Below are 929,237 nucleotides of genomic sequence, written 5' to 3'. Positions count from 1 at the left end.
AGAGAAACTGAAGAAAGAGGAAAATAAGGCTTTGACTACAAAGGATGTAAATTTGTTGCCCACATAGTTTTATTCATAAGAAGGTTCCAGACATTTTTTTTCCCCTTAATTGACACACACAAATTGATAGTATGTATAACTACCCCATATTTTCTTTTTTAAAATTTTCATCAAGAAGAAATGAATTTAAAAATTAGTTTTGCTTTATTTTTTAAATATACTTTCTTCTCAATTTCCTAATTTCTACCTATAGGAAAATCAATTTGGAAGGATAATCAAATAGTGAAATAAAATGAGAGCAGTAGAAATGGAATGACATCTTATCAGAGTGAAGTGGAACAAATGTTTGAATTGTTGTGCTTAAATGAAATTGCCAGGCACTTTTGCTTCTAAAAATAAACACTGCAAACCTGCAAGTCTTGTCTGAAGCAATGGGGCACTGCTTCTTTCCTCATGTGTTCTGTTATAATGTTATATCGATCATCTTGTATTTTAAATGAACATGTTACTGAGGTCACAGGTCGGTAGACACATAATTCGGGTTTTTGAAAAAAAAAAGAAATGGACTGACAAATTCTAACAACCCTAAATGCATTCTTGCTTAGATTCATTTAAAAAAATGTATTTATGTGTTTAGTGAACACAGTATTTCTGGAAAGGAAATCCTGAATGTTTCAAATAAAATTACTCAACCTGCTTATGCTGAACTGTAACACGTATACTGTCATAGAATAAGGGACAACCCAGCTAACTTCATATTCGGGGCTCCTGTTGAGTACCTGCCTAATGGAGGATAGTCCCATGGAATATCGTGTTTTATGGAACCAAGCATATTTGAAGTGATATTAGATGGATTGTTTTACCAGAAAAAACCCAACTCAGAGAAGGCAGGCTGAGATCCCCTGGACCATTTCCTCACTTGGAGCAGAAGGGTTTGTACCCAACGTCCTCTGCCTTCTACAGTCTGCATGTTCTTTTTTTTTTTAAATTGAAATATAGTCAGTTTACAATGTTGTGTTAATTTCTGATGGAAGCATAGTAATTCAGTTATACACACACACACACACACACACATATATATATTCCTTTTCATATTTTATTTCATTACAGACTCTGACAAGATATTGACTATAGTTCCCTGTGCTGTACAGTAGGACCTTGTTTATATATTTTGTATAGAGCAGTTTGTATCTGCTAATTCCCAATCTCCTCATTTATCCCTCCCCACCTTTCCCCTTTGGTAACCATAAGTTTGTTTTCTATCTGTGAGTCTGTTTCCGTTTTGAAATGAGTTCATTTGTGCCATTTTTTTAAATTCCACATACAAGTGCTGTCAGGCGGTGTTTGTCTTTCTCTGCCTGGCTGTCTTCAGTGCGTGTGCTCTTCCATGCGGTTCCTCACCCCCGTGCGTCTGTGTAGGTGGGCTCTGTGTCACCGTCACAGAGACAGACTCTGATCCTAGAGGAAAGGAAATCCACTAGGAAAGTTCCCACAGAGAACTCCATGTTCTCAGGAAAAATAAATCTTGTAAAGACTGTGGCTGAAGGTGCCATGGAAGAAATGAATTTTGTGGAGTCACGTGAGAGCAGCGGACATCGTCAGACAGCACAGGTGGCATCTGGGGAAAGCAGCCAGTGATCAGTTAGACACCGGGGCGGGGCAGAGGCCGGTGGGCTCCTGAGGTTCAAGGCAAAACTGATTTCTTGCTACGTCCTCTGACCTCCCGAGGCCTTTGCTTCCTTCTAAAATTTTTAAATGTTGATTTTATGTGAGTCTGACACACATGCAGAAAAGTACACAAACTCTAAGTGTAGAGCTTAATGAATTTTCAGACAAAGTACAGCCGTGTAACCAGCACCCCTCCCCAGATCAAGAAACAGAACCAAGGTGTCTCATTTCCATCTATCTTTATTATAAGACAGACTCAGGTGGATTTTCATTCCTTAGTGCATTGAAATGATCTCTTTATATCTATGGATTGTAAATATTTCTCTGTGGCAAGAACTGTTCTCTGTTCCCCCCAGCATCTAGAATAATGGTTAGCAAATAGAACCCCCCCGACATATACACATACGTATGTGTGTATTTGTATATACATGTGTGTGTGGAAAGAGAGAGTATCTATCTGTTATATGAGTGTATGTATGCCCCAACAATAGGCCTTTTTTTTTTTTTAAGCATTTTGTGGGAAGGAATATAGCTTACGATTAAGAGCATAGACCCTGGAGTCAGACAGCCTGAATATAAATCCGAGTTCTTCACCTGGACCTTGGGCAAGTCACGCGTGTCTCTCTGCCTCAGTTTTCTCATCTGTAAACTGGGAGAATAATCCCACCTATTTTAAAGGTTGTGAGGACTGGCTGGCATTAGCACACGTGAAGATCTTAGAACAATGCCCGGCACTTACTCAGCACAAGGAAGGATTAACTGCTAGCATCCGCCACCCACAAAGCACTGCGTCAGATCCCACGGGTACCCGGGGACACGGGAGTCAGCGCCCTTGCCGATGAGTTGGTGGAACAAGGGTGACATCTCAGTGACTGTGTCCCAGAGAAAGCCAGCATCAAATGAGTGCAAATCCACCAAACGTCTTTATCCTGGAAGCTGTCCCCCCTTACTTAACCATTCAGTGAATTTTATTAGGTGTCTACAGTGTTCCAGGTACCACCACTTGTCCTAGAAATAAGGAATCAACCTCCTTCCTTTTCTAGAATTAGCAAAATGCTTGTTTGGGGTCAGTTATCACAGAAACAGTCCATGGCCTCTGTCTATCTATTGCCCCAACAGGCAAGGCGGTTTCCAGGGTGTCAGCTGTTCTGAACAGCAAACCTCTTGTGTGAAGCAGCCTTCAGTGACCTTCCCCAACCAGGCTGGGGACAAGGGGTCCACGTCTCCTCTCACAAGGAGGGTGGATTTTTTTTTTTAAGTTGTCACATGAAGCAGGAGCGACATCTTCCACACCATGAAATTGTGGGAGGAGAGAAGACAGCAGTTTGAAGACGGGAGAATCAGGGCGGTCAGATGAGATCAAAAGGATGTCATTCAGGACCCACTGCTTCCCTTCCCCTCTCCGTGTGATCATTTTATTTTCCCTTTTCAATTAGGAAATACTTCAATATTATAAAATAGTGTAAGGGACATGCATGTATCCACTGGTCAGATTTACCCGAAGTAAATGCTTGGTCACGGTTGCCACTGATCTTTCTTATCAAAAAACAGAAAGAAAAGAAAAGAAATCTAAAAGATTCAACTAACGCCTCACACCCCCTCCCCATCCCTTCCTCCCTGCTTTCTTCCAACAAGTAACCACCATCGGAGCCACGCCTTGCATATCTGTGCACATTTACTGCACGCAGATGTGTCCACAAACTACACGTGAAAGTGTCTTGTACGGATTCACATTTTAGATGAAAGACATCATTTCATATTGAGATTGTCTTTTCAAAACAGGTAAATTTTTTTTCTAATTTTTTATGGTGATAAAATGCACAGAAAACTTACCATCTTAACTATTTTTAAGTGCACAGCTCAGTGAGCATGAAGGACCTTCACACTGTTGTGCAACCATCACCACCATCCACCCACAGAACTCTTTTCACCTCGACAAACGGAAGGTTTTTCATCAGGAAACAATAATTGCACATTCCCCCACTCCCCCCAGCCCCTGGCAACCATCATTCTACTTTCCGTCTCTGTTTGCTCTGGGTACGTCACAGAAGTGGAATCATTCAGTATCTGTCTTTCTGCAACTGGCTTATTTCATGCAGCCTGATGTCCTCATGATGCATCCATGTTGTAGCAAGTGTCAGAATCTCGTTTCTTTCTAAGGTTGAATATTCCAGATAATTTTTTAGCTGTCAGGCTGGCCCGACAACCCACCACCCTGCCCCATCCTTGCTTCCCCGTCCACAAGAGCCCTGCCGCCTGTGCATGAATGCCTCCGTGGACTAGAAACACTCGCCCTTTAAAGGAAGATCAGGAGTGAAGCAGCTTTATGCAGCAGAATGAGTGCGGCCCTGGCTAGAAAAGAAGGACCGAACTCTCAGGACCTGCGTTCCAGCCCAGAGAACATGCATGGGCTGGGGTTAGCGGGCCATGAATAGATGGTATTGACCCAACTGTTTACTGTTTCTCCAAATATGTGCACATCCATTCCCTGACTCAGCCCTGGCATCCTTCACCTCTGAACCCTGTCCAAGATCCTCAGGAATGGGTCCTGACATGCATTAAGGGAAGGCAACAAGGAAAACCAACCCAGACTAAGGGAACATTGCCAGAGAGAAGGGAGAAACCGAAACCATCAGGCACAGGAATGGACCGGAACCGTGCTGGGTGTTTGCGTGTGTACGTGTTTATTATACATAATTAAGAAGTGTTCATGGTCACCTTAACTTCCAAGGAAGAAATGCAGTTTCCCCATCCCCACCCCCAAGCACTGTTCCCTGCCCCGGCTCCTGGCCAACCCAATGATGCTCCCCACACAAATGAGGACATCCTTATGATCGGTCTTCTGCGTTTTGATGGGTTGAGTACTGGAACGGGACTTTAGCTGTGTATGTCTCTCTGTTTCTGATCCTACTGAGATTCCTTAAGTAGTTAAAATATTGAACATTTGGGATAAATTCCTAGCATTCTTAATTGGGCGGAGTCTGTTATTGATATGCAGTATCTTATTTTGTTCTCCCACAAGTCCTGCACGATCAGACTGTTCTGCCCATTTTACAGGTGAGGAGGCTAAGGCTCAGAGACGTGGAAGAACTTGATTAAAGAGAAACGCTCCCCAAACGACTCTTTCCAATAGCTCACGTCACACCTCCAAGTGGTTCATTCTGCAACAGGCTCTGTTCCGCTTAACAGATTTTCCGTGCTTTTCTCCCCCAGCCAGAAAGGGATGGCCCGGTGGCTCCCTGCCATGCCAGGTCTGAGCTACCTGGAAGCTACCTTATACGAGGGTTACAGGAAGGGAGGGCGAGGATGTTTGTGCTGAAATCCCAGGTCCCGATCCCTAACGCTCAGCCCCAAACTGCAATGGAAACCTCTTATAGTGAGGCACGCGGGAGAGCTTTAAATGGCTTGGCAGGGACTCTGAAATCAGACCCGGCCAGCATGTGTCCCTGGGTATCAGAATAGACACTATATTTACCCCAAAAGCCCTTTAGTGCTCTGAGAGCTATAAATAGTCATTAGGGCCCAAGCAAGTGGCCTTAACACAAGGACTTCTTTCCAAAAAATGCAGAACCATTTTAATTAGACTTGCAATCAACATTTGGGAGGGCAGGCCCCCGGATTCCGTTTGCGCTCAGAGACACGGTGAGTAACGTCCTCTTCACTGACCATTTGGGGATTAGCACGCGGGCCGGAGCAGCCCTCCGGGAGCTCCCTGGAGAGGAGGCTCGGGGCTTGGTGCATGAGTGCGCCTCCCCCTCCCGCCCCGGGTCCCGATCCCGTCTCTTTGCAAAGCCAACACCTTTCTTTTTTCTTTTTCTTTTTTTTTTTTTTGTCATTTCCCCCCAGAACAAGATGGGAGTCACAGCTATGCTCGCGCTGCCCCTGCTGCTCTTGGGAATCAGCGGCCTCCTCTTCATCTACCAGGAGGTGTCCAGGTTGTGGTCCAAGTCAGCCGTGCAGAACAAGGTGGTGGTGATCACCGATGCCATCTCAGGACTGGGCAAGGGTAAGCCAGCTTCGCCCCCACTTGTACGACTCCCGCCCCGAAGGACAAGCAGTGACAGGGTGGCGTCCGGGTGAGCCGGCTGGGCAGAGGTGGGGGGCGGGGGAAGGCGATCAAGGTTGTGTTTTCTCCTACCATCTGTCATTAAGCAGCAAGTGTCTTCTCCCCCAGAGGCTGCAGCTTCCTATCCTGAGAATTGAGGGGGTTGGAATATATGGGGTTGCAAACTTACAGCCTGCAGGGCCAAAATCAGTCTGCAGTTATGGTCTGTTTTGCTGTCACGGGGTTTCCAGAAATTCTGAAATGCAAAGCCCTCCGCAGGGGCAGGGAACTGGTTACAAGGCCAGACTCGGGAGCTGGGTTCTGGTCTGGGCTCCACCGCTTACTAGCTGGGGGCCGCCCTGCTCAGCCTTGGATTTCTCCTCTGAAGGCAAGGATACAGTCCTCTCTGCCTCATAATGTTGTTGTGATGAATAAATTAATTAATAGGTGGAGAACACTCAGAACAGTGCCTGGAGCTACAGTGGGCAGCACTCAGGTGTTAGTAAGGGTGATAAGGATGAACAGATCTAGGCAGGACATGCAGACACCAGTGTACCACACTCCCCACTAATCCCTTTTGTCTCACACTCTTCGGATTCTCTCAACCATATCATCACCTCCTGGTCTTGAAGGCATTTACCATTGCAACTCCTGAATTAGATGGTGTCAGAGGGCCCTTCCTCTGGTGGCATCTGTGACATAAGAGATAGTAACTGTCCTTAGGTTTGTAAGCTTCTGACTCTCTCAGTTCCCAACAATGGTAGTGCAGCCCCGTGCGTCATATAGTTGGGGTCCAATTCTTGCTGTTGTTTTTGTTATTTTTAATCAAATGCAGAACCCCCCAGCCAAACATTCACTAGGTCACTCAGCTGGTGTCCACTGGGTTCACTACATCCTGAGTACCAAGATGAGCACCAGCCCTTCCACAGAGGCCTGCGGGCAGGCTGGGCACCCGCCACCGTGCCGCGCCATCACGAGAACATTTGCAACCTCCCGTCTGGGAATTCTCTCAGCGCCTCCTTGGCAGCCCACCTTCAGTGAGTGGTCAGCTTGGGCTCACCACGTGAGATAGAAGACAAAGAGCCGGGCAGTTAAACTAGGTTCCCGGGTGGCCCCTACGTGGGCCCCAGAAGCAATTCACAAGAAGGATATCCTGCACCATTAGACTCAGTACTCAAAAGGGATGGCGATGGGGGACCACAAATTCCATCTCTACAGGGACCGGCCAGGGCACACGCATTTGCCAATCAAACCAGACACAAGACAACTGACAGTAGTGGGTGCCCTGGGGAAACGGACCAGAGACACCCACCCAGAGACACTCGGAGTCAGTGTTCACAGCAACCTGTTCTTTAAGTAGAACACGCCCTTCCAGCAACAGGCCAGCTGCCAACGTGAGACCCCTTCATCACCTTAATTCCCTGCCACCTTGATTGCTCCTCCCTCTTGGATGGCCCCCGAGGAGCTGGCTTCTGGGCTCCGTGGCTGCTCACAGAAAGACACTACCTTTAGTGGCGTGTCTGGGGGTTTCTCGATTGGTACCCAGGATACGGACTCTCTTGGTGACTGAACCACAGATGCAAGAAAGGCACGTGCATCCTGCTGCTGATGGGCGGGCGATCTCCACATGTCGATTCCATCCTGCTCAGAATCTTCAGAGGGCTGTTCAGAGCTTCTCTAACTGTCCTGACTTCCTGTTTTACTAGATGGGACTTAAGTTCTATCTATTGCTGAGAGATGTATATTTGGTTTTATAGTCTTATTTATTTTATGTAAGTCTCATTCTATTAGAGCTAAATATTGTGCAAATCAGGTATTTAGGAAATACATCTCAGAAGCAAAATGGCATTTTCAGAGAAATAAGGTCTAGTCTCTGTCATGTTACCACTGCTCTTTTTTTAAGTCTCTCATGGGCTCACTCTAGAAAGAAAGGCAAAGCAGAAAAAAATAAAGTCCGAGTATTTAAAAGTAACTTGAGAAGCTGGGCGGGTGTGACCTTAAATAAATGCTTGGCCAGAGCTCGCTGCTGACCGCAACAATTCCGAGTTCCAAGTGCTCCATTTCCCAAGTTTAAGGCAAGAAAAAAGTGAGGGGCGCCAACTCATGATCTTGAAGACCACGGTGGGGTCTTCAATAATCCAACCAACCCCCGGGGCAGCCTCAGCTCTCCCCGCTCTGCTCTGGGAGGGTTGGGGGCCCATGAGATGTCTCAGGGCGACTCAGACCTCGGTCCAGGCTCCCAGCGACAGGGAACTCCCAGCATGTGTTCAGATGCTTCTGGGGGCTTGCTGGGCAGGGTCCTTTTCCTGTCCAGTTTAAGGAAGTCCTAGTAAACAGAACTTTCCTATGGAGGAAGGGCTGTTTTATGCCACTATGAGCTGCCCTTCGCGGGAGGCCACCACATTAAGGCTGGAAACAAAAAGAAATTCCAGAGGAAGCTGAAAGAAATGAACTCTAAAGGAACTCATGGCTCCAAGACCTGAATTCTTGGAATTCTTGCACTTGGAAGAGAGAGGGGCTCACCCTCAGGGGTGTCATCCACACGGCGCGCCCTGTCTGCCCTCCTTCTCCCCCACAGAGTGTGCTCGGGTGTTCCACACCGGCGGGTCAAGGCTGGTGCTGTGTGGGAAGAGCTGGGAGAGGCTGCAGAGCCTGTATGATGCCCTGAGCAGCGTGGCGGACCCCAGCAAGGTAAGGCCTTCCGGCAGCCAGCGTGGCTAACTTCCGGCGTCCTTAGTCCTGCGTTGACTGTCAGCGAGCAGCTCCTTGGGTGAAATTTGGTGATTGCTTTGGGGGAATGTAAGGCAATGGCCTCATTCATCTTGACACAGGTACCTCGGCCAGTTTGGTAGGTTGACTCATTTTGACCACCCACCCTTCCAAAAATGTGTTCTCCAGCCCTCGGGCCTCCCCACCCCCCATCCTATTTAAGTCAGACTCAAAGAGGATCCAGAAGATAGAATTTGTTACAGATAGGGGGCTCTGGGTATAAACACTTATGGCTGATTCTTTAAAAATAATACTTCAAATAATATTTCCTTCCAAGAAATCAGGGAAACGTCTCCTTCCATGAAGTTATATAGGAGGTGAGCACAAGGCTGGTTTTTTCAAAGGATTTCCAGAGCATTGTTTAAGAAATTTTTTTTTTTTTAATCTTTGCCCCTGTTGTTGAATTTGGTTTGGGAAATAGCCCCAACTAATTTAGAACTAAGCCTGGTACTTGAGGAGGTAAACAGGACAGCAGGGCATTCTCCAAGTTGTGTTTCTTGGGGTCTTATTGGGTATTATTTATTGGTTATTAGGTAGTAAAAACAAGGTTCTGAGGTCAACTGTGTGGGACATATTGAGTTAGGCCAAGCTTGTCTGACTGTTTCTTTACTGCAGGACTTTTCAGAGCCTTTGATATGTAAATATGTGTATATTTATCCATGAAGAACATATAATAGTCTGCTTTCCAAATAAACTTGACCAGGGAGCCCTCTTTTGAAAGGCATATCTCAGGATTAGTGTTTGTCAAACACTGGGATTGCGTTTATCATCAATTTTCTCACCTATACCCCTTCTAAACCATGAGCATCTTGACAACAGAAAGTGTTAAAAGCCAAACACAATGCCCAGCACATAGATGGTGCTTCAAAGGTATTGTGTTGAGTGTATGATTTTGGTCAAAAACAAAATGTGGTTACAAAGTACTGGACAGATTATGTTGTGGCTTGGAAGCCAGCTTGAAAGCATTTTCCAAAAAAGAGCTCAGAATTGTTGTAAGTAATGACATCACCTCTGGAATCAGTGCACAGCCTCCATTTGGATTTCTTGGTTCTGGCCCCCTGACCCGAAGTTCAGACTTCTCACTGCACATTTGCATGTCTGGAATGTTGTTGCTCTGGTCCGCAAGAATGCATTTTCTCCATCAATTTCCTTCCTCCCAGAATCATCTCTGCTTCTTCCTCATCCTTTCTTTGTAGTCATTCCATGAGCTCTGAATTTCAAAAGGGGTATCTCTTAGATTGAAGCCCCCAGGTCTGCGGGGATGTTCTCACACGCACCTTGATTCTCTCATTGGTCCAGCAGACATTCACCCCGAAGCTGGTCCTCTTGGACCTCTCGGACATCAGCTGTGTCCAGGATGTGGCCAAAGAGGTCCTAGATTGCTACGGCTGTGTGGACATCCTTATCAACAACGCCAGCGTCAAGGTGAAGGGGCCTGCCCACAAGATTTCTCTGGAGCTCGATAAAAAGATCATGGACGCCAATTACTTTGGGCCCATCACACTGACCAAAGGTCTCGTGAGTTTGACCTTCCCGTGGGTTCTTGGGCCACTGGCTGCTGGAGAGGGCTCTGTTATGTCACCCAGCAGGCGTCCAATTCTGGATGGAGTCTCCAGACCCCTCAGAAAAATCCCTGCTTATTTGGTGAATGCTTTCAGCATCTGACTGTAAATGTTGATAAAAGCAAAGGGACTGTGAAAGTCTCTTACTGGCAAACTCCACCCTCCGTCCCTGTGAGGCCCCCTCCCCAAGCCCCGCCCTTTACTCCTCTTTGCTTCCTCATATCCGTGGCTCCCCTCCAGTCCCATTCCACATCTCTGGATCATTGTCTTCATCCTCCACAAATCTTAATACATCGACCTTGTGGTTGATCTGCCCCTAACCAGGACAGTTGGTCAAAGGTAGAAATTCTGTCCTCAGTAATGAAGAAGAGTTTATCCCCAACTACAAGAGACCCAGAGCCCTTTCAATTCCTTTGCAGAAACAGGGAAGGCAGGAGGGTATCTCCCTTTTAAGGGCCAGATGGTGGTTTCTGTATGGAGATTTCTAACTGCCAAGTTCAAGTGCAGGTCTGAAGCCTGGAGGGGTTGTGCCTAGAGATGACATGGAATTGAACTAAGAGTTTAAACCCTCCCCCCTCCCCACACCACTAATAAAGTTCATCAAAGCAGAACCACAAAAGGGAGACGATAAGCAGGGAGAACGTCTACACTGCGGGAGTGGGCGCCCTGGCAAAGGCTGAGGAAGCCTGGTTGTAGAGCTGCCCCTTCTCTGCAGCCAGAATCTCCCTGCTAATGGGCTTTTGAGACCTGCGGCAGAGGAAGGGAAAGAAGTATCTGGAGCAGAGAGATGACTTCCCAGAGCTTCTAAAATGGTGCCCATGCCCAGTCCCTGAGGGCACAGACGGCAGGCTGGCCCAGGTGTGTCAGTCACGCTGCCTCCGAGCGCCCAGGGTGCCCTGGCATCGAAGTGAGGATGCAAAACTGAGTCTTTGACTTTCTGCCACATCCCTATTCCACCTGGACCGTTTTTCACCTCACAGCTTTCCCTAAATCTCCTCATTTGTAAATGAATTCGGTTTAGGGGGAAATTTCACCATAAATTAAAAACCCCCTTCCCTCTCAATAAATAGAAGAAAATCTGAGATCAAAACAAAATAGTGAATTCTCCAAAGACAAAGTGCTGAGGTCTTTCTTCTCTTCTTAAAAAACTTTTTAAATTTATTTTTTACTGGAGGATAGGTGATTTCTAATGTTTCAGGGATACAGAAAAGTGACTTCATTTATACAGATATATATTCTTTCTCAGATTCTTTTCCATTATGTGTCATGACAAGATATTGCATATAGTTCCCTGTGCTATACAGTAGGTCCTTGTTGTTTCTGTATTTTATATATAGTAGTTCATACCTGTATTTCCTTTTTCAAAAAAGCTTAGCACATGCAGGAGAGGTGTTAAAGACCTACTGGAAGAGAGGTGAGGGTATAGCTCAGTGATAGATGGGAGTGCTTTGCATGCACCAGGTCCTGGGTTCAACCCCGAGTACCGCCATTAAAATAAATAAATAAATAAAATTAATTACTTCCTCCCACAAAAAATCCAAACAAATAAAAAACTGAAGACCTATTGGAATCACCCTGAGACTTCGTACTAGAAGCAATAGGAGAACTGAAGAGAGATTACCTTTCTCACTGTTGAAATCTGCGTCATTCCATTTCTGTGTCTCCTCGTGCACATGGATGGGTCATTTAAAATCAGCCAGCAATTCACCAGTTGGGCCCAGCCCACTCTTAGGAGACACTGGATAAATGATGGCCGGGGTCCATTCCGTCTGCATCTCACTGTGATCTAATTACCAGGAGGGCAGCGGGGCCCCAGGTGATGGAGGGGGTCTGGGGAAGGGGTCTGCATGCTGCTGCCTGCCTCGCTCTCAGATCTGTAACTGGGCCTCATTGCCCCGTGCTTTCCAGCCCTGCTTCCCAACATGATCTCCCGGAGGACAGGCCAAATCGTGCTAGTGAATAACCTCCAAGGGAAGCTGGGAATCCCGTTCCGCACCGCCTGTAAGTTGCTAAGGCAAAAATGTTTCGTCTTACGTTACTTGTCTTACAAGAGATGCTGTGTCTGGGACTAGGCGTATGGCCGCATCGGGAAGGAGGTCCAGGGATGGAGGCATCCGCGGGCTTTGCTTTCTTCCCTTCAGCTCCTATTTTTGAGCACCTACAGCACTCAGGTGACTGCGGGAGATAAAAAAGAAGCCTTCCTCCTGCACCCCCAGAAGCTGCGTCCCACAGGCGGCCAGGACGTGCCCTGGCTGAACGGGACCCGTGCCAGATCAAGGTCACACTCCTGACGTGGGTGCGCAGTCCCAGCTCAGATACCGCCTTCTCAGCAAAGATGCCCTTGAGGGACAGGAAAGATTACAACTGGGAAAGAAAGGAGGGGTGCGTGTCATATCCGGAAACGGGAGACGGATGAAGGGTTCTGAGGAGGGAGGAGGTAGAGAAGGAAAGGGGCAGAGTCCCAGGAGAGGCGCCAGAGAGAATTCTAAAGTGACAGTCCTCGAAAAGGTCCGAGGGCGAGTGGGGCTTCTCAGTGCATGTTCATGGGATCCAGCTGGGAAAATTGTGGAGCCACTCCCACCACCCATGAGGTGGGATGTGGGAGGGTGGGGAGCAAGCCTCATACGTTTCTTTACGGCCCACAGTACCACGCACGACACAGGAGCTGGGGATGTGTCTGCTGGGCAGAAGGGAGGGACGAACAAGGATTGGGTGGGGCCCCTGACTTAGTCTGCTGGGGCCGCTGTAAAGAAATACCACACGCTGGATGGCTCAGACAACAGAAACGGATTTTCTCACAGTTCCGGAGGCTGGAAGTCCAAGATCAAGGTGCAAGCAGGTTTGATTTTTCCTGAGGCCCCTCTCCTTGGCTTGCAGACGGCCGTCTTCTCCCTGTGCCCCCACATGGTCTCTCCGCCGTGTGCAGCCCTGCCGTCCCCTCCTCTTCTTATAAGGACACCAGTCAGGCTGGATTAGGGCCCGCCCTAACGGCCTCCCGGGAGCATCCGATCAAGCCAGAGGGAGACTCCTGTGGGGAGGGGGAGAAAGAGAAGCCCAAAGGACTCCCCTGGGGTCCTAGCCACATAGGGGCCACCAAACATTGCGTGACACAACGGGGCAGCCCATATGAGGACATGGTGACACTCAGGTTGGTAAAAGAATTTACCAGAGATAAAGTATGAGCACAGAAACGCGTTTATCAGGGGACACTGCCATAGGCAACTGCGGGCCACACAGGCGAGGGGGCTGGTTGTTGGGGTCTTTTATAAGGTCGGGTCACAAGGTGCCTGATCAGCTTGTGCACAAGTCTCTGATGGGCTGAGGTAAGGGAAGAGGTTTAGATCTGTGAAGGGCAGTGATAAGGTGGGCATTACCTGGGGCTGTCAGTCTGTTAGGGGAAACACGCCCAGTAAAGAATGTCAGATACCTGAGAGCCCAGGAAAGGGGGTTCAGAGAGCTTCTAGGTTGGTGAACACGCGGAGGTTTGGGGACAGCGGTACACTCCGCAGGGGCATGGAAGATCTGATCCCTTCCCCCATAACTTGCCCTGTTCATCTCTTCCATCTGGCTGTTCCTGAGTTATATCCTTTTATAATAAACCTATAACCTAGTAAGTATAAGGTTTCTCTGAGTTCCGTGAGCTACTCTCGCAAATTAACCGAACCCAAGGAGAGGACCATTGGAATCTCTAGTATACAGCCAGTTGGTCAGAAGTACAGGTGACAATGTGGACTTGTGATCAGCCTGAACAGGGTTGGGGGACAGTCTTGTAGGACTGAGCCCTGAACTCCTGCTCGCTGATGCTCTTACTCTGGGCCCCTGCTATGAACGGGAGTGACTGTGAAAGTACTGCCTATTTATCAGAGGGTCTCCCAGGTGGCCGCTGTGTGAGGAGTTTCACACATCTCTTCTTGTTCTAAACTCACAGCAGTAATATCTCCGCTCTATTTATGCCTCACCAGGTCCTCAGGTTACAGGTGAGGCACCCAGCACCCGCATCCTTAACCCCACTGACCTCAGGACCTTGGAGAAATCACTCTCCCTTGGGGAATCAGCCTTCCCGGGAAGGGATGAGAACTCACGCTAGTGCCAGGTGTTTCAGATACGTTTTCTCACTTGGCAAGCGTGATATTATGCCCATTTTAAAGATAAGAAAACTGAGCCTCGGAGGTAATAATTAGCCACTGACCCAAAGTCACGCTGTGGACAAGTGGTTAAATTGGACTCAGCCCCAGCTCTGCGTCTGCCCGGCTCTGTCCTCCCCTATGGCGTGAGGAGCAGGGCTGTAATTTTTGAGGCCTCTTTCAGCAGAGTCTGTAGGAACGTGTGTCTCCAGCGTCCCCCTGGGAAGCGTGGCCGGGATTTGCATTCACCTCCCGGCTGGTTTCTCTTCCAGATGCCGCCTCAAAGCACGCAGCACTAGGCTTCTTCGACTGCCTCCGGGCGGAGGTGGAGGAATACGACGTGGTCGTCAGCACCGTGAGCCCCGCTTTCATCCGGTCCCACCATGTTCTGCCCGGCCAAGGAAACTGGGAGGCCTCCGTCTGGAAATGTGAGCTTTCAGAGGGAAGCCGGAGGGACAGGGGCTGGGAGGGCTCCCCGGGGTGGGGGTGGAGGGTGTTCCCGAAGCATGAGACTGGGGGCCGTGGGACCCCTGCACCCAGCCAACGGCAGGGAGAGACCCCCCAACTTCAGCCGTGAGGCACCAGGTAGATGGAATCTTCACTCGCAACCAGCAGACTCTGCGCTCCATCACTCACAGGCTCTCTGCCTTCGGCCACATGACTGCAGGTCTCTGGGCTCAGTCTCCCACGTGGAAGAGCCAGGATTTGGTCTTTAAGAACCCCCGGCCCCTGTGCCCTAGGAAGCAGCACGGAGCCCAAGCTGACGGCCTGCATCTGCAGCTCATCTCTGTCACATACTCCCCGTCTGACCACAGGCAATTCCCTGCACCTGTGCCCCAGTTTCCCCTTTGGAAAATGAGGGCTGATGGTAATACCTACCACGTGTAGCCATTGGGAGGACCAAAAGTTCCAGCTCATAAAGGGTTTGGAGCTGCAACCAGCACATCGCGAGTGCTCTGTAAATTGTTCCTATTCTAGAATGCTCTGAACCGAGCAGCTCCACTCCGCCTGAGGCTCTGTCTTCATTAGGGAATCAGGATGAACCAAGATGTGGGCAAGTGGTTTCCGGGGGCTCCAGACAAGCCCAAATCTGCAACAGTTATAAACCACAGCCCCTTCAGACATCTGGCCCCTTCTTCTAAGCTCTTTCTCATCCCTTCCACGGCTCACAACCACCCTGCGAAGTTAATAGGGCAGGAAACTGAGCCCAGTTTACAGATGAGGAGGCTGAGGCACAGGGGTCAAGTGCCTCCCCAGGGCTCGGGGAGCCTGGGACTCCAGCACCGCACGCTCCTCACCCCGGGCGCAGGGCTCTGACCCCTCCGTGTCCTGCAGAGGCTAGAAGCTCCGCCCCCTCCTCGGGCTTTTCAGTCTTTTTCAGGAAGCTGACCTACGGGGTGCACCCGGTGGATGTGGCGGAGGAGGTGATGCGCACGGTGAGACGGAAGAAGCAAGAGGTCTTCATGGCCAACCCCATCCCCAAGGCTGCTGTGTACATCCGCACCTTCTTCCCGGAGTTCTTTTTTGCCGTGGTGGCCTGTGGGGTGAAGGAGAAACTCAGCGTCCCAGAGGAGGGTTAACTGCTGGGGGACAAACCGGTCACCTCGAGGGGAATAAAGGCTTTCCTGGCCGGTGCTGGCTCCTCTGTCCTCTCGGCGCTGCCTACCTCCACTCCCCCACATGAGAACATCTCCCAGCATGAGACATCTTCCAACCTTCGCTCCATCCAAGTGGGGTTGCTCGGAGGCCAGCCCGGTCCCATGGGGCCGCTGGGTGTCTGGGCCATGACATTCCTAGGACAGACTTCCAGAAGCTTCTCTATAGGGTGACAACCGAGCAGAAAGACAGGAACCATAACGGGTCCAACACACACACACACACACACACACACACACACTGTGGCCACCAGCCTGCCCAGGGACTCAGTCAGAAAACCCCTTCCATTTTACACAAGGGTGACCTGCCCGGTCAGCCCCAGCCACAGAAGCTGGATTTGGTGACCCGTTCGGGCAGGGCTGCCAAATGGAACTTCCTGCCGTGATGGAAATATTCTATCGCCTGCAGGGTCCAGGATGTTAGCCAGTAGCCACCAGTGGCCGTTGAGCCCTTGGAATGTGGCCTGTGGAACTGAGAAACTGAATTTTTCATTTTATTTTATTTGAATTAATTTGAATTGAAAGAGCTGCGTGGGGCTAACAGCTCCCAGGGTGGCCACACGGCGGAGCTGTAACGCCCCGGCCTGGCAGCTTATCAGAATCAGCCCTTTCCCCCGGATTTAATTGGTCCAAAGAGGAGCCCAGGCACAGCTGTTTAAAACTTCTTCCAGTTGCTTCCAAGGTGCAACAAATCCTGAGAACTCCTGCCCTGGGGCTTCCAGCTCATTCCAGCCTTTTCTCCCTTTCTCAAAGCAAAACTCTTAAAACCGCCATCCTTATTACTGGATGGGTGTTTCTCCTGGTTTGGTTTTTCTTTAATGATTCTTGGGATCTTGAAAAGTGGAGGGTACATTTTTTGCACTGATATTGTAACTACTGATGCAAATTTTTCTAATATTTATAGATGAAAGAGGGCTCAAATTTCCCCTGGAACCCACGCCATTTACCAAATTAACACATAGGTGGTACACATATGCACATATATATGCCTGGATTTAAAAAGCAAAGTGTCCAGGATCACGTGATCACCAGGGACTCCAGGTCACCCCAGGATAAAGCTGATGGTCAGGATGTGTAGCCAGAATTTAAGGGGGTCAGCTAAGGCAGAGCAGGTCTGGAGTCAGCAAGAAAACCTTCTATGTTATTGCTTTTGTTGGGGAGGTGGGTACTAGAGTGGTGCTTAGGATGAGGGACGAATGGATGGTGGGTAGGGGCTGAGGCATGAACAAATGCATCAGGAAAGTGACTGAAATGTGATTGGTGGTCAGAGACAGAGGTGGCAGCTTCGGGACAAGAAAGGCTGGAGCCAGGGCCGCAGGCAGCCGGTCCTGGGGTCACCCCAGTGCTGGGCTCCGGGCCAAGCTTGGCCACAACCCAGACCCGGATCCTGGGGGTCTCTTTAGGGCTGTGCCTCCTCTCAGGTTGGTGTGTCACAGTGGGGCGGGGCCGAGGGGACCATGTTTTGGAGGTGGGGGAGGGGCCATGCTTCTCCGGAGCAGCTTCTCAGAGTGACCTGGGAAGCAGGCTTCTGGGCTGGTCCTCGGTTTGGCTCAGATAGAACTCTTTCCTATTATGATTGATTGTTTATTGATTATTTATGTTGACATTACTTACAGAAGCTAGGAAGAGGCGAGGAAGGGTCGTCCCCTACAGGTTTCAGAGAGAGCAAGGCCCTGCTCTGCCCTGGATTTTGGACTTGTAGCCTCCAGAATCATGAAACAATACATTTCTGTTGTTTTAAGTCACCCCGTTTGTGGCAGTCGCCACCAGCATCTTTAGGAAACACACCCCGATTTGAATATATATGTTTCGGGCCTGCATCTTGACCAGTGCAGCCAATAGCCTGAAGTTTGTCAGACAAGAACCAGAAAAAACTGGGGGCTGTTCTCTCAAGGAGACACAAGCATCCTTTTCCGTGTGCTTACCGAGCCCAAAGAAGCAGTCTGGTTAAGGCTAATGTCATGAGAGAATGAAACAGCTCCTCATCCAAAGGCCCAGGCAAATCCACCGACCCAGTCTTCCCCACCCTCACCCCATTCACGGGATCAGGCACCCTCCTCCAGGAGTGAGAAGGGAACCTGTTACTTGTTTTTGCTCCCTCATGCTGCAGCACCAGCGCCAATAAAGCGTTGCCTGAATTCCTCGTCTGGCCTCTTATCGATTTCTATTGATTAAAGGGTCCAAGGACCCTGGTCAGTAACAAAGTGATGGTCCACAAAGACAGGCTCAGACTCTGGTCCTTGAAAATATGTGCCCTCCAGAGGGAGACCTGGGGAGATTTCTATTTACTTAGAGAACCGCAAGTCATTTTAATGAAAAGTCCTTTAAATTTTCAGACACAACTCAAATCAACGGCTTTCTGGTATCAACAGCAATGAGCCATGTTTACACAGCAGAAACACTACAAGATCATTTGTCTAACTTGAGTAACTCAGACAGCCATTTACACATTTCACTGATGAGCTTTTATTAAAATTGTACATAGAGCTTAGTTAATTTTTTTTTAAAAAAGAACTTCCTTTTTTCCTAGTATCAAAATAGTTCTCTTTTTTAAATACCTTGAAAAACTTTAATACAATTATTTGTTATATATTAAATACTCTCCTAAAATCTGAATCATTTCTCTCCCATCTCTTTTCTCCTAGAATCCTGCCTTTCCATCACTACCACTTTTTCTTTGGCATCTTTAATGCTTTATCCCAGAGAAACATTAAAAGGAAAAGATTTTCCTGTTAAGTCCACTATTTCAAAAAAAAAAAAAAATTTTAAATAGGAGAAGACAATTATATTTGATTTGATTTTGAAAATTCTCATTAACTAGGCTTCCCTACAGAGTTATGTTTGCCCACATCCAATCACTCTTTAGTACAAGTATTCAGACGCTGGAATTTAAATAAAGCAGCATTTCTTGTCCTGAAATGATTATGCTTACCCAACATCGCCCTCTAGTGGTCTGGAAGTATAAAAGCAGCCAACAACATGGAGTATTTTGGGGTATTAGGTGTTGGAAATCTAGATGCAGAGACGAAAAACTGTTTTATTTTCAAGACAACCAGCTTCCCCAAATCCCACTCTCAACACGAGCAATCTACAGGTGCTCAGTGCAGAGTCTCGAGAAAGCCAGCGTCACCCATCACTAGAATACACACCATCAGAGGCTGGACTCCGGTAACATTTTCTTCCGACCTAAGGAAAGAGTGTGGTATTTCACCTTCGGTAAGGTTCCGAAAGAAGCCTGCTCCCCGGGAACACTCATCTGTGACGTGCCGAGAGTACTGGCCCTCGGGGGCCTGCCAGCCTTGCGAGGGAGGCGCAGAGAGCTGGGCGCTGACCGGACGTCTCTCTCTGGGTGGCCATCCGGACCCCTGGTCAGGCTCTCTCGAATCCCGAGGGATGGGGACGAGCCTCGAGCCTGCTCGTCCACAGCCGGGCTCAGCCTGCCACTCACCAGGGAGCCTGGGGCCGCCTGGGGGGCCGCTTGGGGGGTTACCTCGGCCCTGTCACCCTTCCTGTTCTCCTTCCTCCAAAACACAGCCCTCAGAAGGGTGAGGGTCCCCTGTGGGAATCGGTCTGTCTCCGAGTCCCTGCCGTCCGCATTAGCCCTCATCTTGCCTAAGGTATTTCGGTGACTGTCTGCACTGTTTCTGGAAAACATGGCAACATTAGGAGCCTCCTTGGGGGAGGGCACTCTGCCCCTGCTCCCCACCGGGCCACTGCCCTTACAGCTTGTGGGCTTCTGGCCCTCCGGCCAGGCTCGTTTCTCATTCTCCATTGAGGACATCACCGTAAGGGGCAGGTCAAACTGTCTGGGCAGCCTGATATCTTGACTAGAGTTTTCCTTGAGCTTCCTTGCTGTGTTGGGGCCATCTGAGTCGCCAGGGTGGCCCGAGGGGCAGGGCGCCCCAGCCAGCACTGGCTCGCTGGCTCGCCCACTATCTTCACTTTCACCCTTAGCAGAAAGGGTGGCGTTTAACCCCGGTGCTGCGGACTTCTTATCCCCGCCGGCAGCGCCGGTCAGCAGCGGCACGATGGACTGGCTCGTGGAGCGAGGTCTCCGTCTGGACTCCAAGTACTCCACCAACCCGACAGATGCCCCCGGTGGTGGCTTCTCCCTGGGGCCAAAAGACCACCGGAGGGGCACAGTCTTGAAGGCCCCCTGCTTGGTTCGGGAAGGGCCGGGCCCCTTCATGCTGATGCTGCGGCCTTGGACGCCTCCTGCCAAAGGCCTGACCTCCAAACCTCCTGAAAGAGACACCAAGAGCATTAGCGCCCGAGCACCCCTCCAGCTGCGCTAAGAGTAATCCCAATGCCCGTCTAACAGGCACTGGTTGAGCACCTCTGACGTACCAGGCACCATCCTGGGCCCTGGGGGCACAGAAGTGGGCAAGACACTATGGCCCCTGCCCTCGGGGCATCAGAATTTACACCCGCTGTTCCATGGAACCCATTTACACATTTGACGCCAGCGTCAGTGAAGGCAGCCACACGCTCAGGCAGAGCGGACTCCCGATAGAGCTCAGCCTCTGAACCATCTGGCCGAAGATTTATCATCATCCTCATTCGTCTTTAAATACTGCCATGAAACAGAATGCTCAGCAAAAGTCCCTGCTTTTCTAGGTCAAATGCGGTCCTTGTGTCTTTCAAATGCAAGAATCTCAGCTATCCTACTTTGGGCTTAAAAAGAAAAAGTAAAAGAAGATGATTGTTTAATTTTATCAGAACTGCCAGATAGACCTCCATTGTGTTTTGCAACATTAGTATATAGTTAAAAAGATGGTTTTGATATATATTGTTAAGCAAGAAATAGTCTAGAAAAACAGAGTAATCCAGCCTGCAAAAAGATACACACATATATGTGTAGGTGTATGTGTGTGTATGATACGTATGTGTGAAAATATACAAAGACGTCTGGAAAAATAAATACTAAAATGACAAGGGAACTGTGTAGAGGGAACTGTGGGGGTGCTGCGTATTGATTTTTTTCTTAATTCTTTCCTAAATCTCAACATTTTTAAAGGGGACATACATATACTCAAGGTTGTACATATTTTCTTAAGAAACAGTCAATCAGTTACAAAAAAAAATTCCATTCATAACAGCATCAAAAGGAATAAAATACTTAGGAATGAACTTAACCAAGGAGGTGACTTTTACACTGAAAACTAGAAAACACTGCCAAAAGAAATGAAAGACAATATAAATAAATGGAAACACATCTCACGTTCATGGACTGGAAGATTTAATATGGTTAAAATGTCAGTATTACCCAAAGCAATCTACGGAGTCAATGCGACCCCTATCAAAATCCCAGTGAAGTTTTGAGCAGAAATAGGAAAACCCACCCCAAAGTTCCCATGGAATCTCAAGGAGCGCCAAACCGCCAGTCACAAAAAAACACATACTGTGTGAGTCCACTCTATGAGCTACTCTGGGTAGTCAAAAGTCAGAGAGACGGAAAGGATAAAGGTGGTTGCCAGGGGCTGGGGTGACGGGTAGGGGTGGGAAAAGGTATAGAGTTTCAGACTTACAAGATGAAAAGAGTTCTAGGGACGGATGCTGCTGGCAGCTGCACAAAAACGCGAATGTACTTAATACCCCTGAACTGTACACTTACAAATGGTTAAGGGAAGTATATTCAATATCTTATAATAACCTATAATGATAAAGAATATGTATAAATATGTGTAACTGAACACTGTGCTGTACACCAGAAACTAACACACTGTAAATCAACTATACTTCAACTAAAAAAATAAATGGTTAAGATGGTAAATTCCACTATGTGTCTTTGAACACAATAACAAAAGTAAAAAAAAGTCTGTTAAGGCACCTTGATTTACAAGACGCCTGTCATCCCTGAGAAAGAAATCTTCAGCTGAAACACACAGCCCACGTGGCACAGGGCCAGTCACACGATTCAGAGAAAGACCCGAGGTCAGGTGCACCAGCCTCTCCTCCACAGCTGTGCCCTCTCACCACGGAGCCCGGTCAGCCCCCCGTGATTAGCACAGACAACCCGGAGGAGCTGTACGGAGAGCAACTAAGGGTCCACAGAGGCACAGGCAGGGGCTCAGGGAGCTCAGAGGAACAGGGCAAGCCTGCAGATGTCACCAAGGGTGGAGGTGCCTGGACTGAGAGGCTGCAGACGCCCATCAGCCCCGCGAGGGAAGGACAGCATCTCAGAGGTTCCGCGGACCTTGCCTTTCGGATTTTTCACAGATCATCTTTAGGTTTTTTTGTTTGTTTTTTGTTTTCTTTAAAGCACTTCTTTAGATTAGCCAGCAGTACACACAATCTCACCCAAAATACTTTGTAATTCCAGTCCCGATTGACGTCGGCCCTCCACCACTAAATTCTCACACCTTGGAGGGGAAAAACAAAAACTCAAAACAAACAAACAAAAAAAACCAAACCAACCCTGTCCCGAGGACTGAGACGTGTGAGAAGCCACAGCCCCGGGAAGGGCAGAAAGGGAAGCTTTGTAGGAGGAGGACAAAGCGGCGACTTTCAGCCTTTCAAAACGGGACAATCGGCCTGCAGCCCTGGCAGGTGGCGGATGGCTTGGCAGCGGCCCTGGCACACTGTCCATCCTTCCCCCGAGGGTGGAAGGGCCCGGGCTGCCCGCAGCACCGCAGTGGCAGCTCATTGCACGTCCCTGGACCACAGGTGCCCACGCAGCGCCCGGCTCCTCCTACTCAAAACGCAGTGAGAAAGCACGTCGGCCACCCCCATTATTTTCTTTTATTCTCTTCATTGGATCAGAGAGGGAGCCAGAGCTTTAGACACGCGGAGAAATACGCGGAGAGATGCGCGGGAGCACGCCCACGCCGATGCAGCGCTTCCTGCTCAGCAAGCATCTCCCTTCCGGGGGCCAGGCCGGGCGGGGGAGGGGCGGCCCCGGCCCGGCCCCGGCCCCGCTGCTCCTCCCCTAGGGAGCTGGGCCTCCCGAGATGCTGGGAGCCAGAGGCAGCGGTGGTGTTCAGAGACCCCTTGGCGATGCTTCCTTCCCGCTGGAGAATCTGTGGTCCTGCTCACGCCCAGTCTGGCTTGAGAACCAGGTAGGGTCTAGACTCTGACGCCACACTGAGGACACCCACGGTTAAGTACTTCCAGAAATCTGTACAAGCCCCAGAGCATACAGAACAGCTTCCCAGGGCCCCAGGAGCCCTCCTCACCCAGATGGTGCCTGTGCGGCCCAGTGGGCACAGCCCGCACCACATAGCGACCCGGGAGCTGGCGGATGCTTCACTTGAGAAATGCCACGTCCGTTCCTCTGTGACTTTTTCTTCTGGGCTAGTGAAACAGGGCATCTGCCCAACCGGACGGTGTGTGCTGTGAGCAGGGGGCGGGGCCTCCTCTGGCCACCCTTATCCCACCTGCAACAGGACGGGGTGGAGGGAAGCCCCCATGGGAAGAAACTGAAAAATAACATACATACAGGGGTCTGGCAGTCAAAGAATAAGAAAAAACAGAACCGCTGGAAACGGAGCCATCAGAGAAAATAGACAAAAATCAAAGCTCTCAAGGAGATTTAAGTGCAGAACAACAGGGGACTGGAAAATGTGCTTTCAAGGTTTTAAAATTCAGTACCTGAATTGAAAGCATGCAGGGTCATGGCGAAGACTCAAACTGAAATTTTCAGTGGCCTGAAATTATCTTGAAATCTGTGAAATTCAGTAAATCCCACAGATTTCATAATTGTGAAAGCAACAAAGTGAGAAAGAGACAGAAATCACCGGGAAAAGCTAGGAGACTGGGAGGACAAAACTATGAGAACTAACAGGCAAATAACAGGAATTTGAAAAATAGGAGAGACAAGAATTAAACAGAAGAGTGTTTCCCTAAAGAAAAGCCTGCATCTTCAGAAGAAGAGGACTCCCCAAGTTCCAGGCAGGGCTGGTGAACAAACACAGACCCAGGCATATGCGAGTAGAATTTCTAAACTCTAAGGTCACGGCAGAATCGTAAAAGTTTCCAGCCAGAAAGAACAAGTGACTCTCACATGAAAAAGAAGAACGTCTCACCTGCGACCCTGGGGCCTGGAAGACCGTGGAAAACACCCACAGACGCCCGAGAGAAAAGGACTGCAACCCAAGAGCCCTGCCCCAGCCAAGCTGCACCCCCTCTGCAGGGGGGAAATATTTGCGGCCGCGCAAAGAGTCAGCATATCTGGCATATCTGAAAAGACCTTTGACCAAGCACCGAAGAACCAAGACCTCAAGTGCCAGGGTGACAAAAAGAAGGCAGACAGGGGTGTTCAGGGGACCCTGCAATCATGTTCCACCCCCTACACATGGTCTCAGAATGTGTTACAGAAAGTTAAAGGAGTGTGTTGGGGACGGGGAGAGGGACTGCAGAAGGAACTCTGACTACAGTCTGGAACAGAGTATGAAAACACCTCAGTGAAACCTAAGAGTTGAGGACTGATGTAGGGGAGTTCCTAGCACAGACTGAGGGAACGTGTGAAAGCATTTCAACACTCTCATTTTGGGGAGGCGGGGGATGGCGTGGAAGCGTTCTGCAGGTCTCCTCCTATCCGGGGAGAGAGAGCAGGCAGCGATGGAATAGATGACTCTAGGGAAATAGCAGGCTTCTCATATCCATATACTAATAGGAAACATAAATATACGTGGGGAATATTGGGAAATAAATATTGGGAAACATAAAGTAACCATGAACAAGATGGAAAAGAACAGAACTTTCCAAGTGAATGAGGGGAAAAAAGGGAACACACAGCAGCATGATCAAATCAGTAAAAATAAGAAAAAAGTAACAGTCATAGAAAAAATGTTTTAAATGAAATGAAATCAAGTGTTGTAGTTGTTACAGTAAGTATGAATGGACTGATAAGATAGGCTCTGAATTTTTGTCATTAAAAAACCCCCCAAACCAGTTTTTAGTTCCTTAAAAAACTAAAAATACAGTTATTGTATGACCCAGCAATCCCACTCCGGGCATATGTCCAGACATAACTCTAATTTGAAAAGACACCTGCACCCCAATGTTCACAGCTGCACTATTTACCACAGCCAAGACATGGAAGCAACCCAAATGTCCACTGACAGATGACTGGATAAAGATGTGGTGTATACACACACACACACACACACACACACACACACACACACACACACACACACACACACACACATGGAATACTACTCAGCCACAAAAAAGAATGAAATAATACCATTTGTAGCAACATGGATGGACCTAGAGATTATGATACTAAGTCAGTCAGACAAAGACAAATATCATATGATATCACTTATATGTGGAATCTAAAATATGATATGAATGAACTTATTTATAAAGCAGAAACAGATTCACAGACAGAAAACAAACATGGTTACTAAAGGGGAATGGCGTCAGGGAGGGATAAATCAGGAGTTTGGAATTAACAGATACAAACTACTATATATAAAATAGATAAACAACAAGGTCCTACTGTATACCACAGGGAACTATATTCAATATCTTGTAATAACCTATAATGGAAAAGAATATGAAAAAGTGTATACACACACACACACACACACATATATATATAAATAACTGAATCACTATGTTGTGCACCAAAAACTCACACATTATGAATCAAGTATACTTCAGTTAAAAAAGACATGGAGAAGTTAAATACAACAACTAATTCACCTAATTTAGTCGTTAAGATATAAAGCTCCCATCCCCCAAACAGACAATGTCCATTATTTTGTGTTCGCACACAACACTGACAAAATCATCACCATGTACTAACTTGATCACAAAAAGGGAATCATTTTTGAAAACCATATTCTTGAATCACAATCTGTAAAATTAGGTATAAAGAATAAAAACTGACCAAAAACTCTTAAATACTTGAAACACCCAGATAACCTTGAGATGAAAGAGGAAATCAAAACCTGAAATAACACACTCTCTGGAAAGCACTGAGAAAGAGAAAACAAAACCTTTGAGGCTCGATAAAAAGCCACAGAAGACATTTACTGTCAGGAGCACCAACACTGAAATGCTTTAGCCCCAGGCCTCCTCCTCTGTGAAGGACCTTTGCAATTTTTTCACACAGTCACATTTTCATACAATTGCAAAAGTAAGGTGTATCTATGTTCTTTCTCTTACAGAGCCTGTCCCAACACCCATCCCCAATGATATGAACTGCAGTCCCCACAAAACTTGGATCTGTTTGTTTTAGTTTAAAATGCCTTCACAACTGTGAAGTCCCTATAACCAGAGCTCGCAGAAGGTCAGTATTTCCCTACAGGGGACTGCTGGGATTTGGGAGGGACAAGTCTGTACTGACTGGTACCATTCCTGGACACTGCAAGCCACTTAGCATCCCCGCCCGCTGGGGACTAAATGCCAGTTGTCCCCTCTGCTCATTTGACATCCCCGTGGGGAGAGGATGTAGTACTAAACCTCTGTTGAAAACCTATATGCTGGATTTTGATCTAACAGGAAAATCAGGCCGGATTCTCAACCATCTCAGAGCCTCTCCAACAGATTTCAAAATCTATCGCCGTTTTATTCAAACCCCAAGAGGGGGAACGCTCCCTGTGGAAGCAAGGCTCTTGCAGTGTCTGAATGGCATAAACTTGAGTTTGGAGCCACGCCGCCAGGACTCCGGCTGCCAGAGGGAGCAGACCTATTTGCAGCCCGGCTACCTCCCAGGAGTTCCCGTGACTGGTTACTTCCTAAGATCAGCTTTCTCCTTTGCAAAAGGGCTAGAATTCCACCTCTCATCTGAGTCGATGAGGTAAGTAAAATGCCTGCAGGGGCCCGGGGGGACAGTTATCTGTCAATGTTACTTCTCCGCCGGCCCTCGCGGTCTCTCTGGGGAGTTTTCTGGAGCTGGGCCTCACCGCTGTCTGAGCACCCTGTGGAAAAGCTGGCCATCTTTTGAAGCTGTCTCCTACAGGGGGTGTGAAACACATTTCTCCCTGGGAGAACTGAGACATGGCCCAAGGTCCTAGGCCTCTGGACAGAACTGAGATGAACTTATGAGGCTGTCAGAGACTCATGCTGGTGGTGGATGGACAAGCTTGGGAAAGAACGCCTTTTGTGTTCACCAGACACTACCCTAAATGTGCAATCATAAAAATGTAAAGGAAAAAGAAATGTCAGAATATATATAATGCATCAAATAGTGGATGCTAAGGAAATCAGACCAACGTGATACACGTGGGAGAGGTGGTCCCATTCACATTCTAATGGTGAGATTTTGGGAGCCAAAATGCTGAACATCAAGGAATAATTAACCAAACTTTGATACATAGACTGTAATAATCAGAGGGCTGGATTCCATGATAATCGAAAACCACCTGCAGCTTTGAGATGCGACCATTATATATTTATTCCCAACAGCTCCTTGCCTGGAGCACATGCCCAGACTTTACGTGACTCACTCGCACTCACGTCTGTGTTCCAAATTCACTCCCTCGAAAGGGCCTTCCCCGCCACCCCCGTCCTCTCTGCACCCCTTCTCCCCCACCCCCAGCCTAGATACCTTCCTCCTCTGATGAGCTCCCTCTTCGCCCTTCTCCCTGCTTTACGGCACTGTCATCATATTCCTTTACTCGCTGATGCACTGTCTCCCCCCTTTAGATGGTCGGCTCCAGGGAGCAGAGGAAGAAGGTACCTGCGGCTGGAGGGCAGCGGACAGGGCGGGCTAGGTCCCGGGAGACCTGATCTGCGCAATGACCAAACCTCTCACTATGACGGACTCTTTATAGAAACACTCCAGGCCACGAAGTGCCAGCACTTCCGTAAAGATGAGGAGCCACGGTTGTCATGGAAAATGAAAGCAAGATCAGCAAATTTAACGAGCGTGATAAAACGTACCCTTTTCCTGCCGGGGGAGGCTGTTTGTGAAGAAGGCAGGCCCCGGCGCCCGGGGCCGGGCAGGAGCGGGGGCAGAGCTCCAGGACAGCAGGCTGCCCCGCGTGCTGCTGTTACTGCTCCCGAGCCGATGCAGCCAGTGGTCAGACAAGGAGGAGCTGGTGGAACCTGCGGAGGGAGCACAGACAGGGCAGGCTGGGCCCCACGCCATCCTTCAGGGCCCCCGGGGTGCGTCTCACGGCCGGGTTCACCTCCCGAGCCCCGACCAGGATTACTGATGACGGCTAGAGGAGAACCTGCGCTCGCGGGAAGGCGCCGGGGCACAGAAAGGACACTGTGTTGATGAATACCGAAATGCTTTTCACGAAACCACAGGTCGCCAACTCCAGTTTTCCAAATATGGCATATGTTTTACTCTTTCTACATCTATCTTCCAGTGAAAAGGCAGACTTGGCACATCGGCGGATTTAGACCTCCTGGCGCATGTTGGTTTTATTCGGCCATTTTCCAAGCGTTTGGGGGGAAAATACCTGAGGAATTTTTTTGAATGCTCTTTTACCCCCAAAGATAAGGATGGCTAGTTTGCAGAGTGAGGTAAGTCCCACAAAACGGTCGGTTTTGACCCTTCTTTTCCCTTCAGGCTGCCACGCAAGTCTGAGGCTGCCTAACAGACCTGGCCCTGGCATGTGGTTAAGTAGCTGTTTGCTGTTAAGGCCCCACGCCCCTTGTAACTGCCCTTTCCTTTCTAATGGGACGAATACAGGTTTATGTTGCACAAGCTTAATTAAAATCTGGCTTCACAGGAGTGAGACTGGGGATGAGGACTCCCACACTCCCAAGAGCCACCTGCCAGATGCAAAATGTGACTCCTTTTCCTCTTCCCACTCTTGGATTCCAGCATGTCCATCCCACATCCTCACAAGTGGGACACTAGTCTGCAGTCAGAGCTCCCTCGCTCAGGCCCCTGCCTACCTCTCCGGACCCTGGATGCTCGGTGGAGCATCTTCCCGGTCCCCGGCCCTCCTCTCGCCTGGAACCAGCAGCAGCACCTACCTCTCATGGAGCTGCTGGCCGACCAGGGAGGAATGCTGTTTCTCTTCTGATAAAACAGGATGTAAGCGCCTCGGGTATTCACCTCGTCTTCTAGAAGCGGTTCCACCGTGCTGTCATCATAACTGTACCACTGGCCGTCCAGAGAGTTCCGGCAGTAGGCTGCGAAGGTCCAAACCCCAAGGCCCCATTACTGCAGCCCCACAAAAGCAGGAAGACATTTCCCGCTGGTATAGCTGAAAAGCGGACGTTTGTAACAGAATGAGAAACACTGGTCCATTTTTAGCCAGAAATGATTTTTGTGGAATCAGAAAGGATCCATCAGTTACACTCCCAGATGCTCAGGGATAAAGGAAGCTGTGGCACCACGAACAAATCCTATGTTGCAGGGCTTGCTCAGGCAAAACCTCCAATAAAAGGGGAGTCCCCATTGGAATGAAAACGCGATTTGCATTTAAACTTTGTACGTGGTTTACTTGGACATCGTTGGTTTTAATCTTTAACCTTAACTGCAAATTGATTTTTGAATGCTTTTTTTTTTTCCCTAAGAGCTAATGTTGTGGTTTCATATAATATACTTCGGATAGATTGCATTGAAAAAATACAGTTATTTTTCCCTTCATGCCTACTGTGATGTTCTGGCAAACCTGAATGATGAAAGATAATTTAAAAAAAAAGATAATTTAAAAAGGGAGTCCCGAGTTATTTATGGGAGCCCCAGGCAACAATGCCAGTGTTCACGCAGTTCTTCTGAGAAGCTTCAGAACGCACCCCTCTGAGTCAGTGTGCAATGAAATCAGGCAGCTGGATTACGGCACACTTCTCTCCTGCCTAAGACCTGCAGTCAGACATCTAAGAAAACGTTCATAAGTAAGATTCTCACCCCCTTCCAAACAAGTACGAGAAATACTCCTCTCTTTCCTCCTGGACCCAGTAGACGGTGTCATAACACCCCAATCCGGGAGCCAGCCAACTTCTGTCTGTAATGTTTCAGGCTCTGCAGGTCACCAGTGGCCACACACAGTTTCTGCCATGTATTCTTCTTGCTAGTTTTTTGTTTTATTTTGTTTTGTTTTTACTACTTTTTAAAATGTAAAAACCATTTTAAACAGAGGCTGCAGCACATGGCAAGGGCCTGGCACAGAAGGGGGCCTTCATAAATATTTGTTCAACGAATAAATGAGTGATGATCTTGGATTTTTATACAGTCCAGTGTTTTCTAAACTGCAGGGACATTACTAGTACACTAGGAACAGCACACTTTTAAAAAAATGAGATATTTTCATTTTTTCCAAAGATGAAATAATTCATATGATTCTAGAACAGACCAAGGTATGTGATGAGGAACAACTGAATGAGGTGTCCAGCTCTCTGTTTCTGTCCTTCCATCCTTCACTCCTCTCAAGTTCCTCCAAGGGATTCACAATTAAATGTACCCCAGAGAAATAAAAAACACCAAATCTGTTAAGTAAGAGTCCTTGAATCGGATCACAGATGAGGATAAACGTCACTCCCTGGGTTCCAACAGCCACCCTCCCATATTTCGTACAGTCGAAAACTCAGGCTGTAAACTTTCTATCCCAACCACCAACCTGACTCCACTCTACACCTGGACCCGCCCTTCCCACCCCGGCAGGTGCTGGGACATGCGGCAGGTGAGGGGTCTGCTTGTGCCAATGCCCGGCAGCCCAGGGGTGCCTCTTCCCGGGGCGTCTGGAGGCCCGGGCCACAGCCACGGTCCGAGAGGCAGGCTCACCTGTGTAATGCCCACCTTGCAAACTGCCGTGGTGGTTGCAGACAGCGTACAAGTCGTAGAGGAAGTCGGGTGGGTAGCTGGTGGGCAGGCAGGCCGGCTGCTTCCAGGAAGGCCAGGGGCCGGGTGTGGCCTTGGGGCCGGCGCTCCTCTGGGCCACGTGGGGAGCCATGTCGAGGCCGGAGAGCGGGAACTTCACCAGCGTGGAGAGCTTGTTTCTCCTCTCCCCGACCTGGCAGAACCTCTTGAGGTGGATGATGAGGATGTCTGGCAGGGTCCACAGGCTCAGCTTCACCACGCCCTGCTGGAGGGCCTGGCAGTGGGGGCAGCGCCACGCATCGTCCTGGGCCAGCTGGAAAGGAAGCCACCGGGCCCGTGAGGCCCCCACCCCCAGGCTCACGGCCCACCCGCCGAGACCCCCCCCCCAGCCCCCTGCCCAGCCAGGACCTGCTCCTCCTTCGTGTAGAACTGGAAACATTCGTCCAGGGTGCAGCTGGGCTGCTGGTGCGCCTGCTGCTGCCGCCACACGCTGTCCGCGTCCTGCACCTGCTCCTCCCGGAGGTTCCCGAACAGGCTGCGCGGGGGCAGAGCAGACAGAGGGCGTGTGGGCGCCTGGCATCTGCCGGCGCGGCAGGGCCCCCTTCCTAGGGCTCCCGCTCGATTTTACTGGCATTCTCGGTCTCCCCTACCAGCTCCAGGAGGGACCAGGTCCTTGGCTACCCTGCTTTGTTTCATGCTGGGGTGCAGGGGCCTGGCATCAGTAGGAGACTTAGAAATACTGGGCCGAACAAGGTCCTTTCCCAAAGCAGAGCGAGTGCCCTCAGGGTTAGAGAAGCAGCCACGCTGGGTGGTTAAGAGCACGGGCTTGAGCCAGGCAGCCTGGGTTCAAACCCTGGCTCTGCCACACATGAGCTGTGTGACACTGAGCAGCCGTTTAACTTCTGTGTGCTTCGGTTTCCACACTCCTCATAGGATGTAATGCGTGAAATAAACTGCATGTCTGTAAAGCGCCGGAGCAGTGACCGGCGCAGGGGGAGGGTGAGCGTCACCTCACCGTTTACAAGCATGAGTGACACAACCAGTGCCACCACCCAGCGCCGTCATCATTGCTATTCCTGTCACTGTTGTTTATACACTGACAAGTGCCAGCGGGGCTTCTCGGAGGACTGGGTCACCCGGCGTCCAGGAGGCACGCCTACACCCGACAGTCACGCCGGGGGAACTGCCACAGAACAGGCCCCGTCTCCTCTGCGGGACTCACCGCTCCTTGGTGCCACTGTCCCACTCCACAGCCAGTTTGACGTGCGGGGGGCCCCCCGGCCTCCTGGGGTGCAGGGCCCTAGGGAGAGAGCACGGAGCCCGTCAGGTCTTGAACTCACAGAATGTACCCGACCCTGTGGATGGGCACCTCCAGGTCTGGGGCGGGGGGAAACGTGGCAGCACCCTGATGAACAAGGTGTGTCTGGGAGAAGCACCCCAGCTTGACCAGAGCCGAGGCAGGATCACCCAGGCATGGAGCACCGAGGGGGCATGCAGTGGGTCGGGGGGATGCTGCGGCCCCCGGACAGGGAGAGGAACACTTCAAGGAAACAAATCTTTCTAGAAGAAAGATAAAATGTGGTGCATCCATACAACAGAATATTATTCAGCCTTAAAAAGGAAAGAAATTCTGACACAGGCTCCAATGTGAATGAACCTGAAAACATGACGCTGCGTGAAACAAGCAAATCACAAAAGAACAAGTGTTGGACGATTGCACTTATAGCAGGTCCCTGGAGCGGCCACACACACAGCGATGGGAAACAGGGGGGTGGCCGCCCGCAGCTGAGGGGTGCAGGGGTGGAGAGCTACTGTCTAACAGGGACTGAGTTTTAGTTCCGCAAAATGAAGAGATCTGAAGATGGACAGCTGGCGATGGCTGTACTTAAGACTCTTGAACTGAACACTTAAAAATGGTTAAGATGGCATATTTATATTATGTGTATTTGCCACAGTTTAAAAGAAGGAAGAAATTTCTAGGAGAACAAAACGTGCTGGGATAGGGAGGCCAAGGGGCTGAACGCAGGGCTCTGCGAAGGAGGCGAGGCTGAGGCTACCAGATGCTGGGGGAGCTGTGGGAGGGAGGGAGGAGGTGGGGCCGGGCGGCGTGGAGGTGGCGGTGACTGGAAGGGCTGCGGCCTGCGGGAGGGCTTCCTTCAGCAGGTCTGCTTCTTGGACAACTAGACTCTTTTCCAGTGTCTTCAGCCACCTACCATGCAAGGCCTGTTAGTGGGTTGGTTTCTAAAACCAACAATATTTTTACTGTTTTTTAAATGATAGTTTACAGACCAATACTTTTGTAAAATAGAACAGAAATGTAATGGGGGGGGGGGACAGACAAAACACAAGCTCGAGAAAAAAAAATTATGATATCCATCATGCTGTAAATCGCTCTGTCAAGGGCTTTAAAGTTTCTCAGTGCTTCCTTCCAAGTTCTTGTCATGGACCGGTGACCACCAGCCTCCGGGGTGGCACCACGAGAGTGCAGCCCACTTGAGCGGCACAGCTCTCTTCTTCAACAAAGAGTGCGTGAGGGCACCCTTCTCAGGGACCCCTGCCCCGTGTTCTCTCTTCCTGTCGGACCCAAGCAGGTCCTGGCTGACACCCCTCCTGCCTCCTTAACTCTGTAAAGCAACCAGCCGAAGACGTGCCAATGGGGCGTATGGCCCAGAACCTTCTGGCTTGCCCCTACCCTGGTTCCTGTCTATTTTTAAAGGGAGGGGCCCTGCCCTAAAATGATTCTGACACCAAATCCAAAGTGTATTTCTTTTTTTTTTCCCCTCACATCACCAAGCAACTGACTCAATTCGGACACTGTCCACTGGAGGTGGCATCAGATCCCACGGGCTGAGGGCTCAGTCCTACAAGACGGCCCCCACTACCCTCACCCCCTTCGGGTGCCAGTCACAGGTCCAGGTTGTCACCAGTGCTTCTGACCGACTGGCTCTATGATTGGAGGTTCCCATGACCTCTTCTATGGGTTCCATTAATTTGCTAGGGTGGCTCACAAAACTCAGAGAAACTGTTTGCTTATGAGATTGGCCGTTTAGTATAAAAGGATATAACTCAGAGACAGCCAGATGGAAGAGAGGCTTAGGGCAAGGCGCGTGGGAAGGGGGGCAGAGCTTCCACGCGCTCCGAGCAGCCACTCCCCCAGAACCTCCTCGTGTTCACCAACCTGGGAGCTCTCCGAACAACGTCCTCTGGGGGTTTGATGATGGTTTCATCACATAGGCATGACTCATTAGGTCAACGGCAGTTGGCAGTCAACTCAACCTCCAGACCCTCTCCCCTCCTTCGCTCAGGGAAGTGGGACTGAAAGTTCCAACCTCTAATCACATGATTTGTTCTCCTGGCCACCAGCCCCAACCTTAGGTGCTTTCCAAAAGCCACCTCACTAACATCAGCTCTGGCGTGGTGGAAAGGGGTTTGTTACGAACGTCGATACATTTACCGCCCATCTCACTTGGGAAATTCCAAGGGTTGTAGGAGGTTCGGGCCAGAAGCAGAAGACCAAATATGGATTTCTTATTAGAAATCACAGGATCACGCCCACATCTGGATTCAGTCAGCTTTGGCTGGCCAAGCCAGGGAAACTGAGAGCCTCCCTGAGAACTTTACATCTGTGGGGAAATGAGCAAAAGTGCTAGACAATTTATGAGCAAAACCTCCTCTCAGATATCGTGCTTGCCCCTTGGATTGCTTCTCAAGAAGTCTGCAGTGGAAGGTGGGGAGAATCCGGGTCGGAACCACAGGAGACAAGGCCACGCTTGCCTCACCCCTCAGCCACAGTCCGCAATCTTCTTCAGTTGGGGCCAAGGATTCAGTGGTAATATTCTCCCTTACTCAAGAGCTGGCATTCAGGTTGAATTTGGTAACCCAGCCTCACTGAATGGGTTTTTTAAGTCAGAACCATCCTGGGTTCAAATTCACAAATTCAGGCTCAGCCACTAACTAGCCGAGTGAGTGTGATCACGTTAACTCATCTCCGGGAACCTCGGTGTCTCCTCATCTTTGAAGACACCATCAGGATCTCTCGAGACGTAAGGATTGAAGGCACGGAAGGAGTATAAGGACCTAACACCATCGCTGGTGCTGGAGATGTCAGGGACCAAGAGTAGCAAAGACTGTCATCTGTTGAACTGATGCACAGTCTTAAAGGCGTCTAGTCACGTAAGAACACATTCATTCTCTTACCAGGTCTGGACCATCTGCTTACCTGTCAACTGCCCAGTGACAGAGGGGCCGACTGTCCTGTGGGGACAAGTAGCTGCAGGCCAGGGAGAGCCCCACGACCCGGATGGCAAACAGGGATCCCGGGTTCTGCCGAGATAAGAACAGGAAGCAGGTCACCATGCACGTTGGTGTCAATCAGACTGTTAGGTGCAAAGAAGTTACTCCAAAGAGTAACCTTTCGTTCACGTTATATTTTGAATATTCCCTTAATATGACTATTCCAAACCTAGAGACAGAAAGCCTTCAATTTTTTAAGAGACAAGGGTGCACCTTTTAATAGTGATCTAACACCATTTAACACATTAAAATTTCCAAAACAATGATCACAGTATTTTAAAACAACACATGTTTAATTGGAGGAACTGTTGGCATAGTAAATGGGAAATCAAACCAATTGTGTTGTTTAATTATTAACAGGTAATTTAATTTACATTATGAAGATGGTTATGATCGTCACCAAATTACCAAAATGAGGCAATTATCTAAAAAGCAAGTTGGTGAATACTTTCCATACCAAAAGCTAAGTAAGTATTTATACATTTCAAAATGAGCCACGTAAAAAGAATACTATCTATGTTTTTATTCTAAGATGTACTTTTTTTCATATTCTAACTTTTCTGAAATTGAAGTCAGCCTTAAACAGCATGATTCACAATAGTCAACAGGTGGAAGCAACCCAAGTGTCTGTCAACAGATGAGTGGACAAACAAATGTGGTCTATACACACAATGGAGTATCACTCAGCCTTAAAAAGGGGGACAATGCTTACGCATGCTACAACAAGGATGGCCCTTGAAAATATTTTGCTGAGTGAAATAAGCCAGACACAGAAGGGCAAATATTGTATGATTCTGCTTATATGAGGTTCCTAGAATGGTCAGATTCACAGAGACAGAAAGTAGGATGGAGGTTCTCAAGGGCTAGAGGCTGGGGGAAGCGGGAGCTGTTTAATGGGTGTAGTGTTTATGGGGAGGATGAAAAATTGGGGGGGTAGGGTGGTGATGGCTCTGCAGCATTGTGACTATAATTAATTACACCTGTGAATGGCTAAAATAAATGTTGGGTACATTTTACTACAAGTAAAAAAAAAAAAAAAGTCAATGGACTCGTCAAGCAATGGAAATACAGTTCTTCCAATTGTCACTGATGACCTTGGCTGCAGCCAGGAAAAAATAAAAAAATTTCTTACCAACTCTGACAAAGATAAAAGGCAGAAATTCCTACTTAAAACACACTGGCGAAATACAGACTGACTTCAGACAGAAGAGGGGGAAAGGATTACAATTCGAAGAAAGAGGAACAAGGCATGGACAGACAGCGAGACCCAAAACATCCTCGGGGCTGTGAGCCGACTCCCGGGCTGCGGCAGCTGATGCGTGCCGTGGGCAGGGGGCCAGTGATGTCCGGGGAGCGGGTGCCTGGCTAGACTACAACCACACTGTAGCTGACCTGCAGCTTCAGCAAACACAAAACTGGTGGCTGGAAGCAAGTTGACTTCAGGGTCTTAGATTCAGGGCTGGTCATGTCAGGGTGTACTTCTTAAGGAGAAGTTAGTTAAATCTGGGACTGGGGGGGTCGGGTGGGGGTGCTTTTTTCCTGGACCCTGTCACTGAGCCTTGATGTTTGGATAGCGACATAATCAAGGCACCGACACAACGTGGAGACAGCTCACTCTGCTTCCACACGAGGAAACTTTACAAAGTGACCAGAAAGATGTCTTGGTAATGATGAATCTGTTTTTTTCATTATTCATGCAAATTCATCCCATCCAGCAAATTGGTCATTTTTGTAAGAGACATTTTCCTGTCCTCTATTCTTGGCTAGGGAAATTCACTTTGGGACCCTCGGTAGCTATTCACTTCTTTTCATCTCTCCCATTCCGTGTTGAGAAGATTGAATGTATTCTTTCCAGATTATTACCAATGACCAATTCTTTCCAAATTTTTTTCAAATTATTCAAAAGATAGTACTAGAAGCCTTAGGGCTGAGTGGGTGGGCTAGCCTGGGAGCCTCAGTACACATTATTCCTGCAGAAAACCATGCCCGTCCACACGTTCACCAACGCAATCGTGGAAAAGCATTCGTAGCTGAGTTGGACGTTGCCTGCGTTAGAGTTCTGCCGGCCCCATTGATTCCTTGATCAGTTTCTAAAATGGAAAAGACAGCAGAAGTGCGGAGGGGAAAGCACACGGGTGACCAGGGAGGATAAAAGTCCAGCTGAGTCCAACGCTCGCATGAAAGTGTTTTCATCCACTTTCAACAGTCAGGAGCACAGGGCTTGGGGAAGGCTAAAGCTATTACTAGATATTCTGACCTACTTAGAGGGAAGTTAGAGTTTCTAATTAGGGCACCGTGGCAGACCTGCTAGGCAGTAGATGGAGCAAAACCCTTCGGAGATAAAGATTCGGTACCGATGCAGAAAGTAAAATGTAAAACGACTTCAACAAAGTGATATTTGGTATAAATCCTGAATCAAATGTGTGGTTTTCCTTGAGCAGGAAGGAAAATGAATTATGAAGAATTCCCTCTGAAATATTTGGTACGTCTCCCAGGTGAAAAGTTCTTAGAGAATAGTTGAGGGGAATACAAAATTCTGAGGCTGCTGACCTGTCCCTAAAAATTCCAATGTCTTCTTGGCCAAAGAGCCATCAGAACAGTTTCTGATACTCTAGGGGCTAAAAGGAATGGTTTATAGAATTTGTTGTTTTCATTTGGAAACTATCAGTCTGAGAATAAATAAATGAGCAAGGCAAAAAGGTGTTTCCCCTTGAGTTTTTATCTGATTTTCAAAAACTGGACAAAATTATTTTACTACCTAGGTTTTCATATTTGGACATAAACATAAATGTTAATTTTCCACAGAAGTTAGACCCTAAGTCCCTTGAAATTTTTAATCCAAATGTTTAAGTTTGTTTGGGTTTTTTTTGGCAGGGGGGAGGTAATTAGGTTTACTAATTTATTTTTAGAGGAGGTACTGGGTGTTGAACCCAGAACCTTATGATTGCTAAGCATGTGCTCTACCACTGAGCTACACCCTCCCTGCTAAATCAGAGTTGTTTTATATGACAATGTAAACACTCTCAATTGACAGCGAATTCTTGTCATTCCTGAGCTACCCCTAGGTTCCTACCCCTTTTCCCCACCTCCCCTCAACCACACACACACACACGCACACACACTCTCACGGACCTGCACAGGGGCCTCACTCTTCATGAGATAGCGAACCTTGCCGAGAATGCACTGCTGGAGCTGGACCCAGGAGATGGCTCTGTCTTCCCTCATCAGGAAAGGTGGCCCAAACCTGGAAACCCAAGGGAACGAGGCGATTTCAGCAGAAGAAAAACCAACAGTGCCCAACAGTCAAAAGCATTCGCTCCACTCATTGGCTTCTCTCAACTGGAAAAGAGTGAAGCACCCAGCACAGCACACAGTTGCCCACTGCAGCCCCTCATTGCAAATGGAGACACTGCGGTGCAAACAGCAGCAAAGCCAGAGAGACACTGCGATGAAAGAGATGGTTCCACATGGTCGGCCGGCTGGGATGCCCTCCTCCCCAGAGAGAGAGGAGACTAAGAGAACAGGGGACCCAGAGGAAAGCCAGGCAGAGGTGAGCCCAGAGGGAAGCCAGTCCAGTGGACACGCTGATGACTTTGTGTATCAGGAATATTCTCGTGACCGGGACTGTTCCCACATCCTGGTTTCATGAACACACAGCAGTGAGCTGGTGGTCTGAGAGTGCCTGCTGTGGCCGCAGCTGTGGCTGTGGGTTCCAGCTCTGCCGTGGGTGCCCCCAGACAAATCACTGACCATTGACTGCTTGCTGGCCACCCCGTTCGAGGTTGCGTGCAGATCCAATGGAGAAAGAACATGCTACTGTTGAACGAACGTTGCTAAAATACAGCACAGATGTGAGCTGGTGCGTGTGGACTGGCAGGAGCACTGGGTGTCAACTGATACACACACAGATGGGTTTATATACCTTATCTATTATTGGGCGCTCAGGTGGTTTCCAGTTTTTTATTTAAGCAATGCTTACCTATGGCAGGAACTATACACATTCTTTTATATATACATTTGGGTGCCTGTGACTAACTGTTTCTCTGGGACAAAGTTCCAGAAGTGGAAATGAGAGACCAAAGCTATTCATTACCAAACTGCCCTCCAGAAAAGCCACACGAATTGACCAGTGAGGCAAGTGCCCCATTCCTTGGACACTTGCCCAGAATGAGTATTATCCATTTTTAAAAGTCCTTTAATAATCTGAAAGGTTAAGTCCAGCATCTTGCTAGTGCCATCAGAATTTCTTCGGCTACTAATGAAGCTGAATATTTTAATAATTTAATATTTTTAAATATTATTTAATTTAATCATATAATATAAAAATTTAATATTTAATAATATTATTCTTCTGTGAATTAATGTTAATTTATGGCAAGAGTAAAATAAATATTTAAAATAAAAAGAAAGTGAGAAATCAATTAGCCCAGTGTTACATATTGAATAATTCATTCACTCCTTAGTAACATGACATACGCCATTTTTATCACATAACAAAAACGTACTTGGCCTTTTCTGGGTCATTGATTTATATGTATATTCTTCTGCTTATATCACAATACTTTACTAATTAAAACTTTATTCTGTTTTAATAGAACTATCCTTCTTCCTTCTTTCTCCCTCTCCCAATATTTTCTTGCTTTTCTTATGAGTCTGTTATCCCTGATAAATTTTTACCAACATTTTATCCATCAAAAAATTTTTCACTGGAGTGATCTCTTTTAAACATTTCTATTTGCATTTTATAAGAAAACCATCTGTTTTGGTGTATTTGTTATGCAACCAGTCACTTCCTTGAACTCTTTCATTAGTTTTAATCACCTTCAAGTTCCTGGTTTTCTGGACAGACAATAAAATAATCTGCAAAAGAGTGGTGATTTTATCTTCTCTCTCCTACAGGCAGTTTCTTTTCTCTTGTCCTGCACTGCGTAGGCCTTACAATCCAGCATAAACAGTGGTGAGAGCAATAATAATCATTCCTGAAACCACAGGAAAACCTCTGATGCTTAACTTTTAATTAAGGACAATGTTTGCTATCTGCTTAAGGCAGTTATTTCTGATCATCTTGATCAGATTTCTTGATCAGAAATCCTTGTTGATTGACCTTGTGAATGGATATTTAATTTGATCAAATTAGAAGTTATTCTAGACTGAATTCTAAGTACATATCTACACATCCCAGACATCATATAAAAGAAGGATGCAGTGAAACATACCTGCTGGCCTGCTGGCCCGAGCCCACCAAGTTACAGAAGAGGATTAGCACCTTGGTCTCACTGTTGACGGGAAGGGCTAATCGCTGACCCTCACGGGCAGACAGGCGCAGGGATACTGGTAAAACAGATGGACGAGCTGAAGAGAGAGCATTATAATCTTACACACTTGTATTCTTAAAGGACCTGCTCTGCTGGGTCAGAACCCTGGCTTCTAGCCGCTCTTCTCTTTGAGGGTACCTGAGAGCATCTCCTGGCCAGGTGACAGGGGGGCTTGGAAGGCATACACATTATCTCCCTCTGCAATCGTGTTCAGGTCCTCTTCATCAAAGAAGGACCGCTGGAGTCCACTGGGATACAGTTCAACCAAGATCACCTGGAACAAGGAGGATCATTTTCCCTCTTGTTTCTGAAAGGGAGCTTAACAAATAAGAAGTCTAAAAATGACTGAGAGCCTTAAACCTCTCTTTTGCTCTTTCTTTCCTTTAAGTATTTTTAGTAATAAAACACAGCAGGTATAACAATTAGATTGCAACTCAACTGCAACAGCAGAGTATCTAAGGGCTGAAGGAAGAGCAGGAAGAAGAAAATCGGAAATCGAAAGTTTCATACCCAGCTAAACTATCGTGCAAGAAGGAGCCTAAGTTTGTTTTCTGTCTGTGAGTTTGTTTCTGTTTTGTAAATAAGTTCATTTGCCTTTTTCTTTTTTTAAACCAGGTGGGGAAGGGGATGGGAAGGGATAAATTGGGAGTTTGAGATTTGCAGATAATAATTAGTATATATAAAATAAACAGCAAGTTTATACTGTAGAGCACAGGGAATTATATTCAGTACCTTGTAGTCACCTATAATGAAAAGAAATGAAAACAAATACATGTATGTCTATGTATGACTGAAACATTATGCTGTACACCAGAAACTGACACATTGTAAACTGACTATACTTCAATTAAATAATTAATTAATTTTTTAAAAAGGAGCCTAAAATAAAGCCCACTTCAGGTAAAAAAAAAGTGAGGGGGTTTACCACTAACACAACTCTGCTGAAAAAACTTCTAAATAGTATTGCTGACTTTTTTTCCACATTATGTCATATATGGGAAATATCTGTATGGAACACAGAGGTGAGCAGAAGAAGCTGGTTTTATAGTGGAGGAGAGGGGTCACTGCCTTGAGGGTCTTGGCTATTCCCAGACCCAACTCTGTCCCCTGAAAGCCTGAAGGAACCAACAACTCAGCACTCATAACCCATTCAGGGCACAGTGGCTGAGAAATTCTCTTGTAAAAGATACATTTCAGGGTGAAACAGACAAACTGAACTCAGAAGGCAAACTTGAATTGTAAGAACCAAAGAAAATGGTACATATTCATATGCGTAAATGTGCACTGGCTATATAAACCTATAATGATAACAACCATTACCACTACTGTAACCTGTGAGAAAAGGGAGCAGGGATTCAAATATTGGATAATAATATCCACCTACAATAATATCTAAATCGAAAAGCTATATGGGAAATGAAAGCATAAATTGTGTTGTTTGGGAAAATTAACATAAGACCATGTTAGGCACGCATGTTGACATGTCAACAATAACCAGTGAGAGCATAGGAATATAATGTATATATCCCAAACTAGGAAAGATGAAATAAAGAAAAATTGCTCAACCCAAAAGAAGCAGTAGAGAAAAAAGAAACAAAAGAAAAGCAGAGTAAATAGAAAGCATAAAATAAAATGATGCAAATGAATCCAAATACATCCATGATCATAGCTGGAATAAACTTACCAGTCAAAACAAAATATCAAAATAGATGTTTAAGTTGCAATCAAAATGCCCACCCTGCACTTAGGCATCTCAAGTGACCACCTCCCTGCACAGACACATCACAGCTTTCCAATTCCTGACACTCCTTCTACTCTCTTAATGTTTCAAACTCCACCTCTCAGACTGCCCCCCTTTTGATCTTTTATTACTGCCTTTTTTTCCCCAGGACTCTTTCTCACCCACTGTCCTGCTCTCTTCTCTCAATAGATCCCCATATAGCACTTTGGGCTTACAAAGCAAGATACACACATTTTTTCCCCCTATTTGAGATTCTCGTTAAAATGGGGACCGAAGTCCGAGGGACTGACTGGGTAGGGCAGGAAGCAGCTTGAGTGATCGTGGTGGTTACACAGATGTACATGCATGTAAAAATTCAACAAGTTATAACATTAAGAGCTGTACATTTTATTGTATCTATGTTATTCCTCAACAAAAAAAAAGCTTAAAATATTTTTCACTTAGAAAAAAAAAAAATCCCAGGAGGTCACCAGGGAAGTGTAGAATTTTCATATTACAGTTAAAGACACAGAGGACCAATTACTCTGTCTAAGGTCAAAAAACTAGAAAGTGACCAAACCACAATTAGAACCCCGTTCTAAGCCCTTCCCATCATGTGACATTGCTTTTCACCACCATCACCTCTACCCTGTCCTCAGGGGGCAGGGCGGGGGATGCTGGTAGGAGTCTGCCCTCCAAAGTCACAGTGACAGGGGAGGGTACAGCTCAATTGGTAGACTGCATGCTTAGCATGCACAAGGTCCTGGGTTCAATCCCCAGTACATCCATTAAGTAAATAAATGAAAGAAAGAAAAAGAAGGAAAGGAAAAAAAGGAAGAAAGGAAGAAAGAAAAGAAAGATGGAAAGAAAAGAAAAAACCCCACAGTGAATCCAAACTCTTTACCAAGAATCTCAAAAAAAAATTTTTTTTTAATTGAGCACATCCATCCCCTCTCTCCCAGACTGCCTCTCTCATGAACACATCCCCAGTTCCTTCAGCAGTGCCTCGTATTTCATTTACTGTCCCTTCAGTATCCTGCCTTGTCTCAGGACTGAAAATATAGACTAGCAACTTCAGTTCTGAAATCAAACGATCTGCGTTCAAATACTGGCCCAGCCACTGCCCTGTGTGACCTTGGGCAAGTCACTTACCCTCTCTGGGCTCACTGGTAAAATGAAGATAATTGTAATATCTACCTCACAGGATGGCTGGGAGGGGTCAGTCAGCTATGAACATGAAGTTCATAGAATGGTGCCCAGCACTTAGCAAGCACTACTGAGCGTCAGCTATCGTTGAAACAATGATGATCGTAATCACCATCACCTTCTTGGAAGACGAAGGTGGTGTCCTTTTTTGGTTATTCTATGAAAATGCAGGGAGAGGTCAAAGCCAGTCATCACGGACACCACGGTCTACTAATCAAAGAGAAACTCATGAATCACCCTGGAGTCACCAGCAAGCCAGAAATTATCCTAAGCAGCCTAGACAGCTGGCCCAGTCAGCATTCATCGTCCGGTGACCAGGCCCCAGTGCAGTGCCACCACACCTCATCCGCAGAGACGCCACCTTCTTCTGCAACCATCTTCCTCAGGGCTGCCACCGTGCTGAGGATGGGCACGGCCAGGCCGACCCGCAGGAACCGCTGGCTCTTCGAGGGGAAGACCAAGGTGACGCTCAAGAATCTGGAAAATAGGAAGGAAGCCACATCCTTAAAGGACTGACATGAACTGTTGCCAACATCCCTGATACTGCATCAAGTTCGGCACTTGGGCAGGTCTCTGCTTCCCGGTGGGGTTACTGCACTTTAGGTATGCTGTCACCAGGTGGCAGTGGAGAGCCAAATCGCCAAGGGTCTCAGCTGAGTGTAGTTTCCCAGCAAGTTAAAAGTAAGATATGTTATTAAGAATGACAAGACAGATCTTCCACAATTTATGATGGGATTATGTCCCGTTAAACCCATTCATTGTACACTGAAAATATCTTAAATCGAAAAGGCATTAAATACACCTAACCTACTGAACATCATAGCTTAGCCTCGCCTACCTTAAAAGTGCCCAGAACACTTACATGAGCCTACAGTTGGGCAAAATCATCTCACACAAAGCCTATGTGAAAATAAAGTGTTGCCTTTCACACCATCATAAAGTCAAAAAATTGTAAATCGAACCATCGTGCGTCAGGGACATCTATAGAAATCTATGGTCTCAAGGTTCTGTATGCTAAATAGATAATCTTAAGCAAAAGGGAACTTCCCCCCTTGGTAACAGGACACAGCCTTTCTGTCCGATCTCTATGGATGCTCTCTCTGGCTCCACTTGTAATTAGCCAATTCACACAACTAGTTAGCAGAGCTGGGACTGGAGCCGAGGGAGTCGGGCCCCAGAGTCAGGGGTCCTAACCACCGTGCTAAGCTGCATCAGGCCAGGAACCACAGCTCACAGCAGACATCACTGGATGGTGTCACTGATGAGAGGCTAAACCAGTGTTATATTTGTGGCACAGAAAATCAACAGCACAGGAATTCAGAGCAGAAAGGGGGACTGAGTTGCCAGGAAAGGCTTTATGAAGCCATCCTGTCTTCACTGCATCCTAACGATGGATGGAGGATGTCAACAGATAGAGAGCAAGAGAAATGGCTTTTCTGGAGGTGCGGAATACAGGGAAGAAGTGCTGGTTCCAATGCCAGGGAAGGCGTCCCGTGTAGGAGCTCACTGACCTTCCACGAGGCTGACACTGGCCAGCTGCCGTAACGGTCACTGCAGAGCCCTGGGCTCCTGCGACGCCTGCCCTGCATGCTTCTTACTGTTACAGAGCTGAGCCTCACCACGCCTCCCCCCTCATCCCGCCTCCTCTTTTCTTTTTCTTCTCCTATCTCCCTACCACCCTTTTCCTTTTCCTTTGCTCCTTAAATAAACCTTTTCCTACACCTTCACCGAGAGGAAAAAGGATTTGGAAGTAAAGCAAGGGAAGGCAGATGGTGACAGATTTCTCCGGTTTGCCCCGTCTGACCGAGTGGTACCAACTGGCCTGTGCCGGCTCCTGAATGGGCCAAAGTCATCAGCCTGGCAACGGGGCCAATAAACAAAAGCATGTTTATATAATTCCTTCCTCTGCTAAGGAAGGGCACAGTAACCTTTCACGTTAATTGCCCCATTTAATAACTCAGTGCCCCCCAGGTACAAGGCTGGTTTCTAGAGAAATGCTTGGCTGAGAAGCAAAAGGTTGCCCACGAGGAGTAAGGATGGAAGTCAAGTTGGCAGGCGTGGCACTCACGTACCTCGTCTGGCGCAAGGGGATAGGCAGGGACACACACAGGAAAGGGTCAAAGGTGTTGCTCTGTTTCAGGCAGTGGGGACAGGTCAAGGAAGATCTGCAGGGCAAAGGAGACACATTACAGTTTCATCACAATTGAACCATTTGGCAGTTCCTCGAACAGTTAGTTACCACTGTAGTTCCACTCCTAGGTCTACACCATGAAGAACAGAAAACAGGTATTCAAATCCTTGCACACAAATGTTCATGGCAGCATCGTTCACAAGAGGCAAAGGGTGGGCACCACCCACGTGTCCGTCGATGGATAAACAGGTAAACAAAACATGTTATGTACACACAATGGATGATTATTCAGCCATGCAGTCCTGACATGCGCTACAACATGAATGAACCTGGAGAACAGCATGTGAGTAAAAGCAGCCAGACACAAAATGCCACGCATTTTATGATTCCATTTCTATGAACTGTCCAGAACGGGTAAAGCCACAGAGACAGAATGCAGACCAGTGGTTGCCAGGTGCTGAGAGGAGGGAGGAATGGGGAGTGACTGCTTAATGGGGAACAGGTTTTCTTTTGGGAGGATGAAAACGGTTAGGAACTGGAAGGAGATGGCAGCTGCAGAGCATCACGGATGTGTGCCCACTGAGCCGCACACCTTAAAATGGCTAATTTCATGCTATGTGACTTTCAAGTCTCGTCACATGTATTAATGCACTGAGTGTGGGAAGGGACGCTGTAACCCTTCCAAATAGAAATACAGCCTTCAAGCTCGAAGGTCTCAGACTCACTGTGCCCCTAAATCACACAGGAAGCTTTTTTTCAAATGCAGATGTGGAGGCCCTACTCCCAGAGATTCTGTTTCAGGGCACCCAGGGAGAGGGGACAGGCATCGGAATTTTAAAAGCTCCACAGGTGACTCTAGGGTTCAGCCAGGCAGAGAACCACTGATGCGGTGGCCCTCCTTACTGTGGGGATAGAGGAAATCAAGTTCAGAAAACAGCAGCTACTAACAACAGCTGACGTCAAAAGAGAAGTTACTATAGAACCGGGCATTGTGCCTCTCCTAACCCCTGTGCTACCTGTAACAACCAGGATTAGCCCCATTTCACAGAAGGAAAAACCGAGGAGTGGGAGGCGAGGGATAAATTAGGAGTTTGGGATTAGCAGATACAAACTGCCATGTACAGAACAGACAAACCACAAGGTCCTGCTGTATAACACAGGGAACTACATTCAATGGCTTGTAGTAACCTGTAATGAAAAAGAATATGAAAAAAGAATATATATGTATAACTGAATCACTATGTTGTACATCAGACACTAACACAACATTGTAAGTCAATTATACTGCAATTAAAAAAAAAAACTGAAGCACAGAGAGGGTAAGTCACTTGCCCAAGGACACACAGCTCTTAAGTGGTTGAGCTGGCTCAGGTTCCAGAGTCCATATCGATCATCATTTCTTCAGAGTCTTTAGTATAAGTAAATCTGCATAGTTTATTTATATTCTTTAAACTCTTTTAAATTTAACACTCCCTTATTTAGCACGTATCTCTAAAAGTGAAAGGCAACTTTTATATTCCACGCAGGTACTCCTATTTTATTTCTTTAATCATATAATGTGGCAGATTCTGCCAAGATGTGAGGAGTTTCCGGATGCTACGCTCCTTATCCTAAAATCTACACGAACTTCCTTGGGAAGAGGGAAGAATATCCCACTGGCAGGCCATGCTGTCCCCACCAGACGGCCCGAGGCCTTAAGTCAGCAAGGACACTGGAGCTGGGATCAGAAACAGCTTTCCTAAGTCTCTGCAGAAAGCACCAGTCCTGCTGGAATGGTTTTCCATCAAGCAGACAAAACTGAAAAAAACCAGGGCCAAGCAAGAGACCCTGAGGTTTTTGGGGTGCTGTCCCAGGCAACCCTAAGTGCTCTGCTCATAACAGGTTGGTTTTCCGGGATGCAAGTTAACACCAAGCATTGATTTTAGAAAACAGAGCAGAGTTCAATCACTCTCGCTGCTTCTGCTAAATCTCCCTTTGGGAAAACCGTGGTGATGCTTTGGTCAACAAGATGTCTCAGACATGGAGCCCCAGCCACCAAGAGGAGCTGACACTGGTGGGATCTCCCCTGGCACCCCAATTCTCTTCTAACCCTTCTCCCACCCTCACCCAACACGTACCACGACAGAACAGAGGCCTGAAAGATGTATTTTTGTCGTTGGGAAATTTCCAAATCTCTGTTTCACATTTAAGCAAACAAACGAGACGGGAGTATTTTTCCTTGACTTACTCAATTTTTGTTTAACCTACTAAAGCTAAGCGAGGCTGCGTTTTTCTTGTAGATGCATCCTATTCAACGGATGCAGGGACGTGGCTTTCTACTGAGCCAGGAATCTCTGTCAGGCGTAAGAGATGTGTAGTTTGGGAAAAACAGAGAAAGGTCTAATTTTGTCTTTAAAGAATGAAGGAAACATATTTTCATAATAAACCACAGACAGGATGTGAAATGCACCTGTTCCTCAAAGGAGGAGAAATGGGGACAGTGAGAGGGACCAACAGATCAGGGAGGGAGGGGCAGCGTCACTGTCACAGAAAACTCCAGGTATTACCAGGCTCCAGCTCTACCCCCAAATGTGGCCTGAGGGTCCTTTTGTCCTCGCCATGCCCTCCATTCACGGTCCTGTCCTGCTGTCCCCCACATGCTCACAGGGGAAAGGGACAGAAATCACCTGCTGCCCTTTAGTGTTCACACACCCTTCTCCCTCAGGTATTTATTCTCCCTGAAACAGCTTCTGCTGCAAAGCCAGCCTCTCACCTGCTGCTGGAACTCAGAACTGCTCTTTCTTCTCCATCAGTTACAAACGCCCAGAAATGACACTGCAGGTTCGCACTCCGGCCTCTCGCTGCTGCTGGACACACATCTTCCACCTCAGACCTGGCTGGCTTTACCTGCCTGCTGGCTGGGGAAACGCGTGTCCACACCCGCAATGGTAATTGTGACAACACACAAGTAAGATGTCTCCTCGCCAAGAGCTGTTCTGAGAAAGCCTTCTGAAACATACTCTGCTGAAAAGGGAATGTGCCTGTAACTGGGACCAGGTTAGGCTTGCTGTGAATAAAAGCTAGGAATGACATGACGAGATGAACACGTGCACACACGCACACACACGCGCGCATACACACACACGTGTGTGCGGGCAATCCCTCCTCTAGCCAGAACTAACATAGCAACAATCCTTGGCTATTAAATTTGCAGATGTTTTCAAGCTGATAATCATGTAGAATAAGGAATAATTTTTCCTCTGGTCTATAACCTCCAGCATCCTATTATTTCCCCTCCTCTCCTCCAGCCAAAGGCAAAAACTCAGCCCCCTAACGAGGGGGACCAGGGGAGACGGAGGAGGGAGAACCTCAGTGAGCGGGTCTCTCGGTTAACCCCTAATAACGCTCCCAGCTTGCAGTTCCATGAAGAAGGCTGATACCGGGGTGACCCTCCATCCCAGGCAAGCCTTCCCCAGGAGAAGAGGCCAAAGAGGGTCTAGAGCAGCAAGCACAGGCTCGGGCCCCGGCCTGGAGCAGGTGCCCACGGACCGCTGCAGGAAATCACTTCTCAGACCTCGAGAGCCCTAGCCCAGATGGACGTGCCTAACTATGTTTTTTTTACTGTGGACTATCAGGCAGAAAGCAGTTATTTTTAGCTGTCACCATCCCACCCACCCCCCTTTTTTTTAAGCATGAATATCTTGCTTCTTACTCATCCTGCTACAGTAATCTACCCAAAGGGAACCCACTGTCCTTCGTATCCGATCAGCTTAATTGTCACTTCTTCAGAAATCCTCCCGACTCCCCTGCCGCCTGGTGATACTGCCATTCAGAACAAGAAATACGCGTTTGGTCTTCTGGCCCAGAGCTCCTAAAACCCTTGCAATTTCCCAAGTGATATGGGCAAGAAGAAAGGTAAAAGGAGCATCTCTGCTATTCATAACAAGCGCCACCGACCACACCTGCTTTCTGCTAATGAGCAGACATTGGGAAAGCCCCCAGATAAAAGCACAGGGTGGGGGCTGGGTGCCAGTGGAACCAGCCAAGTTGGCTCAGCTCCACCCCCACCTCTTGGCAAAAGAAGGGGGCCAGAGGTTAAGTTCATCACAGCTGGCAGTGACTGGATCAGTGGCCCCTGCGTATGGTACCTCCAGAGAGACCCTAGCAGAGGGGGATGGGAGAGCTTCCAGGCTGGTGACCAGAGGGGCTGCTGGGAGGGTGGTGCACCCAGAGAGGGCATGAGAGCCCCAAGCCCCTTCCCACATGCCTTGCTCAATGCATCTCCCATTTTGCTGCTCCTCAGTCATATCCTTTCCAAATAAACTGCTAATTTAGTAAGTAAACTGCTTTCCTGAGTCCTGGGAGCCGCTCTAGCAAATTATTGAACCTGAGGAGGTGGTGGTGGAAACATCCAATGTATAGCCAGCCGGTCCGAAGCACAGGTGACGACCGGGGACTTGTGATGGGTGGTGGGGAGGCAGCCCTGGGGGCTGAGCGCTGACCCTGTGGGGTCTGTGCTCACTCTGAGGGGATGGTGTCAGAATGGAGTTAAGTCGTCAGATGCTCAGTGGGTGTCCGCAGAGAACTGCAGGAGTGTCTGTGGGGGCGAACATGCACACGTCTGGGGCCAGATGTGTGGTGAGTGTGGTGGTGGTCAAAAGCAATGTAAAGGGAGACAGGAGTTTCTTCCCCTTTCACATTCATAACATACACGTCAAAGCTCCCTCAGTTTTCCCTTCAAAGCACTCGCCAGCTCTATAAGGAGGTAAAAATCCAGGCATCTCCTTAGATTCTCATGGTCCTCTCCGTCCCTCCACCCCTCCCCTTAAATCCTGGCAAGTCCTACTGCCCCTACATCCCAAACACGGTCCCCACCCACCCACTTCTCTCCATCACCACCTCATGGTCCCAGCCGCCACCATTCTCCCACTGGGAGGCCAGTGCAACATCGTTGCTCCTGCTCCCGGTCCTGCCCTCTTCATCACCAAAACAACCAGCCAGTCTCTAAACTGGTAACTACACCACACCCTGCTTTAAACTCTGCAGTGGCTTCCTATGCCTTTGAGACTACAACCCACACTTGGACCGGACACCGGCACCACCAGGTCACCGTCCACCTCTCTGGCCTCACCTCCCATCCCTCACCACTCAGCAGCTCTCTGCTCCTCGAACTGGCCAAGACCATTCCAATCCCGAGCCCCGGGCTGTTTTTCCTACCTGGAACACCCTATCCCCAGGTATTTGAATGACTGGCTCCTTGTCACTCAGCTTGAGGCTCAAGTGTCCCCTCTGAAAAGAAGCCTCCTCCATCACCTCATCTAAGGTTGGCTGCCTCCCCCATCTCCCAGGTGACATGCATCGTTATCCGCAATGGCCTGTTGCGAGTGTGTCATCTGACACCTCCCCAACAGAACATGAGCTCCTTGAGAACAGGGGCTGGGTCTGATTTGCAGCCTAATTCCCAGCACCCAGAAGAGAAGCTGGCACGTAGTAGGCATGAGTTAAAAATCCAGAGAATACTGTAAGTCAGCTATACTCCAATAAGAACATTTTAATAAATAAATAAGTTATCCAGAGAATAAATGGATCTGTTTGGTTAGTAATTTTCTCTCTCGTGGGCAAGGAATTATGCTTCTCACTGTAGCCGCTGGACCAAGCCCAACCTCCGATGCTCAAGGATGTGAAAGAAGGAAAGGAAAAGAGTGTGTGTGGACAAGAGGGGAAGAGGGTGGAGAGCACCGAGTGAGCAAGGAAGTGAGTGGATGTATTGCATGGGGGCACCAGCAAGTGCTATGTGGAGGCAGTTATGGGGACCCTTCCCCGAGCTCTAACATACCCTCGCCTTTCATCTCCCCCTCCCTCCTTCTAGATGCTCTTCTCCCTCCTCCTCTATTCTTATCCTCTGTCTCCTTAGTTTGCTTTCAAGCTGCCTCTGCTCTGAGTACCTGGAGATAAGACAGAGGCCCTACAAGCAGCTTCCATGGCCAAAAAAAGCTTAGTAGACACAAAATCTAGGTTTCCTCTGTGCAAACCTCATAATATATCATCGCTTCTCTCAGGAAATCACGGGGCCTCTCTTCATGGACAACGAGAGTGGGGCTCATTTAGAAGAGATTTTAATTACCCCATATGCCAAGCGACCAAGGGCAGGAGGGAGAGCCCAGGGTCACTGTGGCTGTCACTCAAGGTCATGTGAGGTCCTCCATGGTCAGGGAGAGTGAGAGGACTTAATTGCTGTGGATTTTCTGTTCTAGTGGGAAAGCAGCTTTGGTATTCTTCCAAAGTGTGTCCAAAACTACTTGGTCTTCCTAAATAAACAGTCACCTCAAAGACACTGATCGTATCCAAAATATATTATGGGTGATCACTGAATATAATATAAATCCTAAATCAGAACAGTTTCTGGGCAATTTTAAGTCATCTGCTCCTTTCCAAATACAAAGAATACAAATCGCCCCAAAAGACAAAAGGAAATGGCCGTTAAGTCAATGAATTCTAGAAGGCTGAATAATTGCTACTTTGTTTGAAGTAAATAAGAGATAAAACCCAACAGGAGGCTTATGGAAAAGACGGCAGAGCAAAGGAAAAAGAAGAGTGTCCAGGAGAATCAGAGAAAAGCATACCTCGGAAAATGATTTAACGCAACATCCAGAAGAATATAAAAACCTGTCTTGGTGTCCATAATGGAGATCAGGAGGGCAGAGCTGCCGTGCATGAAGTAACAGCAGAGCATCACAAGAAAAGAGCGAGGTCAGATGAAGAATCACCCAAGAGGAAGAATCATAAAGAAAGCAGAAGCAGGACTTGTCCGTCAGAGATTTATCAAAGGTCAGTCCTGGTTCTGCCGTTTACAATGTATCCTCCCAAAATGCCCGACCTTCCAGATGGTAACCCATCTCCTAAGGCACTGGTAAGGATTAAATTTAAAAATATCTGGGCAAGCATCCATGTAGCCAGTGGCTCCCCCTAAATCCTGATCACTGTGCTCATTTCCACCTCGGATTGGGGTTCATGCTTATTTGAATCCATTTCCACCCTTTCAATCCTGTTCATCCTACAGAACTCATCAGAAGGCGCACCTCCTCCGCGAAGCCCGGGGTGGGTGAGGGGTTCTCCCCTTTCAGAGCTCTCCCTGCAGTCAGTGCTTGCACTAAAACACTGTCATACTGGAAAACAGTCTGCCTTAAGTCAGTCTCTGAACTACCGTATGTAAAAGCCCAAAGAGGACACAGACTTTCTGAAGTCAGAGTCTACAATCAGTAGTTATTTTTTTAAGAACTCCATTATGCTGGGAAATCTTGAACTAGAAATAACTTGTGAAACTGGGATATCTGGCGATAAAGAACAAAGAAGAAAGATCTCATCCACTCCTGAATGATGTCCTGCTGGGGGGATCTTGGCCTCCACAGTCATACTCTGTAGAACCACCCACCCATCACCCCATCACCCTTCCTTCAAGGAGGGACGGGAGGTCAGGAGCCAGCAAGAAAGGAAATAAGCACCGAAGGTCAGAGACAATAGGAGTGACTGGCTCACTGGGATTTATAATGGGAGAGAGAAGCATTTTATGGTTCTACAGTTTTGTAATCTCGGGGTAGACCTGGCAATGGGAGGCTGGTTACCAGCAACCAAGTTTTCTGAACCCCTCAGTAACAAATTCTAAACACCCCCCATTCTTACCTATATTGTGCTTGAAAGTGGCTTTGCACAAAACTTCGGCCTAAAGAAAGCGGAGCCGAGGGGGACAGGGCGTTCTCAGAGGTTTTCCTGGTTTCAGGCTGAAGCTGCAAAGAAATGAGGAGAGGAAGCAAGATTAGATGTGCCTCCCATCACTACGGAGCCTACGGCCTCCTCCTGGGTCCACAGCACCCCTTCCGGGGCCCAGACCTGCAGAAGCAGAACCTTCCATGTTGTCTTACCGTTAATTCAGCACCCCTTCGATGCCGGGGCCCCCAGACTCCCTGAGAGAGAGACCGTGCGTGTGCTGAAAGAGCGGGAGTGAAGCCTGAGCGCTGGCGAGCGATGGCAAGCGCTGACGCACACCCGCCTGGCCCCTCCCTCCCTCGGATCCCCCGGCCCCCTCCCTCCCTCCTGCTGGGCCCCTCCCTCCCTCCTGCAGGGCCCCTGTGTCTAGCTGCCTCCTGTACATCTCACTCCAAATACACCCACACCAAATCTGCCCATCTTCCACGTTCCAGTCCACACTTTCCGGGGGAGCCAGTCTTCACACGAGCATCATCTTTCTCAGACAAACCAGGTTTGCTCACGCCTTAGAACAATGCACCGGCCTCCTCCCTCCTCCACAGTCAGTCCTCTTGTGTCCTTTGCATTCCCGTATGTATTAATTTCCTGTTGCGGCTCCAGCAAACTACCACAAACGAGTTGCTTGAAACAACAGAACTGTACTCTTGCACAGGTCTCGGACCAGACATCCAAAATCAGTATCATGAGGCCAAAATCAAGGTGTCAGCAAGAGCGTATAAGTGTTTGTCGTTGTTCCAGGATGGGGCGTATCTGACGGGTTTTGAACCTAAGTGGTACCTATGTGCACAGAGACAGGCTGTAACCTGACAGCCAAGCACACGATTGAGGAAGGGGAGTCTGGAGCCAGGACACAGAATAGGAGGCTCAACGGTCTGCGTCCCCACAGGGTGCCTAGAGTAGGAGCTGTGAAAATAAAGAGGAGGAATGGACTCAGTCCAGTCACCCTGTGGACACAGCCTGTAACTGCGCACCGGAAGAGGGAGGATATATGCGGGGCCAACTCGCAGCTTCCAACCTGGTGGCTGGAGAACTCCTGTTCCATTAACAGAGGAGGGAAAGTCAAAAGGAGACAGTAGGTTGGGGAGGAGGGGTGGGCACGCTGAAGTCAAGGGTCATCGACCCCAGGGCAGGCACCTGACGGCGGGCAGAAGGCTCGGAGGAGTGACAGAGAACCTGGATGCAGAGCGGACATTAGCATTTTGGGGCTGCCCGGGACTGACTCCTCTTCTTTGGGAAGAGCCTCCCCTGCTTTGGGAACATAGAATCCAGTCCATGGGGAGGCGGGGAAGGCTTTTTAATCAGGCATCCTGCCCTCCCTTACCAAAGGGACAGGCACACGACCCAACCAGACAGAGCTGATGTTCCTGCCCCGTGTGTCAATCATGGGCAGAGAGACCAAAAGGCTGCAAAGAGTGACTCTAGCGGAAGCGTCCAGGCTGGAGGATTGAGCCGTTCCTGCCACCAAGATGCCCCCATCCCAGAGCTGTCTGGTTCTTGATGGTTCCAAGCCTTGCTTCAGCCTTCCCTTGGAGTCTACGACACACACCCTGCACTTCCTGTCTGAGTCAGCTGAAGCCGGCTGCTGCTCCTTGCAACCCAAGACCTCATGATGATACAGGGCTGCTTCTGTGTCAAGATGATGGCACAGCATGCTTTGGAAGGGGCTGGGATGGGATCATCTAAGGCTGGGTCTGGAAAGAGAAAATCCCGAACGAGGCTGGGGTAAGAGGCAGCAGAGGGTCATTCACAAAGCAGGGACCACGAGGTCAGACCAGGCTGGCTGACTCCACTAGACCAGTGACCCTGAATCTCTCCCTGAGCCTTGTTCTGCATCTAAAAGGAATAGGAATATCACATCCAGCTGGATGGAGCCATCATTTAAATCCAAAAGGGGGGGGGGGGAGCGGGTAGTAGAGCTCAGTGGCAGAATGTGTGCTTAGCATGCACGAGGTCCTGGGCTCAAGCCCCTGTACCTCCATTTAAAAAGGCAATCAATCCATCAAAAAAGATACAGGTATCCCGCCTGGCATACAGTAGGTGCTTAATAAATGTTAACTTCCTGGTCTTCCCCCAGCCCCATTCCTTTCTTAATTCTGCATGAGTGGTGTTTTCTGTAAGATCACCTGCCAAAATGGCTTCTTGTGTCACAGCATCTAAGGTGAGTAAAAAGACCCCATTTCCACCAGATGAACACATCTATCATTGCGTTAATAGAGAAGAAAGTGGTCCTTATGTTTTTTATTCCCAGTTTCAAATCAATCGAGCTACATGGCTTTCATATGTTTCGAAACAGAAATAACCTCAGAAAGAAAAATTGTTCAGAGTTACACAGAGGACAGTCCCTTTCCTTCTTGGAAACAGAAAACGAAGTTCGTGCCAAACAGTCCAACAGCTCTGCTCTTTTACCTTCAAGCGTTCACAGCCAGGCCTCCGCGGGCAGCCCGATTTTCTGAGAGCAAATTTCTAGAGCAGCTTTGACCCCGGACAGAGAAAAGGATCTTTTCTGGTTTCAATCAGGTCAAATGAAGAGCCAGAGGGAGGAGGTTGCCGGAGACTCAGATTAGAGTCTCCTTCAACCGGGCAGAAGTTGAGTGACCTGAACAACTTAAGCTCCGTTTCCCTCAGCCGGGACACACGAGCTACCCTCTCAAGCATTAAGACATGATAAATACCTGATTGTTTCAACCACTGCAGAGTTTGTGAGCGTCTCCTATGTGTCAGGAGTGAAGTTGGGCCTGAAAGCATCACGTCGGGTGCCTGGCACATGACACATCGCAGTACACAGTCTCTCTCTCTTTTTTTAATACATCGTTCTGATTTCAAAATGTGTTCACACTAAGATTGTGGATTATACTTTAGCAACATGTTTATCTGCTCAGCATTCCCTTCCTGGGAGAAGTAACCTGCCCTAACTCTACAGAAGCCGTCTTTGGCCCACGTGATTTCGGTGGCATTCATGCCACGGGCATGTGACCAATATGCCCAATCAGAATATTCCATCCTGGTGGCCATCTGCCCAGGGGTGGGCATGTGAGCCAAGCTATGACAACTGGGCTCCTTCCTGGGCTTTTTCTGGAATCCCAGGTGGAAAAGGCTATATGAGCATTGCAGGGGCCCATCTTGCCACTGTCTGCGCACAGCCAATCTGAGAATGGAGAGTCAAAGAGACAAAGAGCCAAAGACCTAGGGACATCATCTGCGTCCTTAGATCCAGCCTTACCTGAAGCCGGCTCAGCCCTTGCACTTACAAGTTCTAAAAGCCAATAAATGCCCTCTCCTTAAGTTTGACCAAGTTAAATTTCTGTCACTTGCAACTAAAAGGGTCTGAGTTAGATAAACAGAAAATCATAGTACGTGTATGAAAACTCACCCATAACCCCACAACCCAGAGAAAACACCATAACCTTTGAGGGTCTGGTCCTCCCAGGTTCTGTTTGATGATGCTTTTGCTTTGCTTCATTTGTGTCTTTTGGAGTGAATGAGGTGGTTCTTTCTAAAAATAAGAAAACCAGCTTTCCAGCCAGACCTCCTTCGACTTGAATCCTGATTCTGTCTCTTCTTAAGCTGTGCTGCTTTGGGAAGGTTATCCACCTCTCTGAATCTTGGGTTACCTATAAAATGGGGATAATAACTCTAGCCACACTCCACAAATGGCAGTAGTTACTCATACTGGGTACGACACTCCAAGATGTGATCTGAGGAGTACAGAATACTATACAATCATTATCTCCCCCGTCCCAGGCATTTGGCAACCTGCTATCTCAGACATGAGAACTGTTTTTGCAGCTCTGCCAGGCTCTTAGCTTCTACATTACATTGTTTTAGATAGGTCTATTCTTATTCAAGACATACATAGTTACATTCTCCTCTTCTTAAAGGTACAACTTGTCATTTTCAAAGAGAGAGAAAGACAGGTAACAGCTGGCTATACAGACAAGAAGAAGATGACTCAGCTTCCTGAGCCACTTTATTTTTAAATAAACATTGTATATATTTAAAGGGTGCCGCAGGATGACTTGATTTACGTCTACACAGTGAAATGATCACTTCCGGCGAGCTAACCAACACAGCCATCTCCTCACGTAGCTACCTCTTCTGTGTGGGGTGCGAGCACCTGAAATCTACTTTTAGCAAATTTCCGGCATTCAGCACAGTACTATTCGCGGTTGTCATCCTGCTGAACGCCAGGTGCCTGGACTTATCCCTCCCACACCACTGGGACTGCCGTTCAGTCTTCACTTCTCTAGAATGCTGGGCCCCAAGCAGGTAATGAAAGGATGAAGAAGTGACGGCTGAAAGATTTAAACACTTCCAAAGGGCTTTTTAATTGACTCACAGGAGGGATGGGAAAAAACGTCCAGACTTAACACAAACAAACTAGCAAAGCAGTTCTTGCAGCTGCACCTGGATCGGGTTTGAGACACGTCAAGAGGAACACGTGACGGATTAATGACCAAAGCTGGCGAAACACTTTTTTAAATTACAGCAGATTATTCGTGGATACTGTGGGAGTAACTTTGCTCTCTCATGGGATAATAACTTCTAAGCTTTTACATTTTTAAGTGAGAGATGAAAGGACAGCATTAGAGCAGAACTCATCACTGATCTTTATTTAGCAAAGCCCACAGAGAACACAGCTGATGTGACGATTAACCGTGGTTATTATGAGTGATCGTAGGGCTCTCTTATTCTCAAGGGCTTGAGGTTTCATCCAAATCTGGGAACGCTAAGTGCACACATGGAAAGATTATCCATCCTGTGTCTTGAGAAAAAGACTGGGAGTCGCTGCTCCGTAGGATGAGTGAGAAAGCAAGGGGAGAGTTAAAATGGTACCACCTGAAAATAACAAACTACGGCACGCATGGCCTCGGCTGACCATACTAAAGCCTAGGATATTGACAAAAAGGAGATTTTTCAAACTTTAAACCAAACAGAAACCCTCATTCATTGTCTCCCTGGGATTAAAGAGGATGAGGTGCTGCAATGGGAGGAAATGCCTGGTCTTAACACAAACGGGGTTCAGAGGAAGGAGCAAGGAATGGTGCTGTGTGTGCGGTGGCCAGAATACACACAAATCTAAGAATCTGGGTTTCCAGATTTAGTTTTGAGGAGCTGAGTAAACACGCAAGGGAGAAGAAAAGGAAATCCAACACTGTGTGTGGTTTCGAGGGTGACCGACCTGGTCGGACCCCGGCCCACAGGACGAGCCCTCCAGGTCCTCGTGCACGCGGTCCAGCAGCCAGAGCAGGAACTCCAGGGCGTCGTGCTGCGAGCTGCCTTGGAACTGAGAGCCGTACTTGGACACAGCATTCTGGAAGGAACAGAGGGAAATCAGATGGGCAGTTTGGCCTTTCCAACAACCAGCTAAGCACCAAGTCTACCCACGGTGGCGATTCAGCCCTGACGGGGAATGACAGCTCAGAAACCCTGCGCAGCAGGAAGCAGCCTCCCCCAGGGAAGCAGTGTGAGCGGGGTTGCGGACCCAGACCACCCTCACCACGGCTAGTGGAATCAAAGGGCCTGGGCTGTTTTCTTTTCCTTTCTTTTAGTCTTTCCTTGGGATTTACAGAAAACCTTAGGATGTGTCGACGCAAGATTCAAGGTTTAACTAAGATGCTGGTTCTGAGTCTCTGGAACACTCTAGCTTCGGTGCACAGGAGGGTCTAGTTTGGATTCTTCCCCCAGGCTTCTCTGCACTTTGACTCCCAAGCAGGGCTGTCAGATTAGCGAATAAAGTAAATAATAAATAGGCAATAAACAATGAACGGTGCTTGTGGTAGGAGTATGCCCTATGCAACTTGAGGGGTATATTTCTACTCACAAGTTATTGTTTATCTGAAATTTCAGTTTAACTGAGCATCATATCTTTTATCTGGTAACTCTACCCCCCAGTCTCCCTCAAACCTGTATCCTTAGTACCAACATTCTCTCCTGGTTGAGGCGGGGGAGGGGTCCCTCGATCCCGCCCTTCCAACTCGAAATCTCTAAAGCCAGCTCTTTCTCTTAGCATCAGTGTCCTCCTTCAGGTTCCCCCTCAAACACACATCAGTCAGCTTCGGATTCTGGCTTCCCAACTTTTCCCATCCTGCTCCTTCAGAGGAGTCCCAGTGCCATTGCTAAGTGCTAACTCCTGCTGATCCAGATGGCAATACCTACCCACAGAGGAGCCCAGCCCCCGGGACATCCCCCTGCCAACCCACCGCCGGCAGGAGAGCTCAGACCCATCTTCCAGAGCCCCGCTGGTGATGGTGCCCTTACTCCCAACCCCTCCTGACCCACTGACTCACCACCTAACAATCCAAACTCCTCCGGTCTGGTCCCATCCATCGCTCACCACTCCCTCACGTACTTCAAAGCTCCTGGTAAATGAGCCACTGTGGCAGGGAGGCAAACACACTTTCCCACGTCTATCGTCTCTACCTCGAATTATTCTTCCTTCCAAGAGAAATCCACTCCCCTCCTGCTAATCACCCTAATCCTTTAAAACTGACACTTACCTCATCTTAGTCTGGCTAGAGAGCCACACAACCTTTCCAGAAAGAATTTGACAATTTCAAGAAGACAGACAAGATAAGACCTTAATGATGTCCCTCTTTATAAATTCCACGCCGCGGGGTTTAGCCTAAGGTAATGAGAGATACAAGCAAAGATACCTCAATGTATTACAGCTATCAGGGGGAAACTTACTGCACACTTATATCAGATGGCCTTAAAAATTATGCTTGAGGAGATGCTCAAGAGAAAAGGAATGATCCTGTCATTTTTAATACAAAAATATATGAGATTATTTTATGTAGATTTATAGATAGATAAAAGACTAGAAAATATATGGTAAAATATTAACAAATGGTTTTAGAAAGGTGGGACCATAGGAGATTTTTTTTCATTTTCATTTGTATATTGCAAACTTTTTTTTTTTACAATGAACACTGTTCTTTATTGGTCTTTCTCCAATTATAACAGTATCTGGCAGGTGTTTTACAGAATATTTTTTATGACTTTACCTATTGATTCTACTATTGAAGTCCTTTGGAAGTCTCTTGAAATGTGACCAGAACCGCATCAGAGGTAAATGCTAACGCAGGAGGGATGAATAGCAACATTTGGTATTTCTACTCGGCAGTGTGGCACGGCTCCACCTGTGTGTGTGTGTGCAAGTGTGGGTTTCTCCCTCACAACACTGATCATTTATCTGATATCTGTTATAATAAATATTCCTAGTTATTTCATATTTCTGGTTTTTAGGGATGAAATCTCATTTTTATATGTTTCTAAATCGGTCTTGCTTTTGATCTTCTAGTTTGTACCTGACCCCATCAGTGACAGCAATAATTCTAAAACATGGATTTCGAGAACCATTTAGTAATTTTCTTTCTGTTCATTATTTTTTACTCCATTTCCATTGGGTGTCTTACTGTTTTGTCCAGAACTTCCAAAACACACAAATGATGAAGGTAAACTTTTTTTTAAAATGCCTCCTCATATATCCAGAGAAAACTCTAATTCAAAAAGTCGCATGCACCCCAATGTTTACAGCGGCACTATTTATAATAGCCAAGACATGGAAACAACCTAAATGTCCATCAACAGATGACTGGATAAAGAAGATATGGTATATATATATATATATATATATATATATATATATATATATATACAAAACAGAATACAACTCAGCCATAAAAAAAAAAATAGAATGAAATAATGCCATTTACAGCAAAATGGATGGACCTGGAGATCATCATTCTAAGTGAAATAAGCCAGAATCAGAAAGAAAAATATCATATGATATCCCTTATATGTGGAATATACAAAAAAAGACACAAAGGATCTTATTTATAAAACAGAAACAGACTCAGACACAGAGAACAAACTTCTGGTTACTGGTGGGGGAAAGGAGGTGGGAAGGGATAAATTGGGAGTTCGAGAGTTGCAGATACTAACTACTATGTATAAAATAGATAAACAACAAGTTTATACTGTATGACACAGGGAACTATATTCAATATCTTATATTAACCTATATGAAAAAGAATATATGTATGTATATGTATGACTTTAGTATTGTGCTATACACCAGAAATTGACACCACATTGTAAACTGACTATACTTCAATTTTAAAAGGTTAAAAAAAAAAAAGCAATGCCTCCAGCATATCACTTGAGGCATCCCACACGCCTAAAATTGTTGGTCTAAAATTGATCCTCAAGCACATAAGCTAAGATAAATTCCAGATGGTGGAAATCCTTAATATAACCATAGAAGAACTAGAAGTATATAAAATAGAATGCTTCTCAAAAGGTATGAAATAAGTAAAACTTTCAGCAGGGAGAAGGAGGAGAGAGTTTGCAGCAAATATGACAAGAGTTGAGGGACTTACAGAAACAAGAAAAAAGAACATTAAGACCAAGGCAGAATGGATAGACAGACAATATGAACAGACAACTCCAACAGCAGCTGGAATTCCTACGACTAGTAAAAAAGCATGCAAGAATCCAACACCTCACTGCTTATAAATAAAAACAAGACACTTACTTCTTTTTGTTCTATAAATTAATGACAGAACATCCTGTACATAGGAAAATACCCATCGCTGGTATATCTAAAATTTGATATAATTATTTCGAAAGAAATTTGTTGATAGGAGTACTAAAAATAGTCAAGCCCAATAAAGTCGATTTAAAAACTAAAAAAAACCAAAAAACAATAAATACTTAAAACTGGGATGGTGATTAACAGGTACACATGTCAAAACCTATCAGATTCTACACATAACATTTTTACTCAGCCACGAGGAAAGAAATTCTGCCATTTGCAGCAACATGGGAGGACCATGAGGACACTGTGCTGAGTGAAATAAGACAGGAACAGACAAACGGGGTATGATCTCTCTTATATGCAGAATCTAAAAAACCTGAAATCAGGAAAACAGAAAGTAAAACGGTGGCTATCAGGGGCTGAGGGTGGGGGAATGGGAGAGATGTGGTTTAAGGGAACAGATTTGCAACTAGTAGATAAATGAGTCCTGGAAACAAATACATGGTCCAGGTGGAGGTATTGTGGGTTCGGCCCCAGACCACCGTAATAAAGCAAATATCGCAAAGCGAGTTACACCAGTTTTTTGGTGTCCCAGGGCATATAAAAGTTACGCTTACACTATACTATAATCTCTTCAGTGTGCAACAGCATTATGTCTAAAAAAAAAAAACAATGTACACACCTTAATTAAAAAATAATTTATTGCTAAAAAATGCTAACCATCATCTGAGCCTTCAGCAAGTCTCATCTTGGTGACATGTCAGCCTTGATGCTGATGGCTGCTGAACGATCAGGGTGCTGGCTGCTGAAGTTTGGGGCGGTTGTGGCAATTTCTTAAAATAAGACCACAAAGATGTTTCCTGCATGGATTGACTTTTCCTTTCACTCAAACACTTAGAGGCCACTGTAGGGCTATTCACTGGCCTCACTTCAGTATTGTGTGTCTCAGGGAATAGGGAGGCCCGAGGAAAGAGAGAGAGATGGGGGAATGGCCAGTCGGCAGAGCAGTCAGAACACACACATTCATTGATTCAGTTCACCATCTTACACGGGTGCAGTTCATGACGCTCTGAAACAACTGCAGTAGTGACATTAAAGATCACTTTAACAAGGATAATAATCATGAAAAAGTTGGAAATACTGTGAGAATTACCAAAACGTGACACACAGACATGAAGTGAGCAAATGCTGCTGGAAAAAATGGCGCCGATAGACTTGCCCAACGCAGGCTGCCACAAAACCTCAGCTTGTAAAGGATGAAATGCCTGCACATTGCAATAAAAGGAGGTGCGCCTAGGCAGTGATTATAGACAACAAAACTGAACTATAGACATTAAACTTGCTAAGAGACTAGATCGTAATTGTTCCCAACACTAGAAAAATGATAATTATGCAACAGGTCGATGTTAACCAGCGCTACTGTCAGCAACCCTGCTGCAATACAAATGCAGGAAATCAGTACGCTGTGTACCCTGCACAGCGTTGTATCTCTAATATAACTCAATATTTTAAACTGGGTGCATTTCATTGTACATGATTTATACCTCAAAAAGTTGATTTAAAAAGCAAGAAATCTAAAAATAACAAAATAGCCATCTTTGCTTTAACCATGTAATTTCACTTCAAGGAATTAAGCTTACAGAAAGGATCAGAGCTAAGGACAATGATTTAAATATAAGAATTTTCAATGCAGCGTGATAACTGGAAAATTGTACAGCACATAAATGTATCCCGAGGGATTGACAAGCTCTCTTTATGAAATATTATACAATCATTAAAAATTAAGTCTTATAGAATATTTTAATGACCAGGAGAAAGTCTTATGATAATGCTTAAATTTAAAAAGCAGGATACAAAACTAGAACTTCCAATTGTTTGTATATGATCTGAAGCACATCAACATGCTTATTTGGTTCTCTCTAGAGGGTGGAGTTCCAGATTTTTTTTTCACAGTTTAGCACTTTCCAATTTTTTATAGTTACATACATTTAATTACATCATTAGAAAAGCAAAATATTATGAATAATACCATGGGCAGGATTTCAAAAGTGTATGTATTTACTTGCTGTTAAAACAAAAAGCAGTCCTACTGTCTGTGCAGGCCAGGTGACTTGGGGCTCAGGAAGGATGGGATACCACAAACCCATCCCATATGTGTGTCTGGGCCGGGGTAACTCACTCCAGCATGTTGGTCCCTTCTAACTTCCTCCCTTTCTGGGTTTGAACCTAACAATCCCTCTTAAAGACCAAACTCCTTTACACAATCTTAGGTGGCTTGTCCCCAGCCAATTCTCCAGCCCCTTCCCCCAGCCATATCAGCTTTCATGAATTCATCGTATCATTCATTCATTCTGCCCAGCCGTAAAGGCTTCTTGGCCCTACCCCCTCAGTGACTGACATTTTCAGTCTCAGGGTCTACAGTGAATCTGCCCACCCTCCCATGTCCTTCGTTGACCCTTCATCCTTCAAAACTCAACTCAGTGGTTACCTCTCCTGCCCTGCCTCCTCACGCCACCTCCCCTCCCGCTAGAAGTGCCCTGTATCTTCATGTTGTAGCACTTGTTATCAGTTCTAATCATACACCCCTGGGATTATTTCACTGACTTCCACCTCTCCTGCTGGACTGTAGGCTTCTGGAGAGGAGCCCCAGGATCAGGAGTTACGCCTATCACCCCACACGTATTCCATGCTCCCTGTACAGAGTCTGGACACTCCATATCCGTTGAATGAGTAAGTGTCTCCTCATCTATGAAATAAGAAGCGCCCACCTAGATTTCAACCAGCAAGGTTTAAAAGCCCAGATTCTGGAATCCTTCTCCACTCTCTCCAAGGCTGCCTTCCTGAAGTCGCAGGAAACCCTGGGACATATCACCTTTATCAATGTATTAACAACTTGATTATCCTTCAGTTCTCCAAGGCTCACAGGGAGCTTCTTGGCACTTTGAGAGCAGACAATAGATAGGAAATCCTGGTGAGTCAAGGAAAGTGATTACTAATTTGATAGACATTTCAACTCCTCTTGCCTCTCTCACTGCTGCAGTAACAGGATGAGAATGCATCAAGCAAGAGAAAAGGTACACAAAGATTACCTCCCTGCCTCCTCCAGGTCTCTGCAGGTGAGGACATATAATTAACTCATTTTATACTCACAACAACCCTATAATAAGGTAGGTACCACTAGAGTCCCATTTGACAGATGAGGAACGTTGAGGCACAGTTGAGCTTTTAGTAACTTGTTCAGGGTCACAAAGAACTTGCTCTTAACCACTGCTTCTCACATTTAAAAAGCAAATGATGCCAAAGGAGGTATTACTGACACCCATTTGACCCACTGACTCCTGCAGGAGAGGTCTTCACTGGTCGAAGCAGAGGAGAGGACGGTGAGTGTTGGCATCCTTTAGGGTCACATGGCAAGGATTGCTTTCTCAGGCTGAAACTCAAGAGCGGTGATGCTTGTGGAATGAACACTGACAAGTTCCCCCTCCCCCAAGAACAACAGTCCCTAGTCTGTGGGGAGCCTCAGCTCTCTGCCCAGAGCTGTGGTTTTTTAGCAGGAAGCCAGCCATGCGCATCAATTATCAGGACTCTTTAATCCAACCGGGACCCCAAACAAATACCCTGCTTTAATCCTGGGTGAAGTGATACACATAACTTCCAAAGCCTCATGATCCTGCAGCATCCCCGGTAAGTAGACCGTAACCGCGGGGACAATGGATACAAACCCACGCTAACGCATCCTAGACGATTTAATTCACACTGAACCAAAGGATAGCACCTCCGGTACGGCACACGCACTGTCTCCCCTCCGGCACTCAGCGCAGTACTTGGCGCGCAGGGTCTTAGCTTCCAGTGGGCTTAGAACAAAATGCTAACTCCTTACTATTGCCTCCGAGACCTTACATGGTCTGGCCAACCTCACATAGGCCCCTCTCTACTCTTGTGGGCAACAACCACCCTCGGTTTCTTTCATGCCTCCAGTTCTCAACTCCTTCAGGCCTCTGGCCTTTCTATGTGCTGTTCCCTCTCTCTGGATTATTCCTAGATCTTGGCTTAGCTGCGTCCTCATCTTTCGTCTCCTCCTCCGAGGTCTTGGCCTTCGAAGTCGGACTCCCCCCCCCACCCCCAACGCATGCCTCTAGACTGGTAACTCTATCCCTGACGTTAGAACCCTTCAACGAATGTTTGTTGAACGCAAAAGAAAAAAAGGGTTGAATACACTCCAATCTACCAGCTCCCTGCACTCACCCCCACCCCTCAAAAAATGCCTGTAAGTTAATTCAAAAAGAAAACATTCGCAAGCAATAACATACTAATCAACTCAAAACAAAAGCGACTATCCGGAGCTGAACTGGTAAATGCCATCTAAAGAAGTCCCCAGGAACACCCTTTCCTGATGGCGCAAGCACTTCTCCAGAAGGGCCGGGACTCGGCGGCCGCCGAGCGCTGCCTACCTTGAACTCCGCGGAAAGTTGAGGCGTGTATTCGCGGGTCCAGAGCGCGCGCACCAGCGCCGCCAGCTGCTCGGTGACCTCGGCGCGGCCCGGCGCCGCCCGGTAGCGCCCCAGCGCCAGGAACTCGGCCAGCAGGTCGGTGTTGCTGAGACACTGCACCACGGCGTTCATGAAACAGGTGTTGCCGTGGTTCTTCAAGCCCTGCGCTCCCGGGGGCCGCGCCCCGTCGCCGGCGGGGAGCTGGGGCTGGGGTCTGGGCGGGCGCTCCTCCCCGGGGCTTCCGGGCGCGGCTGGATCCGGACCCGGGACGCCGGCAAAGCCCCCCTCCCCGTCGCCATCGCCAGGTCCCAGCTGGGGCTGGGGCTGGGGCCGGGGCCGGGGCGGCGAGTCCCCGGGGCGGGAGCGGCTGCCCAGTGCCAGCAGGAAGCGGCTGAACAGGCGGCGCAGGGAGCGGCGGCGGCGGCGGGGTCGGGGCGCGGGCGGCCCCTCTCCGGCCGCAGCCCCCGCGCCCAGGTCCATGGCTCCCGCCGGCGCCCCTCCAGGAGCGGAGCCCCCAGACCCCGGACTCAGGGCCGACGAACCGCTAACAGGCTCTTCCAAGCTCGGAAAGGCACCCTGGCGCCGGCTACCTGCGGGCCAGGTGTGCCGGGACCGGGCGGAGGCGGAGCCAAGGGCGGAGCCGCCCCGCCCCGCGCGGGAATCCGGCCTTAGGGCCCGCCCCGGGCAGCGCCCCACCGCCCCCACCCCCGCCGGGTCCCGCCCCCGCGGCGCGGACCCGGAATAAAAGCGCTGGAGCGGGGCGTTCGGGCTCCCTTCCCGCTTCCTTACCTCTTATAAGCCTACCGACCTGAATTTAACCTTTGCTCCTATTCACCTCCCAACCTTCAAGCTGTGAAAATAATGGTAAATATGAACGCCCTGGAGTGAATTGCAAAGCCCTGGCGATTTCCAGGTTTCCCGTAATTACGTCCAGGTGAATGTGAAGAGAATGGAAAGGCAGACTCCCCAAGGGGTAGCCTCGGGCGCTGTGCACAGACGCGCACTGGGAGCCGCGAAGGGATGGGGAGCGCTTTTGTGCACGGCTGTTTCCTCCGCAGGCTCAGGTGTGTGTGGCGCCACCGCCTTCCAGCTCGTCTGCCCCGCAGGGGAGGTAGAGCCTTTCCCGGGACCCGCCGTACTGGGACCAGAACCGGGAGCCGCATGCTGCCCCGTGATGGTTGCGGTTTGCTTGCTTAAATTACAGGCTAGGTTGAAGAGTTTACCAAAACCTTCAAGTGAGACTTGATCGTCCTTCTTTTAGTTGGAGAAACGGGTTGAGAGGTTAACGCAATGGGCTGAGGTCACAGACCCGTAGGCAGAGAAACCGGAACTAGACCCGAGTCTGTAGGCTGCCAGCCGCATAGCCTGACTCTTTCCAAGCTCAGAATTTGCTTACCAGGAAGTTTTCCGGCTCCCGGGCGCGCCTCCTACGAGGTCCTGTGTTCACTTCTTAACGCAAAATCCTGGCTGAATTGTTGGCTGTGTAAGAATTGGCTTTGCCTTGTCCCGCCCGTGATTCCCTGGGTAATTCTGGGGGCCTTGCTAACTTTATCCTGTAACTGTCAGGTTTATAATTAATCAGGCAAAGACTTGCAAAGTGAATTTCTCAATTTCTAGCTCAACAAGAGATCAGCAGGATGCATTATTATATCAAAACCCTGAAATGTTTCTTATTATTTGATGAATAACTCATCATCATTTATTAAATATCCACCTTGATATGTTAAATAGGGCAGCAGCGAGTTACCTGAGTCAGAAAAGAAGCATTTATTAAAGGGTAAAGATTATGCTCAGAACAAATGACTGTACTGTGCAATTGAAGACTCAAAGTGTTTCTCGAAAACGCCATTATTTACCCTCTCTGGAAAAGGATACCTGGTTGGATGATAAACACACAAAGTCCATTCCTTCACCCTTCTAATGGTAAGCAGACGAGAAAGATTGTATGGCCAACTCCAGAAAAGCACCTGTGAAATTTCACCTGTGATAATTACCCCAAAGATCCCCAACACGCGTTTTCTTTGAGGAAAGCACCATCATTCGTGCTTAACTTTCTACTCTGTGTCCAGAATTCTGCTAATGGTTTAATACATTATTTCACTTAATTCTCACAAGAATTTTTTGAGCAGGTAGCCTTGCTTTACAGAAGAGAAAACAGAGTAACAGAAAGCTGACGCAAAACAAGACAAAAACCCTAACAGAGATCTGGATTCAAACCCAGGTCTCGCCCCAGGCAGCTTGACCAATGAAATGCTGATTAAGAAGGTAAATTCATCTTCCTTATTTTTAGAGAAAAACAGCAAAGCTTATTAGTGCACAAACTAGGAGGAAGGACTGTGGGTTTTGCAGAGTCATAGACTCGAGAGGATGACAGGGAATTTACTCATCATTAAAAAAAAAAGAACTTTAAATTACAGTCTGGACTAATTATTCTTGAACACATTTCAATTTTAATATATAATTTAAGAATGTAAAATGCATCCTATAAGGAAAGGAGAAACTTGTAGGTAAAATATTTTAACCAAAGAACAAAAACACAGATGTGAGATACCAAGACTAATCCTGGAGTCATTGAAGCTCAGCCCTCACTCAGCAGGACCGTGTGTGATTCTTGTGAATCCAGGTCTCCGCAGCTTCACGAGGGAAACGGATACTTCCATCTCAAAATGGCCCCATCGGCACTCACACTAACGATATACTGGTTTCCTGGACTTATCCGGACGCGGGTGATGTTGCCGCTGTGCCCCACCCCGACGTGGGTCACTTCACCCTCATTGTAATCCCAGACTTTGACCAGATGGTCATTTCCACCTGAAGAAGATAAACAGTTATATGGCATTGCTGTGATAGGACAGAGAGAAGCACTCCTGATTTTAAATAATTGGATCATTTCCAGTACATCCCCCGGGTGCCAACTTAAAGGAAAGAAAAACCTATCTTTATAATAACTCTGTTCCTTGATTATAAAAATCTAGGTCTGTTGTAGTAAATTTGGGGAAAAAAATACAAAGAGGTAACATCACCCTTGATCCCACCAGTTTAATTTCTTCCAGTGTTTAATTTCTTCCAGTCTCTTTTCTGTAAGTTACACAGACACATATCTGTATATGTGATTGGGATCATACTGTGTTTAATTTTATATCATGCTTTAAGTAAATATATTTGGGAAGCTTTAATTGATTTGGAACACTAATTTGTTAATGTCCTGAAGAGTCCAAGAGGCTGGCAAGAAATGAGACTGATGCTGTTCCAACAGGCGCGTTGTGTGGGAAATGCTGATTTAAGAGCCTGGCTTTCAAGGGTTTGGCACGAAACAGCAGGGCAAGGCAGGCCAGGCAGCCTAGACCATTCAAAGGTCCATTTCTCCCATCGCTGCCCACCACAAAAAAGTAAACAGTGGGAGCTTAGCTTTTGTTTGTGCCCCTAAGGCTTGCAGGCAAACATTTCCTCTCATTGAAACGTGACTTCTGGATTTTTCTTTCTGAGCCACGCCGGCTACGGTGGTGAATCTAACCTTTAGACTCTTCTGTGGTCACTTCCAGTTGCCTCCCGCCTGGGGGTTCCATGTTCCCATTGAGATAAGCTGGGCTTGGCTTTCTTTGCTAATCCCAGGACTAACCTGTGACAAAGTGTACTCCTTCCAATGTGATATCCATGCCATTGATTGACCCAGACAAGGAACCGTCCAGCTCTCTGATTACTGACCCATCAAATACTTCCCAGTAAGCAATCTGGAATTCAAGAAAGACGCATTAGGCAGGATTCAGCTCAGTGGAATCATCCACACACAGTGCTAACAAAAGAAGGTTCCACTTTATATAGCAGGCAGCAAAAATACACCCTGTGATGATATAGCTACTGAAATTATAAATAGGCTCAAGCAGGGGGGTGGAGAAACCATTCTAATATTTTTAGGAGTGGCTTTTAAATTTGCATTCTATTTAAAGAGATGTTGATGTGCTGGTGAACCTGGATTGAGACGGAAAGCGCTTTGGGTTCGACTGAGCAGACTGAGCCTGAAGCAAGCGGCCATAGAAAGCAGAAAAGGGCCACTGCAGGCACTTCCCCACTTGTGCCCTTGATGGAGGAGGGAGGGCGAAGCTGGAGGCCTGGCGGGAGGGGAAGGCACGTCCTTCCTTCCTTCAGCGTGGGGGATGAATGAGCAGGCCGGACAGTCCTGGAGCCTGGGCCTTACAAAGTCACCTCTCACTGGGGCTGGCCCTCCCTCTTCCTCACTCTGCCTTTATTTCCAACCTTCTCTTCTGCCTCAAAGCAAGAGAACATTCCGCAGGGCCTGGTTTAAACAGAAACTGGTAAGATCCCACCGCCGCCCACCCCAGGGAACTAGGTTAGGGTAGAAAGAAAACAGGGGCTCAAGGAAGGAAGATTTTTCTCTGAATATACTGCTTTGAACTTTGAACCTTGTAAATGTACAACCTAGTCAAAAACAACATTTCTTTCTTGCTTTCTAAACAAAGACCACTTAGCCAGGAATGGAGAGTGGGGATTTGCGTATACATTTCACCCAGAATGTTCTCTTTGTTTCATGTTGATGGACACTTGCTGGGGGGGGGGGGGGGAGAAGAATTTTGTTGTGTTGCAGTCATTATGCCAGGAATCTGCATTCCTTTGAATTTAGCTGGAAACTGTGTCTGCTACTTAAAATTTTTCTTTTAATTTTTTTTCTTTTTCTTTATAATTTCTATTGATGCTTGATCATAACTTTTACAATAAAGATCTGTTTTCACAGTCAAAACATAAAGGAGTATACGAGCATGCCAGAATCCTAGTTTCTCAGGAATCACATCTATGTAAGTCGTTGGTGCCTGACTACCAATTTGGCAGATTTATGATTTAGGGTTTGAATATTCTGGTCAAAATTCTAGGAAGAGGGAACTAGACTATTTCAAGTCTCATAAGCTGAAATCTATAATATGGTGGCTATCACCCTCATGTAGAAAGAATATGAAAGCTCTTACAGAGACGTTGTGATGAACTCCCTAACATGCACTCCACCCCAGTTCTAAGAGGAAGCCCGCTTAGACCACAAGTCAAACATGGGCTGAGGGATGGGCAGGCTTGGACCCACTCAGGAGGATTAGACACAAAGAAACTAACAACTGACAGAGACAAGGATGGAGGCGGATCTCCAGGCCCTCCCAGGACATTCTGTCTGCGGCAGGCAAATCCTGGTTGGACCAGGTAGCATTCCTTGGGTTTTTATGACAAAGTGTCTTCAGGCAGTAGTTCCTAATCACCTGGGAAGCTTACACAGGAAAAGCCCCACTCCTGGATTCTAATCTGGGGGTGGGGATGATGTAGGAGGTAGGGGGAAGGTAGGGGGGAGTCGCCTTTAGTATTTTTCCCGCAATATTTTTATAACTTTAACACCATTAACTTTTCTTGTAGCTGGCAAAAAACCTCTTAAGTTATCTCAAAGTCATCTCAATGTCTAAATGCGGAGAATCCAAATCCAGTAACGGATGTGCAGGTAACCAGGCCACGATCTGGGTGGAAGATACCCCAGCTTCTTTGCCCCTCCACGTACCTCTCTACTGAAGCCTCTGGCTTGCTCTGAGGGGGGAAGTGTTCCCCTAAAAGGAAAAACCAATTTCACCCTGGACTCCCCAGCTGAAGAGATTTTTTAATATATTGATAAAGTAGGGTGACGAGAGATGAGGAGCTCTACTGTCATTTGATTGGAATTCAAAGTGACAGCTTTGGGTTTGGGCACTGAGATTCTGTTCCAGCCTTAGAAATGTCCTCATAATCAAAACCAATACTTACTGAGTGTCCACTGTATGCTGGGCCCCCAGCTGTGAGCATTATATTCGAACGTGACTTTAATCCTCACAGCAACGCCAGGACACCAGCAATATCATCCCTTCCCTTTCACAGACGAGGAAGCAAAGGCACCCAAAGAAGTTACGCAGAGTTTCCAAACGGAGCGGTGGACCCACAGCAAAGCCATCAGTTGAAGTGGCGGGGCTGCACCCTTAGCCTCCACCTTTCACTGCTTTTCTCTTGTACCAGAAAGCTCTGGACTCTTTACCTTCCTGTCCGTCCCACTGGTGATGATCTGGAACTCTTCAGGGTGGTAACAAACACACTGGAATAAGGTGTTGGCCAGGATCATCTGATTCCTCCTCAGATGCCTGAAAAAGAGATTCCAGAGCTGTGAAACACGACTTTCTCTTCCTTAGAAAATTTGTTTATTATTCACACTGGACTTGGTAAAGCTTGGCTTTGGGTTGGTTGATTTATCCCCAAACTGACTTCCCGTTGCTCTGCCCACTCCACTCCACAACCTCCCATCCCGACCACGGGGAGCGGCAGCTGTCAGGAGTGCTGAGTGGAGCCCTTTTCTAAAGACACAGTGCAGAACTCAATGCAAAGCCTCAAGCCCTGGTGGGAAGGAAGTAAGAGGCTGAACTCAGGGTCACCATGCGGCCTTCCGCACACGGGACTTCATTCCCGAGGCCACCATTCTAAAGTGAAGGTCCCTAGAAGCTGGGCAGGAAAGCGTGGGGCAGGGCTTTTGAAAAGTAAGTGTTGCTGAGCCTCACCCTCTAGCGACTTGGATCTAGTAGGTGAGGATGAGGCCAACAGATCTGCATTTTTAATCAGCACCCCAGGTGATCCTCCTGTGCACGGCGGGTTAAGAACCACAGCTTTGGGGACCATACCAAGAAATCTGTAAATATTGCTTCTCCTTCCATTGACTGTGCGGCCCCATGGCCACCTCACAGGCCAGGCTGTACTGGCTAAAAAATGCACCTTCTGAACAGTCTTTTCTTGTGATGAAAGTTTTCAAACAGGGCCTCTGAGCTGAGCATTTTAAAAGACTTTGGCACAAATTAACCAAATGTTCCTACTAGGCAACGGGGAGGATTTACGGATTTGAGGTGGTCACAGACCATCCATAGAAACAAGTTCAGACCTACCCTTCTGGTTATATAATGTCCTGATGGAAAGTTCAAGTGTGGTCCGTGGACCAGCACGGTGGTGGGGGGGGGGGGCCTGGAAGCTTGTTAGAAATGCAGAATCTCAGGCAATGCTCTGACTGTAGAATCAAAATCTACATTTTTAATAAGATCTCCAAGTGATTCGTATGCATAGCAAAGTTAGGGCCAGAAGACAAAGGCTTGCTTTGGTTTTTGTTTTTTAATGTATTAAATAAAAAGCATTCTGCCTTTGCCTTTAATTCCATTATCTTCTCTCTAATCAAGAACGTTTCTTATTCTTCTGCAATATCACTATATAGCATACCTATTTATCTATCTGTCTGTCAGTCTATCTGTTCTCCCATCCCTGTACTTCGCCAAGTCTCTCTAATGCAGTTATATACAGAAGTGAGGCATCTGAGAGGGGTGCTCAGCTGGGAGAGGGGTTGGAAGAATAGGGTTTAATTCTAAATAAAAGACGCAGGGCAAACATGTGTGTAGTCAAAAAAAAAAAGCATCCTTGAAAACCCTGTGAATTATTCTAACAGTAAAGTTCACATGCTGTGGTCCAGTTGGCTTGGAGACAGTCACTGTATGGGGGTAACAATACATTCACAGGATACGAGGTCCCTGAGAATGTGGCACATTGTCGTCACTCCCACCCCCATGGCACACTCATTCTGAGCTTGACTGGACTCTGGGGAGAGACCAGAGGAACTCCTCGCGTTACCTACGTTGTTTCCTTTCTCCCCTTTTTGGAGAGTTTTTAGAGTTGCATTAGTGTAAGTTAAACCATGCTTCGCTCTGTGTATCTGGAAAGCTACTTCCCTATCTGTCCAGAAACTTCTAACATCCAGCTTTTCCTGGAAACTATACCCTTTCTGCCAGTATCTGTAAGTCCTGTACAATCTGGAGATGAATGGCTTCTAAACACCCCTTCACTGTTGCTCTGAGTAAGATGTCCACCATTTGTTTGAGTCTTCCCCCAGGTTCAACAAAACAGTGGAATTGTTGAGCTGCATCCTCCCCCATTGCCGGTACCTACACGAGGTCCCAGATGATGCAGGTCCCGTCCGTGCTGGCCGTGACGCACTCCTCGTTGCTCTTCTTCACCCTGATGCAGGACACAGAGGACTTGTGCTCCTTCAGCGCCTCTTCCAGCTTCTGGGTCTGGTAGCCGATCTGCCACACCCGCACCTGGAAGTCACAAAACACAGGCTCTCAATTCACACCTGGGGCTTTTGAAGGGGTGGGGGAAAAAAAGATTCCAAAGAGCTTTCTCACTGCTGCTGGGATGGACTTGTTTTTCCAATTCCCTGTTCTCATCTCCGTTGAATGGGCTGGGGGTGCCAAGTTGCAGGGCAGCAATCTTTTTCCATGGAGCCAGGAGAGCACCACCAGTGACCCTACCAGTGACCCTATGCCTACTTCTACTTTTAGGGCTGAGAAATTGATCAGACACCCGCTGCTAAGACTGATGACACAAAGGCTGCTGCTAAACCAAGTGAAATAATACGTCTACTCATTTCTGCTGAGAGTTGCTCTCAAATTTCTTGTGCCATCAGGGAATCTCTTGGGTACCCAGAGCCATATTTAAATTTTCACATCAGCCCGCTCACTTTTAACCATTTAAAATCAGTGGCTCTCAACCCCACCAAAGCCAATACCCACTTTCAGTAACAAATACTGTCTAACACCCCTTTGCTATCTTGAAATGAAGTCCCTAGCTGCCACAACTCCCTATGAACCAAATTTCAAAACAGTCAGTATGATGCCCTGTCATAAAAAGGGTAGGTAAAAGGAAAGCTATTTGGTCATTATGGTGTGTCCTGGAATGGATAAACGGGCTGTCACAGCTGTCCCGGAAAAACATAATAATGTAGTCAGATGCTTATGTCTTCTTAAAATGAATGTGCTGGACTTATGAAAAATAAAGAAGAGCAGAAATTATTGTGTGGAAGTGGTGTGAGACAACGGAAGAGCGTAGTCCAGGGAAACACTGCACTGAAAACCAGTGTTGGGATCAGTAATGACAGACAAAGTTATCTGTACCTGCCAGGAGGAAAATAACCTTCAACGGAGTAAGGAAAACATTCTGAGACAATTTCTTTGTCATGAAGATGAGGAAGCAGGCAGTTACCCCAAATGAGCTAGGTGGTCTTCATTTCTGTGGTGCCCAAATAATTCCCTATGTCTGGACATGGGGCAGGGTGATGACTATTGCCAAAGAAAACAAATCACCGATCCTGGAATCTCACCCTGGGTGCAGGCACGCATTTCCATTCATTAGCAAGGGTGATGTGCAAATGTTCTAACTAGTGGGGTGGATCCGTGGATGTGCCAGGCATGAGCCCTTTAGTTGTGGGATGGCAGGGGGATTCAGGTATAAAGTAGTGGGATTAGGGTCTTTGCAATGCAACTAATGGCCGTTTACTGATGAAAATGGAAGTAAGATACCTAAGAGTATTTTGGCAACTACTGAATTCAGACCAGTGCACACCTGCGGGCCAGCAGCCCTGGTCGCTAGTACTTACAGAGGCCTTGAAGACTGTCTCTTGCAAGGAAAGATCTGTAATAGCTGTGGGGAGCGGCAGGGGAAAAGACTGCTGTGCAGGGATGAGGGCAATGAACTTGTTACGTGTGATTTCCTCCCAGGCAGTGAGACTCCAGGACACAAACACTCCACTACTAATTGGCTTGGTCCAAACTCTGCCAAAGGCTACAGGAAGATGCCGTATCTTTCTTCCTAGTTATTCCTATGATAGAATGGAGAAAAGAAAGGAAAAGGAGACATCCTATGTCAAGAAAGGGAAGGCTTTGGGATAGGAAACAAGTGGGGGGTGGGGGAGGGGAGACTCTGAGATGAATGTGTGAAAGACGTTTTAGGCTCCTTGAAATGATAGAAAGAAAAGGTTGAGTGTAATAATTTTAAAATGATGGTCAAAGCATTGGGTAGATTAAAGAATTGACTCTAAAAATAGCATCTCCTTGCCTTAAAAAACTAAAAATAGAGTTACCATATGATCCAGCAATCTCACTCCTGGGCATACATCCAGAAGGAACTCTAATTCAAAAAGATACATGCACCCTAATATTTATAGCAGCCCTATATACAATAGCCAGGACATGGAAGCAACCTAAGTGTCCACTGACAGATAACTGGATAAAGAAGATGTGGATATATACATACACACAAGAGAATATTACTTAGCCATAAAAAAGAATGAAATAATGCCATTTGCGGCAACATGGATGGACCTAGAGATTATCATACTAAGTGAAGAAAGTCACACAGAGAGAGATAAATACCATATGATGTCACTTATATGTGGAATCTTAAAAAAAAAATGATACAAATGAACTTATTTACAAAACAGAAAGAGACCCACAGACATAGAAAACAAACTCATAGTTACCAAAGGGGAAAGGGTGGGAGGAGGGACAAATTAGGAGTTTGGGATTAGCAGATACAGACTACTATGTATAAAATAGATAAACAACAAGGTTGATAGCACAGGGAACTACATTTGCTATCTTGCAGTAACGTATAATGAAAAAGAATAAGAATATATATATATATATATAAAACTGAAACACTATGCTGTACACCAGAAACTAACACAACATTGTAAATCAACTAGACTTCAATTAAAAAAAAGAATAGCATCTCCTTCAAAAGATAAAGACAACTTATGTAACTATAGTTTTTGAAGGAAAAAATTATTCCAGAATTCTGGCAAAACATCAGCTTGGAGTCACAGCTTGATTCATATGGAACACTTTCATGTCTGTATCCTAAATGTCCTTTCTGGGAACAAGTATATTTAAAGGTGTATTTATAGTAGTAGAACTTTCATGTATGATGTGTTTTAGGGGTTCCTCACAATCTGAATTTGGTCCTACCTGACTTCAAGTACAGGTGAAAAGCATCAAATTAGTAGCCTGCTATGAGGTAGCTGCTCTGAATCAAGGGCTATTTTTAAAAGGCTCTGCCTTGGAGAACCATACCTCCCCTTCCCCACCGCCGCTGATGACCCTTTGACAGTCACTGGTGGTAGCAATAGCTGTCACTCCGATCCTGTGAGCATTGTTAATGACATAGATCAGCCGGCCTGTCTCTGGGGCGAAGGCTCGGATTTTACCGTCGTCCCATGCTGGCATGAAAGGGAGACAAAAGGCAAGCAGGATCAGTGTACTCATGCTCTCTGCGGACTGCAGCTCTCCTAAATCATAAGTGACGGACAGTACCTGGGGGCAGCAGGGGTGATGGCTGGAAGAGGCCAGGCTCCCACCAACTGCCGGGAATCATGCCCCCCTTTTCCCTGATTCCCCCAATTGGCACACCTGGCTGAGAGAAACGAGTGGCTTGCCTTCGTGGAACCTGCTTCCAGGTGCACCCCACTCCAGGAGAGAGAAAGTTGGGGAGGCCAGCTCCCACCTCTCCCGTGAGCTGCAAAACTTGCACATTCAACTAACTAGCTGATAGTGCATCTCGGATGTGTGACTCAGTATCATCGACAAATAAATGTTGGCTTCCCGCCCCTCGCCCTACGCTGAAACCTATGCTCCTTCTCCCACTCCCACCACCTGCCCCTTCTCAATAAAAGTTGCCACCATCCATCCTACAGCTGAATTAAAAATAAATTTCCTTTGAGATATAACTTAAAGTCAGGTTTTTAACCTCTTAAACAACAAAAGGAGTTCCCACACAAGTGCCCTGTACTCACTTAGGCCTCACATCCATTTTGTAAGTGAAGCACGGCGTTTCCTTGCTAGCGAGAAAGCAACGTGCCAAATGCAGCAATTGAGGGGAAGAGAAATTGCTATTTGGTAATTCCTAGCTCAGAAAGTATCCCGCTGGAAAGGAGTCCCCAAGAGAGGCCAGACCAGTAGTAAGTGGACAGTGGGAGGCTGTTCCGGGTCACCCCCACGCAGACATTAGTAGAATGAGAATGATGAGACCCAAAGCCACAGCCGGAGCCAGAGGCCAAGTCCCGGCACGGCACCGTTACCAGAAATGATGCTCTTGCCGTCTCTCATGAAGTCAATGCCGTGGCAGGTCATGTTGGGCACGGTGATCCGCAGCAGCTCCCTGTTGGACAGCGTGTGCCACACCCGGATGTCCTTCTTGGCACAGGTGGCAAACAGCTCAGCAGTGCCACTGCAAAGAAGCCACCGGGAGAGTAAGAGATGCAGCTATAAGACGCGCACAGTGTTTCCTAGGTGCGTGTTTGACACGGACAGGGGCTCCATGAGGATACAGGGGAGGGTGCCTTTTAGACCCCTATTATCTCGGGCTTGACACACTTACAGATTTCTCGTGTAAAATGGTCTTTGATGCCCGCAGATCATCTGTGGACAATCTTTTGTAGTCTTTCCTCTAAGGAAGGGTTGGGACAAAGGTGCCCAAAAGGAAAATGTCAAAAGTCTTTTGGGGGAGGGTATAGCTCAGTGGTAGACTGCATGCCTCGCATGCACAAGGTCCTGGGTTCAATCCCAGACCCTCTATTTAAATAAATAAATAAAACCTAATTACACTCCCCCACAAAAAAATTAAAAATAGAACTCTTTCAATGTCCTGCTGACCAAAGGATAGCATGCAACACGTGAGCTAAACTATATCTGCAGGATATCTATATTAAAAGAGGCTAAACAAACCATTTCTTGTAAAATAGACAATCCCGTTAAAATTTCAAAGACAAAAATGACAAGGGTGCCAGAAGTCATGCTTGCTGATAACCCAAAATACTTCTTCACTCAGTGATGAGGAAATATGAGATTGTGGACAAGGAAGAGAATCCCAGAGTAATTGCTCTGTTGGTTTGTTTGTTTTTTTTTCTCCAGAAAGGATAACTTGTAAATATAATGAAAAATACTGATAGGTCAAAAAAAAATACAGATGATTCTGATTTGGATGAGAACAATAAGCCCTACCAGGGTATAATAGAGACCACCTGCTCTGTGAATATGACCTAGCTACAGTCCCTGCGGAGACTGGGCTTTTAGATTTAAATACTTCTCAAGAAATTTCTACCTATCACAGCACAAGCACGTTCGTAAAAAGAGAGCCCCTCTTTCTTTTTTTAAGATCTACTCACCTTGGAATTAATGGAAAAATAAGTGGATCCTTCCCACCTATTTAGCTTTGGGGCTCAGAGATAACATTATGACGTGGAACTTGTTTCTTAGAAACAGCAAATGCTGGAACAGGAGAGCAGGAGCTCCTTGCCAGGCAGTCTTGATTAACAGAGATCAAATCCAGCCAGCATTAGAGTGTTTATATTTATTTGAAATAAGATGTTTTAGATCAGACGCTGCCTTCAGTGAATGAGCTCCTCCTTTGGGGAACATGAGCCCTTAGAGGCACATGGACTCCTATGAAAATCAAGTGTCATGTAATGAATGGCCCGAGAGAACTTTCCAAACTCTCCCTATCCTGATAGACAGGCTATTTCAGGAGTTAAGCCTAGTCCAAAAATGTCCTTAGGTTAGCATCGGAGAGATTAAGTTCCAAACTGATTGGATCGAGACGATGCACTGAGTACATGTGCTCCTTCCCTCTCATCTAAAATGTCCATCTACAGATGAATGGATAAAGAAGATGTGGTGTACATATACAATGGAATATTACTCAGCCATAAAAAAGAATGATATAATGCCATTTGCAGCAACATGGATGGACCTACAGATGATCATATTAAGTGAAGTAAGCCAGACAGAGAGAGACAAATATCATATGATGTTGCTTATAGTGGAATCTAAAAAAAAAAAGGTACAAATTTTATTTGCAAACCAGAAATAGACTCACATACATAGAAAACCAACTGTGGTTACCAGTGAGGAAAGGGGCGGGGGAGGGACAGTTTAGGAGTTTGGGATTAACAGATACACACTATGATATATAAAACAGATAAACAACAAGGACCTACTGTATAGCATAGGGAACTATAGTCAATGTTTTGTAATGAGCCATAATGGAAAAGAAACTGAAAATATATGAATGTATGTATATGTATAACTGAATCATTTTGCTGTACACCTGAAACTAACATTGTAAACTGACTATATTTCAATAACAAATAAGAACAAAAATAAATAAATAAAATCCTATGAAATAAAGATAGAGATAAGGGTGACAGAGGCACAGAGAGCCCTAGAGGTAAGGGCAGATGTAAATATAAATGTGTAGATACACATTTTGTTTCCTTAACAATACAGCAAAGCAGGAAGTATTATCATCAGACAGGCCAGAAACACTGAGGATAAACAGAAATCAGCCAGATTTGGCAAAACTAATCAAATCGGCCATCAAAAAATGGCAAACTATGACTGCAGCTCTTTTTGACATTAAAACTGAGGATGGTTATTTGTTCCATTGGTTTCACGAGCAATTTACCGAGATACACAGCAACTAGATCCAGAAGAACTCAAATCTTCTGCCTACTGCCAAATCTGGAAGACCCAAGAGGCACAAACAAATGACTCAAAACACCTTTGAAGAAAGGCACTACTGAGCTTTTCTCCAGACACCACTGAGAAAACAGAAAAGTTCTGCCAGTTTCTTACCTTATCCACGATAGACTTATTAGAAAAGCCAACATTCTAAAGAGGCCCAAATCTGAACTATAAAATGAATGTAGCTGCTTGGTAGAGGCAATAGAAAGTCTATTAAAATAATTCACTACCACAGACAAATTCAAGGAGAGAAAGACAATAATTCATTATGCTTTATCATGATGATGCTAATAGGCATTGGAAATGTATTAATTTCTACTTACAATGGAAAGACAATGTCCTCGACAGCTTCAAAGTGACAAGTTGTAATGAGAGTCTCTTTGAAATCTGTGAAATTGACACGATAAATGTGTGATTCTTCTGTTCCTACAAAGAACTGGTGTCCTTCCCCTCGAAGTGTGATGGAAGTGATGCCACCTTGTAACTGGATTTTCCTTTAAGGAGAAGCAAGAGGTGAAGTAGATTTACTCAATGAATGAGTGTATTAACCAGCTGAAGAATTACGGAGGATGTACATTAGGCACGTGACCCAGGACACGCCTTCAAGGAGGTGACCCAGTCGGGAAGACAAGAGTTACTCACAATATGAAGTGCCCACAGTGAGCCAAGGGTTGCAGGAGTCAGGGGAGCTTATCAGTGAGATTTGTCTGAAATGGGTAGGATTTGGATGGGGGAACATTCCAGGCAAGCAGATGGGTACACATGACCATGGCATTTAAACACTCTATTAATTCCATTTCTGGGAAATAACCCTAAAATCAGGGAGGGAAAAAAACCTTTATGCCAAAGGACGATATTATAACTTTATTTAACAGAATAAAAGTTTGGAAACCACCTAAATATCCAATTGTAATGGAATGGTTCCATGATCCATGGGGCAGCGACTTCAAAGAATATTTGCCTAGCCATTAAAACCATGTTTAAAAGATTATAGAGTATATATATTTTACCACCATAATTTGAAAAAGGTTGTGTGGTAATATCAAAAACATTCATGATGCATGCGTTAACTAAAAAACCACAATACCAAAATTTTGTATAAAAATAAGTATAATTATCTTAAAATGTATATAAGTAACACTAGCAAGAAGAAATAACAAAAGGTCAATAGTGGCCATCTTCGCCAGAATTTTCAGTAATTATTTTGTCTTCTTTCACGTTTCAGAGATTTCAGATGCCCCTGCTCCCTAAATGTTTAATGAGTATAAACTTCCTGAAAAATGAATATATAAATGAACGGGGCCCCTAGACACCAAGCCTTGCTCTGCAACTAACTTAGTTTTGACAACGAGAATTTGGTGGCGGTCCTTTTGCAGCGAACCTGCATGGAAAATGCAGTAGTTTACAAAGAGTCATTTGTTGGTGGGACACAGGACAGTTCATGAAGAAAAGGATGGACCCCACGTCACATCCCCCTCCTTCACTAACTGGAGCTCTGGGACTCTGGCTAAGCTGTCGGAAACCTCTGGGCCTTGGTTTACTCAACCACAGAATAATTCTCCTTTGTAGGGTTGCTGTCAAGATTAGAGACAGTGGAGGTCACCTACATGAGCCCGGAGAGGACATCTGGGCTGTGGAGAAGACAAGGTGCTTGGGGTCCCGGGCCTCCAGGGGCAAGGCCAGGACTCTCACCCTGGTTCCCTTTGGAGCCTCCGTGACATCTCACGTGAGCTGCTTCCTCGGTCTACTCAGACCCGAGGAGGAGGAGGTCACGGTATCCAATTTGAGCCTCGCTGCCAGTCACACAGGCTTATTTTGGAGACATTTATAGCACAAGCCTGGTAATAATTACTTTGAGTCCAATTACCTTCATCACAATGGGAACATTTGTGTATTAAAAACAAGGGGTTAAAAATTAAAGGGTTGTATATAAAATAGATAAACAATAAGGTCCTACTATATAGCATTGGGAACTATCTTCAATATCTTATAATAGCCTATAATGCAAAAAAATATGAAAATATATACGTATAACTGAATCACTATGCTGTACACCAGAAACACTTTATAAACTATACTTCAATTAAAAAAATATATATATAACTAAAGGGTTAATTTATTCTACTCACCTTATGTATCCAGAGTCTACCCAACATTGTTCTTAAGTTGCCCCCCACCTCTTATTCCCCTTCATACAAACATAAAACCGATCCCAATATATTCTCAGTAAGACCTATCCCGAGCATTGAATTTTAAGTTGCAACTTGTCTCTTACCTGCTTCAAATCCCAGCCCCTCTGACTCTACGTGCTACTCCATTCATCTCCATTGCACTCATCACTCTTTCATACTATGTACCTTACTTGTTCATTTTGTTTATTACTTATTGTCTCCTCCCTCCTGCTGGGATGTAAGCTCCATGAGGGCAGGGGTGGGTCTTTTCTTTTTTTTTTTTTTTTTTCTTTGCTTTATTCATTGATACCCCAAGCACCTAGAATAGTGCCTGGTACACAGTGAGTGCCCAATACAGATGTGTGTGCATGAAGACAACGGGTGCTCATTTCTCCAATGCATATGCGGGTACGCAGAGTTCAGAGGCCGGGGGAGCATGTCAAGGGGTGTCTGGCTTCTGTTGAAGCTAAGTTCAAGTTCTGCCCCTGCTCCTCTGAAAAGCGTCTTTCTCTGATTCTCTCTGAATGTCCATGATATATTTTACTTTATCTGGACTATGAGATTTGTATTTGTATATCACCTTATATTATAGTGACTTTCTCATGTGTCCCCACACCAGACTGTAAGTTCTGGGTGGGCAAATACATATCCTATTTTTCTTTATCTTTTTTGATAGCATCTAATACATAGGTTTGTATGGAGAAGTACTCAGTAAATACCTGTTAGTGACAATGTATAAGATTTTATTTTAATTAGATAAGCCATGAAAAGTACATAGCATAACAGCCGGCATATAGAAACAGCTGGGACATGCTGGCTATCTGTATGAAAACCTGTATTTGAACACATTAACTACTAGCATAGTACGTGGCACAAAGTAGGTACCCGTTGCATAATAAATTTCATTAAATAAATCAAATTTGAAAGTTTGAAATTTGGGGTTATTGTTTATAACAGCACATTTTCTCTGGCATAACTCACTGTATTAGTTAAATCATAACTTATGCATTTATTATGTGTAACAGTGGACTACTTGGACTTAATTCAGCATAAGCCACAGTCTTTTCATTGGCAAAACCCACCACCCATTGTGATACCAACTACTCGTTTTAATAGCAAGATGAGATTCTTTAACTAAACATCACTTTGCCAATATCCCATAGTTGCTGGCTTTAAGCTAACTTCCTGGAGGGTCTCTCCCCATCCAAACCCTGTGGGGCCTGGAACTTACTTGATGGCTTTGTAGCTGGGGCTTTTACAGAAGACCAGCAATCCAGCTCCAGAGCCCACCAGTAACTCCCCCATCTTCAGGCACTTGATGGCTGACACTCCCTAGGCGGAGACAGAGCGTTAAGAAAAAGGCAGAACGGTTTCATCATAAAGAATCTGTGTGTGACCTGATACAACGGCCAGGGCCGTGCTGATGCTGCCTGGCTGGAGCTAAGGAAGGTACTGCCTGTGATGTCCCCCGGGGCTGGCTACCGAGCTGGGGTGCCAGGAAGGAGCCCTCCTGCTCCTGCCAGGAGCAAACATACTTCACCAAGCTTCCTACCTTTAAAACCACCTGTGCATTTTGAATATACTAAAAATCACCACTTCATGCCCCCTCGAATGCAGTTCAAACAGAAGGCATGAGCGCAGCCACAGCAGTGGCAGCTCTTGAGTTGCGACTGTTTTCTTCAAAACTTAATTCTCATCATGCAAAGAGACCACATTTGAAATCCAAAGAAAGCACAGGCGACTCCTTATTGCTTAGAGACTGCATTTTCTGACTAAAGCATGCAGTACATAATGTCTCCAATAATAGGAAACAGATTTAAATTCAAAGCCATCTTCAAAGTTTGGGGACGTATGGCCGTTTAATGGCACCCACCATGAAGCCCTAATTTTATTTTATTAATTTGTTTTTTAGTGGAGGTGCTGGGGATTGAATTCAGGACCTCGTGCACGCTAAGCATGGCAGAAAATGGCAAGGCAGAGCAGACTTAGATGGTCTCTACTCACCAGACTGAATTTGTCCTTCACAGGCCCAGTGTCTGCCAACAGTTTAGTCCTGGGGTTCATCTTTAGAATATCTCCAGTGGTGGTGCCAAGGTAGAAGAAGCTATCGTCATTGGCCATCTGGGGAGCAGAGAGAAAAAGAAACGTGAGGACCTGGTTTTCCCCAGGGGTGCTCACAAACCCCTGATCAGGGACAGGGTGAGCTGCCTCTGAACCCCATGGAGACCTACGAAGGTACTCAGGGTGACTTCTGCATTTTTAGACTCAAAGATGGGTAAGAGCAGCTTTGAAGGGAGCAGAATCAGGGCCAACTCAGAACTGGAGGAAATATTAGACTCTACTCAGCCTGGGTGTTTCACTGGACGTGGCCTTGTGTCTGATGTTAGTGTGCACATCCCAAGACACCTCCCACGGGCTCCTAGGACGCAGGTGTGCTCCTCCAGAAAGAATATGCATTCGCTTTCTCTCATGTTTTCCAAAGTCTACATTCATAAAATGAGTCTATGCATTAAACAAGAGGAGTGAGTCAATGGAGGATGGGGTTACAGGCACGGATGTCTGAATCCACACTAGAAACATATGAATACTTCCTCTTTATGCAGAAGACTGCAGTTCAACAAATAGTTTCACTATTTCCAGCACAGAAAGAAAGTGACATAGAGATTGTGTGGGCTCAGGGCGCCTCCTGGCTACACTGCTTCCGTTCAGGTGAGGTAGGTTTCTGGGATCAAACCGCAGTCCAGGTCCCACTAAAACAGACCTACCAAGCTGTGTCTAGACAGCGCCACTCTAGCTTCCCACTGGAGCCCCCAAAGTGAGACTCTCCCTCTTCCAAACCTCACCTCTGCACCCCCAGCCCAAGGTGCACATATGTACACACACGTACACTCACACACACACACACACCCCTCCATCTGGTCAGTACCGTTAATAGGAACGTGTACTAACGTTACCTAAGATAACACTTTGAGTGATACTCACTGCAACACTCAAGACTATTCTTTTCGTCTGTCCTGTTTGGCACTCGGTGGGCCAGATCTTTCTATTTGGGAGATCCAGTTCCCACACTCGAATTGTCCCACTGCAGAAAAGGAACACAATCAAATGGAGACCCACTGAATAAACACTTCATCTCTTCTCTGTTTTCTGCGCTCTCTTGAAGGAGAAGCAGAAAGGAAGGGAACTAGGTATTTTTGAGGATTTGTTACCGTCTGGTGACCTATCTAAGATACAGTCATCACTTAGTATCCACAGGGAATAGGTTCCAAGACCCGTTGCGGACACGAAAATATACGCATGCTCAAGGCCAATAGGCGGCCCTCCTCCGTATCCACTGGTTCTGCACCCGCGATTCCGCACTCGAAGATTGTACCAACCGCGGATCTCACGCACAGTACGCGATGCGCGGTTGGGTGAATCTGCGGATGCGGAACCGGGGATCCTGCGGGCGGTTCGTATTCCATTCAATCCTCGAAACCACCCTGCGAGGTAGGTTTCCTGCTCCTCCAACCCTCCAAATGAGAAAACGCAGAGCCTCACACAGCAGGGCAAGGATTCCCACCCTGCGCTCTCTCCCTTTGAAGTGAATACTCTGTGCACTAGTGAAAACAAACATACAAACAAGTAAACCAATGAAGAGCAAATTGAAGTTCGTCAAGTATGTTTCTTTCAAGGGATGGCGTCTTGGGGACATTTTTTAAAGGGAAGGACTCCAGTGTGGAGAGTCCTGTCTTCAAGGAAGGAGAAATGAGACTAAGCAACTGAGAGTCAAACAAAATCATCATCTAACAGAAGACTTGGCACAGAGCTGCTTTTTAATCACTGTATGTTAAATTAATCTGTGTGATTGTAGAAAAATATCATGGTTAATTAACCTCACAAAGATTTCAGCTAATATCTTAAGGCAGAAAAGATTAATTTAAAAATATATTGATAAAGTTTGGTACATCCCCTCTTTTTTTTTTTTAGCCCCCAGAGTTATGCACAGAGTAAGTGCTCAAGGGTATTTTGCATATACTTTCCAAACTTAGAAAAAAAAATCAGCTTTTCCATGACCTCTCTGGGAGATGTCATTTGGATGCTCAGAAACTGGAATTTGTAGGACATCTCATGCGGGACAGTATGATGGAATGTCTGAAATTGGGAACATTTTGGAGAACCCAGCATACACGTGTACCATATCAGAAATCTTACTTCAAAGTGCTAACTTTTTCTCAGTTACCAATGCTACATGAAATTAAAGCAGACCTAAAATAAAGATTGTCCTAAAAAAAAATTTTTTTTGGCTTAAATTGAAGTTCTCACTCCTGGAGAAACATTGCCCATAGACATCAGAGGGGGCAGACATGAGAAGCAGACAGACTGCCATAAAACACGGCTTCAGTCCAACTACTCTGCAAACCTCAAGGTACTTGAGTTTTGTGTCCACCAGGAACTTCCAAAGTCAAGGTAGGATGTGGTCAGCTGCTTTAGGACCAGAGTACTGTCCTCGTACAGTTCTCTCCTTAGGGGCTGGCTGGCTTTCATGCTAACCAGTTAGTTTCACGGCCTCTGAATAAATCCTTCCTCGTAATTAGCCACAGAACAAATGCATGCTGAATGTCACAAGGTGGGGACAGGAAACAGCACAGATGGAGAACAGCACACATCTTTGGCTGGAAAAGTAACCAACAATGTGTGCCTTTCACAGAGGGGAGACCCACAGCTGGGCTGAAAAGATTAGTTCCACCCAACTTACGCTGCAGCCCTGCATTCACAGATTTCTGACCTTTCAACTGCTATGTGACATGAAAGAGGATGCTTTTATATTGGTTTAACCTTCACATCAAACTCCAAACAGGGCTCTGATCAGTGAATCTGTAAATTAATTTCTTCTGTTAGACAGAGGCTGGCCTCTGTTCAGACCTTCTGCTCGGTCCCCCTTAGCTGCTTGAAGCTGACCCTACCGGAAATTATGTCATATGGCTGATAGTTGAATACTGGAAACTTCCTGGCACAGTTCATTCGCAAACTATCATTTCATGAGACCTAAATCAAGAGCAGGTGTTAAGAAACATCAACCCATAAATGAACCAGAGCAGTTGTGCAAATTACCCTGTGAGCAGGGATCGTAGGTGACGTGTGATCAGTAACAGGCAGGCCAGAGCCTGACATGGGTTTAGCAGGTCAGCAGAACCTTCTCAGTAGGAAGCACAGAATATTCAAATAACCGTCTTTTAAAAGACTTTCAGCTAAAAGGATTTTTCTTGACTCCAAAATCATGAAAATTGCAATGGAAGGTCTTTTCTTCCAGGATGAAAACCACATTCTCCCTAATTGGAATGACCATGTTTTCTGCATAAGCAAATCAAGTGATTTACGAGTTCTGAAAACCTCGCCGGCGGACACGTACTTTCCAGCAGTCACAAACATCTCATCGCAGCACTTGGAGAAGATGACGGTGGTGGCGTTCCCGACGCTAAGGCCGGCCGCAGGACTACCGCAGACGGCATCTCTCTTGGCTATGCTCCACACCACCACGCTGCCGAGAGGGGAGGATAGAGAGAGTCAGGGGAAACCGGCTTTCAAAATAACAAACGGCTCTTTTAGCGGTTCTAGAAGGAAAAAAAAAAGTTACTTACAAAGGAACAAAAGGATGACACTGACCGTCCCCCTGCCCCCAACATCTCCTCAATCACATTGGATATTAGAAGACGAATGGGTGACACTTAAAAAGTTTATAAGGGAAATGATTACAAGGTTGAAAACCAATGAGCCTATCAATCAAGTCTGATGCTAAAATAAAGGAATTTTCAGACGTGCGGGGCATAAACGTTTACCATTCATTTATCTCTTACAAAAAATTTTCCTTGGGGAAGTACTCCAGCAAGATAATAATAATAATAATAATAATAATAATAATAATAATAATAATAATAATAATAATAATAATAATAATAATAATAATAATTGAAAGCAATAAAGAGGGTGGCATAGGAGTGGTCTCAAACTTGAATCTGTGTCTGAATCACCTGGAGGGCTGGCAAAACCAGAGGGTGCTGGGACCTACCCTCGACTTTCTAACTCAGTAGGTCTGGGGTGGGGCCTGAGAATTTGCTTTTCTAAAAAGTCTCAGGTGGTGCTGATGGGTAGAATGGACCCCACCCCCACCCCTACCCCCGGCCCACAGTCAGAGTTGACCCCTGATTGTCCAAATCCAATCGGCAGAACCCTGTGCTCCTCGCTACCGAGACTATTCAGGGACGGGCGTATTGCATTTTCCGAGTACAGCAAAGTTTGGCTTTCTTTCTTTCTCTAGAGAAGAAATTTTCTTTGGAATGTTTTTCTCAACATCTCCAGGTCTTCTACAAGCAAATTTTAGATAGCCTAGACTCAAGCTTAAAATTACAGGGGAGATGAGCTGTTTTGCAAATTAACCTTGATTAAGAGGCATTTGTTTCTCCCCCAAGGCCCACCCTTGGCATCTCTCTGGCAAGGGCTGGGGGTGGAGGTGGCCCAGTTGCCAAGCTCCAAGAAGCCCTGGGGCTGGGACCCAGGCATCGGTAGTTGCAAAATTTCCTCAGGTGATTCTAATGTGCATCCAAGATTGAGAACAACTGCAGTTAAATCGAGCTAAGAATGTTAATATGTGATCTCTAGTTGCATTTCTTATAAAAAAAAAAAAAAACAGTCAAATGGGCCAGGGAAGTGTGACTATTTACATGGCAAGGGAATGACTATATAAGGAGGAAATCGCATGAAAATTTTGTCGATTTGCTATATGTTAAGAGAGCTGTCAATATATAACTACACACAAATGTAAAATTCCATTGCAATTAACCTCAACCTTGTTTATGGAGCTCAAACAAGAAAATATCTGTAAAAGTGCCTCGAAGTATTAAATCCAACCCAAACCTCAGGTGTTAGTATTTCTCTTCTACAAATGATGTTCCTTTAGCATTTATAGACGAATAGGCACTGCATTGATTGTTCTTCATAATATAAAACTTTTCTCCCCCCAATTTCATTTATGCGTATTTGTCGCCTACAAAACTTGACTGTGAGATCCCTGAAGGCAAAGATCATGTCTTGGCAAGGCACGTTAAAAATGCCACGTCTGGAGTCACACTGCCAGGGTTTGTCCTCGAGCTCTGCTACTTAGCTGGTGACTTTAGTTCCTCATCCATCATACGACCCCAGTAGCTCCCATATCATGGAGCTGTCATGAGGCTTAAATGAGATAATGCAGTTAAAATGCCCAGCACACACCTGTCACATAGTAAGTGCTCAAAAAAAAAAAAAAAAAACTTAGCTGTTGTCAATGATAAGAATGTTGACGACAAGGGTGATGTCATCTTGCACAGCAATGGTTCTTGAGTTAGCTGCACATTAGAATCCTCTGGGAAGCCTTTATAATTCCTAAAGCCAAGGCCCGTCGATCAAACTCTCTGAAGGTGGAGCCAATTGTGAGTAATTTTCTGAAGCTCCCAGTTGATTCGGTGTGTTTCCAGGCTTGAGAACCACTGTCTATGCTATTTTCCTCAGAGGCTTTTCTCACCACACATACCCAACGACAGATGGGCAAACAGAGGATGTCAGAAAGGAGAGGGTACTTAACATGTCTAGAAATACGCCTAGTGGAAAATAAGTGAATATGCTTAGTTCATTACCTTCCATCATCTGGGCCTCCTAGAGATACCAAGTACAAATCATTTGGTGAAAAGGCCAGAGCTTCAATTTTGCCCTTGTGAAGTGACAGCCGAGCAATCAGCTCCCTTTTCTTATAATCCCACAAAATGATATCTGCCTGGGGGCAAGAATACACTGTCAGATCATAGACTGGCTTTAAAAGAATCGGAGGAGATGGCTACCCTTCTCGGTGAAAAATAATCATTTGTCACTTTTCTAGAAATTAGATCATGTCTTACAAACATGACAGCAAGAAACGGAAGCAGCTGTAAGCAGGGACTTTTTGTTTCTGAGCGTTACGGGTCACAAGCTGTGACATCAGATATAAAACCACCAGACTCCCTTCACTCTCAGCCTGGTAGGAGGAAAATGAGTTCCAAGAGAAGTCAAAATTAAGAAGAGGAAGGGTATAAACATGGCAGCATGGAGCTATTCTGAAGTGGGGCGGTTTTGCTTAGGAGGCACTTCTAAATCAATTCACAGTGAATGATTTTTGGTTTATTTACCTTGAAGCCCATGAAAGTGACTTGTCCAGAAGCAATGTAAGCTCCGCTCCTGGAGATGGTCACACAGGACACATTGTTGCCATGGCCGTGTAGGAAATTCTGTTCTTGAGTATTGATTGCTTGAATGAGGATGGTGCAACCCAGAGGATAAATCAGATGCTCCTGGTCTGGATGGCATTTTAGACCAGTGGGCACATGTCCTAAAAGAGAGAGATTAAAAGTAATAGTAATCAGGTGCAGAACTGGCTGGTAATTTTTTTTTGAATGGAGTACAAAAGAGAACACTTTTGAAATAAGCCTTAATTCAACTAAAATAAGTGTTGGGGCGGTAGGGGGGTGGTAATTTCTTCTTAGTTAAATAAAATAGGTAATTTTATTCCATTGACAAGAAGTTTAGTCTAATATATAAACTTCTCAAATTTGAATGTGCATGAAAATCTCCAGCGGCTCTGGTTAAAATGCAGATTCTGATTTTAGGTCTGGGGTGGGGCTGGGATTCTGCACTTCTGACAAGCTCCCAAGTGATGCTGATGCAGCCAATGCTGGTCCAGGAACCACACTTTAGGACCCAGGTCCAGTTTTTGTAATGCTAGGAAGGCATGAAGCAGGAGCTGCCTGTCTGGGTGAGTGCATAGGCATAGGGAGAAATTATGGCACAGAGTATATTTACTGCTAGGAAAAGATTTGCATGGCATACTAAATGGGAAAAAGTCTGATTATAAGAGAGTATGTACAGCATGAGCCCACTTTTATTAAAAAATTATATGTAAATGTATATTTGAAAGGATCATACCAAAAGTCTCATTTGGGAAATGTAATGATGCCTGTTTTTTTTCTTTTGGCGTCACTGTATTTTTCACTTTCTAAACTCTTGTTCTTAAGTACAGCTATGGACTTCTCCCTGTATTCTCCGTGCATAACATACTATTTGGCATAAAGTAGTTCTAGGTAAATGCATTGTGACTACATGAAAGAATATAAATTGTCACAAAACCAACAAGGTAAAAACAATGCAATGAATACTATTCAATTTTAAAAGGCCAAGAGAATTGCCAGGGGAGACACTGGGATGCACTTGACCATATCGTTACTCTTTGAGCTCTACAAAACAGCACGAATTCAGTAGCAGGGTTCTGTGTTTGAGGCCTTGTACTTGTCACCAGGGTGACCCTTTGCTCTCCCAGCAGGCCCATCACTTCCTTTACCAATGATCTGGTAACCAGCTCTAAGTGATTGATACCTCAGATGTATAGGTGCTCACTTTCTACCAGCAGCTGTTAAAGTAAAAGGAAGACTTCAGAGCCAAGTCCTAGAATGTGCTAAATCTTTAGTCACTGATTGTTCTGCATCTATATTATTAGAATTTTAAAGCTTTCAGGCATCAAACACACTTTTAAGTTTGCTTTTTCTAAAGTGTAACCCACTGCTTGTTTTCATCTTTCGCAAAAAACCAAACAGCATCCCCCCAACCCCCTACCCCGGCTTATTGTTCCAAATAATTAGCAGTGATAGGTCAGATTTGAGCAGAACAACCAGGCCTCCTCTGACCAAAGCACCCCTCTCCTCCAGCTCCCTGAGGTGTCCTCTCCGCCTTCCATCATGGTTTGAAATCCTCACCAGCAGAAGAACCCTTCCTTTGGATTAGAGGACAAATCACCCCCTAAACTGGTTGCTCAAACACGTTTCCCTTCCCCCCAGCCTCTTCTCATTACTACATCAGCTGGGATTTTAGAAGTTCCTTGTTCCCAGGGGCCTTACAAGGACTCTGTAATCTGGTGGTTACTAAGGGGCGGGCAGCTTTATGGGCTGTGTGGGGCTTAGAGCCAGTGGAGAGCTGATTTAGTGGGTGAAGGGTTTCAAACGACAGTTACTCATCCTTTCCACCTGGTGAAGAGGTTCCTTTTAGGTGCTGGCAAAACACATCCCATTCTTGGAGGCTTGGAGCGAGAACGGGACTCTAAGACCTTTGAGCAGGAGGGGCTGTCTGAGCCCCCAGTGCTCGGCCCTGGCGAAGGCTCATGCCAGTGTCGTAAGCTGCCTTCCCGGTGCCACCCAGTGGCTCCCTCTCCCTGTTTGCACTACACGTTCCCGGGGTTCCTAAACCACCCAGTCCGGACATGCTGGGGGTCTCACCATTGAATCCGATCACGGCCTCAAGCTCCAGCTCGGCCACCTCGGCCTTGGGCGAAATTTGGTTCTCCATCACCTGGAGTACTCGGCTCACTTTCCTTTCAGCCTCCGCAGGTGCAGCGTCTTCCGGTCGTTATGGTAACGGACGTGCGCATGCGCGCCAGATCCACGCCCGCCCCGAAAGCCGGCTGGTGGAGTTCGAGTTCTTAGACCTTCTTGAAATGGAGAGGGGGCTTCTTTTTTACTTTATGGTAAGTATTTCAATGGAAATTTAAGGGGCACTAAATGCACAGAACTAATTCCCTCTCCCCCATGTAAAGAGTCTGTGACCTTTTGGGTAACTATATGATCAAGCACCGAGTGGCATTTAAAAATTAAACATAAAGGATTGCCTCTGAAGGTAAAGCTGCTATAAGAAAATATATAATTGATACTTCTTTGGGTCCATTCTTTGAAGACGGATAAAAAAATTCTTTTAAAGGTTTATTGAGGTATAATTTACATATCAACATTTACTTAAAGAAAGTGAGTTTTAGTAAATTTATACAGGTGTGCAAATATCACCACAATCCAGCTTTTTGCTTGTCTGTTTTCGTTTTAAGCAGGATAAAATTTTAAGTAACTGCTAGAGGTCTTAAGGGGCTCCCACCTTTCCGGGAAAACGCTTAGATTTTGTTCAAAAACAATTTTAATTGCGCCCAGCTGTTCGCGTGTCTTAATGGGAACAGATGGCTCCAACCTCCAGTTTCCCCCGGGGAGCCCTTTCGTTTCTGCATCGTAGTTTCGAGGCCTTGGCGTATATTCACTTTGCAAGCGCCAGGTTCCGGTCGCGCACGGGTCGAGGCACGGGGTGTGAGCCGCGCGGGCCGCCGTAGTCAGCTGCTGCGAGCAGGAAGTGTCCGAGGAGCGGGCGGAGACTGCACCATGGCCCCGGACCCCTGGTGAGCGCCGGGTGAGGGCGGCCGCGCTTCCGGGGAGTGGGCGTCGCTAGGCCCTGGGGCTGAAGGCTTTTCGGGGTGAGGGGAGGGAGAGCGAGGACCCTTCGCTTGCTGTCGTGACGGGGTGGGGGGAGTTAAAGAGCTTTACCGCACCCTGCCACTCTAAGTCTTTACAAGGGTCGCCGGGGCTGGAAACCGGGTGGACCCTTGAGGAGCTGCGTTCCAGGGACGAAATCTCTGAGCATTCCTTTAAGCCCTTCTCGGCTGCATCTCCCAGATTTCCCGCCCATCCTCGTTGTGAAGCTGGCTGATGCAGGCTTCCCTGAACTGTGAAAATGACGTCGAAGTAACCTTTTTGTGGAATGCCAGTCTGTCTGGTGAACCTCCGTATTTCACAGGTGGAGAAACCGAGGTTCAGAATCCATGGTCACCAGCCAGTTAGTAACTAGCTGGCTCTAGAATCTAGGTCCTGTAGGCCCTTCAAAAAACTTACAGGAATCTGGGAGGGAAATTGTGCGTTAGTTGATAAGGCATTTTACTGTTACCTGAGTTAGTATCCTGAAGCCTGATTCTGTGGCAGCCACTTCCGCAGTAAAACAATGAAAAACCTATAAGGCTCTTTAATTTCGACAATTAAACCCCAAGGACTGAATGATGAAAGACACAGATTCTGATCCCAAGGAACGTATTGCAATAGAATATCGGACTTGAGCTTTTTGTTTGCTAATTAAAAACACTATAGCTCTATAAAATTCTTGTTGGCGAATATGTCTCATGTTAGTACTTCTAATATCGTTTATAATTGTTTAAGTTTCCGACAGTCTGGATACTGAGAGATTAACTTTGCAAGATGAAAGTTAGCACTGCTTGGGACCTAATTATCTGGGCCAATGGCGTATTTGATTTAACAGTGGTCGCCCCCACCCCTCCGCCACCAAACACCCCAATAGAAAGTTTAGAAAATACTGAATATTCGCAGAGAAAAAAAAAACTTTAACTCTGTCATTTGGAATAATTGCCATTACTGATTTTTAAAATGAATTTATTACTTTGTATAATATATGTGTATATATGTGTATACATACACACACCCCCATACATTTTTACAAAGCAACATTTCTCCATATCATTAAATATTCATTGAAAACACAGTTTTTATGGTGCTTAATAGTGCATCATATGAATGATTGTGATTTAATCACACCCCTTTTTGTACCTTTTTTAAAATATAAGGGTTTTTTTGGTTTTACTTTTTAATATTGCAAAGATTACCTCTTTGTTTCATTTCTTATTTCCTTGGCTCACTTCCTGGAAGTGAAACTACTGGATCCAAGGGTATGAACATTTTTAAGGCCCTTGATACATATGGTTAAGTTGCCCTCCACTTCCTGGAAGCTAACGCCCTCATTTTACACTTGAGGTAGGAAATAAAGCTCAAAGCCCACAGTTATCAATTTAGGTTAGTGAAAGCTATCAGTGAACCCCCGGCGTCTTCCACAGTTAGTGTTGAAAAGCTTAATTTTTCCTGTTACTCTTAAGTAGTTTGACTTAGCAGCTTTCTCATTTGTGGAAAGTGAAACAACAGGGGAAATTCTTCTGTGCTTAGATCAGCTTCCTTGCAAGGAAGGTTGCAGATCAGGAGAGCAGAAAGGAGTCTGAAGTAGGGTTTTGAAAAACTTATAAAAACAGACTTGACTACAGCTTTGCCCTCGTGCTGTTGAAAATCATGGGTTGATTCTTTGTTCCTGAGTAGCATTTTAAGGTTTGGAAATGGAATATAGCTGTTACTATTTTAATGGCATATCAAAGCAAGTGGTAAGCTCACTGTGTGATAGAAATAGCTAGTGATTACCATCTCTGAATGGCTTCTTTGCTGAAGTTAATCACTTTACCACTAGAGCAACTTATTTGTTGATGATACACCATTTCTGGAAAAATTATGGTTAAACCTTAATAGTTTTATACTCTGGTTAGACTTTTTTGGGGAGGGGTCTATTAAAAAATGTTATTATGGAAGGTAAAAAATAAAGAATAGTATAGTAAGTTTATACTCATCACCCAATTTCTGTAATTATCAATATTCTGCCATTCTTTTTTCCTTAGAGGTTAATTTATGCTTTTATTTGCCAGTATAACCTAATTACAATGGCTTGCAAACTTTTTTGACCTAAAAAATATATTTTATGTCACAGTCCAACAAGTACACACACTCACATATGTATACACATGTATATAACTAAAACAGAAGTTTTGCCAAAAATGTCCACCCTAACACTAAGTGTTCTTCTGCCACATGGGGAGTATAGATGGTAAGTGTGTAAATTTCCAGAGCTCCCAAGTGAGAGAAATTACTGTTGGCCGAAGAGCTCAGACCTGATAAAAGCTGGGCCAAGAGGTTCTAACCTGGACGGACCCACAAGGTCAAAGCAAGCCTCTCACTCGGACAAGAGGGAGGAGCACGATCTAGAGCTGGTGGAAAGTACAAGGAACAAGCCAAGGTGGAGGGAGGGAAATGAGCCTGGCATGTTCGGCCAAGTGGTGGCCTGGGTAGGAGGGTATAAGATGGTAGACACAAGTGGAAGCTAGTTCCTTCAGAGCCTGGAAGAGCAGAATAATAAGATTAGACTTTTAGAAGAGACTCTTAGAGCTACAGGGGATGCTTTTGCCCACATATGGCAAGAGGTGTATTGTACCTTATTACTCATTTTCATATGTATGGTCTGGGGCCGCAGAGCCAGACCTAATAGCCTCTTTTCATAGAGGACAGTATGGAGGGAAAAAGGGGAAATGTGGCAAAGCTGGGACCAGGCAGGACCCGATTTTCCTTATCAGCCTCCCTCCTATTTTCTTAATTGCGTATTGTCTTGTTATTGCCTGCTCTTTTTGGGTATACTTGAGTATATATATATACAGATATATGCATGTGTATATACATACGTATATATGAATGATGCCACTTTAAAGTGATGAGCTGTTAAGGATCCTAACTCATTGGATCTGTATGAAATTTAAAATGTAAAGCTCTTAGCATAGGACCTGGCCCAGATCAGTTACTCAAGTTGTTAGTCATAGCTACAATTACTGTGGTAAGATGCCTAAGGGAACCGATTGGAGATAGTTTTTTCCTTCATTCATAAAGACATTTGCCAAGTTCCCTCAGCACTCAAGTGATACGTGGGAGTTCAAAGATGTTAAGAAATGGATTGTTTATTTTTTCAAGCAAAAATTGCAATATTAGGTCAAACAGCAGCTTTTCCTATTTTTTACTGGGACAGCCCTGGAAAATACATTCTTTGTTTGCACAGTCCCTGCACTTGAGACATGAGATGCGTATACACACAAGTATTTTCTGTAAAACAGAAAGTAAAAAGACTGTAACCATAGGCAAAAATAAGGGACTCTTGAGGTTTCATTGTGAATCCTTCAAAGCCCCCAACACTGGAATAACAAATAGAAACTCGGGACGTGCTTTGAGAGAGTTCTGGAAAGCCCAGATGCTAGGTGGGTGTGTCGTGTGTCCGCAGAGCCTGGTGTTGTGGGGGAAACAAGCTGCCGCAGTGTGTAGCTCTTCCCGGGCGGCCGCCTGGCTGGCTTCCTCACCTGGCCCGCCACTCTCCGGCCCTCCGGCCTCCGGCCCGCTTTGCTTTTCCTTCTGAGCACGCCTCCACACCTGACACACCATGTTTTGGTTTGTTTTATGCCTTTCTCCCTCCACTAAACTCCTGGAAAGCAGGGCCTTTGTCCATTTTGCCCACTGCTTATTCTCCGGGGCCCGGGGCCCGGGGCCGTGCTCGGCCCGAGGAGGCCCCCCCCCCCCCCCCGGAGAGTCTGTGGGCTGTCTGGCGTCTCAGCGGCAGGAGGGCGCGGTGGTCAGGGCACGGGCTTAGGGCCAGGCAGCCTTGCCTAGCAGCTGGTGGTACCCATCGGGCAAGCCGCTCTGCCTCCTTGTGCCTGGTTTTCTCATGCGTACGAGGGGTTTGGTAACCCACCTCCCAGTGTTCTTGTGTGGGTTTAGTGAGTTATTAGAAACGACGCACTGAGAATCGAGCCTGGCTCATAGTAAGTGCCATTCAGCACGTGTGGCCATTACTGCTGCTACTACCATTCTCCCTTCCTGTTCCTGTTCTGCAGAAATTTCCTTTAAAGAACCTTCAGCATTTTTCCTCCCTTTATGATTTGATGCAGGTTCTCCACGTACGATTCCACTTGCCAAATTGCACAAGAGATAGCGGAGAAAATTCAACAACGAAATCAGTATGAAAGAAATGGTGAAAATACAACCAAGGTAAGACCAGGAGAGAATTAGTACGTCACGTGATTTGTTTGCGCTCTGAGGTCTGAAGACCCTCCCCTTCCTGAGGCTGTGTGTGTGTGTATGAGTGAATTATTGGCCTATGTGCTTACTAATGATGAATTGACATTACAACCAATCAGTTAATAGTTATTTAATCACTGACATTAAGTGAAGCATGATATCTATTTAATTTCTCCTGTTTTACCTTAAATTTTCTCTTAATTTTATTGTCTGGTTTCAGGGTTGGTATACATTCCCCCAGATGGTAAATCTTTTAGGCTTTGCAGGGTGAGAGGCCAAGTTCTCACCTCTTTGAGTATCCATTCTCGACAGAAGGATAATAGTTGTTTTTTTTTTCTTTTTTTTACATTTTAAAATGTACAAATCATCCTTAGCTTAGAGGCTGTTTTTTAAAAAAAACAAAAAAAAAAAACAGTGGTGGGATATGGCAAGGAAATAGGTTTTTTAGGAAATCAATGAGTCCATGCCAATATCTTTGATTCTAATCCAGCACCAGAGGGTTCTTTGTAACGTCCCCATTCCAAATTACTGTTTTCCTTTTCCTGCTTGAGAACCCAAGTTTCCAAAAGCATTGATAGATTTTTGCTCGTTTGGTCTCTCTTATAGTTTATAGAAAATAGTTTCAGAATTCATAGCACCACTACAAATACTAAGTAAAGTTTGAGTTTGTGTCTTTTTTTGTTTTTTGAGAGTGTCCCACTAAGGCTACTGAGGTTATTCTGTTTTAAAGTTGTTAGAATTGATGCTTTTTTTTTTCTGTGTCTTATTCTCTCCTTTGTCATTTTCAGGGTTTGCTTTTTTCCCTAACCTTGCCGATTTAATTTTAAATATCCAAACCATTTACATTGTTCATAATTCAAAATTTGCCCCCTTACAAAGTTATACTCAAAGTCTTCTTCCCATCCTACTCTTTTCCATGCCTTTTTCACCTACTTCTTAGAGGTCACCTCTTTAAATTAATTTCTCATTTATTCTTCTTGTGTTACTTTTTGCAGAAATAAGCCTGTGTGTGTGTGTGTGTGTGTGTGTGTGTGTGTATTCTCATTTCTCTTCCTCTAACACGAAAGTTACTACTTTGTATCTTGTCTTTTTCACTTAATATATCACAGAAATCCCTCCAATTCATTGAGATCTTCTTTGTTCTCCTTCAGGGCTGTATGCTACTCTGTTATGTGTACCCTAGTTCATTACTCTGTCTCCTAAGAACGGGCGTTTAGATTGTTTCCAGTCTGCTGCTGTTATAAATAATGCTGCAATAAATAGCTTTGTGATTTTTTTTTTGTATTTGTGGAGGTTCTTTTATTTATTTTTTCAGATTTAACTTTATCTCTTTTTTTGTATATATTTTTATTGAAGTATAGTCAGTCTATAATGTGTCAATTTCTGGTGTACAGCATAATGCTTCAGTCATACATGAATATGCATATATTCATTTTCACATTCTTTTTCACCATAAGTTACTACAAGATATTGAATATAGTTTCCTGTGCTATACAGTATGAACTTGTTGTTTATCTATTTTATGTATATTAGTATCTGCAAATCTCGAACTCTCAATTTATCCCTTCCCACCTCTTTCCCTGCTGGTAACCATAAGTTTGTTTCTATGTCTGTGAGTCTGTTTCTGTTTTCTTAATAAGTTCCTTTGTCCTTTTTTTTTTTTTTTTTTTTAGAGTCCACATGTGAGTGATATCATATGGTATTTTTCTTTCTCTTTCTGGCTTACTTCATTTAGAATGATGATCTCCAGGTCCATCCATGTTGCTGCAAATGGCATTATTTTATTATTTTTTATGGCTGAGTAGTATTTGTGGAGGTTCTTTTAAGGGTGAATTCTCAGAACCAGGACACGTGTGATTTTTTTTTTTTTTTTTCCCACTCATTGCCAAATTCCCCTCCAGAGGGGCTGTCACCTTTGGCACCCTGCCCACAGTGTTTCTTCACAGCCTGGCCAGTAGAGGGTGGTTGTTGTTCTTCTGGATTTTTGCCAGTCTGTTAAGTGATAGAAAATATTTTAATGTAGTTTCATTTCATTTATTTTTAATTGAAATGTAATTGATTTACAATATTATATTAGTTTCAGGTACACAACATAGTGGTTCGATACTTTTGTACATCACAAAATGATCACCAGGATAATTCTAGTTACCATTTGTCACTGTACAAAGTTATTACAGTATTATTGACTGTGTTCCCAATGCTGTACATTACATCTTCACGACTTATTTATTTTATAACTGGAAGTTTAAACTCCCTGACCTTCCAGTGTAGTTTTAAAGTTGCATTTTTCATATTATGAATCAAGTGAAGTATGTTTTCACTTACTTAAGCCCTATATATATGTATTCTGTGAACAAACTTCTTGTCTTTTGCCCATTTTTCTATTGGATTGTTTGTCTTTTTAATCTTTAAGAGCTCCTCATATATGAGGGAGATTAGCTCTTTGTGATATATTGTAATTATTTCCTCTCCTTTATCATTTGTTGTTTGACTTTGCCTTTGGTATCTCCTGTCATGTGAAAGTATTTTTCTTTTTTAATGAAGTTGACAATTTTTAATCGCCTCTGTGTTTTCACTCATAGCTTTTGCTGCTTATGGTTATAAAGGAATTTATTCCTGGTTTCTTCTAGCAAACGTATGGTTTCTTTTTTTACATTTAGATCTCTTGATCCATTTAACCAGAATCATCTTCTTGAATTGTTAGATCGTTAGATTATTTCTAATTATAAATGAGTTTTCAGTGTGACTGAAATATTGCCTAGATTAGAATAAATTCCTCAATGTAGGCTTTCTGGATTTAGGTTGTATAAAATTTTAAGCATTTTGGAAATGTCTCAGAATTACATTTCTATACGAGTTCTGATTATCCTTACAAAATCCTTCTCACTCAGGTGAAAGTATATAATAGTTTAATATGGATTTTTTGGATCACTTATGCCTTTGAACATCTTTTCGTGTATCTATTGGATATTTGTATTTCTTCCTTTATGAATTGCCTGTTACATATATATGTCATATATATATATATATGTCCTTAACCTAACTTATTTCTTAATTTCAAAGTGTTCTTTAAATATATGTTTAAGTGTATTAAGCTTTGATCTGGCATATTTGATACAAGCATTTTTTGTATTAATTTGGATTTTGACTTTGCAAATGACTTTTTAAAAAAACATATACTTGTTTTTAAATTTTATTTGAAATTATCAGTATTTTTATTTATGGCCTTTTCTTGTAGGAGAAGAGGAGATAATGCTTTAGAAGGGCCTTTCACACCCAGAGGGTATAGAAATATTTTGCCTAATTATCTAAATTTTCTTTAACTTTTCCTCCTGTTTTTAATTTTTTTAAAAACACATACATTTTTATAATATTTGAAATATATTTTGTGTACCCTAGGCATCTAATTTTTCCCATTTACTAAATTATTAATTCCCTTCCCCCCCAAGATATGAAATATTCCTTATTTCATTCACTGAATTTTTATACAACTACACTGTTTCTGAAACTTCTCTTCTGTTGCACCAGGGAAGCCACTGATAAGTACCAGCATTGTACTCCTATAGTTTTGTGTAAAGATTTAATATCTATTTGTTTAAGGCCCCCTTTGTTACACATATCCATGATCTTTCTATATTTCCTTTCATTTATCCTCCTTTAAGAGTAATTTGCGTAGCTTCATTAAAAGAATTTTGTACCTCAGTTATCACCTCCTCTCGTTTTGGAAAGCTCCAAATGGGATTTTGAATAAATGTATAGTGTATTTGTATATTTAATTGGGAAGCTGTTACATTTTTGCAATTTTGAGTGTTTCCTTTTACTCATTTCCTTCAGCAATATTTCCTGCAGTTACTATATGCCAGGCACTGTGCTAGATATTTTTAATATTTTATTGATATTGTTAATGATGTTTAAAAATAATTTAAAAAATTCTCCCTGGCTATTACTTGGATTTAGGAATGCCCTGGATTTTTTCATTTTGGGATTGATCACCATCCTGAAACCTTTACCTGTTTCTAGTCATCTTTCAGTTGATCCTCTTCACTGTCCCAAATAGACTATTATCAATCTGCAGATAATGAGAATTTCACCTCCTTTCCAGCCCTTGTGTATTTCTTTAACTTGTCTAATTGCATTGGTTAGAACTTCTAGAGCGCAGTTAAATAGTATTACAGTTAAGGCAGTACTGACCCATTCTTGGTTTTCTTTCTTTGTTTTTGTTTTTAATTAACTTCCCCCATGCTATATTAGTCGTATGTTTATTCTGTCTTTAGTAATTAACACCATTAGCTTTATTATTAGATTTTCTAACATCAAACTATTCTTAAATTACTTGGATAAATTCTACTTGGGGATGGTATGTTGTCTTTTTTTAAAAAATGTATTTCTTTTTTGGGGGCAGGGGGGAGGTAATTATGTTTGTTTATTTATTTATTTAAATAGAGGTACTGGGAAATGAACCCAGGACCTTGTGCATGCTAAGCGTGCGCTCTTCCACTGAGCTATACCCTGCCCCCCTTGTTGTCATTTTCAATGTAATTCTGAATTTGTGTCACTAATATTTTTAAAGACTTTTACATTTATAATCCTTAAGGGAGATGGACAAGTGGTTTCCTTTTTTTCTTATCTGTCAGTGCTTGTTACTAGGGTTGTGTTTGCTTAAAATATGAAGTAGGCTTTCCATCATTTTATGTGCTTTGGAAAACTTCTGATAAATTATTGTAATGGAAGTTCTTTCCTGATTATGAAAGTAATCGTTTTCCTATAACATACTAAGAAATCCCACTACTTAGAGATAACCACCCTTGACGTTTTGATGTGTTTAGTTCCCAGGTGACGTCTCTCTGTGTGAGTGTGACTTGGTTTCTTTTTCTTTTAATAGATTATGGTGGATGTCTTACTATGTTAACCACTTTAGATTTCAGTCGTACTTTTTAATGGCTGCATACTCTTTCACCTGTTGAATGCTTTTGGCCTTGAATTTTGTAGACTCTTCTTAGACCTGGTGTGTGTGTGTGTGTGTGTAAGTGTGTAAGAATATGTGTTGTGCCTTTTTTGTTTGTTTGTTTTACTCTTTACTTCTTGCATGAGGAGGGATCTGCCTTCCTTGGCGTTTTCCCATGAACGCTGTGGGTGGTTTTTCCGTGGTTCGTAGAGGTATTAGAATAGTTAGGGTTAGACTTTCCTTGGCTGCTGATACCTTGGAGGGTTGCTTGATGTGTGTAGCCCTTGGCCAGCCTCTGATGTTCTGCTGTATTTTCCTTATCGGGACCCTGCTAATCTAAGGAGAGAGCCCCTGCTTCTGCTGCCGTTGTGTAATTGCTCCTTTGAACAAGGTAGCAAATGAAACCTGGGATATTCTGCCTTTTTAAACATATCTCTGATTGTATTCATAGTTGACTATGTTTACTTGACATGGGTAATTTTATTTTTCATATTTTTAAATTCCTGGGAGGCTTTCTCCCCACCCCTCCACCGATCCTTTAAGGTGGCACTTAGAGTCATAAACAAAAATTTACTCAGGGTTTGTGAATTGGGGAAAACTGACACGCTCCTGGAAAGAGAGTCACATGAGGTTGAAACTGCTTTTTATACAAGAGGAGTGTTAACTGCTATGAAACTTGTAATGGGTTATAAGTACCCCAGTGTGTTTAGAGAATACTGGCCAGGATGGCAGTGGAACCTGACATCTTGTTCTTTGAAGCATGGCTGAGGGAACGGTCGGGTTTTTACTGGTGAACAAAGACTGGGGACATGCAGTTTCCTGCATGGCTCCCAGGTGGACAAATAGGATCAAAGGGTGGGTGCTCAGGGGACAGAATTCAGCTGATTGTGAGAGCAAAGTGAGTTTCCAGTCAGTGTCAGGATTCAGGTCTGGACTGGCTTACCACCTGGTCAGGTTGTAGAGTGGCTGGACCGGGTGACTGGTAAGAATCTATATGAAAAAAAAAAATTCCATACAAACCCAAGGTTGTTGTCGGGAGGCTCAGCGTCCCTTCCAGCCCACCCTTGGTGGAATCATAGTGTGAAAAGCGGCGTTTACATGCTATGTGGCGGCGATCTCACACCTCTGGACTGGCATACTTAGGCTGTGTTCTTTTCTTTTCAGCTTACCGTGACAATCAGAGCTTTGTTGCAGAAACTGAAGGAAAAGATCGCCCTTTTGAAGGACTTATTGCTAAGAGCTGTGTCAACACATCAGATGTATCCATGTAAACATTTCCACCTCTTTCTAGAGTGGGAGGAAAAGCAGTCTTATTTTAAGAAAGGAAGGAATCTGGGCCACCCAGATTTTTCCACAGCTTGAGGAAGACCTGATTTCCCAAATATTGCCTGTAATCTGGATTTCTATTTTAAGTGCCTGTTACATGTTTTACAGTGAATATGCTGGCGAAGCAAGACATGCTGCGGGAATTAACTTAGTTCGGTGTAGCTTTCACAGTGCAGGAAGCGCGTGCTTTCTGTCAACACCGTGTTTACGCAGAGCCCTGCACGGCTACCTGTCTGGCCTGCCTTGAAGGTGGTCCACAGTTGCCGCTCCAACGGGAGGACGTCCACGGTGCTTCTAAGCTGTGCTTCTGCGTCTGCAGTTCCCAGGGTTTTGAATGGTTCATTTTCTTTTTTTGAGAGGCCAGTACCCGTAGAAACCATGCATTCCCTCCCCCCACCCACCAGTTATACAGATTGTTGAAATGTGACTTCTTTGCCTAATTGTTCCAGAGGTCCAGACACTACCCTTGGTTTTGGAGTTTTGGGGGTGTGGGGGTGGGAGGCACTTGCATGAAGCAAGTTGTGCCATCACATCAACCTCCCACTGCCAATGTCAAGTATTAAAATCTTTTCTTTTAGGGGAAGGGTATAGCTCAGTGGTAGAGCTCATCCTTAGCATGCACGAGGTCCCAGGTTCTATCCCCAGTGCCTCCACTAAAATAAATAAATAAACCTAGTTACCTCCCCCAACCAATAAATAAATAGTAAGTAATCTTTAAAATATATTTTTCTTTAGAAATTCAGAATCTGATCAATTTAGGAAAATGCATGTGACCTGTTACATAAACTGATCCTTTAAATCCGAGGTTATATTGATTTGAAAACAGACCTCAGACTGGTCCCCTTTATCATTCCTTTTCATTGTCAGTAGTGTGTAGCAAAGACCCCTACTTTGATCTTCCAGGAAATAGTTGTTACTGCCCGATTTTAAACATGGGAAAATGTAGGAATATAGCTTTTCAGATAAAACAATAGAAGATGTTTTAAAAAAATATTTTTTTCTCCAAGAATAACCCCTTCATGTCACCAGGGAGGTTGGTTTAGATTAGTTGCATGATTTCCAATATTCAGTTATTAACTCACTAAGGTTTCAGGTAAAAGTTTAATTTCAGTGGACAATTGGGGCCTTATTTTTAACACAATTGGAATACTCTGATACATTTAGTTTGTAACTGCATAATCGGTGTAACCATCTACACAGATCTGGTATCTTTTGTTACTGCACAGTCTTAAAAATCCATTAAGTCTTACTATATAGACCTCAGGTGGTTTCATTTGGCAGGGCTGTTTTCTCCACTTTCAGTACTGAGTGCTTGGACGTCTCCACGTGGGATCAAGGTGTTAGTGTTCCCTAAATCATAGGTGTTAGAAATGTAGCTAAATATTGTTTCACAGTATAATACTAATAACTGTATTTGCTAACAGGTAACTGATATAGGCAAGAAAGAGATAAATTAATGGCTTTTACTTTTTCTCTGTTAACTTCTGCTAGTTCTTAATTACAGGGTGTATAATTGTAGTAAGTCAAGAGTAATAATGGACTTTGTTCTTCTAAATGTCTGCAGTCTGACCATCTTTTGAAATCTCATAGACTCTGGTCTTTCGGTGATCTATGAACTTGCTGAATTAAGCACCAAGCGTTTAAAAACACCAAACAGAGCTGTTAATTTAAATACATTATGAAAATATTTAAGGACCTTAATGTGAATAATTTAGAATTTCCTAAGAGAACTCAAAAACTCAAGTGGAATATAACCACTTTCTTAAAATTCTATTTTTCTCCCCCAAATAATTCGGTCTGTTTCTACCAGAACTGCAACCAATACTAGGAATGGTGTTCAGATAACCCACCACACGGGGGCGCTTGCAAACTTCTGTATTTTCAGGGAGACCATTTCTTTTGATCAAATGAAAAGGTGGAGGTAGCATCTATATTACAAAGGCCTCTATTTAATTCTCCTCTTCCTCACATCTTCCTTTTCCCTGACCTACCTCTTCCTAAACACCGAAAGTAATTCTGTGACAGTTATCCTCCAGATTTAAGATGTATCAGATAGCAACTCATCAGGCCCAGTAACCTCGTATTATTAATTTGTTTTGGTGGTTCTCATCCTCCTTTACAAAAAAGGAATTGAGGCCAGGTTGAAATTGCTCCTCAGGTCACAGATGGACTTGAAAAGAGAGTACAGCATTCAAGCAGAGGAATTTTTTTTTCTTTTTTTTTTTTTTAACCCTGAGAAGAATCTTTAAGAGCTTAAGTAACTTGCCCAGAACCCCACAGCTGAGAAACAGAAAGCCAGGATTCCAGTGCGGGGCTGTCTGGACCCAACACCAGTTGTTTAAAAGCTGAATTCTCCTCTAGTAGATAGAATACAGTCCACTCTGACCCGGCATGTCTTCAGCTAGAATTCCCTATTACTTGGCACGTTGCTGTAATTCCAGGACAAATCCTGTTTATAATGCAAATCCTCAAGACCCTTCTTAATCATCAGAAAGATTAAACAGTGTTCACTGTGGTTTATTAGGTATACTTTATGATGTTGTAATTCTTAGAAAAATTTTTGTCCATAAATCGCCAGTAGAGTGACTTTTTAATCCTTTTTCTGGAGGCATAATTAATGTTGGGTGACTTTTTTAATGTGGGTATTTGAATAACACATTTCCTAACCGTGTTGGGTAGTTGAGAGTTTATGGTACTTTATTGAATAAATTTATGCCTCTCTGCATTTGTGAAGTTTTCCAGAGAACACTAGGAGTTGCCAGGAAGATAAGTCCTATGAAAATGCCTTCCAAACAATTAAATTCAGGGAGGTGAAGCATAAGATGTTAGTGCTCTTTACTGAAAAAGGATTTTTCTTTGGCAGGAATAAATGTGAAATTAAAATGGAAGCGGCGTGCTTTTGAACCGGTTAGCTTGCAGTTCGTAATTCAGAGTCCCGCAGCCAGAGAGTTTAAAATTGCTAGAAAACATTAAGTTCTGTTCACAGTGCTTCTTGGAGATGGAGATTATAATGGCCTCACCATCTGAGAAAAGGTGTGTGCTGCCGGGGGCTGCCTGTGAAGTTTAGGTCTTCACTAACGTTATTCACAGCGTTGGCTTCATATGAAGCTTCTTGTCTTACTGGGTTTTTCAAAGGCAGCTCTTGTAGTACATTAAAGAGAACTCAGAAAATCTCCTTAAAAGGGGTTCAGCATCAAAAGGTATTTTGGTCTTTGGAGAAGTCCGGTAGAAATAAATTTTTAAAATCTATAAATAACTCTGCACCCTTTTGTATTTTGGGGGGAAAAGAGACGGCTAGACAGGTAAATGGCTGGAGAGATGCTGCAGTCACCGTGTAACAAACCCGGAGGAACGTAGGTGTGGAGAGGCCAGCTGGATAGGTTTTCAGGATAGCTGAAAGTGAAGTGGTTCTCAAACCCTGTGGGTGTCCAGGACAGTTTCCCTGGTGGCTGCTAGGAGGAGAAAGATGTCGAGGACAAGACCATCTTTGTGTCAGAAATTTTCTCACTTACAGTCCATGACATGGTTCTCTCTAGTCTGGGGTGTTAAAATTAAAATCTCTCTGCTTTTCACCCCGATAGTAAAATTAGATGGTAGTTTTTGTCTATTGTGGTTTTACAAATGTCCACACATGGCAAAATGTATAGCTGGTATACAGAAACCCCCCTCCCGGTTTGTTGGAAATAGTTCTGCTCTGTGATATCCAGGAGTCTGGGCACCGTTGATGTGCTGAGAACAACGTGGGCTTCGGCGCCAGACAGAACTGAGGCTGAAGACCAGCTCCGCTGCTTCCCCAAGGCCAGAGAGCTGTTTAGCCTTGCTTGACCTTAGTTTCGCTACCTGCAAAGTAGGAGTAATTGTACTTGCTTTCAGGTTGTTGTGAAGGCTGAAGAAAATATAAAGCCTCTCTCCAGACTAGCCCCCCCCCAGAATTGTGGGTGTTGAATGAAAGGTATTTATCGACACTTACTAACTGTGTAACCGTGGGCAAGTTATTTAACTTCTTTGTGCCTTGTTTTCTTGTTTGTGAAATAGGGCTAAAATTATACCTGGTCTGTAGGATTGTCGGGAGGATTAAATTATGTGTCTAGAAGGCACAAGCGTTCCTCGAGGATTAGCTGCTACTTATTATTTTATCATTGCTAAAATGACAGCTGTCACTGAGAATTTACAGGTACTCCTTTTGTGGAGTTTATGGTCACATAAGGAGGTTATATCAAAGCGCACAGATAATGATGTTATTCAAATACGACTTGCAAAATGTGATCAGTGCTTTGAGGAAGGTAAGGACCTGGCCTGGTACATAACAGATACTCAGTAGAGTTTGTTAATTTAAAGTAAAATAAAATAAGAGTTGAAGTGCTGTGTGAGCCAGAAAAATCTTGTGGTCTCTAGGACCTTAAGCTTCCTTGGTTATTCACCAGGCTGGTGGAAGAGGAGGTCCCAGCCCCGTCCACTGACTGTGTGCCCAGTTATCTGCTCGTCCTCTTACCCTGTCCTCGCTTCCCCTCACTGTCTTGAGTCCACGTCCATGCAATGTGATCACTCCCTAGACGATTCTTTGACCTCTTGTTAACGATGTCTGTAGAGTACGCAGTGCAGAGGGCTGTTCAGGTCCTTCTCTACACACCCCTCGTCCTGCTTCTCTCTATGCTCTGTTCTCTCCATAGATTAAAATAAAAACAAGGAGGTAGACGGAGTGCTCCTAACTGGTTAGTTTTCCAGTTTTCCTGGATTTACAGGGAGTCTCTGGGAATAGTCTGAATTAATATTACCAGTTTTGTTACCATTTTTAACCGGATGCTAAGAAGTGGCAGAGTGAAGCGAGCAGTACTGGGGGCCTCAGGGTGGAGGCGCCCCCCGAACGTGTGGTGGTCAAGCCCAGCACCAGGTGGTGGGAGAGCCCTGACCTCGAGCGGAGAGGGCTAGAATCTAGCCCATTAATACCGTGACCAGTATGCCCTGGCCACGTGGGGCCCTGGTTTCCTGGGCAGAACAAGAGAATCGGGTTAGGGGTCTCAGACCAGCTCTACCATCAGCCGTTTGTGGTTCTGTTCTCCAGTCACCAGTCTTCTGAACATGATCACCAAGTGTTACTGCTCTTGAAACTGATGTTCTCTGTTAGTTTATTCTTAACCAGTTTAAATCTAGTGTCTGGTCAATTAAAAAACTTGCCTTTATAGTTTCTATTATAAAAAGTACCTATACACTTTATTTTACATTATTTTTATTTTATGTATATTTTATTTATTTATTCTACCTCCACACTTCTTATTTTTGCCAGTGGCTCCTCTCTCTCCCTCATCCCTGTCCTGGTCCATCCTGTTCATAATGAACAGTGCTGGTGGTTGGCACCTGTCATCACAGACTTTCCTAGGCACTGAACGAATATACCTGTAAATGTAAAATGCTTCTGATTTCAGAGGGTCATACTATACATGTGGTTCTGAAACTTTTTGTTAATTAGCGTATTACAGAGTCAAAGAGTCCAAAGCAATATTCGATGGAAAGCCAGTCCCCCTCACACCCTGAATCCCCAGTTCCGTCTCTTTAGGGGCAGTTGTTTGTATCCCTCCAGAAATTTTCTCTGTATATACAAACATAAATGTCTCTGGTTTTTTAAAAATTCTTTTTTGTAGGGTTTTTTTTGTGGGGAGGGAGAGGTAATAAGATTTATTTATTATTAAAAATTTTAAAACATTAAAAAAATTTTTTAATTTTAATTTTTAATGGAGGTATGGGGAATTGAACCCAGGTCCTCATGCGTGCTAATAAGCATGTGCTCTACCACTGAGCTATACCTTCTTTCCCCCGATTTTTTTTTTTTAAATGCATGCAGTGGGAGTGTCCTTATTCACTGTTTAGCTCTTTGCATGCTTTTTGTTTGTTCAACAGTATTTTGGAGATTATTCCACATCAATTTATGTATCACTTAGTAAGTGCTCAGAAATGTTAATTATCATTTCATTATCATCAGTACATAAAAGGTTTCCAATTCTTTTTTTTTTTTTTCTCCCCAAGGCTGCAAAACATTCCGTTGCTGCGTTGGTCCCTTATTGACGGACCTTAGAATATTTCCGGTATTTGGCTATTATAAATAATGCTTCAGTGAACATCTTTGTTCCTACATCTTTGCATAGACATGTGAATATGTCTGCAGGAGAGACTCCTCTGGAAAGAATGTGCCTTTTAAATTTTGTTAGGCATATAGAAGGCAGTCTGGCAATTGGTTGAACCCATTCCTGCCAAGGATGTCTGAGAGTGCCTGGTTCCTCGGCCCTTTCTGGAACTGCTCTGTCCTGGTTTCCTATCTGATGGGTGAAAATGATATGTTTCCATTTGCATTTTTTCACTAGTAACAAAACTGCATGTTTTTTCTTATTTGATTAGCATCATAAGAGTCTCTTTTCTGGGCTGTGATACGTCTTTTGCCTTTTAAAAATTTGCCACTGTTGTCACTTGTAACTTTGTTTTGCAGATACTTAAAATTTTTATACAGTCAGATTTATCTTTTTCTTCATGGCTTTTGGGTTTTCATTCTCGACTGGAAAGATTTTTCCTACTCTAAGATGATTAGAAAGTTCTCCGAAGTCACCTTCTAATGGTATTTTTGTAATGTTACTTCTTACGTTTAAATCCCTGAGAGCCAGTCAAATCTGTGCTTAATTGTAATATTGGATTATCATTCAGCTTATGTTTGCTTGGGTGGTTCGATACTGAAATTCCAACAAAACCACAGGTCGCCAGAGTAGGCTGAGCATAGAATGGAAGACAGGGCTACTCAGCATTGTGATGTAATTAATAGTGTCCACAATTCAAAATTCCCGTTTTGTCCTGTATAATTCACATCATAGCTTCCAACTCCCCATAGGAACTTCTTTTAGATAGAAGAGCCTTCTGCTTTATTGACAATTTACCACTGATTTGAAACACATTGATATTTATTCTTGGGTTGCATTGATTAGAAGGCTAATATTTGGCCCTTTTATTAATACAGAGGAAGGACTTAAGCTCACTGTTTCTTAGTTACAGTTGCTACTGCACAGTTTCCAAGGTGGGTTCTTAGTGACTGCAGTCTAGTAGGAAACAGAAAAGCAATGGTAGTAATTTTTCTCCGGAAAGTGTGGCATCTGGAATATTGAGAGGATTTATCCACTATTATTTTTCAAATATCCAAAGTCACTGACACTGCCTATTTATGATTTTTCTAACTAATATCTGTTACTGGGGAAAAAATTTTAAAGGTTTTATTTGCTTTTTTTGCTAGCTCGCCAGCTCTTTCTATTCAAAATGACCAACAAAAGTAGATTCACTGGGCCGTGGTTTTCCCACCCAGGGAAACTACTTGATTCTGCCAATTTCTCAGAAACTTCTTGGGTCTAAATGCAGTGTTTAATATTCCTCTTAAAAGGAAGAGTATCTATACTTTCAAAGCAGTAGTCTCACTCTCTTACTGGAACCAGGAAAATTGTGGCCATGAATTGTGCTAGGAAAGGTATGAGAGATGATCTGGTGCTCCATCTAAAGAAACAGAGATTCAGAAGGAAGTAACTGGTTCAAGACCAGAGAGGATGGCCAGACAAGGACTAGTAGGCCTTTGGACTCCTGGTCTAGCCCAGTTAGTAGACCAACACATTAAAATACGATGGTTTCTTTGTAATTTTGCTAGAACTAAAGATCATGCAGTATATTGAATAGTTGATAAGTTTTAGAGCAAATCTGTTGCATGAAGTAGCATTTTGCAAAATATATTCCAGATGTGTTAGTAGGTTGTATCGTGGAAGAAAGGGCAACATAGAAGACTTGTTTTCCCCCTTTTTTCCTTTTTTAACAGAGTATCTTAGGGTATTAATGTCTAGGAAGACACCCTTGACCACTGCGACCTACAACTCAAAACCGAAGGAATCCCTGAGTCACACTGCCCTGTTTAGAGGAAGAACATTTCAGGGTTGGTCACTGGGGGGGAAATCGTATTTACCAACTGTGTTTCTCAATCAGTGAAAGATCTCGTGCGGTACATCTGTGTCAGTGGTAAGTCCCTCTGCGATGGTTGTGTCCAGGTCCTCGAAGGATCCGTGAGACCTGAGGTTAGAGCAGGAGACGGAAGAGGCTGGCTCAGGTCCCTTCTGGGTAGGATTGACTAGAGTCTGTAATGGTCACCAGTGACTTGGAGAGCTCACTTAATGACGAAATAGGTCAAATGAGGTAATTCACCCACTGTTGGACCTTAACGAGATGCCTGCAGAACACAGCTCGAAGGAGACCGAAGACAGAACCTATTGGATGACCTTGTAACTCGCGAGAGACTACTTCTGGCATCCTTTAAGAACGAGGGTGCAGAGCCAGAGCTCATCAGGTATGATGTTTTCACTTCCAGGGATTAGGGTGGTGGGTGAAGATTGGTTTGCAGAGATTATAGCTGTTTCCCAAATGGCTTACTTTCTTGAACTAGTAAACTATAGCCTGTTCATTATAGTGTTTGACTCTCACTTTCTATTCAGTTTAGTTTTCATTACATTCCTAGATTTAGTAAACCAGGTACGTTCAGCTGAATCCCATCTTCCAGGAAGACCGTTCAGGTGGAACAGATATGAAGTCAGAAAATGTCTTTTCATCCTTTGGTTGAGCTTTCTGCTGTGCTCGCTGCCTTTTAAACTCCTGAAGTCATGTACTTATCTGTGTTAGAAAATGATTTTTTTTTAATGGGCTTGTTATAAAAATGTGTCCTGAAGACTGCAATCCATGGCTCATGGAATTAGAGGAGGAGGGCGGTGGGTTTCTTTTCCTTGTTCTTTGCCAAGGAGGGGTTCCCACTTTACAGAACTGGCAGCTGCTGTGGCCCTGGCTCTGTCGAAGACCCAGAGACGTGGTCCAGCTTTCCAAGCTGAGGTTAATGAACTGTAAATTGTGGCATGTTTAGAATTGGCCTCCCCCTCTGCCTCTGGAACTCTCTTAACCTCATTGTGGGAATCATCACAGAGGAGATCTGGCTAAACCCTGCCTTCACCGTGGAGGGGCAGCTTGTTCCTGCTTAGCTCTTGGTTGGGAATGAAAGGGCTTCCCAAGGGCGATGGTTTTTGACCCAGGCTCTGCCTCAGATAATTAAACCCGGGGGCGGGGTTGCGGGGGCGGTCCTAGAGGGCTCCCAGGTGGTTCTGCGCAGCCAGTATTAGACCCCTGCGTTACAGGCGGCCGGAGAGGATGCTGCAGGTTCCTGTTGGTCCCAGTCTTCTCGGGAGCCTGTGACCCAAGGTTTGTAGAAAGGGTGAAATTCAGGAAGCTAGATGAACGCTTAAGTTGTTTCTATGGGGAAATGAAAGCAAGGAGTCCGTGAGGGAGGAGCTGTGTCCTCGCAGGGTTTGTAAGTGGACGCGGAAGCCGGTGGCCCATCCGCGTGGTGCCCGCCTCTTCTCTGGCGGATGCAGGAGTGAAGTCGTGGGGTGAAGGCGGCGACCCAAGGGCTGGAGGAACTGAACAGGTGAGCAGGGGAGCCAAGGTGAGGAGAGAGTTCCGTGGGTCAGGGAGGGGCCTTACGTTGAAGCCCAGAAATGAAATAAAGGCATCCTCAGGGCGAGAGCAAGTTTCGCTGGGGAGTAGGGGCCACGGAGAGAGCGCACGGTCGGAGGAGAAAACATGGAAATCCGCCTACTCTTTCCTGGTGGAGGTGGCCGTTCTGATGGGTAGTGACAGTCACTGTGTCCATTCTGCTTCTCTCCGTTGTCATTTAATGATGTCGAGGGGGCCAACTTCTGGATTAAGTCTTTGTAGGGGGTTTTGTTGCTTTTTCGGTTCCTCTCGCTTGTCACCCCTGTCCTTTTTTTTTCTTCTTGTCACCCCTCTTCTCTCCTGTGACGATGTGTTTCTTTGCTGTTTAAAGCATGACCTGTACATGTGCAGGGTCCACTCCACCTGGGAGCCGGTTAGAAATGCAGTCTCGGACCCCACCCCCACCCTACGGAATCGAATTCTCATTTTAGCAAGACCCTCAGGTGATTTGAATGCACCTTAGAGCTTGAGAAACACTGCTTTCTAGCTCTTGTTCTTAATTGTGGCAGGCTGCGTCGGAGTCACCCAAGAGGCTTTTAATTAAAAAAAATAAATAAATAGAAGGAAAATACAAGTTCCCGGACCATATATTGCAGAGTCTGAACGAGTAAACTGGGAGAGGCCTGGGGGGCACTGCTGGGGTGGGTCTCCCAGGTGGTAGGGTTAGAACCACTGCTCTGTCACGGGGTCCGAGTGATGAGCGCTAATAGCTTCCATCTGCCCCGTGTTTTCTGGGTGCCCGACGCTACGCGAAGCTCACGTGCCTGCGCGCAGGAGATCTTCATAACGTCCCACCTTGCAGAAGAGAAACTTAGGCTCGGAGGGGTTCGGTAACCTGCCCGAGAGTCTAAGGCTCATCAGTCCCAGAGTTTGGATTTCCTCTAGCTCTGTGCGTCTTCAGATGTGAAGTCTTAACTGCTGCACCACAGGAAGAGCGGGACCAGGAGCTAGGACTCCACCCTGCTGCTTCCCGGTCCTCAGGGCTTCAGAAATCACTGACCTTAAAATGGGGTATGCGTTCTGCCTCTTTTTCATTGTTTGGACTAGGTGAGGTGGTGGTTTTGTGCTTTGTAAACTCTAGAGCCTTTACGAATACACGGTGTTGTTTAGGCCGGGAGGGAGCTCAGGTTGCCTGGAGACCCCTGTCCCTCCCCTGAGTGCCCAAGGGGGACCCATGTTCTGCACCTGGTCCTCTGCCCTCCCATGCTCGCCTCCCCAGGCTCATTCTGTGTCCCTTTCCTCAGTGACCAGCTTGCTGCTTGTTGTCCAAATGGTAACCAGTGGCACGTTCAGTCCAGCAGTGGCACCGTGGCTGGCAGTGACTTATCTTCTGGAGGTGTTTTAGCGGAAGCCTGCTGGAGCCCAGAGTAAAGTCAGTGGTGGGAGAATCTTAGGGAATTGGGCAGAGTAGCGGCAGAGGTGTTTTGGATGGAGGCCTGCTGAGCCCCATCACTAGAATGCCGCCTACTGCTCCTGTGTTTAATTTAAGGCTGAGCCCCGTGGTGGGCCTCAGGTGTTACTTGTTGGTGAATGATTGGGGTGGCTGGGGCCGGAGAGATGGTGAAGCAGGGAAAGCTGAAGTCCTGAGGGTCTGAAATAATGCAGGTAAGCGGCCAGGCCTTTTGCCTTTTTTGGGGTTATTTTTGCCCCGCCCCCCCCTTTTTAACAGCTAATCCCCACACTTGAGGCCTCCCCCTCCATCCCTGACTTCCCATACCCTAATAATTGCTGTGCACGGACCTAGCCTTCCGAGGCTCTGAATTCAGTGGTTAGACATGACTAGTTTGGGTTCATAGTGCGACCTGGCCCTCCTGCCTTTTGATGGGCAGGCTGCCCAGTCACTTCTGATGCACCTATCAGCGACCTTGCTGCTCTGTCTTTGGAGAAACCTCATTCCTTCCCCTGCCATCAGTTTCTCAGATGTCTCCAGCGATTCAGAGATTTCTTCAGTCCTCCTGTCGGTCAGTTCTAGTTCTGGGCTCCTCAACAGATTTGTTTGCTTCTTTAGTCTCTGGAGTCCTCCAGTGTTTTTTGTTTGCTTCTGTAACTCTTGATGTCAATGTAGGTTACCTTGTCACTCGGGGCACAGTGGCCGGGTAGGGGTCGCACGTCTTTCCAGTAGTTCCACAGCCTACAGAGACATGTTGGCCAGAAAGCCTTCGCAGAACTTTAAAAGGTTACAGACCTGCTCTCCCTGGCACTTTTGTCATCAATGCCGGACTGTCACCACACATCACCTGTTGGGGGATGGGGGTTAATGTGCTAATCAGTATTTCGAAGCCCTGCGTTAACTGGCAGCAATACTGCAGGATCAGTTGACCCACCCAGGACCCCCTGGGACCCTGTCGGGCCTCTCTGCCCTCCTGGGCCCCTCCCTCTTCCTCTCCCATTGCCTCCTCTCTCACCCCAAGTCTTGGCTTTCTGTCCCCGATCCCTCACTCCCTGGAGTCCTTCCACCCCTCCCTTTCCTCCTCTTTTCTCTTCCTCCTCATATGTGGCCTTATTAGGGAGACTAGAGTATTGTCAGACTTCGGTTTGGATTAGCATTTCCTTTAAACAGACATGAGTGTAGCCACCATGTAATTGAATGTGTAACTGTCATGTGACAGAATCTGAGTTTTACCTTACGGATTACTGATCATTATTCTAAAGCAGTAAGCCTTGATGTGAGACTTTGGTCTAGATAAGCAATGGTTGACTAATTGAGGGCATTTGGAAACTTGTTAAAGAAGTCTCTGTGTAACGACGTCTCTTGGAAGAAGATAAGCTGTAACTTCGAAAGCAGTGACACAGCTTCTGATTTAAAACCCGACTGCCCTTTATATTTGAGAGCATTGCTGAGTCTCACAATTAGTTAAATCTTTGTCTGCAAAGAAGGAAAAAAAAAATTGCATACTCCACTGCTCTGTGACCATCTCAAAGATTATGTGATTAACTCGGCTGTAGTGGGTGGCTAATTGGCTAAGCTTTAATCTTCACACCACCAACTATATTGAGGATTACAGGAAATAGGAAGTTATTTAGAGGTTGAGATGGGAGTTATGTGTCAGGAATGGTATATTAACAAGCAGAACAATTGCTAAAATCAAAAGACTAAAAGATAATAATGAAATGCCACATTTTTTTAGAGTGGGAAGTTTACATTTAATTTCAGGTATTTACTTTCTCTTTGAGTTGCTTAAAAAAAAAGTGATACTTCCAATTTATATTTCATATCACTGTATTGATAGCCAGGGTAGGTAAAAGGAAAATTTGCATTAAATATTCAAAGTATTCCTCCTGTAGATCATTGAATGTTTTCTTTCAATTTAAACCCTGGTTTATAAGGATGATTTCTATCTGATAGTACTGAGATTTCCTAAAAAATAATTATGTATTACCTAAATATTATATTTGTATAATATATATTATATTTATATTTCCCGAATAAGAATTATTAACGTCGCTTTAAGTTATTGACCCATGGCCAGCCTGCTCTTTCAGAAGTGGGAAATTGCTAAGGAATACACACCTGCATCATTAGCCTGCTCACGTGGGACAACACAGGAGCCATAGTTATTTATCCCTTCCACGTATGCCCCAGAAATAGACTCGCTTTTAGGTCATATGACACGTAAAGGATGTGCTGAACTCAGTAAAGATACCCTTTCCTGTTTCAGTGAGCCCAACAATAGTTTAACCAAAGTGGCATTAAGTTCAGCTCAAGAATATTTAATTTCTCAGATAATTTAATGAAAAGTTGTTAAGAAATCAAAAATGTGGTAAATAGAAACCTTCTTTCTTTTGAGTGCCTACTGTGTGCCAAGCCCTGGTAATGGGAATGTGGTGGCAGCAACCCCAGAACAACAAAAAACAACATTTGCATTTGAGCTCCTTATAGTTCAGCGAGTGAGGCAGGCAGGAATTAAAGATTCACACGGATCAGTTTAGTAGAAAAATATATATTGTGCTTCCAGAGAATATCGGTGGGGAGCTGATTTAGCGAGGGAGGCCATGTAGTTTAATGCTTAATTATTTTGCAAGTGTATATTTTGTTTCTTCATCTAAAATTTAAATGCCGGGAGGACAGGGATCACAACTCAGATGTTTGCTCACTGAATGAAAACTTTTAAGTTTTTTTCTGTATCTTTTAGAAACACCTAGCAGAGTTTGGGCTATAGCAGGCACTCAAATTTTTGTTGATGGAAAGGTTGACTGAGTCAGGATGTGATATGCTGGGTTCTGGTAACTAAACAAACCTGGGACCCTCGGGTTACCATGCGAAAGCTTTCTTTTTAGCCTGTCTCCTGTAAAGTCTGGTGGTTCTCTGGGAGAGCTCCCTTCAAGCAGTGATTCAGACTTTCCCATCTTACGGCTGTGCTGTCCTGACACAAGCCCTCCGTGTTCACGATAACAGGAGAGGAGAGGGAGTGTGGAGATCTCGCACTGCTTTTATATGCTGTTGCCCAGAAGTTTGACAGAACAGCCTGTTGGCCGTAACCAGTCACGTGGCTCCAGCCTAACTGCAGGGGAGGCTGGGAAATGTAGTCTTTGTCCGTGCTCCCAAAGAGGAAAATGAAACGGGACATGGTGCAACACGTAGCTCTGTCTCTGCCTCCCTGATTACTTTGGGTGGTTTGATGGAAAGCTAAGTAACTTTGGCATGCAGTCGGCCTATTTTCCTAATCAGCAGAGATTAGAATCAGAAGTTAATAGAGGCACGTGAGGTGGGTTGAGAGGTGACCCTAGTGGGGGTTGTTCATTTATTATGCACATTCTCAAAGAGTTCAGGCAGGCAGGGGAAACAAACAAACAAATGAATTCATGATGGAAACATGAAGTGCAAATGAGTACATACAATGCAGACGAGGAGAGGTTGTGTCTGCAGCAGTCAGAGGAGGGAGGGCCATGTAAAGCAACTAAAAAGTCTAGAAAAGAAGGCAGTGTCTATTCTCACTCTCACCAAGGGGCGCCTGGTCTAGCTCGTGCACTAGTATAGCAGTCCCGGTGCCCTGAGCTGGGGCAGCAGGTAACCCTACTTGAAACTGCTGAAAGAAGGAAAAATACCTCCACGTAGTAAGCTAGGGAATTGAGAGGGATGGTTAATTCTACAGCCAGTGATGCCACAGATCCAGGATATTGCCATGTCTTTGTTTTGTCTTTATCTTCAGACCAGCTCCTTGTGGTCGAGGATACCTGTAGAAAGTGCCCAGATACACTCCAAGCAGCATCAGGGGAGGAAGGAGGGTGTGTTTTGCAGAAGTAGTACATTCACATGGCTGAGACATTTTAAAAGCGTTTAACAGTGTTGAGTAAAAAGCCTCCCTCCCTCTGTGTCCCCCACTCCTCAACACGAATATCGATGTTAACAATTTTTGGCCTATTGTTCAAAGATTCTCTCAAATATATGCCAGCAAAGAGGAATATATCTTCTTATTTTTTTCCATCCTTTACACAAATGGTAGCATATTATACAAATCATTCTATGACATTCTCTCGTCATCTAATTAAATATCTTGGAGATCTTCCCAAATCAGCGCATGAGGTTTTGTCATTAGCTTTTTATAGCCTTGTAATATTTCGTTGTATGCACTACCATAATTTAACTAGTCTCCTATTAATGTGTGTATTATTTCCGCTCTATTACATGTGTGTGTATATATGTATTTAATGCATATATTTTTCCTATTGGAGAAATATGGTGGTGTTTAACCTTACACATAAGTGATTTTGTATATGTGAAAGTCCTTCTCTAGATAGGTTCTTAGAAGAAGGATGGCTGGGTCAAAGGGTATATGCATTTATAATTTTCATAGAACCAGTTGAGACTTGTGCTTGCAATTTATGTGAATGCCTATTTCCATATAATCTTCCCCAAAGAGAGTGTTAGTAATACTTTCATATCCTATTCCAGTCTGGTATATGAAGATAGTTTTAATATTTGTTAAATTTTTAATATTAAATATTTGATCCATTGGGAATTTAGTGAATTGGTTTTTTCCTGCTTGACTCTTTTTGTGACTGACTACTTTTTTTTTTTAACTGAGTCATTTATCTTTTCACAAAGTTTGAGATGTTGAGATTTATCATATACATTCCCACATGTATATGGATCTGTTTCTGGACTTTGTAATGCATTCCATTGTGGCTGTCTACTCGTGTGCTGTGACCATTAATTTTGAGGCTTTATTACAAGTTTCAGTACATCATAGGGCTAGTCGGCTAGTCTTCTGTCATACTTTTTTTTTTTTTTTTTAACGATTTTGCTTTTTTAAAAAACGAACTCTAAAATCACATAATCTAATTCTAAAAAAGGGAGAAACAATTGTGTGTTTTAAATTGGGGTTACATAAAATCTTAAAATCCTTTAAAATGTTGAATTTTCTTGTCGAAGAACGTGGGACTTTTTCCGTTTGTTCAAGCCATCTTTCAGGCCGTTCAGAATGTTTTCTTCAAATACACATTTCTGGTTCCATTTTGAGGTATTTTATGGTTTCGGTGGTTGTTTTAAATTCAGTTTTTCACTTCATCATGCTTTTTGATTGTTGTTTATGTGAAAGCTGATCTGATGTCTGCTATTGTATGTGAGCGTTTCCTTAATTCTGATTGTTTTTAGTAGTTTTGCTATTGATACTCTTGTATTTTCCAGTTACTTGTTTTCTAAGAGGGAAGAAACACCTCCTAGATGCTTCACAGTAGAATTTGGCTCAAAATAGAAATAGGCTAGGGTTGTATCACGTGCCAGAAACTGTGGGAAAGTGGAGTTGCCGTGGTCGGCTTGGTTTATTCAGGATAAACACATCCCTGAACTGAAACTGAAGGTGGGCCTCTGTTCCCTGAGCAATGGAGCCTTGAACAAAATTGAGTTCTAACAAGGGAGAAGAAGGTGTCAGTGTTGGGCAGGATGGGTGCGTCAGCCCTTCTCTGCGTCCCCTTAGCAACCGTAAGTCTCTTCATCTTGAAGCTTCTTCTGGCATCAGAGACTCAAGGTTCTTCACACTCTGACCTCAGCCAGTTCTTGAAATCCCAGAGAAGCTGTAGGTAGCTCTCTGACATTCTGGGTTATTTTATTAAAGTTCAAGTGGAACTTAGTTAATGGCTTTATGTCTCTATTTGCCTTGGTAAGGAAGCTGGGGTATTGACACCTGCCTGTCTTCCTGAAGAGGTATAGGAGGTGATTTTGAAGTACAACCCAGTTTTAATAGCAACACATTTATACAGTTTCATACAACTGGTTTCTTCTGCAGACAGATGATCTGCATTTTATGTTAATTATTGTTTAATTCCATTTCAGGAGGTAATAGCTTCCGACTTTGTCTCCATGTTCTGGAGAAATAGGGTCGGTTAATTTGATGCCTGGACTGATACTTAGCATGACAGGAGGGAATATTTGAAACATGGACTGACCTGGGAAATCTGGAATGTATGTTGCCTTGGCACATTTTTTCCCCTCTGTGTTAATTACTGGTCTGATACTAGCCATGCAGAGTGTATGGTGACCGTGTTTCCTTGGGGAGAAAAGCTGGCTATGTCATATGACAGGTGAGACATTTTGTCTCGGAGTCTTTATGGCTTCTTTTCTGGAAGAGACAGTTTGACAGTGTTAGGCTAAGATGTTGACACTTGGGGACATCCCACTGGTTTGGGGGAACGAATAGAATACTTGGCTTTCGAAAAAAAAGTTAGAGTCTAAATTTAATTTTACAGGGATGTATCACGACATAAGCACCTAGCTGTGCAAGAGAGGAATCGATGAAAATGGGAGCAGCCCTCCCACTGGCAGGCAGTTTCCCCTTTCCTCCCAGAGGCAGCCACTGTTGGCGGTTTATGTATCCTTGCAGAGAGAGACACACACATCTCCAGTCTCTCTGTCACCCTTTCAATTTTTAACGTGAATTAGAGTGTCATATGCCCTCTTTACTGTGCATCATCATTCTTGCCTAACAGTATGCCTTGGAGATTCTGAAGTAGAGTGTTTAAACCAGTCCTCTTAAATATCTTGAAACTGTCTCACACTTGACAAAGTAGCTCTTAGAAGTTTTTCGCTTACGTACTCATGAGATGATTATCACTTGAAGGGATCTGTGTAGTCACTTAGTCCAGATTTTTTTTCTCCATAGACTAGCAGAGGAAGCTCTGTTAGCAGCCTGACTTCCAAATAGATGCTAATGGTAAAGAAGGATTGTCTGTGTGGATGACTGATCAAGCAAGTGAAATCGGAAACCTTGAGACCTAAGTAAATATGAGTCGTTGCAATCCCGTGTCATTGCACAAGTCAGCGAGGGTACCAGTTATTACCGTGTGGATGTAAAAAAAAGCACAGTCTGCCCACAGACAGATAAAGATGCTACTACAATGGCAGCAACCTGGTGGTTTCTCTTCTCGGAAGGCCTTGAATGCTGGACAACAAAGAAATAGCAAATGAAAAAGTATTTTAAAAGATGCTATTGTAATAGCATCTTAAAAATGAGGTATGTAGGAATGAGTCAAACGAAGGAAGTGCGAAACCTCTACACTCAAACTGTAAAAAGTTATTTAGAGAATTAAAGGAAAACCTAATAGGGGTATGACCACGTTCACAGATTACAGAGACTCAATACTGTAAAGATGTCAGTTCTCAAAAAATCGGTCTGTCGGTCAGAGCAAACCCATTTAGATTCCTTGGCTGGTTTTGTTTTTGTCACTTAAGCTGATTCTGTGGTTTGTACTGTGATTCAAAGAGCCAAGGCGGTTTTGAAGAACAAAAGGTTTGAACCCTCACGTGATTGGTTATCAGGACTTACCATAAAGCTGCAGTGTGGTTAGGCAAGGATAGGCAGATAAACCAGTAGAACAAGATAGAGCTCCGATACAGTTCCCCAAACATGTTGTCACTTGACTTATGACAAAGGTGACGCTGCAGTGCAGTGGAGAAAAGATGATCTTTTTAATAAATAGCGTTAGGTCAGCTGAATGCCTGAGTGGAAAAAAACAAACCTTAGCCTCTGCTGTCAACCCTCCATGAAAATCCATTCCAGAAGGACCGCAGACCTAAATGTGAAATGTAAAGGAAGAAGGCTTTTAAGAAGAAAACATAGGAAGGTATCTTGATGACCTTGGGATAGGCAAGTACTTTGTAAACAGGACACAAAAAGGCCAAATGTGAAGGAAACACATGGTAAGCTGGATTTCATTAAAATAAGAAATTCTGTGTATCAGAAGATACTGCAGAGAAAGTGAATCTGTATTTGCAGTGAATGTATCTGACAAGTAAGTTGTAATCCAGAATATATAAAGAACCCCCATAAATCAAGAAAAAGGCAGACAATTCCTTAGAAAGAAATAGGCAGACGACTTGAGGTTGTACTTCACAAGAGAGCATATCCAGTGGCTGTTGAAATGGTGTTCAGCTTCACTGGTCATCAGGAAATTGAGAACTAAAACTATGAAGTCATACCGTTACCCCTGCCAGAATGGCTGGAATTAAAACGGCAGACATGTGAGGAGCTGCTAGGGTGTGGAGCTACTGGAGTGCTCGTGTACCCCAGGTGGGGCTGTCAGCTGTACACCCAGTCTGGGAAGCTGTTTGACTGTGTCTCCTAAAACTGAATTGGACAAAAGACGTGTGTAAGACTGTATGGAGCATCCTTCTAAATAGTCCCACCCAGAAACACCCCACTGGGTGTCAGCACTGCAGTGGGTAAATACACGGCGGCACGTTTATACAGTGATATTACACAGCTGATGAGAGGGAACCAGCCACAGCCACACACCACACAGTGTCAGTGCAGCTCACAAGCATAACAGTGAGCGAAATAAGCCAGACAGAAGTGTACAGAGTACACGATTTCATTCCTGAGAAGGCAAGCCTTTATAGACGGTGGTGCAAATCACGAAAGTGATTCCCTGAGGGGAGTGGTGACTTGAAGGGGGTCACGGGAGGTCCTGGGGCTCTGCTGACGCTCTGTTTCTTGCCCTGGGTAGTGATTAACTGAGGTTGTTCACTTTGTGAATTATCTTTGAGCCGTACACTGATTTTTTTTGTTTATATGTTCTACTTGAATTTAAAAATATAGAGGGGGTGGGTATAGCTCAGTGGCAAGGCGCATGCTTAGCAGGCACGAGGTCCTGGGTTCCATCCCGAGTACCTCCATTAAAACAATAAACCTAATTACTTCCCCCCTGAAAAAAAATAGAAATTTTAAAAAAAGTTCTAAAAATATGTAAGTACACACATATATTTTTATATAATACATATGTATATATATGTACACGTGAGTGTACACATATATACACATGTATACTTGTATATATGTGCAGTATGTAAGTACAGCAAGTAATGTATATATATTACATATGTATATAATAGATGTATCTGCATATAACCATGTGTACTTAAGTATAAGTGTACATATGTGTATATACTTAGACACATATCCATGCATCCATATGTACATGTATGTGTACATGTATGTGCGCGCACACACACATGGCTATGTCCCGAACAGACCACCAGATGGAGATGTAAGCCAGTAGAAGGGGAGACTTCCTCAGACCTTCTCAATGTCCAGATTTTGACAGGTTAGGGTTTTTCTCCTCCGAGAGTGAGGAGAGAATGTTGAGATAGCTTGCACTGCCCAACCTTGGAAGAGGAGTCGCTCTCTGTCCATTCCTCTCTTTACTCTTCACCCTCTCCCTCCGGGTCCCTGCAACCTGCCTGTCACTGTAAACCTCCTTGGTGCCTCTCCGTAGACCTTTGCCCCACCCGCAAGCTGTGTATTCTTGTTTCTTTCTCCTCCTTTCGTCTTCCTTCCTTGCCTTTTTCTGCCACATTTTTCTCTTCCATTGCTCTTTTCCCCTGGAAAAAGATGTTTGATTTTGGCATTTCTTTTTTCTTTATTTTTTTTTAAACTGACGTAGAGTCGGTTTACAATGTTGTGTCAATTTCTGGTGTACAGCATAATGTTTCAGTCATCCATACACCTACGTATATTCCTTTTTATATTCTTTTTCATTATAGGTTACTGCAAGATATTGAATAGAGTACCCTGTGTTGCACAGCAGGACCTTGTTTATTTTACATATAGTAGTTTGTATCTGAAAATCTCTAAATCCCAGTTTATCCCTCGCCACCCCCTTCCCCTCTGGTAACCATAAGTTTTTTCTATGTCTGTGAGTCTGTTTCTGTTTTGTAAATAAGTTCATTTGTGTCTTTTTTTTTGTTTTTTGTGTTTTTTTAGATTCCACATATGAGTGATATCATATGGTATTTTTCTTCCTCTTTCTGGCTTACTTCACTTAGAATGACGATCTCCAGGGCCATCCACGTTGCTGCAAATGGCGTTATTTTATTCTTTCTTGATTTCGGCCTTTCTTTCCTTTGGATTTTCCTTCCTATGTTTAACTTTGGAAGAAGGGATATGTTTTCAGTGCCTCTAATCGTCTCCACGTAAGTTGTCTTTGCATTTGTGGGTCTTTGCTGCCGTACTGTCTGCCCTCCACTAATTCCACACCCCTCCCTCCCTGGGGAAAAGACTCATCTTTAATGGGATTTAAAACAAGTTATCAACAAGGTACCTGCTCATTAGAACAAGTCAGACCATCCTGTGGTATAACCCCCAAGTTAATACCCTCTCCCCCTTTCTTTCCCTCCAGTCCCGTTCTCCTGAAGTAACCCGTGTTAACTTGCCCGCATTTGTCTGTGCTCACACAAATATTTATAAATACAGTTACACAGAGATGAGGTTTCCTTTCCTTTTTTTTTTTTTAATGAAAACAGGATTTTACTATACATATGACTCTAATTTACTTTTTTTCATCTTATACTTGGGCATCCCTCCAAATCAATAGATCTAACTAAATTCTTTTCTATAGCTATGTTATTCCACACTATAAATAGGCGGTTATTTTTCCATCCACCGCCCACTTGATGGATATGGGGACATTTAGTTTTCTGCCATTACAAACAAGGCTGCAGTAAATATCCATAAAGAAAGTGGCTTCTATTTCTATAGGACATAGTCCCCTAAGTGGGGTTACTGGGGCAAAAGCACGGGTGTTCAAAGTGTAACAGCTCCAGCCGTGTCTGTTTCGTGGGTTGTAGCGTTTGATGTTTCCTCTGACAACGTACGGGAGAGCTGATTGCCCTGCCGCGTAGCTGTCAGTGGGTATCGCAGAACTGGTTGGGTTTTGCTGATGTGATGGGTGAAAAGTGGTATCTTGTTTTGAATTGCAGTCCTTGGCTCCTGGGATAGTTGTGACTTTTGATGGAGAAAATAAACAGATTTCTGCATGCATTAGTTTTAAGTTATACAGCTCCTTTGGGAATTGAAAAAGGAAAAAAAAAAAAAATCCAGGCTGTGAATAAGCCTGGAAGAAAGAGGAGTTACCGATACACACTGTATTGTAAGTTAGTTGATTTTTTTTAAGGCCTCTGTAATACTTCCCACCTTGTGCTTTTTAGAAGTAAAAATTGTAAAGAAACTGGAAAAAATATTTTCTGGTTGATGAAAAAGAGAAGATTTTCTATTCCTCCCCCTCTTCTCTGTTTACCAAGTACTTTTCAAAGACATTATTTTTTTTTGACCCTCATAATAATCTTCAAGGTTGGCAGAGAAGGGGTTACTTTTTAGGTTTGTAGGTGAGACTGTCGCCATGTCAGCGATGGATTAGTGCCAGAAAAAGAAGCAGAGCGTGTCTTCCCCTCCTTGGCCATGGGTTGGGTTTCTCAGGCGTTCCTCTGAATTTTGGTTCCTTGAGGACCCTCATCTGTTCTTCCTCACGGGCTTTGAGTACTTTGCCCTCCTCCTGTTCCTCACACCCAGTCGATGGCATTACCCACTTCCATTCAGTCCAGGTGAGGAGTGCGAACATTGCACGGGTAATTCTGTGGAAGGAACGAAGGCTTTAGGGTTAGAAAACCTGGGTTTGAATTTTGACTTCATTTCGTTTTCTGTAAAATGCAGACAATCATGACTCCTCAAAATGATGTGATGTTCAAAATGCTATGATGAATATGATCCTAATTTTGTAGTAAACTTCTATCATATCTTTCTATAGACACTCTGTATACAGCATATATATTAGAACAAACATTAATAGTGGCTTAGATGGTTAGGCTTCAGGACTTCGGGGAGTGCGAGTTCCCTCCTTTAAACTTGTATTTATTTTCCATATTCTCAGGAAGAAAGTCACTTTCTTAGAAAATAATTTTCTACATGTAGGGGTGTCCACATCCAGTGACATACTTGGTTGTTTAGTAACTGCCTCTTTCCCTAGCTTATACATTCTGTGTGTGCAGGAGTGAGAATTCTGTCTCGTTCTCTGCTGTCCCCTCACTCTTCCCAGCACCTGGAACAATATGTAGAACAAAGTGGATGCTTATCAAATATTTGTTCCAAAGTGCTGTTGAGCAAATGAATATAGCTATTAAAAAAGCATGTGAAGTTCAGATGAGATAATACATGTGAAGGGGCATATCCATGCCTTTGTAAAGTGCTTTATAAACATTCCAGAACACTTGCTGTCACTGATCTTAGCAGAGGGGAGTCCAGGAGTGGTGTGTCTTTCTATCCTGCGCAAAACAACGAGAGATCGGCACATGATGGCTTATAAGTAAGTGCCGAATTCTGTGGCACGGGCCGTGAGTGGTCTAGGAGATCGGGAAAGGGAGATCCGTGGGAGGGGGAGGAAGTTGAGAAGACCCTGCAGCAAATAAGACTTGAGATCGCCCTTGTGGAGTGAGTGGAATTTGTCCCCCCATGGTTTCCCTCTTTCTTTAACCCTCCACTTTCTAGACCTGTGTTTTCCATACCAGTCTGCATTTTGGTTCCCAGCTGGTTGCATAAAAATCACCCAAGGGAGCCTACAGATTCCTGGGCCCTGCCCTCACAGGGAGAGGACGCCATGGTTAAAAGCATGGGTGCCCATATCATTGAGTTTTTAGATATGAATTTGATGAATTGGTAAGAAGCAAGGTTACTGAGGTGGAAATGATGACTGTACGGGCGGTCGTTGGCCTTTGTGCGTCTTGAGTGTGTGTACATTATTCATTGACACCCTTCAGCAGTCTTTTAATGCCAAATTTGGATTTTTGTACATCAGTTGACAAATATAAAATTCTGCTCCCATAGAATTTTTAACACTGTAGAGCTTAAACATTGTGGTGTTTAATTTTCCCTGCCAGCCAATAATTTCATTTTAGTAGACTTGCATCAGATGTCCAGAGAACAGTGTTAATTTGCACAATTAGTTGAATATCTTAGTGCATCTTATCTTTATTTTATGATGAGCGAGAATGGAAACCAATACAATAAAGGGGAAAACAGTAAGAGTTGAGACAGAGATGGAAATCACGGGGCATGCCTGATGCCTAAATGCAAATTGTCAGCCTCAGGTGGGCTCTCATTGGATTTGTCATCTAAGTGTGTTGTGAAGAACAAAGTGAAAGGAGATGTCGAGCATTTGTTACTGCAAATGGTCCAAAAGGCACTGCAGAAACTCCCTCATAATATGTAAGCATCTTGTTGACTTTCACTCTTTCTGTTTCTAAACGTGTTTTGAAGACTGCATTGTGTAATAAAGGAGCTGCTTGCAGTAAATGATAATGATTGGATTGCTTGATGTTTATTTTTGTAGTTGAACTTTAATTGCTAGCCAGCAGATGGCGCTCAGTCACCATAAACGTGGCAGAGTGGCTAACTCATCTTTCACTTAGAATCTTTAGGTTTTTGTATATTACCTCTTCCTGCCCTCCTACTTTTCAGGCACCATGACAGTCCCACTTGAGGTAAAGAATTGTTCCTTTTGGCTTTATTTGCTTGATTTTAGATTGCCTGGTTGACTCAAGAATAGCACACAGAGATTTACCAAATTCAGGTCAGAGGCCAAAATAGTGACTTCTTATGGCCTTTTCCACCCTGCATTTCTGTTCTTCTGTGAGCTGCTTTGTTAAGTTTTAAATTTAACATTAAAGCTTTTTGTTGGTACATCTGGCCATCAATGAATAGGGGAAAAAATGAGATTGGTTGAAAATTAGGAAATTACTTGATTGTGATAGATTTTATTTTATTTTTTAGAATTTATTTGTTTTATTTATTTTTTGAAGGAGGGAAATAATTAGGTTTATTAATTTATTTACTTAATTTTTTTAATGGAGGTACTGGGGATTGAACCCAGGACCTTGTGCATGCTAAGCATGTGCTCTACCACTGAGCTATACCATCCCCCCTGATTGTGGTAGATTTTAAAGATGCTATGGCAAGACTTTTCTTGGATGATATGTAAGAGATTTTCCTTGTTTGAGTTCTTAGTGTTCTAGACTGAAACACAATAAAGACTATTGATTCAATTTAACAGCAACAACAGAATTATTTTGAGTATTTACTTTGCAAAAGGCACAGTGTTAGGCATTTTTGTCCCTGGAGTACCAGCTCCCCGAGCTCAGATATTTGTCTCTTGTTGATTTTCAAGCCCCTGGATTAGGGCTGTCACAGAGAAGGCACTCAGTAAGTATTTGCAGGAAGGATGGATCAAATAGGTGGATGGAATACAGAAAAAGAATTAGACAGAGTACTAGACTTAAAGAAGTGAGCTGTCTGTAAATATGCACGAAATAGCCATAGGTCCACAGATTGTGACCTTGAAGGAGCAGTTTTACCTTGGGGTTGTTATTGGGAGCTATGTTGAAACTGGAGAAAATCCCGAAAGGAAATGAAAGATTTCCCGAAGTTGTGTCAGTTCTCCGAGTCACCCAGTTTGGAAATCTTTGTGCACTATATCCGTTCTGTTCCCCAGCACTGTGGAGCTTTCCTTTGACTTGCCCTTCCTCACTGTTCTGTCTCGTCACTTCCCTCACCCAGACTCCCATCACCTTCTGCCTGAAGCGCACTAGCCTTCTGGTCTACCTCCCTGACTGCGGCATCTCCCCAGTGTAATCCAGTCTGGATGGATATTGTTGCCAGATTTTTGCCTCTAAAGAATTTATGTCAAAGAAACTATTTCTGATTGAAGTTTGAGCCTCTGTGCATGTTTTTATTCATGGAAAGAAACTACCCAAAAAAGTTTTGAGGAAGGAATTACCCTTTCATACCATGGCAGCCTTTTCACATCTACAGGCAAGTCTAGTTACAAAGCTTTGCAGACTCAATTCAGTTCACTGACACCCCAGAAATGTCTCTAGTCCTAACTGCAAACCTCTGTGTGGTCTGTGAATACTCAAACACGGATGTTTTTTCAGACAAAACAAACATTTTACATAGTCACTTTGACATCTTTTTAAAATGCTAAGAAAAGCTACTTCTTGGAATTCGTTGCTTTTCCAATTCTGTACTCAGTTGATGAGAATTCAGTTCACTTTCCCTCTGGTTAACTCTAACCAGCTTCAGCCACATTTGTCAGCAGACAAACATGGATTATCTTCCTCTTCCCGGTATTATAACTCAATAATGCGCATCATTTGTTTTGGGGAATGAAAATGAAATATTTTTATCTTGTCAGAAGTGACTATGAAACTTTTTGGAAAAATCTTGGTAAATCCAACCTGTTTAGTAACATGGCATTTGTTTGATAAGTTCCATTTATTAGATAAGTTCCATCTTGAAAGAATATGGATAAAATGATGATTTATTTTTTTAAAACATTGCAAGCTGACCCTCACCTCTGAAGCAGAATATTTAGCTTTTAGCAGAGTATTTAGTATTTAGCATTTCCTTTCTTTCACTTACTTTTCAAAGGAGAAACACTCCTTCATTGTCTTTCCAAAAGCGGGCTTGAGCTGCAAGGTGTTCTAGGGAGGGAATTCCCCTTCAAGTAAGATTCTCTCCACCTGCTTGACAACATCAGCCTTTGCTGTAAACTGTTTGAAGGCAGGTAGCAGTTGATTAAGTTTTCTTCCACCTTTTAAATAAAGAAAAAACAAGTCAAATGTTCCTCTCATTTCGTCTCTCTTGCTGCGAAAGCCTGGTGGTTTTCCTAGCTCTGTTTCAGAAGCACGTACTGAAGGCTTACTCGCCAGCATACCCCGAGGAACTGTTTTTCTGGTGCTTGGGATATAAACATGACTGTCCTGTGGCCTCTTCCCGTACAGGGCTCATAACTTAGGAAGGGAGACAGATGAGTAAATAACTAACTACAACCCTGCTTGATCAATGCCACATTGGAGGTTTTGAACAAAGTGCCCTGGGAGCACCAGGGAGTGATTGATGCAAGGGAAGGGGGGTGGGGATGGGAATCAGGAAAGACTAAACAGCAGAAGTGACATCTGACTTGAGCCTTAGGGGATGAAGAGAATTTTGCCAGATGGACAAAGGGGTGGGGGTGGGGACCCTCCAGACTCATACAAAAACATGAGAGTGTGAAAGTTTGTGCCTTTGTCTGAGAAGTGGTGAGCTGTCCGTAGGGCTGAAGGAAGAGTGGGGTATGGAAGAGGGTACTGGGAGGTGACGTTGCAGAGATCACTGGGGCCGTGTTGTAAAGCTTCAGCTTGATCCGGAGCTTCTGGGGAGTCATAGAAGTTTTAAAGTAGGGGGGATGTCTGTTTTAGAAAGATAATTCTGGCCCCTGAGGATCAGATGATCTGAATGGGCACAAGGGGCCTGGTCAGAGGCGGGGACCATCTTCTGCACGAGAGATGACAAGGTTCTGAGCTGAGGCAGCACCAGCATGGAATGGAAGTGGGTCCTGGGCTTGAGAACCACCTCTGAGGGAGGCCTTGGCGATGGATGAGACATGGCGAAGGGTCATTGGGGTGAGGGGAGGAAGCTTGGAAGAAAGGTTTGGACGACTTGGGAAACAGGGGTGCTGCTAACCGAAATAGAGAGGAGAGGAGAAGCAACACTTACGGGGTGAAAGCAGTGAATTCGATTTTGGATGTGTCGGGTTTGGAATGGAGTTCGCAGCTGAAGTTCCCAGAGGGAAAAGCCTTAAATGCAGACGGGGAGCCTGAATGATGGGTAGAGAGAAATTTGACAGTCAGTGATTTTCCAAATCAGGGTGAGGTGGGAAGGTGGGGGACGTGCCCTGCCTGGATTTTGTTGTGTTTTTTGAATAAATGAGTCTTTTATTTAACCCCCAGCAGCCCTCGGCGGCAGAAACTGCTCTCTGTGTGTTGCTGGTAGGTGGAAGAGCCAGGATTTGGGCTTCTGCCCACAGCTACTCACTCCATGTTGGCGAGCAGAGTCTGGTCCAGTCCAGGGTGGTTTCAGTTCCTGCCTCTGTGTAGTAGACACGAGGGTTATCTTTATAAAAGGTTAAGCAGTTGGGTAGTGGTCATTTCTGGACAACACGAGAAATGTGAAAAGGGCTCTCCAAGAATTACCAAAAAAATGGAGCCATGAGCGAATACGTGTAAATCGCCTGGAGCCATGCTTGTACGTAGGGGTGCTGACCGCCCGTTAAGTAGTGTTGTTCCTGCTGCTGCTGTCACGTCACCATCGTCCTTACCGTCACTTTAAAATGAGTCCTGTGAACCATGCTGTAAAGTGAGTGACTGTTCACATCTGAGTGGAAGTGGTCAGAGATGGTTTCCTCAAGGTGATCCCTGCAGCTTGGACAGAAAGTGGGCAGGTGGAGACCCAAGAGGAGATACTCGAGATGAGAATTGTTCTGTAATCACGGAACTGGGGCTGGAAATGTGTGTCCCCTGTCCCTCAGCCAGCAAGGAGTCCAATGTGTCTGGTGCAGAAGGGGCATGTGTGTTGCAAGAGGGAGTAAAGATTAAGATTGATAATTCAGAATTTATCTTATAAATGTTACGTTACATTCATAAAATTGGTTTTGAAACCCTGCATGGGTTTCTATGTGCAAGCAGCCATACCCTTTAATAAGAAATTAAATGCTCATTTTTTTCAATGCCGTAACCTGTAGTTATAACATTGCATCTTCTTGAGAATTAATATTTGTGCCTTTGGTGCCACGTAGCCTGTGACAGGCTGGAATTCTCCCGGGGGCCAGCCTTATGCATCCTTGCGTCTCTTCCAGCACTGAACGCAGCTGCTGGCATCCACGAAGGATGCAATAAATTGTGGTCGAATTGAATTTTCAAAGCCTGCGAAGCCGGCCACCTCCGCACTTGTGGGAATGATTTGCAGCAGAGCTGTATTTTTTGAGCTATGTAACGCATTTAATCTTGTTCATAGGTCCAGCCTGATGACTGGAGGGGCTAAGCGAGGAGTCCCCAACCCTTGGCTTTTCGAGGAGCCTGAGGAGACCAGAGGCTTGGGTTTTGATGAAATCCGGCAACAGCAGCAGCAAATTATCCAAGGTACCGAATACACCAAGAGTGCGGGCTGAGAAACCGTGTCAGAGAGGACCACAGTCTTACATGTTCCTTCTACCCACTGAAAATGGGAGGGAACCCTGGTGGTCCTTTAGAGCTCTTGGTGATTTGTGCCTCAGGGTGCCTGAGACAGACAGGTGCTGTCATCCATCGAGGTCGCTCGTGGAAGTAGGGATTCTCCACTGGGAGAGGGAGAAAGCTGGCAGCTCTGAGTCCCATCACCCCGGTGACTCTGAGGCATGTGCCCCCTTACTTTTCTCCACGATTGGGAATCATTCTCCAAAGAAAAGCCTCCATCTTTCTCTTGTGTAGAATAAGTCAGTTTGGCTCTTACCTTCAAGTTCATCTTGCCCAGTGGCTTTTAAACCTGCTGATTTCTTCTATTTTTAATTTCAGAAGTAATGCATGATTGTTACATAAAGTTTAAACAATATCAGGATATATAAAAGGAAAGCTGTCTGTATTGTTTCTCCAATCTCAAACCATAGACAGATTAATAATATGTATTTCCTCAGGCTTTTGTCTCTGCATGTACATACATTACTGTACATTCAGTATAAGTACATATATATTTTACGTAAGTAGGATCATGATACAGATAATTCCACAAGGTTTTTTTTTTTAAACTTGTGTCATAGACGTTTTTTGATGTCAGTGTTACAGACGTTATTCTTTCTAATTCTGCTTTTTGAAAAAGCCTTGTGGAGGTATAGTTGACATCGTAAGTAGCACACATGTCAAGTGTGTGATTCAGTGAGCTTTGACGTACGTACACGCCCGTGAAACCATCACTGCAATCATAATAATAAACAAAACCATTACTCCCAACAGTGTTCTTCATGTCCCTTTGTAGATCTTACAGTGGTCTCTCCCACATCCCCAGATAGCTGCTGACCTGCTTTCTGTTGCTATAAATTAGTTTCTGTTTTCTATAATTCTGTATAAATGGGATGGTGCAGTTTGGAGGGGGAGGAAGTCTGTAGTTATTTAAATGCAGTTATTTAAATATTTATCCATGGTGTTCCATGGGCCAGTATTTCCTTCTCTTACATTATGGTATCCCTTGTATAAATTGACCACAATGTGTATATCCGTTCACCTGTTGATGCATATTTTGCTATTATGTATAGAACTGCTGTGAGCATTCATGTGCAAGTCTTTGTATGGACATATGTTTTCATTTTTCTTAGGTAAATACTTACCAGTGGAATGACTGCATCATCTAATAGTTACACATTTAACTTTTTTTTTCTTTAATATAATTCTGTTTCTTTCTTTTTTTTTTTTTTACTGTATCACATTGGCGGGGGAGGATAATTAGGTTTATTTAATGGAGGCACTAGGGATTGAACCCAGGACCTTGTGCATGCTAAGCACGTGCTCTACTGCGGAGCTATACCCTCCCCACCATGTTTAACTTCTAAAGAAACTGGCAAACTAGTTTCAAAGGTGACTGTACAATTTTAACGTCACCGCCGGAAGAACTTCTGTGTTCTAATTGCTTCAGATCTTCACCAAAGCTTATTATAGAAAGTCTTGTTAATTTTAGGCAGGTGGGTAGTTGCATTTCATTGTGGTTTTAATATGTATCTCCCTCATGACCAGTGAGCCTGGGCATGTACTTACTTGTCATCAGCATGTCTTCTTCGATGAAGTGTTTACTCAAATTGTTGGTCTGTTTTTAATTCGGTTGTTTGTCTTTTATTACTGAGTTATAAGAATTTTAAAAAGTAAATCCTTTTATATGTCATTTTTCAGAGAGATATATATATGTCTTACAAATGTTTCCTCCCCATCTATGGCTTGTATTTTTCATTCTTTTAACGATATCCTTTAAAGAGCAGAAGTCCTTAATTTTAATGAACTCCAATTAGAGATCTTTGATTACCTAAACCCACAAAGATTTGCTGCTTTATTTTTTTCTCGAACTTTTATAGTTTTAGGTTTTACATTAGATCTATGATCTACTTTGAATTGGTTTTTTACATAGCAAGGTATAAATAGAAATTCAAAAAAATCTTTCTTTTTTTTTTTTTTTTTGCATTTGAATATCTGTTTGTTCCTACACCGTTTGGCGGTGAGGGGTAAGTCTCTACTGACTTACTCTGCTATTGTCAGAAATCCATTGACCATATATGTTGTGGGCCTACTTCTGGTCTCCCCCTCAGTTCCATTTGTCCATTTTTTTATCTTTACATCAATGACATACTGTCTCCATTATTGTACCTTTGCCGTAAGTCTTTACATCAGGTAGTCTAGGTCTTCCAACTTTGTTCTTTTTCAAAAATGTTACTGGCCATTCTAGATCTTTTGCATCTCCATATGAATTTTGGAATCTGCTTTTAATTTCTACAAAAAAGCCTTCTGGAATTTTGATTGAGATTACAGTGCACCTTTAGATTAATTTGAGGAGAATTGACATCTTAACAATATTGAGTCTCCTGATCCATGAATATGGTATATCTCTCCATTTATTTAGGTCATCTTAAATTTTTCTTAACAATGTTTTGTGGTTTCTCCTGTGCACATCTCTACATCTTTTGTCATATTCATTCCTAAGTATTTCATATTTTTAAATTCTCTTATTAATAGCATTTAAAAATTTCTATTTCTGATTGTGGCTACTATATAAAAATATAATTGGTTTTCATATATTGATCTGGGACCATGCAGCCTTGCTAAATTCACTAATTTATTAACAGCTTTCTTGTAGAATCTGTAGGGTTTTCAATACAAATGGTCATGCCATCTATGGATAAAGATAGTTTTACTTTTTAAAAAACGATTTCATTTTTCAGAGCAGTTTTAAGTCAACAGCAAAATTTAGGGGAAGGTCCAGAGAGTTCCCATATAACCCCTTTCCCCACACATGCATAGTCTTCCCCCATTATGAACATCTCCCACCAGAATGGTATACTTGTTAGGATTAATTAACCTACATTGATATCATAATCACACAAAGTCTGTAGTTTATTTTAGGGTTTACTCTTGGTGTTGTGCATTCTGTGGTTTGGACAAATATATAATGACATATATCCATCATTAGAGTATTATACAGAGTATTTCCGCTTCCCTAAAAATCTGTGCCCTGCCTGTTTATCCCTTCCTCATCTCTCAACTCTTGGCAATCTCTGATCTTTTTACCATCTCCATAGTTTTGCTTTTTCCAGAGTGTCATGTGATTGGAATCATACAGTATGTAGACTTTTCAGATTGGGTTCTTTCACTTAGTAATATGCATTTAAGTTTCCTTCATGCTTTTTCAAGGCCTGATAGTTCATTTCATCTTAGCACTGAAGAATTTTTGATTATCTGAATGTACCAGGTTTATCCATTCACCTTCTGAAAGGCATCTGGGTTGCTTCTGTGTTTTGGCAGTTGTGAAAAAGCTGCTGTAAATATCTGTGTGCAGGTTTTTCTGTGCATGTAAGTTTCCAACTCTTTGGGTAAACACCAAGGAGTGTAGTTGCTGGATCGTATGGTAAGAATATGTTTAGTTTTGTAAGAAATCACCAAACTATCTTCCAGAGTGGCTGTACCATTAGGCATTCCTACCAGCAAAGAATGAGAGTTCCTGTTGCTCTGTGTTCTTGTCAGCATTTGATGTCAGTTTCCAGGTTTTGGCTACTCTAATAGATGTGTAGTGGTATCTTGCTGTTTTGATTTGCATGTCTCTCATAGCATATGATGCGGAGCATCTTTTCAAATGCTTATTTGCCATCTGTATGCCTTCTTTGGTGAGGTCTGTTAAGATCTTTGGTCCATTAAGACTTTTTTTTGTTTATTTTAGATGACACTCCTTTATTAGATATATTTTTTGCAAGTCTATATAGCATGTTTTCTCATTTTCTTGACAGTGTCTTTCACAGAACAGAAGTTTTAAATTTTAATGAAATCCAGCTTATCAATTATTTCTTTCATGGATTGTGCCTTTGGTGTTGTACCTAAAAAGTCCTTGCTAGACTTCTAGTTCCTTGTTTTGTGTGTAAGGACCTTGGAAGTCACCACTCCATCCTAACAATCAGTAATAATCTGCACTCAGCCACCTTCATGATTTATCAAGTTATTTACAGATCAATACATATTTAATTTTAAAAATTTTTTAATTGAAGTATAATTGATTTACAATGTTGTGTTAGTTTCAGGTATACATCAAAGTGATTCAGATATGTATAGATATTTATTTACTCCTTTTCAGATTCTTTTCCGTTGTATGTTATTACAAGAAATTGAATATAGTTCCCTGTGCTATACAGTAGGTCTTTGCTGTTTATTTTATATATAGTAAAATGTCTTTTTTTTTTTTAAGTTTAGTGTATCTTTTTAAAATTCTTTTTTGAGGGGGAGGTAATTGGGTTGGTTTATTTATTTTTGGAGGAAGTACTGGGGATTGAACACAGGACGCTGTGCATGCTAAGTGTGTGCTCTACCCCTGGAGCTATACCCTCCCCCATAAAATGTGTCTGTTAATGCCCACCCCCTAACTTATCCCTCCCCGCTCTTTCCCCTCTGGTAACCATAGTTTGTTTTCTATGTCTGTGAGTCTGTTTTTGGTTTGTAAATAAAATTTGTATCTTTTTTTTTTTTTTTTTTAGATTCCACATATAAGTGATATCATATGCTTTGTCTTTCTGACTGACTTCCCTCAATACGATAATCTCTAGGTCCATCCATGTTGCTCCTAATTGAATTTCTTTAATACAGTCTTACTCAGATTATCTGTTCCTTCTTGTGTGAATTTTGGCAACTTGCTGTCTTTGAAGGAATTGGTCCGTTTAAGAACTGGTTATCTAAAGTTATCAAATTTGTGGGCATAAAGTTGTTCATAACATTTCTTTTATTACCATTTTAATGTCCATGAGATCTGAGGGATGCCCACTTTTTCATTCTGATACTAGTCATTTGTGTCCTCTCTCTCTCTCTCTCTTTTTTTTTTTTCTTTTTTTTTGGTAGTTAGCCTGGTTAGAGGCTCATCAGTTTTACTGATCTTTTCAAAGAACCAGTTTTAGTTTCATTGATTTTTCTCTTTTAATTTCCTGTTTTCAGTGTCATTGATTTCTCCTCTAATTCTGCTTATTTTGGATTTAATTTGCTCTTCTTCTCATTTCCTGAGGTGGAAACTTAGACTATTGATCTTAGATCTTTGTTCTTTTCTAATATAAGCATTTGATTCTATAAACTCCCCCTCTATGCACTGCTTTTGCTATGTCTCATAAATTTTGGTAACTTGCGTTTTCATTTTCATTTAGTTCAGAATATTTTTAAAGTTCTCTTGAGATTTCTTCTTTGATCATGTGTTATGTAGATATTAAACAAATAAATATTTTGGGATTTTCCATCTGTCTTTATGTTACTGATTTCTCATTCAATTCCATTGTATTCTGAAAGCAGACGTATGATTTCTGTTCTTTTAAATTTATTAAGGTATGTTTTATGTCTCAGAATGTGGTCTGTCTTGGCGAATGTCCCTGTGTGCTTGAAAAATATGTGTATTATGCTGCTGTTGGATAAAATAGTCTATAGATGTCCATTATTTCTGGTTGATCATAATGGTGTTGAGTTGAACTGTGCCTGCTGGATCTGTCCATTTCGGATAGAGGGATGCCCAGGTCTCCAGCTGTGACAGTGGACTTACATATTTCTCCTTGCAGTTCCATCAGTTTGTTTTGCCTCATGTAGTTTGAGGCTCTCCTGTTAGGTACATACTTGTCAGAGATTGTTGTCGTCTTGGAGAACTGACCCACTTATCATTATGCAATGCATGTCTTTACCCTTGATAAGTTTACTTCCTTTGAGGTCGGCTCTGTCTGAAATTAGCTTTCTTTTGATGACAGTGTGGTCTATGTTTGTCCATCCATTTATTTCTAATATCTGTGTTTGTTTATATTTAAAGTGAGGTTCTTGTAGACAATATGTAGTTTAGTCTTTGCCTTTTCATTGGTATGGTTTTACTTCTTCATTTCAATCTGGATGCCTTTTATTTCTCTTTCTTGCCTTATTACGCTTGCCACAACCTCTGGTACAGTGTAGAGATGTTGACAGCAGACATCTTGCCTTGTTTCTACTCTTATGGAGGAAATACTCATCTGAAAACCAGATGTGAGTGTTTTTCTTTGTTCAGTACTAGGTACTTTTGTCTTTCTAAAAATATTCTTGAGTTTTTTTTCCTAGGGTGTAGTTATTTGGGTCTTGCATTGACCAGAGCAGTGTTTATTTTAGAGCAGGTCTCAGCAAACCATGACCTATGGACCACATCTGGACCACCACCTGTTTTTGTATGGTCTGCAAGCTAAAAATGGTGTTTCTATTTTTAAATGGTTGAAAAATGGTCAGAAAAAGAATACTTGAAAAAAAAAAGAATATTTGGGGACTTGTAAAAATGGTATAATGTTCAGAGTTTAGTGTCCATGAGTGAAGTTTTATGGGAACACGACCGTGCTCATTCATTTGTGTGTTAGTTACGGATGCTTTCCTGTGACAACGGCAGGGCTGGATAGCTGCGCCAGAGACCATGCGAACCACGAAACCTAAGATATTTGCTCTCTGGCTCTTTATAAAAAATGCTTGCTGACCCCGGTCTAGAGGTGATTTCCTTCACTTCTGTGCCAGAACCATTCTGAATACTCTGTCTGATGCCCCGTGAACTATGAGGAGACCTGGTTCGTGGGAATGGGAACTATGACCAACCCCTCTGAGCTCAGAGGGTCATTCCCTCAAACCCTTTCAGGTGGTTCTTTACTGAGCCTTGTTTAGTTTCCGCACACCCTTGCCCTGATCAGCACTCAGCTGGGGTCTCCAGGTGGACCCCGTGCAGATCTCCTGGGCTGCTCTCTCCTCTCCGGCACTGTGTGCTGCCTACTCTGGCTACCTGGACCTACTTGGATTCTTCTCAGCTCAGGGAGGCTGCTGGGCCCTACCTGGGGTCCGCCTTCCCCACTGTGGCCCGGGAACCCTTTCAGGGGGACGATCTGGGGCAGTCAGAGAGCTCGTGTCCTTAGTTACCCAGCTCTCAGGGACCGCTGACCTTCGTTTCCTGATGTCCGCATCTTGAAATTGGTGTTCTGTATATTTTGCCTGTAGTTCTATGTTGTGTTTTGTTGTCCAGTTGTTTCAGACTGGAAGCAAACCTGGTCCCTGTCAGTTCATCTTGCCCAGAGGTGGAAGTCTAACTCCATCTTAAACTCCCTTTCCACGTGAAATTGTGGATGAAATGAAACACTGAGCCGCCCGTGTCTAATTCTGCGGACTCGGCCCCATGTCGTGTCTGAAGCAAAGTGAAGAAGTTAAGAGCAGTGTCGCTTCGCACGCAGCCCAGCCTTTCACTCGCAGTGCTTTATTCTGCAGGATTCATGGCTCCTGAAAGGAATGTCTGGCTAGCTAGCACTTAGGAATTTTCTGGCATTGTTGCTTTTTGCCCAGAAAAGCTGTTTTCAGTCAGGGAAAGTCTCCCTGTCCCTGAGAAGGGGCTTCGTTTGGAGAGACACCTTCTGGAGTGGGGAGATGCCAGCCTCTGGGGGTGCGGGCGGGTGGGGAGGGCGGCGGCACGTACTGCAGGTCAGTATGTTTCTCTGCTCTCACCTTTGTGTTTCCAAAGGCGCTGTCCCTGCCGCCTCCCTAGCAGGAGGGTTTATCCTGGTTTTCAGGGATAAACTCAGAAATGAAAGTCATCTTTACACGAAACCCCGACGGACCTTTTCTCTGTTCAGGGGCCTTGGTGCCGTGCGGAGGTTGACACAGCTCTGCTTCGTTGGCAGGTCCTGCGCTAGAAAAAAAATACAGAGCCCTGAAGGGTCATTTCTCACTGCCTTTTGCCCGTGGAGTCTGTTAGCCTTTCTGTACTTCGGTTGACCCTTAGAGAACACTTTGAAAATCATCCTCAGGTAATGGCTCACCCGCAGAGCTTAGACTCGAGGCAGTGAATGCCTTCCTTTCCCGACCTGGAAGTCAGCCCTGGTCGCAGCCCGTTTGTCGGTCTCAGCTTCTGGGCCGCTTAAGCCGTACTTTGAGGCACAAATGGACATTCAGCTGAAGATGGGTGAGGTGATGACAGTAACTGGATCACCTCAAACAGCCCTGAGATAAAAGGAAGGAAGGTGGGTTTGTGGTGAGCGCGGACCCTTGTCTCAGTCAGACGGCGAGCCTTGGAGAAGGTGTGAGTGTCACTCTGAGCTTCCTCGGGACATCTCTTGTTGCCGGGGCTTCTTACTTAGCTCCGTCTTTTCTTACCATAGTCTGCAGACATCCTTTGCAGTAGCGGAAGGTGGTGCCTTAGTTCTGGGTTTCTGCTTCCTCAGGTCTCTGAAACGGCTGTGGGGCGGGTGGCCGGCCAGGCTGCACCTTATGCTGGCCCTTCTTTGCAGCTCGTCATTGGACCCGTGCAGTCATAACTTCACAGACGACTCTCTCTGAAGGTACGCCTTCCTGTAGCTGTCACCTCATCTGGGGTTCCTTCCCCCAAAATCTAAAAACAAAAACACCTGTTCTTAGAACTTGCTCGAAGAGTCTTTCCAAGGTAATGATTAACTTCCTCCCTCTTGACCTCATCTTACCTCGTCCGTTCCTTACTTCCCCGTATCCAGGGAGAGCCCCTTCTGTGTGTCAGATGGGAGAGTTTCCATTGCTTCTCTCCGGCACCGAACACCGCGGCATCAGCTGCTCTTCCTACTGCCTGAACTCAGAGGCCATCTGGTGTTGACCGGAGGCCCTTCCGTGTATGTGTCGCAGGGACTGCATTTCTTTCTTCTGCAAACCTAGAGTCTGCAGTCATTCCGTGGTGTGAACACATTTTTTAAGTGCTTGCTCTGTCCCACCAGGTGGGCTCAGAACCGGGACGAGAACCTAAGAAAAGAAGACACAGCCCCAGCCCTTGGGGCTCTGGTCCCGTGCTCAGTCAAGGGTCTGAGGTGGCAGCTCTTAGCAATGTCCCTTGGTTTTATTGTTAAAATGTTGGTAACTTTCTGCTGCTGACAATTTCAAGCACATGACAGTGGAGAAAGTACAATAATGATTGCACCTCACCCATCAGTTGCTTCAGCAGTCGTCATCTCAGAGCCAGTCTGGTTTCATCTCTGTGTCGGCCCATCTCCCCATCCCTGGATTATTTTTTGAAGCAAATCCTAGACATGATATCCTTTCCCTGGTGAATATTCGAGAATGTATCTCTAAAGTATGTTTGTAAAAGATAAGGACTGTTTAAAAAAAAAACAAACCAAAACCACAAGGCCATAAGCACCAAGTTGACAGTAATTCCTTAATATAATCGAGTATCTAATGAGTGTTCAGGTTCCCCTGCTTGTCCCATGGTGGGTTTTTATTAGGTTGTTCAGTTCTGGATCTGAATATGGTGTGTACGTTACAACTAATCGATGTGTCCCTGAAGTTTCTTTGATAGATAAGTGCCTTTGCCAGCTCCTTTTTCTTTGCAGTGTTCTCTTTGGAGGAAACAAGATCATTTTCCCTGTAGTTTCCAACCATCTGGACCTTCTGTTTGTAGCCTCATGTATGGTTTAACGTATTCCTCTGTCCCGTGAATTTTCTGTAAATTGGTAGTTAGATTTAGTGGCTTGATCAGAGTCAAGTTTGTTATCTGTGGCAAGAATACATTATGATGACTGTCCTGTTGTGTTTAACCTACAGCCACCGGGTCGTCCTCCTACAGTTATGTAATATTTAGTTAGAAGGTGGTTTTACTGAAGGTCTTAAGATAGGAAACATTTAAACACCTAACTGTTCCACAGGGGTTTTCCAAAAATTATTCTTTTTCTATTGCTGCTAGAATAAATTAGCATAGACTTAGTGACTTAAAATACGAATTTAGTGTCTTACAGCTCTGTAGGTCAGAAGTTCAATACAGATTTTATTGGGCAATACAATTACAATAATAAATATTATAATAATAAGTGTATTGTAATGTTACAATACAGATCAAGGTACTGGCAGGGCTAGGTTCTCTTTTGGAGGCTCTGGGGAACAATTCATTCCCTTGCCTTTTCCAGCGTGTAGAGGCTGCCCACATCCCTTGGCTCATGGACCCGTTCTTCAGTCTTTGATGCTAGCAAGTGGCCTCTCTCTGACCCTTCTTCCTAGCTCCCTCTGATCACAGCTGGGAAAGAGTCTCTGTTTTAAAGACGCATGTGATTACATGGGGCCCACTTGGATAATCCAGAATAATCTCCCATCTCAAATTCCTTAACCTTAATCATATCTGCAAAGTTTCTTTCGCCATGAAAGGTCATGTTTTCACAGATTGCTGGGATGAGGATGTGGACGTGTTCGGGGGGCCATTATTCTGTGTAGCACAATGGTCATCCATTTTTTTTTTAAAGTTAACAGCATCATAAAATTGAAGAATGATTAATAGAGTGTGGTATATTGCAGATGATCTATTGTGATACCATAATGCCTTGGGCTACAGAAAAGGTAGAGGAGAAATAATAATGAGCTGCCATTATGACATCATAGTAGTTTTACATGGTTCTGGATCACTGTTGCACAGGTCTTGATAATCATTTATATTTTTGCAAGTAGCTGCATTCTATTTTGTTCATTGCCTCTAAGATGACCATACTGCCTCCCCTTAGAAGTGCTACCTTAAGACTTGTAGCAGTTCAAGTCATCAATATGTTTACTATTAAATCCACAGCATCTCTGTTATCTGGACCTTCTGTAGTTTTGAACTATGGGATGAAAATTTATTGTGGCACCTAAACATAGTGAAGAGGTGCCAAGTTCTTATGGAAATGGTTTAAGTAGAGCAGAATTTTTCGTCTACTTTCTGTTTTGCATTAGCAAGATAACCTTTGGGTAGTTAAGTCAGATAACGAGTCATCATTAAGAGGAAAGAGTGTAACGTAGGTATTTTTCACTCATAATTCATGTCTGTATTAGGTGAATCAGCGTCAGGACTTGAATGATTTTTCTTCCTAGTTGAAAACCATAAAGGAATTTCCTTTTCTGTTTTTATATTGTTTTACCTTTTAATTCACATTGATACTTGACCCTCAGTCCTATATATAGATTATTTTGGGGATGCATTTGGAATTTTACTGGAACATTGGTCATCCTGTAGCAGCACTAGGTTGATGATAGATTTCTCTTGGAGGCCCTCCAAGAAGTTGTTACTAAAGACCAAAAGGACCTCATTATAAAGTGATTTTGCTATAAAATGGTCCCTTGGAATGATCCCTAGAGACACCAGGTAATTTGTATAGTTAAAAAAAGTATGGAGTGTCAAAAAATGTTACTAAGAGGTCCTTACCTCACACCATTAGTCTAAATAAATTCCAGATGAATTAACAAGTTAAGTGTGATGGCTTAATTCCATAAAAAGACGAGGAAAAAATGTATAAGGAAATGTTAATATGATCTTGGGCAAGAAGACCTTTGTGATTTCTGCTTTTGTAGATATGCCTTCATGTGAAACAGTCATTTAAAAAACCCCATCAACAAGTGAAGCCACAAATGTCATGTTACCCTCATCTGGCAGAATGCTTGGTGGAAAGAGTTATGGACTCAGCCTCAGAGTGTTCTTTCCAGTGCACCTGAAAGCAAAGGAAAAAAGTAGTTACAAAGAGATTGAGACTGCCCAATTCAAAAAAAAAAAAATCAAATTTTAAAGAGAAGATCTTGAGTAACTTGAGTTCTTTTCTCTTTAAAGTTTTAAAATCTAGGAAAGTGACACATTTTTGAAAACAAAAATGCTGTTTTACTATACATTGTTTTGTATTCTGCTTTTTTTACTTAATAGCACATCAGATTTCTTTTGAAATCAAAGTATACACATGCAGTATCATTTTTCATGGCCAATATAGTGTTTTACTGTGAGGCTATACTCTGTTTTTAAACAAATCTGAGTTTGGGCATTATTACATTGTTTCCAATTCTTCACTATTATAAATGTGTCAGCCTGGGTCCAATCCGGAGAAAAAAATTTGAAGTTGGAAAATTTAATATACAGAATTACTAACTATAATAGGTCGTTAGAGTAATGAGGGATTAGCTAGCAAGAAGTAAAGAGACAGAAGTAGCAGGTAGCAGGTGCAGTCACTAACTCTTGTGCTGAGATGGGGCACCCAAGGCAGCGTCTCATGCCCCCAGGGCTGAGGTCCAGATCACAGCTGGGAGTCCAGTGGATTTCAGAGAAGTCACTGGGGCACCCCGCTGGTGGATCTTCCTGGAGATCTGTCCTTAGGGGACCAGGGAATACTGTTCACAGAAAAGTGTCTAACTGCAGGCACTCTGTAGTAAAACTGCCCAAGGAGGGGGTGTGTTGGGAGAAGTGGCTGGCTTGGGTTGTCGCTGGGCGCTGGACACTGGAGAAACTATAAGCCTGCACGAGCCTGTCACAAGGACAGGCTGGAGCCAGGAAGCAAAAACTGTTTCCTCCTTCAGTGTCTCTGCAGTACCTTCTGCTGACAAAGCTGGTAAAGGGAAAAATATTTCTAGGACCCAGATGCATTTTCACAGAGCAGCCAAAGAAGGGTGAACTTGGATCTAAGAGGCAGTAAATTGATCAGCAGCATAGGAAGCAATATCCTTGTATGTACATCACTGTATACTATATGAGTGTTTTCTTGCATATGTACCTAGAATTGATAGATAAAAAGGTAGGCACAGTTTGCTCTCTAAAAAGATATATTAACTGTTGTCCCATGACAGTTCCCTTCGGACCGTTTCACACTTTACTTAACCCTGGGTGTTAGCATTCTTTTTAATCCTTACAAATCTTATAAGTCAAAAAACCCCCAAAAACCCTCATTATTGTTTGTTGATGTTTTTAAAAAATTAATAGTGATGTCAGAGCTTTTATTTATTTTCCTTTATAACTCTTTTGTGCTTTTTCTGTCTATATCTTTTGCCCATTTAAAAAGTTGAAATATTAAGTCTTTCTTACTGATTTGTACGTGCTCTTTACATATGAAGTATCAGAAAGTTCAAACATTTACATAATCAAATCTCATAATACTTCATTATTAATATTTAAAATTTAATTCATCTGGAAATCATTGTAGTTTAAGGTCCGAGGTGTCAGTATTTAACTTTTTTCTCTATTTTGTTCCAATAATGTTAGCTATTTTCTCTCCCTTTTCCTGACTGATTTAAAATGCTACTTTGATCATATATTGAATTGTGTTACATGCCTGGATCTATTTCTGGACTTTAAATTGTTTTCCTTTGGTTTCTAGTTAGTTGATTGTCTCACTTTTTCTTTCAGAACAGGACGCAGGCCTTGACGCCCTTTCCTCGATCATAAGTCGCCAGAAACAAATGGGGCAGGAAATTGGGAATGAGCTGGACGAACAAAACGGTAAGAATACGTCCGAGATTGACCGGATTTGCCAGTTACTATAAATGCTAACGGCTTGTATATTTCTTAAGTGACTTTAATATTACAAAACACATGAAGTAGTTTAACATTGATGGATTATTACAGGTTAATGCAATTGAGGACGATTTGTGGGATATGTAGATTGTGGTTATTAAACACGATGCAAAGAAATTTAGTAAAAAAAATTTCCAATTTTCTGGAGCTGCTTTTAAAAATACTTTGTTTTGCGATCCATTTATCCTGTGAGCTCTCCCATGGCCTCGCAGTGAAGTGGCTCAGTGAAGCAGGCTGCTGCGGGGTGGGGCAGCATCTACACACTGGGTGGAGTTGGCTCCTCCTTCGTCATAAACACCGGGCTTCAGGGCAAAACAGTACTTAAAGATTTTTATTCAGTGCTTGGTGTGGCGAATCTGGTTGGAGGAAGATTCGTTTGCAAACCATGAGCAGGACGGCTTGGGAGAGACAGAGTTTAAAGTTGAGAGCCTTCCTGAAAGGCTCTTGTGCTCCAGGTGCGTGGTCTGAGGGGACGGGGAGCCTGAATGAGGGCTGCAGCAGCAGGGGTGGAGGAGAGAGGATGGAGGCAGGGGACTGATGGTGCTTGGACTGTGATGGGACCTGGTCAGGGGAATTGGGTGGGGGAGCCACTGGTTTGTGAGCAGAGAGCCTAAGTCCACTTTGAATGTGTCCAGTTAGAGATGTCAGGGAGAGATCCGAGTCACAGTGTCGAGTGGACAGCGGGAGACGAGGTCCCAGAGCTTGGTGAGAGGACAGGACCACAGAGTAGGGATGTGGGACGCTTCAGCATAGAGCTGATGTGTGGCAGCGTTTCAGTGAGGCTAACATTTATCGAAGACCCCTGCTATGTCCTAAATATTTTTATCTATGTCATTTCATTCGATGCACGGCACAGCATCACCAAGACAGTGTTCTCTCTGTTTGTTGGAGATAAAGCCCAGAGTGCCTGAGGGTCCCGCTAATGTCACCTCACTTAGAAGGGACAGAACTGAAATTCAGACTCAGGCCTTCTGATTCTCTTGTGACTGCTTTTTTCTGCTACAGTAGCTTCCTCTTTAAGGAAGACAAGGTAGGGAGAGAAGAGTAATAAATAAATGGTTCCAAGGTCTTGGCTCTTGGTCTTAGTATCCCAGAGGCTCGGGGTGGAATGACTTTCAAGAAAAGTTACGTCTGTGGGAGCGTCGGAGCCCTGGGGGTGGGCGGCTGCTCACGCTGGGGGCGGGGCTGCACCTGTCAAACTGTGCCCGTGCCACTTCTCCTGATCTCTACAGAGAATGAGTTCATCTGTTCCCACAGCACTGTTCCCTTCATCTATCGTAAATGAGTGAGTAAATAAATTAGTTCCATCTATCTACCACCATCATAGGTGAATAGATTCCCAAAGAAAGTGGAGAAACCGTCTATCTTTACAATCCCAATAGTGGTTTTTGATGATTCAAGCACAGAGAGGAGGGCAGTTCAGTCCTTTCCTGATGGTGCTAATGTGAATGTGCTAATTGTTGTGTTTGCCTCCAGCTTGCTCATTGGCCAGCTCCTTCCTCGGAAGGCAGTGTTTGTAAGAAAATGAGCTCTATGGGAAATCTGCCTGTCGTGCGTGTTACTGTGCATTAGCCCAAGGAAGTTTAGCCTGTGCAGTGGGTCCGACTCGAAAGCTCACTGGCCACCATGCTGGTGAGGCACGCCCATCCTGTGATGTGCTTAGTCCAGCCATGTCTAGTAACCTGTGGTCCAGGGCTGAGAACTGATGGTGCCTACTTTGGTGCGGCGGCTTGCTGACTTTCCAGGTGAAATCAAGCATTTTTCTTGTGTAATCAAGCACACGAGCATGTCCTTGTCTTTTCCCTTGTTCAGGGTCTCCTGCTTTGCAGTGTATTGGAATCACCCGAGGATCTTGTAAGCCTCCAAAGCCCAGGCCGTGCCCGAGCTGGTTTTCTGTTGTCGGCTGTAACACACTGCCACAGCCCCAGCGGCTACAAACAACGCGAACTCCTTACCTTACAGCTCTGGAGGTCAGAAGTCTGACGTGGGCATCCCTGGGCTAAAACCGGGTGTCGGCAGAGCTGCGTTCCTTCCTGGAGGTTCTGGGGGAGTATGACTTTCCTTGCCTTTTCCGGCTTCTGCAGGCTGCCTGCGTCCCTTGGCTTGCGGCCCCTTCTCCATGTTAAGAGCCAGCAGCAGTAGATGGAGTCCTCCTCACTGTGTCACTCTGACCTCTGACTTCTGCCTGCCACTTCCACCTTGAAGGACCTCTGGGATTACATTGGGCCCAGTGAGATAGCGCAGAGTAGTTTTCCTATTTAAGGTCAACTGACTGAGCACGCTTACTCCATCTGCAACCTTAAGGCCCCTTGGCCGCGAAACCTGGCATGTCCTCAGGTTCCAGGATGGAGACGTCTTTGGGGGGCACTGCTCTGGCTGCCGCAGCTCTTTATGCCAGTTAAGTCAGGATCTCAAGGGTGAGGCCCAAGCGCCAGTATTTTTTAAAGCCCCCCGGGTGATTTCGGTGTCCTGCCAAGTGTGAGAACCAGGGCCCTTGTTGGACACGCTGAGAGGGTCTATTTAGTGCTGTACTTTTACCTTGCCTCTCACACGCTCACGTGGCAAATTCTGGAACATTCACCTGGTTACATACATACACGTCTGCCATCCGGGGCACAGAGACTCTTTCTTCCCATCACATGTTTTACCCCCATCCTGGTGCTGCCTCTTCCACGCCTCCCCGGTCCTCATCTCCATTCCAGACCCGGATGCGTGCATGTGTACATAGACAAACGAGGTATTTTTCCATTCGTTGCCAAAATAAGCTGGGTTTTCTCTGCGGTGGCCCCCCAGAGAGGTGGCAGTTACGCCGGTGGTTTTCCAGTGTGCACATTTGCTCCTCAGAAATAGGGCAGAATCAGCCATTTCTTTCACAGGGACAGAGAGACTCTCTGAGGGTAAAAAATTATATCCCTGCCAGGACTGTCATCAGCCTTTATTCCTTTTGTCAAAACCACTAAGGCCATTATATCTCTAGGTGTTGAGGACAGGGTTGCAGCCCCATGTGGATTTTTCCTGTGACCCGAGTGTGTAATGAGGCCCCTGGGACCCTGGAGTAGTTTACCCCTTGTGGTGTCAGTATGTCTGTTTGGTTTATTGACCAAATAATTATTAAATTGTTGTTTTGGTTTTCATTAGAGGAGAGAAACAACAGGCTAGGTCATGGTGAGTCAGGCCATTTTGGAATCAAGTATCGAAACCTTCCTAACAAAATACATGCCACTGAGAACATAACCACAAAGCTGAAGGGACAAATGACCATCAGTTTCCAGCCTTTCCAGAGAGAGTTAAAAAGGGCCTGACCGGCACATGTCTTTCCCTGTTCATGTGCCAGTGGCCAGGCCCTGCGAGGAAGAGGGTCGACAGTTCAGTGGAAATGCCTGGGCGTCTAGTGGGTGTGGAGTTGGGAGCTGGGGTAAGTGAGGGGTGACGGGAGAGGGACTGAGCCAAGGAGACCACCTCACTGGGATCACAGTTCACAGTGAACGGGATGGCTGGGCACAGGGAGCTTGGGCCAGCCTGGCTGCCCAGGTGCTGTTCCCGAATGAAGTTGTGGTACAGTTTTACTGAAAAATTCCCCGAAGTTCTTGCTCAGGAGGACAGGGTCTTTCGAAAGGAATGAATGCTAAAACGAGAAAATGAGTGGGTCTGGCTTGACTGGCTTGACTGAAGTAGATGTTTCTGAGACCTAATTTGGGCATCGGCCAAACCTTAGAGTCAGCACCAAGGAGGACCACAGAGTCCTGGTTCTGATGGATGAATAACACCAAGAACGGGCTGTTTCACAAATCCCTGTCGGTATGTGCCGGTCCTCATCACCCTTCCGATGTTCAAATATCCCAATCTAGGCCAAGCCTTTTGATGTTTCTCTGTCAATCTCTGAGCCTCACCTGGCTTTTTGGAAGAAACCACGATGATGAAGAATGCCACTTGTCTTGACAACGTCAGTACCGGGATTGAGGGGACCAGGGTGTCCTTTGAAAGAGCGAGACAATGTGACTGTGCTCCTTGAAGGACACAAAATCATCAGATTTCATACACACATCAGTGAATTACCACTGTAAGGGTCCGTTAGAGCTCCTGGCTGAATTGTTTAAAAAACATTTCTTTATATATCTTTATTTTTGTGTCTCTCCATGAGGGCAAGGACATTCTTGATCACCTTCGGTGTTGAACAGGTTGTGCACTGCACAATTATCAGAGGAACATTCATATTGTATTATTATAGATTTGTGGATTTATTACAACCACGTTCCAGCAGTTCATAAAGTATCTTGAGGAAGGTTATTGGGTACATACATATACAGAATTACTTAATTTTATTTTGATAGTTCTGTCTTTTTTTTTTTAATCACTGTGGAAATATGTATATCTCTGATGCTTTTCACCTTTAGGTCTATTGATCTGATTTTAACATCACAGTCTGTGCTTTCACTTGGTTAGTGTTTACCTGGCTTAGTGATTCTCAAACTTTGTGGTTTAGGGCTGCTTTATATTCTTAAAAATTGTTGAGAACTCCTAAGAGCTTTTGTTTATATAGATTGTAGCCATCAATACTAACTGCATTAGAAGTTAAAAGCAGACAGTTAAAATATTTATTTACTCATTGCTTTAAACATAACAATAATAAACCATTACATACTAACACAAATAAATTAACTTTTATGAAAAATAACCCCCCAAATAATAAGTAGCTTAAACTAGCAAACGCTGGTTGTATTTTTTTATCTTTCAGAACGTGTCCATTGTGGGTCAGTGGCGGACATAGACTTAAGATTCCCTGACTGATAGAGTAGCCACCGTTTCAGACACTGCTGGTCACTGTGCCAGAGTAAGGGAGCTCTCGAGGGTCTTGTTCCTGCAGTTAAATGCTGTGGCCCAGCAGTGACCTGTCAGTTTCACTCAGCGCTCATTGGTCTGAGCTAATCCTGTGTCCCACCCGGCCACCGGGAGGTGTAATCCTCCCGGCTTGTCTGGTTGAGGGGGAGGAGGTTGAATGATACAAATGACCATCATAGAGGCAATATTTAATAGAAACCAAACTGCCTCTGATACTTACTGGCTTTGGGACCTTCCTCTTTCTCTGTCCTAACTTTCTTGTCTAGAAAATGGGGGTTTTCATGCCCCTTGTAGAGTGTTGTTACGAAGATGAGAATAGCCCCTCATACATTCTAAGCTGTCTAGAAGTGTTTTCTGCCATTTACTGTGTTTATTCACAGTACAGACTTTTAGTCAAAGCGGTAGACCGAGCTGATAAGGGAGTCCATTCGCTCCCTTTTCCAAACATATGGGGACATGAGATGAAAGATTTTTTAAAAATGGATATATACTTGTTAGCTGAGCTGGAAAGCAAGAAAGAGAGTTCTCCAGGTGTCAGAAGTGAAGGCACCGACCCATCGCGGTGAGTGGAGTTGAAGCCTCGTGGCCCTGGGGTTTACCCGAACAGCTCCATACCACAGGGGCTAGCATTCAAACACCCACGCCGAGGCGGGAGTTGAGACTGTGGTCCCTGTGCGCTGTGCGGGGCTGAAAGCGGGCTCTCCATATAAAGCCAGGAGCCGAGAAAGGACAGTTTTATGGGAAAACGAGTTTCCCCCATCCCCACCCAAGAACAAGATGCTCAACGAGGCCACCCACCTTGGGCCACAGCCGCACTTACATTTTTAACGTGTACACTTAAGTTTACATTTTTCTAACAAAGTCTAAAGCAAATAAATCTCTCCGAATAAATCAAGTTTAAAATTCTTAAACTTTCCTCCAAACTCCTCCCCTTTGATGTTGTTTTAAACTGAAGCTCTCTCTCTTTTTTTTTTCTACAGTCAGTATTTTATTTAGATTTACCAACATGTTTTTACTGGATTCTGTTACAATTGTTGTATTCATGCTATTACTCAGCTCTTCTAATTTACTTCTTTTGATTTGGAGAACTACACTTTTAAACACCAGGAAGCTTTCATGCTTACAGCCCCCTCCCCCAGCAGAAGTATGTTTTTAAGATTGTAAAATCTTTTAAACCTTTGAAAGGTACTGGTCAGAACTTTACATTTTCCTTCTGCTCCTTGCAGTATTTCTGTGTCCTCCAGGTGAGTTTTGGTTTGTTCATCTCAGTCTTTTCTCTTTCATGCTGTTTTGGGCTGAGTTATGTCCCCTTCAAAATCCATAGGTTGAAGTCCTAACTCCCAGAACCTCAGACTTTGATTTGGAAATAGGGTCTTTACAGAGGTGACTTAGTTAAAGTGAGGTCGTTAGGGTGGGCCCTAATCCAGGATGACCAGTGTTCTCATAAGAAGAGGCGCTCAGGACACAGACACACACACAGGGAAGACACAGAGAGAAGACGGCCGTCTGCAAGCTCAGGAGAGAGGCCTCAGAAGAAACCAGTTCTGCTGGCACCCTGATCTCATACTTCAAGCCTCTAGAATGGTGAGGAAATAGATGTCTGTGGTTTAAGCGCCCCAGCCCTGGTACTTTGTTAAGCAGCCCGAGCAGACGCCTGCGCGTGCTGTGGGCTTCTCCTTGTGCATCTGCTGATTCTTCACTGGCTTCGTGTTTATGAGCCAGGAACCACGTTGATGAGTGTAGTTGGCCGACAGGCTTTCTCAGCATTTCAGTTGGTTTACTTACTCTGGGATCTTCTTTCTTGAATGTCCTCCGTATAGATGGTCTGTGTAGACCAGCAGGTAGCTCTTCCTTTAGGGCAGAAGAGGACACAGCAGATTCAGAACTCTTTGCTGTAAGCCTTACCCCAAAATCACTAAGGGAAGGAGAACTTTAACCTTGGGGTGCCATCTTCTTTGTATTTTATTTCTTTTCGCCTCTGTGTCTCTCTTAGAGACTCTTCTTTGACTCCTGTGCTAGCCTGGCCACCAACCCCAGGGGCACTCCCCAGGCAGAGAGAGCTGCTCTGGGGCTCCAGCTGGGGGCCAGCACTGCAGACCCGCCTCCGCTGGACGGGGGTGAGGGCCGGCCGGCTCAGCTGCTCTCTAGACAGCTCTCCCCTCAGATGCCCTGACTCCTGCCTCACAGCCTCTTCTCTGTAGGCCATTCTTTGGCTCCCAATAGCCATTGACTCCAAGCTTGGAGCTTCTCCAGGGTTCTATCAGGGAGAAAGAGCTCCTGTCTGTAGCACTGATCATGTATTTCAAGTTGCTTTTTTTTTTTTTTTTTTTTAAGTTTTGGTCTATTTGCCAATATAGTCCTAGCTATCTTTTTTTTTTTTTTTTTAAAGAAAGCCTTTAAAATGACTTATTCACTGATAGCACTCCTTCATGTTTTCTGAGCCACCATGGATTTATTCTTTCAGAAAATATTTTTACTGGCAATTAATGGTGCTCTTGGGAAGGAAGGGGGCAGCTCTACTGTCTTGAGCTCAAAGTCTCTTTTATACTTTTTTACAAGATCCCAGTATCTATAGAAATCATTTTGATGAAATAGCTAGTGTTCTGGAAGCTTCAACGAAGCAAGTTTTTAAGACAGTCTGTGAAAGCTGTTTTCTAGGGCTTCTGTGATGTGAGTTCTACCTCCACGTTCTCATCTGATGTGTTTATAGATGCATTTGCCTGAAGATAAGACAGTTAGAGATATGGAACGAGGTGATTATTTTCCATGCACTTTGGGTATTAAGTACTCGGTGATGTAAAATCAGTTCTTTATCAGAACATTCATTATTCATCTCTAGGAAGGGGCTAGTTTATAGTAACAGGCTAGTGGGAGAGAGAGAGAGCCAATGAGAGCAAGTTTGTCATTCCAACACCAACTGGGTGTCCAATAGTTTAATTCCATTTTGACACTGTTTACTTGGAGTTAATGTCAGATGTGAATGCTCACCCCCCAAGACTGCCCTCACTTCGGATTCCAGCCACCAGTCCCGAGGATCCCTAAGCACTTCTGCCCCACTGGCCACAAATACAGGGTTCCCACGACCCCCTTCGGGAGTCCATAATTTGCTGGACTGACTCACAGAGCTCAGGAAGATGTTATACTTACAATTACAGTTGTGTTATAAAGGATACAACTCAGGAAAGCCAATGGAAGAGGTACAGAGGGCAAGGTCTTAGGGTCGGGGTGCCCACTGAGCTTCCATGCCCTCTCCAGGCACATCAACGTGTTTACCAATCCAGAAGCTCCCCAAACCTCATTGTTCAAGAGTTTTTATCCAGGCTTCATTGTACAGGCATGATTGAGTAAATCTTTATAGTCACGTGAGGAACCCAGATTCTTTAAATTTGTTGGCTCTGCAGAAATGATACTCAGACACATGTCTGATGTTCGTCTGGCTTTGCCAATGGCTTTAACTCTGATGATGACCTGGGTTGGGCCCACTTTGGGTCACAAGGACTTATTTTGCCCTCTGGTCTAGTGCCTCCTTTGCCCCTTTCTTCTCGGCCAATATCTTGGTCTTTTCTCTGGCCGTGTAGCTGGTCTGAGAGGTCATCTAATGAGAGAGAGGCAAGGATTTTCCAAAGGAAAATCTGTGGACACAGTTGTCAAGGAAAAGGTCATTTATCCTCAGGCCCTGGGACAGCTGGCCTAGGTGATTCATCACGCTTCCTCTCCCGTGGGCTTGACCGCAGTTCCTAGCTGACTTCCAAGAGGGAGGCTGTCAGGCCAACTGTAGCAGCTGAAGTGGAGAATGGAGGACAAGAAAGCCAAAACGAGAGACCAGAGGGAAGCCAGAGTAATCACAGATGCGAGGGCGGGTTGCGCTGGGAGCTCTGCCTCTTGCTGCTTTGACCCAGTGATAATGCTGTTCTTTTGCTGACGCCCTTGCAGGCTGGGGTGGACTTGGAGCTCTCTGTGGAGGCCATGTCGGGGGTCCCCAGGGCCACCCCCAGGTTTGGTGCTTTGCTAGAAGGACTCACAGGACTCAGCATATACTTGTCAGCTCACTAACATTTACGTGTAACCCCTAAGTCAGTACTCTGAGTGCCTCCGCCGTTGCTCACAGACATGCATGAAGAGGTGAGCATTTCGAGTTATCCGATGAGCACGTTCCCAGCCAAAGTCAGACCAGGCGGCGCTCTGCCTTTTCATTTCTGCTCCAGAGGTGACCAAAGAGGGGAGGCTCAGGCTCCGGGGCCAGTTGGATGTTGTTTGAAGCTCGGCTCTGGCTCCAGTTAGTGGGGCAGCCTCAGGCAAGTCAGTTAGCACTTCTGAACCCCATGCTCTCTTCTGAAAAATGGAGAGTATAGAATCTACCAGGATGAGCTGTTTTCAGGATTTCAGGTACACATGTACGCATACCTGTTTCCTTCAGGAGTGGAGGCTCCGTATTTGCGAATTCAGTGTTCACGGTGGCTTTGTAGGCTGCCATTCCCATGAATAACAAGAATCGGCTCTAGTTAGACTCGTGGTTATTATGAGGATTTGTTACAGTGAAAGACCACAGAGCAAAATCAGCAAAGAGGAAAGGCGCACGGGGCGAAGTCCAGGGAAACCCAGGCGCGAGCTTCCCACGGGCCTCTTCCAGTGGGTGGAGCCGCAGGATGCGCTCAGACCCCCGGCAGCGCATCGTGACACCTGCGAGATGTTGCCAGCCGGGGCATCTCACAAGAGACTCAGAGCCCAGGGTTTTTTTTGATGGGATTGGTCACGGAGGCACACGCCCCCTGGCACAGTCCCAAATTCGAGAAGGAAAGCAGACATTCAGCATAAACTATACTGTTTATACAGTTTAGGAACAGCGACCACACTTATCAGTTAGCGGTGGGAACCCTCCCCAAATCCAAGTTCCCAAACACCAACCAAGGACCAGTTTTGGAAGAAAAGCAGTCAGGCCGGCTGTGTTAACTCTTTTCTGTCCGTGGGCCCTCACTCAACATGGTTCGTTTATCCTGTGCCTACATCTCTCTGTGCTGGGAGGATCTGTGAGGGGCTGAGAATGTGTGATTCCCGAGACAAGGAAGGGAAGGGGATCCGGTGGGGGGCGGGTGGAAGCTGCCGGGGACCCATCCTCACTCCTCCGTTTCGTGTGGACTCTGTGAAGGTCATGTCCCTTAGGGAAGACCTTCCGCTAAGCTTGGCCTCTCGCTATGAGTCACAGAGAATGTGCTTTACTGAGTGGAAGTTGTTTAGCATCTGGGGTGGTGAAAAGGATTGAAGAGCGCTGGTAATAAAAACCAAAGCAGCAGGAAGGAAGTGGTCTGATTAGAACCAAGTGCTTCGGCCGGGAGAGACCGCGCTGGAGAGGAACCCAGGTTGGTTCAGAACCATTAAAGTGGCTGGAGCACAGAGGTAGCCCGGCCTGGCCCGGGTACTTTGGGGAGGAACACGGGGTTCTCCTCCATCTGGACGGTCCCGTCAGGAGAGAGGAGTCAGCAAAAACACCCTGAATGCAATGATGGAGACCTTTTATTTTTTATTATTACTGCAGTTGTTTCATACTGCATTTTAAGTAGTCACTTAGGAACTGGGTTGACATCAAAGGTAAAATAGTTCTGTCGGCCAGTTTGGTTAGTTTGAAATCCATAAACACAACTTTAAAAAAGTTTCTGTTGTGTACTGAGGAATTAACAACCAGCCTTTGAGCGTGTTTCAGTGGTAAGCGTTATGTACCCATGAATACATGAACTTGAGACCCCGGTGTGTTTCTGACCTTGGGGTCACCTGGGTAGGGTTATTTGAGGCCCTGTACTCGGAAGCGACCCTCACCTCGCTTCCTGGAGTCAGTCCTGACTCCTGTAGGACTTGTACCACCAGACTCCTCCTCCGCTCGGCCTGGCCTGGCGGTGGGAGTGAGGTGAATACTCCTTTACTGTTTTGTCCCCAGTCAAAGAGCATTGGAGTAGCTATTTTTGTTTTGTTTTAAAAACAATACTTTCTCTTGTACTTTTTGCCAGAAATGGGCAGAGTCTGGGAAGCAGTAAGTAGCTGGAATTAGGAGAGCCGTGTCTCAGGCGGGCTCACGGAGAGAAGGCTTGTGGTGGCGGTTTAGGGTGTGAGTTGGTAAGGCGATTGTATTTGTTTTTTATCTTAAATCACTTATGTACATGTAACCTGACTAACACCATTGGAGTCAGGCCTCAGTTTTCCATGTGAAGGAGGAGAAGGAGACACGGAGCATCTGTGTGAGTGTGTGTGTGGATACACAAGGGAGACACTCAGACTTGAACAGGAGTAGGTCGGATGGTCTAGTTCACAGTCCGTCGTGCCCCAGGTGGCAGAACTCCTCCCCCTGCTCGGAAGTCTGCGGGCGGACCGGGTGCCTCACGTGGCCACACCGCGAATTCCCTTGTGCTCCTTTGACTGGAATAATGCTGAGCCACTCAGTCTTTTTCTAGGTTGAGTTTGAAAGCCGCGTGGAGTGTAGGTTAAAGGAAGGAGAAAAAGTACCAAGATAATTAGGAGAGCTTTTGTCCAGCCTCCTTTCTTAACTTGTGCCACTGACCTTGGAAATTGAGTACCTTTTTGCTACCCATAGAAGCACGGAGTCCCAGGTTGGGCTCTCTTGGGAGCAGACTCAGGAGGGAGTTCAGTATGCGGGATGTTTACTGGGGAGTCCCTGTGGGAACCACACCTGCAGGAGGGAGGCCACAGAAGCAGGATGGGCAGAGGGAGAGGCTGAGCTGGGAGACAGCTTTAGCCAGCCCCTCGGGAAGCTTTGGAGCCAAAGTGGCTTCATGTGCCTGGGTCTTTAGACCTCATTTCAGTCAGTCATTGGATGTGGGATGCCCTGGGGAGAAAGAGCATGTCCTTGGGCAGGACAGCTCTGTGCCCTTGAGGCAATCCCTAAGGAGGCTGATGGCCAACGGCCAACTGCTGAAAGCACTCCTGGTAACTGGGGTCCCGAGTCCTTCCTTGAAGGAGGAACTTGGTGCCTCTCTGTTGGGTCCACCACACGTTGGATCAGTTTCAAGCATTTGGAAATTGTTCAGTCTATAGAGTAAGAAATCAACAGGTCAGATGGGATGTGAGTCACCTGGAACGCACGTCTCTGGAAATGATTGACCCATACCAGACATTCTCAAAAGACGTTTATAAATCTTTGGAATTAAACCCGTATATTGCTTCTAACCTACTTGTAACCATAGCTTTGTTTGCAGTTAGGATAAAAATAAGGAACATTGTGTCTTTTCACCTTTTATAGTTAAATGTGTATTATTATGGGAGCTATATATTTTAGGGCCTTCTGCCTTTAAAAACTGTTACTCAGTTATAGCTTGTTTAAAAATAACTGGAATCTGTAAGCAGATATAAAGGGTTCTCTTCAGGAACTTGAGAAATAAGAAAAAACCCAAACGCAGTAGGAATGATTATTTGCTTTGTTTCACGTGCACCAATGTTCTGCTCACCGCATCATACCTCTTTTACTTTAAAGAAAGAAAAACTGGTTCCAGACTTTCTGGTTTTATTGTTTAAAAAATTTCACACTTTATGAGTAATTCTTACTATTAACTAATTAACTAAGGGAAGGATGAAATGGCAGATTTTTAATTGGAGATGGAAACCACTTCAAGCACCCAGCTCTCTCAGTTCCGTGGGAAGTAAGACGGGTTTCCTTGGAAATTAGTTTGCATGCTCTCTCTACCTCTTAACATAGAATAAAATAGTAACTCCTCCACAAGAAGGGTTCTCCTGTGTCTCCCATCAACTCGAGCTCCATTCTGAATTAACGTTTGTTAGAAGCGCGAGGGGCAGTGGCAGCTGTGCAGGATGAACGGCCTCCACCTGCCTGGAACAGCTGGGGGAGGGGGCAGAGCAGGTGGCCCCTAGGCTCCGAGGCCCGGAGCAGCTTCCTGGAGTTTTCCCAGGCTCTGAGACCCTCTGGAGAGTGGGGCGAGCACCCCAGCTTTTCCCCTTCTCAGGGGAGGGGTGACCTGTGTTTCAGGGCAGCAGAAGGTGGCAGAACCTCTATCTCGGTCTTCGCTGGATGGTGGGATCTGGAAGCGTGGGTGCTGTGTTTCATCCTGCGGAGCCTCAGGGACTGACGGAGCCTGAGACTCGGGCAGGTTTCTAACTCCCCTGCACCCCTCAGTCATCTCGTTTCTCGAGCAGGAAGGTAACAGTACCCAGCCCCCGGGGGCCCCGTGAGGGTTAGGTGGGATGGAACGTCTGGCGGGCACGCCGCCTGGCGCGCAGCGGCTGGTGGCTGTGACGGTCATCCCGATGCCCGTGCTTTGTGGGTGGCTGTGCAGGTTTGTTGAGTGGGGGCTCTGCTGGTTCTCACGGAGCCACTGGGCCACACCACTGCCCCCGTTACCCCGTCGGGCTGAGGGAGCTGAGGCGCGGGTGCGTTGCACACGGGTCAGTTGGCCACAAGTGTGGAGATTTAATCATGATACCTTTTTAGGAGGAAACTGGCTGGGAACCTGTAATACACTTTTTTGAGTTTTTGTGGTTTTACTTAGAATTTGAAGGGCTAGCAAACGTCTCTCCATTGCTTATTTCCACACTCGATGTTGAAACGTCAAAGCGTTAGGCCTGCCCAGCAGCCAGGTGTCTTCTGTCTTGGAGGCCATACTTAATTTATTGCCCAAGGTGATTAATGTGTTGAGTCCATCCTTTGGAAATAGGTGTTCCCCACATATTTTCCAAGACCATCTTGTGCAAACTCTGCCTATCTGTTTTGATATTTCCTCCATCTAGTTTTCCCAGGTGCCCTCCCCCCCACCCCATTCCCTTTTCTATGAACATCAGGGCATGAGAAACAGGGGAAGACTATTGAAGAGTCCAGTGGTTAAGAACAAAGGCTTTGGACTTGGAGAGCCCCCATCACCCTCCCACTCCCATTCTCTAGCTCTGGGACCAAGAGCAATTTTCTTAATCTTTCCAAGCTTTGTTCCCCATGTGTAGAGCAGGGATGATAACACCTACCTTATGGGCTGTGAGGATTAAACTAAATAGGACCCCACATGGGCGATGCTCAGCACAGCCCCGGCCCCAAGCCAGGCCCTGGACGTCCTCCGTAAATGGCAGCCTTGTTGTCCCTGCAGCGCCCGGAGACCTCGGAGTGCCGTTCGGTTTTTCATCCTCCGTGATGACAGGCGTGCCTCTCGAAGAAATGTTTGAACTCGCCTTTTTGAAAGTTCAGCCTCTCCAGGTGACCCTGCACACCTGTGATGTGGCTGATCTCAGGGTATAAATTTCTCCAGCGCACAGAATTTCCTTTTCACCACGCACAACTCATTCTTGATATTAGGCACTGGCCTCGGAGCCTTCTGGTTTTGATTGGCCAGTCAGGGTTCACCGAGGCAAATTCTTTCCCGAGATCGCTCCATATGTTCAGGAAAGGGAGTGCTGGGGAGCCGCGCAGGCCAGGCCGGAGACGCGAAGCCAGGAGACGGCGTGTGTTGCCATTTTCAGCGACTCCCGGTGGACAGCCGGGCAGGATGATTAATATTTTAGCATCTTTGTTCTTTCGGTTTAGTTCTAAGGCTAGCGCTGTTTAAATCACTCTGAAAATAACATGCCTGACGTTTCTACAGTTAAAGAAAAAGAAAAAAAAAAAGCAACCTGAAGAATTAATCCTCTGCCTATTACTGCGGAAACCTTTTTGGTGAGAAAGAGAAAATTGGATGACTTCGGGGAGAAGACTGATTCTGAACAGCTTCGTGGTGGAGAATACATTAAAACCTAGGAAGCTCAAAGGCGTGACCAATCGTGTGTATTTAAGAGGCTGAGATTGGCATCACAGGGCACTTGGGTTCCATCGCTGGTCCCTATGTCTGACCACCGTGCTGGTTTTAGACATTTATTATGTACCCCCTTCTGACTCTTCACTTAAGACATGCACTTGAGATTTTTCAGCACATAGAGCCCTCCAGGAACCTCAATATTGTACTGAGGAAGTACTGGAGACCAGAGGCCAGGGTTTCATTTCATATTTAAGTACTTTTCTTTGCTTCCTGTGCTGTTCTATAAACCGAAAGGGAAAGTTGTTCAGGGACCTCTTATTCAGCCTACCCCGTGTAAGGCACACGGCTAAGTTTGAGATTCAATTTAAGGATTACACTGAGCGGTGGACTTACAGGTATAAACAGTTGCCTTGGGTCGTAGCTCTGTTCCTAAAATAATCACATGTCGTAATTGAAAGATCGTAATTGCGGATCATAATTTAAATCCCTCAGCATGCTGCTCTATTTATAGGAATGCCTTAGTTGCTTCAGAAAAAGCTTTTCTACTCTTTTCGATAATTGCCTCTTGCAGCTGCTGATTTTTAAGCATCAGACTTAAGAAAGCTGTAGAGCACACCTCTCCAAGTAGAATCTTTCAGTCCTATGATAAATAGAATATTTGATTAAAGAGTTAAAATTGATTTGATTTGGAGGCTAGAACTTAATGCAAGAAAATGTCTTTTAATGAAATAGATTCCAGTGTTATCTTTTATTATCCGTAATTCTGCAGCAGGGAAAAAAACATGTAATTTTTCCTGTGTATTGGGTGCCTCCTCTGTTCCAGGAACTGCTTGTGCTGGTTTATGTATTGTATTTTAGTGCTATTCTCATTTTACAGACGAGAAAACTGACCCTGAGGGAAATGAATACTCCCCTAAGATCCCATAGCAATAACATGACGGCGCCCTCTCCGGCTTTGTACCCGTGGACGAGTAGGCATGGGGCATGTCCTGCAACGGGGATTCTTCCACATTACTGCTGGAGACTCTCTCCCCCTTTGTAGACGACCGGGGAGATCTAGCTTCACTCCCTTTAGGGCCCAGGTGGAATGGCTGGTTCTTCCTTGGACTTTATAGGTCCTGGGTCCGCATCTCCTGGCACCTGGGGAGGATGGCTCCTCTGCTGAAACTCCTCTCCAGCTAGTTCCCTGACTCTCCTCCTAAGCTCGTGAGGCCCCCATGTAAGGACTCAAGACGGTGCCCCAAACAGTCTCTCCTGGTTGCAGACTCACTTTATCAGAAGGAACAGTGTTGGAAGACGATTGCTATTTAGGGTTTCGTTGTATGTTTTATCATTCCACATCTTTGTTTTTTCCTTCCCTGATAGAAATCCTTGAGAGGCAAAAGAACTCAGGGTTGAAAAGAGGTTTTGTTGTCAGTTCAGTCACAACGATCTCTGCTTTGGTTTGCTTAAGACTGTTATTAAGCTGCTGGGGTAGGTGTCTTCCTGAAGCCCTTCCAGGGCTCCCCAGCTGCTTCCTCTCATGACTTCGGGCCTCCTCCTGTGAAGGCCGAGGCTCCGGCTCTCTCTAGGTGACACTGGTGCCCCTTCTCCACCAGAACTGGCCACGTGGTCTCGTTCCTCCCGACTGCGTAAATCCACCTTCCCCCCTTGCATTTGGGTCTGGGTACCAGACTGTCCTTGGGGCTTACTGTGAATCTGTTCTAACTGGGAAAGTAAGGCTTTCTCTTCCTTACCATCTACTGATTTCTGTCTCTGTTTTATCTCCCAAAGGAATGATGTATTAATAGTTTCCTAAGGGGGCTGAGCCAGAGTCTAAGGTGGTGGCAGGTAGAGGGTGTGTGCCCTTGGGAAAAGTTCCAGGTGATTCTGATACAAAACCCTTCACCATCCTACCCCCTCTCCAAGTCACCCCCTCCACGTGGACCTTGTGCGTTGCCTCCGTCCCCTCCCAGGGTGGGATTCTGTGGATAAGCTATATCTTGGATTGGTCCATTGTTCAGATCTGTCAGAGAGGAGAACATTTTTTTTTTCAGGAGCTGTGTGCATGGTGAAAAATATGCAATTTTTAAGGACCTCTCATTGTAATTGGCAGGGTGGTTAATTATTAAAAAAAATAATGGTAGTATATAGAGATCAGAGCTGTCAGAGAGGTAGGAATGTGGTAGTCATATTAGTATGACAATTATCCCTTTAAAAGAGGTACTAAATTCACCGTAACTTATTTTTGTCACTGTGTCATACTGACATGACTCGCTTTTTGTCTACCTCTTACCCCCAAAAAGGAACGGCAGTGATGACAACATCCAGGAGCCAGTGTAGTCATGACTGTTGTGATGTGCTTGCAGGGGGAGGGGACAGCGGCAGTTCAGAAAACTAGATTAGCAGCTCCGGAATGTGAAAGCTTCTTTAAACAAACAAACAACTCCCCACCAAAACCCCATCATTTCTACAAGCCTGTAGATACATCTCCTGTATCTTTCCCGAAGTTGTACTGCTCAGCCACAGAAGCAGAGGCGTTGCCACTGGCATCACACGGTGCTTACTTGCCGTGCTCTTGGTTAAGCCATTGTCCCTGAGCTCCAAACACGTCCTCCTGTGCGCCCCTCTGCAATGCTGGGGCTGGCACCCTGCCAGCCCCCTCTGCCTTGCCAGCGGGCTTCCTGGGGAGCTGTGCCGGCAGGGGATGCTGGAAGGATGCTGTGAGGTTGCAGGACAGAAAGGGAAGGCACTTCCTGTTTACTTCCTGTCTGCTTGCATCGCACCAGCCGGCAGTTCCCCTTGTCAAAAGTTGGGTTGATGATGGGCAGGTGACGTGTCTTCGACAGTTAAATGTGAAGGAGGAGCCCTTCTAGGGCCGCTGGCAGAGGCTATCTCTCTCTTCTAAGAAAGAGACGACCCATCCTTTCCTTCTTCCGGAAGGCATGTCTGGATGTGACACCTGAACTGCTCTAGTGACCACCCTGTGACTGTGAGAGGAACCAGCTTGAGGCCAAAGCCCTCACTGAGGCCAGCGGAGCAGAGACTGGCAGGCTGGGTAATGGCCCCAGAGGTCCACGTCCGGGTCCTGGGAACCTATGTGACGTTACGCACCAGAGGGGACTTGGAGATGTCACTAAGGATACAGGCTTTGAGAGAAGGAGATGATTTTGGATGGTCTGGATGGGTCCAGTGTCATTACAAGTGTCCTTAAAAGTGGAAGAGGGAGGCGAGAGAGCCAGTGTCAGAGTGGCATGATGTGTAAAGGACTCGGCCAGCCATTGGTGGATTTGGAGATGGAAGGGGCCACGAGCTAGGGAGCGCAGGCAGCCCCTGAAGCTGGCAATGCAAGGAAATGGACTCTTCCCTGGATCCTCCAGAAAGGAATGCAGCCCTGCCAACACACTGCTTTTAACCCAGCAAGACCAGGTCAGACTTCTGACCCCCAGATCTATCTGATAATAAGTTTGTGTCATTTTCAGTCACTAAGTATGTGGTCATTTGTTACAGCAGAGGTAGGAAACTGATACAGAGTTGGAAGGAGCCCGGTGACTTAATGCCTCTGTTGAACCTCTCATCTGCTGACCCTGGAGCTCCTCTTGAATTTCTCATCACACAAGATAAGTTGTTGAATCCAGTTTGAGTTGAATTTCTGCTGCTTGCAGCCTAAGCTGTCCTAATCGACACATACATGTTTCGCAGAATACTGTATACAAGGTAGACGCCTAAATGAGCATTTGCTGTATTGTGGAAAAATGTTGGAGAAAACCCCCAGAATCCACATCTAAAGAAGCAGGGCTGTTTTCTGATTCATACTAAGTGTAATAACTTAGAACTCTCTTTTTTTTTTTTTAATAAAAGACACAAAAGATGTTTGGAAGGAGGGATAAATTATTTGAATACTGAGATGGCCTGGAACTTCAGCAGGTGCACTTTCAAATTGCCAGATTCATTTCCTATTGTGACCTCCAGGCATCCAAATTCTCTTTTCCGAAATAACATTTCAGCAGACTCGGTGAACATGCCAAGAAGTGATTATTTTTACAAATCCAGATGACTTCCTAATTGAGGATCGCTCCAGCAGAGGTAGAAATGAAGGGAAACATAGACTCTCTTTCCATCTCCGCAGATTGGGAACAGCCCCAGTCCTGGCTTTAACCAAATGCTGCTGACAGCTCTGAGAGTGGTTATCATCGGACAGCTGTTCGGTGGCCTCAGTGAACTCAGCTGGAGGCTCAGCCCAGTGTAAGATCAGAGAGGCCAAAGATCAAATGCTAGTTCGATTGGTTTCCAAGCCTTTTCCCTACCACTTCTGGGTTTCAAATCAGTGTGTGTAATTTCGGCTCCAAAGACCATCCTGAGACCCACAACCCTCTGCACTCGCTTCACCCCCCGCATGCTCAGTACGCACGCTCAGGCTCTCTGCCTCCTCTTCCTCCCTTCACCAGCGAGCTGTTTCCTAAAGTGGGTAAATCTCACGTCCACAGGAAAACGGCGTAGCACGGCGTCCAGCCCTGCGTGTCTAGCAGAGGCCTCCTGGAAAGGTTGCATATTTAATACACTTCACGTCCTTCGTCAGGACGGTCCTTCCAGGGTCTGGATCCTGTGTGAACCACTGCTGTGTTGTTAGGGTAGTGGGGAGTGTGTGTTGGAGGTAGGAAAGCAGACCCCCCAATCCCAAAAGGGGAATGGAGCTGTATACCACAGAGGGTTCTGGGGACAGTTTTTCATATGAGAACTGGTCAGAACCACAGTTAGACTTACTGGTTGCAGACTTTCCCTTACAGTTGCAAGCTGTCAAGTTTTCTGAATGACTTTAAGAAAGTCACAGATGAAAGGCTGTGTGTGTGCGCACGCTGCCCACTGTGTAACGGTGTTGTAACGAACGTTCCATCCGTCTGCAGAGCACGCGGACCGCGTTACTGCAGTGTCCGTGCTCTCGTCCATGTGGGATCCCCCTTTCCTTCCCTTCCCTTCCTCCTGCCATAGTCAAGATCGCCCTATTTTTTCTTCATCTGTTTTTAATTACTTAGTACATTGTAATCTTTTCTTTTGTGCTTCTTTTCCCACCGACAGGCCTAAATATTTCCTTGCTGTCCCCCTCTGGTGTCCCCCAAAGCCTTTGCTGTTATTTCTCTTCTTTTGTAAAAATGCGTCCCTGAATACAAGGCAGTTCCCGTATTTCCAAAGACAAGGCCCCCACGCCCCCCGCTGAATTTCTAGCCGACTTACAATATATATACTTTCAGGGCTGTAGTTGAAATAATTAGTTGTCCACTTATGATATTAAATTTATTATTTAAATATATCTATTTAAAATAACTTGGAAAAATATTTAGAAACATAGCCTTTCCACTTTCATTTTATGAAGTAGTCTTACTCAAACTCCTCTGTTGCGTCTATGATATCGATGTTTTTGTCCCCAAAAACCACATTAGAGCAGCGTCCCACAGCCGACCCATCCCTCATCTTCAGTTACAATTCACACTTTCCTGTTGGACCAGAGGGTCTTAACAATAAGTCCTTTCACGAGAGCAAGAGACTCGTAGCATGTTTTACTTCTTGATTCAGCAGACACGTATCCAACATCTAGTTGTGCTGTGTAAGTGCTGGGGACAAAGATATAGGGGAATTTGTTTTTCTGGCCTTCTTCCCCCAGCTGCCTCCAAGGAATTTACACTCTCGTGGCAAAGGTAATATTGGGAACAGAGACTGACAATGCTTTGTAAGAAAGATGAGTAATAGGAGTTGTAAAGTGCTGTTTGAAGGTTCTGCACGGTGCCTGCCTTCCTATCTGATTCAGATCTGAACATGCATATTTTTCCACGACCTCTGTGACCATTAAGAGCATTAATAGCAATAGTAACAATAATTTCTCCACAGAATAAACATGTCTTTTACCATAGCTGTGGCAGCTAAGCTGATCTAGAGTTATCTTTCTTGATACGCCCCGAGTTTTCCATGGAGTGGGTGAACCCTACACTGTGAAGCAGAAATCAGTGAGTTTCAGGGCTTAGGAAAGTAACCTTTTGGATCCCCACCCCAATTTCTAGCCACATTGGGCTCTGGAAATGACGTTCAGCCCACCCTACTGGGGTGCTTGGTGATCTGAGAGTTCCCAAGTGAATTTCAACCTTGAACTCATTGATGGCTGCATGGTACATGAGTCTATTACATTGGGAACACTTGTCAGGGAACTGGACCTCGCACAAGCACATCTATCAGGTGCTCACTTACCTCCAAGAGCCCTGGTTGTATGTTGTCATCATCTACAAGCCAGTGTCCTCTGAGAAGGCCATCTGCCCCGTGTGTCCGTTTCCTTGTTGGCACGCCATCGAGCTCAGCACCAGCCCCCAAAGCCGGGTGCTGTCCTGCCACCCTCTCCACCTTTCACAGCTACAGTGTGTTTCAAAGGACTAATTCCCTCTCCTAGAAAGCATTATATCTGAGGAACTAAGAACCAGTGCTTAGAAATAGAAGCTTTTTTTTTTTAATTGAAGTATGATCAGTTATAATGTGTCAACTTCTGGTGTACAGCACAGTGTCCCCAGTCATGCATATACACACGTATATTCGTTTTCATTTTCTTTTTCATTAAAGGTTATTACAAGATACTGAATATAGTTCCCTGTGCTGTACAGGAGAAATTTTTTAATCTATTTTTATATAGAGCAATTATCATTTGCAAATCTCAAACTCCTGAATTCATCCCTTCCCACCCCCTTCCCCCCGGGTAACCATTAAGATTGTTTACTATGTCTGCGAGTCTATTTCTGAGAAACATTTATATATATCTTCTAGTTGAGCAAAGACTTTTTTTTTTTTTTTTTCCCGTATTTGGTATCTAAATTCCATTCAGGATTGAAGAGAGTTTTTTTCCCCTCTTCTCCCACCTTTCTCCAGCATCAGTTTTCTTCCCCACAAGCACTCTTGTGTTTGAAGGAAGGGAAAATAGAGCTAATCGTTTCAGGTATTTCTAGGCAAGACAAAGGCTCTACCAAGAAGCTCTCAGGTACAGGAATGTCTAGGGTAAAAATGAATTAAGGTACTTAGAATAAAACATCAAAGAAGATACCAGATTCCGCCATAGTTGCCGCTGAGTAAGTAGGAGTTGAGCCACATACCAGCCCGGTCATGATGACGATGAAATCGGCATTGGGACATACATTATAGTCACTCATTATTACTGATCCCAGTAGAACAATTCATGTTATAACTTATGCTGAGAGATGGCAGGAAGCGCTTCTGTATTTTAAAGGTAAATCATCAGGTTAACTTAATTGGGTTAAGGGAAAAGCATACATCAGAACAGCTTGAATTAAACCAATTCACAAAAAGAAGCCAACTCTCAAACTCAGGTTTTCTAAGCCGTCAAACTTTTGTTCAGTTTCTCTAAGAATCCAGGGACTGTGTGTGTCTGTGTCTGTGAGTGTATGTGTGTATACATGTATTTAAATTATGCGTTGTTTCTTATGAAGTCATCAAAATTCAGTGATCATTTGGGGGAAAACCCAACACCTTGGATATTTTTTCTGTTCTTCCTTAAATACTCATTTATTGTTGAAAATGTAGAGATGGGCTTGTTTATAGAATTAGAGAAATAATCTGAATGTATGTATTGTGGGAACTAAATTACAACTCTTAGAATAGGATTCTAATTAGTGTAACTGAACATAAACTATATAATATTTTAAGTTCTACAAGCCGCTAGAGACCATGAACTCTAGCAGGGGCCAGATCTATGTCAGAGGCACCATTTTATTTAGAAAAATTATGAAAACCATTGTAACCAGCAGGAATTTGTGCTTAGTTTGGAAGATGACATCAAACACTGAAATGGTGCCGTGTGTAGGTTCTCAGACGGGGACTGTCTCTCTCCACAGAGAGCACACTTAGTGACAGAGTGCGCGATGAAAAGATGAAATGACATTGACTTGTGACCCTGTTTTTTCTCCACAAGGATATGAATTTAAGCAGAATTAGCTTGGACCACTCTTAGAGTCAAACTTTAAGAAGTTAATGGGATTACAGTGAGAATCAGGTCTGGGAAAAGTGAGTAATTCAGATGGTAAATGCTGGGAGAGATAGTGTAAACCAAGGGGAGAATTCTAGAATCTAACTCTTGCCAGAAGTTCTGAGGGACACAGGTTACCGTTGCTTTCGGACAGAGGGAGGAAGTGAGGAAGGCAGGCCGTCCACTCCGTTTCTGTGTCCCCAGTGCTGAGCGCCGGGCCTGGTCCACAGCCTCTGCCTCGCAAAAGTTTGTCGTGTTGTTGGAAGCGGGGAGAAGGTTCCTGCCCTAGAGGAAGGCCACTAGGAGGCCTTGCTTTAGGAGGTCGGTTGGATTCCTCTGTTGGCTGATAAGAGCAGGTGCGTGTGCAGGGTACTGAGAAGCCCACCAGGAGATGAAACTGCTTCGTGAGAAGTGCCGCTGAGTGAGCTTAAAAAACATGCTGATTTGGGGAGGAGGGTATAGCCCAGTGGGAGAGCACGTGCTTAGCATGCACGAGGTGCTGGGTTCAATCCCTAGTCCCTCCATTAAATAAACTTAATTACCCCCTCCCCCCAAAATAAATAAAAATTTAAAAAATTTTTAAAAAGCACCCATCCTTGGAGGCTTTCTAAAAGTACCCCCCCCCCCCAAAGAAAAGTATGAACACACACACAAAATGCTGATTTGAAGCTGTTTAATGGTTCTTACTTTGCCAGATCTTCATGCTGGTCTTTGCTGGAGTGGTAAAATGCATCCGATTAAAAAAAAAAAAAAGTCCATTTATCTGATGCTAGAATACAGTGTGTTTGTGAACATAGGTAAAAATCAGAGGAATGTCTCATGTTAAGTCATCATTGTCCTTTGTTACCTTTTGGTGTGTGTGTTTGGTTTATTGGGTTATAATTTACATAGGGTACATTTTGTCCTTTCAGGGGATCAGTTCTGTGAGTTTTGATAAACAAGTACCGTCACAACATGGAACGTGCCCATCACCCCAGAACGTTTGCTTATGCCCCTTTGTGATCAGCTCCTCCCTCCATCTGAGCCACTAGGCATCACTGATGTGTTTTCTGTCCTTACAGTGTTGCCCTTTCCAAACTGAAACGTAAATGGAGTGGTGCAGTACGTAGCTTCTATCTCTGGCTACTTTCACCGAGTATAAAGACGTTCAAGCTTCATCCATTCTGTTGCTTGTATCAGTAGTTTGTTCCATGGCATCCCATCGTATGGCTGCACCGCAGTTTGTTTCTTCCTTCACCAGTTGAAAGACATTGGGTTGTTGCCAATTTTTGGCAACTTGGAATCAAGCCGCCTAACATTTGCATTTAGGTTTTTGTGTGAATAAAATGTCTTTACTTCTCTTGGGTAAATACCTAGAAGTAAGTACCTTTACTTCTCTTGAGTAGGATTTCGGGTTTATATGGTCAGCATCTGTTTAAGTTTTCAAAGAAACTGACCAACTGTTTTCCCAAGCTGTGGAGGCACCGCATGTAACACGTGCATTCCTGTCCTCAGTGTATGAGAATTTCAGTTGCACGTCATTTTTGCCAGCACTTGGTATTAAATTTTAGCCATTTTTAATATCTCTTTCAAAGTTGATTTTGTTAATGCTTTTTATAATGTAGAGCACTTACCCTTCAAAAGCAAAATCTTTCTCCAAAGAGTGAGAATTTTGTATTCAGGTCATTTAAAAAAATAGAGTCATTTCTCATTGTTTATGGTGCTTATGGTCTACAGAGTCACCGTGACCACGGAATTTTGAGTGTGGAACTGTTGCTCCCAAGGGAAAATACCAGGTTAGGTTCCCAGGAGGCTCTGCTCACAACGTTTTTGTGTATTTTTCACTCTGCACATGTCCAGGGATGACCAGAAAAGAGCCCTGAATGTTATTTGTGGAGGTTACAAGTAAACTTGAGCAAGTGGGCAGATTCCCCTAGAAAGTACTTAAATTTAGTTCAGTTTAAATAATAATTTGTAGTAATTTGGTTCAGTCCCAAACATAATTAAATCTTAATTGAATAATTTAATAAATTGATGAGAAAATTGATTTGCCAGACCAGGACCATTCCGCATGAAGGTTGCTTTGAAAACACCTCAAGACCATCCTAGGATTTGACCCCCAGCACGAAGACATGCTATTAACTTAGGCAAGAAGATTTTGTGCCCCATTCAAACATACTGAGCACACACCTCATTCCTAAAAAGGAATGTAAAATGTTCAACTCTGAATTTGATCATAGTAACGGCTACAAGGTATGTGTTTAAATTCACAGAGACAGATTAATGCACTTACCAAACCCCCGTTGCCTAAAAGCAATTATAAGTTTTCTAGATTGACTGCCAATATGATATAGGCCCCAAAGAAACCACCCCTCTTTACTGAGACAGAACAATAAATTGGTTTTCCTGAATACAGTGGGTAAAGAATCCAAGTTCCTGACCTTGAATATTTCACTGGTAGTGTTCTGTGCAGTAGGGAACAGTCAGGGTGACATTTGCTGAAATGTTGGAGATTTATAACATAATAGCTTGAGCATATGTGCCAAAAAATAAAAATCTTAAATCCTATCAAATCAAGATTAATTACCTATTAAAATGCTAACAAATAGTTTAGTACAGGTGGTGTAATAGGCTGTCTCTCTTCATATATTGTTACAAAACAAACTATTTGGCGGTGACATGAAACATCATGTATCTTCTCTCTCACTCTCAGTGGGAAAACGGAAAAAAACTGCTAGTCGGTCATTCTCGGTGTGGATTTTGGCATTTCATTAGGAAGTGCTATCACAAACCTTTTCACCGAAAAGCATATGCAACTCTCTGGAAACGGCTCAATTTCCTGCCTTTGTACTGCTGCCAAAACGCTGTTGCTTCTCCCCATCACTAACTACTACATATTTATTCCTTTCTATCTTTGTGGAGAGTAAACGCGGACAGCACTCCCAGGAAAAGGAAAACAGTAGTTGCTTCCTCCCTCTCACTGGCTTTGCAGAAATTAATACCGTGGGCGAAATGTCTTCTTCATGTTCAGCTTTAGTTTAATGGCTTGAGCTGTGGACCAAGGGGTAGTAGCAGAAATGATACACTCACGTGATGGGGTTTGTTCATTGAGATGCTTTTTGAAATTTGCATGAAAATGGCTCGTGAAATTTTGTCAGTGAACCTTCTATTAGTAAGTAATGGCGTTGCTAGGACGGCTCCCGATGAATAGTCAGCAAATGTTTACTGAGGACATGCTGCATGCCAGGCATTCCCTGCGCTTCAGTGATGCTGTGGGGAGCAACCTCGACCCGACCCCCTTGTGCCAGTTGTCTCCGGTGAAAATGTCTCATTACTGGAAGACGATGGAACACAAGTGCAGGCAACAGCTATGGAAATAGTACCCAAAACATCATCGTGGCTTAAAAAGCAGTAGGTGGGAAGCACATTACAGGTTTGAAAAGGTGCAAAATATTGGAAACCACAGTAATTGAGACTTAAATAAAACCCATCAGCAGGCTTATCTATTTTTCCAATTTGTCACCTAGGTGCCAGTTTTCTTAAACAAGTAAATATGCCTTTCCTGCTCGCATGGTGTTGTAAAGCCCTTCCTGTGGGAGTTTCACTCCCCTCCTCATCCCGAAAGAATCCCAGCAACGTGCAGTGCTGTTCTGTTTCCGAGACCCTGGACTATCTCCCTCCGAAGGGTGTAACGAGCTGTACTTCATTTGTTTTTGCAAAACAAACTCTTCAGCAGTGACATGAAATATCATGTCTCTTCTTTCTCACTCACAGTGGGAAAAGGGAAAAAAAAGCACCCCTTGGTCATTTCTTTTTGTGGATTTTGGCATTTCGTTGGAAAGTGCCAATAGTTAGTCATTTTTTATGCTGCTCTGGAAAGCTGTAAGCAGCCTTCCAAGTCACAAAGCAAACTCAGTCCCTAATGGTTCTCGAAACCCAGGTCAGAAAGGTGGGAAACTTGTATTTTTCCAGGCAGGGAGTGCATGAAAAATACACTTGCAACCTGCTCAGCTGCCCCAAGTTCTCCTCTGTAGCCAGCTTCTCTGCTCAAAGGACTGCACATCAATCTGTCGCTGATGGTCAGCAGAGCAGCAAAGAGCCAATGTTTTTGTGAACCTACAGCAGAATGACTTGCTTCCCAGCTGGTGATCAATCTGTGTTGGACGGCAGCATGTTTGCCTCTACAAATGAGCTGGACCCCTCTGCCACGTATCTCTGCCAACTTTTGAAAGAAAGAGTCTGTTGCAATTCTTTTTGGGGGTAAAGACAAAAAGTCTGTCTCCCTTTACACAACCAGCTACTGAAAAAAATCCATGCAAATATCCACAGCCAGTATCCCAAGGAAATCGTTTTGAGAGGTCAGGAAGTTGTCCTAAAAGAAAAAGAATCCATGTATGTCTTTAAACACATACACACACCACACACTAAATATCTCTGTTTCTCTTTTGTAAAAATGAGGTGCCCGTGGTAATTGTAGCATCTCTGGACACTTCTCACTTCAATCTAGAAAAATCCTAGGCTTTAGGATATTGATTGATTTCTCCAAGCTCCACGTGAAGCCAACATTGAGATAATGCTGTGAAAATTGCTGCAGAACTTTTAATTGATTTTGATTATTATTGACGAAAGTGGACTGACCAGGTTTAGCCTGGAAGTAATGCCACCAAATCAGTGCTAATGGAAACGCACAGTGTGTTTTGGCAGTTGTGAACTTTTAAGAGACCTTTCTTAAAGTTCACCAGGGCAGAGAGGTGCCAGTGTAGCCCAGAAACCCACGGCACGGCAGAAGGACTTTGAGTTGGCAGAGGTGAAGAAGTAGCTAAGAGTGTGTGAAAAGTTATGTGAATGAGGACGAGAGTAAGGAGCCGTGATGGGGAGCAGAAGGGTAAGGAAGATTTCTGGGGTTGAGCTCGCTCTGGGGTTGATGCAGCGCTCTGGTGGATTTGGGGTAGGTGTGAGTGAATGAACGAAAATGGGGATGAGGAGGTATTTGTGGATGGGGACAGTGAAGTGGAAAACTTTAAAGAAAGCTGTATACCGTTGCAGGGGCATTTAGTAACACAAATTACTGTTCTTTGCTGTCTGTGACCACGTTAGCCCCCTGGATAAACAGGTTCTGTTGACATTTAGGACAGAAGTGTAAGGGGGCAATGGAATTTTTTGCGTCTTGGTCAGGGTAGGTGGGGCGCCTCATTTCTCCACAGAGCGTAGGGGTCTCCAGACCCATGGAAGAGCTTGTAGAAATAAAGTAGACGAGTTAGAAAGAAGGGAACTCTGGAAAGAGAGAGTGGAGATCACTTTGGCCTCAAATTGTGGCTCAGCTGGGCCATTCTTGAGCCATGGAAAGGCTTTCTGGTTTAGTAAGCCGTTATGTTAGATGCACTTCATGGTAGCTTCCAGCGTCATATTCAACATGAAACCGAAGCAGACTGCATAACTCTGCCAGAGTTCCGGTTCCTTTAGGGTAAAGACTGTGTGTGATCCATCTTTGTGCTCTTACGTACACATAGTTGGTACCCAGACCAGACAGCTGCTTTCAGTGGTTGATTTCACTGTTCATCCCCAAACACGAATATTCCCCACTCATAAGAATAGTGGTGTTGCCTTCTTGGGTTGGATATATGACCCTCCAGCCCCCAAGCCTGCCTGAGAAGGTGATGTGCACAGAGGACGTATTACAGCAGGGCATGATTATCTCCTTCAGGATTAACCGCTATGATTATTAGTATCTTCCCGAACATCTTAGCAACTCTCTGTAGCCCCCTTGGCTTTTTCATTAGTGGAATTATCTAACTAGTTACCAGTTTATAGCCAGAAAGTCTCCCAGTTTCACCAGCTTTTGAGTATAAATGAATTTACATTAACATGAATGCCCACTGAGGCCATATTAACATTAATGTCGAAATCTCACTGACTCCCCTCTTTAAATAGCTCGGTGAATCCCAAGGGAGTGTCTTATACGTCCTCGGGAATCTGAGCTGCTAATATGCCACCACTGCTGGTTGCCACTACCGCTTGGAGACAATGCCTCCCTCCCACCACCATGACCTCCTGTCCCCTCTGTTGCTCCAAGATGACCAGTTAAATTTGCATACAGGAAGGATGCCTTTGGGGTAGCATGGATGATGGGCAGCAGGGAGGTCAGGATCCAATGAAGGGAAACCTGTTAGGAGATGGCTTGATACAGTTTAATCATGAGATGATGTTGGGCTAGCCTGGAATGACCAGGGTGGGGAGAAGATACCGAGAGAAGCGGACGGATTTGAAAGGAGATAAAATCAGGAAGATTTCGCGATTAAGTGGCTTCTGGCTTGCGCAGCTGCATAGAAGCCAGTAGCACTTACTCTGGGCCAGGGCACACAGGGAGAGGGAGTTCCGCTGCGGCAGAGTGCGGAGACCTTGAGTCCCTTGAGTTATTCTCAAGTTAGGTTATGTTGGGAAGAGTTGGCTTCTTTTGAGTTTGGAGCTCAGGGGAGAACTCTGAACTTGAAATTTACATCTGGGGGTCACTGTACTCACGGTGATCGAAGTCATGGTCCTGAACATAGAGGAGAGCTGAGGGCCTAGAGCAGGGCTCCCTGCTCCCTCCTGGAAGAGGGGGGTGCGGAACAGCAGCCAGAGAGGTTTGAGGAAAAGCATGAGAACAAGGTCAAATGATGGTTTAATTAAATTTCTCATGTCTTTTCTCATTTTAATCTATTCTGTTGTACCCCTCTTAGCATATGCCTTCCATAGTCAGGGTTGTTAATTATTAGAACATATCTTTTTGCCTCCTGTTTGGCCTGAGGTGGAAATACTGAGCCCAGCTTGGGGGTGAGGGAAGCAAGTGGGAAGGGCGGAGGCACAGGAGTGGAATCCACCCCTGGGTGCTAGGACCGAGAGACAGCCAGTCACAGTGAAGCGGAAGAGGAGGGCAATGGCCTTGGGAGACTTGAGAGCACCTAGGATGTGGGACTCGTGGTTTTTGTTTTTGTTTTGTTTTTTTCATTTTTCAGTTTTATTAGGAGACTCATGTTTTAAGTATTGGGAAACTCCTGAAGATTTTTTAGAATGACAGTGACAGTGGGGGAAAAAGAGGGGGTTAGGGTGAAGGTTATTGTGGATTTAATTGGGCAGTGATATGAAAACACTGCAGATGCCAGTGTTCAGTTGGAGACTACTGCAGTGAGTTTGGGGTGAATCATTGACCAGGCTGGTGACGGTAAGAATGGAAAGAAGAGTATGTTTGAGAGAGAAAAAAAGACTTCACAAGCTCTGATGATGGGTCCAAAGGGAAGTCTAAGGGCAGCAGATGAATAAGAAATGACTCCCAGCCTCTGAGCCTGGTACAAATCTCCACATTTCAGAGCTAGAAAATAGCTTTAAAGTCATCTAATTTGGGGGGAGGGTATAGCTCAGTGGTAGAGGCGTGTGCTGAGCATGCACAAGGTCCTGGGTTCAATCCCCAGTACCTCCGTTTAAAAAATTTTTGAAGTTATCTTATTCAGTGTTTCCACATGCAGAATCTAATGGAGAAACTCAGGTTGGAAGCCATTAGATTGTGAAAGTAATTCTCAAGTCTCTTTCTGAGGTCCTTTCTTTCCTTTCCTAGTGAGATTTTCCAGAAATGGGCTAGTTTATGTCACTATCATACTCAGCCTCCAGATTTCCCTTATCCACCCTGACCAAGGTTCAGGAAAATCCCAGGCGCAGTGGATCTTAGTAACAGGATACCCTTTGCCATGTATCTTTTATATTTCATGGACACTTGGGGACATTTTGGTGAGAATTTTTAAAATGAGACTGTATGGCATGACGTTCCAGCTCCACACCTACCTCTCACCCCAGCAGGAAGGAATATAAGCAGTGCTTTCCTGATAAAAATTATGGAATTTACATGGAAGACAGTATAGTAGTGGTAGGAACCATCAGTTATTGTATTATGGCTGTTGAAGATAAAGTTCAGTTTTGCAAAATGATGAAAACGTTTATCATCCATCCAGCTGTGTTGTACACTGCTATGTTAAAATATTGGGTTAAGCATTGGTCTGCATTAAAAGAAATACTGTGTTAGAATCAAAAGAAATACTGTGTTAGAATCAAAAGAAATAACGTTCTTGGTCTACTCTATTGTTGAAAAGTCATTCGTTGTATTTGATTCAGTTACACATGCCATAGGAACGGAAATGTATTACCTAGAGTTGGGGACCAATCCCCAGTAGAACCGGCGAATCATGTCACGTGAAGCACCAGATTACAGAGAAGGACTCAGCAAACCAGGGCCCGCGGCCTGTTTTCATACAATACACAAGCTAAGAATGTAGGTTTTAATATTTTTTTCTTTTTTTAATTTAAGTATAGTTGATTTACAGTGTTGTGTTAGTTTCAGGTGTACAGCACAGTGATTCAGTTATACGTATATACTTTTTTAGATTCTTTTCCATTATAAGTTATTATAAGATACTGAATATAGTTCCCTGTGCTATATAGTAGGTCTTTGTTGTTTATTATTTTGTATACAATGGTGTGTATCTGTTAATCCCAAACTCCTAATTTATCCTTCTCCTCTCTCCCCTTTGGTTACCATAGTTTGTCTTCTATGTCTGTGAGTCTGTTTCTGGTTTTTAAATAAGTTCATTTGTATCTTTTTTCTTTTTAGATTCCACATGTAAGTGAATATATATATGTTTGTCTTTGTCTGACTTTACTTAATATGAAAATCTCTAGGTCCTCCCATGTTGCAAACGGTATTATTTCATTCTTTTTTATGGTATATATATACCATGGACTACTACTGTACTATATATATGTATGTATATATGCGTGTATTTTTATACACACACACACACACACCCCCCACATCTTTATCCAGTCATCTGTCCATGGACATTTAGTACCTTTTCTTTTGTAAATGGAGGTACTCCGGGTTGAACCCAGGACCTCCTGCATGCTAAGCGCTCTCTCTACCACTGAGCTATTACCCTCCCCTCTGATGGACATTTAGGTTGCTTCCATGTCTTGGCTACTGTAAATAGTGCTGCTACGAGCATTGGGGTGCATGTATCTTTTTGAATTAGAGTTTTCTCCGGGTATACGCCCAGGAGTGGGATTGGTGGATCATAGGTTTTTATATTTTTAAATGGTTGTAAAGACCCCAAAGCAGAGTACTGTTTCGTGACATGTGAAAATTATGTGAAATTCAAACTTCGGTGTCTATCAAGTTTTCTTATTTTTAATACAGCCTTTCTTGTTTGATTACATACTATCTATGGTTGCTTTTGCGCTGAAACAGCAGAGTTGAGTAGTTATGACAGAGACATATGGCCTGCAGAACCTAAAATATTTACCATCTGGCCCATTGCAGAAAATGTTTACCAAACCCTGAGCTAAGGCAGTGTTTCCCAAACCTTAATGTGCATATGAGTTACCTGGGACTCTTGTTAAAATTCAGATTCTGAGTCAGGAGGTCCAGGGTGGGACCTGAGAGTCTGCGTCTCTGACAAGCTTCCAAACGATGCCAATACTACTGGTCTTTGGATCACATTTTGATTTGCAAGGGCCTGGGTATTCAAGCCAAAAAAAAAAAAAAAAAAAAAAGTGTGTTGTAAAGGAGAGATGATTAACTTTTAAAGTAGAAATAGACCTGTTTCATTTTACTTCAGAAGCCAGAACTGGGACCTGTGGGTACCAGCTTTGGTGGTTGCCTTAGGAAGCACTTTCTACCGATTAAAGGTAACCGCAGAGCCACTGCAGTGGTGGCAGAGGAAGCTGGGAGCGTTTGAGAGAAGATTCCTAGGCTGGACGTTCCCCAAGTGGAGAGCGGTGACTGAAGGCTCTGCCAGATTCGTTTCTCTGATGGACGGTGAAAAGGCGAGGAGAGAATAGCGAGCCGGGAAGACAGACCTGGTCACTCCTGGCCGCGGCCGAGGCACACAGGAGTGGCCGGAATTGGATTCATCTCTTGTAAAGGGCACAGCGGCTAATTTACCTGTGCAACGGGAGTAACACATGATCGAGGCCTAGCAGTCAGTACACGCATGAAGAGTAAAGGCTTAGCTGCGATTTTTGTGTCTCAGTTTGTACATGGTGTTACCGGAGTCCGCCCTCGTGTGCCCTGCAAAGGCCACAGTTGTCAGAATGACACTTTCACTCATTCACTTACGAAGCAGTTAAAAGGCAATCCCTGCCCTTCTTACTCTGCGCTTGGGTCTGTTTCTCCCCACAGCCCTTCCCTGAAGTCTTTCATGCCTTATGAATGAATCCCTGCCTGTCACTGGATCTCGCAGCTGCAAGTCATTTGAGGCCCTGATGAGTGAATCCTCTTGTTAAAAGGCTCCTCTAAGAAGTACTTTAAAAACACACACACACCCCCACAAAAAAACCAGGATAGAAACTAGCCATTTTGAGCAAGCCGATAAATATTGGAGACTAGCAGTTTCAGACCGATGAGTGAGTCATGGAGTATTTAAGCAGCCTGGTATCTAGCTATTGATGAATACCCTCAAACCCATAAAACTCACGAAGTTAATAGCAGAACTCTGCACAAAACCCAGTGCGCGGCCATAGCCGTGGTCTCAGTGTAGCGCTCAGCTTCGAACGCTTTTCATTTCAGCTTGTCACGGGCCTTTAAAGACATGATTTATGCTTCCTAATACCCCAGGGAGGTTAAGTGTTTTCATATTTATTGCATGGAAGAGGGTTCTGTGCTTGCTTGCCTGTCCTGAAATCAGTTTGGCTGGAAAAGGACACAAGAATTCTGACCTCAGCCCTGTATTCAAACCAGGAGTCAGCACTTGAAAAATGGGAATCAATATCTTGCCCAGAGAGCGCGTTTCATCCTGCAAACCTGGGGGAGGAACAGATGGTGGGAGGCCACATGCACACAATGCTGCTTTTTCTTTCACAAATCCGCCTGTATCCCCCCATCCCAGAGCTCGGCTGCGGTGATACAGGCCAAACATCTTTCAGCTCTCAGACTTCTCAGACAGTTCTTCATCACCCCCATGTTGGGTTCATCGCCACCACGATTGTGATCCTGATTATTAAAACCTGTGTAGCACAAAGAGTCTAGATTCTGTCCCAAGCACGTTGGTCATCTTCTTCTCAACAGATTGTGTGTGTGTGTGTTGATATTTTTCAAAATCATAATCACTTCAGTTGCCCATCCCCTGTTCCTGTTACCCATGGAAATCAGTCTCTTGCCACCTTTACAACTAAACAGACATGCTGGCGTACATTTCCTGTTCCACGTGCCCACTTCTTGTTCACCTTCCTTGCAGTCCTTGGGTTTATTATGGTTACCTCTTTTTTGGCAGGTAAGAGGTGGGGTATGTTTTTAAGAAACACATGTGGGGACCCGTGCATGTTGTTGCACTCAGTTAACTGGATGGGTTTTTTCCCTTTTGGCTCCAGCTTGCTCCCAGGACCAGTGGGGCTCAGTTCCCACGGTTAATTCCTGATGGGTTCCTTTGCTGCAGAATCTCTGTTTTTCTTCCGTCCTACTTACCACTCCCTCATAAATCTTTCACAGATAAAATTTTTGTCGCATGGCTTCAGGACTCAAAAAATTTTCATTGTTTTCTTACTGTCTAACAGATGACACTAAAATTTCTTCGGTCAATATCTAAGGCCCTTTTGAATCCAACCCTGATTTTCTTCTACTCTGTGTAAGTTTCTTCCATTTCAATTCTACATGTGTCTGGTACGTACCTATTACTTTTCCAGGTGCTCTTTAGGCAGTGGGTACAAAGCATTGTTTTTAATCTACTCGGGGAGTCGGTATGCTTTCATAAGGCCAATAAATAATGATAAAAGGCAGTATGTAATTTATGAGTGCAAACTGGCTCCTACAGGTAAGCCTCACTTAAATCCGGGGCTCTTTAGGGGCCTGTCTTTGGTTTTCTCTTACTCTGCACGCTCTTAGCAAGGTCCTCCCCTATTCCGATCAGCTTGTCCATATCCTGATCCATCCTGTGGCTTCAGCCTTGTCTGGGTGCTGAGCATGGTTCGGTCGTGTTTCTCCACAATCCCAGATCCATATTTCTAACCTGACCCAGCAGCTTCACCGAGAGAGGTGCCTCCGATGCAGTGTGTCTGAAATTCAATTCATTTTCTTCCCCACAGACCTGTTCCAACGCCTTACTGTCTTTCTCCGCTGTTGGTGTCACCATTCAGCTTACCTTCAGGGTAGGACATCTGCAGCCTGTCACTAAATTCAGTTGATCGCACCTCTGAAACTGTCACTCATGTCTCTTTTCCGCACCTCTCCTGCTGTTTGTCTAAGGCCCCTCCTCTCCCTTAGAGAACGACTCCTGGAGCCCAGCAGCTTTTCCCACCCCGACTTTTTTTTTTGTATATATATATGTATTTTTATTGAGGTATAGTCAGTCTACAATGTTTTGTCAATTTCTGCTGTGCAGCATAATGCTTCAGTCATACATGAACATACATATATTCATTTTCATATTCTTTTTCACCATAAGTTACTACAAGGTATTGAATATAGTTCCCTGTGCTGTACAGTATGAACTTGTTTATCTATTTTATATATAGTAGTTAGTATCTGCAAATCTCAAACTCCCAATTTATCCCTCCCCACCCCCTCCCCAACCCATAAGTTTGTTTTCTATGTCTGAGTCTATTTCTGTTTTGTAAATAAGTTCATTTGTCTTTTTTTTTCAGATTCCACATATAAGTGATATCATATGGTATTTTTCTTTCTCTTTCTGGCTTACTTAGAGTGACGATCTCCAGGTCCATCCATGTTGCTGCAAATGGCATTATTTTATTTTTTATGGCTGAGTAGTATTCCACTGTATAAATATACCTCAACTTCCCCCGACTCTTTCAGGGCTCCTGTCTGCCTTCCCCTTGCTGACAGAATTAGCTTCTTCAGAACAAATCCTCCCCTGTTATTTTCGTGCTGAAAGTCTCAAGCGGCGCCTCAGCACATTTAGGATAAAATAGTGACTTGAAGAGGCAGGGGTACTAAAGCCAACCCCAGGCCTGGGCAGCCTCCGGTGTGGGGATTCACACTGACTACCGCCATCCATTTTGCACCTCTGCTTCCTGACACACTGTTCTCTCCACGTGTGATGCTCTTCCTGCCTCTCTTACCCAAAGGACACGGTTGTAGTTCAGATGTCATCTTCTCCATAAACTCTTCCCCGTTGGCAGCCTTCTCTGGGCCCCACGATTTTTCCTGCCGCGGTGGAAGCACTGACTGTCTTAGGTTTACTCGTCATTTTAATATCTGCACCCCTGGAAGTACTTTGTGTGACCCTTTGGAGAAGGGGCTGTACAGGATTTGTCTTTTCATCTCCAGTAGGGCCAGTAGATTGTTTTTGGTTGCGTGAATGGATGAACGTGTCGTTCGCGACGTTGTGGGAAGGGTTTTGTGATGGCAGACCTTTAATTCCATGTAAAACCACTTACTGAGCCCCTGTTCAGTGCACATGCTCAACATACAGTCATAAGGCAGGAATAATGTCCCAAAATTATTTCCATTTTTTTTGCAAAGCTAGAACCTAAGACTCCAGTTAAGTGGTTTGGTTAAGACTATGTTGCTAATGAGCAAAGGAGTCAGAATTTGAACCCAGATTGGTCTGGGGTCCGAGCTTACACCTTGTCTTCCAACATGAAGATGCTGGTGTCAAAGAGTAAATCTTAGGAGCGCGTTTCGAGGCCCTCCGTGAAGATAGTGACTCGGCAGATATAAATCCCTTGGGAGCTCTCGAAGCACGCCTGTGGTTTTGCAGAGGACTCGAGCTATTTTTACAACTGGTCTCCCTGTCTGTATCTTTGCGGCCCAGATATTGTTTGAGTCACAAAGGAAAATTGTTGATCCAGAGTGAACCAGTTCAACTTTTCTCCTCCTCAGTCTCAAGAGTATTCCATGGAGGAAAATGTTTTAAACCGCACCTGAGCTATAAACAATTTATCCTGAAGGTAACGGTGTTAGTATTGCAGTATGTAAACCTTCAGCTAATAAAAATCAAAGTGGCCTAATTTGGAAAGTACACAGAAGGTTAGAGGGAAAAGCTTGTAAATGTTTTCAAAGAGTCTCTATTTAATTCTATCACCAGCTAGCAAAATAAATAGTCCAGCTGCTAGCTCTGAAACAGACACGTGTTGGAAATGAAATGTTAATCGTTTAAATGCATTGGTCATTAGGAATCAAAAGGGACATGAGGTACACTTGCTGGTTTATGAGAAACAAGGTGAAAGTTCCCAAAACACATTTGTGGTAACTAGGTTTAAAATTGCTTCCTCATCTTGTATTTCAGTGGCTAATACTTAGTCTGGTGCGTGTGTGACGGGGGGGGGGGGGCGGCATTTGTCACCCTACTTAGATGCAGAGGTTTGGAAATAAATGGAGAGTGGAAATCAGGAGATGTTAAATTCCACTTTTCCATGTGTCCACACCGTTTGCCGTAGATTACAAGCTTCATGCCAGACTCTTCTGAGGAACAGGAGGTTACTGTCAATAATGTGCTAAGATTGACCCGAAATGTTTAGCCAGCACATCTGCTTGTAAGCGCTGGCCTGGTGTGAGGAGGTTATACTGGAATTAATTCACTCCGTTTTGGTACTCTGAAAGGTTTTCTCCACATCTTGTTTTACCGTAGTGAAACTTATAAAAATCAATTGGAATTTCTTTATTTTTCCTTGAAACTTAAAAAAGGATTGGCAGAAAAAAAGAATCTGCCAAGCAGTGTGTTCTCAAGACAAGCATTTGAATTAGAATTTCATGTCTTCACGTCTTTGTTTTTACCTTCAGATAAGGGTGGAGCTGTATGTCTTCCACCCTGAAAACGTTTGATTTTCTTGTTGAAAACCCAGTAGACTGAGTGGAGGGGAGCAGACAGTGTACCGAGGTGCTCACAGCCGGCAAAACATTTTGTGAAACTGGATGTTATCCTAGGAACTTTCCGACGTCAGAAAAAGGAAAGAAAGGGAGGTTTCTGGGAAATTTCTGCAAGCACAGCACAGCCCTCCAGGTCCTGACACCATGTTAATGCCGGGATGTTTGGCGTCAGTTCATCCTGAGCAAGGCGACCCTGCCTTAGTACTTTTCTCAGTCAGATTGAGAGGGGGCCTGCCTTCCAGCAGCAGGTGGCTAGAGTTTCTGTTGGAGGTGGTAGAAAGGTTTTGGAAACAGATAGTGGTGAGGGTTGTGCCACATTGTGAATGTAATTAATGCCACTGAATTCTACACTTAACAGTGGTTAAAATGGCAAGTTTTACATGACATGTATTTTACCACAGTTTAAAAAAATTTAATAATATTCCAAAATCCATTGAATTGTACGCATTAAATAGGTGAATTTACGGTATATAAATTATATCCCGGTAAGGCTATTTAAAACAGAAACAGAAACAAAACCTGAGTGTAGGGAGTTGGATGTACTGTTAACTGAATGTTCTAGATAGTTAAGGACTAGTACTTTTGTGCTGAAACTTCTCAGGTAAAAGGCACTCTTTTGTGGGATATAAGAATATGAACTTGAAAAGCATGTTCTGGGGCTTCCTTGGGTTGTGCCTCCTTAGAAATATGACACTTTACTGTCAACACAGCATCTGAATAGAACTGCGTTGTCCAGTACAGTGGCCACTGGCCACATGTGGCTACCGAGCACTTGAAACGTGGCTCGTTTGAATTGAGATGTGCTGTATGTGCAAAATAACACCGAATTTTGAAGATTTGGTACAAAGAAAAGAATGCACACTGTCCTGTGAATAACTTTTATTTTGATTACATGTTGAAATGACAATATTTTTGATGTATTAGGCTATATAAAATATACTGTTAAATCTATTTCTTTTTACTTTTTTAATGTGGCTACTAACAATTTTTGAATTGCCCATGCGGCTCATACTACATTTCGATGAGACTGGTCTAGAATTCAGACCCAACCACCCAGGATTCACATGCTTTGAGGTGAAGAGTCACTTCTGATGGCTATGTAGGATTTCCAAAGAATTCCCTGAACTGGCATGGATGTCGAGGGAGTTTATCTCCCAAAGGATGCCTGCCTCTTTGTCTCCAATTCAAAGGTTCTGAAGTGGCAGACAGTAGGAAAGATCCTTCTCCAACCAGGAGGAGAGCTCTGGGGAGTCAAAGAGTCCCTGGTACGGAGCCCGTCGATCTGCCCCTAATGTGCTTCCGTAACACACGTTCACTCAGTTGAAGAGTACGTCGCCCACAGACCCATGGAGGATGGGTGGGGTCGGAGGTGGCTTTCCTCTGGCCCGAGGAGCAGGAGTAGAGTCAGCCTGGGGCGAGAAGAGGGCAGGCTCTCACAGGCGGCATGCGCCTCGCAACTCAATTTCAAGAAAATGAGAAGTGAGCCCCTGCACCCAGGGCCCCTCACTAGGGAAGGCACCTTGGGCCTTGGAGGACCCAGGGCTCCTGGGGGGATGCTCCCTCCGCGCCCATCTTACCGGCGGCCCTCTGGCTCCAACCTGCGCTGTGTCTGCGAGCCCGCCTTGCCCTGCCTCCTCCTGTGCGTGTTTCGCATCCCCTGAGACAGCCACGCCTGAGTGGCTCGCCTGGCTGTCTGAGTCACCTCCCCGGGTATTAATTATTCTCGTGGTTAGTGCTCTGGTTACAAAGTTACGTAGGTTTCAGGGGGTCAGCTCCAGTGCTGTTTTCCACCATTATTTTTGGAGTGTAATTTAGTAGGATGTGAGGTGTTTCAGGGATGCATGTATCACATGATAACAGAAACACCCACGTGAACCCTGTCCTGTCTCTTCGGTAGACGAGTCTCAGGATACCAAGGTGACCGCCGCCGCCACACCGGGCAGGTGTGTTCCTGGCGTTTCACAGCAGACACAGGTTGACACCGTGGTGTATGGCAATCAGGTATGGCCGGATGAGAACCGTCACTCTTAAGATGTGGTGCATGATGTGCATCTGTGGGCCGCCTGAGAACCAGTCTGCCAAACATAACAGCATTATTTCTATGGGGAAGTGTATTCCAGCATCCTTGAGTTCTAAGCAACCAACTCACTAATACACTTTTGGAACCCATGCCCTTTGCAAACTGGCAAGTGGCTGTAAGCCTCTAAAAAACAACTCTCACCTCCACCACCACTTCCTAAGGAGAAAATAGGAAATGTGAACTTTGGCAAGCTGACAGGAGTTGTGAAAATCATAGAAAATAGAAGGTAATTAGCGATGAAATAGGAATTTCATTACTACCTTTCCACCTCTTAACTAATAAATACACAGAGACAGAACTTGACAGTGAATTCTTTTGTTTTCTCAGGTCAGAACCTTTGAAAATCTCTGGAGAATAGATTTTCCACTCTCATTCTTTATTAACGTAGGAGAAATCCTTCAGAATGTCAAAATCCAGGATTTGGGATACTCGGACACTTTATCGACCTAAACGACAACTTGTCTGGGTTCTGCTTAGTAGGGTGCAGTTTAGCGGTTAGTGGATCCTACCTGAGAGGAATGGAAACAAATATCACGGGATAGAGGTGTGACCCTGAAGCCATGTTTCAGCTGTATGTGCATACGTGTGCGCGCATGTGTGTGTGAGAGAGAGCGGGGCAGAGACTGAGGCTGTCTCGTCTGCAGAGATGCAGTCCTTGGGGGCCTCAGGGCTGACCTCCATCACCCAGTGAACGCTGGGCCTGTGAGATGACGACGTTCACACTGTCTCAGAGAGTCCTCTGTGCTTGGTAGAGCTCATGAAGCTGCACCATTTACCTGTCACTGAACCAGAAGGAAAAATGAAACCCTGCACTGCAGTTATTTTGCAAGTGTTACCGAAGGTAACATCTTAATAAATTAAAACTTTGATCGTAATGGATTATAATGACAGTTAAAAAAAAAAAGGGTTACTTTTCACCATGAGAACCGTCAGGGGGTGATGTTTGAAGTCCATGCGGTGCTTAATAGCTGGTAGCTAGTACCACTATTAAGTGTGGTTATTAAGTGTAGAGCACCCCCCCCCCCAGCACCAATTTCAGGCACACATCTTTGTTTTAATGACGGGAATCATGCCATTTATCATACAGATATTAATAGTGCACATAATTTAAAAGTACTGTGGGTATATGAAATATGGTTAATGAGGCTATTGAAAAGAAAGAACCTGGACCGGGGAGTGTGTGATAAATTAAGTTTTCGAGGTTTCGTAAAGGGTTGAATGATGACTCCCTAAAAGATACTTTCTCTCTGCCCAGCTGTGGATGACACAGTGTAGTGTTTCAGACAAAAAGCCAGCTGATTAGAAAGAACATATTGACAAGAGGCCAGATTTGCTCATTACTTATACACAGGATTTGAAAAATAGACTTTCTCCCAGTCTATTTTTCATGGTTCCGTAGTCAGAGACGGCGGCCTGTGTCCCGCCCCGTGGAGATCCTGATCGTTCATCAGTTTCAACCGCAGATGCCGCCTCATTCATGAATCTTTTTCTGTTCTTTCCCAGCCCGACGTGCTCGCTACATCCTCCACACTCCACAGCCCTGTGCACCTCTCTTGTGTCCTGGAACATCCTTTATGTTGGCTTATTTATAGTTATTTCTGAATTTGTTTTTTTCTTGACTGAATTTCCAACTCCGCCAGGGAAGAAGACGGTCGTATCTTACCCTCCTTGGAAGAGATACGAAGTACCTTGTACGTAGGCAGCGTCAAGAAAGATGTTTTGTTTGGGGGGTTGGCTCTTCAGTCAGTTTTACTTGTAACTTTGAAGAAGGTACACCGCAGATTCCCCAGTGACCTGCCCGGATGCTCCTGTGAGCAAGCAGATACTGTCATGAGGGCTCGGTCCACAGTAGGGCAGGCTTGACCCAGAGGGAGGAGGAGTCAGGGTCCAGAAAGCAGAGTTTCATGGTGGGAGAAGAAGGGATCAAGGGGAGAAGGGAGCTCCTATGTAGGCTGGGGGAAGAGAACCAGCCATTCTCCTCGAGGCAGGTCTAACAGGAGGCCCCGGGCACACAGAGATCCCAGGGGCTGGGGAGTGTGTTGTGGGTCCATCTGGGCATCTCTAGTGGGTTGATAGTTGGCAGGGGGCTTCAGCAACAAGCTCTGGGGACCTGACCAAAGGGAGCAGACTGGTTGCGACACCAAGCCAAGCCCCCATCTTACCGGGACCCAGAGCAAAGCAGAAGCTTAAATCCCAGGGAACAGGGATCAGGCAGGCTCCTAACACTGGGGCACGAACAGCAAGGGCTTGGCGGGTGGAAAGGTGCCCTGCTGCTGAGTGCTGCTAATTGTCCCCTTGTCCAGGCTCAGGACTGGTACTCAGCTGGCTTCAAAACTTAGAGGACTACCTAGCCCGGGAGCCCGGGGGGTTGCTGCGGTTGAGGGATGAGGAAAAATACAGTCCTGGAGCAGTTCTTTCACAGGCTGTGGTAGGTGGCAGTCTTAGTTGATCAACACATCTGGAAAATGTTTAGGGACCATCAGCATACACAGATGAACCCTGCCAACCCACCTGTCGTGGCTGCCTCATATGCTGAAGCCCCAGTCACCACTGTACCGTGCTCTGTGGAGGTGGAAGATTTGCAGCGACCTGTGTCTGACACGTACCGTATGCTTTTCGGTAATAATCAGTGGAAAACTAGGATCAAATCCAGTCCATGACTGACATGGATGGCATCTGAAAAGATCATCTGGTGCAGTGTTCAGCTTTCTGGCTGATAGAAACCCAACCTGTGGTCGGAAGGTCTCTTTTTTTTCTTTGTAGGGTCACTGACCTGCGAGGGAATGTTAAAAAAGTGAAATCTCATTGAAAAATAAAATAGACTTTCTCCCAGTCTATTTTTCATGGTTCTGTAGTCAGAACTCATCGGTTTTAAGACAGCATTTTTGTTTGTTTTTATTGAAGTATAGTCGATTTACAATGCTTTAATTTCTGGTATATAGAATGGTGATTCATTTTTACATACATAGTGTTTTGTTTTGATTTTTAAAGTTTTTCCTCTTTAAAAGCATAATATTTATTTGATTGCTTTTTCTTTTTAAAATTTTTAAAAGTTTTTTGAGGGGGGTAATTAGGGTTTTTAAAAATTTATTTGTCTTTTTAGTGGAGGTACTGGGGATTGAACCCAGGACCTCATGCCTGCGAGGCATGCATTCTACCACTAAGCTGTACCCTCCCCCTGATTGCTTTTTCATTATCATAGGTAAATACAGAGATTTATAAAGAATAAAAATAATTTCTTCATTTAGTTAACATCTTTTGACAGTGATAATAAATGCCTATAAAAGGCTAGAAACTTCAGACAGTACAGGAAGGTACAATATTTAATTAAGTGAAAGTTTTTTGTGATTCTCAGGGAAGTTTTAGGCAGATATGTGTGTATGTACTTATTTATGGGTTATTCTTTAGGAAAAAGGGAGTATGTACTACACGTATTATAATCCTTTGCCTTTTTAACCTAATCAGACCTGGAGATCTTCTGTATCAGCATTTACCTGATTCTTCTGTGAGGAGGTGCATAGTATTATACAGTATGGATTTACTGTAATTACACCAGTCCTCTAATGATAGACATTTTGTTTCTAGCATTTTTCTGTTCTAAACAGTGCTGCAGTGAGCATTAACAAGCTGATTGTCAAAACCACTGCTTCAGAAATTCAGGGCATGTCTAATCCAGGGGTTGGCAAATTTTTTCAGCAAAGAGCCAAATAATAAATATTTTCAACTTTATGTCAGGCCATGCAGTCTCTGTTGCAACTCCTCACCTCTGCAGTCATACTGCAAAAGCAGTCCTAGTTGGATAAACAGATTGTGGTATGTATGTTGGAATATTACTTTGCCCTGAAAAAGAGTAAAGTACTGATACATGCTATCACATGACTGAACCTCAAAAACGTTATGTCAAGTGAAAGAAGCCAGACACAATGGTCACATATTGTATGATTCCCTTTATATGAAATGCCTAGAATAGGCAAATATATGTAGAGCCAGGACTCAGATTGATGGTTGCCAGGGGCTGGGGAAGGGGGCTCAGTTGTAAGCAGGGTTTCCTTTTGGGGTAATGGAAGTGCTTTGGCACTAGGAGGGGGTGGTTGCTCAATTGTGAATGTACTAAATACACTGAGTTGTTCACTTGAAAATGATTAATTTTCTGTTATGTGACTTTCACCTCAATTTAAAAAAAAAGTTCACACATCTGGGGGAAAAAAATGTCAGCATATTCAGTATGTGAGTGAGTGAGCATGGCTGTACTCTAGTCCATTATATTGTAAACTATATAGTAAGAGCAGGTGGACCAGATTTGCCACCCCTGATGTAATCTGAAAAATAATTTCAATAGTAACATGAAGGTTGGATTAGGTCGGGATTAGGTAGGTTGTAGGGGTTTGGGTAGGTGTGAGGACGTGAGATGGAGAAGCTAGTAAGGAGGCTTTACCGTGGTCCAACAGTGTTTCTTCACTTTGGGGGAGGTCAGAGACTCTGAGGGGCTAGTGACCCTATAGACCCTTCATCCCCCCAAATTTATGTGCACACACATATGTTTTGCCTATAAAAATACCTGTTCAGAGATGAGTGGATAAAGAAGATGTGTATGTACACACAATGGAATACTACTCAGCCATAAAAAGGAATGAAATAATGTCATTGGCAGCAACATGGATGGACCTAGAGATTATCATACTAAATGAATTAAGTCAGTCTGAGAAAGACAAATGTCATGTGATACCATTTATATGTGGAATCCCAAAAAATGACACAAATGAACTTATTCACAAAATAGGAGCAGACTCACAGACATAGAAAATAAACTTAAGGTTATGAGGGTGGGCTGAGGGGAGGGAAGGATAAATTGAGAGTTTGGGATTGGCAGATACAAATTACTATGTACAGAATAGATAAACAACAAGGTCCTTCTGTATAGCACAGGGAACTATATTCAATGGCTTGTAGTAACCTGTAATGAAAAAGAGTGTGTGTGTGTGTGTGTATAACTGGATCACTATGCTGCACACCAGAAACTAACACAACATTGTAAGTCAACTAGACTTCAGTTGCTAAAAGATGGGGAAGGCATGCCTGTTCGCAATCCCATGCCCTGGTTGGAGAGGACGAAGAGCTCAGACTCTCAGAGAGTGGCAATGAGGATGCGGGAGGTCCAGGGTTCTGAGAAGGTCAGGTTCTGTAGAAGAGTCAGTAGGATGAAGACTGGGAAGAAGCCACTGGGATTCTCAGCTCCTTGGTTTATCTCAGCGTCCCTGGAGTAACGGGACTGCAAGCCTGGTTGTGATGGGGTGAGAGGAAGTGAAGATTCCGGTGAGTGAAGGTGGGCAGCAGCCCTGTAGACCAACTTCTCAAGAGAGTTGGCATTAAAGGAAGGAAAGAAGCTTCAAAAGCGTGAGTCTGAGGACTAACCTTTCATACAAAGTGAAAGATGGGAGCATGTCTGCCGGCTGAGGAGGGAGCCGTCTTCATCTCGAAGGTGCAGGAGAGTAAGCTATGGGTGGAGCAGCGTCCAAAGAAGGGGGATATATTGGGGTCAGCAGACAGGGGGCAGACCCTCCTTAGAGGAGAGAGGACGTGTGGGCACGTATAGGTAAGCTCAGCCGTAGAGGTGGGAGCGCTCAGCAGAGCGTTTTCCTGAAGGACATCTCTCTTCTCTGAAATCACTGCCAAGAGCACCTGCTGAGGGTCAGAAAGGAGGTGGACATGGGTTCAGGGGCTTAAGAGAACTGCAGAAGTCTGGGGCAGCCGCTGCGGGCAGGGGTTGCTGAGAGGACAGTTGATGGGTTCCCAGGACTCAGTCAGCCAACAGATGGCTGCACGTGTGCCGCGGGGTTACCCATCCGAGAACACTCAATGCCTGTTCTTAGATGCTTTTCTAACTTCTCGTCAAGAAGGTTGTGAGAGAGAACATGAAAATTGTTACTAATTCCTCATCCACGCACCCCAACAGTCTTATTCCAGCCGGGGGTTCGGCGGGTTGGTTCATACTGGTTTAATTTCCCTACACAGGACCACGAGGGGTTAGTCAGTGGACAGCAGGGCAGCCTTCACGCAACTGTGGAGAAGTTAATCTGCTCTCAAACAAAAGATGATTCCTAATCCACACACAGGTCATTCCTGTCCGTCTGGAGTCTTTGTGAATCCTGCGAGGTTTAGCAGCTAGAGTGGACGTGTGTTCCTCTTACCTCTCTCCCTCCCCCAGTTTTGTTTTTGTTTTAGCAAAAACCAGGTTCTGTAAGAGTGACAGAGAGGTCTGCGAGCTCAGAAAACGCAGTCTTCCCAGTGGGGGTGTGAGTGGCCCTTTCAGTTCGGGGTGAGACCTGAGGCCGTGGCCTGTTTACAGCCCAGCGACCAACTCTCTGGCAGCAGAACGGTTTCTGGTACCCAGCGTGCGCAGCCCTGGCGTTCTTGGACAGAGCGTCCTGATCCTGGAACCTGTTTGTTATCCCTGTTGCTGCTGGAATTCAACTTTCTACTTTCCTCCTGTGAATGATCTCGGCTAATGCCACATATTTCCTGGAATCCGTGGTGCACCCCCCTTATTAAAAAGGTGATCAATTATGAATAAGCTTTTGGAAAGTAAGACAGACCCTGTTAGCACTCAAGACAATTCTCAGTGAAAACATTTCCCCATTTTCCAGAAAACTGAGAAGAACTTGGTAAAAGAGCCAGCTCCTAGGAGAAAATAGTTTGTTGTGTTTTATTTCTTAAATAAATCCTCTTGGCTTTGTCTTGTCTGGTACAGCTCTAGAACCGTCTCCTGATGGAGATTTGTCCTATGCTTTTTTTTTTTTAGTACCTCATTTTCTTTAGAATAATTTTTAGTATTGACTCAATTCTTAGAACTCGCTGAAAAAGTTTTTGCTACTTCATGGAGGAATGGTCAGTTTGGTCCACTATGCTGTGAAAACTATTTTTCCTTTTCCAAATAAATACTTTTAAAAGGTAGATTTTTCTCTCTGGGGGAAAAAAAAAGTATCTCCATTCAGATTCTAGATTCTGCAGCCATAGCTAATAAACCTTGATTTAGTGTAAAAAAAAAAAAATGCAAAGAGCCACGATAGCTGTCACAGGAGGTGAAAAGAAGTGTCTGATGCCGTTATTTCTATCAAGAAACCTTAGTGCAGCAAGGGATTTGGGGTTAGATTGAGGGCTCCTACCTGAAAAGGAACGTGTAATCAGCCGTACATGCTGAGTTCCTGCTATGTGCCTCACGGTGTAGTTGACAGAGGGGGGTGTTGGAAGAGAATTACCAGTCAGGGTCTGAAGCTTCCAAAAGGAAGCATTACGGTCAGGGAGGGAGGACTAGTACACACATTTAAAAAAGCAGCACATGATACAGGACTGTATGATTAAGCACGAAATCGCATTGGTACCTTAAGTTAAAACAAGGTCGCTGTGGCTGGGCAGTCAAGATCGTGGATTAGAGCGAAGACATTACTCGGAGTGAAAGGTGGATGCATAGGTACCCACGTTATCCGGGGCCATGATTCTCAACTTTTGCTGCATACTAGCATCTCCTGGGGAGCTTTTAGAATCCTGGTGTCCAGGCTGCACCCAATACCAACAAGAGGTTTTTCCTTCTGACACCAAATATGCGGAGTTCTCAAATTCTCTAACCCGACACCCACTGGCTGTCCTCCACAGTTCACTTCTAACGCTCATGAACATCAGACCCCACGGGTTTAAGGGATCAGTCCCACAAGACTCCTCACTTAAGACATTAATTACAAGTATCAGGTCCCCAGGTTACCAGCACTCCTGTCCAGCTTGACTTCCAATTTGGGGGTCCCTGTAATGCCTACCCACTCACGTTTGATGATTTGCTAGAAGAATGCACAGAACTCAGGAAAATGCTGCTGTTGCTATTAGAGTTTATTGTCAGGATGCAGGTGGAGAGCCAGATGAAGTGGTTCACAAGGTGAGGTTTGGTGGGGTCCCGAGCATAGGAGCCTCTGTCCCCATGGAGTTGGGGGTACATCTCCCTCCTGGCGTGTGGCTGTATCTGCCAATCTGGAATCTCTCTGAACCCCGCTGTTCAGGGGTTTTTATGGAGGCTCCGTTATGTAAGCTTGATTGACGAAATCATTGGTGATTCAGCTTAATCTCCTGCCCCGCCTCCCACTTCCTAGAGTAGGACTGAAAGTTCCAGTCCTCTAATCACAAGGTTCCTGCTGGCGACCAGCCCCCATCCTGAAGCTGTCCAGGGGCCACCCAGAGTCACCGCCTTCGCAGAAACTCGACATGTGGTTGAAAGGAGCTTGTTATGAGTAACAGAAGACACTCCTATCACTAAGGAAATCCCAAGGGTTTTAGGAACTCTGTGCCAGAAACCGGGGACAGAAACCAAATGTATTCTTTATTATACTACAGCTAATTCAGTCAGGATTTATGGAGTAGGCACCAGGCATCTTTATTTTTAAAGCTCCCCCAGGTGACTCCAGTGTGTGCAGCCAAGTTTGAGCAGCATTGTTCTCGGGCAGTGGTTTTAAATGCTGAGTGTCAAAGACAAAAAAGCCTTAGCCCTGCCTCCAGTCCAATAAAATCAGCCTCTGAGCGTGAGGCCCGGGGACGGGGTACCTTCAAAGAGCCCCGGGTGCTTCTGCTGTGCACCCCGGCCTGGGAAGCCCATCTGAGGCAGTGGTGACACTGGATGTGGCTCCAGAGAGACTGGGAGATAGGGAACCAGATTCCTAGGGAGAGGACCGCTGAGAGTTGTGGGTCATAGTCAAGTGGTCAGTAAATCCAGGAGGGTCATTACTGTTGCCAACAAGAGGGGCCCAGGACAAGGACTGGGCAAACCCCAAGGGAAGAAGAGGGGCTGGCGTGGGAGTTAGAGGTCTAAGGCAGAGAGGCGGGCAGTAGGTTATCATGAGATTCACAGGGGAGAGGTGGGCGACGTGCTTGAGAAGCCGTGGAGAGACGTGGACGGTGAGGAGGAAGAGATGCCACTGCTCTTGGAATGACTGTGTCTCAAGGTGGTTGACGAGGGACCTGTTTCATGACAGTATGTTGAGGTAGAAGCCAGGTTTGGCTCCTTACCTGAAGAGGCCACTGATGCCCCAGGGGTGGATCCGGGGTGCCAGGAAGTCAGTGAAAGGAAGGTGCCGATGGGACAGGGTTGAACTCAAGTGAAGGGTCCTGAGGTTTCGTTTATCATGAGATTCAGACAGAAGGCGAGGAACCCAGACGGGTGAGTGTCTAAAGGCAGCAGGCGAGGTGCCTGGAGAGAGAGAAAGGAGGAGAAGGAAGATGGAGCTAGAGGCTGTGCCCCACCAGCCTCGCCACAGGTCTGTGTGGAGGCCTCCGGTCCTTCCTCAGGCTGTGGGCCTGGGCAGGTGCAGAATCCAGGCATCAGGAGCTGTGTGCTGTGACGGCGAGGCCCGAACACGACTGAACAGATTTGCACCTCGCTGGTTGTCACGGCCGACCCTGGTTAGAGCTGTGACGCGCTGGGTGCGAGCTGTAGTTCGGATCAAGCACTTCAGAAGCACCGATAGCATGTCTGCTGCGTAAACCCGGCTTCAAGCCGGCCACCTCACCCGAACTGTGGCTGCGGGACCAGAGCCTGCCCTTGAACCCTGTTACCCGTGCACCGAGAGGCAAGTACGGCCATCGATGTGGGAACATGGCATTTTGGCATGGCCACAACATCAAATGCTCTACTAGTGGGCTTGCATTTTGTGGATTTAAAAAAAAAATGTCATCTTACTTGTAATTCATTTTCTGTTGTATTTGTAAAAGCATCGGTCCGTGACACACTGGAAATTAGAACATTTTTAAAAATCCTACACCACAGGGAGTGTGAGAGGCAGAGTCCTGTCCCCTCGCCTCCAACCCCACTGATGCTGTCATGTCTCTTCTGTGGAAACGCTGTAGCTGCCACTTCATCTCTAGGAATCTGTGCTGGATTTTCATCACTTCTTGGGTGTTGGCATTTGCTTCCATGGATGGATGGATGGAAAGGATAGGAGGAAAGAGGGAATGGATGGAAAGGATAGGAGGAAGGAGGGAGGAGAGGAAGGAAGCACGTCCTTGCAGTCCCTGCAGGCTCCTGCTGTCGGGGTTAACACAGCCACGGCCCTCTGTCCCCGCGGGCAGCCCGGTCCCCACAGCCGCCCCCAGCCCCGCCTTCACGCAGGTGCTCTTGTCCTTGGGTGCTTTGTATTCATCTATTTCATTTCATTCAGCAAGTACTCCCTGGAGAGACGCGGTGCTGGGCTAGTTTGAAACACTGGAACTTGGTGGTGGTTCCCGTAGGACTGAGGCTTGTGTTTTGGGGCCTGGGGAGTGCCGTGGCCAAGGCAGATGAGAACAGAAAAGAAGACAGTGGAGAGACAAAGGTTGTCTTTCGAAACCCACACCTCAGGCCCGTGGGATTACAGTTTGATGTTCAGGAAGCCCCATTCTGGGTGCTCGGATGCGAGGAACTTCCAGGTCTCCAGGAGCAGGTCCCCAGCCCAGGCCAGGCACAGCTGTACTCCCGAGATCACAGCTCCGCACCTCACCGGCCTCCTGACCCACCCTGACCTTTGGACGGTGCTCATGAGTTTATGCACAGAAACAGCAGAGGGGTTTGCGCTGCCATTCTGCATCTCCAGGGAGCAGATCCACGAAGCCCTGGTCAGTCTGCCTGTGAGCAGAGAGCTTCGCACTGTGCCACGTGGGGTGAGTTCCATTCCCCACGGTCCCTCCTCCCTGAGCTTACGCCCCTGGCCCAGTTCAGAGCCCATTCCTTCCTGGAACTCCTGCACAGCCTTCTGTCTGCTCTGCTTTGTCTGGGCTAGACCGGACGCTTCCTGAGGGCAGGGGTTGTGTCTGCCCTGTCACTCGGGTATTCCTGGACCTCCGTCCATGTCTGACGCATAGTGGGTGTTCAGCACTGTTTGTCCTGTTGTCATTTTCTCTTCCTAAAGCAAATGTCTGATCATGCCCGAAGCCCTCCACCTCGTCCATACCCGAGTCGGCGGGTCAGCTGCTCTCAGGTGGCTTCTGCCAGCTTCTGTCGAGTCATGTTGCATGCAGAGAGCTCTCTGAACAAATGTATATTTTGACAAAGGCTCTCAAAATGCTGCAGGAAAGTGGAGCTCTGAGATAACACCTCATTGCCCCCGTGAAGCATGCATCGGTTACAGTGGTCAGCGCCATAGAGGAGAGAGCCTGGGTGTTAGGTGATGCGAGTAAGTGTGCCATTTCAGGGCTAACCTCCACTCTGCTTGATTTAAAATAATTTGTGGGTGGGAAGTGGGTATAGCTCAGTGGTAGAGCACGTGCTTAGCATGCATGAGGTCTTGGGTTCAACTCCCAGGACCTCCAATAAAAAATAAATAAAATGAAATAATTTGCAGATTCTGGTGCTGTGATTAGTTACAGATCACTTTTTTTTTTTTAATCTTGGGGTTTTTTGTTTGCAAAGGGAGGTAATTAGGTTGGTTTGTTTGGTTTCGAATGGAGGTACTAGGGATCAAATCCAGGACCTTGTGCATGATGCTAAGCATGGACTCTACCACTGAGCTATATACCCTTCCCCGTGGTTACAGATCACTTTTTTTTTTTAATGGAAGTATTGTCAGTTTACAGTGTGTTAATTTCTGGTGCACAGCATAATGTTTGTCATACATATACACATATATATTCCTTTTCATATTCATTATGATTATAGGTTACTACAAGATATTGGATATAGTTCCCTGTGCTATAAGGAAGAAATTTGTTTATCTATTTTATATATGGTAGTTAGTGTTCACAAATCTTGAATTCCCAATTTATCCCTTCCCACCCCTTCCCCTCCGGGGACCATGAGTTTGTTTACTATGTCTGTGAGTCTGTTTCTGTTTTGTAGATAAGTTCATATGTGTCTTCCCTTTTTTTCTTATCTCCAGAATCCACATATGAGTGATATCATATGGTATTTTTCTATTTCTTTCTGGCTTACTTCACTTAGAATGGCAGCAAGTCACTTTTATTTTAAGTGTTTTATTTTCGACTAATTTTCACTTTATAGAGTAGTTGTAAAAATAATACAATTTCCTTATATGCCTCACTCCATTTTCTCTAATATAACATCTTACCACTTTTTTCCTTAGACTGTATTTGTGCGATTTTTAACTCAGTCCTTAACTGAGGACTGAATCCTCAGTTATTACTGTTTGAACTTATTTAATGTTTTCTTGAATAAGACAAAGATGTTTTGCTTTTAGACTCTTGGGTTGCATATACTTGTGTTCTTTTATAGATCATCCTCGCCACTCTTAACACAGTGGCCGCCAGCATTTTTAAATCATGCATCATATTACTAACAATTATGAGCATCTCTCTAGAATTTTTTTAATACTCACATTTATAAAATTATATGTACTTCTGTTCCCCATATGGCTCCAAAATATTAGAAATTAGAAAAAGTTGAGATTAAAAAAATAAATGCAGCATATTAATAGAAGTTTTAATGTTTCCTTTCTACATTCTGATGAATCTTGTTCACCCCCAATTTGTAGATTATTGGCTTAAGTTACTGTCCTGGCTTAAATGTCTCCCTCCTTCCCCGACAGAAATTGGACCCAGTGAGGAAGCGATGCTGTTGTGTATATTGTTTTAACGTTGATTATCTGGGACTGTGTAACGAAGGAATTTTCTTATGTGTGATTTGGAAACGGCTGAACTGTTTCACTTGAACAAGCTAAACCGAGTTCACTTGAGAACTTTGTGATTAATAAGGTAGAACTATTTTTCTTAAAGCAAAGCTACGGATTAAGCTTTTCTTAGGGTTAAGAGAACATTCATCTTACACCCAGGGATTTCAGTGTCTTTATCCTGGAACAAATGCTTTTTTCAGCTCTAGACACAGTATGAAAAATAAGACTCTTTGCAAGGTGCTTGGGAAAGTTCTAAGTAGCTCCCAAGTGGGGAGGCCTTTGTTCTGGAGGAAGAGGCCTAACTTCAGGGGTTAATCGGAGAGACATTGGGACCATCATTCACTGCTGGTGTGGGTCAGTGAGAAGAGTTCACATCTGGGTGTCACTGACCACCAAGCCCTTTCTTGTGGTCCTTTCAGAAGTGATATATTGTTAAGCATCCCAAGAGCAAAACCTCTAGTGTGGATTTATTGGGGGGAAATGCTCCTTGTCCATATGAAAAAGTTATATATTTATTTTCTTTGAAATTCAGGTAGGTAACAATTAAAGGCTTTGTGGTCAATATTTGAAGAAATAACACTAGCAAGTAATGCTAGCTTAAAAGTGTTTAAATTTGCACATAACACAGTGCCTGGCATATTATTTGCTGGCTGCCTGGTTGAGTGAATGAGCTTAGATTTTTACAAGGTTGAGTGGTATAGTATTGTAATACTGAGTTGGCCAAGCACGTGAACATCACACAGCTTTTGCTTTGTGTTTATTAAACTGTGCATATGAGTCAATTGCTTTTCTCTTCATGTGTTGCATTTCATGATAAAAATGTTTTTAAATGTTTGAGGGAAAAAATGTAATGAAGTAAATACCCTACATGGACTTTGTTTCCTTTAGAGGTTTCTGGTAATATGCTTAAATTTCCCTTGTCAAGTTGAAGCATAAACATTAAAGTGTTTGCTTGTCAACACAAGGAATTTGGTAATTAATTTATATTTAGAAAACCCTTTCCAATTTCAAACGTTTTAGGGAACAAGGTTTCCAAGTGTATCTTGCTAACAGCCAGGAACAGCTGCATTTATGCATAGTTTTCAAACGGTTTCTCTGTGACATCTGTAAAAATAGACAACCTCAGTAACTAAGCATGCCGTGATTGCAGGGCACGTAACAGCATTTTATGATGCGTGGGAACCAGAGCCCCCCCTGTCGCTGGACAGTGTGCCGATTTGTGCAGAAATCCTTTCTTGACTCACACCTGAATTCTAACTTGACATTTGTTAAATCAACGGTAAGGGTGGAAACTTCCATTTTAGCAAGAAGTGTAAAATATGTTATTTGATTTTTGTGTCCACATGCTTCAGCTAGACAATAAAGATGATTTCTTATCAGTAGACCTGATAGTTAACAAATCGGTAATAAACAGCGATGGCTTAGCTGGCAGTGTTGTTGTGACCATTAGTAGTCAGAAATAAAAGAGAAGTTCAGAGCCTGTGCCGTCCGTGCAAGCGTGGACCAGAATCGGAGGTATTTGGGTGGGATGGGGGGGCGGGGAGCAACACCTGCACACCAACCGCTTGGGTCTGTTCTCTTGCCAAAGGGTTTTTGGATTTCTTTCACTCCAGTTCCGTTTCTCCCTCCCCCTGCCCCAATCCTTTTCGTGTTTACGATTCACAGGAAAAGACAAGATCAGCCCTTTAAAAGTCAGCTAGTTAATTAGGAGTGATCACGGAACAGTTTCTCAGATGTTCTGATTAAATGTGGCAAAGGAGATTTTCTTTGACTCTTACGCAGACTTTCTTAGTTTTTGCTAATAAAAAGCATTCACTGGAGAGAAACCACGGACCTGAGTCCCTCCCCTCGCCCCAGTACTTCCAATTAGGGAATCTATTATCTCATTCTAGATAATTGGAAAAGGATATTCAAAATACTGCTTCGTGTAAATACGGCTTTTGCCTGCATTCTATTACGAGGAGTTTCGAACACATCTGGAGGGGAGGCGGCCCCAGGGACATTGAAGTGCGCTGTTTGGGTTGGCACGGTGACATTATAGTATATGCCAATTTGTAATGGCTTTTGGAAACAGGCAGTTTTAAACTCTCCCTGAACTATTCCCCCGAGAAATTATTCAATTAAGTACAACTAAAATTAATGTTTAGCATTTTTTGTTTAAATAAAAGAGGCAGCTATAAAGGGAAATCTGTGGTTCATGCTTGCGCTCTTGTCTGAGTCTGAAGTCAAGCTCCTAAGAAGTAACTGAATGTCCTGGATTCAGTGCGTTTTCTGGAAAAGACGTAGTTGCCGGCTCCTCCTTACCTCTTTCGCACCGTGCACTTGTCTCTGTGGCTGCCTTGGCGGTTTTAGAGCCCAGGGTGGTTGTCTGGCCTCCACCCTTTCCAGCACCAGCTGGGGAGCCACGGGGAACACACAGCGGAAAGGACTCCTTTCTCCATCTTCTTAGTCACTGCTTCTCCAGCTCTAAGTGGGCATAAGTATCACCTGGGGGGGTTTGAGTCATTAGTTGTGAGGTGGGGCCTGAGATTCTGCATGTCTAACAAGCTCCCAGGGGACGCCCTGGCTGCTGGCCCGAGGACCACACTTGGAGTGGCAGGTTCTGAGCGGGCGTGGGGCGTGTACTGGGGGTGGGGCTCCTGGACTTGACTCTGGTTTCTGATCTGTGGCTTGGCCCTGCGTGCCTCCGGGTAGGTGTGACTCTTTTCTTCGTGGTGTGTTTCTCGGAATCCCTGATTCTCGTGGACCTTCCTCGGGCCCCACCGTCTACTGTTCTGGGAGCTAGGACACACTTCCCGTTGTCTCATCACAGGGGTTAAGGGTTTCCGTTGTTTTGTCACGTGTCTCCCTGAACTCCAGGCACATTGTCTACCTTGTTTTCTCCGGCCCGTCTTTCTGCAGCCATGTTAAGAAGAAGAGGAAAAAGTTAACCTCATGTTCTTTAGTCTCTATTCTTAAACATGCAGGCCAGAGCCCTGGTGAGTGAAGGGAGGTATGAGTGAGTAAGTGTGGCTTTGTGGGTTTTAACCAAGTGTCATTACTTTCAGGGTTTGGCCCCTCAGCTCGGAGGTCCAAGACTTTGATGGTCAGCTTTCAAGGGTGGTCTGATTGGGACATGGTTAAAATCCATACCAGGTGAAATCTCCTGAAAGACTGTTTCATAAGCCGGGGTGGTTCTGTATCCACACAAGAGGCTGTTCCAGAAGGACTACAGTATTTACGTCTCCTGGACGGGCTGTTCCCTCCCTGGTACTGAGCACACATTTATAGTGTGACCTGTGAGGTAGATACGGACTGTGACATCCTGGGAGTGGCCACCACTTCTATACCCTCCTGCTAGCCCTACCGCAGATGGAGTCTGGAGCGCCGTTTCCTCCGCTCTGTATGGTGTCCACGAGAAATTTCTCACTCTTTTTTAACCTTAAAGCTCTCCCTCTTTCAGTCCATCCTTTGTTGTTTCTATCTCAATAACTCTCTTTGTAGAACACAGCTCTGATCCTGTCCCTTGCCTGCTGAGACCATTAGGTGGTCCTTTATCGCCTAAGCCGTGTTTCTAAGACCTCCACACATTTTGTCATATTCACCTGTAGTGTTTTTCACTTCAGGGTCTTCTTTGGACTTATCTTTTAAATTAAGTTTTTATTTTTATCAAAATAATACATTTTGATTAAAAAATCAGACAGAATGAGAAGACTTAGAAGAAGCAGGAGTTTTCCGCATCAGCCCTCCTCGCCGCAGTCCTGCGCCCCAGGACCAGTGCTTCTAATTCTCTTAGCGGTTTGTGTGTCGCTATCTCTGGTACAGCGTCTGTATTTCAGAATAACACGCTCCTCTTTCTTAATGTTTTCAATCTTAGGCCCTGTGGGCTTCCTCCTAAGGACGCTATTAATTTAACCCACAGCAATCCTGTGCGCACGCTCCCCTGCTCCCCTACTGCACACGCATTTTAGTTAAGTCAGCGTTTATGGGATTATGACCACGTCAGTGTTGTTCATGGTCAAGCCACAGTGTGTGCTCGAATTAGATTTTATTTCGTTACACTCTTTTCCTCCAAAGTCAGCAATAGGCTCTTTCTTATTTGTCAATTTGCTGAGTCATCCGTATTGATACTTTCTCACCTCCCCCTCCCCCCCGCCCCCACCCCGTACCTCTAACAGAACTGTGAAATTCCTTTTAATACAGGCAAACTCTGTCAGTAGCTTTCTGAGTCTGTTCCAGCTGCAGTAACAAAACAGCACAGACGGGGAGGCTTATAAACAACAGAAATGTGCTTCTCAGCGTTCTGGAGGCTGGAAGTCTGGGGTCAGGGTACCAGCCGCAGATTGCAGGCTTCTTGTCGTGTGCTCCTGTGCGGAAGGGCCTAGGGAGCTCTATGGGGTCTGTTTTATGAGGCACTGATCCCTTCGTGTGAGGTTCCACCCTCACGGCTTGAACGTCTCCCGAAGGCCCCACCTCCCAACACCATCCCCTTGGGGGTTAGGATTTCAGCCTGTGAATGTTGGGGGGGACACGGCCGTTCAGACCTGAGCAGTGGCCTGCCTGCTGCGTCCTTGGATCCGAGTCCTGCGTCTCCCTGCTCTGACGCGGCTGGCTGCGCTCAGGAACTCGGTGCCCTTTCCTCTCTTTGACGTGTGTTCCGTGTTCCCAGGTCTTCCTCTTTCACTCCCTGCCCGCCGCTTTCTGTTGGAGCCCTTTCTCCAGGAACTTCCGAGAAAGGGTACACAAGGGGTTAAAAAAAATTAAGACCTTCTACATTTGAAAATCACTTTATTCTCCCTTCATGTTTGATTGAAAGAATGACTTCATCCTCCGTTGGAGTTTGTTCTCACAGAATTTTGAAGGCCTCCCTCCCGCAGCTTCCAGCCTTCAGCGTTGCTGTGGAAAGATCTGCCTGAGTTCCATTGTCTGTGAACTATTATTTCCTTCTCCCATCTGTCTGAAAGCTTTTAGAATCTTTTTATCTATAGTGTTCTGAATTTTTTTTCCCCAGTCATTACTCTGAGCACTTGGTACTGACTTTTCATCTGGGAACTTGTCCTTCAACTCTGGGAAACTTCCTTGTTTTGTTTTATCGTTTTTTTCCTCCACATGAGTTTTCTTCTCTCTGTCTGTTGTTTCTCTTGTTGGTGTTGGGCCTCCAGAATTAATCCTCCATTTAATTAAAATGTTTTCTCTCTTATTTTTCATTGCTTTATCTTCCTGCTTGATTCCTTAAGTGATGTCCTCAGCCCTGTATTCCTTCCAACTTTACCCCTCTTTCTCTCTCTCACTGTCCTATCATTTTTTAAAAAGTTTTTTTAACTTTTCATTTTGAAATAATTACCAATTCACAGGAAGTTGTAATAACAGTACAGAGGTCCCATGTCCCCTTCACCCAGTTTCTCTCAACAGTTACAGCTTATGTGATTATGGGGCAATCACCAGTGTAATTCGTGTAACCATTATCACAACCAAGAATCAAAACTACTATTGCTGTCCTAATTTCTGACAATCCTTTCTTGTTCTCTGAAAGTTCCGATTTTACCTTGTTTGCTACAGTTTTGTGGGTGTACTGTCTTCTCTTATCCCTCTAGGGTGTGTGTATGTGTGTGTTTCTTTTTCTCCAAAAAAGACTTGTTTTAGAATCTTTTTTTCAAATGTCACTTCATTCTAAATGCTCATATTTAAAAGTGAGGCACCCAGAGTTGATCGGAAAGACTTTCTGTTGTCTGAAGTTTCACTGGTGGGCCTCACACTAGAGCTGTGGCAGAGGGACCCAACCATTTCATTATCATCAAATAGCAGAGTATTTCCATCTTTTCTCTTGGGCTGGCCTGTTTCTAGAAAATGACCCTCCAGGCTCCTCTTAGGGGGCATCTGCAGCCAGAGCTCTGGATGCTGCCTGGGAAGAGATTCAGGGAGGAGGGGCGTGAGCTGGGGCTCACATCTTAGTAGGCACACTTTTATTTAGTACTCTCTTTACTGCACCACACCTACTTCCTCAGCAGTGCCCCGCGTCCTGGGCACAGAGCTCTCCAAATGGGATTCCAACCTCCCTGGAGAAGGTGAGGGCTTCTCCACAGCCTGCTGGATGCAGAGAGAGCCCGCTGGTTGCAGGAGCTGGTCCACAGAAAACACTGCTCTCGGGGCCAGTAGACCGAGGAACCACAATGAAGCTTGGGGAGCAGGAAACACCCCTTGGGCTGAAGGCCGACCGAGATTGGTGGGTGGACATTCGGGGGGAGTCTGGGCATTGGGAGTGGCTTGCTGGCAGGATCGTGTGTGGTGTCCACGTCAGGAGGGCCAAGGCAAGGCGGTCACCAGGCTGGGGCTCTGAGCTCACTGAGGGGTCGTTGGCCCTGGGCCCACAGCTGGGACCCAGCATCACTGGATGTGGTCCGTATCCATAGTCATGGGGACAGGTGCAGCAGGAGGAAGAAAAATCACTAGCACACAGGATCCTAGAGTGGCCCTTTCCTCTGGCTTTGTCCCTCCAGCACCCTCTACCTATAAGGCTTAACCTCAAGCTCACTGCAAAGGAGAGATGCTTAGAGTTCAGCCCGCCAGCGTGGAGTCCAGTGACTCTGGAACTGAGAGTCAGTGAATTGGTAACTGGCATAGAGGGATAAAATATAATGCAAAGTATCAATCTGTTGATACGCTTTATAAAATTGGGATGCTTTCAAGTCAACAGTTCTTTAATTAATGGGACCCTCCCCACCCCACCCCCATTCTTATTATACTGTGCTTCATGTAGTGCTTTGCATTTGGATTTCTTTTCTATACTTGGAGAGTTTAAAAATCCATATACTCAGATAGCCTTTGCTCCATAGCAAAGATACATGCGTGGACTGTGGCTCCAGGAGACCTGTCTGTAGATACCTGCCTTGGGCCTCTGCGCCCCCTTTTAAGACTGGAGAAGCACCCCTCAGATATGTCTGAAGTGTGAAAGCTGCTTGGAATAAAGGAAGGTAGCTTTTCTGCAGAGGAAGAATGCTCTCTTCTGAAATGGAGAAATGTTTCTTCTCCAAGTATTTGGGCTTTTTGTTTTTTTGTTTTTGTGCAAGAGTGCATGGTTAGCGTCAACTTTCTGACTGATAGATGTCATGGTGCTGACTCTCTCAGAACCTGTGTCTCAACCGGCTCTCTGGGCTTCATCAGACGTCTTCTATAAGGAGGGGAAATCCCGAGAAATCAAGGTGATGTTCCTCTGGAATGGGAAAAATGCAGACTATGTTTAGTCTGGATGTCTACGTAGACCTGAAATTCGAGACATCAGAGGCACGGGCTACCAAGTAAAGCCTTGGAACTGAAATCCAGAGACCCATCTTTGTGCCCTAGTACTTACTCGTGGGGTAACTTGGACAAGTTACATAATCTGTGTGGGCCTGCTTTGACATCTGTTAAATACTCTGGAGTTCCCCTGTCTACCTTGCAGGATTGTCAGGAGGGCCAGATGAGATAGTAGACAGTTATTAACGTGCTTTGAGACTGTATTACCACAGTTGTAAGTATTTTTAAAGCTCTTCATTTGTATGAAATCAGATTGAAACACGGAATGTAAACCCTGACTTAGAAATAATGCCATTTTACGGATTTCATAAAAAGCTAATCTGTTTGGTTGAGTTCTTAGAGTCAGAACTCAGAAATAATGTCCGAGACGTTCTCCATTCTGAATGTTTTCTCTTTGGATTTATATATTAATGTTTTGTTTTAACTATGTTATAAGAATTTGAAGATGCTCTAAATATTCAGTGGCTGGGGCAGATACGGAAATGCAAGGCTGTGTTCTGTTAGCATTTTTGAGCCCCAGAGGAAAAGTAATTCCTCAGGCAGATCCTGTTGGATTTGAGATGGAGGCTGTTTCTCAAATGGAGCAAAAATCTAATCATTTGAGTCCAGATATTTCATGCAAGACTGTCTAGAAGCTTAGGTGATAAAATGGAGGTCTATGAAAATTGTCCAGGATTTTCTGTGATCACTTGTAAGAGGGGCAGTGTTGACAGTGACCTTGGCTCACAGTGGGAGGTGATATTCTTGACCAGAGTCGTAGAGTCGTGGCATTTGATGATCATGATTATGAACAAGATACAGCATCACCACAAGTAACACCTGTGCGTTTCTGTAACAATTACAAATAAGATTACATTTTTAGTTTTATGGCATTTAAATAATGTCACTGACTATGCCAAAAGCCGTATTACTACAACGTCCAGTACACAGCATATAAATTGAAGCACTCAGCTGGATCATGGATTCAGCGTAATAAGCTAGTATGTTCATTGTACTGAATAATAAGCATTGACTTCATAATTTAGAAGATACTTTTAGGGGATACTTGAATGATCTCATCTTCAAAGAAAGCAAAACAGAACAGATACGGCAGTCTTGGAATGTTGGGTCTGACATCCCCCTCTGCCTTTCTGAATGTTATGATGGAAAAGCCTCTGGAATCGGACGGATTGCAGTTCAGACCAGCTTTGCCGCTTACCAGCTGTGTAGCTTTGAACAAACCACTTAACCTCTTTGAGCTTTGCCTCTAGGAACACTTGCCTCACGGGGTTGTCCTACGGATTTACAGAAATAGTACCTTGTTCTCAGGAGCCACTCGAGAATTCGTACCTTCCCTTAATGTGTTCTCACTCTTGCATGTAAGTAAGGATCCTACGAAAATGGAAAAGGAAAAAAAAAAGACCTGCTGACACTCTTATGGGACCTGAGGTCCGTGTGGATATCCTTGGTGGAGACTCAGTTGGCCACATGTGTGCATCTCTTTCTGGACTCTCTTCTGTTCCATTGTTCTTGTGTCCATGCCAGACTCTCTTGATTGCTTGAAATCAGATCTCCTGACTTTTCCAACTCTGGATTCCCCCTACCCTAAACACTGATTAAACGTGGTGGGACTAATGACATGTCTGCCTTGTTCCTGATCTTAGGGGAAAGTATTTAATGTATCCTCTTTAAATATGATGCTAGCTGTTGGTTTTGTTTTGTTTTTAATTTTTTTGCCCCCTCTCTTTTTTTTTTTTAACGGAGGTGCTGGGGATTGAACCCAGGACCTCGTGCATGCTAAGCATGTGCTCTACTGCTGAGCTGTACCCTCCCCACCACTGGTTTTTTTTTTTTAATGCTAGACTTTAGAACAGTTTCAGATTTACCGGAAGATGAAAAAGGAGGGTTCCCATATACCCCACACCTAGTTTCCCCTACATCTTACATTAGCATGTTGTATTTTTTTACATTTAATAAACCTGTATTAATATGTATTTGAGTCCACAGTTTATTCCGATTTCTTAGTTTTTGCGTGACGTCCTTTCTCTGTTCTAGGATATCACCCAGGATACGCCGTTACATTTAACTGTCCTGTCTCCAGGCTCCTCTCGGCTGTGGCAGTCCCTCAGACTCCTTGCTTTTGATGATGATGGCAGTTCGGAGGGATATTGTCCAGGTGTTTTGTAAGATACTACACAGCTAGATCTTGTCTGATGCTTTTCTCGCGATAAGACTAGAATTACAAGTTATTAGGAGGAAGAACACAGAGGAAAAGTGCCATTTTCATCATTTCATATCAAAAGTACATTCTGTACATGTGATTTCTGACCATTAGTATTAACCTTGATCAACTGGCAAAGGTGGTGTCTGTCGGGCTTCTCCCCTGGGAAGTTACTCCTTCCCCTTCCTTTATTTCCCCAGTCTCCTCCTCGGAAAGGGGTCAGTACATGCTGCCCACACCTGAGGAGCGGGAGGTTCTAGTCTCCCCCCGCCTCCGGCTTTGAAGACAGAGTATCTACATGAACTATTTGGAATTTCTCGTGGGAGACTGGCTCTTCCCCCTCATTTAGGAACTCACTCCGTCTTCTATTCAGTGTTTATATCAGTCTAAACTGATGCTTACACGCGATGTTGCAAAGCACGTGATTTACCATGGGTATTGTTTCACACTTTTGGCTACTTTATTTCTTCTGTTGCTCAAATTTCTCCAACTTTGGCCTCAGGACTTCAGTCGGCTGGCTCCTGCTCTCCCTTGGCGTGGCCCCACCGATGAGGTTTTTGTTATTTGTTTGTTTCAAGAACTTCCTTAGTTTCTGGTACTGCCAGGTACTTCAGATACACAAGATGAGTATTTCCTGCCCTATTCTGAGAGTCATCTGTTTCTTTTTACTGGAGAGCAGTGTTAAAACCAAGATCCGGGTGCTAAGTGTGCTTGTTGCTACCGGGGTATTGCTTTTTTTTTTTTTTTTTTTTAACGCCTTCTCAGTTGACAGTATGTAAATGCATGTGTGTTTGCTGATCTGTGTATATACACGTGCCTGTGTGTAACCGTTTTTATCTGTATTAAGGCAAACATGCGTTCACACTGACGTCTCTCACTCTCACTCGTTATCACATGGATTGTCCCAGCCTCTCCTTCTAGCTTGTCTGTAAGTGTCCACTCCCACAGTGAGAATCTGGCTCTCTCCATCTGTCATCCATGCCCTTAGTTGTTCGGGTCTGTGTATATGTAGAAGCAATGGTGGAATTAACTTGTACCTCCATGGAAAACCTCTTTATCAACTAGAATTCAATAGAATTTGCCTTTGATCTTCCACTCATTTCCAGGGTAACTCAGGTCAGCACCTTGTCTTTCCGCCCCTTTCAGTGGTGGGGTTTTACACATTGACGTCCAGCTGGGTGCTCACATCACAGTCTGCGCTCCTTCCTGGAATCCCCAGCTTCCTAAATGATTTTTTTTTTTAACATTTACATTCATTAAGATTCACTCTTTGTGCTGTAAAATTCCATGGATTTTGACAAAGCGTAATGTCACATATCTGCCAGTACAGCATCATGCAGAATTTTTTTACTGCCCACTCCCCCCAAAATCGCCTGTGCTTCACCTGATTCTGGGTTATCATCCCTCCCCTCTTCCTCCCAAACTCCTGGTAAACACTGATTAATGTATTCTCTCCGTAGTTTTGCCTTTTCCAGAATTTCATATAATTGGATTCGTACAGTACGTGGCCTTTGTGTGCAGTGCGAGGTGCTAAGTAACATGTTGATTATCTTTAAATCACTCAGTCAGAGCGGAGCACATCATCCCAGGGCTCCAGCTTTCTAAAACAACGGGCATCTTTGTCGTCACCTTGTTTAGCTGAGGGCTCTGATGTGGCTTACTTTTTTTTTTTAAGTCAGCTTTTCATTGAAGGGCTAGGAAAGCCGATGAGGTGAGTGTTTTTGCACCTGTCGTAGGTTTGTTTCATGCATAAATTAAGGTGAAATATGTTATCCTTCTAGCGTTGTGTCTCCAGATCAGGGCTGATGGTGGCTGTTCTGTGTCCCTACGCTGATGATGATATTTAAAAATTAAAAGAATGTTCTGGATTATCAGGGTGACCTCTGTATTGTGTCTTGCCCTGCGATTCCAGCCCACATTTGTACTTGCGTATGTCATTGTCTCAGATCCCAGTGGTCCTCGGCTGATGAGAAAAGAAGGTGTACTTAATATGTAGTGATGTATTTGCTTCCAAGAGAAGGCCAAAGGCTGTCACTGTGCGCTGTATAAAGGATGTCTCACCGCTGGAATAAAGAATAGCAGGCCAGCCCCAGAGGGCCGATACTTCAGGCTGTATCACATTCATGTTTGAAGCAGCAATTTACTGTTCACAAAACGAGCTTTATCTGTCAGTGTGAAATTATTGTTGTTAAATAGGATTTTAGTTTTTATTTTAATATGAATGTGTATTTGTAGGACTGTGGAATAAAGAGCTATAAACATAAAGAATATATACCTACTTTTTTGTTTATGTTTAAATAATTTAAGTGGAAAAATGTATTAATACTGAGGGGTGTAGAAGGATTTTTTTTGAATTCCTACCTATGTGCAACTCAAGATTAGAAAACAATGAGTTAGCAGATGGCAGGTTTTCAGTAGATACTAGTAACTGTTGTTTGGGTTTTGCATCCTATGAGCTGTCAGGAATACACTGGTGTAGTCTGGCCGTCTTCCCTTCCCCACACTTTGGGGTGCATTCGGGCCCGCGGCTTCCTCCCCTAGCCTCCCACGGCCAAAGCAGCTCTTGGCACAGGCCACACGCCTGGCGCGATTGCCAGCCCGCAGACACCGTGTGTGCTGCCCTGGTTCTGCAAGCGCTGCCCTCTGGGGCACCGTTCTCTTCGGGGTTTGGGGTTTTTCCCCTCCTCCGTGGCTTTTAGTTTTTGCTCTTATTCTTCTTTAAATGCTACTGTTCTCTGACCTTCTCCCTTCACCCTTCACCCATGCCTCTCTTTGTTCGTTATATCTTTTTTAACTTGAATTTTTATGTTAACACAGCAAAACTGACTGCGTGTGTGTGCAATGCTGTGAATTTTAACACATGTATGGATTTGTGTAACCACTGTCACAAACGACACAGGGCAGCTCCATCACCCCAAAGAGCTCCCTTGTGTGGTCCTTTGTCCTTGTACCCTTCCCCCCTCTGTAACCCTTGGTGACCACACACTGATCTTTTCTCCATCAGCATGGTTTTGTCTTTTGCAGACTATCACATAAATGGAATCATACGTATGAACTTGTATAGTATTCCATTTTAACTTTTCTGTTGTGTTTTCTGCTGTGTATCTTTGTACAAATTGTATTTGTGGTTACTAGGGATGGCAGTGTCTATCATAACGGACTGCAGTCTACTTAGAATCAATATTTCATCATGTCAAATGGGGTATAGAAACTTCACCACTCGACAGACCCCTTTGCCCTTCCCTCACGTAAGTGTGATATGTTATACTTCTGTGCATTGAAAACCAGAGATTAAATGCTTGCTTTTAACTGTCAAACAAATAATTAAAGAACTTAATGGGAGGAGAATCTGTTGTTTTTACCCAAATATTTACCATTCTGCTGCTCTGCCTTCATTTCTGATGTTCCAGACTTTCTGCTGGTATGATTTCGATTCTGCCTGAAAAATCTCCTCAGTTTTTCGGTCTGCTGACTTCCAGTTCTCCTAGTGCTTCTTTGTCTGAGAATGTCTTTCTGTCACCTTCATTCCTGAAGGATAGTTTTGCTGGATATAAAGTTCTGTGTTGGCATTGTTTCGCCAGCACGTTAAAAACATTGTTGCCTTTCTTCTGGTGTCCATGGTTTCTGATGGGAAGTCCACAGTCTCCCAAATCTTTGTTCCCCTAGAGGTAACGTGTCACATGGGGGGATTATTTTCAAGATGCTTTTTCTTTCTTTATAATGTTCAGCATTTGGGTATGATGTGTTCAGGCATGGATTTCTCTGTGTTTATCTTTTGGGGGTGTTTCTGAGCTTCTTGAATATATAGGTTTATGTTTTGTGCCAAAGTTACTTCAAATGTTTTTTGCTGGCCCCACACTCTTTTTCCTCTCCTTCTGGGTGTCTGATGACATGAGTATTTAATCTTGAGCCATTGTCCCATAGGTCCCTGAGGCCATGGTCATCCCCCTTCCTTTTCTCCTTATTCAGATTTGACCATTTCAATCGACCTGTCTTCCAGTTTGTTTCCTCTTTCCTCTGTCATCTCCATATTGCTATTGAGCCCATCTGGTGAGTCTTTCTAATTTGGTTTTTGTATTTTTCAGTTCCACAGTTCACACTTGGTTCTTCTCTATATTTTCTGTTTCTTTGCTGAAACATTCAGTCTTTTCCTTTGTTTCAAGGGTGTTCACCTTTACTTGTTGGGCTTTTTTATTATAGCTGCTTCAAAGTCTTGCTCAGAATTCCACCCCCTGTGTCATCTCAGTATTGGCATCTGTTGACTGTTTTTTCTCATATTTCTTGAGATTTTCTGGTTCTTCATATGCTGAGTAATTTTGGATGAGATTTCGGATTTTTTTAAACATTTTTTTATTGAGTTATAGTCATTTTACAATTTTGTGTCAAATTCCATTGTAGAACACAATTTTTCAGTTATACATGAACATACATGTATTCATTGTCACAATTTTTTTTTCACTGTGAGCTACCACAAGATCTTGTATATATTTCCCCAGATTTTTTTTTTTAAATTGAAGTACGGTCAGTTACAATGTGTCAATCTCTGGCATATGGCACAATGTCCGAGTCATGCATATACATGCATAGATTCGTTTTCATATTTTTCAGATGTTTTGATTACTATGTTATGAGACTCTGGTTCTTGTTTAAGAGGAAAACTTTTTATTTGGTTACTATTTCTCCTTCTGTTTTCCTAGATCTTTATCCGTGCCTCCTATTTTTTTTCACTCCCACATTTTGTCCTCTTTAACCTTTTTTTGTGACTTCTGGGAGGTTATTCCAGCTTGTTTTCTCACTAAGTCTTATGTTTAGATTACAATCTGTTGTTTAGATTACAAAGTGCCTTCCCTGTGGCTTTTAATTTGACAAGTGTGTTTTTATCTGATGCACTGTTTCCCGTGACGTAGGTTAGTCCTTCATTGCAGCTCTGTCCTGTTGTATTGGTTTAGTGTCCTCTTGAATCTTGTTTTCAAAAAAGAAACCAATTTCTCAGGTTTCTCCCTTTCTGGAAGGAGTTGTATTTCCTAGGGCAGAAGGGGCAGGAGGAGAGGATGTCCCCTTAAATACTCTTCAGATGCTCCCTCTTTATATACACCTGTTGGCTCATCTTCTCACACGCAGGTCAGTATCTGTCTGAAGTTGGGAAGGGTTCTAACTCAGCGTACGCCTCTGTTGCTCATGTTTTGGCCCAGATGAAGGAAGACTGGAAGGCCATGGGGTTGATCGTGGGGAGGAAGAAGGAGAGGAGCCTGTGCTTTCTGCCCAGCCTGGTCCACCTCTCCTTTCTTAGATGTGAGCAGGTGTGGTCAAGGGGCTTTCTCCTAGGCCTTCAAAGTGGGAGTGCTTCCCAGAGGCTCTGCTTGGGTGTACAGCTGCCTGGCTATAGGGTGCCGTGGCTGAGGTGCGACTTTTCCTTTGCTGAGTCACCGACTGGCCTTTCCTTCTGTTCCTAGTTTCTGTAATATTTGACATCCTTTCCTAGAGTACAGGAAAGTTTATTATTAGAGGTTACCACCCACGCCATGTATAATTTCCATTGCAGAGAATAAAGGGAGTTAAACTAATGCCCTCAGGAAAAGCTCTTTAGTCACTCTTTGTGTTTTTTAACATGTCTTCAAATGTTATTAGCGATATAAGCAAAAGGCATAATAACATAATGACTTTGCAAGTGCCAGCATCCATTATGAGTACAAAAAGGCATCAAACTTACCTGAAAATACACAGCACACTCTCTGCCTTTATGTGAAATTTACTGAGACTGTGAGTGAGCATGGAAAAAAGAATTAAACATAATTGGATTCGGATATGTTGGTACCATACGATATTTCTTCCTGCTTTTGATCCTTTCAGTTTTGCGTCATCCTTCAGTGTCCATTTTTCCCATTCTGTGTTGGAATGGCCTTTGGTATCCAAATTAACACGTGACAGAAACATAAGCTCCTTCTCAAAACCAAATGCAAATACTTAGCAGGAAGCAAAGTATCAGTTGCTCTTTGGAGGGTGTACTGTCAGGAAGGGGTCTGAAAGGGTCAGCTGGTCGTTTCTCAACCTGTTCTCTGAAACCTGTGTTTCATTTGCTCGTAATAGACTGCGGTCAGGGGGATTCCCACGGTAGAAACTGCTAGGCTGCAGGGTGGGAATCCCCGCAGGGTCCCTGCCCTTGAAAATGGCCTTCTGAGGTCATAGTGACAAGTGGAGCGAGTTCTATCAAACCAGCCAGCAGTGGCAGAGCGAACCTTTGAATCACTGATTTGGCAACATGTTTCAAAGTCCATTCGGCAGTCATAACCACACTTTGTTAACTTCAGGAAATGATACAAAAGAAGGAAGATGATAATGGAGGAAAGAGTTCATTGACTCATTAGGTGGCAATAGAAGGTTCTAAGGATCCCACAATGGGCTATTTTTAATGAATGTTTATTTAATGGAATGAATATTTTGTAACCTTTAGAAATTATAACTGTGAAGACTGTGCAACAACATGAAAGAGGACAAATGATATGTTAACGGGGGCAGAAGGCGCATATATTGCAATTACATAAAAATACATATGTTTATGTCAGATCTTAGGAGGAAACCCACAGAAGTGCTTACTGGGGTGTTCAGATAATCTTGTACTCTCCTCCCCCTCTCATTTATAAGCTGCTGTTAAATGATTTTTATCACTTAAAAATAGAGTTTTTTGTTTCTTGTATTTTGTTTTAGCAAACAAACTAGTAATCAGATGAGGTTTACCAATCAAGATGAAAAACTTTGGTCTGAGATTAAAACATTAACCCCTTCAGTGTTGACTACTGATTTTGCTTGGTTAATCTGCTACAATTTTTAAATTTAACCTCTAAGTTATGAATATTTACAAATGTAATGAGAACTTTGTCTAGAAACCCAGTTAACGTATAACAGCTGACATATTTTATTTAATATCAGACAAGGAATATTTTGCACTTGACTTTCTTACAGTGATACAAGCTTATCATATTGAATTTTGTATTACATGTGTGGCATTAAAAAATACCATGGAGTCCTGCTGTAATCATTTGCATGAGAACCATGTACCAAGCAACTCCAGGAAGCATAACCCTTACTGTGGAATATCGGAGCACGACATGAGGAATGGAACATAATACTCACTTTTATATCTGCTGCTCTATATAAACTAGGCGTGCTGTGTGCTGACTAGACAAAACCAGAACCGTTGGATTCAAATCTTTGCATCACACTGTAGGATGAATACTGTGTCCAGCGAATCAAGATGTCACAAGATCTAGAAATCACTTCCTCTAAGCATCATTTAACATTTGGAGCTAATTGTCTTTAGCTGGGAAGAGAAGACTGAGGAGTTACGTGAGGAGAATTGTCTTGTGGGAGGAAGAACGCTAGAACTGTGTGCTGTTTTAGAAATGTAAGATGGAATTTAAAAGTGGGCAGAGTTTCGGCTCAAAATACTGAAGCTTCTAATAATCAGAGTCACGCTCCAGCTCAGCCCTGGAACTGATTTTCCCCTGAGTTTCCCTCTGACTGCGAGTATTCAGCAAAAGGTTAAGCGTCCCACTGTCGGGGGAGTGTTAAGGGAAGGGAGCTAGCCAATGATCTCCTAACTTCTTGCAGCTTGAAAATTTTTTCTCTTAGTTGGTTATTTTGTCTTTCCAACACGCACAAATGTAGGCCTCCCTGCTCGCCCTCTTTTCCTTCTTTCCTTGAAGATGCTATTCGCTCTGCTGATTTCTGTCTTTTAAGCTGTACCTCGAGGTGCTGGTGGTTGTGGTGCTGGGTGTGTGTTTTGGTTTTCTTTATTTTTTAAAAAAGTGATGGCCTTAGAATTATGTTGTTTAATATAGTCACTAGTCACATACGGCTGTTTGAATTTAAATTAACTGGAATATGAAAAAATACTGTTCCTTGCTTCCTGGCCACAGTGTGGGGAACAGATTGAAAGGGTTCAGGAATAGAAACACGAAGTTAAGGTAGGACACTGCTGACAAACACGGGAAAATTTTTGTAAGATATTAGTAACACAGTTTGAGAGAGAGGGTAGGATTGAGAGAGATACTGGGGAGACTGAATCAACTTAGAGTGACTGACAAATGGCAAGTCCAGTGAGGGAGAAGGGAGAGGGTGTGGGCGTGTGAGGCTTCTGTCTCAGGCGAGCAGGTGATGGTGGTGCCAGCGACTGAGGCAGGGAAGACAGGAGGGCAGTCAAATCTGGGGGAAGATGAAGCATTCAGTTTCAGAGACTTTGAGAGTCAATGTCCGTAGAAATTTCAAGGTAGAGTTAAGTAGTAAGCCGTTGGCTGTATGATTCAGCTATGTAGAGCAGAAAACATTCAGGTATCTTAATTTAAATATTGGTGAACTAAAAGGCATACAAAATAGAGAAAATATACAGAACTCTGGGAATTGCCAACATTTAAGAGGAGGAGGAGACTAGACAGGTGAAAGGAAAACCTGGAGAGAGTGTCCCTGAGTACAAGGAAACGGAGGCTTATGAGTGGATTGTTAAATAATAGTGAAAGATTTTCTAGGCAGGTGCTACATAGATAATATTTGACCAATCTGGCTTAGATCCACTTTTCTAGGAAGCAGCAAATTATTCGGTGCTTTGAAATTAACTCAGTGCTTTTATCTTTTACGCTCCATTCATTCACTGCCTTTCTCTTTTAAGTATTTATCTTGCTGTGTATTAGGCACTCTCCTAGGAGTGGGAGATATACAAAGATGAATACAAGTTAGTTTCTGTCATATTTTTTCTGCAAAAGAAAGACATATAAATAGGTAATTGGAATACAAAAATAAGGATCTCTAAGTAAAAAGAGGTGGTTGGAAGTACTGTAGGAGCTGGAGGAGAGCTCCCCCCACCCCCAACCCCTCCGTGCCGGTTACATGCTGTGCTGTTTCACGAGTTGCCCTATTCCTGCTTCTTCACCCGCATGGCCTTCAGAACTCAGCTCAGACATCATTCTGAAAGCTTTATTTACCTTCCTCGTTTGTTCTATTTAATTCTTTAAGAAAAGTGGTAACGTATGGGACAATGTATCTCTAAAGCAATCACTGCAAAAAGAGGAAGACAGGGAAGGAGGGAGGAAAGAGAACCAAAATTTTTAAAAAAGAGTATATAGAGTCCTTGTATTACAAGAAATTATAAGAAATTCAAACAACACAGAAAATACAAGGATGATCACCCAGGATCCTACCACGCAGAAATAATCATTATTGACATTAGGCTAACATTGCCTGGATATATCCTTATAGATTTGTGCATATAAAAGGAGGGCTAGAAATTACTTCGCATAATTAGAATCATACTATATATGCTGTTTTAATGTTAAGTGCTCAATTTCACTTTTAAAAGATTAGCATGAAAAATGTAAACTTCACATAAAGGATTTTTTTAAGAAGAGATCGTAATTCCTAAAGAGCCATCTAAGGTTAACAAAAAAATTACATAAAACTCTGAAGCTTTGGTGATTTTTATACAGCTGTAATTTCTCTGTATGTTCTACTTCTCAGCAGCTTGATAGGACTTGGCTGTGAGTGATGAAGAAATTAACAGCTCAGCTTCCTTTCACCTTCCCCCCACCTCCCAACTCCCTTCTGATTTTCACTTATAATTACATTGTCACTGTTTATCGCATCTGTCCGCTCCTCTGTAACCTAATCCATATATTTGTTTATTCTCAGCTCCCTATTTAAATGGATTCAGTTTTCACCATCATCTCTTACGTCATGGCCCCTGGCTTCTCCGTCCCAGGGTTCTGTATTTTTATTCACCTCTTGGTCGGCTCGATTTCATCATCAAATAGTTTTCTTTAGAAAGACCCCAGTGGTCCCTGAAGTCCTCTATACTGTCTGTCTGTCACCTTTACACTCAAGGGACAGCTTGGCCGGGCATAAATTTGCCAGGTCATGCTTTCTTTCCCCTGAACTTTCGACATTTCTCCTCTGTCTCCTGGAATTGATGTTGAACTAGTTTTTTTCTTTACTGCTTCTCCCACCCTCAACCGCCAACCTTTAAGGAATCACAGTTTTCAAAGAATATACATGAGTTCTCTAAAACTTTTCACTCACTGCAGTTGAGAGAATTATTACTAGGAAGGACCACCACAGCTGCGATCCTCCAGTGTGAGCTGGGGTATTTTTGGAGTATTAACCATGCATCTTTGTTTTCCTTTCCAGAGATAATTGATGACCTTGCCAACCTGGTGGAGAATACCGATGAGAAACTTCGCACTGAAACCAGGCGTGTGAATCTGGTGGACAGAAAGTCCACATCTTGTGGTAAGAGATCGCCTCTCTAATCGCTTGCGGATCTAAGTTTCCCACGTTGGTCTAATTTTAACCTCAAGGATTTGGTTGCTCTTCAAATACGGGCAGTTTCATTTGATGAAGCATTGGAATTGCTCGAAGATCCCTAAATCTTGTTACGATGAAATGAATCATTAGGAGTGCATGGGAGGTATATGCATTGTTAGGAAATGTAAAAATCAGAATCCTTTCTGTGTGCTTACAAGGAATGATTGTTTGGAGAATTGTATGACCTTATGCAGTTGGGTGGTGGTAGATTGCATGGGTTTTAAAGGCAGTCTTCCTTATTTTGTGCCTTTTTTTAGCCACAAGCGTACTTGTGGAAGCGTGAGCTGTAGAGCAGTTTTGAGCTCAGAATCTAAGGTCCAGCCAAGTTCAAATCCTATATTGAGTGATGTTATCTCTGGCGGTCACTGTACGTCTTAATACCTTGTACCTAATACGGGGATACACAGGCCACGCTAAGAATCACTTAGAGTAAGTCTTAAAATGCTGATTCCTTGGCCCTGCCCTAGAGATTCTGATTGACTGGGGCTAGGGTGGAGTTCAGCGGTGTTCATTATTTAACAAACACACCAGGCAGTCCTGATCTGGGCCCTTGCGATTCTGCAGAAGGTCTGATGTAGCTGTTGGTGAGGTTTCAGTGACCTGTGGCCTGTGCACAGTGCCTTGCCTGCAGGTCAGGGATGGACAGTGGTGGTGACTGTAGTCATCACAGTGATGGTTGTTTGGTGCTTCCTCCCGCAAAGGTGCACCAAGTTTATAAAGCTAATACTTCTATTATAAATAGAAATGCATTAGTGCTAAAAAAAAAAAAAAAAAAAAAACAAAAAAAAAAAACCTGGTGATCTCAGCATGTGCTTTGCTTGACTTTGAGCCCTTTCGATATGAAAAAATATAATGGATCCCTCTGATTATCTGGTTTTACGAGGACCGCTGTGCAAAGGTTACCTGGGGGACACAGCTTGAGAAGTGTTGCCTTCCTCGCCTGAGTTTGCAGTTAAACAGAAGTCTAGAACAGCAGGGTGACGGAGGACCAGGCAAGTTAGGGCTATGGAATCTCAGAGGAAGAGGAACTCGGGCGCCCATCTCCTCCCCCTCCATCACTGCCTGCTCCCCCAGCCCGGCCCATTCTCCCCTGCCGGATGCCGCACCGCGCCCTGCGCCGCAGGCGTGTGCCTCTCTCTGCTTCCTGCCCCAGAGCAAAGCCTCCCTGATTTCGCTTGACTAGCCTTCTCATAACTGCTGACCACAGAGACTTCGTCCTTTGCGCTAGATCCTCAGACTCTGGCAATAGAGACAGATGGCTTCACTCCCACCTCCCTTACTGTCTTCAGTTCTTGTGTAAACCTTATCTTTCTGAGCCGTAGTTTTTCAGCTGTTAAAAAAAAGAAGATAACCTGGTTATCAAAGTGAACTTGTATAAAACATGTGATGTGTCCGACATCGTCTGTCTGCCCTGAACTTCCATATTTTAGGCAGAAAGGCTCTAAGGTGTAGCAGTTAAGGGTGTGGGTGGGCTCTAGAACCTAGACTCACGTCCCAGCCCCACCATTCACCGGCTGTGTGACCTTGGGAAAACCCACTGCCCTTTGCCTTGATTTCCCCATCTCTGAAATGGGAATCACAATATCACCTACCTGAGAGGGTTGTTGTAAGGAATAAAGGAGTTAAAATAGATAAAGATATGAATATATAGATGATACAGAGACAGACAGACAGACAGGTAGGTGGGGGTAGAGATATATGGCACTTAGTGTGTAACACATAGTAAGCAGTGAGTATCTTTATGTCTAAAGTAGGAAGAATCTTCCCACTTACGTGACAGCTTTCTTGAGGTCATTTTGATGTGCTGAGCAATCATGTTATTAATTTGGAACGACCATATTCATAGACATGTTGGTAAGATTTTGTATCTGCAATATTGCAGCCCTCAGCACATGCCGTTCATGAAGTCGTAATGAAGAATATTGGTCGTACTGTTACCAATTTTTTGTTTTATAGTTTGACCTGGTGTTGGTATTTATATCTAGAAATGTCCATAAAATCGTCCTAGCTGAGCTGTGTAATATTTTTTTTGAAAATAAGAGAAATGTAGAGAATCCTAGGATTACTAAAATGCATGCTTTTTTAAATGTCTCTTGGTATCTTAAAATGTGTTAAGTGTAAATTTATCTCATGTCCTATTTATATTTACTTATATATATATATATAAAATAGAGTTATTCAGAAGGGAGAAAAAACAACAGTATTAAATAGATGCTGAAAGAAGAAATTTCTTGAGATTTTTCAGTGGAAATACTTGAGAAAGAATTCCTTCTGCTAGCCTTTCATTTTTTCCCTGGTATTTCTTAAGCAGTTCATCAATAGTATATCTCCACCAAACAACTATCCTTCTATGATTTCTGGTGCCTGGTAACTTTAAAGGAAAAGGTTTTGCGTTTATATTTTTTAAGCGGACCTTTGCAGTTACATTGTGTTTGTTGACAAGCAGTGCTGGTTTTGCATGTTGACCTGCAAAACTCTAGTGAGGTTACACTTGTGTTTGTGGCACCCAGCAATTAACTTCTAGGTCTTTCACTGATCAATATTCAGTCTTCGAGGGGGTGAGGGGTATAGCACAGTGGTGGGGCACATGCTTAGCATGCCCGAGATCCTGGGTTCAATCCCCAGTACTTCCATTAACTAATGATGATGATGATGATAATAAATTTAAAAATATTAAGCCTTCAAACACAAGGTGTATTGTGCAATTACTGATTAGGTCTAGGCAGCCCTTGGCAAAATTAACCTGACCCTTTTTGTAAAAATGTGTTTTTATTTTGGTCAAGCATACCCAACATAAAATGTACCATTGTAACAGTTTTTAAGCATGCAGTTCAGTGGCATTAAGTACATCTACACTGCTGTGCAGCCATCACCACCATCCATCTCCAGAACTTTTTCATCTTTCTAAACTGAAATTCTGTCCCTGTTAAAGACCAGCTTCCCATTCCTCGCCCACCAGCCCTGGTCAGCCACCACTCTGCTTCCTGTGTCTACACACATGACTACTCTGGGTACCTCATAAAATTGGAACCATACAGCACTTGTCCTTTTGTACCTGGCTCATTTCATGTAGCACAATGCCTTCAGTATTGCTCTAGGTTGTACCATGTGTCAGGAATTCCTTCCTTTTTTAGACGAATATTCCATTGTATGTATAGACCACTTTTTGTTTATCCATTTATCTGTCAGTGGACTCGGGTTGTTTCCCTGTGAACAGGAGTGTGTAAGTATCAGTTCAGGTCTTTGTTTTTTTGTGTATATACTCAGAAGTGGATTGCTGAATCAAATTATAACCCAGTGTTAAATTTTGGAGGGGAACCACCACACCAACCTGACCTTCTGTCTTGCTTGTTGCCTTTAGACTCTTAGGTACTGCCTCGTAGATTTTGTTTGTTTCGTTTTTAATCTGATCAAGCCCATTTGCAGGCAGGAGTTGGGCTTCTGCAGCCTGAGAGGGCAGGCAAGTAGGGTGAAAGGTAAGGTCCTGGGCCCTCCCCGGTTGGGAGGTGTAATAGGAGATCCTAGTAAAGTGAGGCCCCAAAGAGCTGTGACCTTAGGGTAAAAGTGGACCAGAACTGAACTTGCCCTGGGGGATTGTGGGGAAGGCAGCCTCGGCACTGAACAGAACAGGAGAAGGAGGAAAAAAGAGGAAAAGCTATCATTCCTGACCCGTTGTGGTCACAGAAAGGCCCTCCGGTGCGAATGTACCCTGGGTAGCCTGTTCTACTCACCTGTTCTAGCACCAGGCGCCTGGCGAAAAAAAAGAACAGCGAACTGCCTCTTTGAAGGAGAGCATATTTATTCTTGGTCTCTGGGAACCAACCACAAATAAAATTTTCAGGGCAATGACCAGCACGCACTCAAAGATAACCTAGCATATCTGGAAACAGCACACCATGGGCAAGGACCAGCCACAGACCCCAGAATCCAGTCTGCACAGACTTGCAGTATTAGAATTATCAGATGTAGATTACAAAATCAATTATTTTCACATTTAAAGAAGGACATGACAATCTTGCAGGTATCTTCAGAGAATAGGAAACTGTAAAGAGTAACATAGAAAATTTGAAAAAGGGGTAAAATAGAACTTCTAGAAATAAAAAATAACTGAAATTCAAGACTCAGTGGACATACTTGATACCAGCAGAAGAAAGACTCAACCAGAGGACAGATTAGGAAAAATTAAACCATATTCCCTTTCCGTAAATGCTAGTGTTTACAAAAAGATGTCCAAATGGCATGGAAGTTAAATTGTGGGTCTTAAGGAAGGCACCTCGGGGGCAACAGCTTGGTGCGAGAGCCTCCAGACGTAGCAAAGAGTTAATCCCTTGCTCTTCTTAAATGCAAGGCCAAGCTGATCATTGATTTGTAAACACACACACACATAGTACATAAAACTGCAAGCAAAGTATGTTTTAACTATGTGGGGGGTGGGAATTAAGCAACTCCGGCGACTCAGGCGCTGTTCACACCGCAGTTGATGACTGTTTAACCGAGAGGACGTGAGTGAGCTGAGAATAGCAGTGGGCACAGCATCACTGTACTTAAGGGAGCGCAGAAATAGGCTGTGAACCGTGAAACGGTCTTTTGTTTTCCTACCATCAGCACATCTTCCTTGCTGATCCGGTGTATCAGTCATAGACGCTTTCGCAATGAGGAAGTGTCCAGTTGTAAGTGCAGATCCATTTGCCAGGGGGCCACACAGAAGGGCTGACGATGAATTTGTTCAGTTGCTAACAAAGGATTCAAGCACCTCTTTGTGAACCTTTCGCTCGGGAGCCTGGGCTTTAAAGTTTTTACTGGGATCTTTGCGTGGTTTTTCCTCCCTTTTTCTTGACCCACCCCCACCCCAGTAACAGCGTCAAGCAGAAAACAGTATTGTCTTTCTCCAGCTTCTGAACGCAAATTAGGCTGATACTTCCCATCGGTACCTCTACGTATGTTCAGATCTGTTATTTGTACTAAGGGCATCTACATAAAAGCGGGATCTTTGTAATTGCAGTTTAAATATTCATTGTGCCTTGTCCTCATTAGAATTCAAAATAGAGCCTCGTCTGAGTCTGACGGACGGAGCCAATTGTGAAGGCCAGACTGAGCGTTCTGAATGACTCGGGGTGAGGGACAGTGTTGCCTCTCAGCATATTGACTATTACGTAATGTTGTCTAAGCACATGTATTGTGATTTTGCGCAGCGATTCAGTGATGTGGTTAGAAATTAGCCCAGCTGGCATTGCATTAACAGGATCTCAATCTGGAACCACTGGATTTGCCTTCCACTGCCTCGGAATGTGGTGTCTTAAGGAGACAGAGCAATTTGGTGGTTGAGATGGTCCAGCACAGCCTGGGCGCGGAGCCAGGCAAACCTGGGTCAGTTTGGGCTCTGCCACTTACAACCTGGGTGAACCTAGGCTCAAAATGAGGGTAACGTGGTTATTCCGCAGAGTAAACGAGAGCAAGTTGGGTGGCGTAGTGACTGGTTCTAGTGAGTTCTCAGTCCGTGGCAACTATGTGAAAACGTGGGTTGAAATCGGTCGTTGAGAGCCGCCTCCATAAATGGGACTCAGAGGCTCTTACCTCTCTTTAAAGCCAGCCTAGAAAAGTCTTTAAGGAGAGTAGTGATGATCTCAGTGAGTTATGCAGGGATGTTGTGGAGCTGGGAAGTTTGCATCCTCATTCAGTCAGAAATGGAGTGGATTGTTTTGGGGGTTTTTTTTCCCCCAAATAAACTGAAATTTACAATTTTGTGGCCGCGCTATTACCAGTCATAAAATTAGTAAAAGCTACCTCTAGTGCTTATGCAGATGGAGGTGGGCCGTCTTACGTTTGTATAGCACAAAACTCGCTTTTCCTTCTATTAGCTCTTTTGAATCTAACCAACATAGATAAGAAACTGAATTCTACGTTGTCTGGTTTATTTAATGACCTGAGAGGCAAGTTAATCTTTCAAGGAGTTTTTAAAACCCTACCGCAAACACAAGCAGCTAACCTGGAGCAAAAGAATCACTATACGGATCCTTTTATTTATCTTAACGGTTTATCAAGAATATCCTTTGCTCTTGTTTCCTTACGTCTTTCTCTTACGCTCCTTCGCTGAGATGAGCTCCCCTGTCCTGTACATATGTGTGTGCCTGTCTCTAACCCACTGTCACCTTTCCTCCAGTCTCTGTGGAGAGATGCCCCGTCTCCCACTAATGCTTGTCTGCCTCCAGAGCCATCTTGTCCTGAGCGCTGCCTTTCCCATTCATTCATTCATTCAGTCATTCATTCATTTCTCCTTCCGCACCAACACAGTTACTGGGCATCCTCTGTGTGCCGGGCACTGGGCTTGGTGCTGGAGCTGAAAGGTACCGACGCCCAGTTCCTGCCCTCGGGGAACCCAGAGTGGAGCAGAGGGACACTGGGTTCATCGGTCACTTCAGACGTGTGCCTGGGCCAGGCTGGGAGCTGGGCAACGGCAGCTTATCAGTGCTTTCTTTATATACCATTAAAATTGTATGATAAGCCTATGCTACTTTTGTAATTTAAAAATTAAAATTTTAAAGAAGATGTGCTTCTACGCTTAGTATTTTGATATTTCTAGTCATTTTTTCTATAAATAGTATTTTGACAAGACGATGATAATACTGTATTTTTAGCCCTTCTTTTTAACGTTTTATTATAAACCTATTTTTCTTTGAGAACCTTGAATACCATCCTATCAAATAGATGTACCATCATTTACTTAAGCACTCATGTTTGGGGGCTTTTAAATCATTTTCTCATCCTGCTATGTCAGTGACTCTGTCTTCTGTGCATAAAACTTTTCTCTGTATTCAGGACTTCTGTTAGGTAGGGCATTGGTGAGGGTGCTTCCAGGGTCAGGATCAGAGACTGCCTCTGGCTGTCTTACATTGACAGGACCCTGGTTGGAAGGTTGTTTGAGGCCCAGAGAAGTGACAGGGAGCTGGAGGGCCGTCCCTGCACAAGGGGAGTGAGGACAGGATGCCCCAAGCAGGGTTGCTGCATGACGCCACTGCTTCTGACCGTCTCCGCCTCTCTCGGTCAGCAGAGGAGCGTCGAGCTGGCCGGCCTGGCTGCCAAGGGTGGGCAGATGAAGAGTCTGGCCGAGTTAGACTTCACATGATGGGTCTTCCGTCAGGATGGAAATGGTGGTTGGATCTGAGCAACCAGCGGGGGGGGTGGGGAGGTGGAACAACGGAACAAAACATGTTGTCCATTACAGATGTATTTCCCCAGTAGACTTACTCAGGCCCAGGGTGGGAGCGGTGCTCACTCATTATACAAGCATACGTCAATTTATTGCAATTTGCTTTTATAGTACTTAACAGATACTGCACTTTTTATTTTTGTTTGGTTTACAAATTGAAAGTTTGCGGCAACCCTGCATTGTCAGATAATTGTTATTAGCATTTTTTAGCAATAGAGAATTTTAAAATTGTGGTATGTACATTGTTTTTTTAGACATAATGCTTTTGCACCCTTACTAGACTACAGTACAGTGTAAACATAACGTATATGCTTGTGTGGCTTGCTTTCTTGTGATATTTGCTAGAAGAGAGAGACCGGCAGGCTGGGACCCGCTCGTGCAGAGTGGTTGTGCTAATTCAGTCTCCCTTTGTCTGTCTTTTTTTCCTCTGCCGTCTTCTATTGCAGACCTACCGGGGCTCAGTCCTTTGCTCTTTTTTTTTTTCTTGGCACTTTCTTCTTTAAGCTACTTCATCAGCTCTTGGATGGGCTTGTGGGCCACTCACAGCTCTGCATCTCAGACCCGGATGTCACCTGAATCTCAAGGTCTCTGTCTCCATCTGCCACCCGGTTTCTCCTGACTGCACCCCACCTCCTCTCAGTCTGTACATGTCCTTTATGGACTTGTTATCTTTAGCCCCGATAAGCTTCCTCTCCCATTGCTTCCCATTTCCTCAGGCTGAAAACTTCCTTCTCCCTTGCACATGCCTTCAGGGGCCAGACGGAACCCTTCACGAGTGCAGCGGGCCACTGTGCTTACCTCCAGGGCAAATGAGAGAGTGGACCACAGAGTTTTGCCAAGTGGGAATGCGACGCCAGATCACCTGTGTGTTTATTTTTACAAGAAGCCTGAAATCTGGATCTTTAAGTGAATCTCCCAATATCTTAGTGTTGACAGCAAATGAACATCTTAAAAATTCCACGTGGGCCAAACAAAATGAGCAGTGCTGTTCTGCACTTGGGGCCTCTCTCTCACCTCTCTGTAGTCAAGCCCTGGGCCTGTCTGAGGATGACTCTGAAATCTCTCCCCGCCACCCCTATCATCGCTTTCTCTTCTCACCACTCTGTTTCTGGCTCTAGCCACAGTGATGTAGCCATTAAAAATAATAACGAAGAAGTCTGTTTATTGGTACAGAAAAAGGTGCATGATTGTAACTTTGATCTTACTTGCATACACTGTGGCCCCCATGCTGTGGATTTGGTATCTGAACACCGCAAACGTCTGCCCGGTTACCAGTGTGACCAAGACAAATGAGATGAGTCCCGCTGATTAATAAGGCTCCCTTATTTTTTAAACATACCTTTTTCAGTTGACTTAGAACTGTCTCCTTCCCTCGCCATAATCTGCTGTATATTTTAAAGACATGACCTTTCTCCATTGTGGAGATAATAGATACGAGTCAGTGAAACCATAAAAGCGTAAAATTCTTAGGAGACCTGCTTCTGAAATCCTAGAGAGTGCTGCAGTGCTCTGATGAATACGCTGGAATTGCTCGATTCTCATTTTAGGAGCGAAAATGTGCAACGTGCACACCCACCCTTCTCTTGGCACTTGTAAATACTCCCCTCAGGGGCCCGTGGGTGCTCGTGACGTTTGTGTAATGCACGTGTGACGCGTTTGTGGTCAGATGTCTTTTACATGTGACCACATCACTGTCATCCGCGTTGGTTTTGGGTTCCTGCTGTGGAAAAGCCTGTTTTTCTGCTAACAGCATTTGTTTGGGGATTGAGAGGAGGAGCAGTAGGTTACAGTGTTGATGCTTTGGCTTAATCCAGGCAAAATGAAGCCTCTGCGAGACGCACAAAATTGGAAAACCTGTATTTAATGGAAGGTGATTGATAAGGGCTGACAGCCTCAGAGGCCGCCACGCTTTTATAATCTGTTACGAGGCAGTGACTTTTGCTGTCATCGAGGGGCCAGAAATGATCACAAAGGAGAATCATCTTTTGATTATTGTTTTTGCTCGGTGTGGTTTGGAAAGATAAGGTGTGATTTCCAAGAGCAACTTCTGTTGTTATGGGGTAATAATTACACTGTGCAGGCTTGGCTGGTGCTGCTCCCCGGGGACGTGTTTGTGCGTGTTTTCTGGCCCTGTTTGCTCACTGGTGAGTCCGTCTGCTTTCAGCCAGCACCCCAGGACCAGCAGGTACTGGCTGAGGTTAGAAGGACATCGGTGGGCCTGGGAGGGAGCATGTTTTATGTGCTCAAAGTGTTCTTTACCTCGATTATTTGTCTACTACTTAGAGGAGGAAAAGCACCCCAAATCCTGCTCAGTGTCTTGCCAGCCCAACCTAATTTTTCAAGAGTTCAGCATTACGCTCTCCCTCATGCATCGATTTTATTTTATATTTGTAAATTGAAATGAAGAATTGGATTCTAGTTGTGACCGAAATTACTGAAACTGGGTGAGTCAAGGAAGGAAGTCACCTGATGTCATTTTTACACGTAAGATCAACAGCAGAGACTAAACAGTCTTTGAGGTTGCATCCGACTCTGCCACCCACTTTCGTACCCCTTTGAAGAGGGTTAGCGCCTTCCCTCCACCCGGCGTGCGCGCACATACACAGGTAAATCAGATATGAGCCAGGGTGATGGGCCGGAACTTTGCTCATTTCCTTTCATACAGGGAGGTTGGCCCTTGCAGAGTCAGGTCTTTCCTGAATGGGGACTTTCACCTTCAGTGTTATATATTCCTGTATCTATTGAAAAAAATTGTTATCAAACATGTATTTTTTCTCATCACAACAAAACAAAGAAGATAGGGAAATTTTTTAATGGAAGATATAGAGAAAGTTTGTTGGGTTTTAATGTATTTGTGTAGGAAAATAAAGGAATGGGGTTACTGAGCATAACTTCTGGGTTCAATGTTCATAAGTGACTGGTAGAGATTCCTCACACTTTTCTCTCAAGTTGGCGTTAACAGCTCTAGGGCTATTTTTAGTTGAATTTTTAAAAAGTTAGCTGTGTTTTTTTGAAAAACTTTCCTAAAATTTAAGTTCTTGGTACATGTTTTCATGCCTCTCTCGCCTCTTAAAAATTGTCATTGTAAACTGGATTAAATGGACATGTGGCCGATTTCAGGGTTATTCAAGTCACAGTTGTTCACAAGTGGATTATCTTCTTTGTGTATTATTGAAACGGAAATTCAGATAGGATGGCCTTCCTGACTTCTAGTGCCTGCCGCCCTGTTGTAGAGGCTCCCTCGCCCCAGCCAGTTACTGGTGTGTGCCCAGAGAATGAGATAGTTTTACTTCAACAAGAGTCGTGACCCCCAGTGTTGCTTATGAGAAACAGTAACCACTGATAAATAAAGCTGAGTAGAAACAAAGTGAAAGGAGTTGTTGTATCTTCAGGAATTATAATAATTAATATCTGGCAACTGTAATTTCTCACTGTTCAGAACACCTCTGCCGCCCTGTCCACGAGTAAGTCCCTGTGCCGACTTATGCTCACTGAGCATCGTGGTTCACGGCAGTGCCCATGTGAAAAGCGGCTCAGCCGCAGGGCAGTGCGTCCAGTCCAGGGCCCTGATATTAATGTTTAAAGACCTTGATCCTAGGCCTGGTTGCATTAATGACAGGTTCTCTCAGCTCTAGGGATCTGTCCATCGGCTCCAGCAGAGCCTCACCAGCGACGCACTTTTTCTTCGCTGGCTCTCCTTTTCTTTCCATCTCAGAGCCAAGCAGTAATGTCAATTTCCAGTCACTGAACCAGCATTAAATTCCTTAGAAAGATTGATTTGGGGCTCATTTTAAGTCACTGTGAGGTTTTCTCTATCTATGAGTGTGAACACTGAGATCAATTTCTCCGGATTAGCAGCAAAATGGTCTTCGTATTGGACTTGGGCGTCAGCGGTCCGTGTCGCGGGCCTCCGCCCACCGAGGGCATGCCTGCAGCTCACGCCCCGCTGCCCGGGCCACCGGAGCCTGCGGGGGTTTCCGGTGGGGCATGCGTCTGCTGAGCAGCCTCCAGTGTTCTTCCACGAGTTGATTTATGGTGATAAGAGCCCTCCTTTCTGTTTTGGCCCACAAAGCAGGTAATTCCTTTCAAAATGACATTTGGATTTTTAAACATAAGAGAGGTCTTATTTCTTTAAAAAATTTTTCCACAAAGATGGATCTGAGATTTTTTTCATCATCGTATTGACATTTGTCTGGTATGACTTCTTACCTATAAACACATGGAGAAATGGAAAGAAAATTGAAAGGGGTCCCTTTTGAAGATGAATAAATACGGTGGTGACTGTAGCACGACAGTGTGAATGTGCTTAGTGCCACTGAATCACTTAGAAACAGTTCAGGCGGTAAATTTTGTTACGTGTATTTACCACAATAAAGATTTTTTTTCCTATTTACAAAATGAGTGAATACTTGGTGTGCCCCAGTCTGTGAGATTATGGCAAAGTTAGAATGATACAAGGTCTAAAATTCCTTGGCATCTTTGTATGAAAGTTCCATACGACCATTTTTCATGTGATGTGGTAACAGAATCCTAATTATATCTGTATAGCTTTGCCTTAGCCAAATAGGAACAGGAGCAAAAATGGTCTCAAAAAGTAAAGGACATCTGAAAAATAAGTAAAAGTGGGTTAAGCATTATAGTGGCTTGATCTTGTTCTTGCCATTCCTATTAATATTACTAAAGCACGGTTAGCTGATCCTTGATATATTCCTCCGTACAAAATATTGGCAACTTATTTCTGAAACCTGGAAGGCAAGGTTTATGCCTGGGCTGTTTGGTTTGTAGAGACCTCTCCATTCTTAGTTTGACAGCAGGCACGTCTTCCCCTGACTTTGGATTTGTTTTACACTTTTCATTCCTTAGAAGAAGCTGGACTCCCAACCCTCCCAATAGGCAGTCATCCCCTTCGTGATCCACATGTGCATCTCTTTTGCCTCTTTTTTCGACTCGGCTTTTCATTCTTGTTTTTTTAAAGTATGATCTAGAACTGCTTCCTGTGATTTTTCTTCCTACATTAGTACTTCTTAAGGCCCTTCTTGTATTTTTGGTGGCATCTGATGGCTCCAATCAATTCAATACTCAGAATGTGCCAGTGGCATAAGTTCAAGACCTTGGGCACATTTTTAAGAACAAAAGCCCTCTTAGCCTGTAAGTACTGAAGAAATGTATTTCTAAGCACTTTACAAAGTAGAGACAATGATCGTGACATAAGTTTATATGTAAAGGGAGGGGAAAAGGAGAACCAACTGGAAGGAGCTTCTCTAATCCTTACCAAGCTGAACATAATGTAACTTGCCTTTGGCAAACTGGAGAAGATTCATCTGCTTAAAGGCATATATGGATTTTGTGGGAAAAGAGAAAATTACTACTTTTCCAATAGTAACCCTCAAAATGAGCCCAGTGGTTTTGTATCCAAGTCTTTCTGTCCAAGGTGACACACACACTTGTTTATCTATACCACTCAATCTGGGGACTCTGGAATGCCTGGGAAGCTGTTCAGTTTGTAGGTGATGAAAGGTCATGAGGAGCCCTTGGGAGAATTTCTGCTCAGGGATTTGAGGCTCTCTAGTTCAGCCTTTCCTCCCAGGGCTGACGTGTTTATTTGGAGGGTAGCAACTCCCTCAGATAGTAATATCTCTTTTCCACCATATTAACGTTCACAGTTGGGATCAAGCTCCTTAGCGCCAGAGAGAGGATGCTGTACATAATCCTAAGTAGGTTTCTCTGAGCAAACAGCCCAGTAGCATTAGCGGCCCCCGAGGGGCTCACTTGGACGGGCTGTGGACCATGACGTCAGCCCATCAGGTGGAGCCTCAGCTCGCCCATCTTGAAGCGGCGTCTCCGGCTCTGGGGTCCTGTGCTCTTCCCTCTCCCCTCCCTCCTCTCTCTCTTTCTAGTGTTTTTTCCTTCCTCTTTCCTGTTTCCTCTCAGTCAGTTCCAGTCTTCTCTCCCCACCACTCTTCTCTATTCATCATCTCAGTCAAGAATCTGCCTTTTACCGGCCTTACTCCTCAGCCTCACCCCACCCTGTCAGCCAGCATCCATAACGCCCTGCCATCCCCTGGCTTGTTTTGTCTGCCCCAGCCAGTTACTGTCTCTCCTTGATGCGTCACAGAGCATGGAACCATCTGGGAGTGTGTTACAGAATATAACACAAAGCATTTCTGTGATGCCAGAAATGAGGGAGAGAGGTAAAGGGGATTCCCTGAATGACAGTAGTGAGAAGACCCAGGATATCTTGGTCTGTGCAACAGACTGAGAGAAGCACCATTCCAGAACAGAGCTAGTGGTTAGGAGAGAAGATAGAATGATGTGTTTTCCTGCATGAATAACTGCACTGAGAGGCTGCTGGAGAGCATGAGATTTAGTTGAAGGGAATCTAAGCAATGGAAAAAGTAAGGCGATTATTAACTCCAGGAAAACTAAAAGTAATACAAAGAAAGGAAGCATAATTATAATGCGTTACTGAATGTGTACATAACCATAATAATGTAGATATTGGTTGTTAATGTAAACAAACTGTATGATTTATCTATAAGGAAGATGGGAGAGGGAGGAGGTGGAATGTAAGAGGTAAATCCCCCTATAATGGAAGAGGAAATAACTATGTATCTAAAATTGATGGAATTTAGAAACTATAGTATGAGCAAGTCATTTTAAAATGTGGAGGTTAATGATGGAGTATCAGAATGGAAAGGCAGAGTTGCTGTTTTTTTATTATAAACTTTTTTAGAATTATTTGAATTTTTAAATTTGTGCATGAATCATCTTGATGCAACAATTTTGTTTAATTTTTAGGTTTGTAGGTTGTATTGTAACTTGAGGGGTGTTTCTAAATAGTAAACAGAAATCTGTTAATTAGAATCACAGGGTTTATTCAGTAAAAAAAGAATTCAGCTAACTTTATAAATAGAGTTCTTTGTCTACCCTTAGTTGGATGTGTTCCCAAGATGATGAACTGCAGAAATCTCAAATGCTTCCTGTGTTGGTTTGTCTTTGGGAGTGTTATTAGTAGAGTAATTCTGAATCTGTTGTGCGTGTTAGTAAGAGAGACTGAGTAAATTTATTGACTGCTCTTATGAACCAAGGAGATACAGACAGCAAATGCGAAAAGTAAGGACAAACTTGATGGTGTTAGATTTGAATTAGAAGTATCACTGTAGACTCGTGATTTAAAAATAATGACTTTCTTGCTTTTAACCAGTGAAAGAGCCTAGAAGCTGTGATACGCCAGTATTTGAGCACAACTTAGCACCCAGATCTCAGTTTCTAAATATTGTTCATCACAAACAGGAACCAGGATTCCTCACGGGAACAGCTAATTCCAGGTTTAGGGCAGAGAAATAGAAGGCAAGTCTAGAACGTCTTGTGTCGGAAGTCAAGGGAATGTGCAAACGATGAGGGCTGGCTCAGAGGGACTCTCGCTGTCAAATCTAGGGTAAGCGGAAGCAATTAGAGTGATGATGCTGTTGTATTAGACACTGGATTTTTTAAGTGCATTTGTGAGTCCACATCAATAGTCAAAAAAGGCAGAAGCGAGGCAGAGAAGGGGGTATCTTGCCAATAAATGTAGAAGAACGATAGAATTATGAAGTCATCACTTTGCAGCCACCTTATAATCATTTCAGAGTCATCAATGGATGCTAAACTCGTGGGTGAAAGGTTGTGGGGAGTAGGATATTCACAGTCTCAACTTACCAAATTATTGATTACAAAGGAAGGAAAAATACTTGAGCGAAGTGATCACACTTAGCATCACCAGTGTGGGTGACGACCTAGCACCGCACGGCTCCAAACGTGAAGTAACTCATCACCCCAGATCTAACAGAGAGAAGCCATCAGAGTATTTCAGATTGATGGGCAGTCTGTAAGACAGCGTCCTAGGCCTTCTGGAAGTGTCATGGAAGAAAGAAAAGGATGGGAGAACTGTTGTAGGTTAAAGGAGGCTGAAGAGACGTGACAGCTAAATGCAGTTTGTGGTTTCGAGTGGATTCTTGATCAGAACACACACAGCTCTAAGGATGGTTTCAGGATGATGAGGGGGATTTTTTTTTTTCCTGCTTTTCTGTAGGTTTTAAATCTTTCAAAATGGAAAGTTGGTGTGGGGGACACTACAGGGAAAATGCAAACAGTGACGTTTCCCCTGGATGAGTGTCTTAGTTCACATTTTAGTGTGTTGTCTAAGGAGCGACTGCAAACCTGGTGAAATGTCTAGGTGTGCCCCCTGGTAAGCCCTTCCCAATCTGGTATGAAACCATAGGAAGATCTTGAAAGCTGAAGACATCTTACTTGTGCAAGATGTGGTGCATCAGGCAGACGTGAGATTCGCTGCACAGACAGGGTCGTGGGGCTCCGGCCGCTCAGGAAAGCAACACTGTTCCCATGGTGGCTTTTCTCTGGAGACCTAGGCCGTCAAGAAGACAACAAGCAAAACCAAGCATTGCCCACCCACATACTACACTGTGTGCTTCCTCAGCTGGAATACTTTGCGAGCTTCACAAACATCACAGTTTAGATTTCCACCCTGAAAATCGTCGTGCTGTGGTGAAACTGTTTGGATGTTTGTCTTTGCACTAGACCTTGGGCTTCCTGAGGTCTTTCGACTGTGTCTTTCGATTCTGATTCCCAGCAGCTACCAAAGTGGTGGACTTTGAATTGGATTTATTTGAAAGGCAAGTGTAGTCACTTGGCTGAGGGTGTTCTGAGTCCTCAAACTTTTTTTTAAAGGACTTGTCAGTCTGGAAAGATGAAATCTGAGTAAAGATAGAACGTTTATTCGATTGTGAAGGGCAGACATAGGGTTCACTTGGACTTGCTCCTCATGGTCTACAACATTCAAATGTCTAGGAACATTAAAAAGAAATGCTGTCCATCACATAGCTGAATTCCTTAAGGTGAGTAGCTCGCCGGCCACGTGCTACTGAGTCACCATCATTCATTTTGCAGAATCTCTCCCATACCCTGTACAATGGAATATTATTCAGCCAGAAACAGGAGTGAGGTACTGAGACATAGTGCGGATGAACCTTGAAACATTAAGTCAAAGGAAAGAAGCCAGACCCCAAAGACCATTTGTATGAAATGTCTAGAAGAGGCAAATCTGTACAGACAGACAACAGATGAGTGGTTGCCAGGGATTAGGGTTTTGGGAGGAAGGGGGAGAGACTGCTTAACGGGGGGGAGGTTTCCTTCCGGGTGGCAAGAAAGTTCTGGAGTTCGCTAGCAGCAGTGGTTGTGGAACATTGTGCACGCGATTAATGCCAATGAGTTTACATGGTAAAATGGTAAATGTTATGTTACGTGTATTTTACTACAATTTTTTTAAAAAAGAAAAACCATTAAAAATAGGGGGTAATTTCTCTCGGATCCTGTGATTTTAAGCAGCACAGGCAATTTGGGAAGGCTAGGGGGTTCCTGGTTTTATGTAGAATGACAGTAGGTTAATAACTCAGGTAAGTTGGGACACATCTGACTTTTGAAGCTGCTAGTGAGGAGAGACATTTCTTTCTGAGTCTGTCCCTCCTTGTCCGTCATAAAGCTGGCAAGGATAGGACACTGGGTCCCACTCAGTGTGGCCATTCCTGCAGTGCCACCATTGCCGGGTAGCAAGTGAGAAGCTCTGGGGAGCCTGTTCACTTCCTGGCCTTCCTGGTTTCTGAGTTTGTTTTCTTTTTCCTGAAATACTTGATTTGGATGTGTGTGAAATCAACCCTTAGACCTGCAGCGCCTGGGAGGCCCCCCACTGAGCATGTGCTGAGAGTTTTGTAAAAAGAGCAGTGAGCGAGCGTGGCCAGTGTTCGTGGTTTGTGGTCATCGCTCGCTGAATTTGTTGCTTCCGTGGTACCTCTCAAGAGTTCTTCATTTTCCATGACACGCCATAGTGCTGGGGCCGAGGTTCAGTGGGATGGGTGGGCAGGGAGCTGGACGGTCTGTGCTCCCGCGGTCACACGTGCTCCAGCAAGGAGAGACAGAGCAGGGGAGGGCGAAAGAAAGGAAATGGAAGTGATGAGAGAGGAGCAGGGAGGGCGGTGCTGAAGGGCAAAGAAGAGAGGCTTCCTGGCTCCGACTCCTCATGGTGGCGGAATCAGCAGTGCCGTTTCCAGAGCTCCTGAACCAGTTATAAGCGTGGAAAGCAGGGATGCTTGGATTAGGCATTGCAGGCGGCCAGGTGGTGGCAGAAAGCTGGGGAAAAGCCACGCCTCAGAATGCTCCTTTCCCCACCTCTGTGAAGCCCTTGACTTAGTGATTCCATCATTGACAGAGCCGTGCAGGCCAGGAGTCACAAATCCGAACCCCTGTCAGGTGAAGTGAGGGCTGCAGCCCAGGCATGGAGCAGCTGGAAGTGACGGGGGCCCTGGGAGCCGGCACACGTGTGCCCGTCCGGACAGCGTGCCCGCCCCTCAGCCCCCTGAGCCTTGGGCTGTGGCTGCCTCCTTATTGCTTGATTTTTTTTTTTTTTAAAGAAAAAGAGAAATACGATTTTTTGTGCAATTTGCCAACTTTTAAAAACTCTTCCTGGGTCAAAACATAACTGCAGGCTGGACCTGGCTCCCTGACTGCTAAGTTATGACCAGTGATTTATGTCAACAAATTACTAATATTATCAGGTGCAGAGGCTGGGTATGGTGTTGGTGGGGCAAGGCGAGGTCAAAGAGTTTGTTTTACTCACCTTTCAGAATAACATAATAATATATTCACCAGGAAGTTATCCTTATTAGGGAAATTAGAGCGTTGATGGGGAAATAATTTTATACCCTGGGTGGGGGAGGGCACTGGGACAGGCAGGCCTGGATGAGGTGTGACGCTGTGGACCTTGGCAGGCCAGGGGTGCTGGCGTGGGCTCTCAGGGCCCCTGGGTGCTGGGCAGAGGAGGACCCGGTGGTGGGAATGGAGCATCCGAAGGAGAGGAGGGAGGGAGGGAAGGAGGAAGGAAGGAAGTTTGGTATCAAAGACAGACTGTTTGACTTCCACATTTTACCTGGAACCCCTTGTCATCCAGCCCCCTGCTCCCCGAAATCAAATGCAGAACACCCCCCTTTGCTTAAAGGTGAAACCTCCGTGCAAGTGCGAGAGCGCTGTGTCTGTGCAGCACAAACCTCGGGGCGTGAGCAGGTGGGCTAACTTCGCCTCACGTGATCAGTTTTATGTTTTGTAACTTATTTCACTGAACCACTCATCGATTCTCATGCTTGGGCCTCATCGTTTGTTGCTTATGTACATTTACCTGCTCCTTAAAAAAAAGAAAAATTTTAAAAGTTAAGGGAACCCGGGTGAACATTAACTTTTGGGGGGGATTAGGTTTATTTATTTATTCATTATTTTTTATTTATCAGAGTACTGGGAATCAAACCCTGATTGCGTGCTTGCTAAGCGTGCGCTCCACCACTGAGCTATACCCTCCCCCCAACTTTATTTTTTAATCGGGTAGAATTGATTGTGATGCTGTTCAAAAAATAACCCAAACCAAGATGAAACATGAGCACAAGCATCGTTCCCCCAGTGCAGGAGTGAGCAGAGCCTGAATTCAGTAGCAGAAGAGGGGCCGGGAGTGGCAGATAGGGAGGCCTGGGGAGCAGGGGGGCGGGCCGCTGGGCGAGTGTAGCTGGAGTGGTCTGTGACAGTCGAAGTGTGAGCACTTATCCGTTCCCAGTTGGGAACCACACTTCTCCCTCCCCTTCCTGGTCTGACATCCTGATCTGATGGCAGAATTTATGTTAAGTTCTGGAAAAGTGGAAAGGGGGTAATGTGTGGGAACCTGTGAAATGATAAATCAGGACCTCTTTAAGGTCTAGGATTATTTTGGCTTCTTTCACTTTTGGGTTCTTTACAGGAGAGGCTTTGAGAGGCAGGAATATGGCTTAAAATGTGTGGAGTTTTGTTCTAGTTTGTTTTTTTCCCTAAAGTAAAAACCAGTTACCGTGATCAGTTTGGCTGTTTAAATAGCCTCAGCTTCATGGTGGCTTCATCGTGGCTGTCTTGCACCTAGCAGGAGAGGGAACAGCTGTAATTAACCCCTCTCCTCTGATTTTACTGTTTCTGGGTAAACTGAGCCCCATCCATCATGCCAAAGGCGCAATAAAAACTTCGAGTTGTTGGGAGTATCCAAGCCAACAGTTTGGTTGGGTTTCTAAGGCTTCGTGTGGAAGAATCAAATCTCCACTGTTCCTTGAAAATGGAGACAGTTCATGTCTGGTGGTGCCGGTCATCCTCAGACCTCTGCTCTCCTTTCTCAGAAATCATCTCCGTCCCCCAGCTCCAGTGACCCCTGCCACTCAGTGCGTCCTGCGCATGCGCCCCTTATCTGCACGTGTCCTTCTTGACCACCCCGTCATTTCCTGGCACTTAACATGTCTCAGGCCACAGTCATCATTGCACCCCACTCCCTTAAACACGCACACCACAGGCACATGCCTAGATTCACCTGAAACCGACACGAACGGCTGGGCTCTCTGCAGTGTCTGTGTTTGGCTCTGCTGTTCTTCAGCGGCTCCCGTGGACGACTGCGTTCATACTTGAGGCCTTCCTCTTCCTCCCACGCCGTCTGATGCCCAGGCCACAGCCTTTCTCACTCACTCGGTCTCTCCCTCATGTGTTCTCACCGTCACCAGCCACAGTGCAGGCCCACCTGCTGCCATGGTACTTTGCTGAGCAGGCTTCCCAGTGTCCCCATCTCTGCCTGTCTCTGGTCTCACTTCTCTCCTGTGCAGCTAAGATTCGGCCACCCGTTGACCACTCTGAAACACCAACTGCATTTTGCCAGGCCCTTGGCAGGAAGCCTTCCAGCGCTCCAGTCTGCGCCCAGGACACAGCCCACCGTCCTTGGCTCTGGACCTCGGGCCCTCCGCAGTCTGTCTGCCCTCCACGTCATCTGCCGCCTTCTTCCTGTTCCCCCGCGGAAACCTCCCTCTCCAGCCCGACCAGGTGTCTCCACTTCTCTGAGCATCACTTGTCCATTTCCGCTTCTGAGCACCAGCTCACCTGGCGGCCTTCCTCCTGCGGCTGCTCTCCTTCCAGTCTCCCTCCAGCTCTGCCTGAGGGTTGGGTCTTGTAGCTAATACTCTGTTTTTCCTCTGTGCCCCATGTGTACTTTCACTGCAGTTTATTAACATACGTGAACATAGATGTCTTTGGGGAAGGACCCACACTTTCCTATGTGTGGTCCCCACACAGCGTGGAATGAGGCCGGTGCAGAAACGAGTGAGCCTGGACTGGAGGGGTGTTAAGTTAGAACCCGCTCTCTGGAAGGGGTCAGCCCTGGGTGATGTTGCCAAGTAGCTAGGTGAGCCCACCTTGATTTTTCAGGGAAAGCCAGAAGCCTTAATTTCATGTGAAATTGCTTAATTAAAATCTTTTCACATCATAGTTCTAAGGCGGTCCCTACCAGGGGAACGTAGTCCCTGAAAGTTAAAACTTAAAGACCATCTCATGTGCAACGTGGGCATGAAACAGTAACACGTTCTGTGCACAAATACAAGACAGAGTTAACAGTTCTGCTTTTCAGGATGGGTTTGGGATCTGTAAAGGTGGAGCTTCTCTGGAAAACCAGGAATTGAATGTTCCTCCAGTGAACTTGGGATTTAAATGACAGTCCGATGGCAGTGGCTGTCACTCTTTCCTTTTACAGGTGAATTGGATACCGTGACACCCCTGTTCATTCACGTGACCAGATGCCTTTAACAGCATCTTGTTATTTTCACTTTATGAAAATATTCTTATAAAACAAATTCTTAAATGGAACTTTTCCAGATTGACATTAAAGGGGGCAGTTCTGTTTAGTGGGGTTGTTCAGTGCCGAGAGTGTCTGTATGTTGGGGGGAAATCACAGCCCTTTCCAGGTTAGATGAATGAGAAGGTCACTGGCAAGGATGACACAGCCGCCCTCTTTAAGAGGCTGAGAGAACAGGAGTAGCCGGCCTCGGCAGGTGTTGGGAGAATTCCCACACACGTGCAGATCCCAAGTGAGCTATTATTTATTACCTTTGGGCTTCTGCGACATTGTCATCTTTCATCTGTCCGTCACAGTTTTGTCGAGTCCCTCCGGCGATGTGGCGCTACAGGGAGGATCCCAAGATGCATTGACCATAGTCCCGCCCTCATGTGGCTTGAAGTCCAGAGGGAGAGAGAAACATCCTAAGCACAGAAGTAAAGGAGAGAGTGCCACGAGTGTCCCTTAGTCCCTAGATGACCAATTTAAAAAGTTCATGGTGGTTAGAGGAAGAAGTTTCCCCAGTGCTTCCAAAGATACGCAGTATCTCGTGCATGCTTAACATCACCTCCGCAGGCAAGTTTGACTCCAGTCTTGTCTCTCTTCTACCCATGATACGAGAAACCAGACACGTTCCTGGGCTTTTAGAGGAAAAGCCCTTTCTGAGCATTGACCAACAGACTGAGCACAAATCAGGAAGAGCGAGTGCTTTCCTCCTGTGTTTAATGACGTTCCTGCAAGTTTTCCTGGTGTGTTCATGGAAGCACCGTGACTTGTTACTTGGTGGTGGAGGGGCAGAGAGAGGACCTGAAGACGCGTCATTTACTCGTCTGCCTGAGCCGGGGCGAGCCGGGGCTGTGTGCAGAGGTGCGGTGTCGGGGGCTGGCGTTCACGAGACGGACCCAGAGCTCCGGACCCAAAGCTGGTTCTCCTGCTTCGGTGCTCACCTGCAGTGCTTTGTAAATGCAGACACCTGAGCCTCACACACACCTCCCCCCCAATTCAGGGCGTCTTGGGCCTTGTTGTCTAACAAGCACCCCCGATGTCCTGAAATTGGTGATCCTTGGGGACTGTCCCTCCAAAAGCTCTGGTCTGCAAGTGGGAGAGAGAAAATAGCAGACAAAACAGAACTGCAGAAATAGAGCGGCTGTGATCAGGGCCATCTGGGGGTCCATCCAAAGTGCTGCGGAGGTCAAGGGTACCAAGGGAGCCCCTTTCCAGCCTCAGTGCCTGGAAGGCATTTGAGTTGGTGGAGAAAAGATGGGTGAGATTTTGATGGTTTGAAACGAGTAAGGAACTTCAGGCTAAGGGAGTGGAATGGACGAAGCGCTGAGTTGGGGAGGGCAGTGGGTTTTTGGAGGATCTCATCAAGTTTCTCTCCAACTTCCAAAACTTCGTTGTCACCTCGCCTTCAGGGTAAAGTCTGGACTGCAGAGCATGGTTTCTGTAGCCTAACAGATCTAATTCCAGGCCCTCGACCATGCTGTCCACCAAAATGCACGTGTGTGCCATCGCTCTCACACACACACGCGCGCGTGTGCCCTTTCTCCCCCGCGGACTGAGATAGCCATCTCGAGCTAGCTGCCAGCCCATTTAGGCTGTCCTTTATTTTGGTGGCTTTGCACTTATCACTCCCCCCACCCAGAATACCTGTTCCTCATTTCCCCTTGCTGACTTTTCGGACCTTCAGCGTCTAGCGTAGAACGCACATCCGCCAGAGCAGTGCAGGGTGGCTCCCGGGGAGTCTCCTTAGACTGCAGAGTCTGATGCAGGGGGTCTGGAGTAGGGCTTGAGATTCTGCGTGTCCAACTCGCTCCCAGGAGACGTGGAGGCTGCTGCTCCAAGGACCTCACACTGAGCAGGAAGGATGGAGAACAGCAGTTTCCTACTCCACTACACATCTGAATCCCCTGGAGAGTTTCTAAAATTCCCAGTGCCTGGATTCCTCTTTTCCTATAAATCCTGATTTAATGGCTCTGGGTTATAGTACACTGGGATTTTTCAGAGGGATTCTGATGTTCAAGTGGAAAACCACTGCAACTAGAAAGTCCTCCCTGCCTCGGCAGGTCCAGGTCGTGATGGAGACCGCCAGCGTGCTCGTCTGCGGGCAGGCACCACCATTTGCCTGCGTTTCTCTCTGCACTCTAAACTGCCTGAGAGCAGGTGCTGTGTCATTTGTTCATTCATTTGTCCGTTCATTCAGGAAGGGCTTACAGAGCATCTTTTCTGTGCTCTGCACTGTGCAAAGTACCAAAGATGCCAACCAGACCTGGTCCCTGGGCTCAGAGAATCTACAGCACAGAAAGGGAAGCATCATTCAGCACAGTGCCAGGCATGGTGGGCTCTTAGTGTTTACTGAATGAATGAAGGAGATGAAGGAGGAGGGGAGGGAAGGAAGAATGGAAGAAAGATGGCAGGGGCATGCCCAATAGAAATAGGCATTTCATTGCTCTGGACTTCATCTCCCCCCCACGCCATCCCATTTCTAGCCATGGCCTTGTAGGAATGAGTAGAAATGAACAAACAAGTGATGTTAATGTGGAGAAACCTTGACGAATAAATACTGTCGAATATCCGTTTCACCCTAACACTCTTTGCACCGGCTCTGGTTACTACCCCTCTAAGTGCCCAATTAAACATTTAGAGCAGCGTCCTCCCTACTTCCTGTTGGACTGTAGGTCTGGTTACCACTCCCTAACCAAAAGGGTTATCACCCGGGTTTGCACTCAGCCTTTGCTTTTCTGCAAGGTGCTGTTTCTTGGTACTGGAAAGGTTAGAAGAGTTTTTTTTTGAAATGCTCCTGTGCAGCTGTTTACAGGTATGACCACCTATCAGCCTGAAATGTCACCCCTATTCAAAGCAATTGAGTATCCTTCAGTATAATCTCCTTTAAAGACCAGAAATGTGGCACCAGGCTGCTTCAAGCTGAGAGAGAAAGCTTCCTCCAGGCTCTTATTTTGTCTCAATAAACTTGAAAATAAATAGCCGAGGACCCCACCCCTCCAGCAGTATTTCTGTATAGCTTTACACATGTGTATCTAGGGAGCGTGTGTGTGTATGTGTGTGTGTGTAGGATACACCACTGGAGTGCCTGCTGTATTTATATTTTTCGAAACTCTTGAGTCAGATTTAGCTCATTTACAAATATATTTCCTTTCTCAAAAAAAAAAAAAGCTTATTGAAGGGTTTTTCCTGATTTTAAATAGATTTACTGCAACAAAATGGTGAAATAGGGAACAGTAAACAAAATAAAAATCCATCGCCGACAATCATTCGTAACATTTTGGGTGTGTCTTTCCAGTCTTTTTTCTGTGTATACATATAATATGTCTAGATGTATAACTTTTTAATGCCATGTGGGATTCTATATTACATACCATGTAACTTGCTTTTTGCAGTTCCTGGAGTCTGAAAAATTATAATGTTTTCACACAGTTTCCAAAACAATGACCGTAATGACTGTATAAGTTTTTGAAAAAGTGTATGTATTGTATCTTTTTATATGGCCTCCTGCTTTAAGTATGAGTAAGAATTTCTAGCATTTTTATTATAATATATTTATATTTATCATAAGATAAATTTTATTTTGGGATTTGGGAACCACAGGAAACAAACTCTTATTTCCAGTGGAGAAATACTGCACCTTACGAAATTTTGCGTCTCGTTCCTTTTGGGAGTGGCAGCTGAAGGCCTTTAAAGATACGGTGTATTTTCCCTGAGGCAGGGAAAGAGAAAAACCACCCCTTTCAGCAGGAGCGTCCTGGGCCCTGGCTGCTGTGCTCGGTCAGACAGGATGGGACAGTAGTCCTTGCCTCAGAGCTTATGTTGCAATGGGGGTTGGGGGGGCAGTAAACAGTAAACCGACCCATAAATGTAATAACTACCAGTTGTGACAGTCTAGACAGCCCGAAGGCCCTCTGGGTCGAAGGGCTCTGAAGAAGGATCCAGTTCTGCGTTACTTATTTTATTAACATCATTAAGATGATCACCAGAGAGTGGTTTGGATAACATAAGCGCGTCTCGGTAATTATGACAGATGAATGAAATCCAATCCCATTAGCTCCATTTGAACCTGTTATAAAATAGCCTCCAGTTACTCATAAACGTTGGCTAAGTGAAACTTCACTGAGGGTCTTGATCTCTCGCGGAAGAAAGCTGCGGTTCTCGCCCTCCGCTTTTTTGTGTGAGCCTTCCCGTGCTCCCTCCGCGGGCGGTGCTGGTTAAGGCCACCAGAGGCAGCACCTGGAGTGGGTGATGCGTGAAAGCGGCCCTCGTGGTCCGTGGCTGCTTTGGATGAAGGGGAATCGATGAGGTCTCTGATTCTCAGTCCTTCTCCCCGACTCCAACCCAAACCTCACCCCAGTGCCCTCCGTTCCCATGATGAAGCAGCAAAGACTGCTTACGGCCCGCTTATTTACCTAATAAACTGGCTCTTGTATCGCCTGGGAAATGCTAAAATTTTTTTGCCAAGAAATCCTAGTAACAAGCAAACAGAGGTCCAGCAGTCAGGTCTGAAGGAACAAGGAACTGAAGGTCAGCTAATATGGCCATTCTTCTCCTCCCTGGTGGCCATGACAGCGCAGGGGTTTATTTGAGGATCCCAGACTTCGAATCGTTGCCTGCATTGTTAGCTGCCCCAGTATTTTAGGCTGTGCCAACAGTTTCAGATATTAATGTATTCGAGAGATCAGTGAATGAAGAATTCCTCTGCACTTTTTTTCCCCTTTTTAATTTTTTCCCCCTTTCCATACACTTTGTTTGTAGTGTCTTTGTCTGCCAGACGTTGCTGGGCATTTCTAATGAGAAAGCAAAGAATTGCAGAAGGAAAAAGGCGAGGGGCGGGGGGCGGTGTAGGGAGAAGAAAACAGGCGAGGAAACACAGGGCGTGTTTAGCACTTTAACAGTAAGGTGACATTTTTACAAGCTAGTCAGGTGCACGGGACTCACTGGGGGAGAACGGCGTTGGCGATGCAAATGCGGAGCGGAACACGCCGTTTGGGAAATGGCTAACTCACTGATTAGCTTCTCGTCACAGGAACGCACTTGCATTTCTGAGCATCATTTTCCCTGCAGGACACCCAGCCTCAGTGCCGCTTTAAGTATTCAATCCAGCTTCATTATGGCAGCCACCTCACTAACCCACTGTGGGCAGCTACTAAAAGGGAGGAAAAATTAAAGCAATTCATACTCCCGGTGACTTACTGCTGCAGAATAATTGGTTTCTGTTTGCAAAGAACATTATCCCAGCAAAGCCCAGCAAACAGAAAAGTCCGTCTGAGAGAGGGTTACGGGGACTAGGGTAGAAAGTGGGGAGGCGAAGGAGGGCTGGGGAGATGACATGTTTGCAAAGGCAGTTAGCTGATAATTAATTTTTTATATCATTCCATACTGGGATGTGTCCTTCCGTGATGTATGGACATGCGCTGGGTTTGTAGCACGTCCTATGATACCTCATGGAAATGTTAATGAGACGAAACCAGTTAAAGAGTTCTTTAGACTGCGCGGGGCTTTGGGGAAGGCCAGAATGAAATGCAGACCCTCCGAGGGCTCCTCCGACACACAAGAAGTCCCTTTGTTTCCTGTCTTATGAACCAGAGGCAGGTCTGAAATTGCAGGGAAAGTGAGAGGGGGCTGAAGAGTTGGCGCCGGAGGCTTGGCTTTCTATATTTAAAAAGAGGGGGAAAAAATCGCTCGCCAGTTATTCGCACCCGGGTTTGATAGGCAGTGCAGGGTGTTTTTGAAGTTCCAAAGGAAGGTTCTCTGAAGATGGAAGCGGGATCTGTCTTTCACTTAGACTTAATTAAGAAACTTGCTGGCTTTGTCTGTAGGGGGCCCATTACGCGCAAGCTGCAGCCCCCTCTGAATAGGGGCTCAGCCTGGAAAGTGTATACATGCCACACCGCCTTTGTGCTGTGTTACCAAACTGGAGGCAGGAGCAAGTGCGGACGGGGCTCTGCCAGAGGTCACCCCTTGTTGTCGCCCATGGCCCAAACAGAGCGGCCTCGCCAGCGCACGGTGTTCCTTAGGGACTCGGGACCGATGAACCGTCTATAAAAGGAATGTGGTTAACAAAGCAGGGGGGCGGGTAGAAGAGAGTCTGTCTGCTCTCCCGGTCCTGGTCCCAAGCTGCAAGGATGAACAAGGTGAACAGTGTCCTGGCCGCAAGGACACCTCACTCGGTGTGGGAACCAGAGGTGGTGAGCGCCTGGCTTCAGGGCACAATCTCTCCCCTAGCCCGCTTCCACCCAGCCCGGGGAGAAAGTTTGCCTGGTCACTGTTCTCATAACCTTGAGAATAATTTCCCCCTGGTGGGCTCCTGTGGCCTGCCCTATTTAGGACCAAGTTGCTGAATGCTAGAGGATAAAGAACAGTTGGAAAGCTGTGAGCAGTGGTTAATCAGCTAATTCGCATTTCAAAAGACGCTAATAAGAGGTGATCAATTCAAAGAAAACCCTGGGTATGAGTCCTTTACTCACCCCTCGAGTGAGCAGGCGGCGCTCCCTCCGGTTTCTCGCTCCCCGCCCGTCGCCTCCCTTCCCTCCGGGACCTCCCAGGGTACCTGCACCTCTGCCCCCCCACCCGCCTGCTCCCAGCGGGGCCCTGCAGCCCTCTGCCTTCCTCCCAGCTGCGGCCAGCTGCACCCCAGCCTTGGCCTTTTGTGCCTGACCCTCCTCGCCCACTCGCTCTCCTGCACCTCAGTGTCTTCTCTCCTTACTCATTCCTCCTGATCTGTGACCTCTGGCCAACCCTGTCCGGTTGCCATTTGCTTGGCTGTGACGGGAGGGACCCTCCTCGTTACTTTGCCGTTACGCGTCCTGCCTGGAGACCCATGTTGTGACTGCCCGAGTGTCTCCTGGGACCCGAAGTGGCTCTGCATCTTCCCTACCGTGTCTGTCGCTGCAGCCTCTCTGCCCAGCTTCCCGTACCTGCTGTTCAGACAGAGGTGGGGGGCTGCCTCTCGGGCTTTCTAGCGAGGTGCTTCGTAATTGGGTCTTCCTGCTGTTACAGGCTAATGGCCCTGTCCTGGAACCAGTGTCACCCACCCAGTGACTGGAAAGTCAGCCAGCCCACCAAGTGACACTGTCCAAATAGAGCCATAATGCCAACAATCAAGAGATTTTGTTTCCGCCAAGAGTACAGTTCACGTGTTGGGAAGTGAGCTTGTCAGGGCTTTCTTTCCGCCTCCTCTCCCAACCCTTGGCAAAACGTAGAATATCGTCGCCTTTGATAGAAGGTGCAGTGAAGGGGGCCGGGGGAGATCGTGGAGCATCCTTGACCTGGATGCCAGAAGGAGTAGCACCATGTTTGATGCTTCTGGTTTTCTCTGTGGCTGTAATACCTGTGTGGGGTCTTTTGAACATGGTCCTTGGTTTTCAGAATCCCGGAGTGCTTTAGCCCCATCGTGCTTCAGAAATCCGTTAGGAACTCAGCTGCCCTCTTTCTTACAGACTCTGAACAAATGACATTTCATCTTCTGGCCATGAGTGACAGGAAATTTTCCTAAACTCCAGCCCTGACAATCAGGTGACAGTTAGGGATAGCCTTGCAAGCCCTAAGATGATTGTTGGTCTGGAGAGGTGTCACTGGGAGGTGGCCAGCCTCATGGTTTGTCACCCACGATAAAGGCTTTCTGCTTAGCGTACCCTCCAGTTATCAGGAACATCTTTCGTTGAACCTTGTTTTGACCCTGAGCTATTCTGGAAGGGTTCCTACTTTCAGAAGGAATGTGGACCACATGACCTCCAGGGTCCCTTCCACACGGGCATGCACCAGCACTCATGTCATCACCAGGGGCAGTGGCCCACCAGGCTCTGCCCCAGGACACAGGACTCAGCTGCTGTCTGTCATCTGCGGGAGTGTCAGGGTAGACTCTGAAACAGAGTCCAGCTTTAGATCAGAAAAAGTTCTTAGCCCTAAACAACAGAAACCGTCTCTGATTACTGAAGTACAAAAGGAATTTATTAAGAGGCTCTCTAAGGGGGAGGATACAGCTCAGTGATAGAGCACGTGCTTAGCATGCACAAGGTCCTGGGTTCAATCCCCAGTACCTCCATTAAAAATAAATAAATAAACCTAATTACCCCCCCAAAAAAGGAATCTAGTAGTTTGAAACATCAATCATCAAGAAGGCTGGAGAATCGGGCTCGAACATGGGGAGAAACCAGAGGTGGCTAGAACCATGACCACAGCTCCACCACAGAACCGTCTAGCAGAGGACTCACTGCCACGACTGCCGGCACCCCCAGCAGCCAGCACCGCCAGCGGTGGGCACCAGGGGCTGAAGCTGGAAGGGCTGCCACTGACGTTCCTGGAGAGTCAGTGTTGCTGCTGCCACCACTGAAACGAGTTCTCCATGCTCCCTTGTGTGCACTTGGTGCTGCTGGGGAGGCAGGGCGGTGCCAGCATTTGGCCCTTCTGGTCCTGCCTCCTACCAAGACTCCTCTCTTGTAAGAAATGGGTTCAGATGCTGAGCTGCTGAGAAACTAACTAGTGTCCACTGCAAGCTTCCAGCTCCACTGGGGGTTACTTGCCAAAGGTGGACCTCTTCTCCTGGACTCCTGAGATCGGAGCACGTCTCTGTACCTGAGACGTGCTGTGGGATCTGTGGGGCCCAATGAAAGATGAAAATACAGGGCCTCTTGTTTAGAAATGATTAAGAATATCAAGATGGTGACAGCGTGGGGCCCACTAGGCCTGGGACCCTGTGTCACTGCTCAGGTCACTTGCCCATGAAGCCAGCCCTGGCTTTCCCTTAACAGGGCCGTAGGTCCCCTGCGGGGTCTTGGGGCCTCTATAAGGCCGTACAGATGGATCCTGATTGGTCAGTGTTACTTCCTTTTGTTTCCCACCCACAACTTGAGGTGAGATTATGATTATTCCCATTTTACAGCTAGAACAGATGAGGCTGGATACCAGTGGAGCTGTGATTCCAGCCCAGGTCTTCGGACTGGAGTTCCCCTTTCCCTCCACCATGTCACCCTGTGACCAGGAGCTCACTGTGCCGAGAGCTGTGTGTTCCCGGAAACGTGCACAGCTCTCTTGGGGCATCATCTCCAGACTTGTTAATGTTGTGGGGAAAAGACTGCTCACTCAGTGTAAAGTAAGATTTGGTTGTTCACTTTCAAGAACTGCATTACAGGAAGGAAGGAGAACAGTGCCCACCAGCCAGTAGCCGGGCCCCCACCATGCTCTGCTGACTTAATTCAAAACACACACACACACACACACACACTTACTTTGTTTTACCTACAAGTACATTGTGTGTGTGTGTGTGAGAGAGTGAGTGAGATGCCATGTAACCTTGAGCAAGTCATTTTCTCAGCTTTCCAGGGCTTCAGTTTTCTCATCTCTGAAAATCTTTGATCTTCTTTCACAATATAGATTGTTGAAAGTTTTTTATTTTATTTTATTTTAATTTGGGGTGTGGTAATTAGGTTATTCATTTATTTTAATGGAGGTGCTGGGGATTGAACCCAGGACCCTGCACAAGCTAAGCACGCTCTCTCCCCTCCCTGCTCGTCGCACAGGGTTGATGCCTCTCTGCCCTGCTCACCCAGCAGGCACGTCTCAGTCTTGGGCACAGAGCTCGCCTCAGTGCCCACGTGCATTCCCACTCTTCCAGCACCCTTTCTGCCCCTCGCTCTAGCCCTCAGTGTCTGCCTTGGGTCTGACCCCTTGAATGCCCAGCCTGTACTACCTGCCTGCTCGTACCAGAGCCGCCCCAGCATCTCTGCCATCAGCAAAATGCTCAGTACAGGCTCCCCCTGCTCACAGTGCTGGTCTGCGCATCTTAGAGTAACTGGCCTCTGCCTCTTGTATCCTCTCTCTCCCTTTCTCCCCAGCGCTGTGCCAGTGTCCTTCACCTTCTCTGGGTCCCCGGGAGCCTGCGCGGTGCCTTCTCCAGAGGGGCGCTCACAAATCCTACCTTTCTTGAAGTCTTCTCCACTGTCTGTCTTTCTCCTTTTCTCCCCCTCCCCCTTTCTCAATTCCCTTCCCTTGACAGGACACAATATGAAATGAAGGTGTTTTTTAAAGAGTATTTATGATGTTTATAAAACATAAAGTTATTTGACATGTTTTTAATTTGAAAATCATAGCTCTCAAACAAAATACAGCTCTCTTTAAAAAGCTGTTATGAATGTAATTGTTTTTTATTTCTAGGTAGTCTTTAATTGATTTTTCCCCCTAAAGGTTTTTTTTCTTTCTTATTTTAAACCCAAGGAAGGAGAAATTTCCAAGGGTTATTAGTTCATTTGCTGTTAGAAGGAATAATTGATCTGTCAACTCAAAGGATTTATAAGGATTTGGCTCACAGAATTCATGAAAGCAGTAGCATACGTTTAAGTTCTGCCTCAAAAGAAAACATTTCAGAAGGGGCTTCCCCTTACTTTTTGCAAGATAAAAATTAGCATCTCTCGAGTGATGAAAAGGCCCCCTGTTTTTTAAGATCTTCCCAATCTTAAGGGGCCCCAGCTGCACCATTTACACCTATACTTGATATAATTGGATAAATATTTCAACCAAAAGAATGGATTATAAATAAATATCATAAACTTTGGAGTTTCTTCCAGTGGTCCCCCACCCCCACCCCCACCCCGCCCCGCCCCAGTATAGAGGAGTGGAACACAGTTAACATTTCTTCAACCTTAAATGGGGTTTAGCTTTTTTTTTTTCCTTTAAGCAAATGCACCCAAATTGGGTTTGATTCACAAAGGAAAGACTGACTGCAGAGCTAACAGACCCATCATTAGCCATCCCTGCCCTCTCAAATGGCCTGTCCATTCCACTGCTCACAATATAGGACGGAGGCCGTAAACAAGGGATCCAAGGGAACTCTGGACAAGAAACATACAATGGAGTGGGATAAATTTCTTTAGCATAAATAGCAGTCTCCAAGGGTGACTGGTGTGAATGGACTCCTGCTGTGAGGGTCTCTGTGCCTACAGAGGAGATCTGTGGCTTTAAGAGCTGTGGTCCCACCCCCTAGGCTGTGGAAGTGCTCAGTCTCCCCTGCTGGGCACTGTCCGAAGGCCCCCTGTGGGCCTCCTCTTTCCTTTCAAGCTGTGAGTCCTCAGGAACTTGGTGACAGCTCCTCTTTCATTCTGCTGTGCAAATCCTTGAGCTGTTCCTAGTGCTTTCAAAAGGAAAATATAAGACATTTTGCTTATTCTGTCCAGCAGGAGCATTTGAAGTCTGGTAAGACCCAGGGTTATTCTGGCAGTAAACCTGGGGGAGATCTTCCTTTTTGTAGTGACTCAAAACTCCCTGAGATGACCGGCAACCCACAGTTTATACTTCCTACATCCTTTACATCATGCCCTGTGGGGTGCCATCTACGTTCTGTTCCCTGGAGAACCTGTGTCCTGCTGGCTGGTGACTGGATAACCTAGTACACGTCAATGGATAATTTCTTAGCAGCCTTGAGCCAAAATGTTCAGGTTCCAGAGTAAATAATGACTTTTAAAAGAATTAAATAGCGATATACACTTTTTTTTTTAATTCAGCCAGTGCTCTGCCTGGTCCATCCTTATCTCCTGTTCTGATCCCAGAGTCAGTCACTCTCAACCATCTTTGCTTGTCTTTCTCCAGGTGATTATGTGCATATTACTAAATGATACACACCATTTTTTATTTCTCAATTTTAGATATTACCTATTAATTTCATGACCTGACATACAGGTTTTCACTCACTCTATACATACCTCTTCTGTTTCTAATATCATTGTTTTTATTCCTCTACATATTACTATTGTAACTTTCAGTAATATACTTAAATCTCTATTTTCCGTTCCATTGATTATAGACAGTATGTTTTTGCCTCACCTTTTTTTGACCTCTTCTCATCGCATGGCCATCTGCTTTGGTCAGGTGTTGATAATTTGCGTTCCATTTTGACCACAATTAAGATTTCTATACTGTGGTTTTAGGTTGTTTCCAAGTTAAAAGCCAGAAAATAGCTTTCATATCGTTATGTGAATACTGTGCACTGAAAAACCAAGAAGTGCACTGTGGTTGATTATATTTCCATCTCTAATTCCTAACTCATAATCCCTGTGTTAGTCAAAGGAGAATGTGCAAATCGATTCTCTTTTCTTACATTCCGTCATTGGTTTAAAACCATGCCACATTTCAGTTTGCTAACATTTTTTTCACATTTTTTGTTTTGGTTATTTTTGTAATTTCTCTGTTTTTTTTTCTTTTCTTCTTCTTGGGGGAAGAAGCATGTCTTTTTAACCATACCCCTGATATCTTTTGAAGCCATTCCATTTTTCAATAAGCCCACCAACTTCCTATTTTAATATGCTTATTCTAAATTACTTCTTAATGTATACCAAAGAAATTTATACTGCCTTCTATATTTCTTGGAGTTTCTAATTGCCTTTCTTTTTCCCTTACATTTTTTTCCCCTTTATTTTGCCTTGAAGTTTTTCTAAACGGAATCTCCCTTTTTTCCTGGAAACCTACATCCTCAAACCCCCAGGCTTCCTGTTCAGTTCGAATGGCGTTATGACTCTGTAAGTAGTGTCTACTCCTGGATCAAGAGGGATGCTATTGCTCTATTTTCTATTTTCTGTAACTTCTTGATTTCCCAGGTAGTTGGCAATTCTCTTTTTTCTTTTGTTCAGTTTTCAATGCACTTGTGGACAATTCTTCCCAGGATATCAACATCTCTTTAAAATGCCTCAGAGTAGTAATGTCCACATGGGAAAATTCATAAGATAATGTCTCAATGATTTTATTTATTTTGGTTTGTTTGTTATGTACTTTTTGTTTGTTGGTTTCCCTGGAGGTTTTCCTTCTAGACCCCCTTTCTGCCTCAATAAGCTGGGTTATATGTATTTTTTTCCTGTACTTTTTGCACTGTTTGTCATCGTGGTATTTCTGTTTGTTGTTATTCTGTGTGCTTATACTGTTTCCCTCACCTCTTTCTCAAAAATTTCAGCCTTCATTTTGCTGAACAATATCTTTAACTTTCTAGGAAAGGGGGCAAAAGTGGTATGCCTTATGAATTCTCATGTGTGAAAATGCCTTATTCCATCTTTATGCTCAATTGGTAGCATGACTGGGTATGGAATTCTAAATTACAAATTACTTTCCTTCAGAATTTGCATTAATGTCTAATAAATGTGTAGTATCAATGTTGCTGATGAAAAATCCACCCCATTCTGATTCTTGTTCCTTTGTTTGTGACCTGTTTTTATTTATCTTGTCATTGACATAGTGTTTGTTTCTTACTCAGGAAGCTTTTAGGGTCTTTTATTGTTGCTGTCAGAACAACAGAACAATATATTTGGTTGTGGGTCTTTTAATTTGTAAAAACTCTTCCTTATTCTTAAGTTTTCCTTTTTTGTTGTTGTTGCTAGATTCTCTTCTTGTTTTGATGGGTACAATATTTCCCCAAAGTCTCTTCAAGAATACTAACTAGAGTCTTTTGTCATATTGTTTTATGAGGGGGAGGTAAGTAGGTTTATTCATTGATTTCCACTTGGAGGAGGAACTGGGGATTGAACCCAGGGCCTCTTGGGTGCTGAGCATGCACTCTACTGCTTGAGCTATACCCTTACCCCAAGTCTTTTGTCATATCGTGTTTGGTTCTTAAGTTCTCTTCTTTTATCAGAATTATCTCTGTATCCTCTAGGGTCAGTTTTTCTGTTGATTCATCTGTGCTTTTTATGTCATGCTACGAGCTTTGCTTAAATGCTTGATGAATCTTGGGGATGAATTCGCATGGCCTGTTTTCGGTTCTGTTTCTCACTCTTGCTTGCTGGCTCTCCGTCTGGAGCCTCTCAGGAGCTGTGCTCAGGGCTGGCCCCTCCGTGCATGTTTTCCAAGCCCCAGCCTCTCCTCTGTTTGGGTAGTTGACCCCACCTGATTTGTGGAAGCCTCTCTTTCACCCGTGGTCCCTCTCCAGTCCTCATCATTGTTACAGTTCCTCTCCCCAAATACATCATGCAGAGATCTTGTAGGTAGACATCCTTAGTAAGATAGAGGGGCCCTGAAAGCGCGCCTCCACGTCTGGGACTCAGGCCAGCAAGTATTCTTTGAGCGTGTCCCACAATAGGCATTGCAGGATAAATACAGGCGTAAAGATGTATTCCCAACCTCATAATCTAGTGGGAGGCCCGTAGTTTTAGGCAGAGCAAGGTCCAGGGTTATGGGCATTTTCAGATGTTTTGCATTTTGGTGGGAACAAGCCTCAGAGGCTTAACAAGCCTGGCAATCCTTTGCCTCCTTGGGAATCATCAGATGATAGAGTGAAGGGCGTATGATAACTCGCTCATTTTTTCATTCATCAAAGATGTTTTAGAGTGTAAGGGACTGTCCTAGAAGCTGAGAAGAACACAGAGCAGGTGCATACTCTGCCTCAGGGAGAGATAAGACATGTATCTAAGTAACTCTTCAATACAAGGCCAAGTAAGATAAATGGAGTAAGAGGAATACAGGTAAAACGTTATAGGAATTCAAAGTAAAGTGAGGGGGGAGGGCATAGCTCAGTGGTAGAGCGAGTGCTTGGCATGCACGAGGTCCTGGGTTCAATCCCCAGTACCTCCATCAAATTAAATAAATAAATAAATAAATAAATAAATAAATAAATAAATAAATAAATTTAAAAGATAAAAGGAGAGATTACTTCTTACAACTATGTGCATGTAATGAAATAAATTAAAATAGGCTCATTGAAAAATGTCTCACCGAAAGACAAAACAGACTTAGATGAGTGGAGGTAAACAGGAGGAGAGGGAGTTACTTGGGTGAGCCTGGAGTACAAGGAGAAATTCATCTTGACTGGAGCCAGGATTTTGGAGCTGCTCTTAATAAACAAGTCATTGTGAAGTAATACTGCCCTTTCCTGGAGCACGGCTTCTAGCAGTGGCTTAATTGAAGCATACATTTCCTCTGGCAACACCTTGTTCAGTTGAGGTGCTTAATTCAGTTCCACGAGCTTAATATCTCAGAACCATTGAAATACAGCACCCCCCCACCCGCCCCTAATTCTCTCATTCCACACAGGGAAACCCACACCAGGTCACGTCAGCGTCTCGCTTCCAGCCTCCCCACTGCCGTCTCTGACAGATAGTTTCAATTGGCCTCCTCACCACCCGCTTCAGCCCCCTCCTCACTCTCCTCCCTGAATTGCAGAGGTTGGCGAGTTAAGAAGCGCATTTCTCAGACTCCTTGCCATGGAGATTCCACACGTGGCCTGGCTTCTGCTTTCAAAGACTCGGGTCTAGAATTGACCAGTGTGAGGTGTTAGCGAAGCACAGGGGCGTGAGATCGTCTGCTGGGGGTGGGCGTTGGGAGGGTTTGGCTGTTTTGAGGAGCTCAGCAAAGACTCGAGTGCCTAGTTCCTGTTGTCACTGTCCTGTGTGACACGTGGCAAGCAGCCACGGCAGTGGTGCTGAACTGCCCTCTTGTATGGGCGGCTCTGTCAGTCCTGGTTGTGTATCCTCCACATCCAGGTCTCTGTGCTGAAGATTTTGTAAGCTCCCAATACCCTTTGGGGGGAAAAAATATCCTCTTTTGCCTAAACTGGCAACAGTGGATGTCATCATCAACAGCGGAAACCCCACTGATGAGAGGGGTTTGGACTTCCCAGTCACCCGCCCATGTTCCTCGAGGACTTGGACACTCGATTCCCAGCTGTCTCTCACTCTTCTTCCTGCCACCCGGCCAGTGTGAAAGCTCCTGCCGACATTCCAGCTCCACCTTTTCTCCATCTCTGTGGCCACAGCCCGAAGTTCACATATCTGGAACTGAATCACATCTAAAGTTCCTCTGACTCCATCCTCCTCTCACCCTACTTTCCCACTGCGCTCAGACCCACTTTCGAAATTCAGAGAGACCTTCAGTCTCATCCTCCTCCTCTGGTCTAACAACTGTCCTCCCCTGGAAGCCTCACCCCAGTGGGGATTCGTTTCAACTACACTCCTGCCAGTGCTCAGTCTTCTCACCCTTTGGACCTACCTGCGCATTTATTGTCTCTTATGATAACCTTTAAAGTATGCTGTGCTGGTCTAGACCCCCCACTGCATATTTAGTAATAAAAGCATGCTGATTAATGCTTATAAAGTGCTTACCGTGTTCCAGGCACTGTGCCAAACACTTTAATATATCAGCTCTTGGAATCCGCACATCAATCCAATGAGATGGGGATGTTTCACATCCACATGTACAGATGAAGAAACTGAAGCACAGAAAGGTTAAGTGATTTGCACAAGGCCACACAGCGAGTAAATGGTTGAGCTGGGATTCAAACTGTCCGTGTTCACAAGAACCTTACTCTGTATTCCCTTAGTTCTATTTTAAGGATGCAAGGATATCCATGCATCTCTGCATGGATATTAAAACATTTTTTCTATTTAACCACAGATGTGATTAATATCTCAATGTTACTATCACAAACTGTGGTTTCTAAAAGCTGCACTTCATCAATATATCTGCCAGGTTTTTTTTTTTTTTTATGAAAACATTTCCGTTTTCTCTCCCATGTTATTTCCTTGCTTTGCATTCTGGGTCTCGATTCTGTTGTGAAATACAGTGTCCTACTGTTGCAGATAAGTATTTCGGGAAGCTGTTGAATAGCTCGGGTGATGGATGTTTATACTGCCCTCCTGTCTCCCTTTTTTTCAAAATGGCAGTTCTGTTACATCCAGTAATGTGTACGCTTACAACTGAAGCACAGCAGTTTGAGATACCAACTTCCCTCTGCTGTCTTCCAAGATAAGTCTGGTGTAGTATGATTAGTCTTTGGGCTCCAAAATCAGTGGAAATTTGAATCCCAGCTCAAGTGCTGAGACCTTGGGCAGGTTACTTAGCCTCTCCAAGCCCCAGGTGTTTTGTCTGTAAAAACAGAGGCAGCCGTACAGTACACTGCATGTGAACAGACGGCCGTGGTACACCACCCCTTTAACATGCCCCGTCGAGTCCACGCAGTTAATCCCAGCACATCATATCCCACTCTCCCCCCAAAACAAGCACATACCCACTGCACATGCACGTAACAGCTCCACGAAGTTTGATAAACTATGGCATTCACTGAGGGTTTCATCCTGAGACAGAGAAATAGGTTACATTGTATTCTGCAAAGAAATCTTCCCTTAAAAAAGAAAAAAAGGAGGCACTGCTTTGTCATCCACTGCTCTTTCCCCAGAAGCCCCCTTTGGCTCGTCGGTCCTCGCCCTCCTGGCCCACCCCGGCTCAGGCAGAATCTCTACAGTTCTTCTGCTCCATCTGACAGGTGGCAGGAAACCTAAATTTCTGGGAGCCAGTGACTATTCATTTAGCAGAGAAGCAGCAGTATTTCATATGATTACATTATTTCACTCTAAGCTTGACTTAGAGAGTTAACAGTTCCTCGACTGTTTCCAAGAGGAGAGGTGGGGGAGCGCGCTGCCGTGTGTTGGAACGCCTCCGGTGGCCGCGGTGCTCCTCAAAGGGAAATGTCACTCTTGTTTATCCCGGCTGTTCGCAGTTCAGTTGCTGGAAGCAGCAAGTCAACATTGATACTAACAGCCTCGAAGTTCTCTTATTTAGACTTTGATTATCATTGGTTGGTTGGTTGGTTTTTCTCTTCTGCCAGAAAATAAGGGCTCATTTTCTGTCTCCGGCTCACGGTTACATTTATTTACATCACTTTCCTAGGCATTTTTTCTGAAACATCATTTCAGGCTATTGGTCGATTTGACTTAATCATAGTCAACTTGACTATTGACTAATGTGTGCTGTAAGGAATACTTCCAATGGGGAAGATATTTTGTCTCGATAGACTTGAATGTGGCTATTCATGGTTACTAATTGAATATGAAATAAATTCTATTGATATGGAGTTTATGAAGTTACTGCAAAGAGGTCAGGGAGGCCGTATTTTCCTAGAGTAACCATTTTATTGGCTTTAGTGTTTGCACCTCTCCTATTTTGGAAGTTTGTGAAAATCTTACACGTCCGATAACCTACCCCCGAATTCCTTTCATTTGCCTCATATATGGCGAAGCTCATCCATCAAAACTAAAGAACTCACTGTTTGGCAGGTTAAATGAAAATCCAGTGGAATAGGAGTGTTTATTGCTTCCACAGAAGGTTCTTCATTGTAGATTATCCAGGAGCCAGTAATGAATGTGTACTATCAGGGGCCAGGGATTTCGGGGGATGAATTTCCCAGGGTTTAATCATTTCATAAGGCCTCTGAGTGTGACTTTTTCCCCAATAATCTACTTATCTCAGTAATTTACCCCTCCTACTGCATTGCGAGGAAAATGAGTCTCCCAGGTTGTTTGCATGATAAGTAGCTGGGAATTGTGTGAGCCTTTCAAGCAGCAGCCCTGAGTTAATTGTAGCAGCCTGAGCTAATGGTTTCCCATGTTAGCTGGCAGGTTAAGTGAAGAAGCGGGCTTGAAAACACCCTTTATCACAAGTACCATGCATTTGAAAAGCTGAAATCTTAAAAATGTTTCTTTATGGAAGACATTTTCCCTTGCATTACAAAGGTGTGAGAAAAATGTCCTTCCAGAGATAGGACTAGCAGTTTTGCAAAGAACTCTGGATGCTGGCTACTCAGAGGGGCTTGGGAGGTTTATGTTTTTGTTTTTGTTTTTCCAGTGGATCACGCTAATTTGCCCCCACCCCTTCCTTTTTAGTTAAGTCAGAACTAGAGAATAAACTGCTCGTTGCAAGCAAACAATTAGAAAAATCTCTTGGGGAAAAAAATAAAATATGCTTCCTAATGTTTTCTGATTGTATTGTTTTAGGTTTATTTCACATTTAACCCTTAAAGTTTTAATTACTGTAACATGTCAACTACCAAGTATGAAACGGATTTTCTATTTAGGAAAAAGGTTAGAATACAGTTTGCTTCGAAAGGAGACTAGGCTGTTCTGCACGGTATCCTTAGGGGACCGGGAAGGTTGCATGCAATCTCTCCGAAGGTCTGGAAGTATGCTGAGGTTGAATCAAAGGTGGATCAGAACAAAGATACTGTTTCCCACATTACATAATTACGAAAACTACACACCTACAGGAAGTTTAGACGGAGGAGAGCAGGTTCCTGCTGGCGCAAGGCTGCGGAAAAGGGAAGAACCAGGAACCCCCACTGTGATTTCTCTGCGCGCCCTCTATGCTCGGTCAGCGCCCTCCCATCCTTAGACCTCTGCTCAGACGTCCCTTCCTCAGGAAGCCCTTTCTAATCCCCAGACTAGGGAGTCTTGTGCACTCTGCGTCTTCCCTTTATAGCATTGTCACAGTTGTAATTGCGCGTTGTTTGCATGGTCCAACTATTATCTCTTTTGCTCTGCCAAGTTTAGCCTCCCGTGAGTACATAAGGGCCTTGTCTGGTTTGTACATACCATGATAATCTCAGAATCTGAATTCTCAGAAAATATTTGCTGAATGAATGGCTGGATGAATGAGAGTGTATTTGTTAGAAGTATTTCAGTGAAGGAGATCGGGGTGAGTTCGTGGGTTAACTGAGGACTGTGCAGGGAGAATTTAAGAGGCTTGTTAGAAGGAAGAGAGAAAGAGGAAGAAAAGAATCACAAACCTCAGAAGTATAAAGACGCTTGGGAGCAAACGTGTGTGTGCCACGTATTCCATGAATAAACTGGCCTTGGGATGTAAAAGTGAGAAAAGAATGAATTTGGAGTGGTGTTTCTAAGAAACAGGTGACTGAATATATCAGCCAGGTTTCCAGGATGAAATAGATGGCATGCTCACCTGGGTGACTTACGGAGCTGGAGGCAGGGATGAGGGAGCCGACAGGAGATGTCGGGGCACCAGGGCTCAGCAGTAGTGGGAAACTATTACCCCACACCAGCCACTCCCATGCCACAGGAGCAAGGGGAGAAGACTCTTTCTGAAGCTTAGTGAGAGCTGGAGCCAGGGAAGAGGACAGCAGACGGGACGCGTGGTTGTCAGGGGGCATGGCCATTGCCAGAACCGCAGTGCTGCAGCAAGGAGGAGACAGAGGAGGGCTGCCGGCCTCTCTGGCTCCCGACCTCTGATCCAGCCAGCGCCCCCGGTGGCCAAAGCCAACCAGAAACTGGAGGCAGGAAGGCCCAGTGTTGTCGTGCCTGGATGGCAGCCGCCCCCCCCATCCCAGGTGTGGGGAGGAGGGGGAGGATCCAGAGAGGCAAACGGAAAGTAACCAGCTCAGTGAGAGATTTAGATCCATGGGTTTTTATTTTGTTGGCAGTGGTAGAGATCTTTGTTAAGTACGTAAATTATGTATTGTAGTGACAATTGACATGGTATTTAGGACCCTGGTGAATGTGTTGTTTTTTTAAAGGTAATTTTCCCCCCAAATACCTACCTGCTGTTTTACTTTCTGACTCTTCTATTTACTTTTTATTTTGAATATATATTTTAGCCAACAATATAACAAAGGTACACCCTGAGAAATTTCACTTCTCTCCCTAATCTGCTTCACTCCCCCTTCCCCACAAAGGTAACCGTTTTTACCAGCTTTTTGTGTGACTTCCTCGTGTGTCTTTGCAGATACAAGCAAATATGAAAAAATATGTGTGTCATATCCCTGTCTCCCCATATGTCTTCTGCACCTGGCGCATACGTTATTTCACATGTGCATAGGTATGTCTGTAGGACAGACTCCCACATGTGGCAGTTTGGATCAGTTTTGCCAGCTTGCCCTCTGTAGGGATGTGTGGTTTGGTACTTCCAGCAGTGTCGTGTGAGAGCGTCTCCCACAGCCTTGCTGAAAGTGTGTCGCTCAGCTTTTGGAATTTTGCCAGTCTGGTGGATGGAAAACATTTCATTGTGTTAGGTTGAACCACATGAAATTGCAGCTTGTGTGGGTCAGAGATGGTAGTCTATCGGTAATTTGTATGGTTCAACCCAACAGCTTTATTTTGTAGTTTTCTCATGACTGAAACACTACCTTTTGATATATTTATTTAAACAATCATTTGTGTTTCTTTTTTGTTCTGAACAGTCTGTTGATGATCTCGGTGCATTTTTTTCTTTTGCTGGTCTTTTTCTTACCAATTTAAGGAGCCCTTTATGCATTAGGGAGAAGACTCTTTTGTGATAATGAGTTTCAAATTTTTTTTCTAGTTTATGTGTCTTCTGACTTTGCTTATGGTTTTTTTCTTTACCACTGAAAGTTTCTAATTTTTTTTTTTTTTTTTTTTTTGGTAATTGTAATGATCCGTCTTTTGAGATATTTAGAGTTTGAGTCTTGGTAAGGTCATCTTCACTCCAAGGACATAAGAGAATTCTTCTGTGGATTTTTTTCATCGAACTGTAACGGTTTTGTTCATTGCATTTAAATTTTTGATCCATTTAGAGTTTATCCTGTTCTGAGGTATAGATTTAACTTTTCCTTTTTCCAGTTGGCTACCCAGTTGTTTCAGCACCATTTATTTCATAAATCTGTCTTTATTTCTACTGATTATGGAAGTAACCATGATCATACACTAATTTGGAAGATTAATTTTAAATCCTAGCAATTTACTTTTAACTTTTTGGTTGGAAATATTTTAAGGAATGTCACATAATTTATATATCTTCTTTTACATGTACAATGAATATGTGTTTGAAAAAAAGGATACGTATTTACTGAATAAGATGAATAAAACTTGGGAAACGAAAAAACCCTAATTCTGTTATTTACCTATGTTAATATTTTTATTTGTACATGACATAGAAGTACACACACAGGTGCATGCACACACACATTAGGTGAAGAATAAGCTGTTAAAACAACCATGTTGGAGCAGCACAGTGGCTTATACAACATAGAACTGTATTTCTGTTTCATGAAAAAGCCCCTAGGTGAGCAGTCTGAGTTAGAAAGGGAGGTCTTCTCTCCACTGGGTCATTCATTTTTTTTTTTAAGTCTAGTATATTGAGGCTTAACTTACATACATTAAAATTAAACAGTTCTATGAGTGTTGACAAACATAATATAGTTGTGTAAACAGCATCACAGTCAAAATATTAAATATCCCCACCACCCTCATACTCCTGAGTGGTCAGTCCCGTCCCCTACTCCCCACGCCCAGTCCCTGGCAATCACTGATCTGAAATCTGTCCCAATGGTTTTGCCTTTTCACGGGGTCATTCTTGGCCCACTCTCTCTCTCTGTCTTTTCCCTCCACTATGCTGTATGGCTCCTCACCGCATAGTCAAAACAAGGTCACAGGCACACATCACTTCAGGAAAAAGGAAGGAACATTAACACGCACTGCTAATGTTTTCAGACCTGGAATGAGGCACATCACTTCTGCTCGTTTTCCATTAGTGAGAACCTAGCCGATGCCCACCAAACCGGGAAAGGTGCTCCACTGCTGCCGAAGGAGGGGAAAGTGGGTTCTTATGGGCTAACCTAGCAGTTGCCCCTGCAGCCTGGCCACCCACGTAGCCACAGCTGTCTGTTGTCCACACAGAGAACACATCCTCTCCCTGAGGGAGACAACCCCAAACCCCACCCAGTTACTACATCCAACTCAAAGGCCAGAGTTTCTGAGCGATGGAAAGTCTTCCCCAGTAGGTTCTGAGGTGTCTCCCTGTGGTCCAGTGACCTCAAAATTCAAACACGAGAAATTTGTCTCTTCCCCTCCCATCTTTCCCAGGATTATGGTTTCTTTAAAAACTAATGGGACTCTCGTCCAGTGTGCCAGGAACCACATCCAAGTTCCATTTCTGTACATAGTTCTGGCTGATTTTCTGGCTTCCAGCTAGACTCGTGTGGTCTTCTTCTTTTTAAAAGCAGCTACTTTGGGGTGACCTGAAATGATGGATTTAGAAGGCATGGCAGTGAACCTCATCTCTGCCATGGGGCTGAACCTCTTTCTTTGGCTTCATGGAAATGAAAGACTCCGAACCCTCACAGTCTCATCTCCTGCTGTTCAAGCTACAGCAGTACCTTCCCAGCCAGTTTTCTAGACTTTATCCTTCCATCTCTGCTCATAAACTGGCCAGTTCTTGTATGAGCTCATCTCTTTCTTGCAACGGCTTGCTAAAAATCAACAAATTATGTATATAAGCCTTCATCTCTTTAACTACATTGCATTGCCTTGAAATACAGAAATAGATATTGTCATAGCTATTTTAATAGAAAACTATTAAGCCGTCATCTACCTCCCTGACTTAAGGATAAGTCGGGCGGGTGGGAATAAATTCCTTAAAGAGCAGGGCTATACAATCAAACATATAAGGAAGTGTAACAGCACGGAAAGCACCATTGCTAGGACCATTGATATGGGCGGGAGGGGGGTAGATAGGGTGTTGACAGAGGGGTGTAAATGTGCTCTAGAAATGGGTGAGGACACAGAGGATCCAGTATTTACTAGGTCTTTTTGTTTAGAGATTAGTATTAGAATAGGTCAGATGAGACATAACAACACGGAGAGTGTAAATGGTCCTCACTCAGAAAGGCTGTAACAGATAGCTTTTAAGGATGACCATTCTGTGTATTAGAGAACATGTAAGTAGTAAGTTTATTAATAAATAGCAAAGCAGTCTATTTGAAAAGACCAGTTAAATAGATAAAAGTATGTCACGTGTAATGGCAGAAAAGAGGGGAAGGTGGGGACAGCTCAGTGGTAGAGTGTGTGCTTAGCATGCACGAGGTCCTGGGTTCAGTCCCCTCTACTTCAATAAATAAATGAATAAGTCAATCAATCAAATCATTGCCCTCCCCCCCAGAAAAACCCACATTAAAGAAAATCTCCCAGAAGACACTGGGCAGTTTTGTAAGCAAATTCTTTCAGATTTCCCAGGAAAAATAATTGTCATGGTGTATATAACCTGTTTCAGAGTACAGAAAAGGAGGAAAGCTTCCTGTTTCACTTTATGAAGTTAGACTAACTCTGATATCAAAACCCAACAAAGATAACATATGCTCACAACTCTGTAGGTCAGTCTCGCTTGTGAATGTAATTATCCTAAAAAGAAAAATCCTAAGTAAAACATTAGCAAATTGAATCCAGCTTTCTATTAAAAGAGAAAAGCGCTGTGGCCAAGCCAAATCTCAAGAATGCAAAGAGAGGTTAGTATTAGGAAATACATTAGCATGATTCATCACATTAATAAATGGAGAAAAGCCAAATGATTACCTTAGTAGACACTGAAGAGGCATTTGCTAGAACTCAGTGTCTGTTCTTCAATTTTTCAAAAAGCCACTCTTCAAACTGTGAATTAAGGAGTACTTTATTAGCCTCCTAAAATAGTAACTATTACACACTAAATGCTACCATTTTGCTTGAGGGTAAAAAAATTAGAAGATCAGATCACGGATAAAATCAGAATGTCGCCTCTCCCTGCTGACAACGTGTCATTAATTTTGAAGATCTAACCTCTGCAGTATGCAAATTAATTAAGAAGGATAAATTAAAATTGCCATCATGTTTGTAAATATTTACAGTCTTCTACCTGGAAGATTCAAGAGAATGAGCTGAAACACTAAAAAGAACGCCTTTGCCCATTATAAAATAAATATACAAAAGTTGTTTTCTCAGCCAGCACCCATAACCACTTAGAAAATTTTACAGAGAATAGAGAAAGTCATATTAACAATAGCTCCAGAAAAAAAAAAAAAGTAGCTCCAGAAACTCAACAGGAAGTCGGACCTCTGAAGAAAACCATAAAACATTACTAAGGTTCGAAACCCAGCTCTAGCTGAAGCAGAAGCCAGGTGGGCATTGTAATTGTCATTGTAGAAGGTCACAACTCAAAGGAGGAACTGCAGGAGTCAGGGCAGCTCTGAGACCTTAGGCAGAAGCACAGGATTCTCAAAGCTCTCAGGACTCTTTCCATTCAGGCTGCAGGGTTCAGTTGTTCAGAGCGTGCACTGAGCAAGTCTAAACCTCAGGGCTTGCCATTTATAGCCACGGTCGTCGTAGATTTAGATATTTAGGGCATCAGACTTTATGTCACCATTGTCACAGGAAGGAGCACTTGTTTCTATTGCACACAACAGTCACTATTTGGGTTAGTGGTCGGATTGATCCCACCCTGCCTTTATTTCTACTTTGATTTCACCTTTCCCTGCCACAGACTGGCTTTCTCCTTGTGGTGGAGAACGAGTAGTAGGGAAGGTTTCTTTTTGATCTGGCTGGGGTCTTGTATCTATTCCGGAAACGTGGGCTGTTGTGTTCAGCTTATGAGCCTGTGGTCTAGGGCACAGGCAGGCTATTTTATCAGAAGGGTGTGCAGGTTGGTTGGGGCAATAATTGCCAGGCAGGAAAAGTTACTGCTCCGGAGAGATCTGAATAAATGTAGGTATATGCTGTATTCCCAGGTAGGTTGGCTTAAATTGTAAAGATGCAGATCCCCCCCGACAAGTTAATGTATAAATTGCACACAGTCTGATTCGGAGTTCCAGAGAGAGTTTTGGGCCCACTGGACATCACGATTCTAAATTCATCTGGAAGAAGAGACATGCATGGTGAGGATAGTAGGAAAATGCTACCCAGTGGAAGAGAATTGCCTTAATCCGTGGTATTTCGTCAGTGTTATTTTGTCATCTATTCCAGGCCTAAAATATGATCCAGCGTTGATACCGAATTTTTTAAGCCTTTCTTCCAGAATGATCTTTATATAACTCAAGGAATTATGAATTAGGTGGCCAGAGATCTAGTATCTGATCGCCTTTACATCACTCAGGTAATTTAGAATGTCTGTTGTGTACGAGATGCTGTGGAAGGCATACGCCCCTCCCACCTGTCACTACTTCTGTTAGTCTTTTCCAGCCAAAGATGGGCATTAGACATTTTAAATTTGTTGTTCTTACATAGGACTCGGGGAGGAAATTTGCCAAGATGAAAAGACCAGAAAGAAGACGTAAAAGATCTGATCTGAAATTATAAGGGTGCAAACGAATTCAGGGGTTGGTGGGTGAGGAGCTCTAGCTGCTGCCACACCGCTGAGGGTGACATGGGGTTGAATGCAGGGATACTTGTGAGATAGTCGTAAGGACCTGACACAACAAATTTTCAAAGATGAGCAAGACGACGTATACTAACTACCCTTGCCAAAGGAAGAATGAAGGGATGGAGAGGAAACGTCCATTCAAAGAGTGTTTGTCTGGGGAATAAATGCCGGTCAGAAAAACGGACGTTGGGATTTTGTTTCGTGTTTGCGAATGGCGCCCTTCTCAGGAAAGTAAACCCATGGTTGAAAAGGAAAGCGGATGTGTGATGCATGAAAATGCCTTCGTAAACACGTCATGTCTCGTTTCTTTGGCTCCTGAGACAATCGGGGACCCTTCAGCTCCGGAAATTCGTGAAAACAGGCAGGATAGATGTTTGTGTTCTGTGATTTGTGTTCATACTGTGCGTAGGTCCAGTGATCGCGCCTGCGTAACCCCTGAAGGTCTCTTTACTGCCAGGTGTTGGGGAGGTAAGATGATGGAGGCAAACCGGAACTAAAAGGAGAGGAGTTTGCCTGACTTTCAGAGTAACAAAGAACTTGAAAGGAGGCTTCGGGAAAGAGAAGCAGCCTGGCTGCACTGACGGAAAGCAGTAGTGCCATCAGTGTTCAGGAGCATCAGGAAGAATTCAGAAACGGGCGCCCCCTCCCTGCAAAGTCATGGGGGTTTCAGAACTAAAGCTCAGTTCCTCAGTTTGCTTCGTAAAGGAAGTGCAGATACGGTAAGATTCTGCATTTCTGTGGAGCATATGTTTGGAATTAATCATGTAACCACGGTTGCACCAGCTGAAGTCAGAACGCAGAAACACGTGGACAACCATGGTGAGCTCTGAATCCAGGGGTAAAGTTCCCAGTGCCGGTGCCCGGTGCACAGGGGAGAAAGCTTTACCTGCCACCATGCCATCCAAGGGCCAAGAGCGTATGTGAGTCCTCGATGGCCTCAGACAGTGAGCCCCCAGGCCTAAGGGAAGTGACCTTCATCAGCTGATGGAGAGGGAGTGAAAGCGAGCGGGGATGCGAGACACTGACCAGAGAAGACCCAGGCGGCGACGTCAGCCCATCTGGCTGATTGGTCACAGGCTGTAAATTCCCCACAAGCATCTTTCTTTTAAGCCCCATCTGCCCTCGCTCCTTAGAAGGACCTGGGCCTCTTGAGGAGCAGAAGAGGGGCGTTGGCAGGGACGGGTGCCACTCAGGTTTGGGATACTTTTCAGTTTTTTAAAGTTGGTCTACGAAAATGGGTTTATTCACCGAGAGTCACTTAGAAGATGGGAGAAAAACAGGGCAGGAGTGGGGCAGGGTGAGGCACTTAGGAAAAGCCAGACAACTTGCTCCCTCAGCCTTTCTGTGGCCAGATGGTCTCCTGTGACCGGGTTCCAGGGATGGCCAGGCTGTCAGAGGCAGGCAGCCCCCTCCTGCATCCAGCCTCGCCTGCACCTCCCGCTCCGCTGGCTCCCACGCTCCCCCACAGCCCTTCAGTGGTCGGTGCCGGAGCTGTCCCCCCTCGAGAGCAGAGGACTCCCCTGAATTCATTCATGCTCTGATCTTGGGGAGGGAAACTGCTGTCCCCGTTCAAATGGGAGCAGAGTAAGAGAATGGCCGTGGCATACACAGGAACCTGTGGCAGAGGAATTTCACTGGAGGCCAAGGTGCCCACAGGGCTGGTTTCTGGTGAGAGCTCTCTCCTTGAGCTGCGGGCAGCTGCCTTCTGGCTGTGTCCTCATGTGGCCTTTCCTCTGTGAATGCACTGAGAGAGAAGGTCCTCTTCTTCTGAGGACATCAGCCCCACCAGATTGGGACCCCACCCTATGACATCATTTAACCTTAATTTCCTTCTTAATTTGGCCTGATCTCCAAATACAGCCCTTCGGGGGTTAGGGTTTCGACATATGAGCAGGAGTGGGGGACATAATTCAGTGCATAGCACCAGTACTCAGACATTGCCTGGTCCCTGCCAATTCCACGTTCCCCCTCTCTGTGCTTTTTTAGGAGTTCTTTTCCATGCATCCTGCCTGTCCCGAGAAGTCTTTAAGTGGCAATTCAGCATTTCCAGTCTGCTCCCTCATGTCTGTTCTAAAGAGTGTGAAATTGCCGAAGCATTGATTGATTGATTGATTGCTCTGGGGATTGAACACAGGACCTCACGCATGCTAAGCACGTGCTCTACCACTGAGCTGTACCCCCGCCCCCTAAAATTCTTATTTATAAAACACTGGGCTTCAGATGTTCCATCATCATTCGAAGCTGATCATGATGGAGAAGCAGCAGTTGCCTTCCACCCAAGAATCTTCCTTTCAGGGATTCTGTTGTTCTATTTCTAGCTCTCCCGAGTTAAACGGCCTAGTGGAAAGTTTGCACATAGCAGAAAACTCTGAGCTCTCCTCCTGTCTCCTCCAGTGGGAGATCCTGTCCCTCGTATCTCGTGTCACACCACCCCTCTCGCTAAGGGTCCTTCGCTGGCCCTGGGGTCAGTGGGCGAGACGTCCTGGCCAGCAGTGCTGCAGCGTGTCATGGGACCAGACCCTGTTCCCCGGGGGCTCAGCCATGTGATCTTTGTCAGCTGCTTCACCTGTCAGATGGAGAAAGTAAGACTGGCGACAGCAAATGGTGGCAAATTAAATAAACACAACACCCTAGAGTGACTGCCAAGCTCAGAATGGATAATATAGGTGACGTACAAAGTGTAGTGTTTGTTTCAAAATCAATCCTAATGTTTTATCTTTATGAGAACATTTTCGGGGTGGGTCATCTGACCTTCTCATCTTCCGTCTCACTGCGGTGACATCCCCGAAGCTCCCTCAGAAACCTAGAACATCCTTCCCCCAGATTTTCATGCTCTCTTCTTTCAAAGCAGTCCCTAAAACCCCAGGCCTCCTGTGACGCCCTCCTGCACTGAGCGGTGGCCGCTGTTCTGGGTGAGGGTCCCGTGGTCTCTCCCTGGGTTTGAGCTCAGCTCCGGGACTCACCAGCTCTGGGACCTTAGGTGCCCTGTATTCCGTTTCCTGCCTGGAAACCGGGGAGATGAATGATACCTACCCAACGGTGGGATTCCTGTGGGGATTGAATGAGTTGAAATATGCAGAGCCGGTGGAAGCGCGCCTGTCACTCAGCAGGGGCTCACTGGTCCTTGTTACCTTTCCTCTTCTGTCCTGTAGACCTGGAGGCCCGTGGCTACCGTCCCCCAGCAGTTATTATTGATTTGACTCAACTCAGTAACGTTGGCGAATTGAATTTAAATTCGCTTAGCCCACCAGTTCCCACCATGAAAGCTGTCAGACATACATCTTGGGTTCCATTTTCTGTCGGATTACTTTAATCTGTATTGAAAATCGTCTCCAAAGAGTCTGCTTGCTGGCCAGGTGTAAGGCCAGGGACTTGGGGAGAGGGCCAGGGGCATGACCTCCGAATACCACTGTATCCGCGGGTTTGGGGACTAGGAATGAAGGAGCAAATTCTCGAAAAAGAGCCAGAGGACGGCCGGTGTAGGGAAGCTTTGTTGTCTCAGGAGGAAATTCTGTCTTTTCCAGACCAGCTTAAGGGAGTGAAGGGGAGGGTTTTGCCAGCCCTGGGCTGAAGCCAACAGTGAAAGCTGGGCTCCGAAGCGGTTCAGGGCCCCCAGTTGAGAAGGGGGAGGCTTTTTAGTCAGAGGTGGGAGGAGGAAGCTTCCTCCTGGAGGCCCCAGAATAAAGTGTGCAGGGGATTAGCCCTTCGCAGGTAGCTGGAGAAATATATGAGTGCTCGCTCTCTGTTCTATTGGCTATGTGATTAGCCTTCTGAAGTCTGTGTTGTGTTACGAGAGAGACAAGTTTAATAAACAGATTCTATTTTCGTCCGGAGCCAGGCTTGGACAGCCTTCTAAACCTCTGCACCAGGAAGCCTCTTGGTCCCATGTGCCTTCTCACTCTCTCTTCCACCACACGGCGGCGACACACCTAAGCCGCAGGGATGGGTCTCCAGAGCCACCGAGCACCGAAGGCCCACCGACTGGCACCACGGTTGAGAGTGTGGCACTGACTCTCAAGATGCCTGTGCTCATGCCGTTATAGGAGCCATATTCCGTGTCCATGTATTTGTGTGTTGTTTTCCTTTGACCGCGTAAAGGAGTTGCCCAGTGGTCAGGGACAGCATCCAACTGCCGCTGGCCTGGTCCTGGACCTCTTGGACTCACACTGCCTCTGCCCCAAATTCTGATGGCTCATTCCCGAATCCTGGTTCCGGTCTGGTTAGCTGGCAGCATCCAATGCTCAGGAACCCAGAAACCTACAAGAAAAACAACCTGCTTCCCTAGTTCAACCAAGGCAAGGCTGGAGGAGTTCAGAAAGAACTTTTCCTTGGAAACAATAGCAAAATATACACAGCAGCATAAGTAGATGGACAAGTTCAAGGAGACCAGCCTGCAGACCAGGACGGAAGGATACTGCAGAAAACAGCCAGCCGTGAAGACTGGCTGCAGACTCTCCAAAGCCTGGTTTCTTCCGCAGCTTGGAATCTAAGAATCACGCAGAGCAAACCTGAGCAAAGAAAGCCCAACTTCTCTCCCACGGATAGATTTTATCTGCAACTTGTAACGTCTGTATTCCAAAGAAGAAGTGGGGTAGCTTACAATAAAATGGGCTGTGTGTGTGTAAAATCTCAAAGCTGCTAAAGAAGAAATAAAAACTGTTTGAATGTGGACGAGAACGTAAATAGAGTATATCAGATGGATAAACTAATGTGATGTTGGAGCCTCAAGTTTAGCACCAAGGAGAGAATTCTGGGAAACCAACACAGAAAGGGACATGGGATGGGAGACACAAAGGTACTCTCTAACAGAAGAGAAACATATGTTTTCCAAGAAAGGCAAGCTTTCTCCTGGTACTGAATATTTTATCACAGTAACCGAAGCATCTAATTCAACAGTGATTTTGTAAAACGCACAGAAACTCTGCCACTTGGTTGATACCAACGTTTGTTTGGGTTGGTACCACATTTAGATCTGACAAAATCCTCCTGCTTCCCGGAATTTGTTGCCATGCACACCACGTTTTGCCACATCTCCTTCTGGAAGCTGACCTTAGGAACAGTGGGGAACCCCTCCCAGTCCTCCCCAGCAGCAGACACCAGAGAGGAGTAAGCCTCCTGGGGACCAGTCAGCACAGACTGGTAAGAAGGGTACATCCTCTGAACTGGCCCCCGTCTCCACTTTCCCAAATGGGAGCTCTTGGTAGCATGATCAAGGCCTTTACCCACAAGTATATGTTGGACAGATGGGAGGTGATTAATTTGAGTTGAAATATGGAGAACTATATCTATATCTATATTTATATTTATATCTGTATCTGTGGCCTGGATTGTGAAGAGTGCCCATCAGCCAGAGATCCAGGATCCTAGAACAGAGGTTCCATGACAGTTCCTCCGGGTACAGTGGCAAGATGCGATTTGAGATTTTTCTCCCTTTGGGAAGGAGGTGAATGCAGTTGTGGCTGCACTTGGGGGAGTTGCATTAGGACACGTGCATTGTTAGATTAGTGCAGTTTTTCACCTGCGTGTGGACCTGCGTGCACAGGCTCACGTGTGCTGGCTGGGCAGCTGGGGGAGGTACTCATGGACTTGTGTTTCTCTTCTCTCTCTTGAACCCAATACCTGCTTATTCCCTGTGGTTCAGACGCAGGGGACTTACACCCCCATCCTGCCCTCGATCCCCAGGCCAAGCCACCGTAGCAGGCACTTAACACAGAGTCCGGCCTGGTGATGAGTCAGAATGACCCCTAGGCATAGTTCACAGGGACGAATAGTAGCGCAGGATCCATTTCAAAGCAGGAAACAGAAAACAAGTTACCTGCTCTGCCTGCTTCCAGCTCTTCAGAGAAAGGTAGCTTTGAGCTCTCTCATCCATGTCTTTGGGGTTTTATTTCTTATTTCTAAATAATATGCTCCTACTAATATGACTCGATTTGATTGCAGTTTTGAATGCTATCTGTTCACTTCCTGCTGCGGAAGGCAGTGCACTTACACCTCTCCCTCTCTGCTACCAATAGAAGTTAAATCACAGTTGTTAAATAATTATTCAGCATTATCACTTAAACTGTATCAGTATTTTGAGCTGAGCCATGTAGCTTACTACAATTAGATTTCCTTTCTTATACACTATTTTGTTTTTCCTAAACTTATTGTCATTTTCCCCCCTTTGCTTATCATAATTCTTGCCCTGAATGACTTCAGAGCTAAGAAATTCCCATGGATGTGGTGGAAAGCACATCAAATGGTCTCTTTAATATTTCCCTCTGTTCCAACCCAGATGGGCAGCTTCTCCAAGCCTCTAGGTGCCTCGGCTGCCCGGGGCTTCCCTTCACTGTCTTGAGACTTTTCATCACCTCTCTCTTCCGTTGGAGCCCCCTTTCCTGGGACTCACGCCTTCTTTCTCGATTTGCCTCCTCACTGTGACGGAACACGTCCTCCCTGGCTTTCTGAGAAAGAGTAACTGAGAAGTGAACATCTTGAGATGAGATATTGCATGTCTGGACATACCTTCCCCCCCTCGCAGTGGAGTGATGGGCAGCACGTAGACAACCTGAGGCTGGAAACAACCCAGAGTTTTGAAGGCATTTTTCATCGTCTCCTAGCTTTCCGTGTTGATGCTGGGAAGTCTGGGCCATTTTGGTTCCTGAACTTTGTTATATGTCTTATTTTGCTTTTGAGAGCTTCCCTTTGGCCTCAGTCATCTGGATTTCACACAGAAGGCCTTCTAGTAACTTCTCTCCTCGCCCTTTACTATTGTGTTGGGTACTCGGTGGGCCTTTCAGTCCTGGGCATCTTCCCTTAAACCTTTGACAATTACCCCTGGTTTCTCTTTTTGTTCCTTCAGGTTTATGCACTGGACATTGGGCTTTCTGGTTTAGTCCTCGTGTCCTTGTTATTTTTCTCTCCTGTTTTTCCTGTTTTGGCTTTTTGTTCATTTGGAGGACATTTCTTCCATTGCAACTTCAAATCCTGTTGTATTTCTTTATTGCTGCTGTCTCATTTTTAGACTCTCAAGTTTTTTGGTTTTTTGACTGTTACTTCTGTTCTGGTTTCACAGCTACAAAACATTTTCTCTCCCTGAGCATGTTAATCATTGTTTCTTTGAACCTTTCTCCTGTTCCTTGCATTATATCTTTTTAGTGAATTCTTTTTTTTGCTTTTTTTTGGAGAGGGGATGGTAGGGATGAATTGGGCATTTTTCTTCTTTTTTCTCTGGTCATACTAACGTTGAAGAATGAAGCACTTAAGGGACGTCTGGAAGTTGTGTAGGTGGGGGCGGGGGGTGTTGCGTTGTAGGTTTTCTGGGTGGTTATCAGATAGGGAAGGACTTAGTCATTTTATTGGGGACCCAAAATGTTAGTGTCTGTAGGTCTTTTTGCTTAGTCCCTTTCTGCTGAGAGGGGCCGTGCGGCCTCCTGCCTGGTGAATAGAGGCTTGGCGGTTAGCGTCTGGGCACCCATTATGGGGAGGGGGCAGCGAACTCACTGTTCCATATGAAAATTTGTATTTAATCTCCTATTTTCACACTAATGAACTCATCTACAAAACAGAAACAGACTCACAGACATAGTAAACAATATTACGGTTACTGGAGGAAAAGTGGTGGGATGTGATAAATTTGGGAGTTTGAGATTTGCAAATGATAACCACTATATATATAAATAGATAAAAAACACATTTCTTCTGTATAGCGCAGGGAACTATATTCAGTATCTTATAACAACCTTTAATGAAAAAGAATATGAAAACAAAGATATGTATGTATGTGCATGACTGGGACATTTATGCTGCACACCAGGAATTGACACACTGTAACTGACTATACTTCAATTTTTTTTTTTAATCTATTTTCAGCCTCTCGCCTTATCTGTTTCTTTTTCTGCACCTGTTGCCCCCTTCGTCAGAACTCCTCTGGTCCAGTTCCTCTGTTGAACCTCTTTCCTGAGAGGATAGGACAGAGGTAGTTGGGCTGGGTGTGTGCGGTGATGGAGGAGATCTGTAACTGGTCCTCATAAAGTGTCTAACCAGTCCCCCAGTCTTAGCTCTGCCTCTGAAAGTACCTGGTGCCTCCCATCCCGGAGCCTTGCCTGGGACCTAGCGTAACAGCCAGCATCCTCCTTTGAATCCCACCCCCTCAACCCCTACTCAGTGGTTTGTCTCCTCTCCTACTCTGAGCCATTTATCACTCGTCCACATGCTTTCTGGCTTCCAACACTGTATTGAACATGTCCGACTGGATATCATTCTGTCCCGTATGCTTTTGGTTTATGTGTTAATACCATTTCTCCCCTTCGAGGTGGAGTTGGGGAGCGGGGCAGAGATAACCAAGGGTGCTCAGTCCGCTGTGTTTGACGGAACCAGTGTGTGACATACATCCCCCCTCCAGCCTTCATCACACGGGGTAGGTGGTGGTATTCCCGTACTGCAGATAAGGAATGCCGCCTCCCCCAGGCAAAGGGCCTTTGTCAAGGTCAGGTAGCTGATCAACAGCAGAGCCAAGATTTGAACCCAGATGTATCTCTGAAACTCACACTCTTTTACCCAGATCACACTTCTCCTGATGCTGTGGGATCGCTCAGGGATTCCTTCTCACCACACTGAACAGTATTAATCAGGAAGGAGCACACACCACACACCATCCCAAGGCGCCGTATAGTTCGACTAACAGGGTTTTTTTTGTTTTGTTTTGTTTTTTTATCTTTCCTTTGTTTCCTGAAGCAGTTATTTCTCTATTTCATCTAACGACTCAGCCTCTGCAGCTGCTGTGGACAGCTTAGAGTTGTCTGAAGGCTGAAGACGAGAACCAAGCCGTGGGCTTACAAGCCATCAAACTTGAAAGATGTACTGAGGTGAAACACCGCTGCAGAGCCTCCCCGCCAAACCTTTTTTTAAGTGCTTTCTTCTTTCCAAAATGAAAAAGAACCACTTGTACTATACAGGCATAAAAAAAAATCTCCAGCTCACACACATAAAAATCTCCAGCTCTGGCGGTGTTGAAGATTTTTTGGTAACTGCCCACCCCACCCCAGCGTAGCAGACAGTGTATTCTTCCGAAGCCAAAATAATTGTGTGTTGTGCGTTGAGATTTAGAGTCAAGAGATCAGTGCATGTGTGTGGGCCGGCACATGTTGCCTTTTCCCCCCTCTCTTTTGGATAAGAATCCTGTCCTAACAGTTAAATAACTTTGTTTTCATACCGAATATTTAAGTTGCAAACTGGAGCCATGTGAGCAGAGGTTTGAAATCAAGACAGCTGAACTGCCCGGGTCCTTTTGAAGTTCAACCGTTTGGATGAAACGTAGACTGACTTCACGGGGAGGCGTTCAAGTGGAGTTTTTCATCCCCTGCATGATCTTGCCCGATTTCTTTTTTCCTAGCCTGACCAAGCCTGGTATTTCCCTTGGCATTCTCAGAGAGGTCCGTGTAGTTCTTGGCAAGTGTGAGGCGCAGTAATATGGGGCTTCCAGAAGAAGTCCATTGCGACTTCTCAGTATTGAGTAAATTAGTCACTTTCAAAGGGAAAATGTGAAGGTATTGTTTGGGTTTAAATTATTTGTTTTTCTCAGCACAAATGCCCTAGCAACTGAACGTGAAGACAGGTTTATTTCAACAGAATTTGTAGTAAACAGTGTGTTCGTTTATGACCCGGCGATGATACATGTAATAGTCTCATTCATGATTTTCGGGCATGATATAACCAGGCCACGACCTTTCCAAGACATGTTTTGCCACTTTGTCTGTTTCCCTAGGGTGACTGCTGTTCTAGGTGGCCAGGGCTGCGCCAGCGGGCATCCTAGACCCGTCCTGTATAGAGACAGGCGGGCACTTTGTCGTCCGTAGGGCTTTGGGCTGAGCCCTGGCTCCTGGAGGCAGGGCTTTGAGAAGGGCTCCATCCCGGGCAGATTGGGAGCTGCAGGAAGCAATCCGGGCTTGGGTGGACCGAGATGTCCCTGATGCTCCTCTTTGAATCACAACTTTGGCTTCTCCTGATTCTGGTTGCTTTATGTCTAACATTTGCAGAGTCGATGTGTGGACCAGATCTTTCCTGAGGCACGCGTTAAAAATGCAGATTGCCAAGTCCAACCCTAGGCTCTACTGAACCTGGCTGTTCAGACCCTGGGGCCCCGGAATCCTGCTTTTCCCTCCACCCATTCGTAGGCAAATCTCCAGGGCCATGAGTTCCAAATTTAAGGATCAGTTATAAGGATCACGTGATGTTCTTACTAAAAGCACAAATTCCTGGGAACCACTGAATCAGGGTCTCAAGGGGGCAGGGCCTGGGACATGGGGAGAGTGGGACCTTGTATTCCAGAAAACTTTGGCTCCTAAGGCCAAGGTTGCCTACTGGAAACCATCAGAGGAGAGAAACCAAACCCCATCCGTGCCTCTGAAAGACTTAGCACCTGTTAATTAGAACAGAAAACTAGCGAGAGGCTGGGGGGGCACCGGGGTCTCTGGGCCCCAAGGCTGGTCACAGCAGAGATTTTCCTAAGTTACTTTTTCCCATTTACCTGGTCCATTTCTCAAAAGTTTTGAAGCTTTCTGATCCTGCTAAGTTGAAGTCAAGATATAAACTCAGTCCTTATTCTGCTGCTTAAAAGATTAGAGCCAACTTTAAATTCATTTTCTTCCCCCTAATTGTTTCATAAAGCACACGTCACTTGCCTTGACTTTCCAAAAGCAGGTCGCTTTGCGTGCTTTTAAAGAAGAAAGATTTTACAGTATTGTTTCTGTGGCCCCCGGGTGCAGGTCGGTGCCTGGCATGTGAAATGAGTGCTGTATGGATGGGAAGAATATGTTCTATTTTCCTAAGTTTCTTTTCTTTAGTTAAGACTGTCACTGTTAAACATAACCTATTTGGCGGGGGATGGGGAGGTTTGGCCTTACATGTGGTTGATTATTTGGTTTATTAATTTGAAGATTTATGGAAGGCAAAAGGCTGAATTTTCTTTAAAAAAAAAAAAAAGTAAAACTGAGAGACAAAACATACAATTGTACATACCTGTAAAGAGATGTCCAGATCCCCTGTATCCTGCGCAGGAAATTTCATTGCATAAATGGGTTACTATTAGTTGATGGAAAAATTAAGTTAGCTGGAATCCCCAACTCACCAATCATGCCAGTTAACCGAGGTATTAGTGTCCTGTTTAAACTCTCAGGCCTATTAAATTAAATGGCCGTGACGTGAAACCTCAGAAAAGTCTTATTGTTGTCCAGAAAGATTGTGTACAGGTGTTGGCTAGCCTGCTTTAGAATAAGAAAAGGCTCCAGTATTCTCAAAAAATCATTTCCTCTCCTGAGGAAATGACCTGTAGTAAAACAGCCTTTCCAGGACGGCGATCGCTGGCTTTGAGCTTCAAAGAAAAATCCTTGAGTATTCTTCAAGTTATAGTTTCCATCAGACTTTCTGACTGGATGATGATAATGCTGTGTTTGATTAATAAAGTAATCCCAGAAAATAAAAGGAGCTGTAATCCCTGCAGACAGAAGTTGTGGGAAACATTTAGTTGCTCAAGAGCATTATTTTTCATGGGAAAAGATGCAAAAGTTTCAGCTTAGGAAATGAAAAACGTACCTTCTGTCCACTGTGAAAGTTCTGCACTCCACGCTGGCCTGAGGAGTACTTTTCTTGAGTTGACATTTTGACCCCATGCAATGAAAACACTGAGAATTCCATTTCAAACACAGAAGGTTAATTATTTATAGAAAGGGGAAAAAAGAAAAAAAAAAAAACTTCCTTTGTTGAAGAAAAATAATTCCTAATTATCCACAACTTTTTGTCAGAGTAAGATACCATTTGACTGCAAAGGGTTCGGAAGGTCCTATGGGCTGTTGTGTGAGCTTCTTAAAATACATTCTCTCATTTGCTGATCCCCTGGAGTCACGTTCAGCCTGGGGCTCTGTGAACCCCATTTGTCTGATGGAGGAGACCTGTCCGACTCCCTGGACTGCCTCACCCGCTGGCGCCCCGACCAGGTTCTGCACCAAGCACGTGAGCTGTCTTGCTTCGGCCTCTGCCGGGTGGGGCCTTGGGTACCCGTTACGTACAGGCGGTTCTTCCGTCTGGGTCAAGGCAGAAAACTTCACCCCCGAGAAGCTACTCTCTCATGTCATGTTTTCACATCGCAGGTCAGGGCCATGTGGCAAAGGGTTTGAAGTTAAGAGAACAGACACCTGGAGACACCATCTCATTAGTAAAAAGGAGAGCTGCCCGTGACATGCCTTCCCTTTGGAAATGTCCTTATTAGACTTTAAGACAGTATAACGTCTGAAGGAGGAGGCTGAGTGCCCTGTGCCCTGTAGGATGTCAAAGGGGAGGGATCAGAGTAAGAAAGTATAGAGTGCCAAGCAGAATATCCTCAAATGTACAAAAGCACAAAATGAGTGGCTGGGAGTCTCGGGTCAGAGGGGAGAGGGTGGGGAGGTGCGGGGGCACTTCCCTTCTGACGGGGGTGCGGGGGGAGAGCCCAGGGCCCCCCCCCCCCACTGGTGCTAGACCCGCACCTGAGCCTTTGAGCACTTTTACAGTCGCTCCAACAGATGGGATCTGCTTCATATTTAGGATACTTGAAGTCGATGTAGGTCTGCTTCCAAGCCCTCCACCAAAATAGGAAAATTTCCCCAATGGCTTGCCAGCCCAACAGCATGTTTTCTGTAATCCCAGTGGAAGAAAAGCAAATCTGGTGCTGTCAAAACTTGCTCGAAATCCTACCCAAGATGTCCCAAACCCGGCTCATCTTCTCCAGCCCGTCTCTCCCTTCCCTAGTTTGTTTTGATGAGCGAGACCACCAACCACTCCGTTTTTCAGAGCCAAACGCTCTGGAGTTGGTCCTGGCTCCTCCTGTCTTGCTCAGCCCCCACCTCCACGTGATGGGGGTCCCTGTGGACCCTCCCTCTTCGGCGTCTATGGAGAAGCCGTCCGCGGTGCCTCCGGATGCCTGCTGTCTTCTGGATGACTCCCTAACCCACCTCCTCGTCTCCGGTCCTGCTCCCTCTCAGCCCATCTTCCACACTGATGCCGGGGTGAACTTTGAGAAGACGTGGATTTACTTCCATCACCCGTTCCTTCCCATCCTCCACCTCGTTTCTCCACCGAGACCTCTCAGAGACCCACATTGCCCGGGTTCCTGGTGACAGGGCTCAGGGCAGCTGGGACCCCCCTGTCCTCCTCGCCTCCTGCCTACACCCGCAGGCAGCCAGCTCTGCCGCAGCAGGTGTCCTGTGACGATTGCCGATTGGCGCCGCCGCGTTAATTTCCTTAAGCAGAGTTCATTCGCTTCACTTCTCTAAGCCCTGATTTCCTTACCTGCAAAGTAGGGGTAGTCCTGGGTGCCTCACAGTAATTTGGCAGGTGTTCCCAAAACATCTGTTGCTACTTCCATTATAACTGAATTTAGTGTTTGTATTGATTTGGAGAGACTGGACATACAAACAGGATAGGAATCTTCCCATCCAGGAATCTTTTAACTCAAATTTTCCTTTATGACCCTCAATATTGTGGAATTTCCAAAATAGCAATCCTGTCCATTATTTTTAGTTACTTTGTTCTCTGTTTATTACTTTCGTTATTAATCAGGCTTTTTTTCAGTGTGTTTTCTGATGGATTTTGACTGGTTGATAAGAAAGGGTTCGTATCCATGTATCTGTTAACTGGCCTCTTTAGTTCAGATAGGTTTTCTGTCGACTTGTTACTGGCAGGGTAGGCATTCTCATTATCCGCAGGTAACATTTTTGTCTCCTTTAGTTCTTGAAGGGAAACCAAGGAATAGATGCGGTTAGGCTTTGAAATCACAGTTAAGAAGGGGGCCGACTTGGGCAGCAGAGGGAGACTGGACACCAGGCCGATCTGCAGTGGGGAGGACTGGGCGGCCGACGGCAGGAAGCCGAGCAGGTGGTTTGCGAGCTGTGTTGCCGATGTCCTCAGGTCTGCCTGTACTTCTCTCCGGTCTTAACATGACTGAAAACGTCTGACTCTGACCGTTAGAGTTAGTCAGGCCTGGGTCCACATCCAAAGCCCAACACCGAAGGGCTCTGAAACCTTAGACAAATTGCTTCACTTCTCGGAGCTTCGGGTTCTGTTGTCGTCACGGTAGCGGTATCAGGTTGCAGGGCTGTCACGGGGGTGAGAGGTGACCTACAGGAGACGGGGCACACAGTGCCTGGCACACCGCAGAGCCCCGGCAGGTGCTCTCGGAGTTGCTGCTGCCGCTCCGTCCTCATCAGACAGCAGTCCAGCCGGAGACCTCCCTCCCAGTCCCCCTGCACCAGCCCCATCCTGCACCTCCCACATCTGTCCTCTCAGCTCCCCTCTGGCCTTTCAGCCTGCAGCCATCACTGCCACCCCCACCAGCTCCTGTCCTTGAGCTCTGGCTTCATAAGGAGCATCTTGTTTCCTGTCTCCACTCACATCCCTCCACGGCTTATCCAGAACCCCCAAGTTTTCTCCGTTTCAGAAAATGGCACCGTTGACCCAGTTACTCAGGTAGAAATCTTATTTCCTCTCCTCCTGTCACCACAGCCCCTTTCTTACCCAGAAGGAAGCCCTGGTGATTCTGTTCTGAAATCTCTCTCAGATTCCTCCATCTCTGTTGCCACCACCCCTGCACCTCACCCTCTTGCCCGGATGCCGTCGTAATTCTCTCAAAAGGGACATGTTGGCTTTACTTGTCCTTGGGGACTGTTCCCTCTAGTCCAGTCTGCACAAGGTGGCATAAGTGACTGACGTTAAGTGAGATATGGCTACTCTCTGCTTAAATCCATTGATGGTGTTCCTGTAAAATCCAGCTCCTTGCCGCGGCCTCCACGGCCCTACAGAACTTAGCCCTTGGCTCTGTCACCAAACTCATCTTTATTTCTTTCCTTCTTGTTGGCCGTTCTAGCCACAGTGGCTCTCTTCCCACTCCATGAAATCCCCAAGGACTCTGGGCTCACTGCTTCCTCCAGCTGGAGTGGCCTTTGCCCAGCTTTCCTTGTGACTGAATCTGTAACCTTTAGGCCCCGACTTACTACCTCCTCAGAAGGAGGCACTCCATTCAAGTAATTCTTACAGAGCACCTTATTTGTTTCTCTAGCACTTATCCGTGATTTGTAATGATCTCTGTGTGATTATTTGGATCTGTCTGCCCCATTGGCATGTAAATTCCTTGGGGCGAGGTGTCTGGTCCATCTTGACCATCGTTGTATTCCCAGCACCTGACGTGGTACCCAGTCCAGAGTAGGTTAGTGATGGATGGAGGACAATTGGCTTCTCCTCTCTACACAGCCTCAATCCCATCATGAGCCATTCAAGTCCTGCCCTCCCTGCCTTCCACCAGCTCTCGTTTTCAGTTGTTCCTTCTCTGACAGTCCCACCTTCGCCCTGTGCTCCGGGAAGCTCCAGGAGTTCTCATTCGAGAGACAGTGGTTAGGAACATTCTCCGAGTGACAAGGGAGTTAACTGGAAAAGAGTTGCTCTTTACTCACCTTCAGTCGTGAAGACTTGCACCCTGATTATACGTACAGACACTGAGAGCCGGGACTTGAAATGGGGGTGGATGGTCCAAGGCGACCAACTAAAACCAGTTTTGTTCATGCCTCAGAAGTCTCATCGATGGCCTGAAAAGTCCAGTGTCAGAAGCGACAGGAAGCCTTCCAACCGTCTTGCTGATGACCCCAGATTTTGCAACTAGAAATGTATTCCTTTAGTCAAACTGTCTTGTGTTTACAGTGCTCGTGTCTGTAGCATGCGATATGTATAGTAATTACACTTCTGTTCTTGGGGAGAGCTTTTGGTTGAGGGGGTGGGTGGGAATCACATAATCACAATGAACCCAGGTGGTTTGTCCTAAGGACATGGGTCACTGTTGTTGGGAAGCCAGGAGGACCGGGCGAGCCTGCACTGCTCCTTGTTTCCTAGTTCAACTCCCGAGAAAAGAACCTGTTGGCCCATCTCAGCTGGCCGCCGTGGCCCGCGGGCTGTGGCCAGCGGTGGGTTGGCTGACCTCTCTGCATCCCCGTCTCACGGGGACTTGAGGGCTGCGATTGGGGGGTATAAACCGCAGCTGCCTTGGCTCACCCCTCCCCCAGAGCTCCGATCTAAACAGATCCCACTTGAAGGGGCTGTAGGCACCCCAGGAAGCACGGCTGGTAGAGCCTTCGTAATGAGAAAAGCGAATGTTCAGTGGTGCCCTTACCGTGTTACCGACACTACCCCCAGCGCACCGTATGCACTACTGTTAACCCCACTTCACGGGCGAGGCCCGGACAGGTTAAGTGGCTGGCTCATAATCACTCAGACGGGAAGTGGAGGGGCCAGGATTCCAACCTAAGAGGTGGGCTTAACCATTCCTTACATGTCGCTGCCCCCGGTGGGGAAAGACAAGAAGATAGGGGTCATAAATGGGGAAAGGTGGGGAAGGCAGAATGACCGGGGAGAGGGCCCGAAAGGAAGAGGCGGAGGGCAGTGGCGGCCCCAGCGTCCGTGGGGCCAGGTCTCTGTTTGGGAGTGAGGGGGGCAGCTGTGCGGGTGGGAAGTTCAGCCTGGAAAGTAACAGCTAAGAGAAAGAAGTCCCCAGGGATGCTTGCAGTTCGAGCACCAAGGCAGAGACCGAGGAGGTCTGGGTGGGCCACTGGAGTAAAGAGGATGCCTGTGTCGTTGGAGCTAAAGAAGTGGACGTCATAAACAGACCACTGACTGTAATAGCCAAGTCGTGAAGGTCTGGGGCTTCGTGACCTAGGGATGCTATAAATAAATGGTACTTTAGAAGACGTGATTTAAACAAATGGGGATCTCATCCGTAAATTAGTGGAGCTTTTTGGACACGGGTAGAAGCGACGGACAAAGCAAAGGTGGTGTCCGATCCCTTCTAGAACGCTGGTCAAGACCTTACTGCCACCCAGTCCAGCAAGCAGGGGGCGGGTCTGAACAGGAAGGCAGGTCTGTCCTGGAACAAAACCCAGACAGGTTGAAATGCAAGAGGGTGGAGTGGTGATGCTAGGTCAGTTGGCAAGTTTGGTAACTTTAATAAGAAAAGTTACTCTCTTGCCTAACTGACTTGTAGGAAAGTCTCACAAGCAACTGCTTACATTTCCCTGGAACCGACTTGAGACCATGGTGATGAAAGGCGTGGGATTCAGTTACCCTAATCTTGTGTTCAGTACCTGAATTCTGCGAAAATGGAAGAACAACACCTCGTATCCAGAGAGCCATCCAGAGGGACCACTTAGAGCGGATCGCAGAGCCTGCCAGACGATACGCCACCTGGAGCTGCTGCCTTGAGGTCGAGCCGCGAGAGCGCGCACCGCCCCGGTGGCAAGGCTGAGCCACTCGGGCGTCCAGCGTGAGATACAGGCCGAGCGGGGAATCGCCAAAGCAGGAAGGCTGCAGGCCAGTTACGCAATTAGCCAAGAGCCTCTGCGGGCCTCCGCGTTTGTTTAGATAAAATTTGAAGTCATCAGCGAGCTCTTGAACCAGAGCCTGTCTTTGGAAGGAGAAGTCAGGCTGACTAAACCTGCCCAGCGCCATGCAATGTGGCCCTGGGGCTCCCCCCCACCCCACAGGAGCAGCCTCGTTTGTAGGGAGAATGCTGACTGTGTGTGGCCTGACACGGTCCTCACTGGCCGGGGGAAGGTCGCCCTGGCCCTGCATCAGGACTCCCCTCCGCCACTTTTGAACCTGTAGAGGGGATGCTAATTGGCAGAGACCAGAGCCCAGGAGAGGAGGAGGGCTGTTAGCCTCTCTATTCCAAGAAGATGACCTTTTGGACCCAGAAAGGAGAACTGTGCTCCGCTTGCCTTTCTTTGAGGCCCTCAGTGTTTCCCACGTATCTCGCTTATCCGCCCGACACCCCTGAGAGGCCCGTTTGTTTGAGATTTCTACAAAGTTATGATTACGCCTATGGATTTCAGTCCCTGACTCGATGTCATTCTAAACCTGGAGTCTCATCCCCAGCTCACTTTTCCTAACAGAACTAAACCCTTTGGGGAATGAAATGTCTCAGGCTTGAGCCTCGCCAAAGGGTGATTTCCTCCCCCCTTCCTTTTTTTTTTTTGTTGTTGTTAAGTTTGATTTATTGCTCAGCATTCTAGCCAGGCTCGATGGATGTTCAGAATATTATAAATAATGTGGATTGAAAAGATTGTGCTGAAATGTTTATTGCATTCTTAGAAAGAGAACAGGGACCGGCTCAGAGAGCACAGCCACGGGGAGGGCGGGGCGAGGAGGGAGGGGAGGCAGATCTCGCTCCCAGGCTCTATTAGGGCATCGATAAAAGACGACGCCGCTCTGAAGGGAAGGCGCGCATCGTGCAGTCCTGCTGTCCCGGATGCAGAAGTGTTCCAGCGGGTGGAAAGAATATCCTCCAAGAATGCGAGGACCATAAGGAACTAATCACTGGGCCCTCCCCCTCTCACTTCCTCACCCACGGCGCTCGAAGGAGGCTGTTAACGGAGTGGCCGCCACGCTTTATAACTAGCTCCCTGGCGTGCTGGCTTTGGGGCACCCTCGGGGACGGTGGCAGCCGGGGCTGGCTGTGTGCGCCTGAGAAAGAGCCTCCTTTGGACTGACTTCCACCCAGTGCATTAGCACCCCGAGTCTCCCTCCTCCCGGTGCACTCGAAACACAAATGTTAGACGAGATCAGGACCCCCGGTGCGGGAAATAGATGTCCCGTTTGCACTCAGTGATGATGTGTGAAGCTGAAATCACACCAGGCTCTTCCTCTGCTCTTGGGCCTTTCCTTGGGCTTCTGTGAGAAAGAGGAAGGGTCGAAGTTCCTTAACAGCTCAGGCCACCTGGGCCAGCCTGATGCCAGACAGAAAAGTCTGGCAGTCCGGTGGAGACGGGTCTTTGAGTCCCTCTTTCTTGTATGCAGGGGCCGTCTTTGGGCCACTCCAGCTGCTGCTCTGGTCCCACAGATCCCCGCAGAACCAGCTGTCTCTGTCAAGAGGGAATGAGGCTGCAGTGATATTGGTGTGGGACTGAGGGTGAAGTGTGACAGCAGATGAGTTTTGTCCTCTGCATCCCAGGCTTCTCCCCTTCCTCACGAGGCTGTGTGTCATCAGCAGGGACAGTGGCCTTCCTCTCGGCTGGGGACCCAGGCCCACAATCTCCGTGGTAACCAGAGGAAGCCGCAGCTCTTCCCATCAGGGTAACAGATGATGTTTGATTTCCTGTTGCGGAGAACTTCCAGCGAGCGTTTAATCCTGACCTCTAACCCAGTGGTTCTCAAATGTGAGCACCAGAGGAGTCATGTTGGGGGGATTGTCAGCACCCAGCTTCCCAGGCCCCCACCCCCAGGCCAGTCGGCATGAGGTGAGGGCCTTGAAGTCAGCCTCTCTAACCGGCTCACAGGTGACGCTCCTGAGATCATGCTGTGAACAGCACTGCCCTAGACACAAAATAGCATCTCTAGTGTCGGATCATTTTTGATAATAACCTTCTCAGGAATATCTACAAATAGAGGCTGAATAAAAGAAATGTGAACTGGGACCGTTCAGTTTGATACAAAAAGGGTCCACTTGACTGAAAATTCTGAGTCTAAATCATCTGTTAGAAAGAAACCCGTGAGCATCTGGTAAAATCCCGACATTTCATGAACACATAACTCTGTTCATTTATTTGAAAGATACATGTAGACTGTCTTCTCCCAGAATTTTACGTCCAGATCACTCATGGGCAGTATATTGGCTTGGAGTTTGGCAGTGCCAAGGGCACTTGCTTTCCTTGTACCCCTTAGAGTTCTTTAGAACCGATGTGCTGTAATAACCTGTTGTATTGATAGATTATACTTGTTCACGTATTCGTTCTCTCCTTCCTTCATTTTTTTTGAACACATATTTATTGAGCACTTAGTGTGTGCCGAGGACTGGTCTAGCTGCCAGAATCCCTCCACGTTAACTACCACCAAGTGAAAAACGCATCCAAAATCCGTACCACTGAGTCCTAATATCCCAAGCAGCATTTGAGTCTAAGCAATGAGCTGCTATCCAGTCAACCAAAACAAAAGTACGTGCACGGGGAGCACATATTAAATGACACACGTGCTGGGTGTCTGTGGATGACGTGCTGGGGACACAGGCATGGAAACATAGGCTCTGTCCTCTCAGAGGACTTTCAGACTTCCAGGGAGGTAAACCATGAGGCCAGGCAATTGTTAATTTCCCCAAGTAGTAAGTTAATTTCTGTGATGTTCATGCTCTTCCTGCAGCAGCAGCCCAGGAGAAGTGGTCCTCAACCACCTCGGGGAGAGGGGTCCCTGGGGGAAGGGGATGTTTTTGAGCTGAGTCCCAACGCCAGTGTCGGTGTAGAAGCCAGCAGAGGGCTCTGAAGCAGTGCGAACGGCCCCTGCCAAGGCGCCGAGGTGTGAGAGAGCTCGGCACGTTGAGTGAGGCCAGGGTGGGAAAGCTGGATCGTTTCTTGGGGGATGTGTCGTAACTCAAGGTTTTTTATTTTGCCTTGAAATGATTTCTGAAACCTGACAGACCGTGTTGTGTGTAAGCCAACAAATATTTCAAAGCCAAATCTGACGTTTTAAATTGTCTCTTCCACCCTTTTTCAGAAGAGTGGAGGAGAGGTTGACGGTATGATTTCATATTATCCTGAGACACTTTTGGTTCTGTGCGCTCACAGCACACACCTGGAAGTGTGCTCGTGCCCAGGGTGTGAGAGGCAGATACCCGGCGGTGGCTGCCATAGGCTCCTAATGTGCGACCCACGACGCTCTGTGGTCATCAGTGCGCCTTTCCGTGACTGTATTTTTACGGTCTCTTGAAGCCCTGCACACACGGACCACCTTCAGAGGGAGGGAGAGGGGAGAACTTCTACCTGGGTTGCCTTATCCTTGAAATACCTCAAGCCGCGTCCTGGGCTAGCGCTCCAGGCCACTTCCTTCAGATGCAGCTGGTTCCCAGTCTTCCAGCTCTGCTATGGTGAATCCTTGGGCTGCAGATATTTCCATTCATCCTTCTGTTCATCCTTCTTGCCAAAAGAATCCTTGCTCAAGTTTTCGGGCTGACCGTATTCTAGAACATACGGTTAGGAATTTGCCTGATTGTGTTTTTTTCAGTTGGCTCATTGGTGATGTCTTGGACCCCGGGCACACGTCAGAGCTGCATAAGGGCTTGGAGGGTACCCGTGTTCACCCCAGGTTTTCACGTGGGAACCCCTAGTTTGCTGCCACACTGACAGTTGGCACTACTGAGAGTGACACCTTCCCTCTGTGAAGGTCGAGTTTCATGGGCCCGCGGGTGATACGCTGTTCATAGAAAGCTGTCTTGGCGGGCGGTGAGGAGTGTCAGAGTAGTCCCAGGTGGAGGGGGCATCGCTGCGGAAGTCCCCGTGATGACGGAGAGGCACCTTCGCTCCACGGCGTACATGCCCCTGGAGTGAGACCATGCCCTGGGTGTGAGCTCAGCAGCCCGCCTGTTGCTTGCGTTCCTGGGTGGGACTGTAAGCCTGCCGCTGCTTTGGCGAAGAGGCCCTTTTCCGTGACCCAGTGCGGAGCAGCTTCCAAGTCTCTTTGTCGTCCTCACTCTCCCAGTCTTGGTGCTGCCCACGGCTCACACCTCTTCCTGCTCCCAGTGGAGAGCCAGCAGCTGACCAGCGTGCTGGACAGCTCTCACTCCATCCCTGCAGCCGTGCGTCTCACTGCAGCCATGTCACTGACTTAGTCTCCCGAAGCCAGAAGAGGAGGCCGTCGGGGCACTCTGGGTCAAAAGCGCACATCCCTTCTGATGGAGCCAGTGTGAAATGCAGTTTGTCAAAGTGCTCCTCATTTGTTATATATAATAAGTGTATTTTTATTTTGCTACATATAGGCATACAGGCTGTTGAAGAATTTTGCATGAGCATGAATGTCAAAACCTGTTTTCCTGATAGTCTTTGAAGAGTGGCACAGAGAAGATTTTCACAAAAAGGGTGGCAGCCCTACCTGGTTGCACTGAGTGGTCAGGCCTTAGGGCAGGTGGCCGGTCAGACGCTCCTCGGAGGCCCTTCTCTCCTGTGATGTTGCTGCTGTGGAGTCGGGGTGGGGAGGGGTGGATATGGGCAGCATTGAAGGCTTAGGGTGACCCTGGATGGGAGCAGATCAGAGTGTATCTATCCGAAGATTGGTGACTGTGAATGCCACATTTGTAGCAAAAACCAATTTCCAGTAGGTCATGTGAATGAAAAATATCAAGAGCCATATCTGTAAACAAAGGATGCTGCGGACATCAAGTCATCAGCTGCTGTCCCCGCCCCGACAGTGAGCGGAGGGGACTCAGGAAGTGGAAGCAGACTGGCCTGGATAGCTAGGCGCAGGTCAGAGGAGCAACTTCAGTCAGCCTAGGCTCTTGCACCTCCCCACACAAACAATAGCACTAAATCCCTTAACTTGTAGTACCTGGCTTTCTTTGATTAACAGTCGTCTTTCGATGTTCCGACTACTGAGTCTTTGTTGCAAAAACTCATATATATCCTGGCTCCTCCCTTACCTCTTCGGAGCAGTTTCTTAGAGCGATCTGAGAGGCTGCCTTCCAGGCTCGAATCCTCAGAAAGTTCGCCCAATAAAACATAGAACTCAACTTCTAGGCTGTGCAGTTTTTCGTCGACAGTAACCATAGCTGTGCACATCCATGGAGAACGTACTGTGTGCCGGGAGTGTGTTCAGCTCCCAGCATCCTACCTTGTCCCGTCTCCATGGCAACTTTGGGAGCTGAGGGTTAGTGTTCTCCTGATTTTAGGCTCAGAGGATTGGGTTCCTTACCCAGACAGAGCTGTGATTTGACTGCCAGCCATCTGGCTTCTCAGCCCATGGTGCTGCTCGAGCTGTCACGCTCCACGGCCTCGCCGAGAGGGAAAGTGCGCATTCACACACACGCGTGTACACTCACGCCCTCTGTCCGCTTGCTGCGCAAGCGGTGCTGGAAGCTAGTGGACAGAGAGCTGACCATCACTTAATGCTGATCACCTGACAGCAGGGGTGACCCCTTTTTAAAAATATGTATTTTTTTTAATTTCAGCTTCGCCAAGGTTTACAATATTTACATTTGATTTTATGACTCTAATTTCTGAGTTTAATCAGCCGAGCTTCTACATCTAAATTCAGCCCTTTATCACCTGCCCTTTACTGAATTTTCACTTTACTTTCCTGAATTCTTTGCTTTGATTTTTATTTTGTTTACTAAATTTTGTCTTTTAATTGGGGTTTTCAGCAAAGACTTATGGATATTGAATTCTTTTCATTTTTTTGTTTTTTGCATGTGATAATGTTTATTTTGCAATTATACTTTTTTCTTTTTATTTTTTATTAAAGTATACTTAGTTTACAATGTTGTGTTGATTTCTGGTGTACAGCATGATGTTTCAGTTGTACATGTACATTCATATGTTTTCATCTTCTTTTCCATTCTAGGCCATTACAAGGCATTGAATATAGTTCCCTGTGCTGTACAGTAGGACCTTGTTGTTTATCTATTTTATATATAGTAGTATGTATCTACAAATCTCGAACTCCCAGTTTATCCAGGGGTGACCTTTTGATCACAGTAGAGCTAATTTTTCTGCCTCAACGGTGGGGACATCCATCAGAGCCAGACTGAGTCGTCACAACGTGTGTTCTGGTCATTCGGTAGAAGACTCTGCTCTCCGAGTGAAAGGACCGCATCTGGCTGGGCTCCCCGGTCCTTATTTTTCTTTTCTCCCACAGCTCTTAACAGTCATCTTTCTTCTGCCCTCCCCATCGAGGCTCTTGGTTATATATAGTCCCTGTCACCTTGGAGGCCAAAGGAGTGCTGAGATGAGGTGGGGGCAGATACCACCTCCAGGGTGACGGTGTGACTCTCCACCCAAAGTGCCAGAAACAGCCCTGGTGACCCCCACTTCAACAAGATGCACTTACCCAGGTTCTTCGAAACTTTCGGTGACATCTCGTGTCTGCTGTTTCCTTGGACTTCGGCCACCAGCTGGTGGCCAGCCCTTTGCAACTCTGAGCCGGCAGGCACTCTGTAAAGGGAAACAGCCCCTGATCAAGGCAGGAGCCGTCGGTTTAAGAAGCCCCCTCTTCATTCAGGCGTGGAGCTGTCAGAACAGGCCGTCGGAGGGCCGGCTGCAGCCCAGCGAGCAGTTGGCGCTGCTTCCCGTGAGACCACGCGGCCCCGCAGGCCCCGTGGGGACCGAGTTTGCAGCCGGGGTCCCCCGGCCCTGCAACGGGCTGGGGTCCGTTGGCAGGTTCTTCCTCTCCCGCTCGCCTTTTTCGACACTCATAATAAGTCCCCTTTCTGTTTCCACTTGTCATTACATCACCCTTCATTCCAGCAAACTTTCGTCATGTGTTATTTCTAAGCTTTCATACTATTAACGTTCAAGGATGGCAGTTTCCCGAAGCTGTGGAGGAAGGCACCCAAATCTTACCCGCAGTGTTTCCCGATCCCACCATGGGATGGCCGGTTTCTGGAAAGTATTATTGCCCCTCCCACACGTGCTCCCAGAGCCTGAGGGAGCCGCCACCGAGCACGCTGATAGGAAGAGGCCCGCTGTGTCTCTCTGCAGCACTCACCGCTTTCCAGCACACGCAGTTGACTTACTTTGGTTTTTGTCTTTACTCACTGCACCCCCGCCCCCCAGTACCCACATGAATAGCAGCTCAGTGAGGGCAGGGACTTCCGTCTGTTTTATTCATTGCTCTATCCCTGTGCGCGTTCAATCATTGTTCGTTAAAAAAAAATCAAGAGCAATAGAGACAGAATCCAGAGGGTGTGAGCATTGCTTCTGCTTTCCTACCCACATTGGGGGTGCAGACCTTCTGTCTCATCTGCTGATTAAACATGGAGCAGCTCCATGTGTAACGTGTAGAAAGTCTGTAAAGCGCCGAGCAGTGCTAACGGTGGTACACGAAGGACTGTGGCCGCAGGAACCACGTGCATTTGCCTGGGACCTGCTTGATCCAGACACCCGATGGGCCCTACACGTTGTGCCCTGGGGAGGAGGAGAGGAGGAGCGTTCCCCAAGGAGGGGGCCCTGAACAAGGTGTTCTTGTGAGCCTGGTTGACAGTGGGGGACTCTCCTGCCCTGACCTTTGCTCTAGATATCTCTTGCCCGAGAACTTGAGTGCATCATTTCTTCACTATGACTCTTCGGGACAGCCTAACACATCACAGAATACTCATAAAGTATCAGGATCTGTGATTGTGAAGGAGGAGAGTTTGGTCTCTGAGAAGGCCTCTAGGTGGTGACCTCTGTTACAGGTGGGACTCGGGCCCCTTCAGAGTGAGGTGCTGGGTGAGCAGGAGACTGCGCGCTCCCAGAGCTGTGCCTTCGAGCTGCCCTTTCAACACTAATCAGTTTGAAAAATGGAAGTGTTCTCACGTGACCCTGATATTTGTCCAAATAATTAGAGACAAATAGTTATTTTTGCTGATGGTGTCTTTACTGAGATCATTACAAGTAAGAGGAAATGACTCTGGCTTATTTAGGTCAATGAACATGTGATTTATTTGAATGATGTTGGGTTACTTGGGAATCTAAGGGGTCACTGAGCAGGCCAGTTCTCAGAAAAAGTCAGAACACAGGCCGGCCTGGGGCCTTCTGGCCCGAGCTGTGGATTACCCCTCTGGAGTGTCACCTTAACTGCGCTGGGCCCAACTCCGTCAATCCAAAATCCAAAGCTCCTGGAGCAGAAAGCCCGACTGGCTTCCCTTGGGCTCCACTGCCCGCTGGACACACCAGCTACGTCTGTAGGGCCAGGGCAGGCTGTGTAGACATGGCCACTGCCTCCTCCCCACCAGTGGCGGAGTCTTTTGAGGTGTGGAATTCAGAGACCTGGTTCAGATCTGCCACCCAGTAGCCTTTTGCATCTTGGTCAAATAATTTCCCTTCAACAAAACAGAACAGAACAGATGGCTAAGCATATGATGCCCTGAGAAAGCAGTCCCTTGGCAGCCGAGCCTCCTGCCTCTCTGTACCTGGGTGAGGACTTTGGCAACAGCACCATCCTGTCCCCTTGCCCTCTATCCCTAATTGATGCCTGGTGATTTTTCCCGGTGCACACGGCACAAATGAAGGGGTCTGCCACGGTGACTCCATAGTGTGACTGGAGCCATCCAGAAATCTTCTGACACTTCGTCAGGAGGGAATTGTCAAAACAAGATATTCATAACCCAGTTCCCGACTGTCTGTTCGGAGACACTTGAACTTCTGCCAGACTCCAGACAGATCCGCATTCCCAGGGGTCACACACAGCACGACCAGGGGATATTTCTCAGCAAATATTGACATGCCAGAGAATTGGCCTTAAATTATTGACCTGACAACTCATAATAAGCTGCTTCTGATTGCTGAGATGAAGGATTATCTGTTTACAATTGAATCCTGTTGTTAAATTGTGGGGGTGGCTGGGCTGAGCGTGTTTCAGGGAAGGAAAATGAATAACACTTTAAGAACACAGGTGGGGCCTCGAAACCAGTCAGCACTTTCTGTGCCGGAAGCAACAGGAATGGCAGAGTTTACACACTCCCTCTGAGGAATGGTGTCATCTGCAGGGTTTTTGGTTTGGTTTGGGGGAGGCGGGGATGGGTTGGTTTCCTGCCTCTCTCATGAAACTGGGAGGCCCCTAAAGAGACACCGTGCCTCCTCGCCCTGTTGGGCCTGCCCCCCGGTAGGCACGCAGGAGAACTCTGCAGTTTGGCTCTGGTGTGGGTAAATCTAACTCTCTCGGGCAAGTTGGTCAGGGTGCTCACCCAGCCTTGGGCCAGTGCAATGAGCTCTCAGGTCCCCATGGCTAGCCTTTGTGGACCAAGCACCAGCCTCACCACGCTGGGGGCTGTGGCAAAGGGGCTCTGACGCCCTGCACGCCCCTCGTTCCTGGAGCCCAGGCCTCGGGAGCCTGCCTTTCGCTAGGCCTCCATCCAGTTCCCCTGCCCCGTCCCTTGCAGTTTTAATTCCTTTTAATTTCCTGTTTCTAGGCAAGTTCTTTTTTCCCTCATCCCACCTCCACTCTGCTTGGGTCACCCTCCCCCCGATCCCTGCTTCCTGCCCAGAAATTGCTCACGCTCACTCTCTCTGGCCCCCAGATGTCTCTCCCCTGCCCCACTCTCCTCTCCCCCCACAGCCGGCTTCCTATTCGGTAGATTGGATTCTTTGCACGTTTTTCTGTGTACCTGGAGCGTGAGCTCTGGTCCACATGGAAGTGGGGTGTCACTGGGGGCTGGGGAGATGAATGCCCCCCTGCGGGGCCCAGGCCTTCAGAGCTGAGCTGCCAGCATGAGGTAGGTGCCCTTCTCGTCCCCACGTCACCTCCACACAAATCCAGCCCAGACACACTTGGGGGCCCCAGGCTCGTCACTCCAAAGGGTCCCTTCAGAGAAGACCAAGTTCTCACCTTCAGGAAGCTTGGACTTGTCAGAACAGAGGCCGTGGTTAGTCAGTACCGGTGAGCGGCAGGCCGTGGCTGGTGAGCATCACGGCCCCCGCCCTGGGCCCTGGGAGATGTGTGTCCCCTCATCGGCCCTGCAGACACGGGTGCAGAGGCCTGGGGTTGCCTGCTTACGCGGGCCGGCAGGGGGCCAGGCTGGGGTTGGCAAGTCGGCGCAAAAACGCGGTCCCTGACATGTTCATGCAGCGTGACAGGAGGCCGAGGCAGAGTGCAGACTCGAGAGGGCAACATGGGGCGGCTCAGCTCTGAGGCCCCGCTTCTCACCTGTCAGTTGGGGGAAATGGGTGCTCTGCCAGCCTGATGGTGAAAACGATCCTGAGGTCAGAGCTTCTGAGACTCTCAGGGCGCGTGCGCCCCGCGGCGTGACAGCAGCTCTGGCTTTCTGACGTCTTGTTACCCTGTGGTTTTCATTGTCCTTACCCACGCTGCCCGGGCACCGCAGCCCCAGTCCCGCTCTGCCCAGCCTCCACATGGCAGAACGCGTCACGACGCTGGGCACCCCTTCGTGGCTCCCTCGGGGCCCCGGCCCATCTGCTAGGTCCCCCGCTGGGTTTGCTTTGACTGTCTCCTCCCCTCGCCTGCAGCCGGGCCCTCAGCGTGTGTCCCCGCCCTGACCCCCCTTCCTCAAAGGCCTTTCACTCTGCGGTCTTTCACGGCTTCTCTCGCCTGGTGCCCACTTGGCTGGGCTCTCCGTGCCTTCTGACTTCAGCCAGCGCCTGCCCTTCCTGTGGCTCGTAACTGAAACGGATGCTGCCAGATGTTCCGCTCAGAATGGCCAGCCTTTCCTGGACGCCCGTCCTTACCGCCAGGCCTCGGCTGCGATCGGGCTGTTTCTCAGCTAAATGCCACCCAGGTGTCCCTCTGTTTTTGCTCCTCTTCCTTCTCTCTTGGAATGAGTGACATTTTATTTCTGTCATTAAGCCAAGAGACCAGAGCTCTCATCTGCCATCCACAAGGCACCGTTCCTGGACAGGGGTTATACAAGGAGTGAGAGTGACTGTCCGCATTTACAGAGTGCCAGTTAAGATGCAGGAGTTTTATATACTTCATTTTATGGAATCCTCACAGCAAGCCTGCGAAGTCAGTATTTTTAGGCTTGTTTTGCAGGTGGTGGAACTGAACTCAAGGGTTAAAGAACCTTCCCGACGTGTCACAGGTGGAAAGTGGGCATGTTTTGAGGTCAGCTCTTCCTGCCTCCCCAACCCAGGGCCCTCCAACCATGTCAGACCTTGTTTCCAGAGGTCCTGTGCCCTAAGGGAAGAAATGTTAATAAGTAATATAAGAATGTAAAGATGGAGGCCAGTCGTTGAGCGCGTCTCTGACTCCAGGGACGGCGACGTCTTCATGGAGGAAGCGGGATCCGAGCTGGGTGGGCAACACCTTGCCCTGGGGTAGCTGAGAAAGGGCTGAGGGAGCAAGGGGATGGGGCCGGGGGTGTAAGGCCTGTTGAGGTGGCGGGGAGCCGGCTGGAGCTGCTGAGGAAGGATTACCCCCCAACAGAGAAAGGGAAGCCTGGAGGGCTGGCTTGAATGCAGAGAAAGAACAAAACCAGAGTCAGCAGATAAGGAATGACTTGTGCACCGTATTTTGATGGAAGCACAATTGGGGGATAATGAAAATGTGGAACTGTGGTGTGAAATCCATTCAAGAGCGAGGAGAACAGAGGCAGGAGATGCCTGTCCTTCCCCTGCCACCACCACCAGAGTCGGGGCAAACCCAGGCCCCCAGGGCGGGCCCCCCGCACCCAGAGGAGCTGCCAGGCGGGTTGGAGGAAGACGGCTGGTGCTCAGGCCCCGTGGTCCGACCAGCACAGCGAACCCAGCTCCCAGGGGCAGGTCCAGGCCGAGGGGTGATCTCAGGGGTGACTGCAATTCTTCAAACCTTCAATCTGAAAATCAAAATGTAAATATGCTCACCTTCTCTGCCCGGCTGTCTACTCTTTTCTTAGCTTATTTACCCAGGAATGGGATTAAAGGGAACATTTACATGAACTTTGGAAAACAAATATTCCGGTTTTGGCTTTTCTCCTGCTGATTCCCCACCTCAGCTCAGAAGTCTGCTGCAAAAAGTCTGTTTGATCAGTGAGAACCCTCTGGTTAATACACAAGCAAATGTCACCTATTGATGGGCACAACTGAGGAACAAACAGCTGCAGGAGTCCCGCGTAAATGCCCTCTGTGGCTCCTGAGAGGCGACGTGAGAGCTGTTTGTTGGCCGTGACCCTTCCAGTGTGAAGAACAAAGCTGACGATGGGAGAATAGACATTGTGGTTCCGACAGCCAACCCCCGCAGGCAGCCTGTGTGGCTCTCCTTGTGATAAGCAAAACCAGATAAAAAGGCTTCCAGAGAAAACTGGCCTGCCGGGGGTACTACAGCTCAGTGCTTAGCATGCACGAGGTCCTGGGCTCAATCCCCTGTACCTCCATTTAAAATTAAAAAATTGGCCTTCACATCCTCCTGCCGCCTGGCCCCTCCAGCCCCCTCCTCGCCCACCATGCTTATCGTCGCCCAAGTTTTCCTCATTTCTTAAGGGGAGAACTGGCCACTACAGAGGCCGGCTCTCATGCTCTCAAGAAAAGCTAGGCTCCATATCCTCCCTTCCTCCCCTGAGCAGGAAGCACTGGGAGCCGTTACCTACGCTGGGGCTGGAGTAAAGCCTGCCATCATTTGCAGGTTTCCAGTGTCTCACTGGAAAAAAGTATGGACCACTCATCCAGATGAACAGTCTTCAGCAAGCACACCGCGGTTCCCGAGAGACTGGGTTTCATGCCCTTTCCCCATTTGCAAAGCAGTTTGTTTTCTTACATCTTTTTGTAATTGCCATGAGCGAGACTTGTAAATATTGTGAGTGGTTGAGTAATACTCATCTGGTAAACTGACCAGAGGAAACGGACATCTTTTTCCACTCTTGTAACTCTGGCCTCCTCCCCTGCCGGCCCCTGAAAGGGGTGCCGGGGGATTGGAAGGGAAAGCCTGCCTCGCCAGGTGCCAGCGGGCCAGCACAGGGCAGAGTGACGTGTGCATGAAAGGTCCCCGTGGCCGCAGCCCTGCCAGGTGTTTGTGGGCCAGGGTCGGGGGCAGAGAGCGCCCATTGTTTAAGAAGTTGGCAGGTGCCCAGAAGTTCAACTGTCTTTCCTCGTTCTGAAATGTCAAACATTTCCTTAGCGGGAAGGATGGATGACTAGACCCCCTGAGGTCTAAGCCCTACTCTGAGGCAAGAGAAAGAAATTCTGCCTGTCACACGTGGCCAAGCACCGTTCACGTCCTGCCCGTGGCCATCAGTGGCTCGGTCTCCAGCGTCCTCTAGGCAGAAGCCACTTTCCGATGTCTGAAATGTCAGGGGCTCTTCCCTGCCTCTGTCTTAAAGAAACGGCAGCTCCTCTGTGTCACATGTCGGGGCACGGATGGATTTTCTTTCTTTTTTAAAAATTTACTTATCAACGTGTAGTCAGTTTACAATGTTGTGTCAATTTCTGGTGTGCAGCATAATGTTTCAGCCACACATACCTGTACGTGTTTTCATATTCTTTTTCTTTATAGGTTATGACAAGATACTGAATACAGTCCCCTGTGCTACAGAGTAGAACATTGTTGTTTACTTTATGTATATAGTAGTTAGTATTTGCAAATCCTGAATTCCCGATTTATCCCTCCCCTCTCCCCATAACCATAACAGACGGGTTTTCCCATGATGCCTTCTGGTGATGCTTACTGAAGTATTTGTTGGTGAAATCTGTCTGGGATTTGTTTCAAAATCATACACCGGGGGCGGGGAGCAGGTGAGGGTGTAGACGAAACCAGATCCACCACGAACTGCTACTAGTTAAAGCCGGGTGCTGAGTTCTTCACAGTCCCGTAGGCTTTTTGTCTACTTTTGTGTTTGTTTCAGTTTCCCACCTTAAAAAGCTGTTGGAAGGAAGAAGAAAGAAAAGGAAAGAGTTAAAAAAAAAAAAAAAAACCCTCTTTATTTTAGTGTTTCAGCCCAAAGATGTCCGTCTGAGCCTCTGTGCCTGGTGAACCCCACACCGTGTCGGGAACCAGGCTCCCCCAGCTGGGCCCCCCTGGTGCAGAGTGTGGCTGGAGGGTCAGCCCCACCTGGATCCCAGTTCCAGCTCTCCCTCTGTCCAGCTGCGGGGCCTTAGGGAAAAGAGTTTGCCTCCCGGAACCTCAGCTTCCTCAGTGAAACAGGGACAAGCGTTATCTGTTGCCAAGGTTGAGCACCAGGCAAGCGGGGCCTTGCGAAGGGTCCACGCCCGCCGCAACATGGCCCCCCGGCTTTAGAAAGATCCTTGGTCACTCTTTCCAAAACCTCCCGCAGAGAGAGACTCCATTCAAGGAAGGTGCCAGAGCTGTGCTCACATTCCAAAACAGCCAGAGTCCTTAGAGGATCGCCATGATAAGGTGTGTCAACATCTCCTCTTTGCCCCTTAGGAATCCGAAAGGCTGCCCTGGCTCAGCCTGTCACCTGCATCTTAGAACGACTTCCTCACTTGGCCCTCGGGCTCCCCAGTTTACTTAAACCCGCCGAGAGCCTCCTTCCCAAAGGAGCCCTGTTTGCTCTGAGAGGGTTTGAAGTGGACAAGCCTTATTTGTCACTGCTGTCAAAGTCCGCCTTTTCATCTCCGGACAAGAACCCGGTTTATCATGTATTATCAAGTTAACTATCGAAGGTGTCAGCCGGAGAGGTGCGTTTTCATTTCTCACAGCTGTTGTGAACCCTGTCATACCTTTCCTGGGGCACAAGTTTCTGTGACAGAAGAATCAGCAGCTGTAAGAGGAGTCGCTGTGTTAACAATGGTTCTGATGGGCCCGGCCAGCCTCGCCTTCATGCTGCGCTGTGAACCGTCTCCAGAGCCCGGGGGCTTTTCCCTGCCCTCCTGGTGTCCCTTCAGGGTCTGAGGGTTGGGAGTGGCCTTTTTCTGAATTTTCTTTCTTCTCGGCCTCCTTGGCACATCTTCCCCACTTATCTCTCCCTGTCGCCTGTCCCTTCTGTGTCCTGCTCACTGGCTTTTCTTCAAGACATTCAGTGCATTCATTCATTTATAGAGAAAAGAATGCCTTGGCCCCTCATGTGCGCTGGGCTCTGTTCTGGATACTGGGGACGTGGTGGTGAACCCAGCGGGCCGTCCCCGTCGCAGGCGCTCCCGTGCCGGTGGCGGAGGCAGGAGGGCATGCAGCGTGTTGGAGGCACCTAAGGCCAGGGAGGCCCAAACAAAGGGACAGCTTCAGGAGCACAGGGCCTTCAGACACCATGAAGACTTTGGATTTTAAGCCATTGGAGAGTTTTGAGCCAGCCAGTAACCTGATCCGAGTCCCATTCCAGCTCAGTGGTGGGGAGAGGATTGTGTCCGGAGAGCGGCAGGTCAGCCCCCTGCCGTGGCCCTACTGGGAGATGGTCGTGGCCATGGCGGCCCTGGGGCCTCTCCCCTTGGATAGTAGGCTTCATGCGTATAAACTCAGACCAGGCGTGGGGTTTCTCCTCCCCAACCAGTTACTGTTCTTGATTTCTTTGTCCTCATCACTCATTCTGCTTTCATCATAATCACCCTGACTGGAAGATTCAGGGCCACTTGTAAGGCCTCTCCTTTGGACCATCGCAGCCTCGGTCCAGAGCCCTCGCCACACAGCTCCAGCTCCGATCCCAACTGAGAGCCAGTTCTGAGCCACCCCACACCCTGCCTTCTCCTCTCTCTTCCTCTTCGGGGCAGCCTGGGCTCTGAGGGCCAGCAGGTCCCTGGATGCCTCGCCTCGGCCTGTCTGCTTCCCGGTTTCCACTCTTTTTTAAGGAAATAGATTGCACGATAGAAACCTTTCCCCCAGCCAAGAAGTAGTGGGATTCCTCCCCAGGTGGGGCTTTTGTTCAACCTGAAGATGTTTCTAGAGGCAGAAATGAATGGAAAGATGTGCTCCTGGTGCTGCAAGGGAATAGACTAAGATCATATTCACATCCCCCCTTACTGCAAGCGTCCTGAAATGCTAGGTAAAATGTTACAACACCCCCTGCAATGCTACTGCATGGTTGAATTCACAAGGAAGAAAGGAAATCCCCAGAGGAAGGAAATGGAGAGAGAACTGGGGACAGAACCAAGTGAGGAAGTGATGCCACAGCCACCAGTCACCAGCCACTGTGACGCGGAGCAGCGACCACAAATTCCGTCAAAGGCTGGATAGTAAATTCGTTAGGCTGTGCAGACCCCAGATGGCGTGTCCCCTCTTTTAATTTTTTGACAATCCTTTAAAAATATAAGAACCATTCTGAACTCATGGGTTGTAGGAAAACAGACCACAAGGCAGATATAGCCCCTGGGCCTCAGTTTGTAGACCCCCGATGTAGAGGCTTGGGTTTACATTTATGAAGACGGGAGAAAAAGAAAAACCTTAGGTCCCCAAGAGGCGGCGTTCTCATGCGATTGGCTCATCAGAGAAAGAAGGTGTATTGGAAAAAACTCACCCACCATCACAGGGAGATGACTCGGAAGCTTGCCGTAAATTTTTAAGTTCTTCCTTGGTATTTAAAACCATGGGCGTGCTGTGCTCACATGGGTTGAGTTTAAAATTGACCTGGCCTGAGCTATCCTGAAGCCCGAGGGTCTGTGGGTAGAACTCAGCGTCTGTGAACTTGGGTGAGAGAGCTAATGGCCTCCTTGTTTTCACAAACTTCCAATTGAGATTTAGCATTTTCTTCAAATAAGAAGGTAGGTCACAAGCCACGGGAGTCCTAATACTGCTTATGACTTTGTCACAATAGGAACCACAGACGATTGTCATGTCAAAATACAGTACATGCAGTATTCTCCCAGAATTTAAAAAACACCTGTTTTGATAAGCACGTTTCAATATAATTGGAAATCTTAAAACGTCACTTTCAAATAATTGTTGGGCCAAAGAAGACACTGTTGATCATTTAAAAATATTTACAGTTTAGAAACTAGCAATAATGAAATTATGTTCTATCAAACCGTGCAGGGTGTAGGTTTAGAGGGGTAATATTTAGAAGAAAGTGGGAAGTGAATGAATTAACTTTCAAGTCAAGAAGTGAGAGAAAAAAACGAGTAAATCCAAAGTCTGAATGGTAGGATTAATAAAAATTAGTGCAGAAATTAATATAAATAAATGAGAGGTGATCAACAAAGTCAAAAGATTAATAAAAAGAGGTCACTTGTGTCATGGCTAGAGAAGTGAACACGCAAACAAGGGGCGTTAGAGATGAGGACAGAGATGCAGCCAGGTGTTTAAATTATAGGAGAATAAAGCAAACAGTTTTATGGCAAGACTTCTGAATACTCAACAAAAATGGGCCATTTCCCAGAAAAATACAATTTAACAAAACCAATTCAAGAAGAGGGGAAGGTAATTCCCCATGGGGAGGCTCTCCCAAGTGCAGAGTGAGGACTGAAAACACACTGCACGTGTGCCACTCGTAGTCAACGACCGTGGGTCGCGTCTGCACCCCCGGCGGCGCTGAAGAAGCTGGGGTGCAGCAGGAAGTGAAAGGACCCCAGCCGCGCGCTCGCTGCCCGTTCTGTCCGGCAGGACTTCTGCGATGATGGACGCGTCCTTCCTTGTCCTTGTCCGGTGTGGCAGCCATTGGCCATGCCAGCCGCTGTCTTAAGCTCTTGAAGCCAGATGTGGCCAGTGAGTATCTAGCTAATAAGGTCAATCATGTGTTAGTGACTTCCTGTAAGAGAATAAGTTGCTGAACTCTTGGGACCCTGACCTTCTAGAAGCAGCTTCTCAGTCTGAGGTGGGCAGTCCTGGTGGCCAGACAACCCCGCGATCCTGACTCGCCTGTTACTTCACAGACAGAGGATGCCTGGTAGGACGTGCGACGCCCTTCTGTCGTGACTCCTTACAGGGCGTCCTGTCTGCTTCTGTTTTTCAGGGCTGATAATGGTGATCTTCCTGCTGCTCGTGGCTATCGTGGTCGTCGCAGTCTGGCCTACCAACTAGTGGCAGTCAGGGGGCCACCTGCTGTGACCCCTGCCAGGGAGGGGGACACGCTCAGCATTCTCCTGGTTCGCGAAAGCCGCCCTCAATAAACACCCCCAAAGCTCTGAACTCTTGACGTGCGTTGCTTCAGCAAAGGTGAACCACATGGTGGCTTCGGAGAGCCGCCTGGATATCAGGCGGTGTGGCCCTTTGGGTCCTGCCTTGGCCATCTGGGTGCTAGCCCGAGGTCCCTCGGCAGTCACCGTCCCCATGGCCACCCTGCAGCATGCTGGGCACCCTGGGGGGTGATGCTGAATTAATAGGTAGCTTGTAGCCTCGAACGTCCGGTCTGCTTGGGGAAGTTCTGTGCCCACGTGGGGCACAAGTGAACAGCCAAGGCCACGTGTGTCCAGGCAGGGAGGAAGGGGTGACAGGAGCGCTGTTACACAGACACGTGTCTTGGTGTAACTGCCGCTCCGCCCAGGCCCCTCCCACCCCGAGCCTCAGCACCCCTAGAGGTGAGATATCTCTGGACTCACCTTCAGACCTAGGAGCGCGTTCTTTTTTCTTTCCTCAGGTAGTAAACCCTCTTTCAAGACTGAAACATCTTTATAAGCAGCCGGCATCAAGTCTGTCGTATCGGTGGGTGGGATGGGAAATGATCAGGAGGGAGCATGTTTAGGCTTCAAAGAAAGTGTGGTTATGATGTCAGGACAGTGCCTCTGGCTCCTTATCCAGCCCTGATGTGTATCCTTACACACGTGTGAGTGTTCATTGCACACATGTGTGCTTGCATGGATGGTGAGAGCAGACAGATGGCCAGGCCTGCAAAGGGTGCCCGGCCCGAGGGAGTGGCAGTGAGTCCGGGCTGGAAGGGGCAGAGGGCCACGCTTCACACATGCCCTCCCAGCTGGACGGAAGGCAGGCTGGGCTGGCGGGCCTCGCCCTCCACAGCTCAGGGGGAAAAATGAGGGCTGGTGCCGGGCGGTTTCCAACCATAAGATCTTACTGAGGAAGAGGAGAGAACGGGCGTGGGGCGGGGGTCCTGGGGGGGTTCCCCTTGGATTTCCTAGAGACCTCCAGTGACTGCTCTCCAGAGGGTGCAACCTGGCCACTCCCGCCACCACCACCCCAACCCCTGGGGCCAAGACAGGCACAGGAGGACCACGGTGCAGCCTGGCACAGCATTATTTCCTGGGACCCTGAGACCTGAGACTCCGGTGCACTGGGAAGAGCTGGGTCCAGACCCCAGCCCTCCATCAGAAGAGAGTCACGGCTCCGTGCTTGGTCAGTTGTGAGTCGCTGCAGAGGGTGGGTGACCTCTCTGGGCAGCTTTTCCCTGGAGGGGCCGGGTCCCTTCCAGGCCCTGCCTGGCCCCGCTTCCACCTGGTGTGTGTGCCTGTGTCTGGCGACGACCCACGGCCCTTGCCCGGGAGGCAGGCTGGCCCTAGACCTGGCCTGCCCGCGTTCACGCTTGGACTCCGCCCTGTATCAGCCAGGACAGAGCTGCAGCCACAGCCACCAGATCCGAACAGTGTGGCTGGGTCCCAAGCGTCAGTGCCTCAGTCCTGCTGCACATCCATGCAGCTCTGCCAGGGCTCCAACCTGGCCGTGCCCACGGGCTCCGGAGAAGAAAGGGGACCCTGGGAACCCTCACACCAGCAGCGGAACGCTCTGCCCAGATGTGACCCCATCACCGCTGCTCACAGCTCCCTGGGCCTGGACTGGGTGCTGGGCAGCCCCAGTGATCACCACGCCAGTCTCCGGCTACGTGACCACGAACACAATCCCCTTCTGTGCCTCCGTTTCCTCCTCTAGGAACTGGAAAGAAGATGGTCTCCTGGTCCGCGGGTTGCCGCGAGGGTCAGGTGAGTCAGCGCGTGTGAGCGCAGCGCCCCCTGCGTGGCTCAGCTGAGGTTCTTCCGCGTACTGGAGTCGACACTCGCTGGGCCACATGGTCTCCACATGGGCTCGGGGGTCCTCATACAACCCAGGGCACCAGAGCAGACGCTGTGAGGACGTGAGGGCAGCAGGGCAGGGCAGCTCTCCCGTCAGGACCCAGTGCCTGCCGATCTCCGGGGCTGCCCGCACCTGCAGACCTGGGCGAGGCCCTGACGGGGGGGGGGGGGGGGCCCGGGAGGAGACGGAGCAGGATGCCCGGGCCCGTGCTCGGACGGGCGATGGCCCAGGGATGGGAGCCGGGCAGGCGTGAGCGTGAGGCGGGCTGGCAGGGACTGGGATGGGGAAGCAAAGGATTGGCTCGCTTCAAGGCGGGTGTGCTCCCAAAGGAGAGGGGCCGGGCTGGACGGGGTCCACGGGCTCTCGGGTGGCAAGGCGCCCTGGGAGGCGCCTTCCTGGAGGGGTGGGGGGACGGTTGCTACTGGACCCCCCGATGGAAGGTCAGGCATCCGCAGAGTGCATCTTTCAGTCTTGTGCAAAACCCCAAGTCTGTGTAAACAGCGTCTCCCTGGAGCTCCCCACTTTGGGGCTCGTGGGAGGTGGCATTGAAGGTCTGTTTGACTTTCTCACCTCCTCTTGACTTGCTCAGCATGGAGCCCCAGCAACTCACGGGGTGGCTTTGAACCAGAGCCACAGCGTCCTGGCTCAGCCACGAGGACAGGCCTGTTCGAGCCAAACGCTGAGCTGATGTCTGCACGCAGTGGCCTCTGTTCCTTTGAGTGGGCTCTAGGCCCGGTCCGGCACCGCTAGCTGGGTGACCCGGACCAGTGACTTCACTTCTGTGGGCCTGCAGGCAGGGGAGGGGGTGAGACGCTGGTCAGGCTGGGCCGGGAGGACCTGCTGTCCTGGCCTGGGCAGTGCCGGGCCCAGGGGCGGGTTGGTGCCTAGCAGGGGCCTCCCCTTTTCTCCGCTTCCTTGGGGTGGGCCTCTCATGTGAGACCCCCCACCCCACTCTGAACTGAAGGGCAGCCCCAAATTGGCAAAGCGTCACAGTGGCTGGGGCGAGCCGCTTCAGGGGTCAGTTGTATTGGGGCCCATCCTGGAGTCAGGGCATTTTCCAGCTGCGTTTGGCCAGGCCTGGTTTTCCCCCTCAAAGGCGTCAGGCCCACGGTCCCTGGTGAGCACAGGGCTCCAAATCGGTGACGTGGGCAATGCGACCGCAGCCTAAGTGTAGAGGAGAGAGGGCAAGACCCCTCACCTCGGCTGCGTTTTCAATGAAAGTAGGCTTTATTCAGATAACAGTATGAGTATTGTTTAACTTCTCTGATTATTAATTATAAGCTTTTAAAGTCTGGATGCCATATAAAGAAATCCAGATACCTGGTTACAACTGGTACTTTTGTTCCCTTGAAGCTTCATCATTAATAACTAACTAAACCTGCCTTCACTGGCCCGAGGATGGCCTGCTCCTTTCAGGACCCCCCCGGGCCTGGCAGGGCCCTGGCCCCTCCTTCCATGCGGCTGCTGATGGGTCCCTGCTGGCCCTCTGCTTCCAGAGCTGTTGGGCTCCCTCCTGACGGGTCGGTCCTCTGAGCCCTGCTGGCCGGCCTGTCGCTGCGTTTTCCCTCCCAGTCAGCAGAGCTGCCTCAGCATCCTTAGAGCCCCTCCGCCTGCCTGCTCAGCTCCAGGTTACGCCGAGAGCTCTTTGCATAGACTAAAGATCATCCTTCACCTTGTTGGGTTTCTCACCCAGCCCTGCGGAAGTTGAAGTGGGGTTATTCCTCCTTTATTTCAAAAAGCAGGCCAAGACTCTTCTAATTGCTTCTTAGGGCTTCGGAGTTCCCTCAGCCACACGCCAGGAGCAGCAAGCATCCCCCTCCTTCCAGAAGTGACCTTCCGTCCCGCTGAGTCTCCGGTTTGATACAGTGCAGGATACGGACGGATGAACTCACTGCTTTATTTCTCACCGGCTCTGTTCGTCCTTTCACTGCTCGTTTTTCTTGGCATATTTCTTACACGTCTTTATTTAGTCTTAAAAGAGCACAGACACAGCTGTCTGTTCAACAGAACCTGACGCCTGGGCGCGTCTCTGCCACTAGGGCGGTCCCTGTCCCACAGGGCGGGTCACGAATGCGTCAGCCTCCCTGAGAGCTGGCCAGACTCTGGGGGGCTTGCTCACCCTCACCCAGCGGGGTCTGGGCTTTTGACTAGACCACGCTAGATCTTGAGTCCCTGATGGGCTCACTGACTTCCCTGTGCCTCGGCATTCCAGTCCCTAAAATGGACTTTTCCAACCACCTTGGCTCAGTACTTTGCAGCCAGCCTGCTGACTTCCTGCATGGAGTTGGGCCGACATCCATGCCTTCTCTCCTTAGCTGGAGCGTAAGGCCCGGGGAGGCGGTGGAGCTGCTGATGACCCATGTTCTGATGTCTCTGATCAACAGTGTGCTCGCTCGCTTCAGGCCTCGGGCCGGGGGCTGCGGCTGCCAGCACAGGGCCTGGCGGTGGTGGAGTCCCGAGGGAGACGGCACCCTTGAGCACAGACTTTTTATGAAGGACAGAAAAAAGCCACATCATGAAGGTCCTTGACAACTGGGACCTGGACCTAAAATGACTAAGCCAAGAATCCAACTTCCAAGCACCGCCCAGAGCACTTACCCAGGTGCCCGTCAGTGTGCCACCAGTCCAGCCGGGTCTGAACTGGCTTTGAAGAGAGCCTGAGAAGGCAGAAGAGGCTTGCTTTCTCCCCGGCCCATCCGGCCAACTGAGACCTGTATCCTGTCCCTGCCCACCCAGTGGCAGGCGCTGCTGTTCTGGCAGGGACCTCCATGGGGCCCACCCCCGCGTCTGCCCCCCTACCCTGGCTTTGACCCCTGGTTCCGAGCGCCCAGCTCCCGCTCCTAGAGCCGGGCCCTGGAGGAGGCTGGGCGGGCCTGGTGAGCTCTCCCCGCAGCAGGCAAGGGCTCTCCATGCCGTCCAGGGGCTGGCTGAGTCTGCGTGGTGAGACTTGTCTTCGAAACAGCTGGGCGCAGAAGTTTACAGCTTCCAGCCGACCATTGGCTCCACTTCGCGTGGCAACGCAACGTGTTCCTAATGACTGGGTTGTTTATTTAATAGAGAAATCGCAACCATTTGGAGGTTTAAATACAGCTTCACAGAAACCCAGTGAGCGCAGCGCCTGGTGGCTGCGTGGCGCTGGCACCGGCCCAGTCCCTGCACCGACCGCACAAAGCCCTAGCGATGGTTTGAGAAAAATTCTGGAGGATCACTAACCCTATTGTCTTTGCTGGTGAGTCTCTTCTTGGCTTTGAATAGAAGAAACTGGTTCTGTGAAAGGTAAAACCTCTACTTGCATGTTCTGAGTCAGATAGGTTCAAAGGTGAGCTCTACCCTGTCCCCTGGGGTCCCCCGACTTGGAGCCCCAGGGAGTGGCAAGGACAGAGCCCACGGATGGGTTCTCAGGGGCTGAAAAAAATTGTCCCATGTGAGAGCCTTTTAGCTCAAAATCGCATTCAGAGCCAGCAAGCCCCTAGGACCTTCCAAGGAACTTTTCCTGTTTTTTTTAGGGGATAGTTGGGAGTTGTGTCTCAGGCTTTATGAAAAACTAGGGGCTCTGTTGTGCTGGGGAGTTTAGACCAGAAGCCATATTCCTTAAATGGCCTGGAGACTCTCCCCACATGCCGACCACCCATAGCTCGGGCCACCAATAAAGACTAGGAGACAGAGAACAGTGTACAAGAGTTTATTTAATTGATATCTGAATTTAGTTCTAGCATGTGGGGCCCACGTTACAAGTTCCATCTGGGTCCATTACAACTCTAACCAAAACAAAAAAAAACTTAAAAAAAAATCCACAACTTTTTCCATGTCATTAAATATATTCATATATAATAACCATAATATATTAGTATGCATTGGAAAGGAACACTGACCCAAACAGTATGTCATGGTCACAACTAAACATTTACAATTCTGAGTGAACAGAACTCCGAAACGCAGCAGGGGGTCGGGGGGGAGGGGAGGTGCCTTGGGGAGCAGGGGAAGGGGGGTGATGTCTGATGACCTAGGGAGTGGGGCTGGCCTGGCTTTGGCAGGGGTGCGGCCCCACGAGGACACAGTTCGGCACCCCTAGGCTATGGCACGGCTGTGGCCGTGAACCGTGGCCCAGTAACCACATCAGTGAGTCTAGTTGGTCCACTCTCCAGTCTTCCCTTGAGCATTGAGGCCCTGACATTTTTAAATCTCCTACAGGGACCATTTCTTGACCCCTCAGGGTCTCCTGGATTTCAGTCTCATTCCAACCTGGGCCAAACCGAAGACAGTCTGCACCCGTCTCCTGCGGCTACTGCAGAGGCAGGGCACCAGGTGGTCACAACGGGCCCCGGGGCAGCGCCCAGCCTCCCTGGCTTGGACGGCAAGTCTCCCTCCCTCCCGTCTGTGGGGACCTGAGGCTGCTACCTCCTACCTTGCTTGCTCCAGACAGAAGCCACCTCCTGCAGGTGAGTCCAAGGGGCAGTCCCCCATCGATCCCCCCTTCCTTCCACTCCAGTCTTCAGTGTTACTGTGTCAGAGAGGCAGGGACTCTGCTGTCAGGGCCTCCAGACCACCCAGCAGGTAAGAAAAAGGACAACTGGGGACTCTTTCAAAAAAAAAAAAAAACTAATCGGGTATGTTTTTCTTCAAACACCTACATATCACAACTCTGATTAATACACTCTTCAAAATCTAGTTCCATTTTACATCCTTTCCTAACTGTACAAACCAGAACACTTCACTGCCTGTTTCCATCTCCTCGCAAGGGAAAGGGGGGCAGGGGAGGAAGAGGGGTGCTTTCCCACCGATGGGTCCTCACTGCTGAAGTGGTGGTTGGATTTGGAGGCAGGTGGGCTGGGTTTGGGCTGGGCCCATGCAGTGGGGAAGGCAGCCTGTGAGAACTAAAATCCCAATAGTGTCCTCACCGCAGCCTGGCTGATCTGGTCACCCGGACACTCCCCAGAAGCCAGGCTATCTTGCCCTCAGGGTGCTGAGCAGGAGGGCAAGGGTGGAGGGTGGCCGAATTTAAAGCAAGATGCATTGCTGCTTTGCAGGCTGCTGGCTCCAGACCAGAGGGGCCCAGAGACCATCAGTGCAAGCTCTCCGTGGACCTGGGGGGAGACTCAGGCCCAGGGTGGGAGGTGGCGGGACCACTACGGCCCTTCTGGGCAGGGCAGAGAAGCCAGTCTGGTGTGAACAGAAACGAGACCACCGCCCTAGCCGGGCAGTGCTTCTCAAGGACTGTGGGCCGACAATAGGTACTCAGACCACGCTGGGCGTTGGGGGAGGGCTGACTGCCGTCTCAGGGTTGTGAAGATGACGGGAGCTTACAGGGGTGCCTGGCACAGAGCAGGTGCTTGGGTGATGGCGGCCGGCTGCAGGCCCAAGTTGGGGAGGCCAAACCGCTCAGGCCCGAGCTTCATACTTGGTATGACCCTTGTGATTAGCCAAACTCCAGCAGGGAAAAATGAAACCAATTTCCTGACTGAGTGAGGAGCCCGGCCTCGAATTCATTGTGCAGGCTGTGAGGAAGTGGACCAAGGACCCCTGGGCGGTGCTGGGGGTGGGGGGCACATGGCCCCAGGGCTGGCCCTGTGTGAAGCCATCAGACACCAAGGCCTGGGGCATGGTATCTCCAGGAAGCTTTGGAAAGGGGGCAGCCAGAAAGGAGTGGGCGAGGTGCGGCCCAGGCTGTTCATGACAGCCACGGGTGGGGGGGGGGGGGGTGAGGGCCGCCACAGGAAGCGGTCATGGCTTTCTTGGTACCCGAGAACCTAGTGGTTCCTGCCCCTGCCCGTTCCTGGCGTGGGTCCTCCAGCAGCTCACTGAGCCAGCGAAGTGGTCCTGACTCCAGCAACCCCTTCCCCTAGCCGGGCCCAGATGCCTTCACAGCCTGCGTTCCAGGCCCTTCCCAGCTGTTGACACTGCTGAGAGGCCTTGTGGGAGCTGATGTCATTACACAAATAGTGTCACTGCCATAAACCCAGCCAGTGCCCCTTCCCCCTCCCCTGGAAAATGTCATAAAGGAGCTGCTTCCAACTTTCCAGAAAGGAAACTCTCTGGGAGGTTTTTGCGTTCGCAATGCCTCCTCCAACAGGCAGCTCCAGCATGAGCAGTGACCGACCACCCGGCTTGGGCTTCTCAGGGGTGTCCTTGGGCCCACTGCCCTCTGCCCGGGCCAGCACCCCCCCACCCCTCAGCTGGGCGGGGGCAGGACCAGCAGGGGCTTGATGGTTCTGGCTACACAGGCTAAACCCCACCCAGGAGGGCCTTTGTGGCAGGTCATGGTGGCCCACCTGGGTAAGGCTGGCTGGACAGGCTACTTCCACCTCCCCTGCAGACGGGGCCCAAGTTGTCACAGCCAGGGTTTCTGTGGGAATTCCCAAAGAAAAGTCGGGGGAACAGGAAAGGATTTTGGGTCTTATGTTAAGGGTGGTGGTTTGGCCGGGCTGGCTCAGCCCCCGCCCGGACTGCAGGCCTGAGTTCACAGTTCTCACGTGCCCTTCTCTACCCCTCACGTGTGGCCCGCCTGCCCCGACACCCTCCCGCCCCGGGGGGAAGGAGCCCGTGAGGTAGCTTAAGTCTCGCCCTCATTTCTCTGGGGCCTGGCCGCCCAGGGGCGCGTGGGGCGGGGCTGGGGGCGGGGGCCACCGAGGGCCCCGCCCTCGTCGCGTCCCCGCCCCCACCCTCCCCCCAGCTGGGAAAGCCCTCGCGGGCCAAGTCCATGCCGCGGTGGCGGGCCGCCCGCTCCTGCTCTCGCCGGCCCCGCACCCCGCCCGCCTGCCCGCCCGGCGCGCCGCAGCCTCCGCACTAGGCCTTCTTGCACTTGCCCTTCTTCTCACGCTGCTGGAACTTGCGCAGCCGCCGCGCCCACGTGTCCCGCCACTGGATCACCAGGCTGCTCTTGTCCGCCACGATGCCGCTCTGGTCGGGCGAGTCCTCCGCGTTGCCCAGCAGCAGGTACTTCTTGAGGGACTTGATTTTGGGGCACTTGCAGGCTATGTCCCGTGAGCGAATCCACAGGTTCTGGTCACCGCGGCGGATGCGGCTTGTGCCCTGCTTGTACACGGAGATGATGTTCACTGTGAACTTCCACCAGTCCCCTGCCTTGTCTGCCTTCAGGATGTGGATCTGAACGGCTGCAAGGAAGCACAGGCAGGCGGGTGGGCCACAGGTGCCTCCTGGGTCCCCAGCTCCTGCAGCCAGATCCATCCTGCCTGCCCCTACCCTCTCCGAGGGCCAGGGATGGAGGAGGAGGTGACTGCCCAAGGTACTCCACTGGGGAATGGATGTGCAGTGGCAAAACTGATCCTGGAATCCTGCCTTCTCATACCAGGGCCAAAGTCACTGCTCCAAGAAGGCTTATCTCCTGCCTGTGTGGAAGGTGCCACCCAGTACTGTCACCACCTGCCCACTTAGCTCTGGGCACTGGGCCCACCCAGAGCATGTTCTGGCCTCCCCTGCTGGCCAGCCTCTCTCAAGGCATCTGGGGGCCATTCTGCTGTCTTCACTCCCAGGGCCCTCCTTGTCCCCCTCCTGTGCCCACGCTTGGCCCAGGATGATAAGAGGCAGAGATGGCTGGACCCTCCAGCAAATACCACCTGACATCTTTCTGGGGTGAAGGAAGTGGTGGATTTTCCCGTATTTTCATTTCAGCTGTTCCTGGGCATCCTGAACTTTGCACTCCAGTCTGAGGGCTCCAAAGAATGGCTGCCATGGCAACCGTTTCCATGTTTTTGTCACCAAGGGACTCAACAGTCTGAACTCTGAGCTGGGGGCGGTGGGGAGCCCTCCAGCCCCGAGCAGCAGCTAAGCTGTGTGTTTGACAGTGCAGACGGAGGTCACCGTGGCAACTGAATGCCCCTCAGTGAAGCAAAGGGGGAGCCACCTTCAGCATCCCTGAGGGCCCCGGTTTCCTCTCCTCAGGACTGAGCTGAATACAGAATGAGCCTCCCCCAGGATGCAGCTGTTTCCCTGCGTGAGACCTCAGACCTCTGGCCCAGCCACAGAGCCCCCCAGCCAGAGTGGGCAGGAGTGGCCCCAGAAGGCTGCTGCAGGAGGCCTCTCCGCCTAGGGCCCCTGAAGAATGTGGCTTTGATCAGCGGTGGTAGCTAAACTGTTTATCCCTACCCCGACCCCTGCACATTCATATGTGAAGTCCTGATCCCCAGAACAGCGTCTTTAAGGGATAGTTACAATGAAGTTATTGGGGTGGGCCCTAATCCGATAGGGCTGATGTCCTCACAAGAAGAAACTGTAACACAGACATGTGGAGGGAAGACTGTGTGAAGACACAGCAAGAAGACAGCCATCTCCAGGCCAAGGAGAGAGGCCAGAGTGGCCACAAGCCTGAGGGCACCCTGACCGAGGACTGCCAACCCCCGAGACCAGGAAGAAAGAAACTCCCGTTGTCTGGGCCCCTCAGACTGTGTACTTGGTTCCGGCAGCGTGAACAAACTCATGCAACTGGACTCGCAGACTCCAGACCTTGGGCCTCAGCTCAGGGCCAGCTGGGCAGACAGACCTGGGTGGGGGGGGTCCTTCCCAGCTGTGCTAACAAGAGGGCAGAAAGAGCGGGCTGGAGCAGGTCTGGCTCTCCAGGCCCCCAAGGGGACTTTCTTACTCCCTGGACCTGCAGGAATGTGGCCCTTCACAGCAGGAGGACTGGAGACCTCTGTCCCCCCTTTCCTGGAGCTCCCCCACCACCCAAAATGCCCTGGAACACCAGGCAGGGCATCCATGGCTGCCCCCACCTCCTCTTCCCTGGCCAGCACCAGCCTGAAGGGGACCCCCTTCACACCAAGGATGCAACCCGGAGGAGCTGCAACCCGGCTCTGGGATACCTTGCCATCCTCAAGGATCCAGCGGCCAGAGCAGAGGACACAGGCCCGTCAGGACAAAGCACTGGCCCTTGTCCTCCTTCCAGCCCAGCAGCTCCCTGGCCACCAGGTGGGACGGCACAGGACTGGGGGCAGTGCTGGGTGGTGGTAGTTCATGTGATCATGCTGGAAAAAATCCACGTTCCCGCTGCCCTTGGCAACGCCTCTGCATATTACACAGCCCACCAAGTATGAGCTGCACACGCGGTGCACACACAGCTGAAAACAGTCAAAATACACATTGAAACAGTGACCTCAGAGAGACCCACTCTGCACACTTGGGAAGCATGCTTGGCTCAGCACAGTGCAGGGGCTGCTGCCACCTCTGATGCCCCACTGGCTGGGAGCCAGGACTGGGGGCTTCTGGGGGCTCGTGGCACTGCCTGACAGGAGGCCCATCCTAGGACCACGGGCCCAGAGGATGTGGCCCTTATACCCACATGACGCTCCTTCCAGGCCAACGAGCCTAAGCCCCACATCCCTGAACCGACGTCCTAAACTGGCCTCAATGAGGCTCCCCCATCCCATATTCAGACATGAGACAGAGATGACCCTCAGAAAGGTGGTCAGTGAGATCAGACCGGGGCGATAAGAGGCATGCTGAGACCCCTTAAATCAGAGACTCGTCTGCAGGAAAAGAGTCCCAGCACAAAGCCAGCAGGGAGAAGCGTCCCCAGCTCAGTCTGAGGTGCTCTCAGACAAGCAGGGGTGGGACTGGCACCCCAGAGATAGCATGAGTGAAGCTGGCTCCAGAAGCACCCCCTACCCCAGGAAGCACCTCTGCAGGATGGAGCGGGTGCCCACAGAAATGAGTTGGCCTCCAGGTCCCAGGGGCCAGGCTGCACTTCATCTCCTGCCCCATATCTATCTACAGGAAAACCTTTCCTGCAGGCCAGAGCAGCCGCCCCTGTCAGCAGTTCTGGGGCTTTCATGCCAGGAACCCTCCTCCTCAAGCCTGCTGCACCGGCCCAGGGCAGCGGGGAGGAGACAGCTGTCGCTCGCTCATCTGCTGGCCCAGCCTACGGAGCATGGCCTGCTGGGCGGGGCCTGGGGCAGCGGCCGGGGCACCAGCCCTGGGGCTGGGCGAGGGGCAGGGGGCTGCCGTCCTCTCCCGGCAAGCTTGGGACACCTCTGCACCGAGGCTTCCCGCCTCCCGGAGGTCTCCAAGATTTATAGGCTGCTCAGAGCAGGTCCTCAGAGGCTTCCCAGCAGCTGCCTCTCCCAGGGAGGCTTGGGTGGTCGGCCCCGGCCTCCCCTGTCCAGCCTTACCTTCCTGTTGGGCCAGTCCAGCCAGAGAAGACTTGTCACCCATCTGCCTCAGAGACAGCGGGGAGGACACTAACCGCACAGAAACCATTAAAACCACACAGCCCCATAAATCTCCCCATTCAGAAAGCGTGTCATGAGTTGCAGCTGCTTTCATAAAATGCAGCCCTGACCACGTGTTTCCCAACCCCCCACTAAGGTCAGAAACGGTGGAGCAGGGCCAAGCCTTGTTCTCAGGGATGCTCACCTGCGGCGGGGGGGGGGGGGGGGGGTGAGCAGGTGGGGTGAGAGGGAGTGCAGGCAGGGTGGCACAGGAGCCCCGCCCAGTCTGCCTCAAGTGAGGCAGAGGGCTGGAGGCTCACTGTGGTCAGACCCCTCAAATCAGGCTCCTCAGGAATCCGGGCTGCCACCTCCTGCCACACCCACCAAGGCCCACCTCAGACCTTGAATAAAGTGGGGACAGCCAACTTGGGGCTGGTGAAGGCTTCCCTCATTTCCCTCCTCAGCCAAAGAAGTAATGGTGCATCCCCTCTGAGACCAACAGCAAAATGGAGGTAGCCTCAGTGTCCCCTGCCAGGTCCCACTGCTCAGGCTCTGTTCTTGGGAGGGGAAAGGGGAGGCATGAGGTGCCTGGGACCATCTGATTGCCAAGGGCTCCCAGGAGGAGAAGACATCAGGAAATCTGGAAATCAGAAAGCCAGGAAGGACACCAGCCTTGTTCCCAGAGAAACAGTCATGGTCTGGCCTGGCCCCCTGCATTCCCAGCCCACAGGTAGAACTCAGGGGACGGCCACCCTGCTTTGCAAGAGAGTGGACCTGGGGCCCAGCCCTGCCCTGCTGAGCTGGGCGCCCTCGTCACAGAGGCTGGTCTCTCCTGTGATCAGCCCAGGGTGGCTGCTGCCCAGGAAGGAAGCCCAGCCTGCCAGCCTGCCGCCTGCCACATACACAGGGGGCAACAGGGTTTGTAAAAGCCGGTGCAGGAAGAGTGAGGGTGCTGGGGTCCTCATCCGAAGGCACTCACACCAGGGGACAGGAGTGTCAGGACCCATGAGATCCACCCCACTGGGGGAAGATGCCCACCTGAGTCCCGCGTGGGTGAAGTACTCTGTGATCCTGGAAACAGGTCGCTGGTGAGCAGGGAGAAGGCAAGTGTCTCCTGTCTGCAGGGGAAGCAGGCTGGTGTCCCCAGGCAGCTTGGACAGATCCCTGCCTCCCCCGATCCCCACATGAGTCTCAGTCTCCTCATTCGTGAAATGGGAGATACCTTTCACTGGACAGCCTCCACTACCCACACCTCCTTCCTAAAACCGGGAGGTTCAGAGGAGAGGAAGCTCAGGGAGGGGCACGGATGGGGCCTGGGGTTGCCCAGCCCGCAGGGCAGGCCCCCCACAGCCCAGCACCCTACAGCCGCTGGGGTGGCAGAGGTGGGAGGCCCCGGCTCGGGCTCCCCTGTCTGTGGGGACAGGGCCTCGCTGTGTGGGGAAGGCCTGTAGCCCACCACCCCTACTAGTGGCAGGAGACCCCACTCAGTGCAGTGACCTGCAGGCTCGGGCTTTTTTGGAGCTGTGGCTGGGGCCCACTGGCCCTCCCTGCCCAACCTGGTGATCACCCACCTTCTTCGACCTCAGGCTGACTCATGCTGACCCAGCTCCACATCTGGCCTCCATATGGGACTGGCACTCTAAGGGGGGAGGTCACATCTGGCTGGGGAAATCGAAGGATCCCCAGGGGGCCGGTGACCCCTGGGGAAGGGTCACTGAGTCGCTGAAACACCATGCCACGTGCTGCTGGCTGGTCTATGTCCTGCTCCCCAGAGCTGGGGACATTGCGGAGGCAGGGGCAGAGGCAGCCGGCCTCTACCCAGCCATCATCACCAGCTGCCTCCAGGCCTCAGCCAGGACCCTAACTGTCTGGCTCCCCAGGCAGCCCTCCCTGAAGGGGACAGCCCCCAGGACGCTCCTCTAACATATGTACCCACCCCAAGGCCCAAAGTCACAGCAGGCTGTAGACGCAGGAACCTGGTCCCCAGAATGGAGTTGATAACATGTCTGTCTGCTGTTCCGCTCTTGAAGAGATTGACCCCGATCAGGAATAGCTATTGACCCCGAGGTCAAGAAAAGAGGAAGGTTAGGGCATAAAAAGGAAGAGAGGCCATCATTTGCTAAGAGGCCCCACGCCCCTGACGAGGTCTGAGTTGTTGACTCTCCCCGTCACCACTGCTCATCCATCCCTGGCCTGAGCAGCTAGACCAGAGCCAGCAAGGGGCATCCCCACGGCCGCGGACCCCTCTGGTCTCCACCAGCCCCAGAGGAAGCTGCGGTCACTCCACCACCAGCATCATCTCCCCGCCCTCTATCATGGACCTGCCCAGGACCTTCCTCTAGCACATGGCCAAGCCCATCACACATCAGTCATGCCAACCCTGCCTCCGCCACCATCACCAGCATCCTGCCACTGTGCCCATCAGGTTGGCTCCATCATCTCTGACAGCCACACCACCATGACAGTCCCCCCAACACCACGGCCACCCGTCCTGCTGCCCACCCATGTCTTTGTGGCTTATCTGAGGTGGGAGAACCCGTTCCTGCACTTTGTGAGGGAGGCCACGCCCGCTCTGCTGCGGAGGGCCCAGCCTCCCGGCGTTGGGTGGGGGGTCCTCAGCCTCGGAGGGCCTGGTCTTGGGCACGTTGTTTACCTTGTTGAGTCTCCGCATCCCATCGGCAGGAATAAAAGTGCCCCCCTCCACAGGTGTTTCTGAGGCTTCACTAAGGGTGGCAATGAAGGCTGCAGGGTGCCTCTCCTGGGCCCACAGGAGCGGGAGCAGTCCTCGGCCCAGCCAGGGCTCTTTTCTGAGGTGTCCATTCCCCCAGAAGATGCAAGGCACGCGAGGGGGGCTGTTGCTAGAAAGCAGAATCCCGCTCAGGTCCCCAAGCCCACCTCTGCCAGGGGCCCCCAAGAAAGCACACACGTGTACACACACGTGCGCACACACAGCCTCACGAGCCCAGCCCCTCCCCACAGAAGCCAACAGAACTGCCACCTCGAGTTGAATCCTCAGAAACCGTCCTCGAGTGCTCTCAGGAGGAACACAAGACAGATCATCCTATGTAACGCATTTTGATTTTTCCATCTGACAGTGCCAAAATGTCTTTCAACAAAAGGGGTGACTAATAACATTTCTGGGAACAAATACATTTTCCAAGAACTGGCAGAAGTGAGATGAGCTCACCTTTCAGAATGGGAGCTGGCTGTCCTCTCCCCGCCACTTCTGAACCCAGGGAGGAAGGAAGAGGCGGGCAGCAGCGCCCTGTGCGCCAGCCCGAGCTGGACTGGCTCTCGGCGGCGTCAGAGGGGCTTCTGCACCGAGACATGGACGTGGCTGCGGGGCACACGCCAGCCTCCCTGGCCTCCAGTCCTGCACCCAGCACCCCCACACTCCCTCTCCTCTCCCTCCCCAGCCTGTTTCTACCTCTGTGCGGAAACACTTCTCTCCCTCAGCTTGGGAGCCCTGCCTTGCCCAGTGGGCACTGGATACCTAGGCCCCCTCCTCCAGGTAGCCCTCCCTCCACGCCCCCTCTGGAGGACGGGCCACGCCCCATTCACGCCCACCTCAGGCTGGACCCTGGCCCCACGTCCACTTTCTGTGCTCTCATCTGTGTGTCCGTCTCCCCTCAGAGACCAAAGCTGGAGGGCTAAGCCCTGCCTCCTCCACATCTGTCAGCCCGGCACCCAGAACAGGTTGCGCACATGGCAGGCACTCCATGAGTGAATAAAAATCGGCTCGGGGTGGGGACCGTGTAAGGGGACAGGACTCGCTGGGATGTGCCCACTGGGGCTGTGGGTGCGGTGCCCATGTGCAGTGACCGTGTGACATGAGGGAGGTTGTGCAGACACCAGGAGGTGAGCGAGGACCAGGCGTGAAGCCTCCCAAGGAGCACGGAGACCAGTGCCGAGGAAGGGGGTGGGGAGGGGAAGAGACGGCCCAGAGGCTGAGCAGAGGGGTGAGGCCGAGTGGGAAGGAGCCGGCAGGCTGGCCCCTCTTACACGCAGGTTGTGGGGGCTAGAGCCAAGGGATGTCCTGGGCCTGAAGCCACTGCCAGGCGTCAGAAATGCTCTGGGCACAGTGTTATCCTGTCATCCTGTCATCCCCATTGCCTGACTCTACAGGCCAAGGTTCTGGAGCCCGGGCGGCGCGGAGCCGGCGCCTCCAGCAGGGGTGAGTGGGCTCTGCCTGCCTGGGAGCCGCCTACCGGACACTCCCCCCACCACACACACAGAGGTGCACTGCAACACACATGCACACAATCCCACTGCACACACCTACACACATGTGCACACACTCTCACACACACACTGGGAGCATTTTCACAAAGGAAGGGCCCCTATGAGGCTAGGTTTTCCTGAGAAGTTGGCAGAAGTGCTAATACATTTGAAAATAATAGAAGCCATCTTCCGCGCACAGCCGTCCCACACTTAGCCTTCCCACTGGTGCTGTTTCAGCATTTGCAAGGTGAGCTGAAGTCCCCTAGAGGGCAACAGAGGACTGAGGTGGCCCCAGAGAGGTGGGCCAGCAATGACAGCATCACCAGGGACCCCTGCCCCTTGGAGATAGGGTGGTGGGGCCACCATCCTTGTCACATCCAGAAGGACATCACATCCCGTTGATCGCACCACCACTGGACAGACCAGGAAACTGAGGCCCAGCCTGGTTCAAAGTCACACAGCAAATATGGAATCTGCCTCCAGATTCTGGGGCCAGTGCCTCTTTCCCTATGGCTGGGAATGGAATGGCCACCCTTCCTTGTCCTGGAGTCTCTCCAGAAGACAGAGGCATGGCAGGCTTGGCCCTGAGGCCTCCCCCACCCTAATTCCTCCCTGCCTTGCTTGGTAGCCACCCCCACCTGCTGGGCACCCCCTCACTGGGAACACGCGAGGAACACGGGCAGGACCTGCACACCCCAAGCCAGCCCAGGTCTTTCTCCTCTCCCCCTCCTGCACCCCATGGCCTCCCCCCCCCGTTCACAGCCCAGTTCAGCGGAGAACCAAGTGTGTGTTCTCCAGCCACACAAGGTCAAGACTCTCCCGAGCAGGCCGTGGAGGAGGAAGGGGGTCTGGGGCCTGCTCTTCACCCAGCAGCGGCAGGAGACCTGAGGTTCTAATTAGCAGCTTCTGGAACATCCAAGTGCCCTGGGTGTAAAGTGAAGGCAACGTGTTTCCTAATTGGCTCCCTGCTGGGGTGTCAGTCAGAGAGCCAGGATTATGCAGCCCCTCCTAGCCGAGCCGCCCTCCTCGGCTGGCCTGCTCTGGCCGGCCTCACCTCCTCCCCGATCCCCAGGCTGGCCGGCTCCCTTCTTGCCCTCCTTCTGCTCATCTGCCCTGGGCTGGCCCAGGTCTTCCCTGGTGTGGAAGGAACACCTCCACACACACCTCATCCAGGGGACCATCAGGATGCAGGGAAGACTCTCCACCGAGCCCAGTGGGAGTCCTGGCTCCCCGCCTCACAGCAAGGTCTGCAGCTGCCGGTGGGCTGACCTTTTGCTGCCCCCGTGGGCCCCGGCCCAGCCCCTGTGGGTGACACTCACTCCTTCCTTAATAAGCCTCTCTCTGCCTGACACCAGCAGGGTCTTCCAAGCTCTTCCCAGAAGCCCCTGCAATCCCCTTCCCAGACGCTTCTCTGTCCTGCCTCCTGCCTGAACACACAGGCCTAGATGCCAGGCTGCAGAGGGATGCTCCCCAACACTTAGGTGACCCCAAGAGTATCGTGGCCCATCCTGGGGGCCAGAAACCCCCTCCAAGAGTCTCTGGGGAGTGGGCAGAGGCAGTGTCAATGGGCTGGGGGGACGGACCAGAGGACATTAAACCTGATGCCACAATAGCTCCAGACCTTGCTGGTGCCCTGAAGGCCCCCCGCTTCTCTCCTGCAGCTGCTGCTCCTCAAATCTTGCCCTGTGGCAGAAATGTGGGTGCCGGGGCCAGGCACCTGGCAGTGGTGCGGGGCCAGGGGCTGGGGTGGCCATGATGAAGTCTGGGAAGGTGGGCACACCAGGCGGTCTCTTGCCCTCTGGGTTTTGGGCCAGGTGGGGCCTTGGGGCAAATGTGATCGTAGGGGGCAGGCTGGGCCTCTGCTGGGCAAGTCACCTCAGCCAGCGGGGGCAGGGCCCCCACCTGTGACACGAGGGAACTGAAGCCCCGCCTCTGACAGCAGCTTCCAGGGATAATACATGAGGAAGTCAGGTGCGGAGAAGGCAGGGCTGAGTCAGGAGGCCGAGTCCTGCCGCACCCACTACCCCTTGTTGCCCGGGGGCCTACGGTGGTGGCAGAGCTCAGGGAGGACCCCTTACAGCAGGAGGGAGCCAGGCCCCCATCCGCTGAGAGGGGGACCTGCCTGCTGCTGGGGGGCGGGAGAGCTCAGAGGAAGCCAAAGTGCCAGCTGCACTGTCAGGGTGGGGAAGGCAACTTCCATGGGGGAAAAGCAGCCAGAAGGGAACGAGTCCCACAGAACCAGGTGGAAAATGGATCTGTTTGGGTAACTTAAAAGTCCAATTTTCCCTTTTTTTTTTTTTCTGGAAGAAAAGAACAGGGGCTGCAGTCAACACCTCACAGAAAAGCAAATCTGCGTGGCTCCCCCTCCTCCCAAGCCCCTGCCGCAGAATCTGCTTAGAGGACGCTTTGAGACCAAAATCAAAACCGTCCTTCCTCTGCTCTGGGCAGGGAAGGAAGAGAGGGTGGCACAGGGATGGGCCTCAGGCCCTCCTCTGTGACCCTGGCTCTCTGGGCCTTGACAGCCATGCTCAGTCACCACGCCTTAAGCCTGCGACAAGGCAGAACCCTGAGTCCTTGTCGCACAAGAGTCCCACCTCGCTGTCCCCAGTTGATGCTGGGACCAGGAGGACAGGGCTACATAAGCCTTATCCAAAACCACACCTGAGGCCTCTGGTGGCTGTTGTCACTCTGGGTCAGAGACAGAATGTCCTTTATCTTTAAACCACCTCAAAGTTTGCTTTCAAAAATCAAGGTTTGTTTTCCTGTGAAAGTCTGAAGTTTCTGCGCTGCCCTGGGATGCAAGCACTTTAAAGGGGCCCTTCAGGAATTCACTGTGGACACAGAGGGGTCTGGGACAGGGACATCTGTGGCCTGGCCACTTCGAAACTGACACTTGAAACCCACCATCTACGCTGGCCTCATCCTCCAGGGAGCGCAGCTGGATCATGGGATCACGTCCTGGGCTTCCTGGGGTGTGCGTGTGTGCACGCGTGTCCCTGTGTGTACACATGCACCTGTGTACACACACACTCACATGCAGTAAAATGAGCAAGCTTTAGGCGTTCTTAACATTCCTTTGGGTTCCATCTTTCACTTCATTATGCTAAAAGGTCCTGACCATTGTCCTTACTAAAGAACAACCCCTCACATTTGGTTCAAACAGCTGGCCCAGAGAGGCCCTATGGAACTCGGTGTCCCAGGCCGGGCTGCCGGAGCCCGCTGGGTCGGGGGGATGTCACGAGGGATCCAGATGAGGCCTCTGCACCAAGTGATCTTTCCCTTCCCACCCCTGGTCCTTCCTTCGTCCCGCTCCCACCCAGCTTCCAGGGGACCACCTGAAGTCACTTTTCACCAGGAGACTATGAGGCACCTGGCCCCGTGGTCGGGGCTTCCATACGACACAGTAAGGACATCACCCCCTTGTTACAGACAAGGAAACTGTGGCTCAGAGAAACCACCAGGTTCCACAGGAGTTGCAAGATCAGGGCCAACTTCGAAAGCTGGGCAGGAGACAGAGGCTGCTGAGGCCTTCCCAGAGGTGGCGGGCGGTGGTGGAAGGGGTGGGGCGGCCGAGGCCTTGATGGGGAAACCTGCCTCCAGGGACCAGATGGAGAAGAAATGGGCAACACCAGACAACATCCAGCTGGAGCGGAGGGGCAGACACAGGGAGATGGGCGGAGTGGATTTTTGGGGTCCGGGAAAAGTGAGGCCCTGCCTCAGCCTGACCAGCCAGGCCCACTGGATCAGGAGGAAGGCCCTGGGGTGCAAAGAGCCAGGCCTGGGTTCAGGACCCTTGGGCGGGCATCCAGGTGGTGGCTACTTCCTGGCTGGGTGACGGACACCCTGGTCTCCACACCCTGGCCTTCCCCAGCTCTGCCAGCAGACGGCTGGACAATCTTGTCAGGACTTCTGTTCGTTTCTCCCACTCAGAAGTGCCCCCTCAGCTATCTGCACACACCTGCTCATGGGCTGCAAGGGGCTCCCACCCGTCATGACTGCAATCAGGCAATGACCTCACGTCATGTAGTGTCTGGCCAGCCCAGGCCTCCAGCCAGTTTGGACACTCCTGGGGACCAGAAACCACAAATCCGGCTCCTCACCTCCCATGGGGCAGGGCTGGCACGAGCGATTCCAGCAAGTGCTGACAGAAGGCAGCAAAAGAGAGCCCAAAAGAGAAGGTGTGCAGGGCCCTGTCCCCAGTGCTGGGGTGAAAGGTGCAGAGACACTGGGGGGTGGAGGGGACACCCTCTTCCAAGGAAGTGAGCCTTAGGCCTCCAGGTACAGGGCATCTGTGAAACCCCACAGCTCCCGGCTGGAAGAGGCCCTCTGAGATCCTCTGCGGCTGTGTTCAAACTTCAGGTGCATCAGAATTACCAGTGAGCTATTTACAATGCAGATTCTCCATCTAGCCTGGTGGAGTCAACCCCTCAGAAGGAGCTGGCTTCTGGAATCAGCATTCTAAACACACCAGTCCCTCCCTTTTTCTGATGCCTGAGGACTTCTCTTTGAGCTACAGAGCCTCAGGCTAAATGCCCAAGGGCACAGATGAGGATCAGAGAGGTAAAGTGACTGGTCTATGGCCACACAGCCCCTTGAGGGGCAGAGCAAAGCCTGAGCATCCCAGGCCTGTCAGGCCCCAATGACCAGGATACCTCCCTGCGGGGCCAAAGGGAGAACCCAGCCCCCGAGCTTGGGGCCCCTCACACCCCTTGCCTCCCAGGACCAAGGAGGAAAGAGCTGAGGAATGCCGAGGCGTGGGATGCATCCCACTCGGCTCCTGTCGGGTCACAGGGACTCTGTGACCAACAACTACACAGGGCCACCTGCACCCCAACCCCAGTCCCTCGCTGGTCATGGGGCTCCCTCCCCTCCTCCCCAGACAAGGGGGCTCTCACTCACCATAGTCCTTCTTGCAGTATTTTTTCATGTTAATCTTCAGCTTCCCTTTGGAGGCCTTGCAGTAGGAATCACAGTCTGCAGGGGAGGGGACAGCACAGACAAAACCTAATTAGGCTGGCGAAGAATAGGCCTGCGGGCCAGGCAGGAAGCCACCTCCCTAAGTATCCAGAGGCCTGTGATACCCCTAGGCCAGGCCATGCTGTCGGCCATTCAGGGAGGCCCGGCCTTCTCAAGAGGCGCTTGGGACAAAGGGCCCCCTCCCCACCCACCCCCTTTCAGCCCCCTTGGCCTCTGAGAGGGACTCCGGGGGCTCCCATATTGTGCCACCCAGGGCTTCTGAGCACCACACAAATTCCCCCTCTTCTTAAGACGCAACTGGAGCCTGATTAAAGCCGATAGAGGCCTCATTGTCACCCCGTGGCCTGGGTCTGTGTCAGGCGCTGGCTTCCATGGCGAGCAGCCTCTGGCTGGGGTCAGGCCCCAACAAAAGAGGTCACGGAGGAAATTAGCAGCCCATGAAGCATTAGAAAACCCCTTTGGTGTCCACTCTACTGAAGTGTGCAAATAAAATGCCCCACGAAGAAGAGTTCAGTTCTAATGGGCCCTACTGCTGAGAGGCAGGGCCGCTGAGCCCGCGTCCGCCGGGTATCACTTCGAGAATGTCCCAGAGCCCGAGTGCAAGCCAGGGAGGGTGTTTGGGGCCCTGGGGCCTGCCTGTGACTGGGGTGGCCCGCGTTGACCTACCAGACGCATGCCTCCAACACCAGCCCAAGCATACCCTCTTCCTGCAGGCAATCCCTGCTCTTCTTTTTTTTCAACTGTTTGTTTTTTGTGGGGGAGGAGGTAATTACGTTTATTTACTTATTTCTTAATGGAGGTACTAGGGATTGAATCCAAGATGTTGTGCATGCTAAGCAGGCACTCCACCCCTCAGCTATTCCCCCCTCCCCCTTCAGATGAGGTGATGCAATTCCTTTGCTAGATCCGTGTGTGACACTCTAGGGTGATGGCCAGCCCACCACAGAGGCCCAGTAAATCACTCTAGCCAGCCCTGCACCACCACTCAACATGCTGGATCTCACTGAACTCTCACAAACATCCTTTGATCTGTGGGTGTGATTCCCATTCTACAGATAAGGAAACAGAGGCCACCTGCCCACCTGCATCCTAGACAGCTAGCTAGTGGCAAAGCTGGGCCTTAACCTTGGGTCTGAAATGCTGGGATCACTGTATTCTTGGTTACATGATATTGTGTCTCGGTAAACACCAACGGATTCTCCCTTGACGTGGGCAGGGTGTTCAGCTCAGAGCCAGGGATGTGGAACGCTTGGTGATGGCTGGCAGGGAAGACCAGCCAGGCCAGTCAGGGAGCTGCAGAGAGCCCAGCCTGTCCTAGGAGTAGTGACAGCGGAAACAGGCTGGGTGTGTGTCCTGGTGAGACTAGAAAGGTGCAGGGAAAACACACACACACACACACGACTCTCACATATACACAGGCACACACACACACGACTGTCCCAGGAGCAGGTGCCAGCCCTTCATCCTGCAAAGAGAAAAACCAAGGCCAGGCTAGGGGTAAGGAGTAATTTGTGTGGGAGCCCAGGACAAAGCTAGGACAGGAGGCCAGGCCTCCTAGTGTGACCTGCCCCCCAAACCACTGCTTAGATCTGCAGGGAATATTCGGAGATCACCCCGGAATCAGCCTCTGGCCCCATGGGAGGTGGCTGCCTCTTTCAAGGTCCTAATTAAAGTTGAAACAGCTCTACCCTGTTGCCCTGGGAACCATGGGCCTGGCAGCCCCCTGCTACCCCCTGAGCCAGCTTCCTGGGGCTCCCGTTAGGAACTAGTCTCAGGAAATGGGAAAAAACAACTCCTCCTTCCTGATACCTGGGGCCCAAGTCCCTGGACCCACACCAGGATGCCCTGCCCAGGGGCACCGGAGGCCACAGTGCCAGTCTCTCTTGGAGTCGGGATCTCCCGGAAGGCAGGGCCTGGGGCGCCCAGAGAGACTGGCCTGTATTCCACTGGGTCCAAGCCCGAGAGGTCAAGACGCAAGCTCACGGCAGCCCAAACACACAGTCCATGTGTTTGGCACCCCCAAGCACTGGCACCCCCTCCGCCATGGCACTGTACTTCACCGCTGGGAACAGCCACTCTTGGCCGCATCTCTGCCAGCTCAGGGACAGTCAAGCCACTGCTGGGGCTGAACTCAGGCTGTGCGTAAGTCTTTGCGTCCCCAGCGAGCTGGCCAGCATCCCTGCCTGTCCTCTCCACTCAGGAAAGAGAGCTGGAACGCCAGTGGTGCCGGTGATGTCACTGCCCGGACAGCCCTGAACCCACTCTCATCACTTTCTTGTTATTTTTTTGGCCCACATCAGTACTTGCATTCCGATCAATCACCTGCCCTGCCTCCTCTGCAGGATTGAGACTCATTCCCCGTCTCAGCACTGCAGGCAGCCCCTGACAGCACACCAGCTCCTCCGAGCCTCAAGGCAGCCCCAGTGAGGGAGGGACACCCTACAGACAGGACCACAGAGCTCAGAAAGGTGCCAGGGTGCCTGCGCCAAGTGTGGCCTGTCCTGCGGGCAGGAAGGAAGGCAGTCCCTGGGATGACCTGACCCCGCATCTTCAGCACCCCCACCTTCCTCTCCATCACTCCTCCCTACAAGCATGTACAGCTCTTCTTGTCAGAGCCAAGTATCCATCTGGGACAGAAATTGTCCTCCAATGTGTGGCATCCATCACTGCCTAGTGAGATCCAGCTCCAGACCCTGCTTGATAAATCACAGCCGCCCCCATGAATGTCAAGAGCCTGCACCTCAATCACAAGAGCCACTCACAGGGCACTAGCAAGGCATGTGGCCCTGCACTCAGCCCTGCCCAGCAGCCCTCTTTTACGGATGAGATGGTCCTGGCTGCAGAGCCCATGTTCCTGACCCCCTGGTTCCCCACCAGAGCCATATGGAGAAATGATCCAAATGCTTTAGGAAAACACTGATGCCTGGGTCCAACCCCAAGATATTCTGATTTCACTGGTTTAGGGGGCAGCCTGCATGTCCAGGTTTTCAAAGTCCCCCAGGTGATTCTAACATGCAGCCAGGGTTAGAACCACTGTCTGAACCAGCCATAGCTGAGGGAGGTGGGGATGGGGTCTCTGCACCCCAGACTTGCACAGAGGAGCCAGGCTGGCAAAGGAAAGGCCCAGAGGGGACGCTGTAAGCTCCAAATGGAGTCACAGGGCAACCTCAAGCCACCTGCGCTTACATGTGTACCGTGGGGCCAGCCTCATCGTGTGCACATTCAGACTGTATTTGGTTTTTTGCTGGTTTTATGTGGGTCCTAGGTCTTTCTGGCAGCCAGAAAATCTCGTCAGGTCAGTGTGCTTGTCGTCGTAAAATGTCCCCTCCTCCCCTCTGATTTGCTGATTCTAATTTAGTTGTGAGCCAGGAAAACAGAAAGACCACGCTTGTCAGAAGCATCTGTAAAGCAGGGGTCAGCAGGCTCGGACTGAGGGCTGAAGTGCCCTCCCTGGGGTGCAGTGAACCGCCTTCACGGACACGGACACGGACACGGACACGGACACTGTGGTAGCTCCCTGGCTGTGTGCGGACTCTCTGCTCGGCTGTATTCCAGAGAACTGAGGTCACTGGACAAGTGGTCTCTGCGTAAGGAAGATGCTCTGCATTTTCTCCTTTTATCAAATACACACAAAGCTGCAGAGACTGCTTTAAGATGGACAAAACGCAGCTTTAAAACACGTCTCTGGCTCCTTCAAAATGGCATCCACCTGGCAGCCACCCGTGCGGCCTCCCCTTGTTTTGTTCCAAAATAGCTATAAAGACAATGAAAAAAAAAAAAAAAAAGAAAAGAAAAGAAAATTCACACTAATGCCAAAAAACTAAACTGATAGATGACCCAAGCTTGGAATCTGGGAGCAATCTCCATTAATTAAAGGCAGATGGTGGTGGAACAAGCAAAACCTGTCCAGGTTTTACCTCAGGACACAGCTCTTTGCTGATAAACAAATTCAGAAAAAAGGAAGGTGACAGGGAGACAATCACCAGAGAACAGACGGGCAGGAAGTGGGTGGGGGCACCGGTGGTGGAAGTACCAACAGTGGTGCCCCTGTCCAGGGAGGGGAAGGACGCTCAAGGCTGGGTACAGGTGGGGAGGACAACGTTTGCGGTGGGCAGGTGTACTTGTGTTGTTGTCTACACTGGTGATGCAGAGAATGAGAAAAGCAGGCAGTGGAGGCAGAAGGACACCACCTCCGCAGAGCAGAAGAGAACTGAGGGGAAAGGCCAGCAGGAATCGGGAACTGGAGGATCCATTACCTTGCCGTGCAGCTTGGATTTGGAAGGGAATCCAGCTCTCATGTTAGTACAGTGATCTGTAAAGTTTTTTGTTTTTTTTTTTTGCCAAGTGCCAAACAGTAAATCTTTCAGGCTTTGCAGGCCACACAGTCTCTGTCACAACTACTCACACTGTTACTGTAGCTCAAAAAACAGCCACAGATAATATGTAACTGAATGGACATGTCAGACTAAAAAGATCTAAAAAGACACGGCCTCTATGAAGTAGAAGAAAAAAGCCAAAAGGGAAGATGAGGCTGAGCTGAAAAGGCCACATGATGATACAGAAAGGATGGCACAGGAGAGAAAGAAGAGCTGGAAAACCTAAAACCCCAACCTAAAAACCCAGGAGCACAATTAAAATCACCTTTGGAAGCCATAAAAAGGAATGATACAGCAGAAAACCAATTCAGAAACACAGAGGATAAACTGGAGGAATTCTCACAAAATTCAGAGGGAAAGGATAAAATCATGGCAACTATGAAAGAGAAAATGATAGGGATTTAAGAGAGAAAGTTGGAAAGATGGCAGATGACTGGGAGGAAACTGTAGCAGAGACCAAATGGAATAAAGACAAAAACCAAAGATAGGACTCCTGAACTAAAGGCCAACCTACATAAGCACAAGGAAAGGACACACTGGATTTTTTTTTTTTTTTAATCAAGGAAAAGAGACCAACACCCACATACATCTTTGTAAAACATATACAATACCAGGATGAGGAAAGCATACATATGGATTAAAAAGCAATAAGAAGCTGGCCAGATGACCATGGAACACTGTCTACAGGCTGTGAGGAGGGAAAAGTTTGAAACCTAAGATTTTTATACCTAGCTAGGCAGTCTTCTATGTATGCAGGGCAAAATAAAACAAAGACATTCTCTAGTGTGCAAGGTTCAAACCATGTAACCTGTTTTTGCCCCTTAATTGAAGTATAGTTGATTTACAATGCTGTGTAGTTTCTGGCATACAGCAAAGTGATTCAATTATATATTATGTAATACACACACACACGTTATAGTACATACATATATGTACATATACACATATGCACATTATTTTTCATATTTTTTCCATTATAATTTATTATAGGATACTGAATATAATTCCCTGTCCTATACAGGGGAACCTTGTTGTTTGTCTATTTTATATATAGTAGTTTGTATCTGCTAATCCCAATCCCAAACTGCTAATTTATCCCTCCCTCACTCTTTCCCTTTCAGTAACCATAAGTTTGTTTTCTATGTCTATGAGTCTTCCTGTGTTGTAAATAAGTTCATTTGTGTTATATTTTAAACTCCATATATAAGTGATATCATATAGTATTTGTTTTCCTGTCTGACTTACTTCACTTAGTATGATAATCTCTAGGTCCATTCCATGTTGCTGCAAATGGCATTATTCCACTCCTTTTTATGGCTGAGTAGTATTCCATTGTATATATGCACCACATCTTCTTTATCCAGTCATCTGTCAATGGACATTTAGGTTGTTTCCATGCCTTGGTTATTGTAAATAGTACTGCTATGAACAGTGGGGTGCATGTATTTTTTCAAATTAAGAGTTTTCTCTGGATAAATACCCAGGAGTGGGATTGCTGGATCATATGGTAACTACTTTTAGTTTTTAAATGAACCTCCATACTGTTTTCCATAGTTCCTGCACCAATTTATATTCCCACCAATAATGTAGAAGGGTTCTCTTTTCCCCACACTCTCTCCAGCATTTGTTATTTGTAGACTTTTTTACCATGTGTCCTTTTTGAGAGAAATACTTGAGAGTGTTTTTTAACCAACTATGTAATGAATCAAAAATAAGAGTTAAACAGGGGCAAGTCATGGAATGAATACACTGGTGATGAGTATGGAAACCAACAAACATAGAGGTTTCCAATTTGGTTCTAAAACTGAAGGCAAAGATAAAAATAATTTTTAAATGTTCAAAAGGGAGAATCAGATGATGTATATTTAGGTATAAAAACTATAAAAATTTAGTCTGAATCTAATTTAGTCTGAATCTTTAGATCATATTAACAAAAACTAAGAATGAGATGGGAAATACGACTCTCTGTCTGAAGTAGAACCCAAAACATGCTAGTTCATGCTTGATTCAGATAAGAGCTGTTAGATTAGTGTTTTTGAAAAATCCAAAGATAAGCACAAAACACCAGAGAAGAAACAGGTTATAGCTGACATGCCAAGAGAAACCAAAAAGTGGAAAATACAAAAGGCAACTGTGATAAATTAAGATCACAGAAAAGCAACTGCCTAAAACAAAATAATGAATGTAAATGGATTCAAATCCTCTATTAAAAAACTGATTTTAAGATAATGACTCTTTAAGAGGGATGTAACTAAATAAAGCAATTTTTAAAAAGCTTACAACTTTTTAAAATGTTGTAAGTCTGTCAGTAGGTAACAAAAAGTTCACCTAGTAATAAAAAATATTGTGTGGAATAATACCTTATTGAAACATATTACACAAAAACCATGAGAAATACAAAAAGGAACAGACAGAAGCACGTAACTAGTAAAAACGCTGAATTCCAAGGATCCGAAATTGCACAGGCCACAGTTCCTGACCACAATGTAATAAATATCATTTATTGTTAAACAAAAAAGAATGAAAACAATGAAACAGATTCAATTCTAAAACTTAGAAAATAAGGAAAACAAAACCTGAAGAAAGCAAGAGGAAAGAATTAATAATAGAAGTAGAAATTAATAAAGCAGAATACAGAAAATACTCAAAAGTTATAAATGCACCCAAGAACTGATTCTCAGTAAAGCCCTCAAACCATTAAACTAAAAAAAGAAAGAAAAAGAAAACAGAAACCCACATGCAAACAAACAAATACAAAACACTGTCATGTCTAATTATGAATGAAGGAGAGAAAACAGACCCATTAGGAAGTATGAGAAAGGGGAAGAACCACAATGTAAAGAACATTTGGTAAATTACAAGGCTATTGGATACAGCTTAGGCTAAAATCTCAGACATCTGAATGAAATGTATTACTTGTCAGGGAAACACAAGTGACTCAAGTGAACTAAAGAAGAGATATTAAATCTGGATACATCAAGAATCTTAAGAAATCTTTGGATCCAGATGGTTTCAGAGGCTGGGTCCATGGAAACATTTAAAGGACACATCCTTTTCTTGCTATCTGATCTGGTCAGAAACGGAAAAAGAGGGAACACTAGTAGGATGAACCACATGAAAGTGCCTAAAATCGGTAATTCTTCAACTTTAAAAGAAAAAAAGCAGTTTAATATGGTTTGACTTTGAAGAGCTGCCGTGAGCTTAGACACACCCAGACCCTGCAGACCAGGTGGTCAGCCTCACTGACAATCAGGTCCCGATATTTTATGCCCCGCAGGTCTGCATCCTCCAGGGACCCTGTCCCCGAGGAAGGGGTGGGTGAGCAGGAAGTGCCACAGTCCCCATTCCCTCTGGGGGCCCTTCGGGGCTCATAGTGAGGGTGCAGGCAAATAGTGGAACATCTGCCGGGGCCCCTGCACCAAGATTGCCCCATCCCACACTCCTCTCCAATGAGACAGGAGCTGTCAGGGATGGACACTGGCACCGCCTGGCTCCCCAGCCGAACATGCTCTGTCCCGGGGAGGGCACCGAAACCTGAGGCCACCATCTGCAGCTCACAGCAGGCCCATCCTGGCTGGCTGGCATCCTGGCTCCTCCTGGGAGCAGCCAACCCTCCCTTTATTCCCCCCACCTGCTCCCCTGATCAACCCACAGCCAAGAGTCAAGAGGGGGCCCCACAGGCCCAATCCCACTGGCCGAGGCCCTCCCTCCTCTTCCTCCACCTTCGGTAGCTCGCCCCTCTGCTCTGCCTCCTATGCCCCAGGTGCCAAAGATCCTGCTGGGCAGGCCTGCTCTCCGGATCGAGGCTCGGCTCAGAGCATATGGCAGGCGGGGCCCAGCGTCCCCTGGTTGGAGCCAGGGGCGCTGCATCTGGCACCTCCCTTGGAGCAGGGCGGGGAGCTGGCCAGGGTCTTGCTCCCAGCAGCACCCGGCCTCTCTGCTTCTGGGCTGTCGCCTCAGGAAGGTGGGGAGGTGGGAGTAAACAGCGAAGGACACCAGCCACCAAGGTCCGTCCCAGGGCAGAGACATGGAAGCAAGGGGAGTTTCAGGCTCCACTGGCTGGGCACAGGGGAGGGGCTCCTGGTACCTCAATCATCCTCCCCTCAACCCCAGCCAGGGTGAAGAGCTCAAAGGGACAGAGCTAGGAAGGACACCCAACTGGCTGGACCACTCTGCCAACCTGCAGGAGACACAAGACAGGTGAGGCCAGTCTGCCCAGAGAAGTGTTTTGGCTCCACCTGACCCAGGTCCACAAAGCCACTCGGAACTCCTCAGGTCAGAGAGATTGGTTTCATTGTGTGCCATTTTCACACATGGTGGGTATCTGTGGGTTTCATAATGGCCATGGTGAGGATGCAGGAGGCACTCCCCACAAAGCCAACTCTCACCTTTTGGTCCTAGGCTGCAGGTGGCTTACTCAGTCCCCCTGGGGCAATCACCTTCTTAACCAGAAGCACTTCGCTCAGGGGAGAGCGGGGTCCACAGGCAGCTCCTGAGCATCCACACAACTCTCTAGGCATGTGCTGGTCTTGCCCACCCACTCTATCACCTCCTAGCCCTACCTGCCTCCACAGCATGATGCCCAGTGAACTCTGGGCTCTGGGGCAGAAAGGCAAAGGACCCCTCAAATGAGACAGCCCAGAGCAGTAGACTGGCAGAGAAGCCAGGGGTGAGGTGCTTTGTAAGCTTTGGAAGCAGAGCCAAAAGTGTTTTCAACATGGAGAGCAAAGCGTGGGTGTCATTAATATATAAAGAGTTCTTCTGAATCAATAAGAAAAGATAAGCAACCTAACATTCAAAGGAGAGGAACAGGCAATTCACAAGGGAGGGGGAAAAAGTGGGCAAGGAGATGTAACAATGGTTCAATCTCAAATAATCAAAAAAACACAACTTAAATCAACAGGAATACAGAACTTTTGCCTGGCAAAGTAGCAAAGCAAACACACACACACACTGACAATGTGGTTGGGGTGCAAATCAATACTAACTTTTCTGAGTGCAACTGGCTCAGAAGGTCAAAACCCTGGAAAATGCATACCCTTTGAGGCAGCACCCCCACTTCGGGGAACTTATCAGCTCTTCATCCAGTTAAAAGTGTTCCTAAGAGATTCCCACGTGGCCGGCTCCGGGAGACGCTGGGTGCACTGGGGCTTGTGGAACAGTCAGGGTGGCTTTAGGGAAGGAGGGGACAGGTCCACAATACAAGTGTAACTACACTCCTCAAAGAGTGACACTCACAAAACAGTGTGTGTTGGTAAAGGATGGGGACAGGGTGGGAGGCAGCTGGAGACCTGCATGGATATGAAAGCCAGTGTGAGGAGGTGACACTGAGGAGGACAAGGAGGGAGCAAGGGCAGGAAATGGCCAGGCAGGTGTGAGGAACCAACAAAAGGGAGCCTGGAGTCCGGGGAGGGGGAGGGGCACTCAGCAATGAGGCTGCCTGGTCCCAGCAGGGCTCCCTGGGGGGGCTTGTCAGCCATGGCAGGAGTTTGAATTTCATTCTAGAAAAATATACTGCACACCAAAACGTGGGGTGGAGGGACAGTGGCTGGTCTTTATACTTTTGTTTTGTCTTGTCTGTAAATTTAATTTTATTAGAACGAATATACCCTTCTTGTATCAAAAGAAGAAAAACACTAAAAGAATTCTGAGGCGAGTCTCAGCCTCAGTGAGGATGCAGACCACTAATGGGGGGCATCCCATAATGACATGCTATCTCTGTCCAGTAAGGTGTGTGTGTGTGTGTGTGTGTGAGAAGTTCCATCTCTTCCAATTCCACAAATAATAATACCAAGGAAAAAGAAGAAGTGAGTGGTCAGCGAACTGTGCACATGGTGACGTGGCTGGGAGTGAGGTTGCCACTCTCAAGCAGGTGGTCCAGGAAAGCTCCCTGAGGAGGTAACAAAGCACTGAGAACTAAACAGTGCGAGGGAGGCAGGCACAAGAAGGTCTGAGGGAAGAGAATTCCTCAGCAGGAAGATCAGCCTGTGCAAAGGCCCTGAGGCAAGATTGAGCCTGGCAGAGTCCAGGGATGAATGAAGAGACAGTGAGCGGAGGCACAGAGATGAAAAATCACACAGGCTGGGTGGGGCTGGATAAGGTTTGGATTCTGTTTGGATGTAATGCAAAGCCACCAGAGGGTTCTAGCCAGGCCTGGGTCCCCTGGGCTGCCCAGCCCCACCTCACACCTGAGTGGGATCTCTACTCTGTACTGTCCTCACAAGAAGCCAGTCTCCAAGTTCTTGGAAACCTAAATTGTCCTTTTGCTGTGCACAAGCCTCATTCTTCCCCAGGGACTACAAGTCCATATTCTGGTGAAGCGGTCTGGATAGGCATGCTTAATACCAGTGACCTAGGCACCGGCTGGGGGCTGGGGCTCAGATGCTTAGAGCTGGGAAGGGGGCTCCCCAGGGAAGCCCTTTCTTCCTGCTCCTTCCCCAGCGCCACGCCTTCACTCAGAGCTTCTGAGATGGTTTGCATTGCCACACCAGCAGGGGTTGCTCCCAGAGGTGGGCACACTGTACAAGGCACACCAAGGGCCCTCCTTCCCCACTCCCCTCCTGTGTCCTAAAGAGCCCCCCACCGTGACGGCTTGACCGTCAAGCCTGGATCTGACAGATCTGCTGGAGCCTCCCCAGTATCCATTCTCCTTCTTCCCCAAATAGCAAACCCCAATGTTTCCAACTTCAAATACTCTTCTTCAGAGACTCTCATGCAGCTCAGCAAGGCCAGGTCCCACTTCTGGCTCCCAGGGTGTTAGTGGAAGTCGCCTGAGAAGGGCTCCAGGGAAAGCAGTCATGTCCTATAAAAAGGGATCATATCACCAGCCCTACGACCTGAGGCCCTGAACCACTGTAAGCCTCAGTCTCCCCATCTGTAAGATGGGGTAATCATGCTTGTAATGACTGTCCCACCCATTCCCAGGATGAAGGAGGAAATGACTAGGGTGCAGAGAGAAAGGTAAGGGAGTTTGGAGGTGGTCTCTTGAGAAGATGACCCTTCATCTAGAGAATAAAGCATGAGGGGTGCTGCCAGCTGAGTGATGGGCTCCAGGTGGCCTCAGGGGTCCCCGGCTGAGTGACAGAAAATGGAAGGCGAATGACAGCAGAGCAGCAGGAAAGGTGGGGCCTCACGAGGTGAAGGGGAGAGCTCAGGTCAGAGATGGAGGGACCTGGTCCTGGTCCTTGGCAGAATCTATAAAACTGACCCAAACCAGGGAGCTGGATGGTGGAGTGAGATCTGGGCAATGCAGCCCTGTCTCCCAACAGGAGCACATCTGCCTCCAAGATCCCTTCCTGGGCTACGCTGTGGATCCAGATCCAGACAGCCGGCCCAGGGAGAAGGTGCTCAGGTGCCCGGATGGAAAGGCCCAAAACTAGGACCTTATTTTCGCCATGTCTTCTTCATGTGAGTGAACGTGGGTGGATCCCATTATGTGCAGAGTAGCTGAAGAGAAGGAGCCCTCCCCCCGTGGATGCTAGAGAAGCCTGAGACTGGTGGGCCGCTCACAGGTCAGCCGCCACGCCCTGGCCTTGAGAACCAGCCCCCTTGGCGAACATCCTTGGACGCCATTCCTGGGTCATCTCCCTGGGCTGCCTTCCTCTCCACCCTAAGCACAGTCAAGCACCCTCTTTGCTCTCAGCACCCATGATGCAGTGGTTCAGAATTACCTGTGTGCCTGCTCTCCCAGTGCGGAATCGGACCTCGGTCCCAGCACGTGGTGCAGTGCAGGTCACCACTGAATGCTTACAGAACACACTGGAACATAAACTCTGGGTACCCGCCGTGGCCACAAACGCGGAGTAAAACAAGCTGAATGCAGTTGCCGCCGTGAGATACCAAGACCGCTCAGACAAACAAACCCACAAATCAGTCTTCCCAACCAGAAGATACAGTCGGCATCTTTCATGATTATTCCGTGACACCCATGGAGAGCCGGGGTAAAGTGCTCGGGCATCTTTTAAATCCGCTCAGCTCTCTGACAAATGAAGAGGGCGTGATTTTGGGCTGGAGAGGGCTTGAGTGGCACCAGAAACCAGGAGGCCCTGATGCCTCTGCTGGGATGTGCAGATGATACCTGGAAGCCGCACCCCGAGCTCCGGATATGCCGGCTTCCCTGCAGGTCTCAGCCTGCTCTCTCCTGGGTGGGGAGCGTCCAGAGGCCAGACCACCTCCAACCGGACCTTGGAATAGAAGCTGGTGCGCAGGGGAAAGGGACTATCTCAGAACACAGCTGGGCTTCAGGGCTGTGGGGCGGGGGGAGCAGTGAGCAGGCAGGCTATACAGGAACTCCAAATGCTGCCTTCTCTGCTTTCAAGCTGTGTGTCCTTGGGCTTGTGGCTGCACGTCTCTGAACCTCAGATGCCTCATCTATTAAATGGGGTAAAAACATGTAATCCTTTCAAGTTCTAGTGAGATGAAGGCTGACAAGCTGTAAAAAACGTTTGCGGTCATTATTTTTACTATAATTCAGGAACCACTACAAGAAAACCAATGTCACTGCCATCCTGGCATACCTAATTTAAATTTTTTAAAAATTTCTTACTCAATGTCTTGCATGTCCTGCCTGACGGTTGGCTGTTCCTAAAAACAAACCTACTCTCTGGGGATCTGGGTCCTTTCTAGCACTCGCCACAGTGCAGTTTTACTTTGTGCATTTTGGTTTGGTTACTGTCTGCCTCCCTCCCTGAAGCCAGGAGCCACTGGCCTCCATTCTCTGTTCTCCCCAGGGACCAGGACACTCATAAGATCTCAATAAATATTTGCTGAATAAAATGGGGACTCATCTGCCCTCACCACATGCACAGTGACCCATGACCCTAGCAATTCCTGCACTCCCCAAGTCCAAGGGCAGAGACACCAGGCCTGTGGGGGAACCCGCCCAGAAGAGCAGATCTGTGTCAACAGTAGGAAAGCAGAGGCTCGAGGCAGGATTCTGAAGGGCAGAAAAAGACAATTTTGGAAAATGCTGTGAAACACACAAGGCTGCAGCCTGGTGAGAGCTGCACCTTGCCTGGGGAGGAGAGTGTGGGCCAGCGAACCTTCCCTCTCTGGGGACATCGGAAGGGCTCTCTTGTTTTGTTTGGACTTTAGTAACAGAGAGTCTAAATTCGCTGCCTTATTATGTAAATATATTTGCAGACTGGACATACTGGGCCTGGGACTCTGAAGGCAGCTATTGTAGGAGGGGCCAGGGAGGCTCCGAGCCATGGTGGCCCCCTCCCTGGTCGCCTGCCTCAGAAGCCTGTCCTGTTTCAGTCCTGCCTGGAGTGCCCTGGAGGGCACAGGGGGTGGAACAGGCAGGCTGGGCTAGGCTTTCGGGAGGGGGACCAGACACCTGGGCTGTTTTTCCCTCCTCTAGCTGGTGAAAGCGGCTGACCAGCCCCAGCCCCAGCCCCCCCTCCCTATGGGGCCCAGCGGCCTACAGCCTGGTTGGGGGTGGGGTGGCCGGGCTGGGTGAGGTCGGGGGGCTGCACTGGCCACGTGAGGCACAGAGCAGCTCCTCTTCCCCACTTGGAACAAGAGGGTGCCAGGAGTCCCCAGCATGCTCTTTCTTCTTGCTGAACAAGATGGATTGGAAAACAAATTGGCTCAAATAAAGCATGTAATTAGATTAAAGCCTCTTGCCCAGAGCCCTGGGGACTGCAAAAGCCCTCCTGACTGGAAGCAGGAGACCTCAGCGGGCTCCACCAGTTCCGGGACATCCAGAGTTTCCTCTCGACCCTCAGCTGCCCATCCCTAGTTCTTCCCAGCTGGGGCAAACTATGCAGAGAGGATTAAGTCTACCCTGGAGATGGTCCCAGACCCTGCTCTGCCACCAGCCCCTCAGGCCCCGGGGTCCCCCTCCTCCCTGCCTGCTGATTCCGCCTCAGCCTCAGAGGGCAGCCGTGTCTGATCCACAGGCCCCCAACCGGAGCCCAGCGTGAACACCCGGGACAGTGATGAGTCTACACGTGGGCAGCTCTGGCCAAAGCACTTCACACCCACAGTCCCATGTGAGCTGCACAGTGTTCTATGAGGAAACCAGCAGGCAGCCTTCAGGACTGCCATTTCTTCACACAAGAAAACAGGCTGGCACAGGTCAGTGTCCCCGGTCACAGCCACTGGGGACACTTTCCCTATCATCAGCTGCCCCTCACTGCAGGTCAGGGTCACCCAAAGGGGTCTTTGTCCCCAAGGCCATGGGTAACCTGACAACTGAGGAGTGACCCTTAACCTCTGCCCACCCCAAAGGACAGCACACCCCTTCTTAAGGGACCATCCTCTCGGCTTCCCAGCGTCAGGCAGAACTTCTGTGTAACTGCCCCACCCCAGCCACCCCCCCATCACACCCCTTCCCAAAGAGTCTGCTTCCATCATGATGCCCCCATCATTCCTCCCCCAGCCAAGCCCCTGGGAAGTGTGGCTGTGACCACAGGGCTGCCAGAGAAAGGAAGGGGCAGGCAGACCCCAGTCAAGAAGCTGCTGCACCCAGGGAGGAGGTTTCTCTTCCCCATCAAAGTGGCAGATGAGCTTCTGGCCAGTAGATGCAAATGAGAGCCTAGGCAAAGAGGAGAAAAAAGGGAAACAGGCATGACACTGGGAGTCCTGGTCTGAATGGCTTAATGATGAGCAACTTATCTCCAGAAAAAGCATGAGAGCTGCAGAGGAGGTGCTGTCCGCTGCTCAGGAGCAAGCATGGAGGCAGGAAAAGCAAACAAGCCGCACATACGCTTCCAGTTTCCCTGCCCAGGCTCCTGGCAGGCATCACTGATCAACCTCCACACCCAAGGGGCCCAGAGCTCGATAAGGTGCTTCCAGGTGCTCAGTGGGAAAGCACCTGTCATCCTTGGTTTACTCTGTCACTTGCCACTGACTGACAGACTTGACACAGGCCATGAAATCCACCTTCTGGGAGCTAAAAGGGACCTTAAAAGCAGGTTCACCCTAGTACCTCCTTTGGTGCCCTCCCGCCCCCGGCCATCTGAATCAGCCTCACCAGCCGCCCTGGAGCTGGCCAGGGTGTCCATCAGTGGAGCCTTACCTGTTTCTGTAACTCCCCTCAGATGTCCTTAGTTTCACCTTCTGGAACGGCCCAGCACAAGCCCGCCTCCCATCTGTTTACCCAGCAGGGCAGCCCTCAAGACCTTCCAGGAAAGCCCTGCCCTCTCAAGCTTCTTGGTCCCTTCAGACTCTGAGGACATGGCTTCCCCCATCACACTGGTCCCACTTCTTAATCTCTCTGTTCCTCAGTTCTCGGACATGAGAACTGAGGAGGCTAATCCTGCCTCCTCCTTACAGACATCCGTGCTGAGTGTGGAGATGCTTCCTGACGGACAAGTCCTGCCCACGTGGAGGCCACCTTGTCTGCTGAACTCTGTTCTCTGGGGTACAGGTGAGAACCAGGAAAGAGGCTGAAGCAGCCAAATTAGCCTCACAAAGGAAATCCCTTCAGGTCTTCATTCACAGCTTAATTACCCTTTTTTCTTTCTTTCTTTCTTTTTCTTTTTTTCCCAAACACTGATAATAAATGTAATTACTGCCATTCCTAGAACACAGTACATCAGGATCCATGTATTCAAAGGGTTGGGGGGGTCCTTCTGGAGATCCACCCACTGGCAGGAAAAAGGAATGGCTAGCAAACAGAGGGCAAAGAGGCAAAAATCTACAGAACTAGCAAAAGCAGATGCAGAATACCTACGGGCCATTTTGAACAGAGGCCAATAGTCCTAAAAGCGTCTTCACAGTACAATTCCCTTTTTGCAACGGCTGTATCATCCCGAGAGGTTAAATCACGTTCCATGTGCATTGTTTAACAAGGAAGGGAAGTTGGCAACACACTGGGGAAAGATTTCCATCCAAGATGGTTTTAAAAAAAAGCGACATGGCATTGCAATAAATTATACCTTAGGTGCCTAAAAACCGTACTCATAGGGGCTGCTCATTCCACAAAAATGCAAGAACCACGGCAGATCCCGAAATCCTCCCTGTCAAGACCAGACTCCGCCACCTTCTCAAGTGGAGAATGACGGTACTGCATTTGCCCTGGGGACAGGGAAAAAAGAACCCTGGATATACCCCAGGTCACCGCAAACCCCATGTCCCCTGTGGAAGGTGCTAGAAGTCTTCACGCTGCCCTCTCCAAGAGCCACTGCAGGACCTAGTTGGTGAAGGTCACCAAGAAGCCAGTGGACTTCACCCCTGCCCTGTCCTCCCCACCGGGACACATCTAGATTTTAATGAGATGGACAAGGTCATCTTTTACACTGAGTTTCTGCTTCTTACCCATCCCTTCTGTCTCCAGGAGCCCCCAGACACAGGACTCCCAGCCAGAGCTCCACATTTGTCTTCCAGTTTTAGAGGGCACCCTCAGAGTCAGTGCTTCCTGCAATCCTACCCACCATCCACAGGTCAAAGGGAACTGGAATGAGAGAATGGAATGCCTCTGGGGCCCACAGATCCCCCAAGGGCTGCCCTGACTCACCCCTGGGAAGTTCACACTGAGGGACGCTTCTAGTACAATTCCAGTGGCCAATGAACCAACCAGCTTTCACCCAAAGGCAAGCCATCCGTTTGGCAGCTACCACTTGGCTCCGTTTCTGGCACCCACAAGGACCAGCTCCTGTTAGAAACTGGGCCCCTGGGACAAGTTAACTCACAGCCCTCTGATTTTGTGTGCCTTTGCCCTTGGATGTCAGGCTTGGATGTGGCCTGGAGGCCCCATCACCCTCCTCATGTCCTTCCTGACCATATCACGTGCATTGAAACCTTGAGCTACAGAACAAATTTGAACATCTTTTGTCAAAGGTCAAAACTCTTGCACGAGGCGAGCCCTGGAAAGCCTGGTGGGGAGCACAGATGGAGAGGTCTGCTTGCTGGAGACGAGTTGTCCCAGCTGGGTGAGGGGTGTCTCACAGGGGCAGATGGCGAGGGCGAGGGCGAGGCGGGGGTGGGGGGGCGTCGCCATCTCTATGAGGGAAAAACGTGAAAACCTAAAAAGCCTCCTGGGTTTTCTCCAAGATGCAAATTTGGCCATATAAGATGGACTTCCTAGAGGCTGTGTCTGAAAACTCCGAACTTCTAGCTAGACCACTGTTTCCTCTTGTTGCCACTGCTGCTATCAGGGAACAGCAGCCCACCTGGAGGGATGACGAGCCCCCTAGGACTCGCGGCTTTCAGTGCAGAGCAGAGCCAGAAGGCTCTGGGCAAAGCCTGATGTTGGTAGGACGCAGAGGGCCACGTGGGTATCTGCTAACACGTGAACAATTGGTTCTGCTCTAACAGCTGACAGTCTGACTTAGAATCATCTATTTGTACGTCTTTCTCACACAGTAAACCACAGTCCCTCAGACTCAGAACTCCACACCTCATCATCCCTTTAACCCAGTCCCCAGCACAGACCCTCAGTCAATGTGCATTTGGTGAGTGAATGAAGACAAAATGAACAAACGGACAAGTGCGAAAATCCTTGGATCAGAATTCCTGTGGAATGCTGGGAGACGGGGAGGGGGAGAGAATAAGATACGCAAAACCACTCCCAGCCTGGCTGAACAAGAAATCCCCATTTTCAGGCTGTAGCCCAGAAGAGGCCAAGGGAAGGATTTATAGAGCGCAGGATCAGTATTTCATAAACCCTTCCAAATTGCAGAAAAGGCTGCACCTGCCTCCGTCAGTCTGTGGCCGCTAATCCGCTGTAACAGCTCTGTGCCCTCCTTTCTGTCTCCTGCTCGGAGGGCAGGGTTAGCCTGTGTATTCGCCTTTAATAAGCTGAAGCCATTGGGGCGCTGTATTCACTGCTATCTGCTCCCACAGGGCCAGCCCCACGGGGTCGCCTTGTCGGCTCTCCGAGTGAACAGGGGATTTTGTGTTCGGCAGGGGAAACAAAGCTGTCCCAACGGGGGTCCAGTTGGCTGTCGATACGCTTCTCCAGTGAGAGCCAGCGGTGGACACAGCCTGGAGCTGCTGTCGGCACTGAAGGGTGATTCAGCGGAGCAGGGGAGGGAGGCTAAGCCGGGCTCCCTGGGAGGGTCATGAAAGAGGGAAGCCTGTGGCCCTGCAGCATCCACTCCGCTGGCTGGTTGGCTGGCAAGCCCAGCTGGTTAGGCCAGTGCCAGTGAGGTCACGCCTTTGCTTAGTTTCCTGGGTGAGCTGCCACCCCAACCTGGGCAGCTGTCGGGCAGGATGTACACCCCTTGGCCAAGACTGGGCAAACTGCTTCTTACACTGAGAAGAGGCCCTCAAAGCTCACCACCACTATCTGATGCCAGTAACTGCGGCACCACGATGACAGGTGGCCACAGATGCCCTGAAGTCAGCAGAGGGAACAAAAAGGTCTACGGCAAAGACTGTATATAGTTACACACCCAGTGTTAGCTTCCTCCTGGGCTTAGGGACTGTACTACCCGGCACCCCTTGTGGTTAGGTGTGGTCCTGGGACCAAGTCTGGTCAGGGGATGGGTGGGTAAAGGCGAGGCAGATAATTTCAGGCCTACTGGGAAAAGTCTCCCACATGCTCTCTTTCCAAACCACTGACTCTAAGGCTCTAGGGGATGGCAGAACCACACATTTCAAGGAGCCTGGGCCCCCGAATCACTGCTTGGAAGGGAGCCGCCCAGCCAGGAACAGTGGCGATGGACAGTCGGGGCTGCCTGTTACAGCACAGAGCCTGCCCTGACTGGGACAGTGTTGGTAAGAAGTAAAGGGAATCTGAGTTAGGGCAGCAGCAGCAGTGTGTGTGCGCGGCAGGTAAGAGAGCTATGAGAAAGCACAGGACTGTCTCTATTGAGCGAGGGGTTGGCTATCAGAGAGGACATGGAGACTCGGAGAAAAACCACCAGGTCTTTCCACAGCGCAGGGCTAGGGAATAAACAAAACACAAATCCCCAGGTGGTCCCCAAATCCCAATAAACCTCGCCTTCCCCTCAAAGAACTTACCAAGTATGGCAGACATGGTGGGTGCCCTGCCCTGAGCCCCTGTGCTGGGCCAGCGCACCACCTCTGGCCGCTGCAGGTCCTGGCAGCTACCGGCTCACATTGGCACTGTCTCTGAAGGCTTGCCCTTGGCCAACGGAAACTGCTCTGCTTGGAAATATCCACACCCTCCATCCAGAGAGCAGTCCAGAGCCAAGGCCAGCTTCAAGGGCAGGTACGACTACCCAGCCCTTTTGTCTTTAAAGCAGGACCACTTCTTTGGGGCGATTCCCCGTGCTGAGCTCCAGTGGGAACAGGCTGAGGCCAGACTTCTCCTGAACCTACATGTTTTCCTAGCTTCTTCCCCTGCCCTGTCCTGCTCCCCTCACTCCCCTACTGGTTTCTCCTGAGCACATCCCCTCAATAAATAGCCTGCACAACCCAAATGAATGGCTGGCCCTGCACCTCTTCCCCTAGCCTCAGCAGCACATTTGCCACAAAGAGGAAGGAGGATGGGGATTAACAGAGCCAGAACAATCCCTGACTGTCAGGTCTGAAAAGATGACGACCTTCTCAAAGACTTCTCCAGCTGGTGACAGTGGAGGCTGCTGTGAAGACATCCTCGTCTGCAGAGGGGGTTCAGATGCTGACCCGAGACTAAAGGAGGTAGCCTCACAGGACAGAAGGAATGCTGCTGGGGAAGGGAGAGGGATGGCACTGTGAGGAAATCGAACCCAGCCTGGCTTGAAGGAAATTTTAAAGCCATTTTCACTAAATCTGCTGCCCCAAACACTTTGGAATTTCTCACCTCTCTTCAGCAAGAGGAATCTTTTCCAAGTCCCCATGTCTGATTTCTCTCCACAGCTTACTGCTTGAAAGGATGCTGGCTTGAGAAACTAAACGCAAAGCTGGAAGACCTGGGTCCTCACCTCAACTTCTGCAATCAACCCACTGGGTTGGCCTCTGGGTAGCTGGCCTCTGGGCCTCAGTCTTCCCACCTGCCAAATGTGGAGGTCAGGTCAGATGATCTCTCTCTAGGTTTCCTACCGGTATCAAGAGGCAAAATTCCACTCCCAGGATGCATTTTGGGAGAATTGTTGAGAAATGTGTAACCACCAGCTCTCTGGGAGGAAAAAGCCTTGATTTGTAGCATGTGCCAATTTCCAAGGTGTAAATATTCCCACCATGGCCAATTTCAAACTACCAGTATAATGCCCTGAACGGAGGATTGGGAAGAGATGCTGACAGTCAGCTACCATGAGTAGGTCTGTGCTGGCTCCAGTGTGCCACCGCTTTTCAGACACCTCTTTGTGCAAAATAAGTTCATTTCTGACTCCAGTTCATTTCTAACCTCTGCAAACAAAACAGCTCTCTCCCTTCCTCAACTCTACAACACATGTGACTCTTGAGCAGAGCCCACAAAACAGTGCAAATCCCCCCAGGCCACGGTCCTCCCCGGAGAGAAGCTGGCCTCTCCTGTGGAAGGGACAGGAAGAAGGCAGTGCCCGTGGTGCCTCCCACAATGCAGATTCACTGCTCTCACTGAGCTAAAGCCCCGCCCTGGGGAGAAGAGACACAAGGCCCAGGATCTGTGTGGTCACGCCTCGAGGCAGAGCAGGGGCTGGTTCCACGGGCCACACCCACAGCTGTAGGAGCAGTGAGCCAAGCAGCAGAGACTGAGTCCCGCTAGAGAGGAGGTGGGCTGGGGTGGGGGACAGTCTGTGCAGCTAGGAGGCAGCCAGCAGCCTCCCCCACCTCAAGGCCATGTTGCTCCTTACAACACTGAAGATCTAGGTCCACACCCAGCCGGTGGGCAGACAATGTCCCCAGTCCATTCTCCTCTTTGCCTTCTCTCCCCTGGGTCTGGGTACCCTTCCTGGTCCAAATGCCCTGGGGTCCCCTCAACAAAACCCTGAAAGATCCCACAAGGCAACTGCCCGGGTTCTGTGACCATCAGGCATGGAGATCATAGTCTCTCCACCAGGCAGGATCCAGAAATACTGAGCAGGAGGGGGCCAAATAGATCATGAGCCCAATTCCTTCATTTCATTGAGAAGACCGCACCCAGAGCTATCAACTGGCCTGCAGGACACTTTAACTGGGGTAGGGGTAGGGTCAGGAAACACAAAATCCACGCCAGTAAGTAAACGACAGCATTTAGGATCGTTGCTGTTACTGCCTGCCATGGACGGAACCTGTCCCACCGACATGCCCACGGGGAAGCCCTAACCCTCAATGTGATGGTACTTGGAGGCAGGGCCTTTGGGAGGTGATTAGGGTCAGAGGAGGTCATGGGGAAGGGGCCGTGAGGATGGAATTAGGGCCCTCATAGGAAGACACCAGAGAGCTCTCTCCCCGCAGGTGAGGGCACAGTGAGAAGCCAGCAGTCTGCAAGCCAGTAAGAGCTTGCCAAAACCCGACAGAGCTGGCACCCTGATCTTGGACTTCCAGCCTCCAGAACTTCGAGAAAACACATTTCTGTTGTTTAAGCCACAGAGTCTACGGTGTTCTGTTACGGCAGCCCGAGCACACTGAGACATTACTACTACTATTATTACTTTAAGTCTGGAGTACTTTTAAATCTGGCAGGGAATTTAAGAAATCAAAGGGACCACCTCTGGGCTTGGGAGGCTTTACTGATAACTTCCTGGCAACTGAGGTTCTGCTGGGGCTGGGACAGGCGAGGGGACTGACCAGTGCGCTGAACACAGCCTATTACCGTGCGTCCCCTCCCACCAGCACCCAGTCCACAGCCCTGGCAGGAATCCCAAGGGAGGATTCCAGGCACAGCTTCGGGCAGGGGCCACCCCGAGGGGTGTGTACCTGAGGGGTCTCTGCATCCACCCTGCCTCAGCCTAGCTCTGCAGCCTGCACGCTCCCAACCCCCAGTCTCTGCCAACAAGGACCCTGTGACATCTGCGTGACACAGGGGCAGGCCCTGGGGATTCCAATCCTCTCTCTTCCTGACACCTGTCACTTGTCCCACTCCCATCAGCCACTCCTTTGAGTCCCCAGTGGAAAGAGCTTCCAGAAGGGTTAAATATTCCGCCTCCACTTGCTCCTCTGGCCTCAAGCTCATTCCTTTATCCTCCTCAGATGCTGGTGGCAGCTCCACCTGCAAAGGCCCAGCCACAGGGAAACAATGAGGGTCCCGAAACCCCCAATGCAAATGGCTTCCTTTGTGCCCCCTCCAGAGTGACCACCGAGACCCCTGGCAGCGGGCCCTCCCCACCCTGTTTGCCCCAGTCTGACCTCTGCCCTGGCTCTTTGTGCAGGCCCCAAAAAGGGAAGAGAGGAGAGGGGTGGGGAAAGGAGATGGGGAAAGTAAGGGAATAAGGAAGACGACGGAGAAGAGAGACAGAGACAAAGAGGCAGAGAAAAGCAGAGTCAGAGAGACAGAGGGAAAAAATGCATCAGGCAGGCTGCCCAGAGCAGGGTCTCCCAGCCAAGGGGCTGGAAAGAGTTAAGTCGGACCATGTGCAATGGCCATTTTTGTGGGTCACAAGTGGTGGTCAAATAGAACAGGAATTCCATTTGGTCCAACCTAATACAGCCAGATCAGTCCAGACTCCAGCCAGGGTGGGAAGAGCCCCCGTGTCCCCTGGCTCAGCCTCTGGTTCTTTTCCTGGAACGTTCCGGAGAACTGAGCCAATGTCAGGAAACCCAGGTTTAACCCAGAGGTTCTCAACCAGAGGCTGTTTTGCCCCTGGGAGACATTTAATTATCACAACCGTCCGGAGGCCCGGAGGCCAGGGATGCTGTACCACACCAGAAGCTCGGAGGATGGCCCCCACCACTGAGAGTGCTCCAGCCCCACTGTCAGCAGCGCTGGGCTAAGAAACCTGCTTCAGACCCTTCTCCAAGTTGACACCTAAAGTCACTGGCAAACATCATTTAGCTCCTGCACCCTCTGCTCCCACCACGGAGAGGAGTGGCAAGGACTTAAGATGGTGACTGGCTTCGTGTCCCCTCTGTGGTGGGAATGCCCCTTTCTCAAGGACACTCCCTTGAAGGGAGCTCAGAGCTCTCATCCCTGCCCCCAAAGCCCAAAGTTCCGGCCAGACACAGCCATGCCTCTTCCTTAAAAGCACGAAGTTAACGATGGTGACAGGTAATGTGCTGGCAGCACGTTCCACCTGACATGCCACTCCACGCGCCCTCTACCCTCAAAGGCAGACCAAGCCTCTCAGGAGCAGGACACAGACACACTGTGGCATAATGTCTTAGTAACGAAACCACTGAGTAAACCAGCTGTAAAAGACATTTGGGGGACAACCAAGAAAGCTGGAAGATGGACTGAGCATCAAGTGATATTAAAGAATTTTTGTTAGTTTTGCTAGGGGTAATAATAACTGTTCAGAATTTGGAGGAAATGTTCTTTTTCAGAAATGGGATTCTGAAATGTTTAGGGGTAAAATGTCAGTGTCCAAGCTTTTCCTGGAAAATATTTCAGAAAAAAAAAATTGTTGAAGCAAATGGGGCACAATGTTAAATGTTAAATTGAGGCGAGAGGAATGTGGGGGTCCAACCATCCGATTTCTCACCACTGCCCTGAGATTTTTCATCATAAAAATTTTAACAATCAGTGAACTCACACGAATTCAAAATATAGTAATATACAGTAAAGCTCAAAATTTTGGATACATTTTATATTAGGTTGGGCTAAAACTCATCATGGTAAAAGGACCAGGCAGATACTTCACGATGTGAACACAGCATTTCCTATGATGATGCAGGAAATGCTTGCTGACTTCAGAGAACTTCACTTTCTCAACCCTCAGCTGCATCTGTTTCAATGTGATGCGTAACTAATCAACGAGCGGGTCCATCTGTGAATGCAGCAGCACCCCCTCCTCAATGCTTTTGGAGGGAACACACGGATGTTATCCCGTAAAAACATACCAGTTTCTCAGACTCGGCACTACCATTAGCACTGGGGGCTGGAGAACCCACTGTTGCGGGGGCCGCCGTGGGGGCCCGTCCTGTGCAATGCAGGATGGTGAGCAGCATCCCTGGCCTCGACTCACTAGATGCCAGCAGCACCCCTCCCTGCTGTGACAACCAAAACCGTCTTCAGAAATGGCCAAATGTGCCCTGGGGGCAAAACAGCCCCAGGCTGAGAACCACAGGAATATATGAATGCAGTGAAATAATTTGAAATGCTCTGTAGCCAGTCTTTTCACCAAAGTTGACCCCCATGTGTAATGTGTCACCTGCTTTGGCAATATACTATACCTCTTTATTTCACAATTATTTAAATAATTATATGGCTATTCCATAATTAATTAAAACACTACTGAAAGAATTTGGTTGCCTCCCTCTTTTGTTATTATAAACAACACTGCAGTAAGGAACCTAGTAGCTAACTCCTGGCACAGGTCACCACTTCTTTAGGCTAAATTCCTAGAAGTGAATACATTTTGATACATGATGCCAAATCACCCTTCATAAAACTGGTACCAAGTTACCCTCCCATCACCAGAGTAGGTGAATGCCAACTTCCCCAACCCTTTCAACACTGGGAATTCCTTTTTGCGTTCTAAATAGTGTCAATTTAATATGGTTTTTAAAACAGTATTCTTGTTAATGTTATTTCTTTATTACCAGTAAGTGAAACATTTCAGCTGCTTATTGCCATTTGTACAAATTCTCTGAATTTCTAGTTCATTTTCTCATCTCAATTTTGCATTAGGATCTCTTCTTTATTGAATTAAGAGCTATTTATTGAGGATATTAATCTTTGGTCACTCACATCATAAATATTTTTCTCAGCTTTTAATTTGTCTTATATTTCTTGTTGAGATTTTTGAAGTACACAAGTTTTCTATTTCTATCGACTTTAATGATTTCTGACTTTTGAATCATATCAAGCCTTCTTTACTCCAAGATTATACTGATACTGATCTGCTTTATTCTAGAATTAAGAATTCATGTAAGTGTATATCTATATATATATCTATCTATATATATATATAGATAGATAGATATATTTAATACACTGGGATTTATGCTGGTTTACAGCATGAAGAAGAAATTTAACTTTATTATTATTTCAAAATAAACAGCCAGTTTTCCCAGCACCATTTACTCATTGACTCATCCTTTTCCTAATTTATAATCACAGCTTTATCACATACAAGTTATGTTTACACTCAAGTCTATTTCTGGACTTTCTACTCAGTTCTCGTGGTTTCTCTGTTCCTATGCCAGTATCACAGTAATGTAAACATACTGTTTACAATATTTTAAAAATCTGGTAGGGCAAGTCACCCTCCCATCACTCTTCTTTTAAAAAAAAAATTCTTGGCTATTCTCACTCTTTTCTCTAGCTGAACTTAAGAATCATGTCCTAGCCAATTGGGATTTTGACTAGAATTATGCCAAACGTAGATTTCAAGGAGAATTGACATTTCACAATTTTGAGTCTTGCCCTCCCAGAACATGGTAAGACCTCCCATTTTTTCTTTAGTGTCCCTTGGGAAAGTTTCATCCTTTAAAAAAGCATACATATTCTCTATTTTTATTGGTATACTTATTTCTGTGTATTTGATTTTTTTTTTTTTTGCTATTCTAATTGGGAGCCTGTTTCCATTATCATTAAAAAAAAAAAATTGCATTCACAAACACTTAATAGGCCAGATATCCCATTACATGTTTTTCACTCACTATGACACTGTTTTGGAACCAGCTATTGCTAAGAGATAAGAAAAATTACTGACCTTTGTACGTTAATTTTGTAATGGCCTCCCTGGGGAATTCGCCTACCAGTTTTAACAATTTTCAGCTGATTCTGGACAGGCATGTTTTATGACACAAGTGCTGTGAGGAAGGCACTAAGGCCCTTCCCACCCCCACCCCCCACCTATTTTAAGATATAAGCTGATTTATGTGCCTTGTCTCCCTCAGCTGCCTTGTGACCAAAGGGACAGGTCACTGCTAACTGCTTCTCCCAAGTCCAGAACCTATGGCCTCAGCCATGCCAGCGCCCCACACTAACCAACCACACACCCAAGGGTCACGTTAACTGGCCCCTGTGGAGGACAGTGGCTTTGAACTGGCTGTACCTCCATTTCTACCTTGGTTTCAGGTCCCCTGGAGACACATAAGTTTGTCTTAGTAGAATGTTACCACACAATCAGGTGTGTGTGTGCGTAGTTTTTGAATTATCCTAAATTGGCTAACCAGTATGACTACTGAGCGACAGAATGATAGACGGTCAATGCCACTTACAGGCTCTGAGGCCAGCAGACATCGGCTGGAATCTTAGCTTACTAACCTCTGTGCCTCAGTTTCTCCTATGTAAAATGGGGTAATAACAGTACTTGCCTCACATGGGTGGAAGAGATGATTAAATGGCTAATACGTGGGAAGAGCACCTAGCACAGAGTAAGCATTATATAAACGTTGTTTCCTTCTTCATTTAGCCAGAATCTATCTTTACTCATGGGTCTGGTCCCATCTTTTCTCAGAAGAATACTTATCTGATGGTCATTCACCTCAGCAGCTGATCCTGGACAGCCAAACATCCTGTTTCACACCACCCTCTGAAAACCAGGTCCTCAGTCAGTTAACACAACTCCCTCTTACCAGTGGCATGAGCTGCTTACAAGTAACCACGGTCAGCGGTCCGAGCTCCTACCAGCATTCCCTCTACGGACCTACAGGTCCCTTTCTCTTATATCAGGAGTAACAATGGCTCCCTTACCTGGAACCCAGGGAACCACATCCTTCTCAGATGACTAAGAGGAAGAGGATGCAGGCTGTGTGCCAGACCTTTTCTATACAATATTAGGCAAAATGGCCACAGCTGTACGTCTAGAAGGCATCAGGGGATGCCCATTTCCCCCATGTTGGCTGACCTATTTCTGCTTGGAGACCAAGTAAGGAGGTGCTGAGAGACCCTCCCAGTCCCGTAAGTGTTCCAGTGAGCAAGGGGTCAGGAAGGAAAGCATGTCCCCCATTGCTGCCCCAGTGCCCTGTCCCCGAGGCTCCTAGTCTCCACTCAGCCCACTCCAAACCAGATTCACTGCACTCTTGCACTCTGACCACAAGCACTCGACCTTTTTTAACTGATAAAATACACATAACATTTACCATTTTAACCATTTTTAAACACATAATTCAGTGACATTAAGTATATTAACAGTGTTACCCATCACCACTCCCTAGTTGCAGAATTCTTCTGTCACCGCAGAAGGAAGGCCTGTACCCATCAGTCACTCCCCATTCCTTCCTCCTCCCAGTCCACAGCAACCACCAGTTTGTCTCTGGATTTGCTTACTCCAGATATTTCATATAAATGGAATTATATACCATGTGGTCTTTTGTATCCAGCTTCATTCACTTAGCATAAGATTTTCAAGGTTTGCCGAGATTGTAGCATGTGTCAGTACTGCATTCCTTTTTCTGGCTGCACAATGTTCCATGGGGTGGATATGCCACACTGAGATTATCCATTCTGCCACCCGTGGTCATCTGGGCTGTTCCCCACCTTTTGGCTATTGTGAGGTCAAGCTCTTGACCTTTAATCAATTTCCAGACTTTAACAGGGTCTTATAGTCTGTGAAGCAGCCACCTCGCAGTTTCCTCAGCTGCCCCCGGCCCTGGGCAGCCCCACCTGTTCCCCACCCAGGTCTTCTCAAGAGCCTTCCCCCGGCTGACTCTCCACACTTGTCCTCATGCAAACCCACGTTCCTGGTAAAGCACTGGGAGAATTTAGTCAGCTCAACCCTTCCATACACCGTGCTGTTTGGATTTTCCAGGGTGTTCCACTGGTTTTTTTCTAAGCACTTACGATAAGTCCGCCGCTGAATCAAAGGCTTTACTCAGACCATCTCGTTTAATCCCCACAACAACCGCTGGAGGCAGGGTTATCATTAGCCGGTTTCACACAGGAGGAAGCAAGGTCAGGCAGAACGCCCAATTCAGTGCCCCTCCCCGCCCCCCACACTCGGCCAACACAGCATTCAAGTCTTATCAGCTCGCTTCCACTACTTACCCAACCTACTCCCTACCTTGGAAAACCAAAGTCTAAAAGGAGACTAATCCAAGCTTATCCAGCGGCAAGTCTATAAAAACCCAATTTTCTTCCCTGACAATATGGAGGTGAGGCGAGGCCTCCAGATGTGACATCTCTAAGCCCACACCCACCCCACCCCTGGAAGCACCTGAGTGGGGCACTGCCTGCAACGGTTCAGCTGCCCGGCTCCCCAGAAGGGCTGCCAGGAGGCCTCGGAAGCCACACCGACCCCCAGGCTGGGCGGCTGGCGTAGTCGGCGGAGGCAGCGGGGCCCCACGCGGGGGTCCCAGACAAGGCGAGGGCAACTAGACCAGAGGGAGGGTCCGAGACCCAGGTGAAGGGGTTGGGGAGCCCGGGAGTCGGCTAGAGGCTCTCGTACCTCCATCCTGGGTCCAGCTTCCACTCGAGAACAGCCGTGCCCCCTTCTAACCCAGGAGGCCACTCGGAAGTCGGCAGCTTCTCGCCCAGCTGAGAGGCGGCCCCGCCTCCCTCTGGCTTTTCTGCGTTCTGCGTCTCCACCCCACTTCCGGCGTCTCCACCCCACTTCCGGGCACGCTCACTCCACTTCCGGGGGAGGCGCACGTGGGCTCGAGGGGCCCCTTGACACCATGGATAGCGCAAATGCTACAAATCAAGCCTCACCTCAGCCAGGTGTTAACTATTTAACCACGGGAACTGCAACGCCTGTGGGAGAAGCTGATCACCAGAGGGGAGGGGAGCAACCAGGCATTTCTGAGGAGGAAGAAAGCTCAGCAGAAGTTCATTCCTGCCATGAGAAGCAGGGTGGGGAGGGCTCCAGGACCTTTGGGCCCACCCCTTCATCTTTCAGGGAGGCAGAAAAGAAGCCTTTGCTCTGTCCAAGGCCTCACATCCAGTGGAGAATCAATTCCAGATCTCCCAACTCCAAAACAGTGCTCCTTCCACTGAACCAAGTGGCCTCCACAAATCAAACAATATGCAGATCAACTCTGGAGCTGATGCAGGGCAAGGGAAGGTGGGGTGGGGGTCTCTACAACCATAAGTAGGTGGGTTTGGAGTGGGTGTGAGACAGGAAGGAAGAGGGCAGGGCACAGCCATTCAAGGAATGATACAGCAGTTAACACTAAGTGGCAGTAGATTCCATTCCCAGCAGACCTTGAACCTCATTATCCACTCATTGTAATATACTAACATGGTAAATGGCACTCCCACAGGCACCATGACAGTTCAGAGGTTAACCACAAAAGGTCAAAAAGTGGGCAGTGGCCCAACTCCTGGGAATCCCCACCCTTTCCCCAAAAGCAGTTGGAATGATCCTCCCACTTAGCATATGAAGCTCCCGAGCCCATTAAAAACTAATAACCCCCATACCTATAGCCGCTCTCTCTTCTGAGACGGACCGCCCTCTGTCTGTGGAGAGTGTATCTACTTTTACTTTAAACTGAGTATCCAGCCCCCACACCTCCTGGCCTTTCCCTTGCCTTCTGAAACAGCCCACACTCTTGTCTATGGCATATGTATCTCTCTGAATAAATCTACCTTTACTCAATGGTGGCTCACTCTTGAATTCTTTCCTGCGTGAAGCCAAGGACCCACACTTGGTGGGGCATGTCCCGGGGACTCAACTGAAACCTGGGACATGGCCATCTTTCCTCTACCAGGTGTCTCCTTCCCGGCCCATTGCCTTCTGGGCCCCTCAGCCCTAGACCACCCACGGGCCTGACAGCGTTCCTTGCCTCCCTGTCCCAAGACGGGTACCAGCCAGCTGAGCGAGCAGGTGGACAGCATTCCTGGATTGAGCTGGCCCTTCAAGGGGGTGGGTTCAGGGTGAGGTTACGTCCATCAGCTTTCAGGACAAATTCTCCATTTATTAATTCTCCTCCGTTCCACAGGCAAAAGTAAACAAGCTATTCTCAGGCAGCCCGGCACAGAGGCCTTCCCTATTCAAACACTGCAAGAATCGACAAGCTTGGAAGTACTGAGCTCCCAGGCCCCACTTCCCAGGGGGGCCCCTGGCCTCCTGCCCACAACATCCCTCCTGCTGAGACGAGGCAGTCAGGGCGTCTTTGTGGTGGCAGCCCCTGGGTCCAGCACTCACTATCTGGGCACAGCCCAAGTTCTCCGCAGAGAGCATCAGAGATCCTGGACATCCAGAGACCCAGGGAAGGTCACAAAGGGTCTGGCCAAGGATACAGCATCCCAACCAGCATCACACCTGCTCACTTAGCCCCTCTGTGAAGAAAGCGCTTTATAAGGGTGTTCATTTACTGTCTGCTTCCATTTAAATGCTGTTTTTAAAGGTTCAGAAGAAAGGAAATAAAAAGGAACAAAATCCAAAAGAGTCAGAAGAGTTAACTAAGAATTGGTAGACTTTCCAAAGGAAGACGCTACAAGCGTTCATTAGTTGCCCAGGAATCTTCTGCCTGCTTGAGCGGAGATCACTGCACTTTATGTCAGCTTCTTGTGGCCCGTACAGAAAACTCATGAGCTGTTTTTTTCTTCTGCTCTATTTTTTTTTCCCCATTTGCCTATTTCTAATTTGGAAAGAAAAAGTCAAAAACCACTGGGAGAAACCTAAAGTCAAGTTTGAAAGGACCAGAAAAAGGGGAGACGAGAGATCGTGAAACTCTGCCTTGACCGTGGATGAGCTGCGTAATCAGCCTGCCTGAAGAGCTTGTTCTGGTAAGTTCTGATGCATCTCTGCACAACAAGGAAACAGGAATCGAGACTCCATTTAATGGAAGTGTCTTGTCGCTTCAAAATTGCTCTACCCGAGAACTGAACTAACTGGGGATGTTCCTTTGAACTGTGTTTTTACAGAAAGACCTTCTTCACCCATGATGCTGCTGCCTCTGACCCCTTCCCAGTGCTCTCTCTCCTGTAAGTGTCCCCTGCGGCCCAACCAAAACGGACTGAAGACTCTACCCAACAACCCAAGACCAAAGTATTGTTGGTTTTCTCTGGTGTGGCCTCCGGTGCTCCCTGAAATTGTCTTCCCTATTCGAGGGCTGTTTATTAACTGTGCATAAGCAACTTCAAGTTCCCAGTGCACGAAAATACTAAACAGTCTATTCTAAATTATTCAGGTGACCACATGGGTACACAAGAACCCCCTCCACAGGCCCATCTGGACAGGAGGAAAGGGGGCCCCAGAGCTGACACCAATGTCCCTGAGGGACCCCACTGTCGTTATTTCTGCCCCCAACCCCACCATTCTCACTGCCACTCCAAGTACCAGCACACAGAAGCCGCATATGACCCCAGGCCCAGGGCGCTGGGTACACGCCTGGCTGCTCTCCACCTGGTGTCCCCTCCAGCCAGGCTCCAGGCCCTCTCTGTGCCCAAAGCCAGGGCTGGGTGACCTTTCTTGTACCAAGGACTGGCGACGTCCATGGGCCCCTTCTCACAGTCATATTTTTCAATGCAGAAATAAAATCCATAGGACTACAAAGGAAACTAATAATACTGAACTACACTTACCCCAGTATTTTCAAAAACCCAGATTTATTATACAGTTACATAATGTATGTGTTTCTTTATTAATGATTATAAATCAGGATCTAGCAGTGGGTCTGGTAATTTCCACCCTTTTGAAGCAATATCGAGCATAAACAATATTTCATGACATCTACACCAATGCTAACGTGAAAATGGCTGTGATTTCTGCCACTGGCAGATCACCAGTGCTGCTGACCCCGCTGTGGTTGGTGGCCCACCTCTATAATGTTCTCCATTTCAGTGAGAGGTGAGGGATGGGGAGGGGTGAGCCTCTTCCTGTCTGGGTTCACAGGTCCCCCTGGGGTCTGTTTGTGGACCCCGGTGTTCAAGAATGCCTTTTTCATCCCCACCACCCATTTCCTTCCTTCTCTGCAGCCCCAGGAAGGAATTACCGGCTCCTGGCTTGGATGGCACTGGGCTGGAAGAAGTTTCTCACCCTCAACTGGCTGAGCAGCAGGAGCGTGACCTGGAGGGTCCCAGGCTTGGGAGAGAGGCTAGCCTTAGGCACCAATAAACCCCCCTCTTTTATTCTCGGAAGGGATGTGGCAGAAAAAAAATGCCTATGTCTCCATCCTCCTCAATCCAGCCCAGGGGTACCACTCACACAGACCAGCACCCCAATGGTGGTTCAGAGGAGTCTGGCCCCTTTAACCTTCCCTCCCCCGTTCCCGCGCCACCCCAGGGCAAAGAAAAAGCAGCAAAGGGGAAAAGCCTACCTTCGGGCTCCTCCACGCTGCTGGCTGCAGTGGTTGGCGGTGCCACGGGGATCTCTTTGTGAGGTTCAGGATGGGAGGAAGAGGAAATGTTAAGAACACATTCTTTTTGACCTTAGAGAAGAACAGCACAGCACAGACTCCTCCCAACCCTTCTGGGCCCTCCCTCCCCATCCCACTCCTTGGTCCCAGGAGAGGACGGTCAGGGAGGAGCGGAAGTCGGCATGGGGGCCTGGGCATACAGCCTGTTCTCCTCTGGAAGCCGTCTCTCCACCTGGCAGGGACGGGAGTGAGAAGGCAGGACCTTTGCCCACTCTGCTGTCTGAGTGTCATCGACTTGATGAAGCCCCTGGGCAGAGAGGCAGCTCCCCGGGCCCCCTGCTTATCACAGTGGGACTGCGTGGCCCAGTCTGACCTTGACTGGAAGGGAAGGGTTCCATGGCAGGGGTGGCATGTGAGGGGGCTGGGAGGTGTCTCACAGGTGCAGAGAGGGGTCTGCATCCCCAGCCCAGGTTCCCATGGGCTCACATCTCACATCTCATGAGCGAAGGCACTTTCTCGGTAGGCAGAACAGACTGACAATACGGAAGACCGAAGGGCCCGAAAAGAAGCATGTGCTTTTATCGTTCCACAGGCCGATCTGGAGAGGAGCAAGGGGGTCCCCAGAGCTGATACCAATATCCATGAGGGCTCCCTCTTCTACCAAGAATGGTAACCAGTTCCTACGAGCTCCTGGCTCTGACCCTGTGCTCAGAAAAGGTGAGGAGGTTCAGCCAGCCTCTGGGAAAGACCCAGGCTTCACGGCTCTGGCTTCCTCCTTCTAGATGGGGCCAATCACGGACCGAAAGTCCCTGAGGGCCAGGGACTCACCTCCCCCGGTGAGTGACCATGTGAACAGGGGGTCACAGAGGCCTCCACGAACCCAATGATTCTGGCCACCATCTGTTAGGGGTAAGACATCCCTTGGAACCCCCGATTCTAGATCAGCTGGGACCTAAGGCTTGGTGGGTCAAGATGGAATACTCAGGCCTGTGATCAAACTTGAGGGTCACCTGCAGAAGCCAGCCTCTGAGCCTTCAGAAGGAACGGGCAGAGGACCCAGCCCTCAATTCGGGGTCAGATCTTGCTCTTGGGTGATTTTATCAGTGACAACAAGCCACAGGTGCCCTGTCACAGTAGCTCATTAAGAAGCCAGGCCTCATGCCAGGCCCACTCTGATCCCTTGTGAGCTACCTGGTCCCCGCAGGAACATTCCAGAGGGACCATTCAGAAGGCCCAGCCTAGTCCTGCGAGTCCAGGAATGGGGCTGGGGCCAACAGCCATGGAGGCCCACTGGCGTGTGAGCAGGGGGACCCGTGGCTCCCAGAGCTGCGACGAAACAAAGCGTTCGAGGCACTGTCTGGGCGTCTCTAGTCAGGAGCCGGCAGGAAGAGGTCTCAGAAACCCCAGGATGGAGACCCAGGTCTTCAAGCTGTTGGCAGGAACGCTGGCTCCCAGCACCAGTCTGCCCTTCGCGAGGGGAAGAGGGAAGGTGGAGAACGTGTCGGAAAGCCAGAGTGCCCGTCTCCCAGGGCTTCTGTCTCCGATTCTGAAACCTCAGCTCCATTTCAAGGACTTTCCCCTTGAGGATTTGAAATGCTGGTTCCAGCCATTTCTGGGAAACCCAACAGCTCCTGACTCCCTTTAAAAGGGAGAGCCCGTCTGTTTCCCACTCGTTTTCAGAAGCCCCGATGGCGGTGCTGAGTTCCTAAAAGTTTTCTAAAAATGTTCACGTTGCAGCTCTTTGGATGGACGGAAAAGAAGGATTTTTGAAAGCTGTGAGACCCTGATAATTAGACGTCATTAAAATCATTTCAACTTGCTCTTCCCCAGAGGGATACATGCTCAATTTCCCAAGACCCAGATTTGGGTTATCCGCTGTTACTGAACCCCTGCCACCACGGAAACACCGCCTGATGGAGGGACTGGTTAGAAGGGCTGCTGGAATCACACAGCCCAGTGTCAACGTGAGGCCACACCCAACGGGGGCGGGTCCAGGGCTGCAGGGCCTAAGGCTCCCACCCAGTGTGGAGGGATTCCCTGCAAGGTCTGTGGGGGCTGCTCCAAGGACCCCAAGTTGCTGCAGGGCTGAGGGGCCCCCAGCCTCCTGCTTCTGCCTCAGGTTGTTCCAAGTCCCTCATCCGTGACCAGAGAAGCCAGTGCCCACCCAGAACAATGAGATGCCGAAAAGCCTAAAACCGGGGTCGGCCGACTTCTCCTGCAAAGAGCCAGCGAGTGGCCGTTTCAGGCCCTGCAGTTCATGTGGTCTGTGTTGTAACTACTCGATTCTGCCAGGGCAGCAGCGAGAACAAGCAGGCATGGCTGTGTCCCACAAAACTTTATTTATGGACACGGAACTTTTCATTTCATATCATTTTCACATGTCATAAATTATTAGTCTTTTAATTTTTGTTTCAATCTTTTAAAAAAGGTTTTTAAAAAACCACCAGGTCACACAAAAACAGGCCATAGGCCCAATCCCCGGGCAGACTGTGCTAAGCCCTGCTCTCGAGAGGTAGCCTTGGCCCCTGGGGTCGGCCTGGTAGGCTGGGATTCGCTCCTTCTTCCATCCTCCCTTCTGGGTGCAAGTCAGCCCTGTACCAGGAATCAACGGGGCCAGGGACCAACTCCCGAACAGGCTTGACTTCCACCCAGGGCTGAGCCTCTGCACCTGTGCGATCCTACCAGTTGTATTAAACCCCTGAGCGACCCTTGCCATCGTGCTCACCCCTCCCACCAAGTTCCAGCAACTTAGGGGCTGTCAGCTGGCCTGACGGGGCCTCTGGGCCCTCAGGGGCGCCACCATCCTTCTTAAGGGCTGTGGATGTCGTGCATGGGGTCCCTGCCTGGCTTCCCTCAAAGGCCTTGTGGTGTCCGTCATTTCTGTTCTGAATCTGCCAGGGGTAGGTGCATCCTGGAATTCCTGCAGCAGCGATGGAAGCCCCTGGTCCAGACTCTCCCCTCCTCTCCGCCGGCCCAGGGTCAAGGTGGAACATGGGAACAGGACCTGAACTGAGGAGAGGGGCTTGCTTTCCCCCGAGAGCAGGAGACTCCATCTTCAGGGTCTCAGGTGTGCGGGTCTCATATGGGGCCCCACTGAGCAGAGATCCACTGAGTGCTACTCCCACTGGGTATCAGCGACCAGCCTCCCGAAAGGGTCGCCTCCCACCCCCGACTCCATGCCCAAGCCCAGCCCCGAGAAAGAGGGCGCTCTCGCATACTTATGCAGGGGGCGATGGGGGAGCGGCTCTGCTGGTAGCCCTTGGCACAGCGGTTGCAGGTGATGCCGGTCACACCGTCCTTGCAGGGACACTGGCCCGTGGTTTGGTTGCAGGTCTTGCCAGCGGCGCCCACGGGGTGACAGTCGCAGGCTGTGGAGAACATACAACAGGGGGGTCAGAGGGTGGAAGCGGCCAGAGCACACCCTCTCCCCACCCAGAAGACCCCGCCCCAGGGGAAGAGCAGGGCTGGGGGGCCAAGCCCACACACGTTCCAGAAGGTCTGATGACTGACCACATGCCTACCTGGAAATAGGGAATGAAAATCAGAAGGGACAGCTTGAATGGACTGTTTGGGCAGCAGGAGAGAGAAGTGGGGGAGCCCTTCCGAAACCCCCCAGGAGGAAGCCTACACAGCCCACGAGTGCAGGAGTCAGAAGTGGGGGTACACCCGCCCTTGACAGGCTAGTTTGTACCTTCTTGCTCCTCTGCCCGCAGCCAGCTCCTGGCCCCCAGGCTTCCTTGTGACCCTCTGGGTGTTTGGGGTTTGGGGCCTGATGGAGCCCTGGGGTTTGCCAGGTCAGAGGGAGTCACCAAGGAGGTGTGACCCCTCCCAGGCTGCTGCTCCCAGGCTGCTCTGTCCACCCGCCCTGCTTTGCAGCCAGGCAGTCTGAGACGCAGGGAGGTGAAGCAACCCCCCGGGGCCTTGCAGGAAGGGAATGGCCAAGCTGGGAGTGCCCCTATGCAAAGAGGAAGGGAGAAAGAGCACTCTCCGCAAGCCACAGCAAGAAGGCAGCTGTCTGCAAACCAGGCAGCAATCTCCACCAGACACTAAGTCCGCAGGCACCGTGATCCTGGACTCCTCCGCCTCTGGAACTGTGAGAAATGCCTGCTGTCTGAGCCTTCCAGTCTCTGGTGTTTTGCTATAGCAACCCAGGAGGACCAAAATGCCGGCCAACTCCCCGATACTTCAGTGAGAGCTGCAGTACACGCAGATACAGGCCACCTGCCCCCCTGGACCTGCAGATACAGGTCACCTGTCTCCGTGGACCTAGGCAGTAGACTCAAGAGTGCAGGTGGGGAATGGGAGGCAGGATGAAGGAGGCCATCCTTCTGCCTGTCCCCCTTCCCCTGGGGCCATCCCCCCTCACTCCCCCTCCCCCTCCCCAGGGAAGCCTGGAGAGGGTGCAGAGTCATCCGCAGGAGGGCCACCTGCGGCAATGTCACTTGGTGCCGAGCCTCTCTGTGTTTCTATTCCAAGCGGGGAAAAAATACTCAAGAAAAGAATTGAGCACAGAGCTCCCCGAAGCGCCAGATTAACGCCTCCCCAGCCAGCACGGCTCAGCACGGGGGCACCAGGCTGCGGGTGAAGATGCGGCCTCTGCCAGCCACCTCGGCCCAGGGGCAGTGAAGAGAACCAGGCAGAGGGAGGGAGGAGGACAGAAAGGAGAGGAATGTGAGGAATTGTTTGTCAAAGTTGCGTCCGGACTTGTGAGAGCTTCCGGAAACTCTGGGAGTGGGGGGTCCTGGCCACGGGGCTCCGCATCAGGTTAGAGGGGTGGGGGACACAGGCCTGGGGGAGGATGAGAAGCTGTCCCAATCTTGCCCCGGTAAAGAGCAGTGGATCCTTTTGTTAGAAACTTGTCTTCAATCTACAAATTCAAGTTCATTTGCTGTTTTTCTTCTTTTTCTTACTCAGTCCTGATGCTCGTTGTGGATGATGAGGTGAGGAGGGGATGGTTGGAGATGACCGACGACCTTTCCCTCTGACCTCTTGGCTCTGTCCCTGTGATGGGAAGGGTGATGAGATACGGACAGCATCTCTGAGCTGGCCTCATGAAAGCAGAGGGCCAAAGCGCCGGACCCCGGTGTCCCGAGCCCCTGACGCGGGCGAAGGCACCAGGCGGATGTGGACTCCCGAGGCTCCTGCCAGCTGACCTCCCTTGGCCTGCTTTGCAAGCCTGCTGGTAATCCTAAAATCCATGCCAAGACGTCCTCCCCTCCGTGCTGATGGAACACAGCTGTGTGCCAGTAACTTCTGGGCCTTGGACTTGGCTGGAAGGTCACCGAAGGTTGCTTGGTCACTGGAGGGTCAGAGCCAAGTTACCCACAGGCCCGGTCATCTTTACCGAGGCAGGAGCCAGCCCAGAGAAGAATCTGGGGGGAGCAGTGAGCATCACCCACACGGGCAGCCCCTCAAAGCTGGAGACCCCTCCGTGGCCCGGGCTGGCGCGCTCCCGGGAAGGAGCTGGGTGCCAGCTGAGGTCGGCAGAGCGGAGGGCCATTCTTGGTGATGGCCGGGCAGCATGTCTCCTTCATGGAGCAGACATATCCTGTGATTAAAGGAGAGGCTGCTTTGCTACATGGTTTCAAATCCTTCTCCCCAGATTCTGTGAAGACTCTAACCAACTGGCCCTTTCACCTGATCTCTACAGAGGCAGCAGGCTGACTGTGCTTCCACACGAACCACTGTTTCAGGAAGATAAGCCATCAGGGTCCCAGAGGGCAGGGGGCCTCAGGAGGCTGCTCCGGTCACCTCCAGGGCGGTGGGACCATCCCCAGAGGTGGAGCACGCCTGCAGCACAGCACCACCACCCGGGCACCTGTGAGCACCTTTGCACATCCACACTCTCATACATCGTCCCCTCTGGTCCTCACCCCAGCCTGGAGGTTAGCATGACCGTACAGAGCAGAGCCCGGACTGGACAAGAAAACTGCAGGAAGGGACAGCCGTGCCGGGGGCTGGAATGGCCTGTTCTCTGCAGGCATTACCGAGGGCCCTCACCCTCCCTGGAATGCAAGGAGAAGTACACATTCACCTGTTGAAGCCAAGGCCAGGTGGAATTTCTCTTATGTGCAGCCGAATGCAGTCCTTCACAAAGAGACTTGCCCTGCTCTCACTCATTCTCAATTCTGAGTAAAATGGCCCCAAAGTAAGGATTTTTCCCAAAAGCCCATGAGTACGGAAAGCCCATGATACCCTCTGTGCAAAGGAGGGTGAGCTTCAAGGCATGGGGGAAACTGATGGATGACAACAGCCCACAACGGGTCCTCAATGGCCTTGGACAAGAAAACCTGGCTGGCAGTGTCGCAGGAAGGGAGTCTGTGCCGCCCGACAGTTACAGAGGAGGCCTCGGGCCCTGGTCCTTCAGGAGAGAAAGCCAAAGGGATCCCGCTGTCGCCTCACAACTCTGAAACACACCCAGCACACAGAAACGCACACAGATCCCTACTAACACGCACATGCGTGCACACAGTGGGCAGGGGAGTGGGGGGTGTGGTTTGGGCTGAGCTGGGAGCATGTGGATGGGAGGCAAGCCGAGGGCTTTTACTTGGCGGGCGGTCTGGAGAAGGGGACAAAGCAAGAGCCTCCTTGATTCTTCTGAGAACAAGGTCTGGGTCAGAACGCCTTCTGCCACAGGAAGCCGGTTCGGTGACTCTTGTTTCCCTGGAAGTCTGCCCCCTTTCAGAGGTCAGTCCCTTCCATGGCAGGTCACCCATCCGTCTGCACGCAGCAGGCAGCACCTGGTCCTGACAAACAATCTACTGGAGGGTTTTTCCATAAAGAGGAAGGCGAGACCAGGCGGAGGCCCAGGGCCCTGAGAAGGTGGCCAAATTAGCTTTCTCACGAACACGTGGGCTGGAGGGCCTCCCAGTGCAGAGGAGAACCCCGACTGTCCTTGCTCTGGGTCATCAGCTGGGAATGGACAGCTCAGGACACAGGAATGGGCATCAGGAGACCCAGGTCTGACCCTGCCCTGCCAGTAGTGCTGTGTGACCCTGGATTAGTGCCTTGCTCTCTCTGAGCCTCAGGTGGCTCATCTCTAAGGACAGAAGTCTACACTCACACTACAGTGGCTTCCAGCTCAGCAGGCTAAGGTTTTTGGTGTGAACATGGATTTCATTTCTCTGGGATAAATACCTGGGGGAGGGATTGCTGGCTATGATGGCAGGTCTATACTTAACTTTATAAGAAACTGCCAAACTGTGTTCCAGAGCGGCTGGGCCATTCTGAACTCCCTAGCCATGTATGAGAGTTCCAGCTACTACACACCCTCTCCAGTGCCTTTTATTTTCCGTGCCATAATGGGTGGGTAGTGGCATCTGGCTGTGGTTTTGATGGGCGTTTCCCTAAGAACTAATGATGGTTTGGGTATTTATTTGCCATCCCTGTGTCTTTGCTAAGTATCTGTTCAAATGTTCTGCCCATTTCTAATTGAGTGTTTGGTTGTCTAAATCTTGAGTTTTGAGAGTCCTCTACATGTCCTGGATTCAAGTCCATGGTCAGATATGTGGCCAGAGCTTCTTACAAGGTAAGGGAAGCCATCACTCCAGTATCTCCTCTCCCTAGCCCTCCGGTGCGCTTGGAATGCGGGCCCCCTCCTCCCCGTTCTCCCAAGAGCGACTCTGCCCTCCCTTCTGATGGAGAGCCCACCAGCCCTTTGCTGCTTCCAGCACTGGTACTGCTCCTCCCTCAGCTCCCCCATGGCTCTTTGCTGCTCACACCCCAGGTCTCATCTCAAAGGTCCATCCCGTCCTCAGAGAGGTCCTCCCTGGCCGCCTCGGAGAGTGGCTCCCCTGCCTCCCCACCAGTTACACCCACTCTTTCTATCCTGTTTATTTACTCCATGTAACTCCCCACAATCTGTCATGATCTTCTGCTTACTTTTTCCTCTTTGTTTATCATTAACCTCCCTCCAGAACACAAGCTCTGGGGGACCACATCTGTCCTGGTCACCACTGCAACCCCAGTTCCCGCAGGGAGCAGGTGCACCCTAAACACTGAATCAGCGCTCAAACCCAGGGTCAATCGGCCACCTTCTCCAGGGAGAAGAGATCACTTCGTGCACCCTGTGGATCTGGAGGAAAGCAGGAGGGGCAAGTAGGAGTCCCTCCTATCCTCCATCACTGGAGACCTTGACCACGGACACTGCCCACTCCTAAATTCTCCACTCTAACGAGGCAGCGAGGATAGCTTAAATCCACAGACAAACCACAAACTGCATCTCAGCTGTCTGTGTCCCACCTCCTCCACGGCTCTGCTTTTCTTCCTCCCAGCGGCTGCTAAAGAGGCACAAAAGTATAAATGTTTCAAGTTGCACGACCTCTCCTTTCCCCTGCTGCTTTCGGATCAAGGTGCAGACAGCAGGAAGTGGAAAGGGGGGAGCCCCGTAATCCCAGGCTGGGTTATTTGACCCTCTGTGATCTAGTTAACTATAGCCTTCGTGCACCTGATTAACAGCGAAGGCGAAAGGCACAGGTCCTACAGATGGTTCCCAGAGTGTGGGCGTGTGTGTGCGTGTGCACGTGCGCGTGTGTGCTATCTGCATGCACAAGCCGGGCAGGTGGGCAGGGGCTGGACAATGCAGTGAGGGAGGTGCTGGGTCATCTGGGTGATGGACAGTGAGGACCAACCAAGGCCTCCCACCTGCCTTTCAGCCCCTGGTCCATCAGGAGCCCCTCAGAGGCTGTGGGTCTTCCTCAGTGGCACTTTCAGAACCACCTCTGGATGCACACAGCCGGTCCCCGCCTCTCCGCTCAGGGTCTCCGCCAGCAGGTGCTGGCCAGTCATCTCTGTGGTCCCACTTGTTTGTCATTTTTTGCTCCCAAAGCACGTAAATCCTTTATCAAGAATGTGCAACGGCATTAGGGCAAATCTCCGGGGCCCGACCCAGTGCTGTGGGAATCGGCCTCAAAATCCACACTACAGCTGAGCCCTCCAGTGAGAGGGGCCGGTTCTCCTGTGCACCGTGCTCACTGAAGGCCATGGGGAGCCAGAAGGGATGACCCCGGGCATGCGCGTGCTGGCAGCAGCCGCGGGCTCGGGTCCTCCTGCTCTTCTCCGCTTACCTGTGTGGCGTGTGTGCCCTGTGCCAGGGACCTCCTCTATATCCTCTCGTTTAATCTATACCAGAACCCTGGGAGGGAGGAGGGACTATTATCACCCCCCTTTTCAGATGGGAAAACTGAGGTACTGAAGAGTAAGTACCTTGCCTTGGGGGTGGAACTGGAACCCTGGTCTCAATAACTCCACGTTCCATGCTTTTAAAAGCCCCTCAACCCAAGCCTGGGTCTGGGGTCCACCTGCTGCTCTCCTGGTAGCAAAAGCTATTTGCCTAGTAAGACACCCCTGTTAACTGGGGGAGCACAAAAATCAGGAGGCTTTTCTGCTGGGACCAGGGAGCCCTGGGGAACTTCCAAGAACGTCCGTGCGGAATCGGATGAGAGTGGGCTTCAGAGGCGAGGGGACTGACATCTAGGGAGGTGAAGAAACTGACCGGGGGTGCCCAGGGGAATGAGATAGGGGGCTGGGCCAGAAAGATCCTGGTTCAGAGCAGGGCACCGCGGGAGCCAAGTCACAGGACAGTCAACTCTCTTCATCTGTCAAGATCTTGGGACAAAACCACCTCCACATGATTTCCTGACTCTGCCAGCTTTTCCTAGTTCCTGGGTCACAAACTTCACTGATAGAAGACACTGCCCTATTGTATTAGAGACCCATACATTGTGGGTTTTTTTTTTTTTCCCCTATGACTTTTTAAAAAGAGCAGTGGAGTGTGGAATGTCAAAGCTGGAAAGGACTCAGAGACCAGAAATCTGAATACGATTTCATAGATGAGGAGACTGGGATCCAGGGAGGTCTGTGACTTGCAGGACATTCTCTGAGCTTTTAGCCTGGAGCAAATCTGGAGATCAGGATTCTGACCCCCACGTTCCGCAGGGAACTGGGAAGGCTGCACCAACACAGGCCACAGCTGGAGCTGAGCTCTTCCATGTGGGGTTTCTCTCCTCTGACCGTCTCTCTCCCAGTGGGTGCTGGCCTTGATTGGACTCCCTGGGTTGTGGTCTCTCCCTTCTAAGCTGGGAGCTGCTCCAGCCTCTGAGTTCCTTCCTGCCCAAGATAACCAACCCTTTTCCCGGTAAGCACCCCCCTCCCCAAGATGATGACAGGGAAAAAAAAAATGTGATGAGGAACCCACAAAACAAAAGGGCATCTCTGAGGCTAATTTTAGGCTTTCATAGGCTGCAAGGACACTGCCTTAGGGTCAGGAAGGGGCAGGGGCCCCAGATTCCTAGCTGTGCTGTGACTAAACCCTCAAATGGCCAGACCTAGACACACACACATACACACACACACACACACACACACACACACACACACACACACACTCTAGCAGTGATGACTGTCCCATCCCAGCCTTCATCTGGACACTGGCACTTCAGTACCACGAGGCTCCCAGCCTTACCAGTAAGATTTAAACTTTTACAGTTTTAAACACACTCTCCCCTCCACTCAGTTTTCATTGAAAGAGCCATTAAAACATCAAAAATTATTGATAAGAAGTCTCTCCCCTCTAAAGAATAAATCCTAGGCCACCTGTGAGTATTCCCTTTTTCAACACAAGAGCAAGTCACCATGCCATGTCTTATTCTACCCCTGTCCGGGGTTCTCAGCCTTGGCTACACACAGAGTGGTCAGGGACCCCAGCGAGGTGTAGGGGTGGCAAGATGTTCACCTCCTTCCCAACCCTCGGCAGAGCTGTTGGAAGAAACAGGGAGAGGATGGGGCAGCAAGCACGCCCTGGAGAAGACAGTGAGGACCACTGCAGGCTTCTGCCCGTGGCCACCGGCATCTTCTGAGGACGCGGGCACCTTCCTAGTGGCCTGCGTTCAGCCATGGTGACTGTGGCCGTGAAGGGGGCAGGGCAACAAGTGAAAGAAACCAGCCGCTCGGTGAGATGAGCGGGGATACTAGCTGCGGTGGGTCATGTCTTCGTTCTCATCACAATTCGGTTCACGGGAGACTCCTGGAATGTCTTTATCCATCACAGATGGTTTGGGGAGATGATAAATTAATATCGTTTAAATGGAGGCATGGCTTAAATGGTTAAATGGTAACGTCTTCTTCTGACAGCTCTAAAGAGAAAGAGCCCCCGAGTCCATAAAGAAGACAAATGGTAAACAAAACCGCCTATCTTTCGACAGATTCCAAGACGAGTATCATTCACACACCATTCTGCGGAGAAAGGGGGAAATTCATCTAGTCTGACTTTGTATAGGACAACGGTCCGCACCATAATGAGGCCTTCCCAGTGCTGTGAAATCGCGCTGAATAGCCGGAGAGTGCAGCCGCCTGTTCCCTGGGCATGTTGATTACGGTCCTTTGTACGCACCAGCCCTGCCAGCCCCAGTCTGGTTCTACACTAGGGGAGGGGAGAAAGAACCCAGCAAATGTGTTGCTATGAAACTTCCCAAATGGGGGGACGGCATGATGATGTTTGGGATGGAATGCCCTTGCTCCAAGCTGTTCTTGTCTGGGTCCACCCCTGCTCTCAACTGAACAAGATCGGGAGTCAGCCAATCACCAGCAGTGTATGGGTGGCCTCAGCACCCCAGCCTGGGGCTCCTCCCAGGCCCCAGGAAGCCAGGGGGTAAAGAGGCCCCATGGCTATTTCCAAGCACTCTCAGGTCAATGGCCAACTTGAGGCAAGAGGCACTCCCAGTTCCCCATTAAGTGCATCTGAAACAGAGCAAAGCAGGGTAGCCTTCATCTGAGGGCTCGATGGCGGGGGTGCTTCCTCACCTACACAATTTTGGAAGCCCCTGAGAGCAAACCATAAGAGATCAAGATGCTGGGACCAAACGCTTCCACAAAAGGAACCACTTCCTTAAACCATCCGGCCCTAGGGAGACAAGACAGCGGACTCTGTGGGCAGGTGGCGGGAAGGGGAGGAAGGGGTGGTGATGGAGAGACCCCTGTCTGAAGATCTCAAAGGTACACATCCCCTTGCTGGCATCTGAACTCTCACAGAACGGTTCCCGTCATGGTCTTCCTTTGATGGGAAGTGTTCTGTGGGACAACTGCAGATTCAAACTTCCCACATCCCCTAAGGGGGTGACACCAGGAATAGGAATGCTGAGGGGAAAGAGTTGAACTTTCAAGAGATGGCTTTCTTCACCAATGAAATGGCAGGACCTTTCAGGCCATATTCTTCTTCTCACCAATTAGAGAGCCGATCTTTGAGACATTGTCTTTTCTCACCAATCACAAAGCAGGGCCCTTCTAGCAATGCTTTTCCTCACCAATCAGGAGGCGGGATCCTTGAAACACTGTCTTTCCTCACCAATCAGGAGGCTCTGAGAGTCCCACACTTTCCTGCCATGTTTCCCCAGAAGGCTAAGCAGGTGTTCTTCTGAGCAGATTTCATCCTTGTATTTCTCCTCTTCATGAGCTTTTCTCCCAGGGTTCCCACCAAAGCAGCTGCTGTCCAGGGCTGGGGGGCTGGCCACAGCATTTGAAGTAAGACAGGACCACACCCTTGTCTGCCTACATCTGTCCCTCCTGGAAAACAGCGATGGGAGCCGGCATCTCCATACCATTTAACCAGAGTGGCAGAGCCCCAGAGGATGATCTGCAGGTTCCCGGGACCCTGAGGCTTCGTGACATCTCACTCCAACCAGTGAAAGGCCCTGTCCCTCCCCACAACAAAAGAGGAAAGGGAAGGGAGGCAGATGACAAGATGACCAAGGGCCTGCTCATTCCTGACTCCCCAGGGGACATGCCTTTCCTGCTCCAACAGCAGAAACTGGCACAGCAGGAAGTGACCACTGCCCTTCAGGCAGAGTCCAGCCAGACCTTCTCCACGGGCACAGGGCTGCCCACCTGAGTGGTCCCTGTTGATTAAAATTTCTTGGCCAAATTCCTAAGAAATCTGTGTGCAACCAGTTGTTTACATGACTCTGACTTCAATTTCTTCTGAAGAAAAGGGACAAACGTAGGCACAGGCAAAGGTACTGGCTACCTTCCAACTATATTCTCTGAATACCCAAAGCCCTCCTTCCCTGGTGCCCTTGCCTTCCTGCCACTGGAGACGTTTCTTGGGTCCCTTCACCCAGGTCACCTTCTCAGTCGCCAATCAGTCTCCTGGGGTTTTCTCACCTGGATCAGTTGTTTGTTTTAAGGTGGAAACAGCCCCGCTACCTTTATGCTTAAATTTCTCTCGGCAACCACCAGAGGCAGCCTTAAGTCCACGGATCTGGAAGGAAAGCTTGCTCCTATGTTGGGAGCCACCCTATTCATCGCTGCTGATTTGGAATCCAAGGGATTTCTCCTGAAGGAGAAAGAGTGGGAACCTGTTTTTTGGAGAAAAGCGTCCTGCACAAGCAGGGCTGGCTTCACAGGCCCCACACTCAGAAGGCCACATGCTGGGTTGAAGCTCTGATTGCTATTTTGAAATTCTTAGCAATTCCTGAACAAGAAGCCTCGTATTTTCATTTTGCACTGGGGCCTATGAATTATGTAATCGGTCCTGCACACAAGTGCCCAACATCTGGTGGATTTCCTGTTAAGAAGATGATACTTTGGCTTCATCCAAGGCTAAGGGGTGGCCTTCTCTCCTGCAGCTCATCATCTGGGCCTAAGTCTGCCATTGCTTGGGTCTCTTCCATGTCAGGGTCTTTACAGGCCCATGTTAGGCCCCTATCGATGCTGGCTTGTGGCCCAAGAGCCCTCAGACATAAACAGCTGCTCGGGAAGCCATGCTCACAGCAACCCCTGGCTCTAGGCCCCAAGATTTGGACCCAGAGAGCCCTGGTTCCTGGAATTCCCAAAAGCAAATGTAGGGTGGGGGTGGGGGGGCCCCTTCTCCCCCCCCCCCCCACATCACTAAATCCCCTGGCATTTCATCAGCTGCTCTGAGTCATCTGACCATTGCCTCATTTTGGTTACTGGGAGAAAACAAACTGCATAAAGTTAAAACATTAATGCTTGCTTCAGTGAACGAAAACAGAGTCGTCCCTCCCCACCCACGACCCTCCCCTCGTTTAATTTTTTTGTCCTGAGAAGTGAAACTATTTGCAGGTGGATTAAATGTTCCTTCTGAGCCCCTGCCCCCGAAGATGCCAGCATCACTGCGAAGGCGCATCTGTGCGAGGGTTGGTGGGGCTGGAGGGGGGAGCGGGTGCGCACACATCCAAAGAAATGCGTCTGCGTGGTTTCGTGAAAGAGAGCCCTTTGTGCCGACGGTAAGCCCGGTGAACCTGACCCCCGCCCTGTGGTATGCGGCACACCTGTGCGGACGGAGGGGGCGGGGCGGGGCGGGCGCCCTGCGCCCTCGCAGGGATCACACCTCCTTTCTTCTCCTGGAGCCATTTCTCCACCGCCCCTTTGTTCCCTCTTATACCTCCAAATACCCGGGAGGCGTGCGTGCGCGCGTGCGATGATCTCGAGTGGGGACTAGGAAGTTGGGGCACAGGGGAGAGCGGCGAGAGGGAGGGGGCGGCGCGCGGCCCCGCCCCGCCTACCTTTGCAGGCCTTGCGGTGGGTGATGGGCTTGCCCAGGTCGCGGTAGTAGCCCTCCTTGCAGTAGTGGCAGTGGCGGCCCGCCGTGTTGTGGCGGCAGTTGAGGCAGACGCCCCCGCTCTTGCGCCCCGACAGCTTGTAGAGCTCCATGTTGAAGCGGCAGCGCCGGGCGTGCAGGTTACAGTTACAGGCTGCGGGAGGCAGGGACAGGGGTCAGGCAGGGGCGCGGGAGGCCCGTCCCCCCAGCTCCCCCGCCCCCACTGCCCGCCGGCCAGGCAGTCTTCCCTCCCGCAGCTTTGCCTGGGCTCGCGTTTGCATCCGTCAGCACGGATGGACCACCAGAGCGTACCGGAGCCGTTGCCAGGTGCCCACTTCCCTCTCAAATGCAGACGGTTCATTTCCTTCAAACTCCCCGCCCCCCTCCCCCTTCCCATCACACACGTCAGAAGCTTGGGCATCTTCCTTGTGCCCAAATCCTGCTTGTTAAGGGCTGAACTGTGCCCCCAGCGACCCCCCATTCATAAGCTGAAGCCCTAACCGGAACCACCGGGTATGACTATAGTTGGAGATACCTTGGAGAGGACCTACCTTGGAGATGGGGTTTTTAAGGAAATGACTAGATTAAAATCAGGACATTAGGGTGGGTCCTAGTCCAATCTGACCCGTGTCCTCTTTTTATAAGGAGGCAATTTGAATACATAGAGAGACAGCGGAGTGCACATTCAGGGAGGAAAGACACTATAAGGACACAGGGAGGCGGCCATCTGCCCGCCAAGAAGAGAAGCCTCAGAAGAAACCAACCCTGTCCACAGCTTGATCTGGACTCCAGCCTCCAGAATTGTGAGAAATAAAGGCGTGTTAGTTAAGCACCCTGGCCAGGGGTGTTTTGTCATAGCAGCCCGAGAGACGCGTGCATCTGCTCCCAGCCTCACCTCTGCCTTCGCACACTCCTCACTTCCATGAGCTCCCGCCACCAGGCTGGACTCTCCTTCTCCCAATCCTCCCACCACGGAGGACTCAGGGCCCTGCTGCACCATCTTCCCTCCCACCATCAACTTGGGCGACTTCCCATGGCATGGGGGTCCACGCTCCTGGCCGCGGGGTCCTCTGGACAGGCCCCCAGCACCCTTCTCCCTGGGCTGCCTCCGGCCCAGTCCTGCCTGCCTCTGCCTGTACCCCTTCAACTCAGTACCCTTTTCCCTCTGCTGGGATGCTCTTCCGGGCAGGCCTCGTTCATCTCCATGGCAGTGACCACCTCTGGGCTCCTGATTCCCAATCCATGTTTTCAGTTTCTGCTCTGGGGTCTCCTCCTGGCCCCAGAAGCGCCTCCTCTAAACCCACTCACTGCTCTCCCTCCGTCAGGCCTCAGCCCTTCCGTCGCCTGAGCTGAGCCCTCTAAGCTCTCAACATGGTAACCAGGGCAGGAGTTCTAAGTACCTATCTGAGGATGTCTGGGACTAACTGAAAATCTTTCAGTGGCTCCCCACTGAATAAAATCTACATCATTTAACACGGACTCCCAGGCCCTGAACAAACTGGTCCTGCCTCTCCCTCCCATTGCAGCTCTGCTCGCCCCACCCCTCACTCTTACACTTCAGCTGTATCAAACTTCTTGCAGTTTCTAGAGCCTGCCACCTGTGAGGACCCCTCCCCTGCCCCTCTGTGGCTCTGCATATGCTGGTCCTTGCCTCCTAGGACCCTCTGCTCTCAAGCCCCCTCCTCATCTGCCTGCGTCCTTCTCCTTTGCATCTTGGTTTCCATGTCATTTCCAGGCCCATGAGCACCTCCTGCCAGCCTGGGTTCCACACAGTGAGGGGTGGGGAGGGGCCTCTGGGTTCCCCGGGGAATCAGCCCAGCCCCCACACAGCCCTCCTCACACTATCTGCTTCTTCTTGAGGCTTCTAACTCCGGGATCACTCCAGCCTCGATCTGGCCTAATCTTGCTCACTCTCCAACACAGTTTGCCCCCACTTTTGTGTTAAGCTTAATTTAAATCGCATTTTATGTAATTGCTAAAGAAATACACATGTAATACCAGACACTTGAAAAACAAAAGCAGAAAGGAAAAAAAAACTGCACTCACATTTCCACCAACTGCTGTTAATACTGGGTCTTCCCTTGCAGGCTTTAATTCACATTTGCTCAGCTGGGGGGCTATTTAATTCTTCCCTACAGATGGGGTTCAACCTTGGACCTCTTGCTTCCTAGCCTATTTCCTCATAATGATGAACAATTTTTAATGCCAGGTAATGTTCTTCATAATTTTGAAAGGTAATCAAGTCCTCCACAGTGCGGATATAGGAAATGGGCTTGTAGGAATCAGAAGCTGATGCAGTTAAAAGCAGGGCCTCCCAGGGTTGGGCGGTGAACTTGTGTCCAGTTTTTCATTATTACAAACAACGCAGTGGTCACCAGTTCTGAACACACATATTTGCACTCAGCTCTGATGACTGGCGTACAGTAAATTTCTCAAGGCAGACTCATTAGGTTAAACTGTGGTGTTTTTAACTTGGGATCCCAATTGCCAAACTGCCCTCAAGAAAGGCTGTCCTGGTTTACACTCCCCACCCCCGCAGGATGTGAGAAATCCAATTTCGCCCCACCCTTGACAAGAATAACAATACGCATTTGGTATCAGCATTCTTTTTTTTTTTAACCTTTGCCAATTTGTCTGGAAAACACACATACACACACGATTTTAATTTGCATGTCTTTGATTACCAGTGAGGGTGGACATTCTCCACGTATTTGTTTTTCTATTTAGGTTTCTTTCTTTGTGTGTGCGTTGCCTGTTCCTGCCATTTGCCCAGTTTGCAAATAAGGTAGGGCTTTTTTTTTTTCTTACACTGTCTAGTTCTCCTACGTACGGTGGATTAAAAACCATTTGTCTTTTTTACACACAAGCTACAAATATTTTACCAGTTTCTTATTCACATATTACTTTTGTGATTAAAAAAAATTGTTGCCTCTTGAATTTTTCTCTCTGATGTTAAGATAAGCTTCTTTAAATATTCTTCCTAGAGTCCCCCATAAATCACACACAGTTTGCAAGTAGAGATGGGTGAGGGCTTTAGAGGAGGTGCTCTGTGCGGTACCAGAGAAAAGACCTCAGCTCAAGCCTGAAGTCTGGAAGAAGCATCTGGAAGCCCAATTAGGCCAGAGAATGACTCCTGAGAGCCTTACAAGTGTCCCTCATCACCTCTGACCCTTGGGGCAGAGTTTAACCAGGTGCAAAGAAAGAAGCTGCAGCCACGCCCTGCCCACCAACACAGGGAATGATGCGCGAGTTCGGTGTTACTGCAGAGTCACTCACCCCTGGGTGGCTCCGAGGGGTTAAGTGACTTACCAGCCCAGGACCACGGAGCCAGTAGTAAATGGGGCCCATTTGGCTCCTGGCCCACTGCCCCAGAGGAAAGGAGCCACATCCCTGAAAGGAACAGCTGGGACTAGACTACCACCTGGAATCTGCACCGTTCCTACTAACACGGAAGTCAGAGGGCCTGGCATCCCTGCCCAGGGACAGGGATCTGGAAGGATGTGGAGTGCCCTTCCTCAGGAAGGGATAGGCTTCAGGAGCAGCAGCATCTTCTGGTCCCTTTTGGAGGCGGATGCTAAGCCTGCGTCCACCTCTGTAGAGTCAGCTCCAGCTGTCCCCCCATTCTGTCCCAGGAGCTCAGCACCCCACCTCCACCCCAAGGGGAACCTTAGGCTGGTGTCTCCCTTCCATAGGCACCTGACACCAACAAAGCTTCTTCCCCAACAAGTGGTCACACAAAAGAAAGCTCAGAGGCCGAACATCAAAAGGCAGGGCTCCCCGCCCCCCGCCCTGTCGCCCTCCTCTGGGAGCTGTCAGGGGACATCAGTGGCGATTGCCCGTGCTCAGGCTTCTGCAAAGCATTTTACAGCTTGTTTTCTTTTCTCTTTGTTTTATTTTCTCTGCACAAATGGAAAAATGCACTGGGCGAAGGGGCTCACCTCTGGATCGCTCGGCCCCAACAGAGACGTCGCCCAGCTCCCAGGCTGTCCCCAGCCCCTTCCTTGGAAAGACACCTTAATCCCCGATGCCTTCCTGTTTATCTCCTGCCTCTCTTGGAGGCAAAAATATTGGGTATTCGTTTCATTATCAGATTTCAAGGCGGAAAGGAGAGGGCAGATTTGTGAGAACCGAGGGGTCAGCCCAGGGGAGAAGGGAGGGCGGAGGGCAGCATGATGTGTGAGGAGCCGGCACAGGCTGCATCCTGTCCTGGGGTCCCCCAGCCACCCAGAGAGAGCTGGTCTGTTCTGGACCCCAAGCTCTGCACCTTTCTTCAGCGGTCACACGGGGATCACCAAGGACACATCACACGCGGCTGCATTTCAGACCCAGGGGCATAACACAGGGCAGGAGGTGGGAGGAAGAGAGCCCCCGGACCCACAACCAGAAGCCTGACAGGGAAAGGGGCTCAGGAGATGGGGGCCCATTTTCCTCGCCCATCTGAAGGTCCTCTAAGTCTTCTTTTAACGTATGCCTGTTACCACCATTCCTTAAGCTTCTTCGAACCTCTCCCACCAACACAGATTGTCCAACCCCTCACCACCCCCAACGGCTCAATCAACACACATTTAGGTGCTCTGGCTTCATGCCAGGCCCTGTGCCACAGGCCATCAGAGAGACAGGGATGGACAATGCCCTCTCAGCTACCCAGGGGCTCCCAGTCTCATAGAGGGAGGGGGCAAATGTATGCTCTTGGCAGCAAACTTTTAGATAAAGCAGGACACATGCTCAGCTGTGTTGGTTCCTGGAGGACAGGGACAGTGTTTGTCCTTATGTCATCCAGCCCAGAGCAGACCTCATTTTGTTATACAAATGAGAGAGAGGGAGCAAAAATGAGCAAGCAAGAGAGATGGATGGATGGGTGGGTGGATAGATGGGTGGATAGATGGGTGGGTGGATAGATGGGTGGGTGAGTAGATGGATAAATGGATGATGGATGAGTGGGTGGGTGGGTGGGTGGATGAATGATGGCTGGATGAAGGGGTAAGTGCATGGGTGAGTGGGTGGGTGGGTGGATGAATGCGCAAGTGAGCGTTTAGGTTAGGTAGGTAGGAAAGTAGGACTGATGGAGGATTGAGCGGTCCGCCTGGATGATACCCTCCACCAAGACATAGCCTCGTGGCGTTTGTGACCTTCTTTTCTTGTTGCTTTGCACTACTTTAAAGTTCTCTTGTTGCTTTAACTCATTGATTTAGCTTCTGTCTGCTCGTGTGGACTGCAGTGCTTTAAGAAGAGCCCACATCTAGGATGCCTTGGACTCCTCCCAGGACCTCGAGTAAATTCTTGCACACAATGGTGACTGAATCCACATCTGTTGGTTTGATAAGCTGTCCAGACACAGACGTCGACCCTCTCACAAAAGACCTGATGTGCTGACCCCCAATCCCACCAGGGCTCTCCTAGGCCCAGAAAGAATCTAGCAGACTTTGTTAAGCCGTATCCAGGCCCTGTCTCTCAGAGACTCGGGCTTTGGCTCCCCTAGATGTCATGTGATTTGGGGGGGGGGGTGCTCATGGACCAGGACAGTCCTTCAGCGATGGGCTTCCTCAGAGCTCCAGGCTTGACGCGGTGCCCTCCCCACCGTCCCCACACACAGAATTACTCCTAACATTCTCCTTCCCTTCCAGGTTGCCCAGGTCTGTTCTGCAGCACAGCAGGGAACTCTGGTCCTCTGTATCTGCAGCTGCACTGCCCCAAATAACTGGCCCACATATGCTCCCTCCTGGGCTCTGTATGCATGTCCCTAGCCCTCGGCTGCCTGGTAAAGGGGAGAGTTCATGGCAGGGCATCTGTGATGGAGGAATGGGGAGAGATCTGGTTTCAGGAGAAACCTCTTAAACGATTGGTTCAGAATAACAAAAATATTTGAGAGTTATTTTTAAGAGTTTGGCATAGTTTGTATTTCCTTTTATTTATTATTTTGTTACTCTCCTTGGTATACTGTTTATTTAGAAATTCTTTGACCTTTGTTTGTAAATGTTGAGTATTCTGCCCTCAGTGGTGTCGTCTCTGAGCCCAGTTTTCAGCCTCTCCTGAGATGACCAGGCTGGGCAGTCACCGCTCCCCATACACCTGGCTTCTGCCAGCACCTGGGGACCCTGAGCTGGGCTCTCAAATGGCTCTTTTTGGAAAAGGGGCTGAGGCAGGACCGGCCCAAGCATTTCTGGGGCCCTGAACCCTTTCATGTCTACAGGTGAGCTGGGCATAAGAGAAATGATTGCTCATGTAGATAAATCTGCAAAACAAATCCCAGACTGTAGCTTTCATTTTACTAAAGGTAAATGTGGTAGCTGGCGAATTTATTTATTCACTCACCTGATATTTACTAAGCACCTACTACGTTCCAAGCACAATGCCAGGCGCTGGGATAGAACAGTGAGCAGGACAGAGCGGGTCCCTGCCCTCGCAGAGTCTTCAGAGGTACCCAGCATGAAAAAGTCTGGTTAATGTTGCTGTCACTGTCACCTCACTCCAAGGACTACCCCTTCCCCCTGAACACAAGGCTGAAAGCTTGTCACCGGAGACATCAGCTGGCCAATACAATGCAGCAGTGACCAGCCGGGGTGTGCCAAAGAGACTGGACAGCTGGTAAGAGACTAGAAGCATCTCACAGGAGCCGTTTGGTTCCAGTCAAGGCTTGAGGGCTTGCAATCATTTTCGGCATGTCTTGGCTGATTTCAAACTGAAACACTGTTGGAAAGCACCCTAGAAATGGCCAGGAGGACTGGACAACTCGCTTGTCTGGAAGTAAAGTCAACAGTCCATGCTGGGCGAGACAGTGCCCGGGTAAAATGAGGATGCTCTGCGGGACTCCAGGGGACTCCCAGAGAACATGTGAGGGAAGACGTGGCCCCTCAAGACATGAGACGGGGCCACCAATGACACCCACAACCCTGCATGCATCTGCATGATTGCTTGTTCATTTCTTCATTCAACAGATATTAACAGAGCCCCTTCGACGTGCCAGCCTGTGAGTCGAGAAGCACAGCTATCGTAGGGTTGATCCTGCTGCGTTTCGCTCTTTCAAGACTATGACCTCCTCTTCCTTCTCTCGAGTTCTGGTTTTCAATTCAAGAAGCCACTTCAAGAAGCCACTAATCCCCTCCCAAGAACCCAACATGGGATGGCTCTCAAACGTGGGTGCCTAGAATTACTGGGACTGCCTGCCAAAACACAGGCAGCTGAGCCAGCCCCGTGCCCAGGGGCTTCTGACTCAGCGGGCTGTAGGTGGCGCAGGAGAATGTGCACTACTAACAAGTTCCCAGGTGACGCTGACGGATGCTGCCCACCCCAGGACCACACTGTGAGGGCCGCTGGTCCAGAACGCACGGAGGAGAAAAAAGATGTCTGAAGGCAAGGCTCTAGGGGCTCATGTGAGAGCATAGTTATGATTAAGCTCACTCAAACAGCACACAGCCGATACAACATCACAAGGCTGCAAGGATGAAAGGCAAGAGAACTGGACCTGATCCGGGAAACCTGGGACCTAGGCGCTAGTCCTGGTGTGCGCCCCTGGAAAGCCCACTTGGCCTCTCTGAGCCTCCATGATTTCATTGGGAAAATGAGGACACTGGGTCTGATGATCTGACTTCCTTCCTAGCCCTGAAAGTCTATGGCTGTGCAACACCAAACTTCTGGAGGTAAGGGACAGATTCCAGTCGGCAGGGAAGCTTTCGGGAATTCAGGAGGGGTGTGCTCCAGCTGTGAACAAGCCACAGGGGTGGAACTGAGTTGGGCAAGGAGCAGGGTGGCAGGAAGAGCAGTAAGACCACTCCCAGCCTGTAGGTAGATCAGAGATGGGGCATGATGGTACCACGGCCCTGAGGGGCCATCTTACAGACTTCCACAAGCTCAAGGTGGAAGTGATGCGGGCCTACAACCGGGGAGCAGCCTCAGCAGGGGGAGTAGCTGACAGGACTGGTGACCACCTGATCCAGAAGGACTACTCTCCAGGGTACTGGGCAGAGGAAACTATTCTGAGGGAGAAGTTAGTCCACTTTGGGGCACACGGGTTGGGTGGGTGGTGGGGGTCAATGGGGAGACCCTGGTGAAAGGATTTCCAGGAGGGCAGTTAGCAACAGGAACTTCTCCGCTGGGCCCGAGAACCTCCTAAAGTCAAGTTCTCACAGGGAGTAGCCCACTGACCTCTCTCCAGGTCTCTCTGCCAGCGCTTCCTCTCAGGAGACAGAAGGCCTGCAAAGCCACATTTTTTTTAAAACTTGAAAACAAAATCTCTGCCCCCTGCCCCAGACCTGTGCTTGATCTCTGGTATCAGAAACAGAATGCACAAGAGACAGATTAAGGTGATAGGAAAAATGAAAAAAAAAACAAAAAAACAAAAAAACCTGAGAAATGCTTTCAAAACCCAGTCCCCGAACTCTGTCCAGGAGGCTGGCCTTCCCAGCGGCCAAGGCGGCCAAGGCGGGCTTCAGACGGTTTCTGATAAAGTCCCAGGAGAGAAGTGGCCTGTGTTTGTTGAGGGCTTAGAGAGCTTTAGAGAGTGCACACACAAAGGGGCCCTGTCAACAGCCCTTCAGGCCGCTAACAGGGCTGAACAAACACCAGGGTAACAAGCTCTTCACACCTGTGGGGCTTGGGAAAGGCCGGGCCCCTTTGTCAAGGTATCAGACAAAAGAGCGGCTGGGAGCCGCCGTCCCCACCCAGCCAGACCCTCCCGGGCTTCTGGAGCAGGGATGGGGGCGAGAGCGGGGGATAAATCTGAGGTCTCTGAGCAGAGAAGTAAACTCCGGCTGGGCAGGGAGGCGATGGATTAACACGGTCCCGCGCACAGGCTGGTGACGAAGGCCCCGGAGGGAGCATTTCCTGGGTTGGGCTGGGGCCACCGCAGGAGGCAGGGTCACAGGGTGCGTCGTGGCCTGGTGGCTTTCTCCCCAGAGATCTGTGCGATCTGTGCGGGCGACCGGTCCCCTCCCCAGGGGACTGCGCCCGGCCATCCCCCGAATAGGCTTGACCTCACCGTCATTTTTTCCACTGACTTTTTTTCCTCTGTAAACATCGTAGCTTTTTCTTTTCCCTGCCCTTGTTTGGCTGCTGAGCCACCTCCCCCTAAGGCTTTGAACCGATCCCTCCTAACGTCTCCCAGGCCTTTTGCTGCCGAGGAATAACTCAGGGCTCCTGCCGCACAAACATCCCCCTCCCAGTGGAGGAAATGCCGAGGAGGCTTTGGTGAGCCGGGAGGAGCCGTCCTCAATTCTTTGTCTGCAGGGCCATTCCTCAGATCCTCCCTTCCCAGGGCCCCGCCCCAGGAACCTCCCTCAGGGACTTCAGCCGAGGCCCACGGTGGCCAGCCTGAGTGGCATTCCCAACTCCAATCGACCCCCCACCCCAAATCCCTCTTCCAGCCCCTCCTCTCCCCTTGCCAATACCCAGTTCTGGTACCTTCCACCGCAGCGGCCCACTGACTCCAAGATGCAAACTCTCTTGCCCTCAGGGGTACCGGTTTCAAAAGAGAGGTCCAGAGACTAGGAGTCTTGCTGCTTTCTTATAACAGGACCCTACACGAACACTCTCACCCCACCCCCGGCCACGTCCAAGACCCATCAGCCGAGCAGGAAAAGGGGGTGTTGTCCTCTGAAGGCCAAAACAGGATCTTGGGGCTGGTGCAGGGAAGGAGGAGGGCTTCCAAGTTTTCCTAGTTTATCCTCTTGTCACAAAAGAAATGAGAAAAAAGAGTCAGGGAGACCTTGCCAAGGACCTGGAACTCGTTAGGGAGGTCTTTCCAGACCTCCAGCGCGGCGAGGTGGCATGGCCCTCGGCAGAAAGAAGTGCGATAAACCCCGTGGTTGCTGGAATCCATTCCCGAAGGCCAAGACTTTTCAAAGGAGAAGAGGCCGTGTGAGCAGAACTCCCCCTGCAGCTCTGCTTGCCACAAGATCCTCTTTCCTCGCGGCCTCCCCACCCTGCCCAGATGCCCGTCAAGAGCGCGGGGGCCGCCGTCCAGCCCGCGTTCCCCAGAGGTGGTGCACACACTCCCTGTGCTTTATTAAACAGACATATGAGGGCTGATCTGCCAGCCGTGCCGGCCAAGTCTGGCCCCTGCTCCCTGGAGTCGTTTCCCATCTGTAATGGGTCCCATCACCGAGTCTGGCACATGCCAAGCTGCAGGCTCCAGCGGCAGTGGGAGAGGCTGGCAGCGAGGAGGTTTAATGACTTGCAGCCGATTCTGGTCCCCTGACACCAGGCAAGAAAACACGCAAATCCCGGGACACCATTCCCACTCCCTTCCCCACTGGGCCACGGCCGCCGTGTACTTCTCTGCTGGGCCAGTTATTTAATTCCACTCTTCAGTTAACTCTGACTTGGGCTGCCAGCTCCAGAGACAAGCTTAGGATGCAATCTACCCTGCTACTGGGATGTGACGCCGCACTCAGGGCCACGTCAGCCCAAGAGATGGAGGTTCACGTGTGTGGATGGGGACAGGCTGAAGCTGGGGTCCCTGTGGACCCCTCTAGGTCAACGCTGACGTGCTTTCTCATTTTCCTGATTCCCTCTCCGACAAGGGTTACCAGATGTAGCAAATAAAAATGCGGGATGCTATAAACACAGGGAACTATAGTCAGTGCCTATAGTGAAAAAGAATATGAAAAGGAATATATATATAACAGAATCACGATGCTATACACCAGAAATTAACATTGTAAACCAACTATACTTCAATTAGAAAAAAAATGGGATGCCGAGTTTAATTGGAAGTTTAACAAGTCCTTTCGAGTCAAAAATGCTGAATTCCAAGGGTTGTCTGATTCTTCAGTTGCTGTGTGGTCAGTGCCTCCCCCAATCACTTCTGTTTCTCCATCGGCTCACTGAGAACAGAAATCTCCTGTCTGAGACTATGTGGTGATGTAAAAAAAGGAAAGACTCTGCCTGTCTGATGACCCCAAAAGTGTTCTTGGGGGACCCCACCATCGATGCTGAGCAGACAGGCCACCACTCTGTCCCCATCAGGCTCTCCAGGGGCCCAGTACCCCCCAGCATGTCCGAATTTCACCTGCAAAAATCTCACATGGAATCTCAGCCCCGTCCAGGGCAAAACAGGAGGAGAAAGGCTGTTACGATCAGCATGGCCCAAACTCTTAACCCAAAAAAAGGCCATTTTTATCAAGACATGCATTATGGTAGAACTGATTACACTGTGAACCCCAATTCCAAATCCAGTTATTTTAATCAAACTGGTAGGTATAACTTATTCATAACTTACTTACATACCAGTCAAGTGTTGATGAGATCCCATTTACAGACTTTAACTACATACCACATCACTGAAGAATGTAGGTGGCCTATCATCAGACAGAGGGAGTGACAGGGAACAGCAGGTTCCAGCTGACCTAGGATGGGCCACCCCAGGAGAGAGTGATCTCACCGTTTCTGGAGGCATTCAAGTAGAAGGATGCAGTACAGGAGATTCCAGCTCTGAGGACAAGAGAGAACCAGACAAAGTCCCTTCCAACTCAGCAAGCCTAAGAGGAGACACTATTCCACGTCTGGGCTGGGAAAGCCTTCCAGGTCTGAGGCTGCAACTAGCCTCGTTAACATTCTGATACATGAGTTAGTGGAAGAGGTACCCTGACAAATCCTCCAGTCTGTAAACGACCCTGAGTCAGAAGGAGGCAGCCAGAGAACTTCCCTGTGGGCAAATGTGGGGAATTTATTTGCAGAAAACCAATCCAAATGGTCCTTCTTGGAATGACGCCTCATGTTATCAGCTACAGCTCTGGAGAACGGCATGGGGACCAAGGCCACCTCTTCACTGTGGAAAGATGATGGCTCTGTAGCTGGGCATCTTCTGAAAGAGCTCTGATCTCAGAGCCGTGACATCAGAACAGTGATGGCTTAGCTAAAACAAACAAACACCCAGCCACTCTTTCGGGGTTTTAAAAGCTTCAGGGCAGACCGATCTTCTGCAGAAATGCACCAATACAGCTGTATGCAGCTGGCATCTCTGTGACGGTTGGTGCCAGGAAGCACTGGTTATTGAGTATTTTAAATATCTCCCCTAGATTTAGGAATAAGCCATCCCGGTGGCTTGCTGACTCTCTCATGCTGAAGCTCCCAGGCAAGAATCATGCAAGAGACTGGCCCTTACAGGAGGGGAGAGGGTCCCGGGATGACTGGGGCCCTCCACTCTCCTCCCCCAGGGCCGAATGCCTGGCTCACTAACAGGCAGAGCGATCTGGCTGCACTGATCGGTCTCAGCACCCAGAAGGCATGGCTGCTGAGGGTCCCCCGGGCATATCAAAAACCCCGTGGGATGTCCAGCCCCGCTAACCGGCAGGATCCTGGCTGAACTCTCTCCTGCTGCTGGCTTTGGGACCAGGTCTTCTGGGGTTAACATGAAAGGTTGTCTCCTCCTCGAGGCCTCACCCCCAAGCAGGCAGGACTGCGGGTGCTAGGGCACTGATGTGTCCAGGAGGGGTGAGGACCTTGGGAGCTCTGAGAAAGGGATGACAGGGGACACAGGCCAGGCCACAGCCTGAAGGACAAGATGGGCAGGCAGAGGGGAGCAGAGAGCGGGAGGTGGGATGGAGGGCAGTGCTCAAAGATGAAACAGCTGACACCCGGCCATCGAGACTCACTTCAGCCACTACGACCATGACGGGAGCCGCCTGGAGCCTGTGCACTAAGGTAGGACCAGACACCCACGGTGTCTTGACTCCCAGAATCTCCCCCGAGGCAGGGATCACTAAGTCTGCCCCAGCACCTTAAACTGATGCCCCCTCACTTACTCATCCGTGAAGCAGGACCACCGCCCGCAAGGCATGCCACGGAGGGAAAGGAGGGCCACATGGGCAAGGGTGCAGAGGTCTCCAGAAGGGTCTCCCAACCCTGGACAAGCCCTGGACTTGAGAAACCACAGGAAACTAACACAAACACCCTTGCTCTTCAAAATGCCCCACGATGCATAACTTTATCCTCATCTCACCAAAGGAAGCCATCAAATAAAAAAGATGGAGGACCAGGGCCCTAACCTGATATACCTTCTCTGCCGACTTCTCACAAAGAGCAGGGGAGGGAGGCACTGTCCTGCCCATTTTACAGGTGAGGATGTCAAGGCCCCAGGCTGAGCCCACACGGCTCGCAGAGGCTGCTGGGAACTGTAACCCGGCCTGGCTCCAGCTCCCAATCCCGGCAGGGTCCAGTTCCCCCAGCTGCCCGTGGTGGGGGTGGAGCCCTGCCCCCCAGGACCTCCACCTATGACTTGGTCGGCTCTGTAACCAGAACAGAACCATTTAAGGCACAAGCTGGGCTGGGCTGGGCAGGGGTTGTTTAATGACAATAGTTCCCCTCAGGTAAAGTCTTTGGATGTTTTTCCTTGCCTTAAAATTAGGGGGTTTGGGAACCAGACAGGTTCCTTGGACAAGTTGGGGGGGTGGGCCCTGCCTGTGAAGGCCCGACATTTCTTGGCCCTGGTGCTTCTAGCTGCTTTGGATTTGCTTAATTCCCCGGGCGTCCTCTGTAATTCCACAGTAATGTGGCTTTAATTGTCCCCAAAGCGGCCCATTCTTCCTTTATTGTGCAGTAAATTTCCCTCCAGAGTTCGGATTTCATGCGCCTGCCCCAGTCCGGGAGCCGGGCGCCCAGCCGGCCGGGGTCAGGGTGGGGGGAGGCCCCTGTCCCCACGCAGGCCTCTCGTCCTGGCTGCCGGCCCTTCTCCTGCTCAGCCGAGCAGGGGCTCGAAGCAGCCTGGGGCGGCCATCAGGTCTGGGATGGGCACACTGGCAAGGAGGCGGGAACCCTGGTCTGTGGTTCTGTCTGGAAAACGAATTAACTGAACAAATGCAAACACGACGGGACTCATTAGGCCAGAGTCGAGACTGGGCTGCACCCGTTCATCTCATCAGGAACTCGAGCAGGAGCTTGGGGTGCTGAGGAGCGGTGCTGGGGCCTGTCCAGCTCTTCCACCTGGGCTGCCCAGGCCAGACACCTGCCTCCCGGCCAGCTCCGCCATCTGTAATGAAGAGTAATTACGAGCACCCCCTTATCAGATGAGATAAGGCACTGGGGGGAGGGGGAGGGAGCCTGGAGCCTGGGCACCTGAGGTCAAACCCCGTCTGCCCCACACCAGCGCAGTGTACTTGACCTTGGGTGTGTTCATGGAGCTCTCTGCGCCTCAGTTTCCTGAACTGGATGAGGACAACAATGGTGCCCACCTGGTTAACAGCAGCTAACCCAGGGGACCAGTAACTGAAATTATTATTATCATCCTGACAGCACAGGTCCAGGCGTCTGTGGAAGACGTGGATGCAGGGACACAAGGCTAAGAGATGGCTGGGGCCCTGCCTGGAGTCCCCAGGGGAGACGGAAAGAAAAGCTGACAGCAGTACGCTCACCCATGGGGTCCCCTACGGGCAGAGCCCGTCCCTGGAGACACAAGGCCAGCTCTTCCCCGAGGGCCCTTGCGGACTGAGATGGGACTCTTCTAGCCGGCCTGACCTGCTTGGTGCTGAGTTTTAAGGGAGTCTCACCGTGACAGTCTTTTCTTACCAGAACCTGAACCATCTAGGACAGAGTAAAGAACGATACAAAAGAAAAACAAAATCCCTGAGCAGGAAAATGGCGCTCACCACTTTCCTCCACTAAGACGGGTACGCTTCAGCCCCAAAGGTCCCAACCCCAGATGCTCGACGCTCTCCGTTCACATGGAATTCTAACACAGCGGGAAGGAGGGGAAGCTGCGCTTTGTCGAGAAATAGGGGACACGACGACAGGCTAGGTAGGAGCCAAGAGCAGCATGAAGTGCGAGGGCCACAGAGCAGGGCCGCTGCCAGCCCCCTCGCCACGCCTCTGCGGCAGCAAGCAGGAGTCACTGGTATCTGCAGGTGGAGCTGGCGGCACCCTCAGAGATGAGCCCGCCACCCCTCCTGTCCTGGCTGGAGGAGACGGAGCTTCCGGGGGACCTCTTCATACATCTGAGGCTCAGGCGCGGCCACCCCTCACCCCACGGTCACCTGGTCGCGTCTCTGACTTCTCTCCTCCCCTCACCCTGCCCCCCTCTTGGGTCACCCCGCCTCCACCTGGTAAGGCCTGGGGTCCTCGGTCTGTGGTCTCCTCATTGTCCAACCTTGCCCCCTCCCCTCTACTCCTGTCCATGCTGCCAGTCCTGCCCTGCTGAAGAAAGTCACCCCACAGGGAAGGTGGACATTCCATAAATCCAGGGCCACCGGTCTCCCCAGACAGCCACACATCACCCACTCCAGGCCTTCAGGTCGTCGCTCAGCTGGTTCTTCTCCGCGAGGCCCGGCCTGACCACCAGCCCTGCCCTCCCACTGCTCTAGTTTCCTCCGTGGCGTTTCATGTTGTAACATCCACATACTTCGCGCGCTGACCCTGCTTATTACATCATCTTATAACATTACATAGCACACGGTGTACGCAGCCATCCGTTTACTGTGCTTCTCCCATCTAGAAGGTAATAAGCTCCATGAGGACTGGAAGTTTTTTTCTCCTTCTGTTCACTGACACATCCCCAGGGCCTAGAACACAGTGGCTGCTACATAGTAGGTACACAGTCATATTTGTCAAGTCAAGAATGAGTGAATGAATGAACGAGTGGGCCCTTAAGATTTGCCAACTCTCTCTCCCACTCCCTGGAAGGACTCTCTTTTCCAAACACTCTCCAGCCTATTTTAAACCTCCAGCCCCCATCTCCCTCCTCATCTCCACACGTGCACTTTGTGGCTTCACCTCCCACTTCTCAGAGGAGGTGGAAGCTGTTAGGCTAGGCCTCTGACCACCCGCTGCCCCCAGCCCGGAAGCCCCTCCATCGGGGCCGGCACCCTCCTTCCTCCCGCTGTGTCCAGCCAGCCACTGCATTTTGGACGCTGACCCATCATGCCTCTGCAGGAAACAAAACCCATCTCCCATCCCTTCTCGCTCAGATGCTCTGGCTCTCCCTTTGTCTGCCTTCATCCTCTCATCCTACTGGCAGTTACGCAAAAATCGCTCCCCTCTCGAAAGCCCTCCCTCCAGCCCACATCTCCCGGCAGCCGGCCCCCCCTGGCCTTCCCAGCTCAGCTCACCAGCCCTCACCTCCCACTCACTCTCCACTCTGTCTCCTAGTCCACGGGAAACCTACATTCAGGCCACCCACAACCATGATACTTACTGCACGTCCAGTCCAGGCTGCCATCTGTCCTGTCCCTCTCGGCAGTTTTGACAGCGCTGCCACACCTCTCCCACAACTCTCTCTTCCTTCCATGTTCAAAGGCACTTCAAACTTAATGGTCCAAGCTCAGCGTCATCATAATCCCTCCCAGACCCAGCTGTCTTCCAGGACACGGTGCTTTCATCCACCCACAAGGGCAAGCGGGACTCACAGGAGTCACCTTTGCCACCTCCAGCTTCCTTAACCTGTTGTCTGACCCATCACCAAGCCCTGTTTACCTTTGAATTCCCAAATCTCCCCCAAATCCCTCTGCTTCATTTCTCAGTCCGAGTCCCCATCCTCCCTGACCTGCCCAGGGTCATGAATTTGGGCTTTAAATCCGCGGGAGGGCTGGCATTTGGTTCTGAATCCTCCAGGGAGACCATCTTTCCCCTCTATTCAGTGAACAGGTCAAAATGGGCTGATCTCCGGGTCTCCCCTCTGCACTGTAGGCCTGTGTCCTGTGGAGTGTCGCCCTCCGGGCCTGAGCTTTCTGTGGCCACCTCCTGTTAGCCATCCTGCCTGTATCCCTGGGCCTGAGTCCCACAGAGCTGAAGCTGTGGGTGGGAAGGGTCTGACACACACCCTCCCATCCGGAGCCCGCCCTGGACTGACTCACCTCTGTGACCCACTTTTACGCCATGGGCCTCAACAGATGCCTTCATTCCCTTGACAGCTCAGTGGTGCATTTTTTTTTTTAAGTTTGTGTTTTTGTTTGTTTCTTTAAAAAAATTTTCCATCCTGTACTTGCTTCCATTGCCTTCAGAGGCAGGGTAGCCGTTCCTCCATATGCAGGGTGGATACGCCGCTGGCCAGGATGCCCCCGTCCTCCAGAGCGCCCGCTCCTCATTCCTGTCCATGGCGAGGACCTCCCCTTTCCCAGTGACCCAGAGCAGACACAGCCCGCACCGCCAGACGGATCGTTTAAGAGGCACTCAGCTCTCCTAGACGCCCGCTGACTCGTGTAAGTGTGTTGGCCTCCACTCTCCAGCGAAGCCAGCACTTAACGAACTGAGGTAACAACCCATTTTCGGGTCACGAGATGGGCTTAGTGGGTTGTGGGACAGGGTTAAAAAAAAAAGAGAAGCAAATAGAAAATCTCAGGGTGGATCACTCATAGCAAGGGTTTATTAAAGTTTTATTTTGGATGGATGGGTGGATGGATGGACAGATGCGCTAGGTCGTGATTCATATGGTAAATGTATTTTTACTGTGTGTCACGGTCCAAAAATGCTTCATTTAAATTCCACTGAATGTGGTTATGCTTAGTCCTTGAGGACGAGGGCCATGTTTTCCTTCTTTTCCTATTCTCTCTCTGGACATGGAAGCATGCTGGGCTCATTGGAGGTTCTTGGCAAACACAGAGAGAGACACGGAATTGAGTGAGTTTCTGGAGAAAGTGAGGAAATCATTGGGAAACTGACGCCCTGAGGTGTGACAGGGGCTCTTTCTCTTGGAACTGGAATCTCTTAGGTCCCAGCAAGCCCTCCACTTGCACTGCGTCAGGGGAATTCGGGTCTATCCTTGCAACGGCCTCACCGTTGACCCCGAAAATTCAGCGAAAATTGGTTTTCCTCAGTGCACTACATCAGGGGAGCCTGATAAATGTGGGTGGCGAAGGGCAGGCCTGAGAGATCGCGGCTGCCCGTGGGGGACACGTCCTACCCACGTGGCGTCAGGCCTGGGCTCCTGTCCCCCACTCCTTCCTCCTGTCTCCACGCCGCTGCCCTATCGATGGGTCTGAAGTGGCTCTCTTACGAGGCCCCTTGTTTGGTCAGGAACCTGTTCAGGCTCCACAGAGCCTAAAGGATGCGTCTAGATTCCTGAGCTCGGCATTCAAGGCTCCTCGAAACCTCCCTGATCCCTGTGCCAGTGTCACCCCCACGACTCCCTTCCCCTGCCAGCTGCGCTCCAGCCCCGCCCACTAAGCCCCCTCCTCCGTGATGTCCACAGACTTGAGCCCCCCAGCTGCCCCAGCCTCCTCCACCTCACACCACGTGAAGAAACAGGACAGTCAGGTATGCCAGAGGGGACTGGAGCCCCAGACGCACCTGACCACTGCGGAAGGCTCCCAGCCACCTGCCATCTGCAGCACACCTGGTAGGACGCTCAGCCCTAGAGGGTTCCCGGCTCTTCGACCTTCAAGACCGTCTTCAGGTTCCCATCTTCAGCCCTCAGGTTCCAAGTTCTCTTCCCCCGACTCCCCATCCCTCTCAAAGCTCCAACTGCCTGGCCCCCTGGCTGAGTACGTAACACAGCTGCCTTGTCTGGTCCACACTGCCCCCCACACAGGGTTTTATCTCCTTGTGTCTTTTGCTCCGCCGTCTCCCCGTGGCGGTACCCAGCGCCCGGCTGTCAGGACGACGGCTCTCAATGAGTCCGTGTGGATGGATTGACTGACGGGGAGGGGATGCCAGAGCCCAGGTGGGAGCAAGGATCCCTCTGGCCTCTGTCTCCTGTCCGCGCAGGGCCTTGGGTGACCACGTGCAGAGAGAGGGGGACGAGCCAGGTCAGGCACAGGCAGGGGGCGGGAGTCCGGCGCTGAGCCTCCTTCCTCGGCTGCTCTTGCGGAAGCTGGTGCCGAGGACGAGGCCGAGAAAATCGCAGACACGCGCCTGGGCCAGACTGAGGCCCTGCCCCTCGCTGTCTCTGCTGCCCCGTTATGAGGTCTATTTGAGCTTCCTAGGCCTGGGGCAGCATCTCACCACTAACATTTATGCAAATGAAATAATGAGCAATTTGGGGAAAGGAATGAAATGCTGAGCAGGATCCAAACCACCCCAGACACCCGCCGGCAGGGGTTTCCAAGTTGAGCAATCATTTTAAAGACGATTTAAAGTCACTCGCTGGGAAAAAACACACCGGGATGCCTGCAGACCAGGAGGCCCTGTGGCTTCGGGGCACCGCTGGCCTCACTGTGGGGCGTGGGGGAGGCCGGACTGGGAGGGGCGTGGAGCCTGCCTGCTGCTCACTGTTCTCCACGACTGGACTGGTGGGACTTCAGTGGGGCCGCTGTGAGCCAACCGGAGGGATGCGGCCCCTGGCCCAGGCATCCTACAACACCTACCGCCTTCTGGAATCAGACTCGGGGAGAGCTCCAGGCCTGGCCCGGGACACCTGAAATACTCACCAACTCTTACTAGCGGAGACAAGCCCGCCCCAGGGATAGGGTGCTACTCAGTGTATCCGTTCATTCATTCATTCACTTGTTCACTCACTCAAGCAAGCTTCGTGCAGTGCTCACCACGTGCACGATCTGCTCTCGGTGCTGAAACAAAATATTCACTCAGCAAACGCTCCCCGCACTCCAGCTTCAAGTCATAACTTACCTGGGCAATGAGGGTGGGGAGTGATACAAAAAATGAACAGGAGACACTGTCCCTGGCCTCCAGGAGCTTATAGTCTTGTGGGACAGGGACAAAGCAAGGACGAAACTCAAATTCCAGGCACCAGTAATGCACAAAGAGGGTTTAGAAAACACAGAGATGACTTCCACCGGGGCCAGCAGGGAAATCTCCACGGACGAGGTGTCATCCTAGCTGGGTCTTGAGGGCTGGATAGGAGCTGGGTGTACGGGAGAGGGGAGGAAAGCTTTCCAGGCAGAGGAAATGACACGGGAAAAATACAGAATAACGTGGAGAAGCTTGATCATCAGCCTCTCTCCTGATCCCCTGAAGCAGAGAATTAGCCCAAGTGAGGAGTCACTTTATCTTTTTCCCTTAAAATCCATGTCCACTCCTCTTTGGGCGCCAAAGAGGTCGGGGTCTGCCTCAGCCCTCACTCTGCCCGCTTTCTGCCCACAAGTGTGCAGCAGAGCAGGACGAGCTGGATGGAAGGGTTAGAGGGGGCTGGGGTGTTGCTGCAGAAGAACCCAAAACCCACAAGGACTAGAGGAGAGGGTCTGCCCGCTGGTTCCGGGTCCTTACCCTCACACCACATGCAAGCTCCAAGTCTGCAGGGCTGAGGTGGGAGACGAAGGTGGGGGCTTCCTAAAGACCAATTTCTTTTTTTTTTTAAGGGGGGGTGCGGATAAAGAAAAAGCAGCATCACGTTGCAATTTGATAAAGCTGGAGGGTAAGTACACAGGCATTTATCACAGCATCCTCTTTTCTCAATGGCGTTGTTATCCTTTAATTATCTCAGCAAAAAATACATTTTGATTGGGTTGGTTCGGTTTTGTAAAGACTGAAGCATGGAAGCGAGTGATCATTCCGCTGACCCGAGCCCGTGGCCTGGTGCTGCCCCTCCTTTCAGGGAACACTGACCCTTCCATGGCCTGTGAGAGTGTCTCCTTAGGGGGACTGACTCTAGAGAGATTCCACAAAGCAGCACCAGGGCCAGAGCACCAGGAAGATGGGAGGAAGCGGACTCAGAGCTTGCAGGCAGGAGCAAAGAGGAGAGAGAGGCTTGTGTGCACATGTCTCTGTAAACTCCGGAAATCAGATTCTTCCAAGAACGGGGAAGAATGTACAGAGGCTCAGAGGCAAAGAGCAGCCGTGCATGAGAAGGCTGTCTGAGAGGTCTGGAGGTGGGAAGGCGACCTGGGCAGCAGCTGGAGACAGGCACAGAGGTAGGAGAAGGTGTGCTGGGGGCCAAGCACATTCAGACCCAGATGGTGGCGGCCGTCACACACTTTCTACAGGTCAGTGACCCTCTGGCGGCACATAAAGACCAGATCAGGTGGGTGATGAGGGTGGAGATGCTCGCCTGGCGGAGTGAGCAGTGATGAAGATCTGAGATGGAGGAGTGGGGACAGAGAGGAGAGTGGGACACCAGAGTGGGGGACACCGTGCCCTCCTGGGTCCCCACAGTGGGCGGAGACGCCAGTTTCCAGGTAGAGAACTCAGAGGGTCTGGGTCAGGGTTTGGGGGTTAGAGGTACTGGGGGGCACACGGATGGGGCACCCATTCAAGAGACAGCATCCCCTGGGCCCAGAACCTCTCAAACTAGACTGTCCAGTCTTGGAACAAGTGTTCTCACCTCTCTCAGGACTCAGGATTAAGCGGTCCAGGTGAGGTTCATTTGAGGTCTGCAAATACCCAGCAAGCGACACCATGAAACAGACCCCAGGCCTCAGGCTTAAACTCTGAGCGCCGTGATGCAGGGACTGGTCTGCACACTAGCCTTGTACCTGGAACAGTCCAAGCGGGGCCATGAGTGTGAGCCCCTGGGCACCGGACAGGCCCCCTGAAAGCGCAGGGCGGCAGAGATGGAGTAACCGGGTTTTGGAGACAGTGGTCATCTGGCCCCGCGGTCCTCCGGTCCTGCAGCACATCAGACTCACCCGGGAAGCTTTTTTTTTTTAAGTGTGGTTTCCTCACCGCCCAGAGACTCTGATTAATTAATACGAGTGTGGTCCTGACACAGGTAGTTTTCAAAAGCTCCCCAGGTAATGTTAAGGAGTGAGACTGCTCCTCCCACCCCCACCAGCCAACCTTTGTTTTTCAAGTGTGATCCACAGAGACCGGCCTGCGGGAGAGCTGGCTGCCCCTGCAGCGGCACAAAATACGTGGGTAGCAGGCAGGGTGTGCCCGGTGATGGCTGAGGAGGAACTGGCAAGAAACCAGTCCTCTGAGGGAGAGGAAAGCTCTTCTCAGCCCCAGGACCAAAGAGGTCCTGGTCAACGTATTTCAGGGAGATCCCTGTTTCCGCAGTGGGCGGGGCTTTCAGATGTTCACTGGGAAGCCAGGGCCCAGCTCCCAGGTCCCACAGTCACTGCAGGTCCAGAGGAGACCTGCAGGGAAGACCAAGGCCCAGACCCAGACCCAGCCAAAGGCCCGCTCTGCCCCTGCCAGGCTGCCCAGGTGCTTCTGCAGCAGGTCCCCAGGCCAGGACTCAACAGTGAGCCCTGCAGCCAGACCATCTTCCCCAAGGCCGAGTTGGCCCACTGAGACCTTACCTGCCAGCTCAGTGCCTACACCTGCCTTCCCAGAGGCCCCCAGACGGTGCAGTTTGCAGCATCCTTCAAACTCCAACCTCCCCACTGGAGAGATGCAGCCTCAGAGCCCCTGCAGGGGACCAGCACGGGACCAAACAGCTGCCCAGGGCTTGGGGAAAGCTGGTATGGCTCTTGGTGGTGAATGTGTGATCAGTGGTTACCGGGGGAGGGGGAACTCCTCCCACACTGTGAGCGTTGACAGTCTGTGCAGATCCCTTAACCAGCAGCATTTCAAGTACTCCAGGAGTCAGGCTGGACCACATCATTCTGCCCCTCAGTCACATGGAGCTTTGTATTATCAGTGTGGATGCATCATTTGTTTCTTTGCCGATTCATTAAACATGCAAGTCGGACACTGTGCCAGGCCCCAGGAGCACAAGATGTGGTAGCTGGCTTAAGAGAGTTCCTGTTCCAGCAAAAGAGGGAGGCACGACCTAAGGAGTGAGCCCCTGCTCGAGGGGAGGGATGTACAGGGTGGGCACCGGAAGAAGGGTTCAAAGCAAGTGAGGGATGCATAGGAGCTGGCCAGGAGGCCAATGGCTAGGGCATTCCGGCAGGTGGGGCAGCAGAAGGGAAGGCTTGGAGGTTGGGATGTATGATGTTCATGAAAGCACATGGCTTGTTAGTGGATGAAGTCAGGGAAGTCAGGACGAAGTCAGAGTGTGAGTGTGCTGGGCGGGGGTCGGGGAGAGGAGGGAAGCAGGTGCCTGGCTGTGGCCAGGTGACAAGAGATGGGGTGAGGGCTGTACAGAAACCACCCGAAAAGCTAGTCTTTCAGAGATCAAAGTGACATGCTCAGAATTCTATTCAGGGAGAGAACTCAGAGGCTGAGACAATCATTTATTCATCAAAAAGGAATCAAGGAAATACTACGGCCAAAACAAACAGAACAAGGCCCTGCCCTCCAGGAGGCCAGAATCTAATAAAGAGGCCAAAATGGACCATTTAAAAATGGGGTAAATGCACGTCATTCATTCATTCAGCAAATATTTATTGAAAGCCCACGTGCCAGGCACCGTGCCAGGCACGAGGATTCGGCCATGAAACAGACAAAGTCCCTGTCACCAGTGACTGAGGAGAGACAAGCAACAAGACACATGAGGAACTCGTATGGCGTGTGAGAGGACGGGAAGTGTTAAGAAGGAAAATAAAGCAGAAAAGGAGGATCGGGCGTCAAGAGCACTGTGATCTGACACAGGCAGTCGTAGGGGTTTCAGCGAGCAGGTGATGTGTGAGTGAAGACCTTAAAACAGCTGCGGTGTGAGCCATGTAGATCCACAGGGGAAGAGCATTCCAGGGGAAGAAACAGCCAGTGCAAAGGCCCTGAGGCAGGATTAGCATGGGAGCCATAAATGGGAGACACACAGGGAATTAGGGCAGGGACTGAGAAGGGGTACCCAACCTAGGCAGAGGGAGGACAGAGAAAACTCTCCAGTGGTTGCAAGCCTAGACTCAATGAGAAAATAAAGCGTTCAAATCACTAAAATAATTGGGACATCACACTCATGATAGGTAAGAACAACCACTGTGCCACAAGGCCCTGCATACTTAGGTGGGATGGCGTGGGCTGGGGGCCTCAGTCAGGGTGGGACAGTAAGGAATGGGGAGGACACTCCCTGGAGGGGTGGTTAGGCAGACCTAGGGCTGGATGACAGTGCTTGAAGAAGGGGGAGAACCCTGGGATGCCCTTAGGATCCAAGAGATGTCAGGGACCAAAGGGGAACCCAGAGGGGGTGGGGGCAGGTCTTGGAGAAGCAGATGGATTCAGCCCTGGGTAACTGAGTTTGAGGGACAATCAGTGGGAGGGCTGCCCTAGAGGCAGGTGGCCACCCCAGCTACAACTTCGAGGGACAGAGAGGTCTCCAAACAAGATCAGAAACTCCTGGAGGACAGGCACTGAGCCATCTGCCCAGTCCTTCATCACCTACCCCAGCACCTAGGAAAGGAAGGGAAGGATGCACGTGGTCCTTATGAGCTATTACCTGTGAGCCAGGCACAGGTCTCCCTGCCACCTCCCTTAGTCCTCAGGGTTACCTCCAACTTACAGCAGAGGGGACAGGTGCAGCAGGGCAGGGAGGACACCCATGTCTGTCCCACCCCACCCAGTGCCTCCGCCTTTCCCACCCCAGCCCCTGCCTCCCAAAGGCAAGAAATCTAAACTTACTGACTAGATTCATGTCAAGGTAGAGAGCAGGAGAGACATCCTTCGACCAGCCTGACCAGGGAGTCCCCGGGCTCCCAGTGTGGCTATCAAGCCAGCCCTTGACGGCTTTTAGGCACAAAGACCACAGCTTCCCCAGAACCCTGAGCACCAGCAGAGCCTGCTCACAAATAAGACACCTTCTTCTAGGACCGAGGCCCCAGCAGCTGGGTCACTGGAGGAGGTGCAGGCACAGTCGCTGGCCCGGTGAAGTGACAGTTTCAAACTCTGGTTGGACCGAGACTCTCTGTATTCCATCCATCTCAGACGCACATTCTTCTACATGTTGACATCTCTGGAGCCACCACTGATCAGGCAGGAGGCTACATGTGAGCATGCAAACACGCCCCGTGGGACGTGATGCTGTAGAAGACGTGGGCACCAAAGACCCGGAGCCTCCGGGGACTTAGGAAGACAGACGCTGAGCGTGACACAATGTTGAGGGGACTCCTGATTTCATTTGTATTTTCCCTTTAACACACGCACAAACCTTAGACTCAAAAGAACCTTAGATGGGGCAAAATTCACGAGGCCACTCAGTGCTGGAGCTTGAAGGGACCATTTCCTCCCAGAGAGGAAAGCGATCAGGAGACTGAAAGTAACTAGAGAGCAGCAGCACGTGAGCCAGGAGGCACACCTGAAACTCACAATTCAGCATTCTTCTCCGGGGGAGCTCCTGGCCCGCCGGCTCCGCCCCCATTTCTGACTCTGCGTCTCCCTCTGTGTAGACCAGCTGTCGGGAGCCTTCCAGGTGAAATGCCTTTTAATGAGACTCAGGCTCCCTGGCTGCTCAGGAGTCTTACGAGTAGTGATCCCCTGAATGGCGTCTCCAATGGACCCACTGTAAACCCAGTTCCACGCTGGCTAGAGTGTTTCTCAATTTCCTCAGGTCTGAGTTCTGCAGAGACGTAACTGAGGGTGTTAATCTAGGCCCTCGCTTTAGGCTGCACTAGGTCATAAAAGCGGGGGCTGCACCAGATTGTGTTACTGCCAGCAGGGGCTTGGGGATCACAGAGCCAGCACCCTGATTTTGCAAGCGAAGAAACCAAGCCCTGGCCGGGGTCACACAGGGCAGTGTCCAAGATGGGGCTGCGGACCCTTGGTTAAGTTTTAGATTCTCTTTCTTCTGGTCCAGAGCACCTCTGAAAATGCCAAATGGGATTTTTGTGGGGTTTTCTTTTTTACACTAGGGACCATTTCTGTTCTCTCAGTGCCTGGAAATTCCAGGAAGATTCTGATTTTGGTCACAACTCTGCACTCGATTTAGGTGAAGTCAGCCACACAGCCTTGGAAATAGGGTGGAAATGGAACATTCTAGAGACCCCGCCGGACGGGTAAGAGGACTCCCTGGTGGTATACCCAAGGGACCAGGCATACCGTGGACCCTGGGTTCTTCCTCCTCCCCAGATTTGAATCCAAGAAAAACACCCAGGTGCAGCCTTAGGTTTAGATGGAGAAAATTAGTCCAAAAACAAGAGACTGAGGTGGGGCGGGGGTGGTGTGAGAGAGAATGAGGAACATTTCCTCTGCCCTGCACTGGGGACAAGGGGAAAATTCATGGGCCAAGTTTAGATGCCAGGCTAGGGAGCCACCTCCACCTCCCTCCAGCTGGCTCCCCCGGTCCAGGGCCAATGCCAGGAGCATCCTGTTCATGGCCCCCCCTTCAAATGCCCCCCCCCCACTTCATCGGTGACCCACAGGAACAGTGCTGGGGTGGGTGGATTGGATCAGAAGCTCCTGCTCTGGGACCGCAGAGGCCAGGAGAGCCGGGATACCCTTAGATGAACTTGGGCTTTGGGCTTTCTCTTCCTGATTCCTAGGATTAACTCCACCCTACGCCATGCACGTCTCCCTTGTCAATAAAATCGCTGGCGGTGGCGCATTTTCTCAGGAGACGGTCCATCGCTCCCCAGGGCCGGGCCGTGGGCAGCCCGGGATCCCTGGGACTCGCCTCCCCAGCCCCTGGGGCCCACAGGGGTTTTTAAGGTCAAGTGTGCCTAGTGGAGGCTGAGCACAACCAGGGAAATCGGGCGCCAGGGTTTGGTCTTTCTCCTCTGTGTCCGCCGCCCTCTTTGCACATCCTGCTCCCCGGGGCTGCAAACCGGGGACAAAGAAACCAATGCTCTCGCCCTTGTCCACAGGACCCAGGTTCTCTGATAAGTGGCACCAAGCTCCAGAGTCACACAGATGTTTGAGATGGACTCCTGGGTCCTTCTCTCTTTCCTTTGGCTCCTACAAGCAACCCGCTACATGCTGGTGGCAGGACCGCCCACGGATCCCACACGTGCCCACTTCTGCCCATCACCCTTCCACACCCAAGCCTCCATCACCTCCCCTGCCTCCTACAGAGCAGCCAGGTGACCTTGTGAAATGTCACCAGGATCTCATCACATCTCAGCTCCACACACACTCGTTGCTTCCCTTCCCACTGGGAACAAAACCCAGACGCCTTCTCCGGCCTCCCATCACTTAGCCCTCGCTCTGACCCCATCTCCCTGCCTCCGCTCCTTCCCCTGGCCGCACTCACCACCGTCTTCTCCAGCTTCTTCTCCAGGCTGTACAGGGGACTCACAGCTGCCTGCTACCCGGCCCCATCCCCCCAGGGGAAAAGCAGCCCATATGTGCCTCAATCAAACACCCACCCCGGCTGCCCTTCCCGCTATCTAAGCACAAGCTCCGTCATCTGTCCGATGTCTGGGGCCCTCCACAGCATGACACTCTTGGGGCTGGGACTCCTTGATGTCCCTTGCTTCCCCCCCCACACACCCCAGAGCATGCTTGCCTTCTGTGGCTCCCGCCTTCCCCTCTGACCACAGACCTCCTGCCAGGTGTCCCAGCCTAACTCCAAGCCGTTCTCCACCCAGTCACTCTCTCCCACAGCCCCCACGCCCGAGCCAGGCAAGCCTCAAGTGGGACCCAAACGACATCAGGTCCACTGCCCACTAGCCCTTCACCCCTGCGACACCACTTCACTGGGTCCCACTCAATTCCTTCATGAACATCGTTCTCTTCTTCTTTCAAACGTGTCTCCCTTGCCTCCCACCCCGTGCCCCACCCAATTCATCATCCATCCATTCACCCTGACTCTACTTTGGAGCCGGGCTGACCAGGGATGACTCCTGGCCCTGCCACTTGTCAGCTGGACAGACTCTGGCCAGCGACTTAGACTTCCCCGGGGCTTCGAGTTTCTCATCTGTAAAACACACAAAACACCTAATTTCAATGCTGTGGGAAGATTCGATCAGATAATGCGATAACAAGCCCAGTGCAAGACGGGGTGCCAGTGATTGGCATCTGCCGCCCATCCACTCTGTGGCCGGCTGTGCAACGGCGAACACAAAAAAGGACAGAGGGCTCTCACCCAGTCTGCAGAAGCTAGAAGTGTAGGAAAGACCTGCGCACACACAACAACAACAACACTAACTGCAAACACGAAACACGTGCCAGGCACTGGGAAATGTTCACAGAGGCCAGCTCATTTAATCCTCACATCAACCCTGGGAAGCACCGTCCCCATTTCACAGATGAGGAAATGGAGGCACAGAGAAGTGCAGTCATTCGTCCAAGTATCACAGCAGAAGTAGCCAGGTTCCAGGGCCTGAGAGCTCAACTACGTGGCTGTCCTGCTGCAGCCAACAGGACCAGGCACCGAAAACCCAGGTTCCTCTTCACTCCCCACAGCATCTCCTGCTGCCCAGGGCGCGAGGTGGTGCTCAGTAATTAAACAATGATCTGTGAGCACGAAGCCTCTGCAGGATTTCCTCTTCATCATCTGGCTACGGCCTCGTCACCATCGAGGTCACCACCATCGTCAGCATCATTGTCGGAAAAGAAAGCAGGGCTGAGTGTGGTCTGAGCGTGGCCCGGGGCCATGCTAGGCCCTGCGCAAGGTGGGGCCGTGGAGCTCTTGGAAGTCTGGGCAGACCACCCAGTAGGCTTCCCACCCACAAGCTGCCTGCAGTTCAGGAAGTGGAATCCTGAGAGAAGCTCCCGGGAGGAGGGCACTGGAGGATGCCTCCCTCCAACCGACTGTCATGGCAACAGCCCAGGGAGGGGTGCAGGGAAGGGGCATCCCTCACTCGCTGGAGCTCCATGTCTGCCACCACATTTCCACCCTGAATTCCCCACCTCGGGGAGGAAAAAGCAAGGACTGTGCCCGGCACACCCAATTATGGAAGAAAAGCGTCTAGGAGTCAGAGAACATGAGTCAGCAGAGTGCGACTGCTGATTTTTAAGAAAAACGGATGTGATTATGAGATGTGGGAACTGAGGGACCCAGGCTGATGCAGACCCGCCTTTCCTGGGGATCCGACGCTGTGCCGCTGGGGGGCCGGGGGCACGCCAAGCGCTCTAACAGATCTGAGCTCTCGCTGGCTCAACAAAGTCCCTGCACTCAGGATCCCTGGAGACAAGTTTTAAAAAACTACAGATGGTTTATTCTCACCAGGGAAGATGGTGATTGTAAGTACATCCAAAGACTTGGTACAACAACATGAATGACCCTTTGCTTCTTGGTGGTGGTGCAGAGATCACCAAGCCACCCAAAGTCTCAGGATGTATCGTGAGCCTGAAGAGTCAAAATAAGAATCGAGAGAAAAATGAATATATGTATGTATAAGTATGACTGAAATGTTATGCTGTGCACCAGAAACTGACACAACACTGTAAACTAAAAAAAAAAAAAAAAAAAAAAAAAGAATAGAGGGAAAACCTAATCAAATAGAAAGTCTAAAACAAGACTTGTCTATATCAAACAAACAAACAAACAAACAAACCGGGGAGAAAGCTGAGGCAAAAAAAAAAAAAAAAAAAAAGACAGACCAGGTTATAAGTAGTGTTGAGGCAACTGGATGACCGTCCAGAAATTATGTCACACTTTCCTTCCATTCCCTCTACTAAGACAGCTCAGACAGATGAAGAGTTTATATGTAAGAAATGAGGCTTCAGTGGGGAGGGTATAGCTCAGTGGTAGGTAGACCGCGTGCTTAGCATGCATGGGTCCTGGGTTCAATCCCCAGTAGCTCCGTATAAAAAAAAGAAAAGAAAAGAAAGAAAGAAGGCGGCAAAAATTACTGGAAGAGAAAGTAAATGAATAGTTATATTCTCCTGGGGTCAAGAACACTTTTCTAAGGATGACACCAAAAGCAAACACTATAAAACATGTGGATTATAGAACATGGACTGTATGACCATTTTAAAGTTGATATACCCAAATGCATCACACATTTTCAAATTTCAATAACCACAAAATCAATAACAACCTGGAAGAAGTATCTGTGAGACAAAAGACGGACCAAAGGTTACAATCTTGAACATAGAAAGAGTTCATTAAGGAAAAAGATGAACTCTTACCAGAAAAATGTATGAATACCCCAACAGTCAATCCATAAAATATAAACTTGGGGAAAAGGTTCAACCTTTCTTGTAAGTTTACAAAGACATACAAATTAAAATATTCAAATACCACTTTCGTCTTCCAGGTTGGTCAGTATTTTTTAGAGTAATTAGTGCCCAGTACACACGAGGAAACAGGGACAAGCACCCTCCGCGCTGTAAGTTGGGAAGCTTTGGGGGAGAGCAATGATTCAACGTGCATTCAAAGTCTTCACCATGTGCTTCCTCTTTGACCCAGCAGTCCCACATCTGGGAATTTATCCTAAGGGAACATGGTAAGTGGCACAAAGATCCACTTAGAAGGATATTCAAACATAGCAAAGCTTAGAGTGCAAAAAAATCTGAAAACAGCCCAAACATCTAACTTTAAGGAAACATTGCCTTTGTAACATGAAAAGTAAAACAAGAAACTAGTTTCATGAGAAACAACAGCATAAGATCGGGGGAGCTGGGGTTATGCCTGACAGTCTGACCACTGCTTGGTGTGCAAGGCTCCCCTAGACCCGTTCGCTTGCTCTAAAGCCAACTTCAAGGCACCCCCGTGGGCTGGTCAGGATGTCACTGGGAAATAAAAGCCACTGCCTCAAGCTCGAAGCCTCCCATTGAAGTCACTATTTGCTAGTTATGAACCAAATTTGAGAGGACGTCGGGTATCTCGGGAGTGTTGCTGCTTAAAAAAAAAAAATGTAGTTCTGAAGCTTAGAATTACTTAGAACCCCAAACACATACAGACCAAGAAAGACAACATGCCCTTGGCACTGACGGGGTCACTTTCCAGCTTTGCCACATCAAGAGGGGCAATGGCAAATTAGAAGGTGTCAGGGGAGGTGACTGAGACCATGAGAGGTCTGGAAATGGTTATGCACAGGAGGATGGGTTTGAGGAAGTAGGTGTGATCGCCTGACAAAGAAAAGCCTGGGGCGGTGGAGGGGAGGAGGTTTTGCGAAAGTGGGAGGCAGCTGTTCCACAGAGTCCAGGGAAAAACGGTTCCTGACCGGAGTTGCCAACCCTGAGCTGGGCCTTGGTGTGGCGGACCGGATAGGGGATGCTGCAGACCACATTCCTGTAAGGGGGTGGGGAGGGGGGACCGGCTGAGTAACTCCAGAAGGGGTGCGGGGAGAGGCAGCAGAGCCTCTGCAGAGCACACGTGAGCGAGCACAAATTATCCCGGTGCCAGAATAATCATCATCATAAAAATGCCGAGAGGTCCCAAAGAGAGAATGAGTGCCTGAACCGAGTGGGGAAATCACAGAGGAAGCACGCTTGGAGCCGGCCTGGATTAACAGAGAAGATGGGGGAGGAAACCAAAAATAGGATAAGGCACAATTGCCAGATATTATACTGCGAATGAAAAATGAACCACCCCCCGGCATGGTGGAGACAGGGAGCGGCTGGGAGGGGCTTGCTCAAGGGCAGAAGAAGCGAAATTCACAGTGAACTAGAATCTGAATCTAAATGGCCTCTAGGAAAAGAAGGAGAAAACAGACCTTGGGGAGCAGGCAGTTTAATCACCAGTGGAGTCATTAACAAGCTGGCTGTGGGGACCGGTTCACTCACGGGAATTTTAATTATGACATCCAGCTATCAGCCCAACGTGTCCACCTGGACCATCTGTAACCTAATTTCTCCTCACCCCATGTGGCCCTCCCTCCTGGTCCCACCACGCGGGATGAGCACAGCCTGCTGGTTTAATCCTCAAGATCCCCGACAGTCTCGTCGCTTGAGGCGCGCACGAGTCTCCAGGGAGAGCTGGAGATCTACTTAAAGGGTGAGGTCAAACCAAACCTGAGTTCAGTCATCACCAAGGACTGATCAACTCTGGGAAAAACTGGAGTATGTTGAAGCAAAAAATCAATGAAAAGGACAGCTGACAGAGAGGCAAGGGGCCCCTTGCGCAGCAAATAGCCGGTATGAAACAACAGAGGGATGGCATACGCGCAAGGGAACCGTATCTGTGGCGCGATGGAGGAGCCCCCATCACTGCCAACAACCCCGCCAGCAGCCTCTTGGGGGCTTGTGGATGAACAAAATCCAAAACCTGAGTAGCAATGAAGTCACCGCCAAAGGCAGCAGGTGTGGGCAGCCAGGTGCCCGCCACAGGGACGTGGGAAAAACTGCACTGGAAAGGGTCAGGGGGCATTTGGCCTGTGGTAGGTGGCAAACATTCCAGCCTCTCCCCAAGTGGGGGAATATTGGAAGAAAACGGAAAGCCACCCATTCCTGCATGCCCGGCCATTTATGCAGCCCCTCTCTATCCCTGACTTCTGAGCACAGGCAGGTGAGGAGACCGGCATGCCGAGTCCGGGGGACTCTCTCTAAAAACGCAGCTCACTTGAGCTTCCCATGTGCGAGGCATTCCCAGGCACTTCTACGACCTGACTTACCCATTAAAACGGGCAAAGGATCCGAATGGACGCTTCTCCAAGAAAATGAACAAATGGCCAATAAGCACAGGAAAAGAGGCTTAACACCACCAGCCATCCAGGGAGATGCAAATCAAAACCACAACAAGAGAGCACTGCACACCCACCGGGTGATGAGACACATGTTAACAAGTGCGGCGAGGATACGGAGAAAGTGGAACCCTCCTGCATCGCTCCTGGTGGGAACGTAAAATGGTGCAGCTGCTTTGGAAAACAGTCCAGCAGTTCCTCCAAAAGTTGGAGTTACCACATGGCCCAGGAATCCCACTCCTGGGTATACACCCAAGAGAAATGGAAACACGTGTCCACACAAAAACCTATGCGCAAATGTTCACAGCAGCATTACTGACAACAGCCAAAAAAGCGGCAACAACCCAAATGTCCATCAACTGGTGAATGGCTAAATAAAATACGGCATATCCGTACAATGGAATATTACTCGGCCATAAGAAGGAATGAAGTTCTAACATAGGCTACTACACAGATGAACCTGGGGATGAGGATGCTAAAGGGAAGAGGCCAGTCACAAAAGACCACATTCTATGAAATGCCCAGAATAGGCAAGTCTATAGGCAGAAAGTAGAATACTGGCTGCCGAGGGCCAGGAAAGGGGGTGGGTGGACAGGAGGAAATGGGGGGTGACAGCTGATGAATACAGCATTTCTTTTTGGGATGATGAAAGCTGACGGTGGTGATGGTTGCACAACTCTGAATATACTAAAAGCCACTGAACTACATACCTTGAATGGGTGCATTATGTGATGTGTGAACTGTGCCTCAGTTTTTAAAAAGAATTAACTGGATCTTCACATCCCTTTGAAGCAGGCACTGAGGAAACTGGGCACAAAGATTAACCAGCCCCCGGTCACTTGGCAAGAGCCAGGGTTTGGAGCCAGGCGTTATGGTCCATGGTCCTCGCTAACAAACACTTCCAGAAGCTGCTCGCAGCCCAAGATGTGGCACCTGACCCCCTTCACTTACGATACAGAGGGGACAAGGGGGGAAGATTCCACTCTTCGCAGTCCTTTCCAAAGGGGGTCTTGGGCAAGATGACTCCCTTTCCCCTACAGTGGACCCTCTCCCCGACCCCCAAAGGTTTGGATGTCAAGGAGGGGGACGAGCCCTACTCAGGGGAGGCTTCCCAAGGCAACAGTCACTCCTCTGGGCACAGACCAAGGGCTAGCGGCTCTGTCTGAGGCTCTGCCTGTCCTCATGCTTCAGAAATGTGCAGGCCTGACTCTTGGCATCACCAGCCAATCCGCAACCGCTCCACCCCAATGCCCGGCCTTCCCTGGGGAAGCAGAGCATCCTTTACCACTTTCCCTCCAGGCAGCAGCCCGGCCCCTGCTGCCAGGCAGCCCCTTTCCCCGGGCTCCCAATGACAATCTGCTTTATGTCCTCCCTGCCTCCCTGCCCTGTCCCCCGGCTTTCCCTCTATGCACGCTCTCTTTCCTTAGACACTGCATTTTTTCCTATAACATCATGTCTGATCCAGACTTTCCTAAAAGTACCCTTTCACGCCTTGCCACTTCCCCAGTGTCACTCCCGGCTGGGCCGGACCAAGGCCCCTCCTCCGCCCAGCGGGGGGGACGTTCCAACCCCTCTCCCACACCCCATTCAGGGAATCACAATACACATTTTCATCTCAAAAGCCACCCCTTGTACCTCGGCCACAAATCCTTCCTGAAAGCAGACAAGATATCCTCAACAACAGTAAGTGAAATAAGCAGGATGCCCTCAACACTTGAAAAATATTTCTGTCCCACACTTGCTCTTTAATGTCCTGGAAAGTCCTCCTACCTTTTCTTCTTCTTGCCTCATTTCAGAATAATCCATGTCTTATCACCTTTTCTAGGGAGGACAAGGGGTATTTTCCCCCGGCGGTCTGTGAAAGGCAGTCCCCCGGGCAATACAAATAAGACTGTACTGAGAGGCGATTGGAAGCTGACCTTCTGGGACCTTCCAAAGTGACAATGAGAATGTGATGGATGGGAGTGTTTGCTGGCCCCAGTTTTCAAGCTGAGGCAAGCACCATCTTCCTCGCCTCCACGGAATGGCTTCAGAAGCAAAATAAGAGGAAGTCAGAGAGATGTGTAAGAGAAAGGGGGGCAGGGGAGGAAGGGGCCTCAGGAGGAAACCCCGCCATCACAGCGGCCCCTGCCATGGTTCACCGAAGCACACAGCCAGCAGAGATGCCACAGACCATCCAGCTTGACCTTCTGGCACAAAAGTGGGGCCTCGAAGGCCCAGGGACGTGAAGGGCTGCGGAGGTCACACAGCTGGTTGGTGGGCCGATGGGTCACAACTCGGGGCTGCTTCCCGACCCCGGGAGGGCTCTGCCCACCAGCCCACACCGCCTGCCCTCGCCGAGGGGCACCTGCTCCCTCGCTGTGTGCGCTGCAGGGCCCCCTGCCTGTGCAGACAAGGGTCTAAAAGGCTCACTGCCTCTCCTCCAAGAACAACAGAGCCCTCGCCAGCACCAAGAGGCCATGGCACTCGGTTAACCAAATAAGACGACGAGACCCACAGGCGGCTTTCCGGGCCTCTGAGAAGCTTCCACAATCTGCCCCTTGGAGAAACAGATGCAGAGGTTGAGGAAATGGCCACCCAGCCTGTCCCTGGGGCCTCCACCCAGCAGCCCCTGTTAGTTTTGTTTATGAGAGGAAAATTCTTCGACTGTCCAGGGAGGGGGAGAGGACATCTCTCCAAAGCTTAGGAGTCGGCGGGGACCTCGCCTCCACTCGCCCCGCCGGCCCTCCTCCGGCGTCCATCGGAGGCTGCCCGGTCCAGGACCTCAGTGCGGCCTGGCCTGTGTCTCTGGGGGCTGCGGCCTCGGGAAATGTCAGAGCCGTGTGTCACCACCCCTGGGGGAAGATGAGTCAGCACACAGACCTCGCTCCCGCCTGCCTTCTTTCCCTCAGAGGCCTCCTGATTGTGTTTGTGAAGCTGGTTTCTAAATTAACTCCAGCGCTCGCACGAGTGGGAGCATTTACAGCATTTATCAAATCCTTCTCAGGATTTCAGAGGGATCTGTCCAGCTCCAGGAACCTCTGTGGACAAGGACACGCTTTCAGCAGAGACGAGGCTTTCTCTCCCGGACATAAGCTCTGGGACTGGTGAGCAGGATGCCTGTGCACCTGCAGAGACATTCTGAGCCAACACCAACACTGGACCTTCAGAGAATCCGACTGAACTGCCTCCGATGCCCCAACTCCCATCCAAAATGCATAAGGTTTTCTCAAAAGCCTTGAATCAGCCTCAACACACCTGCTGGTCACCAGAATGAACGGGCTCAAGGCATCAGTTCTTCACTTGCCCACCTCCCCTGGACACTCCCAGGTGCCAAGGCTCCACCTGGAAGGAGCTTGGACTGAAGGTGGGGAGAGCTGTCCAGACCAAGGCAGCCCCAAGGATGCTCCCTGCCTCACAATCGCCTCTCCTCCCCTCCAAGATGCCCTCTCCTCCCCTCCAAGATGCCCTGACCGTCCCACTGGGTCAGCTTCTAGAAATACAAAGACTGCCCTTAGGTGGCTCACAGTCTAAAGAGGGAGACAAGCACAGACACAGGTGGTTCAGCCAGTCGTGGGGACCAGAGGCCAGGAGAGAACAGAGGCGGAGGAACAGCTCCCAACAGTTTACACTGTAACCCCCTTTCCTCTTTAGCCCTACTTTAATTTTTTAACTCAAGTAATCCATCAATAAATTTATTTGCCAAAAAAATAAAAGCAAACATTACAGAAACGTATGCATGTGACAGACTAAAAGTAACCTTTATCCCATCCTAAATACCTTAATATAGTCATCCAGACCTTTCTCAGCAAGCACGTATGCTTTTTTATAATTGAAGTCTAGTTGATTTACAATGTTGTGTTAGTTTCTGGTGTACAGCATAGTGATTCAGTTATGCATACATATATTCTTTTACATTATAGGTTATTACAAGTTACTGAATATAGTTCCCTGTGCTGTACAGTAGGACCTGGTTGTTTATCTATTTTATATACAGTCATTTGTATCTGCTAATCCCAAACTCCTAATTTAACCATCCCCCTCTTTCCCATTTGGTAATCATAAATTTGCTTTCTATGTCTGAGTCTGTTTGTTTTGTAAATGAGTTCATTTGCATCCTTTTTTTTAGATTCCACATGTAAGTGATATCATATGATATTTGTCTTCGTCTGACTTACTTCAATTAGTATGACAATCCAACCATGTGGCTGCAAATGGCATTAGTTCATTCTTTTTTATGGCTGAGTAGTATTCCATTGTATATATACCACATCTTCTTCACCCAATCATCTTTTGATGGACATTTAGGTTGTAAGTAAGCACATAGACTTTTTCTTTTAAAAAGGAGTTAAAAACTCATCACATGCTCATACTATTTTAATAGTCCTTTTTCCCTTATTCCTTTTTAAGTCAATAAGTAACTATATTGTATATGATTATTTTGTAAACATACCTAATAGCTGAATCATACACTTGTCACCTTAGAGCTATACTAGAGCTGTTTAACTAATCCATTGTTGGCCACATTTTTTCTCTCCTTACTGCACGCTAAGTGGATTTTGATCCTGCAGTTAATGTCTTAGTTTTCTTGTAATCTTTCCCTGTATCCCAGTATTCCATCTCCATGTCCATCTTATCCTGCTCCCTTTTAACCTTAGACTGTCCTCAGCTGAGGAATGCTGGCTTCAGTGACACAGAGAATATCTTCTTGTCACTTGAGGGTGCCAATTTCCTGACACCTGCTCCTGGATCCTGTGACATGATCCTTTCCAGAGGTGGGCTCTTTCAGATGCAAATTGATTCCCTTGGTGGTCATACCCTATAAGGAATCCTCAATGTGCAAATACTGAACCGCTGCTCCTAAGGGAACAGCAGTAGGTTCCTACCAGTCTCTGGCTACAGAGTTTTTGCAAAGGGATCGATACTTACTTGATCTTGTTGTATGTGTGTGGCTGTTTAAAGACACCTTATTTAATATACACTGTTGACTTATCAGCATGGAGCTCATGGCCAACAGCCCCGTAACTCACGCCCAAAAGAAGCTTATCTAACGTGGTTTCTCCGTGAGGTCGGTCACTGCCTTCTTGTGCTTAAGGCACTAGACAGCACTTCAGCCCTACACTTGGGGGCCATTTCAAACAGCGAAATCGTCAACAAAAAGCAGAAAAATTCAAAAAATGTGGCACCAAGTGACCACAAAAAGGATGCTTGTTTATAGTATGAGCTGAAACGGAAAGGCTGTCGCCTTGTGAGACCTCAGCTGGGAACGTGCACCTCGGGTGACTCAGATTCCTCCCTGCTCTGCTTGCACCAGGGTGACTGTGACAGGGCCACGAGGGCTGTTTCTGGGGGGCACACACAGACTTCAGTGAGTAGGTAAATTCACTAATACGGAATCCCCAAATAACAGGGATTGATCAATGCTTCTATTTTTCCTATGGGTCCTGTTTGTTTTCCTTTATCTTCTAAAGGGCAGGATCTGAACAAGTTCAATATCCGTTCATGGGCAGAGTGGACCACAGTTGGTCCTGTCTCGGCCCACTTCTGCGGGGGATACGGCCACCTGCTCAGCTCCATGGGGGAGGGGTGACGCTCAGCCAGGGGGCATCGTCCTATATACTCACTGCCTGTTTTCTGGGACTCTGAACAGATGGAAAATGTGATAGACGACAATGTCCCACATGCATGGCCACGCCTCTCTGGGGGAAGGCAGCTCACAGAACGTACTGGCCTCTCAGCACGTACCGCTCCTCCTCTACATACTCCCAGTGCTGCACCCTCTTCACACACACACACACACACACACACACACACACCCTGACCTAGAGTTCTCAGGGATAATGCAGGGGTTCGAACGGTCCCCCAGAATATGCCCACGTCCTAATTCCTGGTCCCTGTGAATATGACCTTAATTAGAAACAGGGTCTTTGCAGATGTAATGCAGTTGAGGATCCTGATATGAGATCATCCTGGATTTAAGGTGTCTTTGTAAGAAACAGAAAAGGAGAAGCCCCAGAGATATTAAGAAGGGAAGGAAGGCCACGTGAAAACAGAGGCGGAGACTGGAGGAACATGTCTACAAGTCAAGAACCCCGAAGGATGCCAGTAGCCACGAAAAGCCAGGGGAGGGGCAGGAACCGAATTCTTCCTCAGAGCTTCCAGAAGGAACCAGTCCTGCCAAGACCTTGATCTCAGACTTCTGGCCTCCTGAGCCGTGACAAAATAAACTTCTGCTGTTTTAAGCCACGAAGTTTGTGATAATTTGTCATGGCAGCCCTAGAAGCTAATACACCAAGACAGAGAAAGATGTAAGTGGTGGGGGGACAGGCAAGGAACACTGCTTTTCCCACCTCAAAGGGTAGCACCTGAAGGGACTCAGGTTTTCTCGCTGATGGAGACGCTGAGGTTCTGAGCCAGGCAGTGTCCGGTGGGGAAACACCATTCTGCCCTCATTCAGGCATTTGCATGAACCAAAATCACATCGGAGGATACAGAGGACAAAAGGGGAAAAGGACAATGACAGACTGGGAAAAAATAACAGCAGCACAGATAACAAAGGACTGGTATCCAGAATATATAAAGAACGTAACAAATAAATAAAAAAAGACAAACCAATAGAATATACATACACAATAGCTATGAAGATGCATGTTACACAAAAGGAAACCTGAGCTGCCAATAAACCTATGAAAAGATGCTCAACCTCACTAACCATCAGGCCTATGCAAATCAAACAACAATGCAAATGCAAATTTAAATAGTACATCCACTGGACTAGCAGAAATACACAACTCTGACACTATCAAGTATTAGCTACAGTGGGGAGGAATGAAATCCTCCAAGGAGAGCTGGTGGAAATTGGAGCAATCATCTTGGACAGCAATTGGACAGCATCTAGCAGTGCTGGAAACAGCCAAACAATTATGGGTTTTGGTGTCCATCCTAGAAAAATCTCATCCGTGACCCTGGGAAGGACAGATAAAGCTGCTTATTGCAGTAATGTCTGTAATAAGAAAAAAGCAGGGGAAGGATCTGAATGGCCATCAGTTGGAAATGGATGAATGAATTGTAGCTTGTTTATTCAACGTCATATCATGTAACCCTTAAAATGAATGAAGCAGTACCCTATGAAGCAACATGGATACATCTTAGAAACACAGCAAGTTGTAAAATGATACGTCTGGAAAAACAGCATTTAGATAAACTCCTCAACTCACAATGCAACACTCCGTATTGTGCATAGATACTTCAATGCAGTACAAGTTGAAAAAATATGGGAAGATAAGTTGACTATGCTATTTACCCCTGGGAGGAAGGGAGTTTAATGGAACTAAACAGGAGAATGAAAGATACTTCAAAGATACTGTATCAGCCATGGCCTCTTATTAAAGAAAAAAAGTCAAAAAGAATGATATGGAGGAGAAAACATGGACGCACATAACTATCAAATGAAAGAGAATATCATAATTTCTGAGAGAATGGGCAGATGAAGTGTTCGGAGAATGCAGAGGACAGAGACCTCCATCTTGGGAGTAAGGCTTCCTGGAGGAGGTGGCACTGCAGCCTTGAAAGATGGATGGTTGGGATTTGGAGATGGGTCTGAGAATGCCTTCCATACCACCCTAGGCCTGCTCTCATAGGCATTCTAGGTCAGTCTATTTGCTATGTTTATTGAACAATGTCTTAAGTTCTCAAATTCTAACATAAAAGTGATGAAGTTGAACACTATATTTATCTTTCAAGGCAAAGCTGGCTGTGGAGTGTCTGACTGACACCCAGGGGCTGGACAGCTGGAACCCTTCCCTGACTCCCTTGCAGCTAAGCCTGCATGTGATTTGGGCTCTGCTAGTTAGGCTTCCGTGTGAATCCGCAGAGAAGGAGCCAGGGCGGGGACATCCTTCCCTGGTGGGGGGAGGGGGCAATGCTGGGGGGCTGCGGTTCTGGAGCTGGCGGCCAAGGCTCCACTGTCTGCTTCTGCAACTTCCTGACTGTGGCAAAGGCAGCAGCTCGCCTGGCGGCTTGTTCTGGGAGAGATTCAGGGTCTTTGTTGGAGTCTTTTCTGCAGCCCTTCCAACAATTCTGAGAGTTGGCTAAATTTTTTAATGGATCCCTTGAGCTTTGTGTAGTGGATTCTGTTATTTGCAGCTAAGAACCCTGACCAATCCAAGTCCACCAAATATTTCACGAACCACTCGCCAACCCACCAGCACCACAGGCTGAAAATACAATAAACCAATCAGCCCAACCCATGCAGGAGTTGGGAGAAATTGGTAAATACCCTGGGCATCTATGTCCAGCTGAACAAGCTGTAAATCGAATCCAATGTTTCTGTGTTTACACAGAGCTCCCTCCACCCCCACCCCCACCCCCGACTTTCTCTTTCTCTTAAAATATATAATCTGGAGACAATCATAACTAGGGCGATAGTACCCACATGTTCTTCACATTCGTTTTTGCAACAGCATAAATCACATTTTATTTGAGCATTTAGGATTCTTTTCTCCCAGCTGGCTGAAGTATACAGAATTTCCATTTCAGTCTGTAATTAAAATACAATTAGAATGCATATGGAAACTTAAACTGACACAGACATTTGTGTTTATATCATAAAATGCCTTGATACATTTTAACATATGGTAATAATAACTAAACATATTTGGCATTTACAGGATAACTTCTGCCCCAGAATCACAGAATTTGGAGTATGTCACAAATACAAAACGCACTACAGTTTTACCTTCCCTCCCAAGTATAAGTAAGTGTGATGTTAGAATCACATGGGGCCCACGGAGTCCAAATTTCAGGTCTTCTATTATCCAGATGAGCGACTGTGGGCACATTACGTACTTATCTCCCTGAGCCTCAGTTTCCCCAGTTTTAAAAGAGATTAGTATGTGGCTGGTGTGACGGGTGAAATAACCTGTGTATTAAGCACAGGGCATGGATCCCAGTGGGTGCTTGATAAAGGGTCAGTGCTATGATGATGATAACGGTGGTGGTGATGCTGGTGGTGGTGGTGGTGGTGGTGAGGATGACAGAAAAAAGTATGTCTGAAATGTCATGACCTGATGTCAAATCAAGGATCAAAACCAAGCCCACAGCACTTAGGGTACTCAGTTCTGTGTGTTAACTCAAAGGCATGTCTCCAACTTCAAAACTTTTGTCCCCAAGATACACAACGCAAATAGATTCTTCCAGACACAAATCCTTGGTACCGACAGGTACATACTACTGCCCCATCTCACCTACACAGCAGGAGGGAAGTCCCACCCCTGCCATTACCAATTTGTGGGATCACAGACAAGCCACTTCATATCTCTGGGCCCAGTTAGTGCTTAGTGCTCCCAAACTTCAAGGTGCACATGAATCACCTGGAGAATCTGTTTTGGAGGGAGGTAATTAGGTTTATTTATTTCTTTCTTAATGGAGGTACTGGGTTTTGAACCCAGGACCTTGCATGCTAAGCAGGCACTCTACCACTGAGCTATACTCCCGTCCACCCAGGAGGATCTTGTTAAAATGCAAATTCTGATTCAGTGGGTCTGAGGCGGGGTCCGTTGCTAAGAAGTTCCCAGGTGCTGCCCTTGCAGCCTGAGATCGCACTTTGGGAACCAATGGCCTAGAAGATTTCTTGATTTCCCCACCCTCACACTACCAAGCTTTGATCAAAATGCGAGGGCCCATCTGCTCACCGTTCATTCTTTTCTTTTTCCTTCTCTTCAGCCCACTCCCCTCTATCTTTGGGCTATCTCCTTTTCTACCCCACTCATAGGTTGTGGAGGTGAGGGGAGGATTCCCACATTTCCTAAAGAACCAGAGATAAGTTACCTCTTCTCTACCAATAGCATGAACAGAGGAGAGACAAGAGGAGAAAGAAATACCAGATCTCAAGGAACCAAAAAAAAAAAAAAAAAAAAATCTTTTCGGTGCAAATCCTGTTCCTCATAGCATGACACCCTCGCCCCAACTCTGCCCTCCGCGTAGAAGCCAGGGATAATATCAAAAACCCCAAGGAACTCCCACGTCTCCCTAGATTTATAACAAAACTGTCTCAGCAGGAAAAATTATTCTGGATTAATGCCTCCTACATCCACCTGCTGGCTGAGAGCATTTCTTTCTATCCCAGAAATGTTCTAAGCCTTTTCAGGCTACCATCCCCACACCCTGAGCTCCAGAGACCCCCAGAAAAGGCCCCGGAGAGGCAGCCATCCTGGGACCGGCAGAGTGGCTGGAGCTGACCAGCCAGGCTGGCCCCAGAAGTCCAGGTGTCAGAACGCAGCTTTTCTGGGAACCCTGTCCCTGCTGGTAAGAGAGTTAACACTCCACCTTCCCATTCCGAAGGGGACGCTGAAAACCAAGCATCTGCCCGTCGCTCCCCAGCATTCTGGCCCAGAGGGAAGGGGGAGTTCTGCCCCCAGTGGGCCCTGAGCAAGGCTGCTCCTCCAGGACCCGGCAGCTGGGTCTCTTGCCCTCCGCACGGTTAGCAGGGCCTCTGTTCCCATAGTGAGACTGGGCAACAGGTCACCCCACCCCTGCCCCACTTGGAGGCACTCACTGTGACCGGGGCCTGGGCCTGGCACAGGACAGCCTGGAGGATGGAAGAACTTGACTCTGACTCTGAAATGTCCTGCGGGCAGCAGGCCCTGGCTGTCAGGTCAGGACTGTGGTTCCAACCTCTCACTCCCCAGAATAAAGCCCACGTGGGAAATCCTGCCCTGCCACGGGCCAGATCGCCTCCTCTGAAGTCTCCCAGGCTCCAGGACCTGCCGGGAATGCCGCACTGAAGTCAGGACACGGCCAGGGGCCCAGGCGCTGGCAAGGGGGGTGGGGTGGTAGCGAACGCTGGGTCCAGATGTGCCCGTGAGAGAGAAGTTTCACCCGGGCTGGCGTGAGCACTCTCGAGGGTGCCAGTTTCGACACAGCCTGTGTGCCTGGCAGCTCTGACCCTACTGCTACCTCCAAGGTCACACCAGGCCCTCCCCACCCCGGGAACAGTTTCCAGAGCCCCTCTGTGCTCAGATCTCCCTTCTTGGGCTCCTCACGGGTCCCTCAGCTGAGCTGGCTTTGTGCTGTCAATCATTATTTGCAGTCATCTACTTTATTTTCTATTATAGTAAAACACACAACATATAAAATTTACCATCTTTTTTATTTTTTAATGGAGGTACCAGGGATGGAACCCAGGACCTCGTGCATGCTAAGCACGTGTTCTACCACTGAGTTATATCACCGCCCCCTGAAATGTATTGACCAATTTTTAGTGTACAGTTTAGTGGTATTAAGCACATTAATAATGTGCAACCATCACAAGCTACCCCTCACCAGAACTTTTTCACCTTCCCAAACTGAAACTTGATACCCATTCAACAATAACCTCCGAAGCCGCCTCTCCTCCTAGCCCCTGGCAACCACCTTTCTACTTTCTGTCTGAATTTGACCGCTCCAGGTACCTCATCTAAGTACAACCATACGTTTTTTTGTCCTCTTGCATCTAGCTTTAAGGTTCCTCCAAGCTGTAGCATGTGTCACAATTTCTTTTTTTAAGGCTGAATAATATTCCATTAGACACACAGACCACATTTTGTTTATCCATCCATCCATCGATGGACACTGGGGTTGCTGCTACCTTTTGGCTATTGTGAATAAGGCTACTATGAACACAGGTATACACGCATCTATTTGAGCCCCTGCTTTCAATTCTTTGGTGTACATACCTTGTCGACTACTTTTTTTAAAATTTTTTAATTTTTAATTTTTTTATTTTGGGGGGACAAGGAGGTACTGGGGATTGAACCCAGGACCTCTTGTGTGCTAAGCATGAGCTCTACCCTTTGAGCTATATTCTCCCCCGATTACTTTTGAACTTGTTCCTGACATACACTATTTGTCAGAAAACTGCTCAGATAAGCGTACTACTGCTCATGCAATTTTCACAAACTGAAAACTCTGTGTCATCAGCATGCAGATGAAGAACGAGAGCCCTGCCTCCCCTCTTAGAAGCCCCCTCAGGGTGCTACCCACCGCCCCCTTCACCCATCCAGGGTCACCAATGTCCCGACTTCTAACAGCACATGTTAGCTTTGCCTGTTTTTTCACTTGACACAAGTGGAATCACACAGCAGGTGCCTGACTTCTCTTCCTCAACAGTTGCATGCGGTTGTGAGTTAGTCACACTCCTGTACGGGATTCCACTATACGATGTATCGTAATTTCTGTTTTCTATTCTGTTGTTGACAGGGGTTGATGGCCAGTGTTCAGTCTGGGACTACAACAGATAGTGTTCCTATGAACATTCCAACACACGTCTCCCAGTAAGCTTAGGTACACACTTCTGGTGGGGACATACCTGCAGTGAAATTACTACGTCATAGGGGATACACGTATCAGCTTTCGTAGAGAAAGGCAAACAGTTTTCCAAAATGGCTGGACCAGTTTACACTCCTGCCAGCAGAGCCATTTCACCAATATTTGAGATTCTCTTTTTCCATCGTAGCCATTCTGGTGGATACACAGTGGGAGTATCCTGCGGCTTTAATGTGCATTTCCCTGGTGACTAATGAAGTTGAGCCCCTTGTCATGTTTATTATTTCCTTTTATATTTTAGGGACAGGTCACAAACCCCAAAATAGGAAGATACAGCAGGATCTCAACATCTTACACGGCTGGGTCTCCAAGCCTCCCATCCAGCCAGGGCTCATGATGGAATCCAGGCTTGATCTGTGTTACAGGAGTTAAGGTTAAGTTCTCTTCACACCTGGCCAGGTTGCTGTCATGGGCCCTGGGCTGGAATAGATACAGCCAGCCTGCTTCTCAATCACTGTGTGCTCATAACAGTGTCCCAAGGGCCAGGCCTCTGGCCAAAAGTGCCAGATGTCACTGGATCGGCACTAGCTGACGCAAAAAGCGAACAAACACCAGTGGGCAATTCTTAGGAACAATAAGTTCCTCTCCGGAACGCACACCACAAATATGGAGAATTCCGCAATCAGTAAAGGAACTAAGAGAAACCCATGTCTGGTCTTGCTCAAGAGTCATGCCAGCCAACTCCTTGGGCTAGATCTGATCCATTGATCCACACAAATTCAATGTGAGTCAGTCTAGCAAGTATGTACTGAGACCCTACTATGCGCCAAGCCCTGCAATGGATGATGCTATGGTCACAGACATGGAAGATGGTCCTAGGCCTCAAACAGTTTATGGACTATAAGACCATGACTGTAACATAAGGCAGAATGTGATAAATGTCCTACTTAAGGTATGCACATAATGGAGGCAGGACATCATGAATTTCATGGAGAGAAAATGTCGCATTATGGAGAATCAAGGAGGCTTCATGGAGAAAGAACAGTCTCAGACAGACACCGAACAACAGGTAGGGCATCTCAACAACTGGAAACGGGCAGGGAAGGCCCTCTCGATGGCAGAACAGCATGAACTAAAACAGAGAGGTTTAGAGATTTAGAGATAGAGGTTGGCTAGAGAAAGTTCTACTTTGGCAATAGAATGACAAAGGTAAAACTCCTGGGGAAAAAAAAAACTGATATGCCATAAAAATTTACCTTGGTATCAAAAAAAAAAAAACCCTACAAACATAATTAAAAGGTAACCACCGCCCTACAAACATAATTAAAACGTAAATACCACACCAGAAAAAAATTACTTGCATCATAAGGTAGACCAAGGGAGCTGTTTCCACAAACTCCAGCAATCTACACAATAAGCCATTACAACGATGCAGAGTTCTCCTGACCAGTTCAGATACCTGTGGCATATTGCTGAGCAGAAAAAGCAGGTCAGTAAATGACAGGGAGTAAAATGTATGCAAAATTACACTTAGCAAGATGTTTTGAAGAACTCTCATCAAAATGTTTAGTGGTGATTATTTCTAGGTTGAAAAGGATTACTCAATAACTTTTCTTCTTCAGATTTTTCTACATTTAAAAAAAATTTACATTTTAAATTCAGAAAAAATGCAATTCAGCCTCAAAAAAGATACACAATAATTATTTTACCTAGTACACAGGGTAAAGAGATTTTAAAATAATAACTATTATGGGCAAGAGTTTAAGGCATTCTCATGTTTCTGGTAGAAATATGATTGCTTTCATCCTTTTGGAGAGCAAATTTAAATTTAAAATATGCTTATCCTTTGACCCAGAAATTTCATCTCTAGGAATTTATTATAAGGAAATTAGGAATTTATATAAATATACATCTAGGACATTCACTGTAGAATTTTTTAATAGGAAGGAAGGAAAAAACTGGAAACAACCTAAGTTTCTAACAATAGGGACTTGGTTAAAAATACATTATTCTATGGTTCTCATAAAATGACATCATATGAGACTACTTAAATAATGTTACAGAGTATTTCATAACATGGAAAAAATTTCCAGTGAAGCAAGTAGAAAGCCTAGATTACAAAACAACACATGTAAGTTTCATTCTGTTCTGCTTTGAGAGTCATGTATAAAGGAATAGGAAAGCACACCAGAAGAACGTATGCTAAAATGTTATCAGTGTTTTTTCTCTAGATGGTACAATTTCCGATTATTTTTTCTTCATATTTTTCTGTATTTTCTTAAATTTCTCAAATTAACACTCACTGCTTTTGGAATCAGAAAGAAGTGAACATTAGCGGTTAACAAAAGCTGTCCTGCCTGAGGGAAAAGTGAGACAAGAATTGCTCATCAATTTTGAAAACCCTAATCTCCCCTTCAACCTAGAATCTCCAGCAGCATCTCAGCAGCCTCCCTGGTCCATACCCCAGTGATGTATGGTGCTTATTTTCTTTGTGTACAGGCGTGGCTGGAAACACCCAGCATCATCTCACAGCCTGCTTCAGCTGCAGTCCTGTGAAGACATCTTCCAGCCACATGGTCCTCCTAGGTGAGCTTCCCGCCTGATGCTCTGGGTCCACAAGAGTCTCTGTTTGCATTTGCTGCATCAGGTAGGATACTCTGAAATGACTCTTCCCACATCCTTCAAGACATACTCCACAGGTTTCCCCTTCATCCACCATTGCTTGAGGTTCAGCTCTCTGTGGTTAGCAACTCTCCAAACCATACAGGTGCCTCCCAGGGCACCCAGCTGCATCACTGGGGATGCCGCATGGCCACGTAGGGCTCACCTTGCCTACACATGATGCTGATAAAACTAAGAATAAATGACAACATGGGAGATTCAGGTCACATCCTGGTTGCGCCAGGTGACATCAACCTCATCTTTGGGGATGGGTGGGAGGGGTCATTTAACTGGCAAACTCAGAAGTAAATAATGCCAGGTGACAATCAAGAAATGAGCAAAACATCCACTCCTTAGTCACGATAAACAATACAAAGTCCTTGACTAAAATCTATCTACTTTGCTCAGTAGAATCATCAGACCCTCATTCAGAAACTGTTTAATCTCAGTTTGCACGAGTGTTGAATGGCTCATCTATTTCCTTTCTTGAGGGAGTCAGAGTAAGTCGATCAGGAGCAGAAAATCAGGAAAGGGGAGAAAAGGCTTATATTTACACAGATGTTCACTGGAGCTGGTTTTGTTATAGCAAAAGACCGAGAAAACCTAAGTGCATCAGAGGCTGTATAAATAAATTATATCACCTGCACTGAATGGCATAATAAGGGACCCACGTGTGCTGATTTAGAAATATTGTCACAATCTATTAAGTGAAAAAAAAAGCACTTAATTGTATGAATAGTGTGCTTCTATTTCTGCAAAAAAAAATACAAAGATATATATTCATATATGTCCTGGTATGTGCATCGAACATTTCTGCAAGGATACAAAACGCTGCCTTTTTTGGAGTGAACAAGCTTTTGATGTGAGAGGCACTTTTTATTTTAGAGTTTAAATTTTTTGCTTTTGAATTTTTACTTTTTTTAGTGCTTGAAATGTTTTCCACGTTCATGGACTATGACTTCAATTAAAACAATGGTTTAAAAAAAGAAGAAGGGAAGAGGGATAACTTTTGGAAGCAGACCCAGTGACAACAGACATAACTGATAACAGACAGCTTGGAAACAAGAGAAGAAAGCCAAGGAAACTTCCCATAAGTCAATAATGCAAAAGAAAGAGAATGAAGGTGACAGAAAAATAGAAGTTTGGGACCCACAGGTCAAATAGATATGTATGATCCATTGATGCTGGGTGATATCACTGTATTATAAGATGATTTTTAATTATGCACTAACAATGCCTCTGAAATATCAGAATAAGATTAAGCTGCAATTAACATTCCTTAGACATAGAAATCTGAAACACTAGACATTCCCATTTAAGTCAGAATTAAGACAAGGATGCCTGCTATCACCCTTACTATTTAAAGTTTTTCTGGATGGTGTAGCCAATGCAACAAGACAAGAAAAGTGAATGAACAGCAGAAATCCTAGAAAGAAAGAGACAAAAGATGCTATGAAGACACTGTGATGACCTACCCATAGAAAAGAGACCCTCAGTTCAATGAAGAGGCCAATTAGTAAATTTAGCAAGTAAATATATGAAACTCAATTTCTTGTGTGTGTGTGTGTGTGTGTGTGTGTGTGTGCGCGCGCGTGTGTATATACCAACAGCAAACAGTTAGAAAATAACTGGAAAATGATACCATTCACCTTTCCTGAAAACAATTCAAAATACCCAAGAATAAACTTAAGAAATGTACAGGGACCTACACAAGAAAACCATACTAAAGTCTCAGATGAGAAGATCCAATATTATCAAGATTTTAATTCCCTGAGCGTTCATCTATAAACTTAATGCAATTTCAGTGTGAATCACAGAGGAATTTTTTTTCCAAGTTGACCAAATCACTGTAAAGTTCATTTGGAAATAAAATGCAAGAGAACAGCCAAGAAATTTTGTAATCATGGGAATCATGCCCTAAAATAATTAAAATATTAAAACAGTGTGGAACTGGCAAAAGGACACAGATTCCTATCATTGGACACAAAGGACTCCAGAAACAGAACCAAGAATATGTGAGAATTAACACAAGACAAAGATAGTATACTGAACCAATGGAAAAAGGACAATGTTGGGAAAATGTAAGGTTAGATCCTTTACCTCACATTAGACATCAGATCATCTTAGGAATGGTTTCAAGATTTAAGTGTGAAAAATTAAGCTATGAAAGTGCTAGAATAAACTAAAATTTGGGTGAGTATCTACAATGTTGTAGGTTTCTAAGAATGACACCAAAGACAGATGTTAAAAAGAAAACACTTAGACATGTCTCTACATGAAAATAAAAAGTTTTTTAAAAATATAAACAAGCACTAGAAGCAAAACCAAGAGGCAAAGGGCAAACTGGGATAAAACTGTTTGCAATTGATATAACAAACAATTTACATCCTTGATACACAAAGATTCTTACAAATTAATAAGAAAATATTAATCCCTGCCATGGAAAAAAATACACAAAGGCCATGAATAAGCAATTCCCAAAAGAAGGAACATAAATGGCTAACAGACATATAAATAAAAAATGGTCAAAAAAATGCAGTTTTTAAACAGAGATGCTATTTCTAACCATTCAAATTGACATAAACACTTTTTTAATTGACAATACTCAGTGAATATGGGGGAAACCACTGCTCTTCAGTACTGCTGATGAAAATACAAGTACGTAAAACTCATCTGACAAGCAATTTGCCAATACGTGTAAAGGACACAAAAGATTGCAAAAATGTGCGTTCCCTCTAACCCACCAACTGTGGTTGTAGGAATCTACAGCAAAGAAAGAACCAAACCCATGTACGGAGGTTTAGCTCCAAGGAGGTGCCTCATGTGCCATTGGTAACAGGAGAAAACTGCAAAAATAGTGGGAAATCGATTAGAATTTGTGGTACAGTCATGTATTAAAATGCCAAGCAATCAGAGTCAAGATAGCAGTAAGTTTAAAAAAGCAAGTTATGAAAAAGTATATGTTTGAATAAAGAATCCTGTTTCTAGAAACTGAATGTATACATATACATTAAGAAGTGAAACAGAAGTGCATATACTAAAATGTACACATATATGCACCAAAAGTTTCCCTGAATTATGAAATTATCAGTGTTTTTTTCATATAAGTTGTCCACATTAAAAAACTTTTTAATGAATATACTTCTGAGAAAAGGAAAAAGGTTTTTTAAAAATTATTTGTAAATAGTGTTGCTATGAACATTGGGGTGCATTTATCTTTTTGAGTTAGAGCTCCCTCTGGATATATGCCCAGGAGTGTGACTGCTGGATCATATGGTAACTATATTTTTAGTTTTTTAAGGAATCTCCATACTGTTTTCCATTTGGCTGCACTAAACTACACCAAACCCACCAAAAGTATAGGAGGGTTCCCTTTTTTCCACACCCTTTCCAGCATTTATCATTATTATTTACATTAGCCAAGCCATGGAAACAACCTAAATATCCATCGACAGATGACTGGATAAAGAAGTTGTGCTATACATACACAATGGAATACTACTCAGCCATAAAAAAGAATAAAATAATGTTATTTGCAGCAACATGGATGGACCTGGAGATCATCATTCTAAGTGAAGTGAGCCAAAAAGAGAAAGAAAAATACCATAGGATGTCACTTATATGTGGAACCTAAAGGAAAGACACAAATGAACTTATTTATTACAAACTAGAAACAGACTCACAGACTTGGAAAACAAACTTACGGTTACCAGAGGGGAAGAGGGTAGGAAGGGATAAATTGGGAGTTCGAGATTTGTAGACACAAACTACTATATATAGAATAAATAAACAATAAGGTCCTGCTGTACAGCACAGGGAACTATATTCAATATCTTATAGTAACCTATAGTGAAAAAGAATATGAAAACAAATATATGTATGTATATGTATGACTGAAACCTTATGCTGTATACCAGAAACTGACACAACATTGTAAACTGACTATATTTCAATTAAAAAAAAATTTTTCTAAGATACTAGTGGAAAACACACACCAAAAAAAAAAAAAAATTGTAAAAGGAAGCTTGAGTACACTAGCATTCATAGCAGCACTATCCCCAGTAGCCAAAAGGTGGAAGCAACCCGACTGGCCACCAACAATGGCTGGATAAGCAAATGTGGCATGAACGTACGACAGGATAGCATTCATCCTTAGACAGGAGGGAGATTCTGACATGTGCTTCAACATAGATGAAGCTGGAAGACACTAGGCCACGTGAAATAAGCCAGCCACAAAAGAACAAACACTGTATGAGTCCTCTTATACGAGGTATGAGGGTGGTCAAACTCATCGAGACAGAAAGAAGAGTGCTGGCTGCCAGAGGCTGGGGAGTTAGTATTTAATGGGGACAAAGTTTCTGTTTGGGAAGATGAAAAATGTTCTGGAGAGGGATGGTGGTGATGGTTGCACAACAATGTGAATATATTTAACATGACTGAACTGTGCACTTAAAAATGGTTAAGATGGTAAATTTTATGCAATGTGTATTTTACCTTTTTAAAAAAAAAAAAAGCTTGACACACAGAACAGTTCAATTTTTAAAGTTTGGGGGAGGAGCTTCAGTTCTTTAGAAAAGTCACTTAGGAAGAACAGCTCATGCTCTGATAATGCCAAATAAAGGAGGTGTTATTATAGAAAGTGAGACATAACTAACACCCCGGAGACCTTGAGTTTGGCACTGCTGACTCCTCCGCCTGGCATCCAGGGCCCTGCTCAAGCTGGCATGCTTTCAACCCATCTCCCTTCGGCCAGCCCCACCCCACCGGGCTGGGGCTGAGAGGTCCCACTGGAGAGCAGGGCCTCCCACCCCATTCTGGTTCCAGGCAGCAGCCTCCGGGATGGGCAAGACCCCCGCCTCCCCTCTGCCAGGCCCTGCCAGCCTCCCTGCCCCCTCCTCTTGGCTCCCCGTCCATAGGAGCATTTGACTTTCTAATTCTTCCCTCCTCACAACAAAAAGCTAAATGTTCCCCAGGCACTTGGCCTGGTTTCTGTCCCCGGGCAGAGATGGCCACAGAAGGCAGGCAGCAAGAAGCCAGCCCCAGCAAGTTCCCAAGAGCAGCTGCCTCGCACACCATCCGGCTTCACAAACCAGCATCGATCTGCCCACCTTCCCACCCATCAATGGACAGAGATATTAAGTGACTTCTTTGCTTCTGTCCCAGAGTGAGTCCTTCCCTGCTTGGGAAAGTGAGAGAAATCAAGTTGGCCTGGGGCAACAGCCCCTAGTTCCTACAAGAAGAGGAATCAGTGCCTGAAGCTGGGAGGAGGCAGGTGTTAGTAACACCCTCTGCTCTCGGCCGTGGCCAGTCCTGCGGCCTCGACCTGCCCCCCCACCCCTGTGTCCTCAAATGCCCATCTCCCCACGGGACCTCGAAAGGATGGGCAGGCACGTGGACTTCAGGATTACTCCGCACAGAAGAGAGCAGTGTTCATTTTGCTTAGTAACTAGTGGCCGCGTCCAGATAGCTTTGTGAGTTTGAAAAAAAAAAGTGTGGCCACTCTAACAAGTGTTCGCCAGAAACTGCAGGAGGCTGGTGGCGGGAGCCAGGTTATAAAAGGGAGATGAAACCCTCCACTGGAAAAAGACAATCACAGGCAAGCGGCTTGCAGCTGTGAACACAGGCCTCGTTTCCAGCGCTGTGGCGTTTGGGTGGGCAGAGGGAAAGGGTCCAGGCGTGACTGAGGGGACCTAGGCGCGGGGGGCCTGTGCAGGCAGGGGGCAGGCACGGCAGGGCTTCTCGGAAGGGCCGATTAACACTTCGGTCTGCCAGCAGTCAGCAATCAGCAGTGAGCAATCCACCAGGGCCTGGAAGGAGGGGCATCTGAGAAAGACTTAGGCAAAACTTTCATTACAGTGTGCGTTCTCCACGAGGAATGATCGTCACCAGAACTTGTTGCTCCAATGTGTTTCTCAAGGCATAAAAAGTCGAAATTGGAGAGTAACCAAAATACGTGCATTGACTCAATAATAAAGAATCAGAGCTCACATTGGGCTCCTGTGCCTGGTTTTTTCCATCCCACACGACAGAGGAGAGCCTCTCCTCTGGGCTGGGGGCACTGACTTCACACCCGTCACCACTGTTCCAATGGCGGCCACTCAAGGTCCAGGCACGGGATGGAAGAGAAATTAATCAGTAAACCCAACCGTTCAGAACAGTTCAGACATACCACGCTTCGCAGGGCGAACAGGTGCAGGAGAGGCTTTCGTGATGGCTGGCCCCACGGAACCCAGAGAGAGTCTGAAATCATTGAAAACTCTTGATGCTGGAAGAAGAACAGATTTGCAACCCTGAGGTCCTGCACTGGAGCTCCCAGCCAGCTGGTTAAGTTACCATAGCTCAGCCAAGCTGCCAGCCGGGTCTGAACACCCAAAACCTGCAAAGAGGGTAATTGAAGCAGAAAAAGCCTCCATCTGCGATGTTTGAATGTGGTCCAGGCTTCCGGGCCTTGCCCTGAGGTCTTGGTCCTCAAATGCGCACCACCCAGGCAGGAGCGGTGGAGAGGTCCAAACAGGAGCCCAACCACCCATCTGTCTGGGGGCCTATCAAGCGTGGTCACGGGGTGCCGGGAGCTCCAGGGAGCCGTGCAGCCTCTCAACTGGAAGGGTCAGCCCAATATGACCTAGTGAGCCAGGGATGCAGCCAGGCCTAGGACCCAGAACGCCTGACCCCACCTCACTAGGGATCCCTCCAAATCTTCAAGAGCAGGACGATAGGAAATTTCAAAGCACAGAGCAGGTGGTTGTTGAGACCAACCTGCAGATGGACACCCACCCGGGTGCCTGTGGGACCCCTGAGCATGGCCTTCAGCTGTTCCTCTTTCCTCCTGCCTCCCACTGGGGCTGCCTGTTCACCACCGCCACCAGCTTGGGGGAGCTGCGGTTCTGCTCGCTCACCCAGCGCAGCAGCATGGCCCTCAGCTCTGGACGCGTTGGCCCCCAGTCTCCAGCAGAGTCAGCGAAAGCCATGCCACAGCCTCACGGAAGGAGGGGACAGCAGCAGGGAGCAAGGGACAAAGTGGCTTCCCGCAGCCTCCTGGTGCAGGTGGTGTTTCTACATCTGCTCCTGGGGAGAGGGTAAGCTCCCTGGGGAAGGATGCCCAAGGAGCCGTCGCTGTTACCTGGGACCTCGGGGACTACTGAGCCAGACTCTTGGGCTTGAGAGAAGTGGCTCAGACAAGCTGTGCTCTCCCTGGACCCAGGACCAGGTTCAAGGGTCAAGTGACAAGGAACACCAGGGAAGCACCTGGATCTAAACCCTCCCATCCTGTCTTCTACGAGGTCACTGTCTTCAAAATGGTCAACTCCTTAGGAAGCACAATTCCAGCTTAATGTGGACCTTATCTTTAGAATTCACAAAGGAGGTGATGTAAAAGGCAGAGCCTGGGCTTGAACCCTGAGTCTGACACTGGCAAACTCACTGCGTGACCCTGGTCAAGCTGCTTAACGTTCATGGGCCCCGTTTTCCTCCTCACCTCTAAAGTGAGAATAAGAACTTCGGAAGGTCATGGTAAGCATGAAATGAGACAACGTATGCAGAGTACAGTGCCGGGTACACAGAAGGTGCTCAATGAATGAATGCTAGCTGCCATGGTGATAGTGATGATGATGGGGACAGTGATGATGGTGACAGTGATGGTGATGAGGAGGAGGACAGTGATGCTGATGGTGGTGGTGGTGATGTTGATGGTGAGCGTGATGATGGTGATGACACTGGTGACAACGATGATAATGAAGATGGCGAGGATGATGGGGAGTGTGATGATGGTGGGGGTGATGAGGAGGAGCACAGAGCTGTTGATGATGGTGATGGTGGTGTCGATGGTGACTGTGATGATGGTGACAATGGTGACAACGATGATGATAATGAAGATGGTGAGGATGATGGGGAGTGTGATGATGGTGGGGGTGATGAGGAGGAGCACAGTGTTGTTGACGACGATGACAGTGATGGTGGTGTTGATGGTGAGTGTGATGATGGTGACGATGGTGACAACAATGATGAAAATGAAGACGGTGATGGTGATGATTTGCTTCATGAGGCTTTCACTTCCACCAGGAAGCCTTCCCAGAACCTGCCCCACGACCGGCCCAGGTGCCACCTCTTCCTACTTCCACAGAGCCTGTTCTAGCCCCTCCTGTGACACCCATCACCCCCTCCTGCAACTGCTAGTGTGAATGCTCCTCAGAGTGTGAATCCCTTGAGGACAGGATCCATGTGGTGGTCTCCGCCGTATTCCTATCACTTAGCACAGAGACTAGCACGAGACAGATGCTTGAGAAATACTAACTGAATGATTTTAATGTTTGTTTACTTGTATTTATGAAGATACCATGACAACTCATCTCCTGACACCTACTTTCACTTGCTACCATTAAAACACAAAAATAAGTCTCATTAAAAAAATAAGGAAAACAATGATCTTTTAAAATGAATAAAATGGGGTACTCCTAGTTTTTATCAAATGGCTTTAATAAATTATCAGCAGAAATGCCTCTGACTTAGGCTCTATTACGAAATGCAAAAAACCACCTGGAAAACTCCTACAGGGAACCCTAACTCGGATCCCTCCCCTTAGTTAACCGTGAGAGCCAGGAAGGAGAGTGGTTAAAAGAGCTGACAATTCTCCCTGACTGGGCACTGCTGTCCCCGCCAGAATGTGAGCTCCCTGAGGACTGGGCTTTGGTCTAGGGTGTCCACTGCTGAGTCTCCAGCACCTTGAACAGAGTAGGCACTCCTGACCTATTTGTTGATTGGCTGAGTGGAAACAGCCGGAATGGCAGCTCCATTCTGAGAACCCAACTACATGTGGGAACCAAGCACAGCCCTTTCCCGTGCATCACTGAGATCGGCATTTTTGTTATTTCCATTTCACAGATGAAGGTACTGAGGCTCAGAGGTGTTGAGACAAGAGCCGGAGGGACTGTGAGTGATCCTATAAATGCAGGAAGTGGGGCTCTGCAGAGAGAAGCCAACTGCCCCCAGTACCCATCCTGCTCCTTCCTTTTAGTCATGGGGGCACATGGCCACCCAGCTAGAGACCCTACTTCTCAGGATACCTTGCAGCTAGGTGTGGCCATATGACAAAGTCTGAAGAGATGGGAGATGAGTGTCAATGGTACATGCAGCTTTCATGTCCCTTCCTTAAGGAACTGCTCTCTCTTCACTCTTCTGGGGGACTTGAGTCTAAGACACCCCAAGACAGTGTGCTGGAGGACCAGCTTCTACCATGAAGGTGAGGGCCACAACCCAGAGGGAGGTGGAGCAACGGGGCGGAAAGCTGGGTCCCGTCCTGGATGATGTCTTAGAGCAGAGCTGCCTGCTTGGCCCAGCTTACCCTCTACCTCCAAGCAATTCAGCAAAAGAGATACAAACCCCCACTCTGCTTGAGTCAGTGTGTGTTGAGGTCTCTGTGCTATAGAAACTGAGCCTACAGTTAACCAGGAGGTCCCTGCCCGGCTCACACAGCTCACTCCTCTCCCATGTCTCAGCTACACCCGGAGCAAGGGAGCCACACGGCTCTAAACACGGAAGGAAACATCATAGCTGCAAAGAACAACGTCCTGAGGTCTCCTTCCACCAACACTCCATAGCACGGCTGGACAGAGGAGCCGGTGGTCACGGGGTGCAGCTCCCCAGACAGAAACCTCCGGAAAAAGTCACTCCACGTTCCCTCAAAGGCCAGCCTGTGACAGCATCTTGTGAAAGCAACACCCTGGTGGCTGTTTCTACCCTGGAATGATAACAGTTTGGGATTTGGTTTCCCTCCCACAGGATGACTAGACGAAGCAGCTTCTTGTCATTCAAACCATTCTGTGTCCTTGTGGAAACTCTCTCTTGCTATTCCCAGCGGGTTCATGGAGGCTACAAGTACCTCTTATCTCATGCAACACACGTGCTCCTGAAAAGCCAACACTCCCGCCTTGCTACAAACCCTTATCCCCGCAAAATATGTATGTGGTAAAGCTTTCCATTTAAAGAAGTGCTGTTATGAATCTGTACATAAAAGTAGGTCGTCATCCCCATTGTAGACGCTTTTTGAACCTGGATTCCATATCCCTTCTCCAGCCTAGAAGCTCTTTATCAGCCACTCTGCAGTTTCTCAGTGTGCCTCTAAAAGACCAGGGCCTAGAAGCAAATGCAGTTTTCCACACGTACGAGTCACTCCTGGAAGAAGCAACGGCTCACACTTCTGTGGCAACTGAGAGTCTCCATGTGCCAAGTAATGGAAAACTCAGCTCAAAACTGCTTAAGAGAATGTGATGGGTTTGGAAGGTAGAGCTGGTTTCATTCAGGGATGTCATCAAGGACTGTTTTCCTCTATCTGGCCTTTATGGTATCAGTACCACCCTTGGGTTGGGTGGATTTCCCTCGTGGTGGCAAAAAGGATGCAGCCATTCCAGGCTTCACATCCACACACCACACCATCCAAGGTAAGAGAGAGGGCTGGCTTCCAGAATCATCTCCAGAAGAGGATAAGAGAATAAGTATCGCATTGTACCAATGCCTCCAGCCAACGTCCTCTCACGCCTCATTAAACCAAACCGGGTCCCTCGTACGTTGCTGAACCAATTCCTGTAGGCAGGGACGTGCTGTGTGTTGATGGTTCACGCAGCAAGAAGAATGGGGTATCCAGAATGAATTAGACAAATAACAGACAATCTCCCCAGGACTACCTGGCTGGACAGAGAGAAGGAGGGGAGGAAGAGGTACCGGGGAGGTGACGAGTGATCGAAGATAACATCAGCATCCTTGGGCAGCCACATCCCATGAAAGACTCAGATAAATCTTCCCTTCAGCTAAAATCCTTAAGTCTCCCTGGTAATGTAAGTATCCACCACAATGTGATGGTGCCATTCATTCTCTGGGCCAATGGCAAAGGCTTCAGCTTTATCCCCCGGATTTTTCATTTTATAGAGTTGTATCCACTGATTCTGTCATCCAAACTGAAAATGCAGAACCTCTCACGACCCATCTCTACTCACTGCACTGGCCGCACAGCTTACACTGGGCCCTCTCTCTGCACAACCGTCCAGCCAGTGTCCACAGCAAGGTGCGCGCTGCCCGGCTCTCTGCTGCCTGGTTGGCCAAGCGCTGCTGCTCTCCCCGGCCAGGTGGGCAGCTTCCCCGCCCACTGAAGACGGTGGGAGAAGGGCTGTTGTTTCCATGAAAACCAAACTGGAAAGACTCAACAAAAGGAAGCCGCTAAATTTACAAAAGAAGTGCTGTCAACTGAGCTGTGGAGGAGCTATCTGGAAAACACTGGGGAGAAGTTATTAAAAAGCAGGAGATTCTGAACTCAGATAACTTCACAAGCTTCTCTGAGGAATCAGCTTCACTTTATTGAAACTGGAGATGATGTACTGCGGGCAAGGTTTATGCGAGAAAGAACACAGAACCCAAGCAGCAGACTCACACTCAAAGAAAACGTCTTGGCCCTTGCATCAAAAGCTTGGCAAATGGATGCACATTTACATGTCTTAAGTTAAAATCAAATATGTAAATGTTTATCTGACTTGATTATCGAGCCAACGACTGCCTTCCACCATGGGACATTAAAGGACTTCCCCTCTGGCTACTCCACCTACACACCCCGGGTTCCTGCCCCTCATAATTTTACCAGCCAGTCATCAATCTTCTCCTCAAAGGAGTAAAAACGTCGAGAAAGGCAGGCTGAGCCCAGAACTCCATGCCAGCCGGTCTCTCCCTCAATGACGTGACACAATGGAAGGAGGTGCTTTATAACAGTGAGTGTGGCCATGGGGCAGGTGGGATCTGGCGGGGAGTGGGGCAGCGAAAGAGACTAGAGGGGGAACAGGGGTGAGTCACGTCTCCAGGTGAACAGAGCTTGGGTGTTGGCAACGTGAGGGGAAAGGAACAGGGACAAATGGGTCATTACAGGGAGAGGATCAACGAGATAGGAGGATTGCACGTGGGGTCAAAGACCAAGACGGGGCTCCTGGGTGACCCTCGCTGGCATGTACAGGGAAGACCACAGAGGAAGTACATTTTGGCTTACGGATGAGATTTCAAATGTTCGAAGTTACAGACAGCAATATCTTATGTTTCAAGAGAGACCAGGACGTGGATGGATACTTTGGAAGCATTTCTATCTCAAATCTAAGGATAAATGGAGTCTCTGAGATAAACAATATGCAGAGCTAAGTGAGCGTGAACCCACGTTTGGGGGGCTGGAGAAGGAGGGCCGCCAAGGAGGGAGGGCACCGGCCGGAGCAGGGGTGCGGGAAGAGACCATAGAGGTAAAGCCGAGGATGGAGAGTTTCAAAGGGGTAGGAGAGAGCAGGGTCACCAGAGTTAGTTATCAAGGTCACTGGTTACCTCAGCTGAAAAGTTTCAGTGCTGTGCTAAAGACACCGTGGGAGCCCTGGGCAGCCTGCGGGACCACTCCTTCACCTGCCAGCAGCAGCTAGAAGGGGTTGGGGAGGGGAACACCACTTTTACCCCTACAGCCATCAGCACAGCAGGGAGAAGACACACTCCCCAGCCCGTCTCACCGTGCAGGACACTCTTCAGAGGCCTCTGACCAAGCCCAAAGCTCAGGAAGATGCATCCAGACAGTAAGGAGGTAGCGGGCGGTGGGGGAGATGATGGCACCGCCACCACAGCTCACCCCAGTCCCCTGATGCCCCAAGACGACGACCTCACCATCCCCCAGGAGGGTTCCGCCCTGCCAGCAAGGGGCTGGGGTCTGCAGGGGAGGCCCTTCCGTTAGGACCTCACTGCCGGGCTGCACAAAGCAGCCTGGGAGCTGGTACCACGGAGCTGCTGCTGCTTTGCCATTTCAGGCCCTGCTTTCTCCCAGGGCCGGAGGCTGCCGTGTGCAGCAGAGATGCCGGGGAGCTGTGAGGACCACAGGAGCCACCGGGAGCACCCCTAGATGTGCAATTTCTTTCCACCCGGATGTACCCCAGACCTCCTGAGTCAGTTTCTATGTACCCCCAAGAAAGGGTTGACAGGAAAACAGGAAAGGAGGGAGGGAGGGAAGGGCAAAAGAACAAACAGAATCCTAGGTGTTGACAAGGAGAGCCTAACCACCATCTGGGAATGGGAACACAGCGCTGAGTAATGATAATAAAACCCGTTACGGAAAACGTCTTCCTTGGAATGAACTTCACACTCCCAACATGGAGCCCAGGGCCCCTGAGGCCTCCACAAACACCGATGACCAACAGACCATGACTGGGCTGCAGCCCACCACACCCGCTCTCCCGTTTGGCGGAGGTTTGAGAGGCCTCGTCTAAGGTCAGAGGAATGGGTAGTTTATACATCATGTTTTCTGCTTTAAATTTCCTCCAACGGCCTCTCTACCCTCTTCCCAATCTTCCTGGATATTTCCTAGCAGTTAAAGCTCATCTTCCCAACCTTTCTCCACTGAGTTTCCACCAGATACACTGTCTTCATCATCATCATCATCATCATTCATATTATTATTATTATTACTACCACTACTCACAGAGTACTTTAAAAACGTGTACATGATCTTAGTCTTAGCTCATTCCGTCTTCTCCCTCGTGCGGGAGCTGGGGATTATCGTCTCCATCCTACAGGTGAGGACGCTGAGCCTGAGAAAGATGAAATGACTTGCTCAAAGTGCTAAACTGAGCTGATGGTATGGCCTGAATTAGAAACCAAGTCTTTTGACTCCCAGCCCAGGACTCCACCCCCAATATTCTGTTGCCTCTGGATGCCCTCCCTGTCACCTCTAACGCATCTGAACTCCTGTTCTCCTGGGCCTGCTCCTCAAACAACATGTAGCCCAAACCTTGTCTCTCTTCCTGGCCAAAATCTACATCATTTCTTCCACTTCTGTTCTTTTCTTTTTCTTTCTTTCTTTTTTTTTTTTTTTTTTTTTCAACTTTTCCATTTCCAACTGGAGAGCTGGGGCTGGTTGCCTACATTTTGGAGACATTTTATCTCCAGCTGTTATCAGTTCTTTCCTCTGTCTCTTTCTTTGTTAATTCCAAGATGCCCAAAACAGGAAAGAAAATGATAACGCAGCCAGTCCTAAGTTCACCCAACTATCTGACCATTACCTGCCGCCAAACAGAGCAGGGTGCATTACCAGGAAAGAGGGGGAGAAGCAGCACTGTGGCCAAGCTTCAAAAATGCCTCCCCTTCCCCAACTTCCATGCAATGTGAACAGAACGCTGAGATCCCGCCCTTACTCATGACACAAAACTCAGAGTTCGGTACTCTAAACCACCATCTTTCAGGAAAGTGATGATGGATTCACACTGGATTTTCTAGAACAAGGACAGGGCAGCCCCACTAGCAAGAAAGCACATCTGACAGTGTGAAGCCAGGACACCTGAGCCTTAGCTTTGGGAAGCCCCACCCTGAATGGAGGCAGGTGGTTGATGAAGTCACACAGCAGGTGAAATTAACTGATTGTCAACATACCTAAAATCACCAATAACAGCACAAAACACAAGGTGCTGTGCACTCACTGGGGACTCCAGTTGTGAGAAGTGCTGAAGAATGAGAAGTATGAATGAGGGTAAAGCAAAAGGGACGCTTCCAAGTTTTCCCATTGCTCTGTCCGGAAGTAATTCCCAGCTGTGGCCAGTGCCTGTGGGGTGGACAGGGGACTGCAGGCCACTCACCGGGCTGATTCCACGCCACTTGGATATGGGGACCCCTCTTTTGTTCACGGAGGTGGTGGCCATTGCAAGGATTACAGCACACAGGGGGTCTGGGTCTTCCATGGGGTTAGCCTCTCCCATCAGCTCCCGTGACTGAAGCCAGCTGAGTGACCCTGGGAATCACTTGTTCTCTCTGACCAGCAGTTTCTAAAATACCTCCAGGAGCCCCCAGATTTGCTGGCCTCATCTCAATGGCTACTCTGGGGTCAAGGGGTGACCCAGCCCAGGAGGCCTCCCCAACTTCAACCCAAGCAACTCTGCTTTCTCAGGTTCCATGTTGAATTTGTCAGCTAAAAGAGAGGTTGCCAACCACTCACCTTGACTTCTGTCCTGCCTCCTACCTGCAGTGGGGACCGTGCCTGGCTCAGGGCCACACTTCCTGGTGACCACAGGGCCCAACGAAGCCCCTGAAATCTTCAAGATCTCCTCCCAAGACAGCCAAGGGAAGCACCTACCAAGGGGAACTCATCTTAATGCCAGCCGGATAGGGTTCTTCCAGAGCCTCATTTTGTAGATGGAAAAACGGAGATACGAGAGACTTGGTAACCTGCCCAAGGTTGTGACCATCATTAAGTGATGGGGCTGAGATATGAACTCATGCAGTCCAGCCCCAGAGTCCACATCCTTAATCACTGCCCTACATGGCCCCTCAAAGGGACTCTTGGTACGCAAACCAACTAGGCCTAACCACAACATGGTGAGGCCTTTTTAAGAAGCCAGAACATTCCTTTGAGAAAGACCCTCAGGTGTCGGGGAGGGCAGGGTGAGGACTGCTCATTTCTTCCAACACGTGTCTTAAGGACCTGCCCTCAAGGCTTTTGACTATCCCAGGTGGTGGCAGCTTCCACCCCTGGACCTGGACAGCAGTTTCACATCCAGCCCCAACCTTTGGGTGTCAAATCTGGTGAACAGGCTCAGGGATCAAGCTTGGGTGATGTTGTTGTTGGAGAAAAACTGACTGTGGCTATAAAGCAACGAAACTGGCTTGGCCCCGTGGGGCTGTTAAACGGCTCCCCAGGCCAGTGGAAGAAGTGTGTCTCCTCCCGGGGGGGGGGGGGGGTGACCCAGTGGACAGGACACTCATCCGGACCTGTCAGCTCGGGTCTGCTGGGTGAAAAACAGAAAAGTCAGCTCCTTCCTTTAGACTCACACCTCTGAGGCCAACGAGTCATGAACTTGGAGTTGTTTTTCCAACGGTGGAGAGGAATTTCCACTGATGTGCACACCCGCTTGCCCGCTCCCCAGTCGGCCTCGTAAGGAATGACACACATTTTCGAGAAGGTCGGCCAGGTAAGGGGTTCAGCCCAAGGCCGCGCACACAGAGACGCTCGGTGACCCTTGATGAGAATGAGTCACAGCCCCGAGCTCCAAGCGGAGCGAGTTGGCCCAGTCCCATCCCTACTCCCTCCGAAGAACGCAGTTGCCGAACTTACACATGCCACCCTCGCCAGCCTGTCTCCCGCCTGCACTGGTTCTATTTCAACGCCGCGCGCGAGCGGCTGGCACCACCACCTTCTCGCTGATGCTCCCTCTGGTGTCTAACTGGTGCCCTGTGGTTCTCGGTACCAGCAGAACAATCTTCTGAAGTCTTCACTCCACCGATTCTCAAGACTCACGGGCCAGTCACTGTCCCCAAAGAGCTCAGGGCACTGAGACACTGGCAACAAGAATCAGGCGTCTTCCAGGTCCTGTTTCCAAAGCTTCCCTCCTTCCTGTTTTCCATGCAGGACCATTGAAAAAATGATGGGAAACTAGCTCGGGAAAATATCCGGGGGGAGGTGGCGGTGGGGAGCTGAAACCACTACACCAAGGGACACTGAGCACCCCGGCAGGCTGGCGTGCAGAAGAGAACGCCATAGCCACGTCCACGGCAAGCACCTCCTCTCCAAGCACTTGCTCTGTGCCAGTCCCTGACCACGCTGGGCCACTGCTCCCCCTGTGCCCAGAAGGCACAGGTGCAATTCCCAGAATCTCTCTCCAGGAACTGGGGGGGATGAAGCAAAAGCTGAGCATTCTTTGTCGGGGTTCAGTACAAAGGAGATTCCTGCACTGAGCGTGAGGTCAGACGCTACATCAACTCAGGCATCTTCACCACCTCTAAGACATAATGAGTCCGAAAGATCTAACCCAAGGAAAGACACGCACATGCCCCCAACCTCACCCCGACGGCAGCGCCTTCCTCGAGAAGACAGATTTCCATCCCGGGCTGTGCCGGTGGGAAAGCTGCCCTGAAATCTGTGCCCTGATCAGATGAACTCCCGGGGCAGGAGGTGATAGAGAACTCTCACCGGGACTTGCTCTAAGAGTTCAGTTTCTCCCCAGATGACTCATTTTCAGGTTCAGCTCTCCGAACCACTCTGCACGTACCTTCAGCCTCTCCCACCCCTGTTCCCCACTCTCAGGAGGCAGGTGTGGGGGGGGCCAGGTGGGAGACCCAGCTCCTCCAGGCCCCTGTTTGCAAAACCGGGGCCCTGTGCACGGCCGCCTCCTCCTAGCCCAGCCTCCTCTGCCAGCCTGCTTTCAATATCCGCTCGTCCCTCGCTGGCCGACCAGCCAGACGGTCCCCCCACCCCTCTCTCTTTGAAGAAAAGTGATTTAATTTCATGAGACTTTGGGGTAATCATGTTATGATCTTCAACATTAACCAGAACCAACTCCCTGCTACAGGAGGGTGGGGAAGGAAAGGGGAAGAAAAAAGTAAACAGTCCCACTCGGGATTGCCAGAAATGAGAGGAAAAAGAAAATCACAGCAGCTGCTTCGCTGGTTCCCCCGTTGAGGACGGGCTTCTGCCAGAAACGGGGGCCTCTGTGCCAAGGTTTCTGGAAACAAGGAAGTTGGGCTTGGCAGGGCCTCCATTTCTACAGGTTAATCAGCTCAATTCTGCGGGGGGAGATATTGGTTTTCACTCCTTAATCTCCCTCTTATTCCCACCCCACCCCCGCCTTCGCTCACTCCAGGGCACTCTGCACCCTACCCTCCTCTCCAAAACTACCTGACATCTTTCCCTGCCCAAGCTAGGGCCTCCCTGCCTCCTTTGAGGCCAGCATGCAGAGCCTCTTTGGAGTGGAGGTCAAGCGGCCACTTTAGGTTTCCCTGAGGGGCTTCACCTCCGCACCCCTGCTTGCCTCTCAAAGCTTTCCGGACAACAGAAGGAGGCTTGATGGGACAGCCGGACTGTGAGAAGGCAAGAATAAGTCAGGAAGAGGAGGGTTAGAGAAAGACAAGGAATAATTCAGGGCCCAACCCCAGAACAGTGCATCTCTGGGTTAGCTGGAACCGGCCAGGAATTCTCATGAACAATGGTCCTTCTTGGCAGACAGTCCAAGGGTGTGCCGCTGGCTTGAAAAAACAGCAAATAACCCAGGCTCGCAGGCCACCAGGAGGGGGCTGATGAGAAGCTGGAGAGCTGGAAAGCTGGGGTGAGGGCGCAGACACCCAGGAAGTGACGGGTCACACGGCAAGGTGCTCCCCTTGGGGCTAAAAGACACAGACCTCGGCTCTGTGCAGGGCAGACAGCTCCAGTTCCACCCTGGCCCCCTCCCTTCGCTCAGGGTTGCCTGTCTGCTCAGACACAACCCCACTGCCCCACAAAAGCCTATCCAGGTCCTCTGGCCCCTCCGCAGGGATGTTGAAATGGGAGGAACCACTGTGCCACATAAGGCAACTTCTCAGACCCCATCACTCGGTTGGACTCCAGCATCCATTCAGATTTCAGGCCAGAACTCAGAGTGTCTTAGGAATTCTGGAGGGAAATATGGCCCAGACATGACTTCGGAGACATATGTTTGCAGTTTTAGCCTCTTTCTAGGGTGTAGAGAAAACAATACGAGGGGAATCAGCCACCATGTGATGGCCACGTTGCCTCCCAGACCTCCAGAGCTGGCTGCTGGCTGAAGGGCATGATGGGGGGGGGGGTCCTCCCTCTGCCCAGACAAGCAGGTGGGCACATCCTTAGACCCAGGGTCATGTCTAAGTGATGTCCTTTGGCCTCTGTGAGGCATGACAGAGCCAGAGGTAGAAACTATCATTCATTTTAATACATTTTGTCTTTGCAAGCTTGTCTGGGGGGCTTTGTTCTTCCACCTCATCCAAAAAAATTAATTTAAGATAAAGGTCAAACAGAGAAGAAGAGAGAGATTACAAAGTCTAATTAGTGAGAGTGTGAAGAGATATCATTATATTAGAAAAGTGATCAAAACAGGCTTAGAGCAAGCCTTGGACCATGTCGGGAGCTTAATGTGCTGGTTCCAGAGACTGCCCTCCACGTGCCTGAGAAATACTAAAAAGAATTGCTCTGTCCAAGGGTATCAGCGTTCAGTCAATCTGGGTTCCATCAAAATGCGATCTGTGTCCCCAGAGAGAGCAGACTCCTCGGGCAGCTGACGAGGGTGGAAAAGAGCTGGGTTCCGAGCCCTCCAGCCTTAGTGGTTTGTGGCAACTCTCTCCACACGGAAAGTTCCAAGAGCTTGGAGGAACTGAGGTCTATGGGGGCGGGGGCTGAGCAGGGGACCACGGCGGGGCTCTTGTGGGAAGCAATGTGGCCGTCACACATGGCAGGAACATTTTGAAACAGAGCATCCCAGAAGCCTCAGGAAACCCCAAACTGTGGGTCTATCCCCCACAAAGTGATGCACAAAGCACATTTCTCTTGCAAGTGAGCTCCAAATCAGTGGCAGCTCAGATGAGCGGCAAACGCAATGGAGGAAGCGGTAAGAGATTTAGGTTCCTAATTCCATCTTTTCATCACACGGCACTTTTCCAAAGTCTCAGAGGGTCAGGCTAGCGGTGCTGGGCTTGCTCTGTGTCAACGCCCTGTCTCTGTGACCTCTCTAAATAGTGAAGTGACTTTAGACACACCTTCCTTTCTAGAAGGGGGCAACAACCACAGAGGAAATTCTTGGAGCCGTCCTAAGTTGCGGCTTAAGTCGAATCCACCCAGAAGGTTCACTGCTAACAACAACCGAGGACTCGCTGTGAGCCAAGTACTGTCCCCGGCACCTGAACTCACAGCAATCACAGGAGGGGGTATTATCGTCATACTCAACAGACAGAAGGAGAACCTGAGCCACAGAGTGGCTGAGACACCAGCCCAACGTCACACAGCTAGTACATGGCAGAAGTGGGGCTCGAGCTTGGACGTTCCGGCACAGAAGCCCCACCTCTCAGCCCGCGAGACCACACGGCCTACTAAGAAGACGCAAGTGTAAGAGTCCCAGCGGGCTCCGGCCATAGAAGCTCTGGGCCATCCATCTGGGAACACAGCTGGACGGGCTGGCTCTTTTCTCCCCGAAGGCCGCCTTTCTGTATCTGCGTTACCCACCAATCTCTTCCCGGGAGGAGGGTCCACAGGTAGCTGTTTTGTCCGTGGCACGGCATGGGGTCTTATTACTGTCACCCAGGGAGGCGAAGACAGAACATGCTGGGGACACAACGAGGGGAGCTTAAAGTTCAAACACTTTCTCAATGTGCGGGCTCAACCTCACCAGTCTCTCTTCCTCAGGGGCAGCTGGGAGCCCCAAGCAATACTTCTGTTCGGATTCTTAGACATTCTTACTTCAAGATGCCTTTTGGCCCTTCTGTCCCCAAATCCCAGTTGGTGACAAGAGCTAGGTCCCTGAGATGCAGACAAGGTAAGACCTCCAACGTAGAGAATGTGGGAAGTTTACGGAAGGATGCCATGCAGAAGACTCAAACTCTTCTCGTAAAGGAAGTGACCTCCTTGGCTCTGTTATTTTGTTTTTAACAAAGTGAAAGTGATTAATCCATATTCAAACCAAAATAGTTTATACGCAGAGTCTGCTGAGGGCTTTTTTTTAATTATGAAGTATGAAAGAAAAAGAATGTTCATTCTTCTGATTTGGAATAACAACAGGCCAGAAACATGGAAATTAAATTGATCTTTCAAGAAGACCAGAAAGAAATGTCCATAAAACTCAGTTTCCACTCTTTTTTTTTTTTTTTTGATTCCCGTAAGTATCAACTAGTTGAATACCCCTTTCAAATGTTTAAATAGGACAATTCCTGGGAGAGGAAGTGAGATTTTGGTGTCTAAGAGGTTCAAATTCAACAGCTGAGAGAAGGGTCTGAGCGCCTGCCATCCTCACGGGGTTGTGGAGCCCATCAGCGTGGGGCTCTTGGCAGCGGGTCGTCACCAGTGGTGGAAGAAGCCAGGCTGGGAAGCCAGAGGCCGTTTGTGAAGATAGGAGAGGTTGGCATCTGACCCTGAAAGGCAGACAAGCTTACTGCTACAGACATGGAGGGGTGGGTGCGTGTCCAGCGTGCAGGGCATCAGCCAGGAAGAAGGCGAGGCACCGGTCAGCACTGCTGCCGTGTGATCTGGAAGCCAGCCACGCCCCCTCCCTGCATCGCAGATCCTCCACTGAAAAACTCAAGGTTGACACAGAGCTGCCTCCCAAGGGTCTAAAGTGAGAAAAGGCCTATTAAAAAAAAAAAGGTCTTAACTACGGAACATAATCTGACTCTATTCACACCAAAGGGGAACTGCCAGAAGCTCACCAATGCTGTTTGAGCAGCTTGGCCGTTTATCCAGTCAATGTGCCTTAAGCACATGCCTCCAATGAGACACCAAGGCCTGGTGCTGGGAGAAACAGTCCAAGACCTGCGGAGGCAGAAGTAAGCGTGTGGATTTGCACTGGAGGGTCCGGCACCTAGGCAAGCGTGTCCTGGCTGAGGCGCAACGGATCCTGAGCTCATCCCCCATCTCGCCTGCTGCGGAGCCAGACAGGCAGAGCCGCCAGACATCCAGACCCAGGCCCAAGGGAGCTTGGGCAGCACCCACCTAATGGGACCCGGGAGGCAGCTGAAGAAGAAAGATGGGCATTTGGGACAGACTGGGAAGGGCCTCCAATTCCATGCCAAGGAGCTTGGACTTAATGCTACAGGAGACAGGAATGAAGACTCAGCATCCCAGAGGAAGGCAACGCCGGCAGCAGGGAAGCAATGCATGGTGGGCGTGCGAATGGAGGTGTGCAGCCTGTGGTTACATCGACTGTGCCTTACTCCACTGACAAACGTTATTTATTATGATGAAAACTGTAAGAGTCGTTGCCACGTCCATCCAGCAACCCTACCCACACCCTCTTCTCAAGACTGTTTACTTACACAATCCGCGGGGTTTGACTGGACCATTCTGAATATCTGCTCTCGAATTTCCTCTGTTTGACCCACACAGAATACAACCAACATCAGTGTAAGCTCTTGAGGTCTTTAATACAACTAGTCTTTCTTCATCACACAATAAAACACATTATGGCCTTTTACCCACTTTTAACGTCTTATGAACACACCCGCATCAAGGTGCCCATTCTACTGCATTCCTCTACAGGGACGTATTTTCATTTATTTATTTTTATTTTTATTTATTTTTTTAATGGAGGTACTGGGGATAGAACCCAGGACCCTGTGCACGCTAAGCCATGTGCTCCATCACTGAGCTATTTCACTCCAAAGTTCTACTTATTTCATTTAGTTTTATGTTTATTTATTTTTAGAGGGATGTATTTTCTACCTTTCTCTGGACACATATGAATGTACATCATCTCAGGCTAAACCTGGATATTCTAGCAGAGAAGCTGGGACTAGCAAAATAATGAACAAGGAATTTCTGCACTGACAGTCAACTCTGTTTTATTGCAATAATGTGTTTAAATCAAGCTTTCCTACTACCCAGCATAAAACAAGCTACAAAGATGTATTGTGCAGCATGTGGAATATAGCCAGTATTTTATAATAACTATAAATGCAGCATAACCTTTAAGAATTTGTGACTCACTATACTGTACACCTGTAATATATAATATTGTACATCAACCATACTTCAATTTTAAAATTATGATATTGTAGATAAACAAGTTTTTGCTGTATAGCACAGGGAACTATATTCAATATCTTGTAGTAACGTTACAGTGAGAAAGAATATGAAAATGAATATAAGTATGTTCCTAAATGACTGAAGCATTGTGCTGTACACCAGAAATTGACACAACACTGTAAACTGACTCTACCCCAATCAAAATATATTTAAAACTTTTTTAAAATATGATATTGTAAAATAAATACAGAAATTTTTAAATGAAAAAAATTAAAAATAAATAAAAATAAAAAACACTAAAAATGAAAAAACAAAGTCAAGCTTTTCTATCTTGCTTGGAAGTCGCCAGTAAATGGTAAAGTGTTTAAATGTCCACACGCCTCCCCTGCATTACAGCGCAGTCCGCATGCTGACAGGAGCCCAGCTGGCGGCCGTTCGGATTTTCACTGTGCTCACTGCTGCACCCAGGACTGGTCCCAGGACGAGGGCAGAGACCCCAGAGCAGACTCAGCCCGGTGTCAGGAGAGAGGCATCAAATGAACAGATATGAAAACGAGATCATTTCAGATGGTGAAGGCAAGACACAAGGACAACATGGGTGTGCGGGGCCACTACTTCAGACCGGGTGGTCAGCGAAGGCCTCTCTGATGAAGGTGTCTGAGCTAACAGGTGAGGGATGAGGAAGAAAGCAGCCAAAGGGTTGACATCTGAAGAAGGGAGGCCCGCGCGGCCACCTGCGCGGAAGGCGCTACAGAGGCCGGCACGCATCACACCAGCAGGGAGGCAGTTTGAACGACACTGGGACGGAAGCCACTCATCTAAAGCAGAGGGTTCGAATTTTCCCTGCTGCAGCTGCAGAAATGGATCAGACCAGGGCAGGAGAAGAAGGAGGAGGCTTCCGTGGTGGCCTGAGAGATGACATGAAACAGACTGATCAGAAGTATTTTGGACGGTACTGATCAGACTTGGCGATGACTTGATTTGGCAGGGGGCAGGGGGCAATGAGAGAGAAAGAGGAATTAATGATAACTCTCCCATCTAGTCTGAGCAATCTGAGGTCCCTATTAGACAGCTAAGTGGAGGCAAGACAAACAGGGTGGTGGGGTTTGGAGCTCAGAGGAGAGGCCAGGGCCAGAGAGGTAAAGCTGAGAGGTTTTGCCTGGCTTTATGCAAAGCCAAGAGAAAGGATGAGATCACCACAGTGAGAACTCTGGGGAGAGCGCCTAGATGTGGAGGTGGGTTAGAGGAGTAGCCAGGAGAGACGGCTGGGCAGGAAATGGATGGCTGGCTGGATGAACGCGTGTGCGGATTTATATGCAAACAGCCCTTATCAATTACTGTCATCAGCAAAGTAACTAGAACTATCTACTCAATACACTCATTTTCCTCCCCATTGACTTGGTCTCTGCATCCCTACAAGACAATATAGCTCCTCTTTCCCACTCCTCCAAGGACAGCAACAAACTACAACTACCCACTAGATCTCGAACGAGAAATAGCCAAATAAGGCACGTGTAACTAGGATGCTCTGTATGACATCCAATTAATGATTGAAACAGATCATACTGAAAAACCCTGGGCAAAGTGATCAGATGGAGTTTCCTCATTCCCCTAAGGACTGGGCTATCGCAATGGCTCCTTCCTCAAGGTCTGCGTCAGTCTTGGCTAAAAGAGAATCTTCCTCTGCTAAACACACGTGCTAAACAACCTCCTTCCCAGTGAGACATGGAGCCTTTGGATTATGGACTAAATCTCGCCTTTGAGCTGGGACCAAGGAGAAACACTATTTGTTGTTTATTGTGGCAAAGAATATCACAAAGCTTTAGGAGTCATTAATGATATCCATAAAAGGCTATATAGGATGAATGAAAATCAGACTCTTTCTTTCAAAAAACAAAAAAGGTATTGACAGTCTCATCTCTGGAACAGGATTTCTCAGTGGAAATGGAAAAGGGGAAGTTCAAGATGTGCTTTCAGATTTGAGATAGGCATGTCACAAATTCTGAAAATGTCTGCACAACCCTGTACCTTTATTCTAACATAAAGGCAACCCGGGCAAATCTATTAGATTTCTACTACGAGCTGACACTGTCCCACTGGGTGTCAGATATCCTCATCACATGACACATGAACTGTAACGCCAGAACACAATTATATGTGCTATTTTTCTGAGCTTTCTAGTGAAAAGCAGGGTGATGTCTTGGGTAGCGGCAATTCACCCTTCATATTTCTGTAAGAAATCAAGGTGCCTGATTGCCCTGAATAACATTCCAGGCTGTCAGAATATTTCAGGGCTATGAATTAGCATTTCAAAACCTTTTGAAACCCAGGGTAGGAGGGCTTTTTCCCTTAGTTTCAGAGGCAGCTGCAAAGAAGCAAGTGTTAAATGCACACCTGGAGAAGCCATATTTCTGTAGAAGGATACTGGATGCGAGTCTCCAAAAAAAAAAAAAGTCAAAAAGCTCAAGGAATATTCTGGCTCAGTAATCATTTAGCCTGGAATTTGCAGAAAGGATCTGAGTTTACATATTCTGCCCAATGTCCTGATAACTCATTAAAACAACCTGAATGTCTCAAGACTTTAGACACAGAAACATGTTTCGAGATTGCTTCTCCAGCCCCAGAAAGGGCATAACAAATTTCTTGTCAGGTTACAACCCCTAATGTGGAGTTGGGGAAACTTCACACCAAGAAAGTGTGTGGTCATCAAAATATAATGACAACCTCAAAGATTTTTCTGTTGGCAGGTTGAACATCCGGGGCTACAGATCTACTGGGGAAGGAAATGGATTGAGGAGTAAAATCACCTGAGTTACTGCTCTCACGGCCAGTGGCCACCATTTGCTCTGTTCCTGGGCTGGTCCCCTACTGAAAACTCGTCCTGGTTCCACACTGCCTGTCACGGTTCTCCAAGTGCAGGCCCCAGGCCTAGCAGCACTGGTATCACCTGGGAACTTGTTAGAAATGCAAATTATAACTGAATCCCTAGAGGGGAGCCCCAGCCCTCAGTAACCCTGACGCCTGCTGACACGTGACAAGCAGCTGCCTATGGAAGTTCCACATTCTTTACCCTGGATGCCATCTGGCTGCCTCTCTGCTCCATCCCCAGCTGCTCTCCCACTCCAAGCCTAGGTGTTAGCCCGACTCTCTCACTGACTGGATGTTGCCTAGAATGCCAGCTCCACCCTTTCCTTTGGGCCATCATCATCCACTGTACTCACCTGCCTAGGATCTGCCGCCTTCCTCATCCCGCTCTCCCAGTACCACTCAAGTCCTCCGTTTTCTAGAAAAGGAAACCCAGACTGAGCCCCCCCCCCCCCGGGCTTCTCTCAGGGCTTCTCCACCACCCAGGAGCCGCGGGGCTCTCCTGCTTGACTGGGAGTGCCCTCCCACTGCAACAGAGCTGGCAGTCTTTCCCCAGGGCAAGGCAAGCCACCTAAGGTGACTCAATTAAGGTAACTGCGGCAGACTAAGTAGCTGCAAAGTAATTTTCTCAACTTTATGCTTTTAATACATAATACTTTCTCCTAAACCTTTGTTGCCTGCTCCTTACTATTCCACTTGGACGCTGGCTAGCTAACGACAGAACAGGCGAACAACCTGGTGTTCTGCAAAGAGCACTGTGACATCCTACACTGTCTGCGGCACACGTCCCAAAGCCCACTGCTGGTACCACGCACCGGGCAGTTAACACAGTGTGGGCAAAGCACGTCGCCTGTCGTATCAGTAAACAAAGGATGTTGTGGCCATCAGCCACTGCAGCCGACCTGGAGGAAAGCAGGACGCTGGCCCTAGGTAGTTAAGGTGCATGTCAAAGGAATGATTTCAGTGAGCCCAGACGCATGCATTTTCCCATACACAGAAGAGTGCTACATTCACTAACTTGAGATGTCTGTTTTTTCTTTAATTTGCAGTAATCTTTTGATATTTCAAGTACTTGGGTTTTGTTTTTTTTTTTTTTTTTCTTTTCTTTTTGCAAAAACTCCTATATATCCCGGCTCCTCCCTTACCTCCTCTTTGGAACAGTCCCTCAGAGCTATCTGAGAGGCTGCCTCCCAGGCTTAGGTCCTCAGTATGCTGAATAAAATATAATTCTCAACTTTCAGGTTGTGCATTTTTCTTTTCAGTTGACAACATCTTCTGTACTCAAATAGAGTTTTTCCTTATATATCCTACCCTAATCATAACTGCTAGTATTTTATATAACTATGCACACAGATGTTTACACACACGCTCTCTGACTGCAGCATGTCCAGTTTCCTCTGACCAATGTCATTCTGCCACCCTGCCACTCCCCTCCCAGGCCCTCAGTGCTCAGAGACACGATCACTCAGCTGCATGTGGCTCTGGTGGCGTGGACTTACCCTCGGGGGTCTTCCCACCTGCATGAATCTTTTTTTTTCATTTGAGGTGAAATTCACAGAATATACAATGAGCCATTTAAAGTCCACAATTCAGTGGCATTCAGTACATTCACAATGTTGCACACCATCACCTATGTCTAGCTCTAAAACAGCCCATCATCCCCAAAGGAGACCCCACACCCAGCAAGCAGCCAATTTCTGTTTTTCCCTCCCTCTCTCCCTCCCTCTAGCCCCTGGCCACCACTAATCTGCCTTCTGTCTCTACAGATATTTCACATAAATGTAATCATACAATATGTGACCTTTTGTGTCTGGTTTCTTTCACTCAGCAGAATGTTTTTATGGTTCATCCACATTGTAGCGTGTGTCAAGACTTCACTCTTTTTTTGTGGCTGAATAATTTTCCATTGTGTACACAGACTACACTGTTCATCCATCTATCCATTAATGGACATCTGGGTTGTTTCCTCCTTTCTGGCTCTTATGTGAATCATGTTATAAACTTTGGTTTTTAAGATTCTGTTTGATTTCCTGCTTTCAATTCTTTGGGGAACATACCTAGTAGTGGAATTGCTGGGTTGTAAGGTAACGCTGTTTATTGTTTTGAGATACCTGCATGAGTTTCTTAATCTAGATCTGCTCTGTTTCGCCCCCCCGGGTATGTGTGGACAGGAACAACACTTTAGACTCCTTCATATTCTACCCAGGCCTGTCACATAGTAGGTAGGCATTACCACATAGTAGGCAAGCATTACAGTGAATGATAACACGGAGGGCTTACTATGTGCCAAGCGTTTTGCTACCTTTATGTGCATTAACTAATTTCATGCTTAAAGTGGCCCTGTGGGGTAGGTACTATTACTATCCCCACTTTTCAGATGAGTCAACTGAGATGCAGGGAAATTAGGAAACTTGCTCAAAGCCGCATGGCCAGGAAGCAGCAGAGCCAGGATTAGAACTCAGGCAGTCTGACTCCAAAGCATGGGCTCTTAAACCACTACGCCATCAGCCTCCCTCCTGCTTACATTCCCTCAACTTCTTAAAGACAGACACTAGTTGGGGGTGGGGGGTGAGGTTCCTGATACCTGGGGCTCAAAACACAAAGTCAGATTCAACACAGTACAGTGGAAAACCGGCAGAATGGTTTGCAGAATGGAAAACATCTAGCCTCCTTAGCAACTATTATCATATTATATTCTTTCATTTTTTTTTTGAATGGCTACTATGGGTCGAGTATCCCACAGGAGACCTGATCCCCACAAAAATCCTGTACGACAGGTATAATTACCCCATTTTACAGATTGGAAAAGTGAGGCTTTTTAGCCATCCAATGTCAACTCCTGAGACTTGTCCATTGGGACCATCTGGGCCAGGACACCTCGTCCACACCTCCATCTGCTACATTCAACATAAAGCAATAAATGACATCCATGCAGATGACCTGAGTCATGAAGAAAAAGCTAGATTATGTTTGGAGAGCTCTGTTTGAGAAGGCAGATGAGTATAAAATGCATTCCAGAAAGACTGTTACTCAAGATGATTAAGATGAAATGGAAAGCATTGCCCTTAAAAGGGCCGTGTGTAACTTTCTGGAAAATGTTCTTATGCGGGGCCTCTTAAGCCCGATCGTGGCAGGCTGGCCCCCAGCCTACACTGCCGGTCAACAACCCCGCCTACCCGCCTGCTTGATGGCTTTGTGGAGATGTTTTGTAAACTGCAGTCAGCAGACGAACTATAAAAATAAGGAAGGAACAGCAAGCCAAGCATTATGGAGTGGAAAATACCCAAGAAATCAATACAGGCAGGGAGGTGAAGGAAGGGGCTTAGTTAAGCAGAGTGAGAACGGGGCACCCAGAGAGAGGCAGGCAGGTCACACGACTGCCCCTGGAAAGCAGATGGAAGGAGGAGCAAAAAGCAAGCAAGACTGTGATAACCCTGGGACAGCACAAGGAAGCAGACTCGAGGGTCGCCAGGGATCTGTGTGCAATCAGCCAGCCACGTCAAACTGAGGACTCAGTGATAAAATTATTCAAGCCAACATACTCGAGCGCCTGTTGTTTACACAGGAAATTTGGTGAGGTCAAAAATAAACGGTTGTGTAAATCGGCCCCAGGCCTGTCTTTACAAATGGCATCCCCCAGGGCCCCTGGGGTCCCTTAGTCCTTTGGGAGCTCGGGTATGACAAGGCTGAGGGGGTAGGAATGAGGACGGTGCACTCCCACCCCGCCTTCATAACACCTCCTTCAACCAGAGCAGCTCAACTTTTACAAGGTTTCCCCACAAGATTTTGTATAAAGAAAGAATCCTGAGGCTAAAAAGCATTTGCTCAGCAGGAGGGACAAGAAGCCGAAGCCTATAATGTCACAGAGGGGCTCGGCCTCGCCCCCAGTGGGTGGACACAGCAAGCTCACTCCACAGGCAAGTACTCTGGACTGTCTCGCCAGTTACTCCATCCTTGATCCTGGACTGGCCCCAAATCTGAGCAGTTCTTCCTCAAAAGACCGACATGTCTTCTTTCCCATCCCCTCCGCTGCTAACCCAGGCAAGGCTGCCCCCCTCCCAGACCCCACAACAGCCTTCCTGCTGCCAGCTCTCTGGGCGGCCCGTCCACCCTCTGCACAGCTCACCTGCCTGGAGCATGTTTTCCTCATGTCACAAGTGACCCAAAGGGCCTAAGTGTCATCACTGACCTCAGAGAGGGTCTCAGGGCACTTGGACTAAGCTAGTTCATGAGCGTGGTCCAGCCGAGAAGAGAGGCGTTCCGAGAATTCCCACATCTCAGAGAGCAGAGCATCTTCTCCCTCTCCAGTGCCCCATCACTGAAACTGATAAAGGCCAGTGAAGAGAAAGTGTCCAAGTTACATCTTGGGGCTCCACAAAGTGACCTAAGCCCCTTCCCAGTGGCCACTGCGGGTGCACTGCGGGAGACAGGGGGTGGCTGATAGAAACAGGAGCTGAGGTATGAACAGACAGATGGATGGAGAGGAAGGCTGGCCTCCTCCGTGGGTGGGACCATCCTGCTCTTCACTTTCAGCAAAAGAATTCTCCATCAAAGCTTGATGACTGGAGCCCCAAGTTCAAGCCCTGGAGGCTCTGGCCCCAAGAAGCTGCTTCTCATGGGTAGAAATCCTATTTATGGACTCTCAGCAGAGCCTTGGCATGCTGGGTTAAACGCTCGGCTGTTTCAAACTCCATGACCACAGGCAGGTTCCCAGCGAGCTGGCCTCACTCATCCTCTGGACGGTGTCCCAAGCCACAAGAATGCCCTTCCTTGGCCCCAGGCATCACTCGCCACCCAACACTCTTCACCTCAAGCTGAGATGCCCCTGGTTCAGAGCCATCAATTGTCCAGTCAAAGTCCCTTTCCTGTTTCTCCTTTGCCCCCATCTCTACCAGCAATCAGACGGGTCACCAGCCTAATTGAAACCCTCCAAGAGCTTCCCTTGGTCCTCAGAATAAAATTCACGCTTCTGACCACAAAGCCCATCCTGATGGTGGCCCTCCTGCCTGCCTCTCCACCCCGCCAACCCACCTTCCCCACCTTCTTCCCACTGGCCTTTTCTCTGTTCCTCACATGTGGCAAGTTCCTTCCTGTATCTTGTTCTCTTGACCTGGAATGGTCTGACCTCCCATCTCTGCAAGGCTGCCTCCTTCTCTCACTCAGGTCTCAGCTCAAATGCATGCTCAGGGAGGCCTTCCCTGGCTCCCTGTCTAACGCTGCCCTCCACACATTCCCCGCCATGATCCCCCAACACTGACTTCTTTACCGTCTGCCTCCCCCACAGAACATCTGCTTCATGATAGCGGAGATCCTGCTTGTCCACGGTGGTGTCTGCAGCGATCAGGACTGCCTGGACGCGGTGCATGTCCTGCAACTAACTCTCAGCCGAATGAAGGAATGGATGAGAAAATGAGTAAGTGAATGAACCTGTGCATGAATGTGTGGCTGGTGGCATGTACACAGCGAGGTAGGGACCAGGGCCTCAGATCAGACGGCACCCACCTGGTGGTCCTCTGCCCCAACGGGCTGCCCTTTGCCGGCGGGGGGCTGATTCCCACCCAGCAAACTGGGGTCCAGCCTCTGCCGAGGTGCTTTGGTACTCACTTAACCCAGCCAAGATGCTGCCAAGAAGACATGTGCAATGGATGCTGCTTTTGCAGAACCCAGATCAAACTTCTACACTGTCCATTTAAGCCCCCATTGTTTGGTCCTCCCCGAAGGAAACTTCAAAACTAAAATTTCTTTCTCTCCTCATTTTGCCCCTTTGTGGAGGCCGAAATGCTCCATTTAGCATTCCTAAAGGGCCATTAGCATCCCAAAGCTCTTGTGTTTCCCGGCTGGAGGCTGATCCCGGTGGAGGGGCTGTGAGCGCGGCTTCGGGGCCAGGCCAGCGGCTCGGGCTGAAACGCCACTCCCCAGCCCCCTGCCGCTTGGCATAGCCCCCTCTTCCCTCGCCGACTCCGCCTGTCCTATCATTTCAGGTATTTAGCGTGCACACTCGTCCTGAAGAGCTTCTCTCTCTCCCCCTTTCTTTCTGCCTGATGAGGGCACCTTTCGATAAACTTGTTCATTCCAGTGAAAGACCCTCCTCACAAGGCAAGACGAACATCCCCACTACAGAACAAACAGGGTAGGGCTTAATCCTTTTCTCGCCGCCCCCCCCCACGCCACCTCCCCGCAAGCAGGCTGGACAAACCTGGGCGGGCACACCCTGCAGCATCTCCAGGCTTCCCACAGGCCTGAGTAAGTGATTCCTCCCAAAGCGGACACATCCGCTTGTCAGGGACATCCCTCTGCGTGGCACACTGTTCTAGATAGCCACCCTGCTGCTGAAAGTAGCCTATGAATCAGACAAAAACCCTTCTGGAAACTTTAGCCCAGTTGTTAGGTTCTCCTGGTCGCTCTCGGCCCCTTAGTTACCACCCGATGGGGTTCCCTTTTCTCACCCATTTCCTATATCCGGCCTAAAAAATCGTCTGTCAGGCACCCGACCGGGATCCCTGCCAAAGCAAGAGGGTGGCCACCACTCCCAGGGACAAGCGCCACGGCGGCCGTGAAGAACACGATGGTACGTGTGTCCTGGACCTGGGGGGCAGGCGGTGCGCAGCTTCAAAGCAGGCCGGGCCTGCTTCCGCCTTCATCAGCTCCCAGGGAAGGGAAGCGAAACACTTTTTATTCACCCAGGAAGCACACGAGCCCCGCGTCCTTGCCCTTCGTACAGCTGGTCATTTCACTTAGGTGAACAGATCTCCTTAATTTCTGGCAAATGTGCTCTCTGACAGGCTGCCCCAGGGGCAAGACACTGAAGAGGACTCTATTTTTTTTCAGTACTTTTCAGTGATGTATTTATCCACTGGGTATTTATTAAGCACCTGCTACCTGCCAGCATCCTGCAGGGCAGTGAGGACACAAGATAACAGCCAAAGGACTGTCCTTGGGGGAATCAAGTCAGCTTGTGGGGGAGGGCGGCACTACTTAGGAAGCAGTGCATTTCAGAAGTCCTAAAGCCGCTGCCCGCCCAGGCTGACGCTGGACAGTGGTGCTGCAGGGCTGTGTGTGCTGGAGAGGCGAGGGGGTGCAATGACTTTCGCAATGATTAATTTATAATAAAGCATCCATTAGTCCAGACTTTTACAAACAGCTCTTCCAAATCCCACTGAGTTACATCGCCAATTCCTTTCACTATCCCCCAGGTCCTGGAAGACATGGGGCTGGTCTGGGAGAAGGGTTTAGGATAAGGGTCAACAAACTTTTTTTCTGAGAAAGGGCCAGATAATGACTGTTTGAGGCTTGGCGGGCCACAGGGGCTCTGTTGTTGTACCAAAAGCAGCCACAGATAACCATAAACAACTGGCGTGGCTGTGTTCCAACAGGAGTTTATTTACAAAACAGGCCATAGGCAGAATTTGGCTCACAGGCTGTTACTTGCCAACTGCATTGTCCAGTTCAGCACTGAGAAAGAATCAACTCCGGGCCTGGTCCTTCATTCATTTAATAAGTTAAATTAATAGTCCACGTAACAACAACAAACTCAGCTAAGTCACAAACTTCCTGAAGCCAATGTTATTCCAGAAGCAGTCGCTGAGGCTTACAGCGCATCAGAGCTATGACAGGGCTAGAGAGGAGAGGAGTGGTACCTCTGCTCGGGGGAGCATCAGTGACGGATGAGGCTGGATCTCGCTGTGATGCAGTACCATACTGCGCATCCTGGAGCCCCATCCCTGGGCACACACACACATTTATGATTTCACCTGCAGCATTATATTCTAGGGTGTGAACAGACCAGTTCACTTAACCATTTCCTTACTGGCAGACATTTAGGCTGTGTTCTCTCTGTCTCTCCTTTCGTGTGTATGTAGATATAGACACAGATATATACATAAAGACACATAAACGTGGATATATTATACGGAGAATAGATCCATGCAATAGATATACAGAGAGATTAAATAATGAAGTTAGTAGAGATAGAGAGATAGATTTAGATCTAGATAAATCTGAGGCAAACACTTTCAAGCATCTTTTCGTGCATCTGTGTGTTTCTCTAGGGTGGACGCAGAGAGGCAGAAACGCCAGGTCACAGGAAAGACACACTTAAAATGCACTCAGTCCTTCCAATGTTCTACGATTGTGCCTTTAACTCTGGCTCATCCTCTTGTGTCCCTCTGGTCATGTGGGGGACACAAGTGGCAGAAAACAGAGGGGCCTATGTAAAAACAGGCCCAGAAAAACCACCTAAAGTGCCTGACCCGACGGGAAGCTAACACGACCTGCTTCATGTCATTTAAAAATCACCCGTTAGGGAAGCCCCGCCAGCATACCCACCCACGAGCCGCAGAGTGGGGAGAGACCACAGTGGCGACAGGCGGAGGGAGCGCTACCTTGGGCCTGTGGCCTGGTCTCAGCTGTCAGCAGAATAAGTGCCTGGAGGGAACTGGCTCTTAACTCTAATTAATTTGGACCCGGGGTCAAGGATGGGATCAGCCCGGGAGGGGAGCTCTCCGGAAAGTTCCTGGCATTCCTGGAGAAGGGGCAGAGTGACCAGGATGGTCTGGCCTGTCTGTGAGCTCCAAGGACTTGGATTTCTGAATTCAAATGCCAAGCCAGGCCTGGCACCGGCCAGGTTGAGCCTTCCTTTGTGTCTGAAAACCCTTTTTGTTTGAAGTTGGTGCAACTTTAAGCAGCCTGCCAAGGAGAGCCTGTGAGAAAGCTCCCCAGGCCAGACTCTTTCCCCAGCCCAACCTCGGTCAAACCCCCGCCTTCTCCCGTGATGCACCTTTTCTCAGCTGCTCCGCCAGGGTGCTCAGACGGCTCCCTGCCGGGTCCAAACAGCCCAGCCCAGAGGAACGAGTCTCTCCCTCCAAGGCCAGAGAGGGACTTGTGGGAGAGTAACTCCAAACCTTGATGGGATGGGCTGGTATTTCCTGAGCACTTGATAAAAGCAGGCCCTGTACTTAGCATTCTGTAGATATCCTTTCATTTAACCCTCCAACAATCCTAGGACACAGATGTGACTAATCCCATTTCTCAGGTGATGAACTGAGGCTGTGCGGCCCAAGATGTAGATGGCAGGCGATGGAGCTAGGTGTTCAGCTGGGGCCTGTCTGATTCCAAAGCCAGAATTCCTTCTGATGCACCAACGGCTTTCAAACAGGGAATCATGATTCTCTAGGGTGGCGACTCCTTGTTAATTTTCAATTTGCAGTAACTTTAGACTTACAAAAAAGTTGCAAAACAGCGCAAAAGGTTCCTGTGTCCCCTCTACCTGGCTTCCCCAAACGTTAAGGTCTTACACACCCAACCCACAATGATCAAAACCAGGAAACTGAAATCTAATCTGAAGACCTTATTCAAACTTCACCAGTAATCCCACTAATGCCCTTTTCTGGTCCAGGATGGATCCGATCAAGAATCTGACATTGCACTGAGGTCTCTTGTCTCATTTTCCCTCTTCAGGCCGTGACAGTCCCTTGGTGTTTCTTTGTCCTTAATGACCTTGGTACTGTTGAAGAGTACTGGCCAGTTATTTTGTAGACTGTCTCTCGTTGGGGGTCATCTGACATTTCTTCGTGATGAAATTCAGGTCATTATTTTTAGCGAGATCCCACGGAAGCAACATGGTCCCCCTCTCAGTGCCTCTCCCATCACACATGATGTCTGGATGTCCCATTACTGCTTCTCTTAGTTCTGATCACTTGGTTAAGGGGACATCTGCCTGGTGTCCACACTGTAAAGGTACTATTTTTTCTTTCAAAATTGTGCAGAGATGTTTTGGCCCTATGTAAAACTTCCATTTCTCATCATACTTTCATTTACTAACTTTAGCAGACATGGTGATTCTTTACAACAACTATTACTGGGATTTCTTTTCCAAACAGTGATTTTCTATTTCCATCACTCTTTTTACATGTATTACTGGGAATTCTACTAAAAGGACAAGTGGGCGGTGGTAAGTCTTAAACCTCTCTGCACTGGTTTCATCTAAAGTATTGCAGATTTCTCAGTCGTGTCCCCAGAGATGTGACTTCATTAAGCCAGGGGAATGCTGAGAAATACACATTTGAGTAAGTATTTCCCACTCCCTGTAAGTTTTTTAGTAATTAAAGTATAATTCCTATACCAATTTACCCTTTGAAAGTGTACAATTCCACGATTTTTAGTACATTCACAAGGTACATCACCACTAATTCTAGAACATTTTCATCATTCCAACAAGAACCTCACATCCATTTAATAGTCACTCCCCATTCACCTCTCCCCTCAATCTCTGGAAACTACTAGTCTGCTTCCTATATGGATTTGCTTGTTCTAAACATTTCACATAAGTAGAATCGTACAGTACGTGGTCTTCTACGACTGGCTTTCAATTATCATGACGTTTTCAAGGTACATCCATGTTCAAGCATGTATCCTTTCCTTTATATGGCTGAATAATATTCCATTGTATGGATATACCAAACTTTATTTATCCATTCATCAATTGATGGATATTAGGGTGGTTTCCACTTTGGGGCTATTACGAACAATGCTGCTACGAACATTTGTGCACAGGTTTTTGTGTGGATGAGAGTTTTCATTTCTCTTGAGTATATATCTAGCAGTGGAATTGCTGGGTCATATGGTAACTCTATGTTTAACATTTTCGGGAACTATTTTCTATAGTGGCTACATCACTTTATGTTCCCACCAGCAGTGTACACATGAGAATTCCAATTCCTCCACATTCTTTTCAACATATTATCATTGTTTTGATTCTAGCCATCCTAGTGGGCGTGCAGTGGTACTGACTTACATCCCTCCCACGGCTAATGATGTTGACATCTTTTCATGTGCTTATGGCCACGTGTATACCTTCTTTGGAGAAACACCTTTTCAAGTCCTTTACCTGTGTATCCATTTATTTTGCCTTTCTGTTGTTGTGTTGAAAAGATTTCTTCGTATATTATATTCTTCTTATATTCTGGACACTTTTCAGAGAGTTGATTTGCAAATATTTTTCACCCACTCTATGGGTTGTTTTTTTATTTTCTTGATTGTGTCCTTGGAAGCACAAGTTTTAAATTCTGATGAGGTCCATTCTGTCTGTTTCCTTCTCTGGTTCCATGGAAGATTGAGATGTAGATCGTCTATGGACAAGGCCATGAGAGATACTCCAAGGGTCTGATCATGATGCTAGAGGCTACACTTTTACAATTTATTAGCATAAAGGTATTCATAGTATTATCTTATTTTTGTCTCTACCAGATCTCTAGTTATGTCTTTTCCATTCTTAATGCTGTTTATTTGTGTGCCTTCCCTTTTTTTTTTTCCTTGACCAATCTTCCTAGATATTTGTTTACTCTATTAGTCTTTCCAAACAACCCATTTCTGGCCTTGGTTGATCCCCTCTGTTGAATAGTTGTTTTCTAGTTCATTGGCTTCTGCTCTTATTTTTATCTCTGTCCCACTCTTATCTTGTTCTGGTTTATTCTGTTAATCTTTTTTCTAACTTCTTAAATTAGATACTTAGCTCATTAATTTGCAGCCTTTCTCATGGTTCTGGTATCCTGTGAAACCCAGGCACCCCCTTTTTCTCTGGTGAATTTATCACCCGTTGGCAAGAGAATGAGGAGACACCGAGGCAGGCATGGAGCTGAGGCACCTGCCTGTTCCTGTAGGAAGCTGCCTATGGAAACACTCTTTTGGAGCTGGGAGCCCCTGAGGGTGGGCGTGAGGGGTGTATTCCAGAGCCAGACCCAGCCATCAGGGTCATGTTTCACTACAGGAGGTGGCACCCCATGTCAGGGACTTCTCGTGGCCTCACCATCTTGTCCTTGCAGACTGACTTCTATTTCAGCACATCTCCTTTGCCAGGCCAAGAGGCAGTGAGGCAGACGCTCCTGTAAAGACAGGAATGAGCCAAAGCAATAAACCCAGCCCCAGCTGTCAGCGCAAACTGCTCCAGTCTCAACTCGGAATCATCCTGTCCTTTTCTTTGCTTCTAATCCTTATTCACAGTTGATTTCCTTCCTGGCACCACTTTGTAGGGAACCCCAAAACCATCATCTCAGAATGGGAGTGCTGGAAGGGACTAGGAATCATCTGCCAACTCCTTTTCGCCAGGGAGGAGACCAAGGCCCAGAGGACTTCCATTCAAGTTTACGACACGGTGCATTTTTTTCTGGTATCAGTATAAAACCACCAGCGTAGCCCTATTTAATGCATTCTACTCTGAACTCTACATTTCAGATACAATTTTGTGACCCCTACTTTTACTTTGTGTTCATTTGCCTTATATGGTTTTGCATATCTCTTAATTTTTTACAGGTTGGATGACTTTGTCACTTAGTTTGTTAGACACTGAAAGAGATATGTTAAGAGTCTCCCATGAATATTGTCCTTTTGTTCCAAAGAAGAAAAAATACAGAGTATCTGAAGAATATAACCAGTAAGATTGATTTTGATTAATATATTGAACTCTATACCCTAAAAATAGAGTTCTCTTTAAGTTCCCATGGAATAGAAACAGAAGTAATCTTACACACACACAAGATTATTTAAAAACAAACAAACAAAAAAAAACAAAAACTGTACTAGTTGCAATAAAGTTGGACATCAATAACAAAATATATATTTTAAGGACTGAATACACTGGAAATGACAATCCAATTCATAAATAACTCCAGAGGCAAAAATAAATAAATAAAAACTGTCAAAACTACAATGACAGTGACATTGAGAGTAGTACAAATCAAAACTAAGAGGAAGTGGTCAAACCTGCTCTAGAAAGGAAAAATCAAATGGTTGCACTGCTAAATAGGAATAAGAAAATAATGATATTAGTTGAACTGCGCATTCACCTAAAAATATTAGTAGGAGGTCACAAAAGCCTAAATAGGAAATTTTTAAAAATAAAACAGAAATTAGGAAATTAGAAACAATTTAAAAACATTAAAAAATCAGCAGATGGGAATTCTAGCTCTGAGAGCAGCAATCCTGCTTTAACTGTAACTCTGGGCTTTGTAGCTGTGTGACATCAGACAAGTTAAATGTCTGAACTTCTGAACCACCTGTAAATGGGAATAATAGTACTTAACTCATCGAGTTGTAAAGATTCTAAAAATTAGTGCGTACAAAGTACTTAGCACACACAGGGCCAGGCACACAGTGAGTGTTCAATGAATATTATTAGGTGTTACTATCATCACTTTCAAACATTGCAAACAAAGAAACAAACCTAGGCAAAGAGAGAGTCAATAAATATTCACTATCAGAAATCAGAAAGGTGATACAGACACATATGAAATTTTTAAAAAATACTTTTAGTGATTACTATATACAACTATGCTTAAGAAATGAAAATCTGGGTAAATCATTATTTTCTTGGAAAATAAACTACCACATCTGACTCAGAAAGCAGTTGAAAAATTCCTGAATAAACATATAAGCATGGAAGGAATTGAAATGGTTATCAAATAACTCCTTTCAAAAATGGCACAAGGCCCAGATGGGCTAATTCTAGCAAATCTTCAAGGAAGTTATTTCTCATGCTACTTAAATTATTCCAGAGCATAGAAAAGAACAGAAACTTCTCACTTCATTTTATAAGGTTAGAACAACCCAGATACAAAAGGCAATATGAAGAGAAAAAAGTTCAGACAAATTACACTTTTGAACAGATACAAAAATCAAAAATAAAATATGAGCAAAGAATAATATATAACCAGATAAACTTTATTCCAGGAATGCTGGGAGAGTTCAAATTTAGAAAATCACAAAACCACAATGAGATACCACTTCACAGTCACCAGGATGGCTATAATCAAAAGACGGAGTATAAGTATTGATGAGGATGTGGAAAAATTGGAACCCTCATACACCACAGGCAGGAATGTAAAATGGAACAGCTGCTTTGGTAAACAGTCAGGCAGTTCCTCAAAAAGTTAAATACAGAGTTGCCACATGACCTAGCATTTCCACTCCTAGGTTATATACCCAAGAGAAACGAGAACACATACATACAAAAATTTGTACATCAGTGTTCACAGGAGCACTATTTCTCATAACCGTAAGTGGGAACAATCCAAATTGTTTCCTATCCAAAACACCACCTGAAGAATGAATAAATAAAATATGACCTATCTATACAATGAAATATTACTCAACCAAAAACAAAAAAGGAATGAAGTACTCACATATTATAACATGGATAAACCATGAGGACATTATGCTAACTGAAATAGTCGCAAAAGGCCACATATTATATGGTTCTATTTAAATAAAATGTCCAGAAGAGGCAAATCTATAGAGATCAAAAGTAGATTAGTGGTTGTCGAAGGCTGATTTGGTGGTAGGAGGGAGGGAATGGGAAGTGACTACTAATGGGTATGAGGTTTCTTTGGGGGGGGTGACAAAAATTAATTTTTAATAGCTTAATTGAAATATAATTCATGTACCATACAATTCATCAATTTAAAGCATGCAATTCAATGGTTTTTAGTATATTTATAGAGTGGTGCTATTAAAAAATCTTATAAAATCAATCAATGTAATTCATTATATTAGTAATCAAAGCAAAAATATTGTATCCTCATTTTGATTGATGGATTAACATTCCACATATTCTTGATTTAAAACAACAAAAAGGAGCAAACCTCCCAGTAAACCAAGAAAAGAGGTCATCCCTTTGAGCACAACAAAGAATATCTATCTGAAACTAGTAACAGGCAACACACTTAATGATGAAACTCTAGAAGCATTCTCACTCAAGGCAGGAGCAACACAAGGGTGTATCTTACCATTACTACATTCCATTACTTTAAAGTTCTGTCCAATGCAGTAAGACAAGAAAAATAAAAGTACAAGCATTAGAAAAGAAGAGCTAAAATATTCATGATTTGTGGATTATAACTGAATATGAAAAAAATTTGAGAGAAGAGAGTTAACTGGAACACTGTAAGTCAAGATGGTGGCTACAAAGTGGGATGGTGATACGAAGGGCAGAAGGAGGCCATCTGGAAATCTTATTTCTTGATGACTGAGCTAGTTACACAGGTGAGTGGGCTTTGTGAACATTCATCCAGCTGAACATGCATGACTGAAGAGAGAAGACTGGCTAGCCAACATGCCGGAGGGCAGAAAAGGAACACGGTCCCATGTCTCTCCCTCCCCAAGTGGAAGGACTGGTGGGTGAGAGGTGGGGAAATTCCCAGGAGTCTTGAAGGGCAGGCCCAAGTGAGGTCACCCCGTCAGAGCCTGAGCAGCCTCCTGATGGAACCCCAGTGGAATGCAGGGGGTGGGAAATGACACTGTTCACATTGTAGAGCTGCGTCTGGTTGAGATGGGAACGGAGTGGGCTGGGGGATGCAGATGGGAAAAGTCTTCAGGAAGGAGGTGCATCCACTGAGTCACAGAATATCAGCGCTGAAGATGGTCTTCGTGACCCAACCTCTTATTTTACAGAAGAGAAAACTGAGGCCCAGAGAAGTGAAGGCACTTGCCCAAAGTCACCTCTGCCCCGTACTAGCAGTTTTCCTTGACAGGGTTTATACAGACTAGAGATGAGACACAGCCAGGTACGGTGGTGGAAAGCAAGACTCCAGAGCCACACTACCTAGATTCTAACCGCAACGCCATCATTGCTAATGGTGAGGACTTGGGCAAGGCACGTATCCTCCACATGCCTCTTTTTTCACCTGTAAAAACAGTAAATAAATTTAAATGCGTACAACTGCTTTCGACAGAGCACACAATCAACGTATAACCAGGATATGCTAAAGCTGAACGGATACCTACCCTAGGACCCGAGATTTCACTTCTAGATACATACCCAACAGAAATGCATTCAAATGTGCATCCAAAGACCTGGACAAGTGTGGCCTCCACAGAGTTATTTTTAATGCTAAAATCTGGAAACAACACCATAAACGGAACAGACAGGTAAATTTATACATAAATGAGAATGAATAAAACCACTGCTACCCAGGGGTAAATACCACAAATGGACTACAGAGCAAAAGCAACCAGAATACGATTCCATTTACACAAAATTCAAAAACAGTCAAAACCAGTGCATGGTGGGAAGAGGGTGTGGTGACTGAAGGGGAGCTCAGGGCAGTTTCTGGGGTCCTGGTTATGCAAGTGTATCTAATCATGAAAAGGCTTTGAGCTGTGCACTTGGCATCCACGTGCCTTTCTGTACTTATACTACACTTCAGTAAAGAAACTGACTTAGTCATAATCATTATAGAACCCATCTCATAAGGCTGTTATGAGGATTAAATGAGGTAATATTCATGAAGTGTTTAGAACAGAGTGTGGCAATAATGAGGGCCACAGAAATGTGTGCTGATAAAAAGCTCCATGTCTAATTTTTCTAAACAGGACATGTGGCTGGCCAACAGGTACCTGAAAAGATGCTCAACATCGCTACTTATCAGGGAAATGCAAATCCAAACCACAATGAGATGTCACCTCGCACCTGTCAGAATGACCATCATCAAAGAGAACACAAGTAACAAATGTTGGTGAGGAGGTGGAGAAAAGGGAAGCATCATACCCCATAGGTAGGAATGTAAATTGGTGTAGCCACTGTGAAAAACAGCATGGAGGTTTCTCAAAAAACTAAAAATAGAACTACCATATGACCCAGCAATTCCACTCCTGGGTATACATCCAAAAAAACACAAAAACACTAATTCGAAAAGATCCATGCACCCCCAATGTTTATAGCAGCACTATTTACAAGAGCCAAGACATTGAAGCCAGCTAAATATCCATCAAGAGATGGATGGATAAAGAAGATGTGGTGTATGTATACAATGGAATACTACTCGGCCATAAAAAAGAATGAAATTTTGCCATTTGCATCGACATGGATGGACTTGGAGAGCATTATGCTAAGTAAAGCAAGCCAAACAGAGAAAGACAAATACTGTATGATATCACTTACATGCGGAATCTAAAAAATACAACCAACTAGTGAATATAACAAAAAAGAAGCAGACTCACAGATACAGAGAACAAACTAGTGATTACCAGTGGGGAGAGGGAGGGGGAAGGGGCAATATAGGGATAGAGGATGAAGAGGTACAAACTCTTAGGTATAAAATAAGCTACAAGGATGTGCTGTACAACACGGGGAATAGAGCCCATCTTTTATAACTATGAGTGGAGTATAACCTTTACAAATCATGAATCACTATATTATACACCTGTAACTTATGTAATATACAGCAACTATTCTTCAATTTTAAAAAAGTTTTTTAAGAAAAAAGAAACAGCCCCAAATCTAGGTAGAGCACTAGCACTCTGCCTCGGGGTCTCCTTCCTGTGCCCCTCCTCTGAGCCCCCTCCTTGGCACAGTGCAAGGGCCCCTCTCACTCCCCACCCTACCCCATAGACCAGCGTAGTCTTGAGCGAAGCCCCCAGGACACGGAGGCACTGAAGGCACAGAGAGCTTAAATCACACGCCCCAGGTCACACACGCCCAGCACTTTCTCCCAGGCAGTCTGAAGCTGGAGACAGGTTCTCTCAACCATAACCCCTGCTACACACATCTTGGTATTTCATACGTTATCAAAGAGAACCCTGTGCTCCCTGATCTTGATTTTAGAACTAAATCACTTCTATGCACCAGGAAAATCAGAACTTGCTTTTCACTTAAATGTGGGTCACGGTTCGGCAGACACCTTCGATTTAAAACAACAAACAACTCTCTCACCTTGGCTCCAACCACAAACCCGGGTGAGAAGAAGGGAGGACGCCCAGTCCCGTTCCTCCCTGGCACGTCAGGGCATCGTGATGGCCAATCTGCCCCAAACCGGGTTTAAGCCCGATTGGTTTCCCTGGGTTGGAGGGAGACACAGCCTCCTTCCTCGTGGCAGCAGGGAAGGCCAAGCACTTCCTCACCGCGATTCTCCCTGGGGCTGAGCCGGGAGCGAGACAGGGCTGGGTCTGGGAATAAAGAGTTGGCTGAGATCAAGCTGCCCACCTCTGAGGTCTGGCTGCGGGGAGAGGAAACAAGCTGGCCGCAGGACGCAGAGCAGGGGGGGCCGGTGTCCAACAGCCCTGCCCTGGGGCGCCCAACCCAAAGGTACTTTCATGTTTTGGAGGCCAAATTCTGTATCTGTAAACACAATGTGTTTCCTTTTTCATGCTGGGGTTGGAGCTGTTATTGTTCAGCCCTTTCTGCGATGGCCCAAATGTAAGCAGAGGGCTAGCCCGTGCAGAGTCCTGGGCCTCGGATGCCCCGCAGACAAGGTTTGGGGTTGAGAGCCTGGCTCCTAGGTTGGGAAGAGCCCAAGGTCATTTCCTTCGCATTCTGGGGCAGCTCTGGCCTTCTCCCAATCCAGGGGACCCTGCACGGGAACTTCAGAGCTGACTGCCCCGGGGAGACCACTCTTTTCAGGGAACTGTGGTCTCTCACACTCTTGACATGGAAGAAAACAAAAGCTACGACAGAGCAGATGCAGGAGGCAAACGTGAAGTGGACCCCAATGCAATCCTTTCCTGGTACCGGAGCCAGATCCGGAACCTGCTTCCTCTCAAGACCCTCAGCACCTTCCCTGTGTCCTGGGCGCTGAGCAAAAAGCTCCTCACTTTGGGGGCTCCCCATGCTTACAGTTCAGAACAAGTATCCACCTCTCACATGCACACCCTCCCCAACGAATGTATCCCACCTGCGGGGAGGGCATCACTTCATACCTCTTTACCCCGCCAGACCCAACAGAGCCACCTGACCACTGACTGCTCCAGAAACATCCACTTACAGGGTACATCTTTGTCTGTAGGCTAGGGGAGCAGGGGAAGGTCTTCTAGGACCCATGTCATATAGTTTCCATCTCCCAGGCTAATACTGATTAAGTAGTAATGGCTGCCTAGAGAATTATATTGAAAAGGAGTCTAATACACTAAGACCATTTCTGGACGTTGGAGAAAAGAGTGCTGTGATTGATTAGCAATGCCTGCCCTGGTTTCAGAATTGGGAAGCAGTGGTGCGTTTGCTAAGTATTCCACAGCCACTCCAAGAAGCCACGAAGACCGGAATCAGGCAGCAGAAACTGTCTATCACTTTGGGCCGTTCCATCAAACATGGAATGTAATACAACATATAGGTGCTCAGGAAACTGAAAGAGATCAATCTCATTTCCTTGTTACCTAAGACTCATTTATTCAAATCCAGCCCATTTAAAGGTGCCTGTGGTCCTATGGATTGTCTAATTTAGGTGTGGAGCCTCTAGAATATGTGAAAAAATACGACATGACAACCAATAATCTCTCTTACCGATAGGCAGAAAAGGACTGGGGAAAATCTAGCAATAGCATCAGCCAAGAGGGGACACGAATGGGCCCCCAAATGAAACTGGACCACTTGCACCGAGGGCTGATACCTCGCACACCTTCCCTAGGCTGGGCCTGAATCCTCCAGAGACAGACTTCTAGCCCCTCCTTTCAGGCCGAGTTGGGAGGATTCATTGGTTACCAGTTGATGGGGTGAACTTTCTGTTCTCTTAGTGTTACTTTCTGCCTTTCAAGGTTTTCACCCAACAAATTTACTCTGACCTCTGAAAAGCCACCCATCCCTTTAAATAACCTGGAATCCTGCCACAGCTACAGAGAAGTCTTTCTTCTGGATCTTCTTTATATGCGTAAGTGCACTGCAAAACGATTAGAGCCTTAGCTCCAGCTAATACATGAACCCCGACGGCAGAAGGCTCAGAGGTCTCCGGGAAGGACCCCAACACAGGCAAAGGCAGAGCACATTTCTCCATTCCTCAGCAGTGCTCCTGAACCACTGGTGCACCTGTCCCCTGGATGACACCATCCCTTGTTCTCTGAGCGCCATCGGATGCCTCTGATAGAAACATCTCCTGCAGAGGAGGCTTGGGGCAGGCGCTTAAGTGTTGGAAGAGAATGGCTTATACGAGAGGCATTTCACTTCTCATCCATCCCATGACCACCGTCCCTTCTCTTGGTCAGAGGGCAGACCTGGCACAAAATGCTACAGGCAGGGTTGAACACACACCTCGCCCAGGCCTCTCAGGAGCTAGGGAAGGAAGCGTTATCTCTGGAGGCAAAGAACTGACAATTGGAATGGGTCTCTGCCTTCTGACGTGGGGGAAATTCACGTAAATTATATGGCATTTCAAAGACAAATTAAAATCTAATTTTAAGTATACAATAGGGATACATTTGGGGTACACAGGGATACAGAAATGCAATTCTGAACTTCCCATGTTGTGCTGTACCCATGACAGCAGGCAGCATGGAGGCGAACAGCCCTGGGTCTGAGGATGTCCCAGGCAGCTCACTTATCTCAGTGCTGTTCAGAATCGTCCCTCGGAGCTGCTGACAACAGGACACGGCTTTCACTTGATCAGCCTCATGCAAGCGCCGCTGACCCCTCCTGCTCTCCGCATATGCAACAGCGTCACCGAGCAAGCCAAGATGTGCCCTGTCCCCACTGAGTTTGGTTTGTGTAAAAGCTGCCCTTTGGTGGCACGGACATCTGGTTTCAAAAGGCTTCCATTCCTTGTGACAATCTGATTAACTGAAACAAAGCACGTGTAAAGCACCTGCTACAGTGCCTGGCACTTAGTAGGGGTTTGTGGTCTGTCTTCAAGATGTAACCTGACAACCCCCTTGCACTGACATTCTAAACTCCCAGGCCACCCAAACCGACGCTGAGTCCTCCGAGCCTGCGGAATGGCTGACGTGTGTCTTCCCAGACGACAGGCAAAATGCAGCGGGCCACTCTGCAAGTATTAGGCTTAAATCCTGAGCATTTCAAAAGCCCCCAGAGACCTCAGGTCTCCCTCTAATGAAAAGCACTGCAGAAACCCAAGGTATGATTATCACTTCTGAAAGGAAGAAAAAAGATACTGGCTCACAAAATACCCATACTAGTGCATCAGCAGATAAGACTGTTTTATAATCCAGTTCCCTAGAGAGCCATTTATTTTGGTCGGGCCAGTGTGCACAGCAGACGCCGTAGAAGCCATCAAGATAACACGAATAACAACCCAGTGGACTTTTGAAGTGTAAACATAAAAGTCTATTAAGAATACAATGTTGGTTTAATCCCAAGACAAAAAATTTACTTAATGAAAAGCACAACTCATCTCAAGAAGGAAATATCGATACCAGCTGTGAGCAGAAAATGAGGGGGGATTCCTTCCAGGGAACATCTGAATTTCAACCCACTGCCTTTCCAATATTTACTCTGGACATAAAGTCTCAAATACTTTTCCAAGGATCTCATTTTTCAGGAGGAGGAGGTCAGAGAGAAGTCTGGGCAGGGCCAAAGGAGAGCTTGGCAAAACCTGAAAATGTACAGACACACCCCAGAAGGTTTACCCTGAGACAGCTCTGTCTGGCTTCTCTGGGTAGAGTGGGGGGCAGCCTCCTGGCCCACCAGGTGCTAATGAGGACCCCAGCAGAGATCCTCACTCCAGCTGCCAAGGGGCCAACAGAGATAAATGATAGCCCTGTGCTAATGACGCACGCACTGCACCTACAGGATATGCCACTAAACGCCTCTCTTCAACAACCACACTTCTGAGCCACTTCCTAGAATTTTTCAATATGTTCTGGAGAAGCAACAGGATACTGAGCACTAGGGAGAAAGGAGAAGGCCTAATTTAAAAGGGTTTTCTGATCACAAGTTCTGTTCCACCAGCTTTGAGAGATTACGGGCCCTGAAATCAAGGAAGACCTGGCCATCGGCAACACCTGTGCATGCGGAGACGCTTAAACCCTCTTCACTTACATTCCTAAAAACTCCCAGCCCCCACCAGGCCTGATGGCTAAAAGAGAGGACAACTTGTTACAGACAATTTCATACTTCAGTATGTCTGAATATAATGAATATGTTATATGACATGATGTGACGTTATAGAACGGAGTGGAATACAACACAACTAGGGAACCACCTCTAATTCTAGCAAGAGGTTAACGGGCTGGTCCAACTATTCTCCTATCCAGGCAGACCTCATTTTATGGCACTTCACTTACCTGAGTTTCGTAGATGCTACATTTTTTTTTTTTTAATTGAAGGTCTGGGGCAACCCTGCCCCAAGCAAGTCTATCGGAGCCATTTTCCAACAGCATTTGCTCACTTCATGCCTCTGTATCACATGTTGGAATTCTTTGCAAGATTTCAAACTTTTTCATCATTACACATGTGTTACGGTGATTTGCGAGTGGTGATCTTTGATGCTACTACTACAACTTGCTGAAGGTTAGGACGATGGTGAGCATTTTTTAGCAATAAAGTACTTTTAAATTAAGGTATGTACATTTTTTTAGACAAAACCCTATTGCACGCTTACTAGACGACAGTATAATGTAAACAACTTTTACAGGTACTGGGAAGCCGAGAAAGTCATGCGACTCGCTTTCCTGCGTATTTGTTTTATTGCAGGTGGTCTGGAATGAACCTGCTGTATCTCTGAGGTCTGCCTATACACGGAAATGTAACTGTCATTCATTCACCCATCCATCCATTCCATGGGGAGGCACACAGAGGATGCAATAAAACAAAGCATACACATTGGGCTGGAATCCCAGCTCCACCACCTACGAGCTATATGGCTTTGGGTAAACCATTTAATATCTCTAGGTTATGATTTCCTCATCTGTAAAATAAGGACAATAATAGGGCCTATTATAACCATAGTTGTGATGATTAAATGACTAATGAGTTTGGCAAAAAATGAGTCCTCAAGGGTTAATCATGTAATGACAATAATTATAATAATTACCATGACGATAAAAACACGCACCCATCTACAGTGACGTACCAGACTCTGGACTAAGGAGCAAATCATGCTAGCCTTCTGATTTTGCAAGCGTCTTTAGTGGGCCGTTCAATTTCTCATGGCAACACCTTCCATATAACCTCCCTCTGCCACCGGGGATGATGGTGGGCCCGAGCACCAGAGCCATTTACAGCATGAGGAACCCCCCTCCAAACCATGTTTAAACAATTATGAGCATTACATTGCAGGTACCCATAACCAGAGGAGGCCAGCCCAGCACAGTGCGCTCATCTTGCAGAGTCGTCTTTTGTGTGGGTTTTGGGTTTCAGCTGGGCCACGCAAAGCCTTCAGAGTGAGTGGCAAAACAAGTTTTCATAAGCTCACCCTGTCACAAACCAGGCAGGGGTTCATGCTGACATCCCCACAGTAAGATTAAACAGCATGCTTCGTCAGAAACTAAATACTAACACAGCTCTGACGTCAGGGGGACATTGATTAAAACTGATGTCAATAATTTATGAAACACAATATGGTCTTCAGATGCTCTTTTTACAAAGAGGAAGGGGTTGGAGTTGGGGGGAGAAAAGGGCCTAGCAACCCAGGTGGTTTAAAACTGTTCATGCATTTTCTCTTGAATGTCCACACCCCCCCCCCATGCACGGATGCTTCTTTACATGATGAATATAAATGCATATGTGCATAGGAACATGTGAACATCGCTGGTACATATGGGCGGAAGAAAGTATTTAGTTATTCCACGGAGAGCTGTCGAGGCTGTAACGTTATACGTGGTGTTGTCTTTCATATTGTTTTGGGTTCCCCCCAACCCCGGAAGAAATCCAAAATTGCATTTAAAATAAAGTTGGGCCTTACAAAAGTTCACATTTATTCCACAGAGAACTCAACCTTGAAAGAACACTGAAAAGAAAGCTGGATGAAAGAAAACCTATAGGATACAGGCATTTCTTAGTCAGCTGAAAGTACCTGGGCCCTGCCTAGAATCATTCAGTCAAATAATAATACCGATTTTTTTTTAAGTTTTAGGATTTGGGGGGCAAGGGGGCTGGTGAGAGGGTTAAAGGAAGGATGCCAATTTAGTCTATTATAAATCATGTCTCATTTAGAAAGGCAAAGAGAAAAGCACAGTGATAATGACAACCCCCTTTTTTTTTAAATCAAGACTCATTTTTTAAAAGAAAAATATATGCTTTACTTTGCCTTAGCTGTAAATAATCTGGGTAGCCCGGCTTTATATGTCAACAGTGTGAAATTCACAAGATGGGATTATGTTGGGAAAAAAAATCTGAGCCGCTGATAGTACAAAAGTTAGTGTTTGAAGGATTTATTAATGCTTTTTTCCTAGCACAGTGCCCTGTAGTGTCTCAGAACACCTGTCAAATACTAATTCATTCACATACCTCCACTTCAGGGCCTTTTCATAAAAAGCTCGACCTTTACTTGTAAATCACTTCTAAATTGTCTTTGCTGACTTTCTCTTTTGCGGAATGATGGCAAAATCACTAAGACTTCAATTAAGACTTTATGGGAACTTCAACCTGACATTCCCGGGGCTATATCTACAAGGTATCAGAACATCTATTCAAAAAGGAAACTATAAATAACTTTTAACATTGTTGAATTGGCTTGGCTTTTATGAGATGACTGAATAATTGGCAAGATTTAAAGATACTTTGACTACTGAGAATTAAAATAACTTCAGTAAAAACCAGAAAATATTGTCAGCCGATTATTTGTCATGTAGATTATGTACTTATTAGGCCTAATTAAACTTTTTGAACAAAAAGGCCCACTAATTACGTTAGTTAATATGTTGATCGCTCAATTTGGTTTAAAAATAAACCGGTCAATCCAATTTGTGCACAGAGTTAGTGCTTTGGTCAAAAGACAAAATCCTCAACTATAGAGATTATTTCAAGTGCGTGGCCATTGTTATAACAATTGCCGGTTACGTCTCCACATCCAAAGTGACAGGGAGAGATGGGGGTGGGTGGTATCTGAACAATACCAACGCTGCTAAGACGAATTTTCAAGCCAGTAAAATGTTACCATAATATCCAGTTTATTTGCCTCAACGTATTCCCTTGTATTTTTTCCAATCAGTCCCTGCCAGTGACAATGAGAAGTTATCCTTCATGTGCACAGACAAACTAAAACTGATAGCAAAACCCTGGGAAGCCTTTTAAATGTCAATGAAGGGTTTTTACGCACAAGAGGAAGAAAAGAGGAAAGGGGGAGAAGAAAGAGAAGAGATGGGAAAAAACAACATTTCTGAAGGAACTGAGCAGATCAAAGGAGTTTTACTCCCAAAGACCACTAAGTCCGGGTATAACCACTATCTTGCCATCGAATCCTGAAAAGTCTCTTCAAACTGGCAACCAGTTCTGTCCCTTAAAGGAGGGGGGATGAACGGAAGTGGGACACTCGGAGTGTAAAAATGGAGGCCCAGCCAGGCAACAGGAGGGATGGGCCTCTGCAGACCAGGATGCCTGACCGGGCCTCAGTGCCGATCCGGCTCTCCAAAACATGTTTTCCATTCCAAAAGTCTGCATCCACAGTCATGAGGCACAAACTATTCGACAACAACATGACACAATTAATCAGAACCAGACCTCAAAACGTGTGTTTGTGGGGACCCAGCGAACTTTGTAACGTGCCTCAGAGGCTGAAGCAACTGAAGAGACTCACACTGGCTGCCTGGGGTGGGGGCAGGGGGAGGGAGTATCCGTATTACACGAAAAATGAACACCAAACGGTATGGTGACAAACCAAATAATTTTCAGTAAAATGAAATGTGGGGTTTGGAAATGTACACCTTATCGTGGAAAAAGGGAGTGGGGTCTTACTACTTTTCCCTTCCTTTTTTGTTGTTTCCTCCTGGGGAGAAACTGATGCCTCAGGGTTTCTACAGCAGCAAAGTCCTAAAATTCAGAAACAGAATGGATCCCTTTTTTTAAGCCTCATTTCTGACCCAGCAGTATCCACCAGGGCTGGTTTTGTCAGATTTCTCTTCCAGGCACCTAGATCCCATTAAAATTAGAATCTGCGCCCTTAGTTAATTCGGAACTGTTTAATTTCACCAAATCCTGAAGCTAACCAAAAAAAAAAAAATCTGGTATTCTTTTTTGGATAGGGATTGAATTAGTTTAAAATAATTAGTGAACTCCCTTTGTAATCTGTAGGTAGTAATTGATTTAAATCACATCATTCTTTTGTTAACTTAAACACGCTGTGCAAAAGGAAAATACATACTGTTTTTTCCAAGCCATAAAAGACAAATGGAGGACGCAGAAATGATATTCGTCGGGTACCGAACTGGCCCCAAACTGCAAATCCCTTTGCCATCTCCCAAGGGACTTGTGGTCGCGGAGCTGGAACTTCCCGGGAACCGGGCCGGGGTCCCCAACAGGGCGCTCAGCTGCAGATTAGGAAAGGGGGGTGGGGTGGGGCGGAGGTGGATCCCAGGGTCCGGCCAAACTAAGGGGAAGGCAATGAGCTTTTGCCTTTGAATCCGGGGTTAGGAGGACCCGTCAGCAAATTTTCCTGCAAAGCCTTCTCCCGCAGCATTTCTCGTTCTTCTTCTTGGCTTCGCACAGTGCACTAGACCCAAACCCGAGAGTCCACGGCCAGTGCCAGGCGCACGAGTGGACCGGCTCTCTGCCCTCCTTGGTCCAGGACATCCGGAACGCGCCTCCCACCATTCCCACATCCACGCAGCTGGCGACCCTCAGCGGCGGAGTCCACCGGCGCTCCGGAGAACCCACGGTCGCGAGACCCAGGAGCAGCCGCCCCGGTCCCCACCCGCCGCCCCCGTCCCCGCGGCGCCCCACTCACCCACGCACTCGTTGGCCTCGCGGGCGGTGGCGCGCTGCCAGGGCCGGTCATAGTGGAAAGGCTTGCAGCGGTCGCACTCCGGACCGGCTGTGCTGTGCCTGCAGTCGCACACCAGGCTGTCGTCGCGGTCGCGCACGCAGCGGGCCGCGTGGCCGTTGCACTTGCAGCGACCGCCCACCTGCAGGTCCGACACGGCGTAGAAGTACGAGTCGCGCGCCAGCTCCGAGTCGTCCTCGTTCTCGTCGCCGAACGTGTGCAGGCGGCTGAAGGCCACGCGGATGTCGGTGGCCGTGACCCAGTCTTGCAACACGGGCGAGTTGTCGAAGTCGTGCGCCGAGGGCCGCCCGTCCAGAGTGCTGAAGGCGATGAGGCCTCCCGAGAGCGGGCGCATGTCGGTGTGCGAGTCAGTGCACACGGCCTCCTGCTCGTTCTGCTTGGTGATGGGTGCGCGGTGCGGCCGGTTGTACATCTTGCGGCACTGCGTGGAATAGAACTGAAAGGGCACCCACGTGCGCCCGTAGTCCATGGACTTGTAGATGGCCATAGACTCCGGCCGTGGCGAGCAGAACTGCAGGCTCACGTAGGTCACCTCGAACTTCTTGCCGAGAGACAGCGTAAGCGTGACGTTGTGCGGGAACTGCAGGTAGTTCTCCGACTGCCAGCACGTCAGGTTGTGTGGGTTGTTGAGATCGGTGAGGAAGGCGGGCGGGTGCGCCTTCTTGGGGTCCGACGCGTTGCAGAGGTGGCAGGAGCGCAGCCGCTCCTCGCCGCGCTCGCTCACCACGCAGTAGCGCGCCGGGGGCCGGCCGCAGGTGCTGGACACGCGCACGTCCTTGCCGAAGGCCGCGTTGACAAAGTCGGGGATGCAGCGGCGCGGGTGGCCGTTCTCGTCCGAGCAGGGGTCGGGCTGCGCCGCCTGGCCGGCGAACATGCTGAGCCCGGGCCCGCCGCGCACCGCGCCCACCAGGCACGCCACTGCCGCCAGCGCCGCCAGCGCCTCCCACACTGCGCGCATCATGCTGCGTCCAGCCTGCCCCGGCCCCGCCGCGCCGAAGAGTCGTTCTGCCCGCCGCAGAAGGCGCCTGCGGAGAAAGGGGAGCCGAGCTCAGCCAGCCCGCCCCGCTCCCTCCACCCGCCGGGGGCGCGGCGAGCGGGGGCGCGGGCAAACGCCCGGCTTCCCCGGCACCAAGCCCGCGGCCGAACGCCCGCCTCGCTTCCCCGCGTCCCGGGGGCAGGCAAATCCAGGGACCCCCCCCAAGCCCGCACGGCCCGCGCCTCTTCTTCCCTACCGGCGGCGAGTCGGGATCACTCGGCTTCCCCGCCACCACCGCCTCCACGCCGCCCTTGGGTCATGCCCGCGCCCGTCTGCCTGTCCGCGGCCGGCCCGCCAGTATCCCAAATCTCGGACACAGGAGAGCTCGTGGGCCCCCCAGAGCCCGCACGGCCCGCGCCCCCTCCTCCCCGCAGCCCAGGGTCCCGTTCCTCTGTGTCGAATCGCAACCCCGCCGGCGAGTCCGCGTTCGGGACTTTACCTCTGGAGACGGCAAAAGAGAAAGAAAAGTTTGCCCGGCCCCGGCCGGGGAGCCCGCGCGCCGGACGGCGGAGAGCCTCTCGCTGGCTGCTAGCAGGCGCGTCCTGCCTCAGCGCGGGCTTGCCAGCTCCATGCCCGGCGCGGCCGCCGCTGCCCCAGCCCCGGCCCGGCCCGGCCCGGCCGCCGCCGCCGCCTCTCTCTCTCGAGTGACGACGCGACCGCCCGGCTCCCGCCGCTTCAGCCGCCGTGCGAGTGCCGCCCAGCCCGCGCCCGGGGCGCACACACACTCCCGCTGGCTGGCGCGCACTCACACACGCACGCACGCCCCCAAAGGCTCCGCCGCCGCCGCCGCCGCCGCCGCCGCCGCCGCCGCCGCCGCCGCCACTCGCGCTGGGAGTGGGGGGCGGAGGGGAGCGCGGGGGCGGGGGGCGGGGCCGCCGGGCGGGGCGCCGGCCAATAACGTCGGCGAGTTGCCGCCCGCTCGCGAGCAAAGTTTTAACCCCGGGAAAGAAGAAAGTTAAAGGGAAGCGGCCCGGGACCTGGAGAGAGCGGGAGCACGATCGGGTGGGAACCCGGGCGCCCGAGAAAGAGAAGCAGAGACAAAGAGAAAGCGAGGAAAGCGCCCGGGGAAACCCCGGAGAGGGGGGCTGGGCCCGGCGCGCACCCCGCCGAGGGAGGAGGGGCCGGCCGGGGACCGTCCGCGTCGCCCCGGCCCTGCGCTGCCGGGAGAGCCCCGCAGGTTTCCGCCAGCCCCACGCCCAGGGGAGCGCTCAGGCGGCGGGGGAGTGGGAGATTTTTCTCCCTCCTGGTCCCGGGCAAACACATCTGTGTTTGTTTTCTTTGCCGCGTCGGGGTCGGGCCTTCCTCTAACCCAGCCTGATGGCCGCGGTGGCACCGCGTACAGGGCCGTGCCCCGTGGGCAGACAGCCCGGGATCGGGAGGAAGAGGAGGATGGAACCTCTGCTGGCTTACTCCTCCTGCCCCAAGCCCCTGGAGTCCGGCGAGAAGGAGCTCTGACTCCCCACCCCAAGCCCCCCACCCCCCCGCACAGTTGTCACCATGCTGTGGGCCTCTGTTGGGAACGCGGCCCCTTTCCTGCCGGAGGAGCTGTAGTGGGCTGGAGGGTGAAGTGGGGAAAAAGCCTGACAGCATCTGGGCACTGGCCAACGCCCCTCCCGGACGGCCCTGCCAGGCCTCTGTCTAGCTGCCCCCAGATACAGAGGCAGCTTTATAGGTCCTTATTGGCTCAGTTTTTAAGGGTGCTGTAGCCCATACTATCTCTTGGGAGCCCAGAACAGCTTTGCAAGTAGGTATTAAACTCTCATTTTGCAGATGAGGAAACTCAGGTCTCAGGAGGTAAGAAACTTGACCAAGATGTCCCAGCTAGTAAACATCCAGGAATAGAAAGAAACCTGGCTCCTTCCTGTCCTCCCGTTTGTCAAATGGATAGTCCCACCCAACTGTAGTCTCATAGGGCATCCTCAGGGCCACCCAGATTCTCCTTCCCTTCCTCTCTGCCACACTAACAAAAGGACAGAGGACAGTGACAGCATCCTTTTGACCATCTTGCAGCAGTAGCCAAAGCACTCTGGGGAAAGAATACACTGGGCTGAGAGTTTGGAACTAAACTGCTGTTGTTACTTTTAGATGAGTGATCCTGGATTGAAAGCACAGGGTCCTGGTTCTGGCCCAACAGCTGACTTGCTGCATTATCTCCATTGAGTGCCTCATTTTGTCTTACTGGTATTTTCATAAACTCCGAGAATGTACGAAGGAGCCTTGGGGCTGGTCTGGCCCAGCTCAGTTTCTTTGGAAGACAGCCTTCCCCAGCCTCCCTGAGAGACGGCCACCCAAGCCAGCTCTTCCAGGGATGGAAGTTCACCGCAGCCCAAAGACATAAATCCTCTCCATTGCAGGGCAGCCTGGATTCATCCCCTCCCCTGGGGGAACACTTTAACTTTACCTTCTTGTGCTGTGTACCACTCTCTACACTTGCCTTGTGGCAGAGGGGATTTCGGGTGACTTACAAGGGGACTTAAAACAAAGCAAAATAACATAAATAAGAAAGTGAGGTGGAAGGAGATAAACGTTTCTTTTTTATGTTTAACCAGGTGGACTGTGAAATGTTTAACCATTGTGGACTGTGAAATCCCAATGGCATACGGAAAGCCAGCAGAGCAGTTAGGAGCACGTGATTTGGAGCCAAAGTATGACCTTGGCAAATTTTGCATCTTTCTGTACCTTGGTTTCTTCATTTGTTAAAGGGGGACAATAATTTCTATCTCACAGGATTGTGAGCATCAAATGAGTTAACACATACGGAAATTATAGCTTATAATATGTATGCATACATATTGTATTTAGATCCATCTACGTGAGTATACTTTCACATAAAGATATATGTGAATATACATAAAGCCAGGCACACATTAAGGGGCTGCAGAAATGTTAGTTGTTAGTTTTAAATTGCTAGCTCTTCATAGAATTTTAAAATTATTTAAAGAGGGACATTTAATGCAATGGAAAGAGGTTCATGACATATAAAATGAAAAAAGCCATTTACAAAATACTGTGCCCCCTCCAATAAACACTATGCACAGCATACTCTCATTTTTATTTTTTAAAGTATACCTGAAAAGACAACATTGTTCCTTGTAGGTATCTCGGGAAAGTGAGATTAGATTATAGGTGATTTTTGTTTTTGCTTGTCTGTTCTTGACTGTACACAGTAAAACAAGGAGAACTAAGAGAAGAAAGAGAAACTAAGAGGGAAGACAAAGTAGAGATGGGAATAAAGGTTAAGCGCCCCCTAGAATGCCCTATTCACTTCCTGGTGGTGGGCCACAAATTTGTCTCTCAGCTTTCCCGCAGCCAAAATGAAAAGGAGACCATGTCAGTTACACAATTCCCAGCGTCCATGGGATAAAAACAGACCTATTACTCAAGAGAATTACAACTATTCTTGGTACTAAAATCAGACAGGAATTTCTCCTGGGGGGCCTCATAAAGAGAACACAGTGTGAGGTAACAAGCAAACATCTTCAACATCCCTAAACCCCTCAGAGGGTGTCTGTGTTGGCCCACAGTGTACACTAATGGCCTCACACCAAAACACAGGTCAGGAAGACAGTCTGACAAAAATGGGTCTGAAAGAGGCTCATCGGGCTGCCCTGCTCACTGCCCACCCGACTTGATTCCTGGAGTATCTGCAAGACCGGATTGCCCAGCGCTCTCAAGCCTTCCTCCTGCTATGATTCTGTCCCAGAGCTTTTGATGGGCCTCATGTGGCAGCAAGTTTGAAACTGTACTCCCGGGGGTTGCTCCTCACCAGCTGAGCTTAGGCCAGTGGTCTTCAGGAAGGATATGTGGGGCACGAAGGGCACTTCCCACTTTTATTGTGATCACTGAGGTCTAAGCTTATCTTCTGCGGTAGGTCCTGGTGCCCAGGACTCTCACTTTGCAGCCTGGAGGTCCACAGCATTCTGGGAAAACCCTGTCACTTGTACAGCTGGTTTGATTCCAGTTCCACACAGCAGCCCCAACCAAGGCTCTGCCTCTTCAAATTCTTGAAAATCAGCCCTGTGTCACCCCTCGGTTTTATTGCTCCTAGGCAAAATGTTCCCAGTTCTTTGTATGAGTTCTCACAGGACCCTTTTTTTCTGACCACTCTGCAGCCTCTCCCAATGCTCTCTAATCTGTCAGTGTCCCTTCCTCCAGCAGACGGCCTTTTGAGGGGACAAATGAAAAAAACAGATGTCCAAGTGTTGTGAGAGCTTCTCAAAGTGGGGGCGATAAATACACACCCGAAAAGGCGTGTCAGGCTCTGAGCGGCAGGATTCACAGGACAAACGCGTTCAAAACACAACAGGGAGGCTCTTGGGTGAGAAAGCGCATTCCCAGGTGTTCCAGCAAGGAATGCGCTGGGGGGGGGGGGAGCCGCCGTTCTTGGCACCCAGCCTTACCTGTGAAGCCCCAGGATCCCCCTAGAAAGATAGTGTCGAGAAAACTTAGAAGTAGCCAGAGTAGGAGGAAGAAAACCAAGAGACTCAGGTGTCCTGGAAACCAACAGGCAAGTTTCCAGGAAGGAGGGGCAGTGAGCAAGTATCCCATGCCTTCAAGGTCAAGACAAGATCTGAAAGAGTCCTTTGGATTCAACTACAAGGAAGTCATTGGTGAACTTGACTGGTAGTGGCAGAGGAGTGGTGGGGACAGAAGCCAGGCTGCCTCAGGTTATAAAGTGAACGGGAGGTGAGAAAGTGGAGACAGCAAGGGTAGGTGGCTTTGGAGAGGTGTGAAAACAAGTGGTAGGAAAGAGATGGGGTGATTGGAAGGTGACACGGGATTGACGGGAGGTTGGCATTTTCTATTTTTGTTTATAAGATAAGGCTATCTGAGCGAGCCTGAATGTTGACAAGAAGGATCAGAAGGAGGATGCTGAAGACAGATAAAACTAGCCTCGGAAAATGGGTGATCAGGTGGTCTGAAAGCTGCTCTTGTTTCAATGCACTAGGAAGTGACACCACCCGCTGACAGTGAGGGAGCAGATTTGGAAAGGCAGGAAGTCTTGATTGGGTCCTTAAGGAGAAGGGGACTTGCTGGCTGGACAGAATTCAAGGTCCAATAGAGGTTGGTGACCATCTATGAGAAAGAATGTCTCCCGGCAAAGTCAAGCCCCAGCAGTGCCCAGCAGCCCCTGTGTAGACCTAGAGAAAGCAGAACAGTTGGATTAACCTAAAGTTGATAGTTTTTTCCAGGAGGTGGGACCAAGGGACAAGGGCAAGAGGGTGGCTGCTGTGATGGACCATGGAGACAAAGTTCAAGAGAGAAGGAAGTGAAGTCAGGCCACCAATGGAAGAAGGAACAGGCTAGGGTTCTAGAACCCTGCTGTTCAACCACATGTCGCCATGGCCATTTCAGTGAATGAGTTAAAATTAAATAGAATTTCAAGCTCAGTTCCTCAGCTGCCCCTGACTTGGATAGCTCCAATAAAGAACATCTCCATCATCATGGAAAGTTCTATTGGACAGAGCTGGTCTAGAGGTTCAGGAAGACAGAAGAAGAGATGAGATGGGAATAACTGAGATGATCATGGTCCAAAACTGGATGCCTGCACCGAGGGTCCCAGAGGTGGAACAGCTCCGGGTGATGACAAGGCCTGCTGAGGCTGGGAAGGTGAGTGGAGAGGTCAACGCACCAGCTGGGCTGTCCATCTCAGTACCAGCTTGGGGCTGAGATGAACTCTGACCCAGGTGCTAGTGTCTTCAAAGAAGAAGAAGAGTGACCTCGATGGGGTGGAGATGCAAGGATGAGATATAGAAGACAGAGCAGTTGTGTGGTCCTGGCCTTAAAGGAGCAGGGCCTTGCTGTTGTTTTAACAAAGATGGAAGGAACAGTGGGAATTGAGGAGGACAACAGCTCCCCCTGCCTGGGTGCTGGGTATATGGGGTAAGCTTGAAGGCCAAGAGAGCCACCAGTGAACAGGGTGAGGATGCAGGGAAGGGAACATCCCACCATGGGGGGGATGGGGGGAAGGACCAGAGGACACAGGCTAATGGTTTGCAGGGAAGAGAGTCAGGAATTCGAAGAAATGAGATGACCCGAGGGACCTTCATCCTGGGCATGACTAAGGGTTTTATTTCTTCTTTCTTTCTTTCTTTTTTTTTTTTTTTTTACTTTTTAAATCAAACATTGATATAATTCTTGCTGTGTGCCAAGCCCTCTTGTAGGCATTTTATTAGTCATTAACTCATAATTCGGATAAGAATTTTATGAGATAGGTATATCATTAGCTCCATTTTACAGAGGAGGAAGCTGAGACTCGGGAAGGTAATTTGCCGAAGATCGTCTCACTAAGTAGATCTGAACTAAAATGGTCTGGTTGCAGGGTTCGAAGCTCTTAGCACCTACGGATAAGATGTTATCTGATGCAAACGGGTCTCAGCCATTTCTAGACAGGAGAGGGATCCAAGTCTACCAGAAATTGGAGCTGTGACCTGGCTGGACTGGCTTCTGAGCACGTCTGGTTCAGTTAAGAGAACACACGTTAGATGAATTGGTTCCCAGGACTTCCAACATAGACTGGAGATTGTAGCAGCAGAGGAAACTGATGCAGGCATCTGACCTCCCAGAGGGTCAGTGTGGTCCGTGTGACTGTGCTGCTTTCAGAAACAGAAAGAACTTAACTTAGACAAACCTCGAGTCCAACTCCAACTGAATTGTGAGACCTTGGGCAAGTTGCTTCACCCATCAAGTAGAAAACCCATCCATTTTCTCACGGTGACATGGGGTCATCACACTTACCTTATAGGCTCGTTAGAGTGATTAAAAAGATGTACTGGAAAGGAAAGAAGTTGACAGAGTAGGTGCTCAATATGTGGTAGTTTAGGGCTTTTATTGTTTGGGGTTTTTCCTTTTTTTTTGTTTTTCTTTTTTTTTCTATTACTCATAATGCTCAGATCGCTCACCCTGGAAGAATTTGGGACCTCCTCTCATTTCAAGGCTTCAAGACTCAGCTCACTTGATCAGCCTCATGAAGATTGCTCCAGGGATCCCAGGTCCTCTGACAAGTCAAGAGATGTGACTGTTCTGGAAAAGGGTTTAGAGCATGGAAGAGCAGGCGCGTATAGCGTGGGGCTTCCTGGAGGTTTATTCGTCGCCTCTGTGTTGTTTATCTGCGCCTTCAGCTCAGGCCCTCCCTACTGTCGGCTTCTTGGCTGAGGATTCCGGAGTTGGGCAGAGAAGCCCATACAAACCCCAAATCCGCCAAATCCTTTAATCTACCAGAGCTCTTTGAAGGGGTGAAAAACGCCTGTGGATAAGGGGAACCAGCAGATGTAATTTATTTTCATTTGCAAAAAGCTTTTGACAAGGTCCCACCCTGAACGCTATTTAAATAAAGAAAATGGGTCACCATCAGGGGAAGCTTTGTCATGGGTGGAAGACTGGCCTTGGAGGAAAGACACAAAGGGTGCAAATAAAAGGACGGTTTTCTGGGTGGGGAAAATCGTGGGGGGGCCTCTGAGCCCTGAGTTGGGGCTAAGTTCAAGGAACACTTACACAGAATGTGAAAGAGGGCATCCCCTCGGTGAAACTACAAAATGTAGAGGTGACACTGGAGTGACACCAAGAGGAAGGGGACGCAAATGGTTTGTGGGACATAGGTTTAGCAGAAGGTGATGTATTTGGGGAGAAATAATTTGAAATACTCTTATAGGGTGAAAGGTTGTCGATTACAACTGAAAAATACTATTTTAGGACTCAAATACAAACTGTTTCCTTAAGATAGTTTCTCCCCTAGAGGTGCTGTCGGCATTTGGGGCCAGGCAATTCCTCACTGGGAAGAACGGTCCAGCCCACCTCTGGACAGTCAGCATCTCTGACTCCCATCCACTAAATGCCACTAAGTCCCACCCCCGACACACTCACCAGTCATTATGACAACTGAAAAATGGCTCCTTACATTTACAGATTCACCCTAGCAGAATCCTCCCCCACAACCCCACTCTGATCCACTTGAAATTAGGTCAATGTGCTACTCAGGCCAAACAAGTAAGAGAATTGGAAATGAAAACAGGATGCATTTGAGTTTAGGATCTTCTGGAAAGTTCTAGCCATCACATCTCAGAATGCTTGTTTGGAGCATGGTCATGGCCCAGACAAGGGCAACTTGATTGTGATAAGTACTAGGAACACAAATAAAGCAGAGGAGGGGACAGAGCGTACCAGGGGTAAAGGTGGATTTTAGACAAGGTACTTGGGCTGGGGGCTCTCTGGTCCAGTAGAGCAGAGTTAAGTGAGGAAGGTTGCTGTGGGGATATGGTGGGGATACCGGGGCTTTGTGCTTTCCAGGGTGAGGAAACAGCAAGTACAAAGGTCCTGAGGTAGAATCGACTTGTTTAAGGAATGAGAAGGCAGTCAACTTAGTGGGGGCTTGGTGAGTGAGAAGGGGAGTGGTAAGAAGGGAGGTCAGAGAGGTTGATAAGGCCAGAGTATGCAGCACCTTGCAGACTTTGATAAGGAATTTGAACTCTACGGGATGCATCCTAGGTACTCTAAGGCCTTGAAGTTGCTTTTCCTGTGGCTTTTAATATCATATTGTTGCCCTGATTAATCCATGAGCTTTCTGAGTGAGGAACTGTGTCTTTTCTCTTTGAATCCTAGTGTTTAACAGACTGCCTGGCAGAGTGGGAAAGCCTTTACAAATTCATTAAAAATTAATCAAAGACCACAAAATTATGGATAATTGATGTGACCAGCTGTGGTAGGCTAAAAAATTCAACACCCCCCTGCCCCCGCACAGGAATGATTATGTCTTAATCCCTAGAACCTGTGAATGTTACTGTATATGGCAAATAAAAAGGGTTTTTGCACGTGTGATTAAGGATCTTGAGACTAGGAATATTATCATGGACTGTCTGGGTGGGCCCTCAATGCCATCATGAGTGTATAAGAGGGAGGCAGAGAGAGATAGGACAAGAAGGAAGATGAGAAGGCCATGTGAAGACAGAGGCAGAGATGAGAGTGATGTGGCCACAAGCCAAGGAATATTGGCAGCTACCAGAAGCGGAAAGAGACAAGGAACTGATTCTCCTTCCAGCCTCTGGAGAAAGCACAGCCTTTGAGTTTAGTCCGGTGATCCTGATTTAGAACTTCTGGCCTCCAGAACGATGAGAGAATGGACTTTCGTTGTTTTAAGCCACCAAGTTTGTGGCAATTTGGTACAGAGACCACAGGAACTAAGACATCACCAAATCCTAGAAATGCCAGGATTGAGAGGGACTCTTGCAACTCTTAAAAGGCGAGCTTGGGGTAAGTGAAAGGAACAGAAAGATGGTGTGCTAACACTGGTTTTGAAACATTCCTGAAGTGTCCCTTGGGGTCTTCTTCACATGGGCTCTGTGGCTTCATCTCCCTGCTCTTTTACCTCCCACAATGTGGAGTTCAGCACGTCCCACAGAAGCTTGCCAAGTGCTTGATGTCTGTATTAAGGTAGTGTAAATCCCCTTTTCTGGAGGCCAGGGTTGCAGCATCCTTTACAATTCAGAGCACAGTCCAGAAGCAAGTCAGTAGTCTCCTAGGCCTTTGAGAGAAGAGTCACTACGACATCTGGGGATTTCAGTCCTCAGGGATGCCAGACTTCTTCACTTAGAAGTGTTTACAAGATGAGGTCAGGCATCTTCTGTTCTCCAGGGTAACAGAGAACCGCAGATTAGCATCCCAGGGAATGGGTGACTGGGGATCACTGATACGCTGAGAAGGGACAGCTGACAGTAGAATCCATCACAGCCACCACCCAGGTCCTGCAACCATCCAGCTTCCTGAGGGCATTACTGTATGAGAACCCAGCCGAGGTAGGAAGGCATGGGGCCCTCCCTGGGAGCCCATCCACTGCTCCCCTGTTCCCAAGTGAGCAAACTGAGGCAGGGAGGCTGAGTGAATTGCCCAGAGGCAGATGTCCCTAAAGATGGCTTCAGAAGGAGCCATCGGAGTGGGCTGTGGGTCACCCATTCCACCATATGTAGGTCACACCTGCTATATTTGATTCTGCTAACACAGGTTGGGGAAAAATCATGATTTTGATGGAAACAAGCTTTTTGTGAAAAACGATTACATAAAAAGTTTCTGTGCTCAAAGGAGTATGCTTCTGTTAACTGCAAAAATCAATTACATGGAACACCTTATTTTCTGGCAAATGTCAGTAAAAATGAGGTATTACTGGTCTACAGGTCACACAGGGAGAAAACTGAGGGAGCTAATTCCAAGAGGTGGTACAGAGGAAGAGACATGGACCATTGATTCCAAACCGATTGTATAAATGCATGGATTATTCGACTATAATAAAGTATTAAAGGAAAGTAGGAATTGGGGGGGGAGGTGGGGACTCACTGATGCTACCATCAGGCAGGGAGCGCCACCGGGCCAGCCCCCAGAATGATGCCAGAAACTAGACACACGGCTGGACGGACATGACCCAGCCTAGGGAGCTTCCTCCTCGCCTCTGGCTGAGCCTGGCTTATGGGGTCTCCCAGGGGCCCCAGGTTCCTCGCCCTGTTGGCCGGGAGCTGCTTAGGTGAGCAGCGGAGCAGTGCAGGCTCAGACTGTGCTCCAGGCATGTGCCCTTCCAGACCTTCACACTTCTGTGGCCGTGGGTGCTAGGGACTGAATGACTGTGCCCCTCCCCCAAATTTATTTGAAGCCCTCATCCCCAGTGTGATAGTATTTGGAGGAGGGGCCTTTGGGAGATGATTGGGTCGTGAAGGTAGAGCCCTCATGATAGGATTAGGGTCCTTACAAGAGAGACATGAAATTAATGCAATGTCGCATGCCAATTACATCTAAATTTTAACAATTAAATTTAATCTAAAAAATTTTTTTTAAAAAGGAAGAGACGTGAGAGACATGATCGCTCTCTCCACCGCATGAGGACACAGCAAGAAGGCAGCTGTCTGCAAACCAGTTAAAGAGCTCCCAGCAGGAACGGAATGGGCTGGCCCCTTAACCTTGGACTTCCCAGCCTCCAGAACTGTGAGAAATAAACACCTGTTGCTCAGGCCGCTAGACTATGGTCGCCTGTTCTAACAGCCCGAACTCAGACAGTGGGGCAAGTCATTTCACTTCTCTGAACATCAATTTCCTCTTCTGAAAAAAAGGGGATAGTAAGATTATCTGTCCCTTTGCTGCTCTTCTTCCTCCCTTCCTTCCCTCCGTCTTGGGGGGGGGGTATTAGGTTTGTTTGTTTGTTTGTTTGTTTTTTGGAGGAGGTACTGAGCTTGAACCCAGGACCGTGTGTATGCTAAGCATGAGCTCTAACACTTGAGCTAGACACTCCCCCCCTTTCCTTCCTTCTTTATTTCCATCCTTCTTTCCTTCCATCTCTCCCATGGAGATCTGTAGTACAGAGTAAAAAAAAATATATAGCCTATACGAAAACCCTGAAGTGTCCAAAGGTTTGAACAAATATAATTTTACTAAAGTCGTGTGGAACCAGCTACCCCAGTGCCACTACCATCACCATGGTTACCATTATTCTCTTGAGAGGATGACAAACTACCCCAGGCACCAGGAGACCAGGTACAGGACAGTGACAATGAGCACCAGAGAAAGACTGGGCTTCGATGTTAAGAAGCATCTCACCAATTAATATTAATGGTGAGTCAACAAGCATGGAAAGTCAGTATCAATACGGAGCATCCACCTCAGGGTCAGGTAGATCCCTCAGTAGTGGAGTCTTCTAATGGCAACCACAGGCATAATCACCCCCATCATCACCGTCGGAGCCGTCATCACAATCACAACCGTAGTCACAACCACAGTCGTAATCACAATCCTGATGGCAGTTCACACTTACGGAAGCCGGTCCTTGCTGCCAGGCCTGGCCTGGGACCTGACAGGCTGGGTCTCAGCCAGGAGCTTGTTGAGGTGATGGTGGCGGTGGAGAGGCTTCTCTTCTGGGGGAAGACAGGGAGGGGGAGGGTCGGGGCGCAACATCTTTCTTGTTCACAACCATACGCCCAACACCTAGCATGGGCCTGGCGCGTAGAAGGCACTCAAAAACATTTGCCAAATGAACACCGAGGGCCCCAGACCCTATGTGAGGAGCAGGGATTTCTTGGTGTCCAGGAGCACATCTGGGCTTGAGGTTAGTGGATCGAATTCTGCATCCGTGGGCCTTTGATTCCCATTAACTTCGCCCACACGAAGAAGATTCACTGCAGGTCAGGTTGGCTCAAGAAAGCAGAGGATCCTTGGCATGAATGATGTCTCATCACCTGTGACACACACACACAACCCACGTCTCCGGTCTCCGGAGTGGGAGCCAAGGACCCTCCCCGGGGCTGGGTGCCCTCACCTTGGATCCAAAGGGCTCGGGAGGCAGCTGCCTCCTCCTGCCTGGGCCCCCTCAGCTAAGATCTGATTTTCTCATCATCTGGATAGTCTCAGCGATTTGCAGCAAAGGGATGAACCAGCCTGACCTTTCTCGAGGTTTGTTTAAAGCAGAGCAATGTTTGTCTTGTCCAAACACTATGAATTACTCCAGAGAGTCCTGCCCAGTTTTACAATCCACAGCTACAAACAGCTCACATAAATAGGGATTCGTCCCCTCCCCTGGTCCCCCTCTGTTCCTAACAGCTTCTCCTCCCCCCACTAACTTTCTTCCAGCCTCTCAGGCCTGCCCCCCCCTGCACCCCTCACACCTTCTCTCCTCTGAGCCCCAGGGTGGGGAAGAGGCAGGTGTTGGGTGTTGCGGGCCACGGCTAGCACCTGGGTTATTGCTGGCACCGATCCCCAGGCGGGCTGCTCTGTCCCTGGCGTGGGCAGGGTTTGCCCGGCTAAGGGGGGCCTCCAGGCACATTTGTACTGTCTGTGTGGGGCCTGAAGTGCACAGTTAGGTCCAGCTGTGAAAGTGTGTTGGTAAGAGGAGGCCCCTAGGTTTGGGGGTGGGGGGTGCAACGTCCAAGCAGCGGCCCACTGAGACCATTCCTCATCTGGCAGGGCGCTCAGCTCCCCTACATCTGCTCCCTCATAGGCTTTACACCCAGGAGACCCCTGGTATCTCCTAGTAGCACACGCCACCCACTACAGGCCTTCAGAGGGGGTGGGAGATGGTAAAAACTGTTCTGCTGATCAAGGCCGGTGGTCCTGGGAGGGACGGGGCTGCTAGGGAAAGAGCCCAGTTTGGGCTGGGTTTCCCTGAATATAGTTTCTACCCGACCAGCATCAAAATGCTTTAGGATTTTTGTTTAAAATGCAGATTTCTGGGCCCCTCCTCAGGCCTGGGGAAGCCTGGGGAGGTGGGGACAGAAGCTGCTGCCCAGAGTCACAGAATGACTTCTCTGCATGAAGCCCTCTCCAGTTCAAGTCCCCTAACTAATTAGTTGGATGACACCCGCAGGCCACTTCCAGGCTCAGTATCACCATCTGTAAAATGGCCTGAGAGTCTCTGAAGGGCTCCTTCCTGCTCTTGAATGTGTGGTTTCAAGGAGAGCCCAGAAGCAGCAAGAGTTGGTGGAAGCAGCCTGAGAAAAAAAATCCAAGGAGTCCTTAAACTGGGAGGAGAGGTGTTGATGAAGACTTGGAGAGATGCCGGGGAGCTGCTGCTAGTCGGGGTGTGAGCGGTGCCTGGGATACTTCTACCCAGGGCTGCGCACTTGGAGCCAAGTGTGATCTCATTTCACCCTTGCCTTGCAGACAAGGAAACTGAGACTCAGAGGGAGGAGTAACTTCCACTCAGAAGTCAGCGAGTGGCATGGGATTAGATGCCCTCCACACCCTGGGACACCCATCTGGCCATTCCAGAAAGGCCCCTTCCAGCCAGCTTCCCTTGTTCCAGCCTCTCAACCAAGGTGAGGCTGGGCGTTAGGGCCAGAGCTCCTTCTTTTTCCCCATGGGAGGGTCCCCGTGGGCACAAAGGCCCAGGGCCAAATCTGCCCCGTGCGGTGGACGCGCGGTGAGCCCTCACGGCAGGAGAGTCAAGTGTCCGGAGCTTAACTCTGGAGAGAGCCAAGCCGGCCCTGCCCACCCCGAGTCTCTACGGCCGGGCTGGGGGCGCTGTCGCGGCGCGGTCCTCGAGGTTCGGACTGCGGCTGCCGCTCACGATCCTCCCTCGCGGAGGGCAGGGGGCGCCGCCAGGGAGAGAGGCCCCACTCGCAGAGCCCGTAGACAACTTGTGCCCAACACTCGGGGAGACCCGCGGCCAGAGCATAAAGAGCGGTCACCGATTCAGATCATGCCCCTGGGCATACCCTACGGTCCAGGCAGGAGTGGTGAGCTGGAGGCCGCGGAGAGCATGGTGTCACCTCCCGCCCCGCAGGCCAAGAGCTCATGTCTCAGGGAATCCGAAATTAAACGTCTGGTGAGGGTCGGGACTCCACCAGCGGGCCCTGTCTCTGCGATCTATGCTCGTGCGCTGGCTTCCAGGTACAATTTGGAGATCCTGAAGCTTTCTGTGTGACCTCGGGCAGCTGTGGACGGCTCTGGGCCGCGGATCCTCCTTTTATGCGAACCTCAGGCTTTGGGACGGATGCTCCCCCAGCCCAGCTCCAACGTCCGCGGCTTGAATTAGCTGCGCCTCCTTCTAGTTTAGCATTTGATTTTCTAATCAAGCTCTTTGTCCCCTGCGGCCTTAACCCGAGCCCCTTGCCTCCTGGTTTCCCCTCGGGCCCCGCCTGGGTCTCGCTCTCGCCCGACTTTCCCGTCGAAGGCAGTCGAGTGAGTGATTCCCGGGAGCCGAGGCCGAGGCCGGTGGGTCCGCGGCGCGGGCCGGGCTGTATGGAAATGGCCAGAGGAGCCGGCAGGCGCGGCGGCGATTTATTCTGGGAGTGACAGCCCCTTTGAGCGCTCAGCGAATGGCATTTTCTGTCTGTGAAAGCCTTTCTTCCCACCTCTGTTCAGATTAGCCCGGGGGATGAATGCGCCCATTATCCAGCCCGCTGACCATTCTGAAACGCCAAATTAATTACTAAGCACTGAATCAGGCGCCGGGGCCGGGGCACTGGGAGGTGTGAAAATAGCGAGCGACTGGAGCTGGGGAAGGCGAGGGGCGCAGCGCCGAGAGGCCGGGCGGGGTGGCCCGGGGCGCGGGCGCGGGCGCGGCGGGACTGGGGCGGACTTGGCCGGCCGCCGAGCGCGGCCTGCCGGCGTGACCGGGCGCGACCGCGGGGCGAGCGGGCCGCCGGGGCCCCGGGCGGGGAGCAAGGCGCGGAGCCCAGGTGGCGGCTCCGCCGGGCTGGGCTGGCCGGGGGCGCGGCCGGAGGTCGCCAAGTGCGCGGGGCGCGGGGCCGAGGCTGGAGCGTGCGCCGCGCGCCGGTGCCTCCCGGGCATCACCGCAGGGGACGCCCGTCCTCAGACGGCCCCGGCCCGCGGCCACCCCGCGGTCCCCGCCCAGGAGCTCACCACTCCAGCTGCCCTCCGAGGCCTTCAAACAACTTGGGCGCCGCCTAGCCATCGCGGCCCTAGCCCGAGCTTCCCGAGCGCGGGGCTGCCCGGGGCCGCGCCACCGGGCCCCGACTCCGGCTCGGCGGACCGCACTTACCTCCCGGAGCGCCGTGCGGGAGAGGGAGGCGAGCTCTCGGCGGCTCCCGGTGGAGTGCGCTGGGCGCGGGGCGCGCGCGCCTTTAAGACTCTTCCCCGAGACTCCGCCAGGTGGTGTCAGGCCGGCCGGGCCCTTGCGGCTCCGCACCCCCGCGGCCACCCTGCTTCCCAGCCCGCCCCGGACACAACCCAGCCACTCGCTCCCACTCGGCGCCCTGCCGCGCCCGCTCCAGCGGAGTTGAGCCTGAAGCACAGGAAGACAGGCTGGGAATAATTTGGGACACACGGATGCTCAAGAGAAAAGCACCCATCCTACCCACTCTAAGCTTTGGTTGGCCTGGGGATGGAGGAATCTATCTTTGGCCCGATGCTGGCGGGGGGGGAGGGGGGCAGGGAGGGAGGGAGAGGAGAGGACTGAGAATTCTTGTCCGAGGACGTGCGATTACGTCCCCACTGTCATCATCCCAAGACGCTCCTTAAGTCTGCTCTAAACTGGTCCTCTCGTCCTTTCATCCAAGATGGCGAGTGACACGCCTCCCCCGGTCACAGCTGAAATGACTGAAGCTATAAAATAGAGAACTGTGGCCACTTAAAACTAGGAAAATGTGATATTCACACTTTTGAAACAAAAGTTTAAGAGGACCCGAGGGAAGGTTGAAGGAACTTCACCTTCAGCGGACAAGAAGCAGGAGTTGGCCTGGCACGCGCAGAGAGCAACCCTCCATCCCGGGTGTCCCCTCTAAGCTCAGGAGAGTGAGTTCAGGAGCGAGACCGGCCCCTGGGCACCCGCCACCGCCGAACTCACCGCCGCGCAGGGCACATGTCTGCAGGCATAAACTACAATTCTAGCTTCAGGCCATTATTAAAATTTTACATCAGGTGCCTTCTCTTTCAAAAATTAGTTTTTGACATTTGTGTTGAGATTGCAAACTGCGTTAATAATTAACCCGGTTTTTCTGTCTTCGTTGTTTACTATTTCTTTGGTATCAAGGTCTTTCTCATTCCTGAATTCCTTATTTTGATTCATTTCTCACACAACTTAGTAACTCTTGGGGGAAGGGCATGTGGATGCTGGACTTTTTAAGTGGCTGCATGTCCAAGAGTGTCTCCCTATTAACTTCAACAGACATTAACTGGACCATAACCTTAAAAAAAATTTTTTAATGAAAGGAGGTAATTAGATTTATTTACTTAGTAGAGGTGTTTGGGAATTGAACCCAGGATCTCATGCATGCTAGGCATGCACTCTACCACTGAGCTATACCCTCCCCCAGGAACCTATGGCCCTTTATTTACACTTACAACTCTGCAAGCTATGATGTTGTCAGCATAAAGCAGGGAAGCAAGTGGAAAGTGCTTACTTTGATCTGTGATCCATGATCTGGAAGGTCCATGGAGTGACTATTTGTGACTATTAGTTATTAGTTGTTGATTCATCATCTTCTGATTTTTTACAGTGCAGAAATTTCTTCTAGGTTTTAGAGAATAGCATCATTCAGATCCTTTCATCTTTTCAGGGCCATCTGGCTTTAGTTTAGCTGGTTAAAAGAAAAAATATATACACTCAGTTACTGCCTCCTTTACTAATTGTGCCTTAGGGTTAGTCCCTTCTCTCTCCACTTTCACAGCTTCTCCTGTAAAATGAACAAATTGGGCTACCTGAATGCTGTGGTCCCATCCCACTCCAGTGGTCTGGGAATCTAAAAAGCAATGGCCCCACCAGTGAGATGTCACTTCACACCAACTAGGATGGCTATAATAATAATAATTTAAAAGGCAGATAATGCCAAGTGTTGACAAAGATGTGGAGAAATTGGAACCCTCACGCATTCCTGGTGGGGATGAGAAAAAAGGTGCCGCGATTGGAAAAGTCTGGCAGTTCCTCAAGAGGTTAAATGTATGACCCAGCAATTCCACTCCTAGGTCTATACCCAAGGGAAATGAAAACATATGTCCACACAAAAACCTGTACACAAATATTCATAGTAGCATCATTCATAAGAGCCCCAAAGCAGAAACAATCCAAATGTCCATCAACTGATGAATGGCCAAATACAATGTGGCATATCCCTATAATACAATATTATTCAGTCATAAAAGGGAATGAGGTACTAATACAGGCTACACCAGGGATGAACCTTGAAGACAGTATGCTAAGTGAAAGGAACGAGCCACCAAAGGTCATATATTGTATGGTTCCATTCATTATGAAACGTCTGGAATAGGCACATCCACGGAGGCAGGAAACAGATTTGTGGTTGCCTAGGGCTGGCTGGGGGTGGGGGTAGGGGATAAGAGGTGGGTGAATGCTAATGGGAGTGGGCTTTCTTTTGGGGGTGATAAAAATGGATCGTGGTGATGGTTACACAACTCTGTGACTTTACTAAAGGCATTATATTGTACACTTAAATGGATGAATTGTATGGTATGTGAAATGTATCTCAAGATTGACGTTATATTAAAACATACTTACTGTGTCTCTGCTCTCATGAAACACACAGTATAATTGGGGGATTAGCCATTTCAGGGTCAAGCACCTTCTGGACACTTATGCACAGAGATTTCCACAGCCCATACAAAGGCAAGACTTTTCTGGATCTTACCAGGTCCTCATACTTAGGTATGAACTTTCTATTCTTTTTCTTCTCTTTTGGAAATCTTCCAAATGGCTGCAGGTCTCCCCGCAGACTCAGCAGTCTGACTCTCAGAATAGGGTCTCCCAGGAAAGCTGCCACTTGCAAGGCTAAAGCACAGTTATTAAGAGCAGCACCTGTAGAGCCAGCCCTCCAGGGCTCAAATCCCAGCCCTGCCTCTCCCTGGCTACTTGAACATAGACAAGTCACTCGCCTTCTCTGTGCCTCAGTTTCCCCAGGTGCCAAATGGGGATAACAGTGCCCATTTCTTAATGATTATGTCACGATGAAATGAGTTAATGTATGTAAAATGACAGCATGTGGTAGGCACCCCCTAAATGTCAGTGAATGAATTTACTCGGTTATTGCTATCCACCTGCAGATTGAAAGGTGCTTGACCTATCTCACAGAACCGCTATTCTCCCCTGTCCCACTAGGTGGCGCCATCACACCACTTCGGGCAACGAAAGTGGCCCCGGGGTCCCTTGCAGTTAAGTCTCGGACTCTGATGAACATGCAAACAGAGCTGCAGCTGCAGTTCCACCTGTGAACTATATACAGTAATATCACCTACAATGCAGGTAAATTTCTCTAATCAGCACCACTCACTGGAAAAAAAAAAACATTCTCTCCAATCCCGAGAAACCAGTGCACGTTTACAAACAAAATAAAATATTAGGTACATACCAGCTCATGTACTGCTGTCCAACGAAAGCAGTGAGGCCCAGGGGTTAGTTTTTCCACAGCACCCTCCTCCTTTTCATTACAAATACTTGTTTTGTTTTGTTTTGAATGTAGGTACTGGGGATTGAACCCAGGACCCTGTGCATGCTAAGCATGAGCTCTACACTTGAGCTATACCTTTCCCCCTCATTACAAATATTTGATGACACTCTCCCTTATCCCAAAATGAAATTTATAGACAACATAGTTTTCCAAAACACATAATTTCCCCCGTATCAATATAATGCCCTGATAGTAATATAAAGAATAAATAAAAAGGAAGTCATGTATAGTGAAATAACTATTTCAGTACACAAATGCCTGGGCAAAGCGACATTAGGTGTCACGTAATGAAACAGTTGAATGCTTGCATCTAAGGGTAGAATTACCAAGAAGACCACAGTAGCAAATGGTCTCTGATAGGGGTGTTCTGCTCTCGTGGTTCAGATACCTTGAGTGGCGTTGATTTTCCAAAGCGGTCAACAGTTCTTGGTCAAGTTGCCTTCCTGGAAATATCAGTGTGTGGTAAAATTGTGAATCAAGACAAAACAAAACAAATCCTTTGTGTTCATAGACAAAATAAAAGTAGGCTCTGGGCACAGATGGCTTTTCGTTTTTATGAATGTCCACTGGGACATCTGAAAGTTGTACGGGAAGTCGGGTGGTGCACAACTGTCCCCTAGGTACACTGCAGATGTCTGGCACCTCTGGCTTCCGACTACTGAATAGTAGTAGTGTCCCCCATCCCTGTGACAGCCAAAGCCACGCCACCACAAATTTTCAACTGAACGATAGCATCTCCACAGAGAACCCCTGGTCCAGGGTCAAAATTGCTTTGGGCACTACTAGCAAAGCTGGCACTCGGTCTGCTTAGGGCTCAGCTCATAAAAGGTATTCATTTTTCTCTGTCCACGCAAACTCACTTGTCTGGGACGAGAGCCGGGACTCAGAGGGGGTTCCGGGAGAGGGAGGCTGTGGGATGGGGTCTTTTCCTCTGAGTGTTAGCTCTTTGTCCAGGAAGGGGAAGCCTGAAGAGGGAGGCTGCTCTTGCCTGCCAATCTTGGGCACAACCCAGTGGTCTGTTTGAGGCTTTTCCTAAAACCCAGCTGGGAAGAAAATCAGCACAGACATAATCCTGATTTTAGCCACAGGGGCCAGGGCCTCTGAGCAAACCCCGGGCTTATGAGGACTTCCTGCTGTACATTTACTGGGCATGTCAGCGTCAAGTTATTCTTGCTCTGCTTCCTCAGGGAGGGGGCCAGCGAGACCAGGGCCCCTGGGGCCAAGGTTGTGACGTATTGGCATGTCCAGGCTTGCTCCCGGGCTCCGTTAATTATGTCCACCTCCACCTGCTATGGGGCTTTTTCCAGTCCTTGCATCTGGTCCTTCCTTTTTCTCAGCTGCTATGGCACCAGCCCCTCTACCCTTCCCCGCCCCAACTGTCAGCTTGTTCGTCTTGAGAGGCAGGTATGACGTGACCCGATCCCCCCGCTGGTATTTCTGGAATTCAGCTGGTTTAGCAAAGCAAGGCCGGCTCGCTCCCGAGCCGGGCAGCTGCATCTCTCTGTACACATTCCATCACTCCCGCCAATTGATGTCTCAGGGCCAGCTGCTCATCTACGACACAGGTTTTGACACCTCAGGAATTCCCTCCCAGACTCTCCAGTCTAAAAAGGGCAGCCAAAGGGTCCAGAAGGCTTCCTGTCATCAAACAAAAGGGTCAGAAGCCTGTGACTCTATGTCTTTCTGCTCTACAGACAACAGTCCAGATGGCTCCTCATTCAGGCATCCGCACACCTGGGGCCCTAAGCACAGAGAGTCACTGACCACCTCCTGTACGCCAGGCACTGTGGGTGCAGTGGGAACCCGGCAGACACAGTCCCTGTTCTCAGAGCCTGTCATCCAGTAAACAGTAACACAAACAGCTATGTGACTGCAGAGAAGATGAGCACTACAAGGAACACAGGAGCCACTCGAGGGAGTATAACAAAGGCTGGGGTTGGACGGGGGCGGGGGGTCTGGGCATCACTGAGGAGGTGACATTTATGTTGAAATCTGAGGGATGGGGAAGTGTCAGCCAGGTAAAGAGAGTGAGGAGGAGCCTTCCTAGAGGTGGGCACAGCACAGGGGAAGAGCTGAAGTCAGAGGGCAGCTTGGAGTGGTCAGACAATCATAGTAGTCCACGCTTTTGGATCACTCACTATGTGTTTTACAGGTGTTGGTACTCATGCCCACAATGCTAGTCAAATAAGGTACTGTTGTCAGTCACATTTTACAAAGGAGGACACTGAGGCACAGAGAGGTTAAGTAATTGTCCCAAAGTCCCACAGCTGCAAAGTGACAGAGCCAGTATTTGGACCCAGGTCTGACTCTGAAGACTGTAACCTTTTTTTTTTAAAAAGTAATTTCCCCCCAGCTTTATTGAGATAGAATTGACATACAGCATCGTGTGAGTTTAAGGTGCACCGAGTAACGATGTGACGCATGCTATGCTTATCACAATCAGGTGGCCTAGGCTCCCTTTTCTCCACACCCTCCCCGCTAGTTACCTCTTGTCTCTTTGACAACAGCCATTCTGACAGGTACAAGGGGACATCTCACTGTGGTTTTCATTTGCATTTGCCTGAGAATTAGGAATGTTAACCATCTTTTCATATACCTGTTGGTCATGTATGTGTCTTCTTTGGAGAAATGTCTATTCAAGTCTTCCACCCATTTAAAAAAAATCTGATGGTTTGGTTTTTGCTATTGAGTTGCATAGTTCCTTGTCTGTTTTGGATATTAGCCCATTTTCAGATGGGTGATTTGCAAATATTTTTGCCTATTTTATTGCCTTTTATTTTTTTGATTGTTTCTTTTGCTGTGCTTTTTAAGTGTGATGTAGTCCCACTTGTTGATTTTTGCTTTCATTGCTTATGATTTGCATGTCATATCTAAAAATCCATCCAAAATTTTCCAAATATCCAAGACTGATATCGAGGAGATTTTTCCCTTATGTTTCCTTCTAGGAATTGTATGGTTTCAGGTCTTATGTTTAAGTCCTTAATCCATTTAGAGTTAATGTTTGTATGTTCTGTAAGATAGGAGTCCAATTTCATTCTTTTGCTTGTGTTGCATCCAGTTTTCCTGCACTATTTATTGAAGAAACTGTCCTTTCCCTATTGTTTATTCTTGGCTCTCATCAATTGACCATATATGTGGGGGGTTATTTCTGGAGCTTCTATTCTGTTCCATTCATCAATGTGTCTGTTCTTATGCCAGTACCATACTGTTTTGATTACTACAGCTTTGTAATATAGTTTGAGATCAGGACGTGTGATGCCTCCAGCTTCCTTCTTTCTCAAGATTGCTTCAGCAATTCAGGGTTTTTTTGTGGGTTCATAAGAATTTTAGTATTGTTTTTTTCTATTTCTGTGGAAAATGCCATTGGAATTTTGATAGAGATTGCATTGAATCTATAGATGCCTTTGCGTATTATGGACTTTTAAACCATATTAACTCTTCTGATCCATGAACATAGGATATCTTTCCATTTATTTGTGTCTTCCTCAATTTATTTCATCATTATCTTAAAGTTTTTGGTATATAGATCTTTCACCTCCTTGGTTAAATTTATTCCTAACTTATTGTTTTTGGTGCTATTGTAAATGGGACTGAGTTATTTCTTTTTCAGATAGTTTATTGTTAGCATATAGGAACACAACTCGATTTTGTATCCTGAAACTTTACTGAATTCATTTGTTAGTTCCAACAGTTTTCCAGTGGAGTCTGGGATTTTCTATATACACAATCATGCAATCAACAAACAGAGATAATTTTACTCTTTTTCCTTTCTGATTTGAGTGCCCTTTATTTTGTTTTAATTGCCTAAATGCCCTGGCTGGACTTCCAGTATTATATTAAATAGGAGGGCTAAGAGTGGACACCCTTGTCTCATTCCTGATCTTAGAAACCTTCTGATCTTTAACTGATGAGTAAAAAAATATGGGCTTTATTATGTTGAGGTGTGTTCCTTTGATACCCAATTTGTTTAGAGTTTTCATCATGAAACAATGTTGAATTTTGTCAGATGCTTTTTTTGCACCAATTGAAATGATCATGTGGTTTCTGTCTTTCATTCTGTTAATGTGGTCCACCACATCGATTGGTTTGCATGTGTTAAACCATCCTTGCATCCCAGGGATGAATCCCATTTGATCATGGTGTGTAATCTTTGTATTTCTGTGCAGTTGAATTTGGTTTGCTGGTGTTCTGTTAAGGGTGCTTGTACCTGTGTTCATCAGGGATACCGGGCTACTTTCCCTTCTTGACGTATCCCCATCTGGCTTTGGTATTAAGGCAATGCTGACCTCATGAGACGAGTTTGGGAGTACTCTCTCTTCTTCAGTTTTTTGAAAGAGTGTGAGGAGAACCAGCATTAATTCTTCCTTAAATATTTGGTAGAATTCACCCACAAAGCCATCTGACCCTAGGCTTTTATTTGTTGGGAGGTTTTCAATTACTGCATCAATCTCCTTACTCATTATTGGTCTGTTCAGATTTTCTGCTTCTTCATGATTCAGACTTGGAAGGTTGTATGTCTCTAGAAATTTATTCATGAATTATAGGGTGTCCAATATGTTGGTGCATAATTGTTCCTAGTAGTCGCTTATAGTCTTTGTATTTCTGTAGTATCAATTGTAATGTCTCATCTTTCATTTATTATTTTGTTTGAGTCCTCGCTCTTTTTCCCTTGGTAAGTCTAGCTAAGCAATCTTGTTCATTTTTTTAAAAAACCAACTCTGAGTTTTGTCGATCTTCTCTACTGTTTGCCTATCATTTATTTTATTTATCTCTGCTCTGATTTTCGTTGTTTCCTTCCTTCTGCTAACTTTGGTGCTTAGTTTGTAGAATTACTCTGTGTATTTGAGATTTTTTTAAACGTAGGCATTTATCACTATAAACTTTGCTCTTAGCACTGCTTTGGCTGCAACCTGTCTGTTTTGGTATGTTGTCTTTCCACTTTCATTTGTCTCAAGATATTTTTTATTTCCCTTTTGGTTTTATTATGACACATCAATTGTTTAGGAGTGCATTAATTTCCACATATTTGTGAGTTTTCCAATTCTCCTCCTGTTATTAATGCCTAGTTTCATACTATTGTGGTTGGAAAAGATACTTGGTTTATCAGTCTTTTAAAGTTTCCTAGGACATGTTTTGTGACATAACATATGATCTAAGCTGAGGAATGTTCCATGTGTACTTGGAAAAAATTTATATTCTGCTTTTAGGTGGAAAGTTCTATATATGACTGTTAGGTCTGTTTGGTCTAAAGTATAGCTCAAGTCCAATGTTTCCTTATTGATTTTCTGTCCGGATGAGCTATTCATTGTTCAAAGCGGAGTACTGAAGTCTGCTACTAGTGTTGTATCGTTTTCTATTACTCCTTTCAGATCTGTTAATATTTGCTTAATATATTCAGGTGCTCTGATGTTGGCTGCACTATGTTTACAATTGTTATATCCTCCTGATGAACTGACTTCTTTATTATTAATAATGACTTTCTTTGTCTCTTGTTACAGTTTTTGTCATCAGACATCAATAAGCACGGTTACCCCTGCTCTCTTTTGGTTTCCATCTGCATGATGTATCTTTCTCCATCCCTTCACTTTGAGCCTTATGTGTTCTTGAAGCAGAAGTGTCACTTGTAGGCAGCATACAGTTGAGTCTTATTTTTTTTTAATCTATTCAGCCACTTTACCCCTTTTGATTAGATAATTTAATCCATACATATTTTTAAATATATATTTTTATTGAAGTATAGTTAGTCTACAATGTTGTGTCAATTTCTGATGTGCAGCATAATGCTTCAGTCATACATGAACATACACATATTCATTTTCATATTTTTTCACAATTTAAGTTACTACAATATATTGAATATAGTTCCCTGTGATATATAGTATGAATTTGTTGTTTATCTGTTACATATATATTAGTTAGTATCTGCAAATCTCGAATTCCCAATTTATCCCTTCCCACCCACTTCCCCCGCTGGTAACCGTAAGTTTGTTTTCTTTGTCTGGGAGTCTGTTTCTGTTTTGTAAATAAGTTTGTCTTTTTTTTTTTTTTTTTTTAGATGCCACATGTAAGTGATATCATATGGGATTTTTCTGGTTTGATCATTTTGTTTTGTATTAGTTTGGTTTCTTTTTGATTTTTGTGACTCTACTGTATGCTTTTCATTTGTGGTTACCCTGTTTTTCAAGTATGTTAACTCCTTACTATATCTGTTTGCTTTAGACTGGTAGTCATGTAGGCTCAAAACACATCCTAAAAAGGATGAAGAAGAAAAAAAAAGAGACCAAAAAATCTGTATTTTCTTGCTCCCATCTCCTACCTTTCATGAATTTGATGTCCTTTTTTTTTTTTTTAATCTTCATGTTTATTCTCTTGCAACTCATTGTAGTTATCATATTTCCAGTTATGGTTTTCTCATTTCTATAGCTTCCTGCTTTTTTTTTTTTTTAGTGTAGACGTTTCAATATTTCTTTTAGGATAGGTTTAGTATTGCTGAATTCTTTAAGTTTTTGCTTGCCTGTGAAATTCTCTCTCTCCTTCTACTCAAAAGGATAGTCTTGCCAGATAAGAGCATCCTAGGTTGCAGCTTTTTGTCATTCAGGACTTTGAATATATCTTGACACTCCCTTCTGGCCAGCAGAATTTGTTACCGGATTTTGTGAGACAACTCCTGTATTTTGAAGCAAGAGACATTCTGCCAGAGTTCAGTAGGTGTTCTGTGCGATTCAGTGGGTCTGTAGGTGTAATTCTTGGTGTATTTGTGGGAGAGAGCGAGCTGTGAGTCTCTCTACTCCACTATCTTGGCACCACCCCTAATCCATTTATATTTAAAGTAATCATTGATAGGTAAGGACTTCTATTGCCATCTTATTAATTGCTTTCTGGCTGTTTTGTAGTTCTTTTGTTCCTCCTCTCTTACTGTCTTCCTTTGAATTGATGATTTTCTATAGTATATTTTGATTTCCTTTTCTTTGTCTTATTTGTATCTACTATAGATTTGTTTTTGTGGTTACCTTGAGGCTTACTTGAAACATCTAATAGCATAAAAGTCTATGTTAAGCTGTTAACTAACCCTCTAAATGCATACAAAACTCTACCCTTTTCTGTCCACCATATTTTATGTTTTTGATGTCATAACTTACATTTTTTAATATTCAGTATTCATTAACAAATTATTGTAGCCATAGTTGTTTTAAAAACTTTTATCCTTTAACCTTTATATTAGAGTTAAGTGGTGAACACACCACCACGTTACAGTATTGGAGTGTTCTAAATCTGACGATATACCTACTTTTACCAGTGTATTATATATTTTCACATATTTTCATGTTACCAATTAGTGTCCTTTTGTTTCAGCCTAAATAACTCTACTTTAGCATTTCTTGTAAGGCAACTAGCGGTGATGAACTCCCTAAGTTTTTGTTTTTGGGGGAAAGTCTTCATCTTGACTCTATCAGCTTTGAAATCATTTGAGCAGCAGTGTGAGTAGTTCCGGAGCAGACCCCAGGCAACCTGCATGAGAAACCCTAGCCCCGCCACATACTTAACATGTGAATTTAGACAAGTTATTTAGCCTCTGTGCCTCCATTTCTGCATCTCCAAAGTGGAGACACTAACAGTACTGACTTTTTTAGGCTGTTATGTGGATTAAATGACATGCTACATGGAAAGCACTTAGAAGGCTACTTGCCCTCCTTCGATCTCACCGCAGGCCACCCCTGTGAGCACTGCCCCACCCCACCCCCGCCACAGGAGGCAAGATGGCACGGCCTGCGCAGCTGGCGCTGGAGCCAGAGTCTGCCATATTCCTTTGGGTTCTTTCTGGCCCTGATGGCCTGGAGTCAGGACTATGGTTATAGCCAAGAACCTAGACCCGGGCAGCCCTGAATGGCACCCACTGCGTTGGCGGACCCCTCTGAGTGCTGGCTGGCAGGTGGCTCATCCCCAGGAAACCTGTTTGTGTGTTACAGACGATTACACCAAGAGTTACACTGTCAGCAGAATGTACCTGTGAGCATCTGGAGGTGGGTTCTGAGATGTGAGATCTGAGGTCACCAGAGAAAAAGGCAGGAGACTCTGTCATGGGTGGTTTATTCTTCCTCAGCTAGAGGCCTAAACTCTTCTTTTTAAAATACCAGCACCCCCTAGTGGGAGTGAGTCTGCATTCACACTTCAGGGTTCTTAAACTAGAACTGTTGAATTTAGAGGGGAAAAATACACATCTTAATTTTCACTCACCTCCCACTGAAACTGAGCATTTCTCTTAATAAAGGATGTATGCAACAAACCACAGAAGTGCTAACAAACAGAACCTGTGACATTGTCACCAATAAATTAACGGGTATTTTTATATCACATTATAGTTGTTGCAGATAACTTGAAATATATTTACATTTATCACTACTTTGAAAAGATGCCAGCCATTAGCTCTGCCCCTGGAGTATGTTATTTAGCACATTAATAAAGAACACATACGTTACCAGATTTCCAGTTTGCTTTTTATTTATATTAAAGCTGTAATAAAATATAACTGTTTTCTTTTGAGTCCTATGTATTTTACTCTATGCATTGAAAACATTATTCTGAAATAAGATCCATAGGTATCATTGGGCTGCCAAAGGGGTCTGTGACATAAAAATGGCTAAGGACTCTGTCTTTAGAAGGGGCTGGTTTAATCACATCCTCTCCTGCTGCTGAGGTGGGCGCTGCTGACTTACGGTGCATGCACGTACAGGATGCAAAACGGCCAGGATCAAGGAGCGAGGGGGTGAGGGGCGAGAAGCGGGGAGGAGAGTTACAATTACAGTGTTTTTTTGCCTTAGACTGATGCACAGCTGACAGTGCTTTGAGTTAAGACATCAGAATTTGGAATCTCCAAATCCTGCTGGTGTCAGTGCATGGGGGTGGCAGTGGGGATCCTCTTAGGTGCCAGCAAACGCTGATGATTTAGAAAAACCTATGATAATATGGTGAGACAGAGCTGAGTCTAACAGAACTAGGCAGAATTAATTGCCTTCAGGAGAGAAAACGGCTTCTAGATCTAAGAAGTGTGTAACACTGTTGGCATATGTCAATATAAAGACAAAAGACATCTACTTTTAAAGATCATTAAAAACCTTTTTTATTGTGAAATGCAACATATATCAGGAGGACATACAGCATACGTGCCTAGAGTAATAAATAATTATAAAATGTGTAACTACAGCCAAGAGATTATATATCATCCCCCACCCCACCCCAGAAGCCTGCCATGGGCTTCTCTTTGATCATAAACCTCTCTGTTCCCTCGATGTAACCACCATCCCCACTTTTGTGGTTTTAATTTGCTGATTACTAATAAGATTGTGCCTCTTCTCCTATGTTTATTGGCTATGCTTTTTTTCTATGCAATGCAAGTTCATGTCTTTTGCCCATTGTCAATGCAGATATTTAACTGAGAGTCAGCTGCTTTTCTTGAATAAATGTACCCGATTGCTGCAATCTGAGAATTAGCCTTTGGTTAATTTCTAGAGCTCTGAAAAAGTTGATTTTGATAGTTTGTTTTTGTTTTTGTTTTTGTTTGCCAATGTTCTCAATGCTTCATGGAGCAAATTTTTGGAGGTCTTTACTGTTTTAGAAGTGCTTCTTCAGGATCGCATTGAATCTTATAGATCAGTTTGGAACTGTTTGTAATACTTTTTATCTGTGAAAGTGGAGTAGCTTGCCAATTACTTAGGCCTTCTTAAGGCCTTCTTTTATTTTTTAAAATATGTCTTTTGTTAGTTGCTGGTATACAGCAACACAATCCATTTCTATACAGTGATCCCACAGCCAGGCACCTTATTAACATTTATTCTCATCTCCATTAATTTCTCTGTCTTCTTTTTCATTTTCTACGTTGACAATCGTATAATCTTCAATAACGACCATTTGTTTCTTCCTTTGTGGTGCCTTCCCACTGTGCTGTTGTTGTCACCCTAATATCTCTGCATCTAGATTCACAAACAAGCTTGGCCTACAATTTTCCTTTTTTCTCCTCTCTGTTGAATTTGGATTATCAAGGTTATGGTGCCCTTGTAAGATGATGTGGGACTATTCCTTCTTCTTAAATTGTCTGAAACGGTGAGTACACAATTGGAACAAACTGTTTCTTGGAAGTTTGCTAGAACTCACCTGCAAAATGGCCCAAGTTTGGGACTCTCTTTGTGAAAAGATGTAAAATTACTGATTCAGTATTTTAATAAGTTATGGAATTGTAGGCATTCTGTTTCTTCTTGAGTTGGTTTTATTCAGCTATGTTTTCCAGGGGGAAAAAATTCCCCATTTCATCTAAGTTTTAAAGGCATAAGCATAAAGTTGTTGAACAATCGTATTATATTATTATCTGTAATTGCATCTCCTTTTTCATCCCTAACATTATTCACTTGTGCTTTCTATTTCTTATCTACCTTGCCAGATATGTGCTTGTCTTTTCAAAGAACCATCTTTTGGTTTTGTTTGTTTCTCTCTGTTGAGTATCTGTTTCCTATTTCATTGATTTTGGCTCTTGTTTTTACGATCTCCTTTTTTTGGTGCAGGGTGGGGACTTACTCTGTTGTTCTTTTTCTAACTTCTTAAATTAGACACTTAGCTAATTAATTTCAGCCTTTCTTCTTTTTCAGATTAGCATTTAAGAGGCTATTAATTTCCTTCAATTTACTGCTTTTACTGTAGCCCACAAGTTTTGATATGCAATATTTTTATTATTATTCAGTTCTAAATATTAAAAAAAATTTTTTTCCAGCATGATTTCTTTTTCCTGACCAAAAGGTTATTCAGAAATGTCAAGTTTTATGGTAATTTTGGATGTTGACATCTAACTTAATGGCACTGTGGTCTGGGAATGTGGTCTGCATGACATCAATTCTTTGAGATTTGCAAAGACACACTTTGTGGTCTCGCATGTGATAATTTCGGTCATTGCTGCACGTGTGCTTGAGAAGAATGTTGTTTTTTTTTTAAATGAGTGGTGGCAGGGTTCTGTGTTCATCAAATCTGTTTGATCAGATCTTCTACAGTTTTACTACATTTTATCTTTTGAAGTAGAAATAACTCAGAGAGACTTGAAGTCTTCCACGATGACACTGCTTTTCTCAATTTCTGCACGTAGTTCAAGTAATTATTGCTTTATATATAGATTTTTAGATTTTTAAAATTAGTTTTGTCTAGATTTAGGTTTATCTGGTGGTGAAAGAAACCACCAGAATGTATCTCTGCATGATGACCATCTCTACCTCTAACAATCCTTAAATCTATTTAATCTGAAATATAAACAACTAACCACCTTCATATTAGTTAGTATTTGCTTGGTGTTTCTTTTTAACATCCTTTTACTTTCAACCTTGGTGTGTTCATCCCTCAGATATACTGCTGATAAACTGCAAGTAACTGGATTTTATTTGTTTCATCCAATCCAGCAGTCTCAGGCTGTCCAAAGTCAGTTTGTTTCATTGACATTCATTATGATAATTGACATCTTTTGGCTTGTTTCCTTAGCTTGCTATTTGTCTTTTTTTTTTCTTTCTATGTTTCTCTTTTTTCCTCCTTTCTTGCTGTTTTTTTGTGGTGTGTGTGAGTTTTTCTTTTAATATGTTCATCTGGGAGCTTTCCTTTTATTGGTTTTTAGCTTGACTTTGTATTTCAATTGTTTGCTGTTAGATTTTTATCCAGTATTTCCGTACTATTAAGAAGGGAGGAACTATTTCCTTTATCAGTACTCTCTGCCATCTTATCTAGAAGCCTAAGTATGTATATGCACGCGCGCGCACACACACACACACACACACACACACACACACACACTCTCACCCACTTTCCCCCCCCATATACAAGAATTTTTGTGAGACTGGTTCCCAGAAATGTAATCTCCAGGTCAAAAAGTTATATACTATTTTGAAACTACACTTTAAACTTAATATTTCAAGGATACCTTTCCATGTCATTAGTCTTCTATAATACTATTATTTAATTGCTCATAATATTTTACTATTGTAAGATTAGCCATATTTTAAAACTAATTCCCTATTTTAAACACTAATTTTGCTTATAATTTATCACTGCTTAGAATTATAAGCAAACTGGTGATTAATATTCTTGGGCATACCAGAATGATTTCTTTTTTTCCCCCAAATTCCTAGAAGTAGAATTACTGGATACTCTTTGGAGTCCATGTATTTTAATATGTTTCCATACACAACACCAAATTTATACTCACAGTAAGTGTTTATGAGAATTTGGGGTCTCCAAATGTTTGAAAACTCTGGGTAATATAATTTCTCTTATCTTTGCCTGGTTGTCAGATGGAAGTTTATATCTCATTGTTTAAATTTACATTTTTTTCCTTATAAAGTTAAACATTTTAACATGCTTATGGTTACTTGTGTATCTTTGGTGAATTGTCTGCTTATCTGCTCAGACCAGTTCTCTTGGGGGCATGTAATTTTTTTAATGTAAAAAATATATTTTACATTAAGGATGGTATCCTTTATTATTTGTTGCAACCATTTCTTCCTAGTATACCATCTGCCTTTCAATTTAGCGTCTACAGTGATTTTTCATGTACAGAAGTTAATTTACTTTTCTATATTCAAATCGATCTTTTCCTTCATAATTTCTGATTTTGATGTCATGCTTCAAAAGGCCAGCTACAATTCCAACATTTTATACACATTTCCTTTTCTTAAAATTTTTTTTGGGGGGGATGGAGGTAGTTAGGTTTATTCATTTATTTATTTTTACAGGAGGTACTGGGGACTGGACCGAGGACCTCATGCATGTTGAGCATGTGCTCTACCACTTGAGCTATACTCTCCCCCTACATTTCCTTTTTTCCTTCTGGACTTCTCTTGTTTTAATTTTTACATACAGATCTTTAATTAGTTGGGGGCGTTTAAGGTTTGAGGTAGAAACCACACTTGTGTTTTCTTTTTTCTCCTAATGGTTACTGAGTTGTCCTAGCCCGTTCACTTGACAATTGACTCTATCTTCTTTATCATATATTAAATTCATTCAGATCCTTGTGTTTGTTTCTGACAGAGCAATGTGGCCCCGCGGAGCTGACCACTTCCTACACAGGTACTACAGTGTTTTCACTCTGTGGCTGCATTTCATACCTCAGATGGCAACTTCTCCCTCATGACTAAACTTGTGAAGGAATCTCCTGGCTCTTCTCACACAATTCTTTTTCATAATAAAATGTAAAATCGTTTTGTCAATCTCCTCCTCTCCCTACCAATCCCAGAACATAAAATGTTTTTCTATTATTTAAGGCTTCTTTTGTACCCCATAATAAAGTTTACAGTTTTTTTGTAGAGGGGGGGAGGTAGTCAGATTTATTTATTTTTGGAGGAGGTACTGGTGATTGAACCCAGGACCTTGTGCATGAGCTCTACCACTTGAGCTATACCCTCCTCCCTATAAAGTTTATAGTTTAAAAAAAAAACAGTTTTGAGATGTAATTCACATACCATACAGTTCACCCATCTAAAGTGTACAATTAAAATGGCTTTTAGTATATTCAGAGTTGTGCAATCATCAGTCGATTTTTAAACATTTTTTCCACCCCAAGGAAGAAATCTTATACCCACTAGCATTCAATCCCCATTTTCCTCCAACATCCCCGTGCTAGGCAACCACCACCTACTTTTTGTCTCTATGGAGTTGCCTACTCTGAATATTTCATAGAAATGGAATCATAGAGTGTACGGTCCTTTGTAATTGGCTTCTTTCACTTAGCGTGATGTGTTTTCAAGTTTCATACAGGTTGTAGCATGTGTCAGTAACTCATTTCTCTTTATGGTCAAATAATATCCACTGTATGAATATACAACGTTTTATTTATGCATTTATCCATTGATGGACATTTGTGTTGTGTCTACCTCTTGGCCAGCGAGCAACGCTGCTATGGGGATTTGTGCGTACGGTTTGTGTGCACATATGGTTTCACTTCCCTTTGGTATATACCCAGGAGTGGAATTGCTGGATCACAGGGTAACTCTATGTTTAACCTTTTGAGGAACCTCCAGACTGTTTCCCAAAGCATCTGCACCATTTTGCATTCCCACCAGCAGTGTATGTATGGGGGCTCCAAATTCTCCACATTCCTGTCAACACTTGTTACGGTCTTTTTGATGAGCGTGAAGTGGTTTTGATTTGCCTTTCTCTGATGGCTAATGATGTTGAGCATTTTTGCACATACTTGTTGGCCATTTCTATATTCTTTTTGGACATACCTACTTATGTCCTTTGCCCATTTTTCAATTGGCTTGTTTGTCTTTTTATTATTGATTTATAGTTCTTTATACATACTCTAGATTAAAATTCCTTCTCATATATATGATTTGCAATTTTTTCCTCCTATTCTGTGGGTTGTCTTTTGTTTCTAATGGTGTTCCGAAAGCCCAAAAGTTTTAAATTTTGATGATGTCTACCGTATCTATTTTTTTCTTTTGTTGTTTGTTGCTTTTGATGTCATATCTGAAAAAAAACACTGCCTGATCCAAGGTCATGAAGATTTACACCTATGTTTCCTTCTAAGAGTTTTATAGTTTTAACAATTACATTTAGGTCTTTGACTCCTTTGGAGTTAATTTCCACGTGTTAGTGTGAAGTAGGGATTCGGTTTCTTCCTTTTTCTTTTTTTGATATGGATATCCAATTGCCTCAGCGTGATTTCTGAAAAAGCAATTCCTTCCCTGTTTGAATTGTCCTGGCGCCTTGATCAAAAATCAATTGATCGTAAACATGAGAGTTTGTTTCTGGACTCTCAATTGTATTCCGTTCATCTATAAATCTATCTGTAGCTTTGTGGTAAGTTTTGAAATCAGGGAATTTGAGTCCCCCAGCTTTGTTCTCCTCTTTCAAGATTGTTTTGGCTATTCTGGGTCCCTTGAATGTCCTATTCTCAGGCATTTTTGTTGCTGGAATGAGCTCTCTTTTCTATTTGGTCACTGCTGTGTTTAGAAAACTATTGAATCTCATGTTTATTTTTGTGTCCAGCTATTTTACTGTAATCTCTCATGAGTTCTAAACATTCCTTCTTGGCTAGGGTTTCTCAGGTAGACAATCATATCTTTTACAAGTAATGGTAAGTTTGACTCTTTCCAAATTTACGTCTCATTTATTTTTCTTCTCTTATTGTTTTCCCTTGTATTTCAGAATATGTCACACTATTCACAGTGTGACATCCTTGTTTTGTTTCTTCTTTTCATAGAAATGCCTCTGTTATTAAGGACTATATTATCTATTCCAGGTCATCACTAGGTATCACCTTGTCTCTTGACTTGAGATCAATACATTTACCATCTTGACAAAGCCTTTTTATTCCCAGTCACTAAGAATGTTCATCAGGGTACCTCTTATTAGGGTAATTATATGGTGTTTCTCCCATGTCCTATTCATATGATGAACAACATTAATAAACTTTTAACTTTGACCCGCCCCCCTCCCCCCTTTCCGTAAACTCTGTCTCCTGAGCCAGTGGGAACAAATTAGCTCACATTAACAGGAATAACTCTGGTCTCCCTGGTGCAGCTCCCACCTGTATAATATAGAACAGATGTCACAAACTGAAAGTCAGAAGGTCATGTCTCGTTTGGTCTGCAAGGGGATTTAAAATACTGTTTTGAATTAGTTTCCAGTGTTTAAAAATCAGGAGATTTCGGATTAAGAGTTCTAATTTTTGGCTTCTCCTTACAAATTATAAAAGCTGACCACATCAGTCCTGCATTCCCACAAGGTCACAGTGAGCTGAAGCGGCACCCTCTGAGGGGTGGGGGGCGGGCTTTAGAGGTCTCCTCATTTGCATCCTTTCCACACCCTCTTGTCTCCATACTCTACTGTTCTCAGACATCGAGGTCAGGGGTCAGTTGCCAGTTTTTGTATTTGTGCAGCTGTTTTTCTTATGGAATTAGGTGAAAGGGAAGTATGTTTTGTAATCATGTCTCTAGCAAGTGTGGGAAAAGAAAGAAGCCAAGAGGCAGAGGTGCTTCAGAAGCGATGGGAGTGTGTGTACTTCTCAGTGGACGAAGAATATTCCTACCTGTTTAACACACCATGTGGGCCTGTGGATGATGTGGGAGAGGGGCAGGGACACGTGAAACATTATTATCCTTCTGAAAGTCCGAACTATACAAAAAGCACTCGGAGAACTGCTTTTCTCACACCCTCTCTATCCCCATCCCTGTTTCCCCATTCTTTCTACCCTATTCCCACCCACCCTCTGTGGTAACCAACCAGATTCATGTGTTGTTCATCCTTCCTGGATGTCTTTTTGCACAAACAGCAGATGCCTGCAGATATTTCCAAATCCTCTACTCTCTCACTCCACTCTTTACTGCAGTATTTTTTTTTTCAAGTATAGTACAATTTTGTCCTTTCAAGCTAGATAGAAGTCGTCCATGTAACTATCAGGGGATGGAGCCTCCTTCCCAACGTTTGATGTCATCGGTCTTAATTTTAGCTATTCTAATTGCTGTAAAGTGTTAACTCCTGGCTTTAATTTGCATTTCCCCAATGACTTACGAAGCTGGGCACCTTTTCATGTACTTATTGGCCATTCATATGTCTTCTTCTTTTGTGAAGTGTGTGTTCAAGTCTTTTGCTCATTTTAAAATTAGACTGTCTTTTTTTATTCTTGAGTTGTAAGAGTTCTTTACATGTTCCAGATATGTTACTTGTACAGTGAGGTTTCTAGTGTTGAATCTTGGTAGACAGTAAAACTGAGAGAGAGAAGGCAAGCGAAGGAGTTTGGGAGAAGATGAGGAATTCACTTCAGGACAGGGAGTGATGAAGGTGCCTTTGGATTATCCAGATAATATTCAGTAAGCACTTGGAATTCTAGATTCAGAGCTCAAGAGAGAAGTCTGGGCCAGGGATTTGGAAGGGGTCGGTCCGACAGGGATGGATGAAATTGCCCATAAGAACAGAAGCAGCCTTATAGGAAACCTCCTGTATTATAATGTTTCAGAAAGAAGAAAAGGAAGCCAGAAAAGAAAAGTTGCTCAGAGGTGGAGGAGAAGACAAGGGGGGAATTTTCAAGGAAGGGTAGCATCAAATGTTGCAGTGAGGTTAAGAAAATGAGATGACTGGATGTGTCATTTGGAGTTTCCTTGGTGACTTTTTCAGAGCTCTGAGGAATAAATGTCAGATGAGGAAATGGAGACAGGGGTAGGCTCCTCTTTGTAACCATCAGGCAATGAAAGGAGGGGAGAGGATACAAACATATATTTTTAATCGAAGCAACAACAGAGCTATATAAAGTGGTACATAATCAGGTGCCACAAGAGTGACAGGCATCTTGATTCCTACCAGCTGCTTTGGGGAGGTTGGAAGTAGAAAAGGGGGAAGAATGCGCCTGGGAAGCTGTAGTTCTAAGCTCTGGCCAACAGGAGTCAGGTGCTGATCAGATCTGTTGGTTAGTGACCTGCCCTCTTGGGACAGGGAGACACAGATGGAGCTGAGTGGGAGGGTGGGGGGATACCACGAAAGCTCAACATCTGGGTCACACCTGCTGGTGGAGAAAGAGAATGCCCACCTCTGAGAGGATGCGAGATGGGGCCGAGTGGGCTTCACGGGGTGCCCAGCTTCCTGGTAGTGAATTCTTAATGGGCAACTCTGTTTCAGCTTTCCTCCGTCTTCAGTTTTAGGAACACCAAGGGCATGTTAGAAGTCAAGGATGCCATAACGTCTCCAGCACGTTCTTTAGCTTTCAAAGTGCTCTTAGAATCCACCACGCCACTCCGGCACACACTCTGTCATTCCTGCTACTCAGTTCCAGGGCGGTTCTACCCCTTCCTCCCTCCCTGGCCACTTCTGGGCTGTCTTCATCTGCCCTCTTTCTCCTTTTTGTGGTGGAAAGTTAAGGAATGGGGAGACCAGAGTCCTTGCCCACCCTTCTCAAGTTATATGACTGTGGGCAGGCCTTCTCACAGGCTTTGTGGCTCTGGCTCCTTATCTGTAAAACTGTGGGTGCGGGGGTCCGGGTGGCAGACGAGGAGTAATAGTACTAGACGGTTCTGAGCGCCTCCCATCTCTAACTATAGGCTGGAACCAGTCCTCCGTGTTCACCCAAGGGTACTTTCTGTTTTTACGCCTTTGGGGAAGTTGCTTTTTTCTTGGTATCTGGCGAGTCAGGAAAAGAAAACTCATTGGGGTTCATGTCTCTCAAAGCCTCAGGTAGGGCTGTGGCTTTCAACCAACAATAACGGCCGACCTTGCGGCCGACTTTAAAGGCCTCTAACAGATACTGTGACACAGAGTCCCATTCGAGAGTGGAGGTGGGAATGCCAGCTTTACCCTGTTAACTCTGAAGTAAACCGCTGTTCTTTCGTTGCAAGCGCCGCCCGCACGGCAGCCAACCTTCTTGTTTCCACTTCGTAGTGAGGAAACGGAGGCACAGGGAAATGCTGCGCCTTCCGGGACGCCAGGAAGACTTCGCCCAGCTCTGGGTGAAGCGGCGTCGGCCGCGTGGCCCGTGCGGGGAGAGGCGGCGGCGAGCAGAGGGCCTCGACTCTGGACACGCCCCCGCCCCGCCCTGGGGAGCTGAGGAGAGGCTGAGCCACAGCCGCTGGTGACGCCAGGTGGGAAGTCAGGCCAGAGGCTGGAGCAGCAGGGCCGAAAGCCTGGATTGGCCGGTATTTCTAGGAAGGTTTCCGCCGAAGGGTGAGGGTCCCGGCGCCCGTCTGCACAGCAGGGCTGCAGGCATCTTAAAGGTTAAGAGCACCCAAAGAAAATAGAAGTAGGAGGAGGAAGTGGGGCGCTGGGTCGCAGTGAGAGAAGGAAGCAGCTAGTCGGAGCTTCCCCTTTCTCCTCCTTCCCCGAAGCCCCCACCCCAGCCCCTCGCCTGCTCCGCCCACCCAACCCGCCCGCTCAAAGCCGCGCTTCCGCTCCCCGGGCCGAGCCTCACCTTGCTCCTGGGGGGTCGCTGGTGCTCCGTGCTGGCGTCCCTCCGGCCGTGGCCACCCCGGGCCGGGGCTTGTTCCCTCCGAGGCGGACAGGTTCAGAGCTGGGGGTTGCTTCTCAGACGCGCTGCCGGCTCGGGCCAGACTCGGAGGATGCGTGGGGCAGGCTGGCGCCTCGCGAACGCCGCCCCGCCACCAGGTGGCGCGAGAGGCCGGCTGGACGGCCAGCCCCGCCCCGGCCCCGCTCCGAGCAGGCTCCGCCCCGGCGTGGCCCCGCCCCCAGCCCGCCGTCGGAGCCGAGCCGGGATAGATGCTGGTACGCTGGGTGCGCGGCTCCAGCTCCCGCGCTGCGGTCCCGACCGTACCCGGAGTCTCAGGGAGTCGCCGCTGGAGAGGGGCTCGGCGCCCGGCGGGGACTGCAGGTGTGTGGCCGGGGTGCGGGGGCACGGAGGGCAGGCGTAGGGGCTAGAGGCAGAGCCGGAGCTGGCCGGGGACCGTCCGGGAGCTCTGAGAGGAGCCGCTGCAGCGGGGTGGGCTGGACATCCTGCTGTCTTCCAGCTGCGTGGTAGGGTCCACTGCCGGGGGACGTGGTCCACACACACGCATTCCCAATAATCCCAGAGACAGAAGGGCGTCGGGGGGCCTTCCATAGTTATTTACGTGGCCACTGCTGGAAGCCTCTGTGCGGTCCGAGTGTGGCCGCAGCCTCCTGCTGCCTCTTTCAAGGCCGCCCTGTGTTGTGGAGTCGAGGGGTCTGCTCTGCGGCCCAGGAGCTCCCTCAGTGAGTTTTGGCGTGGCGGGGGGGGGGGGGGGGAGCGGTTTAGCCATCAGGACCTCTAGCGAGCGTGGGCCCCCAGACAGTGGCTGCCCTTCTAGAGAACCGCACGCTCAGTGCTGTCAGAGGATCCGTGTTTACACCCGGGGTGTCTCTGCGTGTGTGCATGTGTGTGCGCCTGCGCCTGCGTGCTGGCCCATCCCAGGCCTGGGGTAAATAAGTAAGAAGTTCAGGTCAGTAGGAGGAAGGAGATTGTTCAGAAGGAAAAGGAAGACGAGATGAAAGCAGCAGGATGTGGTATCAAGTGAGTTACAAGCCTCTTGCAGAGAGGAGAGGTGGGTTTAGTTGAAATGAAGGCCAGAAGTAGGCCAGGTCTGCCTCCAAGGTCTCGCCTGGATCCCCTCCCCTTCCTCCCTCCCTGGATCTATCTTCTCATCCACACCTTCCTTCCTCCTGGCCTGGGGCCACCCAGCAAGGCACTGGTTCCCAGAGCTTCTTAAAACCCACATTCTCCAGGTACCCCCTTACAGCACAGCTTTCCAGGGGTGGGGCCTGGAATCTGCATTTTTTAAAAAATTGAATAAGCTCCTTAAGGGATGACACTGGAGCTGTTGCTTGGGAACCCGCGTGATGAGGAGGGAGGCCTGAGTCCCAGCCGGGCCCAGCTGGGTGACCATCAGTATCTTCTTCCCTCTCCCAGCCTGCTTCCCTATCTGTTAAATGGGCCCTAAAAGCGACCCCAGAGGGAAAATCAAATGAGAAAAGTGTGAGGAGAGCAATTCGGGAAGAATCGAGTGGAAGCTGTTTAGGGGTCCCTGGAGGGGTAGTGATGGAGAGACTCCACAGTGGAGGCTGCAGAGGAGGGTGTCCGTTGGAGGCTGCTCCGCAGTCCCAGGTTGGTCGTTGATCATGGGCCTTCTGGCTGAGCAGCGGGAGAGAGATCCCCAGTTGCCTTTTGGCCTGGGCAGCCCAGAGCTGGAGGCCCCAGCTTGGATTCAGACGTGCCTTCAAGTCATGTGCTGACTTGGTCTTCCTTCGGAGAAGCTCACCTTAAGGGGCTGAGCTGGCCAGCCTGGTGGGACCTCTGTGAAGCAGAAGACTTGTTTGGCTCAGCTGTTTGGGGGCTGGAAGCCTGGATCAGGTTCTTAAGAGAGGAAGCTTCCAGAGGGACAGGATAGAGTGATCACCAGCAGTTCAAGGGGTATTAAGTTTGATTTTTGAACCTCTAGCATAGATGCAGAAGAGAGGGGCATGTGGTAGGAAAGACTACATCTGACTTCTGCCCAAAGGGAAGACACCCATACCAAACATATGTTACATATCAGGGCATTCCTTGAAGATATATGTATTTTCACATTTTAACAACTCTGAAATCAAGTTGCATCTCACTGTTGTAATAGGCAGTGATATTTCTTTCTCAGTGGTGCACAAAATGATGGTGCATCTTACAGTTCATGGCATCTTATTCAATTCTGTTCTACAGAATGGATGTTTTACAAACGTGGGGGATGCTTTAGATGTACACAGAATTATGTCATTCTCGTTAGTGAATTTGCACACATCGCTTTTTCCAGTAGCTTTACCTTCTGAACACCGGAATTTTTCATTGTATCCAGTTTTAAAGGAAGTCTTTGTCAAATGTGTTGCTTGCCACTATAAATATGGCACATGGTGTATGATTCAACAATTTCTTGAAACTATCAAATGATTCTGCCTGCTGCTTGGTACCTTGAGTCTGCTCAGGACAAAATCTCTTCCATCTTTCTTTCTGTCCTTTTCCCCGTTAGCTGTCATTTCATGGTGTTGGGCAGCGGGCTAAGCACTTCATCTCCTTTCATCTTCGCAGCCACACGCTGAGGTTGCTACAGCTGTGATCCACGTTTCACGTAAGGGGAAACCGAGGGCCGAGACGACACTGCTCGGAGCGCCGGAGCTTGGCTGACTCTGGCCTCTGCTGTTGACCAGAGAGGACCCAGCCTGGGTAGCAGCCTGCCTGTATCTGTGGGTGTGGAGCGCATGGCTTGTGGGGCTTGACGTTGGGGGCCTGCACTGTGGCCGTCCTTAGGTCTTTCCCGTTTGCTTCTAGGCTAGTGGCTGGGAGGTTCTGGATAGTTGAGGTTATCAGCTACGTGGCTTCCAGATAAGTGAGATATAGCTGTAGCAAGGTGCACTGGACAGGAGGGTGGGGGCTGATGAGTAGGAAGAAGTAGGTGACTGGTGGCACAGAGCAGACGCAGGGTCCTTCCTGAGTCTCCTGGATCTGCCAGAGGGAGTACTAGGTTTTGAACTTTAGAGTTGGCCTCAGTGGGAGATGCCTGCCTCCTGCCTCCAGCTTCCAGCCTTCCCCAGCTCCCAGCGCAGCCTCTCTCCTGCCACCAAGGTGATGTAAGACAACGAATCTGAGCAAGTCACTTTCCAGCTGCAAACCCTTCAGAGCTTCCATTGCCCTCTGGAGAAGGTCCATACTCCTCAGCATGGCTAGCAAGACCTCGTCCCCCAGTCCCAGGCCACCCCGCCTGCTTCTGCTCCTAAAGCTCGGGCAAACCTCTGTGCCTTTGCACATGCTGTTCCTTCTCCCCGCAATGCCCTTCCCTTCCTCTACCTGCCCAGGGACTGTGAATTCATCCTTGGATGCCCAGCTGCAACCGTATCATCTCTGAAGTCTTTACATCTCTCCCAAGCCCCTCAGTACTGGCCACCCTGTCCTTCTGTCCTTACCACGCCTTTCAGGTCCTACCAGAGCACCACCACTCTGGCCTGTAAGGTCTGACCGGTGAGCAGAGCCACCTCATGCTCAGTGCACCTGTTCAGCTGTGACCTTGAAACTTCCCAGGATCTCATAGGCAAGAAATCCATGCACACCCGCAGTGGAGGCTGCTGAGTGCAGGGTGGTGTCAGGGGCAGGAGGGTGGGGTCAGGAGGGAGTGGTGCACTTTTCATTTTCATGTCCTCCAGAGTCCCGCCACTGTTGTTGTTGACCTAGGCAAATGAGTCTGTGTGGTTTCCTTGTGGAGGGGCAGGGCTGGGGTGTGACAGCTTCTGCCTCCCGTGGAGTCAGGGGGCCACTCCCAGCCCTGGGACCCTGGGTGAGTCCATGTGCATCTCTGGGTGTCAGTTTCCCCGTTTCCCTGGAAGCGTGCATTAGGCACTTTCCATGGCCCTTTCCTGACCCCCAGCATTCAGTTCTTTGGCTCAGCACCTCCGTACATGTGCCAGGCATGTGCTGGACTCTGAGGATCCTGAGCAAGACAGATCATGTTCCCGCCCTTGTGGAAATTAGTCTAGTGGGCAAGACACTAGGCACATATTGTTTAATTACGGTCGTGGAAACTGTGGGGTCCTGTGAGAGTATGAAAGGGAGCCTGAAATGGTTTGGGGGTTAAGGAGAGGCTTCCCTAAAGAAGTCACATTGGAGTTGAGACTTGAGAGATATAAAATTGAAGAATGTAGCAACACAAATAAAACACTGAGCAGACAGGTGCTAAGCGCTCTTGGGTGCACCCTCTCAGGTGTTCTTTTCAGAAACCCTGTGGAGTGTGGGGGCCTCCTCTCCTGTGAGAACCAGCTGAGAAGACTTTGGCATAGACCAGGCACTCATCCCCTGCCCCTCATCTCCTTCTTCCTTGCCCCCACCATACTCCAAGGTCCAGCCTTACTACATCAAGACCATCAGTGTTGGGGTGCCTCCCCTTTGCTTTGCACTGATCATCACCAGAGAGCATGTTCCGTTGCCGCGGCTGGGGCTCCTCGCAGGAGTCCCCTGCATTTGTGTTTTCACGCTGGTTGTCAAGGGCGAAGGGACACTCCGTCCACAGAAAACCACCACACTGTCTGCTGGGCCTTCATTATGTCCTTGGGAGCTGCTGTTCTTGCCGGGTGAAGCCACCCTGATTTTCTGTATCCTCTACGAAGTCACCCGGGCAGCACCCACAACCTTCTTCTTCATCCCAAGTTTTCTTCCCAGAACCGTGAGGTCTCTGCAGACGTATCTCTGGGTTTGGGGTCTGAGTATTTGTTCCTGAATGGCTTGGTGGTTTTGCTCTTGTCAGGCAATTCTGCCCACAGCCACTTCCACACAGCCTGGCTGAGGCCACCTACCTCCCGGTGCATCTTCTGGGTTAGATCACATCTACACCTACAGCTCTTATGGGAGAGTTTCAAACTCTTTCTTGATAATGGGCCACTTTGAAAAACTGATAAAGTGATAGATCATCTCCATCTTCCCCCACCCCCCCAAAAAGCTCACGCATGCATGCACACACACACTCTTTCTAAGTTTTGCATAAAACTTCGGGGTCTTTCTCAGACCTCTGCAGTCCATCAAGGAACCTGGTTAATAACCTCTGTTCTGGAAAACAGGACTTTGTCTACACCGATATCTTTGGCTAACCCCCAGCACAGCTCCACGCAGGAGCCAGCTGTTGTCAGAGACAAGCTGGGGGTGATGATAGGTACTGGACCCCTGCAGACTGCAGAGGGGGCCACCAGTGGCTCGCTGGTGAGATCTGGGGGCGCCAGGCCGGGGGGCCGAGCTCCCTGACCACTCACCCAGCCATCGCCATGCGCACACTTTCTGGGATTGTAATCAAGTCTTGAATTCAACCCATTTCCAAGGTGATTAAAGAGCATTACTTTGGCCTTCAAAGAAGCCCTCTGTTCTGCCCCCTAGCCAGGGGACTAGACTGAAGGCTGCGAATGAGACTCAGAGAAAGGGCACATTTGTAGCTCTTCGCACAGACAGAATCGGTCCGGGCAGCAGAGAGGCAGCTGCTGCTGGTGTTCGGGCCGCAGGTACTCTCCCCGCCTCCCGGCTCTCAGGGCCTGGCATGAGCCTGAGGCTTTGTTTCTCTGATGTGGTCACAGCTCTTTAGAGCCGATGCCTTGAAGTCAAGTACCACGTGTGAAAGAAGTTTTCTTTGATTCCTCATTTCTAAGGGTGTGTTAGGCATGACTGGAAGTGACGTTTGTCAATTACAGCTTGAAGCATCCACTGGGAAACTTGTACTCTTTCACCTTGAGCTAGATTTGCGTGGCATGTTAGCTCATTAACTTCCTTCCCTTGAGCCTTCCTTGCACGTCTGGAATAAACTCTGCTTGGTCGAGAGGTTTTGTTCTTGCAGTATAGTGCTTGGTTTGATCTGCTACCATTCTCTTTGGATTTTTGCGTCTATACTCCCAAGTAAGCCCAGCCTGTATTTTGCTTTTCTGTACTGCCGGAGATAGGTTGGGATGTGCTGGCTTTGCAACGTGATTTTGGAGGCATTTCAGCTCCTCCTGCACCCTGGGACAGCTTGTAGTGCAGGGAACGATCTGTTCCTCGGAAGTGGGAGAACGGCTCTGGTCTTTAGGTCTTCCACTGCCGGATGCTTGGTTCCCCACTCCCCAGGCCTTCCTCTCCCCTTCTCTCTTCTGCACACCTCGCAGGTGTACACCGATCACCTCAGTGCTCCCAAGCTGGGACCTGAGAGTCATCTTGGATTCTTGGCCTCAAACCAGTCAGCCACTCATTCCCATAAGTCCTGATGTTCTCCGCCCTTCGGCTGAGGGAAGGCCCTTCCCCCTCTGAGCTGCTGCCCGCCATCTGGAGTGTGATTCAACCCCCGGGCGCATTTATTGGGGACGCGGATAAACCACCTTACACCCAGAGAACGGGAACCCAGATAGCGATGGCATAATACAAATCACTCCGGAAGGAGAGGTGTTGTCCTCTAAGGGGAGGACGCAAGGGAGAAGTAATACCCATCTTCAGATGTTTGAAGGGCAGCATCCTTTGGAAAAGGTGAAGGCCTACCCTGTGGAGGTCGTTGTCCACGAAGGGAAAGGGACCCATAAAGGGAGATTGTAAGGAAACAGACCTCAGCTCAGCACAGGGAAGAGCTCAGAGAAATTCCGAACAGACTCACGATGGAATGGGTGTGGCCTTGCAGTAGTGAGTTCCCCATTGGGAGAAGCATTCAGGGAAAATGTATGTCAGATGTAGAAAGAAAAGCCATGAGAATGGAGACTGGGATCACTCCATTTCCGAGTCTCTAGTTCTCCAAATCGCAGTGGCTGTGTCTCACTGGCTGTATGAATGTTGGTTGTTCGGAGAACATAATTTGAATTTAAGAAATTCAGTCGCCTTGAATAAACAAATCCCAAAGCTGGGCAGTTCCCTTGCAAATCCCACAGGCTGACTTCACAGCCCATTCCCCCAAGGCAGGAGGAAACCACAGCCATCCCTGAGCCGCACCTGGACACTGGGATGCTGGGCCGCATTCCATGCTAGAGAAGGGGCTTTTGGGCGGGGGATCGTCTCTTGTTCTTGGCTCCTTCCAACACCTGGTGAAAGGGACTGCTTCGGAATCAGCTTCCTTGGGGGCTGTCCCAGATACGCTCTCGGGACCAACCCGCCCAACCTCCAGGGTTGAGCTGGGAATTAATGGCCTCTTGTTCTTGGGGTTTTTGAGCCAACATTTCATAGACCTTTGCATTTTGCATTCACTTCTGTATTGACATCTTGGGAGTTTCATTTTGAGAAAACCCAAAGCTCAGAGCTCTCCTTTGGCTTGTTATGGTGCTTAAGAGAACACAGGGGGCCGTGGTGTGACGTTCAGACTGCAGTGTGGGAATAGATGAGGTCTCTAGTCCGAGCTGTGCCCCGCTTACCTCCTCATCTCTCTGAGCCCGTTCCCTCCTGGATCAAATGGACTCTGTTATTCTGACATCCTGTGAGTTTTCAAAGTCTGCTCTCGGAGAGTGGACTTGCAGGGGCTGCTCTGATGGGCTGAGCAGAGAGGGGACCTACCCTTTCCCTCAGGGTGCCCAGAGACTAAAGTCCTTCCGGTCCCAATGGCCTCCCTCTGCCCAGGCTTCTATTGGACAGAGGGCTGGATGGCTTCCTCTGAGGTCATTGGTGGCTCTGTAATGACAGATTCCCACGGCCACCTCCCAATCGGCATCTCTCTTTGAAGTTTCTGTAGCATTTGATGCCCAGCACTCCTACAGCGAGCCTCTTCCCTTACCACGTCCGCCCCCTGGCTTTCCTCTGCAGGTCCCTCTTCTTGCCTGCCCTGGGTGTGTGGACCGCCCTCCCCTAAACCCTCGTCTCCAAGCCTATGCTGGTCATTTTCCCCATTTCGACTTCAACACAGGTCCAGAGCCGAACTCTTCATTGACAAAGTTGGCTCCTTCTACAGACTTCCCCATTCTGGGGTCTCCAGTGAAACCCAACTCCTTGGCCTTGAGACATCGCAGTCATCTCGAAGTCTTCCCTCCAGCTTCCTGTTCTCTGTGTCCAGCCCGCTTTGATGGTGCTGCCTCTCCCCCAGGGTTCTTGCTCCTCTCACTTCCCCATTGTCCCCCTTGCCACCCAGTTCAGCTTTCGTCACCATGTGCCTGATCATGGGCCTTCCAGGCCCGTCTCTTCCTTGCTTCCCCAGGAGATTCTTCTAATGAAAACCCCTCCGTCACCCAGCTATTGGTGCCTCCTGCCTCCTCGGGAAAGCCTAAGTCCCAGGTCTCAGGTTTCAAGGTCGAGTCCCACTCTTGGAGTCTTCGAGTCCTCACCCTCTCCTCCAGCCAGACTGCCTGACTCAGTTCCCCCGAGACCTAACGTGTGTTCTTGCCTCTCCCATCCCCTTCCTGATGAGGAGAACTTCACAACCATCTTGTTTAGAGCCGACTCCCCATCGCAGGGCCGGCGCCCCGGGGTGTGCAGTCACGTTTGGTGAACGCACGATTCTCTGTGTGGCCGCACAGAGGAGACCTGGGCTCAGCCTCGGTGGCTGATGACCTGGCGGGCTGGGCGACACCCCCATCTGAGATCTTCATGGGGTTTGGTCATCCTCCAGGGAGGCACCGTCCAGACACCTCACTGGATTCTGTGGGCATCCGAAGGGGCAGAAACATGCACCTTTGTCCTCCAGTACGGGCAGGACAGGGCCAACGTCCTGCTCTAAGCTGTTTCAAACCCCGGAGCCGCTGGCAAACTCCAGCTGCTGGGACCCTGGTCCTTGGGAATCCACATCCCAGCCTCCAGTTTCCTCAGATTTAAGGCAGCAGCTCTCCGAGTCTGAGAGCTAGGGAAGCCCTGGGGAACTGCCCACTAACAAGCCACTCCCAGGCTGATGACCCCGCCTTCACAGGAGCCTGGGGAAGTGTGTTTGCAACACGGTGTTTACCAGGCAGAGGGGCTTCCTGTCCCGCCTACCCGGCGACGGGCTGTGGGGCAATCAGGAGCTGTGTGTTCAGGGTGAGCGGGGCCCAGAAACGCTTGGAGGATTTCTGGGGCTTCTTCAGACATGCCAGGGGTTGCCTGACTGTGCTGACCCAAGGAAGCCAAGGGAGATGTAGAACTCAAATTTTTAAATTGGGAGAAAATGAAGGATACCTGATAGTTATCACTAATTTGCTTATTGCCCTTTACAGCTTCTCAAGCCTTGTGCACAAACGTGGCCCCGCTAGTCTAACGTGGGACTCTTTAGAGCAAAAAGGGACTCCCTTCTGTCACTCCCAAGCAGGGCGAGCAGAGATGAGGTTCTTTTTTTCCCTTTTCTTTCTTTTTCTAAGGGGAGTTATGCTTTGGAGAGGAAAGAAGGCTTTCTGGGGGATGGAGAGAGTAGCGGAAAGACGTCCCCAGGAGAGAGAACCTCCTATTCTGCTTCTGAGTTCATCCAGGACGGAGAGTGACATCCCTCTCCGTGCCTGCCTGAGAAATGGGCCGAGAGGCTGCCAGTGGCCCACCCACCAGCCTGGAACCACCGCCACTGCACCCGCAAGGACACAGGCTGGTGTCCAGGGCCCCTGGCTGTCTCTGGGCTTCAATACAAGGACTGGGAACGTGCCTTGGGCTGTCTTGGCACAAGGGCATACTCCATGTTCTCTCTCCAGTGAGTGAGTGATCCAGAGATGAGGGGCTCACCTCATCACATGACTTCTGACACCCTGATGTTGTTTCCTGTGCTGAGTTCCTTCTCTGAACCCATTAGAGAAAGGATGCAAAACTTGAGCTGCCCAGCCACAGGCCAGAGGTGCAAGAGATTCCTGTGCCAGTAACACATTAGCCCGAGGGTCATGGTGCGATAATATTGATTTGTGTAGAGAGGGTTACGGTAAAGTGCAAAGGAGGGTAAAAACAAGGGCATGGCCACTTAAGACTGTGATGATAAAACCTCCTACTTGAAAGTGGCAGAGGTTGGCTTGTGGGGTGGGGTTGAGGAAGGAGGTGAGAGGTCGCTCTGAGCAAGGACTAGCCTCGTGTGCATCAAAAAAACACATTTCTGAGCAAGCGAGGCTAAGGAGCTCAGGTCCAAGGCTTGCGAGCTGTTTGGGGGTTGGGAGAGGAGGTTGTTCTAGAAGGCATTGGAGTCAGCTAGAAAAACAAGATGGTGGGGACGGGTGGGAATTGACAGAAGCAAGCTCTCAATACTGGACCAAGGAGGGGATGCAGTGGATACAGAAGGAGGTGCCACTTCCAATTCTCCCACCCCTAGCCCAGGTGCCATCATAGTCCAACATTCTCTCTGAGATGGATGTAGTGGCTGATGATGCTCCTTCTTGGGGCCAAGCATCAACTCTCCTGGGTTCCCGTCAAGGCTCCTGTAGAGGGAATGTTGGCGCCATGGTCGGGTCCAGAGCTCGGTCCTCTCAGAGAGTCCCGTTTCCTTTCCTCCCCCAACCCATCCAGCTTTTTCAAAGATGGATTACTTCTCATTGACTGCGTTACTCCTGAGACCTGCTCAGTAAATGGAGGTGGGAACATTATTATATTTTTTTTTATAAAGACTTCATTTTTTAGAGCAATTTTAGGGTTACACCAAAATTGAGAGGAAGGTACAGAGATTTCCCAAACACCCCCTGCCCCACACACGTGCAGCCTCTCCCACTGTTAACATCACTCACCAGAATGGCACCTTTTTTTTTTTTTCAACAAAGGGCGAACCTACATCAGCACATCATAATCACCCAAAGTCCATAGTGTACCTTAGGGTTCATTCTTGGTATTTTACATCCTATGGATTTTAGAAATATATAATGACATATATCTGTCATTATAAGATTATACAGAGTATTGTCCGTGCCTGAAATTCCTCTGTGCTCTGTCTATTCAGCCCTCCCCTCCTCCCCGGAAATCATTGATCTTTGAGTTATCTCTGTAGTTGTGTTTCAGGGACATAATTTTTCCCTAAACATTTGATCTTGTTTAAGGAGGAAAAGTTTTATAATACTCATACTTTATTCTCAGGGTGCCTTCTTATCAACCATAAACAAATTCATTTACCAAAACAGTACCCTCTCACCTTGAATTGCTTCACTGCTAGCCAGTTAACCCAGTTGGCTCCGAAGAATGTCTGACCTTAAAATAACCCAGTCCCTGCTGCTGCTCCCTGAGGGTGGACTACACAGAGGTGGGCACACCATGGAGAAAATGTTTGCTGCTTCTTTGGAGGGTGACTTCAGCTTCTATGATGTGTCCCTTTACAAGGGAATTTTAGGTATACCATGTGGTCTCTAAGGTCAGACCGTGAAGCACAGACTACAGATTTGGGGAAAATCCCGCCACCTGTATCTAAATGGCACAGTCATGGACAAAGAAAAACATAATTTTGCTTCTTAGATAACTCAGTGTTGACTGAAATATTAGTTATTATTGGTTTGTTTGTTATTTCAGAGAGATCCAAAATGGTAGTGGCTTAAACGATAGAGCTTTATTTCTACTCCAAGTAACAGTTTGAGCATAAGTGGTCCAGGCTTTACATGACAACTTTGTAGGTCAGGAACCTGTGTTCCTTCTGTCTTGTTGCTTCGTCTTCCTCAACCTGTAGCTTTCATCTCATGGTGTGCAATGGCTGCTCTAGCAACTGCCATCACATCTGCATTCCAGCTAGCAAGAGGAGGAATGAGGAAGAAGAAGGCATGCTCATTCCTTTTAAAAGCATGATTTGGAAATCTCACTTATCATTGTCTACTTATAGTCCATTGGCCAGAATGTAGTCAGATGACCACTGAGCCATAAGAGAATGTGGGAAATGTAATCTAAATTTTCTAAAAATTATATTATTACAGAAGAAAGGCAAATGGGTATGAAAAGACATTTGTGAGTCTCATCCACATTTGAGCTTTACTAGTTTGAGATCTTTCTGAATCTTCACTGTCAAATAAAAGTTCTTTATCCTTCCCCTTGTGCAGTAGCCTACCTTCTAAGCCCAACTGAAAACCGCTAATAAAAACGTCATGCTAGTGGGGAGGGCATAGCTCAGTGGTAGAGTGTGTGCTTAGCATGCACGAAGTCCTAGGTTCAATCCCCAATACTGCCATTTAAAATTTTTTAAAATAAAATAAATAAATAAACCTAATTACCTCCCTCCCCAAAAAGGAAAAAAAAAAATTTTAATGACATGAGATACCAAAAGGTAGAATCAACACTAATGTCTCTCTGCAGATGAGTGGGTAAACAAAATGTGCCCTCTACATACAAAGGGATAGTATTTAGCCTCAAAAAGGCATGAAATTCTGGTAGATGCTACGGTAGGAATGAACTTCAAAGACATGATGCTAAGGGAAATAAGCCCGTCACAAAAGGACAGATATGTTATGATTCCACTTCTGTAAGGTCCCTAGAGTAGTCAAACTCATAGAGACCAAAAGCAGAATAGTGGTTACAGGGGCTGGGGGAAGAGTGAAGGGGGAAATTAGTGTTTAATGGGTATGGAATCAGTTTGGGGAGATGAAAAAGTTCTGGAGGTGATGATGGTGATGGTCACACAACAACGTGAATGTGCTTAATGCCATTGAGCTGTACGTTTTAAAAGGTTTAAGTGGTCGATTTTATGTTATTTATACTTCACTGCAATTTTTACAATGGTGTGGTCTAAAGGACCGGAAGCAGAGTTCTTTGGTATTTTAGGAGAAATGACCCCACAGATGAAGACCCTTGGTTCTGTTGGGTGAGCCAAGGTGAATTCAAGGTGGTTCGGCCAGTGGTGAATCCTTTTATCTGTCATCATTCTGCTCGCATTTTTCACACTGTCGTGAGCCTGCAGCAGCCCTGGCTAAAATTCAGATGTGCTGTTGTGCAGTTTCTTGTATTACCTGTTTAGTTAGTGAATCCATCCTAGCCCCTGGTGGTCCCCGATAAGGGCAGGTAGAAAACATTGTCAGGGACTGTAGTTTCCAGGGTTCTGCTTGGTTTGAGTTCCCCAGAATTGGGACAGCCTTGTCTAGTGTCTGTCCCTGTCTCTCTCTGTCTCACTCTCTGTCTTTCTCTTGTACATTTTTCATTTTCTCTGGTCCTTCAGAGATGATCAGTACCAGTTCCCTTTCACAACCTCAAGTTTCTGTATGACTCTGAGATGTATTTATACTCATCTGCAATCCTCCACTCGTTTGAAGCAGCATGCTCGCTGTTTGACTTCAGAGCCCCCTGCATTGGACCCTCCTCCTCCCCAGCACCCCCACCCCCACACTTAACCAGTGTGCTCATCTGAATTCCAAGGCCAGTGTACATTCACCCATTGAAAATTGGGCCGTAGCTCCACGTGGCCCTGGAGTAAATTGCTAAGCACTTGGCTGCAGCTCTCAGCCCGCCCGTGTCGTAATTTGCCCTCCAGGAAGGCCGAACGCCTGGTCCTTCGCTGCAGGACCCATGCTGTCTCACGCCTCTTGCCTCTGTCCGTTTTCCCACTCGCTGTGCCCGAACCCCGGGGCAGCTTCTCCCTCCTGTAGACTCATCTGGGGGGGGCCCTCTTAGAGGAGCTTTGCTAATTCACCTTGCCCCTCCTCCATCGCGCCAGTCCCTGGTCAACCTCCGCAGAGACGCCCCCCCCCCCCCTGTGGGTAGTATCTCACTGGAGGCTCCTTTGAATGGTGCTGCTCTGAGCTTTCTGGTGCACGTCCTCTGAGTATGTGCCTGGGAGTGGAGCTGCCATGTTGTGGGGCAGGCGCGGGTTGTGCTGTGGTGGGTAGTGCTAAATGGTTTCCCCCTTGGAAAGTTGCTGGACCAGTTCACACTCCGACCTGTAGCCGTGAAGGTTCTGGTGCTTCACGTCCTCACAAACAGTGTTTTCCATCTTTTTCGTTTTAGCCACTCTCGGGGTGGGGTGTCTAGTGGTCTCATATTGTGGTTTGAATTTGCATTTCCCGTATGACTGATGGAATTGAGCTTCTTGTCCTGTATGTTGGCCACTTGGAGATCCTCTCTAGGGAAGGGTCTAGTCAAGTCTTTTGCCCATTTTTCTATCCGGTTATCTGTCTTTTTTGTTTTTGTTGGTTCTACCATATTGCCTGGTGACCTTCAGGAACCCATCTTCCCCTCTGACCGTGAGGTCCTTGAGATTTCTGGACCCCCAGTGCCTATTAAATCCCTCAAATAATGGAGCCACAATACACGTTTGCTGTTGACCATCTTTCCAGTGGGATAACCATTCTCCTTGAGAAAAAAGATGGCGGAAATAGCCGTGGAGCAGTTCTTCTTTCTCTCGAGCACCTGTAATTATCACCCCTCTGTCCTGATTGGTGAGCCTAATCTCTCCAGGTTTAGGCTCTTAAAATAACTCTACAGGCCCTTTTTGATGTCTTTGGTGTTTTTCTTAAGCCTGTCTTTGGGACATGCTCACTCTTGCTCTTTTGTGTTCATTCTTACTTGAGGACCTCGCTTCCCTCTCTTACGGACACCCCAGAAAGTCACACTGGCGCTTTGACATTTCCCCTCTTTCCCCTTTCATGAAACTCTGTGACTTGCCCCTGGAATTTCATTTTCTGAGTTTTCTGTCCATGCTAAGCCATCCTCTCTGATTCCTGGCTTCTTAAAAGTCTGCTTCCTTAATGTCTAAGACGTGGGTCTGACCATGGCTCCCATTGTGTTCCACGATTAGTCCAAACTTCAAGATGATGTGGTCGTTGCCCCCTTGTTTTCCTCTCACTCCTATTTTACAAACCTCGCGTTATCCTTGGTCAGAATTAAAGACACAAGGTAGGATGGTCGTTTTCCTCATTGCCTCCTTGACCTTCCAAGAGATGAGATGATGAGAGGAGCGAGGCTTTCTCAGGTGGTCTGCCTGTGACCTAAGGAGACTTCTAGCTGCTTCCCAGGCCATCCCTAGCCTCGCTGCGGCTCAGCTCTGTGGTTCATGTGAGAGAAGCGGCATCTGCATCCCAGCCAGGCCAGGTGTGTGAGCCCACGTGCACCTCTCTTCTGTTTGCTTCCTTGAGACCTCTTTATGATTAGCTCATTCATTCATTATTCATTCGTTCTTCCAGCAAATATGTGCCAGGCACTTTTTCAGGCCCTTGTGGAGTGACATTCTAATGGGGCTGGAGGAGAGAGACAGACAGCAAGCACGATAAATAATAAGTAACGTGAATAGTCTGCCAGTTGGCGGTAAGGGAGGTGGAAAAATAAAACAGGAGGCGCCAGAGGTGGGGTTTGCCAGAAGTCCTCCTTAAGAGCATAAGATAAAGACTGGAAAGAGTGAGGGAGTGAGCCAAGCAGACGTCTGGGAGAAGAGCACTCCAGGCAGAGGGAGCAGCAGGTGTCAAGGTCCTGAGGCAGGAGTATGCCTTGTGTTGCTGTGATCGTTTTAGTCCGCAGTATGTGGCAACCTCCATGTTGGCACCAGCAAATCAGCGAAGCTCAGTGTCTGAAATGAAGGCCAGTGTGTCTACCACAGCATCCAGCAAAGTATCTTGTGGTCACATGCACTCAGTAAGAGAAGTTTTTATTTGAGTAAATGCATTTAGGTTGGACACCGCTAAGGGCCCTTTCACCTCTGAATTGCTGTGATTATCTTAGTTGCCGCCTGGTGGATGGCACCCGTCTCTGAGCCGCTTTCTTTTTTTCCTTTCATTTCTTTTTTTTACATGAGGGTACTGGGGCTTGAACCCAGGACCTTGTGCATACTGAGCATGCGCTCTACCACTGGGCTATAACCCCGCCCCCTGTGAGTAGCTTTCTTTCTAGCTGTCCTGAACACATGGTCCAGTGGCTTCTGGCCATGTAGCCTGCTCTCTCTCAGGGTGTGGGGCCTACACCGGATGTGTATGTTCCAGACACCATTGCTGTGTAACTGACTACCCCAGAATGTAGTGTTACAAGACTTACTGTTTTAGTACGCTTATGGATCCCGTCGGCTGGGAATTGGGGCAGGGCAGCACGGGGGCGGCCTGTCTGTGTTCAGTGACGTCTGAGGCCTCAGCGGGGAACACTGGAACAGCTGTGGACAGGAACTGCAAACCAGAGTGCCTGCAACTGGCCTCCCCACGTGGCTTGGGCTTCTTCACATCATGGCAACCTCCAGACACGTAGTCAGATTTCTTAGGCAATGACTCAGAGCTCTGAGTGCAAGTCTTCTAGCAAATGAGGCAGTGGCTGCAGCACCTTAATAGCACAGCGTGGGAAGCCACACAGCATCACCTCCACTGTCATCTCTCAGTTGAAGCAGTCACAAGCCCACCCAGGTTTGAGGGGAGGAGTCAGATCCCACCCCTTGATGGGGAAGTGGCAAGGCCTCAGTGCAGAGCTGGCCATGGGACGGGAGATGCTGTGACCGTCTTTGGAAAAATACAACCTCCCGATGTGCCTTCTATTTCTCCGGGGAGGAATTTTTCATTTTGTGTCATCAGTGGCCTGTGGTGGATTTTTGGGTGTCTGCTTGGTACCCCTTCCAGCATAAACTCCCAGGGTAAGATTGTCACTGGGACCAGTGGCCCTCCTCCTCCCACCGCTTGGCCCCCGAATGGGTGAGATCCCCGAGGCATGGGGACAGTGGGTACTCAGGCACAGAGCAGGTGCTCTGAGAGTATTCCCACTCCTGGGCATGGCAGACAATGTTGTGTAAATGTCAGTCTTTTGCTCGGTGTGATAATGGTCTCAGGTCAAGAAATGTCCTTGTCCCTAAGGGATGCATGCTAAAATATTAGCTTGAACCATATGAACTTGCTGCTTGTTTTTAATGTGATTCAATCTATTATTCAGAATTGATGTGTCATGAGGTCCACAACTTGCAACTTATTTTCAAATGGTTCAGCAAAATATATGTGTAGGCATGGTGTCGACCTGAGGACACAGTCTGCCCACTGGGGTAGCAGCCAAGTAGGAATGAGGCTAAAGGCAGATGGAGGCTGGGGTACTTCTGTCTCCCTTCTTCCATCCACAATACCTGCTCAGAGCCTGCGTCTAGGACCTGCCTCTTGTATTCCTGGCCGAGGTTCGGGCAGGAAGGGGCAAGATGTGGTACCTGGGGAGGCCGTGAGAGAGCAGATGGCCGAGGTGAGCTGGGTGGAGGAGACTGATCTTCTGCCTCAGTTCTGGGGTCTGCCCATCCCTCCAGGGGCTTTCAAAAGAGCCCAGGACCCTCTGCAGCAAGAGGGTGCGAAGCTGAGACTGGGTGGGGCAGGGGTGGCGGCCGGGGGCCCCACCCTCCGAGAGCCACTCGCTCCCTGGAGCCCCAGCCCCGCCTGATCGGAAATTCTCCACACTTCAGAAGGGCACGGGGCAGCCCATCCACAGGCATCCTCCGACAGTGCCCTCTAAGCAGGGCTTCCCTGTCTTCCAGGCAGGCCCCCTGGAGAGCTCCCTGCCCGCCTCAGCGTCCTCGAGCTGCAGACCTTTCGGGCGGCTCTGCCACATCCTGTGCCCGGGTACCGCTCTCGAAGCACAGGCCAGATGTGCAAATTCTGCGGCTGTGCCCAGGGCCGAGCGTGGTGCAGCTTGCTTTTCTTGGAAATCATTGGTGATTTGTTAGAAAAACAGGAAACATTGGGGCCGCTGGTGTACATTTTGCCTTTTTTGTTTTTGTTTTTGCGCTGCTTTCAACTGTCTCAGTCTCAGGACATCTTAAGGGTATTTCTCCTCTACTTAGTCCTTCAAGCCTCCTCCTTAACATTCCTCCACATCCCACGCATCCTCTGTCTCTCTCCCTTTGCCTTCTGCGGCCTCCCTCCACCCCATCACTGCTGCGGGGAGGGGGCAGGTCTAGGGAACCACGGACACAGGTGCCGCGTCTTGGTGATGTATGTAACTTCAGGGACATGTTTCTGGGGAGGGAGTGTCTGGCTTCCCTGCACCTGCTCTTCTCCTCCTACCTATTCCTCCACCTTTTTCACGGTGGTTGCACAGGAAGCAGGGAGGTCTCTGCCCACCGGGACCTGCAGCGGCTGGGGCAGCTGTCCTGCTGCTAACAAACCGGGGCGATGCAGCTGGAATGGGAAGTCCTTCGTCCCTCCTGGGTCAGACTAGAAGGGGGAGAACTTCTGGGTCCAACTCCAGCTCTGCCCCAAAGCATCCCCTCCCTGGCTGTGTCTCAGAAATGCAGGGGCAGGCGCTGTGGTCATTTTGTGCATTGAGCCTTGAGTAAAGCACCAGAAAGCCCTGCTGTTTCTTGGTATCCCATGGTGAGTTTCTTCCTGGGGCTCATCTTGTCAGGGGTGAGCTTTGAGCATGTCTGGTGGTTGGTTTGGGGGTGTACTCGAGCCTTCTTGCTTTCTGTCCCTCACCCCATAATGCACCACTATGGAGAGGCCTGACTCCCATTTTATGGATGAAGAAACTGAGGTCTTGAGAAGCTATATGGCTTCACCACCGTTCTCCGCTCCGCAGGCAGCCCCACGAGGCAAGGCCAGGGGCTCTCCGCACAGGGAGCCCCCCACCCTGGCTGGGCTTTGCCCTGGGTTCTCACTCAGCACCTGTGCACCATGCCTTCAGCGGGGGCCTCCCCCTCTCCCGGGGGAACCATAGCTAGGGGCTGCCCTTCTGAAGTCATCTGAGAAGTTTGATATGAGAGATCAGAAACTCCCCAAACCTCTACAACACCTCCCAGGGGTGTTGTTTGAAAAAGGCATTAAACTGTCCAGCGAGAGAGAAGAATAGTAAGTCAGAGACTAAGATGGGAACCAGCCTGAGAAACTGAAACACTGCTTAGGGAACTTCCCAGAAAAGGGGTGGATCTGAGGAATTCTGGGCTAGGGAAGGGGAGTGGGCAGGAGGGTGACCCTTCCTCACCCGGGGACTCCTGAACATCCAGAGACAACAGCAGGCTCTGGGAGGGGGTGGGGTGGGCACTTTCTCCTCTCCCGCCTGCACCCCCATTCCTCCTGGCCCCACAGCTTCTGGGGAGCAGAGACTCTCACCCAGGGGTCTGTGAACTTAGATGGGAAAGATGTGACATTTCTGTTGTCACTCACCTCTAACTGAAATTTAGTGTTTCCTGCCATTATGAATGTAGGCAACAAACCGGAGTCAGACTGGTAGCACCTGTGACTTGGCCACCAGGAGAAATCCAGATGTTTTCATATCACTTTGCAGTTGTTGTGGCACCTGAAACATCATTTTTGTTTTTTACCACTTCAAAGGGATACTAATGATTAGACCCACTGCTGGAGTTTGTTGTTCAATGTGTCATGAGAAGAACAGATACTACCATGTCACAAGTCTGATTACTAAAAACAGTTGATAATTACATTTCAGTGTAATTCATTTCCTTTAAAGTCCCATGTATTTTATTTGGTGCATTTAAAACTTTGTTCTGAAGGGGAGTCTGTAGACTTCTCCAGATTGCCAAGTGGATCTAGGGTATAACAAGGTTAAGACTTCCAATGCTGGAGCACTTAGGTAAAAAAAAATTTTACGTGTTACCTGACAGCTAAAGAGAGCTTTGGTATTAGGCAGACCTGAGTTGGTACCCTTGCTGTGGACCCTAGGAAACTGGCTTTATCTCTCAGAGCTTAGTTTCTTTATGTGTAGATGGAGGTAAAGAGGGTCTATCTTGAAGGACTGTTCCATGTGCAAGTTCCTGCCTGGTCTGGTGCCTGGCAGACAGTGGGAACCATGGTGGATAGTAGCTAGTGACAATGGCAGTGGTTTATACGAGCCCATAAGACTCAAGCAGGATTCATTTTTATTACAGAGGAAACTCCAAGATGGGTTCATTTCTTACTGTCCCTCATGCAGAAGGGAAAACTGTATACCTGGATAGTGACTCTCATCTTTTTCCTTTGCTCTGGACTGGGAGCAGGTAGCCCTCAGGTATCCGATATGAATCCTGGTCCATAAATTTAAGTATTTAAGAAATAACTGTGGTACATCCATACAATGAAATATTATTCAGTCACAAAGGGAATAAGCACTGTTACATGCAATAACGTAGATGCACCTAGAAAACGTGCTAAGTGAAAAAAGCCAGATGCCAAAGATCATCTATTATATGATTACACTTATATGAAATGTCTAGAATAAGGAAATTCATAGAAACAGAGAGTAGGTTAGGGGTTATGATGACGGGGGAGGGAGAATGGCGAGTGATTGCTAATACGTATGAGGTTTCTTTTTAAGGTGTTAGAAATGTTCTGGATTTAGATCATGCTGATAGTTGTACCAATCATGAATGTGCTAAAAACCACTGAAGTGTGCCCTTTAAAATGATGAATTTTATGTTATGTAAATTATATACTTTGACTAAGTGGGATTTATTCCTGGTATGCCAGCTGGTTCAACATGTGATAATCAGTTAATGTAATCCATTACATCTTCAGGCTAAAGAAAAATCATGTGATCATCAATAGATACAGAAAAAGTATTTGACAAAACCTAATGCCCATTCATAAGATCTCTTGGCATACTAGGAATAAAGGGAGAACTTCATCAACTAGATGAAGAATACCTACAAAAACCCTACAGCTGACATCGTACTTAATGGTGAAAAACTAGATGCTTTCTCCCCAAGATTAGGAATGAGGTAAGGTTGTCCTTTGTTATTCCTCCTTATTCAACATTGTACTAGAAGTCACAGCTAATACAATAATATAGCAAAAGGAAATAAAAGCTACACAGATTGGGAAGGAAGAAATAAAACTGTCTTTAAACAAAGGTGACATGATTGTGTAGAAAAAAATCCCAAAGAATTGACAAACTCTTAGAACTAATAAGCAATTATGGGAAGGTTGCAGGATACAGAATTTATTCAAATAAATCTATTGTTTTCCTATGTACCAGTAATGAGCTATTAGAATTTGAAATAAAAAATAAAACACTATTTACATTAGCACCAAAAACAAGAGAACTATTTAGGTATAAATCTAACAATATTTGCACAAGATCTATTTGAGGAAAACTACAAAACTCTAAAGAATGAAATAAAAGAGGATCTAAATAAATGGAAAGATATTCCATGTTCATGGATAAGCAGACTCAATACTGTTAATATGCCAGGTCTTCCCAATTGGATGTATAGATTTAATGCCATTCCAATTAAGATCCCAACAAATTACTTTGTATCAACAAACTGATTCTAAAGTTTATATGGAAAAGCAAAAGGCTCAGAATAGCCAACACAATACTGAAGAAAAAGAACAAAGTAGAAAAACTGAACTCCCTGACTAAAAGACTTATTAAACTCTAAAGCTACAATAATCAAAATAGAGTAATACAGGTGAAACAGTAAGAAAATAGATCAGTGGAACAGAATAGAAAGGCCAGAAGTAGACTCACACAAATATAACCAACTGATTTCTGACAAAGGAATAAAAGCAATTTGATGGAGAAAGGATAGTTTTTAAATAAATGGTGCTGGAACAACTGGACATCCACATTAAAAAAAATGAATCTATACACATATCTTAAACCTTTCCAAAAAAATTAACTCAAAATGGATCATACACCTAAAGGCAAAATGCAAAATATAAAACTAGATGACAAAGAAGAAAACCTAGATGACCTTGGGTTTGGCAATGAGTTTTTAGATATAATACCAAAATCATGATCCACACAAGATAAATTTGATGTCTTAGACTTCATTAAAATTAAAAACTTCTACTCTGTAAAAGACATTGGTAAGAGAATGAAGAGACAAGCCACAGATGGGGAGAAAATGTTTTGCAAAATGTTTATCTGATAAAAGACTTTTATCCAAAATACATAAAGAATTCTTAAAACTCAACAATGAGAAACAACCCACTTAAAAGGCAGGCAGAAGATCTGAACTGCTCACCAAAGAAGATAAACAGATGACAAGTATATAAAAAGATGCTCAACATCATATATTGTTAGGAAATTGGAAGTTAAAACAACAATGAGATACCACTGTGTACCTATTAGAATGGCTAAAATAAAAAAAAAATAAAAAAAAACTGGACAGCACCCGATGTTGACAAGGATGTGGAACAACAGGAACTCTGATTCATTTCTGGTAGGAATGCAAAATGGCACAGCTACTTTGAAAAACAGTCATTTTCTTAGAATGCTAAGAAATCCAACAATCATGCTTATAGATATTTTACCCAAATGAGTTGAAAACTTACGTCCACACAAAAACCTGCACATGAGTGTTTATAACAGCGTTATCCCGATTGCCAAACATTGGAAGCAACCAAGAATTCCTTCAGTGGGTGAATGTGTAGACAAACCAGGGTACAGCTATAAAATGGAATAGTATTTAGCCATAGAAAGAAATGAGGTATGAAGCCATAGAAAAAACAAGGAGGAACCTCAAATGCCTTTTACTGTGTAAAAGAAGCCAGTCGGAAAAATCTACATAATATATAATGCCAACGGCGCGACACTCTGGAAAAGGCAAAACTATAGAGACAGTAGAAAGATCAATGGTTGCCAGGGGTTGGAGAGAGGGGAAGGGGTGAATGGATAGAGCATCGGGGATTTTGAGGGCAGTGAAACTATTCTGTATGAAATTGTAATGGTGGATACAAGACATTGTGTGTTTGGCAAAACCCATAGAATGTAAAACCCAGAGAGTGAACCCTAATGTTCAGTGTGCGCTTTAGTTAATACTATCATACCAAAATAGGGTCATCAGTTGTAACAAATACACCACACTAATGGAAGATATTAATAATAGGGGAAACCCTGGGCGGGAGGGGGGAGGTGGGCAGAGGGAGTCTATGGGAACTCTCTGTACTTTCTGTTCAATTTTTCTGTAAACCTAAAGCTGCTCTAAGAATTAAAGTTTATAAAAAGAAGGAAAAAATCATTGCTTTATCTTCTTACTGCAAGTGAAATCCAGCTCTGAGCCCCGCCCATTGTGCCAGGAGCTGTCCAGGAGCTCAGACCTTCCTCAAGAAGGTTGCCTTATTAGCGGGGTCGGGGGACAGAGCCAGGGGAGGGAACAATATACAGAAAGAAAGAAGTTAACAGTACTGTCATTTGTCCTGTATTCATACTCTGTGGCCTTAGGAGCAGCTCCTGGAAAGCTTGGGCTCTGACCCGAATCTTTCTCTTTGGCCTCTGGCAGAGGAAATAGGGAGGAAGCAGGTCTCCCAGGCAACCTGACCACATCGTGGGTGGCCAGAATGACGCGATCAGCACCACCCTCCCAGGACTGACTCACTGGGAAGTTACAAGAGATGTGATTTCCCCTCAAGACCTGAGGAATACCCCCTATTGCTCGTAGGGTCACAGCATCACGGCTACACCTTTAGGTGGGGCTTTTGGGTTGCAACACATTTGCTCACTCACCTAACTGCCCAGGGAGACTCCGGCTGGGTCTTGCGCCAGGCGTTGGGGTTACAACCGTGTGCATGATGGATGGACCGCTGTCATCAGAGCTGAAATTCCAGTCGAGGAAACAGTTACAGCACAGACAAAGGGGAAGCAGAGAGGGTGGGGGTGGTTACCCCAAAGAAGTGACCTTGTAAACAGAAGACAGAAGAATATATATTAGGAGCCACATCAAAAGCAGGGGTGACAGTGGAAGTGTTTCCGGCAGAGGGAGCACAGGCAGGAAGAAGTTTCTTATGGAGACAGAAGGTGGAGGTATGATACTGGCTAGGGAGGAAGGGCCCAGACCTCTTGGGGTCTTGTCAGCAGGGTTAGGGGGTTAACTTTCTCCTAAGGCAACAAAACCATTAGAAAGCTTTAGGCAGCAGGGAGGGAATGACAATCAGATGCACTTTTTTGGGACAGTTCTGCAAAAAACAGTGCCTGTGCTATGATCCTGTGCAGATAAGAAGGTGCGTATGTGGGGGTATGTTTTGTTGGCATGTAAATGCATGAACAAGGCTGGAAAGATAACTGGACAGACTGAGGTGGAGAGGTTGTGTGTTTGAAAAGGGAAAGTGGAGTTCAGGTAAATGGTCATGCTAGGAAGAACTTTAAGGATTTATTCTATACACTTACGTATTGTGTGAGTCTACAGAAAACACTTTTGTTCGGGTGTGGTTTACATGCAGTGACATGCACACATTTTATTGTACAGTTTGATGAGTTATGGAAAATATGTACATCCGTGTAACCTGTATTCCTATCAAGACAGACAATATTTCCATCATCCCAGAAAGGTCTCCCGTGCCCATTCCTGGTCAGCTCGCTCTCTACCTTCCAGAGACAACTGCTATTTTGGTTTATTTCACCATAGATTAGTTTTGCCTGTCCTAGAATTTCTTATAAATGAAACCATAGAGTATTTGGGGTTTTTTTTGTGTGTGTCCAGCTTATTTGCATGACATGTTTTTCATATTCATCCATGTTACACACATTAGTGGTTTGCTCATTTTTATTCATTCCATCACCAAATAGTAATTTATTATACAAATATACCAAATATGTTTATCCATGCTAATGATGGGTTGGGTTGTTTCCAGTTTGAGGCTATTATGAATAAAGCTTCCATGAACATTTCTGTCACAAGTGTTTTTGTTGACATGAGTTTTCATTTATTTTGGGTAAAGAAGTGGAATTATTGGTCAGAATGGTAGGTATTTGTTAACTTTATGAAACTGCCAAGCTGATTTTCAGGCAGTTGCACCATTAAGGCAGGGTTTCCCCATATCCCTGCCAATTTGCTATTGTCAATCATTTTACTTTTAGGTATTCTAGCATCGTATAATCTCATTATGATTTTAAATCTGCATGTCCCTGATGACTAATGATGGTGAGCGTATGTTCATGTGTTTATTGACCATTTGGATATCTTTTGTGAAGTGTCTGTTCCGTTCTGGAACAGAAATCATTTATCAGATTGTGAATATTTTCTCCCAGGCTGTGGCCATTCTATAACTTTGTCATTTCAAAAAAAATTATATAAATGGAGTCACACAATAAGTAATCTTTTGGGATTGGCTTTTTGATGTAGCATAATTTTCTGGAGATTCATCCAGGTTGTTGTGTATACCAGTCATTGTTTCTTTTTTATTTCTGAATAGTATTTCATGGTATAGACATATCATCCTTTGTTTAACTGTTCACCCGCTAAAGGACATCTGGGTTGTTTCCAGTTTGGGGATATTATGAATAGAGCTGCTGTAAACACTCTTGTACAGGTTTTTGTGTGAACATACCTTTCATTTCTCTGAGATAAATGCCCAGGAATGCAGTTGGTAAGCCATATGTTAGTTCTAATGTCTGTATTCACTGCTATGAATTTCCCTCTCAGAACTGCTTTAGCTGTGTCCCACAAATTTTGATATGAGGTACGTCCATTTTCATTCTTTTCAGTATATTTTTGGATTTCCCTTGAGACGTCTTCTCTGACCTGTGGATGATTTAGATGTGTGTTTAGTTTCTAAGTGTTTGGAGACTTTCCTGGTGTATTTCTGTTAGTGCTTTCTGGTTTGGTTCCATTGTGGTGATAGTACGTACTCTGTATTATTTTGATTATTTTAAATGTGCTGAGGTTGGTCTTATGGCCCAGGATGTGGCTTATCTTGGCATATGTTCCATGGGTACTTGAAAAGAATGTATATTCTGCTCTTGTTGGGTAGAATATCCTATAAATTGACTAGATCCTGTTGGTTGATTGTGTTACGAAGTTTCTGTGTATTTGTTCTACCGATTGTTGACAGAGGGATGTTGATGTCTCTCGTGTACTTATCATCGTTCATTGAAGCATTTTTAATGATGGTTGCTTTAAATCTCTGGCAGATATTTTTAACATCTGTCATTTTGGTGTTGGCATCTGTTGATTGGCTTTTTTTCATCCAGTTAAAATCTCCCGTATTCTTGATATGACGAGTTATTTTCGATTGAAACCTGGACGTGTTGGGTATTTTGTAAAAAGAGTTATGAGGCTCTGGATCTCATTTAAACCTCTGTTTTGCTGGCTTTGTCTAACACAGCCCTGAAAGGGAGAGTGGGGGTCAGTGTTGCTGTCAGGTGAGGGTGGAAGCCCAGGTTCCATTCTCTGCTTCCACTGACACTGGGGAGATACTCCTTAATACTAGGAGGTAGGGTGGGAGTTCTTGCTTCCCACGAGGCCTCCACCAGAGCCTCCCTGGCAGGGAGGGACAAGAGTGCCTCACTGCTGCTCCACTGACACCACGGGGTAGAGGAAATGACCTCATTACTGCTGGGAGGAGTGAGAGCCCTGACTCCTTCACTAGGAGCCTCCCCTGTCATCACCCCAGAGTGGGGGGTGCTCTTTACCACCTGGTGGGGCTGGAGACCCAGGCTCCCCAGTGATCCCCACTGAGACTGCGGGTGGCAGGGGGCTTCTTACTGCCCGTGTTGATGAAAGGCCCGGCTCCCTACTTGGATTTCTCAGACACCAACCATGGTTGCGGGAGAGGTTGGAGAACCTCATCATCACCTGTTCAGAGTGAAGTCTAGGCTCCCCATCTGGTCTTGGCTAGTGGAGATGACTCCGTATTTTTTTCTGTGCTGTTTGGCTGGAGTAGGTGGTTATTGCCTAAAAGTTTTCTGTCTCGCTAGGCTGCCCCTTTCCTGGTCCTTTGGCTAAAGAGAGTAGGCTTTTCCTCACGCTCTCTCTGTCTCTGTCTCTGTCTCTCTCTTTTTGGTCCACACACATTGCTGTTTCCACATTACTGGCTCTTCAGCTCCAAGTCTGGGATATATAAGGCCAAGAGGAAACCCAGGGAACTTGCCACTCCTTGTTCACAAGGGCCCTAGCTGGGGACCTTCTCTCCTCCCTTCAGAATCTCTGTGTTAGTTCTGTCCGTCATGTCCAGGGTTTATCGCCGTACTTAGTGCAGGAAGAGGGAAAAGTACATCTACTCCACCTCCCCAGAACCATTGTCTATTTTTTAATATACTTAACACCTATTATTTGTGTGATAAAAATGCATGAAATATATATTACTATAAACATTTGTATAGAAAACATTATATCTAACCTTCCCTCTTGGAGGCAACCACTGTTAACACTTTGGCAGGTAACCATATAGAGTTGTTTTTATGTGTATATATAGATGTTTAAAAAAACACAATTAGGATCCTTTTGGTCACCACTGCCAGGAACTCGTACTATATAAAGAAAGAAAAGGAAGTTAGCAGAAGGATACTGGGGCATCTCATAAAGCCCAATACTTTTAAGCAAATCTTTAAGGAGTTGCTTCTCTGTCACCTTCTTTTCTCTCCTCAGCCTGTTCCAGGGGTTCTTCTCATTCTCTCCTTATTCTTCTAAGGTCACTAACAGTTTTCATGTTACCAAGTCCAGTGGCCACGTCTCTGCCCTCATTTCATGGATTTTGCCACAGCATTCCACACTGCCTCCTTGAAACTCTTGTTTTGAGTTTCCGTGACATCATATCCTCCTCCTGCTTCATGTGTTGCACCTTCTCAGTGTCCTTTTGCTGATTCTTCACGTGCCACCTCTTCACATAGGATGCTCTGGGGCTGAGCCCTCAGCTGCTTACTCTTTCTCTTCACAGTTTCTGGCTTCAGTGACCATCATACTCTATTAACTCCCAGGGTTAGAGCTGCAGCCCAGACCTCTCTCTCTCCATTGGGTCAAAGTGGGATACAACTTGGACAAAGCAGGACTCTTCTGTTTCCCTCCCAAATTGTCCTCTCCCCAAACTTCCCCATCTCAGTGACAGTGGGACCCACCAATCTTCATTAAAGCAGAAACCTAAAGGGAGTCAAATACCCAGAAAGGATGCACATCCACTCAGACGCCAAACTTTAATCAGCCATATTGCATAGAGATTTTGGCCTGAACCGAAGCCTGGATTTCCTGAATCCGTTTCCATCTGATTTAGTTATAATGCCAGCCCCTGTCAACATTGGTTTTCAGTTTGGATTGTGTGCGTATGTCTTCCTTTTTTGTAGGTCTCCGTGGGTATGTTTGATAAGAAGCTGGGAGAGACAGCATGAGTGCCTGCTGTCCGAACGTCTTAGCCAACAGCCCGTTAGCGTCCTGGAGAGTTCCAGACTGGGCTAAATGGGACGCTTGAAACTAGTGTCTGTTTCACTAGAAGTTGTAAAAGCCACTCTTGGTTAAGTGTCGGAAGAATGTCTCATTTTAGCTCTGTCCCAAAACCTTGAGGAGTCCTTCCCTTGTTAGAGAAGTTTCTCTTGCACTAATAAACCGTATTCATGAATGGGATCTAGAGAGAGAGAAGGCGAGAGATTGTTCTTATCGGATTGAGCGAGAGCTGAAAGAGAATGAAAAGGTAACCAGAGAGGGTGGATATGCTGGCGTCTGAGAGCAACTATCTGCTGTTGGATTAATGGAGAGAAGATGGGTGGTAAGTGGTTTTCACTCCGGGAGGGAAGAAAAGATGGTCGTGGGAAGAGATAATGAATCAGACGGTCTGTCCCAAGTTTATTCCGACGGTGAAGCGTCTGGAAGTCTCAGTGTTCCATATAATCTTCTTTGCCCAAAACTATGAACTATTCGCGTCTGTCTCACAAACTGGAAATGATTCTGCGGAAAGTGAGCAGCAGTAATGAATGCAATTTGTTACGACCACAGTCTTTTTCCAAATTCAAAAAAAAAAAAAAATCAGAAAGCTGCCAGTATATGTGTCATTGGCCTTTCTGGAGTTTCTCCATTTGCATTCATTGGCTGCTTTATTCCTCTGTGAGCATTTGCTGGCCAACAAGACAGGCTTTAAACTTGAAAGGCAGCAGGAGTAAACAGCCTCCAGTGCCAGGGGCCCATGGTTTAGCTCAGGGGCCCACAGAATTTGCTTGCTGCCTGGAGTTTATACCTTGGTAAATTCTTACAGTCTTTCTCCGGTTCCCCGTCTTGGCAGTAATTTCTGTTTGCCCGTCTCCAGCTCCATTATGATTTCCTGTATGTGCATAGAGAAGCTAAATGGTCTTGGTCATGCCAAGAAAGAATAGCTCACTTACCAGCTGAGAGAATACTCTGTGCCTCAGTCTCCTCATCTGTAAGGTGGGGAGAAGAGAGTGTCTACCTCATAGAAAGCACTAGAGACTGCCTGGCACATAGTAAGCCCTCAGTTAGCCTCAGTTTGCTGCTATGATTATAATCAGTGTACACAAAGGCAACATCATGCATCTCGTTGTCTTTCAGTACTCTTCCAGATGATTACCTGGGTAGAAGGGAGTCAGATGGACCTGGGTTCAAGTTCTGCCTGTGCTGTTTGCTAGTTGTACGAACTTGGGAAGGTCCTTTGGCCACCAGGAGCTGACCTTCCTCATCCTGTATGTTCAGAGCTTTATGGGGTTGTTCAGAGTAAATGAGATCTGTGCCTCAAGCCCTAAGCACAGTATCGGGCTCGGAGTCAGTGCTGCAGACGTGTCGGCATCCTTCTCCTCCCCTCCTCCGTTCCTCATCCCGTCTCTTCTTGGTCTTAACCACAGCTTGGTCTTCCTGGGCGCCGCTGTGGCCCTTCCTTGGTAAAGAAGAGTGTGAGTGAAGGTGGGAAGCAGGCAAAGGCTCATCTCTGCTCCTTTGGCGGTTCTCCCTTTCTGCACCCTCGACTTCATCCCATCCCTGCCCTCCCACGCCATCACCACCTACCTTTTCACATATCCTCCCTCTCTTGGCCCTCCCACTGCCCACACTCCACTGTTGCTACCATCGTAGACTCTCTTGTTAGCCAAGTGTCCCTCCGGGAATCTTACATCTTGAAAAATAAGCCAGGACAGAGGAAGTGAGCCACCCTAACCCATGGAGAATGAATCACCGACAATGAGAATTCAGGCAATTTTTGTGCAAGATGTCTTCCCTGGAAGCTTCAAATTGTAACACAGAGGCGAAACCACACACCCAGCCCTTTGGGTGTCTAGAACACAGCAGTGATGACTTCTGGTGAACACGGCAGAGGAGAGCACGTGCGCTTGGGGAGTCAGGCCAGCTTTGGATGTGCTTCCAGCTCAGGCTGTAGGAACTATGACCACAGGAATTTGGCCCAATAAATGGCTTACCCTCCCTCAGCTGCAGGAATTGTACGTGTCTGTGAGTGACATGGGGACAATTATGATCATTAAACTAGGCAGTCAAGTGGAAGTGCCCAGCATGGCACCTGACACGGAACAGCCGCTCTGTCATAGCCAGTCTGCCCTCTTTCCTTCCCTCCGGTTTTCTAGGCTGAAAGTCATAGGAAATTGACCTTCCTATGTGACATCACAAAGATGTCAATTAATTCTTCTTTTTTAAACTCTTTTTAAAAATCGTGGTAAAATACATACGACATAAAATTTACCACCTTAACTATTTTTAGTGTACAGTTCAGTAGTGTTAACTTTTTTCCCCATTGTTGTGCTACTGACCTACAGAACTCTTTTCATCTTGTAAAACTAAAACTCTGTACCCACTAAACTCCCCATTCCCCTTTCCCCAGCACCTGGCAGCCACCATTCAACTTTCTGTCTTTATGAATGTGACCACTCTAGGTACCTCCTATCAGCAGAATCCTGCAGTATTTGTCTTTTTGTGACTGGCTTGTTTCACTTAGCGTAATGTCCTCAAAATTCATCCACGTTGGAGCATGTGACAGAGCTTGCTTCTTTTTTAAGGCTGAATAATACCCCGTTGTGTGTGTAGACCACATTTTGTTTATCCATTCATCTATCGATGGACACTTGGGTTGCTTCTACATTCTGGCTCTTGTGACTAATGCTGTGTTGAACATGGGTGCACAAGAATCTGTTCAGGTCTCTGCTTTCAGTTCTTTTGGGCACACTCCGAGAAGCGGAATTGCTACATCATATGGTAATTCTACTTTTAATTTTTTGAGGAATCACCATGCCCTATAGTGGCTGCCCTATTTTGCATTCCCACCAACAGTACACAAGAGTTCCAATTTCTCCACATCCTCGCTAACACTTTTTTTGTTTTGGTTTGGTTTTCATACTAGCCATGCTAATGGGTGCGCGGTGGTACCTCATTGTGGTTTTGATTTGCATTTCCCAAGTGATTAGCGATGTTGAGCATCTTTTGTGTGCTTATTGGCCAATTGTATCACTTCTTTGGAGAAATGTTGATTCAAGTCCTCTGTCCATTTTTTAACTGATTTTTGTTGTTATTGAGTTGTAGGAGTTCTTTATATATTCTGGATATTAATTCTTTGTCAGATATATGAGTTGCAAATGTTGTCTCCCTTCCTGTAGGCTGCCTTTTCACTCTCTTGTTTCCTTTGATGCATAAAGTTTTAAATTTGGAGGTAGTCAAGTTTATCTGTTTTTTCGTTTGTTGCCTGTGCTTTGGTGTCTTTTCCCAGAAACCACTGACAAATCTAATGTGCTAAAGCTCTCCTGTTTTTTCTGAGTTTTGTAGTTTAAGCTCTTTACGATTAGGTCTGTGATTCATTTTGAATTAATTTTTAATGATACTGAATCTTCCTGTCTAACAACAAGGTGTGCATTTCCATTTATTTGCCTTCCTTTGTGTCTCTCAGAAGTTTTATTTCATTAAAATCTTGTATATTTTTAAAAGTTTATTTCTTCTTATTTTGTTCTTTCTGTTGCTGTTTTTGTCAGTCTTTTTTTCCAAGACAACTTCTGTGTTTCATTTGTATGACTGAACGGTATTAATTTCTATTTGAGTTGGTACCCAACCACCTTACCTAATTCTCTTGTCATAGCCATTTTTCAGTTGATTATTTTGGCTTTCTATAAGTATTTTGAGGTGAAAAAATTATAAATTATGCCAGTTCTATAATTGACAAAGCTATAATTCATAGCAAACCTCAATGAATGATATGTGACATATGAAGTCTCAGGAAGTACCTCACCCACACTTCCTGAAGTTACTCGAAATACCCCAGCTGAACAAGCAATGAATTAAAACGAAGAACTCACAAGTAAGGATGGCCTGGTACGAAACAAAACAGCAAGCAATGAAATAAAACAAACTTAAAGCCACTGTCCAGAAAAAACTGTCATTATCATAGTTACTACATTTACTGTAAATTTCAAAAATAATTAAGGAATTGTAATGTAATGCAAGAATATTTAATACAAATATGGATCTGTATTTTAAAAGAAAATATAATGTTACAACATTAAGATTGAGAGGCGCTAAATCACAGATTCAAAAATAATTTTTAAAAGTATATATGAATTTAGGTTTAGGTCCTTGCTAACAAATTTTAAAATCTGGCTAAAATGAATTAGATCATCAGAAAACCTAAGTTTACGAAGTTGATACGTAAAGAATTTGAATACCTAAAGAGCCCAAAAGCTCTGGAAGAAATTGGAGAAAGAATTCTAAAATTAACCTTGAGGAGAGGTGCTGAGGTCACTCACTGATGGGCAGCAGTGTCCGAGTCCCATCCAAGCCAGAGGGTACTGTGACTATACTGAGGTTCTAGGCTTAGATTCTAGTTCTAGATTTGCCACTTTCTAATCTGAGCAAGTCTCTTCACAGCCCGGAGCCTCCATCTTCCTATCTGTAGAATGGGAAAGTTGCATTAACTGGTCTCTAAGGTGCCTTCCTAGTCTTACAGTCTGGTGTATGTGTGTGTGTGTGGTGGGGATGTGGGGGTGTGTGTACTTCTGCTATGAAATAGAAAACGTTATTGTGTATCAGAATCATCCAGGGAGTGTTTAATTTCTTGGCTTAATCTCAAAGCCACTTAGAGTTGGGCAACCGAAATGTGTATGTTAAGAAAGCAAGCACCCTGACAGCTAATGATAGCATTTATTGAATACTTACTATGTGCCAGACACTGTTCTAAATATTTTCCATATACTATCCCATTATACCCAACCTTGAGCTCTCAGAGACCCCAAGAACATGCCTGGCATGCCCTATCCTTTTAGGGGACACTAAGTTGGTGATAGACACAAATGCATCAACAGCTTATGGTAACATTTGGTCATAGTGTTATCAAGAGGTCCCAGAATATATTAACTACTAACTTTTCCTAGTTTGCCATCAAAATATGGTTTAACTATTCTTGCAGAAAGCCCCGAGAGATCCTCTGAGAGCCCCAGAGATTCTCAGCCCCATTTTAGGAACATGGGGTTAGGGGATTTTGAGGTAGCCAGCTCTGTATTGGTTCTCCCACCAGTAATTGGAAATTGTGAAATTCACTAGATAGCAATGTAATCAAGTTCATGAAGGGCAGTGAGGCTTTGGATAGCCACCTGGAAAGGTATATAAAGGGTATGTAAGGCTAGGTGGCTCTGTAAAGGGTTATACACACCCAGGTATACCCTTCCCCAAGCTCCCCCTAATGTTAGCAATTCACATGACATGGTGCAGTTATCAAAACCAGGAAACGATCATCGATACAAGTTCTTATTTGGATTTTAGCCAGTTTCCCCCTAACATCCCTTTTCACTTCCAGAATCTAGTCTTAAGTTCCCACATTGCATTTAGTTTATGTGTCTCCTTAGTCTCCTTCGATCTATGACAGTTCCTCAGTCTTGCCTTGTATTTTGTGACCTTGACTCTTTGGTGAATGGCTGGTGAGTTACTTTATAGAATTTCTCTCAGTTGGGTTTTGAATGATTGCTCATGATTAGATCGTGTGGTTATGAACTTTTGGCCAGAATCTGCAGAGAAGTGATGTCATGTTCCTCTCAGTGCCTCCTATCAGGGGATTGTGATGTTGATACGTCTCATTATTGGTGATCTTAACTTTGGTCATGAGATTAAGGCAGTGCTGGATTTCTTCACTGTGAAATTATTGTTTTCTCCTTTGTAATTGATCAGTTTCTTGGGGGAAATACTCTGAGACTGTGCAAATAATCTTGTTTCATCTCCAGTTTTCACCCACAGATTTTAGCGTCCATTGGTGGATCTTGCCTGCAATAATTATTACTCTGGTGTTCGTCTAATGGCCATTTTGTATTTCTCTCGTTCCTCCCACATTTATAAATTGGAATTCTTTTCTAAAGAAGGCCTATCCCTTCTTCTCCGTTTATTTTTCTTACTTTATTATTTATGACATTAGTGTGGACTCATGGGTATTTATTTCATCCTATCAATTATAATCCAATGCTTCCATTATGTAGTTGTTCAGATTATCCCAGCTTTGGTCATTGGAAGCTCCTTTAAGCTGGCCCCTGTGTCCTTTTTGGCCTTCCCCAACCTTTTTCATGTATTGACTTAATTTCTGGCTCTACAAGATGCTCCAGGTCTGCAGGCTTATCTTCTGTATTTCCTGCCCCATTCCTAGAATCAACCATTTCTCTAAAGAGTCCTGGTTCCTTTGATTGGAGAGTGGTGTTTAGAAACCAAGGTCTGGGCACTACGTGTGCTCATTGTTACTGGGAAGTCATTGTTTCTAGGCTCTCTCAGTGGACTGAGCTAGAAAATACATGTTTGCATATTAATCCAAGTGAGAAACTGACTCTCATTATCTGTGATCTATTTACTTATTTGTTCAGTCCTAGCATTCACATGAAGAAGTTTCAGGATTTTTAACCCACACCCCTATGAGAAACAGATGTAGTAACTAGCACACAGTATTTGTATACGACTCATTTTGTCTTTAGCCTTGCAGTAGCTATCAAAATTCTATTTTCCAAAGTTACTCCAGTTAGTTCCCGCATTCCCCATTCCTTTCAATGTGAGTGTGCTAATCATTTATAGTCCAGGTAGGTTAATTTGTTATTGTGTATTTCCCACTTTTCTCCCTGCCCCCTACCCATATCCTGGTTTGATTTATTTATTTCATTTGGGGAATATAAACTATTGCCATGGCTCTAAGCATCAAAGCCACATGTAAAGGTGTCCCCAGAGAAGTGTTGCCTCCCCTTCCCACCCCCATCTCATTCCCTCATCCTTCCCACCCTGTCTCACCCCAGTCTCTTTGGTTTCTGGTGTATCCTTCCTGTATTGGAAACGAAATTTTTAAAAATCAGTTCACAGAAGAGGTTCTGCCCTACGAGGAGTTATGAGGAGGAAGGTGGTGGCAGAGAAGGGAGGTCAAGTCGCAGAGGACGCTGGGAAGGGGGAGGGGGAGGATGACCCAGGGCTGGAGCCGGTGGGGTCAGCGCAGGGCCCCATGCCCGGGTGCTTCTTTCATGTCCGCCTGTGGGACTAAGGCTCCAAAGCTTGGGCCTGGAATACTCCAGACCACCAGGGAAGCGGTGTAGGGTGCCACCAGAGCCTGGAAGCCCACGCTTTCCTCCCTCGGAGATGCGGGCCCTCCAGTTCTGCCATCCTGCACTGTTTGAGAAGTCCCCCAGGAAAAGAAGCTCTCCCCTGCCCGACATGGGGCTGTCCAGGAAGCTGGGCCCAGGCAGAGCCGGCCCCTTGGACTAGTCCTGCACGTGAGGGAAGACCACTGCTGTCTTGCATCATGGGGTCATGTCAGCATGTGAAGAGGCACCCCCTCTGTCCTCTGGACACCAGCCCCGGACCCGCTCCAGGCCTCACTGTCCTGTTCAGGGTCCCCAGTAAGGACTCATCCTTCCTGGCTCAGAAGAGGAACTTGGAGGCTGGGGTAGGGGGCAGGCCCGTTGCTGAGTGTTTCAACACCAGCCCTCTGTGGGGAGGGCAGGGCATTCCCATTCCCGGCAGCAGCTGCAGTTGCACAACCCGAGCTCCTCTTAGTCAGGTGGCAAGCGGAGTTCGAGAGGGGGATGCAGGGAAGCCAGGCCTTGCCTGTCAAGCCTTTGAAAACGGCATCATCCTTGGGGAGAGAGAGGTACGACCTCTTCCCCCTTCATCTCCACCCCAAAGCCACTGGGGTTCTGCTGACGAGTCACCAGAAGTGGCTGACGACTGACTCATCAAGCGGAAACGAGTGTGCTAGGGGGCCAGGCGGCAGGCCACAGTGTGCTGGATTAACCCCCAGGGCCGCTCAGCTAAGGGTCCCCGTCCAGGGTCCCATCCCTCGGCTCCCAGGGCCCAGCGCCTTGGGCAAGTCCTGCCTCTCAGGGAAAACTTGGGGCAAGCTCTCGATGGCCTCAGGATGCCAGGGAGGCTGGCACACCGGGAACTCTGCCCAGTGCCCTGAGGATAAGGTCTTGATTGTCTGCAATGAACAGCTGGGGACACTGAGGCCAGGAGACGGGAGAGATGCTTAGGGCCCAGAGAAGGGAAGACGCGTGGGCCTGCAGGCGTTGGTGGGGGTGCGGGAGCAGGCTCTGTGCTGGCTGCTCGCAGCCCCAGGACACCACTGCGGCAGAAGTGATGTCGGCTGAGGAGGTTCATTTGCATCTTGTCTTTGCATCAGTTACAGCGGGACTCAGTAGGGCGGTGACTCATTCCTGCCTCGTGACACAGACAACTCCTCCACGCAGCAGGGGCTGGGCGGAGGGATCTTTAAACCTAGTTCACAGGGTGCAGCCCTGGCTCCAAGCTAAAGGACACCAGGGCCCCTCGAGCCACCACGGTCGTCGCCTGGTCCAGCCTAGGTTGTTGCTTCTGTGAGCCCTGGTCCTCTCTCTGGAGGAGGCGGGGCCGCAGTGGGCAGCTGGTGTAGACGGACCTAGTGGGCTCAAGACTCCCAGCCACTGGGAGTGTAGGTCTCCTAAAGCAAGATAATGTTATAGCTCCTTGAGGCTTCCCCTGCTGGGATAGAAACATGAATTGGTTTTATTTTTCTTCCAGTAGCTGCATCTGACTGTGCTGAGGGGCAGTGTCCTACAGCGGTCAAGAGCCAGACTCCCTGGGTTGCCTCGTCCTAGTTGTGTGCCCGTAGGCCAGCTGCTTAACCTCTCTTGTGTCACAGAGTGCCTGTCTCTTCATCCTCCTCCCTCCAGCTTCCCCCAAAGGATGGTCCAGCCTTCAGCCTTTTATTACTAAGTGTCCCTTACTCTGCAGGGGGGCCCACCAGGGAAAATCTCATCAAAACAGCTCAAGTCCAATGAACCCGTGTGTGCTGCTTCCCGTGTGCACCCCCCACCCCCCGACCCTCCATTCCAGGGACATCACCGAAGTGAAGTGATGCTGGGTGGCTCACAAAGGGTTTCTGTTTCCCTCGGTGCCTGGTTCCTCCCTGGCTGGGGAAGTAGGTGGATTTGCCTACGGAGGCGTCCGGGAGCTGACTACTGGGTCCAGGGTAGGATTTCATAGCTTTTTGCATGTTGTTTGCATGGCTCAGCTCTGAGCTCTGTACTTCTGCTTGTGGTTTCCTGGTCCATCCTCAGGCCCATGGAGCTGGACGGACCACTTCCTCGGCTTCCTTCTACGAGCTAGCCTGACTGGCCAGCCGCAGGTTCTGCCTGGACGGGGTGAATGCCGCCAGATTTCTCAGGGCAAGAGCGATTGTGGCCAAGACTATAGCAGGAAAGCTTTCATGTCTTGAGAGCTTGCTCAGCACATCCACTGTGGTATTTAATCTTCCCAACAGCCCTATGGGGTTAGTACTGTCGCCAAGCCATTTTACAGAGGGGTAAACTGAGGTTCAGCAAACTTAAAGAAATGGCATGGCTAGCAAATACCAGAGTCAAGATTTGAATCTAAGTTTGTTGATGCCAGAAGCCAGGCTTATTCTCTGTGCTAGACTACCTGTCACAGCTTCCCGGGGGACTCAGGAGACCACACACATCCCTGTGAAGTTGGGCTGGTCCTGCTAGAGGCTCTCAGAATGTGGCCCTTGGCACAATTCCCCACCTGGTGCTAAAACCCCTTCTTAAAGCTCCTCCTCAGTGGCCCTCCAGCCTGAGCTAAGCACCTCGGTCTCTCCTCAGTAGGATGAGGAAGGGGGTTCTTTGGAAGACCACGCCCAGAGAGGTAGCATTGCTACTAAGCCTCTGAGAAAGCAAAGAAAGCTGGCCCAGGTGGAGGTGAGGGCAGAAAATGACCAGGTGCCTGTGGCCTGGGCACCCACGCAGTGGCTGGGGCGAGGCGGGGTTGGGGGACTTGTGAAGGCAGCCCCCGCCCTGGAGCAGCCGGCACACTGAAGGGGATCTCTGCCCATCCCTGAGGGGTAGGGGACGCGGGCCTGGAAATTCAGAAAAAGTCCCCCAAGTGATTCTGATTTTTTCCCTTGGGGTCCTCCTGCCCCGCCCTGGGCACTCCCCAGGCTCTTGGAGACACTTGCTACTGCCCGCATCTCTCCACCCCCACCCCTGACCCCTCGCTACTCATAGCCTGTTCTCTTGGGCTGCAGGAGGGCTCTGTCCTGCTGCTCCAAGCAGCAACCCCAGGAGCCCAGGAGCCCAGGAGCCGTTCCAGCCATGGAGGCAGCCGGTACCTGGGCCATTGCAAGGCTGATAGCACTGGGCTGTGAGTGCCCGCTGTCTCTGCCATCTACCCTAGGCCACGTGCTTCTCGAACCTGAGGATCTCCAGGCTGACTGCTGTCTGTCCCCCACGCAGGCGATGACTCAGGATGCAGCCAGGGGCCACGACGTGCACGGAGGACCGCATCCAGCACGCCCTGGAGCGCTGCCTGCACGGGCTCAGCCTGAGCCGCCGCTCCACCTCCTGGTCAGGTAGGTCTGAGGGAGCTGGGGGGGCACATTTAGGACCCGAGGAAGTCTCGGGGGCTGCGGTGAGCACTGGACCAGGCACGGAACTGGCAGGACTCTGGTTCCAGCCCTGACTGACTTGAGCAAGCCCCGGGACCTCACCTGGGCAGGTGTGCAGCACAGCGCCTGATGGAGAGTGGCCCTCACCCTCCTCGGCAGCTGAACCTTGCTTCCTTAGTGTGTGCAAGAAACATAGGTCCCTGAAGAAGGTATTGGACCTGCTTAGAAAGGCCACAACTTCTGATTCCAAAATTGTAGCTGGGAATGTGTAGACAGCTCTCCCCAGAAGTCTCCTGCTCACCTGGTTTCTAGTTCCCTCCATGGCTCCATCCTCCTCTTCCCCACAGCACAATGGAGAATCTCAGCAGAACTTCAGGGCACAGGAGGCCTCCATGTTCCACGTTCCCAGGACGGAGGAATGGGGGTATCTATAGGCGGGGCCATGGTCTCTGCAGGTGGGGGCCGTGGTCTCTGAAGGCTGGTGCCAAACTGTAATAATTCCTTACACTCAAAGATTTTTCACATCTCACTTGTCTCCCTAACTACCCCATGAGATAGATACCCATGCTCCTTGGACATTCCTTTGTACCCCAGGACCTTTGCACTTGCTGCCTGGACTTCTCTAGGAACTGCACAGATCTGGCTCCTTCCCATTCAGGTCTCAGCTCAAATGTCACCTCCTTGGGGAGGCTTTCCTTGGAATTAAGCCCACCTGGCTTAAAACTGTTTCTCACCAGCTATATGGACTTGTGCAAGTCTCTTAACCTGGCAGGACTCACCTGCCTTGTCTGTAAAACAAGAATAATATCCGCAGGAACCACTTCCCGAGGGGAGGATGGGAGACCCAGTGGAGATGATGTAGGACAGTGCCGGCACCTCACAGGCGCACAGTAGGTGCTCAGGAAATGGCAGTTTTCTTCCTTGTGGCCTCCTACTCAGGTTTCAATGGGACCAAGCTTATAGAATTGAGGGGCCATCATTAAGTCAGAGAATATAAAAATATCTGTATTTTTGCACATTTTACAAAAACTTGTGACCATGTGGACACACTTCAGGACTTTGGAAGGATCCCGTTCACATGAATGGGCCACTTCTGCCCCTACTGTTCTCACTCCCCACCACACACACGTGCCTCTGAGACAGCCCCTTTTCATTTCGGAGGGTTTTGCTGACTGCAGGGAAGCAGAAACTGACAAAATAAGAAAGTCTGGGGAAGTCACAGAGTGACAGCTTTCGAAGTAGAGATGAATGGCGTTTCCCCTTCCTGGGCTCTCCTGGCCGGCAGTCCCGGGAGGTCCCACGGCTGCCCGAGACTCCGCCTCATGTCCCGGGTGGGATCACCTCGCCCGGGCTCCTGTCCTTATTCTTCTAGCGATCTCTGCCCCGTCCCCTTCCCTGCGAACCGTGGGAGCCCAGGGCAGGGATAAGTGTGGGGAAGCGGTGCTCTCCAGCGGTGCAGGGAGCAGAACCGTGGCCGGTTCCCGGGCCTGCAAGGGGGATCCCGGCCCGTCTCTGTGTCTCTTGAGCCTCCTGCCCATGTGGGAAGAAGAAACTTGTTAAGTCTCGATGGGGCGTAATAGGGTCAAGTGTGTTGATCCAGAATTTTCTGAGACTCTGACTTCAGAAAGGAAGGCCCCCAGAGCAGCCCCGGGGAGTTCCACTTCTCACCAGCCCCGCACAGGACCCCAGCCTCTCTCCCCCTTTGCAGCGGGGCTGTGTCTGAACTGCTGGAGCCTGCAGGAGCTGGTCAGCCGGGATCCGGGCCACTTCCTTATCCTCCTGGAGCAGATCCTGCAGAAAACCCGAGAGGTGAGGGCTGGCTCGGGGCTGAAGGGTGGGCTGGGATCGGCTTCACAGACGTGAGAAATAGGTCCCCACAGAACCTCAGATCTGGGGTGCCCGGACCACCGAGGGGCTTGGCGGAGGCACTGGAAGCCTGCGCCTTCTCTGCTTCAGTGAAGGACTGGGGGCCGGAGGAGGGGTGTGGTCCTTTCAATAAGAACACATGGTCCCTGAGCCAGGTCCCGAGTGTAAGCTGCTTCTTAAGACAGATGTTGCATGTGGGTCAAGGTATTGATTAGGAAGAAGGGAAGAAGCTCTGCTGAATTCCTTTCCTCCAAAAGATGCATCAGAACAAAGGCACGAAAGAGAAAACAGATTGGAGAGGTAAACTGAGACCTCTCCTCACCCGTCAGTCAGGCTTTTCTGACGTGGAAGAAAAGCTGATTTGGGCTGGGGTTCCAGAACGGTGTGAGTCCCTAAGGAGACTGGCTCTTTTATAAAGAACTTTCCTTCTTTAAGTTTTCTTTTTTTTTTTTTTTTTAATATGTGACTGATTTGGAAAACACGTGACTTTCTCAGCTGTCTCTTTACCCATAAGAAGAAGGTCTCGGTTTATCAAGACACCCAAGGTTCCAGTGCTGGCAGCACCATTTACCTGCTGCTCTTATACCCTGATCCCAAGCACTCAGAACTCAGCAGAGCGAGACCACCTCTGGATTGCTTAGCTTATAAACCCAATATAAAGGATCCACGACCGTGTAGCAACAGGGGAGGGTTTTGCGTAGAAGGGGTCGAGCAGCAGGTGTGCTGGACATGTGGTCTATTCAGGGTAAAGAGAAAGAGAACTCTAAATTTGATTCTGCTGAGGTCACCAGGCACAGCAGAGATGGTGGGGCCTTCTCTGCCTCTTCAACCCCTGTGAATTCCAGAATGGGCTGAGGGACCTTCACCACTTTTTCTAAATTGTTTATCTACATGCGTGTACATGGTGCTGTGGGTGCGCTCTATCAAAGAGACTGTTCACAGAAGAGTAAATAGAGCTTGTAAACAATATGGAAAATGTCACCTCAGTTATAATAAAATAAATGCAAATTAAAACCACCAGGACACAGCTTTTGCCTAGCAAATTCACAAAAACATTATAATAACAAATGCAGGGGAGGGTACAGTGAAACTGGTACTTTCATACGTACAGGGGATTATAAATGGCAGAATTCTTTCAGAAAGCAATTTGGCGATATGTTTCAAAGATCATAAATATATTAATAGTCTTTAATCCACTGATTCCACTTCTTGAACTCTATGCTGAATAAATAATTCAAATTACAGAAAAAGGAATGCGCACAAAGGTTTTCATTGCACAGGTACTTAAAATAGCAAGAAAATAATCTCAAGTATCTAAAATAAAGCTAATAAATTATGGAGATATACCAGAAATATTATTATACAGCTAATAAAAATGATGGATATTACCCAGGGGTAGAAACAAAATTGAATATATTAAAAACTTGCATCAGTAAAATGTATCAAATGGTTTAGGGGAAACTGATTAAACGTTTCAAAAAATATGAATTGAGATTCCCAATTCATATTCTATAGCAGATGGAATTCTAGGTGGATTAAAGATTTCAATTTAAGAAAATGAAGCTTTGAAGGAAAGGAGAAAATATTCGTGAATGTTTACATAACCCTTGCATGCAAAGCAAAAATTCATAACAGAAAAAGTTAGCACTTGTCATTTATGTACATCAAAAAATGCATAAAATTGAAAAACCAACAAAAACTGGAAAAAATATTTACAACACAAATAGCAAGTAAACGTATAACCAGGAGGGAAAAAAAGGTGGTCTTAGAGGTGATGTAGCAAAACAGAAATCTCTTTATAATAATTTTTGTTAAAAGAGGTTAGGGGTAAAAATGTGCCCACAGTGATTTACAACTTTGCAGAGAAAACACATAGGAAAGAAGGGTGTAAGAAGTACGTTGACACGTTGACTGTGTCTGGGTTTGGAAGAGGGATATTGTGGGGGGGGGGCTTAACTTCCATTTTCTACATTTTGGTCTTGTGATTACGTTCCTTTTTACTTTTAAAAAAAGCAAAGGAACAGAGAAGGAAGCACTGCTCTGTTGTGCACCCTGTGAGCCTCACGCCTCCTCTCCTGTTCTCGCCGCAGGTCCAGGAGAAGGGCACCTATGACCTCCTTGCCCCCCTGGCCCTGCTCTTCTATTCTACTGTCCTCTGTGTAAGTTCCAGACTGGCCCAGGCCGGGGGAGGCGGGCAGGAGGGAGGGCAGCCTCCGAGGAAGGGGGCACAGCCCTCACAGCTCTGAGGATAAACACACAGAGAGTGTCCAGCAAGGCGGGCGTCAGCTTTCTCACGGCTTCTGCTTAGCTGTCTTGAGAGGGCTCCAGTAACTCCACAGGATGCTACTGTGCCCAGCACAGCGGGGCATGGAGGGGAGGGAGTGCGGTCATAGTGTGCTCCCAAGCTACAAAAGAGATTCCATTAAGAGAGTCGATGTCCACCTCATCTTGTACCTCAGTGGCCAGTTTCACCCAGTGGGATCGCCCCTTGTTCATCAGACTGGAGGTACCAAAGGACTCCATGTACATTGAGTCAATCCACTTCAAAGAATAAGCATTTGCCTCTTGTGAGGGTGAAGGTGGTTTAGGCATTGCAGAGCAGTCCCCAGAATGAGTGGCAGCCATGACACCATTTAGGATGATCTCCAAATGACAGCTTTTCAGAGCGGTGCTCTGATGTGTGTGTTTGGTAAACTGTTATGCTTGGTACGTCCCTGGGCACCACTTTGTCTGTAACTCACTTCCTGTGGGTAACTTTCAATTCCACCTGCCCTCATCCTGGGACACGCTGCTGCCAGGAAATGTGTGCCCTTTGTAGAACATTCCAGAAAGCAGCAGGGTCTGCTCCGGAACATCAGTGAGCTTTCTCTCACCAGACCTCTCTGCTTGCCACTCCCTCTCCATCCCAGACACCACACTTCCCACCAGACTCAGATCTCCTTCTGAAAGCAGCCAGAACCTACCACCGGTTCCTGACCTGGCCTGTTCCTTACTGCAGCATCTGCCAGGAACTGCTCACCTTCATTGATGCTGAGCTGAAGGCCCCAGGTAAGTGTCGAGATGGCTGGCACCTGGGGCAGGGATGACGCGGTCAGGACATTTCCAGCTCTTCTGAAACTGGGCTCTGGGTACGACCCTCCTCACCTCGCATCCCTCAGCTCTTCTCTGCCCGTGGTCGGCTCCACAACCTTGGCGTCTTCTCTTCGTGGGGCTGTGGCACCGTGTGTGCACCAGCGTCAGGTGGCTGCAAGCAGCAAACACAGGCAGGAGCTCAAGGGGGGATCGTTAGGGGAAGCTGAGCCAGGCTTCGGGGCAAGAAGACCACACTTTGCAGCCTGGGTCCCTGCTCTGGTTAGCGCAGGGGGTCTCTGAGGCTGCCCGGGTCAGACAGAGAAGCCCCCTGCAATAATGACAAGAGGCCCTCCAAGCAGTCAGCTGACCTGTCTTCCTTTAACTAATCAGCTTATCTGTCTTCCCCCAGCCAGTCAACTGATCTGTCTTCCTTTAACCAATCAGCTAATCTGTCTTCCTCCAAGCAGTCAGCTGATCTGTCTTCCCCCAGCCAGTCAGCTGTCTGTTGTTACAGAGGAGCTGAGCAGACATGGGTTAGGGTTAGCCATCAGCGAAAGTCTGCCTATTACTTGCCCCGTACCTCCTGGTAGAGACTCAGGTGGAAGATTTGAGAAATCAGGCCCTGAGGAGAAGAGGTTGGACTAGGAAAGGTGTCGGGGCACATGGTGAATAGACAGGTCAGCCAGCCTAGCTTCCCAAGGCACCCTAAGCGAACAAGCCAATTTAAGGTTAATCTCCTTCATTCCCTTCCAACCTACTGACCCCCAAAACAAACAGGTCTAGATGCCTCTGGGCTTCTTGCTGGTAACCAGAATTCCTTTAGCAAGAATGCAAAGCTTTTCTTCATTTCTATAATTAGATAGAAAGGATTTAAAATGCAAATACCTTGGCAGGACCTTCAGTCTATAGCAAAGATCTAAATGCCCTTACTTTGAAATGGCTAAGGGAGATGCTGGCTTGGGGGAGAGTTGTCACCTGCGTGCAGGGAGACCGCTTCCCAATTTCAAGTGGAACCAGCTGGCTCTCACCAGCTGAATGCACGCTATGCCTTGAGATGTTTTTGTGGGCAGCTGAGCAGGAACTCTGCTCTGAGCAGCCCAGAGAACAGATGTGGAGCAGAAGGGCGGGCTGTGGAGAGGCTCAGACTCTGGGACGTGGGGTTCTCAGCTTGGGGAACAAGAGCCAGGCAGAGTAACGGCTGGAGATGGAAATGGAATGAGGGTCCTTGGACTCAGAGCAGGGAGGACTCCTGGAACTCTAGTCACTCACTGCTGAGCGTCTTCCTGTGGTTCTTGCCCCTGGGACCATGTGATGCCTCAGATGTGCTGGGGACCGAGAAGCAAATGCCTGAAGGGAGATGCTCAGCCCAGGCTGCCCGTGCTAGGAGCGTCTCCTCTTCCAGGGAAAGCCGAACCGAGATAGGAAACCATTAGCTCTTTCTCATGACAAAGAATCATTTTCAAATAATTAAAAAACCTAGCACTCATTCTGATGTGTAGTGAGCCTGTGTCAGAGACGCATCCAACTCGTTACTGAGGGAACCAGCAAGGCTGGAGAGCTGGTTTAAAGAAAGGTATGAGAAACTGAAATAAATTTCTCATATAAGCCACAATAAGATGGCAGGATTAGATACAAAGTTAGGTTAACATCACATTGGGGAATAAAACATCTATGAGGGGAAAAACCTTTAAAGTTACCTTGTGTACCGAACAAAAATTACTCACCTCACATCCACAAGTGAACCTCTGATTTCACAGAACATGAGCCCTCATTAATAGCAAACAGTAAATTAATCCAAATTACCTTCTTCTACGTACCCTTAAGTGGGCTAATTAGGAAGTGCTTTAGTGTTACTTTGTAAAGGCGCATGGTGATAGTTTTGCCTTACTGCTGAGTGGCTCCACCGCCAGTAACCCCAGCTCAAGGAGGCAATGGGAGGAAAGGGGTTGGGTGGCGTGGGTAGGATGGAGGCGGGGCAGTTAGCTCTGGAGGAGAGGCAGTGGCTGAATCACTTGGTGGTTACCAGTACTGGGTACTAGACCATCGTGGTTTCAAGTTTTGTGGCTGGGGAGCCTTTGGCAAGACATTTAACGTCATAGGAGCCTCAGTTTCCTTATCTGTGAAATGGGAGTACAATAATGTCTCTCTCTCTCTCTCTCTCTCTCTCTCAGAGCAGTGTGTGAGGATGAATGCTGGCCTACACTGATTTCCCATTGCTGGGGGCATTAGGGTTTGGGTGGTCTTAGCTTAACAGATGGGTCCTGGCAAGGCCACAGGGAGAAGACAATGAGGGACCTGGGGAGCTGGGCCCTCCACCCCTGGAGCCTTAGGGAGTCAGTTGCCATGGAGATGAGTGAAACAGTTTATCTTGCTTTGATGTGGCTGGGTGGCAGAGGAAGCGGGCAGGTTATCAAGCCTGCGGGCCTCCCCCTTCTTCCTGACTCCACTCCTAGTAGGGTTGCCTACTGCCTCCATCTGGGGGTGACAGGAAACCTCACGTCAGTGCTGCCGGGTCCTGCCCACCACAGCCCTCCTGGGTTCAGCCCACATGTTTGTTGAGTATTTACTCTGTGTCTGCACGGCTGTGCAGACCACAATCCTGGCCTGCAGAGAGCTGGTCTGTAATCCTGAGGGGCAAGAGTGGGCATCGTGGGTGTAAGTCACTGCAGTTTTCGAAGGACCCAAAGTCCTCCGAGTGCATCTCACCCAGACCACAGCCCTGGGGTGTGAGAGGGAAAAGCAACATTACTCCCATTTTGTGCGTGAGACAACCGAGGCCCAGCAAAGTGTGATGATTCTTGCCCAAGTTAAAGTCAAGTGTGAAAGAAGGAACATGGGCCTCGGGGTGACAAAGACCAATGCTGTGTCACTTACTAGCTGATGACCTTGGGTGGGTTATAAGGTCTCTGAGCCTCCTTGTCAAAAGTAGGACTGTGTTCACAGCAGCACTGTTTACAGTTGCCAAGACTTGGAAGCAACATAAGTACCCATCATAAGATGAATGGATAAAGAAGGTGTGGTTTATGTTTATATACAGTGAAATATTATTCAGCCATAAAAAAGAATGAAGTAATGCCATTTACAGCAACATGGATGGACCTAGGATCACACTAAGTGAAGTAAGTCAGACAGAGAAAAGCAAATATTATATGATATCACTTAATATGTGGAATCTTAAAAAATGATACAGATGAACTTATTTATAAAACAGAAACAGACTCATCGACATAGAAAACAAACTTATGGTTACCAAGGAGAAAGGGGCAGAGGGATAAATTAGGGGTTTGAGATGAACAGATACACACTATTATATATAAAATAGATAAACAACACGGTCCTACTGTGGAACACAGGGAACTATATTCAGTATCTTGTAACAACCTATAACAGAAAAGAATCTGAAAAAAATATATGTGTAACTGAATCACTTTGCTGTACCCCTGAAACTAACACAACATTGTAAATCAAGTATATTTCAATTTAAAAAGTAGGGGTGCCATTGTTGATGACGAGGATGGCGTTGGCGGTGATGGCTATGGTTGCATCACTGCTGAGGCTGGGTGTCATCTATCCTCAGATCATCCCCCTGGGTAATTCCCATCTTTCAGCTGATGAAACTGAAGGCCAGATAATTAAGTAGTTGGCCTGTGGTCACATAGCCAACAAGAGTTCTAACACTTGAACCCATGTCCATTTGATTCCAGAAGCCATATCGTTTGACTCCAAACATAACATTCTCATGTTTGCGTGAAGCTGTGTTTCTACCACGAGGCATAGGCAGGTGGTTGTGTGCGATGAGAGACTGTGGGCTGGCCGGCGCTCCCGGCCGGTGGGCAGCTTCTCCTGCCCCTTTTCCTTTCACTGAGCGCCTGCCCACCCTTTGACCTCCTTTCAAAGCAGGAACACACCTGGATTAATCAGTTTTGTCTCTCAACTGGTGGCAGGTGAATTCTGAATATTCTTCAGTGGCAGTAAGTTTCTCTTGGATGTGACTGATCAAAGAATTTGTATTTTATACATTTTATATGTGATTATGAATGAATGAAAGGTTTATACCCCCAATTCCTGCCGGCTCTTTAGAACCCAGGCTCCCTGAGCTGAGGGGCAGGAAGGGGTTGGTCAGGGGACCCTGGGAGGGAGGAACGCATCAGAGAAAGCCGGCTGCTGGGAGTGTTTGTGTCAGGGTACAGTGTGGTTCAGACTCAGACTCCAGACCAAGCTGACGTTCATTGTAGACACAGGAAGAGGAACAGCACTGTCTCCTGCTAGGTCTGGGCTTCCCCTGCCTCGTGTCAGCGCAGGCGACCCCGCGGAATGGTGGTGCTCGCCTTCTAAGGGGAAAACGTCAGGCAAACGGGGACAGTGCTGTTGCTGCCCGCCTTGTGGCTGCCCAGGCCCCGTCTCATGTCCTCAGCCCAAGCGTTCTGTAGGAGCGTCCTGAACCTGGTACCAGTTCCAGCTCCATGACACCAGTGGGGACTGTCACGCATCCTCTGTCTTCATAGTCAGCTGCTCTGTGCAGAATGGCCATTTCTAGTCACAACTTTAAAAAAGAGGAGGCAGGGAGGGTATAGCTCAGTGGTAGAGCACGTGCTTAGCATGCACAATGCATGAGGTCCTGGGTTCCATCCCTCGTCCCTCCATTAAAGTTAATAAATAGATAAACCTAATTACCTCCACCCCAAACAAATTAATACAACATTGTAAACCAACCATGCTTCAGTTAAAAAAGGAATATTTGTATTTTTAAAATAAAAAAATAAAGAGGGGAAGCACAGGTCGGTAAACAAGGCTCAGCTGCGAAGGGGCCCACGTGCCTGGATGAGGTATTTGAACCTCACTGTGGCCGCCCACCACCGGCTCCCACTGCCGGGACCCATCCCTCTCCTGCATGAGGTGGCCCTTTCGAATTTCTACTTATCAGGACCTGGCACAGAAACCCCTAGGCAGGTTTTTTGTTCAGCCCTTGGGCCAGCCTTGGTCTAAGAAAGATGGTCCCTAAACTAAGAAAGTTGTTCCTATCTACTGAGGTGCCCAGAGAAGAGGGGTGAAAGTCGAAGGGAGGAACGGGGCCATCACCCTGAGGCTCCCGAAAAGTGGAGGTCCGTTATCAGGAGAAGCCGAGGAGCGGGGGATTTGATGGCTGTCTTTGGGGGAGGGGTAGAGAGCTCCAGCTGATGCTCTGGGTGCCCCTTGGGAAATGCTGGAATCTGGACTGCTCAGCACCAGCCAGTCAGCTCTGGAAGCAGCTCCCTCTGGGTCCCCCACTCATGCAAAGAAATCAGGCAAACTGCAGCTCCCAGCTCTAATGACATCACAGCCCCGGAATGAGACCATTAAAGCGTCCTAAGATAAGCAGGTGGAGAAAAAAGGATGTTAGAGGATGTTCCTTGTTATGGAGACCAAAGGGGAAGAGGATGTTTTAAGGAGAAAGTTGTTTACAGTATCAAACACTCGAAAGAAAGGCAGTGCAAGGAGGAATTGGCTGAGGTGCTGAGCCCTGTGACCGGGAAGCTTTAAGCTTCCAGGGGCAGTGGGATTGGAGGCTGAGGCCTGCGTTTGGGAGGGAACCGGATGAGGAGGGAGAGTGATCACCACCTGCTGCCCCGGGAGGGGGTGTGGCCCCGGCCCGCCTGCCCATCAACGGGGGCAGAACTGAGGGGGTAGCGACTGGTCAGCAGGATGTGCATTCCCTGTTAAAACATTACATAGTATAAGGAAAGTGCAGAAAGGTCAAGAGAAGACTTTGCTGTCTGTGTGTTTTGGAGTCGGAGAGACTTGGGGGCAGGGGATGGGGGTGGGGGGGATGCACTCCTGCAGCCGTTTGTTGGGGGTTAAGGGGCCGTAGGGGACTTTTCTCTGTCATGCCTGCAAGTGGCCACCAGGTGGTGTCCTGAGCCCCGATAGTAATCACCACTGTTTCCAGGGACTTTCCTATCAAAGTAGACATCACATAAACTTCTAAACATGGGACGGTTCCCTAAGCGACACATCAAACAAAAGGCCCCAAATCAAAGCAACTCGGTCCTATGTTGGAATAGCATAAATTGGGAACTTGGAGCCATTTACTAAACAAAAATCCTGGCTCTTCTGTTTACAGCTGTCTCTAACCCCAGCGTTGGCATTGCTCTTCTCCGTGGGGCTGGCCTTCCTGCTCCCAGCTCACACCCAGTCCAGGTTGGCCAGCCCACCCTCCGGCAGGGGCCCCCATGACAATGTCCAGGCTCTAACAAGGAGGCTGCCTGCCCCGAGTCCCAGCCCTGGCTTGTGTTACCCTTGTCGTTGGGAAGAGTGAACTGTGGTTTCATCTCACCGTGGTTGACACAGAACTGAAGATGTCCTGGGAGGGGTCTGTTCTCCAGCTACAGGACTGAGTCAGGTTGCAGGGAGAAGGGGAGGACTCTGGCTCGTTGCTTCCCTGCACATTTGAATCCGAGGAGACGGAGAGGTGGATGAGGCCAGAGAGGAGGACCAGGATGGGGGCTGTGCTGCAGTGGCTCAGCCTGAAAGAGGGACAACGCCAGGCAGGCCCGGGGCCCCTGAGGGTCCCCGAGAGCATGTGCAAAGCAAGGCTGAGATGCTGAGAGGAAAGTAGGGTCGGCTGGTGCTGAGGCTGAGCTGAGGGGTGCCTGGCACACCCACTGTGGGAGGACACCTGGGATTGGGAACGGGCCGTAGTGACAGGAACCAGGACCAGCTGGGCAGCAGGAGACCCGGCCGCCTCGTGGGTCCTGTTCTTCTCCCAGGACGCCCTGCCCCATAGTCGCTGTGCAGTGAAGCTTTGCGGGACAGGTGGGGCCGAGATGAGGTCTGGGAATAGGGCTTATTAAAGGCCCTGGAGGCCACAGGTCTGATCAGCCCCTCCCCTGGTCCAGGAGCTCCCAGCCTGATTCTCCAGGGCCAGGCTCCTGCGAGGTGCAGGGCCATGACTGCTGAAGGAACAGGGTAACCCATGAACTGGCTTTTGTTGTTGTTGTTTTTGGCCACAGGAATCTCCTACCAGCGACTGGTGAGGGCTGAGCAGGGCCTGTCCACGAGGAGTCACCGCAGCTCCACTGTGTAAGTGCTCCTGGGGCGCGAGGAATGGGGGGTTGTGTGATGTTTTGTGCACAGGTTCATTTTTCTGGGTTAAAGTTCTTTTATCAGATTCCTAAATGGGTCTGAGACTTTAAAAACAAGCAAACAAAAACAGGTTAAAACCACCTGCCTTGATTGTGCCAGGTGCTGAGCACACATTACGTTACTTTACACCCCCCTTTTTCAGATGAGGAAACTGAAGGTCAGAGAGGCCAAGTAACTTCCCCAAGATCACACAGCTAGCAAGTGTCTGAACCAGGATTTGAGCCTCAGGTAGACTCAAAAGCCCAGGTTCATTCTATAACATCTTTCTGCCTGTTAGTAAAACAGCCTTTTCCAAACTGTTTCAACCAGGACCTACAATAAAGATGCATTTTATATAAAGGCCTGGTGTATATACACACACACAGAACTGAGACAAGTTTCAGGAAACGAAACTCACCCTCTCCCCGGGATGAGCTCTGACCTATTCTAGTCCATTTCATTTAAAAGACACTTCTGGTTGTTGGTCCTCAAAGTGGTTTCATTACGCACTCCTGGGTCCCTGCCTGCAGCTGGAAAAGCACCAGAGAGGAAGCCTCCGTTCTGAGGACCCTCCGGCAGCTCTCCCCGCCCATGGGTGGTGTTTCACCAAGACACTCGGGAGCCCAGAGACCCCCCCCCTCCTCCACCAGCTCAGAAGTTATAGTCGCCTCAGCCCCTCCCCAGCCTCAGCCCCAGTGATGCAGGGCACATTCACTGAGCAAGCTTTTGTTGAGTTCCTTCTTGGTAAAAACAAACAAAAAAGCCAGTGGCAGATTTTGAGAGAGACAAAAAGAACATTAAAAAAAAAAAAAAACCCTTAATGTTGGTTTAGTAAGTAAGTAAGTAAGTAAGTAAGTAAGTAAGTAAGTAAGTAGGATGGCACCAGGGTGCTGAGGTAGGTGGAGGGCAGGTGGTCACAAATATCTTCTAGGCACTTGCTGAGCCCTGGGCCCTGTCGTGAGCATCACTGCATCATTCAGCCCTTGTGTTAACCCTGTGAGGAAGGTCCAGGAACTGAGGCACAGAGAGGTTTGCAGAAAGAGCTTAGAGCTGAGAGACAGTCTCACTTTGATTATCTGTACTTGGGGACAAGCGTGCAGAGGAAGTGTGCAGGTGGGGAGGGCATGGGTGTGGCTGGCCTGGCCCTGTACACAGTGGAGCTCAATGCATGCCCTTGAGGGAATGACTACTGGTTGGTGAGGGAGGGGGGCTCAGTGAGGGACCCCTTGCATGAGCTGGCTCCTTTTTTCTTACAAGTAGAGAGATCAAAATGAGTTCCTTGCTAAACCATGGGGACTCTGACAGATTCTGGTCCCACTCCTGAGTCCTGACGCCAGGGCCAGCTCTGGGACGGCCATCCACAGACACTGGCAAGAGGGCCACCTGGCCGGTGCTTCCTTGCACTGGGTTTAAACGCAGCGCGGCTTTCTGAGGGCACGAGAGCAGGTGTGAGCGGCTCATACTAAGGCGCTTACAGGTGTAACCGAGCTGGCTGGAATGCCGTCGAGAAAAGCCATCTCAGGGGTCGGGTTGGGGTAGGTGATGTGAGAACAGCCATGTGTTAACTGTTAACTGAGTGGTCAACGCCTCGGCGTTCACGATTCTTTTCGCATTTGGATATGTTTGAAATTCTCCATGATGAGCACATTGGAACACTGGCATCAGGAGAGAGCCAAGGGTCCGGGGGAGGGGAGGCGGAGGTGACTGGACGCCCCCGGCCCGATGCTGGCCTGTGTGATGACTTTGGCAAGTTAGGAGGGGCTCCCCTGTGAGCAGAGGAGTCAGAGAAGCCCTTCCTACTGGCTCATGCTGCCCGCACCCCACCCCCGGCTTCAGGAGCAGGGCTCCGGCTGCGATTTCAGGCCGCACCGCGCGTGACAGCATGGGGCTGTGTTGCCACCCCCTCCCCAAAATGACCACCTAGCTTCAAGTCACCTCACCTGAAGGATGATCCTTTTTTGCATAATCTTGCATCTGTCCTGTAGGAAAAAAAAATGTTTTATATAAAAATTGAAGTAAAATTTATTCTTGAAAATTAAGTTCAATTTTTAAAAGGTCTTTGAAAACGAGAGCTGAAAACTACTAAGAAGTTGACCATAAGCTGTCCCCTTGGTACTGGGGGCTCGTAAGCCCCAGCCTCTCTCCTGGCCTCAGGCCCCACCTGGGCTGTGAGGAGGCCGGGGCCACCGGCTCTGTGGCCATCCCCTGCCCCCGGTGTCCACAGCCGGTCCTCTTGTCCCCAGCACCGTGCTGTTGCTGAACCCGGTGGAGGTGCAGGCCGAGTTCCTCGCCGTGGCCGACAAGCTGAGCTCGCCCAGGCACTCGCCGCACAGCACCTACACCACCCTCCTCCTGCACGCCTTCCAGGCCACCTTTGGGGCCCACTGCGACCTCCCAGGTCTGCACTGCAGGCTGCAGGTATGTGCCTGGGGCCCGGGGCTCAGCACTGCCTCTTTCCAGCCGAGAAGTCTTCTCCAGAAAGGCAGAGTCCCCTCTCTGCTCCCCCTCTGAGGCCTCTCACCATGAGTGACATGGTGGGGTGGGGACTGGAGGGCTGGCCTCATTGAGAAGGTTTCTGTTGTGCTGGGTCCTAACCTGGCTGGGTGGCACCCTGGACAGTGGGGCTGGACACAGAGCCTCAGGGCACGGCATGGGCTGGGTGGAGAGGAATGAGCTTCTGGCTGAAGCAGGAAGGCCAGGCATCCAGTTCCAGTTCTGTGACGGGTCAGCTGTGTAGCCCTGGACAGCCCCCTCCCCTCTCTGGGCACAGTGGTGAACAGAGGACCCTCCCAACTCTGCAGGGCTCTGGCTCTGGACCTTTCTGTTTCCAGAGAATAGGGGTGGAGCAGGAGGCCTGGCTCCCTGGTCAGCTGTGGGTAGAGGTGGGTGATGAGGCTGAGGAGGGACTGACCAAGAAGTCAGGCAGCCAAGCCATGGTTTGGGGTTTCAGTCCAAGACCCTGGCAGAGCTCGAGGACATCTTCACGGAGACCGCAGAGGCACAGGAGCTGGCATCTGGCATCGGGGATGCCTCTGAGGCCCGGCAGTGGCTCAGGACCAAGCTGCAGGCAGTGGGAGAAAAAGCCGGCTTCCCTGGTGTCTTAGGTGAGGCTCTGTGGATGAAGGGGGCCCGTTTACCCCTGGTGCATTCCAGCTTCCCAAGAGAGCTGCCGGGCTGGCCTGGTGGTTCTGTTCTACACAGTCATTCAGGGACTCAGATTCTCCGACACCTGGTTGCTCCACCGTCCCTGAGGGCTGGACTCCTGTCCACAGGGTCGGCGTTGGGCCACCATCATCACCACTGGGGCAGCTTGCGGGAGGAGGAAGAGAGAGTGCTGAGGGCCAGGGGCTTCATCTTCACAACGAAGATAACGCAAATGCTGCTCGTGGCATGTGTGCATGTACCCCTTTAAGCCACCTTAGTCACTGGGCCCACCTCGTCCCAGGGGGCCTGGGAAGCAACCTTTCAGTAAATCTGTTCTGGAAGAAGCGACCCCTGCCATTGTTCTTTCATCTGAACCCTGTAAAATAAGGCGCAGGGGCTGAGACTTGGCCACATTCACGCAGCTTAGGACAGGGCAGGGCATCTGCTCTGTGTGCTGGAAAGCTGCCCTCCGTCTGCGGGCCGGGCCTCCCAGCTTCCAGCTCAGCCCCAGCCCACCCGGCTGCACGTCCTGTGCTCCTGTGCCCGTCCTCTCCCAACTCTGGCCCCTCCTCCAGGACGAGGGGCCTGGGCTGGCCAATCTCAAGGCCCCTACTGGCCCTCACCTTCTGCTCCTCCTCCCCCATTCCTCCAGACCCTGCAAAGCCCGGCAGTCTCCGCACCATCCCCATCCCTGTCGCCAGGTGCTACACCTACAGCTGGAACCAGGACAGCTTCGGTAAGCAGCCCTCATGGTGCCCACCCCCTCGCCAGCCCCCACTCCAGGCAGGCTCTAAGCAGAGCAGGGGGCAGTGCTTTGAGTCCTGGGCTGGCCTGTCGGCACCCCCAGGGGTGTACAAGAGGGGCTTCAAGAGCCCAGACCCCCAGACGGTGCCTCCTCTTGCTTCCCCGCAGACATCCTGCAGGAAATCCTGCTGAAGGAACAGGAGCTGATCCAGCCAGGAATCCTGGGGGATGATGAGGAGGATGAGGACGAGGAGGAGGACGAGGAGGAGGAGGAGGAGGAGGACTTGGAAACCGACGGGCATTGTGCCGAAAGGGACTCACTGCTCTCCACCAGCTCGGCTGCCTCCCGCGACTCCACCCTGTCCCTCGCCTCGTCCCAGACCTCAGGACCCACCCTCTCCCGCCAGCTGCTGACCTCCTTTGTCTCGGGCCTCTCGGACGGCATGGACAGTGGCTACGTGGAGGACAGCGAGGAGAGCACCTTCGAGCGACCCAAAAGGCCTGGCAGCCGGGAGCGCCGGGGCCACCGCAGGCCTGGGCAGAAGTTCACGAGGATCTATAAACTGTTCAAGAGCACCAGCCAGCTGGTCCTGCGGAGGGACTCCCGGAGCCTGGAGGGCGGCTCGGACACCACCTTGCCCCTGCGGCGGGCCGGCAGCCTCTGCAGCCCGCTGGATGGCCTGGTGCCACCCCCGTCCAGGGCCCAGCGCTCCCGCTCCCTGCCCCAGCCCAAGCTCAGCCCCCAGCTGCCCAGCTGGCTCCTGGCCCCCGCCTCCCGCCACCAGCGCCGCCGCCCCTTCCTGAGTGGGGATGAGGACCCCAAGGCTTCCACACTACGTGTCGTGGTCTTTGGCTCCGATCGGATTTCGGGGAAGGTGGCTCGGGCGTACAGCAACCTGCGGTGAGAGCCGAAACGGGGGCATCACTGTGCCCCTGGCAGCAGGGTGGTGATGCCGGCGAAATCTGGGACCAAGGGGCTCCCTTCTCACTGTCTTCTCCTTAGCAGGCGGCTGGAGAACAATCGTCCGCTCCTCACCCGGTTCTTCAAGCTTCAGTTCTTCTACGTGCCCGTGAAGCGGACCCACGGGCCCGGCACCAGCACCAGCCCAGCCTCCCCCAGCCCTTCCCCGCTCCCCACAGACTCCCCGAGGCACCCCGGCCCTGCAGTACGTCCCCAGCCCTGGGCCCAGCAGGGTGGGGGAGTCGAGGAGCGGGTCTCAGTTACCTGAAGGGGGCTGGTTGAAAGTCACTGAAAGCAACCACCCGTGTTTAGGCGGTGCCTCCTCCTGCCTGGGCCTCGCTCCTGGGAGTGGTCCCTGCGCTGCACTTGGGAGGGGGCTGTTTTGCTCTGTGCCATGGACTGAGAGTAGCCAGACTTCTCCAAGGGCAGGGAGAAGCTCAGGGCGGGGCTGCAGGCACCACCCAGGGCCCTGGGGGCAGGCTGGCTGGCGCCCCAGGTGGCTGGGACTGACCCTTGCCCCTCGCCCAGGAGCCAGGCGCACCCCCCTGGGAGGAGAGCACCAACGACATCTCCCACTACCTCGGCATGCTCGACCCCTGGTATGAGCGCAACGTGCTGGGCCTCATGCACCTGCCCCCCGAGGTCCTGTGCCAGGTGAGTGGCCCCGTCCCCATGTGCGGGGAGGGGGCCCCCTGGCTGCAGGCGCCCCAGCCTTGCCTCGAAGGCCTGAGTTTGGGGGATCCAGCTCGAGGCCCCGGTGGAGGACCCGGGCTCACTTGGGAATGAGCAGGGAGAGTGTGTGGAAGCAGGACTGAGCTGAGCCCAGGGCTCCGGGGGTGAGGGCTGGGTCACCGCACTGACAGGGAGGGGCCCCAGAGGGGCCCAGGCATCTCAGGCTTCAGCCCTCTTCCTCAGCTCCCAGCTTTGTCCCCGTGCCAGTGAGGGTGGGCACGGAGGCTGGGCTGTGGGTCCTCCCCCGGCCATTCTGTTCCCTGCTCCCATCTCCCCAGCCCCCGACCTCTCTCCTCTCGGCGTGTGTGTGCCTGTCGTTCTTCTCTCATCTCTTCCTCTCTCATTCTCTGTCCACCTGTCCCTCTGCCTCGGGCTCCACCCCCACCCCCAGCAGTCTCTAAAGGCTGAGCCCCGGCCCCTGGAGGGCTCCCCAGCCCAGCTGCCCATCCTGGCGGACATGCTGCTCTACTACTGCCGCTTTGCGGCCCGGCCGGTGCTGCTGCAGGTCTATCAGACGGAGGTGAGGCCCGCCCCGCCGCTGCCCGCTCCCCGCGTGGCCTGCCCGCCGCCCTGCACTGGGGGCGCGGGGTGGGGGGCCTCGGGGGGCCTGCACTGATGCCCACACTCCTGCCCCCTCCAGTTGACCTTCATCACTGGGGAGAAGACAACGGAGATCTTCATCCATTCCCTGGAACTGGGTCACTCAGCGGCCACGCGCGCCATCAAGGCCTCAGGTGGGTGCTGCCTGAGCCGGTGGCTGAGGGGCTGGGGGTGTCACACTGGAGCGGGGTGTCCTGGGCTGGTGGGGCTAGAGGGAGCCAGGAGGAGTGACTCCTGGAGGCGGAGCTAGAGGGGGGTGGGCCAGGAGCTGGGGCCCTGGGGAGGGGAGTCCTGAGGACGGGGAGGCAGAGCCCAGGGTCTGTGAGGGGCCCAGGAAGGGAGAACGAGCAAAGGGTCTGTCTGTGTGTGGCACAGGTCCTGGCAGCAAGCGGCTGGGCATCGATGGTGACCGGGAGGCCATCCCTCTAACACTACAGATTATTTACAGCAAGGTAAGACGGGGGCTGGGGCCGCTCCTCCTGGGATCTGCTCCCTGTGCCTCCTCCCCAGAGCCAACGCCGTGTGTTCCTGGACCTGTCTTTAAGCTGGAAGGCCACAGCAGGCTCCCTGGGCTCTCCTGGGTGCTGAGAGAAAGCGGGGAAAGCAGTGGACCTTTCTCCCCGCCTCTGCCCCCCAAGCTACCCTCTTGCTGTGTTCTCCCTCCACTGGAATGTGCTCAGCCCTTCCAGTTAGTGCTCAGGCCCGGCCACAGGGCTTGGGGGTGAGAGTAGGGCAGAGGGAGGGACAGGCCAGGGGCTGCAGGGCTGCTGTGTCCAGCTGGGTGGGTGGGGTGCCCACGAGTATACCCAGGGTCCAAACCATGTCACGCTTACCCCCCAGATTGGGAGCCCTCCTGCCTTCTTTCCTTCCTTCTCTCCCTTCCTTCAGCAATTTGAAAGATTGTTTAGCACCTACCCCTGCCAGGTTCTGTGCTGGGCAAGGGGGACTGGCAGTAAGCAGTGGGAGCCAGGCCCGGGAGACAGACAATAAACTAGGAAACCAAAAATGCCCAAGGTCATATCAAAGAGTGGTGAGGGCTGAGGAGGCAATAAAAGGGCTGATGGGATAGTGATGGGGGGCTACTTTCCGTGTGGTGGCCAAGGAGGTGGGCGGGGGCTGACACTCACTGGGTGCCATGTGCCAGGCATTCGTTAAACACCTGCGTTGTCCTGGACGTTGTTCACAGCATAGGAGTATTCACAGGAGTGAGCAAAGCGCTTACCGTCCAGAGGGGTTAGATGACTCCACAGTGTCTGTGATTACCACTGTGACAGACAGATGAAGGAGAGGCCAGTGGTTCTGTGAGAATCCTTAAGGAGATTATCCAGCCCACTTAGGAAATTTAGACACGGCTTCCTTGAGGGCCGTTGAGTCTATGTTAGAAAGAAAACCAGGAGTTGGTTAGGTAAGAAAAGAGAGAGACTCGCTCTCCAGGCAGAGGAAACAAGCATGTGCAAAGGCCCTGCGGTGAGAGAGAACATGATGGTCAAAGGACACTGAAGGAGGGCCAAAGGGGCTGGAGCAGAGAGTGAGTTCAGACAAGATGATCAAGTAAGGATGAAGAAATTAGGAAGGCCAGAATTCCAAAGGCAAATTTCAGTGACAATTTTATCCTTGTCCTAAGAGCAATGTATACCTTATAAAGGGGCTCCAGTTTGGGGTGGGGCTGGGGATGGGTACCACATGATCAGAGCTGATGTTTGGAAGCTCCCTGTGGCAGCTGAGTGGAGAATATCGGAGGGGTCCCCAGGTGGGTATGGGGGAAGCCCAGCCGGAGGTTCCTGTGGTGGTCTGGGAAGACAGCCTGCACGGGGGCTGGCGCTGTGGGAGGCAGAAGGAGCGGGAGCCAGATGTGAACTGCAGGAGCAGCAGAGCTTAGGAGTGGATTAGAAAGGCAAGGCCCCCAACTCCTGGATTTCAGTCTTCTACGACCGGCAGTACCATTTTCTGCTTTCGAAGCCCAGGTCTGGTGTGGGAAAATCATGAGTGTAGGACATGGTGGGTTTGAGGTGCCCTTGAAAGAGAAGGAGAAATCAGAAAAGTTGGAGGACAAGCCTGAGCTCGGAGGTGAACTGTGAAGATGGGTGTGTAGGCAGTCACGGGAAAAGGGCCCTGGCTGAGGTTCCGTAATAGGGAAAGCAGGAATGAGAGAACGGAGGACCCGGGGCAGGTCCTGAGACCTGCGTCATGTGATGGGGGTGCAGAGGAGGGTGACTGCACAAAGCAGAGGACAGAGGTTGGTGGTGGGCTAACCAGGAGCGAGCCGCCACGGAAGCCCGGGAGAGGAGAGGAGTGAACAGAATGAAATTCTCCTGTGAGATCAAGAGAGCTGGGGCCTGAGAGATGCTCCTGGGTTTGGCAGCATGGGGTCCCTATGAAAGAGACGTTCAGACAGGGACCCAAAGAGGGAGTTCTGGTCTGGCTGTGCCTGGGACCCTGTGCCTGTGGGCCTGTCTGTTCCTCACTCCGGGCTCAGAAGATCCTCCAACCACACCCCCACCAAGATGCTCTCAGCTCTCGCACCCCATGACCCGGTCACAAGGCTGACCGTGCACCAAGCCAGTGACCTGGCACTCTTCCCTGGAGTCAGCAAGGTCTACATGGGGGTCCAGGGGCTCTCAGTGGAGAGGATGGCAGACTACGTGAACGAGAGAGGACTTCCTGGGACTGCAGGCAGCTCCCCGTCACTGGCGGGTCTGGAGCCTCCTCTTTGGAGAGAAGGCAGCAGGCATCGGGGGCCTGTGGCTGAGAGGGTCTGGCTTTCCTGCTTTTCCAGGGGGCCATCAGTGGACGGAGTCGCTGGAGTAACATGGAGAAGGTCTGTACCTCTGTGAACCTCAGCAAGGCCTGCCGGAAGCAGGAGGACCTAGGTGAGGGGGGCGGCTAGATGCGGGGTTGAGGGGAGTGGGGGGGCGGGGGCAGGGAGTGGTTCTGAGCCTGGCCTGCGTGGCCCCTGCCCTCCAGACTCCAGCATGGAGGCCCTAACGCTAAACCTGACAGAAGTGGTGAAAAGGCAGAACCCCAAATCCAAGAAGGGCTTCAACCAGGTAAGGGCTTCTGTCTCCTTCCCGCCACCTGCCTGGGAGACTTACCGGGTGTGTGCCTGCGTGTGTGTGTGTGTGTGCGCGCGCGTGTGTGTGTGTGTAACAGGGCGTGTCCAAGGGCTACGTGGGACACGTGAGTGGGAGGCGAGGCCAGTGAGGGACATGGTTGGGGTGAGCACACACGCAGAGTGCCGTGGGGGTCAGGGAGGAGGGGCTGCCCTGGTACCTGCAGAAAGGTTCCATGGTGGGTGCCAGGTGACCCCCTCCCCCCAAGTCCGAGGCAAAGCAGGCTCGGTGTCGGGGACCCCGGGGCTGTCACGGTGACGGCAGTGGGCCATGCAGGTTCTCCTCCCAGGACACTTGCTCCTTCTAGACTCAAGAAAGGACAGAGGCTGGAGAGGAGGGGGCCCTGGAGAGCTGCCAGCCAAACTCCCAACCCCACCCCTGGGGCCCAGTTGGGCGATTCCCAGGGAGGAAGCTGTTGAGGGCTGGCAGCTCTGGGGCCCGGGCTCCGGGGCTGACCTGGGCTTTCTGTCCAGATCAGCACATCGCAGATCAAGGTGGACAAGGTGCAGATTATCGGCTCGAACAGCTGCCCTTTTGCTGTGTGTCTGGACCAGGATGAGAGGAAAATCCTGCAGAGTGTGGTCAGGTAGGAAGGTGGTCCCAGGAGAGGGGTCTGTTTCTGCCCTACCCCCCATTCGGAGTCCTGGAAGGGGCTGGAGGGACTGGAGGCCTGCCCTGACGCCTGCCCTGCCCCACAGGTGTGAGGTCTCCCCCTGCTACAAGCCGGAGAAGAGCGGCCCCCGCCCCCCACCCCAGAGGCCCTCTTACCCGCCGCTGGCCCAGACAGCACCCGACCTCTGCTCCCTCCTCTGCCTGCCCATCATGACTTTCAGTGGAGCTCTGCCCTAGCGCAGCTGGCACCAGCCTGGACAGGAAGCCTGGGGGCAGCCTCCCCCGAGCCCCCTTCCCCAGGGACAGTGAGGGCCTCACTCCCTGTGGAGAACTGAGCAGCCCTGTGCTGGGCCAGGGTCCTGCTGTGGGCCCTGCAGAGGGCAGGGGGCAGAGGGTCGATGGGGCCTCAGGGCTCTGTTTGGGGAAGAAACTGGGCATTAGGGAGAAGGGCCTGGCCACACAGCCCCTCAGGTTCCTCACAGCAGAAAGGAGAGGGCCGGGTGAGCTGACCTCCAAAGACCCTGGCCTCTAGTGTGGTCTAGGCTCCTTTCTAGAAGAAAGATCTGAGGCTCTAGTGCTCTGGGGTGTGATCTAGGCGTCCTCTCCCAACCCTTGGCCAGGCCTGCCCCTTACTTCATCAGACTTGGAGAAACCTTTGTGTCTGGAGTTCAGTCCCCCCTACTCAGGGGTTCAGGTGGCAGAAATGTGGATGTGACTTTTCTGACAGTGCTGTCCCCCCCCCCCAGTCCCTCTCTGTCACACACACACACACACACACACACACACACACACTCACACACACACACACACTTTCTCTCTCTCAAGTTCCCTGGGTCTTCTGACAAACAGCACTAACACTTGACCTGTCTGCAGTCAGGACTTGGAACGGATTCTCTCTGAAGCCTCTTTCTGGATCGAGATCCTTGGGAGACAGGACAAGCTTAGATTCAGTGGCAGCTCAGTTACCTTCCAGCTAAGTGACCAGAAGGAAGTGAATTAGCTTCTGTGAGCCTCCCTCTCCTGAGCACTAAGATGGAGGTACGTAAGGCCTCCTTAAAGGGTTGAGACGAAATGGTCTGCCAAGCAGGTGCTCAGTAAAGCTTAGTGGCCTCGCCCTCTAAGCGCTGTCTAGGGGGTGGGGATGCTCTCACCGCTCTGGGTTGCTCTTTATTCCCTCCTTGGCCCCTGTGCCTTTCATTGCCATCTCACTCCTTGGGCTGCCCATCCCATGCGAAATCTTCCAGCCCAAAGGTTCACAGGCACCATCGCGCCTGGGCGAGTTCCCAGAGGAGTGGAGGATGGAGTGCTGACCTTGAGGAGCTTAGTGCCCGATTGGAGGAAAATGGGTGATAGAACATCAGAGCCAAAAATGTTAAACTGCCAAGTTGCAGTGGTTTGAGAAGCTGGAAGCAAAAATATGGGCTAGGGTGGTAGGGTGGAGGGCAGGGCTTGGGGCCGGGATTTGGACTGATAGACATGGAGAAAGTAACTGTGGAAGCAGACAGTTGTATCCTGCACAGAGCCCCTCCTTCCCCTCCTGCCCCTGCTCCTGCTCCTGCTTCATCTGCTCCAAAGGTTCTGGGCTCATAGGAGCCCATAAACCCCACCCCAGTGTGCTCATCACTTGAGAGAAGTGGACAGTCCGGCTCCGACCCTGTCCCGGCTACCTGTACTTGCTCCTGGCCGCAGAGAACAGTTGGCAATATCCCTTCGATATTTTTTGTTTCATGTGAGCAGGTTGTCCTACTACATGACCAACAGATGTTGAGAATAAAAAAAATGGAACTTAATGTTATTGTCAAATGAAACTTGATTCGTCTTGAAGTTTTTAATCTACAGTTATTTTGCTGCATGACAATGAGCTGCTGGCTGGATAGTTCACATATGGACTAAAACTACGGTCATTTGTTCTTGCTTGTACATCTACAGGACATCACTTGGTCTAGGTGGGGGTCAGTGGCTTGACTCCAAGCTGCAGGTTGGATTCAGGTCTTGTCTGTGGGTCCTTCAGGCACCTTGGGCCAGCATGTTAGCACAAGATGGATAAGCAGAGACCTCCTAGGGCCAGGGCCTGGAATTGGCACTGGATCTCTTCTGCCAATATTCAATTGGCCAAAATTGATGGACATCAACCCGTAGAATCAGTTAACTCAGGAAATCCCACACAGGATGGAAACAAAATTGCATGAGGAGAGCATATCACCTCTGATATTCTTCCCAGAACCCCATAACCCAGGACTAATCATGAGGAAAATACTGGACAAACCCAGATTATGGGACATAGTACAGGGTAATCTGACCAGTACTCCTCTAGGCAGCCAGTTTCGTGAAAAACAAGGAAGGACTGAAAAATCCACAGACCAAAGGAGACCAGGAAACTTGAAAATTAAGTATAGTGTGGGATCCTGAAACAGAAAGAGAGTCTTTATAGAAAAACTGGTGAAATCCCAATAAAGTCTGGAGTTTAGTTTAAACACACGCACACACACGCACACACACACACCTTATTGTCAAAGATCTGGGGGTAAAGGTAACAAGAAAATCTTAAAGACAGCCAGAGGAAAAATGTACATTTTATTTTCAAAGGATCAACAACTAAACTGAAAGCTTCCTTCTCAACAAAAACAATGGAAGTCAGAAGACTGAAATGACATCTTCAAAGGGCTGGGGGAAAAAAAACTATCTACCTAGGATTCTATACCTGGAATTGTCCAGTGATTTTTAAAAGATTATACACTGCTCACAAGAGACACTTTAAATATAAGAACACAGAAAGGCTGAAGGCAAAAGAATGGAAAGCATAACATCATGCAAACCTGTCTCAAAAAGCTGATGGTGTTACACTAATATCAGACAAAGATTTTAATGCAAGAAGCATTACAGAAGATAAAGGGACATTTTATAAAAATCAAAGAGTCAATCCAACAAAAAGATAGAAGCATAAATCTGTATGCACCCAATAACATAAATTTATAAAGCAAAAATTGATAATTAACATCTCCACAACCTAGTCTGGTGAAGGACTTTAACACACATCTCTCAGTAGCTGATAGAACAAATAGATTTAAAAAAATCTATAGAGTGAACCTAAAACTGCTCTAAAAAATAAAGTCTATTAATAAAAAAAACAGTAGAAAACAAAAGGGTCCTACTGTATAGCATAGAGAACTATATTCAATACCTTGTAATAACTTATAATGAAAAAGAATATGAGAAGAAATATATATGTATGGACACATGAATCTCTATGCTGTACACCAGAAATTAACACAATATTGTAAATCGACTATACTTCAATAAAAAAATTCAGTAGAGATGTAGAGAATCTGGACACTTCAATTAACAAATGATTGAAATCAAACAGTATATTCCCTGACTACAATGAAATTAAACTATCAATAAGGAGGATATTACTAGAAAATTCTAACTGCTTGGAAATTAGGTACTGTATCTTTAAATAATCCAGGGCTCAAAAAAGAAAGAAAAGTGGAAACTTGAAAATACATTGAACTGATTAATAATGAATATATGTTATTGAAACTAATGGGATGCTAAAGCGATGCTTAGGAGGAAATGTATTGCCATAAAAAAAAAAGCATATCTTAAAGCAAAAGCTAAAAACCAGTTATTTACATTAAAAGCTAGGGAAAGAATAGTTGATCAATCCTAAAGACAGTCAAAGGAAGGAAATAAGTGTAATAGCAGAACTCTATAAATTAGAAAACCAACATACTAGTTGATAAACCCCTAGCAAGACTGATGACAGAACAAATCATCAATATCATGAACGAAAAAGAGGACATTTCTACAGATCCTGCACACCAAAAAGCTAAGAAATGGATATTACAGATTCGCCAGTACACTTTGGCAATTTGGATAAAATGGAGATTTCTCAAAAATACAGTTTGCCAATCTGACAGAAGAGATGGATATCCCAAACAGGTTAACATATATTAAAGAAATTGAAACCATTATTTTCTTAACTAGACTGGCAACCATTTTTTACTGTCTCCATAGTTAACACATTTTCCAGAAAATCATATAGTTGGAACCATACAGTATGTAGCTTTTCTAGTTGGCTTCTTCCACTTAGCGATATGCATTGAAGATTCTTCTGTGTCATGACTTCATAGCTCATTTCTTTTTGTTGCTGAATGATACTTCATTTTATTGATGTACCACAGTTTGTTTGTTTATTCACCTACTGAAGGACGTCTTGTTTGATGCCAATTTTTGGCAGTTATGAATAAAGCTGCCCTAAACATTCATGTGCTGGGTTTTGTTTGGACATCCATATGTTTTCAACTCATTTGGGCAAATACCCAGGACCACAACTGCTCGATCATATGGTACAGGTATATTTAGCTGTTTCTGTTTTGTTTTTTAATGCACAGCTGTCTTCCAAAGTGGCTGTGCCCTTTTTCATTCTCACCAGCAATGAATGAGAGTTCCTGTAGCTCCATATCCTTATTAGCATTTGGTGGTGTCAGTGTTTTTGGACTTTTATCCATTCTAAAGGGTGTGTAGTGATATCTCATTATTGTTTTAATTTGTAATTCCCTAAAGACTATGATGTTGAGCATCTTTTCCTGTGTTTATTTGCCATATGTATATTTTCTTTGGTAAGGTGTCTGTTCAGATCTTTTGCCCACGTTCTAATTGGGTTGTTTGTTTTCTTATTGTTGAATTTTAAGAGTTTTTGGTACATTTTGGATACCAGTCCTTTATCAGATATGTGTTTTGCAAATATTTTCTCCCATGTGTGGCTTGTGTTTTCATAATCTTAACTATGACTTTTGCAGAGTAGATGGTCTTAATTTTAATGAAGTCCAATTTATCAGCTGGTTTTCCTCTGACAGCTTGGCGCTTGGTCTGTTAACATCCTCAGACCTCTTCATGTGGTCCCTGCCATCCAGGTCATGCCTCCACCAGAGAGACGGCTCTCCCACAACCCCTGGGGCAGGGAACACTAGAGCGCCCCTCTCCTCGCCCAGTCTGCTCGAAGAAGAGGCGTCAGAGAGGTTCCCAGCCCCTATAGCTTCACTCACATGGGAGAAGTGTGTGGACCCAGTCTGCTTGGTGCCTGCCTGGGGCTTCAGACTGCCCTTCCTCCACTGCCACGCCCACCACACCCTCCAGCACTGGGATGCTAGCTGCTGCCCTGGGAGGAGGGCTTCTCAGTTTTCTTGGGGAAAAGCTACTCCCTCCTTTACCCAAATCTCAAAATCCCTCCATTTACTTCTCCAACCCTTCCAGTACAATCAGAGTACAGGAAGCTGGCTCTCATGGGAAAGGGTGTCCTCTCCATCCCTCTGGGGCAAAGACAATCAGGTGGCAGGCTGTCCCCACTTGGTCACTTTGTTTCTCTCTGTCTCATGCAGCAGGTGGATCTGTGTCCTGGATCCGACCACAGCCCCCAGGATCTTGGTCTGCTTGGGCTGCTGTAACAAAATGCCATTGAGTGGGTGGTTTAAACAAGACATTTATTTCTTATAATTCTGGAGGCTGGCAAGTCCGGGGTCAAGGTGCTGACAGACACAGTGTCTGGTGAGAGCTCTCTTCCTGGGTTGCAGATGGCCATCTTCCCACTGTGTCTTCACAAGGTGGAGAGAGGAAGCTCTGGTCTCTCTTCCTCTTCTTATAAGGACACTAATCCCATTATGGGGGCTCCACCCTCATGGCTTCATCTAAACCTGATCACCTCCCAGAGGTCCCACTTCCTAATACCGTCACATTGGGAGTTCAGCATATGAAGTTGGGGAGGACACAGACATGCAGTCCATAAAACCTGGCAATTCTGAGTGTGGGGTCCCTGGGGAGGCAACTGTGGTCCCAGCAGCCACATGTGTGTGCCCTTCTTTGCACAGGCTGAGTGGGAAGAAACAGGGTTCACTTAGGGAATCTCAGAAATTGAGAGCTGGAAGGCTGAGCCCCGGTGTCACTGCAGCCGGACAGTGAATAAGGTGACACTGAATAAGGCAGCCGCAAACGCAAAACCGAGATATTAGCAAACACGTACGGTGCCCGGGCCCAGCACTGCTCATGCACTTTGCACACGCAAGTCATCTCACTGATGCCTCCAAACAGCCCCATTGTTACCGACCAGGGTTCCTGGATTCTTTAATCAATAGAAATTGGTAAGGGGCCAGTCGAGGAATTCAGGCAAGGCTTTACTGGGACTCGTGCAGGGGCCAGCTGGTCCCTTAAATGTGGTGAGGATAGGGGCGGATTGGTGGGTTGGGCCAGAGGGGTGGCTCTGGTGGTCGGCCCACCCCCTTGGTGGTGCTGTGTGCGGGGATCATGCCCAGTACCCTGCTTTTGCTCCTCGCACCTCAGAAGTGGCAGTTGGGTTTTGGCCTTTTTGTATTTCGTTCGTAATTTGCCCCAGCTGTGCATATGTCCAATTATTTTTAGTCCCTTACAGTTTCTTTGTATTCTGTTGCTCAAGGAGGCATTTGTCCTGGTACAAGCACTGCAGTAAAGGGCCCCAGATTGCAGGTCCCAGCCTGTCTCACCATCAGGTAGGTACTGTTGTGTCTCATTTTACAGATGGGGAAACTGAGACAGAGAGGCTAAGGAACTTGCCCAAGGTCACAGAGACAGAGACAATGGGAAGCCGGGACTCTAACCACTAAGCTGTGCTGCTCCTCGTCCCCCTCATGTGAGCTGTGGGGGAACTGAGGCCCAGAAGCGTAGAGTTCACACAGATCTGAGAGGGATGGCTTCGTTATAATGGAATTCTGGAGGAGCTCTGCCCTCCTCACACTCCCTGGGAATGGCAGGGGAGGTGGGGTGGAGACGTGGAAGGGGGTGGAGGAGGAGTGGAGAGGGTTGGCAGGGGAGTCAGAAAGGAAGCCCTCAGTGAATGAATGTCGCTCAGGCCCAAGAGCTGGCCCCAGGGGTCCCCTGAGACCTCTGGAGAGAGGGAAGTGGGAGGGAGGGGAGGGGAGCAGCCCTACCCCACCCCACCCCCTCCCTGCTCCCCACCCCTAACCCCCAAGGAAAGGGGCCTCTCATCACGGGGACCAGGGCCCTTCTCTGAGCAAAACTGTAGCTGCAGGTCTCTGAGGCCGGAACCAGGACTGTCTGGGGGAAAGCTGGAGAAAGCCAGTGAGGGCTTTGCAGACACACTGTCCAATCCCTTGGGTTACCGACGAGGAATAGGAGGGGGACCCTGACTTTCTTCTGATGCTGACGCATCATGTAGTCTTGCTGGGGAAAAGAGCTGCTCCTGGGAGACTGGTTGCACATGGGAAACTTGGCAACAACACAGCCTGGAGAACCCAGATTAACCAAACCCTAAGAAGAGCATCTGGAGGGAAGAGGCATCACTGGGATCAGAGGGGCAGTGCCACCGCCTTGATGATGATAAGGGTGGTGTTCTGGGAGCAGATGTGGGGGCCTCGGTCCTTCCTCTCCCTGCCTCCTCTCCACTCTCTTTTCCTGGCTGGCTACCAGCTCCTCAGCTCCTCCTTGCAGGGACAGCTCTGGGGCTGTCCACGGCCACCAAGCAGCCCCTTCCATGGCTGCCACACCCAAAGTGGTTGCAGAGAGAGCAGCTGATGATAAGAGGACCAATGTGGCCAGAAGAGGCTGATATCAACTCGTGATTTCCGATTCAGTTAGGCCAAAGCTGATAAGGAGGGGGAGCGCCCTCGATGGCCACACTGCGGGCTGAGCCCTGAACCTGCAGGCGCTGAGGTCTTGGTCCTTTATCCTGTCCTGGACTTACTCATTTCATTCATTCATTCCCTCATTCATTCATTCATTCATCCGGCCAGCCATTTGTTTTATTGAATGAGCCAAACCTTCTCTTAACATTCTCTTATCCTGTGATGGCTAGAATAATGAATCAGACCTAGCCTCTGCTTTCCCAGAACTGGCTGGGGGAGAGCAGAGAGATGAGGCAGGCATGTGACCGAAGAACTCAGCTACAAAGAGGCAGGAGAAAATGCGAGTCCAGTCACAGGAGTGGGACAGAAAAGAAGCAGATATGGGAGAAAAGCTGAACCACAGAGCAAATGATTTAAATTTCTGGACTTTTTTCTTTCTTCAAATGGCCTCTTCTTCAAAGTGAAGGATGCAGCAGACCCACTCAGCCCTTTCAGAGAAAGGTCACTGACTTCTCCTTTCGTTGCAAAGGAGAAGCCCAAGTGTCGGAAACCCAATGCAAACAGTCTTAATCAAAAAGGGAAGAGGGCGCGTTTACTGGATCACATGGTTCAACAGTTAAGAGTAGATCTAGCATCAGGGCTTCAGGTGCAGCTGAATCCAGGCTTTTGTGCTGTCAGCAATCCCCCTCTCTCCAGGGTCGTTTACCCATTAGGCCAAATCAGATGACGGCATGGAGTCTGTGAGTTCTTCAAAGGTCTAGAAATGTGTTAGTGGTTCCCCCAAGTATTGCTTGGCTTCAAAATGTGAGAAAAAGGAAGAATGTGACAAACTAGCAACTGTGGCACCTTGGAGGTGATCCGCTCCCTGGCACCAGCCTCCCCTAGTCCTCAAGGTCAGCAGATGCTTTTTTGCGTTCTCCGTCTGTGTTCTCTCTGCCGTCTTGGACACCGTTGACCGTCATGTCCTTGATGCTGCCCCCAACACCCCCCCCCCACCGCTTTCACGGCGCTCCACTTTTCCTCTGGCCTCCTTGACCTGTTTTTCCCTCTTTGGGACTGACTAGGGTGAGCAGGGAGGAAGGTTGGGAAGCGATCCCACCACACATGTGAAGGCCTGGAGCTGAGCGACAGCCTGGATCATTAAGGAAGTGCAGTCTTCAAGACTTCTGGGAGGCATCCAAGTGAGGGGATAAAGCCTGAGTTTGGGGATTAAGGAAGAACCAGATGGAGAAGGGCCTTGCAAGTCATGCTAAGGAGATTGGCCCTTGTCTTGAAGGTAATAGGGAGCTATTGAAGGTTGTAAGAAGAGTGTAATGTGATCAGATTGTGTTTCACTATCAGAAAGAGACCTTTGGCTGTGCGGCCGAGGCAGGGAGACGTTGGACAGTTGCAGTAATTTAGAAGAAAGACAGCGGTGGCTCCTGACAGCCCTGGGGATAGAAAAAAAGAGGGACGATCCATGAAACAGTAACAGGACTTGTTGCCATTTAGGTGTAACAGGTGAGGGAGAGGGAGGTGTAAAGGGTGACACCCGGGTTTCTGATTCTGAAATGAGGAGCAGAGAAGTGGGTTTGAGGGTATGAGGAGCTGGGTTTGTACATGTTGCGTTGGGGGAGCCTGTGGGCCATCCCAATGTCAGTGTCGGGGTCAAGGGTGGTTGGGAAGGAGGTCAGGGCTTCCTGCAGCATCAACACCAGAGGGGGTCGCAGTGGAGGTGCCACCTCCCACCCGATCAGAATAAAGAACCTCCAGTGAGCGTGGCTGACCACAGATGCTTCTCTAGAAATCAACCTCACAGCAGGATGTGTTCTGGGAGGAGCTTTGAGGGTCATGGGGAAGGGGAAGGAAGGGGAGGGGACAGAGCCAGGCCTGTGCAACACTGGGCTTTTCTCTGCAGAGCTGCAGGCTGCATACACCCGTCAGGGCTCCTCCAAGACACCGGATTATCTGGGGCTGGCGCCTCCCTGGGCAGGAGTGCAGGGAGCCGATTGCTAGAAGGACGTGGGGAGCTGAGCTGCAGCTGAGCCAAGGTAGGTACCTGCTGGGGTGGGGTCTGCAGGGAGGGAGCTGGGAGAGGCAGCTTCTGGGAGGAAGGATGCTGGAAGGCGAGCCCGCGAGGGGCTGAGACACCCCTGGTTCTTATGAACACACACCCATCCTTTCTGAGAAGGGTCGCCCAGATGTGGTGGCTACTAGGACCACTCTGCAAGTTTAGATTATTCAACCCATTTTCACAAGAAGAAAGGACACAGGACCCTGTGCAAAGACCTCTCCTTTCTTCTCGGGATCCTGTAAATGCCAATAATAACAGGACGAATTATTCATACCTGTTGCTACAGAATATATTCATTATCCCACGGGATCTTCACAGGCAATCGGAGGAAGGCGGCATGTGTGTTTTAATGCCCATTTTACATATCAGGAGACTGAGGCTTAGAGAGATGAAGTAACTCGCCAAAGATTGCAGAGCGGGTATGCAAGGCGTTGGGCTCAGAGTGAATCTTCTGGGTCCCCGTCTGTGCCCCTCCTGGGACATCATCTGTCCATCCCCCTCCAGGGGAAATTTGGTGACAGTCTTGCCGACTCTCTCCACACACATGAATCGAGCATCTTCTCCGTGTGCAGGCGGCGCCAGAGTCCGACCAAAGCTGTGTCTCCATCCTCAAGAAGCTGCCTGGCCAGTGAGGGGCTGAGACACGGCTACACGTGACTAACACAGAAAGTAACAGGTGCCGGGGCCGCAGGCATGGCGAGGCGTGTGTGCGAGCGGGGAGAGCACCCCAGGTGCTGGATCAGGGCGGGCTCTGCGGAAAGTGGCGCCTGGGCCTTGAGAGAGAGGGAGGGCTTGTGTGCGGAGAGGGGGCAACAGGCATCCCAGCGAGGGGGACCAAGTCTGCAAATCCAGACGAGGAAAGTGGGTGTGGACGTCGGGAAAGAGCAGCTGGAGATTCAGTTTGCAGCTAACGCGTGGGGTTTACGGAGGGCTCACCAGCGTGAGCTTGTCGCGTTTCTTTAGTTCTGTCTTTTGAATATCATCTCACTGAGTCCTCACTGTCATCCTCCGAGGTAGGTGCTGTTATTAGGTCTTCTTGAAAGATAGGGAAACTGAGGCACAAAGGATTTAAGTGACATGCTGCCATAGCAACAGAGAGCCTTGGAACCCAGGCGGTCCAGCACCAAATGCTACCTGCCCCTCCACTCTGCCCCATGGCCTCCCACCGGGCCTGCCAGTCTCCTCTGTCACCTCCTGGTGACCTGGTGGCCACCTGGTCCCTGGGCTTCCTGGTCTGTATCTAGGCCCTGTCAGAGTCTTCCCAGGCCCCCTACCCCGGGGAACAATGCTCTCCTCCCCCCTAGACTGGCTGTCTCCCATCCAGGTGTTTCCTGCCCGGCCAGCAGCAGACACAGCAGAGGAAGCGGGCCTGCCTGGTCCTCAGGGGACAGCTGGGAGCAGGGCCCTCACCTCCCCAGGCCCTTGGGAATCTGGAAACCCCAGTAGGCCTCAGGGGACAAGGGTTGAGGGGGACCCCTGGGGACCCTGAGCTCTGTGTTTCCACCCCCTCGTCCCCTCCCTGTGAGCCCACTAATCACGTGCTCTCAGCTGAAGCGCTGGCTGTGTGGTCTGGCAAGTCTGTCTCCACGGAGAGAAAAAATCAGAGTCCTGGAAATGGCATGTGTCCCCGACACTGTGGGCAGAGGCAGCACTGGTGGGAGGAGAAGGGTGTGGGTCGCCGTGGCAGGGGCCCTTCTCTCTGCGCCAGGGCAGCGGGCAGAGGACGGGGGCGGGGGGTGGAGGTGCAGGCCTGAGAAACTGCACGTCTTTCTTCCCAGGCTTTAGTCCAAGGGGTGGCCGTGGGGGGTCTGAGTGGTGGCTTCTTCTGCCTGAACAGTCCGGCCTAGGAGCCAGCAGTGGGGGCAGGGGGCTGGGGGGGGAGGGCAGGGGTTCATCCAAAGCTGGGATCTTCATGGAGAAACACTGACCCAGAGCCAGGCCTCCCCAGGCCCTCTAAACCCAGCTTTCTGCAGCCATTCCTCCAGCCGGGAAGCCTTCCCTGCGCTCAGACAGCACGGGCAGCAGTGTCTGTGAGCGGGGTCCCGTCTGCTGCTTCCTGCCGCGGGCCGGAGAGCCACCTCTGCGGTTCTGCGCCCGTCCTCAGGCCTGTCTTACCCCAAGGCAGCGACCAGCCGGGTGTTTGCACCCGCCCCGAGGACTGTTTGGTGCTAACGCTCTGTGTTAATGAAGGAATGTCCTGAGTCCCAGTTCATTCGTTCATCCATTCATTCTTTGTCTCTGGTCCTGTCTGTCTGTCAAGAGCTGTGAAGGGTCTGAGATTCTGCCCTATTCATAACTAACCAGTTAGTCGGCCCCAGTTTTAGGGACACTGGCAGAAAACACTGGACTCTGTAGAGTCAGAGACCAAAGTCTTTATTACTCACACAACGAGCAGCAGGAGCGTCCTGCCCCCAGGTCCCCTGGGAGCAGCGCGGAGGTGGCCCCAAGAGGATGCTGTGTGTCACAGCTGAGGACCCCTGTGCACAGGAAACCCCCAGTCTTCACGGTGGGCTGCCAGCAACCTGCCACTTCTGAAGGGAGACATTGCCTCTATTATTGTGGTTGGCAAGTAAATCCACCCCGCGGCAGGCACAAACCCATGGAGGATTGTCTGCCAGCACCTTCCCCCTGCCCCCTCGCCCACCGCCCCCTGCCGCACCGTCCTGGGAAAATGCCGGGCTCCATCCTCCTCAGCGCTTGGCTGGCTGTTCCCTTCGTTTGGAACGTGTTTCCTGCAGATAACGCCTTCCTTGCTCCCTTCCTCCTGATGGCTTCTACTTGGATATCACCTCCTTAGGGAGACCTTTTAAAACCACACCCCACCCCCAGTTCTGGAACCTCCCATTACCCTTCTGAGCCTTAGTCCCGCAGCACTGGTCAGCATCTAATGCCCAACTTAATTATGGCGTCTTTGGTTTTCCCTCCACCCTCACTACATACTCATGAGAGGGGAACCTACCTTAAGTTATTGCCACAGCCCCAGGACCTGGAACAGTGTCTAACACCAGAAGGGGCTCAGTAAATATTCATTGTGTGAATGAATGATTCCATCCCTTTATTTGGTCTTCAGCTGAAGACCTGGTTCTCTTACCTCGAGTCTGTAGGGCAGATAAGGCTCGGTAACTATTGAACAAATCAGACAAGGCGTGAACGGCCCAGGGAGTCAGGGGAGGGGGCGTCAGTGCGGTGACCGGGGAGCTCCTCCCAGGTTGTGGGGATTTGCCCCTTGGCCGATTTCTGTGTTGCCTGTACCCGCGGCTGGGAATCTTCCCGACTGGTGGCAGAAGCTGGTGTGTTTCTGTTCTGTGATGTCATATTCTTGCTGTGACCAGGGGAACTGGGAGAGGGCAGGGGCTTGTGAGCTGAGCTCTGATGTGCCATTTGCTTAATCAGTGGCACAGAAGCCACCGTCAGTCATCCACGATGGAACTGAGACAGATCCCCCGCACAGGTGGCAGAGGTGCCCGCCATGTGACGTGTGGCGCTGTGTGGCAGAACACAATGTCCTTCCCACTGTGTCTGGGTCCTCCTTCCCATGGTACTGCTGTCTCTACCAGTATTCTGAGCATCCACATCTCTGTTTCCTGTGCCATTTGCTGTAGCAACCATGCCAAACAGACTTATTTCTGCTCCCTCATTTGAGAGTGGCTTGGGGACAGGGACCCCATATTGTCTTCACACGAGCACCTGACAGTCACAACACAGAGCGTCAGGTGCTGTGCAGAAGCAGAGAGGTGGACCTTAAATGTTTGTCCAATGACTCACATGGCCCCACGGGGCAACCCCAGGGCCTGTAATTAACTCTCCTCTCTGAGAACTGAGACTTGAGCCACAGTGGACAGTCCCTGACTTACGATAGTTCGACTTAAAATTTTCTGACTTTACAATAGTGGAAAAGCAATGTGCATTCAGTAGAAACGTATTTCAAATTTTGAATTTGGATCTTTTCCCGGGCTCAAGATACAGTGTACTGTCCTCTCTCAGCGCTGGGCAGAGCAGCACTCGTTCAGCCACGCAGTCATGAGGGTCAACGACTAATACACTTACAGCTGTTCTGCACCCAACTGTTCTGTTTCTCACTTTCAGGACAGTATTCAATCCATTATGTGAGATCGTCAACACTTTACATCAAATAGGCTTTGTGTGAGATGATTTTGCCCACCTGTAGGCTCATGGAAGTGTTCTGAGCACGTTCAAGGTGGGCGAGGCTAAGCTGTGATGTTCCATAGGGCAGGTGTCGTCAGTGCATTTCTGACTTAGGATATTTTCAACGTATGATGGGTTTGTCGGGGTGGGACGCCATTGTAAGATGAGGAAGATCTGTATCTCTCGTGGGTTGCCAGCTTGTCTGCCTCCAAGAGCCCAGCAGGGAGCGTGAAGGATGCCACAGACTAGCTGACAGTGGTGGACCCAGCAGAAGTGGGGTGCATGGCCCTTCCGGGGGGCAGCTGCAGTCCAAGGCCCACTGACTGTTTCCGTGGGGAACTGTGGATCTGGCATTTCCAGATATTCTAGCTACTCGTTTTAAGTAAAAGCTGAGAATCTTGATTTTCATGTGAAATCTGACTTTTAAATGTGGGCTGTGGATTCCAACTTTCTATAACCGTGGCTTCTTCTGGGAAAGTAGGAACCTTGCTTCTCACTGTGTGGCCTGTGCACCTTCCAGACGTTTGCCCTGGGCACAGTGTTTAATGTGCGCGGTGGAGTCTAGCAGCATACCAGGCGGAGTATGTCTCTGGGCGCCCCGTGTGAATGTTACTGAACCAGGTTCGTTTGCCCGACGCCCAGCAAGCCAAGGCTTGCAGCAAAGAAAGGATTTATTCACAGGGCAGCTAAGGGAGGAGACAGGAGGACAAAATCTCAGCTCTGTGTCCCTGAAGGCGAGGGCCTCGGGGTATTTATGAGATAAAGATGGGGCATGAGGACCGTGGGGAAAGGTGAGTGGAAAGAAAAAGGTGAGGTAATCCTCATTCTGCACAGGTGCAACTAAGCTACAGGCTTCTTCACGCGACACGTGTTTGGAAAACGGCACCATTGGCATGTCCTGAGGGTGGAGGTTTTGGGCCTCTGATGTCAAATGGGCACCAGGTGGACACTCGCGCACCCCCGGAGGGAGAGTCCGTGGTCTCAGCCAGTCTTAAAGGGCTCGGGCCCAAACTGGATACAGCTGACTTCGAGTTCCTAAAAAGCAACTCAGGCAAAGATCTTATTGTTTAGGCTGTGGGAGGCTTGGAGGACACGCAAGTTTTTGTAAAAACAATGAAAGTGTGCCTGATCGGTGAAGGCCATTTAATTATTTATTAATGGCTAACTGCTAATTACCATGCACTTCACGAATCTGAGAAATCAGTGTGTTGTCAAGCTTGTTGTGGGCATCAGGGCCAGTGTGCCAATTGTGGGCCGAGAATGTGGCGAGTCAGGCCACACTGCAGTCAGTAAAAAGTCACAGGCCGGTAGACCCCCAGCTCCTGAGGGCAAGGACTGTGTCTCCTTTATTTATCTCTAAACACTCAGGCCTGGCACGATTTCTGCCATGTGGCCGGTGTTCCGTAGGTACTGTTGGATTTACTCAGTAATCAGTCACTCAAAGCACTGCCAGGAGCTGGAAGAGAGACAGAGGGCCTCGGAGCAACCCAAATAGATGTTCCACATCCGTGAGTGGGAGTTCATGCTCTTTTCTTAGCTCAGTTTCTCAGGCTTTGCCTCCATATTTTACATACAAGCAATGCCGTGGCTTCCCGGCCTTCTGCAGATTGACAGGTGGGTGCAAAATCAGAGACAGCATCAGGGCAGCCACCAACGCAGAGGAGACTTTGATCAACTTAGAAAGAAGCATCGCCTCTGAACAAACTCCAGGAAGCGCCTCTTCGGATGAATTAGCAAACCTTGCCCTCGCTGGCTGGGCAAATTACCAAGAGGCCAGTGAGGCGGTGGGCTGGACGGCAGCTCCATCCACCCACTGTGTGCAAGGTGCCACCCCCACTGCTGAAACAGGGGTTGTACCTGAGAACACAGGTGTCATTCAGGGTAGGATGGAGGCTCCCTTCACCTACCCACCACCCGTGGAGTCTTCACCGTGTTACGGCAGGGTATGTGTGGTCGGCTTCCATGAGATTCATCGAGAAACCCTCAGAGGCACGTTTGGGTGCTTAAACGGGCAAGCTTTATTTCCTGAGAAATTCATGTCATCCTGAGCAAATGAGATACTGGTGTGCTTTGCGAGTGACCTGGGTTCTGCTTGCTTCTGCTTCCTGTTTGGTGCAAGCCTGACCCCTGAGGGCTGTCCCCTGCACTGGTGTGGTCAGCAGCCCCAGAGGACAGGAACTAGATTACAGAGGTCCCTGCAGAGGGACAATAGGGTGGCACAGAGCATCCCTAGTACCTGTACGGATATATATATATATATATATATGAGCACTGAAAAAAATGTTTGATGAGTGAATGAGTGAGCGAATGAATGAATAGAAGAATAAATAAGGAGGCTTTCTGACAGTGATTGTTTAGCTCCTTAGAATTTTACTCTCAATTAAAAATCAGCCCAGACCACCCCCAGCTTTACACAGTAAGTCCTGACCCATACATTCCTCTTTTAATCTGTATCTTTGTGATTTCTTTTCCCTTGAGGCTGCTCGATGTTTATTATTAGCTGATTCCACCTGGACAGAAGCTGGCTTGTGTGTTCATTTTATTTTCCTAGGGCAAAGGGTGCTCTGTGAAGTCTGGAGCAGGGGACAAAGGGGTGTGGAGAGCAAGGTAGGTGGCTGTGACCGCACACCCCCGGTTGAGATCTGAGCTGTAGCCCCGATTCATCATTCATTGGACATATGACTTCAAATATTTCCCCAAAATATTTATGCACCGTCTACTGGGTGCCAATACTGCCCCAAACCCTGGGCATGCTGCAGTGAATAAGACACTCTGGAACCCAGTGTTTGTGGAGCCCACATTCTAATGAGGAGCCCAGAAAATGAATCATTACACGGGAAAATATCTGTGAATAAAAATTTCTGTGATGAATGCTGTGAATAAAATAAAAGAGTGTGGTAGAGCATGACAGGGAGGGCCATTGTAGAAAGACTGGGCTGGAAAGGCCTCTCTGAGGAGGTAACGTTTAAGATGAGACCGAATGTTGAGAAGGAGCTAGCTGTGAGGAAAGCTTGGGAGAAAAGTGTTCCAGGCAGAGGCATGCAAAGGCCCTGAGGCAGGGCTGAGCTTGGCAAACTGGAGAAACACAAAGAGCTGTGTGGTGAAACCTGGCAAGCCAGAGGGAGAGCAGGATGAGATGACGCTGGGGCCAGACCAGGCAAGGTTTAGGCCAGATGAGGGGTGTGGAGTTTATTGTAAGGTCTAAGAGAAGTCATTGGAGGGCTTTAATTGGGGGCTGGATTGTACGGGGAAAGAGGGGAAGCTGGGAGACCCACTGGGGGCACCGCCGTAATCTGAACAAGAGATGACGGTGGCTTGGGCCCAGTGGGGCTGTGGGGTTGGCCTAGGTAATGGAGAGGGCTTGGGAACATGATTTCCTGGGTCCCACTTCGGAAGCTCCTCTGGGCCTCCCTCCACCATTGGATTTGGGGTCAGGACCTGGATCGGCCCTGTCCCCACTGCTGAAGGCCCCAGGGTCTTCCTCTCACTGTCAAATTCTCATGTTTGGATTTTCATAGTTCATTCTGATTTCAGTGTCTACTCTTTCTGCGTGGTGCTTCTTGCATGTCCATCTCACAAACGGGAGGAGCCTGCAGCTCGGAGAGGCCCGCGACGGGCCGCACAGGCGGAGGGGCGGGGCCTGGGATTTAACCTGATTCTTCAGACCCCAGTCAGTTCCCCCAGCGGCTCAGCACGGTCAGCCTCACAGCACAGCAGTCCCGGGGACCCAGGAAGGGAGAGAGGAGCAATTATTTTAACAGTTTTATCATTACTGTTTTATCATCCCCACCCTCAAATATAAGGTACACACACAGTGCAATGCAATGGCTGTGTCTTTGAGTGGTGAGGTCACAGGGGTCTATTTTATTATGCTTTGCAGCTTACATATATGTCGGCTCTCTCTTGGGTGAGCCATCTGTCCCATAATAAAAATAAAGTCAAACATACTTGATACTGAGAAATCAGATGTAGAAATGTATGAAAATGGAAATGACCTGTAACCCCAATGCCTATGGGTAAGTGATACCACTTTTTATTTTTTTGTAGTTTAGTGTGTATCATTAAAAGATAAAGGACTCACAATACACAAATATGTACAAGTCAAACTGGGGAAATCTGATTAAAAAGTTACCGATGTCAATATCCTGGTTGTGGTATTTGCCCTGCAGTTTGGCAAGATGTTACCACGGTGGGGAGCTGGGTAAGGCACACGTGGGCTCCCTCCGTATTATTTCTTACAACTGCGTATGAATCTTTGATTATCTCAGTGTGGAAAGTTTAATTTAAAAAAAGATAACAGCTTTTTTTTTTCCCGAACAGAACTGCAATACTGTTACCTCCCTCCGCCCTAATTTCTGTGTTGAAATTCCCAGTTGTCTCGAATGCCGTAGTTTTTGGTAATGGTTTGAATTGAGATTGAAACAAGATTTTCACACGTCCACTTGGTTGATAATGTCTGTTAAGTCCGGTTAGTCAATAGCCGCCACCACCTCCGGTCATATAGTTTCCCATCTCCCTTCCCCACCATCGCCCCATCTTCCCTGCGATTTGTTAAAGAAAACAGTGTCCTGCAGAGTTTCTCAGAGCCTGGATTTGGCCTCCTGGTGGATGCGGCAGCATGTTCTGTATTTCCCATAAATTGGTAATTAGATATAGAGGCTTATTTGCTTCTCGAACATATAAAACACACACAAGTTTAAAAAAATTAAAATGGTAAAAAGGGTATACATCGAAATGTCACTTTTCCACATCAGTTCCTCAGGTGTTTTCCAAGAGGCAGTTGCGTCTTGTGTGTAAATGATCTGGTTTTACAAAGCTCTGAGAGCCCCATTGAACAAGCATTCCTTTTCTTATTAGTAAATTATAGAATTTGGTAAAAAAAAAAAATACAAAAAAAATTTAAGCACACAAGCATGTAATGCTGGTTACAAATGATGATGTAGGTTTCTCTCTTTTTTTAAATGCTTTTATTTTTTATTTTAAAATTTTGTATACAGTAAAAGTGAGTTTTTTGCTATACAGTTCTATGAGTTTTAACGCATGTATAGATTTTACCACAATCAGGATACAGAGCAGTGCCATCACCCCAAGAAGTTCCCTCTTGCCCCTCTGTAGTCAACCCCCTCCCCATCGCAAGCCTTTACAAACACTGACCTATTTTTCTGACCCTATTTTCCTCTTCTAGAATGTTGTAAAACTGGAAGCGTACAGCGTGTAATCTTCTGAGTCTGGCTTCTTTCGCTCAGCATCGTGTCTTTGAGGCTCACGCATGTCACTGAGTGAATCAATAGTTCATCTCTTTTTATTGCCGAGTATTCTGCCATATGAATATATTACAGTTTGCTTTTCCATTCACCTGTTGAAAGCATTGGATTGTTGCCAGTTCTGGGTAGAGAGGGTAGAACTCAGTGGTAGAGTGTGTGCTTAGCATGCAAGAGGTCCTGGGTTCAAGCCCCAGTACCTCCAGTTTGAAAAAAAAAGAAGAAAAGAAAAAGCTTAAAAAAAAACCCTAATTACCCCTCCCCCCTCCAAAAGACAATGTTTCCAGTTTGGGGCAGTTATGAGTAGAGATGCTATACGTATCGGTGGACAGGTTTTTGTGTAAATATACGTTTTCATTCCCCTAAGGCTAATATGCATTTTTGTTGTGCTTATTTGCCATCCACATCTTTTTTGATGAACTATTTGTTTAAATATCTTGTCCATTTGAAGGTATTATTTTCTTACTGCTGAGTTTTGAGAGTTCTTTATGTATCCAGGATACAAGTTCTTTGTCAGATGTGTGATTTGAGTATTTTCCCTAAGGCTCTAGTTTGTCTTTTCATTTTCTTAAAGGTATCTTTCACAAAGCAAAAGGTTTTAATTTTGGTGAAGTCAGTTTATCAATTTTTTCTTTTATAGATCATACTTTTGGTGTTATATCTAAGAACACTTTCCATAATGCAAGGTCACAGACATTTTCCTATGTTTTCATCTAAAAGGTTATTGTTTTACATTTTACATCCTGTGATACATTTTTAGTTCATTTTGGTTTAAGATGTGAGTTTAAGTCAAGTTTTTTTTTTTTGTATATTGATAATTAGTTGTTCCAGCATCATTTGTTGAAAAGACTAGCCTTTCTCCATTGACTTGGCTTTACAGCTTAGTCAAAAATTAATTAGCTGTGTCTGTATGGGTCTATTTCTAGACACTCTATTTTGCTCCATTGGTCTGCGTCTAATCTTTTTTTTGCAGGGGTTGCAGGGGGAGGTAACTAGGTTTTTATCGCTCTACCACTGAGCTATACCCTCCCTCCCCCCATGTCTAATCTTTTACTAATATAACTTGATAATAATTCTTAAAATAGGAATGTGACCCCTCAAATGTTTTTTTTTTTTCCAAAATTGTTGGGCTATTTATTCCACTTCCTTATACATTTTAGAAATCTACTTGTCTGTATCTACAAAAAAATACTGCTGGTGTTTTCGTTGAAATTACATTAAATCCTTCTAAAAACTATTGAATTATACACTTTAAGTGAATGGATTTTCTGATGTGCAAATTATATCTGAATAAACCTAATTAAAATTTTTTCTATTGATTAAAAAAAAGAAATTACATTAAATCCATTAATCAATTTAGGGGGAATTGACACCTTAACTACATTGGGTCCTCCAAATCATGAACATACTGTGTGTTTCCATTTATTTCAGTCTTTGATTTCTTTTTTCAGCATTTTGTAGTTTTCATCATACAGATCCTACACATGTTTTGGTAGATTTCTACCTAAGTGTTTTTGTTTCCTTTTGGAGCTATTTTAAATGCATTGTGTTTTTAATTTTGGTTTCCGGTTGTTCATTTTCAGCCTATATAAATATGACTGATGTTGTATATTGGCACTATTTTCTGTGATCCTGCCAAGTTCACTTACCAGTTCTAGCAGATTTTTTGGTAAATTTTTTGGGATTTTTTTTAGTGTAGACTTGTCACCTGCAAACAGGGTTCTATTATTTGCAGATAGTTTTATTTCTTTCTTTCCAATCTGTGTATCTCTTTTACTTTATGTTTTTCCCCCTATTACACTGGCTTCCAATACTATGTTAAATTGTTGAATGGGAGTGGTGAGAGTGAATGTTCTTGCCTTTTCATAATCTTTGAGAGGAAACATTTAGTCTTTCACTATTACGTATATTAGCCATGGAGTTTTTTATAGATGCCCTTTATCAGATTAATGAAGGTCTCTTATATTCCTAATTTGCTGGACATTTTTATCATGAATGAATATTAAAATTCATCAAATGCTTTTACTGCATCAATTGATGGGATCATACAGTTTTTCTTTTTTAGTCATTAATATGGTAGATTACATTGATTGACTTTCAAATATTGAACCAGTCTTTCATCTCTGGGATGTTAAACCCCATTAGGTTGTTATACATTATTCTTTTTATATATTGCTGGACTTGGTCTGCTAATATTCCTTTTATTATTGAAGTATAGTTGACTTACAATATTGTGTTAGTTTCAGGTGTACAGCAAAGTGATTTGATTATATATACATATATTTTCAGATTCTTCTCCACTATAAGTTATTACAAGATATTGAATATAACTCCCTGTGCTCTACAGTAAGTCCTTCTTGTTTACCTATTTTATATATAGCAGTGTGTATCTAATAATCCCAAACTCCTAATTTATCCCACCCTCCACTACCCCTTCAGTAATCATAAATTTGTTTCCTATGTCTGTGAGTCTGTTTCTGTTTTGTAAATAAGTTCATTTGTATTATTTTTAGCTTCCACATATAAATGGTACAATATATTATTTGTCTTTCTCTTTCTGACTTACTTCAGTTAGTATGATAATCTCTAGGCCCATCCATGTTTCTGGAAATGGCATTACTTCATTCCTTTTTATGGCTGAGTAGTATTCCATTGTATATATACATTACAACTTCTTTATCCATTTATCTCTCTATGGACACTTAGGTTGCTTCCAAGTCTTAACTATTATAAATAGTGCCACTATGAATATTGGGATGCATGTATCTTTTTTAATTAGTTTCATCTTTTCCAGATATATTCCCAGGAATGGGATTGCTGGATCATATGATAACTCTATTTTTAGTTTTTTAAGGAACCGCTATACTGTTCTCCAAAGTGGCTGCACCAATTTACATTCCCACCAACAATGTAGGAGGGTTCCCTTTTGTCCACACCCTCTCCAGCATTTGTTATTTGTAAACTTTTTGTTGACGGCCATTCTGACTGGTATCAATGTAATTTTTATTTGCATTTCTCTAATAATTAGCAATGTTGAACATCCTTTCATGTGCCTGTTGGCCTTCTGTATATCTTTGGAGAAATGTCTATTGAGGTCTTCTGCCCATTTTGGGGTTGGGGGGTTTGTTTTTTTCTTATTAAGTTGTATGAGCTGTTTATATATATTCTGGAAATTAAGCCCTTGTCAGCCTCATCTTTTGCAAATATTTTCTCCCATTCCCTAGGTTGTCTTTTTGTTTTGCTTATGGTTTCCTTTGCTGTGAGAAAGCTTATGAGTTTAACTAGGTCCCATTTGTGTATTTTTGCTTTTATTTCTATTGCCTGGGTGGACTGTCCTAGGAGAACGTTGCTGAGATTTATGTCAGATGTTTTCTTTTTGATATTGAGTTGTATGAACTGTTTGGAAATTAAGTCCTTGTTGGTCACATCAATTGCAAATATTTTCTCCCAGTCTGCAGGCTTTCTGTTTTGTTTATGGTTTCCTTTGTTGTGCAAAAGCTTATCAGTTTGATTAGGCCCCATTTGTTTATTTTTGCTTTTATTTCTGTTGCCTTGGGAAACTGATCTAAGAAAATATTGCCGTGATTTATGTCAGAGAATGTTTGGCCTATGTTCTCTTCTAGGAGTTTTATGGTGTCATGTCTTATAGTTAAGTCTCTAAGCTGCTTTGAGTTTCTTTTTGGATATGATGTGAGGGAGTGTTCTAACTTCATTGATTAACGTGCGGCTGTCCAGCTTTCCTAACACCACTTGCTGAAGAGTCTGTCTTTTTTATCCATTGTACATTCTTGCCTCCTTTGTCGAAGACTGATTGACCATAGTTGTGTGAGTTTATTTCTAGGCTCTCTATTCTGTTCAGTCTGCTTATGTTTTGTTGAGAATTTTTTCAATATGTTCACAAGGGATATTGGTTTCTGTTCTTATACTGTCTTTGTCTGGTTTTGGTATCAGGTTAGTGCTGAGTTGGAAGATGTTCCTTCCTCTTTTATTTTCTGGGCCCATGGATTATTTAGAAATGTGTTGTTTAAGATATATGTATTTGGGGATTTTCTAGTTATCTTTATGTTACTGATTTCAAGTTTAATTTCATGATGATGAAAAAACCTACTTTGTACAACTTCTATAATTTAAATTTGTTAAGGTTTGTTTTATGACCCAGGGTATGGTCTATCTTGGTGAATGTTTTACGTACACTTGAGAAGAATTTATATTCTATTGTTACGTGTAGTGTTCTGTAAATGCCAGTTAAATTCAGTTGATGATATTCAGTTTTTCTATAGCCTTGTTGATTTTCCATCTGCTTGTTCTATCAGTTACTAAGAGAGGACTGTTAAAATCTCTAACTACAGTTGTGGATTTATCTACTTATCCTTTAGTTTTATTAGTTTTTCCTTCATGTATTTTGAAGCCCTGTTGTTAGGTGCTACATGTTTAGAATTGTCATATCTTCTTCATGAATTGATCCTTTTATCATTACATAATGTCTCTCTGCATTCCTGGTAATTTTCCTTGCTCTAAAATCTATTTTGTCTAATATTAATATAACCACTTCAGCTTCCATTTGGTTAGTGTTTGCATACTATATTTTTTCTGTTCTTTTGTTTTTACCATATATGGCATTATATTTGAACTGAATTTATTGTAAACAGCATATAGTTGTTTTAGATTTTGTTTTTTAATCTATGCTAACAATCTCTGTCTTTTAATTGGTGTATTTAGATCATTTATATTTAATGAATTATTGATATGTTTTAATTTAGGTCTATAATTTTGCTCTTTATTTTTTCTTTGTTATTTCTGAGTTTTGGTCCTCTGATAAAGGAGGCAAAAATAGGGATTCTTCCCATGCCCTTGGGTTCACAGTTTCTCTAGTCTGAGAGAAGGATTCCCTTCCTCGGAATTTTGGGCACCTGCATGGCCACCACTGCCACTACTGTTGTTGCTACTGCTGTCCCAGGATTACCCGGAGGCTCTAGTAGGAGAAAACAGAAAAGAAAAAGGGAATTCCCCCATCTCTCCAACCCTTAAGGGACCCTTTTCTGCTCCTCAGACCAGAAAGAGAAGACTTTTCTTCTAACCCTTCCTGTCTTCCCTCAGCGTACACTTCTGAGTTTCAGGCTGCCCTTGTGTCCAGGCTAGGGTATACAGAAGGGGAGAAAGCAGAAGACTCACTGCCGGGTTGTTCTTACGTCAAATACTGGTTTTATTCCCCATTCTGCCTGCTACCATTTACTTTTCAGAATCCTCAGATAACTGTTCCATGCATACTACCCAGAGTTTTTACTTGCATTCAGTGGGAGAGTTACAGTGGTGTGTACTTACTCCATCTTTACCAGAACCAGAGCCTCAAGGTCACATTTTGATGTTTTGTTATTCCTGACTTTTTTAAATGCATGTATGCAAATTTAGAAATATACTTTAAAAAATTAATCTGTTAGAGATATGTTAACTGTTCTGCTACCTACTGTTTTTTAAAATAAATATCTCTCTTTTATTTTATTTATTATTCTATTATTTTATTATTTTATTTTGGTGGGGGAGGGGAGGTAATTAGGTTTATTTATTTTTAGAGGAGGTACCTGGGATTGAACCCAGGACCTCATGCATGCTAAGCATGCACTCTACCACTTAAGCTACATCTTCCCCCTTGTTACCTACTGTTTAAAATAAATACATCTGAAGCTCTTTTCAATTCAGTAAATATAAATATACATCATCATTTTTATGACTGCATAGTATTCCACTGAATAGCTTACTTTAATTCACTTAATTGATACTCTGTAGTTGGACCTTTAGGTGTCTTCTGGTTTTTTCTCCATTATAAGCAATGTTTTAATTAACACTGTTGTACACATTCCTTATTCACTTGTCCAATTATTCCCTTAGGATAAATTCCTAAAAGTGGAATTGGTTGGGCAAAAGGTATGCACATTTTGAATTTTGATACCCATTGCCTGACTGCCCTCTAGAAAAGCCATACCAGTTTCCATTCTTGCCAGCTAAATATGACACAGCAAATTTTCTCATATCCTCACCCACAATTGATGTTATTATCTTTTCTAATCTTTGTCAATGGTATAAAATATTAAATATATTTTAATATTCATTTCTATGATTATCAATGGGCTGAAATTATTCAGAGTGCATTATAATTTTAATACATTGAATTCAATTACTTGATATTTATTATTTTATAAATGTATTTTTTAAATTGAAGTATAATCAGTTATAATGTGTCAATTTCTGGTGTATAGCACAATATCCCAGTCATGCATATACATACATATGTTTATATACATATATTTACTTATTTGCATGCATATATATACATATATTTAAAATTACATATCTTTATTTATAGATGACGTTGATCTATTTTTTTATTGTGGTAAAATATACCTACCACAGAAGTTAACAATTTTAAGCACTTTAAAGTGTACAATTCAGTGGCACTAAGTACATTCACAATGTTGTGTAGTTATCACTACTGTCCATTTCCAGAATTTTTTCATCATCCCAAACAGAAAGTCTGTACCCATTAAACAGAAACTCCCCATTCCTCCCTCCCTCCAGCCCCTAGTAACCTCTATTATATTTTCTGTCTTTGTCAATTTACCTGTTTTACATGCCTCATGTAAATGGAATCATTTAATAGTTGCCCTTTTGTGTTTGACTTTTTTCACTTAGCATGATGTTTTCAAGGTTCATCTACATTGGAGCATGTATCAGAATTTCATTCCTCTTTAAGGCTGCATTATTTTCCATTATATGTATAGACCACTTTTGGTTTATCCACTGTTGTGGACTCTTGGAGTGTCTCCATCTTTTGGCTATTTTGAATAATGCTGCTGAGGGCACTGGTGTGCAAGTATCTCTTAGAGTCCCTGTTTTCAGTTCTTTCAAGTATTTACCTAGAAGTGGAATTGCTGGTAAGCCATATGGTAATTCTGTGTTTGACTTTCTGAGGACTCACCATTCCTTTTTTTTTCCCACTGCAGCTCTTCCAGTTTACGTTCCAGCCAACAATGTGCTCGGGTCCTCATTTCCTCCCACCCTTGCCAGCACTCGTTATTTTCTGTTGTTTTTCCTTTTAAAATAGCTATCCCAGAGGCTGTGAAGTGCTTCGTCTATTTTTTTGAAACTATCCTCATTAGATTTTTGTGTCAGGGATAAACTGGCTCTTTTAGAGAATCTTTTCTTCTTTCTCTATGCTTTGGGACAGTTTAAGTGACATACAAATTTTCTTTATTCTGCAGGTTTGAGAGAACTTATCAAAGAAGTCCTCTGAGCCAACACCACTTTTTTAAGAGCCAAAATAACACTTTTTAGACAGCTTTCTGTTTCCTCGCTGGTTACTGATAGAAGCAGTTTTTTGAACTTTTCTAGAGCCTTCTGAGTCATTTGTATGTTCCTAGAACACTGTGTATGATATAGATGGTTCAAACTTCATACAGACAAATGTCATATGTTTATCATTCCTAATATTGTCTCTTTGTTCTCTCTCTCAATTAGCTTTCCCGTGTGTGTGTGTGTGTGTGTGTGTGTGTGTGTGTCTGTGTCTGTGTCTGTGTTTCTTCAACCAACAAGCTCTTGGATTCATTCAACGTCCCTCTGCTTCCCCGTTGTGGGATGTGTCCCTCTGGGAAGCAGACTTTGGGAGTCCCTCCTGTGGGGTCACGACTGAGGGCATGAGCTCCAGAACCAGATGGTCTGAGTTCAAGTGCTCATTTCTTTCCGTACTATGTGACCTTAAATAGTTACTTAACCTCTCTGTGCTTCAATGTCCACATCTGCAGAATGGGGAGAAAACAGTACCTACTTCACAAGGTTAATATTAATATTAAAGAGTCAGTCGTTTAAGTGTTTAGAAGAGTGTCTGGCACATGGCAAGCACCCTACACGTCCTTCTTGAATAAATCTAGACTTCCCTCCAGTGTGTCAGAAGCCTCGGTCCCCCGGGAGCCTCTCCATTCCACAAATGCCCTTTCTACACTTTCCCACCACTTACACTAACTGCCTCTTATTTTTGCAGAACCACCTCTTTGCAGAAAAACAACCACTTTACTTTCCATTCTGCTGCCTGAGACAACCACATCCTCCTCACACCCCTCCCCAGGCTCCCATGGACAACCCAGGTCAGTATGGTCGTGGGGGGAGGGGTCTGAAGCCCCTGGCCACAGAGTGGGGAGGACCGCTCTTGGGGGTGAAAATGGCCCCAGGGCTGGCAGGACTGCCTCCACGCAGCCAGCCTGTGACATGCCAACTCAGCTGCCTGAATGCAAAAACACCTTGAGAGGGGGACATCCACACACTTGTGAGCCCCAGATGCTCGCAGGTCACTGAGCTGGACACTGGGAATAATGATCATAGTAGCCAAGATTTCTTACCAAGCGCTTGCATTTATTTAACAAAAAAAAACCTCCCTGGCACTTAGGATATCTCAAGTAGTGGGAAAAGCACTTGACAAATATTAACTCACTTCGTCTTCATAAAGACCCCATAGGTAGCTACTACGATCACTCTCATTTTGCAGAAGGGGAAAGTGAGACAGGGACTGTCCCCAAGGTCCCATAGATATTATATGGTCAAATCAGAATTTGAACCCAGCAGTCTAGCTCTGGCCTCCCTGCCTTGAATGATTTCACTACAATGAAATATCATGCAAATAACAGAAGGATTCTGTGAAATAGGGGTATCCATATGACTGTCTTCATTTTATTGGAAGGGAAACAGGCTCAGAGAGGTTAGGTCATTTGCTCAAAGCTACACAGCTAATAAGTGGCAGAGCCAGGATTGGAACCCAAATCCCAGATTCTTCCCCCTACACCAGCCTGGGACCACAGGGGGCGATAACCTTTCCCCCAAGATGTGGGTTAACCAGTGTTCACCCAGCAAGTCAGAGGCCACCCGTCAGGCTAGCAGGCATAGCCTCTAATGCCAAAGATCCCTGTCCTGGGGAAGGGTAGGGGACGCCCCAAGGCAGACCCAGCTACAAGGCTGTAATTAGTCCTAGGACATGCATCCTTTCCACACCCTGCTCACCCTCAGAGAGCCTCGCCCACTCAGAAGACGCCCCGAGCCAGGCGAGCCCACTGAATTTTGGTGTTCCAATATTCCTGGTGTCCTTAACCAGCTGGGGTTTGGGCTGGAAGGAGGGACAGCACTGTGAAAATCTCCTAAATATTTCAAAATCAACTTACTTTGCACTCAATTCAAGTATAGCAGTAGAGACACGCTGTCCTGTGTTTTAGGAAGAGAGGTGTACCAATGGAGGTTCTTTAGATACAAGCAATAGAAACCCTATGGCTCATTTCATTTTCAAAAATAAAAAGTAGCCAAGCATTGTAGGAACAGCTGAAGCACCAGGCACCAGAAGGGGCAGGGAACAGGCGGATCTGCCACCAGGACAGGAAGAGGGGGACAGTGACCTCCGAGAGCACCCCAGGAATTCTCCCCTCCTGGCCACCATCTGCACAAGTTTGATCCCGAGGGAGAGAGGATCTCTTGGCTAGCGTGGTCCTGTGCCTCTCCAAGGAGCATGTGCCACGTTGCTCCAGCCGGTGGCGCATCTGGGCGCTGAGCCCATGATGTCAACGAGCAGCTGAGATGCTGAGACAGGGCAGTCTGCGCACCAAGGAATTCTCAGACAAGTCCTCGCTCCTCACTGGAAGGGCAACAGTGAGGTCCATATGGTCGGTGTGTGGGGTCCCACGGGCTCCTGGAAAATAGCCCTCAGCTCAGGGGTCAAGGTCAGGAAGAGGTCATCCAAAATGGAAACAAGTAAACACAACAGGTCCTAATGACATTCACCTATACAGGACTAAGCTGCCTCGGATGTTCCAAGTCGGGACTCGAACACACAAAAGCAAACCATGTTCTTCTTAACTGTGTTAAGGCATGAGGTCGTGGGACCCCAGGTTGGTGATTTTATTGTGATTTTTAAAAGGGAGCGGATCAGAAGGAGTTCGTTGGTGTGTTTCCATTTCCATTCCAGGGAAGGGGTGCCAGTTCTGATGGCTCATATCCAGAGAGTGGAAAGGAACAGTTCACCACAACATCCTCGTTTGAGGGAAACATCCCTCAAGAATTATTAATTCAATCTCTTTGGTAGTAATTTTGTGTGTCCCAAGTGACCTGAGGTTCCCTGGAACCTTCTCATCTGGGTGGACATGTCTACCCATCCCACTCTCCATTCCTCAGCTGGAGAAGACTGAGGAAATGTTAAGTTTGATTATTCCAGCAGCTTTCACCATACAGGTGCCTGGTCCTCTCTGGGCATGTTAGTCATGGTTCCCCAGAGGATCAGAACAAGTAGGGTGCATACGCATGTACAGAGTGACATTTGTGATAAAGAATTGGCTCAGGTGATTATGGAAGCCGACAAGTACCGAGATCTCCAGTCAGCAAGCTGGAGACCCCAGACCGCCAATGGTGGAGTTCCATTCCAGCAGCCAGAGGGCTCGAGACTTGGGAAGAGCTGATGTTTCAGTTCAAGTCCAAAGGCAGGGAAAACCAGTGTTCCAGCTGGAAGGCAGTCAAGCAGGAGAAATTCCCTCTCACTTGGGGGAGGGTCAGCCTTTTGTTCTATTCAGGTCCCAATTGATTAGATGAGGCCCACCAACATTAGGAAGGGCAATCTGCTTGACTCAATCCATCAATTTCGATGTTAAATGCATCTGAAACACCATCACAGACACACCCAGAATAATGTCTGACCAAATATCTGGGGGCACTGTTGCCCAGTCAAGTTGACACATAAAATTAACCATCACAGGTGGGTATGGGACAACTTCAAGATGACAAAGACTGGTCTGCTTGAGAAAAATCTTAGGAGATTTTATTCTTGTCATGACTGGACCCAAAGAGAGTTATAGCACTGGTGTCTACAAGGGTTACGTTTCTGAACAAAGGTTATATCTTTTGCAAAACAGGCTCACAAACAACAACAAAAATAGTAGCAATAATGATAAATATTCTCCAATTATATTCTTTAAAATCTGCTCCCGCAACTGTGATAGCCAGGAGCATTGCTGGGGTGGGGGCCATCCTGACATTGTGACCTTCATCCTTAATACAGGGGTGATTGTCTTCTGTGAACTTTGAGCATCACCTCACTCCTTTCCTGACCAACAGGTCAGTTATTCAGATCTCCAAACTTGTCACTGAAGACGGTAATCCTCTAGCTGTACATTAGGGTCTCCTGGGGAGCTGTAAAAACCCTGTTAGGCCCCACCCTCAGATATCTGATTTATTTGGTTTGGGGTGGGCTGTGCACTGGTACTTTTTAAAGCTCTCCAAGTGATTCTAATGTGCAGACGCGGCTGGGAACCAGAGGAAAGGCAAGCATTCTAAGAGGGGTCTGGGGAGAGATTTGACTGTCTGGGCTCACAGGGCAGTGGACAGCTGGCATTGCCAAGTCTTAGGACAGCTTTGAATGGCCTGAAATTGAGGAGAAGACCCTGAACATAGCCTTTCTTCTCCCTCCCTTCCTCCCTGTTGTCTCTTTAGCTATAATAACGCCTACCCTGGTTGGAGAACTGGGAACCTTTTTTCCAGCCACTTTACCAGGGGTGTTTATTTCTGCGTTCAAGCATCAGGCACACAGATAGACACGTGCTCATAGTCTCCCCTGGGGGTGCCCTCTTCTCCTTCCCCAGTAAGGAGGTGAATGGTCACATGTAAGCTTTAGAGGAAGAGCTTTTGACCAACAACAGCTTTGCAGCCTTGAGTAAATCCTCTCTCCCCTCTGAGCCTCCTTTCCCCATCTGTGGAATGGGAAGAGAGCCAGCCTCCAAGGTTCCTTTGAGTCTGACCTTCTGTGGTTGGAGCAGCGACACGGGGCAAGGGTGAGGGCTTTCGATCGGGAACCCACAAAGCAGGGAGATCAGTATTTGTTCTGGCAAACTCACAGGGCTCTGCTCAGAATCCAGTGAGGTAACACACCAGCGAACACTCTGTGTGTCCCTGAGTCAGACGAGAGTAGCTGCTGTAACAGATGACGCCATGTCAGTGTCAACACAGCAAATGCCTGTTCCTGACTCATGTCACCAGCCAGCCAGGGTTAGAAACAGTCTTCCAGGGACTGAAGCTTCTTCCCTCTCGTGGCACCATGAAATGTTAGGTAGTAATAGTAATCCGGACACCTGATAGTTAAACCCCACATTCCTGGTTGGAGGGGAGGAAAATGAATGTCACTTGTTTATTGGCTGTTCTGAGTCAAGAATGATGTCAGACATGCAGGGCATCTGTAAACAACCCTGGGATACTTGAGGTGCAAGCAATATTCTTTCTTTTGCTTAATCAAATCCAATCCAGCTTCAAGCTCTCCTTGTCCAAGAACAGTACAAATTCCCATGTCATTCACTTAGGGTGCCTCCTCACTCCTGGGGATCCTGTGAGAAACCCAGGGGTTACAAAGTCTGGATGATGGGGAAAGTCTGTGGTCTTCAGTCCACTGTGGCTGCAGCCCCCAGGACAGCTTGGCCAGGCTTGCATGGTCCGTAGGGAGTCGGGGGCTCCTTTGGGGATGTTCTTGTGCTCTGGCGAAGGTGGCCCAGGAGACCACAGCAGTGGCACCCAAGCAAACAGAGTTTAGTGCTTAGCTGTCCTCATCTGAAATCTTTGCCACCACTGGGAAGCTGTATCCCAGCCAGCCCTGGTCTTCCTCATTCCCAAAGTCCCCATAACACTTGTGCCCTCACGTCTTGGGAAATCCAACCTTCCACCCTTGAATTGCCACCCTCCTCTTTCACTAAAAGCAGCAGCCTTTATCCTCATCCCTTTGAGACAATCCAGCTTGACTGTCTCCATCAGACAGCCAGGGGTCTCAACCTCGAGGGGCCGGGGAGGACGTAAATGAGGGAAACAAAGAGTGTGGTCACTCTAAAGCTGCTCCCCACCCCCTGTCATTGTCACATGTAACATGCATGTGACACAAGACATGTCCAGCATCGATAGACTTTTAAGAGATGCCAGAAATCCAAACTTTTATGCAAAATCTCCTGCTTTGTAAATGTTGGCAGCTAGTTCATTTTTTCTTTCCAAGACCCTCTACAAGCCCAAACAAAACAGGTCTGCAAGCCAGATGTGGACCGAAGCCTGAGAGCTTGTTCCAGCTGCCCAGACTTTCGAAAACAAAGTTTATTCGGGGTTGTCTTCCGGGGCTACTGGCAGAGTTTTTTTTTTAACTTCTCTATTTTTCTCTGAAACATGAAAAACTTAACTCCCTTTGCAAAACAAGGGAAATGAGGGCTTGGAAGATAAGAGACTGGCTGCCCTTCTGATGAAGGGGCAGGGAGGACATCACAGTAATCACAGTTTTAAGTCTTTTGTGTAGTCCGTGGTGGGAAGGTGGGGAGAAGAAGGGAGGGGAGAAGGAAGAAAGAAGGAAAGAAGAAAGCATGAGCTCTTTTATTTTTGTGCAAGGTGGAGCTGGGTAGATGGAAGGACGGCTTCTTGCCAAGCTCAATGATTTCCTTGCTAGTATGGGGAGATGCTGCTCTGTGCAGCAGAGTGGCCGGTGGGCAACCATGGGCTGTAACACCTGCCCACTCGACGCCTGCTCTCAGCCTGGAGGAGACTCAGGATCAGACCTTGATGTGGTCCAGGGTGAGGGAGAGTGAGGGGTCCAGAGAGGCTGGGTGGCCCCAGCAGACTGGCAAGAGCCCGCACCAGAGCCGTGGAAGGGCCAGTCCCTGGGCACCAGAGCACAGAGTGCCTTGGCGTAAACAAGTTCTGTCTCCTGGACTGCGACCTGCTGTTTTTTTAAATTTGTCATCTCTCCTACCGACTTCAAAGGACTCCAAAGCCATTAAGGTATACGTTAAGGTATACGGAACAAAAAGCAGGGGCACCCCAAAAGGGGCAAAGAAGAGAGGTCTCTGTCTCTTAAGATGAGCTGACTTTGGAGGCTGGGTCCCAATTTGGCCGTGAGCTTCCTGACAGCTAAGGCAAAAGGGGAACCTCTGGGGCATGTGGTTTGCACCGTCTGACTACCAGGGACAGCACACTTGTCCGTAAAGACAGGCTCTTGGTTGGAGCTATTTATAAAGGGGAATTTATGGTACAGGGAGTGTCTCCCATACTTCCTGTGTTGCTCTGGATCCTCTGAGAAGCAAATACCAAGACAAGATTAAACATGCAAGCTTCATCGGGGGAAACACCTGTGGTCCAGAAAGCGGAGAGGGAGCCAGTGAGGGCTGGGAGAGCGAGCTGCCAGCCTGTGATGTAAATCTGAATCTGAAAGGAGGAGAAAGGGAGGAAAGGTGGGGTGGAAATGTGTTAGACTGATGGGTAGCTGGGGAATCTCCAAGCCAGAGTCAACCACTTGCAAAGGTCCCGGGGGGTGACCCTGCTTTAGAATCCCTGCTGCTGTCCACATCGGCTGGGAAGTGCAGCCTTGGCACAAGGTGACGGACTTCACAGCGAAGCAGCACAAAGCTCCTTGGTCCATTAAACTCCATGTAGCAGGAGGTCCATGAGGTGCATTTTCACCACTACCACACTTTCCAGATGTCAGTTACTCATTCGTGTACCACCTCCATGGTTCTGCCATGTCAACGCACTGCTGTGAAAGAAAACAGTTATTTTGATGCTTGTTAAAACCCTAAGGAAGACTTTATGCAAGTTGCAATGGACAGATGTCTGGATAAAGAAGTGTGGTGTATTTATACAATGGAATACTACTCAGCCATAAGAAAGAATGAAATAATGCCATTTACAGCAACATGGATGGACATGGAGATTGTCATACTTAGTGAAGTAAGCCAGAAAGAGAAAGAAAAATACCATATGATATCACTTATATGTAGAATCTTTAAAAATGATACAAATGAACTTATTTACAAAACAGAAGCAGACTCACAGACACAGAAAAGAAACAGGATTACTAAGTGGAAAGGGGGTGACAAGGGATAAATTGGGAGTTTGGGATTTGCAGATACTAATAACTACTATGTATAAAATAGATAAACAACAAGTGTATACTGTATAGCACAGGGAACTATATCCAATGTCTTGTAATAGCCTATAACAAAAAAGAACATGAGAAGGCATATATATATATCTGAATCACAGTGCTGTACGCCAGAAAGTAACACAACATTGTAAATCAACTATACTTCAATTAAAAGGGAAAAAAAAAAAGATTATTGCAATAGAGGAGAGATTGGGCTCGAATCTGAATCAGGCAAAGACAGCTGAGGATTTACAGCCAACAGAGGGAAGGGGTCAGTGGATGGAAAATTACTAAGAGGGGACCTGGGGGGACGGGGGAGGATTCTTGCTAAACTGACCTAACAGGATTCTTGCTGGAGGCAGGTCGAGGCCTTAAACATCAAAAGTTGGAAGCAGAGAACTTGATCAGATATCAGGGTTGGGGGTTCTCTATCGACTGACAGGATTGTTGCTAAAGACAGGACAGGGGGGCTATGCTGAGGCCTGCGAGAGAAGAGGGCTTGGAGGATCCTGAGTAAGGTTTGGTCAGGGAGAGAGTCCATGTTACCTCCTGGTATTTATCTGATGTGTTTGTTTAAATCGATTTAAAATGTTAACTTCATGCATAGGTTGAGGAACTAGTTATATATTTTTGCTAATATACATTTAAGTAAATGCATAATCAATCAAATTTTAGGATTATTAGTGTATCATGTAAAATTGCCTTGCTTATCACTGGCAGTGGACGTACTGCACTCTGGGAAATGAGGGTTTTACAAAGAACACAGAAATGCTGATTGATAGGCTGTAGTCTCACCCTGGCGGGGTGCAGGCTGCCAGCTCTCAGTTGGTTACTTCTGGGTACCTCTTGAGGTTCGTAGAAAAGGCTAAAGACATTCTCAGGGAGAGTGGAGGTCGGGGTGAGGGTAAAGCCAGGGGATGTTGCGCTACAGAGCTCCGGGCCTCAGAGCCTCCCCACTCTGCTGCCCAGATGTGGAGCTGGACCTCCAGCGGAGTGTGCAGGCTGTGCTCCGGGAGCTCAACGCCCAGACCCCCGCCCTGCAGAGCAACCAAGGTAAGAGCCAGCAGGCACCATCTGTCCACTCTCTCTGCTTTCCCCACCCCACCCCAGCCAACTCTGCCATGCTCTCAGGAAAGTGCCCCAGCCCGGAGCTCACAGAATGAGGGGCTTCCAGCCAAGACCCCATCCTGCTGGAAATCCCTGGAAGCCCGCAGGAGCCAGAAGCCTTCTCTGCCCCCTGGCACACCCTCCCGGTGGCTGTGGCGGAGCCCCGGGGCTCTGCCACCCTCTTTCTTAACCATCTTCTACAACTCCCCTTGCAAATAAAATTCCCCTGGCACCCCAGGCCCACCTGGCTCCTGGGAAGGGGTCTTGTGGCGCTGAGCTCTAAACATCACTTCTCCATAAGCCACGTGCACACACCTGTCCCCACGAGCATCCCACCTCCCTCTTTTCTGCTCTGGGAATGCACCGCCCACAAGGGCTGCAGATCACAGGTCCCCCACATGTGAGAAGCCCACCCGTGGGCATGGAGCCCAGTGCCCGGCCAGGGGGGTCAGACTTGGGGCTCTTCTCTCAGACTACCCCCCGCCCCTGCCCTTCCCGGCTATGCTGGACTCCCCTGTCTCCTGGCCCAGGCATGTGGAGATGGTCCCTGCACAAGAAGGTCGAGCGGGATCCTGGTAAGCGTCCGGTGCTGGTCCGAATTCTGCTCAGAGAACTGGAGAAGGTGGGTTCCTGGGCTTCGGGGAGGCAGGCGGGGACCAGAGGAAGAGAGGCCAGTCCCGCTGGGGACTCAGACCCATCAGCCCTGCATCCCCCATACTTCGGCCATTTGTGGCTCACCTGCTTGATTCCTACATTTCTCTCTCTTGTACTTTTCTATAAGCAATGCTATCTTTACATGGGTTCCCATTGTTTGACCCGAGTTCACATCTTTCAGAAAGAACCTCTACAACATGACCATAAATGGAAAACCCACATCACTTGACAGAGCCGGAAAGCACCTTCTAAACATGAATGCGTACCTATTAAAAAATTTCAAAATGATCCCTATAATTATCCTCTGCACCACCCAGTGCTCTGTGTGCACCTGTTTGGGAAACGCTGAACTCAAGGGAGCCTCCGAGCTGGGGACTTGCTTGTCGCTTTGCTGCATTGAGTCAATCTGCCTTTCCCCCTTGGAGTTCCCTGCACCCCTCCCCCCACACCCTCCCACCTGGGCTCCCGCACCTGTGCCCCCTCCCCACCCCATCGCTCTCCTGCCAGGGCAGATGGTGGCCCTTGTCCACTCCCCTTGGCCTAGTGGGACACTGCCTTCCACCCCATCTCCTGCTAGGACGTGGCGAGCCCCCCAGCTCGCAGCCCCGTAAATGTCCTGTGCTCTGTTTTCCAGGCAGAGAGGGAGGACGCCCGGCATGTCATCATGCCCCTGCTGCACACGCTAATGTACGTGTTCACTAAGGTGAGCGGGGGCCGAGGGCCCAGGAGGTCGTGGCAACTCACGAGTGACTGGGTGGGACACTTCCTCTCCCCTCAGTGGACACCCAGTCTCCGCCTGGCAAGCCTAGAGGAACTCCAGGACTGCCTGCCCCTAACTGGTTTCTCTGCATAGCTGTGCCCTCTCCCTAGTACACGAAGAGATGAAACTGGAGAGGTAGTGGGGGGATGTGCAGCCCGGACAGAGCAGAAGGGTTGGGAGGGGAGTTGATTTGCTGGTGGAATGGGATGGGGACAACTTTCCATCCTGATAAGCGTGAATGAGATGTTGAGGAGATGTCTTAGAGTTGCTGGGAGAAGAGGCTTAAGGTGTAGATTTGGGAGGGGAGTTTGAGCCCAGGTCTGGCTCCTCTCCCACCCTGTCACACCCCGTCCTGCCCAGAGCCCTTCGTGACCTAGGGCTTGGGATCCCCCTGCTCCTCCCTCTCACCCAGGCCACGGGCATCACGGAGGAGCTTCACCGGAGAACCTACGCCTTTTGTATGAGGTCGCTGACCCTGCCTGCTCCCTACTGCACAGTCGCGCTGGACTGCGCCATCAGGCTGAAAACGGAGGCGGCCGTCCCAGGTAAGGACGGCTGGGGGCTCCATCTCCCAGGCTGCAGCTCCAGCTCCACCCAAGGTCTGGCCTTCGGCTCCAGGGTTTCAGGGGGCTCAGAAGTCCCAGCACCTTCTGGGAAAGTGGGGAACGGGGGTCAGAGGCTCAGGGGCCGGCTGGCTGAAGTGGTCTGCTCTGCAGGGACGCTGTACCAAAGGCTGGTCATTGCCGAGCAGAACCTGACGAGTGAGCTGTACCCCTACCAGGAGAGGTGAGTGTCAGGTGGATGCTGTCAGGTGGTCCAGCGAGGAGGCTGGATGGAGAGGAACCCCAGCAAAGCTTCCCATTCTTGGCATTTGTCCGGTAGCAGGGGACGTCCTCAAGGTGGATGGGGCGTGTCCTTCCCTGGAGATCAGTTAGGCCTTTCTTCCCGGCTGGATTCAGAGCTATCCTGGGGCACCCTGGAGTTCTGTGGTTCCACCTCCCTCCTTCCCTTGGCCCTGATGCCACATCAAGCAGACAGGCAGCCAGAGGTGGCTCCCGATTGTCTATAGTTCAGGCCACAATCACACCAGGAGACCAGGGGTCTCTCATCTGTGTGTGTAAGATTGAGAACAAGTCCACTCCCCTTGCTGGGGAGAGGGGCTGATGGAGTCAGGGGTGCATAGCCTCCTCCCCTGGTGGTGTCTCTGATGACCTGGTACTGAAAGGTGCAGCCTGAGGCTCTGTGTTCATGGAGGGTGCAGTGGGGTGATGGGGTCCGGAGAACTTAGCATTGGAGTGGTTGGGATGACACGGTTGAGTAAAGGGAAGGGGGTGAGCGAGGTTGGTTTTCTGGGACTCAGGGTTCAGAGCTCCAGTTTCAGCAGGACGGATTTGGTGTCCCTCCTAGAGGGCTGTGTGGTCAGCGGGCCACAGCACGGAGGGAGGGAGCAGCTTTTCAGTTGGAACTCACCTAGACATGAGACTAGAGGGACAGAGAGGGGCCATGCGTGTTCTTATTTGTCGCAATCCCCTCCACTCCCTATAAACGTTTGAATTTGAGGCTCCTGTTTTTGGAGGAATTAAATAACTTGGGGGGGCTGCACGGCTCTGAGGGTGCCCCTCCAGTGGCCCTTCTCCCAGTGGTCATCCTCATCAGCCCCCCCACCTCTGCCCTCAGAGTGTTCCTCTTCGTGGATCCTGAGCTGGTGTCTCCCTCCGTGTGCAGTGCCCTGCTGCTGGAGATCCAGGCGGCCCAGGAGCAGCAGACGCCCGAGGCCTGCATGCGCCACGTGGTCTCCCACGCCCTGCAGGCGGCGCTGGGGGAGGCCTGCCATGCCGGCACCCTGCAAAGGAAGCTGCAGGTAAGGCAACTGCCCTGCCCGCCCACGCTTCTTCCCTTTGCGTATTGCCGCTTCTCCCTCAGCCAAAAATCAGTACACATTCACTAAGGAAAATCTAGGAAAAAGTGCAGATGAGCCGTGAAAGGAAATAAAAATCACCCACATCCCTCTACCCAGATATATCAGCAACTGACACGTTGCTCTGTTTCCATTAATGTATCATGTTAACAAATTCTCACCAGAGCATTGTGAAAGGGATATTATGATCAAAACAAAGGCACAGAGATGCTGATAACTTATGGTGACACAGATACAAAGTGGCTGTGCCAGGCAGATTTGAACCCAGGTCTCTCTGACTTCAAGCCTGTGTTCAATTGCCTTCTAGCCTCCCCCCACCACATACACAACTCCTTATTAAAAATTGAGATGCCAGACTCTGTATACAGTTTATATACTGCCGTATATGTGCATCGATATAGTATTTACTTCCCTTGCCATTGGAATTATGCCACATGGAACTATTTTCCTTGGGAGGTATGTGCTTCTAATGGTGCAGAGTGTTCTGTCTTGTGAACGTGCTGTTATTTCTTTAACGAGCCCCCTGTTTCTGTTGCGGGCATTTGGCTGGTTCCCAAGCCTTGCACACTTATTTCCCAGCTTTTCTCTCTGACTCAGCCTCAGCCCCTGTCCACAGCCAAGTCGGCAGCAGGTTGGAGGGTCTCTGGTCGGGGTGGCCCCAGGTGCTGGATCTCTTGGGCTGGGGAGGATGCCCGTGCCCCCTGGGGCAGCGCGTCCCGCACAGCCGGAGGACAGTCTGCGGGAAGGCAGACTGGAGGATGGCTCTGGTGCTGCTGCTGCAGGAGGGGCTGGCGCTGGCGGCGGGGTGCCCTCAAGGGGTCCGGATCCCCTGCTGGTCCCGCCCCAGGAGGTGGGTGTCAGTCCTTTCTCCAGCCCGCGTCTCAGACTCCGCTTTGCCCATCAAAATGCTCTCTTTTTCTACTTGGAATTCTCCACAACCTGAGCCCTATGTCTTGGGTCCTTCCTTGGACGGGTGTCTTTCATGTACAGCTGGATCCCTCCTTAAACCCTGTTGATTGTCTTCTGTACTCCTGTTCTCTAAAAGTGCCATCACACCATTGTGGTTGCCCCCAGTAAGCCCTGTTGTGCTTGCCAGTGTCACTTGTTTGGGCCCGGCATCCTCGGTTGTAAGCTGGGATTAGTGAGTGGTAGTGGGAGGGGGGTGAGGGAACACAGCCGGAGAACGTGATCCAGGGTGGTTTTCAGGGTCTCAGAGCTGTTCCACTGGAGACAGGAGCGAGCCCACGGTGCTGGAGAGTGTGGAATGGCAGAGCGAGAAACTCAAAACCTGTTTCCATTAAGGAGAAAAGCCCAGCTTGGTGCTGTACCCTTAACCCCTTAACGTCTTTAATACTTGCTAATCTCCCTTTTTAATGGGGGAAAGCAAGCTTCCAGCTCTGCAGCTTTGGCAGCCATAGCACATGGCTGGAATTTAATAATAGAGCTTAGTGATCATTAGATTCATGTTAGTTATCTTCTATTTATAAGTGACACTAGCCTTTTTACTTACAGCAGCTATATCACATTTCATTTTGGGGGAGGGCACAGCTCAGTGGTAGAGTCCCTGCTTAGCATACAGGAGGTCCTGGGTTCAATCCCCAGTACCTCCACTAAGAAAAAAAGTAAATAAATAAATAAACCTAATTACACCCCCCTCCAATTTCCTCTTGAAGTAATTCTGAGCCAAAAATTGCACTGGTTGAAAGAAAAATAATGAGTATAGCTGGTAGGTTCAGGCAATATAGGAAAGACAGACAGGAAATATTCAGCACATTCAATGAGCACCTACTATGTGCCAGGAGATGTTATACTTGTTGGGGATGCAGCTGTAAACAAGACAGACAAAACCCCCTGCCTTCCTGTTGTTTACATCCTAGTTATGGCAGAACACTGATCCAGATGCGTGGTGCTGTTCCAAGGAGGGTAGGCGCCAGCTGCCCCTGCCCCCCTGGGATCCCGACGTTGCTGGGCACCAGCTGTCCCCCCACAGAAGGGTGTGAGGGGCCGAGGGGACAGCATAGGGCAACAACTGAAGCAGGGCAGAAGCAGGGCCCTGGATGTGGGGTGCAAAAGCCTTTGCGGGGAACCGGGCCACAGGGGAGGTGCCACTGGCCTGTCTGCGCCCCTGCGGACTTGGCGTCAGAGCAGGAGTCGGTGGGTGCTGGGCCGGGACTCAGGCTCTGCCTCTCCTCCGCGGTAGGCCAGCCCCCGCCTCGTCCTGGAGCGCTATTTCCACGCCGTGGTGGCAGCGGTGGAGCAGATGGCTTCCGAGCCCAGCCCGAGCCGGGAAGGACACCTGGAGAGGCTGGAGGAGATCTACTGCTCGCTGCTGGGCCCTGCGGCGGCCGCCAGGGGGCGCTGCGGCGGTAAGCGGTAGGCCCAGTGGGCTGCGGTCCCGGGATCCGCAGGGGGCGCTGCGTGTGTGTGGCTGAAGTGGGGTGAGACACTTGGCCGCTCCTAGGAGCCTGGGGACTGAGGATGCCCAGGACCTTGAAGGTCCTGAGCTAATAAGAAGGTGGGTAATTTGGTCATGATAACAGCTGACACAGGGCACCTACTGTACCCCAATTACTGCTCTAAGCATTTTACATGAATGTAAATACATTACATATATTAAATCAATTAACCCTCACAATAAACTACTTATGAGATAGAAAGCATTATCCTCATTTTACAGATGAGAAAACTGAGTTAGAAAGAGGCTATGAATCTTGCCCAAGATCACCCAGCTAGTAAGTGGCAGAGCCGAGATTCAAACCCAGGCTGTCTGGTTCTTAACCACTACGCTGTAGTAACCAAAGGATCTGCTGGTCCGCGGATCCTCTAAAGAACATCTAACACAGCAGCTGAGTCAACGTCACTTACACCAGGTCTCACACAGTTTTGTTCCACATGCTTCCTTCCTACTTGCTTTTTCATAAGACCATGCCCCGTGTACTGGGGAAACCCTAGGGCCCAGAGAAGTGTCCAGAACATGTATTTTCCGGCTATTGGAGGACAGTTCAGACTTGTGTCCTATTTCACCGTCACCCAAAGCACGCATGGAGTTTGTCACCCTGCATGTCCCAGAACACATGGTGCACGCACTGGTGCACAGCACTGGCCTGAGGACTGGAAACCCTGGGCAGAGGTCAGGGTGCTAGCCCTGGGCTTGACCTCGGCAGCCCAGGGAGGGTGGAGGCTGCAGATGACAGGGTGAGCTGAGCGGGATGGCTGCTGCCAGAAGGCTTCCACCATCTTCTCAGCCTCTTGTTCTTTTGTTTTGCTTTAATAGTCTGTACTGCCTCTGATTACCACGTGCAAATGTCTATTCTTGAAGCCTCCCCCTCCTAAAACCGGGCCAAACGCGGGGGCAAATCTGGCTTTGCTCTCCTTGGGTACCACTTGCTAACTCAGTGGTAACTCTGCATGAGCAGGACGAGACCCAGTCGGGGCTGCCTCCACTATCCCAGCCAGATCCAGGAACTGCCTCCTACCCAGGCTTGCCCTGTGCATCTTTTGTTTGTTTTTTGTTTGTTTGTTTTAATGGAGGTATTGGGGATGGAACCCAGGACTCTGTGCTGGCTAAGCATGCACTCTACCACTGAGCTATACCCACCCCTACCCGGTGTGTCTCAGTGACCAGCCACCTGCTGCTGGAGGGGAGGATGGGACAGTGGTTATGAGCACCATGTTGTGGGTAAATCCATGGACTCTGAAGCTGGGCTGCCTAGGCTCAAATTCTGGCTCTTCCACTTACTGTGTGACCTCCGGCCAGTGACTTAACCTCTCTGTGCCCCTGACACCTCCTCTGTAAAGTGAGGATAGCGAGGGTTGCTGGTGGGATCCAGTGAGATGATGGCGCTGTGGGCAAGGTGAGAAGAACAGTGGTAAGTGTTCTGTGACCATGGGTTGCTCTCCCCTAAGGAAACCTGCAGCCTCGTTCAGGAGGGAGCCATGTTTTGTGGACGTTAAATCCTAAGGCTACATAGTAGGTGTGCCCAGAGTGCAGCCAACAGTTCCTGGGAGGGAATGACTACCAGGGCTGGAGTGTCAGGAAGGCTCTGGAAGGAGAAAGGGGATCGGCTGGCCCTGGTCTCCCCCCCTGGACCGCAGGCTTGCTGCTGCCCTTAGTAGTTGGCCGTGACTCTTCAGCATCACCCACGGGAGCTAATGTTAACTGAGCATCTACTGTGTGCAAAGTCCTGGAGGAGGCCCTGAGAAATACAAAGGCCTTTCCCCTGGGTCTGCATGTGGACAGGACTTCTCCAAACAGTGGGGAGGGAACAACAACGGGAGAAAAGTTTGGGAAAGACGCTGTGAGCTGGTTTGTGCAGGATCCTAAAGGCCGAGCTAGGCAGTTGGCAGGAACCAGGGAGCCGCTGGGCATTCTGGGCAGAGGGGACCACCAGCGTTAGGCCCCGGATGAGCTGATGGTGGCCGAGGGGAAGAGGAACTCAACAAGGCCAGACATGGGAGGAGAGGGTCTCTGCCACCCCCTCTAGGCCCCATGCAGGAGCAGAGAAGAATCCCACAATCCTCTCCTCCGTGGTCTCCACAGCCTGCTCCTTCCTTCAGGTGACCCCCTCCAGGACCAGCTGCCAAGCATCCCTCTGCCCAGCCCACATATCACCTTCCACCTGTGGACGGATGAGGACCAGCTCTGTAAGTGCCATGCCTTTGACCACTCGGTGGCGAACAGGCTGGAAATAATTGGGGGGTGTTTGTGTGTGTGTGTGTGTGAGTATGTGTGTCTCTGTGCATCGTGTGTGTCTGTGTAACTATGTGTGTATCTGTTGTGTGTGTCTTGTGAGTGTCTATGTCTGCGTATGTCTCTATGTGTGTATGTGTGTGTATCTGTTGTGTGTGTTTCTGTCTCTGTCTGTCTGTTGTCTCTGTGTGTCTGTGTGTATATCTGTAGTTTGTATGTCTCTATGTGTGTCTGTGTTTATCTGTGAGTGTGTGCTCCATGTTCCCTGAGTTGTTCTGCAGCATCTGGAAAGAGAATGCAATTTCTCTACACCAGAAGAGGTCAGTGCATTAGCCACTGGCCACATATGTCTAGAAAGTGCCACATGCCATGATGATGCCAACAGACAATGCATGTCCCCAAGAAGGAGACAGGCACAAAGTTAGGGTTCCCAGAGCTGGAGGGGGCTTTCGAGAGAGACCCACTCAGCTGCACTTCCCCTCCACATGGGTGTTCTGTCCCACAGTCCCCCTGGCTCTTCTCAAGGGAGGGGGGAGGACAGAGGTGCAGGGTGTAGTGGGAAGGGCTGGACTAGTGAAGTGGGTTCAAGTCTCGCACATCCTTCACGTGCTGGGTCACCCTAGACAGACTCAGTTCTCCCTCGGGGCCTCAGCTTCCTCACGGGAAATAAAATGCAGGTTGATTGGAAATGCCTGGAGGACTTTGCGGGAGCTGATGGTCTGTTATCTGTGTCTCAGGGGAAGCAGCAGGTGGGAGACGGGGAGGATGCTACTGAGCCAATATGGAGAGGAGGGCTCTAGAGTTAGGAGATACTGCATTAAGCTGATTTCTTTGCTGCAGGACTTCTCAGAGCCTTTAAGATGTTCACTTCTGGCAGGAATGTGTGGTTCTCAGGCTTTGTTGGCCACAGAACCTCTGTTCCTTTGAGGAGCATCTTGTGGGGCTTCTGTTCAGCTAAATAGTATGTGAGAAACACAGAACCACCGGCCTCACCAGAGGCCCTGCCGACCTGGCATCCCCTCTCTGCCCTGATGATCCTCTTGGTCTCCTCATCCCAGGGAAGGAACTGGTGCTTTTTCTGCGCCCGCGATCCCAGCTGCGCCTCAGTGCAGACTTGGAAGCTTTGGATCTGCAGGGCGTCCCGCCAGACCGGGAGTCGGCCCGGACGTCCGTACTGTCCACCGACAGTGGCATCGAGCGGGACCTTCCTTCCGGGGCCGACGAGCTGCCCTCAACCGGAAGCCCTGAGATGGAGCGAGCCGGGCTGCAGCGCAAAGGGGGCATCAAGAAGCGGGTGTGGCCTCCGGACATCCTGATGCCCAGCAGCTGGGACGGGCCCCCGGGGCTGCACCGGAGGACCGGCAGGCCCAGTGGGGATGGGGAGCTGCTGCCTGGTGTCTCCCGGCTGCACACGGCCCGGGTGCTGGTGCTCGGGGACGACAGGATGCTGGGGCGCCTGGCCCGGGCCTACTATGCCATCAGGTAGGGCTCCGAGCGGGGCGGCTGGAGGCTGGAGCTGGTCGGACACAGGTGGGCCTGGCCTGGGCTGGTGCAGGATCGCTGAGTGGCACGGGAGGGTCAGGAGGCAGAGGCCAGGGTGAGACGCTGGAGGCTGATGCGCTGTACTCTTCCCGCCCCCCACGTCCGGCCACCACCGAACTCTGCTGAGTGCTGAGAACGGCGCTCCCTGCTTTACGGCGCCCGTTCTATAGATGAGAAAACCGAGGCTCAGAGAGATTAGTTCAATTGGCCAGAGTCAAGAGATAATATATAGCAGAGCCAGGATGTGGAACCGAGTCTGTTTGAAGCCCAAACTCCTGCCCTCACCCCGTGTACTCTGCTGCCCCTTGCCAGGAAACGAGAGACCCAGAAGTTTTGCCTCACCCCCAGACTCAGCCTGCAGCTCTACTACATCCCCGTGCTGGCGCCTGAGGTGGCTGGATCGGGGAGGGAGGGAGGGAGGGAGGGGAAGTGGGGGGGGGTGTCGGGAGCGGGTCTGGGTTAGGGGCTGGGCAGGGACCCACTGCAGCCTCGCATCCCCTGGCTCCGGGAACTGGGATCACCCTTCCTTGGGATGCGGAGCTGGGAGAGACCTGGAGGACTTCTGTTCCAGAAGCCACAGATGTGGGCCTGTGGGGGCTGAATGTGGCCAGAGAGATGTTCTCTCACTGCCTGCCCTTGGCTGGTTTTGTTTTGCTTTTCTAATGGAATTAATGTTCCTCAATAGGGGACACACACACACACACACCACCCTCCCACTGGGGGATGAACCCACACTGGCAGTTTTTCATTTCTGTTGCCCATTCTGCTTCTGACTGGGAAGCGTGAAACTCAAAGCAATACTAGTCTCTTCCCTTTTAAGGCTGAGGATCAGTTTTCAGTGTCCCTGGCGAGAGTCCTCAGTGGTGGGTGTTCTGGCTTCATTGGAGGTGTAAAACAAGTCTTCATGGGGTGCAGAAATCCAGACCCCAGGAGGCTGAGTGATTTGGCCACATTTCCAAAGCTAGTTTGCCTAGGACTGGTACCTGAGGACCCTCCGAGCAGGAAGAGAGTGCTCGAGAGGTCTTGACAGGTCTGCCCCATGCCTTTGTCCCCAGAAGCCTGCAGCATCCAGGCATTTGGAGCTTGGAGAGCTGGCCACGTTCCTGGGCCGCGCAGACCCGTGGTATGAGAACACTATCAACACCCTGTGCCCTGCCATCCACAAGCTGGCAGAGATGGTAAGGCAGCAAGGGTAGGCGGGCAGGAGGGAGGTGGTGGTGGGCGGGTGTTTTCTTGACCCTTGACCTCAAGAGTCAGCCAGGGGGGCCCCACAAGGGATGAAGCAGAAGGGGTACAATAGAGGAGCACTGACCAGCTAGTGGTGGCTGGAATTCATTTGTAGCACCTACTGGGCACCTACCTATTTTGTGGAACCACTAAGGAGAAGTAAACATTCTTTCTTCCGGGCGTAGGCCAATTGAATCCCTTCTTCTGTGAGTTTCCTGTGCTAGTTTCTTTTCCACTGTAACAGTTAGTGCTTCCTGAGCACTTCCACTTGGCAGCCCTACCAAGCAGGTACTCTTGTCTGTTGGCTGGTGTCATTGTGACCACGTCCCCATTTTACAGAGCAAGCAACTGAAGCACAAAGAGGTGAGGTAACGTGCCCAAAGAAACAGAATGAGTGGTAGAGCCCCACCTGGGATCAGGCAGCTGGATTCCAGAGCTCGTTTTCTTAACCACAAACCCTGTCCCCCAACCCCGTCCGTGGTGAGCAGGGGAAGTTCATCTTTTACTGATTTGAAAGACCTTCCTATCTGAAGAGAGTTTTACCCTTTCTGCTGTCCTGTGTGCTGCAGACATTTTTTCCCCGCTGTTTTATTTGCCTGTCAATTTTGTCAGTAGTGGTTTTTTGACTTACAGAATTTTAATATTTTTACTTAGGTCATACACAGCACTTTTATCCTTTATGGTGTCTGCCTTTAGAGCCATGCTTTGAAGGGCCTTCTCCATGCTAAGATTAAATAAATAATTCACTGATAATTTACTCTTAGCACTATTATTGTCCCAATGTTTACATTTAAATAACCTATCTGCAATTATAATTCCAGTATGTAATTTTATTTTTTCCAAGTGTTTAGCCAGTTGTCCTAAAGCTATTGCAAAAACCATCTTGCCCTGTCAATTTGAAATCTTTTATCACTTACTAAGTTCTTACATATGCTTGTGTTTACTTCTGGAAACCTATTCTTTCTCATTGATCTATTCATTTCTGTATAAATTAGCACTTTTATATTTTCATATCTGGCACATTATATCTACCCCATTATGCTTCTTTTTTCAAAACTTTTCAGACTACGCTTGTTTATCTTTCCAGATACATTTTAAAATCCCATTGTCAAATTTTATTTTTAGATTAAATTTAAATGAAATTTTAAATTAAATTACATTTTAAATTAAATTCGATTGAAATTTGGAGAATTAACATCTTTAGCATATTAGGTGCCCTCTCTGGGAGCACGGTGTGACGCTTCATTTATTAAAGTCTCCTTGTGTCTCCCTCAGGATAGCTGTAGAGTCTTCCTCACATAGCTTTTACCCATTTCTTGATAAATTAATTTTCTTGTGTCTGATGGTTTTTTTTTGTAGTTGTGGCTGTTATCCTTCTCCCATTATACTAGGGTAGTAGTGCTGCTAGTGTAAAAGGAAGCTATTGATTTTTATATGTTTACTTTGTTAGTATGTTTTCATTGAAGTATAGCCAGTTTACAAGGTTGTGTCCATTTCTGGTGTGCAGCACAGTGCTTCAGTCATACAGGAACATACATGTATTTGTTTTCATATTCTTTTTCACCATAAGTTGCTACAAGATATTGAATATAGTTTCCTGTGCTCTACAATATAATCTATGTTTATTTTTTAACTGGCCACATTGTGCTTCGTTGCCTGATTGGTTAGGGCGTCCTCTTATATCTGGCATTCTAATAAAGATGCAGGAGGGAGCCATGTTTTCTGAATGACTGCTTATCTGAAAATGTCTCTGCCTTTACACGAGAGACTGTTTAGCTGGGTATTAAAATACCTTTTCCTCCAAACCTGGAGGATATTACAGGAAGAACAGCTGGTGCAGGTCTCACTTATGCTTCTCTGTTGGTAGCTTTTTTCCCTATCAAGATACTTGTAGGAACTTTTAATTTTTTTCCCTGCTCTCTTTCCCTTAAAATTAAGAACTTGTGTGGCTGTTATGCTCATTCCAAAAGCTGTTTCCACATGAAGAAACTGGAAATTGTGTGAACAAGGACAGCACTGTTAGAATAAGTTCGTAGTTGCTCAGCGTGACCTTTTTGAAGGGAACAATATTTTAATAGACCAGATGTGAAAATGAGGAGAGCAGATAATATGATCGAATATGGGTGAAATACCCTGAGCGTCTTTCCTACTCTGATATTATCAGACTCTGTATAGAAGTTGTCTTTACCTAAAAAACCCAATCATTGTTTCATCATCATACAGGGTTGGAGAAGGCTTATGGGAGATGGCATTTCTATGTCATATCCCAATGACATTGAAATGTAAGTTAGTATTAACATATTCAGATGCCACAAGAACTCAAAGAGATACCAGATCTTCTGGTTCAAGCTCTCATGCCCAAGCTTACCTGGCTAGTGAGTAGCTCATCCAAACCAAGAACCCAATCCAGACTCTCTCATCACTACTTATACTCTAAGTATCTTGTCTACCACAGGCACCCAGCACCGTGCCTTATACACAGAGGTGCCTGGTATGTCTGTGTGCAATTGAAATGAATCAGAGCCCCTGAGATGGAGATTTGGATAGGTGTCTTTTATTATTATTGTTGTTGTTGTTGTTGTTGTTGTTGTTAAAGTTTAGCTGATTTTAAATGTATTAGTTTCTGATGTAGAGAATAATGATTTTGTTATATATGTATATTCTTTTTCATTAGAGGTTCTTACAAGCTATTGAATATATTTCCCTGTACTATACAGTAGTACCTTGTTGTTCATCTATTTTATATATAGTAGTTTGTATCTGCTAATTCCACACTCCTAATTTATGCCTCTCCCTTCTTTCCCCTCTGGTAACCATAAGTTTGTTTTCTATGTCTGTGAGTCTCTGTTTTATAAATAAGTTCATTTGTGTCATTTTTTTAGATTCCACATATAAGTGATACCATATGGTATTTTTCTTTCTTTTTCTGCCTTACTTCACTTATGACATATGACAGTCTCCAGGTCCATCCACATTGCTGCAAATGGCATTATTTCATTCTTTATGGCTGAGTAGTATTCCATTGTATAAATATACCACAACTTCTTTATCCAGTCATCTGTCCATGGACATTTAGGTTGTGCCCATGTCTTGGCTATTGTAAATAGTGCTGCTGTGAATGATGGGGTGCATGTATCTTTTCTCCCAGTGTATGCCCAGGAGTGGGATTACTTGATCATATGGTAACTCTATTTTTAGTTTTTTAAGGAATCTCCATACTGTTTTCCATAGTGGCTGCACCAAGTTACGTTCTCCCCAACAGTGTATGAGGGTACCCCTTTCTCCACACCTGGATGGAAGTCTTTTGATCAGGAGTAGAAATCGGGTGGTAGGAAAGGCGTGGACGGTGCTGAAGGACCAGCTGGATTAGTGCCTCACACAGGGCATGTGGGGGCATTGGGGCTTCTCTGTTAAGGAAGTGGCTGCTCCCACAGTGGCATGGAGGGAGGCGGCTGAAGACAGTCTCTCTCCCTCACAGCCTCTCTCCCTGAACACATCCCGGACTATAGACCCCTTCATCCTGGATGTCATCACCTACTACATTCGCATGGGCACCCAACCCATCTATTTCCAGATCTACACAGTCAAGGTAAGCTTCGTACCCAGGGCTCCAAGGATACCATGGCAGCCTTCTGGACCCCAGGACCCCACACCCTAAATACCCAGGTTCTGCGTAAACAGGAGACCAGGGTGCAGGTCATTAACTGACCCAGATGCTCTTGGTTGTTAACTTTATCTTCTTACTCTCTGGGTGAGTCTGATCGTTACTGACTTCTAAAACCTTAAGTTCACGCAGAAGCAGATCTTCGTGTGGAAAGATTCTCTCCCCCCACACATCCTCCCCCTCCCCCTTGCCAACCCTCACATCCTACAGCAAAACTGCCCTCACCTCTGTTCCCCTCACCCCACAACCAGATTGGGTGCTTCTCCTCTGTGTCCTGGTGATGCCCTGGGCATTGCTCTGGCACCTCGCTGCCACTTTGTCATCTACCTGCAGATGCGTGTCCCTCCCAACAAGACTCTGAGTCCCTTGAGATAAGTGACTGTACTGTGTTCATCTTTGAATCTCGTGCTGTTGACAAAGTGTGTGTGTGTGTGTGTGTGTGTGTGTGAATCGAAGAATGGGTCAACGTGGGGCTGACTGGGTGCGGTGGGTGTAGGGTTAGAGGCAGCGTAAGGTGGTAAGAAGCTCACGGCTTTGCGTCCTGGTCCCTCCGCGTGCTAGCCGTGTGGTCACCGGCCCCCTTACCTGTCTGACATTCATTTTCCCCATCTTTAAAATGGAGACAGTCACCTTCACCACAAGGTTTTTGTGAGAATTCAAGTGAACCGAAAGCTCTATGGAAAGCTGGGGGAAGACGAGGGCACACGGAGGACCCCAGGGCGGTGTGGGGGCCTGGGTCAAAGCCCCAGCTTTGCTGCTTGTGTATCCTCTCCAAGCAAGACAGGCAAGTTACTCAACGTCTCCGAGCCTCCGCTTCCAGGCCCCCAAAGCGAAGCTAGTGATACTAGGGTGGCTATGGGGGTTGAATGAGATCGTGTGTGTCCGGTGCCCGTCAGAGGGGCCGGCACAGTCTGTCTCAACGAAAAGGACTCTTGAGGCTTCCTCCCGCCTCCCGTTCACTCAGAGACCCGACCCACGTGCATCCCCACAGCACCTCTGCGGCACAGACGTGGACGCGGCTGTGTTATCCTGGAATTCACTTGGGGTCCAAATCTAGTAAAAAATCTAATGAATATGTGCTTGGCTCCCACTCCATGATGTAGGGGAGACCCCCTGAGATTTCTGTGATTGCCTGGGGACTGGTCTCTTGGCCGACACTGCCTCCGGCTTCCTGCCTTCCTGAATTCTTATTCTTCCCTCTGCTTCCTGGTCTTCTTTGTCGCTTTCCTGGTTTTCACCTAAATGAGGGATTTTGGCACTTTCTTTAATTTCCAAAATGCAAACCCAAACAACACAAAACAAGCCACTGAGGAGAGAATAAAGCCCTCTCAGGCTGGTAAAGAGCATGAACATCTCAGCAACACAAATAACTTAACATGGAGGGTCAGGCACCTGTCACTGCCCTTCAACCCAAGGCCCCCAGGAGACAGCGTAGCTGCGCGGAGCAGGGTTCATGGACTTGCTCTCGGGAGGGCCATGCACACCGTGAGGTCTTGAGGCTTCTTGGGAAGAGGCTGGTAGAAGGAACTTACTGTAGGATTTGGGTCCCTGGTAGGTGATTTGGGGGATGGTTCCAGAAAGCAGGACTTTGCTCTGGATTGGATGCTGTCAGGAAGCAGCAGTAGTTCTGATGGGGCACCCCAGGGGTAATTCTTTGATTGCAAGAAACAGGGGTCGCTCGTATTTGCAGGGATGGGAGGGTAGGGGGTGTGGCCTGCACAGTGTCCCATTTTCCCCTGAGTTTGGACAAGACTGTGTCTTGACCCATCATGGGCACAGAGGGGCCTTGCCTACTGATGTTGGCATCTGGGAAATTGTTTACCATCAACAGAACACCAAGGCCTCTCTCCATCCTGGTGCTCAGAAATCCCATGGCCACCCCTCTGTGGTTCCCACATCCTCCCTCTGGCCCCGCCCGCACCTCGCCCCTCCTTCTCTGCCCCTCTTCCCTCAGGAGCCACTGCTGCTCCCAGATTCCCTCCGACTCTCACCAGCCCTTCCCTCCTTGTGCTTGTCAAGGACCGTCAGGTTCTCCTCTCTGGCCCTCACCCTTTTGCCCTCCACTACCAGTGTCTACAAGAGATTCTTTTACCCTCCCCATTAGACAGTAGTGGCTACAGGCAGTTTGGGTTTCAGTAAGTTTCTTCCACTCTTTAGAAATATATTACATTGCTGTAGATGTGGACGGAGTCAGATCCACGTAATCGTTGGACGCAGCTCAAAATCCAGCCTGGGCATGGCAGGTGGGGGACCCTGCTTCTCCAGACGCTCCCAGCTGTGCACATCCTGGGGTTCCCAGGGGAACTGCGGCTGGCAGAGTCAGCCTCCTCCAACCTCCTCCCTCCCCGCCTCCCTCCAGATCTTCTTCAGTGACCTGAGCCAAGACCCTGCAGAGGACATCTTCCTCACAGAGCTCAAAGTGAAGATCCAAGACTCCAAGATCCCCAGAGGTGAGCACCTGTCCCCCGTTTTCCAAAGCTCACCCTGACTCAGCTTCCCCAAGTCCCTCTTGCAAAAAGTTCTCCTACCTCTCACCTAACGATCCCCTGTCCCACCTCTACTGAATATTGGGGTGCCTGGGCTCCCTCCAAGCTCACCCAGACTGAAGGGTAGCCTGGCCCCTACCCCCACCCCCACGTGCTGCCTTCCCCTCCAGGGACAGATGCTGTGACTCTCCCGCAGCCTCGGTGAGGTGAGGAGCCAGGGGGACGGGATGGGGGCCTCCCACCTTCAGCCTCTTCTCACTTCCCTCAGATGGTTTTTCACCCCGGAGGAGAGGCGTGGCCGAGGGTCCAGGGGCTGAGCTCTCCATCTGCTACCAGAAGGTCAGTGGGCGTGGCATGGCCAGGAGCTGGTCTGGACTTACAGCTGCAGGGAGGCAGATGTCAGGGATGTTGTGGGGGCAGGACATACAGAGCCAGGGGAACCTTCTGCCCTTTCCCCAGCCTTGGGAGAGTTTTGCAGGGATGGGCGGGTTACAATTGGCCTTACACAGTGACAAGGAGGTAATCTGATTGAAGGAACAGGGCGCTATCCCCTGGCTCAAAAATACCCTCCTCACCAGCTGACCAGATGCATCAGAGCACAGGCCTTGGTCTGGAAGCTGACCTGCTCCCAGGGCGGAGTGCTCTGAGCCCCATCCTCTGGCTCATTGGACGCTAGTGGCACCATGGCGACTCAGGGCCGGGGGTGGGGCGGTGAGCAAGAGAGTTGACATGGAGATGTGCATCTTGTCCTGAGGACCCCCATCTGTCCCCACATCCCCCCCTCCTCAGGCCCTGCTCAGCCACCGAGTCCGAGAGGTCACCGTCTCCCTCCGGGCCACTGGGCTGGTCCTGAAGACACTTGCAGCCAGTGACAATGATGGTGAGGAGCTGGGAGAGCAGAGCAGAGGGAAGGAAGGACAAGAAGGAGGAAGTTGGGGCTGGGAGAGGAGTGAGGGCGGAGCGACAGGAAATGGGTGAGGGGGGCTGGGAGTACCTCCCCGCCACCATCACCATCCCTGGGATCAGAGACCCTGGCTGAGCTCCCACTCCTGCTGGGCGTGGGTGGTGCGTCTGCAGCTGGATGAGCCCAAGCTGGAAAGTGCAGGGGCCACGCAGATGAGGGGTTGGACTTGGCCTCGAGCATCTGCATCCAGCCTGCAGAGCTAGTTGGGGGTAGTTGGGTCTTTTGGGGGGTGGTTTTTGGAAATTCATAATTTTGAATGTCATTCCATGGGGCAGGTACTCTCCAGTTCACAAAGGGCACCACTAGTCCAAAGTATCTGATTCTGGCCAGTTACCTAATTACACGTATATTCAATTAAGATCATTGTCTCAGAGATAAGATACTGATTTATGTGCATCTAGTAAATTATAAATATGAGCTCTCTTGTTAGCTCCCCAATCTTCTGGAATAACAGAGAGGTCGGCAATGAGAATTACTAACCATTGCCCACGTTTATCAGAAGCCAGGCACTGTTCTATGTCCAACATATTAACTCTTCTAAGTGTATCAGCTTATCAGTGAGGACAGACAGTGTTAGCATTAGCCACTTTGTACCGGAGAGGAAATGGAAGCAAAGAAAGTAACTTACCCAAAGTCACATCCCCGAGGAAGAGTCAGAGCCGGGATTCAAACCCAGGAAGTCCCGTGCGAGAGCTGGTGTCCCTCGTCACCGCACCGCACCGCACCGCCGCCCCTTCAGCTGCCCAGTCTCAGCAGACCAGACTTCAGGGATGTCACCCACAGGTGCTTGTAAAAAGTCACTTCAGAGCAAACAAGGAAGTTTCCACCCTCCATGTCTAGCTGGTGTCTTGGCACATAGTAGATACTCAATAAAACATTTGCTGACTAAATGAAGTGCTCCTTGACGCCCAGATTTTGTTTAAAAGAATGAAGGAATCTAGAATATTGCAGAAGAAACAACATGACCGAGCCGGAGTGCCTAGGAGGGAGCCGTCTCTGATCCCCCCTCTCCCAGGCAACTATGAGTAATTACTCTGACCCTAGAAATCTATGGCTTTACGAAAATCCAATTAGGACACCTCTCTGTGCGTAAAGCATTTGTGTTCTTCCGTGAGCATCTTTGCTCCTCAATTTTCTTGGCTTCCAGCAAAAAGGAGAAACTCAAGAAATAATTATTGATTTGATTACCTTCTGATAAAATGGTTTCCAGGCAAGTTGAATTTGTGGAGGACATTGAAACACTGTCACAGTGCAATTTTCCTTACTTGTAGGTCTCTGACACCATGAAGGAAACTGTGTGACTTTGGCAATAGCTCTTAAAAGAGAGGTGGTCACAGGGCACAGATCCTAAAACCAGATAGGCAGGCTTCCAAGCCCAGCTGTGCCACACTACCATCTGGGTGACCTCGGGCAAGTTACTTGTGACTTCTCCACCTGTTTTTTTCATTTCTAAAGTGGAGATAAGATACTAATTTATGGGATATAGTAAACTACAATGTTAACTCTTACTGTTTAAATTTTATTTCTTCTATGTCCCTTTACAAAACTCCCACCCCACCAATCCCTACTCTAACTCCTCCAAATTTTCCATCACCAAATCTTACCAGAATTGTTCTTGGCTATCTCAGAGCCCTCCTTAGTCAGCAGGGAGGGGGAAGGCCCTGCAGCAGCCACACAATATTGACTCCTGACACATAATGCGATATTAGGAAAGTCAAGGAAGTGCTCTCAACCTGTTGGGACAAGTGCCCTGTAACACCCACTGGAGCCTCTGCCTTATACCACATCCTGGGCTCTTCTGCCATCCTGCTGTCTGAGCATGCCCAGTAGTTGCAGAACTTGTTCCCATTAAAAAGAGGTGCAGAGGAGGTGAAGAAAATGATTTGGGTTGGTGATGGCCACGATGCCTCAGGATAGAGGAGAGCTGTGGAGTCCCTGGAGGAGGGAGGTGGATGACCAGGAGGGAACTGAAACTTGGCCAGGACTAAGGTGGGGGTCAGGACGTGGGGGCCGAGCAGGGTGTGGGAAGGGGGTGGCGGTCAAGATGGGATCATGGAGGTCTTCTTAAGACATAGAATCTCCAGCTCCCCTCCTCCCCTGGAGGCCCCCTCACAGCATCTCATTCTTCCAGTTTCAGGGCCCACCTACTGCCCCCCAGCTGCTGCTCCCGTTACGGACCACAGGTGCCTGAATGTTAGTGTGACGGAGGTTGTCAAGACCTCCAACTTGGCAGGAAGGTCCTTCTCTGTAAGTGCTGGGCAGGAGGGGAACTGGGGATATTCAAACTGGGGAGGGAGGGGGTCCTGGAGAGACGGTGTTGAGAGAAGGGGTAATGAACTCTGAGCCTTTCTGAGCCTTTGCTATTGAAGTGGGTTTTCCTGTTGGGAAGCCCCTGCTTTCTGATCAGTCTGTTTAAAATACTGAGCACCGACTGGCACAAGTAAGGCCGTGTGAGAGTGAAGGCCCTGCCCTCCACCTGGTGGCCCTCTGAGGACCTAAGACATACCCTAGGACTGCAAGACGCGCCCGCATTCAGCACCCGCTGCGCACAACAGCCAGACTCCAGCACAGCAGTGGGCCAGCCTTTGACCAAATCAAACCAGCTCTTCCAACCTCATGGCCTTGTCACTGCCCTTTGCCCTCTGCCTTAGCCCTTACTGGTCCTCAGAGATATAGAGTCCCTTATGGTTATGGACACACGACCCGCCCACTTTCTCCCTCTCTCGTGGCCTCTCTGGACTTCACTGCCCTACTCAGCTGGGCTTTGGACCCAGGATTACACCTGAACTGTGTTCTCGGGCAGCCACAACTCCTCCCATCACTTACCAGGCAGAGACGCTCACTTTAGATCAAGCCGCTGACTCAATCAGATGCTCAGGTGGCTGAGTGCTTCTGCGATATCCTACATCCATGCCGATCAGGGCCACTGCAAACTCATAACCCCCCACCTCCTCCCCATCCCTGCATCACTCAGCCCCTCTCTGTGCCTCACTCTCATGATCTGGAAAGCGGGGGTGATAAGGGTACCTGCCTCATCCGGTTGTGAGGATTAAATGGTGGTGACAGGTACAGAAGATGTTCAGCCAAGTCACAGCTATGTATGTGTTAGTGGCTGTTTTTATTTCATCCCCTCCTCCCCCGTGTCCCATCTCTCATTCAATGGTCCGTCATTAACCAGTCACCTTTCCCAGAAACCTGGGAGTCACCTCGGATGCCTCCTCGGCCTCACTTCCCTGTGTCTGCTGCTTTTCCCTCTCAGACACTTCTCACACCTCTCCCTTCCTCTCCATCCTCCCTCTGGGGGGGGGGGGGTCCAGCTAGGTTGACCAGCCTTCCCAATTTGCCTGGGACTGAGGGGTTTCCTGGGACTTGGGACCCTCAGTGCCAAAACCAGGAGAGTCCCAGGCAAACCAGGACAAATTGGCCACCCTTGGGCCCTACCTTCATCCATCCCCTTTTCCTGGACAATGCGGTCGCCTCCCAGCTGGTCTCCCTGATGTCACTCCAGTGCTCCCCAAATCCGCCCTCCACATCTCTGCCCGAGCGAGCTTTCTGAAACAGAGCTCAGCACGCCACTCTGTGCTTGACGCCGCTCGCCCGTCTCCCGCTCTGCAGGGCAGAAGGGCAGAAGCACTTTACCGTGTGCGTGTTATGTAGCCTGGCTCCTCCTCCTCCTCTCCGACTGCGACCCCGGCCAGCCCTGCACGCCCTTTGCACCGTGGGATTTGTGCCCCCAAACCAGTTTTGGGTCCTCTCACCCGCGCACAGCAGAGCCGATCTACTGACACTGGGCTCTGGTGAAGGAAAGTGCCATGTTTCCTGTAGGGCGCCCAGCAAGGAGTCCAGGGTGGCTAGTGCTCAAAACACCCGAACTCCCTGAAGGGCTTCAGGAGAGCATCTTTGAAGGGCATGTGAGGGAGGGGAGTCGCCAGGTTGGTGATCACTCGTGCACAATCCTCTGGTTGATGGTGAGGTTAAACGTTCAGGGGTTAACATTACCCACCCTTAGGCGCCAGCAGGTGTGGGGGGCTGCCTGCTCACGATCATCAGGTAGTTAATTTCTTCCATCGGCTGGTGATTTTAGCATCTGTAAAACGGCTCAGGAAATGTGCGTCAGATACTGATGTCTGGGTACTGCAGAGAGGGGCTATCTGGGGGAGGGGGTCTGTCCCGGGAAGGCCCCATAGGGTCCTGGTAGTCCTTCCTCGGTGCCTTTGCTCATGCGCTTTGCTTGGCCTGAAGCCTCGTTCCTTCCTTTCTCTTCCCCATCTTCCTTTCATAACCCCTGTTCCTCTTTCAAGATGATGTCATCTTCCCCAGGAGGCCCTTCCCTCCACATCCTCCACCCTGCTCCCCACTCCCCAGAGAGCCAGAGGCCCCACCTCTGGGCTCCCGCAGAGCCCTGGGGACACAGCCAGGGGAGCACTTGCCACACTGTCGATGACTTGGCTCCCGCAGGTCAGTGGACTGCACGGCCCCTGGGCGCAGGCCCTGTCTCAGCCCTCCCCGTTCCGCCCGCACTCGGGGTGGCGAACGGTCCCCAGCAGGGGCTCGCCAGGGGTTTCCTGGTCCTCTAGTCCAGCCGCCACCCCTGCAGGAGCCCACTCTTCTGAGGCAGCCTGTGTACTGTGGGAGAGCTCCGTATTCGAGCTTTAAGCTCCAGGGTGGACCTATTTACCCTTCTGTGTTTCCTCTTTCAAAATCAGTTCCCTACAACGGTTTCTATTTTTAATGACCTCTTTAAACAACCTGGTTGTGGGTTTTTTAAAAATCGAAGCTTATCACCGCAGTGAGTTCCCTTTTACCCCAGGACCATCTCGCTACCTGCAAGGTCGTTGCTATTATTGCTGTATCTTTTTCTAAATAGGTGAGAAACAAAAGCACAGAGAGATTAGGAATTACGTCCAAGGTCACACAGCGAGTAAGTGGCAGAGCCAGGATGAGAATGTGGGTGGTCTGGGTGCAAAGTCTGTGCTTTGACATCCGCCCCCCAACACTGGGAAGATTCTTGTACCTTCTACCCAGAGACTTCGGGCTGGCCTACCCAACCCCCTACAAAAGTTGAGCAGAAATGTCCAGACATGCCTGACCCCTGGGTTCAGCCTCTGCTTGTGCCTCTGCTAATGGAATGGGAAGGTGGACGAGCACTGCTTGCAGTAGGGAGCGTGTGAAAACTGCACGGGGCCTGTGCTGGCCTCCAGACCACTTAAATCGGAATCTCTAATTTTGGAGGGGAGGCTATAGCTCAGTGGTAGAGTGTGTGCTTAGGAGGTGCAAGGTCCTGGGTTCAATCCCCAGTACCTCCACTAAAATATACATAAATAAATAAAACCTAATTACCTACCCCCCCCAAAAAAGAAAAAAAAGACAAAAGCAGAGTCTCTAATCTTATGTTTCGGAAGGGTGAGTCCAGGGTCGAGAATGCTTGAATGAAATGGGGTCTAAGGCTCTAGGAACTTGCGAGCTCTGTGCTGGTGAATCACCCAAAGCTGCTGTCCAGGTAATGGGCCAGTGGCCAGAAAGGCCCTCAAAGCCCCACCTGGAACCCAGGCGGCTCCAAATTCTCTGTCCGGGGGAGGGGTCTCCCAGGAGCAGCCCCTTCAAGTTGGGGGTTGGAGGGCTGCCTCGGGGCTGCTTTCCGTGCAGGGCTCTGCATGTGGAAGGCAGGAACGCTTTGCCCCCCGGGCTCCTGGTGCAGGGGATAGATTCCTTTTGCCCCGAGATGCTTCCGTGGTACAAACAGATAGAGGCCTGGTTTGAGTCATGGGGGTAGGTGGCCACTTTCCAGACCCTCTGTCTCTGCCCCAGGGAAATAATTTTGGATGCAATCCAACACTGAGAACTGGGGTCAGAACTTAGAAAACTTCTGAAAGATCCCCAAATTCCACACACGTTAACACGCCTGTCATACAGGAGGTGCTCGGGTCACTTGAACCTGGCGGGCACCAGCTACAGCATTCCAGGTTGTGTTAGAAATGAACAAATTGGAAAAGGAACTGCAGGAATGATGGGAGAGCCAAGGGCAGGGGCAGCCTAGAAGCACTTTCTGCAGGTTTGTCACTGCTCAGAGTCACTTCCCGGAGAGTCGGGGACACTGTGTGCTGGACTGAAACACACCAGATTCCCAGGCAGGAGATGTTGGCCAGGCCATCTGTCACCAAGGTGATGCTCACACAAACTGTCTCTGTTGCAGACAGTGACAAACAGCTTCCGGACGGCCAGCATCCAGATCCAGAGCCAGGACCAGAGGCTGCTGACACTGTCGCTGGACAAGGACGGTCGGCGCACTTTCAGGGATGTGGTCAGGTAAGGCTGGGCTCCATGCCCACCGGGCAAAGCTCCACGGCAGCCAACCCCTCCCACCTCCTGCCTCTAGCCTGGAAGCCTTGTCGGGGCAGATCCCGTGGCCAGGCAAGTGTCCCTGATGGGCGTGGACTTAGGTGTTGACTTACATCCAGGAGGAAGAGCAAATGAATGGCTGACCCTGGGCAGCAGCTGAGATTAAAGTTTCCCAAGATCCCTCTACGGACACTTGGCCTGTAGCCCTCCTGATCCAACCCCCTGTGCTGGCACTGCCCGCCCTCTGTGCCAACACAGGCTGACCTTCTGTGACAGCCATGTCCCAGTTACTGGGCTCCCCTAGGGAGGTGTATAGGGTCAGGCAGGCGCACAGAGTGACCCATCCGGGCACGTCCTCCTCTCCCTGTGTTCCCCCCCGCTCAGGGTGCTCTTTCTTGTCTTGACTCTTTCTCATCCCTCTGTGGGTCCCCCTCATCTATACCCTGCAATTAAGGGGCGACCTTTAAAATGCCCAGACAGATTTGACCCCCGAGATGGGTCTCCTGAGCTGGCCTCTCTCCTTCCACAGATTCGAGGTTGCTCCCTGCTTAGAGCCATGTTCCGGGGCCCAGAAATCCAAGGTGCTTATTTCACATCGGCAGGAGATGGAAAGGACCAAAGCCAAGGCCAAGCCCCTTCTAATGCCCATCAACACATTCTCTGGCATCATCCAGTGAGCCCAAAGGGGCCACAGAATCGCTGAGTCCAAGAGCAGTGGATCCATGAGGAAGGATACACTACCCAACTCGCCCCCAAACACCCACACCAACATCCAGAGCAAGGCCCAGCTCCCGTGGGAGGCTTCCAGCCACTTCTAGGAGCCAGCAAGTGCCCAGAACACAGGGAGCTGGCTGTGGGGGTGTGATGGAGCAGGGCCCGCACGAAGGCCCCAGGAGGCCCCAGCCAAACTGCACACGCAACGCCCTGGGACCCGTGTGTGCTCCGTGGATTTCCAGTTCCCGCCTCTTCACTGTCTTCTCCCACCCAAGTTCCCCGCTTGGCCCTTAAAACCGAGGTGAGCGCTGCTGTCCTGGCCCCGGGCCCCGCGGCCTGGGGAAAACAGGAAGCAGGCAGAGGCTGCTACGCCTCCCACCTCCCAGTCTGTTCCCATCCCTGTCTCAGGCCACTGCTCACCTCGCCCACTCCCAGGCAGGCATCTCTCCAAATGAAGAGGAAGATGTCAGATTCAATAAATATATAAATAAATAAATAAACACTAAAGTGTTTCTGCTCTCACCGGATACCCCGCAATGCTTGTGTTTTAATAGAGATCGGGGGCAGTACTTAGTCAAACCTAATGACTTCGGCCAGGTAAGTGCTTTGTGAAGTGTTCACTGGTGTGTTCTGTCCACCTGCACAGCCCTGTCCTCCTTCACATTAACTGAGGGGCTCCTGACCTGCGCTGTCTCAAAATGGAGGTAGGCATGCCGGCTAGTTTCAAAGATTAAAGACACCAAAATTCTTGGCTTTTGAGTTCAGAAACTTAGATCCAGATGTAAGGCCGTCCCTATCACCTGGGCAGTCCCAGGGGATGGTGGCCGTGGGATGGAAGAGTCTCTTCCAAGTTTGGGACCCAAGAGTAGAGAGGGAGGCACTTCGCTTGTGCCCTCATTGCCCCAGGAGTGGGGGCTGGTTTCAGAGCACATTCTCAATGCCTGGGTGGGGGGGGGGGTGATGGGGCTGCCAGGCAGGGTGAGGGGGGTTAGGCTGATGAGCCCAAGAGCCAGCCTTGAAGAGAGTCCTGAGCTCCCATGGACATGGGAAGCAGGTCAGGTTTCCCCAGGTCCTTGAAAACAAACAAGCCCAAGGGGTCTCACAGTAAGAGGGAAGAGATGCAGCTGAGCGGTAGCAGGGACCACAGGGGCTGAAGCCCAGATGTGGACGGTGCCACCCAGGACCACCCGCAGCTGTCAGGCCCTCTCTGGGGATCATCTCCCCTGAATAAAATTGTGTCGCCTACTTGCATCTGATGCAGGAAGACGGATGTGGGTCATGAGGAGGGCCGTGTCCCAGGTCTCGGTTGAGCCCCTGGCATGTGCCCTGCCAAATGTGGGTCCTTGGCTTCATGCAGGAAAGATTTCAAGTGCGAGCCACAGTTGAGTAAAGGTAGATTTATTAGAGAGATACTGCATAGAGTGTAAGGCAAGAGAAAGGCAAGGAAAGAGGTGTGGGAACTGGGTGTTGGCAGGTTAAATTAAAAATAGATACGCACTCCACAGACAGAGTGTGGGCCATCTCCAAAGAGAAGGGACTGTGAAAGGGCCGCTAGGTGTGGTGTTGCCAGTTTTTATGGGCTCAGCAGCTTCACACACCTACGGTGGGACCATTCCCACTGCCCTGGGGAAGGGGCTAGGATTCCCGGGAATTGGGCCGCCACCCATTCTTTGGCCTTTTGCCATTACCCTTGGGACTGTCATGGCACCTGCAGGCACGTTATCATGCTGTTACAATGAGCATGTAATGAAGCTCAAGGTCTACTAGAAGTCAAACTTCCTGCTAACTTAATCCTCAAGGCCAACTGGGAGCTGAATCTTCAACCATTTTGGTGTTAAATTGCCTTCATTCCTTGAATGGCTGTGTCCTGCCCCCTTCCATCCTGTCTCACATCCATCAAACAGTTCTAGGCCCTTTGATTCTGATGGAGACAATCAACAGTGTGGTCCTAGATCAGGGGGCCTGTGAGTGGTGGTGGGGGGCGGTTCATACCATGAATTCCATTCTCACTCTCCCACCATTCCTGTTACTTGCCTGAAGCAGTTCAGGGATCTAACTCAGATTCGTGTGCGACCCAGGGCCCTGGAGGGTGGCTCGGAACGCAGCCTGCGCTCCTCCGGCAGGTGCGGCGGCCGAGGGCGGGTCCTGCCCCGGGCGCGGGGGCCGCGGGACGTGGCAGGTGCGGCCCGCAGGTGCGCCGGCCCCGCCCCCTAGGTGCGGCGTCCTCCGGGCGGGGCCACTTCCGGGCCGGTGGCCGGACGTGGGGGCGGGAGCGGCCGTTGACCTGGTGACCGCGGCGCCGCCGGAGGCTGGAGGCGCGGTGCGGCTCGCTCCCCGCCCGGAGCCTGCGTCCCCGGGACATGACGCCGCGCCCGCCCCGCGCCCCGCCGCGCCCTCTGCCCGCCCGGGTCTGACGGAGCCGGGCCGCCATGAGCGCCAACCCCCAGTGGGACATCAGCAGGGCGCTGGGGGTGGCCAAGCTCTTCCACCTGGTGTGTGGGGCCCGGGACGCCTGCGTGGCCCCGTTCCTGACCCTCTACCTGAGGCAGCTGGGGTTGGCCGCGCCCTGGGTGGGCATCCTAATGGGAACCAAGCACCTGATCGCAGCCGTCTGGGCTCCCGTCTGTGCCTTCCTGGCCAAGAGCTACCAGAAGCGGAGGGTGCTTCTGATCAGCTCGCTGCTCTGCTCGGTGGGAGCCAGCCTGTTGATGGTCCTGGTGCCGCCCCTGGACAGAGACCGCTCCTGTAATGGAAGTCACAGCGCGACCGCCACGGCCCTACCACCGGGGGTCACCCTAACTGTGAACGTCACCGCGGCCCCGTCGCCAGCCTCGAACCACCCAGCGGGGGCCCGCAGCCTCCTAGCCGAGGGGAGTCCTGGGGTCTCTGGAACCGATGGCTTCAGAGAAGGACCTGGGGAAGGCAGCCAAGAACCTTTCAGTCATCGGCTGGACTTCTTTGCGGGCTCCACTGAAGAAGCCAGGACCACATCCCGAGTCCTCCATCCTGTCACTTCCGGGATGAAAGACACTCCCTGGGAAGGTGCTCTCAGGGTGATCGGTACTTCCCTCCCTTTGCTTGCTGGGGGTACAGCAGTGGCAAGTCCAGCCAGCCGGTCCGCAGCCAAGAGGAACTCCTGGGCCCTTGACCTCTCCTTGGAAGGGTTGCGGTGGACTTTCATCCTCTCCCTGGGCTTCATGGTGTTCTGGGAGCTGCTGGCAGCCCCTCTGGAGCAGGTGGCAGACGACAGCCTTTATGAATACCTGGATTTTGTGGACGCCACTGACCGCTACAGAAGCCTGTGGATCTGGAGGCTGCTGGGCATGTCGGCAGGCGTGTGTGGCATCGCAGCCTTAGTGGGGCAGCTGGACTGCTTCCTGACGACAAGTGGGCCCCGGGGTGTGGTGTATTTCTATGGCTACTCACTGGTCAGCACCCTGGCTTTGCTGGTGAGCATTGCGTTTCCCGTCCCCATCTGCAGGCGGCGGGAGCCCAGCTACAAAATGGTCAAAGCCCTGTCTCTTGTAGGCGGCGACCCCCACCTCACCATCCTTGGCCTCACCGTCTTCTTGATAGGAGCCGCCACCAGCACGGTGCAGGACTTCCTGTTCTGGCACATGAAAGACCACGGGAGCAGTGAGCTGGTCATGGGTTTCTCGGTGGCCCTGGGCTTGCTGGGGGAAATTCTGCTTCATCCGTTCAGAAGTCCATTGCTTAGGAAGCTGTCCAGGGTGGGCACGGTGGGACTGGGGTTGGGCTGCCTCGCAGGGCAGCTGCTCTATTACTCTTTCCTCTGGAGCTGGTGGTCCGTCCTGCCTGCACAGATCCTGAGCGCCGTCAGCCACGGGGCTCTGTGGTGGGCAGTCGGGGCCTCCACGGAGGACCTGGCCACTCCTGGAACGGAGAGACCTCTGAGCTCCATGTTCCGAGGCCAGTTTTACGGGGTCGGGGCCAGCCTGGGCAGCTTCGTGGGGGGCTTCGTGGTGATGCGCTTCAGCCTGCCTGTGCTCTACCAGGCCTGCTGTGTGGTCCTGTTGCTCTGGCTGGCCTTGTTCCTGTCCATCCAGCCCAGACTGCCCCAGGAGCGGAAGGTCAACTACACCAAGCTGCTGGCCATGGAGGCGAGTGACACGAGTGACTCTGAGCAGGGGAGCGAGCGGGACTGGCTTGTGAAGGCCATGAAGGATGAACACTCAGACTGGAGGGGCTGAGAGACGGTCAGGATGCACTGATCTGGGAAAGAGCCAAAAGGAGGGACCAGACTCAGTCCGCGGAGGGCAAAACCTACGATTCCCACCAGGGCTGCCAGGAGCCTTGTGGGAGAGAAGCACGTCTGTGCCGCAGCCCCACGGGATCTTCTCATTGCATGATCTTCTTTACCTTTGTAGTAAAGGAGATGTCACTCTTTGCTGTTCAATCCTTTATAAATAATGGAGCAAGAATACATTTGCTAAAAAAGAAAAAAGTTCCCCTTATAGTCTCTCTGTTTTGGCATGTGAGGTCGGCAAGGGCTTTGCGTGTGCTGTTGATTTCAGCCACGGCTGAAGTGCTTACATGAAACTGACTGAGCCGGGAAGGCAGTGGGACCTGCAGGACTCAGCTGGTAGACGGGGCAGCCGGCTTTGATGAGTCATGTACATTCCCATGGATCCTAAGGCATGAGCCCAGTCCTCTAAAAGCCATGCTGTGGGCAGGTAAGGATGGTGGGGAGAACTGAAACCCTTCTCTCTCTCTCGCTCTCTCTCTCTGCACTGCTATACAGGCGCCCTGCCCCCCTCACACCCAGGTACCTAAGTCTCCAATAAGAGAAAATGATGGGAAGTGTAATATGTGTCAGGGGCATGGGCAGAAGTTAGTAGGTTTTCATTCTTCCTCTCAAATGTGTGTTTCACCAGGAATAGGACCCTTAGAGTCGTCTTCCATACTTAGGTCAGAGCAAGGGCCCTTTCATGTCCTTTGGGCTTTCATTTCGCAGGCTGCACCTAGCAAGCGCACACGGAGAGTTTCTGCATCTGCCTTGATGAGGGTGTGGCAGCCTCCTTAGGGTGAGATGCTACAGGTAGTCCTCACTGCCCCGGTGCCAACTGACCTCCCATAGCAACCCTGTGAATAAATTAAAGTCATTGACTGTATTTTACAAACGAGAAAACAGAGTCTCGGAAAAGCCACATGTTGGGTCATGGGCAGGAACATCTCCGGGACTCTGATCTCCTTAACCTACATTTCTGCGCTCCCTGCTACTCCAGTCGCTTCCGAGCCTGGCTGGCAGTCCAAGTCGCCTGAGGAGCACATCCAGAAAGAGGTTCCTGGGCTCCATAAGAATCTCTCAGGTAGGGGCCCAGAAATCTGTATTTTAATGCAATCTCCCAGTGATGGTGAGGTGGCTGGCCAAGTACCAGTCCCCTTGGTTCCCCTTCCAGGCTAGTGAATATAGTCATTCACTATATATATGTTCAATATTTTTCATTTTTTATATATACATATACACACACACCTGTGAATCAAACATCACAATCAAGGTAGTGAATATATGCATCACCCACAAAATTTCTTCCTCCTCCTTGGTAATCCTGCCCTCCTCCTGCCACTACCCTGGTCCTAGGCACTCACTGATCTGCTTTCTGTCACTAAATATTAGTGTTTTTAAAGACTATAGCATGTACACTTTTATGTCTGCTTTCACGCAGCAGAACTGCCATGACTTCCGACACCAACTGCCTGGAGTTACTCCATGGGCCAAGAGCACACGACTGCCCTCAGTTCAGACACCAGCCACAAGTTCAGGGGTCCCCAGGGCCACCCTCCCTTCTGACCAACTGGCTGCAAAGTTGGGGTTCCCACTCACCCCCTCGGGTTCAGTAACTCACTAGAATGACACAGAACCTAGGCAAGCACTGCCCTGACAATGACAGTTTTATTCCAGCCAAAAGACACAAAAAGCAGAACCAGCCACAAGAAGAGACACATAGGGTGAGGTCTGGGGGGTCGGTGTCCACGTCCCCTCCCCGTGGAGTCAGAACCCAGCACCTCTCAGCCCACTGATGTGACCAGACGCGGAGTGGTGACCACCAGGGAGACCCGCTAAGACTTGGCATCTGGTTTTTCCTGGGGCTGCATCACATCTTCATGGTTCATTGACTCGCTGGCCTGTGACTCACTCTTCAGCCCCTGTCCCCTTCCCAGAAGCCAGGCTGATGTCATGTGGCTCAAAGCCCCAGACTTCTATTCAACAACGTGATTGGTCTTTCTGGCGGGGCCAGGCCCCTCCCCGAGTCATCTTATCAGCATAGACATTCTAGGGTCCAGCACTGGTCACTTTACTAACGGACACCAGGCCCCGCCCTTCCTGAGTGACCTCATCATCATAAACACAAGTGGGGTCTGAGAGGCCCACCAAGAATAACAAAGACACGTTTCTAACTCAGGCAATGCCAAGGATTCAGAGGCTGCCTTCCAGGAACCAGGGACAAAGGCCAGTGAGCAGGCCCAGCAGAAAACATTTACACACACAGAACAAGACAGGACAAGCTGAACGTCAAGTGAGAAGTTCAAACAGTCTTTCAGGAAGTGTGGGGCAGGCATGAGGGCTGAGTGCTGGGATGTGCAGGAGAAAACCTCCTGGAGATGATGAACTCGGCCCGCACACTGCAGGCAGGACCGGCCATAAAGCCTGAGGTGGGACTTTTTAGTCTACTAACGAGCCACGAGGTCAGTTCAGCTTCATAAAGTGAAAAGCAAGTGAAATCCTTAGTGCGCAGCCTCATGGCTGTCAGAGGTACTGACGACTTCTCACACATCTTGGTTCCAGGTGAGAGGAAAGTAAATATTGGATGAACATTCACCTGTGTGCTCAGGCTTACTTAACCCATCCTATCCCAGGTGAGTTTTGCAGAACACTTAATCCTAGTGGGGTGGATTGGGGTGGGGGCATTAAAAAAGGATTCTGCGGCTGACCAGTTTGGGAAGCGATGGAAATATTGATTATTTAGAATCTTACATATTAGCAGTTAAAGACTCTCGAAAGCCCCATAGTCAACAGGCACCTTGGGCGCAGGGAACTCCTTCCCAGTGGCATCCAAATTCCAGCTTTGCACATGTCTACCATCACAGGCAGCAGCCTTGGACTTCTGCATCCCCTCTGCCCTGTGCACGGGGTTAGCGCATCCCCTCAGGCCTGAGAAGCCATCTTGTAGGGACTGCGAGGGATAAGCTGAGGGCCAGACACTGGGACTGCTGAGCGAGAACCAGACAGGAAGAGATTCGGCCCGCAGTTCAGAAGCCTCCCACCAGGGGGCACCAAACACACGAGGAAACCTCCGTCCTTGCCTCCCTGGGCAAACCCGGTTCTGTGCCCTTCCCAAAGCTCCAGGTCACGGTGAGGTTGGCTCCCCGAGGACCCTTTAGCGGATCTGGTGCCACTGCAAAGGTGGCTTTAAGTGAGAAGTAGGACACTTTCCGGAGAGGGGCCTGGGAAAAGGGCCAGGTGCAGCGTTTGCCCTGGACTTGGCGTGGGAGGCACAGGTACCAGCAGCCCTGCCAGCCCAGAGCAGCCCAGGTATTTCCTCCTGCGGAGACAGGCTACCCTAGTGCTGCTTCGTCTTGGTCAGGGTGGGTGGGAGGCGGTGTTACTGTGAAAAAATCAGGGAAAGTGGCTGCACGTCCCAAAGGTCCTTGGGCTGATGGGGCCACGTGGGGTCAGAGCCTAGCGGGTAAGTAACATCAGCTTCACAGGTCCTCAGCTCCTGCTCCTCTCTTCCTCCCACTCTGTCTGCCGGGTCTCACCAATTTATATCAGTGGCTGCAGAGAGGGTGTCACGGAGCGGGAGAGTGTAGCTCAGTGGTAGACTGTGTGCCTAGCAGGCACGAGGTCCTGGGCTCAATCCCCAGTACCTCCATTAGAGTAAGTAAACCTAATTACCTCCCTCCACCAAAAAAGAGGGTGTCACAAGCATTTACAAATTAGTCTGATCTTACCAGGCATTTGATGCCTTCTTTTTAATTGGTAGCTCGGAAATCTTTGTTTTACTGCAGCAAAAGGAATCAAAGTCAGAGTGGCCTGGGAGAGGAGAGAAGAGTCACCAGGTACCATTACTGCATCCAAACGGGGGTCCACCATCATGGACCACCATCGTGACCTCCACCAGTGGAAACAAGTGATGGGCTTTACAAGTGGAGGACAGACTGCAAAGGTGTGTCTAGCATCAAAGGGCACAGCCAACAGAGCGAAAAGGCAGTCTATGGAATGGGAGAGAATATTGCCATATCATACATCCAACAAGGGGTTAATATCCAGAATATACAAAGAACTACAACTTAACAACAAAAAAACAACAACCCAATTTTTAAAATAGGCCAAGGACTTGAACAGACATTTCTCCTGAGAAGATACACAAATGGCCCACAAACACACGAAGAGGTGCTCCACATCACTGATCGTTAGGGAAAGCAAACCAGGGGCATGGGGAGATATCACTTCATGCCCATCAGGATGCCTGCTAACAAAAAGGAAAAGGAAAGAAAACCACAGAAACAAAGACCCCCGAAAATAAGACGTGTTGACAAAGATGTGGAGAAATGGGAACCCTTGTGCACTCCTAGAGTGAACCAAAAATACTGCCTTTTTCTGAACGTCGCGTGAAGCAGCGTGTAGCTTAGTTGCGCCTGCGCCTGCGCCTGCGCCTCCACAGGATGACGATTGCCTCACGTTTTTCTTATCACCAATCACCCTGCCCCTGGCTTCTCATGCCTCAGACCACCCTGCCTCTTTATCCCATAAATACCAGGAGGCTCTCACCTTCGGTCTCCGCCGTTCGCTGACTCGTGGGTAAACCCTTTCTCTGCTGCAAACCTCGGCGTCTCAGCGTTTGACTTCCTGCACTGCGGGGCAAGCAGTAACAATATGAGGTACCTGAAGTGATCAAATTCACATAGATGGGAAGTAAAATGGTTTTTGCTCGGGGTGCGGGGAGAGGGAAAGTGGAGGCGGCTGTTTAATGGGTACAGAGTTTTCGTTTTCCAAAATGAAAGAATTCTGGAGCTTGGATGCATGACAACATGCATGTATGTAACACTACTGACCTGTACACTGAAAAATGTTTAAGACAGTCAATTTCATGTTATGTGTATTTGACCACAATGAACTTTTTTTTTAAATAAAAAAGGCAGGTCTAATGGAGGAAGGATCTGTCTATGCCTGAGTTTGGCTCGGAGCTGAGCGTTCTGGCATGGGGAGTGGGATTCCTAACTCTGCTCCTTTAACGCTAAGAAAGCTTGAGCTTCCACTGGGGGTGGGGCAGTGGGAGCTGCCTCCTTCCCTCTGCAGCTCCCAAAAGACTTAGCCACACCCAAACAATTTTAGGGCCGGGAGTGCAGACCTGCCTTACCCTGCGAGGAACTGGAACTGTTTGGGAAATGAAAGGGTTTCGGCACACTTATCTCCAGGGTTGCAAGCAAGGATAATGCCCTGCGTTTTCCAAAGCATTTTCCTCAGAAGGTTTTCAGGTTGTGATCTGACCTTTGGTTCCAACTATCATTTTAACCAAGGTTAAGTCAAAGCGTTTGAAGTCTACAGTTCCTATTTCCACAGCATCCTTTGTCCAGGGTTCTGTCTGGTTTCCTGTCTTTTTTCTTCTTATTCTGTAGGGGTGCCTTATACATTCTAGATATTAATCCTTGGTTGATTTTTCACGCAGGAAGTACCTCTGTTCAGTCTGTCACCCCTCTGTTACTTTTGTCTCTGATGTCCTTTTTAAACAGGAATCCTTGATTTTAATGCAAACTTAAACTTTCTCCCCTGACTGTTTTGGGGACCTTATTTAAGAATCTCTTACTAGCCCTGACTCCCAGGTGACAAAGCTGTGTCTTACATTTTCAGTATTGGAGCCACAGTTGTAATCCCTGACATTTCGGTCTTTAACCCATTTGGGGTTTCCCTCACATCTGCTTAAGGTGGGAACCCACCTTTCTATTTCTCCATCTAGCCAGTTGTTAAAATACCATATATTAACTACTCCATCCTTTCCTCCACTGATTTATGGTATGACCTCTGTATACCTAGATCTGCTGTCGAGTTCTCTGTTTGCTTTAATCTGTTTGCCCCTGCACAATGTCACACTGTTTTGAGCACTTGGCTTTGTAATATGCCTCAATATTGGGTAAAGTGTATCCTTCCTGTTTGCTCTTCTTTTTCAAGCTTTACTTCCCTCATAAAATTTGGAGTACGTTTGTCACCGTCCCTCCAAAAAAAACTCTGGAATCTTTATTGGAATTACATTGAGTTTGTACATTTCTTTGGAGGAATCTGGTGTCTTTCCAGCATTAATTCACCTTATTCATGAAAACGGCATGTCTCTCCATTTGTTCAAGTCTCCTTTATGTCCTCTAATAAAGTTTTAAATTTTACTTCATAAAGATCTTATGTAGTTTTCATAATATAAGATCCTAAATACTTGATAGTGTCTGACGCTGCTGTGAAAGGTAATTTTACTTCCTCATACGTTTTCTAATTGGCATCGACTGCTGCTGTCAAAGCAAACCCTGTTGGTTTGGGGATGCTGGGCACAATCTCCAGCTGCGTGGCCCCATCATCTCTAGTTCTCTGACTCTTTCCTGAGGTTTGCATTTAGTGTTTCTAAAGGATTTGTTCTTGGTTTTCTTAATTTTATCCACTATTTTTCTCTCTTTTCATTTCTGCCGTTATGTTTGTGATTTCCTTCCTTTTATTTCTGTGGGTTCACTGTGTTGCTGTATTTTTTTCCAACTTGAGTTACACACTTAGGTCTTTTGTTCTCAGTATTTCTTGTTTCCCAATGCATGTAGTCAAGATCTTAATTTTTCTCATGCACTGTTTTAGCACAAATTTTGACGTCGTAATTCAGCACAAACTTTGGTGTTGTAAATATTTCATAATTTCCGTTATCATTCCCCCTTGAGCCCAAGGGTCATTTTAATTTTTTCCTGGCAATGTGGGATTTTTAAGAGTTCTCCCTTCATTAAATTCTAACTTTATTTCATTATGGTTGGAAGATGTGAGCAATGTCGTAATTTGTAATTCGTGGAGATTTTCTTTGTTCAGAATAAAGAGTTATGTAAGTACATGTAATTTAGTTCAAGACTGTTAGTTGTGTTAGTCAAATATTCCATCCTGCTTTTTTGTGATCTGCTAGATGAATCATATTCTGGAAGATTTGTGCTGCAGTCTCCAAATGCAATTGTTGGTGTATCCATTTCCCCTATTTTTTTAAGTTTTATTTATTTTTTGTTGACGTATAGTTGATGTACAGTATTATATGTTACAGGTATACAATATCATGATTCACAATTTTTAAAAGCTATGCTCCATTTATAGTTAGTATAAAATATTGGCTATATTCCTGTGTTATACAATGTGTCCCTGTAGCTTATTTTATACATAATAGTTTGTACCTCTTAATCCCCTCCCCTCATTTTAGCTGTTCGTTGCTTTATATATTGGGGGGATGCATTGGTGGGTGTGTATGTGTTTATGACGTTTCTTGATTCATTATTCCTCATTAGTGTATAACATCTCTATTTGTCCCTTGTTATTTTTCATCCTAAATTCATTTTTTCTGCTGATGCTGAAACTGCTACCGTGGAGTTCTTTCTTATTTTAATGTGCCAGAATTTTTTTAACCTTTTATTTTCTAATTTTTCTTAAATAATCTCTTACTAAAAATATATTATTGCATCTTGTTTTTAGAGCCAGAGAGTCTCTATATTTTTATTTCTGAGATTAACTCATCTTCATTTATATATGTTAATGTTATGTTAGGACTTCTTTCTGCTATCTCATTTTATGTTTTCTATTTACTACACTTGACTCTTTTCTGTCTTTGGAATGGTTCAAAACTTCCTTCCTTCAATTGACAAGTTCTACTTTCCATTGGCAAAATCAAATTATTCTGTAGAAAATAACACATTCCATTTATACTCTTCTCGTGGTCAACCCTAACTTATTATGACCCTTACTTCTGTTTATTCTTTGCCCGGTCAACTTCTTAAGCTTAACAAATCTGTATGTTTCCTTAAACAGGACAAGTACCCTAGCATAATTTCATCACCCTCCAGCTTTCCTCCTCCATCATCAGTTCCCCATGCCCCTTCCCCAGCCATGCTTCTAGTACACAGCTTTATTTCTGAATTATCTGCTTCATATATATATATACACACCTATATGTACAATGTGTGTATATATATGTGTGTGTGTGTGTATATATTCCCACCAGGGGAGAAGCATTGCTAACCTTTTCTAAGGTATGTTCTCCTCTTTTACTTTGCATATCTCATTATTTCATTCTGGATTCATTTTCCATCTTCTTGAGGTACTTCTCTTTTAAAAATGCTTTCAAGGGAGATCACCTTTTGGAATGGTGAAGTGAGGATCTCGGTGAACCACTCTCCCATAAAAACAACAAAAATACTGGCAAAACAGCTACCATCAACCACTCTACACTCTAGAAATGTACCAAAGCCACTAAATGAACTGAAAATTAGCTACTCAAGGGAAACTACTGAACTTCTGCAAGACAGTGGCATCTGTGGCATTCTAACTTGGGGCTGTTCCCATCCTCTCTCCCTGCCCAGGCTGGTGGCCCAGGAGTCATGAAAAGTCAGAGATCTCAAAGCTGATGGAGAAGACCGACTTCTCTTGGAGCTCTGTTAAAAGCACATTCCTAGAGCACAGTCAATATTTCATCCAAATTAAAAGCTACCTGAAAAATCTCCATTCCCGAAGTGTTGTGGCTGTTTGGTTTGACTCACAGCCCAGTGGGCGGGGGTGGGGGGTGGGGTGAGGGTGGACTCTCCCTAGAGAATTACTACGAACAACAGCAATCTGCCCATAATCTCAGCTGCCCAAGGTTGTGATTTTGGTTGGAGCAAACAAAAGCCTGGCCAACAACAACGAAAGTTTTAAAGTAAGCCCTGGAGAACTAGAAAACCACAGGGAACTTTGCAAAGCTCAGCCGTGTTCCTGGGGGTCTAGAAGGCTGTGCCCATGTGCAGACCTTGGAAGGATGGCCCCAGGCACTCACCTCTGACTGACCTTCAGACCCTTCCTCTGTGCTCAGGAAGTGAAAGCTAAGTCTGTTTTGTAAACTGCCTGAAGTTTGAATGTCTGTCTTCAGACACAGAGCCCCTTGTCCATGGGCAGAAGACACATAGGCAAGAGGAATCTTTAGACCAATCATTGGCTTACCACCAAGTGACACTGAACTAGGAGTGAACCCTAGGAGACCAGACTTTAAAATAAGAACTTAAAAAAATAAAAAGGGCTAGCAGAGAGCTCAAGGGCTACACATTTCAGGGAATATAAAATCTATAGAATTAATTCAGGAAAGTCACCAACAAATAAGCAGCAACAAGAACAAGAACAACAACAAACCCAGTGATAACAACAAATCAGGGAAGAAAGAATCGGATTTCAAGTTGTTCCAATATATTGTTTTACATGCCTAATTTTTGACAAAAATTTACGAGATAGGCAAAGAAACAGAAAAGTATGCCATGTCACAGTAAAATAAAAGAGCCAGCAGAAAATACCCCCGAGGGGGGCACAGGTATTCAATTTAGTAGACAAAGACTTTAACTAAGCCATTACAAATACGTTTAATGAACTGCAAGTTACCGCGTCTAAAGAATTAAAGGAAAGTATGACAACAATGGCTCACCATGTAGAGAATGTCCACAACAAAAGCAGAAGTTACCAAAAAGGATCAAATAGAAATCCCGGAGTTGAAAACTATAATTACTGAAATGAAAAATCCACTATAGGTGCTGGGCTGTCGGAAGAAAGAATCAGCAACTTGAAGGTAGGTCAGCAGAGATCCAGTCTAAGGGAAAGAATTAATAAAAATGAACAGAGCCTCAGAGACCTGCAGGATATCATTAAGCATACCAACATACACATAACAGTCCCAGAAGAAGAGAGAAAAAAGAAGAAAATAAGGAATATTTTCTAAAATAATGACTAGAAACTTCCCAAAGTTGATGAAAATAATTAGTTTTGTTGTACTATGTCTAGGTGTTACTGGGTTTTTTTTCCTTAGATATGAGGTTTTTTTAAGTTGAGGTCTCTTCTGAAATTCCTTGGTCATTTTTCCTTCAAGTATTTCATCTCTCTCCATTTTTTTCTTCTTATGAAACTGCTGTTATTACTTAGCTTTTCTATTTTTTATTTCAATACTCTGTATCTTAACTTTTATTCTTTCTTTATCTCTTTCTGATGCCTTCTGGAAGAGCTGCTAAAAATGGTCTTCCACCCACTAACAGTTCTTTGTCTGTATCCATCTGCCATTCAACATACACATTAAATATTTCACTCAGTTTTCACATCCAGTATGTGCACTGAATTTGTTCATCATTTATGCCTGCTTCCAGCTTCAGGTTTCCAGTATCTTCTCTCATCTCTCTGAGGATATTTGTCGTGTTTATTTTAAATCCTTATTCCTTTTATTCACTGGTTTTGTTTCCCTTGGTACAGGTTCTTTAGTCTGTTCCCTTTATTTTATAACAACTGTCCTCCAGCATCTCATTACTTTTCCCTACGCGCTTGTATGTTCCTGGGACCACCAGTTACCTTGGCTGGCAAGGTGTACTTGGACAGTCAGAGAGTGTCTGGTGTTGCTGCCTGAAAGCAACCACCCCCCTTTTCCTCTCTCAACCACTCAGTCCTCTTTCTCAGTAAATCTTCCAGAACCTCCTCCCCAGACGCTGGTCTTTTTCAGGGACTGCCTCTGTCTTACAACTCCCTGTCCCTGGAAGAGGGCGCACTCAGGTGTGTCTGGCTTGGGTGCCTCGTATCTGCTCCAAAGCTGCCTCCTTCCCACCTCTCTGCTCTGAGCTGGCATTACATTGGCACCAGGCTAATGCTGTTTTCTTGCCAAACAGTAGAAATAGGCTGTGCAATGATCTTCCCAGAGCAATGTGAAGGAGAGAAATGGCCTAGTCTGAGCCCTGTTTTTTTGTATCTGGCCGTCTTCTGCTCCAGACAACCATTAAAGAGACAGAAGGAGAGAGAGAGAGATTCAACAACTTTCTGGTTTTCTTCTTAGTGTTTGTGTTCGGTTCAGGTATCCATCAACCTCTCTTTCCCCTCTGCAGCGAAGAGCCTCTCCTGGTTTGCAGTCTTGTGGGAAACCTGAAGTCAGCCTCATTTGGTGTCCTGGTTTTGCTCTTGCTGAAGATGAAGTTGTTTTTTTTTTTTTTTAATTTTTTACTTTTTGTTTGTTTTGGGGTGGGGGGAGGTAATTAGGTTTGTTTAATTAATTATTTCCAAGGAGGTGCTGGGGATTGAACCCAGGACCTCACGCATGCTAAGCGCACGCTCTACCACTGAGCTCTACCCTCCCCGCTAAAGATGAAGTTTAATCTCCAGGTCTCCATTCTTTCCTTCTCTATAATGAAAAGTTTGGAACGGGTGATCTCAGGTTGTTCTAGCTCTAAAATTCTGTGATTCCATGCAGTGCATGAAGAGGCGGCAGGTAAGAAACACTGAGATATTTTAAGGTTACATGGTTTCCAAGGAGATAAAGAGACATAAATGGGGGAACACCCAACAAGAGAGAGTTATTAACCAAAATGAATGTCAAGTTAGAGGGTGGAATGTCAGTCAGGTTTCAGGGAACGAGGAGAAGGGGGGATGTTGGCAGAGGTTCACAAGAGAAAGGGAAAACCACTGATTAGAATGAGGTTTGGAAGAGGATTAGCAGGTATTGAGAATGACAAATACGATTAACCTACCATGGGAGCAGATACAATATTTTCCTTCTAATTTATTATTAAATATTTCCGACTTGCCAATAGTGCACAGAAGAATATAATGAACACTTGTGTCCTCAGTGTCTGATCTAAAATATTACTCATTACCAGTACATAGTAACCCTCTCTCCACTGCCACCAGGAGGTAAGAGCCATTATCCAAATTTGCTGTGTATCATTCTCAGCAGTTCTTTGTACTTTTACTGCAGATATATATATATGGATTCAAGGGCAATATTTCATCTTTAAAGAGATAGGGTTTCATGTTTGAAAATGGAAGTATGACAAATATTGAAATACTTGTTTGAGGTTTAAAAAAAAAAAGCGTCAGCGCTGAAGGAGTCCCAGGGGAGGAGGATAATAAAAATAGATGGAATAACTTGGATGAGAGCGTGAGACGCTTCTTCCTGCTCATGAGGTCTCTCCTAGGTGATGGCATGGTGACTGGCAGGAGCTCCCGTAGATGGACTGAGCATCAGCCAGCGTCCTGATGGAGAGAGCCACGCTCTGAATACATCAAGGTCAGAAGGACAGGGCTGCTTTCAGCTGCTGCCCCGCAGAGCTGTTGGTTTGGACCAGTGGGAGTTCCCAGAAACACCAGCATTGGGAAATCAGGCATCAAAACACAGCAGGGAGCCACTTACCATTCAGGGACAAGCCACAGAGCAGGCTGAGGTTTGGGGACAGGCTCCAAGATCAGAGCTGACCCTGACTAGTCATTGAGATGAATACAACCAGGATTCTGCCTCATCCTTTCCCTGCAAGAGGCCCTTGAAACTGCCTCTGAAGGGGCCGGTCGTCCTCAGCCTCAGCAGATTGCCAAAATGGACTAACAGCGCCATTCTATGAAAAGATGGCTGGGTTCAGTGAGTCCTACTGGTGACAACACACTGGGGCCATCTGGAGACAACGCGAAGCTCCAGGGAAAGCCGCTAAGCCCTAAACCCCGCTGTAGAAAACAGATTAAAATGCACTTCCATCAACACTAAATATAATTTGCACTAAATATAATTTGAGGGGGAAAAAGTTAGAGAGTTTTGGTAAATATACTTTTGAAATTTTTGTCTATGAACAACTCATTTAACTTGCAATTTGCTTTGATTTTTCCCCCCCAAATCTGTGCATAATTGGAAAGTCTCAAGAAATGGGAAAATCAGATCCACAGATTACTTTCAAATGTGTGAAATGCTGAGTGAATGCTAAAATTAACAATTCATGAAGTTGGACTATTATGTTTGTATGCATTTAATTAAACATTTATTCTTTATTTTGTGGTTTCCTCTCTGTATTCTAGAACCAATAATCATTTCCAGGCTTCAGACATTGTTGTAGGCTCTTGAAAAGCTCACAGCTTGTGCCCACAGTGCCTGGAGGATAAACAGCCCAGTTGGGGAGGCTTTACTGGAGGCGCCTGGGTCTGTGGGCACTGTCTGGCTCCTTTGTCCCAACTCTCCACTCATGGGCATTTGTGATGGTAGCGGGGGCGATGTCCTGCAGACAACATCCCCAGAGAAAGTAACCAGAGTTTGTTTATTCCCTGTTTTCTCCCTCAGCCACCATAAAAGTGGAGACCTTGCTTTTTCACTGCTGTATCAGTCTCTTCAATAGGCGGTGCTGAGAAAACTGGATGTCCACATGCAGCAGCATGTGGCTGGCGCCTTATTTTACTCCATACACAAAAATCAACTCAAAACAGGTTAAAGACTTCAACAATAAGACCTGAAACTGTAAAACTCCTAGAAGAAAACCGAGGAAAAGCTCCTTGCTACTGCTCTTACCAATAATTTTTGGATTTGACACCCAAGCTCAGGGCAACAAAAGCAAAAATAAACAAGTGGGACTACATCAAACTAAAAGGCTTCTGCACAGCAAAGGAAACCATTCACAAAATGAACCTATAGACTGGGAGGAAATATTTGCAAACCGTATATCTGGTAATAGGTGAATATCCAAAAAATATAAGGGACTCATACAATTCAACAGCAAACAAACAAATTTAAAAATGGGCAAAGGTCTTGAACATTTTTCCAAAGAAGTCATACAAATGGCCAATGACTATATGAAAAGATGTTCAGCATCACTAACCATCAGGGAAATGCAAATCAAAACCACAACGAGAAACCACTTCACATCTGTTAGGATGGCTGTCATTCAAAAAAAGAAAAGAAAAGGGAAAAAATGAGTGACAAGGATGTGGAGAAAAGGGAACCCCACACTGCTGGTGGTAATGTAAATTGGTACTGCCATTATGGAAAACAGAATGGAGCTTCCTCAAAAAATTGAAAATAGAACTGCCATATCATCCAGCAATCCCTCTTCTGGGTATACACCCAAAGGAAGTGAAATTAGTACCGCAAAGATATCTGTGCTCCTGTACTAATTACAGCATTAACACAATAACCGAGACACGGAAACAACCTACATGTCCATCAACCAATGAGTGGATACAGAAACTGTGGCTTATATACGGACATTGGTTTCCATCAACCGAAATCCATTAGGAGATTTTTCTAGAAGCCTCAGAGGCAAATATCAAGATGGAAAAGGGGGTTAGGGGTGGGGAGTGGTAAGAAAGCTGGGCTCACCCAGGGAGAGAGGAGGATGGGAATCTGGGAGAGCACAGACTTCTGTAAATCCCAGACAGTCCTGCATCGTGACCCACATCTCAGGGAAAGGCAGTGGGACCCCAGGGAGGGATGGTGGTTTGTGATCGGGATGGATCACGACTTTCGTGAGAGGTACAGAGGAAGCAACAGAAGGAGCTCCAGGGGCAGGAACACGGTGATGTCTTAGCAGCCGCCTCGATTCACCAACCTGGCCCTGGACCACCTGATTCATAGATGCAGCCAAGGACGCGTCGATATACCAGGGCAAACAGGTGATTCGGGAAACAGCGAGCCGCCTCCTCACCTCTGGAAATGACATTACACACCCCGGGGAGGCGGAGGGCCGGGGTGGAGGTTGGGGGAACCCCAAACAGACTGCCAGGCTCTAGGGATTAACAAGGAGAGAAACATACTCCTTTGAGGAGCTTATAATCGTTACTGGAGCTCTTGTTGTCACCGTGTTGGGTCTGTTTCTTGGAGGTGCTCTGGGTGAAGAACCATCTCTGGTTGGTGGGGCTTGGGGTGGGGTGGGATAGTGAGGGGGTGGGGCTGGGTGCGTTCTGGGCGGGGTGGGGGGTGTCCTGCTGCCTCTGCTGGGCGGCCGGGCTGGCTGGAAGCGGCGAGCTCAGGAGCGGAGGCTGAGGGGTGAAAATGGGAGAGGGAAGGGTGGGCCGCGCCCCCCACCACGTCTCCTCCTGCTCCGGGGCCAGGATTGAGGGCAGACTCGGGCGGCCAGCAGGGGGCGCCAGAGGACCGGCAATGCCGCGGGGTGGGCTTGCAAGGCTCCGGACCCCAGCCGCACCCTGGCTCCGCATCCCAGGCCCGCAGGGAACCGACGCCTCGCGGCCAGCGGGGACAGGGGAAGCTGAGAGGACCAAACAGTCCGGGAGTCTGTGCCGGGCAGCGGCCGGCTCGAGGTCACGGCCGTCACTTCCGGGCGGGGACCTCAGGGCGTCGGCCTCACACACAGGGTCTCAGATTTAGACGCTGGACCTCAGGCCAAATGAGCTCAGGCCCGATGCTCTGACGGGATGAAGGCAGGCAGGCATCATAAAATAAACACGTAAAACATCCGACAGTTATGTTACCACGTTTTGACATTTCATGTTTTAATATTCCGCCAACCTCAAAACATGGCTCTGAGTCTCTTACCCTCTGAGAAGCCTCCTCCTGGGCGTCCTCTGTCTCCCAGGGATGGCCTCTTTAGTCCCCAGGCTTCTTGCCTATCCGCCCCACCACCCCCAGCCCCTCCCAACACACACCCCTACACATCCTTCACCCGCCACTTGGTCCCTAACTTCAGGCCTTCTCCCATCTTCCCACAGGTCCCATGTGTCTCTGTCCATCCCCACCCCACATCATATAAGCACCTCTGTCCTTCCGTCCCTGACTTCTTACCCACCTGTCCCAGCCCCAGCCCCCTGCCTCACCCTCACACACACAGCTGGGTCCAGGAGGCAGGCCCCAAGGGCAGGGCTCCTTCACAAGGATGCCTCTGCCAAAACCCCTTTCTCAGCCAGGGACACCCAGACCCTGCCTCCCAGCCCTGGGAACCAGCATCTAATGGAGCCTCACTTCTTCCAAGAGCTCCTGCCCAGGAACTGCAGGAGCAGAGAGAGCCAGACCCCAGCAAGAATGAGGTCACTGGGGACAAGGGTCAGAGGGCAAAGTCTAGGTTCCACTTGCGGTTTACAGAACCAGGAAACCTGTTGCTAGGTAACCAGGTCTCCCAGCACCCTCCCCACACAGTATCCTGAGCCACGGATCGTCAGCCTCCAACTGTCTTCCCCAAGTCTGTCAGACACCTACCTTCTGTGGGACCCTGAGAAGGAGGAGGAGGAGGAGACAAGCAAGAGCCCAGCCACCTGAGCCACCTGTGGCTCCACCACCCCCCGTTTCACTGTGAAGATCCGGCTGCGGGCTGTCAGGTCACTGCTGCCATGAGCCTGGGCATCATGGAGGAGGAGGATCTGGCCGAGTACTTCCGGCTGCAGTATGGGGAGCGGCTGCTGCAGCTGCTGCAGTGAGTGCTGGAGGGCCCACCCCGCGCCCCACCTTTCAGCCTGCCCCCCCACTCCTATAGCCCAGCGCCCCACATCACCCCGTACTGACCCACCCCATCACACCGCCTGGCCCTAGATGCTTCCCAGTCGCCAGCAAGGCCCCCTCTCCCTCTCAGCACACCATTCCTTCCACTCAGGTGGGGGAGGAGAGGACCCCTTCCCTCCCCATGGGTGTCTATCTCCATGGGTTCCTCCCGGTCCCAGGCTGCCCATGTGCTTAGAGTCCACGGTCCCTCTTGCCTGTGTCTTGGGCAGGAAGTTCCCCAGCATCGAGGACCAGTCAGACTCCCCATCCATCCGGCTGCTGGAGAAGAAGAAGGAGGCCAAGATCCTGCACCATGCTATGGAGCAGAAGAAGGAGGTGAGTGACTCAGGTGGAGGGCAAGAAGGGCCACAGGGCCCAGGGACAGCCTGAAGACAGCCTTCTGTTTTGTGGGCGGTGTTGGCTAGAGCCAGGAGTCCTGGGTAGTGGTCCTTTGTTTCCTCTGCAGAGCACAGAAAGGATCCACGTTTCGGGGTACCAGCGTCCCGGGATGCTCTGTTCTGAACCAGATGTGGACGTGGGGTGGAAAGCAGGCACCTGGGGACAGAGGCTCTGCGGCAGGGGATGCTGGGGCCTCCCTTGGTCCCCATGCAGGGCTCCTTTTGACCTCTCTGCTCCCCCCACCCCAAGTCATTTCAGCGCAGAATGGAAACGCTGAACCTGCGCTGGGAGGAACTGGGCATCAAGGAAGCCCAGCTGAAAGCCCACATCCAGAAGTTCGAGCAGTTCATCCAGGTATGAAGGGGTGGGCCCTGCTGCAGCCACACGCTGCCCTTGGCCAAGTGGCTCCTCCCCCTCCCTCCTTCCCCTAGACTTTGTGATGCCTCACCCTGGCTTAGAAGTCTCCTGGTGCTCAGCAATGCCTGGAGCTTCCCCCGTTATGTGCCCCTCCCACTGCCCTGTTTATAATTTCCTGCTGCCCTGCCAGACTCTGCCCCGTCTAGATTGCTGTTTCCTATTTTCTTGTCCATAGCTGGTACGTACAGTTTATCTGGTGAGTGAATGAATGATGGATGATGAATGAATGAATGTGCCACAGTCAGGGCCAGGCACTGGGGGATACAAAGATGAGTCAGACCAGGTTTTAGTCCCCCGAGCTCACTCTGCCCCTCCACCCTGGCACTGAAGGCCCAGGCAGAGGGCATGTAAGAACTAGGCACCAGGGGAGAGCTCAGTGGTAGAATGTGTGCTTAGCAGGCACGAGGTCCTAGGTTCAATCCCCAGTACCTCCATTAGAAAAATTAAAAAACAAAACAAAACAAACTATATACGAACCAGGCACTAGAGTCCATTCTGAGAAGATCCCTAAGGACTGATGTAACCATTTTAAAATCCAGATTTCTCCAGACCTGCTCCAGCCAACACTTGCTGAGCCCTGAGGGCTGGCCCAGTCCTGGGGGTAATTGCTGGACTCTTCCTTCAGGGAAGCCCTGCTCTCAAGCATCTTTGGTCCCTCTCTGTGCCTAAACCAGCTGGGAAAGGAGGCTGATGGACCAGGCCTTATTCTCTAGAAATCCAGTCCTTACTGGCCAGAGGAAAGCTCGTGGAGTGCTTGGGGTAGCAGGAGACTGGAGGGTGAGGGGTTCTCCAAATCCTCACAATCCTGGAGGGTTGGTTTACAAGGACGGACCCCTGGAGCCCGTCTCTCCTTGCTTTCAGCAGGCCTGAGGTTGGGCCCAGTCAACTGCATTGTTAAAAGTATCCCCGGGGGATTGTAATGCACAGTCGGACTTGAAAGCTACTGGTTTAGGGCCCTTCTGTCCTCTCCTGCACCCACGGGGCAGAGCGCCTTCCTCCACGTTCCCCAGATGCCACCACCACACGTTCCCGTCCGTGTGACTCACAGGAGCCCCTGGAGGGGGAAAGGAGTCACACAAATGCAGCGTGAGAGGTTCGTCCCTAATCTTGGAAGGAGGGCTTTGCAGACGGAAGGAGAAGGGGGTCGGCCCAGCTAAGCCTCGTGTCTTTCTGTCCGGACATCGAATTGCCTGCACCACCTCCTCCTGTCCCAGCCTGAGGCCAGGCTGCGCTCCAGGGGCATACTCTCCAGAATGGCCTGGCCCCTCTGGAGTAGGCCCGCCTCCTAGCTCACAATTGCTCCAGCTTTTGAGAGGAAGAGAGTGGCTCCTGCCTCTCGTTTCTACAGTGGGAGAAGTTGAGGCACCAAATACCAAACTGGGAGAAAATTCGGGCCTCCCAAGCCTGGGTCCAGGACTTTGCCCCATGACACCCGGCCGCCACTAAGAATAGGGACAGAAACTTGGTCAGAAGGGTTCCTGCTCCCACTTCCGGACTTTCTCAGCCTTCCCCGGGTGGCATTCTCTCCAGACACTGAGCCCAGTGCAGTGTGGGGCCTCCCCAGCCCTTCCCCAGGCCACTCTCGGAAGGCCAGAGCGCAGGTCTCACAGAATCAGAATCACTTCCTGTTTGTTGTCACCAGGCCACCTTCAGCGCTGGATTAAACCTCTGCCCTCGCAGCGTTCTTGGCCCACCTCAGTCCGCTGCAACCCCCCCAACCAGCTTCAGATAACCTTGGAGATGCTCTTCCTTACACCTCCTCCCCGACATGGGCGGCCTGGCCAGCCCTGACCATCCTCGGGGTGGACCGAGGCCTTGTGGGGGCCCCACCGGCCTGGGCCCCAGGGAGGGCAGGGCCCGTGCCTGACCGGCACCACCTCCCCGGCCCCAGGAGAACGACCAGAAACGGATTCGGGCCCTGAAGAAGGCCAACAAGGAGCGAGAACTCAAGAGGCAGTGCGTGCATGAGCTGGCCAAGGCCAAGCAGGAGATAGCGGCCCTGCGGCTGGAGCACCAGCGGATGAGCGCCAAGCTGCAAGAATACGCCATCTTCAACAAGTACCTGGAGAAGGTGGTGGAGAACTCGGAGGTGCGGGGAGAATGGCGGGGGTGCCTTCCTCAGCGCCAGCCCCTCTTCCCCGGGGGCCCAGGCTATGGCAGGAGAGGGGAGGAGGCTAGGGACCCTCGCAGGGATGGTCACCTGCTCTAGGGAGACCCCTCCAGCCGAGGAGGGCAGCTGGGAGAGGGTCGGGGGCCTGGTGGTGGATCTTTGTGTCTGTGAGTGACATCTGTGTCCCTGTCTACATGGCTTCTGTCTACACGTGCGTGTTGGAAGAATGAGGCTCTGTTTTGGCAAAACGATCAGCTTTGCCTGCATTGGATGTGACCCACACTCTCCCTGCTTCCCCTCCCCCCTGGTGTTTTTTGGTTTACTTGAGAGTAAATGGGGAGACAGAGGGAGAGAAACTGGAGAAACACCAGCCCCACGCAGAGCAGGGGCGCTTGGCCTGTGCTGGGCCCTGGGCGGGGTGCTGTGCTCCAAGCCTCGCTCAGCCCGCTTGCTCACCCGGGAGGAAAGCCAGTATTTCACCCTGTTACAAGGAGGAAGTGGAGGTTCAGAGAGGTCAGGTTACCAGCTTAAGGTTGCACAGCTTAGAAGTGGCAGAGCCTTTGCTTCTAACCACTCATCTGTGGGTCCCACAAGGCCACTGACAACTGCTCTTCCTCAAGTTGCCTTGTCACCAGAGTTGAGGGAACCTCTTGGCCCTCTGCCCACGCTTCCTGCAGTATTTGACACCGTGGATGCCTCCCTTGAAACATACCTGTACCTTTTCCTCTGGGACTCCTCCCCCCTTCCCCTCCTTCCTTGCTGCCTCTGGCCCTTCCTCCTCAGGCTCCTCTTTCTCCCTCCTTCCTTAAAGCTCCCTGAGGTCTTTGTCCCAGACCCTCTGCTTTTTCCCTGAGCGATTCCCCGGGCCTCCCCTGGATGGCGCCACGTCAGTAGCTCCCCACCCTGGGTCCCTGCACCCCGGGGAACAGCAGCAGGGCCCCTCACCAGGGTGGAGGGAAGTATAAGTTGTGCCCTCTGGGTGGGAATCCATGTCCTGTAGGGGCCACTGGGACACAAAGGATGCACAGCTTTTTAAAAAGTCCTGGCAATTTCCATATAGAACCACTAACCTGATTTATTTATGCACAAGTCCCAGATTCCGTTCCAAGGTTCTACCTGCGGTCCGGTGAATTGTCCCGTTAGTAACTGGGCTGGGGGTGGGAGGAGGGAGGGAGGACTACTCTAGTAAAGCAGCAGATAAATGGTGAGATATGACTCAGATTTAGAGCTGGACAACGGTGTGTCTTAGAACTGAGGAGACTGGCCCGGCTCTCGGTGGCCTGGATCTCTCACCTAAGCTGCAGTCCCCTCCATCTAATTTATTGAGTCCACAATGGCTTCCTGCCCGCCTCCGGCCGGCCCTGCTGCTGGTGGGTCCCGTACTGGTGAATGGCAGGGCCCCCACCCACAGCCCCGCCAGAACTCGGGCCTCATCCCTGATTCCTCCTCCTCCTCCCTCACTCGCCACAGCCATCAATCAGCAGATCTGGTCTGTTCTGCCTCCTAAGTATTTCTGGAATCCAGCCCCTGCCCCTTCCTCACCCAGACCAGAGATACCTCCCCTGGAGTTCAGCTTGGCCTGACTCCTGGCCACCAGCCTGCCCGGCATCCTCCAGCCAGCGTGACCTCTTTCTCTTTCTTTCTCTCTCTTTCCTCCTTCCTCTATTTCTTTCAAAATATTTTAAGCGTACTGAAGAGTACACAGCAATATATAGCAGCACCCAAGTACTCACCGCAGCTTCGTCAAATCTTAATATTTCCCCCTATTTGTACTTGACTCTTTTCTTAAATAAAACACAGCTGGTCATGGAAACCCCAGTGGGTCCCCCTTCCAAACTCCATCCTCCTCCTCTCCTCAGAGGTAACCAGTATCCAGATTTTTAATTTCTCACTCTCATGCTTATTTTTATTACTGGTGACAATAGATTACATTGTCCACAAACTATGAATAGTATGTCCATGTCCTTTTATGGCTTCTTTCTCCCAATCAAATGATTTAAAAAAATAATAACTTTGTATTAGGGGAAATTTCAAACATACACAAAAGTAAAAAGAATAGTCTATTGAATGCCCATTACTCACCACCTAATTCCAACAATTATCAACTCATCGTCAGCTCTCCATCTCTGCCATTTTAAAGCAAAGGGTATTTTTTTTTCACCCATAAGTATTTCGGTGTATAACTCCGAAAGAGCTCTTTTTCACATCAGCACAGTACCATTGTCATGCTTGCATCCAGTCGACGTTAAAATTCCCCCAGGTATTGCACAAATGCTTTTTGTACGGATGGTTTGCTCCAACCAGGGTCCAGACAAAGTCCCCACGCTGCATTTGGCTGGTACGTTTCTCAGGTGTCACAGATGTTACTGTTCTGCTGGTCAGAGGAAACCAGACATAAAAGAGGACATACTGTGTGATTCCACTGACACGTTTAAAAACAGGGGACGTGAATCTTTGGGGACAGAAGTCACAGTTCTGGTTTCCTCAGTAGTGGCGGGGGCAGGTAGTGACTAAAACAGGGCTGAAGATCTTTCTAGGGTGCTGGAAATGTTCTGAGACCCTTTCTTCATGAATTAGCTAGAATACCACCATCCAGAAAAGGACTTCATAAAGGGAATCTTCCCTTCATCAACTATTTGATGACCATATGGATCTTAAAGAAAAAGCTTGTTAAAGGTTTGATTCTTTATTACAGTTTTCGGAATAATGACTGGTCCTCCAGCATCCTCCAGAAGTGCCCTGCCATGTTGTTGGTATCACTGTGAACTCTTTTTTTTTTTTTTTTAACACATTTGCTGTGTTTCAGTCCTTTGCACTTATTCTTACTGACGTTCAAAGGGTCCCATCTTTGGACAGCGGGAGCCTCTCCAGGTCGGCACCTGAGTCCTGTTGACATCAGCACTGAGTTTTAGAGAGGTGGTCCTGGTTGCTCTGATGTAGCCCGTTGGTTTTAAGTGTGGTGGACCGTTGCATCTCTCAGAAGTGCAGACAGTAAGTGATCTCTCTGCTTGCTCCTTTACCGGATGACTTCCACACTCCTCAGGGTTTACTGGGCACTTTTTTTCCTTCTCCAGGGAGATGTCTCCCTCCCCAGCTTGAACTCAGGCCATTCATGCGACACTCTCTTCCTCATCCTGAACTTGCCCCGCACACCCTGTCATCTTCACCCAGGCTGTTCCCTCTACCTGTACGACTTCTGCACCTTCCCCCGCCTGCCCTTGCCTGGCCATCTTCTTACCTCTGGTCTCATTTTAGCCATCCCTTCTCCCAGGACATCTTCTCTGCCTGTTTCCATCTCTAATGCTGTGTTAAGTGGCCCTTGCCTTCAGAGGATATATCTGAGGAAAGGCTAGCGGGGCAGTTGCCGGAACACCAATCTATTGCTGGAAAAGTCATGAGATGCAGAAAGTGCTCAGGGAGTGTCCCCTGGGTGGCTGGAAGGCACACTTTGATAAAACCCCCGGGGATGTGAGTTGGCATCTTGGAAGTCGTGCTCATACCACCTTCTAAAGAAGGGTTGGTGCAGGGCTTCTGTTCTGCTGAGTGGGGCCGGCAAGTTAGGGCCAGAGTGACGTGGCACTGGACCATACCGGAGAAGGCAGGCAGCTGAGCCTGGCCAGCCACCTGCCCCACTTGTAACCTCTCCAGCCCCTGGTTGGAGGGAGGCCACCGCAATTGGTGAACGAATACCAGAGAGCATCGTGCTGGAGATACGCCCCAGCAGTCTCCTGCAGTCCATCCCCCAGTCACCGATAGGGCTTATCACGCTGTGTTGTAACTGACTACTCCTCTGACCTCTCTCCACGCCACGCCCAGTCGTAGGCCTCACAAAAGCAGGGTCTGGCTTCCTTATCTCCTGCTCTGCTCCTAGCATTTAGCAGTTTCTGGCTTATAAGTGGTTCGTGGGCCATTCCTGCTGAATAGGATCTTTACTGCATGGGAGGCATCTCAAAATGCACCCTCTCACCCCCCACTGCTGCCATCAATTCTCAGCCTAGATCAGCTCGGGGAATTTCAGAAGGGTTTTTAAATCTGGGTCTCTGAGAGTGGAGCCTCGCAGGTGTCCTTTGTAAAGCTCACAAGTGATTCGAACAAGCAATCAAGACTGAGAACACCAGGTTCAGTTGCACGTGCCCCCAGCACGTGGCCCACGGCCCATTCCAACCCAGGAAGAGGGCAGCAGGACGCCAAGGACGCCTCGCAGCCTCTGCCCTGTGTCCTTGGCCCAGGGCCTCCCTGCCAAGCAGAGGCAGCGAGGCTGGGAGTTGGGGGCTTGGAGTGGGGTCGGGCCCCCGGGGCAGCGGTGCAGTGACCCCAGTCCCCCGCCGCAGTTCGAAGAGATCCACGAGGTGATAGCGCGCTACAAGACGCTGGTGAGCATGCACCACGACCTCATGCAGTCGGCGCAGGAGGGCCAGGAGAAGATCGAGCGCGCCAAGGCGCGGCTGGCGCGCTACAAGGAGGAGAAGGACGACGAGATCCTGCAGCACAACAACGAGCTGGCGCGCCTGCAGATGCGCTTCGACCGCGCGCGCAGCGACGTCATCATCTGGGTGAGCGCCCGGGGCGGGGCGGGGGCTTCCGGGCGCAGAGGGAGAGAAGGGCACACGCACACGCACACGCACACACTCACGCTCACAGTGCTCACGCCCCGCCCTCATGCCCTCCCCAGGAATCTCGTTGGGCACACATCCAGAACACAGCCGCCAAGAAGACCCTCCTGCTTGGCACCATTAAGATGGCAACTCTGAACCTCTTCCAGATCGTGAGCAAGCAGCTGAAGGAGGCGACCTTCGTGTCCCTGGACGACACGCACAAACAGCTGGACATGGTAAGAGGAGGCCCGAGTCCCTGGCCAGCTGGGTCCACTGAGCCAGGTTGGTTATTCATTGATTGAGTGGAGGGACCACCCCCAGAGTCGTGGTTCTCAAATTTTAACAGAATCAGAATCACCTGTGGGCTGAGGCGTATTGCTGCGCTCCACCCGGAGACTCTCAGCATGGGCTTCAGAAGGGGGCCATTAATCTAGAACTGGGAGCAAGGTACCACCTAGGAAAAGGGACTCTGCAATAGGCCAAGACCATTTGAATTCAATATACTGCGTGTGGAAGTCCCAGCATTATCTCTGAATAAAGCCCAAACTGCTTGGAGCAGCATTTTCCAAACCATATTTGGCAAATCCTAGAATTCCAAGATACTAGTAAGTTTCCTCTGGGGGAATAAAAGGACTCTGTGGACTAAAAAATTTAGAAAAATCTAAGTTAAATGAAGTTGGATGGTTTTAAAATACAGGACTTCACACTGCCTTTGCTTTGGCTCTGCCCTGAGACTCTCCAAGACATTAAGTTTCTAACACTTACTTGACCATAGAGCCCTTTTGAGGGTACGTATTATAAAAACATACTTTGGGAAATACTGGACTGTCTTCTCTGTAACCTTGGGAAAGTTACTTTAATTCAGTGATTCTTTGTTTCCTCTTTTGCGAAATAGGAATTATATTGGTAATAGTAACAGTATTAGCGACTAACGGGGTCGTTGAGAGTTTTGGACAGTCTGGGTAGCCCCACCTTGGGGAACACTACCAAAAAGGAAACATTTTAGGACTGAGATCTTAGAGGCCATCGAGGCCAACCTTTTCTCCATCTTCCCTTTTTAAAGAGAAAGAAACTGAGTCCCAGAAGGAGGAAGTGATTTCCCCAGAGCTGCATCAGGACCCCAAGTCTACCTTTTTTTAATTGAAGTATAGTTGATTTATAATAGTGTGTTCGCTTCAGGTGTATGGCAGAGTGCTTCAGTGATACCTATATATGCATATCTATTCTTTTTTCCAATTCTTTTCCATTATGGTTTATTACAAGATATTGAATATTGTTCCCTGTGCTGTACAGTAAATCCTTGTTTATTTTATATGTGGTTGTTGTGCGTCTGTTAATCCCATACTCCCAATTTATTCCTCCCCCACCTTCTCCTTTGGTAATCGTAAGTTCATTTTCTATGTGAGTCTGTTTCTCTGTTTTGTAGGTTCGTTTATACTATTTTTTTTAGATTCCACATGTAAGTGATATCATATGTCATTTGTCTTTCTCTGTCTGACTTACTTCACCTGGTATGATAGTCTCTAGGTCCATCCATGTTGCTGCAAATGGCACTATTTCATTCTTTTTTTAATGGCTGAGTAACTTCTCATTGTGTATATATACCACATCTTCTTTAACCATTCATCTGTTGATGGACATTTAGGTTGGGGGGACCCCACGTCTTCTGATTTAGGAGGCTGTGTTCTTTCCACTGTGTCGTATGGGTGGTGTGTTCTTTACAACAGAAGTTAGTGAATAGAATTTAAACTTCTCTTGATAACTCAAGATTATCATAATGAGCACCGATTCTGGGTTTCAAGTAAATGACCGCCTTGAAGGTTGTTAAAGTGCCGAAAGCTATCTGCCCGGAAACCAGCTGACCCCTTCCTGCTAAACGCTCTTAGCTCAGTCTGCTCAAAGCTCCCTCTGCCTCCCTGTTGTTAGACTGTCAGCCTGTACTTCACCCTTTCACTGTGTCTGCCTCTAGGGTTCCCAGATCCACTTCTGTTTATCACTTCTAGTCTGCTAAGCCTGATTCTCCCTGTCGTCTAAAATAAATGTCAAGTGATGGAAAGTGGCCTCAAGAAGTCGGTCACAGGAGAATGGTGACTCCTTACAGGCAGGTTACGCCCAGACATGGTCCGTTTTTGAATGGGTGGCCTTTTGCCGGCTGGGGTTAACTCCAGTCCCTTGGCCTTGCTAGATCCAGCAGTTTATCCAGGACCTGTCAGACATCTGGGCAGAAGTGAAGAAGAAGGAGCAACAGCAAGTTCGGGTTTAAGGAGCAGCCATGGTTCTGGAATGTTCTGAGACAGAGACTGAGACAGAGTAAGTTCCTGGTGACTTGCCGTCCAGTCAGCCCCGTCCAGCTCTCTGGGACCCCTGGGCTTTTCTGCTGGTGAAACCCCTGTTTATTTCCTCTGCCCAGCCCAGCCCTGAAAACATTAAATTCTGTAAGAAGTTTGTTCCTCAGTTCTCTCTCTCTTTGGTGGTTTATTCACGGGGAAGAGGGTCTACTGAGGGGAGATGCCCCCAGAGCGCCCCCTCCTGGAGCTGGTCACGTAGGCCGCCCAGGTCTGGTGTCTCCCAGGCTTTGCAGTTCACACAGGAAGTATCCACGTGGCAACACGCCGGTGGGTGAGTACACAGGACCCTTCTTCCCTCTAGCACCTCCGTTATTTTTTTAAGTTGATGTATCCAGCTGGGGTGCAAAGACTCACCAGAAGCTAGGGCGGCAGCTTCCCAGGTCAGAGTGCCAAAGGTGGCGGCTTAGGAGCTCCTTCTTCCCTGACCTTGGGACGAAGCCCTGCTCTCCCGCCCCGCTGTGAGCCCTGAAACAGGCGACGTGGTATCAGCAAGGCCAGGGCAGGGCAGGGGGCGGGCCGCCAGACGACAGCACTGTGGCAGGCTGCAAAGCTGGCTGAAAACCAGCAAAACTCAGCTGAGTGGAGTCAAATGTAAAGTCTTGCCCTAATGGTGAGAGACTCAGCCACCCGTTTTGAATCACCCACGGCAAAAGGCAGCTCAGAGTCCGGGCAGAGGGAGCAGGCTTTCTCAAGCATGTATTTCATGTACATCAACCCCGTGACAACTGTGTGGCACCATTACCACTGGATGACCAAACGGGACACTTGCCCGAGGACACTGGCTCCAGATGACCAGGTCAGGGGTCACATTGGGTCTGCCTGCCCCCGGCCTTTGCTCCCTTCGCCAGGCTGCCCCCAGGAGGCAGAGGCTCCGCTGCTTTGCCCTCCAGCGTGGGCTGAGGAGCCGGCCTGGACTAGGCCCCTGGGTCCAACTTGGCCCTGTGACCCCGGAGGGCCTGCGGGGAGTCGGTTACCCACAAGGGAGCCTGCAGCGCTGTGGGCAGGGGCACCCCTCCCCGTTGTCCTCGCCATCTTGCAGCAGCAGCAGCCACATCCCCTGGGAACTTATTAGAAAGGCAAATTCTCAGGCCCCACCCTAGCCCTGAGCATCGGGAACTCTGTGGGTGGACCTAGCCCTCTGGGTTTTAACAAGGCCTCCAGGTGATTCCAATGTGGGCTCAGGTTCAAGAACCTTTCGAGTGAACCAACCACTTTCGAGGACCTGGGCTCCTACACGTGCGGTGGGAGCTGTCAGTAACACCACCTGAGTAGTCGGCGTGCAGTCGGAGGAGCGGCCGCAGCAGAAGGGAGGCAGAGCCGTGGGTAGAGAAGCGGCTTTGTCCCAGGGATGGGACCTGAGGCAGCGTGGGCACCGGTCCAGCGGTCTCTGCACACCTGCTGTCTTCTAGTCTGATGCTGGAGCTTGAAGCCCAAGGAGGGGTAGGAGGTAGGTGGGAAAGAAATATGGACATAAAGTGGGGGAGATGGAGACCGAGTCGGAATCCACACCCACAAGCTGGGCTCACAAGGTTGGACAGGGACCCCCGGCAGCTCTCTTGGCCCTGAGCCTGGCGGGGTGGGCATCTGCAGAAGTGGGACCCGGATCCTCGAGCAGCCACACCTGCCCAGGAGCCGGAGATGCTGCGGGAGGGTCCGGGGAGGGAGGGGCCGCCACGGGCCACGGCCTCTGGAGGATGGGGGGAGCAGGCAGAGTAGGGCAGCACATGTGAGCCTCCCAGCCCCCCGCGGGAGCGTCTGTGACCACCCCCTCCTTGGAAACACCCAGGGAAAGGAGTTTGGGGCAAGGAAGTGCAGCCTCGCTGACCTGCTACGTCCCCAGGCCTCCACACGACCATTATCTGCTTCAGGTGAGGGAAAGGAGGGGATGGAGCTGGCTGGCCCTGGCCAAAAGGACTTCCCTCTGGAAGGGAATTGGACTGTGACCGAGCAAGGGCTCCCGGGCTGGCTGCGTGGAAAGCCAAACCGAACGCAGGTGTTTGCAGCAAAATAAGGGTTTATTTGCAGGGCGCTAAGCAGGCAGCTCATGCTTAGAACTCCCCAGTGGCTTTCAGGGAAAGGTTTATAAAGACAGAGGGAGGGGAGAGGGTCGTAGGATGCCTGATCAGCTCGTGGACATTCTTCAGATTGGTTGGTGGTGAGGTAACGGAGCGATATTTTGGGAATCTCAATCATCAACCTTCTGGTTCCATTCAGTCTGGGGTCGATGTGCTGTGGTCAGCGTGTGGTCTCCATCCTCCACCTGGTGGGGGTCTTAGCAGAACAGCTCAGAGATGTGCATCACATTGTGATCTGTGTCCTTTCAGGAGGAGCTTGGGGTCCTGTGACTTTGTCCTAATCGTTAACTGCTGGATTCTGCTCTTTGGAACTCGGGAAGGCCGAGGAGACTAAAGCCTTTTTTCTACAAACAAGAAGCAGGGTACACGGAGGGCCTTTTGTACCCGGGAAGGCCCCACAGGGTCCTGCTGGGTTTCAATTGATCCTCCTCAATCCTGAGGGGTACTGAAGCCAGACAAGAAAGGAGATCAAGTTTTGGGTAGAGATGGTAATCATAAACTCAGCAGAGGAGTTCAGTGTTAGGGGGACTTGGTTTAGGGGACTCAGAAGGGAAGAGGTCATCTCGAACACCCAGGGCAGGCAAGTTCTGGGGGTGATTGGTGCCCAGAAGGGGATGGGAGAAGCCTCCCACCAGAAGGAGGTGTCAGGGCCCTCCAGAAATAGGGTTGTGAGTGAAGGATGTGCCTCTGAAATAGCTTCCCCTCACCTTTGCGCCCCCGGAGCTCTGTCCAGGGAGGCAGGAAAGGGTGTACTGCAGACGGTTACCCCAACCCCCCACACACACATCCCCCACCGTGTTCTGCTGTATCTGTGAGGTGGTATTTGAGACGTTCAGCCTGTAAGGACTGAACACACTTCCTGGGAGGCTGCGGGGGCGGGGCGGGTAGGGGGTCAGGGGGGAGTGGAGGACCCTCAGCCCCGCCCCCACGCTCTTGCCAGAGAGTCAGAGGCCTTCTCCCTCCTTCCCTTCCTCTCTCCTCCTCCTCCTCCTCCTCCTCCTCCTCCTCCTCCTCCTCCTCCTCCTCCTCCTCCTCCTCCTCCTCCTCCTCCTCCTCCTCTTTTCTGGCTCCTCTCCCTTGGAGTGTCAAGTTTCCTGCTTGACTGAAATGAGGGATTGTGACAAGTCACACTTAGAATTCCTGTGATCACACACAAGCTTATCCTAGCCCACGCATGTTTACACATGTGTGTTTAACTCACTCTGTTACTCCTTGCATTTGTCAGGTTTCCAAAGGGGCCCAGCCCTGGGGCAGAAGCAATTCTGTGGGTCTAGGCAGATTTCTTGATGACACGCGAAGCCACAGACCCACAGACTCATTCCCAAACCCGCAGAGACGGGCAGAGCAAATCCAGACGATTTAGCGATTCTCATGAGCCTGAGTGAGAGGGCTTCCCCTCAGAGCGGGGACAGACAGACAGCTGCCACGGACAGACCCTCACTCCTCCCCCCAGCTTTTCAGCATTTTCACCTCGGGCCCAGGACATAAAGAAGCCCAAGACTGCCCAATCGAGAGAGATCTGGGCTCTCAGATACATGAGATAGTGTTCCAGTGGGGGAAAAGAGATGGACTTAAGTCGACTGAAGTTTTCCAAGCAAGAAGAGACACCAGCTCATTCAGGCAGAAATAACTGATTGGTTCCAGAAATGAATGGTTCTCATCAGTAAAGGCAGGAAGTAGGGCTCTGGGTGTTTGATGGGTAAAGGAAGGCAGGAGGGGAGACCTTCAGGGACTCACTGTTGATGCTGTTAGCTCTTCCCGATAGAAAATTGGGGGGGGAGGGGGATAGGGCGTCGAGGTGTGAAAGACCCCTTCCTGCCAGCAGCCAGGTAGGACGGACCCACGTCCGTCACATATGCCACGCCACACACAGCCCCCGAACAACAGCACTCCATGTCCAAAAGCTGCTGGTGAGGAACGGGATTAGAACAGAGGGTTGAAAACTTTCAGAGTGATGTCTGTCTGTCTGTCTGGAGTAGCTAGAGTCCATGCTTCTGTGGAATTAGCATCGGAACCCTGCTCCCTTGTGGCCCCTTTCTCAGACTCCAGCCTGGGGTCCCATATCTTCCATCCAAGACTTTCATCAAGCTTGTGGGGCCCCAGAACCTTCTCATCTCATCTCAGGGTTCATCCCTCCGGCATCCGAGCCAGCCCCTCTGGTCGAGGACTTTCAGTCCAGCAGTACCTATCAGCAGTGTCGTGGGTGCACAGCAGGGTGCGGGGGGTGAGCGGCGTCCCACGAGGTCCCTGCCTCGGGCAGCTCCTTCCCCTGGGAGGTGAGCACCCACCTCCACTTTTCTCACCTGCAATGGCCCAATGTTCCTCCGAGCTTTAACTCTTTGAAACTTTTACCTTTTTGAAATTGAGAAGGCTCCCCCAGCAGATGGCGGAGTTGAGGATGGTAAGAGCCAGGCTCAGAGGCATCAGAGCATGATGATTCCACCTTCTGGAGGGGCAGATAACCATTTTAGGAATTTTATGAGGAAATGAGCTGGGTCTGGAAACATCCATCCGAAGGAAAGCCAGCCGCATAGTGCTGTGAAACGGATTGTGCCAGGGCTCCGCTCGTCCTTACAGAGTACTGCAAACTCAGAGACTTGAACCAAACCCACTTAACGTCTCTCAGTCGTAGGGCAGAAATCCCTGTGGACTCACCTGGGTTCTCTGCTCAGGGCTGAACTCAACACGATGGTCGGGCCGGGCTATCTGGGGAGTTTAGGGAAGAATCTACTTCCCAGCTTGTTCAGGCACTTGGCAGAATTCCTTGCAGCGGTGGGTCTGAGGTCCCCATTTCCTTGCTGGCTGTCAGCCCAGGGCCACTCTCTCTGCTCCTGGAGGCCATTTGCCTTGTTTATCATATGCAATGTCCTCCATCTTCAAAACCAGCAACAGAGTCCTTGTCACTGTTTGAATCCCTCTGGCTTTCTCTTCCAATACCATCCAGAGAGCACTCTGCTTTTAAAGGGCTCAGGGGATGAGATCAAGCCCATCTTCCTTTTGCCGTGTCACAGGGGAGAAATACGCTGGCATGAGGGCCGTGCAGGCCATCTTAAACTACACCACACTGATCAAGAAAGGGTGTCAACAGAGATGTAACGTGCAGCCTGGCAACCGTCATTTGTATGTGCACATTTGAAAGTTGCTAAGACCGTAGATCTTAACAGTTCTCATCACAAGAGTAAAAAATCTTGTGACTCTGTGTGGTTGTGGGTGTTAACTACATTTATTATGATCATTTTGCAGTATGTGAAAATATCAGATCATTATTTTGTACCCCTGAAACTAATACAATGTTGTCCGTCAGTTATGTACCTCAAAAGAAAAAAAAAAAAAGATGTCAGCTTGAAGAGGAAGAGGGCGAGAAGGCTAGGCAGGACTGTGACAAGAGTGGTCCAAGGCCAAGACAAGGCGTGGATGGAAAGAAACTTCAGATTTGCTCCTGACCTAACATTTTCTAGCGATGGTTTCATCAAGACAGGGTTCTCCTGGGGCTTATAACTGTCTAGGGAGGCGATAAATGGGCTTTAGTCTATCTGGGAATCTCCTGATGTTTTATGAAACTTTTATATTCATGCATGTATGGGTTTTTCATGAATGAAGGGAGTGGAGGCGGGGGCAGGAGAAAGTGGGTATCTTTTAGTAGATTCTCCCAAGAATCTTAACCCAACAAGGTTAGCACATACTGCCATTTTGTTTTAATTAACAGCCTTATTGGGATATAATTCATATACCATACAATTCACTCATTTAAAGTGTGCAATTCAGTGGCCTTTCGTATATTGACAGAGTTGTGCGATCATCAACACAGTCAGCCTGAGAACATTTTCATCACCCCTGTGATCACAAAAACTCATACCCAGTAGCAGTCATTCCTTTTCCCTCCCAAAGCCTCAGCTCGACCCAACCGCTAATCTACTTTCTGGTCCTTTGGCTTTGCCTACTCTGGACATTTCATATAAATGGAATCATAGACTATGTTGTCTTTTGTGTTTGGCTTCTTTCACTTAGCATGTTTTCAGGGTTCATCCATGTCATAGTGTATATCAGCACATCGTTGCTTTTTGATGGCTGAATACTATTCCATTGTATGGATTTACCACATTTTATAAATCCAGTCATCAGTTGATGGACATTTGGGTTGTTTTTACTTTTTGGCTATTATGAATAATGCTGCTTTGAATATTCTTGTACCAGTTTTTCTGTGGACATAGGTTTTCATTTCCTTTGAGTATGTGTATGTATGTATGTACGTATGTGTATGTATGTATATATATATATAGATCCATCTAAGAGTGGAATTGCTGGTCCCCATGGTAACTGTTTAACCTTTTGAAGGACTGCTGAACTGTCTGAAATGACTGCATTTTGAGATACTCTGGGGACACTTTCATTTCAGCGATTAATGGCAAATAAGCCAAAAGAAGGCCAGCTGGCAGAGAACTGTCAGAAGGGAAACCAGGACTTGATGAAGCAATGGCCTAGGCCAGTTCAAGACTGATGAATACAGTACCTGATTACGGGGTGCCCAGACTCAAGGCAAGGGGGCTGAGCCATGGATTAGAGGCCAGGCAGCCATCCCAGCCCACCCGTAATTCACTTACAGCCACCACGTGTGCCCCGCCAATCCCGACAGCCTTTCGTGACCCTCACACCTGGGCTTCAGAACCCTCTGTCAATCAACAAATAATGGTGTTACTGAGTGCCTCCTGGGAGCCTGGTCCTGAGAGAATCAGAGGGGACAGATTACGAAACAATTGATCTGGTTCCTGCTTCTTGGAGCTTATGGTTTTGGGGGAAGGAGAGACTTTAGACCAGTATTTATAAATAGTTAAATAATTATCACTGCCGGGCTGTTGGGAAGTGCTGGGTGCTGGGTTCGTGTAAGAAGATGGAGGTGAGGAGCCAACCAAGTCGTTCTGCAGAAGCTATGTAATGTTTAGGGAGAGACTGGGAGGGTGAATGGGTGTTTTATTTAGGCAGACGAGGGTGGGCAGGAGGCGGGGGAAGGGGAGTAGGGCTGTACTAACACAAAGTGGGGGGCCTCGGGGTCTGGGAGGGGTGAGTCAGGAGGCCAGCGTCACTGGAGCAGAGAGACTGAGGACAGGAGGGAGCTGGAGCCTGCAGGGCCTTCTGGGTAGGCCTTCCCAAGGGCCTTGTGTTTTACCCTAAGGGGATTCAAGAGCGCTCGAGGATTTTATTTAAGAAAAAATAATAGTAAGAGACCAAAGGTTGAGCTCTGAGTAGAAGTTTATTTGGTTTCTGTTTTATAGTGACAGGCTCAGAAATGCCAGTTTGGCACAGAATCTAGGAGCTGGGGAATGAGGTTTGGGGGAAGAGAAAGGGAGTCGGTCTGTAAATCTGAAAAACAAAACAAAACTCACAAGCCGTCTCTGTCCTGAGCTCGGAAGGCGAGTCTGTGGGTGCCGCTGGTGAAATCCGGGCTTGATCGGGGGGCCCTTGGGTGGAGCACCTTCCTGGGAGGCTGCCCACTATCCGGTGCAAGGCAAGGTGCCCGTCTCAGGATGGTGCCACGCAGTTGTCTTAGCAGAAGCCAGACCCACTCAGCTGTCAGCAGGCTGCACAGCCGGTCAGTATTGAGCCGAGGAGGAGCATGCTGAGATTTGCCCTTGGCTTTGGCTCGTGTGTGGAGAATGGATTAAATGGGGTGCAAGAAAGGCAGGAGGCCAGAGTGTGTGCAGAGAGACCATCTTGCTAAAGGATAATTTTTTTAAGTAGAATTACGACTTCTATATACAAATAAAATGGACCCGTTTTAAAGATTTTACCGAACTCATCAATTGCGAGAACTAGTATGACGTCCAACCCAGTTCAGAGGAGAATCCAAAGAACAGACCCCTAGAGAGACAATCTGGAATGCTGACGCTGGTTTGCTAATAGATGCAAAAATGACCTCTACCGCAGGGCAGAAGTCAATTGCATCTTCCTTGTACAGAATTCATTTGAATTTCTATGAACAGAAATCATTTGCATCACCTCCATAAGTTAACTTCTGTCTCTACAGAGTATCAAAATGGTAAAGAAGAAAGGGAAAGAACAGAAGGGTCAAACCCCTCTAGAATCAGGTAACCCCGGAAGGGTCCTCTAGACATGGCACCACGGAAAGGAAACAGTAATATTTTTGTCTATTTCAAGATCTTCCACAAATTTCACTGACAGTCTGGAGCTGCTGCGGTGGTCCGTGCAATCCTGGATATATGCAGAGAAACAGTCTGATCCACAGATCCAAGTGGGGTGCTGTGGTTGAATTGGGGTAATGAGGGTCCACAGAGCTCACTTGCTCCCAACAAGCAGAACCTGGGACACCCCAGGAAGCCAGGGATGCTTCAGAATCCAGTTTGAAAACTTTGGCCCCCATATTTCCTAGGTTCATTGCCTGCTTAGCATTCTGTGTTGCCTGGACTTTCTAGTTCCCCAGATCTTACGATGAATTATTGATACATGATTTAAGTACCACCTCCTGCTTGTATTTAGGTATCTTAAAACATGAAAGAGGAATTATGCAATTAAGACACAATCCAGCATAGTGGTTTTAAATGCAGACTCTCGGAATAAGACTGAACTCTGTCACTTTGGGCACGTTTCTTAATCTTTCTGTGCCTCTGTATCTTCACTTGTGACATGGAGATTGTGGGAGCTCATGGGGTTGCTTTAAGATTAAATCAATTAATATGTGAATGTCATTGAGAACAGAACCTGGGGCATAGTGAGTATTAAGTCTTTACTGTCATTATGATTCTAGTGGTTGAATGAATCCACAGACCATCACTGGGACCACGATGCTGGTCTCTCATCAAAATTGTGATCCTTAACTAAACAACAAGCATCAGGCATGAATACACAGATAGGGAGATTCAGCCGTATAAACAGAGAACAAATGTGTGAGAGTTTTCAACATCAGTATCATCAAGTATTTACTGAGTGCCTGCAGAACCCGAGTGCAACGTGCCAGGCACCAGAGACGGGTGCTGAAGATGATGGATGACCTCCTGACCATCTGCCCAGCCCGTCCTTAGGGAAGGAATCACAGAAACCTTGGAGGTAACTCCTGGTAGCCTTTTCCTTCCTGAAAACAGCAACCGTTACGATGGAGGAGGTTAAGGTTGTTCTCATGCTGTTTTTGCCCAGTCTTCTTCCTTCCCCCCAGAATCTTCCCTGCATATGCCCTCTCGGCCCTCTGATCAGAGAGAGAGCTGCGGACCAGTTGTTATTGGAAGATCTGTGTTCTACCTCTCCTCTGTGGGACGTCTCAGCAGAGTTACCCATATGGATAATAATAATTATTACAACAAATCATGTGTGACATTTACAAAGAGGGTTCTTTGATACTCTGCTCTTCAGAGAGCTGGAGCTGGTTCCCCTCCCTTTGAATGTGGGCTGGACTTCGTGACTCACTTCTGAAGAACAGAATATGGCGGAAGTGAGGGTGGTGCCCTCTAAGACTAGGTCAGGAAAAGCACTGCGGCTTCCTCCTTCCTCTCTCTATGGGTCATTCAATCTGGGGGAAGCCAACCGCCATGCCGTGAGGACCCTCAAGCGGCCCTGTGGAGAAGCCCACCTGGGGAAGAGCTGAGGCCTCCCACCAGCAGCCACGGGAGCGGGTCTTACACGTGGATCCTCCAGCCTCAAATGAGCCGCCAGATGCCGACACCGTGACCACACTTCATGGTGGACCCAGAGCCAGGATCACCCAGATAAGCTGCTCCCAGAGTTTTGATCCTTAGGAATTACGTGAGAAAAGGATATCATTGGGCTTCTTCAGTTGAGTTTCTTTTTTTCAGCCCATTTTCTCAGCCCTTTCTTGGCTGACAACCCAATCTAAAGTAGCCACTCAATGACTCTCTAGTATATAAGCCCTTTGTATTTTTTATAACACTACTTAATTACTACTTAATTTTAAATTACTACTTAATTTTCTTATCTATTCATTGTTTAACTAGCGCCATTATAATTTAAGCTCCAGGAGAGCCAGCATAGTTTCTGTCTTACTTAGAGATATGTCTTTTTTGCCCAGAGTAGTGCATGGCACATAGTAGGTGCTCATTAAATGTTTGTTGAATGAATAAAGTGAATGATATCCATATATATCCTTTCATGGAAGGACCTATGTTAATCTTTGGATCTCTACAATTCTGAACGTAGTACCTTGAGCATGATCAGAGCTCAATTAACATTACAGACTGAATTAATATACTTTAGAAGACACTAAAGAACTGAAAAATGAACAGTGGTAATCTCAGAATCCCTCATAAAATGTGTGTGATCTTATTGTTTCATGCCTCTAAATTTGACCTAATTTATTACTCAGTAATAGATAATTATTATTATTACAAATAGTTTTTTTTTTCTTTTTTGCCTAATTGTTTGACAGTAAGGTGCAAATGTCATGACCCTTTAGCTCTAAATACTTTAGCAAGGTTCTTTGAAGAAGAATGACACTTAAGTTTTTTTTTTTTTGGTGGGGGGGTAATTAGGTTTACTTTGTTTGTTTGTTTATGGTGGAGGCACTGGGGATGGAACCCAGGACCTTGTGCACGCTAGGCATGGGCTCTACCACTGAGCTGTACCCTCCTCTCTCCAAGAACTTTATTTCACCTTATTAGGAGTTATCACACCCCTGAATTTGAATATTGATTAAATTGTTTCCAATATACAGTTCATACATTTCTCCAGTTGTCCCCAGAATATCCCAGTGGCTCTCCACTTCATTCAGAGTAAAAGCCAAAGTCCTTCTGAAGGCCCTGAGGACCCCCATCATCAGGCCCCCCACCCCACCCATACCTCTCTGACCTCATCTCCTCCCCTCCCCCTTGCTTACCCCTGTCCAGCCCCACCAGCCTCCTCCACGTTCTTTGGATCTTCAAGGCCTTCTCCCACCTTTTGCACTGACTATTCCCTGGGTGCAGAATTCGTTCTCACCTCCTTAGAGTCTTGGCTCAGATGGCTCAGATGTCCCTTCTCAGTGGTGTCTACCATGAATACCCATCCTAAAACTGCACCCCCGCCCCGGCACTCCCACTCCCTTGCCCTGTGGGTTTTCTCCGTCAGCATGTCGTCTTCTAACATATCGCTTTATTCACTTGTTGACTTTGTGTAACATCTATCTCCCCTATTGGAATGTGAGCCCCAGGAGGGCAGGGGTTTCCACCCGTGGTCACGGCAGTATCCCCACTGCCTAGAACGACGCCTGGTACCAACATCAGTGGAGCTGGTCCATCCATCAGTGGATGTTTGTGGGATGGATGAATGAGAGAAATGCCACCCATGGGCACTGGCAAAGGGGACATTGGGTGGGGTAATGATAATGACCTGCACACCTGCTGGAGAAGCCGGCCACATCTGGGGGAGACCCAGACGAAATGAGAGTGAGCCTTGCTAGCCAGGGTGACTGTGTGGTGGATTTCTTACCCCTGCCACCGGGATTACCTGTGTCCTGGGTCACATCCTGTATCTTAGAACATCCCTCTTATCTCAGAACATTTTAATACTCTCTTTTAAGAAAGAGCTAATAATACTAATATTTGCTGACATGTCCTATCGAAGGCTTACCGTGTACCGGTCCTGGTGCCAAATACACTAAACCTGGTGTCCCATTTAATCCTCAGCAATCCTGCAAGGCATGTATTACCATAAATCTCATTTTCTAGACAAAGATGGTTCAGAGGTTTCACTGACTTTTAAAATTAATATTTAACTTATTGAAATTGCAATTCAAAACCCTGGTTCTTCCCTAGGCTTCAACTTACAAATAATATTCTATTTGTGCTCAACATATTTTCATGATTGCTTTTAAAAGGATTTTGAATATTTGATTCCAGTTACAAAGTTAGACTCCCTTCAACATTTTAAATTGCATTTAAACATTTTATTGTATTCAGTTTCTTTTATGTACCTAAATGGCCTGACTTAACAAACAGAACCTTTCCAAGTATTTAAATATAAATTATTCTTCCAATAAATTAAACCTATAAATATGGTGAACTTTGAGGTCTCTTAAATGTTCCAATACAATATATGTGAGTTTAAGGAGTTTTCAGTTTAAAATTATAAATTTGAATCCATTACATTCCTACCGATTTTCAGTTGGAATTTCAAGATTTTTACTCTAAATAGGATGAATCCTATTGAGCTATAAATACGTAAATACCAAATGTGTACAGATTCTTTTACATAAAAACATTAATACCATGATTTGGATTCCTGTAAACTTTCTATTTCTATTTAAATCTTTAAATTTGCTCACTCACCAAGGAAGCTACAATATTCATATCACACTGTTTGGGGGGCTGCCTTCTTAACTCTTCTGAGATTACAGAACATTTTTCTCTTCCCTGCCATTGTTGTGTCAATGACCCCATGCTTCAGAGGAGGTGCCACATGGCCTAGGATGCCTAGATTTTTTTTTAACGCATTATTTTTTTTATTCTTATTTTTTATTGAAGTGTAGTCAATTTAAAATATTAGTTTCAGGTGTACAGCAAAGCGATTCAGTTATACAGATACATTTTTTCAGTTTCTTTTCCATTACAGCTCATTACAAGAAATTGTGTATAGTTCCCTGTGCTATACAGTAGGTCCTTGTTGTTTATTTATTTTATATATAGTAATATGTTAATTCCAAACTCCTAATCCCTCCCCTCCTTCCTGCTGGTAACCACAGTTTATTTTCTGTCTGTGAATCTATTTCTGGTTTGTAAGTAAAATTTGTATTTTTTTTTTTAGATTCCACATATAAGTGACATCATGATATTTGTCTTTCTCTGTTTAACTTCACTTAATATGATAATCTCTAGGTCCATCCATGTTGCTGCAAATGGCATTATTTCGTTCTTTTTATGGCTGAGTAATATTCCATTGTATATCTATACCACATCTTCTTTATGCAGTCATCTGTTGATGGACATTTAGGCTGTTTCCATGTCTTGGCTGTTGTAAACAGTGCTGCTGTGGACACTGGAATGTGTATGTTGGACTCCTAGATTTAAGTGATGTCACATTCCCGACCAGGAAACTCTACCACCTAATTTAATTCTGTATCTTTGGCTTTTAAGACTAGTCAAGCCATTTCTATCTAAAGCTAAAGAGCTTTGAACCAAATGGAATCCTACACTCTTTCATATTCTGTTGTCTCTTTGGACCATGCAAATCTTACAGACATTGAACTGGTGTCTGATTGAATCACGGCTTAGGAATCAGCTATTTTCCATCTCAAGGTGGAACTTCAGGCACAAGCGAGGGCTCGTCAGTTCTTTCCCAGGTCTGTTTTGTCACACCCTGTACTTCCATACCTGCGAGGTCACTGGCTCTCAGGACAGGGAACAGGGTGACTTCCTCCAGGGCCCTGTGTTGGATTCTCTCCTGCCGTAAAGGTTAAAGTTCACAGAAGGGACCAGAAGACACAGAGGCAGCAGAAGTACAGCTAGACGTGCTTCTCCAGAGGAAGCACAGAGGTGCCTGAGTCCTTTATTCATCTTCTTTTAAATTACAATAAGCCTGATTAGGCTGATAAGGCAGATGGCATTGTCTCCATGCCTTCACTCATTCATTTATTCAACAAACACGTATCGCCCGTGTATTATGGGCAAGGCCATTGTCTTCAAGGAGCTCACAGTCTACAAAGAGGGCTACCAGCCAGAGCTCAGGGCTGAAGGAGGGACATTGATAAAGTGCACTGGGGCTCAGGGGAGGGAGAATGTCCCTCTGGTGGACAGCCATCAGGAAAGGCTTATGGGACATGTGATGTTCATCTGTGTTTACTGGGTGCCTACTGTATGCTGGGCACAGCTGGGAGAGGGGTTTCAGGGATGAGTAAAAAAATTAAACAAGGTCATTTCCGGTTGTGGGAGCTAACTTTATTGGGTACTTTCAACGTGCCAGCTCTGTTCTAAGTGCTTTACACAGACTGACTTGTTTAATCCTCCCAGCCCTTCTGTGAGGCAGGAAACCATTAATAGCCCCACTCTGTAGGTGAGGAGGCTGTTGCATTTGTCTGTGGGTTCACGGAAATCTACCCCCAAATGTAGTGGCTTAAAAGAGCCATCATTTTCTTTGGTCACAAGCTGGTGAGTCAGGAACTCAGGCAGGGCTCAGCAGGGACAGCTCGCTCCTCTCTGCTCCACAGTTAGCCAGGCTTGCGGCTGCGGCTGGAGGATCCAGATGGCCTTGTCCCATGACTGGGGCCCTCCAGTTGTCCTTCACGTGACTCCTCTTAACAGGACGTCTGGGACTTCTTTACGTAGCAGCCCACTTCCCAGGGTGCAAACACATCACATCGCATCTAGCACGTTCAGTTGGCTCACAAGTGTCACAGAGCCAGCCCAGGTTCAAGTGGAAGGGAAACTGACATGGGATGAGTGGCAAAGTCACATTGCAAAGGGCGTGCAGGGCGGAAGCAATCGCTGTGGCTGTCTTTGGAAACAATCTTGTGCAGACACGGGGTATAAATAACTTGCTCACAGTCCTACAACTAATAAGTAGGCTGTGGGCGGCCAGCGGGGTAAAGGCCAGACGTGCAGAAATGTAGAGGCCATTTCAGATAAAATGATGCATGTAAATGAAAGCCCAGAGACAGGAAAAGCTGGAGAGTCATGGCTCCCTTTGCCGGAAGAAGTAGGTAAACAAGAATGAAGCAAAAAAAAAAGGTAGGCTGGGGCCAGACCGTGGCTGACCTTGAACACCAGGCTGAACTGTTTGGACCTTGATTCTGTAGGCAGTGGGCAGCTGTGGGAAGGTCTGGAGCTGGACGGTGACTTGATCAGGATTGCTTCAGGGAGATTAAGCCAGCCCTATGGGTGCGGGGTAAGTGGGGGCAGCCCAGGGAGCAGGGAGCCTCCCGCAGGAGTGATGGAGTCCTGACCTGGAGGGCACATGTCGGGGTGGAGGGATAGGTCTGAAGGCAGGAGACCCCACAGGGGTGCTTTTGACACAACCTGGCAACTTGGCATTTTTCAGACGAGGAAACTCTTGCTCTGAGAGGTTGACGCTCCAGGATCTCCAGCAAAGCAAATGGCAGAGGCAGAAGGTAAGAGGTCTGGGGGCCAAAGGATAAGAGGAGGGTAGGGCCAGGGAACCCAGGTCTTTGGACCCCTAGTCCATTCCGGCACAATGGGAGTGTTCGTGGTGGGGACCAGAAAAGCTGGGGCTCCGGTGACTTCTTTGTGGGGTGCATTGATGTCAGCAACTTGCAGATGTCAGTCTCATGAATTGCCCAATGAGGAGATGTCTTGAGCCAATAGGAAGAGCCCGCCGTGGTTGGGTACCTGCACTCCTCCCGCTGCTGCCGGGAGCCCACATCCCGGGGAGTGAGACCTGGTCCACTACGGGGAGATGGGGGCTGGGGTTGGATGGAGAAACAGAGGCTTGAACTGTGTCATCTCCACACACTCTGAGTTGCTTTGAGGGTCTTTCTAAGTAATAAATTTTTTAAAAAGCAGCAAGGGAGAGAGAAGAGGGGATGTGATATGTGGTTCTTTCAAAGCTCTTAGTTTGAAAAGACACTGAGGTTTTTTTTTTCAAAGAGCCTGGTTGATCTCATTCTTAGCATCTCTGGCTGAAAGGGGGCTCCCCACCCCCTCTGTACTCGTTTCTCCCTGGGATTTGGACCTCTTCTTCTGACACACTTCATGCGGGGAGAGCTCATTTTGGCTTCCTCAAAAATTGGACGCTAAATTTAGAACTGGCCTCAAAACTTCTGATCTTTGAGCTCAACTTGTCTGGCTTGGCCCAGCCTGCAACAGTCACCTCTTATCACCATTAATGTTGTTCCTATTTGGTTCTCCTGTTGTCTTAGAAACATGAATTGGTATGATGGGTCACAGCCAAGAAACATAAGCCAGAGCCCACCAGTCTCCCCAGAAAGGACCCTGTCTCTGCTCTTCTCTTGTAAATAATGTTCTCTCGGAGCAGAACATGTTTCCCCCTCATTTTCTGGGAGCTGGGCCCCTTGGGCCCATTCCAAATTCCTCTGGTCTCCCTTCCATCTGCTGCAAGTTCCATCCCTGCCTTCCCATCCCTAGAATCACCAGAAACCAGGCCTTCGTTTGTGCCTGGGCCCAGCTGCTTGTCCACCTGGACTCAGGCCTATTAACCCCTGACCCTCATCCTTCCCTTTACCTCCTTCCACAAAGCCACAGTTGGAGAAGGAGCCCTAAGCTGAGGGCCTTCCCTATCCCCACCGAATGGTCCTTCACACACCCAGTTCTGACCACAGACACGTCATCTCCCTCAGAGCCCAGCAGCTGGTTCTGAGTTCTGGTCACTGCCCCTCACTTCTGTGTGTCCTTGGGCAAGTCACTTGACTTCCTAGCTGAGCCTGTTCTCCTACCTGTAAAATGAGGAGTGGAAGGAATGGGCCTCTAACCTTAGGGTGCACCCTGCTTTAAAACATTCCATGCATCTCTGTCCGTGATCAGTAAAAACCCGAGAAAAGGTCCTTTTAGCATGAAAGAGAGGAGTGTCACATGATGTCACCACAATATCCCTGCAGAGCAACAGTCTGGAAAGCACTAGAGGGTTCCAGCATCCCTCACTGACGTCCAGAGACGTAACCCCCCATAACTCCACTTGGAATGGTTCTGCGGGAGGCCAAGGCCATCTGGATCTCATCTGTGATAGTTCTGAAGGTCTACAGCATCCTCAAGATAAAAGCTAAATTCTTTGGAGCAGTGTTTCCCAAATTGCTTTCCATGGAACACTGGGATCCCGCGTGTGCTTGGGCTTTGCCAGTAAGTTTGGGGAAAGCTGGGTTTCTTTACGACAAGATTTGTCAGAGCCCCAACTCCAGGCGTTCTGCTTATGCTTCAGAACAGCCTTTGGTTTTGCCCTTTTGCTGTTTCTGTTTTACAGATGAGAGTTGAGGCTCAGAGAGGTTAAGTGATTTGCCCAGAGCCCTGCAGCCTGGACGACTGGGATCTGAGCCTAGACTGTGTTCCTAACATGAGGCTATATTTTCATCCCATGTTATTGGCCCCGAGAACCTGCCTTGTCCCAGCTGAAACACCTCAAGGAAAATAGAGCAAAGGAGAGCTTTCTGGGGAAGGAAAGGGGACAGTAAGGGGGCATGTTATGAGTAGAGGGAAGCCTCAGGTATAGGGGCACGTAGCTGTTTCCTGGGGACAACTCATTCGTGGCGGATGTGGACTCAGAGACGTCTCTGCTGCGCCTTCGCAGCTGTCCCCACCCCTGGAGCAAGTCAGGTGAAGAAGTGCCACCCCTTTTATAAGAAAGGTTCACAAAGACTCGTGGCGATCCGGAGATGCCTGTTCCAGAAGAATCCATCGTTGCCCGCGGATTAGTACCACACAACTCCCCTGGCCAGCACAGCTGATTTCACGGGGGCACAGCAGCCCCCAGGCGGCCAGGGTTCTGAGAGACTGAATTAGTACTAGTCACTCGCTCATGCTCTCCTTCCTGTAAGCACATGCTGTGCACGGCAGACGGCGTGGCCAACAAGTTCAATGTCCCTGTTCTCCAGGAAGGACAGACCTTACACATGTCACGAGCGGTGCAGTTACCACCAAAGTGAGTTCTCTGAACGGAAGGGGCGTGGTTCTGTGACAGTATGTACAGCCGCGCGTGGCCTAGCTTAGGGAGGCTCTGTGTGGCCGAGGAGGCCATGACCCACGTGTCCCTTCAAGATGCCCTTTTCCAAAGAATGTAGTTGACTGACAGCCCTCAGTGCCACGCTTCCAGATCAGCCTCAGTGTTCACTTCCTCCCCAGGCAGCTCCTCACCAATGACAGCACAGCTGGCCACCTCTGCCCACCCAGGACCACTCTCACAGGCCGGCTGAGATTTGAGTGTCCTACAGTCTGAAGCTCTCCCTTCCCTCCCTCCTTTCACAGGTGTCAGACCTGACATCTCTCCCCACCACGTACAACTGCTCCATCGCTCCCTTTCATATCATTTTGACATCTGCTTTGGGTTTAAAAAAAAAACAGTGTAATTCAATTGAGTAAATTGGAAAGCTTTTATTGGCTCTATTGAATGATTCATGAACCAGGAGCATCCAATCTAACAGAAAGGAGCTCCAAGGAGCTGTACAATAAAAGGCTTTCATAGGGAGAAAGGAGCAGGATCAGGGAAGTTACACTCGGCCAAACAGCGGGTTGGTTGCAAAGTTACTTTCCTTTAGAGGATGGGGGTGGGGAGCGGTGGTCTACCTGGCAGGTTACCTAACTAATGCTGACCCGGTGGTTCCTGCCTGGCTGGTTTAAGATTTCTTTTCTAGGAGAGCCTAGACTATAATTAGTCTCAGTTTGGGGATATGGGGCGTCAGCAACTCCATTTGGGGGCCTGTCATCTTGTGTTTAACACAAGGAAAATTAGAAATTAGGTGTTTTGAGCTGAATGATCAATGAAAATATAATCTCTCAAAGCTTGTATACAGCTAAAGAGTGCTTAAAGGAAAACGTTTAGCTTATTAGCAAAGAAAAAAGATAAAATCAGTGATCTAAGCTGCCACTTCAAAAAGCTAGACCAAGAAGAGCAAAGTAAACCCAAAGTTAGGAGAAGGAAGGAAACAAACAGAAAATTAACAAAGCCGAAAGTTGGTTCATTGAAAATATAAGCAAAATTGGTAAATTCCTAGCAGGATGGATCAAGGAGAGAGAAACAGAAGGAAAATAAATTATGAATATAAGGGATAAAAGAGAAGCTATGACCACAGAGCCTACAGACACTGGAAAAGAATAATAGTAAACCAATTAAAAGAATAATTAGAAATTATTATGAACAACTTTATGCCAATCAATTTGACAACACAGATGAAATGGACAAATTGCTTGACACATTATAGCTTACCGAAATTGACACAAATGAAATTGGAAGTCCAAAGAGTTTTATCTGCTAAAGAATTTGAATTCATGATCCAAACCCTTCCCACCAAGGAAACTTCAAGCCCAGAGAGCTTCACTGGTGAATTCTATCAAACATTTAAGGAAAAAATAACACCAAACTTACACAAATTTTCAGAAAACAGCAGGAGGGAATACATCCCAATTCATTTTATGAGGCCAGCAACACCCTGATACCAAAACAACAAAGACGTCATAAGTGGCTTGAATCCAGATCTCAGTACCGTTATTAAGCAGATGTACTTCCTTAGTATGCTGCATATCCCAGACAGGTCATCAGGAAGACCTCACTTGTCACAGACACTCAGGGACAAGGCTGATGAAACTTCCATCTTAACAGAGGCTTCCACTATGATTAAGGCAGAGAAAGGAGACATAGCGAATTGCCTACTGATTCTTAAAGCTTCTGCCCTGAAGTGACATGTGTCACATAGGTGCATGTTCATGACTGTGTCCCACAGGGATGGGGGTGTCCTAACACATTCTTGGAAGGAGAGGAGAATGGATAGCGATTATCTGAGGAGTTATATATATATATATATATATGTGTAGTAACAAAAGAGCCTAAATAAGTAATATGAGTGACCTGCCCAGTGAGAGACTGCAGAGTGGACAAGGGGACCTTGGGGCTTGGTTTTAAGAAATGCTACCAGCCTGAGAGAGGGGATGAGCCTGTGAAGGAGGCATCTCAATGGAGCAACCGGAGAGAGAGGGGAAAACCAGGCGAGTTCATGAAGGGACCGGCCGACGGTGTCTAATGGGATTGAGGGGTCAGGAAGAGGAGGATGTGGACAACCAGGATGTCACTGGTACCAGGACAACATTATGTCTGTGGAGTGATGGTGGTGGAAGCCAGAAGGAAATGAGTAAGAACTGAGTGTGAGATGAAGGGAAACAGAATATGGACAGCCTCTTAAGAAGCTGGTTGTGAAGGGAAGGAACTGGAAGAGGACATGTGTTAAGAGAAGGTTTGTTTGTTATTTCAGCGGGAGAGACTAGCGGATGTTTGAATGTTGATGGGGACGGACTAGTTTGGAGGCAGTGGTTAAATACATAAGAGAAGGGAGAGTAGAAGGGTCCTGGAAGGCGGGACTTGAAAGTCGGCAGAGAAGGATGCCCTGAGGTGGGACTGGGGGGCTGTGGCTGAGCTGGGGTGAGTGGAGACCAGGCAGCAGAGGAGGCCAGAGGGAGAGGAAGTAACTGTAGAGCGACGCATAGTGAGGCTGAGACCCGGGAGGGAGAAGACCTGTGGCAGAGTCGAGTCTTGCTGGTCCTTTTTCTTGAAAAGATTTCATTTACTCCACAAATATTTATGGAGTACCTGCTATGTGCCAAGCCGGATCCCGAGCACTGTGGCTAGAGCTGTCCGCAGGACACATGCCATCCTTGTCCTCAGAATCTGTCCCTGCAGCCAAAGACGCTGAGTGGCAACAGCCTCTTTGGCAAGGCAGGTGTCTTCAGTTTGGACAGATTTACTGAATAGCAGCAGAAAGACGCCATCGATATGGGGATCAGAGGCAAACGGACTTCCTGGAATAGGAAGGGGGCTGTTGGAGAGGGCTTGTCCTCTGGAAGATCTTGGGAACTTTGGGAAAGGGAGGAGTGTGTATCCGGATGCGTCTCTGGTGCCATTTGATGCAGAGAATCCCTCTGTGCTTCGAGTGTGTTGGGATGTGGTTGTGATCGACTATATGTGTGGGAAGAAAAAGACAGACCAACAAGGTGGCACCTTCCTAGGAGACATGCCCATTCTGGTTCTTCACTTTTTTTGTTGTAGAAATTTGACAGCATGTACAAAAATGGAGAGAACAGTACAGTGACCCTCCACAGCCCATCATTCTCACCACCTCTTCCTCCTCCAAACACCTCTGACTAATCCATGCCTCTCATTGGACAATTAATCATGTACTTTCTCATGAAATCTTAGTTCGGGCTACTCCTGAAACCAGCACTGTTTCTCGGGCTTTTCTGTCACTTGAGCCAATACCTTTCTTTCTATACTTCAGTTTGAAGTGAATTTTTTTTCTCTTGTAATGAAAAGAATCCTGTCTAATGTAGAGACCCAGAGATTAGTCCCACCCAACCTTATTTGCCTGGCTCCCTGGGCCCAAGTACCCTTTCAAGGGCATCCACTGTTGTTAGTTATCTGTGGCTGGAAAACACACCATCCCAAACTTAGTGAGTATGGTAACCAGGCTCTAAGAAAGCCCTTAAAGGTCCTCACCTCCTGGTATTTATGCCCCTGAGGCGTCTCCTATATCTTATCAAGGTCACTCTGTGAGAGGAACAGAATGTAATGGAAATGATGATGTGTGACTTCCAGGCTAGGTCATAAGACACATTTGCACTTGGCACCTTGCTCCCCACACCAGGCATATCCCACTGCATGGTGATGTCCGAGTGAGCACACAGGAAGGTCCCTGGCCAAGCCCTGGAGAACCAGGGAGGGCTTCCTGGTAGAAGCAACAACCGAACTGTACCCTAAAACCGCATCTCCCCTCTGAATGCTCAGTGGACACAGGTCTCTGAAGGCACGTTCAGGGATGCCACTCACCCCGTCAGGACAGGCTCTCATGCCTCCCAGGGTGTCAAGGGACACATCTGGTCAATGCATCCACCCTGGAGGGGAGAAAGCCAGACATCGGAGCACTTTCTCAGGGGCCTCCTGCGGCTGGTGCCCCAGCCTCTGTGGTCAACTCAGAGAAGTGCAGCTAAAGGAGGAGGCACAGTCCCCACCAAGGAGGAGTGTTGGGGGGGGGTGTCAGAAAGGGGGAGTTGACCCCCTGAAAACACACAGACACACAGCTCAAGCTGAACTGTCAGTGGGGAGAGGCTGGCTACTGGCCAGTGCTTGGGCCCCCCCACCCCCTCTGCCGACCGGCTGTCTCCATCCCTTCCTGGGCCTTCCCGAAGGTAGGAGCCAGGACCTCCCTCCCCTTCCAACAACAGCTCCTGCTCTCCTGCCCACACACTTCCCACTCCCACGGCCGCTCCCGGCAGAAGGCCTTCACCAGCCTGTCTTCTCCCCCAGGTTCCCACTGGTGCTTCATTGCTCTTCTTTTCTTCCCTTTTGCTAAATGTTCTTGCTTATGTGAAATGGCAATGGGTGGGCATGAGCGTAGGTCTCTGCACGTGTGTGTGTGTGAGCGTGTTCACCACCGGATATCGGCGTGTGAGCCAGACCCGGCATATAGGTGTGTACATATGCGGGGGGTCTCGGGCTCAGATGTGAGAGGTGTAGGGGAGGCAGGCAGAGGTCCAGACCCTTTAGCACCTCCTGGAAAAGACCTTCGCTGCTCCAGCCTCTGCCCACCTCCCAGCCTCAGAGCCTACCACCGCCACGGAACTCACCCTGCTCTCCCTCGCCCTCTCTCTCCCCTCAGCCTAGGGTTTCTGCTCCCAATTCCCATCCACCACTAGGCAAACTACTGCTTGTCCCTCAAGGCTCTGCTCAAGTGTCATCTCCTTCCAGGAGCCTCCTGAGCCCCTGGGTCTGTGCTGGCTGCCCCTACAGCAATGGCCACTGCCTCTTCCCTTGCTTGAAGGCTAGGACCTTGCCTGTGCTGGTCACCTTCCCTCAGCATCCCTGACGGTGCCAGGCCCCCAGTGGGAACTCGCTGCAGGGAGGTGAATGAAAAATAAAATTACATTACCATAGACATACACATATATATGTATATCTCGCTTCCCCCCACCCAGCTACACAATCTTTTGGTGGGTTAAGTAAGGTTCAAAGGAATTGTAGGGGGATGTTGGGGAACGTGGGTTCCTTTTATCTTTGGGATTGGGGTTGTGCCCCTCCACCCTCCTACCGACACATACACACCGGTACCACACGAGGCTGCTTTCTCTAAAGAATGTGAGAGTTATCACTCAACTTCTGATCTCTGGTTTAAGGCCAGGGCCAAACACCCTCAGTAATCACCCTCCCCACACGGAACACACGTTGAAGTCAGTCTGAGCCCCCCGGGGAGGGGGGGGGCGGAAGACTTCTGAGAGAGGGAGGCCCCGCCCCCTCACTGCTCCTCCAGCCAATCACTGAGCCCCTTTGGTTTCCGGAGCAAGGGTGAGGGCGGGAGGCAGGGAGCCGGGCTGGAAGGGGTTTCGAGCCCGGCAGGCTGCATGCTCCGGGGGCTGACGCAACTGGAGAATTTGGCTTCTTTTTATCACATATATCATTTTGCCATATATGGTCACCGAGAGCTACTGGCAGCGAGGCTCGGGCCCAGATGGTGGGCTCCCAGAGTGAAGTGAGCTACATACCAGCCCAGAACAAATAGACCATCGCTCACCCGCCGGACAGGTGGGTGGGCCAAGAGAGGGGCTATATATAGTTCTGCTCACATTCCTCTGCTAATGCATGTTGGCCCCCAAATGCTCAAACAATCTCCATTTCTGGCCCTTTTTACTGAATTTGCTAATTGCTATTCTTCTATAACCAAGGGAACGAAAAAAATTTCCTGAGGAATGTGGGGGAGGAGGTCTGCTGGCCTTTCCCTTCCTTTATCCTCTGACCCTCCCCTCCCTTCCTCCCGCCCCTTCTCCACTTCTTCCCTTAACTGCCCCCCACCACCACAAGTCTTTCCCATTTCCTCCAGCCCCAGCAGGCCTCCTCTGCTGATTCTCCTCATTTCTTCCTTTGCCGGAATTCCCTTCTTCCCTGTATCCCTCCAGCCCAGGTGAAGCTGGCTAGGTGCAGGTGAGCCCCTGACGCTGGGCAGGATTCAGAGAAGTGTGCAGGCGCAGCAGACAAGATCCCCCAGCTCCCGGGAAAGACCTGTCCCTGCCAAATGTTGGAGGCTCGCTCTCCCCGGCTGTCCTGACCAAGCAAGAGATGCTGCCCCAGCCTTCCCAGGCACCCAAGGTAGCAAAAATGGCAGCATGGGAAGCCATGCCCTGAGACTCTATGGGACCCAAAGAAATATTGGTGATTCCCAGAAGCCACTGTCAGGACAGCACTATATACCGCCGGCCTGAGACGCTCAAGATTTCGGAGGTTTACACCTCCAGCCCAGAGCTTCAGAGCTTCAGAATCACAGGTCGGAGGTGGCACTGTTACCTGCCAGGGTGGTGGCTCAATCCTAAAGCAAAGACAGATGGAGCGAGGTTAGACCAGTTCTGGAGTGGTGGGTGCAAGCTTGACGATGTTCTCAGGAGCAGCTGACCCTCTGATGTCAAGGGAGAGGAAGGCAGGCGGCCAGGCCAGCCTCTCGCATAGGGTGCAGAAGCCATTCTTAGAGAGTACAGTCTGGGTGAAATGTGGCTTTGGTGATCCCTGTCTTCTAATTTGCTCCAAACAGCAGGCACTGATTCTGCCGGCAGTGCACTCCCTGTGCCTTTAGCACGCAGCAGGAGCTCAACCCTGCTATACATGAGGGGGCTTTTACAAGCTACTGGTGTCCTAGCCCAGTACATTCTGATCTAGCAGTCTGAGGTAGGTTTGGGGCATGTGATGTGAGATACACCTATTCCCCCCAGCTTCCCTAGTGATCTGATGCATGTGCAGCTGCAAACAGGCTGGCTCTTCTGGGGGTATCTGGCCCGAGCCCACCAGCTCCCAATCCCCCAACCTGGAGCAGCCTCAGGTCCCCTGAGCAGAGCCCCTGACTAGGGGGCTCAGGGGTCCAATTGGCTGGTAAGAATGACTCCTGGTCTGGGACTTAGAACCTGACTCCCATCTGGCTCTGTCCTGAATTACCAGAGCCCCCTACTCAATGCTCCTAATTTCTTAAAACCCCATTTTCTTCAACCACAAAATCAGGAGGTAGAGAACTTCTGTAAAGACCAATGAGATTGTCTACATAGTAGTAATGATACCAAACAATTACCATGTACCCACACCATGCTGGGTGCTGAAGACATGCTATTTTATTTGGGTCTGCTACTCTGTCCACTTTATAGATGAAAGAATTGAATCTTAGGGTAAATTCCTGGCCAGGGCCCCCTAGCCACTGACTGCATAGGAGAGCTGGAATACAATTCCAGAGCTTGCAGGCCGAACATAAAGGGACTTGTTGCTGGCTGTCTTTTCCAGGATGTCAAAGCTAAATCTGACAAGACAGACTCTGAGAGGATGCTTCAGGTCATGCAGAGAAATGCCCTGGGCACGCTCCCCGGTTCTGGCTCAAGCAGCATGGTGTTTCCCCAGCCCTCCATCGTGGGCTGCCAAGGAGTGGGTTTCAAAGCTGGCCTCTTCATTGAATAAGAACACAAAATAGTGGTTGGCCCAAAGATGATGTGACATCAGTCAGCTGAGAGAGAGAACAGCAGCCACCCTCTACTCAGCAGAAAGGAAAGAAAATACAAAACAGGAGGAGGGTGGCTGCATGAACAGTGGGTCTATCTTCAAGCCAGGAAGTCGGTAGTGTGTAGGTTCCGTTCTCCTCCATCCCACCTCCACCTTCCCCCTGCTCTAGGAGAAGGTGGAAAATGAGGTTAGTGTCATGGGGGAGTGAAGGTAGAAGCAGCCTGAATCAGGAAACTGAGCTGTTGTGACTGGAATTGGCAAGTCCGGAAAGAGCCAGTGGCCAAGTGAGAGAGGTTAGGGACATGGTTTTGTCCTTGTGTGATCTTTGTCAACTTATTGGGACTTGGACTTGAGACCTGAGAGTTCAAGGGGTGGTCCATTGCCTTGGAGGTACTTTGCCTGAATTGAGGGGAAGCTGCCCAAAAAGTCTGCAGTGGGAGCATGGATGGCTATTCAATTAGCATCCCCTTTCTCTCCTTGTTTTTATTAAACACACACACATGAACTCTTAAGTTAAAAATCAAGAAAAAAATATAAAATAAAATCAAGAAAACTGAGTTTGAACAGAAAGTTTCTACTGTATAGCACAGGGAACTATATTCAATATCTTGCAGTAACCAATAATGAAAAAGAATATGAAAAGGAATCTGTGTATGTATATGTATGACTGTAACAGCATGCTGTCCACCTGAAATTAACACAACATTGGAAACTAACTATACTTCAATTTAAGAAAAGAAAACCGAGTTTGAAAAATGATAGCTTTATAAGAAAAAACAGAAACGGGTTTCCAGGTGCTTCCCTTTCCACAAAGGCCAGACTCTGGTGGTTCTGGTTCTCCTTCTCTGATGGTTTCGGTGAGGGAAACCCGTGCCTTTTGGTTTCACCTGCTTGGACGCCACACTCCACTCCCTCCAGCGCTCTCCCCGCTCTTCCCGCCACCCACTTAAGGGGCGGTGCAGGTGAGACGTGACGGCTGGGGTGGGAAGCCGCCCCCTGCAGCTGTGGTGACCCGGCTTCTTGCTCACTGCATTAAGTGAGATGCCCCCAGCAGCACAGCCTCCCTCCGCACCTACATCCCTGCGAGGCGGAAGAAACAGGTCACGGGACCGCCGGGAAAGCGTGTACAGAGCCTCTTGATCCAATGAGGCGCATCCAGAGAGAATAAACCACCCAAGGGCGGTGCTGACGAGGCCCAGGTGAGGCTGGGTCGGGAAAACCAGATTGTGGAGAAGCTCGGGTCTTCAAATCCTTGCGGATGCTGTTCTTTTAAAGTGTCTTCCTAGGCTGGAGGGTGTATCTCAGTGGCAGAGTGTGTAGTCCTGGGTTCAATCCCCAGTACGTCCATTAAAATAAATAAGCCTAATTGCCTGTCCCCCCCCCACCCCAAAAATAATTTTAAAAAAATTAAGTGTTTTCCTTATTGGGATTTTCAAACATATGCCAAAGTAGAGTAAATAGTACAAGGAACCCCTTCCCCACCCCGACACCTGTCACCCATTTTCAACAGTGGGCAGTACTCCGCCATTCCTTGCGGTTTCCTCTCACAGGGTTGTTTTTTCTCCCCTGGAATATTTAAAAGCAAATTTCAGATTTATTATGTCACCCCAAATACAGCAGTATTTATCTCTAACAGATAAGGGCTTTTTTGACGCAATCATCATAACAATGTTACATCCAACAAAATGAATTTCTTAACATAAAAATAATCTGTTTGGTTTTCTCTAACTATCTAAAAATGCCTATTTTTAGTTGGTTCAAATCGGGATCCAAACAAGGCCTGCACGTTGCATTTGGTTGACATGTCTCAAGTCTTTTCATTTATAACATGTTCCACTCTCCTGCTGTTTTTCATGTCATTTATTTGTCAAAGAAACTGGGTCATTTGTCCTTTAGAATTAGTCACATTGGCTCACAGAATTCTCCTCGGGTGGCCTAAGTGTTCTTCACGGATAAAGTCATATGTTGAAATTCAAGGCGTGGGTATTCTCAACCGGGGTGGCACATCAGTATCACCTGGGGAGATCTTAAACGCTTCAGAATTCCTGACCCGGCCCCTGGTGATTCTGATTCAGCCAAATCTAGGGTAGAGCCCAGGAGTCTTTTTTTTTTTTTTTTAAGCTGCCCAAGTGATTCTGCTGTGCATCACTGAGCTGAGGACTACTGACCCCGATAGTTGGGCTTTTCTCAAAAGGGCTCCTGATTCTCCTGGAGGAGAGGGGAGGGGGAGGGAAGGGAGAAGGGAGGAAGAGGAGTTGTTGTTGACAAATACTTATTGGATCCAAGCACTTAGATTGGGATGGTGTTGAGAAAGAAAGAAGAGGTTCAAAGTACTGGTTTAAAAGTTTAGACCAGGGAATCAACTCTGACTATAAAAATGCAACAGACTTCAAGTCCAAGACCTAGCCCTTGTTTTAACTCCCTGTCCCCTCAAGCAAATTGGGAGATCGTGATGGGAATGAAGGAAGTGGTGAGAATCAGTCCCTCTGCCCAGAATGGGACCTTGACCTCCATGGACTCTGTGGGTACCCGTCTTTCTCTGTATTCTGGGCCCCCTGCCTGGAAGCCAGCTTTCACTTGATACTGCAGATCATTTTCATCCTTTCTGGGTCTACTTGTGAACAAGAGAAAGACTGAAATGAAAGATAATGCTAGTAAGTTAAAATGTTCTATGTGAACATTTGGCACATAGGATAAATCCCTTATTTGGCATATAAAGAAAGCCATGTTCCACTATAATTAAAAGAAAACAGCTTCTTTCTGCTCTTAAATAAATGCCTAACAAGTCAAGGATATCAATTTGAAAGGGGACTGTGCTTGAGTATGTTAAATTTCTCATTATCCACAGGAGTGACTCAATAGATATTAAACAAGATTCAAATTGGGGAGAAAAAACATAAAGGAAAAGATGTAAGTTTGATTCATTCAAATATAGCATTTTTAGACTAATGTAGACTAGAAAGATAAACAAACTTAATTCAAAAGCAACAGGTCAGGAGAAATAATGGTCACATAGTTAACAATTTTTTTTTCCAGAATAAATAAAGATCTCCCACAAATCAATAAGAAAAATACAAGTGACTAAGTAGGAAGAGGGACAAAAAAATACAAACAAGTATTCACAAATAAGGATTTCCACGTGGCCAACAAACAAAAACAAGATCAATGGCAGTAGTAAACCAAAGAAGAACAAATTAGAACAGCAATAAGATACATTTTTTTCACTCATAAATTGGTTAAAAGTTTAAGTTTGTTAGTGGCAAATGTTGGCAATAGACTAAAAAAGTGAATTCCCTGGTATATTACTTATGGGAGTATCAGTTGGTCATATTTGAGGTCAATTTGACTGTATCTATTGAAACTTGAAATGCCTGGACCCTTCGACTGAGTGCTCCACTTCCAGGTGCCTAATCTGAAGGACCGATAGCTTGTACCCCCGAAGAGCCGTTTACAAAGATTGTTTTTCGTTCATCCATTTATTTAGTGAATATTTATTGAGGTCCTACTGTGTACCAGACACAGTTTTAGGCACAGCATGCACAGGGCAGGAAGGGTTTTTCTTTAAAGAAGTTGAAGTTCTAGGGGTGGCAGACAGAACAATAAACAAATGAACAATTTAACAAGCAAATGACTAAATAATATAAAGTCAGGCAGGAATAAATGCTATGAAAAAATAATTAATGAAGCACAATGACGAAAATTTGGAACCCACTTAGATGTCCCTCAAATGGGAAATAGCTTTTTTAAAGTTTAACGGAACTATGTATTTTTGTTTATTTTTCTTTGTTGGGGCGGGTAATTAGGTTTATTTATTTAGTTAGTTATTTTTAATGGAGGTACTGGGGATTGAACCCAGGACCTGGTGCATGCTAAACATGCTCTCTACCACTGAGCTATACCCTCCCCACCAGTTTTAAATAAATGTATATATGTATACACCATGGACTATTGTATAGCATTTAAATAGGATGAGATAGGTCTATACGTACTAACATGGTAAGTTCTCCAAGACACTAAATTAAGTAAAAAACAGGACCAAAAAAAATCACAAAACATGAAACATTGCAATTCAGTTTGTGGAAGTTAGTCCCATTTCTGCAAAAAAAGAGAAGTACTGATGTTTGGATGTACATATATGTATGGAAAGGAAAGGTCTAGAAGGTAATATGGTCATTTCTAGGCAGGGGATTAGGATCTGAAGGGAGAGACAGAGGGAGTTTTTGCTTTTTCTCTATGGTTTGAATTTTTTACAATGAGGATGTTTTTATAAATGCCTCACATATTAGAAGGAACAAAATAACTGTGAGAGAACATAGAGGATGGAAAGCGTCCCAATTCAATTTACAGAACTAGCATAACCCTGGGATTAAAACCTGACCATGTTAGTGCAAATAAAGAGGACTGGAGCTCAGTGTCACTTATGAATATGGATGGAAAATTCCTATGTAGAGCACTAGCAGATGGAATTCAGCAGTATATAAAAAAACCCATGACTAAGCAGGGTTTATTCCAGAATCACAAGGAATGGATGGATATCAGGAAATCTAGAATACAACTATCAAGACAATCAGTACTGCCCTTGGACCTGGGCGGCAGGGGCCCCTGCCTTGGCCCCCCTCCAGCCCCGCTTCTCCCAAAGAGTTGGAAGACTTGTCCTGTGTTCCTCCTCCCTATTACACCACACTTTCAGGACCAGGACACCAAAATTGCCTGTCCAAATGGCCCCACGCCCATTCCCTGGTTCCAGCCCTGAAGGGTAGATCTTACCATCAGAGCAGGACACACCCCAAGGCCTCAGGGATGATGGCCAAGGTGAGGCTGTGTAGTGCAGTGGAGCTTGGGTGCTGGGCTGGAGTCCAAAGCTGTTGCATCTGAGGTTCCTCATGGTGTGGGATGGAGCTGGGGGTGGGAAAAAGAGGAGGGTGGGGTGCAGCCTGGGGTGGCGGAGGGGCGGGCTCTCTCTAAGCTTCCGTTTTCTAGCATGATATTCTAAGGAACAGGAGTATTCTAGATTCAAACCTGTCCTTCCAGGTTGTTATGAAGGTAGATGTCAAGATAGGAGACAAGAACATTTTTTATTTAACAGTTTGACATTTTGGTTTCCAGTTTCTAAATATTTAGAAATGTAACAGGCCAGGCCTCCATCTGTACTCTTGGCTGTGGCCCCACAATTGTTAAGGGCAGTGCAACAATAATAGAACCCAGGAGAAAAAAAAAGCATGATACTAAAAATAGAAAAGACATTGGAAAGGTGAATTGAAAGGAAGAAGAGACAGAGTAGAGGGGAGATGGAAATGGAGACATTTTAAAATTCAGTCACACGATCCTTCATAAGTACTTACCAATGCTTGCCCTCTGCTAGGTGGTGTAAGGAGTAGAGATGAGACCCTATGAATTTTGAAACTTTGGGGCGATGAGATTGGGGGCTGTAATTTAAAGGTTGGAAACAATTTTCTGTCACTTCACTAAAGATGGGGTTTTCAACTTATCTTTGAAGCCAACTGTTTTTTTTTTAATAGCTGTTTTGGCAAAGTACACAAGAATTAACCCTTTATTGCACAATTATAAAGCAAGTACCCATCCATTGTTCTTAGACAAACTGTGAGGTCAACACAACCTGAATGCCTGTGTTAATTCTAGTGGTTTCCTCATGCCAGTCTTTGGGTCTGTTGTGTGTAAGAATGTTCTATGGAGAGGTGATTTTGTGGTTATTTTTAAAGGGAGATTTGATTTCTGGAGATGAGGATCCAAGAACAAAGCACAAGAGAAGGCACTCCAAGATTTCTAAATTTCTATCTTAAACCTTGTCCCCCACCCCCGAATGACTTTTTTTCTTTTTAACTAGCTTTATTAAGGCATAATTTACATATCATAAAGTTCAGCCATTTTAAAGGTACAGTTAGACAAGTTTTAGTAAATGTATACAGTGGTACAACCATCATGAGAATCCAGTTTTAGAATATTTCCATCACACCAAGGATTTCCTTTGTGCCTGTTTGCAGCCAGTCCTTGCTCCCACCCCTAACCCCAGGCAACCACTGATCTGCTTTCTGTCTCTCTCTATAGTTGTCTTTTCCATAAATTTCATATAAATATAATCATACAATATGTAGTCTTTTGTGGTCTGGGTTCTTTTAGTTATCACAATGTTTTTGAGATTCATCCATGTTTTAGAGTGTATCAGTAAGTCACACTGGTATTATATTCATACTATTACTGAATAGTGTTTCATTGTATTGATAGCACATTTTGTTTATCCATTCATCGGTTGATGGACATTTGGGTTGTTTCCAGTTTGGGGCTATTATGAAAAATAGTTGCTATGAACATTTGGTACGAGTCATTGTATGCACATATGTTTTAATTTCTCTTGGGGACATACCTAAGAATGGAATTGCTGAGTCATATGGTAAGTTGATGTTAAAAATTTTAAGGATCTGCCAAACTGTTTTCTAATATGACTGCGTCCATCATTTTTTTTCCTTTTCCGTTAGTTTATTTCAAGGTGTTGAATATAGTTCCCTGTGCTACACAGTAGGACTTTGATATTTATCTATCTTATATATAGTAGTTTGTATCCTAATACAAACTACTAATTTGTAATCCCAAACTCCTAATTTATCCCTCCTGCCCTACCCTGTCCCCTTTGGTAACCAGAAGTTTGTTTTCTGTGTCTGTGAGTCAGTTTCTATCTTGTAAATAAGTTCATTTGTATCATATTTTAGATTCCACATATAAGTGATATCATATGATATTAGTCTTTGTCTGACTTACTTCACTTAGTATGATCATCTCAAGGTCCATCCATATTGCTGCAAATGGCATTATTTCATTCTTTTTATGGCTGAGTAGTATTTTGTTGTATATATACACCACATCTTCTTTATCCAATCATCTGTTGATGGACATTTAGGTTGCTTCCATGTCGTAGCTATTGTAAATAGTGCTGCTGTGAACATTGGGGTGCATTTATCTTTTCAAATTAGAATTTTCTTCTTTTCTGGATATATGCTCAGGAGTGGGATTGCTGGATCATATGGTAACTCTATTTTTAGTTTTTAAAGGAACCTCCATACTGTTTTTCATAGTGGCTGCACCAATTTACATTCCCACCAACAGTGTAAGAAGGTTCCCTTTTCTCCACATCCTTCCCAGCATTTTTATTTGTAGATTTTTTACTAATGTCCATTCTCACTGGTATGAGCTGATACCTCATTGTAGTTTTGATTTGCATTTCTCTGATAATTATTGTTAATGAGCATCTTTTCATGTGTGGCTGTGTCATTTAATGTCCCACCAGCAATGACCGAGGGTTCCAACTTCTTCACATCCTTGTCAACAGTTACTGTTGTCAGCCTTTTTGATTATAACCACTGTAGTGGAATATATCGTTATTGTTTTAATTTGTATTTTCCAACTGTCTGATAATGTTGTGCAACCTTTCCTGTGCTTTTTTTTGCCATCCAAATATCTTCGGGGAAGTGTCTAATTAAATCTTCCACTCATTTTTTAAAATGGTTTCTTTATCTTCTTATTAAGAAAGATCTGTTAAAAACATAAACTGGCTGAGATTACCTTCTTTGTTGAAAACCTCTCAGTGATTCCATGTTTACCTCCTCCTCCTACCACCTCTTCTCCAAGTTAAGGCCCACTCATCCTCTTCCTCAGCTCGGATGTCTCTTCTTCAAACTAAGTCAGAAACATCTATAATATGATAATACTCTAAACCTCTAAAATATGATATATTTTGTCATGGCTCCCTGGATGTCTACTTCCTAGCACTTGCTACTATTGTAATTAAATATTCAGATGTGTAAGTTAAATATTCGTCTCCCAGGCCCTTCAACAGGCTCTGCGAGAGGGGTGCGGGCACCAGCTTGTCCCCGGCGTCCCCAGCGTTTGGCCAGTGCCGGCCACTCGGTGGGCATCTCAAGCACATTGTTGAATGAATAATGGAACAAAAAGGGCCCTGCTTCCCTTAGGAGTGAGGTCCCTGAATGGCCAGGTTCATTCCCAGCCAGGGGCTGGCAGCCGTGTGAACTGGCAGGAGAGTCAGGGACCCCGGGAAGGCCTGAGCCACAGAGAGGAACTGAGACAGTGACAGGCTGTGTCTGAGAAGAACCTGTAAAACATGGAGTGTTAGAGTCTGGCCTTTGGATGGGCCTCCAGCGGGAGAGAATTTGTGCCTAAGAATTCCTTCCGGGGGAACAATCACTTTGCTCTTGAATTGAGGGAAGGGGAAGATTAGGAATGACAGTGGATGTGGTAAGAAAAAAGCTCTACTGAAAAAGAGACTGTGGGGAAAGGCCTCTGTGACTCCATCTTAAAAGGAGAAATTTCCTCTTTCGGCTCCAGGTCTGAGCATAAAACTTAACCGGAGACCGGTGTTGCCAGGAGACACAACAGCCCCGCTCCCCCTGACCCCCCGGTGCTGGACTGTGCTGGGAATTTAGACTCAGCCTTTTTCTCTTTCTCACAGTCCCCATTTCCCTCCTTAGCTCTCTCTCTCCACTTAGAATGGAAATGTATTCACTGGTGATTGTATCTGTTTGAAGTGAACTGGTGTTAATGAAGCTTTGGATGCACTGAACATTTTGAAATATCACTCCCCCCCCAAAAAAAAATCGAAATGTCCCCAAACGAGGTTCTTACGTATTATATGTTTCCTGTGGGTGGGTGCTTTGGGTGGATGAGCTAATTGAGCAAGAATCCATTTTATTTCTGCACAGCCGTTTGACTTTTGATGAAAGAAGAGAGAAAGAGGAATAATGGGGCATGTTGCTATGTTGCTGACCTGGGAAGATCAGCCGTGAGGTCGGGGCTCCACACCCCCACACTGGGAGCCCCAAAGAGCTATGGGGACGAGGGACAAGGTACCCAGGGCTGAGTCTGGAGCCCTGGCAAAGTTTCAAGATCCTTTAGCAAACTGTGATTCAGAGACGCTTGTAGTACAGAGTGCCTCTTAAGTTGTGGTCCCTGGATTATTCATTCTCATTTATACATTAGAAAGAAAATCTGGGGTAGTGGGGAATATAGCTCAGTGGTGGAACGCATGCACAAGTTCCTGGGTTCAATCCACAGTACCTCCATTTAGAAAGACAGAGAGAGAGAGGGAGGGAGGCGGAGAGAGAGAGCAAGAAAGAGAGAGAAAGAAGGAAAGACAGAAAGAAAGAGAAAATCTCTAAAGAATACATCAGAATATATGGTCATGTATTATAGGGGAGGGGTAGCCAGAGGGGGTTCAGGCATTAGAGGCAAAATTTTTACTAGGTAATTTAAAACAATTAAAAAAAATTTTTTAACTAAAGTATAGTTGATTTCCAATGTTGTGTTAGTTTCTGGTATACAGCACAGTATTCAGTTATACATTCATATATTCTTTTTCATATTCTTTGTCATTATAGGTTATTACAGACTATTGAGTATAGTTCCCTGTGCTATACAGTAGGACCTTGTTGTTTATCTATTTTGTATATAGTGGTTTGTATCTGCTAATCCCAAACTCCTAATTTATCCCTCCCCCCCAACAATTGTAAAATTTTGAAACAATCTCAAATTTACACAAAAGCTGCAAGTATGATTTTAAAAAAGAAACCCACTTTTTTCCCCTAAACCATTTGAGAGTAAGTTGCTGATAGGACGCCCATCAGCCCTGAGTACTTCACTGTAGATTTCCTGCAACAAGGACCTCCCGTGACATAACCACAACTCAATCAACAAAATCGGGAAATTAACACTGATACATTTCCACCATCCAAGCCTGCCAGTCATGTGCTTTATAAAAACAAAAGTATCCACTTCATAACCATGTGTTCCCTCTAGTTGTCATCATGCCTCTTTCATCTCCTTCATTCTAGAATAGTTTCTTAGTGTTTCCTCAGCTTCATGATCTTATAGATTACAGGCCAGTAATCTTACAGAATGCCTTTCAATTTGGGTTTGTCTGATGCTTCCTCGATTACATTCGGGTTACGAATCTTGGGCAGGAATATCACAGAAGAGATGTATAATCTTCTCAGAGCCTTCTTTCGGGTTGGCACATGGTTCCGATTTGTCCCGTTACTGACCGGCGTTCACTTTGACCACTTTATTAAGGTGGTGTCTGCCAGGATTCTCCACTGTGAAGTTATTCTTTTCCTTTTTGAAATTAGTAAGGATTTTGTACTTTGAGGCTATGTAAGTGCTCTGTGCCGTCTCCTATTTTCAGTTTATTCATTTTTTAATTTATAGACTCATAGTTTCCTATTTTATTACTAATTTCCTTCTTAAACTTTACTTTTTTTTGGAACCGTGTGAATGGGTTAACTATTTAAAAACGAACTAGTTTTTAAAAAGAAAGGACCTGAAGTCTAAAACTTCCACTGATCCTTTGGCCAAGCTTAGGGTATACACCACCCAAGGTGCCTAGGGGTGTGTATGATGGCCATAGAGGGGGTGTTATCAACCCCAGTGGGACTCATGGAAATGGGTGGCCATTACCAAAAGCAGGGATAATGGAAACTGAATGTCAAAGACAATAGTGGAAGTAAAAAACCAACAAAACACAGAAAAAAGTCTATGACCAGGGGGCCTTGGGAGTCTTGTGTTGGGAAACAGGGCATGTGTTGGAATGGAAATGGGTACCAAGTGAAGGAACAAGCCCCAGGGCCGGAGGGTGATCACAGGGCATGAGGCCCCGGCTGGCTAGTGTTTCGGGTTGGAAGCCAGGTCCCTTTCCATGGAGTTGGGACCCAAGTGGGGAGAGTTGGCAGCACTTGGCTGAGGGGGTGATTCATGGGCAGAGGACTGGCTCCTAGGAAGGCCTGACAACGTCGCCAAGAAAGTAATCTGTCTTGGTCGGAGACTTTAGATGAAAGAACAGCCCGGGAATTTGCTAGTCGTTCTTCCCAGAGGTGGACTTGAGCCCAGCATTTGGACTTTGGCAGTGACGCTGGGATGAGGAAAGTTGTCAGCAGTCGCTTGAACTCTTTGTAGACTCCGTTTTTGAACGCAGGAAGTATCTGCCACATTACATGAATTATGCTGAATACCGCTCACTCTCTGCCTCTTCCCCAGGCTTTTCTCTCTCCACCTCTCCGCCACAAATCCATGGAGTCTGCTTATCGTTCCTGCATGCACAGGGTATTTTAGGAAACTGTTTGTGTGTTGGCAGCTGTCCTCAGCCTGACCAGAGCACACCTCCGCAGACAGACACATTCTGCAGATTTCTAACAAAGCAAATATGTTGACTTTGGCGTAGGGTTAGCCTCAATTTATCAGACTATATTGCTGGGTTGACTAGGAAAAAATATCTAGGGAAAACACATTTTATGATTTTAATTGTTATTATAGGTGCTCTCAAAAAATAAATCTGTGACCTGCTATATATTTCAGTGAAAGAACTCACATCTGGTTCTGATTAGCTCTGGAGTCTGTTGGCTGACTTAGCACGGGAGCCTTTTCTGGAAGTCAGCGCTCTGTCTCAGGGATTTTGTTTTCATCCAGAGAGACACAGTGGAGACCTTGTTCCAGCACAAAGGCATTAACTGTTAGTGTGACCCCTCACAAACGTGGCGATGCTCACCAAAGACCTTAGAGCGTCAGAATCCTGTCTTGGAGGACTGAGACAGGCGAGCTGAAGGCAAGGGCAGAATGGATGGAGAGAGAGAGTTCCAGAATAGCTCGACAGACTGGGCTTTAGGCATTGCCATTTTAACCTCCATTCACAAGGAGGACCAATAGCAGCTTTGTATAAAGGCAGTGTCAACCCTCACCCTTGTTCTGGGAAAGAGGAAAGAATCAGTAATAAACATGGTGCTACGTTCACTTTCATGATGAGCAAGATGGTAAAATCCGTAACAGACATCCTGGGATAGTTTACTTGCTTCTCTCAAGATGAAAAGAGCCGTGATAAACACACTGGCACTTTCTTTATGGGCAAAATGGGTGAAATGAAGCCAGCACAGCCGATACCTACACTGGATCCACAGACTCCAAGGAGTCCACTAAGCCGTGTCCAGGATGAGACGCCTTTGACCTGAACCCTCAAGATTTTCAAATCTGCTGGCAAGAGCAGTTTCTGGCTAACGGGGCGCCACAGCTCCTCCTGCGCCCTCCTCTGTGGGCAGGAAGAACAAGATGGCTTCTTATTCTAGTTCCTCTCTTTCAACTCACATTCTCTCCGTGGATGTTGGGAGCCATGTGGAAAGACAGCATCCTGCCCTGCTCCCGGGACATGATTGGGTCTCACTTGGAGGTGGCCTCCCCTCATGCTCCGTCTGCGTAGCCCTTCCGCCCCAGTCACACCCTACACACCCCAAGAACTCTTGGCCTAGCTGCATGTCCATTGCTTCTTAGAGGAAACAGAGACCAATTTTACCAGTTACATCAATGAACATAGTCTTAAATAAACCTTACTTGATGGGAAAGGATAGTTTCTTTCCAGAGCACGTATGTATGTATGTATGTGTGTATATATATGTCCATGTAATAGACTTTAGCTTTGGAAAAGCCTTTGATGAGCTGCCCCACGTAAAGCTCCACGAGTCGTCGGATGACTGGTCACTCTTGTCACAAGTAAGGAGTAACCTTAAATGCAGGGATAAATGGGTGTTTCTCTGCGTGGAAGTGTATGAAAAATAATTTTTAAAATAGCCGACAGTTATTAAGCACTTAGTACGAGCCAGGTATTGCTCTAAGCACATCCCACGTGTTAACTCATGCAATCCTCATCACCACCTTCTAAGGGAGGTACTGTGACAACACCAATTTTCCAGGCAAGGAAACAGTTACAGAGAGGTTAAGGGACTAGCCTGAGGCAACTCAGCCAGTTCTAGAACAATCACTGGTGACATTATAATAATTCATTGAGATTTTATAGTAAAATCTCATTGTAATATTTGTGAATGACACCAAAACCTTACAGGTATTGAAAACTGGATGAGACTAAACTGCAGAAAGATCCCTTTAGGTTCCTGATGACAGTTTCGGCTCTGTCTGCCCTCCATCTCCTGACAGTTCTAACTCTGCGTCATCCTGCAACCATGTCCCCTCCTTTCCAAGCCCCAGTCACCACCCTTGCTCTGTCTGCCTTGAACTTTCTAATGACTTCTTAACTAGTCTCCGACATCCTGTTGCTTCCCTGCTTCGATGCAGTTATCATATCACTGCCAGATTAAATGAACTCAGTAAGGCCCTGCCTCAGCCCTGGCCAGCCCAAAGCCCGCCCGTGTCTGTGTTCAGGCCTTTCACGACATGCCGCGGCCAACTTTTCCAGCATTGCCCAAGTTAGGCTCTTTGACTCAAGACATTTTGCTGAGTGACAACCTTGAGCCAAAGTACTATAGTAGGTTATGGGAATTCAAAGTTGAAAGATCATAGTCCTTGTCCTCAAACTATTTTTCAGGGTGAGAAGACAGACTTGTAAACAAATGCAAAATCATAAGTTAATTGTTCCAATGTAGGAGTGCACAAAGTACAGGGGGAGGAGAAACACCTACATCTGTCCCAGGGGCATCAGGGAGCTCTGAGCTGAGAGGATGAGCCAGAGTCCCTAGTGGACCAGTGGAGTGAGTTCCAGGAGGAGGACATGTGCCCAGGGACACCGTGGAAAGGCAAGCCACTGAGTCTAGTGGGAATGTGGAATGAGACGGCAAGTAGAGGAAGTTAAAACAGGGGCCAGATAAAGGCCTTCGTGAATTGAGTTATTATACAGATATAAATTCTACTTTTCAAACTACAAAGTGATTTTAAATTTTGTTTGGAAAAAATAAGTGTGAGAATTGCAATGATTTTTTTTTAAAGAAGAATAATGAGGAAAAAAATTAGTCTACTAAACATTAAAATATAAGATCACAATGGTTGGAATTGTGTGGTTCTGGTGGGGATTAGAAAGATAAAAGAATACCATAGAAGTACAGAAATGGGTCCAAGTATATATTACTAGACTTATGAATATTATAAACATGGCACCTCAAATCAGGATTAAAACGATGGATTATCCAAAAGATGGTCTTAGCACAACTACCTGAACTCTTTAGAAAAAAAGTTGAATTCCCTGCCCTTTCCCATCATAGATTCTAAACCAGTGATGTCCAATAGAATTTTCTTTGATGATGGAAATATTCGAAATCTGTGCTGCTCAATATGGTAGCCACTGGCCACGTGGGGTTATTGAGCACTTGAGATGGGGCTAGTGCACTGAGAAACTGAGTTTTTTATTTTAATTGGTTGAAATGTAAATAGCTATTTGTGTCTGATGGCTACCATATTGAACAGCACTGTTCTGGAGGGACTAAATGTATAAATATTGGATTGAAAATAATAAAGTACTAGAATAAAATATAAGCAAATATTTATATAATCTTGGGGTAAAGAATGTCTTCTTTAGTGTCATGTTAAAAGCAGAAATAATAAAAGATGGCTTTGACTACCTAAAAATATTATACTTCTCAATACATGATACACAGTAAAATAAAAGACAAAGTCAGAAATTTATATTTTTGGTATAACGATTATAAGTTGATAAATCAATGGTAAATTAATATCATAATTCAATAAAAAATGAAGCCTTAGAAAAAACAACACAGGACATGAATAGGAAAATCACAAAAGATGAAATACAGATGTCCAATAAATATGAAAAAAAAATTCAACCTTACCTATGATTACAGATTCACCAATCCGAACAACTATGAGATAATTCATCAAACTGATAATGCCTTAAAAAAAATGTTGCTGTAGGCATTGTTGAGGAGGGGGTAGGGATGGTTGCATCCTTTCTGGAAAGCAATTTAGCAATATAGGTCAACTTGCACATTCTTGGGTCAGAGTTCAGTAATTCTCATATTCCCCATGTTCATTTCACATGAAAATCCACCAATTAAGACCCTGCCCCCTACCATAGCCAGCGTTATTGTTACTTTGGTTTGTGTGTGGAGTACTTTTTATTTAATTGAAACGGTAATTTCTGGATGGCCATTATTTGCTCTATGATGGCCCTAGTCCAGGTCCCCTACGGGTATATTTGGTGGCATCCCTTGGGGCAAAGGGGAGCCATGGAGAGGAGAGCCAGTGTCCGCAGAGCTCAGGAAAGGATCATCGCTGCCGTTCACTGAGTAATCAGCTGCACCAAGCACTTGCCACCCGGCAACTCGCCTGGTAAATAGATGTATCATCCCCGTGCTACAGATGGGGAAAAGCTCAGACGGGGTTCAGTGTTACCATCCCACAGCCAGAAAGCCAGGGTTTGAAGCCAGGTCTGTGACTCCAAGCCATGCTCCTGTAGCTGGCAAGGACTACAGGATCACATGCGAGGACCACCTCTTGGGACGCCCAGGAGTCCAGGACTACCTCTTGGGGCAAGGCTCTGGCCGGTAAGATCCTGGCAAACTGAAAGGTCATGACCCTGGACCCTCCTGATGGGGACCAGGGAAGGACCTCACTAGTGAAGCCAGGCAGACAACCCCCTGAAGCCACAATATCCCCAGGGATCTATCCATCTCTTAGCTACCCTGCTCCTGTGACCTGAAATACAGAAAATTGGTGTATGGGTGGCTGGGGAGGAGCTGGGTTTTAACTCGTTTGAAAAGACTCTAACTTGTGGAGGCTGGGACGGGGTAGAGCTCTCAGAAAAGGAATTTGGGGAATGGAGTGTCCTCAGACTTTTCCATCTGCTCTGACAAGGCCCTGCCAGTAACGCCGGAATGCTGTGTGTGTGCCCAGCCGCGTCGCGGCTCATCCATCTCCAGCGACGGGCTGGGGCGGCAGGTTCGGCAGCCGCGGGGGATGGGGGTGGGGTGGGGGCAGGAGGGTGGGGGTGAGAGGGGTGGGGTGGGCTCCTGGGGTGGGAGAGCCCAGAGGCTGCCGGCTCCCTCTTGCACCATAGTTAGAGCCTGAGATAGTTGTATGCTCTGAAAGACATGGGGTGGGGGAGCACAGCCAAACACCATTTGGTCTCCATCACTGTTCAGAAAGCAACTTGGGTCAAGGCTATAGTCAGAGTTGGGTCTGTAGCTGGGAGATGGTGGCTGGGACATTTTCCAGGTGGCTGGACCTGCCCAAAGGAACAGGAGAAGAGTGGTCTCCCCTGGGCAGGGAGGGATGGACGGTGAGGTTTACTGGGATGATCCACTTTTATTTAAAAACTAAACGACCTGCATCTTTCCTGGAAGAAGGAGTATTTTGCTTCTGTGTCTGTGTTAAAAGGATTAGAAAAAGTAGCTATGTGAACTTGGACAGCCATTTCAGCTCTGTTGAGTCTCAGCGGCAATGTCTGTGGAACAGGGAATTAAACCAGAGTTTGTTCTGTTAAGGTCCCTTTTAGTGTGAAGGTCAGGGATATTCAAACATTCCTAAGTTCTGCCCCAGATCTGCTGAGTTGAGTTATAATCTCTGGGGGAAGGAGCCTGAGAACCTGTATTTGATTTGATTTGATTTTTATTTACTTATTTTTATAATAGGTGAGGATACTCAAGCACAATTTATTTTTTTCAGTTTGATGGAGATGTAATTGACATACAGCACTGTATAAGCTCAAGGTGTACAGCGTAATGATTTGACATACATGTATATTGTAAGATGATCACCTTAGTTAATACCCATCACCTTATATAATTACAAAAAATTGTTTTCCTTGTGATGAAAACTTTCAAGATCTACTCTCTTAGCAATTTTCAAACATACTAACACAGTATTTCTTTTTACTGTAGTCATCATGCTGTATGTGACACTCTCAGGACTTCTTTATCTTGTAACTGGAAGTTGGTACCTTTTGACTACCTTCCCCCAGTTCCCCCACGCCCCCTCTCCCTGCCTCTGGCAACCTCAGATCTGATCTCTCTTTCTGTAAGTTTGTTTTGGTTTTGGTTTGGGAGGGGTTTCTTTTTCTTTCTTTCTTTTTTTTTTTTATTGCACATGTAAGAGATCATACAGCATTTATCTTTCCCTGACTTATTTCACTTGAATCTGTGTTCTGATCATACCTCAGATGAGTCTTACATCGGGAAAAATCAGAAATTTCTGTAGGGGATGGGACAGCTCCAAATGCCTCTAACTCTATATTGGAAAAAAGAAGAGAGGAGGCAGAGACTGGGAGCATTGGCGTTAAGGACCCTGTGATGTCAGGAACTCGAGCCTGCAGTCCCTGAGCCCTCCTGTCCCCTTTGGTGTCCCCACCTGCTGTTCAGCAGCCCTGGGGCTCTGAGGGTCTTCAGTGAACTTGCTCACAGTCTGGCAGCAGGAGATCAGCACAGAGGTCGGGGGACACATTCCAGATCAGGGTTTAGGGAACTGGAGGCGATCAGGGTGGTGTCTGGCTCCACTCTGCCGCTGGTCTTGACAAAGTAGCTTTGTGAGGCCTTGAGCCAGGGCTTGACTTTTCAGAGCCCCAGTTTCTTCATCAGTAGAATGGGGACAATTAATAAGCTCACTGACTGTCCAGCAGTCAGTAAAAATTACTGAGGTTTCACTGTTAGGGACTGTCTTGTAGGCTGCTGGCAGCATCCAGTGAGGTATTGAGACAAGTGCTTTGAGCAGCATGAAGCTGTTTATCAGCATTTCCCCAAGTGTGCACCATGGATGTGGGCTATTAATAGAGCTCCACGAAAATAAAAAGGGTCTGTATTCAGTTGAGGAAACGCTCGATTAAATCAAATTAGACAGTCTTTGATATAGGACTCCTCTGAGTCTTTTATTGAATGTGCACTGTAACTTGCCAGGGCTGAGCCTGTGTGTGAGGGGGGCTGGAGGGGGCAGTATTCAGACCTCAGACTGGTTTGTTTGGTGGTACCACTAATTAGTGGAGCATCTCTTTTGTGCGCATGTGTGTGGTGAAATATACATACCACAACATTTACCTCTCAGTAGCGTTAAGTCAGTTCGCATCATTGTGCAACCATCACCACTATCCATCTCGAGAAACTTTTCATCGGCTCTCAAATGGAAACTCTGTTAAACAATCAGTCTCTCTCCCCCCAGCCCCTGGCAACCACCACTGCTACTTCCTGTCTCTATGAATTTGACTAGTCCAGGTACCTCATATAAGTGGAAGCATACAGTATGCATCCTCTTGTGACTGGTTTGTTTCACTTGGTGTATTTTCCTCAAGGTTCACCCATGTTGTAGCACGGGTCAGCATCTCTTCCTTTATAAGTTGAACAATATCCCATTGTATATATCAACTACATTTTGTTTATCCATTCATCCATCGATGAACATTGGGGCTGATTCCGCCTTTTGGCTGTCGTTAATAATGCTGCTGTGAACAAGGGTGTGCAGATACCTGAGTCCCTGCTTTCAGTTCTTTTGGATAGATACCCACACGTGGAGTTGCTGGAGTATCTCCTGGGCTAGTGTTCTGTGGAACACACGTGGGAAACATTGCTCTTCATAGCTCTGGGAGAGCGCTATTAAATGAGAAAATTCCTAAATTTCGCAGGGGTATTCCTCCGTTGGCTGCTGCAGCGGGAAAACATCCTGGGTTCGGAGTTAGAACTCGCATTCCTCTCTGATGAGGCCCTCTGTGGGCATTAGTTTCTGCAACAGTTAATTAGGTACAATGAACTGGATGGTCTCTTGAAGTCTCAGATTCTCTGACTTAACTCAGTCCTGCTCCCACGTGATAGGCAGCAGGATGGAGAGGGGAAGGGCAGGGCGGCGGGGGAGAAGTCCGGAAAGGAGCCATGAGCATGCAGCTAGGGACAATGTAATGTTGTTGCCCTTTAACCTCAACATTTTAATTTTTTTAAAAATCTACTTCCTTTTAAGGGGGAAAAGGATATTCAGCTCTTTCCTCACCTTCATGCTTCAGGGTCTCCATCTCAGAGTTGCCCTCTAAGTCTCCAGAGCTGCTATCAGCTGTGGACTTCCCTGCTCTTTCTGTCTCTCTGTCCTCAGTCAGCAAACTGCTGGTAGGAAAGAGGGCTGCTTGTATTTCCTCTTCACTTTCCGCTTGAAAGAGTGACTTTCCTTTTCTTCTACCATTAAAAACACACAACCAAGAGGAATCACATCAGTTTGTCTCTAGGCTACAAGTGATGGACCTCTGGAGTGACCCTAGAGAGGAGTGATTTTCCACTTTCTTCTTCAAAAGCAGTCTTCCCTTTCCCATTAGAAATCTCTGGCCGCTACTTGAATTTTAAATATAATAGCCACGTTTATACATTAAGCAAGCTTTGCCTGGTTCCCTTAGCAACAGCTCTAACTTTTATAGCTCGTTCTAAAGGAACTTGCAGATTTCACGATAATAAAATCACCCTGATCCGGAAGGGAAGAAATCTTAGCCTTTCAGAATGATGAAAAATCTAAAATTAAGGCACAAAGCAAGGCAAAACCCTCTGAGGCCCTGGAATAACCTTCACAAAATCCAACACTAAAGACAAGAGCTTTATTTGTAAGAAAATCCTTTAGACTCAGAAATTCTGTTTACTCTTTGTTAGCACATCCTTCTCAACAGCGAGTAAAGAACGGGGAGGGAGATGCCACGGACAAACACTTTCGCAGCCATGTTAAACCATCTGGTAGCCAGAGGACAAAGGAGACAGAAAACTAAAAAAAAGCAGATAGAGAACTGGGCTGTGACATTTTTGACAGATTCCAATCAAAATGGCTCAAGTCAAAAAAGTATTGATTTTTGTAAAGATAAGCTTCAGGTATCTGAGAAAACTCATTTGTTTTAGAAGAATTTGGTGCCAGCAGAGCTGCGTAATGGAAGCATCACTGTGTTTTGAACAAAAAAACCTAGCAAGGCATTCAAAGATTTAAAATCTGTCCTTTGGAGGAATCACTAGTGGTGTGTTCAGGGCTAGGGGAGCAGTCTTGGCTAAGACTGAACTCCTAGATTTGATGAAAGTTTGGTGGTTCTATGTGGGAAGAACCAACATTTAAAATACATAAGCAGTCCTCCTGTTTAGCCAGAGGCTGGGATTTTAGCCTGAGGACAACTTGGCTGCATTGATCTAGGGGAAATGCTTTAATGAGCCATTGATTCTGTAAAGGTGAAGATGTGTTACCAAGTTCTGGAGGAAGAGGGTCACTTCTCTGAACAATAACGTAAATGAGTGTTTTCCTGTGGGCAGAGCTGCATCAGCGATGCTTCTAAAATTATTGTTTCTTCTGGGACAATGAGTGATGTGATTGCATCCAAGACAGGGAACAGTTAGTTATCAGAAGTTCCAGGAAAGATGCCTGGAGCCTTATCTTCCCCTGAGGTCCCCTGGAGACAGCTAGGCAGGCATGGCCTGAGGCATCCGGGCGTCTCCCACTGCTATTCCCCAACACTACATCATTCTAGTCATTCTAGAACAACTCGGTCTTAGGAAAGTTGCTGATTCCAGAGTATTGTTCTGATCCCCTTGGGGGCAAAGGACAAGACTACATTCTTTGGGGTGTGGGTGGGGTTTCCCCTGAAAGGAATGAATACTCCTATGATCAGTCATCCTGGGACCTGAAATAGGAATTTGGAAGGAACTCTCCTAGGGCAAACTGCTTCTGGTGCTTTAAGCCTTCAGGAATGAAAAATGTGGACCTGGGAAGGGAGGGTTTCTCCAGCATACTCCCATTGTGGGAGGTAAGTCGAATTCTGCACCTGTCAAGGTCTACTGAAAGACACCAGAAGGGGGCAGGGTTGCCAGATAAAATGCTGGAGGCCCAGTTATATTTGCATTTCAGATAAACAAGTAATATTTTAGCATAAGTATGTCTCAAATACTACATGGTTCCTAATATTGCATGAGACATACTTGTACTAAAAAAGTATTTGTTGTTTATCCGAAATTGAAATTTCACTGGGCAGCTTATGTTTTCGTTTGCTCAATCTGGTGACCCGAAGAAGGGAACCTCTATGGAGACCCTCCATACGACCTTTTCCATTACCTCCAAGTTTTCTGTATTAAATGTTAAATAAGTCTGGCTCACGCCTGCTGGAGGCCCTGGAGGAAGAGGTCTGTGCCTTGCTGGGGTGAAGCCACGCTGGCCAGGAGGGCTCGCCATGGCCAGAGGAGTCAGGCTCTAGACAGAGGAGGGGTCCCTGGGGAGAAGAGAGGAAGGAAGTGAACCAGAATCTCAGGGCTGAGTGGGGTGGAAGTGGAGTCAGGACAGAGTTGTAGCTCTTGGGAGCATTTCTCCTGGAGTTCTAGAAAAATTTCAGGGGAGGTCCTAGAAAAAGTGTGTGGTCAAGGTGGCTGGGTCCCTGGTTACTGGGACTGGGAAATTAAAGTGCATCATGATCTCATAAGCTGATGACATCTGGGGTACTTGGGTTACAGACTCAGCTTGAGGTATCAGGGTTGGAGTCTGTGATACTGTGATTCATAATGAGAAATATGTATTTGGTCTTTGACCTCATTTCTAGCAGAGTTCCTAAAACCTTGAAATTTCCTGTGAAGAGAACGATCAGGTGTCTTTTGTTATGTTAATGCGGAGACTCTGGGAAAACACCTACTGACAGGGCTGGTTGCCGGGGAGAACCAACCACGCGATTAGAGGGTTGGAACTTTCAGTCTCACCCCTCTCCCCACCTCCAGGGAAGGGAGGGGACGGTGAATCCATCACCAGTGGCCAATGATTTAATCAATGGAGCCTCTCTAATGAAACCTCCATTAAAAACCCAAAAGGAGGGGCTTTGGAGAGCTTTCCGATTGGTGAACGCGTGGAGGTTCTGGGCGAGCGCTGCCTGGAGAGGGCGCGGAGGCTCTCAGCCCCTTCCCACACACCTTGCCCTGTGCACCTCTTCCATCTGGCTGTTCCTGAGTTCTATCTGTTGCCGGGGCCGGGGGTACGGGGTGCAGAGGAGGCACCACCTAAATGTTAAAAATTATGTTTTATTCAGTGGACTCTCTGAGGACTTAAGCCCAGGAGGCAGCTTCTCAGATAGCTCTGAGGAACTGCTCTGAAGAGGTAAGGGAGGAGCCAGGATGTGTAGGAGTTTTTGCAAAACAAACAAACAAACAAACAAACAAAACAGGTACATCAAAAGATTACTGTTAATGAAAGAAAAACAGACATCAAGTTTATGAATTTAGTGGCTTTTCTGTACATCTATGAAGATGCAAGAGTCTGGGCTCACTGAAATCATTCCTTTGATGTGCGCCTTAACCATCTAGGGCCAGCGTCCTGCTTTCCTCCATCCTGAATCCCCTCCGGGTACGCGATCCTTGGCAGCTGCAATGGCTGATGGCTTGATGGCTGCAACATCCTTTATTTACTGATATGGCAGGAGACATTCCTTGTCCGCATATCCTTCGATAATAAACTGGTAATCTAGTAAGTAAAATGCTTCTCTCAGTTCTGCGAGCCACTCTAGCAAATTAATTGAACCCAAGGAGGGAGTCATTAGAACTGCCAATCTATAGCTGGTCGATGGGGAACATAGAGGTGATACCCTGAAGTTTTGTCTGAGGTTGTAGGGGAGTTGGGGGGGGTCTTGTGAGACTGAGCTTCTAACCTGTGGAATTTGACGCTGTCTCTAGGTAGATAGTGTCATAATTGAGTTGAATTGTAGGACACCCATCTGGTGTCAGAGAGTTGCTTATTCTTATGGGGACCCCCTCCCCACAAACACACCCATGTTGGAGTTGGTTGCAGAACCCGTATGGAGACATTTCTATGTAGGGGTGCCCTTTAACCTCCCAATTATTACACAGGGTATTAGCATGCAACTTTTCCTGTTGGCTCTGTTTCATCTGAAGCCCCCACTCTGAGAATATAGGGCATCAGGTGCCACCTACTCTAAAGAAAGGCTCCAGACCATCTCTGCAGAACCCACTGGAGTGATTCCCCAAAAACCAGTTCAGAGCATCAGCACTGGAGAGAGTGCAGCAGGAGCTGAGGTGTCCCCAAGGAGACTGGAAAGGGAAGGTTTTCCCAAAGTCATCAGGATGGAGGAGGCGGTGCCTTTCTCTTTCTCAAGCCAAGAGAAGCAGACCTTCAAGTGCTGAGAGAGCCTGGCCTGCGTGCCCTGGGGTGGCCTCGCCCTGGAGCCTGCCACACCTGGGAAATAAAGGCCCGCAGCTGCCTGGGAACAGGCTGCACTTACAGGACACGGATGAGTGGACTGTGGAAGGTGGCCAGGCTTCAGTTCTCTTGCAAAGAGGCTCCATGATGAACCCCAAAAGAACGATGCTGCATGAAGGGAGCCCAACAAAAAAGACTACATGCTGTCTGATGCTATTTATATAAAATTCTAGAAAATGCTCATTTATCTCTAGTGCCAGAAAGCAGATCAGTGTTGCCCGGGGCTGGGAAAGGGACAGGAGGGAGGACTCACTCAGGACCATGAGGAAACTTTTGGCAGTGATGGAATGTTCATTATCTTGATTCTGGTTCAATGGACCTCTCCAAAGTCAAACTTAACAAGTAGTACACATTATGTATAGTTTATTGTAGACCAACTCTATCTCAGTAAAGTTGTATTCCATGTTAGTGGGTCTTCTGTCCCCAGCAGAAAGAGGCTGGATGCAGAAGCTGGTCCCAAGTGATTAGCCAGGTAGTGCTTTCCCCAGGCCAGAAAGCGGTGCCTTGGAATGTCTCCAGCAGGAGACTCTCCTGGGAATTCATAAGCATCTGACCCCCTGCCACACCCAGAGGGCACTCAAGCCAGGTAAGATTTTTCCTGCCGCTTATCCTCCCCATCCCACCCCCAACTCTAATTCTGCCACAGCCTGAGGCAGTAAGGCCAGTGGGGTAGGTGTGGAGGAGGGAAATCAGGAGAAAACCAGCCAGGACCCCCTTCCCTGTTGCAAATGTCCAAACCTGGGGCAGGAGAGAAGCTTTCAAACAGTTGAGAGAGACTGGACTTTTCATAAAAGATTTGATCTCAGTTTTTCAGTCTCTAATGACATAGTTGTTTGTTAATTCCTGAAAGACTTCGATGTGGAACAAAGTTGTTTCTTGCTTTGCATACCAATAAGTCTAGCTCACTCAATAAACCAGCATCTACCAGCGTCTGTTTTATTGGACAGCATCTGTCTAACTGGTCTCTCTTACCTACTGAGGACCAAATGATCTGCCACTTACTCTTAATTCCCTCCATGGGAAAGGAAAAAAACACATGCCCAGGAATCTTGCTGGCTAAAGGAGTTTTGAAAGAAACAACAAAGGCATGTTTAGAGGCAAGATAGTGAAGTGGTTAAGGCTCTGAGTCCAGCCGGTCTGGATTTGAATTCTGGTCGAATGACCTCAAGCAGATTGCTCAATCTCTGCGTGCCTTGGTTCCCTCATTTGTGAAATGGGGATGAAGTCAATAGTCAGCTTAGTCCAAGTGGTGCTGTAATGACAAACAGCTCCAAAGACTTGGTGGCCTCCATCAGCGAAGGTGTGTTTCTTGCTCATATCCCACGTCCATAATAGCTAGGCTTTGGCTCTCCCGCCTGGGACCAGACTGAAGGAGCTGCTCTTACGTTAAACATCGCTGGTGTTAGGGGTTCAGGAAAAGAGTTTGGTGATGGCAGATCCGTGCCCTGGCTCTTAAGGCTTTTTCTTGAAAGTGGCACCTGGCACTTCTGTTTACATTTCCTTGGCTGAGCTTCAACGTGGTTGGGGGGATATAATTCTCCCATAAAGAAGGGCAGAGAATATTGGGGACAATAATAGTCTCTTGCAGTACCTACCTACCTATGTAAAGTGCTTAAAATTGTGCTTGATAAAGCCATGTAAGTGCTCTATAAGGACTGTTCTTAATACTGCCTTTTCCTCCTGAATTTTTTGGTAGTTTTGCTAAAAGGCCAGTTGCTGTCAGACCCTAAGTTAGGAGCAATTTCTAAATCAACTGCCCAATTCAGCAAGAACGTCCAAAGCACCGGAGAAGAACCCTAACTAAGAGGTTGCTGGAACCAGAACCCCAAAGCCTGATTTGGTGTCTAACTGAAACATTCTAATGGAGAGGAGTAAGTGAAGCTGTGTTTCACTGGGCTGTTTCTGAAAGTCTCTCCCGAAAGACAGACGTCAGGGGACTGGGCGATCATTGCTCAGCTATTTCGGGACGCCTGGGACGTTGCAATGTTATTCTTGTCTCCAAGAAGACTGCAGTAGCTCCATCTCTGTCAAGTGCTGCGACCACGGAGGGAGCGAGGCCGGGCTCCGGGCCAGCAGCGCAGTTTCTTCCTCATGCTGGGATCAGCATTATCTGCACCCAGTCACTGGCCACCAGTTCTCCGTGAATTCACCCTGGGGACCCAGACTCGCCCATCGGGCAGGTCTGACACAGAAGGTCTTCCTGGTGTGTGTTTGATTCTGGATTTTCAACTGGGCAGTCAATCTGTGGCTGGAGGCTGTCACCAAATCATAGGGAGGAAGATTTCTCACTGTCCTTGAGCCTCGAGGCCGCAGCAGCCACTGGACAGGAGCCATTCTTGAATCTCAAAGACTCTTCTCAGCCCTTCAGGGCCTTTCAAAGCCCTCTGCTCTAGAGGATACGAGAGACCAAAACTCTGACTATTGCAAGTGGGGAGCGGAGGCAGAGCGGCTGCAGAAGAGACATAAGGAGATCTGAATTCACGGCTCTTATTAGGACCACGTTTGTTTTATTCTCTTTCTTTTAATGAATTAAAAGCCATTCCAGTATGTGCCCTACAGCTAGTCTCTGCCTTATCTCATCTCTTTTCTCCTTATCGGTTCAAAATTACGAACATTTATGGGTTATTTTCTGACTCGTAAAATGGACACTGACCAAGGTCTTTGGACCACATGACAAGATATGAATCCTAGTCTCCTTGTTCACGAGTGTAAGTTACAAGGGTGTGCACTGCAGAGCCAAATGTGATAAGGCTTCATTGAGCTCTGGAGTCCTAGGCATTCATGCTATGTAGGCAGGTGATGAGGGCTTCCTGGAAGAAGAGGTATTTGGACTGGGCTTTGAAGGGTGACGTCCCTCGAAAAGATTTATTCAAGTTCTAACCCCCATACTTGTGAAAGTGACCTCATTTGGAAATCGGGTCTTTGCAGTTGTGATCAAGTTAAGATGTGGGGTCATATTAAACATGGTTGGGCCCCCTCCACCCTGTGCCTGGTGTCCTCTGAAAATTGGACACAGACATAGATGGGGAGGAGGCCATGTGACAACAAAAGGAGAGGTTGGAAGGACGGATCTACCAGCCAAGGAATGCTGATGATTATCAGCAGCAACCAGAAGCTAGGAAGAATCAGGGAAGGACCCTCCCCTAGAGCCTTAGGAGGAAGCACGGCCCTGCTGACACCTTGGTTTCAGACGTACAGCCTCCAGAAGCGTGAGAGAATACATTTCTGTCTGTGTAAGCCACCCAGTTTGTAGTAATTGCTTATGACAGTCCTGGAAAACCAATATAGATGGACTTTGAGATGGAGGGAAGGACTATGTGCAGACAGAGCTACTGTGAGTGAATGCAACAGCTTCTGAAAGCATATGATGTCCTTGGGGAACAAACAGTAATCTGATGTGGCTGGGGCAAAAAGGTAGACAAGAAGGAGCCAAATACAGTAGGCGGTGATGAAAATGCAGGCTGGGGCTTTGACTGCTGGGCTAAGGAGTTTGATCTTTATCTTGTATGGGATGGGAAGCAATTTGCATTTTTGATCAGAGTCTGAACTGTGCTTGAGTTTAATTCCTTTCGTTAATCAAGGGTAAGAAACTGCCTTCCCATTTTGGCTTTGGGTTTCTTCTTGTCCTTCTCACTGGTTTTGGCCCCGGTGAGGTTGGATGGTGCTGGCTTTAGTGCCACAGGATGGATGACTCAAAGGTAAGCACATTCAGAAAAGGCATTTGACAAAATTCAACATCCATCTATGATAAAAACTCTCAACAAGGTGGGTATAGAGGGAAAGTACCTCAACACAATTCAGTGCAATCCCTATCAACATTCCAATGGCATTTTTCAAAGAAAAAGAACAAATGATCCTAAAATTTGTATAGAACCACACACACACACACACACAAACCAAATAGCCAAAGCAATCTTGAGAAGGTAGAACAACTCTGGAGACATCATGCTCCCTGATTTCCAATCAAGTGTTAGTAATGACTGTAAACACAATGAAAAGACAGCCTATGGAATGGGAGAAAATATTTGCAAATGATGCGACTGACAAGAGATTCATCTCCAAAATATACAGCTCATACAGCTTAATATCAAAATAAAAACAAACAACCCAATCAAAAAATGGGCAGAAGACCTAAGTAGACATTTCTCCACAGAAGACATACAGATGGCCTACAGGCACATGAAAAGGTGCTCAGCATCACTAACTACCTGAGAAATGCAAGTCGAAACTACCATGAGGTATCACCTCACACCAGTCAGAACGGCCATCATTCAAAAGTCTACAAATAAAAATTCCAGAGAGGGTGTGGAGAAAAGGAAACTCTCCTACACTGTTGCTGGGAATATAAATTGGTGCAGCCACTGTTGAAAACAGTCTGGAAGTTCCTTAAAAAAGTAAAAATAGAGTTACCATATGATCCAGCAATCCCACTTCTGGGCATACATCCAGAGAAAATTCTAACTTGAAAAGATACATGCACCCCAGTGTGCATAGCAACACTATTTATAATAGCCAAAATATGGAAACAACCTAAATGTCAATCCACAGATGATTGGATAAAGAAGTTGTGATATGTATGTGTGTGTACACACACACGCAATGGAATATTATTCAGCCATAAAAAAGAATGAAATCTTGCTATTTGAGACAACATGGATGAACCTTGAGGGTATAAGTGAAATAAGACAGAGAAAGACAAATAACCATATGACCTTTCTCATGTGTGGAATCTAAAAACAAACAAAAAAATACAAACTCATACTTACAGAGAACAGATTAATGATTGCCAGAAGTGGGGGTGTGGGGTGGGAGAAAAAAGAAAAGCAATGCTGGGAAGAGTTTGACTGATTCACCACTAAACTGTGCTTTCCATAGTTTGTGAGCACATAATATTTGCTGAATGAATTAACTAATCAACTCTTGATTTAGAGAACAAAACAGCAACAAAAGCCCCTCTATTGTATACTTTATATTAAACATGGGGAGTGGGGATTGAATGCTGCAAAAATAACCTAAAACACCTATTTTTAAAAAAAGGTAAGAACAGGATCTAATTTGCTTTTGCATCCTTGGCACCTAGAATAACACTGATAACATGTTGTGTTCTTCAGGACTTTTGCTGTAAGTGATAGAAACAATTTTCCTTAAGCAACCAGGGAATTCACTGGCTCACAAAATGGGGAAAAAATGAAGGTGCATTAGTTTCAAGGGCGGCTGTGATATTCTGATTCATAATAAGAAATACAGATTTGATCTCCATCCCAGTTTCTGGCACAGAGTTTCTAAAACCCTTGGCATTTCCTAACTGATGAGAACCATGAAAGGTGTCTTGTTACTTTAATGAAGTGACTCGTGGAAAGCCCCTAAGTCACCTAAGAATGGGAACTGGTTGCCAGGGGAACCAGCTGTGTGATTAAAAAATCATTGGACATTTCAGCCCCACCCCCAACCTCCAGAGAGGGGAGAGGGGCTAGAGATTGAGTTCAATCACCAGTGACTGATGATTTAATCAATCGTGTTTCTCTAATGAAGCCTCCCTAAAACCCCAGAAGGACAGGGGAGTAGTCTTATAGGACTGAGCCCTTAACCTGTAGAATCTGATGCTATCTCCAGGTAGACAGTGTCAGAATTGCGTTGAGTTATAGGACACGCAGCTGGTGTCAGGGAATTGCTCAGTGTGGGAGAACGCTCTCACACCTGGTGTCAGAAGTATGATGAGTCTGATAGATGTTTGAGGGGAAAGGAGAAACACAGGAATAGTGTGGGTTTCCTTCTCAGCTGCCCTAACAAATGACCACAAACTGGGTGACATTAAACAACAGAAATTTATTTTCTTACAGTTCTAAAAGTTAGAGGTCTGCAGTCCAGGTGGCAGCAAGGTTAGTGCCCTCCAGAGGCTCTCTCCCCGTCTGGAGGCTCTAGGGGAGGTCCTGGTCCACGCCCTTCTCCCTTTCCGGTGTTGCCGGCATTCTTTTGTTTGTAGACGCATCACTCCAGTCTCTGCCTCCATCATCACATGGCCTACTCGCTATGTGTCTATTTCCGTGTCTCTTCTCTTCTTCCTATAAGGACTCCCATCTTTTTATAAGGACACTTGTACAACCTCATCTTAAGTGGCTCATAGCTGCAAAGATGCTATGTCCAAATAAAGTCACACTTACAAGTACCAGGGGTTAGATCTTCAACGTTTCTTTTTAGAGGACACAGTTCAACCCACAACAGATATAGCCGGCTTCAGGTATAGCTGGCTTCAGGAGCTCAGGCAATATCATCAAGGCCCTATTTCTTCTCTGTTCGGATTGACTCTCTCCAGATGGCCAATAGCAGACCAACGATGTATGTGGTGGCGGTACTTGTGGGGTTGGGCAGGGAAGTGGCAGTAAACAGCTCTTGTGTTTCATGCTCATGGGTGCTAAAAGGAACAGTGAGCCAGGAAAGATGATGGTAAGACATGATGGGTGAGTTTGGGCAAATCAGAGACAAATGAAAGATTGTCTGGATAAAGAGTAGAGATGGGGGAGGGGGCAGAGCCAGTGGAGTGGAGCTTTCATGGGCCCTAGGTACCCTGTTACCTGGTTGGCACAGTTCTCTTTAAGGGTCCAGTAAATTTGGTGCTCAATGCCAAGCGCGAGGAAAAGCACTCGTTTAAAGTAGAGCTTGGTGTCTCCTTCCAGGATGGGCGGGGTGGAATCTGTTGTTTTCCCTCCCCAACTTCCATTCTACATTCCTTTGGTAACAGCCCCATCATTTTCCTTTAAGATAATTCTCTCCTCCACCACCTCCAGTTCACACTCCTGGGGTCTCCAAAAACTAGACAATCAGGACAGTCCATCCCTTTGGCCACAGTGATTGGCTCAGGGAAAGACCTCCTAGGTGTCTAGTGAGTCCTTATCTCTAGACTTTTTCTGGAACTGTTGGGAAAGAGAAGCATTCTTTTGGGCACGGGTGCTAAACCGGTAGGGTGTGAGAGTGAGCTGGCTAGGGACCATCTGTGCCTCCACCTGGCAGAGCCTGCCTCTGAAAGAAACCAAGACGGAAGAAAATTGAGCAGAGAAATGGAGAGAGAACCTGAAGCCTGGCATCTTGGTTCTAGCAAATGTATCTGCCCCATCCACCCATTTATCCTCCTATCTGACCAATAGCTCTTTAAGAAGGATCTACCAAGAGCCGGGGGCTTTGCTAGTTTCAGTAATAAGTAAATAAGATGTGAACTCTGCCTTCCAGGATGCCCTGGGTCTATGAGGAAGTTAAAGACATGGTTAAAAATTATAATGTTAAAAAGGCAGAAAAGGGTACGTGGTATGAGAGGCCCAGACAAAATGCCATAGAAATGCAGGAGAGAGATTATTTCCACTCGGGAGATGGATATTCTTGGATGGCAATGGAAGGCAAGCAGGATGTGGACATACACAGATGAGATGAAAGGCATTCCAGGAGGAGGAACTGCGTGAACAAAATAAAAATCATGGGGTGTCAAGGGGGTAGACCAAAAGTTGAATTTGGCTAGAACATAAGAAATAGGAGGAACAGGATAACTTAGAAAGTTGAGTTCAGAGACAGATCTTAGAAGGCCAGTGGAGTCAGGCTAAAGAGATTGGGCTGTATTCTGTTGACAATAACTTTTTTTAAATTTTAAAACAGGAGCCTCACAGTTTCTTCATGAAGACAGACTGAGCAGTGTAGAGCATGGTTGGAATGGCAGAAGACTGAGCGCAGGAATCAGTTTTCCAGGTAAGAAGTTCTCAGGTCCCAAGACAAGTAATGCTCTCGTTATTAATTGCTGCATTAACAAATCAACCCAAAACCTAATGGCTTAAAATGACAACAGTTTTGTCATATTTTACAATCATGTAGATTGGGAATTTGGACTCGGCTGCAGTCATGTGGATCAGCCCAGGGCTCAGCTGAATGATTCTTCTGTCCCACACAGCACCGAGCTCGAGTCACTCAATGGTATTCAGCAGGTAGGCTGAGGTGCTCTGGAGGGTCCAAGAGAGTGTCACTCTTATGTCTGGTTCCTGGGCAGAAATGGCTGGGAGGCTGGTCTCGGCTGGGGCCTTCTCCCTCTGCATGTGTTCTCAGGGCCTGTCCAGCAGCCCAGGGCTATCAGAGTGGGAGTTCCAAGAAACAGGAAATGGAAATTGATGGCCTCTTAAATTGTGGCCCTGGAGACTTCCCACCATGCATCACTTCCACCGTATTCTATTGGTTCAAGTCATCACAGAGTCCACCCAGATTCAAGAATTGAGGTCATACACCCTACATCTCAATGGGAGCACTGTTAAAACGTGGTAGCTGTCTTCAGTCCACCATGCGTAATAACAGTGGGAAGAACCTGGTGAAAAAGAGGACTTCTGACAGTAAAAAGAATTATCCCGTATCAAAGTCCTTTTTTGGACAATTGGTGTGTGATGGCCTTGAATAGACTTTCTTGGGCACTATCTCATCACCACTGATATATTGGTAACAGGCCTAGTGATAATAAGAGTATTGAATTAAAATGAAATCATATCGTTAAACCGGATGTTATTAAAAGGGCAGGTAAGGCTCCTGTTAGGAGATCCAGGGCTAGGATTTACTATGTGGCGTGCATGGGTTTGGTGCCTCATTATGCATTGTCATGTAGGTGTAGGCTCACTAACAGTGTAAATACTTAGGCTTGAATGGAGGTGACAGCAAACTTAAGAATTGTTAATAAAACTAGGGTAATGAATGTAATAAGGGCTGTACTTATTAATGCGAGGCTTGCTCCCCCGATTAGGTGAATTAATAGGTGACCTGCTGTAATATTGGCTGTTGGCCGTATAGCTAATGCTATGGGCTGAATGGATAAACTAATGGTTTCAATAATTACTAATACAGGACTAAGTGGCACTGGGGTTCCTTGGGGCAGGAAGTGAGCTGGTGATGCTCTTGTTTTGTTGCGGAAGCCTGTCAGCACGGTCCCCGCTCATAAGGGCATCGCTATACCTAGAGTTGTTGATAGTTGTGTAGTAGGTTTAAATGAGCGTGGCAGAAGTCCTAGTAGGTTTGTTGTACCAGTAGCTATAATAAGGCACATAAGTACTAGTGTTCACGTTTGTCCTTTGTGGTTGTGAACAGCTATTATTTGCTTTGAATTAGTCATTGTTGGATAGAGACAAGGCGATTATTGATCAGCCTAGTAGGAGCAGGAAATAGCATGCTTGGAAATACAATGATTACAATTACAGTAGGGATTCCTATTATTGTTGGGGTAATGAAAGAGGCAAATGGATTTTCATTCATCTTATCTCTCAAGGGGTGATCTGCTTGTGTGTTTTGTTTATTTTTAATTTGGGGTTTGATGTATAAATGTGTTTTGAAACTTTTAATTGGAAAATAATGAACAGGGTTAAAAAGTGTTGCTAGAATAGTAATAGATCATGTTGATGCGTCTAGCTGACGCAGATCATTAAGGGGAGACTTAAACTCTCACTCTTTAACCTAAAAGGTAAATGCTATTTAGCTTCTTAATGAATTTACAATATAGATGCAGATCATTTTTCAAAGCGTTTTAATGGCGCTGTTTCAAGGATAATTGGCATGAAGCTGCGGTTTGACCCGCAAATTTCTGCGCGTTGTCCGTAGCATAAACCTGGTCATGTTGATATCAGGGTTGTTCGATTCAAGCGTCCAGAGACTGTATCTGTTTTTAATCAAAATGAAGGGACTGCTCATGAATGTAGCACATCTTCAGATGAGGCCAGCATTGGAATTGTTATTTCTGTTGGTAGTACTGCCCTGTTATCCACTTCTGATAATCGCAACTCTCCTGGTTTTAAGTCTGATGTTGGAATTACATAAGAATCGAAGTTCAGATCTTCATAATATGTATATTCATAGCTTTAATATCATTGATGACCTATTGTTTTTACAGTCAAGGAGGGGTTATTAATTTCATGTATTATGTAAAGGATTTGCAGTGATGGCAGGACAATTAGAATGAGGATAATAGCTGGTAAGATTGTTCGAATTGTCTCCACTTTTCGTGCATCTGTGGTGCTTGTGTGTGTTAATTTAGTAGTTAGTATAAGTGAAATAATATATAGGACTAAGGGGCTAATTAGGAATATGGTGATTAGTACGTGGTCATGAAAATGTAGTTGTTCTTCTATGGTAAGTGATGTTGCGTTTGGAAGCCTAGCTGAAAGGGATGTGCCATAGAGATATGTAGGGTTTTCACCTATGATTTAACTTTGACGAAGTTATGTAAATCTTTACTGCTGCCTCTTTATTGAGAAAGGCATAGTGGCTATGGGTTGGCTTGAAACCAGTTGGAGAGGGTTCAATTCCTTCCTTTCTTATTTTAGATTAATATAAGTGGGCTCTTCAAATGTGTGATATGCTAGAGGGCATCCCTGTAGTCAGTCTAAGGTGGTGGTAGTGAATTCTACTGTTGAAACCTCTTGTTTTGATGCAAATGCTTCTCATACGATAAAAAGTATTAATATTACTGCTGTTAATGAAATAGAAGAGCCTGTAGATGAGACAGTATTTCATGTTGTGTGTGTGCATCGGGGTAGTCAGAGTACCGTCGGATACTTTGGGAATGAGAGGATGACAGGTCAAAGCTAAATCGTAGGGGGTGACATCACAGGACTGAGGACACAGCTGTGGACAAAACAGATAAAAATCTCTGCCCCAGTGGAGTTCATGAGCTAGTGGTTTGGAGAAAGAGATGGTTTCTGGTGTGTGTACCTGGCAACACGGAGGTACCATTATCAGCTATAAGGAGCCCAGGAGGCCAGTTTGAACTTGAATTTGATAGTATAACCGGAAACCAAGGGCTCGATTCCCCCAGCACTACAGCTGCATTCTTAACTGCAGTAACAGCCCTCTGACTCCAAGCTGTGGAGGAAATCCAGGATTTCGCTTCCAACCACAGGCAGTGCCTGCAAGATTACAAAGAGAAAGACAGGCACTTTAAAGCCTCCTAGATTTCCTGCCTTTCTTGGTCAGGAAAAGCATGTGGAATCAGGCAACTCCACTGCCGATCATACTCCAGTAACAAGGAGGGCTCTAATGTTGGAATTCACACTTTGACACACTCCGCGTGTGTTTTCTCTGGAGAATCTCTCCATTGACTTGGGTTTTAAAGAAACAGAAGTTTCTGACTTTAGGAAACTCTTTTTGGGCCTTTGAAAACTCAGATGGGTTTTCTTTCAAAGTAGACTGAAATGCCCACGACATATTATTGACTTAAAAAAAAAAAGCAAACTGAAGAGTAATATGTATAATATTTGTGGAAAAATTTGTTTTATAGATGCACAGCAAAAGGTCAAAAAGATTTTTTTGTGTGTGATTTCTATTCACTTTAATGGAGTTCTTAATGTATTTGGCAATTAGAAAATTACTTTTCACTGAAGATTCCAAAGGACTTCAAATAGAGATGAATTCAGTAGAGGAATTGGTGTACCTGAAAGCAGCCAAACCACTCATTCTTTAAAAACCCTACATCTTACCTGCAAGATTCATAAGAAACAAATTTTATTTTATGAAGACAGAAGTTTGCTGTGGGGAGGGAGTAGCTCAAGTGGTAGAGCACGTGCTCACCATGCACAAGGTCCTGGGTTCAATCCCTGGTACCTCCTCTAAAAATAAACAAGCCTAAATACCTCCCCCCGCTGCCAAAATAAAATAATTAAAAGAAAAAAAGATAGACATTTGCTGTCCAATTTACACTTTACACGTAGTTTAAAAGTTACGTAATATAAATCATTAAGTACTAACTTTTAGTTCCTTTTCTTATAAGATCTTAAAGGCAGATGGGAAGGAAGAGAAAAATGGGAGAACCAGTAGGTTACATTTAGTATAATATTTTGGCTTGAAGAAGAGGATATACGTACAGCTTCTGATCAAATTTCTGTTTGTTCCTGTCCACCGTACTTAAGTAGGAAGGATATGGTATCAGTCAGGATGGGAGAGGTTTGTCCCAGTGATCAATGACTGCAAAAATCCCGGTGTCCGCCACGCACGATAAAGGTTTACTTGTCACATGTCCCAGGGTATCGTGGGCTGGTTCTGTTATCTTCACTCTGGGATCCAACTTTCCGGGACATCGTTCTGGTTCTTATTGGGTCTCTGTTCTTTGCTCAGACAAGTCCCATGGCTAAGCCTGAGCACAACAGGATGAAGGAGTCCATTCCCTTCTCAGAGTAACACACAGTATTACCACGGAATCTACTGAACCGTTTGTAGTGATTACTGCTGAGGTCAAGGGTCAGAGGTTAAGGCGATTTTACCTTTCACCTTCTAGGCTCCTATATTATTCTGATGGGTCTCAAAAAGCATGCACTATTTTTGTACTGAAAAACACCTCTTAAATCTTATTTATTCTTAACTTTTTATTATGGAAAATTCAAACATAAGCAAAAGAGAGAATAGTTTGATGACCATCCCCCACCATGACCTTTCACCCAGCTTCCAACAATTCTTAACTCATAGACAATCTTGTTTCAGTGATAACACTACCCACTCCGCCTCCCAGATTATTTTGAATAACTCCCACCATTATATTATTTTGTCTTAAACGTATCATTATTTATCTCTAGATAGGGATTCTTTTTTCAAAAAAGTAACCACAATATTATTATCACAACAAAAAGATTAACAATTCCTTAATATTATCAAATATATAATGAGTATTCAAATTTCCCCAATTGTTACATATATATGTAACAGTTTGTTTGAATCAAATTCCAAATAAGGTCCATATATTATGTTTGCTGATAAGTGTTTTGTCTCTTGATCTTAATCCACAGCTCTCTCTTCCATATCTTTCTCCCTTCTTTTTAATTCTTTTGCAATGTATTGTTGAGGAAATCAGAATGTTTGTCCTTTAAAATTCCACAACCAGAATTTTTCAGATTGCTTTCCCACAGTGATGTTTACCATGTTTCTCTGTCTTCTGTATTTCTGGTAAATTAATAGTGAGACTTATAGGCTCCATCAGATTTAGGTTTGATTTTTTTTTTTTTTAATTTTTGGACAAGAATAGCTCAGAGATTGGATTATGTGCTTCCATCAGGAGACCCATGTCACATTGGTCTTCTTGTTGTGACTTTAGCATCCATTAATGATTCTTGTCTAGATCCAGTATTCCCAGTGGGTTGTAAAGCAATGACATTCTAATTCTATCATTCCTTTGTCATTTGTTAACTGTAATACTTTCATAAAGACAACACTTTTCCCTCATCGATTCTTTGGCTATCCTGAGGTATAGTTTCTGTAGGAAAGGCAAGATAAATGCTTGATTTTTTTTTAACTCTATTTACCTGTTTTCAAAAATCATGAGATTTTTCTCCTTGTCCTCTTTGAAGGTAGCCACTGAATTCACTTTTTTTTTTTGCTTTAATCACTATGAACTCATGTATTTAAACGTATTTAACATGTTTCAATTCATTGCCATTCTTATCATTATGACACCGAAGTTGTGCCTCCCATCTTTGGCCAGAGGGAGCCTCTTCAAGCTCAGTCCTGTGTCCTTTTGTCACAACTTAGTAGTTTTTGATATTTTGTTTCCTTGCTTTCTGTTATGATAAGACGTTCCAAGCTCATCTTGTATATTTCCTGCCTCAGGCTTGGACTCAGCCATTTTCCCAAGGAGCCTTGGTCTTGCTAGGGGGGAGTAGTATCTGTAGACCACAATTTGTAGCACTGGGTGCTCATTGCTCTAGGGGTGACCATTGTTTCTCAGGCTATTCCATGGGCAGAGCTAGGAAATACTTTTTTTAAATGACAAAATGTTTTTATCAATTCTTACTAAAACTTCCAGTTCAAGTTCTGTACTACAGAGTGTTTACTTAACCTCACCTATCTCACATATGTACCTGCTTTCTCCTACACTGTCTCCCACACTGAAAATCCTGGTTCTTGACAATATAACAGAATTACTCATCTGCTTTAACCCACTGTGTACACATAGCAGAGTTAATGCCAACCCTACCACGAGCAGTATGATTACTGAAGATGGTTCAAGATTTCTTTCCTTTTTTCCTTCTTCTCTCTCTTTCTCTCTTTCTTTCTCCCCCTCTACCTCCCTCCCTCCCTCCCTTCCTTTCTTCCCTCCTTTTTCACAGTTCTTTTTTGTCCTTAGGATTATCCCACTAAGAATGTATATTCAAGTTTCTATGCTTTAAAGTCACTTGGAATAGTTTTTCTTTGTGTGGTTATGCCTCAGATTGGATAGAGGTTTTTTTTTTCATTTACTTTAGATTAGTGAAGACTCCTTTAAAAAAATCTCTTCATTATAGTTATATAAAATAGTCACGTTTCCAAAGTCATATCTACAAAGCAAGGTATATTTAGAGAAGTCCAGCTTTTATCCTTGGCTCTTCATCCTATTCCCTCTCTCTTCTTAAAAAAAAAAAAAAGATATACCCATTCTTAGGTCCTGTACATACTTTCTCCACCTTGTTCTTTTCATTGGATCTGACTCCAAAGCAGAACTTCCCTTAGAACTTGGCAAGAGGGATTCCCACCCTGGATCTCTGCTCCAGAATCCACGCTGTAGAGGGCTCCACATGTCACAAACACAAACAATACACGTAATAAAGAAGCTGTGGGTGCCTCGGACACTGGTCTGCCAGCACTTAGCACTGCTACAGTGGGATGTAGGGCCCTAAACACCTTCTCTCGTCACTAACACCATTCAGGCCTCAGGGAAACAGTTCTTGTGTTTTGTTTTGTTTTGTTTTGAAAATTCAAATGCATTTATTAATAAATAGAATGTAGTACATTCATACGATGGAGTACTATTAGAGCTATTAAAATGAATTGCCCTCTGGCCTTGAAACAATAGTGACTATGTCCAAATGCCATGAACGCGTGTGGGTTATGTTGCTGCCGACACTGTAGATGTGCCTCCATGTCCACACTAGACACAGCTCTGAAATATAGAGAAGATTTGAGCAAGGAAAGTGCTCAGGTTAGAGCAATGGCAAGTGAACTACCTTGTCAAACCCTTCCTCCCAGCACAAGTGCAGTAGACTCTTACATAATGAAATACAGCTCCGCACTAGTGTCACGTGTCCCTCTGCCCACCTGGCCAAGAGTGAGTTATAAAACTTTTGCATTTGGGCCAATCTGGTAGGTTGGAAATCGTATCTGTGTAGTTTTAATTTTCATTGTTCTTGTTACAAGTGAGTTTGAGCATTTTTTTTTTCATGTGATTTAGGACTATTTTCATTTCTTTTTCCAAGAATTCTGTTTGTATCTCTAGCCCATTTTTCTGTGGTGTTACTGGTTATTTTCTTCCCAAGTTTTCGAGGCTCCTAATACACTAGGGATGTGAATCTTTTGTCTGTGAACACGCACAATCCTTCTCTGCAGTGGACCCTGGATTAGATTTGGTGGAGGATAGAGGTTCAACAAAATATAAGGCATCATCCATGCCCCCAAAGGAGCTTAAACACTTAAACAACAACAGGGGTATAAGCAATTTTGTGAAACATTAAGGAAAAAGGGATCTCAAAGGAGTACAGAATTAATCGCTAGACATAATGGCCCCAGAAGTTCAGAGATAGGAAATGATCAGGCTGTGGAGCACAAACAGCCTTATTAAAGTGTAGACGGATCTAAGCGGGGTCTTGAGGAACACACTGGAAACATGAGAGAAAGTTGGAAGGTGGGACTCCAACTCCTCGGGGGGAGAGACTTGAAAGCCAGGTTGAGGAATGTGGTCTCAGAGAGGTTATAGGAGGAAGAGAATGGCATGTGCTGAGGTATTAAATGAGACAATGTGGGACATTCCCCAGAGGCCAGAGGACATGACACCAGCAACTTCAAAGCTTACCATCGGGGGTGGGTAGAGCTCAGCAGTAGGGCACATGCTTAGCATGCATGATGTCCTGGGTTCAATCCCCAGTACCTCTATTAAAGAAATAAATCCAATTATCCCCCCCCCCAAAAAAAAAAAAAAAGATTAAAAAAAAAACAAACCTCAACTGCAAGGTGGAGTGAACCACACACCCTCCTCCACATACCCCAACACAATGAGAGAGAGAGATTGAGAGAGAGAGTTGGGGAGGCAGGTGGTCTGAGAGACTGAGCCTTACCCAAAAGGATTATTTAAATTATCAGATCAGACAGAGATTTCAAATGGATTGGCCACTTAGTTCCTCTCCCCAACACCCTCAAATGTGAGTGGAGGAAGCTGGGGACTCAGGAAGAAGACTTGATCAGTTATAACAAAATAAATCACTTACGTTCCCCCCGCATCTTGGCTGCAGTTGAGCTACTGCTGTATGGTAACACCTATCCTATGGACTGTTGGAGGGAAGACTCGAGGTACCACATTCAAGGCACTTAGCACAGCGTCCGGCACCACAATAAGCACTGAACAGTTGTTAGCTGCTATTATTATTAGGCGATCATAAAATAGGTGCTGAGGGAGTGAGAGGATAATTGGATCAAAGGAGGAGTGATGACCAACCGGCCAGTCCTTGGCAGAAATGACAAATACCGCGCGGGTCAGATCAGCCCGGGGCCCTGGGTTCTACTCAAAGCCACGAGAATCCCCTGCCTGGACCCACACTTTCCCAGCAGGAATCAGCGCTGGTCTGCACACAGATTCCTTGGCTGTGTTTCTTTGACAATTATAACCGAGGAATTCAGCTTATTTTGGGTGAAATCCCTGGAAGTCCAAGTTCAGATCTCAGTCTGGGCAATGTGGCCACATTTTCCAATGAGTAACTCCTTCCAATATAACTCCTGGCAAACGACCCTATCTGACGTGGAGAGAATGTGCCGTCATGCATGGTAAATAGTAAGACCACTGTGTAGGGCTTGACTCATCTGTCATAGAAGGAGTATTTTGAAACCTTGACCTCATTTGCAAACATGTGTTTGCACATACCTTTTGTCAGATGCAAATTTTCCGTTCCCAATTTAGCTCTTCCAGATTTTCCCCGAAATGAAAGATGTGGCTATGAAGCAAGATAAGCTTTTAATGGGGCTTGACTCCAGGTATGTTCTGGGGAGCTCATTTGTCTCTAGGTCAACTTCCTGTTGACTCAGGAGCCAGGACTAGGGAGACAGAGGAGCAAGGTACCGGAATAACAGCTTCCATTTACTGAGGGGTTACCTGCATGCCAGGCACTATGTTTACCACTTTATGGACAGTGGCTCCTGAACGTCATGACCCCCAGCAAATAGGAAGGAAATGGAGACTCAGAGAGGTTAAGTGATTCGTCCAAGGTCAGGTCATTCCTGAGCTGGGATTTGTCCTTGCTGTGTCTCCCAAGCGTCTCTGTTTAACCGTTGCCCTAGATCTTATCTAGATGTTACCTGCTTTAGCTTGAGCCAGGAGCCTCTGGCCCTCCAGCTGGGGACCTGGAAAAAGTTTTAGGTATTTTCACAGATTGTCAGGCCTTGTGGAGAAGAGAAAGTAACTGGAGGTCTCTGTGATTTGCGAATACACGATTTGGGGGAAGAATGAGCATCCCTTTACTTAAATCTCCCCCAGGCTTCTAGACCTGTCTCCCCATCATCTTGATGCTCTGTGCCATCCTCTCCACACTTCCGCCCAAGATGAGCACAAGCCCTATTTCCATGATTTTTTTCTTAAAGAGGTACTGGGGATTGAACCCAGGACTTCATGCATGCTAAGCACTCACTCTGCTGCTGAGCTCTACCCTCCCCCTATTTCCATGAGTTCTTTCCCACTTCTCCCCAACTCCCTACTTAACACGCCAGCACCCTCTAAATTCTGCACCTTTTCCTGAGATGCTGTTTATTATTTTTCTCTGCACACAGTGGGAGCTCTGCACATAGTAGGTGCACCACAAAATTGCTGTGGCTGTCCATGACGACACACAGAAAACCCCAGGTGGAGAGTGGGCAGGTGACTTAGGGCTGAGTCCTAGCTCTGCACTGATTTGCTCTGTGCTGTTGGGCAAGTGTCTGATTTGGTACACCATCCATGAAATGATGACTCGGTGGCTTCTACAGCCTCTTCCATCTGTAGACATCTAGATTCTGTGGTTCCTATATGTCCACCTAAAGAGCAGGTGAAGGGTCTGGAGCTCCTTTGAGAAAGCGGGGCTGCTGGGCAGGGCCCCTGTGTTTCCCACCAGCCAACTTTCACATACCTGATATGGAAAATAGTGTTATATCTCCCCTATCAGTGTTTTCAATAGAAGGAAGTTGGGAAATCTCCTTTTATGAGAGCCTCTAAGGGCAGAGCAGGAACCGCCCTTTCCTAATGCATCAGAAACACTGCACAACGAATGATGAAACTTGACTCTAAAATCAGGGAGAACAAGGGCCTTTACTTGAGCTCCCCCATGGTGTTTCTCACACTGAAGAGCTTTAGCAGGGCTCCCTGCAGCCAGCGGTCCCTTCGATGGCTTCCCAGCCACCTGTGGCCAGACTTCTTCCAGGAAGAAAATTAGCAAACTTGACTAGAACATTCATGATCATATACAAGTACAATCCTGGAGAGAATCGATTCCTTTTACTCTCAGGTGACATGTGTATCTTATGGTGATACTCCGTCACTCTGGGCTGTTGCAGGAGAGTCACTTGAATGGTGGGAAATTTAGGCAGATAGGCAGACAGTGCCATGGCAAGCCCACTGGAAAGGGTTTCTGGGCAAATGGTGCCTTTCAGTGGCCCCTGAGACCAATGATGGAAGAGACCACATGTTCTGCCAAGACAACAGATCCATCCTCATGTAGAATATTGTTGAGAGAGCCCAGCTAGCATCCCAGAGTGCCTGTAGGATGTAATTTGCCCTGGCAAGTCTAATAATTGCTGCCCTATTGGGTCCAAAAGAGTGCAGGACTGAAAGATGTCCAGTCAAGTAAAAAAAAAAAAAATCCAGTTAGTGTTCCAGCCTCTGCCACAAATGCCTTGCAAATATCCTAAGATTTTCAGCAGCCTCACAAATCTGAAAACCATCTTTTGACCGTGTTCCCTGGTCAGGCCACAGTGAAGTCCCTAGTTAAAAAGAAGTAAAGAAACACAGGGATGGGATTAGCTTAGTGGTAGAACGCATGCCTAGCATGCACCTGGGTTGAATCCCCAGTACCTCCATTAAAAAAAAAAATTAAATTAAAAAAGTAAATAAGCAAATTAGAAAAGCTAAAATGAGCTGAGCCAGGAACAGCTTTTAGAAAGCATGAGGTTGATTAATTACATAATTATTCAACATGAATCTACAACATCATCCAATCAGTTGAACTTGACTGTGCAACCATTACTTTTCAAGAACCTACAGTGTATACAACATCCTACAAGGTGCCATGGGGGTGCAAAGTTAAGCAAGGTGTGGCTTTCTCTTTAAGATATTCAGAGTCTAGAAGAAAGCATTTACTTACAAATAACCTGTGCCCCAGAAAGATTATGATCAGCGTTATCAGGAAGGGACCTGGGCAGGAATGGAACCTGGGTCCATGAGCCTCCTCACTATGACACTGTGTGTGCACATGTGCCAATGGGGAGGGGGGAGAGGATCCAAAGCTTCCATGAGATTCTAAAAGTGGTCAGTGATTTTTTTTTCCTGCCAAAATTGTTTTAGAATTTAAACCCACTGTTTTAGAAATAAAAGAAGAAAAGAATCACATTTGACTAGGCTGGAGGTGGGATGGAGGTAGAGGTGAAGCCTTTAGGGGGAAGAGGTACATGAGATAAGCCTCCAAGAATGGTTACGATTTCGATAGGTGGAGACGTGGGGAAGGCCCTGGCAGAGAAAATATTGTGATCAAATCTGGGTAATGGATACGTTCAAAGAACTGGGATTAATCCAGTTTGCTGAGTCGTCAGGGCAAGGATGAGAATAGACTGCAAAGGCAGTAGAGATGGATTTGGGATCATAAGCTGAACAGATATTTGCCATGTATTAAATATGTGTTAGGGGTCTGCTCTGTGTCCTGCCTTCAGTTCAGGATGGTCTCTGCCCTGAAGAAGCTTTTGTTTTAATTTAGAGGGGAAAGTATGTGAACAGGCAGAAAATAGAATAATTTTAAGTACAGTAGGAATTCAAAGAAATTTTGGCCAGAATGTTCAGAGAAGCTTCAGGGAGGAGGTGAACTTGGAGCTTGGCCTTAATGGGTGGAGAGGACTTGGCCAGGTGGATTCGTGGAGAAAGGGCCTTCCAGTGGGAAATAACATAAGCAAAGGGGAGAGGACAACCAGAAAGAAACAAAGCAGATGGAGAAGGCCAAGTAAAGGTGATTATGGGGAGAAACATCTGTGTTGAAGGGGCAGGAGACATGCACTTGAAAAGGCAGGCTGAGATCAGAGTATGCCGGATTGTGAAAATCAAGCTGAGAAATTTCTTATTTTCTCTAGGACCTCATTTCCTTTCCTTTACAATCTAGCCCTACCAGTAGAAATCATGTCAACAAAAATAATTTTTAAATTTTCTACTATGGAGAATTTGAAATATATGCAAAAGCAGAGAGATTAGTCATGCAATGGAATAAATGTTTCTGTCCCCCCCACATTCACATGTTGACATCCTAACCCCTACTGTGATGGTATTAGGAGACAAGGCCTTTGGGAGGTGAGTAGGTCATGAGGGTGGAGCACTATGAATGGGATTAGTGCCCTTGTAAAAGAGACCCTGGAGAGCTCCCTTTCCTCTTCTGCCAAGCGAGGATACAGTCAGAAGACAGTCATCTATAAACCAGGAATTGGGCCCTCACCAGACACTGAATGTGCCAACACCTTGACCTTGGACTTCCCAGCCTCCAGAACTATGAGAAATGAATTTCTGTTGTTTATACCATCAATTATATGGAATTCTATTTATTTATGTATGTTTTTATGTATTTATTTATTCATGGATGGTACTGGGGAGTGAACCCAGGACCTCGTACATGCTAAGCACATGCACTACCATTCAGCAATACCCACCCCTCTAGAATTCCTTTATAGTAGCCTGACTGATTAAAACAAGTGAGAATGATCTCCCCTGAATCCATCACTCAACTTCAACAACTCATGGCCAAACTCCTTTCATGTACCACCTCCACTGCCCCTCTTTCATACCATTTTAAAGTAAATCCCAGAAACCATATTCTTGTATTTCCATGTACATCTCAAAAATAAAAGGACTTTTTATAACCCTGATACCATAACCACACATAAAAAATTAACAATAACTCATAATAATCCAATATGCAGTCAACATTCTCAAATTTCTATTTGTTTCATAATTACATATAATATATACACACATATTACTTAGAATTTGATTGCTGGAATTAGGATCCAAAAAAGGGTTACACGTTGCAGTTGGTTGATATGGCTTTTAAATCTCTTTCAATTCGATAGCATAGCCTCATCTTTTTTGTTGTTATTTCTTTTTTCCTTGCAACTTATTTTTTGAAGAAATTGGGATCATCAAGTCTCTGGACCCAACTACAAAATTTACAGAAAATAGAGAGGACTGAAGGACACGTTAAGCCACATCAGAGGAATGTGATCAGCAAAATCTAGATTGTGGGAAGTACCTCAGGACAAACCCCATTAAGAAAAAAAATTGAATACAAAACAAAAAAAGAATCAGACTTGATTTCCAACTGGGACCCTCTGCACCAAAACTCTCCCCCTTCTCACCAGGTCTGATCCCCTAGGAACCAGCAGATCCTATGAGACCAAGGACTCTGCTTTCACTTTTTTCCTGAGGGGAGGTAATAATTAGGCTAATTTACTTTAATTACTTTTTTAAATGGAGGTACTGGGTTTTGAACCTAGGACCTCATGCGTGCTAAGCCTGCATTCTACCACCTGAGCTATATCCTCCTCACCCCTGCCCATCTTCATTTATAACCATTGACCAGCCTTCAGATTTCTTCAGCTGTTTGCCTCCAGTGACAGGTTCCTCTTTCCATCAAGACAACCTGGACCCTCTAAGAAACTCTCCTATTGGTTGTTCATTGCCAACATTGACACCAGCAACTGTTACCACTTTGCTAACATTTCCTTTTCTTTTTGCTTCCTTTCCTCCTTTCTGTTGCCTCTTCCTGTCACTTCTCTTTTCATTTGTTTCTTAAATATTTACTGACGGAAATTACACTGGAAGCTTGGGAATCCCCAGATGTGTATAGGGTTTGATGTCGGGTTCCAGGGACCTCCAGGATCACTTCCCACTGTCTTTCCTGCAGCATGTATTCCATACTTTAGTCAAATGCTACTACTTCCCACCGTTTCCTAGTATCACTTTTCTCTGACCTTGCATCCTTGCCTGAGCAGCCCACAGTCCCCAACTGCTGCATCCATCCATCCATCCATCCATCCATCCATCCATCCACCTTTCTATTCAATAAGCATCTGCTATGTCTCAAGCACTGAGCTAGTTCCTGGTGACACAGCTGAAAACATTGACTTTTCCTGCAAGGAGTGAATAGCCTAGCCCCGTGGGGTCCACTATGGTAGCCACCAGCCTTATGCAGCTCTTGAGCACTTAAAATGTGGCTCATCTGAAATGAAATATGCTGTAGGTCCGAAATACTCATCGGATTCTGAGCACTTAGCACAAGAAAAAGAATGTGAAATATTCTATTAGTGATTTCTTAATCAACTACATGTTGAAATGTAATAGTCTTTTTATATTGGGTTAATAAGTTATAAACTCACCATCATTTCTCGGCTGGATTTGCTGCAGTAGCCTCTTAACTGGTTTCCCTCCCTCCCCCCACCCTATTTGAACCCATTTTCTACATTCTGAGCAGAGGCAACTTTCTAAAACACAAACCTGGTCATTTTACTCTTCAAATTAAAACTCTCCCATAGTCCTCCACTGTCCTCCGGATAAAATATATGTTTACGATCTGGCCCCTGCCTGCCTCCTCGGTCCTGTGTTACACACGCCTCCACGCTTGTTCACTTTGCTCTGGCTTTGTTCTACTCTGCACTTCTTTCTGAGCTCGGAAAGCCTTGTACTGTCTCTTCTCTGTGCCATTTCCCCTGAAAGTATTTTTCTCCCCTGGTTGTCTGGTTAATGTCTTATTCTTCAGATTCTGTTTTCAAAATTACTTCCTCTAAGAAGACTTTCTGGAACTTCCCCGACCCTCACCCCTGCCACCATTCTGGGTTAAATGTTCCTCTTACGTGTCCCTGGATCTTGCTCTGCTTTCCATAATGGAGTACTTTTCATGCTAGATTGCATTCTCTCAACCTTTTTGGATCAGACGCCTCTATGAGACTCTACTAAAAACTGTAGATCATCTCCCTAGGGTTTAAAAAAAAAAAAGAACTCAATACATTTTACATACAACTTCAGAGGTTTTATAAAACCCCTAAAACTCTTTAGGTTTCATGGAGTCCAGATTAAGAACCCTTGCTCTATTATAATTATCTGTCTGTTTATATTTCCGGCTAGATGGTATGCCCCTTCAGGGTAGGACCCTGCCTATTTTGACAGAGGCATTTCTGCAGCACCTGGAACAGTCCCTAGACACAGAAGACACTCAATAAGCATTTATCACAGGTATGACTTGCTCTGAGACATTAGGATGCAAGGACTATCATGCTTTCATTTTTCTAAGTCATTAAATCAGAGTTAGCCTTATCCTATGTGGTTGGTGAGAAGTCTTAAATTAGTCATTTTCAGGAACCTCTTGTGGGTCCCCCACCCAAAAACAACTCCAGAGCTTAAGGGGCCCAGGAAAATTCTAGAAGTTTCCTTCTTTCTCAGTTCATTGGAGTTTTTGTTTGTTTGTTTGTTTGTTTTTAATTCCTCCTTCTGTTTCAAGATGCCACAGTTGAGTGCCGATCCTTCTCGTCGATCAGGAATGACTGCCCAGGGTGGGCTGAGAGATGGTCAGCACAGCAGCCTGTGCCCCAAGTTCCTACCACTTCCAGGCATCGTGTTGAAAGGGGGCCCCTGTCTGTACTTCTCACAGACACCCCAAACCTTCTACTCCTTCACCAGTCAGGGAAACAGCTTTTCAACTCAAAAATATCACCCCTCCTCTTATCTCTCTGGAATGATGTGACATGAAATCCCTCAACAGGCATGACAGGGACTGAAAACTCAAATAGATGCCTAAAAAGACCAGGCAAAGGATGTCAATGAATAAAGTAGATTGGTTTTAAGAGACAAGAGGGAGTAGTGGGGAGAGAGGCACATGGGGGGACACATGCTTTATCTAAAAATGAGCAGCTCAGGCATCAGCCAATTGGTGCTGAATTTCCAGGTCTTCCAGATTTTTCAAGGGAAGCCAGAAATCTGGATTTTCCTGAGGTAACTCTTTTTTCTTTATTTTAAAAACATTACTTATTAAGGTATACTTTTCAAATCATGATTCACAGTATAAAATTCAATGAATTTTTAGTAAATATACCCAGTTGTGTAACCATCACTATAAATTAATATTAGAACATTTTCATCACCACAATAAGATCCCTCATATGTATTAACTCTTAATCCCTGTGCTGTCCCTCTTCTCCCCACCCCTGTCCTCACCCCAGGCAACTACTATTCTACTTTCTGTCTCTACAGCTTTGCCTTTTGTGGCTATTTCATATAATGGACTCATACAATATGTGGTCTCTGTGTCTGACTTCTTTCACTGAACATGTTTTCAAGGTTCATCCATGTTGTTGCACGAATCTATAGTCTGTTTCTTTTAATGGCTGAATAGTATTTCATTGAATGGATGTACCACACTTTGTCTACCCATTCACCAGTTGCTGGACATTCCTTTTTTTTTTTTTTTTTTGCCATTATGAATAATGCTGCTATGAATATTTGTGTGCAACTTTGGTGTCCATATGTCTTATTTTTGTTTTTGTTTTTTGGTAGATACCTAAGGATAGAGTTGTGACTTACATGGTAAATTCATGTTTAACTTTGGAGAAACTAGCAAACTACTCTCCAGAGTGGCGACACCATTTGACATTCCTGCCAGACGTGACTGAGGGTTTCTGTTTCTCTGCATCCTCGCCAGTATTTGTTATTGTCTGCCTTTTTGATTATAGTCATTCTAGTGGGTGCGAAGTGGTATCATTATGGTTTTGATTTCTATTTCCCTAATGGCTAATGACATTGGACAGCTCTTGATTTTTAAATGTTGGAATTCACTCAAATTTTTTTAAAAAATGCTTCATATCAGCCCTGTACAGATGGAACACAAAACAGCTTAGAACGAAACAGGTTCATGGGCTGGAACTGCCCTGAGGGAATGAATTTGGACTTGTGACCTAGACTCTGCAAATAACAATGGTCTGTGACCTTTTTCTTTTAGGGGTAAAAGCAGCCTAGACAGCCAGAAAAAATCACTATGGAGAGAGGACAAAGATTTCCCATTCTTTTGTAATGAACTTGTAGACTACAAAAAGAGAGACTTTTCTATATGTCCATAATGCTACTTCTTTTTTTTCTGGTAAATCATCCTGTTACATATTTGTTGAACGAATCCTATATATTTGTATCCTCTTTCTAGAGATGAGGTTAAGGAATTTGTCAAAGATTAAAGCTCTAGAAATGGCAGAGATGGATTCAAAGCCAGGTCTATGTGGCCTTAAATCCTGTGTTGTCCTGATAAAAATGGCAACAGGTTCTGGGATGGAGCACCACAGGGTGAGACCTGAGTCAGATGAGACTGGCTGGCTGGCTGGTAGAGGTGGAGGGGGACACTGTGGGAGCAAGGGAGAGGAAGGAATCAAAGAGATTTCAAGGCTAGTTTCATTAACAGACAAAGGGAAGTTGGGAAGAGAGTTTGGGTGGAGGGATGTTGCTGATTTCTCATCAAGACTGACATCTTGTGATGTTGAATTCTGGTGAGCTTCCTGCCCTCCTCTTCTGATGGTCCACTGAGTTTGTTTTAAAATGATGGGAAACCACAGACTTGGTGACTGATGGGGTGTTTGTGTGTGAATGTTCTATGTGTGGAACACTGAATTTGGAAATGACTTTGGTAGCTAGCAAAGCTGAGGCTCAGGCATTAGAGATGGAGCGTTTGGTCTTCTCTAAAAAGAATTTGTGTGTTTCTTTTTAATTCAGAAGAGGAATACCATTCACATACTATGTAAGTTAACTTGTACTCCATGTGCAGGCTGCATTTAGAAGGACAGACTTCTTCATGGAGCCAAGTCACAAGACACCTGGCCAAGGGGCAGCTCACTCCAGCCCCAGGTGGGGGTGGGGGATCAGATGCACTAGGACAAAGGACTATACAGGACCTGATTCGACTTCCCCAGGAAGGACTGTGCACTGAGCGGCCTTGGAATCTTCTCTGAATTCCACCAACCCCTCCTTATCATTTCCTGCCTTGTTTTTTTTTTTTTTTTTTTTTGCTTTATTCACTTTTTACCAGACTGGAAGTTTTCCTAGGGTAGGCCAATTAATCCTATGTATTAAAATACACCCATATCCAACACAAAATAACTACATCTTGATGTAAAATTTTTTTGAAAAGATTTTGATAATGTTCGGTTTTTGTTAAGAGTAAATCATTCTTGTGACTTAAACTTAATTATATATAATTATTTAAGGGTCGTGTTGCAGTTGACTAGATATTGCAGACATTTCATAAAATATTTATTAACTTTGATTTTTCTGGTTTCCTTTCCTCATTTTGGAGCCTCCCCCACCCCACTCCGCAAGTCTCAAACATTTTCTAAGGCCTTTAAAAAGCTTATAGGCCCTAGGGGATAAGACAGACCTGCAGAACTTCCTCACAGCCCCTCTCACGTAGGGACCTCTTTTGAATGAATGAACGAATAAATGAACGAACGAATTAACAAGGTGAAGTCTTTTTCCCAAGTCTCCTCTTCAAGGTGGGTTCGCTTCTCAATCTTCTGGAATCTCAGCCCGGCCTGGAGGCTGCGTAGGGAGGCCCCTCCACTCGCAAACCCAAAACCGCAGCAGCGGAGGAAGCTGTCCGGCGCCCGGCGCTCCGCCGGCCTGAGCAGGGTCAGGCCGGGCCCGGGGTCGCGACAGCGGCCTGAGAGCGGACCGCAGCCGGGCCCCTGCAGAGCGGGTGCGCATGGGCAGAGCTGCACTCCAGCCTGCCTCCCCTCCCCCACTGCAGGTGAGCCGCAGAGCCGGGGCCCCCAACCCCCGCAGCCCCGGGGGTGACGTCAGGCCTCTGGACCGCGCTCCAGCCCCGCCCCTACAGGCAGCGCCCCGGGCCAGCGACTCCGCGGTGGAAGCCGGTCCCGCTGCGGGACACGCCGGCTGCGACGGGCAGAGGAGGCGGCGAGGCGCTCGCCCTACTGGGCTGGAGCCGCGGCCCCACGCCAGGGCCAGGCGCGTCCAGGCGGAGCTCAGGGCTCCTGCCGCGGCACACCTGCCCCACCGCCAGCACAGCCGAGGCCGCCGCGGGATCCGCACCCGCTGCCCCGCGGGACCGCCGGGCGCCCAGCCAGCCTCAGCTGTCCATCTCCGCCGAGCCAGCCAATCGCCCGCGATTGCCCCGGCCGCACCTCCTGGAATCTCTGACGGGCGTGCGGCGCAGCCTATGAGATGGGGGCTTCGGCGGCCTGGGCTGGGAGCGGGAGCCAATGAGCATCATTTCAGGTGGGTGGAGGGAGCGGACCTCGGGAAGGTAGCTTCGTTCGGGTTGCTAACGTCTTCCCTTGGAGATGGGCGCGCAAACCGACCAGTGGGTCTGGGGGCGGTGGTGACGGGCGTGGAGCTGGCCCAATGAGGGTGGGAGTGGGTGGGGCAGTCCGGAGTAGCAGTGCTAAAGGAGCCCGGCGGAGGCAGCGGTGGGTTTGGGACTGAGGCGCCGAATCTGTGGTCGCGGCTGGGGACGTGCGCCGGCGCCACCATCTTCGGCTGAAGGTGAGAGGTGCGGTGCCGGGGTCCGAGTGCGGCGGCCAGGGACCGGGGGACGGTTTTGTGGGGGAGGGAAGGATCCCGGGCTGGGGCCCAGGGCGACTCTGGAGGGCAGGAACGAAGCTGAAGCGGGAGCTAGAGAGGACAGAAGGGGCTCTGGGCGGAGGGTTTGTGCTGCGGCGGCCGTAGATTCGTGCGAGGAAGGACCTTGTGGGGTGGGTAACGGCACCCCAGTGGGTGGAGAGACCCCTAGAGAGCCGGGAAATGAGGTCTTGAGGGTGAGACCTCTGCAGGGATTCGGGCCTGGGTGTGCGAGAGGACGAGCCCTCGGGGGCTAGGGATGAAAATCTGGGGGTGGGCATGTGCGGACCTGGTACTCGGCGTGCGGGATCCTTGGGGCGCGGGGTTGGGGGCCCTCGTGCCCTGGTAGGGGTCCCGGGGGGTCCCCCGAGTCTGTGCCTGCCTCCTGGGAGGGGAGGGAGTCCTGGGGCGGGCTGGAAAGCGCCATCCCAGTTGGGGGTGGGGGTCGCTGGACGGGAAGGGCCCCTGGGTGGGTTGCAGGGTAGATTAGGCCGGGTCCAGCACCCCGAGTGCCGTCAGGGCTTCGCCGCGGGCTCGGAAGGCGGGCGGCGCGCGGGGACCTGTGGGGTGGAGGGACCGGAGGGCTAGGCTGCTCACGGCTCGGGAGGCGCGCGGCGGATGAGGGTCTGAGCAGCCGGCCGCCAGCCCGGGGGAGGGTCGGGCTCCGCTGGTCCTGGGGAAGTAGGGCGGGAGCGGGGGCGTCTTACCACGCGCTCTGTGGACGGCGGGGGCCGGGGGTTGACGCCGGGCAAGGCCCGGGCGGTTTGGGGGGGCGAGGCGGGAAATGCGGCGGGGGCGCGCTGCAGCAGGGCGGCCGGGGGGAGGGTCAGCCCTGCCTCGGGATCCCTTTATTGTGTAAGTGATCTGGGAATGGCTCGCCGCCGAGTCTCTTCCTCGCCTTCGTGCAGTTGGGGTCACACCCTGATCCCATAAAATCGGCCTGGAATGGGGTCGAAGGGAAGTTGCAGGCGCGGAGTCCCGGCGTTCGCAGGGGCTTTGTGGGCCTGCGGTGGGCAGATGCGGCCCAGGGACCGGGGAGGCCCCCAGCCTGGCCTGCCTGGGAACTAGGGCCTTGGGAAGGAGATTGGCGACTCGGCGGGTCCGAGCTCAGCTGGTGAGTTTTGGGGAACGTGGCCTCTGCCTGTGACCGTTATCTCTGTTTCTTAGGGCCTCTGCAGCTCCCTTCAAGATCACTGCGGTTGATGGAAGGGGGTGGGGTGGGGTGGGGTAGGGGAAAGCAGGCGGGCTAGATCCAGACGGCAAATGAAACAAAGACTGCTGTTTTCGCTGAATAGTATAATACTAAATATAATACTTCAGCTTTGCTGAGATTTTGTTTTTTTAACATTGAAACTGAGGATTCTTTGAGTCAGGCTTAATAATTCTTGGTAGTATCTCACTCTGGAAAACTTTAATCTATTTATTGTTTTATTGCCTTCATCAATCTGCTCTTATTAATTGCCCTTTAAGTCCCATGCTTTTGATGTTTGAGTGTGCCCTGTCTGTCACGGCTTCTGGAAAAGTGGCCATTTTATGCATCTCCTTACTTCTGCATCTTAAATTCAGTTCTTCCCCGTCCTTATCTGGAGAAAGCATATGGTGTAATTGTGCGATATAGCACCAGCTTCTGCAGCGAAGGGATGTGACCCCAGAGCTTGGCTTTTTATTTGGGCTCCTTGGGGAAATCATTTCAATGAAGACAGGCTGGATGGAAGGTGAGATGGAGGAAATTTTGAAGGGCACTCGTGGTACAGTGAAAGATTGTAGCTTCAGCGGTTCATACACTTTCTTGTCATATATGAAGAATAAAAATTCCTGGTGTTGGCTCTACATTTCAGAAATATTTAACACAGTATAAAGATACTGAGAGATGGCTTGGGCCATGAATAGTGAGTGCCCTTTTGCATTTGGTTTGTATTTCTGCTCATTCAGTTAAACAGAATTTTGATAAATTAACAGACTTGCAGGTCTCTGTAATGTAAGTGACCTCAGTGGCAGGATTACACAATTTGGAACAATTCTGTTTTAGTTTCTCTGTCTTAGAGGGATGCTTTATTATGGATAATTTATCCATTATTTTTGTTTGGGTTTTTATATGCAAGGTATTCATAAAACTGTTTTCCTGTGTAGTAGGTGCTGGGAGACAGTTGAGAAGTTTGCTGGGTGGTATTTCAGTAATGGCCTCGGAGATGGAGCCCCAGGGGTGTGTGTGTCTAAAACCAATGAAGGGAATAGGGCTTTGTCTCTGTAGAGGGCTAATTCATATACAGATAAATGATTTAACTGTGAGTAGGCAGTTACTTCGAATGACACCAAGAACCTTCAGATTATCTTTATGTCTGTTGCAAAGAGGTTCCTATTTATTCCTTTTCTTACTAATATACGTTTTTTTCCTATAAAATATAAAGCCTCTGCCAGATTGTGCTGATGTGTTCATTGGCTGAGCCTATAGTCTTGAAGGCATCATTGATGATTGAGAGGCAGGATGTCCTGTACCACGTGCCCTTCAAAATTTCCTCCCTCTCAACCTCCATCCTTCCAGCAGGTGCCCTGGAGCTGAACTCTGTCTGGGTTTACTCCCAGCTCTGCTCCTTGTTAGATTAGCTCTGTGGCCTGAACTCTGGGCTGGTCATTGGCTTTCTCTGTACCTCAGGTTCCTCATCTGTAAAATGGAGATACTAGTGGAGACAGTAATATTACCTACCTCTTAGGGCTGTTGTGAGGATTAAGAGTTGATACATCAACTGCTTAGAGTAGTGCCGGGCCATAATTAGTGATCTGTAACAACAGTGTTGGCTGTTTTTAAAATTCTAGTATGATCCTTTCCATAAGGCAAAGCATTTGGGAGCGGTTTCCCTCTTAAATATCAGCATTATCAAGGTTGGAATGGAATTAGAAAAAATACAGCATATTTGGCAACCACAAGTGAAGAGGTAAAATGAAGGAAGCATCTTCCCGGGCCTCATGGGCTCTGTGGACCAAACAGGGCTTTGAGCACCTCCTACCTGCCAGGTCCTCTGTTAACAATGGTGACAGAGGGTGAGGAGACTGCCAGAAAGTCAGTACACATGTTAGGAGAAGGAGGATTAAATTGCCAGGTTGACCTGAAAAGAACTTCTGAAAGGGTGGCATTCAGGTCAGGATTTGAAGGAATGGTAGGTTTGGGGTTATGGAGGAGAAGCTGAAGCTTACTATGAGGGTGGGGGCCACTCATATAATATTGATCAATAAATAGGTGTATAGATCCCCTCCTGCAGACCACGCAGTAGGCTTCCCAGACGGCAAGGACAGGAAGCTGTCCTCATCGTGTTTAGCTAGTTGTAGAAAATTCTGGAAAAGTAGTTTGTAATCCCACTACCCAGTGAAGACCCAATGAATATTTGTTCCTTTAAGAAAAAAAAAAAGTGTATATGTGATTTTCCCCAGCAAAATAGGGGGCATATTGTAATTACAGTTTTGTGATCTATTGATATTTTTCTTATATTAAATTGCAAGTGTTCCCCACCTTAAAAAAGTACATACTGATAAATTTAAAAGGTGTTGATTTGATCAAAGAATTTAAAAATCCATAATCTACTTTAAAAAAAAACCTGCCCTAGAAATGACCTGTTAAGTTATTCTAATTTATAGTCACTTGCTCAATCTAAGCATACAATTACACGCCCAATGTAAAATTAAAGAAATGTGTGCGTGCCTATTGGCAGCTAGACAGTTTCCGAAGTGTTGTGTAGGATATACAGTTTATACCTAATAAGAATAATCAGAGTAACTTGTTATCATATTTTGTTCTAGTTGGATATTTTCTCTCTTAATGGACTGTCCTTCCTAAGGCGGAGTGTGGGTCCTGTTTTCTGTATCCAGATTCATCCAGGGTGATTCCCACTTCAGAGCCCTCCTCCCTTTTTCCTAGCAGCAGGTGGTGCACAGGTTGGGAAGACAAAAGCTGTTAATAGTCTTATTAGTGCAGTCCATAGGGGTGATGGCCTTTGAAACCATTCTTCAACATGAACATGTGTGCACGAATATTTTCTTTATTGCCTTCTCCCACATGGATGCCTAAGAAGGCAACTGCAAGTTTAGTTAGAAAGGATGCTAGTGATTCTGTTGGTAGAAGTCTTATTTTTACGTTTTGCGATTTTTTTTTTGCTTTATTCGGTTTTGATTTTTGTTTTATCCAGGTTTATACTCCTTAGAATGTTAGCGTATTCTTTAAATCAGGTGATGAATTAGTCTGGAATATTAGCCTTCAACCTTTTTTCCTACCCCAACATACGTGGTAGTAGCTGTGGATCACCATGGCAACCAGAGAACTGTGGAGCAGTGGTTCTCAAAGTGTGGTCTCAGGACCGGCAGGATCAGCAGCATTGGGGAATTTGTTAGAAAGGCAAATTATCAGTCTCTCCACTCCAGACCTACTGAATAAGAAACTCTGGGACTAGAACCCAGCAATCTGTATTTTAATAGGCCTTTTAGATGTTGCCCGAGTTTGAGAACCATGCTCTAGGGCAGGAGTGTTTGTAATCCTTTACATTGTAACAGCTAGTTTCTGAAGAATCTTAGCTATTTCATTCTAGTAAACTCTTACTGGGGCTGAAAGGGCTAGTCTCTACACCTACTATGAACGATTCATCTTTTAGGACAAAGATAATTAGGCCCCTTTAAAACTCTGAAGAAAGAGCATTCTCCTTAGAAAAGCCCAGATATACAAAAAAATTGTACAACATTTTTATACCATTTCAGTGATTTCATGGAGCTTGAAATTTGACTCACGGTGGAGAACCTTTTCACGACTCTGGACGACTGTGATTTTCCCTGCGGCCTTCTATCCTCTTGCCTAACTGAGAATCCCCATCATTTTGGGGAGAGGGAAAAGTTGGGAGGATCTGATAGAGCCAGGGTAGTTACTCATTTGGCTTCTCACACTGATTTGGATGAGATTTGAGATAACCTGGACTTGGGAGTAATAACAAAAGTGTTTAATGATGGTATTGGATGCCAAAAGGATGTTGTCAGGCAGGACTGATGAGTCACATCAGAAAGGTGAGTGAGTCAATTACCCAAGTTTAAGAGGAAAGAAAGCTTAAGAGTACCATGTATGGACCCCCAGCTGACAGCCCCTTAGGAGCCAACAGTAACTGAGCACTAAACAAACCACTTAGGTCTTGGGATACATTAATTGTAAAAGTCACGGAAACAGTGCTTTCCCCAGTGTGGCCTAAGGCTGTGAATGGTTCCTTTTCCTCCTGCGCTGTTCAGACTGTTAACTGGAATGTTATGCTTGCTTCAGGGCCCCACGCTCTAAAGGGGACATAAACACATGGCGTCTGTTCAGAGACGAGAGACCAGGGTGGCGGAGTGAGTCTCGATGAATGACGGATGCAGAGGAGGAGACGAGGGCGTGGGAGCAGCTGCAGGAATGGGAGTGGGGACCTGAATAGCCTCCATCACATACTTGAAAGGCTGTCATGTGAAGCCAAGTGACGCTTGTCTTCTGTGGCCTCATTTGATCACGTGGGGACCACGGGGGCCACAGAGAAGCTGCGGGGGGACTGACTTGTAAGGAAGGACTTGGAGTCTGTTGTGTGCGGGTGGAAGGGGAGGCCCGGTGTAGACCTGATGGTTGGCTCTCCTGGCGGCCCCCGTGCTCCCTTGTGGCTGCATCCTGGTTTACACTAACTCCAGCACCACCCTGGGGGCCTTTTATTGTGAATCTTTGTTTGCTTTCTCTTCATTTTCCTTTCCCTCCTTAACTCCCTGTTTAATTTGTGGTGAGGGTGAAATAGGAGATGGAGAGAGGAGAAGAGTCAAACTGGAGCTGCGCTTTTTCCTTCTGCTTGTTTTTCAGCTCAGTCACTGAGGGCACATCTTGAGTGGTCTTCAGACAACCAGAGTCATAATTTGTGGTCACCCCTGAAATTTACCTTGGAAACTCGGTTAGGATGGCCATGAAGAGAAATACCCCAGCTCCTTAACTCAGCGTTCATGTTTACCAAAGGTTTTGTTTTCAGTTTCTTAGAAGAGGAATATTTGTGAATCCGTTTGTTTTTAAACGTCTGACTTTGTCCTCCTCCTTTTCTCTTAGAGGCAGTTGCTCTTGGATCCTCCTGTTTCCAATGGCGCAGAGAACTGGACTGGAAGATCCAGAGAGGTATCTCTTTGTGGACAGGGCTGTCATCTACAACCCTGCCACTCAGGCCGATTGGACGGCTAAAAAGCTAGTGTGGATCCCATCGGAACGCCATGGTTTTGAGGCAGCCAGTATCAAAGAAGAGCGGGGAGATGAAGTCATGGTGGAGTTGGCGGAGAATGGAAAGAAAGCCATGGTCAACAAAGATGATATTCAGAAGATGAACCCACCTAAGTTTTCCAAGGTGGAGGATATGGCAGAATTGACGTGCTTGAATGAAGCTTCCGTGTTACACAATCTGAAGGACCGTTACTATTCAGGACTTATCTATGTAAGTATGCCCTCTCAGCAGTCACGGGAACTGGTCCCTGGGCGTTAGCGGAAACTGTACAGGCTCATAATCAAATGAGAATGTGGAATACTCATGCCCTCTGTTTAACATTACTGTTTCTACTAAAGATAGATTGTCTCTTGCTTGTCCAAGTCTTGCTTTGCTTTAAGTCTTAACACATAATTTTAAATAATCCAGTCTGCAATTAAATATGCTAAAATGGCATTTGAAGACTTTTGTAGCGGTTCTCTGGAGCGTCATAAGCTGGGGGAGAGCACGTGGCAGAAAGAGCAGGGAGTTTAGTATGGCACTAAGAGTTGCACTAATGGTTGGATAGCAGATTGGTAGGAAATCTGTGTGTGTAAAGTGGTGGGGCTGCAAGCCTTAGAGGTTCCATGAAGAGCGAGAACCAGGTCACTGGGTACAGGGAGGTGGGAAAGGAGAATGCTGAGGTTTTTAAGGGGAAACACTTTAGGATGAGATTGAGGCTGGGGTTGTCCTGTGGTTAGCAGTTGACACATATGTTGCAGCCACTGACAATGTCGCTGACCATACAGAAGTTACTGAAAATAAGAAGGGAAGAGATTGAGTTGAGAAATGCAAACCAGACAATGGAAAAGTTGAGAATGCCAAGAGGTCTGAAACAATGGTAGACACAGGGGGCAATGATTTAAAGAAGGCAGGGTAGATGGAACATAGATTTCGAATGAAGAGAAAAAGAAAAGTTGACATTGTAATGGGCTGAATTTGGAAAAGAGAAGTTGAGTTTTATGCAAAGGGTGTGCTACTATTGCTCATTCATAATTCCAGACTTCAGCAAATCAGAAGCCGTCTTCCCATAGGAATCAGTGTGTTTAGTGAAATTTACTGGGCACCTCCTTTGTTCTAGGTGCCGGCGAGGGTGTGGGGAACAGGCCAGGACAGGCGCCTGGCTTCGTGATCCCATAAGGAGATGAAACAGGACTATGGGATGGAGTAAGTGGGAGGATGCGTCCGTGAAGGGGTCTTGGAGAAGGTAGCATCTGAGCTGGAATCTCACTGATAGGAGCGAGCTTGCCATGGGAAAATCAGAATGAATAGTGCATTCATGACCTTTGCCAGAGTAGTTTCAGTCAAGCCTGATGGTTTCTCTCTCTCTTTTTTTTCTCTCTGTGAGTTAGGATGCAGAGTAAGAGAGTAAGAGGCACTAGGGCTGGGAAGATGGCTTGAGGAGAAATGGGTCAAGTTTGGAAAGAGAGGAAGCCAAGGATAAGGAGAGGGACTCTTGAAGAGCAGTGCAGGGAATCCAGCTGAGATGGAGTAACGGAATGTGTGAGACGGCCACGTTTTTGTCTAGAGAGAGGAAGTGAGAAGATGGGAAATTAAGAGATTGTGGTCAGATCATAATTTTGACACCTGAGATTGGAGAGGTGGGTGGATTATGGATGACATGGGCTGCAGTGAACTGTGAAGGGCCAGAAGTGTGGAGACACAACCGAAAAGTTGTGGACCCCTGGTGTGGAAAGGGAGCCCGTCTTTCCCTCCGTCCCCCACCCTGACCTTGTGACCTCTGCAGGGAGGAGAGAGGAGGGAAATGGGAAGGGGAAGGAGACTGTGGGTAAAAGGGAAGGAGAAAGGAGATAGTTTATTTGTAGCCATTCCTCATGATAATTCTAAGACTTTGCAAGTATCTTTTATTGAGTTTGTTTGATTTTTTTTTTTTCCAGCTTACTTCAGGGACAACATGAGTGAATTTTTGAGTTGTTAATTTTTTTTGTTTTGTTTTGTTTTGTGCGGGGGGTGGTGGTGGTGGTGTAGGTAATTAGATTTGTATATCATTATTATTTTTTAAATGGAGGTACTGGAGATTGAGCCCAGGACCTGCATGCTAACTAAGCACGCACTTTACCGCTGAGCTGTACCTTCCTCCCCAGTTTCTGAGTTTCTTTTCAAAGCGTGGCTCCATGGTCTTTACAGAAGGAGAATCTGAGTTTTTCTTGAAATACTAAGATGACAACAGAGGTGATGGTTTGGGAGGGTCATACCCTAGAAAGGGTTCCTGTGGAAGATTTAAGTTGGAGCACTTGACTCTAAAGAAACCTATTAGGAGAATGGGGCTGTGGATGGCCACGGTTGCTAAGCATTTGAGTGGAAGGTGTATTGGGCTTTGGGATTTACATGCAGTTGAAATTGGTCACTTGAGGTGCCATGATATAGACACTGCAATAACTTAGGTAGGACCTTTTGGGACATATTGCTATAGATAAGATATAATGTATGTTCATTTAATTAAGTTAGGTTACTGACCGGTTTAGTTGTATTATTTCCTTTTATTTTCCTTGGGTTTAATTTCCCCGGCATCTGGCTTCTCAGGTTATTAATTTTTATCTTTCCTAATAAAACCATTTACAAACTGTAAATGTCTTCTCTGCTATTTAGTTCACTTCACACATTTTGACATGTAGTATTTTTATTATTCGGTTCTAAACATTTTCTAATTTCCATTATTTCTTCTTTCCTATGAACCACTTAAAAATATACTTTTAAAATTCTTAAGTATTGGTTTTCAAGTTATCTTTCTATTATTGATTTTTAAATTAATTGCATTTTAGTTAAAGGATATAGTCCATAGAATTATCTTTCCTTGTTTTTGCTGAGGCTTGCTTTGTGTAGCACATTGTCAGTTTTTATGAGTGTTCTTGTAAGTTTGTAAAGAGTACGTATTCTCTTACTGTTGGGTGTGGCATTCATTAGACTACACTTTTTAATTGTGTTTGAACTGTTAATTTTTGTCTTCTTAGTCTGTCTATTGAAAAGTGTCTCAAAATCTCCCAGTGTGTTTTATCAATTAAGTATGCATTCCTCACTGAAATTTGACACAACATTGTAAAATGATTATAAGTCAATAAAAAGTCAAAAGGTAAAAAAAAAAAAGTATGCATTCCTTAAAAATATAGTTTAGTTTTGCCTGTTGATGAATTTTTATATGAATGAATCTCATAATATATAACCTTTTGTGTCTGTATTTTGATCAGCATCACATTTTTAAGGTTCACCTGTATTACTTTGTGTCGATGTAATTCAGTATTTCTCAAATAGTGCTCTGCGGACTACTTGGGTTTCTTTAAGACCCTTTCATGAGATCCTTGAGGTTAAAACTATTTTCATGATTATTGAAGACTTGACTTGCCCTTTCACTCTTGACATTGGTACGGATGGATGGTGCAAAGGCAGTGGTGAGGAAAACTGCCTACACCTTGTCGTGAATAAAGGTGGTGACCCCAAACTGTTACTGGTGGTCGTTCTAATCCAGTTTCACTCAAGAATGTCCTTGATAAAACAGCAGAAATGATTGGCTTTATTAAATCTCAGCTCTTGAGAAACCCATCTTTTAATATTCTGTGTGATGAACTGAAAAGCATGCATAAAGCACTTCTGCTGCATACTGAGCTCTGATGATTGCTTGAAGAAAAGCATGTGTGTAGTTATTTGAGTTGCAAACTAAATTGGCTACTTTTTGTACAGAATACCATTTTTGTTTAATATTGGCTCATCCATAAGCTGTGGTTAATTCGCATTGGGGTATTTGGCAGGCATGTTCTTGAAAATAAACGAAGTGAGCCTGTTACTTCAAAGAAAACAGTTGAATACATTTGTTGACAATGATAAAATGTGAGTTTTCACTTGAAAATTAGAATTTTGGAAATTTTTGTCTACCGCTGTGAAGTTGACAGCTTGTCAGTACTTAAAACCTTTCTGATGAGATAGATGGCAATATTAATGATTTTTTTTAATGTCCTATAGTGTGAAATGTCATCATTTGGAAGACTTACATAATTCATTGAACCAGAGTTTTCCAGATGATGTGTACATGATGATACCAAATCACACCTGTGTAGAAGTTGCGTTCAGCACGCTAGATTAGCCAGTGGATTTGATATATGTAACAGTATGGAAAGTTCATTGGTGGGTGTCAGATGCTACTTTGCATCTGATCTCTAGGAAATTCTCACTTGTCGAGTTTTGGTGTAGTATCAAAGGAGAAGACCTACAATTACCTGGAAAGACTTAACTACTCCCTTTTCCAGCTAAATAATAGTCAGAAGAACTATTGGTATAAGTTGGTATAAGGATAATTTTCTTTATATACTTCAGTAAAAACCACGTCCAATAGATTGAATGCAGAAATAGATATGAAAATTGAGCTGTTTTCTATTAAGCCAGACAATGAAAGATTTGCAAAAATATAAAATAGTACCACTTTTCTCACTTTTATCTTGGAAAATGAGAGGTTATTTTTCATAAGAGATGTTATTTATATTAACATGTATTTTAAATAAATACAAGTTTTAAAACTCAGTTTATTCATATATATATGTATGTACATATATTTATATATAAATATATAAAACAAAAGATCTTTGGTCTCATTAACAATTTCTAAGAGTGATAAAGGGCCCTGAACTGTAAAAGTTTGAGTATTTCATTCATTTTTGTTGGAACGTAATGTTCCATCGTAAGATTTTTTTGACCCAATTTATTTGACCCGCTCAGCTGTTTCTGGACATTTTTTTTTTCCAGTTTGGGGCTGTTACAAACATTGTTTCAGCAAACAGCTTTAAACATGCGCACGTGCACAAAAGCATGGCCTTTTTCTGGGAGGTGTGTAACTAAGAATGGAATTTCTGGGTTGTATAGGACATGCCTATCTTTAACTCCTATCTTCAGCTTTTCTAGATGATGCCTAAGTTAGTCAGATTCCAGCAGGAAATAGAAGGCCTTCAAACTAGGTATTCTGCTAATTTAATAAGGGGATGATTTACAAATATGTGAGCATAACAAATGCAGAAATCCTGCCGTATGCTGGCACTGGTGACGGCCAGGAGCCCTGGATCCATCTTGATCTTTAAAGGAGCAAAGTGCTGTTCCGTCTCCAGTGGGAGAGGATGGCTGTGTGGAGAGGGCTTCCTGGTGGGAATTGTGACCTTCTGTAGAGGGAAGCTGACAACTGGCAGGGAGCAAGCGGCCTGGGGAATAAACATCCTGCCTTCATCTTCCCCCTCACCCTGTCTCCTGCTGACTTCTCCCATTGCCTAACTCGGTTTGAAGCCAGTGAAGGGAATTTGATGATCTGTTTCTTAGGGTCAGCCTCACTTCCATTTGGAGTTGAATTCTGTGTATGGTAGAAGGTATGGGTAAGATTAATTACCCCCCTGCAACAGCTATTCAGTTGACCCAGTGCCATGTACTGAAACATAGCCCTCTCCACTGCTCTGAAGTGCCGCTTTGTCATAAATCAGGTGCCAGGTGCTCATAAATGTGCCCTTGACTCCCTATTCTGTTTCACGGGTCTGTGCGCCTGTCCTTGGGCTAATATTACATTGTCTTGATTATTACAGCTTTATACTATGTCGTGTCCAGTATGATAAGGTGTCTCATTTTTGTTCTTTAGGATTGTTTTGGCTGTTAGGTCTTTTGCATTTCAGTGTAATTTTAGAACCCGCTTGTCAGTTTTTCATACACAGACAGACATACATACATAACACACACACATACACACACAACCTTGTTGGAATTTTGATTGGGATTTTGTTGATTCTATAGATCAGTTTGGGGGAGAAATGAGATCTTTACAATATTTGATCTTCTAGTTCATGAGTATACCTATTTATTTAGTTCTTAATTTTTCTCCAAATGTTTTAGGTTTGTTTTTTGGGTTTTTTGTTGTTGTTGTTGTTTGAGAGTCTGTGTGCTTCTTTTGTTGGATTTATTTTTAGGTATTAGATTTTTTAATACTATTTAAGTGGTGTTTTAAATGTTGCTTTTAAGTTGTTAAGTTGTATTTCTACATAATGATGTAGAAATACGGTTACCATGGTTTTTTACAATTAATGTCTGTATATTGACTTTATATTCACCGACTTTACTTAAGTTTACTTACTGATTGTAATAGGTTAGCTGAAGATTCTTTTGAATATTGTATTGAACATGCTTCTGTTGTTTGCAAATACTGACAGTTTTATTTTTTCCTTTCCGATTCATATATACTGCTTTACAGCATTGCCTAGGACCTCCAGTAAATATTTGCTGAACAGTAGTGGTGATTGGAGGCATCTTCGTATCATTCCTGATGTCAGAGGGAAAGCTTTCAATATTTCACTATTTAGAATGATTTGTTTTGTTTTGAGTATTCTTTCAGCAGATTAAAGGAAGTTTCCTTATATTCCTAGTTTTTATCCTGCATGGATGCATTTTTAAAAGTCCTGTTTGGATATTAATTTATCAAATGTTTTTCCAGTATCTGATGAGATGATAGTGCGATTTTTCTGGTTATTTTGTTATCATAGTAAATTATATACTATATTTTTTAGTGTTAAACTCATCTCGTAAAGACCAAGTATTCTTTTTATATATTACTGGATTCCCAGATTGTGTTTGCTAATATTTTGTTTAGAATTTTTGCATCTATATTCATGAGTGAGATTGACTTAAAATTTTCCTTTCTTACAATGTCCTTGTCATATTTTGCTATCAAGATTATGCTGGCTTTATAAAATGAATCAGGGAATGTTTCATCTTTGTGTTTTTTTCAGGAAAAGTTTGGATAGGATTAATGTTATTTCTTTTTAAAACAATGTTACAGTTTTCTTTGTGGGAAAGTTTTCTTCCATAGATATAGAACTTTTCAGATTTAAGATTTTTGGTATCAGTTTTGATAACTGAGTTTTTCCTAGGATTTTGTCTGTTCCATGTAAAATTTGAAATTTATTGACACAAGGTTGTTCATAATACCCTCTTGTTTCATGTAGGATTTGTAGTGATGTTCTCTCTCATTCCTGAAACTGATCATCTGTTCTACGCTTTTTAAAATGTCTCACCAGAGGTTTATCAATTTAACTAATCTCAATCATGTATTTTAATTAGTTGCACATATTATTATCCAAGATAATAATACAAGGCAATAAAAGTAGACTCACAGGGGACCCACATAATTTGGATTTTAGTCGCAATTTATGTGCCAATTATTGTATATAAGAAATTGTAAAGGCAGTTTGAGGCCCTGGATGACATCAAGCTCATTCTAGAATTTTGCTCTGACCAGGCAGTTAGGTTGAGACGAGCATGCGTAGGTCAGTCAGGCCTTTACATCCTTCCCAGCTGGGCTTTGGGCTGGTCTGTTTCTGGTATACTCTAAACTCTTAGGTGTAGCATTCAGGGTCCCAGCTGAAAGCCTGGGGTGCTTGCTGTCCTCCTGGGTGGCCTTACATGCTGCTGGAAGCTCTGCTTATTTACTTGCTTTCTTAGCAACAGTTTTGGGGACTTGTAACTATTATCTGCCTAAAAAGAAAATAGCAGTAACTGTACCATCAAATAGTCAGTCACTGATCAGATTTTCCTAATGTCTCATAATTGTATATTATAGTTGGCCTATTCAAGTCGGGATCCAAACAAGGTCAATATATTATAATTGGTTGTTATTTCTCTTCTATATGACTCACCTTTTTTTTAAAAAGAAACAAAAGTCTATTGTGTTGTAGAATTTCCCATATTCTGGATTTTGCATTCCTGGGTGCTTCCTGTAAACTGGTAGTCCAGAGGCTTGATCCGATTTGGATTCAGGAGGCCCAGGAGGCCGGGTTGTCTCTCACTTGGTGATGTTGAGATGCTTCAGTGAGTCATTTTGGGTTTTATCGGCCTGATTTGTGCCTTTTACACAGGAGTGTTTGCCATTCACCTAGAGTTTTAGTGCCGGTGATGGGTGCTATCCTGAAGCATCATTTGATGAGGGAACAAGATGCTGATAGTCTAATGTCATCACACCTTCGGTGTTTATTAGCTTGATGAATTCTGTTAACTCATTGCATATTACCTGCCTCACACACACACACACGCGTGCGCGCAATTTTCTTCAAATTGATTTTATTTATTTAAAATTAATTTTTTTTTTGTTTTTTTTGGGGGTAACTAGGTTTGTTTATTTTCATTTATTTATTTTTTAATGGAGGTGCTGGGGATTGAACACAGGACCTCATGCATGCTAAGCACGTGCTCTACCACTAAGCTATACCATCCCGTCTTCAAGTTTATTTTTGATTATTGTTCTTTTTACAGAATTTTGACCTTTTTTTCCCAAAGAAGCAATAACAATTAAAATTTTTGTTATCGTTTCTCTGCTGTCAGTATTCATTTTTCCTAAGTATTTTAAATTGATTTTATCTTTGTACTTTTTATTATTTTATTTTTGCTTTACTTTTCTTTAAGAGTCTGTGTTATATTACATTCTGTTGCAGTCAAATCTATTGCCTAAAGTTTTCTTTTAGCTTTTTTTTTTTTTTTTTAGCATTTTGTAGAGAATGTCCACAGGTCATTTCCCTGAATATTCTGGGTGATGATTTTTTCCTTATTATATAAGGTTGTCATTTTAAAAAAAATTCACATAATGAATTTAATCTAGGTTTTGCAAATGGTGTGGGTGAATTAGTCTTTCTTCTCTCCTTTCCTTTCGGGTGGAGGTCTGCTTGCTTCTGAGAGCTCTTAGGATTGTGCAATGTTCCCCGCTCAGTACCCTGTTCCTAATAGGAGACTGTCGTAGCTGCTCCGTTGCATTGACATCTACACCTGCCTCCACTTCCTGCTTCTCTAATCCTTCAAAGCCATGAAATGATAACGTGTGCATATCTCTGCTTTCTTAACTGGAGGCCTGACACTAAAGGATGAGTAAAATTTCCCAGCACTGGGCAGGAGGCGGGGGTTCCAGGCAGTGATCAGCACAGATGGGAGCCTGGAGGCACAGCGCAGCACAGGGTTTCTAAAAAATTGCAAGTTTTTGTGCAAGTCTTTTTGTCTGTCTCTCTCAGGTAAGGTATATAATAACGTTACTTGGTGTCTAAAAACCTTTGCAGACTTATTCCTCCAGCCTTTGCAGTTCATTAAAATGTTCTCTTGGCTTTAGGATTCCGGTATTTCCAGCTGTTCCTGAGGTATTCTCCTGGGCTCCCCTGTTGTAATGCATCTCCTTTTAAGCACAGTCTCAGGATGTTAAAAGGGGATTCATTATCTTTCCCCGCAAATCAAATGATTCTCCTGTTTGACAGTGGCCTTTCCAGGCTCTAAAGCTTGACAACCTTGGCATCATCTGTAACTTGTGTCTTGAGTGATTTTTCTCTGTTCTGGGTTCCAAGTACTGCTGAGTCTCCATCCTGCTTTGTCCGTGACTCATCCCACCTCCGTCTGTGTCTTTCTCTTCTTGCATCCCGGCCAGTCACTGTGCTAGGACCGGTGGAGACATCTGAGCCTCCTGCTTCTCACCTCTTGCCCTTTCAATCCATTTTCCACGTGGCTGCCAGATTTATACTTTTTCAGAAAGACCTCTTTCCGTCCATCACTCTTCTCCCCTGATGCTCAGCCGCCCGGAGAGGACAACATCTAAATGGTTTCGTTTGCCTCTCTGGGCTCTTCTCTCACTTTCCATGGTCCAAACTGTTGTCAGCTCGACCGCTCTCCACTGTGTCGTGGATATACCCTGCCACCAAGTTTTACAGTCATCCCATGTTAATGGCAATTCCTTTATGCCTCCTTTCGACCCGATCATCTTTAAAAAGAACATCAAAGGTCATCTAGGTCTGGACTTTGCACCTGGTTTTACAGTTTCTGACAAGATGGCCGTGACTTTGAGTGCCCGGGGTTTCTTACGTGTGCCACTCCCAAGTGTCTCTGCTGTTTGTGATACCTGTTCATCTCTCTCTTTTTTTTTTTTTGTACCATTCTCTTTGTAGTGCCTTATTGTGTCTTTTTTTTTTTTAATGAAGTATAGTCAGTTTACAATGTTGTGTCAATTTCTGGTGTACAGGCACAGTACATTGTCTTGTTTCATACCTAGAGCGTATGTTTCTTGAAGGTGCTTAATTAATACCTTGTGTGGGTATTCAGATACTTAATAATGAAGTTTAATATGAACTTACGGCCTCCAGAGAAATTATTTTAATGACATAATGCCCTCCTGCCATATACCGTGGGGAAGACAAAAGTGATACAGTCCTGGTTCAGTTATCAGTTGTGCAGGAGCCCAACATTTGAGCTGATTTTCGAGGCAGAAGTTTAGCTCCTTCGGCACTTCCATTTAGCATTCCCACTGAAACTCGTATTACTGCTTCTCTTTGGCAAGCAGAGGACACTGATGATTATTCAACCTTGTTTTTTGATGACTTACTCATATTTGTGAGACTTATTCATCTTTGTAATCCTACTCCTCAGAAAAGTACCCAGCACATGGTAGACACACATGTTGGGATGATTTCTGATTACAGATGTCATTGTTATGATGTGTTACCATGCCTTACATGCCATGGGATGTTGATCTGGATTTGCGTATTTTAATTTTCTTGGAGTTGTTGTTTTGGCCAGCCTGTAATTATTTGCCTCTTACAAAAGAAAGTGAAGGGCAGAATTTGTAGCTTTGTGATAGACAGTTATCTCATTTCTGAATAAAAAAGTGGAGGCTGTTTATGTAACAATTCATTGGGATGTGGAGCTAGGATTTGTCGAATTTACTATGTATAAATTAAATGCAATAAAAGATATAAATGTTGAGACTGCCTCTCTTTGGTTTTCTCACCCTTAGTCAAATCTCTGTTTTTGTGTCCCTCGTTGCCTTTTTGTCCCGTGGGCGTCAGAGAGAGCAGAGCTAGTTAGACAGGAGGTTCGGTTGGTAGAAGGAGCCAGGCTGTGAGGGTGGGAGGCCTGAGAGCCAGCCCCATTTCTCAGGGATGTGATGCTGGACGGTCCCCCGGCTGTAGACCCCGGGTCAGCAAGGTGGGGCACGTCATTACAGCGGCCCCAGGCAAACAGGGGCGGTGTCCATCTGGTCAGTGCAGAAGTCAGGCAAACAGCCCAAATCGGTAAGCTCTGGGCGGAGCCCTCCCCTGCCTTTGTCCTCTTCCCGAGTGCTAATCTAGATCGGAAATCCATTCGGCCTCCAGTGGGAGGGGAGCAGAGATAAAGGAGAACAGCTCTAGAGGTGGCTCTGATCACTGAAACTTTTGGGCATCCTCTCTCCCCGTTTCAGCGTTCAGAATAGAGTGGGCTCGAGAGCGCCTTCTGGTGGCCGCTGCCGAAGGTTTCAGCCTTTCTGGCCCCCGCGGAGGTTGGAGTCCCCTCCGGACTCCCTGGGGAGTAGGCGTGGAGCCCAACATTACCACTCGACCCCTTTTCTGGGGTCCTCTTGCCTTTAGATGTGGTCTCCCCGAATCACCCGAAGGAAGAGGTCCGCTCCTAGTGTCCTCAGCCCCAGTGAGGCCCGAGCATCTGGCAGCAATCCTGACCGCTCTTGTTTTTCCCATAACTCCCAGAGTCAGTTCTCAGAAATCATTCTGTGTGAATTCAAAAACCCCAAAAGGCAAAAGTGCTCACAGTATTAATTCTGAGTAATGATTCACCCTATCTATCAGTAAAGTTTGTGTCTTCTAGACTGGCGGCTCTTAGGAATTATTGAGGGCCCCAAAGAGCTTTTGTTTACATGAGTTATTGACTGTGCTTAGAAATTAACATAAAATTTTCAAATATTTATCAATTCATTTAAAAATAAACATATAACAAGTTGTCATAAATTATTTTTATGGAAAAAAACAGTATTTTCCCCCCAAAAAAATCAGAAGAGAAAAATATCTCTTTAATAATAATCTTTTAAGATAATTATGGATATTCCTCTTTGATACTGTGCCCAAACTTGACAAATCGTATTTCCTTAAAGATTAGCTGCAACGTGGAATCTGAAACTTTAATGAACTTTTCACACCTTAGACACTCGTGAGAGAATGAGTATGAAAAGGCAAATGACATATTGTTTAAACAATGGCTCTGTGAAGCCATGAAGTATATATTATTATTTGCATTTGACAGATGAGGAAATTGACTCTGGGAAAGTACTACTTAATAAGCTATCTGTGGGAGAACAACTTGTGGTTTGGAATTGCCCGTTATGGGCTCGATTTAATTTTAGGGATAGATTAATTGTGCAGGATTACTGTGTGGTTTGTCTCCTGATTGTATTCTGTCTGATATACACAGTTGTTTCTGTTTCTGATTTTAACACTATATTTTATTTTTATCTATTCTAGACTTATTCTGGACTCTTCTGTGTAGTCATAAATCCTTACAAGAATCTTCCAATTTACTCTGAGAACATTATTGAAATGTACAGAGGGAAGAAACGTCACGAGATGCCTCCTCACATCTATGCTATCTCTGAATCTGCTTACAGATGCATGCTTCAAGGTAACTGGAAATGTCAGAATACTAAATACTCAGAAATTCTTAAATATAATTTGTTTTTTTTAATATCAATCTTCTATAGAGGGCTTTAAGTTTTTTATTTTTTAAAGATTAAAAAGGATGTGATGGGTATAACTCTGTGGTAGAACACATACTTAGCACACATGAGGTCTTGGGTTCAACCCTCAGTACCTCCATTAAAAAAAGGAAAAAAAGATTAAAAGAAAAATAGAAGATGATTATTGTAGAAAAATTATGAATTCTTAAGATTAGAGTGGGCAATATGGCCATTTTATTTTTTTATTTTTTATTATTTACTTGGTTGTTTTTATCGCAGGATATAGCCATTTTCTGTAGGCAGCTGGTAATTATGCCTGTTGCTTCACACATACTTCGTGTTAATTTTTATGTTAGAAAGCATCTAGTTTTTATATACATTTAATCTCCACCAGAAGCCAGTATAATCAAAGCTCAAATGCATTAGTTTTAAAAACCAACGGGAAGAATAATAGGAAAAGTGGATGCGTCATTGGGGAAAAGAAAGCTTAAAAAATATTTTTTATTTACATTCATGAAAAAGGACACAACAAAAGTTAATCAGCATGTGTCAAGTTGGTTGACTGTTTTCTTTTGGATTTAGAATGAAATAAAAATTTGAAGAGTCATTCGTTTGAATTAGGGCTTCATACACAGTGGTTTGTGGAGGGATGGACTTTTTTTCGAAAACTAGAAGGTAGCAGTTTTGAATGCATTTAACATTATTGCTCAACAAGACTGCGTTTAAACATAGGACTTCCTAGCACTATGTAAAATCTGTAATTACTCTCCGTCTCTCTCCTTTTATTTTTTAAAAAATAAATTCTATAAGGTATAATAAAATCTGTGAGGTTCTTCTGAAACAGTCCCGTGATCTTTGGAAAACAGAGAATGCTACATCCACCCATCAAATCACAGGTCATGAAAGGCTGCCTGGGTGCCGGGTCTAAGGCAGGGGGAGGGAGTTCACAAGTACAAGAGCCATTTCCTGCTCAGGTATCACTTGGATGCTTATTATATATCAGGTCCTCTGAAGCAGAACAGAAAGAGCTTAAAGACTAGAACAGTGGCATGGTTTCATAAGGAGAGGTTCAGAGTCCAAAATGAGCTTAGGCTTTAAAAAAAAAGATTAAATTTAATAACCTTTCCTTAGGTTCAGAGCCAAAGAATGTTAAGAAATGGCCATGGCTATGATAAATTGCTGTTAGACAGTGGAGAAAGAAGAATCATCAGCTTTTCTGTTGGTGTCTGAGTCTGTCTCTGTAAAGAAGGATGATCTTTATATGCAGAAAAGCACTTGTATGAATGAGCAAACTTTGCCTTATATGGGAGAAGAAATTGGCGAAAGTACACTCCTTCTGTAATTGAATCCATATTTCTTGGTCTAAATAAATACATTCTCACAATTGAGATTATTGACCCCTTGGCCTTTAAAGTATTATGTAGAAGGGGAGTTTCCAGAAGGCTGGGATGAGCTCACATATAGAATTCTAATTTTTAAAAAGGGGAAGAGGTTCCACACTCATGAGCTTAACATACCTACCAGGAAAGATTCTAGACTCTGTTGTTAACAGTCTGAAAACAGCCTGAAAATGTTCATCACATTACTTTAGGCTAAGTAGGAAGGGAAATACAGGAGACAGTGTTAACAGAGAATGAGGACTTGTGCATGGCATTGCATATAGCCTTCTGCGACGTCCTCGTGGCTGTCTGCTGAAAAGTTGGGCTTGAGGTGCTGGTTAGTGATCGAGGTTGGCTAGGTGTCAGGTGTGCACCGAGGGGTTGGTGCCCTTTCCAACATCCCAGTCAGCATACCTAAAGCTGTATGATGCATGTCCATAAAATTTATAGATGACATGAAACTGGGAGGAAAAATAAATACATTTGATGAAAGAAATAGAATTTTCTGAAACTCTTGGCAGGATGAATGCTGGATTGAGCCTAATGGAATAGTTACTGCCCCATTACTGGGTTATATATGAATACAGAATGAGGAAGATGGGGCTTACCAGCAAATGGCATAATGATTAATACCAAAAACAGTATTATGAGCCAGGCTCTGGGCTAAGTGCTATCTGTGTGTTATTTAATCCACAATGACAGTCCTAAAAGGTGACTAGAACTGCTGTCCCTGTTTCACTGAGGCACAGAAAGTTACATAACTTGACCAAGAAAATGTAGTTGGTGGTCTTGGTTTGTTTGTTTGTTTTGACGGGGTGTAGTAAGTAGGCTTATTTATTTATTCTTGGAGGGGGTAGTGGGGTTGAACCCAGGGACCTCCTGCATGCTAAGCAAGCAGTCTACCACTTGAGCTATACCCTCCTCCCCTGACCAAGAAAATGTAGATAGTAAGAGCTAGGTTTCAAACGCCAGGCAGTGTGACATGTTCTCATCCACAGTAATAAACTTCCATGTGAAAGTTAAAAGAATTAGGCAGGAAGACTGAACCGAGACACATGCCTAGTCTTACAGAGCATGGTGTGGACAGGGCAAAATTAGATGCTCTCAGTGGAAAGGGAGTCGTTGGGCTCAGACTGCTCATTTGCAGCCCTATGTGTTAGAAACTGAGTCCAGGAGCATGGAGACCTCCGCCCCAGTGGACGAAATCACGCGAGAGGGCCTAAGGCTGCTGCTGCCCCAGGCTCCCCCACCACGTACTCCTCCTCCTCTGCTCCCCATGGCTCACCGTGGCCTCCCACCCAAGCCAGCTTCCACTCAGTAGCGGCCAACACTGCTCGCAACCTTCTGTTGACCTAGGCAGATATAAAGGCAAATTTTGCTGTAACAATTGTTACAGGGGCCACCTGCTTGGGCCACATGAGTATTTATGACCTGAGATTCTGCCGTCTTCCTGGACTCTTAGAGTGACATCCACAGCTCCTCATTTCCTCGGTTTCCCAGTCATGTCTTCATTTCCGTAATGCTCTCTTTTCATTTTGCCTTCGGTAACTCCCACTCTGATGTGCAGACTTCCCTACACATTCAGTGTCTTCACTGACTGTTTTATTTTCCTCTGGTCTGTAACTGAAACTTGGCTTTCCCCTGAGGATGGGGTTTCAGCCCACTCACTGAGGATGGCCCCATCACTCAGATCCTGTGTGCTGGGCGATGGGGCCCTGTCCTTTCTCGCAGGGCATCAGCTGGACCATCATTACTCTTTACCCCTTGAGAACACTGCACCTGCTCTGCCTGCCCTCATGGCTTGTGGCAGCTCTCTTCTGGGTTCCCCTCCTCCTTCCGTGATGGGTCTGGCCCCGGCCACATTTCCTCTCTGCCTCAGGCCCTGCTGTAATCCTGGGGTATCTCCTAGTTTTTCATGATAAACCAGCCCCTTTATCTCTCAGATCCTTCATCTTCTCTTCTCACGCTCCGACACCCTAGACTTTGCTTCCCTCTGAAATTACCTTTTCTTCAAATAGTTTTCAGAAACTCTGTTGCAGAATCCTTCCTTGTTGGCAGTTCTGGCAGTAAGCCTCCTGACCGTGTTCTTTGACGCCATTTACATCTCCGGTCCATTGGTGGTTCTGCTTTTCCCCTGTGTATTATCAGTACCGACTTCACTTTCTTCCTTGTGTGGTTTAGATTTCATAGTCTGTCATTTCTACTATCTACTGTCAATGTCCTAAACCCCGTATTCCTCTGTTCTTTTGTTATACATCAAGGAAGGCTTCAGAAAGTCAGAAAATGTGTAACATCAAATACAGCAGTAAATATAAATCTCTTTACCCGCCCCCCCATAAATAACAGAACCTAATATAATCGTACGCCACTTACAAGAGCAATGTCTCAAAGCAGAAGAACTGTAGCAGCACGGTGATCGGCATTCCCTCAACCAAATATGTGCGGAAAGAAAGCACCAATTAAAGTCACCTCAAGTCTAACGTAGACTTCAGAGCAAAACCAGGAACAGAGGGCATTATTTTATGTCAGGAAAAGGAATGTCTAATAATGAATTATAGTTGCCTTGAATCTATATATTGAATTTTATAATGTGCAAATACAGACAGTAGGAGACAGTAACACTCCTTCCCCTGAGAAGGTGTAAAATGTAGGAAAACCCTTCTAGTGACTGTGTTAGAGGATACAACAAAAATAAAACCAATATCATAGTAATAAGTGCTAGAAAAACTAAGGGTACGGACATCAGAGAGGAAGGGTTAGTGAGGGATGGAACAGTGATGTCACAGGGTGATAAATTTACAGATGTAGTTATGCTTTAACCAAAAATAAATAAACGTTAGCAATAGACACAAATATATGTAACCTGAATGAGAAATTGCAAAACTTTTTAATGGATGTACTGAGGTTCTGAACCCAGGACCTTGTGCATGCTAAGCATGTGCCCTACCACTGAGCTGTACCCTACCCCCTGCAAAACTTTTTTGAAGTCTTAAAGAAATGTAGAGGCATGGCATGTTACTGGATGGGAAAACTAAATATATGTAGTTTTATTAATATCTCATTTGCATACAATAGAATTCAGCTATTTTAGTGTATGGTTCTTTGACTTTTATCGAGGGCATGTAGTTGTGTAACTATACTCAAGATACAGTTCTGTCTTCCGCCCAAATTTCTACATGCTCCTTGTAATCATTCCTTCCCTCTAATCTGTGGCAACCACTGATTTTTTTTTTCTTTGTGACTATAGTTTTGCCTTTTCCAGAACTTCATGTAATCATACACACGTTAGCCTTTTCAGTGCGGCTTCTGTCACTAGCGGAATGCATTTGAGCATCCTTCGTCAGCAGCTCACTCACTGCTTTTTAGTTCTGGGTAGTCTTCCACTGGGTGCGTGTCCACTGTTTATTTATTCACTGAACTGTTTGAAGGGCCTTTCTTAGGTAGTTTCCAGTTCTTGGCCCTCAGGGCCCTAGAAGCATTTGTATACAGGTTTTTGGTAAGTTTTCATTTCATTTGGGTTAATACCCAAGAGTAGGACTGCTGGGTGCTTAACTTTATAAGAAATTACCAAACTCTTTTCCAGAGTGGCTGTGCCGTTTTCACCTTCACTAGCAAAGGATGCAAGTTCTGGTTCTGCATCCTGTCGGCACTTGGTATTGTCGATTTTTGTATTAAATCGTACTCTCTCTAATAACTGGGTAGTGGCATTGCATTGTGGCATTTCCCTAGTGACTGATGGTATTAAGCATCTTTGATGTGCTCATGCCACCTGTATATCTTTGGGAACGTGTCCAGATCTCTTGACCATTTAAAAAAAAATTGGGTGGTTTGTTTTCTTATTCAGTTTTGGGAATTTGTTCTAAAATTTAGTTACAAGTCTTAATGGATAAGTGATTTGCAATTTTTTCCCACCCACTCTGTGATCCATTTTGAGTTAATTTTCTTACATGGTGCAAGATATGGATTGTAGTTCATTATTTTTACGTGTGGACATCCAGTTGGTCTTGGCACCACTTGCTGAGAAGACAGTTTTTTTCTCCAGTGAATTGCATTTGTCAGGATTCTCTGTTCCTTTGATCTATATTGTCTTTTGTTTGTTTCTTTGTTTGTTTATTTGTTTTTTAATATTTTGTAGAATTCACCAGTGAAGCTGTGTTTTCTTTGTGAGATATTTTTAACTACAAGTTCAATTTCTTTAATAGATAGAGGTCTATTCAGGTTATTGTTTCTCCTTGAATGAACTTTAATAGTTTATGTATATCTTTTAAACACATTGTCCCGGGGAGGGTATAGCTCAGTGGTAGAGTGCGTGCTTAGCGTGCACAAAGTCCTGGGTTCAATCCTCGGTAGCTCCACATTGAAGAAAAAAAAAATTAATTAAAAATACAAAAGTAACCCTAATTACCTCCCCCCAAAAAACGAAAACCAAAAAAATGTATACACATTGTCCCATTATTTTAGTTGTCAAACTTCTTGGCATGAAGTATTTCCTGGTGTTTCCCTGTTACCCTTTTGGTATTTCTGGGATCTATAGTGGTTTTCCCTTTCTTCTTCCAGATGTTGGTAATTTGTGTCTTTTTTCTAATCATTTTATCTAGAGATTTATCAATTTCATCAGTCTTCTCAAAGAGTCGGCATCTGGTCACTAATTTTTTTTTCCTCTTTTCTGTTTCCCATTTCATTGATTTCTTTCCTTGTTGTTTCCTTTTTTCTACTTACTTTGGGTTTAATGTGCTCTTTTCTAGTTTTTTAAGGTAGGAGTTGAGGTCAATGATTTTTGAAACCTTTTTCCACTATTGAAAATATAATTTGACTTGGATTTATTGAGTAGTTCCATATGTGTTTTTTTGAGAGGTGCTTTGGGAAATAACTGAGCCATCAGACGAGTCTCTATTCTTTAGGAGGCTAGCTGCATTTTTGAAAGTAAAATTGTTTCCCTTAAATGTCACTTTACAGCTGTGTCTGGTTACATTTACAGGTTTTTAGAGTATACAGATCATTGTAAACTATTGTGGCACTTAAGGTGGTCCTTGAAGGGAGTAAGAGGATTCCATGAAGCAGAAGGGAGGAACAGTGCAATTGCAGACTCGGAGAGAATTTTTGAGGTTGTCGAGCCCACCCCTTATTTGTGCTGATAGTGAAACTGAGGCCCAGAGCTGTAGAAAACCAGACAGACATGACAAGAACAGGTGACTGTGGCTAGAAGAGAGTTTTTTGTTTTATTTTGATTTTTTGTCGGGGTGGAGTGGGGTGAGAAGCGTGGGGGAGAGACGTCTGGAGCAGATTTGAAGAGTAGATTGTGGTTGTGAAGGTCTCAAATTCCAGACAATGGTAACAGCATGTCCAGGTTCAGGAAGAAAGCTGGTCTGAATAAATTAGGAGGCAATTTAATTTTGGTTAATTTTTGTGTATATTTTGATTCCTTTAATGTATAAACTAGTTCAGAAAAGCCCTAAGATCTTGATTTGGTGGAGTTCTATAGACGTTGCTCAGACCAGGAGAATTTAGGGGTGTGAGGGTTCATACTTACAATGAATAAGCAAGAACTTGGTAAAATCCTGGTTTTTATAGGTGAGGAATCAGTGACCAGCAAGGAATCAATGCCTCATTTGTGATGCATGGTCGGTTTGTGGCAGGGCTGGACCTGGGGCAGAAGATTCCAGTTCCCACTGTCTGGCCAGCGCCCGGCCCGGCACCGCCTGCTGGAGGTCTCTCAGTAGAGTAGGCCTAAGGCTAACTGTCCGTTCCGGGAATATAGAAGCCGGACAGTCTGCAATCTCAGGCAGCACATTCAAGCAGGGCGGGCAGTTGGTAGCATCGTTTGTCTAACTCCAAAAGGTGATTTAAAGAAGGAAACAGTGAGGAGCCTGAGGAGGAAGGTCTGGGTACCTTCCCAGAGGAGGTACCACTGAGCTGAGCATTAAAGGACAGGTGGAGATGATCCAAGTGGTTGTGGCTCCAGGGAGAACGTGGCAAAGAAAGGATGTGGCGTGCTCCTGGGAAAGTGAGCAAAGGGGTCAGCGTCAGCTCCGCGCTGGGCATGTTGCCTGCGGCAGCCGGAAGAAAGAATAAAACCGTGGTTAGGAGCTATTAGGAATTACATTAGACCCGAGGGGCTGGGCAGTGAAACGCTCTTTGTATAACTCAGTTTATACATAGAGTATACAAATGGATGTTTTAGTAATAGTCTGTGGAAAGGGTCTGACACAGTGAGTGAACTTTTTATCTCTCTCTGATGGACATCATCTGTGCCTGAACTACTGTGAGATCTTCACTGGGCACCTGGTGGCATCCACCAGAGGAAAAGCAAAGCACAGCACAGGGAACAACAAAAATGCTACCTGGCTGGGCCCCGTGACCTCAGTTCCATTAGAGGAAATGACATTGTTGGCTGGGAGTATGGAGAACACGGGTGCTAGAGGTGGACCGGCCTGGCTTCTCACCTGGCATCCTTGCCCCTCTAGCCGTGTGACTGGAGGACTGAGTTCCTCGAAGAACATTTCTCATCCGTAAGATAGAGATGATGATGCTTGTAAGTGATTGGAAATCATCCAGCCGCATTGGTGGTTTTGTCCTTGGGCTACACGTGGGTTTGCATTTCACCTTTTCACGTGAACAGTTCGGCAAAATATGAATACTTAAATCATTAATCACTTTAAAATCATGTTAGATTTTTTTCATTGTACAGCCTTTCATTATTTTGGGTGTATTTGACATTCTGACTTGCAACAGTGGTTCAACGTCATACAGATTTTATCCTCCTTCAATCTTCTCCACTCAGCATTTGATACTTTTTTTTTTCTCTGTTAAGGTCAAATTAATAATGATTCCTTGCTGGTTGTGGGTTTACTTGAAAGGCAGTGCATTCCATTCCCGGCCCCGCATCAGAATCACCTGGGGAACCTATTTAAACAGGGGTTTTCAGTCTCTACCTGCTGAGATGATTTAGCGAAGGTGGAGCTCTGGAAAGTTCATTTTTATAAAACTTCCCAGTTGAATCTGATGAGCATCAGGGTTTGAGAATCCAGGTTGATGAGGCATGTAAACTCGACTGAACCTGGATTGTTACCTACCCTGGAGAGTCCGGCATGTGTGTGAGTGAACTTGACCAGATTTAGGACTACATAATATATAATAGGGTTGGGGAAGTGTTAACTTGCTCTGAGAGGAGCAGAGTTACTAATACTCTATAGGATATTACTGCAACTTTATTATTATATCAAATACTTTAAAAAACCAGGCAAATGGTCACTTTCTTTTTTTTGTTTGTTTTGTTTTGTTTTGTAGATCGTGAGGACCAGTCAATTCTTTGCACGTAAGTAAATGTTGAATGTTCAGACTTTTATTTGATTCTGTTGGAAAGTAGAGCAATTTTTTTTTGGTATGGGGGAGGGGGAAATGGAGCAGTAATTTAAGAGTTTGATGTAAAGCTTGCAGTTTTTGTTTTAAGACTTAAGATGTATGACTTACTTAAATCTGGTGTTCCTGTTTGGTTGTCAAACTGAGCTTTTCACACACTTCATATTGTCAACCTGTGAAACTTTATCTCTGGTTTCTTTGTCCAAGAGTTCACCTACTTGGATATTTCAGGAATTTGCCCACATCACCCAGTGTTACCCAGTGAGCATTGATTATCATGTGCCTTGAGTACCGTGTGCGAAGAGAGTCGGGCTTGAATAAAAGGAAGAGCAGGACAGGAAGGGGTCAGATTTGCGCTTTATGAAAGATCACGTGGGCTGCAGAGGGAAGGGGGGTCAGGAGGGAGAGTTAAAACTGGAAGACGAGTTAGGCGGCTATTCAGTTATCTACGTGAGAGAGGATGGTGACCTCAGTGCAGGTGTGGTCAGGTGGTCATGAGCCTAGAGCAGTGGGTGAATCTAAATGGTGTTCAGTTGAGGAGACAGACTCCCCAGGACGCGGTGAGCGGTGATTTACGTGCTTAAGAAAAGGAGCTCAGAGAGGAGGAGGAGGAGTCGGCTGATTTCAAGTTGTCTTCTGATGCAGGAAGGTGGAGGAACGGGTTCGGAGTGGAAGGTAGGGAGTTTGGTTGAGGACACTGACTTGGAGGTGCCTGTGGCTCATCTGAGTGGAGCTGTCCCCAGGCCGCTGGCCACGTGGATGTGGAGTGTGGAGAGCTGTGCCCGGAGGCGGAGCTGGCTGGTGGCCTGGGTGGTGGTGGAAGCCGCGATCACAGGAGTGGGAGGAAGAGGACCAGGTGCCGCAGAGCGCTCAAGCCGCCGGCCAAGAGGAGGCCGGATGGAGTGGTGACACAGACGCGGGGGAGGGACATTTCAAGAAACAGGGCATGGTCAGCACATCATGCTGTTGAGATTAAGGGTGATTTACAGAGACCCGTGCCTGGGGTTTCGCCATAGCGCAGGGAGGTAGGCAGTGGAGGACTGCGTGCACCCCGGGGACTGCGTGTGCGGGGCCGGGGAGGGAGGGCGGAGCCGGCCAGCAGTGGAGGCATGACTGTTGCAGGGCAGGGTGGGGGTGGAAAAATTTTATAAAGTTCCAAAAAACCAAGTGTAGGCCTCCTACTTTCAAATAACTCGAGAATGTGAAAAGAGTAGTAACTGAATAGTAGTAAGAAATCAACAGAGAAGTTTTTGTTGTTACTGGTGGTGTTTTTAACGTGGGAGAGATTAAATGCTGATGAGAGGGAGACAGAGGCAGGGCAGTGAGAGCCGAGGGGCCAGGAGGGTACAGGGCTGGATGTCTGGACAGGAGCAGGGGAGATCCGGCTCCTCTAGGGTGACAGGGTGGGGAGGGGGCAGCCTGGGACTCGAGAACTTTCCCGTCTATGAAGTAGACACTTTGTGCTTAGTAAGAAGGAGGAGGGGAGAAGGAGAAATAGCTGACACTAGTCTGCTTTGTTGTGTACATTGTATGCCAGCGTTGTTTAGCCTCTGAGTTGTGTAAATTAGGTTCTCCTAAACAACAAACCGCCCTGACACTTAATGACTTAAAACGGGTTTCCCTGCAGTTGGATTTGGCTCAGCTGGTCGTTTCTGCTGATCTGGGCCAGGCTGAGCCGTCTCACCTGAGGCTTGCTCCTGCCTCTGTGGTCAGCTGCTGGGGTGGCTGGGGGCTGGCTGACTGTTAGCTGGGTGCCTTGGTAGGTCCTTTAATTCTCCGGTGGCTTAGCCCTGGTTTTGACATGGCGGCAGGGTTCCAAGAGCATTGGGAGCGAGAGCTCCCACATGTAAGGGTTGGCCAAGTTTCTGCTATATCCCATTCCTAAGCCAGACACCTGGCCAAGGCCAGGGTCAGTGTGGGAAGCACGACCAAAGTAGGGGGTAGAGCAAGGTGTGAAACACTGGGGCCACTGCTGGGGACAGTGAGTCCCCCATGAGAGTGTTGGAATGAAACCAGATCCAATCCACCAAAAGATCGAACAGTTGCAGTTCTTTTAAGTGGATGCAGATGGGGGACACTGGAGTGAGAGAACTGACTACATTGGCAAGAGAAACTGTCACTTGGAGTATGGGATATGGGTGGGTGGTTGATAGGAAGGAGGTGGGTCAGAGCACTAGGGATCGTGTTATAATAGAACCGGTCACCGTGGGGATACTGGAACGTCGAAGCAGGAGTAGGCAGCGTGGCCACATGATGAGTTGGTCACACCTTGGTGTGGCCACAGGAGCGGGCTGCTGGAGAAGAGAGGTAGGAGGAGGTTGAGGGTTGAGTTGAGGGCCTCAGGGAGTCAAGGGGCCCGGGGTTTGGGGTGTATCATTCACATGAGGACAGGAGGGGCTGGGCGACGCACAGCAGGGGTGAAGTGAGGGCCGTGGCCTCCGGTAAGCCCTTCATAAAGCTAAATTATTTCACTTAGACGAATGTCCTTTATTCCAAGATAATACCCTTCCCAGTTTTTTTGGAATAGAAAGTGCTTTCTTTTTTTAAACAGGAGTGGAGGTTTTTGTTTGTTTTTAATGGTCTTACTAGGCAAAATATATCCAAGTGTCAGAACCACTGCTCCTGCTGTATGTGACCTCAGAGGGGCGGGGATGAGGGGGTGGGGCTTTTGTAATAAGAGGGTCTGGAATCAGCATTAAGGAGAGTGAGAAGGATACCTCTGGCTTTCTTCCTGACTCTTTGTGCGCATGCGTGTGCAGGTGTGCAGTGTGGGAGAGGTGAGATGTGTCTTCACCTGAGAAAGCTGCCCCGAGGAGATGGGGGAAGTGTTCAGTTAGGAGGCTGAGAACATGGTGACTTTGCACACCATGGAATGGGGGTCCTAGAGAGTATGGAGGAAGAGAGGGGGCAGGGGGCAGAAGATAGTGGGGTTTGGAGTCAGGAGAAAGAAAATGCAACATGAGAGCAGAGGGTAGGAATGAAAAGCGACCAGAGGAACTGCATTGTAGGCAGTGGATCCGGGGGTAAATGTGAGTCTGAAGGATCCCTGTGGAGTCGTCTCTGGGCCCTGGTGGAGAGAGGAGGGGACTCGGGCCCTCGGGAGGCAGCAGCCTTGGCTCAAACTTACTGGCCTCTAGTGGATTCCTAGCTCAGGTGGGCAGCCACGCAACCAGATTAGTTCTAGACCCTCATCCTTGTCACGGTCCCCTGTGGCTTCTTAAAGAATCAGTGTGCCAGGTGGCCAAGGGTGGTCTGGTGAGCGTTCCAGGTGCAGAGGGCAGCAGGTGAGACGTGGTACCAGGCGGTGTACAGGTAACTTGATGTTGCTGGAGCATAAGGTGTGCAGTAGGGAATATGTGCCAGTTTACACTCAACACGCCTGAACATTAACCTTTATCCTGTACAAACAGGATGCATCTCCCAATATCCTTCTTTCCATCATCAACACAATGTGTTTCAGGGCCCAAGGCTTAAAATCTCAGTCTGCTTTCGACTCTTCCCTCTCTTTTACCCGTTTCTAGTTGTCACCTTAGTTCACGTTTCTTCCCATCTTGTCCAAGCCCCACCCAGCACCTGAAGTCTGGCCCATTTTGGTGGATCCTGGCCCACTTTCCAGCCTTCAGCTTCTTCCTCCCTCCAGGGAGGAAATATGCCCAATTTGATTTGCAGAGATACAGCAAGTTCCAGCCCACACCAGTGTCCTTTCATTGGGCCCTTTCCCTTTATATATTGTAGTACATTACTTATTTGGGTCATATGTATCTTTTTTTAATAACTAGACAGTAAGGTAGCAACTGTGACTTTACCTTGATTGCTTTTTAATTGTCCCCTGAGAGCCTGGCACACTGTTCTGAACTTACTTAGGAACTGGATAAAAATTCAAACAAAAGAATGAATCTCTTAATTAAGTAGGAACCAAGGAAACAGGCTTAAGTACAGATTAGGAAGTTATAGATACAAATGAACACTGCATGTGTTTTCAAAGGGTAAAACCTTTCTAATACCAGTTTTATAAAGACATTTTATTTTGAAACTTCAAACCTACACAAAAGTAGGATAGTAGGTGACCCCCAATATGACCCCCATCACCCAGCTTCAGTGATGTTTAAATTTTTATCACATTTTCTTTACTTCATTTTTTCCTTTTTTTTAACTTTTGCTGATGCATTTCCCCAGGTTTTTATTTTAAAAAATTCAAAAGCTGGATTTTACTGAAGAGTTGAAAAAAATGGTACTTTTTTTCTTTTAATTGAAGTACAGTCACAGTGTGTCAATTTCTGGTATACAGCACAATGTCCCAGTCATGCATAAACATATGTATAAGGAGTGATACTTTAAATGCTCTTGTACCCTTCACTTAAATGTGTCCATTCTCTGTACACACAGCACTTTTTTTTTTGACCATTTGCAGGTTGTTTGCAGACATCCTGACCCTTTACCCCTAGACACACAGCCGGTGTCCCCTAAGAGCAAGGGCATTCCCACATAACCAGGCCATTATCACACTTGAGAAGCTTGACAGTGGCTCAGTAATGTCATCTCCTGTAGAATCCATATTCAAATGTCCATAATAGTCCTCAACATGTTTTATTAACTTTAAAAAAAACCCACGATCCTGTCAAGCTCTCACTCCTTGCATTCCTTACGTCTCTTCATTTTAATTCTAGGCTAGTCTGTTCACTTCCCCCCCCCTTTTTTTTTTCCAATTCCATTGGCTGTCTTCAAAAAAGTCAGTTATTTAGAACCTGATCTACAAATGTCTTTTAATTTTTTTTTTTTAATGAAGGTACTGGGAGTTGAACCCAGGACCTCATGCATGCTAAGCATGCTCTCTACCACTTGACCTATCCCCTCACCCCCTACAAATGTCTTTTTAAAACACCTATTTTGAAGCAGTTCTGACCCTGACTTCCCAGGCCCCACTCCTCCACGTGGGCCTGCATGCAGACACCGGCCACAAGCTCAGGGTTCCCAGGCCTCCTGTACTTCTGACCAAACAGCTACACGTTTGGGGGTCGCCATGGCCCACTCAGATTCGATACTTTGCTGAAATGACAAATCAGAGCCAACCAAAAGAAGAGACACATAGGGTGAGGTCTGGGGGGTTCCTAAAGACACAGCTTCCGTACCTCCAGACCCCTCCCCTCCACGCACATCAGTGTATGTCACCAACCCGGGAGCTCATCCGAGCTTTACAATCCAGTTTTTACTGGGTTTCATCACGCAGGCATGATTGATTGAATCATTGTCTACATGATTGGACTCAGTGTCTCCCCACTCCCCTCCCAGGAAGTGAGGCTCACATCACATGATTCCAAGGCCCAAACCCCTGATCACCATTTTTGGTCCTTCAGCTTGGCCAGTCCCCATCCTGGAGCTACCTAGGAGCCCACCATGACTAGCAAGGACATTCCATGTACTTAGAGGCTCCCTCCCAGGAACCAAGAACAAAGACCAACCAAATTCTTTATTATCCGGCATCAGTTAATAGAGTCAAGTCACCACAAGAATCTAGTCACTGCAGCGCCATGAAATGAGCACAGTAAGTGAGCTCCTTCTGCTTACGAGCTGAGGGAGGAACAGAATTTGTGTGGCCTGCCTGCAGGGTCACAGTGATGGTGACCCTGCATACAGTAAGCAGGGGGCTGGCTGCAGGTCACATACCTCTCCTCTTTGACTGGGTGGTTCTGGAGCTTGGATGACCATTTTTGTTGAGGACTTTTTGAAATGTCTGGTAGCAGGAAACACTTGGGGAGGGAATAACTGATGTTTGGCAGAACCAAGGGTTAGTGAGCACTGATTTATGTTTGTCACCAGAAGTGCCCATTATGGGCACTAGCACTTGTAATTAGACGGTTATTGTTGTTTTCGACAGATGTTTGCATCAATGAATAAGCTTAGATTTACAAGTCTCCTAGCAGCTGGCTATATCTTCCTGGGCACAGAGGAGCAGTCATCAAGTACCATGTTTGTTTTCTTTTCTTTTCTTTCCTTTTTTTTTTTTTTTTAAATTAAGTTTTCTGAACATTGCGTTATGAATATTTTCAAGCGTAAAGCAAAGTTGAAGGAATTTGGGCATCAAGACCCATATATCTACCGCCTCGATTCTAGCGTTAATATTTCACTCTACTTGCTGATTACATATGCATCTGTTCATCCCTCTCCATCCATAGAGCCATTTTATTGTTTGTATTCGGAGGAAAACTTTTCCATCTGGGGCCCCGTGATAGGGGGCCTGCAAACTGACATTAGACAGATGAACAGGAGAAGAGACAAGGCATATTTATACATGCATGTGGGAGTATTCAGTGATGAGTAACTTGCTGAAAACCAGAAATAAAAGGCTTACATACTAAATTTAACAAAATGAGGGGTGTAGGAGGACTAGGGCTCCTAGGGGAAAGCCTATTGGGCTTTATGATGCTGATAGACAGCTGAATTTGCACTTGTTGGTGCTGAGGGTCAGACTTCTTCTCAGTCAGGAATCCCTGGGATGGGGAGGGGAGGTGGTGAGTGTTAGCTATGTTTTCTGGAACCTCTCCTTAAGTTTAAGTGATACTTCTTCCTGTGGCTGCAGATTGTTTAAGTGTTCCCAGTTTCAACTGAAAACCACTTTGATGGGCTGTTAATCTGATGCCTTTGTAGATATCAGTACACTTCCCTCTGAATACATCAGCATCCGTGACATTAACCAAAGTCCAGTATTTACATCTTTATCTTTTGAGATAAAATTTACATATAATGAAATGTACAAATCTTATGTATGTTCTGGGTTGTTTGTCAGCTAAACCCCTCTTAAGATAGAGAACATTATCATCACCCTAGAGACCTCTCTCCTGTATCCAGCAAAATTCCTATTCTCACTTCTTTTAGCATCACTGTATTTTCTTAATTCTTCGATGCTACCAGTTATGATATTTAATAACAGCTTTTTGTGCTTCTATCTATTAGAGCTACATTGTGGCTTAAGAAATACCAAATGTGAAACAATGTATCCCAGACTTAAGAAAATACAATATGTTCCCTGGTGCCTTTGAGAGCCACCAAATAAAGAACTCTATGAGTGTATAACCGAGGTCTTCTTAAATTTAGTGCACGGCGGAGCTAATTAAGTTTTCCATATGATAATTGTCAACAAAAATTCAGTTGATCTAAGAAAGAAATGGAAAATTTTGTTCGAGCCAAATTTGGGGATCATCACCCAGGACGAGCATCGCAGACAGCTCTGAGAACTGTTCTGCCCATGTGGAAATCAAGGCAGTTACATCAGTTTTTTTGAGACAGGGGGCTGTATTTTTGAGACAGAGTGGCGTATTATTGACAGTTTACGTAATCCAGGTCTAAGTGTCATCCTGATGTGTCATGTGACTCCTTAAAAGATCAAGAAGGAATGTTACCTTTTAAAGAGTTGTCTTGTTGATGCTAGGAGATTGTTGCCCTTTATGGTGGAGCTGGTGTTCCTGCCGATGGGGAGGTTTGGTCCATGTATGATGCAGGTATACGATGCACAGTGGCGAGGGGTGAGGAGGTCAAAGGGCAGAGAAGAATTTGTTTAAATTGTTCTTGTCTTGCCACAAAAATGAGCTTTATTTCATAGAATAGGTAGTCATTTTTTTTTAATTGGAGATCATCTTTTTATTGACATATAGTCAGTTTACAATGTTGTGTCAGTTTCCAGTGTACAGCATCATGTTTCAGTCATACATATGTTCATTTTCATATTCTTTTTCATTATGGTTTACTACAAGATATTATAGTTCCCTGTGTTACACAGAAGAAACTTGTGGTATATCTATTTTATATATAGTACAGTCTTTACGTACCAGTTATTTTATATTGAGTACCTCTGTTTACAGAGGTTTCACGAAGAGAAAGTACAATTGGCAGCAACAGTTTTTTAAAAAATCAATACTCGTGATTTGATGGCTTCTCTTTAAGCTTTACGCTTCTAGTCATTTACTCTCTAATTTACTTTCCCCCCGAAAGATGAACATTTAATTTACCCTCTAGCCTCATCTGCGTACAACTCCCCGCCAGCCTTTATTTCTGAAGACTCGGGCAGGCAGTGTGAGCTCCCACTTGAGAATCCAAACCCCCTGCTTATTAGTATTCTGCTGTCCTGGCAAGGACTTCCTTGATCGTGAGAGGGCACTCCATGTAATTGGAAGTGAAATCCTGTTAAGAGTGTAATCCTCATGTTGACTTTCCTTCTCATTTTAATTAAAATTCACAGTCACCCTTGGTGAGAAAATTACTCTGTTCTCTAAGCCCCCCTTTAAAAAAAAACAGTTTACATTTTATGACTTTTAACTGCTGGTTAACTAGTTTATCTCCTTTTGAGTGTGTTTGACTATAAAATAACAATTGGGGAACAGTGGTTGCTTCACATCAGCCTTCTATCAGCGTGTAACAACAGATTTTTTTGGTTAAGAAATTTTATCATATACAAGTGTTACATCACGGTGATGATAAGGTAACCTGGATTTCAGACGCTTGTTGATTCTTGCTGTAAGTAAATACCTTAAAAGACAGCCATATCAATAGAATTAAGTAGGTAAGGCAACCCTGAAATAGACCCCATAAGGTGCAGTCAGCTGATCTTGACAGGGGATCGAAGGCTGCACGATGGAGCAAAGATTGTCTCTTTAACAAATGGTGCTGGATCAGCTGGACATCCACATGCAAAACAGGAAAGAAAAAAACACCCAGAGTGAATCCTAATGCAAAGGATGACCTTAGGGCTGATCACAGGTAAAAATGTACCATTCTGGTTATAACAGAGGCGGATAACAGAGGCGGCTGTGCGTGTGTGCGTGCAGGAGGGATATGGGAAATCTCTACCTTCCTCTCAGTTGTGCTGTAAAGCTAAAACTGCTCTTAAAAAAACAAAGTCTTAAAAAATATAAACAAGGCGACAAAAAAAAACATTGTGTTGTCAGATGGGAGTTGGAATTCTTTCTTGTCCCAGCTCTGCTGTGGCCCTCGGTGAGCCGGTCAGCTTCTCTAGACCTCAAGTTTGCTTTTCCAATGACTCTTCGTTTTAGATTTCCTCAAGTCTTAAAACCTGTGGGGATTTTTAGATGATTGTAGCTTTGTCTCAGTGAGAGCTGTGTTGTGGGAAAGAGTGTACAAATCAGCTTGTAAATGGAAGTTTAAAATGTTCCAAGCAAATCTTCCAGAAAAAGGAATCAACATCTTTGCAAATGTTACCTCCACTAATCTCTGCGGGGGTATCCCTGTCATCTCTGTTTACATACCACGTGATCCAAGGCTGACACTAGCTCGTATGCGTGTTTAATAAGACCTGAACCCAAGTCTGTCTTGATCACAAAACCCCTGCTCTTCCCAGTAGGCTGCTTTCCGATAGAACAGAGTTTCGAAACTGGAGGAAATTGTCAACTAATGTTTTATATAAATGTTGAAGTAACATATATATGTGGTTTCCATATTGAGGTTATCTACAGCAAGAACTTCAGGCAAAGGGTGTTTTTGAAGCTCGGCTGAATTTGATGTTACAGACGTCCAGAGAGAATAAAAACAAAACTAGTTAAAATCAGGGAACGGGGGTTTCTCATTGGGGAAATACCCACAGTCCGGAAGGGGTTCAGAGAAAGATCCCAGAATTCATCATGGGTTAATGATCTGCTTGGCTACTCACCGCTGCTGTTTTTAACATTGTTTTGGATTGTGTGTCCCTTTGAGAAGCCATAGACCTCTCTAGAAAACACAGATACCTTCAGGTTAGAAGCTTCTGGTCTTTTATGTCTGAATGTGCTGCAGCGCACACAGGGCACCCCCGCCCCCAGCAGGCTGCTTGTTCTGTCCTCCTGTTAACCTTGAACTTGTGCCCAGAGACCAGCAGAGAGACCCGCAGCCCCTCACAGGACAGAACTGCTACGTCGCTAGATCTCGTCTCGTTGGTGGAAATGAGGTCAGATTCCCTTTATCCTCGTCACTCTTTGAGGGCTTGGCCTGCTGTTCCTTTGAGGATTCTCCTAATTTCCTTCGAGAGAAGTCTGCTGCGCTTTCTTTGTGGTTTCCTGCCCCTTTTGTTCAAGCTGCTTTATTTCGCCCTTTTTCCATCTGGGACAGATGTGCCATTTCCCCTTTTAAAAAATTTTTTCTAAGAATTATATTCCTTTGATCCTGCTACCTCTTTCATGTTCAAATCAGGGGTTATCACTTTTTTTTTCCCCAACTTCTGTCAGTTTCTTCCTCGTCACTGTTGACCCGCTAACTGGTTGTTACCGCTAAGCCATTTATTGAGAAACTTCCGGCCAGATGCCGGGCTCGGCTCTTGGCGTGCGTTATCTCAGTCCTGTGAAGTAGCCGTATCTCATTTTAAAGGAGTAGGAACTGAGGCCCAGCTGAGTAGCTTGCCCAAAGCCCCATAGCTGGGAGTGGTGGACAGCTTCTGAATCTGGGTGGGTCACCAGGACACCGTGGCCTGCTTCTTAACCACTTTACTAGCACTACAGATTCATAAAGGAAGTTAGCGTTTAGTAATTCAAATTGCCTCCGTGTGGTGGATGACTGGTTGAGTGGACAATAATGGGTAATATTTATTGCATCCTAATTATGTGCTTTAGATGAGCTTTTTTTCTTCACAACAGCCTTACATGTTAGAAGCTATTATCCGCATTTTGAGGTGGAGTGTGTAAGTCTCAGCATCTCCCCTCATGGGACCTCAACCAGAAGGTACTGGAAAAAGTCTTAGGAGCAATATTTTCTTTTCTTTATTTTTTTATTAACCTAAGGAAAAGGAACTTTTTTTGTTTTGACACCTTTATTGTGGTGTAATTCCTATACAGTAAATATACGTATTTCAGATGTACAATTTGGTGAATTTTGATAGATGTCTACACTTAGGAAACCACCATCACAATCAAGATAGCTAACATTTCCATCACTCCCCAAGAGGTGCAAATTTGGAACTCCTGATTTATCCCTCCCCACCCCTTACCTCCTGGTAACCATAAGTTTGTTCTCTGTGTTTGTGAGTCTGTTCCTGCTTTATAAGTAAGTTCATTTGTGTCCTGGAAGCAATGTTTTCTATTGGCAAAGCTACCTTAGACTTGCAGTATGTAAAATGTAGCAGGGTTCACTAGCAGTTGTTAGAGTACAGCCCGGTACGGCTGCCTAAGTGTGACTGACAGGGAAAAAATGCTCTTGGGACACAATGAAGCATGTCCAGCTGAGCGGTTAGCTGAGCCCACGGAGGCAGACTGACCTGATGAGAAAGTCGTAACTGTTTTCAGGACAAGTTGTCATCAGTCTGCATGAGGGCCTCGTTTTTTAGCATAATGAAAAATTCTCTGTTTGAATCCAATAGCCAACATCATGATTAGCTTGAAATACTAGGTATTTTGAATGAAGAACCAAACAGAGAAAACCACCATCATAGCTCTTAAGAAAAGACACTTGAATAAAATCCAGAGTCTTTCCCGTGACTCCAGGGTCCATCGCATGCACCCCTTCCCACTCCCGCAGTAGCTCCTGCCGCTGTCTGCCTTGCTGGTCATTGTATCCAGTGCTGCGCACCGGCCACCGGCTCCTGGAACATACCCAGCTCTTTTCTGCTTGGAGGCCTTCACGCCAGATGCCCTGCCCTGACCCCTACTTGCTGCTCTCCCTCGGGAGGCTCCTCCCCACCTGCAGGGAGTTGTGTCCTGCTCTTCTCTGCCTTTCCCTTCTGCCGCCGCCTTGTTTCCCGCATCCTGTAATCATCTTGCTTGTTTTTCTTGTTGACTTTAAGTCTCTTCTAATCTTGAGCTCCACAAGGACATGGACTCTGTCCACAGCTGTTCTCTAGCACTTAAAAGAATGCCCAACACACAGAAGATGATCTGCAAGTATTGGTTGAATAGATGAATAAATAAAACATCACCTTCTCTATGTACCAGTGGTAGCCAGGTAGAAGATATAATGGTGTTGAAAGGACATTAATGACAGGAATAAAAAAATATCATATAGAGCCTAGAAATAAACTCGACAACGCATATGTAGGACCGACATTCATTTATTCAACAGAATTTTTCAAGCACCTGCTATGCTAGGCACTCTTAACGTAAAAGATAAACAAGGCAGCATGGTCCTTGCTTGTTTTGAACTTGGAAAAATACAAAATTTAACTGAGTCAGGAGCCTAAATTAGCATGTATATTATTTAAATCAAAATTCTGTCTTTTTTTTCATATAGGGGAGCAGGAGGTGGGGAAAGGATATAGCAGAAGCAAATCATCTGAAGTTTATCTAAAAAAAAAAAAAAACCTCAGAGGCTACTTGCTTTTTTATTTTTTATTTTATTTTTAAAGAACAGTGATGGGTGTTCTGGTTAGTCCTACCTCACAACTACTGCAGTATGGTACTGGCTTTGGGATAAATCCCAAGTGTAAGTGAAGATAACATTTCAAATCACTGGATAATGAATGTCTTTGTCAACCTCTGATATTGGGATGTGGGCTGAGTCATTGGAGGAGAAAATCAGATTAAATCTTTATCTCAAGCCATAAATGTTTTCCAGGTTAATTAAAGATTAAGTTGGAAAAAGTGAAACCGTCAAAATTCTGGAAGAAAATACAGATGGACTGAATAACACAGATGCTATAAAAATGAGACTATAGATGGGTATCACCTTGGTCCAGGGGAGGCCTTTTAAGCCCGAATAGCAGGCAGAAACCTCAACAGAAAGTTGGTAGACTTGAGCACCTGACATTAACTTGGACGGCCAAAGAAGGGGAGGGTTTTTAGTACGACAATAGGTGGTGGTTAGTAAGCTATGTATGTAAAATATTCTCAGAAACCAGTCAGTGGTTTGTATCTAGAATCATCAGTCTGAAGCTGGAAAGGATCGGATCCAGTTCCCCCGTTGTTTCCAGAGAAGAGACTTTCCTCCCTCAGCCGTGCAGGTGGTTGGCCAGTAGGAGTCCTGGATCCAACCCCTTGGTGGGGTCTGGGTGCATGGAGTTAGGAAGGTAATGCAACCAGGAAACCTACTGGAAAATTCAAATTGAGGACAGTTCAAATAGTACAGTTCAAAGTACAATTTCAAGAAAGGGTCAGAGTTTGTTGGAAAAATCAGATTTTCAAGCCTTAAATAGAACGGGCCCAGCAGATTACCATACCAGTTGGCTGTGTATAGAATAACATTTTTGAGTTCCTGGGGTGGGTTTTCTTCCCCCCCCTAGAAAATTAATCTAATTAGATACTAAATTTTTTAATCTAAAATTGAGATTTTATTCCTTGTCCAGGTAGGTTTGCTTTGCTCACGTCTTGGGGAACCGTAAATATTTGAGCACAGAGGCCATCATTCAGGTATTGCTGGAGGCTTACCTGGTTTCAGGCTTACTCCTGAGGAGAAGTAAAAAGCAACCTTGGAATATTTCCAAGCAGCCTCGTTTGCAAATAGTGATGTAGAAAGTGCTAGCATTTGTCCCAGTTCATAACGAAATTCATAATGTTCATTCATTTTCTCTACGAGTTATGTCCTGGCTGTGTGTCATCACCGCACCAGGTTATGTGGATTAAAAAGAAACCAGCACAAGTAAACACAATTGCAAACACACATCAGCAAACATGGGCAGCCTTATTCTTGCCTCGGGGAGCCCAGTAGGTGAGGCTTGTGATCAGTGTGAAGACGTTTACAAGGTGTGTACGGGGTGGAACGTGGGTCCCAGGGAGAGCGCCGTCGTTAGCCTGGGCTGAGGGAGCCGCTGAGAAGGCGTTCGATGCCCTTGAAGATGCCGTCGGTAACCGGCGGACATCCCAGAGTTCTTTCTGGTGCTTCAGATTAAATTAAATTACCTTAATTGTTTTGGACATTCTGTTTCCAGTGCTGGGTGTATTTCTACTGCTGAGGAATTTCTTCACTAACATGCTAATGGACCTCACTTCTCTGGCAGAGCTCTCCAACTCCAAGACAGTAAAGTGTGTTGTGAACATTTTCCTCTGCCCCCTTACTGGTGTCTACCCCCCAAAATATGGGTTGATTTAAAAAATAATACTTTAAAAATAATAATTTCCCAACTACTGGTGATGTTTTTTTCTATTTTCATTTTACTTTCTAGTAGTTCTTGTTCCAGCTGAGTTTAACTTTGTAGATTATAGTTTTGGAGTGTTTTCTTTAAAGCAGTTGTGTTAATGTCTCTTCCAGGGGTGAGTCGGGTGCCGGGAAGACAGAAAATACTAAGAAAGTCATTCAGTACCTTGCTCATGTCGCCTCTTCACATAAAGGACGAAAGGACCATAATATTCCTGTAAGTTTTTGTTCTACTGTTGTTTTTTTTACCCCTTAGATTTATTCTTCTGTAATTTCAGAAGCAAGAACCAGGAAGCAAGTGTACTCAGTGTGCCGCTGTCATTGGCAGCTCCCTTGTCTCCACCCTCCCACCTCACCCCGCCAGCGAGGAGGGAGCCAGGACATCAGGAAATTGCTAGTAACCAGTGATTCCAGCAGAGCACACTGGAATTATGGTTGTGGCTCTGAAGCCAAATTTCTTGTAAAGCTTTGATAGGAATTGTTCAAAACCGATGAGCAGTGTTTGTGAAGACTATTTTCCACCAAAAGAAGATCCTCAAGTATTTTCAGCAATTCTTTCCAACTTAAAGAGCAGCCCTTTGCTACTGCCTGTGGCAACTTGAGGGGAGGATAGAAATCGGGGGAGCGTTGGTGATAGGAAGGGGGCTAGAACATAGACATCAGTTAGCTGGAGTTTGTAGGCCTGCAGAAGCAGTAGTTAACTCTCCCTGGGAGAACGCCGAGCAGACCAGCCCTCACGGTTCTAAACCGCATGGTGACTTGGTGCTTTGGATGTGGCTTTTACCGCTAGGGAGAGAAGCCAGACTTGCTAACGTTTGCGTTTATCTGTTTGTAATGAGCAGCAGGAATCACCTAAACCAGTGAAACACCAGGCAAGTGCTTTTCTTTATGCTTCTTAGTCTTGAGTGTTTGCGCTGATTTCTGTCTTTAGACTGAGTCTCTGCGAGAGACAAATACCATTATTCTCGGGGGGAAGCTCTTGCAAACAAAATATTTAATTTTGAAAATGTGTCGCTTAGAGGCTTATTCTTCGCTGGGAAGCAGCATGCCATTTTGCTTTGTGTTCGTTTGCTAGAGGAATTGTGGTATTTTTTTCATCCTTTTCATCATGACATTGAATCATATGTTTATGAAGTCCGTGAAGTTAGTTTCACGTGTCAGTGGCCAGGTGAAATCCCAGTAACCGTTCTTAAACACGTAGAAGCCTAACTTGTGCCATACGTTAAATGTTGAGTTTGGGGCTGCCACTTTAAACGTTGCAGCTTTAAATACTTCTAACTTGTTAACGTTGAATGGCCCTGTGTGTGTTTTAACCCGAAAGTCTCACTGTGTTTACTAGACAAATTTAGAACTTTGTCCAAGGCACCTGGTTAGGAATGTTCTTCCTCATTATCGGACGCCCGTGTCTTAGCTCCTCAGAGCAAAGCGATGGCCAAACCACGAGCCGGGGCGTTTCCTGCCACCTGGGAAGGAGTAGGGCAGAGCCAAGCCAGACGCCTCAGGTAGAATGGGACGTCCGTGCTTGGACTTGATCCTTTCCCGGGCAGTGGAACGGTTCAGACTTGTCTGTCCTCCACAGGCGTAACCATATAAAGCCAGAAATGATAGTGTTGTGAAAATGATCGGTTAATATAAAGAAACGATCATACGCATCTAAAGGAATAGTCACAGGTGCTGAGGTTTTCACATAGCTTTCTTAAATTCTTCAGAAATTCTCAGACACCAGAGCTGTATTGGACCTGTGGCTCTCTTTTGTTCTTTTAGCTGCAGACCAGACCAGCGGTACAAATTGGGAGGACTGATGAAATAATCACTCTCCCATAGATTATTTGAAGGCTCCTTTGCCAGTTAAAGGATGACTCTTTAGGTCAGAAACCAGCTTTTTTTGGTCCTTCATAGAGTACATGCTAAATATGTACCTTGCAAATATGTACTTAGATCACTAGCGAAATTGTGTTAAATAATTAATATACAGATTTAGGTTTTCTAAATCCTCTGCAGATTACATAAATCATTACTGTTAACATTCTATTTCGATGTCATCTTAAACTACAGAGTGGATCCCTGTTGTGTGAATAGCATGCCTACCCCTAGGTTTTACTTGCGGTCAGGTCAACCCCTGTAAGCAAGTCCCCTCCGAGAAGGGACGGCTCCCTGGCCGCGCTGCACTGGCGTTCCCGGTTTGCATGTCTGGCTGCATGTTCTCTGTGCACAGACCCCTCAGTGTTGCTTTTCCTGGCTTATTTTAATACTTGCCTAGTCAGGTAGTGGCTGTGCCGTGTTTTTAGAAACATGAGAAGAATGCTTGTTCTCAATTAATCTTTCTTCCCCAGCACCCCTGAGGAATATGAAACACTTCTGAGTGTAGGGGATGGTCACGCCCTGGGGAGGGTCATATCAGGAACTTATTTCTCCCCCCCCACCCCCAGGTGCCCCTAGGCATGACTTAGAGCCCATTTTGAGGATGATTGCTGTAAAGTAACGGTTATACTTTGTAAGATCAGTGTTTCTTTTGGTTTGATATCACTGGTGTCTGAATTTGCAGTGAACTTTATATGAAGGCAAACTGACTAGGATTCCCAGGAACCATTTGGATAAACTGCTAGCATTTTATCACTAGACAGTAGGATAAATAATAAAAACAAAGGGAAAGGCATTTGTAGGCTCCTGACATTTGTTTGTCTTTGTCTCTTTGCTCATTTTTTTTAAACCACTTTATTGAGGTTTAAATTTGTGTCCCATAAAATTCACCCATTTAAAGTGTACAACAGTTCAGTGGTGTTTTTAATATATTTGCAATTATTACTGCAGTCAATTTTAGAGCGTTTCATCACTCCAGATAGAAACCCTGTACCTGTTCGGAATCACCTTCCATGTCCTCCCAGCCCCTGGAAATCACGAATCTACTTCCTATCTGAATTTGCCTATTCATGTAAAATACGAAAGGAATCATATGATATGTGGTTCTCTGTGATTGTCCTTTCCCTTAACATAGTGTTTTCAAGGTTCACCCATGTTGTAGCATGTGTAAGTGCTCCGTTCCTTTTTATGGCCAAGTAATAACCCGTTAAATGTGTCATATTTTGCCTATACATTCATCAGTTGATGGGTGTTTGGATTGTTTCTGCTTTGGGGCCATTATGAATAATACGGCAGCATACAAGTTTTCATGTAGACATGTTTTCAGTTCTCTTGGTGCACACCTAGGAGTGGAATTGCAGAGTCATGGGAACTTTCTAGCATTTGAGGAACTGCCAGAGGGTTTCCCAAAGAGGCTGCACCTCTTTACATTCCTGCCGGCAGTATATGAGGGCGCCAGCTTCTCCATATCATGGCTAACACCTGTCGTTGTCTTTTTATTAAAGCCATCCTAGCAGGGTGAGATGATCAATCTTTTATGTTACCTTCTAACTTCATTATGGAAATATGAACAAATTTAAGAAAAGTTTTCAAAATTAAGGTCATAGTATTTAAGAAGTAAATGTTAAATAAACATACACCTATAAGCGTTACTTTTTATAACAAAAGAAAGCCTTGTTTGGCTTAATGCCGCAGCCAAGTGAGTACAGTTTCAGTGCCCAGCCCCTCCCTCATCACGGGATGCTGTTACAGACCCCAGGGTCCACCACAGCAACCAGGACACTGTGCAGTTTCAGAGCAGATTTGGGGACAACTAATGTCTAAAACTTGACCATCCCCTAAGAATGACTCCTTCAAGCTAGCCCACCTCCCTGCTGACTTTGGAGTCATCCACATCCCGATGGCAGCTTCCAGGTGACTTCGTATCTGCTGGTCTAACCTGCCTTGAACTAACACAGAAAGATGACAGACAGCAATTTCAAACTCATCTTCCATCTACAATACAGCAAATGTATAAAATACATTATGCAATAAACTCAAGGGTACCGTTTCCATCACAGTTGGTAAACCTTTAAAGCCTCATATAATTCTAAACATTTAGAACTTTAAAAATAATTTAATAGCTAATGCTGTTTTTTCCCCCCACATTCCCAAATGACATTTCTTGTTACCATTTAGAGTAGAAACAGGGACATTGCCCATCCAATTCCAGTGGAAAAGTTAACACTTAGTCACTGCCCCTCGATGCTTTATAAATGGCTTCATAATTTGGTTGAGAGATCTTAGCACTGTTTATCTAAATGTGGAATTATTTGACGTAGAAATGATCAAACTTAGTGGTAATTTCTTAAAGATCATTTTTGTATTTTTTATAATATTAGCTGTGTGTCCAGCTTTTTGAGACTCATTTATGAGTTTCAGGGATCTTTACTTGGTCTCAGTGATGTAAAGAATCCATTAGAAGGGAATTACTACCACAACACTGTCCATGTAGTGGCCCCAGGAGCCTGGACCAAGGCTGAATCTACCACAGGGTCTGTGAGGACCCTTAACCCAAATCTCATTGCCACCCTTGGCTCACCACCATCTCCTCCCCCATACTGCTAGAATGTCTTAGGACCTCTGATTGTACATCCGTTCAGCAAATATTCGTGGAGCATCGTTTTGACATGATACTGACTGACCTAGTGCAGGGGATACAGCCAGTTCCTTAGAGCCAACAGAAGAATGAAATCGGAATCAGTGGGTCACATGCATGTGCACACACACACAGTCACACGTACACACAATCACATACATAGACACACACAACGGAGGAAAGAAAATAAACAAGAGTCTTGACCCAAAGAACCCTTACAGCCACATCTAGGAAATAATTAATAATACTTGTTTTACCTCCAGGTTAGGAAAACATTTTAATGATAGATTATTATTTAAAGTATTTTTATTGTGACTTTGTAAGATAATGTGTCATTTTAAGGAGTCTGTATTCTCATTCCTGATCTAACAGTGGATGTGTCATGTAAAGGCAGTGCCCCACTCATCAAGTCAGCGTTTCTCTGACAGCTCCTACACTCTGACCACGCGGACTGAGTGAGGTTTAAGGATCCTAGAGCCCAGACAACTGTTGCAGAGCCAGCACACCCAGGGCCTTGCAGGATGCTAGTCACAGACTGAGTGACCGCCGGCACCCACGGGAAGGGCACTCCTCCATCACAGCACGGCGGCTGCCGTTCTCAGGGTGGCTCTCAGCCGTGACCATGGGCTCAGGATACCATGTTTAAGAAATTTCGATAGCATATAGCATTCAGAGCCGTTGACGTGAGAAATAATCGGATGTTTTGAAGTCAGAGAACGGGAAGGTTCGCTGTGCAGGGGGCGTGTTCTCTAAAGCTGAGAAGGGGAACTGGTGCCGTGTCACGGCACTCACACGGCTTGGGGTTCGTAAGAGGACTGGACGCATTTCGGCTGAACACAGCTGTAGAGTGTAGTGAGGACCTGGGGGACCTGGACAGTCCGGACAAATGCTCCAGCTCGTCTCCCCACTGTCGCAGGCTTTAGACATACTCCCTACCCTCTCACCGGAGGGAACCACACCTCCTGACACCCAGCCACACCAGGGTTACGTGTCGAGACCGTGTACATGGCGTAGATTTGTTCCTGATTTGGGGTTTGATGATGGTGTGACACATGCATCACACAGCAGCTGGCCATTCGTTTAAAAATCTTATAAAAAATTCCTTATACTCCTTTTTTGCTTGGAGAATCATGTTAGCTAGCGGCTTTTATTCCTCTCTTTAGATCTAGAATACTGTGGGTATTTTAAAATAGAGGGGTAAGATTTGTGTTTGGAAAAAGCAGATTTATTTACGTCCTAAAGTTCCATCCCAGGGACGCAGCCTGACCTGTGGTGCTTTTTGTGGCCAGACGCAGTCACCCCACCCCTTGCAGCTTCCCTTGTGCTGCTTGATTAAAGCACATGTCAACATACTGCCACTTTTTGTTTGTAAAATTTGTCTTGTAGCTTAATTTGCTTATACATAAGGACATGAATAAAGCATACACTATATCACAGTATACTTAGCTTTTAAAATTTGAGCAGGAAGTCAGTAGCTTCACCATCTCTGTCACCTCTGAAATTGGAGATAAGGACCTTGCTCTAGGTCACTAAGATACTATGTGAAACCCTTGGAAAAATGACAAATCTTGTACCAGTACAATGGAAATTATTAGAATTTGCTGCTTTGAATCTTTGGAACAAGGCCAAGTAGAAATAAACAGAAGTGTAACTATTAATATGTTCTTTTTTTTTCTCAGACCATGTAACAATGTCTTTTAATATGTATAGGGTTTTTAAAAATTATTTCTACCATCTCTCCATGCTCAGGCAAAAATAAGTGAACTGTTTAGCAAGTATTAATATGTTCTTAATGGAAATATCATGCTAAATTTCATTTCATGAAAACTAGTTTGCTGTATTTAAAAAACTCTCTACTTAATTTATGTGCTGTCCTTAAATTTATCACCTGTTCAATGTGACATTTCTTTGCCTAGTGATCATTTGAGAGATGCTAAGATTTTTCCTTCAGCAGAGCTCCTCAAGACCAAGAGTTAGAAGCCAACCACAAAGTTTGCTGGATGGCAGATAAAGTGAAAAGGCTGAGGGAAAGAAGCAGTTTTTTGTTTTGTCTTGTTTTGTTTTCCCTGAGGACTGGAGTAGAGATACTAGATTAATGTACTTCTGCTTGTGTGTGTGTGTGTGTGTGTGTGTGTGTGTGTGTGTGTGTGTGTGTGTAATGTCTTTCAGGGGGAACTTGAACGGCAGCTTTTGCAAGCAAATCCAATCCTGGAATCATTTGGAAATGCAAAGACTGTGAAAAATGATAATTCATCTCGTTTTGTAAGTTGAAAAGCACCAGAAACTTTTATTTTCTCCGATTTCTAGTTAAATGTCTACTGTGATTAAACAAATAAAGTACCTTCCTTCCTAATAGAAGTGGTGTGGAGCAGTGCTGTCCAGTAGAAATACAATGCAAGTCACATGGAATTTAAAAGTTTCTAGTAGCCACATTTTTAAAAGCAAAAAGAAAAGAAAAAAACAACTAGGAAAGTGATTTAAATTGTGTTTTTATTATATGTAAGTATATAATCATGTATTGTTACGTGGCTGTATAATTAAATAACCTCTCTGGACTTGTTTCTTCATTTCTGATTGCGGATGGCATGTGATTACAGGGTTGGCGTGGAGATTAAACAGGACGCCGGTTGAGTACTTAGCACAGCACTGGGCGTGGTAAACACTCAGCACATGAGATTGCGGTTTGATGTGGGAAATGGTTCTTCTCGTTCTTTGCAGTGTCTGTGGGGTGTGGATCTCAGAGCAATTCGTTGCTGTTCTTACGTCTTTTAAAAAATCTTCAGCTGGTTGACTCTCTTAATTCATTGACAGCTTCACTTTCTCCCTCAGTCTGACCAGCTCTCACAGCTTGTCTGAGATTTTATCCCTAAGTGACAGATCAGTGTTACCACACGACACTGCTCCCCCAATTCAAGCTGCTCAGCATCAACACTTCAATAGCAAATCATCTCTAAGCTCAGATTCAATAAAATCTTTTGCCCTGGATTAGAGTCATCAAGATTGTCACCCTGTCCACAGTCAGATTTGGGCCCGGGGGGGATCAATTTCTGTTACTTCTACTTAAATCATTTGAATTAATTCTATGTTTTTCCTCCTCCCTCTGATATTAGAAGTATTGGTCAAAGTCGAGAAGGCCAGAATAAAAGAAACTTCAATTCTAACAATTCCTTGACAGACAGTTTTTGGAAATCTGGGTCTCTGACATTTTTACTCTGGGAATGTGCAGTCATGGTCTGCACATTGATCTTCTGATGACGTGGTTTCTGTGATCAGGAGAAGCTGTCAGATCACAGAGGACCCGGTAAATACAAAGGTGGCAGATAACCCTCTGTGTGCCTTTGTTGGGCTGCCATGACACCACAGATGGGGTAACTTAGCCAAGAGATGTATCTCTCCCAACTGGAGGCCAGAAATCTGAGGGCAAGGTGCCGGCCAGGTTGTGTCTTCCGAGACCTCTCTCTCTGGCTTGTGGACGGCCGTCTTCTGGGCTGGCAACGGTCTTCCCTCCGTGTGTGCCTGAGGCTGCTCTGCTCTTCTTAGAAGACACCAGTCGTACTGGACTCGGCCCACCCTGGTGACCTCATTTTAACTTGTGTCGATGAGGACCCTTTTTTCAAATCCTGTCATGCTCTGAGCTACTACAGTTAGGAATTCAACACGTGAATTTGCGGGTAGGACACCATTCCGCCCATAACTCTATCAGAGGTAGTTTAAGTACAAGAGGCTTTCCAAGTGATGTAAGAAACAGGGCCCTGTTTGCTTGGAACGTTGTCCCTGTCTAGGAAGATCAAATCTGAAGATTCCCTTAATCCAAGTTCATTTAATAGTTACTTTAGCCTTTTGTGTACAAAATAGGATGACATGTGCCTGTGTCAGTGGGAAGCATGGCTGTGACTTTGGGATCCCGGGAGACTGAGATGCGTCTAGAGTTTTTGTCATCCCGTGGGCAGTTACCCATGATGCAGCCCTAAGTTCCTCCTGCTGAAGCCAGTGTTTAGCGGCTGGATCGTGGGCTGGTAGACATGGTGAGCTACCAGCGTTGGTATGTGAACCTCCGTGAAGGTTTACAAGGGTTTCTTAGTGGAAAAGCTTTCTTTTTACCACATAAATCTAGTTGCCAGTCTGTTCTGATCACCCCCCAACCACACTCTAAATTCAAGAGAAACAGTTTTGTGCCCACTTATCTCATTTTTGTTTAGAGGAGAAATTGCTACTAACCTGTGATCTGTGTCAATTAGTCAATTAATTGATTTTACTGGTTCCCTAAGAAAATAATTAGTTGCGTTGACTGACTCACATTCAGTTAAAACATCCCCTTAGCAGGTTTCTGTGGGTGTTGCCAACACTGGTTCTCAGGAGGTTAAAGAGTAGCCAGTGCAGACTCGTTTTTAAATTAAATGTTGTATAATTTAGAGTTTGGGTTCTGCCATTCAGTTTGCTGTCGAGCACCTGTTCTTTGCCGGACACTGTGCCGTTTGTTATCTCCATTGGGCTGCCTGATAGATTTCACAGTTTAACGTATTCCAAATGGAACTCTTTCTTTAAGATTTCTCTTCTAAGGCTTATGTCTGCTTGTCTGTGATCGCTCTCCTGCTAGGATGTATGATCTCTGACAGCAGGGACCTCGCCTGCTGGGCTCTCTGGACCCTTGGTTGCTGGCACTGTGCCTCGCACGTTTAAGTCGATAGTAGGTGTATGTGTTTATGGGATCCGTTTAGTTAAAATGCGGTTGCCTGCTAAGTGCCAGGCACTCTTCCAGACCCTGGGAATGTATTAGTGGACAAAATTCTGCAGCCTCAGGGAGCTCACCTTCGTTTGGGTTTTAACTTTAATGTGTTTTTCATGACATACCATCATGTACAGCTGAGCTCAGGGGGCGGGTTGCATGTGCCGGGCCCGCTGAGAATATGCGCGCCCCAGTTTTAGAAGCAGGGCCAGAAGGTACGTGGGAAGTGCCGGCTCCACAGCCAGGCCAGGCCAGGCCATGGGCTGGGTTGGGATTGGTTATTCATCATACTGAGAGAGTGAGGTGATGTTAAAAGATAAGTTCTGTGAGGGGGAGGGCATAGCTTAGTGGTAGAGCACATGCTTAGCATGCATGAGGTCCTGAGTTCAAGCCCCAGTACCTTCATTAAAAAAATAAATAAATAAACCTAATCCCCCCTCTCAAAAAAAGATATAACAAAAAAATTTTTTTAAGAAGATGTGTGTACAGTGGAGTTTCATGTGGTCATTTACAAGCCACATGCTTGCAGTGAAAATATTTGAAACCATAAACTCCATAAACTTTAGAATCCATTTGTTTCCATTTCTTTGATCTGATATAGATGAGTAATTTCCTGAAGAATATCTTTGCTTTCAAAGATGCTAACGTATGGTTTGTGTTACAGGGGATTCTTTAGGAGAGCAATACCCTTATGAAAATAAGCGTTCACAGTTAGTACAGCTCTCTGTTTATGGAGAAGTCAGATGCATCCCAGATGGAGGAGATTTGTGTAAAATGAATCTCTTGTAATGAAACTTTAAGAACAGGGACTTCAATTTTAAAATGATTGTATCAGCAGACACATCTTCCCTCAGAAGGTTTTAATAGGAATCACTTTCCATATTTGTGCAAATCTTTTTTTTTTCTTCAAACTGAAATAAGCCAGTTTGGCAATTCCCGATTTTCTGTAACTTTTTGGTAGGTAATTAGCCTGTAATCGTTGGAGCTGGATAAAGGCCCCAGGTAGCCTGCCTACCACTTGGCTACAAGGTTGCAGTGAAAGCGAGTCAGAATTCTGCACTCTCACGCTTAGAGCAGTTTTGTGGATAAATTAAATGCAGTGGCTGCTCTGTCTTTAGTATCTCACCTAACCTTCCCTAAGGATTTCCTGAGGCAGATGCGATGGTGTCATAGTCTCTGGTCTGCACCAGGCAACACGCATCTTCCAAATCAGCGGCTGCCTTACTGACGCTGCAGCCCCTGGGGCTTGCCCACACCAGGCTGGCGGCGTCTGTGTGTTTCCAGTCTGTCCACGTCTCTTAATACCACTCATTTTACCCCAGAAGTTTCTAACATCCATTATACTAAGTAACAAGGCCACTTAGTTCACAAGAAAAACTCATTTTATAATTAACAAAGCTTCTGGTGTACTTTGGAGACTAAGATAGCTGAAGCATTTAAAATAGCCATCTGGCCTTGGGATTAAATTCTAGCTAATTACTCTTAGAATGGGTTTTCCCATTTAGGGCAAATAGCTGCCTCCAGAGTGGAGATTTTCTGTGGAGCAAACTAACACACATACACAGCACAGTCACTACCTATGCCAGTGTGATTTCAAGAAAATTACAGATCTTGTAATAACTTTGAATTCCAAATTAGGAAGGGCGTATTTTCAGAACATGAAACAAACTTGCATTGCCCCGATAATAAGTTGCTAACAGTCAAGGTTTAATTACTATGGATACATCGTAACCACCCACAGGAAAAGTTCCAGAAAGTCAATGTCCATTTAGAAGGAGTGAAAATCTTTAAGATAATTTTCTTATTTTGTTGATAGTATCAAAATACCCAAGTTGTCCTTTGCACCTCATAAGTGAAATTCTTAACAATTTCTGTTTCACGTGAAAGGGGAGATTCCAGCTGCCTTTGCTGCTCAGAACTCTTGCAGTGATGTGCTTCGTAGGTCTTGTATTGGGACACACGTGCATCGTAGCAGAATGCACACTCCGTAGTTAATACATAATGTTCTTGTTATATTTTTGGTTTTCCCTTTGTGTTTGTCTTCATTGGTGAGATCCTGGCTGCGTATTCTGAGTACCGTAACCTGACCTACATGGGAATCTTTACAAGTTTCTGCACATCATGTTTATAAGGTTAGAGGACCCAACCCACTTAAAAGTAAAACTCTTCACTTGTTTTCCACTTTAGTCTAAATTTATTAATAAAAATGTTAATTCTGAAAGAGGGAGAAACTTTTCAGTCTATAGATTTTATTTTCTCCTTTCCCTCCCTAACCCCCAAGACTGTCTAACACTGAAGTGATTTCATGTCCCATGGCCGGCTTCTTACCTAATTTGCCAGGATATCCAGCATTAAGGGGAATATTTAAATCCTAGGCTGTTTAGGGGATATTCAGGAAAGTATCTTTCTGGTTCTGGAATTTCCCTTTTTCAGGTTGTTGTGCAAGTACTTGGGCAGACCTCGTGAAATAGCTGAACATGACTATCACTTAGCATAGAGAGTTGATAGTTTTCAACTTTATAAGTTGTTTTTTTTTTGTAAGTATTTTCAAAATAGAATCAATTCTAGAGCTTTGGCTTATAACCAAGATGTATTAGTTACTGAACAGGTGGTTTTCAGATTACTGGCTTGTTGGGATCGGGCAGGTGGGAGGGAGGGACGCCCCAGTCCACTCCGCCTCCTCCCTGCGTGTGGTTTTCCTCCTCCCATCCCCTTCTTGCATCAGTGTTTGCCAGGCTCTTTTCCTGCAGCCAGAAGATACTTCTCGGGCACTAGCTGTAACAGTCAGAGCAGCCATGGGTGCCGTTAGGAAGGGGAAGGGGCTCTCTGGCCAGGGGACCAATGAGAAAGCGAGATGTCGTATGTTGGTGACTTTGCTTGTTCATCCAAGTAAGTGACCACACGTCCAAGCTGTGTGGGGTCATTTTTTTTTAGGTCACCTGCTCAAAAGACCAAAACTTTAGTTTTGTTCCATTTCTCCTTTGAATCTAACTTCCTTTCCTAGTTTATATTTTTCGCATGAAGTAAGGGAAGAATAAATTCACCAAATATAAAATGGATAATGTTCAATTTTAAAGTTATTAGGGTTCAACATTACCAGTGTGGTAACTTTGTCTTATTGCCCAAAAAGAATTTCTTTTGTTTAATGGATTTTGAACTTCAAATTCAGAATGGTAAAGAAAAGGAAAGTGGAAAGAGTATGAGAAGTTGAAAGCTTAAACAGCATGTTGATAAATGCATAATAAAGAAATTAGACCCCCAAAAAGAAATTAGACAAATTATTGAAAGCTGAAAGCTTACGTTACTATAGAACGAATTTAAGGGAAATGTTCAGTAAGAATTAGGTGATGCCATATGATTGTGAGGAACCTTCCTGCAGTGTTGAAACTTGAAAAACCTGAGCAATTATGTTGGCAAGGTGTTCTTTGCAGCTTTGAAGTAATAACACTGTCTTGACTACTCTCTCTTAAAATAGCAACCTTTTTATTAACTCAGTGAAATATTGTGTGGATAATACAGCTGTTTAAAGCATGCAAAGAATTTTAACCCTCATTGTAACATCCCGGCCTGATTTTAGTTTCTGAGTTTTTTGAATGGTTCTGTTTGTAAGGACTGATCATCTTTGATCTTTATTCTTTCTTAAGGGTCTTCCACAAAACAAGGGCAAAACTGACTTATTTATTTATTGAGATATAATTTATATACAACAAAACATAATTCAAAAATTCTGTGACTGTATGCCAGTACTGACTACTCTTTTTTTTCTATTTTAAGTAAATATTTATGCACTGAAAAAATAACATTGGAAAGGTGAGAAGAGTGTTAAAGGTGTGGGTAAAAGAATGGGTGAGTTGAATGGAGACATAGTGGAAGAATGTAAACCAAGGGTTTTCAGTTTAACAAAGGTGTATCCTATTTAATTTAACAAGTTTATTGTAAATCTAAAGAATAGATGTTTAACTGTATTTTTAAAAACGTTTTTCTAAGGAGTCCTAAGATAGTTGGTTTCTTGAGTTACATTTTGCACACAGTAAAATTCACCCTTTTCAAGCGTACGGTTGGATGGATTTAGACAAACGTGTATGGTAGTGTAACCAGCACCGTGATCCGGAGGTAGGCTGGAGATAGGCTGTCCCCATCACTCCAGGTTCCTCTTGCCTTTATGTGGTCAGGCCCCTCCTTCTGCCCCTTGCTCTGATAGCCACTCGTCTGTTTTGTCTCTATAGTTTTGTTTTCTTTAGAATTCAAGTCAGTGGAATCACGTCAAGTAAATGGAATCACGAAGTGAGTGTATTTCCTGTCTAGCTTCTTTCACGCAATGTGACGCTTTTTAGATCCAACCACGGTGTTGGATGTAGCGCTGGTTTGTCCACTTCTATTGCTCGGCAGTGTTCCGTTGTGTGACTGTACCACCGTTTCTTTATCTGCTCACACTTGACGGACATTTGGATTGTTTCCTTTTCGGGGCTGTTAGGAATAAAGTGGCTGTGGACATTCATGTGTAAGGCTTTGTGTGGACAGTGCTTTCGTTTCCGTTGGGTAAACACCTAGTCATGGACTTGCTGGGTCGTATGGTAATTTGTTTACTTTGTAAGAAACTGGCAAACGATTTTCCAAAGTGGCTGTACCATTTTGCATCCTCACCAGGGTTGTATGAGTCTCTGTTGTTCTGTGTCCTTTTTGTTCTTTCTTTAAAAAGGATGGGTGTGTACTGGTACCGCACTGTGCTAGTTTTAGTCTGCATTTCCCTGTGACACTGGGCAGCTTTCCATATACCTGTCGACCATTTGCATATCTTCTTTGACGAAGTATCTGTTTCAATCCTGTGTCTAGTTTTGTGTTGTTTTGTTTTTTAATTGGTTGTTTGTCCTGTTGCTGACTTGTAAGAGCTCTTCCTATATTCTGGGAGCAAGTCCTGTATCAGATCCAGGTTTTGCAGATACGCTCCTCCAGGTTGGTTTTCTCTCTTCATTTTCTTTGCAGTGTCTATTGAAGAACAGAAGTTTTGCCATTTCCCCCCCCAAACACACACTTCTAAAAAGTTACTGGCTTTGAGTCCAGAAAAGTTTTAAATTTTGATGAAATCCAACTTAACCAATTTTTTTTTTATGGTTTATGCTTTTTGCATTCTATCTAAGAAATCTTTGTCTAACTTAAGGTCGTAAAAGTTTTCTTCTGTTTTCTTTAGAAAGTTCTTGTAGAAAGTTTTCTTTTATAGTTTTAGCCCATGCATTTAGGACAATGATCTGTTTTGAGTTAATTTTTGTATGTGGTTTGAGGTTTGTTTCATTTTGCCTAATTTTTCAAGCACCATTTCTTGAAAAGATTGGTCCTTTCTCTGTTAAATTACCTCGGCACCTCTGTCACAGATGAACTGACTGCATGCGTGGTCTGTTTTTGGGCTCTGTTCTGCTCCATTGGTCCGTGTCTCTGTCCTTACACCAATACCACACCACCTGAGTCATCTTGTAGCTTCTTGAAATTGAGTGGTGTGAAATCTTGTCCTCTTTCTCAAAATTGTTGTAACTTTTCTAGGTCCTTTCCATTTCCCTTAAATTTTAGAATCTTCTTGTCCACATCCATAAAAGCTCTCCAGTCCTTTGCCTCTTCATGTGATGAATAATGGTAGTATGTTTACCAGTATCAGTCCTTAGCAGTCCTGGAATAAACCATTCTTCATCATTTTTAGCGTTCCTTTGTTTTGCAAAATATTTAATTTGGCCTTTTATATCCGTGTTTATAAGTAAGATACTTGCTTTTATTTTGCTTTCCCTTTTTTATAATATGTTTACCAGTTTGCGTATTTGGTGTTATGACAACTTTATAAAATGAATTATGAAATAACCACTATTTTCTGTTTCCCAGAAACAGTTGTATGGTAAAGCAGTTGAATATTCCTTAGAAATTTGCAAAGCCATTTCTTAAGACCAGTCCATCATTTTTAAAGGAGTAATTATACTTCATTATTTTCTGTGATTATGGTCTGTTCAAGTTTTCTCTTTTTCTTGAGTGGATTTCTGTTTTCTTAGGAAATCATCTACATTATTCAGTTTTTTTCAAATCTGGCATTATAGGGCTAGATACAGTGTTCCTTTAAAGCTATTAAAATCTTTCAGATTGTTTAGAAGAGCTTTTAAAAAGTTCTAAATGGCTAGGGTTTCACTTTTATAATGTCCAGGAAGGTAACCTATCCTAGCACTGTATCTTTTTAAAAAATTTATTGAGGCTTTTTCTTTTCTTTTTTTGGGGGGGGAAGGCAGTGCATAAGCTCCATCTTGCAATCCATTCATGAAGACGTAACAGGGAGCATTGGCTTACTTTTCTTACAGTGTTCACATCTCCTATGTCCTTAATTTATTTTCAGTTTTTGCTTTGTAATTTATTTTCAGGGCAAGTTTATTCGGATCAACTTTGATGTAACTGGCTATATTGTTGGGGCCAACATTGAAACATGTATCCTTTTCCATAATCGCATTATTCAAAATAAAGAATGTGGGTGGGAGGGTATAGCACCAGGTCCTGGGTTCAATCCCTGGTACCTCCACTGAATGAATGAATGAATGAATGAACGAACGAATGAACCTAATTACCTCCCCACCCCACCCCCACACCAAAGAGGGGAAGAATTATTTGACCTTCCTTCGGCCTCGTGGCAACCCTCTGTGATACCTCTCCCGTTATCCAGATGCTAAAGCTTAACCCAGAGAGATGGTGACTTGTGCAGACACCTTCAGCTACTGGACATTAGTTCCAAAGTAGTGGTTTGTCGTTGTTTGTTTTTGACACCACGTCATAATCTGTTCCCGTGGCTAGAGAAATGGGAAGTCCCACTGAGGTGAGGATACTGCACATGGACCCAGGCAGTGTTACATGGTGTAAGGTCGTTTAGGTGAATACTGTTACATTGAACTCTTCAGTTACTGTTGTGTTACCCCACTTTTTTTTACCATCTGCTTCTGATATTTGCAGGGTGAGCATATACCCACTGAAACAAGCCTTATTAATGTACAGAGTTGAAATCATTTCAGTTTGTGGTTGAGCAGGATAAAACTAGAGGGGAAAAAAAAGTCAGATACATAGACTAGTCCTGATAAATGTTACGTGCATAGAATGGCCTGAAGGAATGATAGGTATATATAGAATTAATTTGATTAAAGAGATGATAAAATAGAAATGATTCTAAATGATAACTGTGCCAGTTAGGAAAGATACAGGTGGCAATTCTGTGATCCTTGTTAAATACTCTCCAGTGACAAGAATAAATTGTATTTCTCCCTTAGGTGAGGGAGAGATGGAAATTTTCCTGTTAATTCAGACCTGGATTTTGTGTCTCTAAATATACTCAGAGCAAGAAAGACTTGAAAATGACAGGCAAATGGATCTGGGGTTCCTTCATACTGGTCTGCTGTAGGTGGAATCATTCACGTGAATGTACTTGTCATTGCGTGTGGAGGATGTTTTGGGGATTTTTTTCCTAGCTTCTTACAGCTCCTTGTGTAGAGCTGTTTTTTGACCATGACCCAAGTCGGGTCAGCAGTGCAGTGGGTGAGGGAAGCACTCTGGTCTTCAAGTTCCCTCCCAGTTCAGAGGTGTTAGAAGATGAGTGAGAAACAAATTGCATGTATTTTTTTTCCACTTACGAAGTTCAGTCATTTAGAATGGTTCATTGCAGGATAGTTGATATATTTCAGGGAAAGGAAACATTTTATGAATTAAATGTGTACAGACACTGTGAGGACCACCTTTTTCATGTCACCCTTAACCATGTTTGCTCAGACCTTCTAGAAAAATCTCGTGCTGTTCGTCAAGCAAAAGATGAGCGTACTTTTCATATCTTTTACCAGTTGTTATCTGGAGCAGGAGAACATCTAAAGTGTAAGTTACAGAGTTTTTCACTATTTTATATCAGTCGAGTATCTTTTTTAATATTAGAATTTTGTTTTGAAAAAGAGAACAGCTTTGGGAAACAGTTTTAGTTTTATACACACACACCAAAGTTTTAGCTGGTTAAATTATGAAACTGAAATGGAACTTCACGCCATGGGATACGTACTTTAAGTGGCAGGCATGTGGGTGGTGGTACCTTTTGTACTTTTGTTTCTTTTCTCTTAAAATAATTTTAAATTAGAAGACAAATTGATGTGTTTTTAACATGTTTTATTTCAAAGTTTATAAATACGAAAGTAAGAAAAATAAATTTAATGAATAAAATTGAGTAAATATGTTTATGCCTAGCTTGACAGCTGAATGTACATGTCATGCTTCCAGTAGTACTAGAAAGAGCCCGAGGGAATTTTTATTTATTTTGTGAACCACAAAGCCTGGAAGTTTGGGATTGGGCAGGGTAAAAAGTAGAGTTCTGTTCTGGGATTTTGCTGGGTCAGAAGGGAGAGAAGATACCTGACTTTCTGGTTTCTTCTGAGTCTCCAAGTCAATGCTGCTTCTATAGAATTAGTATGTCTATTATCTAGATGCCCCAAGAGACGTATGAAACCCAGTGATACTTTTCTCGTCTGGGGTCTAAGCTTTTGCTAACCGCAGATCATCTGTGGAATCATTAAACCCAGAGATTAGAGAAAGAGTTGCAAGGAAAAAATAAGCAGCAAATAGAGTAGTTGCCAATGAGAGACTAAAAATTCAAGATTTTACAGTAGGTAATGGTGAACAGAAGAAAATTCTCAGGCTTTCAGACTGGCAGTCATTCTGCAGCAGTAGTGAATCAAAAAAAAAAAAAAAAACCACCAGATAAAACTGTTAAAGAAGGAGATTTAAAAAAAAAAGAAAGAAAGAAAGCAGGCAAGTCCCAGTAGAAGCTAACTGTGATGTAGGTAAGAATTAAGGGAAGAGGGGTGGTCAGGAGACATTCTCTGCAAGAGAGCCGGTTACGCAGAGAGCTGGGAGCACGTGGTAACATCTGCCATGAGGATAAATTTCTAACTATTTTGGTCGCTCCTGAAAACGTCCTTCTGCTCTTAACAACACATTTCTTGAAGGAATAAGTTAAGTTCTAAATCATGGCCCCTGAAGTACAGGAGTCAGTGGTGGGATCCATAACAACATCCTGTCAGACTATTAACATGTCAGACATCACTCTCAAAGGCAAATCTACCACTAAACAAACTCATTTGGAGAAAAGGTTTCAGTGCGGTGTCTGGGCTCGGGACTTGCCTGGACCACATTCTCCACCTTCGACATCCATGGTCTTCATCTAAGTCCACGCAGTCTTTCATATTGATAATAATGTTTGCTGCAAACTCCTCGCTAAGACAGGAACGTAGAATTTAGGTTTGACAGCTTTCCCTCAAAAGATGACTAACATATTTAAATCTGAAAACAGTGAAGTTTAGTTATCTGGAAGATTTACATCATTGAGCAGCTATCTGATTTCAAATATGATGCTGGACAAACCACTGTCCCAAAAAGCCCTTGTAGAGATTTTTGTCGTTTACATCATCTTTTTCCTTCGTTGTATAGATAATGGAAAACTGACTATGTTTGCACTTAACATGACTATATAAAGTAAAAGTATGTGGTGGTGATGGATTAGATGTTCTTCTGTAACATCAGTCCAGTCCGAATGTGGGGTGTGTTTTAGTCTGTTGGTGACTGTTTAGTAAGTTGTGTTCCATTGTACTTTCCTTTAGCTGATTTGCTCCTTGAAGGATTTAATAACTACAGATTCCTCTCCAATGGCTATATTCCAATTCCGGGACAGCAAGACAAAGACAACTTTCAGGAGACGATGGAGGCAATGCATATAATGGGCTTCTCTCACGAAGAGATTCTGTGTACGTGATTCCTCTAAGATTCTGATACTCAGCTTCCGTAAGACTTACAAATTGGGGGGTTAATAGTCTAAACTAGAAAATGACTGAGAAACTAATGAGAACTGCCCGTAATTTTTATGAAATCCTGAGCCGTGTCCTACTGAAAAGTCTTACAGAGCTCATTTTTAGCACAAAATAAATTAGACTATCTATCTGCTACATTTTGATGCAGTATTTTAATTAATTTTTTTTCTTTTTATATCAACATAAAGCAATGCTTAAAGTAGTATCTTCAGTGCTGCAGTTTGGAAATATTTCTTTCAAAAAGGAGCGGAACACTGACCAAGCTTCCATGCCGGAAAATACAGGTAAAATGACACAGATGGTTTTATTTCTGTTTCGGTGGTTCGTTGCTGTGTTCTCCGAAAACATTACAGCGTAAGCTTGAAAGCACCCCTGAAGTATTCCCCATGAGACCCCCTGTTCCCCCGGGCAAGGGTCAGTCTGACTCCATGAAGGAGGGAAGGGGATGGGGTGTAGGGTGAGAGGTGGCCGCGGGGACCACGCAGCTCCTCCAAAGGGCGCAGCTGCTGGCTCCTAGCCAGCGTTCACCTCAGCTGGAGTATGGGCCCAGGGTTGCCAACTGTAATTGATCTTTCAAAGAAAAGTGGAAAGGTAGATGTCAATATGAAATCTTCAAGCTTTTAAATGTTGAAAATGGATTTTTTTGAGGGGTGGGTGGGGAGGTAACTAGGTTTATTTATTTTAATGGAGGCACTAGGGATTGAACCCAGGACCTCATGCATGCTAAGCACACGCTCTACCACTGAGCTATACCCTCCCCCGCCCCAAAAATGGATTTAAATTCACACCGGTTGAGAACAAAAGTTTGTGAACCATGAAATGTGTTTGTAAGCCTTGTGAGGTTGGCTTCTGAAGGTCTGGAGAGGAAAGGAAAACGGGGGTCTCTGTGTTGACTCGGGTGCTTGATTACCTGAGTACCTTTTCTTGCTTCGCTTGAGCATCCCCATCTACTGCGGCCGGTGAAGGCTAACATAAATCACACTCTCTTCCCTGGAAATAGGCCTTCTTCTCTGTAACAAACATCGATTTAACTCCGTGTAACCCTTTTAAGGGACCTGTCCCTCCCCTGACACCTCATCGTCACCTCATCCCCACAAAACCTTTGCACCTCGTCTCAGAGTGTTGGATTTCTGGGACCATGAACTGTCTCGTTCAGTCAGTATTTTAATTGACATGGGGGCCCACTTCCTCCGTATAGCTTTCACAAGGTTAAATAAGACTTGAAGCAGCTGAAGGTTTAGAGCAAGACACGCGTTAGTGTTAAGTCTGCTTTGAAACCTTGCCCCCCCAGAGGATGGGTCGCCCGTGTGAAGGCAAGGCAGCCAAACGTGTGTCCACTTTTCGAAGTATAACGAGATGTCTTTTCTAATTGTTACTTTAAAACAACTCTTAGCTTATAATGGTTGGCTTGGTTTTCCTTCTTTTTTAACGCCTGTGATTTGTTACTTTTTCACATGATTTTGTAGAATATGGCATATGAAAATTTCCCTGAAAATCTGGAAATGTCTCATCATGGCAAGCGTTTCCTTTTCTCTTTTTTCTTTTTTTTGTTTTTTTGTTTTTTCTCTATTCTTTTCCGTCTTTCTTTTCTTCCTTCTTTCCTTCCTTCCTTCCTGATGCATTTACAAAACAACTGTTTAAAAAAACAGAAAAACAATTAAAATGGTTCTGGTGTCATTGCTTCATTGCTGTTCATGACATCACCAGTGATGGAAGTAAAATAAATCTCTTCCCAATTGTGTGCGAGGCTTTTAAAATATTACAAAATGTCTGTAAATAATTTTTCTCAGATTATTACCGGTATTAGGTAGTAGTAGTTAATTAACATTTGCTCTTTTACTGTGTGTAAAAGTTTGTACTTTTTAATTACAGTAAAACTTAATAGTGTTAGGAGCTCCCACGATCTCGTCACCTGTGTCAGATGATCCTGTTTCATTGTGCCTCTGCCCACTTGGCCTTTTCTGGATTATTTCAAAGCAAGTTCAAGATACTTTATTTGTAAAGATTTCAGTCTGATACTTGACTCAGGATCAAAAAATAAGGATATGAAGTGGGTGTATACATTTGGACTTCTTTAGTATTGGTGGTAATACTACTTTCTCTTACCAGAGATTTTCAAGTTACCAGTATTTTTAAAATGTTTAATTGTGATAAAATATGCATCACAATGGATCATTTTAACCATTTTTAAGTGTACAGGTCAGTAATGTATATTCACATTATCATGCAATCTAGTCTCCAGAATTTATCTTGCAAACTTGAACTCTTAAGATGAACAACTCCATGTCTTCCTCCCCAGCCCCTGGCAACCACCATTCTACTTTGCGTGAATTTGACTCCTACTGGGTACTTCCTGTGAGTGGAATCATTCTGTATTTGTCTTTTGTGACTGGTTAGTCACAAAAGGTTTCTAAAAAGTCACATCAGACTACTAATATTTTATTATATATTAATTTTCCATGGCATTTTTACATGTTGGTACCAAAATGGCATTTTTTAAAAAACACTTACAGCCTGTGGTACTGGAAGTTAGATTATCCCTCTACAGCCCATCCTTCCTCTTCCATCCCCGCCCACAGAGATGAATAAGGTAAATACAGCAAAGAGCTGTTCATTCCTAGCACCGGCAGCACCGCAAATTCTGAAAAGTGCATCTAGTCACAGAAATCTATCCCAAACATAATAATGAATCAAAAAGAGGAGCACATTTTAGTTACTGGGCTTTGGATAGAAAGCAGTTTGAAACTAGATAAAATCTGAAAACGTAATCTTAAACAGACCAATCGAGAATTGGGAAATTAGGGTCATTATTGCTGCTTCAAAAACAAAAGTAACCCCCCCCCCCAAAAAAAAAAAGTCTGTTAGATCTAATCACCTATCTGCAGGAGAACAGAGGCTACAAGAACGTGTTAGATGACCACGGGGTACAGTCAGGATGAACGGTTCCATTTCCAGTGATGCTGAAACATTTACCCACTCCCCCTCGAAGCTGCCTTCAGAGGTATATTGGCAAAATACCACCTTTTAGATTGAATTTGACTTTTTTTAAGAAGAACATAAACAGCAAATAAGAGGGTAATAAGGCTTAGAAGCAGATAATGTGATGCAATTATGAGTAAACTTGTTTTCCTGTTGGTTTTAAAGGTTATTAGGAGGCAGTCTCTAAAGAGGAACTCCCAGTGTCTTCTGAGCAACATGTATTCAAAAATTGGTATTAAAATTTTTTTTCAGACTTAGAAAAAATTGCAAGAACTAGTACAAAAAATTCCCACGTATCCTTCAGTCTCGTCCCTCAGCTATTAACATCTTGCATAACCACAGCACGTGACCAGAATCGAGACATTCGCATGACTGTGTATCTGTTCTACAGAGATACTGTTGTCTCTCCCACTTGTGTCCCTTTTCTGGCCCACGATCACACATTGCATTTAATTTTGGTGGCTCCTTAGTTTCTTTTCATCTGGGACAGTTCCTCAAGTCTTCATCTTGCATGGCTTGACACTTTTGAAGAATACTTGCCAGTTACTTTAGAAAATGTCCCTCAGTTTGGGTTCATCTGATGTTTCCTCCTGAATTCAGGTTATGCGCTTTTGGTTTAAGAATATTGCGGAAGTGATGTTGTGTCCTTCTGGGTTCATCATGTCAGAAGGGCTAGGGTGTCAATCCGTCTAATAATTGGTGACATTAAGATTGATCACTTGGAAAGGCAGGTCTGCCAGGTGTCTTCACGATCAGATTACCATTTTCCCCTTTTTTGTAACAAGTATTTGGGGGAAGGAGAGTCACCTTAAGGGAATTTCCTTTCATGTACTAGTTTTAGAGTCCGTTAATGGTTTCTTGCCTGAAACAGGTGTCGCTTGTGGTGTTTGTGAAGTGGTGATTTTTCTACTTACATCATCCTTTTGTAATTTTTACCTGAAATTCTACTGTAAGGAAGAGCTTTCACTTTCCTTCATTCAGTTATTTGTCAGTTTAGACACACTTATTTTATGGGTTTATAATCCATTATATCATTACTTATTCTTGTTGCCGATTTGGCCGCCCCTTCAGGTTAGCTCCTGGGTTATTTTTACATGACTCTGTTGTTGTCTAACGGTTTCTTACTACATGGCACCACAAAAGATGGTCCAGATTCATTTTGCATTTTCCCCGCCCCTGCCCAGGAATTGGCCATTTTTCTGAGGTTTTTCATATTGAAGAATAGTATTTAGAAACCAATATCTGGGTGCTGGCTGTGCCCGGGGGCCCTGGGGTCTCACAAATGGAGCAGGGAAACGTGTACAGACACACACACTCCTATTTCTGTTTCTAGGTACATATATTAAAAACCATGGGTTCATACGGATACCTCCAGTTTTCATCCAGCACTGTAGGGTTCATCCTAACTATCCATCTCCTTCTCTTTATTTGAAACTCCTTCTCCAACAGCAGGAAACCTGGCTCTCATTATCTACAGTATATTTATTTATTTGTTCTGTCCTGAAATACGCAGAAAATAGCTTCAGGATTGCTAACCCATACCTCTCTGGAAATCAAACCTGTGAATTAGTGTGCGGTATTTGTGTGTGGTTCTTTATCTTTAGAATTTATAGTCAAAATACTATTTCACTCTTCCCTCCCCCTGCCTTTATGTGGCTGTGTTACTCGTCTGTTACTGCAGGTAGCGTCAATTATCTCTTTGTGTTGCATTTTGGGTCCCCCTCCACTTCCATCCCTTTTTATTTTATTTTCTGAGTATATGAAACATACACATGATTCTAGAACAACTGTAGAAAAATGGGTACTCCGCATTGATTATGTTCCCACCCAGCCCCATCTCTTCTGCTCCATTCCCGTTCCTCTGTTCTCTCTGCCCTGTCTACACACACACCCTGTAGGAAGTCAGCCTCAGTAGTTTCTGATTTTATTATTCTCTTTTGAGCAACACTTTTCAGCTCTGCAGTAAGCGTTTAGCCACCCAAGGAACCAGCCCTTCATAAGATAAATAAGTTCCGATATATCTCTTTAAATATTTAGTCACATATCTGTATAATAACATCTTAAGTCCAAAGTTGTACACGCCACAGCCCAGATCGCCAGTAAGTTTTCTGTTTCTTAGATTTTGATTAATGGTTTCATTTTCCTGCTCGAACTTTTTGGCTAAGCCTGGTCCTCTGAAGTAGATAGAGATTCTCAGGAAAGGGAGTAAGAGGCAGACAGAAGAACATGCATCATGGAAAAAGACGTATCCCTCAACATTTTAGTGGCAAGAAAATGGGAACCTCCTTAAAATGTCCAACAGAGTGAAGTCAACCAAGATACAACTACACTATGAAGTGTGGTTTTTTTTTTAACATTTTTTATTGATTTATAGTCATTTTACAATGTTGTGTCTAAAGTGTGTTTTTTAGCTGCTAAAATGTCTATCATGATACAAAACAAAAGAGTGTGGGTAACTTGCTTTCTGTACTTCTTTGTGTTTCTCAACTTCGCATCAGATACACATGCCCGCGTGCATACGTGCATTAACTAATAGGAGGCAGGACGTGTGGGTTGAGGTAGAGCTATTGGTAAAAGCTGGTGAGAAGAGTCACAAACCAAAGGAAGTGATCCCTGAGGCACAACCTGCCTGCCCTCCCGTGGTCGGTCCTGCTGGGGTACCACCTGGGTCAGGGCCGTAGGGTGCAGTGCATCTTTGAGAAAGAGCTTGGTTATGCTTCTAATAGAATTCAAACTGCTCTTACCCTTAAAGAATTTCATTGTTACTTTAATATTGAGTCAAAAATCAATAATTGGTGCACTTGTTGGACCTTGGTGACAGCAGACAGTGGACTTCTGGTGAGGTCGGTGGCCTAAAGCTGATGAGAATCAGTCATAACAAAATTAGCAGCTCTTGGGGTTACTTTTACAAACCTTTAGATTTCTTGCCTACTAAAATACGATGAAGATCACTCCATGGGCATGACATGTTATCTTGGTAACGTGATGATTTAAGCGATTTTAAACACCATTCTTCTCACTCTGTGCCTTATCCATGAGTTCTAAGACTCAGTAGCTTGCATTAAATGACCCTGAATAAGTAATGGCCGGCTAATCAGCTCTTTACAGTCTAAGGATGAGTATTAACTTGAAAGGATGCAGGTGGTTTTCATCAGACCTAAAACTTGTGTAACTGCAAGACTTTTCTTTAGTTTCTTAATACAACTTGATGATTGCGAAGGTGTGTCATGTGTTTGCTGGCTGTGTGGTGACTGGGCGTAAGGAGAAGCCTGTCATTTAGGAGACTTCTTGCTCTCCAGTTGCACAGAAGCTCTGCCATCTTCTCGGCATGAATGTGATGGAGTTTACTCGGGCTATCCTCACCCCCCGGATCAAGGTCGGCCGCGACTACGTGCAGAAAGCCCAGACCAAGGAACAAGTAAGGTTAACCCAGCTGTTTTCACGCACTTGTCTGAATGATAAGCGTGGTCGCTAGACCTTATGACTGGCGTGCAACCAGCTAAGTCAGTAAAAGCTCTATTACACGATGTTTCTTAATACTAATTGAGTATTTTTTCCTCAGAAAATTTTTAAAGGTGACTTTTTTAGAAAAGGAAATTTGAAGCATCACCTTGGGTTCTCCCCGGGTAGCTGGGTCATCAGGAGGGCACAGCTGTGTACCTCAGGACCCCGCCCAGCAGTAGGGTGCACTGGTCCCCTGTCCCTGTGGTGGTGGGGGGGCACAGCACCAAGGACACGGGAGTCCGAGTCACCTGTTTCGTGGTGGACTCCGGGCCAACCTGCCGCACAGAGCCCCCGGGCATGGGGAGGGGAGTTTTCACTGGGTGTCGTCACCCATTTCCTACACTGGCTATCGCCTGTCTGCATTTAATTGTACTAATCCCCTCTGTTGATGTACAAGATTGAGACATGATTAAGCAGTAAACAGCTATTTTGGGTTTGGGGGGCAATGTAGATCATTGAACTCCATCTAACAGCTCCTAATGCTTTATTGAGATTGTCCCCAGAATTAAAGGTTGATGTTGTCTAATTATAGGCAGATTTTGCAGTAGAAGCATTGGCAAAAGCTACCTATGAGCGGCTCTTCCGCTGGCTTGTTCACCGGATCAATAAAGCTCTGGACAGGACCAAACGTCAAGGAGCGTCTTTCATTGGAATCCTGGATATCGCTGGGTTTGAGATTTTTGAGGTAAGTCCCTCTCCTTCCTGCTCTCTTTGATTCTGTTTATTTTTCATTAATAAACATTTCGGAAGGCTCACTGTGTACCAGGTGCAGTGCCAGGCACCTGGAGTGGAGTGGTCGGTAAGCAGGTGCAGTCTGCCTTTCTAGTAGAGAGTCACACAGTAAATGGCAAAATCCACTGCATTCTCAGAACCTCGAATGATGGGGGGTTGGTGGTCCTGCATGGGAGGGAATTTGTCAAATGTTAGGAACTTCTGGAAAGCCAGTATGACTAGACGTAACTGGGGACATGAGTGTGAGGTGGGACACAGGCGGAGCACGGAGACCCTGGAGGACGGGGTTGTCAAAGCCCAGGGGCCGGATGATGGTGGCTTTGGGCGGGAGTCAGGAGCAGCTGTGTGAGATGGAGAAGTGAGGAAAGATGATGATCCCTGTTCTGAAGATACGATGATGGATTTCAGTTTATTTCATTATTAATCTGACTAGATTTCTCCACTCACTGTCAGTCCATCAAAGGTTTGTAGTCACACACGTGCTGTGGTTTTGCTAAAACGTTGATAGAATTTTGGTCTCCTAAAAGTTTACATCTTTACCTCTCCTTTGATAGACTGATTATATAGTAAGGCACAAATACTGGACGAAATAGTTCTTGGGATCATTGTACTCCTTTGGCCAGTTGGATATTGAGCTATCTTGTTTTAAAATGAACCCCTTTAAATTATAAGTCTGTCCTCATAAAATCCAAACTGTTGCTGGTATAAGTTTTATCCAAACTGCCGATAGGCCTGTTAAGAGGTTGCTTTAATATGTATTGATTTGTGTGATAAATGCTAGAGAGGGTGTGGAGAAAGAGGAATCCTCCTACACTGTTGGTGGGAATGTATTTTGATGCAGCCACTATGGAAAACAGTATGGAGGTTCTTTAAAAAACTAAAAATAGGCTTATCATACGATCCAGCAATCCCACTCCTTGGCGTATATCTGGAAACAGTGAAAACTCTAATCTGAAAAGATACATGCACCCCAGTGTTCATAGCAGCACTATTTACAATAGCCAAGGCGTGGAATCAACCTAAGTGTCCATCGACAGATGAATGGATAAAGAAGATGCGGTATATTTATATGGTGGCATGTTAATCAGCCATAAAAAAGAGATAATGCCATTTGCAGCAACATGGATGGACCTAGAGATTATCAGACTAAGTGAAGTAAGTCAGACGTAGACAAATATCATATATCACTTATATGTGGAATCTTAAAAAATAATACAAATGAACTTACTTACAAAACAGAAACAGACTCACATAGGAAACAATCTTATGATTACCAAAGGGGAGGTGGGGAGGGATAAATTAGGAGTTTGTGATTAAGAGGTACAGACTACTATATATGAAATAGATAAACACCAAGGACCTACTGTGCAGCACAGGAAACTATATTCATTATCTTGTAATAACCTATAATGGAAAAGAACCTGAAAAGGAATAAGTATCTATCTGTCTGTCTGTCTGTCTATATATATCTCTGAATCACTTTGATGTACACCTGAAACTAACACAACATTGTAAATCAATTATACTTCAGCTTAAATTTTTTAAAAATTAAATATGTATTTATTTGTAAATAACTTGATAAATTATGAAGGTGGCTGGGTGCAAATTGCATGTCTGTTGCCTTTCTGTATGTAAATAATGAAAGAAAAGATCCCCATTTCCAACCGCAACAAAAACAGGTGCGATACCTAAGAATAAATTTGAGAAGAAATGGGCAAGAAGAAATGTTAAAGACAGCTTTACAATGGTACTGTGGAAAACGAGACTTGAAGAAATGTAAAAACATACCTTGTTCTTGGATGAGAAAATTCTCTGTCATAAAGATACAAATCTTCCCCAAATTTGTCTTGATGGTTTAAAACCTATTAATAATTTTTAAGGGTCAGAGAAGGACTAATTTAAAACTAACTTGAAAAATAATAAAAAATAAAGTACAGATAGTAAGATTCTGTAAAAGAAATAGAGGCTATGACAAGATATAAAATGTTGTAAAGCTGTGGAAATTCAAGAAGCATGTTTTTGACATATGAACACACAGGCAGCAGAAAAATGTTAGTAAACGGTAAAAATGCAGGATTGTTTAGTGGGCATTAACTCACTGAGCAGGGCTGAGCACAGTCAGGCAGTCTGCAGGGGACCCAGCATCACACCTGCTCTCTGGGCCCTCAGCTTACAGAGCCGGGCTGGCCTCGCTTGGCCTCTGGCCTTCCAGTGTCTCCGATTTTCTTTTTCTCACTTTCTTCCTTATTTATTTATTCATTTCTCTTCATTAACCATTCACTAATAAAAGCTGTCTTATTTGTTGATATTCAGCATACCGAGTGTGTCACATGGTCTCATTTTAGCTTCTCAGTGCTGTGATGGGGGGTGTGTGTGAGTGAGACAGACCCCTCAGTTGTCACTGTCACTGTAATCACTAGTGTAGCTGATGCCCAAGTAGTAACTTCTCACGAGCTTTCTGAGGACGAGGTGACTCACTGTGCTGCTTGCTCTTCCTCCCCCTGCGCGCTGGGAACATCACTCTTCCGCCGTCTGCAGCTGAACTCCTTCGAGCAGCTGTGCATCAACTACACCAACGAGAAGCTGCAGCAGCTGTTCAACCACACCATGTTCATCCTGGAGCAGGAGGAGTACCAGCGTGAGGGCATCGAGTGGAACTTCATCGACTTCGGGCTGGACCTGCAGCCCTGCATTGACCTCATCGAGAGACCTGTAAGACCCTTCCCCATCATTTGCCTTTCCGCTTGTGGTCACTGCACACCGAGACGGAAATTACCCTGTCTCATCAGTGTTGAGATAATTTTCCAATCTGAATTTCCTAGGATAGTGATCTCTCTGACAAAATACCCATTTGAAAAGTAGCACACTGGTCAGACCCTTCCTGAGCTGTCTTTTCTCGTGGCCTTGTTCCCGTCCTCGTGTGGGTGACCGTGCCCTCGGGTGCCACAGTGGCGGCGGCAGCTGCATCCCCTTCAGCCCTCAGCCTGTGTTGAGGGTGTGGGGCTCACGTCGGGGGCAGTACGGGGGCACCGAGAATAAGTCAGGCCGTGCAAATTCATTTAGGGGGTAGTAACTAAAGCTCATCCTTGTAAGTGCAAAGATGCTTTGATTTTGGCAGATTTTTTTTTTTAATTTGCAGTTTCAGAGGCTTGGGGGACAGATATATATCTTTATAGCAACCCTAGCAGGCACCAGAGATGACTGTTGGTTTGGTGCTGTGTTGAAATACATAGAACTTTGTATGACTCATTGACTAATGGAACTGCTCCGGGTGACCTCGACCAGGTACTGGTGATTCAGCTCCCTGGCAGTTGCTTTTGCTCAACAAGAGAGTAGCTTTGCTTATTTTATTTTGCTGACTGCCAAAAACGTAGGAAAACTAAAGCTCCATTCAGGATCGATACGTAACTTTACGTGAAGTTCTGCTGCTAGTTAAGAGGGTGGGGTGTGTTCTAACAGCCGGCAGGTTTGCCCCATGAGGCACGCCGAGGCTTTGAAGCAGTTCTTTTCTTGCTGCTCAGTCCCTGCTCGCCACCGTGCTGTCCGCGTGTGAACGGTTTAGAGGCTAATGTCTCCAGAGCCGGACGTTACCTGTGGTCGGAGGGCTGGGGGCCAGTCGGGAAGAGGAAAAGCCCAGAGGACGCTCACCCCATCAGAGACGTAGTTGTAGCACATTAGACACTTGGGTTCGAGGGGGTTCGCATAATTTTCCTTTGCGTTAAGAGCGCGTCTTACCTTGTTCAGAGCAGAGCTCTCCAGTCACCGGTAGTTGGGACGAATGCGCTTCTGTGCACCTCGAGCAATACTCAGAAGTAAAACTGAACGTGCGGGAGTGGCACCTAACAGTGCCCTCTCACACAAGACACAGACACACGAATACACACCCTTGCAGCTTTGTTGCCCAGAAAAGTTGTTTGGGAATTGATGCAAATAAGGGCATGGGGTGCTTGCTGTGAGTACCAGTGATGACTGTCTGGCTCCTCGTTTGAGATGCTCGTGTATGTGTATCTGTATGATACTGACAGTCCTGTGTTTTACGAATGTGTTGACTACGGATATGCACTTATAATTTAAGGTGGAAGAGAAACTGTAAGAGTTGTTAAGTAAATCTCTTCGTCTGCAATAATTGTACCAAAACTCTTCCAAATGGAAAATTATCAGCCCTACGTTTTAAAAATATCTTTAGAGGGTTTTTGAATCTGATGGTTTTGCAACTCTTAAGTGAGTCTTAAGAATATACATTCTTCTTTTTTTTTTTTTTTTTTTTTTTTTCAGATTTTTTGGGGGGGTGTTAGGGGGAGGTAATGGGGTTTGTTTGTTTATTTAATGGAGGCACTGAGGATTGAACCCAGGACCTCATGCATGCTAGGCACCCACTCTCCACTAAGCTATACCCTCCCCCCTACCTTCTTCTTAATGATACTTAATTACATTTCTTTTGCTTTATGCTCTGGGACAAAATATATATCATTTTTTTCTTCACTCTCACAGGATGATTTTACTCTAAAAGAATGATAGGGGAAAGTAAACATTTCAACCTTAATGATCAGCTCACAGCAAAAGTAGGTGATGCAGAAAGGTTTGGCATTTTCAGTTGTTTTGCCAATATTAAGTATAAATATTATTGAATTAGGATGAAATCAAAGCAGCAAGAATTTATTAAATCCTTAATTACAGCTTGGAAATGCAAAGATTGGGGGTCCTGGGGGTGGTGTATGAGGGGAGTACACAGCATGGCCCTGGGACTCAAAACATGGTATCAGGTCTAAATGATGCTCTGTATTCAGTGAAGGCAGAGGCCACAGCTGGCTGGCAGTGTCACCGAAGGTTTCCTGATGAGGGTGTTGTGAAGGGAGTGACAGAGTGTCCCAGGGTTCTGTTTTATGGACAGAAATTAGTAGGGGAGCAGCTTCTTCGAAATCCCCAATTAAAAGGGAAAGCCAGAACAGAGATCTTGACACTGAAGGATGAAGGAGCAAAAATGAAAGGAGACGAAATTATGAACCTTCTGAGTCATGCCGTCACTGAGTCTTTTAGAAAAGATGAAACTATTTGGGCTCCTATTTCAGAATTTAGAAATACTGTCACTGAAGGGGATTTGAAATGTAAAAATTATGGCAGGAAGACGAATGTTTCACTTACCTCACTGTTCACACAGAACTTCACTTCTCGGAGCTGTCGGGTGAGTGGGGTGAACTGAGCTCAGTGCCATCCTGGACCCTGCTTCTCTAGGATTCCCTCGTCCTAGTGGCCTCTGACCGTGGTGCCCGTTGAGCAGCCCTGAGCCCCGCAGGTCCTTTAGGTAGAGGAGCCGCAGAGTCGGGGTCTGGGTGCTGGGCTGCCTGTGGGAGGGTCTCTCCACCTCTTCTGCCTGCTCCTGTCTGTTACCACCGCCTTCCTCTGACCACGTGATTACACGGTTTCATTTCTGTTTAACTAGAACCTCCAGTTACTTTTAAAGCAGTATTTGTGTGGAGCCAGCTCTTCCCCAGTAAATACAAAGTCCTTGTGAGATGAGGAGCACTGATCCTAGAGATTTATTCAGAAAGCTGATTTCGTAGTCGTGCCCTGGAATCGGCACGTTCAGTCTTGTGTCGCACACTTGCCGTGTTTGCAGTGTGGCAATAAATGGCCCAGGAGCACCATCAGGTAGGCCATCACCCTTCAAATACTTCATTTAACTTTCCTGCAGACCTCACTTTCCTCCAAAAATGGAGTCATTCCATGGAATTTCAAGCCCAGAGAATGGCAAGCTCTGGGCATGTTCTTCATTTGAGATATAATTCACACCCCCTAAAAATTCATCCTTTTAAAGTACATAAATCGGTGAGTTTTGGCATATTCCCAGAGTTTTCAAGCCATGACCACTGTGTGATTCCACAACATCTTCATTGTCCCAGAAAGAAACTTCCTGCCCGCGGGCTGTCACTCCCGTTCCCCTCTTCCAGCCCCTGGGCACTGATCTGCTTCTTGTCTCCAGGTCTTTACATCTCTGTCTTTTTTTGGTGAACCAGCTGAGTGAAATAGAACAGGCCCTCAAAACAAATGTATAATCGATAAGTTATTTTATCACCTTCTATATGTTCTACTTAATAATAGCTTTAAGTGCTTTACCAAGTGTGAAGTGCTTCATTTTATTTAATCATCACTTAAACAAAAACTTAAATTGACTAGGATATAAAATATCTGCGGTATTCCGGCTAGTTGAGGTTTTTATAATTTATCCAGCCCGTCACTGAGTATAAATATTCAGTTTTGTCTCTGTATCTCTCATTTCCTTTCTGGTGTCTTTTACTTGCTGCTTTTGGTGGCTGTCTACTTGGAATTCGTTTTTCATGAGATAAGTTACTCAGCCGTTTTCTTACCACTGCTTATTTAGCCGTTTGGGGTCTCTGTGTTGGCATTATAGTTCTGGTTTGGCATTACCTTCCATCCCAGCAGTTTGGTTTCCATAGATCTTCATGAAGCTCTAATTGTTTTGGAAGTTAAACTACCAAACCCAGTGGAAAACACCCTTGTATGTACAGCGATGTGCGAAACTTGTCGATTCTTACTGCCTCTGTTACCAGGCTAACCCTCCTGGCGTGCTGGCCCTTTTGGATGAAGAGTGCTGGTTCCCTAAAGCCACCGATAAAACCTTTGTTGAAAAACTAGTTCAAGAGCAAGGGTCCCACTCCAAGTTTCAGAAACCTCGTCAGCTGAAAGACAAAGCCGATTTTTGCATTATACATTACGCAGGAAAGGTAAGAGTTAAGTAACTCCGTTAAAAGTACTGTGTGTGAAATTCTGCTGCATTGGATGAAGGTTGTAACATGTAACATGTACATGATGATGTAACATGTAACATGCTGATAAACACCTGTAGTTGCTGTCGAGACAACCCGCTTTTCGGATTGTTATATGAACGTTTTTGGTTAAGGCTGAAAATGTTTCTCGGTTTTGTTTTTTCCGTCTCGCCACGTTCGGCCGTGGTCCGGTCCAGGTGGACTACAAGGCAGACGAGTGGCTGATGAAGAACATGGACCCTCTGAACGACAACGTGGCCACCCTCCTGCACCAGTCCTCGGACAGATTTGTGGCGGAGCTCTGGAAGGATGGTGAGAATGCGTTTGTGGTCAAGTGTGGCCGGAGTCTTTTCCAGTTGAGGCTTATATAACGGTTCTTTCACGTGTGGATGTGTGTATATTTTTTACTTTAAAACTCTTTATTTTCCCTAGAGCAGGGCTGCCATCGTATCGGAATTTACCCACTTTAAGAATACTCGGGTAACAAGACATCTGCCTTCCTGGTCAGATGCTGTGGGTAGTGTGGGAACATGCTAGTCCCAGAACCATGAACACATTGGCCTCAGGCCACCCTGGTCCCAATTCAGTTGTAATCTGGGCACTGGGATTCAGAACCAGAGAAGACTTGTGTGTTTTTTTGTGTTGCGTACAGGTCAGTTGAGCTGCATCCTCTCCCAGACACACACACACAAACACACACACACACCCCAGCTGGTTGTTTTCGTTTCCATCAGTCTTCATAGTTCTTTGTTTGCATGAACCTCAGGTGAAGATTTTGGAGATTTTTATCAGACGAGAGGTTTTGCTGGTGCCAGAAGGACAGAACATGTGTGTGTGTTTACGCTCAGTGGGACCAACATCTTCTAGAGCTTAGCTCGCACTGAAGAGTTCATCCTGGTTGTGCCCATCGCTTTGCTTGGCCCCAGGTCAGGCCTGGTCAGTAACCTGGCTCACTTCTCCTTCTGTGGCATCTCAAGCCCTTCTTATTAAGGAGCTGTCTCCTACTCAGAGGTGGAGGGAAGGAAACACAGAGCGCAGATAAGAGGGCTCAGGGCATCTGGGCAAAAGGAGATAGAAGAATGACCACAGAGAAAGTGAGTTGGGGGTGATGACCATGTCAGAGACAGTCTGGTCAAGATCACATACCCTGGCTCCAACGCGGGGGTGGGCGCAGTGCACGTGTGCATACGTGTGTCCTGGGAGGAGACTGTGTGCATGAGACTGTGCAGAAGGAGGGATCAGAGGGAAAGGTTAGGTTTCCAGCAAGTAACACAGAAGCTTTTAATCATTGTGCCTTTGGATGAAAGTCTTCACCTGGCTGCCGCTTGCTCACTGTCACTTGCGATGACTTGGTCAGTCTAGGGGGCTGCATGAGGACGGAGGAGAGAACAGGACCCCAGTGTTCATCCCATGAGCTAACTCATCTAGGGGTGAGTGGCATTTGGGGATGTGACGCTGGCGTGGGAGAAGAGAATGAATGACCACAGTGCAGAAGTGGAAAAACTCACAGCTCAGGACAAGTGACCCACTGGGGCTCTAGGGCAGGGCTGCGGCCGGAAGGGAGCGTGAGCAGGAAGGGAGGCTGGTGACAAGGTGTGTGACCACGGAGGGCCCTGACTGCCAGTCTCAGTGGATTGGACTTTCGTGACTCAGTGGCATCAGTAGGTTTGGGGGCCAAGGTCAGAGCACAGTGTGAACTTGAGGAAGGCAAGTGGTTTGTTGGATGGATTGGGGTGAAGGACCCCAGAGCAGGGAGCTTAGAGTGAGACGGCTGAGGTCAAGAGCAGTGGGTTTGGAAGGAAACCCGAGGAGAAAAGGAGCAGAGGACACTGGCAGTTTACTGTTCGCGTCTCAGACTTTCTCTCTTCATTCTGAACGAGGAGAGAAGCAGGTATTTGGGGAATGAGAATAGGTCCTGGGCTGCTGCCCTGGTTCTGACTGGTTCTGACCGGTTCTGACCTTGTGAACCACCCTTGACTCTTATTTTTTAATTTCTCAACCAAGAACAATATGGTGGGGAACAGCTGTTGAGTACCTGCCCCCTTCATGGAATGCGGCACACCTGGGCACACACCGACCGGCACGGTTGTCCTCAGTGAAGGGGGTTGGGGACCGCGGTCCCCCCAGAGCTTTGATCTGGTTGAAAACTCGGGACCCTCACAGATGCAGGGATAGGACCGAGCAAGCCTCCACCTCAGCTCCCTCCTCCCTATCTTCTCCTTTAACTCCACGCCTCACCATCCCGGTGCAGGAAGGCCTGTGGCGGCAGCGGGTCAGAAGTTTCAGGAGCAGGAGGTTTGGTGGGAGAGGGGGGAGTGGGGGCTGCAGGGAGGACGCACGTTCCGGATTGCAGGCGCAGGTGCCGTGTCCGGAGAGTCCTCACCTGCCTTCTGGCGCTTTTCATCATGTTGATACAGAGAAGTCACTTGCTTGTTGCAGAAACTCTGAGAGGAGACACGTGCGGCCCAGGAAGTTCCTTCCGCCCTGCCCTGGGCCCCCGTTCACCCCGCCTTGGTCCAGGCTTGGACCCCACAGGCTGCACCATTGGCACCGCCTGGCTGTGGCCCTGGCCTTTCTAAAGATGGGTGGCTTTGGGAACACATTTGCCCACTTTTGTCAAAACAGGCTAAGAGAAATCTTACCCCAAATGTGATTCGGCCGTGCCACCAGCGTCCATTCTAGGGTAACCCTGCGTGTTTGCTCTCCTGACGATGCTGCTGGTAGCCTCCATCAGTTTAGGGGACAGTTACTTAGCTGAACCTGAGTGACAGGATCTCAGGTGACTCACCTTCAGGGGAGAGGCCTGCAGGGCCGCAGGGCTACACTTGCCCAGTTTCAAGGACCGTGTGTCCCATGTGTGAAGTCAGTGGCAGGCACAGAAGTTTGAAGAGAGTCCTAGGGTGGAGAGTTTATCATGCTGACTCTGGACGTGGAGATGTCTTGGGAGAAGGGGAGCTTTTTCTCTAGGAAAAGAAAGTAGCTCTGGAAAACCCCTGGGGAAAGACACGTCATTATTTTTCTCTTTTGACAGCCATATAAATGCAGAAGCAGAAAATGACAGGTTGACTGGATGTCTGGATACATGATGTATGAATATAGTTTGCCCGTGAAGGTGCAATACCTTGACTATAAAACATTTGTGTTTAAATAAACTTGGTGTTAGAGTTTCTCAAGGCCAAACCAGGAGAAACAAGATTTATTGGTGGCAGCCCTGCCCTAGAGATTCATAGTGCCCTACTTCTTGCTAAAAGATGTTTGGTATCTCTGTACTAGCTGCACACTATTTCTTGCCACTTCTTGGGGCTAATATAGAGGAAAGAACCTAAATGTGCCTCTAGGATATTTTCATGAGTAACACTATGATTGATAAGTATCATCTTACTTGTGATTTGAAGTTACTTTAACATATTGCAACAATAGAACTTGAATTTTATTTTCCTTAATGGTAGTTAACCTGTTTGTAATTTGTATTTGAAGTAAATTATATTTTTAAAATCAGATTGGAAGTAGAATTACACAGCAGTGTGAATTTTTGTCAGTAAAAGCCACTAATATTATTTACATTTATCAGAGTGCTCTAGCCTGCTGCTCTAACCTGCTGCAGCCTTCACCTGATTTGCTGATTGCAAGATAATTTTACAAAAGGCAATGCAGAGAGTCCCTTATTATGACTCTTAAGTTCCATCCTGCATTTACATGGGGGTAACTGTTTAACTTTGCTGTGATGTAATGCTCACACCTGGAGTTGGGAACGATTCAGCTTAAATTTATTTCATGAAGAACTTTGTCCAAATGTGCAAATTCTCTAAACAGTAACATTTGCATGGGATCTGCCTTGGACTAGCTACCTTTATAGCCCGATTGCAAAGTTTACTTGTGATGTCGAATGTCTTTCACACTAACTGAAGTGTTTGTATATTTGCTCTTCTGTCCTCCTGTTTTTGCTGTTTCTCTGCTTTAGAGATTCAGAATATTCAGAGAGCTTCTTTCTATGACAGTGTTTCTGGTCTTCATGAGCCACCAGGTGAATGTATAAAGCCTGTAGATCTTCCACACACAAGGGTGTTAAGCCCAGAGGAAGAACTTGCGGGGGGCTGGCAGGGTGGCCGGGGAGGGCAGGGCAGACTGGGCGGCGGGGCTGGTGTCTGGGTTTCTGTTTTTGTTTTGCTCATAGACCTGCATGAACCTTCATTTCATGCTCAGTTTTTATTATTCTTCAAGGCAACTGTTTGCATAAACAATTCAGTCGCTACTGCCTACACATCGCTTCCTCTTATGCGTGGCTCGTTCAGCACTGCACAGTGAAGGGTCCATCACTACCTTTTCCAGCAGTGCCGTTTGATACACAGTCCTCCAAGGAAATTGTTAGGAACTGATCTGCTTGTCTCTGAGTTACCTTTAAATTTTCAACCTAAGGAATTCCAAAAAGTAGTTTTTTTCTTTTTTCAAGTCATTAACATTTCGTGGACAAATAATTACATAAATCTCACATGTTGGTCTCATCATTATACCTTTTATTTGGAATTTATGTGCATATCTGGCTCCTTGGCTTTTTCTTTTGAAATGAAAACAGTGAAACTAGATGCAAAGCTTGATATGTGCAAGTTGAGACTAAGAGCAGAGTGTTAGAGTCTGTATTTTGAACCTGAAATTGAGCTTCAAACATTTGGGCCTTATGGTTTGACTCCTTAGCCTTATTTAAAATATAGCCTAACGTGTAAACCAGCTGTACCTTCATTTAAAAATAAATTAGATAGATAGAACGCAGCCTGACCACAGCGAAGAGGCCCTCCAGAAGCCTAATGTAAATGAGGGCCACTCAGCCTCCCGGTGCTGAGTGAAATTGTCAGGTAGTAAAATTCAAAGACCAAGTCAAATTCATCTTATAAAATTTCCTTAATGATGTTTGGAACATAATGCTGAGATCCAAATTCATCTAAAAATTTTTTTTAAATACGGTAAGAGAACATGCCCATTTTAATCCAAGATTCCTGATAGCAATTTTAACTCACATCGTGTGAAAGAAAGAGATTGTCAGCCAGGGCCGGGGAGGGACAGATTATGCCAAAGATTATTCCGTAAGCTGGAATGAATATTCCACAGGAGAAATCTTCACAGTCAGTCATCTTTGGCCTTGGGGGGCAAAGATGGGAAAGTTGGGGAGAGAAAGTGCTAGGAGGTTTGAAGCTCACAGTCTGCCTGGGACTTGAGCTTTGTTAGGTTAGTGCTTGATCTTCTGCACGTCCTCCCAAAGTAGAGTGCCCTCTTTAATTCAATTCCTGTAACTCTTGGATTTCTCATCTTTTATGAGACTTCCAGTCTGGGAGCTCTTGTTGCTCACTGCTGCTCCCTCCGCTCCCGGCACAAAGTGGGCACACAGGAAATCACTGCGGAGGTGGGTGCTTGTCCTGCACCCGGTTTTCAGATGCGCGGCCTCCCCAGCCCTGCCGCCACGGCACAGATGGCCTTTCCTGGGGGACCGTGATCTTTGGAGTCTGTGGACCAGGTGCTTGTCCGGACCTGCGGGATGCAGCAGGAGCCCGCTCGTCCCTCCCGTGTTCTCACCTCAGCACTGGAAACGTGCCTGTCTGTCTCTCTCGGTGCCGTGGCCTCTGGTCGAGTTACTCGGCTGAACCAAGTCCCCAGGTCTCCATCTTGGCTTCTCCCAGGAGGGCCCTCCCTCCACCAGGGCTCAGTATGGCCTTTAGAGTTGTGGATAGTATTTCTGCAGCAGAAATGCTCTTCTCCTCAACATGTTTATGGATTCAGACCCCAGAGAGGGGTAGTGGGTTTTAAATGAAAATGGGGGCTTTAGTATTTTCCACTTCTCAGAAGATGCCGAATGGAGGAGCTTCTGCAGGGCTCTGAGCGGGGACTGCCTCTGACGCGCCCAGGCAGCGGGCATCTCTAGGCGAGACGGCGCACAGCTGCTGCGGGCCCTGTGCTGTGCTGCTCGGGACAGCCGTGATGTTAGGTAGACAGTATTCGGGAGAACATGCAGGCTTTTGAGGATAAAGGGGGACGAGGGTAAACAGGTTTCCAAAACCATCAAAGGACACGTGCAGAAGAGGGAGGGACAGAGTTCCCAGAGGCAGGGTAAAGAGGGCATACACGTTTCTGCCACAAACCAAAGGACTATTTTCTTTCACACAGATTTCGGAAGTCTAGAATTCTGGGATAAACTAATAATGGAGGATGTAAGCGCAGTGAACAAGCAAAGAGGTTTCCTAACCTCAAAGTCATAGGCGAGGTTTTTAGACTGAAAGGGTCAGTGGCGATGGGGCGGCTGGCTGGCTGTGGCTTTGGTCCCCATCTGCACTGTGTTGGAGGGACAGGGGGGTATAACTTGCACGAACGCTAGTTTACACTTGCCGTCTTCTTCCCTGGGTAGTAGGTTCCAGAACCCCCACGAGAGCTGGATGGCAGCTGGCAGGGCGGGAAGGCCGAGCAGCAGAGACAGTGTGAGAAGTGCAGGAGTGAGTTTAAATTACTGATAGAGAAAGCCGTGCACCCCTTTCAGCCTCTCGTGGAAGCAGCACCGACACACGGTAGCAGCGACTAACTGGGGCTGCGAACCAGCAAGGAAGGGCTGTCGGGGCTGTGGGGCGCCGCCTCGCTTGCCGCGAGCTCTGGGGTCTCTTAGTCTTCTAACGGCCGCTGGGCCCTCACCTGCCCCTTGTCGTAGCAGGAGCGGTGATGTTCTAACCTTAAAGCCTTCGAACCAGTTTTTTTTCCCTTCAGTAAGTCATTAGAACTGGGTAGCATAACGATAACTGAGGGTAACCACTTAGCCTCATACAGATCACGTCCATTGGTCATAATCTCTTTCTCGTGCTCTTTTGGCTCTGGTTCAGGTCTGACATGGTTTCTGTGTGTAGTTAGATTGTCATCATTTTCAGTGGATGAAGGTTTTTTATGTTGTTTTAGCATATTCTCCTCCATATTTTTTTTAATTTTATTTTTTATTGAAGCGAAGTTGATTTACAGTGTTAGTTTCAAGCGTACGGTAAAGCGATTCAGTTACACATATACGTACATATACACACACATGTATTTTCAGGTTCTTTTCCATTGTAGCTGATTACGAGAAACTGAATACAGTTCTCCGTGCTCTACAGTAGGTCCTTGTTCATAACTCTGTCTGGAGTCTTAACAAGAGTTGGGAGCTCACGGAGAAGCAGCTTCCAAGTATGGCACCTCGAGTTCCCAGGTCAGGTGGGGACGGTGACACTGAGTTCTCAGTTACTACGAGTAGCAGACAAGGCAGCTGGAGCCTGACCCGGTGCAGGAAGCGCCCAAGGACGTGCTGCCTGGCCTCAAACTTGCCGGGGCGACTGGCTCTACTGCTGCCGTCACTGCTGTTGCGCCCTTGTTGCTGCTGCTGTTGTGATTATGAAAAGCAGGGAAATCAACAGATGTTTATTTCCTTGGCCATTATTTAAGGCAGGTCCTCTTTTATTCATGGTGCCCCAAGGCCAAGCTGACAGGCGGTCACACTGGGCGTGAGTTACTTTCACGGGACCTGCAGGCGGAGGAGGGAGGAGCAGAAGTGGGGAGCCGCTGTGGGGCACAGTGGGCTTCCGTCTGCCCAGACGGTGGTGACTCTTGTGGGGGGTCAGGTACAGGAGAGGGAGGTAAAGGGGGCAAATTCGAGGTCAGCTTAACACTGGTGCTTGGGAGCAGAAAGACTGCTTTCTCCTTAAATTGCATGGTCCCTGCCAACCTTGGGACTTCTTGGAGTTTTCCTAAAACTTTCCGAATGCTCTAGAACAATTAACAGATTGGTTTTACAACCCAGTTATGGAACAATTGTTAATCGATTACTATGTAATAGGGGTATTAGGGAGATCTATTCCCTGTTAACACTGCCTCTGGGAATTCATAGCCATTAAATACTTGTTTCTGAATCGCTCTTAACTGTTAGTAGTGTTTTAGTATACCTTAGAGTAGAAGCGTCTTAATGTGTTTAAGTGAGCATTGAGAACCTGGCACCCCGCCAGGGCCTGGGGGCTTCTGTAGGATAGGAGGCAGTGATGTGGTCCCTAATCATTGCCTCTTAAGATAGGGTTCTCCCCTCTTTTTTGGTTTCCAGCTACATTAACTAGAGTGAGTTTCTGAAGAGCTGGCTTAAATATTTCAAGTTAAATTGAATAGTGCTAGGACTTTGGCCGATGCACAGATGTAAAGAACACGAAAATCTCATGTATTCCTCTTGTCTCCTGAGACTGTCTGCCTGAAGAAGGGCCAGTTGAGCACCCTGGTGCTGGACAGCATCACTCCTCAAGTGATACTGTCAATGGCAGTTTTAGGGGACAGGTGATTACAGTTGCATTTTTTTTCTAATAAACTATGAATATGAGATGGCAGGTCTGTTCAGCTCCTCTAACTCCTGACTGTCCACGTCAGGTTTGTAGCTTGCTGAATTGTTAGTACAAAATACTCTGAGCTCTTCAGGCTGCTGGGCAACCAAATAATGAATTGCAGTGCCCATGAGCAGCCGAACAGCCTTTCCTGGCACCTCAGATGGAAGAGTATGTAGCAGGAGGAGAGACAAACCCAGTCTTTACCCTGAAACCCTGGGCTGTGAGACTCGGAGGTTTTAGCAGCAGTATTTATCGGTCTTAGAAGCAGCAGTGCTGTTCATTTCCAGGAGCTGCTAAAATCTTGTCTGTATTTTCTACCTTTCTCTGATTCCTGCGTAACCATTTTGAACACAAAAATATTCTTTCAAAACAGGATTTTCTAAGTCTTGATTTTTGAGTGAAATCATATATTATTAGTGTGGCCCAAATCATTTCATGAAGTTCCCAAAGTGTTTCTCTTTTACCCGCAAGATAATTTTGCTCATTGGTAGAAGCTAACCATGAGTTTAAGCTTTTGAATTAAAAAAAAGAAACTGACACTTTAAATTGTTAATTATTTAAAAATCTGAATATTTAGCTTTGGATTACCCCTTACTAAAGTTAAGTTTGAAAATCAGGTACAAATCAGATTATATTTTTTACTATTTTGAAAAGAGACCGGCGGTCCCTGCCCGGGGCTGCATTGCCAGGCGGCTGTCACGCTCTGTGGGGGAGCCGCCCTTGCTGGGAGAGAGCTGCAGGCCAAGGTGGCTGAATCCCCGCCAAGCCAGCGTGGCAGTCCTTCTCTTTTGTTGTGGCTGTGACTTGTCCTTGTGGTTAATTTTGTGTTCATTCAGTGGATATTTGTTAAAAGAATTACTGTGTGCCAGGGGCCAAACTGGGCCCAGCACTGGGCGGTGGGGAAGGCAGAAGAAATGGTCTGAGCCAGTGATCAGAGGGGTCATATCCAGGCACACCAGGGGTCAGCTCCTGGGACCCAGTGTGCGAGATGCTGGAGCGATGTCCCCCAGAAGCCCAGCCTAGTGGGCAGGTACGCGGAACAGAGCAGAGGTGTCCCAGGGCCTGGCTGGCGTAATGTGAAGCCTAGAGGAGGGAGTGGCCTGTTCAGACTGGAGGCAGAGTGGACACTGGAGCCTAGAAAGAGGTGGCAGGTAAAGGAGCGGAGATTTAAGAGCCATGATGAGTTTGCCAGGATGGCTACAAGGGGGTGGGGACTGGTGGAGACCAAAGGATGGAGACTTGAGGGCGTGGTGTGTTTGGGAAAATGTAGCTGGTTTGTAGAGTTGGAGCCAAGGCCCATGCAGGAAGGGAGCATGGGAGGTCCCTTCACTGAGCTCTTGCCTGCTTTCCAGGCACCTCGGTTCTGTGAGGTCAGTCACAGTGGCTCCATTTCACAGAGGAACAAACCGAGGCTTGGAGAAGTTGGGTAACTTGACCCAAGATCACACAGCTCTTGGGCGGCAGGTGTTTCTGACTCTGAGTGGAGTTCTTCCCTGGGCTGCTCTGTGGACCGTGTCCTACGTGCTGTAGGAGAGAAGGAAGGATTTGAAGTCGAGGAGCAAATATCTCGCTTTGTTTTAGAAATGCCTGACACTGAGACCACAGGTGTGACTGGGCAGAGCCGCGTGGCCACGGGGGTGGAGGGAGCAGTGGGGTGGGAAGGCCGGAGAAAGGGACCGGTTAGGGTCCTGGTGAGAAGTTAGAGCCCAGGCTAGGGCAGCGGAGAGGGGGCCGGGTGGAGGCTTCTGGAAGTTTGGCTTGAGCCAATTCCCAGTTTCTGGCTTGAGTAACCAGCGGCCACCTGTGCACGGGAAATACGGGAGGAGGGATGGGGTAGATGTCCCCTGTTTAGACATTGATCTCAGCCCCTGGCTCCTGGCCCCCCTCGTCCTCCTCATCAGCTCTTCCTCCCCAGCTCCCCGGCCGACCCCACACCCTCACCTCTTTTCATTCACCCTTCAGGCGGCTCATCCAGTCCCGTGACTTTAGTACTGTCTGCAGGTTGACAACTCCCAAATATTCCTTTTCTCCCCCAGACCTCTCTTCCCAGCAGCAGACTGGAATGTTCAGCCATCCACTTGGCAGCTCACCTCCACCACAGTGTCTCACGGGCACCCAGACTTAGACAGAGCTTGGATCTGTCTTCCTACCCACAGAACCCACTCCCCTTCCCATCCTCCCAGGGGCACCACAAGCCACTCCCCTGCTCAAGCTGGAATCCTAGGAGTTATTCCTGACATGTCCCTCGGCCTGATTTTCCATGTCGGGTTAATCATAAGAGCAAGCTGATCCTCCCACCAACACATCGGGACTCTCCCTTCTCTGTCCATCTCCTGTGATCTCACAAGTTCAGGCCTCCATCATCTCTCTCAGAGCCTGGGCTACAACATCGGTCACCCCTCATCCCCCCGCTCCCCCCAGTCCATTCTCTAGAGCAGCCAGTATGCGGGTCTGTCCCCTCCTTACCCACCGTGCCTCCCTGGCACCAGCTTCTCCACTTATTCCTGCCCCTGGTCCTTCACACGCACTGTTCCCACTGGCTCATTCTTACCCTTCAGGCACTAAATGTAATTTCCCCAGAGAGATCTCGAACCGCCCATCTTTCTCATAGCATCTTGTTCTTTTCTTTCGATGCATTTCTCACTGTTTGTAATTGTGAATGTATCTAACGTTTTACATCATTTATTTGCTAATGTATGTGTATCAAGCATGTTATAGGCCAGACAGCATGCTAGGTTCGAGGGAGGTGATACTGAGTAAAAGCCATGTGATAGGCACTTAGCGAGACTGTGTGGAAGGCAGGCCGAGGCAGCGCTGTGACGTCTGGGTGGGAAGGAGAAGGTGGGTGCTTGGTGACTGGTGCTGGGTCAGGTATAGGAAGGAATCACAGATGAGATCAGTCAGGATGAGACTGGGGCTCGAGAAAGGCAAAGGTCAAGGGATGTTTGCCTGCCCTTGTGTGCTGCTTCATTCTAGAAAGGATCTCAGGTGAATGAGTTTGGACCCCTAGTGAGCATAGCATCATGATGTACAGGGAAGCAGCAGAGACGTCACCAAGGTGGGGCAGCAGTTCGAGAGGTAGATGGAGGTCCAGGGGAAGGTGGGGTTCGTGGTCCATGGAGAAGCCAGGAGTGGAAAGTTTGAGAATGCTGCTGTGACAGTCAACAGGCATATGGCCCAGGGTCAAGTTCAGTCTGCACCAGACCTGAATATCTCCTGAGTCTATCGGGCAAGGGGAGGAGGGCGGCCTGGAAGCCAGTTGGCTGCAGGAGGAAAAGTCAGTGGGAAGGACCAGGCATGGCAAGTGTGAGAACTGCTCTAGAAAGAGTTCATTGTCATGGCATGTGCAGGGGTGGGCTTGGTGCTTTTTTTCCTGCTGGAGCAGGTGGAGAGGACAGATTGAAGGCACAGGAAAGAATGGTGGTCTCTAGGTGATGCTAGGTAGACCCAGAGCATAGCTTTGCCCTGAACCCCTGAGTCTGGCAGCTTCAGAGGAGAAAGTGCAGGGGGTGTGCAGGCAGGAGCCTGGGCCTCCGCCCCTGTTGTCCACCCTCCTCCCAGCCCCCACCCGCGTAACTGAACAGACAGCCTCCTCACCTCCTGGTTCCTCTTCCACAGAAACTTCGCTGCAAACTGAGAATTGGAATGAAGAGTGAGGTTCTGCTGACAAAGCACTTCACACAGGTGCCCGGTCCCCACGTCTTCCCGCCCTGGGGAACAACAAGAGAAACGGTGGGGGGGGGGGGCTGCTAGTGTGGAAGGGGCGTTAATAGGGGTAGTTCAGTTGATATTTTGATTTTTTTTTTAATATTTCAGTTATGTGTTTCCTTCATTTATCATTTTTTTTGAAAAATGAGAGCATATTATGCCCCAAATGTTTTGCCAGCGGCGGGTGCGCCGGCCGGGTCTGTGTGGACAGTGGGAAGTCTCAGCTCCTCTAATGACAGCGTAGCGTCTGAGAAGTCGAACCATCATTGAGCTCAGCCTAGGCAGCCTTCCGATTTTGTGTCCTCCCCTGTCATAAGGGGTGCTGGCGCTTCGAGGAGAGAGCTGAAGTCGACTGATCCCTAAAATCCTGAGCTGACGTAATCTGATCTTCCTGCATTTGTTCCTGAAACTCAGAAAGCTCTTCTCATTGGAAATTCATTGGCTAATACGAGATGACTCTGGTCCTGATCACTGCGCATAATCTTTACGTGGATTTGCTTTGTCAGGTCGTGTATTTTCATTGTATCCTTAGAAGCCATTTCTGATTTTGAGACTTGTCACAGGGTCAGTTTGTGTATCAATAATGCCAGCCGTGACCTTTCATTTACCAACAACTGTGTATGTAACAGGCAGGCGTTGTCAGACAGTGAGCTCCTGGCACTAGCGCAGCAGGAGGCGTCTGCTGGTGCGTGGTGTGCGGGGTCCGCACTGCGGTCCCCCTGCCCCACAGTGTGCGGCTGTTAGCTCCACGGCTTGCGCGGTGTCCGGTGCGCTGGCTGCCTGAGCGGTGCGGCATCTCCCGCCATCTGTCCCACAAGCTTGTGCTGCTGCACTGTCACTGTCTTCCCTGCCCGGCTGCCAGCTGAGGTCCGGCTCATTTCCCTTTCCTTTCTTCTTCCCACCAGTGGACCGGATCGTGGGGCTGGATCAAGTCACGGGGATGACCGAGACAGCTTTCGGCTCCGCGTACAAGACCAAGAAGGGCATGTTTCGGACCGTTGGGCAGCTCTATAAAGAGTCTCTCACCAAGCTGATGGCCACCCTGCGGAACACCAACCCTAACTTCGTGCGCTGCATCATCCCCAACCACGAGAAGCGGGTGCGTGTTCAGCAAAGTGGGTACTGGTACGAGGCCGCCCCCGGCAAGGCGTCAGAGGTGAGGCTCTAAAACTGTTGTTTGCCCAGTCAGGCTGGGAAGCTGGACCCCCACCTGGTGCTGGATCAGCTCCGCTGTAACGGCGTCCTGGAGGGCATCAGAATCTGTCGCCAGGGATTCCCCAACCGGATTGTTTTCCAGGAATTCCGACAGAGGTATTGCTCCCTTTGTATCTTTTTTCTGAATGTATCAAAGCTTGTCTGAAGATGAATCACGCAGTGAGATAATGAGGGGAGGTTTTTTCCTGTTCCCTGGATAGTTTTTCTTTTCACACAGGAAAGGGAGCGTCACTCTGACCCCTGCTGTCGGTCAGGACTGTTGAGCGCCTGCCTTACAGAGGCCGAGCGCTGCCGGCCGCGGTAGGTGATCAGACGGTCCCAGGCCCTGAGGCAGATGTGAGAAAACACTGAACACTGAGAACTTACTCATTCAGACAGTTCTAACTGGGATTTAAACATAATTATTTTTTAAACTGATTTTTTAAAATAAATGAATAATACATGTTCCTTATAGGGAAAATTTTAAAATACATAAAAAGTAAATAGAAATTATTCAGATGTGACTTCTGAAAGCACTTTGGGGGGTTTCTTTCCATCTTTTGTCAGTGACTGTATCTCTGTACCTGTGTGTACATGTGTGTTTTCCCCTGTGTGTACACAGTCCTTCTAAAATAGAGCAGGGAATAGGATAGATTGAAAAAGAAGAATTGAGAAAGAAACGAGAAGGAGAAGATCAGTGCGTACAGAAGTGGGTGAAAACACGGTGGTCATTTTAAAAGTCTGCTGTGTAATTTCCTGTGACAGTTGGTCTGGTTTGCCTCTTTCCCCTTGGAAGTCAGGTTTCCAAGTAGGACAGCATCTGTTGTCCCGTAAAACAAGCTACAGGTGGGACCCAGCCTAATAGCTGTTCCAGTCCTTCTAGCTTTTGGGGGGACAACCCATGCTGTGGCCTCAGTTGTGTGGTGAACTCGCCCTTTGTATTAACAGGAGAAAAGAGAACGTAACTGGCATTCAGTATACAGAGCTGGCCGGTGTAGCCAGGATTCGTCTTTTAATATAGCCACTGTCTTTGTGCTAAAACTTACCTTACTCTGCACACAGCAGAGTGCGCAGGGGCCAATGTGTGCAGCTCGGTGGCCACGTGGACACCCCGCCCCGTGGTGTCTGGCAGTCACCCTGAGACTAATGTTCCAAACAGGGGCCTCTGAGCGTTGCTGTAGCAGCTTCACTCTTGTCCAGTGAGGCCTGCGGGTTGACAGTGACTTCACAAGGCCAGATTCTCCTTGCGTCTTAAGGATGTGGATATTTTGTGGGAAGTAAAGGAAAACAAAAGGTTTGATTCTTCTCTGCCACAACTTCTTAAACCTGGTCTCTGACCTGGGAGAATTAACCACATTTTCATTTTGCTGCTGCTTTTAAGAAATAGAAACTAGATCCGCAGAAAACCTCAGATTATCAGATGGTTATTTTTCTACTCTTAATTTGACAGTTGCCTATCACATTATTGCCTCTTAGAGAAAGCAGAACTCCTAGTAGGTACATGCTTCCACGAATTTTTACAAAAGGCTTGTTGGCCACTTCTTTTACAGGTATGAGATCCTAACTCCAAACGCCATCCCTAAAGGTTTTATGGACGGCAAACAGGCTTGTGAACGAATGGTAAGCTTTTCTTGGTTTTTCTGGTTTGAGAGTTGTCAATACAATCATTTCTGTAGCAAAAATAATGAATAGACTCTTTCTCTCTTAGATCCGGGCTTTAGAACTGGACCCAAACTTGTACAGAATCGGACAGAGCAAGATCTTTTTCAGAGCTGGAGTTCTGGCCCACTTAGAGGAAGAAAGAGATTTAAAAATTACCGATATCATTATCTTCTTCCAGGCTGTTTGCCGAGGCTACCTAGCCAGAAAGTAAGTGGGAAATGGTGAATTAAGTGCTCAGAGTGTGTGCTGGCACCGAGAATGTTTTGTGCTAGAAACACGAGTGTGCGTGAGGCGTGAGGCCCCTGTCCTGTGGATTCTGATGGGACTGATGGCCAAGTAAGCAGACACATGTTCCCCATCAGGACACAGCAGGGGACCAAGGCAGATGACAGGGGCTGGGGTCCCACTTCCACGTGGTTCCTCAGGGAGGGCTTCTCTGAGCCGGAACCTCAAGGATGAGAAGGTGCTGGCGCCCCGAACAGCAGAGAGAGCTCTGCAGCCAGGGGACCACAGCAGTGGTTCTGGAAAGTGACGCCATCCATATGTCTGGAGCACGGAGGGAGGGCGAGTCAGGTGGGAAGAGAGGCTCTAGAGACGGGCCCCTGGCAGGTGTTAGAAGTTCAGGTGAGCAGCACTGAGGGGCAGTCCGGACACTGCGGTCACCTGGCTGCCTCGTGCAGAGCAGTCAGGTGGCCCAGGTGGGAAGTTGAGTGATGCCGTGGAAATGGCGGTACCTGGGCCCAGGGTGGTGGTGGAGACTGAGAGGGTGGCAGCGGGATCTGAGGTGGGGACGTCTGGGGCAGCATCTGTGAACAAAGTGCGGGTCCCGTGACAGATGCTGGAGGTCGGTTGAGCGGCCCCGCAATCTGGTGGGGACTGGGTGGGGGCAGCCCACTTGGAGGCATCATCCCGCCTGTCTGGGGAGTCTGCAACGACAATGGCTCTCCAAACACGGTTTCCTTTAATAGTGAGTTTTCCCTGCTCTCCTTCAGGGCCTTTGCCAAGAAGCAGCAGCAGCTGAGCGCCCTGAAGGTGCTGCAGCGGAACTGCGCCGCCTACCTGAAGCTGCGGCACTGGCAGTGGTGGCGCGTCTTCACCAAGGTGGGCTCCCGGCTTGCCCCGGACGGACGCGGACGGAAGGACAGACAGCGCAGGGGACCGGGAGGCGCTGCGGGGGTGGGATGCGACGCTCACTGTTCGCTGTCGTCGTAGGTGAAGCCACTCCTACAGGTCACTCGTCCAGGAGGAGGAACTGCAGGCCAAAGATGAAGAGCTCCTGAAGGTGAAGGAGAAGCAGACGAAGGTGGAAGGAGAGCTGGAGGAGATGGAGCGGAAGCACCAGCAGGTACGGCCCTGAGCTCCTGCCGGCGCCCGGGATGGGAGCCTGGCCAGTCAGTTACTAGTGAACTTCATCTTGTTTCTCATGGGTTTGCCCCCTGTCCCAGTGCGGCCACTTGAGAAGAGAGGTAGCAGACTCATCACGCCAGGCCCTGGGGTTTGGGTAAACTGAGTCAGCCTGTCCTCTTGCGCTTGAGGGAAACGCAGATGGTCACATTTGCTGTCAGGTGTGTTTCACGCCTGTTTTCAGTGAGATTCTCGGCATTGCCCCCTTCCTGTGACTGCTCACCGGGAAATAGAGAAAAGTAGAAGGATGAGATGGTGCAAGGCCCCCCACCTGCCCCTTCTCCAGCGGCGGTGGTCTCGAGTCCGTGTCCCTCCCCCAGGAGGCTCTGCTTCGTGGGCAAAGTGGAGACCCAGGGAATGTCTGTAGGTGACAGTGACAGGATGGAAATGTTCAAGGCCAAAAGATTAACCACAACGGCCAAGAGTACCACTGGATACCAGTGTCCCCATGAGCTTTAGATCCGATGAACTTTACAGATTTGAGTAATATTTCAAATGTTCTTTGGTCCTTTTGTGAAATACCTTAATAGTAAGAACAGGAGTTCTTAAAATAGCATGAATTTACCATGTATTACTCAGAATAACTTGAGACGGCAGAAACGACCAAAAGTGTTTCCATCCAGCTGATTCTGCTGGAGCTGAGGACACATTTGAAAGTTGTGCCGGTGACGCTACCTGTTTTTAACTCTGGGTTCCTGGTGACGGTCCCGCGTGTGTGAGCGTGGGCACGCTGCAGCACGGGTCCCCTACTGTGGTTGCAGCTGCTGGAAGAGAAGAACATCCTGGCGGAGCAGCTGCAGGCAGAGACCGAGCTGTTTGCTGAAGCAGAAGAGATGAGGGCAAGACTTGCTGCCAAAAAGCAGGAGTTAGAAGAGATTCTCCACGACTTGGAGTCTCGGGTTGAAGAAGAAGAAGAAAGAAACCAAATCCTCCAAAATGAAAAGAAGAAAATGCAAGCACATATTCAGGTATCTACTGGAGTCTCCATTTAGTGTTATATTGGGGTTTTCCAAGTGGATCTGTTGAGTAAAGCTGTGGGTTTGGATTCTTGTGTCCACTGAGGTGCAAAAGGAGCCTAAGTAAGCAGTCCCCCCCTTAAAAGAGGACCATCATTCGAAGCACACGTGTAATAGATTTCCTTCAAAAGTAGATTCATTATTTTGAATTGGAGTCTTTTTTTATGTTTTGATGTGGCATCTTCTAAGATGCCAAGTGATTCAGAGTGGAAACATCCCAGGGTCTGTAGCATCCTGTGGGGACCGAATTTGTTCTTTGTCATCACTAATTCCACTGCTCACTCCATTCGTGGGGCATCTCGAGGTGGTTTGGTTCGTAAGAAGTGCTCAGCACGGACACCGCATGTGCTCACTTCAGTGATGATGATGTTCTACTCATACGGGGTAAGGACACCCAGAGTCGTCATCTGTCTCACTACGCTTTTTTTTAATACTCCACATTTTACCTTCACATGAAATGCTTGCATTACCGTACTCTTTAGAAAACAAACATTTTCATAAGAACAGGCTTTGTTTTGTTTTGTGAGGTTTGTTGGGTTTTTTTTTGGTTTTTTTTTTGGTTTTTTTTTTTTTGGCTTGTTTTGATTTTCAGTGCTTTTTATCTTCATACCCGTTACTGGAAACTTTTTTCTTTAGCTTAATTTATTTTTTTATTATTAAAGTATAGTCAGTTTACAGTGTTACCAATTTTGGGTAGACAGCATGATAGTTCAGTCATACACATGCATAAATGTATTCGTTTTCATATTCTTTTTCATTATAGGTTATTACAAGATACTGAATATAGTTCCCTGTTTGGAATCTTAAACTCCTAGTTTTTTGCACTATCATCTTAATTTATTAGCTCCTTTTGTGACATGCAAATTCATTCAAACACATTATAAAAATATGTATGGTAAAGTTCTTACTACATGTTGATTCTTTTTTCTCTTGTGATGTGTCAGGCTCTGTACTAACCCCATGGCCCTTGGGCAAACCCACCCTTGTTACTGGTCCCTTGTCCTTTTCTTTTTTTTTCTTTTTTTTAACCTGTGAGGCTTTCGGGGATTTCTGATCTATACTGTTTTCAACGAAAGCTACTAGAGCTGTCTTTGGTTTTTATTTTGTTTTTAATATTAATTTCCTGATGACAACATTGAATGATTTTCATAGAATACCTAGAAAGTACAAAGTAGCACTGAACAGTCTCCTCCCACCTGTCACCCCCATTGTCCTTGTTATTTTAATTTTTCTGCTTGTATGTAAGAACCTTATTTGGATTCAGACAAACAAGTGTATTTTTAAATAGGGCCTCATCTTTTAAAGAGAGAGCCTGAAGGTTTTACAGATGAAATGTGATGTCCAGGGGGATTTGCTTCAAAATAACCCAAGGGGAGAAGGGGGGCGTCTAGAGGAAGTGACATCGGCTGTGAGTCGATGCTCGTCAAGCTTGGGTTGGTGTGTCTGCCAGTGCCTCGTGCTTCTCTTTGTATGTATGTGTGTTTGAAGTTTCCCACAGTAAAAAGTTAGTATTTCCAAAGGTTTCATTTCAGAGTCAACCATGATAAATTATATAGCCAGTTACCCTTGGAAGCTTCTTAAGCTGACCCTACAGTGGTTTGTACGTACAACTGTGTCGTCTAATGCATATGTTGATGAGACACAGTGCTGTAGGGCGTGAAATAAAGAGAAGCACCAAATAGTTAAACTATGAGCAAGCGCTGGAATCCCGCCCCGTCGGTGACGGGCTCACGGAGCCGCGCGCCGAGCTGGGACGGCCCTCCCCACCGCCCTGTGCTGTCTCCACTGTGGTGTCTCTGTCCTCGCTCTCCTCTTTTGGCCAAATATACTTAGTAGAATTCAAATAAATTAAGTATGTGTTTGATGCAGTTCTGTGATTATTCTATAATACGGATTTTAATTACTACGTTATTCCATTTTACACCAACTTTTAATTACCAGGACTCCTTTGTAGTATGTTCATAGTTCCTCAGTGTGAAAGGCTTTACTCTACATTCTTTTATAACTATGTCACATCTGTGCCTTTTCCTGACATTGCTGGTTTAAACGGAATGCTCTTTCAGAGCTGCTGCATTTTGCCTTTTGGCTTCCAGAGGGACTGGCCGCTGTGCACTCAGCCTACGGTGGGGACATGTGTCTGTTTCACATAACTGCATTTTGTATTTTTAAAAATATCCTTGCCATACTGAAAATCAAAAATTGGTATTTCATTTGAACACGCGTTGCCTGATTGTCAGCGCAGGTAGATTTTGTAGAGGGTGAGGGCTGACTGCGTGCTCTCTTCACAAGGACCTGGAGGAGCAGCTGGACGAGGAGGAGGGGGCTCGCCAGAAACTGCAGCTGGAAAAGGTGACGGCCGAGGCGAAAATCAAGAAGATGGAAGAGGAGATCCTGCTTCTCGAGGACCAGAACTCCAAATTTATCAAAGTAAGAGAGTCTTTCCACTGAAAAGCTGATTTCAGAATGTGGAAAATACTTGGGTTGAAAATACTCTGCTTCAAACAGGAAATTCTCAAGGAGAGTTCGGGTTCTTTTGAGTCTCTAGAGACCAATAGTCCACATAGACTTCTAAAGACAGAACCTATTTAACTTTTAAAACCAGCCGAATCTCCTCATAACTCCTTAGACGGTCTGACCCGCACGTCAGGTGCACGTCGGTCACTCACTGCTGACTGGTTCCCGGCTGCACATCCCTTCACTTGGCACGAGCTGCGGGACTGCAGGCCAGGTGGCCCAGCCAGGCTCTGGGGTCGTCCCCGCCACCAGTGAGCCTCCCGTGCCTGCCTGTTTGGAACACACAATCTGCTGGGGAGACCGAGCCAGCCTCGCTTGTTTTCTGAGTGATGGCGAACCCGCTGCTGCTCGGAATGCCTTCTCTGAAGCCCTTTCTTCTGTTCAGGAAAAGAAACTCCTGGAGGACCGCATCGCTGAGTGTTCCTCTCAGCTGGCTGAAGAGGAAGAAAAGGCAAAAAACTTGGCCAAAATCAGGAACAAGCAAGAAGTGATGATCTCGGATTTAGAAGGTGAGTGTTTGGGGTTAGAGAAGTTGAGGACTAGGACGTGAGTCTTTAGACTTTGCTTGAATCAGAACGTGCAGTAATAGGAGATGTACAGGGTGCCTGCTCGTCAGTTTGGGTTCAGCTGAGAAAATAGGTCTCTTACATGGTCCCGTTGTTTCCCTAGTCACCTAGTGTTCATGATGGAATGGCACTAAATCATCTTTTAAACTTTCACTTATTCTAAAGTTGGGTCTTGTGGTAAAATACATCGCCCTTCGGTGGGCTAAATTAAGTTTGGGCTGTACGGGCCGTTGAAGTTGTGTGTGTTTAATCTGAACACTGCACTAAGGTGCCTGCGTGTCCCTCACAAAGGGACAGGAGAATCTGTGCAGGGTACCAGCGCCTCACTCCAATGGCTCAAGTCATGTCAGGAAATGGTAGGATTTTTGCAAAACGAATCATTGCCTTCTACAAAAGAAGAGGCTGGAGGTTGGGAAGAGCACAGAAAGCCTTTCTTCGACCCGAAGCTGGAGGCAGGTGTGGACACTGGAGGAGGGAAGAGCGTGGCTCTGAACGTGGCTCTTGAGCTCCTCTATGTAATGGGGAGGAAATGGGTGGTTTTCAGAAGGACGTTTAGGAAGTGCTGTCCTATTGTGTAGTATAGACAGGAGAAGGGCCAGGAGGGGAGTCTTCCCGCGTGAGGTTCCTGCTCGTAGACGGTTCCCCCGCACGGGGCACAGAGAGCAGGCGGAGGCGGGCCTGGGAGGAGAGGGAGAAAGGCCAGCATCTGAGGGATCACTGCAGAATTTAGAGGGAGAGATGCCCACTCCGCCCTCTGGCCCTCCGGGCTCGGGAACTGCAGTCTGGTTTCCAACCAGGGATTCGCGGTGGAAGGGGCCGGGGTGACAGCAGTCACACGCCGACCAGCCTCTGCCAAGCCCTCTCCAAACGACATGACATGCGAGGGTTCCAGCTCTGATCTCGGGGCCTGCTCCCCATGGAAGGACATCTTTAGGATCCTCCCGGCTTCTTCCTGAAAATTCCACCCTCCCATTAACTTATCTCGCCTTCAGTTTGATCTTGTCGGGGTTCAGATGATGGAGCAATTGGCACAGTGTTACTAAAGGCAGTGACATGCGTTAGAATACAGTGGCTTATTTTCAACTTTAATCAGTATATTTTGAATTTGCCCACGTGGTGTGTCGTTCAGCGTACTGAGGAGCTTCTTGTTCTTGCCTTAAAGAGCGCTTGAAGAAGGAGGAGAAGACCCGCCAGGAACTGGAAAAGGCCAAGAGGAAGCTGGACGGCGAGACCACGGACCTGCAGGACCAGATCGCCGAGCTGCAGGCACAGATCGATGAGCTCAAGATCCAGGTGGCCAAGAAGGAGGAGGAGCTGCAAGGCGCCCTGGCCAGGTCCGCACAGGCAGGGGCCGGCGGGGTGGAGGACAGCATGGGGCCTCCTCAGCGCTGGGTGTGACACAGGGGCCTGGGAAGCCCAGGAGCATCTGTGTCAGGGCAGCCAGGAAATCTCATCCATCCTTCTTGGTATTTACCCTTAGAAATCACAAGTCGTATCATGAAATCCTTGGAAATTCACACTAGAACAGATTATTTTACCATATCGAATATTCTGATTTCTGTATATTACACATTAGCTTCAGTATGTTTTGGAGGAAGGAAATCACTTTTCAGAAATGATACTCCCCCCACTGCTAGGATGATTTGCTGTTCAGCTCTAAGCCATTCAGTTTTAGAGAAGAAGTCATACATAGTAAATACATTTAAAACTAGCATTGCATTTCTTGATAAACAATAACCATTTGGTTGCATGGCCACAGGACTCAGTTTATAATTTATTACAATCGAGAAAGTCTCACAACAAAAACCCTTCTCTGTGTCTGTCACTGTCAGTCTCGCTTGCAGGGTGAGGTGGGGGCTGGAATCTAGGACAAAAGTTCTCCCCTTGCCATGGGTCAGCCTCCCCTCCCTCCCACAAACTGCCCAACTAGCTGCGTCACGGCAGCTCCTGACACTGAACCACGTGAAGCGGAGAGACAAGCGTGCAGTGGAAGGTGGGAAGGTGGCGGGTCTGCTTCTGCTTCCTTCCAAGAACTTCTTTGAATTTACTGATTGGCTCTGGGCTGGAACCAACTGGACGGGCAGGACTGCCCCCTCGAGCAGTGTTTTATATAGAAGAACATCTTGTTCGAGAGGGGATTTTTTAATATTGTAATTGTTAAAATGGTCCTACCATTTAATGGAGAACTTTAGCCCTTGGGGAAGGACCAGGGCCCCATCCTGATTCTGGCTCTGCAGCTGCTTGTGGCCTTCCAGCCGTTCGCCTGCGGAGCGGCCGGTGCACAGGCCGCGGGCGGAAGGGTGAGCACGGGGCCTCCTGTGGAAACGGCCCCCGGGCGCCCCGCTGAACGCTGCAGGGCGCTTGGATGTCTTCACAGGGGCGACGACGAGACGCTGCATAAGAACAACGCACTCAAAGTCGTGCGGGAGCTGCAAGCTCAGATCGCCGAGCTCCAGGAAGACTTCGAATCCGAGAAGGCGTCACGGAACAAGGCAGAAAAGCAGAAGAGGGACCTGAGCGAGGAGCTGGAAGCTCTGAAGACAGAGCTGGAGGACACGCTGGACACCACGGCGGCGCAGCAGGAACTGCGGTGAGTGTTGGGGGGTGCTTGTCCTGGGGAGATGGTGTGGTTTTCATGCTGTCACTTTGGGTGTCCAGTCTTCCTCCAGGAAGCTATGGCAGGTGGGATGGAACAAAATATCAGCGGTTAAAAACAAACCAGCCTGTAGGTAGAAAGCACAGGGCAGGTGGAAGACCAACAGGCGGCTGCACGGAGGGAGGTGTGATGAGAAAAGGCACAGTCGGTGGTGGATGGCTGAGGGGCAGGTGTGCACGGGGGGCTGGAAGGTTTACACATGGACCAGGTAAAGAGAGGAGGGACCAGGAGGGACAGATGGACAAACAGAAACAGGAGGAGAGACGCGGGTGGTCGGGCATCTGCTGGTGGCAGCAAATGATCCGAACAGTGAGACAAATAGAAGAGCAGAGAGGCACATATTCACAAAGATGACAGGGAAGGGGAGCGCGGGGACCCAGACAGAGGTGTGCGTCAGGCAGAGGCCTGCGCTGTGAACAGGTGAGCCTGGGGCCACGTGTAGAAGAAGAGAGACACACAGGGAAGCACAGCCAAAGATTCCCAGGAAGTCATAGGAGAGTAACAGCTGAGAGCCGCCCCAGGAACCCCCCACACACACACACTCACACACCTGCCTTCTACGGTGTGCGGGATGGAGAGGGTGGCCCGTGACTGAGAAGGGGGCAAAGGCAAGCCCTGGAATAAGGCAAGGACAGTTGGGTCCTCTACAAAGACATGTCTGGTCCAAGAGGTAGGAAGCAGCCTGGGGCCCCCAGGAGGGAGGTGTGTTGTGTGGAAGCCGATGGAGCCCTCCCCGGTGGACGGCCGTGTGCTCCTCGGGTGCTGGGCCTGGAGAGAAGGCCGCCCTCCTCCGAGCGGCCAGGCTGAGGTCAGATGGTGGTGTCAGGATCACTTGGTGCTGGGGTTGAACCTAGTTATGTGCCAAGGACTTTGCCTGGGAACATGCGGGACCTCACAGCGACCGGAGGCTGTGTCCCCAGAGCGCCCACCTGACCTCCCTACCCACTTCCACAGAGTAACTGTTTTTAGCAGTTTTAAGTCCTGGCTCCTCTTTAAAATACTTGCTTTTTAAAAATCTGGAAACCACTAAACTCGACTTTGTTGAAATATCCATTCTCAACTGGTCTTTTAACCTGAATAGAAAAAAAGTGTTCTGATCATTTCTTCCCTTCATCTCCTGTTTTAAAGAAAAAAGTACAAATGATTTTAATATTTATTAAATCACGGATGTGCTCAAACACAGCACTCACTGCTTCTGCGGGTGAAGGGGTCCGACTGCAGCTCAGAGCCCTTGGCCCCCGTGCCCTGCGCTCCACAAAGGACTCAGGCCCCCGCCGCTTCCTCCTGGGCCTCTGTGTCACGGGATTAGCGTAAAAGTAACCGTTCTTGGCAAACCAGGTTCTCTTCATCGGGCTCGTTGGCTTTGGAGTCTCTTTAGGACTTCCGCTGAAAGACTAAAGGAAGTGGGGTGGTTCACCCCAGAGGAGGAAGGGCTATGGGCTTCTCCGACTGTTGGTTTCAAGTAGGGATTAGGAACAAGGCTATTCACCCAAGAGACAGCGTGCTGAAGGCGGGGAAGCGGTGCTGCCGTCGGACAGAGGCAAGCGCCAGCGCTGGGGTGAACTGACGTCCCCTCGGTGGGGTTTCTGTCTCGCTGGGCTGCCACTTGGATCCCAGCGTCCTCCTCCACCTCCACTGTCATCCCCTCCTCTGCGGAGAAGGTTACAGAGGACAAGGCCAGACCCATGTCTGCCTTCCACCTCCAGTGAGCTGGGGGCTGAGCTGGCAGCCACCAGGCCCCCTTCTCTCTCGGCACTGCTGGTCTCAGCCCCTAGATCTCACCTCCGCTGTAAAGAGAGGAAAATGCGCCCACACGGCAATCAGCCTACAAGTCCCTGTTCCAGCTGGTTATGTGTCTTAGAGCAAGTTTGCCAGAGCCGTGCTTCAGGCTTATGTGAAGTTACAGCTGCGACGGCTCTCAGCAGGAGTGGTGTTGACCTCGCTGCCTTCGGTCTTTAGCTCTGCGCTCAAAGTAAAGATGGTGCTCAGCCCTCTCTTGTCGGGGTGCGGGGGGGGTCCTTCCTGGTTTACCAGTCTCTTCAGGATTTGCCCTTTTCCAGTTTTACTGAAATGTCTCCTGGTGCTCTGGTGGGCGCTTTGGCATCTGGAGTTAAGCCGCGCCTGGCCTGCAATTCAGCCAGACCGCCCCGCACATGCAGAGACCCACAGGGACATTACTCGGTTCTGACTGTAAGTCCCACGTGGAATGAGAGCTATGCTGGTCCTGGAAGGTTTCCCGACATCACGGGAACAACGCGCCAGCCTGTCAGAAAACAGCGCGTCAGATAACCATCGCAGGAATCCACGTAATATTTCAGACAGAAGCAGACTTTTAAAATGTGTGTTTAATTTAATCATTCAACTAGTTCTGAGCATCTTTCTCTAAAAATGTTTCTCTAGTACCAAACGTGAACAAGAAGTGGCAGAGCTGAAGAAGGCTCTTGAGGAAGAAACTAAGAACCACGAGGCTCAGATCCAGGACATGAGGCAGAGACATGCGACGGCCCTGGAGGAGCTCTCGGAGCAGCTGGAACAGGCCAAGAGGGTAGGGACGCCAGCCGTCAGCCCGTGCACCCCGCCGGCGGCGGGTAGGGAACTGAGAGCCCCTCGGTGGCTGCTCCAGAAGCACACTGCTTGCCTGCAGGAGTCTTGTGCCCCTGATTTGGTTTTATTTTTTGAGAACGCGATAGATCAGCTGTGGTCCCGAGTCACATGTTCCTCTCCAGGTCTCCTTTCGCTGGTGTCTTCTTTCTCCCGATGACTCAGCTCAAAACCTTGAACAGTTGGAAGTCCTCCCGCACATCTGCTGCCCGGGAGTCCCCAGGCCCTGCGGAGAGCACCTCCTAGTGTTCCTGACACTCCCCCACCTCCTCCCGTGCTGGCCTCTGGCCTGTCACCGGGCACCACACATGTGGTTGCCACACGTTCACCGCTCCCTCTTGGGTATCTCACACGCAGTCTTCCTGTCTTGATAAAACTTCGCTTCACTCACCCTTGACTCAAACCATCCTCCTGGCAGACTGGTCTCGTCACTTCCCACAGTCATCCCTCCGTCGTGCTTCTCACTCTGACGTCCCCGTCTTTCTCTGCCTGTCCACACGCCCCCTTTGACTCATGCAGCGACAGTGTTAACACTTACTGACGTTCACCCAACCGCGTGTCGGTCCCTGCGCCCAGTGCTCCATGGGCATTGCCTTCTTTACCCTTTTACTTGTTTTAAGCTTTAGCTCCTTGTTAAAAAAATGTTCACACCGACAAAGCTTGTTTTATGTGAAGGATGACAAGAATGAATGCTGAGTGTGTCGCCCCCAGGCTGTGCTGACAAGGACGAGGCACACAGTGCAGGCCCCATCTGTCCCTGCCGCCCTGCGCAGTGGGTACAGGTGTGTGCCGTCCGGAGCCGTCTTCACACCCAGAACAGCAGTCTCTGGCTGCAGACCCTCTGTTGGCTCTGCTCCCCAGAATCTGGAGCAGTGTCTTCTGTGGTGTGTGAGAAACCCACAAGCAAACCGTCTCTTCCTCTTCTCTTAGTTCAAAGCCAACCTGGAGAAGAACAAGCAGGGCCTGGAGACAGACAACAAGGAGCTGGCGTGCGAGGTCAAGGTGCTGCAGCAGGTCAAGGCCGAGTCCGAGCACAAGAGGAAGAAGCTGGACGCACAGGTGCAGGAGCTCCACGCCAAGGTCTCGGAGGGAGACAGACTCAGGGTTGAACTGGCCGAGAAAGCGAACAAGTTACAGGTAGGCCTGGGAGACCCTGACCGGACGTATGTAGCCCACAGCACCAGCGGGGTGGAGGGGACTGGTGCCCAGGGAACTTGTGCTGCCCAGGCAGGCATCAGGCCCCTCGTGCTTGCCTGCCCACCTCTGCTCACAGCGCCCCCAGGCGAGTCCGGTGGGTGAGGGTGTGAGGCTCAGACTTCAGGTCTGGGCTGCGCCTGGCAGTTTGCAGAGCTAGCGCTGAGGGCAGCCAGGCCCTGCTGAGTCCAGAGCCCTCCCCCACTGCTGCCAAGTCTGCAGGCCTGGGGCTCTCTGAAGGATGCTGCTAAAAGGAGGGGGAAAAAATGTCATTAACTTGAATCACACATGTAGATACACGTGTGCCTTCCCTGTGCTCACGGGACTAAAGGACAAGCTAGAACGAAGGGCATCTAAGACCCACCATCCCCCCCAGAAACACAGAAGGGCTCACACCACGGGCTCTTCAGAGGGGATATTCTAGAGCTCTCGCTAAAGATGAAAAAGAAAATGTTTTTATCACATGACTCATAAAATCCGACCATAAGAGATAGCTAAATATTCACAATAAGTATGTAATACCATAGTTTTAAGCTTAAAAGAATCCTGGATGGTGAACATTAGCATTTAAGCTTCTATGAATTGCTAATAAAGTTTTCAAGTTCTCAAAGGATATGAATTTTACTTGCCCCCACCCCACCCCTAAGCATATGGTTAATGCATCTTAGTGTGAAAAAGGATTAAAATAAACACCTGCTGACTTCAGAGCCTCCTCACATAGGGCAGCAGTCACTCTTAGAAGAGATTTGGTGTAATTCTTGTCTCTTCACAATAAAGAGATAGCAAACCAGAGTTAGGAGAAGGCCCCTCCACGCGGGCTCTGCCATCAGGACCCTCGCCGCCCTTGCGGTGGGTAGACAACGTTAGGCTGTCCGTGACGGCTGGTGTAGGGCCTGCGTCCTTGGCGCTGACGGGGGCAGCAGCGTCCCAGTGGTGAGTCCCCTTAGCTGAGGTTGGCAGTTTCAGCTTCACCCCCTCCTCCCACCGATATGCTCTGTTCGTGTGCATTTAGGGTACAGAACCACTGCTCTTTTCCATCTGCCTATCGTTGAATTGAATCTAACCTTTTACTCTTTCTTGCAGAATGAATTGGATAACGTCTCGACTCTTCTAGAAGAAGCAGAGAAGAAGGGTATTAAGTTTGCTAAGGATGCAGCTAGTCTTGAGTCCCAGCTCCAGGACACACAGGTATCCTGCGGGGCGTGAGGGCCTGTAATCGTAGCTCTACTGTTTCTGTGATCTGTAAGCTGGCGAAACATGTAGGCCCAGAATTGCCTTTTTAATCACCACTTTCTGGTTTTCTGCTGTGCTTTTATCTTCAGCCATCTTGCACTGTAAGCAGCCCTGATACTCAGGAACTCTCCTCTGAGCTCACATCCCAGGGCCCCCAGCTCCTGTGTCTGGCGGGCGCCGCCCGGGTGCGGTTCACCAGGTGGTGGTCCTGTTTCCCACACACGTATTGCTGGCTATTTTAAATAAGATGGTTTTGTTATGGTTGAAGTGTCAGTACGCTGACCTAAGAGAAACAGGAAGGGACTCCAGAAGCGATAAGATGCAGGGGGTGCAGGACTGGGAGGCTGACGGGGCCCTGGCCCGTCCCCTGGGGGTACCGCTGCCACTGCTTGTGAATGAGTTTAAAGCGACGTTGTATTAAGGGTGCTGCTGAAAATGACAGTGTTTTAGAGTCACTTGTCACTGGGTATCTCTCATACACCAGGGCTCTGTTTTGCATGGCATAAATTTTTTTCAACAGAAGCATTTTGGTTTTGGTGATATTGTAACCTAAGCACTGACCTGTTATAAAAATAAACAGGAGCTTCTTCAGGAGGAGACACGCCAAAAACTGAACCTGAGCAGTCGGATCCGGCAGCTGGAGGAGGAGAAGAACAGCCTTCAGGAGCAGCAGGAGGAAGAGGAGGAGGCCAGGAAGAACCTGGAGAAGCAGGTGTTGGCCCTGCAGGCCCAGGTGCGTGCGTCCTCTTGGGACGCTGTGTGGCCTCGATGTGTGTGTAGCAGCGAATGTCCCTACTCTGCCAGGCGGTTCCAGCTCCATTTGGGACAGTTAATTGGGTCTTACACTAAATGAAGCCCATTACGTGTGTTTTTTGTTTTTGTCTTTTGACCCAACCAAATGCTGATCCTATGCTGGTTATAACGTTGGGAGCATTTAAAATAAAGACCCCAGGGCTGTGTCAGTTCTGCAGGGTTTCCTTCCACTTACCATTTTCTGGACGATTGGCTAAGAAATTTGTAGTTGAAGATTCATTTGCTCAAAATCTCATAGTACTGATTTCTACTAGTCTCACAAAATATTGGAAACAAGTTTGATCTTTATTCCTCAAGCATGAAATCCAGTTGAGTTCTTTAATACTGCTCTTTTCTCTACATGAAACTTAGTTGACTGACACCAAGAAGAAAGTAGATGATGACTCGGGGACCATTGAAAGTTTGGAAGAAGCCAAGAAGAAGCTCCTGAAAGACGTGGAGGCGCTGAGCCAGCGCCTGGAGGAGAAGGCTCTGGCCTACGACAAGCTGGAGAAGACCAAGACACGCCTGCAGCAGGAGCTCGACGACCTGCTGGTGGACCTGGACCACCAGCGCCAGATCGTCTCCAACCTGGAGAAGAAGCAGAAGAAGTTCGATCAGGTGGGTGCCCGACGCTCCCGACTCCCGGGCGCCGGGCCAGCGCCACACAGGCTTCCCTGGCAGAGCCCTCCCTTCTGTCCTTTGGATTAAAATCATCTTTTCTTATTTAGAAGTAGTGTATGCTTATAGCAGAACTGGGAAGAGGAGAAAAGCAAATAGAAGGAAATAGGAGAGCACCCACAATCTCGTGGGGCTGTTTTTGTTGTTGTTGTTAACTTTGTCTTTTTTTTTTTCTTTTTTTGAATTGAAGCATAGTCTGTGTACAGTGTTGTCAGTTCCTGGCATACAGCATCATGGTTCAGTCATACGTGCACATACATGTATTCGTTTTCATAGTCTTTTTCATGAAAGGTTCCTGCAAGATACTAGCTACAGTTCCCCGTGCTGCAGAGTAAAAACTTGTCGTACCTCTGTTTTATGTATTGTAGTTAGTGTCTGCAAACCCCGAACGTCGTGGGGATATTCTTAGCAGTAAGGCACGTAGCAAGTGAGAAGAGTTAATGTTGCTTCTCAATCGGTTTTTCTGTTTCCCCAACGCCATCCGTGCAGCTTTTAGCGGAAGAGAAAAACATCTCTGCCCGCTACGCAGAAGAGCGAGACCGGGCCGAGGCAGAGGCCAGAGAGAAGGAAACCAAAGCCCTGTCCCTGGCCCGCGCGCTCGAGGAGGCCCTGGAGGCCAGGGAGGAGTCTGAGAGGCAGAGCAAGCAGCTGCGGGCGGACATGGAGGACCTGATGAGCTCCAAGGATGACGTGGGCAAGAATGTGAGTGTCCCCAGAGGCCCGTCCCTCCGAGGGGGCAGGCGACACAGTGGGAGGAGCTGTCCCGGTTCCCTGCGCCGGAGCCAGCTGGGGAAGTTCTAGCAACTTCCCTGGCTCTCCCAGCCCCCCCGGGCAGAGGCTCTTTAAACAAAGTTCTCCGTCCCTGAGCCACAGTGGTCATCTGTGGTCCCCCCAGATTGAGGGCCGTGAGGTCCACCTCCTGCCCAGAGTGGGGAACCTGGAGGAGCTGGGTGGGGACCCCTAATCCTGCCGCTGCACGCACCTTCCCACGGAGCTGCGGTGATCTCTGCACCCCACGCCTCTCCCTTAGTGTAGGTGTTGAGGGCAGGGCTGGGCCGCGAGCCCAGGCCTGGGGGTCAAAACAGGTTCGGGGCTTGACTCTCCACCAGCTCCCATTCTGACCAGAGCTGCTTTAACCCCTCAGTGTCCTCAGTGTCCTCTTCTGTCAAGTGGACATGAAACTTGCCTGTTTCCTGATGCTTTAGCATTATGAAGCTTGCAGATGTGCTTTGAAAGGTCAAATCTTACCTTCCTGCTGGGTCTCCCACCACCTGTTGCCCTGGGGAGCAGCCCCACGGACCAGAAGAGGCCACCAAGAATAGACATGGCCAGGATTACATAGTAAAACATACAGAATTCCACAGTTGATTCCATGTTCTTGTTCCATATTAGTTTTCTCTAGAACAGTCAACAGTCACGCATTCATTCTGTAAACGCTTCCTTTGTGCCCGTGGAGCACCAGGCTCAGGTCCTCCTCACTCATGAGTCTTCTCCTGCCCTGTGAGAACTGACCTGGCTGTGAGCCCCGAAAGGACACATTAGCGCCTGCGCAGGCCGGCCCGAGGGTTGTCTCCAGGGTCAGAGGGGACGTGAGGGGAGGCAGCCCACACAGCACTTGGCACAGGGAGCTAGGTCAGTGCTCGTGGCGGGATCTTTGCCCAGAGCCTCCTCTTGTACCCTGCCTCATGGGCCTAACACACCATGATATTTTAGACTTTCCACAAGATGATCTTTCCCGCAGCAAGAAGGGATGTACTGTGGTACCTGTCAAAGACAGCAGGTTGGTGGCCAGTCAACAGGCAGGTTCCCCAACACCACGCTCTTTTTACTGTTCATCGGCTTTTAAGAGCTCTGTTTTAAGGTCATGTGAGAACAGGTGGTTGACCGCAGGGCACGCGTGAATGCAGGTACAGGACTGGGTTCAGATGCACACTCTGAAATGGGGACCAGGGCCACTGGAGGGGCGGAGGGTGCGCATGGTGTTGGCGAGCTGGCCCACGTGCCACGGGGGCCCGGGGGCAGGGAAACAGGAACTGCTGTCCTTACTTGTTCCTCTGCCGAGGGTCAGCTCCTTCCTATGCTTCCTCTGGTCTAGGTTCATGAACTTGAAAAATCCAAACGGGCCCTAGAGCAGCAGGTGGAGGAAATGAGGACCCAGCTGGAAGAGCTGGAAGATGAACTTCAGGCTACTGAAGATGCCAAGCTTCGCCTGGAGGTCAACATGCAGGCCATGAAGGCTCAGTTTGAGAGGGACCTGCAAACCAGAGACGAGCAGAACGAGGAGAAGAAGCGGCTGCTGGTCAAGCAGGTAGGTCGGAGGCGGTGTGGCCCCAGGAACAGGAACTTGTTTGTCTCGAGCCTGGTTTGGGGTTAATATCCTGTTTGTTCATGTTAGAACATACTAGCTGGAGTAGATTTAATTCATTTGGTCATTTGATAACTTTATTCTTTAAAATGTGATGTAACTGGTTCTGTTCGTATTTCTCTGTTAACGTCATTGCTGCTAACTAGCCAGGGTATCAGTGGGAAAGCCCTCAGTGGCATCTCCAAGGATAGGCAGTCAGGTTCAAGTTCTGTGGGTCTTCAGGGTATTCTGAAGTTCAGATCACATGCCTTCATTAAACACTCTTTAAAAGGAAAAAACTCCAGGTATTTGCTTTCTTTATTTAAAAAAGTTGCTTGGGCACTTACAATTTGTATTCTTTCCTGAGCATATGTCAAACTTCTAATTTAAAAGCTTACTTTAAAAACTAATTGTGGATATTTTAACAGTCCCTTGGAGTTCATGGTATTAAGTCTTGGATCTGGGATGTATGTAATTTTACTTTGTTATTCTTATTCCACTATTCTATTAGTCACTTACTGCTAGATAACAAACTGCCTCAAACTTTGTAGCTTAAGACAACACTTGTTAAGTCAGTTTCTGTGAGTCAGCAATTCTGAACTGACTTATCGGGGTGGGTCATCTGAAGGCTGGAGGACCTGCGTGGTGCTGGCCCGAGACCTCTGCTCCTTGCCACGTGGGCCCCTGCTCAGGTGCTGGAGTGTCCCTGGAGGAACTTCCCCAAGAGCTATCTCATGTCTTCCAGTTCTGTTGCATCACCTAGACCATGAGCTTGAGAGCAGGGCCCTGCCGTTTTCTGTACCCTCGCAGTAGTCAGTGGAGATGGTTTGTACCAGGTGGGGCTGTTGAAAGATCTCTCTACAAATTCAGCTGCGGTGGTTATCTGTTACTCACTGCTCAGTAGCAGAGAGCGCCTCTCCAGTGAGTGACCCAAGCCCTCATGTGACGACAGGCTGCCTGTGCTCTGTGTGAGGACCCTGGGGTCTAACCAGACACAACCGATACTGTCCACTAGGTGCGGGAGCTCGAGGCAGAGCTGGAGGACGAGCGGAAGCAGCGGGCGCTTGCTGTTGCTTCAAAGAAGAAAATGGAAATAGACCTGAAGGACCTGGAAGCTCAAATCGAGGCCGCAAACAAAGCTAGGGATGAAGTGATCAAGCAGCTCCGCAAACTCCAGGTGAGCACGGCCAGCCGGCAGCCTTCGACAGCCGGTGTCACCTGGCCCGCGGAGGTCCAGCACGACGTGGCCCATGAGGCCGGGAGAGGAGCTGTGGGCAGCAGCCAGCCTGCCGTCCGGCCAGCAGGCCCCGCGTCACCACTGCATGGAGCACAGTGCAGCTGTCACCCTTGGTTGTGGGTAGGGGCCACCAGCCATAAAGATGGCACATGTGTACCACCAGGGTCCGCAAGACGTGCTTGGCCCCACTGATCTAGTCTTGGCCTGAGCTGAGCTGGAGTCAACAGGGGGCGCGTCCTCCAGGGGACATGCCCTTGGGGCTCTGAACAGTCTCTGGCGCTTAACTAAACTCACAGCCACTGAGGCACCGAGAGGAAGGTGGCGTGGACTTCCTTCCCTCCGCTAGTGCTAGAGCTTTAGTGACCCCTTTCCTCTGCCTCGGTCATGACTTTTGCTACTCAGTTGTCACTATCACAGTAACAAGAAGTGATTTCTGTAACAACTCACAGTGTTGATAGGATGTGATGGGCCCTCTCACATAAATAGGCACAACTTCTCTGGAGGGAGGTTAGGACAAAACTTCTAAAGAATATTTCCATTCCTTTGACTTTGGTGATTCCGCCTCTTGTGAATTTATTCTAACAAAATATAAAGATGAGAAGACATATTTGTATACAAAGATCACAGTGAAGCGTTATTGATGGTGGCAGAAAAGGAAACAACCTAAATGTCAGCAGACTGCCAGCCACTCACATGATGGGGTCTGTGTGCCGGGACAGCAGGGCTCCAGTGAGTGCACGGCAGTTTAGTCAGTAGGACACACACGTGTGTGGACTTGTGTATACAGACATGTAGATGCACGTACTTAGAAAGTTTGGAAGGAAAAGTCATCTCTGGATAATTGGTTTATGAGTAACTTATTTGCTTCCTTATATTTTTTTAAAAAGCTAAATACAAAGGTTTTTATTTTAACCCACTAATTATAGAGAATATAAGTCACATTACTAGGACTTTATTTAACAACTTTATTGAGACATAATTCACATGTCATACGATTTACCCATTTAGTATTTGTTGTTTTTTAGTATATTCGTAGGGTTGTGCAAGCATCACCCACCATCTGATTTGGACATTTTGTTTCCCTCTAAAACTCTGCACACTTGAGCTGTCCCTCCACACCATCTCTGCCACATCCAGCGCTGACCAGCCAGTAATCGTTCTGTCTCCGTAGCTTTCCATGTGTTGGACATGTCATACACGTGGAATCCTACAGTGGGCAGCTTTTTGTTCCTGGCTCCCTTCACTTAACATATGTTTTCCAGGTTCATCCACGTTGTAGCATAAGTACTTCGTTCCTTTTTTATCACCAAATAATATTGTATTGTTTGGATATACTGTATTTTTATTAATCCATTTCATCAGTTGACATTTGGGTTATTTCGACCCTTTGGCTACTAGGAATATTGCTGCTATGAACATTCATGTATATTTGTGTGGATATGTGTTTTCAGTTTTCTTGGGTATATAGAAGTGGAATCCCTGGGTTATATGGTATTTCTGTTTAACTTTGAGGAACTGCCCAATCTTTCCTCAGTGACTGCACCATTTTGCATTTCTGCCAGCTACGTGTGAGGGTTCCAGTTTCTCTACATCCTCACCAGTGCTTGCTGTTGTCCATCTTTTAATTACAGCCGTCCCAGTGGGGGTGAAGTGGTATCTCACTGTGACTGTGACTTGCATTTCCCTAAGGACGAACGATGGTGGCCATCTTTTCATGTGCCCAGTGGCCGTTACCACACATGGGAAAAAATGTTTTTCAGTCCTCTGCCAGTCTTCTTGAGTTGTCTTTAATGACTGAGTTGTAACGTTTCTGTGTATACTCTGGATGTTTCACAGGAGTTATACAGTTTCCAAATAATTTTCTTTCATTCTCTAGATTATCTGTTCACTCACTCAATGGTATTGTTTGTTGGAGTCTAGTTCATTTTTTCTTTTGTTTCTTGTGTTTTTGTTATCTATGAAACTACTGCCTAATCCAAGGTCCTGAAGATTTATTCCTTTGTTTTCACTTAAGAGTTTTATACTTTTAGCTCTCTTTCTAAATCCATCTTGAGTTAATTTTTGTCATGTGGTTTGATACATAAACCCAATTTTGTTCTTTTTGGATGTGGATATCCAGTTATCCCAGCATCATTTGTTAAAAAGACTATTCTTACCCCCATTGAATTGTCCTGGCATGCTTGTCAAAAATCAGCTGACCATGATTTTATTTTTAGACTCTCAGTTCTCTTCCATTGACCTATATGTCTGTCCTTGTGCCAGTACCACACAGTCGTGATTACTGGAGCTCTGTAAGTTCTGCAGTTGGGAAGTGTGACTTCTCCAACTTTGTTCTTTTTCATGACTGTTTAGCTATTCTGGGTTCCTTACAATTCCACTTAGGATCAACTTGTCAATTTCTGCCCCCACCCCCCCCCACCCAAAAAAGGCCAGCTTGGATTTTTATTGTGTTGAGTTGGTTGATCAATTTGGAGATTACTGCCATCTTAACAGTATTCATTTTTCCAGTCCATGAACATGGCTATCATTATATTTATTTAGCTATTCTTTAATTTTTTATGATGTTTTGTTTTATAGTTCTTGGTGTACACATCTTATACTTCTTGAGCTAAATTTTATCCTCTTCGATGCTAGTGTAACTGCTTTGTTGATATTTGGAATGTTTATAGTTAGTATACAGAAATATAATGGACTTTTGTACAGTCATCCCTTGGTGTCCATGGGTGATTGAATCCAGGACCACCCCACCACCACCACCCGTGGATACCAAAATCCTTGGATGCTAAACTTCCCTTATATAAAATGGTATAGTATCTGCATATAACCTACGTACATCCTCCTGTATACTTTACGTCATCTCTAGATTACTTATAATACTAATACAATGTAAATGATATATAAATAGTTGCCCGTGTGGCAAATTCAAGTTTTATTTTTGGAAATTTCTGGGAATTTTTTTTTCCCTGAATATTTTTGATCCACTGTTGGTTGAAAACAACAGATGGGGAACCCACAGATACAGAGGGCTGACTGTATATTGATCTCAGCTGCAACTTCACTGAACTTGTTTATTAGTTCTAATGGTTTTTAGTGGATTCCTTAAGGTTTTCTGTATACAAGGCCATATCATCTGCAATTGGACCTGGTTTTATTTCTTCTTCTCCAATCTGGATGTCCTTTTTCTTGGTCTTGGCCTAGATGCTTTGAGTAGACTCTCTGTTACAATGTTAAACGCAAGTGGCAAGGTCAGATGTCCCCATCTCACTGCTGATCCTGGGGGGGAAGTCTTTGACTGTTCAGTATGATATTAGCTGTCTGCTGTTCATTGATGCCCTTTATCAGAGTTGAGGAATCTGCTTCAGCTTACTGAGGGTTTTTATATTGAAAGGGTGTTAGATTTTGTCAAATGTTTCTTCTACATTTGAGATGATCATATGGTTATATTAATTCATTTTGGGATATCAAACCAATCTTGGGCTCCTCAGATAAATCCCACTTGTATGGTGGGATATAATAGTATATAAATATACACAGTGTATTACAACTCAGTTTTGATGGATTCAATTGGTTACTGTTTCGTTGAGGATTTTTGCATCTATATTCATGAGAGATATTGGTCTGAATGTTATCTTATGATATTTGTCACTTCCATTAGCTATATATTTACAATAAATGCATATTTTATAATCCGGAAAAAATATCGTATGTTTAAAAACTAAGAATGAACTCTACCCCAAAACCTTTTTCCTATTGAATCTCAGGCTCAGATGAAGGACTACCAGCGTGAATTAGAAGAAGCTCGTGCATCCCGGGATGAGATTTTTGCTCAGTCCAAAGAGAGTGAAAAGAAACTGAAGAGTCTAGAAGCAGAAATCCTTCAATTGCAGGAGGTTTGTTTACTTATTCATCTATTTGTTCAACAAATATTTGCCCATAAAATTTTTCTAAGATCAAATAAGTATATTTTAGTACCTCTGTAGCCTCAATTTCTCATTGCTTCAGTTCAGCAAGCAAACTGGTCACACTTTGATACTGCTCTGCCTGGCAAAGACAGAGAAGTCGATTAGTAATTTCTTAAATCTAATTGCAATTTGTGGCACATTTAAAATGCCTGGAGCAAGGTGGCAGTGGCCTAGAGGTGCTGCCAGATTTCATGTTTGAGGAAACTGTTAACAGCCAGAGCTTAAATCACAGTCTGAGCTTGTTTAGGAACTTGCCTCGTCTGAGCGAGCCCGCCGCCACGCCGAGCAGGAGAGGGACGAGCTGGCAGATGAGATCGCCAACAGCGCCTCTGGCAAGTGAGTCTCCGGCAGCGGGTGGGAAGGAGCGGGCGTCTCGGGTGCCCGTGGCCCACCCCCGCGAGGCACGCCCACTACACTGAGCCGGCCGTGGTGGTCGTCTGCCATCTAGGAGTCGGCGTTTGGTCTGCTCATTTGTTCAAAGTCTGGGAAGATGAGCATGAGCTGCAGAGCTCCAGGTGGCCTGCACCACCCAGGCAGGTCACACCTCCCAGGGCCAGTCACGCCCGCAGCAGGCATGAAAGAAATACACTCAGAACGCACCGGTTTCCATGGGGTGGACAGCCTTGCAGCACAAGTCCTCACTTTCAAATTCACTAGATTTGACGAGGAGATTCCTTAGACTTACCTTCCTCTGAATGCATTTTTCATTAAAAGCCATTTTTTCCCCTATTAAGAGGTTGCTTTCTCCATGTAATTACTGTACTGAGGATTCATCATGGTCATTTTCTAGCATGCCATGAGGAGGAGTTGGCATTTTATCTCAAGGCATTGGAAAACCAGTAGTTCAAGCCAGGGATACCAGGATCTTTTTGCACTTTTATCACTGACACTGGCTGCCATCTGTGGAGATGAGGCAGGACACGGTGGGTTGGCGGGTGGGTGTAGGGGAAAGAGAAAAATCAAGAATGCTGCTCGGTTCCTAGCAGCAGGCTGGGCAGAGGTGCCCTCCGCAAGTTGCCCCATGTCATGCAGCCCAGTTTTGAGCTGTCTCCTCCCGGCCCCGGCAGGTCCGCACTGCTGGATGAAAAGCGGCGTCTGGAGGCCCGAATCGCGCAGCTGGAGGAGGAGCTGGAGGAGGAGCAGAGCAACATGGAGCTGCTCAATGACCGCTTCCGCAAGACCACGCTGCAGGTGGGCGCGCGCCGGCGGCCCCGGAGCAGGGGGTGGGGGGCTGTGCACCCACCCCCACCCCCCCAGCACCAGTAACCCGACTCCGCTCCCCAGGTGGACACGCTGAACACAGAGCTGGCGGCCGAGCGCAGTGCCGCCCAGAAGAGCGACAACGCACGCCAGCAGCTGGAGCGGCAGAACAAGGAGCTGAAGGCCAAGCTGCAGGAGCTGGAGGGCGCTGTCAAGTCCAAGTTCAAGGCTACCATCTCGGCCCTGGAAGCCAAGATTGGCCAGCTGGAGGAGCAGCTTGAGCAGGAAGCCAAGTAAGAGCTTTTTGCTGCCATAAACCAAAGAGAGGTTTTTACTGCATCTCTGCTACCAGACCAGGTCTGGGGCTCAACCTGTGAGTCAGAGATGACAAGGACACACGTAATCAGAGACTAGTTGGTGTGAGCCCTCAGGGAAGGCTGGACTCGCCTGTCCGCTCTTCCTGGACTCAGCTGAGGGCTAGTCAGCTGTGCCTCATGATTTTCTGGTGCCACAGTTTACATCTACCCAAAGTCCGTTACCCAAGTTGGTGGCATCACGTGAAATGCTGCAATTTGTTGGCAGAGAAAAATGCAATGTGACAAAAATAAAAGCTCTTCTGCTCCCATAGGAAGGGATTGCTTAACAATTTCCATTCTGTTGTAGTAAACATTCTGAAATTTATGAGGACTTGCACAATGCAATTTTCAGCAGACATTACTAAGCTGTTAGAGTCGCGTCACAGACTACCAGAGCTAGAGCTGACCTCCAGCTTCACCCTCTTGTTGGGGAGCTCGGGGCCCGGCAGTGACATCCTCCCAGCCCAGCATCCCGGACTTCCCACTGCGCTCAAAACAACTCAGGGTTTGTTTGCTGTTAGTTGTAATTAACATGGCTTGCCCTTTCCGCTGACTCCATCCCTGTCCACTTTTGCATAACATTTGTGAAGGAGCAAGAGAACTTTTCTGTTTTCAATGGAGCTCTCCAGACAAGTTACCTCTCCATGTGGGAGAGTGGAGGCTAGTCTAGAAACATGGTGATTTGTGTGGCTCCTAACTAAAATGTGGGGGCTGCGGGGTGGTTCCGGTGTTAGCTGCTCTGTCTAGCATCTTAGTAGGTTGTCAGTAAATTTTACATTGAAATGATCTCTTAATAAATTCTGTTTTGTTTTCCAGGCTAAAAAGTTAGGTGATTAGAGTAACCAACTAAGGATTTGCCTTCAAAAAGTCTACACTCAGTACAAGTGGCATTTGATCTTTGAAAAATCACTAAAGTGATTAATACCTGTGTGGGAAAATAGTACATTTTCTCTACCTGTCAGCGTTAGAATACATTAAAGGCAATCTGTAGCTTGACCAGAAGGGAGAAGTTTCTGGGCCACGCTGGCCATGATGACATTCTGGATACAGAAGTCCTGGAAAGCACTCAAACACGTATCATTTCCCAGAGAAAAAAAGACTTAACAATGCGTTCCCCATTCAGACTGTCACTTCAAGAACCGTGAGAACTAACTAACATCCTGGTGACTTCCGTAGGGAAAGAGCAGCCGCCAACAAACTAGTGCGTCGCACTGAGAAGAAGCTGAAGGAAATCTTCATGCAGGTTGAAGACGAGCGTCGACACGCGGACCAGTACAAAGAGCAGGTGAGGGACGGGGCGGGCAGGCTGAGCGCGGCTTCCGCCTTAGATGCCGTCGCCAGGAGACAGGCAGCACCGGCCAACTGTTGCCATGTGACCAGGTGAATTAGGAAGAGCTATTTGAATGTTTCAACAAATCAACAAATCTTCCTTGTTCCTGCCAGGCGCTCCCGGGTGCTAGGGATACAGGGGTGATTAGGACACAGCCCGCCGCCCCTCAAGCCCTCCCAAGTGCCCCCGAGACACAGAGGAGGGGTGGGCGAGAGCAGGTCCCAGGGCTGTGTGAGGTCTGAACTGAGTCTTAGTTAGCATCTGAGTTTCTTCCACCAGTATGGACGCTTCATGAGCGCAAATTTCTGCCTGTTTCACGCACTGTCATCTCTTGAATGCTTGACTAGTCCCTGGGTACAGTGGGCAGTCGCTGAATACTGGCTGGGAAGAGAAATGCATGTAGGACCCAAGTGGCCTTCCTCATCTGTGTCCAGGCACCTGTTTTCTCAGTATCAAGGGCCTGTTCTGCTAGGACTTCGGACTGTGGTCAGCTCTGCATTGGCTCCAGCCTGGAGGGCTGTGCTTTCCTGCTGGCTTTCCTGAGACCTGCCGCCGGGGGTGGAGCTGAGGATCCACTGCCTTTGGCCCAGACACCCCCCTTTTTCTCCCCTGCTCCAGTCAGACACCCAGCCTTCCTTACGACCCCCACACTCAGGGCCTAGCAACCCGAGGGCAGTTCTGGGTGGGCATGAGCTGGGCCTGAAGGGCACTGGCCACTCTCCGTATGGCTCAGGAGTGAGTGATCCAGGGGGCAGGCTGAGTCCTCACGTCAGGTCTTCCAGAGTGGCTTTGTACTTGAATCAAAATATAATGTTGACATACCCATTTGAAAGGAGGTGTTCAATGAATGTACCATCTCCTGGGGTTGGAGGCCGTCCACGTGCGTTTTGTGAGAATAGCAGTCCCCTTTCACAATCCCATAGGTCGCTCGTGCGAAGATTCTACGCTGTCATTTTTCCACAGAAAAATCAAGGCTGGAGATAGGGTTTTCAAGTTTTTTTTAAATATTTCCTTTAGCATAATTTGCTGTGTAGACACTGGCTTTGCTGAGAATGGCAGGCTGATGAGAAGGCCTCCTTCCATCCAGGCCCCCATCTGGGGAGTGTGTCAGTGCACACTCGTGTGTACCTGCATGTGCTCACGCGGCTGAGCTGGGCAGGGATCTGAGATCACACTCAGGACGCTGCGATGCCAAATTTGGATTCCCCAGTTTGGAATGACTTGGTTCGTGTAACTCCCCCAGATGGAGAAGGCCAACGCCAGGATGAAGCAGCTCAAACGGCAGCTAGAGGAGGCAGAAGAAGAAGCCACACGTGCCAATGCGTCTCGGCGCAAACTCCAGCGGGAACTGGATGACGCCACCGAGGCCAACGAGGGCCTGAGCCGCGAGGTCAGCACCCTGAAGAACCGGCTGAGGTGAGTGAGCACGGAGGCCCAGAGCTTGCCGACAGCCACGTCTGTGGTTTCCTTAGGTCCACGTACCGCTCCTGGTTCTTGCTCGTTCACCCACTCGGGATCTCTGACCATTAGCAGTCCTTGAGCAGAAGTGGGGGGCACTGGCTTTCACTGGTGGCTGTAGGAGTACACGGTGCCAGGCCTGAGCACCTGGCCAGAGGTGTGCCATGTCCCTGTCCCTTCTGAGGAGGGGTCCCAGCCTCCAACCCTCCTCCCATCTCCCCACACTGGGTTTGACGTGCACCGGGGAGTGGGCGGAACACAGGGATCCAAGGCTAAACCTGCCCGGGCCCTGCTTTTGTACAGCCAGTGAGCTAAGAATGGTGCTGACATTCATAAAGGTTGGAAGAAAACAAGAATGTGCAGTGGGGACCTTAAGTGTCCCACAAAGCCTATGTAGAGAATTTAACCTCCACCCTTTAGAGACAGGCCAGCCCGGGGTTAGCAGGTCAGAGCTTTCCTCCCTGTGTCACCGGCGGCAGCAAGCCGAGTCCAGCCACCCCCCAGCTCTCCAGGAGCCTCCTGCGCGGCGTCGCTGCCTCAGCCAGGGTAACGCTCCGCAGGCAGGTAGCAGGGTTGGGGGGAAGCACAGACCTGTTCCTGATCGTCTGCACCCCAGCTATGTGTCCTGAGGAAGGCGTGGAAGTTTTGAGTCATCAAGTGGTTGAACAGCCGGCCCCGTGTTCTTGGGGACGAGCCCACACCTGCCTGCTTTGCTCTCTCCAGGCGAGGTGGCCCCATCAGCTTCTCCAGCCGATCCGGCCGGCGCCAGCTGCACATTGAGGGCGCGTCCCTGGAGCTGTCAGACGACGACACAGAAAGTAAGACCAGTGATGTCAACGAGACGCAGCCGCCCCAGTCAGAGTAGGTCCACGGAGGCCGGGGGAGGCGCTACAGCGGGACACGCAGGAACTCACCCGGCGCCACTGCCTCGGGGCCTCCTGCGGATCCGGGGACCTGGCGGACGGCGGATTCCTTCCTGAGAGCAACTGTGTCTTAAGGCCTTGCCGCCCACACATACTGTATCCTGCTTCAGGCTTAGGTACAATTGCTCCCCTTTTTATATATATATACGTACACTGAACACACACATAGTAAACAGACCGTCTCATCATTGCATCTGTTTTCCACATATCCATCAAGAGACCATTTTCTAATACAAATTAAGAAAAGAACCTTTTTCAGATGAACTCCAGACCCGCTGCCAGTCGCTGGGTTGTGGGCAGCCCCGCGGTTGCTGCCCAGTCGCTCTGCATGCTCTGTCGTCCGGACAGCTACCTTAGTTCTGTGTGCACGTGGCCCCTGCCGCCACGTCAGCCACATCGAGTCTCTTAGAACATTGTGGAACCTAAACTGCACTTGCAGCTCTCATCTCCTTCAGATAACGATCAACACTATTTTGGTGAGCAAACTGTGAAAGGGGCTTGGAGAGACTGGCGTGGGGGGTGGATCAGGGGAAGCTGCATCCATCTCCCTCAAGTCGCGGTGTTCCCGAACCTCTTCACGTAAACTGTCCTTGGCCAGGGCCGGTCTGTGCATAGAAAGGACAGTGGCCGCGATGCCGCTGGGGCGGCGGGGCGTAGCTGTCACCTTGACTTCTGGATGGCCTCCTGAGGCTGCTTCCAGAGTGAGCAGCTACTGCGGGCGCCCTCCCCCACCACCACCCCCCCCCCGCCGCCGAAGTCAGGGGTAATCTCCCTCCCCGCCAGGCTCTCATGCTGACCTTGCAAATTCAGCCGCTGCTTTGAGCCCAAAATGGGAATATTGGTTTTGTGTCCGAGACTTGTTCCACGTTTGTCGGCGAGGTTGACAGAACCTCGAGAACAGGTGCCACCTGCCTGAATGTTGAGATGCCAGTGGGTGTGACTCCTTCATTTCTCCTTTCTCTCCCCTTGGGACAGTGTTACAGTGAACATTTAGCATTCTGTTTTGGGTTGGTAGTTAATCAAACTGACATTACAGAAAGTGCCTTAGACACTACAGTACTAAGACAATGTTAAATATATTATTTGCCTCTGTAACAATTTAATGTATTAAGTTTTAACTGTGCTTCATATCATGTACCTCTCTAGTCCAAGTGGTATTACAAACATTCAGTGACAATGAATCAGTGTTAATTATAAATCCTTGATCCTCTGCAACGTGCTTGAAAACACAAACCTTTTGGGTTAAAAGCTTTAACATCTGTTAGGAAGAATTTGTCATGTGGGTTTGGAATCTTTGATTTTCCCCCTTTATGAATTGTACTGGCTGTTGACCACCAGACACCTGACTGCAAATATCTTTTCTTGTATTCCCATATTTCTAGACAATGATTTTTGTAAGACAATAAATTTATTCATTATAGATATTTACGCCTGCTCTGTTTACTTGGAGGAAAAAGCACCCGTTGAGAATAAACAGACCTCAATAAACAAGAATAATCATGTGAACGTGAAATCTGTTTTCTCACCTTCTGTTCTTGATTTCCTACCTGTGAGCTCATCGGAGGTTGGATGCTACATAGACATAAAATGCTGCCAGCCAGGCCTGCTTTTTCTGAGGGCACTGCATGCCCAGAAACTGTCAGGTGACGGGCTGCTGCTTTGGACAGTCTCAGCTACAGGGGCCTCAACGCGCAGCTGCATCCGGCAGGAAAGGGCCGCTGGGGCTGGAGACCCAACTGTTAATGGAGAAGGAGCCATCCAGGGTGCAGGACAAAGCCGTGAGGGTTTCGGTCACCAACAAATGAAGCTCATCCCTGGGTTAGAGTATTTTAAGAGGTCCAAGAAGTTGCAGGTTACATTTACAGGCAGGATGCACACTGAAAATGCTTCGGGAGGACTCAGTGGTGAGCTCCAAGGGCAGCTGCGGGCTGGTAAGGATAGGCTGGAGGGAAATCCGAGAGGTACACACACACACACACACACACACACACAGAAGGCTGGGGGTGTTCCAGGATACGCCAGGTGCGGCTGTTCAGGTGGGCTGAAGTATATTCCCAGGCTGCGTGGCAGTTGTGGGAGGTGAGAAATGGGCACAGGTGCTCCCTTCCCTCTGTGTCATGACCACGGGAGGAAAAGGGTGAGTTGCACTTACCGGGTCTTGTGTGTTCTCACCCTTGCATTCAGTATCTTGATCCAGAGGTTTGTGGAAGCCAGAGGCTTGTTTTTCTCAAAAAGAATCCTGCCCTGCTGGGGAAGGAAGCGAGGGCTCCCTGCCCTGCCGGGTGACCGAGCAGAGTCATCCTTGGGGGAATTAAGAACTGCAGGTTCCCCCAGATTCCATCCCAGCACTGGCCTAGTGAGGCAAGTACTGTACTTCCTAGAATCTTCATAGTTCTAATTGGCACATTTTTAATGGTTTACATAATAAAGGTTTAACCGGTGTTAATGTCAGTTTCCCAACTACTCCGCCTATCAGGAGAAACAGTCCAATTCCTGATTCCACAAAGATGCTAACTAGAAGGGACCGTTCTTCACTAAACAAGCCACCACCTCGTGGTCTAAGTGGTCTGTAAAGCCTCAGCTGGGCATTTAAAGCAGGACAGCAGGTGGGAGCTGGGGTCTGAGCACATGTGTCAGACTCAAAGCAGCTGGCCAGCTCTCACCCCGCAGGAGTGGGGGCCATCGTGGGGAGGGGTTCAGGCAAGATATGGGAAAGCCTTATCCTTCTTTGGAGATGAAGTTTAGATGAACTCTGCTGGGGTTTTAACTCGGAGCCGTCACACACACCAAATGCTCTGCCCGCCCCTGCCACAGGGCTGCTGCTCTTTTCAGTGCAGACAGACATTCTAAAGAATTCTTTAAAATTCCTTTGGCAGGGATAACACCTATTCCCAGCTTGACTGTCCTGGGTATTCTGACACATTTCCTTTCTGTCACCACCTTCCCCATCCCTGGAAGCCCCAACTAAGGTAAAATGAGCTGGAAGACCAAATTCTTAAAACCAGCCTTCCCCATGGCTCTGGGTACAACTGCCCCACGGCTCCTTCCTCCTTCAGGAATGTTGCCGATGTTGCTATAACAACCAGGTCTGTATCAAGACTGGGGAAGAAAAGAGCTGACAGTTGTCAGACTCAAGGAACCACACCACTTCCTGCCCTACTCCCTTAGAAAAAAAAAAAATCCAGTCACAACAGGCCATAGGTTGGAGTCTAGGAAGTGGAGAGGATGGCTCCCCTCCGCCTCGTTCAGGCAGGTCTGAGCGAAGCCTGTGGCTGAGACCAGAGGGGAGTCCCCATCCATAAGGGCTGCCCAGTCACTCCGGAAGGGACAGCACCTGCACCAAGAGCTTTCCCAAGCCCTGAGCGTTTGCTAGGACGCTGTGTCCCGGGCCAGCTGTCAGGACCGGCCAGGCAGTCCACTTCCTCGTGTAGCCACCTGTCGTTTGGGAATCTAGCAAATTATGTGAAGTGTCTCATACAATTCTTGTCAGAAATCTCATCAAACTACGGGTAAGAGTATGCCGACGCGATGATGCCAGTCTCCAAGGACGATGCTACCTGTCCCTGCAGGGCCTGTGCACCATATGCAGAAAGTGTGACCACCCTTCAACCCTTACCGAGACCACAAATTCGGTTGTGACTCATCACAGCAGTGAGGTCTGTTTATTTTTTCAAAGTAACCCAATAATGGACTCCATCCCCACTAACTGGATGTCATGAAGCCTTATTCAAGATGTAACGTGACATAATCAGACTATTAAACACCAGGTCTGACTGACACCCAAGCAGAGCACTGCCTCCTTCAAAGGACCACACCGCACAGAGGCTAAGATGCCCCTGTTCTCAAGTGTAAACGCGTGTGCCTCACAATCACCGTCGGGAGGTGGCAGCTGTGATGTGGTCCTCACTGCCTGACCACTGGTAAGGGCAGCAGAGCCCAGCGTCAGAGCCTGTAGAATGGGTACCAGCAGCTTAGAAGGAATTCCGGAGCCAACCACGGAACATGCGTTTCAGACGTGCCGCATCGCCCGTGCTCAGCGCGGCGCAGGGGGCAACGTGGGGAAACACGGACAAGGACCGCTCTGGGTCAAAGCACGGTTCAGAATGTCAAAATCACAACGTGAAGTTTCAGGACTCTCTCACACTCCTTTTTGTATATGAATTAAGTGTGATATGAAATTGTATAAAGAAGCCTAGAAGAACTCATAAAGTCTTAAATAAGCGTTCTCATAGTTCTAATTGGCACGTTTTTAATGGTTTACACCATTAAAGGTGTGTTTAATAATTGCTGGTGTTTAAGATTCTAGGAAGTACAGTACTCGCCTCACTAGGCCAGTGCTGGGATGGAATCGGGGGGAGTCTGCATTTCTTAATTCCCCCAAGGATGACTCGGCTGGGTCACCTAGCAGGGCAGGGAGCCCCGCTTCGTGCTACTGTCCCATCCCGCCACCAGCAGACCTTACATCAGTGCTGCCGAGGCTGTGAGTTCCACCACCGTGGGGCAGCATCCCCAAAGTGAAGCATTCTTTATCACACTGTTACTACATTGCTTATCACACTTAGACTGATTCAAGACTGACAGAGGATACTTCAGTGACACCAGTATGTGTAACTGTACCTAGTCCCCTAAATTCTAGGTGACGGTAGGATTTGCTGGTGGGTGTTGGGGGGGGGCAGTTAAAACAATCACTTTTTCTTTTTAAACCAAAAACCAGTTTTTCACAGCTCCATCTACTGACAGGGAACAGGGCTGTGAGCCTCACACAGGGATAACCGTTTATCCACATGTGTCCCAGAAAACCTCTGGCCCAGTCCTGCCAGCCCAGCCCCTCATCCCGGGCCTCTCCCGGCAAATCATGACCCAGGCAGGATCTCTATTTTTAAACTGGGGCACCAAACTTGATACCTGGTTAGAAAACACCCCACAGGTAAACAAGTGAAACTTCTGCTCAGCTTCCCTTGGTGAAGACTTTGGAGCTGGCAGGGAATGCTAACAACTCCTGCGGGTAGAGACGGACAGCACGATAAAACAAGACTCCACATCATAGCCTCACGGGGTACAAGCCCCGCCCGGTCCCCCCGCACCAGCTCTGTAAGCTTAGCTCTATTTTCAAACTTGCCTCTTCACGTGCGCTATCTTATAAAGGACGTATGTCACGCTAATATTTACTGGAGATGATTGTTTTTCATTAAAGTTTAAAAAGGGCTACTGTAATTCCCATGTATCATATTTTTAACAGTCATGGGACCAGTTTTTAAGTAAGATGCTCTAAGTCATAGGAAGATGATTTACAAAGATGCCTTCTGCCCCTAGTCCCACTTTTAGGAAAGACTCAAATAATACAGCTGTATTTTTAAGGCAGCTAATGTTCTCAATTTGTTTCAACCTTTGGGGCAAATAAAGAGAAAAACAACCTGTGAAGTAAAAGTCAGAATGTAGAAAAGGCTTATCTTAGCACTTTCTAGGCAAACCGTGCAAACAATTGACAGCCTGGACCCATCCTTCCTTCAGGCCTTGTTCCCACCAGAGGCTCGGCCGGCTCTTCTCAGTTGCAGCCAAGCAGGAGGCATCTGGCTGCTCCCTAAAGCCACTGCTCCACCCCAAGTCACATTCCCTTCCCCAGAGGTGCCAACTTCCACCTGGGCTCTCAGGAGATGCTAACGGCGTCTCCAGGACAGCTTCGGAGAGAAGCAGAGTCAATACACTGACCAGGCACAGCGCTGGACAAGCCACAGTCCTCCTGCTGCAAAGGCTGTGCCGCCCGCACCCTCACCACTTCCCATCGTTCAAAATCAGCTCACCTCCTGAGGCACGAGACAGAGGCAAGGCCGGCGAGGCCTGGAGTTTGGGAAGGTGGTGAGGACAGCAGAAAATAACACTGAGCTCCTTTCCTAACCTGGCTTTTCCATGAACCAGCCGTGTGAGCTCCCGCCAGGCACCTCGACTCCAGGCCCACATTCCCCTCGGCTAACCGCGGCAAAACCAGCCCACCCCACTCTCAGGTCAAGGTCACCTCACCTAGTCCTCTCATGCCTCACTTGTGGTTCAACATCCCCGCTGTGGCTTCTGGCTCTTCCTGGGGGCAGGGGGCACAGCTTCTGGCCACTCGGCTGACAGCAAGTGGAGCACTGGCTCCTTCTTACTTACGCAGGACCTTGCAGGAGCAAGGGATGGGAAGGGTGGTGAGATGAAAACACCTGGAGACAAGCTGTCCTTCGCCACATGGAAGATCAGCCCCCTCCACGCAGGGGAGACCACTATGTGGACCCAGCTTGGGGATGGCTCATGCCTGAAGGTTTCAGTGAGAGCCGGGCAAACCTGGCAGTCGGGCAGCCTGTGGACAGGAACCCACTCAGAGGCAGGTGGCTAAGGGAGGATCTTTAGCTGGACAGGCAAACTGTACACATTACCTGTCAAGCCAGGTAGCAAACGGTCTATCTGCACAAGGACAAAGCAGCGTCTTAAACCAGATACAGACGGTCACCGACTTAACAATGGTTTGACTTACGGTTTTTTTGACTTCACCGTGGTGCAAAAGTGATACACATTCAATAGAAACGATACTTTGAATTTTAAGTTTTAATCTCTTCCCAGGCTAGCAATAGGCGGTAGTACAGTCCCCCTCAGTGCTGGGCAGGGCAGCTCCGGGTCAGCCACGCGACTACTGACAGCCGTTCTGCACCCAGATGACCATTCCGCTCTCCACTTTCAGTCCAGTATTCAATCCACTACATGAGACAATCAACACTTTTTTTTATCAAACACGCTTTGGTGTGAGATGATTTTGCCCAACTGTAGACAAATGGAAGCATTCCCAGCACGTTTAAGGTAGACAAGGCTAAGCTGTGATGTTCAACAGGTTAGGTGTAACAAACTCATTTTCAATTTAAGGTATTTGCAATTTACAATGAATGAGTTTATCAGGACGTAATCCCATAGTAAGCAGGGGAAGCTCTGTAATCCACACAGAAAGCTCAGAGAGGCCGGAAGGAGTCAACCAGCTTCCTCACAGGGTCTGCTGCAGCTATAAAAAAAAACAAAAATACATGGGCGTCTCCTCCCCAGAGTAAATCCAGCAGCAGACTGCTGCACTTTCATGGACCTGGCCCGGCTCTCCTGGACCCAGAGCAGTCGGGACAGCCAGTGAATAACACGTGGGGCCCTGGATGCAGGGACCCCTCTCCCACTGGGAAGCCAAGGACAGGGATTCAAGCTCCAGAACTCATCCTCGCTGTAACTAGAGGAGCTCGGTTTGCTACGTTTTTGATTTGGGGTTCCTGCATAAACAAAGAGGTCTGCTGAAAGCTGAAAGCCCTGATCTAATCCAGTCCTTCACCGCTGGCTGGGAAAGCAGCTGGGGGACGCTGCCCATCAGTACGACACCTGGAGTTTTCAGCTGCTCAGCCAGCACAACTGGGGCACACACACCACTGCAAGAGACTCTCACGAGTCAGCTTATGGCAAAGTCTCCAGGAACAACTAACAAAGATGTTCCTGCACACGTATTAACTGACAAGAAAACCTTTTCAATGTATCCTACTTCATGTTTCTTACTCACTTAGGAACTGGAGTCACTTTTCATTTACATATAGTTTTAAAACTATAAACTACTTCGTTTATGCTTTGTTATAAGCAATGTTCAGAATCTGACACATTCATAGAGACCCCTAGTTTACTTGTTCCCCCAGCCCAGTCACCCTGGGTCTTGCTACGCAACATCCAGCACCTTCCTAGCATCAACCTGAGGGATAAGGAGAGAAGCCCAGGACCGAGGAACCCCTAATCCCTGAGCCCCAGCACGTGTCATGAAAAGCAGCCCCGCTGGAGGACCAGCTCCCAGACCCACCACAGTCACCCTGTGACTTGGCAAGCTGCCTCCCTCGAGTCCAGGTCCCTCCTCTTAGATTTCTGCATTGGGCTGGGGCCATTCTCGGGCTGCTCCTGGAAATCACAGCAGAAATCAGCACCAAGAGAAACAAATAAGCTACAAGAATGTACCATACAACACAGGGAATACAGCCAGTATTTTGTGGTAACTGTTAATGGAAAATAACCTTTAAAAACTGTGAGTCACTATATTGTGTACCTATAAGTTATGTACTATTGTACAAAAAAATAAATAAATACAAACGATCAGCATGAGAATGCCCGCTGGTACCCTGGGTATCGCCTAAGGCCACCTGACTCTCCTCTGCCCTGCTCCACAGCTGCCGTCCATCCATCCACATGTCCCACGTCAGAGCAGAAGTGACATCCGAACCTGGCTTTGCAACTCCAGCTCTTCTCTCACAGGATGGCAGAGACCCAATAAAGCAACCTCAATCCTTTTTTTTTTTTCTGTGAAATTTATTGTTTCCACATTAAAAGATTTTTTTGAGGGGAAGTATTTTTTTAACCACATGATGACCCTATACAGCTGCCCAGAGGAGGGCACCATCGTAAGTCATTAACATGCCACGTGAGTTCTGAATAAATAAAAGCTACAAAGCCCAAGTTATATACAAATACCTCAGGCGATAATGTTTACAAACCTATGTACAATAAAACAAATGTAAACAGTAAACGCAGCATGAGTAATCGAAGGATGCACAGGGCCAACCACTTCCAGTCTGCCCGCCCCCAGGAGCCACAAGGGCCGCCCCTGGAACCAGGCCGCTCAACCCTTCCTGACGCAACGGGACAGGCCCTCAGAAGACAAAACGAGATGCTCTGAAGATGTCATTGAACTGAAGGACCAGAGAGCCGGCGAGGCAGCAGCCACCACCCCAACCCCGAGTCTGAGGCACATGAGGAAGTGGAGATAGCAGGGACATGGCCCCGTGTGCCCCGGTCCCGGAAGCTCCTGCTCTCTGGGGCTCAGACAGGCATCTTGCTGCTCTGGGAGGCAAGTCTATGGAATGATAACCGCTAAAGTAAAATCAGAAGGTGCAGAAAATGTTCCCTAATTCAGTGACCTTCTTGACTCTGCCAGTAACAGACCCAAACTGTGAGTGGTAGAGGAGGGGGACACATGATCATGAGCACTGGAGATGCCTGGGTGGGGGCTCAGGGGGAGGGCACATGTCGACCTGATTTGGGGGAGAGCTGCTAGAAGATCTGCAATGTCCTAAACACAACTACTCCTATCCGCACAGCGGGGCGGGGCTATGAGGCGTGATGAATGGGTACTTCTGCATCCAGTGACCAAGTAATACACGTACGTATCACCTCGTGACCCACAAAAGTGCAATCATGTGAAACCAACGGCACTACGGCGAGAAGAGAAAATAGCCAGTATTGATATCGCGCAGAGTCCTGGGGCTGGGCGGGGCCCAGCAGCCGCCACTGCATGCAGCCTGCCCTCTGCCGGCCGCGGGGAGGCGGGCGGAGGGGCACGAGCCGGGCCCAGGCACCGAGGGGTGAGGCGTGGGTGTGTCCTGGGCAGCTGGAGGAGGGCGGGAGCCCCCGCCTGGAGGCCGGGCACTCACACACTGAGAGGCAGCATACCCGGGGCCGACGATGGGCGCGAGGAGCCCAGACCAGGAGGAGGAGGAGCCGGGTCAAAGCCGTTTACTGCCCTGTGGGGTGACCAGAGCAGAGAAGGGGAGGGTAGGGGAAGAGAAAGAGAGACTGTCATTTAAAATCACTTGACACACAGAGAAATTCTTCTGCTCTCTAACACTATTTCCCAGCCCAGAGCAGAACCCTGACCGCCAAAGCAGCAGCCGGCTAGAGGCCTGAGGACTGCGTGCGTGTGGGAGAGGAGACCGTGCGCTCCCTTCTCGGCAACTTCATCACACCGGCGTGGAGGCCAACAGCGCTCGTCTGAGTGTCTGCCAACAGGGAGCGAGCCAAATAAATACGGGCATGACCAAACAGTGAAATATTATGTGACCATTCAAACACATTCCACGGAGTTCTTTGGTAGCATGGAAAATATTCAGACTGTGATCAATGCTAGGTAGAAAAAGCAGCAAGTAACCGAAGTAGGTTTAATGACATGAAGAAAAAAGGTAAGGAGCATATATTCGAGACTCTTACCTATAACTAGACATTACTATCTACGTAGCTAAATCTAGAATGTGCGGGAACACAGACAGGCAGACGGACACACACACACACAATCACATACATTATAGAAAGAAAATTTAACAATAGTTACTTTTCTTCCCTTTGAGTTGTGGGTAAATTTTATCTACTAATTTATATTTCTTAATTTTATTCCAAATTTCCTACAATGTACATGAGTATCTTAATAAGGGGGAGAAAAATAACCTTTTTAAATTGTTCAGCAAGCAAAGCCAGATGGGGAGGCTTCTCGCAGACTTGTGAGACACCAGTCCCATCCAGCACAAGAGCCTGCAGCCAGGCCCCCAGCACCCGGGCGGAGAGCAGCACCCCGGCGGAGAGCAGCACCCCGCCCCAGCCACCAGGCAGCACAGCCACAGGAAGCAGTGAGGGGGTGAGCGCAAGGCCTGGAGCCTCTCTCAGGAGCCACTGCAGCCCTACCATACTGAAAACGTCCCTAGGAAAATGTGTCCCACTAAAATCTGGGAGATGCAGCCAACGGCCCTACACACACCCACCAGTGTCCCCACCAGCCTACTCATCAGAGGGGCCCAGGAAGCTGAATATAGACTCGTGGAGAGAGGTTCTCTTAAAAAAAAAAAAAAAAAAAAAAAAGCAGACACATTCCCCATCAAGCTGACGGCTTCCCACACTGACGAGGAGAGGGTAACCTCACAGAGAAACAGGCACACAAAGAGACCTGACAAGTGGCCGGTGACTACTGTGATGAAACAGAGTTAACATCTGAAGAAGCTAAGCTCAGAGAATGGGTTTGGGGTTGGAAATCAAGCTACCCACAAAGGCCAAGAGCGACAGGCAGGGCTCTGACAAATGCAGCGTCTCCCTGTTGGACATTCTCCCACCGCAGTGATGCACAAGCAGGACTTTCCCTTTTCTCTTTGGAGGTCTGACATTGAGCCTCATCACATTTGAAAGCTTTAAATCATCCTCCCCGTCCTGCCAGTGCTATGGGCCTGTGCCTCTTCTGCGGGCAGGGGCCACACCCTATATGCCACTGGAGCCCCCGCATAATCAGTCCATCTGTCATCTGGCTGGCTGGTCCCAGAGCCCCGATCCTGCTCCTCCTAGAACCTCAGGGAGAACTAGGCAGGCCTCACAAAGAGCTTCAGCTGGAAACGTGAACACCAGATTACCAGCCTCACAGAGCAGGGCAGCAGGCAGCACAAGTTGTAACTACAGACCGTCCCCGAAACTCAGCAGAAAGGGAGCACTGCTGAGTGCCAAGAACTTGGCACATGTTCCAAGGGGCGTGCAAAAGGAGCAAACGTGAGGATGGCTCCATAGGCAAGGCTTAGGGCTGAGATTCCCGAATTTTCAAGCTTAGATGGACGTTTAAGGAGTGCCAAGTTCCTCCTCATCGTTACGACACTAAGGAAACAAAAGCAAGAGAAGGTCCCGCCATTCACCTGAGCTCACCCCATGAGCCTGTCAATGGGGAAGCCGGGCCCACAACTGCCCCCAGATGCCCAGGCCATTATCCTCCCCGTCTCCTCCTGCCCAAGGACACCTGACAGGCTCCAGTGAGCAACCACTCTGGTGCTCGCAACGCAAGTCAGCTCTAATGGGGAAAATAAGCAGTGCAATCCAGAACACAAAGGGAAAGAAGAAACCAGGTAAGTAAGTTCTCTGTGTGGATGGAAATGGAATTCTTGATGTGAAAGCTGGGTGGAGGAGAGAGAAAACAATCCAGCGGGTGTCACCTAGCACCTCTCTCTGAGCCAAGAAGTAGGAAGTAAAGGACCAGGAGGAAGGAGGAAGCTGACCCCACAGGTCAGCTGTCAGTGTGGGGAGGCCCCTCCCAGGCCTGCAAAGCTGCGCAAGGAGGGAAGGTTTCCAAGGGAAGAAACACCTCCATACTCAGCTCATCTGGTTTCAGGGAGCAGCAAAAGAGCCAAACGGAAACGCCCCAGTGGACAACACAGGGACCGAGAGGAGAAAGAACGGGCCAGGGTGGAGATACAGACCTGGGAACCACCTAGGTAAAAAAGGTTCCAGAAGCCATGAAATTTCATGATCTTACCACCAAAATTTAGTTAAGGAGTCTGAAAGACAGAGACTCCAGCTCAGACAAGGAACTAAGTCAGCTGTAAATGGCAAAAAGCAAAGTGAGAGAGGGGAAGAACCAACGCACGTTTAGGAGCCGGTCAGGCAACAGAGATAAAGCTTGGGGACGGACTGAATCTGACAAAGCAGCAAGGACAGGGACACCCGGGAGGGCAGTAAAGAAAAGGAGGAGTGGGCTAGAGCTAACTCAGGAGAGCAGGCACACTCCGGACCCCAGTCCCCCTGGTCAGATGGATGAACGGAAGCTCGGCGCAGCTCGTCCTCAGCCCGGGCTCTGCACACTGAAACGTGCGCTCCCCGGAAGTAAGGTGGACCTTATGCCCCTGCCCCCCACAACCACCCCAGTGTGCTGTGGGGAGACAAGCCTGAGGGTGGGAAGAGAGCCCCACAGCAAGAATCCATTATCATTAGCGCCGCTTCAAGAGAGGGGACACTGGGAAACTGAAGAACGCCAGGCCCATGGAGGCAGTCAGGTGTGGTCCCAGGGCTGGCAGTGACCCCTGACCCCGCCCCCCGGACTGTGGCGTCACCCCAACAGTGCCCTCCCAGTGTCGGGAAGACCACTGAGCCTGCTCCTCACAACCACCAGGCCCATTACTACTAGATCGCTTTTGTTTTGCACCAGCTGAACCAATAATGGTTTACAGTCCAACCCAACAGGAACTGGACAGCTCACTCACGGGCTGCAAGCTGATTAAAGCAGAGTCAGCCCCATGCAGTTAGTAAAAACCAGTTTGTCAGTGTTAATGTGTCTTCCACCACGCACCATGATTAAGAATAAAAGAGCACAGCAAACAAGTTCAGTTACCCATGAACAACGTGGGAAATATGACTTTTTCTTGCCTAATAAAAAAAAAAAAGGAAAAAACATTAAACAGTGATAATGCAAATACTATTTTCACACCATGCCCTAAAATTAGTTTACACTCCCCTACACACAGCCCAAAAGCAAGCAGACTGGCTTACAAAATTAGGGCAAATGACACAGGAAACTAAATAAAAGTTATGGGGGGAAGAGAACGTTTTGAGAACTCAAGTGGCTGCACTACGTGTGAGCTGTTATCTCTGGGGAGGAGAGACATGAAGGCTGAGCAGGGGCTGGAGGAAACGGAGCAACAGCTGGGAAGCAGGCCCAGCATCCCACACTTCAGCAACCGGTGAAGTGATCACCACGAGATAAAACCCTGATTCCAAGAAGCCCTCACATAACCAGAACTTATAAAATACTTTCAAATCCCACAGAGCAACATACAACAATTAGGATTTATGTCTCTGTGGCTATTCTGAGGGAGGCAGGGGTCAGTGTGCACACACACACGCACACACGCGCTGACAACTCTGATGACCTCTCCCCACCACGCTCCTGCAGGTTTCTAGAGGCACTGGGAAAAGCACCGAAACCGCCACAGACTCCTCAGCGGCGGGTTCAGGGCAGGCAGGCTCTAGAGCCAGAGGGTTTTTCTAAATGGAAAGCTTTTTCTCATACTGAGACTGTAAGATACACTTTGACGCTTCTGGAAGAACTGGCATTTCTTCTTTTAACCTGCAAGGTTTAATAATGGAGCTGGGAGCTGGGACATTTCCCTCCCTCCCTCTGCAGCAGGTACATCCCATCATGGTTTTCATCTAGCCACTAGGTCAGCAGGAAGAAAGGCCAGAGGGAAGAGGCCAGGCGGGCCAGAAGGAAGCCAGAATCAAAGCAAAGCAGCAAGGAAGTAGGAGCAACGGCAAAACCCACAGGAGCCACCCTCAGGCACACGGCAACGAGACAAACGTAACTCAAGCAGTAACAGGTTAATACGCGAGTGCGCGTATATAATCCATTTACATACAAATTAAATACTTGAGAAAAGGGCAGCCCACAAAAAACATATTTAGCTCTTAACAGAAACAGTACAATTAAAAATGTGCACTACTTAAACCAAAACTAAATATCAGCTGTAACTGCTTCTATCAAGAAGCGTATTTCCAGACTCAGTTCAGGACATGAAGCCTGGATGCTCCCCAGAGGACAGGGGCCCCGGCAGTTACAGCAAATCCTCCGCATCTGCCTAAGACTGACTGGGCTCATCTCTGGGCGATCACAGCCCTGGTGCTCTGCATCAGGGTTGACTGGAAGCCAGTCTCTGAGGAAGACAGGACAGCAAGCCTGAACTAATGTTATCCCTCCACCATGACTGTTTTAAGGACTTTTTTTTTGCAAAGGCATCTGCCCCACCAATCCATTCACGGTTTGCCTGTTCTCACGTCATAAGGTGCCCAATAATAGACTAATAACTACTCTGTTGGAGGGAATTAAAAGTTGCAAGCAAAAATAATTAGATACTACTTCCAACCCTCATGAAGACTAGCCTTAAACTGTCCGTGTATTGGTTGGGGAAATGGTATCTCTCTGTAAAAATACCTATCTACTTACTCCACTTACCATCGTGGTATAAAAACAACCCCCTCAAGGTTGCCCGAAGCTCCTAAGCCTGCGGAATACTCCTTTCATTCTCACAGCCACTGAGGAGCCCCAACGGTTAGAATAAAATTCTGGTTTATATATTGATATTCTACAACATGCTTTCAAAAATGAAATGTGCATGAAGTCTTGATTTATGTATCAGTTTAGAATGTGCTCCTTAATGAAGTATGTATACTTTGAGGTAGAATTTTAAGGGAGACAGAGAAACCACTCCACTTGCATAAGGATGAACAACAGAAACCTTTTCAGAGTGGACTGTGTACCAAATCAGGCACATAAATGTACCAAGTCCCCCACAAATGCACCAGTCATTGAGGAAAGCAGAAGAGACAAGCTCCTTCAAGAAATTGTGAACATCTCTATATTCCTTTCGCAGACTCAAAGCAGAGACAGCGGCAAGGGATCACGGTGTCACGGCTGCTGCTCCACTAACAGCTACCTGAAGTCACGTGGTCAGCATCCCAGCGCACAGGTCCTAACTGTTACCTACATTAAGGCACACTCGTACAAGAGTGTAACTAGGAAGCTTTTTTTTTCAATTGAGGTGGAACAATATGAACTGACACAGAAAGATACTAGCAATACAGTCACAATGGGTGTGTTGCAGCACAGTATTTAAAGCATCCCATAAGTTTATTAAAGTATATGGTAGATGCATAAAATATGACTTGTCCTAACTAGGAACAACTGTAAGGTTGCAAAAATAGTGTGAAAACAGAAAACATTCACTTCTTACTTTATATACTCTGTACCAACTGAAATATTTTTTGCATTAATAAAGGATGTACCACGGCTGTAATCTTATGACAATTTTTTTAAATTCTCAATTGCCAAAAAAAACCTTCATATCATACAAAACTTGTGTCTTCTAAACTGTATTTGACCCAGTGGTCCTATATTTTTCTACAATCTCCAGGCAGAGGTCTGGGGAAGAGCCTACATACACGTGATCATCGTGTTCTCTTCTACCCTTAGCAAACATTCACCAAGAAAGTCTACTAGCCTGCAAGCACCGTGAGCCCAAGGACTGTACCACAGTCATCTTTAACCCCCGGGGCCTAGCACAGCTGCCTTTCAAGACTCTGCTTCCCAGGACAGATGCTTCAGAGTCAGGGCGCCCGGAGTAACAGACTCCACGGGGACTAGCAGACAACAACAGATTTCCCATCCCCAGAGAGCTGAATGATAACGCCTCAGGTGGGTTTATCACACTGAGTTGATATTTTCAAAGCTCAATAAGCTCACTTAATAATGTGCAACTTTACTGCCCCAAAAAAACTAAACTCAGAACTTTCAAGACTTACCCTTTGTCGAAGAAAGATGTGTGCCCTGATCGAGAGAACTTCGTGCTGTTGCTATTCATCACCCCACAGTTAACGTTCCCTGAAATATAGGATTTTCGTGATGCTTGGTCCTTTGCAAAATTCCTGCAAGCTGCTAATTTGGATTCTAAAGCCTATGAAAGGAAGAAGGAATGATTTGGTTGTCAAAACAGTAGCTGCACATAAAAATTTGCATTTCAAACCATTTCTATTTCAAGACTCAAACCTTATTCTCTTGGCTGATAATGGTGGCAATTTAAGCCGTATCAATCACCTATCTAATAGAAAGAGGCAATATATATGCTGGCTCCCTTTCTAATGAGCTCAGAACACTTATTTCTCTCAGTATTACTGACAGATACAGACAGGACCCTCACTGTACAACTAAGGAAAAGGGGGCACAGTAGCCAGAAGCGGATCCCGAGTCTCTCAGCCCCATCCACTGCTTCTTTCTGAGTTGGGGGCTGTTTGTCTGTTGGCTAGTTGGAGGGTGTGTGTGTGTCTGGGGAGTGAGCATTATAAAGAATGCAAAAGCACCTGTAAAATAGTTGAGGATTTTTTTTAAAGCAGCCAATTTTTTCTTCAGGGCTTCAGGTTGGTTGTTTCACTGTATCAGGGTGGGTAAGCGCACTTACAACACCTCACATGAAGTGAAATGCTACTGCATTTCTGACAGCACACTGTAAAAATCCAATACCCTTTGTCTATAATTAAATAATTCGCCTGATAACGACACCAGCCCTTTAGCATGTACCTCCAGAGTGCCTGCTCAGCACCTGTCACAACACCTGGCCTGTGCCAGGCTCTACAGACCATTGGCATGAAGAGAACAGAAGTTTCCCACTGAGTTCCAACAAACACAAGTATCACCAACACCCCCCACCCTTCCCACACATTTTACCAAGTCAAACCGTCTCCCAGAAAAAAAACGGAGGGGATATAATCCATGGCCCAGAAAAAAAGACAAAAAATAGTCCACTCCTATTATCCATGACGCTAAGGGATTGGGGAATACATAGACAAATCCACAGATAATATATTCCACGCTGAGAATCCTCCCCCCACAATTTCAATAAGAGCTGTTAAGAAACAGCAACAAAAAGAGACGGAAACTTCTCTTCTCCTTTCTTAGCAGCACCAGTAAAACAACAACAGAAAGAAGGAAGAGAGGTAGTGACCTCGTAGGATAAGCTCTTAATAAGCCTTTCGTCAGCATCTTACTACAGAGACACATACTCAGTAAAAACTGAGAGCCATTAACTTCCTATATTCAAGACACTCATTCATTCATTCAGATATTTGCTGAGAATCCATCATGTAACAGGACAGGCTGTGTCTGACGCATCAGTGAGACAACCAAGTGCAAGTACCGGGCCTGGCACTCAAGAAGCACAGTCTAGAAATCAAGATTTGGACGATATTCACACCGAGGAGGAGGCGACACCACGGTTGTGAAGATGATGACCAGAAAATCAAGGACAGAACTCTAAGTAAAGTCAACACCGGGAGGGTGGGCAGACGAAGACCCAACAAGGTGACAAAGAGGAATGGACAGGAAGGCGAGCAGCAGACGTGACACAGAATCAGAAAAGCAGAGGGAAGACAGCATCTCAAACAGACAAAAAACAGGTCCGTGTTGGATGTTTCAAGTAAAATTAGGACAGAACAGCACCCGCTGGATTTGACAGCACTGAGATCAGCAATGAGCAATTCTGGTGGAGTGAGCAGGGAACAGAGCCCAGACTAGGGTATCTGGGAGTGCGCATGCCATCAGAAATGCTAACGATCAATGGAGCCGTGCTGTCAAAAGCCTGGCTGCGAAGGGAAGAGAGAAATAGAAAGACAGCTAGAGACATGACATAAAAGGAAGGAACAGCTGCTTTTATTTTTGCTTTAAGATTTTAAAACTGTGTAATATCCAATACATAAATATTACCAAGTATATACATATATAACACATAATGTTTACATAAACCTTGTATATATATTAAAATACACAGTAAAAGGCTGAAGGTACAGGAGACAAAGATGAGAAGGCTGGAAGGAATGAGACCCAAAGCCCAGAGGGACAATTAGCCATGGGAAGGAATGGGATACTTTCACCGCTGAGATTAAAAAGTAAAAACAGCTATAAACAGAGAAAAATAAAAGACGGTTTTAAGAGAGGAGAACAAAGTTTAAATAGATGGCCTTGATTTCTCAGTGGAAAAGGATGCAAGAGTGGGGATGCCAGCCTCCAGGTGAAGTCAGTGGACAGAGTACTGCAAAGAAGTAGGAAATGAGATATTCGTTCAAGTATGCAGGGACTGGTGGGTAACAGACAACCAAAATTCTAATGACACACAAAAAAACAAACTGTCAGCTGAATGGATAAACACTGCAAGGATTCTAAGTTCAACTTCCATGCACCATTTCTGAAGCAAACTAAAGCAAAACAGGGAACAAAGAAAGACGACAACATGGAGTCCAGAGACAGGCAGAACTAACCCAGGAGTATAACAAAGAGAAATTCAAAGGTGACAGCGGTACAGCAGCCCTAGACGCACGGCCAGAGATTCAGCAAAGAGTGTAAATAAGAAGCTGGAAGACAGGAGATACAGGAAAGAAGGTGGATGTTTCTCCTGTCCATAAGGGAAAAAAGGTAACTAGAAAAACTAAGAAAAAGAAAAAGGTGTGTAAGTCAGCTATGATACAAATATGAACAAAACCTGGTATGCTTCTGAGCAAGTAAAGAATAAAACACTTGAAACACCTGTTCAGAGGCACAAATAAAATGGCCTGGAGCCCAGCTCCTCCTGTGATTATGCAGTAAATAATATGCACATGGGCAGAATTTTGTAGTTGCTGTTGATTTTCAATTTTCAGAACCAACCAACAGAGTTCAAGAAAGAACAGAGACACACACACACACAACAGGGAACTGAGATACAGTATAACAAACTCAGAAACAGAGATTTAAGCATATTATTTAAAGTTATAAAAGTAATCAACAAAAGAACAAAAAATTAAAAATTGGGAGGATATGAGTTAAATTCTCATCTTTTTGCTTAAAGTTGGTAAGATATGGAAAAACAACCACAGCATTTCAAGTTACAGGTTACAACAAGCAGGTCAAACTATTACAACAATTCTTATAACATAGAGGTTAAAAAAAGATTGTTGGAGTGAGGGAAAATTACTCTATGCACTGTATGAACAACTTGTGCACATTACCTTTTTTGGTTTTGTTTGTTTGGTTTTTTGTTTTGGGGGAGGTAATTAGGTATTTCTTTTGATAAAGGTAATGGGGATTGAACCCAGGACCTTGTGCATGATAGATATGCACTCTACCACTTAGTAACCCTCTCCCACATCACTTTTTATAGCAACATTAAAATGCAAATTTAATCTGACGGTCAGGAAATAATTTTATGAGCCAGAGAAGGTAAACATAGGGCCTTGTAACTTGGCCTCTCATTTCTTCTTTATTATATAAAGTGTAACGCAATTGCAGCCCTTTTCAGAAAGAGTCACGCACAAAAAAACAAGTGAAGGGGCAGTGGATAGTGGGAAGTTTCAGGGATAGATTATTGGAAAGAGAGGTAAACGTCACTGAAAGAAATAGGAAATGGAACTGACTACCCCTAGAAAGACTAACTTTATAGGGGCTTAAAAATCATAAGGTTATTTGTTTCCGGTGATACAGATGCAGGAAAGGAGAAGGCCAACTGTTTGACTGATCCAGGCTGCAAGTCTCCTCCGTAGCCAAAGAGATCGTGAGTCAACAGCGACAGGGTAAGCGAGCTGTGGACCACGGATGAGTAGGAACAAAGTGAAAGCAAGAGATGACAAAAAAAATCAAAACAGAGTACTAATCTTGATAAGGTCAAAGGAGTAGATATTATACAGAGTGAAAAAACTGAATAAGCAGAAATTGAGTTTAATTTTTCAAAAGCCAAACCGTTCCGGTAAACAAGGTTAGAGCCAAGGAAACGGCAGTGAAGCTGAGGTGGCCAAGCGGCAGTAAGACGGGCATGACTAAGAGCAGAAAGTTACATCACGAGCCAACGCCAAGTCCTCCAGAGAAAACGCCCAGGGGATGACCAGGGGCGCAGCAGGCAGAGCAAAGAACAGGATCAGAGAGCTGTGTAAGACACACAGCGGGCCTAGAGGAAGTATTTCAGAAACAGATGGAGGGGCCACAGTGCTCTAGAAACAGCCGGGGGCACACGAAGGCAGCCCAGTGGGAACCTGGGAGCTCAGCGCGCAGGGCCCTCCGCAGAGGCACCGCAAGCCCCAGCCCTGGTCCAGTCCCGGCTGGTCACTGGACGCTCTTGCTTCTCAGTTTACTTCCACAGCCGGTACCACTTCTTCCCTCACTTCAAATTAAATAATTCAGTGCCTGGGCAGCCGAAACATCTAGTGGTAAATCACTCAACGCTTACCCCTACTTTCCGTAAGAGATCCCCCACGATGTTCAGTGCTGATATCCTAGCTGAAGGAGTCAGTGGACTGGTCCCAAAACCGTTTGGTATCGCTAGAGAAAGATAAAAGGCAAGTGAGTGGTCACTCTTGCAGTTCCCTTTATACTTGGGTTTTGTTTGATAACGCAAAGCAGTACACACTCAATGAAAAACCAATCTAGTATTCCAAACTGCGGTTAAATATAAAGTGGAGATAACCAAAAATACATTTAACCATCTTCCAATTGATGGATATTTAAATTATATCCAATTTTTCATCATTACACGTTCAAGGACATATATCCTTAAAACATCTAGACAAGTATTTCTGGAGAAGAGGTTCCTAAAAATGGAACTGCTGGGTCAGAGGGTATGCCCACATTTTCACCTTAGTGTCCTGCCAAAATGCTCCTAGGCTGTGCCAGTATCAACGGTCTGTGTGGTGGTGCCCTCAGTGTATTACACATTTTTTTTTCCTTGCCAATTTGATAGCCACTTTGTTTTAATTTTTGTTTCCTTAATAATTAGTCATTTGAATCTCTTTTTCTGGAAGTCATCTGTTCATCTCTGCACTTTTTTTCTTCTGGGTTGTCTTTTCTTTCATCAATTTACAAGAGCACTATACATTATAGACAGTCACCCTTTCTCTTATATGTTTTATTTTTCAGTGTGACATTTATCTTTTAAACTTTGTGTTTTGAGGGGAAGCCTTGGGCTTCCTCACCTCAATATTATAAAAATGTCCCCCACATTTTCTAATATTTTTCTAAAAGACTTTTTTAGACATAGATCACTTAACTCATCAGATATCTAATTTTTTCCCCTGCAAATGGATATCCAATTGTCCCAAAACCATTTAGAGAAGAACATATCTCATCTGACCTGGCACTAAAACCATACTCTGAATTCCCTACGTATTTCAAGTTCCAGTAAGTTGTCTATTCCACCAGAATTATGCTGTTTTAGTTATTACACTGTTAGAATATATTCGGTATTCTAAAGGGCAAAGCCTCTTTGTTACTAACTTATTTCAAACTTTTCTTTTTTTTTTTTTAAATCAGGGGGAGGTAATTAGGTTTATTCACTTATTTCGATTTGGAGGAGGTACTAGGCATTGAACCCAAGACCTCATGCATGCTTTGCATGCACTCTACCACTTGAGCTATACCCTCCCCTCTATTTCAAACTTTTCTTGACTATTCTTGCACATTTACTCTTCCAGAGTGACTTTACAATCAACTTTCCAACATTAAAAATCCTGTTAAGAATTTTCTTAGAAATTTAAACTACTGACTGATTTGGGGAAGATGGGTATTGCAACCATGTCTTCCTGTTCAGAATCATGGTATTTAGCATGATATTTTTCACATCTTCTTACAGCAAAGAAGGTTTTCAGTTTTGCACTTACATTATTTTTGAGGTATTAAAGCACAGTGGTTAAGAGCTCTGGAGCTAAACTGCTAGATATAAATCCACCTCTGCCATTTAGCACCTGTGTAAAAGGGGGGTGAGTAATAACAGCACTTATCTGATAAAGCCACTGTGAAGTTTAAATTAGTTAATACACTTTTTAAATGCCTAGCACACAGTAAGTACTCAATAAATGCTGGCTATTATTTTCATCTGTTTTCTACAGTGCTAATCAGCATGCAAAATGCTTTTCTTGCTACTGCTGCTGCCATTACCCTTGTGCTCTAGAATATGATCTCACTGAAGGCAGAACTACACTCCCAGCATCCTGAGTAATACAGGTATGCAATGTGATGTAAGGAAACTGCTATACTTTTCTTGTCAGAAGTCTCTAGATCTAATTTTTCACTATTCCCCTGAATTTTGTACTTTAAGTATTATTAAATCTGTACTTTCATGGTAAGTTGTCTTAAATGCTTTTTGGAAACAGGCATTATATCAAGGAAATGCAGTTAGAGAGGAACTACTTCAGAGAGATCAGCTCTTCAATCCTGCCAATGATTTCTCTACCCTCTGGCTTCTCACTGCATCTGTGCCCACCTCCTTGTCATGAAATGGCAGCTTTAAGTCAGTGAAAGTTCACGCTATCAGTTCCAATCTAAAGATGTGTCTATCTGGACAAATACTGCTGCCTTGGGACTGACATATCCTAATTCTATGCCACAGCGAGCGCTATGTCCTACTGACACCCCGAGAGGCTCCTCACTGTTCTGACCAGTGCTCAACTGAAGAATTTTCAGAACTTACCTGCATAATTCTAATTAGAAACATAAAAGTAAAACATTGTAAATTCTCAAATGTTAGTAAGTTTGAGGTTCTCAAATACACAAGCAGCCATTCTGAAAAACGCAGTGAGCGCTCCTGGTGACCGCTGTGATCTGCACACTGCCCACCCTGTGCCTCAGCAGCAAACCCAGCACATACCAGTACAACCAGCACCACCTTGTAATTATACTTTCTCTAATATCACCTCATAGCAAGATGAAGATGGAGTGAATTACCTATCCAAGGACGACTGAGCACTTGAAATTTGGCCAATGCAGTTAGAAATTCAATTTTTAATTTTAATTCATTTAAATTACTAAGAATTTAAATTTACATAGTCACATCTGAGCAGCTACTGCATTGGGCACACAGACACAGAGGGCTTACCATCCTAACTGTCCAGAGAGAACCCTTCCTGTATCACTTTCTGAAAGAGAAAATCCTATATTTGAAAAAAGGATGGGAAGAAAGATAGCTTCCATTCGGGGAGAAAAAAAAGTATAGAGGAAGTGAAAGTAGATGAAATATGATCTATAAGCAGCAAAAACTAAATAAATCTCAATTGAGAGCTTCAGGGTTCCAGTCTTAAAATTCCATCTAGTGGCTACTAAATGGTTTTTCTGCTTATCTGGATTTTTAAAAAAACACCTTGACTGATGGCAAAAGGAATATTCTTCATGTACTATTCATCGGTTATTCTGAATTTCACCTTTGAAATGGCAGCTACTGAGTGTGTCATAGAATGTACACGTCCATCCAAGCCAATCTTAGACGAGTCTGAATGATAACTTGATGAGTCTCTGTACATTCTGTGTATAGACTTCTGTCCCCTGATAGTTAAGTGACAAAAGCAAGAAGTAAAACTGCATTTAAATACAATCCCAAAACTTGTGTATAACAAGAAGGTGGCACAAACACAAAAAAGCAAACTCGACAAAAAAAAATTCAGTGTTAATTGACTTTAAAAAGCAGTAAGACTGCAGATGGATTTTCTTTCCTGCTTTTAAATTTTTCTACATCAACATGTATTACTGCTACAGTCAAAAGATAAACTTTCCTTAAAAACCTTTAACTTTTTACAATTTCAACTTATTAAGCTGCTCTTGTCTTTAACGTAGCCATCGTCTCATTGTTTCCTGTGTATGAGTGGCCTAGGAAACAATTCCTTCTGCTTCACACAGTGCCACTTAACCAACTTTTAAACTGAAATTATTGCTTAAATCCTAGCAATGCCTGCTTCATCAGCAAACACTCTAAAGTTGATCATCTACCAAAGGTTCAAAAAGAAGAGACATCACAAACCTTTTGGTGAAGGAAAACTATTCTCCGTTCCTTTGCCAACAGGAGTAGCTGGCAAAGAAAGTGATGCCTGGACAGCAGAATCCATCTTTTCACAGTCTAGAGTGGGAGAACTGGGAGCTGACTTTCTGGTCACTTCCTGCTGTCTTTCCCGAACAGCCAATTCTTGTCTTAAATCTGTAAGATATTGCAAAGGTAATAAAATTCGCTACAGGAACCAACTACATCAAGCAAAGTCATATCTGAAATGCCATAAAAGGGGGTGAGTGTAGCTCAGTGGTAGAGCACATGTTCAGCATGCATGAGGTCCTGGGTTCAACCCCCAGTACCTCCATTAAAAATAAATAAATCTAATTACCCTCCCCCTCAACAAAAAAAAAAAAATCATTGAATTGAAATGCCATAGACACTCTTCCTAAACTACTATTTCTCAAAAATAAATTTCCTAATTAACAATTTTTATTTCTAGGGGAATAAAAATGACAATCCTACTGTCTAAATGATCACTTGGAATCTACAAATGCTATAAGCCTAAGAGAACAGTTATTTATGCCTATATGCAAAAAGAATTAGGGCAGAGTCCAAGTAGAATTCACAGTGAACCTTTATGACACAAAATAAATATTCTTAACCAACTCATTTGTATTTATTTTGAAATGATGTATTTGAGGATTATTACAAAATCAACGAAGGTCATTTTGTAATCTTAAATGAGTTGGCATTTTTTATTAATTATTGCTATGGAATATTTTATTTTAGAAAGGAAATATTCAGAACAGTTGCAAATTGTTTTCTTGCTTTCAAATACTGAATTTTTAATCCAAAAAACAATGTTCTTTTCCAGATACTCAACTGACCTACAGAAACTTACTTATATTAAAAAAGGATACAAAGTTATCCCACTTCTGGATATATATCCAAAAGAACTCAATGCAGGACATCGAGATATTAGCACACCCATGTTCATTATGATATGAAATAAGTCAGTCACAAAAAGACAAATACTGTATGACTTCACTTATACGAGGTATCTAAAGGACAGCGGTCCTCCCTCATCCAAGGGGGATGTTCCAAGATCCCCAGTGGATGATTCACATCCACCAAATGTGACAGCACAAGATTTCTCCTGCTACGCAGAATGGCACACAATTTAAAACTTATGAACTGTTTATTTCTGGAATTTTCCACTCATTATTTTCAGACTGCAGCTGCCCGCAGGTAACTGAAACCACGGAAAGCAAAACTGAAGATAAGGGGGAACAAAACTCAAACTCTGTGCCTCAGTTTTCTGACCTACAAAATGGGGATAATATCTACCTTCTAGAGTTGATAATGTAGGTATTGAGTTAAGAGATTAAAAGTCCTGAGCATGGTGTCTGACAGAAATATATAAATGTATATAGCTTTAAAAAGTTGAACCTTAAGATAGCTTAGCACTCTGGCTTAGGGACAGTAAGGCAAGAGATAAATATTCTTTAAGTCATAAATTTTACCTCTTGCTTCATCCTTTAACCTCTGTACAGAGACCAACAAAGATTCCTTTTCATCAAGTTCACTTTCTAAAAATGCATTTCGTTCAATGGCCTGATTTAGCCTTTGTTCAAAGTCTTCCAGTGAAACTATTGTTGCCCTAAAAAGGAAAAAAAAAAAATTAGAGTCCACAAACTAAATAATGTGCAAACAACTAATACAAAAAACTGTCAGTTCATCTCATGCCATTTCCTGACCTAGAAAGCCTGGCCCAGCTGAAAAAGAATGATCTCAACCTCTTCTGACTTCTGGGGTACTTAGTGTCTCTACTATCATTTGGGGCCATTTAATATATTATTTTCTCTTACATTCCAATCTAAACTCGAAGTTTCTTAAAGGAAGGCCACTTATTATACAATTTATACCTCCACACTGGATTTTAAACACGATTCGATCCAGTTTACACATTTTCATGAAGAAAACTTTTCAATAGTTTTAGAGTATGTAAGAATTAACTAAGAATCTGTTTAAAACACGAAGTCCCGGGTCCCACTCCCTTTACTTTCTCCCTACCAACCCTCTTCTTCCCGCATTTCTCATCTCACTCATTTATTCAAGAAACATAGACAGGTACCTACTATTGTGCTGTCTACCCACTACGTGCTATTTGCTACAGAAATAAAATTCCCTAACCTCAAGTTAGAACTAGTAATGCCATGTCCAATTTTATCAAGTCCTATCAACTGTCAAAACATCTCTCAGTTCCATTTGCTCTCTTCCAATCTGCTCCTGGCTTAATTCTTCACCCATCACCTGGATTACTCCTAAATGGTCTTCACATCTCCCCCTCCCTACTTTCAATTCCTCAGTATTACCTTTTCAAATCACAATCTGGTAATACTCCTAATTTTAGAAAATTCTTAAAGAGTGCCCCTTTGCCTGTAGAATGACTTTCAAACACAAGAACAAGGTTCTCCACAATCCAGCCCCAAACGCCTTCCAGTCTCATCTTGTTCAGCCATACTGTCTCTACACATTTCAATCAAGTGAAATATTAACACCTTGTGCACCTTCCTGCCTCTCTGCCTCTGCATCTCTCTCTTCACCTGGATAATACCTATTTCTCCTCGCAGACTCAGCTTCCCCAGTTACTACAAGGTACTTCAGCTGCCCCCTTCTCTATGCCCTGCAGCAGCTTGTACATTCTTTTTACCAGTGTTTATCACGTGGAACACCCATATCTGTCAAGCCCAAGGGCAATGGCTAGCTTATCTCTGTATCCTCAACTCTAACATCATGCCAAGCATTTATGAGTCACTCAAATATTAAGGAAAGAAATATCAAAAAATAATTGTTAAGTAATAAGAACTAAGTCTAGAATGGTTAAGAAACAACTAATTATAGACATATGAAACCTTGGCCAAGTAATGATAAGCCACTATAGGCTGCTCAGCAAAATCATAATGAAAGCATTATTTTGAGAAAATTCATTGATCAGTATTAAAACAGAAGACAATAAAAACAAGTGAAAATTTAAAAGCAGATCAGGTAGGACGTAACTGCAGAATTCAGCTGTAAGATGTGAGAACCTACAGAAAGTGTGGTAGTATTGAGAACACAGAGGGAAAGATGGAGGAATGAATAAGACAGATATTTAAAAAAAAAAAAAAAAAAGGTACCTGAAAGACGAAGGAAAAAGGCATAATGGAAAGAAAAGCTTGGAAGGGCATTTTCTGGGGAGATAAGGGTTTCTGGTAAGTTTCAATGCAATGAGTTACAGGTGACATGAGATACCAGAAGGATGTGTTCTGGGACTAAGATCCAGGTGACAGGTTGAGCCTAAAGACAGATTCTAATCACTGATTGCCAACTTTGGTTATTCCAACAAAATGCCCATCACTCATGTACCTTTTTGCTCGCTCCAGGTCATCGTTGGCCTGCTCCAGCTCTCTCACATACTTGTGCAACTGCTCCTTAATGGCCCGAGTCTGACTTAAATCATCTTCTAATACTGAGACCTGCTTGTAGCTCTGTGCATATTGATGTTCTAGTTTCTCCTGAAGGCGTGGGTATAGGAAGGAAAGTATGCGTCATTAACATAGCTTTCTTTAACAACGGATGTACCCCAAGTAAGGGACAGGGTGGGGGGATCCAAAAATTCACCCACAGTCTGAGTTGATTGTACCCCTCCCTCATTTTCATAATATTTAAAAACAATGACATTCATTCCAAGTGCCTTAACTCATATAAAATTAGTCAATCATTTTCCTCTCAAAGAAATCTAATAATGATCTCTCTGAAAAGAGGTAAAATAGTAAAACCATTGCCTCAAAAGCTTCAACCTTGGTGGGGGATCCTGAGTTCTCAGGCTGAATGCAGCCGAGAGTAAGGAAAGAAGTTGACTGACAGAGTTCAAATTCCCTACACCTTACCTGCCCACCCCAACCATCCCCTAACCCATCCTCCTGCCCAGACACAGAAAAACTGCAAACATTTGGTTTAGGCATATGATGAAGAGCAGCAAAAGGGGTTAATCTTTTTATTTGTGAAAATTTCTTGTTAGAAAGGACTTTTTAAATCCAAACTAAACTCTCAAACTAAAGGGACTATGAACCATAATGAAATAAATATGCATTTCATACCAATATAATTTTAAAGTACCACTGAATGAGGCAATCTGTCAAAACAAATCATCAGGCAGCTTCTGAAAAATTACAGGAACTACAACATAATATTATAGCTAGGAAGGTTATAGCTAAAAAACCGACAGCTACAGTTTCGAAGTGAACTCCTGAACTCTAAATCACCTTTCCCCTGGTTCTATGAAAGAAAATGGTGTGTCAAAAATTCACTTTAGGCCATTTTATACTTATATATTGCCTACTGTTCTTAAGCTCCACCTGAAAAAAATGTATTTCTCATTTTAATAAAACCCAGCATATTGGATACCAGCTTCTAAGGCCACAATTACCTTCAACGCTTCCACTTCATACTTCAGTCTTTGGTTATCAGCTTGCAAGTCTCTATTTCTTTGTTCAGCCTGTACTAATTGCGCCTCCAACTCTGCTTCTAATTCTCTGCTTCCTTCCTGGAATTCAACTAGCTCATCCCGAGCTTCCTGGAAGCTAATGAGAAACAAAATGGGGAAGATGGTTACACTAGGAACCGTAAGGACCATCTTGAAGATGATTATGTATCAATTCAATCATTTTTGCCTCAACATTATACTACCATAAAATACACTAAACAATAAAGACAATCTGCTGTACATCTTACCCTACATGCAGGGTTCAATGAAAATAAGTTATAAGCCTCAAAAGGATGCACATTTTATATAACCTTGTATCTTTCTTACTTAATGTATTAATGAAGATGTACATATTACTATCCACAAATTAGTTTAGCATTTAGGTGTTTTTTCAATATAACTGATTTCCTTTGTAATTCTATTATTTAATTTTACGCATTTAAAAACATTATTCTGAGATGGAGTCCATAGGCTTCCCCAGTCTATGAAGGCATCTACAGCACAAAAAAAGACTAAGAAGCCCTGCCACAGACACACACCTTCCACGTCCACTGGCTTCAGCAGTAACAATGCAATGGCAGTAAAAGGTTTGGTAAGGCACAGTAAACTGTTAACCAAAGTAGGAAAATGTATATGTATCTTAGAAAGATTCCCTTTTAAAAAGAAATTTAAGACAAGTTTTGGTGCTTAAAAGGTTACCTAAAAGTTTTCCCAACTAACTGAAGTAACTGAGATTTTACAAAATGCTCTGTATTACCCCTGAAGCTCTTGGCTCCCCCCTCAAAGCTTTGCTGGCTCCAGACACCGATAACACTTGCTTGAACAGAGTCTGATCTAAGGAGCCCTAGACAGCTTATCAGAATCTCCAAAAGACCAAAATGACAAGGCAGAATCAGAGCACACAGAGCAGGCCAAAGATGGCCAAGCATAGTAATAAGCATAAAAGGAGGTAAGCTACCAGAAGAAATCACAAATGACACTAAGTTTTCTTACTACTTTAATAATTCAAGTAATACAAGGATTTATGACATTTTTACACTACTTAAATACCAGCAATGTTTATGACTATTTCAAGAATCCCAATCCTAAATCGAACTCTAAATTTAGCTTTGTTTAAAAAAAAAAAATGCACAGGCTAGAGAGGATGTGTTCCAAAGCCCTCTCCTATTTTTAAGATGCTTTTCAGTGTTACCTTTGTTTATACTTTAAGGAAAGTTCCTTCCAATAAGCAGTTTCCTCCTTTAAACTTGAAAAATCTGGTATATCTTCACCATCCATGATCAAGAAAGCCTGTGAAATATTAAAGACAAAAATAAATTGAGAACATAGGAATCTTAATAAAAGTATAAAATCTGGGACAATACTAAATCTGCAGCGTTCTGGAGGGAGTCAAACATGAAAGATTCTAAGAGGGTTTAACTCTTTCTTATAGCTCAGGCACATAAATCCCTTCACCACCCCGCTCTCGGGGGTGGACAAGGTCATGACAGGAAATGAACAGAACAAAGACACTGAAGCCACATGAAGCACTTTTGGTCACAGCACTAAGTTCTGGGGAATGGCCCCACATAATCACCCTGCACACAGCAGCTGGCTTAAGGCTAAGTGATCTTCTGGGAATCCGGGGATAGAAAGAAGCTTGCTGTCAGAGCTGCTGTGACTGCTGCTCTGTTGTACAATCCTTCAAAACACATGCTTGAAACATTTTACGCCAGGTGACCCTACTAGGAGATCAGGCACATTCCCAATAATTTACTATTATTACATTTCTAAGAATTTCCTGCTAATTCTCTCGTAAGTCCCACGCTTCCTCCATAAAGCCACTATTCCTCCAACTTCAATGTTCCTTCATCTCGGTTCTTTCTCCCAAGGTGTTCAGAGACGGTGAAAAATTTCTACTTAGTTAGCCCTGCATGTGGGCTGACTGCCTTAAACCACCCCCACCCCACCACCCGCCCGGCGGAACACCACAGGCGCTAGACTCCCGCCTACAGCGGCTCGGTCTCACCCGGCCCCGCCGCCGCACCCCCACCCCCTCACCCTGCATCTCCCGTCCGGTTCCAGCTGCGCTCTTCAGCGCTGCCCGACCTCGCCATTCCGTTTCAGGTCTGCATATTTTCCCTACCTGGAAAGGCTGGCCCTTCCCTGTGCATTTGGAAAGCACCTATTTATCCTCTGAAACCTAGCTGTCATGTTTTCCAGAAAGCCTTTCCTGTCCTCATCCAGACAGCGCCAAATCTCCCACACACACACACACACACCCCCCCCCCGGCTCCCTCCACCCAACACGTGCTTTCATGAACACACTCACCGCATCCTAATGGATTTGCTTACACCCCTATGGCCCCTATTAGGCTGTGTATTCTTCTTACTTCTTTCAACCCCAGCACAATTTCTGCACAACAGCAGATACTCAATAATATTTACTAAGTCAAACCAAAATTGATTCAACCTAATCCATACTGGGCAGCAAGAATCCAAGACCAGATTTAAAAGTAAATTAATAAAAACTTGGAGTTGTAGAGAACTTGGGAGTTCATCTAGCACAACCCACTACTTATGAATGTTTAGCAAAAAGTCACGACAAGAACAAATACAGAAATCCATTTTGAGGGCAGGTTTACCAAAGAGAAACAAGAATGGTTGCTAGTTGAATAAAATTAAAAATGGAACTACACACAATGACTTTAATATCTTTGTGGCCTACTGTGATTTTTTTGTTTCAGTCAAGTCCTCCCTGACCACACCATCTATTATTACCTTTGGCATGTTGGTCAATCTCCCAATTATCTTAAATTACCAATCAGCTTCAGAGTTCTTTGAAGAGACGGGTCCTAGACATATTTTGCATCCCTTCATGGCACCAAGCGTAGCACTCTACTCAGAGAACATACGTAGTGCTTGCAAACGTTTACTGAACACCTACAATGTGCAGACATTAAGTACTGGATAAATATTTCGTGCACCAAACGCCCCCTCCTCTACTCTGATTCGCCCTACACTGGTACACTATTGTCTGTTACGCTAATCTCTTAAAGCATGACAGCTCTTCATGTGTAAACCCCAGAGTTAGGAGTCCTGGTGAAACTGGAGTCCAGAGTTCCAATTCTGCTGTTAAATTCTGTAAGCAATCTGCTTAATCTGTTAAAGTCTCAGTATTTTCATCTAATAAGGGTTTGGACAGTATCAGATGACTTGTTTCTTCAAGTATGTATGCTGATGAGTAAATAATACTGATTAATTTTATAATCCTATCCCTTCAACAAAGTTCCCAATTCCCACTCAGTTTCCCCAGATGTAGGGATAATCTTAGTGATACCTGTAATTTAATTCGTAGTAAGCTGTAAACGAAGGTGAGGCTAATCCAGCAGCAAGAGGTATCTGTATTTCTAAAGAATACCCAAGGCACTTAAAGACATCACCATGTGACATCAAAAACTCCTCAGACTAACTGCCTAAGTCTCCTTGACACACCAGTTGAAGATATAATTACAGGACACATAAGAGAAGCATCTAAGGGTAAGGCAAAAATCATGTGTCCCTTGAATGCTCTAAGGTCTTTCCCCAAAATCCCAAAAGAAAAATTGTTGACTACATTTGAAATCTATGTAACCAGCCCTAAAGAATTTCACGGGCACTAACTGGCCCTCAAATCTGGGTAGACACATTTGCCACTTGAACACTGGCAACCACGGATCAATGTGCAAGTCAAATACTCAGTTTCTGACACACAGTCAATAAAGTACGGTTTTGCAAAACGTCATGAAGATCTGAGGAACACGTGAAGCAAAGTTCTGCTGCTCCTTCCTCAATTTTAAACAAGAAACATTTGAAGAGACAGGAAAGGGTGAGGCCTCCAGTTAGTTCCGGAGGGCAGGACCTATGTCTTACATATAAATCCCTTTTGCATCACCAAAAACATGGAACACGGTAGAAATCCAACAAATATTTGAATTTGAATTATGATCTTTCTTTTATTCTTCTCTCTTTGCTCTCAAAGTATTGCTTTCCTTTATTAACATCGAAATTCCTACTTCAAGAACGGAGTAAGCAAAAAGATGTTGTGGGTAGTTTATTTCTACCTCACAACACACCACCATGTATTAAACCAGGAATATAAAACCCATCATCCTCGGCTAGACAAAATTGTCAGTCTGATGCATGCCGAGCCACATTCACAGTCGCTTATAAAGCTCAGAGTAGGCTCCAGATCAAAGAACAGGGAGCTGATGGGACTTACCAGGGAGAGCCTTAGAAACACCACTGCACACTAGCTACCTAATCACTGTCCAGCTCTTAAGTCTTAAATATAAATGCACAACCAAGAACCACTAGACAAATGAGAAAAGCCAGTAGCCCGAGTAAGAAAATCCTAGGATCTTCTCAACCTAGAGAAAACAGATAATTCAGGAAATGAGAGAACTTTTTCTCCTACAAGAACCCAGGAGAGTTACCTCCTCCACACTCCCTGAGACAGCTATAAAAGAGAAAAAACAAGAGCTGGACTGCACAGGATGGAGGAAATAGTGGTTCCCACCCCGGATTGCAAAGAAGAGACATCCCAAGACGAAGGCTAGTCCATCAGGCCCAGAAAGTAACCCAGCCAGATGGACGGCTCCAGAAATATGAGGAATCCCATACAACACACACCAGGAAGCTGGATAACTCTGAGGTCATAGTGAAAGCAAATCACTTGTGGTCAATAAGAAAAAAAAAAAAGCAAGTGGAAACTCCAGAGGAATCAAAATGAGTCCAAGAAAGTCCCGATCTTTATATGGTATTTTTTAAATTAAAGATTTCAAGTCTAAAATTTTTAATTTACTGATTTTATATTATGCAATTGAGGTAAGCTTCATAATTTTGTAGCCAACAGTGAGTTACCTATTTTTGGTCTTAAATTTACCATACATTTAGTGCATTGCTCCCTTTTAAGGTTCTAGTATTTGGTGAACAAGTTTTTATTCTTTTTTAGGCCCTTTCCAATTCTGTAAACTTTGATGATAAAATGATAATACCTGGTTTTCTCAGTGAGTATCTTTTCAGCTTATATTCACCTGGCAGCCATCTTGGTCCCTTAAATATTTTTGCTGTCATGCTTTGGACCTTCTCTAGATTACATGCATGCCTTTTGGAGTTGAGTGACTGTGCTACTTCGATATTTCAAGACTCTACTCATGGGCAGGATACTTTTAAGTTTTCAGTACTCCTTCTGTTACTATGCACATTTTTTTTAAATTCTTGTTTGTTTTTTTGGCGAGGTGGGCAATTATGTTTATTTATTTAAGTGGAGGTACTGGGGATTGAACCCAGAACGTCAGGCGTGCTGGGCATGCGCTCTACCACTGAGCTGTACCCTCCCCCTTACTATGTACATCCGATGACTGTGTGGTCCATGGGCCAGTGTCCTCATGGAGGTTCATGACTACTAGATGCCTTCCTTGGCATGTAACGCTTGAATGTATTTGAATGTGACGCCAATCCTTCTACAAATAGGGTTAGTGCTGTTTTTATCTACAAATGTTATCATTCACGTGCCCAGTTTGAAAGTTTTCTGTGTGAGGCTGTTTTTTGTTGCTGTTATTGACCCATTTATACAGTATCAGAGGGCCTATGACAGTTAGTACTTTCAAGAGGCTTAACTAAGTAGTGTTCCCTGCGGAACCTCAGTGTTTGCACCTCTCGGTGTACTATAAGGTATCCATTTGTCCCTGACTTTTGGTTCTTGAATGGGCCATATTCTTAATACAACTACCAATTTTTCCATCAGCGTCCCCTGGCGACTCAGGTTTTAAACAGCCTTTCAGGTGAAACTCCTTGAGAATCTAGTTCTATTTCTTGTATCCTCCTTATCCAGCTACTTAGTTCAGTGTCAAATAATTCTAGCAAAACTACTTTAATATGGTTTCATTATAAACATGCTTCTGTTTTTTGGCTGAATCTTATGTAAACTGAATATTGACAACAATTTTTCTAATTAATAGGCTACTTATATGACTCACTTTTTTGGTCCCTCAAACAGTATTGTAATTTATGCCAGAAAACTTTTACTAAAATGACTATCATCTTCTATTCCAGAACAAACCAATTAAAAACATTTAACAGGGGACCAAGTGACAGGAATAGCACAGCGTAACAGTTATGAGTCCAGACCCTGGATCCAAACTGCCCAGGTTTGAATCAGAGTCCTCTACTCACTAACTGACCTTGGGCAAGTTACTTAACCACCCAGTGACCCATTTTCTCACCTATAAAGTGGAGACACTAATTTTAAAAGAGTTGTTATAAAGATTGAGTTAATGTTTGAAAGTACTAGCACAGAGTCTGGAACATAGTAAACACAGAATAAATTTCATTAAATTATTAAAAAAAAAAAAAATACCTGGTGGTGTGGTTGCAGACCTTTGAAACATAACCACAAAATAAACGTGCTTCAGAATTTATAACAAATGATTCCTTAAAATTAATCACTTCCAGAAGCTATGTGCATATTTCAGAGATATTACCATTACTGAAAACATTTCTAAAACCTCTTTTGGAATAGCCTTGAAGATCCAGATAAAAAACTAAACAAAATTTCTTTTTTTGTGATCACACTTAATTTTTACTGCTTCCTAATTGGTACTATCCAGCTTTATTACTCTAATTTCATTCGAGTTATCCATTCCAAAACTCAGATTTTTTACAAATTAAAATTTGCTACCACTGCAGATATTCAAAAGACCTTCTCAGGGGCTATAAAGACAATCTGTTCATCTTGCTTCAAGTTAAAACAGGATGTGTTCACTGTGTTATTTGAAACTATGTAACTGGAGATAGTAGGCTATAGAAAGTTGGCCAATACAGAAAACTATCGTTTAAAAAAAAAGAAAAATAAAGCTTTAATGACACATCTACAAGCTTCTGCAGCTGAAATGAAGGTAGATAATTATGTACTTTCCCTACTACCCAAATCTCTCAATACCATGTCTCCTATGGACAGAGTTAGAATCTGAAAAGTATGACAACTTTTACATGGGACATTATCATACCGTGTGTGACCTTCAGAAATCCAGCAACTGACAAATCAACTCAATATAAAACAGCCTGTCCAAACTGCTAGGGTTATAAAGGAACTATTCTTTGTGTAATGATAAGAAAATCCATTTTATATGACATTGTCCTCTTGTTAGTAGTTGTACAATGGACTGCTGAGACTGGAAGAGTTTTTCTGGAACTCCCCATAGATAAGAGGTGCCTTTCTATCAAAATTCTTCTACTTCTCCCAAAAGTGATGTTTACAGAATTTTTAACTTTTCAAAGTTGATCATACAGTCTCCCTTTTGGTCCTGACTACCAAACTTCTTTTTCTACCTTATGAGTATTCAGAAACTTATGTCAGAAGTAATTTTAAGCTTTAGTAACCAAATTTATCTAAGCGAGACTTAAAATGAGAATAAAAATAAGCCAGATCTACATTTTTACTTATTGTAAGTGCTCCTCTTCCAATTTCAATTTATTTAATTTTTAAAAGCAAAAAACAGAACTTAAAAAAAAAACAGCTTCATAAGATTTAGCAACTTCTATCTGGACCAGGTCAACCTGCAACCAGGGCTAGCCAAAGGGTTTTGTTATTGTTGTTGTTGTTCCTTATAATCTCTGTTTTTAAATTATAATTTTAATAAAGAATCAGAAGATGGGGGGGAGGGTATAGCTCAAATGGCAGAGCGCATGCTTAGCGTGCATGAGGTCCTGGGTTCAATCCCCAGTACCTCCTCTAAGAAAAATAAACCTACTTACCACTCCCCTCCAAAGAAAAAAACAAGATTCAGAAGAGGTATCTTAGTTCTCCTCTATTCTCAACACATGACTTAATGCTGCATTTTACCCCACCAACTTCATAATTTAGCAAAGCCATTATCCTATTTCACAAATGGATTAAGAGCAACACAATTTATCAGACAAAACAATTAGGCAGCAACCGTGAACAAGTCTTAAGAGTAGGATTTCTCTTAAAACTGAGTACCAGTTCTTGTCCTAGGTGGTCTGCTCAAAAGTATGTGAATAAATCTGCTACTAGCTTCTGGTATTTTGACAAGTCAAATTTTTCTACTTTGCTTTCTAGCTGAGAAGAGGGTAAAAATCCCCCAAAAAGAAACCAGAACTCCAAGCCGGGAGACGTAAATTCAGAACCAAGTGAAGCCACTCACCAGTTGATAACAACCCACAGTATAAATTACCTATTACCCCAACCCCACCTGGTCTCAATCTCGCCATTCGTCAAATGGCGATAACAGAAATCAGGCACAGCCACCAGGTGATGAGATTCAAAGGAGATAGCAAGAGTGCCCTGAAACGCGTAAAGGCGCCACAGAAATGGAATGTAATTATCAGTAGTGAAAGAACCCTCACTTTCCTGGCAAAACTTAAATGGTTACTTCGTTGCTTACCAGTTTAAAAAAAAAAAAAAAAAAGGTGAGCGCAAGCAACCCGAACGTTTGGTAGCACTTTTCTGAACTCCAAGAAGGGTGATCAGCAGTTACGGGCGGACAATCACGGGAATGCCATCTGAGCCCAAGGTGGGCTGCTTCCGCTCTCGACCCCCGCAGGAGAGAAGCGATGAGAGTTCAAAATTCAACCTGGCTCCGAACCACCCTCCCAGCAGAAGGAATGGGGGAGGAGGCGGTGGAGGGAGAGGGCTGGGCACGCCGCTGCCACCTCCAACGCGGAGCACTCCTTGCGCCACTAGCGCCCGGGCCCACGGTGCCACGTCCCGGCCTCCGTCCCCGCCATCCCTCACCCCACCCCCGGACGCAGGGACATCCTCCAGAGGCCGCAGGGCTCGCACCCTTCCAAGCGCCTCTGGTGGGCCCCACCTCGGACCAGGAAGGCAGGGGGCAGTTAGAGCGGTTGGAACAGTTGCCCCCGGACTGGCCGCCCCAGCACCCGGGCCCTGTCCGGCCCGGCGGGGCCTCGGACACAGCCCCAAGGCCCGGCCAGCTCCCTGGGGACAGGCCTCGGCGCCGCCCGCCCGTCCCGGAGCCTTCGGGAGCGGCCCGGCACCGCAGGCTCACCTCCAATGTGTCAAAAGCGCATGTTCGCCGCCGCTCGACCGACGTCTCCGCTCCGCTGGCCTGGCCAGGCCCGCCCAGCCGCTCAGCTCCGCTCCAGTCCGCAGCCCTGAGCTCCACTCCGCGCACCTCCGCGCGCGGCTCCTCCCCGACACGTCAGGGGCTGCCAGGGAGTCCGAGGCCATTCTCTGACGCACGTGGGCGGGGTTCGGAGCATGCGCGCGAGCGTGCGGGTGGCCGGGGCGTGGCTGCGGCGAGGGTGGCGTCACAGGGGGCGGGGCCGGGCAGGGCCTGGCGCGCTGACGTCAAGCAGGCTGCGGCTTTCTGCGCAGGCGCTTGGGCCCCCGCAACTTGCTGTTCGCGACCTTTGCGGTTCCTCAAAGAGGCTCAGCGTTCAGGAAAGTGGCGTCATCGTGAGTGAGGACCTGCCTGCCAGTTTTCAGCCACTAAGTCCTGAAATTGTCTGTTTCAGTGTACCCGTTTATAAGAAGAACCTCGGCTCAGTTTTCACCTCCGAGTCCACTCCGACCACCCAATAGACTACCGGGCGTATTTTAGCCCCCTCATCACTCTCATAAAGCCGTGTTGTCTTTACAGCACCTCCACTAGCTGAAATTTTATACTCCCTGTCTTCTTCCAGTAAAATGTAAGTTCCATGAGAGCCAGAGCCTCATTCCTTTCTTATTCCAGCAGATAGCTGGTCCCAGGAAAAGTGAGCACTCAGATATTTGATGAATTAATGAATGGATTCATTGAGGGCACCAAGGGATTATAAATATATCCCTTTCTATATTTTATATATCTAAATGTCTATTTATTTATATATCTAAACATCTTTATATATCTAAACGTGTATGTGTTTTCACCCCCCTGGGGCTCCCAACTAACGGAATCCATTGCATACATACATATTGCCCACCAGGAGACTTGGAGAAGGAAGAGGGCTTAGAGGGGGCAGGGGGCGGCGGCTAAAAAGGGGAGAAATGAGAATGGACAACTGCCTAGGAAGTGGAAACTTGAAGAAATAAAGCTGTTTTTAAAACAATTTTAGGAACTTTTGCTGTGTAATGTACAGTGTAGTTCTCTGATGTCAGTGCTCTTGGGATTGGGTTTGGGAGGTTTGGGGATACAGTAATGATGTGTAAGACAGGCCTCAAGGTGAGCCTGGGAGGTCCAGTTATATTTTTGAGGGCATGGACATAAACAGGAACAATGCAAAATGGATTCTAAGAGATGTCAAAATCAATGAAAGTCAGAGAAGTGATTAATAGGGTTGTGGAAAGGATGGCACCTTGAGCTAGACTTTGAAGGATATCAGATTGAAAAGATCTTGAGAATAATGAGTAGTTTGCCTTTGTTGCACCATTTGTATGTACTGGCAATTGTGCTAAATGTTTGTTTTGCATAATTTAATTCTCACAATAACCCCATGAGATAGGTACTGTTATTATTCCCACTTTAGCAATGAGGAAACCAAGACTCAGCAAGATAAAGTTGCCCAAGGTCACCCAAGTGGAAAAAAGAGGCCTCAAGGTTCAAACCCACCTAGTCTGGACTGTCTCACTCCAGAAACCACACTGTTAACCACTGCTGTAGGGCCACTCGGGGGGGACCATTTATTGAGCTAGAGCATCGTGCTAAGACCTTTATGTACACATTTCCTCCCTCGATCCTCACAAGTAGCTGGTGAGACTGGAATTATTACCTTCACTTTATATATATTGGAAAACTGAGGCCCAGGAGAGCTAGGGTTTAAACGCAAGCAGGTCCAAGCCCAGTGACCTGGGACATCGTGGAAGCTCTTTCAGGCTCTGGGCCTCTGTTTTCCTGGCTGAAGCTGTGCTCTGGTCGATGAGATCACAGGAAGAGAGGTGATTAAGCAGGGAGGCCTTCCTGTGGACCTAGTGCCAAGACAAAACAGTCCCACCCTAAGAGATAAAAATAAAAGCTGCAACTTTGTCCCTGCTTCTTGGCTAAAGTCCTGGGAAACACACTGAGTCACCTAATGGCAGGCCAGGCCCAGCAGAAAACGTTGGTGTCGTGTTCCAGGCCACCACCCCTCCCACCCAGCCTGGATCCAGAGCCAGTGTTTGTCAGGACTGGTGCCGGTCCTATATTAATCAATGGGCTTTGTCTGGCAGGGCTCTCAGGCATATCAAAGCCCTGGACTGATCTTCCTCTGTGCTGAGTTCTCTCCCAAGTAACAGGAACCTTTGCCCCACTCCCTGCTTCCAATTCCCAGGAAATAAAGTGTAGATAAGCTAAGCAGTCAGCAACAGAAGTTATAATCTAGCTTTGTGAAGGCAAGGTAAGGTTGCCCCACCCCTGCCCTCATATCCAGTTAGGAGGGGTTGCTGGGTTGTTCCGAAAGGTCTTTCTGGATAGAGCCCATGACAGTCCCTAGATATCATATTTCTCGCCACAACTCTCCAGGAGAGCTGACACTCGGGTGGAGGGGTTGACCAGCGCTAGCACACTGACCATCCCACTCCGCTCATGAAAATGCGGACTCGCCACTCAACACTCACAAAAGTGAGCATCCGCAGGCTGCAGTGAAAATGAGAGGGGCTGATGATGAATCAGGGAGCAGACCACACCAAGATTTTTCAGGTTCCATATTTTGCCAGCATTTTCTCAAAGCTTGGCAGACAGGCTAGGACTCTGTGTCGTCATACTAGCGCTGGTACGTCCACCGGTGTGCTCACCAACCCTTTTGGTGAACCCAACAGATCCTCATTTGCCCAGCTGAAATTTCCAAGAACATTTTTACGTTCCTGTCAATGGTGTCATCCCTCTATCACAAGGCAAAAGCTCTCAACTCACCTTACTGTACCCGCCCAGCTTCATTCACTCACGTCCCAAACCCAAAAGACTTTCGCTTCATAAACTCTCAAATTAATACATTCCAGTATTCTGCCCCTGAATCTCCCTAGTCCAGAGTCTCTCTTCCCAAACTTCTCTCCCTTAAATTTCTTGTTCCAGCCCCAGACTCCACAGGAGCACTCTTCTAGATCCCACTGTTACAAGCATCACCTCCAAACTTGTTTGGCACCTCCCTTTGTGATAGTGCAAACTACAAAGTCTGGCATTCAAGGCCCTCCCAAAGCAACTCCAACCCACTTCTCCAGTCTATTTCCTGCAGTTTACCTATCTGGTCAATTAGACCCTTGACTCCCTAATGGCCTGGGCCTTTTCTGACCCCATGCCTGTACTACAGCTGCTCTCTAGGCTGGCCAGTCTGCCTTCCTCTTTGCCTTGTAAAAATCTTGCTCATTGTTACCTCCTCCAGGAAGCCTTCCCTGATATCTAAAGCTCCAAAGTAAGTGCTCCTGCCTCTCAGCTCAAGTAGAGCCCTGCATAGTTCACAGGAGACTTACTGAACATGGCCTTTTAGTCACAGAGGTGTCTGACCACCCCCAAGGAACCAAAGTTCACTGAGCGCAGGAACAGTGTTAATTGTCCTAATATCCCCCAGCAACAGGCACTTAGCAAACTCATTTAATATGCTTCAGTGAAAGAAAGAGAATGAATCCATGGTTTGGTGGCTTGTAATTCCAAATGCAAGACTGACAGCACTTTCTGGAAAATGCCTCACATTCTGAGAAGAATTACCGTATAAAGAGAAGAGTTTCACTAGCATGAAAGGCCAAACTTAGGTGATGCCAGATTACAAAGGAACTGAGATTTGGGGCATGGGTAATTATGACTTTTCTTTGGCCTAAATATGTATAAACTCAGTCTATGGCACCTACAATCCCCAAAGCAACATCATTTGCTTTTGTGATAAATAAATAAATTAATAATAATAGGAGTTTTAGGGGGGAGGGTATAGCTCAAGTGGTAGAGTGCATGCTTAGCATGCATGAAGTCCTGGGTTCAAGCTCCAGGACCTCCATTACAGAAAATAATAATAATTAAATAAACCTAATTACCTCCCCCCCTCCAAACAATAAGAATAAAATAAATGTTGAGAAAAATAATAAAATTGTTTTAAAATAATAATAATAATAGGAGTTTTTTCTAATTCTTTTTTTTTTCTTTTTGGTTTCTCTATTTTTTTTTCTTTTTCAAATGGAGGTACTGGGAATCGAACCAAGTACCCCATGCATGCTCAGCATGTGCCCTACCAACTGAGCTATACCCCCACCCCCAATAGGATTTTTTTAATAAAAAAACAAATTATACACTTGGACCTGGAGGTGAGAAGTGGTTTGACAGAGGAAAGTCATTCATTCATCAGCTGTGGGTTGAGTGCTTGCTCTTTTCTAGGCTTTGTTCTAGGCCTTGGGGCTTCGACTATATAACTATAAAACGCACCCCCCCACCCCTCACCCCCAGAGCTCATACTCTAATCGGGAAAGACAGTAAGCAAAGAGGCAAATTTATTTCTGTCAGGTCATGACAAATGCTATAAAGAAACGTAGCCATGGTGGGGAGGGTGTAGCTCAAGTGGTAGAGCACATGCCTAGCATGCACAAGGTCCTGGGTTCAATCCCCAGAACCTCCTCTAAAGAAAAAGAAACAGCCAAGGTAAGAGGATAAGGTGTGGCAGGGGCTGCTCCCTGGGGGGATAATGTTCATAATCTTCTCCATAATTGTCAAGGCCCTTAAAATAACTATATCAAATGCAGATGCAATTAAGAGCATAAAAACTGGATGCCTTAAATAAAGATGTTTATCTTCCCAGTCATACCCATCATAGTGCCTGCCATGGTTGGAGGAATGAGTTCACTAGGTGGTCGATTTCCCCTTCCAAGATAAGGAGTGATAATCAGTTCATGTTTGATTTCAATGCCCACGTTTGGTGGTTTCCTAACCTTTGACCCCTTTGGAAAAGAAAGTTCCATCTGTTGTCTTTACTGCTGTGTTTATTGCATCCTCAGTAGCTTCCTGAGCAAACAGTGCTTACCAAGTACCCAAAGCAACTCAGGCTCTCAAACCTCAGCTCTTCCATCAGAAGTTGTCCCCTAAATTTCAAACTCCAGTCAGCTGGAAGTCACCAAAAAGGCAGGAATTGGGTGATAAATTTGCTGTGAGGGGTTTCAGGCTCCAGACCTCCTTGCTTCCTCCCCTGTCCATAGTGTCTGTCTGAAAATGCAACCTGCTTCTGGCCCTCACAGGGTACTGTACCCTCTGAAGACTTCTGGCTGTAGCTCGCTGAAAAGTGGCCCTCGCAGGTGAGAAACATGAGGACGATTGAGGTTGAGTTTGCAACAGTCCTACCTGTCAGAGTCCTGCCCTGGTTACTGGTACCTGGAAGGAAAGGGCCCTCATCCTTATCTGGGGCTGGGTTGGGGGCCAGTGAAGTGAGGTTGCAAGAGTCTCCTTCCCCTTCTGATGGAACCTGATACCCTGCCGTGCCCCCAGGAATCTCTTGTCGCTGCCCCTACTTCTTCCCCAGTCGCCTACCTGAACTGTGAACTTCCTCCCGTTCTGGAACTATCTGCAGCCTCCTGGTCTTCCTGGCTTCAGAGCCTCCACTCCCCCAAGCTTCGATCTTCACTGTCAGCCATGGCCCCCACCCCAGCCCCTTCTTGGTCACTACCCACACCCCACCCAAGAATGGCAGCTGCCTCCACAGAAAAGGATAGCACAACACTGTTAATTGCTAATTTGGTTAACACCTGGTAACCCCCAGGGCTGTTGACATCACACCTACGTAAACACTGTGACTATCCCCAGACAAAAGCAGTATCTTCTCATATACCTTTGCACAGACAGGTGGCACCAGTTTTGCCTACTCCCAAGCCATTCTTGTGAAATGACAGGGCTTCAAAGAAATGGAGTGTTTCTTACCAACCTGAGCTGATTGCCATCAGGCAATTTCAGCCAATCCCACTACCACTAAGCCAATGAGTCAAGGTTATCAGGAATGAAAGATGGTGAATTCAACCGTTTGACAAATGTAATTGTGTGCCGGGCACTGTTCTAGGCCCCAGGGATAGAGCAGTGAACACATCAGGCTTACAGAGAAGAAGGGAAAGAATGGAGATTAATTACCTGCCCCCTCCAAAAAAATTCTTTTTAATAATATGTATAATATGATCCCACTTTTGTAAAATAGAAATAATACACATGTATCTGTATATATATGTGTATGTATGTGTGTGTGTGTGTATATTCTAGAGAAAGTCTGGAAAGATAGACACCAAAATATTAACAGTGGTCATGTCTGGGAGGTGATATCATAGGTAATTCTCTCTCTCATCTGTTCCTTTTTTGTTTCTTTTCTGTATTTTTTAACCGAAAATGGTTAACTGTATAATTTTTTTTAAGTTTTAAAAAAATAACTATATAGCACAGGAAACTATATTCAATTTCTTATAATAAGCTATAATGGAAAAAACTGAAAATATATATGTATATGTATAACTGAATCACTTTGCTGTACACCTGAAACTAACGTTGTAAATGAACTACACTTCAATAAAAAAAAATTTTTTTTTTAAAGAATGCATCCAAACTTAACAAAGCACGACCATGTCCTCAAAATTCTTTCCAGTTTTCCTAAGTCTGTGGCTTTAGGACCATTTTGAAATCCAGCCTTTCAGCCAAGTCATTCCAGCAGACACAAAAGCTTCAGTAGGAAGGTTCCCAAGTTGGTAGCATAGCTCATAAGAACGAAGTCCTCCTGCTGTGACTCCCTCGTTACCCCAGTCTGGTGTTATTCTCTCCTGTAAACATGTGTGTGCTGGTTTCACTGACGTCAGTTTTCCACCCTACCATCTTTTCGACATCGTATCTTCTACACACCCACTAGCTGACAATGGTATTTGGGACTTTGATGCGATGTCAACTATAGCTAATCTGGAATGTAAGGATTGCTTCTCGGGGGAGGAGGCACTTGTCTGGTGACCATTGTCTAAATAAGGGAAACAACATGCTGACCATTTATAATTATAACCTAACATGGTAAAATGACAGTCCATGCAATCTCTGAGGAAATTTCACACTAGTTTTCATCTATTCCCGCAATACAACACAGGCCTTGACGTCCACTTTGACAATTACAGCAAGGGGGTCCTGTGGCCTTTACGTGAAAAGTATTTTCTGCTTACAATCAGGAGACTGGGCTCAGGAGCCCAGGAGCATGCATTCCACAGAGACCAATTTTGATTCGTAAATACTGAAATGCAGAAATAAGACATCCCACGTTTGCTGTTAGTCACCGGAGAAAGTTCCCTTCTATGAAAAGAAAACAAGCACTCCTTTGGAGGGGTGCAGGCCAGGCCGAAGAGAAGATGTGAATGGACGTGCTGGGGGCAGGACACGCAGGGAGCCCTTTCTTCCAGCATGTTGCTGTTTCAACAAATTTCTAAAGTCGCCTGTTCTCAGGGATGGTCATTAAAACCCTGACAAAAAGATATTAGAGGAAACAATGTGAAAGCAAGAGGCCCAGACACCCAGCGAAGGCAATCAAAGGGGGGCAAGACCCAACCTCCACCCCAAGCTGAAGGTGCAGGCCCCACCCCTTCTCCGGGCTCCCCGCCCTGGTGTGAGAACCCGGCCACGCCCCTGCTGGCTGCTGTTCCCTCCCACCACCTTAGGAATTCAGGTATCTGTTCTCTGCCAAGTCAGCCCCATCACAGGTGATTTTGCATGACTTCCCTTTGCTGAGCCTCAGTTTCTTCATCTGCAAAATGTACAGGTTGGACCAGATGATACTGTTGACAGCTTCTGTGAGTCAGGACCCACCCTGTCATCCAGGTGCCAAGCACCCTCCTGGGGGTGCTCAGACCCTGCTTCTCCTTGGCCAGTTTCCCAATGTGACAGGGTCAGCCCTGTCCCAGATAAGTGGGGGTAGGTGACAAGGATGATCTTGCTCCCACCAGTGTTCCTTTGCTATGCCCCAGGGAACCGCAGAGCTTGCAGAAGGAAGCACCCCCACTGGGACACGGGGCATACTAGAGGGCAAGGCTCAATCACTCCACTCTACAGGGAAGTGGGAAGGGGAGGGTACTTCAAAGGCTGAATAGCAAATGAAGAAACCCCAGCTTCCTTCCCCTGAGGGCCTCCCAGAATGCTAACAGCCTGTACCCTCTAGGCAGGAGATCGGAGAGTTTTTCTTGACAGAATAATCTCCCCAACCCAAAACCCTTAATTTAATCACATCCGCAAAGTCCCTTTTGCCATAAAAGGTAACACACAGGTTCTGGGGATTAAGACCTGGACATCTTTGGGGCGCTTTAATTTTGCCTCCACACCTGATGTTCCAGTTTTACTACCTTCACAACATTTGCCATTTCTGCATAATCATCTTTGAATTTTTCTTTGAATTAGCTCACTTTCCAAAAAATGAACTTAAATCCTACATTTGCCTCATCCTAAACAATCATATCTACAAAATCATAGAATTGATTGTATCATATTTTCCCTAATTCATAAATTAAATTCGTGACCATTAAGATGTCAAATGTTTCATCCCTGTACCGCATAACATCACTTGGCGCACCACCAGTAGCACACAGACTGTCCTTCGGGGGAACCAGAATAGAATCCAGCCTTCTGATTGTACAGAATAGGGTAATTTGCCCAAGAATGCACAGCAGCAAAGAGCAAGACGGCAGCCCCACCCCCGACGTCTTCCCCGACTCTGTGTTCATCAATCGCAGCTTGAAAGGACGTCAGCTTTTCCTTGACAGCGTCCCTGCGTGGGTGATTCATATCATTTAGGGCTCAGTTCCCCTTCTGCGACACTCACAGATATTTTATGTTCCGAAAGTAGGGTTTCCTATTGCTTCTGTCTGCCAGCAGTCACACATCCTACTTATCCGTGTTAAGCAGTTGGCGTTTATTTGACCCACATGTGGACAGCAGCCAGGTCCTGGGGAAGAACGCACTGCAAAGGGAGGTCTGTGGCCAGTGGTGACTTTGCACTGTGCCCCTTGGCATGTGTCCCAGCTGCAGACTGAACTTGGACACTGCTTTTGAGAAGACAGAGTTTCCACACACAGCGTGTGGGATGATAGAATTGCCCTCCTCTTCCATAACAATGAGCTTGCCATAAAAATAGCTTTCATTTATTGGCTACTTCATCTGGGACAGGCTCTGTGACTAGTGCCTTACACACATCCATTTACAACAACCCTATGAAGTAGCTATTAATGTTCCCAATTTACAGCTGAGAACACCATGTCTCAGAGAGGTTAAGCAACTTGTCCAGGATCACACAGCTCACGTGACAAAGTCTGTGTTCACAGAACCTCAGAAGACACAAGAGAACTTAGAAATCCACCCAAGACAAGGAATGACAATGAAGAGACCAGAGAGGCTGAGCATCCTGCCCAAGGACACGCAATTAGTGGCAGACTCGGAGACCGCATTCAGGTCTTCAATTCTCAGACCAGTTGGTTCTTTCAGGTTTTCTATCTTTTAAGCTCTTCTTTTTTGGATGGCTTTTTCAGATGCCTGCCTGCCTGATCAGCTGCTTTTTTTTCTCATCGTTGCATATATCTCTCCTCCCCGGTGCTTTTGCCCATCATTTTCTCTCTGATTGAAAGCCGCGGAGGAATCTAATGAAGATCCCGGAGTGATCCTTCCCCATCTCTGCCTCTGACTTAACAGGAAAAAAAGGAAGTGCTAGAAAATCTCCCTGAGTCTATATTCATTAATTTGGAATTAGTAATTATTTAACCAGAAAAGGATTAATGTTTACCTTCATCCTTCCCACCTCCCCTCCAAAAGAGACTGCTAAGCAGATACGCAGTGGAAAACAAGGTTAGCCGAGGCATGATCAAAAGAGGAAATTGTTCATGCAAATTTTAACCCAATAAGAACCTAGGTGTCCATCAAAGGGGATTGACTAAATAAATGATCGTATATCCACACAATGGAATACCATGGAGCCAGGAATGATAATGTCATAGAACAATGTGTAATAAAATGAGAACAAATGATGGTTAGTAAGTCAAAAACATGAATACAAAATCAAATGACCCTGCTTTCATTTTTATAAGGGCATACCAACCGGGGGCAAGGGAGACGACTGGAAGGATGTATTTATAACTGGTGGCTCTCTCTGGGTGGTTTATATTTTCTTTTTTGTGTTTATCTGTATTTTCCAAATTTTCTACAGTGAACACAGATTACTTTTATAATCTGAAGGAGAAAAAAATTCATTTTGACATAATCATTAAGAACTGCATTCTCTGAATGAAGTCTTTGAGATTACATATACAGAAGCATAAGGGACCAATCATAAGCCTCTTTACTGAGCTGGCTGTATGTGAGCAATTTAACAATTATCACATGCTGGTAGAAAGGTGAGCAATGGACATAAATAAGTGGTTCTCAGGAGAAATACAAATGACCAATAAACACATGAAAAGATCCTCAATCATTTCATTAATAACTTTTTTTTCTTGTGGTTTTCTTATTTCATTAACAACTTTTAAAATGTAAATTAAAATGACAATATTGCTTTTTTTTTGCCTATTGGACTAGCAGAGTTTAAAACAAATGATAATGCCCAGCACTGGTAATAGTGTGAGGAAGCCGACACCCTCAGACAAGGCTGGTCCGAGTGAAAATGCTGTAACCGTCATAGTTACCATGATGGATTGAACACAAGTATCTCCACTGCCTCCTGAAACACCACGAAAAAGACAGGACAGAAATTAGGAAAGGGAGAAACCCACAAGGACAGAGTGCGGAAGAGGAGACAACAGCGGACAAGAGAGGTCAACAGAATCTTAGAAGATGGAAAGCAGATGGGTAAGTGCAGCTGACAGACTAGATCAGAGAAGGCTGGAAATTAAATGCCAACCAGAAGCAGGTAGTGTCTGCCTCTGAACCACAGAAGGTGGAGTGCCAGCTGTGTCAGAAGGCAGGGTGGGGCGGGGCCAAAAACAGGAAGGGCTGTCGAAAGCACAGCGTGTTTACAAAGCACTTAGAGACAGACTTCACAGCCCAGGCAATTGACCTCTCTCCCAGCCCAGCAGGAGTTGTCTTATTCTCGGGAGAAATGAACCTAGAAAAGCTCCAAACCTTGGGACACTGGGCATATAAGAGGGTGAGGCTGTCACTACCCTACACAGGGAAGTGGGACAGAGGGAGGGGGACTCTTCCAAGTCTGCATATCAAATGAGGAGACCCCAGCTTCCTTCCCCAACTGACCTCCAAGAATGCTGGCAGCCTGGCTTGTACCCTCTAGGCAGATCAGAGTTTTTCTCAACAGAATCACATGGCCTGGTCTGGCCACTTGATTGTTTAGAGGGGCCCAACAGCCAACAAGCCCCCAAATCCCCCAAACATACACATACACACACACACACACACACACACACACACACACACACACACACACACACATGGCCTTCCAGCTTCTAATCCTTGGTCATAAAAATGAACATTCAACTAGGAACCACTATACTTTTGCAAAAGTCTCCAATGTGAAAGATAGAACAAAATAACATAAAAGAAATTCAGGAGTAGTAAATACAATGCAGGAAGCAGAAGGTAAGCTGGAAAAACAAAAAACCTTAATAAATATCTTCAGAGAAAAAATGTATTATATCCATGAAACAAGAACATGGAGCTATAAAAGGAGTGAGAACAAATACCTTTTTTTTTTCCCTCACTGAAGGTTGACGTAGAAATAGCTGTAGTATGACCATAAAATTGAGAAACAATCTCAAAAAGAACAAAACACAGATTTCCCAAATGGGAGATTAAAAGCAAGAAAATGAGAAGATAAACCCCAATGTCCAACATCCAAATGAGAAGAGTACCAGAAAGAAAAGAGAGAAAATAAAGAGGAGGAAATTATTTTTAAGGGAATAGCAATTCCAGAAATTTTCCCAGAATTGAATAACATGCATACCAAGATTGAGAGGTCTCCTGAGCATACAGTACCTTGAATCAAAAAACACCCACACACACCAGTGTTCATAGTAGCACTATATACAATAGCCAAGCCATGGAAGCAACCTAAATGTCCATCGACAGATGGCTGGGTAAAGAAGTTGTGGTATATTTATACAGTGGAATACTACTCAGCCATAAAAAAGAATAAAATAATGCCATTTGCAGCAACATGGATGGACCTAGAGATCATCATTCTAAGTGAGGTAAGTCAGAAAGAGAAACAAAAATACCGTATGATATTACTTACATGTGGAATCTAAGAAAAAAAAAAGGACACTATGAACTCATTTACAAAACAGAGCAGACTCACAGACATAGTAAACACTCTTATAGTTATTGGGGAAAGAGGGTGCAAAGGGATAAATTTGGGAGTTTGAGATTTACAAATGTTAGCCACTATATATAAAAATAGATTTTAAAAACAAATTTCCTCTGTATAACACAGGGAACTATGTTCACTATCTTGTAACAACCTTTTATAAAAATATATGAAAGTGAATCTATGTATGAATATGAATGACTGGGACATGTGCTGTCCAGCAGAAACTGACACATTGTAATTGACTGTACTTCAATTAGAAAATAATTAAAATGAAAACTTTTTTAATTTAAAAAGGAGGGAAATAATGAACTGCATAGCTCAGAGAACAACGCTCACACAGTCCTAGCATAACATACTTACATAACATTGATTTAACCTAATGTGTGATCAACCACATCAGGAAGATGGGGGAGCAAAAACGTGGCTCTGGTGATATACCAGTGCTATACTCTTACCTTTCATAATAAGAAGTCAATAGATAATAACTAAAATAGAAAAAATCCATACAGGCACTTTATTTGGAAATAGAAACAATGAAAATAATTGAAAATATTTCTGTCTGGAAGGGAGCACTTGGAAGTGGGGAGATGGGATAGAGAATTGCTATTTTTCATTGTAAGCTTTGTGTTGCTTTCATAAAAGTGGATATGAAAATTTTTTTTAATGGTATGACATTTATTAGAAGAATCTGGACAAAAGAATTAAAACTGTGAATATATGTGTAACCTTTCACCCAGCAATCAACTTGTAAGAATGTATCTTAAGGAAAGGACTAGTATGCAAAGATGTATTTCAATGATGTTTATTGCATCATTATTTATTATTATGCCAATAAATTGGAAATAACCTAAACACCCACTGGTAGGAGACTGGTTTAATAAGTTTTGGTGTATCCACACACTGGGATACTACACTGCCATTAAGAAGGACAGGGTAGATATTTATAGGTTAACATGAGATGATACTCAAGTGGTATTATTACATGAAAAAAGGATACAGGACAGTAAGTAGAATTTGACATACGATACATATTGTTTCAAAGGCCTAGAGGTCTAGTTAATTTCCAGAATATTCAAGAACTCCTACAACTCAACAACAACAAAAATACCAAACAATTCTATTTAAAAATGGGCAAAGGATATGAATAGATATTTCTCCAAAGAAGTATACAGATGGCCAATAAGCACGTGAAAAGATGCTCTACTTCACTAATCATTAGGGAAATGCAAATCAAAAGTACAATGAGCTATGACTGCGCATCGATTAAGAAAATAACAAAGTGTAGGTGAGAAATTGGAACCCTCATGCACTGCTGCTAGGGATGCAAAATGATGCAGCCACTGTGGAAAACGGTATGAAGGTTCCTCAAGAAATTAAAAATAGAATTACCATATGACCCAGCAAATCCACTTGTGAGCATATACTCAAAAGAATTAAAAGCAAGGACCCAAACAGATATTTGTACATTCACATTCATAAAACCACTATTCACAATAACCAAAAGGTGGAAGCAATGTCTCCCTTGACAGATGATGGATAAACAAAATGTGGCGGATACAGACAATGCAATGTTATTCAGCCTGAAAAAGGAAAGAAATTGACATGTGCTACAACCTGGATGAACTCTGAGGACATTAGGCTACGTGAAATAAGGACAAATACTGCATGATTCCACTTACACGAGGTACCTAGAGTGGCCAAATTCACATTGTCAGAGAGTAGAGGGGTGGTTGCCAGGGGCTGGGGTGGGGAGATTGTGGAGTTACTGTTTAACGGTACAAAGTTTCCATTTGAGAAGAAAAATTCTGGAGAGGGATGGTGGTGATGGTTGCAGAACAGTGTGAAAGTACTTAATGCCACTGAACTTTAAGCTTAAAAGTGGTAATTTTTATTTTATGTACATTTTACCACAGTAAAACAAATGTAATTTTTTTTATGTCTAGAAATCTATACACCAAGTGTCAATAGTAATCTTTGGGGCTGGGATTATATAAAAATTTTCACTTTCTCTATATTCTTGGGATTTTCACCAAGCATCATCAGGGGAAAAAAATATGTCCAGTTTCACTTAGAAAATGAAATAAAAGTAACCTCAAACCCTGAGAATACCATCTTACAGTTTATAAAACACTTCCACAATCATTGCCCTGCATAAGCATCACAAACTTCCCACAAAATAGACACTTTGCCAGTCTGTATACCAGAAAACAGGTTCAGAGTGAAATGACTCGCCCAGAAAGCCAAGGAGCCAGGACTTCATCACAAGACCCAGCTTGGTCAGCGAGCTCAGCGCGGTTTCAAGCACCACACCAGCTGTGTCTCCGTCAGCCCCAGATAAATCTGTCTGAACCCAAGGCTCTCTCTCTGCAACCCAGAAAAGTGCTACCTGGGCAGCTCAAGAAATACAAAAACAAACCAAGGTGAAGGGATTTTAGGGGGATGGGGACAGATGACGTGGTTTCAGGAAGCCACCAAAGCCAAGTTCACAAACTAACCTCAGAGTTTGACAGTCCCCCACCACACGGACGGAGAGGGTCATCAGACCACCAGGAGCCCCCTATTCTGGTGTGTTGCCAGCCGGCCCTAACCTGGCCCAGCCCTTGTCCAAGCTGACCCCCTGCTCCCCCACTGTCCCAATGTACCTGGTCCTGTGTCCCAGGCCTTGCGGATCAGATCAACAGCAGCACTCGGGGGCCAGAGCCGAAGCAGCTGAAACCGAGCAGAAGTCAACAGGAAGTGTGAGAATCACCTTCTGACAAAAGAGACGCAAGGACAGGAAGTGGGTTCGAGCCAGGAAGGCTGGGGCTGGCCTTCTAGAAGTGAGGCAACCCTGTCAGCCTCATCGCTCAGCTGCGGTTGAGCAAGACTTCAGGGCTGGGGAAGGGGAAAAAGAAATTCAAGCCCGGCTCTTTAGCCAGGCCTTCAAGCGTCCCTACTTCTACTGTCTGCATCGATGCCTCTGGGCCAGTGGTGGGGGGACAAGGTGAGAAGAAGAGCTTTCACACACCCGGGGCAGGAGACGCACAGAACCTGGCAGAGCACGTACGTGGCACTTCAGAGAATGAACTTAAAGTCAGGTAGCCTCCACCGACCACTTTCAGCTGTGAGACCTTCAGTGAGTTCCTTGGCATGTCTGCCTCTCATTTTCCCAGCTATGGTAAGGAGCTAACACCAGTACTGGCCTCACTGTCTAGTTTGGGCTTAATTGAGATAACATGTGTAACAGGCTTCATTTACATCCAATCAGTCCCTTTAGCGGCCCCTCCTTTCTGCCTCTCCAAATCTGACCCACTCCTTAAGTCTTGGTCAGATCAGACCACCCTGGTCTGAAGAGTCACCCCGAATACCTCTCGCCTCCACAGTGGCTGCAGGTCTCATGTGTCATTAAGTCTCACCATGTAGGAGCAGCAACATTGATAAGAATGACTCCTGAGCCCCTTCACTGATCATTGCTCTCCCTGGGGACGCTTATCTCCCCAAGTCCATCCGGAGCTACATGGATTTGTCTCTGTATCGCCAGGAGCATCCAGCAGAGCACTGGAAGTTAGTCCATAAATGTTCGTGGACCTTTGAGATGCTGAAGAAATATCACCCTATTTAAAGTATTTAGGTAAACATTTAGGTAGATCACTTAGGGCATCTGGGCTGCGGACGCCATGGCCATGGCGCTGAGGTTTGCAGACTGGCAAAGCTTTGCAGGAGGGCAAGGCCAGGGAGATCCTCGGCTCCTCTTAGCTCCTCTCACAACCCCTAAAGATGTGAAATGGAGGGGTGCTTGAGCTGACAGAAGTCTGGCTCTTCCATCCCGGGCCTTGCTCTGCACCCCATCTCTAGAAGGAAGTCTGCTTAGCCTGCAGCTTACTTAAATCTCCCTCAAAATCAGCCTTAGGTCTGCCACCTGATCAGGAGACCTGTCCTCCTCCTGCCTCTTGTCCTCAGCTCCCTGGCTCCCCTGTTTCAGATGACAGATACCTTGGTAACTGAGATGGCACCTTCTTAAGGATTACCTCTCACCTTTGCTCCTTCCAATTTATGACCCCACGAGGGCTGCCTGCCTGCCTCCATTCTCCTCTTACTGTATCCCCAAGCCTTGTTGAGGCTTTACTTACACCAGGCACTGTGCTAAGGGTTTTACATACAGTATCCTGATTTAATTCTCAGATAACTCTCTAAAGGAAAGGCTGTTCCTATTTCCATTTTACAGATGAGGAAACTGAGTCCCAACGAGGTCAGGCGACTGGCTCGACTTCAGTTTGTATGATAGACGTGTCAGTGGGGTTTTACTCCAGGAAGCTGTAAACCCTCCCACCTACCACGTTGCACGGAGAAGGGACATTGTAGTCAGCATATTCTAAGTTTTGGAACTACTGAGCGTGAATCATCACCAGGGAGCTTGTTAGAAATGCAGAACCTCAGGCCCCCACCCCATTCTGACTGAGTTATAATTTGCATTTTCACAAGAGAACCAGGTGATTGGTTTGCTTAGTGGAAGTCTGAGCCACCGGTCTGAATTGAATTGAATGGATGATGCAATACAGGCACCCACAGGCAAAGAGCACCACAAGACTCCGGATGTTGGGGACTTCGCGGAAGCACAGAGCCAGAAAGTTATAGTTCCGAGGCTCCCGGTGTCTGTTTCCACTTCATAGGTGCTCAAGCAAAAATCTCAAGTCTGGAAGCCTGGGTAGCGATCGGACGGCTTAGAGCGCCACCTGCTGGTCATCATTAACTACGCATCACACGTTTCGGCTTCAGGCATCCCCTTCCCAGAGCGGCAGCTCACGTGTCTGCAGCGGCACTCTTGGGAATTTTTGAAGTTCTCCTCAGCCCGGTTTATTTCTTCTTCTCCTTTAGCCTTAACATTCACCATTCGTTATTCCTGTCACCGGTTCGGATAACATTATTGCAGCACTCCATGTTTGCTTGGCCTCTTGACCTCAATTCATTAGGCGTTTGTCAGCTCCTACTGGGTTAAAAGCGTAAGAATTCAATAGAGCATTCCTCTCTTCACTAACATCAGAGCAAGTGGGGAACCAGGCCCTTAGTGTTACAACCAAGACATAAAGAGTTTCCTTAAGGAAAGCAGTGGAAAGAATCCCTCTTACTTCAAAGTGTTTTCTTTCTGTACAGAATCCTGGTTACTTAAGTTCTGCCCATTTTGGCTACACTCTGAAGTCTTAAAACAGCTGCGTGTGTGTGTGGTGGGGGGTATCTAATTTTTACATTGTTCTCTAAAAGAATCCTAATCTGATACAAGCCACTCTGTCATGACCAGAAGCAAAAATCAACTAATATACATCCTTTAAAAAGATAATTCCTGCTGTTCTGTGGAAAACGTACCATGGGGGAAGGGTGAGAGAAAAGCAGAACAGGAAGGGAAATTTAAAAGCCGTTTCAGCGTTCCATGCAAGTTGCTGATGGTGTCTAGAGCTAGGATATTGACAGACAGTGATGACAGGCAGAAGTAGAAGACTTTGAGGGTTATTTTTAGGGGGGTAGGTGGGTAAAGATAAAGTTATAATAATACTCAGGCAAGGTGAGTGAGAGTGACAAGAGGCAATTTCATACGCTGCTGGAGGGAGCCTAAATTGGTACAGCCTTTATGCAAGGAAAGTCGACCATTTTTTTTTTTTTTACCATGTCTTTAAAACTATGTTAGACTTTGACTTGTCAATTCCATTTCTAACAATTAGTTTAAAGAATGAAACAGAATAAAGGAAACCTAATTTAAAATGAAGTTGGGTGGCCAGAAGGGGGAGCCCTCACACATTATGACTCCGTATCAACTATTGACCCCAACAGGAAGAATTCTCCTTGCCAGACAAGCCCAGCCAATGGGAAGCACCCCACCATCCAGAACTCTCTTTTTCCTCCAATGGACTTTCCTCAAAACAACCCCTTGCAACTGCCATCTTGTTCTCTATAAAGTAACATTCCTCTCCTCTGCTAGACTTACCTATGGCTTTAGCTTTAGCTACAGCTTGCTTGCCCCAACCTGCAATTCCTCTGCTATTCTGGATAAAAAAAAAAAAAATTTTTTTTTTTTTTTTTTTTTTTTGCTGGCAAAATAACCAGCTGTTTGTTTTTAGGGTCAACTTGCAATAAAAAACATATTGCAGAAATTTTTTATAATAAGGGAAAATTAGAAACAACTTAAATGTCAATCAATAGATTAACTGAATGACTACATCCATTAAAAATGATGGTGTAAAAGAATATTTAATGGGGATCACAAGATAACAACTGAAAAAAAACCAAGTCTGAAAAGTATTCAGTGTGATCTCACTTATTTTGAAATAACTACACATTACAATTATACATTATATAATGTATAATTATTTTCACTTAAGTATATATTATACATATAAAATATGTATAGGGCCTGGAAGAATAAACACCAAAATATTTATAATAATTATCTGCAGGGGTGGTATAGAGCTTACGTGTTTCTTTTTCACTTTTATGCTTTTATGAAATTTCCACGTTTCTTCCAACAGTAGTGCTATTTTTATAAAAAGAAAAAATACGTTTTTTCGCTCCTGACTTTGTCCCTGACCCTGGCTTTACCTGGCTTGAGCACTAGGAGTCTCAGTTGTCAGGGAGGCCTTCAGTTCTAGGATGACGAGTGAAGACTCAGACTCCTCCAGCAAAGGCTGATGTGCCTTTCATCAAGCACTCTCTCTGGCAACTGCCACCACCCCAGGAAGCGGGGAGATTTCCCTTCCACATACTGCCCTGCAAACAAATCTCTGTGCCTCCCCCCTCTTTGGTTTCCCTTCCCCTACCTGTCCCAGAGCATCTCTGCCCCTGAAGTTAGCGATTTTCAGGGCCCATGTGTTTTATGATGGTGAGAGAGTGGCAGTGGGAGGGCACCCAGACCAGGTGAGCTGCGGGCTGGCGCGGGGTTGGGACATTACTCAGCCGTCCTGCTCACCCAGTGCCCAACCCCTGCTGCTACCCTCTGCCTCCTGCCACAGCCCGCACCCTCGGGTCACCGTCCATCCTTGCCCGTTTTATCCTCAAGTCCAAGCTATTTTTCTCCTTCTTAGGATTCCTTTGGTTGATTCCACTCAGCGGCTTCCAGGCCAGTGGGCTCTCAAGCATTTAAATTCAGCCTCGGGTTTAGCCTTGAAAAGTCCTGAAGTGGCTTCTGTCAGCTCTGAGATCCCAAGCCTCTGTCACTCTGCAGGTCGTCATCCCATGTTCGTCTCAAAACAGCATAAGCCAAGGTCCGTGTGCTCCACAACTTCAGGTGGCACACAAGAGAACCTTTTTTTTTTTTTTACAGTATGTGTTAATTTTGCTGCTTATTAAAAATATAATTAGAACATCAGACCTGTGATCTCACACTGTGAATGCTCAGAATGAGACAAAAGTAAATATTTGTGTTTAAAATCTGCCTCCGTTTTTTGTTGTTGTTGTTGTTTCTTTTTTTTTTTTTAAGAAAAATCAATTGTACATGTGGTACTTTGATGTGGCAAAAAATACCAAGACAAACTGCTAGAAGTTCTCCTTGGAGGATTCTTCCTTTAAAAGCCCCAGATTCCTTCACAAGGCCTTCCCTCTTCCCCAGCCCATCTGTACCCCACCCAGACACCTGCAGGAGGACCTGCCCAAGGCCATGCTCTTTCGGACAGCATTGGTGCGCCCGCAGCTAAGTAAGGCTCTCACCCAGGGGCGGGCTCACCCTCCAGTCTCCAGCCAGACCAGAGGTTCTCAGTCCATTATGACTTTGAGGAGGGAATTTTGGTGTGGATTCCAAAAGAGTTTAGAATAGAATTGAGAATGATTGCCTTGCCCAAACTTCTCTTGTGCAAACACACACACACATGCACACACGCACACACCCTGACCCTACACGTGTGAGCTCAGCTTAAGACAGTAGATTTATTCCTTTAACGAACATCAGGTTATTGAGCTCTGCTGATACCAGGCCCTGTGCTGGAGTCGACAGAGATGAGTTAGGACCCCCTCCTTTAAGATCTGAAAAGATAGAGGTGCCAGGGGAGAGGTGATGAGGTAGAAAGGCATTTCAGCCAGGAAAAAAAAATTATAAAAATATCAGAGCCCCTGAAACCCAAGGCCATCAAGGGATCTGAACTGAAAGCCACCACTGTAGCCACACTGTGACCAAGGGTAAGGGGACAAACAGAGAGAGTCTGGGAAAGGCAGCGAGGGCCCCATGAGCCGACTGAGGAGGGCGGACTCTGTACTGAGGGCAGTGGGGAGCCAGGGAAGTCTTCAGAGAGAGGGGCGGAAGATGAGGAGGGGCATCTATGAAGGTGCTCTGTGGCTCTGAGTCCCCGGGTGCAGGCTGGGCCGAGGCGGGGAATGAAAGCAGCCCTTGTCTGCCTACCGAGCCTGCGTCTTTGTTTTCTGTTCAAAGGCTCCAGGCTACATAATAATGGGGGCAGAGCCCAAGGGGGTGGGACAAATGAAACAGGTAAGACGGAGAGAGATTTCAGAAGCGTGGGCAGCCTTGGGGCGGCAGGAGGCAAGCCCAGGAAATTCACAGGGGTATGAATGAACTGAAACCCCAAAGCAGACTCTGAGCTGGCTGGCACCAAGCAGGGCAACTGCAGATGGGAGAGGGGATGGTCAGGGTTGCAGCCAACTCAGAGTCCTCCCCTGGTCTTACTGTGGGGAATGTGGCCTCACCCCAGAGGCCCCAGAAGCTGGTGGCAGGGAGGGGAGCAGGGCACCTTGAAGGCTTAACCTTTGAATGAGCCTCCCTGGGGACCAGAGGATCCCCCTTCTTTGCACTTTGGGGCCCTTCGGCCCTCCCTGGTTAGACCTTCCCATCTGCCCATATTCCCAGGCCAATCAAGATGCTAATGAGTGGAGGAGACAGGGCGGGAGGAGGGTCAAGGATCATGTGCACAGATACCTCCAGCCCCAAAGGCATCATTTAAGTGCAACCACCATGAGTGTACACAAGGGTGCAGCCAGCTTCCCCCCACCCCTGGACCCCAGCCCCTATTCCCTGCCCTGCCTCCCTTGCATGACCATCCTCATCCACAGCCAGCACTGAGCAAGCCTCCACTGGCCAAATATGGGCAGTCAGTGCACACCCTAAGTGGCGAACCGCCCTTGGTGTCCCTGACCAGGGCCCAGTCAGCGATCCAGGCCTGCCCGCAGCAGTGCGTTCAGCTGTAGAATATCACTGTCAGGTGTCTGACCACGACGGCAGTGACAGAAAAAAACAAGAGGCTCAGAACCCACATATCCCATAGTTAGATTCCACCATTAGCATACACTATTCTTTTTTTGTTTGTTTTAATTTTTCCCATTTTATTTGGGGGGGGGGTAATTAGGTTTATTTATTTGTAATGGAGGCACTGGGGCTTGAACCCAGGACCTCATGCATGCTAAGCACGCACTCTATGACTGAGCAATGCCCACCCCGACCCCCAGCATGCACTGTTCTTACATCATTACATATTAATCCATTCATTCATCCATCCAATTAAAACATATACAGAATGGGGGGTATAGCTCAGTGGTAGAGTGCATGCTTAGCGTTCAATTCTCAGTACCTCCCTTAATAAAGTAAAATTTTAAAAAACTTAAAAAAAAAAATATATATATATATAGAATGAAGTTTCCTAGGCCCCTCTCAAGACCTGCTAAGTCCTGAGACAGGGCCTAGAAATCTGTATGTCTAACCAGTTCTCTGGGTGGTTCTGCTATTTGGGAACTCCTGTCCTGGTCCAGATAGCCATTCCATGCAGAAACCTACCTGCAGTCAATCGGCAGTCAGGCAGCCAGCCTTACCTGAGATTCTTCCTTTGCCTGGAAGCTTCCTACCTTCAGAGAGGTCTCTCCAAGGAAGGTCTTAACTTTTGGGGCCAAAATGATCTCCGGACACATCTCCATCCTGGCCGGCCTCTTCCCCAAAACACACTTCAGTGTCTCAGCGACACCACCCACAATGTGGCCCCAGAACTGGACACAGCTTTCCAATGTGGCCTGAGCAGAGCAGAGGCCACTGGTCCCATCCTCTCTGAGCTGAAAACTAGTCTTCCACCATTCATCCTTGCATTTCTCTGCTGAGAAAGGCAAGACACTAGCTAATGGGATGGAGGGATGTGCAACAGATCCTTTATTCACCAAGCCAGGACCAGGCTGGCCAGGCCCCTGGAAGCAGAAGGTGTTCAAGTCCTCTTACCCATCTTAGGCCTCCTCTTGCTGCCATGATGATGATGATGGAGACAGTGACAGATGTTGATGGAGCCCTTAATGCAGAAGAGCATGGCTCCAGGCACATCATCTGCATCCATTCATTTAATCTACCCAAAACCAGAGTAGGTCATATTATCTCCATTTTTCAGATGAAGCAACTGAGGCTCAAAGGGATTAAGTAATTTATCCAAAGGTACAGGTACTTTCTCTTTATATAAACACACACACAGCCCTGGATTCACAAGTTCATGCACTAATCTCAGTGTCCCCAAGCTCCCTACTGTCAAATCCTATAGGCTGGGTCCTTCTGGCTAATACACCATGCTCTCAAGCTTTCCTGACTACGAATTCCTCTCTGCCTGTCCAAACTTAACAGGCCTATGTCCTGCTCTGTTAGCACATCGCTAGGTGGCTGGAGACAACCTGGTAAATAAAATTAAGCTAAGGTTTCTCCAGCTGATACACTTACTCTCTCAGTATGCATATATATATATTATATATATTTATATATAAATGATGTGTATATACATATGCATGTGTATATCTAATTTTTAAAGTGGAATTCTTATTTTGGAACACAAAACCATAGCAGACTATGATAATATTTATATATTCAAGGTAATCTTCAAAGTCAAACTTCATGGCAGGACCAGCAGAAAAGATTTGGGAACTTCATGTATTGACCCCAAATCACATCACGTTAGACTGAATCTAAGGACAGCCTGGCCTGGCTCAGTCCCCTCCCCAGGGGACACACAGGGCATTGATGCTGAGTATTTGAGAGTAATTTTCAGGAACCCCCAGGAAGCTCTGGCAGAATCAGGAGCCCACACTCCTGAAGGGACCCCTGGAGGTGCTGATGAAAGGGGAAACATTGGGGCAGCCCTCTGGGACTAGAGTTGCAAAATGAAATATAGGATGCCCAATGAAATCTGAGTTCTAGATAATTTATTAGTGTAAGTAGATCCCAAGTATTAAAATTTTTTAAGTTGGTTGAGGCAACATTGGTTTCTCTGGTGCAAGTTTCCCGTGTACATCATATTTCTACTTCTGTATACACTACAGCGTGCTCACCACCAAAAGTTTATTTTCCATCTGTCACCCAACAGTTGGTTCCCCTTTACCCATTAGTAGTTCCCAAATATTGCACTGAGCACACAGACTAAAAAACTGCAGTTTTTCTGAAATCCAGATGTACCTGGGCAGTCTGCACACATTCAGGGAAAGAACAGGAGGGACGTTATGACAGGTGGTACTGTGTCGGGGGGTGGTGGCCGGGGCACTGCCCTGACCCACATCCCCCACCAGCCTCTAGGTGGCCATGGAGCCAGGCCAGGGTTGGTCGGGTGAGGGAGGAGCCATCCTAGGGTGCCCTGCGGGGGTCACACTCATGCTTGGCTAAGTCTTGGATCCAGGAACCTCCTGTGTCAGAAGAAAACCAATTTCTTGAGGACTGGCCTCCAGCCCTGAGAGGCCCAGCAGTCCCCCCTCCACTTTGCTTCTGCCTTATTCTTGATTATTTTTTTCTGATCATGAAAGGAACACACATTCAAATGTCACAGGAACGGATAAGTCAGAAAGTTCCTCTGGAGATTACTGTCAAGTTGGATGTGGCTTCTTCCAGATTCCTCCTCAATAAAAGTGTTCACGCATGATCATCCTTTCCATAGACAGAACCGTACACGCTGTTCTGGAACTTACTTCTGTTTAACACAGTAGCAGGGACTTCCGTGCAGGTGTGTTTCTCCCTCATTGCGTTTACTTCCGCCTCCTTCTTTACGCACTGGTGTTTGGTCTTCTGGAGCTGAGCGCCTCTGAGTGAGGGATGAATGACAAATGCTCAGAAGCACATCACCCAAATATTTGTATATGACTTTGGGTGGCAAAGCCTTACTGAGGCTGATCTCCCCCTTCACCCTGTGCTGGGCAGGGGAGCAGCGGGGTGGGGGGAAGGTCGCTGAAACGGGTCCAGGAGGCTGAAGGACTGTGAGTGTGACTTTCTTGTTGTTGGGATGGTGAGAGCCATCTCTAAGGAGCCTCCATCAAAGAGCTCCTGGGTCACACCATCATCGTGAGACTCTGTGTTTGTCTGGAGCACTCACCCCCAGGCTCCTCCTCAAGCCAGGGAGCCCCTTTCCTAGCATCCTCATCAAGGTCACCTGACTCCAGCAGGGGCCAAACCCCTGGGCAACGCCAAGAGCCTCCCGGCCTCAAACGGGTTGGGCGACATTCACTTCCTGGCGCTGTCCTCCCAACCTGCTCAGTCATTAGGAAATGCCCTGGCGGCGGCAGCTGTCCCAGTGACAGCAGCAGGAGGACGTGCCGCCTGCCTGACACCTCTGGGTGGCTCAGATCTGCTCTGCGGAAGCCCTGGGTAGAAGGTGGATGCTGCTCGCCTTGGTCCCGGCCAGAGTGAGTCTGGGGGCTGGGCTGGAGGGGAGGAAGGGGTGGGATGCAATCAGAGCTTGGCAGGGTTCTGCGGTGGCACTGGAGTGATGCTGAGGGTGTGTGTGTGTGTGTGTGTGTGTGTGTTGTGGTGGGTGTGTGTGTGTGTGTGTGTGTGTGTGTGTGTTGTCTAGGGGTAGGGAACTGGTCACAGCTAAAACTATAAGGTCTTGTCTTGGGGAACCCAGGAGGGAGACCCAGGTGCCTAGAAGTCTTGCTCTGCCTCACAGGCTCACTGTCCCAGGGTGGGGAGGCAGGGGTCACCCGAGCTGGTGACACCCCACCAGTCCTCACAATGGGCTGCTGCTGCGAGGTATGACAGACACACAGAAAGCTGTGCGTGTCTAACATCTACAGCTGCATTCTGGAGCTCTCGTTAGGTGTCTTCATCCCTGGATGTTTGTGAAATTGGCACTTGTGTAGAGGTGTGAGGGCTGGGACCTCCCGTGCTGCCACATTCTTCACCTACTCCTGGACCAAGGTCTGGAGGCTCATGCAAACCCTCGCTAGAGGCAGTGGTGCCCAGCACGGGCTGCGGAGCCAGGCTGGCCCGGCCTCGCGTCCCTGGTCTGCCCTGTACTAGCAGCCTGACTTTGAACAAGTTACTTAAGCCTCGGCTCCCTCATTTGTAAAACAGAGATAATGTCTACCTCCCAGGGTTGTTGTCACCATGAAATGAGGAAGGGATGCAAAATGCCAAGCACATAATTAGTGGTCAGGAAAGAGCTGCTGTTGTAATTATTTATTATTAGCTCGACACTGGTCCCACCTCTCCCAGGAAGACTTTCCAGCCCTCCCCCCCCCACAATTTCCTCAAGCACCAATGGGGATGCATATAATGTCCTGCACTGTTACTCCGCTCATCTGCACCCAAACCAGAGCATGTTCCCATTTCTTCTGCTGCCCTCTCCTCTGCCCCAGCATCCAAGACAGTCAGGCCCGTACGAGGAACTCAAGGATGGAGAATGAAATGGAATTAAGAGGAAGGGAGGGACACCAGGAGGGAGGCGTCAGGGAGACTGAGAAAGGGAGGTGAGAAGGTGGGGATGGGCGGGTGGCATCGTCCAGACGTAAATGGCCTGCCTCTCTCAAAACACAGGAAGGGGAAGGGATTGTGCAGAGAGGCTGTCGGTGGGGACCTGGGATGCATCCTTTTAATTTTTCCTTAAACTCAGTCCTCCCTGCTCCCCTGCTCATCCTAAGGAGAATAGTGCCTCCTGACTTGGCTAATATCTACTCACCCAATCTACCCTCTGATGCTAATAATGTTCTCTATACCACCTATGAAATCAATCAATCTCTCTCTCTGCCATCTCCCTCTCTGTCACCTCGGACAAGTCACGTCCCCCTCTTGGGACCTGGGTCTGCTCACCTATAAAACCAGATTTTACTAAATGACCTCAAAAGTCCTTTCTCCGCACCATTCCTCCTTTTTAAAATCTTTTTCAAGAAAATTTATAAATGTTCACTAGGCTCTAAAGCTTCCTGAAGGGCTTTCTTGCTCACTGCTGATCTCCAGTGCCCAGCCCAGTAACCTGCATGCAGCAGGTGTTCAGTATTTTCTGAACAATTGGCTGGCTGGATGGAGGGATGGATAGATAAATGGATGCACTTGAGAACATCCCCAGTTTAGACATTTGCAAGTGTGTTACGAAACAAAAATGACTGAGAAACACTGGAATCACCAGCTTAATTGTCTATTGCCCATCACTTACCTAATCCATTGTCATCTTGTTCAGTTATTCTAATTTGAGGAGAGCTGCCCTCTTCCAGGGTATGATTTTTTAATTTATTATTATTATTATTTTTTAGTTATCTACGTAACAAGGAACATTCAGGGAGCAGACGGAAGGCAGGCACAAGGAGGGGAAAGGACTCAGCCTGCCTTAACAATGACACCTGCTGTTTACTGAGCACTTACTGTGGGCCAGACTCCACTCACGTTAGCTCACTTAATACTCTGAACAACCCTGAAAGGGAAGTAGTACTATTATCATCAATCCCATCTTAGAGATGGGAAACTAAGGCTTGGGTAGGTTAAGCAATTTGCAGACAGTAACGAGATCAAGGATCTGAACCCAGCTGCAAAGACTGAGCACCCAAACCCCCAGCCCCAACCTGGGGAGCACACCGAGCAGCTCAGAGACCAAGGTTTGGAAACCCCTGCAAAGGTTTCTGTGCTGCCGCCAGGGTCCCCAGCTCCCTCTCCCCACCTCCACACATTTCTGCTCTTTCTTACTTTGGGGACATTTGCAACTTGGCAAAGTGGACTTGGAACCAAGCCAAGAGAGGCGAGAGATTCCAAAAGATTTCTGATTGAACAAATGATAGTTTGTCTTTCCTATTAATTCACCTTGGTCCCACTGTGTCCTCTCTCAGGCTTGGGGGCTGCCCATAATGTAACAGTTGCCAGCGTGTCCAGAAGTCTTTTGTCTACGTCCCTGGTGGAAGAATGTATGAACAGGTGACCACAGTTCTTTCTAAAGACCCTGTTTAGATGAGTGTAGACTACACAGCTGTGATACTGCGGACATGCGGACCGCATCAAATACCCAAACAGGTGTTTCCCCTCAAATCATCACCTTGGGAAACTGTGCTTAATCCAACAATGCTGCCATTGCTGAGAGCATCCTTGGGGCCTCTCAGGTCTCAGATAAAGTCTGAAACCCACCTGTCACATTATGGTGACTCTCTATCTTTGATTTGAAACAGTCTCAGGCCACTTGACTCCTCATTTACTTTCTCGCCAGGCTGGGCACCAGTGGCTCTTGGTCATTTCCAAAATACCAGACACGTTCTCGAAGGATGAAACTCTGCCTTCACAGAGGTTGACCCGAAGGTTCTCTCGCTGCCTCGGGCAGGCCTCTGAGAAGAATCTGAAGGATGACTGAGCTGTGGCGGGCAGAGGAATGAGCCCGCAGCTCCCCAACGTGACTGCGTGGCAGGCTAGTGGGCATTTGGATGTGTAAGTTCTGAGTTTTATTTTCAAAACAGTCACTGCTGTACGAGGCACACGCCGCACAGAGGAATTCGGTCCAGTGGCCGAGTACAATCCAGTGGGTCAGTCAGCCCCTGAGCGGGGAGACTGAGGGGTGGCAGAGGACTTGCTGGACAACAGCCTCTCTGCACATTGGAGCCTGGACTGAGGCTGGGGGAGATGGGTGCTCCTGCCTCCACTCTGGCATCGAACCAGGAAGAGGCAAGGTGGTGACTTCGCTGTGCATATATGTCATGGCTGAGGTGAGGTGTCAGAGAGGCGACACCTTCCTCACACCAGAAACCTCCTTCACAGTCCAGCGTGGCTGGGATCGCTCCTTGTCTCCCAATCCCCTTCTGGAAGCGGCCCCTCATCCCTCCTAAAGGTCTTGGTTTAATGCAGGGAGGTCACTGAGGAGGAGCAGCAAAATGAAAGGGTAGGAGGAAAAGGAAGAGGACAGGAGAGGAGACAGGGAGGAGGCGGCAGAAGCAGAGGCGCAGCAGGGAGGCTGGGAGGGGGGCACAGGAGGAAAAGGCACCGATGCTCACGCAGTGGCCCTTCCCGCCCACAGCTAGGGCCCTGCCCTCCCGGAGCGGCCATGTCCGAGGTGGAGAGCAAGGACAGCTCGGGCAGCGAGTGCCCCGTGTGCTATGAGAAGTTTCGCGATCTGGAGGGCGCCAGCCGGACGCTGAGCTGCGGCCACGTGTTCTGCCATGACTGCCTCGTCAAGTACCTGCTGTCCACCCGAGTGGACGGGCAGGTCCAGAGGACCATCGTCTGCCCCGTCTGCCGCTATGTCACCTTCCTCAGCAAGAAGAGCTCCCGCTGGCCCTCCATGCTGGACAAGAGCTCCCAGACCCTGGCCGTGCCCGTGGGCCTGCCCCCAGTGCCACCACCGGATGCCCTGGGCCACACCAACCCCCTGGCCGTCTCCCAGCCTGTCTGGAGGCCGTCCCCAAGTCAGGGTGGCCAGCTGCCCTTGGACCTGCCGCCCAGCCTGCCCCGGGAGCCGCAGATCTTTATCATCAGCCGCCACGGGATGCCCCTGGGGGAGCAGGAGAGCATCCTGCCACGGCGCAGCCTAGCTGAGCTCTCGGAGGCCTCCCCGGCGCCCAGCTCCACCCGGTCGTTCTGCTGCCGCTCCCGGGCCCTCCTGCTCATCACCCTCATCACCGTGGTGGCTGTGGTAGCCGCCATCCTGCCCTGGGTGCTGCTGGTGAGGAAGCAGGCGTGAGCAGTGGCACCTGCGGGGGCCACCGAGCCAGGCTTGGCCTGAGAGCTGCTCTGGCACAGCCAGGCTGGAGGGGTCTGGCGCAGCCCTGGTCCAGGGGCGGCCCGGGGCATCTCCCCACCTTGGGCTCCCCACTCCCAGAGGGGCTCAGACACGACAAGGGGCAGGATTTCCAAGGCCAGAGCTGAGCTGAGCAGCTGAGCTGCAGGCTGAAATGGAAATGCCAGGTTCCAGGCCAGGGAGGAAAATGTGACGGCCAGCCTTGGCAGGTACCTCCTCTTTCCCCTAGGCTAGAACTGAGCAAAGTAGGAAGATGGGTGCTACCCCTCAGTGGGCTCCCCGGCCCGGAGGTGTGGCCCTTATCTGCCAGGTGACCCACCTGAGGCCAGGTAGGGCTCCGTGCGGGGACAAGGAAGTCCTGATGACACATCCTGCCAGATGGGGGCCCACTGGCAGGACTCCTCAGGTCAGAATGCCCACACAGCGTCCTCCAGCTTGCGCCCAGGGACAAACAGAGGGGGTGGCACCAGGGCTGAAGGCACTTGTGTTCCCCCGAATCTCAGGGTCCACCTATGACCCTCACAGCTGGGCACCTGCCACCTTCCCACCCCCAAATCACCCGCCTGGAAGGTCTTCCCCGAGGGAGGTGCTGATCTCAGAGGCTGCGGCCCAGGATTCCTGGGGGAAGTAACAGAAAAGGGGAGCTGAGGCCATGTCAGGAATTGGGGTTTGCTGGCAGAAGCCGAGGCTAGAAGAATGACCACAAACGGAGCCAGAGGTCTCCCCAGGCCTCCCAGGCCCAAAAATGGTCCAAAGTTTGAGTGCTGGGGTTCTCAAGGATGGCCTGCAAGGTAGGGAGTCCAGGGGAAGCCTGGTGGCCGGGGCTTGAGTCAGCTGAGAACTATGTGGGCAAACACAGCCCTGGGGGCTCCTGCTTCCCTCCCAGCCCAGGTCCTCCTCCTCATGACCAACCACTCATTCATGAGAGGCCACACCAGCTGGGCCAGTTCCGAGGTGGATTCCCAGGCTGGGCTGGGCAAGGAAGGGTGGGGAAGGGAACAGCTGTGCTTGACAGGGACGCAGCTGACTCGGTGACCGCCAGAGCCCAGGTGCTGTGGGCAGCCAGCCAGGGCCTCTTCACCTGGGGACCCCACCCTGGACCCTCATCCTTCATGAGGACCTTGGAAAAATCTCAGGTTGGGTCCGGGGAGCAAGCCATTCGGGGACAGCTGTTTTCTGTTTATTAAGGCCCATAAGTCAATGAGCCATCATCTTAATTTTCGGATTAAGAACAGCAAAAACCTCAAGCTCTTCTCTCAAACAGGTGGTTGTTGGCAGCCCAGGTGTGCCAACAGCTAAGCCCTCTTCAGCCCACACCTCTCTCGGCAAAGTTTGCTGACTGTCGGGAGAGAAATGGCGCCCCGCCTCTCACCTTGTTCCTAAAAGCCTGCAGTGGTGGTCATGTGGGGACCCCCAGGGGATGGGAGCCATGCTACAGGGGACTTCTGGACACAAGAGGGCTGATTGAAAGCACTTTCGGGCTTCTCTGCGCTCTTTTCACAACTGGAGAAGAGCACAGGTGCTACTGGGGGGACCCAGGCAGATTCATGGGGGAAATATTTATTATAGGAATTAAAATGTTAAATTTACAAAGACTCTAGTGAGTCCATTTTAACCACAACCAGGCTGCTTTAAACACTTCTATGAATTTCTAGGGACCTGATTTTAGTCTTTGCAGATTCCACTGTGTTTGCCAAAAGTGGATTCCAAAATACCTGTAGTGTTTTCATGTTGTTCAGCGGTGACTTGTCAATGGCACTTCTTTTATTTTCAATGAATGTCAAGAGCTATTTTTTAAATAAAGGTATATATTTTCTCAAAGATTCCAGAGACATTGCAAATGTGGGTGGGAAGCACAGAGCTGATGAAAAAAACAGTCACTAAAGGTGCAGGGACATTATGCGGCTGTAAAAAGAACAAGGAAAGTCTCCAGGATCCAACAGCCAATGGGAGAAGGCAAAGTGTGGAACACTGGGTATCAGATACAGTTTGTGTGTAAAAGTAGGGGAATGAGACTTTGCATTCCAGTTTGCTTATTTGTCCATAAAGCAATTGGAAAGATATTAAAAAAAAAAAAAAACTAGTAACAGTGATGAACTGTGGAAGGGGGATGAGAAAGCGATGGAGTGGGAAAGGGATTTCTGAACCAAGCAAACGTATGTATTATTCAAAAATTAAACTGAAAAATTATATTAGAAGCTAAAGATATCTTCCGTGTACACACCTGTTGCCTGGTGAGGAGCTGGTCCCAAGAACATTCAAGAGCCACCAGGTCACCTGTCCGGCAGTTCCAGAGTGTCAGCTCCCGGCTCAGTGGGGCTGGTCTGTCTGGTTAGAGGTGTGACATATTAGGCTTTACAGTCATTTCAGGAAGGAAGGTAAAAAGTTTGATATTCTCAATGTTTCTAAGACCCTGGGAAATTCTTTGGGCCTCATCATTTGATGTGCTTGTTCTGATTCCTTCTTCTCCATATTTTCTTTCCTTTCTCAGATAAAATCTTTTCGCTTTAAGCAACCAGCCTAGGGTCCGGGTACTATGGAAAGATAACACCATGGATAAACAGATAGACAAACAGACGGACACCCGAGGTTAAGCATAAACAGTTGCTCTTTTCTTCCCCCCTTGTCCAGAGGCATCCCCCCTCCATACACACACACACACACTCACTTTGCTACCTCCCATCACAATAACCTTTGACGTTCATACACACTGGGCCTATCAAGTGTGCAGAAGGGTCCACATGTGGCAGGTGGGCCCTGAACGAGGGTTACCAGGAGCCTGGGTGCACTTTAGAGACCTCTCCCCACCACTGCTGGGGTCCGTGACCTCCACCCTCAGTGAAGCCTGATGACTCACAGGCCACGCTTCTCCCACCTCCACCTCTCGCTTTGAGCTCCTTCTCGATCCAAATGTCCTCTCTTGGCACAGAATAAACAACCTTGCTCCACCCTCACAACTTGTCACTTTCCTGCACCCTCCTCTGGCCCAGGACAAGCGACCACCACAACAGCGTCTCAGCACACACTACAGGCACTTCCGACAAGCGGCGCTGGTGCAGGCCTCTGGGCCTGGCTCGGGCATCTCCCTCCACCTGGAACGTGCTTCCTTCCTTGTCTACCCGGAAAACCCCCACCCAGCTCGCCAGAAACAGTTCGAGGGTTACCTTAAAGGCGTCCCCACCCCACTTGAGTTAGAATTGGCCACTCCCACTGCATCTCCATCATCCTCCCAAGCCACTTTATTACTTGGGTTTGTTGACAAGTCCATGCCCTCCTCCTAAACAGTGTGCTCCTTGAGGAGAGGCTAAATCTCACCGATCTTGGTAAGATCATACCAAGTGCCTGGCACAGAATTTAGCAAAGAGTAAAAGCTGGACAAATATTTGAAAAATGCATGAGTGAGTGAATGAATGAATAAACAAATAAACATGATGGTTGGGTGTTCAGAAAAAAGTTTCGTTCATGAAGGTAGGCATGTGATCTGGATAATTCCTGCTTTGGTATGTCTTAGGGTTTCTCAGAGACCACCTTCAAAATGACCCTAAGGAGCCAATTTGAAAGGACTCATGTTAAGAGGAATGGGAGGAAGAGAGCGAGAGAGAAGGCAGCCAGGTGCAATGGCTTGAGGACCACAGGGGTGGAGCCAAGATGCCCAACAGACATTTGTGAAGATAAACAGACTCCAGAACTAGGCTACCAGCAATTTGCATCTGCGTGTACCATTTCCATCTTCACCCTGTATAAAGTGGTTATGCTTCCAAATGGTGGGCTGAAGGTTTAATTTCAATGACTCAGTGTTGGATGGAAGGAGGGAGGTGAGGATGCCTGAGAGGGCTGGGGGGACAGCAGGGAGTGATGGGGAGGCTGAAGAAACAAAGAGGGAAGAGAGGAAGATGATGGGGAGACCTGAAGAAAAGATGATTAAAAAAACTAGTAAAGACAAGAAGAAAGAGGAGGGGGTGAAACTGTGAAGACCAGAAAGGAAGGCAAGGGAAGAACGCAGGAGCCTCCCATGGCTCCCTATGGCTCACAGTGTCCAAAGCAAACTCAGCTCAGCCCAGAGCCCCGTGGGCTCATCCCTGAATGCCTCTCATGCCAGCCACAGGACCTGGCTCCTGGAGACAGTGCGTCATGGGGCTTCATACCTCCGTGCCTTCCCTCAAGCTATTCCCACTGCCTCATGGCGCTAATTTTAACATTCCTCAAAACTCAGTCAAGGATGACCTCACCCCAGGTGCTCCCTGACCCCAGAGCTCTCTTGCGTTCCCAAAGCCCAGGAGCACCAAGAGCAGGTGGGCTCAGTGAGTCCTTCTCTGGGGTCCTGTGGTTGTTGATTCCATTGTTTCTCTCTGCTCTTAGACGATGAGCTTCCCGCAGGAAGAAACTTTGACTAATTTCATTTTGCAACCTCTAACGTCCACGAAAGATGTTCCATAAACATTTGTTGAAAAGAACTGAATTTTTGAATTATGAATTAAATCTGGGGCTATTTCTTCACAGCATGTTTAAGAACACTACTATTTTCAATCACGAAAACACATGTTTTTGACTGATTCCACCCTGGGCCCTCAAGGATCTGGTTTCTCACTCTTTGACTTGACCCCATGGGTTCCTACAGATTGGGACCATACCCCCAGTTACCAGAAGGGGCTGGGAAGCCAACCTGCACAGGTTCGTCTATAACCGACGGGTTCTGTATAACCTTGCACAAGTTCCTCTCACTTCTCTGTGCCTCGGTGTCCCCATCTGTAAAATGGGACAATACCAGGATCACCAGACTACTTGGTGGATTAAAGGAGCTAAAAATGCAAAGGGATTAGAAGAGCGTCCCTAGCATTCAGCAAGCTCACTACATCTTAAGTATCAGGAGATGCGTGTCTTCCCTCAGTATGACACCTACATTATTCATTCAACAGAAACCGACCTCCTACCGGGTGCGCGGCCGGGCATGCGGCGGGAGTTCACCCCGCGCTGCAGTCGTCTGCAGGGGAGCGCACTAACGCCCCGCTTCCACCGGATCCTGAACTGAAGGAGGGCACGCAGCAAAACTCGGAAAAGGGCACAGCTCTCTGCGTGGAAAGACTTCCTCACGCCGCGATCCTTCAAAGTGTGGTCTCGAACCAACACCATTGGCATCACCTGGGAGCTCATGAGAAACGCGGTTCAGACCTACTTCCGCAGGGTCGGGGGCGGACCCGTGACCCCAGTCTTCGGAAAGCCTCTAGACGGCTGGAGCCGAATCTCGGGCGGGCCCCGCGGAGTAGTCAGCACGAGCCGGGCTGGAGCTGGTTACCGGACAGGTTCGTTCGAGACGCCCAAGCCCTTGGCCCAGGCTGAGATATCCAGGTGACCTAGGTAACCGGCCGGCCGGGGGCCCCAGCGCCACCTGGCGGCCAAATGTAGGACATGCCCTTTCCCGGCCAAAGGGGTCCCCGCCGCTTGGTGCTGGGAAGTGAAGGGACAAGGGTCCATGGGGCCGCTCGTTCCCTCAACACCCGCGGGGGCTACCCAGACCCTGACCATCCCCCGTCACTCTCCTCTGAACCATCGTTCCCAAAGGACGCAGCTGCAGAACCCAGAGCTCCGAAGGGAGGCACCGGGACCTGGAGAAGGGTTTTGCAGCCCCTTGCAGTTCCCCTCCGAGCCAAAAGATGACACTAGTCATTAACTTCTTTCCTAGTTTCCTCTCCGCGTTCAAACTCCGCGCCCCTCTCATTCCAAGAGACTACGGTCTCGCGAGATCTTCTCATAAACTTACAGAACCGGAAGCAGCGTGTGGATCTCTTCCCTTTCGCGGCCATCGCTGAAACGCCAGCGGGTGAGAATTTGCTGGGACGGCGCGTGCAATCCGGAGCCATCTGTTCACGGGCACGATGGCTCTCTACCCTGGGGGCTCCGATACTGTTCTGCCGGCAAAGTAGCACCCAGGGAGGGGGGCCAAGATGGTCTTGAGCTATTTTTCTCCCAGCTCAAGTGCCGCCGGGCTGGGGAAGGGAGGAGGAAAAAGGGTTTGAGGACTCGGAAACGGGAGCTGAAGGGGACGGGGCGGTGGAATCTAGTCTGGACAGTGTAGTGTTCTAAAGATATAACTTTATGGAGTTTCAGACCGCGCTCGCCCTTTGTAAGGCTTTTTTTTTTGGACCATATTTCTGTGCAATTTCCTGGTTCAGGATGGGGGGCCTGGTTTCATTCATTTTGGAGGGGACTAAATATATTCACGCTCAACTTTGTGGATGAACGTCGCTCTTTCTAAAACGTGATGCTGTATTTGAATTGAATTGTCAGTCTGCTTTGCTCTAATTCAGCAGAGATGTGAGTCCTGTCTTAAGTTTTCCTACCCAGTATTTACGGAGTTTCACAGTGTAAACCAAAAATTTAATTAAAACAAATGTGTTGCTAATGAAGAGTCCTTTTATTCCATAAGCAAGTAAAGAAAACATCCCACTAAGGCAATTTTAGTTCCAGCAGTTTTTGGTAGAGTTAAAGAACATGTTAGTTTCCGTGAGCATTCTGAACTTTCAAGATGAAATTGTTGGCAGTTACTTGTTTGTAAACTGAGTGAGACTTTGGTCGTTTGAGGGTTTACACCTCTTTTAACTTTTTCTTTAGCCAAAATGAAGTTCAATCCCTTCGTGACTTCTGACCGAAGCAAGAACCGTAAAAGGCATTTCAATGCACCTTCCCACATTCGCAGGAAGATTATGTCTTCTCCTCTTTCCAAAGAGCTGAGACAGAAGTACAATGTTCGATCCATGCCCATCCGAAAGGATGATGAAGTTCAGGTATGTGCCCAGTTCGGGCGTCTTGGCTAATATCCCGCCTGTTTGACATACAGGAGGGATTGTATTCAGAAAGTGATACATCTGAGACACTGGCTCCCAGAACACGGTTGCAAAAGGAGTTGAGTCAGGGACTGAAAAACAAAAAGGATGCCGTGCTCTTCACCTTTACTCTTTGGTGAAAATCAACTGTCCCAAGCATCAGATGCAGTCAAACAAGATGGTTCGGAATCTGGACATTAGCTTGGGGTTATCTTTTTTCTGGGTATGTTTGGTAGTTGAAGAGGCATTTGAGGACCAATAAACAATTCTGCGTCTGAGTCATAATCCAGATATAGAAGTTGTAACTGAAGCACAGTTTCACATGGTTGTTTGAGAGGACCACCAGATTATTTGCTGAATCTATTAAAGTGAAAATTTTTGTAAATGTTTCTTAGCTGTAACTTGCAGCTAGTGATTAAAAGATTCAAGTAGTCTCTAAAGCAACTTACATGTTACTGACATTTCATGAGCTTTAACGCTATGTGAGAGAGTCTGCAGCTGGAAAGAAACATCTGTCTAGAAGCACTTTGGCAAGCTGAGGCTCACTGGGACTCCTGGGTAGAGAATGATGTTAACCTTTTGGAAAGAGGTGGGATGCTCCCTTAAGTTTTTGCTGCTGCCCACTCTTTGGCACTGATTTGAACACTTTAATAGGTTGTGAATTAAGTATTTGTAGCCTGTGGCCTGTTCCCTTTGAGATGCAGTGACAGTTCCCTTGTCAATTTTGTACAGAAAACCAAGGTGGGCTTGTTGCTTATTTTTAACCATTTTACAAGCCCCTCATTGCTGGTGGATCATGGGCGGTAGGGTTGCACTGTCCATCACGGTAGTTTTATATGGAGCATAGTTTATCTGCAGGTTAATTAAAGCCAGAGATAGAACTATTGGCATATTTCTATCGATGATTCAGTCTCTCAAAATTGCAAGAACCTATATATCTGATAGAATGAATGGTGCTCACCTGACTCATAGTTCTCCTGATTTACAAGTTTAATGTTCTTTTATCCACATACATCTGTTGTTTTTGAATTTGTGTTTAGGTTGTACGAGGGCACTACAAAGGGCAACAGATTGGCAAAGTAGTCCAGGTTTACAGGAAGAAATACGTCATCTACATTGAACGAGTGCAGCGGGAGAAGGCGAATGGCACGACTGTCCACGTGGGCATTCACCCCAGCAAGGTGGGTGTTTCTGAGAATGCTTGAGAGGGGAGAAGGAAATGACAGCAGTTGTTGGCAAATGTGATTGCTTGTCTATAGACCAATCCCAAAGAAACAGATTTAGGTGTGCTGGAATCCAGTCTTAAAGCCAATACTATATTTTAATTAAGTATTTTAACAGCACTTGTTTTTTATGAAGTTAAGATGTCTTTGTCATTATGTATATGTAAGATGCCTTTGCCTTAAAGGTTATTAGTCAGCTGATGGATCTAACAATGGGTAGATCCTAAGATCTAGGAAATATGGTAATTTTTAGATGATATGGAGCTGATACCCTGTGTATTAAATGGAACTGAGTAAGTAGTAAGGCAGCTTTACAACCCTGCAAAGTAGGCTTTCAGCCATTTGCAGGTGGGAAAAACCTGGAGCTCAGGCTACATCCCACTGGTCATGGTATCTAAACCAGGATAAAAGATATGGTCTAATTCTCATGTCCTGGACTTTAACGTGAAGCAGTGTCTCATTTCTCTGTTAAAAAAGTTACGTTTAACAAATTTATATTGGATAGCACAGGGAACTATATTCAATACCTTGTAGTAACTTGTGGTGGAAAAGAACATGAAAATGAATATATGTCTGTTCATGTATGACAAGCATTATGCTGTACACCAGAGGTTGACACATTGTAAACTGACTATATCTCAATAAAAATAGATGTACACTCAAAAAATGTTTACTATAAAGGTAATGAATGCACTTGGTGCCTGTTCAAATACTGAGGGTTTTTTTAGGATCTTGAGTTGGCACCATAAATCTAATCTTCAAACTACAGAAAAGTCGAAAAGACTAGTTCAGTGAAACAGCTGCTGCATATCTTTCACCTAGAATTCATAATTAACATTTTCTTTCCTTCTTGCATGATTTCAAGCATCATGACACTTCACCTCTTAATTACTTCAGTATGTATCTCCTAAGAGCAACGATTTTCCTGTTCTTTATTTACTTAAGTTATATTTTTGCCCCCACCATGAGATTAGCTGTTGTCAAGGTCACCAGTCCAGTGACTGATTGGAAGTGTTTTCTGAACTTTATGCAGCATTTGATACAGTTGATCTCCCTCTTTGTGGCTTAGTCGTCAACTCTTAATCCAGACAGACCTCGATATCCAGTTGACTATCTTCCATTTCAACTTGGATATCTGATCAATATCTCAAAACTGACATGTTTAAGACTCCTGGTTTTATCCTTGAAACTTTGAAGTTTGCTGCCATCACAGCATGTGTCAGCTCTGTCCTAACTGCTCAGGCCAAAATACCATTATTGATCATTACGCTCCCCACATCAGTCAGTTAAGCCCTGTTGACTTACTGTCACATGTTATCCAGAATCCTGTCTGCTTGTTACCATCAGAGTGGCCTACAAGACTGCCTGATCTCCTGTCACCAGCTCCCTGAGGTCATCTTATTCTACTCTCCTTGTTCTAGTCTGCTGGCCCCATTGCTGTTCCTACAGCCATGCTACTCAGTGTGCCTGCTGGTTGGCAGTGTCTCCTGGCAACTTGATAGAATTGTAAATTCTGTTCCCAGGTCTACCAAAGCAGGATTTGGGGATGGGACTTGGGGATCTATTTTAACAAGCCCTTCAGGTACACTCAAGTTTGAGAAACATAGATGTTCTCCTGCCTCTGGACCTTTGTACTTGCTGTTCTCTTTGGAACACTTCACTCCTCATAGGTCTCTTTAGATGCAACCCTATCCATAGGGCCTTGCGGATCACGATGGGATTAGCCCCTGTTCTCCAGCATTCCATCTCACACTAGATACAAGCTCCAAGGCGGCAGAGGTTGTCTTTTGGTCACCATGCCGTATTTCCAGACCTCGTTCAGTGTTGTCTTCCTCCTTCCCTCTCCTGCCTTCATAAGACTAAAATTTATCATAATCTGGGCATCTTCAGTGACTAGATCTGTTTGCATAAGGTCTGTTCTGTGACTTCATTAAAGCTTTTGCAGGTTGAAGCATGTGTGGAGACTACATATTTCCAGTTTACGGTACTAACATTGCTATAGAAACAAATGTGTATGATTTGGTTAGCTTATAAAACTGGAGTGAGAGGAGTAGAACAGTTGATACATTTTGCAGTAGAAAAAGAAGCTGATTTTATAATAAAGCACAGAAGAGGATGTGAGAACCACTGATGCCACATTGCCTTCTCTTTGTTGGTGGAGCATTAGTGAACATTAATTTAAGCCAAGTTTGTTCGAGGGTAAAGAATCATTTCTGGCACTGAGTGTTCAGGCATCCACTACCACAGGTTTGGGAAATGGGATTGAATGTTGGGCCTTCCCATGTGTTCTGTATTGGTAGTTATTTAAAGCTTAAAAGAGTTTTTTCTTTTGTGCAGGTGGTTATCACCAGACTAAAACTGGACAAAGACCGCAAAAAGATCCTCGAACGTAAAGCGAAGTCTCGCCAAGTAGGAAAGGAAAAGGGCAAATACAAGGAAGAAACAATTGAAAAGATGCAGGAATAAAGTAATCTTGTATACAGCTTTCATTAAAAACTGTTAAAATGAAGACACTTCGTTTATGTGTGGTGATTTGGGGGCACCGCGTAGTTTTCAGCGTCAGTTTTCAGGGAAGTTCAGGTGATGGTAGCTGTCTAGGCAAACAACACCTGTCTTATGCCTTGATTCCTCTAATGAAAAGTACTATTTTAAAGAGTTGTTTGTTTTTTTTTTTAACTAACTTGGAGCATCAGTTACTTAATAATAGAGATGCTTACTTTCTAAAAAAAATCCTGAAATCAGGACTAATAAAGTAGTGATTTTCTTACAGCAGGCAGCATTATTTTAAGCTACAGTGGAATACCCGAGGGCCCCCTTTAGTCTTGTTTTCTGCTGTGGAGATGGGTGAATGCCATTAGAACCAAAACAGATCTTTAAGTTACAATCTGAAGCAAGTGTTTATCTAAAACGCAGGTTCTCTCTGAGGATTGGGTGATAAGGTGCACCCAGTAATTGCTGGCAACGCTCGTGCGCGCCCCGCCTCACTTTAGCCCCGTAAGCGCACAGAACGACGAGTGCGGTTTTACTTTACAGGCTGGAGGCGAGCACTTACCTTGGAGCCTCTGCTACAACGCAGGGGATAGACCTGAGTTAGCGGCTGGCTTAGCCGAGGTCACCTTCCGGCCCCAGGTGCCACCTTGGTGACCTCACCGCAGCTTCCGTCCACCACGCTGCGGCCTGCAAGCTGGGCGGGGCCGCTGAGACCCTATCTCGAGCCTAGAACTGGCGTGAGGCGTCTTCCCGCCTGGCGGCGCCGGCGGCTGCTCGGGAGGAGGGGCTTCCGGTCGGCGCAGAGCCGCTTCCGGCGCGGCCGGGCTCCGGGGCCGCGGGATTGAGGGCGTGGGACCGGGTTATGGATGGAGTGGGCTCCGAACTTGCGGCTCAGGCGCAGCCCTTTCCCCTTCCGGGCCTCTCCTGCAAAACGACCCGGATTCGGTGGTCGCCGGCCCTTTCCTCCCGCCGGCCTGGCTCATCTATTCAGCCCCGTGCTGGCCGCTCTCGGAGGAGTGGGCGGGGACCCGACTGGCGGGCCGAACCGGTGTGCAGCTGGGCGCCGTGGTGCCGAGGCGGCGGGAGCCGGGAGGAAGGCCGCGCGAGAGAGGTGATGCCTGAACCAGGTCTTCAGGAATAAGCGGGAGTTTGTACTGTGGAAGTGGCGGGGACACTGTACTAAGTGCTTTATCTGCATTGTCACCGAGTGGTCCTAATAACTCATTGTGATGGAGACTAGTATTCTCCCCATTTTATAATTGCGGAAGCCTCAGTAACTTTTCCCGTAACACAGTAAATGATGGAGTCAGAAATTGAATTCCCCAAGTCTAGACTCTTAACCGTACCCCTGCACTGCCTCTCTGCCTGTCTGCTGTACCTGTGAGCCAAGTGTTTGACATATGTTCTTTCAACATCTTTGTCTCAGCTCTGTACTCATAGCCCTCTGAGGGGATACAGCGAAGTAGAAGCCTCAGCCCCTACCTTCTAGGTTGTGTACACCTGATCCAGTTGACTGAAAATACAAAGCAAAGCGCTCCAGTGAGTGGTGCGGGCTGTTCAGAGGAGGGAGAGATGGCAATCAGCTGGAGTTGCTGAATGCACAGGAAGGATGCTGTTTTCAGCTGGGTGTGATCTGGAAGAT

The 929,237-nt window shown here is 47.3% G+C and overlaps 13 protein-coding genes, 2 long non-coding RNA genes, 1 other non-coding gene and 2 pseudogenes across 38 annotated transcripts; 11 read left to right on the top strand and 7 right to left on the bottom strand.

Moving 5' to 3' along the window:
* Positions 1-5,152: 5,152 nt before the first annotated feature.
* DHRS7C (dehydrogenase/reductase 7C) lies at positions 5,153-15,799 on the top strand. Of its 2 annotated transcripts, none has more exons than XM_014552618.2 (7): positions 5,153-5,310; positions 5,515-5,674; positions 8,292-8,404; positions 9,785-9,995; positions 11,953-12,045; positions 14,441-14,596; positions 15,540-15,799. In XM_014552618.2, exons 2-7 carry the CDS (start codon positions 5,521-5,523, stop codon positions 15,746-15,748), a joined length of 936 nt encoding a protein of 311 aa, XP_014408104.1. In that variant the 5' UTR covers positions 5,153-5,310; positions 5,515-5,520; the 3' UTR covers positions 15,749-15,799. The 2 variants fall into 2 exon arrangements, with proteins under 2 accessions (XP_014408104.1, XP_006177009.1); XM_006176947.3 differs by having other exon boundaries at positions 9,782-9,995.
* A 2,466-nt stretch (positions 15,800-18,265) lies between these two features.
* USP43 (ubiquitin specific peptidase 43) lies at positions 18,266-67,438 on the bottom strand. 3 transcript variants are annotated; one of them, XM_032498783.1, is made up of 16 exons: positions 67,334-67,438; positions 65,899-66,787; positions 58,088-58,219; positions 52,825-52,928; positions 45,107-45,199; positions 43,376-43,511; positions 40,247-40,382; positions 40,010-40,145; positions 37,926-38,037; positions 34,720-34,823; positions 31,723-31,800; positions 30,909-31,035; positions 30,465-30,813; positions 28,712-28,870; positions 27,662-27,826; positions 18,266-20,065 (listed from the first exon to the last, which is right to left on the bottom strand). In XM_032498783.1, the coding sequence occupies exons 2-16, from the start codon at positions 66,415-66,417 to the stop codon at positions 18,975-18,977; spliced, it is 3,441 nt and encodes a 1,146-aa protein (XP_032354674.1). In that variant the 5' UTR covers positions 66,418-66,787; positions 67,334-67,438; the 3' UTR covers positions 18,266-18,974. The 3 variants fall into 3 exon arrangements, with proteins under 3 accessions (XP_032354674.1, XP_032354675.1, XP_032354676.1); XM_032498784.1 differs by having other exon boundaries at positions 30,480-30,813; XM_032498785.1 differs by lacking the exon at positions 45,107-45,199.
* A 999-nt stretch (positions 67,439-68,437) lies between these two features.
* CFAP52 (cilia and flagella associated protein 52) lies at positions 68,438-93,048 on the bottom strand. Its single transcript, XM_014552597.2, has 14 exons — positions 92,815-93,048; positions 90,682-90,881; positions 90,157-90,293; positions 87,900-88,028; positions 85,490-85,589; positions 84,512-84,628; positions 83,739-83,839; positions 80,660-80,830; positions 77,894-78,042; positions 76,890-77,035; positions 73,927-74,078; positions 71,990-72,092; positions 69,557-69,668; positions 68,438-68,748 (listed from the first exon to the last, which is right to left on the bottom strand). Exons 1-14 carry the CDS (start codon positions 92,882-92,884, stop codon positions 68,573-68,575), a joined length of 1,863 nt encoding a protein of 620 aa, XP_014408083.2. The 5' UTR covers positions 92,885-93,048; the 3' UTR covers positions 68,438-68,572.
* A 565-nt stretch (positions 93,049-93,613) lies between these two features.
* On the top strand, positions 93,614-300,661 carry STX8 (syntaxin 8). Of its 3 annotated transcripts, none has more exons than XM_032498789.1 (8): positions 93,614-93,752; positions 97,935-98,034; positions 104,174-104,268; positions 112,581-112,691; positions 132,976-133,100; positions 146,329-146,421; positions 148,309-148,466; positions 164,559-164,582. In XM_032498789.1, the coding sequence occupies exons 1-8, from the start codon at positions 93,736-93,738 to the stop codon at positions 164,565-164,567; spliced, it is 708 nt and encodes a 235-aa protein (XP_032354680.1). In that variant the 5' UTR covers positions 93,614-93,735; the 3' UTR covers positions 164,568-164,582. The 3 variants fall into 3 exon arrangements, with proteins under 3 accessions (XP_032354680.1, XP_032354679.1, XP_006177006.1); XM_006176944.3 differs by lacking the exons at positions 148,309-148,466; positions 164,559-164,582 and adding exons at positions 218,247-218,348; positions 300,486-300,661 and having other exon boundaries at positions 93,617-93,752; XM_032498788.1 differs by lacking the exon at positions 164,559-164,582 and having other exon boundaries at positions 148,309-148,514.
* Positions 253,817-253,888, top strand: TRNAA-GGC. Its single transcript has one exon. It is a non-coding gene; the product is annotated as a tRNA-Ala (tRNA).
* A 5,496-nt stretch (positions 300,662-306,157) lies between the features above and the next one.
* On the bottom strand, positions 306,158-484,636 carry NTN1 (netrin 1). Of its 2 annotated transcripts, none has more exons than XM_032498787.1 (7): positions 484,520-484,636; positions 467,958-469,039; positions 368,885-369,073; positions 357,584-357,733; positions 354,327-354,380; positions 321,772-321,846; positions 306,158-309,603 (listed from the first exon to the last, which is right to left on the bottom strand). In XM_032498787.1, exons 2-7 carry the CDS (start codon positions 468,973-468,975, stop codon positions 309,275-309,277), a joined length of 1,815 nt encoding a protein of 604 aa, XP_032354678.1. In that variant the 5' UTR covers positions 468,976-469,039; positions 484,520-484,636; the 3' UTR covers positions 306,158-309,274. The 2 variants fall into 2 exon arrangements, with proteins under 2 accessions (XP_032354678.1, XP_032354677.1); XM_032498786.1 differs by lacking the exon at positions 484,520-484,636 and adding an exon at positions 469,490-469,791.
* A 22,489-nt stretch (positions 484,637-507,125) lies between these two features.
* On the top strand, positions 507,126-568,885 carry PIK3R5 (phosphoinositide-3-kinase regulatory subunit 5). 5 transcript variants are annotated; one of them, XM_032498780.1, is made up of 19 exons: positions 507,126-507,273; positions 544,984-545,099; positions 546,844-546,944; positions 549,092-549,160; positions 549,911-550,049; positions 557,063-557,132; positions 559,418-559,592; positions 560,125-560,278; positions 560,971-561,054; positions 561,231-561,963; positions 562,066-562,228; positions 562,552-562,677; positions 563,150-563,275; positions 563,396-563,489; positions 563,731-563,807; positions 566,132-566,225; positions 566,320-566,402; positions 566,939-567,051; positions 567,164-568,885. In XM_032498780.1, exons 2-19 carry the CDS (start codon positions 544,997-544,999, stop codon positions 567,312-567,314), a joined length of 2,655 nt encoding a protein of 884 aa, XP_032354671.1. In that variant the 5' UTR covers positions 507,126-507,273; positions 544,984-544,996; the 3' UTR covers positions 567,315-568,885. The 5 variants fall into 5 exon arrangements, with proteins under 5 accessions (XP_032354671.1, XP_032354668.1, XP_032354672.1 ...); XM_032498777.1 differs by having other exon boundaries at positions 563,147-563,275; XM_032498781.1 differs by having other exon boundaries at positions 507,127-507,273; positions 562,069-562,228.
* Positions 568,886-573,286: 4,401 nt separating this feature from the next.
* Positions 573,287-627,698, top strand: PIK3R6 (phosphoinositide-3-kinase regulatory subunit 6). 9 transcript variants are annotated; one of them, XM_032498770.1, is made up of 21 exons: positions 573,287-573,598; positions 576,588-576,720; positions 594,183-594,285; positions 602,076-602,159; positions 602,744-602,835; positions 603,502-603,570; positions 604,040-604,172; positions 604,344-604,413; positions 605,305-605,488; positions 607,746-607,918; positions 610,086-610,189; positions 611,294-611,717; positions 612,090-612,168; positions 612,836-612,955; positions 616,483-616,593; positions 619,028-619,118; positions 619,423-619,493; positions 619,944-620,034; positions 622,250-622,365; positions 626,312-626,424; positions 626,987-627,698. In XM_032498770.1, the coding sequence occupies exons 3-21, from the start codon at positions 594,273-594,275 to the stop codon at positions 627,132-627,134; spliced, it is 2,286 nt and encodes a 761-aa protein (XP_032354661.1). In that variant the 5' UTR covers positions 573,287-573,598; positions 576,588-576,720; positions 594,183-594,272; the 3' UTR covers positions 627,135-627,698. The 9 variants fall into 9 exon arrangements, with proteins under 9 accessions (XP_032354661.1, XP_032354664.1, XP_032354663.1 ...); XM_032498773.1 differs by having other exon boundaries at positions 573,291-573,598; positions 602,744-602,788; positions 612,833-612,955; XM_032498772.1 differs by having other exon boundaries at positions 573,291-573,598; positions 605,353-605,488; positions 612,833-612,955.
* A 1,719-nt stretch (positions 627,699-629,417) lies between these two features.
* Positions 629,418-631,636, top strand: MFSD6L (major facilitator superfamily domain containing 6 like). The gene has a single exon (XM_006196028.3). It carries the CDS (start codon positions 629,601-629,603, stop codon positions 631,380-631,382), a length of 1,782 nt encoding a protein of 593 aa, XP_006196090.2. The 5' UTR covers positions 629,418-629,600; the 3' UTR covers positions 631,383-631,636.
* Positions 631,637-633,129: 1,493 nt separating this feature from the next.
* CCDC42 (coiled-coil domain containing 42) lies at positions 633,130-657,615 on the top strand. Its single transcript, XM_006176942.2, has 9 exons — positions 633,130-633,879; positions 633,980-634,050; positions 647,348-647,577; positions 647,873-647,978; positions 648,291-648,395; positions 650,350-650,547; positions 654,900-655,121; positions 655,241-655,399; positions 657,349-657,615. Exons 3-9 carry the CDS (start codon positions 647,495-647,497, stop codon positions 657,424-657,426), a joined length of 951 nt encoding a protein of 316 aa, XP_006177004.1. The 5' UTR covers positions 633,130-633,879; positions 633,980-634,050; positions 647,348-647,494; the 3' UTR covers positions 657,427-657,615.
* Positions 657,616-672,324: 14,709 nt separating this feature from the next.
* Positions 672,325-713,424, top strand: LOC116669201. Its single transcript, XR_004326551.1, has 3 exons — positions 672,325-672,402; positions 672,556-672,625; positions 713,335-713,424. It is a non-coding gene; the product is annotated as an uncharacterized LOC116669201 (long non-coding RNA).
* Positions 713,425-714,301: 877 nt separating this feature from the next.
* LOC116669225 lies at positions 714,302-715,208 on the bottom strand (annotated as a pseudogene).
* Positions 715,209-715,211: 3 nt separating this feature from the next.
* Positions 715,212-715,953, bottom strand: LOC116669319 (annotated as a pseudogene).
* A 16,872-nt stretch (positions 715,954-732,825) lies between these two features.
* MYH10 (myosin heavy chain 10) lies at positions 732,826-852,031 on the top strand. The gene is given in 44 exon segments (XM_032498764.1): positions 732,826-733,186; positions 739,611-739,986; positions 752,082-752,238; positions 760,960-760,987; positions 775,183-775,285; positions 775,911-775,940; positions 781,736-781,828; positions 790,682-790,745; positions 792,069-792,167; positions 793,937-794,080; positions 794,332-794,427; positions 800,422-800,540; positions 801,159-801,311; positions 803,897-804,070; positions 807,928-808,101; positions 808,341-808,455; positions 812,105-812,167; positions 821,120-821,313; positions 821,404-821,525; positions 822,959-823,028; positions 823,117-823,277; positions 824,063-824,171; positions 824,283-824,309; positions 824,311-824,415; positions 825,236-825,442; positions 827,780-827,917; positions 828,390-828,513; positions 829,733-829,904; positions 830,948-831,160; positions 833,627-833,771; positions 834,758-834,964; positions 836,105-836,209; positions 836,835-836,987; positions 837,419-837,667; positions 838,217-838,429; positions 839,823-840,035; positions 841,087-841,248; positions 845,070-845,198; positions 845,518-845,606; positions 846,338-846,461; positions 846,555-846,763; positions 848,003-848,111; positions 849,400-849,572; positions 850,338-852,031. Coding segments are annotated over 44 exon segments (6,111 nt in total). The 5' UTR covers positions 732,826-733,127; the 3' UTR covers positions 850,480-852,031.
* On the bottom strand, positions 847,938-850,342 carry LOC116669318. The gene is made up of 2 exons (XR_004326685.1): positions 850,206-850,342; positions 847,938-849,729 (listed from the first exon to the last, which is right to left on the bottom strand). It is a non-coding gene; the product is annotated as an uncharacterized LOC116669318 (long non-coding RNA).
* Positions 852,032-858,862: 6,831 nt separating the features above from the next.
* On the bottom strand, positions 858,863-902,946 carry NDEL1 (nudE neurodevelopment protein 1 like 1). 4 transcript variants are annotated; one of them, XM_032498767.1, is made up of 10 exons: positions 887,983-888,162; positions 880,125-880,222; positions 878,876-879,029; positions 877,813-877,961; positions 875,928-876,064; positions 874,438-874,611; positions 870,883-870,974; positions 866,441-866,592; positions 863,436-863,512; positions 858,863-860,094 (listed from the first exon to the last, which is right to left on the bottom strand). In XM_032498767.1, exons 2-9 carry the CDS (start codon positions 880,208-880,210, stop codon positions 863,470-863,472), a joined length of 987 nt encoding a protein of 328 aa, XP_032354658.1. In that variant the 5' UTR covers positions 880,211-880,222; positions 887,983-888,162; the 3' UTR covers positions 858,863-860,094; positions 863,436-863,469. The 4 variants fall into 4 exon arrangements, with proteins under 4 accessions (XP_032354658.1, XP_032354657.1, XP_006176997.1 ...); XM_032498766.1 differs by having other exon boundaries at positions 863,478-863,512; XM_006176935.3 differs by lacking the exons at positions 863,436-863,512; positions 887,983-888,162 and adding an exon at positions 902,809-902,946.
* Positions 902,947-912,299: 9,353 nt separating this feature from the next.
* RNF222 (ring finger protein 222) lies at positions 912,300-919,170 on the top strand. 2 transcript variants are annotated; one of them, XM_032498763.1, is made up of 3 exons: positions 912,302-912,760; positions 915,544-915,758; positions 916,342-919,170. In XM_032498763.1, the coding sequence occupies exon 3, from the start codon at positions 916,369-916,371 to the stop codon at positions 917,002-917,004; it is 636 nt and encodes a 211-aa protein (XP_032354654.1). In that variant the 5' UTR covers positions 912,302-912,760; positions 915,544-915,758; positions 916,342-916,368; the 3' UTR covers positions 917,005-919,170. The 2 variants fall into 2 exon arrangements, with proteins under 2 accessions (XP_032354653.1, XP_032354654.1); XM_032498762.1 differs by lacking the exon at positions 915,544-915,758 and having other exon boundaries at positions 912,300-912,760.
* Positions 919,171-922,741: 3,571 nt separating this feature from the next.
* RPL26 (ribosomal protein L26) lies at positions 922,742-927,614 on the top strand. The gene is made up of 4 exons (XM_006176933.2): positions 922,742-922,879; positions 923,671-923,843; positions 924,923-925,063; positions 927,443-927,614. The coding sequence occupies exons 2-4, from the start codon at positions 923,676-923,678 to the stop codon at positions 927,569-927,571; spliced, it is 438 nt and encodes a 145-aa protein (XP_006176995.1). The 5' UTR covers positions 922,742-922,879; positions 923,671-923,675; the 3' UTR covers positions 927,572-927,614.
* Positions 927,615-929,237: the final 1,623 nt, after the last annotated feature.

The sequence above is a fragment of the Camelus ferus genome, chromosome 16, assembly GCF_009834535.1.
Source record: "Camelus ferus isolate YT-003-E chromosome 16, BCGSAC_Cfer_1.0, whole genome shotgun sequence".
NCBI classification, from domain to species: domain Eukaryota; kingdom Metazoa; phylum Chordata; class Mammalia; order Artiodactyla; family Camelidae; genus Camelus; species Camelus ferus.
Note: the sequence above shows the minus strand (reverse complement) of the source record. Positions and strands in the feature narration are given on the sequence as shown.

Excerpts from the sequence above, each read along its gene's own strand:
- RNF222 (XM_032498762.1), top strand. The coding sequence starts at position 912,734 with ATGCTGCTCGCCTTGGTCCCGGCCAGA. Across the intron at positions 912,761-916,341 it reads TCGCCTTGGTCCCGGCCAGA|CTAGGGCCCTGCCCTCCCGG; the intron begins GTGAGTCTGGGG and ends TCCCGCCCACAG.
- MFSD6L (XM_006196028.3), top strand. The coding sequence starts at position 629,601 with ATGAGCGCCAACCCCCAGTGGGACATCAGCAGGGCGCTGGGGGTGGCC.
- CCDC42 (XM_006176942.2), top strand. The coding sequence starts at position 647,495 with ATGAGCCTGGGCATCATGGAGGAGGAGGATCTGGCCGAGTACTTCCGG. Across the intron at positions 648,396-650,349 it reads AGTTCGAGCAGTTCATCCAG|GAGAACGACCAGAAACGGAT; the intron begins GTATGAAGGGGT and ends CCCCGGCCCCAG. Across the intron at positions 650,548-654,899 it reads AGGTGGTGGAGAACTCGGAG|TTCGAAGAGATCCACGAGGT; the intron begins GTGCGGGGAGAA and ends CCCCCGCCGCAG.
- CFAP52 (XM_014552597.2), bottom strand. The coding sequence starts at position 92,884 with ATGGAGAACCAAATTTCGCCCAAGGCCGAGGTGGCCGAGCTGGAGCTT. Across the intron at positions 83,840-84,511 it reads TGAAGGACAAATTCAGTCTG|GGAGTGTCAGCCATCAAGTG; the intron begins GTGAGTAGAGAC and ends GTCTCCGCCTAG. Across the intron at positions 80,831-83,738 it reads CCCAGCTACAAAGCCATCAA|GAAAATCCAGTTACAAGGTG; the intron begins GTAAGTTCCAGG and ends TTCTCCTTAAAG.
- STX8 (XM_032498788.1), top strand. Across the intron at positions 98,035-104,173 it reads ATGGTGAAAATACAACCAAG|CTTACCGTGACAATCAGAGC; the intron begins GTAAGACCAGGA and ends TTTTCTTTTCAG. Across the intron at positions 104,269-112,580 it reads GCTGTGTCAACACATCAGAT|AACACAGCTCGAAGGAGACC; the intron begins GTATCCATGTAA and ends AGATGCCTGCAG.
- RPL26 (XM_006176933.2), top strand. The coding sequence starts at position 923,676 with ATGAAGTTCAATCCCTTCGTGACTTCTGACCGAAGCAAGAACCGTAAA. Across the intron at positions 923,844-924,922 it reads GAAAGGATGATGAAGTTCAG|GTTGTACGAGGGCACTACAA; the intron begins GTATGTGCCCAG and ends ATTTGTGTTTAG. Across the intron at positions 925,064-927,442 it reads TGGGCATTCACCCCAGCAAG|GTGGTTATCACCAGACTAAA; the intron begins GTGGGTGTTTCT and ends TCTTTTGTGCAG.
- PIK3R6 (XM_032498768.1), top strand. Across the intron at positions 612,169-612,832 it reads TCCCCGTGCTGGCGCCTGAG|AAGCCTGCAGCATCCAGGCA; the intron begins GTGGCTGGATCG and ends CTTTGTCCCCAG. Across the intron at positions 626,425-626,986 it reads ACTTTCAGGGATGTGGTCAG|ATTCGAGGTTGCTCCCTGCT; the intron begins GTAAGGCTGGGC and ends CTCCTTCCACAG.
- DHRS7C (XM_006176947.3), top strand. The coding sequence starts at position 5,521 with ATGGGAGTCACAGCTATGCTCGCGCTGCCCCTGCTGCTCTTGGGAATC. Across the intron at positions 5,675-8,291 it reads CATCTCAGGACTGGGCAAGG|AGTGTGCTCGGGTGTTCCAC; the intron begins GTAAGCCAGCTT and ends TCTCCCCCACAG. Across the intron at positions 14,597-15,539 it reads GGAGGCCTCCGTCTGGAAAT|TCTTTTTCAGGAAGCTGACC; the intron begins GTGAGCTTTCAG and ends CGGGCTTTTCAG.
- USP43 (XM_032498783.1), bottom strand. The coding sequence starts at position 66,417 with ATGGACCTGGGCGCGGGGGCTGCGGCCGGAGAGGGGCCGCCCGCGCCC. Across the intron at positions 58,220-65,898 it reads AACTTTCCGCGGAGTTCAAG|AATGCTGTGTCCAAGTACGG; the intron begins GTAGGCAGCGCT and ends TGTTCCTTCCAG. Across the intron at positions 40,383-43,375 it reads GTGGCGTCTCTGCGGATGAG|GTGATCTTGGTTGAACTGTA; the intron begins GTGTGGTGGCAC and ends TCCTTGTTCCAG.
- NTN1 (XM_032498787.1), bottom strand. The coding sequence starts at position 468,975 with ATGATGCGCGCAGTGTGGGAGGCGCTGGCGGCGCTGGCGGCAGTGGCG. Across the intron at positions 354,381-357,583 it reads CCCCATCGCCCCCTGCATAA|AGATCCCCGTGGCACCGCCA; the intron begins GTATGCGAGAGC and ends AACCTCACAAAG. Across the intron at positions 321,847-354,326 it reads CAGCGTGGAGGAGCCCGAAG|ACTGTGATTCCTACTGCAAG; the intron begins GTAGGCTTTTCC and ends CCTCCCCTGCAG.
- NDEL1 (XM_006176935.3), bottom strand. The coding sequence starts at position 880,210 with ATGGATGGTGAAGATATACCAGATTTTTCAAGTTTAAAGGAGGAAACT. Across the intron at positions 874,612-875,927 it reads GTTAAAGGATGAAGCAAGAG|ATTTAAGACAAGAATTGGCT; the intron begins GTAAAATTTATG and ends AATATCTTACAG. Across the intron at positions 866,593-870,882 it reads ATCTCTTACGGAAAGTAGGG|GCTTTAGAATCCAAATTAGC; the intron begins GTAAGCGTTGAG and ends TTCCTTTCATAG.
- PIK3R5 (XM_032498777.1), top strand. The coding sequence starts at position 544,997 with ATGCAGCCAGGGGCCACGACGTGCACGGAGGACCGCATCCAGCACGCC. Across the intron at positions 563,490-563,730 it reads GCGCGCCATCAAGGCCTCAG|GTCCTGGCAGCAAGCGGCTG; the intron begins GTGGGTGCTGCC and ends TGTGTGGCACAG. Across the intron at positions 567,052-567,163 it reads ATCCTGCAGAGTGTGGTCAG|GTGTGAGGTCTCCCCCTGCT; the intron begins GTAGGAAGGTGG and ends CCTGCCCCACAG.